At 39.9% G+C, this 1,153,433-nt stretch overlaps 3 protein-coding genes across 19 annotated transcripts; 2 read left to right on the forward strand and 1 right to left on the reverse strand.

Moving 5' to 3' along the window:
* The first annotated feature begins 50,079 nt into the window (after positions 1–50,079).
* Positions 50,080–719,982, forward strand: pde4d (phosphodiesterase 4D, cAMP-specific). 16 transcript variants are annotated; one of them, XM_059989361.1, is made up of 16 exons: positions 372,703–372,740; positions 434,756–434,791; positions 573,991–574,182; positions 592,636–592,672; positions 594,021–594,097; positions 598,553–598,602; positions 670,284–670,396; positions 700,546–700,639; positions 706,774–706,943; positions 707,424–707,522; positions 709,042–709,206; positions 710,299–710,398; positions 714,049–714,203; positions 715,892–716,014; positions 716,210–716,392; positions 717,128–719,981. In XM_059989361.1, exons 3-16 carry the CDS (start codon positions 574,040–574,042, stop codon positions 717,542–717,544), a joined length of 1,926 nt encoding a protein of 641 aa, XP_059845344.1. In that variant the 5' UTR covers positions 372,703–372,740; positions 434,756–434,791; positions 573,991–574,039; the 3' UTR covers positions 717,545–719,981. The 16 variants fall into 16 exon arrangements, 15 of the variants coding, with proteins under 15 accessions (XP_059845348.1, XP_059845350.1, XP_059845351.1 ...); XM_059989354.1 differs by lacking the exon at positions 434,756–434,791 and adding an exon at positions 500,323–500,416 and having other exon boundaries at positions 372,711–372,740; XM_059989353.1 differs by lacking the exons at positions 372,703–372,740; positions 434,756–434,791 and adding an exon at positions 50,511–50,794 and having other exon boundaries at positions 717,128–719,982.
* Positions 719,983–791,919: 71,937 nt separating this feature from the next.
* rab3c (RAB3C, member RAS oncogene family) lies at positions 791,920–965,765 on the reverse strand. 2 transcript variants are annotated; one of them, XM_059989370.1, is made up of 6 exons: positions 965,673–965,765; positions 965,269–965,433; positions 956,360–956,587; positions 826,989–827,107; positions 803,863–803,987; positions 791,920–796,596 (listed from the first exon to the last, which is right to left on the reverse strand). In XM_059989370.1, exons 2-6 carry the CDS (start codon positions 965,284–965,286, stop codon positions 796,409–796,411), a joined length of 678 nt encoding a protein of 225 aa, XP_059845353.1. In that variant the 5' UTR covers positions 965,287–965,433; positions 965,673–965,765; the 3' UTR covers positions 791,920–796,408. The 2 variants fall into 2 exon arrangements, with proteins under 2 accessions (XP_059845353.1, XP_059845352.1); XM_059989369.1 differs by lacking the exons at positions 965,269–965,433; positions 965,673–965,765 and adding an exon at positions 964,625–964,746.
* A 151,548-nt stretch (positions 965,766–1,117,313) lies between these two features.
* On the forward strand, positions 1,117,314–1,122,419 carry plk2b (polo-like kinase 2b (Drosophila)). Its single transcript, XM_059989371.1, has 15 exons — positions 1,117,314–1,117,552; positions 1,117,927–1,118,034; positions 1,118,191–1,118,307; positions 1,118,416–1,118,545; positions 1,118,653–1,118,740; positions 1,118,825–1,118,920; positions 1,119,149–1,119,347; positions 1,119,446–1,119,593; positions 1,120,077–1,120,177; positions 1,120,288–1,120,432; positions 1,120,601–1,120,681; positions 1,120,786–1,120,945; positions 1,121,031–1,121,160; positions 1,121,283–1,121,393; positions 1,121,654–1,122,419. Exons 1-15 carry the CDS (start codon positions 1,117,364–1,117,366, stop codon positions 1,121,843–1,121,845), a joined length of 1,995 nt encoding a protein of 664 aa, XP_059845354.1. The 5' UTR covers positions 1,117,314–1,117,363; the 3' UTR covers positions 1,121,846–1,122,419.
* The last annotated feature ends 31,014 nt before the right edge of the window (positions 1,122,420–1,153,433 follow it).

The following is a 1,153,433-nucleotide window of genomic DNA, read 5'->3' on the forward strand; positions in this document are numbered from 1 at the left end:
GTAATGGTGGAACTTCCTTATTACCCATACTAGACTAAGGGCTTTTGCTCAATCTATGCATAGTTGCGTTCTGCGCTCGTCAGTGATCTTGAGGCAAACACGATTGGACATTCAGATCCGTGTTCATAGTGTGAGACAAAATGGCTCCAATGCCATAAAGGGACACCAGTCTGATGGGCAGAGACAGCTCATAAAAGGTGAGCAATTCATCTGATGTAATTAGTCTCTTTGTTTCCTTAAATACTCTTTCACATCTTTCTGATCACTCCTGCTTTTCTCTTGTCTGCAATCAATGGGTGAAGTACTGTGGCAATATTTGGATAAAACCAGTGGTAGCAGTTTACAGAGCTGAGTTATGATACATTTCTGGTTCGTGTGTCTGTAGCACTGCTTCAATCCTCTCTTGTGACCTACGTAAGCCATGCTTATCAATGACATGTCCACAATATGAGATTTCATTCTTGAAAAACTCACATTTCTCTTTGTTTGCATGCAGACCATATTCACTCAGCCTGATAAGCACGTTACCAATGTTCTGGAGGTGCTCTTCATCATTCTTGTCAGTCACGATGATGTCATCAAGGTAACATAATTTTCTTGGGATATCTTGGATCATTTGGTCCATTGCTCTTTGCCAAATTGCTGGAGCTGATGTGATGCCAAAGATAAGACAATTATAAAGGAACAGTCCCTTGTGAGTTTTGATTTTGAGGAAATTCCTGCTTGGCTCCTTGCTCTCCATTTGCAGATAGGCTTGTGACAAGTCAATCTTTGAAAACCTCTCCCCGCATGACAAAGATGAAAATATGTCTTCTATTCATGGCAGGGGATACTGCATGGTACGCAGCACAGGGTTGACGTTCACTTTGAAGTCCCTGCGTCTACCAACAGCCCAGCCTTCCCTTTCTTGATCTCTTGGACCATGGGTGTGGCCCTATTGCTCCTCTCAACCTTGGAGAGAATTCTGGATGCCTCAAGACCAGGTGAACAGCAAAGGTAGATCAACGAATATACGTGGAGACATATCTTAGATTTTCCCATAAACTAAAGATTAAATACTTGGATGTTACATGAAATACAGTAAATTCAAACCAAAGTGGTGATGTGCTTCAAAATGCTTCAATAAATTTTTGTTTAATCATTGTTACATAATATACTTGCTTTTTCTTGGAAGTCACTACAAAATTTGTTGAATTAACAAGGATGTGCTTTCAAATTCATGACTGCTGTTCAATTTTAGTTATCTAAGTATAGTAACTTGCATTGTTCAAAATAGTCTTTATTTAATTTTGGATGAATCTTAAAAAAATTGAATGTATGTTTATAATGACTGACTGAATACAATGTCCATCGGTTGCTTTCTTACAACGGGTCTTGTAGAGGAGCCAATGCAAGGTGGCATACTATCATCTCTCACTAAATACATTTTTGTCAGTGTCACTCACACTCTGCAGATAAATAACTTTAAATAAATGACTTTAACTTACAATATACCATAGCAGCTGCTAGGTTTCATAATATTTTGCCTTCAGAGCCATTTAATATAAACATTTAAGCAACTATAAAACTTGAATATATTTTATTGTAATTTTATATACTTCGTGATATTACGGTTGTGATGTTGTATTCAGCAGTAGGTTATCTAATTTGCAGCACTATAGTTTTAGATTCATAAAAATGTTGGGACATTTTTTCTCTCTAATGGGGATGAATCCAATGAGAATATATTTGTGATGGTCTTTGATGTTTGTCTGCCTAGCTGTGCATTTGCTAATCTCTCCTTGACACTGACTGCACACACATTTGCAAGTTCACACACATGGTCACAGCTGTCTTGTCATCCTCATCACTCCCACCCATGGTTACAAGGACTAAGCTGTAGAAGGCATGATTAATAATTTGAGTTTGTCAGCAGCATCTCACTTGAAGATGATGCACCACAGGTGATAAAATAGTCTCTGGGTATGCTCTTGCTGAAGCTATCAAAGAATCAAATGGCATTTGCTGCTTAATTATTGATGAGCCATATTTCATGCATTATAAATGTGAAACAAGCTTACTTCACATCCAAATAAAATGGCCAGATTTAGGTATTTTTGATGATAATGATCCTGTCATCTTCAGCTTAACATGCTGAGTGGCAGAAGATGAAAATATGTATGCCTACTGTTTGTGTAACAAGTTACTTTGTTCATTGTCAGAATCACCTACTGTATGAAAATGTAGTTCTTTCTGATGACATACTGCAGCCCCTTTCTGATAGTCTTACCAGGCATCATACCACTTCCCTATTCACCGTTGAATCAAATGTATTCCCAAAGCAACAGAGGTGATTATGCTTTCATGTCACCAAGGATTAAATTTTCCTTTGTCCACTTTAATTATTGCAGAATATAATTATTCAACAATAATTCTTTCTGCTCTCACTGGCAAAACTGGGCATTGGATGAAAAACTTATACTGTGATGAGCATATCAAGTTCAAAGTTTGATAATTAAAATATTTTTTCCTGAACCTTCCCATCATTCCTTGACTTTGGGAGATATCACACAATCTTTAAAATGTAGCAAGCCCACATAGATATTATATTAAAGTCCCTTGTCTGCATGAATATTTTAATTAACTGCAAATGATGTTACACTGTTAAAGACTACTGTAAGAAAGTTTATGAATACACCAGAAAATGAAGCTCTACTCCTATTCATTACTAACACATTCTATTCATTACTTATTAATTCAGTGCTTCCCCATCCATTTCGGCACAACTCTCTAACTTCAACAGTCCCTTCAGTGCTCATCACTTAGATAATTTTGTTTAATTTTGTGCTCATTAAGAATGTGTAGAGAAAATAGATCATGCGAATTATGACAGAAGATATAAACAGGCTGGTGGCATCAGCAAATAGTAAGCAGAGAAATTTGATACTGAAAGGTATGAATTGTAGCATTTTGGTAGGAAAAATAAGTACAGGTAATGCAATTAATGAAACACAGTGGACAGAAATCAATAAAGCAAAAGGTGGTTTCTATGCATAGTCCCTTCAGTGAATGTTATTATTTGGTGTGTCCAGCAGAGATGATAGAGAGTGATTAGGGCATTACTCCTAGGACTTGGGCCTCAGTGGGAATGCTGTCTTTGGCTTACTTACCCTTGAAAGATACTTGAAAATGTGGGAGGAAAAGGGGTGGTGGTTCCTCCTCCAGTGCTCTGAAGGAGGAACTTCGGCTGGAGATAATCTAAGCCTTGCAGAGAGCAGAGATCCTTACTCTCATGATGTTGTATACCTTTGTCAGGTCTGATCTCAGCTCCTCTTGCTCCAAAGAAAGCAAACTCAGCCCATCAAGTCACTCCCCATAACTAAGATAACTAACATCCATGGCACATGCTAGAAATTGCAGAGTCGTGGATTCAGCTCAGCACATCACAGACACCATGCTCCCTTTCTACATCCAGATCAGATGCTTTCTATGGAGCATTGATAAAAATTGGAAAGGGTCAATGAAGACATGCCAAATTTCTTCAGCATCCAGAGGAAATAGAGGTGTATGTGAGCTATATTCACTGTGACATCTACATGGTTGGACCAGGGCAGCCTATTGGTGATGTTCACTGCTGGGAACTTGAAGCTGTGAGCCTCAACACTGTTGATGAATCATCACCCTTCCTGAAGTCAACAATAGCTCTTTTGTTTTGCTGGCGTTGCGGGAAAGGTTGCTGTCATAATACTGTTAGTAAGCTGTCTATCTCCTTCCTGCACTCAAACTCATCATTACTTTAGATATAACACAGTAAGGTGTATCATTTGCAATCTTGTAGATGGATTTAGAACCAGGCTAAGCAGTTATGAGTGTGCCGGAAGTGGAGTTGGTGGCTGATGAAACAATCTTGAGGAGGACCAGTGATTAGAATAATCGTAGCAGAAGTGGTGTTGTTAGCATTATTGATTGCTGTCTGTTGGTCAGGAAGTCAAGGATACAGTTGCATTGGGAAGTGCGGAGTTCTAGGGGCTGGGGTTTACTTGGAATTAAAGTATCGAAAGCCTAGCTGTAGTCACTAAACTATAGTCTACTGTAAATGCCTTTACTGTCCAGATGCTTCAGTGTAGGGCCAGAGAGATGGTATTCACTGTGGACCTGTTTGGATACTAGGTGTATTGCAGTGGGACTAGATTATCTGAAAGGCTTAAGTTAATATGTACAATGGACAGCCTCTCAAAGCAATTCATGACTGTAGTTATCAATCCACTAGGCAGTAGCCTTTTGGCATCATATCTTGTTACTTTTTAGGTACTGGATGATAGTGGTTTTGACTGATCTTATGTCTGCAACAGTGACTGTGGGTTCAGATGGGATGGGTGGTGAAGTACCCATCCCTTTCTATTGAAATTGTGTATAAAATGCGTTAAGCTCATTGGGAAGGGTTGTGCTGTTGTCAGCAATGTTGTTCGACTTTGTTTTGTAGCCTGTTACAGCATGTAAGCTCTGATGATTGGTCTGGGACTCTGCTTTAGACTGGGTGACACAACAGAGGTTGGCCTTATTCAGAATGATGACGAAATGGAGTGTAGGAAGGAAGTGGAGGAGCTAGTGGACTGGCATGAGAACAACTAAAGCCTGAAATTAGAGAAGACAAAGAAAATCATTGTGGACTTCAGGAAAATGGAAAAGAACCATCCCTCTCTGCAAATACATGGCTCCTCCATGTTCCTGGGAATTCACATCACGGATGACCTCAACTGGACCCTTATTATCACCTGCCTGAACAAGAAGGAAGAGCAGTGCCTCCACTTACTAAGAAGACTGAGAGAAGCAACACTCTCACCCCCAATCTTAACTGCATTTTACAGGAGCACCACTGAGAAGTTGCATCTCCATCTGGTTTAGGAACAAACAGGACCAGAAGTCCCTACAAAAGACTATGAGAATGGCTGAGAAGACCATAGGGGCCTGCCTACCATCCATTGAGGACATTTATCAGGAGTGCTACATATGCAGAGCCCTCAGTATTATTAAGGTTCCCACCCATCCATCCAGCATCCTCTTTGATTTTCTACCATCAGGCAAGAGACTATGACGCATAAAAACAAGAACGGTCAGGACGAGAAGCAGTGTCATCCCCCAGTCCATTAGGCTTCTGAACTCCCTGTTGCATCGTATACAAATTGTCATTGTTCTGTACCTTAAAGAATTTAATATTAATACATTTCAGTTTGTTATTTTGTGTGATTCATCTGTAGATTTTATCCTTACCTTCATAAGCTATTGAGGTGTTATGTGTGTTATTTACTTTACATCCTAATTTGGAGAAATGTCTCATTTCAATATAGATTATATGATTATATATGCTATATACATGTATATACAGTAGTTAAATGACAATAAACTTGACTTGGTACTGTCTCTTAGCATCTTTACAGTTGTACTGAGACCTCCCTGCTCTTAGATGCTATGTCCTGTTGAAGCCTCCTTCAGCAAACTGTTTGTCTCGGCAGCCACCTTTTTTCCCCTCAATACTTCCTGTATCCTTGCTGTTCTTGGTGTAGCCCCTGCCATTACCTGACTCCTGAAAATACATCACCTCACACTTACTGGGATTAAATTCTACGTATTTTACCTGCAGTTCAATATCTTTCTGTCACTTAAGGCCCCATCTGCAATCACGAACTCTTACATTCCCATCTCAGTTAATGAATGTAACAAACAGGAAAGTGCCAACATTGATTCCTATGTTACAGTACTCTGCTAGTTACTAGTTTTCAATTACAATAAAACCCTCCACTTTCATCTTCTCTCTCTTCTAACCAGTCCGATTTTGTATTCAGATCCCATGGACACTAACCATTTTTCTTCAAAATTTGATATATTGATTGTCTTTTACAGATAAAAATGAGCATTACAGCTTCTAATATGATGAAATTAAATCATAAAAATCATCACATTTGATAAAAATGAAAGCTAGCATTTACATAACATATTCCACAGCTTTAGAATGTGCCAAAGCCAGTAGTCATTGTTCAAATATAGAAACCGCACAGGAAGGTTCCACAAATGGTAACCTAATAATAATCTAATGATGTTGTTGATTGGGTAAAATCTCATCAGTGTTACCGTAACATAATCAATTAAACATTTCCTCCATATTGCAATGCAGTATATGTAAAAAAAAAACAGGAACAGGAGAAAGTCAGTCACCCCCTTGAGCCAGTTCCTCCTTTTAATAAAATCTTGGCTGATGCAATTTAACCCAACACTACTTTATTCCTTGCTTACCAGATCCCTTGACTTTCATTTGGATCAAATACATTCAATCTTTGCTTTGAAATATTCAACAACTCTGTCTCCACAGCTCACTGGGGTCATAAATTACAAAGATTCATGGCTCTCGAGGATCAGAAATTCTCCCTCGTGTATTAAAACAAACAACTTCTTATTCTGAAATATACCTTTCCATTCTAGATAAGCTCACTAGAGAAAACAACCACTTATTATTTCCAATCCTTTCATTTCCATTAATAATCTATGTTTTAATGAGACCACCTCTTGTTCTACACACCATTGAGTGTAGGACCACACTGTGGAACCTCCCATCATTTGGATCATATGAATCAATCCAGAAAACTATCTCTGTGAAGTAACCAATGCAAGTACATCCACCTACAAACATGGAAACCACAACTGGATGCAGTACCGTAGGTATAGTCCCTCCACAGTCCTGCAAATTTACATTAAACCTTTCCTTTTATACACCATACCCCTTACAGTAAAAATCAACATCCATTTGTGTTTTATTAAAAATTATTGTTATATCTGCATGCCAGCTCTGTGTTCATGCACTAGATCCTTTTGTATGATAGTATTTTGCACTTTCACTCGATTTAAGTAGGAATTTGATTTTTCTTGCTTTCTCCTGGCAGATAACATAGACCAGTAGAGATCCATTAGCCCCTGATGTTGAGCTGACCTTCTAACCTACTCTAAGATTAAAAGGTGAGGCTGGAACTAGGAAGATTATACAGTTTAATATGTGACTAAGGAGTTGGTGTAGGAGGGAGGGCATAAGGTTTTTGGATCATTGGGCTCTCTTCCAGGGAAGGTGGGACCTGTACAGAAAAAAATGGTTTGCACCTGAACTGGAGGGGGAACTAATACTGAGTGGGAAGGTTTGTTAATGCTGTACAGTTAGGTTCAAACTGGAGTTGCAGGGGAATGGGAACCAGAGTGCCAGAATAGCTAGTGGAGAGGTTGTAGTGGCAGATGTTGGTAAGATCTCAGACAAAGTTAGGAATCAAAATGTTGAGCATGGTGTGACAAAATTGAAAAGGGTGAATACAGGACTGAAGGTGTTATATCTGAATGAGTGAAGTATACGGAATAAGATAGGTGAACTTGCAGCACAGTTGCAGGTATGATGTTGTAGGTGTCACTAAATCATGGCTGAAAGATTATAGCTGGGAATTTAATATCCAAGGATACACATTGTATCGAAAGGACAGGCAGGAAGGCAGAGGTGGTGGCATTGTTCTGTAGGTAACAAATGAAATCAAATGCTTAGTAAGAGTTGACATAAAGTTAGAAAGTGTTGAATCATTATGAGCAGAGCTAAGGAACAGCACGGGTAAAAGGATGCTGATAGAAGATTTATACAGACCCCCAAACAGTAGTAAGGATGTGGTCAACAAATTACAATGGGAAATGGAAAATGCATGCCAAAAAGGCAATGTTACAATAGTCATGGCGAATTTCAGCTAGATTGGGAAAAACATGTTGGTGCTGGATTACAGGAGGGGAATTGCTGGAGTGCCTACAAGATGGCTGTTTTGAGCAGCTCGTGCTTGAACCCACTAGAGGATCAGCTGTTCTGGATTGGGTGTTGTGCAATGAACTGGAATTGATTAGAGAGCTTAAGGCAAAAGAACCCTTTGAGGAATATGATCACAATATGATCAAATTCACCCCAAAATCTGAGGAGAAGCGAAGTCAAATGTATCATTATTATAGTAGAGCAGAGCAGATTACAGAGGCATGAGAGAGTAATTAGCCAGAATTGATTGGAAAAGAATATTGGCAGGGATGATAGCAGAGCAGAAATGGTTGGATTTTCTGGAAGCAACTTGGAAGACACAGGATATATACATCCCAAAGAGGAAGAAGTATTCTAAAGGGAAGATAACACAACTGTGGCTAACAAGCCAGCATAAAAGCCAAAAAGATGGCATATAATAGAGCAAAAATTTGTGAGAAGTTAGAGAATTGGGAAGCTCTCAAATACCAACAGAAGGCCACTAAAATAATCATTAAGAAGGTAATGATGAAATATGACAGTAAGCTAGCCAATAATATTAAAGAGACCATAAGACCAAAAGATATAGAAGCAGAAGTGGGCCATTTGGCTCAGTGAGTCTCCACCATTCAATCATGTGTTGATCCAATTCTTCCAGTCATCCCCACTCCCCTGCCTTCTCCCCATACCCTTTGATGCCCTGGCTAATCAAGAACCTATCTATCTCTACCTTAAATCCACCCAATGACTTGACCTCCAGAGCTGCTCGTGGCAACAAATTCCACAGATTTATCACCATCTGACGAAAGTAATTTCTCCACATCTTAGTTCTAATTGGACGTCTTTCAATACTGAAGTCATGCCCTCTTGTCCTAGACTCCCCTACCATGGGAAATAACTTCAGCATATCTAATCTGTTCAGGCCTTTTAATATTTGGAATGTTTCTATGAGATCGCCCCTTATTCTCCTGACCTCCAGGGAATACAGCACAAGCACTGCCAGACGTTCCTCATACGGTAATCCTTTCATTCCTGGAATCATTCTTGTTAATCTTCTCTGAACCCTCTCCAATGTCAGTATATCCTTTCTACAATAAGGAGCCCAAAACTGAACACAATACTCCAAGTGTGGTCTCACAAGTGCCTTATAGAGCCTCAACATCACATCCCTGCTCTTATATTCTATACCTCTAGAAATTTATGCCAACATTGCATTTGCCTTCTTCACAACTGACTCAATCTGGAGGTTTACCTTTGGGATATCTTCCACAAGGACTCCCAAGTCCCTTTGCATCTGTGCATTCTGAATTCTCTCCCAATCTAATTAATAGTCTGCCCGTTTATTTCTTCCACCAAAGTGCATGACCATGCACTTTCCAACATCGTATTTTGTTTGCTACTTCTTTACCCATTCCCTTAAACTATCTAAGTCTCTCTGCAGGCTCTCTGTTTCCTCAACACTACCTGTTCCTCCACCTGTCTTTGTATTATTGGCAAATTTAGCCACAGATCCATTAATCCCATTGTCTAAATCATTGACATACATCATAAAAAGCAGTGGTCCCTACACCGACTCCAATGGAACTCCCCTGGTAACTGGTATCCAGCCAGAATAGGATACCATTATTCCCACTCTCTGTTTTCTGATGACCAGCCAAAGCTCCACCCGTACTAGTAACTTCCCTGTAATTCCATGAGCTCTTATCTTGCTAAGCATCCTCATATGCAGCACCTTGTCAAAAGCCATCTGAAAATCCAAGTACACCACATTTACTGCATCTCCTTTGTCTACCCTGCTTGTAATTTCCTCAAAGAATTGCAGTAGGTTAGTCAGGCAGGGTTTTCCTTTCAGGAAACCATGCTGGCTTTGGCTATCGTGTCATGTGCCTGCAGGTACTCCGTAATCTCATGCCTAACAATCGATTCCAACAACTTCCCAATCACTGATGTCAGACTAACAGGTCTATAGTTTCCTTTCTGGTGCCTCCCACCCTTCTTAGATAGCGGACTATCATTTTAAGTTTTCCAGTCATCCAGTACAATGCAGAATCTATCGATTCTTGAAAGATCATTATTAATGCCTCTGTAATCTTTCCAGCTCTTTCCTTCAGAACCCAAGGGTGTATTCCATCAGATTCAGGAGAATTATCCACCCTCAAACCATTAACCTTCCTGAGCACCTTCTCAGCCATAATTTTCACTGACCATATTTCACTTCCCTGACACTCTTGAATGTCCAGTATACTGCAGATGTCTTCTACTGTGAAGACAGATGCAAAATAGGCATTTAGTTCCTCTGCCATCTCTGCGACTTTCATTACAATATCTCCAGCGACATTTTTTATTGGTCCTATATCTACCCTCAACTCTCTTTTACCCTTTATATACTGAAAAAATGCTTTTAGTATCTTCTTTGATATTAGTCGCCAGCTTCCTTTCACAATTCATCTTTTCCTTCCTAATGACCTTTTAGTTTCCTTCTGCAAGGTTTTAAAAGTCTCCCAATCCTCTATCTTCCCACTAGCTCTAGCTTCCTTGTATGCCCTCTCTTTTGCTTTTACTTTGGCTCTAACTTCACTTGTCAGCTATGGTAGTGTCCTTGCCTTTTAAAAATTTCTTCTTATTTGGAATATACCTGTCTTTTACTTCCCTCATTTTTCGCAGAAACTCCAGCCATTGTTACTCTGCTGTCCTTCCTGCAAATGTCCCTTTCTAGTCAACTTCAGCCACTTCCCCTCTCATGCCATTGTAATTTTCTTTATTCCGCTGAAATACTGACACATTGGATTTTATTTTTTCCTCTCAAATTTCAATGTGAACTTAATCGTATTGTGATCACTGTTCCCTAAGGATTCCTTAACTTTAAGCTCTCTTATCACCTCTGTGCCATTGCACAACACCCAATCCAGCATAGTCGATCCCCTACTGGGCTTAACAACAAGCTGTTCTAAAAATCCATCCCTTAGACGTTCTACAAATTGTCTCCCTTGAGGTCCAGTACTGGCCTGGTTTTCCCAATCCACATTCATGTTGAAATCCCCAAAAGTTATCATGACATTGCCTTTCTGACATACCTTTTCTATCTCCTGTTGTAATTTGTAATCCACATCCCAGCTGCTGTTTGAAGGCCTGTATCCAACTGACATTAGGGTCCTTTTACCCTTGCCATTTCTTAACACAACCCATAGAGACTCTACACCTTCCAATCCTATGTCATCTCTTTCTAATGATTTAATATTATTTCTTATACACAGAGCTACACCACCCCCTCTGCCTACTAACCTATCTTTCCAAAGCACCTTATATCCTTGGACATTCAGCTCCCAATGGCAGCCATTCTTTAGCCAAGTTTCAGAGATGGCCACAACGTCATACTCGCCATTCTGTAGCTGAATTTCAAGATCATCCATTTTATTCCTTATGTTGCATGCATTCAAATATAACACTTTCTGTCCAGTATTTGTAGCTTTCTGTTTTAACTACACCACACCTCTATTGCCCTGTAAATCATCCCACTGGCTATGATTAAGCCTCATCTCCTGCTTGTCCTTTTTATTATCTCTGTTGCACGCTATCTTCGATTTAATTTTGATTTCCCCTTCCTCAACCCTATCATTCTGGTTCCCAACCCCTGCCAAATTAGTTTAAACCCTCCCGAACAGTTCTATTAAGTGTGTAAGCTAGGATATCGGACCCCTTTGGTTTTGGGCGTAACCCATCCTTTTGTACAGGTTGTACCTCCCCAGAAGAGGCCCCAATAATCCAGGAATCTGAAGCCCTGCCTCCTACACAAGTTTCTCAGCCACACATTGATATGCCTGATCATGCAATTCTTGCACTCGATAGCACATGGCACAGCCAGCAATCCTGAGATTCCTACCCTAGAGGCCCTGCCTTTCAGCTTCCTACAGGACCTCCTCCCTTTTTCTACCTATGGCATTGGTACTGTTGTGTACCAAAACTTCTGGCTGTTCACCCTCTCCCTTCAGAATACTCTGCCACTGGTCCGAGACATCCTGTACCCTGGCTCCTGGGAAGCAACCCACCATGTGAATATCTCTATCAGGTTGACAGAATCTCCTATCTGTTCCCTCACTATGAAATCCCCTATGACTACCGCATTCCTCATCTTCCTCTTTCCCTTCTGCTTCACGGAACTAGGCTCAGTGCCAGAGACCCGATTGCTTTGGTCATGCTCTGTCAGGTCATACCCTCCACCCCAACCGCATCCAAAACGAGATAACGATTTCTGAGGGGGATGGCCACAGGGGTGCTCTCCACTATCTGAGCTCTTCCCTTCCCTGACTGTCACCTATTTATCTAACTCCTGCAGCCTTGAGGTGACCAACTCCTTGTAGCTCCTCTCTATCTCCCCCCCAATAAGCTGTAGGTCATCGAGCCGCAGCTCCAGATCCCTAACACGGTCTCTCAGGAGCCGTATCTTGGTGCACCTGGTGCAGATGTGGCCATCTGGAAGGCTGGAAGATTTCCAGGATTCCCAAATCCAACACCCAGAGCAAAATACTAACCCGACCGACATGCTCTATTCCTGAAAAATAATGTTGGAGAGGTAGTAATGGGGGACTACCTAATGACGGACAGACTAAATAAGTAGTTTGCATTACTCTTCACAGAGGAAGGCACTAGCAGTATGGTGGAAGTTCCAGGTGTCAGGGGGCATGAAGTGTGTGAAGTTGCCATAACTAAGGAGAAGGTTCTTGGGAAATGGAAAGGTCTGACAGTAGATAAGTCACCTGAACCAGATGCTGTTCACCCCAGAGTTCTGAAAGCAGTGGCTGAAGAGATCATGGAGGCATTATAAAAGATCTTTCAAGAATCACTAGATTCTGGAATGGTTCTGGAAGACTGGAAAATTGCAAATTTCAAGAAAGGAGAGAGGTGGAAGAAAAGAAACTATAGGCCAGTTAGTCTGACTTCAGTGATTGGGAAAACGTTGGAGTCGATGATTAAGGATGAAGTCTCAGAGTACTTGGAGGCACATGATAAAATAGGCCATAGCATAGTTTCCTCAAAGGAAAATCTTGCCTGACTAATCTGTTGAAATTCTTTGAAGAAATAACAAGCAGGATAGACAAAGGAGAATCGCTTGATGTTGTGTACTTGGATTTTCAGAAGGCCTTTGCCAAGATGCCACACACGAGGCTGCTTAACAAGCTATGAGTCCATGGTATTACAGGAAAGACTCTAGCATGGATAAAGCAGGTAGTAGAGAGTTTCCAGAAGGACTTAGACAAATTAGGAGAATGGGCAAAGAAATGGCAGATGGAATATAGTTTTGGGATGTGTATGGTCATGCATTCAGGTAGAAGAAATAAAAGGGTTGACTATTTTCTACATGGAGAGAAAATACAAAAATATGAGGTGCAAAGGGACTTGGGAGTCCTTGTGCAGCATTCCCTAACGGTTAATTTGCAGGTTGAGTCTGTGGTGAGGAAGGTAAATGCAATGTTGGCATTCATTTCGAGAGGACTAGAAATATAAATGCAAGGATGTAATGTTGAAACTTTATAAAGAACTGGTGAGGCCTCACTTGGAGTATTGTGAGCAGGTTTGGGGCCCCTTGGAAAGGATGTACTGAAACTGGAGAGGGTTCAAAGGAGGTTCAAGGATTGAATAACTTGTTATATGGAGAGTGTTGGGTCTGTATTCACTAGAATTCAAAAGAATGAGGTGTGACCTCATTGAAACCTATCAAATGGAGAAAGGCCTTGATAGAATAGATGTTTTCTTTGGAGAGGATGTTTTCTTTGTTGGGAGAGTCTAAGACCCGAGGACACAGCCTCCAAAAAGAGGGGTGTTGGAGATGAGGTGGAATTTCTTTAGGAAAAGAGTGGTGCGTCTGTGGATTTCTTTGCCACAGGCAGCTGTGGAGGCCAAGTCTTTATGTAAATTTAAGGCAGAGGTTAACAGATATTTGATTAGTCAGAGCATGAAGGGATATGGGGAGAAGGCAGGATATTATGGCTGAGAGGAAATTTGGATCAGCCATGATGAAATGGCAGAGTGAAGATGATAGGCCAAATATCTAATTCTGCTCCTCTATCTTAAGGTCTAAGATTAATCTAACCATTCCAGCCTACATAGGTCGCCAATTTTTCTATCCTGTTTAGAGTTTCTTCAATTATGCCTATTGTATCTGTGTCTACCACCACTCATGGCAGTCTTTTCTACGCACCCACCACTTCTCTATGTAAAGAAAATTACATCTGACATCCCCCCCATACTTTCTGCGAATCACCCTAAAATTATGCCCCCTCATATTTGTCATTTCAGCTCTGGGAAGAAGCCTCTGGCTATCCACTCGATCCATGTCTCTCAGCATTCTGTACTCTTCCATCAATTCACCTGTCACCCTCCTTCACTCCTAAGAGAAAAACCCCTTCCTCACTTTCACCACATATTTTCTCTTTCTACCTCTATCTCTCAACAGTCTTTTAGTTCTCCTTTGCAGGCACTTTGTGTCCTGCTCAAAACTTGCTAACCCACCAGCACTTGGCATCATCAGTAAATTTGGCTATAGTACACTGGATCTCTTCATCCAACTCACTAAAACAGGTAGAGCATAGAACCATACAGTGTAGGATCAGGCCCCTATGGACCATAATGTCTGCATCAATATCATGCCAAATTAAACAAAGTTTCTTCTGCCCCTCCATTTCCTGCACGTTCATGTGTCTATTTAAAACATTCTTAAACACCACAATTGTACCTACGTCTACCGTGATGTCTAGCAACCCGTTCCAGGCAGCCTCACCTCCCAGTGTAAAACAAAAAGTACCCACACATCTCCTTTAAATTTCCTCCTCTCACCTCGGAAAGTAAATAGTTAAAACCTTTGACATCCCACCAATTAGAGATTACCAATCCAATGTTTTCTGTTGCTCATCCTTGCCAAATACTGGCTCTCTTACCTTCTGTAGTAACCTTTTATGTGGCATCCTATGAAATATCTTCAGATTCAGAAACACATTAGCTCCACTTGATTTAATATTTCTTAGAGCAAATTTGTCAAACACACTTTCATGGAACCTCATTGACTCTGCTTGATTGTCTTATAGCTTTCTGAATGTCCAACTATTACTTCCTTAATAGTTATTTCCTAGTGACAGATGTTAGATTAACTGGCTTAGTTTCTTGATTTATGTCAATTTCATGTTCAAGTTTATTGCATTTCAACCACATAAATATATACCACCAAACTAAAACAACATTCCTCCAGACTTAAGATGTACCACACAGCACAGTAATATTCCCATAAATCAATTAGCAAATAATAAAATATATTCCAGAAGATTGATATTTAGTACAAGGTGCATTTATGACACAAGTTAAAAAGTAAACAGTACAGGCACTTCATACATGATGAGACATGGGTAGGGACAAGGAGTTCAGGAATTTTAAGACCTTAGGAAAGAAACTGTTTCCCATCGTGATCGTCCTTATCCTAATGCTACGGTACCTTCTGGCTGATGGTAGGGGTTCAAAGAGATTGAAGGGTGGATGGAAGGGATCTTTGACAATACTTAAGGACCCGTGTACTCCTTATAAAAAATCTCCAGAGACCCCGAAGATGTCAGCAGTTCTCACAATCCTTTTAGTCTTGCAGTTTACCCATGTTTCTGAAGGACAATCATATTAAAAATCTGTCGTCTTTCATAAATGGTGATATTAGATACATGGCTTTCCAATCCATTGGTACTCAACGGAATCTTGGTGGCTACTTCTTTTAAGACCCTAGGATATTACACAGTGCAGATTTGTTAGCCCTACTAATTTTCCAAACACAGTTTTTCAACATATGTAGACTAATTGGTCTCTTGAGCCTTCTTAGCCGATCAATTATGATCATGACTGATAGGATTGTAACCTCAACCTCACATTTGTCCACCCCTGGTCAACTACAATCCAAATGCTTATTGAACATCTATCTACCTTGCCTTGGAAAAAGAATCAGAGATCCCACTTCCACTACCCTTGTGGAAGAATTCCAAAAACTGACAAAGCCCTGAGAGGAAAATTATGCTATTTCTGATTTAAATGTTTCATCCTTTATTTTTCAATAGTTTTGATTGTTCCATAGGAGGAAGCATTATCTTAATGCTTCATTCTTTCTTACTCAATCCACCCATCTGAGAAGTGTCCTATGCACAAATGCAAGTATTTACGTTTGCAGTAGCATCACTGGCATATATCATGATATAGGCAACATTCACAAGAAAAACTAATAATAGCAATTCTGATAAGAAGCGATGCTATTGGAGTAAAAAGATCAAACACCGCACATGCACACAGACACACACGTGCTCCTCACACGCACTCACACATCACACACACCATACACTCAGACACCATGCACCTCACACACACAAACACACACCTCTCACACGCACACAGGCACACCACCCCCCCACTTGCACAGACACAGACAGACAGACACACCACACACACCCCCCACATGCACAGACTCAGACAACACACACCACACACCTCACACACACCACACACACACCACACACACACAACACACACACACTCACCTCACCCCGCCCCCACACAGCTCACACACACCAAACACACACACACACACCACATACTCACATACCTCACACATACACCACATACACGCACACCACATACCAAACACATATACACACACCCACACGCCACACACACACACTCTCACACCATACACCAAACACACATGCATATTCCACACACACCACACAAACACACACACATGCACACACAAAACACACACACATACAGCACACACACAACGCCCACAATCAACTCACATACACACCACACACACACGCACCTCACATGCACACACACCTCACACATACCTCACATGCATACCTCTCCCACACACACGTACACGCACCACACACACGCACCAGACACGGACTGCATGCACACCACATGTACACATACCTTACACTTCACATGCATGACACACACACCACACACTTGCACCACACACACTCGCAATACACACACATGCACACACACCACACACGCACAGCCTTCTCATTCTGCTGTCATTCAATGTCTTCCCCCGGTATATTCTAATAATGGTTCTAAAGGGTTTGGCTTTATGATTCCTTTCCCACTATGTACAATAGAATATTCCATTCCTTCTATAATGTGGAAGTGTAAGTGTGCATATATTGTTTTTATACTGTATCTAGGGTAGATAAGGTAGATACTTCTGTTTATTTTGTAATATGATTGTAACTACATTGTTGGATGCATAGTATTCTGATTCACGTATAATCTTAAGTTAACTTGTGGATAATTAAAGATCAGATGTCTGACTGCCTAAAAAAAATGGCATTTCTCTCCCGGTAAGAGAGAGAGAAATTAAGACTGCCAGGAGTTCACATGAGACATAGTATGTAGTTATAATAGTGCTTTTTGACAGATAGCTTTTTGTAAATATTGGCAATTTTCTTATCAGTATTTTTACTAATTTCTGTAAGTTTGATTTTGACACACTGAATAAACACCCTTGCATGAACGTACTAAGCTACTCCATCCATTTTTTCTTCTGTCAAAACCCACATAATGTAACAATTGCTCTCATATTCCTTACTTTTGCATTACTTCTTTATTTTGTAATTTATAGTAAATTTATGTCTTTGCACTGAGCTGCTGCCTCAAAACAAAAAATTCCACATCATATAAGATGGGGATAATAGATCTGATTCTGAGCTGCTATTCGTTGAACATCAGTAGTACCATTGTCAGATTTGAAGATGGCATTGGAGCAGTGTATAACCACAATGTTACGTGTGTATGAAGAGTCACTTTGAGGTGCACCTGTGCTGATGGTCAGTGCGGAGGAGATGTAGCTACCAACCCTCGCTTATTGAAGTCTGCTGATGAGGAAGTTGAGTAACCACTTGTAGAGATTCAGGTCTTGAAGCTTGATGATGAGTTTGGATGGGATGATTGCTTTGAACTTCAAACTGGAGTCGATGAGTACATGAGTTCCCGTTGTTCAGATGGTCGAGAGCAGAAGGAAGAGCCAGAGGAATCACTTCTGCTGTTGGCTTGTTATGGCAATAGGTAAATTGCGCAGATGATTTGCATCACAAGCAACTTCTCAAAGCACTTCATTATAGTTGACGTAGGTGCTACCAAATGGTAGCCACTGAGGCAGGTTGCCACATTCTTCTTGTTCACCAATATAATAGACGCCTTTTTGAAGCAGGTGTGAAACTCAGAGTGCAGAAGTGAAAGACTGATCATGGGAACTCCAGCCTGTTGGTCCGCACAGACCTTGAATGCTCAGCCAAGTGCCTTTTGTAGGTTCATTCTCTTGAAATGTGCCCAGACATCAGTCTCAGAGACTAAAACTGCAGGGTCATCCGGTGATGTGAGGGCTCTTGTGGGCATGTCATATCAAAGAGCGCATGAAGCTCATTGTGCTCTTTGAGTGTGGGTTGTTGCCATTTATGCTACCTGACCTAGTCTTGTAGGATGTTATATCATGTAAGCTCTACCACAGCTATCGAGTATCTATCTGTTATTCCAATTGCATCAAGAATTGCTTATTTGTGCTCACGCTAACCTCTGGAGATTGTACCTCAGCTTCTTTTCTAACTCTGCACCACCAGTCCTCAATGCCGTAGATCTATCCTCCAGCAGATTACAAACCTCCTGGTTCATTCAGGGCCTCAGGGATTTTGTGGGTATACCCTTGTCAACGTATGTCCTAATGAAGTCAGTGAAGATTATGGCATTTTCATCTAGGTTCATTGACTAATCCTTGAACATGTTGTGGCTTCTTCTCTCTTCCTTTCCATCCTCATGAAGGGTCTCAGTGTGAAATGTTGACTGTTCAGTTCCCTCTGTAGATGCTGCATGACCTGCTGAGTGACCCCAGCATCTTCTGTATGTTACTGAAATAAAACATCATTTTACTTCAGCTTTTGTAATAAGCTCCTAGCATTATATGTGATATTCTGTTAGGTTTTCAATTACTTGCTCCATCCACATACAAGCCTTTCGCAAGTCATGTATTAGGACAGCCGGATCACTCTGTGTTTCAGAGCCCTGCAATCTCTCACTGTTCAGATATTAAGCTTTTTTAAATTTTACTTGCCAAATTATTAATTTCACATTTTCCCCACATTGAATTCCATTCAATGTGTTCAATATATCTCCATCTGAATTGCTTGCAGTCTGCAATTTTCCTGCAAGCTATCATTAGTCTGGAGAGTGTTTTGTGCTGTGTATAATATACTTTTGTTGCATTGAAACATTACTGCTTCTGGATATTGTCTGCACAGTATAATTGACCCACTGATGGACATAGGCAGGAAGTAAGAAATGTAATGATAGCTTTGCCTACACCAAGCTGTTTGAATCAAACAGATTACATCATAAAATTCTCGTTTAATTCATAAAATTTTGAGGATCTTTACTCTTAAAATGAGAGAATTTTGCTTCTCAATGCGTGGATCTTCCAAATATGGACTACAAAATGTAGAATTGCCACAGTTGTAATGGCGCTGTATATAAATGCATTGTCTCCCTCTACTGGACAGATGCTCAGCAAAGGTAATGGTGTACATTAAATTGTGAGGCTAGATACTTCCAGAGTCCAAAGTCAAAACGTCCTTTCAGATTAGCTTTCTTTACATTTGCTTTAAAGTTAATGCACAGAAGTATTACAGAGGGATTATCAACAAGCAACACAATATGTTTAAACAGCAGCGATGCATACATCAGGAAGCTCTTCGTTGGCCACAGTTCAGCATTCAGTGTCGTCATCCCCTCAAAACCAATGAACAAGCTTCAAGATCTTGGTCTCAGTACCTCCTGCGCAACTGGTTCTCCGATCTCCTCACTTGCAGACTCCATTCGGTTCAGATTGGCAACAACATCTTCTCCACAATCCCCATCAGCACAAATGCACCACAAAGCTGTGTGCATAGCCCCCTGCTCTACTTGCTTTATGCTTATGACTGTGAGGCTAAGCATAACTCCAATGCCATATTTAAGTTTGCTGACAACACCATTGTCGTTGGCCGAATCAAAGGTGGTGACGGATCAGCACATAGGAGGGAGATTGAAAATCTGGCTGAGTGGTGCCGCAACGAAAAAAAAACCCTCACAACAAAAAGACCAAGGAGCTGATTACTGACTTCAGGAAGAGGAAACCAGAGTCCATGTGCCAGTCCTCATTTAGGAATCAAAGCTGGAGAAGATCAGCAACTTTACATTCCTGTGTTATTGTTTCAGAAAACCTTTCGTGGGCCCAGCATGTAAGTGCAATTATTTGGAAAGAACGGCAACACCTCTACTTCCTTAGAAGTTTGTGAAGATTTGGCATGACATCTAATGCTTTGACAAACTCCTATTGATGTTTGGTGGAGAGTATATTGACTGGTTGCATCATGGCCTGGTATGGAAACATGAATGTCCTTGAATGGAATATCCTACAAAAAGAAATTGTAATGGCCCAGTCAATCATGGATAAAGCTCTCCCCTCCAATGAGCACATCTACACAGAGCACTGTCACAGGAAACCAGCATTCATCAGCAGGGACCCACACCACCCAGGCCATGCTCTCTTCTAACTGCTGCCATCAGGAAGAAGGCACAGGGGCCTCGGGACTTACACCACCAGGTTCAGGAGCAGTTCTTGCCCCTCAGTCATCAGACTTCTGAACCAAAGGGGATAATGTCATTCAACTTCTCTTTCCCCATCATTGAACTGTTACCATAACCTATACGCTCACTTTCAAGGACTCTTCATCTCATGTTGTTAACATTTTTTGTTTATTTATTTACTGTTATTAGTGATCTTTTATGTGCACAGTTGTCTTTTGCCCATTGCTTGATTGTCCGTCCTGTTGATTGTGGTCTTTCTATCTTTCTATCGTGATTCTTGGATTTATTGAGTATGCCCACAAGAAAACAAATCTCAGGCTTGTAGATGGTGACAATAATAAATTAAATAAATTTACTTTGAACTTTGAAGTTTGTGTTAACTTTTACTCTTGTTAATTGCCTCTTGAATACCAACTTGGATTAAGCATATATTTCCACATCACTTCCTACCAAGAACCACACTCTCACCTGTGGCTGTTTGACATATGCAGTTGCAAGATAAAGCTTGTGAACCCTTTGCAATCACCTGGTTTTCTTCATTAATTACTGATAATTGTGGTCTGACCTTCATGTAAGCCACAGTAATTGACAAACATTATCTGCCTAAACTATTAACACACAAACAATTGTGCTGAATATAACATTTAAACAATCACAGTCTAAGTTCAGAAAAGTATGTGAACCTCTGGGGCAATGCCTTCTACAAAAGCTATTTGGATTCAGGTGTTCTAATCAATGAGTTAACATCAAAGGTGTGGGTTGTAAAAAGAGTCACACAAAATCAGGTTACTAACAGAGCCTGCACTTCTCAAGAAAGATCTTGTTATGTGCGCCATGCCTTAATCGTCCCACAGAAGAAGTTGTTCTCAATTGGTAGATTTAGGCAACCGTGGCTGACAAGGGAAGTTGCATAAAAGCAAAGGGAAGGGCATATAATGTAGCAAAAATGAGTGAGAAGTTTTTAAAATCCAACAAAGACAACTAAAAAAAGCCATTAGAAAGGAAAAGATCAAATATGAGGGCAAATTAGCCAATAATATGAAGCAGCATGACCTGAAGAGGATTGTTCATGCAAAGTATCCCAGAAATATTTATAATGCCCTGGTTCAAATGCTTCATGTTTTTCTGTTCCCTGTGTGAGCTGTTGAAGATAAGGGAGAGATGTGTGCTATCCAATGGGGATGAATGGATTCAGGGGAGGTTTCTCTGGTGAGGGATGCAGGTTGGGCTTGGGGGCTTTTGGGAAGGAGAAGATGGCAGAGAGAAGAGGTCAGAGGGCTTGACCCAGAGTGGGGCCGGGATTCGATGAAGCCCAGGGAGATCAAGGGAGGATCGGCGAAGGGGAAACCATGAGCTCCAACTTGTGAACGTTAGGCTGTTTCATTTAAAATGGGCCCTTTTCTTTTTTTCTTTACTAACCCTTTAGTCAAATTAAGAATTATAAAGCTGAATCTGTTAATTGTATGTGGTGTACTGTCTGATATTTTGTGGTGCTGATTTGCAACAGGGTAATGAATCACGCAGTATCCACACAAACGGGGATTTGGGGGGCTTACACTTCAACCTCACACGTTTGACGGGACCGGAGAGGCTCTTCCCCAGACTTACGCAGCGGAAGGAACCAGAGGGTCACATATTGATGAACTGAAACAGTCTTGTGTGGGTGAATGGTCTAAAATCCCTCCAAGCTGAAGTGCAGGACTGATCAACAGATAACAGAAACGTTTTGTTGACGTCATTGCTGTTTAAGGGGGTCAGATCTGTTACTGAAAGCAAAGGTTCAAATACATGTCATAATGGATCATTATTCTCAATAAATAAATGAACAAGTATAGTGTTTTATGTGTTAATTTGTGTTCTCTTTAGTTTTAAAACTTGCATATTTGAAGTCATATTTATGCAGAAATAGAGAAAATTATAAAGGGTTCACAAACTTTCTAGCATCACTATACTTCCCTACAGAACAATGCCTTCCCATACAATTTGAAAGAGGCTAGATAACATCTGGTATGAGGAGATCAGTGAAAATTATGAACATCAGTAGAAACTTGTGAAGCCAAATAGCTTGTTTTTGGGCAGTAAAACTCTTATATTAAGCAACATTTTAATTTGCTACCGTATGTCTCAGAACTTTATTTAAAATCCAGTTATTAAGGTAGTTTATAGTAAATTATAATCCTATTGTTCAGTATCTGGATTAACTGTTTATATTTCTCCCAATCCCATCAAACTCAATGACACATGTTTTCCCTTTAATCTGATCAGGGGTCTGTTTCCCATGCTGCTTTAAAATTCATCAAGGCCCAATATTCCTACTTTAAATTCAGTGGGGCCTTTCTACCTAATGGTTCACTGGAAAGTTTGTTTTACTGCTCTGAATAAAAAGTGTGCTGATGTATTAATGTCAAATATCTAGGAAATCTCCCTGTGCCATTTCTGCCAGCTCCAGTGTGATCCCACCATGTTAAATATTATCCTCTTCTTTCTTTCCCCTTTTCTTTTTCACACAGCAAATCTTCCTGGTCTGCTCATCCCTCCCCACCAACCACTCTCTACACAAAGGCAGTTACCCCCCCTGCAAGCATAAGTGGTGTAACACCCATCCCTTCATCTTCTCCCTCAGCTGTAAACTAAATTAGCCTCTCTGAGTGAATCTGACATGTAAGTGAACGTCTTGCAACCAGGTCTTACTGCTCTTGGTGAAACTAAGTATAGACGAGGTGATCATTTTGCGAAGCACCCGTGTTCTGTTCAGAGTGGTCATCTTGAGCTTTGAATTGCATGCCATTTTAACTCTCCTTCCCACTCCCCTGTTAAGTAGGCCACACAAGAGACTGCAGATACTAGAATCTGGAGCAATGCACAAGATGCTGGAAGAACCTGGTTTAGGTGACATCTGTGGACTGCAAAGGGCAGTTGATGTTTCAGGTTGAAACCCTTCCCAATCCAAATCAACAGCTCATGTTGCACTTACAGACCAATGGTAAAAACTCTGAACTTTCTAATTTCAGATTGACTTCGTGGCCTCTTTATGAGGTACAGCTGTATACCTGCTTGTTAATGCAAATATCTAATCAGCCATCCGTGCACAAAAGCATGCAGTCGTGGTCAAGAGGTTCAGTTGTTGTTCACAGCAAACATCAGAATGAGGAAGAAATGAAATCTAAGTAGCTTTCACAGTGGAATGATTGTTGGTGCCAGGCACAGTAGTTTGAGTATCTTCAGAAACATGCTGAATTCCTGGAATTTTCACATACAACAGTCTCCAGAATTTACAGAGAATGGTGCAAAAAAAAAACACCACCCAGTAGCAGCTCTTTGGGTGAAAATGCCTTGTTAATGAGAGAAATCAGCGGAGAATAGCCAGACTGGTTTGAATTTACAGGAAGGCAACAGTAACCAGAATAACTGCATGTTGCAACAGTTATATGCAGAAGAGCATCTCTTTAAGTGGATGGCGTAGAGCAACAGAAGACTACGAACGTACACTCAGTGGCTACTTTATTGGGTATAGGACATACCTAATAAAGTAGCCACTCCGTGTATACGTTACCATTTACTAACTTGACACTCATTTCCTTGCAGACATTTATAGGAGAAAAAGAAATAGAGTGCAATTTTACAAAAAATTCCACATAGACAGTCTGACAAGCAACCACTGTGCAAAAGGTAAGCTGCAAATAAAAACAAACTGAGCATAGGTTGTAAAGAGTCTTTGAAAGTGAGTCTGCCGGTCACAGAATCGGTTCAGAGTGATGGTGAGTGAAGTTATACATGCCAGTTGGTTTTAGAGTGGAGCCTGATGCTTTTAGAGTCATAAATGCCCCAGAGACTGATGGTGTAGGATCTGAAGCTCCTGTGCCTTTTGCCTGAATGTGTAGTGAGAAGAAGGCCAGAGACTGAATGGTGGGGATCTTTGACGTTGGACACTGCATTCTTCTGGTAGCACTCCTTGCTGATGTACTCAATGGCCACTTATTCACCCATACTTGAATGTTGTCTTGGCTTTGCTGCATGTGAGTAGTATTTGCTTCATAAATTGCATTATGAACAAAACTAAATATTGTACATCTGTACTTTACACCCATTTGTGGAGAGAAGTTGTGAAGAATAATGACGAAAGTGAATAGAACTGGAAAATGACTTCCCACTTCTTGTACTAAGCACTTGGGTTGCTGAAGGCCATGACATTAATTTGCAAAAGTGTACAGGGTTTGTCACACCAATTCCACCATCCAAATCATTAATATACAATGTAAAAAGAATCACTCCCAACACAGACACCTGTGGAGCAACACTAGTCACCAGCAGCCAATCAGAAAAGGCTCACTTTATTCCCACTCTTTGCCTCCTGCCAGTCAACCACTGCTCTATCCGTGCCACAGTCTTCCCTATTAGACCATTCCCTGTAGCTTGTTAAGCAGTCTCATGTGTGGCACCTTGTCAAAGGCCTTCTAAAAATCCAAATACACAACAGCAACTGATTCTCCTTTGTCTATCCTGCTTGCTCTTTCTTCAAAGAATTCCAATAGAATTGTCAAGCAAGCTTTTCCTTGAGGAAACCATGTTGACTTTGGCCTATGGACTCCAACATCTTCTGAACCACGGAGGTAAGACTAACTGGCCTATAATTTCATTTCTACTGCCTCTCTCCCTTCTTGAAGAGTAGTGACATTTGCAATTTTCCATTTCTCTGGAACCATTCAAGAATCTAGTGATTCTTGAAAGATCATTACTAATGCCTCCACAATCTCTTCAGCCTCCTCTTTCAGAACCCTGGGGTGTACACCATCTGGTCCAGGTGACTTATCTACCTTCAGACCTTTCCATTTCCCAAGAACCTTCTCCCTAGTAATGGTAACTTTACACACTTAATGACCCCTGTCACCTGGAACTTCCACCATACTGCTAGTGTCTTCCACAGTAAAGACTGATGCAAAATACTTATTTAGTTCGCCCACCATTTCCTTGTCCCCCACTATTACCTCTCCAGCATTGTTTTCCCACAGTCCGATATCCATTCTCATCTCTTTTACACTTTATATATCTGAAGAAACTTTTGGTACCCTCTTTAAAGTGATTGGCTAGCTAACTTTTGTATTTCATCTTTACCTTCTTAATAACTTTTTCAGTTGCCTTCTGTTGATAATTGAAAGCTTCCCAATCCTCTAAATTCCCACTAATTTTTGCTCTATTATTTTTGCCCTCCCTTTAGCTTTTATGTTGGCTTTGATTTTATTTTATTTTATTACGATTGTGTCATTTTGTCTCTAGAACAGTTTTTCCTCTTTGGGATATATATGTCCTGTGCCTTCCAAGTTCCTTCCAGAAATTCCAGCCACTGCTGATGTGCTGTCATCCCTGCCAGTGTTCTTTGTCAATCAATTCTGGCCAACTCCTCTCTCATGCCTCTGTAATACCTTTTATTGCACTGCAATACTGATACACCTGACTTTAGCTTCTCTCAAAATTCAGGGTGAGTTTCATCATATTATGATTGTTTTTCCCTAAGGGCTGTTTCATCTTAAGTTCTCTAATCAATTCTGGTTCACTGCACAACACCTAATCTAGAACAGCTGATCCCCTAGTGGGCTTAACTGTGAGCTGCTCTGTAAAGCCATCTTGTAGACATTCTAGAAACTACCCCTCTTGGAATCCAGCACCAAACTAAGTTTCCCAATCTACCTGAATATTGAAATCCCCCATGACTATATTAACATTGCCCTTTTGGCACGCATTTTCTATCTCCCATTGTAATTTGTCGACCATATCCCTACTACTGTTTGGGGGTCTGTATACAACTTCGATCAGGGTCTTTTTACCCTTGTAGTTCCTTAGCTCTATCCACATTAATTCAACACCTTCTGACCCTATGTCACCTCTAATGATTTGATTTCATTTTTTAGCAACAGAACAACACTGCCCCTCTGCCTTCCTGCTTATGTTTTGTACGATGTGTATCCTTGGACATTATGCTTCCAGCTATAATCCTTTAGCCTTGATTCGGTGATGCCTGCAACATCATACATGCCAATCTGTAACTGTGCTACAAGTTCATCTACGTTATTCCGTATACTGCACACATTTAAATATAACACCTTCAGTCCTGTATTCACCCTTTTCAATTTTCTCCACCAATTACGTTGCAACTCATCCCGCAGATTGCAATTTTGCCCTACCATCAGTCTGCTTTTCCACATTGCCTGTGTCTGTAACCCAACTACTCATCTTCAGCCCTGTTACTCCAGCTCCTATGCCCCTGCCAAATTAGTCTAAACCCACCCGAATGCCTCTCGTTAACTTGCCCGCAAAGGTATTGGATCAATAAATCTGAATCCTTGCCACCTGCACCAGTTTTTCAGCCATGCATTCCCCTGCCAAATCATTCTATTCTTACCCTCACTGGCATGTAGCAAGGGTAGCAGTCTAGAGATTTCTACCCTGGAGGTCCTGTTTCTCTGCTTTCTACCTAGCTCCCTAAAATCTCTCATCAGGACCTCCTCACCTCATCTACCTATGTCACTGGTGTGAATATGCACCAAGACTTCTGGCTGTTCACCCTTTGAGAATGCCATGGACCTGATTAGAGATGTCTCTGATTTTGTCACCAGGGAGGCAACACACAATCCAGGTGCCTCTATCGCGCCCACAGAACCTCGTCTCCCTCCCTCTGAATGAGGAATCTCCTCTCAACACTGCAGTCCTCTTCAGCTCTCTGCTCTTCTGAGCCACAGCACCAGAGTCAGTGCCAGAGACCCTGTCACTGTAGCTCCCCCCTCAATAGTATCTAAGGTTGTATAATTATTATTGAAGGGAATGGTCACAGGTGTACTCTGCACTGGCTGTGTATTCCCCCTCCTCTTCCTGACAGACACCCATTTACCTGTCTCCTGCAACCTTAGGGTGACGACTTCCCTGTCTACCACCTTCTTGTTCTATGGTACAAGTTGAAGGTCATTGAGCTGCAGCTCCAGTTCCTTAATAGTACAGATGGAGTATAAATCAAACGTTATATAAGCATAACATACTTCCACCTCCCTGATGTTTTCTTCTTGTAATAAAGGCCAACATTCCATATATAATTCATCTTTCATATCTATATACTAGTCTCTTCATAGTACCTGTTTTCTTGTCATTTGGAACTGAGCCCGACACATTTCTCCTTGGTTTAAAGTGGACGGCTTCGAACATTCCCAAATATAAGGTCTCATGCATGCACCTTTCAGACTCCAGCATGGATGATATATTGTCTGTAGTGCACCAGGTATGTACCAGGAAAGACCAGGGTAAGTGTCTGCACAAGGGTGGCATTTGGAGAGGATGAGGGGCCAGGAGTGTTGAAGGCATTGAGGAAGAAGAGTGATGGCAAGTCATGACTGCACATTATAAGATGGCCTGGATGACTATTTTCATTGTAGTGTTGGGTGCTGCAGCAGATTGCAACTCCTTTGGTCAGGATATGAAGAAATGGGTGTTTTGAGATAATGAAGTACTCCTAGAGTGCCTCTATCTTACCAGATAGCACAATCAACAATAGAATTTGATGCAGCTTTCTTTTTTCTGAACTTCATTAACTGATTCACAGACTACTTTCCAGAAGACAGGTTAAAATTTAATTTCATAAATGAACAAAACCATTTAAAGTTTCGTTCCCAAGTGGACTTCAGATTATCAGCCAGTATAATACACAGACCCATCGATTTCTGGAACTCTGTTTTGAGAGTAAAATCTCGTAAATGAAGGATGTCAATAAAGGGTTTGTGTCTTAAGAAGTTGAGTCTCATGGGCTGAGATCTAAAACCTTTGGATTTGTGTTTCATGATTTCCATGTTTATTGATATTAGACTTACGTATTTAAGTTAGCAGAACCCCTGACAGTAAATCAGTACGATCAAGGGAGATATCTGATCGCATATGAAGGGAGACCAGGATGGGGTGATATCAGACCAGCAGACTATCAGAAAGTAGCTTTAGTGGAGTATGCCCTAGAGTGGCTCTGGAGTGGAGCACGCATCATGTACACTATCCTGTTCCATCCTCAAACAACAGTGGAGTTTTCTAAATATCGTAAGTAGTAAAAATATTTGAATCAACATAGCAGCATGTTTGATTTTTTTTTGTCAAATGGAAACAGCCAAATCAATGACAGAAATGAGAATGGATAGGCAAATGATTATATCACATTGTCAGGGAGCTATTATCCTGTTATTAAATAATATTTGGTCTTACAATACATCTAGTTAGTTTTATTTGATATTTGTAGATAACAATCATAGTATCATTCAACCAAACAGCAAAGAAGGAGATCATTTGGCCCATTGTGCCTGTGCTATCACTTTAGCAGAATTATGTCATTAATCCCAGTAGTTTTTTTCCTGCAATTTTTAATTGCCTCGAGAATTTATTTTTGATTGAATTTACCTTTTTCGGTCTTTCAGATCAATATATACTTTGCTGCGTTTCAGCTTTTTTAATGCCACCTCTTATTCTTTTGCCAATATGTTAAATCCATTTTCTTCATTTATTGATTCTTGTACACTAGAGAGTGTTTTTGTCTTCTGGTGTGTAAACCAGTTATGATTTTGAACTTATCAAATTCCATTAACCTGTTTCTCTAAGGAAATAATCTCCAACTGTTCCAAACTCTCTGTTCAGTAGTCTTTTATTCTTCATTAAAGTCATAGCATTATTTCTTATACGCTGTGCCAAAGTTCAATACAGAACACCCAGCTGAGTTGTGAGTGTTTACTATTAGCAATCATACAGTAATAGTATTACACTGCTGTACTATATAGTCACACTGTTGTCTGTAATTCCTCTGTAAGTAAGGATTCCATATACTTTTCCAGCATCTTATTTCATCCTGCTGGTCTGAGAGGTCTGATCTAACTAATATTTAATTTATTTGAATTTTAAGTGAAACAGATTACTTCAATCCAACATCGTCTGTACTTAAGATCCAGTGCTCACTGGAGGGCAAGCAGGAATGTTTTCTTCCTGGTGGTGACAATAAATCATAAAGTATGATAGCACTGGTTATTTATTGATCTATCTATCTATCTATCTATCTATCTATCTATCTATTGACAAACAACACAAAGTAAGTCCTTCCAGCCCTGGAGTCACACACCCAGCAACCCCAGCCTAATCACTGAACAGTTCGCAATGACCAACTAGCCTACCAACGGGTACATCTTTGGACTGTGGGAGGAAAACAGATAGCTGGAGGAAACCCAGGTGGTCACAGGGAGAACGTACAACCTCCTTACAGACGCTGACGTCATTTGAACCTGGGTTGCTGGTGTGGTGAAGTGTTGTGCTAAACATTACACTACTGTGCCACCCAAAAAACATCCGTGGCAAATGCTTTCGCTACAATCTACATTCTTGCAGCAGCGAAATCCTGAGTCATTTGTTTCCCAGCTCTCCCTCTACACTTGCAAAGTTTACTGGAAATGTTTATTCTACTGTGTGATATCTGAAAGAAAGTCTGCTGGGGCATTAATGGAATAACACCATAAAATCTGCTGGTCTAGCACCATCAAATCCTTGAGCATGCTGGATTATCAGAATTTGCTCCAGATTAAAATAAGTGATAATAAATGGTGAATAGCAAGTATTCAAATAATTAATACATGTTTTACAATGAAGATATACCATTCTAGGCACAAAAAAAACAGAAATCCAACATGGCTATCAAGAGTAGTTGAAGATTGCACAAGAGCTAAGGAAAAAAGCCAAGAATAGAGGTCACCATAGAAAATAATTACTGCTAATCGATAAGAAAGAGGTAAGCAGAAAATGAGAGTAGTCTCGTGAAAAACATAAAAAAGGCTGTAGAAGAATCTGTTGATATATTAAAAAAAAGACTAGTATTAGATGCAAATTGGAAAAAAAGTTGGAGAAAATGGAAAGAAAATTAGAAGATTAGACTCAGAACCTCCTGAAAATTTAGAAGAGCAGGTAATGATAAAAGTTAGCATTAATTCATATTAGCAAGGAAAATTATTAGGGAAATTAAGGAAATTAAAAGAAAGCTGCATAGAAACAGATGACATACTTCCTAGCATTCTGAATTTGTTTATTTATTTAAATCTTACACCCATCCCACAAGGTGAGGGAGTAAAAATCTTTGTGTTACAACTCTGATGCAATGTACAGACATGTGAATTTAAACGTCTAATGGCTTGTAGAGAGAAGCTGTCCCGTAGCCTGTTGGTCCTGGCTTTAATGCTGCAGTACAGTTTGTCAGATAGAAGCAGCTGAAGTAGTTTACAGTTGGGGTGACTGGTGACCCCAATGATCTTCCAGGCCTTCTTTACACACCTGCTGCTGTAAATATCCTCAGTGGAAGGAGGTTCACATCCGCAGATGTGCTGGGCTGGGAGGTAGTTGTAGTAATCGATCAGATTCCGATCAATGTTTATTTTTCACATGTACATTGAAACATAGAGTGAAATGCGTAATCTTAGTCCTCAACTCCAGGACAGGTGGTCTCCAGCCTCCAGCGGACTCGGACTCGCAGACACTGGGCTTCAACTTCCCCACTGGACTCACAGGCTCAAGGCCTTAGCCGTCAGGCCTCAATTTCCTGATTTCTAATTGTCCTTTAGGCTTCGATCTTCAGTATTGACCCCAGGACTAGCCAGTGACAAAGAGTGAGATCCCTGAGTGAGGGCTGTAAACTCCAGACTTTCAACTCTGGACTCGCTGATGATGGGACTTTAAACACTAGGCCTTGAACTCTGGTCACACCAGCCTAGAAAGTCACTGGCCTTTGTACCTTCTCTCTGCATGGGATAGATACACCTCGCAGATCTGTGGGTCACCAGCACTTATCCCCTCTGGTCTGCTGGGCCAACAACAGAATGTCCTTTGTCACATATTCACATCGCTGTTCTTCAAATTCTAATTCCCCCACATCCCTGTCCCTAAACCTAAATCTGACCCCTAATTCCCCCACATCCCTGTCCCTAAACCCAAATCTGAATCCTATCTCTGTGCCTAAAACCATTAGTACAAGCTTAAAAAAAGCTGAATCTGAACTATGACTTTGATGGAGACCGTAACTTGGCGCCAACTTGACCGGAAGTTCAAATGGATGCCCTTTTCCTGAATTTCAAATTTTCTGGAATATTTCCCACATACTGGAAGGTGGGGCATGTCATGCTAATGTTTAAATGTGGAGTGAGTCGTAAAGCAGAGACAACAGTCTGACACCTGTGTAAAACAGAATAACGGGATCTATTATTAAGGAAATGGAATCAAAGTACTTAGAAAATAATAGAACTGAATAGGGTCAACATGTTGTGAAAGGACCAATATCTTTGATAAATCCATTTGAGTTTTTAAAATTATAGTGAGCAGGAATGTATAAGGGCAAAATGGTGGACTTTTGGAGGGCTTTTCAGTAAGGTGCCACTGAAGGGATTATTAAACAAAGTTATTTACCACATGAGATCGGAATGATATACTAGAGTGCATTAAAGATTAGTTAATGGAAAAACATAGAAACATGGAAAAATGGGTCATTTTTAAGTTAGCAGGCCATAACTGGTGATGCTGCAAGATCTGAAAGATGTTCAGAGGGGCTTTGTGCATGAATTAATGAAAGTCAAGTTGCACATACATCTGGTCTTTGAGAACAACAAATGGACTTTATAGCAAGAGGATTATGTGTAAAGGTACCTTACTGCAAATCCCTGTGAGATTGCTGTTGGAATAATGTGCACGTCTGGTTTCCTTGCAGTAGAGGGACTGGATTGATTAATGGAATGGGGGTGGAGGGGAAAGGGAAGGCATTCATTCTCTGAGCAGTGATCAGCAGACTGGGCCTATAATCTCTTGATTTTAAACAAATAATAGGTGATCTCATATGGATTTCTTTGAGGACTTGACAGGAATGGAGGTGACGCCCAGAGCTATGTGTCTCATTATGACTGGATGGTCTGAAAATAAGCGGTCAGCTGCTTGATACTGAGATGAGAAAATCTTTCTTCACCCAGAGAAGAATGGCATTTTTGGAATTTCCTACCTAAGAAGGCCATTTACTGAATTATTTACACGGAGTTTCACTTACTGAGTATATTCAAGACTGAAGCAGATAGATTTTGAATATTGAGAGAATTGGTATAGGAAGTTGGTGCTGAGGTAAAAGAGCCACCATGTTCTTTTTGAATGGTGAAGCATGCAGATGAGGCCAAATGGCCTGCTGTTCTTCTGCTCCTTATTACTAAAGTTGGAGGTGCAAAATACCACTCAAATTCCTGAAATAAAATGATTTTCAAAAAGGAAAATAACTGTGTGAATTGCATGCTCATGAGGATCTCTTTTTGTTGAGGACGGACATCGATGCGCAATCCATAAGTAAACAGGAAAATCAGAATATGTAGTCAGGACGTGATCTTCAGGCTGCAGTGCAGTGGGTGTGAGAGAGAAATAGGTGCAAAATTTCTGAGACTTCAGCTGAACTTTATATCTGATTAAGAGAGATGACAGGTGACAAAACTGGTTCATGATTGCCTTATACCTTTGCGTTGAAAGATGCCAATTGTCTCAGAGAAGATGGAATGGGTTCAGAGTAACAGAATAAACCTGCTTTTCCATCAGGTGAGGTGCTTGACAATGATGGAATTATCTTTAACTTGTTTTTGTTTATGGAGCAGGCTTTTGTGATTTTGTAATGTGAATAAATGCTTTGCTTTATGAAATTAGAAATGGATACAGCAGACGTTTGTGCATATCTTTTGATTTTATACTTATCACAATTATAAAGCCTTAAGGGTTGTAGCACCAATGACTATGGACAGCTTGATGTGTGCTTTTAAAGTGTTAATTTTACACTATATTGTTTGTGCATTAAATATAATCAGAAAGTATTTCCTCTTGGACTGTTGCTATGAAATTGCACAGGATAGTTAGCATTTACACTTTGCTCTCTTCCAAAAGTCATTGGTGATTATTTGCTAGTCAAATTCTCATCAGAATTCTGGTAATTTCCTTCGTGAGCTCTGGCAGAGGTAGGCTTCTGAAATAAGCTCATTGTTATCCTCCTCAGGGTATAGATGTGCAGTTCAGAACCGGGAGTTACAACAGAGAGTTGTGAACTACATATCTAGAGTTATGTTTTATGAGACTGGTAACTCACAAAAGCTGAAAAAGATGTTGTTGTCAAGTTGTGCAGTATGTGCATCAACCTTAATGCTAAGTCCACTAAAATTAATAGATAAAATATTCCAGGCAGTATTCCTGATATTTCTTTCACACTTGCATTCCAGCATGGAAGTAATTTATCTTGGTAATATAGCTGAAGTTTTGTGGTCTTGCATCTTTAGCTCCTTATTATGAACTGCTTAGTTCTACTTTTCAAATGACATAGCACCCCAACGGTCAAGTGATCATAGGAATTCAATGTATTATTGATAACTGTGTACAGAAAGAAAAGATTTTAAGTGCGTCATACTTCATCATTTTGACCTTTCATTGGGGCTTATATTTTTATATTTTTAACCTTGATTCCTTGTAAAAGTTATATTGTCAATTCCCACTAGGTGGCAGTACAACACAGTATGACAAGTTGAACATCTCAGAAAAAGACGAATTTACATTCCTTTTATAATCACGGAGCATTTAAAACAAGACTTTATAATCAATGAAATCTTATCTTTACACTTGAAGTTTCATCCTTTTCAATCAATTTCCAGTCTTTACCAGTGGTAATCAGAATCAGGTTTATTAACACTGACAAATGTTGTGAAATATGCTGTTTTGTGACAGCAATACAAAGCAAGACAGAAGATTACCCAAAGTTATATAAAAAAAATAAATAGGGCAGACGAGGAATTGTAAGATAATTGTCATTAGTTTGTGGGTCTTTCAGAAATCTGATGGTGGAGGGGAAGAAGCTGTTCCTGAACTGTTGAATATCAGTCTTAGGCTCCTGTACCTCCAACCTGATGGCATAAATGAGAAGAGGGAAGCTCCTGGATATCATGGGCCTCTTGAAGCTCTCCACAAAGAGGGCAGGGTTGTGGCCTTGATGGAACTGGCTGAGTCTACAACCCTCTTTCCATTTTGTGCATTGGAGGCCCCATATCAAGTGGTGATGCAGTCAGTCAGAATTGCTCCCCGCTGTATATCTGCAAAAATTTGCTGGAGTGTTTGGTAACATACCCCATCTTCTTAACCTCCTGATGAAGTAGAGCCACTGGCATGACTTCTTCATGATTGTATCAATGTGTTGTGCTTAAATTCTGAGATGCTGACACCCGGGAACTGAAAACAGATCACCTTTTCCACAACTGACCCCCTCAAAGAAGACTGATGTGTCTTCTCCTGGCTTCTCCTTCTTGAAGTCCACAATCCATTCCTTGGACTTGCTAACTTTGAGCATGAGGTTATTGTTGCGATGCCACTCAATCAGCTGATCCATCTTGCTCCTGTACACCTCATTGCCGGCTGAGATTCTGCCAGCAACGGTGTGTCATTGGCAAATTTATCGTGGGCATTTGAGTAGTCATGTAGTCACGTAGTCATGGGTGGAGAGCTTTCACTAGCCCCCATCCAAGTATCTGTGACATACAGAGCAACATACACAAAATGCTGGAGGAATTCATCAGGCCAGGCAGCATCTGTGGAAAATGTTTCGGGATGAAACCCTTCATCGGTTTCCTCAGGTTTACTCTTTTCCACAGATGCTACCTGTCTGCTGAGTTCCTCCAGCATTTTATATTTGTTGCTCTGGATTTCCTCCATCTGCTGGTTTTCTCTTGCTTGTGATCTGTGTCACTGGAAAAAGAATAGAGTATTGTCGGATTTCTCTGCAGGTAACACACATAGGTAAATTCAGCCATGAATGGGACAAAATTGAGGTAGAATCAACTTATAATTGAGCTCCATATCCTACTATTTATCCCTTTCCTCTGAAACGTGCATCTTACTCGGTGACCAGTGGGGTGCCTCAGGGATCTGATCTGGGACTCTTACTCTTCGTGATTTTCATAAATGGCCTGGATGAGGAAGTGGAGGGATGAGTTAGTAAGTTTGCTGATGACACAAAGGTTGGAGGTGTTGTGGACAGTGTGGAGGGCTGTCAGAGGTTACAGAGGGACATTGATAGGATGCGACATTGGGCTGAGAAGTGACAGATGGAGTTCAACCCTGTTAAGTGTGAAGTGCAAACATGAGGAAATCTGCAGATGCTGGAAATTCAAGCAACACACACAAAATGCTGGTGGAACACAGCAAGCCAGGCAGCATCTATAGGGAGAAGCACTGTCGACATTTCGGCCGAGACCCATCGTCAGGACTGTGAAGTGTGAAGTGGTTCAGTTTGGCAGGTCAAATAGGATGGCAGAATATTGTATTGATGGTAAGACTCCTGGCAGTATGGAGGATCAGCGGGATCTTGGGGTCTGAATACATGGGACGCTCAAAGCAGCTGCGGAGATTGACTCTGTGGTTAAGAAGGCATACGGTGTAATTGAACTTAGGATCTGAGAGTCCGGGTGAGTACGTGGTTGAAGAGTGTGGCAAGTCCGGGTGAGTACATGGTCGAAGAGTGTGGCAAGTCCGGGTGAGTACATGGTCGAAGAGTGTGGCAAGTCCGGGTGAGTACATTGTCGAAGAGTGTGGCAGGTCCGGGTGAGTACATGGTCGAAGAGTGTGGCAAGTCCGGGTGAGTACATGGTCGAAGAGTGTGGCAAGTCCGGGTGAGTACATGGTCGAAGAGTGTGGCAAGTCCGAGTGAGTACGTGGTCGAAGAGTGTGGCAGGTCCGGGTGAGTACCTGGTCGAAGAGTGTGGCAAGTCCGGGTGTGTACATGGTCGAAGAGTGTGGCAGGTCCGGGTGTGTACATGGTCGAAGAGTGTGGCAGGTCCGGGTGTGTACATGGTCGAAGAGTGTGGCAGGTCCGGGTGAGTACATGGTCGAAGAGTGTGGCAGGTCCGGGTGAGTACATGGTCGAAGAGTGTGGCAGGTCCGGGTGAGTACATGGTCGAAGAGTGTGGCAGGTCCGGGTGAGTACGTGGTCGAAGAGTGTGGCAGGTCCGTGTGTGTACGTGGTCGAAGAGTGTGGCAGGTCCGGGTGAGTACATGGTCGAAGAGTGTGGCAAGTCCGGGTGTGTACATGGTCGAAGAGTGTGGCAAGTCCGGGTGAGTACGTGGTCGAAGAGTGTGGCAGGTCCGGGTGTGTACGTGGTCAAAGAGTGTGGCAGGTCCGGGTGAGTACGTGGTCGAAGAGTGTGGCAGGTCCGGGTGTGTATGTGGTCGAAGAGTGTGGCAGGTCCGGGTGAGTACGTAGTCGAAGAGTGTGGCAGGTCCGGGTGTGTACATGGTCGAAGAGTGTGGCAGGTCCGGGTGTGTACATGGTCGAAGAGTGTGGCAGGTCCGGGTGAGTACATGGTCGAAGAGTGTGGCAGGTCCGGGTGAGTACATGGTCGAAGAGTGTGGCAGGTCCGGGTGAGTACATGGTCAAAGAGTGTGGCAGGTCCGGGTGAGTACATGGTCGAAGAGTGTGGCAGGTCCGGGTGAGTACATGGTCGAAGAGTGTGGCAGGTCCGGGTGAGTACATGGTCGAAGAGTGTGGCAAGTCCGGGTGAGTACATGGTCGAAGAGTGTGGCAGGTCCGGGTGAGTACATGGTCGAAGAGTGTGGCAGGTCCGGGTGAGTACATGGTCGAAGAGTGTGGCAGGTCCGGGTGAGTACATGGTCGAAGAGTGTGGCAGGTCCGGGTGAGTACATGGTCGAAGAGTGTGGCAGGTCCGGGTGAGTACATGGTCGAAGAGTGTGGCAGGTCCGGGTGAGTACGTGGTTGAAGAGTGTGGCAGGTCCGGGTGAGTACATGGTCGAAGAGTGTGGCAGGTCCGGGTGTGTACATGGTCGAAGAGTGTGGCAGGTCCGGGTGAGTACATGGTCGAAGAGTGTGGCAGGTCCGGGTGAGTACATGGTCGAAGAGTGTGGCAGGTCCGGGTGTGTACATGGTCGAAGAGTGTGGCAGGTCCGGGTGTGTACGTGGTCGAAGAGAGTGGCAGGTCCGGGTGAGTACGTGGTCGAAGAGTGTGGCAAGTCCGGGTGAGTACATGGTCGAAGAGTGTGGCAAGTCCGGGTGAGTACATGGTCGAAGAGTGTGGCAGGTCCGGGTGAGTACATGGTTGAAGAGTGTGGCAAGTCCGGGTGAGTACATGGTTGAAGAGTGTGGCAAGTCCGAGTGAGTACGTGGTTGAAGAGTGTGGCAGGTCCGGGTGAGTACGTGGTCGAAGAGTGTGGCAAGTCCGGGTGAGTACATGGTCGAAGAGTGTGGCAGGTCCGGGTGTGTACATGGTCGAAGAGTGTGGCAGGTCCGGGTGAGTACGTGGTTGAAGAGTGTGGCAAGTCCGGGTGAGTACATGGTCGAAGAGTGTGGCAGGTCCGGGTGTGTACATGGTCGAAGAGTGTGGCAGGTCCGGGTGAGTACATGGTCGAAGAGTGTGGCAAGTCCGGGTGAGTACATGGTCGAAGAGTGTGGCAGGTCCGGGTGAGTACGTGGTTGAAGAGTGTGGCAGGTCCGGGTGAGTACGTGGTCGAAGAGTGTGGCAAGTCCGGGTGAGTACATGGTCGAAGAGTGTGGCAAGTCCGGGTGAGTACATGGTCGAAGAGTGTGGCAGGTCCGGGTGTGTACATGGTCGAAGAGTGTGGCAGGTCCGGGTGTGTACATGGTCGAAGAGTGTGGCAGGTCCGGGTGAGTACATGGTCGAAGAGTGTGGCAGGTCCGGGTGAGTACGTGGTTGAAGAGTGTGGCAAGTCCGGGTGAGTACATGGTCGAAGAGTGTGGCAGGTCCGGGTGTGTACATGGTCGAAGAGTGTGGCAGGTCCGGGTGAGTACGTGGTTGAAGAGTGTGGCAAGTCCGGGTGAGTACGTGGTCGAAGAGTGTGGCAGGTCCGGGTGTGTACATGGTCGAAGAGTGTGGCAGGTCCGGGTGAGTACATGGTCGAAGAGTGTGGCAAGTCCGGGTGAGTACATGGTTGAAGATTGTCGCAAGTCTGGGTGAGTATATGGTTGAATAGTCAGAGCAGCAGAGGGGTATCAGTGAGAGAGGGTCTCACTGAACTCTTGTCAAAATGAATTTTAACATCTTCAGGGTTGGTATACTTCGTATGGAGCAACAAATTATAAACAGAAGCGTAGCAACTGTGTATTCATTTTTATAGACATTGCCTGACCTGCTGAGTTCCTCCAACATTCTGGGAGTATTGCTTTGGATTTCCAGCATCTGTAGAATGTCTTATGTTTATGATTAATCCATTCGCGGTCACACTGCCACCATTACTGATAATAAACCCAAATTTCATTTAATTCCCTGAGGTTATGTTCTCCAGCTGTAATGGCTGCACCTGAACTCACCTAGATTGAAGCCTAGGGCTCTAGATACCCACCTGCTCTTGCTTGACTCTCTCTCTCCCTCCCCCACCCATTTATACTGACCATCGTGCCACTTCCTTTCATATCCTGATCTTAAGTGTCCACTGCCTATTTCCCCACATAGAAACTGTCTGACCTGCTGAGTTCTTTTGACTTATGTGTGATGCTCTCGGCCTCTGGATTCTAGTCAGCTAATTTATGAACAATGCTACTGACTGTACGCATCAAAACACCCTGAAAGGGACTTGAAGTATACTGTATAAATGCAAATGTAAATTGAGTTCTCCTCTTGGAAATGTATATTAGCTATTTATAGGGAAGTCCCACCCTGTACCTTTCCCAGTAGGTGCAGAGAAAATCTTGGCTGTGATAGCCATCCATCTAATTCCCCAAATTGCAATGAACCTTTGACAGGCCATGTGATTCTTGTGAAATAATGGGAAAATGTTCAGTAGAGCCTGCGATGATTGTTTTCAGCCAAGGAGAATTTTTACCTGGATGCACTCAGAATCAAAAGCATGCTTGTTTGTCACTATCTTCTATGATATGAAATTTGTTATTTTGTGGGAGCAGTACAAAAGACAAAATTACTAGAAATTACAATATAAATTAAGAGCGCAAAAAAAAGCAATAACAAGGTAGTGTTCAGGAGTTCAAGGATCATTCAGAAATCAGATGGCAGAGAGTACAGAAGCTATTTCTGAATCATTGAGCCACACACACACATACACACACACAAAATGCTGCAGGAACTCAGCCGGTCAGGCAGCATCTATGGAGTATGAATAAACAGTCGACATTTCGGGTGCAGACCCATCATCAGAGCTGGAAAGATGCTCGAGCAAGAAGGTGGGGACAAGGAGAAGGATGCCAAACTAGAAGGTGATAGGTAAAGTCAGGTGGGTGGGGGAGCTGGGAGGTGATCGGTGGAAAAGACAAAAGGCTGGAGAAGAAGGAATCCGATAGGAGTGGAGGGTGGACTGGAGCTAAAGGGAAGGAAGAGGGGCGCCAGGGGGAGTTGATAGGCAGGTGAGGAGAAGAAGCAAGAGGCCAGAGGGGGGAATCGAAGAAGAGGGATGTCTGAGGAGAGAAATTACCAAAAGTTGGAGAAATCATGCCATCAGGTTGGAGGCTGCCTAGATGGAATATGAGCTGTAGCATCTCCAATCTGAGTGTGGCCTCATTGTGGCAGAAGAGAAGGCCATGAACCAACATGTTGCAATAGGAATGGGCATAGGAATTAAAATGGTTGACTCCCAGGAAATTAATGCCTTTTGCAGATAGACCGGAGGAGCTCGGCAAACTGTTCCCCCAAACTGTACGCAGGATGTCACCAATGTAGAGGGGGCTCCTTCAGGAGTACCAGATACATTAGAGGATCCCTACAGGTTCTCAGGTGAATTATTTCTTCACCTGGAAGGACCATTTGGAGTCTTGAATGGAGGTGACGCAGGAGGTGAATGGGCAGGTGAATCACTTCTGCTGCTTGCAGAGATCAGTGCCAGGAAGGAGGTTAATAGGGTGGGATGAATGGATAAGGAAATTACAGAGGAAGCGATCCTGTGGAAAGCTGGGGGGAGGTAAGGATACATTTGGTGGTAAGGTCCTGTTGAAGATGGCAGAAGTTTTGGAGAATGGTGTTGGATGCTGAGGCTTGTGGGCTGACAGGTGAGGACAAGAGGAATTCTGGTGGTGGGTCAATAGGGTGTGCGCAGATGTCTGGGAAGTGGAAGGATGCAAGTGAGAGCACCATCAATGGTGGAGGAAAGGAACCACCATTCTTTGAAGAGGGAGAAACATCTCTGATATCCTGGAAAGGAAAGCCTTATCCTTGGAAGAGATGTGGCAGAGATGAAGGAACTGAGAAAAGGGAATGACATTTTACAGAAGATCTGGTAAGAAAGCTGTGGGAATCAATGGGCTTATCAAAGATTTTGGTATACAGTTTTCCTCCAGCGATGGAGGCTGAGAAAGGGAAGAGAGTTGTCAGAAATGGACCAAGTGAATTTAAGGGTAGGATGGGAGTTGGAGGCAGAGTTGATGAAATTGAAAAACTCAGCATGGGTGCATGAAGCAACACCAATGCAGTCATCAATGTAGTGCAGAAAGAGTTGGGGAGCATTACCATGGAAGGCTTGGAACATGAACTTTTCCACAACTTTTCGTTGGTGCTTACTGAACAGAACTAAACATCATGACAACAAACTTTTCGGAATGAGGTGAGTGGTAATTTTACAACTGGATTATTAGCTAGATTCTAGATTTTGAGGAATGCAAACTCAGAAATTATTTTACTTTTGAGACATTTTTGGTGAATTTTTGGGTAGAACAAAGTATATATTTTTAACAGTTGTTGCAGAACTAGATATATTGACATAAGGAAGTTGTGGTTCCTCAGTTACTTAGAAAATTCAAGTCTGTGATCAGTAGGTTGAAGGGCACTCTTGGAGGTCATGGAGGTTTTGTTGTAGTGTGGCTGAAGCACATGACAAACCATAATCTTACTGACACTTGGCAGAAGCTCACAAAAACAGCAATACCCAGAGCATTCTAATAATCGTATTGCTTTAACATGCACAATACGTTGTGCTGCTTAACATAATTCAAATACGTTTTGGATAAATAACCTTGGCCCAGGCATGCTTGTTCTTGCAGAGATGTGGCTTCAGGACAACATCCCTTGCATCATCCATCTTTAGGCCATATCACTCAGGAATGTGTGCTAGTATTATTTTCTGACTGTATGTGCTATCATAGCTATATGTACTGTGTGCTGAGTGTGTTTTGCACCTTGGCCCAGAGGAATGCGGTTTGATTTATACGTGTATGGTTAAATGGCAATTGACCATAAACTTGAACGTGAACTTGAAAGAATGTAAACACTATGCTATTGTGCCCTTAAGTAACAGTGGATAGGTGCAAGTTTCTATTTGAGATTTAAAACAGTAGATTGGGAGCTTGTACAAGCAGTCAACAAAAAGAGACATATAAAGCTTTGTAAAGGAGGCATCAGTGTGAGAATGGAGAGGTCTGTCCCATTTAAATGGGATTAAATACCATTCTGCTTTGGGATTTATTACCAGTACCAAAGATTGTGTTGGCTAGTGAAGTAAGTTTCCATTACTTTTTCTTTAGGCTTTCTGGCAAGATATTCGAATATCTCTGCCTATGTCTATATTGCGCTGTGAATTAAGTCCTAGAGTCAAACAGCACAAGAACAGGCCCTTTGGCTCAACTGGTCCATATCAACCAAGATTCTCATCTAAACTAATCCCATTTGCCTGAACTTGGCCCACATCTCTCTAAACCTTTCCTGTTCAAGTACCTGTCTAAGAATCTTTTAGGTTTGTTAATGTACCTGCTTCAACCACTTTTGCCTGCAGCTCATTCCATAGGCTGACCACACTCTGGCTGAAAAAGTTGCCCCTGAAGTTTCTATAAAATCTCTCCTTTCTCACTTTAAACCTATGCCACCTGCTTCCTGAGTGTAGTCATATGTATCGATGGCTATTGGACTAATTAAATATTCAATCACTGTCCTAGCAGACAAATTACACCATTTCAAAATTCAAAGTAAATTTCATATCCAAGTATGTACATACATATGTTATTATATGCAATTCTGAAATTGATTTATTTGCAGGCAATCACAGTAAATACAAGAACCACAATAGAATGAAAGACCTAACCCAACAGGATGGAAAAACAAGCAATATGTAAAAGTCATTGAACTGTGCAAATACAAAAAGAAAAAAAATGAATATATAAGCAATAAGTATCGAGAACATGAAATGAGTTGATAGGTTGTGGGAAAAGTTCAGTGATAGGGTGAGTGAAGTTATCCCCTTTGGTTCAAGAGCCTGGTCCTCAAAAAAGACCAAAAGTGGTATGTTATGACATAGAATACAGAACATAGAAATCTACAGCACATTACAGGCCTGAAATCAGCCTGCCCGAATGGACTTCAAGGGACAAATTGATTATCTCCATAATGTGGTATTTTGACTAAACTGAATTGTACTGAGCCCCCTCCCCTCCACCCCCCACATTGCATTTTGCAAGCATCCCAGTTACAAAATCATCTGTCAACTTTTTATCTCTTGAACCCTGAGATAATTTTGGATCTGACTTGTCAGTTTTTTTGGGTTCCATGAACTTTTATTTTTCTGATGAACCTGGGATCTCGTCAGACAAGTTGAAATCCAGATTAATTGCATTTAAAGCACAAGGCTCATTCCTTTCCTTGTTATTTTGCATAATACCAGGTCAAATAGTGAGCTATGACTTACCTTTCCACAAATTCACCCTGATTAGTTTGTGCCTTCCTAAAGTGCGAATCACACTGCTTATCAGAAATTTTCCCATAGCTCAGATGTTTAGCTAACTGGCCTATAGCTCTTTATTCGATATCCTCTTCTACAATAACAACCTTCCAATCATGTGGTACAGTCCTTGTAATGAGAGACTATTGAAGAATGTTGTTATACAGCTGTATTTAACACTCAGAGCTTTACACCATAAGAGCATAAAGTACAGGAGGTGAAGCAGGTCATTTGGCCCATCGAGTCTGCTCCGCCATTCAATCATGGGCTGATCCAATTCTTCCAGTCATCCCCACTCCCCTGCCTTCCCTCCATATGCTTTGATGCCCTGGGTAATCAAGAACCTATCAACCCCTGCCTTAAATGCACCCAATGACTTGCCCTCCACAGCCGCTCATTGCAAAAACTTCCACAGATTCACCACCCTCTGACTAAAGTAATTTCTCTGCATCTCAGTTCTAGATGGGACGTTCTTCAATCCTGAAGTCATGCCCTCTTGTCCTAGACTCCCCTACCATGGGAGATGACTTTGTCATATCTAATTTGTTCAGGCCTTTTAATATTCAGAATGTTTCCATGAGGTCCCCCCTCGTTCTACTGAACTCCAGGGAATACAGCCCAAGAGCTGCCAGATGTTCCTCATATAGTAACCCTTTCATTCCCAGAATAAAGTTTATTTACAAAGAGGGATTGGCTTGCTTCTTTTAAGGTCGTGAGTAGTTTGGTATTAGATCTAGTGTTAGTTTAGCCTGACTTCTTATATACTACAAAGAAACTGAAGATTTGATTTAGCTCTTCTGTACAGCAGAATGTTACAACTGAAATGGTGGTCTGTATTGGAAATTCACCTCTGAATCAGACCCATAATGGCCATTGCTATTAGTTAACTAACGAGGAAGATTCAAAGTCAATTGGTATTCAAAAGGTTCACTGTTTCACAATGATATCCTTTCTTTCTGGATGTGGAGAAGGTAGACATTTTCACTGTAAGGTGTAACAACAATCAGAACAATGAGATTTACAGGAGAAGTGTTGGGCTTGCTACCTGCCATGCCTCCACAATGACCGTAAGTCAGCTGCTGGATCTTCAGCTGGGGACCACCGCTCATTGATGGTTTTGCTTCCTTAGCCCTGGTCCATCTCCTGGTGGTGGAGCAGTGACAGAGACATCTCCCTGCAGGTTCCAGTGGAGTCGGTCAGTCCCCCAATTTCTGTCCTTCCTCCTCAGCCATAACCACAGCCAAAAGCTGCCCTTTTCTGCCTCTTCAGCCAGGAGGCCCTCCTGAGCCTCATTCCTGTCACTGCCATATCAAAATAGTCTGACACAGTGGAAGAGACCCAAGATGGCATTGGTGAGACATGGAGATGTTTAGTGGGCAGCAAACAAAACTGCTGGCAATTCTATTAAATATCCTATTTCTGGGCCATGGTCACTGCAACGTGTAGCCTGTGATTTCCATTTGAAGGCTGTGCTTTTGATCCGTCTGTACAACCTGGTATTTTTGCAGTATTCTGAAGGTTTTGTTGAACTGGACCCTTCAGAATGTTACTATGGCCACAGCAGCCTTTGCTGTGGTGGACTGGGAGCTGGACTGAAACTTCGGGCTGGATTGAAGTGGTGGGGACCGGGCCTGACAGCAAAAAATGAACTGATATTAGGCTGATTTAGGTGCCGAGCCAGATTTCAAAAGGTGGAGGCTGAGGGTGAAAGACGAGCCGGTGTTCAGCTCACCTTGGTGCCGAACTGATTTTGCTGCAGCAGTGAAGCCCCTGGTCTGGCTGCAGAACTGAGCTCACTCCGTAGCTGTGGACACACCTGCGGCTCACGTTCTGTGTGTCCTTTGCCTGTTTTATTATTTGCACGATTTGTTCTTTTCTCGCACATTAGATGTTTGTCGGTCTTTGTAACGTGGGGTTTTCACAGATTCTATTGTGTTTCTTCATTTTGTTGCTGCCTGTAAAGAGACAAATCTCAAAGTTGTATATGGTATACATACTTTGATAATAAATGTACTTTAAACTTTGAGAAAGTAAAGCACAGAGCTGCCAAATCTCCAGAATGTGAAGAGTGAAATCTGACATGGAGCCACATTGTAGCAACCAGATATAAATGGCTATCTTGGAATAATTCTTTAATTGCTGGAAAATATTTAATCTTGAAAGATCTGTAGTTCAGTGTAAACTGGAGGAATTTCATATGCCTTTTACTTTACTTTTATTATCACCAAACAATTGATACTAGAGCGTACAATCATCATAGCTATATTTGATTCTGCGCTTAGCGCTCCCTGAAGTACAAATCGAAGTAAATATAATAAAAATTTAAATTATAAATCATAATTAGAAAATAGAAAAGGGAAAGTAAGGTAGTAAATACGGAGCCATGAGGGAAGAGCTGGCCAAAGTTAAATGGGCGGATGCCCTGGTAGGAAAGACAGTGGATCAGCAGTGGCAGATATTCTTGGGGGTAATACAAAAGATGCAAAAGCAGTTTATTCCAATGAGAAGGAAGGATTCAAAGAGGGGGAAGGGGCCACAGTGGTTGACAAAGGAAGTCAGAGATTGTATAGCATTAAAGAAAAAAAAGTATGGCAGGGCTAAGATGAGTGGGAATACAGATGATTGGGCAAGTTTTAAGGAACAGTAGATCTTAATTAAAAAAGCAATACGGAGAGAAAAAATCAGGTATGAGCTCAGTCTAGCCAGGAATATAAAAGGGGATAGCAAAAGCTTTTTTAGCTATGTGAAGAGAAAGAAGATAGTTAAGAACAATGTTGGCCCCTTGAAGAATGAATTGGGGGAAATTGTTATGGGAAACAGGGAAATGGCAACAGAATTTAATGCGTACTTTAGATCTGTCTTCACCAGGGAGGACACAAGCAATCTCCCAGATGTATGGATGGGCCAGGGTCATAAGATATCAGAGGAATTGAAACAGATTGACATTAGGAAAGAAACTGTGATGAGTAGACTGATAGGACTGAAGGCTAATAAATCCCCGGGTCCAGATGGTCTGCATCCGAGGGTTCTAAAAGAGGTGGCTCAGGAAATTGCGGATGCATTGGTAATCATTTTCTAATGTTCCTTAGATTCAGGATCAGTTCCTGAAGATTGGAGAGTGGCTAATGTTATCCCACTTTTCAAGAAGGGAGGGAAGGAGAAAACGGAGAACTATCGCCCTTTTAGCCTAACGTCAGTTGTGGGGAAGATGCTTGAGTCCATTATTAAGGACGAAATAGTGGCATATCTTGATGGCAGTAATAGGATTAGGCCGAGCCAGCATGGATTTACCAAGGGCAAATCATGCTTGACTAATCTGTTGGAGTTTTTTGAGGGTGTAACAAGGATGTTAGATGAGGGTAAGCCAGTGGATGTAGTGTACCTAGATTTTCAGAAGGCATTTGATAAGGTGCCACATAGGAGATTGGTGAGTAAAATCAGGGCTCATGGCATTGGGGGCAGGGTTTCAACATGGATAGAAAACTGGTTGGCAGGTAGAAAGCAAAGGGTAGCAGTGAATGGGTGTTTCTTGGACTGGCTGGAGGTGACTAGTGGGGTACCACAGGGCTCTGTATTGGGACCACAGCTCTTTACGATTTATGTCAACAATTTAGATGAGGGCATTGAAAACTATATCAGCAAGTTTGCTGACGATACTAAACTGGGTGGCAGTGTGACATGCGAAGAGGACGTTAGGAGAATACAGGAAGACAGTGGAGGCCAATTCTCTGGATGCTTTCAAGAAGGAGCAAGATAGATATCTGATGGATAGGGGAATCAAGGGATATGGGGACAAGGCAGGGACTGGGTATTGATAGTGAATGATCAGCCATGATCTCAGAATGGCGGTGCAGACTCGAGGGGCCGAATGGTCTACTTCTGCACCTATTGTCTATTGTCTATTCTAGTGCAAGTCAGGTCCGGATATTTGGAAGGTATGGCCCAGGATCCCAGGTATGGGTCAGGATCCGTTCAGAAGTCTTATCACAGTTCGAAAGAAGCTGATCCCAAATCTGGCCGTACGAGTCTTCATGCTCCTGAACCTTCTTCCGGAGGGAAGAGGGACAAAAAGTGTGTTGGCTGGGTGGGTCGTGTCCTTGATTATCCTGGCAGCACTGCTCCGACAGCGTGCAGTGTAAAGTGAGTCCAAGGATGGAAGATTGGTTTGTGTGAAGTGCTGGGCTATGTTCACGATCTTCTGCAGCTTCTTCCAGTCTTGGACAGGACAACTTCCATACCAGGTTGTGATGCACCCTAGAAGAATGCTTTCTACAGTACACCTATAAAATTTAGTGAGGGTTTTAGGGGATAGGCCAAATTTCTTCAGCTTTCTCAGGAAGTAAAGGTGCTGTTGGGCCTTCTTGGCAGTGGACTCTGCTTGGTTAGACCAAGTTAGGTCATTTGTGATATTCACCCCAAGGAACTTAAAGCTTTTGACCTGTTCCACCTGTGCACCACCGATGTAGATGGGGTTGTGCGGTCCACTACTCCTTCTGAAGTCAACAACCAATTCCTTCGTCTTGCTGACGTTGAGGGATAGGTTATTGTCTTCGCACCATGCCACCAGGTTCTTAATTTCCTCTCTGTACTCAGACTCATCATTACCCAAGATATGGCCTACAATTGTGGTGTCATCAGCAAACTTGTATATTGAGTTTGATGGAAACTTGGCTACAGAATCATGGGTGTACAGTGAGTACAGCAGGGGGCTGAGTACACAGCCTTGTGGGGCACCGGTGCTCAGAGTGATTGTAGAGGAGACCTTGTCCCCTATCTTTACAGCCTGGGTCCAGTCTGTGAGGAAGTTGAAGATCCAGCTGCAGATCTGAGTGCTAAGACCCAGGTTCTGGGGGAACAGTAGTAACATTGTGAAGGCACATTTAGCTGATGCACTGTTCAATCAAATACACTGATATTTTACACCATCCTAACATGATTGTGCATAATCCTGCAGGTTGTAGAGTAATGTAACAAGTACTCATAGGAAGGTGGTTGCAGGTGTTACTGTTCCAATCTGTTCAATGAGCTTTACCTTGCAGTTTAATTTGAAAGGTGCAAAGTGGGCATCCAAACTAACCATTCAGTTTATAACCACTAGAAGCAACATAACATATTGTGAAACGTTCTTGGGAGATCTTTTTCCTTACTTAGAGGGATTATTACTAACCACAGAGAGCATTAATTAGATACATTGGCACAAACGTGTTAGAAATGCTGCTAGCCTTTCTTGGAGAATGTAAAAGGTCCTGAAGCATTATAGTTTTATAGTTGTAAGTCCCTCCCACTGTCCTAGTTGGAACCAGACACAAATGGCCATAGCTGGCGTATTCTTGGCAGCACACACACAGTGCTGGAGGAACTCCGCTGGAAGTCTGGGCCCAAAACATCGACTGTACTCTTTTCCATAGATGCTACCTGGCCTGCTGAGTTCCTCCAGCATTTTGTGTGTGTTACTTGGATTTCCAGCATCTGCAGATTTTCTCTTGTTTGTGACCTTGGCAATTTCTTCTTCAGTATACCTGGCAGAATATCTTGATAACATTGATGGATGTTAAATCAGTCGCTATCAGTTTGTGAGATTTTAAAATGTGTGAAATGATGGAATAAACTTCAAAATTATAAGTCTGTTCAAGTTTCATACTCTTGACTTAAAAGGAAATAAAATACTCAATCTATCAATCTTCTAAATTGGTTTGAATATTTCCACATTTGCACTGCTGAACATTGTATGCAAATATGTTTAAATGTTGACATAAGGAAGGTTAGGAATAATAACTTTTCATACCTCATGTAAACATCTGAGGTTATTTAATTTGCAGTCTGAATAGTGACATTTACTGAACACGATCTCCTCCCTGAAGTCTGATTTTTAATTTTTATTGTTTTGTGCAGGTAATTTGTGGCTAGCATCCAGCCACCTGACATTCTTGCAGACGGAGTATGTTAGGACAGGGCTAAGATCCTGTTGCGTTTTGTGTCTAATTGTTTTATTCTGACGTTCTAAATTTAGGAATCGTTGTGCAATATAATTGCATTATATAATTACAAGATGTAATAGAAATATTCCAAAACACAGTGAAACATCAAGAAACAGGTCATCTAAATGTGAAGGTTTATATTTCTTCTAAATTAAATTGTAATGTTTTCATATTTTTAGATATTCAACACTGCATAAATATAGTGAATATTCAATTTAAAGTTATTAATGACATATTTTATACAGAAAATACTTGAAAATATAGTTCCCAATTTCCTAATTTTTATTTGTTTTATGTGCTATTTTTGGTTAATGCTTTTTTGAATTGTTAAATAGACTATATCTTAAGATGGCATCTTGTTTCACTATCATGCGTGATAAGCATTCTTCACAGTATTTGTTCAAGAGCATAAAACAATAATTGTTTAGAAGCTATTTAAAATAGTTTCATATGTTTTATTTCACTGCTGGTTTTATTTAATACAATTTACGACTGCAAACAAAATTTGTCAGGTTTAACCATTAGTAGTAATTGTACGTGAGCGTCTACATTTACTTTGCACATCTTATCTCCTTCTTTATTTTTGCCTACAGTTGAGTACTGTTCTTCATTGAAATAATTGAATGCAGTGTTTAGAAATAAGTAGTCTGGAAAATTCTGTGAAGAGGGAAGTCAAAAATTAATTTGGCATTATCAACAATATTATTGAATAAGGCAAACCAATAATGTAGTTGTATTTCTTCCATAAGTATACAAAGCTTCATCATTTTCACGGGTATGACATTCTGAATAAAAGATGTTAAATAACAGGAGCTTCCCTGGTGCTGCCTGTTGAATCAAGTTCTGTTGGACAAAAGCCCAGTTTTACAGCCACAGGAAAACATTTATTCTGGTTGTCAAGGCACTCACTTCCTGCAAATGTAAATTACAGAGAGAAGGGTCAAGCAACTGAGAAAATCACCCCAAAGGAGTTAAAAATTATATAATGTTGCAGCATTTTAAAATGTATGATGGGTTTCTTGTGCACCCTGCAAATGCAGAACTGTAAGTAAGCCTGGCGTACTTGATTGACTGCTAGATTAGTCTAACAGTGGAAGGGGTGTATTCACCCTTGTGCTTCATTCTTTCTGCTGCTTGTCATCATTATAGGTTCGTGTGGAAGTGATCTGCTTATTCTGTGACAGTTCGCTCGTGCTCCTTTCACTCTATCAGGTTCGCAATTCCTACTGAAGTGAAGACATTTGAGCAGGTTGTTGGAAACGTTTTATGGTGGAAATTTAATGAGCCTTTGCGTTGCTATCAGTGTATTCTGATTAGCACAAGGAATTATTCTCAGTGCATCTTTTGTCATTTGACTTATTGGCTGTTTAGAAAGATCTTTTTATGACATTTTTAGTAAAATAATGGCAGCACAATCAACAAGTCAGGACCCTACAGCCTTGCCTGATCCAAGAAAAGAATTTCGCTCACATCCTTTGTTAAATGATGCTTTTGTAAAGATCATGAGTGGAAACTTGCTGGGGCATGAAAAAGCTAAATCTACACGAAAATCGCCCTCCATATCCCCCAGACTATCTCCCAACATTTCACCCAGAAATTCGCCACGTCTTCTCCGAAGAATGATGCTGAAAAACAATAATCAAAAGCGTCGATTTACAGTGGCTCATACCTGGTAAGAATTCATTGATACCAATTGCAGTAAAGCCTGGTTTTGGGCATTAGGTGTTTGCATTTTACTAAGTAAAGATCTGTAGCACATTTGATTTTTGGCAGCACATTATAAATTAGTGAATGTTTTGATTTTGTGATAAGACTTCCAAACAGCCTGCTGGAAGTATAATACATTTTAAATCTGTAAAAATGATTTAATTGGTATTCCTCTATCGCTCCCACAAAGTTTAAAAACTGCAAAAGCAGTAATGTAAATAATCCACTAACGTTTAATGAGCTCAGTGACCTTGCCAAGGTGTTTTATTCTTGCTTTCTTTAAATAAGGATTTATGTTGACAAAATTGAGAAAAATGTAGGCTATATAAGTCACATTAAATGAGGTCTGTGTTCATAGAAAATTTAACAATATGTTCTATAATGTGACTTATCACCATCAGCAATCTTATATTAGGAAAAATATAAGTTGTATCATTAGCAATTCTATTCACATTATCAAATCTAAAAGCTGGTTGAAATTATTACTATTTCAAACAAAAAGCACTGCTGCCTATATTCTCTGGAGAATTTAAGTTTTGGATCTGTCAATCTCAAATTTAAGAATTTCTTTGCTATCTCAAGTTTCATTAAATCATATTTTGCATTAGAAAGAAGAAATGTTTTTGCCGGCAATCCAGAATCAGAATCAGGTTCATTATCACTGGCATATGTTGTGAAATTTGTTGTTTTGTAGAAGCAGCAGAATTTAAGACAAAGATTACTATGTTACAAAAACTGCAAGTTCAAAATTTGTGTTTTAGTCAACTAATTCCATATGCATCACCTAGGTATATGCATGTATATGCAACATGGATGTGATATACAGATGTGTGAGGATACTGCATCATGAAAACGTAAATTGCCCCTTACCAACATTTCTCACGTACCACAATTTTGATAGTTAAGAATACAGAATACTCAATCGGTTAATCTCTCTTCCTCAGGATGGATTGAAATGACCAAGTATAGGCTGAGAAGGGCCATATGATCCTTAGCCCATGTGCTGCTCCCTACTGTTGTCATCCCACCTAATTACCCAACAACCAAAGCCTTTTTCAGTTGAGCTGCTTGCTTGTTTACTGGCTTGAAGGTGTTTTCCCCTAAGTCGTATTGCTTGTGACCCAGCCTGGTCTGATACCCATATTTTTGTTGCTTTGAATTCACTTGGAGATCCATTATTTAGCCAGCTGGCTGTGCTATGGGATTATTGAAAGGGGGTGAACAGAATAACCAGATATGATCTGCTCGAAGTAGTTCGAGGTAGAGAAAGAAAACACTTGTAGCCTGTCTTTAACATCCTGTGAGTTCCTCAGAATGCAACATCACATACCTTTACCTCAGAGTCAGGAGGTCATGGGATCGCACAAAGTCCAGACTGACTTCCAGTATTGTTTGAAGGGGTGTTGCGTATTGGATATGATAAATTGTTGCTCCATTGGTCCTTTAGCTGGATGGAGTACCACTTAAAGAAGACCAATGTAGTTCTTTCCTGTTACTGCCAAGTGTTAAATCAGCTTTGTCAAGACAGTTTATTTGGCCTTTATTTTCATGCTGTTGGGAATTTCCTATTGATTTGCTGATTACCAGTTTTTCAATAGTGAATTTCTGAAAATTGCTTTTGCTCACTGAACCTAATGTCTCCTGACATGTCAAATTTACTAAAGAGTGAAGTGTCTTAGAAACATCTTTCATTACTAAATAATAAGTCATGCCTAGCAAATCAGTTTCTTGTTCTGAGCATGCTCAAATAGCATCTTGGTTACATCTTGCTCGGTGCAGGGTGCAGGCAGTTGTTAAAAATTAATACAACTTCTTCAGGGAAATGTGAAGATAGGTGACCAAACATTTGATGGCGTGTGATAGGTCTGGTTCACTTTTTGAACCACCAAAATGAATAACTCAGATGGATTTCCGCTGATATGTGTAACAATCGTATGTAACATCAAAAGCAAACTCAGTCTCATGGGGCAATACACAACTTCAATCTTAGCCAAAGTCATCACCACCCTCAACTTTTGTAGCTCTGCCTTTTTCTCTGCTGCCACAGGAATTCTGAATGTAAGCCATTCAGCGGTAAACACTTGCATTAGCATTAAATGAAAGAAATATTTTTGTAGTGGTACGATAAAGAAAAGTTCATTTAGTGGAGAACTTGGTGCTTTAACCAATCAATTGCCCCAGAAATATCTTTCACCAAATCATGTTGCCTGCTCAACTGTTGTGCTCTACTGCTCTTCAGCCGTCAAAAATTTGCTTGCAATTTATCTTTTTGGTGAGGTGGTGTGTATCTGAATCCTGACACAATCTTTTCACATGCAGACTGCTGACTGCACTTCCTTTTGTGACTGCATGATGTTTGAAAAGACTTCTATGTCTAACAATCCCTAATAACCACATGTTCCTTAGACTTGCATAACATCTCTGGAAGTGTCTGATTGCCAGCTTGGCTTCATAGTCTGAATAGCTTACAGGTATTCCAACTGTGCAGTACCTGTGCTGAACTTGGCAAGAAAACATTTGTCAGCTGTGTACCTTTGCACTGCTCAAGGGATGTTATCATCTATATGCAGGACAGAGGCAATAATATCTGTCTGGTGTCTGTCTGTCTGTCTGTTTCTCTCTTTCTCACTCTCTCTCTCCCTCTCTCGCTCACACACACACACACACACACACACACACACACACACACACACACACACACACACACTTCTTACTTCTTCAGTTGTCCATTGAAATCTGATGACAACGTCCATTCCTTTAACGGTGAGATCTTTGGTGACTATACAGTCCTATCCTGGACCCACAAGCTCTATTGCAGGTGGGACATGTATATGTGGTAGTGGTGGTAGTGATGGCAACCCTGGCTGCATTTCTCCTGGCTCTCTTCTGCTGTCATCTGGTTGTTCTTTCCATCTCCAGAATACAAACCCCGTCCCTACACAGCTGTCGCCAAGTGTTACGGTCAGCAGCAACATCCTCCAGGTCCTCAGGACTGATCTTGCACTTCCTTAAAGTATTCTTCATCTGATCTTTATAGCGCTTCTTCAGCCCTCCAGCTGAGCGTCGACCATGATGTAGCTGGCCGTATAACACTCTGTGGGGTAGCCATCCTTATCACGTGCCCCAGCCGCTGCAGCTGAAGCTGGGTGATCATGGCCTCAATACTTCTGCAGTTGGTCTTTATCAGTATTTCAGTGTGAGGCACCCGCTCATGCCGGGTAATTCCCAGGATGCACTGGAGGCAGCTTATGTGGATGCGCTCCAAGGACTTGATGTGACGGCTGTAGGTTACCCAAGCTTCACAGCCATAAAGGAGGGTGGTGACACAGACTGCTTGGTAGACAGCGACCTTTGTGGAGGGTCGAAGGCTCCTGTTCTGAAAGGCTTTATGCCAAAGTCTCCCGAAGGCAGCTGATGCCTGTTTAATGCGGCTCTGGGTGTTGTTGTCAATGCCGCTATCCTCAGAGAGAATGCTCCCCAGATATTTGAAAGATGGCACTACTGACAGCTTTTCATCACCAACAGTGAAGGCAGGTAGAGTAGGTGGGACACTGGTACTCCATTGGCAAACCAATTCTGTCTTAGTGATATTGACAGTCAGCCCCATCCTGCTGTACACACACACACACACACACACACAACACACACACACACACACCCAATACACCCTCTCCAAAATGAGCTTTGTTGATGGAATCAGGTATTAAATCGAACTAACATCTATAGTGCAGTTCAAATCAATGGGAGGGAAACATAATTTAACCATGAAGTCTGGCTTTAGCTAGGATTGTCTTCTTGTTTCTGTCTTATTTGTGTGCAGCATATGATCTGGATGATGGGGTGATAAATTGGATTAGTAAGTATGCAGATGATACTAAGGTAAGTGGCATTGTGGATAATGAAGTAGGTTTTCAAAGCTTGCAGAGAGATTTGGGCCAGTTAGAAGAGTGGGTTGAACGATGGCAGATGGAGTTTAATACTGGTAAGTGTGAGGTGCTACATTTTGGTAGGAATAATCAAAATAGGACATACATGGTAAATGGTAGGGCATTGAAGAATGCAGTAGAACAGAGTGATCTAGAAATAATGGTGCATAATTCCCTGAAGGTGGAATATCATGTGGATAGGGTGGTGAAGAAAGCTTTTGGTATGCTGGCCTTTATAAATCAGAGCATTGAGTGTAGGAGTTGGGATGTAATGTTAAAATTGTACAAGGCATTGGTAAGACTGAATTTGGAGTATTGTGTGCAGTTCTGGTCACCAAATTATAGGAAAGATGTCAACAAAATAGAGAGAGTACAGAGAAGATTTACTAGTATGTTGCCTGGGTTTCAGCACCTAAGTTACAGGGAAAGGTTAAACAAGGTAGGTCTTTATACTTTGGAGCGTAGAAGATTGAGGGGGGACTTGATAGAGGTATTTAAAATTATGAGGGTGATAGATAGAGTTGACGTGGATAAGCTTTTTCCATTGAGAGTAGGGGAGATTCAAACAAGAGGACATGAGTTGAGAGTTAGGGGGCAAAAGTTCAAGGGTAACAAGAGGGGGAATTTCTTTACTCAGAGAGTGGTAGCTGTGTGGAACGAGCTTCCAGTAGAAGTAGTAGAGGCAAGTTCGCTATTGTCATTTAGAGTAAAATTGGATAGGTATATGGACAGGGAAGGAATGGAGGGTTATGGGCTGAGTGCAGGCCAGTGGGTCCAGGTGAGAGTAAGCGTTCGGCACGGACTAGAAGGGCCAAGATGGCCTGTTTCTGTGCTGTAATTGTTATATGGTTATAGAAAATTTTGCTGAATTCATCAGGAACAACGTGAGCATAAGACAGTGATAATAACAGGCAATGGATACACTCAGGTCAAGGCCTACTTATATTTACATTAAGTTACCGTCTTCTGCTCAGGTCCATGGTCTGCAGGTTGATTAACATTTGTGAAAAGTTTGTTTTGGTATCAAGAAATAGTCAGCCAGGGGTTGCAAAGTAAAATCTGGGAGGTATAGACCAGTCAGCCTCACATTTGTGGTAGTTAAGGTATTGGAGCTTTTGCTTACTCTCTAAGAAGGACAACGACATAACAATGAGTTGTCTTGGAATTGGAATTGATTTATTTTTGTCATATACACTCAGTGGGCACTTTGTTTGGTTCACCTGTGCACCATGTTAACACAAATATTTAATCAGCCAATCATGTGGCAACAGCTCAATGCATAAAAAACATTCTGACATGGTCAAAATGATCAGTTCAAGCCAAACATCTGAATGGGGAAGAAATGCAATCTACGTGAGAAAGTAGAGATTTTGGTGTAATACATACACAAAAAGCTGGAGGAAAGCAGCAGATCAGGCAGCATCTATGGTGAGGAATAAAGAGCCGACATTTCAGGTTGCGACTCAACTGGCATCTGCACAATCTCTTGCGTTTACATTGGTGTGCTGTCTCGACCATAGTGTCAGAACAGGCTATTGGTAATGTTCACATCTAGAAAATTAAAGCTCTCAACCTTCTTGACCTTAGCGCCATTAAGCATGTACAACTCCCTCACTTCCTAAAGTCAATGACAAGCGCTTTTGTCTTTGAGGGAAATATTGTTGTTATGAGAACATCTTGCCAAGCTCTCTATTCCTTCTTGCTCTCCAACTGACTCTTATTTGAGGTGCTGTTCCCTACTGTAAACTTGTATCTGACCATGCAGCCATGAATGGAGAGGAGTAGAATACGGTGCTGAGGATGCAGCCTGGTGGGGCACAGGTGTTGTGAATAACCATGGTGAAGGTGTTGCTGCCTTTCCTTCATTTTGCATGGAAGTCGAGAATCCAGTTGCAAAGGAAGGTGCTAGTTGAAGGTTTCAGATTTGGTAATGAGTTTGTTTTTAATTATGGTATTGAACGTAGAGCTGTAGTCAATAAGCACAGGTGTCTTTACTGTCCAGACGTTCCTGTGATGAGTGTAGAGCCACGGAGATGGTGTCCTCCATAGATCTGTTTCAGCAATAGGTGAAATGCACTGGGCTGATGTTATAAGGAAGGCTGAAGGTAATGTGTGTCACGACCAACCTCTTTAAGCACTTCATAATGGTGGTTGTCAGAGCTGCTGGGTGATAGCCATTAAGGCACATCACCTTGTGTTTATTAGGTACCAGGTTGATAACAAGCTTCTTAAAGCACGTGGAAACTTCAGAATGAAGCAGAGCGAGGTTAAAAATTCCTACAAATGCCATCCCTCCCCCTGCCGATCTGCACTGGACCTCAGGACTTGATCTGGGCACTATCCAGCCCATATACTTTCCATGAGTTCACTCTTTAGAAGACTGATCTTACATCTGCAATGGTGCCTGGGTTTCAAGTGTGCTGGAGCCTGAAAAAGTGGGTGATGGCATACCAAACCCCTGCTGTTTAAAGTGTTTGTAAGATATGTTAATTTCATCAGGAAGCAATGCCTTATCTTCAGTGTGGCTCCCACTACGGCATAGAAGTCTTGCCACAACTGACAACATATCTAGAACTCAATTTTGGACACTATATTTGCAGTTATCCAGGTGAGGGTGAAGCTGAAATAATTTACCAACAGGTGAATCTCTGAAATTGGTTCACAAGCAGTAATCAGCTGCTAATCTGCCAGTAATTTTACACTGTAAGTAATTTGTCATCACAGCTATCTCTTTTTTTTATCATAATAAATTTCAGGCTGTACCATCTAATTTTATAGATTGTCATGCCGATGGAGTGGGTAACGTACTGGATATTGCCCATTTTATTATGATGATTTATGCAGTAGCTTTTATTTACATGCATAGTAAATTAGTTATCTTTAGAGAAAAAGTCCTTCTGAAGTCCTGGAGTCTGATGGAATTAGATTGTGGAAATATTCTTTCAGTAATGGCTCATTTTCCTTCTATGAAGTCTAAGTCGAGTTTATTGTCCCATGCTCAAGCACATGTATGCGCAGGTGCAATAAAAAACTTAATTGCAGCAGCATCACAGGCACATTGCATCCTCTCTCTTCCATGTTGAACATCGTTTGGTAGAACCATGGAACAGCAAGGGCAGTGACTTTAACCTTCTTCACTGAAAACATAGTTCTCCAATTTGATCCATGGCAGATAGTGAGGGAGTCAGCCCAGGTTCTGTATTCATTCTTTTACCTACAGATCTACCTGATATAAATGTATCTGGCCATGACAATTTTGATATGTGTCACAACATCATACTCCCTGTGAAGACTAAGTGCCTTCTTCATATGAGAACAGCCTCCATTGTGTTATAGACTACCTGTTATAGATTCAGAATGTCCATGACATCACTGTCATTCCATGGGACCCATGTGCTCTTCCAAGTAGCCTTTAAATGGTGGAAACATTAAATATGCAGATTAGATTCTCATTAACTCTCTAATTAGAGGTTTGTGATTAATAGAATTGAAGAAACCATTTTGGTAACGGTGTGTGAGCAGATGGTATCCATGGTGAAGATCCAAAACTTGACACAATAGTGCTTTATCAGGTAAACAAATTTATGGGTTCATCCTCTACATTTGGGAAGAGGAGGCAAGGCCAGAGAACTACAATATAGTTGTAGTAACCACAGAAGGGTTTTCCATTTGTTTGCCACAGAGAAAGCTATTACAAAGATCGCCTCAAACACATCACTTCATTCACCAAAGAGCTGCTCCTCGAATCTGTCCGTGTTGATGCACAATGGACATGATTGTCACCATGTGATAATGCAAATAGAAGATCATCAAGTAATGTCAGCATGGTCTTTTTCTAATCTCAAAAAGCATCTGTTTCTGTTTAATGATATGGGCAAGGAGTATCTTTTTCAAGCGCAACTGTGCTTAGAAATTCCTCTTCGCTCTACATCTCTGTATGCATGCAGGGCATGATATACATCCAAGGATATCTGGTGTATCAGAAAAATAGGTTAGTAGGCAGAGGGGTGTGGTGTGGCCCTGTGTTTAAGAAATAATATTAAATCATTAGAATGCGATAACATAGGATCGGAAGGTGTAGAGTCTCTATGGTAGTGGTCACCAAGCTTTTTAAGCCCAAGATCCCCTACCTTGGCTGCAGTGAAAAGCAAGATCGACCTACTGAATTGTTTAGAGAAAAAACAGCTCAGATTGTACTAACAACTTGAGGCCTTTTATTTGGGCTAATTTTATTTGAATTACATAAAATGCTTTTGTCAAACTTTCAAATTAATTCAACCAAGAAAACACTGTAACTAGATTATCAAATAGGCCATAGCTGTCTTTCTTTAAGAATATTACAATAATTCATACCTTTAATTCTAAGTTTCATTATTTAATTTTATTTCAACATGAAAAATAATTGACTGTTGCACTCAATGTTCTGGATACTTTCTGCTAGTTAAAGTCTGTCCCGAGTCTTATAGGCTCATCAGGCCTGAGGCCATTTCATGTCATGAAGTGACTGAGAGTATGAGACTCTTCCCCCCCCCCCCCCGCCCGATAGGGTGCCAGTCTAACACAAGGTAACCCCCAGCATTTTGTTAGCACCCAGTTTCAGCTGGGTGGACTGGAGCAATGTGTGGTTAAGTGTCTTGCTCAAGGACACAACCCTGAGGCTTGAACTCATGACCTTCAGATCGCTAGTCCAATGCCTTAACCACTGGGCCATACGCCACACAACACTTTCTGCTAGTTCCCTGAAATTTGGCTCATAACTACAGACAGCCAGTCTGAGACAGTCTATGAGGTGTCTGTCAGTAAGACAGCTCCTGTACTTCGATTTAATAATTTTCAACTGTGAAAATGCAATTTCACACAGATAAGTTGACCTGAAGCAGGCACTGACTTTTAGTGCACATGGGTGAGATGAGGAAACTGCTCCCTGCTGACAAGCCCCCAAAAGTCAACGTCCCTCGATCTTGCTATCAAAGGCAAAAAATTTGAAAGAAAGGAAGAAAGAAAGAGCAGTACAACTGATCAAACTCTTGCATAACTGATGTAATATGAATAGTAGCATAATAGAGTCAAAACCGATTAAAAATGATCAAATTTTAGTTAAGTCATGAATGCATAAGTGAGTTATTTTTATCCACGTGTTGTTTTCTTTTGCTGTCGGACCGTTTGTTCGTTTATGTTTAAGATAAACAAAGCTCTCCCACACTTCATGGAAATTTGCCCAACAGTGACAATAGTCACATGATATCAGCACACATGTGACGCAAGATGCTGGGCAGAGGAAAAAGAGAAACACAATAACCAGGGAAAGCAACTAAGTGGGGGTTATCAATGACCCACATATACACTCTAGGGATAAAATTTGCTTTTGCATCAAAAGGTTTATCAGGCATAATGTATTTGTGTATTTCTTTTTCTTTTTTTTTTGGGATCTACTGGGAAAGTCTCAAAGTCCGACCAGTCGATTGCAATCGACTGGTTGGCAACCATTACTCTGTGGGTTGAGTTAAGAAATGGCAAGGGAAAAGGACCCTAATGTCAGTTGTGTACAGGCCTCCAAACAGCAGCTGGGATGTGGATTACAAATTACAGCAGGAGATAGAAAAGGTATGTCAGAAGGACAATGTCATGATAATCATTGGGGATTTTAACATGAAAGTCAATTGGGAAAACCAGGCCAGTACTGGACCTTAAGAGAGAGAATTTGCAAAATGTCTAAGGGATAGCTTTTTAGAACAGCTTGTTGCTGAGCCCACTAGGGGATCAGCTGTGCTGGATTGGATGTTGTGCAATGATCCAGAGGTGATAAGAGAGCTTAAGGTTAAGGAACCCTTAGGGAACAGTGATCACAATATGATCGAGTTCATTTTGAAATCTCAGAAGGAGAAACTAAATTCCAATGTGTTGATATTTCAGTGGAATAAAGGAAATTATAATGGCATGAGAGGGGAACTGGCCAAAGTTGAATGGAAAGGGACACTAGCAGGAATGACAACAGAGAAGCAATGGCTGGATTTTTGTGACAAAGGAGGGAAGTGGAAGACAGATATATTCCAAATAAGAAGAGATTTTCAAAGGTTAAAAGCAAACTAACATAGCTGACAAATGAAGCCAGAGTCAAAGTAAAAGCAAAAGAGAGGGCATACAAGGAAGCCAAAGCTAGTGGGAAGATAGAGGATTGGGAAGCTTTTAAAAACTTGCAGAAAGAAACTAAGAAGGTCATTAGGAAGGAAAAGATGAATTATGAAAGGAAGCTGGTGACTAATACCAAAGAAGATACTAAAAGCATTTTTAAGTATATAAAGGTTAAAAGAGAGTTGAGGGTAGATATAGGACCAATAGAAAATGTTGCTGAAGATATTGCAATGAGAGTCACAGAGATGACAGAGGAACTGAATGCATATCTTACATCTGTCTTCACAGTAGAAGACATCTGCAGTATACTGGACATTCAAGAGTGTCAGGGAAGTGAAGAATGTGCAGTGAAATTTACGACTGAGAAGGTGCTCAGGATGCTTAATGGTCTGAGTGTGGACAAATCTCCTGGAACTGATGCAATACACCCTTGGGTTCTGAAGGAAGTAGCTGAAGAAATTGCAAAGGCATTAACAATGATCTTTCAAGAATCGATATATTTTGGCATTGTACCGGATGACTGGAAAATTGCAGATGTTATTCCTCTATTTAAGAAGAGTGGGAAGCAGCAGAAAGGAAACTATAGACCGGTTAGCCTGACATCAATGGTTTGGAAGTTGTTGGAATCAATTGTTAGGGATGTGATTATAAAGTATCTGGAGGCACATGACAAGATAGGCCAAAACCAGCATGGTTTCCTGAAAGGAAAATCTTGCCTGACTAACCTACTGCAATTTTTTGAGGAAATTACAAGCAGGGTAGACAAAGGAGATGCAGTAGATGTGGTGTACTTGGTTTTGCAGAAGGCCTTTGACAAGGTGCCGCACATGAGGCTGCTTAGCAAGATAAGAACCCATGGAATTACAGGGAAGTTACTAGCATGGGTGTAGCATTGGTTAGTTGGCAGAAAACAGAGAATGAGAATAAAGAGATCCTATTCTGGCTAGCTGCCGGTTCCCAGTGGAGTTCCTCAGGGGTCGGTGTTGGGACTGCTGCTTTTCACAATGTATGTCAGTGATTTGGACTATGCGATTAATGGTTTTGTGGCTAAATTTGCCAATGATACAAAGGTAGGTGGATGAGTGGATAGTGTTGAAGAAACAGAGAGCCTGCAGAGAGACTTAGATGGTTTAGGGGAATGGCCAAAAAGTGGCAAATGAAATACAATATTGGAAAGTGTATATTCGAGCACTTGGGTGGAAGAAATAAACAGGCAGACTGTTATTTAGATGTGGAGAGAATTCAAAATACAGAGATGCAAAGGGACTTGGGAGTCCTTGTGTAGGATACCCTAAAGGTTAACCTTCAGATTGAGTCGGTGGTGAAGAAGGCAAATGCAATGTTGGCTTTCATTTCTAAAGGTATAGAATATAAGAGCAGGGATATGATGTTGAGGCTCTATAAGGCATTTGAGAGGCCACACAGAGTATTGTGTGCAGTCTTGGGCTCCTTACTTCTGAAAGGATATACTGACATTGGAGAGGGTTCAGAGAAGATTCACAAGAATGATTTCAGGAATGAAAGGGTTGCCGTATGAGGAACGTCTGGCAGCTCTTGGGCTGTATTCCCTGGAGTTCAGGAGAATGAGGGGGGACCTCATAGAAACATTCCGAATGTTAAAATGCTTGAACAGATTAGATATGGCAAAGTTATTTCCCATGGTAGAGGATTCTAGGACAAGTTTGCATGACTTCAGGATTGAAGGTCACCCACTTGGAACAGAGATGTGGAGAAATTACTTTAGTCAGAGGGTGATAAATCTGTTGGAATTTGTTGCCATGAGCAGCTGTGGAGGCCAAGTCATTGGGTGTATTTAAGGCAGAGATAGATGGGTTCTTGATTAGCCAGGGCATCAAAGGGTATGGGGAGAAGGCAGGGGAGTGGGGATGACAGAAAGAATTGGACCAGCCCATGATTAAATGGTGGGGCAGACTCAGTGGGCTGAATGGCTACATCTGCTCCTGTATCTTATGGTCTTATGATCATAACAAGCCAATCCTCAATAGTCCCAATTACATTGCAGGCCAGTTTCAAGCAAACCTGTCTAGAGCAAGGGCCTTGACACAAGATTTTGACTGTACAATACCTTCCATAAATGCTGTCTGGTCTGCTATGCTCCTCTAGTGCTTTTCTATGCTGTTCTAGATTCTAGCATCTGTTCTTTCTTGTGTCTCACAAGGGTGTAGCCGTTTAATTGGAGAAAAAAATGGGAGTTTGCTGAATGGTGTTCTCCACTCCAGAACCATGATCACTGCAACTTCGGTCATCAAATTGCAGGGTATTACTGTCAACTTCCATGAAGCAATAACTTATAGCAACCTAATTGCACTGTATTCTGAAACTGAACGTTTATAGTGAGACCCTGGAAAAATGTAAATCACTTCTCAAGTCAAAGGAGACATAAATGATGACATTTACAATGATTTTAAATGCACCAGCACAGCCTTTATTGGACTGAGGGAAAAGAATGTTTGAAGAGTAAGAGCTCAAACAAGGAACAAAACTTATGGTGCACAAGCACAAGAAACAAACTCAAGATCCATGTGTTTATGAGATATAGATTATCTATAGTGGGTACATTAGAGCGTTAGAGAAATATACCAATGCTAGCTCTGCAAATTTCTCCAATTTCACTAAGAGAAAAAGAGAACCTACTTTGTATATTATGATCTGTTCCCAGTCTAACATCCCACACTAATATCACACACCAGATGCTGGTGGAACGCAGCAGACCAGGCAGCATCTATAGGAAGAAGTACAATCGACATTTCAGGTTCAGACCCTTTTTCAGTACTAATGGAAAAATGAGATGGTAAGAGATTTGAGAGGGGGAGGGGGACCCGAAATGATAGGAGAAGACAGGAGGGGGAGGGGTGAAGCTAAGAGCTGGGAAGTTGATTGGCAAAAGGGACATAAGGCTGAAGAAAGGGGAGTATCCTAGGACGGAAGGCCTTGGAAGAAAGAAAGGGGGAGGGGGGCACCAGAGGAAGATGGAGAACAGGCAAGGAGTTATTGTGAGAGGGAAAGAGAGAAAGAAAAAATATATATAATACAAACAAACAAACAAACAAATAAATAAATAGGGATGGGGTAAGAAGGGGAGGAGGGGCATTAATGGAAGTCAGAGAAATCAATATTCAGAGAAATACGTTCCACCAGCATTTTGTGTGTGTTGCTTGAATTTCCAGCATCTGCAGATTTTCTTGTGTTTGCATCCCACGCTAATGTTTGTTTTGCTGTTGGTTGCTCATCTAATATTTCCAACGTAGTCATTCTTCTCTGAGATCTTTCCACATGGGAGTTTGCTAAGTGAACAAAGTATAGGAGCATTTGTGGTATAGGAAGCATACAGAAGTTCAGCATGAATTGGAATAAGACTGCACCAACTCTGAAACAACCCACTCTCAAATCCCCACCTGTGGCATATTCTGTGGACCCATCGTTGGCCACATGCACTAACACAGCACTCTCATGACTTGAGTGGTAGCAAATCTTTTTGTATGCCAAGGAATGTGCACAAAGCCACATCAAAAGTACCTTAATAGTTCTGAGCTATATTGGGATGTCCTAATGACATTAAAATATTATATAAATCTAAAAAATTGATTCATCTATGATTTTAGTTGTGAGAAACTTTCTGTACACCAGTAATAGAAAAATCCTATCAATTGAAATAAATGCTTCTAATTTTCCTCCTGAATAGTGATGTACTGAAAATCTCCTAAGATACTGAAATGAAAATGTACAGGGTGACAACTCAAGTTCAAACATTTCAAAAGACTAAAGAGAGACGATTATGCCACAACATCATCCAACTGTTTTTTAAGTAATTTCCAAAATTTCATTCCTTCATTTTGCACAGAACATTTCCTTCATGTACTAACCATTCTACGCTAAATGACAAAGTAGTCTCAGTGTGTTTCTTTTTTATCAAAAGAGCACTAATGCATCAACATATGTTGTGTACAGGTAGTCAAAATGTTCTCTGGAGCCACACACTAATGACAGCTGCCTGCACCAGAAAAAGAATCAGGAAGGATGTACTTGAAAAATAAATTAACTCTAATTATATATTGAGGAAAAGAAATGTATAATGAACCATAATGTCTAAGTTTAAAATAGTTTGTCCCCTTCCTGAATTTTACCTTAGTCCCTCACATGTTGAATAATTTGTTCCTCATCTAGAAATCATTGAGGTTACCTTTTAACTGAACATGATTGTTAGATAGAAAACACAGAAAACCTACAGCACAATACAGGCTCTTCGGCCCATAATGCTGTGCCAAACACGTACTTACTTTAGAAATTACCTACGGTTACTCATCATTAAAGTAACAAAATAGTAAAGTCCAATACATCATGGCAAAAGAAATTCTCTGTAGATACTTTTATACAAAGACATTTCATTTAAGATGATTTCCATGTGTAATTACAGTGAAGAATTCCATTATAGATTTTGTTCAAATCATACCAGGAGCACTGGAAAGGTTTTACTGCTTACTGCAGTTGAGATGTGCGCAGTCAAAGACTATAGAAATCAAAAGTTAGTCAGTTTTAACACTGATAGATATTTTAGGATCACCAATGCAGCAGGTTATTTCAATTTTGCTTGTACTTTCAGGATCTGGCATTTTAATTAGCGGGGATACTGACTTTTTCTGGTGAAGCTTGTTTATTAAATTTGTTTTTATGGATACAAATAATGTTGCTTTTCACTAAAGTGGAATAAGCATTAGTTCAATTTGTTGAGACAATGAAGAAAGAATGGATGTCTCAGACTGAGATCCTGCTTCGGGACTTCTGCTCCCAAGATTTTGCTCAAAAAAGAAAATAGTCCAGCTTGATAAGAAAGCTTTACAAGTAAGTTGTACTGCAAACTACTTGTGCTGGTGGTGGCATCCGTCAGTCTCGAGAGACAATGGATCTGCACCTGTAGTTTTCAGGGCGCAGGCCTGGGCAGGGTTGTATGGGAGACCGGCAGTTGCCCAAGCTGAAGGCCTTCCCCTCTCCACGCAACCGAAGTTGTCCAAGGGAAGGGCACAAGGACCCATGCAGCTTGGCACCGGTGACGTCGCAGAGCAATGTGTTGTTAAGTGCCTTTCTCAAGGACACAAACACGCTGCCTCAGCTGAGGCTCGAACCAGTGACCTTCAGGTTACTAGTCTGATGCCTTGCCCACTAGGCCATGCGCCAACACAAACTACTTGTGATATCATACAGGAAATCATTGCACTTATTTCAATTTATAACACAATTTAGTTAGCGGCAGTAAGAATTAAATAACAAATTACACCGAGGCATCAGAAACTACAATAAAGGAACCATCACCTGGATTCTATCAGCAGTATTCAGCTGTAATGTGCAGTCTACACTTACTGGCCACTTTTTTAGGAACAGATGTGGAATCCACTGTGGTCTTCTGCTGCTGTAGCCCATCCACTTCCAGGTTCGATGTGCTGTGCTTACGGAGGTGCTCTTCTGCACGTCATTTTTGTTACACATGGTTATTGGAGTTACTGTCACCTTCCTGTCAGCTTGAAACAGTCTGGCTATTCTCTTCTGAACACTCTCATTAAAAAAGTGCTTTTGTCTACACTGGATTTTACTATTACTTTTTGCACCATTCTCTGAAAACTCTGGAGATCGATGTGCATGAAAATCCCAGGAAATCAGCAGTTAATGAGAAACTCAAACCACCCCGTCTGGCACCAACAATCATTCTACAGTCAACATCACTTTGGTCACTTTTCTTATGATGTTTGGTCTGAACAACAACTGAAACTTTTGATCATGTTTGCGTGCTTTTATGCATTGACTTGCTGCCACATAATTGGCTGATTAGACTTCAGGAAGGGGAGCAGTGCACATGCCAGAGTTTACATAGACTGTGTTGCAGTTGAGAGCTTCAGGCTCGTAGTGGGGAACTTCACATAGCTTGTCCCAGTCCAACCACATAAGCAGCTTGGCTAAGTAAGCCAACCACCAACTCTACTTCTTCAGGAAGATAAAGAACTTTCACATGTACCCTTTGATCCACAACCTTTTTATTGACAGGAAGCATCTTCCCCAGATCCTTCATGGCTTTGGATGGCAATTACTTTGCCTATGAATGCAAGAAACAGCAGAGAGTTGTGGGCACAGCTCAGCATGTCATGGAAACCAACCTCCTCTTCATGGACTCTGTCTACACTTCTGGCTGCCTGGAAAGGCAGCATTCACCTCACACATTCTTCTTTCTATCCCTCTCCTCCATGAAGGAGAAGATACAAAAGCCTGAAAGTATATACCAGCATGTTCAAGGACAGCTTTTAACCCACTGTTAGAAGACTGAAGGATCCCTCAGTATATTATGATGGACTCTTGCCCTCACACATAATATCATCAGAAATTTGCACTTTATTCTCTACCTCCAATGCTAATTCTTTACTGTTTTACCTTGTACTACGTCAATGCACTAGGATAATAAATGAATTTGTATGAATGGTATATAAGACGTTTTTCAAGTTTTACATATGACAATAATAAACATTATAATACATAATATATTTTGTCACATTTAAATAACACGTGAGAAAAATGCTGATTTAAGTCATGATGCTAATATTTGTACAGAACACCAAACAGTATACTATCTTGTGGTTTGTTTGCTTACCTCTTCAATGAGCATGCTTTTGTACCTGTGTGAGTGCAGGTAAGGTAGTTATGGAGTGAATATGGAGCACTTATCTGGGCTTTACCTGTCTGAACAAGCCAGTACAAGCCATACACAGTTAGACAAGGAGCAGGAGTATATTTAGCAGTTATTCATAAAGCATAGTTAGTAAACTCCATGCATTGTTTCTATTGGACATTCTGAATGTTTGATCTTGTGCATGACTGTAAGCTTTCAGTCTTTACAATGTTTGAACTAGTAGTAAGCTGTCGCTCAGCTTCAGTAGCGCCGTCTTAAACCTTTTGCATTAATGAAATGACTGAAAAACAGAGTGATGACCTCAATGAATTGTAGACACATGACAATGGTAGTCTTGATGAAACATCATTAATTAACCTAGTTGGCCCTAGTAATTCCAATCCTATGCCAGATAATTAGAGAGCTAGATCTGGATTGCCACCTATGCCACATGCCAGTGAGGGTAAGAAAAGGATGTTTTTTTGCAGATGAATGTGTGGCTTAGGAACTGGTGCAGGGAGCAGGTCTGCAGATTTCTAGATCATTAGGATCTCTTCTGGGGAAGGTATGACCTATACAAGAGCGACAGGCTACACTTGAATCCGAGGGGGACCAATATCCTTGTGCGCAGGATTGGTAGAACTGTTATTAAATTATTTTATTTTAAAATAATTCGGCAGAACGATGGGAAACAGTGATGGGGCTGAGATTGGGGCTGTTGGTATACAAGCAGGGGCAGTGTGTGATGAGACTATCAAGAAAGACAGGCAAATGGTAGGGCAAAATAACAGTCAGCGGATGAGTGGCAGTGTAACAGGGGGACAATATTGAAAAGGATGATGAGTACAGGGCTGAAGGTGTTATATCTGAATGCACACAGTGTACAGAATAAGCTAGATGATCTTTCAGGGCAGTTAGAAATTGTGGGCATCACTGAGTGCTGAAAGAAGATTGCAGTTGGGAGTTTAACATCTAAGGATACACATTATATCAAAAGTACAGGCAGGTAGGCAGAAAGGATGGTGTGGCTCTGTTGGTAAAAAAATGAAATTAAATCCTTATAAAGAGGTGACATGATTGGAAGGGTTAGGGAAGCTGAAGGTGTGGGTAAATTTAAGGAACTGCAAGGATAGGAAGACCCTGGTGAGAGTTATATACAGGCCTCCAAACAGTAGCCAGGATATGGGCTGCAAATTGCAATGGGGGATAGAATATCCATATCATAAGGGGAATGTTATGATAATGATAGGGGAATTTTAATATGTAGGGAGACTGGGAAAATCAGGTTGGTGCTGATTTTGGAATCTTAGAGTGGGTATTTGTAGAATGACTATGAGATAGCTTCTTAGAGCAATTTGTGGTTGAACCCACAAGGGGATTAGTTATTCTGGATTGGGTGTTGTGTAATGAACTGGATTGGATTAGGGAGTTTAAGGTAAACGAACCCTAAGGAGGCAGTTGTCATAATATTATAGAATTCATCCTGCAATTTGAGAGGGAAAATCTGAAGTCAAATGCATTAGTACTACAATGGAGTAAACAGAATTACAGAGGCATGAGAGAGGAACTGGTCAAAGTTGATCGGAAAGAGACTCTTAACAGGAATGACAGCAGGACAGGACAGCATTGGTTGTAATTTCTGGGAACAATTAGGAAAGCACAGGATAGATACATCCCAAAGAAGAAGCATTCTAAAGGCAGAATGACATAACAGTGGATTGCAAGGGAAGTCAAAGCCAACATAAAAGCAAAAGAGAGGACATTAAATGAAACAAAAATTAGTGTGAAGTTAGAGAATTAGGGGGAAGCAATAAGGAGGGAAATGATGAAATCTGAAGGTAAGCTTGCCAATAATATCAAAGAGGATAGCAAATATTTTTTTAGATATGGAAAGAGTATAGGAGAGGTGTGAGAAGACATCAGACCACTGGACAATGATACTGGAGAGGTAGTAATTGGGAACAAGGAAATAGTGGACGAATTGAATAAGTATTTTTCATCACTCTTCATTGTGGAAGACACTATCAGATTGCCAGAAGTCTGAGAATGTCAGAGGGTGGAACAGAAAGCAACTGGGATTACTAGGGAGAAGGTGCTTGGGAAGCTGAAAGGGGTGATGGTAGAAAAATCACCTGGACCAGATGGGCTACACCCCAGCTTCCTGAAAGAGGTAGCTAAAGAGATTGTGGAGATATTAGTAATGATCTTTCAGGAATCAATAGATTTGGGCATAGAAAATTGCAAATGTCACTCCGCTATTCAAAAAAGTGTGGGGGCAGAAGTAAGGAAATTATAGACCAGTTAGTCTGATCTCAGTGGTTGGGAAGGCATTGGAATCAATAGTTAAATATAAGGTTTGTAGCATTTTGAAGCATATGACAAAATAGGCCAAAGTCAATATGGTTTCCTTCAGGGGAAATCTTGTGTGACAAATCTTTTGTCATTCTTTGAGGAAATAACTGACAGGACAGACAAAGGAGAGACAGTGGCTGTTGTTTATTTAGATTTTCAGAAGGCCTTTGGCAGGGTGTTACACTTGAGGCTGCTTAACAAGATAAGATCCTATGGTATTACAAGAAAGATACCACCATAGATAGAGCATTAGCTTATTGGCAGGAAGCATAGAGTGAGATTAAAGGGAGCCTTTTCTCATTGGCTGCTGGTGACTCATGGTGTTCCACAGGGGTTGGAATAGGGGTCGTTTCTTTTTGCATTGTCAATGATTTGGATGACAGAATTAGTAGGCGGAGAAATGAAGAGAGTTGGAGGGGCATGTAGTGTTGAGGAACCAGGGAGGCTGCAGTAGGACATAGACAGATTAGGAGAATGAGCAAAGAAATGCCAGATTGAATTAAGTGTTGCAATGTGTATGGTCTTGCACTTTGGTAGAAGGAATAAAGGCATAGACTATTTTCTAAACAGGACAAAAATTCAAAAACCCGAGGTACAAAGGGACTTGGGAGCCCTCGTGCAAGATTCCCTAAAGGTCAGTTGCTGGCTGAGTCAGTGCTGAGGAAGAAGTACAATGTTTACCATTCATTTCAATAGGACTAGAATATAAAAGCAAGGATGTAATGCTGATGCCTTATAAGGCACTGGTGATTCCTCACGTGGAATATTGTGAGCAGTTTTGGATCCCTTAGCTAAGAAAGGATATGCTGACTATTAATGAGGTTCAAAAGAGGTTCATGAAAATGATTCTAGGAATGAAAGGTTTATCATATGAAGTATGTTTGAAGGCTCTGGAATTTAGAATTTAAAAGAATGAGAGGGGATCTCAATGAAACGTATGGAATGTTGTAAGGTCTAGAATAGGATGTAGATGGGGGTGATTTCTTTAGCCAGAGGGTGGTGAATCTGTGCAATTCTTTGTTACAGGTGACTGTGCATGCCAGGTCATTGGGTGTATTGAAGGTGGAAATTGATAGATTCTTGATAAGTCAGGACATGAAAAATCTGGTTGCAGGGAGGAAGTAGGAGAATGTGGTTGAGAGGGAAATTGATCAGCCATGATCAAATGGTCACATGGTTTTATAATTTTATTGAATTCAATTCTAGCATGGTGTTACTATGTAACTCAAGCAAGTGAGCACCATTTGAACAATGAAAGCAGATTCAAAATGTTTATTCAATGCCTCCAGTCTTTGTTGGAACCTGAGCAAATCTGGTTATCAGATCTTTGCAATGTACCTTTGAATTCACTTCATGATTCACATAGTATGTTGTAATACTTAGAGTTGAATAAAGAATGTTGACAGTCCCACTGCCCATCATATAAACAATTAAACATATATTATTGAGATATTTTTTAGGAATTCCTTTCAGTTCTGTGATGTTCTATACATCACAAACAGGAGTGGTGAATTTAGAGGCATGTAGTGCTGCCCCTTGATTCTTTAAGCCCCACCCATTGTAAAATAATATATAATGACTATACATACTGCAAAAGAAGTAGCGAATGATTTATTTTACAACCTGAAAGCAATGAGATGTTTTCATGGGAAATGCTGCACACTGGCTTGCTGCTTGTAAGATGGTTGCAAGAACGCAGCACATTGTTTTGAAATCCTCGTGGACCTGGTGTAGAGAACATCAGTATTTCAAAGTTCAAAGAAGATTTATTATCAAACTATTTACAGTTATTTCACCATATACAACCCTGAGATTTGTTTTCTTAACAGTCATATCGGAAAATCCAAGGAAATAATAGAATCGATGAAAGATTGCACCCAACAGGATGGATAATGTGTAAAAAAAAGCAACAAACTGTGTAAATACAAAAGAAAAATAATAATACATAAATAAGCAATAGATGTCAATAATATGACATGAAGAGTCCTTGAAAGTGAGTCTATAAGTTGTATGGAACAGTTCACTGATGGGGCAAGTGATGATATCCCCGCTGGTTCAAGGGGAGCCTGAAGAGGCATTAGCTGTTCTGAACATGGTGGTGTGGGTCTTGAGGCTCCTGTACCGTCCTCCTAATGGCAGCAGTGAGAAGAGAGCAAGGCCAGGGAGGTGGTGTTCCTTGTTGATGGGTGCTGCATTTCTGTGACTGTGCTCCATGTAGATGTGCTTAATAGTGGGATGACATTACCCATGATGGACTGGGCTGTATTCACAACTCTTTATAGGATTTTCCACTCAAAGGCATTGGCGTTTCCATACAGGGCATGATGCAACCAGTCAATATACTCTGCACCACATGTCTATAGGAGGTTCTGAAATTTTCAGATATCATGTCTATTCTTTGCAAACTTCTAAGGTGGTAAAGGTGCTGCCATGCTTTCTTTGTATTTGTCCAGGATAGTAAATAGTTACAATAATGGTGCAATTTAGAAATGCTGTTATTTTTCAGTTGTCTTTTTAAATGATTCATAATTGATCATTTTTGAACAGGTTTTCGAGAATGCTTCATTTATTTCAAACCATCTCAGTTATACTTTTAACAGTAAAACAATGAACACATGTAAATAAGCAACAAGACTGATCCTTTTCCTTAAAAAGGTCTATAATTATTGTTTAATTAATTAGTGGTAATTTCTATTCTAAAGTATCATGGCGTGTGAGATACTTTCTTTTTTTGGAAGATTATTGCCAAATTGACACACACTTTCTCAAAGTTTCTCCACCCCTGTAAAATGTGGAAGAGTTCACCGGGTGCTCGGCTGCAAGGGTGAACCTTTAGTACTCCAAAAAGCCACGATGCTCTTTGGATTGCCGTTGTGCAACCTTTCTGATGGAATTTATCAGTCAATTTGAAATTCATTCAATGTTGACGTAAAACATCATTTGGAAAATGAAGGAAATAATAAGGACTGAAAATTTGAATAATTAGCTCAATATTTTTTATTAGTTTTTTTAATATATTTTCTACATCGCTACAGATAAAAAAAAACCCCAGATCGAAATGAAGAGCATTAATACAGTGCAAAAATAAACATACAATAATAATATAATACAAAAAAGATAATTAAGAAAGCACCCAAATTGAAGACATGTAAAATTAGTATCCTCCCCAAGCCCCACAACAAAAAGAACTCCAGACCAACCACAACACAATATAGAGAATATAAATCAGGACATTCAAACCCCCAAAACTGTAAATAGCAACAGAAGATATTGATGCCGACTACCAAAACAAAAGGAGTTGAAAGTAAGGGACCGAAAAAAAAAACCTTAGTTAAGAAGAAGGTTATGAAAGTACTCAATAAAAGGTCCCCAGACCTTATGGAACTTTGTATTCGAATTAAGAACTGAATAATGAATTTTTTGAAGGTCTAAGCAGGACATAATATCATTAAGCCATTGAGCATGCGTGGGCGGGGCAACATCTCTCCATCTAAGGAGGATTAAATGTCTAGCCAGGAGAGAGGCAAAAGATAATATTTGACACTTGGTCGGACTGAGACGTAAATCTGTCTCACCCAAAAAACCGAACAAAGCAATTAAAGGGTTAGGTTCTAGGTGGTGATTCAGAATATACGATAATGTTGTGAAGACATCTTTCCAAAATTTCTCCAAGCTAGGACAAAACCAGTACATATGAACGAGAGAGGCCTCGCCCTTTTTGCATTTATCACAAAGCGGACTAATGTTAGGGTAAAATCGAGATAGTTTAGATTTAGATATATGGGCTCTATGAACAATCTTAAACTGTAAAAGGCAATGGCGAGCACAAAGAGAGGTTGAATTAACCGATTTGAGAATCGAGTCCCAAGTCTCGTCAGATAGGGAGATATTTAAATCATGCTCCCAAGCCATTCTAATTTTATCCACAGGGGCACGCCGTAAGGATGCTAATTTATCATGAATGAATGATATTAAACCTTTACCTAGTGGATTAATAGAAATAAATAAATCCATAACATTTTTCTCAGACATTTCAGGGAAGTTAGGAATTAAAGGATTAATAAAGTGTCTAATTTGGAGATATCGAAAAGAAAATGAGCATTGGGCAAATTGAACTTAGCAGAGAGCTGTTGAAAAGATGCAAAGCGATTGTCAATAAAAAGATCTTCAAAATGTCTAATGCCCTTCCTATACTAATCATGGAATGCTGAATCATACGTAGTAGGTAAAAAAAAGGTGATTATGTAAGATAGGGCTAGAAAAGGAAAAACCATGGAAACCATAAAATTTCCTAAACTGAGCCCATATATGCAAAGTGTGTCTAACAAGAGGATTACCAATTAATCCGGACAAGCTTCTAGGGAGTACAGAGCCAAGAAGTGCAGAGATAGATAAATCTTTAGTGGAACTCAACTCCATTGCCACCCAATTAGGGCACTCGGGTTAGCCATGGAAAAAAGACCAAAAGGTAGCATAACGTATATTGGCTGCCCAATAATATAAACAAAAGTTAGGTAAAGCCATGCCACCCTCTTTTTTAGATTTTTGGAGATGGATTTTATTAATTCTAGAGCGCTTATTCTTCCACAGATATGACAAAGTAATAGAGTCTAAGGAATCAAAAAAAGATTTAGGAATAAAAATTGGGATTGATTGAAATAAATATAAAAGTTTAGGGAGAACATACACTTTAACAACATTAATACGACCTACCAAAGACATAGAGGTGACCATTGTAACAGACTCTGTTTTATAGTATATGAAAGATTGGCAAAATTTTCATGAAAGAGATCTTTAAACTTCCTTGTGACTGTAATCCCAAGATAAGTAAATTGATTATGAACTACTTTAAAAGGGAGATCACAAAATGTTAATTCTCGTGCTTCTTTATTAATTGGGAAAAGTTCGCTCTTATGTAAATTAAGTTTATAGCCAGAGAACTGGCTAAACTGATCAAGAAGTGAAAACATTGGAGGTAAGGATATAGACGGATTTGAAAGAAAAAATAATAAGTCATCAGCATAAAGAGAAACTTTATGCTCAACACCCCCTCTCCAAATCCCGGTCAATTCAGGACAATTTCAAAATGCTATCGTCAAAGGTTCTATAGCCAAATCAAAAAGAAAGGGAATTAAAGGGCATCCCTGACGGGTGCCACGTTTGAGGTTAAATAACTGGGATTTCTGAAAATTAGTCAAAACAGAGGCAGTAGGACACAAATACAACAATTTGATCCAAGAGATAAAACTTTGACCAAAGTCAAATTTTTCTAAACCTGCAAAAAGGTAGTTCCACTCTATACGATCAAATGCTTTCTCCGCATCGAGGGAAATAACACATTCAGGAATCCCAGTTGGAGGTGAATATAAAATGTTAAATAAACGCCGAATGTTAAAAAAAAAAGGAAGACGGTTTTTAATAAAACCAGTTTGATCCTCAGAAATAATAGAGGGAATAACAGTTTCTAATCTATAAGCCAAAGCTTTGGCCAAGATTTTAACATCAACATTAAGCAAAGAAATTGACCTTTACGAGGAACACTCTGTTGGGTCTTTACCCTTTTTTAGTAAAAGAATAATAGATGCCTCATTAAAAGAGGGTGGCAATTTACCGTAATTAAAGGAGTCAGACAATACTGAGAATAACTGAGGAGAAAGAAGTGAAGAGAATGATTTATAAAATTCTACGGGGAACCCATCAGGTCCAGGAGATTTCCCTGAAGACAATGCAGAAATTGCAAAAGATATTTCTTCTGATGATATAGGCGTGTTAAATTTGGCTTTAAAATCAGATGAAAGTGAAGGAATATTCAGATTATTTAAAAAATGATCAACAGAGATATTGTCATTCAAAGATTCAGAGGAATAAAGTCGGGAATAGAAATTTTTAAATGCTTCATTGATTTCTAAGTGATCCGATGTAAAGCCTCCATTCTCCTTCTGGATCTTTGTAATATGTTGTTTGGCTTTGGAATGCCTCAGCTAATTGGCTAGAAATTTACCAGATTTGTCACCATGAATATAAAAGCGACTCTTACTTTCAAGGTTGGCGTTCGACAGGTTGAGTAGACAGAAGATTAAATTTAGTTTGAAGTTCTACACGCTTCTTGTATAATTCAGGATTCTTAGTTTGAGCATACAGTTGATCCAATTCTTTAATCTGATGAATGAGGTCTAATCGATCTGCACAGGGCTTTCTATTAAGATTTGCTGTATAGGAGATTATTTCACCCCTCAAATATGCTTTCATGGCATCCCAGACAATCTGGGATGACATTTCAGATGATGTATTGGTGTTAAAATAAAAGGTTATCTGATCTTTAATAAATTTTAGAAAATCATCATCCGATAGTAAAGTCGAGTCAAAACGCCAGTGTTTATTCCTCTGAGGGAGACCAGGAAAATTTAAAGACAAATTAATTGCGGCATGGTCAGAAATCAATATACTCTGATAGTCACAAGAATAGACAAATGGAATAAGTTGATTATCGAAAAAAAGTAGTCAATTCTAGTAAAGGTATGGTGAACATGTGAAAAAAAAGAATAGTCTCTCTCAGTAGGATGAAGGAAACACCATATATCAGAGATACCATAATTAGAGAAAAAGAGTGAATAGCTAAGGTAGATTTAGTAGGTAGTCTAGTAACAGAGGACGATTGATCCAAATTAGGATCTAACCAATAATTGAAATCGCCACCCAGTATAAGAGAGTATCAGTTTAAATCTGGTAGTGAGGAGAAAAAACGTTCAAAAAAATTAACATCATCAAAATTGGGAGCATGCAGGTTTGCTAGTACAACTTTAGTATTATATAATTTACCAGAAACAGTAATAAAACGGCCATTTGTATCAGATATCTTATTATGGAGTTCAAAGGGAATATTTAAATTAATAAGGATGGAGACCCCCCCCCCCCCAGCTTTGGCAGCAAAGGATGAATGAAAATGCTGACTCGCCACTTTGACAGAAGCCGAGAATTATCAAAACTACGAGTATGAGTTTCTTGAAGGAAAGCAATGTCAGCTTTAAGTTGTTTAATATGCGAAAAAACCTTCCTTCTTTTAACAGGATGATTCAATCCCTTTACATTCCAGCTCACAGATTTAAGTGGATTAACCATTATCAATTGTTAGTGCATATAAGGTAGCAGGCATATAAAAAATCAAGCAGTACAATGACAGTTTGGGAGCAAAAATGTAAACATAGATCCGTAGAATCAAAACAGAGACATGTCCTGAATAACAAAGGAAAACAAAAGAAACAGTGAGTTGTGTTGGAACTGGAGAATCCACCCCCCCCCCCCCCCGCAACCCAAAATTAGACAGCTACCTAAAAAAGCAGCTAGCTCTACCAAAAAAATTAACCCAAGTATGACTTCCAGTTCTGTGTCGTTAACAAAAGTTCTGTATAAATAATATAGCAAATAATAGCTAATTTATGCACTAGAAAACAGAATTACAAATAGGAACAACTTCAACAGAAGTATCAAACTTAATACAAAGAAAATCAGAAGGAAACTAAAACTAACCTACCCACGAAAAATTATAAAAGATTAAAAGAGGAAAAAAAAGGGAGGGAGAAAAGGGGGAAATTATAAAATTCAAAGAGAGTCCTTATCAACCATTTACAGAAAAAAAAGCAAAACTTAAACTATGAATCAACCAACAGGGAGGCCTTCAATAAAAAACTCCAAACCTCCAAAACAAGTTAAAGACAATTGTAGTTCTCTATAGATAAGATTATACAAAAATAAAATAGATTACACAGGTAAAATCTAAAAGTTCGCAGGGAAACATTAAACTTAAATTATCTATTTAGAAAACACACCAAGTCCAAGAAGAGATTGACTACAGCCCTTAGACTTTCAATAGATAATGACTGAATTATTCAAGTAAAGTCTGAGTTCGGAAAAAATAGTTTTACTCCGGGAAGTACTTAACAACCATTTTAGAAGGTCAGGCCAGTTCCGAAGAAGACAAGGTGGCTGAAAGACTTCCAACAAATGCCTCAGCCTCCTTCACTGATTTAAACCACTTATAATCTCCAGTAGTAAGCGTAATTTGAAGATCGGCTGGATTTCGGAGAGAGGGTCTGAATCCGTGATCAAAAAGCATTTTCATTACACCTTTAAACTCAGCACGCATCTTCAGAACCTGGGGGGCAAAATCCTCCACAAGACAAATGACCGTATTTTGAAAAGCAAAAGTACCTCTGCGGCGTGCCTCCATCATCAAACGGTTTTTCACCTGGTATTGATGAAAACATAAAATAATCGGCCGTGGGTGGGAACCCAGAATTGCCCGAGGAACATAGATCCTGTGTGCCCTTTCAAGCTCAGGTGGAGTCCAAAGGAATTCTTTCCCGAAGATCTCACAGAGAAACTTAGGAAAAAATTCAACGGGAGAGCCCTTTTCGGTGGCCTCTGGCAAACCAAGAATTTGTAGATTGCAACGTCTGCTCCGATTTTCAAGATCCACCATTTTGGAAAAAAATTTACTGTACTTCTCCTCTAGGCTGGAGCAGAGAGTTTCAAGATATTGAACACGGCGTTTTAAATCTTCAGAAGTTAAGTCAATGCAAGATAAGTGTTCAGCATGTTCATCCCCTCTAGCATTAATCTGATCCAATTTGACATTCAGCTGGTTGAAGGAAGTTCTAAAATCTATTAAAGTATCTTGTCAATGTTGTTCCAGAACAGCGAGAATGTCAGCCGGCAAAGCCGTAGAAGTTTCCTTTTTTCCGGTTTTAGTACTTTTGGTAGCCATTATAAGATAGATGTGTTCGCAAGCAGGTAAAAGAGAACTAATAAAATACCTAACAAAGGTTTAAGAAGGGAGACATATAGTGCAAAGGTAAGAAGAATAACGGAGCAAAAGTTCAGAGCAACTAAACAATCGCCATCTTACCGGAAGTCATTAGCTCAATTTTTAAACACCGTGGTACTGATCAATATAAAATGTAAAGAAGAATATGATAAGATAAATTGGAGCACATAAAGATAATGGCAATCATCATGTACTCTAAATTGGCTTTACACCAGTGATTCTCAACCGTTTGTTTTTTGGCCAGGACTCCCTTAGGAGCTCTTCTTAGGTTCCAGTCCCCCTTTCAAACAGAGATACAGCACGATCAGATAGACAGAAGATCATTTATTATTGAACACCAAGAAAACTTGAACATTCTGACATACTGGAAAAAACTTTTAAAAAAAAGTCTATGAAATTAAACATCTATCAGGCCTAATGCGATCCTTGAGCTTGGTGCTGTCTCCCGGAGACAGGGATTTTTTTCCCCTGAATTCTTATGCAGTAATAAACATTTTTCACAACCTACCTTAACATATAATGTATCCAAACACGTATACTTTAAAGTTACTAGGCTAAGAAAGGCCTAGCAAGACACGCTGATTTTTGGAGAATGAAGTATGGTGATAATGAATGCGAGAACCCTTGATTGAATATGTTGACCCAGTGCTGTCTGATTCCCGACTGACTCTGAAGTGTGTGGGGGGAGCTTAAGCAATGAATTTACCAGGTGTGTTGGGAAGATATTATAAATAGGAGGGACACTATTGACTCCAATGAAGGTTGCTGCTTGGGTATTTCATCGGTTCAGTTACCAGCGCCCCCATAAACACCTGGGGCTCCCCTTCTCACAGTTTTCAGTCGGTGGCCCCCTTCAAATGTGCCATGGCCCCCGTTGAGAATGGCTGCTTTAGACTACTGAATTTTGTTGTGCATGATAGCAGTCCTTTTTTAAGCATCTCTTTATTGCTTTTACAGAATGAAAAACATTAGATCATCCATAGGTTTGAAAGTGCAACGAAGTTAAAGAAAAATAAATAGGCATCTGTTAGTCTCGTGAGACCATGGATTTGTGCTTTGGAAAGTTTCCAGGGCACAGGCCTGGGCACAGTTGTATGGGAGACCGGCGGTTGCCCAGCATGCATTTCTCCCCTCTCCATGCCACCGATGTTGTCCAAGGAAAGGGTACTAGGACCCAAGCTGTTTGGCACCTGTATCGTCGCAGAGCAATGTGTTGTTAAGTGCTTTGCTCAAGGACACAACACAGCTGAGGCTTGAACCAGTGACCTTCAGATCACTAGACCAATGCCTTATCCACTAGGCCATGCACCAGCACAAAAATTAAAGGAAAGGGAAAAATAAAATACATAAGAAATCAAAAGAAAAAAAACACACAAAACAAAGCAAACACCCTGCCATTAGTCAAGTCAAGTCAACTTTTATCGTCATTTCGACCATAACAGTGCATAGTAAAAATGAGATAATGTTTTTCAGGACTATGGTGTTACACGACACAGTACAAAAAACTAGACTAAAGTACATAATTAAAAAAAGCACAGAGAAAGCTACACTAGACTACAGACCTACACTGGACTGCATAAAGTGCACAAAAACAGTGCAAACATTACAATAAATAATAAACAGAACAGTAGGCCAAGGTGTCAGTCCAGGCTTCGGGTATTGAGGAGTCTGATAGCTTGGGGGAAGCAACTGTTACATAGTCTGGTTGTGAGAGCCCGAATGCTTCAGAGCCTTTTCCCAGATGGCAGGAGGGAGAAGAGATTGTATGAGGGGTGCATGGGGTCCTTCATAATGCTGTTTCCTTTGCGGATGCAGCGTGTAGTGTAAATGTCCGTGATGGCAGGAAGAGAGACCCCAATGATCTTCTCAACAACTGACTTCACTATCCGCTGCAGGGTCTTGCGATCCGAGATGGTGCAATTTCCGAACCAGGCAGTGATGCAGCTGCTCAGGATGCTCTCAATACAGCCCCTGTAGAATGTGATGAGGATGGGAGGGTGGGAGACTTCGCAAAAAGTAGAGACGTTACTGGGCTTTCTTTGCTACGGAGCTGGTATTGAGGGACCAGGTGAGATTCTCCATCAGGTGAACACCAAGAAATTTGGTGTTCTTTACGATCTCTACCAAGGAGCCATCAATGTTCAGCGGGGAGTGGTCGCTCCGTGCCCTCCTGAAGTCAACAACCATCTCTTTTGTTTTGTTCACATTAGATCTTATCTATCAAATATCAGTAAAAACATTGATGGATGAGCAGTCACACTGTAAGAGCACAGTAATTAACCCTCCTTGGGGGCAATGCATCAATAGTCCTAATAAGCAGATTGAGAGTGTCATGACACTCCAGCAATTTACCCTCCAAGGCATTTTGAAGTGTGATATCCAGGCCCATTATTGCAGCAATACATACTTGCATGCCTGTATAGTTATTTTGTAGTCACTGTTTGAGTTACTGTTTTAGTGATCATGAGTTTATTATCTTTTTCTTGTGTTGCAAGCAAAGCTGAGACATCAGGTCAATAGTTGTAACATGGAGCCAGACATTATTACCAGAGAGCTATGTGTATCGTTCAAGTTGGACTTCCACACATTCTTGGCCTTATCAGCCTAGTTTTCAGGCAGTCGAACGTTCATCCTTAGATATCTCTACTTCCTTGTTCATTAGTGTTAGTCAACTATATCTCAGTTAATTTGAGCAGAATTCCTCACGTGCAGCCTCTCTGTCTAGCAAGTGAGCTGTTGTGCTTTAGGAATTCTTCCCACTTAGTCTGGCAGCAATTCATTTATCCCTCGAGCTTATCATATGCAGAATTTTCCTTTAAACTATTTGCAAATTGCTTTGACCTGAACTGGTGGATGTAAATATAAGATTGGGCAATGCAGAGTTTTTTCCCTTTGCTTTCTAGTGACTTATCAGCCAGGGCTGGTCTAGGTTGTAGTTTGTTGTTCTATGATATTTGAAAAAACCTCACTATTTTTCTCATGGCAAGGCAAGGCATTGATAAACTTAACATACTCCCTATGAGAATACTGTCACCATCAGTGACCTCAGATTTTACGGTCATAATATCTGCAGCAATTGAGTCAGTAATTTTCCTTGATGCAACAGTTGGTTTCCAGGAAAAAGAGTTTATTGGAAAAGTGTAATTCATGAAAGCAGGCTGAAGCGAATCATTTTGAATGTTTTTTTCTATGTACAATATTTCCAGTGATTGAATATTCAGCAATAACCCATCATTTGTGTCTATGCCTTCCATAGCTCACACATTTTCATAAATCTAGCAACCTCTGGCCTCCTTCCCTTCCAATGTCATCAGCTTAACTTGCTCTGTGTAGCTCTACTGCCCTCACAGTGCAAATGCAAAGTTTAAAGTGCATATATGTCACCATTTACAACCTCGAGATTCATTTTCTTGCAGGCATTCTCAATAAATCCATAATAGAATAATAACCATAACAGAATCACTGAAAGACTGCACCATCTCAGGTGTTCAACCAATCTGTAAAAAACAACAAATTGTGCAGATACAAAAAAACCCAACAACAATAAGAAATAAATAAGCAATAAATATCAAGAACATGAGATGAAGAGTCCTTGAAAATGACTCTTCATAGGATGTGGGAACATTTCGATATGGGGCTAGAGAAGTTATCACCTTTGGTTCAAGAGCCTGATGGTTGAGTGCTAATAACTGGGACTCTGGTTCTGATTTTTCCTTGGGTTTACACCTGAAGCCTTCCCCAAGAGTGGGTGTAGCCACAAGGCAGCGGGTGGTTGAGGTCAGGGTTTTCTTTCTCCCAGATGAGCTGCCAACTATGGCTGATGTGCCCCATTTTTCCAAAGCATCTGCTTTTAAGGTACCAGAAACCCTCCTTTGCCCCTTTTCCTGTCAGTAGAAATAATTGCACTGGACTTAGTAGCTAAGCTACATGTGAAGGCCAGGATCTGGACTTGGTTGTCAGAAGCTTTTTGCGTATATTGTTTACACAGATCAAATTATCATGCTGTGCATTGAACTAGAATAAGGCAAGCCAATAATCAAGTGTAAAAGCTACTGAGAAAATGCAGTGCAGATAAATGATAAAGTCTAAGACCATAATGAGTTCAAAAGTCCATCTCATCATACAAGAGGTATGTTCAAGAGTCCAATAGCATGGGATAAAAGCTCTCTGTGAACCTAGTGGTGTCTGCTTTCAGGCTTTTGGATCATTTGCTTGATGGGACAGAGGAGAAGAGGAAATGTCTGGGGTAGGTGGGGTCTTTGATTATGCTGGCTTCTTCACTGAGACAGCAAGATCTATAAACTTCATAAAGGGGAGTCTGGTTTCTTCCGGTCACGTGTAGAGCTGTTGACAAACTGAACTGTTATGCTTTCTATGGTGCTTCAAAAAAAAAAATTGGTAAGAGTTGACAGGGGCATGCCAAATTTCTTTAGTCTCCTGAAGAAGTAGAGGCATTGATGAGCTTTCTTGATTGTGACATCAGTGTGGTTGGACCAGGACAGGCCATTGGTGAAGTTCATATTTAAGAACTTGAAGCTCACCCCTCTCAATCTCAGCACTGCTGATGCAGACAGGTGATGTGTACAGACCCCCTTTCTGATGTCAATGACCAGTTATTTTATTCTGCTGACACTGAGGGAAAGGTTGTTGTCAAGACACCATGTCAGTAAGCTCTCTATTCCCTTCCCGCACTCCGACTCATTGTTATTTGGAATGTGCCCCACTACAGGTAGAGCAGAGTCTGGCCTCACTCTCATGAGTGTACAGGGAGTAGAGTAGAGGGCTGAGGACTCAACCGTGTGGAGCACCAGCATTTAGAATAATCAAGGCAGAATTGTTGTAGTCTAAACTTACTGATTGGAGTCTGTTGGTCTTTCATTGATTCTATTATGTTTCTTGTGTTTACTATGATTGCTCACAAGAAACTGATTCTCAGCATTGTATTTGCTGACATATATGTACTTTGATAATAAATTTACTTATACTTTGAAAGTCCAATGGTAGATGGAGGTATTAACTCCCAGGGTCTGGAGTTTAGTGATGAACTTGTGTAAAGAGGGTTTCTTCTTTTTGTTAACTAGCAGGAATGCTAATTTACAGATAACGAGAATGGTATTCCTTTGTAAACCAAATGGGGATTAATGATCTTTCTTCTGAGTCTGTAAGCTTTTGTTGACGGGCTTTTGGGCAGATCGGCGCGAGGGGGTCGAGAGAGAGGACGCAATGCTCTAAGCTGGGCGAGGATCGGACCCCAAAGGGGGGTCCGAGGCCGGGAGATTCTCCGAGGAGGGGGGGATGAAGCTAGATGTGCTTGGTTGACCACTCGGAGGGTCCTGAGCTGTTTGGAGAGTCGAGGAGTTCGGAGGGTCCTGAGCTGCGAGTCGAGGAGTTCGGAGGTGATCGAATGGTGGCCAGAAGACTTCAGAAATTGAGCTCCAACGGCTGTGCACGAAGTGGTTTGGACTTTGATAAGTTTGGCGCCTTTTCTTTAATTTTCTCTTGATATATACTGTATCGTTATTAATCACTTAGTTATAGTAACCTTTATAAATTGTACTCATTTAATCGCATATGGTGTACTGTCTGTTTTTGGGCGAGGCGGGGACATCACACAGCATCCACACCAGCTGATTACCCAGTTTGGCGGGGCCGAAGGCAGCTCCCCCTAGACGAGAACGAGCTGAGCGAGCCTGAGGCGACCCAGGGAGTTACACTTGCATGAAATAATAATATTAAAGGCAGAACTATAGTCAATAGCCAACAGTTTGAAATGGGTTTCTTTACTGTTCAAATGTTTCAGAGATGGTTGTAGGGCCAGGAAAAAGACACCCACCCTTGACCTGTTTCAGCAGGAGGCGTATCACAGTGGGCTGAGATTGTCTGGAAAGCTGAAGTTAATGTGTGCCAGTGGAAGCACTCCATGGTGGTAGATGTTAGAGATACTGGGCAGTAGTCATTATGGTGCATTATCTTCTTTTTCATGGATACTAGGCTGATAGTGGTCTACTAGGATATTAGGATGATAATGCAGTAGAAACCATAAGCTGAAGCAGGAAAAGGTTGAAAATGTCCACAACCCCCCACCAGCTGATCTGCACGGGATACAGGGGTATGGCTAGGGACTCCATGCAGGCTTGGTGCTTTCTGCAGCTTCACCTTCCAAAGGACTTACCTTATGTGGCAATGTTGACTGTCAATTCAGGTGCACTTGAGACTGCCGGGGTGTGTGGTGACATACACATTCCCTTCTGTTAAACTATACTAATCCCACATTCCGTATCTATTTAGTAACTGAAAAGCAAATAATTAATAGCTTTTTGAAAAAAAAAGTCTATTTGTTTCAGTGGTGTTCAGTGACCTGAAAAGAGGTTCCGTGTCCTCTTTTCCCTGTTGCACCTTTAATCTTCTGCACCTGAGTTATTCCAGTAGCAGAATTTCAGTTAACAAGCCACAGCCAAGTGCACAGTGTTCAGCACATCCCAGATCTACTACTTGAGAATCCCACTGGAAGGATGTTGATGTCTGAATTTTCTCCATGCCAGCCACATCCTTGGGAAAAGAAAACCCTTGCCAACTTCCTCCACTCTCATTTTTGTTAGTAAGATTAAGACAGTAAGATTAACTTATTTATTGGAAAAAACTAAGGCATCCATTAAACTCTTTATTGGATCCCTTCCTTCCACGTGTCCGCTAACCAAAGCAAGTTGTTCTGATCAGAAATGCATTGCCTGAAAGGGTAACAGAAACAGATTAATTATCAACTTCAGAAGACACTGGTGTTAAGAACAAATAAGTTTCTGGAGTGAAAAGCTAATTAAAAATAGTTGCAAAGTGCAAAATAGGTTGTGCCAAATGACTTCCTATCTATGCTATATCATATCATGGTTCTATTTATGGTGGTTGGGTTCCTAAGGTTGACATAGCCAGGAGTGGTAGTGGAGATAAGCTCCCACTATCTATAAAGTGCTACTAATGGCATGCGTCTCTAAAAACTTCTGACAGCCAAGTCCCACTCTTGGCCTTCATGTGTGGCCTAGCTACTAGGCCCGGTGGAATTGTTTCTACTGACAAGAGAAGGGGCAAATGCAGACCACTGATGTCTCAAAACCAGTTGCTTCAGGCAGGTGGGGCTCATCAGCCTCAGATAACAACCCACCTACCAGAAGAAAAACTCTGATTTTAAACCTCCGCTGCCTTGTGGCCATACCCACCAAGGGGAAAGGCTTCAGGAATAAACCCCAAGGAAGAAATCTGGAGCAGGGCTCCCTAAGGCAGTTTGATGTTGTTTACAACTTCACTCTGGTAACCTCTGCAACGATACTGGTGTCAAGCTGTATTGGTGTTTCCCCTTCCCTTGAACTACATCAGTGACATGGAGAGGGGACCCACTGTATGGGCAACAGCCGGTTCTTCAAATCTTCCCACCCTGGCTTGTGCGCTGGAGAGGACGCAGTCCACCAGAGGCACAAACCCGTGATCCCCGGGATTGACAGCTGTCTACTGCTACTATAGTGTTTGACGCAGACATTTTGCAATTATTGAGCATAGTGTGTTAATGTGCAGTAAAATAGAGATGAAATTGAATGCAGGTAAAGGGAAATAGTGCACTTAATTCAAATATAGAATAAAATTTGCAATATTTAATTATTATTTACATAACCAAGGACAAAAATGATTGACTTCTGTAGGTTCAAGGCTGAATATGCTGAACCATTTTGAAAGAACAGTAAAAAAGCTATAATATATTGTTGAATTGCATTGACTAAACAATAGACTACCAGCCAGAGCTGGTAATGAACTGCAGAGCAATTGAAAATGCTCCGAGAATAGAACCAGACATTCAGGTGTAAACAGTAAATAATATTATCAATAGCCAGCCTGGTGAAGGGTCTTGATCCAAAGCATCTTTTCCCTACACATACGCTGGTTGACCTATTGAGTTCTCCAGCTTTTATTATGTTGCTTAATATTAAATATCAGTAAACTCTTCTTCAATGAAGGGATCATTTTAGGAAGTAGGAGCAGGGGACAGGTTTGAAGAAGAAATCAGAGAAGGAGAAGGCCAGGAATTATCTTATTGTATGAAGGGTGGAATACTGGATGTTGCTGCCTATCCTTTCTGATTGTGGTCTGCTGCTCAAGAAGTGAAGAATCCAGTTGCAAAGTGAGATGCTGAGCCTCTGGTCTAGGAGTTTGGAAATGTGTTTGCTTGGAACTACAGCATTGATGGTCAATAACAAGTAGTCTAATGCAGATGTCTTTAATAGCTAGGTATTCCAGTTCTGAGTGTAAGGCACAGCAGATGGTGTCTGCTGTAGACCTGTTTTATAGGTACGTGTTTTGTAAGGGTCAAGGTTGCCTGAGAGAGGTTGGAGTTAATTTGTGTTATGAGCAGCCTCTCAAAGCACTTCATTATGGTGGATGTCAGAAACACCCTTTCTGTGAAGAAGAGTTTACTGATAACATTAAGCAATTCAAAAAGCTGGAGAACTCAGTGGGTTACACAGCATCTATGAGGGGAAATGGTAGTCATTAGTGCATGTTACCTTGTTTTTTTTAGGTATTGAGATGACAGCGGTCTTCTTAAAGCACATAGGGACCTCAGATTGTAGCAGGTTAAAATGTCTGCAAGCACTCTGTCAGCCTGAAATATTATGAATTTTTAAGGATTTTCTATATTATTTGTTATGTGGTTAATGCTAAAACTAATAAGTTAATACTCATCAACATTGAGAAGCTCATCTTATATAATCCACATGGCCTTCAGTTCAACATCAAAACTGGAATTTTCAATGTGCCATGTGTTGTTCAAAAGTATCAAGTCTTTCTTTTCAGCCAGGTATAATCATCAAGCAGCTCAGTTTTGCTGAAATGCGCAAATAAATGTGTTGTCCTAATTGCAGAAACATCAAAGAAATTAATGCCTTTTAAAGCTGTTGCTTGGTAACTGTTTTCTACATGACTGATCTAGGAATCTGACTGATTGATGCAAAACATTTTTCCCCTTGCTAAGTGGTGTGAGTTTGAATCACCTGCAAAATCAAATGCACAGTTTCAACCCAAACCTTTTAAACACAAATACATTAACTCTGCCTTTCTCCTTAAGACTAGAGTGGTTGTGGCAGCAGTTATGGTGTCAGCTGTTTTTGTAATTTATCCAGAACATAATTATGAGACCTTTTAATTTGCTCTTCTGCCTCTGCGTGGGTAGTTCAATGCCATCTCCTAAAACCTCTATCAGTAATCTCTTCAGTTAGTCATATAGAACTCTCCATTTAATTTCTGTGTTGCTGTGAAAATGATGTTCTGTCTAGCTGACCTAAATTGTTTAGATCGCAAACCAAGCAGTATAGTGATTAATCCTATGATTATATCGCTCCATAGAAATATGTGTTGATTTTTAATAGATAAGACCACCCAGTGCTTAAAATTACAAACTAAATTGCATTATGGGTTTGATATCACGTAGAGTGAAAACTTTCTTCTTCTTTCCGATTCCTGTTAGTTTTGTACCACGTTATATCTGCATAGCTTTTCCCAAAGGATATATCCTACGGCATGTGTGGCTATATCATTCTTATTTTAGTAAGGACACTTCTGACCCTCCTGGATTATTTTTCCTTGACTGGCCGATGCAGATGGCCAAAGAATATGTCATAGGTTTTGCATCTGGAATTGCAAAATATTTAATACTGAAGTTAGACAATCTAACTGCTCTTGATTCATGATTCAGGTTTATTTATCATGCGTACATCAAAACATTCAGTGAAATGCATCATTTAAGTTAACAACCAAGACACCTGGCGGTGCATCACCACACATTTTTGGCATCGATGTAGCCATATTTTGCAAATCCAGTTCAATTTTTGGCTAAGTTCATTCTAATTTCTTTGCTTTGCTATTTATCAGAGGCCTAAATGTTTTCTAGCAGCCCAATAAGTGTTGACTCAGCTTCATTTGGAGGTTTTTTTTCTCTGCAATGTGACTGGAGTATCTGAGCAATACCAGAGTACCGTAATTTCAAAGACATATGAGTTAGTAGGTCAGTAAGTGTAATTGGGTGACATAAGTTTGTTGGACCACAAGGGCCTGTGCCTGTGCTGTGTCTCTAAAATTTACAAAAATTAAAAGTAATTGGCATGATTTGCTTAAATAGGACAAAATCAAACCCATAATCAAAATAGGACATACATGGTAAATGGTAGAGCATTGAGGAATGCAGTAGAACAGAGTGATCTAGCAATAATGGTGCATAGTTCCCTGAATGTGGATAGGGTGGTGAAGAAAGCTTTTGGTATGCTGGCCTTTATAAATCAGAGCATTGAGTATAGGAGTTGGGATGTAATGTTAAAATTGTACAAGGCATTGGTGAGGCCAAATTTGGAGTATTGTGTACAGTTTTGGTCACTGAATTATAGGAAAGATGTCAACAAATTAGAGACAGTACAGAGGAGATTTACTAGAATGTTACCTGGGTTTCAGCACCTAAGTTACAGAGAAAGGTTGAACAGGTTAGGTCTTCATTCTTTGGAGTGTAGAAGGTTGAGGGGGGACTTGATAGAGGTATTTAAAATTATGAGGGGGATAGATAGAGTTGACGTGGATAGACTTTTTCCCTTGCGAGTAGGGGAGATTCAAACAAGAGGACATGAGTTGAGAGTTAAGGGGCAAAAGTTTCAGGGTAACACGAGGGCGATCTTCTTTACTCAGAGTGTGGTAGCTGTGTGGAACGAGCTTTCAGTAGAAGTGGTAGAGGCAGGTTCAATATTGTCATTTTTAATAAATGGATAGGTATATGGACAGGAAAGGAATGGAGAGTTATTGGCTGAGTGCAGGTAGGTGGGACAAGGTGAGAGTCAGCGTTCAGCACGGACTTGGAGGGCTAAGATGGCCTTTTTCAGTGCTGTAATTGTTATATGGTTAAACTCAAATGCCCTGCCTAGGGGGAAATCATTTTAAGTGGATTAGAAATCACCTTTACAAACAGTGCATAATGAAAGGGTGTCAGTGGATGGGATGAGGTGTGAAGATCCCAAGACAGAGTACAATATAATTGGTTGCAAAGGAAATCAATTGTGTGGAAGATCCAGCCATGAGATTTATCTGCAACAATGTCACTGGAGTAGCAACCAATGGCACTATACATTAATCCCTATTCGATTTAAAATGTCCTCCTGAAACAGATCATCAGTTTCAAAGTGTTGCAGACATATACAGAGCACTTGAAAGTAGGTTAAAGATGTTCCTGGAAGGTGCTAAATCCAAAGAATAAAAAAACAGTAATGTGGATTTCGTCACTGGAGGTCAGAAAGTTGTCACACCTCTGCTTGGAAAGTAGTACAATCTTGCACTCGATATCAGCAAAACCAAGTGATAATAGACTTTAGGAAAAGGAAGTCAAGTAAACCAGCATCAGTCCTCATGGAAGTGTCTGCACTGGAAAGGGTGAAAAGCAATGAGAATGAAACCCACATCAGACTCATGACAGACGTGGCAGAGAGAGTAGTGCCCTTGTTATATGAGGTCATGACAATTGAGGATGAGCCATGGTGAGCGAACAGATGCTTAATCTGACCTGAAAGGACAATCTTTTGTCCCCACCAATGAGAATTCTACTCGTATACAGGTTATTCATAATTAAAACCTTGTTTATGTCTGTGGTTGTAGTTCTAGTATTGATTAAACCGAATCAGATTAGACATTTCAGTGGAGAATTTTGCTCAAAAATGGGTCACAAATAATATTTTCTGATTTTTGTTCGACTATTTTATTGAAAGGAATAACAAATGTAATATTAGTTGATACCACTTTGAGATTTGTTGTACATGACCAACTGTTTTCAGTGTAGAACTTATTGGGACGATTTGCATGTATGGGAACAGAAAAATACTGAGACCTTGCATTTTGGGGCAATTGGCACAATTCAAACAGTGAGAAAAATGAAGAGAGTAGCAGTAAATTTGTGTTAATTTCCTCAGACATGCAATAGTACAAATACAAGCATTTGTTAATCTGAAAACTGACAGCAGTAATTTGCAGATTATTGAGCTAAATTTCGTATTTTACGAGTGGACTCTGACATCCAGATCGAGAAAAGAAGAAAAATTATAAGGCACTTATGACTCATGATGAGTATCAGTCTCTGGAATTGCCTGAATCATCCAATTTTCTAAACCATCTTCCCTGGTTTCAATAAGTCTTCCAAAACTCTTTCCTTTGAGTCTACTTTTGCTGACCTATTTCTTTCTCCTGTTTTGTTATTTTAAAGTCTTTAGAATCTATGTAAAATGAGCGCTACTAAAATGCAAGTTTTTATAATTACAATCATAATTTGCAATTCTAAATATAACTCTAAATGGAAGTTTTCAGTGGATTTCTACCAATATTTCTGGATCTCTTTTAGAATCTAACCCTGATTAAAAGGACGACCAAAAAGTGGGTGGCACGGTAGTGTAGTAGTTATCTCAACACTTTACAATACAGGTTCAAATCCCGCCTCTGCTTTTAAGGAGTTTGTACGTTCTCCCCGAGACTACATTGGTTTCCTCCGGGTGCTCTGGTTTCATCCCACAGTCCAATGTTGGTAGATTAATTGATCATTGTAAATTGTCCTGAGCTAGGATTAAGTTGAGGAATTGCTGGCCGATGTGGATCAAAGGGTCTGAACAGCCTATTCCATTCTGTATCTCAATAAATAAATAAAGCTTTTGGTGAAGTGAATTTGGAATATTCACGAGGTTGGATTTTAGTGGAGCAGACTTTCATGTTCGAGGCATGAGCAGTACTCAAACAAAGAAGAACGATTTTAGTTGCATGAGCCTCATGGAATTCCTTGCTTGATTGCCATACAAACTAAGGAATTCTCCTGAATTGTTTCAATATTTTGGAAACTTTGGGGTCAATCCCAAATCACTACAGATGAAAAAGCCCCTTAACTAATGTGGAATGCAGAGTTAGTGAGAGTTGGTGGAGACACTCTGGTGTGTTTTCAAAATTAGTACCTTCAGATGGCCTGATGGGGATATCTGCCATGACTGACATGCCAGCTGGATAGATTCTGCCTGGTATGGCAGAATATGGCTGGTTAAGAGCTGCCAGTATCAATGCCACTTGGGTCAGTGTGAGCCCAGACTTGGCATGTTTGTCCTCAGCATGGTGTGGGTGGAGAAACAAGGGAAGCAGGTGTAGCACTGCGCTTTGAGACAACACCTCTTTCTGAGAGACAGGACTGTTAGAAAGTTTGTAATTTGTGACTAAAACAATTTTTGCCGTATTTCTTTTGCAAACCTCAGGAGTGGGGGCAAGTAAGTTATACATGTATAGCAAAACCATTTGATTGTTAAAAAAATACGGCTTTTAAGCAGCAACAAAAAAAATCCCCCATGATCCCAAAATGTTTACCATAGAACCATAGAACACTACAGCACAGTACAGTACAGCACTTCAGCCCTCCATGTTGTGCCGACTCATATAATCCTTAAAAAAAAGTACTAAGCCCACACTAACCCTCCATTTTTCTTTCATCCATGTGCCTGTCCAAGAAGCTCTTAAATACCCTTAATGTTTTAGCCTCCATCACCATCACTGGCAAGTCATTCCAGGCACTCACAACCCTCTGTGTAAAAAACTTACCCCTGATGTCTCCCCTAAACTTCCCTCCCTTAATTTTGTACATTGCCCTCTGGTGTTTGCTATTGGTGCCCTGGGAAACAGGTACTGACTATCCACCCTATCTATGCCTCTCATAATCTTGTAGATCTCTATCAAGTCCCCTCTCATTCTTCTACACTCCAAAGAGAAAAGTCCCAGCTCTGCTAACCTTGCTTCATATGACTTGTTCTCCAAACCAGGCAACATCCTGGTAAATCTCCTCTGCATCCTCTCCTTAGCTTCAACATCCTTCCTATAATGAGGTGACCAGAATTGAACACAGTACACTAAGTGCAGTCTCACCAGAGATTTGTAGAGTCGCAATATGACCTCTCTACTCTTGAATTCAATCCCTCTGTTAATGAAGCCTAGCATCCCATAGGCCTTCTTCACTACCCTATCAACCTGTGCAGTGACCTTGAGGGATGTATGGATTTGAAACCCAAGGTCCCTTTGTTCATCCACACTCTTAAGTAACTGACCATTAATCCTGTACTCAGTCTTCTGGTTTGTCCTTCCAAAATGCATCAGCTCACACTTGTCCGGATTGAACTCCATCTGCCATTTTTCTGCCCAACTCTGCAGTCTGTCTATATCCTCTTGTAACCTTCAACCACCTACAGCTCCATCCACAACTCCTCCAATCTTTGTGTCATCTGCAAACTTACTCTCCCAACCTTCCGCCTCTACATCCAGGTCATTTATAAAAATCACAAATAGCAGGGGTCCAATGACAGATCCCTGCGGCACTCCACTAGTCACTGACCTCCAGGCAGAATACTTTCCTTCCTCAACTACCCTCTGCTTTCTTCCTTTAAGCCAATTTTTTAACCAAGCAGCAAAGGTTCCTCTTATCCCATGCCTCATGACTTTCTAGATGAGTCTCTCATGAGGGACCTTTGCAAATGCTTTGCTAAAGTCCATGTAGACCACATCCACTGCCCTATCCTCATTTGGAATGTTTTTAAAATCAGAATATTGAAACATGCTTCATACACAAATCACGATCTGCACTGTTGAACATGTAATCTGGAGGTAGAGAGTTGTTTGGAACAATTAAACAATTGAAATGATGAGCCACTTGATGTTGTGGTTAAAGTGCATGATTATTTCAGAACCATTGTTTCTAACAATTTGTACAAAGCCTTAAATTACATTATTCAATTCCAACACTGATGCCATCCTTGGAAAAAAAAATGTTTAGTTCTCCAGCACTGACAAATTCATATTTGAAAAGGGCAAATTATCTCAATTGAGTGCATAAAAAGAAAATTTATTCATGTTGCATTCTCTTGCATTGGCTTGTGTGCCTAGGGACTGCAAATCGTGATGAATTTTAAACAAAAATAATTGAAATGCCAGACAGCTGTAAATGATGTTAAATTTAATGTTTGTGAAACATGTTCTCTGTTTTTCAATTATGAACATAGGAAGTCAGTGATGGTTCCCTCTCATGCTTTATAATAGAGTGATTGGTGGGAATTTGTATCAAATTCAGAGATTTTCTTTTCATCAAAATTTTCACCAGGCATCATGAAGGAAAGTTGTGAGTACATATGGATTATATGATGGAAAATTGTGCTTCACCTTTGCCAGTAATATCACACCCTTTAAATGATTTTCTTTCAGAAAGACTGATTTGTTTGGACAAACACTCTTTCTGGTCTTTATAAGTGACTTATGTATGTAGATGAGACAGTGGAATGATGGGTTGGAAAGTTTGCTAGTGACACAAAGGGTGGTGGTGTGGTGGGTAGTGTAGAAGGTTGTCAGATGTTATAGTGGGGTATTGATAGGTTGCGTCGCTGGGCTGAGAATTGCCAGGTGGAGTTCACAGGTCTTCACAGAGAGTGTGAAGTAATACAGTTTGAAAGGATGAGCTGGTTAATTTCAGGAATCTTAGCAGTGTGGAGGAACAAAGGGATCTTGGGGTCCAAGTCCATAGATCCTTCCAAAATTGCTGCATAAATTTATAATTTATAGTGTGCAGAACTTTTTTAGTTGGGAGATTGAGTTCTAGAGTTGCAAGATAATTTTTCAGCTCTACAAAACTTTGGTTAGAAGACACTTGGACTATTGTGTTCAGTTCTGGGAGGAAGATACATCCATCAGGATGCTCTTTGTCAACTGCAACTTAGCATTCATACCATCATCCCTACAGAGCTAATCAATGAGCTCAAGACTATGGCTTCAGTACCTCCTTGTGCAGTTGGATCCTGGATTTCCTCATTTGCAGACCCCAGTCAATACAGATGGGCAATAAAGTCTCCTTCACAATCTCCATCAGCACAGGTGCACCACAAGGCTATGTGCTCAGTCCCCTTCTCTATTCCCTTTACACTTATGACTGTGTTGCTAAGCCCAACTCCAATGCCATATTCAAGTTTGCTGATGACACTATTGTCATAGGCTGAATCAAATGTGGCAATGAATCAGCATATAGGAGGGATATTGAAAGTCTGGATGAGTGGTGTCGTAACAACAACCTCTTAGTCAATGTCAGCAAGACCAAGGAGCTGATTGTAGACTTCAAACCAGAGGTCCATGTGCTAATCCTGATGAGAGGAGCAGAGCTGGAGAAGGTTAGCAACTTTTAATTCTGAGGTGTTATCATTTCAGAGGACCTGTCCTGGGCCCAGCACGTAAGTATAATTATAAAGAAAGCACAGGAGTGACTCTACTTCCTTAGGAGTTTGCAGAGATTCAGCCCACCATCTAAAACTTTGACCATCTTTTATAAATGTGTAGTGGAGAGTATATTGACTGACTGCATCACAGCCTGGTATGGAAACACCAATGCCCTTAAATGGAAAATTCTGCAAAAGTAGTGGATATGGTCCATCATGGGTAAAGCCCTCCGAACCTTTGAGCATATCTACATCAAATGCTGTCGTAGGAAAGCAGCATCCATTATCAGGGATCAGAGACCCCCACCACTCTTCTCACTGCCACCATCAGGTAGAAGATACAAGAGCCTCGGGTTCACACCACCAAGTTCAGGAACGATTATCAACCCTCAACCATCAGGGTCTTGAACCAAAGAGAATAACTCACTCAACTTCACTTGCCCCATCATTGAAATGTTCTCAAATCCAATGGACTCACTTTCAAGGATTTGACATCAAATGTTCTTGATATTTATTGTTTATTTATTTAGTATTTTTATGTTTCCTCATGATTCAGGTTCTCCATACTCAGCAATATCTTTGTAAATTTTTTGTGTACTCTTTGAACCTTGTTTAATTCTTTCTTATAAATAGTGACCAAAACTGTACACAATACTCCAAATTAGGCCTCACCATCATTTTATACAGCTTCAACATAACATCCCATTTCCTCTACTCAATACATTGATTTATGAAGGAGCATGTACCAAAAGCTTTCTTTATGACCTTATCTACCTGTGACACCACTTTCAATGAATTATGTACCTGTATTCCCAGATACCTCTGTTCTAGTACATGTCTCAGTGCCCTCCTGTTCACTCTGTAAGACCTCCCCTTGTTTGTCCTACCAAAGTGCAAAACCTCGCACTTGTCTGCATTAAATTCCGCCTTGTCTGCTGGACCAACTACATGCCTTCTTTTATTTCTATCTTAAGTGTTCTCATGCATTTCTTAAAACCTTCAAGTACCTCATTTATTCCACCTGCCTATACCTGCAACGCACCTCCTTTTTTTTTCTTAACCAGGGCCTGAATGTCTCTTGAAAACCAGGGTCCCCTAAACCTGTAATCTTTATCTTTTATTTTGACAGGCAGATCCAAGCTTTGTACTCTCAAAATTTCACTTTTGAAGGCCTTCCACTTGCCAAGAACACCTTTGCCCCAAAACATCCTGTCACAATCCATTCTGATGCCATCAAAATTGATCTTTCTCCGATTTAGAATCTCAACCAGTGGAGCAGGCCTATCTTTTTCCATTTTCCATAATGACATTATGATCACTAGATGCAAAATGTTCACCTACACAAACTTCTGTCACCTGCCCTGTTTCATTCCCCAATAGGAAATCGAGTATTACACACTTTTTCATTGTGACTTCTATGCACTGATGAAGGAAATTTTCCTGAACACATTTGAAAAACTCTAGCCCATCCAGTCCTTTTACAGTCAATATTTGGAAAGTTAAAATCACCCACTATAACCACCTTACGTTTCTTGCAGAGGTCTGTGATCTCTTTACAAATTTAGATCAGTAAGTCTGTTGGGTGATCTGTAATATAGCACCATTAATGTGGTCATACCTTTCTTTCTTCTCAGTTCCACCCATAACCCCTCACTCGACGAGCTGTCATGCAGGAAGTCCATTTAATAGTCCTATAACAGAAGCTGTCCTTCAGCCTCAGAATCAGAATCAGGTTTATTATCACCAGCACGTGTCGTGAAATTTGCTAACTTAGCAGCAGCAGTTCAATGCAAAATGTGATAATATAGAAAACAATAAGCAACTCAATTTCTGTAAGTATATATATGTATACATTATATAGATTAAAAATAGTGCAAAACGGAAATAATATATAAAAAAGTGAGGTAGTGTTCATGGGTTCAATGTCCATTTATGAATCTTAAGGCAGAGGAGAGAAAGCTGTTCCTGAATCGTTAAGAGTGTGCTTTCAGGCTTCTATACTTCCTTCCTGACAGTAGCAATGAGAAGAGGGCATGTCCTGGGTGATGGGGGTCCTTAGTAAGAGACATCACTTTTCTGATGCACTGCTCCTTGAAGGTGTCTTAGAATCTAAGGAAGCTAGTACTCAAGAATTTTACAGCTTACTGTAGCTTCTTTCCTTCCTGTGCAGTAGTTCCCCCCCCCCCCCACTTCCATAGCAGTCAGTGATGCAGCCTGTCAGAATGCTCTCCATGGTACATCTATAGAAGTTTTTGAGTGTTTTAGGTGACAAACTAAATCTCTTCAAACTCCTAATGAAATATAGCCACTGTTTTCCCTTTTTTGTAGCTGCATCTATATGTTTGGGCCAGGTTAGATACTCAGAGAGAGAACTTGGCACCCAGGAGCTTCAAATTGCTATTGGTATTTGTTTCCAAACTTTTGTATCTGACTTAGAGAAGAGACCGAGGAGATGAGAATGACTGGTGTAGGAGTTATTGATTATGTTGGCTTCTTTCTCAAGGCCCCAGCAAGTGTTGACAGAGTCAATAGAGGGGAGGCTATTTTGGTGATAGGTTGGGCTGCATACATAACTTATCAATTGTTTGCAACCTTGGGCAGAGCAGTTGCCATACCAAGTTTTGATGCATCCAAATCGGACGCTCTCTATGGTGTACCTATAAAAAATAGGAGGCTTGTTAGCAACATGCCAAAGTTTCTTAGCCTTCTAAGGAAGTGAAGGCACTGGAATGCTTCCTTGGCCATAATGTCTGTAAGGTTGGACTAGTGCAAGCTATTGGTGATATTTATGCCTACGTAGCAGCTTGAAACTCTCAATCATCTCCACCTCAGCGTCATTGATACAAACAAGGACATCTACTCTGCACCACCTCTGGAAGACTATGACTTTTATTTTGCTGACATTGATAGATTGTTATCTTATCACCAGGCTCTCCATCTCCTTCCTCTTCTCTGTCTCGTTGCTGTTTGAAATCTAGGCCATGGTGGTGTCATCGGTGAAGCTGTAAACAGAGGAAGAGCAGTCATGTAATCTAGTCTAACTGAGGCTGCGGCAACAAATGGGGATTTCAGTAATAGGTATACTGAGGCTAGGGTGAAATTGGAATAGGGTATCACATTTACAAAAGTTCTGGTCAACTCAAGACTACCACTGAATGAACTTATCACTGAATTCAATACAAAAGAGACAGCAATCCCGAGAGAACTCTTCAACCACGATGAAGCCAAATACATTTCTTTAATCTGATTTATTATGTGCTTCAATCCTAATGTCAAAGTGGGGACTACTTATTTTTTCTTTGATTTAACCACACCATCCATTCTTGTGTAAATTACTCTGGTCTCTGGTACTTTGTGCTGAAAGATGTAAGGCATTTTTGTACTACAGTTTTGTGCGACATGGATTGTACTGAAATTATCGGAACTTATTTCATATGAAGTCCTTCCAACTGGCAGGGAGAAGGAACTTTAAAGCCAGTTGTATTATCTACATCTCAATCTAAATAGTGTTTCGAAAAAGATTTTGTCCTAACCAACTGGACCCTGAATCATTGTACTTTATTAATGACACATCAGTTTTTGTGGCTATTGCCTGTGCAGATCAATTGCTGGGTGTATTTGCAGAGATTTTTAACCTCTCCCTGCCTCAGTCGGAGGTTCCCAGCACAGTTAAGAAGATGATATTATCCTGGTACCTAAAATAAACAAATGACTTAATGACTGCCATCCAGTGGCTCTGATATCCACCCACCATGAAATGTGTTTTCATGGTTACTGCACTCAGTCACCACAGCCTCCCAGCCAACTTTGACCCACTGCAATTAGACTATTTCCAAAACAGGTCTCAGGTTGATGCCACTTTCCTGGCATTTCACTCCTCTCTGAGCGTCTGAACAGTAAAGACACTACTTCACACTATTGCTTACTGACTGCAGCCCTGCATTTAATGCTATCATATTAAGCAAGTTCATCACCAAGTTCCGATACCTGGGACTCAGAACCTCCTTTTCCAACTGGATCCGTGATTTCCTGATAAGCAGCAACATCTATGCCACAATCATTCTCAATACTGGTGTCCCCCGACTCTGCACCTTCTCTACTCCCAGTACACTCATGGTTGTGTGGTCAGATTCTACTCTGAGGCTATGTCCAAACTACGCCGGATAAATCTGTAACCGAAGCTTTTTCTCTTCGTTTTTACCCTCCGTCCACACTAAAATGGCATCTTCATCCCCTGAAACTGGAGCTTTTCAGAAACGCTTTCCAGGGAGATTAATTTTGAAAATGCTGCTTGGGCAGACGGGGTAACTGGAGAAATCTGAAAACACTTATGACAGATGGTGACGGCAGCGCGCGATTTCATTGTTTTCTTGAACGCAACCTTACAATTTCAGAACAGATAACAACGAGACTGAAGCCAGAAGAGTTAGAAATGTACTCCCATATACTTTGACCCATAACTTACTGAATAAAGTATACTCACTTTGCCCTGTTTTCTGTCCTTGCTCATATGAAGGTGGTTTATCTATTTATGCGAGTTCTTCTCTGACAATAGATGTGTAACAGCCTAATGTAACATTGTATGGAAATATAAGATAACACTGATGCAGACGTGTTTTATACATTTAACAAGGGGCTTTATTAATGCAACAGAGTTAGTCAGTTTTTCAATGTTCGTCGTCAGCTGGGTCATACTGTCCGTAAACTCCCTGTCGGTTGTCTCCATGCACTCCAGTATTTGTTTATTTTAGTTTTAAGCCCTCCTGTGTGAGATGCAACAGCTGTCTGTCGTTTAAGTTTTTCTAGTCTGTAACTGAACAAATATGCACCATCTTTCATGGCGAGATTTGACACCAAACTTGTCGCTTGTTTCGGTAGATGTGCCCTGTGCATGCGCAGTAGGAGGAGATTCACCGAAATCACTGTTTCAATGTGGACAGAGATATTTTTTAAAATGCATAGGGTGGACACCTATCATTTTTTCGCAAAACCGGCATTTTCAAAATTTTCTGGTCTAGTGTGGATGTAGCCTAACTCCACCTATACGTTTGTAGGTGACACCTCTGGAGTGGGTCATATTTCAAATAATCATGTGTTGGAGTTCAGGAAGCAGAAAGAGAGCTGAGTGTCATGGCAATGACCTTTCTCTCAATGTCAGCAAAACAAAAGAGCTGATCTTTAATATGAGTGGAGGAAAGGGGCAGTGCACAAGTTCCCATTAACATCACTGGTGCTGTAGTGAAGTGGATCTAGTTTCTAGAACATCACAAATAGCCTGTCCTTATCCAAACATGCTGATGTCACGACCAAGAGCACTCACCAGAGCCTCTACTTGCTCAGTAGGCCAAATACATTTGCGTGTCCCCTCTGACTGTGAACTATTTTTACTGATGCAATATAGAAAGCTTCTTATCCATATTCATCATAGCTTGGTATGGCAAATGCCCTGCCTGTGATTGCAAGAAACTGCAGAGAGTTGAGGGCACATCTCTTTCGCCTCCATTCTATGGATACACCTCAACCGCCTCCTCTCTATGAACGCTGTTTACACTTCTTGCTGACTCCGTAAAGCGAAGCCCACACCCACCCCACATATCCTCTCTTCTCCCCCCTCCCTTCAGGCAGAAGGTGCAAAATCCTGAAAGCACATAGCACCAGGCTCATGCATGGCTTCTGTCCCACCGTTATAAGAGTATTGAACGGTCCCTGAGTATGATAGGGTAAATGGGTGACTTCATAACCTTCTCTGACTGTGTCATAATTCCTGGTGTCACCTGTAAACTTGCTAATCATGCCATCAATGCTCTCGTTCAGATAATTAATATCTATGACAAACAATAGAGGTTTCAGCAAGCAGCATTGATCTCTGTGATACATTGGATCTCCACTTATCAAATAACCCTCCACAACCAATGTCTGCCTTCCCCCACCAAACCAGTTTCTGGACTGGATAAATCATAACTGGGCATCCAATGGAAAGCAGTGGATTTTTGGCAGCAGACGTGTGCACAGCGGATTTTGTAACCTCATGATCTGGCATATTCCTCACTCTACCACTATTATCAAGCATGGGAGTCAATTCTATTCAATGGTGTATGCAGATAGGCTTGCTGTGTGCAGTTCCACACATGCATAAAAGTGAGGTGCCACTTGTAAACTGCAACATCTGACTACAATTGTGTCAAACAATATAAGCAGCAAGCATTTACAGATGCAAACATTCCCCCACCGTCATTCAGATGAAAGCTTTGGAGTTACCTGAATCATTGTAAATGGTGGTGGACAATGAAACAGCTAATGAAAGGAGATGATTCTGTTAACATCCTGTTGCTTAATGGTAGTAAAATCTAACACATGAGTACAATACAAAGAAAAGGTTTAAGCATAAGCAAGAGTAGATGAGAGAAGAGGGCCTGAGCTGGCATAGGGAGCTTACTCACTCACTCCAGGATTCCATGTGTTCTCACCTTCCGGACCACAGCACCTCGCAGGATCTTGCCCATCTAGACAAAGTTTTCTTAGCTTGCCTTCTTTAAAGATCTTCAAATTCATGATTTCCTATGCACAAAGCCATGCTGACCAAATCTAACGAGTCCTTGCCTTTCCAAGTGTAAATAAGTCCTGACTCTCAGAAATGCTTCCACCAACTTTCCCAACTCCATTGTCAGGAAGCCAGTAGTTCCATGGTTTATCTTTATTGCACTTTTCAAATAAAGGAAAAATATTAAATATCTTCTCATCTTCTGTGGTTAATGAAGATGTGATAATCTCTTCCATGGCTCTAGCAATCTCTTCTATGGCTTCCTTAAGCATCTAACGGTATGCTTGATGTGGCTCTGGGAATGTTTCCATCTTTATGTTCCAAGATGTCAAACACCACCTCCTTCATGATGTTGATAGGTTCCAGAATATTACTGTTCCTTGGAAGTTTCTCATTACTGCTGCCGTTCCAAGTTTCACAAAACCCTGTTTGCAGTTTGCTGTTTCCATAGTAATGGAATTGATGAAGTGGTGCAAGCCAATTCACACGGATACAATGAGATAGATTTTTGTCCAGACACAGCAAATAAAGCAGTAAATTATTGCCAGTTTCATCACTCTGCTTGAGCAGTGTCACAACAACAGCCTTCCACTCAGTATCAGCAGAATCAAAGAGCTGCTTATTGTCTACAGGTAGAAGAAGCTGAAGGTTCATGAGCCAATCCTCTTTAGAAGAACAAAGGTAGAGAGGATCAGTAGCTTTAAATTCCTGGCATCAATATATCAGAGGATCGCTCCTGGGACCAGCACTTAAACGTCAACACAACAAAGGCATGGCAGTGCCTCTACTTGCTTAAAATTTTGTGTAGATTTGGCATGTGACCTAGAATTTTGACGAGCTTCTATAGATGCATAGTGGAGAGGATTCCAATTGGTTGCATCACTACCTTGGTATGGAAACACCAATGTTGAGGAATGGAAAAGTCTACAGTAAGTGGTGGATACAGACCAGCTCATCATAGACGAAGTCCTCCTCACCACTGAGCACATTTACATAGAGGGCCAACACAAGAAAGCAGCATCCATCATCAAAGACCTCCGTCATCTAAGCCATGCCCTCTTCTCCCTGCTACCATCAGGAGATAGAGCAGCCTTATGCCCCACACCACCGGGTTCAAGAACAGTTATTATCTGACAACCATCAGGCTCCTAAGCAGGCATAGATAATTTCACTCAACAACACTCTGAACTGATTCTATGACCGACAGACTTAACTTCAAGGACCCTTAACAACCCATGTTTTCATTATTTATTTTATTTACATAGTTTGCATTCTTTTGCACATTAGCTTTTGTCAGAGAGGAGGTGGGAAAGTTCGAGACCTGGTGTCAGGCAAATAACTTCGTCCTCAATGTCAACAAGACAAGGGAGATTTCACACTATTCCCACCCCTCCTTACATCAGCAACACAGCAGTAGAAACGGTGAGCTGTATCAAACACCTGGGAATGCACATCTCACACAACCTGTCAAACTATTCCACACTGTCAGGAAAGCTCACTAATCCCTCTATCTTCTGAGGAGGCCGGAGGACTGGACTATGCACATCTATACTCATGTCCTTCTATAAATGCAGAGCAGAGAGAATCCCAAGATGCTGCGTCACTATGTAGTATGGAAACTGTGCTGCAGTAGACAGGAATGCTCTGCAATGGGTGGTCAAAACTGCACAGTGTATCACTGGCACCATCAAGGGCATATGCAAGGAAAGGTGTCAGAAAAAGGTCCACAACATCATGAAATATCCCATCTACTCTGCTCCTGGACTGCTTGTCCCACTCCCATCAGGGAGGAGGCTATCTTGCATCCATGTCAGGACCACCAGACTCAAAAACAATAGTTTTCTTAAGCAGTAAGGTTGGTCAAAGCCTCTACCTACTAACCCACCTCTTCACAACCTTCCCAGCACTACCTTATCATCTTCTGTTGGAACCATCTTATGTACAGACACTCCTGTACCTAGAAGCATTTTATGCACATTCATTCAATACACGTAAATAAACTATCTTATGTATTTATATTATTTTCTATTTATTGTCATGAGAGGTACTGGAAATCTAGAGCAATCCACACAATGTACTGGAGGAGCTTAGCATATCAGGCAGCATCTATGGATGGGGTTAAGCAGTCAATGTTTCGGGCTAAGGCCCTTCATCAGGACTTTGTGATGCTGGTTGCTTCAATGTCCACTCTCTGCTGCTGGATTTCCTTTGAATCCATTAGAGGCAGACTGTCGGGCAGAAGTGATGATCTTTTCAGCTGGCCCCTCAGTTGAATGTCAGGAAAATGCAATGTATGGACATCAGCCTCTGTCACTTGTATAACATGGCTAAGGTTATCTGTCCTGTGCAAAAGATCAGTTGATGTTCTAACACCTTGATTTAACATTTTATCTGAATCCTTAAATGTCAGCCTATTTATCTTATCCTCTGGAACATTATGATCACATCAAGAAGAAGATCACCTTACCACATAGTACTAGGATCAGTGAGTACCTTCCATTAAATTGCAGTGCATAAAGATGAAAATACACTGAGCTACACTGGGCAATGAAAATTTACTTTGCACAGATGAAAAACAGGCTAATATGCCATTAACTGATTCTCTGCTTTTTTTCTCTCTAAGATATTGTGAGTTGTAAATAAGGATAGAATATTTACCATGAGAAATTTGTGCATTGTATCCTGGAGTTCAGATAAATACCAAATGGTTCTGGGAATTTTTCAAGGACATTGGTCGGAATCCCAATTATAGATGTTGTATCACAAGATAAATAATTCTAGCTGAATACTGAAATTGAGTGTTCAGGCACCCCTTTCGCACACAAGTAGAGTGCAACCACTATTTTCAATAGACTGACTCCAGCTGTGATCAAGCTCAGAATCAAGTTTAATATTACTGGCATATGTTGCAATATAGTTCTTTGTCCATTCAGAAATCTGATGTCTGATAGCCTTTGATGAAGGGTTGCGGCCCGAATCGTGGACAATTCCTTTTCCACAGAAGCTGCATGGCTTGCTGAGCTCCTCCAGCATTTTGTGTGTGTTCCTTAATCCTAGTACTAGTGAGGCAACACAGCCTTGGGAACTCTCTGTCTTTGATGAAGAGAACAATGTCTATTCCTCTAAAAATCCCACTCCTTATGACTGTTACATTTCTCTTTCTTCCCCCACTTGAATGGCTCACTCTGCCATATTGCAGTGGGGAGATTGCACATCTTCCTTGCAGTCCCAGTCCTTATTCAGACAGGGAGCAAGAACTTTGTACCTGTTATGCAAGGGTAAGGGCTGAGATTTCTCCAAAACTATCCTCTAGATCCCTCTAACTGCCTCTACTGCAGTCACATTATCTTGGCTCTGACCAGTCACCAGCTTCGAGTCAGAGAGTCTAAGGGAGGCAAGTGCATCCTGAAGTACAAAATCCAGATAATTTTCCTCCTCCTAATGTGTTACAGTGTTTAGAGTTTGAACTCCAGCTCATTCAACTTGAGCTGAAGTTTCCCGAGCAGCTAACAGTTGCTAACTGTTTACTGCAATGAAGTCTGGTAGTTCCCACATAATCTCCCCAGTCATCTATTCTAATGAACTAGTTGTATTTATTAGTTAAATTATATTAGGAATTATCCTTTTTGGAGTACAGATCTTGCTCATATTAATGTGTTCTGATTTGAAAGAAAGTAAAGGAAAATATTCACAATCGCATATCTTGTTACTTCAATCAATTGACTCACACTGATCAGTTATCTGCCTCTTGTTGCCACACTTCACTTTCTGTGAACTGTGCCAATGATCACTTTGCTCTCATGTGTTCTCTTTCCTTGTCTGTCTTAAGTGCTGAGCGTGGCCTTCCTGGAGCCTCAGGCTGTACTTATGGCTCAATTTCTGCTCCCTGTGCTCCCTTATGCCCTCTTCTCTCATCTACTCTTGTTGGCATATGCTTAAACCTTTTCTTTGTATTGTACTCATATATTAGATTCTACTACCATTAAGCATCAGGATGTTGACAGAATCTTCTCCTTCCATTAGCTGTTTTATTGTCCATTTCATAACCACAGTTTGCAATGATTCAGGGGGTTCCAATGATGGTGTGGGAATGTTTACATCTGTGAACGACATGTTGTTTATGTTATTCGACGCGATTGTAATCCAATGTTGGAGCTTCACAAGTGGCAGCTCATTTTTATGCATGTGTGGAACTGCACACAGCAAGCCTATCTGCATACACCATTGATCAGAATTGATTCCCATGCTTGATAATAGTGGTAGAGTGAGGAACATGTCAGATCATGAGCTTACAAAACCTGGTGGTGCACACTCCAGCTACTAAAGATCCACTGCTTTCCATTGGATGCCCAGTTCAGCATTATGGTGGTCCACACAACACACTGGAGGGTGGCGGACTCATACAGCATTCCCATTGAGACCACACCAAACATCAACCAGCCATTTGCAGGAATCAATCAATCTCATTTTTTTCTTCCCTTATCCCCATAATTCTCTTGGATTCACACCCTCATTACACATTAAACACAAAAGTAGGATAGACAATTGACCTATTAACTGTAGATAGCTGGAATGTGGATGGGAATTAGATCACATGAGGAAAATACATATGGCCACAAGGACAACGGGCAAACTCCACACATGCATCACTGGAAATCAGGATTCAACATGGGTTCCTGGAGCTGTGAGTCAGCAGTTGAACCACTATGAAAGCTAGGACTGTGCAGTGACATCTCCTATACATGGTTAGATGCCTTTGCAAACAAGATTGATGAGGATGGTGTCATGTAGCTTTTAACCTCATGATAGTTCAATCCTTAACCTCTTCCAAATCCAATCTGGCAGTTGCATGCTTCAGGACTGTTTGCTTAGAAGTTTAACTACTCCAACTAAATCATCCAAAAAGAGCTTTTCTGATATCATGAAAGTAATGCAGGAACATTGAGAACTAAAACCATTGTTGATTGCAGAATAATTTAGGTTTCATAATTATAATCAAAAGGAAGGGAAGTCCATTTGGAATCTTAAATTGGGAACTGATGTTTTAAGGGAAAATTACAGAAGAAATGTGGTACATGTTCAGGGGATATTTGTGTGGAGTTCTGCATAGGTACGTTCCAATGAGACAGGGAAGTTATGGAACGGTGGTGTACAAAGGCTGTAATAAATCTAGTCAAGAAGGTGAAAGCTTACAAAAGGTTCAGAGAGCTAGGTAATGTTAGAGATCTAGAAGATTATAAGGCTAACAGGAAGGAGCTTAAGAAGGAAGTTAGGAGAGCCAGAAGGGGCTGTGAGAAGGCCTTGGCGGGCAGGATTAAGGAAAATCCCAAGACATTCTACCAGTATGTCAAGAACAAGCGGATAAGATGTGAAAGAATAGGACCTATCAAGAGTGACAGGAGGAAAGTGTGTATGGAACCGGAGGAAATAGCAGAGGTACTTAATGAATACTTTACTTCAGTATTCACTATGGAAAAGGATCTTGGTTATTGTAGTGATGACTTGCAGCAGACTGAAAAGCTTGAACATGTAGATATTAAGAAAGATGATGTTCTGGAGCTTTTGGAAAGCATCAAGTTGGATAAGTTACCGGGACAGGATGAGATGTACCCCAGGCTACTATGTGAAGAGAGGGAGGAGATTGCTGAGCCTCTGGCAATGATCTTTGCATCATCAATGGGGACTGAGAGGTTCCGGAGGATTAGAGGGTTGCGTATGTTGTTCCTTTATTCAAGAAAGGGGGTAGAGATAGCCCAGGAAAATATAGACCAGTGATTCTTACTTCAGTTGTTGGTAAGTTGATCAAGAAGATCCTGAGAGGCAGTATTTATGAACATTTGGAGAGTTATAATATGATTAGGAACAGTCAGCATGGCTTTGTCAAGGGCAGGTCGTGCCTTACGAGCCTGATTGAATTTTTTGAGGATGTAGCTGAACACATTGATGAAGGAAGAGCAGTAGATGTAGTGTATATGGATTTCAGCAAGGCATTTGATAAGGTACCACATTACAAGGCTTATTAAGAAAGTAAGGAGGCATGGGATCCGAGGGGACCTTGCTTTGTGAATCCAGAACTGGCTTGCCCACAGAAGGCAGAGAGCGGTTATAGACGGGTCATATTCTGCACAGAGGACGGTGACCAGTGGTGTGCCTCAGGGATCTGTTCTGGGATCCTTACTCTTCATGGTTTTTATAAATGACCTGGATGAGGAAGTGGAGGGATGGGTCAGTAAGTTTGCTAATGACACAAAGGTTGGGGGTGTTGTGGATAGTGTGGAAGGCTGTCAGAGGTTACAGCGGGACATTGATAGGATGCAAAACTGGGCTGGGAAATGACAGATGGAGGTCAACCCAGATACGTGTGAAGTGGTTCATTTTGGTAGATCAAATATGATGGCAGAATATAGTATTAATGGTAAGACTCTTGGCAGTGAGGAGGATCAGAGAGATCTTGGGGTCTGATTCCATAGGACACTCAAAGCAGTTGCGCAGGTTGACTCTGTGGTCAAGAAGGCATACGATGCATTGGCCTTCATCGATTGTGGAATTGAGTTTAGGTAATATTGCAGCAATACTGTATAGGACCCTGCTCAGACCCCACTTGGAGTACTGTGCTCAGTTCTGGTCGCCTCACTACAGGAAGAATGTGAAAACCATAGAAAGGGTGCAGAGGAGATTTACAAGGATGTTGCCTAGATTGGGGAGCATGCCTTATGAAAGCAGGTTGAGTGAACTCGGCCTTTTCTCCTTGGAGCGATGAAGGATGAGAGGTGACCTGATAGAGGTGTACAAGGTGATGAGAGGTATTGATCGTGTGGATAGTCAGAGGCTTTTTCCCAGGGCTGAAATGGTTGCCAGAAGAGGACACAGGTTTAAAGTGCTGGGGAGTAGGTACAGAGGAGATGTCAGGAGTAAGTTTTTTATGCAGAGAGTGGTGAGTATGTGGAAAGGGCTGCCAACAATGGTGGTGGAGGCGGATATGATAGGGTCTTTTAAGAGGCTTTTGGATAAGTACATGGAGCTTAGAAAAGTAGAGGGCTATGGGGAAGCCTAGTAATTTCTAAGGTAGGGACATGTTCAGCACAACTTTGTATGTTTCTATGTTTCTATTTCAGTGTACGTGGCCAAACTGAAGAAATGGTCTGAGCATTGACAGTTCAATGATGGACTTAATGATAGATAGATTCTTTATTAGTCCCAAAGGAAATTACGGTGTCACAGTAGTATTACAAGTGCACAGATATACAAATATTAGAGGAGAAGTAAGAAAGAATAATATAAATTACCGCAACAGGGGGTCATCACTTACCTGGCTTATAGGTTGACTCATTATAGAGCCTCATGGCCAAGGGTAAGAAAGCATATTGGACCAAGAAAGGAGTTGCTGCTCAGAGGGAATGTGAAAGTAAGGACAGGAGTGGTTTATCTACAACAGTTTTGTAGGTAACATATATGAGAATGTTTCTGATATGTTAATCGGGCAGTTACTTGTGAAATGTGGGTTGGTTTTAAGCCAGAAGAGTGTTCAAAGAGCTTCAGGAAAGTTATTCAGATATTGTGAGTACGAAGAGCCAGAACCTACTCTGCGTGCATTAAGGTTATTGCATGAACTTCAAGTGAAAGACAAAAAGCTGCTTGAAAAAGTGATGCAAAGACAGATGAATGGAAGGCTGTAAAGGAAAGGAGGTAATGGAAATACAACAGCTGAAGATTTGTCAAATGATGTTGTGGATGAGGAAATGAGGAAAATCAGATCATAAAGGGAGAAATAAGAGAATACTCCAGTGAACTAAATGTACCTTCCCAAAATCAATATGTGTGTTCTAGAAAGAAGAAAAGAGAAAAGAACAAGGAGGATAACGTAAGTGTCATGTAGATGGAAGAAAATGCACAAGACCTACTTTATTGAGAAATCAGCAAATTCAGAGATACTCACAAGAAAATCGAAGTTGAAAAGGACAGAAGAGATAGAGTGAAACAATATGAATGAGAAAGAGTAAGGCTGGAAAGAGAGAAAGAGCACAAGAAAGATGAGTGGGATAAAGGGAGAGAAAGAAACTGGAACTGGAAGAGAAGCAAGGATGAAAGTAGATACCGGAGCTGCCAGATCTACTTCCAGCAATCTCAGAGTCAACTCCAACAGCCAACACTGAGGAGGGCCCAGAATCTGAGATTGTTTCCACAGCCACAAGTCTCACCTGCCAGGCAGAGCAATCAGAAAAGACATTATCCCATGAGTGTAACAAATACTCCACAGTGATTAAATCTTTTGGCCTGAATGGGACAATTTAAGAATTGACTATGCTGTGGGTGTCTATATAGTTGTTATATAGTATATAATGTATATAGTTGTGATGCATTTGATATTGTGTTGGAGTTTATGACTAGGCTGGGAAGGATGTTGTGTATTTAATATTTCTGTAGTATTTGAGTAATATTGTATATATATTGTTTAATTAAGCATTCTTTTTCATTTATATAATTTTTTTTGGGTTATATGTAAAAATAAGTGTATTGCATATGTCATGATGCTACCACATGATATAGCATGCATTGGTTAAAGTAAAGAATAAACTAAGACTCCCATCTCTTGGGCTCCCTTCTTTTTCTCCAAATTAATTTTAGATCTGTGTGTTACAAAACATAGCAGTCAGTTTTGCGAGCTCCGCAATTATTGCTTAATCTTGCCTGCATATAATGGTACCACCAGCTTTGACAGGGAAAGAAGATACCCAGGCATTGTGATGGAGAGATCTGGCACATTGTTTGAAAGACATGATTGCAAGAGCACAACTACGTCAGGTGTTTTTGATCCAAATCCTCAGAGTTCCTGCGAAGCATTTGCAAGGTTGGACCAATTTCTGGTGTCCTGTTGGTGCCTAGCTGATGCCAGGCGGTTCATCTGGTTTTATCATTCTTCTGTTTTAATAAAGCAATTATCACAAACATTGCTTGTTCTTTTCAAGTGCAGTGAAGATTTTATCATATTGGTGTAGGTCTTGAATCACAATATAAGCCAGAGTGGCAGATTTCCTCTCCAAAGGTATTAGTGAACTTGACAGGATTTTTGCAACAAGCTGAGAACTTTTTCTTTTTCCCGGTATTAAAATTTTGAATTCAAATCCCACAGTTCCTAAAGTGGGATCTGAACTCGTATCTATCTATTATCAATCTAGGCCTTTGGGTTACTTTTCTAGTAATCTGCACAATCATGATACTCCAAAATTGCTAAACCAATGGGGAAAAATGATGGAATTCTTTACTTTTAAAACATTTGGTTCAAGGGTATTAAAGATTTAATGTTTGAAAACTCACTTGGAGTTGGGTGTACAATAATGAACTGCGCACTATCAGAAGGATCTTTTGTAGACAGTCGCTACTTGGTTATCTAACTGTGAACATCAGTTGATATTTGAAATGTAGTTAATAACCTTAACAAATTATAAGCCATTAAGACTGCGGAGAGGATGTAATTTGGTAGCATCAGGATATAACTGGGGACCTAGATGAGGAAAAAAGAAACACAATAAATTTCAAAAATTGAGGGCATCTTTTATTTCGATCTTTTTTGTTTATAAGAACAATTTCAATATGTAATGGATAATATGCCATTGGTAGGAAGACTTTTTCCAGTAATTGAGGGTGAAGAATAATGAGATAGTAAAATTAGGTTAAAGATAAGAAATTTAGAACACTGGTCAGGAAAATGGTTGTGCTTAGAATTGTAAGGCTGCTAATTTACTTGTAAGGTTATTAGTTGAGTCAGAAACTAAATAAACATGCAAAATTAAATCTGGTAAGTAGGTGGGAGAAAATCTGATAAAGGGTTATCAGAGCAGGGTAGGTAAATATATTTAAACTATTTGCTCATTTGTAAGGTAAACATCAAAACAGACATGTTGCACCAGGTATATGTATTTGTATTGCAACTTCTGAGGCAGCGCTTGAAACTTAATATGTGGCTATGAAATACTTCTAAGTATGTCTTCTCCAAATGTGATAAAGGTGCTGGAAAAGGCAATTTATTTCACTTTGTTCCACGGTTGCTTGCTATTTGTAGCTGGTCCTTGTTTAAATTCATGACGTGACTCTTCGATGCTGACGTGGAATTTGTGTAATATCTTCCCAAGTGTTGTACTGACAGTGTACTCAGATTGTTACCACAGTGATCACCAGATGGCTAGTTCATGTTGGTCACTGGATACCTATTTAATTTCCTTCCCACCGCTAGGTTAATAAGTATTTCCTCAAGTGCCCAAAATAGTTTTCCTTAGGTGTCCCTGTACTGCTGTACTCTCTTGTATCTCCTGTGATCTCTGAAAGTTCAAGATTTAGGCCCACTCCTTAGTAACTTTAGCAAATTCATAAATCATTTCATACTTTGTGCACTTAAACCTGTTAATGCCTGAAATAAATACACAGTCGTGATGTTGATAAAAAGGAGAAATACTAGGTGGACTCAGTGGTTAATGTAAACATAAAAGACCTAAAAGTAGGGCACAAAATTCTGAGCTGAAAATGGGTTAAAAAACCAGAGCCACTGTGAGACAAATAATCTGAAAATTAGAATAAGTAGGAAATCAACCTTGGCCTGTAGATTTGAGAGTGTAATCAGATTAGTTTATTTATGGAAATGAAGTACTTTGTGGAGACTGGAAACCAGTTTTGAAATTGATTAATTTTACTTGTGTATTAAGGAATTAAGTGACGGTCTGAAATTATTTAATGATGTTCATTTAATTTACCCTTTTGAAAACTACTAACAGTAAATCGTTGTAATAAATTTTTGGTACACTTTTTCAATGAGTTAGAGATTACACTGTTGCTGAATTATAATCCTACACAGTACCATGAAGTGTGACGTATCAGACCACTTCGTTACAGAGATTCAAAATCTTTTCTCAAAGTTCAAAGTAAATTTATTGTCAAAGTGTATATATCTATATATATATCCCATGATTTGCAACCCTGAGATTCATTTTCTTGTGGGCATACTCAATAAATCTATAGAATAATGACCATACCAGAGTCAATGAAAGAACGCACAACTAGGACGTTCAACCAGTGTGCAGAAGACAACAAGCTGTGTGAATACAAAAGAAAATAAAGTAGTATCAAGAACATGAGATGTCAAGTCCTTGAAAGTGGGTCTATTGATTGCAGGAGCAATTCAATGATGGGGCAAGTGAAGTTGAATTTTTGGCTCAAGGGGCTGATGGTTGAGGGATAGTGTTACGAACCCCGTAACTGGGTGTCTTACCAGCAAAGATAGGAGTAGCCGTTGAAGTCTGATTTTTAACAGTATTTATTTTTAACAGTATTTATTAGTAAAAATACACAAAAATAATATAAATGCAAATATACAGATAATATACGTCATCAATACTAAACCTAAAAGTGCGGGTATAATAATAATCAATAAGAAATAAGCTCTATTGTTGTCTAGGGGATAATGAATTGTCCGATGGAAATATAAAGTTCAGTTCATATAGGCTGCAGTCGTTGTTGATCACTGTGTTGCAATTGCTGGAGAGAGAGAAAGAGTGAAAAAGCAGTAACAGCTATTAACTTGCCGACCTTCCTTTTACGATCTGGATCCTTCAATTCTTTGTTGTTGTGGCCATTCACATATGACCCCTCCGCATCCTTTAGCTAGACCGTTCCATGGAGGACTCGTCACCCAGGCAAGGGTGGACACACACACAAGCCCCCACCTGTCTCATAGTATTTCTCCTGGTGCATCTGAGGGGTGTTCCCCAGACCCGACTTTTATCCTCACTCACGGGGTCTCAGATGTCAATCAGGTTGGGATGATGCAATCCCTCAAACAGACCACTCTGGTTGCCCCCTGAGGGGTTTTAATGAATAGTACAGTACTCAATACACCATTCCTCCTTCAAGAGACAATAGCAGTAATCTTTCTCTTTGTCAATAGGAGACATTCCACCTTGTGTATTCTGCGTTGTCTATAACAACTGCCTTTGCTGTTATCCTGTGTCTCTCTCATCTCCCTTGATAACAGCATCAGAATAGTAGCGATTTGCGATTCTCCAAGAGGAGGGGGTGACTTTGCACCCTTCGGCCCATCAGAGTTACTCCACATTTGTAACACCCCCATCCTTCTAAGGATTTTTACCACACGGAAAAATTAACTAATACAGAGTCTTACAGGATTTCAGAATCTAACACAATACAAAAGAGTTTTTTCCACAACAGAGTAATACAGTTATACATTCAATTCAGCATCTAGATAAACAGTCAGCAAGCACATTATCACTTCCTTTAATATCTTAATATCTTGGACCTTAATAAATTCCTGTAGCATCAGACTCCAATTTAATAACCACATTTTTTTTATTCCTTTTCTTCAGCAAAACAAAACTAGAGTTGTGATCTTAGCTTACGTGTATATTACAAAAGTTTATGCAAATACTAATCTTTATTTTACTTTCAAACTTAACAGTCAATCTTCCATGGTGTTGGCTTTATTATTTACATGCTTTGTCGAAATCCCTTAAAACCAGATCCTGTTATTTAAAGTGGCATTTTTCAAACTTCGCCCCTTTTCCAGTTAACTCTCAAGTGGTTAGCTTGCTTACCAGGGTGGAATAGGCTTTTGCATGCTCCTTTCATAGGAGTTATTTTATCAACAATGTTTTCCAAACTTAGCCCATTTTCTGAACCTCCACACAATTCTTTATTTTTAAGCAAGTCGTTAGTTTTATCTTCAGGACCCTTCATTCTATTAGTTTTCAGTTTAACATCTGCTAGCGATCCCTCTTTGTCCAAACAACATTTCAAATTCTGCCTCTTCACAGCACACTCTTGAATAACAATAGCATGTGAGGTACCTTTACATTCCAAATCAAACTGTAATTGATTCACAGGCACCTTGTTAAAAAGCCATTGTCCCTTCAGCCTGGTTACTGCTTCTGACACCAATCCAGACTTTAAATTTTCTTCATTCAACTTAGGAACTACACTTTTCCCTTCTCCTTCAATAATAATATCCACATCACCACCTTTTATCTCCTCACTAACTTTTAACACACCTTCAAACACAAACAACTGGGAATTCTCACTTCCCACTATTACCAAGGTTAACTCTTTCTTCACTGAACCAAATCCATCTGACCCACAAGGACTGCATTCCTTTTCAACTGAATCAGATACCTCAGACCTTTCCTGAGTTTCATTACTAGGTTCAGTACCACGTGCATCCACATCTTGAACACACTCAAATGGGACATCTGCCTCTTCCAGGCTTTCAATACCTGTCCCCTTTTCAAAATTCTAAGTTCACCTGATTCTCCCAGTTACTCTCTGGGCAACTCCCTTCCGGAGTAAACTCAACCCCGCGAGCTGAAACAACCTCATCTGCCAACCCAGCAGACTTCTTCAAGGTAATGGCATCCTTTTAATCTAGGACTGCCCTTATTTCATTATCAGGAATACATTTAAATTCTTCAACGCCTTCAAACAGTTCTGTCAAGCCAGACAGATCATCCATGTCCAACCCTGGACCTTCTAACAGCCTCATCTGTTTCTCATTTTCACTCTGTGCCTCAGTACATTTCCTCCTGGCTAAGGGTAGGTCTACCTCCTCTCCTTTACTCTCTTTCACCTCCCTATTCTCCGTTTTACCACCCTCTAACCCCTCTTGGTACAGGGTCAGTAAAAATGTCTCAGTCAAATCCACACAGGACTCATTTAAACTGTTCTCTTTCTCAGCTGCCTTTCTCAACATGCTGCGAGTGGTCACGCATGCGGGATAGATCTTGGAACCTAGGGGCGGGTCCTCAACACTTACAGGCTGGCTCGTCAGCTTCATTGCTGACCAAACCTCACCACCTGCTAAATCGTTACCAAGAAGGACGTCCACATCAGCTCTCGGAAATTCTGATCGTACCCCTGTTTCAACTGGTCCAGATACCAGCTCACAATTTATAATGATCCCATGCAAAGGCACAGCTTCTGTCCCTTTTCCTATGCCTCTCAAAGCTACCTCTCCAGTCTCAGGACCAAAACCTAGTACCTTACCGAGAATCAATGACTGCTCAGCTCCAGTATCTCTCCAGATCCGCACTGGAACTGGTGTTTCTCCCTCTTTCACAGACACAGTCCCTTCTGAAATAAATTTCTCATGCCCTTCTCGTATTCTATCTACCTGGGGCTTTCTCGTCGATTTGCTGATCGACACAATATATCCTGTAGGGACTGCTGCTTTCCCTTTTCCTGTCTCCTTCCTCGGAGCAAAGCACTTACATGAAATATGACCCACCTTTCCACAATTAAAACAGGTCAAGCCAGGAACCCTCCTGCCATCTTGCCTTTCTTCCTCCTTATTTTTACCACTAGCTTCCAGCTAAATTTCTGCCTCAGCTGGTGGGCTTTCTCTACTTTTCCTACGGTCTTTCTGGTAACTCTTATTTGAGGAAAACTTTGTCTTGTGGGTTAGGGCATATTCATCTGTGAACCTGGCAAATTCGGATATAGACTTATTCAGCTTCTCATTCAAATACATCCGGATATCATCCGAAACACAACCTTTAAATTCCTCAATCAGAATTAACTCCCTGAGACGCCGAAAATCCTCTTCCACCCTTTTCTGCCACACACCAACGATCCAAGAGCACACCCTTCTCATAGGCAAACTCTGCATACATCTGATTCCACACTTTCTTTAAATCTCTGAACTTTTGTCTTTAGGCCTCAGGTACCAATTCGTAGGCCCGAAGAATGGCCTGTTTTACTTCCTTGTAATTCTCATACTCCTCCTCCTCCACAGACAATGCCACATATGCTCGTTGTGCCTTCCCTTTTAACACACTTTGTAACAACACCACACACTGATCTCTGGGCCACTTCTGATTCACTGCCACCTTTTCAAAATGCAAGAAATAACTATCAACATCCATCTCCTCGAATGGAGGTACTAACCTAAACTCCCTACTAACATTAAACCGCTCCTCTCGGTCTGGCCCTTGAGTTCTTCGCTCTTGCCTTAGCTTCTCCATGTCCAGCTCATGCTGCCTCTGTTTCTCCTTCTCCTCATACTCCCTCTGCTTTTCAGCTCTCTCATTCTCCTTTTCAGCTCTTTCCTTCTCCTTTTCAGCTGCTTTCAGCTGTTTTAACTTAATTTCATGTTCCAACCTTAATTTTTCCAACTCTAACTGAGCCGTCCCAATAGCTGGTACCTTTTCAGGGATATTTTTCAATATCTCAACCGAAAACACATTGTTCTCAATATAATACTGAGATTTGGCCCTCCGCATCTCCCACTTTTTCATTGACACCTCACCTCTGCGAGGTTTAGTCCTTTCGCAATATTTACCAAGTCTGACTTTGTGGCTTCCTCTAGCGCCTTCAAAGTCGGGTTTTGTGTAAATTTGTCTACGTCCATCTTTGCTGGTTTCCCGTCTGGTTACCCGCGCAACCAGATCCAAGTCTGGACTTAAAGCCCAATTCACTGGCCCTCCAATTTGGTATCAAATCTTGATACGAGGCCCCAAGTTGTTACGAACACCTTAACTGGGTGTCTTACCAGCAAAGCCATTGAAGTCTGATGATACTAATTTTAACAGTATTTATTAGTAAAAATACACAAAAATAATATCAATGCAAGTATACAGCTAATATATGTCATCAATACCAAACCTAAAAGTGCGGGTATAATAATAATCAATAAGAAATAAGCTCTATCATTGTCTAGGGGATAATAAATTGTCCAATGGGAAATATGAAGTTCAGTTCAGTTCATATAGGCTGCAGTCATTGTTGATCCCTGTGTTGCAATTGCTGGAGAGAGAGAAAGAGTGAAAAAGCAGTAACAGCTATTAACTTGCCAACTTTCCTTTTACGATCTGGATCCTTCGATTCGTTGTTGTTATGGCCATTCATGTATGACCCCTCCGCATCCTTTAACTAGACCGTTCTGTGGTGGACTCATCACCCAGGCAAGGGTGGACACACACACAAGCCCCCACCAGTCTCGTAGTGTTTCTCCTGGTGCGTCTGAGGGGTGTTCCCCAGACCCGACTTTTATCCTCACTCACGGGGTCACAGATGTCAATCATGTTGGGATGATGCAATCCCTCAAACAGACCACTCTGGTTGCCCCCTGAGGGGTTTCAATGAATAGAACAATACACAATTCCTCCTTCAAGAGACAATAGCAGTAATCTCTCTCTTTGTCAATAGGAGACATTCCACCTTGTGTATTCTGCGTTGTCTATAACAACTGCCTTTGCTGTTATCCTGTGTCTCTCTCAGCTCCCTTGATAACAGCATTGGAATAGTAGCGATTTGCGATTCTCCAAAAGGACTTTGCACCTTTCGGCCCATCAGAGTTGCTCCACATTCGTAACAATAGTAACTGTTCCGGAACCTGGTGGTGTGAGTTCAGAGGCTCCTGTACCTTCTACCTGATGGTATTTGCAAGAGTAGAGCATGACCTAGGTTGTGGGGCGGGTGTCCCTGATGATTTTGATACTCCTGGTTTTAGTGCTGCACTGCTCCAGCAATGGACACCGTCAGTAGCATTTTAGTCAATATTTTCCCAGAGGAACTGGTAGAACAGAGACTATTTCTCTTAGTTATAGGTACACAGAAAACTTGTACCGATGTTTTGTTTGACAGTGAAAAACAAATGAACCAGAATAAGTGAAAGAATAATTGAAATAAAAATCATTTAAAATGAGTTTAATGTAATCATCATCTGTTCAAAATCTACCATTTAATTTATCAGCATGTGCTGGTATTTTAAAATAAAATATTTATTATAAAGCCAGAATCAGCTGAGGGACTTTATGGATTCAAAATACACCATAAAGTTCTGTTACAGACACTTCAAAAGCTCTGCATAGATTAGTGTTGATATTCCTCTCTACCGCACCACCTATTGGTCTCAAAGAGAATGACCATGACAGATCATACAAAAATGGACATTTTTAACATAATAATGTTTAGAGGAATTTCTTTTCAAAGGACTTTGCAACCAAAACTAACAGACAGTAATCTCAATATTAAATTTTGACAAAACCTTAAATAAACAATCATTACCTCAGATTTTTCTTTTCCTGATTTATGCATTTATTGATCCTTTATGATTCCATCTGTTGTTTTTTACTCTTGTTCAAGATGGTACCTTAGGAACTTTACCATCTAACTGATAGTCAAGAAGTTACCTTGATTTAATATCTCAGCAGAAAGAATCAGAATCAGGTTTATCATCATTGACATCTGTCATTTAATTTACAGTCACCAGACTTCCTTTCCAGTCCTGGTGAAGGGTCTTGCCCCGAAATATGGACTCTTTATTCCTCTCCCTAGATGCTGACTGACCTGCTGAGTCTCTCCAACACTTTGTGTGCTGCTCTGGATTTCCAGCATCTACATAGAGCGGTACAGTACGATTTTGTGCTGCACCAATTCAATTAGTAATCAAATAGCTTCATAAACTAGCCTCTTCTACATGCACTGTCTATATCCTTCCATTTTCATCACATTCATGTGTCTATCTCAATGTCTTTTAAAAGTGTCTAATATTTCTGCCTCTACTCCCACCCCTTATATCTTCTTTGAAATTACTCCTCTATATATATACTAAAGCTATTATGAACTCCATGGAGCATGTGGGGATCTTCCAATATCCAGGCATTCATTCTTTCTTTCTTTTTTTCTTCTCTTTTTTTTTCTTTCTTTCTGTAGGGATATGTTGGGGGAGGGGTTAAGGGGAGGGGAGAAGGGTTGATAATTTTTTTCTCTCTTTCTGTAATTTGAAAACTCAATAAAAAAAAATAATAATAAAAAAAGAAATTACTCCTCTCACATTAAATGCATGCCTTCTGGTATTGGACATTTCAATTCATGCAAAAAGATACTGTTGTCTGCTCTATCTATGCCTCTCATAATGTTTTCAACCTCTATCAGATCTCCCCTGAACCACCATTGCTTCCGAGAAACCAAACCAAGTTTGACCGACCTCCTGTTATAGCACATGCACTTCAGCAGCCAACATCCTGGTAAACCTCTTCTGCACCCTTTCCAAAACCTCAACATCCTTCTTATAATGAGGCAACCAGAACTGTGTGTAATACTCCAGATGCACCCTCATTAGAGTTTTATAAAGCTGCTGAATCTCTTGGTATGTTTATGTCATGAGATGTGTTTTGTAAAAATCATTTTAAGTTTCAGTACGAAATAGAATAAATAAATGGTGAAGAAGCAGTGAGGTAATGAGTTCATGGACCATTCAGAAATCTGATAAATGAAGGAAGCAGCTGTTCCTAAAATGTTGACTGCATATTCAGGCTCCTGTTTCTCCTCTCTAATGGTAGCAATGAGAAATGGGCATATCCTGGATGGTGAGTGTCCTTAGTGGATTCGTGCAGTGTTCCTGAGGCACTGACTTCTAAAGGAGTCCTCAATGGTGGGGAGGCCAGCGCACATGATAGAGCTGGCTACGTCTGTAAACCCCTGTAGCATTTTTAGATCCTGTGCATTAGAGCCTCCATCCCAGTTAGAACCAGTTCCACCACTAGAAATTTGCTAGAAACTTTGGTGACTTGCCAAATCTACTTATCTTCTCCAATCTTGAATAAATTCTTGTGAATATCAACGCCCAAGTGGTGTTATGATTATAAATATTTTTTGAATTCCTTTCTCCATCTTACTGTAAATAATTATACAGACCTATTGAAATGAAAGAAACATGATATATGTATATCAATTAGTTTTATATTAATTTTGTTCACACTAAGTTCTAGGCTTACATTTTGTAATTTAAGATGTACTTTGTGCATTTACTAGTATAAAATTCAATATACTCTGTAGTTGCTCTCCAGGCTTATAGTTCCACAAAGCATTCTGGGTAGGGAGACATCATTACCAAGCATTGCTCTATGATTTCTTGCTAACAATGCAGAAAATTGCCAGGTCTGTTCTGTTCATAAAGAGCAATACAAATCAAAGCCAGCTAGCCAGCAAGAAACATCAGGATTCTAGGCTATGCAACTGCTTTTCCTGAGAACTGTCCATAAACTTAATTTTCCATAGGTCAGAAGTGAGCAATTTCTTCCAAAAATCATAAAGTGAAAGCTTCAGTCCTGACTATCTTTGGGGACTGAATGAAAAAATATACAGTGGAGAAAGTCAGCCTAGGAGAAAGGAGTTGTTACTGGCATGTGAATTGTGACAACTATTCCTGAACGTAGCCAGGTTAAATCACAGAAGGAACTGATCTTCTCATCAGTGAGAAAACCATTCAATAAAAGAAAGTGTGCTGACAAAAGGTGACCTGAAGTTCATAATGTTTGATCTTACCTGAAAGAGAGTTCGAGGATGACAGTGGGGTTTTCTATAGGTGACATCTTCATTGTTTCCTGGTGAAGAAACTTTGACTATTGTACCTTAGAACAGAGTCTGGGAGAATATGTATAAATCAGGTGTACTTCAACCCAGGTCTCCTGTACTGCCTAATCACACTCAACAAAGTGATAGAAGCTGTCATTGACAGTGCTTTCACGAGGGACTTGCTCAAAGTAGCCTTTGTACTGATGTCTAGTTTGGTTTTCATCAGAACCATTTGATCCCAGACATCATCACAGCCCAGTCTCAATACGTATTAGTGAACTGAAGATGGGTTGAGAATGACTATCCTTGACCTGGTGTGGCATCAAGGAATCCTTGTAAAAGTGAGGTCAGTGGGCAACAAAGGGACATACAATGTGTTGGGATTCATATCTCACATCAGGTTTGCATTGACAGAGGCCAATGCAAGAGTTCATCTGTTCAGCCTCTCAGACTGAAACTACTTTCAGTTGTTTCACCAAAAGTGAGGATGTTCAGTTCAGTCTGCAATTTCTCAGCAAATGGAGCTTGTCCGTATGCTGCAAGACTATGGCATTGTTCAGGCATTGACTGATGTGTTGCAAGCAAAATTCATAGAATTGCTAGGAAGCAGCCATCTCCAACAGGAGGAAGCTAACTACCCACCATTAGGATATTCAAAGTAATTACCATAACTGAGCTCCCTATCATCAACATCCTGCAAGTCATCAAGGTAGAAGGAAAAGAGCAAAATGATGGAAGCTCTTATTTTAACTCTGTTTTCTTTCCATAGATGCTGCTAAATCTGCTTTGATTTTGAATTACCTATAGGAAAGTGGGTTAACAGCTAATGATCAAAGTTTTAAAATTCTCTACAAAATATCTAGGTGTGGATGATTCCTGCCATCTGCTAGATGGGTGGGATGCAGAATCCCCTCCTTGGTTAGAGAGTGACCATAGTGCCCCATTAGCAGCAGTGAATCAAAACCTGGGAAATAATCCCAAGATGGAGAAGTTTGGAGTGACAGCGATCTTCACTTCCACCTGCAGAGTCATCTAGGTGCAGGTGCAAGAATAGAATACTGCCAACAGATCTCTATCATCACACTGAAAAAACAGCTTTCGGGTGTATAGCTCCTTGGCATGCTGCCGTAGGGGAATAGATTCTGGAAATACCTAGAGGGGAACCTTCTCCCTCTCTTATGAGGAGTTCTGACAAGTTTTCTTAGCTCTGTTCCTCACCTCATGTTCTGGTCATGATGGATTCCCACAAAAGGACCCACTTTAGGCATCCAATCAGTATCAGACCATACATACTTTTGTTAACTAATCATCCCTTTAGTGCCTTTGTCTGAAGTATTATTTCCTCACAGTGACAGATAAATTTGTGGTTAAGTATCAGAAAACTAACTTGTTTTCTCTCTTCCCCAGCTTTGAAGAAAGGTCTCTGACCTGAATCATTGATTCTGTTTCTCTCTCCATAGACACTGCCTGACCTGCTGGACATCTGCAGCATTTTATTTATATTACTTATGATTTCATTTCAGATTTCAAACATCTTCAATTCTTTGAATTTTCAATTTCTAATAATCATGAGTGTTCAGAGGAGAGGTAAGCAAGTACAGTTCCTTCATCTGAGTAATACCAACATTGTCACGAGAGAATCTGCAGATGCAGGAAATCCAAATACCAATATTGTGTTCGTTTTAACCAAGTTATGAAAATGGACATTATAAAAGGGTTTTTATAGGTGACTATTCTCATAATTTGGTTAATTTTTGATACTCTGAATTTTAGGTAGTAAAAGCATCTGTATATGGGAGTAATGGAAGCTGTGATTTCAGGTTTTTATGGAGCAAGTCTCTATTCTGTCCCTTGCAATGATTGAGAAATGAGTGTATACAGCATTGCCATTAACTTGTATGTAATTTATAATGCAATCTCTTCGGGGACCATTAGGTAGACATCAGACCTGTCTCCCAACTTTGTCGCCTCCACCAATGGGCTGCCAAGCCTTCCGTGTCAAAGCCTGAAACAATGGAAATCCACCCTTACCCACATGCCTCCCACCCCTTCCAACCCTGAAACCTGGAACATTTGGTCATTGTGTGGGCTGGTGTCACAGTGGAGTAAATTACTGCAACATTATTAGTTTATCGTGCAGAGAAAACTGGAAAATATCATTGTTTTAGTTTAATCTTCTTCGTTTCTCCGAAGTGTAATTTCTGCTTGAGATATTTGGCCAGCAATATCATGAAGAATCGTTCCCACTGTGCTTATTCTTATGAGGAGAAAAAACTATACAGAGTCTGTGCTAAGACCAGTAGACTCAAAAACAGTTACTTCTCCCGAGTTGTCAGGGTGATCAACACTTCTGCCCATTAACACACCGCACCAAACCCTACCACCACTGCATACACATCACCAATCAGCATTTTATTTACATAAAATCAATATATATATATAATAAAGGAGCTAATGGCTAGTGGTGTTCCGCAAAGGTCAGAATTGGAATCACGTTTAATATCACTGGCATATATCATGAAATTTGCCAAAGCTTTATAAGGCATTGGTCAGACCTCACTTGAAGCATCGTGTGGAGTTTTGCGCCTCTTTTCTATGAAAAGATGTGTTGGCATTGAAGAGGGTCCAGAGCAGATTCACAGGAATGATTCCAAATATGAAAGGGTAAAATATAAATAGTGTTTGATGGCTCTGGGTCTGTACTTGCTAGAGTTTAGAAGAAGGAGAGGGGATCTCATTGAAGCCTGTTGAATATTGAAAGGCCTAGATAGAGTGGATGTGGAGAGGATGTTTCCTATAGTGTGGGAGTCTCGGACGAGAGGTCACTGCCTCAGAATAGAGAGATGTCCATTTAGAACAGAGATAAGGATGAATTTCTTTACCAGAGAGTGGTGAACTGGTGGAATTCATTGCCAGATGGCGATGGAAGCTAGGTTATTGGATATATTTAAGCCAGAGATTGATTGGTTCTTGATTAGCTTGGGCATCAAAGGTTACGAGCTGAAGGTAGGAGAATGGGGTTGAGAGGGAAGATAAACCAGGCAAAATGGATGGGCCAGATGACCTAATTTGCTGCTATGTTTTGTGTTCTTATGGTCTTAAGTTACAGTAACTGCATAAACAAGATTAGCAAATTGCACAATAGGTTTAGCCCTTTTGAATGTGTTGAATAAGTAAAGAGATAACTTTGATACAATTTGCAATTGAAGCAATGATCAAAAATGTTATGAATGCAATAAGTTAACTTACTAGATAATTGGTTTATTATTGTCACATGCACAGAGATACAGTGAAAAGTTTGGTTTTGCATGTCAACCAGAAAGATAATTTGAAATATGAGGTACATTGAGGTAGTACAAACAGAATAACGATAACAGAATGCATAATATTGTGATACAGTTACAGAGAAGGTGCAATACATATAGACAAATAAGAAGCACCAGCTACGACAATATAATCAAAAGATCAAGAGTTCATCTTTATCCTACAAGAAGTCTATACAGGAGTCTTACAAGAGCAGGATAGAAGCTGTTCCTCATCCTGTTTCTGTGTGTTTTCAAGCTTGTGTATCTTCCTCCTGATGGAGGGTGGTGGGGTGGGGGGGGAGTAAGAAAGAATACCAGACTGGGTGTCGTAGTTGTTTATTTTGGTGGTATTCTCGAGGTAGTGGGAAATGGAGAGCCTAGTTTCCATGGTAGTCCGGTCTGTGTTCACAATCTTCTCTACAGTTTCTTGTGGTCTTGTGAAGAACTGTTGCTGTAATGCATCTAGATTGGATGCTCTCCATGGTGCATCTACAAACATTGGTGAGGGTCATTGGGGACATATTTTAGAAAGAGTAGAGGTGCTGATCTGCTTTCTTGGCCATAGTGTCCATATAGTTGGACCAGGATAAGCTATTGGTGACATTTTCAGCTAACAACCTGAAACTCTCAAACATCTCCACCATCGATATGAAGAGGGCATGTATTGTCAATGACCAGCTCTTTTGATTCTCTGACCTTGAAAGAAAACTTGTCGTCTTGACACAGGCCACTAGGCTCTCGTCAACTTTTTGTCTTGTCAGTCTGCTACAGCTGTATCTGGGAAAGTGGGGCCTGGCACAGAAGGATTTTGCCTGGCCTGCATGGGGAGCAGTTATCCAAGAGCACCATTTTGTCATATGTTTGCCTGCAGGTTGGGATGGGTACCCCATGAATCGGTCTGCTTTGGGGGGGGGGGATCTGTTATGTGGGATGTAGTGGGGGAACCTCCTACTCAATGCCAGCAAGATTAAGGAGATGATTATTCAGGTGGAAGAAATGGAGATCCAGGAGCCAGTCCCTCAATGGAGGATTAGAGGTGGTGAGGGTCAACAACTTTAAATTCCTTGGTAGTATTATTTCAGAGGAACACTCAATTAAGAAAAAGGTATTGCAATGCCTCTACTTCAAAGTTTGCAAAATTCAGCATGGCATCTAAAACTTGTAGGTAGAGTTAGAACAGAATCCGGCCACACAGTCATGAGTATATAGGGAGTAAAATCAGGGGCTGAGGAAATAGCCTTGAGGGCACCAGTGTTGAGAAAAATCATGGCAGAGGTGCAGTTGCCTGTCCTTACTGATTGTGGTCTGTTGGTCAGGAAGTCAAGGATTCTGTTGCAGAGGTAGGTGCTATGTTCTTGGTCTAAGAAATCTGAGATGAGCTTGTTTGGAATTGTGTTATTGAAGGCAGAGCTATAGTCAATAAATAGGAGTCTGACGTAAGTTGTCCACTTGTTCCAGAGTTGAGTGCAGTGCCTGAGGGATGGCATCTGTCTTGGTGCTAAATGAATGGCGATGGATTGAGGTTGTCTGGCAGGCTGGAGTTGATTTGTATCGTGAGCAACCTCTCAAAGCACTTCGTGTTAATGGATGTCAGAGCTACTCGGTGGTGTTATTATGCAATGTTACCTTTTGCTTTGACATTGTGAAGATCTTGGTCTTCTAAAAGCTGGTGGGAACCTCAGATTGGAGTAGGGAGAGGTTAAAGGTATCTGTGAATACTCTTGCCAGCTGAGTCATGCAAGACATATGAAGACAAAGCTGCAGTCTCCATCTGGGCCAAACCCTTTCTGTAGGTTCACTCTCTGGGTAGAGGTGTGTCAGAAGCTGCCAGGATGGGCAGTGTCACTTCATTTACTGTAAAACAGAACCACAAAATTATCACAGCATCATAAAGGAGCCATTCAACTCATGCATACCTTTATGTGATGGTTGGAATGAGACCAAGTTTTCACATTGTGACCATTTTTTATAAAGATTCTTCATAGCCTCGGTGCTGTTAAACCGGGCTTTCAAGTTGTTGCGATATCTCAAAGTGCTTCTGAACCAATAGAGCACTTTGGACGGGTGCTCGTAATATATGCAAATGTAGCTGGCAGCCTCACACATTGAAATCCCTCAAATGGAAATCAAGCAAATGATTTGCAAATCTCTTTTAGTGATTGAGGAATACGATGAGTTAACTTTTTAAGAGTAACAGAAAAAATCCATAATCTAGCTGGAGGGGCAGGTATGAACTGATTAAGCTTTCGTGTGCAGACTGTTTTTAATGCTATGGTTCTTCCTTAAATCTGCGCGGTCTCAGCTTTGAGTAGGTGTACTCCCTCTAGTGGCATCCTTGTTGTTGAACAATGAAACAGTCACTTGTCACGTTTTGCTGGACCTGTGCATTTAGCAGCACTTGAGACATTTCTCCAGCAGACTTTAATTTCAGTGTTTTATTTGTGATACCTCTACCAGTCATGTACATACACCCTGTTATGAAAGCATTATTGATAATAATTTCACTACTTAAAACAAAAGCGCCAGGACTCAAACCACCAGGTTCAAAAACAATTACTACCCCTCAACCATCAGTCTCTTGAACAGAAAGGGTTAATTGCATTTATTCTACTTCAGGTGTTCCCACAACCGATGGTCCCACTTTAAGGACTCTTTATCTTGTTATTTCATGCTCTTGTTATTTATTGCTGTTTATTTATACTTGCATTTGCACAGTTTGTGGTTTGTTGATCCTATTTACAGTTACTATTCTATAGATTTGCTAATTATGCTCACAGGAAAAAAGCATCTCAGGATTGCATGTGGGGACATGGAAGTACACTGATAATGAATTTTACTTTTAACTTTGAGCTTTGAAGCGGGAGGGAGAAAACGGGGGATTGCTGTCCATAGTCTAATGCCAGTAACAGGGACAATGTTAGAATCTGAAGTGAATGGTGCTATAATAGAACACCTTAAATTTGGCTGAACTGAGGCAGCATAGTGTGGTGAACTATATATACCTGTCTGGACATGCCCCTCTGCTGACTGCTCCTGTGGCTCCTCCCACAGACCCCTGTATAAAGGCGATTGGCATCTCAGTCTCTGAGATTGGCATCTCAGTCTCTGAGATGCCGTGCTCCCTTTTGCTGCTAATAAAAGCCTATCGTTCACCTCCCATCTCTGAGAGTTATTGATGGTGCATCACATAGATTTATGAAATGAAAATCATATTTGACTAATCTAGCATCTCTTTGAGCATGTGACTGTTCTACGTTTGGATTTTCAGGAAATTTTCAGAAAGATACCATGCAGAATTTGGTCAACAAGTTTTGAACATAAATCAGTGAAACTGATATACTGCTTTGAATTGATTATTGACTGTTGGACAGAGAGTGACAAGTAGGAATAAGTAGATATTTCTCTGATGGCAAGCTGTAAATAGTGAGGTGGATCAGAGACTGGTGCTTTCACCAACTATATTAATTTGACTAAGTGACTAAATAACATACTTACAAGTTTGATGACGTACAAAATTGGGTGGGTTTGTGAGTAAATAGGAAGAAGGATTAAAAGATGGTGATATAGACGAGCTGAGCAAATGTAGAACAGCAGAAAAAGTACAATGTGAAAAATGCAAAGTTATCTGCTTTAGTGAGCACAGTAGAAAAAAATGTTAAAAGATGAGAGATTGGGAAATGGTAACATTCCAGTGATTGTACACACTAGTGGAAGTAAATATTAAGGTCTAGAGCATGATTGGGAAGGCAAATTGCTGGTTGTTTTATTATGAGAGGATATAGTACAATAGTAAAGATGTGCTACTGCATTTAAGATCAATAAAGTAGAGCTCTGAGCCAGTTTCTCTGAGTTGGACAATCCACATGTGCGTGAAAATAGCTACTTTTAAATCTGGGTGGCAATCAAGATTTTGAAGGCGGAGTTTCATGGCATTTTTTTCTGATTGGAGGAATGACCAATCAGCAAGTGGAATTCATTGGAACGGGTCAATAGGAATAATTCAAGAGCAAGTGGAGCGGCCATCCTTGTGAGTATGCCAGACTTTAAGGTGGCTTTGGCTCATCAGGCTTAGGCCAGATCTGACTTGGATGAGGTTAAGTATCTTGTAAGTCTCTCTCCCTCTTCTCCCTCCATCCCTCCATCTCCCTCTATCTCTCCCTCCCATGTGTTCATTCCTCATCAGTAAGGGCATAGTAGATGAGTGAGAATGGCTCCAGGGGCAGTGTTTTGTACTCTGTGTGGGAAGTATAGGGTACTTCCACTTCCTCAGATAAACACATTTGCACCAGGTGCATGAATCTGCAGCTCCTGAAAGAATGTATTAAGGAACTGGAGCTGAAACTTGATGATCTTTGACTCATATAGGTGATGGAGGAGGTGATAGACAGGAGCTACAGGGAGGTATTCACCCTTAGGTTGCAAGAGACAGGTAACTGGGTGACTGTCAGGAGAAGGAGGGGAAGTGCAGAGCCAGTGGTCATTCCACTCAATAGTAAGTGTATAACTTTAGATACTCTTGAAGGGGCAGCCTACCATGGGGAATCACAGTGACTGGCTCTCTGACCCTGAATCTGGTGCTATGGCTCAGAAGAGCAGAGAGGTGAAGAGGACTGCAGTGTTGACAGGAGATTCCAGAATCAGAGGAACAAAGATGAGGCTCTGTGGGTGCAATAAAGACATCCAGATAGTATGTTGCCTCCCTGGTGCCAGGATCAGGGGTGTATCAGATCGGTTCCATGGCATTCTCGAGGGCGAGGGTGAGCCACCAGAAGTTTTGGTGCATATTGGCATCAATGACATAGGTAGAGAAGGTGAGGAGGTCCTGAAGAGAGATTTTAGGGAGCTAGGTAGAAAGCTGAAAAACAGGACCTCCAGGGTAGTAATCTCTTGATTGCTGTCTCTGCAATGTGCCAGTGAGAGTAAGAATAGGATGATTTGATAGGTGAGTGTGTGGCTGAGGAACTGATGCAGGGCCAGTGATTTGTGGATCATTGGGACCTCTTCTGAAGAAGGTATGACCTGTACAAAAGGGAGAGATTACACTTGAACCCACGGGGGTCCCTCGCAGGCTGGTTGGCTAGAGTTGTTTGAGTGAGTTTAAGCTAATTTGGCAGGGTGGTAGGAACCAGAGTGATAGGGCTGAAGATGAAGCAGTTGGTTTACAAACAGAGGCAATGTGTAGTGTAGGAGAGGCTAATGATAGTTCAAAATTGCAGTCAACTAGATGAGTTGCAACCTCAAAGGTGGTCAAAACTGAAAACGGTGAATACAGGACTAAAAGTGCTACTGTATACTGTATTTGAATGCATGCAGTATACGAATAAGGTAGATGAACTTGTAGCACAGTTCCAGATTGGCAGGTATGATGTTGTAGGCATCACCGAAACATGGCTGAAAGAAGATTATAGCTGGGAGCTTAATGTCCAAGGATACACATCATGTCGAATGGACAGGCAGGAAGGCAGCAGGGATTGTTTTGCTCTATTGGTAAAAAATGAAATCCAATTATTAGATAGAGGTGACATTGGGTTGGAAGATGTTGAATCATTGTGGATAGAGCAAAGGAACTGCAAGGATAAAATGACCCTGATGGGAGTTTCATACAGACCCCCAAACAGTAATAAGGATGTGGTCTACAAGCTCTACAGGAGATAGAAAATGCATGCCAGAAGTGCAATTGTACAATTGCAATGGATGTTTCAATATACCAGTAGATTAGGAAAATCAGGTTGGTGCAAGATTTCAAGAGGGGGAGTTTCTAGAATGTCTACAAGATGGTATTTTAGAGTAGCTTGTGGTTGAACCCATTAGGGTAAAGGCAATTCTGGACTGGGTGTTGTGCAAAGTCCATCTCCCACCCCCCATCCTCATCACGTTCTACAGGGGTTGTATTGAGAGCAGCCTGAGCAGCTGCATCACTGCCTGGTTTGGGAATTGCACCATCTCGGATTGCAAGACCCTGCAGCGGATAGTGAGGTCAGCTGACAAGATCATCGGGGTCTCTCTTCCTGCTATTATAGACACTTACACCACACGCTGCATCCACAAAGCATTGTGAAGGACCCCACTCACCCCTCACACAAACTCTTCTCCCTCTTGCCATCTGGCAAAAGGTACCGAAGCATTCGAGCTCTCACGACCAGACTGTGCAACAGTTTCTTCCCCCAAGTCATCAGACTCCTCAATAGTCAGAATCTAGACTGACATTGTAATACATCCTCTGCTGTGCCTACTTTCATGTTTATTAATTGTTGTACTGCCCTGCACTGTTTTGTGCACTTTATGTAGCCCTGTGCAGGTCTGTGGTGTAGTGCAATTTTTATGTAGTCTAGTGTAGCCTTGTGCTGTCTCACATAGTCCAGTGTAGTTTTGTGTTGTTTCATGTAGCACCAGGGTCCCGGAGGAACGTTGTTTCATTTTTACTGTGCACTGTACCAGCAGTTTATGGTTGAAATGACAATAAAAGCAACTTGAACTTGAACTTGAGAAGGCACAAGAAATATACATCCCAAAGGGAAAAAAAGGTGTTCTAAAGGCAAGATGACATAATCGTGGCTAACAAGAAAAGTCAAAGCCAACATAAAAGCCAAAGAGAGGGCATATAGTAGACCAAAAATTAGTGGGAATTTAGAGGGTTGGGAAGCTTTTAAATACCAACAAAAGACAACTAAAAAGGTAATTAAGAAGGTAAAGATGGAATACAAAGGTAAGCTAGCCAATAATATTAAAGAGGATCCAAAAAGTTTCTTCAGGTACATGAAGTGTAAAAGAGAGGCAAGAGTGGATATTGGACTGCTGGAGAGGTAGTAATGGGGGACAACAAAATGACAGAAAACTGAAAGACTATTTTGCAAACAAGAGAAAATCTGCAGGTGCTGAAAATCCAAACAACACACACAAAATACTGAAGGAACTCAGCAGGTCAGGCAACATGGAAAAGAGTACGGTCAACTTTTAGGGCCAAGACCCTTCCTCAGGACTAGCGAGAAAAGGCTGAGGAGTCTGGGTTAGAAGGTGGTGGGATGGGAGGAAGGGACACAAGGTGATAGATGAAACCGTGGGGAGGTGAAGGTGAAGTAAAGAGCTGGGAAGTTGATTTGTGAATGAGATACAGGCTGGAGATGGGGGAATCTAATAGGAGAGGACAGAAGGCCATGAAAGAAGATAAAAGGGAAAGGAGCACAAGAGAGTGCAAGCAAGGAGTTAAGGTGAGAGAGGGTAAAAAGGATGGGGAATTGTGAAGGGGTGGGGTGTGGCCTTAACCAGAAGTTCGAGAAATCGATCTTCATGTACCTTGCATCAGTGTTCACTGTGGAAATCATGAGCAATATGATGGAAGTTTCAGGTGTCAGAGGTCATGAAGTTACCATTACTAAAGAGAAGATTCTTGGTTAACTGAAATATGTGAAGGTAGATAACTCACATGGACCAATGGTGTACGCCCCATGGTTCTGAAAGAGGTGGCTGAAGAGACTGTGAAGACATTTATAATGATCTTTCAAGAATCATTTGATTTTGGAATGGTTCTGGAAGACAGAAAAATTGCAAATGTCATTCCACACTTTAAGAAGGGTGACTATAGGACTGAAGGGAAAGAGGCAGAAGAAAAGAAACTATAGGCCAGTTAGGCTGACCTCAGTGGTTGTGAAGATGTTGGAGTCGATTATTAAGGATGAGTTCTCAGGGTATTCGGAGGCACATGATTAAATAGGCTGCAGTCCCCATGGTTACATCAAGGGAAAATCTTGCCTAACTAATCTGTTGGAATTCTTTGAAGAAATAACAAGTAGGATAGACAAAAGAGAATTGCTTGATGTTGTGTACTTGGGTTTTTAGCAGGCCTTTGACAAGGTGGCACACATCTGGCTTCTTAAGAAGCTACAACCCCCTGGTATTACAGGGAAGATCCTAGCATGGATAAACAGCAGCTGACTGGCAGGAGGCAAAACATGTGAATAAAAGGAGCCTTTTCTAGGAGGCTGCCAGTGACTAGTGGTGTTCCACAGGCGTCTGTGTTGGGACCAATTGTTTTTATGTTATATGTTAATGCTTTGGATGATGGAATTGATGGTTTTGTTGCAAAATTTTCAGACAGTACGAAGATGGTGGAGGGGTAGGTAGTTTTGAGAAAGTTGAGAAGCTACAGAAGGACCTAGACAGATTAGGAGTATGGGCAAACAAGTGGCAGATGGAATACAGTGTTGGGAAGAATATGGTTATGCACTTTGGTAGGAGAAATGAAAGCGTAGACTATTTTCTAAATGCAAAGGGACTTGGGGATCCTTATGCAGGATACCCTAAAGGTTAATTTGCAGGTTGAGTCAGGAAGGTGAGGAAAGCAAATGCGATGTTAGCATTCATTTCAAAAGGAGTAGTATATAAAAGCAAGGATGTAATGTTGAGACTTTATAAAGCACTGGTGAAGCCTCACTTGGAGTATTGTGAACAGTTTTGGACCCCTTATCTTCCAAAGGATGTGCTGAAACTGGAGAGGGTTCAAAGGAGGTTTACGAAAATGATTCCAGGATTGACTGGCTTGTCATATGAAGAGTGTTTGGTAGCTCTGTGCCTGTATTCACAGGAATTCAGAAGAATGAGGGGTGACCTCATTGAAATCTATTGACTAGTGAAAGGCCTTGATCGAGTGGGTATGGAGAGGATGTTTCCTATGGTGGGAATGTCTCAGAGCAGAGGGCACAGCCTCGAATAGAGGGGCACCCTTTTAGAATGTGCATGAGCAGGAATTTCTTTAGCCAGAGGGTCATGAATCTGTTGAATTCACAAACAGCTGTGGAGGCCAAGTCTTTATGTATATCTAAGGCAAGCATTGATAGAATCTTGAATGGTTAAGGCATGAAGGGATGTGGGGAGAAGGCAGGAAATTGGAGCTCAGAGAAAAAATTGGATCAGCCGTGATAAAAAAGGCGGACCAGACTTGATGGGCCAAATGGCCTAATTCCAATCTTCTGTCTAATGGTCTTATTTATGTATGGAATGTAGTGAGAATACACTTGAAGTACTTTAAGATGTAAATATTTGCCATTTAGAGAGAGCAGTGTAGATTCACGACAGTGGTACCATGGATAGTGAGTGCTGCTGCAGGCAATGGTCTTCACCAGTGTATCCAAGTCACATCTGACATTTTGGAGGCACTCTCCCATTGCCCATTCCCTCATCATGGTATCTATTCAATCAGTAGCAAAATTTGCCTGTATATGGAAATGACTGTATACGGAAATATATACTATGCTGAGTTAGGAGCAATGTGTGTCCTGTATCTTACAGTGTTAAAAAGCATGAGAGAGAATTTCATGGAAACTTAGAGCATTTTTACAAGGTTTGACAGGTTCCAGGCATGTGAAAGTTTCCCCTGGCCGAGTACAGAATCACAGAGCACAGTCTGGAGTCACGCAATATGCCATTTAGTTCTGCCAAAGGTTTTTGGCTTGAAACGTTGACTGTGCTTTTCTCCATGAATGCTGCCTGGCCTGCTGAGTTCCTCCAGCATTTTGTGTGTGATGCCATTTAGCACTGTGATGAGAAATCTCTTCTTGCAGTATTGTGAATCCTTAGACTTTTCTAACCCAAAGAGTAATGGGGGCTTAGTGAATGAATTCATTTCAGACAGAAATTGTCAAAAATCCATTATCAGTCTATCTTTGGTTCCTGGTTTGTGGGTGTTTTACCAAATACCTATATTACCGATCACTATAGCTTGCCCCTTAATCTGCTCTATCCTACCTCTGCCTGACTTCTTGAATCTTTGCTTATATAGTTGAAAAACTTGTAACTGCCTCTTTTCAAATAATAGCTACCTGACCAATCTCATACATCCTCACCTGATACCCTCTCTTGCTTAACTAACTGAAAAACAATGGTTTTTACTTACTTAAAGAACAATTAGTTTTACTAATCCTGGACACTCTAAGACTGTGTACTTAAAAAAGCCAACAGTAAAACTGTTTCCTTTGATCTTGCTGAGATCTTTGGTCTCTCACAGTGACAATTTCATCCTTGCTCATGTGTCTTGACTGTTTCATCCATTGTGGTCAGGATTGACTTCCATTAAGGCCATTTCAGGCCCCAAGAAATGACTTCTGTCCTATCTCAAAGATGCTAGTCGAAGATGGAAAATGTTATTTACTTTTTCTCCAGTGCTTTGCCAGAGAGAACACTTTTATTTGTATTGCAAGATTCTCAAAATGTAGAGTATTCATGTAACAGCATTCATTCCTTACAGAGAAATGTGACGAATATCTGCCTGAAGCAACCAGCTAAAACTATGGATCTTTTACATAAAGAATGTGCCTAGTGCAGGCAATGGTCTTCACCAGTGTATCCAAGTCACATCTGACATTTTGGAGGCACTCTCCCATTGCTTATTCCATCATCATGGTATCTATTCAATCAGTAGCAAAATTTGCCTGTATATGGAAATGTTTTGCTTGTTTTCTGGCAATCCTTTGAGACCTGGATGCAAAGATTGAGCCAAATGGTCTACATTCCAGTTCATTGTTTGTCATTTGTATAATATACCAAAGCATACAGTGAAACATGTTGTTTTGCATTTACAACCAACACAATCTAAAGATGTACTAAAGATTTGTGGGAGAAGTCCACAAATATCGTCACATATTCCAATGTCAAAATACAAGGTGACCTTATGATACAACAATGTTAATCTCATAAACAAGTTCAATTCTTTTCTCACCTTGACACTATTTTTAAGATGGTATTAGATTGCCGTTAGCCAATTTTAATGACTTTTCTTAAAAAACTTTAATAAAACCTTAAGCTGAGCTTCTGACCCATATATCAGGATATTCTTGTCTTTAGCAACAGTCTTATCTCCCAATGCCACAGGCCATCTTGCACAGAAATCATGATATCTTCGCCACTCTATCTTGCAGTTAGTGCAATTGCTTTGGAATTCTTTTTTCACATGGAAAGCCAAATAAACAGTTTCTCTGAGCTCTGATGCAGGATTTCATCCTAAAACGTCAACAATTTTTTTCCTCCCACGCTGTTGCTCAGCCTCTGCTCCTCCTGCAGATTGTTTGTTGCTTCAGGTTCTAGCATCTGTATTCTCTTGTGTCTCCTCTAAATCATTTCTGTCAGTATAATGACAAAATTACAGAGAAGTAGTGACATGTTGTATATTCCCATTCACTGTAGGTATGCTGTTTATTTTAAATAGCTATTCAATAATATATTTTCAGTAATTTTGACTTGAAATTGTCGTGCAGAGTGAATGAGGTCCCCTCGAAGAAGACAGAAAATAAAAGGAACTGGTCATTTTCTTAGCCTTTTGAGATAGCTTATATGACTAAATGTTCCTTTTTGGAACTGATATTGATGTTGGGCATAGTAGGTATTGGTTAGCAAGGCATTGAAACAACATAGCCACAGAAGACTTCAAAAAAGTGATTTTATCTATAATTGAGTCAGAAAAAAGTAGAGAGATGCTTGCAGTTCCGTCATTTCTTACCAAGTGTACAAGTTGCTTTTTAAGAGGTTAAAGGCTGCTGGACTTAAAGGAATGAAATAAAAAGACAATTTTAAGTCTTCCTCTGATGCAGCAATTCTCAGTCCAAATTCTGGCCTCGTTATTTTTACCACCTCCCCTCCCCCATCCCAATATATATTTGTCCCAGTAATCTGTAATTCAGAGAGAAGTTACTCCAATAACATTTAAAACTTGGAGAAGCTATGTCACATGGAACAGTATCTTACTGAACAAATGCTGGAACACTTAATCAGTTCAATGTAACATGATTGAAGAAGTTCTACTTGATAAATTTCAGGAAAAGTAAATTAAAGTGATTAAGATTCATCAGTTATTTTTGGATTTCATGATGTAATCAAATCTCAGAAATACAGAGGTGGACTGTCGTGACTGCCTTCATTTTGTTTTGGAGGGAGTAATTTGGAGTCAGTTAAAATCTATCGTTTTTAAGGGGAAAAAAACCAAAGTGCTCTTACAAACGGATGGTGACATAAAACATTATATTTGCATAGAAATGTTTTCAGAATTTTGAAAAATAATTCCATTGGTAAAACTGGGGCACTTCACATCTGATCAGCAATATGCATTCATTTATGGTAAATGTACATGTTCTGGGAAAAAAGTGATGTCAATGTTGCCAGGGCAACACAATGTAATATCCCCAACTATTCATGCTGAAAGCTTTCCGATGGTATAAGTTGCCAAGGGTGTTTGGCACAAGTAATTCAGAAAATTCTTTTTTTTAGTTTGTGATGGAAAGCCTTTCTGCGCTATCTTTTTTTCCAGGACTTGATTCAATTAAGCAATTATTGTTGGAATATACATAACTTTGTTACCTATAGATACAAAAGAAAAACTGCTGGAGAACTCAGCAGGTTAAGCAACATCCCTGGAATTGCCAGTGCTTCAGATTGAGAATAGACAGAGAAGATAGCCAGTATAAATAAAGAGACTGAAATGGTGAGATGGGGGAGGGTAGGACATAGAGTAGCAAAGCACCTTGGCCTACACCGCTGTGCTGAACTAATTAAACCAATGACTTCTAATTAATCTATTCCCTCTTCTACACATAAAGACCATATCCCTCCCTTCTCTGCAAAATAGGTGTTTGGTGAACTGAAGAGGGGTGTGTTAACACCAGGATGTTTTGGGTTTTTTGTATTTTCTGAATACTTCAAATTAATACTAAAAGGCAGATCGATCTGAGATTAAGAGAAAGGAATTTCTATCTGTTAACCAACTGCATTTGTAGCTAGATGGAGACACAAGTGAGTGAAGGGATGAGTAAGCCAGGTGGGGGCGGGAGACAGGTGAAGTCCAGAGAAAGAGGCAAGTGGGTAGTAGGTAGAAACAAACAAGACTGAAGAGGAAAAAAAGTGGAAGATGGAGACATGTGAGGAGGCGGGAGATGCAAATAGATGCTTGTGTGTGGAGGGGAGATATGGGAAAGGGAGCAGAATTGAAGGACCAGAGAGGGATCAGAAGGATTGAAAGTGGGCATCCGCAGTTCCTTCTGTCTCTATCCAACTTGAGATGCAGTTGGCTAGCAAGTAGAAAGTTTTTTATATTGATTATCTCAAATTGACCTGCTCCTTCTTTATAAGATAATGTCTGCTATTTATCTCTAGCGATTCATAAATTGTGGAACCTAATATTTTCCTGTGTTAATTTTGATAAGTGCTTAAATGTATTTTCAATGAAACATGTATGAGTATAAACGATAAATTATCGGGGCAATATGAACAGAATAGGGAATAAGTAATTTTACTGAATTCATTGTGCTGTGTTTTAGCTTAGGCACTCTAGTTTATTTTACTTTAATGGAATGGTAAGCATGTTTCAGAGCGATCACAAATTGTCAGTGTAATGAATGCCTTAGCCTGGAAAATGGATGAGAAAAAAAACAACAAATTGTTTCTGCATTTCGTTTAAATCATATGCCTCATGAGAAAAACACTTAGTACACATTTTGAAGTGCTTGTACTCACTGCCAGTGTAAGGGCTATCCGTTTAAAACCTGGCCCATGGACTTTCTGTTGTAATCCACTCTGGCACGGGGGTCATACCCCATTGTACTTTGCGCATAAGATGATATTTTATAAATAATATGATATAAAATTAACGCATGCAGCAGGCAGTTTTGGCTTAACAGTGGAATATAAGTAAATAAGTTGTGACCAATAACTTGTTTTTCACTCCCAGTTAAACAAGGTGCACACATTCCACAAGTCACAAAATATTCTGGAATTAAAGTGTCTTCGCCAGAACATCAATTTTATAAGCATTGAGTCCACTGTGTGGACACAGGCAACAGCCATAAGTATTTCCACACTTGAGCCCTGAATGTTGTGACATGTGGCAACTACCTAATAATATGGAGCCCAATCTAAGTCAGTCTACTCCATTGCACCCCACCGTGCTATTGATTTCTTCTCCCTGTTATCCCAACAGTACTTTTATTTCCTTTTTCCCTTTGCAATTTTTATCCCTCCCTTTCTCAAGGACAAATCATTTTAACAGGAGTGGGCAGGCTGTGTGTATGAGATAGCAGCTGCATGCTCTCTCAGGAATCAAGAGTCATCTGTGATCCATCATGTCAAATTCCACTGCTTCAGAGAGGGAGAAAGCCATGACAGCAATTTCTTAAAGCCAGATTGGCCCACTTCAGTGATTTTCTTTTGGCGATCTCCCATTTGGTGGGGTAAAATGCAGCACAGATTTAGTGCACAATAAAGAGTGAAACCCAGTTCCTTGGCTATTGTTCAGATCAGGTGGGACAAAGAAAAGCCAATTGTAATTGTACATGCAAACTGAAGTATTAACCTATGAACTGAGCACCACTGTCTGCATCCCACTAGGTGTCTTCAGTCTGAGTCTGTGAAATGAATCAGGCGACTATCAGCCAGCATGAAACAGCTACCTGTTTGTAATCAAACCTTTTGGTTAATTTGGTAACTTATACATGAGCATTAACAAGAAAAAAAGGAAGCCCTCAACAAACAACCTGGAGTATTTCTCCGGATGCAACCATGTGCTTATTCACACAGGTACTTATGTAAATAATTGCCTTGGTTAAGGCATTTTGCATGATGTGTGTTGATTTAGTCTAGGGAATAGGAAATCAGAAATGGGGCAATAATTATTTTCAGAAAGGATAAATCACTGTGTGGCAATACAAACTTATTTATTGTGTTAATTCACACTGAACCTTGTAATCTTTTATGGTTAGCTAACAGTATTCATACTGCTATTGCTGGATCTGTGTTGAGTATGGAATGAGCTGCCAGATGAAGTGGTAAATGCGGGCTCACTTTTAACATTTAAGAAAAACTTGGACAGGTACATGGATGAGAGGTGTATGGAGGGATATGGTCCAGGTGCAGGTCAGTGGGACTAGGCAGAAAAATAGTTCGGCACAGCCAAGAAGGGCCAAAAGGCCTGGTTCTATGGTTCTATATCTATATTTTTCTTCTGCAGTTTCTCTCATTTTTATAATCCATGCTATCTTTGGACCCAGACTATAATTTTTTATCCATGGAGACTGCATCATCAAAGAAGTACAAATGAAACAATTATGTATCCTGATAATACAAGCCCTGAAGTCATTACTGTTGAATTTTATCTATAGCTTTTACATTTCGTTCTATTTGAAACTCTGCTTCATTTATTAATCATTCTACTAGTGTTACCCATCCTTTTGTTTTTGTAAGAAATTTGTACATTTGCAACTTTTAGTTGTGAAAGAAACCCAAGCTTAAGGTATTGATTTGTTTGTCTTTATTTCCTTCGGTGCTATCCTGCTGTGTTTTATGGCATTTTCTAATTTGTTTTCAAAATTAGAGCATTTGGTTGATGTTGTAAAGTCAGGTTTGTGCAGGGCCATCATTTGCCTTTCTCCTTTTTCTCTTTAAGTGTGCAAGCAGCAGTGTTGCAGCCCAAAGCAAAGATTTTTAGCATGAGCACACTTAGTTACTGTTCTGAAAATAATTCCCATTTTTTATTCTGCCCTCTCAAGCGTTTGGGTTTTAAAAACAATAGGATTTATTCATGTGGAATGTTCTGGCTTTCATAATGTGAAAACAATCTGTCATAACACCTCTTCGACACTTGCGACTCCAGCCCACATTTTGTGTTCTGCAGACATGAGGCTGCCAAGAAGATAGGTAAAGATTGGAAACTTTATCTGAAGTTCAAATGTTGCTCTGTCTTTACACTTACATTGCAGCTTTAGTCACTCTATGAACTGGTAATAGGATCACATTCTCGAATAACATAGAGCAGGCTACAAAATGATCCTGTAGCTCTGTCAAGTTATGCTTTTCTTTCAATATATTCATTACAATTTAGAAAGGGAGCTGTGACCTATACTTAGCACTTTACATTTCAAACTATAATGTGATCTTGAGTGATAATGTAGAGAGAAAAAAAAGAGACTACGACAACATTTAGAAATCATCCAATCTCCCAGGAAGGTCTGGGGTCCATTGACGCAATTTGAGTAGGGAGCTGACATACACTGGGGAGATTATTCACACACCAAAGCCCTTGTTTCCTGTCTTGTGGTTTAGCATTGTGCAGATGGGTTATGTTTTTAAAGCCTTTAACCAAATCTGTATTTCTTCTTCTCTCAACACTAATTAAAGCTGTGAAATTAAAATGAATTTGTTGTTTTTCTAAGATTTAAAGGTAAGTTGCATGGTTAAACTTTATAACAGATGCCACAACACCAAATTCAGAATGATACTTGTATATTGCACAGATCGATAGTATCCTTAATTCCTGAGTGGAAACAATGCAAGATGATAATGCAGCATGTCCTTGGAAAGTTGATAGAAGTAATGGAGTGCTGCAGAAAATGCTTTCAGTTGTCTAAGGACAAGGGTAAAACAAACGGTGTCCTGAAGCACAGAATGGATCTCTGTCAAAGTTTATGACTAGTTGATAAAGATAAACTGTGCCCAACTCTGAACAGATGTTTTTCAGAACAGATTCATAACTCACATCACTACTGGAAAGAGGTGATTCTTAAAACTGTGTGAACCCAGTGTAGATAGCATATTTGGATTAAATATATCCTGAACTTGAGCATATTTGGATTAAACTTTATGACGCAGCTAATAGCTTGCTTCACCATACCTGTGTTTTAGGAGAAGGCTAATTTATTCATTGCGTGCCATCTGGGCAATCATGGTCCAGACCATGATTGTTCTAGGCAGCTTTTTTTTCTGCAGAAGTGGTTTACCATTTCCCTTCTTCTGAGTGGCATCTTTACAAGAAGGGTAACCTCAGTCATGATCAATACTCGTCAGAGGTTGTCTGCCTGGTGTTAGTGGCTGCATAACCAGAGTGTGTGATATGCACCAGTTTCTCACAAGACCATCCACCACTAGATCTCATGGCTTCTTTTCTAGAAATTCTTCCCTGTTACATTCCAATAATCCCATTCAATCTATATACAATGCAGCATGTTTGATCTTTACTAAGCAATATTTAGAAAATTATTGGCATCCTAAGAATAACACATATCTTTTTTACTATTTTTATTTTTGAGGCATCATTCCAGTACTTTGATTTGAGATGTAAAATTCCATGTCAATATTAGCTGTTATTGAAAATATGTTAAACTTTCTGTTTAACTGTGATCTTGGCATAGTGGTTGTTGCCTGAGTTATTCAATCATGACCACTCTTCTCATCAGGATTGCACTGAAAAGCTTCTGGTGCCAATTGCAACTTTCAGAAATAGCTTTATCACTGCATTTGGGCACTGGAGTGAAATGTTTTTGGATGCAATAGCAGACAGGATCTGAAGTAAATCTTAAATGTTGTGGGGTTCTTATCAACTTTACAGTTCATACATATGCTGCAAGCTTTCTGATGAGATTGTATCTCAGGTGAGCAAAAAGATCCCATCATCATATCTGAAGAAGATCACTCAACATTTATTTATTACAGCAAGGTTGTTCAAATAATCATTTATTTCATTTCTGGGACTTTTCTATATGAAAAGTGTGTGGTATGCCTTTCAACACTGCAACATTAATTGCGAGAAGTGCAAGAAGTCTTACAGTCTTGCATTTTCACACAAATTCTTACTGTTAATTTCCACAATCCTTCAGAAGACATACTTGGAAAAAATTGTTCAGGAGGTTGAAATGTATGGCAGAAATGTGGCAAATGTTCAGGGGATATTTGTGTGGTGTTCAGCATAGATATGTTCCAATGAGACAGGGAAGGGATGGTAAGATACAGGAACTATGGTGTACAAAAGCTGTTGAAAATCTAGTCAAGAAGAAAAGAAAAGCTTACGAAAAAACTAGATAATAATAGAGATTTAGAATATTGTAAGGCTAACAGGAAGGAGCTTAAGTAGGAAATTAGGAGAGCCAGAAGGGGCCATGAGAAAGCGTTGGTGAGCAGGATTAAGGAAAACCCAAGGCGTTCTACAAGTATGGGAAGAGTAAGAGGATAAGACGTGAGAGAATAGGACCAATCAAGTGTGACAGTGGAAAAGTGTGAATGGAACCAGAGGAGGTAGTGGAGGTACTTAGTGAATACTTTGTTTCTGTATTCACTACAGAAAAAGACCTTGGCGATTGTAGGGATGACTTATAGTGGACTGAAAAGCTTGACGTTAAGAAAAAGGATGTGCTGGAGTTTTTGGAAAGCATCAAGTTGGATAAGTCACAAGGACCACACGAAATATTGCTGTGGGAGGCAAGGGAGGAGATTGCTGAGCCTCTGAAAATGACCTTTGCATCATCAATAGGACGGAAAAGTTTCTGGAGGATTGGAGGGTTGCAGATGTTGTTCCCTTATTCAAAGAAGGGAGTAGAGATAGCCTAGGAAATTATAGACCAGTGAGTCTTACTTCAGTGGTTGGTAAGCTGATGGAGAAGATGCTGAGAGGCATGATTTATGAACATATTATGATTAGGAATAGTCAGAATGGCTTTGTCAAAGGCAGGTCATGCATTTTGAGTCTGATTGAATTTTTTGAGGATGTGACTAAACACATTGATGAAGGAAGAGCAGTAAATGTAGTGTATATGGATTTCAGCAAGGCATTTGATAAGATACCTCACGCAAGGCTTATTGAGAAAGTAAGGAGGAATGGGATCCAAGGAGACCTTACTTTGTGGATTCAGAATTGGCTTGCCCACAGAAGGCAAAGAGTGGTTGTAGACGGGTCATATTCTGCATGGAGGTCAGTGACCAGTGTGCGCCTCAGGGATCAGTTCTGGGACCTCTTCTCTTCATGATTTTTATAAATGATCTGGATGAGGAAGTGAAGGAATGGGTTAGGAAATCTGCTGATGACACAAAGGTTGGTGGTGTTGTGGATAGAGTGGAGGGCTGTCAGACCTTACAGCAAGTCATTGATAGGATGCAAAACTGGGCTGAGAAGTGGCAGATGGAGTTCAACTCAGGTAATATGAGGTGGTTCTTTTTGGTAGGTCAAATATGATGGCAGATTTTGAGCAGCTTTTAAAAACCAAAGGAAGGTAGCTAAGAATACCATAAATAAAGAAAAGATAAATATGAATTTAAGCTAGCTAATAAAATGAAAGAAGATACCAAAGGTATTTTCAGATATCTGTAGAGTAAAACAGAGACGAGAGTGGATATCAGACTGCTGCAAAATGGCGCTGGAGAGGGAGTAATAGGGGACAAAGAAATGACGGGTGAATTTAATAAGTATCTTGAGTTAGTCTGCACTGTGAAAGACAACAGTAGAATGGTTCAAATGCGGAAGTGTCGGGGGCAGAATTGAGTGTTATTGCTACTACTAAGGAGAAGGTGCCTGGGAAGTTGAAACATCTGAAGGTAGAAAAGCCCCCTGGACCAGATTGACTACACCACAAGGTTCTGAAAAAGATAGCTGAAGAGATTGTAGAGGCATCAGTAATGATCTTTGAAGAATCACTATATTCTGGAATGGTTCCATGGGACTGCAAAACTGGAAATGTCTCGCCACCCTTTAAGAAGGGAGGGAGGCTGAAGAAAGGAGACTATAGGCCAGTTGGCCTGACTTCAGTGGTTGGGAATATGTTGGAATCTATTTTCTAAACGGGAGGAAATTTCAAAAATCAGAGGTGCAAAGGGACTTGTGAGTCATCATGCAGGATCCCCTGAAGGTGAACTTGCAGGTTGAGTCAAAGGGTAGGGAAGGCAAATGCAATATTAGCATTCATTTTGAGAGTACCAGAATAAAAACAGCAAGGATGTAATGCTGAGGCTTTGTAAGGCATCGGTCTCATTTCACTTGTAGTATTGTGAGCAATGTTGGGCCCCTTATCTAAGGAAAAATGTCTTAGCATTGGTGAGGGTTCAGAGGAGGTTCATGAGATTGATCGCAGAAATGAAGGTGTTAACATATCAGGTGCATTAGACAGTTCTGGGCCTGTACTCACTGGAGTTTAGAAGAATGAGGAGGGGATATCATTGAAACTTATTGAGTATTGAAAGACCTAGATGGAGTGGATACGGAGAGGATGTTCCCTAAAGTGGGAGACTCTAGGACCAGGGGACACAACCTCAGAGTAGAGCAATATCTATTTACAATAGAGATTTCTGTAGCCAAAAATGGTGAATCTGTGAAGCTCATTGCCACAGACAGCTTTTTAGGCCACGTCGTTCGGTATATTTAAGGCGGTGGTTGACAAGTGCTTGATTAGTCAGTGCATCAAAGGTTTACAGGGAGAAGGCAGGAGAACGGGTTTGAGAGGGATAATAAATCAGCCATTATAGTTCTGCTCCCATGTCTTAAGATTTTATTAAGAGCAAAAGGATAGTAAGTGATAATATTGATCCTCTGTAAGATCAAAGTAGTAATCTATGTATGGAGGCAAAAGAGATGAAAGAAATATTAAATTGATTTTTTGCATCTGTATCTACTCGGGAGATGGGCACAGAGTCTATAAAAGTGAGGCAAAACAGCAGCGAGGTTATGGGCCCTGTACAGATTACAGAGGAGAAGGTGTTTTCTGTCTTGAGACAAATTATGATGGCTAAATCTCCAGGGGCTTACCTGTTTTCCCTCAAATTCTGTGGGAAGACAGGGCATAAATTTCGGGGCTCTAGACAGAGATATTTAAAACATCCTTAGCCACTGATGAGATGCCTGAGGACTGGAAGCTAGCTCGTGGTGTTCTGTTGTATTTGAGAGGATCTAAGAATAATCCAGGAGATTATAGGCCAGTGATCCTGACATCAGTAGTGGGAAAGTTATTGGAAAGTTATTTAAATACTGGGATAGACAGCGACTTTTTCGAGATTGTCAGCATATCTTTGTTCACGGTAGGTAGGTCATGTCTAACCAATCTTCTGGAGCTTTTCAAGGAAGTTGCCAGGAAAGTTGATGAAAGTCATGCAGTAGATGCTTTTGCTTTTGATGAGATCCGCATGGGAAGTTGACCAAGAAGGTTCAGTTGCTTAGCAATCACGATGAGGTAGTAAATGGGATTAGACATACATTTCATGGGAGAAGCCAGAGATTGGTAGTAGATGGTTGCCTCTCTGATTGGAGACCTGTGACTAGTAGTGTATTGCAGGGATCGGTGCTGGATCCACTGTTGTTTGTTATCTATATCAATGATCTGGAAGATGATGTTGTAAACTGGATCATCAGATTTGCGGATGACAGCAAGTTTGGGAGTGTAATGGTCAGTAAGGAAGACTATCCAACTTGCAGCGGGATATGGTCAGCAAAATGGCAGATGGAACTTGTTGCAAACAAGGGTCAGATGTTGCACTTTGGGAGGACCAACCAGGGTAGGTCTTACATGGTGAGTGGCAGGGCGCTGAAGTGTGTGGCAAAACAGAAAGATCTGCGAATGCAGGTAGAAGGGCCATAAAGAAAGCTTTTGGCATATTGGCCTTTATAAATCAATGTATTGAGTTGGACCATAAGACCATAAGATGTAGGAGCAAAATTAGGTGATTTGGTCTGTTGCATCTGCTCCACCATTTCAACATGGGGGATCCAATATTCCTCAGCCCCAATCTCCTGTGCCTTCCCCCTATATCCCTTTATTCCTTGATCAACCAAGAATCTATTAACCTCTGCATTAAATATACATAACGACTTGACCTCCACAGCTGCCTGTGGCAAAAAATTTCACAGATTCACCACTCTCTGGCTAAAGAAATTTCTCCTAATCTGCATTCTGAAAGGACGCCCCTCTATTCTGAGGCTTGTGTCTTAGAATCTCCCACATCCACTCTACCAAATCCTTTTGCCATTCGATAGGTTTCAAGGAGGTCACCTCTCATTTTTCTGAATTCTAGTGAATCCAGGCCCAGAGCCATCAACGCTCTTCAAATGACAAGCCATTCAATCCTGGTGTCATTTTCGTGAACCTCCACTGTTTAATTTCAGCTCATCCTTTCTAAGATAAGGAGCTCAAAACTGCTCACAATACTCCAGTGCTTTATAAAGTTTCAACATTACACCCTCGCTTTTATATTCTAGTCCTCTTGAAATGAATGCTAAAATCACATTTGCCTTAGTCACCACAGCTTCAACCTACAAAGTAACCTTTAGGGAATCCTGCACAAGGACTCCCAAGTCCCTTTGCACTACAGTTTTATGTATTTTCTCTCCCTTTAGAAAATAATTAATCTTTTCCTTTGATCTACCAAAGTGCATGACCATACATTTCCCAATGCTGTATTCCATCTGTCAATTCCTTGCCCATTCTCCTAATCAGTCTAAGTCCTTCTGTAGCCTCTCTACTTCTTCAAAACTACCTGCCCCTCCACCAACTTAATATCATTTGCAAATGTTGCAACAAAGCCATCAATTTTGTCATTCAAACCATTGACATGTAATATAAAAAGAATAAGTCTCAACACAGCCCCCTGTGGAATACCACTAGCCACAGGCAGCCAACCAAAAAAGGTTCCCTTTATTCCTACTTTTTGCCTGCTACCAATCAGCCACTGCTTTATCCATGCTGGAATCTTTCTTGTAATGCCATGGTCTCATAGCTTGTTAAGCAGCCTCATATGTGGCACCTTGTCAAAGACCTTCTGAAAATCATCAATATCAATTGATGCTCTGTTTGTTATTTCTTGAAAGAATTCCAACAAATTTGACAGGCAAGATTTTCCCTCGAGGAAACCATGCTGACTATGGCCTATTTTATCATGTGCCTCCAAGAACCCTGAGACCTCATCCTTAATAATCGACTCCAACATCTTCCCAACCACTGAGGTCAGACTAACTGGCCTGTAGTTTCCTTCTGCCTCTATTCTTTCTTGAAGAATTGAGTGATATTTGCAATTTTCCAGTCTTTCATAACTATTCCAGAATCTAGTGATTCTTGAAAGATCATTACTAATGCCTTCCAAATCTCTTTGGCCATCTCTTTCAGAACTCTGGGTGTACACCATCTGGTCCAGGTGACTTATCTATCTTCAGACCTTATAGTTTCCCAACAACCTTCTCTGTAATAATGGTAACTTCATGATCCCTAACACCTGGAACTTCTACCGTACTGCTAGTGTCTTGGATTTGGGGTGTTATGTTGAAATTCTGAGGCCTAATTCAGAATATTCTGTGCAGTTTTGGTCACTTGACTACATGAAAGATACAAATAAGATTGAAAGAGTTCAAAGAAAATTTATAAGAGTATCACCAGGACTTCAGAATCTGAGTTATAGGGTAAAACTGAACAGATTAGGACTTCATTCCATGGAACATAGAGGATTGAGGGGTGATTTGATGGAGGCATACAAAATTATGAGCAGTATAGATAGGGTAAATACAAGAAAGCTTTTTCCACTGAGGTTGGGTGAGAGTACTACTAGAGGTCATGAGTTAAGTGTGAAAGCTGAAAATTTTAAGGGGAACATGAGGGCAACTTCTTCATTCAGAGGGTGGTGGGAGTGTGGAACAATTTGCCAGCACAAGTGATGGGTGCAGGTTCGATTTCAACATTTAAGAGAAATTTGGACAGGTACATGGATGGGGGAGGGGGGCAGTGTTGGGTATTGAGGGCTATAGTGAAGGTGCAGGTCGATGGGACTAAGCAAATTAATCGTTCAGAATGGACTGGAATGACCAATGGAACCGTTGCTGTGCATTCTATAAATGGAGAGTGGTCATATAATTTAGGGCTTATTGAGCGTGTACATTAATAATGGTTATGACATTTTAGAGCAGCAATGCATATTAGTTAGTGTAGCATAAATTAGTAAGTGTGATAGTTAATTAATTGGAAGCTCTGATGAGAGCCAGAAAACAGATATTTAATCAGCTTGTATTTACATGTGAAGTGGATCTGATAGCAATCCAGCTCCATAGAGTTCAATTTGCATTCAGCAATGCCTTTTATCTTACATTTACCATTGTAATATATATGAAAATCATGATGTAAAAGTAAAATATTCCTTTACTTTATTATATGAAACTGTGTGATGTGTAAAGTAAGGGAAGTAAGATAACAGTGAATTGGTGGGCATTTATTCAGTTGAGGAGCTCTAATGACATCATATTTTGTTGGAAAAATATTAAATCCTTATTAATACCGGCAACATCCTGTGCTTTTAATAATGGCTGAAAGCGAAATGAAAGTCTAGGAAATGAGCACCTCTAAGGAGTAGCTTTTTATTGTTGATGCCTTTCATCAGAACAACCGTAAATGATATCTCTACAAAACATAGTTTTTAATAGTGATACAAGGTGTCCATTTAATTTCATGATGACATCTTATCTATGGGAAAGCTATCACAATATTATTTTATTTTACCAAGGATGCTAAAATTATGCATGCAAAATATGGAGTTGAACCTCCATTTTCAATAAAAAGGTGGGAATAACTTCCCCCTTCCCTTAATTGTTAACATTTCTGAAATTCACAGGGAAGCAACTTCTATATTTTTGTTTTGTGAGAATATAATTCCTTTATCAGCTTGAAAGTAACAAATAAAAAGAGCATTTTTTTCATTTTAGACCATGGAATAGATCTATAGTTGTAATAAATTACAACTTAACATTGACAGTGAAAATGTCACAAATATTAATCTATTACATAAGATAGCATTTGTATTAGTAAGGTTGGGGTCACATGATCATAACTATGGTTTTGATACCAAACAGTCTGATTCCCATCACTTTTGCTCAGCCTTTGACTGAATCAAGCACTACTTGAGTAAGAGCTCACTAGATGTTCAGATGCTAAGTGATCAGAGGAAATTACCTCCTTTTGAAATACTTCAGCTGAAGATATGTAAACTTAACAAGTACCCAAGTGATCTGACTAGTTTGCACTCCATGCAAAGACAATTTGAAATGACGCCAGATTTATCCTGTTTAGGTGGTCTCAAATCTTAAAGGCAGAGTCCTCTGGATTTACCCTTCAGGTTCAGTAGTGTTTGTATCAGCAATAAATCTGTGCACAACCACAGATGTAATGATCTAATATGACAATTGCTCTCATCAAAAGTAGTTTACTGGAACTCTTCAAGGTGTTCATACTTCAGGTGAAAATAGCACACACAATTCTGCAATCAAGAAAATGTAGCTCTGTTTTGTTTTTATTTTATGTGGCATCATCCTCTAGAATTCATTGGCAACAAGATTACAGCACAGTCTATTCACTAAATTACTATTAATTACTGTAACTTAGAACTATTCAGAGTGTCAGTGTGAATACACAGCTTCTGACTAAATATACAACTTTGCATTGTTTGAACTTGTTTTTGGCATTGGTGGAAAAACTATATAATCTCAGTCTAGATTAATTTTAAATATGTTAAGTTAATTGAATTATTGTCATAACTCTTGTTAACCATATTAATCAATAGTTTCTATTAATTAAGTATCTCCTAATAATCAATGATTTCTAGAATACAAATGGATCCAGAACTGGAATTTCTGCCAACTGTACTGCTCAGAAAGTCAGACACTTCAAGTATATACTTAGGATTTGTAAATCCATTATTGTGACCTTGCTTGCCAATACTACTCATGTCTACGAGGCTGATGCTTTGCTGATTTTAACAGTTTTGATCATTTTGATTTTCTGATCTTTTTTGAACTTATATTGAATTAATCATTTACTTTTCTTTTTTTTTGTAGGTAAGTAAAACTAAAATGAAGCAAAAAAAGAACCTTGGTAAGATACTTGATCTCTAAGCTAATATAATTTGGATTCTGGTATGTTCAGCTTTGTAATACTCCATATATATTTTGCATATTGTTTGCAAGGAAAGGTCTGAATGCCACTCATGGACCCTCATGTCATGACCCGTAATCATTCAGCAGTGATTTTGCTGCAAAATGAACTGGCTTTAACTTCCTATGAAGTATTTTGGTATTCATTCTACTTTTAATTTAGTATATGTTCCTTTGATTGGTCAGGCATCTAAATTTCAAGCAAGAATTTATTCTCCAGATACCAGTGATGCTAAACTGTTTTAAGTTTTGGTTGTTTTTTTTTCCCCCCAAATCTGGCCTCTAAACATTCCAAAAACAGTAGCTTATGGATTTAGTGGTGATAGCAAGTGACAATTATTGAATTATTATTCTTTCCCAAAATTCAATGTCTTTTGTTCTTAACAGTTCATTAATAAAACTGTATTATCAGATGTCACATATTTCAAAGGAATTTTAATAGTTTCTGATTAATTACAAAGAAAAATATGCCCTTGATTTGCTTTTCAACCCCTCTTGATAATACCTTGATAGTGAAAAGATGCCAAAGGTTGTGAATGATTCATTATCTGAGGTATTCGACTTCTCCTATTCTTATATTTCTCTTATATTCATCCTTCATGGCAGCTCACCTCTGTTTCAGGACTTTCTAAATTGTCTTTAAGATTTCTATCTTAATCATCCTAACATGTCTAAGGAATGTTAAGTTATTTCATAGGCTGATATTATGTGCTTTTATTTTCTATTGCATCACTTATAATTCTGTAACTAGGATCATTGACATCGTGCTCTCAAAAATTAGAGATAGTTTATTAGGACAACATGATTATCCTGGTTTATTCCTATAAAGATTCAATAATGCCATTGGATAATACAGTTTCCTTATGTAACTAGAGCTTATGTTTTGAAAGTTTTAGTTCTAGTTTTAAACATCATTTGGTACTTAATATTCCAATAAAGACAGTTGTTATTGGGAACAAAAAAAGTAAGTCAAGGGTATTTAAATAAGAGTTCTGAAAAATGGAGCATTTCAATATCTCACTCTTGTTAGGTTAATATGACATTGAAAGTGTGGCAAATGTTTTAAAATTAGTATTTCAGAAGGAAGTATTTTAAATACAGATATGATTTTAAGTATTAACAGTTTTATATATTTTATGCTGCTCAACTGGAAATACATGATATTTAAACATGCACACTAAATTAACAGCTGCATTAATTTATTTATGTTATGGTGAAATATGATGAAAGTCTTAATGTTGTTGGATTACAGATTAAGAAAATGTTGCCTTATGAAATCGGTGAGAATTAAATTCCTGAAAAGTTAATAATTGGTCAGGTTTACTTAGAACATTATGACCTGGATAGAATATTGTTTTGGTACTTCAAATAGAATATCAAAACTCATAGGTTTCAGTTTTCTATCTTCTTCTGGAGTTCACAAAAATAATTATTTTAGTAGCGATCTGAAGTTTTCAGATACCAAGAACAAGTAAACAATTTGGATTTATAAAGGAAAACACCAAAGTGGTTTAACTGTAGCAGAACATTGTAAGTTGCCTTGGTTGAGCAACAAAATAATTTATGCTATGCCACTTGAGGTAGTGGAGCAGATGACCAGCATTTGCCAAGAGCTGGGTAATAAAAAATCTTAAAGGTGGAACAATGACAGTGGGCAATTAGTAAAGAAGGATAATATCTTACTGCTATGTTACTAAAATATCCAGAGAATATTATCAATAAAAATTTAACACAAAGCCACATAAAGAAATAATGTAGATCACCAAAAGTTATATCAGAGGTGTTTGCTGCAAGACTGTCTTAAAGGAAGCAACATAAATAATGGGCTGCAGGGGTATAGAAATAAACTCTGGAATTTTGACCTTGGCAGCTAATGACTACTAACCTGACTGGAGCTGGAAGAGCAACTTAAGTCATTTTGAAGTGTAGATATTGAATTATGAAATAGAATTAAAAAGTTGTAGAATTGCAACAGATTGAAAAGAGACTAGTTGAATGTTTGTAATGTTCACAGATTGTTTGAACATCATAAAGTCCCACAGACATGAATGTGATAATGGCCAATTAACCTGAAAGTAGTGTTATTGGAGAGAAGAGTATTGATCACATATCAAGGATAATTTCTCTGTTTATCTTTGAACTAGTGCATGTAATATTTTCTGTCGATCTGGAAGAGCAGAAAGGTTCTTGGTTTAAAGTCTCATCTCAAAGACTATTTCTGTGAAAGCTGCTCTCCATCAAAGCTATATGAGCATTGGCTTTCATTTTAGTGTTCTCTTCATGCTCGGCAACTTGAAAGTTCTGACACAGCGGTGAAGGTGCCCCACACTGAGATAAAGTAGGCATCTACTGTACGTCAGTCAGAAATGCGAACTAATAGAGCATTGGATAAAACTTCACAATTGAGATAATGTTTAACTGGGTCCCATTGTATGGGAACATACATGAGAGTGATGGGTGAAATCAAGAGGCAGTTTTGGATGAGCTGCACTTATGTGAAAGAATAGTGAGGAGTGGGATTAGAATGGTCAGGTCTAAAGATCTAACTGTGACTATGTTAAAGCAGGGGCAGAATTATGCAGCATTATGGAAGTGGAATTAATGGAATAGATATTTGATCTGGAATTCATTATGAGGTCTTAGCCATGATTGCGCTGAGTTTGATTCATCCTCAGAGTGTTCTTAAGAATAGTCTTGGTCCCCCCTGCTGCATTGGAGCCAAAACATAGTTGGGAGCTTAATATCCAAGGACACACATTATACCAAAAGGACAGGCAAGTAGGCAGAAGACATGGGGTGGCTCTGTTGGTAAAAAATGAAATCAAATGCTTATAAAGAAGTGACAAGGGATCAGAAGATGTAGAATCATTATAGTTAGAATTAAGAAAATGCAAGGTAAAAAGACCCTGATGGGAGTTACATAAGGCTGCAAGCAGTAGCCAAGATTGCTATAAATTGCAACAGAAGATAGAAAATATAGTAGAAAAGGATGTGTTATGATTGTTGTGGGGGATTTCAATATGCAGGTGGATTAGGAAAATTAGGTTGGTGCTGGAACCCAAGAGAGAGAATTTGTAGAATGCCTATGAGATGGCTTTTAGAGCATCTTGTGGTTGAGCTCACTAGGAGAAAGGCAATTCTAGATTGGGTGTTGCATAATGAGCTAGATTTGATTAAGGAGCTTAAGGTAAAGAGGTTTAAGAATAAAGGGTAGGCAATTTAGAACGGAGTTCAGGAAAAACCTTTTCACCCAGAGAGTTGTGGATCTATGGAATGCTCTGCCTCAGAAGGCAGTGGAGCCCAATTCTCTGGATGCTTTCAAGAAAGAGTTAGATAGAGCTTTTAAAGATAGTGGAGTCAAGGGATATGGGGAGAAGATAGGTATTGATTGTGGATGATCAGCCATGAGCACATTAAATGGTGGTGCTGGCTCGAAGGGCTGAATGGCCTACTCCTACACCTATTGTCTATTGTAAAGGAACCCTTAGGAGACAGTGATCATAATATGATAGACTTCACCCAGAAATTTGAGAAGCTAAAGTCAGATCTATCTGTACTACATTGAAGTAAAGGCAATTATTGAGGCACGAGAGAGGAGCTGACCAAAGTTGATTGGGGGGAACACGAGCAAAGATGATGGCAGAAGAGCAATAGCTGGAATTTCTGAGAGAAATAGATGCATCCCAAAGATGAGGAAGTATTTTAAAGCCAGGATGATGCAATTATGGCTGACAAGAGGGAATTAGTGGGAAGTCAGAGGAATGGGAAGCTTTTAAAAAATCAACAGAAGACAACTGAAAAAGCCATAGGAAGGGAACAGATGTAACATGAATGTAAGCGAGCCAAATATATCGAAGAGAATACCAAAGGTTCAAATCTATTAAAAGTAAGAGAGTGGCAACAAAAGATATTTGACCATTGAACATTGCTCCTGGAACAATAGTAATGGGGGACAATGAAATGGCAGAGAAGCAAAATAAGTGCTTTGCATCGATCTTCACTGTAGAAGACACTAGATGTATGCCAGAAGTTCAAAAGTGTCAGGCAGCAGAAGTGAGTGCATTTGCTGTTGCTAGGGAGAAGCTGCTTGGGATGCTGAAAGGTCTGTAGGTGCTATGTCACGTGGACCAGTTGAACTGCACCCCAAGGTTCTGAAGGAGGTGGCTGTGGTAATTGTGGAGGACTTGTTAATGATCTTTCAAGAATCACTGGATTCTGGCATGGTTCTGGAGGACTAGAATGTCACTCCACTCCAAAGAAGGGAGGGAGGAAGAAGCAATGAAATTATAGGCCAGTTATCCTGACCTCAGTTGTTGGGCAAATGTTAGAGTTGATTGTGAAGGATAAGGTCACAGGGTACTTGGAGGCATGTGATTAAGTAGGCCAAAGTCAGCATGGTTTCCTTAAGGGAAAATCATGCCTTACAAATCTGTTGAAATTTTTTAAGGAAATAACAATTGGAATGAACAAAGAAGAATTGGTGGATGTTGAGTTCTTGAATTTTCAGAAGGCCATTGACAAGGTGCTGTACATAAGGCTGTTAACAAGATAAGAATCCATGGGATTACAAGAAAGATATCAGCATGGATAGAGGATTGGCAGGAGGAAAGGAATGGGAATAAAGGGAAACATTTCTGGTTGGCTACCAGTGATTTGTGATGTTTGTGGGTGTTGGTGTTGGGACCACTTCTTTTTACGTTATATGTCAATACTTTGGAAGACTGTTTTGGTGGCTCTATAGCCAGTTTTATGGACAATATAAAGATAGGTGGAGGGGCATGCAGAGCAGAGAGGTTGCAGTAGGACCTAGACAGATTAGGAGAATGGGTATAGATAGAGAAGTGATAGATAGAAATCAGTGCCATGCACTTTGGTAGAAGGAATAAAAGTGTAGACTATTTTCAAAATGGACAGAAATTTCAAAAATCTGAGGTGCAAGGAGGCTTCAGAGTCCTCATGCAGTACTCTCTAAAGGTTAACTTGCAAGTTGAGTTTGTTATGAGGAAGACAAATGAAATGTTTGCATTCATTTCAAGAGGATTAGAATATAAATACAAGGATGTAATATTGGGGCTTTATAAGGCACTGCTGGGGACTCTTGGAGTATTGCGAGTGGATTTGGGCCCCTATCTTAGAAAGGATATGCTGACATTGGAGAGGGTTCAGAGTAGGCTCATGAGAGTGATTCCAGGATTGAAAGGGTTATCATATGAGAAGTGTTTGATGGTTCTGAGTCTGCATTCACTGGAGTTTAGAAGAATGAGAAGGAAATCTAATGGTAACCTATTGAATGTTGAAAGGTCTAGGTAGAGTGGATGGGCAAGAATGTTTCCTTTCATGGGAGATTCTAGGACCAGAGGGCACAGCCACGGGATAGAGGGATGTCCATTTAGAATAGAGATGAAAAGCAATTTCTTTAGCCAGAAGGTAATGAATCTGTGGAATTAATTTACACAGGCGACTGTGAAGGCCAGGTCATTAGGTGTATTTAAGACAGAGGTTGATAGGTTCTTGATTAATCAAGGCCTGAAATATTACAGGCAGAAGACAGGAGAAAGGGGCCCTGAGAGAAAATGGATCAGCCATGATGCAGAGTGGCCTCAATAGCCAAGTAGCCAAATATTTGGCTCAATAGCCAAAATTCCAATCCTATCTCTTTTTTTGGTCTTAGAGTCAAACGTTCAAATCCTGGTGATCTTGGCAAAACCATTCTCACTCCACATAACCCACCACAAATTTCTTATTCCATCCAAATCCTGAAGCACCTGTGCCTCAAGTGATAACATCTGCCTTCCTTAGGCTCTTTCAGGCTGCTGACAACCATTCCTCTGTCTCTGATCCCATAGCTCACATCTTCCTTCAATCGCAACCCACATTACCCACCACCACAATCTTATTATTCCATCCAAATGCTGAAACTCCCGTGCCTCTACTGATCTCGTCTACCTTCCTGAGGCCCCATTCACATGATGCATTGAATGTAGCTCTAGCTTCATCTGAAAAAAATACTTGGTTTACCCCATACTGATAGCAGTTGGATCATAAGATTCAGAACCAGCTCTCACAGAATGCCTTGCCACAACAATCGATGGGACAGTTGTTGACCGCAAATTCCTCAGCAGAGGTCAAAGATCTGTGCCAAATTCCTGACAATGAAAGTGGGTGCAGAAGAGGTTTAACAGGCTGTTGCCTGGATTAAAGGGCATGTGCAGAGGTTGGACAAACTTGGGTTGTTTTCTCTGGAGAGGCAGAGACTGTGGAAAGGTCTGATAGTATTATGAGTAGACAGACAGGATCTCTTTCCAAGGGTGGAAATATTTAATACCAAGGGCATGCATTTATGGTGGGAGGAGGTAATTTCAAAGGAAATGTGGGAGACAAGTTTTTTACACAGAATGGTGGATGCCTGGAGTACGCTATCTGGGGTAGTGGTTGAGGTAGCGATATTAGAAACTTTTAAGAGACATTTAGAAAGGGACATGGGTGTGAGGAAAATGAAATGATATGTCATTGTATAGGTAGAAGGGATTACTAATGCCCTTCCCTTGGACAACATTGGTGGCGTGGAGAGGGGAGACTTGCAGCTTGGGCAACTGCCGGTATTCCATAAAAAAACCTTGCCCAGGCTTGTGCCCTGGAAACTTTCCAAGGCGCAAATCCATGGTCTATCGAGACTAGCGGAAGCCTACACTACAGTACAGAAGGGATTAGTTTATTTAGCCATTTGTTTATTAATTTAATTGGTTTGGCACAATGTTGTGAGCCAAAGGGCCTTTCTTTTGTTGTACTTTTCTGTGTTCTATGTTCTATCACAGCAGTGCAGCAATTGGGATCACGTTGGATCAGTGCAGTAACTGGGCACAGTGGTGTGCAGCTCGAGTGAGTGTTTATTTTAAAGTCAAAGTTTTCAGATGAATACCACAGAACTTCATAACAAATCAGCAGGCTGCAGTGTAGAATTACAGGGTATCAGCACACTATATCAGAAGGTTTGGTGGAATAAACATCAACCAAGAGATAATTGGTACTGCTTAAAAAATGCCAGTCAGATATCTATTGACAAATAACATCTGTCTGCAGTAGACATGCATTACTTACTGTGAAGTTACGGACACTTGCAAAGAATTTGAACCTGTTGTAAACCAAGAATATGGTCATTAACTAACAATTTAATGGTAGCAGCATGAATTGATGCAAGAAAAGCATTAGTAGTGGTAAGGAAGAAACGTAAATAAGTAATGTGTTGTGTCCGAACATCAGAGGTCAGGGGTGAATGCAGAGAGAATGAATTCCCCCCCCCCCCCCATTGACCTGCTGTGAGAGCTGGCACCTCTCCTGGCTAGAGTTCTACAAAAAGTTGGAGTAACTGAGCGGATCGTGCAGCATCAATGTTACACGAGATTCCAGCATCTCAATTCCTTGTGACCCCTGAATTCTGCCTGCACTTACCTTGACTTTCCTTTCACATATTCAGTTTTATAAGGATGAATTAATTGAGTTAACTAGTCAGTTACCTTGGACTGTGGCGATTACTTGGGAGCTGATATTCAGGATAAAATGATTGTATTTTTTTAAATCCAAGAACGATGGTGGTCTGGAACTTCCATCTGAAAGGATAGCCACATTTAAAAGTTATCTGAATGATTACTTTAAAAGCTATAATTTACAGCACTGGAGCAAAAAGGGCAGTATCTCTAATAACTCCATATTTGGCCATCATTACTGCAATGAACCAATTCTCTTCTGTTGTGTCATTTTCTATGGTGTTTATTCACACCCAGTCTAATAGACACTGGGATATTAAATTTAAAACAAGCGAGGCAAATTTAATATCAAGCATATTTTAATTGATGCAATTTAAATTCCATTCCTAATTATAAGCGAATGGAAATTTGACAATAATCCTGGATATTCAACAAAATTATGTCCTGTTTGGAAAGGTTTCAGCATTTTGGCTGTGTGGTATCATTTTATCATAAGGAAACAATTTAGAAGAAAAATAAATTTTTTATGAGAATGACTATACAAAATTAATGGCTGCTTTCAAACTGTCAGATTAATTTCTTCATTTGACATTTTCGAAGAAATAACTATGATTTCTTATATTATGATAACATGAAACAGATATATATGCTTCTATTTTGTTGAATACTTTTACTTCAAAGTGCAACACAGAAAAGATATTCAGTGCCTATAAAAAGTATTCACCCCCACTCCCGTTAGAAGATTTAGGTTTCATTTTTTTGCTACATTGAATCACAGTGGATTTAATTTGGCTTCTTTGACGCTGAAAGACTCTTTCATGTCAAAGTGAAAACAGATCCCGACAAAGTGATCTAAATTAATTACAAATATAAAACACAAAATTATTGATTGCACAAGTATTCACCCCCTTCAAGTCAGTATTTAGTAGGTGCAACTTTGGCAGCCATCACAGCCTTGCGTCTCGGTGGACGGGTCTCTATCAGCTTTGCACATCCGGACACTGCAATTTTCCCCCATTCTTCTTTACAAAACTGCTCAAACTCTGTCATATTTCCTGGGGATCGTGAGTGAACAGCCCTTTTCAAGTCCAGCCACAGATTCTCAATTGGATTGGTGTCTGGACTCTACTTGGCCAATCTAGGAATTTGAAACAAGAGAAAATCTGCCGATTTCACACACAAAATGCTGGAGGAACTCAGCAGGCCAGGCAGCATCCATGGAAAAAAGTACAGTCACCATTTCTAGATGGAAGCCTTTGGCAGGACTGGGAAAAAAAAAAGCTGAGGAATAGATTTGAAAGGTGGGGGGGAGAGAAACACCAGGCAATAGCTGAAACTGGGAGGGGGAGCGATGAAGCAGAGCTTGGAAGTTGATTGGTAAAAGAGACAAAAAGCCAAGAAAGAAAAAAGGGTGGGGGGAAGGAGCACCAAGGGGGGGGGGGTGCAATGGGTGGGCAAGGAGATGACATGAGAGAGAGAGAGAAGAGGATAGGAAATGGTGAAGGGTTGGGGTGGGGTGTGTGGCCTTATCCCGACAGTGAAGGAGGTCATGGATGAATATAACAAAATGGGAATGGGAAGTGGAATTAAAATGGGTGGCCACCTGGAGATCCCACTTGTTCTGGAGGACAGATCGTAGATGCTTGGTGAATTGGTCTCCCAATCTATGTCAGGTCTCACTGAAATACAAGAGGCCACATCTCATATTCCATTTGGGTAACCTCCAACCTGATGGCATGAACATCAACTTAACAAATTTCCAGTAATGTCTTATTCCTAGCTCTTTGCTTTATCCCTCCCCCTCGCAGTTTCACCTATCGCCTGGAGTTTCTCTCTCCCCTCCCCCCCCATTTTTAAAATCTACTCCTCAGCTTTTTTTTTCTCCAGTCCTGCCGAAAGGACATTAACTTTGTTGTCTTTAAGCCATTCCTGTGTAGCTTTGGCTTTATGCTTGGGGTCATTGTCTTGCTGGAAAAGAAACCTTCTCCCAAGTCACAGTTCTCTTGCAGACTCATCAGGTTTTCCTCCAGGAGTTCCCTGTATGTTGCTGTATTCATTTAATCCTCTAACTTCACAAGCCTTCCAGGGCCTGCTGCGCTGAAGCATCCCCACAGCCTGATGCAGCCGCCACCATGCTTCACGGTAGGGATGGTGTGTTTTTGGTGATGTGCAGTGTTTGGCTTATGCCAAGCAGAACATTTAGACTGATGGTCAAAAAGCTCAATTTTGTTTTCATTAGACTATAGAACCTTCTAACTGCTGACTTCCACATGCCCTCTGGCAAACTCCAGCCCAGATTTCATGTGAGTTTGTTTTCAGCAATAGCTTTCTCTTTGCCACTCTCCCTTAAAGTTGTGACTGCTGAAGGACCCGGTCAACAGTTGTTGTATGTGCAGTTTTTCCATCTCATCCACTGAAGCTTTTAACTCCTCCTGAGTTGTCAAAGGTCTCTCAGTGGCCTCCCTTACTAGTCCCCTTCTTGCACGGTCACCCAGTTTTTGAGGATGGTCTGCTCTAGGCAGAATTACAGCTGTGCCATATTCTTTTCTATTTCTTGATGATTGACTTAACTGTACTCCGAGGGATATTCAGTGACTTGGAAATTGTCTTATATCCATCTCCTGACTTAAGCTTTTAAATAACCTTTTTGCTGAGTTGTTTGGAGTGTTCTTTTATCTTTATGGTGTACTTTCTCCCAGGATACTGACTCACCAGCAGTTGGACCTTCCAGATAAAGGTGTATTTTTACTACAATCATTTGAAACACCTTGACTGCACACAATCCTCCGAACAGAGAACTCTATTTACCTAATGATTTGACTTCCGAAACCAATTGGCTGCATGAATGATGATTTTGTGTGTCAAATTAAAGGGAGTGAATGCATGAAGTCGATTATTTTCTGTTTTATATTCGTAATTAATTTAGATCACTTCGTAGAGATCTGTTTTCACTTCTTTTGTTGATTAGTGTAAAAAAAAGTCAAATTAAATCTGCTATAATTCAATGTTGTAGAACAATAAAACCTGAAAACTTCCAAGGGTGGGAGGGAGGGAAGAGAATAATTTTTATAGGCACTGTAAATAAGTTAATCCACTGACCAATCTCAAAGTTACTGTAATAACAGCGGATATGCAGTGTTGTTACCTAACATTTTCTTCTGGTTCTGCTTTCACATAAAAACTTCAAATATGGATCTAAATGTCCTGTGTTTGAATCATCATGCTTTATCCAGTGGCTTAAATAAACCCAATGCTTTGTTGAAATACAGATGAGCAAGCAAGTAATATAAAAATAATAATATAACAGGTTACAATTTCAGCCAATGATTACATTATGATGCATCTGCGGTCAGCGGGGTAATAATGATTGCATCTAGCAAATGGCTTCTCTAATAAATGGACAACACTCTCCTCGATATAGCAATCAGGTGATGAAAGTTAAAATTAGCCTCACTCATTTCTTTTCTCTGTCTGGTGTATCTGTATCTTTTGTACACTTGTCATCTATTGCCCAAGTGTTCTAGGTATTTCTCATGAGCAATGCCACAAGACGTGGCCTAATGGGTATTTATCAATATTTGGAGGCCCTCAGTTAAATCATTCAAAAGTTAAAGTACATTCCATTTGAATAGTAATATGAAATTCACATTAAATATACACCACTTTCTACACAAAAGAACTAATCAGCCTCAAGATTTCCAATACAAAAATCAAATGGCTGTTACTAAAGGACACATGTCTTGAAATTAATTTCAAGCATGTGTAATGATTATGCACTCTACTTCATTACAAAAATTCAGTTCTATTGAAATCTGCAAATAGAGAAGAACGCAAAGTTGCTAGGATATAGCTTGTATAATTCTACTAACTGTTGAGTGAACTCGGCCTTTTCTCCATGGAGCGATGGAGGATGAGAGGTGACCTGATAGAGGTGTATGAGATGATGAGAGGTGTTGATCATGTGGATTGTCAGTGGCTTTTTCCCGGGGCTGAAATGGCTAGCACGAGAAGGCACAGTTTTAAGGTGCTTGGAAGTAGGTACAGAGGAGATGTCAGGGGTAAGTTTTTTATGCAGAGAGTGGTAAGTGCATGGAATGGGTAGATATGATAGGGTCTTTTAAGAAACTCCTGGACAGGTACATGGAGCTCAGAAAAATGGAGGGTTATGGGTAACCCTAGGTAATTTCTAAGGTAAGGACATGTTCAGCACAGCTTTGTGGGCTGAAGGGCCTGTATCGTGCTGTAGGTTTTCTATGTTTCTAACTCAGGGTGAGTTTTAAGGTAATAATATGCTAACACTATAGGCTGGAAAGAGTGTTTTCCCTCATATTGATATGGAACATTAAAATTTAATTGGACATATCTCTGTATTACTTTAATTATGTGCACTGTCCTCTAAATGTCTCCATTATTATGTATTTTGAAGTCCCTGAGATAACCATCTGCATCTCAAACAGGTGCCAACTAAAAGAAGCTTCTTTTGCTTGTCAGAATCACTAGGAAGTAAACTGAAAACCTCTAATAGACCAGAAAAGAATGTTGCAAAGTACAGTAGGATATGTAATCACTTCTTTTTCCAGTGTTGCTCCCTTTTAACTTAGGCCATGTGCAGCAGAAGAACATAACTGGAACTTCATAGGAAGCGTCATTAGCTCTCCTCATGAGTCCCATTAATGCAATAAAATAAGAGCAGGAACAGGTCACCTAGCCCTTTGAGCCATTCAGTATATATATGATCTGCCCTGGTCTCTACTCACCTTCAGTTACAGTTCCATATTGCCCTCAATTCTCTAATTGTTTAAAAAAATTACCTATCTCCTTTTTAATTCTTGAGTGTTCTAGCACCTACAGCTTTTCCAGGATTTCTTTTCTGTGAGAAGAATTTTTTATACATTTCATTTAAAAATAACTGACAACACCATACCAAGTTCCTTGTTTGAAACTGTTGCATTGAAGAAAACGCACCAATATCTACATTCTAATACCCTGTTGGAAGAGTTTCAATATATGTGACACTTCAATTTTCTGAACTGCAGAGAGTGCAGTTCTAACTTTTTTTTGCTGATTGTTGCTGGAATATCCTTCCTCAAACTCAAATGGCACCGAAAGAACAGCTAACAGTTGAAGGAATTAAATTCAAGAAATTGATTAGATTGGGTATTTAAAATATATATAACAGTTTGAGGAAAAGTACAGAATGATGGTTTCACCAAATCTTTTGAATTACTGAATATCTTTCAGGGAGGGCATTATGTCCTCCTCCTTTAGTCTGGTGTGTATTAGATTAGATTAGATTCGATTCAACTTTATTGTCATTGTGCCGAGTACAGAAACAAAGCCAAAGAAATGGAGTTAGCATCTAACCAGAAGTGCAAAAGAATAGTGTTATTTACAAAATAACTGCGAGTAAGAAATAAGTGTTACAGCATTCAAATATAACAGTACTGAGACAGTACAATATGGGTGCAAGACCCATCAATATAGGTTACTGCTGAATCAGATCAGGGGCAATTGAGAGACAAGAAATACATGCTCATTTCCTCAGCAACATCTACATCTCTGGCAGGGAGATGTATAGATTTAGATGGAATTCCTGAAGTTAAACATCGGAAAAATAATTAATGATTTTACGCATCTAAATTGAACTGAATTTAATTCTGATAAACCTGTTTTAAAAGAAATCATGATGCATCCATGAATGAAGAGAACTCCTGACATTCAGATCTTCACTGCCTGTTGGAATTGACAGAAGCTACTCTTTCTCTCTTCCATAATGTCCATCATTTCCAGTGTGCGGTGATGGAAGGTTGTCAGATCCCATGTGGCCAGGGTATGGTCCTGCAGCAGCTTATCTAGACCCAGATCTCACACGTAACCTCCCCTCACAGACCCATTGGGTGACTCATTGCTGCAGGACCCCAGTAGTACAACAGTGTTTTCAGTAATGCATTTCTCTGTAGCTATAGTAATGCCTTTGAACACCGATTGCGTTAATACTGTTATTCCTAAAACACTTTCTGCACACCAAATGAGAAGTTCTAAATGATTACCTTTTCAGCCAGCTGTTCTTACAAAAGGAGCACAAGGAATTTGACTTTCGGGAGACAATCTAGCTTAGGGGTTCACAACCTGGGGTCAGTTAATGGTAAGGGTCTATGGCATGAAGTAGTTTGCAAACCCCCTGGTCTAGCTGATCTATTCTTCCTGTTCATTAAGCTAACCAGAACTAATCACATCTAGAGGAAATCTGCAGATCCTGGAAATTCGAGCAACACACAGAGAATGCTGGTGGAACGCAGCAGGCCAGGCAGCAGCTACAGGAAGTACACTCGACGTTTCAGGCCGAAACCCTTTGTCAGGATTAATGGAAAAAATAGATAGTAAGAGATTTTAAAGTAGGAGGGGAAGGTGGGGGGGGGTGACCCAAAATGATAGGAGAAGACAGGAGGGGGAGGGATGAAGCTAAGAGCTGGGAAGTTGATTGGCAAAAGGGATACAAGGCTGGAGAAGTGGGAGTATCACAGGATGGAAGCCCTTGGAGAAAGAAATGGGGAGGGGAGCACCAGAGGAAGATGGAGAACAGGCAAGGAATGATTTGTCTGGGTAGCTTCCAACCTGATGACATGAACTTTGATTGCTCTAACTTCCGTTAATACCCCTCCTCCCCTTCTTACCCCACCCCTATCCATTTATTTATTTATCTATCTACCTACCTATCTATCTATCTATCTATCTATTTATTTATTTAATCTATCTATTTATTTATTTATTTAATTTATTATCTTTTCTTTTTTTTCTCTCTCTCTCTCTTTCCCTCTCACAATAACTCCTTGCCTGTTCTCCATCTTCCTCTGGTGCTCCCCTCCCCATTTCTTTCTTCCAAGGCCTTCCATCCTATGATATTCCCCATTCTCCAGCCTTATGTCCCTTTTGTCAATCAACTTCCCAGCTCTTAGCTTCAGCCCTCCCCCTCCTGTCTTCTCCTATCATTTCGGGTCCCCTCTCCCCCTCCCACTTTCAAATCTCTTACTATCTCTTTTTTCCTATAGTCCTGACGAAGGGTCTCGGCCCAAAACGTCGTCTGTACTTCCTATAGATGCTGCCTGGCCTGCTGCGTTCCATCGGCATTTGGTGTGTGTTGCCGTAATCACATCTAGCTTCATCAGTTGGCATGTGGCTGTTTATTAGAAAAGTTATGTTCTCTCAGTGAGTACCTTTCCATAACATCCAGATGATGCATTCCTGGTGCATCTACCATGTCAAGCATTTGCTTCATCTTTGAATATGTGTACCTTTGGATTCCGCTTATTTTGGTTCATTGGATATGTGCTATGTTTTCCCTTTAACACTGAAAGGTATCACCAATAGCAAAGTTTAAGCTGAAGCATGCTCGCTTTAAGAACTTGTTGATGTGGTTTTCTTCCTTTGCATTCACTGACGGCAGCTGTTGCCGAGGCTTGCAGGTGCTGCTTCACTCTCACAGTGCCCACTGGGAGGTAAGTCAGTGCTGGTACAGTGAGCTCTCCACAGTAACCGCTCTTGGCACAATGGAGACCTCGCCAGCACAATGAATGGGCCGACTGTACCCTGTGCTGCAGGTAGCAAGCATCAGGATCACGGATTGTCCGCAGTATTGCTAACCATGAAGAATTTTAAGTCATCAAGGTGACTGGAGGCAATTTATAAAAAACAAAATATATGAAGCAGAATATTTCAAATCACACATGATTCATTGATTTCAGCACAATATACTCCTTGTTGAGTTATGAGTTAAGTTTTTAAGTTGCAACCAGTTGACCCAGCTTCTTTCAGTAAATAATTAATGGCAGCTGCGCAGTTTGATGATGTTATCTATGCAGGAAATATGACACCTGCGTCAGGGGGTGAATTGTGACAGGAAGTGCCTGATAGATCAAGCTTAACAGGAAAAGGGTGGAAGGTATTTCACTCTCAAAAGATTTTACGTCCTAGCACAGCTAGCTCCACCTTAGGATTCTATAGCCAGTAGATATCTCCAGAAACCTTTTGCTGTATCACCCCAATTCCATAAATCAATAATATAAATCTCACAGTAATCTGATTAGTTTTGAAAGTATGTGTAAATTGTTATTCAAATCTGGCGATAACATATGGATGACTACTGCACTATGTATATATTGCTTATTGGCAGGCTATTCGATAATGTGTGCTGCATTCTGTCCTAACATCCGTGTTATTACTGATCATGAAACTTAGAATTCTTGTCTGTAGATTTAGGCAAATTTTTTGCAGTCTTGTAACTGAATATTATCACTTCATGTTTCCGAAGTGGCTGTCAACACACGTTTCCATTGTATTTCTTTTCATAGACACTATGCAAATTGAAAAGGCCAGGCAATTGTGCTGGAGGACATTGAATATTCTGAGTTAATCCAGATGGGGAAGTGGATACAATTATAGGCATTTAAATATTGCTGGAGATAATGGTTTATGACGAATGTACCAACTTCTCTGACGAAAGTTAATGTTAGTCCAGCCAAATGTTAGAGAATCAAGATAATGGATACTTGTTGTGTTTCCTGGTAGTTCAAGTTCACATGTCCCAGTTTACTTTCAGTTCCTTATATAAATATTGAATATAAGTGAAATTGTTTCATTGATTTTAGGGTAGAATGTTTTGTTTTGGAATAAACTTTTTCCTGGTTCTGCATTTCATCATACGTTAAGTTAGCTTTAATAATGCTGGGTGGAAGGATTATACTTTGCTAGAACACAATGATTATTGTCTTTTACTCCATGTGAAACTTTAGCCAAGAACTTCTTAAAAAAGCCTTTATATTTATGTGACCGTATAAGAATGTAGTCTTAGAAAGAGTGTATTACATAGTTTGGAATTTTGTCGGAAGTAATAGCCCTCCAGATTATTCTTCAGACTAACAGTGAATCTAGAACTAGGAACAATGCTTCCTAGCATTCTATTAGATTGTGGCACCAAGTTTCCTGAACAAAAAAAGACGTAGATGCTACCTGGCCTGCTGAGTTCCTGTAGCTATTTGTGTGTGTTGCACAGCTAAATTAATTCCTTAATTGAAAATTTCAGTATGCTTAATACAATATCCATGATCTTTTGAGGCAATCAAATTGTGGATTTTCACTATTTCTTTTATATTTAAATGTCTCGGAGTTCCTCTCGTGAGTTAAGTTTCGGCTCCATCTACCTCTTTTTTCATACATTTACAATTTACAAAACTTTCAACGAAAATCATCCAACTTTCTGCACCTAGGTTGTAGCATTTGTAAGTGCTACACTACCAACAGAGCGTTTCAGGTTCAAGTTTATTGTCATTTGGCTGTATGTTCAACCAAATGAAACAATGTTCTTCTGGACAACACTGCATCCATAAAACATATATCATGAGCAGCACATAAACTAAATATTACCATAAATAAGTTAATAAAATATAATCCAAAATGCATATAGTGCACAGCACAAGTAAGCAGTAAACAATAAACAATTCACTGTCCTAGTGATGAAACTTCAGAGGTACATGTTACAAAGCAAACACCTACATTAAACTGGCTTTACTAGTTAACAATTCTGTTTTAGCAGCAATTTTCAATCAGGCATTCCTTATTTAATGTTTAAGGTTTAAGGTTTAACTGACAGAGCTTTATTATTTGATCACACAGGTTCAGAACAAAACATTGGTGAGGCTGTTTTTGGAATACCATGTTCAAGTTTGGTCACCTTGCTGTAGAAAAGCTTCAATTAAGCTGGAAGGAGTGCAAAGGGGATTTATGAAAATGTGGCTGAGACTCGAGCGTGGTTGAACAGGTTGGGACTTTTCTCGCTGGCGTGGAGGAGAACAAGGATGATCTTACAGCAATGTATAAAATCATGAGGGCAATTTGCATAGTCTTCTCCCCAAGGTGGGAGATCAAGAACTACAGGGCGTAGGTTTATGGTAGAACAGGAGAGGCTTAACAGGAACTTCTGCACTTAGCATGTGGTCTGTTTCTGGAATAAGATGCCTAAGGAAGTGGTTGAGACAGATATAGTAGCAACCAACTATTGTTGTAATAAACTTAATGTTTCAGGTCAAACCTCATCCTTCAGAACTGGGCAAATGAGAAAACAAGTTAGTTTTAAAGTGCTGAAAGGATGGATATCATTGGACATGGAACAAATGGAATACTTTAGATAAGTCGAAGCTAGGCTTTCTGAGGCGATCCATTGCTAAGGGAACCATCTGTTGCTAGATTAATGAGAGAAGTTAGAAAGAGAGAAAAGAAGCAAGGGAAATTTGAAAACATGAACTGCAGCTCAGAGTTGTTGCTGGGATCTGACCCTGGAATAATATTAACTTATGGGCAATTTTCTTACAAATAAAATTTGGTACTTTGACCTTTTCTTTTGCACAGAAAACAAGCATTACTAGCAGGTCAAAAAGGTTCAACATGGATAAGAGAAGCCACTTTGTTACAAGACAGGTGACAGCTGCAGCTCATAATGTCTCAATGTGAGCAAATATTTCAACCCTTTATATTATCAGTCTATTGGAAAAAATGCTGAATGGAATTCTGAATCAGAATCAGATTTGTTATCACTTAAATATGTCATGAAATTAACACAGCAATCAAGCTCTCAAAGTTAGAAGACTTAACTTTAGTTGGTTTTATTCCTGATCTGAGTAAATTATGTTCAAAACGAACTAAATAAGGCAAATTAAACAAAAACATTGCAATACTGCCCAAATTGAACTAGTCCTATTTAATGCTATAGAGGTCTTTTATTTTTTAATTCAAGTCGTTTCAAGGGCTGAGGGTATTGTTTAAGCTGCTTCTCTATACAATATCCATTATGATGTGAATTATTAGACATTGCAATCGTACTGAAGAATTCAAGCTTTGACTTCTTAAAGGCATTGCAACACTCTTCAAAATAAATTACATAAGTATCTCCACTCATGTAATAAATCAATATGTCAACATTTCTCCCTTGGCCACAGATGTTGAGCTTATGAATTTTATTTGTATTTAAATCATTTTTAGATATTGTTGGTCCAAATGTAGATTAGTGATGCCACAAGTAGCCATTAGAGGGAGCCATATGTATAATATTTCCAGCTTGCCTTGATTCTTTGTGTTTAAAAAAAAAGAAATTAAAAATGATCTTATTTAGTAATGAGCAGGAATTTTAAGACAGTTTGCAGATAAGCAATATTAAATTAATCCAAAATTCAGAACATCAAAGACACAATATCAGTAAGTATTTTCATAATTAATGAAATTAAACATCTTGAGTAAAATTTATATTTTATAAAAACAAGCAATACTATGAAATAGATGGTGAAATATGTGCTCACAGTTGACATAAAGTACTGTGCAAAGGTCTTAGACACATGTATATACATATAGCTAGGGTGCCCAAGACTTTTGTACAGTGCTGTAGAAATTCTTTTCTGCACTCTATGCTGCTGCATTAAAAAAAATGAGTGATGATATACATGATTTGTGGACTGAGAGTGGGAAGGGGGCAGGCTAGGGGAATCATATTTAGGACAAAAGGAAGGGTGGGGAACAGGAAGCACCAGAGAGATATTATGTAATGATCAATAAACTAATTGTTTAGAATCAAATGACCTTGTCAGGTGTCTCAGGGCTGGGCGTGTATGCACTCACGCCATACCCCTTGCTCTGGTACACCTTCTCTGCCACCTGTCCCACACTCCTACCGTAGTGCTCCACCCTTGCTATTCCCAACATCCTTTGCTCCTGCCAGATTTACAAACACGCTCTCCACTCCATGTTGACAAGTCCAGTACTGTACAAAAAGTCTTAGGCACTACATATATATATATATTTTTTTAAACTTTTGCTTAAAACTTTTGCACTGAACTGTTCATAATCAAATCCTCTCAAAGAAATATAATACAAAATATTAAATTATGTATTTAAAATATGACATTTAATATAGCAACCTTCTTTGAAATTGACTTTCATTGGGAATTAAAGACATATTTCAATATGCATATAAATCTGAATAATGAATGAATGGGGCTTTGTATTCTAATTCTCCAGACGTAAAGACCAGTATTCCATTATTTCTTGATTATATTCCTTACCTGGCAATGACATTTTAACAGTCTGTACACTCTACTAAACTCAGGTACCTCAGTGTATTCTCTGGTTTCATAGCTATTTCTTTTGTGACCTTATGTCCTTCGGCAGTGTGAACACTGCCTTGCTGTTGCTGATAGTTTATTTTTAGGTAGCTTTAATAGATTCCTTACTCTATTTTGTTATACTTGGCATACATAGTTGATCTGTTATTACCACTTCCATTCTGTTCTTCAACAGACGAGTCGATTTCATAACTACCCTGCATGTGCTGTGGCTGGTCAGCCATGACCTTTAGGATTTAAGATGACTGAGCCAAATTTCTACCGTATCACTCGTGAAGCCCAAGCTTGTTCATTTACTCAAAAGCACCCTTTTATTTTTATTGACATTTGTAATTTCTTACACACTGAAAACATTGCAATTTCTTTGAATTTTCTATTATACTTGCCTAGTTTATTTATAAAGTTTGCTTAATAATGACATGCCAAAGACTGCATCCAAGTTCTACTTTATCATAGTTCTAGAATCATGGAGAACACAGTAACAGGTCCTTTGTCACACCATATCAATTGCAATCCTTTTCCCATCCATACTATTCCCATTTTCTCACATTGTCCATAAAAATTTCTGTAAAAATGCTTTAAATTCTTTTAATTCTTTTAAACTTACTTCTCTTGTGCAGAGTGTAAGGTATTTTTACTCATTCTTCTCTTTATAATTTAATTTTATAATTTCTTTATAATTTAAATCTCTGTTTAATTACTTTTTTTATAATTCTAAGATGCATCTTCTTATTTGTTTTTATTTATATTGTCACTCAGATTAATATTTGAATTTTGTAAGATGTTTTGGGGCTAAATCTCGCAGATCCAATCCATTCTCAAAGCACACCTCCTCATGCTGCTCTCCTTGGTGCAGCCTGATTGACCCAGTTGCCCTGAAGGACTTTAATCACAACTAATAAATAAAATGAAGTACAAGATCCTACATTTATACTTGTCATCTAGGTAGGCAAATTAGCTCAAATAAATGTGACAATGCTACAAATATCAGCCAGGGCTGATTTAAGGCTGAGAGGCCAGAGATGAAGTGCGTCTGTCCCCTCAGCTCCGAATGGTTGACTTGTGCCGGAGGAGTGAGTGCTGGGTCGACCAGGAATTCTGCACTGAACCATGCTGGCATGACATCACGGAGAAACTGACCTTGTAGCTACATCCTGCCTGCAAAGATCCACTGAGAACAGTAAGTATGATTTCAGCCATTGTGTCTACCTGGAGTTAAAATCACAAAGATTCCCCTTTCATTCAAATATTCCTCCTTTGCATTTCCAGAGTCCGGTAATCTACTTACTAATTTACCATTTTCATTTTAAACTGGGGGCTCTGGCTGAAGGTCAAGGTTAATGATGTATTTCATACATCGCTTCTAAAGTTCACAGTTCACAATAGAATCCATTTTGCACAATTGCACAATGTTATCCACTATGTTTTACCATCATTAAGCACCTCCATCTTTCATAATACATGGGATTACAGATCCCCTTTACCCCCAAGCAACTGTTACTCCCCGTCATAACTTTATGTTTTAACCTGAAATATTAACTTTGTTTCTTGCTCCGTATATGCTAACTAACTAACTGAGTGTTTATGATAATTTTGATCTTTACTCGAATATTCAATGTTGTAGTAATTTGCACTTACTTCCAATTGTTCTGGAATATTGAGGCTTCATTGCTTTAGAATAAAAACAATAGAAACTCATCTGGGTTTTATCACTAAAACATCATGTCTAGAAGAAGCCACATGGTTGTGTGGAATAGTACAGAGCTAAAGACCTCCTTGATACTGACATTTATACACTTTGAATAAAAGCATTAATCTGCATTTTCAGTGTGCACAATTGAATTTCAATGTCAAATAATATTTTTTTCCTACCATGACTTTAAATGTTGTGACTTTAAATCTTAGGAAACATTATCTTTTTTATAACCAGAGTTGTCATTCTGTCATTATCGATAATCTTGAAAAGATAGAAGTCAGAGGTTAAGGTTAAAGATGAAATATTCAAGGAGAATCTTGAAGGAAAATTCTTCACTCAGGGGGTGTGGGTGTGAAGTGAGCTGCCAGTGGAAGCAGTAGATGTGAGTTGAATTGTAAAATTTAAGAGCAGTTTGGATAGTGACATGGCTGAGAAGGGTATAGAGGGCAGTGGACCAGATGCAGGTAGAAGTGACGAGGCAGAAGATTGGGTCAGCATGGACTTGATGTGCTCAAGTACTTTTTGGCTCTGTGAAGACTTGGAATAAAGATGGGTGCACCTCATGGTAATTCAATCTTAGCATAATGACAAAAATCCAGTCAAACCACAAGACAATACATTTAAGAGTTGGTTAAAATCATTGCCCCACCTGCTGTATAATATATCAGTTGTATTTTCCGTGGTTGGAATCAACATCTGTCTGAAATCTCTGTAGGTTTTGGTACAGATGTGAGATGAGTTATTAAATGTTGCACGTATGATACAGGTTTGGGGGAGATGCTCAGTTTGTGGAATTGTAATATGTGTACATGCTCATTGAGGAGTGCACAACTGTTGGCTGCCGAGAATTATTATTTTCCAAAACAGCAGCAGCATCATCATCATCCTGCTAGTTGGGCATATTTGTATGACATCCTCTAAAGCAAGGAATCCCAACCATTTTCATGCCATGGGGCCTTACCATTAATCGTGGGGTCTGCAGACCCCAGGTTGGGAAACCCTGCTCTAAAGCAATGAAGAATCATTTGAAGGGAAGATATTTTAATTGTGCTCAGAAGGATCATATAAGAGCAAACACAAGAAGACTGATTGTTTTAATTGCATTAGTTCTTGCTAACAGGTAGCTTGAAAGCAAACCAAGTAGTGCAAAGTTTATTGGAGGTCTTTCGCAAACTGTATTGAATCTATGAACTGGGTGAACTCAATAAATTACGTGCTTAGAAATTGACACTGATTTCACAATATTGTGACATGTGCAAGTTGTTCCAGTGCACATCAAAGCCTTGCTGCTTTTATAGAGTCTGGAAGTGATTAACATGCACAAGGAAATATGTTCCAAAAAAGTATACGAGGAATAGGATTGATTGCCTTGTACAGAGCAGCAACACAGATTCGATGGGCTGAATGCTTCTTTCTATGTTGTGAGAAAATATGATACTGTGATAAATTGGAGAATCAAGGAAATGTTTGAAGAAGGATCCAGTCATGGTCTACAAATTTCTATCCTGCTGAGGGAATAGCCATATTGAAACAAAGTGTATTGATAGCTACACAAGCTGTTCAATCATATGACCAGGCTGAGGAGGATAAAGAAGCAAAAAGCTATGTTCCAAGAGTTGAATTCATAAGTTCTTGTTCTATGAACTAGCTGATCTGTTACTCTTGAATTGTGAAGACATTAGTCAAGTTTATCTCACTTTGTCAAAAACAGAAATGGGTAGAAGATTTCTATCAAGTTCTCTTTTCAAACCAGTGCAATACTCCCCAGAAGTTGCAAAAAAAACCCTTTTTTTTAAGCTATTAACTACGGAGAGTGGAAGTTCCACTCAGGGCTTACCATTTACAGTGGGCACAAATTTCTGCACATGATTTTTGAGAGACTGTTGATATTTCTGTTAGTCTCAGTTACAGTGCTGGATAGGCCTTAACATTGTCTCGGTACGGCAACATAAGTATATGAATGGACAAGTGATGCACTAGGTCAATTACCAGTTGATATAAACTCCATGTAAGGCAGCTGGATTGTGTTGCTTCTGGAATACGTGCACAGTACTCTAGTCACAACGCAGCAGCTTGCTCTCAGGATGAGACATAATGATCCCTCTCTGAAGTGCACAAATGCATCCAAAATGTGATGACCTATTGTTATCATATTACAGGGAAAAGCATGAGCTAAGCATTCAGAATGTCATTTGTACATCACAATTGATGTTTCATTACAAGGAAAAGTAATTATACTGAGGAATTACTGACCCACACCCAGATATGTGACGCAGCAATCAAACGGGCAGTGTTTTTTCAGTAGCTTGGAATAAACAATTTGAGAGACACCAACCAGGTTAAGAATCCATGAAGAGCTCCTTTCAATTCATGTTCTGGACTAATTAAGTCTTAGTCAATGATACATACGGATTTTACAACTAACTTATAGACAAATTGTCACAATTGTTGCAGCAGATGCACATTCTAAATAGATAAAAGCATTTCCTGGCATTTCATGCAATGATTTCAAAGTTGATACTTACCTTTGCTAAATGTGGTTTTTCAAAATTGCTTGTGCAAACAACTGAAGTAAGTTTGCTGGTACTAAATTCCTCAGAAGGAATGGAGTCAAGCATATACACATGGCTCCATATCACCAAGGTCCAGATAGATTTGTAGAGAGAAAAATTCAGCTGTGAAAGGTTAATTGAAAAAGATGGCAAAAGATGAATGTACCACATATAGCCATAAGGCAAACAGCAGTAGAGTTTCGAACAGCAGATGTGTCAAGTGCATTTGGGCTAAATGAAATTAGAGCTTAATGCTACAGTGGAGTTTAGAATACAGCTAGCAGAAAGTACAGTATGGTGTCAAATAACAAGTGCCATTTCAAAGTAAATGAATATGTACCAGAACTGAAAGTGTTCTCATCTTCTACTGAAACTGAAAGAGTGAAGAAGGATACATCTCAAGGGCAGATGTTACCTTTAATTGATGACATTCCAGTGTAACCTGAACTAAACTGGTTGGGTGAGAAACCTATCAGTTAAATTGAATTTGAAAATTTGGAAATATTAGTTACACAGTTTTGCTGGTAACACTGGAGTGTACTGTATTTTTTCTATTATTGTGTCTTCATCCAGATTGAGGTGGAGAAGTGGATACCAGATCCTGTATATAACATGCTCTCATCCTGTTCTTACTGACACTTTCCTTTGGAAGAGAGAGTGGAAAATAAAGATGGCTGCCGTCATCTTATCAAAATCTACTATCAACATTTCTTTGATAAATATGGCCCACAAACAACAAACTTCTTTTTGCAGTTGTGATTCTGTTAGCAGACAGCAAACAGAATCTGCAATCCACTCAAATTATCAAAATACAGTTCTGAGATCGTTTTTTGAGCTATGAATTTAATCAGCAAGGAATTATTTTTATTTTATTTAACAGCTCTAAATGTTAATTGTGATGTGGTGGAAAATAAATCAATATGTTTACAGGAGTATTCATTTTGATTAAAGCACCTGTTGCTTGTTTAAATATGGGCTGGATTGATTTTCCATCCTAATTGAATGCTCCTATTACCAGTACTGTCATTAGTTGTGCTTCAGTAAACATTTATACTACTTCTGGTCCTCATGCAGTAAAAGAAGATGGATAAAAATTAAAAATGGAAGTAAAATTTTTTACAATGCCCTTGGCTTGGTGTTGCAATGTTATGACACCAGATTGAAATATGACTGTCATCTGAATCAGCCCACTCTTTGCACCTTTACTACACTTTTAAGATTAGTTTTTTTTTGTCACATGTACATTGAACTATACAATGAAATGCATTGTTTGTGCCAGATCAAATTAATGAGGGTTCTGCTGAGTGGCTCACAGGTGTCTCCAGCTTTCTGCCTCCAATATAGCATGCTCACAGATCACTAACCCTAACCATATGTCTTTGGAACATGGGAGGAAACCGCGTGAACAGGAGGAAACCTACATAGTTACGTGGTGAATGCTAAGACTACTTACAGACAGTGGCTGAAGTTAAATCCCGATTTTGCTGCTGACGGTGTAAAGCAATTGAGCCAGCTGCCAGACTACCCTGCCGCCCTGTATATTCATATACAGTAAAATGCTGTGATATTATGTCTAAAAGTATGACAACACTTATCATGATGAAGCTAAAGGCAAATTAGTTTCAATTAATGAAAAAAGTTAAGGTAATGGTTTTACTAAAACTAAATCTAATTTCATGTGCTTTTTGGACAATTGGAAAAAATTTTTGAATTGTCTTTATTTCTTACATCCTTCACATACATGAGGAGTAAGCATCTTTACGTTACATCTCCATCTAAATGTGCAATGTGCAATCATAGTAATTTATAATAAGTAGAACAGTCAATGTAATATAGAAATACGCTCAAATCAGAGTGAGTTAATCAGACTGATGGCCTGGTGAATAAACTGTCCCAGAGCCTGTTGGTCCTGGCTTTTATGCTGTGGTATCACTTCCCAGATGGCAGCAGCTGGAATAGATTGTGGTTGGAGTGTCAGGTCCCCAGTGATCCTTCAGGCCCTTTTTTTCACACCTGTCTTTGTAAATGTCCTGAATCATGGCAAGTTCACAATGACAGATGTGCTGGGCTGTCCACATCACTCTCTGCACAATCCTGTGGTTAAGGGAAGTACAGTTCCCATACCAGGCAGTGATGCAGCCAGTCAGGATGCTCTCAATTGTGCCCCTGTAGGAAGTGCTTAGGATCTGGGGGCCCATACCAAACTTTCTCAACCGTCTGAGATGAAAGAGGCGCTGTTGTGCCTTTTTTACCACACAGCTGGTGTGTACAGACCACGTGAGGTCCTCGGTACAAAAATAAAAAGTTATCTTTGTATCAACGTGATATATAAAAGGTGCCATTTGAGTAATGGATCTGTTACTTTTAATATTTATGAAAATATACCCTAGTGTTATTTCCTGGAAAGGAGAGATCAAACAGAAGGAAAACAAAAGCATATTCTATTAAGAATGTTCCAATGCCACCTCTTCTTCTACCTGCATTGTGCTTTGTTAACTTGGTTGATCATATTTAAGATAAAAGAGTTGCCACTATGAGTGAAGCTTTTATTCTTAAATCTGCAGAGTGTTCACGTTAACCCAAAGATGAAATGACTATGCTTGATACAGAACTGTGTCCTTTTTGTACTTAGAACAAAACAACATGACTGAGTAGTTGTTGTATAGAAGCTGGATTTTCCATTTCCAACTATATTGTTGAAGAATAGACAGAAGTAAGCTACACAAATGAATGTGTAATCAATATTTCAGGAGGAAAGCTTATGAGCATTAGCAGGCATGCAAAATTAATTCACTGTAAAGCATCAATGATTTCATAGCTTTTCCTAGAATTTTGAAGACCATCATTGACTCCTTCAGCAAATACATTTTTTCAGTGGTAGTGCAAGTCTGAATATTACTGGATGCTGCTATGCTTTGAAGTATTTTTCTCAATATAAAATAGATATACGTGACTACAGCTGCTGGAATCTGGAATAACCTGAAACATCAACAGTTCTTTATTCTCTCTGGATTCTGCTCGACCTGCTGAGTTCCTCCAGAAAACTGTTTGTTGTTCTAAGTACAATATCATGCTGTCTTTGTGAGGAAATCTCACTTTTCCTGCTTGGACTATACTACTTTTTTTTTCCATTTTGAAGTATAGGTTTGTTTGTTTGTTTACTATTGTCACATGTACTGATACTGTATATAAAGTGAAAAGCTTGTCTTACATACTCTTACAGATCAAATCATTATAGAGCATTGAGGTAGAATGTCAATGGAGAATAAAGTGTAAGATCTACAGGGAAAATGCAGTGCAGGTAAACTATAAACTGGGAGATTGTAATAAAGTAGATATGAACTCAAGAGTCCATTTTACCATGCTACGGAAACATTAATAGTTTTATTACAACTGGGTAGAAACTGTCCTTGAGCCTGGTGGTACATGCTTTCAGGCTTTGCTACCTTCTGCCTGATTGGAGAGGGGGGAAGAGAGAATGTCCTAGGTGGTGGGAGCCTTGATTATGCTGGCTACTTCACTGAAGCAGCGAGAATATAGACAGAGTCCATAGGGGGAAGGCTGGTTTCTGTGATGTGCTCAGCTGTGTCCACGTCTCTGCACTCCTCATGATCATTTGCAGAACAGTTCCCATACCAAGCTGTAAGGCAACGCAAACAAATGCTGGAGGAACTTAGCAAGCTAGGCAGTATGTATGGAGAAGAATAAATGGTCGACATTTCGGGCCAAGACCCTTCATCAAGACTAGAAACTGTTATGCTTTCTATGGTGCATTGATTAAAAGGTGGTAAGAGTCAACAGGGACATGCCAAATTTCTTCAATCTCCTGAGGAAGCAAGGGCATTGTTGTGCTTTCTTGGCTGTGACATCAATCTGGTTGGATCAAGACAGGCCATTGGTGACTTTCATACCTTGGAAATACCTTTCATACTTTCAACCCTCTCAACCTCATTACCAACCTATCTGAATCACGTGTGCTTACAGCATTTAATTATCTGGCCTTAGGTTATTGTATAATTATCAACACGTCTAGGTAATATGAAGGATCAGAAAAGTAAAGATTGGACAAGAACTTGTTTAACTGGTCACAGCATTCAAATTGCTTCTGCAGGTCAGGATTCCTTACTTTCCTGGTCAGGATACACAAGGACAACCTTAACAGTCCAGATCATCCCAACTCTTGCAATGTTACCCAGGTTGAAGCAGGCCCCAGAAGCACATTGAGAAGATCTGGTCCTCAAAACTATCTTGAAAGCTTCAACAGCTGGAAACAAAGACTCATCCCAATCTTTGATTGCAGTAAACTTTATTAGTGCAAATAAATTGAAGCAATAGAAGTTACCTCAGCTTTGCCTACTAATCCCCATGGAAAATAATACGGTTTCAGATTTTGCCTTAGGACTAGTTTGGATATGTTGTCAGTTCCACAGCATAATGATTACCCAGAATGGATTTTATCAAAGTACTTCCTGGGAATTTATCGGTGGAGAAAACTTACTCACACTCAGAAACTGTCAGTAATTCTGATATGTACCCATTTGACAGAAGTTTCTAAGTTTGCGGCATTGTCGATTAAAGAACTCCAGTTTAGTATACTTGATGATAATGGAATAATTCAAGGAGATTCCCTGTGAATGAAGAGAGGTGTACAGGTGCTGACGAATCCTACAGTAAATTTTATTAAGTTGCCCATAGTGAATTACCAAACCTACGCATAGCGAAAGTGAATCCTGATTAATCTAATGTACGTACATGGAGAAAGTAGAATGCTGTGGTTTATATCTTACTGAATATAACTGAACAACTTATTGTTCTGACTTCTCTTTCATATGTGCTGCCTTCATAGTTGAACCAGTATATATCTACTCTTGTACTTCTTCAGTAAAGACTGTCATGCTGACTGTAGCTGAGTATTGTCTTGCAGTGATTTGTGTAAAAACACCAACACATAGGGTTCTCAACCTTTAAAGAAATAGCAACACATACAAAATGCTGGTGGAATGCAGCAGGTCAGGCGGCATCTATAGGGAGGAGCGCTGTCGACGCTCTGGGCCAAGACCCTTCGTCAGGACTAACTGAAAGGAAAGATAGTAAGAGATTTGAAAGTAGGAGGGGGAGGGGAAAATGTGAAATGATAGGAGAAGACCGGAGGGTGTGGGGTGAAGCTGAGAGCCAGAAAGGTGATTGGCAAAAGGGATACAGAGCTAGAGAAGGGAAAGGATCATGGGATGGGAGGCCTAGGGAGAAAGAAAGCGGGAGGGGAGCACCAGAGGGAGATGGAGAACAGGCAGAGTGATGGGCAGAAAGAGGGAAAAAAAGGAGGGGGGACAAAGCTAAATATATCAGGGATGGGGTAAGAAGGGGAGGAGGGGCATTAACAGAAGTTAGAGAAGTCAATATTCATGCCATCAGGTTGGAGACTACCCAGCCGGTATATAAGGTGTTGTTCCTCCAACCTGAGTGTGGCTTCATCTTGACAGTAGAGGAGGCCATGGATAGACATATCAGAATGGGAATGGGACGTGGAATTAAAATGTGTGGCCACTGGGAGATCCTGCTTTCTCTGGCGGACCGAGCGTAGGTGCTCAAGTGAAACGGTCTCCCAGTCTGCATTCCACCAGCATTTTGTGTGTGTTGCTTGAATTTCCAGCATCTGCAGATTTCCTCGTGTTTGCCATTTAAAGGAATAGTCTGTGTTTACTCCAACCAAGTAGGACGATCTCACATTTTTCCACAATAACTCCCTTATTCACTTACTATATTCCAATGAGGCTCCCCAGGGCCCAGACTGTTTCTATAATACTCCATCTCTAGCCCAAATCATTGATGAAGGTTGGGGCTCTAGCTCTGATCCTCCCTCAAGGTATGCTGTTTGTCACAGCTTTCCAACCCAAAATAGCAACACATTGCGTACATATTCAACTATTGTTGATAATATTTATAAATACTCAAAGCAAGCTTTTCCTATAAACCTACTGCCATCAATCATGCCTAGTTAATGTGGAACAATAAGCATTAAAACTAATGGAATGCTGAATTAAGCTGCCAAGTCATTATAAATTAGAAGTGATCATGCCAAAATGATGGAGTGTTTGCTCAGGTTGCACCTAACTACTGTGATAATTTTTGATAGCAAGTTACAAGAAAGGTATTTAAACCAACCGGCAGTACACAAAGCCTTGAAACAGATCAATATTAATTGATCTGGGTGCATCACCACTTGGTATGACAATGTCTCTGTCCATGATCACAGGAAACTGCAGAGATATAGACACATCACATCACATCATGGAAAACAGCTTTCACTTCACAGACTCTGTCTACACTTTGCTCTGCCTCTGAAACAGGCCCTTCAACCCATCTAGTCTGTTCCGACAGCAGCATCCTCCTGCTAGTCCCACTTCGACTCATAACCCTCAAAGCCCTTCTCCTCCATGTACCTATCCAAATGTCTCTTAAATGTTACGGTTGTGCCAGCTTGGATCATTTCCTCTGGCAGCTCATTACTCTGTGCATTAAGAAGCAATTCTCAGGCCTTCGTTAAATCTCTTCCATCTCATCTTGAAGCTGTGTCGTCTAGTTTTGGATTCCCCAAGCCTAGGGAAAAGTGAATGATTGTCCACCTTAGCCATACCCCTCATGATTCTATAAACCTGTATGACATCACTCCTCATTCTCCTTTGCTCCAGGGAATAAAGATCTAGTGTAGCCTAACTCTCCCTATAACTGACCCTCTAGTACAGGCAGTATCCTTGTAAGTCTCTTCTGCACCCTCTCCAGCTTGACAATGTCTTTATTATAGTAGGTGACCAAAACTATACACAATACTCTGAGTGTGGTCTCACATTGACTTAGGTAATTGCTGTATAATGCCCTACTCCTCAACTCAGTGCTTTAATTGATGGAGGCCAATATGCTAAATGGCTATGTCACCACCCTGTTTGCTTGTGCAACTGCTTTCAGCAAACTGTGAACTTGTACTTCCAGGTCCTTCTGTTTTGTACCAATCATCCAGTGCTCTACCCACCATTCACTGTGCTAGTCCTACACCGATTTGATTGTCCAAAAATGCATAATCTCAGTTGACCCAAGTTGAAATCCATTTGCCATTCCGCAGCCCATTTCCCTAACTGATCAAGATCTCTGCAGTTTACTGTGACCTGCTTCACTATCAACAAAACCCTTAATTTAGTGTCAACAGCAAGCTTGCTATTCATGCCATGTTCAAATTATTTACATAAATAATGAATAACAGGATCTCAGTACTTAGCCCTGGAGCACTCCACTAGTCACTGACCTCCAGTTGGAGAATTGGCTTCCACCATCACACTCTGCTTCCATTCCTCAAGCCAATTCTGAATTTACCTCACTAGCTCCCACTGAATCCCATGCTACCCAACCTTCCAGATCCGCCTGCCATGTGAGACCTCACCAAAGGCCTTACTAAAGTCTGTATAGACACCATCCACTGCCCTACTTTCATCTATCCCCTTAGCTACCTCTTTGAAAAACTCCAAATTACTCATCAGATTTGACCTCATGCACAAAACCATGCTGAGTATTTCTGATCACACTTGTCTATCCAAGTGATAGTAAATCTTGTCCCTCAGAATTCTCTCCAGTGATTTCCATAAGGCTGAGATCAGGCCACTGGCCTGTAGTCCCCTGCCTAGCCTTGCAACCCTTCTTGAGCAATGGAACAATATTAGCCACCCTCCAATCTTCTAGAAATTCGCCAGTGGCTAATGATGAGGAAGTATCTCTACAAGGGCTTCTATGATTTCTTCCCTGGACTCCTACAAGTTCTGGTCCTGGGATTTGCCCATTTTAATATCACCATATTCTTCTCTGGGTTCCATTTTCTTGCAGGCATTCACAATTGAACAAAAAATTACAATAGAATTAATAGATTAGAGTTCTCCTTTGTAAACAGGAAAAATTTCAGCAATCTCCTTCATCCCTACATAGGCATCTTTGGTGGTTTTTAACAGGACCTAGTTTCTCCTTGGTTACCATTTTACAGTGAATACAGTTGAGGAATCTCTTGGGATTATCTTTAAACCTGCCTACAAAATCCCTTTTCTATCCTCTTTCAGCTCTCTTAATTTCCCTCTGTGTCTCGTTTTATATTTGTCCAGGGATTCATTTGTACCCAACTACCTAAACGTGATGTCTGCTTCCTTCATTTCCCTTATCACAGCGTCAATATCTCTAGTCAGCCTAGTTTGGTGTATGTATCCTTTACTCAAACAGGGACATGTAGCCCCTGGACTCTTGATATGATCCTTTTAAAATCCCAACACTTGCAATTCTTCCTTTGTTTTTAAATAGAGTGACCCAGCCGACCCCAACTAGATCAAACCTACTGTCTTCAAAGGATTAACTATCTTATAATTTAGAAAGTTCTAGAGCAGGTGTTCTGAACCTTTTTTATCCCATGGTCCAATGCCATTAAGCCAGGTGTCTGTGGACACCAGGTTGGGAATCCCTGTTGTATAAATTTGTAAATTATTCCTTACCCGGTATTTGAAAGAAAGCTTTCTTTCGGTCTGATTCTACAGCACTGCAGATTCCTGCACTTTTGTTTTTTTATTTTTCTTTCTTAATATAATTTAGAAATAATAAATTTCAGTTCTGCCTTTGTGGTTGATTTGGCATGTGTTAGTATATTTTGCCTTTTAGATTATGTAATTTTATGAATTTCTGTTTTCAATGTGTGTATCTCTGTCCTAGGAAATTGATTTTGTAATTTTATCCATTGTGTGCAGGCACGTTAAACATTTTGTTCATAAATATCTATTAATTTTCTTAGTGGACCATTCATAACAGTAATGTGCTTTGCAATACAATACTTAGCTCAGTTTATTGTAAAATGCTGAGCTATTTGTTTGTTTTTAATCTCTTATAAAGTGCCTCTGAAGTTTGTTTTACATTAAAGAAATTAAAAGGACCATTCAGTATTTTGCTGGGCCATTGGACCTCGTGTGGAGTTTGGCACCATAACCCCAGTTCTGTTGGATTCCTCTGTACTCCATTGGGAAGGTATTCATCACAACTGTCACCAAGTCAGACCCAGCACAAAATACAAATTCCAATAAGTCTTGTGGGGATTGTAAAGCAAAGGGTTGGAAGGTGTGAAACCTTTTTTTTTAACAAAAGCATAATTTACTCCATTTAGATGTTGTTAATTAGCCCTGCATTTTCAGATGTTTCATTTAATTTTTTAAAATACTTTTATTTATGTTTCGGACTAGATGAGCAGGCTCAGTGGTCACCATGGAATGGCTTGTCCCATAGGACCTGTCTACATTGTTTATTGTTCTATGACTCTATGACTCAACCCATTATTAAATGTTTTGTAGTGATGAAAATATCTTAAAACTGTTAAATAGACTTTATTTTTTACAGCTGGAAATTTCCAGTCCACTTTATCTGCTGACAACAGCTATCAGTTGTATTGTTGGTGTGAGGCCTCCTAGTTACATTACAGCAAGCCCTTCCACTGCACAGAATTCACCTCCATTTTACAAGAATGTGGAGGGCAGACTATTGGAAATGAAATACTGCAAGTGGGGATAGGTAAACTTTTGAAAGATCAGGCAATTAAGGCAATTCCCAGGGAATTAAAAATGGGGAACAGGCATAGAAGGGAGATGAGCCCTGTGTCAGCTTAACCTACAGTATATCATTTTAAATGGTCGGACACGTTTGAGGAGACAGGTGACTACTCCTGTCATACTTTCTTGTTTTATGGATCCATTATTGAAATAGAAATCATTGCACGTGATAGTCTCATAGATCTTTATTTTGAATATCAGAAAGTTAAGAAATCTGAATGGTGTTTTTTATGGAAATGGATAAGTTTATAAACATAATATTTTAAGATAATTAATGGTATTTACCAAATTAATCCTATTATCCACAAAGCCTAAGATTTCAGATATTAAGAAGGCTAATTTTCATATGATGAAATCTTAACCATTTCCTCAGTCCATTCCCTCACAGTGGGACATCTGGGTTTTTTCCAGTTTTGCGATATAATTCTTGCAGCTGTGATGAGACCCACCTTTAAAATAGTAAATTTGTCATTGTTTACATTAGGTATCATTGTCCTATCACTCAAGAGACAAAGAGGTGGACACAAGGATAGTGTAGGACCCAACCAATTCCCCAACAAATCAAGAACTTTACACCAAAATGGACGAATCATGGAACACTCCCAAATCATGTGAAAGTATGTGCCCACCTCATTTTCACATTTCCAGCATAAATGATTATCAACAATCCCCTTTTTGTAGAGTCTAGTTGGTGTCCAATACTATCTGTGTGCTATCTTATTCTGAATAAATTTCCCTCTTGCTTCCCTAATATGTCTATCCACATTTGATAAAATATTTGACCACTCATTATCTTCAATATCACTTCCAAGATCCTTCTGCCATTCTGCTTTGAGATTGTTACACTGTTTACCCACAGAGTGCTTGAACATTTTATAAAACACTGGTGCTTTATGAACTTCCTGTGGTAGTGTAAAGTATTCCGTTGGGAAGAATTAACAGTGAGGGAAAAGTGCAAGAGGCGTGGGATCAATTTGCTCTACCAGAACATTCCAGAGTTTTAAGACTGAAGTTAGACCACCCTTCACTTTTATTTTCACCTCTTAGATGAGGGATAATAAAATCAACTGCAAAAAAAAAGCAAAATCAGATACGAATTTGCCCCCAATGCACATTTTTGCTATTGAAGGATGATCAGAATTTTAAAACAGATTATTTAAGAGCAACTCATTCCTAATAAAATTAGATCCCATGCTTCTCATAATTAAAATAATAAACAAGCTAAAATGATATTGAAGATAATCCATTTGAGAGTCACTTTCTCCATCAGCTTGTGCTTTCCTGTTTTTTGATTAAGCTAGTAGGTTCTAATTAAGTAAAGCTTGCAAGCAAGATTAATATTTGTTCTATTGTTCCCCAGCTATTTTTATCCAATAATCAAACAACAATGATTTCAAAATGTATTTAAGGTGTGCACTTAAGGTTGTATTGTTTTTTTACCAACAGTTTTTTTTGTAAATGCTTCATTTCGGAAATAGCCAGGATCAACAATTTTTCTGCACCACAGCCAAAAATATTATACTGTAGCTTGCTGGATGACAGCATTGTGATAGAAAAATAAGAAAGCTTCTCACTCCCCCTCCCCCTCAGGTTACATCTCAAAGTTTGATGTTATTTGAAGAGTAAGTGGCAAATCCTTCGTTCTTCAAAATGCTGTTCAGGGTTATCTGGATGCTATTACTTGAAAGGGCAAATGGATCCTCACTTTGAAATTCCGGTCATCAAGTAGTGCAGTACTCCTTCACTACTTCATGGAAATATCATTTTTACCTCTTGTGCCCAAATTTATGAAGTGGAGTTGTTTTTTGATATATTTGTAGAGAAATCTGTTTGGATTACTATCGAGTTTTGACACCCACTCTTGGAAAGGGTACACAGTATAGATTTACAGGGTGATGTTTGGATAGGAAAACTGCAGTTATGTGGAGGGACTGATATTTTGGAACATTTTTGAATGGAAAGGAAAAAGTTGAGAAATTTTGCAGAGTTTATATAAATTATCAATGTCTTTGAGACTTTGAAGGAAAGAGACTTATTGCACAGGCTTTTTACACAGAGTTGTGAGTGTAATGGTAGAGGCAGATACATTAAGGACATTTAAGAGACTTTATATATACACAAGGTTGGAAGAGAACTGGAGGGCTATCTGGGAGGAAAACGTTAGATTGATCTTTGAATAGGTTAAAAGCTTGACACAATATCATGAGCAAAAGTGCCTGTATTATGCTGTACAGTTCTATGGTCTAAAAGATTGATATTTAAATAGGAGACTGTCCTGCTAATAACATTCTAGACTCCTCCATGATAGAACAGGGAAATTCCTGTGTATTTCCTGACCCATCAGCAGGATAGACCCACCAGAGAGGAGGCAGTGCCACAGTATTTATTCGGCTGAGCGCAGTCCTTAGAGTCGTTAACATTGGCTCCAGGCCCCGTGAATTCATCATACAATTATGTGGGTTTCCTCAAGGTGCTGTGATTACCTGCAACATCCTAAAGATGTGCTGGTTGATTGTTTCAGAGGCTTCTTTAAATGGCCCTTAGTGCAGGGGTGCTGCAGAATAATCAGGAGGAAGTTGATGGGGATGCAAGGGATTAGTTTGCTTCGGTCCATTTTGGCCACCATGGACGCAATGAGCCATAGGACCATATTCCATGATAAATGACTTTATGATTCTATAACAACTATTTGCATGTGTCCTAGTAAGTTATGCACCATCCTGATTTGGAAATAAATTGCTGACTTTTTAATATCATTGGTTCCATATCTTTGAAACTGCAAAGCAACACCAGGGTTAGATTACGTTTTGCTATTGGACTTTAGGGATTTGAGAAGGTGATTTACCACCGCCTTTTCAAGGGCAATTAAGGATATGCAATAAATGCTGGCCTTTCCTGCAATGCCCAGATCTCAGAAAATAAAATAAAAAGCTTCAGAGACTTTATATTGTAATTAAGTGAAACACTTCATGTTGTGTTGTCAGGAACTATCTTGGGAGAAGTTGTTAATGTGAGGCCAAACCAATTTTGGAAAGGAGAAGAATAGAGCTCCCATTGCTTTGAGATATCTTTCAAATAATGTTTATCATACATTATCTGATCAATGAATTTTGAAACTACCTGGTCCTCCACTTTACTTTCATCCTATATAAGAGTCTGTTAAATATCCCTTATTGTATCCTTCTCTACCACTACCCCTGGCAACACAATAAATGCATCTCTGTGCAAAAAAACCCTACCTCTGACATCCCCTCCAATACACTCCTCCAGTTATCTTAAAATTATGCCCTCTTATATTAGCCATTTCCATCCAGGGAAAAAGTTGCCGGCTGTCCGCTCTGTTTATGCTTCTTATCATCTTATACACCTCAAGCCACCTCTCATCCTCCTCCACTTCAAAGGGAGACACCCTAGCTCGCTTATCCCCCCCCCCCTCATAAAACATGCTCTCTAATCCGGATAGCACCCTGGTACATCTCCTCTGCACCATCTCCAAAGCTTCCTCATGTGGAAAGACCACTTGGATAAATTAAAACATTTTAAACGTCTTAATGGGCCAAAGGTTAAGTTGTTGGGTATTTGAGGTGTGTTTACTTTGGGCATTTGTCAAAATTCAGTGTGGGTTCCTGCACTTTTCAATTACCAGTCAAATGTATTGACAGAAAAACAAAGGTTGCAAGTTGAATGATATGTTTCTGTTTTAATTGGATGATTTATTAGGTGTTGACTACCTAACAGTGCATTTTAAACTTCATTTTTGGTATATTTATTTATGATGATAGGACAGATTCTGAGGTGTCACAAAAAAACCCAAATCTTAAAGGTTTCTTTTGAAGATGTAGCATAGTGCTACATTAAAATGCAGGGACATTAAAAAGGTTTATTGATGTTGTCTCTCTGCCATGTATCAATTGGTCTCTGGCTTATGAAGAAATCTATGAATTAGTCATTCCTTTTTAGCCAGGGAATAATGTGTGGAAAAACAGTAATCATATGCCAGTATGTAAATAGAATGATGATATTTGAAGCAATTTGTGGAGTTGGCTTGCTGATTTAATTTCTGAAGTTCATTTCCAAAAAGGGCCAGGTTATTTTTCTTTTCCTCTTTGGTCAGATTTTAAAATTTATGCTTTCGTTTTGCTGTGATAAGAATACATTCAGGAACTACCGTGGACAAGTTTAAAACTTGTATTCATGAATATGTATTATATGGACTGAGTTTTAACCCTTGTAAAATATTGACAGAGAAATCAATTTGAAGTTCTTATATGTTCACTATGGATTGACGTGAGGCTGAAAAGATATGTAAAGAAAAATGTAAATACCCAGATCTAGTGAGAGATTTAGGTTACATACATTGGCAGAATGAACTGTCTCTTATGTTTTTTTCAAACTTCCAAACATTAAACTAATCCAAGGAAGACACAGGATTCTGGGAATGTGAGTCTAACTTCGGGTTTACTTTAAGCAAGGGATACACTTATCACGTGGTAATGTGATGATGTATGCACTTCATATAACCTGTAATGGATTATTTAAATGAACAAACTATGTGTGTGTGTGTGTAAGTATGTATATATATATATATACACACACACACAAGCGCGCGCGCACACACGCACATATACATGTAGGTATATAGAGGATTACTCAAATATTACTGAAAAATTAAATATACAACACTTTACACTTAACTTCTTGTTCCCCCCCCCCAGTTTTCTCTATCAGTGATGCTTTCCAAAAGAGAAAATAGCTTTAGTGAGCAACTGAACTACACAAGTAAACATGGTATTCAATTATATCAATTGTCTCCATATAGCATCAATATGTTCCTCCTCGATACTTGTTCTAAGCAATTCCTTGTGTGACTTCTTACCATGGTTGCCAACAAGGAACTGCTTAGAACAAGTATTGAGCAGCAACGTATGGAGATAATGCTGTGTGGAGAAAATTGGCATGACCATACTTGAGGAGGTTTCTCATGTAAACATTATATTCAAAATAAAAACACAATGCTGAAGACAGTATGCCTTGCAGCATCCTTAAAGATTTAAAGTTAGCATTTCAGGCTGATGATCTTTCTGTGATTGGGACCAGGAAAGACACAGGTGAAAATGGTCTTGGCTAAAAGAGGGAGATGAAGACTTGTTAATTGCAGCTGCTTTATCTGGTGCTGATATAAATGGAGGAACATAAATGATGAAAGGAATTGAAAAAAATTTCCTCTTGTTCTCCCTCTCTTTTGCATCCTATGCCCCTCATTGTTATGCAGGATGAGAAATATAGGAAAAAACATGGATTTACCAATGTGATAGCTTTTAATCAATTGGTTTAATATTTTGAATGATTTAATATTATAAAACAATTATAATGGTAGTCAGTTCATTATGCCTTGTAATCCTTGCTGCCGGCTGGAGCCTTGTTGTTTTTGATCTGAAGCTACTTTTTAGTGAGTTCGCATTATTGGATCTAACTCAGGGTTTAATTCATTATTTTTGCACATGTCTATCATGAGTACAAGTGACAAACCACAACCAGCTGGTCCCAGGCCATTGTCCTCTTGTATATAATTATGCTGCTGTGTATAATATATAATAACAATATAATTATGCACAGTTGGTGAGGATACTTTGAGACTATCTGCGGTGTCCTTATAGGCTTATAAAGAGTACAGTACAGTCTTTCTCAGCTGGCTGAATGCAAAATGGAAGGAAAAAAATGAATTTGGAACTTTTATGTATGTTCCACTTAGTATTATTTAAAGCACATTTGGGTCTTGATCTTCTCAGTGTTTTCCTCCTTTTTTTTAATGGTAAGTGAACAATGAAGTTCAGTTTGGACCATTGGCATCAGCAGGTACACAGTGACCTGCAACCCTCAGTACACCTGTTTTGAGAAGGGTGAAGTTTCAACTGGAAATGGGAAGAAACACCTCAAATCAGGCACAAAATTACTTAATGTGTAATATTCACATGATAACAGTTGAAAAATGTGTTCATTTCTTTTGTGGCTGCCCTACAATTATAAAATGCTTATTAGGTAGGTGACTGCTTAATTTAATCCTTTTAAGTAAAGCAATTTTTAAACTATTTTTCTTTTCCAGATTGGTGAAATTTACATTTTCCAATATATGCATTTAAGCTTTATAAAATCCTCTCTTGGGTCTCTGTATCTTTTTTTTCTTAATATGGCAATTCTTAATTTTCAAGTAATATTCCATCTTTTTAAACCAATGAAGGATCTTCAGGCAATATGTATTGAAAACAGTTTCTCAATTCTACCTCTGCCCTTTCTAACATCTTTTTTTAATGTATTGTGGGAGTTCACCAAGTGCTGCTTATTTGCTTCCAATTCAGAGGCATCTATAAATTTAGAAATCATATTTTCAATTTGTAGCTTAAATAATTGATACCAATTTTGGACAACAGTGTTTCTAATTCTAATCCTTGTGGGAACTCACTTTTAAAATTTGCCCCTATTCTCTACATGAATGAGGGATTAGTGGAAGAAAATAACAATGGTAAGGTGATATGCTCCATGAGTTTAATTATCTTTTATTCCTTCAGTGTTCTTGGACTTACTGTTTTCCAGTACGTCCTTGGATGGGAGTGAAAGGATAAAACTTTAGTTCTGTCCTCCAGACTGTATTTTTACTTTCGCAAACATGAGGAAATCTGCAGATGCTGGAAATTCAAGCAACACACACAAAATGCTGGTGGAACGCAGCAGGCCAGGCAGCATCTATAGGGAGAAGCACTGTCGACGTTTCGGGCCAAGATCCTTCATCAGGACTAACTGAAAGAAAAGATAACAAGAGATTAAAAAGGGGGAGGGGGAAATCTGAAATGATAGGAGAAGACTGGAGGGGGAGGGGTGAAGCTAAGAGCTGGAAAGTTGATTGGCAAAAGGGATACACAGCTGGAGAAGGGGGAAGATCATGGGATGGAGGCCCAGGGAGAAAGAAAAGGGGAGGGGAGCACTGGAGGAAGATGGAGAGCAGGCAAGGAGTGATCGTGAGAGGGGCAGAGAGAGAAAAAGAGGGGGGAATAAATAAATAAATCAGGGATAGGGTAAGAAGGAGAGGAGGGGCATTAACAGAAGTTAGAGAAATCAGTGTTTATGCCATCAGGTTGAAGGCTACCCAGACAGAATATAAGGTGTTGTTCCTCCAACCTGAGTGTGGCTTCATCTTGATAGTAGAGGAGGCCATGGATAGACATATCAAAATGGGAATGGAACATGGAATTAAAATGTGTGGCCACTGGGAGATCCTGCTGTCTCTGGCAGACAGAGCGTAGGCATTCAGCGAAACGGTCTCCTAGTCTGCATTGGGAAATTTCTGTTTTATAGCTGATTTCCCCTTTGTTATATTGCAGATGTGAAGACAGCTGCAAGCCCCCAAAATGCAGTCACCTATTGCTTTTTAGATAACATTCTTCCTTCTAGGTCAGAGGGTTCAAGTCCCATATGGACGACCTCTGCAGGTGCTGCTGTCTGATATTTCACTGTAGTAGAGAGGGAAATGTTGCATTACCAGGGTGCCTGTCCTTTAGAAGATATTTTAAACTGAGGCCCATCTAGTGGTAGGTGAACATTAATGATTCATAGGTTTATTAGAACAAAATCCTACCTAGTGACCTGCTAAAATGTATTCATCAATCAATTTCAAAGAAAATAAATTATATATGTTATCATTTGGCTGCTGGCAAGACCTAACCAGATTTGGCAGAAGCATTTCCTGAGTTTTAATGATGATTACACTTCAAAAGTACTTGGTTAGTTCAAAGTAGAATGAAAGTGACCATCACAGTGAGGGCACAAGGACAGAGAGGAAAACCGTTATGAGGATGTTCGACCCCCCCCCTCCCCCAATTACTTAGCAATTATGTCATGTGCCAAAGACTGCAAGAAATTGCAGAGCATTATGAACACAGCCCAATTCCATCATACAAACCAACCTCCCCTTCTCCACCCTTCCCACTGCCTTGGGAAAGCACATAATATGATCAAGAACCCCTCTCACCTTGATCATTTTCCCTTCTCCCATCTCCTCTTCAGCCAGAAGATACAGAAGTTTGAGAACATATACCTCCAAACCAAAGGACAGCTTCTGTTCTTCTATCCCATTGTTAACTGACCATGAACGGACCTCTTCTTTGCTGAAAGAGGAACTCTTGATCTCCCCTGTCTTCCTCACCGTGGTCTTTGCACTTTATTGGTCTAACTGCACCGCAATTTCTCTGTAACTGCAGAACTATATTTTGCTTTCTGTTTACTTCTTGGTGCCACAGTGTAAGTATGAATGGCAGATCCGTCTGGACAACAGACTAACCAAAAGTTATTCACTGTATCTCAGTCTATGTAACAATCATAATAATTGTTAATTATTGACATATTGCTGTGCACATATCATTAGTTAGAGACCAATGGTGCTCCCCTCCATCGAGCTCTCAAGCGTGCAGCAAAGCATCAATAAAGACACCGACTTGCAGTACCCCAAAGACTACTCGTTTGCCTTGTATTCAACATACCACAGGCTCTCTCTGTTCCTAATAAGGGAGAAAGAAGGTTCCCCGTTTCACAGCGAGGGGACAGACATAAAAAACAGCTCACTGATTTACGATGTTAAAAGTCTATTATGTAGCTTTTTCTGAGCTCTGTGCCCAAAAGGACTCGGTTCTCTGGGCACACCGCCAGCAGCCAACTTGCACCAATGCAACCTGCAGGAAGTCTTCCAACATCATCCATTAATATTGGCCTTTCCACCAATGCCAAATCCTAAAGATGAATTTTCAATCTTTTGAAGCATCTTTCAGACTTAAGTCAAACATTGCTAAGACAATTTTGTAAAACTGTAACCAAAACCACTGTTTTCAAGTTCATAATGGGAAAGCCATTATTTGATAAATACCTTGATTCTGGAAAAGTTTTGAATCAGTTTTATGTGTTGAAATATAAAAAAAATTGAGGCTTTCGTTCTTGTTTCCTTTCTCATTTTAAATGTTTAAACATTTATAGACTCTTATATAATTTAATCTTCAATGCAAGAACTTGTTGTTGTTTTCTTGAGATATTTTAATGTGAAAGGATGTGAGGAAATACTGTGGTTTTCCTTCTGGCATGCTACCGTACAAACCTTGATCAGGTATTACATCAAGACAACCAACTGCCATTCTAGTCACACCACATCTTTGATGAGACACAAGGACTGATTTAGAATAGTCTTTGGGCTTTTTCATTCTGGCGTTGTGCTCTGCCTACTTTATTTTCCCAGTTGAATTAGTGTTACAAATAATATGATTGCTTCAGATATTATAATTATATATTAATATGACTGCTTAAGGTTACTCCTGTAAGTAGATGCTGTGGCACATGTTCAGAAGAGTGCACACTCACTCCATCGCAAAGTCACAACAGGGGTATTTATGATCTGGGTGGAATTTACTGTAAATGCATTTCAGAGATCTGCCACTCATCCAAAACAACTTTGGCATGAGATGTCCAATTAAAGCTATGCAAATACTGAAAGTGCTGGAAGTACTCAGCATGTCAGCAGACATCTGTAGAGAGGGAAACAGAATTAATAATTCATTTGATATCTTTTCTTCATAGTTTGAGAAAGTTTGAAATCAAAGATGTTTACAGTTGCAAAGGGGGAAGGATGGAGAGAATAAGGGAAATATCTGGAGTGGAGACCAAGATAAACTAGATGATGCTGGATTATTTGGTGCTGACTGGAGTGGAGGTGAGGAGTGAAGATTTCGAATTGCTAAACTTTCTGCAGGAGTGCAAGTAGAGGGAATAAAAAAAATCAGAGGAGAGTTATAGAGTTGTTCAGCACAGAAACAGGCCCATCAGACCTCAAGTTCAAGTTGCAGTTCAAGTTATTTTTGTTTACCTGTACACATGCATACAACCAAATGAAACATTCCTGTGAACCAAGGTACACCACACAGTACTTGCAACTCACACACATAGCACATAAAATAACTTAACAATTAATAAGGTGCATATGCAGTATAATACAAGTTGAAATATAAACAGTATAATCTGCAGGCAATTCATATGTGACAAGACTGTATGATGAAATTCATACATGGTAGCAGACAATTCAATAAGCTTACGAATGGGGGTAAAGGTGAATCCCATCCAAATCATTCTTGTCTTAATGCTACGGTACCTCCTGCCTGATGGTAGGGGGCCAAAAAGATTGTTGGACGGTTGGGAGATTTTATTGACAATGCGTATCTGGGATGTGTGTTCAAATGCTTTGCAATTCCCATCCCAGGTGACCAGATTGTCTACCTGAACTAGTCCAATTTACCAGCATTTTGTTCATATTGCTTTAATCCATGAACCTGTCTAAGTGTCTTTTGAACATTCTAAATCTACAACTTCGTCTGACGGTTTATTTCACCGAACCACTGCCCTCTGTGTGAAGAAGTTGCTCTTTAAGTCTTCTTCAAGTCCTCCACCCTCACCTTAAATCTTCGCCCTCTTCTCTTAAATACCTCCAAACTGGAAGAAGGACTGTGACCAGTCACCTTGCCTGTGCCCCAGAGAGAGAAGATAAAAAACTACACTGTTATTGTAAGATGCAGAACTCAGCAGTTGCTAGCAATCTGAGATAGGAGAGGATGTGCTAACTACTCACCTGTTTAGGCTGTGTATATGGAGCTGAAAAGTAGAATTAAAGAACTGGCCAGTTTTGATACAAAATAGGACTAGTTGTCTGAGATAGTTGAATTTCTGGGGGCTTTAATGAACCAAGATGGATATTGTGATGCTCCTCTTTGAGCTTGCATGGGACTTTGCTGGAATAGTGTATGAGCCAAAGGTAGAGTGTTCAGGATATGAGTGGGATGGAATATTTAAGCAATTGGTGACAGAGTTTCAGAATCATCTTTGCAGACTGAATGGAAGTGTTCTGCAAAAGAGACACTCAATTATGCTTGGCTCCTGCACTGTTGAAAAGAGCACATCATAATCACTGAGTCCAGTGCACTAAGCTGGCAGAATGCCAATGTCAAGGAAGGAGAGGTCGGGCAAACTTGAGCTGTTTTCTCTGGAGGTGCGGAGGCTGAGAAGAAACTTGATGGAAGTTTATAAGATTATGAAAGGCATAAATAGAGCAGACAGCTGATTTTGTCCCCCGGGTCAAGAAGTCTCATACAAGCGAGCATGCATTTAAAGAGCATTTTATTTTGGTTTTCAAAATTAGTATTTTGAATTGTAGTAATTAGTATTGATCTTAATACAACTGATATCTTTAAATTTCCTTACTCTTATCCCCAAATATACAGTGCATTTGATACCTGTGTTGCAATGCCCCTGTTGTTATTGAATGCCCAATTAAAATCATGCTTGTGTCACTAAAACAGCAAAAAGTACTGTAGTTCCGTGTTCAAGTTGCATTTCAGCATGAGCCCCTTCATGACATTTAGTAATCAGCTCATTGCTCCTCTGCCATTCAAAAATTCTGATTCTGTAATCATATTATAATAGTTCAGCTTATTAGTTTGTTTGTAGAAACAGCTTTAATTCTCAATAAGGCAGCATTCTCTTGTTAATGAAATCATGAAAAACAGCATAAAACATTTACAGCGTAATTGTTAAAATTAATGAAAATGCCTATTAAGTTCAAATAGCTATTTGTTTTGGACAGTCAAAAATTTGAAATGTTATGTGAGTCATCGGAGACTGGCAATGTACATTAGGAAAGTATTTTCCCCCGCCCTCATCTTTGTTTAAGTGAGTCCACCACAACTGATGCAATTACAACACAGACATTGTTTGAAGTCGGGAATTTAGTTTCATAATCTTTAGGCGACTTTGTTAATTTTTTATAACTCTCAGGGCATCACTTTTTTCAAACATTGAACAGTTTTATTAAATGTGAAGACGGAATGTATTGTAACAAGAGCAGTAAAGTTCCAAGAGAATTCACTACTTTTAGATTTCATTCTTACTTACATAAACCTTGTTTTGGAGAAATGACATTGCAGACGTGTTTCCCTTTCCAGAGTTTACTGCAGTTGAGGATGTCCAACGGACTGGCTAGATCACTGATTAAGTAAGAAAGATGGATGTGACAGTACTCCTGCTATTCAGAAATTACCATCATATATATTTAAATTGGCATAAATTCTGTCTACGTTAGCTTAGTTTTGTCACTACTCCTACTTCATTAACTTTGGGTGTTATTTTCACTCCTTTTTGGTTCATGCTAAGTGCATTTAAGACTCCAGAGCAGTAATGCACTCCAGGTAGAAATGACTATTCAAGACCAATGGTGAATGAAGCTAAGTAAGGACTAAGCAAAGAAACAACCAGTCCATTTGAGCAGCGTAGGAAGACAACCAAAGGGGTAAGATTTTCTCTGCTTGCTAAGTGAATGCAAAATCATCAGGGACGGCTATAAACTTGTTTATAATACACAAAATGCTATTTTGTATTAGGCGCAAAGGAGACTCATAAAAATGTATTGACTTGCTATGTACAAAAGTTTCACACTAAATAGGAGAAGATAGCTGGTTAATTTTTCAATGTTAATTCTGTAATATTTTGAGGTTCTCTTACATTCTTTTTCAGAAGAATGCCTCATTTGCTTTTAAATGGCCCTTGGTAGCTACAGTACATAACTACTCTAGAGTATTTAAATAAACAATAACGGTAGCCAGAAAGAAATGCAAACAATATGCAGTGAATTTAATAGAAAAACCAACAAAACAATTCTGACTGGAATAGAATTTATGCTAATTTAGACAACTGAATCTGATTTCTGAATCACAGGGGTATTTTCAAATTTGTGTTCCTTCCCTAATTGGTAATTCAGTATTTCCAATGGAAGATATTACCTGAAGTGTTTGGCTATCTAAATTATTTAAATCATCAAATGCATTTTTAACTTCAAAGTTCATTTTCAGAGCTGCTTAAAAGTCTGCAGCTTTTCTCCTGGACTGAGTACTAACATTAGTTGTTTGTAAATAATGTATTTTCATAGACAAACCCAGCTTTATGATCTATACAACACACACAAAATGCTGGTGGAACACAGCAGGCCAGGCAACAGTGTTTCTCCCTATAGATGCTGCCTGGCCTGCTGTGTTCCACCAGTATTTTGTGTGTGTTGTTCATATTTCCAGCATCTGCAGATTTTCTCGTGTTTGCTTTTTATCATCTATAGTCTACTACATATTTATGTACAATATCAAATTATTGCCCATAGACAGAGCCTATGTTAGATAAGGTTACCTGCGCTAACTAGCAACAAAATCTCTCAAGGTTACAGTATTAGGCCCCAGCAAAGATGAGCAATGGAGTAACCAGCTAAAAATGTCTTGACATATCTGTCACAATGTAAGAAGTTAACTGCTCAGGGACCATTTCACAGAGCAACCAGGATTAATTTACTTACTTTCTGAGTTTGTTGCACACTTACTCTGAATCAATGACAGCACTCAAATGTCGTACATTCATCTTTAAAGTATAAACTTTACTGTGCAGTGTGAAAGTGATTGTCATAGTGAGTGTGTATTTTTCAGAATTTATTAATAAGCAGTGATTACTGAGTAGACTGCAGCACATAGTTGATTTAGGAAATTACTAGGCTTTTCCAAATACTGTGACTGCTGAACTGAGCTATAACTGAGCTGCAGCTGGAAGATGTTGAAGGACTTTATACAACAATGGCAGATTTTTTGAAAGTTTTGTTTTATAATGTTTTATGCTTTTTAAATACAAAGACAACAATAAATGGTTATAAACAATTTCAGAGGCTGCAATTCCCTTCTTAGCTTAAACATTTTAAGTGTAGATAAGTGACTGCAGAATGTTATATTTACAACAGGAACATACCACAATGAGCAGAACCTCTTTAAATATTGAAATACTGATCTGCGAGCTTCAGGCACAGATCTCAGACACCCAAAATATATCTCCTTTGTTAGGATACTGAGGGATGGCTCCCTGAATGTACAAATAGGCAAAATATTGTGACAAGAAATACAAGTCTTAAGTTCTGCATTAAGTGGCTGGTCTATGATTCCAACAGCACATGAGATGCTGGAGGAACTCAGCAGGTTGGGCTGCAGCTACAGAGGGAAATTAACATGAAACATTTTAGGTTGATATCTTTCATCAGGACTCAAAGACAGAGAGGAGAGAGCCAGTATAAAAAAGGTGGTGGGGAAGTGAGGGAATGTTGATTGGCAGATGAGGGGGGGGGGAGTGGGAATGACAGCAGAAGCTGGGAGGTGAAAGGCAGAAGGGACAATGGGCTGAAGGTAGTGGATTCCAGTTGGAGATTATATGGACCAAAGGGAAGGAGGTGAGGAGGATTGGGGGACAAGGACCAGTGGGAAAGTATGTAAGTGATGGGCAGATTGAGAGGGTGGAGGAAGAGATGGAGACGTGGACCAGGTAGGTCAGAAAGCGAGAGTGTTAATACATGAGAAGACAACTGTATGGGTTCCCTGATCTCATCATGAACATAATCCTTAATGCAAACACTATCTATTGCCTTTTCCTGCATAGTTATAGGGGCACAGAATCAGAATGTTACACACCCAGTGATTGATTTTGATAGCCTTAAAGTATCAGTTGAAGTTGAATTGTCAACAGGGTTTACTTAATGAAGACTAGCTCTTATTTTTAATTAATACCTGACAGCCACCTTTTAATAACTCTAGAATAATCAATACCAGTTAATGTATTGGTTTTGGCTTCATAGGCCTCATGAATTCACTATCGGCCAATCGCCCATAAACCTCTCATGCTCCTAGAAAAAGCGAGGTTGAAAATAATGGAAGGACTTGTCATAAGCTTCCAGTCTTCCCATGACATGGGTCGGTGTCAGAGGATTGAAAAGTGGCAAATATGGCAATCCTGTTTAAGAAAGTATCTCCCAGTGGCCACACATTTTAATTCCACATCCCATTCCCATTCTGATATGTCTATCCATGGCCTCCTCTACTGTCAAGATAAAGCCACACTCAGGTTGGAGGAACAACACCTTATATACCGGCTGGGTAGCCTCCAAACTGATGGCATGAACATTGACTTCTCTAACTTCCGTTAATGCCCCTCCCCTTCTTACCCCATCCCTGATATATTTAGTTTTTTTTCTCTCTGCCTGTTCTCCATCTCCCTCGGGTGCTCCCCTCCCCCTTTCTTTCTCCCTAGGCCTCCCATCCCATGATCCTTTCCCTTCTCCAGCTCTGTATCCCTTTTGCCAATCACCTTTCTGGCTCTCAGCTTCACCCCACACCCTCCGGTCTTCTCCTATCATTTCACATTTTCCCCTCCCTCTTCTACTTTCAAATCTCTTACTATCTTTCCTTTCATTTAGTCCTGACTAAGGGTCTCGGCCTGAAACTTCGACAGTGCTTCTCCCTATAGATGTTGCCTGGCCTGCTGCGTTCCACCAGCATTTTGTGTGTGTTGCTTGAATTTCCAGCATCTGCAGATTTCCTCGTGTTTTCCTAAGAAAGAATTCCATTCTCTTTTTGTCTCTTTTTTTGGTAGTTTAAAAAAAGTCCAGTTTAACATCATTGAAATGTAAAGTTTTGGAAATAAAGATAATAGGTACCTGGAAACATCTGGGTTAATTGAGGAAAGCCAGATTGATTTGTAAAAGAAAATCATTATTGACAAACAAAATCAATTTTTTGATGAAATAACAGAGGTGATTGATGAAGGGAATGAAGTGGCTGTTGTCCATATGCGTTTTAAAAAAGTACTTAACCATATAAAAGGCTGATTAAAAATCTGAACTATTGGAAGAGGAAAGTTAATGACAGCTTGGTTAAAAAGTTACCTTAAAGACAGAAAAAGCAGTGAGATGTGAAAACATTTTTTTCAAACTGGGGTTGGTAGACAGTGTTATTTCACCTCTGGTAAAAAGCATTATTTCCAGTATTTCTCATGAAAAGCTGGTGAAATGCAGAAGGCCAGGCAGCATCTATAGGAAGAAGTATAGTCGACATTTCAGGCCAAGACCCTTCGTCAGGACTAACTGAAAGAATAGATAGTAAGAGATTTGAAAGTAGGAGGGGGATGGGGAAATCCGAAACGATAGGAGAAGACAGGAGAGGGAGGGGTGAAGCTAAGATCTAAGGTGATTGGCAAAAGGGATACACAACTGTAGAAGGGAAAGGATCATGGGATGGGAGGCCTGGGGAGAAAGAAAGGGGGAGGGGAGCACCAGAGGGAGATTGGAGAGGAGGCAAAGAGTGATTATGAAAGGGGCAGAGAGAGAAAAAAAGGGGGAAGGGAAGAGGGGAAATAAATAAATAAGGGATGGGCTAAGAAGGGGAGGAGGGGCATTAACGGAAGTTAGAGAAATCAATGTTCATGCCATCAGGTTGGAGGCTACCCAGCCAATATATAAGGTGCTGTTCCTCCAACCTGAGTGTGGCTTCATCTTGACAGTAGAGGAGGCCCTGGATAGACATATCAGAATGGGAATGGGACGTGGAATTAAAATGTGTGGCCACTGGGAGGTCCTGCTTTCTCTGGTGGTCAGAGTGTAGGTGTTCAGCGAATCGGTCTCCCAGTCTACCTTTCCAGCTCTTAGCTTCACCCCTCCCTCTCCTGTCTTCTCCTATCATTTCAGATTTCCCCCTCCCCCTCCTACTTTCAAATCTCTTACTATCTATTCTTTCAGTTAGTCCTGACAAAGGGTCTCGGCCCAAAACGTCAACTGTACTTCTTCCTATAGATGCTGCCTGGCCTGCTGCATTCCACCAGCATTTTGTGTGTGTTGCTTGAATTTCCAGCATCTGCAGATTTCTTCGCGTTTGCATTTCCAGTATTTCACTGCTGCGGTGAACCACATATACCCGTCTGGACACGCCCCCCCGCTGACTGCTCCTGTGGCCCCTCCCACTGACCATGGCTCCTCCCACAGACCCCGGTATAAAGGCGATTGGAGCCACCGCCTCGGCCTCAGTCTCCAGTATGTAGTGCGGTGGTCAATTGCTGCTTGTTCTTTCTTCCAGCCAATAAAAGCCTATATCTCGTCTCACGTCTCCAAGAGTTATTGATGGTGCATTAACTGCTTTCCTTGATTGTCATTAATTTGCTATGTTGGAATTCAGAGTAAAATGTCAATAATTGCCAATGACATGGTAAACAGTGAAGATGAAATTAATCAATATCCATCATGCATGAAGCTGCAAATAATCTGCTGGAGGAACTCAAGTGTTTCATGCAGCATCTGTGGAAGGAAAGAATTGTTGATGTTTTGAGTCAAAACCTTGTGGGACAAAGTTGTTATGCAGCAACTGATAACGTCCTGCAACACATTGACTATGAAGATGGTGATAGAACAGAGATTATAATGGGAAATTGAAAAACCACTTGAGGGAAATAAACTTGTAAGACTAAGAGGATAGTACAAGAAAATCAACTGTCTGGATTGCTTTGAGAGTGCTGGCATGGACTTGATCAGCCCAGTGGCTTTCCTCAGTACCATTATGAGTATAATGATTCTACAGTACAATGAGACCTGATAATACTTAAAATTTCAGTTAGTCGTGTACAGCAAATGAAATTTTAAAAATATGTTAAAATGCTGGAAATCTGAAATACGAAACACAAAATGCCAAAAACTCTCAGTAAATCAAACTACACTCATGAAAAGAGAAACAGACTTAATGTTTCACATCAATATGCTTTGTAAGAAGGAGCAAAGAGTTTTGGACCTGAAACATCAATTGTCCTAGCTGCACGTAATTCTGATACCACAGAGTATGAATAACTTTTAATTTATTACCATATCAAGGAACAGTCAACTGCTCTCACAAAATATAAAAATGAGAGAAAAGTCAGTTAGGCCCAATGATATGATGGAAGTTTTTTGTAAAATTTATGGATTAGGATCAATGTTGGAAAAGCCATATGTTACCTAAGTCAAGCAGTGGTCCATCATCAACATTTAGGCAGACAACAGTTCATCATATTGGGAAGCTTTGCTATGATATTTAGGATCTTGGGACTATGTACTGCAGGATCATTCTTTCAGTATTTGTAAATGTGAGTAAATGCAAGTATGTTGATATTGGCATTTGTTACTTTGTGTATCAAGGCTGGTGATGAAAATCAGGGTACCATTTCTTGTTAGTCTAGATTTTTAGGCTATTGTTTATGACTGGACTGAACAGGCACATTTGAACATTCAGTTCTGGGAGTTGTTAGCTGTGAGCATATCTTGCTACGCCCTCCCATACCGAACACAAATACAGGTCCATAAACCCTTATCCGAAATCCTTGGAGCCAGTTGCATTTCGGAATTCAGAATTTTTCGGATTTCAAAATCCCTCTTTATTGGTTCTGGAATCCCCTGTGGATACCAAAAAACATGTATGCGCAAGACCCTTATTTAACCTGGCTTAGTGCAGGTGGACTTTAGGACGGAGCTCCAGACCTACGCACATTCTCCCATATACTTTAAACCATCTCTAGATTACTTAAAATACCTAACACAATGTAATTGCTATTGAAATAGTTGTTATGCTGTATTGTTTAGGGAATAATGACAAGAAAACTATTTTATTTCCAACAAAAACTTTCAATAAAACATAAAACTATACAGCTTCAAACGAACCGAATCAAGCACATGGTAAATGACTTATTGGAATAAATGTAGAACGTCACTGTCACTATAAAGCTTCAGTAACCTGTCTTTCTGTTTCTTTAAATCATATAGAGTGGTAGTTCCGACACCATATTCTTCAGTATGATACTGCGCAGACACACCACGATCAAGCTTCTGCAGTGACTCCACTTTCTGCGTTATTGATAATGATAGATGCTTCCTTTTTTTTCTCATTGTTATCCATAGGGGTATCTGCGGCTCTTTTTGACATTTTCACAGTGAAATTAAACACAAAGTCAACAGTGAACACAAAATATCAGCGAACAGCAAATGCACGTGTAACCAGTACGAGCGCTGAGCCACAATTGACATCTGCTAGTGCTGCCACGTCACACCTGAGTAACTTCAGCTGTTGGCGAAAGAAACTTTGGTTTTCATAGCTTTTTGGATTTCAGAATTTTGGATAAGGGATTGTGGACCTGTATAAATACACACAACACACACAAGATTCTGGAGGAACTCAGCAGGCCGGGCAGTATCTATGGAAATGAGTACAGTTGATGTTTCAGGCAGAGACCCTTCAGTGGTGTCCTGCTGAAGGGTCTCTGCCTGAAACGTCAACTGTACTCTTTTCTATAGATGCTGCCTGGCCTGCTGAGTTGCTCAGATTTTCAGTACCTGCAGATTTTCTCTTGTTTGTAACAAATATAAATACTTCTTTAAACAATGGTGATGACTACTTATGATACTTCAGTAAGATGAACTATTGAATTTAATATACTTGATAAGTCGGTTTGGTTTCACTTGCCTAGTATCAAAATGAATAATCAGATGTTCAAGATGACACGTAATAGTTCAAACTTTAAAAGAGTCCAAGTATACAGTTTCCAGAAAGTTTAATATTGATGGAAATTGAAAGAAAGAGCAAATCCCATGTGGCTCCAGGTAGATAGACTAGGATTTAGCCATTAAATGGTAGCAATTTCCAGCATCCGCAGATATTCTCTTGTTTGGAAATTGTAGCAATTCTAAACTGTCATGTAAGGCTCTGTCTTGTTGAGATTCCACAGAATTTACTGAAGGGAAATCTCCTCTTTGTTTTTTTGTTTGCCAGTTTTGGTCAACTTTGGAATTCGAGACCACGCTGAACCAAAGTAGACAACAAAGTGATTTAATTACCTTTTTTATATTTTTAGACTATTTAATTATTTTTCCATTTTTAAAAGTTGTTCATTTCTTGTAGCTGTTAAAATTCTCCTCATGTCAGAAACATGAAATCAAACAACTAAAAATGCTTTCACAACCTGCAAAGCATTCAGGAGCATTTTGGAGGAGGAGTTTCACTACTACCAGAGGCTTTGAGACTATGCCACTAGAATCCTTTCAGAAAGCAGGTTTGGTCTTTCTCTTATCCAATAAAGAGAGGTACAGATGTGGTTGATCATGAGTATTGGTTTCAATTAGAAAAGTTTAGCCCAACGTTAAATTTCTAAAAGTCTAGCAGTTTTAAGATTGAAAAAGCATTGGTTAAGAATGCTTTACTGTTGAAAAACATGTTTTCAAAATATGGAGCATTATCGATAAAGAGAACGTTTAAGATTAAAAAGATTACACAAAATTGATGAAGAATATGGAAATAATATTCTGAAAATTAATCCTGTGCTTTGACAGAACTTCACATCATTAGTAATGGGAGAAATAAAATGAAAATAACAAGATGTCTAGATACCTAACATCTTTTCTCTTTCCACAGTAATAGCCAAGATCTCCAAGCAGCTAGCTATTTTAATTCCACTTTTCAGTTTAACATTGTCATTTTTGAACATGGCCTCCTCTTCTGCCTTGCTGTGGCAAGATGCAAATTAGAGGGACAGTGCCTCATGTTCCACTTTGGAAGTCACCAACCTAACAACATAAACATCATCTTCACTAACTCCGGTAACCATGCCCCTCTGCCCACTTTGATTCTCCTTGTCCAGCCCCATCACCTCTCCTCTCCCCAGCCCTCTCAATCTGCCCACTTCCTGCACAATCTTCTCTCCATTTTCCCTCCTCACCTCCTTTCCTTTATTCCTTGGTCCACTATCCACTCCTATCAGATTCTATCTCTCTATCTTATGCTCTTGATATTTTGCTTATTTATTGATTATTATTGTTGCTTTTTTCTTTTGTATTTGCCCAGTTGGTTGTCTTATGCATATTGGTTGTTTGTGCACCTTGTGTTGGGTGTGTTCTTTCTTTAGTTCTATTACAATGCTTGGATTTGCTGAGTATCTCGGCAAGGAAATGAATCTCAGGATAGTATATGGTGACATATATGTACTTTGATAATACATTTACTTTCAACTTTGAATTTTTGGAACTATCTTCTTCAGTCCTTGTCAATTCCACATATCACCTCCCTGGTTCTTACATCATTCCAACTACCCCCTCCTCCATTTGCCTATCTTCCATTTCTCCCTGTTTTACCCTTTTATACTGGTTTCTTCCATTCCATTTGTCTGTGTGAGGAGTGGCGCGCCACACAGTCTTTCGTTCCGTGCCTTTTAAGGCATGAAAATGGCCGACGCTGACCACGCAGGCCTGAGACAACGTCATCATCATCATCATCGTCTTTCCTGAGGAAGGGTCTCTGCCTGAAGCTTTTGACAGTTTTTTTACCCCCCAAAGCTGCTGCCAGACTTGCTGAGCAGCAATTTGCACCTTGTAAAATCTGCCAGGTTCTATGAAATGTTTTGTTTTCCACTTGCCTAGGCTGGTTTCTCTCTCTGTTGTTTCCATTCCCTTAACGGTGATCAAATTCAAGCTTTCCATTACAGATAAATGGTAAGTGTATACTGTTCAAACATTTTCAGTAATATGATTCAGGGTGCTGTAATTGCTATAAAGGTTAGAATATTAACTTAAGTAGTTATTGCTCTTCCTGTAGCCTGAATATAATCTGAGGGTATTTTGTTTTAGGCTGTATTTTCCTGTGAACTGTGAACATGAGGTGATAATAATGATATGTTGTATCAGTTTACAGCAGCAATGATAAGCATTATCTAACAGCATGATAACCACTGCTGCTAGATAAAGTGGAACACATTGAGGGTAACACAGAACATTGACGCCTTCAAACCATTTTATATATATAACTTTTCTGAATGTTTCAGTAACTTTATGTATTCTTCCTCTATTACCTCCAGGCACATTATCATTTGTAATGCAGTATAGATTTTCCGCAGCCAGTTTCACCCCATCTCACATCTGTAGCTGGCATGAAGCCTATTTCATCTTGTAGAATCATTTCTCATTTCATTTCTCTCCTGACCCAAATCAAGACAGAACCCCATTCCCTGGCCAATTATTTGTTGACATTGGCTATAGTTCCCTTAGCTGAAGCCTGGCCTGAGTTCCTTGAAATCTCCAGTTATTATCCCCCCCGTTCCAAAAGTCTACCCACTTTCTGTCTTTCTGTTCTTACAGGAATCGGTATTATGGTCTTTGAAGTGGCTTTGGTAACCAACTCTGAATATATTTCACACAGGTTCAATGTACTCTTCTAGTTTTGTGCCAGCTTGGTTCTACCCATCTATGTACCAATATAACCAACGTACAGTATTCCCTGTGACTTTGTCTGTCTTTCCACTTGTCTTTTCACTGGCTAGGTGGATAATTCCTTGTCTCAAACCTTCTCTGATACCATTCCCCAACGTTTTCTCTGTCACATTGAAAACATTGGTACTGCGATGATGGAAATCATCTGGTTTTACCGGATCTGCTACCAAATTCCACCCTGCCCTTAAATTTACTTCAATCATTACTGACACTTCTCTCCTTTTCTGGATCTCTCAGTTATCTTCTAAGGTGACAAAATATCTACTGACGTTTACTGTAAAGCCACTGACTCCCATTGCTTCACTGAGTACACCGTTTCCCACTCTATTTCTTGTAAAGATGCCATCACTTTCCCTGTCTCTGTCACATCTGCTCTCAAGTTGAGGTCTTCCATTCCAGTGCATGTGAAGGGTCCTTTTTCAGGAAATGTGGCTTCGCTTCTGCTGTGGTTGATGGAGCTCTCTCTTGCATTTCCTGTTTCCAGGACTTCTGCTCTCACCGCATCTCCCTGCAAACAGTACAGAATTAAGGCAATGATGCCCTCAGTGCTTCCCTTTTGCTCTACTAGGCTCTTTATCCGACAAATCATCGTTCACTATTTTCCCCAGCTGCAGCCGGAAATGCAAATAGCCAGGTCTCCTCCTCCTCATCCCTTTCTTCCTCCTATGTTGACCACTCCACCTTTGACTCCCTGGACTACTCATGCTTCCTTGATGGCTAGTACTTTCTCCCGCAACCAAAGGAGGTGCTGTATGTGTTCTTTCACCTCCCCCCTCGCTGCCCTCCAGAGACCTAAATAGCCCTCTCAGGTGAAGAAAAGATTCACGTGCACCATCTCCAACTTCATCTACTGATTTGGTGCTTCCAAAGGTCTCTGCTTTACATTGGAGGGACCAAGCACAGACTAGGCGACTTACCCCATGGTCATCCCAACCCACCCCTTGAAAACCATTTTAACTCCCCTTCCCATGCCTACACTGACCTACTTGTTTGTGTAGATCACTTAACCCTATGGTCAGTCCAACCTCCCACTGCAAGCCATTTTAACTCTCCTTCCCATTGCTCCAGTGCTAAGTTGAGGTTAAATGAAAACTGGAACCTTGATAGTCTATAACCCAATGATATCAATACTGAACTTTCCAAGTTAAGGTAACCAGTCCTTTCTTCCTACTGACACATCCTTCCATTTTTGTTAACTTTCACGAAAACCTCTGACCTATTTTTCTCACTTCCCTTATTGGTTCCACCTACCTATTACCCAAAGTTGAAGGTTCAAAGTAAATTTATTATCAAAGTACATAGATATCACATTTTCCACATACCTACTGTATGCAGGTAAGAAGATAGATATTTGTTGTTTATTTCACAAAGCCCCTTCACACTATCGCTAAATCAGTTCAAAGTTAATTGATTATCAAAGTACATATATGTCACTATATAGGACCCTGAGATTCATTTTCTTGTAGGCATAATCAACAAATCCATTATAGAATAATAACCATTATAGAATCAATGAAAGACCACACCAACTTGGGCATTTAACCAATGTGCAAAAGTAAATAAACTGTGCATACAAAAAGAAAAAAATAATGATAGATAAATAAAAAAGCAATCATTATTGAGAACACGAGGTGAAGTGTCCTTGAAAGTGAGTCCATACGTTGTGGGAACACTTCAATGATTGGGCAAATGAAGGTGACTAAACTTGTTTCCTTTGATTCAAGAGCCTGATGGTTGAAGAGTCTTAATTGTTTCTGAACCTGGTGGTACGTATCCTGAGGCTCCTGTTACTTTCTGAAAACAGCAGTAATAAAAGAGCATGAGCTGGGTGTTGGGGTCCCTGATGACGGATGCTGCTTTTCTGTGACAATGTTTCATGTACATTTGCTCAATGGTGGGGAGGGCTTTTACTAATGATGGACTGAGCCGTATCCACTACATTTTTCAGGATTTCTGTTCAGGGACATTGGTATTTTTATGCCAGACTGTGATGCAGCCAGTCAGTATACTCCCCACCACACAGTTGGCCAAAGTTTTAGATGTCATGCTGAATCATCACGCACTCTTAAGTGCTTTCTTTTTAATTGCACTTCTGTAATGGGCCCAGAACAGGTCCTCTGAAATGATAACCCTGAGGAATTTAAAGTTGCTGAGCCTCTCCACCTCTGATCCTCCGATGAGGACTGGCTCATGAACCTTAGGTTTCCTCCTCCTGAAGTCTGTAATTAGCTCCTTCATCTTGCAGCCAGACTCTCAGTCTTTCTTCTACATGCTGATCCCTCATCATCTCTGATTTGCCTTATGACCATGGTGTCGTCAGCAATCTGAAATATGACATTGAAGCTGTGCTTAGGCATACAGTCAAGTGGAAAGCAGGGGGCTAAGCATATAGTCTTGTGGTACATTTGTGTTTATGTAAAATCTTGAAGAGATGTTGTTGTCAATCTGAACTGACTGGGGTCATCAAGTGAGGAAATCGAGGATCCAATTGCATAAGGATATCTTGAGGCTTATGTCTTGCAGATTATTGATTAGTTTTGAGGGGATGATGGTATTGAATGCCGAGCTGTGGTCAATAAAGAGCATCCTGATGTATGCCTCTTTGCAGTCCAGATGTTCCAGGGTTGAGTGACGAGCAAATGAGATGGCTTGGGTAGGCAAATTGGAACAGATCCAAGTCACTTCTCAGGCAGAGTTGATGTGCTTCATCATCAACACCTCAAAATACTTCATCATTGTGTATGTAAGTGCTACTGGCTGATAGTCATTGAGACAGGTTACCATGTTCTTAGGCACTGATATAATTGAACTGTGCTTGAAGCAGGTGTTGAAGTGAGAGAGGGGTTAAAGATTTGAGTGAACACTCTAGCCATTGATCAGCACAGGTCTCTAGTACTTTGCCAGGTCTCTGTCTGGGCTGGGTGTTTTCTGTGGTTTCATCCTCTTGAAGGCTGCTTGCACGTTGACCTCAGAGACTGAAATCACAGGATCATCAGGGGCTGTGGGAGATCCTGATGGCTCCTCCATGTTTTGCTGGTCAAAGCGAGCAGAGGAGGAATCAAGTTTTCTGGAAGTGAAGCCCTTTTGTCACCCCCGTCACTTGATTTAACATTGGAAGAGTCATGTCCTTCGCTCACTGTTCCCCCCCCCCCACCACCCCACCTCATCTGGTTCTGGCTGTCCATCACTCTGTCAAAGGGTTCCCATCATAACCTTCCATTCTTAACAGGTTTTAGCCATTAGCTGATCTGACATCCATCTTCCTGTTTATCTCTCTCCAGCCTTTGTCTCCACCTTCCCTCTTCTCCCCCGCCAAATGGCTCCATCTGTCCCCATTTTTAACACCTATCACCCATCTGGCCCTTTCTCCCTACTCCGCCTTCGCCCTATCCATCTCTCCTCCTCTACTTCACCCCCCACCTGTCCATCACTCTTCACCCCTCCATAGTCGACCTATCACCTGCTGGGTTTTGTCTCATACCTCCTTCTTTCTTTGTATCAGCTATCTTCCCTCTCCACTCACAGTCTCAGTTCAGCATCTTGACCCAAAACATCCACAATTCCCTTCCTTCCACAGGTGGTGCTCTGCCCTCCGAGTTCCTCCAGCAGCTTTTTTTCTATATTCTCTGTAGTGAATTTACCATACAAGGTACTTTGTAAGGAATCCTCCTATGCTGACCACCATTTTCTCACCTACGTTCCCCCCCCCCCGCCGTCTCTGTAAGCTGCTTTAAGCATTCTATGAAGTTTCCTATTTTTTTTTTCTCTCTTCTCACTCTATAAGCAACTCATCATCAGCAGAGCCAGTAAACACTTCATATCTAAGCAAGTTGTGGAAGAGCCAGCACTTTATCTAACTTAAAGAAGAAATTTACCTTTCAAAAGTCAATAGAGGATAGGGCAGGTCATTAATACCATTTCAAAATCATTCACCGATGAAAACTGTTACTTCAGTTTTGTTTCTTCAGCTTTATTGGTGAACTATGTATCTCTGTGGTTCTTCCAGCCCATCATACAAACCAAGTGTGTGAGCAGCTGACGTCACTTCACCACAGAGGTGTCTGCATCTCCTACAATGCAAATAGAATTTGCGGTGCTGATCTCTGTTAAACCAAACGAAAAGTAATTTGAGATAATATGCTGTTACTTTTCTGTGAAAATATTGAATACCAAATGTAGATGTTTAAAGTATGGAGTATGGAAAATGGAAGAAATATTCAAAGCTCTTCTGTCATTTTCAGTTAGGATATAAGAGCTGTGGTAGAGATGAAGAAACAGCCTCAGTGACGGATGAAGCTGAGTAACACTGTAGCATTGCACTTATACTGAGGGGTCCCTCAGTTGTTAAGTAGAAAATGCTGAAAGTCTCTGTAAATCAAGGATAATTCAATTACTTAAATTCAATCATTCTGTTGTCATGCAAGTTAAACAGTTGTTCCAGTACTCCTTGAGAGTATATCTGTAATCTGAAAGATGTTGAACTGTTTGCATTTTTAAAGAAATCTGCTGATAAAACAATCCTTAATAGTTCATTATTAGAAGCGGAGAAAATCTCAATGTTAATTGCTTGCCCTGGTGTTTTTCAGTTGTCTTCTGAAGCTTATATCCTATAACTGTTTAGTTCATTGTTTACTACTTCCCACTTGTCCTAAAAAGGCATTGACGATGCTGTCAAGGGGTCTTTTAGGGTATTTTTCACAATCTAATTATAAATAACATTTATGAACAGTAGATGAAAAAGAAGAAACACAGTATTAATCTTCTTATTCCAGTTACAATATTAATATTAATGAATACATTTAGTAAGATAATATCCGAAAACAATATAATAAATACATATGATGAAAATGGAACCTACCTAAAGGGTCCCCTTGACGAAAGCACATCCTCTGTGCAGCAGCATTCTCACAAGATTGAAGCTGGTTCTGCAGCAGAGTAAAGTAACCCAGTCATTGAAAATGTGCTGAAGATTTCTGTGCTGTATGTCAGACACTTCAGAGATGACTGGACCCCTCATCTGTGTGAGAATTAGCAGGGCACTTTGCTTTTGAATGAAAATTCTTTCCTATTGTTGCGCCTCTACAAAAATGCAGAGCTTGAAGAACACAGACTTCAAGCAGATGATCCCATTTACAATGACAGGACAGTGATGACAACTGTTGGTGAACAAGATTCGAAAAAAAGGAACCCGGACGGTAGGGAAGAGGTTCTTAGATGACATTCAGCTCCGGAGCAATCCTCTTCACCTTCTTTTGTGATAGCCTTTTGTTCTTTGTTACCTTCTCGTACACCGAATTTGCACAAGGAGCATGGATTAAGAAGATCGGCAATTTAATTGTTTTCAAGCGTAGAAGCTCACATTGCTTTAATAAAAAATCTTTTGGAAATATCATTAATATAGCTTTAAAAATCCGAATGAAAGAACAATGACATAAACACTTGTGATGGCAGCTAAACATCACCACGGGGCTGGGAGCAGGAAGGACTCGGAACCTTGCAGCAAATGTAAATGACTGAATCTTGACCCTGTCCTTTTAGCTTTATTGAAAAGTTTATATAGTTGCTAAGATTATTACATCAATATCATTATCCTGGGAAGAATAAACTCAATGAAGAGGTCTTTCAAAACTGAAATGAAACCATTGTGTAAGAAAGTTGAACAGTTTGAAGAAAGAATACAAAGAAAAAGAAAGTAAACAATATACGGTTTCCTTTTGTGAGAATCTGGAGTCTGCGACATAGCTGATTTTACACAATGCTGGGAGATGGAACATATACACTGTTGGACCGTTTCTTTCTGCCTTTTTCTTTATACTGGATCCCGAGTGCTATTTTGATTGCCTTCATTCACTAGAAGAAGGAGATTAGATATTTTATTCAATTGCTGAACTTCAAAAATAGTCATACACAGTTACAATAATAACAGCAGTAATGCTGCAAACTGCATTGTGGTTCTAAATTGCAACTCTCTTGATAAACAATCCATTAACAGCAGATTTGCAAAAGAAAAATGATCCTACATATGGTCAAGATTAATAGAGAAGATCTCTTAGACTGAGACCAGAAGTTTTTGTTTTATGCATTAAGGTGTCTGCCCAGTTTCAATTTAAAGGATTGGGAGGAATCCCTGCAAAGGAACATTCATGGAGATGATGCACGTGAATAATTTCCCTTTCAGGAGGCATTCATGGATATGGTAAGTTATTCCTATAAAGTTCAAATCCCAGGAAAGAAAGCTAATCAAATTTTATGAAAGCATGCTCACCTCAATTAATATCCTGAATGTGCTTCCTACTTAGGAGGATTTGTGATATCCTTTCTTAACATTCATTAGTACAGCTAAGAAAGAAACATAATGAAGAAATTCTGTAGTACTCAATAGTTGTGATGTTCTGCACAGTACAGAACACTAGCACATTAGTGCACATATGTCTTCTTTCGGCTTTACCTTCAGTTTTTTTGTATGCAGTTAAATGTAATGCAGGTCTGAGATCAGATACATAATAACTGCGGGACACTACAATATTCCTTAATCCAAAACACTCTAAAAATGTTTGTAATCCTAATTCTTCAATTAAACCACTCATTGATTATGCAGTGTAATAAAAAAGATAAGCTCAACAGAACATAAGTTGTTCTGAAGAGAATGAGTCCTCTGCTTTGCTAGTAAAACTGATGGAAAATTCCTTCAGTGTTAAACAAAGTACATGATTTGCACATTATCTTTAAAAAATACAACTAATATACTTTTCATATTTGCTTTAATATTTACATTTCGTTTGTGTAGTGCACTTTCAGTAAATTCGCTTTCATGTTTTTATGAAATATGGAGAAGTGTAAGATATTTGCTAACAGTGCAGAGGGTGGTTCTGCCTGATGGTATTAAAAAGGAGGAACTAGTCCAATCTGGACTTGTGCACTTTATAAAGCAGTTTGTAACCCAGGCATTACTAATCTACTATAATTGCTCACTGGTTTTCATATGTATCGCAATATAATGAACTACATACTTAGGAAATGAGATTGAGAGAGGACTAACAGTAAAGATATTCATAAAATATTTTTCAAAATAACACTAGTAAACAAGTATAGTCTTGTTTTTAATATTGTCTTTCCAAATCTAGTTTTAAATAATAATTTATATTTCAACAGTTGTTTTTCTTTACAATCCAGTTAGTGCATTGAATTATGTGTCGGCCTTGAGTGTATAGCAGATTGTTGAAGTGAGTTAACATTACTAGCTGATCAGTGAAGTTGATGCTTCAAATCAACTGTAGGTTAACTTGCTTTGCTCATTTGCTGAGATCAGTAAATTATTAAACCTTTACCTTTAATTATTAATTGACCAAAAGTTTTTGAATGAAGTACTGAGTAGTAAGGTTAATTATATTAATTATAACTGATTTTGATGGTATTTCCACAATATGAATTGCAGAAAAGGAATAATATATTTGTATTGAGTTAGCTGAATTTAATTGTTAGTCATCTGAACTGCTGTACTGTAATTTGTGTGTGGCCAGCTGACCAAATAATATTGTCTCTCATCTGTCTTTTCAGTAAGAACTCTTTCTCTTAATATATATTTAATTAACCGGGTTTACAGCCAGGATTGCATATATTATCTGTGCTCCTGCTCAAGTAGCTATTTATAAGCTTTATATTCAGTGTATTTATGGATTATTTGAAAGATTCACAAATATTTGTCTAACTGTTTTCCGTCCTCAGCCTTTGAAAGAATGTTACTGCTACTGTTATTTTTAATCATAGTTAACAATAAAACATCTTCTGTGGATTAAAGAAATACCTAGGTACATTTGAATATTGTGAATCTATATATCTACTAATTGATATTTTTAGTACAGGTACATTCCTAATGAAATACCTCAAGCCGCATTATTTTCCTTAATTAGAGGTGGCGTGAGGAGAGAAGGCTGGGAGGGAGTAAGGAATAGATTGGGTTATAACTTGTCTCTTGTGTGTAAGAAACTAATTGAGAAATATTATTACTGAAAAGGATGTAATTTAAATGTGGTGGTTTTATTGTGCTTATTTCCTTCTCCCCCAGCACAAAATCAGCTCTGAATGTGCACTGCATGTAAAGCAGCACTGTCTGATAAAATCAGCTTGTCACTTCACAAAATAACAAAACTGGACTGTGAAGGGTGGTGAGATACAAGATGGAATTGAATGACTTCTAATGTTGTTCCAATTTTTTTTTTACTTACAAATGTGAATCATTTCTTGCATCACTTATCATCACTGCTGCAGAGAATAAGACAGTCTGGGATGGATTCAGAGCCAGCTGCCAGAGGTGAAAGGGCAATGTGCCAACCCACTGCACCATTCAGTATCCATTAGGATCAGTAGCTTGAATTTGGAAGATGTTCTGAGTTCTCCAATTGGTTTTATTTGTTATGAAATATGAGGCAATTGTTAAAATATCATCTTAACATAAAGGCACCACTATTATCAATGATATATTTTGTTTGTAGCCTTGTATTTCCCTGATATTAGGTTGGAAAATGCCAATATAGTAGTGAAGGAAAATTGCTTTGATTTCTATTAAAGTGCAAAGATTTCATTAGTTATTGGCATTAAAATCATTGAATTACTTTAGAGCTACAATGGAATGTCTGATGTTCTCACTAAAAGTATCCCTAGGAGCTGTTTAAACACTTGAAGCTGTGTCCTGGACTTTGCCAGTGTGTTGGACATTGTTAGGTTGCAGGCAAATACATTTTAATTAAATCACAATAAAAAATTTAGAATAGATTGGCAATTGATAGTTATTAAACATGTGCACAGTGATCAAATATTTTTTAAAAAAAGCTTATCCAGGTAATAAGAAACTGTATACAGGGTAAGTTAAAAATATACATCCCTTATTAGGAGCAACAGTGAATAATTCTTAGTTTAACCTATGGTAAAAAAAAGAACCATAGAAAATAGGTGCAGGAGTAGACCATTCAGCCCTTTGAGCCTGCACCGCCATTCAGTATGATCATGGCTGATCATCCAACTCAAAACCCTGTACCTGCTTTCTCTCCATACCCCCTGATCCCTTTAGCCACAAGGACCATATCTAACTTCCTCTTAAATATAGCTAATGAACTGGCCTCAATTGTTTCCTGAGGCAGAGAATTCCACAGATTCTGATATAAGCAACAATTTCCGTACTTTGCAAAAGAAAGTGTAGATGGGTTTGCCAACAAGGTAAAATGATACTGGTATTTCAAAACTTAAATAATTAAATCTTTGAATTATTTTGTAGCCAACAATAAAAAGTCTGATATCTTACTATAAGATATCCCTGGCAGTTATTAATTATTAAAAGCTTTTAATGACAGGGTCAGGTAATATTAGTTTACAGGCATTGGTGCAATATGTTAGCATGATAAGCCACCAGAAAACTAGAAATTCTTTGAGGCAATCTTTTACTACTAAAATTAAAACTAATTTGAACTTAAACTATCCTTACCAAAAACTATCCTTCAGAGTTGTTTCTACATTTGGGAGCTTTTCTGAACTTTTTTCATTGTAATGCTTTTTTTTAACCATATATCTCAAAGATAATCATTTAGGATATGGTTGCTTAAAGTGACAGTAATTCCATAAAATATATTCACATATTATTTGATGTTTGTTTCTTATGTTTAGTGATTAGGAATACTGTTGTAACTCAAATAACTATTGAGACAACTGAAGATTAAACGTTCAGTCATATGCCACTCAGACACCTACACACTCAAATCCACACTTATAAATGTGATATGCTTAGCATTCAGCATGCATTTTTTTATTTGCCAGATAAATGGATCTGGAAATGCAATAACTTTTGGATCACACAGTTAGTTGCATGTTGTTTTACAAATAATTCAAAGTTATTCTCTGGCTTCTAAGCTTACCAGTAAAATTGGCAACATTGATAGGTGTTTCTCAGTTAGATGGTAAACACAAATATGGCTACCTTCACCCCTGAAGAAAACTCGAAAACCTGCCACACCAGTTCTGATTCCTTCAATGCAACGTTTGTTCTTAGATAATGGCTTTGGGATTCTACTATGTTGCACAGTGCTCTTGCACTATAATTGATACAAGCAATCAAGTTATTGAATGATGGCAAAGTCTATGTATGATATGCAAGTTCAAGGAGATGTTGGAACATGTGCAATGGTGTCTAAATTGTGCAAAATTCATTTGGGCATCGATGAATTGTAGACAGTGTGGAGTGTTTGAGCAGAAGCAACTCTTTACAACTAATGTGAGGCCTCCATCAGCAGGAATTCTGCCAAGTCATGAAGAAGTCTACAGAATCCATTATTTGGGACCAATTTTATAGGCAGGTTATCCAAATTATTCATTTTCATTGTACAGTGTATCTCCTCCAGGCCTTTCACCACTGGATCATGAGCCAAACTCAATCTTAGCAAAGTCGTTCCTCTACACAAGCCCAAGTCTTTTCCCACTCCTAATCAGTTCTCCTTAGTACCCATCTCATCCTATTGCACTGGTATGGCTCTTGAGATTCTGACTGACGTGACTATTTCCCCCACATCACCTTCCTGCCCTTAGCCCTGTGCTTCATTCTGCTTCAACTTCTCCCACGATCTTCAGCCTGGCTGGGTAACTCTGAAGTTGGTAGAATAAAGGCCTGTTCTACTACAAATAACATCTTGCTTTTGTGTAGAATTGATTTTTGTAGTGGGAATAATCTCTAGCCCATCTTTTCATCACAAACCTCCAAAATTTTCATGTTTTAAATAACATCAAAAAGTGCTATTCAAAGCAGTATCGAGAGAGAAATAGTTGGTGTTTTGTGTCAACGGAGCTGGATAATAAAAAATAAACAAGTATTTTTAAGTTACAGAGAAGGGAAGGGTAGACAGAACAGAAAGGAATGTTGCTAACTCTAAAACTTGGGCAAGATGTTGATTGATGAAGTAGAATGTGTGGGGCAAATGTAAGGCTTTCCATTCTGAAGGGAAGAATGAAAAAGCAATCACATACTGTAAATAAAGTGAGATGATTGAAATGATGCAATGGAAAAGGATGTGGAAGTCCAAGAACATGAAATACAATAGTTTGGCATGCACAGAGAAGGGAATTACAAGAACTAATTGGTCTTTATTATGAGGGATATGAAAATAGGAAATTTTTTATACAATGCTACAAGGCATTGTCAGAATTGCATCTGTGATTGAGTATACAATTATGATCTCTGTTTCCAAGAAAAGATGTATTTGCATTGGATACTATGTTGATACCTGAGATGAAAAGTTTGCCTCTGTTGGATTCTATGGAGATTAGAATATGGGGTGATTAGTTTGAAATATATAAGAGGGAAATATGAAGCTATCAGGCAGGAACTTGGAAGTATAAATTGGGAGCAGATGTTCTCAGGGAAATGTACAGAAGAACTGTGGCAAATGTTCAGGGGATCTTTGTGTGGCGTACTGCATAGGTACATTCCAATGAGACAGGGAAAGGATGGTTGGGTACAGGGACCGTGATGTACAAAGGCAGTTGAAAATCTAGTCAAGATGAAAAGAAAAGTTTATGAAAGGTTCAAAAATCTTGGTAACGATAGAGATCTAGAAAATTATAAGGCTAGCAGGAAGGAGTTTAAGAATGAAATAGGAGAGCCAGAAGAGGCCATGAGAAGACCTTGGCAGACAGGATTAAGGAAAACCCCAAGGCTTTCTGCAAGTATGTGAGGATCAAGAGGGTAAGACATGAGAGAATAGGACCAATCAAGTGTGACAGTGGAAAAGCATGTATGGTACCCGGAGAAGGTAGCGGAGGTATTTAATGAATACTTTGCTTCAGTATTCACTACGGAAAAGGACTTTGGCATTTGTCGGGATGACTTACAGCAGATTGAAAAGCTTGAGCATGTAGACATTAAGAGAGAGGATGTGCTGGAGCTTTTGGAAAGCATCAAGTTGGATAAGTCACTGGGACCAGAGGAGATATACCCCAGGCTAGTGTGGGAGGTGAGGGAGGAGATTGCTGAGTCTCTGGCAATGATCTTTGCATCATCAATGGAGGGGGAGGGGGGAGAGGTTCCGGAAGATTGCAGATGTTGTTGCCATATTCAAGAAAAAGAATAGAGATAGCCCAGGAAATTATAGACCAGTGAGTCTTACTTCTGTGGTTGGTAAGTTGATGGAGAAGATCCTGAGAGGCAAGATTTATGAACATTTGGAGGCATAGTATGATTAGGAATATGATTAGGACCTTGCTATGTAGATCCAGAAATGGTTTGCACACAGAAGGGAAAGAGTAGTTGTAGACGGGTCATATTCTGCATGGAGGTTGGTGGCCAGTGGTATGCCTCAGGGATCTGTTCTGGGATCCCTCCTCTTTGTGGATGAGGAAGTGGAGGGATGATTTGCTGAAGACACAAAGGTTGGGGTATTGTGGATAGTATGAAGGGCTGTCAAAGGTTACAGAGGGACATCAATAGGATGCAAAACTGTACTGAGAAGTGGCAGATGGAGCTCAACCCAGATAAGTGTGAAGCGGTTCATTGTGTTAGGTGAAATATGATGGAAGAATATACTATTAATAGTAAGACTCTTGGCAGTGTGGAGGATCAGAGGGATCTTGGGGTCAGAGTCCATAGGACACTCAAATTTGCTGTGCAGGTTGATTGGGTGGTTAAGAAGGCATATGGTATATTGGCCTTCATCAACTGTGAGATTGAGTTTAAGAGCCAAGAGGTAATGTTACAGCTATGTAGGACCCTGGTCAGACTCCGCTTGGAGTACTGTGCTCAGTTCTGGTCACCTCATTACAGGAAGGATGTGGAAACTGTAGAAAGGGTGCAGAGGAGATTTACAAGGATGTTGCCTGGATTGGGGAGCATGCGTTATGAGAATAGGTTGAGTGAACTTAGCCTTTTCTCCTTGGAGCAATGAATGATGTGAGGTGACCTGATAGAGGTGTATAAGATGATGAGAGGCATTGATCCTGTGGATAGTCAGAGACTTTTTACCAGGGCTGAAATGGCTAGCACAAGAGGACAGTTGTAAGGTGCTTGGGAGTAGGTGCAGAGGAGACGTCAGGGATAAGTGCTTTATGCAGAGAGTGGTAAGTGCGTAGCAGTCTCTACCAACCACTTTCAACATAGCAGGAACAATAATGTGAAGCAAAACTTTTTAGAATTTTGCACTTAGAATATACAGTAAACCTAGCTTGCTTTTGTACCAACAAAATGATATTGCCCGGAGCAATTAGTCCAATCTCATTTCACGTTAGACACAAAAGGGCTTGCACCTAGCTAACGATAAGTTATCCAGATATTTCACTGACAAGAATGCGATCCAAGTTCATTAATTGCTTATCCTCAGAGCCCCAACATTCCTGAGAGTGTCAGCAGCACAATCATCAGCTGGAAAGCTCGCTCCCAACTGATCAGCCGGCACAATGGAGTGCATGGCTCTCCACATCAAAACTGATAGTTTTCAGATTTAGCTTTGCTTGAGACCCACTTAAGCCCAGATCCTTCCATAAAGATGTTATCAGAGAGCAAGAGTACTATTAATGATTTCAAAAACAATTAAAAAGATAAACATATTCAAACTCTGAAATGAAACAATTTTACAACTTAAACACATTTAGATTAACTTAATGAAATAACTAAAGAAAGTAAATTATATTATTCATATTTGTTTCTTCCCATTAAAATGAATAAGCCTGTTGAATTTATGTCATTAATTTGTAAGAGTAAAATATTACAGATATTTGCACTCCCCACGGAGCCCAGTGGTTTGATGCATTCATTCCAAGAGCAGCAATCAACAAGATGGAAGTCCAGAAGTCATGGCGTGCCAGCAAAGGTGCAGATCATTGCTCAGCATCAGTGAAAAATACCACAAATAGATGCATGGTTACTTAAAAAATGTATGCATTGAGTTAAATTGGGTCAGCAAAGGAGGGGGACATAAAAATAAGAAACAAAAACATCACTCAAAAAGTCTCAGTAATGCAATCATAGAGAGGTTAAAAGCATACCACAGTAAATAAGTTAATAAAGAACTTTGCATTTTGCTCTTCCTTGAGCTGTTTCAACATACCTAAATTCTTCCAACTTCACCAAAATCAAGACTCAAAGGTTGTAATGTAGATAAATGATGGATTAGTTTCTGCTTCCTTAGTTCACATCAGTTATTATTGAAAAGCAATAATAATAATGGCCTTCCTTGTATGTGTGAGAACTAGACAGTTGTGATGGAAGGTTTTTCCTTCTCTACAGGTACTGACTGGTGTGCTGAGTATTTCCAGCATTTACTTACGTTTCAGATTCCCAGCAACCTACATCTTATAGGAACATAGAAAACCCACAGAACAATACAGGCCCTTTGGCCCACATGTACTTATTTTAAAAAAAACCTCAGGTTAGCCATAGCCCTCTATTTTTCTAAGTTCCATGCACCTATCCAGGAGACTCTTAAAAGCCCCTATCATATCCACCTCCACCAACATCACCAGCAGCCCATTTAATTCCTCAGGGTCCACAGATAGAGAAGTCAGAGTGGGATTGAGAAATTAAAGTTACAGACTACAAGACACTAAAGGTTATCCCTGTAGTTTGAGAACAGATGTCCGCAAAGCCATTCATTGCTTTATCAAACAATCTTTCCAGGTATGGCAATGATTTCTTGCACTTAGTCTAATCTAGTGCACTGCATTTGGTGTGTATAATGTGGCCTCCTCTACATTGGAGAAAGGAAGTGCAGTTTATATGATCACTTTGTTTGAAATTCCCTTTGTTCCACCCAATGCTCTTCCTACCTCCTCCTCTGCCAAAAAGACTAATTTGTTTCTCTCTTTTTCATTTCTAATGTAGAATCTGAAATCTAAAACGGTGTCTCTTTCTACAGATGCTGCCTGACCTGCTGACTTTCTCGAACATTTTCTGTTTCAGATTTCCAGTACATATTTTTTGTTGAAATATCCAACCAAAGTTATTTTGTCTGAATGTTTATGAGTCGTACAATGAGACAGTAATATTTTCATAGTTAACACTAATAATTGAATTTACTTGTTAAAAGTAATGCAATTTCATCGAGTAACACAATTAATGGGCTTTGATAGTAATCAGGAGGACTGCACTAACTGTTTGTTAGACTGCTTTCTGGGGCAAAGACGTTACTGAGGAGACATTGGGTGGACTTTGCTTAAGTCCTGGACTTTACAAGTTTGAGAGTGGATGCCATTGGGGAAGGAAAAAGACATGTGACTCTGTAGATGCTAGAATCAGGATAGTTTAAGATGGAAGCAAAAACGTACTCTTTTCTCTAAAGTTTTTGTTTTTTTTATCCAAGATGATTGTGGATATCAGTCTGCAAATATATTCAAGGAAGGCAGGAAATTGTTTGATACTGAAAGGAATCATGAAATTGGAGATAGTGCTGGAAGTGGATTTGAAGAACAAGCTTAAGGAATCAAATGGCCCAAACTCATTCTGATTTTTAAATATTGCTTGAGTAAAGATCTCCTGAAGACTTTTGTTGCTTGAATTTCAAACAGTCTTGATATCAATGAAATCATATTTCCATTGTGTAGTTTTTCTGTTGCATCTTCCATTACATTAATCTTCATGAGGAAGGTGAGGTTGTTTCTGATTACTGCAGAATGTACTTTCTATGCTCTCATGTTGTGATCTAATGCAATGCATGTGACTGAGTGTACTAATTCTGGAGAGCAAGCAATATGTGGAATGTGTAAATGAAAAAGTAATTTTTTTGTTCTTACCTTCACGTGTATCTTCCACGTGGCAAAGTTTAGCTGAGAGAATACCACTGTCACAGCAAAAAAATGAGTAATGAAAAAACTGATTATTCATACTGCACAGACAGGAAATGCTCTGACTGAGCTGCTGATCTCAGAAATGTATTTCTTTGCATAAAGACAGGTCAGATGATGGTTGTAACAGAAAAAATGTTGGTGACTACATCATCGGATGGACAGCATCTGCAAAGTATAGCTTCCTATTAGTTCAATATACTTTTGAGAACTTGGAAGAAACAAAAATGTTGTGTTGTAAGAACTTGTATGCTATTTGAAATGTTTAATTAGCTCCTCACCATAGGTTAGAAATTCACTTAAAATAGAAATCAAAATTTTAAACAGTACCTAAGTTATGATTGCTGCTGAGTAACCCTCTTGTCCCTGTACAATGTAATTCCTCAAAAATAGCATTTCAAATGTTAGTTTTTCAAATAATGTAACTAATAGAAATTTTGTCTTCTAAATTTTCTTTTACATTTTTCTCTTTTGTATGCTGTAACTTAAATAATTTCTATAAAATGAGTAAAACATGACTTATTATACATACTTTTACACTTCTCTCTGTGAGAATCTTTCCGATTGATTGGCTGGTCAGCTTCCTGTTGCTGAATGAGGCAGATCCCCATGAGTTGTGCCAGATTGAGCGTCATGTTGCAAAAGGGGAACTGGAAGCTCTAACGAACATTTTTTGTGTGTGTGGATAACATTTTTTTAATCATAAATGGCAATGCCTTTTCTTGCTGCTAACCAAAAATCATGACAATTTTTACTTTACCATCCCTATGGATATCATACGAAGTATTTATCATGAATTGGTTATGAAACAAAAATCTTACTTAACTTATCTGTAAAGATGGAATGGATTATGCACAAATAACCACAGATGGGAAAAGAAGGGTGGATACAGCAATAGTGGCTGGGAGGTGGGTGGGCTGCATATAATGTAATCTGATGGGAAAGGTGAACCAAGGGAGACGGTAGCCTTCAGCCCAATGGCATAAACATTGAACTTTCTCTTTCTATGTAAACCACTCCCTCTTTTCCTTTCCTGCTCCCAATAGAGATCTCTCTTTCTCATGTTGTTCATGTTTTGCAGCTCTCCCTCTTGCCCTTATTACCCCACCTCAATTTTCTACTTGCCCATTACCAACATGACTATCTCCCTGGGATTATTCTACCTTGGTTCCCTTTCCTGTCTCCTCCCTCATCATTCCTCCCTTATCCAGCTCTACCCCTCAGCGGCCTGTTTCTGTCTCTCCTTTGCCCTCCCCTCTCCCACCTGCTTCCGTTTGTCCATACAATTTCCTACTTGCCCATCACTTTCTCTGTAGCTGTTGCATCTGGTTCCTCAGTGTGTTATTGTACCACCCCAGTGCCCTGTGTCAAGATTTGATCCGTGTGAGCAATATGCAAGACAAGCTTTCTCTGTACCTCAGTACATGTGATAACAATAAACCAATTCCAATTGTTTTTGTTTTTCCAATCTTTTCATTTATCATTCACCAACCCCTGTCTCAACAACAACCCGTCTCACCTGGCTCTAACTGCCCACAATCCCTCACCTCATCCGGTTTCACCTATCACCTACCAGACTCCTATCTCTCACTCCTCTCTCCTGGCCTCAGTACTGAAGTCAGGTGTTGACCCAAAATGTTGACTATCAATCCATTTTTACAGTCATTGCTTGACCCACTGAGTTCTTCCAGCAGTTTTGTTTTTTGCTCAGGATTCCAACATCTGCAGCCTTGTGCCTCCTATCAAAATAGGAGTTGCGGCTTCAACATACAATATCTAAACTCCGAGTATAACCTTCAATCCTTTCAGTTGTTTCAAAAGTTTTCTTCGTTGATATCTTCTACCAAATGTATTCTTTCCATGCGGTAAAATCAGCAGCAAGATAAATAAATGAAGATTTTTGTTTCTTAACAAATGATTCACATTTTGCAGGAGATTATAACATTTTAGCATAGTGAAGTTCCAGTAAAAGAAGAATTGGGCCAGATTTTAATACGTTACATAGTGAATTCTTTTTAATATATTGAAACATGAACTGTTCAGTGATAATAACTTCAGGAATCCATTTAAAATGATTATTTTTTTGGCAATGCAAACAGTTTTCTTTTTTAGCATGAGATCTTACAAATGATTCTCTGTGTAATGTTAAGCTACTTAAGTATCCCCTACTTAAGTACTCAAGAGCTCCTGCTAATATCCCAGGAGCTGGGATGCATTATGCAGTAAACTGTGGCATCCACAGCAATTCATATAGGATCGGGTAGATTCATTGAAGTACTTTCATGTACAAATTATAACCTGGTGATTAAAGTACCATAACATCATACAGCACAGAAATAGGCAGTCTTGCTCATTAGGAATCAATAATCATTTTGTACTAATCCTGTATTTGTTCCATTTCATTCCCCTTGCATCAATTCCTCCAGATTTTACCACATACCTACATGTGTACAGAGAACAACTAACCCACTAGCTTGCATGTCTTTGGCATGTGAGAGGAAATCACGGCTCCAGGGAGAATTGCCATGCACTGGGGGTCAGAATTGAACCAGTCACTGGGGCTGTGAGCAAGCGGCTCCACCAGCTGTGTTGCCCAATGGAACTAATTTTTACATGGCTGCCAGATGTACAAGCAACCCTCTCCTACTATAAGCAAGCCCTGGGAGGTTGTCACATACTGGCTTTTTGGGAAATAGTGGTTGCAGCTGCTTACATTATTCAACTTATTTTTTTAACCTGCTCTAAAATAATTCTAAGATTTTACTGGTATAGATTAATGGCATGCAGTTCTCTGTCTTGCAAATCATTGTGTCATGCTTCAAATGCTCATGGACAATACAACAGGGTTGAGTTACATAGACTTACTATGTCAATCGCCTTGCAAAATTTCAGAATGCCTACTTTTTCAATTGCAAATAATTCCCTTCCTCACAGAAGGAAAAGAATTCAGAGACAACCTGACACAATTGGTCAGCATGGACATCATAGACCAAAGGGTCTGTTCCTGTACTGTTCTGTGCTCTATGATAAATTGTGGAGTAGGCTCAAAGTACCAATTGGTCACACTTAATCCTTATGTTCACTCCAATGTGTTGTTTCACCTAGAATAAACTTTTATCACTATTTAAGATGATTCAGAGCAGGTGCTTTATAGGTTGTTTTCCCAAGGAATACTTTAGATATAACACTGCATGCCTGCAGTGAACTGAGCTCACAAGATCTAGCAACAGGGTGACAAGATTGAACCTTTTGGCCATTTGTCAATAATATCTATTCTATGTATAGGAAGTGAGATCACTGTTGCTGTAGCCTGAATTTTAGCCTTCCCTTTATAATCTTTTTATAATGTGATTCTGAGCAGAGTGTATGGAATCAAAAACTGCATGTTTTTTAATACTGTGATCAAAAAAGTAAAGATTCTCAACAGCTTGGGAAGTTTCTGTGGAGAGAGAAATCACACCATAGGTTGGATGCATATCTCGCTTTTGTCAGAAAATGTCAGCGAAGGTGACTATCTAGTTTTCTTAGAAAAAGATCATTACAAATTAGTTTCAAGTTACAAGGTTGTTGTTTCTTTACTGATTAACATTACTGATTTAACTAGTTGTGATAATCAACTGGAATTACTAACTGAATGGAATTTTGCTCTGGTTGTCTACAACTTTGATGGAAATATTGATCTTAATAGCAAGGAAGACAATGATTGTGAGATAAAGGCAAATATGTATGAACAGTATGAGTTCATTATTAATCCATAATGATAAAATTATCTTTGTTTCCATGCTTATTTACTACATAGTAATTACATAATCCATGCATTTCAGTATCCATGCGGATCGGATGAAATTACTTTAATAGACATCATGATCATTCGGAATTAAACATTCTATACTTGAGTCTGCCTTGGTGCCAAAAGATGTTGAAACATCTAAAATGCCAATTTAAGTGAAATATAAACATTTTTTTAGTTTGTGGATATTGAGTTATTGAACAAATACAAGCTCCCTTCTTTCTTTTCTCCAACTCCTAGCTCTCCCCTTCCAAGATAACCATCATTTGAATCAAAATTTAGCTATCCGGAATTATTTATGAATGTTGATCCAAATATGGATTTCTTTGCTACAGCACATTGTTGTTGTTTTATTGCTACTTAACTAAGTCAAACAAATTGATTGAAAAGAACTTAATTATCCATTCAGCTGCCACAGAGTAACGGTTCTGTCAAAATCAAGATATTGCATTTATTCTTTTGGTCTTCTTCCATCTATATACATACTGTTTATGAACTTGTATGTTACTGTTATAATCTGTACTTGTCCGTTGAGTGGCATTATTCAAAAACTACGTCAGATTTGGAGAAATGATAAGAAAAAGGAGTAGGACGAGGCCATTTGGCTCCTTAACTCTGTTCCGACATTTAGCAAGATCATGGCTGACCTTACCTTTCAGTGCCTTTGACCTGCTCTGTGCTCAGATCCCATGACTCTTTATGCATCTTACCACAACCCACTAGTGAAGACAATTCAATAATATACTTTACTTACGTGTAGAAATTTCACTTCAATTCAGTCTTCAGTGGCTGACTACGTATTCTAAGCCTGTGGGCCTGAGCTCAGACACCTGATTCAAGAGAAATATCATAACTGCATTTATTCTGTGAAGCCCCATGAGAGTATATCAACATGTTCTGTTACAGGATGATGTCATTTTGAAAAACAGACAGAACAATGGCACACACTAGAGTTGGAGATGTCCGTATTTGAATGTTCCTTCACATTGTTGAGAAAATTACCTTGTTAACAGAACTCTGTTTAATCGTGGTCCAATCTGTGGATGTGTGTGAATGGGCTACCTGCAGTTTCTGAAATGCTAAATCCATGGATATCAGACAAAATAAATACATTTGTAGATAAGTTATGCAATGTTATTTCAAGCTATAAATATCCACCACTATACAGTATATTTTTTTCAAATTTTTTTCCTTCTTAAATTGCTTTCAAAGTATGTACAGTGGAAACTCATTTAATCAAACCTTTAAACTGTAACAGACTAAGTAATCTGATATTCTGCAACCTTGGCAATTCCCTTTGGTTTATTTTTCTTAATTGAAAAGGGCAATCACATTCATATTTTTGTGTAGTGTTGCAAACAGCTTGCTGCAGGGAATTTGTCCCTGTATCTTTTAGTGAAACTGATCTTACTAGAAACACTGAATATGTATTGCCATGAGCAATATGAGTCAGCAAATGTTTTTACTATTTTATAAAAGTGTAATGCACGGAACCTTTGATATTCTGTCAGCCACTATATCATAAATTTTCATTATGTGATAACATCTGAGCTGGCTCCACCAGTTGCTTATTATACAAGTATATATTTATAAATAGTTAACGATATAGACTAAACCCTAAGTGAACTTCAGGCTTATACCTTCTATATTGAAGAAATGGGTGTAAATGCTGTTATCAGTTCTGTTTTACTGCTGTTTGGCTGGTGGAAGTTGTTTATATGCTTATTTTTTCTCAGCCAGCAGCTGGTCCGAGCTCATGTGAAGAAGTAAGTAGGATTGGACCATGCTTTATAACATTTGTTGTGTGTGAATGGCAGGCAATTTGAAGTTTTGCTGTACAGATAAATGATTGTTCCATATATTGAATGAACTACTTAATAGATATATTTTTCTCTCTTTCTTGACCAGTACTGAAGGATGATCTCATGAGGAATAATAATTTGTGAACAAAACACAGCATGTGATTGAATCGGCAGTACAACAAGATGATTTCAGCATATTTTGAACTGTCGTTTCCCTTGCCATGTAAACAAAGTTAATTTCCTTGTGAAGGATTAAAAACATTAATGCCTAAGCATTAGATTTTATCCTTATTTTCTGTAGCAAATATTCTCCATATCGTACTCACACTTAATAGAATCTCCCCACAAGAAAAGAGCGAGGTTGGGCAAACAGTTCACTACAGGAGCTCTTTGAAAAGCTCTCCAGTCAGCAACTTCACTGCACTGCAAAGATCATCAGGCTATAAACAAAGACTCCCCGCGGCAGACATGGAGCTGCTGTGTAAGAGTCTACCATTCTGGTGTGGGAGAGAGGAGGATACACTGACACTGCATTGCCTGCCCACATGTGATCCAGCAGAGTAGAAATGTGCACTGGCATCCAGTGCTTGAGCATTAATGTTTGCAGTCCTTCGCAAGGAAATAATGTTTGTTCACATAAGGGAACTAACTCTATATATGTTACCAAATATCATTTAATCATCTTTTTTTGAGTTGTCTATTCAATCACATCCCAAGTTTTATTAACAGATTATTATCATTGATCAGATGGAATCCCATGCTGCTAATACCCTTTTTCCTCTGTGAGATGCTAGATTCATTAAGGCAATAGTCTCAATATATAGCATTGATGTTGATAGTGTCAATAGCTGGAAACAATAATGAAGCAACCAATCTTGAATTTCAATTATTCTGAGCATTGCAAATGGAGCTGGCAGATGTCAGAATTGAGAATCTTTAATGGAGTCTTAATGACAGCCTCAATTTAGTTGTATATATCTGAGTGAACAACAAAGTTGATAGGCTATAATTTATGCCAATGGGAGAAGAAACATGCAGCATTTGGTTTTTGATGTAATTAGATATGGACAGCAGGCAGGAAGAGATCTGATGCATTTAGACAAATTGCATATGGATTTGGCCAGGCCAATTTTCCATTGGACTCAATTTCACCTGCAAATAATTGCTAATGCAATCTAACCCAGATCAAATAATCTTATGCACTACTTGGATCCAGTTTTTAGGTTTAACAGTTAAATTTGATATGAGGAGCCAAAATGACAAAGAAAATGTATACTGTTTCAGCTTGAATTCCATGATAACTGTTGGCGCCTGAGCAAATATTGTTGATTCCATACCCAAATCTGTGGCAATTTTAATTTCCTGATATCAACTATGCATTGAGCTATCATTCCCACTATGTGCAAGGAGTTTGCCTGTCAAGATGACAATACAATGGGCATGAAGTTTTCCTTTTTCTTTCCCCAATAAAGGACAAGTACTTTTAACATTAGAATCAGGGAGAACTGAGTTAAAAGATATAAATCAAGGTACAAAATGGGATAGGACAGACATTATAATGTGAAGTAAAATCTTTTATTCTGCCACATTAGGTATTTTCTATTAACAGTATAAGCATGTTGCAAACAAAGTGTGCAGTTTGAACAAGTTGTAAAGCTGATCAGCTCTGGGAAATGAATTCACTTTAAATTTGTAGTACAGAGAATGAAATAGGAGTTTATTGACAATAAATTTAATGAATTTACTGAAAATGGGTGATTCAGCAGAAAGCTTGTGCCCAGGTTTAAGCTCGTATATTAATAGATTATACAGTTTATCTTAGTTTGGAGTCATGGAAAAATTCAGTAGCTCAGGAATAAATATCTATGGTTGGGCATTACACTGTTTAAATTTCCCTTTCAAACCATCCTAATAATGTCACTTTTTAAAACAAAAATTATAATTTTAGACTAAATAAAAGATGTCTTGTTTCAATTTTTGGGGATGATTTGAGAGTCAACGACAAGGCAGAATTTATTGCCCATCCCTTATGATCAGAAAGTATCCAAAGTAATGGAATATATAGACTTCTACATTTCTTGCAATGAAGTTGCTTTATTTCTGAAAGCAACAACTTAGCAGAACAATTGTTAAATATCACTCATCAAACTTCATGCAAAATATATTGCCTGGTTTAATTCTATGTGAAATTAGAAAGTTTGGCTGTGTGTGGTTTTCATGAGAAAATAGAATGTTAGTCTCTAGACAATCCTTAAAGGTTGGAAGTGTGGTATCCATTCCACCTAATGAATAGTAAGGAATTTTATGTTACTTATTCCAGGGTTTGGGCTTCAGGAGGAAAGCCAGCCTTTTGACGTTTTGGGATTTTGGCATTATTGAAAAGGCATTTATTGCTGCACTCCAATTGCCCTTGGGTTGTGGTAACAAACCACCTTATCAAATTGTTGAAATCTAATTTAATTGTTGTTAAATGAAATTATTTCCTGAGCCATATGAGGGGACATTTAAGGGCCAATAACATTGCTGCTGTCTGAGCTCTCCAAGCAAAGATAGCAAGATTATTAGTGTTAAACACAAGAAGGTCTGCAGATGCTGGAAATACAAAACAACATACATAAATGCTGGAGGAACTCAGCAGACCAGGCAGCATCTACAGAAATGAATAAGCAGTTGATGTTTTGGGCCAAGGTCCATTAGCGATGCAGAAGAATCTTATGATCATCTAGAAATTTCTTTTTCACCATTACTGATCCCAAGTTTTTATTGTAAGTCTTTTTATCTTGTCACCAATTTAAATGTCTAACAGGACAAAGTTGTACTGGTTTGTCAATTAGTTAGTCATAGTATATTGTTGTGTGATTAGGCTACTGTTAAATAGATTGGTTACTGTACAGTACATCTGGTTCAACTGGAAGGGACTTTTCCTCGCTGTACAAGTTGGAATACTATTACAACTTAGGGTGTTCTGAAATCGGAGTTTATTCTGGCACCATCTGTATGGAGTTGGTAGGTTCTCCCTGTGAACCGTGTGGGTTTCTCCCCATAGTCCAAAGATGTAATGGTTTGTAGGTTAATTGACCATGCAATAAAATAAGTAAAATAAAAATGTTAATCACTCATTCGATAGAATGAGCCAGCCAGAAGTCATGGTCCATGTTGGTACCATTGACATGGGTAGGAGGGGGATGAAGTCCTGTGAAGTGAGTTCAGGGAGATGGGTGCTAAATTAAAAGGCAGGACTTCCAAGGTTGTGATCTCAGGATTGCAACCAGTGCCACATGCGAATGATACCAAAAAACATCGATCACACAGGATAACATGTGGCTAGGAAGATGGTGCAGGGAGGACAGCTTCAAAACTTGGGATGATTGGGCTCTTTTCTGGGGAAGGTGGGACCTGTATAGATGGGATGGTTTGCACCTGAACTGGAGTTCGACTAATATTTGTGCTGGAAGGGTTGCTGGTGATCATGGTAGTGGCAGTTTAAATAAGAGTTGCAGAAGGATGGGAACTAGAGCATTGGAGCAGACAGTGGAGTGGTTGTGCGGAAAGTTGTTGATAAGTCTCTATACAGAGTCAGGATTTGAAATGTTGAACATGATAGGACTAATGTTCTGAAGTGTGTATATTTCAATGCAATGAGTATTGTGGGAAATGTGGGTGAACCTAGGGTATGGATCAACATCTAGAATTATGACATTGTAGCCATGTTAATGGGACTATATTATGGACAGCCCAATAGTCCATGGGATTTGGAGGAGAAAATTTGTAGAGCGACTGCAAACTGTTGTGAGAAACATAAAGTTGTGATAGTATCTGACTTTAACTTACCACATATTGACTCGATTCCCAAACTGTAAAAGGGCTGGATGAGATAGAGTTTGTCAAATATGTTCAGGACAGTTTCCTTAATCATTCATAAAGGTCCCAACTACAGAGAGTGTGATACTAGATCTCCCATGAAGAAATGAGACAGGGCAGGTGACAGAAGTTTGTAAAGGGGTATGTTTTGCATTTAGTGATAAAAATGGCATTAATTTCAAGATAATTATGGGGAAAGGATAGGTCAGGTCCTCAGGTTGAGATTCTAAATTGGAGAAGTGTCTTTTTTGATGATATCGGAAAGAAGCTGGCAAGTGTGGATTGGGACAGGCTGTTTTCTGACAAAGGTGTATTTGGTCAGTAGGAGGCCTTGAAACATTAAATTTTGAGAGTACATAATTACAGAACCTTGGTTTTTAAGAGGTATTGAGGCCCTGATTAAGAAAAGGAAGGAGGTGCATAGCAGGTATAAGCAGGAAGGAGCAAATGAGGTACTTGAGGAATATAAGAAATGCAAGAGAACACTTAAGAAGGGAGTCAGGAGGGCAAAAGAAGACATGAGTTTGCTCGAGCAGACAAGGTGAAGGAGAATCCCAACAGCTTATACAGGTATATTCTTAAAAGGGTAGCAATGGACAAAATTGGTCCTCTGGAAGATCAGATTTCACATCTATGCATCATTTGTACAAGTTTGTACGTCCTCCCTTGAAACGTATAGGTTTCCCCCAGGTTCTCTAGTTTCTTTCCACAGTCCAAAGACATACTGGTTAGTAGGTTAATTAGTCATTGTAAATTGTCCAGTGATTAGGCACATGTTAAATAGTTAGGTTGTTGGATGGGGCAGCTCATTGGCGGAGCTGAGGGAATCTTAAATGAATTATTTTCATCTGTATTTACTCTGGAGAGTCTATAGAAGTCAGGAACAGCAACAGTGAGGTCATGAACCATAAATAGATCACAGAGGAGGAGGTGTTTGCTGTCTTGAGTCAGATTAGGGTGGATACTCCCCTGGGCCTGACAAAGTGTTCCCTCAGATCCTGTGGGAGATAAGAGCTGAAATTGCAGGCACCCAAGCAGAGAGATTTGAAATGTTTTTAGCTACAGGGGAGGTGCCAGATTGGAATATAGCTGATGTTGTTCCATTCTTTAAGAAAGGATCTAAGAATTGGCAGAAAATTATAGGTCAATGAGCCTGACATTAGTAAGTTATTAGAAGGAATTTTAAGGAACCGGATAGATAAATATTTGAATAGAAGGGAAAATTTAGGGATAATCAACATGGTGTAGTAGGCCATGTCTAACCAATCTTATAGTGTTTTTCGAGGAAGTTACTGGGGAAGTTGATGAAGGAAGGTAGTAGATGTAGTCTACATAGACTTTGGAAACGCCTTTGACAAGGTCTGGCATGGGAAGCTGGTAAGTCACTTGGCATTTAAGATGAGGTAGTATATTGGATTAGACTTTGGCTTTGCAGGAAAAGCCTGAGTGTGTTAGTAGATGGTTGCCTCTTTGACTGGAGGCCTATGACTAGTGGAGTGCCTGTTGGGTCTGTTGTTGTGTGGCATCCATATCAACAATCTAGATGATAATGTGGTAAACTGGATCAAAGTGTTGGCGCATGGCCTAGCGGGCAAGGCATCAGACTAGTAACCTGAAGGTCACTGGTTCGAGCCTCAGCTGAAGCAGCGTGTTTGTGTCCTTGAGCAAGGCACTTAACAACACATTGCTCTGCGACATCACCGGTGCCAAGCTGCATGGGTCCTAGTGCCCTTCCCTTGGACAACATCGGTGGCGTGGAGAGGGGAAGGCCTGCAGCTTGGGCAACTGCCAGTCTCCCATACAACCCTGCCCATGCCTGCGCCCTGGAAACTCCAGGCGCAGATCCATGGTCTCTCGAGACTGACGGATGCCACCACCAAACTGGATCAACACATTTACAGATGACATCAAGATTAGGGGTGTAGTGGACATTGAGGACAGCCAACAAAACTTCCCGGGGTATCTGGTCCAACTGGAAAAATAGCAGATGGAATTTAATGCAGACAAGTGTGGGCTGTTGCACTTTGGGAAGTAAAATCAGGGTAGGACTTTTACAGTGAATGATAGGGTGCTGAGGAGTGCAGTAGAACAGAGGGATCTGGGAATACAGATCCATAATTCCTTAAAATTGGCATCACAGACAGATAGGGTTGTAAAGAGAGCTTTTGACGCATTAGCCTTCATAAACCAAAGTATGAAGTTGGAGTTGGTAATTCAGAGAATTGTGTGCGGTTTTGATCACCTGCCTGCAGGAAAGATGTCAATAAGATTGACAGTGTGCAGAGAAAATTCTAAAAGATGTTGCCAGGAATTGAGGACCTGAGTGATAGGGAAAGTTTGAATAGTTTAGGATTTTATTCCCTAGAGCATAGGAGAATGAGGGGAGACTTGATAGAGGTGTATAAAATTACAAGAAGTATAGATAGGGTTAATGCAAACAGGCTCTTTCCACTGAGGTTGAGTGAGACTAGAATTAGAGGATGAAGTGTGATATGTTTAAGGGAAGGTGAGGGAGAAAAACTTCACTCAGAGGATGATGAGAGGGTGGAATGGGGGCTACCAGCAGGAGTGGTGGACGAGGGTTTGATTTCATCGTTTAAGAGAAATTTGAATAGTTATGTAGATGGGAGGGGTATGGTGAGCTATGGTCCAGGTGAAGGTCAATGGGACTAGGCAGATGAATAGTTTGGCAAGGACCAAACAGGATGAAAAGCCTGTTTCTGTGCTGTAGTGTTATATGAATCTATGAATCTAATTAACATTACACCTAGTGCTGGCTACAGACTGAAAATATTGTAATGAACAGGTATCAGAATGGCTGCAACAGGCACGTTAAACATTGTGCTTCATTCCCCGCACTCATTGTTGAGAACTCTTGACTTCAGCCTTCCTTGAATTTTCACAGCCTGCTATCCTTTCCATATCCTTCAACCTTTCCATTTATTTGGAGCTTTATGAAAATTTCATGGTTTGAGCAGTTGAACTTCTCTCTAATATAGAAGAATCAGAATTAAGAAAATATTTAAGAATGTAAACCATATAACCATATATAACCATATAAGAATTACAGCACGGAAACAGGCCATCTCAGCCCTTCTAGTCCGTGCCAAACGCTTACTGTCACCTAGTCCCACCTATCAGCACTTAACCCATAACCCTCCATTTCTTTCCTGTCCATATACCTGTCCAATTTTTTTTTTAATGACAAAATTGAACCTGCCTCTACCACTTCTACTGGAAGCTCGTTCCACATAGCTACCACTCTCTGAGTAAAGAAGTTTCCCCTCGTGTTACCCCTAAACTTTTGCCCCTTAAATCTCAACAAAATTTTTAAACTTTCAATGTGGTTTATGACACGAGAAAATTCCACAGTTTTAAATTGTACCATCAAGTCTTTCCAAGAACAGCAATTATTTAAAGAGCAAATGCTGATAGAATTGAGTAATTCTAACCAAAAACATCCCAGACTTTTTCCCTAATCTTTGATTTTCCAAGCAAATGGTGGAGTTGTTAAGATTGGGTCTTGTATGTGAAATAGTGAAACCATGAAGTTACCACTAGACTTAACCACTAGAACCACTGTTTAATTGTAGCTCCATAATAAAGGAGAGAAGTGAGATAGTATTCTGCATAAATTCCGTACTCCTAAAGTAATCGTTCAAAATGTGGTTTTACCTTATATCATGCATCATCAGTTTTAATTGTGCAAATGTTTAGTTCAATAAAGGGTTTTATTCTGCGTTTCACATTCTGTATTAAAAAAAACTGTTCACAGTGGATTCATTGTTTAAAATAAAATGCATCTTAATGTTTCAAAAATATAATGATAAAACATCTGTTACTTCCTCTGGAGTTAACCCAGATTTCCTACAAGATGCCGGAAATGGTTCATGTCTTGAATGTCTCTTTACAATATCAGGAAATGAAAATGATATTGAAACCAGAGATAATATTACCTGTTAAAAATTTTACTTTGTAAAACAGACAATGTTAAGGCCATTCACGTCAAAATAGAAAGCAAAATAATTAATATATTTTTTCTAGAAGGGGAATACATAATTGAAAATAAAGAACTTGAACATCGACTTGTACTAGTTTTAAATACTGAAACTGAGGAGAAATAAATATCAGGCAAGCAAATTTGAGAATTGTTTGACTGGGGTTTAACACCACCTTGATCAAACGTTCTTGCATGTGCTTGCGTTTTATTTCTTTCTCCTCAGTTTCAGCACTTAAAACTTGTACAAGTCAATATTCTAGCTCTTTATTTTCAGTTGTGGACTTCGTAATTCTAAAACAATAAAGTGTTTGAGCCTTTGAAAAACATCTGAAATTTCTGAGTTTGATTTCAAAATAACTACTGATCACCATTTAAAACAGCATAATATTTTCAATAAAATTATTTCAGAGAAGGTTGAAATGAAAATACTGCACAGAAATTATCTCAATACAGTACCACAGTTTTCCCACAGCAGGCACTTGAAAAAACATTAAATAAGATTTAATTTTAAAAAGTTTAAAAAGTTCCATAAATGAGCTTATTTTCCTAGAGCAGTATCTGGGCTGGTTGTCAAGCTGAGGAGTGGTGGTGGGGACAGGCTCCCACTACCTAAAAGTGCTCCTCACGGCATGTGCCTCAAATAGCCTCTGACAACCAAGTCCAACTCCTGGCCTTCTCGTGTGGCTTAGCCTCTAGGCCCGGCGGAACTGTTTCTATTGACAGGAGAAGGGGCCAAGGCGGGTCCTGGAGCCTTAAAACCAGTGCTTCAGGTAGATGGAGCTCATCAGCCTGGGAAGGCAGTCCGTCTAAGAGAAGAAAACTCTGACTTCAAACCTCCGCTGTCTTGTGGCCATACCCATTCATGGGAAAGGCTTCGTGAATAAACCCTGAGAACAAATCCGGAGCTGGAGTCCCTAAGGCAGTCTGACATTGCCTTCAACCTCGCTCTGGTAACTCCTGTGATGTCACTGATGCCAAGCTGTATTGGCCTTTGCCGTTCCCTTGGACAACATCGGTGTCGTGGAAAGGGGAGACTTGCTGCTTGGGCAACTGCGGTCTTCCATACATCCTTGCCCAGGCCTGCGTCCTGGAGAGGACACTTGCAAGACTTTCCAGGTGCGGATCCGTGGTCTCACGAGACAATGGTTTCCATCCACTTGGGCTGGGGAGAACCGTGCATTTAGACTCAGCCACTCCTATCACGTCCAAGAAGAGGTGATGGGTGACCATAGGATATGAATGTCCCTTAATACTTGGAGTTGGCGTTGCCTGTTGTTAGCATCACTGTGCCAGCTACGCTGCAGCTGTGAGCTCCCACTGGCAGCCTCACTGCCGTAGATTCATTGTGGAACAGTGACTGTGCACAGTTACTGGCACCGCATTAGGCAACCCCAGCAAGTGTCCTATTCAATGTACAGAGCAATGGATGCTTGTGACTGCTCAAACTGGAGCACCACTAACAATCCGGACCTCTGTGTGGGAGTGCTGAGTCTGAAACTAGTCTAGTCCATTCCATATTTCTCTGAAAAGAGTGGCTTGATTAAGAGTTGTCCCCAGTGGATAATAAAAGTGGGAATCAATTAGGTTGAGTCTGCTTCCTTTCACATTTAAGAGACAAGAAAATATATAGATGATATATAAAAATGTTTAATGCAGTGAAAACTTAGCTAGAGTAATGCGCTTATATTTGAGTTCAGATACCAGTAAACAACTAATACTGTTCGTTATGCAAATTCATTGCTAAGTAACCAAACTAGCTTAATACAAAAGCTGAAGGATTGTCGCTGCTGTGGTGCATTCCTGAACAGGTACTTTAGCAGTCCAGGTCTGCTATTATTCAGTTTATTTCAAGATGCTGTCTTTTTTCAGGTCTCCAGACATTTATGCTGGCAATTTCACCAATATTACAATCGCAAATTCTGGACTAATAGTTAAATTGGTAAAGGGCATTCTATTTTGTGAGCAGTGTCTTCCCTACATTTGGGAGAGTGCTTATCTGTAATTGTCAGCCATTTCTCAATCTCATAATTTGCTGGCCTGCACATGCAAAAAAAGATGAGGATGTGGCAATATCATTATGTTACTGGACTGATAATTCAAAGGTCTGATCAGATATGCAAGTTCAAGTGATGACTGATGTGGAATTTATAAAGAGTTAGCTAAATGGACCCATGCTATTTATCTCCATAATTTGTAATGGAGAATTCCACATTCAGGTTAAAGAGATTTTTTATGAAATCCCTGTAGGATTTAAGGATTCATTAATGACCATCTTATACTAACAGCCACTAGTTCTGGTCTCCCCTGCAAATGTAGAACAGAACTCCATCTTATTATCTGCCTTGGTGATGGTCATTAACCTATATCACTGATTTGAGTGTCTTGTCTTTATGGACCCTCTGGTTTCTCTGCTCCTCTGCACCTCTTGCTTACTGAATTTGCAGAGGAAATGACATCTCCATTCTTCTTTTCAAAATCCGTTGTCCCAGCTTAGATCTTGGAATTAAAATGCACTTTTTGCCAGCTGATTCTTTAACGATACTAATGGCCAGATAAGAGACATTAATAAACTGTTAAAAATGAAGCAAATGATTAAAACCTTTTAAAATGTTATACAGGAAGATTGAATCATATTATTGAATTAATGAACAATAAGTAACTTAACCCTCCATATTGAAACCAATATGACTTTTTAAACCCAGCTGAACATGTAGTTTTTGATTGTAGTATTTCTATAATTTTCAGATTGCAAAATTCTGCAATAATGTTTACTTCTTAGATTATCAAATGAAGGATGGTGCTTCTGTGTGGTTAATGTATTGCTTTTCAACCTTTAAAGTTTCTTCAGGAGTTTATTGGTCCAGATATTTCTTGTACCTCCTAATGATGACTCCTGTAGTGGAATAAATAGGCATTAGACGACCCAGCATGGGGCCTCCAGTCAGCTCAGGTCAGTGAGGTAAAGGACATTGATTGGAACTACAGCATCCATCAGGTAAGTTTAGTGTAGGTGGTATAAAGAGCAGTTGGAAAGGAAAATTTTAGGTCTGGCCTTAATCAATTGCAATGTAATGGGACCAGTATAAAGCTCAAAGTAAAATCTAATATCAATGTGTGTACATATTACCACATAATACCTTGAGATTCATTTTCTTGTGGGCATTTGCAGGAAAATGTTAAAAAACACAATAGAATTTACGAAAAGCCATAACTTCTTAGAAGTTTGCGAAGATTTGGCATGTCACCAATAACTTTGGAAACTATAGATGTGCAGTGAGAGTACCATCACAGCCGAAGAGTCGCATCAAAAGTTTCAAGGTACATTTAATGTCAGAGAAATGTATACAATATACACCCTGAAATTCTTTTTCTTCGCAACCATCCACGAAAGCAGAGGAGTGCCCCAAAGAATGAATGTCAGTAAATGTTAGAACCCCAAAGTGTACCCCCCCCCAGCTCCCCCTCCCATATGCATAAACAGCAGCAAAGGAACAATCCCCCCACCCCCACTGAGCACTCAAGCATGCAGCAAAGCAGCAATAACGACACAGACTGGCAGTACCCCAAAGACTACTCGTTCACCCGGTAATTCGACCTACCACAGGCTCACTTGCTCTCCAATAAGGGAAAAAGAGGTGCCCCCGTTTCACAGCAAGGGGGAGACATAACAAACAACTGGCTGATTTACGATGTTAAAAGTCTGTTGCGTCACTTTTCCCAAGCTCTGTGCCCAAAGAAGTCGGGTCTCTGGGCAGCCAGCTTGCTGCTTTCAATCTTCCGTGTACTCCCATGGCACATCAGGCGGCAGCACCGACTTCGAGTCTTCCTGCCTCCAGAGCCACGAAACCCCAGAACCCTGAGCCTTCTAGGCTGCTCCCTTGGTGTATCGAATAGCGGCCAGTTGTGAGGCCCTGAGAGCGGGTCCTATTCCCACAAAGAACCATAGTCAGCGTGTAACTCCAGGTTAGGATCTTCAGAAGGACCCTGAAAGGGAAAAATAGAGATATTAAGGATGGAAATAGAGCTGTTTCTGAAGATGCAGGCAAACGAGTTGCTGTAAGGTGCCATCGCCTCCTAAGCTCCACCCCCGATTCACAGCCTGATATGGAAACCCCAGTGCCCAGGAATGGAAAAGACTACAGGAAATGGTGGATACAGCCCAGTCCATCACTGACAAAGCTGTCCGTACAGCTGAGCACATTTACATGGAGCGCTGCCACATTAAAGCAGCATCCATCGTCAAAGACACACACCATCCAGGCCTTGCCATCAACTCACTGATATCATTAGGCATTAGGTCCCACACCATGAGGTTCAGGAACAGTTGTTACCCTTCAGACATCAGAATCCTGAACCAGCATGGATAACTTCACTCACCCCAACTCTGCTCTGATTCCACAACCTAAGGATTCACTTTCAAGGACTCTACACCATTTTAGCCTATTTAATTGGGACCGATCCAGACCCTAAGCATATATTTTTTAGCGACAATAAGTTGCTGGAGGCCCGTATTCCACAATGGCAAAGTACATTGTGACCACACTGTGCCTTGCAGCTCTCAAATAGACAGTCTTCATTCTGAACTATACTCTCTAGCTGTGGAGATTTGAGTGAAAGAAGTCATACAAGATAAGTTTTTTTTTTCAGTTTAAGGGTACTCAGATGAATATTTTGCTTGGCAGCAGCCATATACTTTGATAACTTTTAAACTTGACATTTTCAATCCTTTAGTAAGAGAGAATTTTTCACTACAGACGCAGGAACTGTAACTATGCGTCAAAATTCAGCAGCAAGTCTGAAATCACTTTGAAAATATAGGGATCAGGTGATGATTTGCGGCTGTTTAATGTAGGAGCTGGTAGACCCCATTGTGGACACAAACAAGAGAAAATCTGCAGATGCTGGAAATCCAAGCAACACACACAAAATGCTGGAGGAACTCAGCAGGCCAGGCAGCAACTATGAAAAAAAAAGAAGAGATGTTTTAGGCCAAGACCCTTCAGCAGGACTGGGTAAAAAAAGAGATGAGGAGTAGATTTAAAAGGTGTGGGGAAGGGGAGAGAGAAACACAAGGTGTAGGTGAAACTGGGAGGGGGAGAGCTGATTGGTGAAAGAGATTGATGTACCATCAATAACTCTCGGAGACAGGAGGCAAACAATAGGCTTTTATTGGCAGCAAAACGGAGCACAGCATCTCAGAGACTGAGGGGGGAGCAGTGTCTCCAATCGCCTTTATACAGGGGTCTGTGGGAGGAGCCACAGGAGCAGTCAGCGGAGGGGCGTGTCCAGACAGGTATATGTAGTTCACCACAGTGATACAGGGCTGGAGAAGGGGGTATCTAATAGAAGACAAAATGCCATGGAAGAAGGAAGATGGGGGAGGAGCACCAGAGGGAGGTGATGGACAAACAAAGAGATAAGGAGAGGGAGGGAAAAAGGGACGGGGAATGGTGAAAGGGAGGGGCGGCATTATCAGAAGTTCAGGAAATCGATGTTCATGCCATCAGGTTGGAGTCTACCCAGATGAAATATAAGGTGTTGTTTCTCCAAACTGAGTGTGGCCTCATCGCGACAGTAGACGGACATACTGGAATGAAAATGGGAAGTGGAATTAAAATGGGTGGCCACTGGGAGATCCCGCTTCTTCTGGCTGACATAGTATAGTTGCTGGGCGAAGCGATCTCCCCATCTACGTTGGGTCTCACCAATACATAGGAGGCCACACCGGGAGCACTGAACACAGTATATGACCCCAACAGACTCACAGGTGAAGTATCACCTCACCTGGAAGGACTGTTTGGGGTCCTGAATGGTAGTGAGAGAGGAGGTGTAGGGGAAGGTGCTGCAATTATTCCGCTTGCAAGGATAAGTGCCAGGAGAGAGATCAGTGGGGAGGGATGAATAATCAAGGGAGTCACATGGGGAGAAGTCCCTGTGGAAAGCAGAAAATGGGGGGCGGGAGGGAAAGATGTGCTTGGTGGTGGAATCCCACTGGAGATGGGGGAAGTTCTGGAAAATTATGTGCTGGACGTGGAGGCTGGTGGGGTGTAGGTGAGGACAAGAGGCAGGAGGATGGGGTCAGACCAGATGTGTGTGAAATGGAAGAGATGTGGTTGAGGGCAGCGTTGATGGTGGAGGAAAGGAACCTCTTTCTTTGAAGGAGGAGGACATCTCCTTTGTTCTGGAATGAAAATCCTCATCCTGAGAGCAGATACGGCAGAGAGGGAGGAATTGAGAGAAGGAGGTGGCATATTTACAAGTAACAGGCTGGGAGGAGGTATAGTTCATGTAGCTGTGAGAGTCCGTGGGTTTGTAATAGACATCAGTAGGTAAGCTGTCTCCAGAGAGAGAGTCAGAGGGATTGAGAAAGAGGAGGGAAGTGTCGGAAATGGACCAGGTAAATTTGAGGACAGGGTGCAAGTTGGAGGCGAAGTTGTTGGTTCCTCATGGGTGCAGGAAACAGCACCAAGGTGGTTCCTGATGACCACATCTGCAGCAAGTGTTGGTTGCTCGAAAGAACTCAGCCTCAAAGCTGATATCCTGGAATTTGAGCTTAAAACACTGTGATGCATCAGGGAGGGTTAGAGTTATCTGGACACTGTTTCAGGAGGCAGTCACACCCATTAGATTAACTGCTTCAACATCAGACTGTGGCCGGGGAAAGAGGGTGAAACTGTGAGTGAGGCACGTAGGGTGATCTAAGAGGTAGTGCTTGAACATGCTCGACATCTTGCCTTTTGTAACATTTTGAAATTGCAGAAATCAAACCATAAAGAAAAGGTTACATCAAGAACATAGGGTTTATTGTCCTTAGAAATTTACAGCTTTATATATATATCTATACACACACACACCCCCCCCCCCACCCCGAGGAAGGAATTCCAACTAACCGTGGCCTGGTCACATATTGCAAGGTTTCTTTGTCTGTGGCGTTGGTGCAACAGGTCTAAGATTGTTGGGCCCTGTGAGTATGACAGTGGGAGCTATAGAAAGGCTGTGTTGTCTGTCTGGTGCCCGGGTTTGGAGCATCTCATCTAACCTGCAAAAGGAGTGGGAGGGAACAGATCCAGTCTGAACAGCTGAGGACTACATTAAAATGCAGAGCCAAGAAAGGTAATAGTTATTTCGGCCACTAGCAAATTAGCACAGAGGTAGTACGATCAGAGAGCTAAATGTATGACTTAAAGAGTGGTGGGTGAGAAGTGGGTTGATTTCATGGGACACTAGCACCAGTATTGAGGAAGGAGAATTCTGTTCATATGGAATGGGCTGCACCTGTACTATGCTGGGAACAGTGACCTAACAAATTGCATAACTGGGGCTGCGGATAGGGACTTAAACTAAATAGTAGGCAAGGGTGGGGCAGGGTGTTCAACAGCTTGGAAAAGCATTATCTATGGGAGTGAGAGTGCTGGAAAGGTTACTGAACTTTCCAGAATTGTTGGGGGCAGTTTCTGGTCTCATATCTAAGAAAGTATGTGCTGTCATTGGCAAGGGTCCAGAGTAAATGTATCCTGGGAATGAAAGATGAAAGGGTTAACATATAAGGAGCAGTTGATGGCTCTGAACCTGTAGTCACTGGAGTTTAGTAGAATGGGGGAGGGGGTTTATTGAAAGTCCTAGACAGTGTCAGCATGGAGAGGATCTAGGACCGGAGGAAACAGCCTCAGAACAGGAGGACTCCCCTTTAGAACAGGGGTAAGCACTGTTCTTCTAAGCTGTGTGGGTGCACAGCCACACAGTAACGGCTCCGTGCACACAGCCTTTGTTACAGCCGAGCTGGAATTTTCATTTATATAATGTTTATTATTAAAGTGCCATGCAGTTTTCCAACCGTGTAAAAATTTCCTGCTCAGCCAATGTTTGGTCTGAAGAGCTATATAAAAAAAAAGTAGAAGGAATACTGGAGATAAGGAGTAATTTCTTTAGCCAGATTAGTGAACCTGTGGAATTCGTTGCTACACATGACTGAGGAGGCCAAGTCATAGGGTATATTTAAAGTGGAGGTTGATGTCATTGATTAGTCGGGGTGTCAAACGAAGGCAGGTGAACGTGGTCGAGAAGGAAAATAAATCAGCCATGGATGACTGGCAGAGCAAACTTGATGGGCTGAATGGCCTAATTTTGCCCCTATATTTTATGGTCCTATAGTCTTATAAGTTGTAAATTTCTAATAACATTTTTGCTTCATAAACTACTGGCGATTTATCACATCACTGATAAATAAACAAAGAATGCTGAGTGTTAGGGATTCGGTCGTTAATGGAATTATATAAATATAGCAGATATTAATTCATAAAAAAGTGCTCAGTTCTTAATTGAATTTGAAAGCAGTAGTCATTTTGAAGAGATATGGTTTGCAGAGTGAAGTGACCATGAAATATTCTCGTATACTGTATATCAGCCATATAGAAACTTAGAAAACCTACAACACAAGACAGGCCCTTCGGCCCACAAGGTTGTGCTGAACATGTCCCTACCCTAGAAATTACTAGGCTTACCCATAGCCCTCTATTTTTCTAAGCTCCATGTACCTATCCAAAAGTGTCTTAGAAGACCCTATTGTATCTGCCTCCACCACATTTGCCGGCAGCCCATTCCATGCACTCACCACTCTCTGAGTAAAAAACATATGTAAAACAATGGGGAACATTAACTGGCCAACAGCAAACAAAGCAACTATGGCTAAGTTGTGTGTGTGTGGCCTCCGTCGGTCGTGGTCGACCATGGATACTGCGCCTCTGGTAGTCACTGGTTTGTTGAGCAGCGTCGACTGTGGCTGTTGAGTCCGATCCTGGAACGGCAGGCGTTGCCACAGTTGCTGCATGTGTAGGGCGTTGTGGAATTGTTGTCTGCTATGCTCTCCGCTCCTCAAACTGACTCAGGATTACTCTTTCGCCTTGCTCTAGGTGTTGCTGAAGAGTACCTCGCCATTTGTTGCCGTCATCTGCTGTATCCTCCCAGCACTCTGTTGATTTTTAAGGCTTTCATGTCATGCTTGCAGAAGTCCTGGAAGCAAAGTTGAGGTCTACCAACGTTCCTCTTGCCTGTTGCTAGTTCTCCGTAGAGGACGTCCTTTGGCAGTCTACCATCCTTCCTATGACAGATGTGGCCCAGCCAGCACAGACTGTGTTGTCTTAAAAGTGTGAATACTGTGGGAAGTCCAGCGCGGAAAGCACCTGAGAGTTTGGGACTTTGACTCTCCAGGTGATACTGGGGATGTGGCGAAGGCTGCGCAGATGAAAACTATTGAGTTTCTTCTCCTGTTTGGAGTAGATGGTCCGAGTCTCACTACCATACAGGAGGGTGCTGATAACGCATGCATTGTACACAGCAGTCTTGGTCTTTGTAGTGAGTTTTAGAGTCTCCCAGACCTGCGAGGAGAATCAAGCAAGGATCAATGCTGCTTTGCCAATACGCCTATTGATTTCAGCATCAAGGAAGAGAGTGCCGCTAATGGTCGACCCCCAGTAGGTGAACTTGTGGACCACTTCTCGATCGTAATTGTTGATGGTAATGACTGGTGTCTCCACTACGTTTTGGGCAAGGACATTTGTTTTCTTTAGGCTGATGGTAAGTCCGAAGTCCTTGCATGCCTTAGAGAAGCGGTTCGTGAGAGTTAGTAGTTGCTGTTTGGTGTGCGAGGTGACAGCAGCATTATCAGCAAACAGCATGTCACGTATTAAGATCTTTCGCACCTTTGTTCTTGCTCTCAGGCGTCCAGAGTTGAACAGCTGCCCATCAAACCTGGTGTGCATATAGATGCCTTCTGTCGACGTCCCAAACGCGTGCTTCAATAGCAGAGAGAAGAAGATGCTGAATAACGTTGGGGCCAGCACACGTCCTTGTTTCACTCCACTAGGAATAGTGAAGGGTTCTGATGAGCTGCCATCATCCTGAACAGTAGCCCTCATGTCGTCATGAAATGATTTGATGATACTTTGGAGTTTCAGGGGTCAGCCAATCTTGAGGAGAATCTGAAAGAGCCCATCCCTGCTGACAAGGTCGAATGCTTTGGTCAAGTCGATGAAAGCAACATAGAGGGGTTTTTGTTGTTTCCTGCATTTCTCCTGGAGTTGAAGGAATGACAAAATCATGTCGACAGTTGGCCTCCTTGCGCGAAAGCCACATTGGGACTCAAGGTAGACCCATTCTGCCAGAGTTTGTAGAGATGCCTCATATATCCTGTGGTACGGCTCCTTCCTTCCAGCACTGATGGAGGACCTCGTGTAAAGGTTGGAGGAGTGTGCTCTTGCAGAGTTTGATCAGGTCTGGAGGAATCCCATCATTGCCAGGAGCTTTCCCTGGGGCCCGACTGTCAGTTGCCTTGCTGAGGTCCTCAATGGTTGGTTTGGAGTCAAGTTCATCCATGACAGGTAGACAATCGATGGCATCAATGGCTGAGCTAACAATGACATATTCCCTCGAGTAGAGCTCAGAATAGTGTTCTATACAGTGCCCCATCTGCTTGCTTTTATAGTTGATTATTTCATCGCTTCAGGGGTGCTGTCTTGCTCTGCAATGGGCCAAGGGCCTTCTTGATACTATCATACATCGAACTGATGTAGCCTGTCACAGCTGCTGTCTGAGTGTCCTCACTGAGCTGAAGCCAGTACTCATTTGCCCACTGCCTTGCAGTCTGTTGCACTTTGCTTCTAGCAACTTGAAGTGCCTGGAGTGTTTGGTCAGATGGTGAGTGCTTGTACTCTGTTTGGCTTTGATGACAGGAGTCATGATGCTGGGCTTTTAAATGTAGTCATAGCTGAAAGGTGGTAGTGGGGACGAGCTCCCACTGCTAAACAAATGCTCTTTATGGCCAAGTTATTCGCACCATTATGACCGAGTTCAAGGAAGCACTCAGACCTGACTGCAAATGAGTGCCTCAAACGTAGTCACAGGCATTATTTGATTTGAATATCTGGAATGTTTGTGTACTCAGAGAAGCTGCTCTGACAACATTAATTTTGAGTATCTGGGATCTCTGTCCTCAGAAGCTTTTAGGCTATCCATGTGAATTTCTTTGTCCCAGTAAAGATGTTTGAACATTCAGCGGTATCTCCTATTGTGGACGTGTATCTCAGTTGAAGCATTGTCAGACTCAAAGTATTGAAATTAATGAGGGCATTGTACCAATTGAAATTGCATTGAATCACCTGTTGTTACTTTTGATCTCTAGGGTCTAAAAATGAAATGTACTTTGAGTTTGGGAGATTGTACCTGGGGAATCTCAAGGAGAATTCATGTTTGTCAGGATGAATAAAGACTTGTATCACCAACTTCTCTATCCCTCCATTGACTAGGATCTCTCTGGCAACGCTGATTACCCAAGGATGATTACAAAAACCAATAGCCTAATTACAGAATTAATCTGGAAGCATGGAAAATTTAAGTGAATCTCAAGTGATTTACAACTCAAATAATCTTTAAATCACAACCCCTCAGATTACGTTAAATGTTGAATACCTCTGGCTAATTATATCCTTTTCTTAACTGACATTTGGATTTTGTGTGAATGCTAGCTTTGTTAAGTGCTTCTTAAGCCTCTCCACCTTCATTTTTCCATTTCCTCTCAGCCTTTTCCATTGGCTACCTGTATCGACTATACTCCAATTAAAACTTAAGTATTGTATAGTTCCAATTAAAAATTGTTAAATTATTTCTTACTCTACAGTTACTCCACGTTCTGCTGAGTTTTTGAAGTTAATGCACATTACACAAGATGTGTTTTTTTAAATAGAAACAAAACAATATTAAAATAACTTCCTTAATAAAGCCAATAGGAGTCAAATGATAAATGGATCTAAGGTATATTACCAGAGTAATTATCCTTCAAGTGTATGTCATTGTTATAAATCCCCACCAAGATTTCTATCCAAGTTAGTGCTACTTACTAGCTACCATCCTGTAAGGGATGTTTAAAGGTTTACAAGAGTGCTAGCAGTTTTTAAATGGTGTCTGAAAAGCAGTCTTTTCCAGTGTGACACACACTCAAAATGTAAGTCAGGCAGCATCTATGAAGATGAATAAACTCTCAACATTTTAGGCTGAGACACTTCATCAGGACTGGAAAGGAGGGGAGCTGTAGCCAGAGGGAGGAGAAGGAGTACAAGCTGGCAGGTGAGTCCAGGTGAAGGGGAAGATGGTTGGGAGAGAAGGCCTGGTGGAAGTAAGAAGCATGGAGGTGATAGGTAGGTGAGGTAAACAGCTGAAGAAGAAGGAATAATAAGAACATTTCAGTGCATTGAAGTTCAAGTTTAATTGACATTCAAGTGTACATGATCACGCATGAATACCCAAACTAAACAGTGATACTCCAGGACCAGGGTGCAAAATACAGTACCATCATCACACACAGCACAAGGCACATATAGCACACGTAAGATAGCAAGCATGTATAAGATATCAGTGAAGTACAGTCACATAAAAAAATATAGTCCAAGACCCTGAGTCCATGAATGTTGCAGCGATCTCTACTCAAACACAACAGAGCTTTTCTTCTGCAGAGCAAGGTCTAGGGGGAAGCCGTCTCCAGCTTGGACATCACACTACACCACCTCTTGTGGAGCACACCGACTCTGACGCCTCTTTCCTGGGCAGCTTTAAGCAGGTGACACCACAGCTTGAGGCCTAGTCCTGAGGCCATACAACCTCCTCACTGTCCGCCAATAAATCAGTGAATCAGATGCTGCATTCCACGTGAACGATGTCCGACAGGGTCGTGCTGTCACAAGAAAAGTGAATAAGATGATCGTTGGCTGTTAGCCTTTGCGTACCAATGCCTCTCTGACACAGGCAACAGCACAATCTGCACCATCCAGCTCCTTCAGTTTCTCCACCAATGAACAACTCATTGGTGGGGTCCTTCTGTAATACTCTTAACTTCTTAATGTCCAGCAATGTCTTATGATTATTAAAAGTTCATTTAAAAAGGACAATAGCACTTTTGGTTGACCCCCATAGGGGCTGCTGCAATTGAATGCGCCACCATCTTACTGCAAGTGTATATGGTTAAGTTTGCTCTTTGAGTAATTTATTTCAAATTTTATGCTCTACTGCACAATACTCTACCATGGGTAGGTCTGATTAACCGAGTTATATTGAAAGCTGTTGGTGACAGTTTAAAAAAAAATTGAACACCTTTGATAAATTATTCAAAACTGCATCGTTAGAATAAACAGACATCTTTTCAATACACCTGCCAAAGCAGTCTACATATAATCCTATTGTTTTGGATCAATACACAATTAGCAATTACCTTTTGCAGCTGGCAGTGATGAAAGTATTGGACATAATGGTCTGGTCATTTGTACAAAGTAGCAGCAGATGTCGTATGTCAGCATTTTGTGTATTAATGACATAGTGTAAGTTATATTGCACAGCCTCTTTCATTTTCATTTGCTCTATTACTTCATTCAATGGAGCAAGCAGATGTTCATTTAAGACATTGCTTGTGAATGAGCAATCCGAAAAACCATTTGGTGCTTTTTAACGTAAACGGCATTGAAAATTTTCACCATACACCCTGTACATAAAATCTGAAATCTGTATGCAAGAAATTTTTAGTTAGTCCACATCTTCAGTCGGTCCACAGCTGCAGTCAGTCTCCTTCAGCCTGGGAAAGGTCCTGAGTAATTGAATCACAGAATCTGAATACCTGTATTCACCATGAGAAAAAGGACATGGAGGGTGGTGAGATGGAGGCAGCAGAGATGAGCCAAGTTGGTATTTTGGCAAAATAGTTGATGTGGACATGGTGAATGATAGGGCCTGTTTCTGTGCCATACAACTCTATGGCTCTAGGACTATAAGATATCAATTAACTAGTTAGTTGAAGATAAAGTGGCAAATGGTATAAATTCCAAGGTATAAAACGTGGCATTTAGAGAGGACAAGCAAGTCACAGGAATATACTTTAATGAACAGAAATGCGGAGGTGTTGAGAAACAGAGGGATCTTGGAGTGGTCATGCATATATCTTTCATTTTCCCTTAAGTCTATATACAGTAATGTTGTCTATCATCTGAGAGATGGAATACAAAGAAGGGAATCCAGCCAAAAACCATTAGATAGACCATAGCTAGAATAAGGTGTACAGATCCAGTTATCATTCTACAGGAATGATAGAGAATCAGTAGAAAGAATGCAGATGAGATTTATAAGGATATAGATAGAGAATTACTGTTACGAGGAGACTAAGCTGAAATTGCTTTCAATGGAACACAGAGGACTGAGTGGAGATATAATTGAAGTGTGTCAAATTAACCAGATTGAACAAGGAGGATCTATTTTTTGGTCGAGAAATCAATAATTAGAGGGAATTTAGGTCAATTAGAAGAAGGTTAATAGGGTGTTTGGAACTGACTGACTGAAAGGACAGAAGGGGAACAAAAACGCCTCATGAATCTTAATGCTATATGCATGAACATTTGAAGAACCATAAACTATAAGGTTATGAATCAAGAACTGGCAGTTGGACATAACCTAGATACCGGTAGTTACAATTTTTGGATAGTGTGAACACAGTGGTCCAATTAGCTCTAATCTCTGCCATATATTTCCATGATTCTATAGTTGTTTGGATTGAACAGATTATAGATTTTTTTTAGAACATTAATAAGGGTGATCCAATAGATGCTCATAAGAAAGTAAACATAGATAACAGTTGATAACATTCGATGTATTACAACTTATCTTCCTATCATCCTAGCTTCAGCTATGCATTTACAATGCTTTTCCCCCCCAAGTACTGACTTAGTTGCATTCCATTTTAGGACTTCCTGAGAACTTGAAAGTCGCTTGATTAATGCAAGTATGATGTATGATACCAAAGTTGTTGTTCTGATAGCACACACAAAATGCTAGGGGAATTCCACAGGTCAGGCAGCATCTATGAAGAGAAACAAAGGGTTGATGTCTCAGGCCTTCAATAGTCCAGTCCATTATTCTGGATTTCCAAATCTGTAGAAATTCTGTGTTAGATTAGTAAGTACATAGTCCTGAATCCATGATGTGTTGTAATAATTTCACATCTCCTCACAATGGAAAACTTTAAACTCTGTTAACAGTGAACTAACCAATTAAATCTGGAATTATAATAATGTTAACTATAATGGTGATTATAAAGCTAATAGATTGTTGTATAAACCCATCTGCTTCAATACTTGTCTTCCGAGAATGAAATCTGCTATCTTTATCCAACCTGACGTATGTATTCCAGATGCTGAGCAATATACTTTCACCTTAACCACCCTTTGAAATACCCTGAGAACAAAAATATTAACCACAACAGTTATACCCACATTGCATGAATTAGTAACAAAGATCTTTTTACTTGAACAACCAAACTCATATAGTATTTTGTCCTGATCTAATGCTATTTTAATTGATTTGATTTTTATATTATTTCAGATACTAACTATCAGGGATATAATATAGAACCTGTGTCACTTCATGAATGCATATTATATATGCCAATCCACAAATGTGCGGTTTGGACCTTCATAATTCAATAATAGCAGATCAGATAGAGTGCACACCAAGGAAAGGGCCAGTGCTGATATAGGCCAATGTGCGTATTAATATTGAGGTAGTTAGCAAAAGGAACGCCTTTCAGCTTTCAAAAGAATGTTATTGCAACAATTGCTGATATCAAACTTGTGCACTGGATGCCACTGTTCTTTGCTCTTAATTGCTACTGCTTCTCATCATTTTGCTGTCTGATAGCCAGACATATCTGCCGACAGGATTTAGTTCGCACGTTACGAACTCATTTCTCAACCACACATCCACCATCCCTAAAATAGCAGATTGCTTGTCCGATACCCATTAGAAGTTGAGCAGTAATTTTCTCCATGTAAATATTGGATAACCCTAGTTACTACCTTTGGTTCCTGTCACGAGCACTATCTCAGAAGAAAGAAGGTTATAACCTATTTATTACATTTGACTTTGAGCTGAGGTTCATGTTGCTGATGTGAAAATTCATTACAACTTCCTATTTCCATTTCTAAGGTACCTCCTGATTATTCCTTGCTTCCTCGAATCTATCAATGTAACCTTTATCTATAGATGCATCACATTTTTAGGTGGCCACCTTCATTCTATTCTGAGGTTATTTGGAACTCTGAGCCTGCATGTACCTCGTCCTAATCACCCTCCTCTCAATCCTTGTTCTCTGCCCTACATTGCCTTTTCATTCTGCGCCAACTCAAAGTTAAAATTCTCATACTTGCTTTTGTGAGAGAGAACAGAGGTGTGGTGGGCGTGCTGGAATCTGTGCTGGGTTGATGGGCTGACCCCTGCAGGCTGGCTCTCCCATTGGTGCTGCTCTCTAGTGTTTGTTTGCTGGAAGGCAAGCTGGATTGTCTTCATCTGCGGCTGGACCCAGCACAAAATCAGCTAATTTGACTTTGCCTGCAGCTGATCCAGCCCGAAATGAGGAACTGCTGCGTACATGTTCTTGCAGAAACGTGGCTCCAGGACAATATCTTGTGCACCATCAATCTTCAGGCCATGCTTCTCAGGGACTTGTGCTGATATTATTTTGCGACTGTATGTGCTATTGTATCTATATAGGATGTGTATGACTCTATGTATTGTGTTTGCACCTTGGCCCTGGAGGAACTTTGTTTCATTTAGTTGTATACATGCATATGGAAGAATGACAAACTTGTACTGGAACTTAAATCCCCTCATTGGCTTTACATAGCATTTCTCTGGTAGTTTCCAGCCCTACAAAAACTTGAGCAATCTGCATATTTCAAGGCTGTATACATAATTTTACTTGCTCCACAACTGGAAAACTATGGCAGCTGAAGTTCATCAATCTGTCTGCAATTCAGCTTTGCTACAGATGAGAAATGGTAGAAAGCTCTGTTGCACAGTTCAAAATACTCCAAATATTTAGCTATTAAATGCTAATATTTAGAATTCCCAATGCTGAACTGTTTGCCTATTTCCTTCATTCTTTAATTCACTCTTTCAATCCTCCTCTTTAACCCAAGATTTGTTCATCTGCCATATCTCTTTCCATGGATGTTGGTACCATAGGTACCTCCTGTGCCTAATAAAGTGGCCATTGGGTGTATGTTTGTGGTCTTCTGCTGCTGTAGTCCATCTGCTTCAAGGTTTGACTTGTTGTGTGGTCAGAGATGCTGTTCTGCACACCACTGTGGTACTGTGTGTTTATTTGAGTTACTGTTACCCGTCTGTCAGATTGAACCTGTCTGGCCATTCTCCTGACAGAATTGCCAATGACTGGATGTTGTCTTTGCTTTTTGCACCATTTTCTGTCAATTCAAGAGATGGTTGTGTGTGAAAAACCCAGGAGTTGAGCAGTTTCTGAGATACTCAAGCCACCCAATCTGGCACCAACAATCATTCCACAGTCAAAGTCACTTAGATCATATTTCTCTCCCATTCTGATGTTTGGTCTGAACAAATGAACCTCTTGACCATATATGCATTCTTTTATATATTGAGTTGCTGCCACATGATTGGCTGATCAGATATTTGCATGGACAAGCAGGTGTACAGGTGTACCTAATAAAGTGGCCTAGTGTATATTCAGTTTACTTCAGAGTATCTTAATAAACTTGTCTCACATTATTTAATCAATCAGTCTAAGTAGGTTATTTTTTGTAATACATTTTTACGTTTACAGATACGGGCCACCTACTGGTAATAATCTTTATTTGAATTTAGAGATTACCTTCACTCATCCAGGTTGCCTACACTGAGGGTGAAGACTTTCTCAGGCATTTTCTCAGGGTCTGTGGTTTCTGATGATGCAGAGGGATCCAATAGGTGACCTCCATTCTCTGCCATAGGTGACAATAGGTAGCTGGCTTAAGAGTGGTGCATTCCTGCACTGGGTTCTTCATGGGGATAAGGTTCACAGGGCCATCCCGAATGCTCCTCGACTATTTTCAGTAACTGTTGATCTGGCATTTCCATGAAATGGCATGTTACACTCTACCAAGTGAGCTTGGAGAACACCCTTGAATCATGTGCTCTGCCTACTCACAAACCTCCTGCTATGATAGAGCTTGGAATAAACTATCTGTGTTGAGTCTTTTATTCGGCATGCAAAGGATCAGACCTACTCATCAGAACTAACTGACGGTAATTATATGCTCAGTGATGAGGCTGCCAACACTGGTTGCTCTTACTGCCAATTCACATAAAGGATTTAGAGGGCTTAGCCTTAACAGTATTTTTCTAGTCTTTTGAGGTGCCTGTTAACTATAGTCCATGGCTCAGAAGCATAATGCAGGTCAGGGATGACTGCTGCTCTGTAGACCTAGAACTTGGTAAACTTGATCTTCAATGCCTTTTCCTCAGACAAAGGTTGTACTGACACATTGAATGTGGTGCTGATGAAATTCATCATTGTACGTCTTCATTGAGAGGTGACAGGGATGTTAAATGATCATTGATATTCTGATTAATTGCATTTGTCAATTGCTTTTTGCCTGCCTTAATCTCTGTCCCTTTGTTCTACTTTCCTTTGTTCTGCCTTTCTTTGATGTTCTTCTGGATGTATCCTGTCAAGTTATACCTTATACACCTTTACATGTCGCCACTTAAATTGTGCTTTTCAATTCTAAATGACAATTCTAAATTAATCCATAATCATTGTTTCTGAGCTCAGCAATCAGACTATAACTCACTGTACCATAATTTCATGGTTCTCTATGTCTTGAAAATAATTTCTTTTTGTTCGTAGAGCCTAACCAGCTAACAGTTCTTACAAAGAAGATTCTGACAAAAATGCAATATATTCCTCAAGGTGTGATGTGCTCAAACTGCTTTGACATAAATAACCTGGTTCAGTGGATTTGGATTTGTGTGTAGATTGTGACACACTACAACAATCATAATGTATGTTGCCATTGCTGTTAGGTCTCTGGGAATCCTAGCTCTTTCTTTGAAGCCAATTAAAGTGGAAGAATTACACTTCTTTGTGAGAACATTTTTGAACTGTAAATATACTTTGAAAAGTAGTAGAGTTAAAGCTTGATATATTACAAACCAGGACTTCAGTCACTGATTGATATCATTGTATCTTTCCATGCCATCTTGAGGTTAATGATGTTGTAAGCTGTGAGTGGTTAATCATGCTCAATTTATGAAATCTCTTAAGTTCTTTTCTAATTGCATAATGTAGAAATGACGTCAGATCAAATAGCATGATTAATAATAAAGATAAAATGTGGCATTAAGCCATGAAGCTGCATTTCATGTCCAATAACTAGTTTCTAAAACTCCATTCATTGTTTTGTTAACTATTTAAGTGCTGGAAAACCTTAAATTTAATTGTAGGAAATTATAATTAAGATTTTAATTTCCTAAATCTAAAATTAAGATTCTGTATCACAGCAACCCCTGTGCAGCATACTAGAAATGCTAGCAACACACACACAAAATGCTGGAGGAACTCAGCAGGCCGGGCAGCATCTATGGAAAAAAAGTACAGTTGACCTTTCAGGACAAAACCCTTTGGCAGGACTGGAGAAAAAAAAGCTGAGGAGTAGATTTGAAAGGTGGGGAGAGGGGAGAGAGAAATGCCAGACGATAGGTGAAACTTAGAGGGGGGAGGAATGAAGCAAGGAGCTTGGAAGTCAATTGGTGAACGAGACAGAAGGCCATGGAAGAAAGAAGGGGGAGGGGGAGGAGGAGCACTAGAGGGAGGCGATTGGTGGGCCAGGAGATAACATGAGAGAGAAACAAGGGGGGTGGAGGCATTACTGGAAGTTTGAGAAATTGATGTTCCTATTCAATTGATTGAATACTCCCTGCTTACAACATGATTTCAAAAGATGTTGATAGCTTTGCTCCAACACTCAGCCAGAGATCATACATATAAAGCACTTCCAATGCTTCTGAATATCCCTGACATTCATGAATCTGGAACAATAATTTATATAAAAAAAAACAATTGAACAAACAGAAAAAAATCAACAACATTTAAATCGTTAAACAATAAATTCAATTAAATGACCATCAGGCATTTTCGAAATATATGATTTTAGATGCACCGCCTTGCCTTGATTCTAATTCATTACGTAAAAACAAATTGTCGTTGAAAGGCAAAATAATTATAATACAACTATTCTGATGAAACACTGCCTTGCCGTGTTATTCAGTCATAGAAATTAAAACACTAGCAATAACATGAATGCAAACTGAATTAAATTAAGGACTGATGAATTATCTTGTCTTTTGGTTCCACATTAGCCAGAGAGTCATACAATATAGAAATAGGCCCTTCAGTCCATCATATCCATGCTGACCCTTTTGCCAAACCACTCCAATCATTTTGCCCACCTTCACTCTGCATCCTTGTACACCTTGCCCATTTCAGTGCCTGTTTGAATGTCTCATAAAAATGCTGATTGCATCTGATTCCACCACCTCCTTCGGCATTGAGTTCCAGATATCAACTGCTGTTAGTGTTAAAAAAAAATCATTCCCCTCAAATCCCCTTCAAAACCCCTTCCTCTCATTTTAAAGCTCTGCCATTGTGCCTTTTATATTCCCACCATACAAAAAGAGATTCTGACTATCTACCCCATCTATGCCATTTATAATGTTATGTGCACTCATTGAGTTATATTTCAACCTCCTTTGCTGCAGGGAACATAACTCCAGTCTGTCCAATCCACATAACTGATGTCCTCCAATCCAGTCAATCTCTGGTGTATATTCAGCTGAACCAACACAACCTCATTGTTCCTGTGCTAAAACTAAACTGCTGGATGAATTCAGCAGGGCAAGCTACATTTGTCAAAGAAAAAAAAATGTGTTCCTATTTCAGGCTGAGACACTGCCTTTAGGGGGAGGGGGTTTGCTGGGGGAGGATGGCCAATAGTGTGTGGAAGTGTGAAGAAGCGGGTGGGACAGGAGTCATTAGATGGTCGGTGCTACCAGGTAAGGAAGTGCGTCCTTCCTCTCATCCTTCCTATAATGTAGTAAACCAGAAGTGAATGCTCTAAGTGTAGTAAAAGCAAGACTTTGTAGTTAACACAAACTGCACTGCAGATGCTGTGGTCAAATCAAGACATACAAAAAAGCTGGATGACCTCATCTTCTCCCTTGAAGCTACTCCTTTATATTCAAATGAATGAACTCAGTATTCTTGAATGAAGCCTCATGTAGATTCACTAAGCTGATCTCCCTGGCCTCACTGCTGCAGAAAGTTCAGGATTGGCATTCACCCGGGAAATTGGGGGCCAAGCTGGCAAAGCCGGCTTTGGACTTCCTAACTAACTACCAGAATTTCCCAACAAGTTCTGGTCCATCATGTGAGAATTATAATTAGTTCTCTCTAACAGAAAGAGAAACACTTAATCCATAGTTAAGTGAATTCCAGCGACAGAGTGTTCTTCAAATTCTCATCAAGTACCATTACTTTCACATCACATTCCCTTCATGGAAACTAGTCCCCCTTCATCGATCCTGTCTATGCCACTTCCTGCTCTGTTATGCAGCTTGTGTAATCAAAGACCCCACCCACTGCAGACAGGCTCTCTTTTGTTCTCTCCCATCCGCAGAAGGTACGAAAGTCTGGAGGTATGTACCAGCAAGGACAATAACAGCTTCTACCTCGCTGCTGCAAGACTATGAAAAGGTCCCCGAGTATGAGATGGACTTTTGAACTCACAATCTACCCCATTATGGTCTTGCACTTTTTGTTTAGCTGCACTACACTTTCTCTGTAGCAGTTACACTATATTTTGCATTGTTATCATTATATCTTGCCCTACCTCAATGCACTGTGTAATGGATTAATCCGTATGAACTGTATGCAAAATAAGCTTTTCTTTACAACTCAGTACACGTGAAAATAATAAACCAATTCCAATTCCACTGAATTTGTCTTTGATCTATTCTGAGATGATGCAAAATTTTATAAATGTATCAGAAAAATATCTATTAACAGCTGGCATTTAGACTTGAGTAGGCAGTATGTGCTTCCATTTTTTATAGTATTGTTTAGGAACTATTTATTAAAGGCAGTTCATTCTATATTTATCGCCAAAGCACTAAGATGGTTGTTTCAAATGCATTGTATTATAAGTTGCGACATAGAATAAAAATCTGAATCGTCTAAGAATTCTTTACCCAAAAGTTATCTGACGGTCTACCATGACCTGAAGCTGCTTTTCCCTGTTAATCAAATCTTAATGCCATGTGAACCCAAGCCACCACACTTCACAGAATACTTATTGGAAAGGTAACTGTGGTTAATTAGGATACTGAGATTTATAAGCTGCATTTCTCTTCAAAACCTCTGGACCATTCAGTGTTCTGTAAACAATGCTGGCCTGAAATCTGGCCAGCACCTGAAAGGGAGAGTTATACAGCTGCTTTTTGGTGTACCAAAGGACATGGGTCTGTAGCAAGGAAATTAAATTGCATGTTCACCTGTGGCCTTGTATCCACAAGGAAACAGATTTCCTTTCCATACTCCTTCAGTGTGGTGCATGAAGGAAATTAAGTAATCCATGACCATGAGGTCAAGGTGGTTCATAAAGCAACCGTCAATTTTTAGAGCAACAATGTCCTTTGCAGCAGACAGAGAGTCACTTGATACACACCCTCAGAATCAGAAATTGACTGGGAGGAGGCTGTCATATTTCATAATGGCCAACGTGCAATTTCAGTTGTATAGCACTGAAATAAGTGGCGCAATGTGATCAAATTTTAGGGTGAAGGAATCAGCTGGGTTTTGCACCCTCCTGTACAATGGACATACAAATAACCCCCCCCCCCCCGGTGGTTGTGATGACAGTTTGGTGTTATCTCTGGGATTCTTGAACAACTGTGAAAGAGGAAATCCTGGCCCACCATTCTTCTGCCAGTGTCAGAGAGGAAAGAGTTGGGAAGTGGACTTTCTTCCCAGACAATTACAATCATTCCGTTACCAGATCAAAGAAGCCCAAGTTTCTACTTTAAAAAAGTCAGCGATTCCAGACCCATGAAAATAAGTTAAGGGGAAAGTTTAATAGATGGTTAAATTTATCATTGGCAACTTGTGTGTACAAAAAAGGTCAATAATTACTTGAATAAGCAGTGGTAAAAGCCTCAGAGAAAAAAAGTGTTCCAATTCCCTTGAATAATAAAGGATTTTGTTACAACCCAGGAGAACTATTTGTGTCACTGACTGTAATCTGAAAGTTAACTGCCTAAATGGGAAAATTGAAGAAAGCTGTGTAACTTTTCATCTCAAATTTACTTTCAATCTCTCCAAATTTATATTGTTAGTAAATTATGTATTTTGTACAGTAATTGTTGTATTTGTTTGGTATTAAATCAAGAAATACCAAATAAAATAACAAGTGCTCACTTCCTTAGCAAGTTTTTCTGATTTGACAGGTCACGCAAATGGTGCAGTTGGTATGAGGCAATAGAAGAGTGCCTGAACAATGGACAGGCTGTAACCAGCCAAATTAAAGCAGACCAGACACTCCTTACACGAGTGCACTGACTCAGAATCTTGGCCAATCACCTCCTCACAATGACAACTGGAGATGGTCGTTATACTGACCTTGTCAGTGCCTCCACAGCCAAATGCAGCAACAACTTGATTTTAAATAGCACCTTCAAATTTGTATGACATCCCATGGTGCTTCAATGCAGCTCAAACAAAATGTGAAACTGAGCCACATAGGCAGTTATTAGGGTAGATGAATAAAAGTCTGATCAAAGAAGTAGGTTTTAAGATGTATCTGGAAGAAGGATGGCAACCTGGGCAGTGAAAGGCATGCTGCCGGTGATGCAGCAGTTTAACTTTAAGGATGATTTGAGAGTTGGTATGTTAATTGGCCATTGTTAATTGCCTTTAGTGTGCATTTGAGTGGTAGAATCTGTGGGGAGTTAATCAGGCGACCAAACTTGGACACGTGCAGATATTTTGGAAAACTGCACAAATGAAGATGTTTGAAAGGTGGGGAAGGGCAAGGCTACAGGAAGATCAGAAAACAACACGAAAATGTTAAAATCAAGCTTTTGCTTTTCACCCAGAGCTAGTGTTGGTCTGCAAGCACAGGAGAAGATAGGTGCTCAAGGCTTGTTATGCGTTGGAGCATGAAGCAGGTTTTTAGATAACAATAGAGAATAGAGGAGGGTAACTGGTCAATTAAAAAATAAACTAACGCAAGAAAATAAACCTGACATCTCTCTCATCTTGTCTCACTTATATACTATGTGTCAATCTCTCTTTCCCTTGCTCATCTCTTTTCTCTTATCTAGTCATTCTCCTACTCCACCTTCTCATTCTGTTATCACTTTCTCTGATTGTGTCATTCATGCTCCTCGTATGAACTGTCCGTATCTCTGTCTGTCTGTCTCTGTCATTTATCTGAATATGTTTTTATATATATATATATATATATATATATATATATATATATATATATATATACACACACATATATGGAACACCAATGGGAAGCTTTGTAAAGCATTTTAAATTTGTAAATACTTTATTGGTCAGAGATACCCTGAAATCTCCAAAGGCAAAGTATAAACGTCAACATTTTTCTTCCAAAGGTATTGTTCATGGACATCTGTTGTAAATACTGGGTTTAATGTCTGCATAATTGATGCTTGTTGAAATGTGATAAGCAATAAAGATCTGTGAGAGCTTTGTACAGGCCTGTTGTAAACGTGGTACAAGCTGACAGCTCACAAGTTGTGCATGCATACTTACGTTACGAGCTGACTGTTTCCTTCATATCTATTCCTGTGTCTTTATGGTATTGTATGCTTGACTACTAGTGCTGTCCACTGGTAATGTCTTATGGAGTCATTGGAAACTACAACACAGGAAAAGACCCTTCAGCCCATCTAGTCTATGCTGAATCATTTAAACTGCCTAGTCCCATCTTCTTGCAACCAGCCCCTCAAACTCCATACCCCTCCCATTCATGTACCTGTCCAAATTTCTCTTAAAAATTGAAATTGAAATGGCATCCACCACTTACGTTCCACACTCGCACAACCCTCTGAGTGAAGAATTTTTCCTTCATGTGCTTCTTAAACATTTCACCTTTCACCCTTAACCCACAGTCTCTAGTTGTAGTCCTCTCCAACCAGTGGAAAAAGCCTGCTTGCATTTACCCTAACTATACCCTCATAAATGTAAATATCTCTATCAAATCTCCCCTCAACCTTCTATGTCAGAGGGCAAAAAGTTAGAAGCTATTCAGTCTTTCCTTCTAACCCAGATCCTCCAGTTACACCAACATCCTTGTAAATTATCAATTTTATTTACAGCTTTACTGTAGGTTGGTGATAAAAACTGCACACAATACTCAAAATTAGGCCTCACCAACATCCTATATGACTTTATCATAGCATCCCAACCCCGACACTCAATACTTTCATCTATGAAGGCCCTTCAGCCCAACTAGTCCATGCCAAATCATTTAAACTGCCTAGTCCCATCAACCTGCGCCCGGTCCATCACCCTTCATGCCCCTCCCATCCATGCAACAATCTTCTGAGTCACTTTCTTTCAGTGAGGATGGTGGAACAGAACATCAATGTGATTGATATTATCATTTCCATTTATATAGCGGAAAAATGAAAATAAATGTTTAATTCAGGTATTTGGGAAAGGGTGATTCAATTCCTGGGAAGTATTTATATTTGTGAAAGTTTTGACAGTTTTTCTCCTTTTACACCATATCATTTTTAGTTAGTCAATTATTGAGTGTTAAGGCTCTCCCTTTAGGACTCTAGCTTTGATGAATAATCTACTAAAACCAGTTCTAGAATATTCTAGAATGTCAGCCTGCCAGACTGGCTGATAACTCACTGATAAATTTGCCTTAAGTTTGTCGCTCCATTTAAGAGCCAGGACTTGAAAGTATACTCTTACAAGCCTTCGTCTGAGACTTTTGATTTCATAATGAGAGCCAACATGTATTGGCATTTCTATTAGTAACAAAAATAAAAATTATCAACAACTTCCTCAAAATCCTGTAACCTTTTCTGTATTCTCCAAATTTAATCATTCTAAGGAATAATTTACCAAATAAAATCTGGGGTGAAATAATAACAACTTGACCTTCTTTTGAATCCTATATGTTACTCCACTCTTTAAGAAAGGAGGAGGGCAACAGAAATGAAATTATCAACCAGTTAGCCTGGCCTCAGTGATTGGGAAGATGTTGGAGTTAATTGTTAAGGATGAGGTGGTGGAATACTTAGTGATACAGGACAAGATAGTACAAAGTCAGCATGGTTTCCTTCAAAGAAAATCTTGCTGATGAGCCATTGGAATTATTTGAGGCGATTACAAGTAGGATAGATAAAAAGGATGCAGTGGATGATGTATATTTGTATTGTTGATCATTTGCCTTGGATGTCTAAGCAAAAGAATGTGACAAATACAAGATTTTGTAAGGAACACTATTGAGATAACCAGTGTAGTATTGAATAATTATGCCTTACTAAATAACTGAGAATTGTTAACCATAGAGTTGTATAGCAGAGAAATGGGCCAATCAGTCCACCATGTTCATGTCACCTATTTTGCCTAACAGTACTAATCCACCTGGCCATTAATTCCATATCAGCCACAGTATACTAATCATACTATACTACTTCATTCATGTTTATGTTATGTATACACCTAATAGCCACTTTATTGGTGCCTCCTGTACCTAATACAGTGCCCACTGAAAATATGTTCATGGTCTTCTGCTGCTGTAGCATGTCCACTTCAAGGTTTGACGTGTTGTGAGTTCAGAGATATTTTTCTGCACACCGTTGTTGCAACACCACGCTGGAGGAACTCATCAGGTCAGGCAGCATCTATGGAAATGAATAAACAGTCGAAGTTTCAGGCCGAGACCTCCAGCATCTGCAGACTTCCTCTCGTTTATCATTGTAACATGCAGATATTTGAATTACTATTGGCTTCCTGGCAGCTTGAACCATTCTGGCCATCCTCCTCTGACCTCTCATTAACAGACCATTTTCACCCACAGAGCTGCCACCCACTGGATGTTTTTTTTTGTTTTTGCACCATTCTCTGTAAACTCTAGTCTGGAGACTGCCGTGCATGAAAATCCCAGGAGATCAGCAGTTTCTGAGATACTCAAATAGATAAGCCTTCGATCAACTATTATGGACCAGTCCAATTAAGCAATCCGACCAACCAACTAAAAGCAGGGCTTTGAGGTCAGTCATAGGAATTTCAGTGATATCATAATTAAAATAATTTAACTAAGTACAGTGAATAAACATGAAACTTCAGATCTGTGGTCCAATTAGGTATATGTTTCTCCACTCAGCCAGTATGTTTCCATAATGGGCTGCTGTGATTTATTATTATAAATGAGCTATCAGGCTAATTAAAGGCCCACAGGAGCAAACTTGATAATATATGCCCAGACTAATAGCCGCATGGAGGGTGGATGATCTATTACACAATAATAACATTCGACAACAATACCACGTAATTTGTAAACATGACAGAAGTCATGGGAAAAAATTATGAGAAATACTATTTTAGTTTTACTCCTATGTTTGTATGAAAGAAAAGTTCTTTCCCGTGCAGGGTGACATTAGAGATACAAAAGTTTCTACTTAGAGGTTTTGAATGTACTGATGTTGTCAAGTGAAGCTCCTTTGTCTGTATTACCAATCTAATTGCAAAAAAAAAACACTTTAAAATTACATGTGGATAGAAGTGACTTTGCCTGGTGTCTCCGTGCTAGGTGTGTCTGCATGCATGTGACAGTACATGTGGTTACATGTGGATATAACCAGTCATATCCATTGCTTGTCCATTTACTAAAATAAATTACCTCTCAAGGAGATATATCAATTTCGCAAAGATAGAAACTCAGTATAAACTCAAAGTTCAAAGTATATTTATTATACAAGTACCTATACGTCATCATATAACACCCTGAGATTCATTTTTTTACCCTCTTTACACTCAGAAACATCACCGTGAATGGCTTTGCTCCGATGAATTCAGAGATGCAGTGTCCTAAATGAGATAACTCAGTTAATTGCTTTATATTACAAGAACAGATATTTGAATTTCATTTGCTTTTTTCCACAGCCCTACTGTGTAGCAAAGCAGAAAGTGCACAAAACTTCCACCTGAAAGGAAGGGTTGATGTACCTTTCAGTACAAATTCTTCATCAAGAATGTTTACAGGAAGTGTGACAACTACTAGCCCTGTTTCTCTGATGCTGATGCATTTCCACAATTTCTTGTTTTCAGAAAGTCAGCATTTAGATTTTGGATATTTTGCAATATGTTGATTTTAAGAGGAGAAAAAAAAGTATTTTGTCTTTTTGAGAACCAACATGCCGAACTGGAGTTCAGGCAATTAAAAAGAACATTTGCTGCTGTCATAGCCCATGGTATCTATATTTCATATCTTTGCAGTGGGAGCACTACTACAAAAATGTGTAAATTGAAGAGCAAATCAATGAAGCCTCCCCATCTTACTCCATTTTTGTTATGCTTGTTTGCTGATTATTACTGAGTCATTACCCTTCAACCATCAGACTCCTGAACCAGCATTGATAACCTCACTCACTCAATACTGATCTGACTCCCCAACCTTTGGACTCATTTTCAAGGACTCCACAGCTCATGTTCTCAGTATTATTTATTTATTTGTTTGTTTGTTTGTTTATTTATTCATTTATTTATTCATTCATTCATTCATTTATTGATTGTCATTTTCTGTATTTGTATAGTTTGCACATTGGTTATTCACCAGTCTTTGTGTGTAGTTTTTTATTGATTCTGTTGTAGTTCTTTGTTCTACTACCTGCAAAAAAATGAATCTCAGGGTAGTATATGATGACGTATAGGTACTTCGATAATAAATATGCTTTAAACTTTGAGTTTATACTGAGCTTCTATCTTTGGGAAATTGATATTTTTCCTTGAGAGGTAATTTATTTCTGTGTACCACTTATTATTATTTTACTTTTTAAGATATGTCCGATAATAATTGCTACCACCTTTATGTGCTGCAAATCACCAAGTGAAGGTATTCCCACAGTGGTGCTAGCTTGGAAATTGCTAAATTTAGATCCAGTAACAATTCAGGATGGGATGCATCCTGGAGGCCAATGTAAACTGTTTGTTTTCTCTTGTGCCTGCTGTCCTTGTCCTTGATAGTAGGGCCTGTGGTTTAGGAGACGCTATGAGATTAACCTAGATGGATAATTGTTGTGCACTTTGTAGATGGTGCGCACTGCAGTCACAGCATACTGGTGCCGAAGGAACTGGATGTTTAGGAGGTGGTTAGGATGTCAATCAAGAATGGTCTCAGCCCAAAAGGTCAACAGTTTATTAATTTCCATAGATCCTCCCTGACCTGCTGAATTCCTCCGGCATTTTGTGTGTGTTGTTTTTCATTTTCTTATTCTCCCACTACCTTGAGCTTCTTATATTGGAACTGCTCTCATTCAGTTAAATAGAGGTTTTCATCATATTCCTAGCTTATACGTTGAAGGCTTCGGGATGTCAGAAGGCAAGTCACTGATACTGAGGATATCCTGATTTTCTCATATCAACATGCTTTATACATTTGAGATTCTGGGCAGTGTGACCCCAAGATTTTGAGAGTGGAGGTCAAGAATAGATGGTTGGACTCATTTTCCTGGTTATGGTAATTTCCTTGTGCTTTGTGGCAGTATGTACCTGTTGACCTAAGCCCGACTGCTATCTAGGTCATCTGTTTCTAGCCATGAACTGAGGAATTGTGAGCAGACTTTTTCCCCCAGAGAGTTGTGCATCTGTGGAATGCTCTGCCTCAGAAGGCAGTGGAGATCAATTCTCTGGATGTTTTCAAGAAAGAGTTAGATAGAACTCTTAGAGATAGTGGAGTCAAGGGATATGGGGAGAAGGCAGGAACGGGGTACTGATTGTGGATGATCAGCCATGATCACATTGAATGGTGGTGCTGGCTTGAAGGGCCAAATGGCCTACTCCTGCACCTATTGTCTATTGTCTATTGACTTGAACATTGTGCAGTCTTCAGTGCACATACCAACTTCTGACTTTATGACAAACAGAAGGTCATTGATGAAGTAATTTAGTTCCAGCAAGAATGGGTGGTTGTTCTTAGAAGAATGCCCTGAGTAACCTTGGACTTGGAATGTAATTTCTGAACATCCATATAAAACCTGTGTCATTGGTGTCATCTGCGTCAGACAAGAAACTCCCATCTGTGGAGAGTAAAAAAGATTAGAAGCCTTTACGGCAGTTTCATTCGCGCTGCGTAAGAGGTGCCTTTAGCCATTTGCAAAAGCTGATAGAGATTACTACAGCTTGCATAAATACCTCAACTGATCAGGGATTGTACTCACATGTACCTAATTATTTTGGATTAGCCTGAAGAAAATAATGGATAGAAAAACAACGTAAACAATCAGATATATGTTGTGTTCCCTTGTGTCAGTTTGGAAAAAAAAAATTGCTTTGTTGCAGAATAAGAGAGGATATAAAATAATGTGGAACATGCTTTAATAGCTCAGTAAATTAGTTTGAGTAGGAGAGGCAGACTTCGTCCTTTGTGGTAATATCACTCTAATGCAGAATGTGCTCCAGTATTTTAATCTCTCTATGATTCTCAGGGACCAGCTTAAATATCCTGCAAAAAAACAGGTGTGGGAATCATGTTAATGGGACTATTTTATTGATGCACCATAGAAGGCATCCTGTTCAGATGCACAATGACTTCACATAACAGCTGCTCTGTCTGTGACCACAAGAAACTGCAAAGAGTTGTGGACGCATCTCGGCACATCACAAAAGCCAGCCTCTCCTGCACAGGCTCTGTCTCTGCTTCCCACTGCCTTAATAAAATAGCCAGCATAATCGAAGACCTCACCCGTCCACTCTCTTCTCGTCGCTCCCAAGATGTCGAAGATACAGAAGCTGAAAGCACATTTGATTAGGCTCAAGGAAAGTTTATATTCAACTGTTAAATGTACCAATAATAAACCTATTTATCAATATCATTTTTTTTTCCATTGTGTGCTGCTTGAGTGGGAAGCAAGCCTTGCTGTGGCTGCTAAATACCATGCTTGTTGGATGCAGCCATTTTAATCACATTGTGAAAAGCTGTGGTGAGGGCATATTCACTGGAGAATCAATATTGTAGGAGATGGTCTCATATAAAATCTGTACATAAATCCCAGCTGCACCTATTAGTTAGAGTAAATAATTATAAAACTTGCAGATGTGACAGTGAGTTCACAGATCATACACCACGGCACTGAGGTTCCTGCTAGGTGAGATAGTAGAAAGGTGTGCTCTCTCCATCGGAACCCGGTAGCTCTCCAGTGGAACTGTGAAGGCAGATGGACCAGATAACTGAGATGGTCAGTATAATAAGTCAAAATACAATGGCCCAATTATAGTACTGCAAGGGTATTCCATGATTTTACATACGTGGTCAACTCTAGTGAGTATATCTTAAAGTGCCATTTCACTCTACTAAGCTCAATACGCATGCATAATCTCTTCCCTGTCAATAAATACTGCCATACAATGTTTATAGCTCACATGACTCTCACTAATAAAATTCCAAGCTTTATGCTACATTTTACAACTTGCATTTGTTGTAAACGATTCAGATCAAAAAGCCAAACAACATCAATATATTGTATCGCAGTCAGTGGTACAGTTCTCTGCCTCAAAGAAGAGTTGTCTCACATTTGAAGCAAAAGAAATTGATAAAAGATTTTTTCTAGCAAGGAATTGTCAATGAACAACAGTTTTCATGGTCCTGACGATGGGTCTCGGCCCGAAACATCGACAGTGCTTCTCCTTATAGATGCTGCCTGGCCTGCTGTGTTCCACCAGCATTTTGTGTGTGTTGTAGTTTTCATGGTTAGGCGTTTTGCAAATCATTAAGGTACTACACAAAAAGAGATACATGGAAATTGGATTAAAAAGTTGCATTCTTAGTTACTGAACTAGATGAATTAATTGAACCCATTGTTCAAGCACAGAATGGGTTGCAGAATTAATAATAAACTTTCACCTGTGTCTTATATCCACTTTTGCCTTGCACATTTGTGAAAAGAAAGTAGAAGTGAATGTACTCTTACAAAGTATAGCTGAATTGCAAGGCTTTTCGGGAGATCATTGAAGAAGACAAGAGGCAAATAAAGGAAGGAAATTAGAACTCAGAACACAGGCAATGCAGTACAGTTAAGAACTCTCAAACATTTACACAAAATCATAATAGTGGAAGAAGGTGGGGGTAGAGAAGTAAAAGTGGCAAATATTATGTTCACAAATTGTTTGCAGGTTCATGGACCATTCAAACATTTGTTTGCAGAGGGGAAGAAGCTAGTCCTGAATCACTGAGTATGGGTTTTCAGGCTCTGAGATCTCATTTTCTGATGGTAGTACCAAGAAGAGGGCATGCCTCGGAACGGCTGAGAGTCTTTAGTGAGAAATTCTGCTGCCTTGAGCCACCCCTCTTGAAGATATCCTCGATGGTGGAGTGGGTTGCATCCATATTGGAGCTGGCTCTCTGCAATCCTGTGCACTGGAGCATCCACACCAGACTGTGATGCAGCATGAGATAAATGGAAGTGGCTAATGTGAGGGATGAGAATTTAGAGAATCAGTAGTGAACAAAATTATATTATTTCTGTAAATATAATAATTCTGATATGAAATGATATAGTATTTTTTCACTTAAGGTGCTGTGCCTTTCTTAAAGCACAAGCAAATATTAAAAATATATCCGGATATAATGATTAAGGAGTAGGTCTGATCATGCTGGACCCAGACTGTTGACCATGGTTCACCTACACTTTTACTCCCCGCAGAGGGCCAGCAAGCGGACACCCTGAGCACACCAGGCATCAGAAAAGGCTCAAGGGTCATAATCAGGAGCTCTATTTACTGCTGTCAGCTGCCAGAGGTCTTATGAATGTTTAAATGTTGTTACTTATCAAAGACATTTAAAACCATTCAGAAGAATGAATAAAACACTTCTTCCATAGAGTTGGTGGCTCAACAAAGTTAATGTGATTCCCAGCTATACACTAGCTCTCAGTGACATAAAGCTGCTAGCTGTAAGGTCTGTGGGCCCTTTAGTTAGTGAGATCTTGCTGTTCAGCTGGATCCAATAGTTCGGCTGAGTGCACATTGAAGTCTTTAGATATCCTGAGGCACAAAAATCTTACACTGATCTTCCATTAAAATCAGTCAGCACAAATCCGCCCATTCACAGTCAATGAGGACGCTAGGTAATGCAATGTAAGTGGAATTAAATCTGTAATGCGGGAGTCATCATGAAACAATAATGGTGCATTTGTTGCAACTCCCTTGTAATATTCTGAGATAATCGTGTTGATGATTATGGTGGTAATGGTTGCACGAGCATTGAGTTAGTGGCTATATTCCTGTACCGTTTACACTGAGAAAAGAGCTGAGATCCCACCATAGTGATTGTGGAACTTAAATTCAATTAAAAAAACCTAAAATGTAAAAAAAATACTCATGATGATAACTGTAAACCCCAGGAATTTCTATTCAAATGGGCAGCCCTACCTAATGTCCTTCAGAGGAAGAGATCTGCTATGGTTACCTTGTGTGGCCTATTTATACCTGCAGATACAGTCGTGTAGTTGATTCTTAACTATTTCTTAACTTAATGACAATTTAGGACTGGAGAATAAACTCCAGCATTTTGAATGATGTCAAAATGGCATAAATGAATAAGTAAAGGCTAGAGGAATTAAAGATGTGTGAAGTGCACAATTATAACTTTTGGTGATTATTGGCATCCTGATGCATTAATATTAAATATTGTCAGTCGTTGACTTAGGAAGCAAACAATCAAGAGAATTATGTAAATAAGCAACAATCAATTGAAGCCCATTTCCTCTACAAACCAGTTTTAATTTGCAGAGAATTAATTCTGCAAAAAGAATTATGTAATATATTAAGAAAATAATTTTAAAGAGAATGTTGTTCATTTGCAGTAAATCCTGTGAGATCAATGAAACTTGGATCATACTAATTGTTAGCTTAGTTAAATGGTGCCTTTAACCAATCAGCACGTGGAGCTACTGAGCCATTTATAACCTAATTTAGAAGAAAAAATGATGTTTATTTTCCATTTGTGTTTATAATTGATGTTTGTTTTTCAATTCAGTTTTCTATCTATTTCCCTTCTGAATAGGAAGATGGTGCCCAAATCTCATTATAAGATCAAAATAATCCCACAAGATAAAAGACCGCTCTGGACTTTTATGGTAGCCTTGTCAAATATTTTCTTTTAGCATAGTAGATAAAACAATTAGCACATATATAATGCCAGAGTAACTCAGTAAGAAGGGCAGCAGCTATGGAGTGGAATAAAGAGTTGATGCTTTGGGCCGAGACCCTGCATCAGGACTGGAAAGGAAGGGGGCATAGGAAGTCAGAGTAAGAGAGGAGAAGGAGCAAGCTGGCAGATAATAGGTGAGACTGGGTGAGGAGGATGAAGTAAGTAGCTGGCAGGTATAAGTCAAAGAAATAAAGGTGTAAAAAAGATAAACTGCTGTTTAACTGAGTAACAAATTATGTATTTAAATGAAATACAAAACAAATTAGAACACAATCAAATCTACTACAGTGCTATAAACTGTGTATTATTTCCTGAAAGTTATTGACAGAGAAATTCATACAGTGTACAATGCTGTGTTCTTTTGATTAACTGTAAATGAACAAAATCAGTGCAGGCACCTAATATAGATAATGGAAAATGTTCATACAAAGCTTTCAACAATTGCATCCTCCAAATCTTCACTTTCATTGTAACTTTCAAGATGATTGTCAATAGCTTCAAGTTCTTCATTGTTTCCTAACTTGTTGAAGTAGTGAAATCATTTCATTTTCACTCACAGCCATGTCTGGCATCACCAAACATGAATGCTTGAAACCGTGGTGAACAAAACTCTTCCAACTGGCCTTACTGCTTATTTCTCACTCTCAGTGACAAAAAAAATCACTGCTTATTAAACACAAACACACAATTGACATAATCTAAAAACTGTTCAATCCAAGGACGATGTAGTGTCCAATGTCACACAAGTGCATGTGAATAATGCTAGTTAGAAACTGTTCGGCAACAGTCTGTTGTCCCAGTTAAGTGGCATGGTGTCCCAAACAGACAAAGGGAATCTCACCTATTTTCTTGATTAGTTTTTTGTTCTTTAAGAGTTGTCCCAAATAAGCGGCTGTCCCAATTAACCAGTAGTCCAATTAACTGGAATCCACTCTATTGCAACAGATCAATAATTGTTATAATTATAAATTAATTCCACTGTCCAAGGATAACATCAGAAGTAATTAGGAGTTAATATATAAGGAGCATATACAATGCTGAATACCTCTGAAATAAGAATTCCGAAAGCTTCTAAATAATTGCTATTATAGTGGATTGGGGATTAAATGGAATGAGTGATGAAATTAGCCTGATGAATGATTGTATGATCTAACATCATTTTGGGGAATAGTTATGTTCTGAATATATGAATGCAAAATAGAGAATGCAAGCAAATGTCCCATCACATAGGAGAATTCAGATTACAAAAAGTAAAAATTGTGCTTTACATGTTAATACTTCCTTCCATTTCATAATGGAAGCCCAACAAAAATTAGATTTTCTTCTCGCAAGGTATTTATTTGGAGTAATTTTATTCACTTTATATGTGAATGTAATATTGCAGAGTCTTGAGGTTAGTCAATCTTGTTGGTGCAATGCTGGGAGTAGCACTCTGTATGTCTGAAACTTTCCTTTCAGGACTGACTTACTCAGCCTCCACTGACCATGATTTGTGCATTATATTTTGTTTCAGACACTTGGTTCCACTGAAACCAATAGCACCAAATTTTGAGAGGATAATGAAATATATGCCTCTACCATTTTTTCAAATTATGCACAAGCAAATACGATTTTTTTATTCTATAATCCAGATTAATAACTTATTGCAGTCTTGAGGAAGTGCTGCACTAATGAAGATGGCCATTTTCAGATGAAATGTTAAAACAATGCCATATATGTTTGTTTTGACAGATGTTGATATCATCACTATTCATGCAGTAAGAGAACTTTTGTGGTGTCCTGGCTAATTGAGCCTTCAGATAATGCTGCCAAATGTAGTTCCTGTGGTGATTTGCTTTTCTGTATTTTTAGTCAAACTGTATGTGTAAACTGTCTATAGTTCAGTATACAAATCAACACTGCAGTGGTAGAAAATAGTCTATGAAGCACCTTGATATGATGTCCTGTCAAGTATTTGCCATTGTGAATTGGTAATAATGGATTCAATCAGTTTAGAACAGAGCTTCCTCCCACATAATGGTAACCTTTTGTGTTCAAGAGTGAAAGAAGCAGTCTTGTTCAATTGATTTTACAGACATTTTTAATGTACTTAAAATAAAATACCTGTAGTTAATCTACATTGCTGATTTGTGCACTTGTATCGTTAACTTTATACAGTCCCATTGTTCTGATACATGGGCGGCAAGATTGTGGCGTTGTTTTGATAACCTTGCAAATGAACATACAATCAGGATTCACATAACATGTATGTGTGTGTTAAACTTTATTATTTGATTAGTTTGCAACCCTTTGCATTGATTTAAGTATTAGTAGACCATTAAGAATCAAAGTTATTCATCAAGTGATTAATATATCCAGCTAAATACTTAAGAATGTTTTTCTTACACAGGGTAAAATACATGAATCTTATGCACTTTAAAATCATAATGCAAGTAGTTCAAATTCAAGTTTAATTGTTATCCAACCCTGCATGAATACCCATCAATACAGTCATACGAAACAGTGTTACTCCAGGGCCAAGGTGCAAAACACAATACCAACTGTCATACATAGGACATGGTACATATAGTACATATAAGTCACACAAAAAAAATAGTCCACATCCCCGAGTCCATTACTGTTGCAGCAGTCTGTAGTGGAACCCAATACATTTTGTCTTCTGCTGAGCGAAAACTAGAGAACAGCACCTGATGCCTTTGTCCTGGGCATTTGCAAATAGGCGACACTGCAGTTTGTGGCCTAATCCTTGCTACGATCAAGGCCATGCAGCTCCCTGGCCAAACACACCTGCCATTCACCAATAAATCATTGAATTGGACTTGTAGCATTCCCTGTTAACAATGTCCAACAGGGTCTGGCAATCACAAGGACAGCGTCTAAGACGATCACTTCCAACAGAACTACATACCGCCTCATGCACCAACACCTCTCTGACTTTGAAATGTATCAAAATGCAGGTGATGGTGCTCAAATGGAAGTTTATTTTTAAATTAGTAGTAGAATTTGAAAGGAATTTTTGAATTCCCGAGAGTTTGTCCAGGAACTAGTGCCAACTCCCCATCTATATGTCACAGCGACAGAAATGATATTGATATTCTTCAGGGTCATTCTTTATTCTGCTGACCATTTTGCTGCAAACAACAGCTACTTTAAAATCCATGTTAAATTTATGGAAGTGCTATGATATTTGGATTCCACTAATGATCACTAGATATTTTATTAATAGTTTAATACTTGGTTAACTTTTCTCATCAGTCATGTTACATTGGCATTAATCTTTGTGAGATACTTAATTTTTTTATGTGAATGAATGTTTCTTAGCTCTAGCAATTACTTTTGAATGACTGATCAAAAACAATAATGTATTTAATATACAGTATGCCTTTAATGTTTCTATATGTAAACTAATTACAAATGCAGGAAACAATTGCTTCAAGCCTACTTTTTCTTATACTGTATGTTGTTTTTAATTGTGCGTAATCAAGTTACAGCAAATTACTATCTTAATGATCAAAACTTTAGTTGGTGCTGTCTAATGCATCTACATTGAATTGAAGTGAGAATAAAACACAGGATAGAAGAACCAAATCATAGAGGTGGAAAGTGGTGGCTTTTATTATGTGGTTTCTGTGAAGTCCCTATTTGAGCTGTAAACAAAGCGATGTGGGAAGATTGTTTGTTACTGGTGATTATTCCATGGCTTCTGAGGGCCCGTGAGTTAAACCTCAGTTGGTTTGTCGCTCTCTTTAATGAGGGATGATGACGCAGTCTGTCAAATTTGAGCAGACGTCACTGAGTGTGCAGCAGCCTTTCTGGATTTCAATAACACCATGTAACTATGGAGAAAATAAACCAGTGTGTGCTTCAGTGAATTGTTGTGCCTGAGAAAACTGGGATCTAACAGACAAGGGAAATGCTTCTGCACAAATTTATGCCAAAACTATCAAAAACTAAGCTGAATTTAATAATGTTACAGTTTAGTGTACTATTTCAAAGACTTACTAAAATTGAATTATTGAGTATATATTAGTTTAAGAAAGATACTAATGTACAAAGTTCTAAGTAAATTTATGATCAAAGTACATATATGTCAGTATATACAACCCTGAGATCCATTTTCTTATAAATTCATAATAGAATAACAACTATAATGGAATCTATGAAAGACCACACTAACTTGGGTGTTTAACCAGTGTGCAAAAGACAACAAACTGTGCAAGAGAATTAAGTAATAGTGATAAGCTGTTAATAATATTATAATAGATATTGAGAATATGAGGTGAAGAGTCCTTGAAAGCGAGTCCGTTGGTTGTGGGAACATTTCAATGATGGGGCAGATGAAGTTGAGTTAAGTTATCCCCTTTGATTCAAGAGCCTAATGGTTGAGGGTAATAACTGCTCCTGAACCTGATGGTGCGAGTCCTGAGGCTCCAGTACTTGCTTCCTGATGGCAGCAGTGAGAAGAGAGCATGTCCTGGGCGGTGACTGCCCCAATGATGGATGCCAATTTCTGCAACAGCATTTCATGTAGATGTGCTCAAAAGTGCACTTGGCCTCATGAATAACTTTTTGTAGGATTTTTCCTTCAAAAATATAGGTGTTTCCATACCAGCCTGTGATGCAGCCAGTCAATATACTCTCCACTGCACACCTATAGGAGTTCGTCAAAGTTTCGATGTCATGCCACATCTTTGCAAACTCAAGGCACTGCACGCTTTCTTCGTAATTGCACTTGCGTGCTGTGCCCAGGACAGGTCTTCTGAAATAATAACACCGAGAAATTTAAAGTTGTTCACCCTCTCCATCTCTGATCCTCTGATTGGGCCTGGCTCAAGGACTCCTGGTTTCCTCTTCCTGAAGTCAATAATCAGCTCCTTGGCCTTGCTTACGTCAAGTAAGTGGCTGTACTTATGCCACCGTTCAGCCAGGTTTTCAATCTCCCTCCTGTATGCTGATTCATTACTACCTTTGATTTGGCCAACAATAGTGGTGTTGGCAAACTTGAATATGCCTTTGGAGCTGTGCTTAGCCTCACAGTCGTAAATGTAAAGCAAGTAGAGCAGGGGCTAAGCACACAGCCTTGTGGCGCACCTGTGCTGATGGAGATCATGGAGAAGATGTTGATGCCAATCTGACCTGACTGGGGTCTGCAAGTGAGGAAATCCAGGATCCAATTGCACAAGGAGGTATTGAGGCCAAGCTCTTGTAGCTTATTGACTAGTTTTGAGGGGATAATGCTATTGAACGCTGAGCTGCAGTACAAACGTTTGTAGATAAAGTGCATGCTGATGTATGCCTCTTTGCTGTCCAGATGTTTCAAGGTTGATTGCAGAGCCAATGAGATGGCATCTGCTGTGGACCTGTTGTTATGATGAGCAAATTGGAGCAGATGCAAGTCACTTCTCAGGCAGGTGTTGATATGTTTCATCATTAACATCTCAAAACATATAATCACAGTGGATGTAAGTGCTACTGGACGATAGTCATTTGAGGCAGGTTGCCACATTCTTCTTAGGCACTAGTATAATTGAAGCCTATTGTACATAGATGTGGAAGTAGATTTCCAGCATTGGTTATAATTTTCAAAACCTTATATTGATTTTGAGTTGCACTGTTGAAACAACAGATATTCTTTTCAATAACTGCTCATATTGAAGTAGAAGTATATATTTTTTAATAATTGTATGTTGCTTCCTCCAAAAAAGCCTCAGGTAATAAAATTCTTTAGAAAAGGACTTGCACCTCCATTATTCATAAGTTTCCATCCCTCGCTGTTGAATACAGTGAACGCTGAAATAAAACCACTTTTTTTTTTGTTTGCATGTATTTTTCACAGGATAACTGGGTACGCCTGTTTGGCCCATCATGCCTGTGGCTTGTCTTTCAAAGGTTTTTCTAAATTAATCTATACTTTGAAATCTCCTCATTGCTTTGCAACTATTAAATGCCCATTTACTTTGAAAATAACTCCGGTTCAATTCTCACCATGATAACAGAAACAGAACAGCACAGAACAGTACAGAACAGCAACTTGCTCTTCAGCCTTCAGTGCTGTGCTGAAATAATTAAGCTTGTAATTAACTAGTCCCTTCTGCCTGCGTAAGTCCATATTGCTGCATTCTTTGCATATTTACATGCCTGTCTTAAGAGCCTCTTAAAACACTTCTATCATATTTCTTCCAGGTAGCGCATTCTAGGCACCCAGAACTCGTGTAAAATTTTTGAAAACCTCTATCTATGTAACTAATCTTGCTCGTCTTTCTGCATAATTATTTTTCTAACTTACAAAATTTATATTTATTAAATATTTTAATATTCTGTTCCAACATGTCTGAAAGTGTTTTAATATGTCATAGTCCATACCCATGTTGTCTGCAAGCAGTAAAAGGTTTTTCTGAAATATAGACGCTGCTGCCCAGAAAAATGACGCCACGTGCAATTTGTGCATAGTAAAGTTTCACAAACTGTACCAGTGACAAACAGGAAGGAGCAAGTGGACATTTGTAGTTTAATAATGGCTTCAAATTACCAAAAAATTGTAGCTCCATGTAGCTTTGCCTCAATAAAGATACTTTATATATCTAAATCAGTGAAAGGAAGTAATTACAGGACATACAAACTGTCAGAATCATGTAATTCCTAACAACAGTTATTCTAATCGCAATCAAACTTTTGAATTAAAATAATTAGTTATTAATACAGTAAATTGTTTATCTGAATCAAAAGCCATGATTTTAACCCTGCATGAGCCAGTATGAACAGAATCACTTCAGTGGATGAAATATTTTGCTAGAATCAAAAGTAGCACATCCATAATAAATGCTCTCGTACCTTTCTGTAAAACCATTAATTTATTTATTGAGAGAGAGTACAGAGCAGGGCCTTCAGGCCCCGCAACCCCGACTTAATGCTAGCCTAATCATGAGACAACTTACAATGACCAATTAACCTGCTAACTGGTACTTCTTTGGACTGTGGGAGGAAACTGGATCACCTGGAGGAAACTCATGTGGACACAAGGAGAATGTACAAGGCTGTGGCAGGAATTGAACCTATGTCACCTGAACTGTAAAAAGTACATTGTTTTGGAAAATACTTTGAATCCCAAAGCCAATTGTTTAATCTCACTATTTTCTATTAAATGCAATGAATAGAAATTGTTATTTGTTCAGTTTTCAAAAACATGCTCTGAAGAGTTTTAATGAGCATGAAGTAGCAGTCGGAGAGAATGATGCTATTCTAGAAAATGGGAAAATTAAGAGAAGAAGCACACTTCTGCAATAGAATTATTTGAAAAGACAGTAGATTTTTGATCAACTGGTAATCACCTGGTTCCAACATATTGATGTAGTCATAAAGAAGGCAAGACAGTGGCTATATTTTATTAGGAGTTTGAAGCGATTTGGCACGTCAACAAATACGCTCAAAAACTTCTACAGTTGTACCGTAGAGAGCATTCTGACAAGCTGAATCACGGTCTGGTATGGAGGGGCTACTGCACAGAACCGAAAGAGGCTGCAGAAGGTTGTAAATCTAGTCAGCTCCATCTTGGGCACTAGCCTACAAAGTATCCAGGACATCTTTAGGGAGCGGTGTCTCAGAAAGGCAGTGTCCATTATTAAAGACCTTCAGCACCCAGGGCATGCCCGTATCTCACTGTTACCATCAGGTAGGAGGTACAGAAGCCTGAAGGCACATACTCAGTGATTCAGGAACAGCTTCTTCCCCTCTGCCATCCAATTCTTAAATGGACATTGAAGCTTTGGACAGTACCTAACTATTTTTAATATACAGTATTTCTGTTTTTGCACATTTTTAATAATCTATTTAATATGTGTAATTGATTTACTTGTTTATTTATTATTATGATTTATTTTATTTATTAATTTTTCTCTCTCTGCTAGATTATGTATTGCATTGAACTGCTGCTGCTAAATTAACAATTTTCATGTCACATGTTGGTGATAATAAACCTGATATCTGATTCTGCTATGAATCGCATAATCAAAGTTTGTTACCACTCCCTTATCCACGGAGATTTTAGACATTGCTGTTCGGCAGTCTCTTCTCTTAATTTCCTCATCAGTAGAACGGGCTTCCTGTCCATTGACTGGATTACTGGTTTACTTTGAATGCTGCTAACCCTCTTGTCTTCATTTAAATCTTATCCAATCACTTGGGTGCCTTTGTTGTGACATCTCTAGTGAACACAGATGCAGTGTATTCGCGTAGCACTTAACCAAGTCCTCTGGCTTCACAGTAAGATCAGTGTTATGTCCTTCAACTGCCTTTGTAGATTTACACTACAGTGGATTCCAGTTCATTGGGACACATCAAGACCAGTACATATTGGCTCAATTAAGCGGCTGTCCAAATTAGTCAAAGTTTCATGGAAATAGTTAAAAAGGTATAAAACAGACAAACTAACTGAGTAACAAATTATGTAGTCAAATGAAAGACAGAACAAATTGGAACATTATCAATACAACATCAGCACTTTATTGCTGTATATTAGTTCCTAGTAGTTATCAATGGAGGAATTCATCTGGTGTACACTAGCACATTCTTTTTATTGATTGTAAATAAACAAACGCTGTGCAGACACCTAGGGCAGATAATGCACTGCCTTCATATAATGCTTCTGATGACTGCATCTTCCAAATCTTCATTTTCATTGTCACAGCAAAGATGATGGTCAGTACCATCAGATTCTCAGTTGTTTCCTAACTTGCTGAAGTAGTGAGATTTTCATTTTCACTCCCGGCCATTCCTGGTACCTCCAAGCCTAAATGCATGAAACCCGTGGTGAGCAAAACAGTTTACAATTGTCTTACTGCTTATTTCTCGCCAACTGTCAGTGACAATAATCACCGCTTTATGAACGCAAGCACTACACAATTGACACTACTTAAAAACTGTTCGCTCTAAACTTGTTTCTAATGGCCATACAAGTATGCACGACTAATGCTGGTTAGAAATTATTTGACAACAGTCTATTGCCCTAATTAAGTGGCATAGTGCCCAAAACAAAGGAAGGGAATCCCAGCTATTTTCTCAATTCATATTTGTTCTTTAAGAGTTGTCCCAAATAAGTGGCCCAATTAAATGGAATCCGCTATGTAATAAATAATAATAATATTAAATTTACATTATGAGCTTTGTTGGGTACTACTCTATCTTCATGCACTCTCTTCCTGTATTCAGTTTGGACTTCAACTAGTATTGATCATATGCCTCCATTTACTATTCCATTTTAATTTCTATATTATTGTCAATCCAAGCAGCATTGCTCCTGTTTAGAAATATTCATGTTTTCTCATTAAAAGTGCCTTATTGCTTCTTTATTAGTTTACCTGCCAATCTTTAGTTTGAATCCACCTCAGTGTGAATGGACATTTTTAATTTGAGGTATTTCTGGACAGTAATGGTGATGAACATGACATCCATCTGTTGCCAGTTGGAATGGACGTAGCGAAGGTCTGAATGAGTACTGTACTTGTTTCAGCTAATGCGAAGGTTCAGCTTGCTCTTGGCAGTGCGGCAGTTTGGTTAATTACACATCCTGTTTTTCTGTGGATCACACTTCCACTCGTGGTGGTAAGAAATCAAATCTTTAGAAATTGCAACAACATCTAAGTTTAGCGGAAACTGTGCCAACTCGTTTATCTGCTCTGCTGTTGAATTTACAATTTGATATAACCCCTACTTTGAAGCGGTAAATAATTTGCATGCCTTTCATTAAATCAAGGACCTCCATTCAAAAAAGCAGATTTGTAAATAAATGTGCTGCCAACTTTACCTCTCTTTTGTTGTACCTATAATTCATGAAGTTGCATGGGGAGGGAGGTAGTTGATGTTTCAAGTCAGTATGTAGAAATTCATCATACACTGGAAATACGGTAAAGTTTTCTTTCTGGCATCAAAGCAGAAAATAAAAAAAAGGTATACAAAGAAACTATCACCATATCTAAGAAAAGCTAAATTAATATTATGGGTACAGACTCATTGTTCTTCTTCTAAAGAGATGCAGTGAATGGTATCAATATTAGAAATCAATGACAAAAAATCAATCCCTTTATAGATTCATATGGAATGCCTGGCAAAATTTGAGAAAAGGCATTGCTGATTGTAGGCTCTTAAATAATAATATGCAAGCATTTTGTTTATTAAAACAACACTCTAAATTTTCTTTTTGCATGTCTTTTATTGTAATATATGAAGACAATATCTTGATAGTGTATTTGTAACTATTACAATTGAAACAGATGTTTTGAGGAAATTTCTACTTCAAGCACAGATTGAAATCCTGATGTATGTAGTTTGTTTGCAAAGTATACTAGTCATCTTAATTCCACTGAATTCCAACCTTTGATAAGAGAACTTTGTAAACATAAGTCATGATATTCATCATCAAAACAAATGCAGACAATTCCTGGTGTGTGCAGCAAAATATAATTTTTTGCAATGTTTCTTATTTGGATACAATTGCTGATATATTCTGAGACATTTTAATTATTTTTGCAAGAAAAATATCAGGGTTTTGAATAAAAGGTGTTCCTATGATATATAATAACTCAAAATTTTGGAAATGTGAAATAAAGGGAGAAAATTTGAAAAAAAATCATAAGATTCTGGGAGTAATTAACTAATCATTTATGAATGGAAAGGAGGTTGCCACAGCACAATTCAGTTCATAGAAAAAATGTAAGGTTTGTTATCTGAAATATTAATCTTTGCAACATATATTATACCTATTGTTTCTGCTTTTATGCCATGAACAAAATATCTTTCTTATTTCCTGGGCAATGAATGCTTTGTTTTAATTGTAGCTAAATATTTCAGTTGCAACTCTTTTATGCATGTGCATTGCTCTATTGCATGATGCTATTGCAGTCAGGTTAAATACTTGTTCTTATACTTTGACCACATTAACATTAATTAGGCAAATTACTAGTGCCTGCCACACTTCCACAGAGAGCACATCACTTGAAAGAAATTAATTTTGGCCCATTAGCCTCAGCAGCAGTAACATTCCAAGAGGATGGAATTCGGGTTTAGGAATAGTATAAATAAAGAAACTAGAAGTACCTAAGCAAGGGTAAAATAAAATTTGCAGGGATTTTAGTCTACATTTAGACTGGACATGTCAAATTGGAAAGAGAAATGTGATGATGAATTCAAGAAGTGTGTATTTGTGTGCAGTCTGTCCAACCCTTTTTACTATTTGGTAGGTTTCAATGAGATTCTCCCATATTCCTCTGAACTCTGTTGAGTACAGGCCCAACGTCATCAAATGCTCCTCATGCATTAAGCATTTCTTATGAACCTCCTCTGGTCCAGCATATCTGAGGGCATTGGCTAAAGGACAAAACAAGATCACAACTGTGGTATTGAAGACCTGTGCTCCAGAACTAGCTGTGCCTCTCCCCAATCTGTTTCCAAGCACTTTCATCGCCAGCACCAACCTGACAATGCCAAAAATGTGGGAAATTGCCAAGGTACATCCTGTTCACACAGAGCAAAACAAATCCAAAATTGGCAAATTACTGCATGATCAGTGAGGGGAACTGTCTTCAACATTGCTGCCAAGTTTGGGCTTCACAGTACCACCTCCTTCTAGATTATATCATAATATCTAACTCCATCTGCCATTTCTTTGCCTAGCCCTGCATCCTCTCTATACCCAGTTGTAACCTGAAACAATCTTTCACACCATCCATAATACCAAGAACCTTCATGTTATCTGCAGACTTACAAAGCCACCCTTCCACTTCTTCACCCAAGAAGATCAGAAGCTGTTCCAAGAACTTGTGTTGGAACAGGTGAAAGAGAATGAAGGAGCAGGCAGGTGACACTGTTTTAAGACCACAAGACCCAGGAGCAGAATTAGGCCAATTACCCATCATGTCACCTTCACTACTCCATCTTGGCTTGATGTATTATCCCTCTCAACTCCTTTCTCCTGCTCTCTCCCCATAACCTTCGACACCCTTACTAACCAACAACCAATCAGCTTCCACTTTAAATACACCCAGTGACTTGGCCTCTACAACCAAGTAGTGATGAATTCACATATTCACCATCCTCTAGCTGAAGAAATTCCTCCACATCTCCATTCTAAAGGGACATCCCTCTATTCTGTGGCTATGCCTTCTTGTCCTAAACTCCCCCACATTAGGAGATATACTTATCACATCCGCTCTATCTAGGCCTTTCAATAATCAATAGGTTTCAATGTGATTCCCCTCCCGCCTTATTCTAAATGCTAGAGAGTGCAGATCCAGAGATATCAAACACTCTCATACATTAATCCTTTCATTCCCAGAATCATTCTTGGGAACATCTACTGGATCCTCTCTAATACTAGCGCCTCCTTTCTTAGATAAGTGGCCTAAAACTTCTCACAATACTCCAAGTGTGGTCTGACCAAGGCCTTATACAGCCTCAGCATTCATCCTTGCTTTTAAATTCTCATCCTCTTGAAATGAATACTAGCATTGCATTTGCCTTCCTCACCACTGACTCAGCTTGCAAGTTAACTTTTTGGGAATCCTGTATGAGAATTCCCAAGTGCCTTTGGACCTTTGATCTCTGAATTTTCTTCCTGTTCAGAAAACAGTCTGTACATTTATTCCTTCTGCCAAAGTGTATGATCATACACTTCCATACACTATATTCCAACCGTCACTCTTTGCCCATTCTCCTAATCTATTCAAGTCCTTCTGCAGACTCCCTGCTTCCTCAACACTACCTGCCCCTCTACCTATCTCTGTATTGTCTACAAACTTGTCCTTGATTTTGATTTTCTTTTTAGATCTGGTCTGCCTTGAGTTAACCCAAAATGTTAACTCTTATTTATCTATTAACTGATGCTGCCTGATCTGCTGAATAGTTCCAGCATATTTTATTTCATATTTCCAGCACCTGCAGCATTTTGCATCTATAGTTTATCTCAATTAGTTTCTTTTACCTCTCTTGCTTCCCTCTGGCTTCTTGTTACATCACTTCCAGATAGATAAAACAAGCGTAACAAAATTTAACGTCTCCCTCAATCAGTATCACAATCTTATGTTTGCTCAAATCTACTGTAAGATCATTTACTGAAAACTTTGTCTCTCTTCCCATGAATGCTGCCTTTGCTACTGAATATTTCCAACGTACTCATCGGGGTTCTAATCCATATACTCCATCCTCATGAACATAACAAACCAGAAAATAGAAGCGGCAATAGGCCACTCAGCCCTTCAATCTTGCCCCGCTATTCAATGTGATCATGGATCATCTTCTTCTGTACCGGTTCCTTATTCCATTGAATTGCCTAATTTTTCAGAAAAATTATTTATATCCTCTTTGATTGCCTTCACTGGTTCAGCCTCTACGATCCTCCAGGGTAGTGAATGTTAAGATAACTACTACAGATAAAGTTGGAATAAGCAAGACTTTTTTTTGATCCCTTTGGCTGTGACTAATTGCATCCATTCAAACCACACCACTGGCTTTCTAATTAAACCCAGGAGGAGATAAGGCACTCAGCTCTAGGTCCTAGCCCATTGTACTTCCAAGACATTCTACCATAATTGCTCCCATTTAAACTGTGAGAGTGTGATTGGCAATAATCATCTCCCTGCCCACCACTTTATTTTTTGACGTTTGCTGAGTAAAGGTAAAAGAAATCATCATTTACTTTTGGAATTGATAGCTATCTTAATGAAATATTGTTTATAAATAAGAATTATTGATGAAAGCAGTAAAATATTCCAAAATCTTGTTAGAATTATGTTAATTTTGTAATATAGCCTTAATATATCAGTGATACTGATTATCACCCTCATGTTGCTTCAATTATTCCTCAAATTAAATTACTTTAACAATAGAACAAATTATGCAAGTTTTATCAAAACGTACTCAAGCTTTTTGATTGCTCATGATTCAGTTCCTGTGTTAAAATAACTTTATTTGATTAAAAAAAATGAAACTGAGCAATGCACAATTTTGTGTTTTAAGTAGAATTCAAATTAAAGAAAAACAGAAATTACTAGAAAGCAGTTAGTCAATGAAATGATTTGCAACATATAAAACAGAAATGGATGTTTGGCTTAACCAGTCTGCTTCTCCCGTATGATCATATAGAATTATCCTGTTGGACAGTCAGCCAGTTTCCAATTCTCCCCTAACTGGTGAGCTGATTGTCAAACCTTTAACCATGTTTGCACTCCATTGCCCTCTGTTCAGATAACTGTGCATATCTCATATTTCTGGCTTCCTGTTTAAAAATGTTCATAATTCATCTAAACACTAAGTCAAGTCATTCTCTGCAGTGGTGTCAACCTCAGTGTCTTCATTTGTCCAGTGCACCCCCCACCTCACCGCAACCCTCTAAAGCATGCACACTTACTGAACACACTTTTAAAATATGTAAGCTTATTGTTGAATTGCAACTTTTAATCTGAATTACTTTATGATGTTGGTTATTGTGGTTCACTAGCAGATCCAGTAGGAATGTTGCCATGTGGTTGTTAATATGAGCAACTCATCCATTTTGGTGCCAAATGCGAATATTTTCTAAAATGGTAATGAAGCACTCTGGTGAAGCAAATGGATTTAATTTTCAATGTTAGACCACGATAATGAATTAAAGATCAGGATTTTGGCACATCAGTCTTTGATCATTTAACTGAAAAGTGAAGGACTGAGTTCTGTTACAGATCTATAAATCCTGTATTTAGAATGCTGCCTTTGGTTCTGTGTTTTAGACTTAGAAAGGGTCTGCTGGTTGCAGAGAAGGTAAACTTACTTAAATGATTTCTGCATAGTAGACTTCATGGAGAATTCAGAAGTGATGTACTTAGGATGATTAAGGAATTTGATAGGAAAGATAAAGGGAAATATTCTCCCTGTTGGTGAACTTTAGAACAAGATGAACCAAGAACAAGATTGTGATATTTCCAAACACAGGTATTTCCAACTATCTGCACGAAGGTTATTGGAGACTTTTTAATTGGCTATTTCAATATTAAAAATAGCTGTGGCTAGTTCAGTCCAAAGCATCAAATCAATTTATTGAGTATTCATGGATACGTGGTTGGAGTTTAGCTGCTTCCTTTGTTTAATTATGGATTAGCAATAAACGCAGTCATCACTGGAAACATCTGTGTCCCCAAATGAATAAATTCTATTTAATTAAGACAGGTAGATGGAGTCAATATAGAGACAAGCATAACTTATTTGAATAGTATGGTCTCAAAGGTCAGGCTTCTTTAAGATGGCACCAGCAAACAACATGACCAGTAGTGATGCCCCGCAGACAGTTCACAAAACTAGTTCTTTTACTTCTTCTGCTTTCAAATATGATTCTACAACTAAGCTTTGACACGAGCTCATGATTGACTCCATTGGTTCCCTTGAGCAAGATTGAAGTCAACGAGAATGAGATTGGAGGACGGGCGAGTGTTCGGCGCCATTTGCCCCTGTATGACTGGTCTTCCTCTCCCTTTTATGAGCTGCTGTAGGAGGAAAATGCAGGAGTCTTGCGATCCATGTTGCAAAGATTGGTTGGCCAGGCTGTGGACTCACTTTGGGGGACTTTGTCATGTTGCACGTGTTCCTGGATTCTTGCTGTTTTTGAGCAGGGCAATGGATGAGGATAGGGGTGCTTCAGGGAAGAGTGGCCCTGCTGCCTGCAGTGGGCTAGCAGCACAGTACTGAACTGAACTGAATTCTACTGGGCTCCTTGTTTGATGTTTGACATTCTATGTGTTGTTCACTCACCTTTTGCTATTTGAGCTATTTCTTTTTTCACATGTTGGGCGTTTAATATTTCTTGAACAAGTTCCTTGGTGTTTCTTTGCTTTGTGACTGCCTGCAGAAGGATGAATCTCAGAGCTGTGTTCCGTATACATACTTTAATTATAAGTGTACTTTGAACTTCAGTAAATTCCCAATATTTTAATGCAATGTTCATAAATAGAACCAAACTCTGTAATGCATTTAATTATTTTTGTAGCTATCAAAATGACAAAACATAAGCGCATACATTTTGCAAACAAATGTTTTCATGGCAGTTTGAAAAGTGAGATGCTAGTTCAGGAGCTGAAAAGCAAGTATTTCTTTCCCATTATTAATTTCTTTAATGAACAACTTTTATTTCAGTTTCCATCAGCCCCCTGTGTAAATTTAATTTACGGTAATCATTGGTGATAAGGATGTTGAGAATTCAACCAAAAGAATCCTGTTTCCTCTGATACATAAGCAAAGTGCAGGTGATTTAATACCTGATCAGACAATGGTGCAAACATTGCCTGTAGTTGAAACAATTTCTGGCAGTGCAGACAGTCAAACCAAACACACCCTGGGAAAACAGATCAGATTTGTTGCAGACACTAAATGAAGAAACAGAATTCAACCAGAGTAAAATTTAAACATATTTTAACCTTACCAATGCTAAAAGGTCATTTTTATTGAAAACCAATTATGTTTGTTTATTTGACTAGCCAACATGACATTTATTCCAGGGCAAATATTAAAGAAAAATATGGAATTCTTGCAGGCACATGAGATTATGCAGTGCTGTCAGTGCAGCTAATCTGAATTGATGAGTATTGACGTCAATGCTCTGTAACTGCCCAAGGCTGTGTTGAAACTGCATGTGCTTTGTATATCTTTTAGGACTAGAAATTGTTTCAATCAGACATTAACAATGGAGGAGTTCATTAGAAAAATGAGAAAAAAAAAACTTTTTCTTCACCTTTCTAACTTGCTTTGTAATTCTGATATTTATTTTGTTGTGATAATCTTATGCTTTTGAACTTGGATGAATTAGAAGGATTTAATTTATATTAGATTCACTTCCATCATATATGGAGACAAATTTACGTCTTAGTAGTGGTGACATATTTGCATTTTACCCGACTTTCCCAGTCTAAGTATATTCATTGAACAGTAATCTCTACTGAGGCTGTATTTAAATTTGTTATCCCAGCAGTGAATGCAAACCATTCTATAATGAGGTTACAGGGTGATACAACATAGAAACAAACTCTTCAGCCCAACTGTTTGATGCCAACCCTAGCATCATCACTGCTCGCCCCAATTGCCCACAGTTAACATACAAACCTCCAAGTCTCTCCCCTCCATGTACCTATTAAAGTGTATCTTAAATATTGCAATTGTACCGGCCTCCATCACTTTCTCTGGTAGCTTATTCCAGGTGCTCATTACCCTGTTAGAACCCTGGGGAAAAGACTGGCCTCATCCATAGACCACTTCTTTGAAGCCACTTTCCATTCTCCTGTGCTTATTTACTACCCGTTACAGTGCTGGCATTTAGGGCAGCAATGAAGGTCCTCGTTCTCCTGTGCTCCAAGGGAAAAAGATCCATTGTAGCCAACCTCTCCCTTTAACTCAGACCTTTTAGCCCGGGCAGCATCCTCATAAATCTCTTCTGTACCCTCTTCTCTTTGACAATGTTTTTCCTATAACATGGTGACCAAAGCAGTGCAGAATACTCCAAGTGCAGCCTCATCAATGATTTATACAACTACAACATAATCTCCCTACGTCTAAACTTAGTGCTCTGACAAACATGTAAATGCCTCCCTTGCCATCTAGTATACCTGCGTTTTCAAGTTTTCAATTCAGCTAACAGTGCACTAGTACTCCTGTATTCCACAGTTCCACAGCACTACCATTCACCGTAGATGTCCTAGCCTGGTTTGTATTCTCAAAATGCATCACCTCACACTTATCCAAGTTGGATTCCATTTGCCATATCTTAGCCTGTTTTCCTAACTAGAAATATAACTATTTATTTGTCATTGTCACCTGCTTCACTCATTTGTTATCATCAGCAAACTTACTAATTGTTCTGTGTACATTCATATCCAAATCATTTAGATACATAATAGATAACAGAGGCCCCAACTCTGCGGCCTCCTACTAACCACAGGCCTCCAGTCAGAAAATCAACCTTCAACTATCATCCTCTTCTTCCTTCCATTCTGAATCTGCCTGGCCAGCTTCCTCTGAATCCCATACATCCCAACCTTCCTGATCAGTTTGGCACGTGGGAGCTTATCAAAGTACATATAGATGACACCTACTTCATCTACACCCTTAATTACCTGTTCAGACATGATCTTCCATGCACAAAACCATGCTGACCAGCCATTGACTATGCAAGCAGTGGTAAACAATTGGTCCAGCTGCACATTTGGTCAGGTCTTGGGAATTTGTCCATCTTAATAAGCTCCAAGGCTGCAGAAATTTTGTTCCTCATAATATGCGTATGATCCAAGAACTCGTTGCTCACTATCTCATTTATTTAGCATCCATGATATCAGTAATCAGTAAATGCTGAGGAGGAATGGACATTAAAAATCTTGGCCACTTCCTGAAGCTTCATGCCTGGGGTGGGGGAACCCTGATGGTCTTTGAGGTCTAGTGTCTCCTTAAGCCTCCTATACCTTGTACTATGAATCTCTGCTACTGTATCATGTGTATGTCAGAAACATGACTCAAGTCATCTGCTGACAATGGTTCAGGAGCTGTGATAATACAACTACAAAGTTTAGTTCTTACAATGTGAATGTCTGTCCCGAGACTTATAGGCTCATCAGGCCGGTGCTTATGCCGGTTTTCGTGGTGTGAAGCGACCACCCCCTCCCCCCTACCCCTGCCCTCAGGTAGGACACAAGTCTGTCGCGAGGTTTAGTTCTTACAGCAGAGTACTTAAGGCCGTCGTGTGTTACTCATCTAGTCCGTGCACTTCATAATTTTATTAAATTAAATTGTTTGCATGCAAGTTCCTCTTAATTTTTTCCTTTCAGCAAGTATTGTTTCAAATTCACATATATTGGATAGAATAAAAACTCTCATTGTGCACTGAGCTATTAGCTGCTGTTACACAGGAAGTGTTTTGTTTGGAATCTGTGCCAGATCAGGGTGGGTTTGACTTTTACAACAAGTGAGGCCTTGATTTCAGGCCAGGAAAGTTATCTTTCCAAGTAACAATGGGCTGAATTTCCCCATTACAAATTAGTTTGTCTCAGGGCAAGATGAAACCCAATACATGTATGCACAATATATGATCCCCTAATTGTTTTTTGCTCAATATTTGCAACTATATAAAACTTACTTAACTGTTGCAAGATTTTGTTAGAAAAAAGGGTTAGATAAGAATTACAATTCTTTGCTCTGTAACTTTAAATTGGAGCCACTGCATTATAACCAACAGTATATACTTAGTACAGAACATCTAGTTAGTTTCTGGACTTTAGCTGTGCCTTTCACTACCTATGCTTTTAATTGTATTTTGTTCCAATTGAAACAGATCTTTGAGGTCCAGCTTGAACATTCATGTATTAAGAGCATTTCAATAATGTTGTCTGCTAGTTTGGTCATTTTTGTTATTTTTAGATGAAAGTTTTGCCATCCCTGACTTAGGAGCTAAATTGTATTCTGGAGTACCTACTCCATGGGTATTTGCTTAACTAATGAACTCTCTAGAACCTAACCTCTTGGAGATAATCTGATTTAACAGCCAACTCTTTCTCTTACATTGAAAATTAACTGTTACAGATGTGGAGATTTATACTTCTTTGGATTTGAATTGCTAAAGCGATTTTGAAAATGTACACCTGAAAATTCAACCTCTTTTGCCATCTTTCTATCCAATCTTTCTTCTTCTAATTCAAATTTAACTTCTCTACTTTTTCTCTTTCACTATATAATGCTAGTTTTGAATTCATTTGTTCAAACCGACTTCTTCCCTTTACGTTCTTGTGCTGCTAATTTCATTCCTATCAATTAAGGAGATAAAGGATTGCTTGTTCTGTTTACTCAAGTCTCAGATGTGATTTCGTTTCTTCTCTGCAATGGACTCTGCTTAGATTATCAGCTGCGCGCGTGTGTGCGCACGCGCGCACACACACACACACACACACACAAAATGTATGCATATAAAGCTGAATCTAACTACTGTAATAGCAAAATCTGCTCCATTGGATATCTGTAAAATTAACTAGCTTCAACACCAATAAGTGAATTCAGCCACTCCCAAATATCAAAACATGATTTTAAATCCATTGTGTGCAGTAAAGAAGCAAGTGCTAAAATTAGAATCAACAAGCAAGTCTGCTTAAAGCTTGCTTGTATGTGCCATCAAAATGTAAGTCTACTTTCCAGAATTAAAGAAAATAAAATGCTAGAAACATCCAGCAACACACAAAATGCTGGAGGAACTCAGCAGATCAGGCAATATCTATGGAGGGAAATAAACAGTCGATGTTTCAGAATGAGGCTATTCATCAGGACTGGAAAGGAAATAAGCAGAAACAAGAATAAAAATATAGCAAGAGGGGGAGGAGCACAAACTGGCAGGTAATAGGTTAGGTGAGGGGGAAAGCCCGGTGGTTGGAGGAGGGAAGGTGAAAGGGAATGATATGAGAAGCTGGGAGGTGATTAGTGGAAAAGGTAAAGGGTTGAAGAAGGTGTAATTTGATAGGAGGGGTCAGTATAACATTGAATAAAAGGAAAGAGGTGGACAACCAGAGGATGCGATGGGAAAATTGTGAGGGTGGGCAAAGAAAGAGAAGGGGGTGAGAGAGCCACCGGACTATCGGATGTTGCTCTCCAATGTACCTCTGGCCTGATAGGGGCAGTAGAAGAAGCTATACATGAGAATGTGGGAATGGGAAGTGGAATTAAAATGGGTAGCCACTGGGAGATCCTGCTGTTGCACCAGACAGAATGAAGGTACTCAATGAGGCAGTGCCCCAGTCTGCATTTGGTTTCACTGATGCATTCGGCAGGCTCATCGACTGGAAAGTTGTGTATTTCAATTTCCACATATGCTGCTTGACCTCCTGACTGTTCCCAGAAATTCTGTTTTTATTTCAGATTTATTTTCAACATCTGCAATTATTTTTCCACTCGCTAGATGTTGGGCCAAATATTTCTTTTGTTTTGTATGCATCACACACAAAATACCTGCTCTGAAGTTTCCTGTTGAAATTTTGGCATCAATAAATTGGATGGAGGTGGGCCATGCAAAAGTACAGATTTCATTTCCTTGCAGTTCATGGTACATTTTACACACTAGATTGACAGTAGCTGAATTGAAAGGCTACAAGCAATGATCTTCAGAAATATATCTTCATAAACGGAGTGCATCATATTAAGTTTTGCAAAATTTCCAAGATTTTTTCAAGGAAGTTTTTTCTTAAAAAGGGCACCATCAATCTTTTGTTTTCTTTTTAAAGAAAGTTTGGGTCCCTGAAGCACAATTGAAGGTCTCAGTCACTAGACTGAGATCTAGTGAGCTCACTAGATGGATCTCTCAGTTCTTGATCTGACGCTGCCACAAATGTTTCAGGCTTTGAGCCATGGGTGGTATTGGAACCACTCAATAGTGGCGGGTCAGGGGAAAGGTAGGTGTGGGTTGCCGTAGAAAGAACTCCTTAAATACTGACCCACTTTCCATAGTTCAGAACTCAATTGACATATCTACCACCCGTTTAAAAAGCTAGTCAGATTTTAATACCCTTTGTATGATTTTAATACCCTTTGTATGTGATTTCCAATTCTGTGCAAAAAATTTCCTAGTCAAAATTCTAGCTTACATTAACTTTTGATCATTATGTCCATTGACTTGTTAATTCCCAATATACCATAACCCAGGAAGTGAAGTACAGTAAAGGGAACTTCAAACCAGAAGTTACAAATAAATAGATCAGCAAAATATTCCTAATCTAGAAACAAAATTTAACAAATGCCAGAAATATATTGAATATATTAAAGATGTTTCAGAAGGTAACAAAATTATGGTAGTAAGTTATTTGACATTTAATGGTAATTCTCTGACACTACCTGGTTCCTGATACAGAAATTACTGAAGATATTTGGGTCAGACAGGATCTACTAACTCTAAAATAGTTAATATTGTAGGTCAATATGCTATTGTTAGAGAATTACTTATTACTTAAATGTAAATTCATTTAATGTTATTGAAGACAATTGCTATCCATGACTGAATAGAAATTGTCATTAGTAACCAAATATTTGCTGGGATTACTTAACTAAGAACATAAAGAAAATTCTTGGAATTTTATGAATGTTTTTCAAGCTGTGATTTGGAACACTTTTGTCATTTTTTAAAATCCGAAATTGATTCCAGAATAAACCATCTGTCTCTTCCTAAGACAGAACTCTTCTTGAAGAGTTTTGGTGAAACTGAGGTTGTTAAAAATTTGCCTGACCTGTACTTCAACTTTTAGGTTTTTTCCATTGAATAAATGTAAGTTGAAGAATGAAGATGTTTGTTTTCTAATTTATTCAGTCTGAAGAGTATTTTAGTTGTATTCTCTTAAAAAACATGTTTCATTCCCAATAACAAATGTTGATCTTGCATCATGCAAATGTGAAATAACAAAGCTGAAGTTCAAGTGATTCTAAAAATAGTTCTGAGAGTTGAACTGATTCCCATTGAAAACCTCTTTCCCCTGCACCCCTAACAATTTCTCAATCTGAGCTTCAGTGTTTGCAATCTTGCCACCACATTTGACCATGACATGAACTTCTGACTGAGTTTGCATTAAAATTTTTTAACGTTGCCAAGCTTGCTGAAATCATTCTCCATGCCTTTACAGATGTGTAATATGGTGTGGATTTCCTTCTTGTCTTTGAACTGTCTTGACCCATTTTATTTATTTAGCTCATAGAGGTTTTCAAGCATTTCTGAGAGATATTCGGCCAACACCAGAAACTCTTAACTTTACTCATTCACTCCATTCTGAATGCAGATAATTCGGCTATATCGCTCCTAATTTTTTTTTTTGTATTTTAGAGTTTTTATATTGCAAGGTTCCCTTCAACTTCCCTTCAACTTCCATGAAGTCAATAACGAGGAGCAAATCTAGTATTCAGATTTTATCAAACCTGTCCTGTGAATTTTATCAAACAAGTTCCTCCAGCATTATAGTCGCTATGAACCTTTGCTCTTCAAATCCTTGTTTGGTTCCTTGTCTACTCTCCCTTTGCAACAACAGATCATGCCGGTAGAACTCACCAACGTCATTGGTGGGAGGAGGAAGTCAATTCACTTCCTGCACCCATCTGGTTAATTTTGATGTGTCTTAAGCAGATAGCTGAATAGTATTTTCATAATAATGAAAAATGAAACGTCGTTGAACACCTTGCACACCATCTCTTGGCATTTTCCTCCTTAGATTCAATTAGTTTCTAAGTATACTTCTGCATCTACCTGCAGAAATTCATAACATTAGAAGTTACTTCCATCCAGGATACACAAATTCCCCACTTTAATAGTTTTTATCATCACCAAATTTACTTACTATGTCAAAGTAAATAAAAGCATTATTTTCCTCATTCTATAATGATTCCAATTCAACCTAATGATATCCTCTAATCCAGCTAGACATAGAAACGCCTTTTACTTCCTTGACACTAGCCTTTATTTAGTGTGATTCTTTCAATCGCAAACCAAGAATGACCAGTCACCTCTGTTATCATTTACAGTATACAGATCAATGGTAAGTTACCGTGACTTAAACAATACATTCCTCTGTCGTATTTCTCTTTGATTTCCAAACAATTATAAACACAAGCATTTTAATGTATTAACCTATTGAATTTTGCCTTTTCAATTAAAAACCATTCTCAGTACAAGAGAAATCCATTGGAAATGGAATTTGTTTTCTGTACCAGGAACCAGGTAGTGTCAGAAAATTACCATTGAATGTCAAATAACTTACTACCATAATTTTGTTACCTTCTGAAACATCTTTAATTTTTTTAATATAATTTTATAAATGTGTGGAGAACTAGTTTAGTATATTTGCAGATGACATAAAATAGGAGGTGTTGTAGATAGTCCATAAGACCATAAGATATAGGAGCAGAATTAGGCCATTTGACCCATTGAGCCTGCTCTGCCATTTCATCATGGATGATTCAATTTTCCTCTCACCCCTTCCTGCCTTCCTCTATATTCCTTCATGCCCTGACCAATCAAGAATCTATCAACCTCTCCCTTAAATATACATAAAGATTGTCTTCCACAGCTGCCTGTGACAAAGAATTCCACAAATTTACCACTCTCTGACTAAAGACATTCTTCCTCATCTCTGTCTAAAAATATGCCCCTCTATTCTGAGGCTGTGTCCTCCGGTCTTAGATTCTCCCATCATAGGGAATGTCCTCTTCACATCCACTCTATCAAGGCCTTTCACCATTCAATAGGTTTCAATGAGGTCACCCCTCATTCTTGTGATTCTAGTGAATACAGGCCCAGAGCCATCAAACGCTCTTCATATGACAATCCATTCAATCCTGGAATCATTTTGTGAACCACCTTTGAACCCTCCCAGTTTCAGCACATCCTTTCTGAGATAAGAAGTCCAAACTTGCTCACAATCCTCCAAGTGCTTTTATGAAGTCTCTTGTCATAGGTTTCTAAGAGATATAACCAGGTTGCAGAACAGGGTGGAGAAATGGCTGATGGAGTTCAGTCCATCAAAGTGTGGAGTTGAAGGGTAATGATAGGATTCTTGGCAGTGTGGAGGAACAGAGGGACCTGGGGTTCCAGATCCGTAGATCCCTCAAAGTTGCTGTGCAAGTTGATAGGGTGTCTAAGAAAGGTGTATGATGTACTGATTTTTATTAGTAGGGGGATTAAGTTCAAGAGCTGTGGGGTAATGTTGCTGCTCTATAAAACTCTAATTAGACCACACATAGAGTATCATGTTTAGTTTCCTTTACTCATTATAGGAAGGATTTCAGAGCCTTGGAAAGTGTGCAGAGGAGATTTACTAGGATATTGCTTGTTAGAAGTGTGTAAGATTAGAAGAGGGATTGATGGTGGACAGCCAGCACCTTTTACCCAGTGTGTCAATGCCAATACCACATGACATCCGTTTAGTGTGAATAGGGGAAAGTTTAATGCAGATGTCAGAGGTTCATTTTTTTCACAGAAGGATGGGTGCCTGGAATGCACTGCTCAGCGGATACAATAGGAACATTAGTTGTCTTTTAGATATGTACGTGAATGTACAGAAAATGGAGGGTTATGTGCCATGTAGGAGGGAAGGGTTAAATTAATTGTGGAGTATGTTTATACACTGTAGGTCTGCACAACATTGTGGGGTGAAAGACCTGTACTGTGCTGTACTTTTCTGCACTTGGTTAACTAAAAATAATATTGATTGCTGTGACATGCTTTTCATCATGTTAACTCAAGGGAATGTTGCAGTGTTATGAAAGGAATCTTGGGATAATTCTAGGGAAATTCAGGGAGAAATCAAATCATATGTGAGGAAAGAAAATATTCAAACATGGATTACTGTGTTCTGTTTTTTTGCTGAGGCTGGCTAAATATTTCACTAGAAAATAAAGATCAGTAATAAAATAGAGACTTAAAGTGAATACTGCAGATGTTGGACGTCGGAAATGAAAGAAGTAGGTGTTGAAAGTACTCAGCCAGTCAGCCAGTGTCAGTGAAATACAACACAGAGGAATATAAATTCCATTTACATGTTGGGCGCTACTGGGCAATCTTAAAACCTAAGACAATGAGACCACAATCAAGTGCTGGCATTTTTACAGAAACGTTTGGGAGAATACAAATGACCTGCTTTTGAATCTGGAGATTTTGCGATCCGTAGGTTCTTCAGAAGTCACGAATGAAGCACAACACATGGTTATTAAATGTAATAGAACAAAGAAAGAAAAGAAGAATGACTAAATTGTGGTCATTTTATTTTAAAAACTAGCGTAAACTGGAAAGATAACACAACATAAAATAGTCATATTCAAGTGGCATTACACTTGTTGCAGAAAAATACTAAAAGCTTCTGAACAAATACAGAATCAGCTGTGCAAAAATCATGAGATGATTGCATAAAAATACAAGCACAGAAAGGGAAGTTAAACTAAACTATGAGGAAAAAAATAACAATTTTGCACCCTAATCCAGGGATTTCCAACCTGTATCTTTTCGGCAGTATATATCAAAAAGGGAATAGTGTGTCTCATGGTTGGCTGCAATTTTCTGTCTTGAGTGAGCTGCCAACATGATAGACCTCATTTATCAGTGAATTTGTTTTTCCTTGTGATAATATCTGGACACGGAAATACGTATGCAACCATACACATTCTGTGTGCTTGGTTCCAGCCTCAGGATGTCACTGGCTTCCATCAATTGAGTTTGAAATCATGAAATACAGTAGTACATGTTATAAACCTTTATGGCTGATCACCAGGTCCTTTTGTCAGCACAACAAGCTCTCAAGTTGGTCCAGTGTAAGTTTTTGTACTTTTTCATGTCCCGCCATTGGAACACCATCCTTCCTATATTCAACTGTATAGAAATATTCAAGGATACGGAAGCCCTTCATCATCCTGTGAGTCACATCTAGCAGAGCCTCATGAAATAAATATTATCGGATTGGCTCCAATATGACAAGGGAAGCAACGGGATTGGAATTCTGTCCTGCTATGATATATGTGGTGTTTTCCAGTTTCTTTCTTAAACTTGCGTAATAGCTTGCTGAAATTTGTATCAATAAGGAAATCAAATATTTGAGATCCGAATAAACCAAGCAAACAGGAGCAACAGTGAGATGCCTGAAATATCAGATCTGGTGTACAAAGAGAGACCATCCAAGAAAGGTTGGATGGAGAGGGGAAAGGGCAGACATTTAAAAACAATAATATTTGTAAAATTCAGAACAAAATCTGAAGCAATACAATTAACAAATATAGTTAATTTTCTGTGCTAAGAATGTTAATTACTTGTAATTAATGCATACTATTAAACTGATGCTTGTAACTGAATTAGCAAGAAGAGTTGGATGTCACTTTCACAATACAAGTGAAAGATTGTTGCAACCTACTAAGTTTTGCAAAGTATTTAACCCTGGCCTAAAATTACTGTAAAATTTTTGAGAAAATTATGCTGAATACCTTTAATCTGTCCATTAAGTGGACCAGGTTCAGATTTATTTATCACATGCACATTGAAACATGCATTGAAATGCATTTATTTGCATTAACAACCAACACAGCTAATGGTGCACTGGGGGCAGCCCACAAGTGTTAGCACACATGCTGGTGCCAGCATAGCTGAACTTATTCTCAAACTATATGGGAGTATTTGAAAGGAGGTATGACAGTTAGGACTTTACTAATTCAGAGAAGAGTCAAAAAATTGTTTGGACTTGGTTCATTATAGTTCTCTGCATGGATAGTACTAATATTATTCCGCAAGGGAGTATGGAAATTACTTTATTTGTTCTGCTTAATGATTAGTTTACTCCACAAGAAACTAGATGTGTAGATGAAGTACCTTTCTGAAAAATGATCTAGTGTTTTCCTGGCGTATATGACAAATAAGCTCTTCTCGGGCTTCCAGCCAGCTAGAGATATTGATTTTGACTGATGTCTCAATGATGAACTCTGCAATCTGATTGGAAGAGGACTAACCACTCAGGAGGGACGGATGACAGGGGTATAAATATTACTGGACTAGACATGCCCAGGCATCGTCCCTGGTGGAGATGGCAGAAATTGTCATCAAAACATCGATTAAAATCGATACCTAAACCCAGCTGGAAGCCTGAGGTTTATTCAAAGTAATTTTTTATTCAATTAAACAGCCATTGACAGCTTTAGTACTTTTCTCTTTAATTAAACTGCATTATCTTGCATTAATTGCAAATAAACTGAATTTACCAATGTATAGAATGAATACCTTACATTTCTTCCTAAAATCTTACAAAAGCATTTCCATGGTTTCTAAAAACTAAAAGCATACCATTTGCCCAGGTTTTGCAGTCATCAGCAAAGATAATTTGTAATGGTTTTGATAGATTGAATAAGAAACCTGATAAATAACCAAGCATTAAAACTCCAGCATGTAAACCTAAAACAATTAACCATTGGGGTGATGTAATGGTAGAAAAGACAGGTCAGCTGTTTCTCAGCTCCTGTGTCCTGAATTTGATTCTGATCCCTGGTGCTGTCCACCTGGAGTTGTTAGATCCTTCCTGTTTTATATTCATTCAAGGGATGTGGGCTTCAGAGGCTGAGCCAGTATTTATTGGCAAGACCTAATGCCATTTAGAAGGTAGCGGTGAGCTGACCTCTTGAACATCTGCAGTCTTTGATGTGCGTACGTACCCACATACACACTGCTGCTGAGGAGAGAGTTTTAGAATGTTAATCCAGTGACAGCAGAAGGACTGCAAAATACTTCCAATCTTGGAAGACCAGGCAGTGAAATTCCTGTACTTTTGCTGCCCTGTCAATCCAGCTGGTAGCTGTTGTCTGAGGAGCTGGAGGGTGCAGTTCAAGGAGTGGCTGCAGTGCATTCTGTAGGTGGTAGAAGTTGTTATCACTGTAAGCCACTGGGGGAATGAATGGTTGTGAATAGAGCTGCTATGGCTGGTGTGGAGTATCTTGAGTGTTGTTGAAGATGTACTCATCGGACAAGAGGAGCATATTCTGTCTCTTCTGACTTGTAAATGGTGAACAAGCTTTAGGGAGTTACACACCACAGGATTCCTACTCTGTGACCTGCTACGGCAGCCCCATTGTGTATATGGTGACTGCAGTTAATTAAAACCTTAAGGATATTGATAGTGAACAGTTCAGAAATGTTAATTAATGCCACTGAATGCCAAAGCTGAACTTTCTCTTGAATTGATATTGTCTGACACTTGAGTGGCATGAATATTATTTAATAGAAATCAACCCAAGCCTGGATATTGAAGAATTTGAATTTATTTAAATCTTACATCCATCCCACAAGGTGAGGGAGTAAAAATCTTTGTGTTATGACTCTGTTGCAATGTACAGACATGTGAATTTAAACGTCTAACGGCTTGTAGAAAGAAGCTGTCCCATGGCCTGTTGGTCCTGGCTTTAATGCTGCAGTACCATTTGCCAGACAGAAGCACCTGAAGTCGTTTATGGTTGGGGTGACTGGTGACCCCGATGATCTTCCAAGCTTACTTTATGCACCTGCTGCTGTAAGTGTCCTCAATGAAGAGAAGACCACATGAACAGATGCAATGGGCTGCCCGTACCTCTCTCTGCAGACCCAGCGATCAAGGTTGGTGCAGTTCCCGTACCAGGCGGTGATACAGCCAGTCAGGATGCTCCCAATGGTGCCACGGTGCATGAGGACTTGGGCTCATGCTGAAGTACTTCAGTCGCCTGAGGTGGAAGAGATGCTGTGGTGCTTTTTTTGTCACATGGCCAGTGTGTACAGTCCAGGTGAGATCTTCAGTGATGTGTATAGCGAGGAACTTGAAGCTATAAGACCATAAGTCATAGGAGCAGAACTAGGCCATTCAGCCCATCGAGTCTGCTCCATCATTCCATTGGATCCCATTCAACCTCAAACACCTGCCTTCTCGCCATATCCTTTGATGCCCTGACTGATCAGGAAACGATCAATTTCTACCTTAAATATATGCGTGGACTTGGCCTCCACCGCAGTCTGTGGCAGAGTATTCCACAGATTTGCTACTCTCTCACTAAATAATATGACTCCTTACCTCTGTTATAAAGGATCGCCCCTCAATTTAGAGGCCGGGCCCTCTAGTTCTGGGTACCCCCACCATGCTCTTCACATATCCACCCTATCCAGGCCTTTCATTTGGTAGGTTTCAGTGAGATCCCCACGCATTCTTCTAAATTCCAGTGAGTGCAGGCCCAAAGCTGCCAAACGCTCCTCATTTGTTAACCCCTTCATTCCCAGAATCATCCTGTAAACCTCCTCTGGACCCTCTCTAATGACAACACATCCTTTCTGAGATATGAGACCCAAAACTGTTGAGTTGACAAGTGGAGCATGACTAGTGTCTTATAAAGGCTCAGCATTGTCTCCTCGTTTTTATATTCTATTCCCCTTGAAAGAAGTGCCAACATTGTATTTGCCTTCTTTACCACAGACTCAGCCTGTAAATTAACCTTCTGGGAGTCTTGCACGAGGACTCCCAAGTCCCTTTGTATCTCTGATGTTTGAATTGTCTCCCCTTTTAGTTAATACTCTGTACTATAGTTCCTTTTATCAAAATGCATTATCATGCATTTACCAACACTTTATTCTATCTGCCACTTTTTTGCCCTTTCTCCAAATTGTCTAGGTCCTGCAGCATTTGCATTGCTTCCTCAGCACTACCTACCCCTCCACCAATCTTCATATTATCTGCAAACTTTGCCACAAAGCCCTCAATTCCGTTATCCAAATCATTGACAAACAATGTGAAAAGCAGCGGTCCCAGTACTGACCCCTGAAGAATACCCCTAGTCACTGGCGGCCAACCAGAAAAGGCCACTTTTATTCCCACTTGCTGCCTCCTGCCTGTCAGCCATTTCTCTATCCATGCCAGTATCTTTCCTGTAATGCCATAGGATTCTATTTTGTTAAGCAGCCTCTTGTGTGACACCTTATCAAATGCCTTCTGAAAATCTAAGTAAATGACATCTGCTGCCTCTCCTCTGTCCATTCTGCTTGTTACTTCCTCGCCCTCTCAACTGCAGTACCATTGATGTTGATTGGCATGAGTCTGACTCCATTCCTCCTGTAATCCACGATCAGCTCTTCTGTTTTTTTGTATATTGAGGGAGAGGGTGTTCTCCTGGCACTACTGTCAGGGTGTTAACCTCTCCTCTTAGGCTGACTCATCACCGCTAGAAAAAAGAACGATCTAATGTTCAGATCTTGCTACCACTCTATCTGGATTACTTCATAATCTGAGGAATTGTGAATGGTGCTGCCCATTGTGCAGTCATAGTCACAGAGCATTAGAGCACCACAGAACAGATACAGGCCCTTTGGCCCATCTAGTCCATGCTAAACTGTTAATCTGCCTAGTCCCATCAATCCACACCTGGGTCATAACCCTTCGTACCCCTCCTGTCCATGTAATCAGTTAACATCTCAGTAACATATTAGTTGGTATTTATCTGAGGGCTCTAAATTACACCTTTATTATGTAGTTGATGGGAGTATCAGAGCATGTGTGAGGGAACAGGTTACAGGTAGATTAGTGGGGAATGGAATGAGAGACAATTGACATCTTTCGGGCTCCATATCTAAGAAAGGATTGGAGATAATCCAGAGGAGGCTCACAAAAATGATCCCCGGAATGAAAGAGTAAGAAGCATTTGATGGCTCTGAGCCTATACTCGCTGGAATTCAGAAGAAACCTATCAAATATTGAAGGGCCTGGATAGAGCAGATATCGAAATGATGTTCAAATAGAGGGAGAGTCTAGGACTAAAGGGTACAGCCTCAGATCAAAAGCACACCTTTTTAGAACAGAGATGAAGAGAAGTTTCTTTAGTCAGAGTGTGGTCAATCTGTGAAATACCTTACCACAGAGAGCTGTGGATGCCAAGTCATTAAGTATCTTTGTCACAGTGGCTGATAGATTCTTGATGAGTAAGTGCTTCAAAGGTTATTGGGAGATGACAGGAGAATGGAGTTGAGAGAGACAATATATCAGCCATGATCAAATGATAGAGCAAACTTGATGGACCAATGATCTAATTCTGCTCGTATGCCTTATAATCTTATGATGTGAGGTACATGACTGGATAAGTGCGAGTCAGACAAAACTCATGAAACTTGACACCAAAAGTAAAATCCCCTCGGTATTCATTCTTTCCATTTTAGCTACTCATTTGCAGTAGTCTGACAACGTCTCATAAATTTGCAACTCCTTTTACAGTGGAACATCGATAATGTGCTGATCTTTTGAAATGATTTGCCAAAGGATATGAATACTTTGCAGAAACTTTGTGATTTAAGAGCATGGAAAACTAAGCTGCAGAAGGAATGTAGTTGATTAGCCACTAAGAAGACAGATTATATTTTGTGAATTTCCTTTAACATTCTGAGATGTTTTTGGTGTTAAGAGTTCTTGTGAAAGGTGACATTTGTTGATTTATTCCCACACAATTACCACAACTTTTGTGCACATGCGTTTCACGTTCATTATGATGTCTTTTTCTCCAAGACTTCTGGGGCTATTCCAAATTCTGGGGTTAATTTCCACAAATAAACCTCAATTTTTGTGCCAATATTGTAGTTACTGAGCTTGTTTAACTGAGACTAGTCTGATTTATCTATTTAGTTAGATCAAAATGTGTAATGCAATTCTTGAATATGTTTATTAGCAGTAACACTGTCAAGATTTAAGTGTGACATTTAACATATAAAGATTACTGAATTATTCATATTTCTAGAATCTCTGGAGTCCACTCTGGATTTGTCCTGTTCTTCCCCTCCCCCCTTTCTTCTCCTCGGAAAAATCATCGGAGTGTTTCCATTACTCTCTTAATTACATTCTCAATTTTCTCTGGCAATCCGTTCTCTCTGCCATAGCTGTAGGTAATGGTTAAATGACCGATCTAAATGTTTTAGCGGCTTGGAGTAGAATGTGAGTTCTTATCCTTCATGCAGTCAGAGGATTTAAATTCAGTTAATCAAATAATTTGGAATTTAAATACAAGCATAAATAATAGAGAGTATTTAGAAATAGAGATCTTTAGAAAATGTATGTGGTTCATTAAAGTTCTTCAATTTAAGAAAGGTGTCTGCTACTACTTTGCCTGTATGTGATATCATGGATGCAGGAAAATAAGAAAGAGAGAATAGGGTTGTTCTGTTGAGAACCAGTATGGATCAGAGAAGCTGAATGGACTTCACTTGGATCATGATTAGTATAAAGCAGCTTTTGTATGGTCTTCTGTGGAGGCATGCAGATTGATTGTTTGATTCCTGATTAAGAGCCCACAGCTGCCGTTGCTCACCCTTTCCTCTACATATGGCTATAAGAATTCTTGAAGTTTCCCGACATATTTCTTGCCAGTTTGCTTTGATATTCATCTTGTCTTTTAAATCGATTTTGTGGTCCTGAATTAAAATGCTATTAGTGGTCAGACCTACTACTGTGTCTGGAAACTTTATAAACCTCTTCCTTGATTGAATACTTGCTTCAATTTATATTATCAGTGCAGATAAATCTCATTTCATGTTGGGTTTTGGGCCATGACACAATTTTTCTGAGCATCTTTCACATTCATTATATATTAACCTTTGTTTGTCTAGTGCAGGGGTCAGCAACCTTTACCACTGAAAGAGCCACTTGGACCCGTTTCCCACAGAAAAGAAAACACTGGGAGCCGCAAAACCCGTTTGACATTTAAAATGAAATAACACTGCATACAACGTTTTTTTTGCCTTTATGCTATGTATAAACAAACTATAATGTGTTGCATTTATGAAATTGATGAACTCCTGCAGAGAAAACGAAATTACATTTCTGCATGCAACAAAAACATTTTGAACTCCGAAAAAAAGACGTTGGGTTGAAAGTTACTTTAAAGTAAAATACTCAATGTCTATTTGAGTCCTTCTTGTATTTATGAAAAACGCCGAACTTAAATTTTCCGCCAGCAGCAAACCAAAAATAACATCAGCCAGCTGTCAGCCTGAAAAATAAAAGGACTATTTCACTGAACAATGAAAAAATATGAATACACATAAAATAATAGGCAATTAAAATATTTATCATACTTGGTTAATGGGATTTCTGCTCCTGGACCTCAGCGCACAGCGTCTGCACATCAGGGCTGTATGACGTCACCTTCATCTTTACACAGGATCGCAAGCTGTCATCTGTGAGGCATGCGCGATGTTTGTTTTTAATAAAGTTCATGTTGGAGAACACCTGCTCACTTACATATGTGGATCCAAAGATCGACAGGACTCAAAGCGCATACTTTTTAATGTTTACATAAATGTTTCGAACACAAGTTTGTCCGGTTTTGGAAGGTTTTCAATATCACTCCATTTGTGTTTCTGAGCAAGAACGGGCAACATCTTCAAGGTCTGCTGTCAAGCGTCTAAACTTGGACACCCATATGTCTTTGTCGGCTATGTCGGCCAGTTCCATCTCAAGATCAGGTTGACTCACACCTGCCAATGCAGTCGTATTCAGTAGGGAAGGATCGATGCTTAAGGGAGTGACCGGGAAGGATAATGTGTTTTTTTCCTCTCTGAACTCAGAGAAGCGTTTCCCAAACGATGTTTGCATTGCGATGATTGCAGAATGTAAATACTCCGAAATTATCATGTCGTGACCTTGTTTGAACTCTCTCAAATTGGGGAAGTGAGACAAAGTGCCTTTCTGTAAATCTCTGGCAAGCACTGTCAACTTGCGCTCGAATGCCAAAACATCCTCCAACATGTGCAGGGCTGTACGTCCTTACCCCTGAAGAGCTGTGTTCAGCGTGTTCAGGTGCGCTGTCATGTCTACCATGAAGTGTAGCTTTTCCAGCCACTCTGGCTGTTCCAGCTCAGGAAAGGTGAGCCCTTTGCTGCCCAGGAAAGTTTTCACTTCTTCCAGACACGCGACAAAGCGTTTCAGCACCTTCCGTCTGGACAGCCAGCGATAAAAACACGTTGTAGCGGTGTCAGTAAACTGCAGTCAAAGATAGCTTTATTCGAACTAAACAGCCTTGCTTTTAAGCCTCTCTCAACCCAGCCCCCATGGACGCAGATGCTGCAAAAGACGCGTACTCACAAACCCCCGTAGGCTATCTCCCTTAGCCGGAATGCTGGCTAATTGTGAGCCGTTTCGGATGTCGCCACACTTAGATTGTACAAGATCACCATAATCTTCAAATTTAGAATTACATTTCAAAAGCTAACAAACTAACATAAAATACATTTTAATTAAATACTGACCAATTATTTCCCAAAGCCACAGGGAGCCGCAGCACAGAGGTGAAAGAGCCACAAATGGCTCGGGAGCCGCAGGTTGCCGACCCCCGGTCTAGTGTTATACCTTACAATATATTTGTCCAAGTTATCTATATGCACAGCCTAAATTTCAGTATTTTCTGCCCTTTATCATTGATTTCATCCCCTTTATTACATATTGCCATCGGTGAATCAGACTATTGAAAATGGCAGCATCTCATTCAACATCAAGATGACTTTATGTCATGGCTGTCCCCTCACAACAACTATTTCTACCACTTCTACAAATTTATATCAGTCCGTCTGCTGCTGACATTCTCAACCACATTTGCCGATTCCTCCATTGATTCTCACCATCAAGTGGAGATTTAAAAATTGCAGTTATAAAGACCCATTTTCAGAACTGGGAAAAAGAACAAAATAAATTTGCATTACAGCGAGAATGGGGTAAAAGATAATATATCTGAGAAGGTGGGGCCATGTTTAATATGATAAACAGGTGTGATTGTCTGGCTGATAAGACAGAAGAATTATAAGCCAGATGTGGCTGCCTGGCTGATAAGTTATTAAGAAGAAATAGAAAGAGAGAACACAAAGGAATGCAGAGTGAAGACCTTTAGAAAATATGCAAAAGGTAACGGAGAGAAGAAAACTTGGGAAAAACTGTAGCAGAACCGGCCATTAATGAATTGGAAAAACGAAAATTTGTACTATTTGATAGATAGATAGACTAGAGTGGGAGTTGAATAGAGAATTCAAATGACAGCAACTGAAAGCTCAAGGTTCCCTGAAAACTGAGTTTTTGCGCTCTGTAATGTGGAGGAGACCATGACTTTAACACTGAATCATACACCAGAGTGTAAGAAGTACAAGACCCCAAACCGAAAACCATGGATAAACCAGGAGGTCCTTCATCTGCTGCTGGTTATATCCGTGGCATTTAAGTCAGGTGAACCAGGTCTGTACACGAAAACCAGGTATGACTTGCAGAAGGCTATTTCAAGAGCAAAGAAACAATTCTGAGTGAGGTTGGAGGCAATATTGGATGCATGTCAACTTTGGCAGGGTTTTCAGGTCATTATTTCCTACAAAGTAAAACCCAGTAGCATGAATCACAGCAATGCTTCACTACCAGATGAGCTCAATGCCTTTTCTGCCCTCTTTGGGAGGGAGACTACAACTAAAGCTGTGAAGATCCTTGCTGCACCCAGTGAAACTGAGCTGTGTCTTGGAGGCCAATGTCAGGCTGTCTGTAAGGAGACTGAAACCTTGCAAGGTGGCAGGTCCCAACAGAGTGCCTACTAAGGCTCTGAAAACTTGTGCCAACCAACTGGAGTATTCAAGGACATTTCCAACCTCTCACTGCTACAAATGGAGGTTCCCACCCGCTTCAGAAGGGCAACAATTATACTAGTGCCTACGAAGAATAGTGTGAGCTACTTTAATGACTATCATGCAGTAATGTTTACATCCATGGTAATGAATGTTTTGAGAGGTTGTTTATGGCTAGAGTGAACTCCTCCCTCAGCAGGACCTAGACATGCTGTGATTTGCCTATCAGCACAATAGGTCTACGGTAGATGCAATCTTAGTGGTTCTTCACACGGCCTTAGCTCACCTGGACAATACAAACATCTATGTCAGGATGCTGTTCGTTGACTATAGCTCAGCATTTAACACCATCGTTCCCAGAGTCCTGATCAGAAAGGAAAGAATCTGGGCCTCTGTACCTCCCTCTGCAACTGGATCCTCAACTTCCTAGTCAGAAGACCATGATCTGAGCAGATTGTTGATGATATCTCATCCTCGCTGACAATCATGACTGATACACCTCAGGGTGTATGCTTAGCCCACTGCTCTACTCTCTATATACCCATGACTGTGCATGGCTCAAATGCAATCTATAAATTTGCTGATGATACAACCATTGTTGGCAGAATCTCAGATGGAGATGAGAGGGCGTAAAGGAACGAGGTATACCAGCTAGTTAAGTGGTGTTGCAGCAAAAACCTTGCATCAACAGCTGTAAGACAAAAGAGCTGATTGTAGATTTCAGGAAGGATGAGACAGCAGAACATGAACCAATCCTCACAGAGGGATCAGAAGTGGAGGGAGTGAGCAATTTCAAGTTGATGTGTGTCAATATCTCTGAGAATCTAGCCTGGTCCCGACATATCAATGCCACTATAAAGAAGGCAAGACAGTGGCTGTATTTCATTAAGAATTTGAAGAGATTTGGTTTGTCACCTGAAATACTCAAAAACTTCTATAGATGTACCATAGAGAGCATTCTGAAAGGCTCTTCTATCACTGTCTGGTATGGCAGGGCTACTGCACAGACTAAAGAAGCTAAAGAAAGTTGTAAAATTACTCAGCTCCGTCTTGGACACTAGGCTCCATAGTATCCAAGACATCTTCAAAGAGCGGAGCCTCAGAAAAGCGGCATCTATTATTAAGGACCCCCGTCACCCAGGACATGCCCTCTTCTCATTGTTACCATCAGGAAGGAGGTGCATAAGCCTGAAGGCACACACTCAGTGATTCAGGAGCAGCTTCTTCCCCTCTGCCATCCGATTCCTAAATGGACATTGAACCCATGATCACGACCTCTTATTAAAAGATATATCATTTCTGTTTTGCGCTATTTTAATCCAACCATTTAAAACTCAAAATTGATTTACTTATTTTTTCTTTCTATATTATTGTATATTGCATTGAACTGCTGCCACTAAGTTAACAAATTTCATAACACACGCTGGTGATTATAAACCTGATTCTGATCCTAAAATCGCTGTTTCATCGCGCGGGATTTCTGGATGGTAACCGATCATGTGTCTAGTGCTGAAAGCTTGTTGAAGATGCAGTTCTCAAGTTTTTCTCAAATAATTTGGTTGGTGTTTTAAGCCTTTGAAATATAATTTTGTCCATCTGGTCATGTTGCTTATGTGACTGATTCTATGCCAAATATTAATGCATTATTTATAGTTTCATTTCTGGATTATTAAAAATTGATACTGCTCAAAAACATCACATTAAAGTAAGCCATTATTGTTGATGTGGAATATCAAGTGAATTACTTGGACACATGAGAAAGTATGATAAACAGTGAGCATAAATGTTTTGCTTTTGGTCTGTTGACCTACAATGTATGATATAGTCAGTATTTTAGTAAATGCAGGCCATATGCCCCAAAATTTTTCAACGGGCACCTCTTAAGTTCCTTTTATTAGTACCAGTAAGTGGGTCATGCCCAAATGAAGTCAAAACTGTTGTTCCAGTGAGAAGGAATACTTTAGTAATACTATTTAATTTCATATACAGATGAGAATATTGCTAGCAAGATTAGCTTTTAAAATCTAATTACTTTGAGCAGTCTGGTGAGCTATCACCTTGAACCAGACTGCTCACTAAAGATACTCATAGCAATGTTACATAGTGATCTGTAAGATTGGTAAATTAAAAAAATGAGGTAGATTGCAAAAATCAAGCAGCAGAGAGCTTTTTTTTTACCAGCAAGTTGTAGGGCTAGAGTCAATTAAATTTATAAGGAAGAATGAGGCCATAGTGAGATTACAAAACAAGGCTGAAGATTTTAAAATACAGGCATTAGCATGCTAAGAGCCAGTGTAGGTTGGCTTGTACAGAAGTAATGAGTGACGCTTGATAAAAGTTGAGATAAAGACAACATAGTTCTAATTGAGTTTGAGTTCATGTTGGAAAAGGCAACTCCAAAAAAGGATTTTGTGCCAGTAAAGCTTTCAGTAGTCAATGAAGTGGGAATGGGCAGTGAAAGTGAGTGTTCAGTTTTTTAAAACATGAAATTATTCCTGATTGTGTCTGTCCTCAGCTAAACCACACATAAGCATTTCCTCTGTTCAGTACACTGTTTCTCGGAAAGGACCTGAAATATTGATCAGAAAATCTGAAACGCCAATTCTGGACCTTCAAAACATCCATATGTGCATAGCCACAGCATAGACTCAATTCTCACTCCTATTGCATACTTTGAAGTATAGTGATTTATTGTGTGGGCCTTCTAAGGTTACAGTATGGAAGGCTTCATTTTCTGGAGAGTTCGCTGGTCAGACATGTGAACATGAGCAGAGTTCCCACACAGCAGAAAATGCATGCAGCCCTCCAGCAGCCAGAAAATATCTCCTGAATGTCTCACAAATGCTTGCTCATATGTACAGGATGTGTCTCTAAGCTGTGGAGAACCTCTACAGTGTATCACATTCATTCAGTAAGCAACTCGAAGGAAGAGTTCATTAAGGTACAGAAAATCAATCATGGATCTCTGCATGTGGAATCCAAAGAAGTTTTAATTAAGATGAGGTTCAGAACGATCTCAAGCTATATTTCTAAGCGGGTTTAATTAAAATAATTAGATTTAATTTGCTGAAGGTAATTTTTATTCTGACCAGTACATGTGAAATGTTCAAAAGTCTTTGCTGTGTATTAACTGTGAGTTGCAAACATACCAGCAAGCTTAAGTAAAACTTCTGCACAGTTGTTCTACCACTATAGAAGGGCTCCTGAGTACAAAAGACCCCTGCCCTCACAATCCTCCTCATTACCATCTTGCACCTTCTTGTCTACCTACACTACACTTACTTAAAGCAATGATACTTCATTCTGCATTTTATTAATTTGCCTTGTACTATCTCAATGCACTTTGTAATGAATTGATCTGTATGAGTAGTATGCAAGATAATTGCTTCACAGTACCAGTTCCAAAACAAAACTGTTTCTTCTCTTCGATAGCAAAACAAAACTGGAGTGGTGTCTGACACTATTGCCATTCATTACTGTTCTTACTGAAATTGGAACTGTAGATCACGCAAATGTTAAGTGGATCTTGTTGGATGGAATATGTTTGCTGGTCTGACTTCCATGTATACACTGCTGAATGACATATCTGTGGGTTACTAAGTACAGATGACATAGACTTGTCTTGATACCCCATTGCTGAACGCAGGACCTAGCATAGAATTGCAGACTGGATTAAAATTTAACAGAATTCTAAGCCCAGCAAGAAAATGACTTTTCTTGAAGTATTTTAATTTGTTTTAATGCATCTTTTTTGGCTTTGTGTGTTTCAAATATTTTATAAATTTGAACTATTTATTTCTTCGTCGTACTTTAAAAAAAAACAAAATCCCTGATGATTTAGGCAATAGCCCAAGTTCCACATCAGCGTTCCTCAGTCAGTGCCCATAAGGGGTGTTTTGGGAGTGGGGCCTTGGTACAAAGGAACTCAGGGCCTTGCTACCTGACTCCAGACTTCACTGCGATTGGCTCTCTGCACTTGGCCCAGTAAATGAGGATCCAAGACAGTAAACAACTCCTAGCAATATTTTCACTGTTTTTGTGTAAGTTTACTTTGCATCAAGTCCACTTTCAGTACATTATCTTGTTTGACAAATGGGGAGATGAGGCAAGATTATCTGCCCTTGAAATTTAAAAAAAAACATGAAGAAGAGTTCAAATTCAAATTCACTGTGAGCTGGAGGAGAAAGCATGTGTTGTGGATGGACAGAAAGGAAGATGATTGTTGGGAGGATCAACCACAGGACTTTACTGTGCGACTTTTATAGGGAAGAGTGTTGTATCCAGTCACCTCCTTCAGTTTCCTCTCTGATCCAGCCATTGTAAAGTTAGAAGTGGTTTTGTTGGTGATTTAGTGAAAAATATTATGAGGTATCTGCTTCATGAATGCATGGATGAGCAAATAAACTTCATGCCATGCAAGTGACTAGCTGCAACGAGAGAGATTCCAACAAATTCTTCTGGTATATAAAATTAATATGATATCATCAGCTTCTTGGTGGTGGCCATAAGCAAACGTATTGTTGATATAGTATTGTAGTTTCAAGACCAGGTGAGAGGAGAGTGAGTCACCCATCACTTGAATCCTAGTCCATCCCATCAAGTCCTGAAATACAAAATGTCATTTGTCTGGAATGTAACTTTTACATCATTGAGGATAAAGTAGCCTAATTGACTGACCATCTCTCTACACATTCCTCTTTCCATGATGTGTACTCCACAGCTGCAAAGTTACAGCAACGTGCCAAGACTTATCAACTGTACCTCCAAAGACAGAGTCTTTTCTAAGTAGAAGGATAATGGCAGCAGCTGCATAGGAGGCCCCTTCAAGTTACAACCATCCAGACATTGAAGTGTATTACTGAACCTTCATGGATGCTTTTTGAATTTGAAATTTGAAATTCTGGAGCTTACTGGCTAATACCCATAATGTCTGGATAATCTTAGAAAAATGTTTTGAGAATTTTGTTGCTGGAGTTCTGACATAAATATGCTCTCTTATTTATCAATTCTGGGAAGTAGCCTTTGCACTTTTATTAAATTATAGCAATAAATTGGGTACTGTCAAACAAGATAAGCATAGTGAATTTCATAAGCACTACCAAAATATACATGCACATTTTATTTGTATTTATAAAATTTAAAGAAAAACTACCAATACAGCAAATTGGTGATCAAGATAAATGTAAAATATGGATTTGCTGGTTCTTTTAAGAAAATTTAAAATTAAGTGAGGACTAAGTGCTTTGCTCTTCTTTCAAATAAGAGCATGTTTAGCTGTGCTCAACTTTACAGAATTATTTTTTTGCTCTCTCCAACAGGTCATAAATATTTTCCCACCTGGCCAATAAAACTATTACCGTATATTAGATTCTATTCAGTGCACTATCAGAATTTACTGCTTCCACTCATTTTGCATTTTAATTTTGGACTTCTTCGAACTTTTTGGGAAAGGTACACAAGTAAGGAAAAGTAGCATTGAGTATTTGAGAAATTAAATATTTTCAACAAGCTGTATTACATTATCCTTCGCAATTTTTTGTTTTTTATTACTGTTATCTCTCATTAGATTTCCACATATCATTAACAACATCTTTACTAAATTGATATAAGTCCTTAGTGACATAATGCCCTTACCTCACTAAGCTGTCACCAGAAGATTTAATATGCAGTACATTGTAATTTACTTACTTTTAATCTCTAAATTCACTATGCAATCACTATATGAAATAAAATTTCAACAGACCCAGCTTGTAATAAATCTCTTCTGATGTTCAATACTTCTGTGACTAGGTTATTTATAATAGTAAATTAATATAGCTTAATTAAATCAAACAAAATTCTGAACTTGAGCACGTTGTCATTTTGAGGTAAATGTTGTTCATCAGTTTTGTGGTTTTATTGTGACGGAAATGCTATGTTTGCACCATGGAAACTACTCTGCAATGTTTTCATTTTACATTATTTCTATAATCCAAATGTTAGTTAGGATATCAAGAAAAGTTATGAGTAATAAAATTAACTTTGTTTCCAATATTTCCTAGACGGGGAATTTCACAGTGACTTCACACAAAATAATTATGAAAAATCTGTGTTTTGTATCAGAAGTTTTTAAGTCCCTGTAGGGGGAAAAAACACCTGAGATGATCACAAACAAGAGAAAATCTGCAGATGCTGGAAATCCAAGCAACACATGCAAAATGCTTCATCAGAGTCTCAGCCTGAAATGTTGACTGTTTATTCTTTTCCATAGTTGCTGCCTGGCCTGCTGAGTTCCTTCAGCATTTTGAGTGTGCGCTTGAGATGATGTTAGGAGGGTATGATTTTGGGAGTCCTCAGTGTTGACTCTCATAGCATGAAATCCAATGTGGATAGCAACCACTTGCTAACAGCCACTAGCTGCTGTTTCAGCTTCTTATCGTGTCTGTCCATCACAGTCATAGTTTTCCCCAAACAGGTTTTGATGGAAAGCTTGGTCCCTGCAAGATCAGAAATTATACACAACCTTATGACCAAAATGCCTGAGTCTTATCAAAATCCCAGGTGGGCATTGTGGCAAGACACTGTTTCATTGCCTAACTGATGGTTGGTTTAGAGCCTTCTGAATTGTTTATTTCTCCTCTGCCTGGCCAGGAAGCTACCCACACTGACTCCACTGCAAACTAGTCAAATTGCCCTGACCATATTTCTGCACCAGGTGAAGCTCCCGATTAACCATGTATAATGTATCTGGTATTATCGTTCTGCAGTTTATTTTCACTTTGTCTAGCCACAGCTTTCCAAATGTCTGGTGGTGCAGTTCTAGCAAAAATATTCAAAATGCCAACTACTTAAGGCAGCCAGAGATGATTCTTCTCCCATCATTTTGCACCATGTCTCTTTTTATATACATGAACATTGCATTACCATATTAGGAAAACATATGTGACACTGGAGCAACACAGGGTTAGATTGAAGTTCTCACCATGATTGCAAATGCCTTTGCTTTAAACTTTAAACATCCATATTTTAAAAGGCTTTCAAATTTTCTCCATATGGCTTTAGTTAGTGTAATGTCTTGGCTTGCCTCTGGGTATATTGAATTTATACATATAGTGAGAGGGACATCATTCTTAGTGGTGTTTAGCTTTTAATTCACACCCTGGAGAAGCTGAAATGACATTTCTTTGGGTTTGGTTTGAGTTGACTAGCATTCCAGTAGTCAAAGAGTCTGGGGAGTATGGTTGTTAGTCTGCTCTGCCTGGCCAACTCCTCTGTTTGTGCTTCTATTATTCTGTTGTGGTTGGATAGGTGTGGAGGTCATATATCAGCACCCCTGCTCTTTATTTTCTGTATTTCCTTAGAGTTTGTACTTGTGTTGGAAACACCTCAATAGACGAATAACACTGGGAGTCCTTCTGACTGCTAAGTTCACTGAATGAACTACACCAAAATGTATTTGATTCTGCTGATGATTTAAAGTTCTTCAGTGTTGAATACCACTTTACAATCCCCTGCCCAGTGTAAGTTAAATACTTTTGTTAACCTCTACATATTCTATATCCTTTATCAAAGTCAATTTACTATCAAAATATGTGTAGGTCCCCATATACAAACTTGAAATTTATAGGAAAATAAAGAAGCACAATAGAATTTATGAAAAAACTATTTTTTCATTATTTTTCTCTCTCTTTCTCTGTGCAGTGGTTCTTGATCTTTTTAAAATTGGGTTATTTGGGTTAGTTGTGTTGTGGAGAGAAATCTCAAGGTGTATGATTTATACATTCTCTGATAATAAGTGTGCTTTGAACCATGAAATCTTTAAACAAAGCAACACCCACAAAATGCTGAAGGAACTCAGCAGGTCAGGCAGCATCCGTGGAAATGCACAAACAGTTGATGTTTCAGGCTGAGAACTTCCTTTGGGATTGTAAAGGAATGGTGAAGGTGCCAGAAAAAACTGTTGGGGGAGATGAAGGAGAAAGGAGAAGCCAGGTGGGCAGGAAAGGTAAAGGGCTGAAAAGGGAGGAATCTGAAAGGAGAGGAGAGGGGACCATAGGAGAATGGGTAGGAGGAAGGGACACAGGGGAAGGTAAAAGACGGGTGAGGAAAAGATAAGGGGCCAGAGTGGTGAATAAAAGATGAGGGGAGTGGGGTGGGAATTTTTGTTAACCAGAGGGAGAAATCAGCATTCTTGCCATCAGGCTGGAGTCTACCTAGACAGGACATAAGGAGTTGCTCCTTCACCCTGTGGGTGGCCTAATCATGGCAAAAGGGGAGGCCATGGACTGACATGTTGGAACAAGAATGGGAATTGGAAGTTCAACTTTCGGCGGATGAAGCAGAGGTGCTTATCGAAGCAGTCCGCCAATTCACGAACGAATACTAACAAACAAGCAATGTGCAAAAGAAGACAAATTGTGCAAATTAATAAATAAATAACATTGACAATATAAGTTGCTGAGCCTCTGAAAGGGTGTCTGTAGATACATCATGATAGGCTGTATGGTTCCTCTATCAACTGCATTGGCCAAGTCCAGAATGACTTAAGAATACCAACTCAATGGCAATCCTCCTTGAAAAGTCCTTACCAATTAGCCTATCATAGCAGAATGAATAGTTCCAAATGAGCTACCCATGGTCATTCATAACAACAGCATTGTGATCCATCATAACTGCAACCTCATAATCTGGCGTAATCCCCATGGAACCATTTGAGCAAAGTACAGAGTGTAGGAGAGCACATTGAGAGTACCCTCAGTTGTGCTTGCATTTTAAGGGTCCAGTTGGTGCATCTATTACACAGAACTGAATGTATGACTATTAGTGGAACCAGCCTGCCAGAACTGGAAACTTCGAGATTGGACCAAGTCACTAGTCCTGCCACATTCACTAACTGATTGCTGGAAGTCAAATACATTATGAATAAAAAGAGAAAACTTAAAGATTACTTCTCTTTCTCAACATTGCTGAGTCCTACACATCCAAATATGATCCTGACAATAATGTTGGTTATTTGTGCTACAGAATTTGCTGCATTTCCAAGCAAGCAGTTCAGGTATGATGACAATGCCAACGGAAAGAGAACATTTTGGAAACTTTCTCAAGGATTTCTTTGTTTTTCGTGAGGTTTACTCATCTCTGCGCTGAACTGAGCTGTGGCCTGCTGAGTCGGCTGCAGTGATGGCTGGCTTCATGGCTGCGGTCTCACTTTTGTGACTTTCAGTTCTGAATGCTATTTGCTTACTTTTATTGTTTGCATGGTTTATTTATCTCTGCACATTGGATGTCTGGTGGTCTTTTTTTAATGGGTTTTATTTGGTTTCCTTGTTTCATAGCGGCCTGTAAGGAGCCAAATTTCAATGTTGTATAATATATACATACTTTGATAATAAATGTACTTTGAACTTTGGACAATTAAAATAGGTTAAATCAAATTTGACTAATCACTGCTCCTCCACCCTATTCTCAATCGCTAACAATGTGACTATAGGAATTGTTAAGAATTCTGCCAAATATTATCTCTTTACCATTGACTTTCTCACTGATGGTGAGCTAATTTCTAGAGAAGATGAAACATCACCAAAGTAACAGCTGTCTGAATGTGGCATCTATGGGTCCGTATTAAATTAAGGTTAATTATAATCAAGGGGAAAACTCTCCATTGGTTGGATTATAACCAAAACAAGGGAAGATGATTATACTTCTTGAAGGCTTAATCATCTTTCTTCGTTCCTACATTGACCTTCCTTCAGTAGGTCAATATTATCTTTTTCAAGAAGATTGTACATGATTGCCTTCCATTTTCCACTATAAAATACAGTAGTGGAAAATTCCATGCCTAATGCAGCTAAACTGGACAACTGTATCTGAAAAGTTGCCCATGTACTGAATGCACTGTTGCAACTCTCCAAAGCTTCTTCAAAGCTATCTCAGAAACCTGTTACAAAGAAAGACATGGGATGGTAGTGCATGTTTTTGTTATTATCTGTAATTTCTCTCCCATCTATGATAACATCCAGATTTGGAAACATTGTTGTTCTTTGCTTCAAAGTCGAAGTCTGGACTAAAGTGATTCCAGAAGACAGCTTACCACCAGTTTCAAATTAAACTGTTCAACAAGATGATAAAAGGCATGAATTGAGTGGATAGCCAGAGATTTTCCCAGGTTGGAAATGACTAATACAAGGGGGAACATAATTTTAAGGTGATTGGTGGAAAATATAGGGGGTGATGTCAAAGTTAAGTTATTTACACAAAGAGTGATGGGTACGTAGAGCACCCTGCCGGGGCAGTGATAGAGACAGATTCATTAGGGACATTTAAGAAACTCTTAGGGTGGCTCATATATAATAGAGAAATGTAGCATTATGTAGGAGAGAAAGATTCAATTAATTTTAAAGTAGGTCAAATGGTCAGCACAGCATTGTAGGCCTGTATTGTGCTCTAATGTTCCATGTTCTATAACAATCACGTCTCTTTGTACAGATTAGAGCAAGTTTGAGAGACTGAGTGTTAAAATACTTATGGCTTTACCTAGCTTCTGGGTGAATATAATATTTTGTTAAGAATTCTTTTTAAAAGTAGATGACGATAAAATCTTTTAAAGTAAAATTAAAAGAGTTTTCTGATTTGGCATCTTAGTCATGTGTTCTAAGATTTCCAACTAATAATTTTAACAACCAAAAGCAAGCATTTGTGTAAGTTTAGTTCCTGCTGTATTTTTCACTGTCTTGAGCAGACCAATCAATGCTAATTTGGTAAAAGTCACAGTCTTTGGTGCAGTGGTTTACAATCAGTCAGACTCCCAACTACAGACGTCTCTATATCAAACTGCACAGTGTACAGTACAATGGGCACAGTTTGCAAAGCAGATTGGCCATGTTATTTTTTTGATAAAACTGCTTTGCAGATGGTGGCTATCTTGAACACTGCTTAAGGGTGTCATCAATCAAAGACTTGACAGGATTAGGAAAGCTGTGCTACATTTACAGCAGAACTTGACAATTTCCTTTTAATGGGTGTTCCTTCTACTGGCTGTCTGACCGCAATTACATGTACAATTAGCAAGCCATAGTTACCTATAACGGAGTTATGTTTTTGCCTTGATTTTTAAGTAAATACTTGACTACAGTTTGCCAGTAACTGCCTATTGTTGACTGTTCCTTAAAAAAAAATTATTTAACTTTTCATTACTGATCGGCAATGCCCAGAAGCAGACTGAAATTTCTGCAGTTTGAATGCATAATTTGGTGGAAATGATTATGGAGGTGATTACAGCTTGCCAAACAGATGTCTTTTAGTGAGTCCTAAAGTTTTGTACCATGGAACAATAATTGGCAAAATTATATCAGGCGTGAGACCTGTAGTATTACTAAGTACATAAGAAGGCAGCAGACAATATGAACGTAGGGAATCTAAGATTTTGGAAGGGAAGTGGTGATATTGGTGCATTGAACAGTGGGATATAGCATTTGATATGACAGTCCTTCACTCACCTGACAATGTGTCATAATCTCTTACAAGTCCTACCAATGGGGCAGGACATATCCTTGGATGATGAGGGGCGTGCCTGTGTGTTATCTGGAAAAAGGTAACATTTTGATCATGGATGCACTAGAGACTGCTGGTACTAGAATTTAGAGCAAAAAGCAAATTTCTGGAGGAACTTATCAGGTCAGACTGCATCTGTGGAAGCAAACAGGTGGTCAAAGTTTTGGGGTTTTGCATTGAGACCGAATGTAGTGGTGAGATAAGTATTACAAAGAGGTGAGCAGGAGGGTGTGGCAAGTGATAGATGAAACCTGCTGAAGAGGGGTATTTTGGGCAGTTGAAGCTAGAGGTGAGGAGGAGGGAGGTCAAAACAAAGGCTGGAAGGTCAAATGTTGAGAAAACGAAGAGTTCATTATTTTTAGAAAGTGATAAGTAGGATTAGATGGTGAGATGGGAGAAGCTGGGTGGATCTGAAGAAGAAACAAAGGAGTATTGGGTGGAGGTGTGCATTAACAAAATCTGGAAAATTCAGTATTCACCCCTCTGTATTGTTGTCTGCTTGGACAGAATATGAGGTATTCCTCATCTTGCTGTGTTCTTCAAGTTTGTTCAGCCTCACCCTAACAGTAGAGAAGACTGATAAAAGGCAGGTCACAGTGAGAATGGGAAGAGAAGTTGGAATGGCATACCTCTGGGATTCTAGGGAGGCAATTGTTGATGGAGTGCAGGAGCTTGTCAATGCATTCGACTGGTTTACACTTGCTCACAATACAAGACCATATCATCATAAGACATCGGAGCAAAATTGTGCTATTTGGCCCACTGAATCTGTTCTGCTATTCCATTATGGCTAATTTATTATCCCTGTCAACCCCAATCTCTTGCCTTATCCCCATAATATTTGATGCCCTGACTAATCAAGAACCTATTAACCTTCACTTTAAATATACTCAATGACTTGGTCGCCATAGCCACTGGTGGCAATGAATTCCATAGGTTCACTACCCGCTGGCTAAAGAAATGCCTCCTCATTTCTTCAATCTGAGGCTGTGCCCTCTGGTTCTAGACACACCCACCATAGAAAATATCATCTCCCCATTCATTCTCTCCAGAACTTTCAATATTCTGCAGGTTTCAATGAGATTTCCCTGTCGTTCTTCTAAACTCCAGTGAATACAGGTCTAGAACCATCGAACTCTCTTCATCTGTTAATTTTTTCATTCCTGGGATCATTCTTATGAACCTCCAATAGACTGCCTCCAGTGCCAGCACATCCTTTCTTAGATAAGGGGCTCGAAGCTGCTCACAGTACTGCAAGTGTGATCTGACCAATGTCTTATAAAGCCTCAGCATTACATCCTTGCTTTTGTATTTTAGTCTTCTCAAAATGAATGCTAATGAACAATGCATTTGCCTTCATTACCACCAACTTACCCTTCAAGTTAACATTTAGGGAATCCTGCACAAGGACTCCCAAGTCCCTTAGTTCCTCCGTTTTTTTTTCTTTTTACAATTTTTTTATTCAGAGTAAAAAAAGATTTACAGAGTGCAACACATAGATACATCTCAACATAACTTGTGTACATTCATATATTGTAATAAAATTGATCAAAATGTTATACATAACACATAAAGGTATACCACTCTGTAATCAAAAATTTAAAGATAGGTCATACATCACAAAAGAATTTTTTTTATATATAAAAAAAGTCAACCCCCTACCAACTACCAAAGAAAAAAGCTGATGGATGACAAAGGATAATTAGAAAAAAAAACATATTCACTTAAGAAGAGAAGATAAAATTATACATAGAAGTCTGTGCGCTGTTAAACTTTATAACTTGGAAAAGTAATTTAGGAAAGGTCCCCAAATATCATAAAAAGATTGTTTCGAATTTAAGACTGAGCAGCAGATCTTTTCTAAATTTAAATACGACATAATATCACATAGCCATTGAAGTTGTATAGGAGGGGTAGACTCCTTCCATTTAAGCAAGATTGCTCTTCTTGCTAAAAGAGAGGTAAAAACTAAAACCTGTAGGTTAGGAGTATTTAAAGTTATATCTTCATTTGCAATAATACCAAACAAGGCAGTAAGGGGATTTGGGTCAAATTGGAACCTAAAAAGTTGACAGAAGGTATGAAATACTTCCTGCCAAAACTTTTCAATTGTAGAGCAAAACCAAAACATATGAATTAAAGAGGTATCAGCAGAGTTGCATTTATTACAAAGTGGAGAAACATTCTCCGTTTTTTAAAATTTTTTCCCTATTTGGAAAATAGTCTGTCTTTAGTCCTTCTACCAAAGGGCAAGACCATACTCTTCCCTACACTATATTCCATCTGCCACATCTTTGCCCATTCTCCCATGCTGTCTGCTTCTTCAACACTACTTGCCCCTCCACTATCTTCATATCATCCAAAAATTTGCCAACAAAGCCATCAATTCCATCATCCAAATCATTCGCATGTAAGGCGAAAAGAAGTGGTCCCAACACTGACCCTGTGAACAACACTATTCACCAGCAGCCAACCAGAAAAAAATCTTTATTCCAACTGTGTGCCTCCTGCCAGTCAGCAAATCTTCGGTTCATGCTCGTATCTTTCCTGTAATACCATAGGCTCATTACTTGTTAAGCAGCCTCATGGGGGGAGTTTGTCAAAGACCTTCTGAAAGTCCAAGTAAGTGCCATCCACTGACTCTCCTTTGTCTATCCTGTCTGTTCATTCCTCAAAGAATTTCAACAGAATTGTAAGGCTAGATTCCCCTTTACACCATGTGGACTTTGGCCTATTTTATCATGTGCTTCCAAGTATCCCGAAACCTCATCCTTAATAATGGACTCCAATACCTTCCCAACCACTGAAGTTAACTGCCTATATTTCCTTTCTTCTGCCTCTCTCCCTTCTTAAAAAGTGGAGTGACATTTATAATTTACCAATCCTCTGAAACCATTCCAGAATCTAGTGATTCTTGAAAGATCATTACTAATGCCTCCACACTCTCTTCAGCTACCTCTTTTAGAGCCCTGGAGTGTTGTCTGTCTGATACAGGTGATTTGCCTAACTTCAGACCTTTCAGTTTCCCTAACACTTTCTCCTTGGTAATAGCAACAACACTTAATTCTGTCCCATGTCACTCTTGAATTTCTAGTGTATTGCCGGTAACTTTCATAGTGTTGTTGTCACTATTATGTTAGTCACCCATTACTAACTGTCCAGCATCATGTTTCAATGGTCCAATACTCACTCTTGCCTCTTACTCTTTATATATCTGAAAAATCAGTTGGTACCCTCTTTAATATTACTGCTAGCTTACTTTCACAATTCATCTTTTCTCACGTTACGGCTTTTTTAGTTGCTTTCTGTTTTTTTTTTAAAAGCTTCCCAATCCTCTAACTTCCTGCTACTTTTTGTAATATTATATGCTCTCTCTTTAGCTTTTATGCTGTATTTGACTTCTCTAGTCAAAAACGGTTATCTCATTCTCCTTTTAGATTTTTTCTTCATCTTTGGGATGTATCTATCCTGCACATTTTGAATTGACCCCAGAAGTTCCTGTCATCCCTGCGAGTGTTCCCTTCCAATCAACTTTAGGCAGCTCCTCTCTCAGGCCTCTATAACTCTCTTTACTCCATGGTAATACTGATATCTGACTTTATATTCTTCCTCTCAAACTGCAAGGTGAATACTATCATATTATGATCACTGTTTCCTAAGTGTTCCTTTACTTTAAGCTCACTAATCAAATTTGGTTCATTACATCCAATCCAGAATTGCCTTTTCCGTAGTGGGCTCAACTGTAAACTACTGTCTAAATCCATATTTTAGGCATTCTACAAATTCCCTGACTTAGGGTCCAGCACCAACGTGATTTTCACAATCTACCTGCATATTGAAATCCCCTATCACTATCATTACATTGACCTTTTTACATGCCTTTTCTATTTCCTCGCTCCTTTTAATTTGTGTCTCACATCCTGGCCAATATTTGGAGGCCTAAATGAAACTCCATTCAGGGTTTTTTTACCCTTGCAATTTCTTAACTCTACCCATAAGGATTCTTCATCTTCTGATCCTATATTACCTCTTTTTAAAGATTTGATTACTTTTTTTTACCAGCAAGGCCACCTCACCCCTCATCATTTTGACAGCTTAACATCCTTAAATGTTAATCTCCCAAATATGATTTTCTTTCAGCCACGACTTAGTGATGCCCACAATGTCGTACCTGGCAATCTCTAATTGTGCTGCAACATCATCTGCCTTCTGTGTACATTTATATGGCTTCCTCTAAATCAGAAAACCCAAATGTAGACCATCTCTGCTCTGTCCATAGGTTTTCTTGAGCTCCCAGTTACCATTTTGGAACCCCTTCTCACTCCCACGTATTCTGCCTGTGCTTGGTCTTCTCTCTTACCAGCCAAGCAAACCGGAAGAAGAGTATCTCATATTCCATTTAGATACTCTACCAACCAATGGTATGAACATCCAATGTTCCAATTTCAGTAACCCTCGCTCCTTTGATCCGTTTGATCCACCATTTTTCTTTTCCTCCTTCTTCCAACCCCCCACCCCCACCGGACTCTATCCACCCGTTGCCCTCCTCCTCACCCGGTTTCACCTATCACCTGCCAGTTCCTCATTCACCCCCGTTCCCTCTTTTCCTTATACAGGCCATTTCCCCTCTGCAGTCTCAGTCCTGATGCAGGGTCTTATGCTCACTGAGTTGCGTCAGTGGTTAGTTTTTGCTCCATAATTCTGAGCATAACTGGCCTTTGAAACACTTCTCCTAATTTTACAATGTTTGCTTACTTAGTGATATTTCGGAAATAATAAAATGAGTTGACTTTTGCTGTAATGCAAGAGGAGCTTACTCTGGCAAGTCATGATTAGTATTAGCAGCTTTTTATTGTACTTCTGTTGGTATAATCAGAAGCAGAGATGAAATCTTAGTACAGAAAACATTTTGGCCTATAGGCATGCTGCAGCTTGTTTTCATCAACTCATTTCTGGCTGTAAACTCCTCTATGGCCTAAGCCTGATCGGCCATGAAATCAAATTCAGCTAGCTGTGCTCATTTGGAAATAAAATGCTTTATTCCAGGATTATAATTTGAAGTTGGAGTTTATTTCTTACTGTAGTGCCACTGATTTTCACATAGAAGCAAAAAAGTTGTTAACCTTTTGATCTGGGTAGCTCCATATTTATTGTACATTTATCACATTGCTCAAATTGACATGCTATTGCAGCAATCAGCTACATGTAGTGGAGCTAATTAAAAACTGTAGGAAGGCAACCTCTGTGGCTATTATCTAATAGGTAAAATACGTTTCCCTGAAGGGACAGTATATTATTAATCTAATGAGGTTTTTGTTTGAGTTATGATTTCATTCAATTGCTTTCACATTTAAATAAAAGTATTCCAGTTCATTTTTCAAATAATTGCAATCCTGATTCCAATATTGGTAATTTTTGTACAATTATCTCACACTCATCAATATTCAATTCTCAGAAGATGGCATATTAATTCTTTGCAACATAGTGTTTCTTATGATAGTTGTACTATTAAACTAGCTGATTTCATTGATCAAACAGCTTTTTAAGTTTTCATAGAATTTGCTTTTGAGCTTGGATACAATTAGAAATGATAAACAAATGGATATAAATGGGGAATTGATTATAATAGCGTACCTTAATGGGTAGCAACATAATAATTGTTATGGGTATTTTCGAGTAATTATCTGAGACTTGATTAGATTACGGGTTTAAGTTACCTTTTTCTTTTATGGATCCTTCTTCTATTTATACTTTACTGGTCATCAAGCAGCTGAGGTTATTGTGAAATTTTCATGTCTACTCAATTGTGAAAGATTCATGACTGAGATATCAGTTTTATTGTGGAGAGAATTTGTTTGCATAGGTTGTTCATTAAAGTCACAGTATAACTCCAAACTGTGTGTTTAGACTTAATTTTCCATTGAATCTCCACTCGAATCTGCATGGATCTGGTGGTCTGGCGGATTGGTCTTAGAGCCATTCCCCCAACTTCTCCTGGGATTTTTCTTCAGTGGAGTCAGCTATTGTTGAAGGTATCTGCTTTGGTATTGAATCTTGTAACTGGAAGTAAATTTCTTAAATGTATCCTTAAATGGAGCTTCCATAGAGCTGCTGGGGTGCCTTCTTCATGATTGCATCGGTGTGTTGGACCCAGGATAGATCCTCTATGATGTTGATGCCCAGGAACCTGAAGCTGCTCACCCTTTCCACCACTGACACCTCAATAAGGACTGGTGTGTGTTCTCCTGACTTTTCTTCTTGAGGTCCACAATCAATTTTTTAGTCTTGCTCATGCTGAATGTGAGATTTTTGTCACAATACCACACAGGCAACCAAACCTCATACACCTTTGTTTTGATTTTGCCCTCCTAAATTTTACCCTCGATAGTGGTGTCACCTGCAAGTTTATAGATAGCATGAGCTATGCTTAGCCGCATAGTCATGAATGTAGAGAGAGAGCATTGGGCTAAAAGCCCACTAAAAGGTGTGCCTGTGTTGATAGTTAGCAATCCTACCTATCTGGAAGTTCATCAAACATGCTGCATGGAGTGTTGGTATACTTCTGTAAATCATTTGAAATAATGATCAATTTCACCAGTCAACCAATTTGAGTATCATTATACTCAAATCATAAGTATCATCAACACTCCATAAATTGTATCCATTTTTCTTAGATTCGAATCTGAAATTCTGGAAAACTGCATGATTCTAGATTTTTATTTACATTTCAGAAATGTATTTTTCTGTGTAACCATATAGCCTGAAGAAAGCTATGATTATTTGTTTAATTTTGTCTGAACGGCACATAACATTGAGTTGCTGGTTTAATAGAAGTTCCAGGGTGGACTTTGTTAGTGTTTGATAGGAAATGCAGTCATTCAAAATACATGATTGTTCTTGCTCACATTGATTATGTGAATTATTTCTTTTCTATGCTATATTTAATCTTATTAGCTGTCTGACAGTGAAAATGTCACAGTAAAAAGATCATCAAAGAATTTAAGGCATATACCTATCAGTTCTCCTTACTTTGCTAAAGCTGTTTGACACCAAATTTTTATACTACCAAATACAATCCTTGTTTTCTCAAACAAGATAAAATTTGCAGGTGCTGGAAATGAAAGCAACACACACAAAATGCTGGAGGACCTCAGCAGACCAGGCGGCATCTATGGAAAAGAGTACGGGCAACATTTTGGGCCGAGACCCTTTATGTGTTTATTGTTCTCTCAAAGTATTTTCTCACATTTTTTTTTTAGATTCACGATTATAAATTGAGGCAACACAATAGATTGGAAAGCCACAAGCAGTAGCAGCAGCAGCAAGAAACTGAACCGTACCAGAAGCCAAAAGCCAAGTTGTAGAACAAGCTGTGACAATCCATTAGCTCAATTATATGGTACTCTGAAGACTCTGTGCATTTATTCAATTTTGACATAGATAGAAGACTCAATCACATTTGGCCTTCATCTGTTGAAGGTTATTTGGAATAATTAAGGCATTGCAATGATCTGTCGTGTTCAAGTAATGTTACATTTTTATAAATCAGTTCCCACGTGGTCACTACCATGTCACCTGAGATGTGACACGAGCTGGAGCTCAGACACATGTTCCTCGCACCTGAACTTTCTTTGTCCTGTTGCTTATCTCTGCTCTCTTCAAATATCAATCATAATCAATTCACCTTTCCTCTTCCTATCCTTTGGGTTTAGTGAGTCGTAATTTACATCTTTTAGGTCATGACATAAGTCTTTACCATCTCATTAACCATTCTTGTAAATACATCAAGTAGAAGAAAAACAATTTTTAGGCCTAGAAATTCAACCATTTATCACATTTTTATTTAATAAAATTTATTTTCAATTCAGTACTGTATTCCAGGCAGGAACAGCAGCCTTATACCAAGAGGCTGCTGGGGCACTCTTTGAGTGATACCAATGGTAGATAACATATAGTGATGCCACTCTCTCAATTTTCTTCGGGCAATACACAACAGATGAAAAATGAGAGCCTCATCTGCTAAAATAGACCTTGGCTGTGGAGAGAGGGCATGTTTATATAGGACACAATTTTGATAAGGATTGCCAATCTGACACATTAACTGTTTTTCGCCTTTCATAAATGGTACTTGACCTGTTGAGTCTTTCTAACACTTTCTGCTTTTACTCTAGATTTCCAACATCCGCAGTTTTTCTTTTTGAATTTTAAGTAGGATGATAGTTTTGTCGTCTTTTTTGGATTCATTAGGTGACCTAATCCCCACCATTTCTGCTGCTGGAACCCACCTCTAAAGGATGGCATAATTTGTAGGAGACAACTAGTCCATGCATCACTTTGGATCAATGGTAATTCAAGCAGTATGTTGGGAATCACCATTTTAAGAGCTCTCCAAAAGTTATTAAGTTGGAGATGCAAAGTCTTGGTTGTTTTTCTCCTCCTACCATGAAGCTCAGATGCACAAAATTAATTTCTTCGGAATCAAAATGGCATAATGCTTTGCACATAATATTTATAACTCTGTTGTTCTCTTGAAACCTTGATAGTCTTTGTAAGCCTCCAGTGCCATCCTATTTCAATGTGTTTCTTCATTTATTTTATTTCAGTCAATCTTCCAATATAAGAAATGAAACAGTTTCCATCCAGCTATGTCCTTTAGGAAGCAGGAAGACCATGATCAGATGATCTGTTTTGTTGATGTTGGTGAAGAGATAAATATTCACCAGCACACCAAGACTATTTCCCTGTTTTTAGTATAATGCTACAGAATCACTTAAATCCACCTGAGAGTCTAGACAAGGGTTTTCTTTAATATTTTGCATGAACAACACATTTTCGACTACTGATAGTGGAATTGTTATTTGGGCTTTTGGTTCAGGCCTTTGTTATCAAGAGTTACTAATCTACTATCTCAAAGATGAGAGTGCTTCTTGAGGTGAGCTAGTGGGACTGCAGAAGGTAAGTGTTGGTCCAATAAGTAAAATAATTCCTTCATCTAAGGCAGCAATCATGTGCCAAAGAGATGAAATGTTCTTTTAATAGCCAGATAGAAACAATTACTATGCTTCCAATTTCTTCATGAATAAGCCAGTGAAATATCTGTACTCTTTTTGCTAAGAGCCATGTTCATAGTTTTAGAAACATAGAAAATCTACAGCACAATACAGGCCCTTTGGCCTACAAAGCTGTGCCAAACATGTGCCTACCTTAGCTCCATGTAGTCATCCAGGAGTCTCTTAAAAGACTCTATTATTTCTGCCTCCATCACCGCCGCCGGCAGCCCATTCCATGCACTGGCCGCTCTCTGTGTAAAAAAAACTTACCCCTGACATCTCCCTGTACCTACTTCCAAGCACCATAAAACTGTGCCCTCTCGTGCTAGCCATTTCAGCCCCGGGGAAAAGCCTCTGACTATCCACATGATCAATGCTTCTCATTATCTTGTACACTTCTATTTTTAAATTCTCCTACTCCATGGAATGCTTTACAACAGATGGCTGTGCATAATTATTTGTTAAATTGTAATATTTTTGGACGTGAAGGTTCAGGTAGATAAGTGAACTGGAAATACAATTGGAACTGCCTCTGACACCTCCTCTGCCACCTTCTTCCATAAATTCAATGTTTCTTGTAGGACATCCGTGAACAGTTAATCTGCTCTCAAGTTAACCTGAATGGTCTTCCTAAACAATCCATTTCAAATTAAAGGATTCACTACTATCCAAATAAAAGCTCCCTCAAGAGGATGAAGAATTAGATTAGAAAAGTGAAGACAGGATGAACAAACTGAGAAAATAAAGCAAATGTCGGAACCCAGAACACCGGAACATAAGAAACGGGAGCAGGAATAGGACAGATCTTCAAATGTTCTCCACCATTTTAGAAGATCATGGTTGATCCAATCTTGGCATCAACCCTAATTTCCTGCCTTTTCCAAAGACTCCTTGGCTTTCAAATTCTGTCAATCTCTGCCTCAAATAGATTTGCCTCCATAGCTCTTTGGAATAGAGAATTCCAAGAGCTCTTGGTCTGATGTCAGAATTAGTTCCTCCTTATTTCTATCTTAAGTAATGAACCTGTTATGCTGAAATAATGCCTCCAGGTCATTACTTCAGAATGACAGGTCAACTATTTAAGAACTTGATATTGAATTCCCTAACTCACTGGCTTACTCTTGCATACTGTGTATCGATGCTCAAAAAAGCAGTCAGCCAATCTACATTTTTTTTTCTCCAATTTAGAGGCAGCCAGATTGTGAAGAAATTCAAGTGAACCACTACTTCACCAGGAAAGACTACTTGTCTCCCTGGATGGTGGGAAGGGAAGAGGTGAAAGAGCAGGTGTTGCACCTCTTGGTACCATGTTCCCTTTGGTCAGGGAAAATGCCAGTGGGGCAGCAAGTGGTGTGAGGGTGAGAGAACATAAAGTGATCCTCTTAAATGCTGAAATGGTGAAGGTGTTTTGTAATGGTGGAATTGCAATGTAGCTTCATGTGCAAGCTCACCAATACCTTGTCAAATTGCATTAAAATTTCCTGACTTTTATCTCCCTGCTCTTTGCCTTAATAGGCAACATTCATTAGCCTTCCTGATACTTTGAGGAACCTGTCTGCCAATCCTTCATGTTTCAGGTACCAGGACCCCCAGATACCTTACCATGGTAACATTTTGAAGTTTCAATCCCTTCCACAACTGCCATTTTTATTCTTTCCTCCAAAGTGGATAACGTCATTTCTACCACTTGAGCACCATGGTAGCATAGCAGTCATCACGACCCTATTACAGCTCTGAGTGTCAGAGTTCAGAGTTCAATTCTGACATCATCTGTAAGCAGTCTGTACGTCCTCCCTGTGGAATGTGTGTGATTTCTCCTGATACTCCGGTTTCCCTGCCCTCCCTCCACAGTCCAAAGATGTACCAGTTAGTAGGAAAATTGTCTCTTGATTAGGCAAGGGTTAAATTGGATGCCGCTGGGCGGCATGGCTCATGGGACCGGAAAGGCCTTTTCCATGCTGTATCTCAATAAATAAATAAAATACCTCCCAGCTTCAATCAGCACTTCCACTCCCCCTTCTCCATTTGCTTATTACTCTTCCTCACATAATTTTTTGCTGGTTCTTGCTCTATCCCTTCCCTTCACCTTTTCATACTGGTTATCTGCCCTGTCTCGACCAAAAATCCCAACTGTCCATTTCCCACCATGAATGCTGCGAGACCTGCTGCGTTCCTCCAGCATCTTGTTTGTTGCTCCAGATTTCCAGTCTCTTGTCCCCACATATTCCCCATCTTATGCGCTCTTACTTCTCGCGCCATCATGTGGAATCATGCACAAAGGCAGCAAAATAAAAACAATATTCCTCCTCAGCTTGAGCATCAATCCATTTTTCCCAATTCTGAATTGCATGCTGCTCCAGCAGTATGTTTCTGAGTGTTTAGTCAAACCACTAGTAATGAAAACTAACACTTATAGCAAAACAAAATGCAGTTACTTATTAAAAACAGTGCTCGACTCTTGCACTTAAACTGCTGGTGACTGATAGTGGGGAGGAAATAGGTTCAGCTGTAGACTTGTTGGTGAAGTTGGTGAGGGAAGTGGACTATCAGGTGGTAGGTCAGTGTCCAGTTCTTTGGTAAAAGCTATATTGCATGGTTTTGGAACCTGCTTGGACCAGGAGTGGCACTTTCAAACATGATCTAAATTCCCAGAAGGTTTGTTGAACATAATTATACATATCCGGCCTTCTCAGTATGCTGTTGTGTCAGACACATTAAAGGCTCTACAAGGAAAATCAAGGATGGAATTGGCAGTGCACAATGGTTTACTCAAATCAAATTCAATGAAAACCCCTAATAATGTGGAACATAATTATTCTCGAAATTTCAGTAACTCTCCAATTAATTCCATCATCATTTATTCAATAAGATGTGCACAAAATTCTTCAATGATGAGGTGTGAAAATGCCCTCACTATTTATATCCAAACCCACAGGGAGGTGGTAAAGGACAAGTTTTTTCCAGCCACTAAACTAACCACACCGTACATTACTTTATGCCTCATTGTTACCTGAGAAATAAATTTTTAAATTTTTAAATATAAATTTAAGGGTGGCACAGTAGCGTAGCAGTTAGGGTAACACTTTACTGGACCAGTGAGATTGGGGTTCAATTCCCACCATTGTCTGGAAAGAGTCTGTGCTTTCTCCCCATGCTTGTGTGGGTTCCCTCAGGGTGGTCCGGATTCCGCCCACATTCCAAAGACAGTTCAGGTTAGTCTGTTGGCAATCGGAAGCATGGCAACACTTGGGAGACGCACCTTGCACACCCTTGGATTGTTTTCTTTGTTGACATAAATGATGCATTTCATTGTTTTTATTTCAATATTTCAATGCACATGTGACAAATAAAGCTTATCTTTAAAGCTAATCTTATTTTTTTAATTACCAAGTGCTTTCTGTAATAATTCTGCATGAATGTAGTCCCACAATTGAAGAATAGTTCTTGTTCTGGAATCAGTTTGACACCAGAAAGAAAGCAGCACTGATTAATAAGAAATGCAGTCATGCAGTCATAACTTTACACTGATATCAAAGTAAACCAGCTGGAGGACATTGTCACAGGTTTTATCCAGATCTTGGCATTGATGTCCAGCCTGAAAATCTGTTAGAAACTCAGGAGCAGCAGACTCCCCAGCCATTTCTGCTATTCTGTTAGGCTGTGAATGATCTCTAGCATGACTCCGTTTTCCTGTCTTTGATCTCGGATGCCATAACCCTGCAAAAATCTATGAACTTCAGTTCTAAAGATTTCAACAGACTGCACACACAGCCTTCAGTGGGTGTAAGCTCCAGATTTTCCATGTCACATTCTACAAAAACTTGCTCATAGGTTTTATTTTTAATTGGGCCAACTACAGTTATGATTATACTCAGTATTATCTGATGAAGAATTTGAGTACTTAGCTTTTATGAACACGCTTTATCACATTACTTTTAAATTCCTCAATTAGCTCATTTCTCAACTGTATAATTTAACTTAACTCTCTAACTCAGGTAGTTTGAATAACAGTTAATCTTCGCTGAAGTTCAGTGATTAACACAGAACACAATATTGCAGAAATACAATATAAAGTAGGAAATGGAAGCATAGGTTATACTGTACATCTCCTCAAGCCGTCCTTATCACTCATTGAGACCGTAAATGATGCGGTGACTCCAGTTCACTTATCACAAACCACCTTGATGATTATGATAGCTCTCATGCACCAGAATCACTCTGCCACTTGATAGAATAAAACAAGCAGTAAGCTCTTTCATATTATAGAATTATCATGTAATGGAACTGTCACACTTACCATCAAAGAACTAGTCATGTACCTGTATCACCCATTGCATGAAATCAAAATAAGATTAAACATTAAGCAAATGGAAATCAGTTATATTAGTGGCTCGGTTGTTAGCATACTTGCTTCTGAGACGGCAGCTTGCATGGGTCCAGAATGGAGACTTGAGCACAATCATTTCTGACAATATTTTAGCTCAGTGAGTCGATGTTGCATTATCAGAGGTCAAAGTCAAAGTACATTTATTATCAAAGTATTTATACTACATACAGCCTTGAGATTTGTCTCCTTACAGGCAGCCACAAAACAATAGAACCCATTTAAAAAAAGACAGTCAAACAGCCAATGTGCCAGAAAAGAAATAATGCAAACAACAAGAGAAAGCCAGCTGCTGTGGTTCACGATAGATACTGGCTTTACAATGAGTCATCAAAGCAAGGCCCTGTTTGCTCGCTTGGGGAAGCATAACTGATCCCAAGGCAATAATTCAAGGAACAGCAACATTTGTACCCTGCATCCTGGTGGAAGTTTATAGAGATTTATCGAAATAAACATTTGCTCTTTCCTGATGAATTCTCCTTCGGTTATACAATCACTTTCTACTTTATTAGGTACACCTGCTTGTTAATGCAAATATCTAATTGGCCAATCATGTGGCAGCAACTCAATGTATAAATGCAAGCAGAAATGGTCAAGAGGTTCTTGTTCAGACCAAACATCAGATAGGGGAGAAATATGATCTAAGTGAGTTTGACTAGAATAATTGTTGGTGTCAGATGGGGTGATTTGAGTATGTCAGAAACTGCTGATCTCCTTAGATTTTCACACATGACAGTCTCTAGAATTTACAGAGAATGGTGAAAAAAACGAAAATAAAATCCTGTGAGTGGCAGTTCTGTGGGGGAAAAAATGGCTTGTAAATGAGAGAGGTCAGAGGGGAATGGCCAGACTGGTTCAAGCTGACAGGAAGATGACAGTAATGCAAGTAACCACGCATAACAACAGTAGTGTGCACAAGGGCATCCCTGAATGCTCAACAAGCTGAACCATGGGCTACAGCAGCAGAAGACCACAAACGTGTACTCAGTGGCCACTTTATTCAGTTCAGGAGGTTCCTAATACTGTAACCACTGAGTATATTTGTGTAACCCATGATATGCTGCCCCTGCAGGGACCTAGTAGCCTGAGTAAATTTCAGCGCCATTTCTTTCTGCTGACTGACCTGAACATTAGGTTTCTGTACAATCACAGATTAATAGATCCATGATGACCAAGATCCTGTCAAAGTTAACCTCCTTTGCCTGCATTTGACCCATGCCCCTCTATCCATGAGTATGTGCACATGTTTGTTTAAACATTGCAATTGTTACCAGCTCTGACAGTTTGTTCCGTGTACCTACCACCCTCTTGGAAAAATTTTGTCCTTTGGATCACTTTCAAATCTTTTCCCTCTCACCTTAAACTCAAGTCCTGTAGTTTTTGTTTCTCTGCAGCTCTGGGGAAAAAAAGATTATGACCATCTATGCCACCAATAATTTAATAAACTTTTTATAATGCTCTGTAATGCTACTGTGACACTGTAATTTCCTTCGGGATCAATAAAGTGTCTATCTATCTATAAGTTCACCCCTGAGCATAGTTCACTACTGCCTATCCAATCACTCCACATAACTCACGCCTTCCAGGTCCAGGCAACATTTCATTGAATCTCTTCTCCATTTTAATCACATTCTTCCTGTACTGTGGTGACTAGAGCTACACGCATAGTATTGCATACGTAGCCCAGGCAACAATTTATACAACTGTAATAAGATATGCTAACTTCCATATTAGTGCCCAGTCCAATGAAGGCAAGCATACCATACATCTTTTTCACCAGCCTGTTTTTCTCTGTTGCCACTTTCAGAGAACAGTATGTGTACCCCTAGGCCTCACTGTTCAGTTATATTCCCCAGGGTTTGCCATTCACTTTCTATGTCCTGGCCTGGTTTAACTTCCTAAAATGCACCTCTTCGCACTTTCTGAGTTAATTCCCATCTGCTGCTCCTTTGCCCATTTTCCCATTAGATTCTTCTGTAACTGTGGACAAATTTGTTCCCTCTCTACTGTAGCACCAGTTTTGGTATCATCTGCAAAGCTAATAACCATGTTAACAGCAGTTATCCAAATCATTAATATATACAATCAACTACGAAGGACTCAATGCTGATCCAAGCAGCACACCACCAGTCGAGAGAAACAGCCCACTACTGCCACCCTCTGCTTCCCATCACCAAACCAATTTGGTACCAGTTTGCTTACTTACTCTGAATGCCATGTATGCCACCTTCAGCCAATCTTGCAGGATCCTGTCGAAGACTTTGCTAAAGCCCATGTAGACAATGTATACCACACTGCCCATGTTAATCATTTTCCTCAACTCCTCAATAACTTCATTCAAACTTATGAGACCTGATTTCTCATAGAATATTTTAAAATTCTCTTGTATCTTATCTACCTGGGATAACTCTCGTCTCATTTTTTGCCCTTCTACTTTCTTCTTTGCAAGTACTGCTATGTCCCTTATACCTGACATATACATCCATTTCAGGAACTTAGCAAGCCAAGCAGCATCTACGGAAAAGAGTACAGTCAATGTTTCGGGCTGAAACTCTTTGGCAGTTTTGTTCTCTTTTCCATAGATGCTGCCTGGCCTGCTGAGTTCCTCCAGTGTTTTGTGTGTGTTTTTTTGGATTTCCAGCCTCTGCAGATTTTCTCTTGTTTGTGATTTGATATACCTCTGTTTTCCTGACCAGAGCTTCAATACCCCTTGTCAATCAATGTTCCTGCCAGCCTTGCCCTTCACTTTAACAGGAACATGTTTGTCCTGAACTCTTCCTGTCTCTCTTTAAAAAAAAAGAAACCTCCCAATCGCCAGACATCTCTTTACCTGTGAATATACTTTCCAAATCAACCTTTGCATATTCTTGTCTGATGCCATCAAAATTAGCCTTGCATCAATTCAGGACTTAAACCTGTGAAAGTCCTATCTTTTACCAAAACTATTTTAAAATCAGTAAAACAACGGTTACTGGTCCCAAAGTGCCCCTTTCTTGTCTCATTTGCTGGTATAGCTTTTACTCTGGTGGGGCCATCTTTATCAGGAAAATTTCCTGGGCACACTTAAATTCTGCCCATCTGATCTGTTATCACTATGGCAGTTCCAGTTAATATTAGGGAAATTAAAATCATCTGCTATTACTAACATGTTATTCATACACCTGCCTGGGATTTCCATTCATTTTTGTTCCCTTAATTCCTGCTGATTATTGCTGAGGCTATATGACATCCTCTGCCAAGCTATCCATTGAGACACCCTTAGGGAACTCCTCTGATTCTGGGAAAGGATCTTCTCTCATCCAGGCGGATAGCACCATACCTGAAGAAACGTGCGGCTTTGGGAATTGATGGCATTCATAAAAGTCTTGACAATAACTGCAGGTTCTAAATACGCAGATGGAAGAATAAGTCCCGCCAGTGTGTGATGATGGTCACCTAGTAGTTACAGAGATAATGCACAGTGAATAGTAAGACTCTTAACACTGTTGATGTCAGAAGGATCTTGGAGTCTACGTTCATTGCTCCCTAAAAATAGCTGCACTGGGTGATTGGGTAGTGGAAAGGCCATCTGGCAAGCTTGCCTTGAACAGTAAAGGAATTAAATTCAAGACTCTGAAGATTATGTTGCAGTTTTATAAAACTTTAGTTGGGCAGCCTCTGAAGTATTGGATTTCGTTCTGGTTGTGTCATTTTAGGATGGATGTCAAGGCTTTCAAGAGGGTGAAGAAGAGATTTACCAGGATGTAGCTTTGGATTACAAGGCATGTGCTATAAGGAGAGGTTGGACAAACCTGGATTGGTTTCTCTGGAGCAGTAGAGGCTGAGGGGAGATCTGATAGAGGTTTATAAGATTGTGAGAGGCATGGATAGGGTCGACAATCAGTATCCTTTCCATACGACCATAAGACATAGGAGTGGAATTAGGCCATTCGGTGCATCGAGTTGCTCCACCATTCTATCATGTCTGATTTATTATCCCTCTCCATTCCATTTGCCTGCCTTCTTTCGATGACCTTTGATACTCTTACTAATCAAGAACCTTCTAACTGCCACTTTCAATATACCTGATTTTGTGGTCTATACCAATAAATTTCACAGATTCATCATCCTCTGGCTAAAGAAATTCCACCATTCTAAAGGGACGTCATCCTATTCTGAGGCTGTGCCCACTGGTCCTAGACTCTCCCCACTATAGGAAACATCCTCTCCATGTCCACTCTATCTAGGCCTTTCAATATTCAGAAGGTTTCAATGAGATTCCCACTCATTCTTCTGAACTCCGGCAAGTACGAGTCCAGAACCAGCCAAAGCTCTTCTGTAATTTATTTTTTTATTGAAGTTCATCATCAAACATTTCCATAAGATGTATTTCAAACATTGTACATATATATAATATAATCATACATATCACAAATCTCCACAAAGTATTTATCTGAGGTATACACTTATAGAAAAGTGTAGAAAGAAAAAACAAGCAAAAGGAAAGAACTATGTACAAGTAGGGAGTGATCTTTTTTACTTTAACCCTTTTCTTCTTGAGATCATTTTCGTGAACCTCTTCTGGACCCTCTCCAATGCCAGCGCATCCTTTCTTAGAAAAGGGGCGCAAAGCTGCTCACAATACTCCAAATTCTGATCTTAAAATCCTTGGTTTTATTTACTAGTCCTTCCGGAATGATTGCTGACATTGCACCTGCCTCCCTTACCACCTTTATCCTAGGGGTTGAAGTGTCTAATACCAGAGGGCATCCATTTAAGATGAAAAGGGGGTAAATTTAAAGGAGATGAGTGGGGCAGGTTTACTTACACAGAGTGGTGGGTACCTGGAATGTGCTGCCAGGGTTGAGAGGAGAGGTAATTACAATAGAGCTGGGGGTCCCAACCTGGGGTCCATGGACCCCTTGGTTAATAGCAATGATCCATGGCATCAAGAAGTTTGGGAACCCCTGTGACAGAGGCATTCAAGAGGCTCCTAGACAGGCACATAAATGATCAGGAAATTAAAGGATTGTATAGGAAGAAGGGATTAGTTTAGTTGGGTGGCCACTTGACCATCTGTGGCCATCTGTGGAATGCTCTGCCTCGGAAGGCAGTGGAGGCCAATTCTCTGGATGCTTTCAAGAAAGAGTTAGATGGAGCTCTTAAAGATAGCGGAGTCAAGGGATATGGGGAGAAGGCAGGAACGGGGTACTAATTGTGGATGATCAGCCATGATCGCAGTAAATGGCGGTGCTGGCTCGAAGGGCCAAATGGCCTACTCCTGCACCTATTGTCTAATGTCTATTGACTACTGATTGAATTAGTCTGGCATAACAATTGTGGGCCAAAGTGCCTGTTCCAGATCTGTGATGCACCATGTTATAGAACAGATTGTAGAGATAAAAAAGCCATGACAATGATTTTATTCCAGTAATCCCCACCTTCACCATTTGAATGTGATACTTAAAACAGTGTTTTACGTCAGTCACGCACAGAATGATGAAGAAGCTTCTATGGGGAAGTTGGTGATGAATGGTGTGTCAGTGATCTATTGGATCAATATGTGTTCAGGAACTGACTAATGTCAAAATAGTGCCTGAAACAAATTTGAATGAATCAGCGATGCATTACCTGTAACTCCATTGTGGGTCCTAACATTAAGCACCAGCTGTCACTGCAGCAAGAGGCATCAATAGGTTATGGTCTGTCTAGATACTCAGCTTCCTTACACACTATTCTTCTGCAAGGTTTGGATGTGATCTGGTTCTGACCGACCACCTACTGTAAATCCTTTCCAACTCTTTCAGTCCATGCGGGGCCTTGCTACATTGCTTGTTGCTGCTGCACTTCCTGATTTGGAAACTTGAGAGTTTAATTCAGAGATAAAAGCACAATTTTAACCTCTGAACTCAGTCTGCGAGTGTTTTTTTAGAGAATCAGTGTCTAGAGCAGCAAAACAAAAACAAATTGCAGCTAAGCAGATGAAAGTTCAAGATTCAGATTTATTTACAACTTGTACATCAAAATATCCAGTGAAATGTGTCATTTGCATTAACAGCCAACTCTCCCGAGGATATGATGTGTGCAGCCCACAAGTGTTCCCACACCATCCAGTGTTAACATAGCCACGTTGCGAGGCAGACCAACACAGAACACAACAAAAACAACAACAAGCAACAAAACAACCACAACAAAGGAAGCCACATTCCTCCCTCCCACCCACTCACCCTCCAACCCCAGCACAGGCTGTCTCCAGCCTCATATGGACCCAGGCTCACAGCGGAATTGGAACCTCTTCTCTTTTTGGTGATTAAGGATTCCTCAGGGTACTTCATAGTGGGAAAGGTGCGTGTGGATTGATTCTGCCGTGCTTTACTGAACTGATCAGAGCCGAATAAACCAGGTGTGCATTGATATCATTTTTATGAGGCCCATGTTGCTGGCAAAGGACCCATCCTTGAAAGCTGTCTACACTTCTTGCAGATAGCAACTCTTGTAAATAAATTGAATCAATGTAACATGGTGATCTCTTCCATTGGGCTTCTAAGGCAGAACTCACTTTGGTATTTGACTTTGTGGGACTCATGTTGGATCCCAAATGTCCACACCACAGAAGGTATCAGATTTAGGTTCTGGTTTTGGGTAATCTTACTATGTTGTCATTTTGTAAGTGGCCTGCAGAGGTCAGTATTGATTCTGGAATAAACATGTGAAAGACAGCAGACGCTGGAAAACCAAGGTTAACAATCACAAAATGCTGGAGGAACTCATCAGGTCAGGCAGCATCTGTGAAAATGAATAAATAGTCTGTGTTTTGGGCTGAGACCCTTCTTCAGAACTGGAAAAGAAAGGGGAAGATGCCAGTAAAATATGTGGGGAGAGAAAAGAGGATGGCTGGAAGGTGATTGGTGATTAGGTGAGGCCAGCTGAGTAGAAAGGTCAAGGGCTGGAGAGGAGGGAATCTGATAAGAGAGGAGCGTGGACCATAGGGGAAATGACAGGAGGAGGGGCACCAGGGGGAGATGATAGGTATGTGAGAAGAGTTAAGGGGACAGAGTGGGGAATAGATTGGGGGGGGGGGGGATTATGTTTTAACCAGAAGTAGAAATCTATATTCATGCCATCAAGTTGGAGGCTACCCAGACGGAATATAAGGTGTTGCTCCTCCACCTCATCTTAGCACAGGAGAAGGACATGGAACAACGTGTCGGAATGAGAATAGGAACCAGAATTAAAATATTCGGCCATTGGGAATTTCTGCTTTTGGCAGATGGAGTGGAGGTGCTTGACGAAGCAGACCCCCAATTTCTGACAGGCCTCACTAGTGTAGAGGAGGATGCATCAGGAGCACCCTGAGACATAAGGAGACATAATAGACGACCCTAGCAGATACACAGATGAATTGTTGCCTCACCTGGAAGGGCTGCCTGGGGCCCCGAATGGAGGTGAGGGAGGAGGTGAAGGGGCAGGTGTTGCACTTGGGCCACTTTCAGGGATAAGTACTGGGAGGGAGATTAGTGGGGAGGGGAGGGAAACACGGAAAGTGGAGGAGCGGGGGAGGTAAAGATAAGCTTAGTGGTCGTATCCCTATGGAGATGGCGGAAGTTGCAAAGGTGGATGTGTTGGATGTGGAGAATCTTGAGTGATAGGTGAGGACAAGAGGAGCTCTATCACAGTGAAGGTGGTGGGAAGACGGCATGTGCACGTTCTTTGAGGATATGGACTTACTTTGGAATGTCACCAATGGCTGGTAAATTTTTAATGGTTCAAAAAAAACTTCAGTCGAACGCCGTGGAAAAGAACACTTTAAATGGGAAATATGTGATGGGCCACATGAAAAATATTATTACATAGGACATGTAAGGTGTTAGTGAGGGATGATGGGTAGAATTGGGGCCTTAAGATTGTTGAAGTTATTTTGAGGCCATGGTGTGCATTAAAATCTGGATGATGGCTGAGGTCGGGTGGGCTGAGGAAAAATTGCAATGGAAACTCACTGTGTGAAGATGACCAACTCAAGAGGATTGAGTCTGGTGCCCTTTCATTTTCACTAAACCATTCCGCTTTCATTGAGGAGGACTGCTTCAGAAAGACTGATTTATGACATCATGGACCAAACAAGCAAAAGAAAATTTCATGGAATTTATGTCCAAATGTACATTGCACAATACTTAACACCTTTTCATTTGTTCAGGTCCTTTCATGACCCAAAAGCTTTACTGTTGCTCAGTAGATGCACAGTAAATATTCACTCATTCTGAGCAATCGATTTTTCCAAATAAAATGTAGTTTATAGCATGTGTAGGTGGTGCTCTGCTGTGCAATGAGATTTCTAGGCCTTTGTTTTAATTTCCCCTCTGATCTGGGCTTTATTTCCAAGACTGAAAACATTTAGGCAGTGCTGTTAATGATGAATCTTTACTTGATGTTGATTTAAAAAAAATAAGGGGGATGGTGAATGGGTACTGCTTAAAGAAACAAATGGTACTTGTTGTTGCTAATTTACAAATCAGTCAACAAATAAGCCAACTTGTAAGGAAGCAAGATCCTATATTGACTAGTCACTATATAATCTGTGTAACTCTGCCCTTAATTTTACAAAAGTAGGGTGGGAACTTTAAATTCCCCATGATATACAGTATATAGATCATGAAACTAGGACTGGAGAGCTTGAGTAACAAGCAGAACATAGAACAGTACAGCATAGTACAAGCCCTTCAGTGCACAATGCTGTACTGACCTTTTCACCTACTTGAAATCAATCTAACCCTTCCTTTCCACGTTGCCTTTCATTTTTCTTTCATCTATACGCCTGTCCAAGAGTCTCTTAAATGTCCCTAATGTATCTGCCCTGCCAGTATCCCTGGCAGCACGCATTAGCCATTTCTGCCCTAGGAGGAAAGTCTCTGAGGGTGGAAAGGCTGAGGGGCGACACTGCAGAGGTATATCAAATCAAGAGGGGTGCAGGTAAGGTGAGTGGTCGGTCCTCTCACTAAGGTAGAGGAGTTTAAAACGAGAACACAGATTTAAGGTGAGAGGGGAAAGATTTATGAGGGAGCATAGGGGCAACTTTCTCACACGGGTTGATCAGTCTGTGGAATTGCCAGATGAAGGTTTAGAGGTGGGTAGAATTACAACATTCTGGCAGGAACATGGATAGAAAAGGTGTTGAGGAATGTGGGCCAAATGTAGGGAAATAGTACTGGTTCAGATAGACTTCTTGGTTGGCTTGGATGGGATGGGACAAAGGGCCTATTTCTTCTTTGTACCACTCTCTGATCACTATAGTCCCAGATGTCAGTTACCACACCTCCAGCAAATTTGTGAGCAAGAATACTTGTACCATGTTTTGGTGCGCTACAGGTACAATTTCAAAAACGTAAAACATTGAGGAGAATCATAGACATACTGCATGGACTGTAATGTTTTTTTAAATTTGTGCTTGGGTGGGAAGAGGGGAAAACATAATCATCAATTTTATGCAATACACAACTGACCCACAAGGGGCCACTCCTGCTAAAGAAGTATTTTGCAGCAACTGTGAAGCCTCCCTCTGTGTGACATGAAATGGCACTCTGTGAGTAGTTCCCATTGGGAATCCTGTGCAGGTAGAAGCCCGTCGGTAATTACATGACCAAATCTCCATGCTCTTCTCACCAGAATTCTTCCCTGATCTGACAAAGCAATTGAACAATGGGTACCACCACCAGCACCGGGCCTACCTTCTCTTGATTCCCCCATTCCTTTCTTCATTGTCTTCACTCCGCAACCATAAACCCTACATATTCAAGAGTACCATCCTCACCTATTCCCTTCCAAACAGCATCCTCAGACTTTCCCAAATATAATTTCTTCCCCCTAAGTTGATGCCAATACTGCTAAAGAGCTGCAGAATCTACCCCACCTCTGGATCAAATACCCAGACAATTTAAGTCCTTCTCCTCCGTCCACCAGCCACTATCAACATTTATTCAACGACCCTGGTTAAAGACTTATTCTCCTCCAATCTGTAACTCTGTTCACTCATAATCTAAATGTCTTGCTTCCTCAATTGTCCACAAGACTGACGCAGATTGATTAATTTTTAGGGTTTTGTTCACAAATTTTTGTGTACTTCTCACACAGCAAATGTTTAATCTGCATATAATCTCTAGGCATTTGATGCTAAATGTGCTTGGTCAGGTCTAACAAGCAGAGCAAGATAAGAATGTTTTAAAAATACTTAAAGGTATGTTTTTTTAATTAAATTCTTGATTATATATTTTATTTTACTTTTTATTTGCAAGTTTTCCAATATGTTGGTTTATAATAGTCTTTGGACAAAATTGTTTTTAGCAACATTTTTAAGAGTTTGAAGCACTTTATTGCTGAATGCTTGAAGTTAGTAAGTGGTAAGAGATTCCTTGGGAAACCTATGAAATGATTAATTATTCTGATCTCAATGTAACGACCTTTAGGCATACCAACCTAGGTGTGGATTAAATTCAGGACTCAGTAGTAGAAGATTTATTCAGAGAATAATACCAGGAATATTTAAACTAAGAACTCGTTTACTTAGGACTTGTGCACACAGAATGGTAGTTCACACAGAACTCGAATCCAGGACTCATCCGTTAGCACTGGTCCAGAATAATTTTATATAGAACATAAAATACAAGGAAACACATGTGTGTTGAAATCAAAAACTAACCTCTTAAGAATGAGAAGCATAAGGGAACTGTGTTTATATAATAAGCGTCACAATAAAATACAGTGACAGCTTAATGATAAAAGTAGTCATTAAACAACTATAATAAACTCAAATAAATGACGTTCAGGTGCATCAAGTCCTGCCACTACAAGGCACCCCTCGATGGTCTGATGGGTCCATATCACATGGTCACTGTATGAAATGGGGTCAGTATAAAATTCCAGATTTGTGGAATGTTTCCTCCTCGAATACATGAACATTATTTTAAGTACATTTTTCAGGAAGCTGATTTAGTAAACAGGGTTTCTTTTATTGTAATGGAAAGTTAATTAAAAAAAAAACAACTTGATAAAAATTCCTCTAAAAGTTAAAGTGCTAATGAAAGATGACCTTATTATGAAAGTTCTGGAAGTACCAGGCACTTCTATTCAGGTTTGAAAACCTCTGCTCATGAGCCAATGCAAACATCTCTTGTGTTTGGATAACTTAAACTTAAATTAGAAAGTCTAAGAGGAAATCAGATTGGGAGTATCTTTCATTTTTGAAACTACATTACAGAAAATAGAAATTGCCTTTTCACCAAACTTCAATCGATTTTAAGAGTTAATGTTGGTGGATTTTATTGCATTTATATCATTTTTTGCATGGTTAGCTATAGGGTGTTCATGAGGGGAAAAATGGAAGACAGCTTAAAAATTCTTTTATACTATTTTATGTCTTGTAGCAATTTCACAAAAGAATTGAAACAGTCATTATGTATTACAAAAATCATTAACACTGATCCATTTATTGGTTGTACTGGTTTGTAATCAGGCTGGGGTGTGGTTGTTTAGTTTTGTAACTGTTACAACCAGTAATAATTTCCAAAAGCAGTGCAAGTTGTGGTTTTGTTTTTATGTCAAAAAGCTAGGTAAGTCCAGCCATATAATTCTGCCTAACAACCTTTGGAAACCATCAGAAGTAGATACCATTCAATCCTTTACTGACTAGAGATAAAGTAGACAAGCTGAAGATGGAGGTGCGTCTGAAATTCAATCTTCAGTACTTGTATTCCATGAGCTTATTGTTCAAGCTGATTTACCATCATTGTGCTAATGTTAAAGTAGTAACTGTAGAATTAGTAGGAACAAACAAATGCCACCCTTTAAACTGCCCTGTCATTGAAATAGCAGCAAGATCTCTTCACATCTGTACCCATTAGGCCCAGCGCACAATATTTTGATAATGAAATGCTTGCAGATCTCGAAGGCTTTGTAGCAGATGTGCTTACATCTCAGTAAAGTCATAAAAATCATATTTAATAATAAGAAGGAGGTCTGCAGTCACTGGGACATCAATATAAAATAGCAGTTGCTCAGAATTCCTGCCCTACCATCATTAATTTTTCAAGTGGAATATTTTCTGTGAGTCCTGCTGAAGGGTCTCGGCCTGAAACGTCAGCTGTTTACTCTTTTCCATAGATGTTGCCTGGCCTAATGAGTTCCTCCAGCAACTGGTATGTGTTGCTTGGATTTCCAGCATCTGCAGATTTTCTCTTGTTTATTTTCTGTGTTTTAGGCCCTTTCACCAAACAAGTCTTCCTGAATAAAGAGTCATAGATTTGTATTGCACTGATGCCGTCAGCCCGGCCTTTTGTCCACTACACAAATCCTATATGCCCAAGTCAGGTCCATATCCTTCTGTATCTTGCCTTTGTAAAGTCTGTCCATAAGTCACTTAAACATCATGATTGTATCTGATTCTATCAGCTCCTATATCAGTGAGTGTCAGATATCAATCAGACTCCATCTCAATCAATCCATCTCCTCCTAATATCAGTCCATCTCCTTTCTCTCACCTTGAACCAATGCCTTCTTGTTTCTGACCTACTAAGGTAGAAAAATTCCATATATTCTGCCTATGCCTCGTACAATTTTATATAGCTCTGGCATCTTACCCCTCAGCCTCCTGTGCTGTAGGGAAAACAAGCCCAATATACCCAATCTCTCCCGATAATTACTGTCCTGTAGTCCAGGAAACATGCTGATGAATCTTCACTGTATTCTTCTCAGCGTATCCATATCCTTCCATTGTGTGCTGAGCAGAACTGCTTACAATGCCCCATCCAAAGAAGCACTTTGTAAACTTGCAACATAATATTGCAACTTCTTTATTCTATGTTTTGACCTATGAAATCAAGGATGCCGTATGCCTTCCTCGGCACCCTGGTCGCCTGCATTGACATTTTTAGGGATCTATGGACTTGACACATAGGATGCTCTGTTTAACGTTCCTGAGCGCTCTACTCTTTACTCTGTGTGTGTACCTACTGTGTTCAAGGAGGGAACAGAGCTACATACTTTACTGTTATATATACTGGTATTGGGTTGGCCAGTGGTGTGGCATCAGACCTGCACTTTGAGGCAGATGGTCCTGAATTCGAATCCAGCCAGGTCCCAACAGCAGTAGCAGTATCTGCATGGAAGAAAAGCCTGGCAATCTAGTTCTGTATCTTGCCACAAAAGCCAAATGGACAACTACACCATCCATAGGGTCGCTATGAGTCGATGTCGACTCGACAGCACTCAACAACAACAGCGTAGTTAATAAAGTGTCTTTTATGATCTCAAGATATTTCCAAGGGCTGAATGAAGTTGAAGGCATTGTAGTAATGTAGAATAATATTCATTCAGCATCCTTGTGCAAGTAGACTACTCAGTGGTCCATTCTGCATCTATATTCAGCCTGCATTTGGAGTTAAAGAACAGTCCATGTTTCCTTGTACAATGGTGAAACATTCTTGAAACACAAAGTGTCAAAGATGCCACTCAGTTCCTTTCCAGTCGCAGGTTTGAAATTACCAGAACCTTGGTGGAGTATATGCGTACTTCTCAAGGAAATGTTCAAACCCAGAGACAAATCTGGAAATATCATCAAATCCAGGTGGCCGATTGTGTGCTGGGATTAATGATGATTTGGACCTTACAATATTTTACCATAACAAGGAGTTAGATTAGACAAAATAACATAAAGATTGAAGTTCTGACTAGGAAAGCCTGATCTAGAAGATGAAGAGATACCTACACAGCTTCCATTCTTAATAAGTTTTAAGGTCAACTTTTATCAATGATATCTTCAGCCAAGCCCACTGGGAAATTGAGAATGTGAAAGTTCTACTTTTTTTTAGTAACCTCAATCAGATAGTCAACTGGTGATCCAGAGAATTCCATTAGTTCTAAGCTGGAAGCCAATACTTGTGATGGAAACCACATCTGATTTCAATGAATGGGAAAGGGTCTGCCTGTTTCTCAGTCAAGTGAATCTGTTGCACTGCACAGATGCTCTACTATGCCCCTGGCCTCTGTGCAGGCTCCTCACATTTGTCTCAAACTGTGTTGCTGAATTACCAAGTATCTTTGTCAAAAAAAAGCCTGCGATGTCAGAGTACTTTGGGCTCAGCAGCCATCTGGTCAATTCTACTTGTACCTGTTTGTTCAATTAATCACCAGGTGCTCCCTTCTGCCATACACTTACTTAATTTTGCCACGATTGATGACGGCAGAATGTATTTCTGTGCTGGAATGAAGACACACATTGGTCTCTTTGTTTATCCATAACACCATAACAAATAAAATGATAATGTAATTTCCAATGAAATACTAAAAGCAAGATGAGTAAATGTTGTTGCAGACCATTATTTGCCTGTATTCCAAAAAACTGGGCGGTGATTGGACAGATGGAAAAATTAAAGGAAAAACATCGGAATGTCCTCAGACATAAAGAATTAATACATCCCTTATTGGGAAGGGGAAGTGTGGATAAAGATTGCTGAGCTGGGACTGTAAAAACATGAAAACAATGATGAGCTTTTTAATACAGAAATATCATTTAACCTGGAGCCAGTGCAAGTTAGCAAGGACAAAATGGGTGACTCAACAGTTAATTTGGAGAGGTGCAGCAGAATGTTTCATGAAATAAAGGAATCCATTCAATCCATTCAATCCATGTGTGAGTTACAGAGGTAAATACACTGTGGTTGTAAAAATTCTGGTTCAGTTCCTGACGAGGGGGATAGAACAAGTTTTCTGGTGGATCTTCCAAATACTTAATTGTAGAACATTTTATACACATTGTGAAAGGTAAACACCCTGATCATTTAGAACAAAGTGGAGTAGTCAAGAGTAATAGTGATTATGTGAAGTAACATGGTAGCTAAAGCTAAAGTTTCAGGTGCCATATGGAATTACAAACGGGTGAGAAAAAGGAAGGGTGGAATAAATCCCTGGAGATCACTGTAAGTACCAGTCTGAGTGTAGAAAGAAGAAACATGCTGTTAACAATCAAATTAATAAGAATGGAACTGGGCAAGTACTGTTCCACCTTGCTAGATGATGATGTAGACGGTAGAGGGAGTAGATGAGAAATCTGTGATCAGTGCTGTCAAAGGCTACAAGGAGGTCGAGGAATAATAGGTTTGCTTTATTACAATGTCATGAATGACTCTAGTAATCACTGTTTTGGTACTGAAGCAGACACTGAAGCATGATTGCAAGAAAGGATTCACGGAGTGTGAAATCATAGCACTTCAAAACGTTTTAGCCAGGAAAATGAAGCTGAAGGTCAGGAGATCAAGATATAAACATGTTACTGAAGCTAAGGAGAGGCCTTCAACCTCTTTTTGCCCATACAACCTTGTCTGAGTCATCAGCTTTGTTCCTCAAGAGGAATAATACTTCTCACACGTATACAAACATATATTGCCCTTTGTGTTTTGTACTGTATATATTGCAATGTGGGACGGGAGATGGGTTTTTATTTCTCAAGTGCCTAGATCAAGAGCTACCTTAAATGGGCACGGCTGTTCATTTGGAATGAACATGAACAGACGCCAAATACTCTGAATTTTTCCCCTCTGATATTTTGCCAAGCTTGTATCCAAGAACTATTACCATTGTAAGATAATCTTGCAAAGTGAAATGAAATATACTGTTTTGCTAAAGACTAGAAAATGTATACTTCACTTATTCCAAGATAAAGCAGAAGTCAGGAAAGTTTTACTGTTCTTGTTGTCTCCATCAAAACAGCTCTTACACTGACCTTCACTGGAAAATATTCAATGGTTCCAAAAAAATTTACTGCTGCAAAGAAGCTGCACAAAAATATTTAATTTGATTTCAACATTTATGTACCTTGTCTAAGGCAGATCAGCTTTAACAGTAGGTAGTTACTAGCAATAGAAAAAGTACCTTCTGTCTTTACTTACTCAATTTTATTGCAGTATGTATGTGCTGGGAGTGATAAAATTCCATTTAAAAAAAGATAAATGTTTTTAAGTACAGTCCTTCTATATACACCAAACATGTAGCAGTGCTGCCTCAACCCATGTACTTCTGAGCTCTTAAAATAGCCTTGTTTAAAATGATAATTCACTTACATTGGTCAAAAAGTGACAACCATTTTCCATGTGTATAGATGCCAATTTTAATATTGCTGATTACACCGTATTATATACACCATTTACATGGGCAGAAGCAGCTTTGTTTCTTGCATGGATATATAGAAAAATGAGAAACTAAGCATTAGTTGATTGATAAGGAGACTCTGTCGATTGTTTGGTGTTCCAATGCTGCATTGTAGGATTCAATCAGCAATTGCAGACAATTAATCTCTGATTTTATAAGAGGAAAATATAACATTTCAAAATACATCCCTGTAAATATGAGAGCGGTTTGTTGAATGCAAATTGCTTCACACAAGCTGTTTTAATACTTCAGGATAAAGCTGGTAATTAACATCTGTCTAAAGATAGCTGGTAAAGGCTCTTTTATTTTCCCCCCAGGAGCCTTTGTCTTAGACGAAGAGATTGTCCTTGGGCTGAAATTCTATGCCAAAAAGCAAATGATTTAAATTTTATTATTAATTCTATTTGGCAGCAATCATTGCTTACAGTAGACAACCCATGTTCATACAAACCTGTCCACTTAAGAGACAAAACAGCTGGGAAACTTATAACAGACTTTCATCTGCTATAATTTCTAATCTCCTACTGCTGCTTCTGTGGTAAATTGACAATGCATATTGCTGATTACCCTGGTTCTCTAGCCTTTCCAATAATCTTCCACAGATAGCAGTAGAACCCCCAAGTTCTTGACTTTTTGATGGACTACAGTACCAACGTAACACTGAAGAACAACTGTGTATAAATTGTCTCCATTTTTTCTTCAGATTAAAAGCATTTCTTTTGTAAAGTAAAACAATTGTTGAACCCTTAAGGCAAATTTTTCATGTGTAATTTTTTTACAGGAAAGGTTGCTTGAAAATACTAAGCATAATTTCAAATTTGCTGATCTTTACCTTGAAAACTGCAGGGGCAGCACAGAAATAATTAATGATTTAAATAAAGGCCACTGTGATATCTCAGTGGACTTGAATATTAAAATGATCATCAAATTAGTGATAAAACCTAATATCCAACAAACTTAATAGCATTTGTGGAAAATTTAAATCCTATTCTCACTGTACTCAATGATTTTTAGAAAAGGTAATAAATGCATTGATGAGGACAGTGTGATTGATGTGGTTCATGTGAACTTCAAAAGCAAGTTTGTCACAACTTGTAATTAAAACAGTCTAAGATGTTCACAAAACATGAAGGGTTCTAGTTACCTCATGCCTTGGTTATTTACATCCTGATTGAAAAATTAGTGACATATACAAGCACCAAATGGAATGAAGAAAATCCTAAGGCTGATCACTGGTATCAGAAGTCTTATTGTAAGAAATGACTGGAGGAATGAGTTTTCAGCTTTGAATGGAGGCTTTCAAGTGGCATTCTAGAGCTGGGTGGGGTAAAAGCTAATCCACAATAACATTTTAAATCAGAAACAGAATTGGACCCAGGTTTAATATCACAGTCATATGCCATGAAATGTGTTGTCTTTTCAGCAGCAGTACAATGCATTCAATAATGATAGAAAAAATGTGAATTACAGTAAATATATATATATATATATATATATATATATACAGTATAAATAAAAATCAAAAAAGGTAGTGAGGTAGTGTTGATGGGTTCAATGTCCATTCAGAAATCTGATGGCAGAGGAGAAGAAGCTGTTTCACCTTCTGTCCATCCTTCTTGATGATAGCATTGAGAACAAGGCATGACCTGAGTGACTGGGGTCCTTAGTGCTAGATGTCACCTTTTTGAGGATGTTCTGGATACTATGAAGGCTAGTGCCCATATTAGAGCTGACTAAATTTACAAGTCTGCCATTTATTTCAATCCTGTACGGTAGACCCCACCTTCCCCCCCCCCCCCCATACCAGACGGTGATGCAACCAGTTAGAATGCTCTCTATCGTACATCTGTAGAAATTTGCGAGTGTCTTCGATGACATACCAATTCTCCTCAAACTCCTAATGAAATGTCACGCCTTCATTGTAGCTGCATTGATGTATTGGGTCCAGGATAGACTGTCAGGCATATTGACATCCAGCAATTTGAAATTGCTCACTCATTCCACTTCTGATCACTCTATGAGGTTTGGATTGTGTTCCCTCATGTTACCCTTTCTGAAGTCCACAATCAGTTCTTTGGTCTTACTAATGTTGAGTGTAATGGTGTTGCTGCCACATCACTCAACTAGCTGCTATATCTCACTCCTGTATGCCCTTTGATAACCATCTGAATTCTGTTCAACAATAGTTGTGTCATCAGGAAATTTACAGATAACAGTTGAGCTGTGCTTCGTCTCACAGTTATGGGTATAGGACGAGTAGAGCAGTGGGCTAAGCACACATCCCTGAGGTGCACCAGTGTTGATTGTCATTGAGGTTGAGATGTTATTTTCGATCCGCACAGATTGTGATCTTCTGGTGAGGAAGTCGAGGATCCAATTACTGAGGAAGGTACAGAGGCCCAGGTTTTGGAGCTTTTCAATCAGAACTGTAGGAATGATGATGTAAAATGCTGAGGTGTAGTTAATAAACACCATCCTGACAAGATATTTGTATTGTTCAGATGATCCAGGGTTGCCAATGAGGTCACATCTGCTGTAGACCTATTGTGGCCATAGGCAAATTGCAGTGGGCCACCAGGCTCTTGCTGAGACAGGAGCTGATTCGAGCAATAACCAACTTCTCAAAGCACTTCTTTGCCATAGATGTGAGTGCTACTGGATGATAGAATTGAAAGAAATAGAGCAAAATATTACAAACATCTACTTTTGTTATTCATTCAGAGGTTTTTGCTTTGGACACCACAGTCTGATGTTCTAGGACTTGTAGCTAGTTCTTAATCAGACCAGGCTATTCCAAAGAAATGTCTCTATTTCTCAATCAGTTGCTCTCAATATCTACATGATTCTTTCAAACACCTGCTGTAACTTTGGTGTGAGATTGTTCGAACCTCCAGAGAATACTTTATTTTTACTGGGTTCCCTGCTAGTTGATTTGCAGCTGCTAATATAGATGAAATAGATGCAGTATTCAGAAATGCCTCCTCTTTGTTATTAAGATGCTGGTTATCATGGCTTTTCTGAGAAGAGAAAGCCCGGGAAGTCCCAGGAAAACAAGTGAAAACCAGGAAATCTGTTTCCACCTGCTTCTTCCTGAACTTTTCCCCTAAAGATAAAAGTCAGATGCAGTGGTATTTCAATGCAATATTTTGGACCATTCTCCACACAGTCAGCCTCAGGCAGGTTCAACATTTTCCTTTGCTTGCTGGTGTCTGAAGTCTGCTGTAGCTTAGTTATAGCATCACTTTAACAGACTATTACTTTAATATTATATCAATCTTGATTATTATATTTTATCTAACCTTCTGAAGTTTTTCTTGCAGCAACATTGACTATTGTATGTATCCATATGCATGCTTTGTATTCCATGCAAAAGCACATATTTGGAGGATTATAAAATGAACATACGGTATTGTATTAAAGCCCAGATAAAAATTTCATAACAAATCTGCAGTCAGATATAACTGCTAACTAGTGCAAATAGTAACAATGAAATGTCCATTGATTATATGTACCTTAACTTTGCGTTTTAAATGCTCAGTTTACTTGAAAGCAAAGGTGAATCAATAAATAATCTGAAATTTAATTAATAAAAATGGCTAGAATCTATGTTGCTATAAAGGAAGAACCGTTGCTTTGAGAAAACCCCGTAAAATTGGCATTAGAATAGAAAGCATTCGAGTATTTAAAATTCTGTTTAAACCATAATCTTTGACTTTTTGAAGAAGTAATTAAACATATTGATAAGGACCCTGCAGTTGATATGGTTCATACGAACTTCCAAGGCAAATTGGTTTGAGTTAGGAGACAGAAGGTGATGATGGACAGAAGCTCTTGTGATTGGAAGAGTGTGACCAGCAGCGTGTCACAGGTTTGGTGTTGGCATCCTTGCTTTTTGTTATTTATGTTAATGAATGTAGAAGATAAAATTAGTAAGCTTGCAGAGAACAAAAAAAAGATTGTGGTGTTGATTGTGTACGACAATAGTGAGTCCTTGGTGTTTTTTTCAAAGATCCCTGAAGGTGACAGCAGCAGTTGAGGAGACATACAGGTTGCCTGCCTCCTTTAAACAGGGCATAGAACGTCCAAGCAGAGAAATGTTAGTACAACTCTTTCCCAGTTCTTACACCTTGGTAATCATACAGGATATCTTCCAGTCCCTCTAGGGTCCAACTTGGATTGAGTCAATAGACAATAGTCAATAGGTGCAGGAGTAGGCTATTCGGCTCTTCGAGCCAGCACCACCATTCAATGTGATCATGGCTGATCATCCACAGTCAGTACCCCGTTCCTGCCTTCTCCCCATATCCTTTGACTCCACTATCTTTAAGAGCTCTATCTAACTCTTTCTTGAAAGCATCCAGAGAACTGGCCTCCACTGCCTTCTGAGGCAGAGCATTCCATTGATCCACAACTCTCTGGGTGAAAAAGTTTTTCCTGAACACTGTTCTAAATGGCCTACCCCTTATTCTTAAACTGTGGCCTTTAGTTCTGGACTCACCCATCAGCAGGAACATGCTTCCTGCCTCTAGCATGTCCAATCCCTTCATAATCTAATATATTTCAATCAGATCCCCTCTCATCCCTCTAAATTCCAGTGTATACAAGCCCAGGCGCTCCAATCTTTCAACATATGACAGTCCCGCCATACTGGGAATTAACCTTGTGAACCTACGCTGCACTCCCTCAATAGCAAGAATGTCTTTCATCAAATTTAGAGTCCAAAACTGAACACAATACTCCAGGTGTGGTCTCACCAGGGCCCTGTACAACTGCAGAAGGACTCTTTGCTCCTATACTCAACTCCCGTTGTTATGAAGGCCAACATGCCATTAGCTTTCTTCACTGCCTGCTGTACCTGCATGCTTACTTTAAGTGACTGATGAACAAGGACACCTAGATGTCATTGTACTTCCCCTTTTCCTAACTTGACACCATTCAGATAGTAATCTGCCCTCCTGTTCTTGCCACCAAGTGGATAACCTCACATTTATCCACATTAAATTGCATCTGCCATGCATCTGTCCACTCACCCAACCTGTCCAAGTCACCCTGCACTCTCTTAACATCCTCCTCATAATTCACACTGCCAACCAGCTTTGTGTCATCTGCAAATTAGCTAATGTTACTCCTTTCATCTAACTCATTAATGTATATTGTAAATAGCTGCAGTCCTGGCACCGAGCCTTGTGGTACCCCACTAGTCACTGCCTACCATTCTGAAAAGGACCTGTTAATCCCTACTCTTTGTTTCCTGTCTGCCAACCAATTTTCTATCCATGTCAGTACCCTACCCCCAATACCTTGTGCTCTAATTTTGCCCACTAATCTCCTATGTGGGACCTTATCAAAGGCTTTCTGAAAGTCCAGATACACTGCATCCACTGGCTCTCCTTTGTCCATTTTCATAGTTACATCCTCAAAAATTTCCAGAAGATTAGTCAGGCATGATTTCCCCTTCATAAATCTATGCTGACTCAGACCAATCCTGTTACTGCTATCCAAATGTTCCGCTATTTCATCTTTTATGATTGACTCCAGCATCTTTTCCACCACTGATGTCAGGCTTACTGGTCTATAATTCCCTGTTTTCTCTGTCCCTCCTTTCTTAAAAATTGGGATAACATTAGCTACCCTCCAATCCTCAGGAACTGATCCTGAATCTATAGAACCTTGGAAAATGATTACCAATGCATCCATGATTTCTAGAGCCACCTCCTTAAGTACCCTAGGATGCAGACCATTAGGACCTGGGGATTTATCAGCCTTCAGTCTACCCAACACCATTTTCTGCCTAAGGTGAATTTCCTTCAGTTCCTCCATTACCCTAGGTCCTCTAGCCACTATTATATCTGGGAGATTGTGGCTTTCCCTAGTGAAATAGTACCTGTTCAACTCGTCTGCCATTTCCTTGTTCCCCATAATAAATTCACCTGTTTCTGCCTTCACGGGCCCAACTTTGGTCTTAACTAACTTCTTCCTCTTCACATACCTAAAGTAGTTTTCACTATCCTCCTTTATACTCTTGGCTAGCTTACCCTAGTGTACTTCATCTTTTCTCCCCGTATTGCCTTCTTAGTTATCTTCTGTTGCTCTTCAAATGTTTCCCAATCCTCTGGCTTCCCGTTCATCTTTGATATGTTATACTTATACTCTTTTATTTTTATACTGTCCTTGCCTTCCCTTGCTAGCCACAGTCACCCCTACTCCCCTTAGAATCTTTCTTCCTCTTTGGAATGAACTGATCCTGCACCTTCTGTATTATTCTCAGAAATACCTGCCATTGTTGTTCCTCTGTCATCCCTGCTAGGGTATCCTTCCAATCAACTTTGGCTAGTTCCTCCCTCATGGCTCCATAGTCCCCTTTGTTCAACTGCAATACTGACACTTCTGATTCTGAGTTTAACAGGTCATGATGCATAAGTCCCCAGGAAATGTGGCCAAGAGTTACCCAATGTTACCCTCAGCTGGTGACCACCTTTGTGTGTGGGTGCATCAGGCTGCACATAGATCCAAGTTATGTGGATACCAAATATCAGCACATAACCTGTCACTGACACTGGTGTGGCAGAGGATAGGTGTGGCCCAGTTGCCATGCAACTTCTTAGTCAGCTTGTGATTGCTGCATCACCTATCCTTTGTGGAAGAGTCTTTCCAAGCAAGCACCTTTGACCACAAGACTGTAGGCAATAGTCAGCAGGACAGGGACTCTATAAAGACATGGGGCTCAATCTTAGTGGAGATGACCAGATCATCTGGCAGGATGCCTCATCACCATAGAAAGCACCAAGACCTCATTTTATTGGCAGAGAGAGAGGTCCTCAGTGAGATTCCTCCCCCCTGTACAAACAACATATTGTTCCAAACACATGCTGTTCTTGAGGTATCTTTGGACGGGAAGAGATTGTTACCCACTTCTTTGCAAACTGAGGATTTGCTAAGAGGCTGTGGAAAAGGCTACAAGTGTCCCTTTCTTTGTTCACCCCCAGTAGCTGCATAGCAGAGAACTCCCCGACCTGGCTGGTCCTGGGGGCACACAACGAAACAGACATCAAGTGCTGCTGGAAGGATGCCTTTTGGTCTGCCTGACATTTGTTGGTTGTTTCTCATTGCGAAGTGCCTGTAAGGGAATGGAATGCTGCCCTCTCACACAGTCCAGGCTGCAGGATTATGTGCTGGGGGATGTACTAAAGCTCTGTGGGGAAGGACCACGGTATGCAGTACAGTGCAAAAGTCTTAGCAAGGTATATATAGCTAGCAAGCCTAAGACTTTTTCACAGTACAGTATTTGTCAACATGGAGCAGAGAGCAAGTTTGTAAATTTGGCGGGAGCAAAGGATGTTGGGAATGGCAAGGGAGGAGCACCGCGGGAGGGGTGTGGAACAGGTGGCAGAGAAGGAGTGCCAGGAGCAGAGAGTAGCATGATGCAGACACACCCAGCCCTAAGAAACCAGACATGGTCACTTAATTCCAAACAATTAATTTATTCATCATTACAATCTTTCTGGTGCTTCCCGCTCCCTCCCCTCTCCCTTCCCTTTTCTCAACCATGATTCCCTTCTCTCTGTCCTCTGTCATTGAAGCTGTCATTAAGGAAGAAATAGCAAAACATTTAGAAAAGAGTGGGTCCATTAGACAGACACAGCATGGATTCAGAAAGGGCAGGTCCTGTTTGACAAACTTACTGCAGTTCTTTGAGGACATAATGAGTGCAGTGGATAGAGGGGAACAGGTGGATGTTGTATACTTGGATTTCCAGAAGGGATTCCATAAGGTGCCACACGAGACTTATAAATAAGATACTGATGCATGGAGTTGTAGGAAGTGTATTGGCATGGATGGTAGATTGGTTAACCAATAGAAGGCAGAGAGTTGGTACAAATGAGTGTTTCTCCAGTTGGCAGTTAGTGGTGAGTGGGGTGCCGCAGGGGTTGGTGCTGGGCCCACAGCTGTTTACCATTTACATTGATCATTTAGAAGAAGGGACTGAGTGTAGCGTAGCAAACTTTGCTGATGACACTAAACTGAGTGGAAAAGGAAATTGTACAGAGGATGTGAAGAGTCTACAGAGGGATATAGATAGGTTAAGTGAGTGGGCCAAGCTCTGGCAGATGGAATACAATGTTGGCAAATGCAAGATCATCCACTTTGGAAGGAATAATGGAAGAGAAGATTATTATCTAAATTGTGAAAGATTGCAGCGTGCAATCTTGGGAGTGCTTGTTCATGAATAGCAAAAAGTTGGCTTGCAGGTACAACAGGTTATTAAGAAGGCAAACGGAATGTTGGCCTTCATTGCTAGAGGGATTGAATTCCAGAGCAGGGAGGTCATACTGCAACTATACAGGGTACTGATGAAGCCGCACCTGGAATACTGTGAGCATGTTCTGGTCTCCATACTTGAGGAAGGATATACTGGCTTTGGAGGTAGTGCAGAGAAGGTTCACCAGATTGATTCCAGGGATGAAGGGGTTAACTTATGAGGAGAAATTGATTCACCTGGGACTATACTCTCTGGAGTTCAGGAGAATGCGAGGGGATCTTATAGAAACATACAACATTTTGAAAAGGATAGATAAGATAGAAGTAAGAAAGTTGCTCCATTGGTAGGTGAGACTAGAACTAGGGGACATTGCCTCAAGATTCAAGGGAGAAGATTTAGGATGGAGATGAGGAGAAACTGTTTTTCCCAGAGAGTGGTGAATTTGTGGAATTCTCTGCCCAGGGAAGCAGTTGAGGCTTCCTCACTAAATATATTTAAAAAACAGTTAGACATGTTTTTATATAGTAGGGGAATTAAGGGTTATGGGGAAAATGCAGATAGATGGAGCTGAGTTTAAGGACAGATCAACCATGATCTTATTGAATGGCAGGGCAGGCTCGATGGGCTGGATGGCCTACTCCTTCTCCTGTTTCTTATGTTCCCATTCTTAGTCCACAAAAGAAACCTATAGCAGAGTCAGGTTTATTATTACTCACATATATCAGGAAATTTGTTAGTTTTTGTGGCAGCAACATTGCATAAAATTACTACAGTTCTGTTCAAAAGTCCTAGGCGCCTTAGCTCTAGGTATGTGCCTATAACTTTTGCACAGTACTGTAGGTTCTATTTGTTACCACATATTAAGGAGCTAAATCTGGCAAGAAAGCCTCTCAAACAATGATTGATAGGGTGTATCTGACCAGTGGGTCACATAAGCGCATTGGGTCCTTTGTTTGACTCCTATAACAGAGCCAGCCTCTGGTCCAATTCTGACACTCCATGTCAATAATATACAGAACAAAGTTTATGGAAATCTATGTTTGAAAATCAATAACACAAAATCCTAACTGAGCCAATGTTGAAGCTTTATTCATGTTGAAAATTTGTACATGCTCTATTTCTGAATGTATAGAAATGTACTTTTCCATAATCTCTAGCTAGACTATACTTATCCAACTAATATTGCGTTCAGTTCTGGTTGCCTCATTATAGGAAGGATCTGGAAGCTTCCATGACAATGCAGGGGAGATTTACCAGGATGCTGCCTGGATGAGAAAGCATCTTCAGAGGAAAGTTTGAGCAAGTTACTTTGGAGCAAAGGAGGATGAGAGACATTCATATAGGTATATAAGATGATAAGGTAGAGTTGATAGCCAACACTTTTTTCCCAGAGTATGAAGGGACATACTTTGAAAGTGATTGGAAGAAAGGAGGATATCAGGGTAGGTTTTCGACACAGAGTGGAAAGTGCATGGAACACACTGTGAGAGCTAGTGGTAGAGGCAGACATGTTAGAGATGTTTAAGAGTCTCTTAGATTGGCACATGGATGAAAGAAAATCAGAGAGCTATGATGGAGAGAAGGAATAGATTGATCTTGGTGTAGGTTGAAAGATCAGCACACATGAGCTGAAGGGCTATATACCGTAATGTACACTTACGTTAGTTGTTTTTTTTGGTAGAGAAGCCACAGCCACTCAAAAATATGCTATGACTGATCAATGAGCTCTGTTCTCCCTTTGTTCCTCTTTTAAGGATGTATATTACTGTGGTTCCTCAAATATTGCTTACCATTATGAATAAAGTTCTTTGAAAGTCATCATCTTTGAAATTGAGACAATCTGTTTTGTTATTCTGAATACATTTCGAAAGGTCAGCATTAACACTAAATTCCTCTAATGCCAACATTTGTAACAAATATGGAGATTTTCCAGTTAGGTAAATAGTCCGAATCCATTATGTGTTTCAAAGCAGTTTAGTTCAGCAACTGAATTCATTTTAGAGGAGATCGCATCAACTATGTTTTTCAGATAAAATATGATAATTGTAAAATGCCCACACCTGAATAACTTGAAGATCTGTAGGATAACAATTGTAGAAGAGGACCGTATTGATTTTCTGGTTTTGTAACAGGAAACTGCTGTTGGATACATTAGTGGGCATTTTCAGAACTGACTGCAGATTGCTCATAGACATTCCCTGTTCCACAGATATAAACCAGCTGAGAGAATGTTTGCTTTGCCCTGCTATTTTCAGACTTGTATTTAATGCATGCCTCACTTAATGCAGTAATGGTAAAACTCCAGGATTAGTGTAGCTGGCTACCTAGGATGGGGACTGGATCGTAGGGGTGGGAGATAAAAACGTGGCTTTGATCATTGATAAGCAACAGTTCCCAGAGGGACTTCAGAGACACCATGTCCTCCTTGGCTTGCTGAATGGGTAATGTATTCTTTGGCTGAGAGTTTCAGTCTGTCATCAGAAAGATGTGAAATTTTGCAGGAAGATCTTCAGCTGCATGCTTGGTGAAAATTACTATATGTTGAAACAGGCATCTGCAGCAGATCTCAGCCATATTTGTCAATTTACTGCAATTCGGAGGCGTCACCCAGTCCCTTCATTAATGTTTATCTACAATGGTTTAACTGAGAAACAGATAGCATCTCAGACACTGGCACTGGAAACTGCTGTCATCATTGGTGCCATTGATTGGACAAAAATTGATTGGACTCAGGGCTTATGCAGGCAACACAGACCTTATCATCAATAGGGAGGGTTTCCTTTTTCTAAATCTACAACTGGTTGTGTATCATGAGAGGAATTTTTGTTTGTGGCAGATCCCAAATTTCCTGACAACTCCTCTCAATCCTTCACCTGAAGTGAGTCTGCAATTCAAGATATTCTACGGTCAATAATTCCCTAAGGGTCCCGGGCTCCACTCTTCTTCTGTGACTGCAGATAGTCATTTGCACTTTGACCTCACCAATTTAGTACAATGATACCAAGATATTTGTGGAACATACTGATGGCCTCTTCAAGATGGTATTGCTGTTCTATTGCGTTCCAGGGCTGTACTGCATGTTGCCCAACTTTGCAAATCCCAGGCAGCAGACGGTGAGGAAACTATGTGTGATGGCAGAGTGCAATGAAGATATTTGGACTCTACAATAGAATATAGATAGGTTGAGTGGGTGGGCAAAAATGTTATGCACTTCAGCAGGACATGCCAGAAGGCAGTTCAATTCTGCTGGGTTTTCGAGACAAAAAAAATTCTATGTAGCAATCAGTATCCATTCTTAACACCTTCCTCTGGTTAAAATTGGCCTCTCCTTTTATAAACAGAATAATAAATGTTATATGCAATAAGTGCAGCTAACCAGCTAGATATCTGGAGATCGCAAAATGAGCAAGAAAATCCTTGAAAAAGCTCCTTTTGTATGGCATTCATCCACCACTCTTCAGGGAATACAAGTCAACAACAGAATAGAAACTGAATACTTCCTTCAAGGTGAACTCACAAAGAACAAACTGTAAAATGCTGTTGAGAATACATAGGACGAATGTTGCTGGCAATACTCAAAAGCTGACTTGGCTAACTGATCCCATTACACATGGAGAAACTTCTCTCAGGGGTTACCAGAAAAGATGAACCTTGCTTAGAGATTATTTATTTTACCTTATTAACTGATATGGTGTGGAATAGTTCTCTCCATTGAGGGCATTTATAGCAGCAGGTGAAGAAGGAAGGCCTGGAAGATCATCGGGGACACCAGTCACCCCAACTGTAAACCGTTTCAGCTACTTCAACCTGACAGCATTAAAGCCAGGACCAACAGGCTACGGGACAGCTTCTTTCTACAAGCCATTAGATGTTTAAATTCACATGTCTGTACATTGCAACAGAGTCATAACAAAAAGATTTTTATTCCCTCAACTTGTGGGACGGATGGAAGATTTAAATAAATTCTATTGACTGGGGTTTTCCAGCCCTTCGAGAGATGCTGCCCCAGCAACTCCTGACAAACTGGATTGACCCTAACCTAATCAAGGGACAGTTTTCAATGACTAATTAACCTATCCAGTATGTCTTTGGACAGTGCGAGAAAACTGGAGCACCCCGGGAAAACCCATGCATTCCACAGGGAGGAGAGACTCCTTACAGATGCCACCGGAATTAAACTCTGAACTCTGGAATTCCTCAGCCTGTAATAGGGTTACACTAACTCTTATACTACTGTCTACTCTATGTTGAGTTGTAGGATTAATATCACCAATTCAGGACTGCATACTTGTTTCTCAGTTTGCAAACCACCTGAGTTAATGGTGTGTACGCGTCTGTATTGTCCTGTTTTTTTGTTTATAATCAGTGCAATAACTTACTTTTATTACAAATAACAGTTGTTCAATTGAAGCAAACTATAAGACTATAAGACCATAAGACATGGGAGCAGAATTTGACCATTGAGTCTGCTCTGCCATTCCATCATGGCTGATTTATTATTCCCATTCTCTTACCTTCTCCCCATAACCTTTGACACCATTACTGATCAAGAACTTGTCAGCCTGTGCTTTAAATGCACCCAATGACTTGCCCTCCACAGCTGCCTGTGGCAGTGAATTCCACAGATTCACCAGTCTCTAGCAAAAGAAATTCCCCCATATTTCTGTTCTTAAGGGGTCATCCCACTGTTCTGAATCTGGGCACTCTGGTCCTAGACTCCCCCATTATACGAAGCATCCTCTCCACATCCACTCTCTCTGGGCCTTTTGATTTTCAATAGGTTTCAGTGAGATCCCCTCTCATTCGAAGTACAGGTCTAGAGCCATCAAATTCTCCTCATTCATTAACTCTGTCATTCCCAGCATCATTCTCATGAATCTCCTGTGGACCCTCTCCAACGCCGGCATATCTTTTCTTAGATAAGGGCCCCAAAGCTGCTCACAATACTCCAAGTGTTGCCTGACAATGCCTTATAAAGCCTCAGCATTAAATCTTTTGCTTCTACACTCTAGTTAATGTGAACATTGCATTTGCCTTCCTTACAAATCATCTCAACCTGCAAATTAACCTTTAGGGAATACTGCATGAGGACTCCCAAGTTCCTTTACACCTCTGATTTTTGAATTTCCCCCAGGTTAGAAAAAAGTCCATGCCTTTATTCCTTCTACCAAAGTGCATGGTATTATTATGGTATTTTTCATGCTTACACAGTGGTTGATGATGAACATCTAGTTGGAATGAGCTGCAATCCATTCTGCAATAAATGGATGTCTATGCTGAATTCTAATAAACCATGAAGAATTTCAGTGTGAATATAACATGACATTAGAATTTGTCAGTATAACGATTGAAAGTTCTGCCTTGGAGACTGCTTTGCTGCAAAGCTGTCTGACATCTAAAGAGTTATTCAGTTAATAAGGCTATGTATTTGACACATCTGCCATTGCTCTTTGATAGCTCAGCTGAGGCAGTGTTTGTTGTTTTCTGTGGTGAAATTCATTGTTTGCAATAGCAATTGAGTATAATTACTGTAAGTTACAGTAAGAAATATATAAGGGCAAATCCTGTATAGTAAGGGTCCTTAATAATGGATGCCACTTTACTGAGACTGTCGTTTGAATATTTCTTTGATGGTGGGGAGGCTTGTACCCTTGATGGAGCTAGCTGAGTCTTCAGCTTTTTTCAATCCTGTGCATTGGAGCCTCCTCCGTACCAAGTGACGATGCAACCAGTCAGAATGCTCCGCGAGATACTTCTGCAGAAATCTGTTAGAGTATCTGGTGAATTACCACATCTTCTCAAATTCCGAGTATCGCCTGTGCTCTGCCTTTCTCATGATTGCATCAATAAGTTAGGCCCAGGATGGATGCTCGGAGATGCTGACATTCAGGAACTTGATGACCCCCTCAGTGAAGACTGATGTGTGTTTGCCTGTCTTCCCCTTCCTGAAGACCACTATCAATTCCTTGGACTTGCTGACATTGAGTGCAATATTGTTGTTTTGACACCACTCAACTAGCCAATCTATCTCATCTTGCTGGAGGGAGGGGTTTGTACACATTGACTGCTGCAGCTGACTGGTAGAGAGATCTCCCACCATATTTATTTAAAGAAGGTGCTATTAACATTCTGCCACCACTTTTATTCCGATATAGCCCTTGCTGTGGCCCATGAACCAAATAGCTCGCACCCCTGATGCTCTGGATGTGATGGTGCAACTTGAAGGGACAGAACTCTTCAATGTTCACTTTTACAACCATCTGCTACCTGCACCACTGCTTGTGTAGATAAAGTGGGTTAGCCACACCAATATGATAAGCAGGTACCTCGGTAATATCGACAGATGACTGGCCAACAACTTTATGTCTTATTTCTTGGGTCTATAAAACTGTTTGATAGGTTGATATTTTTGCGTGTGTTCATGATTTGTACTGAATTAAGTAAGAACAAAGGGAAATGGGTCACCTTGGACTTTGTGGTTTTTATCTATTCATGATCATCTGTGAGATGCAGATGGCACAAGGAAGCCAGCCCTTGATGATCATCACCAATTCTCACTGAGGATGCTGGGAAAGCATCTTCCTGGCCTACTTGTCTGCTTGTGGAGTAAGAACTATGACAAAATGTTATTTGACAACTTTATTATTGCAAATCTTCTCCGAGGATCATCACCATGTCTTTGTGGGGAAGGTTTCAGCTAAAGAGTGATCCAACCAAGATATCAACAGTGGAGCTGGTGGAAGATGATGACATACCACAATGGCAGTGAAGACGAAGGAAAGCTGCAGCAGGAAAGGGTCCTCAATCGTCTTGCATTCCATGCCATTGAACCCTGACCCCAATCTGTCAAGGACCATGTGGTGGCAGTTCATACATCAACCTCCCCACTCTAAACAAAGTCACACACAAGCATTCTCCTTTAGGGGATAATCATACACATCTTGTACTGATATTATGAATCAAGTTCTCCTCCAACTCAATTCCCAGTAAATCTGCAGGTTGTTAAGATATCTTTAGCCATGTAAGTCTTTCTCTGTTTTTCAGAATGGTTAGCTTGTGCAGTGTTCACATTATATATTCTGGTGCATACAAACATCCGAATATGACAGTAAACATGTGAATTGAACCTTGCACAACCATTGAGCTCATTATTGTGTATCTGAATCTGTGCACAGAGCGACACTCTTGAATGTTACAGGTAATGCAAAACTTGTTATAATTTGATTATTTTGTGATTAAAATTTCCCATAGCGCATTCTAAAAATCTTGTATTGCATGGCCATGAGATTTATAGGGGTTTTTTAGGATTCTGGTGTTGTGAATGATATTTACTGACTGGTTAACTAGTTTTGACAGCTTTATTCCAATTGCTTTATTGGAGCATAAAATGTTGAACTTCAAATACAAGTGTTCTAAATCCTTATCACTATAAAACATTTATAGTTAAACATTCATGTCTATTGACGTCTTTGTGAGTAACGTTGTTAAATCAACTGAATGCCGTTGAATTTCTGTGTCAAAGCCAATTGTTGGATGAAATTTACATTTCCTGCACTGTTTATTCTGATTAATAGTTTGTACAAGTATGTATTACACTCCTTCATTCAACATGTGTTTAAATATCAAAATTAATTGTTACTTATAGAATGAAGCAACTAAGTTTACTTCTCTGCCCACTTATTTAACTTAAATCTTTTCATTGCAAAATAGAGAATACGCAGAAATGATTTGACAAGTCCATTAAGGATGATAGACAGGATCAACTATGAATAAAACTAATAAAGCAAGAGGAATTATATCAAAGAAACTTGATGTTAATCGCTAATCGATGCCTTGAAATGGACTCTGAAGTAATTATGTTTAAAGAGGAGTAAAGTCCAGGAAGGGGTGATTTTTCTTTACACCTGTCCAAAGGACTTGACATTGGTCTGTTATTTTTGTTAAATGTCAGAATCTGAACAGTGTAGAGACCCATCGGATCCGATCTCATTTGAACATTGGCTTTTATATAAGCTAAATAATGAGAAAATTCCTCGAAATGCATGCATTGTCTGAACTATTGGGTACCTGAGAGCCATTCACGAGTTCGATTCTTGGAAAACCAATCTGTGATCATATGTTATTTTCCATATTGATGCCCAGGCTGTACAGGAGCTCCAACTGAAATTAGAGATGTTAGTGCAAACAGTATGGAATGGTCCCTTCTCAGAAAACATAAAGAACAAACTGATGTTCTTAGTTTGTTTGTAATATCTTCCAATATTTTGTCCATATTTTATTTTCATATATAAAATTATTAGAATAAAAAGCTGATACATTTATATTGTGAGAATGGCCTTTAGTTTATTTTGACTTCTGCTTCTGTTCTCACAACAGGGAGTTGTCTTGAAATTTAAAAAATAGGATTCTCCAAAAAAGATGTTTATGCATTCATCTGAAATGTGTCACTCTCTACTTAAATGGAAATTGTTCTGCTGAAATGGCAAAGATTTGTTACAATACTAGCCTTGAATCCTTTCAGAAAATTTATCCATTGAATATTGTATTTTGGAATTTGTACCAACTTATCTGTGTTGTTATGTAACTTAGCTTATTTGATTTTTTAAAAATATTTAGTACTCTTTTATTCATGTACGCTTACCTTGGGTTCATTGAATGGGAACAGTTCCAGCTAAAATAGTGCAATGTTTACTCACTTTTACTATTATAAAAACATTGGATAATGTGGTCTACCAAAATACCCTTTGGAGTTTGAACAGGACTTTATTCACTTTCTAATGATGTGAGGGATAAGATGGCCCATTAAAAATCATAATTATAGCAAGGCACATTTTTAAAAAAAAATTAAATAGAAGATAATATGAATGACCCAAGAAAAATCATAAATTGTAAGAAGACACAGGTTCAAAAAGCATCCCGAGTAGAACATGATGATTGGAAAACAACATCAATTCTGACATTTTTCAAATAGTAAAAATAATAGAGATAATATTTTAATTATTCTTGAAATTATTTCTTTCCTCTGATGCTGCCTGACCTGTTGAGTGATTGCAACATTTTCTGTTTCTATTTTAGTTGCAATTCTTTTGATTTTCATTTAATTTCTAATCCAGTTTTACGTCTTCTCCATCTGTCTGTCGGCTGGATATTGAAGCAGAGAAAATTAATTACCTATGTGTAGATGATAGAAGGCTGAAATAAAAATGGAAAATTCTGAAAACTCAAACATCTTTCCAGACATATTTTCCCATCTATCAATTATTGGTTCTGTTCCTGTCCCAACTTGATCTGATTATTTATTTTGCTCCGGTTTTGTTTCTTGTTGATTTATTTCACATTTCTTCTTTGTGTTTTTAACTCTTTCTAGTTATGCTTTCACTTACTGCTCATGTAATTAGTGTGCATACTATGTCAGGATTGAACCCAATTCTCAGGAGTTTTCAAAGTTGATTATAAAAGTATATATATGTCACCATATACTACCCTGAGGTTTACTGTCTTATTTTCCTTTACCCCAGACTGCTGAGCTCTCACACTGATGTTCAAATACTTGGGACAACTTTTCAGTGCTCTATGCTTGTGGTAAACTATGTATACCTGTCTGAACACGCCCCTCTGCTGACTGTTCCTGTGGCTCCTCCCACAGACCCCTGTATAAAGGCGAATGGAGGCTCTGCTCCTCCCTCAGTCACCAGGATGTCGTGGTCCCTTTTGCTGCTAATAAAAGCCTATCATTCACCTCCCATCTCCGAGAGTTATTGATGGTGCATCAATGCTGAATCAAACTGTGATACTGAGATGCTGAACTATAAACCTTTAACAAAGTCAATCATTCACCGACTTACTTGCTGTGTGGCAGCAGCTTCACTTGTGACTTCTTTCTCAGTGTCCTGCATTTAAGGTGATTATGACTCTGATACCTTCCCTCTTATTGGTCTTCTGTTTTTATCATTTGTTCTCTCAAATGTTTCCACTGTCAGTGAACTACAAAAGTTTCCACACAGTGGGATAGATTTTCTAATCAGCCGTAACTCATTGCTTTCAACAGTAGATTAGATTGAAACAATCTGAACTCCAGTGTCCTGGAAGCATGTCCAAGAGTACGCAAACTGTTAAGTCAACATTATAGGTAGCAAATGCAAAGAGGGAGAGAGTGTAAATATTTCACATTAACTCAAACTGAAATGTTTGCCCTAACTTCCATATCTCCACAGTGGACTTCCTACTATGTATTTTCACCATTTTCAACTTTTATTTGCATCATCTGCACTGCTTTGCTTGCTCTCCAAATAAGTCTGATTTTTTTATACTTTAATAAAAACAATTCTTGTTAATATTTTGAAAAGCACAGTTTATTTGTGCTGGCAGGTGACTAATTTACAACTGGGATCTGTAAAAGATCATGAAATGCTGTTTTGATTATTTATAATTAAAATGTATTAAGCTTTTAAAACTGTGTTGATTTTTAAACTAGTTTTAAACGAGCTAAAATATGTTGGAATGCCAAGATCAATATGTTAATAACAGTACTTTGCTGAATTAGCACATAGATTTTAACCCCTTCATCTTAACCTCATCAAGAGAGCATTTTGATTTATCTGCTAATGAGTTAATTGTGCTTAAATCTGCCAACTGAACTCATACATTGACTCTCTAAATTGATTTTACTTGCATTTACAGCAGCAGCTTCAAGATTTACATGAAAATTTGAGGGCATAAACTTCTTTAGTTATCAAAGCCTGTTTGCATGGTCATGAATTAATAATATTAACCTTGGGTTCATAGTTATACTCAAACTTAGATATTAAGAATGCAGATGATTAGTACAAGTAATTGATAAAAAGAGTAGAAACAAGGAAGCTTATGAGGAAAAATACACCAATGAGTGTTGGGTGGCCAAGTAAAATAAACAATGCAAATAATATTTCAGAGAATGGTTACTTCATCTAGCAAGGGTGGAATGTAAATGGTATAAATTCTGTAGCAGAGCTCAGGACAAGGATTTTCAATCTATTCAACAGAATGGCTAATGCTGTTAACATCAGCTATCTACGTTATGCAATTACTGTGGTTTTTCCTTTGTCTGCCCATTATTGCACAAACATGGCTTTTGTGCGTGATGGCGCCATATTGATGAGGGTGTTGGCACGTGCAGGTGAAAGCCTGCAGGAATGACGTAGAGTGGTCAGATTATAAAGGAAATTAGCGTACAACACGAAAAACATCCGCCATGATTCCAATGTCATCAGTTGTCATGCACATAAGATCAACAACAGTCAGTGTCAGTGCCTAAACTAACATCTGGCATAACTTTGTCCACTGAATGTTCACAGGAGGAATCCCTTTCCAGTGCCAGTAAAAGGCTTATAATTCCTCCAGTGTAAATTCTTGTTTTTACTCTGAAACATTCAGTGTTTGGTACCTGCTGAGCCTGATTCAAGTTGCAGAACCTGCAAAGGACCACAAATTAGTGACAGAACATTTTGGAGTGTTAACGCTGCAAAATTCAGTTACAGTCATAAATTTCAGAACCTTTGAATACATTTGAAGTGTATTTAACATGTCAGTAATCTTAGAGTAATATTGTAAATATTTTATTTGATTAAGCATTCTTTGTTTGTTTACATAGTTCATTATGGTTATGTGTATGAAGTACATGAATGACACTCATCATTACACCACCACGTCATATGTGAGCGCGTGAGGAACTAAGTAGACACAATATTTTGGGCTCCCATGATTTTCATTCGATTACTTTTGTTTTGGAATTTACAAGGAATAACAATGGTGACAAGGAAGCTTTAAAACAAACCTGAGATGACTACCTACCTGCTGAAGTACAGCACATATTTCCTTCTGATGGGGAGAGAGACATTGATGCGCCATCAATAACTCACTCGGAGACGTAAAGGCGAACTATCGGCTTTTATTGACTGGAAGAAGGAACAAGCAGTGGTTGACCACCATACTACATCCTGGAGACTGAGAGGCCGGGCTCAGGCCTCAATTGCCTTTATACAGGGGTCTGTGGGAGGAGCCACAGGAGCAGTCAGCAGGGGGCGTGTCCAGACAGGTATATGTAGTTCACCACATTCACCCCCCCCCCTTTGTTTTAAAAAGAGTCCCCATGTGGCGAACTTTCTTACAGGTTAAGTCTATTAGGTGGTTGAATCTGACGCTGCGATCTACGTAGCACTGGCTGTGATTGCACAGATACTGGTGGTAGTGATTGCACCGGAGACGGAGGTTGTGCTGGTTCCAGCCTAACTGGAGGTGTCAGCCCACTAGGCGTCAATGATCCCTCACGCATGTGCGAGGCGCCTGGTATATACATGTACGAAACGCCCGGTATATGAGTGTCGTGAGGAGTCTGTGTAGGGCTCGGTGTGCATGGTGTCACCTCGGGTACAGGGTTCATAGCTACCAGGGAGTGTTCGGGGTAGTGGTCTGCTGTTCCTGCGGGCGCCAAATCGCGGACAACAAAGTGGGGGTGAATGTGGTGAACTACATATACCTGTCTGGACACGCCCCCTGCTGACTGCTCCTGTGGCTCCTCCCACAGACCCCAGTATAAAGGCGGTTGAGGCCTGAGCCCGGCCTCTCAGTCTCCAGGATGTAGTATGGTGGTCAACCACTGCTTGTTCCTTCTTCCAGTCAATAAAATTGATGCACCATCAATAACTCACTCTGAGGCGTAAAGGCGAGATATTGGCTTTTATTGACTGGAAGAAGGAACAAGCAGTCTAGTTGCTCTGGCTGGTGGCATAGTGGCATCAGTGAAGGACTTTGGAGTGAAGGCACATGAGTTCGAATCCAGCCAACTTCCTTGCACACTTTCCATCTGTGCTGGGTTGAGTGCTGAGCTAGCAACTCGGCCTCATAAAAATAAGAAAGCCTGCTAAAAAAAAACACCGTCATGACGATGTCCCGATGACTCCATTCAGAGTTAAGGGCTTTCTTCTTCTTCTTGAGTCTAGTTAGGGTGCAAAACATTTCAGCCAGTAATGAGAGAGAGTTTATCCTCATTCCTGATCATATATTTTCAATCCACAGAAGGGTGTTCCACTAACAGTAGCAGCACAAAGCCAGAGATGGTTTCTGTCTGCAGATGGTTTTTCCCATTTACTCTTAAAAAATATGTGAAGAATTTACAAAAGGGGATCTTGTACTTGACGTATTCTCCTTAATGCAAATTGAAAGGCTCTCTGTTATGGCAGAGATGATCCAAAGGGAAACCAGAAGTGACCCCACGCCGTCTCAGGTCTGCAAAACAGCACAAAATGACTGGAATGTGTAGCAGAAATTGCAGATTTCCCCCATTTTTACCAGTGCTGAGGTGAACTTGCTCTTTATAGAAGTTGCCTTATGTGGGGATTGAGAGTTGTTGTACCATCCAAAATGAGAGCAGAAGAGTTGGAGAAGCTACATGCCAGTCACCTTGGTGTGGTTAAAATGAAGGCATTGGGTCTGAGCTTTATATAGTGGCCTGGATAGATCAGCAGATCGAGCAGCTTGTCATCACATCCTGAAGAAATGTGTCTGAGCTGTCAGAGCCACTTCCTGCAGTGCCCGAGTCAGCTTCTATAACCACCATGGAGTAGGCCCCAGAAACTGAGATTGTTTCACAGCCACAAGTCTCACCTGCCACGGCAGAGTGAAGCCCCCTTGTCAGGAAATACGTTATCCCACAAGAGGGAAAATAAGCCAGTTTAAAATTTACTACGCTGTGTTACGTATTCAGGCAACAATAAATATATGAGTTAGGCAAGGGTTTCTATAACAAATAACACGTTTATTAAACACTGAAAACAAACCCACCAAAAGTAAACAAACACTAAGGTAACCGGAAATCAGCTGCTGTGCGGCAGCTTGAACAGTTCTTAAAGCGATGTTGCAAAAACAGTTCTTTAAAGTAGTATTGCCAAAAGTTCGAAATGCTCACAGTCCATTTAAGGGAGAGACTTTTTAAGACGATTTAAATTCTCTTTCATGTTGCTTTGCTTCAGTCCCCGAAGTCGAACTTTATCCCACAAAGAATTTACGAAACGAACCGAAACGAAACGGCTTAAAGGCACTGACCTTTCCTTTATCACACTGTCCTCAATCTATTCTGCTATCCCGCAGAGATTAACGTGACAACAGTCAACGAATTCCTTCCGAATAAGGGTTAAACAAGGTCAAACCTGTTTCACCGTTGAAAATCGATTCTCCTCGATCTTTAACTCCCGAACACCGATCTTCACTCTCCACTGATTCTCAACTAGCAGTATTGTAAAGAAACTGCTGGCAATGACCTTTTAAACTTTAGGCATTAGATAAAAACTTCATCTTTCAACTAAACTGTGTCATCACATTAAATCACGCAGTGGCATGAAGTCAACATGGCAAATCCAGCCATGAACTGACCCCCCTCACAGGGTGGGGTCTTCCTTTTATAACCTGTAAAAAAAACTGTCACATGATCTCTACTGGCGGGAAAATGACATCACTCCACCATCACAAGACCATTACCTCAAGTCCAGTATAGCTTCAACCCCAGTCACGTGACAAGGGTACCACTGTCATGTGTCACGGGTACGTAACAGCTGTCTATTTTGTAGTTGTATTATATAGTATATTATGTACAGTAAGATGAGGTGAGGGCCTATGTTAGTCAGGGTTGACCATGGATATTGTGGCATAGCTGTCTAGATAGGCAAGTCTGAGCAGTACAGTACGAAGAGCAAGCTGTTGTCCATGTAGCGAGCTCCCTCTCTCCATGCAGCTGATGAATCCAAAGGAGCAGCACAGATCAATATAGTTTGATACCAGCGGCATCGCAGGAGTTGCCAGTCAGCATTAAACTCAATGTAGGATTGCCTTAGGGACTCCAGCTCTGTACTTTTCCTTGGGGTTTACTCCCAAAGTGTTCCCCACAAGTGGGTACAGCCGCAAGGCAGCAGAGATTTGAGATCAGAGTTTTCCGTCTCTTAGTTGAGCTGCCAGCCACAGCTGGAGAGCCCCATCTCCCTGAAGCAACTGGGTTTAAGGTGCCAGTAACCACCTTTATGTACAAACCCCATTTCCAGAAACGTTGGGATATTTTCCAAAATGCAATACAAACAAAAATCTGTAAAATGTTAATTCACGTGAACCTTTATTTAACTGACAAAAGTACAAAGAAAAGATTTTCAATAGTTTTACTGACCAGCTTAATCGTTTTTTCTAAATATACACAAATTTAGAATTTGATGGCTGTAACACACTCAACAAAAGTTGGGACAGAGGCATGTTTACCATTGTGTTACATCACCTTTCCTTTTAATAACATTTTTTAATCGTTTTGGAACTGAGGAAACTTAATTGTAGTAGATTTGCAATTGGAAATTTTGTCCATTCTTGCTTGATATAAGACTTCAGCTGCTCAACAGTCCGTGGTCTCCTTTGTCTGATTCCCCTCTTCATGATGCGCCATACATTTTCAATAGGAGATAGATCTTGACTGGCAGCAGGCCAGTCAAGCACACGCACTCTGTGCCTACAAAGCCACACTGTTGTAGCCCATGCAGAATGTGGTCTGGCATTGTCCTGCTGAAATAAACATGAACGTCCCGGGAAGAGACGTCACCTTGATGGCAACATATGTCTCTCTAAAATCCTAATATATATGCCCCGGAGTCAATGGTTCCTTCACATACATGCAACTCACCCATACCGTGGGCACTGATGCACCCCCATACCATCACAGATGCTGGCTTTTGTACCTTTTGCTGATAACAATCAGGATGGTCGTTTTCATCTTTGGCACGGAGAACTCGACGCCTGTTTTTTCCAAAAACTAGCTGTAATATGGACTCATCTGACCACAGCACACAGTTCCACAGTCTTTCGGTCCATCTGAGATGAGCTCGGGGCCCAGAGAACTCACCGGCGTTTCTGCATAGAGTTGATGTATGGCCTCCTCCTTGTGTAATACAGTTTCAAGTTGCATTTCTGGATGCAGCGACGGACTGTGTTAAGTGACAATGGTTTTCCGAAGTACTCCCAAGCCCAGGTGGCTATAATTGTCACAGTAGCGTGACGGTTTCTTAGGCAGTGCCGCCTGAGGGCTCGAAGATCATGTGCATTCAACAGTGGTTTCTAACCTTACCCTTTATGCACTGAGATGTCTCTGAATTCTCTGAATCTTTGCACAATATTATGTGCTGTAGATGTTGAAAGACCTAAATTCTCTGCAATCTTGCATTGGGAAATGTTCCTTTTGAACTGACTAACAATTCTCGTGAATTTTGGCACAAAGGGGTGAGCCACGACCCATTCTTGCTTGCAAAGACAGAGCCTTTGATGGACTCTACTTTTATACCCAGTCATGATACCTCACCTGCTACCAATTAGCCTGCTTAATGTGGAGTCTTCCAAATCGGTGTTACTTGATTATTCTGTGCACTTTTCAATCTTATTTTAACTCTGTCCTAACTTTTGTTGAGTGTGTTGCAGCCATCAAAATTCTAAATTTGTGTATATTTACAAAATACAATTAAGTTAGTCAGTAAAACTATTGAAAATCTTTTCTTTGTACTTTAGTCAGTTAAGTAAGGTTTCACGTGAATTAACATATCACAGATTTTTGTTTTTATTGCATTTTGGAAAATATCCCAACTTTTCTGGAAATGGGGTTTGTACATAAACCACACATAGATAGATATATTTTATAGCAAAACAGTCAGGAGCGTAGTGTACTTAACATTTCAGTAATATTTGAGTAATATTGTAAATATATTGTTTGATTCTGCATTCTTAGTTTACAAGATTCATTATGCCATACTTCATTATGCCACCCAGTCATTTATGAGCATCTCGCTAAAGAAAATAAACTAAGTAGATATGTTATTCTGGGTTCCCATGTTTTTCTTTTGATTAGTTTTTTTGGAGTTACAAGACATAACAATGTAGTTCAACATAAAATTTCAGACAGAATGTGGTACAAATAAGCTCTGTGATGAAGAACAGGCAATTGCTTTCTGCCCTGAACTTCCTGGCCCTTCGAGGCCAGTCATTACCACTACATTACTTGCAGTTACAGGGTTGCTGCAGCTTTGTAACCACCAAGGTACAATGGAGTGGTTATATCTGCAAATACCTGGAGGGATTGAATTATCAGAGGTTCATCAAGGTACATTTGATAAGGAAGGAGGTAAAAACAAAGATCAGTATTGCATTTATCTGTAGGTCCACTGATATGTAAGTGTAAAGACTAGTTGTCATTTGAGTGCCCAAAGACATATCCCTGGAAATCTCCAGGGAACATTGCATTGGAATGATTTTATCCCATCTTATCCTATTGGGAAATTCATTGTTCAATCCCATGGGTGACTGATGAATGAACTGGCCCAGTTAAGTTTTCTGAATGACACTAGATGATCTTGAATTGACTACAGTCCTGCTTTAAACATAGGTAAACATAGAAAGATAGATTTTCAATTGTTTAACTCTAGAAAAAAAAAGAAATGTTAGTTAATTGACCTTATGGCACTGCTATTTTTAAAATTTGGTAGTTTCTGTGCAGAATTAGCTGGTAATAGTTGCATTTTGGATCGACATTTGTGGTCATTTGATAATCACTGACTTGATTCAGGAAGCCTGAAACCCAGCCTGTTCTGTCAGTGAGCTATCAGTGCATTTCCTGAAGGAAAGCAGACAGCAAATCCAAACAGTGACACAGTATAGCACATGCACACTGACTCAATTCGAACTGCCAGAAATTGTGAAACGCCCTCTCTTGAATAACTAATAGCTTAGTAATTAAAGAAAATGGAGCAATGAACAAGCGTTAAAAGGTTAGCTTCCTAGTCAAGGGAAATGAAACTAATGGTTATGTAGTTGAGCTATTAGAATGAAAAATGAGTCTGCCAACAAGCTGTGAATACTTAACATCTCCGCAGAAAGTGACTAGGTATAGGAGCTCTTACCTTCAGGGGTCACCATATGCCATCAATAAGCCTATTGACATCAAACATCAACAATGGTAATGCTTCATTTTTTATATGCCGTGGTTCTGATTTAATTTAATATATGTCTGTTAGGTTTGCATGAGGTTTGAGCTGCTGCAGGCTTCCATTTCTTTCAGTGCAACAGCTGTGTTCTTTTTTATGTAATAAGTAACTTCTTATACGTCACACTTTACATAACGGAGATTCTGCCTGTTTTAACTTTAGCTTGCGTTTATATATTTAAAGCATTATCAGTCCAGTTATTAGTGAATGATTGCTGATTAACCTGCATCCAAGTATGTGGTTACTCTTTTACGGCAAAGTAGCATTTTCTGAATAATAGTTAATACAATGAATTTGTCATGCAGATCTGATTGAAATAGTAAAGATATGTTTGATTAGATGCATAGAGATGGGATTTTATTTACAAAAAAAATTACAAAAATATAGATGATTTAGTCAACTATTAACCCAGGCTGGAGTGTATGCTTTTAAAACTGTTGAATATTCCTCATTTTGACAATGGCTCTGTCATAGGGCTGTATGCAAGAAGAAGTAACACATGGTCAAAGTGCACTTTGTCAGCAGAAAACTGCATAGCTGCATAACTTTTACTTAATAAACAGCACGTATATTATTAATCAGAATCAGAATCTGACAGAATCAGGTCTACTATTATTGATCTGTCATTAAATTTGTTGTTTAATGCAATACATAAAATACTATAAACTACAATCAGAAATATATATATATTTCTCTCTCATGGTTGTAATAAGAAGAGAGCATGCCCTGGGTGATGGGGGTTCTTAATAACGGTTTGAATTATTTAGTTGGTTTCATAATCTTCATAATTATTTAGAGCAACTGAATTCCTGTCTCAGCTAATATTTAAAAGTGCTCAGCTTTAATTTGATGGGTTATAGGTCTGTCATTTGGCAACACTATGGCAACAAAACGCCTTGCTTTGGGTTGGAAGTAAGCACAATGGCAGGTAAAGTTTCATCCAGTGAAAAAAAGTCATTGGTACTCAGTAATATAACCAACATTGTCAGCAGTGATGGAAAAGTCAATAGTCCAGATTGGTAGTGTGTTTTCACTTTTTGGCACTCAAGACTAAAACTGCAAGAAAACAAACAAAAGTAAAACAATATTTTATGCTGTTACTGAAGTTACTGTCAAAAACTGGAACTAACTAAAAGTTTACCACCTAGTGTGGAACTGAATTAAGTGAAAATAGAAGTTCAGAGAGCCTATGCTGATCCTTATATTGTCAACTAATATGGCATAGGAATGCTATTATTAGTCTCAGTACTAAAGCTTTGGGATGGAGAAAACAAATTTATCACTTTTCTCATTGTTCGTATGGAGTGAATGCTGGCCTGGGCTGTTATTTCTCCATAGCCTTCATCAGCCAGGGCACTGTGTATAGGAATCAGGACATGTTGTAGTTATACAAGACGTTGGTGACACTGCTCTTGGAGTAGTTAATACAGTTTGAGTTGCCCTGATACAGGAAAGACATCATTAAACTGGAAAGAGTGCAGAGAGGATGTATAATGAGGATGTGAGAGGTTGGATGTAGATTGGGTTATAGATAGGATGAATGCAGGTGGTCTTTTTTTCCCAGTGGAAGGGAACTAAAAATTGGAAAGCACTGGTTTATGGTGAGAGGTGAAAGATCTAAAAAGGACCTGCAGGAATTATTTTCATGCAAAAATGGGTGCATATATGGAAAGAGCTTTAAGAGGAAAAGGTTAAGGAAAATATAATAACAGCATTTAAAAAACATTTGGGTAAGAGCATGGATAGGAGGGGTTTAAAGGGAAATGTCCAAACACAGGCAAATTGGACCAAATTGGTGTACATCATCATCAGCATGGGCAGGTTTGTACTCCTCTGTGCTGTACTATTCCACAGCCCATATCAAGCTATCTTCCTACACTCTAGGCTAACATAAAACATGACTGTGCAATTGAAATATAAGGGAGATATTTGTGATCATCATACTCAGTACAAATACCTTCAAAAATTGAATGGAGTTGCAGAAAGGCAATGGAGGTGAATGTAGTGAATAAATGTAGAACTGAAATTCTGTTTTTCTATGTTTTATTTAATAATTCTTGCTAATCAATGTTAATGCATCAACTGTATTCATTTGGAGTAATTCTTGAGAATTCATCAGAAGCATGGAAAAGTACCTTTCTAATTTAGTTCATGGCTAATGATTAATTGGTAACCAGTTGCTTTTTCTCTATTTGTTGAATCATTGAGGGTCTAGTAGTATTGTGGTTTTATTACTGGACAAGTAATGCAGATGGAAATTATCTGGAAATATGCTCATGGCAGTTTGAGGACAATTTCTAATTTTTTATTTAATCTGATTTTTTAAAAACTATCAGTGAAATAGTTCTTGACTCAAAATGCCAACTGTTTATACAATTCCATAGATACTGCCTAACCTGCTGAGTACCTCCAACATTTTTTTGTGTGTTCCTCTGGATTTCCAGCATCTGCAGAATCTTCTGTGTTCATCAGTAAAACAAGAAGCTACTAGGCTAATTGAAAACCAACCAAGCTGGTGTCACTCATTTTTTTTTAAACAAGTGCACTTACCAGTCATATTAGGGTAAATATCCTCAGTATAAGAAGGACATGGTTATACTGGAGATGGCACACCAGGATGTTGCCTGGAATGGAGAACTTCATTTCGGAGCAGAAGCTGGATAGATTAGTTTTGTTTTCCTTGGAAGGGAGAAGCCTGAGTTTGAAGAAGACAGAGGAATATAAAACTAGGAGAGTTATTGATAGTAGAAATAGGAGGAAACTTTTCCCTCTAGCAGTGATATAAGTATATTTTTGCTAGTCCTTGTGCAAGATTCTCTAAAAGTTAACTTGCAGGTTGAGTTCGTGGTAAGGAAGCCAAATGTAATATTAGCATTCATTTTGGGAGGACTAATATATAAGAGCATGAGTGTAAGTTTGAGGCTTTATAAGGCTTTGGTCAAACTGCACTTTACATACTATGAGCAGTTTTGGGCCCCTTACCGACAAAAAGATATGCTGGTATTGGAGAGGGTCAAGAGGAGGTTCATGAGAATTATTCTGGGGATGAAAAGGTAAATGCCAGAGGAGCGTTTGAAGGCTCCATGCCTGCAGTCGCTGGAGGTTAGAAGAATGAGGGGGAATTTCAATGAAACTTATTGAATATTGAAAGGCAAATGGCCAAATTCTGCTCCTATGATCTGTCTAAAGGGCATAGATTTAGGGAGATCTGAAGAAGAACTTATTCACTATGAGAGAGGTTGGAATTTGGAAGTGATGGAGACAGGTACTTTCGCAACACTTATTTAACTCGACAAACACTTGAGCTTGCACAGTCTGAAGGCTATGGTCCAAATACTGGTAAGGGGCTTTATTATGTATGTACTTGATGGTCGGCATTGATGTGATGGGTCAAAGGGCCTATTTCTATGCCTGTGTGAGTCTATAACAAAAAGAGAAATCTTCAGCCTCTTCTGAGGCACTTTAACCTTTAACTGCTTGTATAACTCAGGCAGTAGTATAACCTTTGCTTATTAAATTGGAACAATAGACACTTTATCTTGACATCTCAATAAATGTTGTCTGGTCCTGATATATATAACACCTTTATCATTTTTACATGTGACTTGTGATTTTATGAAGTACTTTGAGCTCTTTCCACACGTTGAAAGAGAATGAGATTTTGAAAACCCTTCATGGTATTATTAAATCATTTGCATGACCATTTTCTCAAGTCTCCCTTGATTTTTGCAACTAATTTGAATGTATTTTGAAATGCTGTGATTTTCTTGTCAGGGATATGGCCTTCAATGAAATGAACACATACAGTAAGTCTTGGAATACTGGCCCGATATTGTGCAGTGACCTGTGCTCACTGCAGATCACCAAAAAATTTCTTTCTTGGCTTGTGCAGTTCTGACAAACAGCTCTGGCAGGTGAGAACCAGTTTGATCCCTTTATGGTAACACAGCCTTCTGTAACAAGATCTAAACAACTAAGTGGCCAGAGCATGTCCTAACCAACAAAAGTAAACTGAAAAATGTCTTTGAGCGTTGTTAAACTAGCTTAGCCAGAGCAGTGACATCTGTTCATTTTCATGTCAACTTTTTGACATGAAAAAAATTGTCAAGTGGAAAATGTCAACTAGACCACGGCGTTAATCAAATCAAAGATTAAACAAAAACTGAATTGTGGGGGCAATATAGTATAGGACTGCAATCTAAAGGATGCTGTGCTTTACACTAGACACTGCTCTGATTATGCCATGGCCTGTTCTGCTTACTGAAACACCAACAAATGTGACGACCTAGGAGGAAGGGCACCAAAGCCAATTGGATCCAAAGTTGGCTTAGTGAAAGGAGACAAAAGGTGGTGACAGTGTTCCAATTATGCTTATAATGACCACATAAGAAAAACCTGGTTTAAGTCTCTAAACAGACTTTGTTAAATGTAAACAGCATTCATAAACTATTCAGCCTTAGCGACCTTCCTTTTGTGTGCATCTGGGTTTCCCGTGGCATAACAAAAATGCTAGAAGTGTTTGCAGTTCACATTCAATCGCTGCTTAGATTGAATCTGTTTAACTTCTTCACACCTACTGCAGTCAGTTGTTTGTGAAGAAAACTGTTGTGGAAAATATCATTCTCTGAATGTATCAGTTAAAATTGGTGTTTGACGCTAGATGTGAATTTGTTTATGGGGCCTGTTTCTGTGCGAGATTCAAGATTCAAGGTTGAAGATTGTTTATTCTTCGCTCCATGAGTGTAAAGGAGAACGGAATGATTGTTAATCCAGATTGTGCATAGAAAAATGCAATTATCATAAAGAACACAATAAAAAGCAAAAGGAAAATGCACAATGTTTAAATATAAATGCAGTCCTATAAATCACAATATACAAGTAACAGTTTTATGTGCAGGCAGTCCCTGGGTTACGAATGAGATTCGTTCCTAAGCCTGTCTTTAAGTCAAATTTGTAGGTAAGTCAGAACAGGTACATATGATTCTTATTTAGCATCAGTTAGTCAAATGTTTGTCTTAGTATATAGTATATATATTTACCTTTCTATGCAGAGCTTTTCTTTTTCTCATCATGAATAGCCTTGTAGCAGCTGAGGCCCTCGGTAAATGCACGCTAAACTTTGGTGAACTTCTCTGCATTAGGATCTTGTTCCTCTAACTTTGTCATCTTTACTTCAATGAAACGAAAGGCTTCAGCTAACTCTTTCGTCAAAAACTTTTTTGGTTCTAGAGTTTTTAGGTCCCAGTCTTCTTCCTCAAATGCTATCACTTTATCCTTTAAAATTGTTCCGATCGTTGATCGACTGTAGCCTAACGCTTTTCCAATAACCGATGGCATTTCACCTCTTTCTGATCGCTTTATTACTTCCACTTTATTTTCAATTGTGATCGTTTTCTTTGATGCATCACCAGAACTTGCATCGGATTTATGCTTGGTTACAAGGGTAAATAAGAGAAAAATTTAAGCCAAATACAAAGTTAAACACTCAACACAGTGTTAATGGCAACGTGATCTGAATTAAAATGGTGGATGGCGTTATCCTTCCTCTAGCTGACGAACCGCTGAAGTCGTGCAATGTTTTCATGAATGTCACAACATATTGCGTGCATTCTTTATTATGAACAATAACTCGAATTTTCAGTATAATAGGCTTTATGGCAGTCTGTTCATAAGTAAGAGTTGTCTGTAAGTCGGACGTTCGTAACCCGGGGGACTGCCTGTATATAGACTGATGCTATGTAGATGAAGTAAAGCTAAGTGATGTCTATGCAGTGGTGGAGTGGGAATCTCTGTATGATTTGATATCTCTAAAATAACAAATTAAGTTTAGAGGAATGTTTTTAAGTACTCTGATTATGCTCAAAATACTGGAGGAACTCAGCAGGCCAGGCAGCATTATGGAAAACAGCACAGTTGACGTCTTGGGCCAAAACCTTTCGGGTCTCTTTTCCACAGATGCTGCCTGGCCTGCTGAGTTCCTCCAGCATTTTGTGTGTGTTGCTTGGATTTCCAACATCAGCAGATTTTCAATTGTTTGTGACTCTGACTATACTCATGTGTTTCCCTTTTTATGGATTTCTAGTTTCAGTATTGTTGAGAATACCTGGATTAAAGGTGCTTAATGATATTCAGAAACTCAGTGGGCTGAAGGCCCTTTGTCTCTATGACTCTATGACATGAAGAGTTAAATATATTGCTATGGATAAAGAGACACATATAGACCCTTCCCAGTTGCTAGGACTAGCTATTCTTATCTTGAAATTCCAGATTCTGAATTGAATTTAAATTTCACTGCTACCACAGTGGGATTTGAACTCTGGCCTTATATTGATTGCCCAAACCTCTGGATTGCTAATTCTGTAATTTCACTTAATGCACAGTCATCATGTGCCACCACCAAATAATAACTTTTTATAATTTACCAGGATGCAGATTTTTATATCAGATTTCTGTGATCATTCTTTAGTTATTTGTCTCATTAGTTACTTGGCCTTCCCATTTTCGGAGATGAGCAGATACTCCAGGTCTGTGGCTGTGCAATAGCCAGTGTTCACACAGTTTCTGAGAAATATGTGATTGTGTTGAGAAGCAATTCCTCTGCTGAGATCGTAAAATCAGGCCTTTATATTTTGTTATTTATTGTAGGAGTATGTTTGAGGATTGTAATCAGATATGTGAAAAATTGAGGCTAAAGCTCTATTTCCTGCTTCTCCCTGGCCTTGGAAAGCTATATAAGGCTTCAATGATACATTATTATATTTAGACTTTCAGAATCATGAATATTTACAGCACAGGAGGAGAGCTTTAAGTCAGTCGTGATTATCTGAAATAAAATGAGCTGCTATCTTTTCATTTCCCATCTCTTGGTCCATGATCTTGTGAATCAAGTGATCATCCAGATGCTTTTAAAAAGCAGTAAGAGCTTTTGTTTAAACTAGCCACTTTAAATATTTCGCCAATTAATGTAATCCAGTAATCTCAATTTCTCTGTTAAGGGTAATTGATCATTCATTGTTACCCTTTGTAGGCAATGCATAATTCTATACACTTCAGTTAAATCTCTCTCAATATCCTTTGTTCCAAAGAAAACAAATCCATTCTCCTGAGTCTCTTATCAATGCCTGAAGTTTGCATTCGAGGCTGCATCCTCAGAAATCTCTGCCATGTCATTTCTGATGCTGTCACGTCCTTTCTGTGGAGTGGCGATAGCAAATGCACACAGTATCTGAGGTGTGGCATAACTTGTGTTTTGTATGGTTTGTGTACAATCTTCCAGCTCTGGTATTCTGTTCTTGGTCCAACAAAGGCAAATATCCGGTACTGAGCTTTAACAACCTTGCTTCTCTATCTGTCTTCAAGGATTTGTGGACACCCATCACAAAAATTCCTCTGTGAGGACAAGGGGAACCCTATCCCGAGTGGGGTGGCGGGCAAATGGGGTGAGGGCAGATGTGCAGGAAATGGGAGAGATGTGTTTGAGAGCAGAGTTGATGGTGGAAGAAGGGAAGCCCCTTTGTTTAAAAAAAGGAATTTGAGAGCAAAGTTGATGGGATCCCCTTGTCCTCACCTACCACCCCACCAGCCTCCAGGTCCAATGTATAATTCTCTGTAACTTCCGCCACCTCCAATGGGATCCCACTACCAAGCACATCTTTCCCTCCCCCCTTCTTTCTGCTTTCCACAGGGATCGCTGCCTATGCGACTCCCTTGTCCACTCGTTCCCCGCATCCCTTCCCACCGATCTCCCTCCTGGCACTTATCCTTGTAAACAGAACAAGTGCTACACCTGCCCTTACACTTCCTCCCTCACCACCATTCAGGGCCCCAGACAGTCCTTCCAGGTGAGGTGACACTTCATCTGTGAGTCGGCTGGTGTGGTATACTGCGTCCGGTGCTCCCGGTGTGGCCTTTTATATATTGGTGAGACCTGACGCAGACTGGGAAACCGTTTCGCTGAACACCTACACTTGGTCCGCCAGAGAAAGCAGGATCTCCCAGGGGCCACACATTTTAATTCCACGTCCCATTCCCATTCTGATATGTCTATCCATGGCCTCCTCTACTGTCAAGATGAAGCCACACTCAGGTTGGAAGAACAACACCTTATATACTGGCTGGGTAGCCTTCAACCTGATGGCATGAACATTGACTTCTCTAACTTCTGTTAATGCCCCTCTTCCCCTTCTTACCCCATCCCTGATATATTTAACGTTTCTCCCCCCCTCCTTTTTTTTCTCTCTCTCTGCCCATCAGTCTGCCTGTTCTCCCTCTCCCTCTGGTGCTCCCCTCTCCCTTTCTTTCTCCCTAGGCCTCCCGTCCCATGATCCGTTCCCTTCTCCAGCTCTCTATCCCTTTCGCCAATCACCTTTCCAGCTCTTAGCTTCATCCCACCCCCTCCGGTCTTCTCCTATCATTTCACATTTTCCCCTCCCCCTCCTACTTTCAAATCTCTTAGTATCTTTCCTTTCAGTTAGTCCTGACGAAGGATCCTGGCCCGAAATGTCGATAGCGCTTCTTCCTATAGATGCTGCCTGGCCTGCTGTGTTGCACCAGCATTTTGTGTGTGTTGTTTGAATTTCCAGCATCTGCAGATTTCCTAGTGTTTGCTCTTTATTTCACTCTTCCCTGGATTATTTTCCATTTCTCAATTGTTTCCAGCTAACCAGTACATCAATACCTCTTGAAGACTGGAACTTTCGTTTTCCTCTTGCTGCCTACCACACTACCAGTTTTATTATCAATGGTAAACTTTATGTATCCGAACTATGAAGAAATTCAAATGATCCTGTATTAAGCCTATGGAATGCCACTGTATGTAACCCTTCTGTTTCCTCAACTTTGGACCACCTTTGCCGTTAGTTTTCTCATGTTAAGTTTATTTTTGTTTACAATGGCCATCTTGAGCTTCTGTTTGCATGTAATTTCAAACTCCCTTCTCATTCCCACAATGACCTGTCTATCCTCGATCTTCTCCACTGCCACAGCTGGAAGAACAGTGCTTCATATTCCTACAACCCAATGGTACAAACAATGAGCTTTCTAATTTCAGGTAAGCCACATTCCTGTCTTCCTTTCCCTCTCCTGCCTGTCCACCTAAATTCTCTTTCCCTGTGTTCACCTTTTATATGCTCGCACCCTCTTACCAAGTTTATTTCTGTTCTCCCACCTGGTTCCATCTACCCATCACCTACAATTCTCTCCATCTGGTTTCTTCCCTCCTAACCTACTGCTCTTTTCCTATCCCCTCCTTCACTTGGCTTCACCAGTCAATCTTTTCTATTCCTTACCTATTTCCCCCTACCACCCACCAGACAGTTTTCAAATCCTTCCTATCTCCTCCTCCGCCTGGCTTCATTTGTCCATTATCTCCCGCCTCACTGGTCCCACCTATCACCAACCAACCCCTGCATTCCTCATCCACTATCTTCTCAGTCCAGATGCAGTGCTTCAGTTTGAAATGTTGGCTATTCCTTTGCCTCCACTGTTGCTGACTGATTTCACCCCAGACCATACCAGATATGTGGTCTCATTAACACTCTTTGTCAATAATGCAAACCATTATCTTTGTCTTGATTATCCTTGATTAACCTAACTCCTTCTGAACAACTTATATCATCCCTCAATTTTATTTCCAACATACTGAAAATTTTTCTGATGTCAGACTGACAGACTTGTGTGTGTCAGACTGTTAAGTGTGTTATACTTGTGTGTGTAGTGTGTACCTTCCGTTCTAAACAGCAGGACTGCATTAGCAACTTTTCAAGACTTTGCTCCGTCCCCATAACTGCAAATCCAGTCTCGTAAGAAAGTCCCGTCAATTTTCCCAAAATTTCCACACCCTGCCTGATCCATAATGGATGTAACGTAATAGTTGGGATGAAATCTTCTAAATGAATATGGAAGCACTGTAACTCAGCTGACTGACAACCAGAAACCTAGGAAAACAAGTTCAAACCCCTGCAAAGCAAATGGGAAACTTAAATCAAATTTACTTTAATCAGGAGAATTAAAAGATTGTATCAATAACTGTAAACAAGTTTTATGAAGATCCTCCAGAATAAATCATCTTGTATGACGTTGCAACATGGCCCAGTTACCATAGTATAAACCCAGAGGTCTAGATGAACAATTCAGAGATCTGAATTCAAATCCTGTCATGGACACTGAGGAATTTAAATTCATTTTTTAATAATAGTCAGTAGTAAAAATCTCAGCTATCAGATTGGCATGTCTCCAGTTTATTCTAATTCTAGTAGTTCTATTGTCCTTCAATTCAGAAAACCTGCCAACCATAGCTAAACTGGTCAATATGCAACTGCAAATCCCCCAATATGATTCTCCTTCAACTGCATTTTGGGATACTCAATGGAAGTCCATTTCTAACTATGTCAACATCCTTTAAGTGAATTAAAAATAGTATCATAACTCCCTGGCTTATATGCCCTTATTCATAATGTGCAGGATGTAAATTGCTATTTTGTATCAGTTGGCATAATCAACGTTTTGGGCCAAGACCCTTTGTCATCTGTCCTGATGATGGGTCTCGGCCTGAAGTGTCAACTGTTTACTGTTTTCCATAGATGCTGGCCAGCCTGCTGAGTTCCTCCAGCAATTTATGTGTGTTGCTTGGATTTCAAGTATCTGCAGATTTTCTTGTGATTGGGATAAGTAATCTGACACCTGTATCTCCTCCACGGACCCTGTTGATCTGTTCTGTGGGTAGGCCACCTTGCTCACCTGCCCTTCACCACACTCTTCAAACACACTTTATGCTGACCTTCAATGTAGCAAATGGATGCGGACAGCAGAAAGGGCTAAAGGCTGTTCTCTAATTTTTATTGCCTAAGAAAATATAAGATTACTCAATGACTTTGTGTGAATCTCTGGCTCCTGACCACTTAAAATGAAGACTGGGTTGATATTGAGAATGTTGTGGTCATGAATTGGGAACACATGTTAACTCAGTATAAACGGCAGAGAAAGTCAACACATTTCAAACTACTCACTGCCCCACACACACAAACACCTCCTAACCCACTGAGGCAGAGTCTGTAGGTTCCACATTGGCCTCATTATCCACCTCAGAACCACAGAACTGTTCCGAGACAAGTAATTGTTAATCCTGTGGGACTGCCTAAGAAGAAAAAAGAGCAAGATCATGGAATTAGTTTTGATTCCAGTAAAATGTTAGCACTGATACAATGAATCTAATGACCTTCTTTGTAACATTTATTTGTTTAGTTTTGGGGTTAAATTAAAATAGCAGGCACTTATATTGCATTTCCTAATTGATAAGTATTAGAGAAGCAGTCAAATTGTGTAAATTGTTATGTTTCTTGTGCAGTCCTTTCTTGATTGCTCAATATAAAATCCCAGCTCGAGGTAAAGAACCTATTTTGAGCTGGTTAGAAAACTGAGTCGCAGACATGTAACAAAAGGTGGAGAATGGCTTATTCGTGGATGCTATGATGTGCGTATTGATTTAACGAGTCACTGGCCATTGGAGATAAGTACAGTACACAGCAACAGTTGTAGCTTTAATATGAAGAGCAACTGCTATGCAACACATTGGAGTGTGGGATGAATAGCTGTGATACTTGTTACACTTACTAATGAATATCTAAGGAAAGGTTTTAGAATCTATGTTGTTTTTATTAATGATAAGCTTCAGTACCCAAAGACCTACAAAAGGGGAGCGTGGGTTGTAGTCAAATGTATTAATTGTACACATTGACTAAGAGAGTGCCAGTTTACAAATTTTCAACATCCAATATTCAATTCAAGAATTGGTTTTTGAGATCAATTGACTCTTTTGTGTAATCTATCTATTTAGATTTCTAATATAAGCGTGTTCATATTTTTTGTCACACACACATGAAGACTTCAACAATAGTTTGGATTTTCTGATATCTTGCCCAGAGATTATGGCTGCAAACTGAGAACCAGATGATATGGTTTGTCAATGTGCTAAAAAGAAGTTTGAGTGGAGTCCAATTCAGGATGGCGGGAAAGTATTATAGATGGTGGGAGCAGACAATTTACAGGCTTTCTTCAGAATGTTGCAAGGAATAGAAAGACAAGGAATGTGCTGCTAGTAGCTCTATTTTATTCTGCCAACAGCTCAAAAAAATCATTAAGCATATAATTGAGTGAATTTGAAAATGATAGTTTAGGTAAAATTTCAATTGGCAAAAGAGTCAGAGTTAAATATGTATGATACGTTATACCAAGTAATGTTATGTTAATACATAAACACAAGAGATTCTGGAAATCTTGAGCAACATGCACAAAATGCTGGAGGAACTCTGCAAGTTTGGCAGCATCAGTGGAGGGGAACAAACAGTCATTTCAAGCTAAGACCCTCATACAATTAATTTCTTGAGCGCTGGGCTACATGTGCCTCCTAAATATTTGTTAATAGGAGACTGTGATCCCCGACGCTAGCCCCCCAGGCCTGAGTTGACATAGTAGTAGTAGTAGATGCACATTAAATAGTAATTTATTGCAGTAGCTTACATCACACAAAGTGTAGAGTTGTTTGGATACAAATGTAAAAATATTGTATGTAAGTTGGTAAATTTAGACAAAAGTTGCCCTGATTCTCAATACAGGTATTAATCAAATCTTGTGAATCTCAATTATCCTCAACACCAGAGCATTCTGGGATTACCAGTTAAGTAGTTGCTGTCTAATGTTTTCTTTTATTAGTTTTTTTATACATTTTACAAATTAAAAAACCCAAATCAAAATGAGGAACATTAATACAGTGCAAAATTAAGCATACAATGACAATATGATACAAAGAAAGAGAATTTTTTAAAAAAGCACCTAAATTGAAGACAAGTAAACTTAGTATCCTCCCCCAGCCCCACAACACAAAAAAAACTCCAGACCAACCACAACACAATATAGAGAATATAAATCAGGACAATCAAACTCCCAGACTGTGAATACACTTAGCAACAGAAGATAATAATGCCTACTACCAGAAAAAAAAGGAAGCTGAAAGCAAGGGACTGAAAGGAAAAAAACCCTAGTCAAGAGGAAGGTTATGAAAGTACTCGATAAAAGGTCCCCAGACCTTATGGAACTTTAGATCCAAATTAAGAACTGAATAATGAATTTTTTCGAGGTCCAAGCAGGCCATAATGTCGTTAAGTTGCTGTCTAATGTTTAAAGTTAAAATATGGTGGGTGTCTCTCAGATCACAGATGAGGCTGCATATTCCACCAGATTCACTCTAAAATGTTGTAGAAATATTCAAATCTTAATAATTAAAGGAACCTGGAAGTTGGCCCACCAGATTCACTATAAAATGTCGTAGAAATATTCAAATCTTAATAATTAAAGGAACCTGGAAGTTGGCCCACTTCCTTCTCCTTGGTGCATTAGAAGTAACACTTTTTTATTTTGAATTTATTTTAGCTTGCTATTGTGTCCATTTAAACACAGCAACACAAGCTGTAGGGATGCTGTGGAATAGTTTGTTACCCAGACTATATTTGACTGGGCATTTCATGACAATCAACCCAGAAATAGACATTCTATGAATGTAGTATCTGCAATGATCATGAATGCTTGAAAAATATAATAATGCCATAAGCAGGGGTGATGAAATTTTTGACTGAATGTGCCCAAATCATAAAATTTCTCTCACATGCCATTGTAATTTATTAATGAATTAATTACAATAATTATGGATATTTTTAAGGAAAATGAGTCCTGATGTTTTCTTATTTATGTCTCCACTGCCATCAACATGGGTTCCAATGACCTCAGACACCTTCATAGTGCAGATTGCACAACCTCCAGTTCCAACTCTAGCCTGGACCTTGACCTTAAGCACCTGCAGCCTGGGTCTTCACCTGCTGCCACTGGAACCCCAGTACCCCCTACCCCCACTCTGCAATCCCATGTCTCTCAGGTCCCACCATGAATTCTTGGGTCCTCGGAGATGTCATCTTCCACTCACCCTACCTTCCCTGAACACCCCAACCCTCTCCTCTCCTCAGACACTACCGACCCCCTTTCCCGCTCCGATCCCAGCTCTCATCTGTGCCAGATCTTCACCACCCCCTCTGACCTGCCCCTCTCTGAAGCAGAACGTTCTGTCACCTTTGTTCCCCTGAGCCCGCACCTCAATGAGTTCCGCTCCCACCACGATGCTGACCATTTCTTCCACCACCTCTGGCTCTGCGCCTACTTCTTTGGCAAGATCTCTCCAGCCCACACCAATGACCCCTTCTCCCTTCTTTAACCCTCCTCTTCTTCCTGGATCTTTGCATTGCTAACTGCCAAAGAGACAACAGCTGACTCAACTTCTCCACTCTTTTCTACAATTCCAACCTCACTCCTTCGAATGCACTGCTCGTCACTTCCCTCCACACCAACCCTAACTTCACCATCAAACCTGCAGGTAAGGGGATACTGTAGCTGTCTGGCGCACTGACTTCTACCTTACTGAGGCTCAGCTAACAACTGTCAGACACCTCCTCTTACTCACCCCTCCAACAGGGCCCCACTAAGGAACACCTAGCCATTGTCTCTCACAGCATCACCAACCTTAGTAACTCTGGGGATCTCCCATCCACTACCACCAACTTCATAGTTCCCTCAACCCACACCTCCCATTTCTACCTCCTACCCAAGATCCACAAACTTGCCTGTCCAGTTAAACCCATTATTTCTGCTTGTTCTTAACCCAGCGAACATATACTTGCATAGTTTTATCCCCCCTGGTTCAGTCGCTTCCTACCTACATCTAAGACACTTCACATGCTCCTGATCTTTTCAATGATTTCAAGCTTCCTGGTGCCAATGATCTTATTCTCACTATGGATGTCCAGTCCCTGCACACCTTCATTCCCCATCAGGAGGTCCTCAATGCTTTCTGTTTCTTTCTGGACACCAGACCCAATCAGTTCCTCTCCACCACCTCTCTCCTCCATCTGGTGGAACTGGTCCTCACTCTAAATAATTTCTCCTTCGGTTACTCCCACTTCCTTCAAACAAAAGATGTAGCCAGGGGCACTCAGATGGGTCCCCGCTATACCTGCCTTTTTGTCAGCTACATGGAACAGTCCAGGTTCCAAGCCTACACTGGTATCACTTGCCAATTTTTCCTACGTTACATGGACAACTGCATTGGTGCTGCTTCCTGCACCTATGCAGAGCTCATCGACTTCGTCCACCCCACTCTCAAATTTACCTGATCCATTTACAACACCTCCCTCCCCTTTCTTCCTTGGCCTTCTGTCCTCTCCTATCAGATTCCCCTTTCTCCAGTCCCGTATCTCTTTCACCAATCGACTTCCCACATCTTTACTTCACTCCTCCCTCTCTTCTGGTTTCAACTATCATCTACTGCCTTGTATTTCTTCCTCCCCACCTCCTACCTTCTTACCCTGATTACTCATATTTTTTTCCAGTCCTGATGAAGGGTCTCCGCCTGAAATGTCGACTGTTTACTCTTTTCCATAGTCGCTGCCTTGCCTGCTGAGTTCTTCCAGCACTTTTTGTGTTCTCCTTGGATTTCCAGCATCTTTTTTATTTATGTACGTTCATTATTTTACTATTAATAAAGATTTCTTAGTGAGATTGAAATACTTGAAGCATTTTGCTTGGTGGAGGTATGGGGATGTCAGAGGTAAGTTCACACAGAGTGATGGGTACTAGTGGTGGTGGTAGAGGCAGTTTCATTAGGGGCATTTAAGAAACTTTTAGACACGTGGCTGGTAGAAAAATGAAAGGCTACGTAAGAGGGAAGGGTTGGATCTGAAAGTACTTTGAAAGGTTGACACAATATCATGGAAGGAAGGGCCTATCGTGTGCTGGAATATACCATGTTCTATGATCTATTTTAGAAAACCTGTTCTAAAATTGAGTATTAATATTTTAAAAAGACAATTGAAAAATAAAATAATTCCAGAATAGTATTGTTATTGTAATAATTTACAATCCAAGTACTGATGTGTACACCAGGCCTGCAAGGATTTCAAAATGTATCATCCAATATCACTTGTTCTCACAACTATGTTGACGTTGGAACGTGTGGCAACACTTGCACACCTCAGGTGTGTTGGTTGTTAACGCAAATGCCACATTTTACTGTATGTTTCAATATACACGTGATAGAAAATCTAAATCAATGAACAAACGCACCTTGAGTGGGTTGGAAAGGCTGGATTCGGGTCCTGCTGACATCCTCAACCAATGAAACACTGGCCATTTTTTTCCTGTTAATGAAAATAAGCAGAAGTTTGAAGCAAAATACAGTGACTTGGGGGATACATAGGAATCTCATGCATAAGATCATGAGATCCCACAAGATGATGCCGAGCTGCGAAGTTTGTCGAGGTTGTGCCTCGGACAGTTGTTTTTGAAGTTTGTAGGGATGGCTTTGGGGACAGTTTGGGGAGTTAAGAGTCAAGTTAGGATTTAATGACAGGAGTGAGGGAGAGTTAGAGAATGGTGCAGTCTTTATTTTGTATTCATTAATTAGTAAGGCAACTGTTACTGTAGTGTGATTCTGTAGGAGCCGATGTTCAGAGCATTCTGAGGTCAAAACTCAGTGACCCTGAAGTTCTGGTCAGCAGGTACTGAGGAGATGAGCTAGCAATCCCCAGGTCAGCGAGCCCTGGATCAGGTCTCCATATGGGCTTGAGCCACGAGTGTTGGTGACTCCCTAGCTCTGTGGGTTTGCAGGTCTGTGCAAGTCCAGAGTTGAAGCCCGAAGGTAAAACCCCTGAGTTCAGAAGTTGAGGTCCAAAGGTCAAACCCGTGATCAGCGAGTCCTGGGGTTGCAATCCAAAGGTCAATAGCGAGTCCTGGGGCCAATACCCAGAAAGGCCAGCTAGGTTTGGAAGGCAAAGCTGAAGCACAACGTCCAGAGGTCAGAGAGTCCAGAGACAGAGGCATGGAGATTGAAACCTCTGGGTTAGACACCTGATGTCTGTGAATCCAAGCCAAGGACTAGGTTTTGTAGGTGCAGTATCTGTGTGTGTGAGAGCCTGTACTGAGGCTGGAGGCCTGTCTGTTTGAGTGGGTGGGAGACTGTGAAAGGGGCTTGTCTTGTTTTGTTCAGTAGTTGTTGATGATGCTTGTGCTGTTCTGCTGAACACTGTGGGCATGGTATGTTGCCGGCAGAAAGTGTGGTGACATCCTTAGGTGTGGCAGCTGTTAATGAAAATGACACGTTTGATCATGTGTTTCCATGTACATATGATAAATAAATCTGAATTTAAATATTTCATTGTCTCCTTAGAGCAAAAATTCCTTAAAATCACAAATTCTCTTTCAACATCAACATTTTTTAAAGGTCTGCAATTTTTTTTGATGGAGCCACAATATCATATATTTGACTTTACCCAATATTTTGTATCAAATAAACTCCCACTGAAGTTTTGTGTCATGCAGCTAAGTATTTCTGAATGGTTAGTACTGACATAAGTACTTTTGTGGTAGGTGTATGACAGTATTTGCCTTTTGAACAGGTCCAAACATTTTAATGGTGAGATTTTAAAAGTATAATAATTAAAGTATAATTCCAGTAAGCAATATCATAAAATATATGCTTTTAAAACTTTTTTTTAAGATTTAGGTATATGATACATTTTCAGAAATTGATTCAATATCCAATGACAAAAATATCTATAATAATGATTTCTTTTTTCTTTTAGGTAAGTACAGCAAGCTCTTATCTTTTTGGGATGAACTCCATGGACATGGATTATACCAAGGTACAATTGTAGTATTTGTATTAGTATTGGCCTTGTTCTTATCTTTAGTTAATAAAGGACTTTCTGATTAGGTCATCTTTTGTAACTTTATTTAGTTAGTATTAAATAGAGTCAAGCTTGCAGCTGGAGCAGTGAAAAGGACACAGTTGAGAAACCCACCCATGATCTTTCGCATGAAGCACTACTATAAATTCCAGGTGTACTTTCTGCATATTCCTGAAGGCTCAGTTCTGTTGACTTCAAGTTCAGGACTGGGTAGAATATGCACTCACTAATATATACTATGTTTTACAGTATCGACTGTGGATGGATTTCTAGGCCCTCAAATACTTTATTATTTAATTATCTAAATTCTGATTGGTTGTCCGTGGTATCCAATGATGACAGGTTTGTGCACCTCTCTGAATAGCAAGAAGTAATTGGTGTGGCAGAGTTTTTAAAATGGAAAAGCCATTGCACTGGGGCATTTCCACTCTCTCGACCTCAGAACTCCAGGATTGCAATGGAAGACCATAACTTCTTTTGCACCTTGTGGCCATTGAATGTATTGATCAAATTTTGGAGATCACCCTTTAAAGAAGTAATGGAATTGTGTACATCAGGATGGTTAATCAACAATTATCAAGGCAGAATCAGCTTTGCCATATGGAATAGCGTTCCAAGGTACAAGCAGGCCCACACTCAATTAGGTCAGAAGGAGAGAGTTGATTTATCTGGGTCTCTGCATCTTTGGTTTGTGAGCAAGGTCCAGACAAAGATTAGTTCAGGGTGACATATTTCAGGGGTCCTACCCAGAAAATGTCCCACAAAGTAGGCCCAACGTCATGAATTACAGTTTTTTAAATGTCTCTAGCATTTAAATAAATTATAAATTAAACATTTAAAAGATAAGGAAAGGTTATGTAGAAATTCTAAAAATCATTAAAAAAAAATTAAAATTATTACAAGAAAATTTGACTTTGAAAATAAATTACTTGTCTTTATCTTTGCTTCTTTATCTGTAAGTCCAGAGTCTTCATTGAAATTATTAGAGTCTCAGGTCCTAGGCCGGATCAAATCTGGTGTATGATTCGAGGGTCAATTTCCTAATGTAGCGTGTGAGAGACAAGCATTAGATTCTATTAGGCTCTAAATGGAGTCGTCTATGGGGTGTACCAACTGACAAGGCACAAACTACAGTCAGCAGCTCACTGGCTTTTACATTCAACAACAACATTTGTATGGGAGTTCAAGTTCAAGTGAAGATTCAGTAACTGAAAACTTTGTTTAGGCAAAGCAGACGGAGCGCCAGCATTCGGCGAAACGGTCTCCCAGTCTGCAGCGGGTCTCCCCAATCTCCACCACCATCCCAGGCCCCAGGCAGTCCTTTCAGGTGAGGCACCACTTCACCTGTGAGTCAACTGGGGTGATATACTGTATCCGGTGTTCCCGATGTGGCCATTTATACATTGGGGAGACCTGCCGCAGACTGGGAAACCGTTTTGCTGAACACCGGCGCTCGGTCCTCCAGCAGTGGCGGGATCTCCCTGTGGCCACACACTTCAATTCCACAGACCACTCCCCCTCTGACATGTCTGTCTATGGCCTCCTCTACCGTCAAGATGAGGCCACACGCAGGTCGATGGAGCAAAACCTTATCTCCCACCTAGGTAGCCTCCTAGGTGAACATCCAACTCACTGACCTCCATTGATACCCCTGCCCCCCACCCTTACCCCCATCCCTATCTATTATTTTAGTCTGGTTCTCTTTCTCTCTCTTTTTCCTCCTTCACTATAATCTCTCCCCCCAGCCCTACCTTTCTTTCTCTTTTATTTCCCATAATTCTCTACCTTCCCCCTAGCCCATTTCCCTCCAGCCTATCACTTCCCAGCTCTCTACTTCACTCCTGATGAAGGGTTTCAGCCTGAAATGTCGTTATTACCTCCTCCCATAGATGCTGTCTGGCCTGCTGAGTTCTGACAGCATTTTGTGTTTTTTTTAGAGGAATTACAAAATAGGCTGAAGGAACTAGAGAAAAACACAAATTGAATTTGGCATAGGATACATTAGGGGAAATTAAAAGAATCAGAAATGAAATAAATAATTTGGCTATGCAAGAAATCAAGAAAAACTTAATGTTTCTGAAACAGAGACATTATGAAAGTGGATTGAAATCTATGAAAATACTGGCGTGGAAACTGAAAGAAAAAGATAGCAGAAAATATAATTCATAGAATTAGGGACCCAAGAACGAAAATGATAAATAAATAAGCTAAGTGAAATTCAAGAAGCTTTTGAAGTGTTTTACAAAACTCTATATTCCAAGGTTCCAGGGGGAAGCATAACCCAAATTGACACCTTCTTGAATTCTCTAGAGTTACCCACTTTAAGCAAAGAACAAAATAGAAGGATGACTGCTGACATAACTGAAGTTGAATTAAAAGCTGCAATTAGTAGGCTTAAATTAAGCAAGTCACCAGGATCAGATGGGTAAACAGCAGAGTGGTACAAAGAATTTAAAAATGAGTTAATTCCTGTTTTACTCCCCACACTGAACTGTGCTCTAAAAAAGGCACAAATGCCACCCAGTTGGAAGGAAATGATAATCTCAGCTATACCGAGAGAAGGCAAGGATAAAATGGAAAGCGGGTCATTTAGACCAATATCCGTTCTTAATGTGGATTATAGATTATTTACCTCCATCATGGCCAAATGATTAGAGGAGTTTCTACCCATACTGATAACGTAATGATCAGACAGGTTTTATACGACAATGCCAGACTCAAGACAATATATGAAGGACACTTCACATTATGGATCATAAACAAAAAAATAAAATTGAAGCAATAGTGATAAGCGTGGACGCTGAAAAAGCATTTGATTTGGTTAATTGGAATTTTCTATACAGAGTTTTACATAGATTTGGTTTCCAAGACACAATTATTAAAACTATACAGACACTATATGACAATCCTACTGCTAGGATTAAAATCAATGGATATTTATCAAATAGTCTTACCCTAGAAAGGGGCACGAGACAGGGTCGTGCATGGTCACCACTACTCTTCGCACTATATCTGGAACCAGTAGCTCAATACATCAGACAAAATGAAGATATCAAGGGAATTACTATTAAAGGGACAGAGCATAAATTGGCTTGTTATGCAGATGACATTTTGATCTATCTAGGGCAACCAACATACTCTTTACTTAATTGGATGCAATCCTTTGAACAATATGGCCAATTATCAGGATACAAGATCAACATAGATAAAACCCAATTACTTTCATATTACTATAGCCCACCAAGAGAAATTGAAAGTCAATACCCCTGGGCATGGCACACAGAGTCTTTCAAATATTTGGGCATCATTATGCCAAAAGATTTGGCAAAATTACCAGAATGTAATTATCAGCCTCTGTATAAAAAAAATTAAGGAAGATGTGGCAAGGTGGAGCCTGATTCCTTTTTTCAGTCTCAGATCAAGGATTGAGTCTATTAAAATGAATATACTGCCCAGACTGTTATATCTCTTTCAGACCCTACCAATAGAGATTGATCAAAATCAATTCAATGAATGGAACAAGATGCTATCAAGGTATATTTGGCAAGGTAAAAGGCCTAGAGTTCGTCTCAAAACTTTGCAATTAGCAAAGGAAAAGGGGGGATGGGGCTTGCCTTCTCTTAGAGATTATTATTTTGTAGCACAGTTGAGAGCTGTGATCTGTTGGTGCAACCCATCATATGACGCTCAATGGAAAAAACATTGAGGAGTGGGTACTTCCCATCCCCATACAAGCAATTTTGGCTGATAACAACCTGCAAAGGTACATAAATACTATTGATAACCCATGGGTGAAATTGACTCTTAAAATATGGAAAACCACAATAAAAGAATATAATCTAGAGGGAGATAATTGCAATTCTTAAATGGTGTGCATATGACTCTGATTTTACACCAAATAAATTGGATGCTAGATTTAAGGACTGGACAGCTAAAGGAATAACAGTTCTTTGCAACATAATGAAAGAAGGAACGCTGTTCAGTTTTGAAATGCTTAAAGAGAAACATTTATTAGAAAAACAAGATTTTTATCGGTATTTACAGATGTGACAATATGTTAATAAGATGCTTAAAAATGTAACCAAGGCAAATACATGCTTGATAGAGCTCTTTAGGAAAGCATATAATTCAGATAATGGTAGTGGAATCATTTCAAGCATGTATAAGAGGTTGTCAAATCTTAAAACACATTCAACTTCATACATTAAAACAAAATGGGAGAAGGAAGGAGGGATAATTATATCTGAGGAAGAATGGACAACAATATGGAGATATCAATGGAAGTGTACCAGTTCACAGAAATGGAGGGAGTTTAGATGGAAAAACTGGATAAGATATTTTATTACACCCTCTCAGGAATTCCATTATGATGGTAACCTCCCTGTTTGCTGGAGAAATTGTAGAAATGAAAATGCAAATCATTATCATATTTTTTGGGACTGCCCTGTTATCAAAAATTATTGGAGGGGGATACACAATGCCCTACAAGACATCTTTAAATGTGAAATACCCTTGGAGAGTAAGACCATATATTTTGGATATATACCTCAAGAATGGTTGAAAAGAGATAAATATTTAATGAATATACTGTTGATGGCTGGTAAAAAGACTCTTACTAGGAAATGGTTATCACAGGAGAGTCCAACTTTAAATACATAGATGGAAATTACAATGGACATTTACAAAATGGAGAAGATAACAGCATCTGTTAGTCATAAGCTGGAACAATTTGATTCATACTGGAAAAAAATGGTTTAACTACATAATGCCTCATAGGCCTGATTTTATTCTCACAAATCAATGAATCTGTTGTAAAAAAAAGATCATTCCCTACTTGTACATAGTTCTTTCCTTTTGCTTGTTTTTTCTTTCCACTCTTTTCTATAAGTGTATACCCCAGATGAATACTTCGTGGAGATTTGTGATATATATGATTATATGATATATATGTACAATGTCTGAAATACATCTTATGGACATCTTTGTTTGATGAGCTTCAATAAAAAATAAATTACGGAAAAATAAATAAGTAAATAAATAAATAATAGATAATCCATTTTGGAAAGAGATGTGCACTAAAGAATCAGGTTGATTCTTTCCTCCAACAGATTCTACCGACAGTCAGCAGGTTTAAATTGAGGTGTATCCATATACGTTTGTATATGATATTTTTAAATTTCAAAAATAAACTTTAGTCATAATAAAAAGTACGCAAAGAATAAACACAGTGCAAAGCTCTTTGCATTCTTAGTTGGCTTTTACTTAGTGTTATTTGGTCAGCACAGCCAGTATTATTAGCACAGTTTTTATACTTAGCACCACAATAATTTAATTATGGTATCTGTAACTACTTTTATTTAGTCATGTTAAGGGAAACATTCAGAAAGTGAAATGAATGTGCACTTGGGTTAAAAACCTCTTTTTATTTGCCATGACTTCTAACGAATATTCATAGGTGGTCTCAGATCTGAAGATGTGACTAAGGCCTTGACGCCACCTGTTGGAGATACTATACACAAAGACTATACTTGCTGCAGGAATGGGAGGATTAGATTGTTGCAGAACATCAGTGAGAAGCCAGGAGCATTACCACTCCCATGCTGGCTGTCTCTCTGTATTGTCCGGCAGTACCCTGTTTGAGTTTACATGTAACAATGACAGCCTGAGGTTATAAATGGCAGATCAAATTCAAAGTATATAAGTGTGGTAAACTAAGTATACCTGTCTGGACATGCTCCTCTGCTAACTGCTCCTGTGGCTCCTTCCACAGACCCCTGTCTAAAGGCGATTGGAGGCACTGCTCCCCTCTCAGTCTCCGAGATGCCGTGCTCCATTTTGCTGCTAATAAAAGCCTATCGTTCACTTCCAGTCTCCAAGAGTTATTGATGGTGCATCAATAAGCAGAAAAATGGGAAGGGAAAACATCCTTGAGAATTCTATGACAAAACGTAGCAGAGCCTGGTAGTACATTTTTACTTTCCTTGTCAGTTTTCTCTCTGTGTTTGTGTTCAGACTTTGTTTCTTTTTGCCCGTGGTGTTGGAGATAACCTGTTGGCATGGATAGGGGATTAGCTAACAGGTAGGAAGCTGCATGTATAGAGATATTTGACTTTCTTTACTGGATTCTCAATTTATTGCAGCCTTCAAACTTTTATCCTCTCTGTATACTTCTGTATACTTACTTTTTCAACCCAAAGCTCTCCTTAACTTCCTTGGTGAGCCTAGGTTTGGTACAGCTGTCCCACAAAACCTTTCCTCTTTATTGCAATATACTTATGTTGAAGGGAGACAACTACCTCTTGAAATGTGCATCATCTCTTGCCTTCTATCTTTCTTGTTTATTGATGTGCTGTACCCACCTTATCCTCATTCCATTTTAGCTTTTTTTACTTAAGTTAAACAGTAGTTTCAGGGTGAATATTTTTGCTCTCAATTGCAAAACAATAGTCTACCAGACTATGATCATTACTTACTAGAGATTTGTTTTTTCTGAGGTCACTTATTAAACCTGCCTGATAACCCTTCACTAGATCCAATAGCTTCATGAATCTTTGCTGTAGAAAACCATCCCAAACATAATCCATGAATTTGTTCTGATTGTTGCTCTTTACAATGAGATGAATTCAATCCCCCAAAAGGTTAGAATCACCTATAATTATTGCACCAATCCTTTTTAGAAAATTCCATTGCACAGCACCTTTTTGGGGTTTCCAAAACCTAATTAATTTTGTACTAACTGGCTAGCATTCTGCATAATCACCCATTGGTTTAGCTGCCCAGCTACTCAGTTGCTTAGTCAATATATTTTTGGTTGCAGCCTTGATAATGCTAAAAGTCCTTTCCACTTAGGGCTTACAAACCTTCTGTGAATGAACCTGAACTCGCAGTTAACAGAGGTATCTAGAGAAAGGAAAATTTTGTTTTTACTTGCTTATGTAAAACGGGTGCAGAAGTACATTTAGTGCCCACTTTAGAGACTTATCTGAACTAACAATCATTTCACATTTAAACTCACTTATGTCATATTTCTTCCTCAATCTGATGTTTTGTCTGAACAACTGAACCTCTAGACTATATCTGTATGCCTTTATGTACTGAGTTGCTGCTGCATGATTGGCTGATTAGATATTTACCTTAACGACAGGTGTACCTAATAAAGTGGCCACTGAGTGGTCACATATATTTTTCTTTCAAAATGTCCTCTTTCATACCTTATCTTAGAGCTACCTCTTGCTGCCTGTTAGAAATTAGTGTTGTGGCTGCAGATGAATCTAGTTGAGAATACGTCTATAAGACACCTAAAGCATTATCAACTGTTTTATGCAGTGTTATATTGATGATAATGTAGTTATTTGCTTCTATAATCTCATTTCAATACACATCATTACCATAAGATTCAGAGAGGATCATTTGATCCTTCATGTAAGTTCTGCCATTCAGTGAGGTCACGGTTGATCTTATTTTACTTCCATGCCACTTTTCTGTACTAACACTAAAAGGAATATCTCTGATAGAGTGAAGCCAGGGCTGCCACAACGATAAGCTGATGATGAAGTTACTTGGTTGACAGGTTAATGAGAGTAGTTAGGAAAGGCAAAGATAACATTTGTGAAATAAGGTTAATTAGAGAGAGAAAAAAAGCACGAAGAAACAGAAAAGCTGTCAGATGCAGAACTATAACCGTTTCTAAACTAGTCAGGTTATATGAATGGAGAAAAAGAATCTGAGCCAAAATTCTAGATAGGTGTTAGGTATCGAAGAATTGGCCAATTCTGCTACTAACAGAGGCACAGGGATTGGTAGAGCTAGGTCTCTGTCTAGGCCTGCATCTTTACCTAGACCTGGATCTAGATACAAATTAAATGTATCCTCTGCTTTGCCCTGATAATGACTTGGGTTCACCAACTGACCCTTGGTCATCAACACTAAACTGCAAATTGTACAGAGGATGTGGAAAGTCTGCAGAGAGATATTGCTGTTAAGTGAGTGGGTAAGGGTCCGGCAGTTTGAATACAATTAGTTATGGAGTTATAGAACACCACAACACTGAAACAGTTCCTCGGGCCATCGTGTGCATGCCAGACTATTAATCTGTGTAGTCATATTGACCTGTACCTGGATGGTAGCCCTCAATACTCCTCCCATCCAGGTACCTATCTAAATTTCTCTTAAATATTGAAATCAGACTCACATTCACCACTTGCACAAGCATCTAGTTCCACACTCTCACCACCATCTGAGTGAAGAAGTCCTCTCTCATGTTCCCCTTAAACATTTCACCTTTCATCCTTAACCCGGGATCAACATGTTATCAGAACATGTTATCATGTAACAGAGAGGGTGGAAAAAGTCTGCTTGCATCTACTCTATCCATACCCTCAAAATTTTGTATAACTCTATCAAATCTCTGTTCATTCTCCTACACTCTAGGGAGTAAAATCCTAACCTACTCAACCTTTCCCATAACACAGCTCCTCAAGCCCTGGCAAGATTGTGGTAATTTTTTTATGCATTCTTTCAATCTTATTGACATCTTTGCTGTAGGTAGGTGACCAAAACTGCACACAATGCTCCAAATCAGGCCTCATCAATGTCTCATACAATTTCAACACTAACATCCTATCTCCTGTATTCAATACTTTTATTTATGAAGGCCAATGTGCCAAAAGCTTCCTTTATGATCCTGTGTTGATAATTTCAATGCATTATCTACCTGTATTCCTAGATTCCTCTGTTCTAAAGCACTCCTCAGTGCCCTGCTGCTCACCATTTAAGTCCTATCCTGGTTTGACCTCCCAAAGTGCAACACCTCACACTTGTCTGCATTAAATTCCATCTGCCATCTTCAACACATTTTTTTAGCTGGTCTAGATCCTGCTGCAAGCTCTGATAGTCTTCCTCAACACCTCCAATCTTGTTGATCAAATTTGCTGATCCAGTTGACCATATTATCATCCAGATCATTGACATAGATGACAAGTAACAGTAGACGCAGCACTGATCCCAGTGGCACACCATTGAACATAGGCCTCCACTCAGAGAAGCAATTATATTCTATTACTGTCTGGCTTCTCCCACAAAGCCAATGCCTAATCCAGTTTACTACCTTATCCTGAATGCCAAACACAAACTTCTGTCACCTGTTCTGTCTCATTCACCAAAAGGAGATCTAGTATCACACTCTCTCTTGTTGGGAAACTTAACTGAACAGATTTGACAGACAACGTACACAAAATGCTGGTAGAATGCAGCAGGCCAGGCAGCACCTATAGGAAGAAATACAGTCAACGTTTCAGGCCGAGAGCCTTCGTCAGGACCGGATCTCGACCCGAAATGTCGACTGTACCTCTCCCTATAGATGCTGCCTGGCCTGCTGCGTTCCACCAGCATTTTGTGTGTGTTGTTTGAATTTCCAGCATCTATGGATTTCCTCGTGTTTGAGATTTGACAGACTCTATCCAAGCCCCATCCGATCCAGCCCTTGAGCAGTGTGAGAGTCTCAGTCAATATGTGGAAAGTTAAAATGGCCTATCATCATAACCTTATTTTTCTTGCAACAGTATACAATTTTTCTACAAATTTGCTCATCTAAATCCTGCAGATTGTTGGATGGTCCATAATATAATCCCATTAACATGGTGTTCCCTTTCATATTCGTCAGTTCCACTCATATAGCCTCAGTAGACGAGCTCTCTACTCTGTGCTTTCTGAACACTGCCATGACATTTTCCCAGACTATTAATGGCACCCCTTTAATCCCTCCCCCTCTCGCACTTCTAAAACATTGGAACCCTGGAACATTGAGTTGCCAGTTCTGCCCCTCCTGCAGCTATGTCTCACTAATGGCTACAATGGCTACAGCACGCTGATCCATGCCCTGAACTCTTACACCTTTCCTACAATACTCCTTGCATTGAAACATACTAAGCTCAGAACATTATTCCCACCTTACTCAAACTTTTGATTCCTGACTTTGTATACAAGCTTAACAACATCTTTCCCCACAGCCACTCCATTACTTCATTATCTGCTCTGGCACTCTGGTTCGCATCCCCTTGCAACTTTAGTTGAATTCTGCACCCCCCCCCCCAACCAACGCGAACAAAACTTCCCTCTAGGATATCGGTCCCCTTCCGGTTCAGGTGCAAACCATTCCTTCTGTGCAGGTCCCACCTTCCCTGGAAGAGAGACCAATGATCCTAAAGTCTGAAGCCCTCCCTCCTGAACCATCTCCTTAGCCACATGTTAAGCTGAACAATCTTCCTATTTCTGGCCTCATTAGCATGTGGCACAGGTAACAATCGTGAGATCATAACCCTCGATGTCCTGTTCTTCAACTTAGCACCTAACTTTCTGAACTCACTCTGCAAGAGCTCACCCCTTTCCTACCCATGTCTTGTTACCAACGTGCTTATCACCTCCCACTTACGAATGCTGTGGGCTCAATATGAGATGTCCCTGACTCTGGCGTATCCAGGAATCCTGTTCTCATCAGCAGAACCTCCTTTCCGTTCCCCTAACCAATGAATCCCCTGTCACTACAGCTCACCTCTTCTTTCCCTTTTCCTTCTGAGCCACAGAGTGTTGTTATATCTGGTGAATGGCCACAGGGGTACCCTGAAATGACAGCCCATCCCCTTTCTGCCTCCTGACGGTCACCCAGTTACCTGTGTCCTGTACTTTGGGTATAACTACTGCCCTGTACGTCCTGTTGACCAACCTCTCAGCCTCCTGAATGATCCGGAGTTCATCCAGTTCCAGCTCAATTTCCTTAACATGGTCTGAAATAAGCTGCATTTGGATGGACTTATTGCAGGTGTAGCTATCGGGGACTCTGGAGGTTGCTCCACCTTCCCACATCCTGCAAGAGGAGTCTCCCGCTATTCTGCCTGGCATCCCCAAAGCTCTGACTGTGAGATAAGATAGAAAAATTAAATGAAAAAAATCAACCTACAACCTCCATCCCTCCTCACTGAAGCCTCCTGATTGCCCCAGCTCACTTCTTTCAAATTCTCTCTTCCACTAAGCAATCCAGTATCCGCTCAGGAAATGTGGCAATGGTGACCATCCTCTTTGGAAGAAAAGAGTAGAAGATCAGGTCATTATTTAAACGGTGAAAGCTATTGTAAATTTTGAGCAACACAGACAAAATCCTCTCCATTGATGCTGCCTGACTTGCTGAATTCCTGCAGAATTTTGTGCATTTTGATCAAGATTTCCAGCATCTGCTGAACCTCTTGTGTTTCTGTAGAGATGGAGGGAAACTGTTCTTCCCAGAGAATAGTGAATCTATAGAAATTCTATGACCAGAGAAGCAGCAGGGGCTACTTCATTAAATATATTTGAGACACAATTGGATTAATTCTTGTATAGCAGAAGAATTAAAGGCTTTTAAAAAAATTTGTGAAGCTGAGCCCACAGCCAGATCACCACGATATTATTGCATATTGGAGCAGAGTTGATGGACCGGGTGGCCTACTCTTGCTCCTATTCTCTTAGGATCTTATATTTTAACATCCATTTCAGTGGAGAGTTAGATGCAATAAAATCAAGACTGTGCCCAGATCACTCTCCCCTTGCCGCATCTCCACTCAAAGTTGCTATGTCTGGTGTGTGAGCTTGATGTTATGTGTTACCTTGCTATTTGATGATAAGCTAGCTGGCAAAGTGAAAAAAATCAGGATATGCTGTAGTCCAGAATTGTAAGGATGCCAGAGGACAATGAGAATTTTATATCCCATAAATGTTATAAGGACAACACTAATACTTATGGTCTTGAATTCGTAGATTGGACTGCATTACTTATACTCACCAGTAGAGGGCAATACTAGCTTTATAAAATTATAGGCTTGCTTAAAATTGGCAGTGACTTGCTGGAAGCAGTTAACAAATCACATTGGCTGTACATGTGAACCATATGATTTTCTAAATTAATTCAAATATTATTTTCAATATTTTATAGCTTTTTGAATTGTAAAATCCCTTAAAGTATTTATTTTGCACATCGTCACTGTGCCTTCAAAAAACCATAGAGATTAACAGCTGTTCAAATTATCATGTCTGTTATGTGTTATGCTTCAAAAGAATAATCCAGTTTGTCACACTTGACAGCTCTCAAATCATCTGGTTTCTTTTAGGGAGTTATTATTGAATCTGCTTCTGCAACCCTTCAAAGCAGTCATGTCATTGGAATAAACTGTATTTTAAAGAAATGTTTTCTCATTCGTTGCTTCATTTGTCAAATAGTTTAAACCAAAATTGTTTGGGTTACTAGCCATTCTGCTGTTATACAATATTTTAAAACACAAAAGCTTTCTCTGTTACTGTATCCAATGAAATATATATGGCCAAACACTATTTGTCTTAGAGTCATAGAGAATACAGCACAGAAACAGTCCATGCGAAGCCATTTAAACTGCCTACACCCATCGACCTTGATGTATCGTATCCCATATATTTACAAATATCAATTATCTTTGCCCAAATTAACATATCAAAGTTTGGCCACTCATGCTAATTGACCTGTTCTTGACAGAAGTGCCTCCTCTCCTTTTTAGAACAAGTTTTCAACATTTTCAGTTTTCCAGTCCTCTGGCATTGCTCCTGTGTTTAATCAAGATTGTACCCAGAACTAGATCATTTTCCGCATTTATTCACATCAACATAACATGTTTTCTGTCCAGATTAGAGACCTAACCTATTCTGCGCTGCAAATTTTTCTCTATTTTTATCTGATTCAGTTTCGCTACTACTTTCTATTTTACTGAAAACTTTCCCAAAAATGAGCCTTTATTTAAAAGTCAGCTGATAATTATTTCTTGTTGTTTGTACATAGCCCATGATTTAGTACAGCACTTTTGAACTCCATCTTTTTGTCTCACTGTTCGACTGTCTTTCAACAGATGTCAGCTTCCAAGCAATCATTTTCCTTCGTGGTTTTCCTGGATTTTGTCCTTCCCTTTTTCAGTGGGCTAGTTGTTCCATGATTAACATTATACACAATTCCTCTGTATTCCTCTGTCCTATTTGAGTTACATTTACTGATTTAATCGTTCCTTAATAATTTTGTTTGTATTTGAGGTCATCCATTTGGTTCACAAAGAAACTTATTATTGAAACTACTAAACTTCTTAATTTTAAGCATTGTTAAGTTTCAGGTCATATGGGAATATGGGTCTGCTGAGGAGACACTTTGTTACAGAACTTGTAAACTCAAATTATTGAAAATGTCACAACACCCTTTCTCAAAAAACACACTGTACTAATATTGCACTTTGTCCAGTGGTCCTCCATTCTGAGCAGTCAACTTTAATTTTTAATATTTGCAGTGGAGAGAGAGCGAGAGAGAACTTGTATTTATAGGATGCTTTTCATGTCTTCTGGGTTGTTCAAAAGTATTTCAGAGACATTGAGATATTTTTGAAGTGCCTTAAAGAAAGCTGGACTTTGAGTTCAATCTTCCCAGTCCTTAACTGGAGGAAATTACAGCTCATGTTGACAAAGTAGACCATTGGCTCAGAGATGATGGAAAGATTGAAAAACAATGAATTTCTAGATATCGGAATGTCATTTATATGCATTAGAAAATGTACTGAATTAAAAGTATGTTAGCAGCAGCACAGTCAAAATGATGCGTCAGAAAGATTTTTAGAGTATATTCAAAGTGGTTCTCAGTGCACTAATTAGCACTGTACCTACTGCACTCACAGAACTTAATATATTTTTTAAATTGTACAATGATGCATTTTAATTACTTGGTTTTATCAAATATTTACAGTAGCACATTTTAAAGTAAAAAGCAATCAACTTGTATCTGCAGAGGCTAGGAATGCTGGAGCTAACATATTAGCTGCTATTTAATCATAAAAGAAAATAGTATCCAGATTTCTAGTTAAGTGTAATTATGTTATTTTTAGATAAAACATTGATGTTTGGACTCTGGTGGTTTTGTATCAGAAAGATAAAAGCACTGAGTCTCAGAAAAGAATTTAAGAGCTCTTGTTGACTCATATTCTGTATTATTTTTATCGAATTATACTTCCCGTTTAGATGTAGTGGGGGGTCTTTGTTTATGTCAGAAGACGCATCCTTGATAAATGACCTTATATGGACTAATAAAATCTGGCCAATTACTGCCTTATCAGTCTTTTCTTAATCATCAGCAACATGATGAGATATGATGCACTGGAGTATTGAATGCATTTACTTATGCATGATATGCTGACCAATGTCTAGTTTTAAATTTGCCAGAACCACTTGGTGCACATCCCAGACTAAACATTGTAGGCGCATTATTGGTCCAATCATGTTGAAAATAGTTGAATTCCTCAGATGAATTGAGGGAGACGATGTTTGATGACAGAATTTGACCAAATGAACAAAGAAGGAAACCTAGCAAGATCCCTAGAAGGAATCTGAGGAAAATCTCATCAAAATCATGCCTAGATCAAGGAAAATGGTTGTACTTGTTAGAGGCCATTTCTCCTGGCCCATTGGATTCTTCAGGTCAAAGTCCTGAGGCTATTTGTCCTTAGCTGCTTCACCAATGATGTACCTTAACAACAATTTTCATTTCAATAGCGGCTTTTATATACCAAAATATTATAAAGAACCATGTATATGAACATAGCTTGACCAAAGAGATTAACTCCAATTTCTGACATTGCACTTAAAAAAGTCCAGTCCGTGAACTTCCTAAAGAGGTGCAGAAAGGAGTTGTTAAAATGATTCCCATGATAGATTTCCTAAGTCGAGATGGCTGAGGAGGACTTGAAAGATGTGGTGTAATGGCCGAGGAAGACATTAGAAGATCCTTCCTGAGGATAAATCCAAGGAAGGTGACGGGCCCAGATGGTGTCCCGGGACAGGTTCTCCGGGCCTGTGCAAGTGAGCTAGCTGGAGTATTTGCTGACATCTTCAACTGCTCCCTGCTTCAATCTAAGATCCCCTCATGTTTTAAGAAGGCAACGATAATCCCGGTGCCGAAGAAAAGCAAGGTGACATGCCTGAATGACCACCGACCTGCAGCTCTCACATCAATTGCTATGAAGTGCTTCGAGCAACTGGTTATGGCACACATCAACAGCCTACCAATCAACCTCAACACTTTGCAATTCGCCTACCGGAGCAACAGGTCAACGGCAGATGCCATCTCTCTGGCACTACATTCCTCCTTAGAACACCTGGAGAATAAAGATGCGTATGTAAGGCTCCTTTTCATTGACTACAGCTCTGCCTTTAATACCATCATTCCAAATAAACTGATTCCTAAGCTCTGGAACCTGGGTCTTAGCACTCAGATCTGCAGCTGGATCTTCAACTTCCTCACAGACAGGACCCAGGCTGTAAAAATAGGGGACAAGCTCTCCTCTACAATCACTCTGAGCACCGGTGCCCCACAAGGCTGTGTACTCAGCCCCCTGCTGTACTCACTGTACACCCATGATTGTGTAACCAAGTTTCCATCGAACTCGATATATAAGTTTGCTGATGACACCACAATTGTAGGCCGTATCTTGGGTAATGATGAGTCTGAGTACAGAGAGGAAATTAAGAACCTGGTGGTATAGTGTGAAGACAATAACCTATCCCTCAACGTCAGCACGACAAAGGAATTGGTTGTTGACTTCGGAAGGAGTATCGGACCGCACAACCCCATCTACATCGGTGGTGCGCAGGTAGAACAGGTCAAAAGCTTTAAGTTCCTCGGGGTGAATATCACAAATGACCTGACTTGGTCTAACCAAGTGGAGTCCACTGCTAAGAAGGCCCACCAGCGCCTTTACTTCCTGAGAAAGCTGAAGAAATTTGGCCTGTTTCCTAAAACCCTCACTAATTTTTATAGGTGCACTGTAGAAAGCATTCTTCTAGGGTGCATCACAACCTGGTATGGAAGTTGTCCTGTCCAAGGCCGGAAGAATCTGCAGAAGATCATGAACATAGCCCAGCATATCACACAAACCAATTTTCCATCCTTGGACTCACTTTACACCACACGCTGTCGGAGCAGTGCTGCCAGGATAATCAAGGACACGACCCACTCAGCCAATACACTTTTTGTCCCTCTTCCCTCCGGGAGAAGGTTCAGGAGCTTGAAGATTCATTCAGCCAGATTTGGTAACAACTTCTTTCCAACTGTGATAAGACTGCTGAACGGATCCTGACCCGGATCTGGGCCGTACCTTCCAAATATCTGGACCTGACTTGCAGTACCGTACTTTCCCTTTTCTATTTTCTAATTATGATTTATAATTTAATTTTTTATTATATTTACTTAGATTTGTACTCCAGGGAGTGCGAAGCGCAGAATCAAATATCGCTGTACTGATTGTACGCTCTAGTATCAATTGTTTGGTGACAATAAAGTAAAGTACTAGCTTGACTGGTAAATATACTCACAGTAAAAGAGGTCTTGTCCCACATACAAAATAAAGGTAAAAAAAAATTGTTTCTACAGATTGTAGTTATAATCTGGAAAGCACAAACTGGAGGTGTGACGGGAGTTAAAAACCATCTGCAAAGTAATAGGGAAAGTACAAAAACAGGAGTGATTTGATTGTTCTACAGGTGAATGGAGACAAGTAGGTCAAGGGGCTTCATTCTGTATGGTGACAAATCTTTGATGTACATAAGTTTTAAGGATTACCAAAAAAAGATAAAAGAAAGTTAATAAGGCAGAGAACTAGCAAGGAACTTCTGAAGTTAAGATCTTGGCAATTGAAGACATGACCAATGAGAGAAGCAATTAAGTTCGGAGCTGTTCAAGAAAGCAAAATTTGATTAGCACAAGTACAATAGAAAGAGATTACAGAGCACGTTGTTCAATTCATTTCTAATTCTTCAGTCCATGCTTGCAGAAGGCAAGAGACTTGGACTGAAGTTTAGGTTTGAGCTGAAATATAACATGCATACAGTATAACTCTCCAGCAAAAGAATTTTGCTTCCTCCTTTGACATTTCTTTTTTTGAGATACAGCACAGTAACAGGTCCTTGCGGCCCAACACGCCTGCACTGCCCAATTACACCCATGTGACCAATTAACCCACTAATCCATACGTCTTTGGGATGTGGGAGGAAAGTGGGGCACCCGAAGGAAACCCATTGTCATGGGGAGGACATAGAAACTCCTTACAGACAGCAGAGTTATCCTCATCAAATCCTTCGCCATTAACTAACTGCCAAATGATCACAGGCATCTTGGCTCAACTAGCCACATTAATATTGTGGCTACCAAAGTAGATAGGAGTCTGAGTATTATGTGGAAAATAAATACTTCGTAAGTCATAGAAACACAGAAAACCTACAGCACAATACACCCTTCGGCCCACAATGCTGTGCTGAACAGATACTTATTTTTGAAATTACCTCAGGTTACCCATAACCCTCTATTTTTCTAAGCATCATGTTGACATCCAGGAGTCTCTTAAAAGACCCTATCATATCCGCCTCCACCACCACCACCGGCAGCACATTCCACGCACTCATCACACTCTGTGTAAAAAAACTTACCCCTGACATCTCCTCTGTACCTACTTCCAAGCACCCTAAAACTGTGCCCTCTCGTGTTAGTCATTCCAGCCCTGGGAAAAAGCCTCTGACTATCCACACGATCAATGCCTCTCATCATCTGAGGTTCCTACATATTAGAAAGATGATCACCAGGTTTAGCTTTTGTCTCCAGTGAAAGACAAATGCTGAATCTGTCACATACAGAAATGCAGGTGACTGTGATGCCAATAGCAATCTCAGATAAACAGTCATATCGCTTTATTTGAGGGCTAAGAATAATTTCAAAACTCAGGAGAGCAGATGAGAAAAAACTTCTTTGGATTTTCAGAAATTGCCATGAGAAAAATTAATTCAGGTAGTTTATTTGAGTATTTTATAACCAGATTTTATAAGACAATGTGCATGGCAGCCAAGCAATCATTCAGCTATTTGATACATGCACATGCATGTTCCTGTTGAGGCACAACAGTGTTGCTAGCACAGACAAAAAGACGCTATTTTGCACATATATCTTGCAAGCTAAAAGAAAAGATCACACATGCTACAAATAGAAGTTACCTACCAGTTTTAAAATCTATTATGGATGGCAAATTTAGTGGACGTTTTGGCTATTTCTGATCTTTCCAATTCCAGAGTATGCACATTGTGTATTTACCCAATAAATGCCAAACAGAAGATGGACAAGTAAGAGAGTAAGAAACACACGTCCACCCAAACTGTTGAGCTACAATACAAATATAGATCATAATACCAGTAACACTATTTATTTTGCTTTGCCTTTCTCCACCACTCATGAAAAATCATGCATCAGGCAAATTTTTTAAAAAGTATGTACTGATGTCTGATGTCAGATTGATGGGAAGCCTCTTAGTTATTTATTTTAAAAATAGACCGCAAGACATTCCTAGGATTTCAATACAGTTTTGTGGAGAATGAGGAGGAGGATCAGATGAACCAACAATACTTGCCAGCTACTGTGAACTACAGCAGAAAACCTTTGTTCCTCCTGCTTTTATGTAGAACTCCATACCGCCAGGGGTGGCAAACCTGTAGCACGCGTGCCCGATATTGGACACAAAAATTCTGTTGTCATGCAACATGCAGTGCTGTCCCTCAATTCTTTAAACCTCAACATAATAAAAAGAAACATATTCATTGTCTTTATTGCCAAATGAAGCAGTGATTTTTTTTAACAACCTGAGAACAGTGAGATAGTTTCACAGGAAACGTCCCACACTGGATGAATGTGAGAACACCTGATGATGGATGATACATTTAGAAATCGTTACAGTCTAGTATACTGTACATATCAGTATCTGGATAGTGAACAGTTGCAATAACAATACTATTTGGAAATGATATTTTTTTCATAAAGGGTTATTAATAATGTTTGAAAGATTTTCCAAAAATCATTTATTTCAATCTGTCTTTGGTATACTTTTATTAATAGAAAACAATGATTACATGCAAATAAGCAACAGGACTCATCCGTTTTCCTTATTAAAAAGGGCCATAATTGTTCTTACTAATTTATTAACCAATGATAATCTCTGCTCAAAATTACTGTGGCATTTGAGAGAATGTTTTTCTTAAAAAGATTATTGCCAATTTGGGCACACACTCTCAAAAAGGTTCACCGCCTTCACGTTAGCTATAGAGAGTGCCCAAAATTGCTCATCTTCCCTTAATTCCCAAGCTCAGATCTACATAACATCTGCTAGGTCACAGAAATGTCGAAGGTCTGCTGTTGGAAATACTTGCTGTTGCTTGAAAGGACCCACTGTTTTAAAAAGCAGAAACTCTCATTGATTACTAACATGCTTCAAAGTTATAACTAAAATGATGTCACAATTGACTGCATCGATGAATGGTAAAGGTAAGTAATAAGAAAACATTAATCTGTATGCAGAGAATTTGAGTAAAGGGCCAGGCATGTCCACCTCAGGAATTGATCTCTCATCTTATTTTAATTCACATCCCACTTTGAATAAATAAATTGGTTTTTTTTCAAAATGATTCCCATTCTGTATTAATGGCTAAAACAATATATCACATATTCGATGATAATTCAAGTGAATTAGCAAGATCATCCAAAATTGATGGCTTTGTCATATCTCGCATCAAATCTCATGTTTGCTGGTTTGTATTGAGATTTGAATATTGTTGAGGAAGAGAAAAAAAAGGATCAGCCATGATTGATTGGCGGAGCAGACTCAATGGGCCAGATGGCCTAATTCTGCTCCTATGTCTTATGGTCTTACAATGAAAAGAAAAACCCTTGCCAATAACAATGGGGGAGGGGTGGAGGGTAGAGCTGAGGAGGAGAAAAACAGAAAGCAGTAGGAGTGAAGTTAACCTGTGCAACTAGGTTGCACAAAGAACCACACAATCTTAGACATTAATTTAAAAAGGTAACATTTACACTCATTTGCCAAAGCAACTGTCCTTGCTAGTCCCCTTCATGCACTCAGACGAGAAATGTTACAGCATTTGCTCCAACACATTCCAGAAGAAAAGGGTGTCAATTCCAAACATTAGATTCAAAACAGACCTAAAGCATATCTGAAGTAATTACAGTTGTTTAATTTGCACTGCTAACACTCAATTGAAAATCTCTTCTACAAATTTACCAGATCGTGATCAAACAGAATAGGTTCTGCAGAATGATCAAAGCAAGAAGAAGACCATTTGGCCTGCTGAGTTGTATTGGCTCTATACAAGAACGTTAGTTATTTGCACTCCTCTGCCTTCTACCCATTGCCCTACACCTACCCTTTCAGGTATTTATTCAGTTACTCTTTGAACAGTACAAATTATTTTTCCCACTGCCACCTCTGGCAGTGAATCAAGTTTATAACCACTCTGGAACGATCTTCCTCCTTAGCTTTAGAACTTATGTCTTCATTTTATAACCACTGGTTTTTGGCCTTAGCCACCACCAATGGAATTTTTTCCTCTTTCTACTTTGTCAGTACACTTACTAAATTTGATTGGATTATATTAAATACCTCTAGCAGATACCCTTACAACCTCTTCTATTCTCAAGAACAAACCCAGCTTCTTTAGTTTTTTCTTATAATTCAAGTACCTCAGCCCAGAATCATTTTAGTAAACATGCTATAAAGCTTTGACTAAGTGATGTCCAGAAAAGGACACAATAAGTCTGTGGCTGCCAAATTAGTGTTTTGATAAACAATTAAATTGTGTATGTTATGTATAAATTAAGTTTATGTTAGCCTGTCAATGAGCTTGAACCGCACTCTGTGAGAGGTACACAGATTCATACTAGCTGCTGGATTGGGGTTAGCCTTTGCAGCACCATTGTAGAAAAAGGTGGAATGGTGACTAAGAATTAAATTGTCCACAAGATATTTATTCCATCTTGCAGCACTCTCCATGGACCCACATTAAAGTTAACACCTGAAAGTAATACTGAAACTTCAAGAAGCCCTTGACCTATCTGCTATTTGTTACAGACACATTATTTACTTATCAAAACTTAAGCTAGCTTTATCTCTGTCATTTTTTAACTGAAATTGATATGTCATACTTGCCTCTGATAATATTATTTCAGCTCTTGGGAGATAACTGCTGTTAACCAGTAGCGGTGAAAATCTCCTGAAATTTGTTTATTCTCGAATTTGCTATTGTCCTTGAGGAAGCATTACGTAAAGTCAAACATCACAATGGCTTAGGCTGTTTAAAGTAGTGTGCAATATCTCTTTTAGAAGCAATTAATATCATAGATTCACTAATACACTAACTGGATAATGGTCTTGAAATAATTGGTTTGTTACTGAATCAGAAATTTGGCAAAACTATGGTAGAATGCAATGGGGAGAGGAGCTCAATTATCCGAAAATGTACAAATGCATAAGAAATGATCCATATTAAAGTATTAATAGAGTAGACGCCATATATAATTTAAATTTAATGAACTGTTTCAGTAATTGAAAAGTTGGAACATTTTTCTTAAAGCCTTAAGTTTAAGAAGAATGTGTGTAAATTTATTTTTCTGCACAATGTAATCTCTTGAGTGACAGAAGGTTTAGACTGAGTGTGTTAGAGAAAATTTTTGTGGCAATTTATAAGTTAAAAGCTTACATTCTCAGTACTTGCCAGTACACAAGTCACATGGAGATATGGAGAGCAAGTTGTTGCCCATGTAGCAGGCTCCCCCTCTCCCTGCAAAGGAATGGCAAAGACTGATGCGGTTTGGCAGCAGCAGCATCGCATGAGATGAACTCAGCGTAAAACTGCCTTAGGGACTCCCGATTTTTCATTGGGGTTTACTCCTGATTCCATGAGTAGATATAGCCACAAGGCAGCAGAGGTTTGAGATCAGAGTCTTTCTCTCCTAGCTGAGCTGCCAATCACTGCTTCCAAGCCCCATTTGCCCAAAGCGATTGCTTTTAAGGTGCCAGTAACCTACCTTTGTTCCTGGAACTCCCCAATTGTGGTCTATATCTATAAGTGATTTAGACAAAATGTTCATAGACTGATTAGTAAGTTTGCACATGACGCTACAGTGGGCTAAGTAGTGGAAGATTGAGAGAGGTTCAGCAGGATATTGAAAATGCAAATGTGGGAACCTGGAACAACACACTAAAACCCTGGGAAACTCCATGGATCAGGAGGCAGCAATGAAGAGAACCGGTCATTTCAGGTCATGACCCTTCATCTGAAAGATAGGGGGAAGTAACCAGCATAATAACATTGAGGGAAGGGGCAGAGCAAAAGGTGGCAGGTGATAGATGGACTGGATTCAGGCCAGGGAGGGTAATATAAGACCATAAGGTATAGGAGCAGAATTGAGCCATTTGGTCCTTCATGCCTGTCCTGCCATTTAGTCATGGCTGCTCTATTTTTCCTCTCAACCCCAGTCTCCTGCCTTTCCCCTAACATCCCCCATCCTTTCATACTCAGACCAATCAAGAATCTATCAACTCCTGCCTTAAATATACATAAAGATGGCCTCCACAGCTGCCTGTAGCACTGAATTCCACTGATGCACCACTCCCTAGCTAAAGAAATTCCTCTTCATCTCCATCCTAAAGAATGCCCCTGTATTCTAAGGCTGTGTCCTCTGGTCTTAGACTCTCCTACCATAGGTGGCATCCTCTCCACATCTGCCCTATCAAGGGCTTTCATTATATGATAGTTTTCAATGATGTCAAATCTCATTCTTTAGAATTCTAGTGAATTCAGCCCCAGAGCCTTCAAATGCTCTTCATATGACAAGCCGTTTCATCCTGAGTCATTTTCATGAACTTCCTTTGAATCCTCTACAGTTTCAGCACATCTTTTCTGAGGTAAGAAGCCCAAAATTGTTCACAATGCTCCAAGTGAGGCCTCACCAGTGCTCTTAGAATTTCAACATCATATCCTTGCTTTTATATTCTAGTCCTCTTGAAATGAGTGCTAATATCCTATTTGTGTTCTTCATCATAGATTCAACATGCAAATTAACCTTTAGGGAATTCTGCACAAAGACTCCCAAGACCCTTTGCAAATCAGATTTTTATATTTTCTCTCCTTAAAAAATAATCAACCCTTTCATTTGTTCTACCAAAGTACCTAACCACACACTTCCCAAAACTGTATTCCATCTGCCATTGCTTTGCCCTTTCTCCTAGTCTGTCTAAGTCCTTCTGTAGCCTCTCTGCTTCCTCAAAACTACCTGCCCCTCCACTAATCTTTGTATTGTCTGCAATCTTTGCAACAAAGCCATCAACTTCATCATCCAAATCATTGACATTTACCATAAAAAGAATCTGTCCCAACACAGGCCCCTGTGGAAAACCCCTAGTCACTGGCAGCCACTCAGAATAGGCTCCCTTTATCCCCACTCTTTGCCTCCTGCCAGTCAGCTACTGCTTTATCTTTGCTAGAATCCTTCCTGGAATACTACAGGCTCACAGCTTGTTAAGCAGCCTCACGTGTGGTACCTTATCAAAGACCTTCTGGAAATCAAAGTACACAACATCAACCAATGCTGATTTGTGTATCCTGCTTGTTATTTCTTCAAAGAATTCTAACAGATTTGTCAGGCAAGATTTTCCCTTGAGGAAACTATACTGACTCTGGCCTGTTTTATCATGTGCCTCCAAGTACCCCAAAACCACATCCTTCACAATCAGCTCCAACATCTTCCCAACCAGTGAGTTCTGACTGTAGTTTATTTTCTTCTGCAGCTCTCACTTGAAGAGTAAAGTGACATTTGTAATTCTCCACTCTTCAGGACCATTCCAGAATCCAATGATTCGCGAAAGATTATTCCTAATGCCTCCGCAATCTCTTCGGTCACCTCTTCCAGAACCTTGGGGTGTACACCATCTGGTCCTGGTGGCCCATCTACCTTCGGACCTTTCAGATTCCCCAGGATCCTTCTCCCTAGTAATGTTATCTTCACACACTTCTTGACCCCTGACACATGAAACTTCCACCATACACAGTGAAGACTGATGCAAAATACATATTCAGTTTGTCTGCCGTTTCCTTGTCCCCTGTTATTACCTCTCCAGTATCATTTTCCAATGATCCGATATCCACTCTTGCCTCTCTTTTACACTTTATGCATCTGAAGAGTCTTTTGGTATCCACTTTAATATTATTGCCTAGCTTACTTTTGTATTCCATCTTTACATTCTTAATGACTATTTAGTTGCCTTCTGTTGGTATTTGAAAGTTTCCCAATCCTCTAACTTCCTGCTAATTTTTGCCTTATTGTATATATGCCCTCTCTTTAGCTTTTATGTTGTTAGCTAACTTCCCTTGTTAGCTACAGTTGTGTCACCTTGCCTTTGGAATACTTTCTCCTCTTTGGAATGTATATATTCTGTACCTTCCAAATTGCTTCCAGGAATTCATCCTTTCCAATCAATGCCGTGTTTTATTCCAATCAATTCTGGCCAACTCCTCTCTCATGCCTCTGTAATTTGCTTTACTCCATCTGACTGTAATTTCTTTTTCTTGAATTTCAGGGTGAATTCAATCATATTATCATCACTTTCACCTAAAGGTTCTTTTAAGCTGTCTAATTAATTCTAGATATGCAGATGAGACAGAACAGAGAGTGGGAATGGCCAGTGGGAAGAAGATCAAATAATTTGTTTCAGTGTTGTTGATTGAGAAGGGGACCTTCCCAAAAAAAATCAAGTGACATTCCCATTTTTTGAACATGGGGTTTAGTAAGTGACCAGCAGAGCTTGGATTAAGGTGATGTCTAAAAGAGAGGAACTCTAACATGCAGAACTTACATATTCCATGTTGAACTATCAGGAAAGGTTGAACAAACTGGGGTGGTTCTCCCTGGAGTGTCAGAGACCGAGGGGAGATCTGAGAGATGTTTTAATAATTATAATAGGCATGAATAGGATAGACAGAGTCTTTTCCCTAAGGTAGAAATGTCAAACACCAGAGGGCATGCTTTTAAGATTAAATAAGGGAAGTTTAAAGGTGATACAAAGGGAACGTTTTTATACAGAGTAGTAGGTTCCTGAAATAGGTTACCGGGGTAGTTGTGGAAACAGGCAGTTTAGTGGAGTTTAAAAGGCCTTTAGATAGGCACATGGATATGAAGAGATTGAAGAGATACGGTTGATGCACAGGAGGAGGACATTTTGTTTAAATTGGCATCAAGATTGGTACAAAAGTGTGGCACCTTACAATGCTCTGCGAACATTGCCCCTCACCTGTGCACTGGAATGAACCTGAAGACTTAGAGGTGAGGCCGATGGTCAAGATTGATGCGGATTATATTCAGGGTTGTACATTTTCTAAATGCAGATCTCTGCCAAGCACTGGGTTGGCAAGCTTGATAACTGAATTGGAAGCTGCAAATTAGATGCCAGAAATCATCAACTTCAAGTTTTTCTTCTCCGTGGTGTAGAACCAGTATTTCTGTGTGGTATTGAAAACTGACAAATGATTCAGCAGTGTGGCAGCTATGGGAGACAGTGATAATAATTTGTGATGATTTGATAGCAAGTTAGGAAATGAAATTAATTAGATCAGTTAATAGCCTGGCATAAGGAAAAAGATATAGCCATAAAAGTGGCTCTATTGCTGCATATACTCAACGAGCTTGCTATTGTCCTGTAGGGAAAGAAATCTAGCTATTACATGAGATTGATTTCCCTGTCCTTTTAAGTGCTCTGGCAAACCACTCTGTTGTGAATACAGTTACTGGCAATGTGGTCAACCACATTCTGTGGTAGACAGTAAGTGCAACTCCTGCTGTTCACCAAGAGATAATAAACATTAATACCAAAACAATATGATTAATTGTCCTTTTAGCCTTTAGTTTGGAGGGTGGCAATGGAATTTCTGTTGCAGAGCTGATATGATTGTCATGGTAAGATTCTCCAATCATCTGTGATTACCGGGGATTGAATATCATCTTTTCACATATTTGCAACAAGTCCATGAAGGCATCAGGCATTGATACACCATGGCAGTTCTAGAATGTTCAAACTTGTTTGATCCGGGAATGGTTGTTCATATCTCATTAGCATTATATAGAAAAGATGAGAATACTGAAAAGGGAAAAGAGACACCATTTTAAACCGAGTCTTTCCATCATTTTCTATTTATATTTCAGGTTACTAGCATCTGCATTGATTTGATTTTGGAAGACTATTTCTGCTATTGCTGAATAGACCTTACTGAGTAAAATACAGGGCAAAGAAGTTCCGTAATAAATTAGTCTCCTAACCGAGGCCTGTAACTCAGTGAAACTGTCTACTGAAAACTGAATGAGATCATTCATATGGATAAAGGTCCCTATATTCATGCCCTGAGATGTTCCCTAATCTTTGATGCTCAATTGAGGTCCTTCAAAGCACTGGCCATTCTATACTTGCTTCAAACAAGGCGCCTGCATCTCGGGTTGTGACTACACCTATGAGTGCAACGGCTGTGCTCACTCAAAATGAGAATGTGGAATAAACCATCCCAATCCATGCAGGGATTGTTTTCTTCTACTAGCAAGTTGTTCATTCACATGTACCATCAAGTAGATTTAAAAAGAATGACAAAGTCTGCCATGTAATAATGTCATCTACTGGGTTCTGTTAGCATACACCTTTGCTTGCTAATTGGAATGCCTCTCTGAAGCATTGATTTATTTATATTACAGTAAATAGTCATTAATTATATATTATATTTTAGCAACATAATTTGTCATCGTAATGCCTTGCTAGTATTTCACTAAATAATTCTCTATAAGATAAATGCATTGAGAAATTAAACAGTTCCTTCAGGCCATTACAATTGTGCCATCAAGCACCCATTCCATACTCACAGTGCTATCAACTTCCAAAACTCATTCCCCTTTTACTGTCATCTGCCTTCAATAAGGGCAAAGTACAAGGGCAATTTCACCTACCAGGCAGCATGTCTTTGTTATGGGGAATAAACTGGAAAACTTGAGCGAAAACCACGTGGTGACAAGGAGAATGTGTAAACGCACACAGACAGCCCTCAAAGCCAAGGTCAAACCTGGCTCTTTTGAGCTAAGGAGAAATTGCATTAACCACTTTAAATTGGTTTGATTTCAAATGTACTCGCTCTGTATATCAAGATTTCTCTCTCTCTCTGTCCCTTTCTTTTCTCTTTTTCTTCTCTCTCTTTCTCTGTCTCTTCTTTTTCTCTCTCTTTCTTTCTCATCTTCACCCCCACCAGCACGTGTGCACACACACACTGGAATTTTCTATTTCTGTTATTAACAGTGAAGGACCACTAGGCAGAAATCATCCCTTTCAACACATTGAAACTCATGGGCCTCATGCCTGCATGGTTTCTTTCATGACAATAAATAATAGACAACAGGTGCAGAAGTAGACCATTCGGCCCTTTGAGCCTGCACTGCCATTCTGAGATCATGGCTGATCATCTACTATCAATACCCGGTTCCTGCCTTGTCCCTATATCCCTTGATTCCCCTATCCATAAGATACCTATCTAGCTCCTTCTTGAAAGCATCCAGAGAATTGGCCTCCACTGCCTTCCGAGGCAGTGTATTCCACACCCCCAACAATTCTCTGGGAGAAGAAGTTTTTCCTTAACTCTGTCCTAAATGACCTACCCCTTATTCTCAAACCATGCCCTCTGGGACTGGGCTCTCCCAGCATCTGGAACATATTTCCTGCCTCTATCTTGTCCAATCCCTTAATAATCTTATATGTTGCAATCAGATCCCCTCTCAATCTCCTTAGTTCCAGCGTGTACAAGCCCAGTCTCTCTAACCTCTCTGCGTAAGACAGTCTGGACATCCCAGGAATTAACCTCATGAATCTAAGCTGCACTTCCTCTACAGCCAGGATATCCTTCCTTAACCCTGGAGACCAAAACTGTATACAATACTCCAGGTGTCGTCTCAACAGAGCCCTGTACAAATGTAAAAGGATTTCCTTGCTCTTGTACTCAATTCCCTTTGTAATAAAGGTCAATATTCCATCAGCCTTCTTCACTGCCTGCTGCACTTGCTCATTCACCTTCAGTGACTGATGAACAAGGACTCCTAGATCTCATTGTATTACTCCCTTACCTAACTCTACACCATTTAGATAATAATCTGCCTTCCTGTTCTTACTCCCAAAGTGGATAACCTCACACTTATTCACATTAAACATCATCTGCCAAGTATCTGCCCACTTACCCAGCCTGTCCAGATCATCCTGAATTCTCCTAACATCCTCATGACATGTCACACTGCCACCCAGCTTAGTATCATCAGCAAACTTGCTGATGTTATTCTCAATGCCTTCATCTAAATCGTTGATGTAAATGGTAAACAGCTGTGGTCCCAATACCGAGCCCTGTGGCACCCCACGAGTCACCACCTGCCATTCCGAGAAACACCCATTCACTACTACCCTTTGCTTTCTATCTGCCAACCAGTTTTCTATCCATGTCAATATCTTCCCCCCCCCCCCCAATGCCATGAGCTCTGATTTTACCCACCAATCTCCTATGTGGGACCTTATCAAATGCCTTCTGAAAATCAAGGTACACTACATCCACTGGATCTCCCTTGTCTAACTTCATGGTTACATCCCCGAAAAACTCCAATAGATTAGTCAAGCATGATTTGCCCTTGGTAAATCCATGACGGCTCGGCCTAATCCTATCACTGCTATCCAGATGTGCCACTATTTCATCTTTAATAATGGACTCTAGCATCTTCCCCACTGCTGATGTTAGGCTGACTGGACAATAGTTCTCTGTTTTCTCCCTCCTTCCTTTCTTAAAAAGTGGGATAACATTAGCTATTCTCCAATCCTCAGGAACTGATCCTGAATCTAAGGAACATTGGAAAATAATTACCAATGCATCCGCAATTTCCAGAGCCACCTCCTTTAGTACCCTAGGATGCAGACCATCTGGACCTGGGGATTTGTCAGCCTTCAGTCCCATCAGTCTACTCATCACCGTTTCCTTCCTAATGTCAATCATGACAATTTAATTTGCCACAAAGAAACTGTGCCAGAGGTAATTCTGTTAACATTCCTTGTTTTATTTAATACATCACACATCCACATTTTAATTCAAGATGATTGTTCTGGAACTCTTCCAATCTTCACACTGAAACATTTCAAAACTATCAGTTATTTAGCCAAAGATTAGATTTTATGATTGCTTTCAACAAGTTCAACAAATTTGGTCACTGACACCCAAATTGCAGTGCAGAATTTCAATGCATGTTTGTTGAGCATTCTTTTCTGAAATTCCTTTACAATGTACTGTATATGTTGATGTTTTAACCTATTTATGTTAAAGGGGAAAATGGAGTAAATTCAGTAATTCCATCATAATTCGTATTTTGCGATGGCTAAGTTACAAATATGTTTCCCCTCTGTAGCGCATACATTTTTTCTGTTTTTAACTGCACTGTTTCGTGTTGAGACACAGTTTTCCAGCATTTGGCAAGCTCCTTTGTCTCATACACTTGGATATGTCTGAGATTCCAGAAGCTTGAAAGGGCTATCCCATACAAGGACATAAAGAACAAATCCCTATTCTGTTGCCCTTTATAATATAAAGGCACACTTTACTGTAAACATTGTTGAAAATTGATTTTGAAACACAAGGTATGCGCGAGCACATGAAATCTGTCCTGATTTGGTTCCTACGACAATCAGTTGATTGCAACAAATTCTTTCAACTGAATCCATGATCTTTGTTTTGTTATAAATGCTGAAATATTACTCACTAAGTTAAAGTCTAGACCTCATAGTTCCCGTCAAGACAAATGATTTGGGGATTCTCTCAGGCCAACAGGAGTTAGCGGTTAAGAAAAAGACATATTCAATGTGAGGTTTATTTCAAATACTGGCACTATTTACAGATTTGCCAAGCTGTGATCCATCTTCTGAGCTTTTCCACAAGCTTTCTGAAATCCAAGTTGATTGACAGATCTGTCCTAGAAGAAATATTTCAATGTGGATTTGCTTTGATTTACCATGAAGCTATTTTTTTGATCAACTTGATATTTAAAGAAGATTCTAATCAGATGTGATTCTGTGCGCTTTAATCCTCACTGTCAGTTCAAAGCTGAGTTAGAGAGAAAAGGATCTGCTATACTTTTCAATGTAAAAATCTGTTTTTTTCAAGAAGTGTATTTCCAGGTTGTGAGAATTAATTTAGACAATAGACAATAGACAGGAGTAGGCCATTTGGCCCTTCTAGCCAGCACCACCATTCACTGTGATCATGGCTGATCATACACAATCAGTACCCCATTCCTGCCCTCTCCCCATATCCCTTGACCACGCTATCTATAAGAGCTCAATCTAACTCTCTCTTGAATGCATCCAGAGACTTGGCCTCCACTGCCTTCTGGGGCAGAGCATTCCACATATCCACCACTCTCTGGGTGAAAAAGTTTTTCCGCATCTCTGTTCTAAATGGCCTACCCCTTATTCTTAAACTGTGGCCTCTAGTTCTGGACTCACCCATCAGCGGGAACATGCTTCCTGCCTCCAGTGTGTCCAATCCCTTAATAATCTTATATGTTTCAATCAGATCCCCTCTCATCCTTCTAAATTCCAGTCGCTTCTAAATACAAGCCCAGTCGCTCCAATCTTTCAACATATGACAGTCCCGCCATTCCGGGAATTAACCTTGTGAATCTACACTGCACTCCCTCAATAGCAAGAATGTCCTTCCTCAAATTTGGAGACCAAAACTGCACACAATACTCCAGGTGGGGTCTCACCAGGGCCCGGTACAGCTGCAGAAGGACCTCTTTACTCCTATACTCAATTCCTCTTGTTATAAAAGCCAGCATGCCATTAGCTTTCTTCACTGCCTGCTGTACCTGCATGCTTGCTTTCATTGACTGATGTACAAGAACACCTCGATCTTGTTGTACTTCCCCTTTTCCTAACTTGACTCCATTTAGATAGTAATCTGCCTTCCTGTTATTGCCACCAAAGTGGATAACCTCACATTTATCCACATTAAACTGCACCTGCCATACATTTGCCCACTCGCCCAACCTGTCCAAGTCACCCTGCATTCTCATAACATCCTCCTGACATTTCACACTGCCACCCAGCATTGTGTCATCAGCAAATTTGCTAATGTTACTTTTAATCCCTTCATCTAAATCATTAATGTATATTGTAAACAGCTGCGGTCCCAGCACCGAACCTTGCGGTACCCCACTGGTCACAGCCTGCCATTCCGAAAGGGACCCGTTAATCACTACTCTTTGTTTCCTGTCAGCCAACCAATTTTCAATCCATGTCGGTACTCTGCCCCCAATACCATGTGCCCTAATTTTGCCCACTAATCTCCTATGTGGGACTTTATCAAAAGCTTTCTGGAAATCCAGGTACACTACATCCACTGGCTTTCCCTTGTCCATTTTCATAGTTACATCCTCAAAAAACTCCAGAAGATTAGTCAAGCATGATTTTCCCTTCATAAATCCAAGCTGACTCGGACTGATCCTTCTACTGCTATCCAAATGTGTCATAATTTCCTCTTTTATAATTGACTCCAGCATCTTTCCCACCACTGACGTCAGGCTAACCGGTCTATAATTCCCTATTTTCTCTCTCCCTCCTTTCTTGAAAAGTGGGACAATATTAGGCACCCTCCAATCAGCAGGAGCTGTTCCTGAATCTATAGAACATTGGAAAATGATTACCAATGCGTCCATGATTTCTAGAGCCATCTCTTTAAGTACCCTGGGATGCAGATCATCAGGTCCTGGGGACTTATCTGCCTTCAGACTCAACAGTCTTTCCAACACTGTTTCTTGCCTAATATAAGTTTCCTTCAGTTTATCCTTTACCCTAGTTCCTTTGGCCACTATTACATCTGGGAGATTGGATCTGTCTTCACTAGGGAAGACAGATCCAAAGCACCCATTCAACTCATCTGCCATTTCCTTGTTCCCCATAATAAATTCACCCATTTCTGTCTTCAATGGCCCAATTTTGGTCTCAACTATTTTTTTGCTATTCACATACTTAAAGAAGCTTTTACTATCCTCCTTTATATTCTTGGTTCGTTTACCTTTGTACCTCATTTTTTCTTGGCGTATTGCCTTTTTTGTTATCTTCTGTTGCTCTTTAAAAGCTTCCCAGTCCTCCAGTTTCCCGCTCATCTTTGCTATCTTATACTTCTTCTCTTTCATTTTTATACTACCCTTTACTTCCCTCGTCAGCCACGGCCACCCCTTACTCCCCTTAGGATCTTTCTTCCTCTTTGGAATGAACCGATCCTGCACCTTCTGCATTATTCCCAGAAGTACCTGCCATTTTTGTTCCACTGTCTTCCCTGCTAGGGTATTTTGGCCAGCTCCTCCCTCATAGCTCCATAGTTCCCTTTGTTCAACTGTAATACTGACACATCCAATTTTCCCTTCTCCTTCTCAAATTGTAGGTTAAAACATATCATATTATGGTCACTACCTCCTAATGGTTCCTTTACCTCGAGGTCCCTGATCAAATCCAGCTCATTGCACAACACTAAATCTGGAATTGCCTTCTCCCTGGTAGGCTCCAGTACAAGCTGTTCTAAGAATCCATCTTGGGGTCCAGGACCATTCTGATTCTCCCAGTCTACCTGCATGTTGAAATCCCCCATGACAATTGTATCATTACCTTTGCCACATGCCAATGTTAACTCTTCATTCAATTTACACCCTACATCCAGACTGCTGTTTGGGGCCTGTAGATAACTCCCATTAGGGTCTTTCTACCCCTAGAATTTCTCAGTTCTATCCATACTGACTCTACATCCCCAGATTCTATGTCCCCCCTCGCAAGGGACTGAATATCATTCCTCACCAACAGAGCCACCCCACCCCCTCTGCCAGTCAGTCTGTCCTTTTGATAAGATGTATATCCTTGAATATTCATTTCCCAGGCCCTGTCTCAGTTATTCCCACAACATCGTACCTGCCAATTTCCAACTGAGCCTCAAGCTCATCTACTTTATTCCTTATACTTAGTGCATTCATATATACTACCTTTAATTCATTACTCCCCTCTCCTTTCATATCAATTCCTATTTCACTTGGCCATACTGTTTGATCTCTTCTTGAGCTTTCTACTCCATTGATTCTGTTGTCCTTTTTAACTTTTCTTATTTTCACTTACCCTTTAACTCCATCCTTATATTTCCAGTTCATCCCCTCCCCCCTACTACTTAGTTTAAACACATCCGTGTTGCAATGGCAAACCTGTCTGCCAGAATGCTGGTCCCCTGCCTATTAAGGTGCAACCTGTCCCTTTTGTACAATTCATCCCTACCCTAAAACAGATCGCAGTGGTCCAAGAATGTAAATCCTTGCTTCCTGCACCAGCTCCTCAGCCACACATTCAGATCCATTATCTCCCTGTTCCTGCCCTCTCCCGCACGAGGAACTGGAAGCAAACCAGAGATAACCACCCTGGAAGTCCTGCTTTTCAGACTTCTTCCAAGTTCTCTGAAGTCCCGCTGCAGAATGTCCTTCCTCTTCTTCCCGATGTCATTTGTGCTGACATGCACTACCACTTCCAGCTGTTCACCTTCACCCTTGAGGATTCCCTGCAATCAGCCTGTGATGTCCTGGATCCTAGCACCAGAGAGGCAACACACCATCCTTAAATCTCGCCTGTTGCTGCAGAAACCCCTTTCCTACCTCTTACTATGGAGTCCCCTGCTACCACAGCTCTTCCTGATGTCTGACTCCTCAGCTCTGCTCCTGCACCAATTTTCGGCTCACAGACCTGTCCGCCTCTCAGGCTGGCAGTATCTTCTGTCTTGACAGGTTCCAAGAGGGTGAACCTGTTTACCAGAGGTACATCCCCTGGGGTCTCCTGTACTTCAAGCATCCTTTCCTTCCTCATTGTCGCCCCCTTTCTCTCTTCCAGTATCCTCGGTGTAACGACCTCACTGTAGATCCTGTCCAGAAAACCCTCGTTTTCACCAATAAACCTGAGATCATCCAGTTCTTTCTTCAGTGCTCCTTCAGAAGCTGAATCTGGACACACTTTCCACAGCTGTTGCAGCTGGGGGCACCATCAGTGTCCCTGACCTCCCACATCATGCACGTAGTACACTGATTCAGCTTAGTGGTCATGTCTTCACCCTCTGCAATTGTGCCTGGCGTAGTCTCCTCGCCGAAGACTCTCGAGCCAAAGACTAGCACTTTTCACACCAGGCACTTCCCTCGACCAGGCCACTTCCCTGGTAGCTTTGATACTTATTGAAATCAACTTCAAAGTATAAAAAATACTGTAATCTGACCAACTCTACAATTTAATGCTACTCACAAATATATTTTGTTTTTAATTTTAGCTTCAGAATGAAATAAGCTATATATTTTATTCTGATGAAGATTTGAGAGTCTTTGTATTTTGTATTTATTTATATATTTAGAGATACAGCAGAGTAGGCCCTTCCTGCCCTTTGAGTTATGCTATCCCATCATTCCCCAGCAACCCTGATTAACCCTAACCTAATCACAGGACAATTTACAATGACCAATTAACTCACCCGGTCAGTCTTTGGACTTGGGCAGGAAACTGGACCACCTGGGTTAAACCAACACATTCCACGGGGAGAGCTCCTTACAGTCAGTGCCAGAATTGAGCTCTGAACTCCAATGCCCCGAGCTGTAATAGTGTCATGCTAACCGCTATCCGATTGTGCCCATGTGACCTGAGCTTCCATTCCAATATTGAGATCTGGAGTATGTTAAGGGTCCATTGAGTTTGTCACAGGAAAGCAGCTTCCATCATCAGGAACCCTCAACTCAGTTCATGCTCTCTTCTCACTACTGCCATCAAGATGCAGGTACAGGAGCCTCAAAACTCACACCACCAGGTTAAGGAACAGTTATTACCCCTCAACTGTCAGGCTCTTGAACGAAAGAGAATAACTTCACTTGCCCCATCACTGAAATGTTCCCACCAATCTATAGATTCATTTTTATGGACTCTTCATCTCAAGTTCTCAACATTTATTGCTTATTTATTATTCCTTATTTTTTTTCTCAGCTCAAGCAGGTAAACCCTGAGGTACAAGTGTAGCCAAACATATTCATTTCTCAATTGTGAGGAACTTTTAGACTATTCTAGTTGTACTTAGTATTGTGACTTTCTGGAGGTTTACATATTGCTGCATAGACCTAATTGTTTAATGCTGTTGTGTAGTGACTGGGATGATAGCAGTTGTCGATATTACTATTGGGACAATGAATGCCCTATTCATGTCCCAAAGTCTTTCAATTTCTTCTTTTAATTCAGCATATTTCTGATATTTTTCACTTATTGATTTCTGTATGTTATGGCTGTCTATGATGGCTATATCTATTAAGTATGTTGTTGTTGCTTGTTTATCCTGTATTATTGTGTCCAGATGGTTGTTATAGATTGTCGTCTCTGTAATAATTGATCAATCGTAATATAATTTGTGGTATTCTGACTCTAAAATTATTTGATCAGGCTCGTATTTATCGTAAGGTATGATTTCTTTTATGAGTTTGTATTTTAAAGCAAGATTTTAATGAATATTTTTACTATTTTGATTGTGTCTGTGTAAGTAATCCGATTGAGTTAAACTGCTACAGGGTCTTGTAATGTATTCGATTTTTTGTGGTTTTTCGTGGTATTTTCTACATTTATCATCCTGAATATGTTGGTCTTTTATTATGTATTATTGGATTGTGCTCACCACCTGATCCTGTATTGCCTCAAAGAACCCCTCGGTTTCTGGGACGAGATCTCCAGCTCTGAGCCAGGTGCTCACTTCTTTGTCAACACCTGGAGTGCTCAGATCATGGGGCTGCCTTCCATGGAGGGTCGTGCTCTTCCTTTGCTTAACTTTTTTTGTAGTGGTAATATCTTCATTTTTCTAGGTTGTGCTTTCATTTAAGTTTAGTGGTGTATTCTTTTTAATCAGAATTGCATATGGAGTGCTGACTACTGTTTTTGTTGAGAAAAACAAGTCCTTAGCAGCTTTCTCTGACTGTTGTGTATATTTTTTATGTCTATTATTCCTCTTCCCCCTTCTGTCCTAGGTGTGTTAATCTAAGCACGTTCGTGTATGCATAGTGCTTTCTAAAATTTGTCATTTCAGTTCTTATTTTTCTTTGTAAGTTTTCCAGAATGATTTCAGACCAAGATATTATGCCAAAAGAATATGTTAATATTTTAATATTATATAATTATTAATTTGTATTTATTTCTCAGCTCAAGCTGGTAAAGCAGGCATAGCCAAGCATGCTCATTTGTCAATTGCTAGGAACTTTCAGACCATTCTAGTGGTGTATAGTATTGTGGCTCTCTGAAAATTTACATAGATATGACTGCGTAGCCCTAATTGTTTAATGCCATTGTGTAGTGCCTTTGGGGTGACACCAGTTATATATGTTACTACTGGGGCAATGTGTACCCTATTCATGTTCCAACGTTTTTCAATTTCCTCTTTTAATTCACCATATTTCTGGTGTTTTCCACTTAATGATTTTTTATAAGTTATGTGTGTTTGAAATGGCTGTATCTATTCAGTAAGTTGTTCTTGCTTATTTATTATATATTACTATATCCAAATGCTTATTATGGATTGTCCATTACTGATCAGTCATAATATAATTTGTGGTATTTTGACTCTTAAACTGGATCCGGCTTGTATTTATACTAAAGTGTGATTTCATTCATGAATTTGTATTTTAAAGCAAGATTTTGAAAGATGCCTGCCACTTGATTGTTCCTGTAATCAGATTGAGTTAAACTGCTACAGGATCCATTGTTATTTCTTTCTTTTCATACTTGTACAGCCTGCTGTCCTTTTGCACATAGGTTCACAAGCTGTATGCCCAGTTGGTGCGGTCTTTTCTTGATTCTGTTATGATTATTGGATTTATTGAGTATGCCCACAAGAAAATTGGATCTCAGTGTTGTATATGGTGACATATATGTATTTTTAAAATCCTCTCCACATCCACTGTGTCTAGGCCTTTCAGTATTTGATAGAGTTCAATGTGATACCCTTTCCCCTCTTCCATTCTTCTAAACACCTGTGAGGTGAATACAAGCCCAGCGCTATCAAAAGTTCCTTATACATTAACCTTTTCATTTTCAGAATCATTCTTGTGAACTTCCTCTGGACCTTTTCCAATGCCAGCACACCTTTTCATTGATAAGTGACCTAAAACTGCCTAAAGTACTCCCGTGTGATCTAATCGATGCCTCAAAAAGCCTCATCATTACATCGTTGCTTTTATATTCTTGTCTTCTTGTCTTCCTTACCACTGACTCAACCTGTAAGTTAATCTTTAGGAAATCCTGTACGAACACTCTCAAATACCGTTGCACCTCTGATTTATGAATTTTCTCTTCATTTATAAAATAGTCTAAATCTTTTTTCCTTCTACTTCTTTGCCCATTCTACTAATATATCTAAGTCCTTCTGCAAGCTTCCTGCTTCCTCAACAATGTCTGCCACTCTACTTGTCAACAAAGTCATCAATTCCATCATCCAAGAATCATTGACATATAACTTGAAAAGAAGTGGTCCCAACAACAACCCTTGTGGAATACCACCAGTCACCTGCAGCAAAAAGCCCTGTTTATTCTGCTAGTCAGGCAATCTTCTGTCCATGCTAGTATCTGTCTTGTAATACCATGGGCTCTTATCTTATTCAGCAGTCTCATGTGCAGCAACTTGTCAAGGACCTTCTGAAAACACAAGACAAGTAACCAACATCCACTGACCATCCTTTGTCTATCCTGCATATCCTGCATCCTTAAAGAATTCCAACAGATTTGTCAGGCAACATTTCCCTTTAGGAAATGTTGCTGGCTTTGGCCTATTTTATCATGTACTTCCAAATACCATGAAAACTATCTCTAGATGACTCAACCTCTCCTCATAAGGCATGCTCTCCAATCCAGGCAACATCCTGGTAAATCTCTTCTGCACCCTCTCTAAGGCTTCCACTAACTTCCTTTCATGAAGTGACTGGAACTGAACACTTTACTACAATTGTGGACTAACCAGGCTTTTATAGAGCTGCAAGATTACTTTGTAGCTTTGTCAATCATGTACTTATGATTGTGTGGCTAAGTACATCTCTAAGGTTGTTTCCAAGTTTGCTGCAAGCACCATTACTGTAGGCTGAATCAAAGGGGGTGATGAGTCAGCATGTGAAAATCTGTTTGAGTGGTGTCACTCAATACGTGCACAACTAAAGAGCTGATTATTGACTACAAGAGGAAGAAGCCTCAGTTCCTTGAGTCATTCCTCATTAGGGGAATTGAGGTGGAGAGGGTCAGTAGCTTTAAATTCCTTGGCATCAGTTATCAGATTCTGTGCTGGAACAGGCACATAAGTGCCAATACAAAGAAGGCACAACAGTGCCTCTACTTTCTTAGCAGTTTGTGTAGATTTGGCATGTCACCAAAAACTTTTTTAGATGCACAGTGGAATCTTAACTGGTTGCACGATGGCATTGTTTGGAAATGCCAAAGCCCAGGAATGGAAAAGGTTACAAACAGTAATGGATGCAACACAGTACATCACTAGTGAAACTCTCCGCACCACTGAGTACACTTACACAGGACGCTATTATCAAAAACCCCTACCATACAGGCCACATCCTCTTCTTACTACAACCAGCAGGCAGGAGTCCTTAGGTTCTACGTCACCATCTTCTGGATCAGTTAGTATCCTACAACCAGATTACCCTACACTCGTGAACTGGTGCAGAGAACTTCATTCACCACTGCTCTGAACTGATTTTATGACCTACAAACTCACTTTCAAGGACTCTCTACAAATTATGTTCTCAGAATTATTTTTATTTGCACAGTTTGTCTTCTTACTTAGATTGATTTTCTGTTTTTCTGTAAATGTCTGCAACAAAATAAGTCTCAAGGTAGTACATGGTAACATATATGTACTTTGATAATAAATTTACTTGAATGTTGACCTTTGAACTTGTAGCTCTCAACTCTTTCAAACCTCAACACCGTCAATGCAGATGTGAGCATGTGTACTACTCCCCCTTCTGACGTCAAAGTCTAACTATTTTGTTTGGTTCAGATTGAGGGAATTTTTTTTGTCATGATTCATTGATCGTGTGGATAGTCAGAGGCTTTTTCCCAGGGCTGAAATGGTTGCCACAAGTTTAAGGTGCTGGGGAGTAGGTACAGAGGAGATGTCAGGGGTAAGTTTTTTATTCAGAGAGTGGTGAGTGCGTGGAATGGATCGCTGGCCACGGTGGTGGAGGCAGATATGATAGGGTCTTTTAAGAGACTTTTAGATAGGTGCATGGGGCTAAAAAAAGTAGAGGGCTATGGATAAGCCTAGTAATTTCTAAGGTAGGAACATGTTTGGCACAACTTTCTGGGCCGAAAGGCCTGTATTATGCTGTAGGTTTTCTATGTTCTCTCTCTCTTTCTGTATTCATGATTATTTGAGATACAGCCCACTACAATGATATCATCTGTGTACTTGTGGATGGAGATAGAGCAGAACTAGGCTAGACAGTCATGAGTATACAGGAAGTCGACTAGGAGGCTGAGGATGGAACTTCATGGAGCACCAGAGTTTTGAATAATTGCATATATTTTATTTCATAATCAGTATATTTTATTTTAGATCCTAAAAATTGTGATCCTAAATACTTAGGTTATGAATATTCTTCTAATGAGGTACAGTATTTGAGTACTGCACATATGCAGTGGATTCCCACTGGAGTACGTCGGAATGAGTACATTTGGTCCAATTAAGCAGCTGTCCCAATTAGCCAAAGTTTCATGGAAATAGTTAAATTAATATGAAAAGGACAAACTACCATTTAACTGAGTAACAAATTATGTATTTAAAATGAAACACAGAACAAATTATGGCACTAGCAATACTATTACATTACCGTGTATTAGTTCTTAGTAGTCAGAGGAATTAATCCAGTGTATGCTGATATGTTCTTTTGATTGTCTGTAATATCAGTGCAGACACCTAGTGCAAGTAATAGACTGTCTTCATACAATGCTTTTGATTTTTCCTCTAAGTCTTCATTTTAAATATGATTGTTGATACCTTCAAATTTTTCCTATTTCCTAACGACTTCACTGCTTTCACTTCCACTGCCAGTCATTCCTAACATCAACAGACCTGAATGCTTGAAACCGCAGAGCAAAACAGTTCTGAATTGTCTTTCTGCTTATTTCTCGCCAACTATCAATGACTAAAATCACTGCTTTTTGAGCATGACACCATTAATGCTGTCTTAAAAACTGTTTTTTTAAGCACAGTGTAGTGTCAAACAGACACACAAGTGCACGCAACTGACGCTAATTAGAAACTGTTTGGCAACAGTCTCCTGCCTCAATTAAGCGGCATAATGTCCGAAATAAAAAAAGGGAACCCTGGCCATTTTCTCAATTAGTTTTTGTACTTCAAGAGTTGTCCCTAATATGTGACTGCCCCAATTAACTGGAATCCACTGTATTTCAAGTAAGGTGTGTGGAGCTGCTGTGCAAGACTGATCATATCCTACCCCATGTTTACCACCTAAAGCTATCAAATTTAGCAACAGATCCTTGCAGGAGAAACAAGCAAACATGCATTTTCAAACTGCTTTCTTTCTGGCTTGTTCTGGGTACTTTCTTTTCAAGAATCATGGATGCTAAATGTACAAAAGTAATACGTTTTATCATAACCATCAGAAGCAGTGGTTTGAAAGAAACAGTAACTACGCCTCAAGCATTGGTTACAATACAGCTCAGCAGCTTGCTTGTGCCCATTTGTCTTACTGGTTTCTGATGTGCTGGTGATATCAATGACAAATTTGCAGTGTGTCTGCCATGAGGAAAAAATAGCAACCATTCATGATTTATACACGGTCTTCACCAGCCTCCCTGTGATGTACAGTTCAGTGAACAGATGCCGTACCAAACTACAAAGTGTAACTTCATTGTCACACAACTCACCACATGAAAGGATTCTTCCTCCACAGCAGGCCTGCTCTATTAAAGTTGAAGTTTAGCAAATTTTTTTTTTGTTTAGCATCTCAGTTGTCCGTTGGAGGGATTATGAGTTAAGTAACATATAGTTAAGTGTGAAGTAACATATTGTGTCAGTGTGCATCCATGGAGCAGATTATTACTTAATGCTTATAATTCAATTATTCATTAATCTTTTGTAACACCTGCATCCTCTTATGGAAGACTTCAAATAAATTTATGTGCCTTTTACCATTTCATACAAACAGGTGCAGCAATGTTATGTTGGCATTGTCTTGATTCTGTCATGATAAAAGCTGGGAAATGCACTGAGCTCTTTGAAAATTTTTACATGTTCCTATTTTGTTTTCTCATATTTCTTTCTTATGTTTCCAAGCAACATATCTTTAGAGAAGAAATGCCTTTAACCTTCAATAGTAACTGCAGAAAGAAATGTCTCAAGATATACCCAATAATTTTAGCTACAAAAGAGGGTACTTTTCTCACTTTGTCCTGATTCTCTAACTAGGTCTCCTAGTTTTTGGAAGCCTTGGATGTTTAAACAATACGTTCCACAAATTTAAATAGAGGTTTGGAACTAGATTTTTGCTGCATTATTAGGTAAAAATCCCATTAGAAGTATAGTCAGAAATTAACTTTTGAAATTTAACAAATAACTTTTCTCCCTAATTAATATGCTTTATTCAAAAAATGTGCTAATATATAGTACAGTGTATTCATTTGCCACCAGTCACAATAAAAGATATGCTACTTCATTTGGTTATAAGTTTTATATTGATCAGCAAGACAGATTTTTCTTTCACGTATATTCCGTGAATGGTAAGTCCAAGATGCTTTTACACCTTTTCAGTATACAGATGAATAAGCTTTTCCCATAACCAGATTGCATTCTGGGCCTTGAAATATACTGATTTATTTCAGTTGTGGACAGCCTCTTTCAGATGGAGTTGATACATGACATACATCTACTGATGCCCTTGAACACATCTTCAGTGATGTTCCCAGAACTATCAGGTGTTTTGGGTCTTTCAACGTCATACACCTTCCTCCAGGTGACCCAGCCGACTTGTGTCCAGATGACTAGCTACGTATGACTCCATGGCTCCCCTCTTTTGAGCCACAGCCATCTTGAGGCCCTCTCTGCCGCATCGGTGGTAAATTGCATCTTGCCAGGTTGATAATCTTTCAGTAATCGTGATAGTTGCCTCCCTGAAGTTTTTAGGTTTTTTTTTTGTAACATTGAATCATAACACTGAGCTCAACAAAGAACACAGCATATGTCTCCAGGCTTTTGTGGTGAAAACAGAGTCCAGAAGATTCATGATTGCCTTATCATTATTCAAACAGGAGTTTCTTTTCCTGTAAGGAAGTGTCTGTTGATATTTCTCATAACCATTGTGTTTGAAATTTGTGGTTAGCCATTTGGTTGTGATGCAATTCAACATTCATGTGCTGAAGGTTGCAGTGTAAGATCAGTCTTCATGAATTTGCACAGACCAGAATCTTATTTTGTCAAAATTTAAATATTGTCTGCAAGAGATATCTGGCATGGTTTTCCCACCTAACTTTGCAGACAAGTCAGTTCTGTTCTGTGGGACTGAAAAAGTCAGCATTCTCTCTCCTATCTTAGTGACAAGCCAGTCATTCCTACCCAAGGAGATTTGTTACTTCTTTCTTGCAACTTAATTGCTTCTAGATAGGTACACCAATATCTTAAATTACACCATTAGTAATTGCTTTGGATAGGTAACAGCCTCCCCTCCACACCTTGCCAAGCAAAGTGCATTTTAGCAAGGAATTTGACTTTAGGGGAGATTCTTTAAAGCAAAGCTTGATTTTACTCTTACCACAGATAGAGATAGAGTTTTCAGCAAAGGTAAATCCTCTGGAATCCTCAACAACATGATCCAAACTGTTTGACAAATATTGACTAGTTTGAACATGGTACTCCCATGGATTTACACTGAAGATCATTTATGTGTAAATCCTCCACCATCCAGGGCATTTTCTCATTAATACCATCAGGAAAAAGATACACGAGCCTGAAGATGCACACTCAACATTTTAGGAACAGCTTCGTCCCCTCTGCCATTAGATTTCTGAATGGTCCATGAATCCATGAACACAGGCACTATGCTGCTCTCTTTTTACACTATTTATTTACTTTTTTTATATGTTCTTATTATGACTTATGGTAATTTTAATGTATTGCACTGCACTGCTACCTCAAAACATCAAATTTCTGAGCATATATCAGTGATCATAAACCTGATTCTGATTCTGCTGTGAGCTGCCCCATCACCCTTTGAATGAACACACGAGCCTATTTTTTTTTCTCAGAATCCATGCAAACATGTCTAAATCTGTATCTTTTATTTAAAATGCTTCCAAAGTATTGATGATTCTGTCTGCTAGCATTTCTAGTCAATGGGTGTACTTGAGATTGCAGACCCAGTAAGTTTGAAAATCACTTGTCCAACCTGTTCCTTTAAATTTCAGAAAGCCCAACTTAGCTTTGTTATGATGCAGTACTGCTTAATACTACAGAAGGAAAATGAGTCCTAAACAGCTTAAGGATCAGAAGTAACTGAGTTGATCAACTAATGAACATAATATATTATACAGATTGTAAAATGGGGAAAAATACAAGTGAAGCTTTATGAATGTTGTGTAATCTGAGTAAGTGAACTGACAGATGATTAACTCCTTTCAGACAAGCTGTTGGTCATGGTAGCTGACGTCAATCAGCAGTTGAGATACAACTGGAAATTGTACTTGGATAGTATTTCCCTCTCAGCTTTCCATATCTCATGAGGTAGTTAATTTATAAAAGAAAGTTCTGGGTCACATTTCCTGATATATCATTTTGTATCTAAAGCAATGCTGTATTGCTGGAATTTCATAATTGTGTGTAGATTATGAAAAGGAACCGGCTTTCCTGCGGTAATAAGATAACCGACTAAGAGTATTTAACCCAGATCTCGTGTAGTGCGAGAGTTGGCGGAAACAAAATCTATTTGTATTCTGCTTCTAACTGCTGAAAATCGTGCCCTATTGCAGAAAGTAGCAGTCAGTTGTTTTGCATGAGTACGGCATAGTATTTACCGTGTCATCATCCCGCTTTAGCTTTTATCAAACCTTATTGCTAGGTTTAACTTCGCAGCAGCTTATGGCCTATTACAGTGATTCTTCTGCAGTCTTAGGCTCTTATTTCTCTCCAAGGGGCAAGAAGCGAGTGCGTCTTCTGAAGTCCTACAGGTAGCTTTTCATCTCATTATGTTAGAGTTGTTAAGATAGTTATCACAATTCAGGATTTTAGAAATGGGGAAAAATGCATATTTCAATTATATTACTAAATTTATTCTGATAATTATCATACAAATGGGGAAATTCACCCAATGCATGTTATATTTTCTAAGATTTTGTTTGTGAAACCTTGCAGAAACAAATGTAATTACGCACAACATAAAATGCATATATTTTTCTGTGTATGTATTGTGGCAATGCCTTTTTGAGTAATTCATAGCCAGTAATTACATGTGAGTGATAAAATCCACTATTGTGCCTTAGACTTCTTCAGCTACTCGAACGGTGTAGCTTGTGAGGCTGCTGCAGTGAACGAGTTCAGTCCTGATCTGTGTGGGAGTTTGTATGTTCCCCACGTGGGTTTTCTCTAGGTGCTCCCGTCTCTCTCGTCCTCCCCCCATATCTCACTGATGTGCAGGTTGGTGAGTTAATTGACCACTGTAAGATGCCTCTGTTGTGCAGGGATGAATGGTAGGGTCTGGGAGAAGATGATGGGAATGTATGGAGAATAAATTGGCGTGGACTTGGTGGGCTAAAGGACTTGTTTCTGTGCCACGTGACTCTTTAACTTTGTGCATATGCTGCTAAGTGCATTAAGTACACGTTCTTGTCTATTTTTTAAAAATTTACATACTGTACTGAGAAGACCTTTCTGGCCCTTCGAGCCTCCCAGCAATCCCTCAATTTAATCCTAGGACAATTTACAATGACCAGTTAACTTACAAACCAGTACATCTTTGGGATGTGGGAGGAAACCAGAGCTCCCAGAGGCAACCCATGTGGTCACAGGAGGAACATGCAAACTCCTTACAGGCAGCAGTGGGAATTGAACCCTGGTCACTGGTACTGTAAAGCGTTGTTCTCACCATTACATTAAAGTACATCTGCATCTAATTTTAACTAACTTTTATCCATTTAGTTAAAAGTTAGTTTTTATCTTTATTTATGAAAGAAGCTGGTTTAATTCATGACCTGCTATCGATGGAAGTTGCATGGTTATATCTGGTAGTGTACTTCCTGATCCCCTGCTCACAGGTTGGAGCTAATTCAAAGAGGAGAAGATGGATCTCTTGCTTCATGCATTGTTTGTATATGGTTCCAAATTGAACTAAAAACCTGATTGTTAAATGGCTGTATGTACATCTGGGTATTCAACCCAAGTTGTCTATATATCTGAAGTGAACATGCATGGTAACGTCATAGCATATACGGGCTTCAGCCAATCCCTCAGAACAAATGCAACCAATCCAGCTCCCTGTATTCTTAAATGCTAGTGAGTCAGATTTTGGAATGATGCACACCACTACCATTAAGGCAGGTTATTTGTTGTTATTTATTCAAGGGATCCGAGCTGTGCAGGCTGAGCCAGCATTTAATTGTCCATTAGTCATTGACCTTAAGGGCATTGTGGTAAGCTGTCTTCTTGAGTCACTACAGTCCTTGTGCACTCATTGTGCTTTTAGAAGATAGTTCCAGGAGTTTGATGGTGATTATTTCCAGGTCAGGATAGTGTATGACTTGAAAGCAATTTCTAGGTGATGGTGTTTCCATACTCTTTCTGCCTTTGGCCTTTTAGCTGATAGATGTTGGGTTGGAAGGTGTTGTATAAAGAGCCATGGTGAGTCAATGCAGTGCATCTTGTACAAACCCCATTTCCAGAAAAGTTGGGATATTTTCCAAAATGCAATAAAAACAAAAATCTGTGATATGTTAATTCACGTGAACCTTTATTTAACTGACAGAAGTACAAAGAAAAGATTTTCAATCGTCTTACTGACCAACTTAATTGTATTTTGTAAATATACACAAATTTAGAATTTAATGGCTGCAACACACTCAACAAAAGTTGGGACAGAGTTAAAATAAGATTGAAAAGTGCACAGAATATTCAAGTAACACCGATTTGGAAGACTCCACATTAAGCAGGCTAATTGGTAGCAGGTGAGGTATCATGACTGGGTATAAAAGTAGTGTTGATCAAAGGCTCAGTCTTTGCAAGCAAGGATGGGTTGTGGCTCACCCCTTTGTGCCAAAATGCATGAGAGAATTGTTGGTCAGTTCAAAAGGAACATTTCCCAATGCAAAATTGCAGAGAATTTAGGTCTTTCAACATCTACAATACATAATATTGTGAAAAGATTCAGAGAATTCAGAGACATCTCAGTGCGTAAAGGGCAAGGTCGGAAACCACTGTTGAATGCGCGTGATCTTCGAGCCCTCAGGCGGCACTGCCTAAGAAACCGTCATGTTGCTGTGACAATTATAGCCACCTGGGCTTGGGAGTACTTCGGAAAACCATTGTCACTTAACACAGTCCGTCGCTGCATCCAGAAATGCAACTTGAAACTGTATTACACAAGGAGGAAGCCATTCATCAACTCTATGCAGAAACGCCGGTGAGTTCTCTGGGCCCGAGCTCATCTCAGATGGACCGAAAGACTGTGGAACCGTGTGCTGTGGTCACGAGTCCACATTTCAGCTAGTTTTCGGAAAAAAACGGGCATCGAGTTCTCCGTGCCAAAGATGAAAATGACATCCTGATTGTTATCAGCGAAAAATGCAAAAGCCAGCATCTGTGATGGTATGGGGGTGCATCAGTGCCCACAGCATGGGTGAGTTGCATGTATGTGAAGGTAACATTGACTCTGAGGCGTATATTAGGACTTTAGAGAGACATATGTTGCCATCAAGGCGACGTCTTTTCCCGGGACATCCATGTTTATTTCAGCAGGACAATGCTAGACCACATTCTGCACGGGCTACAACAGTGTGGCTTTGTACACACAGAGTGCATGTGCTTGACTGGCCTGCTGCCAGTCCAGATCTATCTCCTATTGAAAATGTATGGCACATCATGAAGAGGAAATCAGACAACGGAGACCACGGACTGTTGAGCAGCTGGAAGTCTTATATCAAGCAAGAATGGACAAAATTTCCAATTGCAAATCTACTACAATTAGTATCCTCAGTTCCAAAACGATTAAAAGGTGTTATTGAAAGGAAAGGTGATGTAACACAATGGTAAACATGCCTCTGTCCCAACCTAAACAAAATCTACCTTGATGTCAAGGGTGGATCATCTCACTTCATCTCTAGAGTTCAGCTCATGTCAATGTTTGGGCCAAGGATGTATTGAAGTCAGGAGCTGTCTTTGGCAGAATCCAAAATGAGTTTCTAAGCTAGCTGTTGCTAAGATAGTGCTGCTTGGTAACACCATTAATTGTTCCTTTCATCACATTGCTGATGATCAAAGGAATCTAATGGGCTGGTAACTGGCTGAGATAGTTTCATTCTGCTTTTAATGGACATGACATACCTGGCTAATTTTCCACCTTGGCAGGTAATGCCAGTATTTTAACTGTACTGGAGCAGTAAGTTGTGGAGCATGAGTCCACTGTAGTATTGTTGGAATAGTATTTGTCAGGACCCATAGCCGATTGATGATTTGACACGGGGTGAACCAAATTAGCTGAATATTTTCATCTGCCATACTGGGAACTACTGAAAGAGGTCAAGGTGGATCAAACACTTGGCACTTTAGGCTAAAGATTCCTGCAGATGCTGCAGTTTTGACTTTTGCACTGGTGTGCTTCACTCCACTATCATTGAGAATGAGGATGCTTGTGGTGCCTGCTCCTCCAGTGAGTTTATTACCCCCACCGCCATTCATGAATGGGTGGGGTAAAACTCCAGGGTCGATCTGATCAGGTTGTGGACTAACTCCTTCTATTGCTACTGTGTGGGTCACTTGTCATTCAAGTAGTTAAGTTGATTCCTCACTCTTAAGGTATGCTTGATGCTGCTCCTGGCATGATCTCATGCACTCTTCATTGAGCCTTGCTTTGATTGTGATGATAGAGTGGGGGATATGCCAGGCCATAAGGTTCCAGATTGTGGTTGAGCATAATACTGCTGCTGGCATCCCACAAGGCCTCATGGCTGCCCAGTTCTAAGTTGTAAGATCAGTTTGCCATCCATCCGGTTAACACAGTGATGGTGCCACATGATACCATGATGTGTGCTTTCACTGTGAAGACAAGATCTCCTATCTAGAAAATCTGTACATTATGTAGTCATTATGGACAGATACCACTGTGACAGGTAGATTGGTGAGGTTGAGATTGTAGGTTTCTCATTCTTGTTGGTACCGTCACAAGGTTACGAAGATCCAATGTCGCTATAATACCTTCTAACAATTGGCCAGCTCAATAAGTAGTGTGTTAAAGAGTTGAAGACCCAGCCAGTATACACTTTGCTCCTTTGCCACATTCAGTGCTCAGACTAAGGAAATTTGGCATCTCCCCTTTGACCCTCGCCAGTTTTTATCAATGCATCATACTGTGTTATTGTTTTCACTTTCACTGTTGCAATGATATGAGCTGTACAGATGGCATGCAAAATAGGGCACCACAGTGGCACAGCGGTCACCACACTATTACGTCAGAGTTTGGGGCTCAATCCCGGTGTCCTCTGGAAGGAGTTTATGTGTCCTTCTCTAGGTTCCTCCCACAGTCCAAAGACAAACCAGGTAGGTTAACTGGCCATTGTAAATTGTCCCATGCTTGGGTTAGGTCTAAACTGGGGTTGTCAGGGGTTGCTGGGCAGCATGGCTCGAAAGGCTGGAGGGCCTGTTCGGTGCTGTATCTCTAAATAAATTAAAATTAAAATAAGATAAAGTTTTTCACTGTATCATAGCATAAGTGACAGCAGTAAACCAATTTACCAGTTTACAAATTTTCTCCAGGAGCAGTTCGACATGGAGTACTACTGACTTATCAGCCGAGGGAGGATAGAAAGTGTTGAGCAGTAGAAGGTTTCCTTGCCAAAGTTTATCAGGATGCTATGAGATTTCATGAGATCCAGAACCAACGTTCAGAATTCCCAGGACTTTCCTCTCATGGCTGTGTTGCCATCTCTGCTGGGTGTCACAGGAAATACCCAGGGATAGAGATGATGATGTCTAATATGTTAACTGTAAGAAATGATTCAGTAAATATGAACATCATGATTCAAGGATTTTGCTTGACTGGTCTATATGATAGCTCTTGAAGTCTGGCACAAGTTCCTAAATATTGGTAAGGAAGCCTTTATAGTGTCAACAGGGCATTTTTGCCGTCGTTATTTCTGGTGCCTAGGCCCACTCCCGTTTAGTTCTTGTGGTTTTCTAGCTGCTTAATACAACTGAATGGATCACTCGGCAGTTTCAAAGGGCAAATTCATGTGGGCCTGGAGTCATGTATAGGCCAGACCTAATTTGCACCCCAACAGGAAATCAGCTGATCAGGGTTTTCTTTGCAACAATCAACAATGATTTTCCTGGTCATCATTCGGCTTTGTAATTCCAGAATTCAAATTCAAATTTATCACCATTTGCAGTGGTTGGACTCAAACCCAAGTCTTCAGGACTTTGTTCTTGATATCCAGATTATTGATCTAATAATAATACAATTGTGTCCTGGCTCCACATCATTTTATAAGGCAGTGCTTTTCTTCCCTTGCTTATGTAGGGCTGCTTATGTGTATTTGCTATGAATAGCCTTGAAGTAATTAATACTATTCTCTCTCTCTCTCTCTCTCTCTCTCTCTCTCTCTCTCTCCCTCTCGCTCTCTCTCCCTCTCCCTCTCGCTCTCTCTCCCTGTCCCTCTCCCCTCTCCGCTCTTTCCATGCTTATGTGACTCTCTAATTCCCGTGTCTACTACTCAAAGTAGAGAATGAGCATTCAGAGTGATACTGAGAATCTAAAGTGTCATGCATTATTACCACATAGAATCGCTGTAGAAACTGCAGAATTGCATTACCAGAAAGTACGCACCCCCAGTCCAGTCAGGCAGCTCTTTCTGCAAACGTTGGTCTCGTCAATCACTTCAGAACCCCAAAAATCCAGAAGTGAATCAAATCACCTTCAATCTTGAGGAGAACCTTAGAAGAAAGAGAGATAGGTGAACCAAAGAGAGTTATCCATGTGAGATTTTATTTTATTTTTTACCTAATTTTTTTAGAATTATATTTTTATTTATTTAGTTAGACATGTTGCTGTTTAGATAATTGGGTTAACTGGATGTTTAAATATTTAGATTTAAATACAGTAACCTTCAAAGAGAGCTTTGATTTTCATATACTGTGTATGATAGTTTTATGCTTATTTGTTTCTTTGAGTTATTTAAACAAGAGCAAAATTATTCATCCTAGGCCTTGGGAATTTGTCCAAGTTCAACTTCGCTGATACTCCAATTTCTCATGATGTTTCATTGGTTTGCTTTACTTCAAGTTTCTCCTTTGGTATGTTTTTGTTCCCTTTCTATGACGTGCTAGCTTGTTTTGCAAGAAGCATGGTTCTGATTTGTTCTCTTTAAGGAACAGACTAAGTGCCAATCTTCCTGTTTGTCAGTAACTGAGTCTTACACCGTTCAGCTGGTTGGGAAGGATTTCCTGTGTGAAGTTCCTTTAACATTACATTATGCACTTTCCAACTTAGACTTGGAGAGTCATAGAAAGATGGAACATGTACACAAGTCCTTCAACCCACTATGTCTGCTCCCCATGCATTAAGCACCTATTCATTCTAATCCTATAATAAATAAATTGTCAAGGGTGAAAAAGAGCCTGCAGCTGGAGTGTGGAATGTACTGGAGCTGTACTGGAGCAGACTCCATTCTGGCCGTCAAAGTGGTATTGGCTAATTCCCATGTTGAAGACTAATTTACTCACACGCAGACTGCAGTCAGTTTGGATTGGCAACGAAATCTTCTGCACAATGACCATCAGCACAGGTGCACCACGAGGCATTGTGCATCGCCCTCTACTCTGCTTGTTTCACCCTTACGACTGTGAGGCTAAATACAGCTCCAATGCCATATTGAAATTTATGACAACACCAATGTTGCAGCCCAAATAAAAGGTGGTGACAAGTCAGCTTATAGGAGAGAGATTGAAAATCTGGCTGAGAGATGCCACAGCCTCTCACAGCCTGTTAGCAGAACCAAAGAGCTGATTATTTACTGCAGGAGGAAGAAACCAGCAGTCCATGAGCCAGTCCTCATCAGGGCATAAGAGGTGGAGAGAGTTTGCAACTTTAAATTCCTTTGCCATATCATTTCAGAGGGTCTACCCTGGGCCTATCACGTAACTGCCATTATGAAGAGGCACAACAGCACCTCTACTTTCTCAGAAGTTTGTGCAGATTCAGCATGTCATCTGAAACTCTGGAAAACTTCTATAAATGCAGGGTGGAGAGTATACTGTCTGGTTACATCAAGGCTTGGTATGGGAACACTAATGCCCTTGAATTGAAAACCCCTCCAAGGGTAGTGGATACAGCCTAGACCATCACAGGGAAAGCCCCTCCCACCATTGAGCACATACACAAGGAGCAGTGCCACAAGAAACCAGCTCCCATCATCACGGATCCCACCATCCAAGCCGTGCTCTCTTCCCACTGCTGCCATCGGGAAGGAGGTACAAGAGCCTCAGGACCCACACCACCAGGTTCAGGAATAGATATTACCCCTCAACCAATGGGATCTTGAACCAGAGGGGTAACTTCACTCACCCACAATTGATTCCACAAAATATGGACTCACTCTTAAGGATTCTACAACTAGTGTTCTCAATATTTATTGTTTTTTTTTCTTTTTTTTGTAATTTCAGAGTTTGTCATCTTTTGCACTATGGTTGTTTGTCACTATTGTATATGATTTTCATTGATTATATTGTCTTTCTTTGTATTCACTGTGAATGCTCACAAGAAAATTAATCTCAGGGTAGTATATGGTGACATGTATGTACTTTGATAATAAATTCACTTTGAAATTGAAATATAACAAAAAAGGATGGGGGTTGTAACTGGTGAGTTAGTCTAGTAGGCGGTCGGAGTGGAGTGAATGACCAGGTAATGACCTCCAATATCGTATTATACAAGAATCGATGGCTCTATTCTTGACACAAAGTTTTACTTTACCCTTTGTGAAGTCAACAATATTAGTGGATTACTTTATAGCTCGCTGTGGTATAATGATAAGTGTATGATTAATTTGCCAAGTATAACTTCTGATTCACAAAAATGCCCAGCTGAATACTGTAAAATGGTCAAACTACCAATCTTTTGTGCAATGTTTAATCCTGAACCAGTAATTACACTTGAAGTAATGCTCTATAGAGAGGTAGACTCTTCTAAACTGCACTGTTGTTTGTATATGAAATTTGGCAGTGGATTTACAAAGTGAAATAAATGTTCTAAGCATGAGCAGTTGTTTAGATAATATACTCTGTCCAAATTTTAATTTAGGGAAACTTCATTCAGGAACTGTAAATGATAGATGGTTTGGTGCATTGGACTGCTGTAACTACATCAGATGTTACTGGGGTAAACTAATGTAATTATCGGTCACTGCATCTGAAAATGATCTTTACACACTCTTCAGAATGTATCAAAAGCCACATTTTTGTATTAAGTGTTCTTACCATAACTTGCAGAATCTTTATAAATATTGAAAGCTCATTGTTTACTCAATGGAGAGATGACTCCTATACTAACACTGAAAATAGCATGACTCCTAACTTCAGTTTATTTCTGAACCATTTTCTTCAGTGACAACATATACTTTCTTAAGTGGACGAATGTTCATGTTCTGAGATATAGCTTTTCCTGCTTTATTATGTGACAAGCAATAACGCAAACTGAATGTTTTAACAGGAGCATCGTGCCCAGTCATTGTAAGTAAAACAGAATCGATTTTTTAATTAATTGATTGTTAGGAAACGTTGCAGGGAAGGCCGCATCCCTGATAGTTCTAGGAAATATGGTGATTAGCAGCTTTCTCAGGCTGCCTCAGTTTTCTTTTGTAAAGGTGCCATTTGGTATGAAAAACGATATTTAGGCCCTGCAAAGATGAAGCAATGTATTTCCAGTTCACAATGGTGTGGCACTTGGAAGAGAACTTCCATGCCATAGTATACTTTGGTGCCTTCTTGGTTTGGAAGAGGTTTGGAAGATACTGTCACAGTGCCCTGGGTGAGTAACTGCAGTACACATTGCAGTTGGCATATGACATCGTTACTGTGTTCTATTGGTGGATGGCGCACAAATCAACTTTTATTCCAGACGCTGTTGACTGTTGTTGAGCTTATCCAAGCAAGTTAAGTATAGTCCATTACATTCCTGCAGACCACTCTCTGCAGGATACTCAGTCTCTGAATTGAGGTATTTACTTAATTATTCCAAATAATTTTATGGTCAATACTAACTCTGAGAATGTTAATGATGGAACCACTGCTGATGGTAATGACATTGAATAGGAAGGATGAATGGTAATACTGTTTCTTGGTGAAGATAATTATCCCCAGATGCTTCCAGGGCAGAAATGTGATGAAACATATACAAATACTCCATGTGAGGTCTCATGAAGGCTTCATAACTTTACAGCAAAACACCTTTGCTGGTTTCCTCAAATCCTCCTGTAATAGAAGCCAATATTCCATTCACCTTTCTAATGCTATTCCTGAAGCTGAGGAGAAGTAACATGCTGCTCTTGCTCAATTACAAATAAATATGAAACCATCATACATAGCATATGAGAAAGCAAAGTCTCTTTGAACTTTACTATTGAATAAGCATTCTAAAATCGAGAATGTCTATTGGTATATTTTCAATGGCCACGTACAAGGAGGTTCAGGTACTTTTGAATAGGACCCAATTTTCTTCCTGCCAAATATATACTTTTCTTTTTCTCATTTTTATGTGTCAATATATTTCTACATGAAGCTGCATCTGTATGCTCTTGCTCATTCAGATCTATATCCCTTTGAAGTCTGTTTATGGGCAGCTATGCTTACAGAATGGCCTTGACAGCCGGTAAACTCACCCCAGGATTACCAGTTATCAAAGGTGTTCCAGAAGCTAAAAGTTTGTGGATAATTTTCTCATTCAAAAACAAGGAATTATTAAAAAAGTATATTTTAAAATGTAAGGCTACTGAATTTAGAACTACGGTCGCAAACACTCAAATTTATTATTTACTCTAAAGTAATACAGCACAGGCATGGCCCATGATTCCCATCTAAGCTAACCCTTATTTTCCTGTGTTTGGCCTATATCCCCTTGCAACTTTCCGATCCATGTGAGGCCCTTCATTGGTCAAGGTCGACCATGGATGTTGTGCCCCAGCTTTCTACATGATATGTAAGCCCATGCAGTTTGACATGGACACCAAGCCATTGCCCATGTAGCAGGCTCCCCCTCTCCACGCAGCTAATGAATCCAAAGGAACGGTAGGCGCTGATGCCATTTGGCACCAGCGGTGTCGCAGGAGTTGCCAGTCAGTGTTGAACTCATCGTAGGATTGCCTAATGGACTCCTGCTCCAGATTTTTCCTCGGGGTTTACTCCTGAATCTGTGAGTGGATATATCCAGAAGGCAGTGGAGGTTTGAGATCACAGCTTTCCTTCTTCTCGATGAGTTGCCAACCAGGGCTGATGAGCTCCACCGCCTGAAGTGACTGGCTTTAAAGCACCAGTAACCTGCCTTTGCCCTTTCCCCTATCAGTTGAAATGGTTCTGCCAGGCTGAGTAGCTAAACCACACGAGAAGGCCAGAAGCTGGAGTGGGTTGTCAGAGGCAACCATTGGGAGTATTTAATAGGTAATGGGAGCTTGCCCTTACCACCAAGACCCCTCCCCCAGCTATAACAACCTTAAGGAGCCCCTATCCATGTATACTTATCCAAGTATATTTTAAATGGAGCTAATGTATTTGCCTCAAACACTTCCTCTTGCAGCTCATTTGATATACTGACCACTTGGGGTGAAAATGTTGCCACTCAATTTCTATTAAATCTCTTCTGTCTCACCTTAAATCTGTGCCCACTTATTCATGATTCATCAGCTCCTGGGAAAAAGACTGTGCACACTGACCCTATCTGTGTCCCTCATCATTTTAACAACCTCTGTAAGATCACTCTCATTCTCGTACACTCTATCGTAAAGTGATCCAACCAGATCTCCTCTCTCCATAATTTAGTCCCTTGAATCTTGGCAACCTCCACAAAAAACTCCTTTGCACTCTTTCCAGCTTGATAAATAATAGTATGTTACCAAACACTTTCTGTCCCACCTATTTTATCAGCAGTCTCAGTTTGCCTCACTTCTTCCATAATGGAAGAACCAGATGAGAAAAACGATCTTCACACAATGTCTAAAGTCTGTTCTTTTACATGGAGTGCTTGGGTGTTTCCCACAGAACAGGCGCTCAATGCATTTTTACAGGTAATGTAAATTGCCAGTCAAATGGCTTCTGAAGATTTAACCATGTTTAAGAGTTTAGCACCTTCAGTTCCATGTGGTGGATATACTTTTCAGTGATTACTTTTATTTGACATCTCTGTCTTTTACTGTATTGCACTGTGCACCAATAACTATTTTACGTTGACATCCTTATCCAAGGTGCCAATATTAAACACTGTTTCGGCAGAGGGGAGGAGTCATCTATTGTTGATAGGCAAAATAAAAGATTGCCACTAATATTCACAGAAAACTAAATAATATTTTAATTAAGATTTCTAGTTAATAAGTTAACTAAATCCCAATAATTTAAAAAAAAACACATATAAACTCAAGAAAGTCATCTGAGAAAATACAGTGGATTCCGGTTAATTGGGCCATCAGTTAATCGGGGCAGCTACTTATTTGGGACAACACTTAAAGAACAGAAACAAATTAAGGAAATAGTTGGGATTCCTTTTGTTTATTTGGGACACTATGCTGCTTAATTGGGGAAGGGAAAGGTGAATCAGGCGCACTTAAGTGGCCATGAGACACTATACTGGGCTTAGAGCAAACATTCTTCAGTTGCATGTACTATGTGATCGATTTGGGCTGACGGATGCTGGTTCTTGATAATTTAGTTTTTTTTTATTTTGACTTAAAAATCTTTTTGAGACCCTTGCCATAGAAAGATCCGACACTAATTAAAAAAATACTCTAATACAGCAAAGTAAAAGCCATCAACCTAACACCACACATTGTCGGCTGACAGAGATAACTTGATAACACGCTTGATACATCAGCACATTAAACTGCGAGAAGAATGGGCAAGACTGGAGGGACAATAGGGAACATCCCAAAATTGAAAGAATGAAGGTAAGCATCCAGATGTCGAAGGGGGCCCTCTGTCAGTGGTTTTCCATTGTAACTGGATGAGGTGTGCACGTCAGTGGATCAATGTAAAAAAAAACAAGTCGGAAGAACAAGCTAAGAAGCTGAGTCATGAGAGTTCATAAAGTCTTCACGAGACTTTAAAGCAACAGATTGATGGTTGTCTCAAAGAAAGTGTAGGCACCACATTAACTTCAAGAAAGCACAAGGCGAGAAAGGTAGTGTTAATGCTGTAAGTGCAGAAACATGGAAATCTCCCCAACTTGCTTCAAAAATTTTGAACAGATGATATCTGCAATGCTGATTAAACAGACCTTTTTCATCCTGGCATGCCAGACAGATCCCTTTGCTATAAACATATATCACTATCAGGTTCAAAGTAAGCAGTGGATTGTATAACCCTGTCGTGTTGTTCAAATATGTCAGGAGCTGATCAAAAGAATTGGTTCGTTTTGGATTCTTGGGAAAAGTGTTAAACCTCAATGCTCTAGGGAGCTAAGGATGGATAGCTCCAGTCAAGCACTATGTCAGTATACACACCTCCTTCAATAACCGTTATGAATTAATACACAGTTTAATAGAACTGTAATAATATTGGTAGTGTTCTGATTTGTTCTGTGTTTCATTTAAATACTTAATTTTTACTCTTTTAAATGCTAGTTTGTTTTTATAGCTTTTAAACTATTTCCATGATACTTTGAATAATTGGGGTAGCTGCTTAATTTGACAAAGCATTCTCGTCCCAATGTACCCAATTAACTGGAATTCACCATGTCCCTTTTCATTTCCCAGCCACTCTGTTGCATAACAATTTTAACATACATCTGAAGAAACCATCTTTTCAGTCAACAGCAAAAATATTATGAAACAGGAAATATGTACATGGTGTAATGTTACAAACTGATTTTATTGCTGGAGAGAAATTATAAATTGTGGTGATAATCTGGAAATTTACATTCAGAGGTCACTATATTAGGTACTGGAGTGGAACTCCGTGTGGTTTTCTGTGGCTGTGCCCCATCCACAAAGGTTGACGTGTTGTGCATTCAGAAGTATTCTTCTGCACACCACTGTTGTAACATGTTGATGTTTGGTCTAAATAGCAACTGAACCTCTTGACAATGTCTGCATGCTTTTAGGCATTGAGTTTCTGCCATATAATAGGCTGATTAGCTATTTGCATTAATGGGCAGACTTACAGGTATACCTAATAAAGTGGCCACTGAGTGTATCCCAAAATGACTCAACAGGATACTTCAGAGAGAGAATGAGTTATTTAGATTAAGGTATCCTGGATTCAATCTTTTGTCAGTTGATCATAACCAGACTTTAGTTTTAGTCCCTTAGAAATGCTCTTCATTATTATCATGTGAAACTGCTTGTCTCTGCCTACAATGGCTGGATGATTTTGCAGCCCCTACTGTCGAATTGCAAATATGAGTACTGAGTTTTGGTGGTAAGTTGGTAAGTGTGGAGGTGATTAAGAAAGCAGGTAGAGTACTTTCCTTTATTGGCTGGGGCATAAAAGACAGATGGAGAACTGGTTAATAGATTGGAAACCAAACTACTGGAAGGTTATAGTGATTTGTGAAGATGACACCAGGAAATCCTTCATTTAGAGGGTAGTGAGAGTGTGGAATGGGTTCCCAGTGGAAGAAATGAATGCAGGTTCAATTTAAACACTTACAAGAAATTTGGATTTATAATACGGATGGGAGAGGTATGGAGGGCTATGGTCTGCATACAATTCAATGGAACTGGGCAGATTAATAGTTTGGCATGGACTAGATGGGACAAAGGGCCTGGTTCTGTTCTTTAATGCTCTCGGACTCTATGAGCTTGGATATTCACCTGGGTGTCTGGGTATTCCTCACTAATTGCATATGGAAGAAATACAACTCCTTTTAGTTTATGACAAAACATTTTGCTTTGGCATTGTCTGTCTTTCAAATTAACAGTTATAGAGATATTATATATACAGTTTGATTTTAACATATTGTGCAGAATATATTATAATTCACAGTTAAGGACTTTACCTGACCTTTTTCAATTGCTAGTGTATAGGGATGGCCTTCTGTGAGTTCTCTGCTTCACAGGCAAAACTATATTTACTTACACTGGTCTTAATGCCATGAAATGTGTTTCATTTATCTTCCAAAATCCCTCAGTTCCACATTACAAATCCTTCAAATCCTGAAAACCTTCTTCAGGGGCACCATTGAGAGCATTCTGACTGGCTGTATCTCTGACTGGTATGGAAACTGCAATTTTGATTGCTGGGCATTGCAGAGAGTACAGATAGCCTCGTGCATCTGTGGATGTGAACTTATCTCTGTTGAAAACATTTAAAGCAACAGGTGTGTAAGGAAGGCCTGGAAAATCATCAAGGACACCAGTCACCCTAACCATAAACTGTTTCAGCTGCTTTTGTCTGGCAAATTGTACTGCAGCATAAAAGCCAGGACCAACAGGCTACGGGACAGCTGCTCTCTACAAGCCGTTAGACGTTTAAATTCACATGTCTGTACATTGTGGCGGAGTCATAATGCAAAGATATTTACTCCCTCACGTTGTGGGACGGATGTGAAATTTAAATAAATTCAAAACTATTTTATCAGCTTACCTTTTTGTTTAATCTTAATACTTCTTCCACCAGGCCATCGGACTGATTAACTTATGCTGACTTGAGTGTATTTCTATGTTACATTGACTGTTCTTTTTATTATAAATTACTATGATTGCACGTGGCACATTTAGACGGAGATGTAATGTAAAGATTTACTCCTCATGTATGTAAGAAATATAGTCAGTTTAATTCAATTCAATTCAATAATCCTAACTGAACAACCAAAATGTTTTAAACTGGACTCTCTCATGCTTTTACTTGGTGCCTCCAGTCACACTCGCTATATATTCCTTTACTTGCTCCTTCAGTTGTTCCAGCTCCACTTGATCCTAACTCACTTTAACCCTGCTCTTTGGATGAATTTAGTCACCTTGAGGTCACTTTAAAATTGCATATCTGGTTTCCCTCATCTATCAGACTTTTAATTATAAATTGAATGAGTAAGAGCTTTGCTGGCAAGCTAGTGCTCTTCACAAGGGAATTGAAAGCAGAAGTATCTATTTCTTATAAAGTGCTAACCATGAGAAAGAAAGTTTCTTACCCTCTTTCTTTTACCACTTTCCTTATGCAATAATCCACTGCTACTTTTCTGGATGAGATAATAGAGGTCACATTTCTAATTTCTATTTTCCCAACATATCTCTTGGGAAAATAAAACACTGTTCTGTCATTTCTTTTCCAGTCTGGGAATAATTCACAGCAATATTATTGGAATTGTTATTTGCCAACCACTTAGGCACTTTTTCTCCTGGGGTTTACCAAAGTTTTAGAAGGAAGTTGTGATGCATTTTGTGGCCATTATGAGCCAATGTGTAATAATAGAAAAGCTCTGTAGACAGAGGGAAGGGTGACAAGTAGACAATCTTCTGCATAGATTCAGCTATGAAGATTTTCTAGCATATTTCCCAAGTCCTAATTTCTTTTCAGTGCATTATATGAATGTGTTTTTCAACACAGGATGGGACATTGAACAGTATAGTACAGGATAGGCCCTCTGGCCTACCATGCCTGCAATGACCATGATTCCAATGTAACTGTTCTTATCTGCCTGCACATACTGTACCTGCAGCTGTCTATTCCCCTCCCTGCCTATTCTTGTGCCTCTGAAATATTGCCAGATGCTTTTACCAGCTCCCCTGGCAGCAGGTTACAGACACCTGCTAATCTGTGTTTAAAAAAAGCCCGCCTCGCACATCTTTAACATTGTTTACTCACTTTAAAGTTATGCCCTCAAGTATTTGACATTTCTACCTTGGGAAAAAAACAGTGACTACCAACCTTACCTCTACCTGAGAATTTTATATACTGCTATCATGGAGCCCCTGAGCCTCTGATGCTCAAGAGAAGCCAACCCAAGTTTGTCCATTCTCTCCTCATGACTAATACACTCCAATCCATGGTGAACACCTTCTGCACCTTCTCCGAAGGTTCTTCATCCTTCATTTGGCGTGGACACAATATTTCAAATATGGCCAAACCGAAGTTTTATATAGTTGCAATATGATTTCTTTACTTTTAGGCTTGGTGCCCTGACAACGAAGGCAAGCACACCGTATGCATTCCTTATCTTCTTACCTGCTTGAGTTGCCACATTCAGGGAATTGCTGACTTACTCACCAAGAATCCCTCTCTACATTAGTATTCCTGAAGGTCCTACCATTCTGAGGATCTAACCTGGTCCCAACATATCAATGCAGTTATAAAGAAGGCAAGACAGCGGCTATGCTTTATTAGGAGTTTGAAGAGATTTGGTACATCAACAAATACACTCGAAAACTTCTATAGATCTGCCGTGGAGAGCATTCTGACAGGCTGCATCACTCTGTGGTATGGGGGGGGGGGGGGGGCGGTGTTCTGCACAGGACTGAAAGAAGCTGCTGAGGATTGTAAATTTAGTTGGCTCCATCTTGAGTATTAGCCTACTAAGTACCGTGGACATCTTCAGGGAGTGGTGTCTCAGAAAGGCAGCGCCCATTATTAAGAACCTCTAGCACCCAGGGCATTTTATTTGCTCACTGTTACCAACAGGTAGGAGGTACAGAAGCCTGGGGGCACACACTCAGAAATTGAGGAACAGCTTCTTCCCCTCTGCCATCTGATTCCTAAACGGACATTGAAACCTTGGACACTACCTCACTTTTATAATATATAGTATTTCTATTTTTTGCACAATTTTAATCTATTCTATATATATACTGTGATTGTTTTACTTATTTATTATTATTTTTCTGTTTTTCTTCTATATTATGTATTTCATTGTACTGCTGCTGCTAATTTAACAAATATCACATCACATATTTTTGATTCTGATTCTGATTTACAGTATTCTTTTCTTTTTCATTTGACCTCCCAAAAGGCATTGCCTTGCACTTGTCTGGATTAAACTCCAAATGCCATGTTTCTGCGATATTTCCAACTGATCTATATAATTACCGCATCTTTTGACCAGCTTGCTCACCATCTACAACTTCATCAATTTTCAGGTCATCTGTAAACATGCACACTAATTTGATCACACCGATTTTCATTCAAATCATTTATATTATTTTACAAACAGCAGCAAACCCAGTTCTGATCCTTGCAGGTCAAAAATTAGATGCTTCCAAACATATCAAAGGGAAGAGCAAGTTAATCTTGTATGCCAGAAGCTTCACTAATGATGCACGTTCCAGTAATAGGAATATTGAACATTCAAGTCATTATGGAGCTTGCTGCAGGCACTTAAAACTGCCTTTATGTTCCCTCATGCTAATAATACCAAATGTTTGTTACTTGCCAGTGCTGGTACCATCCAGAGTTAGAAAAGAGCTAATGACTGAAAAATAACAAGCCTTATTACTCTATAGTTATCATCTCATCTTGACACCCATTTGATCAAGCTCTGTTAATATGTGATGTAAGTGACCCAGAAAATAGGCAGGAATCTGATATAAGACAATGAGATATGAATGGCTTTTTTCATAGCCACCAGCTATTGTCCTTGTCTAACTGGACCTCACCTGAATAAAGGCAGTTAAAATCAACCACATTGTGTCCAATGGCATTATTTGGGAATGGAAAGGCAGACAGTAATCCTACCAAAAGTGCCAAATCCACCTCTTTATTTCTAATTTCTGCATAATTTGGTTTTGAATTTTATGTAATTTACAGTGTTTGGCAATCATTTAACCAAATTAATGGATCACAACTCCATGCAGACTATATTTGAAATCCCAAGCACATTTCAGATCATTAAAGGGCCATTCATTGGTATTCAGACTAACCATTCATTAACAACATGCAGTGTATTAAGATCCTGGTCTAATAATTCTACTTTTAAAATTATGCCTTTAAAGATATTTGCTTCATATATTTTCTGAAAACCAGTTAATAGCTGCCAATTCTTAACTATAATGAGCTCAAGTTCAATCACTTATCTTTTGGAATTCACTTTTAAAATCAAGGAATCAGGATGTAGAGCCAAATCCCAAATGCGTAATAAGATCATGAATGATAAGGAACAGAGCGTTGATGAAATAAATCAGAATATACCAACTACATCTTGGCTTTAGTTTTGCTTGAATTTCAATTGGAATTTCCAATTGACTTCCTATTACTCAGGCTGCCATTGAGGTCAATTACTGTATCTGTTTCAATGATTTTTCTATTCTTTTCCTCCAAAGGAAAATTTAATGTTTTATAACTAATGTGTCTTCCCAAGATTAGATTGAACACTGCCTCCAAAAATGAAAGGCGTGCCCTACCCTACCGCTTTGTTCTTTTATCTCCATTTGCACTCTACAAATTGCCAAAATCAGAAACATCAGCCTCCTCCACCTTCCTGCCTTTTTTTCTCTAGGATAAGTCACCTCTTCTTTCGGAGGTGTGTGCTAACCAAACACATCTCAGCCAGAAGGTTGATAGTTCCGTGCACTGTTTGATATGGCTTACATTTCCATTAAAAATACTGAAGCATGGCAGTGCTTCCCAATTTCAATGCAATAATGCATGTTTCCTTATGGTGGACACATGGCCAACAAATTCCTATGCTGTCTTTGTGACTCTAATCTGTAACATGATAACCTTCAAATTTACTGATTAATCCCTCAGGATAAAACAAAGGTACCAAAGGTTAAGGGCCTCGCTTGATTAACTTTCTTCTTGGACACTTATAGTCCCGACAAACTGTTGTCTTAAACAAAATGACTGATACTACAATGTTCTGTGCAAGGGATGATTTTGAGACAGTTTATCCTAAAACATTCATATTGTATGTTGGCATGTATGAAGTGGACAAAACATAGAAGGGAAATGGTACCAGCCCTGAGACATTTGCTGCAGATTTGCAAATAGGATTGAATTCTGCACAGTGATCTGTGAATGTGGAGAGGATGATTCCTCTCGTGGCTGAGTCGAGAACCAGATGGCACAGCATCAGAGTAGAAGGATGTCCCTTTACAACAGAGATAAGGAGGGATTTCTTTAGCCAGGGGGTGGTGAATTTTTGGAATTCATTGTTATGGACAGCTATGGAGGCCAAGTTATTGAATATATTTGAACAGGGTTTGATAGGTTCTTGAATAGTCAGTGTGTCAAAAAGGCGAAAAGGCAGGAGAATGAACACTCAGTACTTTTTTTAAATTCCTGTTTTTACACTACTTATTTTGACTTAACTGTTTAATAAACATATATGCAATTACTGTAATTCAGGATTTTCCCTATATTTATGATGTATTATATTGTACTGCAAAGTTGATAAATTTCACAACATGTGGTGATGATATTAAACGCAATTCAAACTATGATTCTGAATGGGATTCAGAGTACAATAAATCAGCCATTATGGAATTGCGAAGGAGGTTTGATAGACCGAATGGCCTAATTCTACACCGATGTCTTATGATCTTATATTCTCACTTCTGATTTGCTGTTGGAAAGAAGATCTTCTTTAAAAAATACTTAAGATTTATATTTAACCAAGGAGAGATTACTGTGTAAAATTCGCAGGATGTTACCTGGACTCAGGTATTAAATTATAAAGGGAGTGTACAAAATTAGTGCTGTATTTCTGAAAATTTTGAAAACAAAGTAATGAATTGAAGTTTATGCAAGCTGATGAGAAAATGCTGAGAAGTTAATTTTGATAATTGAAGCATTTAATCACAGAGACATGGCTCCTGGGTGACCAAGGATGGGAGCTCAACATCCAGGGATATTCAATATTCAGGAGGGATAGATAGGAAAGAAAAGGAGGTGGGGTAGTATTGCTGGTTAGAGAGGAGATGAACGCAACAGAAAGGAAGGACATCAGCGTGGAGGATATGGAATCGATATGGGTAGAGCTGCATAACACTATGGGGCAGAAAACGCTGGTGGGAGTTGTGTACAAGCTAACAGTAGTAGTGAGGTTGGGGATGGCATTAAACAGGAAATTAGAAATGCGTGCAATAAAGGAATAGTACATAATGGGTGACTTCAATCTACATATAGATTGGGTGAACCAAAATGGTAAGGGTGCTGAGGAAGAGGATTTCTTGGAATGTATGCGGGATAGGTTTTCTGAACCAACATGTCAAGGAACCAACTAGAGAGCAGGCCATTCTAGATTGGGTATTGAGCAATGAGGAAGGGCTAGTTAGCAATCTTGTCGTGCGAGGCCCCTTGGGTATGAGTGACCATAATATGGTGGAATTCTTCATTAAGATGGAGAGTGACATAGTTAATTCAGAAACAAAGGTTCTGAACTTAAAGAAGGGTAACTTTGAAGGTATGAGATGTGAATTAGCTAAGATAGACTAGCAAATGATACTTAAAGGGTTGACGGTGGATATGCAATGGCAAGCATTTAAAAATTGCATGGATGAACTACAACAATTGTTCATCTCAGTTTGGCAAATGAATAAACCAGGGAAGGTAGTGCACCCGTGGCTGACAAGGGAAATTAGGGATAGTATCAAGTCCAAAGAAGAAACATATAAATTAGCAAAAAAAAAGCAGCACACCTGAGGACTGGGAGAAATTCAGAGACCAGCAGAGGAGGACAAAGGGCTTAATTAGGAAAGGGAAAAAAGATTATGAGAGAAAGCTGGCAGGAACATAAAAACTGATTGTAAAAGCTTTTACAGATACATGAAAAGAAAAAGATTGGTCAAGACAAATGTAGGTCCTTTACAGTCAGAAACAGGTGAATTGATCATAGAGAACAAAGACATGGCAGTCCAATTGAATAACTACTTTGGTTCTGTCTTCACTAAGGAGGACAAAAATAATCTTCAGGAAATAGTAAGGGACAGAGGGTCTAGTGAGATGCAGGAACTGAGGGAAATACATGTTAGTAGGGAAGTGGTGTTGGGTAAATTGAAGGGATTAAAGGCAGATAAATCCCCAGGGCCAGATGGTCTGCATCCCAGAGTGCTTAAGGAAGTAGCCCAAGAAATAGTGGATGCATTAGTGATAATTTTTCAAAACTCCTTAGATTCTGGATTAGTTCTTGAGGATTGGAGGGTGGCAAATGTAACCCCACTTTTTAAAAAAGGAGGAATAGAGAAACCAGGGAATTATAGACCGGTTAGTCTGACATCAGTGGTGGGGAAAATAATAGAGTCGGTTATCAAAGATGTGATAACAGTACATTTGGAAAGAGGTGAAATCATCGGACAAAGTCAGCATGGATTTGTGAAAGGAAAATCATGTCTGACGAATCTTATAGAATTTTTTGAAGATGTAATTAGTAGAGTGGATAGGGGAGAGCCAGTGGATGGGCTATTGACAAGGTCCCACACAGGAGATTAGTGTGCAAACTTAAAGCACACGGTATTGGAGATATGGTATTGATGTGGATAGAGAATTGGTTGGCAGACAGGAAGCAAAGAGTGGGAGTAAATGGGACCTTTTCAGAATGGCAGGCAGTAACTAGTGGGGTACCGCAAGGCTCAGTGCTGGGACCCCAGTTGTTTACAATATACATTGATGATTTAGATGAGGGAATTAAATGCAGCTTCTCCAAGTTTGCGGATGACACGAAGCTGGGTGGCAGTGTTAGCTGTGAGGTGGATGCTAAGAGGATGCAGGGTGACTTGGATAGGTTAGGTGAGTGGGCAAATTCATGGCAGATGCAATTTAATGTGGAGAAATGTGAGGTTATCCACTTTGGTTGCAAGAACAGGAAAACAGATTATTATCTGAATGGTGGCCGATTAGGAAAAGGGGAGATGCAACGAGACCTGGGTGTCATTGTGCTCCAGTCATTGAAGGTGGGCATGCAGGTACAGCAGGCGGTGAAAAAGGCAAATGGTATGTTGGCATTCATAGCAAAAGGATTTGAGTACAGGAGCAGGGAGGTTCTACTGCAGTTGTACAAGGCCTTGGTGAGACCGTACCTAGAGTATTGTGTGCAGTTTTGGTCCCCTAATCTGAGGAAAGACATTCTTGCCATAGAGGGAGTACAAAGAAGGTTCACCAGATTGATTCCTGGGATGGCAGAACTTTCATATGAAGAAAGACTGGATCAACTAGGCTTATACTAACTGGAATTTAGAAGATTGAGGAGGGATCTTATTGAAACATATAAAATTCTAAAGGGATTGGACAGGCTAGATGCAGGAAGATTGTTTCCGATGTTGGGGAAGTCCAGAATGAGGGGTCACAGTTTAATGATAAAGGGGAAGCCTTTTAGGACCGAGATCTCTTCATACAGAGAGTGTTGAATCTGTGGAATTCTCTGTCACAGGAAACAGTTGAGGCCTGTTCATTAGCTGTATTTAAGAGGAAGTTAGATATGGCCCTTGTGGCTAAAGGGATCAGGGGGTATGGAGAGAAAGCAGGTACAGGGTTTTGAGTTGAATGATCAGCCATGATCATACTGAATGACAGTGCAGGCTCAAAGGGCCAAATGGCCTACTTCTGCACCTATTTTCTATGCTTCTATGTTTCTATTTTGGTAAATTGTTTTGGGGAACAATACCTAAAAAAAAATTAAAGCCAGAGATTTCAAAAGTGAAGTTGGGAAACACATTAATAAACCAAAAATGCTGGAAATTCTGTTGCTTCTGCAAAGAGCAGTTGATGTCTAGTGAAATGTAAAATTTAGATCTGCATCAATTTTATACTAATAAACAATAAGTAGAGATATGGGTTAAGAAATGGGTAAAATGAAATTAGCTTGGTGGTCCACCTCTTATCATATTGAATGAAGTAGATGAATTAAATGGAAAAATGATCTACATTCATTTGTTCAATGTCCTTTATTTAAAGTTAGAGCTTTTAAAGTCAAATCAGCTGTTTGCCTTGATGATATTCACCTATGAGAAATGGGGCCTGTGTTATGTATCACAGATCATATAATTATTACATTCTGGACTCCTGGAAATGCATGATTATCATGCTGATTAGAACCTACAGCACAATCCCTGGAAGGCATAATCCCAGCTAATCAGTTTGTGAAAGGGTCATAAAATCATGTAGGTTTGGTAGCTCTAGATATCTGTAGATGTGGATTTATTTAAACACACTTGGATAAGTTAAGTAAGTAATCCCGTATCCTGAGATATTGGTGGACAAATTTTGGAAACATCAAGCTTACATTCAAGCTGCCAGGTGTTTATTCACCTGCATGCAAACAAGTCACTTGAGGATTCCCTTGGGAATTTATGTGAGGGTATTGCCTGTCACTGTCATTATTAATGGCCCTTATTGTGCCTCACGGGTCCATCACATACACCTGCAGCTGAACTACCCATACCTTGTCCAGATCTGGAATGGTAATGTTGCCAGCAGAGTCCATCCTGGAGCTAAGTGATGAGACTTTGCAATGGTGCCAGAACAACGCCAGTGCCCGATGTGAATATAAATAAGGAATAATTAGAAATAGGGGGTGGAATGGCAGCGTCACAGTTAGCATAACACTTTAAATCATCAGCATGACCACATGGGTTTCCTCTGGGTGCTCCAGTTTCTACTCACGTTTCAAAGATGTACAGATTAGGGCTATCAAACTGTGGCCATGCCACTTTGGCACCAGATATATGGTGACAGCTCTGGGCTGCCCCCAGTACATCCTCGGGATGTGTCGGTCATTGATGCAAGTGATGCATTTCCTGTATTTTTCAATATTCCAATATGCAGGTGACAAACAAAGATAATCTAATCTAAATGAAACAGCAGAGATATTTTCATTCAAGGTGCGATGTGTTTATAGAAGCTCTGCCTTGCACAGCTCTTGAAGTTTAGTCATTGAGTTTGTTAAAAATTGCAATCAGATTTCTGATTATTGGAGGGATCATAGGATATGAGGATTGGCAAGCAAAATGATGTTCGGATGGAACATTCAGTCATAATCTAATTGAATGACAGTGAAGATTCAAGGGGCTAAATCACTAACACATTCTCCTGTTTCTTATGTAACTAGGGTATAGATAAGCCAAAATATGCCTCACCAACAAAACTGAAAAACTTTGACCAATAGCAAAGCAATGGTTCAATTTCAATGCCTTTTTAAAGGTCTTCAATGTTTTTAGCTATTCGGAATGTCCCCATTCTTCAGAAATGTTTGTAAAGTCATTAAAAATATGAAGTGACCAAAAAAGGTATTAAGGATTTCCCAGAGAGAGTAGATAGCTAAAAAATTATTGTTATTCCTCTCCTCGCCTCGTGGCACATTGGGCAGCAATCTTACTGCTCCTTCATTGTTCTTGTCTGCTTTTTATGAGTCTGAGCTGCAAACTCAAAGCTCAACCTAGCACAGACGCACAGATGAAAAGTGTGCAAGGAGCCAACTGGATTCCAACCCAGGACCACTCGCCTCAATATCACCACACCACCGGCCAGCAAAATATCTAAAAACATATTAATAATTAAAGACTCAACTGCAGAGATGAATAATTTTAAAGAACATTAATCTTATTTTGTTAGCCTTCACTCCTCAAAATTGTAAAAACATTATGTCTGCAGATCCTGTGCTAGGTTAAATCTGGTACTGAATCCAAGAACAGTTCCTCGGGGGGCAAATACTGGGGAATTCCAGCCAATTAGATTCCATGTGGAGACCTGTTGTGAAGCACAGCCATTAAATTCAGGAATTCACACAGGTGTCTGATCTTGGTAAATGCTAGTAATTCTGTGCTGAACTGCCAAAGAAAACAATCAAAATCTGGACCAATGATTTGAATGAAGAAATATGGGCAAATGTGCTGACGTGAGATGGACATAAGCTATTAGATATAAAAGTAATTATTTTCAAGTTTACTTTCACCGTAGGTATGCATAAAAATAATCTTTTTGTAGCAGCTCTTTTAGTATTGCATATTACAAGACAAGGACAAACATAATATGGCTTAAATTAATGTATATTATACACAACATACACACATTCTACATGAATCTCACAACCTATATAGCAGTGAAATATGTACTTGTTTATTGCAATTGAATTTCTACTTCCATATGTAGGAGGAGTTTGGTTTGTATCCAATTTGTCAGTTCAACCCTGCTATGTCAACAGTAAATATTTCATATTCCTCATCATTAGTGCAAATAATAATTATTAAGTATGGAGTGGGGTCAAAAACGAAGAAAAATACAACTATTATGCCCATTTAAAAATTGAAATGGATTCTGTTAGGAAACTTCAAAGAAATATTGGTTCTTTAAAGGAAGTTGTATTAATTTGTTATATGTTTAGATTATGCTAAGATATTTTTTATCAGGATTGTGTCATAACCTCATTAGCAAACAGACATAACACCTGTTACATAGCAAATTGCCTGACATATATCCTTCTGCTTTGACATCATCAGACCATTTATGGTGTAGTAAGATTTCAGATTAAGGTGTCCTCCTACGTAAGCCACTATGCATCAGGGAATTTCCTTTGCAGATTAGTGTCAGCAAAGAGTGAAGTAACAATACCTAGGATTTAGATTACAGTAAGGAATTTACAACTACTATACTGATTCATCAAATTAAATTATAAAGCAACTGAAACCAGCAAGAACGATCCTGTATGACAGGAGTTCCCAACTTGGTGTCCACAGACACAAGTGTCCATGGCATAAAAGAAGATCGGGAACCGCTGCTGTATGGCATTAAGATGTGGAAGTGGTCTCCATTTTGGAGAGTCCTGATGTGGAGTTTCACTATTGCCTGGCAATGATGTACAGCTGTGACAGACTGGTAGAGGATTTTTGTTAATTAGATGTTCAGGTCCATCCTCTTATAAACCTTCAATGGACAAGTTGAAAATGTTCAAAACTTGAAAAAGTCAGTCACTTGATGTGGAAAGTGAAACAGTTAATATCTCGAACCCAAGACACTTTGTCAGAATGAGAAACATTAACTATTTCTCTTTCCACAGATGCTGCCTGACCTGCTGAGTTTTTGAGTATTTTCTACTTTTATTACAGATTTCTAGCATCTGTAATGGTAATGTAGGTTAGAAAGTGGCCCTTCAGCTACTGGAAGAAGGTGGTTAAGAAGAACCCTGGTGAAGATTTTCCTGAAGGCAGGCAGAAAGGAGAATATAACATTCACAATTTTTGTGCTTCTTTTTTTGACAATGTCATGATATGGGGGTCTTTGAGGTTTCCTGACTTGTGTTTCTCTTCCCAAACATAGGACATTGTGAATTAGTGATTGAAGTTTGTCTCCAATATGATATTGAACTTTGGAAAGGGTCCAGTATGATCCTCAGCCTTGTTTGTTAATGATCTGTTTGATTCTTGTCATTTAGGGGCAGTATCAGTACACAATATAGATTCCTGTGTTATGAATCAAGGGTAGTGTCACAGTCCCGACCGTTAATTCCCCATATTCTCCTAATTCCCTTTGATTGTGGCACATCTGATTCTCATCTAAACCTGCAGCATAAATAGCCCAGTCTTGCATCCACTCATCGCCAGATTGTTGTTTTAGCCAGTGTGGTAATTCACATTCCCGGCCGCTTAGGATTGTGTATTTTAAGTTTTACTTCAGCACTGAGGTTCACATATGTAACTCTGTCTCTCCGTGTCAAGATGAGTATTGTCGGCCGTTCACCTTTCCATGTGCTGGTTAGCTCCAGCAATGCCCTGTTTCAGGTTAAGTTTTGCCTGCCTCCTGCTTTTCCGTTCACCTCCTGTTTACTGTTTGGCTCCAGCCATGCTCATGCCCTCGTCTGCATCCTCACTCTATCTCTGTGCCAGTGTCCTGCGTTTGGGTTTGCCTGTTCCGTGCAACAGGTAGTCATGTGCTAAAGAGAACTTCATGCCCTTCCTTGCAGAGAGCATGCATTCTCTCTAGACTTGATATGGTCATGTCCATTCTTGATTCTAAATGGAGTACTCCTTTGGAATTTTAGACCATAGATAGCCTTTACATCACTGAAGCCTCCAAATGCAAGTAACTGGTTTTCTATTATTTATCTTTATGAATGTACTGTACTGCATCTGCCATGTACTTGCCCACACTTAATTTTTCTAAACTGGTGTGAAAAATGTGTGTGTCCTATTCATAATTCACAATCCCCTCCATATTTTCTTGAAAGGGCAAAATTGAAAAGGATGATAAATATAGGACTGAAGGTGTTATATTTCAATGCATGCAGTACATGGAATAAGATAGATGATCTTGTAGTGCAGTTTGATTTTGGCATGTATGACATTATGGGCATCACTGAGTCATGGCAGAAAAAAGATCGTAGTTGAGAGCTTAGTATCATCATATTGAAAGGACAGGCAAGTTTGGCAGACGGGTGGGATGGCTTTGTTGGTAAAAGATGAAATTAAATCTTTAGAAAGATGTAACCTACTGTAGAATCGGAAGGTGTAGAATCCTTGTGGGTAGAGTTGAGAAGCTGCAAGGGTAAAAAGATCCTGATAGGAGTTGTATACAAGCCTTTGAACCATAGCCAGGGCTACAAATTATAACAGGAGATGAAAAAGGCATGTGAAAGGGGCAATGTTACAATAGACATGGGGGAATTTCAATATGCAGGTAAATTGGGAAAATCTGGTTGGTGCTGGATCCCAAGAGAGGGTATTTGTAGAATGCCTACAAGATGGCTTTTTAGAGCAGCTTGTGGTTGAGTCCACTAGAGGAAAGGCAATTCTGGATTGGGTGTTGTGAGATGAACCAGATTTGATTATGGAGCTTAAGGTACAGGAAACCTAAGGAGTCAATGATCATAATATTACAGAATTCACCTTGTCGTTTGAGAAGCTAAAATCAGACGTATCAGTATTATGATGGAGTAAAGGGAATTCCAAAGGCAGGAGAGGGGAACTGGCCAAAGTTGATTGGAAAAGGACTCCAGAAGAGATGACAGCAGAACAGGAATGGTTGGAGTTTATGGGAGCAATTTGGAAGGCATGGGATAGATATGTTCCAAAGATGCTGACAAGGGAAGTCAAAGACAGCATAAGAGCTAAAGAGAGAGCAAAAAATATAGCAAAAATTAATGGAAAGTTAGAGGACTGGGAAGCTTTAAAAACCAACAGAAGGCAACTAAAATAGCAATAAAGAGAGAATAGATGAAATATGGTAAGCTAGCCAATAATATAAAATAGGTTACAAAAGCTTTTTAAGACATATATAAAGAGTAAAAGAGAGGTGAGAGTGGATATCACACTGCTCAAAAATGACACTGGAGAGGTAGTAATAGGAGATAAAGAAATAGCAGACAAATTTAACAATCATTTTGTGTCTGACTTCACTGTGGTATCACTAGAGGTATGCTAGAAATTCAAGAGTATCGGGGCAGAAGTGAGTGTAGTTGCTAAGTTGCTATTACTAAGGAGGAGTGACTTGGGAAGCTGAAAGGTTTGCAGGTAGATAAGTCACTTCAACCAGATGGACTACATCCCAGAGTTCTGAAAGAGGTAGCATTCAAGATTATGGAGGCATTTGTAGTGATCTTTCAAGAATCAATAGATCCTCGAATGGTTCCAGAGGACATGAAATTCACAAATATCACTCCACTCTTTAAGGGGGGGGGAGGCAGAAGAAAGGAATTGTAGAGTGATTAGCATGACTTCAATGGTTGGGAAAACATTGGAGTGCATTATTAAGGATGAGGTTTCGAGGTACTTGGAGGGACATGACAAAATTGGCCAAAGTCAGCATGGTGTGCTTGAAGGGAAATCTTTCCCTTCAGATTTGTTGGAATTCTTTGAGGAAGTAAGAAACAGGACAGACAAAGAACAGTCAGTGGATGTTGTATACTTGGATTTTCAGAAGGCACATGAAGCTGCATGACTGAACAAGAGCACATGGTATTACAGGAAAGATACTAGCGTAGATGGGAGATTGGGTGATTGGCAGGAGGCCAAGAGTAGGAGTAAAGGGAGCCTTTTCTGGTTGGATGCCAGTGACTGGTGTCTCGCAGGGGTTGGTGTTAGGGCCACTTCTTTTCACGTTATATGTCCATGATTTGAATGACAGAATCAATGGCTTTGTGGCTAAGTTTGTGGATGGTACAAAGACAGGTTGGGGAAGCAGGGAGTCTGCTGAAGGACTCCGACGGAATGGGAGAATGGGCAAATAAGTGACAGATGGAATATAATGTAGATGAGTGTATGGTCATCACATTGGTGCAAGGAATAAAGGCATAGGTAATTCTCTAAGTGGGGAGAAAATTCAAAAATCAAAGGTGTGGAAGTGGTATAGAAGGCAAATAAAATGTTTACACACGTTTTGAGAGGACTAGAGTATAAAAGCAAGGATGCAATGCTGAGGTTTTATAAGGCATTGGTCAAACTACACTTGGCACATTGTGAACAGTATTGAGGCCTTTATCTCAGAAAGAATGTTTTGACATTGGAGATGGTGCAGAGGTGGTACATGAGAATTATTCCAGGAATGAAAGGGTTAACATATGAAAAGCATTTGATGACTCTGGGCCTGTACTTGTTGGAGTTTAGAAAGGTGTGTCATTGAAACGTTTTGAATATTGCAGAGGATGTTTCCTATAGTAGTGGAGTCTAGGACCTGAGAGCACAGCATCAGAATAGGATATCCATTCAGACAGAGCGTAGTGAAACTATGGAATTTGTTGTCATGAATGCCAAGTCATTAGGTATATTTAAAACAGAGGTCGATAGATTCTTGATTAGTCAGGTCATCTAAGATTTAAGGGAGAAAGCAGGAGGAAAAAGGTTGAGAGGGAGAATAAATCAGCCATGAATGAACAGCAGGCAGACTCAGTGGGCCAAATGGCCGAAATATGCTCCAATGTCTTAACGTCTTGGAAAGCGTATTTAGAAATATTACATCTATTTCCTTCATCCAAGCCATTGGGATAAATTCTGAAAAGCTAGGACCCAAGCACTGATTAAGCCGTTGCTGCAACCCTGAGAAACTCCCTTTTATTCCTACTCTTTGTGTCCTGTCTGTTGATCAATGAATGTCAGTGTATTTTCCCAGTCTCGGGAGCCATAATTTTGCACACTAACTTTTTATGTTTTGTATGTATATGAGTTACTTTTGAAATAAGCAACATGTGTTAACCCTTATGTTTCCGATTGTTGTATTGCTGTTGGTAGATAATGAACTTTTGGAACAAAATGAAAATTTGTAGTTCAGATCTCAGATATCATATTTTGTTCACATTGTATGAACACCTTTGCTTCAAATGCATCTGTAAAGTACTGTAGCCAAAATCGAATTGCAGCAAACTTATTTATATTCCTGCTACTTTTGAGAAATCATAAAACATTACAGCATATGAGGATCTAATAGTGCTCATTATGTTCAATATGTATCAATAGTGTTCTGTCCATACTGTTCATACTGCTGTAAAATGCATTTACTCTATTTGTACTTCTCAGCTTGATGCACCATCAATAACTCACACTGAGACGTAAGGCGAGATATCGGCTTTTATTGACTGGAAGAAGGAACCAGGAGTGAGTGTCTATCATACAATGTCCTGGAGACTGAGGCCGAGCGTCAGGCCTCTGATCTCCTTTATACAGGGGCCTGTGGGAGGAGCCACAGGAGCAGTCAGCAGGGGGCGTGTCCCGACAGGCACATAGTTCACCACACAGCTCTTAGGACTTTTAGTCAACTGGAAAGATTATTAAACAAGGTGTAGTCTTCCAGTTTATTTGTTTGCATTATAACCCAAGACTAACCTTACTCCCATGACAAACCCTTCACAAACTCCAACAAAGGAAGTAGTAAAGGACTCATCTACTTGTATCAATAAACACATTTCTTATTATAATTGAGCTTTGATCTTCGTGTTGTTATTCCCAAGAAGAACACTATTTGGCTTTCATGACCAGCTGAAAAGTAATGTTGAATAACGGCACTAACTGTTTGCCAGAAAACATACTCTTAAGGTATAGCTGTGAAAAGCTGGCAAATATTTGTGCTGTAATTCATTTGCTTACTTTAAAAAGAACCACAATATAATGCAATATTCAGTACCATTAATATTTTTATTTGTATTATAAAAAAGAGAGCTAAGGAGAAATAATCATTTCATATTTCAAACTACATTCAGGTCAGAGATATTTTAACTATCTAAATATTCAAGAATGTTTGCATATGCTAAAATATCTGTGACTTGAATGTAGCTTGTGTCGTTTGATTTTTGAACTGTGTTACAATTTGTTGGCAGTTAATTATTTGAGCTTGTGCGTTTTAGAGCAACTTCTAAGGCAACATAATATGAACTGTTTAGCTTCAAAGTTCCAGAAATTATGACTGTTATGTTTCAGAGCTTCTTGTCATGTCCTGGTTCATGTCTTAGCACTTTACCATGTCTTCTTTGTATATATATATATATATATATATATATATATATATATACACATCTTTGGGGGAAAAATCACAGAACATTTAAAAGAACTTGTTTTGGTGCAACCTCAAGAAAATTTTCAGCCATTAATATATCTCTCTTTTTAGAGATAAAAGATATCTAAGTAAAAGACCCTGGAAAAGTTTGCAGACCATGCTTAAGAGAAACATAACTGCACACAATTTCTAAATCTATTACCAAGCTGAAAAAAAATGCTTTGTATATAAGTGCTTTTCAGTAATTTTAATGTTTGTTAAATTAAAACATGGGGTTGATAAACAATCTCCATACCACATTCTGTTCTCTCTTCATACTCTTAAGTGCTTTTTTATATCTATAAATGAATAAACCTCCTTCTTTCATGTACACATTGATTTTATTTATCCAACTCTCTAGGATAGCAAATTCTGGAGCCTCTGCACCATTGGTTGAAGAGATTTCTAAATCTTTTGCCCTGTAACCTGTGATTGTGACTCCTCATTGTCAACACCTAGTCAGAGCAATCATTCTCCCCACATCCAGTCAGTCCAGCCCTGTCAGAATTTTGTTAATTTCAGTTATTTCCCACCATTCCTGCTTTTATGCTTAAGTGAATACAAAAGGTAGTTGACTTGTTTACTGCACCATTTACTTCAGCACCTGAACTTGTCATCAGCTGGTAACTGGGGCATGAACCCAACCTCTTTTGCATTATTTATTTTTTATTGTAAATTATAACAATTGTTTTATTCTTGCTCTGTACTACTTCCTCACAACAACAAACTTCATGATGTATGTCAATGATAATAAAAAAAGAAAGTCTGTTGCTGTAAGTTCAAGCTTGCTGGGAACAGTGGAGGAAGTGGCTCATGCTCAATTTGTATTAGACAACAGAAGCCTACGAATCTGTCAGATGTTGAATTTCCACTGAGATCTTCATTTTGTTTACAGACTTTCTTTCACAGATCTTGCATTAGAGGAGTCCTACAGAAAAAAAAACACTCGCTTTCTGCAGCCAAATATGCAATTGACATCCCGAGCAGCAGAGAAGAGAGTGAGTAGGAGCTGTGGTGTAGCTCAAATAGCACTAGCCATCAGCTTTGAAAGAGAAGAAGAAAATGAGCAAACTTAGGCAATTTACTTGACAGAAATTTGGAAGGGCCAGAGATTAGGTGCTGTCCTCTTTTGCTTCTGATTTTGTCCAGCTATCCAAAGCTAAGTGTTACCAAGCACAGCAGGGCAGCATGTAGCAGAGTAGTTAGCATAACACTATTACACTGCCAGCGAGCCATGTCCAATTCTGCCCCTGTCTGTAAGGAGTCTGTATGTAACCACATGGATTTCCTCTGGGTGTTCTGATATCCTCCCACATACCATAGACGTACAAGTTAATCCATCACATAAGTATCAATGGGTGTTGTAGGCTCATTGGACTGGAAAAGCATTTACCATTTCAAAGTTCAAAGTGAAGTAAATGTACTATCAAAGTACATAGATGTTACCCTATACAATGCTGAGGTTCATTTTCTTGAGGCATTCACAATAAATACAAAGAACACAATGGAATCAATGAAAACCCACAACAAATACAGACAAACAACCATTGTGCAAAAGACAACAATCTGTGCAAGTACAAAATAAGAGAAAAAAGTAATAATAATAAATTAATCAGCAATAAATATTGAAAACATGATTTGTAGAGTCCCTCAAAGTGAGTTTAAAGGATGTCCATACTGAAGTTATCCCCTCTGGTTCAAGGGTTGGATAGTGGAGGTGTAATAATTGTTCTGGAACCTGCTGGTGTGGGACTTAAAGCTCCTGTACCTCCTTCCTGATGACAGCAGTGAGAAGAGAGCAGAGCCTGGGTGGTGGGGGTCCTTGATGATGGATGCTGCTTTCCTGCGACAGCACTCCTTGTAAGTGTGCTGGATGGTAGGGAGGGCTTCACCTGTGATGGACTGGGCTCCACTTCTTCTTGTAGGTTTTTCCAATCAAGGGTATGATGCAACCAGTCAGTATACCCCCTGTCACAAGACAATAGAAGTTTAAAGTTTTAGATGACTTGCAGAATCTTCGCAAACTTCTAAGAAATTAGAGGCATTGCTGTGCCTTCTTTGTAATGGCACTTATGAGCTGGACCCAGGACAGGTTCTCTGAAATGATAATGCCAAGGAATTTAAAGTTACTGACACTAAGTGGCATAGCGACCCAAATAAGCAAGGAGAATCCCAGCAATCTTCCCGATAATTCTTTGTTCTTTCAAAGTTGTCCCAAGTAAGTGGCTGTCCTGATAAACCAATGGACGAATTAACCAGAATCCACTGTATGTACTGTAAGATTATGAAAGGCATAGATACCATGGAACGTATCAAAAACAAAGGGGCGTAGGAATAAGGAGAGAGGTATGAGCTTCAAGTGGAAACCTAAGGGGTAAGTTTTTTTTTGTGCAGCAAGGAGTTGACATCTGGACTGTGCAGCCAATGGAGGTAGTAGAATCAAGTCCAATTATTGTGTTTAAGGTGCATTTAGACACACAGTTATGAAGGCAGGACATAGAAGGATACAAGCAAATGGGATTATTGTTGGTGTGTAAAAAGGTAGGCATGAACCTGATTGGACTCAGGACTCGTTTCTGTGATATATCTTTCAAGATTGTTTAATGGCAGGAACACAATAATAAAAAAAAACACAATAAATAAAAATAAATAAGATAACTTACATATATTGATTGAAAATCCGTAAAGTGAGGTGACTGACAGGAAATATTAAAGTCATGGTGTCTGGGGGTGTGGAGCAGTGGCTTAGTGGCTGGAGATGTTGATCAGCTTTTAATACCTGAGGAAAGTAACTGTTTTTGAGTGGTCCTGGTATGGATGCTATGTCACCTCCTCCCTGATGGGAATGGGACGAACAGTCCATGATCAGGGTGGGTGGGATCCTTCTTGATGTTACTAGCCCTTTGGGCATATATGTCTTTGAGTGCGGGTAGGCTGGTGCTAGTGATGCATTGGACAGTTTTAACTACCCGTTGTGCAGTTTCCTACCATGGGTGATGCAACTTGTTAGGACGCTCTCTACTGTGCCTCTCTAGACTGACGTGAGCATAGCTGTGCATAGTCCAGCTCTGTTCAGCCTCCTCAGAAATTAGAGGCGTTGTTGAGTTTTCCTGATTATATATAATGTGTTCAGGACCGTGAGAGTTTCTGCTAGATCTGCACTCCCAGAGTTTGAACCTGCTTGCAGTTTCCATTGCGGTGCTGCCAATGTAAAGAGGAGTGTGAGTGGTGCAAGTTCTCTTCAAGTCGACAGCCATCTCCTTTGTCTTGTTGACATTGAAGAAGAGATTATTTGCTTGGCAACAGGCCTTCAACTCTTCCACCTCCTCTCTTTATGCTATCTCATCTTGTTGGTAATAAGCCCACCACTGTTGTGTCATCACCTCCATGAATCCATCTTTCCTATCTTTCCTCATACATCCTGTACTGAATTTTCAAGAATCAATCTGATGGGCCTTAGCTACACACTTATAACTGCAAGTATATATTTTTTTGTAAAGAGACCAAAGTCATGAACAGTGCTCCAAATGTAGTCTCTCTAGTGTTCTACACAATTAGAATAAAATATCATTGCTTTTATATTCAAGTCTTCTTACCATAGAGGCCATTACCTGCATGCAACACAGGCAAACTGAAGAAGTCCTGGTGAAGGGTCTTAGCCCAAAATATGGACTCTTCATTTCCCTCCATATGTGCTACCTGAGTTCCTGCAGCATTTTGTGTTTGTGTGTTAGTTCACATTTTCAGCATCTGCCTTCTGTCTTGTGTCACTGTTCTTTACTTGCATATTTTTTTCAATGATGCATGTTCAGAAACATTGTTCTCTTTATCTATGATCAGTTCCCAATTTAATAACAATTAAATGGTCTACTGTCTTATTGTTTTCCCTACCAAAGTGGATATCTTTACTTTTGTCCACAGTGTCTCACATTAGCCTTGTATTTTTCTCATGCGCTCAGTGTTAAAGGCCTAGAAGCCTCCTTGCATCCTCCCCACGTTTCACAATCATATATAGTTTAGTACTGTTGGCAAACTTGAAACTATTATGCTTAATTTTGTTACGTATCCTGTAACTGGATAACTTACCAGCAAAGATAGAGAGGTCCATTGAAGTCTGATGTCACTATTTTCAAACGTTTTTATTTATAAAGGGGCACAAAAGTAAGGTTAATACAAACATTCAGATAATGCATGTCGTCAATACTCAATCTAAAGCGTGGGTATAGTAATAATCATCATTAAGAAATGAGCTCTACTGTTGTCTAGGGGATAATATATTGTCCGTTGGAAATATAAAAGTCACTCAGAAGTCTGCAGGCTTCAGTCTTTTGAGAATCGCTGGGTTTCACGTGGTGCGACAGAGAGAGAGAGATTGGTGAGAAAAAGGAAAGACTTGCCGGGTCCTTATGAAGCATCCATTGAATCAGGGGGCGGGCTCCCCCTCCCCGATGTTAGTTAAAAGCGGTTTTCCATGATTCCAGCCACAAATTCCAATCCCGGAATCTAACGCACATGGCTTCCTTCAAAATGGCTTCCCGCTACGGCGGGATCACTCTCGTGTCTTCTTGGTGCGTCTGAAGGGGCTGTCCCCCTGAGACTCTCCTTTATACTTTCTCACGGGGTCGCAGGTGTCAATCAGGTTGGGATGATGCAATCTCTCTCTCAACCAGCCCACTTTGCCCGAGGGCTTTTCACGTGGTCTCCATGAGACAATAGTCACTGTCGCCTTATTTTGCATCCCGGTGGAACGTGCTATTCAGCACGTCTCTCTCTCTCTCCCACTTCCTGTGTCTATTCAGCACGTCTCTCTCTCTCCCACTTCCTGGATCTACTGACCCCCCCCCCCCTCGACGGGTGCTCTTGCGATTCTCACAAAGAAGGGGGCTGGGATCATAACAATTTATTCATCCAAATTACAGGAGTACAGAACAAATCATTTCAGCACTGGACAGGCCATTTGGCTCATGATGTTATGCAAATTTTGATGCCAATTTATATTAAATGCCCTCTTTGTGTGTATCATGCTTATTCCTCCAATCCCTTCATATTCATGTGTCTATCTAAAACCTTCATAAAGTCCACCAATCTGTCTGTTTCCAATATTAATGCTGGTAAGCTATTCCAGGCACCCACTACTCTATATAATAAAAAAATTTCACACAAAATGCTGGTGGAATGCAGCAGGCCAAGCAGTATCTATAGGAAGAAGCACTGTTGAAGTTTCAGGCCGAGACCCTTCGTCAGTCCTGGCCTGAAATGTCGACAGTGCTTCTTCCTATAGATGCTGCCTGGCCTGCTGCGTTCCACCAGAATTTTGTGTGTGGTGCTTGAATTTCCAGCATCTGCAGATTTCCTTGTGTTTGCTAACAAAAAAACTTGCCCCTTTTGTCATCTTTAAATTTACACCCCACCTAACTAAACTTAAAAGCATGTACTTAGTATTTGACATGTCTAAGCTGGACTAAAGATTCTGATTCTCTACCCCATCTAAACCTGTCATAATACCTCTATCAGACATGCCGTCAGCTTCCAATGCCTAGATAAAACAACTAAAGTTTGTCTAATCTTTTCTTGTAGCTCATATCCTAGAATTCAGGCAATTTTCTGGTAAAATCTCTTCCACAACTTCTCTGCAGTCTCCATATCCTTCCTACAATTAAATTACCAGATATACCCACAGCAAGTACAGTGGGACTCGTATATTTTGGCCCAAGTAGGTGGCTGCCCCAATTAGCCAAAATTTCATGGAAATAGTTTAAAAGGAATAAAACACAACCTACTGTTTAACTAAGTCACAAATTATGTATTTAAATGAAATACAGAACAAATTTGAACACTACCAGTACTACTACAGTTATATAAATCTATGTATTAGTTCCTAATAGTTATCAATGGAGAAATTCATCCATTATAAGCGTTCTTTTAATTGATTTTAAATAAACAAAATCAGTGCGGACACCTAGTGTAGATAGTTGACTGCCTTCATACAATGCTATTGATGATTGCATTTTCCAATTTTTCATTTTCATTGTAACCATATAACCGTATAACAATCACAGCACGGAAACAGGCCATCTCGGCCCTCCTAGTCCGTGCCGAACTCTTAATCTCACCTAGTCCCACCTACCCGCACTCAGCCCATAACCCTCCACTCCTTTCCTGTCCATATACCTATCCAATTTTACCTTAAATGACACAACTGAACTGGCCTCTTCTACTTCTACAGGAAGCTCATTCCACACAGCTATCACTCTCTGAGTAAAGAAATACCCCCTCGTGTTTCCCTTAAACTTCTGCCCCCTAACTCTCGAATCTTGTCCTCTCGTTTGAATCTCCCCTACTCTCAATGGAAACAGCCTATTCACGTCAACTCTATCTATCCCTCTCAAAATTTTAAATACTTCGATCAAATCCCTCCTCAACCTTCTACGCTCCAATGAATAGAGACCTAACTTGTTCAACCTTTCTCTGTAACTTAAGTGCTGAAACCCAGGTAACATCCTAGTAAATCGTCTCTGCACTCTCTCTAATTTATTGATATCTTTCCTATAATTCGGTGACCAGAACTGTACACAACATTCCAAATTTGGCTTTACCAATGCCTTGTACAATTTTAACATTACATCCCAACTTCTGTACTCAATGCTCTGATTTATAAAGGCCAGCGTTCCAAAAGCCTTCTTCACCACCCTATCTACATGAGACTCCACCTTCAGGGAACTATGCACTGTTATTCCTAGATCTCTCTGTTCCACTGCATTCCTCAATGCCCTACCATTTACCCTGTATGTTCTATTTGGATTATTCCTGCCAAAATGTAGAACCTCACATTTCTCAGCATTAAACTCCATCTGCCAACATTCAGCCCATTCTTCTAACCGGCATAAATCTCCCTGCAAGCTTTGAAAATGCACCTCATTATCCACAACACCTCCTACCTTAGTATCATCGGCATACTTACTAATCCAATTTACCACCCCATCATCCAGATCATTTATGTATATTACAAACAACATTGGGCCCAAAACAGATCCCTGAGGCACCCCGCTAGTCACTGGCCTCCATCCCGATAAACAATTATCCACCACTACTCTCTGGCATCTCCCATCTAGCCACTGTTGAATCCATTTTATTACTCCAGCATTAATACCTAACGACTGAACCTTCTTAACTAACCTTCCATGTGGAACTTAGTCAAAGGCCTTGCTGAAGTCCATACAGACTACATCCACTGCCTTACCCTCGTCAACATTCCTTGTAACTTCTTCAAAAAATTCAATAAGTTTTGTCAAACATGACCTTCCACGCATAAATCCATGCTGGCTACTCCTAATCAGATCCTTTCTATCCAGATAATTACAAATACTATCTCTAAGAATACTTTCCATTAATTTACCCACCACTGATGTCAAACTGACAGGTCTATAATTGCTAGGCTTACTTCTAGAACCCTTTTTAAACAATGGAACCACAGGAGCAATACGCCAATCCTCCGGCACAATCCCCATTTCTAATGACATCTGAAAGATCTCCGTCAGAGCTCCTGCTATCTCTACACAAACTTCCCTCACGGTCCTGTAATATTCAAGATGATTGTCAATACCTTCAGATTTGTTTCATTTACACTCCCAGCCATTTCTGGCATCTCTAGGCCTCAGTACTTGAAACCGCAGTGAGGAACATAGTTCTGAATTGTTTTATTGTTTATTTCCTTCCAACTATCCATGCCAAAAATCACTGCTTTTTGAACTCAAGCAGAATCAATTGATGCTATTTAAAATATTTTTGCTCTAAGTATGGTATAGTGTCTAATGGCCATACAAGTGTATGCATCTGACTCTAATTCATAACTGTTTAACAAAAGTCTCATGCCCCAATTAAGTGGCATAGTGTCCCATATAAACAAAGGGAATTCTGGCTATTTTCTCGATCACATGCACATGTACTGTCAAGAAAGTCTGATATGAAGAAAGGAATAGTGGGATCATGGTGCAATCAGAGTCAGTGCGCAAGATGGCTTGGGGCATTTAACAGGAAAATGGGATTACTTATGTTAAACTGAACATGGCAGTCAGAATTACGATCCTAACAACCACTTGGTGACCTTGGTATTTTTATCCTGGATGATAATACCACTTTAAAGTAATAGGATGCTGTTGACAAATGCTGCCATTCTGGGCCATACCCATTGTACAATAGAATATTCATTAACAATGGATGTGAAAACTGACTGATGAAATTCTCAATAATTTCACATCTTCATTTTTGGTGTCCGAAAGAATGAATGTGATAAATTTGTTAGAGGTAATTTCTATCATCTCGCTCATTTAGCTGAAAACTACCATACTGCACGTGATCTATCTCCTGCTGTAAAGCACCAATAAAATTAAAGTTGAATTATGCAGATTAAACAGATATAAAAGAAATCAAAATTTTTCATAGTCCATCATCTAGTTGTGCGATATAGGTGATTGATTGTCCCCAACATCAGGATATTTATTGAAGTTATTCTGTTCCTCAATCATGAAGAACTCTTTTCTTGCTTTGTTTTCAAAGACAAGGGTTGTTTCAGGTATTTTTTTCCCATTTGTTTGAAGATAGGATTTTGAGCAGAGAATACAGTGAGTGACAAGATTTTTTTTTGAAACTTTGGTTTCCTTAAACTTTGCTTAAGTCAAGAACATGAAATAAAATCATGTTTGTTGCTGATTTCAAATATCCTGGCACATTATAAACTAAAATACCAGAATGCGATTGATTCTCAATTGTAGTTTTTTATTTTTGTTTTCCCATGAAAGATCTTGAACTTAATTTTGATGAACTCATTATTGTTGGTATCCAGCTAAGTCATTTGAATTTAGTTTTTCCTGAACTTATAGTAATGTTTAACCTATCATTATCCTGTGTGACAAAGGTATAATTTCCAATTTGAACAAGTGAAAGCAGAAATTCCATGTGATTTTATTGCCAAGGCATGCCTATGAACAATTTACTTTTGCGATACAAATTGTTGAGGTGCTAATTCAACCAACGGTTGTACTACAGGTCGATAATGACCATTTTTATACAAGTTGTTTTTCAAATTGGAGCCTTTCTTTGGTTAATAATTTCAAAACTTATTTTTGGACATCAAATTGTGCTTTTGATGGCAAATAGAGTAACATTTTCAATGTTCCATAACTTGTGGCAACTGTTATACTCAGTCATGGTAAACACAAACATTCTTAGCTGATGAAAACCAAAAAAAAAACAAAAAATCAAAAAAAACAAAAAAAACAAAAACCAATGGCAAAATTATACCTTTTCAGTTATTTAACATGGGAAATGTTTTGACTACTGAAAACCATTTTATTATTGATACTATTTATTCTAATGATGCAATTAATAAAAAGTAAAGACTGCAAATCTAAAGCAATTCTGAATTTTAAATAGTAAAATACGGGGAATGAAAATAGCATTTTCTGTGGTTGGGCTTTGAAAAATCAGGAGAAAAGATGGAAAAATCACACTTTCTTTGCATCACTGAACAGAATTCTAAAGGCTGTATTGTTTGTCCTGTGTCAATGCGAAGGACAGTTCTATGATGCTGTAGCAGAATTTTTAAAAAATGGATTGGTATCCAGTTTCCATGAGAAGATCTATGTAGAGGTGACTGCCATAGTCAGAATTAGTAATGAAGTTCTGCCAAAAGAGTCAAACTACAATGTAGAAGTCACAGGTTTCATTTATTTGTTTGGAGGTGTGGCATGGTAACAGCCCTTTTTGGCTCAGTGAAACTGCGCTGCCCAATTACACAAATGACCAATTAACTTACTAACTTGTACATCTTTGAAATATGGGGGGGAACTGAACCACCTATAGGAAACTCACAAAATCATGGGGAAATACCGGCGGAATTAAGTCCTGACCACTGGCACTGTAATAGCATTACCTTAACAGCTAGGTTACCCCGCCACAGACTTTTAACCTCTGAATATATATCTGAGCCATGTGCAAATTGGAGTGAGCCAAGTAGAATAGTAATTTATCAGTGTGCTGATGAATGGTCTCGGCTTGATTTGTTGACTGTTCATTTCCATTGATGTTGTCTGACCTGCTGGCTTCCTCTAATATTCTGTGTGTTTTGCACTGAATTTCCAGCATCTGCAGAATCTCTTGTGTTTATAGTGATTTAGATGTTTGACTGGTGGAACAGTGTGCAAAGCACATTCTTGAATCAAAACAAACTACATTTTGTACAGGCACGAGTGGGAGCTGATCCCTTAAACCAGTGTGGTATCAGTGCATAGTAAATTCTGTAACAGGATTAGGGAATGCTTTAGAATAAATAGGCATTGAACAGTATGGTGATTTAGTAATGAAGTACAGTCTGAAGGGAAGGTGAAATTAATGATCAGTGAATTAGGTTAAATCAGAGAAAATGTTTCAATTTAAGACATTTTATCGGTTTATTGGAAATGATTGTGACAAGGTAGACAAGTTACTGCAGACAACTAGACGAGATAATTAAGCTAGTATTGCTGTTATTTACCATAGACCATAAGATATAGGAGCAGAAGTGGGCCATTCGGCCCATCGAGTCTGCTCCACCATTCTATCATGGGCTGATCCAATTCTTCCAGTCATCCCCACTTCCCTGCCTTTTCCTCATACCCTTTGATACCCTGGCTAATCAAGAACCTGTCTATCTCTGCCTTAAATACACCCAATGACTTGGCCTCCACAGCCACTCGTGGCAACAAATTCCACAGATTTACCACCCTCTGACTAAAGTAATTTCTCCACATCTCTGTTCTAAATGAACCTCCTTCAATTCTGAAGTTGTGCCCTCTTATCCTAGACTCTCCTGCCATGGGAAATAAATTTGCCATATCTAATCTGTTCAGGCTTTTTAACATTCGGAATGTTTCCATGAGATCCTCCCTCAGTCATTTACAAATAATTGCTTAGCTATTAAGGCTGTCGACTACATATAAGATGCCTGAAGATTCAAAACATCATACATCCTGGGAAAATCTGGACGTAATATGGAGCTGACAATAAAGGAAGATGAGGTAATCAGGAAAGGCTGAGTGAAATGGAATGTAGAATCAGTATAGATGAAAATAATGCGTAATGAAGTAAAACAACATCACAACAGGTTTTATAAGAGTCCTAAAAGTTTTAACTTAAAGGTCCTTTGTGTTGTTAGGCAACGTATAAATTAAGAACTAAGAAAAGACTATAACAAAAATAGCCGAGTAATCCTGGGTGTCTCTAATCTTTTGTGTAGACTAAACAAGTTAAGTTGATGGAATTAATTTGCTGTACAAGTCCATAGAATGCCTTCAGTTTCTTTTACCTCATTATAGAACTGTTCAGCACAAAGAATGTTACATTTTGATATTATATGTGAGTGTAAAACTAGCATTAAACTAAAGCTAGTTCCATAAGATTGAAGGGCAATTTGGCTAAGACAGGTTAGAAATAAGCTTAAGTATTGCAATAATGAATCAACAATTTCAACAACTTAATGAACTACTTGATAATTCCCAATGAATAGTAACTTGATTGAGATGTAAAAACTTAATAGAAAAGGATACTTTTAGATTCAGTGGTTCTAGTAATATTACTAAGAGAAGTAATAACTCTGAGGTTTGAGATGTATAGAAGCCAATTAGGAAAGACCATAAGAATATAATCTGAATGTAAAGCAAGAAATACTTTTTTTAAATGCACGTAAGACCATAAGACATAGGAGCAGAATTAGGCCATTCAGCCTATCGAGTCATCTCCGCCATTCCATCTTGGTTGATCCCGGATCCCACTCAACCCAATACACCTGCCTTCTCACCATTTCCTTTGATGCCCTGACCCATCAGGAAACTATCAACTTCTGCCTTAAATTTATGCATGGACTTGGCTTCCACCGCAGTCTGTGGTAGAGAATTCCACAGATTTACTACTCTCTGGCTAAAAAAATTCCCGCTTACCTCTGTTCTAAAGGGTCGCCCCTCAATTTTGAGACTATGCCCTCTTGTTCTCAATACCTCCACCATAGGAAAAATCCTTTCCACATCCAGCCTATCCAGGCCTTTTAACATTTGGTAGATTTCAAGGAAAACCCCAAGCGTTCTTCTAAATTCCAGTGAGTACAGGCCCAAAGCTGCCAAATGCTTCACGAATGTTAACCCCTTCATTCCTGGAAGCATCTTCGTGAAGCTCCTCTGGACTATCTCCAATAACAACACATCTTTTCCAAGATATGGGGCCCAAAACTGTTGACAGTACTCTGAGTTTGGCCTGACTAGTGTCTTATAAAGCCTCCACATTATCTCCTTGCTTTTATATTCTATTTCCCTTGAAATAAATGCCAACATTGTATTTGCCTTCTTTACCAGAGACTCAACCTGTAAGTGGACCTTCTGGGAGACTTGCAAGAGGACTCCTAAGTCCCCCTGCACCTCTGATATTAAAACCTTCTCCTCATTTAGATAATAGTCCACACTATTGTTCCTTTTTGAAAATACATTATCGTACATGGTGCAACACTGTATTCCATCTGCCATCTTTTTGCCCATTCTTCCAATTTGTCCAACTGCTGCTGCAATCACATTGCTTCCTCAGCACTACCTACCCCTCCACCCATCTTCGTGTCATCTGCAAACTTTGCCACAAAGCCATTAATTCCATTACCTAAGTCACTAACAAATAATGTGTAAAACAGCAGTCCCAATACTGACCCCCGAGGAACACCAGTATTTACTGACAGCCAAACAGAAAAGGCCCCTTTCATTCCCACTCACTGCCTCCTGCCTGTCAGACATTCCTCTGTCCATGCCAGTATCTTTCCTGTAATGCCATAAGATTTTATCTTGTTAAGCAGCCTCATGTGTGGCACCTTGTTAAATGCCTTCTGAAAATCCAAGTAAATGACATCTGCTGCCTAGCCTTTGTCCAAGCTGCTTGTTATTTGCTCAAAAAACTGAAACAAATTTTTCAGGCAAGATTTCCCTCTAGAGAAAATATGCCGACTTTGACTTATTTTATCATTAGTCTTCACATTCCTTGAAACCTCATCCTTAATAATAGACTCCAACACTTTGCTAACCACTGAGGTCAGGCTAACTGGTCTATAATTTCCTTTCTTTTGCCTTCCTCCCTTCTTAAAGAGTGGAGTGACATTTTGAATTTTCCCATCCTCCAGGACCATGCCAGAATCAAGTGATTCTTGAAACATCATGACCGATGCATCTGTTATCTCTTCAGCTACCTCTCTCATGACTCCAGGATGTAGTCCACCTGGTCCAAGTGACTTATCCACCTTAAGACCTTTGAGTTTGCCAAGCACTTTTTCCTTTGTAATGGCACTCGCTCCTGCTCCCTGACACTCACAGACCTCTGGCTCACTGCTTGTGTCTTCCACAGTGAAGAATGATGCAAAGTAGCCATTAAGTTCATTTGCCATTTCTCTGTCCCCCATTACTAACTCAGCAGCATCATTTTCCAGTGGTCCAATATCAGCTCTCACCTCCCTTTTAACTCTTTATATAACTGAAAAATCTTTTGGTATCCTGCTTTATATTATTTACTAGTTTGCTCTCTTATTTCATCTTTTCCCTTCTTACAGCTTTTTAGTTGCCTTTTGTTGGATTTCAAAGCTTCCCAATCATCCAACATCCCACTCACTTTTGCTAGCTTATATGCCCTTACCTTAGCTTTTATACGGTCCTTAACTTTGGTTAAGGACTACCCCTGCCATTTGAGAACTTCTTCCTCTGTGAGGCATATCTATCTGCACCTTGTGAACTATTCCCAGAAACTTCAGCCATCTCTGCTCTGCCGTCCAGTATCCTCCTCCAATCCACCAGGGCAAGCTCCTCTCTCGTGCCTCTGTACTTCTCTTTGTGATACTGATACATGTGAGTTACGCTTCTCCCTCTCAAATTACAGTATGAATTCAATCATATAATGATCAATGGCTCCAAAGGATTCCTTTACATTAAGCATCTAATAAGATCTGGATTATTACACAACACCCAATCTTTCCCCAGGTAGGCTCAAGCAGAAGCTGGTCAAAAAATCTGTCTCATAGGCATTCAACAAATTCCCTCTCTTGCGATCTGACACTGAACTGATTTTTCCAATATCCCCCCCCCCCCACATATTGAAGTTCCCCATTACAATTGTGTCATTACCCTTATTACATGCCTTTTCCAGCTCCCTAAGCAATCACACCACCACATCTTTGTTGCTATTTGGAGGCCTATATATGATCCCATAATGGTTTTTTTTTACCCTTGCAATTTCTTAACTCCACCCACAAAAATTCAATTTTCTCTGACTCTGTGTCACCTCTTTCTAAAGATGTAATTCCATTTCTTACGAACAGAGCCAGACCACCACCTATGCCTTCCTGCCTGTCCTTTCGATACAAAGTATATTCTTTGATGTTCAGCTCCCAACTATGGCCCTCTTTCAGCCATGACTCAGTGATGCCCTCAATGTCATAGCGACCAATCTCTAATTGCACCACGAGTTCTCAATGCTACGTGCATTTAAATACAGCACCTTCACATGTACAAGAGGGGAGGAGATTAGTGAAGGTAAAGTGAATATCTTGGAAGCAATTAGATTAATTTTAATGTGGAATTAAGGATATTGCTGTTCTGTTAAAAAATATAGTACATAGAAAAATGTAAAAATTATATAATAAAAAGGGAACCAGTGATCTAAGAAGAGTGATACACTTATGGAACAAAAGTTGCTGAAGAAGTTATTTTGGACTAAAAAATCCCTTCGAGTTCTTGTCTTACACTTTTGACAATGGCCTTTCAAAGTTGTTTATATGCTGAATTAAATCATGAATAGAAAAAAGGCTAATATAACTCCATTATTTTAGGAGAGAGAGAAATTGCACTGAATGCTGTAGAACCCTGAGCCTGACATCAGTTGCCAGGAAAATCCTAGAATCCATTAATAAGGAAATGACAACAGATAATTTAAAATAGCATTTGGTAAATCTACTTGAGTTTTTCTAGAAATATAAGCAGCAAATTTGGAAATTAGCACATTAGTAGTCGAGTATCCTTGATAATTCCTACATATACAAATGCACATTAATTGTGTCTTTCAAAAATGTTTGCAATGATTTCCACTGGTGTGATAATTACTGGTTTATTCTAAATATCTCAACTCTGCTGCCCTTCTTGAATAGGAGCTAGATTCACCGTATTCCATCATCAAGCGCCTTCTCTGTAGTGGTCAGAGAAGATTTGAAAGTTTCTGTCAAGTCTCTTGTCTTCTTCATTTCATCAAACTCTGGGAATCTATCCACCTTTAAGCCCATAAAGAAATCTACTGCTTTCTCCTTTTTGATGACAATTTACTCTAAAATTCTAATGTTCTCCTCCCTGAATTATTCAACTACAATATTCTTTCTCCATCATGAGTACATATGAGAAGTATACATTTAAGATTTCAACTAGGTCACCTGGCATCAAGTACATATCTAAATGTTAAAAATCCATTAAATAAGCTGCCACGTGAGGATTGATGGAGATATAATGGATCCAGGATAAAGATGCACTGCTTTTTTTTTAACTAGAACACTTACATTATTTGTCCAGTTAAGCTACTCACCAAAGACATCCTCCAGGATATTGACAGTGAAGGTTTAGTGATAATAATGCCATTGAATGTCAATAACAGGTACTTTGACTTTCTCTTTCTGGAAGATGGTCTTGCCTGTATTACGTACCCTGTAACTGGGTCACTTACCAGCAAAGATAGAGAGGTCCGTTGTAGTCTGATGGTACTATTTTTAACAGTATTAATTGATAAAAATACACAAAAATAATATCAATGCAAACATACAGATATATACGTCATCAATACTAAATCTAAAAGCGCGGGTATAATAATAATCAATAAGAAATAGCTCTATCGCTGTCTAGGGGATAATGTATTGTTCGATGGAAATATAAAAGTCACTCAAGTTCATTCAAGCTGCAGCTTTCGGTTGGAGAGAGAGACGGAGGTTTAGAACTTGCCCGGTTTCCATTTTATGATGTCGATCCTTCGAAATGGCGTCGGTGGTGATCTCTTCCTTAGCTAAGCTGCCTTCCGTAGTAGGGCCTCAATCCCGGGGCAACGGGAAAGGACACATGTGGCCCCTCCACCAGCTGTCGCTATTAAACGCTGTCACGGGACTTCTAGCGTTTGTCTTGGTGCGTGTCAAAGGGGTTGTTCCCCAGACCCTCTTTTATCCTGACTCACAGGGCCTCAGATGTCAATCAGGTTGGGGAGGATGCCATCCCCCCAACCAGCCCACATTGCTCATTCCTTGAGGACGTTGATGAATAGCGCAGTGCTCAATACACAATTCCGTCTCCAAGAGACAATGGCCGTTTCCCGTAGCTTTGTATCGTTGAGGGGCCCGGACATTCCAAACGTCTCTCTCTCATTTCCTGGGTCTCCTGACCTGAATTAATAGCGATCTTGCGATTCTCAAAAAGGAGGGGGCCACGGACGTAACACCTGCAACGTGTGTGATATAAGTATTGCTTACCATTTGTCAGTCCAAATGTTGTTTGTATCTTGTTGATTGCAAAGTCTTACAAAGGGAGATTGATATTTTGCAATCATCGGTTAACGTTTGACATCATGAAGAATGGAATGTTGTGGTTCAAACTTTGAAGCTGGTTGAGCCTACAACCTTGCCCTGCAATTGTCCGCAGTGATACCATGGGAATAATTTTTGACATCCAACAGCCAAAACCATTTAACATTCTTAAAATTATGACAACAAGTTAAGTATTTTCCATTTGAATCCAATTAGTATTAGTTTTTCCATGGGCGTTTCATGCCTTGTTGCATAAACGTCACACTCAACTTACTTCTGGAATTCATGTGTTTTATTTGGACAAAGTCAGTGGTACTATTTGGATCCAACTGGTTCATACTGGTTCATATTGAAATCTAAACTGAACATTGTGAGTATTATTGAATAAGTTCTAAGTGATACCTCCGTCTAAGACACTTCTTACTTTCCTGGTGACTGACATTAAATTGAATGGTCAGTAATTGTCTTTATTGGATTTGTCTTGATTTCAATATAAGCACATATAAAAGTGGGAAATTCCTGCTTTTTCAGACAGGTGCTGGCATTGTCACTTTACTGGAAGAGCTTGGTTAGAATCATGGATAATTCTGGAGTGCAAGTCTGCAGCATTTCAGTTGGGAAGTAACCCAACTACAATTATGTACTGTAACTGGTTTGATGGGTCACATGCACAGTCTGTGGTCTGCAGGTTTTACCATTTAGCTCATGAACATCTGTACCAAGTTAGTCCATCATTTATGGATATAGAAAACACAATAAGGTAGGAGTAGCTATAGGTAACCAGGCCCTGTAAGCCTGATCCATGTTTACTCATGCTGATCCATGATGGCTTCAACTCTTTTAAGACTTTAAGGCCATCAGAAATAGCAGCAGAGTTAGGCCAATTGGATCTGCTCTGCAATTCTATCATGGCTTATTTGTTTTCCTTCTCGATCCCATTTACCAGCCTTCTCCCTTAACCTTTTGCGCATGCTCATTCCTTTACGCTTGCGCAGTTCTCGTTGATCTTTTCCTTTAGAAATAGCCGATGCTGCCGCAGTTTCCTGTTCTGTTTCACTGGTGATGTATTGTACCTGAGTCCGCGGTTCTTCGGTAGAAGTAGGCCTTGATTCTGTTCCAACTTGAGCTGTCGTCGCGGTAGTAGTTTTCTTCGTCCTCTGTTTATGAGACATAGCTTAAAACAATCCGGAGTAGTTTATAAGTAACCTTAAGAAAGTATTGACTAACTTTTCTTCACTTAAACATTAATTTATTGACTTTTTTACGGGAGGGCTGGGTTCCAGCGTCTCGATCCTATGTCATCACGTGACGTCCCCCTCCCTTAACCTTTGACACAATTTCTAATCAAGACCCTATTAACCTCTGCTTTAAATATACCCAATTACTTGGCCCCCACAACATCTGTGGCAATGAATTACAGAGATTCACCACACACTGGCTAAAGAAATTCCTCCTCATCTCTGATCTAAAGGGACATCCTTGTATTCTGAGTCTTAGATTCATTCACCATAGGGAATACCTTCCTCATGTCCACTCTATCAAATCCATTCAATATTTGATAGGTTTTAAAGCAATTCCTCACCCCCCCACCCAGTCTTCTAAGCTCCAACGAGTACAGACCCAGAGCAACCAAATGCTCCTCATACATTAACCCTTTCAATGTTGGGATTATTCTCGTGAACAACCTCTGGGCCTTCAGCAATGCTAGCAAATTCTTAATTTGATAAGAGGCTCAAAACTGCTCACTTTCTATGTTATCTCTCCATATCATTGATGTTTCTGCTGTCATACCCTCCCTCAGTGAACCACGGTTGGCCCAAGGCTTGATGGTACTGGTAAAATTATATTTATGCCCAGTTATGAGGTTATATATTGTCCTGGAATACTCTTCTGCTAATGTGTCTAGTCATAGATGCCCAATTTTGCAAAGCCAAGCTTGTTCTGGGTCTAGTCTATTAGCACAGTGGCATTGTCACACAATATAATGGAGAGTATCTCTACTTGAGGACAAGACATTATTTCTTCAATAATTGTCTAGTAGCCACTCCATAGGACAGATGTATCTTCAATCTGTGATTGATGTATATGTGGTCAGTAGATTTGTCTCTATTCTTGCTTCACACATACCTCACTTATCCCAGCACCATCTCTGCTTGAGCTACTGCAATGCCCTGAAAAAATAATCAGCCCACAACCCTTTGTTCACATAAATGAGTATTACAACGAGGGATTTTTATCAATTTACCTGAATTTTTATTTGTGAACCACATGCTCCTTTTTTCACAGTAGAGCCCCAAAATAGGGAAAATTATAAAGCATGAAAACTAAAAATTCAAAAATAGAAATGTCAGCAATTCAAAAGTATTCATCCCCGTTTGATAAGTATTAGTTGAATGACCTCTCACAGCTGTTGACAATTACCCACTTCATCAGTTTCATCAATGTCATGCCATTGGGTCCAACTTCTAAAGATCACACTTTGGTCACTCATTTTTCTTCTCTCTCCCCCTCTAACTTCACATTAACCATGAAAAAGACCTCCTGCTGTCTTAGCTGTTTGCATTGCACTTATTAAATTCCCATTCTGATTCAAACCCATCCCCACACAAACAATCATAGTAATATTTTAGAATATCTTTTCCCTCTTTTTTCTGTGCTCCACTTTTCAAATCTGCTATTTTAACTTCTCTAATATCAGTTTTTGTTCACTATCTTTGCATATTATTGCTGTATCTCTGTTATTCCTCTCCTCTCAATAACTTGTTGATGCTTAATCTTTCAAACTTTGACAATCTTTGCTTTATATTTAAAGATCGATTATTTCTAATTCATGGTTGATCATTCTCTCGTGTTGTACCCTTCTTGGAACTCGTGTTATAACTCAAATCAACAGATGAGGTTTAGAGTAGATATCACAAGTAGCAAGTCCTTGTCCAACCACATAGACACCATGGCAAAGAAAGTACATTGGTGCTTCTACTTTCTCAAGAGGCACAAGAAATTTGACGTATCCCTTTTGGCCCTCACCAATGTTTTTTCTGTGCCTTATAGAAAGTACCCTATCTGTATACGTCATGGCTTGGTATGACCTCAAGGAACAGTGGAGTGTTGTGGACACTGCCCAACACATCAAGGAAACAAATCTCCCCTCCATGGGCTCTGACCGTACTTCTGCTACCTCAATAAAGCAACCAGCATAATCAAAATCCCCACCTACCCCTGACATTCTCTCTTCTTCCCCCTTCCAGTTAGGCAGAAGGCTCAAGAGCCTGAAAGCACGTCTGACCAGGCTCAAGGAAGTTGCAAGACTAATGAATGGTCCCCTAGTATGATAAGATTAATTCAAATCTTTTCACAATACCTCAGTACGTGTGACGATAATAAACTAATTTACCAATTTCTGTGCATTGATAGAATGGAAATATCAGCTTTATTTTAAATTTCTTATCCCTTCCTTACCTTCCCCTGCAACCCTCGCCCCCCCCCCCCTTTCTTGTGTCCCTATATCTCCTGAGTCCTCCAACAGCCTTATACATCGGAGCAATCTATATACCTTCAGTTATGGTCACCAGACCATTGCTGGGACAAGTTAGCCCAGCACCAGTGACATGGGTTCTATTGGGAGAATCCTGTCCCAAATCCAATGGCCTTTCTTTTTTCCTTTCTATTTTCAGACATAAAAGCTCAGATTTTTCTTTTTTTTATACCAGTAAAGGTCTTGTAAGGATTGGTGTCATGTTTTGCATGATAATGCTCCTATGAAATACCTTGAGAAGACCTCACTACATTAACGTTGTTGTATGTTGGTATTGACTGAACAATTGCTCAACACACCTGAGGAGATACCCACCCAGAGTCTATTCTTCTTAGCCAACAAATTTTACAATCTTGAATGATGAAGACCACAGCAAAGACTTCATATAGTTCTTTGCATGACCTTTGAAACACTCAAAGCACAGTGCAGCCAAATACATTCAAAAATATGAATTATGGCAAATATTACATACAACTTGGACTCCGCAAAGTCACATGAACTGCAATGAAATTATAATTAGATAATTACCAAACATCTTTCTCTGCAATTCCAGTCATGCTGGGGATAGCAAATTGAAACATTCTTCCTTGAGTTTTGGATCCATGTAAATTCCCTTCCTGAATGAGACACATTAAAAACAAACTAATTTCAATGAAAACCAACTTTGAACTGTATATGGGCTGCACAGATGTGCATGGGAACAGCATGTTATCTTGTTCCCATATAGTTTAGTTGTATTTTATAAGTAAATCAGATGTTTTCCCATCATTGAGACTAGTTTCAGAACCAAAGTATTCAGAATAACATTTTAATACATTATCCTTGAAGTTTTATTTAAAGCTACTGGAAAAGCAGAACAGCTGACTTTAGATTACAGTAATATTATTTTCCACATTAATTTATTGTTAAAGTGCCAGTATACTTTAGCTTTGACTTTACTCTTAATCTCTGGGTGAACTGGACAACTCATTTAAAATTCCAGAAAATATTTTTTTTTCCTCTCACAATCCTTCCTTATATGGGGCACAATAAGAAAGATGGACAATGACTTTCATCCAGCGCCCAATCTTGACCCTAGTTTTAGGCCCCACCGTTGTGGTTTAGACGATGGCAAGACCTCTTGCAATGCAGTAAAGAGACCTTACCCTTGAAAATCCATGAAAACTTGGACAATTGGCAAAGACCTTCACCCAATGTTGTCAATTGTAAAAGCATTGAGTATGATTTGTACGATCACAAACGAGAAAGTCTGCAGGTGCTGGAAATTCAAGCAACACACACAAAATGCTGGAGGAACTCAGCAGGCCAGGTAGCATCTATGGAAAAGAGTACCTTCGGCATTTCAGTCTGAAATATCGCCTGTACCCTTTTCCATAGATTCTGCCTGGCCTGCTGAGTTCCTCCAGCATTTTGAGTATGATTTGTAGATTTTCAGAGTCTGAGAATTAGACACATTCCTTTAGTTCAAAATATCAAACTAAACAAACTAATTTTTAAACAGCAAATTTGCTTCCCCCTCCCCTCCCTGAATAATTCCTTTTGAAATCATTGAAGTCCCAGGATTTCTGTAAGTCAGAGATCCAGAACAGAGTTTGGAATTCATAATGGATCTGATAATCCAAGCTATTTGAAGATAGTCCATTCATATTTGTTCACTTCAAAGTTACTATTTGGAAACAAAACTTTCTTCTGTACTTGTTCTTTCCCCCTTTGAAAAGCAGTTTTCATTAACCAACATTTTCATAACAGTCAATAAATTGTATACTCAAGTCACAAGTGTTCGTGTAACATATATGTATTAGGTGTATTCTTTTCATATCACTTCAGTAACCCTATTTATGTTGAAAGAGACCATTATTTCCATGAATAAAAGTTCAACCATTTATCCTTTGATTTTCCATGATGTAGAATTTGTGGGAAGTTTGTGCATATGATTTATTTCAAATCCTTAATCTTCAAAGAAGCATTAAACAAGCTTTATTCAATCACATTTGACATTAAAGCACAGGGGAAGTATTAGGGCATATTTAAGCGATGCCTTGAAGGCAGAAAGATAAAGTCAGTTTTGGGAAAAAGATTCCAAAGCTCAACAGCTTTACAGCTGAATGCCTTATTATTGAGGATGAAGGCCAGAGGTTCTGGAAAGCATGTAGAAGTGGCAAAATAATTAAAAATGTGCTGTGCCTAAGCACATTTATGTTCAAGGCACAGCTCTGACAATTACTGATATATTTAAATGTATTCAAACGCTTATTTGCAAAGGCAAATTACATGCACTTGTAACACTTACCCATCAGGCTGGTATATGTCTAGGGGAAAGGGAGATCCAGCCATTCACCAACCCCACCTCCCGTACACGCAGGTGCTGTGAGAATCAAGTTTATGCCGTGCGTACACACACCATATCAAATTCACACTAGATACTGTTATGGAATACACTTTAAAGATTTTACTAAAACTAGAAGAGTACTATGCAATGCAGTATATATGAAGGAAAAGAAAATAAAGTAAAAGGCGCCAACTTATCAAAGTACAGTCAGTTTAGTGCACATCATTGGGGCTCAACCATCGAACCATTTGACCCCTCGTCACTTTCCTCCGACCTCCACGTCCTCGCACCTGGGACCACCCTGGTGGTCTACTGAGCAGTGCAGCGCAAGTCCACCTTCCTCGGCGTCTCCTTCCCACCTCCCCTGAAAAGACCGCGAAACCCCCAAGCTCCCAGCCTCAAGACAAAATAACATTCCCCATTGGTTAACAAATGAATACAATCCCCATATCAGCAAGTCCAAAGCTAAACAACTGCGAGAGAAAACACTTATTAGACATAAAAGCGTTCCTACTCTAGCATACCAAAGAAGCCATTTTGTTTACGTACACACTGATAATGTGCACAGTATACTATCGATCAAGATGCTTCATGATTAGTCTTGCACTTGTGGTTTGTCTTTGTTCTGAGTCACATACTTATGGTTCCTTCTGGCTGAATTTTATTTATTTTGGCCCTGAGTTCTCATTCTGTTCCAAGTTTTAGAATCCAAGACCCATCTCCCTCCTCTTCCTTCTGTTGTCTTCCAATGGCATTGTATCACATCAATAGTCTTGTCACACTTTGTCAACCTTTGTCCCTTTGCCATTGGATTATATGTCCACCTCCTTTTTAAACTGGGATGCTTACTGTGTTTGCATCCCAGTTACTGGTACTGAGCCAATCAAATACACAGAAGTGTAAAGCTGACAGCTGCTGACAATTCTGACAAATACCTCACGTGTGTTTGATGATCAGGTAAGTTGATAATTTGATTGATTAATGTCACATGTACCGAGGTACAGTGAAAAACGTTATTTTATCTGCCATCCATACAGATTATTTCATTACAACAATACATTGATGTAGTATAAGGGAAAACAATAGCAGAATGGAGAATAAGTTGTTATACTTATTTTGTAAAAAATGTACTGTGGGTAGACAATAAAGTGCAGAGCTTTGCAAGGTACATTTGAGATCCGAAGTCCATCTTGTCGTACTTGGGAAGCACTCAGTTGTCTTATAAGAGCAGAGTAGAAGCTGTTCTTGAGTATTGTGGTACGTGACTTCAGACTTCTGTATCTTCTTCTTGATGCGGGTGGTGAGGAGAGAATATACAGGAGGGGTCTTTGATTACATTGGCTGCTCTACCAGGGCAGTGAAAACTGTAGACAGTGTCTATGGATGGGATACTGGTTTCTGTGATGCATTGAACTGTGTCCACAACTAGATGCAGTTTCCTACGGTCACATGCCAAGTAGTTGACATACCTGGCTGTGATACACCCATTCGGGATGCTTTCTACAGTACATTAATAAAAATTGGTGAGGGTCAAAGGGGACTTGCTAAATTTCTTCAGCCTCCTCAGGAGATTAAGGGACTGGTGAGCTTTCTTAGTCTTGTTGTCTACATCATTGGACCAGGATTGGATATTGATGATATTCACTCCTAGGAATTTGATGTTTTCAACCCTCTTGACCTGAACACCGTTGATGTAAACAGGAATGCATGTATTGCATCCTTCCTGAAATCAATGACCAACTCTTTTGTTCTCCTGATATTGAAGAAAAGATTGCTGTCATGGCAATGTGTCACTAGATCATGATCACGTATCACTATATAGGTACTTCTTTGTCTTAAACTAGGCCTGTACGTATCTCTTATTACCATGATTACAGCTAGTTTAGTCTGCTGCTAGGGTTTCAGCCCAAAACATTGACTTACACCTCTTGCCTCCACAGATGTTGTTTTCACCCTCTGAATTTTCCTAATGTTTCGTTTCATATAAATGCTAGTTCAGCCACCTGAGCCCTTGGGTGCCATTCAGAGTAGTCTTAGACTGGACCCATTGTCCCTTGTCTCACTACAGCCAGGCATGCAATGCTTTTAATATCCTTTAACACGTGCCAGACAAATGAATTTTGTAACAGCGCAGAAAATTAAGATGCTGGAGGAATTCAGCGAGTCAAGCAGCATCTGTGAAGGGGGAAACAGCCAACGTTTTGGACCAAAACCCCTCAATGGGATTTGAAAAGAAAAGGGAATCAGCCAGAAACTGAAGGTGGGGGGAGGGGAAGGAATACAACCTGGCAGGTGACGGGTGAGACCAGATGAGGGGGAAGGAGGATGGGCGGGGGAGAGGGAAGGGAAGTAAGAGGCTGTGAGAGAATAGGTGGAAGAGGTAAATGGCTAAAGAAGAAGGAATCTGACAGGTGATAACACAAACATCAATTTCTCCTCCTTCCCTCTTTATCTCTTTCTCCATTTTCCATTCTGGTTAACCTCTCACTCTTTCTGTTCTTCTGTCTTGCCCATCACCTTCCTCCGGTTCCCCTCCTCCTTTCCTCCATGCCCTCTACTTAGAGGGATGTGGGCCAAAAGCAGGAAATTTGGACTAGCTGGGTGGGCACCATAGTCAGTATGGATTCAGCCTGTATTGTGATATGACTCTATGAAAACAGAACAGCTGAGCGTTAGACTACAGTAATTTTTCCCCACTTTATTTCACTGTGTCAACACACTACAGCTTTAGCTTTCTTCTGGCATGGTGTAAGTGGGCCAAATGTCACTTTTCTGTGTTGTCATAATTATGCTTGGTGTGTATTGAGTAATGTAGGTATTTTGGTGAGTTATTGGGCTGAAGGAGATTATTAGGTTACGCAGGCATTTGAAAAATAGACCATAGACAGGAGTAGGCCATTTGGCCCTTCTAGCAGCACTGCCATTCACTGTGATCATGGCTGATCATACACAATCAGTACCCCGTTCCTGCCCTCTCCCCATATCCCTTAACCCTGCTATCTATAAGAGCTCTATCTAACTCTCTCTTGATGCATCCAGAGACTTGGCCTCCACTGCCTTCTGGGGCAGAGCATTCCATAGATCCACAACTCTCTGGATGAAAAAGTTTTTCCACATCTCTGTTCTAAATGGCCTACCCCTTATTCTTAAACTGTGGCCTGTGGTTCTGGACTCCCCCAACATCTGGAACATGTTTCCTGCCTCTAGCGTGTCCAATCCCTTAATAATCTTATATGTTTCAATCAGATTCCCTCTTATCCTTCTAAATTCCAGTGTATACAAGCCCAGTCGCTCCAATCTTTCAACATATGAAAGGGATTTCCAATCCCTTAATAATCTTATATGTTTATAAAAGGAGGAAGAATATTGAAACAATGTGAAGCATAGCCAGAAACAACAAAGAGCAGCAAAAACTGGGGTGATTGATAAATTGGACTTGCTCCTGTGAAAAATGTGATTGCCTGCTTTTAATGGAATTTGAATTCCATTTGCCTGGATGGATCAGCTATCACAGCAACAAAGCCTTTTTCTCTCTCCCCCCTCTTTCCGCTTTCCACAGGGATCACTCCCTGCATGATTCCCTTGTAATTTCAGCCCTCTCCACCTCCTCCCTCACTACCATTCAGGGCCCCCAAACAGTCTTAACAGGTGAGGCGACACCTCACACATGAGTCATTTAGAACCATCTACTGTATCCAGTGCTCCCAGTGTGGCCTCCTGTGCATCAGTGAGAACCAACCTTGAGTGGGAGACTGCTTCGCTGAGGACTTACACTCCGTCCACCAGAAAAATTGGGATTTCCCGGTGGCCACCTATTTCAATTCTACTTCCCATTCTCATTCCAACATGTCATTCCATGGCCTCCTCTACTGCCATGATGAGGCCATACTCAGGTTGGAGGAGCAACACCTTATATTCCGTCCAGGTAGCCTCCAGATTGATGGTATGAATATCGATTTCTCAAACTTCCAGTAATTGCCGCCACCCCTTTCACCATTTCCCCTATTTCTCTTTCCCTCTCTCATCTTATCTCCTTACCTGCCCATCACCTGCTCCTCCCCCTTTCCTTGCTTCCATGTTCTTTGGTCCTCTCCTATCAGATTCCCCCCTTCTCTAGCCCTTTATCTTTTCCACCGATCAATTTCCCAACTCTTTATTTCACCCCTCCCCTTCTCCCAGTATCACCTATCCCCTATCACCTTGTAGTTCTTCCTCCCCTTGTCTCACCTTCTTGCTGTGACTTCTCATCTTTTTTTCTAGTCCTGATGAAGGGTCTCGGTCTGAAACATTGACCGTTTACTCTTTTCCATAGATGCTGCCTGTCCTGCTGAGTTCCTCTAGCATTTCATGTGTGTTGCTTTGATTTCCAGCATCTGCAGAGTTTCTTCTGTTTGTAAAAATCCAATGTTTTAACTATTCCAATGAAAGGTTATCCACATGAAAAATTTGACCAAATCCCAGTAGGGTTTAGCTTTCAAATTGAAGCAAGTCCTGGACTTGTGTGGATGCATCAAGATTTCTGAATTTAGAGGTGAATATATTGATGGTGGTGGGCAAGGGGATTCATAATTGTGTGTAATATGGGGAAGATGTTAGGAGAATGCAGGGTGACTTGGACAGGTTGGGTGAGTGGACAGATGCATGGCAAATACAGTTTAATGTGGATAAATGTGAGGTTATCCACTTTGGTGGCAAGAACAGGAAGGCAGATTACTATCTGAATGGTGTCAAGTTAGGAAAAGGGGGAGTACAACAACATCTAGGTGTTCTTGTACATCAATCGTTGAAAGTAAGCATGCAGGTACAGCAGGCAGTAAAAAAAAGCTAATGGCATGTTGGCCTTCATAACAAGGGGAGTTGAGTATAGGAGTAAAGAGGTCCTTCTGAAGTTGTACAGGGCCCTGGTGAGACCACACCTGGAGTATTGTGTTCAGTTTTGGTCTCCAAATTTGAGGAAGGACATTCTTGCTATTAAGGGACTGCAGCATAAGTTCATGAGGTTGATTCCCAGGATGGCGGGACTGTCATATGTGGAAAGATTGGAGCGACTGGGCTTGTATACAATAGAATTTAGAAGGATTAGAGGGGATCTGATTGAAACATATAAGATTATGAAGGGATTGGACATGCTAGAGGCAGGAAACATGTTCCAGATGTTGGGGGAGTCCAGAACCTGAGGCCAGAGTTTAAGAATAAGGGGTAGGCCATTTAGAATGGCATTCAGGAAAAACTTTTTCACCCAGAGAGTTGTGGATCTATGGAATGCTCTGCCTCAGAAGGCAGTGGAGTCCAATTCTCTGGATGCTTTCAAGAGTTAGATAGAGCTCTTAAAGATAGCGGAGTCAAGGAATATGGGGAGAAGGCAGGAACGGGATACTGATTGTGGATGATCAGCCGTGATCACATTGAATGGCAGTGCTGGCTCGAAGGACCTAATGGCCTACTCCTGCACCTATTGTCTATTGTCTATGGTCTATTGTCTATAATTGGAGACACATAAGACTGCAAGTTATTGCGTCTCAAGCTAGAAGCTGTTTCCTGGAGCCTTCAAGCAGGTTTCGATCCTTTTCTCCCACAGACACAGCTCAACCCGCTGAGTTCCTCTGGCAGATTATTTGATGAAGAATTCTTGACTGAAAATGTTAGATATTTCTCTTTCTGCCAATATGGTCTGCCCTGCGGAGTTTTTCCAACTTCTGTTTTCAGTCATATCTGTCACAATGCTCAGTCTTCAGAATCTCCAGAGAGTACATCTGCAGTGCCAAGTCTTGCTGAGTTTCTTGCCATTACAGTGGGAATTGCCACCTGAATCATATGCCAGGTCAGAAGTGGCAAACTGTTTGAATCAATTGATATTTTGGGCCTGCAGACAGACGGGAAATTACATCTTTTAAAACATAATTTTCCTTTAGCTTAATGCATTTTAATTATTTTAATGCCTTTCATATTTTTAAAATTAACTTTCATTATTTTTAATTTTTTTATTTTCTCTCCTTCAGTTCCAATCATTTTTAGAATTCAGAGATGCTTAAAGTACCTTGAACTAAACGATACTCAGCAGAAGGCAAAGCAATGTTCTTAGCTTTGAGTTGTGTTAACTCGTAGCAAGATATTTCAGAAGTTTAATCTCTGCACTGAACAGGCTGTATCTCAGTCACCATTCAGACCATGCAGCTGGATCTGTCAACAATCAACAATTCTAAATGGCCCAGTGCAATCCATACATTAGCTTTACTTCCTTCTCCAGAGACGCTGTATATTTCCAGTGTTCTCTGCTTCTTTATTTAAACTTCTGGCATCTACAATACTTGCTATCATTTATAAGCATTTTATTGTAAAATACTTACTATTTCACTGACAATAATCTAGCGTGAGCAAGTACTTCCCTCCTTGAGACCTGCATAGTTACCTTGTGTCAGTATCTTCCCCCGTTCCTCCAAATTTGGTCGGGATGGAATACCTGGGCATGTGCTCAGAGTCTGTGCAGGGCAGTTGGCCGGGGTCTTCACGGACATTTTCAATCCGTCCCTGGCCCAGGCAGTTGTCCCCACAAGCTTCAAGATCGCCACCATCGTGCCAGTGCCTTAAGCATTCCACTGCCATGGGCCTGAATGACTTCCGCCCAGTTGCACTCACCCCCATCATTGCAAAGTGCTTTGAGAGACTGGTTCCATCACTTCTGAAATCCTGTCTGCCCACTACCCTGGACCCCCATCAATTTGCCTATCGCACCAACAGGTCAACAGAGGACGCCATCTCCACGGTACTTCGCTCTGCCCTGACCCACCTGGACAGCCCCAACTCTTACGTCAGAATGCTGTTCACTGATTTTAGTTCAGCATTCAATACTGTGATCCACTTCAAGCTGATCACCAAACTTCACCAGCTTGGTATCAGCACATCCCTCTGCAATTGGACCTTGGACTTTTTGACTAACAGACCCCAGTCTGTTAAGTTAGACAACCTCTCCTCCTCCACTCTCTCCCTGAACAAGATGTGTGCTGAGTCCTCTTCTGTACTCCCTTTTCACCTATGACTGCATTCCTGTACACTTTACAAGTGTAGTTACTGCTGTACAACATGCACATCTCAGGACTTACACGCCATAATGGAGCAAACAGACTGAGATGAATGTCTGTTGACGGCTGAATTTGAGAAGCAGGTATCACTGTTTCTTCAGATTGGTGACCATTACATACAGGCTTTACAATCTAACAAAAGCCTTTCAGCGATGCATAAGAATACTATTAAACACATTCTGTGAATCTACTTGGTGATTCTTCACATTGAAAGTATAGCCAACTACTCTGGTATGTTTTCTGTGCTGATACTTTCTGTTTCTGATGCCTCCATTCATTGTGATACTCGTGTTCTTCAAATGCCTCTTAAGATTATTAAATGAGGCTGTTGAGGTGCTAGATGCTTCCTGCATTGTGAACAAGACATTGCGGACAAGTGGCCTGCTTGTTTGAAACTCTTTAGAACAGCTTAATGTATTTCAAAGACTATTCAAATATCACTACAGCATTCTAAAGCATCTAAACACTCCTGCAAGTTTCTGTTCAATGTGCACTTTTTGAAAGTAAACTCTGAACCCCAAAATGTGACACAATGCAATGAATCATTTTGAATAAAATGACTTGAAATGAGTTTATTATTGTCACATGTATCAAGATACGGTTTATGATCTCATGAATACTATTTTGCTATTCATTTTTTGCACTATTTATTTACTTTAATTGTAACTTGTAGTAATGTCTTATGTCTTGCACTGTATTGCGGCAACAAAAGAACAAATTTCACAAGATACAATCAGTGGCTACTTACAAGGTACATCTGTTTGTTAATGCAAATATCCAATCAGCCAATCATGTGGCAGCAACTCAATGCATAAAATCATACAGACATGGTCAAGAGTTTCAATTTTTGTTCAGACCAAACATCAGAATGGGGAAGAAATGAGATCTAAGTGTCTTTGACTGTGGAATAATTATTGGTGCCAGATGGGTGGTTTCAGTATCTCAGAAACTGCTGATCTGGAATTTTCACATACACAGTCACTAGAGTTTCCAGACAATGGTGCAATAAACTAAAACATCCAGTAAGTGTGAGTTCTGTGGGCAAAAACAGTTTGTTAATAAAAGAGATCAGAGACGAAAGGCTATACTGGTTCAAGCTGACCAAAAAGGCAGCAGTGACTCAACTAACCGCACGTTACAACAGTGGTGCGCAGAAGAGCATCTGAACACGCAACACATCAAATATTGAAGTAGATGGGTGACAGCAACAGAAAGCCACACTGGGTTTCACGCCTGTACCTAATGAACTGGCCAGTGTCAGTCAGTGGCAATAAATCTGATCCTGAAATAAATACACTGCAGAAGTAGTACAAAGGGAAACGCAATGACATAATGTAGACTATGATGTTACACGTACACAGGAAAATGCACTGCAGGTAGACAAAGAGTCTTCTAACAGTGGGCTAGAATCCATTCCTGAGCATGGTGCTGCTTGCTTTCAATTTTTTGTTTCTTTTGCTAATACATGGGGAAGAAGAGAAAATAACTAGGATTGGAGGAGTCTTTGATTATGCTGGCTGCTTTCCCAAGGCAATGCAGAGTGTAGACAGAGTTGTGGAAGGGAGGCTGATTTCTGTGATGGACTGGGCTGTGTTCACAACTTTCCATAACCTTTTTCAGACCTGGGCAGAGCACTTGTCTTACCAAGTTGTAATATATCTGGATAGTATGTGGTCTATGATGCATCTATAAAAATCAATGAGGGCCATACCGATTTTTTTTGCCTCCAGTGCTCCATTGTTGCTTAGTTCTTTCATTCTTTGAATTTCAATTACTTCTAGGATTTTCTCAATTGTGCCTCTTATTTTGATTTTCATGAATATCTGAATTTGTGACAGAATCACCAAGGCAGGGTGGTCTTCCCGATATATATGGCTTGTTTTATTGTCCTTTCCATATCCTATGATTAATTTTGTGCACACCATTTCATTGACCTCATCTTTGAACACCCTCAGTGACGGAGCCTTAGGAATTACAATGCACTCTGAGAAGGAATGATTGACCCCACACTTTGAGACAATGCTCTTTCCTTTCTAACCTCCAGTTAGAGGGAAGAGCTGCTACCAATTCAACCCTCTTAAAACAAATAAACACAATGCTGTAAGGAACTCAGAAACACAAGAGTCTGCAGACGCTGGAAATCTTGAGCAACACACAGAAAAGGCTGGAGGAACTCAGCAAGTCAGGCAACATCTGTGGACGGGAATAAACAGTCAATGCAGTCAATGCTTCAGCTGAAACCCTTTATTAGGACTATCTCAGCTGTAAGAACTCAGCAGGGTAAGTAATAAATGCCTCCACAGATGCTGCTTGACCTCTCAGACCCTCCAATATTCTGTTTTTGTTCCAGATTCCAGCAGGTCTTTTGTCCTCATGCTCCACTCTACTGAGAATTCCCTACAAGATATACCCACTTTGAATTCTTCTTTGACTATTTACCACAGGACTTCTGTGAGTCTGTCTGCCTATCTGTTCTCTCTCTCCTCTCCCCTCTCCCCTCTCCTCTCTCCTCTCTCCTTTCTCCTCTGTAATCTGTAGTTTCCACTCCAGCCTACATCTTTAGCATTCACAGACCCACTCAGGTCTTCCAGCATTCTGTTTTTGTTCTGGTCTCCAACATCTGCAGTTTCCTTTGCCTTCAACCTTTTAAAACTTTGCTTGCCTTGATGTTACCTCAGCTGATGTGTTTAATCTCCAGTGAGTGCAGACCAAATTCACTTGATTGGTCCTCCAGTGGGACAAATGTTTTGATCCAGACAATTCACACTGCTCAGACTCCAGGACAAGTATAACATTTAGGTACAGAGTACTCCATTACGCCTGACCAAAGTTCTCCATGTCCATGGTAGCAGCACTTCTTTACTTTTGTGTTCCAGTCCATTAATGGTAAAGGGCAGCATGTCACATGCTTTCACAAATGCCTGGTGTAGCTGCATGATTACTCTCTTTGTCATGTGAACCAGCCATCAAATTCCCTTTATATCCCAATGCTGATGAGTTTCACCCTATTTAAAAAGAATTCTGTTTTTCTGTTATTACTACCAATGTGAAAATTTCACATTTTCTTACAATTCAATCCACCTGTCATCTGCTTGTTACTCACTGATCCATTTACAGTGTCTCTTTCAAGAGTTTGTGTCCTCTTTACAGCTCATTTTCCCACAAACTAGTGAACTCCCCATTCTATTTTGAGAGCTGTTATTCATTCATAAACACTGACCTCTGCTGTTGGTGTTGAGTCACTCTGTTGTATATTGTGGTCATTATTTAAAGTAAGTAAAACAACAGAAAAAGAACATCAATCATGTGTTGCCTTATCATGTCAGCAACAGACCGTCACTGAAATTACTTTAAAATGCTGTGATTGTTATGAGAGAAAAACTTTGTTTCACATTAAATCAGTTCAAGATTATTGCATTTGCAGAGTTATGATGCCATTGGGCTGACAGTTGAGTTAGGAAACATGAAATAAATTTTCAGTAGAAGCAGAGAAATTGTTCTCCACTTCTGCGAAATCAGAATGGGAAATCAAGCACAGCTGATTAAGAACTTTTGTGTATGTAACAAAATGGGAGGAATTTTTTATTGCAAGTGGTTTGATCCTCTTGAGAAAAAGAAAATCAGAACCAAGAGATTAATTTGCTACTTTCCTTTGGAGGAAATAGTAATCATCAATTATTGTGGAATTTAAAGTGAAGCTGGTGTTGATGGGCATCTAACTCATGAAATAGTTTGCACAACTGTGTCAGAGAGACATTGTTAAATTTCATAACTTGCTAGTTCACCGCTGTTCTGGAGGGTCAAAATACTTCTGTTTCATTTAGAAATGAATCCTATGTATTTGTAAAACCTATCAGATGGAAATGTATCTTGCTTAATTATTGCCGATAACCAGTCTGGTCACCAATTATGCACCTCAGCCAGTTGCCAGTTTTCAGTTTTGTTGACTTCAGCAGAGATGTATATCTGATCGAGTCCAAAACAGACAGACGAAGCAAAAGCTAACCAGTTTGCAGTACTGTTCTGGGCAAATTTCTACAAATTTGTCCTTTCTCTCTTTGAAAATTTTGGAATTGCAAGTGAGTTTGCTTCCTCTGAAAGCAACAAAAAATGATTAACTAACAAACTAATGTTATTTGAAGGAAAAGAACACCACCTTTTCCGTCTAGGCATGTCTGTATAGACTGGCTGGGAATGTCCCACACCAGTACCACTGACAACACATTCCAAAGTTGAAGAAGCTTTACTGGATCATAACTGTCACATTAGGTCATCTGGGCTCACACCACTGAAGATGTGTTGTCTTGTAGTACACATTCCTAACTGTTCCTTCTCTACTACCTCACCTAACTTGTTTTTACGTTTGCCTTTTACAGTGAGGTTTCCCAGACTTGAAATGTTAAATGCTTCTGACTCCACAGATGCTCCGCGACCTGTGGAACGTTTCCACATTTTCCGCTTTTATTTCAGGTATCCAGACCTGTAGTTTTTTTTAAATTTTAATTTTATGCCATGTTCGAATCAGCTTCCCAAGCATAGTCTGCAAAACACATGTAGTAGATGTCAAGTTGAGCATAGTTTCAATCTGAAAGCAGGAAAAAATAGAAATAACTTTTACGTTTAATTTTTCTTATGAATGCTGTGTATCTGATGATATGTACCTGTGATACCACTTCATGTAAGTTTTTCCTTGCACTTGTACATACCTGTAGTTGTGCATGTGACAATAAGCTTGACTTTGAAGTTTTTCTAGGACTGATTGATACATCTACAGTATATGCAGCTTCCTTTTGTATAGTACTATTAATTTAGCAAAAAAAAGCATATTACAGAAGTGCTAAATTTGAAAAATCTGTATTTGACCAACAGAAGATTGATTTGAAAGTTGCATTAAAAAAAAAATTGAACTGCACCTTTAAAGGGTATTTTAGCTGTTTATTTATGGATGCACGCAATGGTGCAAGTGAGTAACAATGAAATAGACCTGATGAGGCAATGGAGTATTTCTTCTCACTTCAGTTTTTAAAAAAATATAGTAAAAGTATTTCTACTTTATATCAGTGATTGAATCACTGTGGGGTGAAATGCAATTTTTAATATGTGTAGATCAGAGGCACAACCTTGTAATTTCAACCTTGTGGAGAGAAGACCAGTATTTATTGCCCATCGCAAATTTGCCTTGAGAAAGTGGTGGTGAGGTAGCACTTTGAATAGCTGCATTCTCCCGGTGTTGTACTTACATTGTGCTATTGGGAAGGGACTTCATTGATCTGGAGCCTTTGACAATGAAGTAATGTTAATAAATTTCTGTCAAACTGGTCTATGGTTTGAAAATAAGTTTTCAGGTGTTCATATGCAGATGCTGTCTTTGTATTTGTGAAGAAATTGTTGATTTGTGATGTGTTGATGTGTTGTTGTGATGTGATGTGTTCTGTTGCGTGAGTAGGTTTACTTTGCAGCTCGCTTTGTAAAAAAATCGCAACAAGTGTGTGCTGATGGTGGAGGAAATGTTTGTGTCCCCAATCAAACAGATTGGCGTAGCACATAGTATGTTGTTCTTTGTAGTAACAGTTCATATTACAATTAACTTACAATGCAACAAAGTATAATAGCTTAACAAAATTTTCCATTAAAATCTGTCAGCTAGATCAGCATCTCATCACTGATTTCGTACATTTACTTGAAGATTAGGATCCTGAAAATTGGATCAATTACTGTCTGTTTCTAATAAGCAATTTTATTACGATTACTATCATTTCTGGGTGAGGTCACACTAAGGAAGTATTGGCCAGAATACTTAGACACGCGATGCACATTACATTTGCTGCTTTCCAGACATCAGTTATGCAGCTAGTGACATCATAAACAGTGTGCTGCTCATTTCCTTCCTTTGGGTTAGAACCAATAACTTTCATTAAGTTTCAAAAAGTCATTCTGCTGCAATGTCCAATGTGACACTGGTGTTTGTCATACAGCACTGAAAACGGTTAGTACTCAGGGTGTCTAATGCCTCGTGACGGGTTGCTCCATTACTGGAAACAGCCATTTTATACAATTTGTATTGGAGCGATATGTTCCTCCAGCATTTTGTGTGTGTTGCTTGAATTCCCAGGATCTGCATATTTTTTCTTGTTTGTGTTGTAGCCTCTGCCTCATCGGTCACCCCACATCTTGTAGTCCCTTCAAGCCATTTGTGGTATAGGACTGAATCATTGTGTGATTCATTGAATCAAAACATCCAGAAGATCACCAAACCCTCCCTCCAGCATTCTTAATGTACATCATTATGCATTTCCATGACTATCATGGAATAGCACACATAGAAGATGAAGAAAAGCACGTAGAGCACAGAAACAGGCCCTTCAGCCCACAAAATTTGTGCCAAACTCAATGACAACTCAAACCAAATCTCTTTTGTCAGTGCATGACCCGTATCCCACCAGTCCTTGCATAGTCATGTGCCTATCAGATGCCACAATCTGCTTCCACTAATATCCATGTTAGCCCATTCACTTTACTCTATGTGAAAGAATAACTTGCCCAGCTCCTTCAAATTTACACCCTCACACCAATGTATACCCTTAAGTATTTGACATTTCTGCCCTTGGAAAAAGATTCAGTCTACCATTTGTATGCTTCTCATAATTTTATAAATGTCTACAAGATATCCCTTTAAACTCCAATACTCCAAAAAAAAAGTTTGCTCAGCCTCTCTTTAAAACTCATTCTCTAATCCAGACAACTTCTGGGTAAATTTCTTCTGTGCCGCTTCTAAAGCCTCTTTCCTGTAATCGGGCAGCCAAACTGCACATAATACTCCAAGAGTTGTGCAGCTCAATATGATGTTGGATCTGGAGGTGATAATTTGAAGTCAAAAATGAGATGTGACTCTTGTGGTTAGAGCTGTTTTATTAAATGTTCATAACAAAGAATTAACAGTAACCAAGCCATTCTGTTGTAAGTAAGAATGTATGAAGAAAGACAGCAAAGAACAAAGAACTTGCTCCCTCTCTCTGCTATCCCGAATGCTCCTTCTCCATTTTGAGCTGACAAGAATCATAATTAACCTGAATTGTTTTTCTTAACAACCTGGTAGTTCCTTCCATGACAGAGATCTGAGAGGAGTGCTCCCACTTATTAAAAGAGCACTCCTCAAATGTAATATTGATTCTATTCATCTGGAGGAACGATTGAACATTAGCACATAATCGATAACAGCAAGAGTTAGTCATTCAACCCCTGTTGCACCAATTCAACAAAACAATGGTTGTTCTTGTATGTTAGCCATTGTTTAATGATAGAATGCAAGCTGCAATCTTAACCAGTGGGTCCATAATAGATTCAGTCTTGGTGTAAACCAATGTCACACAGTTCATTCATTTTCTTTCTGTCGTCAATAATGCAACTGTTCCCCAAGAAATTTTTTATGTGTGGAGCTGATTTAGAGGATAAGTGGCAAATTGTTCAACTTAAGTTGTAATTCAACATCAGTTTAAGTCACCCACTACAACTTATATATTGTAGCCGGTGACTTCAACTTCCCTAATATAGACTGGGACCTCTGCAGTGCAAGAGGTTCAGACAGGGCAAGATTTATTCTGTGCATCCAAAAGGGTTTCTTCAAACAATATGTACAGTCCTAGAGGAGTGGCCATACTGGACCTGGTTTTCAGTAACAAGTCTAGCCAGATAAGTTTAAGTGTGAACCTTATAGGAAAGTATTAACAGGGGAAATTATGAGAAAATAGTACAGGAACAATTGTGACTTCATGGAGAACAGCTGTACAGCCAATTGCACAGATTACAGGGCAGGTAAGAAGGAAGGAAAAGATCCAGGGTAAAAGAACCTTGAAGGTCAAGAGAGGTGGCGAATTTAGTCAGGAAGGAGGATGAGGCTTTTCATTCCAGGACGAAGGAGATGTCTTCCCTTTTTAAACAAAGGGGCTTCCCATCTTCCACCATCAACTCTGCTCTCAAACGCATCTCTCCCATTTCCTGCACATCTGCCCTCACCCCATCCACCCACCACCCCACTCGGGATAGGGTTCCCCTTGTCCTCACCTACCACCCCACCAGCCTCTAGGTCCAACGTATAATTCTCTGTAACTTCCGCCACCTCCAATGAGATCCCACTACCAAGCACATCTTTCCCTCCCCCCATTTCTGCATTCCGCAGGGATCACTCCCTACAAGAATCCCTTGTCCACTCGTCCCCCCATCCCTTCCCATCGATCTCCCTCCTGGCACTTATCCTTGTAAGTGGAACAAATGCTACATCTGCCCTTACACTTCCTCCCTCACCACCCTCACCCTCAGGGCCCCAGACAGTCCTTCCAAGTGAGGCGACACTTCATCTGTGAGTCGGCTGGTGTGGTATACTGCATCCAGTGCTCCTGTTGTGGCCTTTTATATTTTGGTGAGACCCGACGCAGGCTGGGAGACCATTTCGCTGATCACCTATGCTCAGTCCGCCAGAGAAAGCAGGATCTCCCAGCGGCCACACATTTTAATTCCACGTCCCATTCCCATTTTGATATGTCTATTCATGGCCTCCTATACTGTCAAGATGAAGCCATACTCAGGTTGGAGGAACAACACCTTATATACCGGGTGGATAGCCTCCAACCTGATGGCATGAACATTGACTTCTCTAACTTCCGTTAATGCCCCTCCTTCCCTTCTTACCTCATCCCTGACATATTTAGTTGTTTTTTCTCTCTCCCTCTGCCCATCACTCTCCCTGTTCTCCATCTCCCTCTGGAGCTCCCCTCCCCCTTTCTTTCTCTGGAGGCCTCCCATCCCATGATCCTTTCCCTTCTCCAGCTCTGTATCACTTTCGCCAATCACCTTTCCAGCTCTTAGCTTCATCCCACCACATCCGGTCTTCTTCTAACATTTCGCATTCCCACCTCCCCCCACTACTTTCAAATCTCTTAGTATCTTTCCTTTCAGTTAGTCCTGATGAAGGGTCTGGGCCGAAATGTCGACAGTGCTTCTCCTTATAGATGCTGCCTGGCCTGCTGTGTTCCACCAGCATTTTGTGTGTGTTAAATGAAATATATGTAAGGTTTAGGAACTAAAATAAAGCAGATCCTTTAAATATGTCAGAAAAGACCTTGAGGGAAGTTTGTGTAGAGATACCAGGAGCTCTGACGGAGATCTTTCAGATATCATTAGAAACGGGGATTGTGCCGGAGGATTGGCATATTGCTCATGTGGTTCCATTGTTTAAAAAGGGTTCTAGAAGTAAGCCTAGCAATTATAGACCTGTCAGTTTGACATCAGTGGTGGGTAAATTAATAGAAAGTATTCTTAAAGATAGTATTTATAATTATCTGGATAGACAGGATCTGATTAGGAGTAGCCAGCATGGATTTATGCGTGGAAGGTCATGTTTGACAAACCTTATTGAATTTTTTGAAGAAGTTACAAGGAATGTTGACGAGGGTAAGGCAGTGGATGTAGTCTATATGGACTTCAGCAAGGCCTTTGACAAAGTTCCACATGGAAGGTTAGTTAAGAAGGTTCAGTCGTTAGGTATTAATGCTGGAGTAATAAAATGGATTCAACAGTGGCTAGATGGGAGATGCCAGAGAGTAGTGGTGGATAATTGTTTATCGGGATGGAGGCCAGTGACTAGCGGGGTGCCTCAGGGATCTGTTTTGGGCCCAATGTTGTTTGTAATATACATAAATGATCTGGATGATGGGGTGGTAAATTGAATTAGTAAGTATGCCGATGATACTAAGGTAGGAGGTGTTGTGGATAATGAGGTGCGTTTTCAAAGCTTGCAGGAAGATTTATGCCGATTAGAAGAATGGGCTGAATGTTGGCAGATGGAGTTTAATGCTGAGAAGTGTGAGGTTCTACACTTTGGCAGGAATAATCCAAATAAAACATACAGGGTAAATGGTAGGGCATTGAGGAATGCAGTGGAACAGAGAGATCTAGGAATAACAGTGCTTAGTTCCCTGAAGGTGGAGTCTCATGTAGATAGGGTGGTGAAGAAGGCTTTTGGAACGCTGGCCTTTATAAATCAAAGCATTGAGTACAGAAGTTGGGATGTAATGTTAAAATTGTACAAGGCATTGTAAGGCCAAATTTGGAATATTGTGTACAGTTCTGGTCACTGAATTATAGGAAAGATATCAATAAATTAGAGAGAGTGCAGAGACAATTTACTGGGATGTTACCTGGGTTTCTGCACTTAAGTTACAGAGAAAGGTTGAACAAGTTAGGTCTCTATTCATTGGAGCGTAGAAGGTTGAGGGGGGATTTGATCGAGGTATTTAAAATTTTGAGAGGGATAGATAGAGTTGACATGAATAGGCTGTTTCCATTGAGAGTAGGGGACATTCAAATGAGAGGACATGATTTGAGAGTTAGGGGGCAGAAGTTTAAGGGAAATACAGGGGGTATTTCTTTACTCAGAGAGTGATAGCTGTGTGGAATGAGCTTCCTGTAGAAGTAGTAGAGGCCAGTTCAGTTGTGTCATTTAAGGTAAAATTGGATAGGTATATGGACAGGAAAGAAGTGGAGGGTTATGGGCTGAGTGCGGGTAGGTGGGACTAGGTGAGATTAAGAGTTCGGCACGGACTAGGAGGGCCGAGATGGCCTGTTTCCGTGCTGTGATTGTTATATGATTATATGGTTAAGAACTCAAGAAAGCCTGTATGGGCCATGAAAAATAATTAATAAGTAGGATTAAAGAAAATCCAAAGTCATTCTATACATACATCAAGAGGAAGAGGATAACTAAGAAGGAGGTAGGATCTCCAAGGATAAAGGAGGGAGCAAGTGCTTGGTGGCAGAAGATGTGGATGAGGTCCTAAATGAGTACTTGGTGTATGTATTCCCCAAGGAGAAGAACGTGAGAATAAAGAGATCACTGTCGAGGATGCTAATTTGCTGAGGCATTTGAAGATGAAGAAGAAAGTAGTGTTGGGTCTGTTAAAGAACATTAAGATGGATAACTCACCAAATCCTGATGGGATATAGCTCTATATATTGAAAGAGTTAAGAGATGACATTAATAGAATGAAAGGATAATTCATCTTCAAAGACTTTGCCTGCAGATAGGAGACGTGTTTGAATGCTGCTGATGACAATGTTAGCATTTGTCCAGAGCAATATCAATCACCAACACCTGGAAACTAGGTCAGAATGTGGCTCAGCGTCGATACCTTTGCAATGATTGAACAAAGCTACAACTAGCATAGCTGCATCACAACGCCGTCACCAGAACTGAAGCGATAAGAATGAGAACGGCTTATGCTAAGTGTGAAGTTGTGATACAAATGGAGAAAGCATGTGTGGATATGGAGAGAGCACGTGTACAGTCTAAATTAAGTGTGCTCAAGGAAAAGTGTTAAGCTGAGGCTGCCTCAGCATAGGCAGAGGTGTATGAAGCAGCATCTGACTTAGACATCTGTGAGTCTATAAACAGAATCAGTCATGCCTTGCTGTCACAACAACCAATGCATCTTACTGAAGGATAAGTCCAAACACATTCTGGCTATAAAACAAACAGTGTTCCAGCTCTTCACAGAGATGCCCACACTACTCAGCCAGCATGTCACTCACATAGCACAGGTATTGACAGTCAAGGTCCGCAGCAGCAGAGACCCACAACACCCCATTCTGCCACAGAAAAGACCTTTGTCAAATTATGCTGTTGATGATAATCCCGTCTGCAGAGACATGGACAGAATGAACTTCCATCCATCCCAGGACACACATTTGGCAAACCAGTCTCTACAGTGTTCTAATTCAGAAGCTGCAGGTGCATTAGATTTGGGTTGGAATCTGGCTCATCAACACCTAGGAACAACAGGAACTAAAGCTTTTGTAATGCCATGGAAAGACTATGTCTCAAACCCTGTGAAAGCTAGACCTTCTCTGTGAGTCACTTGATGGGGAGTCACTGCAACACGTTAGAAGGTTTAGAGCAGTTCACATTAATAATCCAGCTATGGATTTGCAAGTGCTGTGACAGAGGTTCGACAGATGCTGTGACAGAGGTTCGACAGATGTCGTGACAGAGGTTCGACAGATGTCGTGACAGAGGTTCGACAGATGCCGTGACAGAGGTTCGACAGATGTTGTGACAGAGGTTCGACAGATGCCGTGACAGAGGTTCGACAGATGCCGTGACAGAGGTTCGACAGAGGTTTGACAGATGCCGTGACAGAGGTTCGACAGATGCCGTGACAGAGGTTCGACAGATGCCGTGACAGAGGTTCGACAGATGCCGTGACAGAGGTTCGACAGATGCCGTGACAGAGGTTCGACAGATGTTGTGACAGAGGTTCGACAGATGCCGTGACAGAGGTTCAACAGATGCCATGACAGAGGTTCGACAGATGCCGTGACAGAGGTTCGACAGATGCCGTGACAGAGGATCGACAGATGTTGTGACAGAGGTTCGGCAGATGCTGTGTCAGAGTTTCGACAGATGCTGTGACAGAGGTTTGGCAGATGCTGTGACAGAGGTTCGACAGATGCCGTGACAGAGGTTTGGCAGATGCCGTGACAGAGGTTCGACAGATGTTGTGACAGAGGTTTGACAGATGCCGTGACAGAGGTTCGACAGATGCCGTGACAGAGGTTTGACAGATGCCGTGACAGAGGTTCGACAGATGTTGTGACAGAGGTTCGACAGATGCCGTGACAGTTCGACAGATGTTGTGACAGAGGTTCGACAGATGCTGTGACAGAGGTTCGACAGATGTTGTGACAGAGGATCGACAGATGCCGTGACAGAGGTTTGACAGATGTTGTGACAGAGGTTCGACAGATGCCGTGACAGGGGTTCGACAGATGTTGTGACAGAGGTTCGACAGATGTTGTGACAGAGGATCGACAGATGCCGTGACAGAGGTTTGACAGATGTTGTGACAGAGGTTCGACAGATGCCGTGACAGAGGTTCGACAGATGTTGTGACAGAGGTTTGACAGATGCCGTGACAGAGGTTCGACAGATGCTGTGACAGAAGTTAAGCAAATGCTATGGCTCTCCAGAGGCAATTGAAGAATCTCTCTTCAGTAGATTTGTAATTTGCTAAAGTTCTCACACAAAGAACTGTAGAAGTTACAGGAGCTTGCAGATCTGATGTCGGAACTGCAAGCCACAAAAAGCAAGGGTTACCTACTAGGACAGCTTCTCACATACAGTAAGAGGAATAGAGAACAACTACAGAACAACATGCAAGAACAGTGGTAATTGAAGGGTTCAAATATAAAACAAAGCATCATACCCTCCATCCGCTATTTTCATTCTTTGTGGAATCATATGCCCTCACACAGAAATGTGAAATGATCCTAGTTATATCCTCTCAACTTTCAATAATACCTCACTCAGAAAGAGGTTTCCAGCAACCAAAACCCTATCACGGTCAGCAAAGCGGAAGTAGAAAATTCTATCATGAACCATAATACATGCCCTGTCCATAAGAAACCTCACCCGTTAAGGAAATGCAAAGGATTCAGAGAAAAAATGTGTGCATACTGGAGTTGCTTTGTAAAGGAACACTCAATATGTTGTGCTTCCACAGCACACCAAGCCAAAGACTGTAAACTTATCATACACTGTACTGAGCACAGCAGTGAACAGGACATACTGTATCAGCACTTGGCCAAGTGGTTAAGGCTTTGGGCTGGCGATCTGAAGGTTGTTAGTTCGAGCCTCAGCCGAAGCAGCATGTGTGGACTTGAGCAAGGTACTTAACCATACACTGCTCCTGCACGTTTATAGCCCAGTGGCAGCAGTTGGTGCAGTACGGACAAGACAAAACAAGACAAGCACTTATTCAGAACAGCACCTTAGGCTACTACCAGTTCCAGCACATCTGCAGAAGTGAGCATCCATCAGATAGAGCCACTTCCTCATGCACCAAGGAACGCGGGAAAGGCTTCCTGCTCTAAAATATGTACAGTCAATATCTACCTGAAAGGACATGCTGAGCAAAAACTAAAGGCCTATGTGATATTAGATGATCAGGACAATGTACCTTTGGCAAAATCAACAATCAGTATTCAAAGTTCTGTTTTCCCATATACTCTAAAGGCATGTTCAGGGTCATCAGAAGTTGCTGGAAAAACAGTCAGTGGATTTGTGAAGGCAACAGGAGTGGAGGTCTCTTTACCCTTGCCAATCCTCATTGAGTGCTAACATATTCCAAACAATGGGGATGGAGTCCTAACTCCTGAGGCGGCACGCAATCATTCATATCTTAAGTCCAACGGTGACAAGATTCCCCCCCACTTGACCCTTCTGATCAGATTCTCTTCTTGCTTGGAAGAGACACCATTCATGTACATTGACATGATGCCCCTTCTGCCCAATGACTGGACCTGGCTTGGATCAAAGTCTGCCTCGATCAGCCCACTGTCACACATTTAAGATTAATAACCTGGAGAATGGGCACCTCAGTCATTTCATCTGAGAGGTGAACCTATATGAAAGAAGACTGTAGCCAGCAAATCAAGTGCCCTGACATGCTTAACACTGCTCAAGCAGATTCAGGCAAGCTGGTCTGCTGTCACTCAGAAGATGATTATAAGCTGGCAGCAGCCATCAAAGATGAGGTCTTCCTTTGAGTCATGAGCAACAAGCTTAGCAAAGATGAATCAAACAGTTGGGTAGCCCCTCTTCCTTTTTGTTATCCACAACAACTCCTACCAAGCAACAGTGGGCAGGCCCTTAGCTGGCTTATGTCCCTCAGTCGCACATTGGGAAGGAAACCAGAAATGAAAGCTCATTACACGGAGTTCATGGAGAGACTCTTCAGGAACAATCATGCTGAGTTAATGCCTCCACCAGATCCCGTAAAGAAAGCTGGTATCTGCCCAACTTTGGTGTTTAGCATCCCCAGAAACCTGCATAAACACAAATTGTCTTTGATTCAAGTTCAAAGGCCTATCACTGCAGAATGTGCTCTTGGGGGAGTCCAGCCCTCAATAACAGTGTGCTTAGGTTCCTCATGTGCTTCAGAATTGAATCCATCGCAGCAATGGCTGACATCAAACAAATGTTTCACAGCTTCCTAGTGAGAGAAGTTCATTGAGACTACCTCAGATTCTTGTGGTTTTGCGACCACTAACTATACAATGAAATTCTGGAGTTCTCCATGATAGTTGGTAACTGCTCTTCGTCATCTGTGGAAACCTATGGCCATAAGAGGACAGCTAATGAGGGAGAGAAAGAATCTGGGACTGAAGCACGGAGGTACATAGAAAGGCATTTTATGTTGTTAATGGCCTTAAATCATTTTCTACTGCAGAAGAAGCTGTCATCTTGCTCAATGCAGTGCAAGACATCTTGGCACAGTCTAATCTCAGACTGCGTAGGATTGCACCCGCCAGTGCTGAGGTCTTGCAATATTTCCCATCTGAAGATCTGCCAAAAGGCCTACAGAATCTTAATCTTGGACAGGACCTCCCGCCTAGGCAGTGTAGTCTGGGCCTTGGATGGAACCTCATCACAGACATCCTTACTTTCCAGGTGGCTGATACTGAAAGACCCATCATGTGTTGGGGCTCAGAATTGGCTATCAGTATTCTATTTGACCCTCCTGGATTTGCTGCTCCAGTTAGTATCCAGGAATGCTTCATGTTAAGAGAATTGACCTAGGACACTTGGGGTTAGGATGCCTGACTTCCTAAAGAGAAATTTGAGCAGTAGCGGCAGTGGAGCCTTTCCCTTCAGGATCCCATAGGTTTGAAAATTCCAGGAATCAACACAACAATTCCACTACCTTCAGCCCAAAGGAAAGAGGTGCATATCTTCAATGAAGTTAACTGAAGCTATTATCGGTGTTGTATACTTGAAGGTCACAGGCGCTGCTAAGTACAGTGAAGTTGGAAAAGCAAAGCTTGCTCCCAAACCAGTTCTCACCATACCAAGGCTTGGACTTAGTGCTGCTGTTCTAGCAAGTGAGGTGGCTGAGATGATGAGCTGGACACAGAACTAGATGTTATCAAATTCTTTACAAACAGCAAGATTCTCAAGAGATATATTTAATGAAAAAAGGAGATTCTGTGTTTATGTTCATAATAGGATCCAGTAATTAAGGTGATCAACTCAGAAGAGCCAATTGAACTGTTATCCTTCTGATCTCAACATGGCTGATCGTGCCACAAGAGGGCTCCAATCTAATCAGCTCTTGCTGACTCCCACCCAAAACATCATCAGGGCCATATTTCCACGTAAAAATGAGTAAAGACCATGTGGTAAGGTTGATTTCAAGACCAATCTCTGAGACTATCCTGCTTTTGCCAAAGACGTAATGAAGTGATCACATGACCTTTAGTTTCAGTTAAGTTTGACATCCTATGAATGTCAGGCAAGGAGTTTTTCAGCCTCTAAAGCCACACTTCATTTTGTGTAAACACCACTTCCTATATAGAAGCAAATTTTTATATCATTTTCTTTGCTGGTTAGCTTTGATTCGATTTGAAGCACACAGTGGAAAATCATTCATCTCCATCCATTCTTTATTTGCTCTATATTTACTCTATAGACTTTATTTCCTCTATATTCATGATCTCATTAAAACTCTAAGCACCATTTATATATATATATATGATGGTGATGTGGATAGCATAAATGACAGGCAAAGGAATCAACAGGATATACACAGTATATTAGATGCTATATTAGGTTCACCTGTACACCTGCTCATTAATGTAGATATCTAATCAACTAAAGAAGTAGCAGCAGCACAATACATGAAAGCATGCAGACATGGTCAGGAAGTTCAGTTTTTCTTCAGGCCAGACTGAGGAAGAAATGTGATCTAAGTGCCTTTGACTGTGGAATGAGTGTTGCTGCCAGACAGGGTGGTTTGAGTATCTCAGGAACTGCTGATCTCTTGAGATTCTCAAGCACAATAATCTTTTTTATGCACATTAAAGAGAATGTGTGAAAAACCATCCAGCAAGTGGCAGTTCTGTGGGCATAAATGCCTTGTTAATGAGAGATATGAAAAGAAAATTGTCACACTGATTCAAGCAGGCAGGAAGATGATGGTGACTCAAACAATAACTCGTTACAACAGTGGTACGCAGAAGAACAGCTCTTAATGCACAACACGTCAAACTTTCAAGTGCATGGGCTACAGAGGACTATGAACATATAACGAGTGGCCACTTTATGAGGTGGGGGGGGGTGCCTCATAAAGGTTTCAAAGGTACATTTAATGTCAGAGAAACGTATACAATGTACAGCCTGAAATGCTTTTTCTTCGCAACCATCCACAAAAATAAAGTGATCCTAACGAATGAATGTTAGAACCCCAAAGTACCTCCCAGCTCCCCCTCCCACGCATAAGCAACAGCAAGAAACGATCCCCCTCTCCCCCCACGGGCAGAGGCGTTGTGCGGGCAGAAGTGGTTAGTTTAGTTGGGCACTTGATTAATTTAATTAGCGCAGGACCATTTTGTGGGTCAAAGGGGCTGGACTGTTTGATGTTCTATGTTGTGTTGCCTCCTTCTCGGTCACTCCAACCTCGGAGTGACAGTTCACACACAGTGCATATGCATCTATGTGTTAAGAGGCTGAGTTCCAAGCTCTACCTAGTGATCGGCATGGCCAAGGCAGCAGTTGGGAGCTTTTTGTTACCTCCTGTCAAGAGTAGAGGTAATACGAGGAAATCTGCAGATGTGGAAATTCAAACAACACACGCAAAATGCTGGTGGAACACAGCAGGCCAGGCAGCATCTATAAGGAGAAGCACTGTCGATGTTTCAGGCCGAGACCCTTCGTCAGGACTAACTGAAAGAAAAGATACTAAGAGATTTGAAAGTAGTTGGGGGGAGGGAGAAATGCGGAATGATAGGAGAAGACCGGAGGGGGTGGGATGAAGCTAAGAGCTGGAAAGGTGATTGGCGAAAGTGATACAGAACTGGAGAAGGGAAAGGATCATGGGACGGGAGGCCTCAGGAGAAAGAAAGAGGGAGGGAAGCACCAGAAAGAGATGGAGAACAGGTAGAGTGATGGGCAGAGAGAGAAAAAAACAAACAACTAAATATGTCAGGGATGGGGTAAGAAGGGGAGGAGGGGCATTAACAGAAGTTAGAGAAGTCAATGTTCATGCCATCAGGTTGGAGGCTACCCAGCCAGTATATAAGGTGTTGTTCCTCCAACCTGAGTTTGGATTCATTTTGACAGTAGAGGAGGCCATGGATAGAAATATCAGAATGGGAATGGGACGTGGAATTAAAATGTGTGGCCACTGGGAGATCCTGCTTTCTCTGGCGGACTGAGCGTAGGTGTTCAGCGAAACGGTCTCCCAGTCTGCGTCGGGTCTCACCAATATATAAAAGGCCACACCGGGAGCACCGGACACAGTATACCACACCAGCCGACTCACAGGTGAAGTGTCACCTCACCTGGATGGACTGTCTGGGGCCCTGAATGGTGGTGAGGGAGGGAGTGTAAGGGCAGGTGTAGCACTTGTTCCGCTTGCAAGGATACGTGCCAGGAGGGAGATCGGTGGGAAGGGATTGAGGGGGGTGGGGGAGAGTGGACAAGGGAGTTGCGTAGGGAGCGATCCCTGCAGAAAGCGAGGGGGGGGGGAGGGAAAGATGTGCTTGGTAGTGGGATCCCGTTGAAGGTGGCGGAAGTTACGGAGAATCATACGTTGGACCTGGAGGCTGCTGGGGTGGTAGGTGAGTACAAGGGGAACCCTATCCAGAGTGGGGTGGCGGGTGGATGGGGTGAGGGCAGATGTGCGGGAAAGAGTAGAGGTCCCGTTTTAGTATGTGATTCCACCTGCGACATGCCATTGCAGTATGTTGCTTTAGATCTATTTTAAGCAAATTTTCAGATTTCTTTTGGCATATCTGATTGGGCATCTGTGCAATAGACTGTACACATTTAGTGTACCAAAAAAGGACAAACTACAATTTCTGGTCAATTGATAGCGTATTCTGGACTTTCATCTTTAACTGTGTGTGTGCATAAAATGAAAGCTATTTTCCTGACAAGATGTTTTACTGCCATTTTCACTGCAAAATATTTGTAACGTTGGTACAGTTTGTAAATTCCTTTCAATGGATTATACAAAGTTTCCATATTTCACCGGATAGATGCAAAGAGATTGTAACAAAACACTCACCAGGCCTGGGGTATGAGGTGACATTACGAGACTGAGCAACATCACTTTTTAGTAGCTTTCTGACTCCACCTCCACTCCAGATATCCTGAAAGGCCTTTTTTCTTGCTGTTGTATGTTCACATAGGAGATACAGAAATCAAAGTGATTTGAGGCAGAATCTTGGGCCCCCGGTGTGGGGAGACACACAGAACTCTGCATATTACAGCTCAAACTAAGTTAATGTTAAATTTCCTAGAAACATTTGGGTTGGGTGCCCTGTAACTATGTCTGGTGAATGTAATTGAAAGCTTATTCATTGCCGGCAGAATATTATATTGACACCTGTGAGGTCTGAATAATAATAATGCAGAGCAAAGCATTGTAAAGAAATCACTGATAGTAAGATTCAGATTCCGATTAGTTTATTGTCATATACAGCCAATGAAATGCCTTGCTGGTGTGAGGTTCGCAGAGTAAAGATTACACATGGTGGTAGTAATAAATACAGCAGTAAGTACAATATGCAAGAGTGAAGTTATTCACTTCAGTAACCTTGGTGCTGACCGCTGACCTGAAAACCCTAATTCTATCTCCAGACTATATTTCTCTCAATTTGCACACTAATGTTAAATTTATTTTTGTTTTATGTCATGTTATGAAAAACTAATATTAAGTTAATGTAATTTATGTTTGCCATGTTAGTAATATACTGTGCTGTTGCTGCAGAGAGCTAGTTTTCATGACATTTGTACGTTGGGTATGAGTATCCACAATGAGCTTGAACATTCCAGCAACGAAAACTTTGCCCCACATCCACAGCCCCGATATCTCAATTGGAAGTAAATGAAACTCCAGAACTGCCCTTGGGAGAAGCAAAAATCACCTCCTGGATGTGCAACAATGTCTGTCCCCGCACTGAGCAGCCGAAACCTCAGCGAGGCTTCCCGACGAAAAACTTTTACAATGTGGAGGGGGGAAATCCAGAGGCGCAGAGAATGACAGAGTGTTGGGGTCCGGGGTCTTTGGTGCTCCCAAGGTATCAAGTGGGAAGGTGAGAACAAGGCAGCGAGAGAGTGGCGGCAGGTGGCGGGGAGCCCGGGACACACTACATCTGCTCGCCGACAATAAAAAGGATGTGATCGCCGGCAGCGTGCCCACACAGAGGCGGAGGGAGGGGGTCGCTGGACATGTGCGCTTCTCTGCTCGTCTGGGAGAGGCGAGAAGCTGCCCGCCCTCGGAGAGTGCAGCCGGTCCCCAATGCTGAGCCAGAACAGACAGACGCCAGCAGAGCGGGGAGGGAGGGAGGGCGCGCTGTCACTTCCGAACAGTTGAAGCTTGAGTAACTCGGGCTCGTGTGAGGAAACAAGCTATCGAAAGGGGTGAGCCGGCCACAGCCATCTTCCAGACGAGGTGCTCTGACAAGGAAATAAGATGTGAAGGAAAAGGGAGGCGAGCCGGCGCCAGAGTCCTGGCGGGTTCTGTACACTTCAGCATGAGCCACATTGTGTTGAAACCGCGGTCGCGATCTACCAGCTCCCTGAGGACCTCCGACTACCCCGGGTAACGTCTCTTTTACACGCTGCTCTTTGCCTCGACGTTCTTGCCGCCTTGTTTCCTGGGTGAACACGGGAAGCCGGTGCGTCATCCCGGCTTTCCACCCCCGCTCGAGTGCAGAGCACTCGCTGTTACCCCAGTCCGCCCTTAGTTCATGTTTTGACCCTCCGGTATGCTGCTGGAAAAGTTCGTGAAGCCTCTAGCTGCAAAACTCATCCTCACCGCCCCTGTAGATTGTTTCCTTTCACGTATAGGAACTCCACATTCCTCAGGAGGAGAAAAAATAAGAATCATTTGAGAATTCGTTGCGCTTTTCACGTCACCCCACTTGCCCAAAACCCGCTGGAAGGAATACGTCAAATTCCTTTGCTTCGGTGCGTACTTTTGCTGGTGCTTTCTATACCAACATTACTGCGTTCTCCCATGTATTAAAGAAATAACTTGGGCATAAGAGAGTGCAAGTTGCATATTTCAGAAACGTGTTGGTGTGTTTACCTAATGATATCTTTAGTATGTAGCCAAATATGAGAACTATTTCGTCCCAAATGATTTGGCACAAATAGTATTGAGATGCATGATCGAATGTTAATAGTAGACTGAAGGAAAATTGATAGTAGAGAGCTGTGGTCAATTCCTGCTCTCCATTGTGCTATGACATCCTTAACACTACTGAATAGGTAGGCAGAGCATTGGTTTAATTTGCATTTTGTAGGTAAATTGGAAATGTGTAGTGTATGCAATTCAATTTTTAAAAATGAATAATTATTTTTTATTTTCTCTGTAAGTTTCTAGATGACTTCACAAATTAAATGTGCCCTTAACAACATATATGGGTGCTATATTCTTGTCCTGCAGGATTGAACTAATTCCCCAAGAGCACTGTTTCAATGTTACAGTGAGAATCTTATTATCCAGTGCATAATAAATTAGGTCTACTTGGATTATTATTTTAAAAATCATTAGAAATGGAATCTTAAGTGTTCAGTAATCCTACAATTTAACTTTGCACTTATTTCAGATCACTAGCACTGGCACCCACCTGCTTATATAACAATAAAGGATGAAGGGGAAAAAAGAGGCTGCTTATTAGTTTTTATAGTTACAAGAACGAGAAGGGAAAAAATCAAACTTCAAAGTAAATTTATTATCAAAGTACATATATATCACCACATCCAACCCCGAGATTCATTTTCTTGTGAGCATACTAGAATTGATAATGACCACACCCAACAGGACGGACCCAATAAACAATGAGCTAAAGACAGCAAACTACAAATACAAAATTTAAAATAAATAAATAAGCAAGCAAGCATTAAATATCCAGAATATGAGATGAAAGTATTTGGAAGTGAGTTCATAGGTTATGGGAATAGTTCAGTGATGAGATAAGAGAAGTTATCCCTTCTAATTTAAGAGCCTGATGTTTGAGGGGTAATAACTGTTCCTAAACCTGGTGCTGTGAGTCCTGAGGTTCCTGTACCTTCTTCCTGATGGCAGCAGCAAGAAGAGAGCATGGCCTGGGAGCCTGATAATGGATGCTGTTTCCTGTGACAGCACTCTGTGTAGATGTGCTCAAAGGAAGTGAAGGCTTTATCGTGACGACCTGGGCTGTGTCCACGAATTTTTAAGGGATTTCCCATTCAAGAGCATTGGTGTTTCCAGACCAGGGTGTGATGCGGCCAGGCAATGTACTTTCCGCCACACATCTATAGAAGTTTGTCAAAGTTTTAGATGTCATGCCGAATCATTAGCAAACTCCTAAGGAGTCAGGGGCGCTGGTGTATGCCACTTACATACTGGGTTCAGGACAGACGTCTCAATTGATAACACTGAGGAATTTAAAGCTGCTGACCCATTCCACCTTGATGAGTACTGGCTCATGGAGTTTCCTCCTCCTGAAGACAATAATCAGCTCCTTGATCTTGCTGACACTCAGTAAGAGGTTATTGTGGCATGACTCTGTGAGTTTTTACATCTCTCTCCGACATGTTGATTCATCACCACATTTGATTAAGCCTTCAACAGTGGTGCTGTCAACGTTCTTAAATATGGCAATGGAGCTGTGCTTAGCCACACAGTCATAAATGTAAAGTGAGTAGAGCAGGAGACGAAGCACACACCCTTGTGGTTAGTAAATTTCCCTCCCTCTAATTTAACCCCATTGTGCTTAATGTTACTCAAGATGAACACATTTGCCAAGGTATCTTGTTTACTGATATTTCTGAAAAAAATGGAATGTGGGCTTTGTTGATAGGGCTATTATTGAACTCTATTCTAGATTGCCTTTGAAGATGATTGCAGGCCATGGCTGTGAGGTTACTATATTTTTCTTAACTTCTTGATGGGTGATAGATGATATTCCATGGCATCAATATGTACACAAATGCTATTTTATTAGGTGCCTCCTCTACCTAATAAACTGGCCACTGTGTATACATTTGTGGTCTTCTACTGCCTCTCCACTTCTAGGTTTGATATGATATGCTTCTTCTGCACACTACTGTTGTAACGCCTGGCTATTTGAGTTACTGTGACCTTCCTGTCAGCTTGAACCAGCCTGGACATTCTCCTCTGACCTTGCTCATTAACAAGGTGTTTTTGCCCACTGAACTGCTGCTCAGTGGATGTGGGTTTTCTTTTGTTTTTCACACCACTCTCTGTAAATTCCAGATACTGTTGTGCATGAAAATCACCAGATCAGCAGTTTCTGAGATACCCAAACCATCCTGTTTAGTACCTACAATCATTCCACAGTCAAAATCACTTAGATTACATTTCTTCCCCATTCTGATGTTTGGTCTGAACAACAACTCAACCTCTTGACCACGCCTGTCTGCTTCTGTGCATTGAGTTGCTTCCACATGATTGGATGATTAGATATTTGCTTTTCCAAGGTGTGCAGATGTGCCTGATAAAGTAGCCACTGACTGTATATCTTTTAAACCTCTTTATGAAGTTAATAACAAATGTTAAAGGTACATGAAAACAAAGGTAAATAGCAAAGACAGCTGTTAAGGGTTAAACCACAAAGAATTTGGAATATGAGTATATAAGTATAGAAGTGTTTTAAAGTCTGTTGCCTAATAATCAAAGGCTTTCAAAATGATATTTCAAAGTAAGTATCATGGTGATTTTCCCCTTCCCACAAAGTCCACCGTTACTGTCGGCAGAGTCAGTGATCTGAGAGAATGGCTATCGATCTGCATAATGATAATCTCTGTTTCCTGATATATCTTGCATTGGAGAAAGTTAATTAAACCAAAAAAAAATCTTTGCATAAACTATTTCTGAGAAAAAGCTCAGTTCTTTCTAATAAAGTAATATTTTTAACCTGCCAGTTGTTTGAAAAAGCACCTGGTCAACTCGGGGGGAGAAACTATTCCGAATATGTGTCTGGCAAGATGCATGTTACTGGTTATAGCAGTAGACTACATTTCCCTTCACAGTGATAGGTATGTATGTATTAACTGTTTTTAAAAAAACTGGTAACATTCAGACCAGCTTCACTTGATCAGGTTTTGTTTATAGGCAGTTTGGATTTGTTTGCCAACACGTTTTTTCTGTTCATCAGTCAAAATTTCTAAAGGAGCTTTAACTGTTCAAGATACAGCATTAGATTCAGATTTAGGTCCAAATCGGATTCATATGAAAATTTAAATGATACAATATTTTTATATTTTATAATGAGAAAATTTTTTATGTTATAAGTATGTCAAAAGCCAAAAATGGTTTAACCCTTTCAGTTTAAAGTCATTCAGAATTTCTACCGTATCATTATGTAAGCGAAGCACTGAAGTAAGATATAATATTAATTGAAATTAAAAATATTGGATATAACATTTCTAGTTGTTAAAGAATTAATTATTCTATATCCTCCTTATACATATTTTATGTTGTTTGTTAGGAGTTTTTTTTTGTTTCGGCAACCCATTGTGCAGGACCTTGAGAGCACTGCTGTTGTATAATTGAAAGCAACTTAAATATTAATGATTACATAACTCCTGGTCAAGATGTGAGTTATGAATGTTGATACTCCCTCTGCTCAAATTATAATCTCAATCAATAGCACACTCCATCACAAATGCAGCTAAAAATATCATATCTAATGTTACAAACAGATATTGATGAGTATATCAATTTCATTCATATCTTTCATTTAATGTTTAGGCTGCAGTTTCTTGTTATAGCCCTATTGTAGTTGACTGACCAGAATGGTGCATTAAAAGCTGAATTGGTGCAGATGTGGTGCAAGTCATTGAAGTTTCAAACAGCTGGAATGAACCTAATGGAGTTTCAAATTGTTATGTCTGTTCCAATTAGGATTTTGAAATCTACAGTTTTTTTAACAGTATAAATTTTAGCTTTTATGCAATTATATAAATGTTGTCAGAGAAGACACACAGAAGATAAAAATGTTTGATTCATTGCATAAATAGAAATATATGTACCTCTTTTACACTAAAGTACAGAATGCACACTTCTTCTGTTTCAAAGTGGCTACGAGATGCCTCCATATATTGCTGCCCACAAATCTTTGTAGGGCAACAGTTTTGAAAAGGAGCAAAGCACTTTTCTGCTTGGATAAGGGACTGGCCATTCAGATTATTCACTTTTACCTTTCAATACCTGGCTGTAAGATTATCTTAGTGGAGGTTTGTGGCGGAAGTTTTAATTCCTCCAGCTATGCAGGGTGAATAGGATTAGCAGAAAGGATGGATTTGGGTATAACTTGTGGAAGAAGGGAGATATCAGCATAAATAAGGTGGGGGAGGGCTAGGAGTTAACAAGTGATAGTTGTTACCAGGTGAGGGGGAAAGTGGGGGAAGGGTTGATGTGAGAAGCTGGGAGATGATAGGTGGAAGAAGTATAGAACTGAAGAAGATGAAATCTGATAGGAGGGACAGTGGACCATGGAAGAAAGGGAAACAGGTGGGAAATGTCAACTGTTTATTTCACTCTGCATATGCTGCCTGACCTTTTGAGTTACTCCAGTGTTTTGTTTGTGTTGGGAGAGATATATATTATTCAAGTACTAGATTTAATATAAAGAACCATTCCACTTTCTGTGGAACAACAAAATGAATGATGGTCTGCACGCAAGGTGTGTAGATTTCAACTTCACTATGGTAACCTTCAGCCTAATTTTAATCAAGTTTCTGTTTCTGACAGAGATAATGAGTCACCCAAACCAGTGCTACACTCATCTGGCATTTTGAATAGAACACCTACCACAGCAAAGTGATATCTAGGAAAAACCAGCAGACAGCTGATTCCTGGGGTGGGGGGGTGAACAAGGCCAAGAAGTCAGTTTAAAATTAAGTGTTTGAGTTCCCTTGAGTGTCAGATTTGCTACTCCTAGGCACTTAAGGAAAGTTTGCAGCTTGTGTAAGTCATATTTTAGGCAGAATCCCATCGTTCTCTTACTCCTAACTTAATTCTGCCAACTGCTTAGTAGAAGTCCCTGATCAGGACTGGAAAGGAAAGAGGAAGAAGCCAGGATAAGAAGATGGGGGTGGGGGAGGGATGGAAGGAGTACAAACTCGAAGTTGATAGTTCAAACCTGGTAGGTGGGGGAGGGGGAGAGAGTTGGAAGCAGGGAGGCGATAGGTAGGAAAGGTAAAGGGCTGGAGAAGAAGGAACCTGATAGAGGACAGTGGGCCATAGGAGAAAAGGAAGGAGGAAGGGCATCAAATGGGTGGTGATAGGAGGTGAGGGAAGAGAGGAGGTAAGAGTGGGTAGTGAAAGAAGAGGGAATGGTGAGCAGCAAAAATTACTTGAAATTAGGGAAATTGATGTTCATCTCATCAGGTTGGAGACTACCCAGATGGAATATGAGGTGTTGCACCTCAAATCTGAGAGTGGCCTCATCGAGGCAGTAGAGGAATTAAAATAGTTGGCTACTGGGAAATCCTGCTATTTACAGATGGAGTGAAGGTGCTCGACAAAGCAGTCTACGCTGGGTATTACCAAATTAGAGGTGGCCACATCAAGAGCACCAAGTACACTAGACAACTCCAACAGATTCACAGCTTAAGTGTTGCCTCCCCTGGAAGGAGGGTTTGGCATCCTAAATGGAGGTGGTGGAGGAGGTGAATAGGCAGGTGTACACTTCTCCTTGCAGGGATAAGTCCCAGGAGACAGATTAGTGGGGAGGGATGAATGGACTAGGGAATCATGGAAGGAGCAATCCCTGACAAAAGTGGAGAGTGGAGGGAGGTGAAGTTGTGTTTGGTAGTAGGGTCCCGTAGAAGATGGCGGAAGTTGCATAAAATAATGTACTGGCTGCAGAGGCTTGTGGATGGTAGGTGAAGACAAGGGTAACATCTCTGTTAAGGTGGCGGGGAGATAGTCTGAGGATGAATATCTGGGAATAGAGGAGATGCAGATGAGGGCTGCATTAATGATGGAAGAGAAGAAGGAGGATGTTGTGCCTGTGCACAATAAAAGCATGCACGAGGGAGATGGCTTTAGCTGGTGTATACACATTGCAGTGAGAGAGAGAGAGAGAACAATGTGCATGCGTAGACAATAGATCAATACATTGTGCTTGGGGCATGGGGGCTGGGGATCATTGTTCCAAAAGAAATAGATCCATACATTTCTCTTCCTCCCCCTTTAGATTAATGCAGCATAAAACTGTATGTGTACAAAACATCTATTTCCCTTTCATAAACTTGTATTCCAAATAAACATGTTTTTACAATAACAGTACATAACTAACTTCACAGTTGTAAAGGTTCAATCTTCTGGGTGGTGCTCTTTTCCTTTCAGGATAGCATCTCCAGACCTGTGGAGTGGCATCAAGTTTGGCAGGTGTCTTGTCAATAATAATATTCTCATCACACCTCTGGACCTATGGAATGGCATCAGGTTTGGTAGGGTCTTGTCTAAGATAACATCCTCGGTTTTCTGTGTCACATTGCTTTCAATGACGTGATCATCACTGGGAGATAAATGAGGTGACTTTAATGTGTCCGTATTGTTGGATATAATCAATTCAGGAGTGTTCTTTGGTTGTGCATCCAGAACCTGGTCCAAGTGACATCTCCATATCTGACCTCCAACATCCACAGCATACAATCAGTGACCCAGTTCTTGTAGCTATCCTTCCAGGTGTCCACTTGTCTTCTTGGTAATCACACGCTTGTCCAATCTCGAAGTCCCTTGCTGCTTCGCTTGGCAACTGGCTGAACTGTTTATTCTGCACTTCCCTCCAGAGGTCTGTTTTCAGGAGGTCTATGCAAGATCTCAGATTCCTGCTCATGAACAGAATTGCAGGTGTTCAATTTGTTGTCACATGAACAGAGTTCTGATACACAAAAAGCAAGTTGTCCACCTTGTGAGGTAGAGAAACGTCCTCCTTGTCCGTTACTTTAATGGACTTCTGGATAAACCTTTCAGCTAACCCATTCATTGCCTGATGGTGAAGAGCTGACTTGAACTGTATGAATGATTTTCCGTCATGAACAGTCAGGATTCATTGTGGTCCGTTATCACTCACAATTTGTTCTGGTAAGCAGTTTCTGGTGAGGATGGTCGTCAGAGTAGAGATAGTCTTTGCTGAGGTGATTGGCTTCATTGCTATTACCTTAGGCCACATTGAATGACTAACCACAGCAATCAGAAAACGGAGTCAATGAGTGGCCCAGCAAAGTCAATATAAACTCTGCTATGGTAAAGACAGCTAGTTCCACAGGTGTAACGGTGGCCGTGGGGATGAATTTTGAACTGTTTGGCATCCCAAATGGTCTTTGGCCAAGTTTTCCATCTGCTTATCTATTCTGGCCATTACATGTAGCTCCAGACAAGGATCTTCATCTTGACTGTACCCAGGTGTCTTTCATGCAGATTTTCTAACACTCTGGTGTGCAGTTTAGAGGGAACCACAACACAAGATCCACACATCAGTGTTCTTTGACGTACTGACAGTTGGTCTCATCTCGGTGAGAACTCTGGAGACAAAGCATTACCCTGATCTCGCCGTGGTGATTTCATAGACTTTTGACAATGGGTCATTCCTCATTTCCCTTTGTATTTTGGAATTGATTACCAATGGTCCACCAATGCACTGTGAACACTTCTGCTAGGTCACAGTATGAAGACTTTTCTTCTTCAGTTCCCAATACTGGAAGATGTGACAAGCCATCAATGTTGCTGTGTTGTTTGGCACCCTTGAACTCTATGTCATAAGTGTGGGCTCCTAGGAACAGTGCCCAATGCTGTAACTGAGTAGCAGTCATCACTGGAATTCCCTTCCTGGAATATAGACACAAGAGGCTGGAGGTCTGTCACTAGAGTAAACTTTTATCCATAGGGGTAGTAGTGGAACTCCTTTATTCCCCATACTAGACTAAGGGCCTCTTGGTTCTGCACTCGTCAGTGATCTTGAAGCAAATGCAACTGGGTGTTCAGATCCATCTTTCATAATGAGTGACAAAATGGCTCCAATTCCATAAAGGAACATATTGCACACCAGTCTGATGGACAGGGATGGGTCATAATGGGTGAGAAGTTCATCTGATGTTATTAGTCTCTTTGTTTCCCTGAATGCTCTTTCACATCTTTCCGACCATTCCCACTTCACTCCCGTCTGTGACAGTGCATTCAATGGATGCAACACTGTAGCAATGTTTGGGAAAAACCAGTGGTAGAAGGTAGCACATTTCTCTCTGCGCATGGACCATACTCACTCAGCCTGGTAAGCACTTTTCCAAGGCTCTGGAGGTGCACTTCATCATATTTGTCAGTCACGATGATGTCATCAAGGTAACATTGTGTTCTTGGGATATCTTGGATCATTTGGTCCATTGCTCTTTACCAAATTGCTGGAGCTGGTGTGATGCCAAAGATGAGAAAATTATACTGGAGCAGTCTCTTGTGAATGTTGATTGTGAGGGACTTCCTGCTTAACTCCTCAATCTCTATTTGCAGATAGGCTTGTGACAAGTCAACCGTTCAAAACTTCTCCCTGCCTTCCGAAGATACAAACATGTCTTCTATTCATAGCAGAGGATACTGGACAGTACGCAGCACCGGGTTGTTGGCCACCTTGAAATCCCCTCGTGTGTGAACAGCTCTAGCCTTCCCTTTCTTGATCTTTGGGACAATGGGTGTGGCCCAATCATTCCACTCAACCTTGGACAGAATTCCAGATACCTTTAAGCTCTGCAGTTCAGCATCCACTATAGTGCCTAAAGCATTGGATGCGCTTTATGGAATCAGGGTGTTGCTGTTTCATACAGTTCATTTCTGGCTTTCATGCCTTTGAGTTTAGTAATATCCTTCTCAAACACCTTTTCATTAGCATTAAACAGCTATGCCAGCCTCAGGTTAGTGCTTCCATTGAGCTGCTGTTGCCTGTTGAAGATACACTGAGAGCTTTGATTCAGTGCCAGTCTGGTTGGATTTTTCTCAACCATTCACGTCTGCAAAGTGCTGACCCTCCACTTTTAAATACATAAAGTTCTAACTTTTGTGTTTGGCCTCCAAATGTCACATTTCCTTTCAGTTTGCCTTTGGGGGACACTTTTTCACCTGCGTAAGCCTTCAGCATCACTGAAGTCTTCTCAAATGGTATCCTAGAAAACAGATTGGTTTAGTCAGCCTCTGAAATTATGGACAGTGCTGGGAATAGCTTGTCCCCAGAAATGTAGACAGAGATCAAGAAAGGGGAGTGAGGTAAAAGCTAAGGTAGATTTTTTAAATTATTTTTGTTTTGTTTGGTGCTTTTAATAACTTAAACATTTTAGTTGATTGTTAATTTTTAAATGTCACTAATTCTTAGAGACATTTAATTCTTTCATTTTTTTATAGTTTTATATATTGCAATTTGAAAGACATTCAGAGCATTGATAAAACTTTGATAGTGTTGCCATCCAGGAGTTTCACTAGAGGGGATTATTATGGCCCACCCTTGGTTCACAATTACATTGTTCAAGGCTTTTTTTTATATGCTCAGAATGTTGACTCTCAGGGTTGGAATCAACTGAGATAATGAGATTGACATTGTTGAAGCAAATAAAATACATTGGTGTGTGCGTACGTGTAGGTACTGGTTTGCACTCAGAAATCTGTTCTTGTGTTTCAATAGTTTCTTGTTCTACCTACAAATAAATCTGCAGGTAGCTTCTTTGATTCAACATCTCATTAAAAACAATATGAGGTACTAGAAAATCAGAGGAGTAGACAGAAAATTCCGTGTACATTGAGGAGATATGTTGCCTCCCAGATGCCAGTGTCAGGTGGGCCTCAGATTGGGTCCACAGCATTCTAAAGGGAGAAAGTGAACAGCTGGAAGTCAAACTACATATTCATACCAACAGCATATATAGGAATGGAAGGAGTCTTGAGGAGAGAAAGTAGGGAGTTCAGTAGAAAGCTGAAAAGCAGGACATCCTAGGTAGTAGTCTCTGGATTGCTTCCTGTGCCACATCAGTGAGAGTAAGAATAGGATGATTTGGCAGATGAATGGGTGGTTGAAGATTTTGTGCAGGGGGCAGGGTTTCAGATATTTGGATCTTTGGGATCTCTTCTGAGAAAGGTCAGGCCTGTACGAAAAGCAGGGGTTACATCTGAACCCAAGGGGGAGCAATATCCTTTTGGGCAACTTCACTATAGCTGTTGGGGAGGGTTTAAACTAATTAGGCAAGGGGGTGGGAACCATAGTGATAGGGCTGAGGGTGGGGCAGTGCGCACTGTATACAACAGAGTATAGTGAGACTGTGAGGAAGGACAGGCAGATGAAAGGGCAAAGTTGCAGTCAGTGGGATAAGTTGAAGTGCAATATGTGGAAAATCAAAAAGGGTGATGAATACAGGACTGAAGATGTTATATTTAATTGCATGCAGTTTACAGAATAAGATAGATGATCTATCTTATGGCGCAGTTAGAGATCAACAAAACATGTTATGGGCATCTCTGAATCAAGACTGAAAGAAGATCATAGTTGGAAGCTTAACGTCCAAGGATACACATTATATCGAAAGGGAGACAGAGAGGATGGGTTGGCTTTGTTGGTAAAAAATAAAATAAAATCCTTAGAAAGAGGTGACATAGGATCAGAAGATGTAGAATCCTTGTGGGTAGAGTTAAAAAACTGTAAGGGTAAAAAGGTCCTGATAGGAATTATATACTAGTCTCCGAACAATAGCCAACATGTTGGCCACTAATCGTAATGGGAGATAGAAAAGACATGTAAGAAGGACAATGGTGCGATAATCACGGGGGATTTCAGTATGCAGGTAGATAGGGAAAGTTGCGTTGGTGCAAGAGAGGGAATTTGTAGAATTTCTAAGAGATGGCTTTTAGAGCAGCACGTGCTTGAGTCCATTAAGAGGAATTGCAATTCTGGATTGGGTGTTATATAATGACCCAGATTTGATTAGTAAACTTAAGGTAAAGGAATCCTTAGGAAGCAGTGATCATAATATGATAGAATTTCCAGCTGCAGTTTGAGAAGAAGATAAAGTTGGATGTATCTGTATTGCAATAGTGTAAAGAGATATACAGAGGTGTAAGAATGGAACTGGCCAAAGTTGATTGGAAGGAGACACTAGCAGGGATGACAGCAGAACAGGAAAGGCTAGAATTTCTGGGAACAATTCAGAAAGATACATCCTAAAGGTGAAGAAGTATTCTGAAGATAGGATGAGGCAACAGTGGCTGACAAGGAAAGTCAAAGACAGCATAAAAGCAAAAGTAAGGGCAGATAATATAGCAAAAATTACGAGGAAGTTAGATGATTGGGAAGCTTTTAAAAACCAATAGAGGGCAGCTAAAAAAATCCATTAAGAGAGAAATGATGACATATGAAGGTAAGCTAGCCAATAATATAAAAAAGGATGCAGAAAGATTTTTCAGGTAAAGAGTAAAAGAAAATTGAGAGTGGGTATCGGACTGCTGAAAAATGTCTGAAAAGGTAGCAATGGGAGACAAGGAAACGGCGGATGAACATAATAAATATTTTGGGTCAGTCTCCTCCATGGAAGACACTAGCAGAACACCAGAAAAGTGAGAGTGTGTCAGGGGGCAGAAATTAGTGCTTGGGATGCTGAATATTCTGAAGGTAGGTAGGACTGGACCAGATGGACTGCATCCCAGGGTTCTGCAGGAGCTATCTGAAAAGATTGTGGAGGTATTAGAGATAATCTTTCAAGAATCACTGGATACTAGAGTGCTTCCAGAGGAGTGGGGAATTGCAAATATCATTCCACTCTTTAAGAAGACAGGGAGGCAGAAGAAAGGAAATCATTGACCAGTTAGCCTGGCTTCAATGGTTGGAAAGTTGTTGGATTCTTATTAAAGATGAGTTTTCAGGGTACTTGGAGGCACATGACAATATAGGCCAAAGTCAGCATGATTTCCTAGAGGGAACAACTTGCTTGAGAAACCTGGTGGTGGAATTCTTTGAAGAAATAACAGGCAGGATAGAGAGAGGAGAGTCAGTGTTTGCAGTGTATTTGGATCGTCAGGACGTCTTTGACAAAGTGCAGCACAGGAGGTTGTTTAACAAGATAAGAGATAAGATAACAGGAATGATACTAGTATGAATAGAAAATTGGCTGACTAGTGGGAAGCATTGAGGGGCTCTTTTTTGGCTGGCTGCCAGTGACAGGTGCTGTTTCACATTGGTCGGTGCTAGGACTACTTCTTTTAATGTTGTATGTCAATGATTTAGACAAAGAAATTGATGGTTTTATGGCCAAGTGTGTGAGCGATATGAAGATAGGTGGAGGGTAGTGTTAAGGAAGCAGGGTGGAAGGACTTAGACAAAGAAGTGGAAGAGGAATACAGTGTTGGGAAGTGCATGGTCATGCACTTTGGTAGAAGAAATAAAGGCATGGACCATTTTGTAAATGGGGAGAAAATTCAAAAATCAGAGGTGGGATGGGACATAGCAGTCCCTGTGCAGAATTCCCTAAAAGTTAACTTGCAGGCAGAGTTGGCAGTAAGGAAGGCAAATCCAATGTTAGCTTTCATTTCAAGAGTACTAGAATATAAAATCAATGCTGTAATGCCGAGGCATTATAAGGCATTGGTCAGACCACAATTAGAGTATCATGAGCAGTTTTGGGCTCCTTATCTCAGAAAAAATGTGCAGGTCCAGAGCAGGTTCTCAAAATGATCCCTGAAAGTAATGGGTTAGCATATGTGGAGCATTTGATGGCTTTGGGCCTGTATTCATTGGAGTTTAGAAGAATGAGGGGAGATTTCACTGAAATCTATCAAATATTGAAAGGCCTAGATAGTGTGGATGTGGAGAGGAAGTATCCTGTAGTGGGGGAGTCTAGAACCAGAGGGCACGGCCTCAGAATAGAGGGACCTCCATTTAGAGCAGAGATGAGGAAAAATTTCTTCAGGCAGAGGCTAATGAGTCTGTGGAATTAATTGCCACAGATGGTTGTGCAGACAAAGTCATTGGGTGTATTTAAGGTGGAGGTTGATAGTTTCCTGATTAATTAGAGCATCATATGTTACAGGGGGAAGATCGAAGAATGAGTTTGAGAGGGTTAATAAATCAGCCATATTTGCATGGCAGAGCAGAATCAATGGGCCAAATGCCATAATTCTGCAGCTATGTCTTATGAAACAAACATAATTATACTAATTTGATTTTGAAGATGAAGTTTTACAAGAGTTTTTGTCATTGTAAATACCACAACACCTGCTTAGAATTGTCTGATTATTCATATTGTAAAACTCCATTAATTGGAACCTTTAGGACGTTGCTGTGGTGCTCGTGCATATTTTCCGACTATTGACCGAGCTTTCTATTAATAGCCAAGCATACTGGTAGTAACTTTTATTCTGATGTTAAATTACAGTGTAGTGACATTTCAAGTGGATGGGTAATTTTAAAGGGAGTGTGTAAGCCAGTACCCCGATGAGTTGAAATGAAGCAGAGGAACTGGGGTCTTGTTGAAGTTAATGGAGCAGGGGAACAGGGGGCCCTGGTGAGTAGCTAGGGAGACAGCAGATGTTAGCCTGATTTCAGAACGATTGGATAGCAGATAATCTGAGTTCTGCTGTACTAACAACATCAATATCATCTTGTACCCATTTCTTGTTTTGTTATTCAATGGATTTTTTTATTTTCAGTGAATGTAAATTATGGAATAATACTTTAGTGGAACAATAAAATCAACAAAAAGTTATAATTGAGCACTGCTATATATATATGAATATGCTGTTACTCACAATCAAGATGACAACTGTACTGATAGAACATGGGAATCTAGGAAATACTAGATATTATGCCTATAAGGTTTTTAGAAATACCAAAGAATTTAGAAAAGATGCTTTAATACAAGTAGATTGTAGGTTAGAGTCAAAAAATTATTCCTATTTAAGGATCATTGAAAAATACTGTAAGTTATGTGACCATAGGCAAAACTTGAATGAATTAGCTGGATCAGCAGATCCTATCAGAATCATGTTTACTATCACTGACATATGTCAATGAAGTCCGTTGTTTTATGGCCGCGGTACAGTGCAAGACATAACTGACTATAAATTATAATTTTAAAATTGCACAAAGGAGGAATAGTGAAGTAATGTTCATGGTCTATTCAGAAAGCTGATGGTAGAGGGGAAGAAGCTGCTCCTAAAATGTTGAGTGTGGATCTCCTGTGCCTCCTCTCTGATGGTAGTAATGAGAAGAGGGCATGTCCCAGATGGTGAGGGTCCTTAATGACAGATGCCACCTTTGGAAGATATCATTGTTAAATATATCTTGAGTACAGTTGTCCCTAGACTCATAACAAGTCAAGTCAAGTCACTTTTATTGCCACTTCGACCATAGCCGCTGGTAGATTGCATAGTAAAAATAAGACAATGTTTTTCAGGACCGTGGTGTTACATGACACAGTACAAAAAAACTAGACTGAACTACGTAAAAAAAACAACACAGAGAAAGCTACACTAGACTACAGATCTACACAGGACTGCATAAAGTGCACAAAAAAGTGCAGACATTTACAATAAATAATAAACAGTCCAGGATACGGAAATTCACAAATCACAAGCCAAAATTCAAGATAAGAATTAAAATTCATTCCTGCAGAGTTTAGGTAAGGAGGAAAAAAGTAAATCAATTGACTGAGGGCAAATCAACGCAAGTTTTTTTTCAAGTTAATTTTCTTGACATATGCGGAACATGAAGTTTCACATTATGGAAGATTGTGATACAGCCCATGTTCAAGAAATGTAATCATGCAAAACTCCACCCCCCCACCCCGCCACACACACTTAATGCAAGAGTTGGCTGTATTTTTATTAATGCTATCACATTTCAATGCTGTTCAGTCTGACGCAGTCCTGTACTAATACTGATCTCTGAGCATGCAATTAGCCGTGCTTCTCGTCTGAGTCAGCATGATGTTTTTATCTCTTTCTGACACTCTGATGGCTCAAAGTATGTCAGAGTGTCAGGTGGTGGGAAAAACAAACCACTGAACTTTACTAAGCAACCTTTTAAAAAAGGGAGGAGAGCCGGCATCCTGCCTTGCATTTCTCCCATCAGATAAGGTTAATTGCATTACTGAAGACAATATACTGGCCCAGAATGGACTCAGGCTGATCTGATGCTGCTTCATGAAGTCACCCTCTCAATTCTATCCTCTGCAGCCAACTCTTAAAGGGACATAACACAATACAAACACACTTCTCCAGCACAAACAGAAGTGTTGCAACCAAATAGTGAATGCTGGACGGGGGGGGGGGGGGGGGTCCATTGATGGCAGAGTTTGCACAGCCAGTCAGAGGGTCCTGGACAATCTGGTGAAGACCAGTGCATGTAGAAGGTACTTCATTTGTACAAACCGAGCACAGAGACCAGGGACAGCCAGGCATTCTGGCAGTGGTTGCCTGAAATGTGTCTCTAAGGGCAGTCTTTCATACTTGCACTTTGGGAAAGCCTGCAAATCTCTATGCTTGTTCTCTCTGCTTCTGCAGGCTGAAGTAAAACTAGATGTTGTCAGCCTAAGGGAGAACAACTTCAGCATTCTCCCCAATGCAATGCAGCAGCAAATTGTAAAATGTACCAGAGGTCAGTAGCAGCAGGGCGGATGGTCCCAGCAACACGCACAACACGCTGGAGGAACTCAGCAGGTTGGGCAGCATCTGTGGAAATGAACAGTCAACATTTCGGGCCAAGACCCTTCATCAGGACTGAAGAGGGAGCGAGTAGGGGCCCTATAAAGAAGGTGGGGAGAGGGTGGGTGAAAAACCAGTAAGGGGAAAATCAAGGGGTGAGGGAGGGGATAGGCAGGAAAGGTGAAGAAGGAATGTAAGGGGAAAGCACTATGGGTAGTAGAAGGAGGCGGAACCATGAAGGAGGTGTTAAGCAGCTGGAGGAGGAGGAAGATTGAAACTGGGATGGGGGAAGGGAGGGGGAGGGAATTACCGGAAGTTGGCGAATTCAATGTTCATGCCAAGGGGCTGGAGACTACCCAAACGGTATATGAGGAGTTGCTCCTCCAACCTGAGTTTGGCCGCCTGGTCCGAATGGGAATTTGAGGCAGAGTTGAAGTGGGTGGTAACCGGGAGATCCTGTCTGTTGTGGCGAATGGAGCGGAGGTGCTCGACAAAGCGGTCCCCCCAATCTGCGTCGGGTCTCACAGATGTAGAAGAGGCTGCACCGGGAGTACTGGATGCAGTAGATGACCCCAACAGACTCACAAGTGGAGTGTTGCCTCACCTGAAAAGACTGTTTGGGGCCCTGAATGGTGGTAAGAGAGGTGGTGTAGGGACAGGGATAAGTGCCAGGTGGGAGATCCGTGGGGAGGGAATATGTGAACCAGGGAGTCGTGGAGGGAACGATCCCTGTGGAAAGTGGAGAGGGGCAGAGAGGGAAAGGTGGTCCCAAGAAGCTGAGAGTGACTCTGATCTCTACCTCCATGAACAAAGCAGTCAAGCCACATATGAAGCATTCATTGAGATTACAGAAGGTCATGGATGGTGATGACAGGGGTCATGCCCAACATTGTAAAATGCTGCAGGAAGCTGCACACTCCGCCACCTCCATCATGCTGGTTTTTGCTTTAAATGTCAATGGCTAGATGACAGAATTGCTGGCTTTGTAGCCGAGTTTGCAAATGCTGCAAAGATAGGTGGAGGAGCAGGTAGTTTTGAGGACGCAGAGAGGATACAGAAGGACTTTGACAGATCAGCAAAATGAGCATGAAAGCAGCAGATGGAGTGCAGTGTCATTGGAAGAAATAAAAGGGTCAAATATTTTCTAAATGGAGAGAAAATTCGGAAATCTGAGGTGCAAAGGGATTTGGGAGACCTCATGCAGATTTCCCTAAAGGTTACCTTGCAGGTTGAGTTGGTGGTGAGGAAGGCAACTGTGATGTTAGTATTCAACTAAAATATAAAAGCAATGATGTAATGTTGAGGTCTTATAAACCACTAGGGAGGCCTCATTTGGAGTATTGTGAGCAGTTCTGGCCCCCTTGTCAAAGAAAGGATGTGCTGAAACTGGAGAGGGTTCAAAGGAGGTTCACGGGAGTGATTCTGGGATTGAAAGGCTTGTCATATAAGGATGGTGTGATGCCTCTAGGCCTCTACTCACTGGAATTGAGAAGAATGAGGAGGTGACCTCATTGAAACCTGAGTTTTTGATAGTTTGATAGAGTTTAGGCTTTGATTGAGTTTATGTGGAGAGGATGTTTCCTATGGTGGGGGAGTCTAAAACCAGAGGACACAGCATTAGAATAGAAGGTCGTCCTTTTAGAACAGAGATGAGGAGTAATTTCTTTAACCAGAGTGTGGTGAATCTGTGAAATTTGTGACATAGACAGCTGTGGAGGCCAAATCATTGGGTATATTTAAGGCAGGGGTTAATAGATGGTGGAGCAGATTCGATGGGCCAAGTGGCCTAATTCTGCTCTTATATCTCATGGCACTAGCCTCCCCAGCATCAAAAAACATCTTCAGAAGGCGATGCCTCAAAAAGGTGACATCGTCATTAAAGACCCACATAACCCAGGATACGTCCACTTTTCGTTGCTACCATACAAGAGCCTGAAGACACATTCAGTGTTTTAGGAACAGCTTCTTCCCCTGCACCTTCAGATTTCTGAATAGCCAATGAGCCCACGTACACTGCCTCACTTTTTTTTCTCTTTTTTTCTCTCTTAATGCACTATTTAATTGATTATATTTATTATTGTAATTTATAACTTTTTAATTACATATTACAATGTACTGTTGCCGCAAAACGACAAATTTCACAACATATGCCAGTAATAATAAACTAGATCTGACTGACAGAAAATTTTGGAGCAATTTCAGGAGTGCTGATATTAGTAAAACCAGATTGTTCCGTGGATTATCAGGCTAGTAACTTTAAAAATTACATTGGAGATGACCTCTGCATGTTGCATTACAGTTGACATCACTAGAAAAGAGATGCTAAGACAAATGCAAATTTTGCTTAAAAAGTGAATGGGTGCAGTATTGATCTACTCTGTGTTAAGTCAATTCTTCAACTGAATGCCACATTAGTTGGAAATTTTGAAAGGAATTTCTAAACCAGTAACTTATTTCAGAGCATGCAAATGGTCTAAATTTCCTTTGATACGTAAATCTTTGGGACGCAATCTCTTTGCTTGGTGTAAAAATATGAGAGCTCTTTGTAGAATTAGTTCCCTTATAGATGACATGTCTTGCATGCTGAAACACTACTGTTTAAATGAGTCCAGGTCCCAGATGTATTCTTTTTATGTCCGGATCTTGTAATAAACAATTATATGCAATGTCTGCGTATGTAGCCCAAGGGAGCAACCAAAAAACGTTGGAATTTTAAAGCATGCTTGTTGTAAGGATGTAAAAATTTCCATTCAAGATGAAACAAAAGGAAGAAAATGTATTATTTTTGGTACCTTTCATGGACCCTGGCTGTCAGAAATTTAAGACAAAGTTCAAAGTCAAATTATTATCAAAGTGCATATATGTCACCATATACAACCCTGAGATTAATTTTCTTTCAGGCATTCACAATAGAATAAAGAAATACAACTGAATCAATGAAAATCTACACACAAAGACTGACAAGCACTCAGTGTGCAACATAAGACACTCATATATATTATTGTAACTAAAAAAATGTGATCTGTGCTTTCTGCACAGGGAGGTCCACAAACAAATGTTCCTCAGTGTTTGAGATGAATATTGACTGAAGTACACTGCTGCTCTTCCACTACTAGTAGAGAATTTTGCTTCCACCTAACCAGGCCCTTGCAATCTCATTTTATTAACTTAGCCAAAAAACAGCACTCCCAATATGGCAGCTTTTCTTCAATCTGGCCCTGATGGATTATAAACAATTGTGTTGATGATGTTTGAGGTCAGGGTGAGATTGCCCTCGCTGATTAAAGATGTCATCTTGAAGCATGGTTAGGTTGTTGCAAGCGTGCAGATGCTGATAGCTGACTATGAACTAGCAGCATTCAGATATTTGAATCTTAGTATGTTTCATATTTCTGTTTGTGTGCAGCCATGTGGCCAAATGCAAAACTCTGAGTTACCAATTACTAGTGTTTTTACATCTGAAGCAACGCTGTGTCACTGGACTCCACATGGGTGATCTCCACATGGAGCCCAGTGGCAGTGCTTCGCACTGCAGGCATTCTCCAGCACCATGCTGAACATTCCCTTTCCCTGGCTCAATATTGTTTAAACCTGGACTAAGACTCATTTGTCTGAATGTAGCTAATGGGTCTGTCAATTAGGAGAAAAAAATTAATTTCTTTTACACAATTATTTCATAATGTTTTAAAAATAAGATATCTTTATTTTAGTCCTTTAATGGACCTCAATTAATTTCTTAAATCATTCAATCAATGATATTTAAAGATTGGAATCTCCAATTTGATAACTTGCAATGAACCTGGTTAACCATTCCTGTATCTCTTGTTTTTACATTTTTCTAACTTTTCTGTTGGGATGTTCCTGTTTCACACTCAAAACCACGCTTTTCCTTAAATCTGCTCAATTTAATGGTATTTGAATGCAGGAACAATGATGAAGCTTGTGAAAAGGAGATCAGCCTTTCTCAAAAAGAGTAAAGTTGTCAACTGAGAGAGTTTTAAACTGAGGGTGCATTTTAAAAAAAAAAGATTTTTGAGTTCCAATACCAACTATCTCACTGGCAAACATGCAGTCGCTGGTAAATAAAATTGACAATCTCAGAGCTAGGGTGCTGTATCAGAGGGACATTAGGACAACATGTGTCCTCTGGTTTACCCCTTCTGTACTGGGCTCAGCAATTCAGATTGATGGGTTTACTTTTCAATGTTGAGATAGGACTGTTGTGTCTCTCAAAAGCAGAGATGAAGAGATGATCAACTCCTCGTGGTGTACTAATGTGTCAGTCATGTCCCGATTTTGCTCACCAGACCTGGGCAATCTCTTAATTGTGCTGTCCATTTTACCTGACACAGGAGATTTCAGCAATCTTTCTGGTACGTTCTACCTCAGACCAATATCAAGCAGACTCTAGATGATATGAGTGATGTGATCAACAGGCACCAAACAGCACACCCTGACACCTTCCCTATCATTTTGGGGATTTTAATGAGGCCATCTTAAAAAAGTCACAAATCAATCATCATCAACAAATCACCTGTAATACCAGAGGAAACAACACTCTGGACCATTGCTGCACCACCATCTAGAATGCCTACTGTGCTATTTCATGGCCACATTTCAGGAAGTCTGATCTCCTGGCTGTACTTCTATTCCCTGAGTATAAGCAGAGACTGAAGACTGCAGCACCAGTGGTGAGGACCAAGAATTTATGGACAAGGGAGGTGCAGGAGCGCCTACAGGACTGCTTTAAGTCAGTGGATGGGACTGTAATCAGGAATTCCTCTTCAAATTTGGATGAGTATGTCACAGTTGTTATTGACTTCATTAAAACCTGTGTGGATGAGTGTGTGCCTACAAATACTTGTACGTTCCCAAACCAAAAGCCATGGATGAACCAGGAGGTATGATATCTGCTGAGGGCTAGATCTGTGGCATTTAAGTCCAGTGACACAAGTCTGTACAAGACACCCAGGCATGATTTGCGAAGGGCTATGTCAAAAGCGAAGAAACATTTCTGAGCAAGGTTGGAGGCGACATTGGATGCATGTCAACTCTGGCAGAGTTTGCAGGACATTACTTCCTACAAAGCAAAACCCAATGGCATGAATGGCAGCTATACCAAACATGCTCAACACCACCAATGCCCGCTTGAAAGGGAGAATATAACTAGAGCAGTGACGATCCCAGCCGCATCGAGTGACCCTGTGTCATCTCTGTCCTGGAGGCCAATGTCAGGCTGTCTTTCAGGAGGGTGAACTCTTGCAAGGCAGCAGGCCCCGAGGGAATACCTGGTAGTGCTCTGAAAACTTGTACTCGAAGGATATTTTCAACCTCTCATTGCTACAGTCATGAGTTCCCACCTGCTTCAAAATGGCAACCAGTGTCCAAGAAGAAAAGTGTGAAAAGCCTTAATGAATATCGTCCAGTAGCACGCACATCTAAGGTGATGAAATGCTTTAGAGGATGATCATGGCAGGAATCAACTCCAACTTAACCAATGACGGGAACCTACTGCAACTTGCCTATCACCACAATAGGTCAACGGCAAATGCAATCTTAATGGCTCTTCGCTTGGCCTTAGCTCACCTGGACAATACAAACTCCTATGTCAGGACGCTGTTCATTGACTATAGCTCAGCATTTAACACCAACATTCCTGCAGACCTGATCAATAAGCACCAGAACCTGAGTCTCTGTACCTCCCTCTGCAGTTGGATCCTCGCCTTCCTAACTGGAAGACCACAACCTTGCACTCAACATCAGTAAAACCAAAATGCTGATTGTGGTCTTCAGAAAGGATAGGAGAGGGAACACAAACCAGTCCTCATAGAGGGATCAGAAGTGGAGAGGGTGAGCAATTTTAGGTTCTGTGGTGACAAGATCTCTGAGGTACCTGGTCCCAACATATTGATGGAATTATAAAGATGGCAAGACAAAGGCTATACACACAAAATGCTGGAAGAACTCAGCAGGCCAGGCAGCATCAATGGAAAAGAGTACAGTCGATGTTTTAGGCCAAGACCCTTCAGCAAGTCTAGAGAAAAAAGGATGAGGAGTCAGAGATAGAAGGTGGGGCCAGTGCAGGAAGAAACACAAGGTGATAGGTGAAACTGGGAAGGGGATGGGTGAAGTAAAGAGCTGGGGAGTTGATTGGTAAAAGAGATAAAAGGCTGGAGAAGGGGGAATCTGTTAAGAGAGAACAGAAAGCTATGAAAGGAAGAAAAAGGGGGATGAGCACCAGAGGGAGGCAAAGGACAGGCAAGGAGGTAAGGTGAGAGAGGGAAAAGAGGATGGGGAATAGAAGTGAGGGAGGCATTACTGGAAGTTAGAGAAATCAATGTTCATGCTATCAGGTGGGAGGCTACCCAGACAGAACATAAGATTGCCCCTCCAACCTGAGTGGGGTCTCATCATGACAGGAGAGGAGGCCATGGATTGACATATCGGAATGGAAATGGGAAGTGGAATTAAAATGGGAAGCCACTGGGAGGTCGCGCTTTTTCTGGTGGATAGAGTGTAGGTGCTCGGGTTTCATCAATCTACATCGGGTCTCACTGATAAACAGGAGGCCACACCAGGAACATCGGATACAGTCGATGACCCCAACAGACTCACAGGTGAAGTATCACCTCACCTGGAAGGATTGTCTGGGGCCCTGAATGGTAGTGAAGGAGGAGGTGTAGGGGCAGTTGTAGCATTTGTTCCAGTTGCAAGGATAAGTGCCAGGAGGAAGATCAGTGGGGAGGGACGAATGGACAAGGCAGTCACATAGGGAGCGATCCCTGCAGAAAGCAGAAAGTGGGGGGAGGGAAAGATGTGCTTGGTGGTGGGATCCCTTTGGAGGTGGTGGAAGTTATGGAGAATTATGTGCCGGACACAGAGGCTGATGGGATGGGAGATGAGGACAAGAGGAAACCCTATCCCTGGTGGGGTGATGGCAGACATGCACAAAATGGAAGAGATGTGGTTGAGGGCAGCATTGATGGTGGAGGAAGGGAAGCCCCTCTCTTTGAAAAAGGAGGACATCTTCGTCCTGGGATGAAGAGTCTGAGAGCAGATGAGGCGGACACAGAAATGAGGGGGGATGACATTTTTCAGCACAATATTCTTTGTAACTTCCGTTATCTCCTTTACTTCCAGTAATGCCACCCCCCCCCCCCCCCCCGTCCCCCACTTGTCTCTTTTCCCTCTCTCACTTTATCGCCTTCCACTGGTGCTCCTCCCCCTTTTTTTATCTTCCATGGCTTTCTGCCCTCCCATTAGATTTCCCCCCTCTCCAGCCCTGTATCTCTTTTACCAATCAACTTCCTACATCTTTACTTCACTCCTCACCTTCCAGCTCTGACTCTACGTCTTTTTTTCTCCAGCCTTGCTGAAGGGTCTCGACACGAAACTTTGACTGTACTCTTTTCCGTAGATGCTGCCAGACCTGCTGCATTCCAGCATTTTGTGTGTGTTGCTTGGATTTCCAGTATCTGCAGATTTTTTGTTGTTTGTGATAAGACAGTGGCCATATTTCATTAGGAGTTTAAGGAGATTTGGGTTGTCACCTAAAATATTCAAAAACTTCTACAGATGTACAGTGGAAAGCATTCTGGTCGGCTGCATCGCTGTCTGGTATGGGGGTGGGGAGGGTGCGGGATCTATTGCACAGGATCGAAGGAAGTTACAGAAAGTTGTAAAATTAGTCAGCTCCATTTTGGGTTTTTGCCTCTGTAGTATCTAAGACATCTTGAAGGAGTGGTAACTCAAAAAGGCAGTGTCCATTATTAAGGAGCACCATTACCCAGGGCATGCCTTCTTCATGTTATTACTATCAGGAAGGAGGTACAGAAGCCTAAAGGCACACACTTAGCAATTCAAGAACAGTTTCTTCCCCTCTCCCATCCGATTCCTAAATGGACATTGAACCCTTGAATACTACCTCACTTGTATTATTTCTGTTTTGGCACTATTTTTAATTTGACTATTTATTTAAAAAAAATATATATATATATATATATATATATTTACTGTGTGATTTAATTATAATTTCATATATTATCATAGATTGTAATGTACTGCTGCCATTAAGTTAATCAAATTTCACAGCATCTCCCGGTGATATTAAACCTGATTCTGATTCTGAGTTCTAGAACCAATTGATAAAAAATGAGTGAATCAGATGTTCATTTGTTGAAAACTAATAACTGGGATCAATTATCTGCTTACAAATTTATCAGTGTTTTGTCCTTTGTCAACTCTGATGCCTACGTGTACAAATCTCATTTACCCACATTAGGCCCATCCCCCTTAACACTTTTCCTGTTCAACTACCTATCCAATTATTGCCTCAGATAACCCACAAATAATGAAACATTTGGCACAAGTACTTGATGACACAGAAAATATTTACTTGGGTAAAGGTTAATAAATGTTAAGTAATCTTGTAGATGAGATACTTATAAATAAACCAACATTTATCAGCAGGTGAAAATAAGTAAAATTGATTTAGTTACGATCAATGAACAATCTGCTGAAGGAATTCAGCAGATCCATCAGCATCTACTTGGGGAGTGGTGTGGATGCAGAGGGTGGGGGCAAGCAATTGTTGATGCTTTGGGGTGGAAACCCTGCATCAGGCTGCCACATTGTGTGCCTGTTGGGATTCTTATGACAATGGACAAGCAATATACAAACTTGGAGAAGATGGTAAATCAGGTTAGGAATAAAAAGAGGCTGATGAATTCTGCTTGAAATCCTTTTTCTTTTTAAATCTTTTTATTAATTTTTAAACAATCATAAATGAAACATGAATATAAAGTGTTTGAGAATACATTATTGATAGTTTAAGTAGATATTCAAATATATAATAGTCAATATATACGGCCTCCCAAATTCATAGTATTTATGAACAAAAGAAACAAAAAGAAAAAAAAACCCAAAAAAAAGAAGGAAAAAAAAACACTAACCAACATGGGCTATTGCATAATGTTAAATACATACAGTAGTGCCAATAACTCCGAACCTCCATCCAAATAATTAATGATAATAAGAGTCAGGTTTAGGAAAAGACAATTTAACTCATATGAAAATGTTGAATAAATGGTCTCCAAGTTTCTTCAAATTTAACTGAAGGATCAAAAACAACACTTCTAATTTTTTCTAAGCTCAAACAAAAGATAGTTTGAGAAAGCACTGAAATATAGTTGGAGGATTAATTTCTTTCCAATTCAATAAAATAGATCTTCTAGCCATTAATGTAACAAATGCAATCATTCGTCGAGATGAAGTGGATAAACGACTATTATCCACCATTGGTAAACCAAAAATTGCAGTAAAAGGATGCGGTTGGAAATTAATATTCAGAACTCTTGAAATAGTACTGAAAATATCCTTCCAGTAATTTTGTAAACAAGGACAAGACCAAAACATATGGGTCAATGAAGCGACATCAGAATGACATCTGTCACAGGTTGGATTAACATGAGAATAAAATCGAGCCAGTTTATCCTTAGACATATGAGCTCTATGTACAACCTTAAATTGTATTAGGGCATGTTTAGCACAAATAGAGGACGAATTGACTAATAGTAAAATTTTCTCCCACTGCTCAGTGGATATAAGACAATGAAGTTCTTCTTCCCATTCCTCCTTAATTTTTTCTGATACATCTGTCTGTATTTTCATGATCATATTATAAATGACAGCTACTAAACCCTTTTGACAAGGATTCAGAGCTAAAATTCTTTCCGCAATGTCCAATGGACATAGTTTCGGAAAAGACTGTAACTCATTATACAAAAAATTCCTAACTTGCAAATATCTAAAAAAATGGGTTTTAGGTAAATTATATTTATTAGATAGCTGTTCAAGGGACATAACGCTATCATCCAAAAACAAATCATGAAAACATGTTATACCTTTTGTTTTCCATAAAAGAAAAGCTTGATCCATAAAAGAGGGCCGAAAGAAATAGTTAGATATTATAGGGCATGATAAAATAAACTTATTCAAACCAAAAAATTTACGGAATTGAAACCAAATTCGCAATGTGTATTTAACTATAGGATTAGTTATTTGTTTATTCAATTTAGATAAAGAAAAAGGAAAGGAAAATCCTAAGATTGAGAACAGTGAAAAGTCTTGTACAGATTTACATTCCAAATTTACCCACTGTGGGCAGGCAACTGTAGTCAATTCTTGTGTCCAAAATATTAAATATCATATATTAACTGCCCAATAGTAAAATCTCAAGTTTGGCAAAGCCAAACCGCCCTCCTTCTTAGGCTTCTGTAAATATGTTTTGCCTAGTCTAGGATTTTTATTTTGCCATAGATAGGAAGATAGTTTGGAGTCAATAATATCAAAAAAAGATTTAGGAGTAAAAATTAGTAATGCTTGAAATAAATATAAGAATTTAGGTAATACCATCATCTTAATAGCATTAACTCTACCAACCAATGACAAAGATAGTGGAGACCACCTAATAGCAAGTTGCTTAATTTGGTCAATTAAGGGTAAAAAGTTAGCTTAAAATAAATCTTTATGTTTTTAGTAATTTTAATACCTAAATACATAAAATAATCTGTAACAACTTTAAATGGTAAATGTTTATAAATTGGAACTTGCATATTTAATGGAAATAATTCGCTCTTATTAAAATTCAATTTATAACCAAAAAAGTTACTAAACTGAGCAAGCAAGGACAAAATAGCAGGAATAGATCTTTCAGGGTCAGATATGTATAATAACAAATCATCAGCATATAATGATAATTTATATGTCCCCTCCCCACGAGTAATACCCAAAATATTAGGTGATTCACGACTGGCTATAGCCAAAGGTTCTAAAGCGATGTCAAATAGTAAAGGACTTAAAGGACAACCTTGCCTTGTACCACGGAATAACTGAAAAAAAAGGAGATCTTTGATTATTGGTAAAAACCAAAGCTAAAGGTTTATGGTATATTAATTTAATCCATGATATAAATTTTGAACTAAAATTAAAATGCTGCATCATATTAAATATGACCATTCAACTCTATCAAATGCTTTTGCAGCATCTAAAGAAATAACACATTCTGGCATTTTGGGTGAAGGAGTATAAATAATATTAATTAATGTTCTAATGTTAAAAGATGAATAGCAATTTTTAATAAATCCAGTCTGATCTTCAAAAATAATTCGAGGTAATATATTTTCTAATCCAGTAGCCAAAATTTTACTAAAAATCTTAAAATCTGTATTCAGTAAGGATATAGGCCAATAGGATGCACATTCAGTAGGGTCTTTATCTTTATTAAGAATTAAAGAAATAGAGGCTTCATAAAAAGATTGTGGCAATTTGCCTATAATTAACGCATCTTTAAAAATTTTACAAAGCCAAGGAGAAAGTATAGAGGAAAAAGATTTAAAAAATTCTGCAGAATAACCATCTGGACCAGAAGCTTTACCAGAATTCATTGAAAGAATAGCCTTTTTTATTACAGTTTCTGTGATAGGTGTATCTAAAAATACACTATCCTCTACTGTTAATTTTGGAATATTCAATTTCCTTAAAAATTCATTTATTATAGAAGAATCCTCAGTAAATTCTGATTGGTATAAGGAATTATAAAAATCTTGAAAGGCTTTATTTATCTCTTTATGGTCGATCGTCAGAGTGCCATCTTGTTTACGAATCCTAGTAATCTGTCGTTTAGCCGAAGCAGTTTTCAATTGATTAGTCAATAATTTACCAGACTTATCTCCATATACATAGAACTGAGTTCTAGATTTAATTAACTGATTTTCAATCGAAGAGGATAATAACAAACTAAGCTCTATTTGAAGTTCCACTCTTTCTTTATAAAGTTCTTTGCTGGGGGGTGCTTGAATTCCAGCTGCAGATGCTCAGCCAGTGCATACCATGCATATTATGGGCTACGCCTATTTGTATCTGGCACTTTACAATCCAAACAGTGAGCACAGAGACTGCTTCAAGACCGGCTTGAGAAATTTAGATGAATATTTTCATCCAGCAGCTGCATTAAACAATCAGTCAGTTTCTTTGAGGCTTTCTTCCCTATCCTGCACCTTTATTTGTTGTTCTATATAGCACCGATCCCTGCATTGGCCAGATAATAGGATTCAAATTTAGTCCAGAAAGTCGACTTAATTGGCTGTCTTTGAAGAGGAGATGCTGTTCACATCTTATCAGAAAAATTATGTATAAAGTTGTTAAGTGAAAAAAGTGCAGAAACAATAAAAGTGAGGTGGTATACATAGGTTCAATGTCTATTTAGGAATCAGATTACAGAAGGGAAGAAGCTGTTCCTGAATTGCCCTTTCTATTTCTGATCCCTTTATGATTTTTGGTTTGTGTTCCCTCATCCTACCCTTTCTGAAGTCCACAATAAATTCTTTGGTCTTACTGACATTGAGTGCAAGGTTGTTGCTGCGACACCACTCAACTAGCTGGTATATCTCGCTCCTGTACGCCCTCTCTTCTCCATCTGAGATTCTACCAAGAATGGTTGTATCATCAGCAAATTTATAGATGGCATTTGAGCTATGCCCAGCCACACAGTCATAGGTATAGAGAGAGTAGAGCAGTGAGCTAAGCACACATCGCTGTTGTGTGCCAACGAGGAGGAGATATTATCACCAATCTGCACAGATTCTGATCTTCTGGTTAGGAAGACAAGGATCCAATTGCAGAGGGAGGTACAGCGGCCCAGGTTCTGTAGCTTATTGATCAGGACTGTAGGAATGATGGTGTCAGTAATTCTTCTTTTTAATTTGTTTCTGCATTCTACTCGTTCACTTGACTACAATCAGTTATAGTTTTTCAATTTAACCAACACACACAAAATGCTGGAGGAACTCAGCAGGCCAGGCAGCATCTATAGAAAAGAGTAACATAGAAACATAGAAAATAGGTGCAGGAGTAGGCCATTCAGCCCTTCAAGCCTGCACTGCCATTCAGTATGATCATGGCTGATCATCCAACTCAGAACCCTGTGCCTGCTTTCTCTCCATACCCCCTGATCCCTTTAGCCACTAGGGCCATATCTAACTTCCTCTTAAATATAGCCAGTGAACCGGCCTCAACTGTTTCCTGTGGCAGAGAATTCCACAGATTCACCACTCTCTGTGTGAAGACGTTTTTCCTCATCTCAGTCCTAAAAGGCTTTCCCTTTATCCTTAAACTGTGACCCTTCGTTCTGGACTTCCCCAGCATTGGAAACAATCTTCCTGCATCTAGCCTGTCCAATCCCTTTAGAATTTTATACGTTTCAATAAGATCCTCCCTCAATCTTCTAAATTCCAGCGAGTAAAATGATGATGATTATCTCGAGATGATGATCTTATCATCTATCGATAAGATGATGAGAGGCATTGATCGTGTGGATAGTCAGAGGCTTTTTCCCAGGGCTGAAATGGTTGCCTCAAGAGGACACAGGTTTAAGGTGCTGCGGAGTAGGTACAGAGGAGATGTAAGGGGTAAGTTTTTTACGCAGAGAGTGGTGAGTGCGTGGAATGGGCTGCCAGCAACGGTGGGGAGATGGATATGATAGGGTCTTTTAAGAGACTTTTCGATAGGTACATGGAGTTTCGAAAAATAGACGGCTCTGAGTAAGCCTAGTAACTTCTAAGGTTCAGCACAACTTTGTTGGCCAAAGGGCCTGTATTGTACTGTAGGTTTTCTGTGTTTCTATGTGAATGGTCAACGTTTCAGGCTGAGACCCTACATCCAGTATTTTGTGTGTGTTGCTTGAATTTCCAGAACAGATTTTCTCATGTTTGTTTTATTTGTTCGTCTTCTAAGTGATGCATGTAGAGTGATTGGCATTTTCAGTTGACAGAGTATCCACAAGTCAACATTAATATTTTCCCTCAGAATGTTGTGTTTAGAACTCCTAAAGTTATACACCTTAAGTTGTTCTCATTTGCAAATCACTTTATAATTTTATTGTTGCTCTAAATCATTCCTATATCTCAATTCTGCAAATTATTTGGATTTAATTAGCAAACACCAAGATTTTTATATTTTTCATTTCAAAATAGTCATTTAATTCTGATAGTGAAACACTAATTAGATTTAGCTGATTGGACCGTTCCATCACAATAGCCATCCAGTGAACTTATTATAATTTTTAAATCATTATGCTAGGATTCCCTCAAAGTCATGAGGGATCTTTGCATTGTACTTTGTTAGTAATTGAATCTCTTGACCTGATGCTTATTAAAAGCAAGCTGAGAAGATAAATGTTCAAAAAAGCATGCATGGGTATAGAAGGAAAGGGCTGGTTACGTGTTTCTGGTTTCTGGTGCCATTTCAGAGTCGCCATGTTCGACAAGTTTCTGATAATATAAAAGAATTCATTTCATAAATTTTTCACTTGCGGCAAACATTTTGCTTACATTACAGAGAGACATAGTGTATATGCCTAGAATATGTGACAGTAAGAATTATGACTGGATTGCTGTCACCTTGAGGCTCATCTCACTAAGTCAAAAGAAACATTTTTATGCCATGCACCGAGCCTCAATTGAAGATCAGTTTCCAAAATTGAATTTGAAAATAAATGATTACATTTATTAGATCAGCACATGCAAAATGCTGGAAGATTTCAGCAGATCAGGCAGCATCTGTGGAGGGAAATGAACAGTTGATGCTTCAGGTTGAGATCTTTCATCAGGACTGGGAAGGAAGAGGGCAGAGGCTAGAATATAGGGGTGATGGGAAGCAAAAGAGCACAAGCTTGGCAGGTGGTAGGGGAATCCAGGTGAGAAGGTGAAGATGTGGGAAGGAGAAAAAAGAGAATGATGTGAGAAGCTGGGAGGTGATAGGTGGAAGACACAAGGGAATGAAGTGGGACAAATCTGGTAGGAGAGAACAATAGACCTTGGAATAAAGAGAAGGAATTGAGTATACAGAGGGAGTGAAGTCATAAGGATGGGGAGGAGAGAGAGAAGGTATAGGAGAGGGATAAGAGCAGACAAAGAGTAGGGAGAGAGGAAGGAAACAGAGGGATGTCATGACCAAAAATTATAAAGTTCAATGTTGATGCTGTCAGCTTGGAGTCTACCTAAACAAAATATGAGGGGTTGCACCTTTTGTCTGTGTCTGGACTCGATGTGGCAGTAGAGGATGCTGTGGACAGATGTCTATGTAGGAATGGGAAGTGGAATTAAAATGGCTGTCCACTAGCATATAAAGGTAAGTAATCAATGATATAAAAATGGTAACTAAAGGGTTTTTTTTTTCCAGATATATAAAGAGTAAAAGATGAGAGAGTGGATATTGGACTGCTAGAAAATAACACGGGAGAGAGGTAGTAAAGAGGAGCAAACAAATGACGGACAAACTTAATAAGTACTTTGCTTCCTGGTGGATGACACCAGTAGTGTGCCAGAAACTCGAGTATCAGGTTGCAGATGTTGCAATTACTGAGGAAAAGATGCTTGGGAAGCTGAAAGGTCTGAAGGTAGAGGAGTCACCTGGATCAGATGGACTACACCCCAGGGTCCTGAAGGAAGTGGCTGAAGAGATTGTGAAGGCATTAGTAATGATCTTCCAGGAATCATCAGATTCTGAAATGGTTCTGGAAAACTAGAAAAGTACAAATGTCACTCAACTCTTTAAGAAGGGAGGAAGACAGAAGAAAGGAAATTATAGTCCAGTTTGCCAGATTTCAGTGTTTGGGAAGATGCTGGATTCCACTATTAAGAATGAGGTTTCAGGGGACTTGGAGGCACATGATAAAATAAGTCAAAGTCAGCATTGTTTCCTTGAGGGGAAATTTTGCCTGACAGTCCTGTTGGAATTCTTTGAGGAAGTAAGGCAGGATAGACAAGGTAGAGTCAGTAGATGTTGTTTACTTGGTTTTTCAGAAGGCCTTTGACAAGGTGCCACACATGAGTGCTTAACAAGATAAGAGCCCATGGTATTGCAGTAAAGGTGCTAGCAGGGATAGAAGATTGGCTGACTGTCAAAGAGTGGGTTGGCTGCTGGTGACTAGTGATGTTCCGCAGGGAGCCCAGTATTGAGGGACAAGCCATTAAGGCCCAACTCAGTGACATGGAAGTCCTTATATTTCAGAGCTACCAAGAACTGCAATATCTGCCATGCTACTATGGGATGTGAAGGATTTCAGTCAGTTTATGGTGCAAAGGTGAATTTGTAGGGGAAAAGAGCATGGAAACAAATGTCAAGCTTATGAGGAAAGTCCCTTTAGAACTGTCAGTCTTCTGGGAGATTTTGTGTGAGATATTAGAATGGTACTTCTCAGAAAGGTACTGTTGGGATGAAGGTAGCAATCTACGTGAGTTGCTGCTTTAGTCATGCAGGGTGAATTGTATCTGAGGTCTGGTAGCCATATGAAAAGTAGAAATCATAGCAAAGAATCATGCGCAAAGTGAAGGAAGACCACAGATAGAATCAAAGAACCTTCGTAAGGTATTTGTCTTCAAGTATGTGCAATCACCATCAAAATGTTGTCTTCAAATTCTCAATTACAAATTCCATGTGGTGACTGACTGGTTGCAGTTGATGCTGGACAGATTGAAAGTATGCTCGACAATGTCACACCATCGTCAAGAGAGAAGACAAATAGTACATCACTTCCCATTCATGTTTATTGGTCCACACTCCATAAACAGTGTATCAATGCCATCAACAGTAGCTTTTTGCCACAGTATAAAAGTACATTACAATCATGATGAACATACATTAAAATAATTATCATAACTTGTATATAACTTGAGCAAAAATAACAAAATAAACATCACAGCAAGTTGAGAGAGAGAAAAAGCAGTGTAGAGCGCGATAGTGTTAGGGCTTTTTGGGTCAGTTCAAGAAACTGATGGCAGTGGGGAAGAAGCTGTTGTTGAACCCTGAGGGTCCTGTACCTCTTGCCTAATGGCAGAATTTAAAGGAAGACATGGCACGGACGATGGTGAATGTCACTTTCCTCTGCTATCGTTTCTTGTAGATGTCCTTGAAGCTGCATACTTGATGGAACTGGCTGCATCCACTACTCTGTATAATCTCTTGTGTTCTTATGCGTTGAACTTTCCATATGTGGGCATGATAAAACCCGTCAAACTGCTTTCCGCTGTACACCTGTAGAAGTTAGAAAGAGTCTTCAATGAACTGCTGAATCTCCTTAAACTCTGAAGAAAGTAGAGATGTTGGAGGACCTTCTTTGTGGTTGCATGATGTTGACAGCCAAGAAGCTCATTCTTTTCACCAAGACTCGTCAGTGATGAGTACTGCATGTTCACCTCACTTCCCCTTCCTCGAGTCCACAATTAGCTTTTTGGTTTTGCTGACGTTGAGAGCAAGGTTGTTGTTGCGACACCACTCAAACAGCTGACCTATCTTACTCAAGTATACTCACTTCGCTCGTGTAGAGGGTAACTTAGCTGATTCCAGCTGATTCAGTGTAACCAAGCGTGTCAGGATTGACTCTGTGGTGTTTTGACAAAGGTGGGAGCCAAGAGGAAGATCTCCAGAAAGGAATTACACCTGAGGATTGAAGGTGAAAACTCTAAAGGTGAGTCAGTGAAGAGAGGCAATGTAAAAATAGGAGAGTCTGAACATACGGTCTGTACACAAAATAGTGAGAATCCTATGAATGCCCAAGTTGTGGAGAAGTGGCCTGAGGGATCAAATTGTCTGCAAGAATATGAGTCAGTATATAAATGTTATGAATCAAAGACAGATCTTGAGCAAGCTGAAGTTACAAGATAAAGAAATATACCACAGAAGTCTCTGGAGAATGTGAATGCTGCATGGATTCTAAAGTTTTCTTCATATATAACTGGATTTACCAGTTTATATTCTTGTATGTAACCAAGCATATAAGATTACAGATGACCTTTCAAACTGACAATGAAGGTAAATGTGAGGTTACACGTTGATAAGATCACCAAGGGAGGTACCTACACAGTAAGTGGCAGAGCCTTGTGGAGTATTATAGAACAGAGAGACCCAGAGAAACAGGTACATACTGCAGCTCCTCGAAAGCGGAGACACAGATAGACAGGGTGATGACGAAGGTGTTGGCATGCCTGCTCTAGGAAGGGATGGTACTGGAGCATAGCACAAAGTGCAGTCTGTTTACAGTTCATCAGTCAGGGTTTGATTCTCACCACTGTCTGTAAGGAGTTTGTACATTCTCCCCATGACCGGTGCGTCTGTAGTTGTGAACTTCCCATGATTCAGGTGATTTACAAAGACAGGTTTGTAAAAAGGGCCTGAAGGATCATTGGGGACCTGTCACCCCAACCACAATCTGTTCCAGCTGCTACCATCTGGGAAACAGAACAGCATAAAAGCCAGGACCAACAGAATCCGGGACAGCTTCTTCCACCAGGCTGTCAGACTGATGAACTCACGCTGATTTGAGTGTATTTCTATGATACATTGAATGTTCTATTTATTATATATTACAATGATTACACATTGCACATTTAGGTGGAGACATAATGTAAAGATTTTTACTCCTCATGTGTGTGAAGAATGTAAGAAATAAAGACAATCCAATTCAATTCAATTTTCCTGTGGGTGCTCTTGTTTCCTCCCACGTTCCAAAGGGTTAGTCATTTTAGCCCATGCTATGTTGGTGCTGGTAGCATGGCAAAACTTGGGGGCTGGTTTGCATAATCCTCATTGATTTGATTTGATACTAAATGATGATTTTACTATGTGTTTCAGTGTACAAGTCAAGTCAAGTCACTTTTATTGTCATTTCGCCCATAACTGCTATGTATAGAACATAGTAAAAATGAAACAACATTTTTCAGGACCATGGTGTTACATGACACAGTACAAAAACTAGACTGAACTACGTAAAAAACAACACAGAAAAAAACTACACTAGACTACAGACCTACCCAGGACTGCATAAAGGGTACAAAACAGTGCAGGCATTACAATAAATAATAAACAGGACAATAGGGCAGTAAGGTGACTGTCCAGGCTTTGAGTATTGAGGAGTCTGATAGCTTGATACATAGTCTGGTCATGAGAGCTCAAATGCTTCGGAGCCTTTTCCCAGACGACAGGAGGGAGAAGAGTTTGTGTGAAGGGTGCATGGGGTCCTTCATAATGCTGTTTGCTTTGCGGATGCAGCGTGTAGTGTAAATGTCCGTGATGGCGGGAAGAGAGACCCCGATGATCTTCTCAGCTGACCTCACTATCCGTTGCAGGGTCTTGCGATCCGAGATGGTGCAATTTCCGAACCAGGCAGAGATGCAGCTGCTCAGGATGCTCTCAATACAACCCCTGTAGAATGTGATGAGGATGGGGGGTGGGGGGTGGACTTTCCACAGCCTTCGCAGAAAGTAGAGACATTGCTGGGCTTTCTTAGCTGTGGAGCTGGTTGAGGGACCAGGTGAGATTCTCCGCCCAGGTGAACACCAAGAAATTTGCTGCTCTTTGGTACATGCGACAAACGAAGCCGATACAACTGGTGGGTAAACTCTCCTCATTGGCTCTCTCCGTAACTGGGTCTAGGATTCTTGACAGAAAGACAACGGTCAGGGAATATTGCTGGCAATGCCTCTGGCCTCATCACTGACACCCTTGGTGTGGCAGCTTACTCAGCCCGCTGCTGTTCACACTGCTGATGCAGGACTGCAATGCTAGATCCAGATCAAAACGAACCATCAAGTTTGCTGATGACACAGCAGTCAACACTGACAATGGCGATGAGACAGCATACAGAGAGGAGGTAGAGCGGTGCCAGCACAACAACTTGAGCGTCAGTGTTGACAAGACCAAAGAGAAGATCACTCCTCACTGCACGTAACCAGCTTCTCCACGGAGAGGGTTAGCAGCATCAAGTTTCTTGGAGTGCACATAACGGACAATCTCACCCACCCATCTGAGGTATTTATCAGGAGCACTGCATACACATGGCCCTTAGTATTGTCAGTGACCCCTCCCATCCATCCAACCGACTTTCTGGCCATCAGGCAGGAGGTAGGATGGAAACATTTCCTTCCCCCAGGCTGTGAGACTACTGAACTCCCTGCCACCACCATGTATCAAACATTATACTGTTTACCTTTTAACTTGTGTCATAAACACACATTATTATTTGTTAATTTATTATATTGTTGTTGTTGTTGTTGTATGTCAGTAATATGTATTGTGTTGTGCACCTTGATCTGGAGGAGCATTGTTATGTCTGCCCGTATACATGTACACGGTCAAATGACAATAAATTTGAACTTGACTTGACTTGACTTGAACTAATCTTTTTAAACTGGAAAGGATATGGGAAAAACTTACAAGGATGTTCAAGCAACACACACACAAAATGCTGGTGGAATGCAGTAGGGCAGGCAGCATCTATAGGAAGAAGCAGTCGACATTTCGGGCCGAGACCCTTCATCAGGACTAACTGAAAGAAGAGATAGTAAGAGATTTGAAAGTGGGAGAGGGAGGGGGAGATCCAAAATGGGATCTCCAAAATGGAGGGGGTAGGATGAAGCTAAGAGCTGGGAAGTTGATTGGCGAAAGGGATACAGAGCTGGAGAAGGGAGAGGATCATGGGACGGGAGGCCTAGGGAGAAAGAAAGGGGGAGGGGAGCACCAGAGGCAGATGGAGAGCAGGCAAGGAGTGAGAGGGACAGAGAGAGAAAAAAGAGAGAAAATAAAGGAGGAAATAATAAAGAAAGAAAGAAAAGAAGGAATGAAGAATGGGAGGAGAGGCATTTACGGAAGTTAGAGAAGTCAATGTTCATGCCATTAGGTTGGAGGCTACCCAGACAGAATATAAGATGTTGTTCCTCCAACCTGAGTGTGGCTTCATCTTGACAATAGAGGAGGGCATGTCCCTCTCACAATCACTCCTTGCCTACTCTCCATCTCCCTCTGGTGCTCCCCTCCCCCTTTCTTTCTCTCTCGGCCTCCTGTCCCACGATCCTATCCCTTCTCCAGCTGTGTATCCCTTTCGTCAATCAACTTCCCAGCTCTTAGCTTCACCCCTCCCCCTCCTGTCTTCTCCTATCATTTCAGGTCTCCCCACTCCCCCTCTCAAATCTCTTACTATCTTTTCTTTCAGTTAGTCCTGATGAAGGGTCTTGGCCTGAAATGTCGACTGTACTTCTTCCTATAGATGCTGCCTGGCCTGCTGCATTCCACCAGCATTTTGTATGTGCTGCTTGAATTTCCAGCATCTGCAGATTTCCTCATGTTTGCATTTTTAAATTTACAAGGATGTTACCAGGACTGGAGGGATGTATTATAAGGAGAGTTTGGATAACCTAGGGCTTTGTTCCCTGGACTGTAGGAGGCTGAGTAGTGACCTTGTAGAAGTTTATAAAATTATGAGGGCCATGGACATGGTGAATAGCCGTAGTCTTTTCCTCAAGGTAGGGATGTCCGAAGCTAGAATGTGTAGGTTTAAAGAGAGGATGAAGAGCTTCCTGTGTGTATGGAAGAAGCTGCCAGAGCAAATGGTAAACGTGGATACAATTACAGCATTTGAAAGACGTTGGGACAGGTACATGTACAGTGTAGGATAGGTTGAAAGGGCTAGGAGCCAAATGGGACAAGATCAGTTAGGCAGATCGGTGTGGATATATTAATTCTTATTCTGCTTTCTAAAGAGATTATTTATTGTATTTTAAACTCTACAATTTGTTTCATGTCATAGTTTGATTTTTACTCTGTACTCATTAACATATTGGGAAAGTCAATTAAACATTAGCGCTCTTATATATACTGGCTAGCAGCTAGTTAGAAATCTTCAATGCAATTGACTGCTCAGTGTGCTTGATATCAAAATGCTGAAGGACTGCACGAGTTGATGCTTGACAGCAACATATTGGAAAAGAGAGAGTTCTTCCACAGTGGTAGCTAGGCCATTAGTAAGCATTGTCACTTCATATTGCAAAATCCTAGCCTTTATCCCAATTAACTGTGTATACCTGAATTTGAGAATTTATGGCTCCAATTACACTCAGCCTCAGAAGCTCACAATCCCAGCAGCACTGTGTAGCAACAACTATTTACAGCAACAACCCAGCCACTTAAATTGGGTTGAGAGTTATAGACTTGGCAGTTGGACTAATATTTTGGTAAGAGTTATGCGTGCTCAGTCACTTTGTTGCTTGTTATCAGTGGAAACGATTTTTACAATTATGTTTGGTTCTTTACGTGATGATTATCTTTACTGTTTTTTTTCCAGAATGTTTGTAATCAACTGGTATTATTTTAATAACATGGTAGCATAGCAGTTAGTGCAATGCTATTACAGCTCGAGGCATCCCAGAGTTTGGAGTTCAATTCTAGTGCTGTTCTGTAAGGATTTTCTGTACGTCCTGTCTGTGGAATGCATGGAGTTTCCCCAGGTCCTCCCGTTTTCTCACACAGACCAAAGACATACTATATAGGTTAATTAGTCATTGTAAGTTGTCATGTGATTAGTTTAGGGCAGGGGTTTCCAAACTTTTTTATGCTAAGGAGCCTTACCATTAAGCGTGGACCCAAGTTGGGAAGCCCAAGGTTGGGTTTAATCAGGTTTGTCGCATATACTGGGGTGGCATAGCTTGAAGGGCCGAAAGGACCAACTCTGCACGGTATCACTAAATAGATAAATAAATTGGTCTTAAATTAATCCCGGCTTTATAACGTGTCTTGGAACAGCAGATTGATGCAGCTGGGATATCAGACTGTTTAAGTGCACTTTATATACTATGCAAGCACACAAAGGAAATTGGGTCAAAGCGATAAGAGAAATCCATAGTGGTTACAACGCTTTGCAACACCAAGGATCCGGGTTCAATTCCCGCCCTGTCTGACTGCAAGGAGTTTGTACATTCTCCCCATATCTCTGGGTGCTCCAGTTTCCTCCCACAGTCCAAAGATGTACCAGTTCGTAGGTTAATTAGTTTTTGCAAATTGTTCTGTGATCAGGGCAGGATTAAATCGGGGGGGGGGGGGGGGGTTGCTGAGAGGCACGGATTGAAGGTCTGGAAAGATCTATTCCTCGCTCTATATCTATCAACCAATCAAATAAAATTATCCCTGATCAGTTCTGAGTATCTGAATGATTGTATCATTGGGACAAAATTATGAAGTTATCAGTTTTGGGGAGATTAGCTTTCCAATATCTTTTGTACTTTGGTCACAGTCCACACAAGCTACCACCTCAACTGGAAGGAGAAAGAAAAATGAAAATAAACTCGTATGAGTCTGCTTGAAAACATGGCTGACTTGCTGAGTGGGGCAAAGGTGTAAGAATGGATCTGGGCAGCAGGTGGCAGCACAGAGCTGCAGCCTCAACCCCAGTCATCAAGGCTGAGGCCTGACTTCAGTGCAGCCTGTGTGGAGTTCACACAATCTGCCTGTGACTATATGGTTTTCCTTTACATTCTCTAGTATCCTCCAATGTTCCAAAGTTGTGGGGTCGATGTATTAATTGGTTACTATAAATTGTCTACAGTGTGTAGGCAAATGGAAGAATCTGGAAGGAGTTCATGGGGATATGATAGGAATAAAGTGGGATTAGTGTAGAGTTAATATCGATGTGTGCATTATGGTCACCATGGGCTTCGTGGCAGTAAGGCCTGTCTCCTCAGTGAGTGACACTTTGGCTGTTTCATACACGTTCCTATCTCCCAAGAACAAGGCAATCAGCAAAAAGGCTAAGTGCTGAATCCATAGACCTTGGAAGTGCAGGGCAGGACTGTTACCATATGAGTACAATTCAGCACAAGTCATGCATGCAGCCAACCAAATCAACATGTTCACTGTGAGAAATACTCAGTGCTTCAGTCCACACCTGTGGAAAATGGAACAGAGTGAGTGTTATGGGTCAAGGACACTTGACAGAACTAGCAAGGAGAGGGAGAGAAAGCTTGTTCAGCTGCAGGGTGCGGTGGGGGATGTCTCTGATAAGGTAAAATGGGGGTGGTCATGGGGAATAAATGTAAACAAAGCTATCTTGTCAATGAGTGAATGCAAGCAGTTAGAACATAAACAAAATTTACATAGATAATAGAATGTAAGAGTTGCAAATCACAAAACAGACATGAAGCGTTTAATTTGTTTCTCTTCTCCAGATGCAACTTGACATGCTGAGTAGTTCCAGCATTTTCTGTTTTTATTTTAGATTGCACGAGACCATGATAGACCTTAAGCGACAGGGCATATATTGTAAAAATCTCTCTGACATTAAATGTATCTATTGAAAGCAGAATTAGCTTATTCAGCCCATTGACTCTGCTCCGCCATTTCTCATAGCTGATCCATTTTCCCTCTTGAATAAGGCCAGAAGAAATAGAGATAGGGGTAGAGATTTTTGAGATAGATTGCCAGCATCTGCAGTTTTTTTTTCAGTTTTCAATTTAATTTGGCTTTGGAAACTTAATGAATAACAAGATAAAATTGTTATTAACTAATTATTGATGGACCCTGCCTTAAACAGGACTCCTAAAATTATTTGGAATTACAAGAGATGTCAGTAAGACAAAAGAACTGATTGTGGACTTCAGTAAGGGTAGGGCGAGGAAACACAAACCAATCCTCATAGAGGGATCAAAACTGGAGAGAGTGAGCAATTTCAAGTTCCTGGCTGTCAGTATCTCTGAGGATCTAATTTGGTCCCAACAGTTCAATGTGGCTGTGAAGAAGGCAAGACAACAGCAATATTCCATTAAGAATTTGAAGAGATTTGATTTGTCACTTAAAACACTCTGAAACTTCCACAGATGTACTGTGGAGAGCATTCTGACAGGCTGCATCACTGCCAGGTCTTGGGGGCGGGAGTGGTGGTTCTACTGCATAGGAGAAAAGATAGTCCAGAAATTTGTAAAATTAGTCAGCTTCATCATTAGTCTCTGTAGTATCCAAGACATCTGCAAGGAGCCTTGCCTCAGAAAAGCAGCATCCATTATTAAGGACCTCTTCACCTCTTCTCATTGTTACTGTCAAGAAGGAAGTACAGAAGCCTGAAGACACACACTCAGTGATTCAGAAACAGCTACTTCCCCTCTGCAGTCTGATTCCTAAATGAACATTGAACCCATGAACTCTACCTCACTTTTATTATATTATTTCTGCACTATTTTTAATCTAAGTTTAATATGCATAAATATACTTTCTGGAATTGAATTATTTTTTATTCTTTCTATATTATTATGCATTGCATTGAAGTGCTGCAGCTGTAAACAACTTTCACAACACATGCTGGTGTTAGCAAACCTGATTCTGATACTGAGATGCTGGAATCTAGAGGAATAAACAATCTGCTGGAAGAACTCAGCAGGTCAAGTAGCATCTGCAATAGGAAAGAAATGATCACCTTAGAATCCTTCATCACTCCCCTTCTCCACTTTTTATTGGACATCCCATCTCCCCACTCAGGGTTTTGATCCAAACCGTGGACAATTCTTTTCCTCCTGCAGATTGCAATATTGAAACCAGTGCAGTTTGGAGTAGTTTAAAAGCTCAAGGTGAATGCACAGATTTCAGGTGTGTTCAACTTCGGGACAGCCTGAGAGGGTCAGATGCATTACAATTTTAATGCATCTGTTCTGGCATGGTCAGATTTCCAGACTAGTATGTATGTTGAGGTTTAAATTTTACCTTGCACTTATTGCAACTTGTATTACATCTGTTAATTTTGAGCTGTAGGAAAAGAAATCCTGGTGTTAATGTCAGGAATTGAAGTTGATTTCCTGCAAACACCTGACAGATCTAACACCATACCAGGAAACTGCTATTTTCAACATTGCATTGAATGTTGTGAGCCTGAGGTCTGTGTTCATCATGCATTCATAGTACAGGTAGAGTACCACATATGAAATTATAAAATACATAAACTTCTGAAATCTGATTTTGTTTTGAGCACTGACGTGATGTCGCAATTGGAAAATTCCACAAGACATTGTTGGGTAGGTTACCAGGCGATGCAGAGGTCTCTGTACAACAAACTGTTGTGAGATGAGATCTCACATTTGTAATGAGCAGAAGGTAATGAAAAATAGTACAGCACTGCATAACGTGAGAAATGAAGATCTCAATCATGTATTCTCAACATCAGAGTGAAATATTCGTTTAACGTTATACTGATCGTGAAACAAACTGAATCAAATTGGACAAACAAACTTTGTCCAATCTATTAGGACAAACTGAAAATTGAAAGTAATTATGAATATTCAACAGGCAGTTTCTGGAAAGTTAAGAAAAGCCATGGTATTAAGTTTTTAGTGTCTGCTGATAGGAAAATCTGCAAAGCTGATTGTTTTTGTACCTTCCATAAACCTGAAAAAGGTTAAGTACAAATACTGTAACATTTGTAGGTGGAGGCTGAAAGCTTGCTGTTGTTTCCTCTTGTTCAACAGCTGATTCAAGTATTCTGCTGTTGCTGCTGTGCTGTCTTTGTTACCCTGCACCTATTATCTCATTATGTTAATAGTATGTAGTGATTTTTACTGTTTAGTACATATCTGTGATGAACAAGTGTAAGACAAAGACTGCTGACTGGCAGCACATCAATTCAGAGTCGGAATGACGTCAATCTCAAGCTTTCTGATTATATATTCCAAAATTTGAAAAAATCCAAAACTCTTCTGGCCCAAGCATTTTGGATAAGAGGTACTCAACCTGTAAGTGAAAATTATAACATATGTTTGTAGAGCAAATTTAAAAAAAAGCTTATTACTGAAATGATGCATCAGCCTACAAAGACTCTCATTCTAACATGCAGTATTAAGTTAATAAATAAGGAATATGCAAAACTGGCATCCAGAGTTAGAATACGGGGTTATCAATGAATGCCAAACCACTAAGATTTTCAAATGGTCAGAAAGCAAATTATTGGAATTTTGCAGGGGAGGGGTAGAAAGTGGATAGCTTTAATCTCCAGCCCATTTTCTTGTCTCTAATCCAATCTGTCCTCTCTGCATCTTAGAAAACGTTTGTTTTCTCATTTTTCCAGTTCTGAAGATAGGCGATTGAAACCTTTCCCCTTTCCACAAAATGCTGAATCTTTCCAGCACTTTTCATGCGTTTCAGAGGAGCCTGAGATGGAGATTGCATGCTTCATCAAGATAAATAGGTGTCTTCAATCAAATGCTGTTGTCCAACAGCACCAAGTACTTGCAGAGTAATTTGCCAATGGCAAGCAATTGAAGATTTTCAGTAGTTTACTCTTTGCTTGCCAGAAATTTTTATATGACTTAAGTCGTTGCTAGAATTTGCCGCTAATTACAAATTAGAGCCTCATTATCAAAGAAAACAAAGGAAACAAAATAAAGTGGGTTCAGGTTAATTGAAATATTGGTTAATCAGAGCAGCTGCTTATGAGGGATAACCATTAAAGAACAAAAACTAAATTCAGAAAATAACTGATTATTTGAGACTCTGCTACTTGAATAGGACAGAAGACTGTTGCAGAACAATTTCTAACTAGTGTCAGTTACATGCACTTGCTTGACCATTTGACACCACACCATGTTAAGAGCAAATAGTCTTTAAATAGTGTCAATTGCTTGTGTTTGTATTCAAAAGGCAGTGATTTTTGTCACTGATAGTTGGCGAGAAATAAGCAGTAAGGCAATTTGGAGCCATTTTGCTCACCATGGTTTCAAGCTTGGAGATGCCGGAAACGGCGAGGAGTGAAAATTAAACAATTTCAATACTTCAATGCAGTATAAGCAATCATCTTGAATGTTATAATGAACATGAAGATTCGGTGGATGCGGTTGTCTATAGTATTGTATAAAGGGAATCCATTATCTGCACTAGGGGTGTGTGCTGATTTTGTTAATTTACAGTTAATCAAAAGAACACAGCAGATGAATTCCTCCATTGATAACTTTTAGGAACTAATACACAGTTTGAGAGTACTGTAGAGGTAGTGGCAGCATTCTGCAATTTATCTAAATGTATAAATTGTTAGTTAAATGACAGTTTGTCTTTTTTATACCTTTCAAATATTTGCAAGGAACTTTAGCTAATTGGGGCAGTCACTTAATTGGGCCAAAATGTACTGATCCTGATGGGTCCCAATTAACCAGAATCCACTGTACTTTTCGTTCATTGGTAATGACTTTTCAACAAAGGATTTAGTTACACAGTGTGACTGATTAGAGTGTCATTAACTGAAGATTCCATTGTAGAAAGTTCACATTCGCCCTTGGCTGCTAGTGGAACTTCCTTTTTAGTCTTCCTTCGTTTGCAATGTTTCCAAATTTGAGAAGATCTCAGTAGTCTTAAAGCTGAAAAATGCATTTTCTTTGGAAGGATAACAAACAAAGGTTTAATCAAAAACAGATGGCTTGTTAGTACAGACAGCAAAAAATAATTCATCAGTACTGACACAGACTCTGACTTAGATAGATTGACTTTAATTCCATGATAAAATGTTGAATACTTAACTTATTTCTTCGAGTCTATTTGTTCATTTAATTAATAGAATGGAAATATATTTATGGGACTAATTATAACTAGATTAACAATCAATAGATCTGATTTAAAATAGCTGTCCAAGAAACAGTAAATAATGCTTATGCATATGTAGATATTTTTTCTCATTATTACTGTTACATTTCTCTCTGCTATTTGCATTCAGTTGTATTCAGAATCTTGGTCATCAGTTTATTTTGTTTAATTTGGGTTTAATGCCACAATGGGAGGTTTTGGTATTTTCAGTCCCTCTCCGCTCTAGATTTCTATTCACTGGATCTCTTCAGTTCATCAAATCTTTTCTATCCAATCTCACACGAATTTAAGATTCTGAAGATATAGTATATGGTTAATTGTTCAATAAACTTATAAATAAATTCAGTAATTTTAAATCATTTGATGGTTACGTTTATTTTGAAAGTTCCAGAAAGATTAAGGTAACAGATTAGGAATTATGTCAAACATGAGAACCTACAGAATAGACTATCTCCTACCATCACTACCTCCTCCCATAGATGCTGTCAGGCCTGCTGAGTTCTGCCAGCATTTTGTGTTTTTAGAATAGACTACCTGTTAATTTGATTCAAAATCAGAAAATTCTGGAAATTCTTGATTCTCAGGCAGTATCTGTGGAAGGAGAAACAGAGCTAATATTTCAGGTCAAAGCTTGCTCAGAAGTGGGAAAGAAAGAAACAAAAAGTTTTAAGTTGAAAGAAGACAAGCCTGGGAAGAGGTGGTTGGGCCAGAAGAAGTATATGTGACAGGTTTACAGCAGCAAATCATAAGCACAAAGTCTGCAGATGCTAAAAATCCAGAGTGAAACACACAAAGTGATGGAGGAACTCAATAGGTCAGGCAGCATGTATGGAAATGAATCAAGACCCTTCTTCAGGAAGTTTTCTTTCAAAATTAGATGTCCGTGGACCACCTAGAGAGTGACAGAATGTAATGTGTTGCAAATAGTAGATCAGTTTGTGCTCTTGGAGAGGAGAAAAATCTGAGCACATTTCACAAATTGATGACTTAAAGCAGAAATGGCCAGTTTTCTAATATAGGCAGAGTACATCAAGATTCAAGATTGTTTAATATCATTTCCTGTACACAAGTGGAAGGAAATCAGAACATGGTATTGATTGTGGAAAAGTGTGGTGTGCTCTGATGAAGATGAGAAACTTTTGGCAAACTTTCTTGGGGATGCATTAGCACAGTGCAGGGAGGACAAGAAGCTCTGATTGCTCCCGTGGACAGAACATGGATACTGCACAAAGTGGTGACTCAATCTGCCTTTGGTGACAAAAATACCAAATGAAGTACCCCGTGTTGACCAAAGTGCAAATGAATTGCTGCTTCACTCTGAAGGACTGTCTGAATCCCTGACGGAGTGGTAAAAGGACAGGTGTTGCATCAGCTGTCATTGAGTGACGAGCTACCATGACGTGGAATCGTTAGTGTGGATGGAAGAGCAGACCAGGCATTTGAAGAAAGCACAACACACACAAGATGTTGGAGGAATTCAGTAGGTCAGGCAGCATTTATGGCAATAAATAAACTGTCAACATTTCAGGCTGAGGCCCTTCCTCAGGGCAGGAAAGGATAAGGGGAAGACAACAGAATAAAAAGGTGGGGAGAGAGGGAGGAGGATAGATAGAATGTGATATGTGAAGCCAGGTGGGTAGGAAAGGTAAAGGGCTGGAGAGGAAGGAATCTGATAGGAGAGGTGGGGGAAGCACAGGAGAAAGAGAAGAAAGATGGGATCCAGGAGGAAGTGAAAGCCAGAAGAAAAGAGGTAAGGGTTAGAGTGGGGAATAGAAGAGGGGAGGGGGAGGGAAAAGTTGAAATCGATATACATGCCATCAGGTTGGAGGTTACCCAAATGGATTACAAGGTGTTGCGCCTCCACCGTGAGGGTGACCTCATCTTGGCACAGAGGACACCATGGTCTGGCATGTTGAAATGGGAGTGGGAATTAAAATGTTTCACCACTGGGAAGTTCTGTTTTGGTGGATGGAGCAGAGGTGCTTGACAAAGCAGTCCCCAAATTTACAATGGGTCTCACCAATGTAGAGGATGTAATAGATGACCCTAGCAGATTCACAGGTGAAGTATTGCCTCACCTGGAAGGACTGTTCCGGGCCCTGAATGGAGGTGAGGGAGGAAGGTAATGTGTTGGTGTAGCACTTTGGCCACTTTAAGGGTTAAGTGCCGGAAGTGATTCCTGCAGAAAGTGAGAAATGGGCGGCGGGAGGGAGGTAGAATCCCTTTGGAGATGGCTGAAGTAGTGGAGAATGAGCTGTTGTATGTGGAGGCTCATGGAGTGGAAGGTAAGGACAAGAGGAATTTTATCACTGTTAAGGTGGTGTGAGCATGGACATTCAGGAATTGGAGGAGAGCAGCATCAATGGTGAAGGAGGATGTTACTGAAGGAAATTGTGAAGGATATTCTGTTGAATCTGAAGAATTGTGGGGAGGAAGATGAGGACCAGTAGAAATCTACCCATCTTCTGAGAAGTTTCTGATGATATTCACATCGTATTTATTGTTGACACCACTGAAATATACGCACTGGTATGATGCTTGAAGTGGATTTGCAGTTCCTATTTAGTGTAAAAAGTTATGTGGTTTCCAGAAAACTGAGCTTGGAGAGCAAATAAAAACTTACCTAAAGTGCAGTTTGTCACAATGAGTACAGTTTAAGATGCTCTGACATTAAAAATGGTCAGTTTATTATCTTCAAAGGCTCTGCCGTTCCACTGGTATGAAAGCAGACCACCAATTAAATAGTAATTTGTCGGGTGCTTTTTCTGAAAAATGCTTTACAGCACCGAGTTCTATCAAAAAGATGTTAATTTGCTGGATCAACTGTTCTTAGTAATATCAACTGCTGGGCAATATTGAGAACAGAGAGTGCTAAGTAAGTAAATCAATACAGGCTTTGCCAGGCAGTACATTAAGATCATGTAATCTTGCTGTGCAATTTTCATTTTTTATCATTTGAACCGATGTTCTACAATAGAGATAGTAAAGATGGAAATAGAGGTGTTCCAAAGATGCAAGCGAAGGAATTGCCATTAGGCACCATTAATTCTAAATGCAACAAGAACATGAGATAAAGAAACCTTTAAAGTGAGATCATTGGTTTTAGGAACATTTCAATGATGGTACAAGTGAGGTTGAGTGTAGTTATCCCCTTTCCAAGAGCCTGATGGTTGAGGGGTAGTAATGGTTCTTGAACCTGGTGGTGCGAGTTCTGAGGCTCTTGGCTTGATGGCAGCTGTGAGAAGAGAGCATGACCTGGGTGTTGGGGATCCCTGATGATGGATGCTGCTTTCCTACGACAGCGCTTTATTTATTTATCTATCTATCTATCTATCTATCTATTTATCTATTTATTTATTGAGATTCAGCGCAAATGGCCCTTTCGGCCCTTTGAGCCTTGTCGCCCAGTAACCCCCTGATTTAATCTGAGCCTAATCATGGAACAATTTACAATAGCTAGTTGACCTACCTTTGGACTGTGGGAAGAAACCAGAGCACCCAGAAAATACCCTCATGGTCACGGGGTGAACGGACAAGCAGCGGTGGGAATTGAACCTGGGCTGCCTGCATTCTAAAGCATTGTGCTAACCTTTACGCTCATGTGCCACCACAGTGTAAATTTGCTCCATGGTTGGGCAGGCTTTAGCCGTGATGTACCGTGCCGAATCCACTACTGTTTGTAGGATTTTCGGTTGAAAGGCATTGGTGTTTCCATACCAGGCTGTGATGCACCCAGTCAATATACTCTCCACCACACATCGGTAGAAGTTTGTCAAAGTTTTAGATGTCGAGCCAAATCTCTGCAAACTCCAAAGGAAGTAGAGGCACTGCCATGCTTTCTTCATAATTGTACCTACGTGCTGGGCCCAGGACAGCTCCTCTGAAATAGTAACAGTGAGGAATTTCTACCACTGATACTCCAATGAGGACTGGCTCATAGACCTCTGGTTTCCCTCTCCTGACGTCTATAATCAGTTCCTTGGCCTTGCTAATGTTGAGGGAGAGGTTGTTGTTATGACACGACTCAGCCAGAATTTCAATCCCCGTCCTACGTGCTGATTCATCACCACCTTTGGTAGAGGTATACAGATTTACAAGGGGTATTGACAGGGTAAATGCAAACAGGTTTTTTCAACTGAGGCTGAGAGAGACTAGAACTAGAGGCTGTAGGTATAAGAGTGAAAGGTGAAATGTTTGAGGGGAATCTGGTGTGAACGTGGAAAGAGCTGCCAGCAGATGCAGGTTCCATTGTAACATTTGAGTGAAGCGTGGTTGGGTACATGCATGAGAAGGGTATGGAGGTCGACAGTCCAGGTGCAGGTAGATGAGACTGGAGAGAAGAGCAGGTCATTACAGATTAAATAGGCTGAAGGGTTTATTTCTGTGCCATAGAGTTCTATGACTTCAGTACTCTTTGAAGTTTTGTATTTATCTGTAAGATATCTGATCACTATCATGCATTACTTTGTGGGAGTTTGTGTGTATAATTGATTGTCATTTTTTCTACATGACAGCAATGGTTTCAGATTGCATTGTGGGGGTCATAGACAGAGACCATTTGCTGTGGGTGAGACCCATCCTCTCGTACCTTTCATTGACCATGCACAATTCCAGCCGTTTGACTGCTGAGTGAATTTGGTTGTTGAGTGGAAAGGGTTCTAAGTTGAACAGCTTCCAATCTATTCTGTAGATTAATTCTAATTCATTTGGAAGCTTTTTGCAGCTGAGCTGCAGTTTGGCAAGAGAAAGGTTAGAAGAAGATTAAAAGCAAAAGGATTCCCAGTGATGGAGTCCACCCGTATCAGGGTGCAAAGGGCCGTCTGCGCTTGGAGTCAGAGTTTGTAGATGAGGTCTTAAATGAACACTTCTGAACTGTATTCACTCTGCCAAGGATATTGTATTCAGATAATTTGGGGAGGGAAACCGTGGCTATTAGAAAGGAGGATATAGAGGACATCTTAATAGGCTTAATCAGAATCAGGTTTATTGTCACTGACTTGCATAAAGCATAAAACATTGTAGCAGAATTGGGCCATTCAGCCCATTGAGCCTTCGCCGTCATTCAACCATGGCTTACTTATTGTCCTCCTCAACCCCATTCTCCTACTTTCTCCCTGTAACCTTTGACTGTAAATTGACTCTGAAACTGTCAAAACAGTAAGTTTTACAGTGGAAAACGACAGCATCGTGCCCAAGTTCAGAGTTAGAGGGTCACAGTCCAGACTTGTACTGCTAATGGACATCGGATTTCCAAGAGCACAGACTGAGAACGTTCAACTGACAGGATTTATCCAATTTAACCATTCCATACTTAGTCTTCCAGTTACTTGCCCACCCACCCTGTAATTCGAGATTTTCGGCATTCAAGATATTTTCTTTTTATTAACTCTCTGGTTTTGGTTAGCATTTGCTTATGTACCCCTGGGTCGCCTCAGGCTCGCTCAGCTCATTCTCATCTAGGGGAAGCAGCCTTCGGCCCTGCCAAACTGGGTAATCAGCTGGTGTGGATGCTGTGTGATGTCCCCGCCTCGCCCAAAAACAGACAGTACACCATAAGCGATTAAATGAGTACAATTTATAAAGGTTACTATAACTAAGTGATTAATAATGATACAGTATATATGAAGAAAAAAAGAAAGAAAAGGCGCCAAACTTATCAAAGTCCAAACCACTTCGTGCACAACCGTTGGAGCTCAATTACTGAAGTCTTCTAGCCACCATTCGATCCCCTCTGAACTCCTCGACTCGCAGCTCAGGACCCTCCGAAGTGGTCAACCAAGCACATCTAGCTTCATCCCCCCTCCTCGGAGTACCTCCTGGCCTCGGAACCCTGCTTGGGGTCCGTTCCTCACCCAGCTTACAGCATTGCGTCCTCTCTCTCAACCCCCTTGCGCCGATCTGCCCAAAAGCCCGTCAACAATCGCTTACAGACTCAGTAGAAAGAACAACATTAATCCCCATTTGATCTACAAAGGAATACAATTCTCGTTATCAGTAAATTTTAACCCAAACAAGCTTCCAGCACTCTCTCACAACAAAGAAGCATTCCTACTTTTAACAAAACAAAGAAGCCCTTTCCCAACAAGCTTCCAGCACTCTCTCGCAACAAAGAAGCATTCCTGCTAGTTAACAAAACAAAGAAGCCCTTTTGATTACATACACAGTAACAAAGAAAAAAGAAGAAACCCCCTTTACACTCTTCCCCCATCAAATAAAAGTCATGTCCTCATGACTATTAAATAACTCGCTACCTTTCCTGCCAACACACCGTAACCCAAGCACAAACAGTGACATCTCCTCCCCACACAGTAACCCTCACGCCCTGTTCCTCAGGCACTACTTAGGCCAACTATCTGGGAGTTCCCTAACCCTTCTGAGACCTCCGTACCCCCTCACCTAAACCCTTCAGGCTCGGACACAACTGGGGATACCTTGGGCCCACTACCAACTCCTCTCTCAACCTCTCACTCATGCCCCACACCGCACACAGCTAACCCTCCCCGCTACACCTGACTCAATGGGAGAAGGGCCAAAGGTCTCTTCCTCAATCGAGGGAAAGACAGCAAATGGCAGCATGTACCACACATCCAGCACATCATCCATCGAATCTGTATTCTTCCTCACTTCTGCGATCGGTACTGCTGTTTGATCTTCTCCAAACGGAAACACGTGGCCTGCACTGCTCCTGCAGTCTCTTCAGCCTCCTGTTCAGTATTCACTGCACTTCTCTCCAGCTTTTTCTTCCTCATGACTTCTTCCAGATCAATTTTCAGGTTTTGCACTTCATTTGAACTGTCGATGGTCATCTTCAGGTTCCCTTCAAGCCTCCGCTTCTCTCTTCTGAGATTTGTCTGTAATTTCTTCACCTACGCAAACTCCCCTCTCCTGGTTCTCAGTTTGCTATTGCCCTCAGTCAGACAACTTTCTTCATTCTGTCCAACTTGTAAGTCTTCCGAATGGTTCCAGATCACTTTTTCCAGTCTCTCCGTCTCCATTTCAAACTTGATTCTGTAGAGACAGTCACTCACGAGCTGCGACCTTCGCCAGCCCTGGCACGTGTCCAGAAAACACTTTAACTCTGTAATTCTCAGCCGCTCCTGCAACGACCTCACTTCATATTCTCCTGAGGCAAATCCAAATACCAAGAGATCATCCACATACACCAAAACTCCAAACGTCTCCACATCCCCTATGGTCTTCCACCTGCCCCGCAGGAAGGTTGCAAGGGATCCAGATATGCCCTGTGGCATCTTTTCAGACCGGAAGGCTCCTAGGGAATTTATAACAGCCGTCTTCTCCTTGTCGGCCTCACTCATCGGGATCTGGTAACATCCACTCCTCAGATCCAGCACCTTAAACCACATCGCACCACTCAGACAGGCCATCGCCTCTTCGGCCCTCAGGGCCATATTCTGGTCACTGACAGTGCGCCTCTTCAACGCAATACAATCCACACACACGCTGCCTACGTCTTCCACGGCTTCAGGTGCCAGTCGCCGCAACCTCTCTCTCTCTGAGGTGTCTTCATCAGTCAACTCCCCTCCCTCGTGGTATTTTGCAGTGTCCACTAAGAGGGTCTCACCCTCAGATACTTCCCCAAGGCCGTACCACCACCGGCTCTTGTTTGAATTCGGTATCGGCCCAATGCTGCTACACACATCTGCACAAGCAGCTCGAAACTCTAGGTGCATCGACAATGCCTCCAAACAGCGCTCACCCGCCTCCTCCGGGCAGGCCCCCAAGCACACCAGCAGGATATTGGTTCTCTCTAGAACAGAAACGCTGCCCGTCTCAACAGTGTCTGGACACATCAGCATTAACGATTCCTGAACCTCAGTCACCTCCACTTTTGCCTCCAAGAACTCCATTTTCACTGACCAACAACCATCGTCTGGATATTCAACGGTACTGGTACCCCAAATCTCCAGTGCCCTCAATGTCGTCAAGGGTAAATGCTTCCAATAACGGTTGTAAAACAAACTGTACAGCAACTTAACTGACACCCCGGTGCCGAGGATGGCTTTAACTTGACTTCCATCCATCCGTAACAACACCTGTGTGCATGGCCCCTCTAAGCCTTCAGGAATAGGGTCTGTTCCTTTCGGGAGTTCCTTGGTACATTGCTGGGAACATGCTCCCCCAGAGACCCCAAGCCATTCCCCCACTGGGCCTCCTCTGAGTTTCCCGACACCTCTCGAATCAACGGAACAACTGATCCCTTTGACAGATCCCCTTGGCACCACAAGCAATTTATCTGCCCCCCTAGGCAAAAGGGATACCCTAAAAACTTTCCACCAATCTCCTGCCACGGATATGATAAGCCCCCCAGCTGCGGCATTTGACTTCCAGTCGAACCACACGCATTTTCCCACACTTTCCCAGAACTGACAGCTGTCACTTCGAGGTAATTGCGCCCGACAGTTCTAATAAAGTCACCAACCCGCCTACTCAAACTTCCAACCCGTCCCTGTCACTTTTCCTCAGCCAAGCACTGCCACTCACCCAACAACTGAGGGTCCGCTCGGCCCACACCTCCACCCCTTTAGGGCTGGACATTATTCCAACAACCGGGCGGAGCTCACCACTGCTGAAACATCCCAACCTGTCACTCCTCACTCTCCAAACAGTACGGACAACCCATGGTCCCACCACCATTTCGTCAGCACTAGTTGGAACTCGAGCAACGACCTCCAGGCTAGCAACAGCAGCCACCCCACCCAACACACACATAGCGATAACCAAAAATCACACACCCACAAAGGCACACCAGCTCTTCGCCGCAGACACAATTTAAAGAGAGTGATCACACAGCTTCCACAGAAATCAATCCCGGACGAGTCCCCACAATGTAACCCCCTGAGTCGCCTCAGGCTCGCTCAGCTCATTCTCGTCTAGGGGAAGCAGCCTTCGACCCCGCCAAACTGGGTAATCAGCTGGTGTGGATGCTGTGTGATGTCCCCGCCTCGCCCAAAAACAGACAGTACACCATATGTGATTAAATGAGTACAGTTTATAAAGGTTACTATAACTAAGTGATTAATAACGATACAGTATATATGAAGAAAAAAATAAAGAAAAGGCGCCAAACTTATCAAAGTCCAAACCACTTCATGCACAACCGTTGGAGCTCAATTACTGAAGTCTTCTGGCCACCATTCGATCCCCTCCGAACTCCTCGACTCGCAGCTCAGGACCCTCCGAAGTGGTCAACCAAGCACATCTAGCTTCATCCCCCCTCCTCGGAGTACCTTCTGGCCTCGGAACCCCGCTTGGGGTCCGTTCCTCGCCCAGCTTACAGCATTGCGTCCTCTCTCTCAACCCCCTCGCGCCGATCTGCCCAAAAGCCCGTCAACAATCGCTTACAGATTCAGAAGAAAGAACAACATTAATCCCCATTTGGTTTACAAAGGAATACAATTCTCGTTATCAGTAAATTTTAACCCAAACAAGCTTCCAGCACTCTCTCACAACAAAGAAGCATTCCTGCTAGTTAACAAAACAAAGAAGCCCTTTTAATTACATACACAGTAACAAAGAAAAAAGAAGAAACCCCTTTACACTTAACAAGCAACTGAGAGAAGGCTCCACAACTACATGGCAAATGCTTGGTGAAAGGTGTTGCTTTGCTCAGCAGTGCATTGCAATGACATAAAATTGCTATAAATTACAAAATAAATAACTTGTGCAAAGAGGAATAAGAGGGTAATGTCCATGGACTGTTCAGATATCTCGTGGCAGAGGGGTAGAAGCTATTGCTAAAATACTGAATGTAGGCCATCAGGCCTCCTGTACTTCCAACCGAGGAGAGGGCATATCCCAGACGGTCCTGAGTGATGGATACCTCCTCCTTGTGACACTGCCTCCTGAAGATGTCCTGAATGGTGGGCATGATGGAGCTGACTGAGTTTACAATCTTCTCCAGCCTCTTTCAGTCCTGTGCATTGGAGCCTCCACGCCATGCTGTGATGCAATGAGTCAGAATACCCTCCACCGTACATCTATAGGAATTTGCAAGAGTCTTTGGTGACATAACTATTCTCCTCAAAACTCCTAACAAAGCAGAGCAGCTGGTGTGTCTTCATCATGATTGCATCAATGTGTTGGGCATAGGATACATCCCTGGAGATGCTGGTGCCTGGAAACTTGTAACTGCTCACTGTTTCCACTGCTGTGCCCTTGAGGAGGACTGGTACCTCAACTGGAGGACTCAGCCTCCCCTCCCTGAAATCCAGATCTGTTTCCTTGGTCTCCTTGACACTGAGTGCAGGTTGTTGTTGCAACTCCACTCAACCAGCCAAATGATTTCACTCCTGTACAGCTCCTTATTACCATCTTAGATTCCGCCATCCACAGTGGCGATACCAGGGAAATACGGACACCTGTAAATCCACGGATCCTGATGAGATCTGTCCCAGTCTGCTATGGGGAGATTACCGGGGCTTTGGCAGAATCTTAAAATCTTCTCTGACCAGAGAATATGAGGCAGATGATGAGAATACAACAAACGTGACACCTATATTCAAAAAGAGCAGCACAGATAACCAGAGATTTGAACACAAGTGTGAGAGAAGTTAATAGAAAAAAATTCTGAATGTCAGGATTAACCTGCACTTGAAAGGCTAAGATTAATCAATGATAGTTGGTACAGCTTTGTTATGGCAAAATTATGCCTGACTAATTTGACAGGTTTTTTAAAGAAGGGAAATACTGTTGATGTAGTTCACATGAACTTCAATAAGGTCCTTCATTGAACACTGGTTGCAAAAGCCCAAAGCCCATGGCAATGAGGTCAAATTGACAAATTGTATTCAAAATTGAATAGTGATAGGTCGCAGGGAGTGATGATTGGTGCTTGGCTTGGCTTTGTGATTAGAAACCTGTCACCTGAAGTGTATCGTAGAGGTCTGCACTGGTGTGCTGACTGTCATATACATTAATAATTTATTGCTAACATAGGAGATAAGATTAGTAAGTTTGCACATGATATGAAAATTGAATGTGATGTTAATGTTAAAAAAAAGGTGGAGTTAGACTACAAATGGATGAATTGGCAAGATGGAATTTTATACATCTGAGATATTTTGGAAGGGCTAACAAAGCTGGGACATACACGGTGTATTGAACAAGAAGAGGGTAGGTAGCCAGAGCAGCTTCACGTAGTGAGGGTGTCTAAAACAAGGGGCATCGTTTTCTGGAGAGGGAAGAAATCTGAAAGGGAATTAAGAAGTAATTTTTTTTACACAATGAGTAATTGGTGTCTGGAATGAGCTCGTCGTAGAGGCAGGAACAGTAACAATATTTAAAAGGCATCTTGACATGTACTTGAATTAACAAGGCAGAGCAGTATATGGAATTAAAGCAGACAGGTCAGATTAGTACAGTTAGGAATGATGGTTAGCATAGATGTGAAGGGCTGAAGGGCCTATTTCTATTGAACAGCTCAATGATTTTAAATATCTAAATGAGTACATCAGTTTTCAAGGCATAAAGGCTATGGATCTAATAGAGATGGTTAGCATGGGCATAGTGGTCTAAGGTGCCTTTTTGCTCTCCATGAAGTGTCAGAGCCATGACCCAGTCTTCAGCACCCAGTTTAGCTCTGTTGCAGAACCATGAATGTTTAACATAGTGAGGTGTTAATTAGTGCAAGCACAATGCTTGGCATTGAAATTTAACACTTACAAAGGTGGAACATCATTCTTCAAAGGTATAATAGGAATTTTAGAAAAAGTGTCTTTTCTCTTTCTCTCTTTATTCTTTGTCAATGCAAGTTTTTTCTCTTTCTGATTCTCTTTTGACATTGAATTCAACCTATTTAATTTGCCTTACTGCAGTTCATAGAACAAGTTTTCAATCTGGTTTATCAATTAAGTCCCTTTCACTCACAGTTAAGATACTTGATTAACTTTACTGAGGAATTATCAGCTCAGATGCTCAGCAGGTTGTGGAGAGTTACTTTCATCCAGAAAGTTAAGTTTTAGTGACTTTGATTCTGTTTACAGTCTGAAGATCTTGAATTTACCAGCTAACTTCCACTAGCACTAACTATTGTGTTCTTCCATTGGATACTGCATAGAATCCAGTGCTAGAGCAGAATTTAGTGATTTCTAAATTTCATGAATTTTAATCCAAATCTCTGTATATCTAAAACAGGATCTGTGAGCACATTTACAGATATTTTAAAGCAATCTAGTGGCTTCAGGCAATAAATGCTGTGAGGTGATTTTTTTTTCCCCCTGATGTATGTTTGCTTTAATGTTTTCAGGGGCTACTTTAAAATGTTCAATGGTGCTTACTTTTTATTTCTTTATTTCATTCTTAATAGCTTTTAAAGTGCTTTAGTATATCCAGTGCATTCAGATGTCTTTAGAAACTGTGCAAAGTCAAATCGACAGCAAAGATGGAGATACGGCATTATTATCTCTCAACGGCTGAAATAGTAAATCTGGAAAGATCCAGATATGGATCCCGTAAATGAATCTTACTGTCCTCTGTGAAGTACACTAAAGGGTCCCACTCAGCAAAACTACATGATTGTTTTCCCTGGATTACTATTTCAGTGGCCTTAACATTTCAGTGGCTATCAGATTTCATTAAGCTTTGATGGACACGTAGTTTCATCTTTGTTACCTTTGGTTCCAATCCTGGTAAGTTTATTTATGAAATATTAATTAGCTCTCACGACATGTTTGCTATTCCAAGAAAGCAAAACATGATGTTGCCTTTTTGTTACTGTATCTGAGGTGCATTTCCATTTATACCCACTACAGATCACAGTGGTTTGAATCAGCAAGTACAATTTGTTTAGGATTTACTAAGTTATCTGTACAGCAATAATTATATTCCTTGTTCATCATTCTTTTCTCTCAGCTTTGATGTGGATAATGGCACAACATCAGGTCGGAGTCCCTTAGATCCAATGACGAGTCCTGGCTCAGGGCTGGTTCTACAGGCCAACTTCGTACATAGTCAACGACGGGAGTCCTTCCTGTACCGGTCTGATAGCGACTATGACCTCTCTCCAAAGTCTATGTCAAGGAACTCCTCCATTGCGAGCGACATGTAAGTAAAACAAGCTTCTTTTGTTAACGGTTGTGCAGTGACGTGATTAAATTTTTCCATGTTGCAGAAGAATCAAAATAGATATACATTTTATTCTTATTATTTCAAACCAGTAACTAAAACCACTGAAAACATGGGCCAATGGGCAAAGAGAACTTTTTTACAAATGCAGTCTTCCCCAGGAGCACTTTTTTTTAGGCTGCATTCTGTCTGCTTCAACAGGAGAATAAATGTGCAAACTGATGACTGATTGCCGTCACATGGTTCCTCCCAGCAGATCAGATGTCAAAATGATTTCAAACATATGTTAAAATATGAGTAGCAGAGTAATCTGCAGTGGCCAAATTCACTTTCCTTTTTACCACACATGCAACAATACAGATAGCAGTGGTTAATTTTCAGCTCTAAATCTACAGCATAGATGCCAGGGAAAAGCTTATACCCTGCAGCTGGAGTACACATTCAAAATATTTTTAAAAAGCTGGAATTAAAGAGCAAATATTGAAACCACAAAGATATGGTATTGGAAATTCCCCACCCTATTGATTTATGCATTTAATTAAATGAAATCTACAGTCCTGAACAAGTTTGGTGCAGATGTAACTCCTGACTCACTCATTTGATAAATTCTTACCTCAGGCCAATAGGAATGGGCAATTAAATGCCTGCCCTTACCAGCAATGTCCATTAACACCTGAGGAAGTGCATTCTACTCATGAAAAGCATGAAAGATCACGTGCTTAACTAAATGTGTGTGGCAGTTGACCATTGACTGAACAATAGGCACTTTGTATCTTCTAAATGATGCATGTTTAGTTTACAAATTAGAAAGAAACAGTGGTTGTTGGAATAGTAAACAGGTCTTTTGGCAGTGCAGTGCAAAGTTCTTTAGAGTCTGATATTTAATACTGATCTTTGAAACAAAAACACACACTCTTAAACAAATTATCCCTTTTTCAGTGGTGGCAAACCCTTTGTATTTACTTTATATTTTGTTGATTGAAAATATTCCAAAAGCAAAGGTATCACAATCCCTAATATGTACTGTACTTATAATATTCTATTTCGTGTCTCGGGCCTAGTGTGAATACCTCTGTTAAGTCACTGAGTTTACAGATGTTTTTATGAAGGAAATAGTAGCAATCATCGGTTGATATCAATTTTCAGCCAACTTAAAATTGAGATTTACAGTCTTAATTGAATTTAAACAGCATTATATTCTAAAATTAAGAAACTAGTCACCATTAGGTTTTTGAGGGAAACAAAGCTACACATCTTGCCATGTGCAGAATTTGCAGCCTTCTGTTAATCCTTCGTGACGTCAGTCCAGAGTATGCTCACAACTGTGATCGGTATAATCATGGTACTTAACACTTGAAGCACAACATTTATTTTCAAACCTCTGGCTAGTGCAACTGCTTGAGTTTTTATATTGAATAGATAGTTGTAGAGTTGTACAGTGCAGAAAAGGCCCTTTGGGTCAACTGCTCCATGCTGATGAAGGGTCCTGACAAAGGGTCTTGGCCCAAAACATCGACAGCACTTCTCCCTATAGATGCTGCCTGGCCTGCTGTGTTCCACCAGCATTTTGAGTGTGTTCTATGCTGATCAAGATGTCTTTCTGAGCTAGTCCCAGTTGCCTTCAACAGACCATATCCCTCTAAACTCTTCCTATCCATAAACCAGTACAAAATGTCTTTGAAACATTGCATTTGTCACTGTCTCTAACACCTCCTTTGGAAGCTTGTTCCATGTAACCACTACCCTCTGTGCACAAAACCAATCTCTCAGATCTCCCTTAAATCTGTCTTGTCTCACCATAAATCTGTCTAGTTTTAGCCCTACCATAGAAGACCTTCCACCTTGTGATCATATAGACCACTATAAAGTCACCCGTCTCTTCATTTACTTCAGGGAAACAGTTTCAGCCTATCCACACACACAATGCTTTGAGTCTGCAGATTTTCTCGCCTGTCCACCTATCCCCTCCCTTTGAACCCAACCTCGCCAGTACCCCAGTAACATCCTTGTGAGTCTTTTCTGTGCCCACTTCGCTTAATCACATAGCAACCGAAAATGCACACAATATTCCAATTGCAACATGTTATGTAGCTGTAACATGATGTTGCAAATCTTGTAGTCAATGCCCATACGGTGAAGGCAGGTATGCTGTCAACATAGCTCAAGACTGTAACGCTCTACTTTGCTCTAATAATGCTCTATTTTAACTTCCTTATGATATTTTGAATTAATTGGAGCTCATGATAAAATTGCATTCTTATTACAAATAGTCTCTGCAATACTTATTCCTCTATTAGTGTACTTCATATAATCACGTAAAAGGGGATCAACATTTTTATTGTTGTACTGCTTATACTTTTTAAAAATAAGTTTCTTTTCTTGAATATGCCATTGGAATCTCCCACACACACAAAAAATATTTTATTAAAAGTTCAGAAGTTTATTGAAATTTGGTTAAATTTCTTTGTCTCTAACATCTGTTCCATTCTAAAATGGTTGTGTGGACATAGAATAGATTATTTTAAAAATTTATACATAAGTAGTTTTCCATAATGCTGGTTTTGTGTTCTAAATAATAACACATGTTATAGCATATGAATATTTTGCATTATATGTTTTCTGTTGTTTATAAAAACATGTGAAATTGAATATCTCATTGTGAAGGAATATTGAGTTCATAACAAATGAGCACCTTGTACAAGTATACCTTTCGAGCAAATGTAATTATCTTCTATTTGCTTGTATACAATCTGGTAATGCCTCAGGGGGTCCCAGCGTCCTCCAACAGAAAGTCCACGATGCTGGCCTGTGGGTTTGACACCGTTGTAAGTGACCGATGAATGGAACTCTGCCTGGTTTTAGCCTCTCTGGTCTGTTCATGTGTGCTTGCGAGATATATTGCCTCTTGTGACAAAACCTGGCCTTCTGCACGTGACATAGCTATTTCCAATTAGACCCTTTGTCCCCGTTGTTAAAGCTGCAAAATGTTGAAAGCTGTCAGCTGGAAAGATTTTTTTTTAAGAATCTATTCAGAATCAAATATGGTACCTTCAAATTTATCTGACTGATCATAATTCTAGTCTTCAGATAATAAATGATTATTATCCAGATAATACAAGATTTAAAAAAAAAGCTTCTGTTACATTTGCAGCTTTAAGTGAATACAACCATTTCTTTTGATCAATATAGGTATTAATCATAAAATCTTTAAAAGTAACTGTGTCCATATGTCACTTGTATTACAACAATTCAAATGGGTTTGAAACAGTAATTTTTGATCAACAAAATGCAAGCATATCTTTGAAAAGGTTCTGTTTAAAAAATTTTTTTTCTGTTTTCAGCCAAAAGAACAACAAAATTAATTTTTGACTATTGATTTAGTAACTGGATATTTATCTTAATATCGCAATATGCTTTCTATTGGCATACTCCTTAATTCTACCCTTTTCCCCTAAAACATTGAAGGTTATTAATTTAATATTATGGTGGAATTTTGGGCTCTGCTTATAGAATGGATATTTATTCAGTAGCCACATATCAGACCTAAAAATCTAACAACTTGGGAATAGTAGCATGTTTAATCTGTTAACTTTTGGTTAGTAGTCTGAATTTCCAGAGGCTTTACTCTGCTGCTGTGCTACCAGTCATTTCCAGTAAAGGAATTGGAACTCTCCCTATATCCTATTTCCACAGGACATTTAATGAGACAAAGTAAACAATTCACACTTGTATGCATGTAGTGGAGGTGTTGAATGCCAGCAGAAACTTCAAAGCCATGCCACACTGCCTCAATAAAGCCAAAGACTTAATGACACTTTAAAAATTCTTGGGCATGAAAGGTCACCCTGCCTGTCTTCTAAAAGTAGTTGACCTTCCCAGAGATTGATTACATTTCCTGGAAAGCATGTTGAAACATTTCTTAGGCACATAACAAAAGCCTGCTAGCTCTCTATTTGCCCTGTGGAGAGCCTAATGAACAAAAGTATACCCCCAGAGAGTGATTTCCCCCAGAATTTTCAGCCCCAGCTGTGGATGTCAAAGTAGAAGTGGCTTCATGCCATGAAATAACACTCAGCAGATGTTAAGCTGCCAGTAGATGAACATTTTATAGCAACAGCCTAGTCTACAGTGTATCATTTACACGTTATTTGAAATGGCATAGTGACCTAGAATACAAAATGACAGTACGAAAATACATTTAATTTCAAGATCTTTTTATATATCAAGTCATTTTTTGACTTATCCTAGTTATGGATGTCAGTAATAGAATATTCCCAAGACAGGTTAAATATAGATGGGTGCAAAGTAATGTTTCTTTTATTCTTTTCCCGAAATCATTGCCTCAAAATTGGACAATACACCTGTATATATGAAGCATTTTTTTTCTGCAGATTTAACAATGTTATTAAATTGCTTAAGGTAAATAAACATGTCTGGCAAGATGTCATGTGATTTTAACTCATTATCTCACTAGAGCATTTATTGTTAAGCTAATCAATATGTTTATAATCAACGACCTTTGTGATCTCACTGATTGAGATTGTCAATCATTTTCCTTTCATTTTCACTTTGCCTCTTTTACCCTGGGTCTTAGTTGTGTCAACAAGCAACCGCCATTAAACAGAATGGAGTGCACACAAAGGGAAACGACAGGTGGACTGAAGTGCTAATGCTATTGGAACAATTAGAATATAAGTAGGTTATTCAGTTCCAGAGCCCAATCTGTTGCTCAGTTAAATTATTATCAATCTCCATTTCAACTCTGTCTCTTGCTTCTGCAACTGCTGACACTTAACAATTTCAGGTTGAACGTTTTCAATTGACCACATCTTAACTTTCTGATATCTATTTCCAGATTTTTGTGTGGATGAGGGGGGACAAAAGTACTTTCTGAAGACACTCCTTATTTTAGATTCTCCCAACAGACTATTTTACCCCACTCTTTAAAGCTATTTGTTCATTGTTTAATTTTGTATACTCAAAGAAATAACCTGCATGTTTTATGAAATCCTTGATATAATTCAGGGGACTCAAGACTGCACACTCCACTCCACCAATTCCACCTCACTGCTCAAGACCAACAAGTACTTCCAAAGATAAATTACCCAGAAATGAATTCCAGTATTCCAGATGCTTTTGGTTATCCCTCCAAAATTAAACTAAACATATGGACAAGTACTGTTATTGGTAATGGGAACTTGCCATTTTATTTTCTCTATTTGTGTTGTGCACATTTTAGAATATAACACAATTAACTATATAGATTGCTTAAGCATTGTTAATAAATTTCATAGGCTGAAAATTCCTCAAAATAGTTTAAATACGATTTTGGACTTCGAAGCCCATTTGACGATTAATCAAAAAGAAGGTACTGGAAATAAAAAAGCAATGTTGCTGGTCAGGCAGCATCTGAGGAAAGGGAAGCAGAGTTCACATTTCAGATAGAGGAACTGAATGCAAGTTCTGATGAAATCTCTTTGTCCTGAAATGGGAAACTGCGTTTCTTTCCACAGATATTACCTTACCTGCTGAGTGTTTCCATTATTTTTTTTAAATTTTTATTCTACCTTAAAGCTTGATGATTGTTTTATCTCTTATTTCAATTCATACCTATATTGATCACCAGAAAGTGACAATGTGAAGTATTTTTAACTTGTACAATAACATCCAGCTCTCATTGACTTTTCAATCTCTGTCCAGAAATTTTCAATTAGTAACATACCATTCCTTCTATATCTTGTGCTAGTGTACGCAGTGCTTTCAAATTAAATGCCTACTGGAATAAAGAAGGGATTGTATGGATTTATGTGTAACTAAACAAGGATTTATCTGAATGTGTATGTTCTTGTGATATATAGATTATTCTTGTGAACGTTTAATGTCTATTATGGTGGAAATCAGTTTATCTTGCTGGTAGTCACTCTAAAATGCAGATAAACAAAAAAGTACAAATAAAAATAGAAAACACAGCACAATACAAGCCCTTTGGTCCCCAAAGCTGTGCCGAACATGTGCTTACTTTATAAATTACCTAGGGTTACCCATAGCCCTCTATTTTTCTAAGCTCCATGTACCTATCCGGGAGTCTCTTAAAAGACCCTATCGTATCCTCCTCCACCACCGTCGCTGGCAGCCGGTTCCACGCACTCACCACTCTCTGCGTAAAAAACTTACCCCTGACATTTCCTCTGTACCTACTCCCCAGCACCTTAAACCTGTGTCCTTTTGTGTCAATCATTTGAGCTCTGGGAAAAAGCCTCTGACTATCCACACGATCAATGCCTCTCATCATCTTATACACCTCAATCGGGTCACCTCTTATCTTACATCGCTCGAAGGAGAAAAGGACAAGTTCCCTCAACCTATTCTCATAACACATGCTCCCCAATCTAGGCAACATCCTTGTAGATTTCCTCTGCACCCTTTCTATGGTTTCCACATCCTTCCTGTAGTGAGGTGACCAGAACTGAGCACAATACTCCATGTGGGGCCTGACCAGGGTCCTATATAGCTGTAATATTACCCCTCAGCTCTTAAATTCGATCCCATGCTCAATGAAGGCCAATGCACCATATGCCTTCTTGACCACAGAGTCAGCCTACGCAGCAGCTTTGAGTGTCCTATGGACTCGAGCTCCAAGATCCCTCTGATTCTCCACACTGCCAAGTGTCTTACCATTAATACTATATTCTGCCATCATAGTTGACCTACCAAAATGAACCACCTCACACTTATCTGGATTGAACTCTATCTGCCACCTCTCAGCCCAGTTTTGCATCCTATCGATGTCCCACGGTAACCTTTGACAGCCCTCCACACTATCCACAACACCCCCAACCTTTGTGTCATCAGTAAATTTACTAACCCATCCTTCCACTTCCTCATCCAGGTCATTTATAAAAATCACAAAGAGAAGGAGTCCCAGGACAGATCCCCAAGGCACACCACTGGTCACCAACCTCCATGCAGAATATGACCCGTCTACAACCACTCTTTGCTTTCTGTGAGCAAACCAATTCTGGATCCACAAAGCAAGGCCCCCTTGGATCCCATGCCTCCTTACTTTCTCAATAAGCCTCGCATGGGGTACCTTATCAAATGCCTCGCTGAAATCTATATACACTACATCTACTACTCTCCCTTCATCAATGTGTTTAGTCACAACCTCAAAAAATTCAATCAGGCTTGCAAGGAGTGAAATAGAATGCATTTCTTATTTTTGCACAGAACTATTGTGAGTAATGGCACCTGGACAACAAAAACACCAAGAACTACTTAACCCCCAAGGAACTTTAATGTAAATTCATAGATTAGGGATGTACCCTTTCCTGCTTGTGGACCAAATAATGGGTTGCCCTCTCATTGCTTTCATTGAATTTCATTTAGAGGTTTTAATGGTGGGACTTTTGTCAGCCAGATTTCTGCTATAATGTATTGAAGCCCAGGCTATAATGTGCATGACTTAACTTCTAATCTGAGTACTGGGGATATAATGAATTACTGCACGTGCCAGTGAAAGCCCAGAGTGAGCAGATATCATTTATTCCTCTAGCTTCTGGCACAATATTGCAATGGACAAGAAATCTTGCTGAGCTCAGTACTCAGAGTGCAAAGAGAAATTCCCTGCTGATTTCCTTTAAACTCTTTAATTATTGATACAAGCCAGCAGCATATGCATGGGAAGATGGTGGCTTGACAGGTTAATGCTGCTATCATGCCTCAAATAAATCCGTTTTAATGCACTGTTTTGCAGCAATTTTGCAGTGTTGCCTTGCATTACTTGTAAGATTATCCCAACATTCTTGAAGTTGGTTTGAGGATCAAATTGTCTATGTATTTCTACAGAAATATCTGGCAAAAAAATGCCAAACATTAGTTTATTTCTTGTGATTGTTCAGGAATTGAAGTTGTGAAAGTAATGATTTTGTCCATTGTGCAGTTGTACTGAAGTGTTTAGTCCCAGTAATGAGAAGGAGCTAATGAACAAACTATAGAAACTCATAATCTCTGTTACCCCATGGCCTAGACCTTGAAGTTCAAGTGAGGGCATTAAATCAGCTTTAGAAATTCTCAAATCCATTTGCATTCAATTTCATTAAAGATACTCAATCAGAAAAGCAACATGATAATATCCAACATTGAGAGATTGCAGATTACTCTAGGATCTTGTTGATATCTGTTCTATACCTGAAGTAATTCACATTTAGTTCCTCTAAGCAGTATACGGAGGAGTGTCATTCAAACACACTAAATGCCTATTTAATAATTTTTCCTTTTCTGACAATTATGTCTTTTTAGAAAGAATAAATGTGGTGTCCAGAATTGTGAAAATACGTTAAAAATCACGCCTATTATCCAATGTAGCACAATGCAAAATATACCATTCAGAGCCATAATTTGCATGAAACAACTCAGTGAAGAAAGAAAGGCAAAGTAAATGCTTAACTTAAGGTAAATGGCTATAAAACAAACTTCATGCACTATGCAGAAAAGTAATAGTTATTGTAATTAATTCGTGGAATTTTTAATCTGGAATGTGACATCATGTCTTAGGTAATACTAAAATGTTAAGAGGTGCCCCATTATACTAAGAGAACCGTTCATTAATTTTTTTACCCTTGAGATCCAGTGAGATGAGCATAATCTTGATATGCTTGGGATTTATTTTTGATGACTTTGTCCTGTTGATAGGATTAATCGCCGTCAGAGGCCCTGTTTGGTTTCACGGAGATCAGAACCAGTGCTTTCACTGATGATAGGAAAGTAAGTGAATGCAGTAGTTGCTCCTTAGCATCAATACTAATGACTAAAACCTAAACAACTCCTTTGAAACCAGTGGCCTGCTGTGTTTTACCTAACTCATTCATTCAAGGGTTCTCATTGAACTGAGGGGATTTTCACCCAGTCCTTCCCCTCACTGTATGCCAGATTATCTCCATTCTCCATAATACATCAACACTGAATATTGAACTGAAAATACTGGATCATATAGTTTATGATTATCTAACCAAAATTCATTCCAAGAAATAGATACTAAAAGGGCACTGTATACCCTGCTAACTGCTGCAATTAATTACAAAGCTATAATCAGTAACTTGCAATCACTTGCAATCAGGGATTGAAGAAGAGATGTTCAATTCATTATCAAATCTTCATCTGCTGCTACCTGTTACATAATTGTCTTATTCCATATAAAATTAATTTGAAATGAAATGTTTGACTTATGAGGTCAAAGTCAGTGGCCATTTACAGCACGTCTTATTTAACATAGTAATATACTTTGACAATTCATGTTACAATGCAGAGAATGTCAAATACATAATAGATCTTTGTTACACATTCCATTTTGTAGCTTAAAGCAACATAGTCAAATAAATCCTGATTATTATAATCAGCTTGGTAGAAAATATGTATTGAATTTCTAATTGCAAGTGTGAACTACAAATGTGGCAGTTGTTAATCTATACATGAGTATAAAATTCAACAATTGTAGTGTAGTGTGGGCCTCCGTTAGTCTCAATAGACCATGGATTTGCGCCTTTCAACACTTGTATTCAACAATTACTAATTACAATGAAACAGTTTTTCTTTTGAATTGCAAACACCTAGTGACTAACTCTAAAATGCAATTTTCTGAAGTGTTTAATCTGCGTAATCACTTCAGTATCTATCGAAACATTTTTTTCATACTGTTGGCTAAACAAGAATGACTATTTAAAAAAAAGTCCTACTGAGAATTTCAAAAAATTTTAACATCATAGCTAGAGTGATCTCTTGTCATCTAAACTACTAACAAATGATATTCGTAATATTTACACTAATCCATTTCCTGTACAGTACATAAAATGCGGTACTTTGGTGTGTTGTGCAATTTAATTACTTAGATGGTGGTATATTTTAAAACAGCAGACTGTTTCACAGGTGTGGCAATCATCTCGTGTGATTTTTTGTTGAAATATTCAAACAGCTGATGAAGTGGCTGCCGCGTTGCAGGAACATGTAATATGATATTGAGACATAAGACTGTTCAATCCATTGTACATTTATTAACTTTCTGCCAACGATTAAGTGATGTCTTGTTTTTCAAGGGAAAATAAATACAAGCCTGAGGATAATTGCTTGGAGAGAAGAATTTTAATATTGTTTGAATGACCATTAGTTATGAATATTGTTTGCATCATTTCTGAACAGAATTTTTAAAAAATGCTTTAGCATTGCTTTAATAAATGTGGAAATCATATTATATATTGTACATAGTATTATTTTGTAATTAAAAATATAAGTGGAGCCAAGATTCCCAGATGAGTGGATTTAACTTGAAATAAAAGGGATAGTTTGTGCAATTTTGTTTTATAAACTTTATTACTCACACCTTTTCCAATTTGGTTAAAGCAAGTAATGTTGACTATAAATCCTTGAACATTGATGGTATTGCTGTATGAAATACTTCCTGTGTTTATACAATCTTTTCTTTAACAATTAATTTGAAGACACTTGTTACAAACTACTTAAGTGCTGTATAAATTCATGAAGAAATTGTAACTTCTGACCTCTAACATGGAAAGATGGAAGGAAGGTAATAAAACGAAAGGTGAGTATTAAGGCTGTAGATATTAAAGACAATTTTGGCTACAGATGATTGTCTCTAAAAGTGGTTTCTGGATGATTAATACTATATATTATTGTGTGTGTATGTGTGTATATATGTGTATAAGGATTTTCTGGAAGTATTGGCTAATAATCAGTGTGTTACTTCAAAATATATACTAAACTGTTTTCAAAGAACTGTTCCATTAACTTGATGGCAAATAGATTTCATTAATGACATTGTTTTTAGATGAAATCTGAGAATTTCAATTTAAAGTTCAAAGAACTAGATGATAAAAATCAAGTAAATAAAGTTACATGCACAAGAATTATTGTACCTGGTAGCATTTAATGGCCATTGGTTAGTCTGGTGCAACTTATGCTTTAAGTATAACACACTGCCTAAGGTTTTTGCATAGTATTTTAGTAACTATATATCACACTCTACTGCTGCAAATACAGTAAAAACAAATTTCATGACATATATGAGTGATGAATTACCTAATTCTGATATGGGTCTCCATTGTGGATTGAGAATGGGAAGGGGACAGGGAGAGAGGAATCATGGTTGGGAAAAGGGAGAGGGGAGGGAGCAGGAAACACCGGAGAGGCATTCTGTAATGATCAATAAACCAAATGTTTAAATGACCTTGCTTGGTGTCTCAGGGCTGGGCATGTCTACATCTGTGCTCCGCCCATACCCCTGGCACTCCATCTCTGCCACCTGTCCCACAACCCACAACCCACCCGCAGCACTTCACTCTCGGCATTCCCAACATCCTTTGCTCCGATCAGATTTACAAACTCTCTCGCCGCTTTAGTTAACAAATACAGAACTGTGCAAAATTCTTAGGCACCTTAGTTATTTATATGTGCCTAAGACGCTTGTATAGTACTTTAAAAAAGAAACTGTTTTTAGGATGTGAGTGCCAATGGTGAATGTTGATTGCCCATTCCAACTTACACTATGACATGATAAAGTTCAAGTCTTAACACTTGTAAGCCACTGCTTTTTAAATTAAAAAATCTGACCAAAAAGGCACCATAATTGGCTATGTATTTTTTCTAGATGGTTACTAATTCACACTTGTGGGAATTTTTTTCTCTTCTACCAATATTAGATAAGTAAGTCTATTTCTTTTTCAAAATTAAGAAATAGGAGCAGGAAAAAGACTGCCTTCCAAGTCTGCTTTGCATAATATCTTGGCAGATCTTCTATACAATTATACCTCACCTACCTTTCTCTATATTCCTTGCTTTCCCCCAACAAGATGCAGATGAACTATTTTCCTTTCTCCTGGAGCAAATTATAAGTTAAAGGAAAAAAAGCACCTGCATTGTCAATCATTTTTGTAATTTTTTTTTTGCTGCAACTCTGGCTCAGATAAGCCAATTTTCCCTGAAGTGAAGAGATAATTAAGGCAGTTATAAAATATTAGGAGGTGAAAATGGATAAATATGGATGATGGGGTCTGTGGTATAGAAAAGGGGGTAAAATGGGAAGATCACTGGTGGATCAGAAGGAGGAGTGGTGGAAGACGAGGTAAGGATTCCCTGATTGAAAAATTCAATAGCATTGGGTTAACTATTGAGGCACTTGAATGGTTCTGGATTCACAAGGGCTAGGCTGACAGATTTAATCCCTGAAGAACTTCAGTGACCTGGATGTCCTTCACCATTCCTCCTTCATTACCACTTACCAACCCTATTTTCCCTACTTCAATGTCTTTACATGCCCAAGAATTTATGGGCCATTTTTGCACAACACACAAATTGTCCTTAGAAACAGTCCATAATCTTTTTGTGTTTTGTAATTAATATAAACTATTTTAATATTTATGCAGTTACTATAGTACTTGTGAGAAAATCTCCAGAAATAGCAGCCTTCCCTTTTTAGGGAGTTTTTAGGAGAGCTCCACTTATACGTTGGTACCCCTCACAACTCTAGCTTGGCTGACTATATTTTCTGCTAGAATTGTTTGACATGCGGCATACATTATATGGACTGGAACATGAATTTCAAGAATAGTTTTTTGCAGGGTTGTGCTTTTATTCAAGGTACACCTTAGATGCTAATCTTAATGTCATATTACAGTACAAATATTTTCACAATTTATATTTTAAATAATAACAATTGTCTCTGATTAAGAAATGATCTTGAATTTTAATACTTTTTGGAAAAAATGCTTTGATAACTAATAATTAATTAGTTTGCATTTTAAAGGGTAGAATACCAGCAATATTTATGAATATGGGGTTTCTCTGAATTCTGACTCTTAAAGTGAGCTTAAGGTAAAGGAACCCATAAGAGACAGTGATGATAATATGATGAATTCACCGTGCCACTTGAGACTGAGAAGCTAAAGTCAGATGTATCAATTTTATAGTGGACTAAAGGACATTACAAAGATATGAGAGCGGAGCTGGCCAAAGTTGACTGGAAGGGCACACTAGCAGGGATGACGTCAGTACAGCAATGGCTGGAGTTTTTTGGGAGCAATTCAGAAGGCACAGGATAGATTTATCACAAAGAAGGAGTATACTAAATGTAGGATGGGGCAACTGTGGCTGATAAGGGAAGTCAAAGCCAACATAAAAGCAGAAGAAAGGACATAAATGGAGCAAAAATTAAAGGGAAGTTAGAGGATTGGGTAACTTTTCTAAGCCAACAGAAGGCAAAAAAAAACCCCATGGGAGGGGGGGGGCAAGATGAAATATGAAGGTAAGCTACCCAACAATGCTAAAGAGAATACCAATAGTTTTTTTTCTCAGATATATAAAGGGTAAAAGAGAGGCGAGAGGACCTGTGGAAAATGACACTGGAGAGGAAGTAACGTAGGAGAAGGAAATGATGGATGAACTGTTTAAGTATTTTGCATCAGTCTTCTCTGTGGAAGACACTAGCAGTATGCCAGATGTTCTAGAGTGTCGGGAGAAAAGTGAGTGTAGTTGCTATTACTAGGGAGAAGGTGCTTGGGAAGCTGAAAGGTCCGAAGGTCGATAAGTTACCTGGACCAGATGGACTACACTCCAGGGTTCTGAAAAAGGTTGCAGAAGAGATTGTGGAGCAATTAGTAATGAACTTTCAAGAATCAATTGATTCTGGAATGGTTCTGGAGGACAGGAAAATTGCAAATCTCACTCCACCTTTCAAGAAGGGAGGAAAGCAGAAGAAAGGAAATTATAGGCCAGTTAGCCTGACCTCAGCGGTTCGGAAGATGTTGGAGTCGATTATTATGGATGTGGTTTCAGGGTACTTGAAGGTGCATGGTAAAATAGGCCAAAGTCAGTATGGTTTTCTCAAGGGAAAGTCTCGTTTGATGAATCTGTTAGAATAAAAGTTCTTCTCGGGCTTCCAGTCAGGTACAGATAACAATCTTAACTGATGTTTCGATGACAAACTCTGCTAGCTTCATCCGGAATGATGTCTAGTCCAATGGTATATATACTCCCGTTGTCCATCCATGGAGAAATAAGATAATTATGCACAACATTCCTCCTGAATGGCTACTCGAGCCCTTAAAAGGGCTGATGGATAAAACAGGAAACAGAACATCAAGGAGGAACCTGTTGTTACTGCCTGCCTTCCCAATATTTCCACAATTTCTGGAAGGATCACCAGGATCCTGAAGAAATACCTAATAAGTACCATCCAGAAACCTGTAAAGAAGCTCAAATCACAGTTTATGCGGGTCAAAGATGATTCGGGACTCAGGACGGCTGGCATTTACAGGATTCCCTGTGAAAGCGGAGCAGCGTATATCAGCAAGGCGGGATGCATGGTGGAAACCCGCATCAAGGAGCGCAGGATGTGTATCGGTTTGGCTTACCCGGAGAAATCGGCGGTAGCAGAACATTGCATTTGCAATGGCCATAAGATTTACTTTGTCAGCACAAAACTACTGACTGCTGATGGCTTTTGGGACCACCTGGTGAAGGAAGCCATTGAAATAAAACTAAAGAAAAATAATTTTAACAAAGACAAAGGTTTAGTTCTAAGTAAGAACTGGAATTTGCTTGTAAACAAGGTGTGACAGCAGAACCCTGATTGGATGAGCACTAACCAATCAAGAGGGACAGACGGCAGAGGTATATATACCGCCGGACTTGATGTGCCTAGGCATCCTCCCTGGTGAAGATGGCAGAATTTGTCATTGAAACATTGGTTAAAATTGATACCTGTACCCATCTGGAAGCCCGAGATAATTTTGTTCATCATTTACGCTGGGAAAGCACTAATCAGATTTGAAAAAGGATGGAATTCTTTGAAGAAATAACAAGCAAAATGGACAAAGAATAATTGGTGGATGTTCTGAATCTGGATTTTCAGAGGGCCTTGCCAAAGTGCAGCTGACGAGGTTGCTGGGCAAAATAAAATGGTATTACAGGAAAGATACTAGCATGTATAGAGTATTGGCTGATTGGCAGGAGGCAAAGAGTGGGCATAAAGGGAGCCTTTTTTGATTGGCTGCCTGTGTCTATTTGTGTTCTGCAGAGGTTGGTCTTGGGACTGCTTCTTTTTAGGTTATATGTCAATGATTTGGATGATGGAATTGATGGCTCTGTGGCCAAGTTTGCAGACAATACGAAGATAGGTGGAGGGTCAGATAGTGTTGAGGAAGCAGGGAGACAGATTAGCAGAATGGGAAAGAAGTGGCAAATGGAATACAGTGTTGGGAAGTGTATGGCTATGCACTTTGCTAGAAGGAATAAAAGCATAGGTTATTTTTAAATGGAGTGTAGAGGTTCTTGATTAGACGGAGCATGAAAGGTTATGTGGAGAAGGCAGGAGAATGGAGTTGAGAGGGAAATGAATTAACCACGATGAAATAACAGTAGAACTGATGGGCTGAATGGTCTAATTCTGTTCCTACATCTTATGGGCTCAAAGTGACTGGGTAGAAGACCATAAGTTATTGGGTTTCCAGCCATGAACTTATTAAAACCATAATAACCATTACTCAAAAGTCACAGTACCTCTTCTGGCCCCAGCTATGTTTAGAATAATTTTTTTGGGATCACATTCTTTTTCATTGGAGTCATCCCATATACTCATAGTGCTGCTGATTATCAGTGTCCACAGTGAGACACAAAGATGCCTCAATAGTATCTATAACAAGGCAAAGATACAACATGTTATGTATCAGTTAGAGAATTGTTGTCCTAGAACTTTAAGATAATGTAGTTCCAACTTTCAACTTCTTACCTATTCTGGGCAAGTCTAAAATTATCTGGCTGAGTGGATAGCTTTTTTTGGCAAGCCTTTTGAAGATAATGAAGGTGTTAAACACAAAGTGCAGTAATTCATTTGGGATTTGCTGTTAATGACGCAAGCATTTCTGTTGTGGAAAGCTGATATCTACACACACAAATGACAAATGCAGTTAATTGTAATAAAGGGTATTTTGAAGCAGAGTTTTTATTCTGCACAGAAGGCGACTGCCACACACTGTTAGGAGAATAACAAAATGAAGTGCTCCCAACTTGAGGCATGCATTTTTTGAGAGTATGTGAGTCTTTGTGGTATTATGCCAAAAATCAAAAATCGTGATGTGAAACTGAAGACACAATCAGAAGGAAAACATTTTTAAAAGAACATCTGTACTGCACATAACTTACACAGGGCTTTAGTAGGGTAGTCTATATTCATTTATATACTACTGAGAAGCATTGTTCCACCCTTTTTCATTAAAGCCTATCAATGTTAATATAAGCACAAGCAATTCTGCAGATGCTGAAAATCCATAGAAACAAACACAAAATGTTGGAGGAACTCAGCAGGCCAGGTAGTATTCAGGCCAAGACCATTTATCAGCACTTGGTGTTATTACAAAGCTTATCCAGAAAATTGAAGTAAATGTTTTTAATCAGTTTACTTATACAACTGAAACCCTATTGCTCTACTATTGAATGCAAAATAAAGATCTATAGCTCCCAAAAGTTCCATCATAATTTATGCCATCATCTTGTTTATGCTGCATCATTCACCTCTCCAAAACAAGAATTTGAATGCTTTATTTAAATAAAAGCAGCAACAGTTATTTATCATTACCAGATGACTTGAAGATTCTTCAATCTTTATTTTGCATATTTTGGGTGAGAACTTTACTTTTTAAAGGAAAATAAAGTTGAAACCCAGGAGATTATGTGCCATTTGTGGGTATATGATACTAAAGAAAAAGAGAAATCCATTGGCATAACAGCCATAACTATAACAAAAATATTCAATGAATTATTACAAAGCTCAAGCTTAGTTATATTTTTAGTGGTTCTGTAGTTCTAACGGTGTGGTTTTAAGCATATCATTGAGGTTAATATCTCTGTTATTGTTTGTAACAATAAATTAATTTCACTGAATACGTACACAACGCTGGAAGAACTCAGCAGGCCAGGCAGCATCCGTGAGAAAAGACTAGCCACCGTTTCGTGCCGAGACCCTTCATCAGGAATGGGGGGGAAGAGAGGGCCACAGCCCAGTAATGGAGATGGGGGGGGGGGGGGTAGGGTCTAGAGGCGCCAGGTGGAAAACCAATCAGAGGAAAGATAAAGGGGGGAGGGGGAGGGGATAAGCTCGAAAGAACTGTAGAGATAAAGAAGCAGAAAGTTGAAAGGGGAGAGAGGCAGAGAATGACCTGGGATAAGGGAAGGGGGAGGGGGAGGGAATTACCGGAAATTGGAGAATTCAATGTTCATACCACCAGGCTGGAGGTTACCCAGATGGTAGATGAGGTGTTGCTCCTCCATCCTGAGTTTGGCCTCATCATGGCAGTAGAGGAGGCCATGTATGGACATATCTAGATGGGAACGAGAGGCAGAATTGAAGTGGGTGGCAACCGGGAGGTCCTGTCTATTGTGACGGATGAAGCGGAGGTGCTCGACGAAGCAGTCCCCCAATCTGCATCGGGTCTCGCCGATGTAGAGGAGGCCGCACCGGGAGCACCGGATGCAATAGACGACTCCAGCAGACTCGCAGGTGAAGTGTTGCCTCACCTGGAAGGACTGTCTGGGACCCAGAATGGTGGTAAGGGGGGAGGTGTGGGGACAAGTGTAGCATTTGCGCTTGCAGGGATAATTAATTAATTTCACTGTCTGGCTTATTAAAAATACCCAAAGAGAAATGTGTGTTATGTTGTGATTTCCTCAATGTAACATTAAAACTCCAATAACCTGTCATAGATTGGATTTAGGCAGTACTGGACTGGAATATTTCGCTGTCCATTGAATGTTATTCCTTATTAATACCCCAACAAATGTTTAATTAAGTTCAAGAAATGAGTAAGAGCAGGCAGTACTTCATATGAGAGATACCGAACCACTAGGATCTCCGAATTGTCAAATAATATACTATTGGAGTTTTATTGTACTGTTCTGATCGGGTTTTTGAAAGTTGTTAATTCTTAGAAAAGCATCGCGTGAGTGAAAACATGAAGTACTGAGAAAAGTTCAAGGTTATTCATTTTTAATGGCAAGTGTTTTTAATGCCTTTTTAATTTCAGTGGTTGAACATCTATTCAAGCTTTCAGAGTAGCTATATTAAAGGTGCTAGGTATAGTGGTGACTTTACAATTCCAGAAATTTGTGTATCTACAAATTTTCTCCTGTTAAAATCCAATATGAAAACTTGTCTGTCACTCTGGCAAGTCCACAGAATCCCTCAGACGGGCTCATTTGAAGGTGCCAAGTGACTGTATATATTTACAACTTGCCTAACATTGTTTCATGAAGAAATGAAAATGTTTAAAATTAATCATTGTTCTGTGATAATATCCTTACTCACTTCCACTTTATTTAATAGATAAAATATTTTTGACAACATATAACTAATAATTTATTCATATTTTGCAGTCATGGAGATGACCTAATAGTGACTCCCTTTGCACAGGTAAGTTAATTCATCATTCACATACCATAGTTTCAAGTTATTGAGCTGATTCACTTTACAAGACTGAATTGTGCAATGAAAGAGGATTAGTGCATGTGGTCCATTTTCCACATTCATTTCATGTTAAAGGACAAGATATATCATTTAGGGCTTCAATTTATTATGCAAATGTTTACTCCATGACAGGTAATTATTTGTGGGGTTACAGAATCAAATCTTTATGATTTTGTCAGCTTTTGCAAGTTACATTTTATAGTTATTATTCCATTTGTGTTAGTGTTGATTGCATGCACCTAAGTAGACAAGAATAACTGAAGCAACACACGGAGCACTGGAGGAGCTCAGCAGGTCAGGCTGCGTCCACGAAGGAGAATGGGCAGTCGGAATATTGGGCCGATACCCTTCACCTCAACTGAAAGCTGGAGGAGGAGAGGCAGTATAAAAAGGTGGAGTGAAAGGATGAAGATTGCAGGTGGATCGAGGTGGAGGGGGCATATCAGTGGATGAGGGAAGGGCAGAGAGTGAGAACAGTGTCAAAAGTTGGGAAGTGAGAAAGGGTTGAAGTTGATGGAATCTGATTGCATAGGATAAAGGGAGGGAGATGGTGAGGGAACTGGTGAGAGAAACATGAGGGTGATGAGCAGTGTGGGGGTGAAAAAAGAGATGGGGTTGGTGGGGGGGGGGGAGAGATGATTTTAATTAAGTTGAAAACAATTTAATTTTAAAATATTCTTGTATCTCCAAAAATGACTGAAGAACTGAATACGTTTAGATGGGGAGTACAGTGTTACAGATGTATTATGGTGAAGGAATTGTAAAAGAACATGAGATTAGATGCATAACAATTTGTTTGAATGAACTCCAAGGTGACAGAAATCAGAAAGATTCATTTCTATTCACTTTCTGGAAGCCACTAGATGGCACTGTGCTGCCCGACTTGAACATGAAGTGTAAAAGAAAGGCAAATAAATTGCAATGATATAATAGGATAAAGATTTTCTTTTGACTAATGAAGATCAAGTTAATATTGATTATCTTAGCTAATTAATTTAGCATCCATCTGTAGTCAAATAAATGCTTTAAGTGAAATTAGATGAATCATTGGATATAAGGTTTAAAGGGGAACATTATTGCATGTTTTTGCATATCATGCTTTTGCAAGTGCACTTCGTATTCTCATTGTCTAGTTCTGTGTAAATGTCGATACTGATTAATAGAACAGAACCATGTCCATTACTTCAATGTCTGAGGTCATCAGCAGATTCCAAAATGTAGTGATATGTGTATATCTGAAGATTCCCAAATGTTGGTTTCCATTATACATACATTCATATTTTTATTTCATTAGGTGCTGGCAAGTCTGCGCACTGTAAGGAACAACTTCGCCACACTAACCAACTTGCAAGATCGAGCATCCAGCAGCAAGTAAGAGCTCATTGTTTCACTAGGTGGCAGTGATGTAGCATAAATCAATGTCAATTTTGAGTCCTCATACCCTGGAGTTTTACAGTGTAGAAGAATGTTATTTAATCTATCAGCTCTCTGTTTTTCTCTCCATATTATGTGACTTTTACTTGTCAGGGAGTATATTGTTAAGTTACTGGATTATTAACCAGAGTCTTGGGTGATTGTTTCCGAGACTTCACTACAAATCCAAACACAGCAGCTGAGAAGTTTAATTAAAGTAATGTAATTAAATCTGGATTTAATGTATAATACCATTTCTGATTATAATAAGATCACTAGATTATTGTGTAAACCAACATGGTTCATTAAAGCCCTTTAGGAAAGGATATCTGCTATCCTTACCTCCAGTACATGTGACCCCCGGCCACTGATGTCTTTGACCTGCTGTATGAAATGATCAACAAAACAGTCTGTCCAGTGGCAGCTTGGGATGGGCAGCAAGAGTATCAGGAGGTTCTACATCTGCAAAGGGCTTCAGAAAGCAAGGCAGGGTCAGAGAGAACTGTGTAACCTCCAGGCAACCTCGCCTTCTGCAGTCAAAGCAGGTGGATCTGAGGGAGGAGTTAGGGAGGTGAAAGGCCAGCAAGCCCAGCACTTCGCCATCGCATCCTCCAAGATCATCTTCCAAACCAGGGTCCACACTGTGGAACAGGTATCCCTCTGTGCCTTTCCTATCTATGTACCTGTCAAAATGCCTTTTAAACTCTATCTGCCTTCATTTCCTTCTCTGGCACCTTGTTCCAGATCTTCACCACGTTCAGCTGTCCTTCAAATTTTTTCCTTCTCACCTTAAACTTCTACCCTCTAACTAGAATTTACCTTGTTCTTTTTTATGAACTTTGAGAAGGTGAACCCCACTCAGTTTCCTACATTCCAGTAAAAGTAAACCCAGCCTATCCAGTCTCTCTGTATAATGACAGCCCTCTATTCCAAGCATCATCCCAGTGAATTTAAGAAGTGGATGAAGACTTGGCAAATGGAGTTTGATGTGGGATAATGTGAGGTTATAAACCTCAGTAGAAGCAACCCTAACACATCCATCCATTCAAATCCCATGCAGCACAAATAATCCTTGATGAGTCAAGGGACATCTTTTCAACGGTGTGAGAATATCTGACTCCGACATCCTTTTGGGCATTCCAACCACCCTCTGGCTGAAGTAAAATATTTCCTCAGAACCCATCTAAACTTTCAGCTCCATATCCAAAATGCATGGCCACTGCTTTCAGATAGCCCTGCGGTGAGAAGGTGTTTACTGTTAATCAGCCTTTCTATAACTTGCATCATTTTATAAATCCCAAACAGGTTCTCTCTTCAGCCTCCTCTAATCTCGGAAAATCAAACCAGATCAATCCAATCTCTGCTTATAGCTCACTGGCACCACCACAGACAACACCCTGGTGTATCCCTTCCACTAGAATACTGATTGAATGATCCAAAAAGCTGAAGCCCTGCCTGTCTGACAAATCTCTAGCTATACACTCACTTGCCATATCTTCCTAAGTTTATTTTTTATTGATAGATGCTAACAGAAGAGACTTAGATATTGCAACCTCTATGACCTACTTATTAAACATCTTTCCTCTTCCTTATACTACAGCTGCAAGGCTTCAAATCTCTTTGTCTCAGTGCTCTTATTACTGACATAAAGCACGAGTTCCAAAGCTTCCCTCTATCTCTGCACTTGACGTTCTTGTTCCCATTAATCTCCCTTGCCTGTCACCAGCAAGGCAAAATAAGATAGTAACTTATCTGTCTTGCTGATCCATTGCACCCCTGGCTGTCATATATCTAGCAACTTCTATGTCTCTGCTATCGTTGCACTCTTTCAACCAGCTTGTCCCTTTGAAATCCAGCACTTGACTCCAAAGTCACATCATCTTACCCCATATCCGATGTTCAATACTGGTATTTTTTTGGGCTACGCATCTGGACCGAACCTCCACTGGTTTCTTTTCCAGCTATTCGAGATTGCCACTCGCTTGCTTCTCTGAACTCTTGACAGTCAATGTGACCATCACTCGCTGACCTGTGATTCAGGAAGCACAGCTACCCACATGCTGTGCGATGGGCTCAGCTGCTCCCTGGGCTGAGAAACCACCAGTATTAATCAGTGCAGCTGCAGAGATATCCTGTGACGTCAGAGAGCATGGTCACTCAGAGTTCCAGACACTATTTTCCATGACTATTCTCTGCAGCGCTACAGTTTCTAGGAAATTATTGGACTTGTTGATTGTGAACTGCATGGCCTGCCTGATGCCTGCTTCCAACACGTTGTCCTGTATGTTAGAATCTAATAGTTATGTAGCAGCTAAAGTAAACCCATTTTTCCTGATTTATCCTCCTTTCAACTAATAATAGTTGCCGCATCACGGTCTCTGTTATTATCTTACTTTTCTTAGAATTTCAGAAATCATTTGGAGTCTATGCATTTTCATCCTCAGATATTAATCATCAGGCTCCTCTTGAGTTGCTTGTATTCAGTTTGAGCATTTTTTTCAAGAGTCATCTGCATCTGAATAAGCTCTTCGCTGTCAGCACCCACTCTTGATGGTTTCTGACCTTTGTTCTTGCCTCCTCTGAAGTATCGTAAATATTTCTGTAATGACTTGCACTCCAGAGTAAATCTGCCCACTTTTCCTTCAATATGGCCATCCTTTTCTTTGTATGGCACTGTGCTGATAGAAGGTTTGCTTTCTCTTTTGTTGATAATGTACACTTGTATCTTCTTGGCTCTTTCAAGCTCCTATTTCATAACTTTATAGAATTAATAAAACATCACTTTTCTACTCATCATGCCTATTAATTAAAAATGAGTCATTTTAATTTCCAAACTAAATTTAATTTTATTGGTCCTATTATCCTCTTAAGCAGAAGTCTCATTCAATAGTTCAATTTTCAAAGTGTTAATCTGTGTGATACAAGTGAGGCAACTCTTTCATTTTTGTTTTCTGTTGGATAACCTTTTCTTTTCCTATTTTATTCTATTCTAAACTTAAATTTTACCACAGTGACTGGGTTGGGGGGGGTTGGACAGTGAATAACATAGAACAGGTGAAAGTTCATTAATAATCTAAGAAAGCAATAAGATTGTGATTTTCATTGCTGTCTGCTTTGAATAGAATTAGAAATGGTACATGTACTGAGGTACAATGAAAATGCAGTGAAAAGCTTGTCTTGCATATTATTAGCATATATCAAATTAGAAACTGAAAGCTTAGAAAGGTGTACAGTAGACCATCGATGCATTACCAATCATCAACAAAGTCAATTTGCCCCTATTTTTCCCAAATGTTGCCCTAACTTTCACTCATCCTCTACCATAACACCCAGGAGCAGGTTGTGCGACTTTTTGGTTCCTTTTAAGATTAACGTCATAAATTGACAAGTTTAGGCTACATCACTACATAAAGCTTTCTAACTTTGAATTACTGTATAGTATTCATATCTAAATATATTTAAAGTGGAAATCTAAATGTAGAAAGTGTTCTTCATAACATTTCTCAATATCCTGCATCATTTCTCAGATATCACATGCATAGCAATTAATGCACTCTGGAGCCCCCTGCTGCTGCTGATTTAAAACTGCAATAGCAACCTCAGTGAATAGTTGTATAACAATTAACAAATGCTTTATTCCAATGCGTAAATCTGTGTTGTCTACTTATTGAAACTGTTATCTCTCTTATTTAATGTGCATCGTAAAAAAGACTAAAGTAGATATATTAAGTCATTTTGAGGAAGGAATTGTGGGTCAATGGGAACAAAATAACAAGGCCAATATATTCTATGAAAATAATTCTGATAAGAATAACAATTCAAATAAAAACATTGTTAAAAATAGAAAGTTTTCAAAAAGCAGTTCAATTAAAATCTTACACTTGGGGAAATATGTTTGTGGTGCTGTGTAGTAAATATTTTTCATGTGATTATTGTTTCTTCACAAGTTTATGGTTTATTGTTTAAAAACAAAGTACTACAAACATTTGTAGAAGTACTTAGTTGGTCAGGTAGCATCTGTGAGGAGAAGAGCATGGTTAATCTTTCAGTTTGATACTGAGCTCTGAAGGATCTCTGACCTGAAATATTAACTGTTTCTCTCTGAACATTTTCTGGCTAAACTACTGCATGTTCCTAGCATTTCTTGTTTTTATACAAGCATATTAACTGATTATTGTATAAAAAAATGTAAAGTACTGTATTTTTGAATTAAGATATATTTTAACAGAAAGTTAGAACTGTTAGCATGTTTGACCATGTTTAGATCTATCAATTGGGAATACCTGTTAATGGGATAATTCTTCAAAAGAACGATGAAAAGCAAGATTTACCAGTTGATTGTCAGAATTCCCTGAACTTTGAAATGAAGGATACTATTTAAATTCTCTAACTTTCTGTTTTATTCTAATTCAGGCGCTCACCAATATGTAACCAACCACCCATGAATAAGCCAAGTTTCACAGGTAAATTTATTTGAACTGCTTGCTTCTTTCTCCATTGTAAATGATAGCAAGTTGCGTATTCAGTCCATCCTGCTTAGGAGGAGAGTACCTGTGCTGCTTGGCAGAATGTAGTTCACACCTGAAAGTTTTCTTCTGCTTCCTACCATAATTAAGTAAGCAATTTATGACTTCCTCGGCCGCAGTAACTTAAATGTCCCGTGGTTTTAACTTAAAGCAGCATTGCTAAACATCATACAATATAATCCAAACGTTGCCATACCTTGCATGTTGAAGAAGGAAAAACAAAAATGACGTGTAGTCCTGGTGGGGAAGGGTTTGTGGCGTCTCGATGATGGCAGTTTGGTAACTAGGTGACTGCTAGAGAAGGTGGAGTCAGCAGTAATTTTTTCAGCTCTTTTCTTCGCTTTGGCGATGAACTGGTCTTTCAATGTCAGTAGCCGATACCAGTGATCTTCTCTGCTTACTGGACCACTTGCTGCAACCTGGGCTCGAAGAGGGAGGAGGTGGCGGGAAACCAAATGGTGACAGAGGAATGGTACAGGTTCTTCCAATCTCTTACTGTAATCAGCGGACATACCCAATAGTCTTGAAGACACATTATAAAAGTGAATTCAATTAGCTTTAAGTTGGAGAATTCCTGTGGAAGTGGGGCATGTTAGAGTGATCACTACATTGGTCCTGGAAAGGGGATAGGAGCATGAAGTACATAGAATGTTGGAGGAGAATGGGAAAGACGAACAGAGGCAGGCAGGTGAACAAAAAGGTAGGAAGATTGGGGAGAGGGGGGAAACTAAGAAAGAGAAAGGAAACATAGAAAAGATAGTCAGGCTAGTTGGAAGAATTCTCTGCCTACCACCTGTCAATGTATAACCTGCAATACCAGAGGACTCCAGAGACTGGTATACCACCATCATAAATGCCCACAGCTCACTCCCTCACTCGCCTGCTTCTGCCTGTGTGCAGACTGAAGAAGATGGCGCCTGTGAAGAGGACTGCAAATAGCTGGGCAGCAGAAGTAAGTGGAGTTGTGAACTTGCATTTGCTTCGGGTTGGTGGTTTGGAACGCATTCAAGAATTCTTCAGCAAACCTAAATAAAAATGCCATAGTTGTCATGGACTTCAAAAGGATATGTGTGTGTATCCACAGAAACACTTTTAGTCTTGCCCAACCAGAAACAGGAGATTGGCCATCTGCCGATGGTCAGATCTGTGGCATTTTGGACTGGCAATCTGGAGTCAGATCAGGAGTTTAGCTACAACCTCTGAAAGACTATAATGATTGCAAAGAGGTCATTTCAGACAAATCGAGAATCACAGATGGATATGTGACAGCTATGGCAGGACTTGCACAGTATGTCCTTCTACAAGGCAACATCAGGTAGTGTAAGTGAAAGCAACCCGTCATTCTCAGATGAGCGCAATGACTTTTACACAGGCTTTGGTAGGAGGAGCCATGTGACACCAAAATGAGCCCCCATTCTCTAGAGGAACCTGTAACTTCTGTGTCTGATACAGGCTTCCGGGCATCATTCATGAGAAAAATTAATTTTATTTACTATTGTCAGCTGAACAGAGATACAGTGATAAACTTGACCTGCATATTGCTGATACAGATCAATTGTGTATTAATGTAGTACAAGGTAAAACAATGAAAGTGGAGAATGAAGTGTTACAGTTGCAGAGAAAGTGGAGTGCAGGTAGACAGTAAGTCAGAACAAGATATATTGTGAAGTAAAGAGTCCATTGTACTGTACAATAGTCTTACAAGAGCAGATAGAAGCTGTCTTTTGTCTGGTTATACTTTCTTTCAGTCTGTCAATGGGAGAAAATGTCTGGGGTGGGTGGGCCTCTGATATGTGTGTGTATCTTTTGTATCTTGCTACTTTTTCCGAGGCAGTAAGAAATGAGGCTGGTTTCAATGAGGTGCCGAGCTGTGCCACAACTATCTGCAGTTTCTTGTGGATGAGAGCTGAGCAGTTGCCATGCCAAGCTGTGATGCATCTGATGAGCTGAACGACCATCCGGAGGCACTTAAATTGATTGGTTATGTACAAATCATCTCCTGACTCAGGTAACTTGAATCTGCTCCAGTTTGCAATCACGACAACAGGTCAACAGCAGATGTGACTTCTCTGTCTCCTCGCTCTGTTCTATACCATCTGGACAAAAGCAAAAAATTACTGCTGACTCCACCCACTCTAGCAGTCACCTATTTACCAAACTGCCATTATGGAGATGCTACAAACCCATCCCCACCAGGACTACATGTCACCTCCAAAGATTCCTTCCCGTTGCTATTCAGGTTCTGAACAAAACTCACTCAGGTGTAATACCTGCACAACTTCCATGAAATTGTCTTTCCCGTTCTCCTTGTTCTGTTGATCACATGCTCATACTTATTTAGGTTGAATATTGAAGTTTGCACATGTGACCATTCTGCTAATTGTTGATTGCTCTTGATTGATCACATTATCACATTGTATGATCAATCAAGTGCAATACATAATTGTTGGCTACTATTGTGTTCACTGCCATGGTATTGCCCTGTGCTTTATGCTTGGTACCTAATCACAATCAACTCTGGTATATTTCACATACTGCTGATAAAGTGATTCTGATTCCTATTCTGAAATTCCACCCCTCTTTAGTCGTTGCGACTATTTGGAGTGCAACACATTTCATTCTCACACACAACAAATAGAAAATGCATGAAGTGGTAGACCCAAGACCTCATTCTACAGATGTTTAATACTTTACTGCAGGAATGTGGAGAGGAAACCCATTCTGTACTCTTCTGTAGTCACTGAACACTCTTTTTTACAGCCTGAGGCTAGCAAGCAAGTACTACCCTCGGGGTCTGCAAAGCAGACAGCTTTGATCAGACTCAGGAGAAGAATAGAGGCAAAGGACCACTTCCTTAAAGCAAAGATAAGAATAAGAAAAGATCATTGTTTTCTATACTACTCAGTTATTAATACAAACAGATAATCCTTGTGCTCTGGAAAGTATTCAGGTCCAAAGACACTGTTAAATACAAGCAGAAAGAGCTATTGTTAACACTGAAAAATCACCTCAGATCAGCCAAGTGAGCTTTGATGTACATAAAAACTTCTCCCATTTGCTTTTGCCTCAGTGCCATTGCAGACAGCAAGTTGAAACATGAATTTCACAATTTTAAGCAGTAAGCAGACTTTCATATTGCCTTTAAAGGAAACATTGGGGAAAAATCTGTAATTTTATTTATAAATTATGTAAAATGCACCAAATTAGCACTAAGATCTAGAATTGCCTTCCTAAATCTCATCACAATTTCTCCTCATGCGGCTAACTTTTACATGATAGTGATCCCATGAAGCATTGGACACTTTGCTGAGGTAAATGTAAGGTGCTGCCATTACAAACACGAACACTACAATTTGAATTTGCAAATAGTACAAGATATATTTAGTTTTAAGAATAATCAAATGCACATTGGTTCCAGGCATGGCTGGTTGAACAGTTTTAATTGTTCTTAAACACGTCCATGTTGGAGGAGCAGTGACACAATCGCCTTTATCCAGGGGTCTGTGGGAGGAGCCACAGGAGCAGTCGGCAGAGGGACATGTCCAGACAGGGATGCATTGTTTACCACAGACTCTGACTGGGCCACTCAAGGACATCAATTTTTTTCGTTTGAAGGTTTCCTGGGAGTGTGCTTTGGCTTATTGTCCTACTGAAAGATACGCTTCCTCCCCAGTAGTCGTATCACTGTATCCTCCCAGCCGTGTCCCATTACCCTCCCAACTGATTGTGTCCCAATGCCCCCTCCCAGCTGTATTCCACTGCTGCTGCCTGGCTGTATCCAACTGCCCCAGCTCATCATGTCCATCTGCCCTGACTATACTGTATCTCTCTGGTACTGTCACACCGTAAAACTCTATCTCACATGACAGCTTTCCTTTATCTCTGCCTGTCTGTCATTCCACCACATATTCATTAATCACCCTCTTCCTTGTCTCAATTGTACCCTTCTGCAACTCTTCCTCTCCCCAGACATCATCAAAACCAGTGAGAAGGCCATTACTGACCGTGAAAAAGGTTTCTATTTGACTGAATCTAAGCATTAGTTCCATACCAGCTGCTCTTTTCATCCTGTTCAATGAAGATTCCCAGTGTTATCACCCAAAAACTTCAATTATATTAACACCCAACCATGCATGTTTTGCAGTCTGCTCCTTGGCCTGCCCACTGTCCTGACTCCTCTCTCCTCGTGACACCCCTCAAAACCCCAACTCTCGGCAACATCCCTGGCTACCATACTGCCGGTGATGCTGCTAGGCTCTACTCTGTCAGCAGTACTCGTAGTTGCATCCTCTTGTGACAATACCACGTCCACTGTCCCAGCAGTACCACTGACACCCTCGTCCAGCTCTCAGCTGGTTCAGCATCAGCTCCCTATTCCCACAGCCTTCAATGTTCCCAGCAACAGCCTCCAGTGTCTAGTTGACAGAGGACCCCCACTGTCCCAGTGACACACTGCCCTTCACTCTCTTAATGAATATTGTTAGCCTCTCAACCCTCCAATTCTCCCAGTACCACCCTATTCCCTAAACAAGCCCACCTGGGCTTGTTTCCTGGGCTCTCCAGTACTCTCCCTTCCAGTGATAGTTGCACCCCCATTCTACCAGTATAACTTGCCTATCTCCATTCTACCAGTGATTCCCACTTTCACAGTGACAACTCAGCTTTCTATGAATACACTCAGAAGTAACAAATAAGTACTCGGCTATATGAGTTATTCTTCTCCTTGATTCCCAGACCTTTGTCTCAACGTTTCTTTCCTTGTTAAGGTGATCAGCCTCAAAAAGGGGAATTGATTCAAAGACGTGTTCAAGCATTCTTGATAAATCATAACACCCCAACTGATTCATGGGAGTCCCTTGCTCACAATTACTCAAAATGAAAGTAACCTCAGGTAGAGCATTACAGCCTTCAATCTCTTTGATGAGAGCTCAAGCAAGCTCAGAAAATGGAAAAGGATGGCAGCTTTGCCCCTTTTACCCACCAGCCAACACTGTCAAAAGTCTCTAGCCCCACCTATAGCACCGTATGTGAACCCTCATTAGTCACCTCAGAGCCCACAGCATTAGAGTGGAAGTGTGCCATTCCTAACCCCAAGGGATTGCTGAACCGGCATAGATTGATCAGCTAATCCTCTAAGCCTTGCAAGCCTTTTCTGTTTTAATTCATTCTCAATCTCCCAGACTTTTTGTGTATTAGTTTATCTTTCCTATGATTTCACTGATTTTTCTGGGTTGTGGGTGTCACCAGGAAGTGCAGTAGGACACTCTCCTTCTCGGTTTACAGATTACTTTATAAATTAACTATGATAGACATGCCTATTTTCCGTATTATTTCCTCTTTATGTAGCTTGCTGAGGTAAATGTGTATTTTTAATCAGTTTGATGATAAGTTTTAACTAGAAACATTAGGACTTGTTTTTTCTTTTTTTTTGGGCGTTGTCAGATCTGTTTTGGATTTCCAGCACTTGTTTGTCCAGCAATGTGTGATGGAGCAATTGACGCAAGCATGGCTAGTTGCAGTAACATAGAAATACATTAGGTGGCAGTAAAGAAGAAACATTTTGCTCTTCAAACATTGCCTTGCAAATACTTAACATAGATAGCAGCAACTTTCAGTTCTGCTTTCAACAGCGCAAAACATCACAAGGTGTTGATTCAGATACATATCAGGCATTGGGATAAAGCCAAAGCAATGCTTGAACGCTTAAGAAAGAAATTAGGAAAGTATGCTTTATTTAGGAAGAGTCCATGCCTCAGGAATCAGAATTGGTCAAAAAGGGCATTGAAGCACTCGACTCGGGAATCAGGTGTAATGATGTGAAAGTCGAACAACAAAGAAATTAGCAGAAAGAGGTTAAAAAGGTGCGTGGGGATCTGATGCCCTTGGTCTTTGCCTTAAATTTCCTGGTATATTTGAAAAAAGAAGGAAAATATTGAAAGTATGTGTGGAGTTAATTGGTTAGCTTTGAAAGATAAACACTTTATTCATGATGGGCATCGTTCTCTGATAAACTTTTTTCCAAACATCTAACAATATTTAGTTATGTTCACACTATATTAAAAGCATAGAAGGTGTTTAATGCTTTAACAAAGGATCTTCAAGCTGAAACATTGACTCTGTTTCTCTCAGTGTGATAGTCAAGTAAGCTTCAGAACTAACAGTCACAGTTGAGCCAGTATTCAGTCCATGGTAACTTAATTAATTAATCAACATTGTGATAGTGAAAATGATGAACTAGTGTTGTTTCATTGTTTAAAAGAAGTCCTTTGCACCTCATAAGCACAAGAGATTCAGCAGATGCTAGAAATCCAGGGTAACTCATACAAAATGCTGGAGGAACTCAGCAGGTCAGGCAGCATTTATGGAGAGGAATAAAGAGTTGATGTTTCAGGCCAAAGCCCTTCATCAAGACTGGAAAGGAAGGGGGAAGAAGCCTGATTAAGAAGGTGGGGGAAGGGAAAGGAGTACAAATTAGAAAATGCCAAGTGAAGCCGGGTGGTTGGGGGAAGAAAGATGAAGTGAGAAGCATGGAGGTGGTAGGTAGAAAATGTAAAGGGTTTAAGACAAAGGAAAGGAAAGTCTACCATGGGAGAAAAGGGACGAGGAGGGGCACCAGGGAGGTGAGGAGAGAGATGGGTAAGAGGAAGCCAGAATGGGAAATGCAAAAGGAGAGAAGGGGAGGGAGGAGAATTTACCAGCAGCTGGAAAAAAACAATATTTATGCTGTCAGATTGGAGGTTACTCACGCAATGCTACCTGCTGGACTAAGTTTCTTGAGCATTATCTGTGTGTTACTCCTTCACACTTCTCTTTAAAGCATCCAGCTGCAGCTAGTGATTGTTGTCAGTAACGCAAGAAGGAAGAAGGCTTTGATACAATTACTGAAGTTAACTAGATAGGATTATTGAGCAGTTTTGTATTTTCATTGACATAATTGTGCCATTTTTATAATACAGTCCCTCCTCAGCAGAATCAAGACAAGGGAAATATTAACTTGCACAATTCTGGTGGTGATCATCCTTTGACAAAGTATTTGAGTATAATTGGGAGCTTAGCACAATCAAACTGATTCTCAAGGATAAACTTTGCAGGTTATAAATCAAGGATAGAATATAAAATAACTTTCCAAAATGTTTCATAGACATGCTTCAACAAACAGAGTTAAAGAATATATAGGCAGATGTGACTAGAATTTGATAAATATTCTTTAGGGAAAGTCTCGGAGAGGGGAGCAGATAGATGTTTAGGAAAAGGGTTACACTGCTTGTGGAAGAATGCACATCAGCAAGTTGTGTGGCTAAGGATGAATAAGGCCAGTGTTGGAGAAATGCTGAGTTCCTTGAGCCATGTAGAGATGGAAATTATTGCAGAGATAAGGAAATGGGTGATTGGAAAAGGAGAGAACTGAGGTGTGAGCTGCTGAAGTAATTAGAGCATACACATTTTAATGAAAAATAAACTGAGATATCTTTCTCTTGTGTACATTAATAAACACAAGTATAATTAAATAAAGCCCCTATAGCTGTTTCATGGGTAATTACTGAAATACTAATCCATACTTCTGAATAGAATATTCTATACCTGCAAAACAACTTAGTTGTTTTGAAGTTATTTTTCCTGATTTCTAACACTTTAGTGTTGTTCTCTATAATTTTACATTTTCAGAGCAGCTGCTTCACCCTTTCAGTATAGCTGATCTTTCTGGTTGTGCAGAGGATTTCAGTTTTGTTCTTTTGGTTTTAAAAAAAGTCAGTGTCCATCGACAGACAGCTGAATTAGTATTGTTTTTAACTGGTTTAAGGAATCTGCATGGTTGATGGCTAACTGTTCCTGAAATTAAATCACAGTCAGTGAGTTTTTTCTTAATTAGCCTATTTTTTCTGCTATTTTCTATTTTATCTTAAATGCCATTTCTGCAAAAGGAGGGTATGAATTTTCAAGGACTAATATATAAAATAACTCCAATAAAATGTCATTTCTCATCCTTCCAAATTTTAAATGCTTAGTTTAAAATGAGTGGCACACTCACTTAATTGGCTCATTTACCCCCAAGCAGGCATGTCCCACCATGGCACATTTTTATCCTTGACAATTTGCACAAGAAAGCAACTGCTGCCTGAGGTTGGCAGAAGTTTGAGTTATGTTCATGAGTTGACATTTTTTAAGATAGCCTTTCCAAAAGTACCTCCATACCTGTGTGTTTCTTTCAGCTTAAATGGGAGAAATAAAATTGTGGCCCAAAATTGGTACTGCAACGGTAGCTAACACTGACATGAATAGCACATTTAGCATTGAAGTGTTTGCCCCAGGAAACTGAGCAATGTTAAAAATGCACAGCAGTTACTTAGCCTAGCTTCTTAGCAAGCCTCTGCCAAACTTACCACTCCACCCACCAAGAAGGACAAGGGCAGCATGTCCAGGTTCCTCTTGTTTGTGGCTGATGCATTTTATTCTGCATTCCATTATTGTTTAACTTTGCACTACCTTAATTCACAGTTGTGAAGAATTGATCTGTATGAACAGTATGGAAGACAAGATTTTCACTGTGTCTTAGCACATGACAATAATCAACCCATCCAATTCAAACCTTACACTATGCAAACTCAGAATTATGTCTCTGTTCTATCTTTGTCACTGGGTTTTAATCTTGCAACTCCCTCCGCAAGTGCCCGTGGGGTACCTTTTACCAGAGCTGCTAATTACCCTTGAGAACTGTTAGCAATATACAATAAATACTCACCTACTCATGATATTCAGATATCATAAATCAGTGTCTCACAACCTTTTATAGCTCAACCCCCCCCCCCCAACCCACAAAAGCACTTTCACGTTTGCCAACACCTCCCTTAGGCACAATATCCTTTCTGATAAAAACATGTCTACCATATGCTAAAATGAGAAAAATGATTCTGCTTTAAATTTTTATTTTTCTTTAAACCTAGCTGACACAGTACCTGTGCACGGTACAGCAGCTTCAATATCAACGTGATCCTTGAGCTTGAAGGTTTTTAACAAGAGTTGAAATATCAGATTCAAGTTGTGACAGCAAAAGCCTTAATTCCCAGACATATAACAATATCCAAGCAGTTCCTGCTTTTTGTGAGTATGTGGTTCACTGCATTGAAGACTCTTTCAACAAGCTAGGAGGATGGAAATGCAATGAAGAGCAGTTTGCCTCTTCTTCAAAGACCAGGAAGCTTTGTATGACAGTGTAGCCACATACCACAAAAACTGACATTTTGGAAAACATTTTAGCTTCAGCATTCTGAATTTTGGTAATTTCTTCTTGGAAGCTCTCTTCTTGTCCTTCCACCTTGCAAAGAAGTGGGTTAAATACCCAGTCTGGAATTTGCAGGTCATTCAAATCCTTGAATTGATTCAGAAAATCCTTCTTCAGTGACTGCAAGTATAATCAACACTCTTGGAAATCACTGTCTGTGAAAAAGAGTGCCCTACTTTCCAGGCAGGGGAACTGTGAGAACATTCTTCTCCCAAAGTTTAGCTTATATGTTTCCAATTTTTTGATAAAAGTGGACACTGCAGTTTTGGCCTGGATTAAATTGAAATTCTCACCCTGCAGTTTAAAATTTAGAATGCTCACTTCGTCATACAGATCATCAAGGGTATATCACGTCTCCATGTAGAAGTTCAATCTTGTTTCCCAAGCTCGTCAACTCTGAGCAAAAATTCAACCACAGTGTCAAAAAGATCAAAGAAACATTTTAAGCAGCAGTCTTTTGACAGTCAAAGCACTTCAGTGTGAAGAAGCAGGCATTCAAACTCTCCATTGTTATCTTGACATAACTGGTGAAATCTTATGCTATTTAATGGATGAATTTTAATTTTGTTAATATCACATATTGCAAGAGTCATACTTGAAAAGAGTTGTTGGCTGAGGTTTTTGGCTGTGAGATGTTGACGGTGAATTACAGAATAGATTGCAAACAGACTTGGAATTTCTTTTCCCATAAATGCCACTAAACCAGCATGGCGACCTGTAAGTATGTGGTGTTCCATCCATTGCACAAGCAATCATGTTCCTAATCGGAATATTTTTGTCCTCAATATACATTTTGAGCTCATTGGTGATTGATTTTCCATTGATACTTGTTTTTAACTTTTTACAAAAGAGAATCTCGTAATAAACTTTTCCATTTTTGATAAACCGTACATTGCTTTGTGCATACTTGATACTCAATACCTTCACTCATTTCATCAATACGATAAGCCACAGAGTTGTTACTCAGAGGAATTCATTTTAAAACACTGGTCTTCATTTTGAGAACAGTGGTGAGCACTTCTGATACAGCAGGCATGATTAATCTTTCACCAATTGTATGAGATTTTCCACACTTTGCTATCATTTTTGAAATGTTGTAAGAGGCAATGAGACCATTATCAAGGTCGTTTTAGCACTCTTGGCAAATGACTCGAGTGTGCAATGCTATTCAAGTGTTTCGTTCATAAGTAACCTTTTCAGGGTGTCTTTTACAGAAGTGTTCCTGCAATCTTGATGGTTTCCTGGTTTCATTAGACATTACAGTATTACAAATAAGACACATGGGGTGTCGCTGATCTATCAGGAATAAAATAAAACCATACTATGTAACATTATGTTGACGCACTTTCTGTAGTTTCTGTTTCTTAACAGCATTAGAATTCAAGGCTTCACTGCCTTCAGGTGCACAGAGATCACTCTGTATGTATTTATCGATCATGAACGGGGCTAAATTAAAATCTAAAAATTACACAAACTGGGCATGCCCATCAGATGTTGATGACGGCAGCGAGTTGAAACAGATGGAACAACGGTAGTGATACACAAAAGAACGGCGAGGCGAAGAGGAAGATGATCACAACAGCCAAAATTATGTTGACAAGGATTCAGAATGGAATTTGAATGTTAGTCAGGATACAGCTAGTGCTCAGCGAGCTACCTTTATGCTATTCCAGTTAGTGCGATTGGCCAATCACGTGAGGTCTCATAATCCCCAAAGATGATTCTTGACCGCATACATGAAGCCGAGGTCACTTTGAACACCTCAAGAGGAATCCTCAGGTTCACTAATTGGTTCTATTTTACCGTTTGGATCCAACCAGCGCTCTATTGTTGTGCAACCTGTTTTCTGTAGATCTGTAGAAAAGTTGAGAGGGTGTACTTAACTCACCAACTGTTAAATTGCATGAACCTGTTCTGTGCCACAAGTGCAGGGGAGCTGTTGGGCACCCTGGTTGCTAATTTACGCACCCAATAGTGTCTGTTTGACTGGTAAGGTCAGCTGAGGTTGCTGAGTTTCGGATGTGTTGTGATGGTGAATGCTCACTGCCTGCAATGCCGTGGGTCTTCCTGCGTTCCAGTGCCTCATTCTTTGCTTTTTGGAAGTGCCTGGTCTACTGACAATCGGTCAGGTCTTTTGCCTCAAGTTAGGATGCTGCTTACAGTCCCCCCCAAGAACACCCCCCAATGACTTCTATTTCCCCTTATGCACCCTTGGGACACGTACCACCCCTGTTCTGAATTACTACCATTAATGAATTTATAAAACCCCAAATTTGACACCCAACAGCTATGTAAAGTGATGTTCAAAGGTTCAATTTAATGTCAGAGAAATGTATACAATATACATCCTGAAATGCTTTTTCTTCACAAAACATCCACGAAAACCGAGAAGTGCCCCAAAGAATGAACGACAGTTAAACGTGAGAACCCCAAAGTACCTCTCCCATGTGCAAACGGTGGTGAGAAACAATCCCCCTCTTCCCCCACCAGCAAAACAAAATGTGCACCCGCTACCGAGCACAAGCATGATCTAAGCGATAGCAAAGACACAGACCTTGCAGTTACCCCAAAGACTATCACAGTTCCTCCAGCATTTGGCAACCCAAATGTTCTCTCTCTCCCTAACAAGGGAGAGGGAGGTGTCCCCCGTTTTCACAGCGAGCGGGAGACACAACAACGACCCGTTGGTTTACGATGTGTTTGCAAAAGATCAAACAGTTGATCCTACAGCCACCTAGAGAAGGGAAGAAGTTGAGGACGGATTCCCAGAGATACAGCGCAGAATCGTCCCTACCGGACCTTCAAATCACACTGCCCAGCGATCACCTGAGTTAATCGAGGCCTAATCACGGGACAATTTACTATCACCGATTAACCTCTCAACTGGTGTGTCTTTGGAATGTGGGGGGAACAGGAGCACCTGGAGGGAATCCACACGGTCACGGGGAGAACGTACAAACTCCTCACAGGCAGTGAACCCGGGTCGCTGGCACTGTAAAGCGTTGTGCTGTCCGGCTGGACTTGGCAGCAGAATTTTGGTATCTCTGATGAAGTGATTATATTGGGGATGAAATGGAGAAAGGATGCAGGGAACTACACAGTGGCAGAAAGGTGAGGAGGCAGTGGAGGTGCTTGAAATCACAGGTGGCAGTTTTAAAAGTAAGGTAATTAGTTAATTGGGAGCCAAAGTGATAAAGAATGACAGGTGGTGTGAATTGGGCGATGGAGCCTAGATTTTAATGACCTTCATGTTACAGTGGGTAGAATGGAAAAGGCCATTGATCTTAATGTTGCTAATTCTTGTTCTGAAGGTCTTTGAGGAAGGTAAAAATAAGATCCATTGTGTGCCATGTACACCACTTGTTCTCTCAGTAATGAGATTTTCTTTAAAAAAAAGCTTTCTCACCATGACCATCTTCTGAGGGGTGAGGTGTCACACAGAATACCACCTATAAGTCTCAAACTTGGTCTGTCCAACACAGGGGGAATTGTTGCTAGACTGTAAAATTGTATCTGTTCCTTCAGTGATATGGGATCAAAACATTGGCAATTCCTCTCTACCACAACCATGCAAGTGCATTCATTATACAAACTACAGAGATTTGAGAAGAACATTCACCAGCCGCTTTTCAAGAGCTATGAGGCTGAACAATAGTCTTTGGGCTTTGAGTGACATGCATATCCAGAGAACTGAAATTAAGGCTGTGTCATTGGATCCATTAGTGCACTGTGCTGGAGCTGTAAATCAGACAAACAAAAAGTCAGATGAAAGGCAGCAGTTTGCATTTGGTTTCTACAGAACATTAGCCTACTCCTCCTGAGATCCTGTGCATCATATTGGTTGCTATACAGCAGACGAGACCTTGTGCCTTTGGATGGGATGCAGCATAAGGTATCTAATTGGATAGCTGGAATTCGTTATGAGGTTATACAAATGGTAAATATTTAAACATGAGATTAATGTACCCATATTGTATTAAAACAATAAATTGTCTTACCATCTGAAATATTGCATCTGTGGATAACTCATTGGATTACATAGAAACAAAACTTGAAAAGTGAAGTTCATGCAATTTGCTGAAATTCTAAGTAAGCAATAAAATGAATAGGGTTAATTTGGTTGACCTTTATTTCCCATTGCTTTGATTATCTCCTACCATTTAATCAATTTGCCTTGTTTAAACTAAAAGCAGAAAATGCTGGGAACTCTCAGTAGGTCAGGCTCATCTGTGGAAAGAAAGGTAGTTAACATTTCAGATCCGAAAGCTTCATCAGAACTCAGTTTTCAGTCCTGAAGCATTCACAGACGATTCAGGACTGAAAATCTCTTTCTGCAAATGCTGCCTGATCTGCTGAGACTTCTCAGCACTTGCTGTTTTTATTTCACGATTCCAGTCTCTGCAGTTCTTAATCGATTTTCATTAGTCTTCACTGATTATTTTATAATAACTAATATAATTGTCTTCACTAGTGATCTTCCGTGTCAAATATATTAATCAGTATTTATTTAGAAGAAAATATGTACAAAGCCAAGGAGAAGGAATGATTAATGAACAGTGGAATAGAAGATGCATTTTTGTGGAGTAGTTTACCTGGTTGTGCAGTTGCTAAGCATCGTTGGAGCAATGCAAAGTATATTTTAGGTATGAGATGAAATATAGATATTTGTCACATTTCATGATAAATATTTATTTAAGTCACATTTACCATAATTAGTATCGTTTTGGCCGTAATTTTATCTGAATGGAATTGTACATTGTTTGTACTTTGAAAAGAAATACTTCATGCACTGGGTAAGGTGACATTTTCACCCCTGGCAGAAGACCTCTGGGTACATCATCAAGCTGTTATGCAGCATAGCTGATGCCCACTCCATTAATTGGAATGAAACTAAATTGAAAAGATTTAATACTAGTAGCTGAGGTGTGTTTCCAGATTATTTCCTGAATAGTGAATGATATAACATTCATATCCTTTTATTAACATTGTACTAAAACCATTCAGATCATTTCCCCGGTCACATTATTGTAGCACAGTGTAAATACCAGCAAGTTTTAGAACACTTTGTGAGGGATGTTTAACTGGTTCTGTGGCAAACAGTTGTTACTCCTTCACAGGATACAGAAAGCTGCCTACAGTACAATCATTACACTGTGGCCTTTAATGATCACTTGTTAAAAGTGAATACATTGAGGGTGTCCTGAGTACCGAACATAGTGGAAAAAGATTTATAGAGGAAGAAGAGTAAGAAATACAGAATGTAGTCAGTCTGAAAGCAGACTAATTGCTCACATAGACCTCAGGAGAAATGAATGTACTCCCAGAACTGACTGACTCACTCTGCTTCATCATTCACCATCAGAAGTTCGATTGCACCATAGGTCTGCCAAAAATTCTTCCTGAAATATTATTGGCTACGGTAAAAACAAGATGTATTTTTTCTTGCTTTCATTTCCCCAGTACTAATTAATCTTTCTCATGAGAAAGATGTCATCATGATTTTGCTTGAGGTAGCCTCTGCTAATCCTTCCCAATTTGTGGGAAATCAGCCATCTTCCTTTCAAAACATCCTCACGAAGTTATTGAGACCAGGCATTTGACTAGGAATTTTGAAAGCAAGATGCTACGACTCCCTCAGTGCCAGTCCCTAAAGGGACAGGCAGATAGTTCCACCTTACTGGAGAGTGGTAATTACATTCAAGTTGCTGCGTCTGGAATTCCCGTTAGTAGGGAGCAATCTTCGAGGTTTAATGACAACTATCCAGGAAGACTGCTGGATGATAGCTTTAGTGGGAGATGCATGCTCTTTGCAAGGGGGACATGAAAACATTTCATGGCTTCCTGCATGTGAAATTGGCAGAGGCTGTCCAGGGAGCAGAATTTGCTGAAGTACAGTACTGACCAATGTTGACAGAAAGTCAAAATGTTGCAAAAAATTAATACGACGAGTCTTCAGAACATAAGTCCTCTTCATTGAATCTACAGCCCTTTCTTTCTTCCTGTTCAGACTCTGTCAATATCTGTCCTTACTGCATATTCATTCACTCCTATTTGCTCCCACCATCTTTGTGCACTGCCTCTCCCTATCTATCTTGTCCCATTCCCTATCTTGAATGCTGTCTCTATTTGTCTGCCAGCCAACCTCTGTTTCTTTGTGTGAATCTTTTTTTCATTCATTGCCCGTTACTTTGGCTGTCTCTCTCTTTCTACCTCTGAGGCTGCAGTTCCACGTTTCTCTCTCTCCCTCTCCTGTGCTCGCTGTCCTGCATATATCTGTATTCTAGCACACTTGTCTCCCTGTTCTTGTTGCACACGGTCCTCTCCCTTGTTCTTCCTCCCTTCCTCTCTCTTAATGTGGCGAAGGAAGCTGCTCAATCTGATTGCTTCATCATCTTTCTGAGAGGATTGATGATCCTTTTTGTTTAGACAGTGTGAGGTTGCAGGAGGATCCTCACTGGATCTTGCACCCACACTCAACAGAAATCAGTTTCTTTTGTTCTATCTGGAAATGGGGAATTTCGATGAGAAACCCAAATATTTCCTAAGATGTCCCATCTCTCCTTATTCTCCCCAGACATCCAGTACACAAGCTCAGAATCCTGACCACATATTTCAAGGACAAGTTGTAGATTGGAACCACTGTCTTTCAATGCATAGTGACGACCCCCTCCCCTCACTAACCTCGCTCTAGCTAAACCCTTGAGACTTTTGCCAGAGGTGAGTCAAGGACAGGATAGATAAATAGATACCCTGACTGGGCACATAGTATTCTGCAGCCAACGTTGCAGAACCAAATGCTGTGCGTGTCTGAGAGCAAATCTGGACAATTTAAGCACAGGGCTGGATTGAAAAGGAGAGGGTGTCGGGGCCGGAGGCGAGGCATGGGCCAGTTAAAATCGCTGCTCTGTGAGCTTAACTTGTCTCTGCGCTCTATGTCAACTCATTCCTCCGCGAGGTTTACTCATCTCTGCACCAGGCTGCAACTATCACAGTGTGAACTCACTTTTGTAAACTTCAGTTCTGAATGCTTTTATTGTTTGCACATGCTTTTCTTTCCTTTTTTTCTCTGAACGTTGGAAATTTGACGGTCGTCTTCTGTTTTAATGGGTTCTATTGGGTTTCTTTGTTTTGTAGCTGCCTGTAAGGAGACAATATCAAGGTTTTATAAAGTATACATACTTTGATAATAAATGTACTTTGACTTAAATTTCAGGTTACTTGCAATGTAGCATTTTATAGTGAATAACAGGAAATATATAACTGCATCTGTTGAGGCCTATTAATTCATATTTTTTCAACTTTGATATTAAGTTTAACAGCACTTAGTATAATTAAAATGCTAAGCTTGAAATCAAACCTAAATGCTTAAAATCAGCCTTTTCATTCAGAGACTAATCACAAACTCAAATAATATTTACTGTATCTCTTTTTCAGAGCTTTCTACTGTATGAAAATGACTGACTTTGTTTTTGAGTAGCCAGTGCCAACGAAAGAACTTAAGCTGCAATAATTATTAGAATTCATTACTGTACATCATTAAATATCATCTCTGACTTTCCATTTCTCAGCCTTCTCTCTGTCTGGCACTCAACTGGAGTTTCATGCGACCATTTTGGAATATGTATTCACCCAGTCTGTTCATGAAGCTGCTTCAGAAGCTGTTGAGGGCGGACAGAGCAGCCATTTCTTAACAGAAATTCGGTTTGTAAGTGGTACGCCCTGCAGCACTGTGCAATAATGTTGGAAGGTGTGAGTGCTCCACTCAAGAATGTCACTTTGTCCTGAAGGATGCTTAGCTATAGCAGGTGAAGAGTTTTCCAATACAACCACTGGCTCTCTGCAGCAAGAACTTACTAGCTGTTTTAGCCTGTTTTTATTGTTATTTAAAAGGACTATCTGTTACCTTATTATTTGGTCATATGGAACTGTCAAATTATAACCTTTACAAATTACCTCTATAAATTATTTCTGTAATGATACTTCGTTCCCTTGCTTTGCAGTAAGTGTTTTCCTTAAGTGAGTTGTCGGTTCAAGATAACAAATTCATCCTCATGCCTCTGCAAGGATGGCCTCCTTCTATGTACTGTATGCATTTGGTTTGAGATTGCCTGCTGGCCCAAGCAAATTCTGCTGAGGGTTTGGAAACAAGCTGCACTATCAGCAGTGCTTTAAGAAAGAAAGAAATTTCCCACAATACTGAATCTGAAATGGCTGGTTGTATAATCTACACAACAACTTACACAAAATGTTGGATGTACTCAGCGGGTCAGGTAGAATCTATGGAGAGGAATAAACAATTGTTATTTTGGGCCGAAACCCTTGGTTTCTAAATTGCAATAATAGCAATCAGGGAACTTTTGTTTCAGAGAGCCATTTAGTGAGAACACTACCACAGTATGGTCCTATCCAAGTCAGACACCATTCTAATGAAAAGATATATTGCTGTTTCCTCTTGGAACAAAATCTTGTCACTAGCTGCTCACTACCTTTATGGGAGTATTTTCACCAGAAGGACTGTGATAAATGCCCATGCTTTAAGATGTCTTGCAGCTGATCTTTAAATAATAGTGATCATAAAAAATAGGCCTTGATATCATTTAAGAAAATATTTAAAACAGCAGCTTGTGAAATGTACGGCTTATGGGATTCTTGATATTTGAGTATTTCCAATCCCAGTAGTCATTGTAAATCTCTGAGCCTGAATTGCGGTTTGGTTGCTTATTGCCCGTTGCAGAAATGTAGCAGGTGCCAAAGTCAATAGGAAACCTTAGTTGCTGAACTCTGGAATGGGAAATAGCTGCTTCCTGTTTCACTCCTTGGAAACTTTACTGTAGTTTTGCTTTGCTTTCTTCTTTTTCTGCTTCCTGACGAAGGGTCTCGGCCCGAAACGTCGACAGTGCTTCTCCTATAGATGCTGCCTGGCCTGCTGTGTTCCACCAGCATTTTGTGTGTGTTGTTGCTTTCTTTTTCTTATTTTTAAGAAGGCAAAAATCAAACGGAAAACTCCAAACCCAGCCATGCTGTTGTGAGCATCCATCTGTTTACTTCACTCACCACACTCAGGAGCAGAACTTACTTTCTTATTCAGCATCTGAACAGTATGGTTGCATATCAAATCTGAATTAGGTTAAAGACAGTTAAATACTAAATCCTAGAAAGAAAGCTGACATTACATATCAAATTGTTTGTTTAACAGGAAATTATTTCATTCAGTATTGCTGTTGGCTTGAAAAGGCTTTAATAAAATGTGGAGCATTTTTTTGATCTTTAATTATAATTCCAAAGCAAGACTTTCAGTAAATTCTGTTGGGAGATTAGTATTTTGCATACTTATGGAGACCAATATTTTAAGAAAATGTCCAATTAGGTCACTTGATTTTAGGGTTCACGATTTGGTTGAATTTGTATGATGTGCATTGCCTGTCTGAGGAATAAATTATCAGACCTTGATATACCTACCAGGGCTTCAGGAAGCATGGCAAAAACTTCCAGTTAAATACAACGTGAAGTACTTAAATTTGGGAATGGTAAATCTATATATATCATCATGAATTTATACAGGATACAGGTAACTAGGAGAAGGAGGATAAGTGCACAGCCAGTGCAGGGCACACCTGTGGCTGTTCCCCTCAATAATAAGATTAAAATTTTAGATACTATTGAGGAGGACAACCTACCATGGGGGAGCTACAGTGACTGGATCTCTGGCAACAAGTTTGGTGCTGTGGCTCAGAAGAGCAGAGAGATGGAAGACTTAAGAGGAGATTCCTTAGTCAGAGGAACAGAAACGAGGTTATGTGGGTGTAATAAAGACATCCAGATAGTATGTTGCCTCCCTGGTGCCAAGATCAGGGATGTATCAGATTGGGTCCATGGCATTCTCAAGTGCGAGGGTGAGCAGAAATACCCTAGGTGGACAAGGTGAGGAAGTCCTGAAGAGAGATTTTAGGAAGCTAGGTAGACAGCTGAGGAACAGGGTTTTCAGGGTAGTAATCTCTGGGTGGCCTGTGCCACGTGCCAGTGAGAGTAAGAATAGGATGATTTTGGCAGATGAATGCAGGGCTGAAGAACTGGTTCAGGGGGCAGGGGTTTGAATTTATGGACCATTGGGATCTCTTCTGGGGAAGGTATGACTTGTACAAAAGGATGGGTCACATCAGAACCCAAGGGGGTCCAAAATCCTTGTGGGCAGGTTGGCTCGAGATGAAGTAACTTGGCAGGGGGATGGGAACCAGAGTGATATTGCTGAAGATAAGGTAGTTAGTTTATTAATAGAGGCAATATGTAGCGAGACTCCTAGCAAGTGCAGTCAACAGAATGTGTGCAATGAAAAGGGTGAATACAGGACTGAAGGTGTTGTAGCTGAATGCCCTCAGTATACAGAGCAAGGTAAATGAACTTGTAGCTCAATTACAGATTGTCAGGTATGATATTGTAGGTATCAATGAATCATGGCTGAGAGAAGATAATAGCTAGGAGCTTAATGTCCAAGGATTCACATTGTATCAAAAGAATAGGTGGGAAGGCAGAGGGGGTGGTGTTGCTATGTTGATAAAAATAAAATCAATGCATTACAAAGAGGTGCCATAGGGTCAGAAGGTGTTGAATCATTGTGGAACTGCAAGGGTAAAAAGCCCCTTATGGGAGTTGTACACAGACCCCCAAACAGTAGTAAGGTGTGGTCTACAAATTACAATGGGAGAGAAAAAATGCATACCTAAAGGGCAATGGTACAATATTCATGGGAGTTTTCAAAATGCAGGTAAATTGGGAAAGTCAGGTTGGTGCTAGATTCCAGGAGGGAGAATTTCTATAACACCTACAAGATGGCTTTTTAGAGCAGCTTGTGGTTGAGTCCACGAGGGGATCAGCTGTTCTGGATTGGGTGTTGTGCAATGATCCAGAATTAATTAGAGAGCTTAATGTAAAATAATCCTTAGGTAGAAGCGATCATAATATGATCGAATTCACTGTGAATTTTGAGAGGGAGATGCTTAAGTAAGATGTATCAGTATTACAGGGGATTAAAGGTGGTGTAATGGCATCAGCCCTGGACTTCGTGGTGAATAGTCCTGAGTTTGAATCCGGCCGGGTCGCAACCTGGGCCGCAGCAGTATCTGCGCAGAAGAAACCTTGCTGTATCTTGCCACAAAAACCCTATGGACAACTACACTATCCACAGGGCCGCCATAAGTCAATGACAACTTGACGGCACTTACCAACAACAGTGAAGGGAACTACAGAAGTATGAGAGAGGGGATGGCCAGAGTTGACTGGAAAAGAACACTGGCAGAGATGATGGCAAAGCAGCAATGGCTGGAATTTCTGGAAGGAATTCCGAAGGCACAGGATATGTACATCCCAGAGAGGAATAAGTATGCAAAAGGCAAGATAACACACGGCTAACAAGAGAAGTCAAAGCCAACATTAAAGAGAGGACATATAACAGAGCAAAAACTGGTGGGAAGTTAGAGGATTGGGAGGCTTTCAAATACCAACAGAAGGCAACTCAAAAGGAAGGTAAAGATGGAATTCAAAAGTATGTGAGCCAATAATATTAAAGAGGATACCAAAAGTTTCTTCAGTTACATTAAGTGTAAAAGGGAGGTGAGAGTGGATTTTGAAAAATGATGCTGGAGAGGTAGTAATAGGGAACAACAAAACAGTGGATGAACTGAATAAGTATTTTGCATCAGTCTTCACTGGGGAAGACACTAGCAGTGTGGTGGAAGTTCCAGGTGTCAGAGGTCATGAAAGTGTGAAGTTACCATTACTAGGGAGAAGGTTCTAGGGAAACTGAAAGGTCTGAAGGTAGATAAGTCACCTGGACCAGATAGTGTACACTCCAGGGAAAGTGGTGGCAGAAGAGTTTCTGGAGGCATTAGTAATGATCTTTCAAGAATCACTAGATTCTGGAATTGTTCTGGAGGACAAGAAAATTGCAAATGTCATTCTACTCTTCAGGAAGGGAGAGAGCCAGAAGGAAGGAAATGATAGCCAGTTAGTCTGGCCTCAGTGGTTGGGAAGATGTTGGAGTTGATTGTTTAGAATGTGGTTTCAGGGTACTTGGAGGCTCATGATAAAATAGACCATAGTCAGCATGGTTTCCTCAAGGGAAAATCTTGCCTGACAAATCTGTTGGAAATCTTTGAAGAAATTACAAGTAGGATAGACAAAGGAGAATGGGTTGCTTTTGTGTACTTGAATTTTCCGAAGCTATTTGACAAGGTTTCACATGAGGCTGCTTAAAGAGCTCATGGTATTACAGGAAAGATTCTAGCATGGATAAAGCAGTGGCTGACTAGCAGGAGACAAAGAGTGGGAATAAAGGGAGCCTTTTCTGGTTTGGTGCTGGTGACTAGTGATGTTCCACAAGGGTGTGTGTTGGGACCAATTCTTTTTACATTATATTGATGACTTTGTTGTAAAGTTTGCAGACGATACAAAGATAGGTGGAGTGGCAGTTAGTTTTGAGGAAGTACAGACACTACAGAAGGACTTAGACCGATTAGGAGAATGTGCAAAGTGGCAGATGGAATACAGTGTCAGGAAGTGTGTGGTCATGCACTTGGGTAGAGAAACGAAAGTGCTGACTATTTTCTAAATGGAGAGAAAATACAAAAAAAACCTGAGACACAAAGGGACATGGGAGTGCTTGTGCAGGATTCCCTAAAGGTTAATTTGCAGGTTGAGTCTGTGGTGAGGAAGGCAAATGTAACGTTAGCATTCATTTCAAGAAGACTAGAATACAAAAGCAAGGATGCAATGTTGCTTTATAAGGCACTGGTGAGGCCTCACTTGGTGTATTGTGAGCAGTTTTAAGCTTAGAAAGGACATGCTGAAATGTAAGAGGGTTCAAAGGAGGTTCACGAAACTGATTCCAGGTTAGATTGGCTCATCGTATGATGAGCGTTTGATGGCTCTGGGCCTGTAATCACTGGAATTCAGAAGAATGAGGGGTGACCTCATTGAAACCTATTGAACAGTGAAAGGCCTTGACAGCGTAGATGCGGAGAGGCTGTTTCCTGTGGTGGGAGAGTTGAAAACCAAAGTACACAGCCTCAGAATAGAGGGGCATCCTTTTAGAATGGCGATGAGGAGGAATTTTTTTTAGCCAGAGAGTGTGAATCTGTGGAGTTCTTTGCCACAGGTAGCTGTGGAGGCCAGAGCTTGCATATATTTTAAGGCAGAGATTGATAGATTCTGGATTGGTCAGTGCATGAAAGGATACAGAGGGAAGCCAGGAGACTGGGGCTGAGAGGAATAACGGTTCAGTCATGATAAAATGGCCTAATTCTGCTCCCATGTCTTATGGTCTATATCAGAGACAGGGTTATCATCACTCACGTGTGTCTGCATTCTTAATATACAGCACATATTAAGAATGCAGATACATCTTTAGCGTTTACTGCAAGGGGAATAAAGTACAAGAGTATGCAAATGTTATTACTACACTACAAGAGTAAGTGAGGCCATGGAGATAAGGTTTCCTTATTTGAAGAAGGATTTTACTTAGCTTGGTGATATTGATGCAGCAAAGATTCACTGGAGGTGGAGTTGTTATCTTATGAGTAACAATAAATGAGCACAGGCCTGTTCTTGGAGTTTGGAAACATGGGATAATCTCATTAAAACATGCAGGGTTTTGAAAGCTCCTGAGCAGAACTGCTAAGAGCCATTTTGCCCCTGGTGAAATCATCAAGAAGTACATAGAATGAGTTCAGAAGGAATTACTTCTTTCAAAGTTTCTGGAATTTTCTGTCCCACACTTTCTCAGAACAGAGTCTACTGAGTCATTAGGTTAGGTCTCCACAGACTGCATTTCACCTGGATCACTATCAACGCTGCCCTCAACCACATCTCTTCCATTTCCCACACGTCTGCTCTCACCCCATCCTACCAGGGATAGGGTTCCTCTTGTCCTCACTTACCACCCCACCAGCCTCCGCACACGGCACATAATTGTCCAATGGCATTCCACCACCAAGCACATCTTTCCCTTCGCCCCATTTGCTGCTTTTTGCAGGGATTGCTCCCTACGTGACTCCCTTTTCCATTCGTCCCTCCCCACTGATTTCCCTCCCGACACTTATCCTTGCAAGTGGAACAAGTGCTACATCTGTCCCTACACCTCCTCCCTCACTGTCATTCAGGGCCCCAAACACTCCTTCCAGATGAGGTGACACTTCACCTGTGAGTCTGTTGGGGTCACATACTGTGTCCGGGGCTTGGAAGACCACTTCGCCAAGCACCTACATTCCATCTGCCAGAAAAAGCGGGATCTCCCAGTGGCCACCCAATTTAATTCCACTTCTCATCCCCATTCCGATATGTCCATCCATGGCCTCGTCCCCTATTGTGATGGGACCACATTCCAGTTGAAGGAACAATGCTTTATATTCCATCTGGGTAACCTCCAACCTAATGGCATGAACATCGATTTCTCGAAATTATGATAATGTCACCCCCCTTTGCCATTCCCCATCCCCTTTTCTGTCTCTTACCTTAATCCCTTGCCTACCCATCTACCCATTGCCTCCCTCCGGTCTCCTCCCCCCTTTTCTTTCTTCCATAGCCTCTGTCCTCTTATATCAGACTTCCCCTTATCTATCTGTGTATCTCCTTCACCAATCAACTTCCCAGCTCTTTACTCATCCCCCCTTCAAGTTTCACCTATCACCTCGTGTTTCTCTCTCTTCTCCCCCCACCTTTTAAATCTTCTGCTTGGCTTTTTTTCTCCAGTCCTGCTGAAGGGTCTCAGCTCAAAACATCAACTGTACTTTTTTTCATGGCCTGCTGAGTTCCTTCAGCATTTTGGGTGTGTGCTCAGATTTCCAGCGTCTGCAGAATTTCTCTTGTTTGTGATCTGACCTGGAGATTGATCAGGCCATAAAATCTGTGTATACAAGTAGACAGAAATGTGGGCAGAGGGGGTGGGGTGGCCCTGTGGGTGAGGAATGAGATTCAGTCCTTTGCAAGGGGGGACGTAGGATCAGGAGAAGTAGAGTCTGTGTGGATAGAACTGAGGAACGGTAAGGGCAAAAAGACCCAAATGGGTATTGTCTACAGGCCCCCAAACAGTAGCATGGATATTGGGTGCAAGTTGAATAGGGAGTTAACATTGGCATGTGGCAAAGGTAATGTCGCAGTAGTTATGGGGGATTTCAACATGCAGGTGAACTGGGAGAATCAGGTTGGTGCTGGACCCCAGGATAGGGAGTTTGTAGAGTGCCTACGGGATGCATTCTTGGAACAGCTTGTACGAGAGCCGACCAGGGACAAGACTATTCTGGATTTAGTGTTGTGTAATGAACAGGATTTGATAAGCGATCTTGAAGTAAAGGAGCCATTAGGAGGTAGTGATCATAATATGTTAAGTCTTTATCTGCAATTTGAGAAGGATAAGGGCAGATCAGAGGTGTCAGTGTTGCAGTTGAACAAAGGAGACTATGGAGCCATGAGGGAGGAGCTGGCCAAAGTTAACTGGACGGATATCCTAGCAGAAAAGACAGTGGAACAGCAATGGCAGGTATTCTTGGGAATAATGCACAAGGTGCAAAATCAGTTCATCCCCCGGGGAAGGAAGGATTCAAAGGGGGGAAGGGGCCACAGTGGTTGACAAAGGAAGTCAGAGATTGCATAACATTAAAAAAAAAGGAAGTATGACAGAGCTAAGGTGAGTGGGAGGACATGATAGGGAAATTTTTAAGGAACAACAGAACTTAACTATAAAGGCAATACGGGGAGAAAAAATGAGGTACAAATGCAAGCTAGCCAGGAATATAAAGGAGGATAGCAAAAGCTTTTTTAGGTATGTGAAGAGAAAGAAGATAGTTACGAACAATGTTGGACCCTTGAAGAATGAATTGGGAGAAATTGTTATGGGAAACAGAGAAATGGCAGAAGAATTTAATAAGTACTTTAGATCTGTCTTCACTAAGGAAGATACAAGCAACCTCCCAGATGTATGGATGGGCCAAGGACATAGGGTAACAGAGGAAATGAAACTGATTGACATTAGAAAGGAAACGGTGATGAGTACACTGATGGGACTGAAGGCTGACAAATCCCCAGGTCCAGATGGTCTGCATCCTAGAGTACTAAAGGAGGTGGCCCTGGAAATTGCGGATGCATTGGTAATCATTTTCCAATGTTCCTTAGATTCAGGATCAGTTCCTGAGGATTAGAGAATGGCTAATGTTATCTCACTTTTTAAGAAAGGAGGGAGGGAGAAAACAGAGAACTATTGACCTGTCAGCCTGACATCAGTAGTGAGGAAGATGCTAGAGTCCATTATTAAGGATGAAATAGTGGCATTTCTAGATAGCATTGATAGGATTGGGCCGAGCCAGCATGGATTTACCAAAGGTAAATCATGCTTGACTAATCAATTGGAGTTTTTCGAGGATGTAACCAGGAAGTTAGACAAGGGAGATCCAGTGGATGTAGTGTACCTCGATTTTCAGAAGGTCCCTTATTTTGATAAGGTCCTACATAGGAGATTGGTGGGTAAAATCAAAGCTCATGGCATTGGGGGGAAGACATTGACATGGATAGAAAACTGGTTGGCAGATAGAAAGCAAAGGGTAGCGGTGAATGGGTGTTTCTCGGAATGGCAGGTGGTGACTAGTGGGGTGCCACAGGGCTCGGTATTGGGACCACAGCTGCTTATGATTTACGTCAACAATTTAAATGAAGGCATTGAGTATAACATCAGCAAGTTTGCTGATGATACTAAGCTGGGTGGCAGTGTGACATGTGATGAGGATGTTAGGATAATTCAGGATGATCTGGATAGGCTGGGTGAGTGGGCAGATGCTTGGCAGATGACATTTAACGTGAATAAGTATGAGGTTATCCACTTTGGGAGTAAGAACAGGAAGGCAGATTATTATCTGAATGGTGTAAAGTTAGGTAAGGGAGAAATACAAAGAGATCTAGGAGTCCTTGTTCATCAGTCACTGAAGGTGAATGAGCAAGTGCAGCAGGCAGTGAAGAAGACTAATGGAATGTTGGCCTTTATTACAAAGGGAATTGAGTACAAGAGCAAGGAAATCCTCTTGCATTTGTACAGGGCACTGGTGAGACCACACCTGGAGTATTGTGTACAGTTTTGGTCTCCAGGGTTAAGGAAGAACATCCTGGCTGTAGAGGAAGTGCAGCATAGATTCACAAGGTTAATTCCTGGGATGTCAGGACTGTCTTACGCAGAGAGGTTAGAGAAACTGGGCTTGTACACGCTGGAATTAAGGAGATTGAGAGGGGATCTGATTGCAGTATATAAGATTATTAAGGGTTTGGACAAGATAGAGGCAGGAAATCTGTTCCAGATGCTAGGAGAGTCCAGTACTAGAGGGCATGGTTTGAGAATAAGGGGTAGGTCATTTAGGACAGAGTTAAGGAAAAACTTCTTCTCCCAGAGAGTTGTGGAGGTCTGGAATGCACTGCCTCGGAAGGCAGTGGAGACCAATTCTCTGGATGTTTTCAAGAAGGAGCTAGATAGGTATCTTATGGATAGGGGAATCAAGGGATAGGGGGCCAAGGCAGGAACCGGGTATTGATAGTAGATGATCAGCCATGATCTCAAAATGGCTGTGCAGGCTCGAAGGGCTGAATGATCTACTTCTGCACCTATTGTTTATTGTCTATTGGCCCCTGTTGATCTACCAGAAGGAAACTTATACCTTCTCTCTTTGTTTTTTAGTTAGGCTAGGAATCTTCTCCATGTTCAGCAGCATCTGTAGAGAGAAACAGATTTAATAATTCATGTCTCCACAGATACAGCTTGATCTGCTGTGGAATTCCAGCCTTCTCTGTTTTTTTAAATTTCAGATTTGCAGTAAACATAGTATTTGTTTTTTACAAACTTGCCTAGAAACTGAGAAGCCCAATGTATGTGAGGGGCTTATAGATAGAACATATCACATAGATGAATTCTGCAAAGTTATTTCATTATTTTGATATGGAACTCTAAAGTATAAAAACATAAGAAATAGAAGCAGGAACTTGAAGATGCTGGTGTTTTCTTTGTGGTCAGTTGACTAGCCAAAAGAAACCAAAGTAAAACCGATGAACGTCAAGTACTGAATGTGGGAGAGGTTGGGAGTTAAAGCCCTGTTTTGTTCAAAACCATTACACACATACATCTTTGATAATACTAGTTACCTCACCATCTGAAATGCAATTTATATTAATTTACAAACCTTTTTCTGTTTCATAAAAAAAGACTCTACATATAAATGAAATCTACTACAAACTATATACAGGTTCAAAAAGTAGGATATAAAAATGTATTTTTCAATGCAAGTTTTATAGTTATGGAGGAACTGAGCCATATGGTTCTTTGGAATTTCAGAACTGAGTGCAGGAGGTTGGAAGCTTGCTGGTGAGGCTACTTTTTAAAAGTACTGCATCATCTGCATTTCGTCTTTTTCTCTCTGTTGGCAACTTCCTGACTGAACTTTGGAATCTTACCAAATGTTTCATTATTAATTTATTGCTGGTCCCAGAAATCTCACTGGGTTCAGCTCCGCTGCAGTTGAACAGACGTGAGTGTACGGATTATGAGTAATATTGGCCACTTGGCTTGTTGAACATGCTCTACTACTAAATAAGATCATGCTTGGCCTGATTGTAATCTCGTCTTTGCTCTCGATGTAACAGTGTGAGTGGCAATATAGTAATCTCTTGATTGAGAAGTTTGAAATGACAGTCTAGATCATGCTTCTTATCAGCCCATGGTTGAGTTGAAAACCACTAACTATTTGCAGTGTATCCAATGCAATAATTCTTTACCGTGCTGCACACTGCAATGTGAAAGTAAAAAAAGAGCTGCAAGTCAGATGTCCTAGACACCTGCAATGAGCCTGGACTCAATTCTGAGACATTTAAAAGAATTTCAAAGGTCTTTGATGACAACAGGCCATTAGAGAAGTCTGCAGTGGGGTCCTAGGATCTATCATTTCAGATCTGTCCTCTGCTCATGGCCTGCTCTGTGTAACAGCTGCAGCTGTGCAGCAAGGGCTTCAGTGCAATTGGACCTGCAAGGCTGCAAAGCCTATATGTGTAGCAGCAGAAATGTGTGGGCCGCGAATGCAGGCATTGAGTAGGATCAGGTGGGTATGAACCACCTTATAGTCCAAGAAGGTGTGACAATGACAAAAATTTAGATGAATGCCATTTATATGATTCATTTATTTCTTTTACTTTTTGCTTGTTCCTGTAACAGATGCACCTTTTATTCCCCCCTTTTTGTCTCCTATCCCTATTTTGGTTCTTCAAGCTGTTTCTTGATTTCTGAAGTTCTCAAATTCAGCATAAGTCATGAATTATAAGGAGTTTGAGATGCAAGTAAGACAAAGAGAATTTTGGCTTTGAATTGGACAAGCTTAATATTCCAGTTTTTAATGTATTCCAGTTTTTAATGTTTTCCACAGAAATAAAGCAATATGTGAATTAATAAAGTGTATTTTCCAGCTAGGGAATAAGGATATTACTATGACTGTGGTACAAATAGCGCAAGAGAAGAGGAACACCCAGAAGTGCTTGTTAGCAAATTGTGGCCTGTTTATAATAAAATACAAGGAGGTAGGTTGGAATAGAATCAGTTGGCAAGAGACGGTCTCTGTCACTAGTTAAGAGCCTGTGTAGCTTGCTTGAAACACATCGCTAACCTGGCCATGTCAAGATTGAACTTGGAAGAACCAAACATGAAAACAAAACTGGAATCTAATCATGTTTTGGGAAGGTAAACAGGACAAGCAGGATTGGAACAATGCAGATGAACTGTAGAGAAGAAAGATGCAAAAGATGAAGTCCTGGGTGTCTCTAGTTCTTTTCCTTAAATAGGGAAGACATTAAGAAGCCAAGATAGAGGAACCACTTGAATGAAAAATAAAGGCAGGTAATCAACTAAAATAGGAACTCAAGAAGCTTATATTATTCTTCTACAGAGCTCAGCCATTTGTTATGGGAGTGGATTGAGCAGAGCAAAGGAATGAAGAGGGGAGCATAAGAATCCTAGGGATGCCAGTAGAATATTTGGGATCCAGTAGTCTTGTTGGCCCACCCCTGAGGGAGAAGAGAGATAGCTAGATGGCAAGTAAATGTATCCACCAAGTGGAAGAGGAAGGGGAACTTAATTGAGCCAAGGCAGTGACACTGCATGAGTAAGTGAGTAAATGAAGGAATTGTTTTGTGTGGTCAAAGTCTGGGTTGGGAGGAAGTTTGAATTCTTTCTGTAATCTCTGTAGGCTGATTTCTCAGCTTCTCATAGCTCTTTGGATGTAGATGCAATGTATTATTAATTTCTCTTTCAAAAATAATTTCTTACGCAAGTACTACTTTGCCCTGTCTTCTGCTTTCCCACTGTCAGTGGCTCAATCTGGGTGCCATTTAAGTCTGTAAATGGGTGAAGCTTCATCTCTCTGCTGACACTATAATTTGTTCATTTGACTTGAACTTCTCCAGGTGGAGTAACTGACCAAGGTTCACAGACAGAACAACAGAATATTCCTGAGGGGGTTTAACCACTTGTGCACCATCTAGTTGCTAAGGCTTGTCACTCTGCAAATAAAACACCTTTCTTATGCACAAAAATATGTGTGACTTTTGTTTGAGATAATATGTCCTCATTGTTAATCTTAATAAATTGATAAGAGCTTTCTCAGTACCTAACCCTTCAAGTGGTCAAAGTGCTACACCTCCTCCCTCACCTCCATTCAGGGTCCCAAACAGTCCTTTAGTTGAGGTGACACTTCACCTGCGAATCTGCTGGAGTCATCTGTTGTATTCGTTGCACTCGATGCAGCTGTCTGGAAAGACTCATCGTAATTTGACGACCACTTCATAGAGCACCTCCACTCCATCCACCAAAACTGGAACTTCCCAGTGGCTAAACATTTTAATTCTAATTCCCATTTCTGTTCTGACATGTCGATTCAAGGCTTACTATTGTGCCACAATGAGGCCATCCTCAGGGTCAAGGAGCAATATCTTATCTTCTGTCTGGGTACCCTCCAAAATGATAGCATGAATATAAATTTCTCCTTCCGGTAAAAAAATTAATTTCCTCCATCTCCCCTCTTCTCTTTTCCCCCACTCTTCTCACCTGCCTATCACCTCCCCCTGCTTTCCGTCCTCCTTCCCCTTCTTCTATGGTCCACTCTCCTCTCCTGTCAGATTCCTTCCTTTCCAAACTTTCCTAGCAACTGCGCTTCACCTCTCACCTTCTTGCTATTGTTCCATCCCCCACCTTTTTATTCTGGCATCTTTCCCCATTCTTGGAGAATTGAAGAAGGTTCTAGGCCTTAAACATTGACTGTTTATTTCCATATATGCTGCCTCCAGCATTTTGCTGTAAATCCAAAAATGGGTTGATTTAGTGAATTAATTGATATTGTCTCACAAAGGTAATGCTGTTTGGTGATTTGCCATTATCATGAAAGAGTATAAAAATGTTTTGATGGGAAAGAGTTCTGAGTTTATAAGCAAGTTGAAAGGTTGATAGATGGTGTCTTAAGTAACAGCTCGAATGTCAACTCATCAAAGTCCTTGGGGGACAGACTTAGGTGAGTTAAAACCTTGTTGTTACTGTGAAGTTGATCTTGTTAAATACCTGATTGCAGGAGTTAAATGGGCAGGACAGTTGGGTTTGAACAAATTTGGACTCATGTGTGGCTAATTAATTAAAGCACTTCCTTGGTGAACATACTCATAACATGGACTAATTATATCAATCATAATTCTGTAAGAACATACCATCCTGCAATTTTTTCATCTCAAAGCTTATTAAAAGTAATATGATGTTATGGAACATGATGTTTGTTCCATTGGATTTGTTGAGGGCTGCTTTATTGTGAGGGCAGGAAGGATTCATCTTGCAGTGTTTCAACATCGGCAAAGTTGGCTTTTCCATTGCTAAGTTCAAAAACGTTCCATAGTTTTTGATCTCTTTCCTGTTTATGCCAGCAAATCCTTCATTTATCAAATCATCGATTCTCATCATTACCATTTTAAATTCCTCAATCTTCAGCTTTTCAACCATCTAAGGCTTAATTTGGCATCCTGTTCCCATCAAGCCTTTATTTTTCAATACTTCATTGCCTTCCCAACATTATCTTTCAGTATAAATCTTATTCCTTTTACACCCCACAAACTGCACCAGTCAATTATTTAGCTGATGGTGGCAGTCAAAGTTTATGCATGTGGCTCCTCACAGGCTGCAACATAAAATAATTTCATCATCTTGGAGTTTGCTCGTCTCTATTGCACAAGGGTGAGCACTGAATCTTTCTGCTTAAGGGGCAGATGCGGTAAATGGCCACTGAAACTTAATGTAGAAAATGCAGTGTTATATATTTTTGTAGGCAAGCAGGAACTGTGAGAATTTATATATATTTACATAAATCCTTTCCTTACTCCACCTCTTTCTTCCTTTTAACTATTTCTGTTTACCGTTACCTCCCACTTCTTTCTTATTCCTACATGGTCTCTCCTCTCTATCCCTCCTTTATTTCTCATGTTCTTCCATTCTTTTATTTTTTGAAGCCAGTTTTACATAAATTTCCTGCAATTTGAAGTGATTCTCAGTCAAAATGACCTCGGTGCTTTTGTAAAAAAAAATCTGCCTAGAAAATGGAGCTGCAGTGACAGCCCATGGATACAAAAAACTGCAGTTTCCCATTTGATTAGAATTCTTCTTAAATGTATACATCCCATTAACAGTTACATAGAGCATTTGGATACCTGCACTAGGCAAATCTTAATCAAAGTCTTTATTGCATTGTATTTTAAATTCACAATCTGAACTCAAATTTTTAAGTAGTAAAATAATAAGCTTAAAGTAGGAACTTCTTTTGTGCTTTTAAAGTGCTGTTTTAGTTTGCCTGTGATGCATTCCAGTCATTATTATAGTCTGCTCCAGTATTTACCGAGAACCAGCAAGGGTGGCCTCTGTGGACTGGTTTCTGATGTCGCACTAAGCATGATAAGAATGCCATTGACGTCAGTAGAGTCATCATTAGTGAGAATGGCAACCAAGCTCCTGAAACCACACCATGCAATTGCAGTTCTGTGTGCAATGCAAAGCTCTGGGTGGGGTGGTGGGGGGGTAGGGGAAGCTGGAAGAGGCTCCAGCTGAATTCTGATTTCTCTGTGTGTATCCTGTTAAGTCTACCACAAGATTTTCGTAGAGGAACTGAAACATGGTTCGTTGAAGTACAAAGGCTTTCAACGGAAACACATTTAATTCACCAGTGTGCTAGCTCTGGGCATGAAGCCAATTGTGATTGCTAAATTGAAAAAGATAAACCCTGAACAAGGGAGAACTGTGAATGACCTATCTATGACTGTGACCACAGTGGAGTAAAAGCAGGGATGGTTTGCTTTGACTCGCTGTCTACAGTACAGAATATAATTCACTGTAAAGACATAACAATGAACGAAAAGATTAACTAGAAATGTCTAAGCCTGGCCATAATGATAGCAAATATTTTAAAGTCAAAAATATAATTTTATTATACAGCTTTTTCAAACTCAGATTTTAATGGGTTCAAATTTATATCTTCAGTAAACAAATGAACTGTATAAACAAAAGACCATGGTTTCAGTGTCTTCAGCATTTTAAATAATACATTTAAAATGTTGTTGCTGAACTTCACGCTAATACCTCAGGGAACTGCACGTGCCTAAGCAAGTACAGACCAGGACGGCTAAATTATAGGCTAATCGGCCGTAGCGCTCAGAGTTTTATTAAAAACAAAATGTGTATGTAGAATTATTTAATGTAATATAATTATCTGAGATCATCTAACTGTATCAAAAATGTTTTCTTAAAACTGAAAATAATTTAATGCTATATCAAATATTTGTAAAAAGAGTAATTTGCAAGGGATCATTATATACAAGTTTTTTTTGTCAATGTTAAAATCAGCCTGTGAGCAAATGTCTCATTTACCTCTTGTAGTAACTTGTTAACTTAAAAAATTGGAATTTCCCTTCTAGTTTGTCATAGTCATGAAATGAGAATGAAGTTTCAACGACGTCCACGTTGGAATGTGAGAAAAGACCGCTGCAAAGTAGAAATGTAAATTGGGTGCTTCAATAATAATTTGCCAACTATTGTGTTTGCTTTATGAAACAGATTTATCCTTTATTATAGCCAATAAAGGATAAATATAACATCAAAGGCAGAAAGTGCTGGAAACAGTCAGGCAGAAGATGTAGAAAAAGAAACAGATGATAATGAATCAAACTCTGAGAACCTTGCACAATGTTTTCATCAAAGTCCAATCATTCAGTTGTAGGTCAAGATTTCACAGCAATCCCATTCAGTTTAAAATGGAAAGGAAAATAAATTGAATTTCTCTTTGGGTTCAAATAGTAGATGCAGCTTGCTGATGGTCCTACACTTTCAAATAAATGCAATTAAAATTTTAATGGAAGTTTGCCATAAATTAATGAGCAAGTAGGAATCAAAAAATTCCTACATTGATGTTCAATTCCATTATCAGAGAAAATGTCATTGTAAACTGACAGTTAAGTACTTCAGAGGCAAACTATCCCGTAAATGTGCAATATTTGACATTGTTACTGAAAAGCAGCCATAAGTGTCACAGAGCGTTCGGTGGTTATCTATGATATATAGTGTAAAAGCATTGTGGGTTGATGTAAAATAAATCCAACAAACTATTACAGGTAGTGGCTTTGGATTTGAATTACTTTGTGCATTATTTACTTTTGGCCTCAACATTGTTTTACTCTCTGATGCGAGCTGAAGATGAGCATTGAAATATTTTCTTTGATTATTAAGCCATCTGTTTAGTTTGTTACATTGATGGTATTAGGATCCTTTCCCCTTTCATGTGTTTCCTTTGTGGTTGTGATGTACAATCCTTACACTCTACTGATAATACTGCACCCGCTTATGAAGGTTTCAGCTACCACTTACTTATCTGTGCAGTGTCTGTATACAAGGAAAAATAACATTAGAACAATTATTTTTAAACTATTTTGGTCTTTATGAAATCTCTCTCCTGCTCATTACATGCTGTCCTCGTGCCCAGATTACAAACTGGACAAGATGTCAGATGTTGCATCCTTGTACGTTAGTCTTCTCACCTTCTAGTGTGTATTGTGTATAATTTCCCACATTGCAGTTAGGAAAGATTTTACATTTGTGGAAACAACTTATCAGATCCTCAGGATACCACTTAATATACTGAGAAGTGCAGCTACTGTTGTTGTTTAACTAAAAACTGCAGCCTCTCCTCACATAATGGTCAGGTGACAGTGGTGGTTATCAAGATAATTTGTGAAACAAAGAGCAAAACTGAGGTTGCAGCGTCCTGTTGTAGTTTAACATCTTATCACTCGGACATGCCCCTGTCTCTTAAGTGTCAACCCCAGATTACGTGGTCAACTGCTGAAGAGGAGCTTGAGTCTGAAGTATTCTGGCTCTCAGGGAAAGTGTAACAACTTGAAGATAGGTTAATGTATTAGAGGAGAAAAAAAAAGTCATCAGTTATAACCTGCAGAAGAACACAAAAATGTGGGGGCAGGAGCAGGGCACTTGGCCCATCAAGCCTGTCCCATGAGACCCCTCCCATTTCATGGCTGATCTGCCACAGGCTTCATTACCAGTTCCACACAGCTCTGAATTCCCCGTTGTTTCTCAAATACATCTACTTCCTCCTCAATACTTCCTCTCCAGAGTTTAACAAGACCCTCTAGAATATAATGCTGAGCTGTAGTCAAAGGTGTTAAACTTTACTGAGTCCTAATCCCAGAGAGCAGAGAGCGGTATGTAACAGTGGTGTGGATCAGGTTACAGGCTAGCTTTGTTTGCATATACTTTTCTATGCCAGAAATGTTGCTTCAAACCCAAATTATCCAAATGCTTCTCTGATTATGGTAAAGATCTCTGAAATAAAGCACCCAATTCTATATGATCTGATCTGTGAGACTGGAAAGTTGAGTAACTGAATTGTATTACTTGACTAACTGGGCATCATATTTCAGCTGTACTTAAAAGTTTAAAGTAACTTTATTATCAAACTACTTATATGTCACCATTAACTACCCTAAATACATTTTCATGCTGGCATTCACAGTAGAACCAAAAATACACTAGAATCAATGAGAAAACGACACATAAAGACAGACACATAACCAATGTGCAAAAGACGACACAGTGTGCAAATACAAACACAAACAAATAAATAATACTGAGAACATGAGTTGAAGAGTCCTTGAAAGTTAGTCCTTTGGTTGTGGAATCAGTTTCGTGTTGAGGTGAGTGAAGTTATCCATGGTGGCTCACAAGCCCATTGACTGAAGGGTCGTAACCATTTCTGAACCTGATGGAGAGTGAGCTAATGCTCCTGTACCCCCTACTCAATGGCAGCAGTAAGAAGAGTGAATGGCCTGGATGGTGGGGAGGGGTCCGTGCTGATCAATGCCACTTTCTTGTGGCAGTGCTCCTTGTGAGTGTGCTCAGTGGTGGGGAGCGTTTTTCCTGTGGTGGGCTGAGCTGAATCCTCTACTTTTTGAGGGCTCTTCCATTGCTGGGCATTAGCATTTCCATACAGATGTCTGGCAGAGTACTAGATGTCATGCCAAATCTGAGCAGACTCCTAATGAAGTAGAGGTGCTGCTGTGCCTTCTTTGAAATGGCACTCACATGCAGGTCCCAGAACAGATGCTCTGAAATGATAACAGCAAGAAATTCAAAGTTACTGACCCTCTCCATCTCCATTCAGATAATGAGGACTGGTTCATGGACCTCCAAGCTTCTTCCCTCTGTAGTCAATAATTAACTCCTTTGTTTTGCTGGTGTTGAGTGAGAGGTTCAAATCACAAACAAGAGAAAATCTGCAAATGCTGTAAATCCGAGCACCGCACACAAAGCTCCTGCTGAGTTCCTTCTGCATTCTGTGTGTGTTGAGTGAGAGGTGGTTGTTGTGTCACCCTTCAACCAAATGTTCATTCTCTCTCTTCTATTCTGATTCAATACCATTTTGATTCAGCTAACAATAGTGGTGTGATCCGCAAATTTAAATATGGCATTGGAGTTGTACTTAGACTTACATTCATATGTATAAAATAAGTAGCCAGGGTGCTAAGCACATAGCCCTGTGGTGTACCTGTGCTGTTGGTGATTGTGGAGGAGATGTTGTTGCCAATCCAAACTGACTGGGGTCTGCTAATGAGAAAATCAAGGATCCAGTTGTACAAGGAGGCATTGAGGCATAGGTCAAGGAGCTTATTCATTAATTTCAAGGAGATGATAGTGTTGAATACTAGACTGTAGACAATGAAGAGCATAATGTTTCAGGGCACAGTGGAGACCCAATGAAATGACAGCTGCTGGTGACCTGTTGTGACAGTAGACAAATCATTGGGCAAATGTTGATATGTGTCATGATCAAACTTTTAAAGCACTTCATCACACTGGATGTAACAGTTACTGGATGAGAGCCTTTGAGGCAGGTTACCACGTTTTGCTGGAAGTAGGTGGGTACATCATAATTCTGAAGCACAAGGTTAAAGATCTGGGAGTGAAACTTTTGGACGTGATTGCAAGATACTGGGTACAAATCATGCAATTCTATAATCAAGAAATATCGTTCTTGACAACAGTGGTCATAAATTCTAGCACACTCAAATGGGCATAGTGATTGAGTGGTTAGTTCAATTTTTGCATGTTGGGGGCAGGTGGGATGAAGGTTATTAAGGAACAATTTCCACTAACCGGCGAACAACAATTAAAAAAAATACTCTGGTGCAGTAAAGTGGAGTGAATAGCCATTTCGTGTCAGCCTCCCTCAAGACCCAGCACAAATGTACATACATATTTCAGTTCCATTTGAGGCTCTAAGACTTCAAGGCAAGGGTGACTGGACAGATCATCATTGGGAATAAGGCTACAATCCATAAGTATAGAGATCTGTGAGAGGATTGCTGGTGAAGGTGGGTGCAGGAGAGTCTGAAAAAATCAGACTGTGTAAGCAGCAACAAATTAGGAAGTGGCAGGTTTTGGTTGGGACTTTTAGTAGTGTGAGTGGAGATTTTTTGAAGTTCCCAAGGGGCTTTCGGAGGATCAGAAGGATCAGAGAGGCTGTAAATGTCTGGAGGAAAAAATGGGTCTTTTGGTGATCTGGAGAATCAGATGGACATTGCAATTAGGGAGAATAGAAATGATCTGAAGAGGCTGCAAAAATCAGAAGTCAAGAGAATCAGAACAACCTTGAGGGAGTCAAGATGGCTGGAGTGATTTTAGTATGCCAAGAGAATCAGGAGCAGTTGAGGATCATAGGAAATCAGAAAGATTGAAGAGGCTTTGCGGAGGAGGGAAGGAACATAACATTAGGAGGTTTAAAATGACCTTGGGATTTTAGTTATACACAACAATAGGTTAGCAGTGACAAAAATTTGTGAGAGGTTAGGGTAATGTTGGGGATGTTGTACATAGAAATAACTGTCTCAAGTGGGTCATCGTCTAGAGTATTACTAACATATAGTTTACTGGGTGTGGTGAACAATAGTTGCAGCTCAGACATTTTACCTCATTTTACTATTGCACCAAATGGAGTGCCAGTGCTCCTCAGAGAATGGTGTCATGTCAGACTGATACAGATATCACAAAGGTAATTCAAGTTAAGAAGTGCATGGTCTTAATTTCCAGAGCAATGCAAAAATATAGAGAATTTTGTTATGGGGAAATTTGATCTTGAATTGCGTGATGTGTTTGAATTTCTGGACATACCCAGTATGTTCTTTTGCATTTCAGATGGAAATCTATTAATATTTAGTTCATAAAATTTTTTATGGGTTTTCAGATTCATAATGTTTCCAAAGGTATTACTGTTGTGTGTATTCTCCTTACAATTCAACATTTAAAAGATTAGACAAAGAATTTCTTGCTTGAGATGGCTATTCATTTATTCTATAAGCAACAAGAACTCGAATGGAAAACATTTAGATACATGATGATGAGGCTTGAATTTCACATCTGTTTCAGCAAAGAAGTTTGTTATCTGATTAATCATTTGCAGGAAATTAGTAAGTCCTAGTCTTATTTTCATTCGTCGGGAGCTGGAATGTATAGGGCTCAGCTTCAGTGCTGAAGTGGAAACCCATTTTCAACAGGAAGATTTCAGACTGATCAGCGATATATCCCCAGGATTCAGTAATTAGACAAGTTGGAATCATGTATCAGATTGCCTGCATCTACATCAAGTAACGTAGAGCCACAAACCTCATGGTCTTCATGTTTAATCTAAAAAATATCTGAAGCAAGAACATTTTTAATGTTAAGGTTGGATCTTAATACTGATAAATATTGTTCAATGGTTCCTAAAAATGTAACAATTGAACAGTCAATTGCTGTTTGATTTACTTCCGTTGCTTGTAAGCCTACAATACAGTAATGTAAATAAAGATGATGAGATTTGCATTTGATATTATGTACTCTCAGGTTTCACTTCCATTCATAATATTCTTATCAATAAATTGATTTATACAAAAATGGAGCTAAATGAAGCCATTCTCTAGCAAATTCTCTCTTGAATGTAATGCTTTTGTACACAAACCATTTGATGTTGCAGCTGGTTTAGCATTAGTGCAAAATATTCTTTTGCTGATTTTCAAGTGTACTTTAGGAATTGTCAGTCAACATTACTCTAGAGTTAGACGGTATAACAATCCCTGGAGGTGCCAGCCTTAGAATGCTTTTGTCTTATTGAAGGTATAAAGTTAAATACTTTGACCTCAGTTCATAAGTTTGTGAGTACACAAGCAGCTCTTCAATTGTATATTAATTGTATGCAGAACACTCTTCATAAACAAGAAAACGGAAGTTCCGTCACGCAATATAAATCTCTCCAGCTCCTCTTTGTAAATGGATAGCTACACTTTAAGTGAAGCAGTATTTCCTTAAGTGAATCAGTATCTTTTTGCTTTGACCGCCCCCCCCCAAGTATGAAGCATTTCACACTCTGAGCTTTAAAATAATTGCCAAAAGTTTATACATTGGAAACAGCAAATAGTGCAAGTACTAAGTAGAGTTAATGCTTCAAGTTAATGACCTTTCATTTGAGCTAGGAAAGATTATAAATCATGAATTGTGATATCTCATGTTTTAAGTTGTAGAGAAAGGAAGATGGTGCAGTGGGCAAAGATAATGTCTGTAATATAATGGAGACCAAGAGTCACTGAATAATATAAATTGCAGACATGGCTGTTGAGTGTGGTGATGGATTATTTGTCATCACTGAATCGCTCTGCCATGTAGTTTTCAAATCTGTCCTTGGTTTTTACAATATAAAAAAGTCTACGTCGTGAACACCAAAAGAATACATGAGATTGGAAAGATTACTAATGCTGCTTCACGTGGAAGTAAACTTTAGTTTACAAGATGTTGTGAAGGAGAAGGGTAGAACCACTGATGTTACATCTCCTGTGGGGACATAGAAGGGCCATTAGAAGTGGAGTGGTTATTAGTAGAATGTTTAACTATTTAATCTATGCTCATAATGCCACCCTTTTGAACTAGATTTTCTTAAATAAGTTTTCATTCTTCTTACCTGGTATTATAGATATTAAGGTTTTTGACTAGCATTGTCAGAGATCCAGTTATTTTTATTTTTAAATTCACTACAAGTACTTGCCAAGATAAACAAGCTACTTTTAAATGAAACAAGATTTAATTATCCAATTTTCCTCTCCCGCTGATTGATGTCTGACTGAAGGAATTTATGAATATTCTTAATCAAAATGATATTTTTGAATGACTGTGCACCAGGAATAGTGAAATTTTTGGCGGGATATGTCAATAGTGAGAGGTCCTAGGACAGTTAGCATGATGCATGTGAGATGCAAAATACCATTTGATTCTACTAATAGGTGTACCTTAATTCTAACTCTAACTTAGAAGGCATCCTGCAGAACCGCAATGTTATATTTTTAAGTCTGTTATTTTTACAGCTCCTCTTAGTCAGGTTACCAACTCAATGCTGGCAAATGTTAAATTGTGAGATCTTAGTGCAGTTCACCCACCACCAGTGGTAAACCTAAAATCTGTTCAGCTAAATTTCAATGATGATTTTGTGCCATGTTAGGACAAGAACTTCAGTATCAAGAGTTCAAGCTTGTGTCAGCAAGACAAAGATTGTTGAAATACCTCTGCCTTTATGATTGAAATGTTTTTGAAGGCATTGACGCAAATCTTTAAATATCAAAGTTGTACTACCAGAATAATAGGGCAGAATTGGGAAATTGAAGGGTGTGGTGGTACATAGAATGACGTATCATCTTTTGTTTTGTCTTGTGTAAAGCTCAGTGGAAAAGATTCAAAAACAAAATAATTTATCCTGAACAGACTCCTATCAAGGTATTATCAGGTATTATCCATGGGAATCCCGAGGCACTTAATAATTCTGCTGCAATAAATTCTAGCAATTTCATAATCTATTAAGGGTTAGGATAATAATTCCATAATTCAGTTCCAATATTCAGGTCAGAGATATTGAACATATGGGTTGTAAGGGAATTCGGTGGTTTTGTGGTTGATAGAATGCTTCACTGCTGCTTTCTTACTAGTTTTGAAAAATTGATAAAGAATAGAACACAGCAACTTCTGCTTGTGCTTGTTCTTCTATTGCTTGTTCTGTTTCATAAACTAGAATCAGGTAATGCACCTGATTAAAGAATATGGTGCTATTAATATATCTAGCCTGGGCAAGACAATTTGCATTTTCAAGAGGTATGTTTTCCTTTTGTTGCTGTGCAAGTGTTACATGGTCATCAAGGATAAATATTGAAAGAAAGAAAAAAGCAAGCTGAAACTTGTAACAATACAAAATCTCGGGGATACTGTTCTTTTGAGATATTTTATTAATGTTAAGTTTAATTCGTTGCACCCAACTCTGAAACCAGCTGTATATTTAGCTGGGTAATTAGCAGGCAGACAGGAAAAGATTCAAGGATGTGCTAGAAACTGCCTTGAAGAAATGCAACAACTTCACTGTCTCCTGGATATATCTGGCCCGTGATCTAAAAGCCATGCATCAGGGTCTTTTACCTGGTTACAGATGTGCTTAAGCACTGCAAAGAACAACCACCTCACAAAGTCAGCTTCCTACTCACCAGGTCTGCCCTACCCGACTGGGAGAGTCTACAAAGTGGAAAGTAACTGTATTATCAAAGTGCATATATGTCACCCTATACAACTCTGAGATTCATTTTCTTCTTGTGGACATTCTCAACAAATCTATAGATTAATAACTACAACAAATTCAATGAACGACTGCCCATCTAGGACGTTCAGTCAAAGTGCAGAAGACAATAAACTGTGCAAATACAAAAAGAATAAATAATAATAATAAATAATAAGCAATAAATATTGAGAATCTGAGATGAAGAGTCCTTGAAAATCAGTTCATTGGTTGTAGATACTTTTCAATGATGAGGTGAGTGAAGTTATCCCCCTTGATTCAAGAACCTGATAGTTGAGGGGTAATAAGTGTTACTGAATCTGATAGTGCGAGTGCTGAGGCTCCTGTACCACCTTCCTGATGGCAGCAGTGAGAAGAGAGCATGGTCTGGTTAGTGGGGGACCCTTGATAATGGATGCTGCTTCCCTGTGACAGTGTTTCATGTACAGTAGATGTGGTCAGTGGTTGAGAGCTTTACCTGGGATGGACTGGGTCATATTGACTACTTTTTGGAGGATTTTGTGTTTGAGGGCATTCATGGTTCCATATTGGGCTGTGATGCAGCTAGTCATTGCATTCTCTACTCCACGTCTATAGAAGGTTGTCAGAGTTTTAGATGTCATGCCAAGTCTCCACATACTCCTAAGGAAGTAGAGGAACTGCCATGCTTTCTTCCTAATTGTGCCATGTCAAGGACAGGTCCTCCGAAATAATAAAACCAAGGAATTTAAAGTTGCTAACACTCTCCATCTCTGATGAGGGCTGGCTCAGGGACCTCTAGTTTCCTTCTCCTGAAGTCTCTAATCAGTTCATTGGTCTTGCAAACATTGAGTGAGATATCAGGTATGTTACGTAGGACTAGATGCTAATATCCCTTATTGCACTTCTGCTGCTTAGACCCTGCGGGGTGGCCAAGTGAGTGGTGGCATCGACTGGGTTTTCAAGTGGGCGCCCTCTTTCCTCAGTGTTTCGCTGATAGGCCCACGACACCTCCGGAGGGTTCAGAAGTGAATCCCGGCGTCCTGGGTTCACCCCCAAGATGCCATTCACTCACTTGGGGGCCCAGATGGAATCGTGTCTCTTCATCCAGAGCCACTGACTACCCTTTTCAGCAGCTCTGGAGAGGTCTTTGCTTGTAGGTGCGTCTTCCTTCACACTCCCAACTCCCGGAGTAGCCTTGATGTTGATGTGGCTACAAATCCTCTGCAGCCTACGTCGACCGGTCGCACCCTTGCTTTCCAGCCACGTTGCTGCACCTCGGCTGCAAGCTCAGTGTACCTCGGCTTCTTGCACTCATAGGCCTCCTCCACTGCATCCTCCCAGGGCATCATATTATTGTTATGACACCACTCTGCCAGATTTTCCATTTCCCTCCTATCTGTTGATTCATCACCACCTTTGATTTGGCCTACGACAGTGGTGTCATCAGCAAACTTGAAAATGGCATTGGAGCTGTGCTTAGCCACACAGTTGTAAGTGTAAAGTCAGTAGAGAAGGGGACTAAGCACACAGCCTTACGGTGCACTTGTGCTGATGGAGATCATTGAGGAGATGTAGCCAGTTCCCACACTATCCTCATCACCCACCATAGGACTCACAAAACCTGAATGGAAGAAAGTCATTTTGATTCTCAGTGACTGCCTTCAATGAAAGAGAAGTTGGTATTATTTTCTCGGAAATTGTACAGAAAAATGGCACGTTATTGATACTGTAGTGAGATAGCTTAATTTATTTGCTTCCGAAGTAGGCATTTTTCAGCTGTGGTAGTTTTAATCTATTATTTATTTTCCAGTAAATAAAAAGGAAATAACAGAATGACCCAGTGGCCAAAATTGTGAATCAATGTCCCAAAAAAAAATCATGATTAAGCTCATAGAAAGTTGCATGTGATTGTGGAGTTGAAAGAGGGAGGTATATACAAAGATTTATAAATCCACAAGACATAGGAGCAGAATTAGGCCATCATCACGTCTGCTCCAACAAGACTGATTTTTTTTGCCTATATTCCTCTCTGAGTTTTTTGTTGGATTATTTTCAGACAGATTTTCAAAATATTTTGTTAATGGTAGCATTTGCCTTATTGTGCAGTAGCAAAAGTTTAGGGATTTTGCGGTAATGGGATTATGCACGTGGCAAAGAGAACAAACAGTGTACATGAAAAATTGAAATAACCTTTGAAAATACAGGAACCAAAGTGAATTCACTTTGATGTTTACTAAATGTTGAGAAAACTCTAATGATTGTTTTGCTATGTTGCTGTTTGAACACCTTGGTTCTATACTGTTCCTTGGGATCATGTCAGCAAGAATCCTTCACATTCATTGAGGAACTTACATTCAATGAGGCAACTACTATGTATTCTTGGCACTTAACACTAGTGCAGATGACTGTCTTTGTACAAGGTTTTTGGGGAGAGAAACGCGGTGCTCTTATATTTTTAGGTGTTATAACAAAATAATGTATTATATTGTGGTTGGGCAGTGATAATCTAAAAAGTTATGTGATATAACTTCTGTCATAAGTCATCAGCTGCAAAATGCTTTGCTATTTTACACTTGTAATTATCTTTTGGTACATAAGACTTTAAGTTACAGATGATAATTTTTGGTTCAAAATGTTAACAACTGATCTTATTCATTTATAAGTTGATGATTTCAAAACAAATTGGTCTTCACTTAAAAATCCAATTCATTGTTCTGAGAAACTGACACACTTTCAAAGTTAGTGCCAAATGCAATCTTCTATGTCTATAATGCCATACAATTGGTCTATCATGAATAAACATCTTTCTAAATCTAAATGGTGAATGCTGAGATGCAGACAATTGAAACGTCTTAGTGCATAATTTGTAAAATGCTAACATTTGGAATCTCCCAATTATGAGGGATGTTATTAATTTTTGCTAGGGGGTTCAAAACAAAGTAAGAAAGTTATGCAACAATTATTTACGGGTTTGACCACATCTCTGGATGCTTTGGATGGTATTTTTTTTTAATGTAAAGGTGGATGTTAATGCAATTAGATACAGTTCAGAGAACATCAAACGACCAAAACCTGAAATGTTGGTGAATCTAGAATTAAGAGTCACTGTTTTAAAATCTAAATAAATCAAATTAAGGTTAATTATCATTCAAACCATACATAGATACAGCTGAACAAGGCAGCATTTTGATGGGGCCATGGTGCAAAACATTCAAAATAGCAAGCAAACATTCAAAAATAACAAGTAATGTAATTCAAAACACTGAACAAAGAAGCATCATCTTCTTCTTCATGTGCCTTGCACGTTACACGCTTGAGCGATCATGGCTCTCCACATCGAACGATTCCTCACAGCGTCAATGATATCTCGCACACTTAGATCTGTTAGTTCTTTCACAGTGTCCATATATTTTCTTCTTTGTCTTCCTCTTTCGCGTTTCCCAAGCATACGGCCTTGTAATGAAAGGCATTCTGTTTCTCCCTTTCTGATGACATGGCCCAGGAATTTAAGTTTCCTCTCATTTAATGTTCTCATTAGATTTTTTTTGTATGGGCACTTTGGAGTACTGTCTCATTAGTTACTCTAAGAAGCAAAGAAGCATATTCAGTCAAAAAAAAATGTAGTCCAAGACCCAGAGTGACGATATCCAGCAATCGATGGTACAGTCTCCCAGCAGTGTACAGACACACACAATCCGGCTGTCTTTCCACCGCTCAAACAGGGGAAGGCAACACTGATGGTTGAGGCCAGACCCCAGCTGAGCTCAACTACGCCATGGTGGTTCCACGTAACTCACTTGGTCTGCAGCAAGCCTGAAGAATGGTAACGAGAACTGTATAGTAGTGTATAAGATTTGAAAGACTTCTTGAAACTTATTTCACATGAAATTACTTTTATGTTTTTTACCTGATCTTCAAACCCTATAGGCGCTTCAAAAACCTGAATATTCTCAAATTATTATTGACTTATTTCTGTGCAATCATCATTTCACTTCAAGGTACACCGGCATGCCTGTTCGTTAATACACATACCTAATCAGCCAATCATGTGGCAACAACTCTATGCATGCAGATATGGACAAGAGGTTCAGCTATTTTTTCAGACCACACATCAGAATGGGGAAGAAATTAGATCTAAATGACTTTGATTGTGAAATGATTGGTGGTGCCCTAAGAGTCTCAGAAATTGCTGATCTCCTGGGCCTTTCATGCAGAACAATCTCTAGAGTTTATAGCGAGTGGTGCGACAAGCAAAACATTCAGTGAGCGCAGTTCTGTGGACAAGAACACCTTGTTAATGAGACAGATGAGACAAGAATGACCAGGCTGGTTTAAGCTGACGGGAAGGAGACCGTAGCTCAGATAACCATGTGTTACAACAGTGTGGTGCAGAAGAGCATCTGAATGCACAACCATCGAACCTTGAAGTGGATGGGCTACAGTAGCAGAAGACCATACTAGGCACAGGAAGTACCTAATAAAGTGGCCACTGCATGTTCAATGACTTTTGTACTCTGCAATCAGATTAGCATAGAACGTACAGGAGATCACTTTTTCCCTATGTGTTACTTTCATCTAAGGTTTAGCGACCGGACATATTTTGACTGTAATTTTTCTCATCATTATATCTCTGTTCAAATAATGAATAAAGGAATAGTTCAATGAAAGTGATAAATATTTACCACAAAGTTTGTCAAAATAAACTTTTGCCTTCCATCATTTAAAAATTCAGGTGATAAATTAGTTCTTTGTGGCTGCAGTCCATAGAGCTATGTGCATAAAGTGATCATTTTTACAATAGATTCTTTTTAGCACTGTGATTCTACAAAAACTACACCATGTAATGACTGATGGGATAAGAGTGACCATATTTTCTGCAGCAGCAACCAACATGGAGGGTGGTGAACAATTACTAATGAAGAATAGGAGTTCATGAAAAAATGACATAAAACACACAACCCTTGCCACAACCAAGTCCAAAGTCTCCAACAATTTATCTAGTTGCTGTCCACAAGCGTCAGTGAAGCCCTGTCTACTTCCTCCAATGTCAACAAAAACAGAAACAGTTCCATCAACTCCTTTAGATTCGACCGTAGAGGAAACACAGCCAATAAATCTACCAACTTGGGTGACTTACGATTTCTCAGAGCATCTATGCAGGAAAATGTGGAAACTACATATGCAGCACCTGAGGTTAGGATTGAAACTAGGTCACTGGAGTTGTGCAAACTCTACCCTGAGAGCTTCAAAGGTCAGTATTAACCCCAAGAAGCTGGAACTATGTCATTTGTCGACCTATCATTAAATATTATTCATTTTAATGTTTGATTACAAAGTCATTTTCTTATAGAGGCTATGTATGTTTTCAGATTGTAATTTAAAATTAAATAATAAAGTTGCTTCTCTCATTTGGGAAGAAAGGGTGATGATAAACAATGACATCATGCAGTATTTGGCTTGTTTAAGTTACTGTTTTAATACCTTGGGGTATTTGGAATATTTGTATTCAATAGATAATAACCAACATGAATATTTTCTCTTTTCATAATTATAATAAAAGTGTTGAAAATACGTCACATTAATAAACTACCATTGATTCAGCTTCCTGGCCTTGTTTCCTTTTCCTGTATCAACAACATTACTTAAACAATTGTATTCCAAAACCCATAGCCAGCAGACTTGTGTATGTATAGAAGTGATTGTTACAACTTCTTATAAAAATGAAAACAAACATTAAAACTGTCTTCAAAAGAATCCATTGCCAACAAGGATTTAAAAAAAAACAAAATCTAAACTGAATCAGGAGCAAAATGTCCTTTCACCTCATGAACTGATTGGCATTAAATTTATCTAGCAAAGGGGGAAAATTGTGAAAATTTCTTGAAAAACACTCCTTCCTGAGAAACCAATAATCAGTTGCCTAATTGGCTCAAGCATATCTTTTTCCTTACTTTTAATCTAACTGTGATGGTAAGATGGCGCTTTAAGTGACAACTCTTTGCATACAGCTACGATAGGAATCATCAAATATTCCCATTTAGGACTACTACAGCTGAAATCCATGGTCACAGCCATGGGTATTTCGGTAGGCAGTATTCTTTTGAAACGTTAAAAAATTCTATCGAAACTCAATATTGACAAACCACAGATGGCGAGTGCAGTTCCCCTTTAAGAAAACAGAAGCGGGGATGCCGCCCCAGTCTACAGGTATAATTGCAATCCAAGAGGCCTTAGACTTCTTCTCCCGACTATCCTACTGGTGAATGTGCAGTCTCTGGAAAATAAAATTGAAGACCACAGAGCAAGATTGCTGTACCAGAGGGACATCAGCAACTGCTGTGTACTCTGATTATGGAAACATGGTCAACACCACCAATTTCAGATGCATTGCTGCAGCCCAATGGTTTCACCATTCTCTGCAGAGGTAGGGCAGCTCCGTCTTTGAAAGCCACAGGAAGTAGAGTTTGCTTTATGATTAACCCACTATAGAACACAAACCTGGTGGTTCTGCCTCAGTCCTGCCCACCCGGCCTGCAAAATCTAGTGGCCAAATATTATCCATTTTATCTGCCAAGGGAGTTTTCCACTATCATCCTTGTAGCGATGTATATTCCACCTCAGGCCGTTATAAGGTAGGCATTGGAGGAGCATATAGGCAGAGACTGAAGACCTCAACATCAATGTTGCGAGAACCTAAAAGGTACAGTCCAGAGTGGCAGAGGGACGTTTACGTGACTGCTTTGAGTTGGTGTACTGGACAATATTCAGAGATCTGTCTTCGAGTGAGAATGAATACGCCACAGTTGTTACTGGCTTCACTGAGATCAGTGTGATGAGTGTGTGCCTTCAAGAACATACTGGATAGGCAAAAACCAAAAGCTGTGTATGGACCAGGAGATTCATAGTCCACTGATGGCTAGATCTGTGGCTTCTCTTAACTGGTGGTTCAGAGCTACAGTATTCAAAAAGTCCAGATATAACCTAGGGAACAATATCTTAACAATTCCAGTTCAGGTTAGAGAAGGAATTGGATGCATGTTAGCTCTGGGAGGGTTTGCAGGCTGTTACTTTCTACAAAGCAGCCACATGAGTGGCTGTGATACTTCACTCCCAGATGATCTCAATGCCTTTTATGCCTGCTTTGAATGGGAGAATAAAACTACTCCTGTGCAGATCCCTGCAGCATCTGGTGATCTCTGTCTCAGAGGCCATAATCAGAATATCTTTCAAGAGGGTGCACCCTCGCAAGGCATCGGGCCCTGATGGAGCACCTGTGCCAACCAAGTGGCAGGGGTGTTCAAGGCTTCTTCAATCACTCACTGCTGCAGTTGGAATTTCCCACAAGCTTCAAAAGGGCAGCGATCATGCCAGTGCCCAAGAAAAGCAGGGTGAGCTACCTCAATGACTATTGCTCAGTTGCGATGAAGTGCTATGAGAGGTTGGCCATGGCCAGAATCAACTCCGACCTAAACAAGGACCCGGACCTGCTGCAATTTGCCTATCACACAAAAGGTCATCAGTGGATGCAATCTCATTGGCTCTCCACTCAGCCTTGGATCATCTGGATAAGAGAAATAACTGGATCAGGCTATCCTTTATTGATTACAACTCAGTGTTCAATACAATTGTACCCTCCATTCCAATCAACAAGCTCCAAAACCTGGGTCTCTGTACCTCCGTCTACAACTAGATCCTGACTTCCTCACTGGGAGGTCACAGTCTCTGCAAATCAGAAGTACCATCTCCTCCTTGCTGACAATCAACACTGGCAACTCAAGGGTGCATGTTTAGCCCACTGCTCTACTCTCTCTACACCCACGATTATGTGGCTCGGCTCAGCTCATGCACCATTGTAAATTTTCTGAGGACACAACTATTGGCAGAATTTCACACGGTGACAAGGAGGCATACAGGATCGGCTGATTGAGTGGTGTCACAGCAACGATCTTGCACTAAATGTCAATAAGACCAAGGAATTGATTGTGGACATCAGGAAGGGGAAATTAAGGGAACACACACCAGTTCTCATGGATGGATCAGGAAAAGCTGCAGGAAGTTGTAAACTCAGCCAGTTTCATCATGGGCACTCGCCTCCTCAGCATCAAGGACCCCTTCAAAAGGTAATTCCTCAGAAAGGGTGCATCTGTCATCACCCAGGACATGCCAACTTTCTCATTGCTACTATCAAGAAGGAGGTACAGGAGCCTGAAGACACACACACAACAAATTCAGGAATAAATTCTACCCCTCCACCATCAGATTTCTGAATGGACAGTGCACCCATAAACATTACCTCTGTATTTTTCCTCTCTTTCTGCACTAGTTATTTAATTTTAATATATGTTATCTAATATCTAATAATCTTATTGTAATTTACAGTTTTCACTATTATGTATTGCAATGTACTGCAGCTGGCAAAAATAAATTTCACAACATTAAGTATGCCAGAGATATTAAATCTGACTCTGATTCCAGTTGTTCAAAAGTTTTCGTTATACATTCAATGGCCACATTAGGTACAGAAGTGGAACCCAGTGTGGTATTCTGCTGCTGTAGCCCATCCACTTCAAGTTTGGCATGTTGTGCATTCAGAGATGTTCTTCTGCACACCACTGTTGTATCGTGGTTATTTGAGTTTGTGTTCCTGTGTCCTGGTGCCAGGATCTCAACCTGAAAAGTCAACTATCCATCTGCCTCCTCAGAGGCATGTTGAGTTCTTCCATCAGTTTGTATTTTACTCTAGATCTCATTCTTGGAAGTGTTTAACAATTACCTTATAAAATTCGATAATTTTACAAGAGCAGAGAACGTTATCTGCATGTGCGTCCAAATTGTCTAATTCTTTATTGTGAGGCATTACTGTCTAATTCTTCATATTCCAGTCCAGGACTCCATCATAACATTGACCATGTTGACCTCCTTCAGGGTTTTAAGTGTTCGGCTGAGAGGCTTCTTTTTCCTCCTTCTATAATAAATATAGTTCAGTGCTACTCATCATAACATTGACCATGTTGACCTCCTTCAGGGTTTTAAGTGTTCGGCTGAGAGGCTTCTTTTTCCTCCTTCTATAATAAATATAGTTCAGTGCTACTCAATTTCTCCTCATAGATTAACCACTTCATACTCAGGAATCATTCCATTGACAAAGATGTCTTTAGTTCAGTATGAAGACCAAATTTGTTCAGGGGTATCGTCTCAATAAGTTGCAGCAAACTTTCCTTAATTTTCCACTCTAACTCCTGCTGGTTTCTGTACTACGCTACCCAACACAATGTGAGGCATTGATTCATTAAAATAATCTTCGTCTTTCAATTTAAATATTCATGACCTTAATCCCTACCCTCTGCTGGATTTCTCAAAACAATGAATTGCACTGGCTCAGTTTGGAGAGGCTGCTTCTCAGGCCTAGAGTTGGAGAGGCTTGGATGCATAAGAGCTGAGATATGGGCTCGACTAAATTCGAGTTGGCACATTGAGTGAGTATGGGTCATTGCTGTGGAATGGATGTGATGGATGCTGCTGTATCTCTCTTTCTTTCTTGGCTGCACAACTCTTTCTGTCCCAGAGATGGTAAAAAGCTTATTACTGGTTTGATCACTTTCCTCTGTCCATTCAGCGTCAGCTGTCAGCACCAAGCCACGAGTGATTCCAAGCTCCCCTGCTCAAGGTAACAAGGAGAGAGTATTTCACCAGGTTTCCAGTACAGCTGTAGAGAGGTCAGTTATGGTTAAGAAACAATCATCACCTTCTTTCAGCAGCACCTAGACATGCTTGGTACGCATCCTAATCACAGACATTCCCTTTCTTCTCTCTATGCATCTTAATTTTTGCTACTACCAAAGCTATTGCATTATAATTCCAGCCATCAAGCTTCACCCCTGATCACAGAGCTATCTGTCATCATCATCATTGTGTGCCAAGTGGTATAATGTAGGTGATTGTGGCCTATAGCCATGATTACACTTGGGAATTTTTCTTTTACAGAAGTAGCTTACAATTACCTTCTTCTGGGCAGTGCCTTTACAAGTTGGGTGATCCCAGCCATTATCAATACTCTTCAGAGATTGCCTGTGGTCGCATAGCCAGGATTTGTGATGTGCACCAGCTGTTCATACAACCATCACCATCTGCTCCCAAGGCTTCATGTAACCCTGATTTGGTGGGGGCAGGAGTGGGGGGAGCTAAACAGGTACTACAGCCCTACATCTTGCTCAAGCGTGACCTGAATGCTAGCAGAGGGAAGGAGTGCCTTAAACCTCTTTTTGTAGAAATGTATCTCCATCCGCCACCTAGCTCTCTGTGTGGAATTTCCAAGTTCTCCCTCTGACTGTGTGGGTTTTCTCCAAGCACTACAGTTTCTTCCCACATCCCAAAAGGCATGTGACTGAAGTAAATTTATCATTGTAAGTCTCCCCAATTTATCATTATCATGGTAGTTTCTGGAGGGGTAGCTGATGGGAGTGTGGAGGAAAAACAATTGTATTTATACAGGATGACTATAAATGGTGTTTGATGACATTAGATTGTCTGAAGAGCCTGATTCTCTGTTGAACACTCTTATCTGTCAATGTCATGTACATATATCTGAGGAGTATGAAAGATTGTTTCCAGAAACTTATCATGGTTTAGCTAACTATTACAAACGTTTTAACCCATTATCCCAATCTACCAAAGCCAGTTTGTCTGTCCTTCATGTTTATATAATTGCCATTATTTGCATTAAAATCTTCACTTTTGAATTGTATTGTCTCCATCTCAAATAGAATATGAAATTCCATCACATTTCCCTGCAGAATTGCTTGCTGAGAAATTACAAATTAACCCTGTTAATTAAATAAGACAACTTCTAAATGAGGCTATTCCTTAGGTATTTCCATGCTGTATTGCTCCAGGAAACATGTATTCCCATGTGTATTCTACAAACATATTCATTAGTCTGCTTTTACCAATGTGATTCCACTAGTCCTTGTGAAGATTAAAATCTTGCATGATTGTTACCCTATTGTTCTAATCTCTCCAGCACTTTTGCTGCTATTAGGGGGCCTATAAATTACCCCCCATCAGTTCTTTATTTGGTTATCCCTCATTACTTTTCATTCGTACTGTTTACATTTGCCATTCATTTTGACAATATGCTGCCTCACTTACGCCCTTCCATCATTCCATATATGAAAGTATTTTCGTAGGACAATTGTAAACTTATAACATGCAAGAGGATATTCAACACTTTCTATCTATGCTGGTCAAAAAAGAGCTGCTCAGCTCAATCCCACAGTTTTAGCACTGAGGCCATTGCCTTCCTGGACACAGCCCTTTCAAGTCCATATCCCAGAACATTTGGATGTGATAAGGCTTATTGTTCCTATCCCCTTCCAACTAGCGTGTCCCAGAGCAGTGGGTGAAAATGTTTGTCATCCGCTCTTTAATCCTTCTACTAATTGCTGTAACTCTAATTTTTGACCCCTCTGCTAGGGGAAATAAGTCTTTCCTATTGACTTTGTTCCCCTCATTTTATGTACCTTAAGTAAGTCATTCAAGTCTTTTCTATTTCAAATTGAACATTGCCAGCTAAAGATTTTCACTCTTGACAACAACCCCATAAATGAAAAGACAAAGTACTGGAAATAATAGCATCATTGCCGTAGAGTTTTCACCTGAAATGTTAATCAGTCCAGTAATATGGAGACTGGAGCTGGACATTATATGAAGCTGTGGCCTAACTTATGCTGATTATAGGTTATAATATAACCTCCCTACCGTTGTATTACAATTGTCACCAAGTGTAGAGGAGCAGGACACAATTTACCGGTTAACAATAACTAATAATAAACTGCAAAATAACAAGCCATGAAGGGTCACAGAACAAGAGGGAACTGATACTAAACATAACAAGGTAACAGAGGGCTAGGAGTCATTGGCCAAGAATAACTAGATCATATGCGTGAGCAAGGATTGTGGATGAGAGCTGAATTTAAGTAGATTATGGGTGATGAATTAGAAATGAGCAGCCGGTGATGCCTGTTAGCTGGGTGGAAACTGAGAGGTGCTTGCCTGCACAGGCCTGACAAGCCCCTCCCCCCAACCAAGGTCAGCACCCAATGGCCCAGGGTGACCCGTTGAAACTCCTCGATGAGCGATGGACTCTTTCCAGTCAACCATACCCCATCCATGACAATGTGAATCCATCAATCAGTGAACCATGTACACTGGAACTCCTTCCACCATCCTAGGTTCTGGAGGTGCAGGCTCAAGTGGGTTGGCTTGTCCATAGACAGCAGGCTTGAGGGAGGACATGTGGAGGGTAGATACCATCCTGAAGGACGGTAGCAGCTGGAGGTGGCAAGTGACTGGGGCGAGAACTTGTGTGAGTTGGTGCACAGGAGTAGATCTGGGGTGGACAGCCAAACACAGTCCACAGGGTAGAATCGTCCAGCTGGGTGCCACCGGTGGTTGGTCTGGCAGCTGTACTCACAGTTTGCAGCTGGGATGACCCTTCCAAGCACTCTGGCATCAGCAAACCAGAGCCCTGGTGGACAGGACCTCTACAGTTGGCTCATCCATCGGGAATAATGGGAGTTGGTAGTTGTGGCATAGGAGGTATAGATTGTGGGACAGCTCAGCACAGAATAGATATTTCTTCCTAACTGCGAGGGCTCTGCAGGTGTTGATGAGGATCCTGCAGCCTGAAATAGTTCTGGGAATGGAACTAAGGTTCTGGCTGATGGTCAGGAGTGGAACTGAATTGACATTATTACTTACATCCTTCAGATACATGAGCAAAAATCTTTACATTATTTCTCCTAAATGTGCAATCTGCAATTATAGTAATCTATAATAAATATTACTTACAATGGGATAGTCAATATAACATAGAAACACAGTTGTGTCAGCATGAATTAATCAGTCTGATGGCCTGGTGGAAGAAGCTGTCCCGGAGCCTGTTGGTCCTGGCTTTTATGCTGCAGTAATGTTTCCAGGATGGTAGCAGCTGGAACAGTTTGTGGTTGGGGTGACTCAGGTTCCCAGTGATCCTTGGGCCCTTTTTACACCCCTGTCTTTGTAAATGTCCTGAAACATGAGAAGTTCACATCTACAGATGCACTGGGCTGTCTGCACCACTCTCTGCAGGGTCCTGCGATTGAGGGAAGTACAGTTCCCTCACCAGGCAGTGATGCAGCCAGTCAGGATGCTCCCAATTGTGCCCCTATAGAAAGTTCTGGGGATTTGGGGGTCCATACCAAACTTCTTCAACTGTCTGAGGTGAAAGAGGCACTGTTGTGCCTTTTTCATCACACAACCAGTACATACAGACCATGTGAGATCCTTGGTGATGATTATGCCGAGGAACTTAAAGCTGTTCACCCTCTCAACCCAGATCCATTGATGTCAATAGGGTCCAGGCTGTCTCCATTCCTCCTGTAGTCCAGAAGACTGAAGTGATGGTGCTTTTGAGGTTGGTGGTACTCTCCCAGGTAATACTAAACACAAGTCCAGCTGCACTCTGCTGTGAGGGTCCTGAATCCCATGGAGTAATCCAGCACAGAGTGTGAGCCTTGACGCAGGCAGAGTATCCAGTCACTTCCTGGAGAGTCAAAAACCCACATCTCAGCAGTGAATTCCTCATATTTACTGTCCCAGTGAGTAGCAGCCAAAGTCAGAGCTCGCCCAGTCAAGAGAGATGATGAGGAATCTGAGAGATTCTTGGCTCGGTGCGTAGAATACAGAGATGGCTGGATCTCTGAGTGTAAGATATATTGGGACAGGAAGTTTTGCTGCTTCAGGTTGGGGATCCATTGAAGCACTCGGGCACTGTAATCAAGGAAGGAAGTTGACTGGTGTGGGGTTACTGTAATGAGTCGGAGAGTTGGTTGAGAGTGATGAGCAGATGGTAGATGGTTTCCACCTGCTTCTGGCTTGTGTAATCGTGTTGGCAGATGACTTTCAGGTGCACATACACTTCTGCGTCAATCAATGTTTCACTCATCCTGTCAGGAAATATAGAGGAGGCTTGACCCAAACACAGAGCAGCGGACACGATTTAATATTGAGCGATAACTTTAATAATAAATTGCATAATAACAAGCCATGGGGGCCACAACATAAGAGAGAACTGATTCTAAACATAAGATAATGAGGTAGCAAAAGTCCAGCTAGTTCATCTGAGTGAACAAGGACTGTGGAAGGAGAGCTAGGTTTAAGAAGGCTGCAGGTGATGAGTTGGAAATGAGTGGTAGGTGACTCCTGTTACCTACCACTGGGTGGAGAGTGGGACATGTCTGCTTGTGCAAGCTTGACATCGAAGAATAGAGGATAACATTCTGTATGCCACTTCGATCTCTTCTGCTGCCTTTAAGGATCTGTGGATACACATACCGAAGTCCTCTTTGTATCCCGTAATCTCCTATTCTCCTTGTTGCAGATCTTCAGAACTGTCACCTCACACTTATGTAGATTGAATTTTATTTCCAAGTTTTTTGTCCAATTGACTTGATCATTTAGTATTTTCCTGCAGGGTAATTCCCTTTCTTTCTTTGTCAACTACATGGCCAATTGTATCATCTACAAACGTTACTACAATGCCCCCTGCGTTTAAACCTAAATCCTAAGATGTACTGAATTAAGAGCTGAATACTGAGCTCTGTGAAGCTCTATTAGAATTAGCCTTCCAGTTACTAAAATATCCATCAACAATACTCTTTGTTTCTGCCACGAGCTTTGCAGTTTGTCCCACTCTTGATTCCATGAGCTCTTGTTCTTTTGACCAGCCTGTCATAACCCTCCTAGATGAAACTGCTTCAGTATTTTGTCTGTCTGGAGTCTTAAAGGAAGTACAGTCAAGTTCATGTAGCGTTGATTGCAATGCACCAAAATTCCCTGGATTTTATCCCAGAATATCATACACATATCTATCCACTATTCAAGAATGGCTTCATAATAGGGTATTATAGGCTAGTTATATTGACTTCTGTCATAGTGAAAATGTAGGAATCTATTATCAATGGGAAGTAAACAAGACATTTGGAAAGTCATATGATGAATAATCATAGCATGAATTTATCAATTGAAAAGTGTACTGGAATCCATTAAAGAACAGGCTGGAAATAGTAGAACATTAGATGTAGTGTATTTGCATTGCCAGGAGTGATTTGATACATTACCGTATTCCACTGGGTAAGAGCAAGTGGGGTTGGTGATTGGGGGCAATGTATTGGAATGAACAGGAGAGAGGTGAACTAACCAAACACAGTGAGATTATTTTCACATTGACAATCTGTAACTGGTGGACTGTCTGAGCGATTGGTGCTGGGTCCTACATTATGCTTAATTTATAGAATGACTTGGATGAAGGCACCATGTGTTCTGTAGCCAGGTTTGCTGGTGATAAACGAAAAGGGAGGACTAGTGAGTTTAGAAAAGGATAAGTGAGCTTTTTAAGGAATATATGAGTAAATGGGAACGGAGTTAAAACATGGAATATAATTTGAAAAAAATGTTTTCCACTTTTGAAGGAGGAATGACAAAGGAAATTATTATTTAAATGAAGTGAAGCTCCAGAACACAAAGCTCAAAATGTTAGCAACAATTAGGAAACCTAATGGATTGCTGTTCATTTTGCGAAAGCCATGGACTATCAAAGTAGGGAAACTTTGATGCAGCTTTACAGGGCTCAGAAAAGACTATATCTGGAGTATAGTTTACAGTTTTGCTTTCTATACTGCTTGGAGGATGTGCTGACGTTGGAGGCAGTGCTGAGATAGCTCACAGGATTGACTCCTGGGATGAAGTGGTTGACTTATGAATAAAGGTCGAGTCATTGCTCGTTGGAGTTTGGGAGAAGTGATCCGATTAAACCTTCATGACTCTGCAGGGCATTGGCAGGGCATTGCTGTGAAGATAATTTTCCTTCGTGGGATATGCAAAAACTATGAGGCATTGATTCAGAATGAGAGGTTGGCTATTTCAAACAGAAGTAAAGAGAAATTTCTCAGAAGGTTGTGAAAGTTTGAAATTCTCTACCCAGAGAGCTGTGAAGTCAGCCTTTGAGTATGTTGAAGGATGAGATTCGTGGAAATTAAGGTGCAGGAAGAGAACAGAAACTGGTGATGGGGCCAAATTTGGAACAATCATCATCTTACTGCATGACGGAGCTGACTCAAGGGGCCAACTGCTCTGCTCCATATGTTCTTAATGAAATTGTTCCCAAGTTAACCTTACTAAGAAGAAAGGAGGAGAAAACAAACTTTTGCCCACATGCAACCACAACTTCATTATGTGGTTTTATTTTAGATCTTTCCAGGAATATAGTCAGAGTTAAATGATTCGATATGAGGGTAGTATTAGAGCAAGAAGTATAAAATTGTTATATTTTTATAACAAAATGTAATCTTCCTAAAAGCCTGATTTTGTTTTTGCTGCAACATTTAAAATCCAGCCTTTCTTCCCAGCACTACCCTGGCCAAATTTAAGCATTAGAAAGGTCAGTGAAAATGCGGTCAGTCATGTTCTGTACACCATCACATTAAGTACTTTAGAACCCTTTATAATTAGCAGTCATGGGGAAAATTGTAAAGCAATAAAATTGTTTGGTGAACTATAATGTACAATAAACAGTACAGTGAAGGACATATTGTGCTTTATTCCTCAGATTAATAGCTCTGAATGGGATTAATGGACATCTTACCATTCCCCAACAGGGTACAATATAAGGCTTTTATGAGGAAATGTAGTTTTATGAGGATGATTTCATTAGCTAATCCAGACATTCAAATCTGCCATCTATGTGAGTCGTTTATCTAATCACTTCTTCCTCAGTAGTGACAAAATGAAAATAAACACTGGCTAATCAGGAATGTGAAGAGGTTGTTGCAGAGGAAAGATCATGCTCTCAAACTTAATATTTTACCAGACAATAAACAATGTTTATCTTCATGTTATAGTTCAAATTGTCCATGTGAATAAAGAAATGTTTAGGACCAGTCTGTGTTCTATCAAACTGCATTATCAGGTACATACAAACCGACGCAGAATCGACTTCTTAAAAACCATCAGTAGATGTGTTTAATGAGCCTCTTTCTCTGGCAGCGCATTCACAGAAGATGCAGTGTAAACTGTATATGTTTCTTACTCTAAGCAACATGGACAAAAAACTGGAGGAACTCAGCAAACCAGGCATCGTCTATGGAAAAGAGTAAACAGTCGTGTTTCTTAGATTTCCAGCATTTGCACATTTTCACATCTCTGTTTCTTACTCTTGTGGTTTTTGTATTTTTAATCCTTTCCTTTATAAGGCAATAAGTATCTTGTCCTATGAATGTAGATTTTATTGGAAGGCTGTAAAACTGCAGATTTATAGAACTTAATTTTCAATCAATAACATTGACAAATTGTAATCAATAAACATAAGCACTTATCAAAGAATTTTCCTGCATATATTCCATGCAGTTGAGAAGTGTTCCTTGCTTTTTTGCCGAGGAAGCATTCATCATTAACAGAAGCAGGACATAAATACATTATGATGAATTTTAGCAAACTCAAATTTAGTTTTCCATTTTGTTTCATGATTTGTCTACATAGAACTGCACCCAGAAAGCCTCTCAAACCTTTACTGTTCCTTCAAATGTACTTGCATCATTGCTGCAAATTTCCTTTATAATTTGTTTAACAGTTATTAACCTTCAAAAGTTCCACTTCCCTTTTGCTGATAACTTCTTGTTTTTAACATTTGTCCCCTGGAATTTCTCCGTTTGCCCAGGGCAAATTATTTGCCTAAGTTAACAAATCCCCTTCCCTCTTTCCCAGTTGGAAAGTAAAAAGCGAAGTGCCACTAATCAGAACAGGTTTATTATCACTGGTGTATGCCATGAGCTTTGTTGTTTTGCAACCACATTATAGTACAAGGTCGTTATTTAAATAAAAATAATTATGCATAAATATGCAGCTTATCATCCACATGGTGCCACAATGCCAAGCGAGGCCCAGTATTTTAAACATTGTCTAATGGGCAAAAGTTCTTCTTGTTCAGAATTGGTCCTGGGTCATTGTCTTCATTGTCATAAATATAAAATGTGTACCCTATATACGGGATGATGATAATTGCCCTGTTGTTGCTTCATCAAGATTCCATTAGCTTAGTTCCAGTGGCAGCAAGATCTCAGGAAGCTGAGTAAGGAGAAAATGTTATGGAAGCTTTGACCACTGTCAGAGCAGGGAGAGCTGGGGTCAACTCTAAAAATCATGAGGCTTTTAACAGTTTTCATCTGCTGCTTCCGGTCACCCTGTGATCTCTGTCTCGGAGTCCGATGTCAGGCTGGCTTTCAGGAGGGTGACCCCTCGTACGGTGGCAGGCCCTGATCAAGTACCCGGTAAACCTCTCACAACTTAGAGCAACCAACTGGTGGGTATATTCAAGGACATTTTCAACCTCTCATTGCTACTGTCAGAAGTTACCACCTACTTCAAAAGGGAAATAATTACACCAGGAAAAGTAGTGTGAGCTGCCTTGATGACTGGCGTCCAGTAGCGCTCATATCTGCAGTGATGAAAAGCTTTGAGAGGTTGGTTATGGTCAGAATCAACTTCTGCTTCAGCAAGGACCTGAACCCCCAGCAATTTACCTATTGCCACAATAGGTCTAAATTAGATGCAATCCCAATGGCTCTTCACACCGCCTAAGATCGGGACAGTACAAGCACCTATGACAGTATGCTATTTGTTGACCATAACTCAGCGTTTAACACCAGCAATCCTACAGTCCTGATCAATAAGCTATAGAACCTGGATCTCTGAAACTCCCTCGACAACTGGATCCTCGACTTCCTAACCAGAAGATCACAATCTGTGCAGACTGGTAATAATATCTCCTCCTTACTGGCGATCAACACTGTTGCACTTTGGGGGTGTGTGCTTAACCCACTGTTCTACTCTGTATATACTGTGTGGCTAGGCATAGCTCAAATACCATCTATAAATTTGCTGATGATACAGCCATTGTTGGCAGAGAGGGCATACAAGATGAGATATACCAGCTAGTTAAGTGGTGTCTCAGCAAAAACTTTGCACTCAATGTCTGTAAGGCGAAAAAGCTGATTGTACTCTTCAAGAAGGGTAAGACAAGGAAGCATGAACCCATCCTCCTAGAGGGATCAGAAGTGGAGAGAGTAAGCAATTTCAAGTTTCTGAGTGTCAAGATCTCTGAGGATCTAACCTGGTCCCAACATATTGATGCAATTATAAAGAAGGCAATACAGCGGTTTTATTTTATTCGGAGTTTGAAGAGAATTGGTTTGTCATCTAAGACGCTTGAAACTTCTACAGATGTACCGTGAAAAGCATTCTGACAGGATGCATCACTGTCTTGTACTGGGGGGGGGGGGGGGGGTGGCTACTGCTCAGGACTGAAAGAAGCTACAGAAAGTTGTAAAATTAATCAGCTCTGTCTTGGGTACTAGCCTCTGTAGTATCCAAGACAACTTCAAGAGGTGGAGTCTCAGAAAGGTGCCATCCATTATTAAGGACCTCCTTCACACAGCATATGCCCTTTTCTCACTGTTACCATCAGGGAGGAGGTACAGAAGGCTGAAGGCACACACTCAGTGATTCAGGAACAGCTTCTTCCCCTCTGCCATCTGATTCCTAAATGGACATTGAACCCTTGGACACTACCTCACTTTTATTATTTTGTTTTTTTCTCTATTTTTATTTTAACTATTTAATACACATATACATACTTAGTGTAATTTATTTACTTATTTATTTTTATTTCCTATATTATTATATATTGCATTGTACTACTGCTGCTAAGTTAACCAATTTCACGACATACGACAGATAATAAACCTGATTATGATTCTGATTCCGATTCTTTTGATGAAATCAATTAAAAGTTGTTAATGCTCAACTAATTCCTTAATGTCAAAATAAAAGCATTTATTAAAACAATTTAAAACATTAAACTTTTGAAAAAAGTCTGTTTAAAGTAGTTTGCCTTTTCCTGTCCTTAATTTGTAGGACTCCTGAAATCAATGGGGTTTTAGGTGGAGAGGTATTTCCAAATTGAAGGCTGGATTCTGCACTTCTTGTGGCAGACTTCCAGGATTCATGTATTTGACAACACATGCTTTGAAGTCCTGGAATTACTGTTGTTTAAATGGCTGAGTACCAGAAACTTCATTCAAGACTGCTGATGTTAGGTGGCAAGTATTATCCCATTATAGCTTAAATTCCACTCTGTATGTTTTTTTTTGTGTGGAAGGCGTATTTTAATGACAGGCTTTCTTTGAGTCATCAAGACATTTGAATCTTTCATCTATATGAACCATTTATCATTCCTTCTTTCCAATAGTTCTTTAATCACCGATGAATAAACACTACTACAATCTAGCATATTAAGAATATGTGGAAGCGGGTCAATTTTTAGACATAGAATTGTGGTGCAATATAGACTTTACTTTTGGCTCTCCTGAAACAATATATCAATGCAGGGGGGAGAAGAAAACTCTTGTAAAAGACAACAAACTGAAGAAGATCTAGATACATGCTCATGAAGAGAAAATTATTGAGGGAAGTTTTGAGAAGAAAAGCAAATTTAATTTGATCTGGTGTCCATCACTCAGTTAAGATATCCTGAAGTATTTTCTGTTTTGTGTACTTATTATGCAGGCAAAGATGACACCTTATTCAAGGAAGCTTTTTTTTTAATCTGCTGGGCTTCACTTCAGAGCAATATCCCATTTTGGATTTTTTAAATTCAGTAAAAATTCTTCTTTCCTAAAAGGGTACTGCATCTCTGTTTCCCGTACTGAAGAATATGGTTCATACAGATAAGTGGGAATCAGTAGAAATGATGTATAGAGATTTTCAGAGGGCTGCAAAGGAGGTTCATCGCCAAGAAATTGTGGGTAATGTACTTGCATGGATTAAGGATTGGTTAGTGGACAAAAGGCCAAAAGTGGCAATGAACAGGTCTTTCTCGGGGTTTCTCAGGCTATGATTAGTGGGATACTGCCAGGGATTGGTACTTAGGTCCCAGTTATTCATGATCTATTTCAATAATACCAGTTTTAATTGTTATTCTTGCACCACACACTTCCCACATCTCCTGAACTCCTCTTCAATTAAAACCAAATTTGAAAACACATAGTAACACACACACACAAAATGCTGGAGGAACTCTGCAGGTCAGGCAGCACCTATGGGAATGAATAAATAGTCAACATTTTGGGCCAAGACCCTTCTTCAGAACTGGCATGGAAACACATGCCTTAGAGCAATTTCAATGATCAGGTCTGGTATCCCAATGAAATCAGTTTTTCAGTCAGTATCACTAAAATGTTTTCAATTTGCACAACATCACTAATGTCTGTGCAAGCACAATAGTTGCCATGACATCAACTAATGTTTACCTAGCCAAAGTAGGTTCAGGGAGTCCACAAATAGTGGAAGGCAAATGGAAATGCTAGTAATTTATTTGTTAGACTCCTTACTCCAGGGCAAGATATCATCATTAGTTCCAGGCAAGAGCTCAATACCAAAGAAACAAGATGAAAATAAAGAATGGGCTAGGAAACTATACTGAGAAATAAATGGTGGAAAAATATAGAGGAACAACAAAGGGGAAGAGAGAAGTGAAAAATAGGAGAGCCTTATTTTCCTATCAGTTTAGCAGCACCAAATTTAGTGCAATGAAAAGAAGTGGTTATGAGACTGCTTCCAGTGCTTTAGTGCTGACTATAGTTGTATAGTGGGGATCCAGCCTGAAAACTGGGGATGTAATCTGCAACCCTCCAAAATACAGAGAGGTACAAGAAAAGGGCCAGTAACATCATGAAGGATCCCACCCATCCAGCTCATGGTCTGTTTGTCCCACCTCCATCAGAGAGGAGGCTATGTAGCATCCCCTCCAGGAGCACAGACTCAAAAACAGTTACTTTCCCCCCCAACCACTGCTACTTTATCATTTACTCCACCCACTAACCCTAGCCTTCACACCCCCCAATCTCTACTACTTCATCATTTACTCTCAGGCACCTTATGTACAGGCATTCCTGTGCCTAGCATCACTTTATGGATATAAAATCCATGTATATAAGCTATATTATGTATTTATATTTATTGTTTTATTTATTATTATTTATTGTGTTGTTTCTGTGATCATTTTTTATGTGCTGCATCAGATCTGGAATAACAATTATTCTCCTTTACACTTATGTACTGGAAATGACATTAAACAATCTTGAATAATGCATGATGTCTTCCTCCCATATGTTAGATGTTGGCTTTTTTATTTCAGCAGTCTTAACATTTGGAATTAGAGAGATGAAAAAGGAAACACAACTGAAGATACTGGCTATCTGTGTTCATGGGGCTATATTTCAGACCTATTAACTTAGCAGCATTGAACTGCTGCTGCTATGTTAACAAATTTCACAACGCATGCTGGTGGTAATAAACCTGATTCTGATAGGGATTTAGGGGAACAAATTGGTAAGAAGATTGCAGACTGTTTCAAGAAACATAAGGTTGTTACAGTTGGTGATTTTAACTTTCCACATACTGACTGGGAATCCCTTACTGTAAAAGGATCAGATGGATAGAGTTTGGCAAATGTATTCAAAAAAGTTTCCTTCATCAGTATGTAGTTTTGGTCACCTACCTACAGGAAAGATGTACTCAAGGTTGAAAGAGTGCAGAGAAAATGACAAGGATGTTGCCAGGTCTGGATGACTTGAGTTATAAGGAAAGATTGAATAGATTCAGGCTGTATTAAGTTAGAAGATTGAGGGGAAATTTGATAGAAGTATACAAAATTTTGAGGGGTATAGATAGGGTAAATGCAAGCAGGCTTTTTGCACTGAGGCTGGGTGAGACTAGAACTATAGGTCATGGCATAAGATGGTTTGTGGTAGGCAGAGAGTTAAAGAAGAGAATTTGTTTTGGGTTCAGGTGTTGGGGCCTGGTGCTGTGGTGGCCTAAATAAAGTTTTTAAAGCTCATCATGAAGAGAAAATGGATAGACAAACTGCAGGAGCAACTCAATGGGTTAAGCAGCATTTGTGAAGGCAAAGGAATGGTTGATATTTAGAGTTGAGACCCTGCATCAGGACTGAGAGTGTAGCGGAAAGATAGCCAGAAGAAAGAAGTAAGAAGGAGAGGTGGTGAATGTAAGTCAGTGAGATGAGTGGGTGGCAGGCAAATGGAGCCAGGTGGAGGAAGACACTGTTTAGAAATGGAGGCTGGTGGGTAATAGATAAGGAATAAAAGGCGGAGTTAATGGAAAAAGCGAATAAAGGCAGAAGGAGCCTAAGTAGAACAATAGGACTGGAAAAGGAACACAGGGTGGGGGTTAAGTTAGAAAATTCAGTGTTCACACCATTGACTTGTAAGTTACCCAAGAGGAATACATGTTGTTCTTCCAGTTTGCATTTGGTCTCTTTGTGGCAGTGGAGAAGGCCGAGGACGGAGAGGTCAGTGGGGGACTGTCAAACTGATTGCTTGTGATTTTAACTCCTCTTCCATTCCTACATGGCTTGTCTGTCCTTGGCCTTCTCCTTTGCTGTACTGAAGCAAAGCACAAACTAGAACAATGCCTTATATTCAGCTTGGGTAGCTAATAGCCATAGGCACATACATTGACATTCCCATTGTCAGTTAAAATGTACCTCCATTGTTCCACTCTCACTCCTGCTCATCCACCTAGGGTTTTACTTCCTGGTTCCTACTTATCACCCATTGACTTCCACGTCTGAACTACCCTCTCCCCAAGAGGCTCTATTCCCCACTCCCCTAGACTGTCTCTACCTTCTTCTGTTTTCTATCTATTCTCAGCTGGCTCTATTGGCATAATTAGTTTCCTTATCTTTTTCCATTTATCGACCACCAGCCACCATCACTAAACTCCCACTCCCCCATCTGCCCATCATCCCTCTCCTCAGCCGGCTCCACCTATTGCCTCATCTCTCCTCTTACCTCTATACACATCTTCTCTCGACTCTTTCAGTCCTGGCTCGTGGTGCAGGGTTGTGACACTGAGCAACTCTTTGCCTCCACAGATGCTGCTAAGTTCCTGCACTAGTTTGTTTTCTGTCCCTAGAGAATATTTTTTTTTCTTACAGAGATATGGAATGTAAAATATCAGGGCGAGGGGAGGGAGAAAGTGGTGTAAATAGTGCAGAGAGAAACAGAGCCTTCAAGTGTTGGTGGGGGAAGAACCTGGCGAACGTGGACAGACAGATGACATTTTGAATAGGTGGGCGTGACAGGGGCGTTGATGCGATGAGGATTCATCAGAGCTGTTCTGTTGATTGCAGGCGTAGTTCTCATTTTGTCCTTCCTTATATCGTGCTATCAACAAAAGCATGAACACACCAGCCCATCAGGAAACGAATCGAAGGATTAGCTAGTAAATATTTTTGCAAGAGTTACCGTTTAATTTAAACACACCATGAATCCAGAATCCTCATGAAATCATTTGCAAATGCTTATAAAGTTTCATCTCTTTAGTTCTTCAGGATTATTTGACACTGTGGAAATAATATTACGTCCTTCGCCGTGATGGATGCTGTTCCTTCAGCTTTACAAGTGTAAATTACCTACTGTTACTGAAGCTGGAAAGTAGGCGTTTGTTTTTACTGTACCGTGGTTTCTACATTTCATACGGCGTGAAGCCACGTCACTCATTAGCAGAGCTCCTTGGAGGTGGATAAACAGACCCATGAATTTAATTTCATCTCTTTCAAACTCAGCGTGTAGAAAAGTTGACTGCCAGCACTTCAGACAAAAAAAAGAGATGTTTGTAATAGCAGAATCAAACTGTGTATTTGTTAAACTTGAATTCAAATGCGACAGAGCAAAGTCATTTTTATACACGTTTGCAAAAGAAGCTGAGGTGTGTATAATTTGCCAGACAGTGGACTGAAGGCCAGATTACTTCTAGTTTTATTGCAATTTATTTTAATTAATTTATGACGCATTTAAAAGATACCTGCTACTCAAATAAACTCCCACATCAAGCCACTGTTATGCAGAAAAGAGCACCAAGTGGTAACAGGAATTTAGTGGTGAACCAGCAATAAGATAATGGCACTCCAGAAAGATGTTATTCCTTTTCATAATGATAACATTTAATGATGGTTAACTTCTCTCCAGACTACCATCCCTTCACCAGTTAATTTTGTATTGGATGTTTATTTTACTGATTGGCACCTTAAAACACATTACAGAATACTTATCTACCCCTTTGAGCCTTTGGGGGTTCTCTGAAAACATTCAGCAGTATCCCTTGGTATCTTATTAGACTCACTTAATACTTGATAGAGTCCACGAGGCACCTGACCAAATTCAAGTTCTTATTTCCGCAAATCCAGCAAGTTGGTGGAAGGTTGGTCACATGGATACTGTATATGCATGATTTGCAAGTTCACATGATATCATTGGATACCAGCTTTTAACTGTTCAAAGCTCCACATGCCTGATGCATGTGTTCCTGACGTTGCTGGAAACCCTATCATTAAAATGACAGTTGATATGAATTCTTAAGTGTTCAATGCACAGTGCCTTTCCAGCACTTTAACCAGTTGCCTGCCCTATTTCTGTTGAGATAGCAGAATTAAAATTAAGCAGAGTATATTGAGTGTGATATCACAGGTTTGCATTGAAAGTGGAATGGGAGCTAAATTGGCATTGAGTATCAAAACCAGTTGCTTTATCACTGAAAGTTAACTTTGCTCTCTCTGCCACACATTGTTATCTATACGGAGCCAGGATGGCAAGTGTGGAGGGCAGCTACAGAATTTCAGAGCTCCAGTAGCGCTTCATGGGGTCTCCAGAGATGACCCTGACCATTTGTTGGGTCGGCAAAAGGCAAAGGGAATAAAAGATGTCTGTGCTGTTGATAATGTAACTGCAGTTTGGGCCCAAAGATGGTTAGCTGTGGTACCTGGCTGATTCATTCAGGCTCCTATGCTCCCATGAGAAAGGTTCTTGAATAGTTTTCATTAAGTTGTCAGTGTTTGTGGCAGTAATCCCACGCTGGTCCTGTTCATGAACTATATTGCATGCTTTGATATCAATAGGCTCTTGGCTCTTGCTAAGGCTGCTCTGGGGTCAGGATTCCAGAAAAACTTCACATACAGAATCCCTGTATTTTTCTCTAGTATCCTTACTTAGAGCATGCAAGAAATTTTTCCCCAACATGCCATCCTGAAATGATGAATTTTAGGCACTGTTCATTGTTTCCAATACCTTGATCTCATCATTGCCCTTTAAGGCACACTCCTGGCAAAGTACAGCAGGAAATTTGTAGGCAGCAAAACATGCCCTTTGTGTGCAGTTGATCATGTGCCAATACAATTTTACTTAAATTTCAGCATAATTATAAGTTTGAAAAAAAAAATCCAGCAGTGCTTTGCCCTACCATTATGAAACCAGGCAGTTATTACAGTTATTAGGTGTTTTTTGCACCACCAAGATAGCCCAAGGTGTAAGGAAATATTGTTTTGAACTCGTCATTACAGTATCAAAAGAAAACCGGTTAGATTTATGCAGGAGCTTTCAACATTTCCTAAAGTTCTTTAAAGCTCAAATATTTTTGATGGGAAAAGTAGCAGTGAGTTTGCCGTCAGCAAGTTCTCAACAAGCAGGCATGTGAAAATGACTAGGTAATCTGCTTTTAGTGGTTGATTATTGGCTTGAGCACCTGGCTGCTTTGCTCTTCATCGAAGTAGTGGCATGGGGCCTTTTACATGTACATCAGACATCACACCGTGTACATGGCTGCTCCAACAGTGTAACATTCCTTAAGTGAAGCACTCCTTTGTGCTCAAACCTCTGAAGTGGAACTTGAACCTTGCATCTCTAAAGTAAGAGTGATTATTATTTATAAAATAATTTTTATTGACCTGAGTTACTTTCAGATTTTACTAAAATGTCTGGTAGAATTATTGATTCTCAGATTATTTTTCTACTTAACATCTTTGATACGTTAACATAATCATTATTAAACCACACCTAGAGTATTGTGTTCTGTTCTGGTCGCCTCATTATAGAACCAGAAGGATCTGGAAGCTTTAGAGAGCATGCAGAGGAGACTTGCTAGGATGCTGCCTGGATTACAGAACATGATCTATGAGGAAAGATTGAGCAGGCAAAGTAGGGTGAGAGACAACTCGATCGTGGTGTATAAGATTATGAGTAGACTTTTTTAGCCCGGGGCAGGAATGGTCAATACCAGAGGATGTCCATTTAAGGTGAGTGGAGGAAAGTTTAGGGAGATGTCAGAGGTAGATTTTTAATACATAGAGTGCCAGGCGCCTGGTAAAGATTGTAGAGGTTGATAGAACAGTGACGTCAGATCAGCACATTGGATGTAAGAAAAATGGAGGATTATGGAAGGGCTGGATTGATTGTGGAGAAGGTTTATATGGATCCACACAACATCATGAGGAAAAGAACACACACTGTGCTGTACTAGTCAATATCCTGTTTCTTTCTTGGTGACTTCAAATTTAATACAGTGCCCTGAAAAAGTATTCAGCTCCCATAAATATTTTAATAGTTTACTGTCTTATTTTCTAAAATTAAAATATATTGAAGCAGGATTTTTGAGCTAATCTACAAAGCATTGTGCATCATGTCTGTCAATAATTTACTAGAGATTAAAAACCAAAATTGTGAGGCAAAGAAAGTATTCATCCACTTTGCAATTAATAGGCTAGCTTTTTTCAGGTGCAATACTGTAGATTACTTTATCCACCCACCCAATTTGTTGATGTAGACAATTGGAGAATCACCTGTTTTCAATGAATTTACAAGAATAAATACCCCCTCTCTCTGTAAAGTCCAACAGTATGGAAATCTTTCATCAGATCAAACCAAAATGAAGACCAGTACTTGCGACAAGTCAGGGAAATGGTAATAGAGAAGCACAAGTCTGTGGAAGGGTTCAAGATCACCTCAAAGGCACAGAACATACCTCAGAATTCAGTGCAGTGCATCATGGGAAATGGAGAAAATATAAAACTGCAGCCACAGGTCGCCCCTCCAAACTTGGTCTCTGCAGAAAAATGGCACTTGTAAGAGAGGCTACTGTGACACCAACAGTCACACTGAGTGAGCTGCAGAGGTCAGTGGCTACAAATGGAGATGAAGTTCTTTTCTCCACAATCTCTAAGGCCTTGCACAAAAAGGATATTTTTGGAAGAGTGGTAAGGAAGGAACCCTGACTTTAAAAAAGCATACTCTTGTCCATAAAGACGTTGTAAAACCTCACTTAGAAAATACTGTAAAGAGGTGGAAGTAAATGTTGTGGTTGGATGAGACTAAATTGGAACATCTTAGCCTCAACACTAAGCTGTACATGTAGCACTAATCATATACTGCACGTCAGTCAGGTACACCATCTCTACTGTAAAGTGTGGTGCAGATGGCATCATGCTTTGTGGATGCTTTTCAACAGCAGGGACTGGAAATCTGGTCAGGAATGATTGGTGCTGCTAAATACTCTGGGTAAAAACCTGCTAGCCTTTGCCAGAAAGCTTAAACTGGGAAGGAAGTTTACGTTTCAGTAGGACAATGACCCAAAGCACACTGCCAGAGCAACCAATGAGAGGCTTCAAATGAAGAAAATTGATGGCTTTGGGTGGCCCACTCAGAGTCCTGAGCTCAACCCGAATGAATATCTCTGGCAAGACCTCAAGATTGCTGTCCAGCACCATTCCCAAGTAACCCAGCACAGCTTGAGCAACTTTGCTTGGAGGAAAAGGCAAATCTCACTCCATCACATTATACAAAGCTGATCGAGAGTTATCCAAAATAAAAACTTCCAGTAAGATGGTGTGCTCGCAAACACAGCACTATTTTTTAATGTTAGCTTGCTATTTTGAATATTTTTATCTTGGCCCCAGAGGAATATTGTCTCATTCAGCTGTATCTACGGTTTGAATGATAAGTAAACTTGATTTGATTGGCTGTAATGTGTGCGAGAGATGGTCCAACTAAGCACTGAGCAAAGAGGGATGAATACTTTTGAGAAGCTGCCATTTCAGTTTTTGAACTTTTAGTTTTTCTTTTTTGACAATTTTTCCTGTTTTTTTTTTGGGCTCTGCTGTGGGGGGAAAAGGAGCATGTGATTCACAACTAAATGTTCTTAGTTAAATTGATTAAAATCTCTGGTTGTAATACTCTTGTACAAGAACAAAAGGTTTGGGGTCTGAATACTTTTTCAAGGCATTTTATATTCTTAAAATATAATGAAAAATAGAAAAATGTGTATCAGTTCAATACATTTTATTGTGATGGAACCTGGAGATATTTTGGCAGCCAACTCTCAAAAACTGCTTTGTATGCTTCTCACTGAAGGCGTGCCAGATCCGGATCCTCCCTAAAGATCTATGCCGGGATTTCTAATCAGCCTGGCCCTTTGCTTTTTCAGAGCACTACTGCTTCTGGTTCAAAGAAAAGAGGCAGACTTTCTGAGTTATGTGATGCCACAGAGTCCTCTAACTGATTCTAGTATTACGAAGATAAAACTAGTCATATTTTCTTGAAGTGATGCGAATGGTTTAATGTCACAGTTGAAACAGGAAAAAAAGCAGGAAACTAACCTAATTGGAAGTGGAATGTGTGAGAGGATGTACTGGCTTGTTCAAATGGTTTTATACATTCAACTGAGCAGCTGTGGAGCAGTTTAAAAAATTCATTCGGAATCATCATGAAGAAAATTTCATGGGCAATGTGAAGCTGTCTCAAGTACCTGGCTCAGGATAAAAGCGTCTATTTATTTTATGGAAAATATTCTGCAGACTAAATAAGTGTGTTCACTTTGGCTTTAATAATACCAGTACATCAAAGGATGGACAAAGAGAAAATTCTTCATTCATTGTATAACGTTTATGACTGACGGACCTGCTACTGTGTTTTGCTTTCCCACAGAAAAAGAACTCAACGCTAACGTGGCCGCTCTGGTTTGAAACAGAGAAAAGAATATATTCCTGTTGTTATTTTATTGAGAAAACATTATGAAGGACAACTCATGTGTGAGCTCTGGTCACCCGAACATGGCTTTGTGTGGCATGGTGGACCCTTACACTGTCAAAGCTAATCCTGTAAAAAGTTCAAAAGCTGAACTTCCATTCATCTGTTTGCTCGCAGAGGAGGCCTACCAAAAGCTCGCAACAGAGACCCTGGAGGAGCTTGACTGGTGCCTGGACCAGCTGGAGACCCTGCAGACCAGGAATTCTGTCAGTGAAATGGCCTCCAATAAGGTACGACTTTGATGCTGAGGACTATTGGTTCAGTATTGCTATTTGAATAACCTTTGAGGCAGAGAAATATAATACTGAACCTCATGAATAAAGTTTTATGCAGGCACATTATAAAAAGTTTGAATGATTGGATTTTAACTGATCCAGGGAAGGAAGATGTTTCCATGGAAAGTATCTTGCAGAAAATCACACAATCGTATTAGAAAGAAACAGCCTTGTTAAGAATCAATACACACTAAGTTCAGACTCAAATAGGTGATCCACTCCCCACACCAAATCTCTGAGATCAAATGTTTTTCTCTTCCATTCCATTGGAATTAATTTCAATCATACTGACATTTCTGCAGCAAAATTTTATATTTCCAAGTAAGAATGTAGGCAAAGAAAATTTTCATTTAAAAAATGTTACTCAGATAGAAAGAATATATTTTCATGTAATGATTGCAAAAATGATATTCCCAGATTAAGTATTTAAATGGTTTCTGCTTTTTTTTTGTTTGTTTTCCTGAGACAAGTTTACAGTTGCAATAAGCTAGTCTCATAATTGAATCCTAAATGGAAGATGTTTTGTGAAAACCAAACATGAATACAAATATTGTTGATCTGTCAGACACCATGCATTCTGAATTACAGTGCAAGCTTTCCTCAGTAAGTATGATGAATTAAACTCATTGCAATTCCAGTCTGATGTTTTGATGATCACTTTCCATTGGAAGGCTTGAAGGTGATAATTTAAGATGACCAGATTTTGTTGCAAATAGATGGAAAGACTACAATTATTGAGGCAGATATTTGGTCACTTCAGCCACTACTGTGAAATAGGGAACGTGTTTATAATTTTTATCAACACAATACATGGACATTACATGTTACTGTCTTAAACGAAACAGAAAAATGACATTTGTGCACAATGTACATTTTCTTGTGTTTTTGCATGCAATGTTTAGTGAAATTAAATATATATTTACAGTTGTAATTATCACTTGAACCTTGTTGTAAAACAATCATAAGTGTAAGCTTGAGTATTAGTTTCCATGGCATGCATTGGACAATGTGTAGCATCAGGATTAGCAAATTATGTGTGGATATGCACAATTAGTTTACACTATAAAGGCATTTGTAGATGCTATACGCATTTAATGTAAGTGACACATGGTACTTCTATCTGGTATAATATGTAGTAGTGTTTGTCACTTCAAATTGTAACTTAGCTGGTAACAAAAATAATTTCTCACACACACACACACACACACACACACACACACACACACACACACACACACACACACACACACACACACACACACACACACACACACCCCCCCCCCCCCCCCCCCAATTCAAGAGCAGCTTCTTCCCCTTTGCCATCTGATTTCTAAATGGACATTGAACCCATGAACACTACCTCACTTTTTAATTTCTGTCTTTTTGCATGACATATCTTAATTTAACTATTTTATATATATTTACTGTAATTCAGGTTTTTTTAAAAATCATATATAGCATTATATTGCTGCCAAAAAGTTAACAAATTTCACTGCATATGCCAGTAATATTAAGCCTGATTCTAATTCTGATTGTGTAGGGGAATTTGTATAAAAATGTACTAATGTGTTGAAGTATGAATGACCCTTTTTCCCCATAGACATGAAACAGGTTTTAAAGGATGTGATGCTGTGACTTTATCAGGCATTGTTAAGAAAATATTTGGAGTATTGTTTGCAGTCTAAGGAAGGATGTGCTGGCATTGCAGAAGTTCCAGAGCAGGTTCATGAGAATGAACAGGTTAATGCAGGAGGAGTGTTTAATGGCTCTGAACCTGTACTCGTTGGATTGTAAAAGAATGGGGGGGGGGGGGGTCTCATTGAAACATACCAAATATTGAAAGTCCTAAGTAGAGTGTATGAGGAGAGAATGTTTCCATTAATGGGAGAGTCTAGGACAAGAGGATCCAACCTCAGAATTGTAGGAGATCCCTTTAGAACAGAGATGAGGAGGAATTTCTTTAGTCAAAGAGTGGTGAATCTGTGGAATTCAATGCCACAGAAGGTTGTGGAAGCCAAATCATTGGGTATATTTAAAACAGAGGTTGGTAAGTTCGTGATTAGTATGAGTAGTAAAAGTATATGAAGAAGGCAGGAGATTAGTATAGAAAGGGGAAATAAGTTGGTCATGATTGAATAGCCTAATTCTACTCCAATACCTCATGGTCAGATTGTCTAGGTTTTCTTTATGGTGTCATGGATAATTCCTTAGATCAATTGTCGTTATGATTCCGCAGATGTTTCCAGAAATGACAAATAAGGCCAGGATTGAAACGTTAAACATAAGGTTGAGGTAAACATAGAAACAAGACCATTGAAAAGGTCATTTTCTAGTAAATGAAAAATCTTCTGTACTGGTACTTATTACAATATCAGACATTTACCCTTTTCATTACTTGCTGCATCTCCACACTAACTGCATGCTTCCTCTATAACAAAAACAAGGATCTTTCTCACTGTTAACTTCCAACAGTCTCATATTAACTAATATTCTGCTTTTCTGTTCATCTTACCAAAATGATTATCACCTGTTTCCCCATACAATACTCAATCTGCATATTTATCCCTTTTCATACTCACTACTTCCTCAACCAATTCACCTCAACGAAGTCATTAATATGAACTGTAAACATCTGAACTCCAGTATTTTTGCCAGAAGAACCCCATCAATCACAATTTACCAACCTGTAAAATAGCCTGTTTTCTTTCTCTTGCTACAAGTGTACCATCTTGCTCTCCTTATTTAAGGGGAGATATACTTACTCGGAGATACAGTGAAATCTTATTAGGTCCGTCTCTGGATGCAGAGGCCACCCTTTGAGGAAAGAATGAGCATGTATTCTGTGGAGCTTAAAAATATGAGAGGTAATCACTTACAATAAAGAATGTTCAAAAAAGGCTTGGTAGAGGTGGTGAAGCCCAGGGGTTTAGAATTAGGAGGATAGTCTCAGGAGAAACCACTGTATAGTGAGGTGAATTTCTTTTCTCTTCAAAGGTTGTTATCTTCCTAATTTTCTACCACAGAGAGCTATTTATGAATCATTAAATAAACTAAAGAAGAGCTGAGTGGTTTTTGGACCATGGGAGTTTCAAGAATTCTGGTGATTGAGCGGAAAAGTAGGCTGAAACAAATTGTTAAATCGGTCATGAATGGTAGAATCTGCTCGGTGGGGTGTGCGGCCTTTCCTTGCTGGTACTTTTTTATATGTTGTGCTGTGACACATTCCTGTCTGTGCAACTTTATTCACATTTTAGGACATTGCTCACCAGATTTCATTTTGAAGGAAAGCAAAACATGATAATGCAAGGACAATTTTTGTTTAAACGTGATCAATGAGAACTGGATGTAGATAAAGTTTGCTCTTGCTGTAGCATAACATGGCAGAGTGCCCAACCATATATCAGAGTTTAATTCTGCTCCTGTGCTATTAAGGAACAAACAATAAAGCATAAAAGTTATTTTGTACTAAAGTTCCTTTACAAAATATCCTTTTGACTTTTTCTGGTTACCTGTCCTGATAATCACCTTTGTTCAAGGTATTACGTAATTTGATAATGCTTGTTTGGAATATTTTACTACCTAAATGTTGCCGGTGTTATTTGTTTCCATAAAGAATTAATGTTCATACAATACAAAGATTGCTTTCTGCTGATCAGTTTACTGCATGTTTGCACAATCTGGCCAGTAGAAAGGAAAAAAATGTTTTGCATTTTGAAAGTGTTGGTCTTTTCATTTGTATGAAAATCCTACTGTGGCCTTTTAAACTAGAAAAAAAAGTGTCATGTTTCTTTAATTTCAAAATGAAAATCTTTGATTGTTCATCCAGTGAAAAAAGCAGGCAAGATTTTCATGTCCAAAAAATAAGGGGTTAAATTTCTAGAAGATATCTTCGGAAATGGATTAGCAATAATCTATCAGCACCTATTTTTTTATGCAAGTAACATATAAGCTACAGTTTTGAGCACATATTGTAGAGTTAGCGTGCATTTCCTGTTCGTGCATTGTCCAATGGAGAGTCACCTCATTGTGTCATAGAATGATACAGGATGGAACAGTAATGCAGTTAGTCCCTTTGACCAACTGGTCCATGCCAACCACAGCATCCTCCCTGCTGCCCACATTCCCAGTTTCAGCCCCTAACCCTACAAGCCCTTCTCCTCCATGTACCCATCTCAGCATCTCTTAAATGCTGCAATTGCACCTGCCTTAACCATTTCCTCTGACAGGTCACTCCAGGGGCTCTGTGTAAAGGAGTTACCTCTCAGATCTCTTTTAAATCTTGCCCGTCTTATCTTGTACTTGTGTCCTCTAGTTTTGGACTCCCTGAAACTGGGGTAAAGACTATGAACATCTACTTTATGCATACCTTTCATGATTTTATAAATTATGTAGTCACCTCTCCTTCAGTGAATAAAATTCTAGCATGGACAATTAGGTATAACTCAAGCCCTCTAGTCCAGTTAGCATGTTCATAAATCTCTTCTGTACCCTCACCAGTTTTTAATGGTTTTCCTGTAAGAGAGTGACCAATACGGTACACAATCCTCCAAATGCCATCACAATTGTGCACTGAAAGTGGGAAAGGGGCAGGGAGAGGGGAATCATGATTGTGAAAAGGGGAAGGGAGAGAGGAGAGAGCAGGAAGCACCAGAGAGACATTCTGTAATGATCAACAAACCAATTTTTTGGAATCAAATGACTTTGTCTGGTGTCTCTTGCACCCGCGCCACCTCCTGCCCCGGTACTCTTTCTCTGCCACCTGTCCCATACCCCTCCCACGGTGCTGCACCCTCGCTATTCCCAACATCCTTTGCTCCCACCTGATTTACAGAATTACTCTCTGCTCCACGTTAACAAATACAGTACTGTGCAGAAGTCTTAGGCACTCTAGCTATACGTATGTGCCTATTTGCACAATGCTGTAAACGTAGTGACACCATCCATATTAATTAATTAACAGCAGAAATAAAATTATAGGATTGCAGTTTATGGATTGTGCAATTGGCAGATGGCTCAACAAGAATACCATCATGTGGAAAGTACTGAAACGTTCACCATCCTGTCCTCTTTTGGGCAACCATGTTCTTGTACTCCTCGATACCTCTCTTCAACAACAGTCCCCAGGGCCCTACAATTCACTGTGAGAGTCCTGCTCTCATTCGTCTTCCCAAAATGCAACACCTCACACTTATCAGAATTAAACTCCATTTCCATCCCTCTGCACAGTTAGTCAGCTGATCGAGATCTCTCTGTGAATCCTGATAACCACATTCACTGTCAATGGCAATGCCTACTTTAGTGTCATCTGCAATCTTGCTAACCTTCTACATTCTCATCCAAATCATTCATGTACATGACAAATAGAAATGGGAACCCTGGGGAACACTACTAATTACATGCTTCCAGTCTGAGAAGCAACCTTCTACAATTGTCCTCTGCTTCGTACCATCAATGAATTAATTCTGCATCCATTTAGCTAGCTCTTCATTGATCCCATGTCATGCATCTCTCTGCAGCAAGCCACCTTGTGGAACCTTACCAAAGGCCTAATTGAAGTCAACATATACCACATCTACCACACTGCCCTCATCAACATTCTTGATTATTTCTTCAGAAACCTCAATTAACTTCACGAGACACGCTTTCCCGTGCACAAAGCTGTGATTACTATCCCTAATCAGCCTGCCTTTGTTTATGTCTTCCTTCGAAATCCTCTGTAGTAATTTGCCTACCAAACAGATGTTAGGCCTATTGGTGTATAGCGTCCAGAACTTTCTTTGCAGCCCTTCTTAAATAAAAGGCATAGGTAGTGTGTTGGTTAGGAATAAGTATGTTAAATGTGCTGGGGACACTCGGCAGGGCAGGTAGCATCAATGGAGAGAGAAACAGAATTAAAGTTATAGTTAAAAATTCCAACACCTGCAGCTTTTTTGTTCTTGATTGTTGGCTAGATCTTTGGAGAATTTCCTACTAATGCGAACACTACTTCTTAGACTGGTATTAAATAGCAGATGCTTCTTGCTTCAGCATTCCCTCCATATAAAAGATGTGATTTAAATTAGTGCAACACCATGTCATCCTGTGTTATGTGCCAAAACTTGGAGAAAAGCTTAAACCTATGATCACATGACCAGGTAACAAGGCTCCCACTTCTGATTGCAGTTAACTCAGAAGTAAATAAAAGCGTGCTATGTGCCTCATTAATTTGATGGAAGAATACTGAGAGCATGCATCATCAACTTTTGTCTTTTGGGCGAGGTTGTCTTAGACTGTCATTCAAATCTTAATCACTGGGAAAAATTGGGTGGATTGCTAAATAAAAGATCGACAATGAGGACATTAAGGCATTATGAGTAAGAAAGTGATTATGGGAACTGCAAGCTTTAATCGACAATTTCAGTTGATATTCCACATCTTTGTGGTAACTTCTGCATTTTGGAATGCTGATCATGGGGATTTAGATGAAGAAGAAACGAGAAATGCCGCTTTGGTGAAAAGTGCCAGTAAACGTACTAAGATTGAAATCCAGAACTTTGTTTGCTGTCGTGTAAACATTAAATTAATTGTTTACTATATAAATTTTGGGTAACTTATAGACTTGACTGAAAGTGAAATATCTACACATTAGCATAGATTTTATCTTCTCACCTTTTGAGAAAAATATGAGAAGATTAAAAAATTCTCAAGTGAGTCTTTCAACAGCACTTTAGTTCCACCAACCTGAGGAGATAATATGGGACCTGCTGAGTATTTGTTTTATTTACTTCTGATATGGTAGTGAGTTTTTTTTCTCCTCGATATATTGAAATGAAATCTCTGAAAGATAACTAGACCCCAGAACATTACAGCACAGTACAGTCCCTTCAGCCTACAACGTTGTGCCGACCTACATAAACCTACTCCACAATTGATCTAACCCTTCCCTCCTACACAGCACTTCGTGCTTCATTTTTCTTACATCTGTGAGTCTGAGTCTCTTAAATATCTTAAGATGTTGTGCAGTTTTTTTCAAAGCAATGTTAAAGTTCTAGCAAGTAATGCCCATTGTATGCAGCAAATATCAACATTTTAGGAGTTTTTTTCTGAAAACTGCTTCAGGAACTGCTTCAATTCCTTTATGGCATATTCTCAAAAAATTCTCATCATATTGAATAAAATTACCTCAAAACATACATAAATGTTCATTACAAATGGCTTTATTTCAAGATGTTAGATGCTGTTTGTATAACCTGGTGCATGGTCGGACAACTTTATTTGAGAAGTAAAAATGACTGAAAGAATAATGTAGCATCCTGGAGCATGCAAAGCAAAGAATGATTCAGAAGATAATGTGCGTTATCTGTGAGTTTTTAGCAGTTAGTCATTCCTCACCCCTTTTGGGATTTTATTTTGCATCATATATAATCAAAGCACAATTCATGAATTCTGCTGGTTCAAAGTTAGAATACTGGCCACCACTGGATATTTAGTGGATACAATCTTCCATCCATGAAGACATGAAAAACATTTACAAATTTAATTCAGCTAACTATATGGAGGGATATATTTCCCTGAAGCTGATGAATATTCCAATTTAATAGAGAAACAGTGCAGTTCTGAGCATTCTCAAATTGTAAATAATCTGTTTGAATGTTTTGGTGCAATTTCAACATGGCCTTTCTAAAACATTGCTGGAGAAGTAATCAAAACTAAACTGTGCTGCATTCTTAGTAGAGAATTATTATCTGAGCTCACTTGAAAAAAAACACATTTAAAAATGCTTTGGATTCTCATTAAGAACTGTCTTCTTTTCATTTCCTCTCCTTAATCCCAATTAAAAGATTTCCAAAGCAGAATAAACAGAAGTCAAACAGATTGCCTTGATCTGAGATTGCAAATGATTACTGTAATTTGACATATTGAAGTGCAGTGTATTCACTGTATCGGATCAGATATATCTTCATTCTAAATTTCATCGGTTAATATCAAAGCAGGCCGATATTATATCTTTTTTTTAATTCACTGTTGGGGAAAAATATAATTAATATAAGACAGCAACAAAGCACCATAAGTATTTTGAAACTTTGCAAATCAGAACATCTTCAGCCTTTTTGTGTTTCAAGCTTATTGACCTAATAGATACAACCATTATGTGGAGCTCACGAACCAGCTGAAATGCATACAAGTTTCAGCCTCCACCTATTATTCTGTAATGCTGTGACTGGTCAGTCAGCTTTCACTGCTGTAGCAACTGTGTGAGAATCTGCAGTATATGGTTTAATTAAGCTCCTGGTCCTGGGTGCATCAGTTGCACCAGTATAAATTAAATAGACTAGAAAGCAAGCACCTCTGACATTAGCTGGAGATTGAACGTGTGGGGTCTTTGGCAGCAGACTGTAAATCAATCTATAAGTCAAATAAGTAGTCAGGATATTTTATTTAAATAAGTACAAATTTTAGCAAATAACTATGCTCCACTATGCACTATGCTCCAGGACACTAGGTTATCCTTCCTGTCATTTTTACCTCTCAAATACAGTTTCCTACCATGCACCAGGTTATACAAACAGAATCAAATATCTTGAAACAAACCCATTTGTAATGAAAGTTTTCCTCCAGGTGCGAGGGTAAAGTACACGATTAATTAAAAGACATTAACAGCATTCAGTAAAAGCTTCAAAAATAAATTTATTATCAAAAAATATACATGTCACCATATACAGCCCTGAGATTCTTTTTCTTGTGGGCAGACGCAATAAATCCATAGAATAAAAATCATAACAAAATTAATGAAAAACCACACCAACTTGGGCATTCAGCCAGTGTGCAAAAGACAACAAACTTGCAAATACAAAAGAGAAGGATAATAATAATGAATAAATATCAGGATCATGAGATAAAGAGCCCTTGAAAATTTGTGGGGACATTTCAGTGATGGGGTATGTGAAGTTTGGTGAAGTTAACCCCTTTGGTTCAAGAGCCTGATGGCTGAGGGGTAACAATTGTTCCTGAACCTGGTGGTGTGAATCCTGAAGCTACTGTACCACCTTCCTGACGGAGACAGCAAGAAGAGAGCATGGTCTGGGTGGTGGAGGTCCCTGCTGATGGATGCTGCTTTCCTGCAGCAGCATTTCATGTAGATGTGCTCAATGATTGGGAGGGCTTTATCCATATCCACTACTTTATGTAGGGTTTTCCATTCAAGGGCTGTGATGCAACCAGTCAATATACTGTCTACTACACATCTATACAAATTAGTCAAAGTTTCAGATACCATGCTGAATCTTTACAAACTCCTAAGGAAGTAGAGGCACTGCCATGCTTTCATCACAATTGCACCTACGCGTTGAGCTTAAGACAGGACAGGACTTCTGAAATAATAACACCGAGGCTGACCCTCTCCACCTCTGATCCTCCAATGAGGACTGGCTCATGGACCTCTGGTTTCCTTCTCCTGAAGTCAATAAACAGTTCCTTTGTCTTGCTGACACTGAGTAAGAGGTTATTGTTATGTCACCACTCAGCCAGATTTTCAATCTCCCTCCTATATGCTAATATACAGAGGGATCTTGGGGTCAAATCCATATCTCCTTGAAAGTGACAATTCAGTAGATGGGGGTAAAGGCATATGCCATGTTTACCTTCATCAACAGGAGCACAGAATGTGAGAGTCAGGATGCAGTGGTATATAACTTTGTTAAAACCACACTTGGAAGTATTACATGCAACTCCAGTTGTCTCATTGCTGAAGGAGGCGGATGATTCGGAGAGGGTGCAGAACAGGTTTACCAGCATGCAGGAGATAAGAACACTGTATATAAAAGATTTTAGATAAGCACATGAATGTGCAGATAATGGGCAGTTATGGATCGTGTGCAGGCAAAAGAAATTAGTTTAACTTAACATCATGTTCATCACAGACATCATGGGCTGAAGGGCCTGTTCGTGTGCAGTACTGTACTCTTTTATGTTCTCATTAGGCTCGTAAAAAGATCCCAGTGCACAAATTCCAGAATATTAAATGAGTGGAAGTTATTTCACGAATACTGATTCCCAGATTTTGGCCAGAATGATATTACAGACAGTAAGTGATTCAGTCAGCATGTCTAAATGTGAAATTTGACTTAGAAGAGAGGATGAGAGTGGGTGAATCTGAGGATGTCTTGCAGAAGTGTATCTGTCATGGATTAAGTAAAAGAAAGCATTTGAATTGTGCATTATGAACTGCCTGCCTGTGTTACCCTGTCATTCCATGAGTCATCAGATATCATGCTCATCCTCCACACCAGCTGCTGTGCAGGCGGCTTTCCCGGTTCCTTCAGAATGATCTGACTCACCAGGCATGGGAGTGTCAGATTGATATCAATCCAGGATCCAGTACTTCACTGTGCGCAGACTTTTAATTACTTCTGCTACTGTGTTTCTAGCAGAGTCCTGAGATCTCCTTTCTTATTTATCTTATTTTCACACCAAATAGATTTGTTTTTTGGTATTTCTGAGGCAGAAGAGGTTATCCTTTGGGAGGGAAGTTATTGGAGAAGTATCTTGCATAAGCACAGGATATGTCAAGAAGTATAATATTTTACTCACTAAACATATTCCTGGTTGAGCTGAACTTTTAGTGGGCCAACAGTCTGCATTTAGAGTCTCTCATGTTAACACAATTTCATTTCTAGAAAAAAGTACTGCTAGAAACCAGTAATGATTGTTTACAGAACTCAAAGTCTTCTATGAATGTTAATTTCCATGGTGGCAGGACTATATGATAACTTAAACCTCATTACTTTTGTACACATAAAATATACTGGGATGTACACATACATATCCTTAATGTGCCTAGTGATTGCTGGAAGTATGACATCCCTGCCTCCCGCCACCTGCAACATGCAAACCCAATTGACAGGAAAATGATAGCATTGATGGAGAAAAGCCACACGAAAGCCAGGTATTTCTTCGATATAGAAGAGGAAATAGTTAAAGGCACTTCAGACTACTCTGGGATGCCTCCATAAATCCAGTGACTGATCTCGTGGGCTAAGAAATGAGGGTCAGGGGGCAGGTTGCTGTTAGTTTGGGTGGTGCAACTACCTTAACATTTTTCCCTTCTATGTTGGCACAATATGTATCTAAAATGATCAGCAGGTTAACCCAATCTCCTTGGGAGGTTGTATATGTTGATGTGTCTCCCAGATTAATGGGTTCTCCCTTCCTGTAAAATTGCAATGAATGATAAGTCATTTTAAAAGATAAATAAAATGTAGTATCATTGCCATATCAGAGGGGATTTCCTCCTGAAACCATTGTTTGAACCATTACTTTTGTATTGAATATATAGACAATAGTGCTATAAGATCAGACTGCTAAACTCTTACCTAATGGTTCTAATGGTTTTGTAAATCAAATATAATGTTACGTAGCCCAAGAGATCATTAGATTCCTATCTGAAGTTTCCAATTCTCAATTTATTGTAAGTCATTGCAAGATGGGATAGTTTTGTTAAATAGTGGTTAATAGAAAGAAAGTTGTGTACTGTTCTGTTGAAAATTATAAACTCAGTGACTGAAGCTCAGAAATTTAATTACTTAATTTCTTTCTGGGGAGAAAAGATGATTCCGCAATTTTGTTTAACTTCATTCATCGTGCAAACAGTGGTAATCTGTAAAATATGGGTAACTGCAGAAAGGTTTGGTTTTATAATTCGGTCCATAAAACTATAATAATCGTATGATTTGTCAACAATTACCTTGAAGTAAAAATCCTTTGTACCTTAGTTGAGATTATTCCTGGGAGCTCTTTTCAGCTCCAGAGGGCAGTAAATGCTCTGGGTGTCATGGATTGTGCCCACAGAAGAAAGTGCAATTGTGCTCTTGCTTACTTACATTTTACAGAAGGTGTTGATTTTTATTTTCTCAGTGCATATCATTTGTAGTTGAATTTCAGAGTATTGTTCATACTTCACAAAGGAAGGTATTGACTGTATAACACAGTTATGATTACATCATGCACACTAATCCTTAAAGTAATGTATGATTTGCTAAATGGATAACATGTCTGGAAACTTGTCCTTGACTCTAAACACAACAAATGCTTGGGCAATGTGACCACCCTTACCCCCACCCCCCCAAAACACTATTTGTTATTTGTGCAAGAATTAATCTGAGAGTTTTGTAATGCTGCCATTAATATTATTCTGAGTTTATAAGACCTGAATGTATAGGAGCAGAATTAGGCTATTCGGCCCATTAAGTCTACTCTGCTATTCCATTATGGCTGATTTATTATCCCCCTCAACCCCATTCTCCTACCTTCCCCCCATAACCTTTGATGTTCTTACTGATCACAAACCTATCAACCTTTGCTTTAAATATACCCATTAACTTGGCCTCCGCAAGTATAACTTATTATAATTTTCCCCACTGCTAATAGTCCTCAGTGGAAGTGCATTATTGTTATCTAACTTCCAGTGGACGTGAGTTTTTAATCTGTTCAAATCTGTAATTGCACAGATTTCCCAGTGTCTCTAAAGATCGTACATGATTTCATTCAGTTTTAATGGGGCAATGTCAGTGGCCTGTATTTCAGAATGAGAGACAGCCACACTCTACACAGAGAAACATCTCACCACTTTACATACAATGTACATGATCCATTCTGTCCTGTTGATAGTTATCATATGCAAAATAGAGCAGATGCCTATTGGTATTCCCATTGAACAAAACAATGTATTCTGTCCAGACCAAGGATTCAATGAAACCAGTAATGACATTGCACAATTTTGTGGAAATATCGAGAGCACACCTTCATCTCTGTCCATCTCATTATCTCTTGCTGTGACAGAGCACAGAATAGCGACCGTTTCAGGAATGTGGGTATGCAAAAGCGGTGGACTGCCCAATGTAGCTGAAGATTATAATCAGAGCCTTGATGCTTGGGATGGTAGCTTGATAATGGATGCTGATGTTGATTCACTTATTCCTGCAAAATGCTTCACTTATCCTTCACTCATGAGTTTAGTGCTGGGATTAAGGTCTAGATCTTCAGGATTTTCCACTGGTAGTCAAAGACTCTACCAGCACTTTGAAATACACTGCTATTGAATCAGTTGTGACCTGTCAGATAGGATTGAGGCTCTCATGCTATCATGAAACAAGCATAAAATGGAGACTAATTTCTGATGGGAGCCAAATTTCAACCAGGTGTTCTGTGATCCTTGAGAATTGACAGATCGAAAGCTTTTGCTATGGTACTGTACATGCATAGGGTTTCATGTTTTAAATGAAGTGTGAGGTCAGATTCAAGTCAAGTCAAGTCACTTTTATTGTCATTTTGACCATAACTGCTGGTAGTAAACATAGTAACATAGTAAAAGTGAGACAATGTTTTTCAGGACCATGGTGTTACATGACACATGACAAAAACTAGATTGAACTACGTAAAAAAACAACACAGAGAAAACGGCACTAAACTACAGACCTACACAGGACTGCGTAAGTGCACAAAAGCTGCGCAGGCATTACAATAAATAATAAACAGGACAATAGGGCAAGGTGTCAGTCCAGGCTCTGGGTATTGAGGAGTCTGATAGCCTGAGGGAAGAAACTGTTACATAGTCTGGTTGTGAGAGCCCGAATGCTTCGGTGCCTTTTCCCAGACGGCAGGAGGAAGAAGAGTTTGTATGAGGGGTGCATGGGGTCCTTCATAATGCTGTTTCCTTTGCGGATGCAGCGTGTAGTGTAAATGTCCGTAATGGCGGGAAGAGAGGCCCCGATGATCTTCTCAGATGACCTCACTATCCGCTGCAGGGTCTTGCAATCCGAGATGGTGCAATTTCCGAACCAGGCAGTGATGCAGCTGCTCAAGATGCTCTCAATACAACCCCTGTAGAATGTGATGAGGATGGGGGGTGGGAGATGGACTTTCCTCAGCCTTTGCAGAAAGTAGAGATGCTGCTGGGCTTTCTTTGCCAAACCAGTACTAATTAACACACTATTAACTTACACTTCCAAAGCTTCATTAGTGACTCCTTGTGGAAAGCATAAGCTTGGCATTTCTATTCCCAACTTCTTGAATTCAGTATTGATTTGACCTTGGAAATGGCTAGTACCATAAGCCATCTCTTTTCACCCTGGTGTCTCAATCAAAATAAATAAATTGACTGTGTAAATCCTGACTTATTTTCAATGCTGTCAGAAATAATTGTTAGTTATATTAATGTTTCTTTTTCTGAGCCGTACAATTAAGCCAGTTACACAAGTTATTTCATATTTATTCTGTAGAATTTCTGGAATTCACATCATTGCAATGCACTCAGTGGCCACATAATTATGTGTCTTCTATACCTAATAAAGAGATCACTGAGTGTATATCTGTTTATTCATGATCTTCTGCTGCTGTAACCCATCCACTTTAAGGTGTGACATGTTGTATGTTCAGAGATGTTCTTCTGCACACCACTGTTGTACCGTGTGGTTATTTGAGTTACTCTCACCTTCCTGTCAGCCAGTGACCTTCCTTCACCCACAGAACTGCCACTCACTAGTTTTTTTTTTGTTCTTGCACCATTTTCTGTAACCTGTTGTATGTGAAAAGCCCAGGAGATCAGCAGTTTCTGAGATACTCAAACCACCCCATCTGGCACCAACAATTATTCCACAAAGTCACTTATATCACAATTCTTCCTCATTCTGATGTTTGTTTTGAACTGCCTTTGAACCTCTTGACCATGTCTGCATGCCTTTATGCACTGAGTTGCCACATGATTGGTTAATTAGATGCTTGCATTGACGAGTAGGTATATCTAATAAAGTGACCACTGAGTGGATGTACTTACATAACAAATTTATAATATCTCAGCAGATTATATTTCAAACTAAAATGAAAATTCATTGTAATTTTTATTAAAAATTACCTGTATTTCTAATTTCCCTTAGTATATTTGCTTTTGAGGGCCTTGCATATTACCAAAATGATATTCAAGTGCTGGAAATCTGAAATGAAAGTTGTTTTTGATGGAAGCAAACAGCTAGTCCATCAGCACCTATAAAGTAAAAGCACAGGTTCATCCGATTTCTAACAGCTGCAGTTTACAGATGCTATTGAACATGCTGCTTGCCTCTGTTGGTGAAAACCCTCTTTGCTATTTATTTACTGAAGCATCCATTGGTATTTTTGCAATGTCTTTGCTGAGGGTGACTGGTGACAGGAGTTGAGTAGGACTTCTACCAACTTCTGCCAATGCTCATACATCATTAGTACCTTAAGGGATCATAGTTCCAAAGTTGGGCAAATCTTCCAGTAACGCTTAACTTTTTAAAACATTTATACTGATTGTAAGTGTTAAGGGTTTAATTTGTATCGATCAACTGCTGTTCTGATGCTGTGTAAAATCGTACTGACGAGTTTATAAAATCTTATGTCATTCTGACAATTTCAGCTCAGCCTTTTACCTGGATTGGATAACATCCAGTGATGGTCATTTGGCAGATACTGATACTCCCGAGCAGTCACGCAGTGGACATTCTAAACATGATTTTAAAATGTCATGTCATTCCAGGCCAATCAGGAATGCCAACTACAAAGTGTTTGCATGTTTTCAGTAACTGGAGAGTTGCCTACTACATTACAGTGCCACACAAAACATACTCTGTTGCTAGGCAACCCCAGTTCATATGTTCAACCCATTCAGGAAATTCCATTTTTAACCTTTTAGATCCTTGTCATTAGAATTTTAGAAGTTTCTGGAATTTTCACTGCACCATATTTCACTATCCCATATTTGGCTGAGTTTCAAGAATTAATTATGTATTGCGATTTCTTGTATTAATTCCTGTATAGATTAAGAATTTAGTATCAAACAATTTGTTTTAAATATCGTGGATGTAGCTTTAACAAGATAAGCTGTACAAAATGGATGTCTGATGGTAATTCCAAAATAGAATATTCATCAAAAGGTGAAGATGGCTTTCTAATTTGAATTCATTACCACAGAGAATGCTTTATAGTATTTTTTTTACATTTTCCAGAATATTTCTTAAAGCTGCTGTGTTTTTTTTATATAGAAACTGGTATCAAAGTCATGACATCTTTAATATAAAAGGCTGAATGGTAATTGTCATAAAATTAGACAACATTAGCCGGGGTGGATGTAATTTTACTTGTATAGTTGTATCACCACCATGGCCAACTTAAGCCAGTTATATTGATTGCATCAGTCACTTTCTTACAGTACTTTTACATTTACCTCTGGATGTCCGAAAAGCACAGCAGATAAATTTTTACAGAATATTTGCTTTGGTTATGCTAACCTTCGTTGCTATTATTATAGGAAAGAAATTATGCTAAAGGAAAGAAATGTAGCTAAAATATCAAATCAAAGAAGAGCTACAGCATGGAGCCATTTTCCCCATCTTCCATACTGTGTAAGATCAATCAGCTTAACTCTGTTCCCCTAATCTGTCAGTGTAGCCCCTATGCAACTCCTCCTTAATGTTCCAGAACAACACTGTAGGAGTTCCTCAGGGTAGTATCCTTGCCCCAGCTAGCTTCAACAACTTCACTTGTGAGCTTACTTCCTTGTAAGGTCAGAAGGCAAACATCCCTCCTTCAGACCTATTTCTTCTATTTCGCAATATGCCAAACATAGGGCAGAGATTTCCTCAGCAGGGTTGTTTAAGAAGCACTTATACTGGGAGGATACCATGAGAGGCTTCATTTCACGAAAGAGGTATTCGTCAAGATCTTCACCTGCTGCAAATTGCCCTTGCTACTACACTTACTTCCATAGAATAGCACTTCGGTAGGCCCTAACCAGAGCCATAATGACAGCAGAGTGAACAGGCACAATAATGCTGTGTCTTACTCTTGAAATTGTGTGTCAGCTACTTCAGATTCCACTCCAGCAGTCAATTACTGGGTGGTGCCTCCTTGTGCTGCAGTGCTTCATAAACCACGTGATTATGGTTGAATTACTTTCCCTCTCAACTCCATTCTCCTGCCTTTTCCCCATAACCTTTGACACCCTTACTAATCAAGAATCTATTAACGCACAAAATGCCAGAAGAACTCAGCAGGCCAGGCAGCATCTATGGAAAAGAGTAAACAGTTCTGTGAAGGGTCACAGGAGGGAACGGTGAAGGTGGAGCCCTGTGGGAGGGGTGGAGGACAGGTGCCAGAGAAGAAGTGCTGGAGCAGAGGGTAGTGGGAAGTGCGAACAAGGTCACTTGATTCCTTACCACCTCCCGCAGTACTGTTACGGCCTGCTGGATGCCTTCTCCAGTGCACTGCGTCAGCTCAGAGCCAGTGGCCGGCAGTTTGATGATACGCCTACTTTGGTCACTTGCTCCTGAGTCTAGTTTGCATCACTTGGCTATCTGACTGCAGAAAGGTGAGGGTGGGAGAGTGGGAGTGCACCATCCAGACGTTGGAATCAGAAGTGTCTGGGGGTTGAGAAGGGTCCGGGATATTAGAATTGAGCCTATTATCATCTTCAATCATCTCAACCTACAACTGAACAGTGCCTGCTCCACTTAAATAATCTCCGCTAGAGTGTGTGATGGGGCTGAATGTAACAGCCTGATTTTACTTTCCACTAACTTGGTGCTGTGAGCAAGTTTGTCTCACAAGATAGTGTCTTAGTTTCTCATATTTATACCAGGTGCAAATAGCTGTTACCATGTGCACATTATGAAATGTGGCTGCAAGGCTTGGATTAAGAGTAAATGTTGGTGAAGGAAGTGATTATTAGATTGAACCCCTGGTTGATAAGATGCAGTGTACTGAGCGGTGTGCGAGGTTGATCAGGCAACTGAAGTGGGATCAGATGTGAAGTTCTATCTACTGAGCTTGTCCACGTGTGAAGATGACTGATAGCAATCAGGCATTTCATCCATGTCCTTGATGTTCCAGGTATTGACCTTGAGATCCATCCTTTCCCTCGTTCCTTGTCTTCATTCCCAGGGCTTAGAGCTTCATAGATCCTAAAAGCCTTTATTTCCCTCTCCACATTGCCCATGAAGGGCTCCCGTGCTTTGTCTGAAAAGCTAGTGGCGGGTTTCTTTTAATCAGCTTTAGCTAACTTGAATGTACGTGAAATGTTGCTTCACACACTTGCCATCTGCGTTGCCTTATTTTTCTTCATAGCCTCTGGGATAGAGAGATCTTGAGTTCAGCTAAAGAATTTATCACAGGTTTTCTGGATCAGTGTAGGCTTGGGCGGAACTGCCAACCTGCTGATCTTTATGGTCCCCGCGTTGCACTAGCAATTTACCCACGGAATCACTGCTGGAGCCTATTATCTCACCTTTAATTGGTTATTTGGAAAGGAGCAGGAAATGTTATATTCTAAAAATAAATGAATCAGTTGAAGAACAGCAACAAATGCTGGAAATAGTAGATTGGGAAACATTCACAAAGAAACCTTTTCATCCCCAAGACATTTCACAAGGTGAAGATTGCTTTGCGTAAAAAAAAACAAGGCTACCTTGAAAGATTTTTCCTTCAACCAGCTGTTAAAGGGAAAAGTGTGCTTGAGAATGAAGCTAGTTTTTGAATTGTCTTGTTTCGATGGGGATGTCTGCTAGAAATGATGGTGGTTCTATTCGGCTTCAAAGGTCATGATGTCTGTTGGAGACTAACAATAAACATTGTACAGATATGTGATTGCTGATGTGGAGAGCAAATACTCCATAAGATATAAAAACCAAATAGATCAAAAACTTGCATTGATATACCATCCTTAGTATTTCAGAGAATTATCAAACCAACAAAGGCATTGAACCACAAGGGGTGTTGTCACACCCAGCTGAAAGCTTAGTGCAATATTAAATTTCAAGGTTAGTCATTAAGGAGTAAAGGAAGGGAGTGAATCATGGCAGAGCTTGAGGTTTGGTGTGTTGAAGGGATGTCTGAAAGAATGTGCAAGAACTCAAATTCTGAAGTCTGTAAAATTGTAAAAGAATTTGAGGTGCAACTAAATTCCTTTTGCACACTTTGCTCAATACATTGCAGATTTCCTTAGATGCATACATATGCTGAATCTGTGACACAGCCCATAGAGGTTGTTGGTAGTCAGGGAGTACGAAAAATGAGTTGACTGTAGATTAGAAGTGTGGAAACTGAAACTGGGGCTTGGGTGGTTGTGATTTGGGAAGACCCACGGCATTAGGCAATTAATTAAACATTTTATCTTTGAGCAGATTTTATTTATTTATAAACACTTTGGAGCTGGGATGAAATGCTATAAAGCATTGCCATTGTAACAGGGGTGGCTACTCTGTGTTGGGAAACCTAGTCAGGGCAGCAGACCCTGATTCACCCATAACAAACACCCAACAACTTAAATCTACCACGTACAGACTGAATTGGTGGGGGGGGGGGGGTGGGGGGAAGCGAGAGTCTCAGCTGGTATCAATACTCAGCTGCTCTTATAACACTGATTGAATGACACTGCAGCCATTTGCAGTCTCTTTGTATTTCTTTCCACAGTGAATTTCAGAGAATCTCTCCAGCTTGGTATTGTCTTTAATATTTGCCAGTTCTACTTGTTGGTATTTGTGTTTTATATTTTATTATCAATCCATTATATATTTGTGCCTTTCAGTAATGCTTTAAAGTTTAAAATAAAGTCAATATCCTGTCTGTTTTCACTGATGCGTTTATACCCCACCCAATTTTGCACTTAACTGATCATAACAGTTGTACCTAAAAGCTGATCACAATAATTGTGTTCAGGTAGGCCACGCACCTGATCCAAACTCAATCCTGCCAGATTATGGTAAATTCCAAAGGCATTTCCCATCATTAAGGTATGTTGTTTCCTTTATAAACTCCAATGCTCAAATTTATTACAGGAAATGCCCCTGTAAGTGATTATTGTACACCTGGATTCACACTGCTGAAGCTGCTTACAGTTCAGATTCAATCATTTAATAAAATCCACTGGAAGTTAAGTCTATCATTAAATTATCAAGGTTTTAACTTGTTTCTTATAATCTTTTAAGGTATGATTTTAACAGCCTAATTTGTTTAAATATGTATTAGGCAATAAAAATTGTATTGCTCAAAACATACATCCTAGCCAGTCAAGACAATACCACCAGTTCCATCCATTGTTGAAACTTCCCCAGTTGACTTCATTCCAGCATTTAGACTGCGTAGATTTTAACACAGTCTGAAGCTGAGCAGCTTTTCTGACATAATGGTTCAGGCAGGTTCTCCTGGCCCATCATCCTTTATGTGTTCTATTGGGAATCTATTTCAAAATTTTGGAGTAATCTACATTTGACTAGGAATTATTTAAATTCATAACACAGATGTCATGCAAATTTGAGAGAAGTCCATTAAAAGTTGTAAATGTAAGCTGAAGTTGAAGTGGTGTGCCCTTACCTCACTACCTTTGCTCCCATTACATCCTCTCACGCTCCTCACCTGTTTCCAGTCTTCCATTCCTGTTTTATCTTTGAGCAGATTTTATTTATTTATAAATCCCCTTTCCAACCTTACCTCTTTTCATTCTCCAATTAACATGCAATCCTGTTTCATATCAACACGTTTGACTCATCTTTTGTGAGCCATTATTAATTAGTTATAAATAAAATGTTCCTACTGCTCCAGACAATGACAGTATCTTCATTTATTTCTGGCAGCATTCATTAAGATTTTCCTTTGTAGAGCCTCGTACTTAAGCACTTCTTTGATGCTTAATAGATTTGCTGCAGAAATATTTTCTACATTCTTTATATTTCAATTTAACAGATACAATATCCTTAGCATGAGAACAGTTTGTTGTCTGTTTAGCATTTAGTTCTTGAGATACTAACAAAAGCTGGCTGGAATAAATTATATGTTGCCATGGTTATTGAGTCAGCTGATATGATTGTTGAACTCAAATTCTGCAAAAAAAGAGTACACTTGAACTGATCTCTTTTTCTATCAAATCCACTGAATGGTAATAATGAAACATGATTATTCTGGCATGCTTGAGGAATTTACTAAGAGGGATTTACATTTCAATAATGCCATCAATCTGTGAGGTATTATGCAACCTGCTAAATTTGCATGCTGATTTTAAATGACTGAAGTTTCAGCACTGACTCCTCGCTCTCAGTTCAACCGCCTACTGTCACGACGTAGTTTTTAAGAAGAGTTGGTGAAGCAGAATATAATGTGTATTTATATGTATAATCACTTGAGCAGGTATCTGAATTTAACTTTTAAACAAAGCAATATGCACAGTATTCTTCTGTGGAGCTTTGTCCTAATGGCCAGCCCAAAGAACAAAAGAGTATTGTTTATTAATGAGAAGATAATTTGGCTACTCATTTGAAATGAATTTAAATGCATTGAGAATTGTGAATGGGCTAAACGATACAATTTGTTGTTTACTGCTGGGAATTGTTCTCCAGTATAAACCATAATAATTGCCGAATAAATACCAGGGCAAGTCTTGAAAGAGTACTTCCCTATACTGCTCAGCCTCATTTAAGTGACAGGTTTTGGTGGGTGATTTATTGATCCCTAATTTCTAATGGTAAATTCAGCGCTCTAACTTCAGCAGGAAAGGACAGAGGATTATTCAGTGATTGTATTTAAAGTTTGCTGGATAGGAATTTAGAAAGACCAAGCTCCATCTAGTGTGCCTTCTCATATCCCGCAGTTGCCAGAACTCCAGTGAAAATGGAGTTGCTCAATAATCATAGTCATTTCATAGTCTTTACCAGTTAGATTGCAACAGACCTAATGTGCAGAAAGTTGTCAATTCAGGGAGCACTTTGGAAACCATCGAGAAATGCAAGTGTGTGAAGGAGAATGTGGTGAATAATGTTGCATGCATGTGACCTTTGCCCTCAGCAGGGAAAACTTGTGCTTAAATTGTATCCTAACTGAGTTTATGCTTTATTAAAAAATTAGGAGCTCCACAATTTGAATATTTAGCCCTCCTAATATGCATCTGTTGACTTGAGCCACATAATAGATTTCCATGAAATGGAACCTTTTTTATTAATTATAACCAGAGGCTATTGTAGCACATTGCTTCTGCTATCGAGTCATTGCTTCAATCCTGTGTTGTTGAAGAAATTTAAATGAAAGATTAAAATGTACTTCCTAAACCAAAATAGTTAAAGCACATATTTAACAATAGAGACATTTTTGAAGTGCAAATAATTCCTATACTCTATGCTCCTAGCAATCGCCAAAATTGTGAGATTTCTGGTTTATTGAAACAATTTTTTTTTGGTACTACCTGGAATTTCTTTACAAAACATTTGATTAGTGTTCTTTTCAGATTATTTTTGTTGAATACACATTTCACAAATGAATATCATTTCAGGAAGAATTTCATGTTTTTGTTAATTGAAGTATTGTTATAAATGCCAAGCCCAAATGCCAAGCCCAAATCTGGCATTTCAAATGCCAGTTTGTTGAATTTTGAAAAAGAGTTTAGTAAAAGAAATAGAAGTGAACATCAAGGTAGGATTCAAAAATTCTGTTTCTGCCTTTGTGTAGTCATTCAAATTTTCTCCCTTTCACTCTCACTGAATATAAGCAGCCTGCAGGAGTCTCTGCTGATGTAGTCCGTGGAGCTCCTTTGTCAATTCATTAAAGAACACTTGAACAATGCAGGAAAAATTGAACTGCATACATGATACCTTATGATTTAAGAAGAAAAGCTATTAGGCAGATGAGCTTGTTATCATATGTCAGTGAACTTTGAAGGTTGGCATAGCATTTCTACAGAGCAGGAACTGAAAGGACATTATTAAATGGCATTTAATGAGGTAATGAAGAAAACCCCTTACCCCTGAGGATATGGTCTTCATTTGACCAATCAGTAAGCGGTACCTAGCTTTGCTAAAAACGTACTCTTGTCTCTGTTCCTTGGAGTAAGAATTCATTGGTTGTTGTGTCTGGGAAGTAGGTGGGTTCACCGAATAGTGTGCATAGCAGCTATGTGCTCAGATCCTTATTTGGCATCCGTTAGCAGAAACAGACCTTCTGGCAGTGAAGCATCCTCACATACATTATTTATAAACTTATATTCCAAGGAGATGCTTGTCCATTAAAAACACTCCCAAGCATTCCTTTTGGCCCAGATTTTCCATTTGCTTTTGTGAATTTTGAACCTTCCATACCATAGTGGATTTCTACAAATGGCCAATTTTTGCCAAATAGGTGACAAAGCACTGGAATTTAAAAACACAATTTCCAGATGTACCTGCTGTGTGAATAATCTGGTGTGCTGATCTTTGAAACCGCTTCCACCAAGGCTTTTGGGAACTTCAGATTTCAATATATTTCTTAGTGGGGTTTTTGTGAGAACATTTGCAAGATGCCTGAAGCTAATTATTTGCTTTCTGTTTCTTGGGGCTACATAAAGGTAAGTACACTAAATGACCTTTTATTCTGATATAGAATTCATAATTAAATTAGTTCTGTTAAAAACTGTTAGTTTTGTAAGTATTTAATGTTACTGCTGTGTATCTGAATATACGTTGCTTGTGAATATAACTGGAGCAATCATCCTGCACTAACCCTGATACTATTAGCTCTGGTTTTGGAATTGCTATAGACTCTGTTTCGAGGAACATGTTGATAATTGCAAAATGAAAATACCTTTTTGTCACACATAGGTAGATACAATGGATCTGTTTCTTTTTCTAAATTAGTTACATGAATTAAAACATTTTATATCTGTCTTTATCATGAGGTCCTTTAAATAAAATAATACTCTAAATGAACTGTGATTTGTTCAGCACTAGATAGCTTAATTGGAACGTTAATTTATGGGAACCTCTGAACATCTGTATTGCTAATAATAATGTAATCATCCAATACTTAGAAATTTACTGATTCTCACTCTTCCATTTACCTGTGATAGGTTTGACTTGTAAAATCTCCTCCTAACAATGCATGCAAGGACTCTGTTGGTATCCTAGCCTGAAATTTTGATGATTTAACCAAATGAACTGAATGTGATCATATTAAAACCTTGTGATTAACAGAATAACTTGTTCAACTATATGATCAAGACCGTATAATATTATTAGCACTAATATTTATAAGAAGGAAAGAAAAATCTGTTCAGCTGGGGGAATTGATAACCAGTGTTAATGGTTCATCCTCATAATCAATATCTAACTCTTTGTCTTTTTATATAGTAAAACATTTTCTAGAAATTCTGGTCTAGTGACCTTTCCTTTATAATATAATTATTTTTGATGGCCATGACTTGGATCTATTTAAACTAGCTTTTGATCTTCAGCTTCTTTCACCATTGTTAGGCATTTTGTAAAATAATGTCTTGCAGGAAAAATGATGAGAGAAATGTGATTTTCCATATTAAGATGGATCTAAGTTAGATAATGTAATTTTTCCAAGTTCCTTCCCCCCCCACACTACCACCATTTTGACATTGAAGTTTGCTTGTTCTTATCTTGTCATGTGATGGTAATGTGCTCATACGTGTTATCTTGCCTCATCTGACAAGTATTGAACAGCTGCTTCTATTTTGTCGGAATGCAATCCCATTTGAATTTGAGGACACTAAAGCAGCAGATGTGTTGATTTGTCCAGTTTGGCCCACTTTCTGAGTATCAATTAATAGCTTAGTAATAAAACCAAAGAATTTTGTCATTATTTATGTTAATTCATTGATAGCATCTAATTCTTTTGCGGTTTATTAAATAAATTGAAGAACCAGATCTTTTCCGAACAAAAAAATCATTTAATATGACTGCTATTTCCTTGAAATTCCTTTCCCCTTTTTCACAAAACAGTTTAAAAGGTTATTAATGGTAAATCTATACTGTGAAAAGATGGGAATAGTTCCATCCTGCTCTCTGATTGTTTTCTTCCTATTTTAGTTCCCACTTTAAGCTTCTCAAGTAAAGATCCTGGTTTCCACCCGACATGATGGAGATCGGGCCACCAACAATGAGATGAAATGAAAAATATGGCAACTCTTCCATGAATTTTGTTCACTTTTTCCAGCTTGGTGCCTTGTGTCCATGTAATTAATTCCTTTTAGAACAATGCCTGAATGTGCTGGTGTGCTGATAAACGTTTTGAATCCTGAGTCAGATTTGACCCCTTGTCTGTACTGAACTACCGGAGTAGGAGACATTACTGTTACAATGAACATCAGTTATTGAGGACAGGGAAGAATGAACTTGGTTATGCTTTTGTTCACTATTTTCCAGTCCTTCTGGGCATGCAGCTTCCTTTCCTGAGTTCTCTGCATTTCATCTGTTCTTTCCTACCCATGGCTTGTCTTCCCATAGTTTTACTCAGTGAAATATGGTTCTGAATTGTTTTCTGATTCCCTTTCCCTTGCACCTCATGGGAATTTCTGTCCTTTTGTTGATGTTCTGACCAACAATAAGGAGTCAGCTTGTAGAGAATCTTGGATATCACTGCTATGCCCACCCCACATAACAGGATACATTTTGGCTATACTGTCATTTCCCCCCCATATTTTGATTTTATAAGTGAAACAATTAACTCACCAATGATCTACAAATGCTCCACAGAAATAACTAAAGGGATTTCTGAACGTTAGATTTTTCTTTACATGATCACCGGACAGCTAATGATGAAAATGTAAATTAAGTGCAGCCTTGGTAGAATTGTACTGACTTGACTCACAAATTAGCTTTAGGTCACATTGGGCATTCCACTTAAAACCTTACAGAAGCCAAATTTGTTAATCAAATACTTTTTCTTATTAATAATCACAAAACTTAAAAGTCTAATATTGATTGAAGTACACATTTTCCACAAGTGAGAAAGTACTAATGCACTATACTGATAAGCATTTAAACGAATAGATTTAAATTGAATAACAAGTTTAAAAAGAGATGAAAAAGTTACTGCCAAAACAGAACATAACATGTAAAACTTTTTGATTTATTTGCTTAAATGGTACTCATTTAAAGCTGTGGTAAGATGAATTAGAGAACTGTAAACTCTGCTCTTTAGATAACTTGATATTTGCCATTTCCATACTGATCTTTTGGGGTAACACAGTGGTGCAGACAGTAGAGCAGCCATCTTGCAGCTCAAGCAGTCCTGACCTCTGATGCTGGCTGGACAGTCTCCCTCTGACTGTGTGGGTCACAACAGGTTCCTCCAGTTCCCCTGCACAACACCAAAACATGTAGGTTGGTAGGTTGATTTGTCATGGTAAATTGCTCCAGGAGTGTAGGTGAGCAGGAGAATGCGAGGCAAATTGATGGGAAAGTGAGAACTGCAATAATGCAATAGTATTAGCATAGAATTACTGTAAATGGGTACTCAACAGTGTTTATTCTTGCTGTGTGACTCTATGATATATGATTGGATTATTATCATCTACTTTTTTAGAATGGCATGCAGGGTACACATGAGTAACTCTCCAATTAAGGAGCAACATGCAAACATTGACACTAGTCATAACTACTATATTCTCTCAAAGAAGGGAAAGGACCACATTGTAATGGCTATTGTAAATATGATGATGAATTTTAAGTGTCCAAGCTGTTGCCTGTTATTTTCATCACTTTTTGGCATCCCTTTTCCATAACATAGGTCACAGTCTCCCTATTTAATGAGAACTACCTATGTTTTTTTTATCCCAGAGATTATCATCAAGGGCATATTCCTTTCACTAGAATTGCAGGCTTCCCTTGAAACAAGATGCCCCGGGGTGACATGCAAATCACTTGTTACCTGTCTTTATGAATTCTTTCCAGCAGTGGTAGGATAAGTTATTCACATGCCTCAATATTCAACTTATGAATGACTGCACTGGGTAAATTGTGCACATTAAAGCCTGACATTTTAGCACCACCATGTTGCCCTTTATTCATGTCAGTACACTCTGCCAGTTGCACCTGATCTATAGTGGTTACTGAATGAAGAATAGAATGTATTAGCGGCTCCGCACAAGGTGTGGTAGAGCAGAGCATAGTTACTCGTAGTTACACTTTAGATGGCTCTGGAAGAACACTGAAGAATGCAGCAGAGCTCAAATGTCATAGTGGTCTGCAATCCTACACTGCTTCCACACTGAAAGGACCGGGTCTCAAGCTCCACCACACAAAAAAAAACTTTTTCCAAATGAAATCTGAATCATTTTCTTTATATTCTTACCAAGATGCTCACCTGAATCCAACCCTCTACAGAAGGAACAGTTTAGTCAGTGGGCTGGGACATGCCTTATCCTGATTAGCAGTCTCGGAGTTGGTGACTATATGTGAAATCGAGTGACGCCATCTATTTGTCATCACTGCCTTTTTGCCACCACCTGGCCAGGCTGCTTTTCTGGGATATCGAACAGAAGCCAGCCACAAGTGTATTGTTCTAGTGTGAGAAAGGAAAGAAAGTAAGGAAAGCATGGTTACACCATCTGCCACATCTAAATTGGAACATAGTGTTGATTGTTGCGGAAGTGGGAAGTGAAATAGAGGACCGGCTGTGAGGAAATCACCAATTTCAGTGGTTTCAGCCCTTCTGCAATACATGGCAGCAACAGGTGTCCCACCAATGGACAACACAGTCTCCTCTGTGAGAACTAGGGTACAGAGGTTTATCTGGGGCCCATCCTGTTGCCTCTGACCCTTCCCCATCGAGTTGCATAAGAGAGTTAACGCACGTCAATGATCTCTGTGAAATCTGCTTGGATGATGTAGTTGTCATGGATGAATAACCGGCAGTGTGTGCAAGATGTGATATAGGTGTGACAATAACAGTTGTACTTATTTTGTGAGGTTGCAGTGTGACTATGCGTCCTAATTAATTAAGATTTTGATGAGTCATGAGGTCATGGAAGATTGAGAAATGCCTGATGCCGCTGATGCTTCAGTAAGAAGGATGTGGTATTTAATGACATGTGAGTTCTTAAGACCCACTGGGAAGACTTACTTCTACTCCAGTTCTTGAGTTCTATGAGGCCAATGTAGTTCTTGCAGACTCTACCACAGGTGGGGCTGATGGTTCTTGGAGCTAATGGATGGGTAAGTTTCAGAGGTGGTGTGCATTCCTTACTATTATCTGCATTATTGTGCACCACTGCCTCAAAGTCACCAATGCTCCTGCTCTACTTTGTGTAGTGGGTTTCCAGGATTCATTTTTCTCAAGCTTTGATAACAAGTTTAAATTGATACCGCTGTCTGCCGAGTAAATTTTGCCATGGCAGAGCTTAAAGTGTAGATTTCAGGAATCTGAGGTCAGGTACATGAAGCACACGGCTTGAACATTGAGGCAACTGGGTACGATTAATGCATTCTTGCTGGGGTTTTTAGGCTGGGAGAAGCCACAGATATTAGTGCATTTTTCTTACCGGGGAATTTGACGGATTTTGGACAGACAAAATGGTTGGTAACACTGCATTGTTTTGAGGTGCCTATCTTAGATGGTCTTCATCTCCGAAACCATGAGCATTTCGTGGGTTGGAGATGTAATCTTCAAACACCTTTTTCCTGAGATGATCAGTTGTGCTGAAGATACAGAATTTCATCTTTTACGTCTACCTGTATTAAAAGGCAGTACTTGAGATATGGAAAGTTACCCCTGCTTTCCATGGTCTCACATGGACTTAATCTGTGAGAGAATGATGTTTGCAACAGGTCATGTTAGTAGAAGACCTCCATTTTGCATCCTCATGAAGGTGATTTAGTGAATCAACACATACAAACAAGCTGGATGAACTCAGCAGGTCAGGCAGCATCTGTTGACTGCTCATTTCAATGGATGCTGCCTGACCTGCTGAGTTCATCCAGCTTGTTTGTACATGTTGATTTGACCACAGCATCTGCAGTGTACTTTGTGGTTAGGTGATTTAGTGAACTAGTTGACAGTGATAATGGAGTTCAGTCACTGAATGGACATGTGTAAAATCACCATCTGTGAAGTGTGGCTCAAAGGTTGAGATCTGAGTGATGTTGGTTCTGTTACGGAGGAGACATAGCTGAACATTTTCCCATTTGATGTGTGGATTCACTTTATTCCAGCAGGAAGCTTGGCGGAATTGCAGTGCAGGACTGCCAAACAGAAGATTCTGGAAAGTAATGGCACAGCCTTGCTTTCAGCATTCTGCCCTGTTGTAAACTTGTTGACAAAGTTCACTGCTTGCACTGTATCAGCTAGCAGATGTAAGATGGGGTATTATTTTGTGAGTAATCAAATTTAAGAAAGAACTGTTCTGTCAAAATGCAATATACTATGAGAGGTACTGCTCCAGGATTTCTCTGATGTCATATGGTGCCTTTATAACTCCACATTTTAATTTGTGTGCAATTTTTTGAAAACTGGTCTATGATTTTCTCTTCAGTACAGTACTCTCTAATTACTGCAGTCACTTTTGTATACTTTCTTGAAGACAATCATGACTACAACTTCTCTGAGGTTTCCATCATGTCCCCCTCCAGAAGTGGGTGATAAATTTGTGGATTTGAAGTAACTCTGCCAGACTTTCAAAACTTCTGCATGGACGTCACGTCAAGGCATTATTGCTTAACAGTTGGAATTTGGCCTTTTTGACTCACTATTGACTCCCCATGCCTTCCATTATTAACTACTTCTCACAGCATTTCCAACAGTGGTGCATTGACAGTAAATTCTGCTCCAGTGTTATTCAATGAATGTTACTGCAACAAAAAGGAGAGGGTGGGATTGTGGCCGATTCCAAGCTCATAACTCAGTGAAATAATAGGCCACAGAAACCAAAAGCCAGGAAATGAACAAAGGTTCTTGACCCTACAAATATTATCTACTCACATGAATGGCTAGCTATCACAGAAAACCAACAATGTATAAATGAACACACTTGAGAATATTGCAAAGGAACGACTTAAATCATAGGAAGGATTTCAGAGACTCGTGCCATTGGCAGACCATCGATTATACAAATGCCTCTGAAATGTGACCATTAGAACAATTAGCTAGAATTACCATACACAAAGAATGTAGATAACGTGGATTATAGGAAACACTTGTTGATGAGCATCTCCACTTTGACAAAGGGTGCATCCACATGGAATGTGCAGAATTGCTGGCAGCCACCACAGTGAAAATAATTTAGTTTAAAAGTTATCATCAAAACATCACTGAAAATTGAGATTTATTAATATTTCTTGTGTTTGTTCTTGCAGTTCAAGAGGATGCTCAATCGAGAGCTCACTCACCTCTCTGAGATGAGTCGCTCAGGCAATCAGGTCTCTGAGTTCATATCCAGTATATTTTTAGGTAAGTAACAGGCAAGACATTATTTTGATATACATTTATTCTGAAATACTAAGAGGTTGAATCTGGTGTTCTACAATTAAAGGATTTATTCGGACTTCATGACTTAAGATTCAAGCATAGTCTTGTCGAATGTCTTTAGTCAGAGAATAGTAAATCTGTGTAATTCTTTGCCACGGGCAGTTGTGGAGGCCAAGCCTTTATGTATATTTTAGGCAGAGGTTGTTAGATTCTTGATTAGTCAGGGCATGAAGTAATAACAGGCAAAAGCAAGCTGAGAGGAAAAATGGATCAGCCATGATGAAATGGCGGAGCAGACTCGATGGGCCAAATGATCTGATTCTGCTCCTATATGAGATTTTATGGTCTTACAGTCTTAAATTAATTGAGCATGTGTTACTTGAAGAGCAATAATTATTTTTTGCATCTTTGCTCTTGATTCTGATTGTAAATAATTGATTTTCTGCCTTTAGATGTGGCATTAAAAAGTTGGTCACTCAAGAGTGACCAACTTCTGTGGGAACATAATTTCATTAATGAATTCTAATTTGTCCAGTTCCAATACCTGGTTTTTCAAAATATGGCATGTTCTGTAAGATCCAAGTAGAATACAGATTATTAGAGGCAATAATGGATCCTTTTCAGCATGGCCTATAAAACCAAAAGATTTGTATAGTCTTTTTATTATCCAATAAGTTTAATTCAAATGTCCTGTGTTACCTTGAGAGCCCCAAGCAGTGATCCTCAGCGGATTTTCAGTCATATACTACACTCCCACAGGTATTATTTCAGTCTGGCATTGGACTCTCCCATTGTATTCAGAATAAACAGTTTATTGTCTTTCAGAATTGTTTTTAATTTCTCAACGTAGTGAGAATTTTGAGTATAAAGAAGTAATATATAAAATTATTCATACAAAAGCTGTAAATAATATCAAAACATGATTTTCTTCCATTACTTGATAAGATTAACTTTATTTATATGCATAGAATATAGACAGTAGATCGTAATACAGACCCTTTTGCCCATGATATTGTGCCGGACTTTTAACCTACCCCAAATTCAATCTAACCCTTCCCTCCTACATAGCCCTCCATTTCTCTTTCATTCATGTGCCTGTCTAAGAGTCTCTTAAATGCCCCCAATGTATCTTTCTCTACCACTGCCCCCAGCAGTGTGTTAGTCAATCACTCTCTACTTCCTATGTAAAAAAAAACCTTACCCTTGACATTTCCCCCCCCCCATTCTTCCCTCCAATCATCTTAAAATTATGCCTTCTTATATTGGCCATTGCTGACCTGAGGAAAAGGCACTGGCTATTCACTCCATCTGTATTACTTATCATTCTACACATCTTTGTCAAATCACCTCTGATCTTCCATCACCCCAAAGAGAAAAGGCCAAGATCACTAAAACTTTTTTCATAAATCAATCTCTCTAATCCAGGCAGCATCCTGGTAAATCTCCTTTGCATGCTCTCTAAAGCTTCCAAATTCTTCTTATTTTGAGGTAACCATTACTTGAAATTCTCAAGAAACCCTTCCATTATCAAGAACAATTAATCCTTTCTATTTGTCGATTCAATTAATTAGTTTCAATGAACAGTAAGTCTGGTGCAGCAACAATATACTTGTGTTAATCAGATCTTGGTTACAGGCTAGTGTACGATAAATGGATGACATTTTGATATGCTGGAGGATAATTGAATGTGAATTAGCTATGTTTAAGTTGAAGTGCTCCATTCTGCAAAAATGACTAGGCAGCAGAAAAACTTCTCAGCTTTCAACAAAATGTCAACTTTCAATTGCATCAGAATACTCCATAGAAATCTATGCTTCCAACTAGCCCTGTTGTCTTTATTTATCTTCAGAAAGCTGATCTATGTGTAAGAGAAGAGCAAGGCACTTGAGGCATTGAGTATGATGATTGGTGAAGGATAAAAATGTTTGGATGTCAGATTAATGAATTAAGTTGATTGATGAAAAGTTTATTGATCTACAGAGTAGAGACTATGTCCAGGAGCTACGTTATGTCTTTGCACTTTAACAATTTTTGTCATATCTCATCAATATAATAAAGACCTGCAGAAACTTCTCATAAATAGAGAGTGGATTTTATTTGATAAAAAATGAAATACTGCATTCTATGTAATAATTTTTGCAAAACCATCTTTTAAAAATAATTGTTCAATTATGTACAATAGAACAATGCATAACTAATACACCCTTAAAGTTGAAGTCCGTTTTTGAATATTTTTTAGAGCGTCAGAAAACCAACGTTGAACAAGATATCAAGTTAGAGTTTTAATCAGTTTTCTGTGCATATAATGGCAACATGTTGGCATTTGCTTGTTATACAATGAGGGATTGAAAAATGTGAAATATAATGCATGGCCATTAACCTGAACTGCTGTGTGATACACCACTGCTTACTGATTGGCACATAATGATCTAAACCTGCATCATCACACTTTACCAGCCCATTATCTCTGCAAGAATTTCAGTGTTTCTGAGCAGAGAAGATTTATATTTTAAATAGTTTTTTATATATGAATTCCTTTTTTTAGTACAGTATCCTTTCACTTGAAATGGCACACAGTGCTGTTATTTTAAATGCCCTTATTTTAGTTAATAGTCTAATGCCTGGGATATTTTTAGTTATTTCTAATAAAGCTCAGAGTACTGATTGGAAGAAATAATTTCTTTGCGACTGCTGATATGAAGACTCAGATTATTACCACGCTCTTCTGACAGATTCCAGGATCAGACATTATGATGTACAGCAGCTCCCCACAATTATCTGCAGAGAAACTGTTCCAAGTCTCTTGATAAATGCAGCAGTGGTTCAATCATATTTGTCCCCTTCCTATTGCTGACCAAAAAAATCTTTTGCATTGCTGTTAATAGTGACCAATTAATTGACAGAGAAATCATGGTCCAAAGAACAGAAATTGGGTACAGAATTTTACCTCACCGTTCAGCAGACAAGACACTTTGTCTCATGTTGGCACTGGGGCCAGGAAAGGTTGATACCACTGGGGTACTAAGTAGTGTGAGGGTCCTGCTGGATTACCATAAGGGCAATTGGAAGATGGTCAAATGGAGATTTAACTTGGCTGCCATTGGGCAATCCAATCCCACACTAGGATTGGTTGCATAGTTATTGGAAGAGAGCTGAAAGTGAGATGATGCCCTTTTAGTTCCTTTGAGCTATGAATTATCTGTGCAGAATGATTAGAATTATATGACAATGATGATGGACTAGCTGCAGTTTGTGGAAAAGTCCCCTCATTTTGTTCCCTGATTATGAAACCAGCCAGCAATGAAAGCTGGGAACTTTACTTGATGTACAGTGAAAAGCAACAAAGTCATAACAGACAGATTTTTAGGGTAAGCAGTAGAGACTTCCATGTCAGAAAATATGGTCTTTGTTATTAATGATAATTATAATGTACTGTTAATAGCCACACCAGGCAGTTTGGATAGCTAGTGTGCAACAGAGATAAGATGCAAATGTTAATATCAGAAGCAGATATTTTTTCTATCCCCATCTTACCAGCATGATTTCCAGCTGTGAGGCCACATGGGAAATTCTTCTCCAAATGGTCCGCAGATCCTCAGAGACCTCCCAGTCAGCTGAGTACAGTAACTGTGTGAAGTCAGCATGTAGCAATTTATTTTCTTCACAACAGTGGAGATTGCTTATGTGAGCTAAACTTGCCCATTCAATAACCCAGATTTTAGTAGGAGCTCACTATGAATGTTAAGAACCTGCAGCTACAATTCAGTACACAACGCACCTGAAATCAGAAGCACTTTTAATTTCAACAAAGGTAAAATTAAAAGTTATGCTCAGCTAGTATTATTGCATTTTTCATTAGTATTTTAGGTTACAGAAGCTGCATATACAGATACATAAATGTGGCTGATTGAACTATTGGATTCAAGCCTAAGTGTGGCCACTTATTCATTGTGTTCAACAAATTCAAAAGGGATTTCTTCATTTTGAAGACCCATGTCCCAATTAATCTTGGCAACTGCATTTAAAATAAAAGAACTGACAGTTCTCCAAAGGATTCTGAAGGAATTTTTGTTTTAAATTTAAATAAACAATTTTAAATAATACTAAAGGTTATATTTTATTAAAATATATATTAAATTAAGACGCTCATATGATTCTAAAGCTACAATATATTACAGGCCAATTTTATAAGGGAATTTGTCAGTTTTGTATTTTATCAGAAAATTGCAGAGAAGTGCATTCCTGCTTGAGTGTTAAGCACAATATATGTTTGCATCACTGCATTGCTTTTGGCCCCCAGAATCCATTACATTCACTTAAGTAGAATATATTTCAGAGCAGACTAAATCCATTGCTCCTACTCCAAGACATTCTTAGTGCTATGACTAGGGATGCATTAATAAGCAAAACTCCCCTGTGGTTATCTTGAAACCTAGAAAGGGTTAATAAAACAATTCTGTTCATACAGTCTGCAGGAATTTCCATGAAATTCCAGGTTAGCTTAAGAAAACACAAACAGACATTCTCTTCTACTTCAGATCACCTGACAACAGGACTTAGGTTTCGTCCTTTTGATGGGATTAGACTCAAAACATATGACAAATGCAATAAGCATCAACCTTGTTGAACACAAGTCAGCGCTTCAGCTGTTATTAGATCGCTACAATGACAAGTCCACTTCAGATATTTCTGGACCATTGCCAGACACTATATGGCATTTTCAAATATGTTCTACATGGTTCCCTGGTTTGCATTTTCTTCGCATTCGATTAAGCTTTGCTACATCCAAAGATGAATTATTGACTGAAGGAATAATTTATTCTCAGTACAAATAATTGAAATCATTTGTTAAGTAGCTATAGTACTCTGAACATGTTATTAAAATTATATATTTTTGAAATGGCTTGAAATTATGTTTCTAGAATTGAAGTAATGGAACACATATAAAATTCTCATATTTATGGATTATACTCAATTGTGTGTAAATTGTTTTGAGATCTTTTACTTGCAAGGAACTAGAAAGAATGTGGGTAACTCTTTTATTTGTCTGTAAACCCAACAAGAGTTCTTGCAGCAGTAGAAATGCTTTTAGATTAACTGAAGAAAGTAGATGGCTCAGTGGCTAGGAATGAGATTACAGAAGGTGGTAGGACAATTGTATAGAAATTGTGGGCCAAACTGGGATCCTTGGGTATACAAAAGAAAGCATTGAATAAAGGCTCAATATCAAGTAGGGAATATTAGAATTCCTCTCAAAATGGTCGAGGATAGCAGATGCAGGGTTTACAATGTTGAATGAATGACAGTTCTCCCAATAATAGGCACAAGGTCAGTTTTATGGAAGTCCTTTGCCTTACCAGAGAAACCACAGAATAATAGAATTTACAGGTAAAACACTAAAAATTGTCTTGGCCAGAAAGCAGCAAGTACTTAACATATTGAATAATAAGGCACTGCTTGTTATTTTCATGTTAATGCTAAACCATTTGTCTTACCCAGACAAGTGCATCCATCAAGCTATCATTGAAAGCAATGTTACAAAAATGCATGATTATTTCCAGAATAATTGCAAATATTAAAACTCGAGAAACAGAAATGGCTGAGCATACATATGCTTGCAAATTCATTCCCAGTTTGTAGTGCGAAATGCACCAGCTATTAGAGACAGCATATTGAAGCCAATGGGATAGAATTTTGGTGAAGTAGTACTTTTTATCTGATACTGCTACCAGCCAATGATGATGTTCTCTTTTCTCCTGGAAAGAGAAAAGATTTATTAAAGTTATAGATGGTACTTCATCATTTAAAATTAATTGATTGTTTCAAGAGTAAAGGTTATTAGTTAATTTCAAGTTAAGTCTTACATGCTTGATAGGGTTAATCGAGTTTTGCTTGTCGGCTATCTTCATGTGTTAATTGCTGGGGATTTCTAGGGCTATGTAGCAGTTTAGTGCAAGCTCAAAAGTTCCCAGACTTTTGACTCAGTGTTTCTGTTCATCCTCCACTGAAGTTATTGGGAAATAATGCACCAACATTCTGAAAAGCTGTTTTCTTGATGTGGCCATTGAAGGTAAAAAAAGAGTTTTTATATATATGCTATGAATTATTCTCCTTAGATAAACAACATGAAGTTGAAATTCCATCACAAGCACAGAAAGAAGAGAAGAAAAAGAGACCAATGTCACAGATCAGTGGGGTGAAGAAACTCATGCACAGCTCAAGCTTAACAAATTCTAGCATTACTAGGTTTGGAGTCAAAACTGACCAGGAAGATCTTTTGGCAAAGGTATGTTTACTTCAGGCTCTGGGCTTCATGCTTAGTTCCAGTGATACATTCCTCTCTTTTTCTAATGATCTGTTAATTTGGGTTAGTTATTTGTGTTGGAGGACAAATTTTTAATAGGAAGTTTAAGTAGTTTGCAATACTTTTTTTTAGTCCATTGGACCAATTGAATGTGTTGCTAAATGATAAAAATATCTTTTCACTGGTTGAGCAGTCAAAATGATTAAAGTTGATCCCAAAGTATATTGCAGATGCTGGAAATCTGAAATAAAAAGTAAGAAAAATGCTGACGATATTCAGGCAAGATCTGTAGAAGGAAAACAGAAGTTAACATTTCAAGTCGATGACTTTTCAACAGATCGAAAAGGTTAACTCTGTGTTCCTTTATCTGCAGATACTTCCTGATCTGTTAGGACTTTGGACATTTTCTGTTGTGTTTCAATGAATATAATTGTTCATTTGTAATCTTTGCTCAATTTGCAGGAATTGGAAGAAATTAACAAATGGGACTTCAACGTCTTTAAGGTGGCAGAATATTCCGGAAACAGACCTTTAACAGTTGTCATGTACACAATTTTTCAGGTGGGTTTGGAATGCGTTGATAATTAACCATATGTAGAAGTTTCATTTGGTGATGGCATCCTAATGAATACCCTCCAGCAGCGTTGTATGTTGTAAACGACAGATTGTCCATTGATTACCTATTGCACATTGGTTGTTATTCCGTCTTTGCAGTATGTGGTTTTTCATGGGTTATATCATGTTTCGTTGCACTTTCTGTGAATGTCCACAAGAAAATGAATCTTCAGATAGTAGGTATATGGTGACATGGATGTACCTTGATAATAAATTTACTTTGAACTTTGAGCCATTTGACGCTTTCTTTCTAAAGATTGAAAGCAGTTGTTAGAATGGAGTACAAATCATAGAACAGTACAGCACAGAAACAAGGCCAATTAAACTGCTTTGTTTCAAAATAAAGTTTAAATTCCAATAAGAAATATGACACCAAATCAGGGATTGTAGCATACGATGCTCACAAAATGCTGGAGGAACTCAGCAGGCCAGGCAGCATCTGCAGATTTTCTTGGGTTTGCAGAATGCAATAAAGGCTGGCTATTCAACTATTCATCATACTACCACCTCGGAAAAACCTGCAGCTCGTTAGTCATTCCTTAAAAGGTAAAAATGAAGGTAGAAGTCTTGCTTCAATACAGCTCATGGAAAAGCACAGTCTGTATTCCATCAGGGAACTGAGAATGACCTGACTTAAAGAATCAGCTTACTAGTTTGTCCTTCAGCTTGACTTATTTATTTCCAGTTTCCCTGTACAATATGGATTGTAAACAAGAAAATGAAAGCAATGGATACCATTGAAGAGTGTGGTACAAATGTCAAGTTATATTTACTTAGTGTACCGGGTTTTAAAACCAAGAGTATTCTTGTCTTTATCTTTGTGAAACAGAGTAATGAACACCAACGATCTTAGGCAGGCATGAAAGAATTCATAATTCATGACAATGTTTACCAAGTTTACACAAGAATTAGGACAAGCCCATGAAGAGAATGTGACAGTTGCTTCTTTTGTTATAGTTTGTTGTCATGAAAGAATTGAAAGATTTCTTTGCAATTGGTCTCACGTAGCAACCTTTCTTGATCCTTTTTTTTTGGCGATACATTTTTTGTGGACTTTCATTTTTTTAATGAACCTGTGACATTTTCTTTGCACATATTGTATTTGAGTAGCTAACAAAAGCATCTTAAAAATCAGTCAAATTTGGGTACTTTGGAAAAATCCATGTCAGAATTTAATTTTGGCGGCTTAGTGGTTTAATGTATTGTTACTGTAAGTGGCTTTATTCAAGAAGCATTGAGCAGAGGCGAAGAAGCTGGCATTTGTGCAGAGACTCGGGGAGCTGATATTCATTGCACCTTTGATCAACTGGCTGTGGAGATACTTTGGCAGAAGCTTGCTATTGTAGAAAATGACAAATAACACTGGAGCATAGAGAGGCAGCAGAAGAGAAATAGTACACAAGCAAAGTGATCAGACATTGTATATTTTATTGGTCTAATGTGAGCCCATTTTCTTTACTCTTAGGAGCGGGAGTTGTTAAAAACATTCAAAATTCCACCAGACACTTTAATCACCTACTTGATGACCCTGGAAGATCATTACCATGCAGATGTAGCTTTTCACAATAACATTCATGCAGCAGACGTTGCTCAGTCCACTCATGTTTTGCTATCTACACCTGCATTGGAGGTAAGCAGTACACTATTAAATTTTCTTAAGTTACCCAGATCAATTGAGGTCCGCATGTGGAGGAATTTGAGAAGAAATTTTGGTCTAAAGCATAATGTCATAGTGTCAGTGCCTGCTGATAAAATAGCAACACGTGGATAAAGCATAACTGAAAAATGAGCGAAAATCAAAAATATATACAGTATATACAATATATACAATATATACTGTGAAGAGGTTTTCTGTAAAATCAACTAGAGTGTCATTATTGCATAGTTGATTTCCTATACATCATTAGTTGAACTGCACATGGAAGATTATGCACAGGTTTCATAAACTGCAGGGTGTAATCAGAAATACTGCTTTAACTAATTGGCCTGCTAAACTCCCTTAGATGTCACACATCCCCAGCTGCCTGCCACCAGTAAACAGGATGCACTATCAAAAGTGCACCTCTAAGCAAAGACAAACAGTGTTTGAAACATGTCCTCTAGTTCCTTGGGTATCCTAGCATTTTATAGTAATGATCACATTGTTATACTTAACTTGCCTTAGTTATTATGTTGTTTAATAGCCCCTTTAGTTGTTTGCTGGAATTATATGAAGATCTAAGAATTAAAATTTGATCACATTGTAAATTAGATTTGAACACCAGCTTTATGTGATATGATATTCTTTAAATCTTAGAAATGATTTAGGAAAACATCCATGATTGTTTTATACACACACCAACACACACGCCACACACCAACACACACACACATCTCACACACACACGCCACACACCAACACACACGCACATCTCACACACACACATACACACACACACACACACGCACATCTCACACACATGCACACCACACACACACATACATGCACATCTCACACACACACTCACACACACACACGCACATCTCACACATGCTTATCACACATCATCTCTGTAAACTGAAACTAATGAAACCAAAAGATTTTAGATATCGAGAGATTTCTAAAGCCTTCATGCACTGTAGGTGACAGAAATACCTAAAATACCAGAAGAAATTGCTTGAAGCATTATGACTGATTTGCAGTATTCCTAATGGACCTACTTGCACATTTTATTACCCACAGGCTGTCTTTACTGATCTGGAGATCCTTACTGCAATATTTGCAAGCGCTATTCATGATGTGGATCACCCAGGGGTTTCAAATCAGTTCCTTATCAATACAAGTGAGTGTACTACTATTATTATTATCCTTCCTGAGCATTCGGTGTGCAAAGTACTGATACGGCCTGTCCTTGACTGGAAAAGTTCAACTGTTTAGTTAGCACTACTTCTTTACTACAGTCAAAATTATTTCTTAATAGGGGTTTGATAATAGCACATCTGGATTTCCAGTCTCTACAATGTGATCTTTAATAGCATTGGATAACAGGATTTTCCCTACTGGTAGAATTTGGGGGGGTGGTTAAAGTAGGAATCATTAAAGTGGATTATCTTACAGTGTATGTATCAGGAGGTGAGAACACATTCTCTCACATAGAAACCATGAGCAGGGCAGACACTTGGATGAAGTAGGTTGGTTTGGATTGGATCTCTGGAAGCATCCACCCAAACGAATTGTAAAGCCAATCCTCTCCTTTCCGGCGTTCAGTGAGTGAGGGTGAGCCACAGCAGCAAACTTCCTTAGAAGCAGCACTCATTGATAGCGGGCTTCTTATGCAAGTTCCTAAGTGGAAATGGTGTGTGAGAGCAAAAGGAGAAGGAACAAAAAGAAACAAATATTTGTCTTAAACAAAATAATGCACTTTAGTTATGGGAGAGATTGGATATAGGGTGGGCTTGTTTTCGCTGGACAGAAGGAAGCTGAGGGTTGAACCCGACAGAGGCGTATCTAAGAGATGTGAATGAGGTTGGTTTTCCCATGGGAGTGGAGGAGGATTAAAGTGAGGGAGAGTTTCAAGGAAAAGTTTTTTTTGAGTGGGATGATATCTGTAACTCGCTACCAAAGGAGGTGGCAGAGTAAGATGCATTCACGATATTTAAAAGACATTTAGAGGTTCACCTAATTAGGAAAGGCATAAGAAGGCACAGACCAATTGCAGGCAAATAGGATACCATAAGCAAAATTGTCAGCGTGGATGTGATAGTTCAAGGGATCAGTATCTGTTCTGAATCATCCTGTGGTTTTGTTGTTCTATGAATTGCACTGTTGTTGCGATGTGAGGTTATCCCTGCACTGTATTAGTTAGACCACTGCTTAATTTCTACGTATCATTCTGGCCACCGCATTGCAGGAATTTCTTTTTATGTGAGATGTGGGGAGATGCAGGCAGGGATGAAAAGCTTTAGTTAAGAGGAGAAGTTTGCTCTAGGAACCTAATAGGAGATGTATTTGAGAAAGGTACAATTAATTACAGAAACGTCGAGTGATGGGAAAATCCCACTTTCTTTATCAGAGGTCAGTAACTGGAGTGCATGGATTTAAAGTATTTTTGGAAGGAGTAGAGGAAGATGAAACTCAACAGAACTCACAGCTTGATTCAAATCCAAGAGCTATGACTTATAAAACTTTGACCCAAGTTTTGAAAAGTGGGATTATCATGGACAGTAAAAAAAAAGGAACAGACGGCTTAATTCTGTGATAAAAAAATTCTATGCTTCTAACAAGTACTGTCATCATATTTAACACATCCGTTTGAAACCTGCTGCCCCTAGGAATGCTTCATACTACTCTGAGACACCACGCACATCTCAGGACAACTACATTGACAGTTAATAGAGTGACAAACAATTCAGCTGAGATGAAAGATAAAAATTCTCCCGATTTGAAGAGTGCTGCTGAGCTACCTACCACTCAGGCTTTACAACCATTGATTCTCTGCTGGTTATCTACAAACCACTTCAGGACTTTAATTTTCCTTTTAAGTGGAAAAATAATGACACATTTCAGACAGTAACAATTCCAAGCTTAAGATACTGTTAGTAGCTACTGTCATGTTGACACATTACAGAAATAAAATTGTTAAGTTTTAGGGAATTCTGTAAACTTGTAATCATGTTATATTTTGTGAGGATCCTGTCTCCTTAGTATTGTTTAATCCTAAGTGTTTATTCATTGTATGCCTGAGGTTTAGGAGAAGATTTTACTGGGAGTCAGGTGTGTACTAATATTAAAAATGAATATATTAGCATACTCAGAACATTGAAGGAATCACAAGGTAACAAGTACACTTGAATGCCAGGGTGTGAAGTAGGTAATCAACACAGAAATTTATTTGTGTTCACAAAATCCGGATCAGCCAGTATAATTTGTCTGTAATTAAAAATTGTAATTTAATTACTGAGATATCCAAAATTACATGAAATTATATGTCCAAAAGCTACGAAAGAGTGGGTGTAGAAGGTACAACATCTAGTTAGCAATCAGAGGGCAAGAGAGCAGTTAACAAGGCTGTCAAGGAAAACTTCGCATCACTTGGTCAGTTTCTTGCTGAAGTGCCAGATAACTCCACGCCTTGCCACTGCTTGCGGAACTCTCGACAGGGAGAAAATTTAGAATAGTGTTGATCCATGGGTTGGTGATATTAAAAATGGCATTATGTCACTAATCAAGAAACTTAAAATTTCAAGCTAGTTCTTGTTATTAACCAACCTACCAAATGAAACTCTCAAATGTTGAAATTAGAAACCATAGTGAAGATGCATGGCTGAAACTGTTGGTTAAAACTGGTGTTCCAATGGATCAGCTGATCCGTGTTAGAGATGAGCTGGGTGTGGATGGTGAAGCACGGGATCATGATTGAACTGGATCTAGTGCAGACATCCGGAAGTGAAGGATAAGATCCAAGCAAATCCAGCAGGGAAACAGAACCTCGTTTGAGTTCAAATCCAAAACAATCCATCTGATTCAACACCAGAACATAGACAGATTAGGAAGATTTGAAAGACTGATGTTTTTTTAATTAGAAAACTAGTTATAATCATGTGAAATGCAATATTGGTAAATTACTTTTTCTTTATTGTTGAAAGTATATAAACAAAGGCACTTTCTAATTGGAGGGGAGAAGTACAGTGTGCCTACTCTAGTGTTCCGTGTGTGTGGACGGGAGAGCCACGTGCTGTGTCTGCTTTAAAATAATGTATTACTGACTGGAAAACTCAGTCTGCAGCAAAAGCTTGAACACTCAGCATTAATTTACCATATGTTAATATCTTTGTGAAGACTTTCCAAATGTGCTACAAAGGCTTCATAAGGATCATAGCAGTGAGGGGAATGATATCATCCCTTGTTAGACTGTTGTGGAAATCTTGAAGGACGCTCAAGGGTGAATTGCACCTAGAAGTGCTGGGTTATATATCCGGAATGATGCAATTCAGCCTGAAAATGGACGCAATCACGTTCTGATCCAGAGAAAAAACTATTTTCTCATGGGGAGCACTGATGTAAGCAGCGCAATGTATTTGAATACCAAGGCCAGGATCTGATAAATTGAAATCAATATGAAATTATTTAGTTGCAACAATCTGTTACTGTTCATACATTTTTACATCTGCTTACAACAATCTAATAACTTCACATCCCACATTAAAATGTAAATGAAATTTATAGATCTGTGATACTGTTTTTTTGGAGCACTGTCATCTGCTGCTATATTTGTACATCTGCTGATCTTTTATCAAGTCAAGCTATTCAGTCGCAATTGCCAAGAAAATTTATTTTAAGCATGTGGCGGATTATTTGAACAGATAACATGTAAAATTATCAGCTTGCCAGAGGTGAATGTGAATAGAATTCAGATTCTCAATGGCATTAACATTCAATACTTCTGTCTCTTTGTCTGTCTGACCCAATGCTGTTAATTCACCTGTTCCACAGATTCAGAACTCGCCTTGATGTATAATGATTCGTCAGTGCTGGAGAACCATCACTTGGCCGTTGGCTTTAAGCTTCTGCAAGAAGAGAACTGTGATATTTTCCAGAACTTGACGAAGAAACAAAGACTGTCACTGAGGAAGATGGTCATAGACATTGTAAGATGAAGCTTCAAAACTTAAAATTCAATGTGTTTTCCCTTTGTGGTCTTTTGAATAGATTACCTGTCTAAAATTTAATGTACAGTATATATAATATATATGAAGGGAACATTATTTTCTTTGTACATTAAATACTATACTTTTTTAAAAAATCAAGTTCGAACCCCAAAGCAATTAACTTAATTAGCAACAAAACTCCCTTTTTCTCTCTTCCTTACTTCTTCAAGCACTCTAGGAATGTAGTTCTGAATTGTGCAGCTGCCAATGATTACTGACAAAATAAACTCAAGCAGTTTCCCCTTCAGCAATGCTATTATGAAGTAACCTCATTTCTGATTAAATAGTGACGCAAAGAGGGATGTGTATTTGATGGAAGTCTGTGACCGGTGGTACAGAGCAGAGATCTTAGATGTTTGTGATATGTATTAATGTCCTGAATGTGAATGTAAGATGGATGGTTGGTAATTTTGCATAATGAGAGGAAAATTGGTGGTATTGAGGATAGTGAGCAAGGCTACAGAAGGATGGAAAGTCAGGCAGGGTATTGACTGGTGGAATTTTTTTCCAGTAAGCTTGAGGTGATGCATTTTGGGTCATCAGATAGGGTAGGACATATACAGTAAATGGCAGGGTGCTAAGCAATGTTGATGAACAGAAATACTTAGGAGGTTATATCAGTATTTCCCTAAAGGCTGCTAGGTTGGCAAAGAAGCAATAAAGGTATACCTTCCTTTGTAGGTTGGGGCATGCATTTTAAAAGATGAGGCACTATGTTGCATTTTTACAAGACATTGCTTGCTGCACTATAGAAGGGATATGATCGTGATGGAAAGGTTGCGGAGGAGACTCATCAAGATATTGCTTGGATTGGAAGACTTTACACAGACTGACTGATACCTAAAACCTTCTGCTTAAGGCAGTGGTGAAAGCAGATGCAGTTCCTATGTTTAAGAGGCACATAGGGAGGCACTTAACATAGGCAAGGCAACAAAGGATTTGAGCAGATGGGATTAATGTAGATGGGCAAAAAGGTCGGCATGGATCAAAGTTTTCTCTTCTGTGCTGTACAAGTCGTTGACCGTAATTGTACCTGCCTGTTCCGCTCAGCACATGTGTGCTCCTCCCAGGTTTCAGAGTTAAGTTCTGGAGGTCAGATGTCCTGCTGCAGAAGTAAGAAACATCTGACCTGCAAAGAGCATCTTACCAATGCATTATCTACCAAGCCGCTGACAAAAAGTTTGTTCAAGTGCATAGTTATTGCTCGCTTGTTCTTTTGAATAGATAAATAGATTAATTGATTGATTACAAGGTGTTTTCTGATAAGTTTTTTGAAAATGGGCACATTCTGTAGCCAATCCAAATTTGACTTAGCAAAGGTTGGAACGATCTCTTACAAACAAAAATTTGCAATTGTTCTATATTGCGTTTGTCTAACTTGCAATCTCTACTAGGAAGCCTAGGTTTTTCTAGAATTATTTTCTTTCTGTTTTCAAACTCCTATCTCTAATGTCATTATATGGACATACAATCAATCTATGTAAATATGCTAACTTAAGTATTTATATTAATTGTGAATGTTTTATTATTGTGTTCTTTATCTCTGTATTGAATCCAGAGTAACAATTATTTTGTTCTCCTTTACACTTTTTACTGGAAATAACGTGAAACAATTTTGAACATTTCAGGTTCTTGCCACAGACATGTCCAAGCACATGAACTTACTAGCTGATTTGAAAACAATGGTAGAAACGAAAAAGGTGACGAGTTCTGGAGTACTCCTTCTAGACAACTATTCAGATAGAATACAGGTACAAAACTGTTCATTCAATTTCAAAATTAAGTATTTCAATAGATGAGAGGCTGTGTACTGCAGAAACATTTTAATTATTAAAACTAGTGAACATGAATTAATATCTGTGTATGTTTTACTGACTAATATCAATCAATTAGGTTTATGTGCAATTCTTTTTTTTAAATGAACCATGTTTTGCTTAATAAACTAGGTTCTGCAAAATATGGTGCACTGTGCGGATATAAGCAACCCCACCAAACCTCTTCAGCTGTACCGCCAGTGGACAGATCGAATAATGGAAGAGTTCTTTCGCCAGGGAGACCGAGAAAGGGAAAGGGGAATGGAAATAAGTCCCATGTGTGACGAGCACAACGCCTCCATTGAAAAAACACAAGTGAGTAAACTTAACAGCCAGCAAACTAATCTCATGTTTTGAACTGTGAAGCTATCTGAGGTACGGGCCTTCTAAAACAGTACTGTATGTGGCACCTTGTTGCAGTACTGCCACAATTAACTACTGGCAACATTTCCAAAAGACATACGAGCAGAATTAGGCTATTTGGCCCATTGAGACTGCTCCGCCATTCCATCATGGATGATTTATTATCCCTCTCAACTCCTTTGTCCTGCTTTCACCCCGTTACCTTTGACACCCTGACTAATCAAGAACCTATCAGCCTCTGCTTTAAATATACCCAATAACAGCCTCCAAAGCCCAACATGGGAATGAATTCCACAGATTCACCAAACTCTGGCTAAAGAAATTCCTCCTCATCTCAGTTCTGAAGAGGCATTCTATTCTGAGGCTGTGCCTTCTGGTCCTAGAGAACTGACACGGAGGATGAGTTCTGAATACACTACCATACACAGTCGGAACATCACATATAAAGCAAATGATTTAGCAATTATCTCAGATCTTAAAGGGAGATTAAAGTGAACTGAAATGGGTAAAGTAAGAAAATGCTCTCACTTTTCTGACTCAATTTTAGATCTTGAGGCAGAATCATTCCCATTTAGAATATTCTGTTAAAAAAAACTGAAAGATGTTAAAGCAGAGGAATAAATATTATGTGGTGAAAAGCATTCACAGTGGTAACTGAAAATATAATCGTCACTTTCCTTCCAACAGGTGGGTTTCATCGACTACATTGTCCATCCTCTATGGGAGACGTGGGCTGACTTAGTCCATCCTGATGCACAAGACATTTTAGATACACTGGAAGATAACAGAGAATGGTATCAGAGCACAATTCCACAGAGTCCTTCACCTGCCCCTGATGATGGCAGTGAAGGGCGACCAGGCCAAGTGGACAAGTTCCAATTTGAGTTAACACTAGAAGAAGATGGTGAATCAGAAACTGAAAAAGACAGTGGTGGTAGCCAGGGTGAAGATGACAACAGCTGTAGTGACTCCAAGACTCTTTGCACTCAAGACTCCGAATCCACAGAAATTCCATTGGATGAGCAAGTGGATGAAGAAGAGGGACCAACAGATGCCTCCGGGGAACAGGAGGCAGAAGGAGAAGAGAAAGCTGTAGATACATAATAAAGCTGATGGAGAAGGTATCTTGGAAAGCTCTTCCAAGCACATGTGTAGCTACAGCTAATGCAAATTCCTCATCCTCATTGACAGTACTTTGTATATCGCAAAGCCAGGAATCATCTAGATGACTCTGTACTCAGGAATAACATGTCAGAATTTCAGCTCGACGTCATCATTACAGCATGGGAAATCTAGTAAAAAACTGATCATTACTACTATCAGATTTATGAATCCGAAATAGCAATGGATTGCTTCCGGTGGGAAAAAAATGTTAAACCAAACGTGGGGTTTTTTTTCACAAAGCTGTAGCAGTTTGAGCGTTATTTCCATAAACAGATGACAAAAGTATGGAAATCCATTCATGAGATAATGCTGCAGACACTGGTTTCTTCAAATGCTTCAGCAATGAAGATTGAAATTCACAGTATTGTATGAGGCTGCGGTAAGAGGAGATTTGTCACCAATGGGAAGTTTGATCATTTATGAAATCACAAGACGTTTTATAATTTCGAGTCTTCCTTGAAGCCTGACTGTAAAAATTGTACTGCTACAAGCTGTACTGACCTCTTTTTGTATCATATGTAATACAGAGAACTTTTTTAGATTTTACTTTTGTTAATACAGATTTATGGAAGTATTATATTTAAAAATACTTTGAATTTTCATCTGTTATTGGTAGATATACTAGTAACTTGCAAGTTCTCTGTACAATTCTGTATGCTGAGTGCAAGTATTTCTTTATCATCATACATATTATGATTTTATGAATTTAATACCATTTAAAGCAATTATTCTCTGGGAATAAAAATGCCACAAGTCCCCAGATGCTGCATTTTTCTTTGTTAATGATTGCATTGAAAGGCATTGGATCTGAATGAAACCCTTGATTTATAATGTTGCCCCAGCAGCTTGTGGAAACTCGTAGATAGCAGACAATCAACCTTGATAGGCTGTCGCCAGAATTGGGCATAAAATGCGCAGAATTTCACAACACTCAAATTTTCTTGCCAAAATGTGGTCAAGCTGCAGACAGCTTGTGAGAGTAATGCAAGCAAAGTTATGTTGCATTATTGTGAAGATTCAGATGAAGAACTTCCATATTGTGTAAAGCCATGTAGACTACAGGTGCCACGGTAATGTAGCGGTTGGCGCAATGCTCTGGGTGTTGTGGAGTTCAAGTTCAGTTGTGGTGCCGTTCAGTGGAGTCGGGATGTGCCACGGTAATGTAGCGGTTGGCGCAATGCTCTGGGTGTTGTGGAGTTCGAGTTCAGTTGTGGCGCCGTTCAGTGGAGTCGGGATGCGTGGCGTTTTGCCCGAGAGCTCGTTCCAAACATGAACCGTGTCGGTTAATTGGAAATTGTAAACTGCCCCATGATTGGGTTAGGGTTAATCAGATTTGCCGGGGCAGCGTGACAGTCAGAAGGGCCTACTCCGCACTGTATCGCTAAACAATATAAATACAAATAAATACTGTATGGCAGCATGTAGCTCCAAATTAGTACACCTAGGCTTGCAAGTTACTGTACCAATGCAAAACTTTTACTTCCCCACCAACATGCCCACACCTCCCCCTCCCCACCCATCCTCATCAGGATGTTTCGGGGAGAATTTATAGATAGAACAAACTGTTAAACTTGAATAGGTCTGGCTGTTAAGGAGCACCTACTGAATGAGCTTATTTTCCTCCATTATTTAATTTTGTTGCCATACCTTTTTCCTCACCAAATGACCTTACTTGTAATCCAGTCTTGTTTGTCTCTGTTTACAACCATGTATTTATTGAATTGTACATACTGTAATGTTCATTGTAAATTATTGATTCTTATTATAACACAATTCCTAATGGACTGGTGTTACTACAATGGAATCTCCTTGTGAAAAAATGAATATACTTATATCTGTAAATTTTCTTCTATAATATTATGCCATCTGTAGCTTGACTAAGGAGAACTTGAGGAAATCAACACTTGATGTAAACGGTTGCAGGCCTTTGGCCCCAGGGTTGTGCCTTAACTTTCTCCAATATATTGTTACTGTCTGCTGCATTTCAAAGCTTACTAGTCAAGTGACAGTTCGATGAAAGGGGAGATTCTTTCCTATTAAAAGCAGAGCCTCCTTTGACACGTAAACTGTAGATTTCAGCAGCCCTGGCCCAAAGGGATTGGACTTTTTTTTCTTTTTGAATTAAACCATAATAAAAGGGATTACAGACAATTGTTATCTACAGAGACTTCTGAACAATTTATTTTGTTTTGAATATGTCTTTAGAGCAGCAACTTGTCTGGCGGTTGCAAAAGAAGAATCTTTCAATGGTTTTCCTAATCTCTTACAGTCTATGGTATAGCACTGTATGTATATCATGCTGAGAAACCTTCATAAAATGTTTTTATATGCAATGATAAAAATAAAAGCATGAGTTGATTCTACTTAATTTAATACTGGTTTACTTACTAAAATAAAAATATTATAGATGTAAAGTTACTCTTGTTGGGTTAAGAGAGACGGTAGCATATCTTATGCCGAAGATAACACAAACAACCAAAGGGCATGTTATGAAAAGAATATTACGATTTTGCAATGAGATAGGCAGATGCATTGAGTGATTGAACAAAACTGGCAAATGGAGTTCAATGTGGGGAAGCATTGGTATAGGGAATCAAAGGCTGGTTTATTGTCTAAACGGAGAGGCTGCAAGTGAATGAAGGGTAGAGGGACCCTGATACTCTGCATGAATCTCAAAAAGTTTGCAGGCAGCTCCAACAAGTAGTTATAAGGCGAGTGCATTTTGGCCTAAATCACAAGGTTTTCAAGGTTAAAAAAGCTAAAATGTCACAGAGATTGCAGAGACTTGAAATACTGTGGACAATTTTGTTCTCACTACCTAAAATTATATATACTGACGTGGACTTTGTGGATTACAGAGGAGGAGGTGTTTGCTGTATTGAGGCAAGTTATGGTGGATAAAATCCTAAAATAAAGTTCCCTTGAGCTCTGCAGAAGGCAAGTGCAGAAATTGCAGGGCTTTAGCAGAGATAGTTAACAACAGGTGAGGTACCGTAGGACTGGAGGATAGCTAATGTTGTTCCATCGTTTAAGAAAGGCACTAAAAATAAACCAAGAAATTTTAGGCCTGTGATCCTGACACTAGCAGTGGGAAAGGGGCCGGATATACAAGTATTTGAATAGACATGGACTGACTACAGATAGTCAGTATGGCTTTGTGCATGGTAGTTCATGTTTAACCAATCCTGTAGAGTTTTTTGAGGAAGTTACCAAGAAAGTTGATGAAGGGAAGGCAGTGGATGTTGCCTACGTGGACTTTAGCAAGGCCTTTAACAAGTCCCCATGTGGGAAGCTAGTCAAGAAGGTCCTGTCGCTCAGCATTCAAGATGAGGTAGTAAATTGGATTAGACATTGGCTCTGTGGGAGAAGCCAGAGGGTGGTGGTAGAGGGTTGTCTCTCTGACTGGAGGCCTGTGACTAGTGGAGTGTCACAGAGAACGGTGCTGGGTCCATTGTTGTTTGTCATCTGTATCATCAATCTGCATGATAATGTAGTTAACTGGATCAGCAAGTTTGGAGATGACATCAAGATTGGGGGTGTAGCGGACAGTGAGAAAGAGTGTCAGTGCTTCCAGTGGGATCTGAACCAGCTGGAAAAATGGGCTGCAAAAATTCCAGATGGAATTTAATGCAGACAATTGTGAGGTGTGGCATTTCAGTAGGACCAACCAGGGTAGGCCTTACACAGTGAGCAATAGGGCACTGAGGGTGCTGTAAAATGAAAAGATCTGGGAATACAGGTCCAAAATTCTTTGAAAGTGGCATCAAGTGGCAGATAGGGTCAGAAAGAAAGCCTTTGGCACTTTGGCCTTCATTAATCAAAGTACTGAGTACAGGAGATGGGATGGTATGTTGAAGTTGCCTAATTTGGAGGATTGTGTGCAGTTTTGGTCAGCTATCTACAGGAAAGATGTAAACAAGGCTGAAAGAGTACAGAAAAAGTTTACAGGGATGTTGCCGGGACTGGAGGACCTGAGTTATCAGGGAACATTGAATAGGTTAGGACTATTCCTTGGAATGTCGTAATTTGAAGGGAGATTTGATTGAGGTATATGAAATTATGAGGGGTATGGGTCAGGTAAATGCAAGCAAACTTTTTCCACTGAGGATAGGTGGGAGTACAACTAAAGGTCATGGCTTAAGGGTAAAAGGTGAAAAGTTTAAGTGGAACATGAGGGGAAACTTCTTCACTCAGAAGGTCATAAGAGTGTGAAATGGGCTGCTAGCGCAAGTGGTGCATGCAATCTCGATTTCAAAGTTTTACAGAAGTTTGACTAGGTACATGGATGGCAGGGGTATGGAGGGCTCTGATCCCAGTGCAGGTCAATGGTAGTAGGCTGCTTAACTGGTTTGGTATGGACTAGACGGGTTAACGGGCCTGTTTCTGTGCTGTACTTTTCTATGAATCTATGACTCTATGGCATTGTAATAGATATAGTAGATACAGACATTTCAAAGGAGATTAGTCTAGCTAATTCCTGGGATGAGAGGGTCTGCCTGTAACGAGAGATTAAAATAGTTTGGACATATATTCCTCATAGTTTTGGAAAATGAGGGGTGATCAATTTGAACATAAAGGATACAAAAGGGGGTTTGACATGGTGGATGTTAGAAAGTTGTTACTGGTGGGACAGTGTCAAACAAGAAATAAAGTTAATTATAAAAGAACATTCTTATTTTGATGTTAACCATGCATTAAACAGTAGTACATTCCTTTTCTGTAAATTCTCTCTGCTACCTGCACCATGTTATTTTCAACAAATAGCAGATTGAATTTAGGATGCAAAGTCATCTCCCAAGCCACCTCTTCTGATGTGCACAAGTTCTTGACTATAAGCCTGTTGCAAATACTACACTAACCAGTAAATGAAGACACGAATAGTTTGGTGCTTACAGTAATATTATGAATGTTACGTATATTTGAAATTATTAAATATTTCACAAAAACGATACACACAGTTGATGTGCTGAATTTTGTTAAAGGCCATTGCTTCAATATAACTAACAAATTCACTTTGAGGGTAGAAGTTGTCATTAGTCTGTCAATCCAGAAGTCTGAACTAGTTATCCTGGGAATGAGGGTTCAAAGCCCATGGTAACAAACCTGCCTGTCCAGGTAGACCCATTGTTTCTGCTTGTTCCTGCCCCACTGAATTTGTATCTGCATATTTCAACTCGGTTTTATCAACCGTTCAGTCCATTCCTACTTACATCCATGACACTTCCCACGCTCTTGATCTTTTCAATGACTTCAAGCTCCTGGTCTCGATCATCTTATTTTCACTGTGGATGTTCAGTCCCTATACACCTCCATCTCGCTCCAGAAAGGCCTCTAAGTTCTCCATTTCTTTCTGGACATCAGACCCAACCAGTTCCCCTCCACCACCACTCTCCTCCACCTGGCAAAACTTGTCCTTACTCTTAATAATTTCTCCTTCGGCTCCTCCTACTTACTTCAAACAAGAAGCGTAGCCATGGGCACTTGCATAGATCTCAGCTATGCCTGCCTGTTTGTTGGCTCCTTGGAACAGTCCATGTTCCAAGCCTACACTGGTATCACTCGCCAACTATTCCTATGCTACATCGACGATTGCATTGGTACTGCTTCCTGCACCCATGTGGAGCTCATTGACTTCATCAGCTTTGCCTCCGACTTCCACTCTGTCCTCAAATTTACCAAGCCCATTTCCAACACCTCCCTCCCCTTTCCTGATCTCACGGTCTCTATCTCTGGAGGCAGCTTTTCTACTGATGTCTGTTATAAAAACACTGACTCTCACAGCTACCTAGACTATACCTCTTCCCAGCCTGTTACTTGTAAAAACACCACCCCCTTCTCTCAATTCCTCCGTCTCCACCACATCTGCTCTCAGGATGAGGCTTTAGATTCCAGAACTAAGGAGATGTCCACCTTCTTCAAAGAAAGGGGCTTTCCTTCCTCCATCATCAACGCTGCCCTCAACTGCACCTCTTCCATTTCGTGCACGTCTGCCCTCACCCCATCCTCTCACCACCCCACCACCAGGGATAGGGTTTCCTCTTGTCCTCACCTACCATCCCACCAGCCTCCATCTCCAGCACATAATTCTCCATAACTTCCACCACCTCCAACGGGATCCCAACACCCACGCACATCTTTCCCTCCCCCCACCTTTCTGCTTTCCACAGGGATCGCTCCCTATGCAACTCCTTTGTCCATTTCTCCCTCTCCACTGATCTCCCTCCTGGCTCTACCCTTGCAAGTGCAACAAGTGCTACACTTGCCCCTACACCTCCTCCCTCACTACCATTCAGGGCCTTCCAGATGAGGTGACACTTCACCTGTGAATTTATTGGTTTCATCTACTGAGGGAAAAATACAGAAGTAAAGTTTTATGTCAAAGACCCTTCATCAGAACCCCATTTCCAGTTCTCAATTCTCCAGTTCTGTAGAAAGATCATGATATGAAATATTTGTTCCAGTTCTCTTTCCATAGGTGCTGGCTGTTCTGCTGAGTGTTTCAACCTTATTTATAGCTTATGTTTCACTCACCTGTAAGCACGGCTTCAAATCAGAACACAGCAAAGGTATATTCCATGAGCTAGACTTCACTTACACTAAAAGAACTGTGTCATAGCTGGGAGAACTGTCCCAAAGGCTTGTCAGCCAACAACCTCACACTCTGTACTCACGGTCATATACAGTACAGTGGCCAGCCTCCAAGTTTCTCTCATCACCACCTCCTCATTCTGTCCTAATGTCAGAAGTCCTCAGGATGTTGGTGCCACATTTTGATAAAACTCAGGAAAGGTAAATTGAATGGACTGTCTCCATACTGATGACCCCCTATCTCCATATTGATGTAGCTTTTAATTTCAGCTTATGGGAAATAGTGGATGGCCATTTCTGCCTAGTGCCTGTGAAATGCTCTTGAAGATTTGCAATACTGTCACTATAGAAACTGTCCGTAGTTTCTACATTCACTACAGTTGAACTCCAATGAAAAGATTTGAATTAACTGTTTTCCAGCAAAGTTGTGTATAAATCTCCCTGCAGTATATATAACTGTACAGCATAAAAACAGCACATGGCAACTATTGCTTATCCTGCAGAAATTCAGCATCAAAAGTTACAGGAAATGTAATGATTTTGTACTCAGGAATTCAGCATTTTGGGCATTGTGTGCGTGTGCTGTCTGATACAGAAATGCTACACTGTGATGTAGCCATGTGACTTTTATTGACGTCAGTACAGAGACTGGCTGGCTGGTGCACACAAAAGCTGAAAGGGATGAATAGAAATCATGCACCTTCATCTATTCCAGCTGGTTTTCACTGGAGCAGAAAAGCATTGTGTCTCTAGTGTGATTTCTGAAGCGATTAATAAAGCTCTGAGATGCGTTGAAGTGACATTACAATACTAGAGAGAGCCACACGGCCATCAAAAAGTACAAATAATGCAAGATCTGCAGTACAGTGTTAACCAGCATTAACCAGAGTGTACATTTTGTTTACAACTATGAAAATAATATAGAGATAAAGATTAGCGTTTATTTATCACACATACATTGAAGCATACAGTGAAATGCATCATTAGCATCAAATCAAGTCAGCGAGAATGTGCTGGGGAAACCTGCAAATGGTGTCACACTTCTGGCACCAGCATAGCATGCCCACAACCTACTGACCCTCACCTTCATTCCATTTCATTCATTAATTATCAAAGCCTGTATCCGTATACAGCTCTGTAATCTGTATTTCTCAAGATAGCCGAGAACCAAAGAAAGAAGGTAAAAGTCATTCAGACAGAAATATCAAACCCACTCCCCCTTCCAAAAAAGAACAGCATCCCGATCATAAACCCCCTACACACACACAAAATGGGGCAGGAACATTGACCCCCTCCCTCCAAAAAACACCCCCCACACAAAAACTAACAGAACACCCTCCCCTCACACAATAAAACGGAAAAGGAGCGGGTAATAAAGCAACACTGAATATAAAACCATGAGAAGGTAACCTGTATGTATTTTGAATGTGGGAGGATATCCGATTGGGAATTCACGCGATCACAGAAAGAACAGTTAAAGTCCTTAGAGATAGTGGTGGGAATCGAAACCCATTCAGTGATAGTGGGAGAGAAGCTTCACTCCATGTATCTACTGGTGAAGCAAAAGTTAAAATCCAATTCAACTTGATACCTTCTAATGGTTCTCTCTTCATGGATAACTTCGCAACTGACTAAGATATGAACTTTTGGGATCCAAAAAATATCTGCTAAAGCCATTGTTTTGGTTTATCAATTACAGCATCCACTCCAAGCAATCCTCTGCCAATTAAGACAAACAGTCAAGAAGACATTTATATATAGATATCTGTAATACCTATTCTTGGGCAGCCAAGAAGAGTAGGAATGTCATATTGGGACTCACAAATAAAACTTGACACCCACTAGCTTTTGAACATCCAATGAATCTCCCAAATCTCCAACATTCCAGATGACAATGGTGTCACTATTCTTTTTGCATGGTGTCTATCCACTTGGCTGTCAATCATAAACTCTGTCAACCAATGAGAGCATTACATTTTCCTAGATTGACTTGGCAATCAAGGTCAGCTGATCTTTTTAAAAAATGAATGCTTCACTTTCACATTAAAATGTACATCAAAATTGAATGGAAACATTCAATCATGGCCTAAGGTACTTTTTAATGATTATGCCAAATATGCTAAATGGAGCTCTCAGATTATTAATTTGCTTTAATGTAAAATTTTGCAAGCAATTTTTCTACAGCTATTTGAAAAAAATGGCAAATAGTACTTTAATATGTAGATTCAAATAATTCAAAAATTGAAGCTAAAAATTCAACATTAAAACTTGGCATGTATATTATTAGTTTTTTAGGTCTAGTAACTTACCTTTTGCAATGCGAAAAAAGCATAATCTTTCTCTTTGTGGCTTTTTGAAATTCATGTTGGGACTTGCACACCATCCACCAGGTATTCTGAATAGTGGACACTAAGATTACATTTCTTGTGAATAACTAAGATTTCTGAAGTCATTTAAAATGAAAAGTGGCCTAGGTGTTTCATCAGATATTTCTCATTGTGTGCCACCTACAGACAATTGGAGAGCTAAGTGTTTTGTTTCTCTCTGAGGAACTCCTGCAATTATCTAAAGCAAGTAATGATTGTTGTGGTTCTCAGAAGCTACCTCATTTGTGCTAGGTATGTTAACCACTGCCAGGGTGTTTCCTTCAGACTGAGTATGGGATCTTTCAATGCATCTTTTCTCACCTGCTGTTGTTACATAGCTCATTTGCTGTTGGAGAAATACTATGGTATTCATAGGTGCCCTGTAGTGAACTTCTTTTAATATATTTTCCATCAATACTGCCTGCAACAAATTTCTTTAAAATCTAGCATTACGGTTTTCTTAATGATGTGAAACCAAGTACGAAACAGAAGGCCTACAATGCTTCGTGTGTGAACTTGAAACTCTTCTGGTCTTTGCCATTCAGGGCACAAAGAGTATCACAAAAACCAAAACAAGTGCAAATGCTAGAAATCTGAAATAAAGACAAAAACAATATCAGAAATATTCAGCAGATAATGCTGCCTCTGTAGAAAGTGATACAGAGTTAACTTTTCAAACTGAACACCCTTGATGATCCTGTTAGACAGCCATTCACAAAGGTTATAACGTTCTGATTGCTACAAAGAATTCATTCGAGGATTTTAAAATAATAGCAAGCAGGAATCCCTATTCTATCACAAATAATAACCTTTGAGCCTTCTATTAGACAACTGAATTAAGTCATATGCAAGAGGAGAGATCTGAGCCCACAGGTACAGAATCACCAAGGAATATAGCAGAGAAAAAGACTATCCTGCCTATTACATTTAAACTGGCTTTACTCAAACACAATCCAGCCAGTTCTAGTCCCACAGCTCCTTCCCATGGCCCGGCATACTCCTTCCTTTCAGACAGTTATCCAGCTTCTCTTAGAACATAATTGAATCTGCTTGGACTACCACTGCCACATGTATTTCTGATTTTTACCACATACTACATAAAAATAGCTTTTCCTCATGTCACTTTTGGTTCTTTAGACAGTCACTGTCACTCCTTGTTTCCTGGTTCTTGGCTGTAACTGGAATTGTATCAAAAATATCTTCCAGTCATGATCTTCTTCACTTTTGCTTAATGCCATTCATTTAGGAACAGTTTTTCCAGATGTGGTCTAAGAAAAATTCCTCAAATATCATATGCCTTCTCTTATTATAGCTTTGAGTGTTCCAAGGCACTACATCAAGACACTACTGCATTCTGCTGCACTTGGTATTGACCTGATGTTGGATTCATTCTCACTACGTCTCCATTCTATCTTGGCTTTATCCATTTATCCTCCCACCCCTCTTGTTCCCTGATTCTACAAACATCATCTCCACATGTATCTGTGGATTGTGCAACTGAAGTGATGCTTGCAGTGAAGCATTTTGTATCATCTACTGGAATCAGACCTATATGAGGTAGTGTATGCCAATTATGCATATGGAATCTTCTCTATCAACTATGATATGACTATTGTCATGGTTCATTTTAAGAGGTCTAGTATGCAAGAGCAAGGATGTGATGTTGGGACTTTATAAGGCACTGGTGTGGCCTCGCCTTGAGTATTGTGAACAGTTTTGGGCTCCCCACCTGGAGAGAATTCAGAGGATGATTCCAGGAAAGAAAGGGTGATCATACGAAGAATGTTTGATAGCTCTGGGTCTGTACTTGCTAGAATTTAGAAGGATGAGAGGGGATCTCATTGAAAACTTTTGAACGTTGAAGGCCTGCACAAAGTAGATGTGGAAAGGATATTTCCCATAGTTGGGGAGTTTAGGACAAAAGAGCACTGCCTCAGGATAGAGGAGTGTCCATTTAAAATAGAGATGCAAAGAAATTTCTTAAGCCAGTGGGTGGTGAATTTGTGGCAGCTGTGGAGGCCAGGTTGTTGGGTGTATTTGAGGGAGAGCTTGATAGGTTGGATTGGACATGGCATCAAAGGTTATGAGCACAACCTTCATTGGCAGATGGAGTAAGCATGCTTGACCAAGTGCTCTCCCATTCCAGTGGGGCTGAGGAGGAGAAAAAGGATCAGCCATGATCAAATGGCAGAGCATACTCGATTGGCCAAATGGCCTATTTCTATTCAAATGTCTCATGGTCTTATGGACTTACGATTTTTTTAATGTTCACTACCTTTAGAGAGCTTTAGGGATGAAGTGAGAAGCTGGGTGCTGATAGGTGGAAGAGATAAAAGGCTGAAGAAAAAGGAATCTGATAGGAGAGGAGAATCAACCATGGAAGAAGGGGAAGGAGGAGAGCAACAGAGAGAGGAGATGGGAAGGTGAGGAGAAGAGAAAGGGTAAAGCGGAGATCCAAAAGTGGGGAATGGAAAAAGACTGGGCATGGGCCACAATTGCCAGGTTAGAGAAATCAATGTTCATACTGTCAGATTGTAGGCTGCCTAGATGGAATATGAAGTGTTGCTTTCTCAGCCTAAGTGTAAGCTCATTGCGGAAGTAGTGGAGCTCATGGAACAACATTTTGGAATGGGAAGTGGAATTAAAAGAGGTGGCCACTGCGAAAGACCACCTTTTGTGGCAGATGGAGCAAGCTTGCTTGACCAAGTGGTCTCCCATTCCATGTCAGGTCTTGCCTACGTGCACGAGTCTGCTCCAGAAATATCGGATGCAGGGCCCCTCGAGACTCGGAAGTGAAGTGTCGCTTCACTTGGTGTGGTTATATGGAGCACAGAATGATGATGAGGGAGGAGGTTAAGGGTCAGGTGTAGCACCTGTCATATTTACAGGTGTGAAAACCAGTTCTGAGGGACGGTGGACAAAGGAGAGTGAAAGCGGAGAGTTGGGGAGGGGATGTGGAGGGAAAGACATGGATCCCATTGAAAATGGCAGGTTATAGATCATGGAGTGCTGGATACAGAGGATCGTAGGATGGTAGGTAAGGACAAGGGGAACTCTATTCCTGTAATGATGGCAGGGAGATGGATTGAGGGTGGGTATCTGGGAAGTGGAGGAGATACAGGTGAAGGCCACATCAACAGTGGAGGAAGAAGTTTGAAAATCTTTCTCAAGTACCCCCGAGAATGTTCAAAGTTTAATATGCACCCATTCCTGGTTCTCAGATCCTGCAGCCCATTTAAAATTAGACTCTGCATTCCCATTTCCCCTCTCCTTCCTTCTTATCAATTCAAAGCCATAAACTTCCTGGGGTTGGAGGTAGCAAATGTCACTTCAGGGACAGGGATATTCAATTTAAATGCTGTGTTTGTTTTTTTTCTTGAATTCATTCATAGGTTATGGGCATTTCTGGCAGCATTTACTGGCCAACCCAAGTATGGGAAAAATGTTCCAGTCTGTGGTAAGAGCAGGCATTCCAGCCATTTAGAAGAGTGAATTCCTAGAAATTTCGAGGCCACTATTTCAGACAGTGTGGCTTCTGGACTTGGTGCTGTGTGCAGAAATAAAGAATGATGTATTGGAATAAGACCCGTTATTGAATTCCAGGCAAGTAAGCAAAATACATTCTTAGTTTAGGCACTGAAAGGAAGTTCTGTCTCAAGCTCAAGTGACGATAAAATAACCTGGACAGAACAGAAACAAAAAAATCAAGATAATATGGCATTTCATTTTTCATTGGAATTTGAATTGTTTTAACTTGGTTCATTTGAAATGCCTCTGTTATTGTTGATAGACTATTTGAAACAAGCATTACTCATCATACAGCCAGTTTAAGGATAAAAGATTCTGAAAAATAATTGTTTTAGTTTTCTTCTTTCTCTGAATTGTCCATCTCTAAAGATAGCAAGTGATAATGGGGAATATTTTCCAACTGCTTTCTGTTGCCTTCAGAGTATAATTATTCACACACAAACATAGTCAAGGACCATAAGACGATAAAACCATGAGGCATAAGAGAAGAATTAGACCATTCAGCCCATTGAGTTTGTTCCTCCATTCCATCATGGCTGATTGATTATCCCTCTCAACCCCATTCTCCTGCCCTTTCTGGAGCGTCGGAGGCTGAGGGCAGATCTGATAGAAGTTTACAAGATTGTGAGAGGCATAGACAGAGCAGGCAGGGAGTATCTATATTCCCAGAGTTGAAATATCAAACAAAGAGGGCTTGCATTGAAGGTAGGAGGGGGGGGGGTAGGTTCAAAGTGGATGTGAGGGTTAAGTTCCTGTGCTGTTCTGTTTTATGACATATGTTCTAATTCTGTTATCCAAATTATTGATACATAATTTCAAAGGAAGTGATTCCAACACTGACCTCTGCAAAACACCTCTCCTCACTGGCAGCCAACCAGAAAAGGCCCTCTTTATTCCCAATCTTTGTTCCTCCCTATCAGTCAGTCTTATATCCATGCTAGCATCTTTACTGTAATACCATGGGCTCTTATCTTCTCAAGCAGACTCATGTGTGGCACCTTGTCAAAGGCCTTCTGAAAATTATACACATCCACTGACTTTCCTTTTTCTATTCTGCTTGCTATTTTCTCAAAGAATTTCAACAAATTTATCTGGCAATATTTCAATATTTCCCTCTAAGGCGGGGGTCGGCAACCCGCGGCTCCCGAGCCATTTGTGGCTCTTTCACCTCTGTGCTGCGGCTCCCTGTGGCTTTGGGAAATAATTGGTCAGTATTTAATTAAAATGTATTTTATGTTAGTTTGTTAGCTTTTGAAATGTAATTCTAAATTTGAAGATTATGGTGATCTTGTACAATCTAAGTGTGGCGACACATTTCCTGGCACATCCGAAACGGCTCACAATTAGCCAACATTACGGCTAAGGGAGATAGCCTACGGGGGTTTGTGAGTACGCGTCTTTTGCAGCATCTGCGTCCATGGGGGCTGGGTTGAGGGAGGCTTAAAAGCAAGGCTGTTTAGTTCGAATAAAGTTATTCGACTGCAGTTTACTGACTCCGTGAGCACACCGCTACAACGTGTTTTTATCGCTGGCTGTCCAGAGGGGAGGTGCTGAAACGCTTTGTCGCGTGTCTGGAAGAAGTGAAAACTTTCCTGGGCAGCAAAGGGCTCACCTTTCCTGAGCTGGAACAGCCAGAGTGGCTGGAAAAGCTACACTTCATGGTAGACATGACAGCGCACCTGAACACACTGAAAACAGCTCTTCAGGTGTAAGGACTTACAGCCCTACACATGTTGGAGGATGTTTTGGCATTCGAGCGCAAGTTGACAGTGCTTGCCAGAGATTTACAGAAAGGCACATTGTCTCACTTCCCCAATTTGAGAGAGTTCAAACAAGGTCACGACATGATAAATTCGGAGTATTTACATTCTGCAATCATCGCAATGCAAACATCGTTTGGGAAATGCTTCTGTGAGTTCAGAGAGGAAAAAAACACATTATCCTTCCCGGTCACTCCCCTAAGCATCGATCCATCCCTACCGAATACGACTGCATTGTCAGGTGTGAGTCAACCTGACCAAGTATGATAAATATTTTAATTGCCTATTATTTTACGTATATTCATATGTTTTCATTGTTCAGTGAAATAGTCCTTTTATTTTTCAGGTTGACAGCTGGCTGACGTTATTTTTGGTTTGCTGCTGGCGGCAAATTTAAGTTTAGCGTTTTTCATAAACACAAGAAGGACTCAAATAGACGTTGAGTATTTTACTTAAAAGTAACCTTCAACCCAACATCTTATTTTCGGAGTTCAAAATGTTTTTGTTGCATGCAGAAATGTAATTTCGTTTTCTCTGCAGGAGCTCATCAATTTCATAAATGCAACACATTATAGTTTGTTTATACATAGCATAAAGGCAAAACAAAACGTTGTATGCAGTGTTATTTCATTTTAAATGTCAAACGGGTTTTGCGGCTCCCAGTGTTTTCTTTTCTGTGGGAAACGGGTCCAAGTGGCTCTTTCAGTGGTAAAGGTTGCTGACCCCTGCTCTAAGGAAACCATGCTGACTTTGGCCCATTCTATGGTCTGATCAGGGACAGTCAGCATGGCTTTGTGAAGGGCAGATCATGCCTAACAAGCCTAATAGAGTTCTTTAAGGAGGTGACCAGGCATATAGATGAGGGTAGTGCAGTGGATGTGATCTACATGGATTTTAGTAAGGCATTTGACAAGGTTCCACACGGTAGGCTTATTCAGAAAGTCAGAAGGCATGGGATCTAGGGAAGTTTGACAAGGTGGATTCAGAATTGGCTTGCCTGCAGAAGGCAGAGAGTTGTGGTGGAGGGAGTACATTCAGATTGGAGGGTTGTGACTAGTGGTGTCCCACAAGGATCTGTTCTGGGACCTCTACTTATTGTGATTTTTATTAACGACCTGGATGAGGGGGTAGAAGGGTGGGTTAGCAAGTTTTCAGATGACACAAAGGTTGGTGGTGTTGTAGATAGTGTAGAGGATGGTCGAAGATTATAGAGAGACATTGATAGGATGCAGAAGTGGGCTGAGAAGTGGCAGATAGAGTTCAACCCGGAGAAGTGTGAAGTGGTACACTTTGGAAGGACAAACTCCAAGGCAGAGTACAAAGTAAATGGCAGGATACTTGGTAGTGTGGAGGAGCAAAGGGATCTGGGGGTACATGTCCACAGATCCCTGAAAGTTGCCTCACAGGTAGATAGGGTAGTTAAGAAAGCTTATGGGGTATTAGCTTTCATAAATCGAGGAATAGAGTTTAAGAGACGCGATGTAATGATGCAGCTCTATAAAACTCTAGTTAGGCCACACTTGGAGTACTGTGTCCAGTTCTGGTCACCTCTCTATAGGAAGGATGTGGAAGCATTGGAAAGGGTACAGAGGAGATTTACCAGGATGCTGCCTGGTTTAGAGAGTATGGATTATGATCAGAGATTAAGGGAGCTAGGACTTTACTCTTGGAGAGAAGGAGGATGAGAGGAGACATGATAGAGGTGTACAAGATATTAAGAGGAATAGATAGAGTGGATAGCCAGCACCTCTTCCCAAGGGCACCACTGCTCAGTGCAAGAGGACATGGTTTTAAGGTAAGGGGTGGAAAGTTCAAGAGGGATATTAGAGTAGAGGAAGGTTTTTCACTCAGAGAGTGGTTGGTGCGTGGAATGCACTGCCTGAGTCAGTGGTGGAGGCAGATACACTAGTGAAGTTTAAGAGACTACTAGACAGGTATATGGAGGAATTTAAGTTGGGGGGTTATATGTGAGGCAGGGATTAAGGGTCGGCACAACATTGTGGGCTGAAGGGCCTGTAATGTGCTGTATTGTTCTATGTTCTATCATGTGATTTGAAGTACACTGTGTATCCGACATCTTCCCTGTCACTGAAGTCAGGCTAACTGGCCTCCTTTTACCTCCCACCATTTTTAACAGTGGAGTGACATTTGCAGTTTTCCAGCCCTCTGTACCCATTCCAGAATCAAGTGATTCTTGAAAGATCATTACTAATGCCTCCACAACCTATTCAGCTACGTCTTTCAGAACCCTGAGGTATAGTCCATCTGGTCCAGGTGATCAGCCTACCTTCAAACCATTCAGTGTCCCAAACACTTTCTCCTTTGTAAGTGCAAGTATACTTATTTCTGGCCCCGACAGTCTCAAATTTTGAGCATATTGTTAGTGTCCTCCATCATGAAGTCTGACGCAAAATACTTATTAAGTTTATCTGCTATGTCTTTGTTCCCCATTACAAGCTCTCCAGCATTATTTTCCAGCAGTCTGATATCCACTCTCACCTCCCTTTTACTTTTTATGTGGCTGAAAAAAAATTAGTATCCTTTTTGATATTGGCTAGATTTCCCTTCATATTTCATCTTTTCTCTCCTTAATGCCTTTTTAGTTGCCTTTTATTGGATTCACTGGACTATAAAGATTTTTCTTCCTGAATAGTTTTAGGTGTGTCTTTGGGCTGCTGATCATGAAAATCACCATGAAATTTTCCTCTCACCCACCATCTTTAAAAAAATTGCCTATATTTGCTCTTTAAATACATAATTCAAGTCAATTAAAATGTTGCTTACAATATAAGCTGAAAAGCTTTCCATTTTGTCCAGGCATGCCTGGACATGCTTAGTCAGGGCAGGTGCGGCATGACAGGACAAGTTTTAGAAAAACAGGACATGGAGTCTACAGGAGGCAGACAAGGATCACATGATGCATGAGCCAGGAATGGAAAACAATACTGATACCAATGCAGATATTGAACCCTTTACGTCAAATAAACCTCATCTGATAACTCAGTCTGAGAGATGTGTTTGTCAAAGGCAAAAGCTGAAGACTGCAAGGTTGGAATTTGCTGTCACTGGGCACAAAAATTTACATGAAGGATTTTGATACTTGAGACAGATGTTTCCCAGAATAACTGTTGTCAAGATTAAGGAAGTAATTTTTATTGTTCCACAAATCAAACAGGTCACCAATGACAGGCAATTCGAGAAACTTCTGGTGGACCAGAGAAAGTTGCACCAAAGGAAGTCAAGGATGTTGTTGAAAACTTTCTTGGCAACTGTGGAGCACCAATCTATGTTCAGCTTATTGACAACATGCTTCAAGCATACAAAACCATTAAGTACAACATGTCACTAAAGATTCATCTTCTCCATTCTCATTTCTTCCTTCCAAAGCTTGGCGCTGTCAGTGACGAGTATGGTGAAAGGTTTCACCAGGACATTGCATTTATGGAGAAATGGTATCAGGGCAACTGGAATCCATTGATGCTGGATGATTATTGTTGGACTCTTTAGCAAGAAGCCTCAGATACTAAGTACAAATGAAAATCATCGATAAAATGTTTCTAGTTTAGTTGAATTATATCAGCAATTAAATGCATTATATTAAATAAAAGTTAATTTCTTGTTTCTCCAAATTCCTACATGATACACATAGTCTGTGCTGAGCCTTAAGCAGTCTATGAAAAACAAAAATAAAATCTGAGGAAGATTTTAACTTCCTAACTTTCCATAACTTTCAAAAAATGTTGTGGTCCAGTGGTTTTTCTCAGTCCTCTCAGTTCACAACAACTGTTGCAATATTATACGTGCGTTCTTGTTTCTATGCTGTTCTTTATTTCCCTTGTCAGCCATGGTTGCATCATCCTCCCTTTAGAACACTTCTTCATCTTTGGGATGTATCTATCCTGCACCTTTTGAATTGCTCCCAGAAACTCCAGCCAATGTTGTTCACTGTTAGTGTCCCCTTCCAATCAACTTTGGCCAGCTCCACTTTCATGCCTCTGTAATTCCCTTTACTTCACTGTAATACTAATACATCTGACCTTACCTTCTCTGTCTCTCTCAAACTGCAGGGTAAATTCTATCATCTTGTCATGGCCTTCTAAGTGTCCCTTTACCTTTAGCTTCCTAATCATATCAGGTTCATTACACAACAGAAATCCAGGCCTGTATAACTCCCATAAAGGTCTCTTCAGCATTGCAGTTTCTTAACTCTAGCCACAAGGATTCTACATTTTCTGATCCTCTTATAAAGATTTAATTTCATTTTTTACCAACAGAGCCATCCCATCCCCTCTGCCTACCTGCATGTTCTTTCAATATTTTGCATATCCTTAGATGTTAATCTCCCATCTATGATCATCTTTCAGTCACGACTCAGTGACATAGAACATAAAATATATTATTTTGAGCAATAACACGTCTGTGACGCCCTTAGGTCGGTGTCCAACTTCTTAGAGGGACAAGTGGCGTACAGCGACACGAGATTGAGATTGACTCAGTGACGCCCGCAACATCGTACCTGCTAATCTCTAACAGCGCTACAAGATCATCGACCTTATTCCGTACACTTGCCAAGTGCTTAAGTATACACAATCCAATGTCACCTCAGGAAGTGTGGCACACAGAAAGACCTGACTGCCCCTGCTCACTTCTTTTGAACTCCCTCTCCTGCTGCACAATCCAACATCTATCTCCTCAGGGAGTGTGGCATTCAGTATTCAGCGTTGGACCCCATTCTCAAAATTGCCTTGAACTTACAGTGGTGACATTAAGGAGGAACATGCTGATTTTCCTCTTCCCTCCCAGTACACTGTGTAAATTGTGGCTCCGCTGCTGACGTCCCTGCTGAGATCACACTCCTACATAGACTGGGAATGAAAGCCACAACCTACCGCCTAGTTACACATTGCCTTTAGCATCAGAAACGCACAGTACAGGGAAAGCATCAGCTGCTATGTATTAATAAGATCTGTCTCTACTACTTGTGAATTAATTCCTACCGCAGATGATTATAAAGTTCAGTGTTGGAGGGGGATGATGAACAGTTCTGTCAGAAGCGGGTAACCTCATCTGAAGTAATTCCTTTTCAGTAACATTGCTGATGTTTCAAACCTAACATAATTACTTCTGTGTGCCCACTGAATGAAATCATAATGTCATTTAGTTTCAGAGACAACATGATTAAGATCTATTAATATTCAAAAAAGTGAAAAGATGAATTAGACCCATTCATCTCTCCCGAAGTGTTGAATGGTGCAATCCCATACATCCTTCTTAATCACTAGTGACATTATTTCCTTAGGGAGGCTAAATTTGAGAAGCTAGCAGACCGTACAGAATTTGTAGTTTGTAAAGGGCATTTGTAAATGTTAGTTTTCCATGAGGTGTGTTTTATGATCACAATCTCCCAGTACCCATTTTCAATTATGTACTTCTGACATCAAGGCTTTTCCATCATCAAGTCAGAAGTTAATTGTTTCATGGAATATTCTCCACTCACCTAGATAGTGTAGCTCCAATGCTTCAAGAACTCGACACCCCCCCCCCCCACCAAGACATACCAGATGGGCACTCTACTCTCTATCATAAAGGCTTGTTCCCTTTACCACTGGCATACAGACACAGTTGTTGCAATGTGTGCGTGTGTGCCATCTGCAAACTGCACTGCAGTTAATCTACCCTAACCGTACCTTCCCAACAAGGTCAAGGATAGCACAGAAAGACCATCACAGCAAGTTGCCCTCCGATGTGTATACCATCCAGGTTTGCAAGTACAGTGCCTATAAAAAGTATTCAACCCCCTTGGAAGTTTTCATGTTTTATTGTTATACAACACTGAAACACAATGGATTTAATTTGACTTTTTGACTGACCAACAGAAAAAGACCCTTTTTTCTCAAAGTGAAAACAGATCTCTACAAGGTGCTCTAAATTAATTACAAATATAAAACACAAAATAATTAATTGCATAAGTATTCACCCCCTTTAATATGACAAACCAAATCATCACTTGTGCAGCAAATTGGTTTTAGAAGTCACATAATTAGTTTAACGGAGATCACCTGTGTGCAGTCAAGGTGTTTCAATTGATTGTGGTAAAAATACACCCTGCAGCTAGAAGATCCAACTGTTGGTGAGTCAGTTTCCTGGCAAAAACTACACCATGAAGACAAAAGTGCATTCTGAGTAATTCTGTGAAAAGGTAATTGAACAGCACAAGTCACTGAATATCCTTTGGAGTACAGTTAAACAAGTCATCAAGAAATGGAAAGAAAATGGCACCATTGTAAATGTGTCTCGAACAGGCCATCCTCAAAAACTGAGTGACCATGCAATAAGGGGACTAGTGAGGGAGGCCACCAAGAGGCCTATGACAACTCTGGAGGGTTTACAAGCTTCTATGGCTGAAATGGGAAAGACTGTGCATACAACAACTGTTGCCCGGGTGCTTCAGCAGTTGCAGCTTTATGAGAGAGTGGCAAAGAGAAAGCCACTGTTGGGGGGGGAAACACACATGAAATCTTGACTAGAGTTTGCCGGAAGGTGTGTGGGAGACTCTGAAGTCAGCTGGAAGAAGGTTTTATGGTCTGATGAACCCAAAATTGAGCCTTTTGGCCATCAGACATAATGCTACGTTTGGTGTAAGCCCAACACTGCACATCATCAAAAACACACATCCCTACTGTGAAGCGTGGTGGTGGCTACATCATACTGTGGGGAAGCTTCACTACAGCAGGCCCTGGAAGGCTTGTGAAGGTAGATGGTAAAATGAATGCAGCAAAATATAGGGAATCCTGGAGGAAAACCTGATGCAGTCTGCAAGAGAACTGAGACTTGGGAGAAGATTGGTTTTTCAGCAAGGTAATGACCCCAAGCATAAAGCCAAAGCTGCAGAGGACTGGCTTAAAAACAACCAAGTTAATGTCCTGGAGTAGCCAAATCAGAGTCCAGATCTTAATCCAATTGAAAATTTGTGGCTGGACTTAAAAAGGGCTGTTCGCTCATGATCTCCACGCAATCTGACAGAGCTTGAGCAGTTTTGTGAAAAAGGAGAAAATTGTAGTGTCTAGATGTGCAAAGCTGATCGAGACCTATCCACACAGATGCAAGGCTGTAATTGCTGCCAAGGCGCATCTACTAAATACTGACTTGAAGGAGGTGAGTAGTTATGCAATCAATTGTACTGTTTAATAATTGTGATAAATTTAGACCATTTTGTAGAAATTTGTTTTCACTTTGACATGAAAGAGTCTTTTCTGTTGATCAGTGTCAAAAAGCCAAATTACATCCACCGATTCAATGTTGTACAACAATAAAACATGAAAACTTCCAAGAGGATGAATTCATTTTGTAGGTACTGAATATCGCCAGTCCTTCATTGTTACTGGGACTAAACCTTGGAACTCCCTGCCCAACAGCATCAAGGGAGCATTTTCACCAGGACCACTTTCAATGGTCTAAAAAGAAGTTGAACAGCAAGAGCGATTTATGGATGGAAAGTAAATGCTGGCTTTGTAGGCAATGCACAGATCAAGAAATTAAAATTAATAAGAAAGCTGGAGTCATTACCTAGTACGCTGTAATGTTTTGAGGATTGTTGAGTTTTTGAAGGATGTCAGAGCTACACTCCTTTAGGTAGGTGGACAATATTCCAATAGTCTTTTTTGTCTTGTTGGTAATTGAAAGGCCTTGATGTCAGGGAGTGACTCAAAAGCTGCTCTCATCCCCATTACAACAGTGTAAGTGCTCAAAGTACGTCATTGAGAATGGATGTTGGGAAATTGTTGGGAAATGGATGTTGGATCATTTTGCTCAATGACTTGAATTAAGATTCATGGTGAAATGACCACAACTTTGTTCTTGGGCTTTCTTTGTTCTTTGTTCTTTGTTCTTGTAACACTTAATAACAGAGCTGTAACTGTCAGGTTTTGTCCCTCATTGTTGACCTTTGGAAAAACCTCTGGATCAAAATCACTACATCCAACATGACCATTTTCAGTACTGCTGTGTTCTTGCACCCAGAAGGTGTCCAGGGTTCTCTCCGAAGTGGTAGTGCAATATGAGGAATTTCATAGACCGAGGGAGAGAAAGACAGCGGCATGCCCTACATTAAGAATTGACAACACTGACTGTCACTGTTACCAGGGTCTGATGGACATTCTGGTTGTTCAAAGGTAAGCCCAGGAAAAGATTAAGGTGACAGAAATTTCAATTCCTATTAAAACCTGGGGAATGAGTGAGAAGGAGTGGGCAGATTGGGAGACAACTTGCTAGAGTTGAGATGAATGAAAGGTGATCTTAATGAACTATGCAGGGTTCAGTTGGTAGGGTAGATGCTGTTTCATCTATTTGAAAATTCCAGAATTATGGAACATCACAAGAAGTGAAGACGAGAGGGTGGAGTGTGATATCATCCCTGAGGTTAAAGTGGCCTTAGGATTAGGCATGATCTTTTCAAAGAACAGAGCCGCTTTAGTGGCCTTGTAGGTTTCCCTTGCTTTATATTTTCATGTATTGCTGTTCCTCAAGATTTTAAGGTTTGTAAATGCTTTCATTTTTCATATGTTCTACATCTCAAAACAGAAATAGCATAATGTATTAAGCGTTCTTTCCCATACTTAATGTTCCACAAACTAATGTTTTCCAATCTCACTCTTCCTCAGAATGAACAGACTTCCATTTAATCCATCATGCCTGCTGTTACTTTTTTTTAGCTAAATGTGACACCTTGTACTTGCTGACACCAAATTCCATCTGCCAATTCACAGCTCACTTGCCTCATTATTAGTGTTTATAAATAGCTTGTATTGATCTTCTGTTGATCTAAAAATAACTCCAATTTTGACATTACCTGCAAATTCAAATGTCGCTCTATGATTAGAGTACTGTTTGACCATCTGTAGCCTGAGTAAGCTCTCCATGCCAGATAATGCAAGGCATTTCTTTGCAGAACTAAACCATGATAGAAGCCTCGGAGTCAGCTCACTAAATCACTAATCACACAGAGATGCGGAGAATACTCAGCAGATCATTCAGGATCCTTAGAGCTGACAATTGGCTTAATTGCCCGTCATTAGAACTGGAACAATGGGTGTGGGGAAATAAATTTTGAGGACTGAAACTGTTATATTGTTCTTGAATGCACATAGTATACTGAATAAGATAAATGATCTTACACCACAATGCCATAAGACATGAGGGTTGAATTAAGCCATTCTGAATTTGAGTCTGTCCCACCACTTCATTGTGACTGACCCATTTCTTTCTCATCCCCAACCCCATTCTCCTGAGTTTTCCCCATAACCTTTCATGCCCTAACTAATCAAGAACCTATCAGCCACCGCCTTGAATACACCCAATGACCTAGCCTCCACAGTCACCTGTGACAATGAATTCTACAGATTCTGCACCCACTGGCTAAAGAAATTCCTCATTTCTGCTCTAAATAAACATCCCTCTATTATGAGGCTGTGCCCTCTGGTACTGCATGTGGACTCCCGTCCCTTTGCAACTTGGATTTTTGAATTTTCTTTCTGTTTAGATTTCTTCTATTCCTTCTCCCAAAGCACATGAGTTTACACTTCCCAACATTGTATTCCATTTGCCACTCTTGCCCATTTTCATAATCTGTCAAAGTCCTTCTGTAACCTTCCTTTTTCCTCAACACTTCCTGCCCTTCCATCTACCTTCACATCACTCTCAAACGTGGCCACAAAGAGCCATCAATTCCATCATCCAAATCATTGACATGCAATGTAAAGAGAAGCAGTCCCAACACCGAACCCTGTGGAACACAACTATCACTGCAGCCAATCAGCCAGTGCTCTACCCATGCTAGCATCTTTCCTGTAATTCCATGGACCCTTATCTTGTGCGGCGCTTTGTCAGAGGCATTCTGAAAATCCATATAACAATTACAGCACGGAAAGAGGCGATCTCGGCCCTTCTGGTCCATGCTGAACGCTTACTCTCACCTAGTCCCACCTACCTGCACTCAGCCCATAACCCTCCATTCCTTTCCTGTCTATATACCTATCCAATTTTTTTTTAATGACAATACCAAACCTGCCTCTATCACTTCTACTGGAAGCTCGTTCCACACAGCTACCACTCTCTTGAGTAAAGAAGTTCCCTGTCATGTTACCCCTAAACTTCTGCCCCCTAACTCTCAACTCATGTCCTCTTGTTTGAATCTCCCCTACTCTTGATGGAAAAAGCCTATCCACGTCAACTCTATCTATCCTCATAATTTTTAATACCTCTATCAAGTCCGCCCTCAACCTTCTACGCTCCAAAGAATAAAGACCTAACTTGTTCAATCTTTCCCTATAACTTGGGTGCTGAAACCCAGGTAACATTTTAGTAAATCTTCTCTGTACTCTATTTTGTTGACATCTTTCCTATAATTCGGTGATCAGAACTGTACACAATAAAGGTGCACAACATCCACCAATGTTCCTCTGTCTATCCTGCTGGTTATTTCTTTAAAGAATTCCAACAGATGCATCAGGCAAGATTTTCCCTTAAGTAAACCATATTGACTTTGGACTATTTTATCATGAGGCTCCAAGTACCTCAAAACCAGATCCTTAACTATCAATTCCAACATCTTCACAATACTGATGTCCTTTCTTCTACCTCCCTCCCTTCTGGAAGAATGAAGTGACATTTGAAAATTTCAAGTGTTTGTAAATGCATCTTGTAGTGCAATTAGAAATTGACTAGTATGAAGTTGTGGGCATCACTGAGCTGATGGCTGAAAGAAAATCATAGTTAGGAACTTAACATCCAAGCATACACTTTGTATTGAAAGGACAGGTAGGTAGGCAAAGGTGATCGGGTGGCTCTGTTGATTAAAAAATGAAATTAAATCCATGGAAAGGGGTGACACAGGATCAGAAGATGTAGAATCCTTGTGGGTAGAGTTTTTAAAAAAATACAAGTGAAGGAAGACCCTGATCAAGGTTGTACAGGCTCCCAAGTAGTAGCCAGGAATTGGGAAATAAATTTCAGTTTGTGGAAAATATAAAAGGCATGTAATCAGGGCAATGTTATGACAATCATGGGGGATTTGAATATGTAGCTATATTGGGGAAAATCAGGTTGATGCTGGAACCCAAGAGAAGGAATTTATAGAATGCCAATGAGATGCCTGTTTGGAGGAGTTTGTGGTTCAACCCATTAAGGGAAAGGCGATTCTGGATTGGGTGTTGTGTAATGACCTATATTTGATTAGGGAAAGTTAATGTAAAGGGGTCCTTGGGAGACTGATCATAAAATGATAGAATTCACCCTGCAGTTTGAGAAGGATAAAATGAAGCCAACCCCACCCAGCCCCGGTTGGTCACAGTCAATCATGGATTTTGGGTACCAGCTGTCTGTGATGTGCAAGGCAGCACAGTACGATATGGAGAGCAAGCAGGCTCCCCTTCTCCATGTGGCTGATGAATCCAAAAGAATGGCAGAGATTAATACACTTTGGAATCAGTAGTGTCGCAGGAGTTGCCAATGAACATCGAACTCAACGAAGCACCATCTTGGGGACTCTGGCTCTAGATTTTTCCTCAGTTTACACTGAAAGCCTTCACCAAGAGTGGATATAACCACAAGGCAGCAGAGGTTTGATCAGAGGTTTCCTTCTCTTAGATGAGCTGGCAACCGCAGCTGTTGAGCCCCATCTGCCTGAATTGACTGGTTTTAAGGCACTAGTAACATGCCTTTGCCCCCTCTCCTTTCAATAGAAACCATTCCACCAGGCTTGGAACAGCCAGATGTGAAGGTCAGGAGCTGGACTTGGTTGTCAGAGGCTATTTGAAATGCAAGCTTAACCCCGCTACCTCCCCAACTGACAACCTTGAGGAAAAGGAGAAGATAAAGTCAGATATATCAGTATGACAATATAATAAAGGAAATTATAGGTGTAATAAATATTGTTTACAAATTTAATTCTGTGATCAGGGCAGAGAAATTCAGAAGGAGAAAGAGAGCCAGCTATAAACTATGTAAAGGCAAGTGCAAGGCAGGAATTTTCAGAAAGCCACACCAATATAGACTTCAATAATTGAGGAAATAATATTGAGGAAAGGAGACTGGCTAGGATTGGAAAGAGTTATGTTCAATATATCCCAGAAAGTGGTACACATGGGTTGGGTTCATGCAAGGTCACGATGGTGAATCTATGGAATTCATTGCCACAGGTGCTGTGGGAGAAGTTGACAGGTATTTGTTTAGTAAGGGATCAAAGGTTACAGGGAGAAGGAAGAGAATGGGGTTGAGAGGGATAATAAGTCAGTCATGATAGAATGGTGGAGCAGACTCGATAGGACAAATGGCTGAATTCTGCTCCTACATCCACTGGTGGTAGAAAGGTACAGATACGTATCATCAAATTAAGATAAGATTTGCTTTTTTTCCTCTGATATACATTTAAACATTGAAATATATAGTGAAATGTGTCATTTGCATCAACGACCAACAGGGAATGCGCTGGAGCAATCCACGAGTATTGCCACGCTACCTGCATGACAATAGCATGCCTGCATGTGTATATTCACTAAAGATTCCAGAAGTGATGTCATGGCAACAAGAGCATCGTCCATTGCTTGAGCTCTTCTGTTTATAATGGAATAAGGAAGAGTGGCACCATATAAAGGGTAATCATTGAAAACAACGATAGTGACATCTTCAAGAAAGGTAACATGCTTGGAAGGGTCTCGGCATGAAATGTCAACAGCGCTTCTCCCTGTAGATGTTGCCTGGCCTGCTGTGTTCCACCAGCATTTTCTGTGTGTTGCTAACATGTTTGGCTGTGAATGAATCAAAATCAGATTTATTGTCACTGCCTGTAACACGAAATTTGTTGTGTTGTGGCAGCAATACAGAGCAAGACATAAAACAATTACTACAAGTTACAATAAAAATAGTGATAGATAAATAAACAAAAAAGAGGAATAGTTAGGAAGCGTCCATGGGCCATTCAGAAATCTGATGGCAGAGGAGAAAAAGCTGTTCCTAAAACATTGAGAGTGGATCTTCACGCTTCTGCAGGAAGTTTGGGAGGGAACGCACAAAGACAAAATTCACAAAGGATATAGGATATGGCATTGGATAAGAGTACACTGTTACAGTATGATAAACTTGATTTGGATAGATTGGAACAAGGAATTGTAAGGTGAATGGAATTGGTGTGGTCAATAACAACATTTTCAAGAAAATGATGGAGTGATCATTTTTGTTGGAATGGTAATTTGTAAGAAATGAGAAACAAAAGATGTGATTTTTTTTGGAAGTATAGTAGGTGGAGCTGGGGTAAAAGAGTCTTTTGACACCCTCAGAAAGAGAACTGCAATCGTTATTTTCATCACGAGTACAGTACATCATAATTGTTCAATAGCTGAACATTCTGGGAGCAATTAAAAAGCAAAGCAAGGAGACAAACATGTAAGACAGTTAGAAATTTTCAATAATGGCCTAGAACCATGTCAGCTGAACTATTCCAGATGTATCATGGCTGTCCATAGTAGGTGCTAAAACTTAACGATAGGGATATTCACAAGTGCAGTCCAATGATCAACTCAGTCATACACACAAATAGTAAGTGTTAGCATGTTTGAAAGCAAGGGAGCTAATATCAGAGGAAACAGCTATTTTCAATGTCTGATGGCAATGATTAAAAAAGGTTGGGAAGTTTGGTATGTAGTGGGTGACAAGAAAATGGTTAAAATTGGTGTCAGGGCTGATGGAGCAGTGTTGGCTTTGCAGACAAGGAGGTTGGATGAACATTTGAAAACATGGTCTGGGTCTAAGTTGTAAAGTCTGCAACTTTAAATCTTGCCTCTCCCACTCTAACCTCTGTCTTTTGACTTCCAACACCGTTCCGAGAAAGCCCAATATAAACCTAATGAAAGCACCTTGCCTTTCCTATAGGCCAGCTTCAGCTTTTAGTTATCACTATTAAATTCAACAATTTCTTATAACCAGATCTTTCTATTTGCTCAATCTCACCCATTCTAATGTAGTCATTACGTGGATGTAACATTATCTTTAGTTGCAGTTTTCCTGTGGCTGCTGTGTTCTTCCTCTCAGTCCTCCAGCACTTTTTTCTTGCTGCCCATATTCATCACATTTTATTCCAGCAAGTGTTCTTTGCAAATTGCGGATTGCTATGGATTGCATCCCTGTTCTCTCCATCACTCTATCTTTTTATAAGACATAGGAGCAGAATTAGGCCCTTTGGCTCATTGAGTCTGCTTCACCATTCTGCCATGGCTGATTTATTGTCCCTCTCAACCCCATTCTCCTGCCTTTTCCCTGTAACCGTTGACACCCAAAGTAACCCAGAACCTATCATCCTCCGTTTTAAATATATTCAGTGGCTTGGCCTCCACAGCCATTGTGGCAATAAATTCCACAGATTTGCCACTGTCTAACGAATTTCCTTCTCATCTCTGTTCTTAATGGATGTTACTCTATTCTGAGGCTATGCCATCTGGTCCTTGGCTCACCCACTATCGGAAGCATTCTCTCCACAACCCACTCTATCTAAGCCTTTCAATATTCAAAAGGTTTCAGTGAGATCCCCTTTCACTCGTGTGAGGCCCAGGACTGCCATTAAGCAGTCCTCAGATGTTAACCCTTTTATTCCTGGAATCATTCTTGTGAACATCCTCTTGCCCTTCTCCAATGCCAGCACATTTTTTTAAGATAAGGGCCCAAAAGTGCTCACAATTCTTCAAGTATTAGTCTGATCAATATCTTATAAAGCTTCACCATTGCATTGTTGCTCTTGAATTCTAGTTCTCTTAAAATTAATGTTAATATTTCAATTCTCTTCCTTGCCACCAGAACTACCTGCAAGTTACCCTTCGAGGAATCCTGTATGAGGATTCCCAAGTCCCTTTGCACCTCAGATTTTTTCCCCGTTTTCTCCCCATTTAGAAAATAGTTCATGCCTTTATTTCTTCTACCAAAGTACATAACCATAGACTTCCCTATATTACTATTCCATCTGCCACTTACCTGCCCATGCTCCCAATCTGTCTAAGTCCTTCTGCAGACTACCCGTTTCCTTAACACTGCCCCTGCCCCTTCACCTACCTTAGTATCATCCATAGGACTGGTCACACAGCCATCAATTCTGTCATCCAAATTATTGACATATAATGTGAAAAGAAGAGTTCCCATCACCATTGCCTGTGGAACACGCTCATCACAGGCTGCCAACTGGAATAGACAATGACATTTGCACTGCTTCAGGCACCAGTGCTGTGCCCCCACCCCATCACTCTCCAGGATGCAGCTTTCTGTTCCAGGACATTGGTGATGTTCTCCTCCTTTAAAGATCAGGGTTCCCTCCTTCGAAAATTGATGCTGCCCTCTCCCAAATTTCCTCCATTTCCCATGCATATGCGCACGCCCCATTTTCCCACTGCCATAATAGTGACAGAGTTCTTCATGTCCTTTTCTACCAGCCCATCAGCCTCTGTATCCAGTACATTATCCTGCACAACTTGGCCAGCTTCAAAGGAATGCTGCCACTAAACACATCTTTACCTACTTTGCCTCTCAGCTTTCTTCAGGGATCATTCCCTCTGATTCCCCTGTCTATTCATCCCTCCCCTCCAATCTCCCTCCAAGCACTTATCACCACAAGCAGCCAAAGTGCTAAACCTGCCATTCACCTCCATTCAAGACCCCAAACAGTCCTTCCAGCTGAGGTGACACTTCACCTGCGAATCTGCTGGGGTCATGTATTGTGTCAAGCGCTCCTGGTGTTGGCCTCCTCTACATTGGTGAGACCTGTCATAACTTGGGGGTTCACTTCGTCGAGCCCTTGCACACCATCAAACACAAGCAGAACTTCCTGGTGGCCAAACATACTAATTCCCATAATTGTGCCAAGATGAGGTAACCATCAGGATAGAAGAGCAACACTTTATATTCCTTCTGGGTAGCCTCAACATGATGCCATTACCCCAGCACACCAACAGGATGGCATGAATATTGATTTCTCGTTCTGGCCCTATCCCTTTTTCTATTTCCAACTCTCACCTTTCACTTCTCACCTGCCTACTACTTCCCCCTGGGTCTCCTCCTCCCCCCTTCTATTGTCCTCTCTCCTTTCCTATCTGATTCTTTCTTCTCCATCCCGTAACCTTTCTCACCCACCTGGCTTCACCTATCACCTTCCTGCTATCTTCTTTCCCCCTCCCCCAACATTTTATTCTGGCATCTTCCCCCTTCTTTTCAGTCCTGAAGAAGGGCCTCTGCCCGAGATGTTAACTATTTACTCTTTTTCCATAGATGCTACCTGACCTGTTGAGTTCCTCCAACATTTTATGTGTTGCTCTAGACCCCTTTGCTCTGACTGCCTCCTGCCAGCCAGTCAATTTTCTATCCATGCTAGTATCGTTCCTGTAATGCATGGGCTCTCGTCATGTTCAGTACCCTCATGTGCAATACCTTGTCAAAGGCCTTCTGAAATTCCAAGCAAACAACATCCTGTGGTTCTCCTTTGTCTATTCTGCCCATTATTTCCTCAATGAATTCCAACGGATTTGTCAGGCAAGATTTCCACTTAAGGAAACCATGTTGACTTTGGCCTACTTTATTATGCACCTCCAAGTACCCTGAAACCTCAGCCTTGATAATGGACTGCAACATCTTCCTGACCTCATTGAAGACAAGCTAACTGGCTTCTTTATAATTTCCTATCTTCTGCCTGCTTCCCTTCTTAAAGAGTGGAGTGACATTTTCAATTTTCCAGTGCTTCAGAACCATGCCAGAATCTAGTGATGCTTGAAAGATCATTATTAATGCCTCCACAATGTCTTCAGCAACCTCCTTCAGAACTCTGGGTTGTAGCCTATCTGCTCCAGGTGACTTTTTCCTTCAGATCTTTCAGCTACCCAAGCACCTTGCCCTTACTAATTTCAGCTTCACTCATTTCTGCCCCCTGACACTCGAATTTCTAGCATACTGCTAATGTCTTCCACAGTGAAGACTGATGCAAAATATGAGGTCATTCTTACCCTTGGCCATTAGGCTCTATAATGAGACAACCTATACCTGGGGAGGTGATGACCTCATACTGATTATGTTAACTTACTTTTTATTCTTTCTACGTCTCCTGATATTTGTATTTGTGCACTTGCGATGCTACTGTGGCACTGTAATTTCCTTTGGAATCGATAATGTACCTATTTTGTGTTCATCTATTTTTTTAATGATGCGATAGTTCTTCATTAAAATTGTAAGACAAGTGCAAGTTAGTTTGACATGGGAGTGGCTAACAAAAATCTTCAAGCCTGCTGAAGCTTTCATTTAGATTATTGTTCATACTGTGCCTTAAGATTACTCTCCATACTCAGACTGTCTTAGAGTCCAAAAAGACTAAGGTTTAGTTCTGAAACAATGGAGTCCTAATGTATAGTCTCTGCCCAAAACATTGACTGTTCTTTCATGTCCATAAATGCTACTTGCCTTCTTAGTTTCTCCAACATTCTGTGCATGTTCCTCAAGATTTCCAGCATCTGCAAACTCTTTTGTGTCTAATAATGTTTATATTTCTAGAGGGATAGAATTAAAATAAAAAATAGACTGAAACAATCCAAAATCCTTGTTTGACCATACTTAAAAGATTCCATAGTATTCTGCTCACTGAGAGAGCAAAGCATATGTACAAGATTGGTACCAGGTGGTAAGCACACAGGTATTTCTTAATTTATGAAAGCAATTTGTTTCAAATCGCCTCTCTCGTCTGCCTAGCACTCCCTCTCCTATCAACTGCTAAATCTTCATCCACATCTTCCCTCTACACCACTGTCCTAGCTGTCTTCACTCTTATTTAGGTATTTATTTAGTAATACCATGTGCAGTAGGCGCTTTGAGCCACACCACCTTGCAATCCCACAATCCCTATTAAACCTAACTTAATCACGGAACAACTTAGTGTCCAGTTAACCCACCCAGTATGCCTTTAGACCGTGGGAAGGAACTGGCGCACCCGGGGGAAAACCTACAGGTTCCACAGGGAGGACGTACAAAGTCTCCTCACAGAACTTCACCAGGAGTGAACTCCAAATTCCAGAACACTCTGAGTTGTAGCAGCTGTGCTATCATGGTGCCAATCTCTCTGGATGAAGAGTCTCAATCTGATATGTCAGCTTCTTGGATGCTGCCTGACTCAGTGAGTTCCTCCAGCACTCTGTTTCTGAAAAACGCTTTGTGAAGCAAAATGTCATGAATCATAAAGCTGGGTGAAATACATTAATACAATGTGCAGAGAGTGACTTGCTATCAGGGGTTTGAATTAAATAGTCAATGGCATTACGGTAAAATAAATTATAAAGAATTTTCATTACTCATGGAATACCTGTATATATTGGGAAAGGTTGGTCTCTTTAGAGAAAGATAAGTTTATGCAGTGAGTGACCCAAAGATTACGAAGGAGGGATGGAGGGAGCCTGTTTTCACTTGTGAGCAAGATTGCGACTGGAAGCAATTATGATAAGGTGGTCACAATTAATTCCAGATGGAATTCAAAAGGAACTTGAGGAGTGATGAAAATGTGTAACTTGCTCCTATAGGAAGGATTTTAAGTGATTTATACACTTAAGAAGAGACTTTGGAAGCAGAAGGGGGCAGAGGGAGTAAAGGGTTACATGAACAGATCTGGAGGAAGGAAAATGCAAGGATATCACAGTGATGAGATAATCTGCAGATGCTGGAAATCTGAGGAATCTCTAACAAAATGCTGGAGGAACTCGGCAAGCAGAACAAGTACCAAATCAGCCCCTACACCACCTCCCTCTCTCCTAATCAGGGCCTGAAAAGGTTCATCCAACCACTTCATCTGAGAGTCTGTTGGGATCATTAACTGGATCCCGTACTCCCAGCGAACTCTTGGTGAGACCACTTCCAGCACCTCTGCTCCATCTGCCAGGAAAAGCAGGATCTCCCAGTTGCCGTCCATTACATTTCTACTTCCCATTCCTATACCAACATGACAGTCCATGGGCTCCTCTACTGCCATGATGAGGCCACATTCAGGTTTGAGGAACAGCACCTTATATTCTGTCTGGGTGGCCTCAAACCTGATGGCATGAACATCAATTTATTAAACTTCTGGTAAATTCCACACCCCGACCTTCATCATTCTCATTCCCAATTCCCTTTTACCTATCTCCTTACCTGCCCATCACCTCCCTCTGGTGTTCCTCCCTTTCCCTTCCTTCCATGGTTTTCTGTCCTCTCCTATCAGTTTCCCCCTTCTCCAGCCCTTTATCACTTTCACCAATCAACTTCCCAGCTCTTTACTTCACCCCCCCCACTCCCAGTTTCACCTATCACCTACCACCTTGTACTTCTTCCTTTTCTCCCCCTCCCCCCACCTTCTTGCTCTAACTTCTCATCTCTTTTAGCAGTCCTGGTGAAGGGTCTCGACCTGAAATTTTGACTGTTTACTCTTTTCCACAGATGCTGTCTGGCCTGATGAGTTACCCCAGCATTTTGTGAAGGATATCACAGTCAATGGCAACAAGTGTTTGGCTGAATGAGCTTTCTCTGCACCTTGCATCCAAAAAATCCTATATTTTGTGTTCTACTAAAACTGTGATAGTTCTTTTGCAACATTCCTCCTTTTGCTGCTCTGTTTTTTTGCGGTTTTATCTTCCCTTAAAGAGTTTATTTCTTTTCAAATTGACTTAATCCTCTTGCTCTTTTATGAAATCCCAGTCCTTGATGTATCCCATTCCATCATACCCTTTCCATTGCCTATTTCAATATTTTCCATTGCTCATTTACCACTGTCTTATAGAGGTTTTGTTCCATTTAACCTTTTCAGCACTTTGAACACAACGTAATTATCGAATTATAAATTTCAAGGGCAGTGATGGAGGATAAGACACTGGAACCTTTTAGAAATAATTGAATGCTAAAATGAGGAACTGTCAGCTCATTTGCAATGGATAAACTGAAGTAGATAGAATGACTTTTCTTGTCCAGATCTATCTGATGACTTAATTGTAGCTGAGGACCAGTAATTCTCTCTTCTATGTATCAGAACTGTTATGTATCTGATCTGTTACTTTGCCCTCCAGGAAATATATTTCTGTTCCTAGAATGATTGCAATCTTCTCATGTGGGTTTGTACAGAGGGAACCAATTAAAGAACAGAGAGGCTCCTTATCATACCGACAGGCAACAGCTTTCATGTATTAGGTAATCCTTGCACTCTAGAGCTAATGATTTGGGGCAGGCCTACACAAGGTAGAGATTAATCCACTAGAATTCCTCATTTAAACCATTCCCATGTGTATTTTCAGATAAGAGTATGGCCGAAAACTAGTTTATGGTTTAATAAATATAAGTGACTAGAGAATATTGGATTTTTTTCATGTAGGAACTGTAATAATTGCAAACAAGTTTGAGTTTTCAGATCAATGTATGAACTTAATATTTTTACAAGCAATATGATGCTCTAATATTAGTATTCCAGTTGTTACTAATGCTATTTTAACTCTTTAAAAAAAAAAGGGATATCTTTGTCTGAATCCTGGTATGGGAGGTGCATAGTGCCAGATATCAGTCGGGGTGGGGGGGGGGGGGGTTCAGTTCCAGCCACTATCCAGTAATGAGCTTGTAAGTTTTACCACGACTGACTAGGTCGCTTCATGGTGCTCTGGATTCCTCCCACATTCCAAAGACGTTGGGGTTAGTGAGTTGTGGGCATGCCACATTAGTGCTGTAAGCACATTGACACTTACAGGCTGCCTCACACAATCCTCGGACTGTTTTAGTCATTGGCACATAAAACATATTTCACTGCATGCTTTGATGCTTCTAAGTACATATGAAAAATAAAGCTAGTCTTAAAACCTTCAGCCTAGGGGTCATTAAATATCCACAGCACATACTGATTAGAGGGTGAAGACATAGATTAGAGCAAAGCACTCCTGTGGGAGTCATTAATTGTACAATCCTTCTGGCACATTGGCTGTCATAACTCTAAGTATTGAGTACAGGAGGTGGAACGTTATGTTGAAGTTTGGTGAGGGCTAGTTTGGAGTATTGTGTGCAGTTTTCATCACCTACCTACAGGAAAGAAGTCAATAAGGTTAAAAGAATACAGAAAGAACTTGCAAGGATTTCACCAGGTCTGAAGGAAAAATTCAATAGATCTGGACTTTATTCCTTAGAATGAAGAAGATTGAGGGAAGATTTGATAGAGGTAAACAAAATTATGAGGGATATAGATAGGGTAACTGCAAGCAGGCTTTTTCCACTGAGGTTTGGTGGGACTACAACCAGAGGTTATGGGTTAAGGGTGAAAGGTGAAAAGTTTAAGGGGAACCAGAAGGGAAACTTCTTCACTCAGAGGGGCATTGGAGTGTGGAATGAGCTACCATCACAACTGGTGTGTGCAAGCTGGATTTCAACATGTAAGCGATTGTTTGGATAAGTACCTGGAGTGCTATGGTTCCAGTGAAAGGCGATGGAAGTAGGCAGTTTAAATATTTCAGCGTGGACTAGATGGGCTGAAGGGCCTGTTTCTGTTCTGTACTTGAAATGAGTGAAATGACTTGAAATTACTCTATGACTGTCCTTGGAATAAGTGGCTGCTTAGTCAATCATATTGTTTTGGATCTAATGTAACAGAGACCAGAGCCAGGTGGGGGGAGCAAATGTAGGCTAGTAGCATAGGACGTTCTACTATCAACTGTATGTAAAAAGACAGGTGAATGTCACAGGCTACTAAGGTCAAAGGAGAAACTTGAAGATTGGGTGAATATTGGATCTCTTTGATATTTTGTAGTAGTAAAGCTCTAAGACCCCAGTGGGGCATGTTGGTGCACAGACTAACAATTATTTGGCTCATATTTGATTATTCATTCAAGAGCAATTCATTCAAACAGGCTGAACCGATCTTTCTCTTGTGAGATGCTTGAATTTCCAACATCTACAGATTGTCTTATGATTGTCCTTGTGAAGGTGGTGGTGAGTTGCCTTCTTGAACTGTTGCAATATTTGATGTGTACATACAATGCCATCAGAAGGAATGCCCTCTCTAGCCAGAAGTAAGGTCACAGAGCACTGCTGAGTCGCTAATGTTGTTCCACTATTCAAGAAAGGAAATGGAGATAATTGTGGAAACTATAGACTGGTGAGTCTTGTATCAGTGGTAGGGAAGATACTGGGAAAGATTCTTAGGGATAGGATTTATGAACATTTGGAAAAAATTGGGCTAATTAGAGAGAGCTTGCATGGCTTTGTGTTGGGCAAGTCTCGTCTTACTAACTTGACTGAGTTTTCCAAGGAAGAGACAAAGGTAGTGCAGAGGATGTTGTCTACATGGATCTTAGTAAGGCATTTGAAAAGGTCTGTCATGTCTCATCCAGAAAATTAAGATGTATGCGATTCATGGTGAATTGATGACTAGGGAAGACGGTGGGTAGTGGTCAATGGGAGTCATCCTGGCTGGAAGCTTGTGACCGTTTGAGTTCTGCAGGGAGCCATACTGGCACATCTGCTGTTTGTGATATGCATAAATGAACTGGTTGAAAATATAGATGTGTGGGTTAGTAAGTTTGCAGACAACATGAAGTATGGTGGCATTGTGGATGGTGTAGAAGATTGCGAAGGATACAGTGGGATATAGATGAGTTACAGATATGGGTGGAGAAATGGCAGATAGTTTTACCCAGCCAAATGTGAAGTGTGTACAGAATGATCTTGGGGTCCAAGTCCATTTATCCCTGAAAGTGGTTTCAGTAGATTCCTTGTCCCTGATGGATCGCATCAGGCAGAAAGCTGGAAAGCATGTACCACCAAGGACAGCTTCTAACCCATTGTTGTAGGTCTATTAAATGCTTCCCTAGTGCAATAAGAATGTTTAAATCCATTATTTACCTCATTGACCTCACACCTTATTGTCTATCTGCACTGCAATTTTCCTGTAACTGTAACAATTTATTCTGCACCCTGTTATTTTTTCCTTGTGCTACTTCAATGCACTGTTGCAATGAATTGATTTGTATGGATGGTATGCAAGACAAGTTTTTCACTGTACGTGTGACAATAATTTACCTTTTTAGAAGGGTAAGAAAGCATTCCAAATTTGATTACTTTAGGTGGAGGGTGTTGAGGCAATAAAATGGATTGCTAAGGCAAATCTCAGGAGGTGAATGCATCAGCAAATAGATTAAGTACCTGGAGAAAATTGTGATAGCTTCATGTTGGAAAGAAGATGAAAGGCAAAATTTGGAACTTTACTGGAAGTGTAAAAGGTGGATGGTAGGTAGCTGCTTGGTCAGAGGGAACACAACAAGTTACTCAAACTGGAACTTTTCAGTGCATTTTCTCAAAGACAATGGTTCTTTGGTTCAACGATGCAATGGTTCTCAGCAGTCTCAAATTGTGCAATCAAGAAAAGCAGTAATCCAACCAAGTAAACCCTCAATAACTATTGACGTATTTAGAAAGCGCAACTCAAGGAATTGGAGTAAATCACAGGCAATCTATCTGCAGTTTTCCAAAAATGCTTCTCATGATCACCAGAATGAAGTAATTATGCTGGGGAGGGGGAGCTTAATTGAACATCTGATAAAACTTTCGCAGCAATGAAATAATGATCAATTTCAGTAATAAAACTTTTTTTTTGATGCCTGTTGTCTACGTGAAAGATGATTGCAGATTTTGCCCATTACATTTTGGATACAAGTTCTCAAAATTACCAAACAGAGAAATGAAGCAATTAAGGGTTCTACAAACTTTATTGACGTAATGAGGATGTTATCTCTTGGAGGTATTTTGACACTATATACTGGGTCTGTTAGAAATAAACAAGTAACGTCACTGAGGTTTTCCTGTGTCATTTGAGATAAATGGTGTAAGACGTTTAGAACAAGAGTAATGTTAAAAGATCAGTATGTAGATTCAGCTTGGCATTTTATCCACAGATTACTCAATCAAACTGAATGCAAAATGCTCTCAAAGTGACAATTACGCAGGAGACACTCACAAAGGTGAGATGGACTGGAAAACTGATAGATCAGGAACTTTAATGTCAGTTGCACTGAATTGTGAGGGGTACTCTCGTAGTCAGTCCCATAATGAATTTTTGTGAGGTTTCCACTCAGCACTTAATTTGTAAAATCTGTCTTGGTCCACTGAATTTGGAAAGTGGGAAAAAACATGAATAAAGTCCATTTTAATTTCAGTGCCTTTTCATACCACAAAAAAGGAAATTTGATCATTGTGGGTCAACAGTAAATGTACAATCTTATTCCTGCTCATTCATCCGGTTTTCAGAGAAGATGAGAAATGTTTCAAAGATCTTCATTCCCATTCCACGTCCCATTCCCATTCTGATATGTCTATCCATGGCCTCCTCTACTGTCAAGATAAAGCCACACTCAGGTTGGAGGAACAACACCTTGTATACCGGTTGGGTAGCCTCCAACCTGATGGCATGAACATTGCCTTCTCTAACTTCTGTTAATGCACCTCCTCTCCTTCTTACCCCATCCCTGAATTAGTTTTTTCCCTCTCTTCCTGCCCATCACTCTGCCTGTTCTCTATCTCCCTCTGGTGCTCCCCTCCCCCTTTCTTTCTCCTGAGGCCTCCCGTCCCATGATCCTTTCCCTTCTCTAGCTCTGTATCCCTTTCACCAATCACCTTTCCGGCTCTCAACTTCACCCCACCCCCTCCGGTCTTCTCCTATCATTTCACATTTTCCCCTCCCCCTCCTACTTTCAAATCTCTTACTAACTTTCCTTTCAGTTAGTCCCGACAAAGGTTTTTGGCCCAAAATGTCGACAGTGCTCCTCCTTGTAGATGCTGCCTGGCCTGCTGTGTTCCACCAGCATTTTGTGTGTGTTGCTTGAATTTCCAGCATCTGCAGATTTTCTCGTGTTTGGTAAAGATCTTCATTTTTTTTCAGGAAATTGGAAATTTAAATAAAGAAAGAAATAAAGCATTCTTATAGTTAATTAATTTCTAATTATTTTTGATGTTTTTTCCTCTGCCTATATGGATATTGCTGCCAGAGATTTTGTTTTATCAGCCATCATCTGGTCTCCCTTCAAAGTAAATTTATTATCAAAGTGAGTATACAGAATATCACCACTTATTACCCTGAGATTCATTTTCTTGTAGGTATTCACAGTAGAACAATAAAATTAATGAAAAACTACACACAAGGACTGATGAGCAATGTGCAAAAGAATACAAACTGTGCAAATACAAAAAATTGAAACTAATAACATATTATAAAAGATCAACAAATTCAAGGTGATAAATGCAATAAATGCTAAGAGAAACTAGGATCAATCGAACACATGCCAGGATCCTGCAACAGTTTAACTCAATCCGATTACTTACACAGGCACAATCAAGTGACAAGCATCATTCACCAAAATCTTGCTTTAAAATACAAACTTATAAAAACTTATATGAGACCCATCCAGTTTTAGAGTCGGAGTCCTTCAAATTATATTACAGCCAAACTATCATTACATACAGTACAATCCAAAATAACTGTCCAGATATGATATTACACAATAAACCAGTATGAGCAACTTACTTAGTAGTTATAGCCATTCCAAACCCACATAACTGACAGAAATAATTAAGTGAAAAACACCAGAAATATCCAGAATTAAAAGGGGAAATTGAAAGACTATGGAACATGAACAGGGTACATATTGTCCCAATAGTAATATCTACAAAAATGGTGTCATCTCTAAACACCATGGGAATTTCAGATGTTGTTGCCAGCATAGACAGACCTTCACTCATTGGGAATGAAGATCAAGAATTTGTGTGCACAGCATGTCTTACAGCAGTGAAAATTACCAGGTGGGAATATTAATAATGGTATTTGGGAGCATGACTAAATTCCAAGTACATTTTTGTCTTAATGTACAATTGCTCCCTCTTGTGTTGGGACAATAGAAGTTTAAAGTCGCATTTCTTAAACTTGCTTTTCATTTTAAATATAGTGGCAATGTAAAAAGGTCCATAGTCTATTAAATAAAACATGCTAAAGATCAGGAATTAACAAAACGGAATCCAATCAAATAGAGCATTAAAATATAGCTAGGAACTGCCAACAGGGACATTCAACCTTCAGTTAATGGTAGAGCACAAGTGGCTCAGCCAAAGCAAGGCAGGAGCAATAAAATCTGAATGATAAAAACAGCTGTATGTTCATCCCATTAGAGGGCAACGTGCAACCATAATCATCAGTGTATGCTGACTGCAAGGTGACCTACAGCATGTCAGAGACAAGTAACTGTTCGATACACAGTTCGGCCTTATGTCAAACATAAAATTAATTATCCGTTACTGGTGAAAGCAATTTATTTTTACAACTCTATATATACTTAAATCAGTGGCTGTGCTTTATGTAACTACATATCAAAGTCAGCAGTTCTTTCACTGAACCATGACTTAAATTTGCTAAAGTGATTATAGATCATAATTCTTAACATTATTCAGAAGATGTTTAAGCCCTTCTGCTTTCAAACGTGTTTGTTAAAAATAATGCATCACAGAATATTTGTCTTCTTTCTCTACCAGTTCTACTAGAGAAATACAACAATTTCTACCAGCTCAAATAGAGAAATTCAACTGCTTCCATTACACTGTCATGTTCTGCAGGCAATATTCCTTTTGAAAAGGATCTAGTGCATTTTAGTGATGAATAAGCTCTTCTCTCCTCATCCAATCAGTTTACCCTTGTCGTTTCCATTTGAATTCCAGTTCCTACAGTAGCTTGTGCTGTGAAGTCAATTTTATGGCTACAGCGAATGCAAATGTACTGCTACTAGCTTTTGGGATGGCTGATGAAGGTGTGGTGAACTACATATACCTGTCCGGACACGCTCCCCCCCCCCCCCCGCTGACTGCTCCAGTGGCCCCTCCCACTGACCGTGGCTCCTCCCACAGACTCCGGTATAAAGGCAATTGAGGCCTGAGCCCTGCCTCTTAGTCTCCAGGATGTAGCATGGTGGTCAATTGCTGCTTGTTCTTTCTTCCAGTCAATAAAAGCCTATATCTCGCCTCACGTCTTGGAGTGTTATTGATGGTGCACCAGAAGGAAGCCATTGAAATAAAACCAGAGAAAAATAATTTTAACAAAGATGAAAATCTTGTTCTAAGTAAGAACTGGCATTCAATTGTAAACAAGGTGGGACAGGGAAAACCTGATTGGATGAGGACTAACCAGTCAGGAGGGCCAGGCAACTGGGTATAAATATCACTGCTCTCGATATGTCCAGGCATCATCCTTGATGAAAATGACAGAGTTTGTCATCGAAATGTCAGTTAGAATTGATACCTCTACTGGCTGGAAGTAATATTACTTTTATATATAGAAATCCTGCACACTTTTGAATTCTCAGCTGAATCCTCCACTTATTCCCCTAATAGAGCATTCTAGAACTTGACCATTTACTGCATTTAAAAATGTTTTCATGTCTCGATTATTGTCTGCCAAAATACCTATCAAATTTTAATATTCCTACAAGAAAACTTGGCCTGCTCTGCTCTACCTACTGCAAGTTCAAATGCCACCCAGAACAATATCATTCACAACAAAATAGCTCATTTGATGGGCGTTTGCCTCCAGCATAACACTGTTGTTGTGTCTGCCATCAGAAGACACATTAGTTCACCAGGAAGACTTATAAATGTCTCTCAAATCTTTCTTCCACCTAAAACATGGGTAGAGGGTGAATGGGAACTAATTGACACAATTCACACATAATCCTGACTTGGAGGTTGTACTTCATCGACTTCATTGACACCAAGATTACAATGGTGCAAACTTGTTCAAGTACCTTTACCAACAAGCTGGTGATTACCGTCACCTTCTCTGTTGTGTTAATCACCAGCTTGTTGGTAAATTGATGGAAGAAAATGGTTTGCCTGTAAATTAATAATATAAAAAATCAACAAGAGCGGGCTGGTGTAACTGAGGACACTTTTGGAAAGTTTCTTGTCCTAGGACATTTTTCTTAATTTATTTTTCCTTGCCTTCTGATTGGTCCAAGTGCAACCATTTAAAAAAACACCTGAAAATGTTGAAAACTTGCTGAGAACTTGTTCAAAACACACAGAAACTGAACAAGAAGGTCTTGGCCCCAGAAGTTAACTGCTTATTCCCCTACATAGATGCTGCCTGGCTTGCTGAGTTTCTCCAGCATTGTGTGTGTGCATTTCTCAGCATTTCCAGCACCTGCAGAACCTCTTGTGTTTATGAAGATTTGTTCTCCTGCTGTGATCGACCACAAGATAGCAACTAACTCTTAAGTGCCTCTAGGTGAATTGTATAGATTATTTGCCCATAGGATGTTGATATTGTAGGCAAGCCAGCAACAATTGATGAATATCTGGGACACTATTGAGTCAGATACAATTATAATGTTTAAAGGCATTTGGACAGGATCTTGGATAGGAGAAGCACAAAAGGATATGGATCTAATGTAATAAACAGGATTAGCATAAATGGGCATTACATAGCCATGAAAGGGCTGTTCTCCATGCCATATAATTTGAAGATGATATGGTTTTATGAAATGTATGATTCTGTGGACTATGTCAAAGGTTTTGAGAGGTGGTGACTTCAATCAGGTACAAAAGGCAGCAGTGGGTCACTACAATGAAAAAGAGTTTTAACCAGTGACCAATCTGGGTATCAGAAGTTTTAAGAAGAGGGATTTTCAATTGGGTACATAAAATGTAAAAGCGGGTCAAGAGTGGATATTAGACCATTAGAAATCGATGCTGGAGAGATAGTAATGGCGGACAAAGAAATAGCAGTCAAACTGAATAAGTATCTTGCATTAGTCTTCACTGTGGAGGACAGTAGCAGTGTGGTGGAAATTCCATCTGTCAGGGGTTATGTGTGTCTGAAGTTACCATTACTATGGAGATGGGAAACTGAAAGGTCTAATGGTAGATAAGTCACATGGTGTATACCTCTGGGTTCTGAAAAAGGGGCTGAAGAGATTGTGGAGGCATTAGTAATGATTTTCAAGAATCATTTGGTTCTGGAAGTCTTGAAACTTGCAAATATCTCTCTACTCTTCAAGAAGGGAGAGTGGCAGAAGAAAGGAAATTATAGGCCAGTTGGTCTGACCTCAGTTGGGAAGATGCTGGAATCAATGATTAAGAATGAGGTTTGGGTACTTGGAGGCACATAATAAAATATACCATAGTCGGCATGATTTCCTCAAGGGAAAAGCTTGCCTGACACATCTGCTGGAATTCTTTGATGAAATAACAAGCAGGATAGACAAAAGAGAATTGTTTGATGTTGTTTCAACACACACAAAATGCTGGTGGAATACAACAGGCCAGGCAGCATCTATAGGGAGAAGCACTGTCGACGTTTTGGGCCGAGATCCTTCATCAGGATTATCTGAAAAGAAAGATAGTAAGAGATTTGAAAGTAGTGGGAGGAGGGGGAATTGCGAAATGATAGGAGAAGACGGGAGGGGGTGGGATGAAGCTAAGAGCTGGAAAGGTGATTGGCGAAAGTGATACAGAGCTGGAGAAGGGAAAGGATCATGGGACGGGAGGCCTAGGGAGAAAGAAGGGGGGGGGGGAGCACCAGAGGGAGATGGAGAACAGGCAAACAACTAAATATGTCAGGGATGGGGTAAGAAGGGAAGGAGGGGCATTAACAGAAGTTAGAGAAGTCAATGTTCATGCCATCAGGTTGGAGGCTACCCAGCTGGTATATAAGGTGTTGTTCCTCCAACCTGAGATTGGATTCATTTTGACAGTAGAGGAGGCCATGAATAGACATATCAGAATGGGAATGGGACGTGGAATTAAAATGTGTGGCCATTAGGAGATCCTACTTTCTCTGGCAGACCGAGAATAAGTGTTCAGCGAAGGTCTCCCAGTCTGCGTCAGGTCTCACCAATATATAAAAGGCCACACCAGGAGCACCGGACACAGTATACCACACCAGCCGACTCACAGATGAAGTGTCACCTCACCTGGAAGGACTGTCTGGGGCACTGAATGGTGGTGAGGGAGGAAGTGTAAGGGTAGGTGTAGCACTTGTTCCGCTTACAAGGATAAGTGCCAGGAGGGAGATCAGTGGGAAGGGATGGGGGGGGGGGACGAGTGGATTAGGGAGTCGCGTAGGGAGCGATCCCTGTGAAAAGCAGAAAGTTGGGGGGAGGGAAAGATGTGCTTGGTAGTGGGATCCCGTTGGAGGTGGTGAAAGTTATGGAGAATTATATGTTGGACCTGGATGCTGTTGGGGTGGTAGGTGAGGACAAGGGGAACCCTATCCCGAGTGGGATGGTGGGCAGATGGGGTGAGGGCAGATGTGTGGGAAATGGGAGAGATGCGTTTGAGAGCAGAGTTGATGGTGGAAGAAGGGAAGCCCATTTGTTTAAAAAAGGAAGACATCTCCTTCGTCCTGGAATGAAAAGCCTCATCCTGAGAGCAGATGTGGCAGAGACGGAGGAATTGTGAGAAGGGGATAGCATTTTTGCAAGAGAGAGGGTGGGAGGAGGAATAGTCCAGGTAGCTGTGAGAGTCTGTAGGCTTATAGTAGATATCAGTAGATAAGCCATCTCCAGAGATGGAGACAGAATGATCAAGAAAGGGGAGGGAGGTGTCGGAAATGGACCAGGTAAATTTGAGGGCAGAGTGAAAGTTGGAGGCAAAGTTAATGAAGTCAATGAGCTCAGCATGCGTGCAGGAGGCAGCGCCAATGCTGTCGTCGATGTAGCGAAGGAAAAGAGGGGGACGGATACCTGTATAGACTTGGAACATGGACTGTTCCACAAAACCAACAAAAAGGCAGGCATAATTGGGACCCATACGGGTGCCCATGGCTACACCCTTGGTTTGGAGGAAGTGGGAGGAGCCAAAGGAGAAATTATTGAGAGTAAGAACTAATTCCACTAGACGGAGGAGAGTGGTGGCAGAGGGGAATTGGTTAGGTCTGGAATTCAAAACGAAGTGAAGAGCTTCAAGACTGTCCAGGTGGGGGATGGAGGTATATAGGGACTGGACGTCCATGGTGAAAATAAGACGGTGGGGGCCAGCGAACTTAAAATCATTGAAAAAATTCAAAGCATGAGAAGTTTCATGAACATAGGTGGGAAGAGATTGAACAAGGGGTGATAAGACGGTGTCAAGGTATGCAGAAATGAGTTCAGTGGGGGCGGGAGCAAGCTGAGACAATAGGTCTACCTGGACAGGCAGGTTTGTGGATCTTGGTGATGCATCACACTTGGGTAGGAGGTAGAAACGGGAAGTGCGGGGTGTGGGAACTATGAGGTTGGTGGCAGTGGATGGGAAATCCCCAGAGCTGATAAGGTTGGTGATGTTGTGTACTTGGATTTGCAGAAGGCCACACATGAGGCTGCTTAACAAGCTCCAAGCCCATGATATTACAAGAAAGATTCTAACATGGATAAAGCAATGGGTGATTGGCATGCGGCAAAGAGTGGGAATAAAGGGAGCCTTTTCTGGTTGGCTGCCGGTAACTAGTGGTAACAGGTGTCTGTATTCAGACCGATTCTTTTTACATTATATGTCAATGATTTGTATGATGGAAGTGATGGTTTTGTTGCAAAGTTTGCAGATGATATGAAGATTAGTGGAGAGGCAGGTAATTTTGAGGAAGTTGAGATGCTACAGAAGGACATAGCAGATTAGGAGAACTGGCACAGAAATATCAGATGGAATACAGTATTTGGAAGTGTATTGACATGCACTTTAGTAGAAGAAATGAAAGGGTTGACTATATTCTAAATAGAGAGAAAATGCAAAGGAACTTGGGAGTCCTTGTGCAGGATTCCTTAGAGATTAATTTGTAGCTTGAGTCTGTGGTGAAGAAGGCAAATACAATGTTAGCCTTTGTTCAAGAGGGTGAGAATATAACAGCAAGGATGTAATGTTAAGACTTTATAAAACACTGGTGAGGCCTCACTTGGAGTATTGTGAGCAGTTTTGGGGCCTTTATCTTGGAAAGGGTGTGCTGAAAGTGAGGAGGGTTCAAAGGAGGTTAATGAAAATGATTCCAGGATTGAATGGCTTGTCATATGTAGAGTGTTTGATGGCTCTGGGCCTGCATTCACTAGAGTTCAGAAGCATGAAGGGTGATCTCCTTGAAACCTATAGAATGGTGAAAGGGCTTGATAGAGTGGATGTGGAGAGTATGTTTCCTATTGTGGTAGAGTCTAAGACCAGAGAACAAAGCCTCAGAATAGAGAGGCATCTTCTTAGAACATAGATGAAGAGGTATTTCTGTAGTCAGAGAGTGGTGAAACTGTAGAAGTCTTTGCCAGAGGTAGTTGTGGATGTGAAGCCTTTCTGTATATTTAATGCAGAGTTTGATAGTTTCTTGACTGGTCAGGGCATGAAAGGATACAGGGAGAAGGCAGGAGATTGGGGCTGAGAGGAAAATTGGATCAGCCATGATGAAATTGCAAATGGTCTAGTTCTGCTCCTATATTTTATGGTTTTATTTCAGAGGGCAGCTAGAACACAACTCCCTTGCTGTGTTCAGACTAGATAAGAAAGATATGCATTGTCCAGAAAGAACTGCAATCTACAGTTCTATCGGATGAAATCAACCAATTGTCTTTGTTCTTGTCATGTACTTGAAGTCGATGGAGATGAGCATTTTGTGAGACTGTCCTTGCAATTTAGTGAACCAGGTGGATCTGATTAACACCCCAGAAGTTTTATGGCCATCATTTCTGACAAACGTTTTCTTTTAAATTCCAGATTTATTTAATTCCTTTTACTCTAGCAGCTAAATATAAATAGTTCAAATCTCTGGATACTTTTCAAATGCTCTGTGTTACCCTTCTCTGATAAGGTTCCCTCTGTTTTTTTTCCTGTATGGTCAACCTATTTGCCAACCAAGAACTTGAGTTTCCTTACATTCCATCTATCAACTCTAACCTTTATCTGTACTCTGACGTCATTGGCATTAAACCTATTTTCTAATTTCCTTCTCTAAACTTCTCCCCTTAAGTTAACTTCTGTCTCAACATTCACACTATTTCCTTCAACCCAAAGTTTGTACCATTGCTCTCACATCACTCACTGCTGGTTTTCCCTGATGCTTAACACAAACAACTCCATTTCTTTATATTGAGCACATATTTTGAACGATTTATATGTGTAGAATTCTCAAACCTCCTCCATGAAGTTGATTACTTTTCAAAGTAAAACATGCTTATGTCCCAAGAGGTGTGGCAAAATGCAGAGTGGAAAATGAAGCCTGATAATTTCAACTTGAAAGGTGTAACTTGAGATGCTTTGTGGCAAATCAGTGAACATATGGTTGATCAGAAGAAAACACTATTCCAAGAATCAATAAGAAGAGCCAAGGACTGTATTCTTTGTCATTCTTTCTGAGACATTCCCAGTTTTCTTATAAAAGTTTTGTGCTGTCCAAAAACTTACCCAAGTTTTGGCTTATTCAGGTTATTTGTCCAATACTTCAGAGAATACAATAACCTAATATTTACAGCCAGATGGCTCAGGAAACAGAGATAAGAAAGAGAAAGCGGATGGGCCAAGAGACAATGTGGCTGACAGGTTCTATGGCAAACCCACTCGGTTTTCTCAACACCAGCTGTGTGGCTGATTCAAACTAACTCCTAATGGAAGCCAATACACAGTAAAGACCTGTCCCTGTTTTCACTAATTGACATTTAGCTGGCAACTTTGAGCTGAAAAGGAAGTGTATTTGGGCATGATGCTAGTGAAGGAGTGAGATTGTGATAATGGCATGCCTTTAGTAGAAAGAGTCCATGTCCTGACACAAGTGATGATTTTTTAAAAAAATCTGCTTGGATCATAATGTTGGAAGTAAGTTTTGCACTAGAACAGATGAACAAGAAATCTAAAAGATAAAAATTAAAAACAACAACTAGGCTCATTGCTCTGTTTTCTTCTCAAATATCCTATATTTTCCTTTTTTAAAAATCTTTATCCACTGATGTAATTTCTGTAATTTCTTTGAAACCATCTTCCAATGACAGTTGAAACAAATTCTGGGAGCAGAGTACAAGACATCAGAAGGAACAAAGATCTGAGGGCTATGTAGCTCCTATGAAATAGTAAACTGAAGCCCTGTGTTTTCAGTCAGATGGACAAAAATGATACTGTGGTGCTACTCTGAAGAACAGCGTGGGTTTAGTACCTCACTACACCTAATTTAAATATATGGTCTGGCCTTTGGGTCAGATCATTCAACCAAACATCTGCTTACCACTTTCTGACAAGTTGCTGCTACTGCATGTAGCCTCTGGTGTGCAGCAACACGCCTGCCAAATCCAGTCAGGCATGTTGGATTCTTGCATTTTAATCCACTGTTCTTTCAGAGGTCAGTAAAGTGGCACAAAACATGTATGCTTTGTTAAGAGTTAATAGAACAAAAGAGAAATTGAAACAGAGATAGGGGGGGTCTACCAGTAGAAAGAGACAAAGAACAAAGGTGGCACCTGGCATGGAATAGCTACTTTTTTTTACTACGATAAAAAAAATCTCATTCAAATCTATACATAAGAACTAATCAATTAAAAATCACTTATTCCATACTGCAGTAACCACTGAGAAAGCACTTATTCACTTAATGCAGAACAAAGAAGCTTCCTAAGCTCTCCAGAATTATACTTTGTGTAGCCACTAGAGTCTTATTAAACGTATAATATGCAATCAAATAATTAATTATTAAACTACAAAAATAACAATAACACACTCTAAGAATTAAATGGTTGGATCCAACAAGCCCCCTTTGATTCTAAACCACATGTTTAAAATCATTACATCTGAAAGTTTAGTCGCAGAAAAACTTGTATCTATGTTACTTATACAATAATTTAAAAACCTACTTAAGTTATTAAATACCAAAGGATATATATTCTTCATAGTATTCATAGGACTATGTCAGGTCAATAAGCACACTCATGAGAGTTGGAACAATTCCACTAATGATCATCTTTAAACACGTAAAAATGATGTAAATTATGTTAAGGCATATCAGTATGAATAATATGACTCAATACTGAGTAACTTCAGCTCATGAAACTTGAATGAATACAGTCAAACAAATCCCATCCTTCAGATTGACGTATTTTGGCTGCTTCTTTGCATATGTGATCAGCCAAATTAGTTGTATCTTTAGATTCGTCAGATTTATTAGCATAAAACTCGTTGCCTATAACTGCACCTGTACCTCTCTTAACTCCTAAAAGATCTAATACTGAAGGTCCATCTTACGCGTGGTGACCATTCCTGTTGTTACTTTTCCCAAGGCTTCAGCAGTATCATTGCTTACTCTTTCTAAGGCTGCAGCAACATTTTTAATGTATCCTATGCTCCTTGCAACACCACAAAATGGGAATAAAATTGAAAAACTATCTCTTTCAGAAATGTCACATTTACTTCTAGACTTAGGAGGTAAAGATAATGTGTGTATATGTCTCATGGCAGGAAAAACATACCCTAAATAACAAGATCCTAACCAATTAAATGGAAGAGAGGTGTAGGCTCCAATTCAGTATATAAAATACTTAGACTATTTCTGATGACTTGACAGAAGCGTTGAATTGTAACATTTCTGATCATCAATAATACAAGTACACATCTCAAGTGGCTCATTATGAGTAGTTAAAATTGGCAAAAAATATAACAACTAATAGTAGAATAAACTTCATAATGTCCAGTAGTTGTCAACTTGCTTGAAGTCCTCTGGTTGGTTAATGATTTACTCACTGTAACCTAGCGGTATGGCCAGGAGGATATGAGCACATTAACCACAGCACCTGCTGTCCTCACTGGGTACCACTTTAGCTCGCTTATGGAGGTTGGCACGTATCCTCTTACTTTTACCTTCTACTTTCACTGTTGAGCTGGTAATTGACAGTACTTGATAAGGACCTTCTGATCGAGCTCCCAGTGGATCCTTCTGCAGTTTCATAATAAGGACCCATTCACCAGGTATCATGATGTGTCCTCCTTCTGTTGGGTCTTTCCAAGTGGCAGAAACCTGTTGAGAAGCTGACTGTATAGCTTGAGCTAATTTCACACAATAGTTAACAAAACTATCTGCCATAATGTGTATACCAGGCTACATCCACACTGAGCCGGTGAATTTTGAAAACGCCGGTGTCACGAAAAAACGATAGGCATCCAAACCAGGTGTTTCTGAACCGTCCACATTAAAACAGGTATTTAGGCGAATCTCCTCCTTGGCACGCGTGCAGGACACAGCTACAGAAAACAAGCGAAGAAGAAATGTTATACTATTTCTGTTTCCTCCTCTTAGTTCAAGAAAACAATGAAATGCTGCACTGCCACCACCGTCTGTTCCAGTACGTCATGACTGCGTTTTTCAAAGGCTCCAGTTACCCTGTCCACACTACACTGTCCAGCCGGCATTTTCAGATTTACACATTTTCCTCTTTCTCCCGACTCCTCCTGAGCTAGAAAGAACTCATAGAATTTATGTCCCTCGAGCTGCTTTGGGTTCTAGAGCACGACCAGTTATCCCGTGTTTCCATTGTTATCAGGTGAAAAACCGTTTGATTATGGAGGCACGCTGACTTTCCAAAATAATACCATTTGTATCGTGGAAGACTATGTTCCCCAGGTTCTGAAGATGCGTGCCAAGTTCAAAGGCGTTATGAAAGAGCTCTTTAATTGTGGATTCAAACCTTCCCATCGCAATCCTGCCGATCTTCGAATTACGCTTACTACTGGAGAATATAAGTGCTTTAAGTTAGTTAGAGAAGCTGAGATGTTTGTTGGAAATGTTCCAGCCATTTTGACTTCTTTGGACCCAGTTTGACTTTCTAAAATGGCTGATGAGTATTTCTTGATTTAAAGTCTTTTTTGTGAACTCAGACTCTATTTGAATAATTTAGTCCTTAACTACTGAGAACCTAAGAGTTTTAGTTGGTCTCTCCTTGGAGTTGGTGTGATTTTCTTAAATAGATGATTTAATTTAATGTTTTCCTGTGGACTTAGATTTAATTTGTGTAATTTAGTTTACTTTTGAATAACTTTAACTATAGAGAACTACAACTGGTCTTAAGTTATTTGGGAAGCTTAGAGATTTTATTGAAGGTCTCCCTGTCAATTTGCTGTATAAGACCTGCCTTTTTTTTAAAAAGGCTGATATGTACTCTCTTTAAATATAGAATTTCCCCCTTTCTTCCCCCCTTTTACCCTTTTTTTCCAATTTTTCATAGTTTCTCATGGGTAGATTAGTTCTTGATTATTATTTTGTATTAAGCTTTATATTCTTTCTGATGAAGTTGTTCCTATTTGTAATTTTGATTTGTAGTGCATAAATTAATTAGTATCTTCTATATTATTTACATGGAGCTTCTGTTAATGTTACGGAACTGGAAGTTGGTTTTTGGGGTGTCCTATTTTCTGTAGAGCTCGCTGCTTTTTTGGGTAGCCATCTAGTTTTGGGTTGTGAGGGTGAGGTGGATTCTCCAGTTCCAACACTATTTATTGTTTTTTTTTGTTTTTCCTTGTTATCCAGGACATGTCTATGTCCTGATTTTATTGATTTATGTTTCTATTTTTGCTTCCAAACTGTTATTGCAATGTTTGATCTTGTATATGCCTATTGCCTTTTACGTCTTAACAATTGATAATAGTTAGCCCATTGAAATTTGTGAGCTGGAATGTAAAGGGATTGAATTATCCTGTTAAAAGTGTTACGTACCCCGTAACTGGGTCACTTACCAGCAAAGATAGAGAGGTCCGTTGGAGTCTGATGGTACTATTTTTAACAGTATTTATTGATAAAAATACACAAAAATAATATCAATGCAAACATACATATAATATACGTTGTCAATACTAAATCTAAAAGCGCGGGTGTAATAATAATCAATAAGAAATAGCTCTATCGTTGTCTAGGGGATAATGTATTGTCTGATGGAAATATAAAAGTCACTCAAGTTCATTCAAGCTGCAGCTTTTGGTTGGAGAGAGAGACGGATTAAAACTTGCCCATTCCTTTTATGATGTCGATCCTTCGAGAGTCGTTGGGGCTGATTTATCCTTTGTTGTTAGCTAAAGCCGTTCTTCCATGGCAAGACCCACCAATTCCAAGGCAAATGGAAAAGGACACACATGGGCTTTTCCACCAGCTTTCGCTATTACGCTGTTACAGGAGTTCTAGCATTTCTTCTGCTGCGTCTGAAGGGCTGTTCCCCAGACCCTCTTTTATCCTGATTCACAGGGTCTCAGATGTCGATCAGGGTGGAATGATGCCATCCCCCAACCAGCCCACATTGCCTGAGGGCTTCCATGAAGTACAGTATTCAATCCACAATTCCATCTCCAAGAGACAATGACGTGTTCCGTGGCTTGTATCGCTGGGGATAAGACATTCCAAACATCTCTCTCTCATTTCCTGAGTCTCCTGACCTGACTTAATAGCGATCTTGCGATTCTCAAAAAGGAGGGAGGGGCACAGGTGTAACAAAAGAAGAAAGATCTTCTCCCATATTAAGCAACTTGAAGTTGACATTGCTTTCCTCCAAGAGACTCATATTCGTAGTTTCGACAATTCTCAGCATATGTCAAAGTGGGTGGGTCAGCATTTTCATTCATCCTTCCCGGCCAAAGCTAGGGGGGTTTCCATTCTTATCAACTCAAATGTTCCTTTTGAACTCCATAGTAAGATATCTGACACAAATGACCGTTTTATTATTGTTTCTGGCAAATTATGTAATACCAAGGTAGTACTAGCTAACCTGTATGCTCCCAATTCTGACGATGTTAATTTTTTTGAATGCTTTTTTTCCTCATTACCAGATCTGAACCTATACTCTCTTATATTGGGTGGCGACTTTAACTGCTGGTTAGACCCAACTTTGGATCGATCGTCCCCTGTTACTCGATTACCTACTAAATCTGCTTTAGCTATTCTCTCTTTTCTTTCTAACTATGGTATCTCTGATATATGGAGTTTCCTTCATCTTACTGAGAGAGATTATTCCTTTTTTTCACATGTTCATCATACCTTTACTAGAATTGACTATTTCTTAATTGATAATCAACTTATTTCATTTGTTCATTCTTGTAACTATCAGAGTATACTGATCTCTGATCATGCCCCAGTCACTTTGTCTCTAAATTTTCCTGGTCTCCCTCAAAGGAATAAACACTGGCGCTTTAACCCGACTTTATTATCGGATGATGATTTTGTAAAATTTATTAAGGACCAGGTAACTTTTTTCCTAAACACTAATACGTCATCTGAAATTTCATCCCAGATTGTCTGGGATGCTATGAAAGCATATTTGAGGGGTCAAATAATTTCATATATAGCGAATCTTAATAGAAAGTCCCATTCAGAGTGATTAGACCTGATTAATCAGATTAAAGAATTAGATCAATTATATGCTCAGACTAAAAAACCCCAAATTATATAAGAAGTGTGTAGAACTCCAAACTAAATTTGACCTTCTCTCTACTCAACCAGTTGAACATCAACTTCTTGAAAGTAAGAGTCGCTTTATATTCATGGTGACAAATCTGGCAAATTTCTAGTTAATCAGTTGAGACATTCTAAAGCTAAACAACATATTACAAAGATCCAGAAGGAGTACGGGGATATTACATCAAATCACTCAGAAATTAATGACTTATTTAAGAATTTTTATTCTCGACTTTATTCCTCCAAGTCCCTGAATGAGAATATTTCTGTTGACCTTTTTTTAAATAGCTTGAATATCCCTTCGCTTTCATCTGATTCTAAAGCAAAACTTAATGAGCCTATATCATTAGAAGAAACATCTTTTGCAATCTCTGCACTGTCGTCAGGCAAATCTCCTGGTCCTGATGGGTTCCCCATAGAATTTTATAAATCATTCTCTTCACTTCTTTCACCTCAGTTACTCTCAGTACTATCTGATTCATTTAATTATGGTAAATTGCCATCCTCATTTAATGAGGCATGTATTATTCTTTTATTTAAAAAGGGCAAAGATCCAACAGAGTGCTCTTCTTACAGGCCGATTTCTTTGCTTAATGTTGATGTTAAAATTTTGGCCAAAGTTTTGGCTCCTAGATTAGCTATTATACCTTCTATTATGTCTGACAATCAAACTGGTTTTATTAAAAATCGTCTTCCCTTTTTTAACATATAGCACTTATTTAATATTTTATACTCACCTTCAACTGGGACTCCTGAATGTGTTATCTTGCTCGATGCGGAGAAAGCGTTTGATCATTTAGAGTGGAACTACCTCTTTGTGGTTTTAGAAAAATTTGACCTCAGTCAAAGTTTTATCTCTTGGATCAAATTACTATATCTAAGTCCTACCACCTCTGTTTTGACTAATTCTCAGCAATCCCAGTTTTTTAACCTTAAATGTGGTACCCGTCAAGGATGCCCCTTAATTCTGTTTCTTTTTGATTTGGCTGTAGAGCCTCTGGCAATTGCATTTTGAAGTTGTCCTGAATTGATGGCAATCTAGTGGGGGGGAATATTGAGCATAAAGTTTCTCTTTATGCTGATGATCTGTTACTTTTTCTTTCAAATCCGTCCACATCCTTACCTCCAATGTTTTCACTTCTTGATCAATTTAGCAAGTTCGCTGGCTATAAACTTAATTTACATAAGAATGAACATTTTCCAATTAATAAAGAAACACAAGTATTAGTATTTCGCGACCTTCCCTTTAAAGTAATTGACAATCAATTTACCTATCTTGGTATTACAGTTACAAGGAATTTTAAGGATCTTTTTTGTGAAAATTTTGCCAATCTTTTGTACTCTACAAAACAGAGTTTGTCACAATGGTCACCTTTATCTATGTCCTTGGTAGGTCGTGTTAATATTATTAAAATTTATGTTCTCCCTAAATTTTTATACTTATTTCAATCTATTCCAATTTTTATTTCTAAAACCTTTTTTGATACCTTAGACTCTATTACTTTGTCCTATCTGTGGAAGGGTAAGCGTTCCAGAATTAACAAAACTTACCTTCAAAAATCTAAAAAAGAGGGCGGCATGGCCTTACCTAATTTTCATCTATACTACTGGGCAGCTAACATTCGTTGTCTTATCTTCTGGTCTTTTTTCCATAGCCAGTCTGACTGCCCTAAATGGGTAGCAATGGAGCTGAATTCCACTAAGGATCTATCTATCTCTGCGCTTCTCAGATCTGCACTTCCTAATAGTTTGCCTAGATTAATTGTTAATCCTCTTGTTAGACATACTCTGCGAACATGGGCCTATGGTTTCTATGGCTTTTCCCTTTCTAATCCTATTTTACATAATCATATTTTTCTACCTTCTATGCATGATTCAACATTTTATGATTGGTATAGAAAGGGCATTAAGTATTTTGAAAATCTTTTCATTGATAATCGCTTCACATCTTTTCAACAGTTTTCTGCTAAGTTTAATCTACCTAATGCCCATTTCTTTAGATATCTCCAAATTAGACACTTCATTAATCCTTTATTACTCAACTTCCCTGAGATGCCTGAAAAAATGCTATGGACTTGTTTCTTTCTATTAATCCATTGTGTAAAGGTTTAATATCTTTTATTCATGATAAATTAGTATCCTTATGGTGAGCCCCTTTGGATAAAATTAGAATGGCTTGGGAGCATGACTTAAGTATCCCTTTATCTGATGAGGTTTGGGACTCGACTCTCAAGTCGGTTAACTCAACTTCTCTTTGTGCTCGCCACTGTCTTTTACAGTTTAAGATTGTTCATAGGGCTCATATGTCCAAATCTAAATTATCTCGATTTTATCCTAATATTAGTCCTCTTTGTGATAAATGCAAAAGTGGCGAGGCTTCTCTCATTCATATGTACTGGACCTGTCCTAGTCTAGAGAAATTTTGGAGGGATGATTTCTTAACCTTACCCTGTATTCTGAATCGCCACTTAGAACCTAACCCTTTAATTGCTCTGTTTGGTTTCTTGGCTGAGACAGATATATGTTTGAGTTTGACTAAATGTCGAACATTATCTTTTGCTTCTCTCCTGGCTAGACGTCTAATTCTTCTTAGATGGAGAGATGTTGCCCCACCCATGCACACTCAATAGCTTAACGATATTATGTCCTGTTTAGATCTTGAAAAAATTCATTACTCAATTCTTAATTCAGACATAAAGTTTCATAAGGTTTGGGGACCTTTTATTGAGTATTTTCATAACTTTCCTTTTGACTAAGTTTCTTTTTCAGTCCCTTGCTTTCAGCTCTTTTTTTTGGTAGTAGGCATTATTATCTTCTGTTTTTAGTTGTATTTACAGTTTTGGGGGTTTGAATGTTCTGATTTATATTTCCTACATTTTGCTCTGGTTGGTCTGGAGTTTTTTTTTCTTGTGGGGGTAGGGTTGGATACTAACTTTACATGACTTCAATTTGCATGCTTTTTCAATTATTATATTCTGTATTATATTACCATTGTATGTTTATCTTGCACTGTATTAATTTCCTATTTTGTTCTTGGGGTTTTTTTTTGTAGTATAGTAGAAAATGCATCAAAAAAAAACCAATAAAAAAATAGAAAAGCTCCATTTTCGGGGGAGGAAAATGCCGTTTCAGTGTGAATGGAGGGTCAAAACAATGTGAAAAAGTTGTGGTTACAGATTTGTCTGGTCTAGTGTGTATGAGGCCTCAGTCTCTCTGAGACCAAGAGTTCCTAGCAGTGATATAGGTTGTCTTGTTACTACCTTGACTAGGTTTACTCTAGTGTGAGGTTGCACTGATGCTACACACGTCCATAGGAAGAGTCTTAAGCCATGATGTGCCTTCCTCATGATACTCAGTCAGTCATTGTTTGATTGTTTGTCATTTGTTCGACTTATCCTGATGACTCTGAGTGATGTGGACAACGGAAAGACCATTCAATGTACATCAATGGACATAATTCCTGATGCGCTCCCAGTGAAATGTGTTCTTTGGTCAGAGTTGCTCTGATCTGTCAATCCTCATTTAGGAATATGGCCTTGATCAGAGTTTTTGCTGTGTCTATGGCAGAGGCTTTCCTCGCTGGAATAGATCCACCCATCCTGAAAACTTGTTCACTGCGACTAGTAATCCTTGACACTTTTCTAAAGAAATGTAGTCCAGGGTAAGTGAAAAAAAATGGATCAGGTGGTGCAGGAGAATTGATTGTGATAGCTTTTCCACTGCACCAGGATTTGTTTTCTGGCATGTCATGCGTCTTTCAAATATTTATTGAGCTTGCTCCATGAACTTTGGATTCCACCACTATTGGGAGAATTTATCAATCAAATTTTGTAATCTGTGTCCTGAGAGTGTTTTTGTTTTGCCAGGTAAGGAAGTACATAGTTGGGGCTATAGTCTATGCACTGTCTATGACTATTGACGTATCTCCAACATTGTCTAACTTCCCACCATTCTGCTAAAAGGCAGCAAGTGCTCGGGTGACTCTGTGATTCCTGATGAAGTACAACTGGAAACTTTTCAAACTTTAAAGGTGGCATTGCATACTTCTCCTGCATTATGAATCCCCAGTACAGGTAGACCATTTACCCTTTATGTCGATGAGAAACATGGCTACATGATGAACGTGAGAAGTTCTGCAGATGCTGGGAATCCAAAGCCACACATGCAAAAGTGCTGGAGGAACTCAGCAGGTCTATGGAAATGAATAACCAGTCGACAATTCAGTCTGAGATCCTTCTTCAGGACTGGAAAGGAAGAAGGAACTGGAGCAACTATGTGCTGGTCAATCTATATCCAACAAGTGGGAGACATTCAGTAGTCAAAGGAGATGTGAGGGTTGTGGGTGCCTGGATTGTGGTAGAGGCAGGTACGTTTGGGTAATTTAAGAGATATTTTGGTAGGCATATGAATGAGGAGAATGTAAGGATATGGACATTATGTGGGCATAAGGGATTAATTTAGTTGGCCATTTGATTATTAATTTATTTGATTTGGCAAGGCACTGTGCATTGAAAGGTCTGGCCCTGCCCTGTATTGTTCTAAGTTCTATGTAAAAGCTGGGCAGAATCTGTCCTTGAACCTGGTAGTATGTTCTTTCAGGCTTTTGCGTCTTCAATGAGAGGAGTGAGAAGAAAGAATTTGCCCAAAGTAGTTTTGTATCTTGGCTGGTGTTTAAGTCGAATATTATGTGGCCGATATACCATCAATTCACGTCCCCACACACATTACAGAATCACAAACATAGCTGGAGACCGTAGGAAGAGTCAGGGCCTCTTTCACCTACAGGGCACACAGCTTTCAGCTTAGAAATGTTGGTGGAGCTGGATCAGTGAATGGTAGGGGCTACCCACTGATCTCAAAGACAGAACGCTCCTTGTCAGCAGTGCAGTGGAAGTCTGGCTTCTTCTACAGGCTTTCAGAAGATGACTGGCTTGGAAAAACTCAAGTGTTGGAAATTATTCCATTGCTTTCAGCCTGAGGGTTAGGTAATCCATTTTATTATCACATTGATATCTGTGGTAACTTGCTACACACAACTTGGAAGCTGCAGTTCCTATATTTTATTGGTGACTACAATGCAAAAATGATGCAGTCTATAAAAGGCTCACAAATATCTGCAAGGTACTATATCAATGATAGAACATTATTGGCTTTACAACATCATATAACATAGAAATTTACAGCATGTTACAGGCCCTTCGGCCCACCTACTTTAGAGACTGTCTAGAATTTCCCTATCTCATAGCTCCCTATTTTTCTAAGCTCCATGTACCTATCTAAGGGTCTCTTAAAAGACCCTATAGTATCCTCCTCTACCACCTTCACTGGCAGTGCATTCCACATACCCCCCACTCTGTAAAAAATTTACCTCTGACATCCCCCTTGTACCTACTTCCAACGATGCCCCCTCATGTTAGCCATTTCCGCACTGGGAGATAATCCTCTGTCTATCCACACATAATCTCTAACATGTCACCTCCCATCCTCTGTTGTTCCACGGAGAAAATGCCAAGTTCAGTCAACCTATTCTCATAAGGCACGCTGTTCAATGCAGGCAAAATCCCCGTAAATCTCCTCTGCACTCTCTCTATAGTATCCATATCTTTCCTGTAGTGAGTGACCAGGACTGAACACAGTATTCCAAGTGGGGTCTGACCAAGGTCTTATATAGCTGTAACATTACCTCACCGCTCTTGAGCTCAATCCCATGGTTGATAAAGGCAACACATCATATGCCTTCTTAACAATACTGTCAACCTGCGCAGCAGCTTTGAGTCTCTTATGGATGCAGACCCCAAGATCTTGCTGATCCTCAACACTACTGAGAGTCTTACCATTAATATTATATTTTATCTTCAAATTTGACCTACTGAAATGAACCACTTCATACTTATCTGGGTTGAATCACATCTGCCACTTCTCAGCCCAGTTCTGCATCCTATTGATGTCCTGCTATAACATCTGACAGCCCTCCAACTTTTGTGTCATCAGCAAACTTCCTCACCCACCCTTCTACTTCCTCATCCAGGTCATTTATAAAAATGATAAAGAGGAGGGGGCCCAGACCAGATTCCTGCAGAATACCACTGGTCACTGAATACAAACCATCTACAGCCACTCTTTGCCTTCTGTGGGCAAGCCAATTCTGGATCCACAAAGCAATGTCCCTTTGGATCCCAAGATGCCTTACTTTCTGAATGAGCCTTGCATAGGGAACTTCACCAAATGCCTTACTGAAATCCATATACACTACATCCACTGCTCTACCTTCATTAATGTGTTTTTTACATCCTCAAAGAATTCAATCAGGCTTATAAGGCATGACCCCTTGACAAAGTTACGCTGACTACCCCGAATCCGATTACGTCTCTCCAAATGCTCATAAATCCTGCCGCTCAGAATCTTCTCCAACAAGTTGTCCACAGGTATAAGAAATTTCATGCTGGCAGCTGGTTTTTAATTTCAGCGAAAGCTACCGATCATCACCCAAAGTCGTAGCCCAACATATGAACAGACACACAAATATGTGAGTAAGAAGCAGGAGTAGGCCACTTAGCTCTTCAGTCATAGCACAGGAACAGACCCTTTGGCCCACAATGTTGTACCAAACCAATTAAATTAGTAATCAAATGGCCAACTAAACAAATCTCCTCTGCATATCCTTCCATTTTCCTCACATCCAAATCCAAATATACTCCACTACTTAATAAGATTTGATTACAATCAAATTCACTTCATAAGAGTTTTGAAATATTTTGCCTCATTCTCTTTAATGATAGCAGGTAATTTACAGGTAACCGAGGAATTAATTGATTGTCTATGCAGAACAATAACCCAGTCTGTCCCTACATAATAAACAGATTCCATTTTTGCAAAATCCTTAAGTTGAATTGGTCTCTAAGTCAGAAAATCTACAGAAATCTCTCGTTATGGTAACCATACCTCCACTGTATTATGAGGAATGGCATAAAAGACACAGAAGGCTCATACAAAAAATACTAAAAATGGAGAGAGTGGGAACTATTTCTGCCACTTGTAGGAGACACTGTATGTACACACATTGGACTTAACGATGCTGGACTCCAAGAACTTCAGGTCCTGCAGGTCTACCCCAGCTGCTCATTGGCGGAGGTGTTGGACTGGCTGCAGACTGTTGCTACCTGCCTTAGGAAGGCATTGTAGGCATTGGAGTTGATGTGTGAATGCAGTGTGTGGTGTATCCATGGGTGTTGTTTCTCTTGTGATGGCAAGACCCTGTTGGAAATTGATAATGTAAGATGCCGCAGGCCTGTTTCCCTTGTTAGTGGGAGCTGCATGGCCTCATTGTAGTGAGAACGAAGCCTCAAGCTGCAAGCTTGCCCTCTGCTGTTTGGTCTTGCTCTGGACTTGGGCTGTGTGTATGCTTTTTGTGTGACAATGTTTTCTTTGTCACTGTTTTGAATATGCTGTTGGTTTTGCACCTTGGCCCCTCAGCAGCACTGTTTCATTCGGCTGTATTCCTGTACGACTGAATGATAATTGAACGTGAATTTGATTTGATTATGAGAGCATGTCTGTATGTAGGGGTGCCATATATAACCTGTGGTGGACTGTACAGGAAATACAAAATTAAGGCATGGCACAAGTATTTTGTTTTGGAATTTGTCCCATGAAATCTGAATTTGGTGGTTCTGATTGTTTCTCTCTATAAAGCAATCTGTTACGTATTACTCACCCCAGTCCTCATTGAGGGATCAGCAGTGGAAAGGGTGAGCAGTTTCAAGCTCCTGGGCAGCAACATCTCTGATAATCTATCCTGTGCCCATCAAACTGATGCAGTTACAAAGAAGGCACATCAGCAACCATATTTTATTAGGAGTTTGAGGAGATTTGGTTTAATACTAAAGACGAAAAGATTTATACAGATATACTATGGAGAGCAGTTTAACTGGTTGCATCACTGTCTGGTATGGAGTGCCCACAGCACAGTGTTGGAGAAAGCTTCAAATAGTTGCAAAATGGGCCAGCTCCATCGTAGGCATTAACATTCCCACCACTGAGGACATCTTCAAAAGGTGATGCCTCAAAATGGCAGCACCCATCATTAAAGACTCCCATCACCCAGGATGTGTCCTCTTCTTATCACTGCCATCAGAAAGGAGGTTTAGGAACTGAAGATACAACATTTAACATTTTAGAAGCAGCTCCTTCCCCTTCGTTCAGAATGGACAATGAACCAACTGATGAACAATACCTCACTATACTTGCTCTCTTATTACACTAAATTTTAAGTTAATTTTTTATAAACAGCATATAGCTCTTTTTGTAATTTATTATGCATTTTTCATTTTGCCCTGTACTGCTGCTGCAAAACAAGAGCTCTCATGATATATGCTGGTGATATTAGGCCCAATTCTGACAAGACAGGTTAATCCAATTTGCTTGGAGCAATCAATACTCCCAAAATTGTGGTAAGAAATCTCTGCTCAAACCCAGAGCCAGTCAGGATCAGAGGCCAAGCAATAAATGTTCAAACTCAGTGACAGGGTTTGTATTTTTTTTTGTTCAGAGAGGGAGAGTTCTGTGATTTGTTCATTTAAGCTGAGGCGAAGGGTTTCGGCCTGAAACATTGACTGTACTCTTTTCCTAGATGCTGCCTGACCTGCTGAGCTCCCCCAGCATTTTGTGTGTGTTTGGATTTCCAGCATCTGCAGATTTTCTCTTATTTGTGACTGAATGGGGAACAGTCTTTCAGTATTTACCTTCCCTATATATATATATTTTTTAATAATATTGCCTCTACCACATTTAATGTGTTCAGTATTTCCTCCGTACCAAGATCAATTTATGAAACTTTCTCTGAACTGTCAATATTAATAATAATACTCTTCCATAATAAGAGAACCAAAGGTGCACATGGTACTCTAGAAATGGTCTCACATGTATCTTTTAAAGTTAGCATTAGCTTTCACTAGATTTATTTGCCAATATTAAGATTTAAAAAAAAAGTATTCAGTCAGTCTTCCAGATTGCCAGCTCTATCTGATTCCTAGCCTTCTGAGTTTCATTTATAAGTACTGTAGCTGGAGACAAGATGTCACGTATTCTGATTGACTCTGTGCTAGCTAGGGAGAGAGAGAGAGAGATCATCATCACATGAATAGAGTTAATTTAAGCCTTGATTGCACCAGTTGATGCTTTCCCCTGAAAAACTGAAGCCTCCTGCAGCACCACACACAATGAGTCAAATGATGCCATCTCTGGCGTGGTATTTCTGGTGAATATTTAAAGCTGCAGCAATAGCTATGAGAGCATAGATGAAAAATAGTGCTGGCTTACTATTTCCACTACAGGTACTTCGTCAGCAATAGCCATTGCGAACTTTGTGGAAAGGTCAACTAGTGCAGTGGATCCAAATGAACTTTAAATGAGCCTCTGGGGGAATTCTTATTGTAGAATGATGTTGGGTAACATTGACTTGCTTCCAGCCCTTCAGTGCTTCTCCTTACTCACTGCATACCAATCTGATGAACATGTTGTGTGTCACTCCCAACTGCTGACCAGGTACCAGCAGTGTTTAGCAATGGTCCAAGAGTTTCAAGGTCTCAACCAATGTTTGGAGCAGATCTGAGTGGGTATCTGATTCCGTTAAGCTTTGCTGAAACTTTTCAGAAGATAAGTGAATTTTAATATAACATTATTATCAGGTAGCGAATCATTCATTGAACCCCTGTATTCAATGCAGCTGAAAGAGAAGGCTGGAAATGAAGAACACCATTTGGGCTTTCTGACTTTGTGTTATGATTAGAGTTTGGACAGGATCACTTATCCTGCATTGGTTCAATTTTTAACAGGCTCTTTATGAAACATTTCTCCGTGACAGTCTGTGCACTGTGCAGATTAAGATACACGGGAACCGTGAAATGGCTGTTTGAAAGTAGAATTGGCTTGCCCATAGAATTCAGATAGTGGTCAATTGATCTAAGTCTAACTGGAGGTCTGTGACCAGTGGAGTTCCGCAGCAATCCACACTGGGACCTCTGCTGTTTGTGGTGCATATAGGTGATCTGGATTTGATGGGTGGGCCAGTTAGTTTGCAAATGATAGGAAGATGACTAATGTTGTGGACAGTGTAGAATACTGCCAAAGGAAACGGCAGAATATACGAAGGGTGATTGATAAGTTCATGGCCTAAGGTAGAAGGAGTCAATTTTAGAAAACCTAGCACATTTATTTTTCAACATAGTCCCCTCCTACATTCACACACTTAGTCCAGCTGTCGTGAAGCATATGGATCTTGGAACTCCAGAAAGTGTCCACAGCCAAGGGTGATTGATAAGTTCGTGGCCTAAAGTAGAAGGAGATGAGTTATGCAGCTGTCATTACATGCACATGCAGTTCAACTCTTTGAGTGATTATGCAGAAAATTTGAAGTTAATAACTCATCTCCTACCTTAGGCCACAAACTTATCAATCACCCCTTATAGATCAGATGCAAATATAGAGGGAGAGATGGCAGATGGCATTTAACCTGCCTAGGTGTGAAATATTGCACTTTGGGAACTCAAAGGTAAAGGCAAGACCCAAAATAGTGTGGATGCACAGAGGATTTGGAGGTGAAGACCATAGCTTTCTGAAAATGGCTGTGCAGGTTGATAGGGTAGTATAAAATGCATATGAAATGTCTTTATTCGTCAATGAATTGAGTTCAAGAGTCAGGAAGTGATGATACAGAAGAGGTTTACCACAATATTGCCTGAGGCAAGTGCTATAAGGAGGAGTTGGACAAACTTGGGTATGTTTCTCTGGAGTAGTAGAGGCTCAGGGGAAATCTGACATAAATTTATATGATTATAAGAGGCATAGATAGAAGAGATGGCCAGTATCTTTATTCTAGAGTTTAGGTATGCCTTTAAGGTGAGGGGATCATTTCAAAAGGGGTGAAAAAGGATCTATGACCTTGTTCTCACTCTAGAATTTAATTGTAAAAAAGATGGGACAGCGGAAACTTAATCAGGAGGGATGGACGGCGGGGGTATAAATACGTCTGGATTAGACACGCTCAGGCATCATCCCTGATGAAGGTGGCAGAGTGTGTCATTGAAACGTCGGTTGAAATCGATCCCTGTGCCTGGCTGGAAGCCCAATAAGAGTTTATTTGTTCAAAGGGGGTGTTCAGGGCAAATATTTTACACAGACAGTGGCATGTGCTGAGAATGCTCCTCCAGGAGTGATGGTGGAATCAGATACAGAGGGGGTATTCAGGAGACTCCTAGACCAGCACATGAATGTGCAGGGAATGGAAGAATATGGACATGGCGATGGCACAAGGGATCAGTTCAGTTAATTGCCAATTTAATTAGCCCAGCACAACATTGTGGCCTGAAGGGCCTTCTCCACTCCTGTACTGTCCTGTGCAAGACAACGTTTCTAAGCGAGTACACGTGCTTTCCTGCTGATTGCATCTGTATGAGTACGTTGGAGCTATGGATGCCTGTGAACGTGAAGCTGTCAACCTCTCCCACAGCTGCTCCATTGAGGAGGACAGGATTGTGTTCACTACCCTGCTCCCTGAGGCCAACACACAGACTCGCCAACAGCTACTTCCCTGCTGCTAGCTGCTATCAGACTTCTGAACCAATCGCCCCTTTGACATTCCCTTCCCAGTAATGCAGCCACGTTCTCAACCCTGTAGTTCCAGCTCTTCCATTGACACATTTTGCATTTTTTTTGCACTGCTTTAGTTTGCATCACTACACTTTGCATTATTATTTTCTGCTCCACTGTATTTATTGTATTATTCCCATGTATGATATTTATTCTGTAGCTTTACACAAGTGAGAATCTGGGGGAGTTGGTAGGATTGTCCGGCGAATGAAATGAGGTCACAACAGGATTATTGTGAATGGTGGTTGATGATTGCATGGGATGGAAGTCCTGTAACTGTGGTTGGTTGGTGGTCTGTCTGTCTCAAAGGACAATGGGTGATGATGATCATTATCATAAGCCCGGGCGGAAGGTATGGTGATGTCCAGTTGTCAAGTTCCTCTTTCAGCCTCACTGGTGTAGTCTAAAGGAAAGCTTGTGAAGCAATATGTTTGGCTGCAGGAGCTGCCAAAAAGATGTTCAAGGACGTCTTCGGGGCTCCACTCCAGATTTGCTGTCTGGAATTACTCCCATAGCCTTTGTCTCACCCGAGGCTGCCCACGAGGCAGTGGGGCTATTTACCCATAGCTGGGGATCTGGTTCAGGAGCACCAGGGTGTGTCCACACACTGATGGGCTTGCATGCTACGTGTGCAGGGGCCAGACCTCCTCCCTGTCCTCTTTGTATGACTATCAGAAAACCAGATGTAGGGCACAAAGAAGAACACACAAGCCGTCAACAGTGTTCACATTTTTATCACTTCTGCGTCATAAGCTCATGTGACTAGATAATAGGTTAGTGGGGAGAAGAGCAGGGAATCAATGATGCAGAACCAAATCGGATGCATAAGCAGGTCCAAACATTATGTCATTAATTCACTTTTTATCTTGATGAACATATTACATATTAATCATGTCAAAGCTGTGACTCTGTTTGATTTCCCGGTTTTTGACATATCACAAATCCATCCTGGGGAAAACTGGTGTTTCTGTGGAGCCGACCTGCTACTAACATTTTAACTGTTCTGTGGCATCTCTGGGATTTTACGTGGACTTCTGCAGTTTGCAGGTTCATTGCGCCCTCTAGTGTTCGGACTGCCAAACAAACCAATTACCATGTGTTGATTTAAACAAACAGGTATCGACCATTGTTTCTCAAATTTAGGTTAATTTACTGTTTTACACAACAGAGTGCAATGGAATTCCTTGCTTGCTTGAAGCTCAGAGAGTGAGCAGTATAAATATAACAAGAAATACAAAAATGAGCATAAAACAGCAGAATGGTGCAAAGATTATAGTGAAGTCAATAGACAATAGACAGTAGGTGCAGGAGTAGGCTATTCGGCCCTTCTAGCCAGCACCACCATTCACTGTGATCATGGCTGATCATACACAATCAGTACCCCATTCCTGCCCTCTCCCCATATCCCTTGACCCCACTATCTATAAGAGCTCTATCTAACTCTCTCTTGAATGCATCCAGAGACTTGACCTCCACTGCCTTCTGGGGCAGAGCATTCCACATATCCACCACTCTCTGGGTGAAAGAGTTTTTCCGCATCTCTGTTCTAAATGGCCTACCCCTTATTCTTAAACTGTGGCCTCTAGTTCTGGACTCACCCATCAGCGGGAACATGCTTCCTGCCTCCAGTGTGTCCAATCCCTTAATAATCTTATATGTTTCAATCAGATCCCCTCTCATTCTTCTAAATTCCAGTGTATACAAGCCCAGTCACTCCAATCTTTCAACATATGACAGTCCCGCCATTCCGGGAATTAACCTCGTGAATCTACGCTGCACTCCCTCAATAGCAAGTATGTCCTTCCTCAAATTTGGAGACCAAAACTGCACACAATACTCCAGGTGGGGTCTCACCAGGGCCCTGTACAGCTGCAGAAGGACCTCTTTACTCCTATATTCAATTCCTCTTGTTATAAAAGCCAGCATGCCATTAGCTTTCTTCACTGCCTGCTGTACCTGCATGCTTGCTTTCATTGACTGATGTACAAGAACACCTAGATCTCGTTGTACTTCCCCTTTTCCTAACTTGACTCCATTTAGATAGTAATCTGCCTTCCTGTTCTTGCCACCAAAGTGGATAACCTCACATTTAGCCACATTGAACTGCATCTGCCATACATTTGCCCACTCACCCAACCTGACCAAGTCACCCTGCATTCTCATAACATCCTCCTGACATTTCACACTGCCACCCAGCTTTGTGTCATCAGCAAATTTGCTAATGTTACTTTTAATCCCTTCATCGAAATCATTAATGTATATTGTAAACAGCTGCGGTCCCAGCACCGAACCTTGCGGTACCCCACTGGTCACAGCCTGCCATTCCGAAAGGGACCTGTTAATCACTACTCTTTGTTTCCTGTCAGCCAGCCAATTTTCAATCCATGTCAGTACTCTGCCCCCAATACCATGTGCCCTAATTTTGCCCACTAATCTCTTATGTGGGACTTTATCAAAAGCTTTCTGTAAGTCCAGGTACACTATAGCCACTGGCTCTCCCTTGTCCATTTTCATAGTTACAGTCATCCCAGTGTACAGTGTGTCTGTTTGTACTAAATCTGGTAAGAACCTGTCCTTGCGTATAGAATGTTGAACTATTTAACCAATTTAGTGAATTGGAATTTCTGAGACCACACCGCTTCCTCATTTTGGTCACACTCTACATTGAGCACTGGGCCATGAATTGGTCACCAAGGCAACAAGGGTGATTTTTATTAACAGGGTGCACCACAGCAGCCTCATCGCTGAAGGCAAAGTGTTGGATAATGAGTGAACAACATAGAAACGTATGGTTCCTGCAAGGAAGTCAGAGTGTTAGAAATAAGAGCTGGATTAGGTTATAGCCCCTTGAAATTGCTCTACTATTCAATAAGTTTATAGCTGTTCTCGTACATCATGTTCATTCTCATACCTGATGCCCAAATCCTTTTATTCTCCTAATGTCCAAAAATCAGTTCATCTCAGTTTTGAAAGTGCTCAATGCTGATCACCCATGTCCCTTTAGGGTAGAAATTTCAGAATATTTATATATCACTGAAGTGAAGAAACTGATCATCATCTTGATGAATATGTCCTTACCCTAAGATAATGTCTTTGTTTCTAAACTTTTCAACCTGAGGGAACAATTTTCCAGCAGCTAGTCTATCAATCTCTCCCGTCAGTTCCAAGTTGTGGCAAGTGAAGTTATCCACGGCGATTCAGGAACCAGATGGTTGAAGGGTGATAACTATCCTCAAATTGGTGGTGTTGACCTAAGGCTTCTGTATCTCTAGCCAATGGTGGTAGTGAGAAGAGAGCAAGACTTGGATGGTGGGAATCTTCCAGGGATCCTTAATAGATCTCCCACCTGACACTTAACCCTGTAAGTGGCCCAAGTGCTACACCTGCCCACTTACTTCCTCTCTCACCTCCATTCATCACCCAGGCAGTCCTTCCAGGTGTGAATCTGCTGGGGCCATCTACTGTGTCTGGTGCTCCCCATGCAGCCTCCTCTACACTGGTGAGACCTGACATAAATTGGGAGACCACTTTGTTGAGTGCCTCCACTCCATCCTCCATAAACAGGACCTCCTGAGTGCCAAGCATTTTAATTCTGATCCCCATTCCCATTCCAGTGTGTTGATCCATGGCCTCTTCTTGTGCCAAGATGGAGGAGCAACACCTTATATTCCGTTTGTGTAGCCTTGAACCTGACAGCATGAATATCGATTTCTCCTTTGGGTAAACAAATCCTCTATTCCCCACTCTGACTTTTACCACTTCTCACTTGCCTATTACTTCCCCCGGGTACCCTCCTCCTTCTCTTTCTCCTACGGTCCACTCTCTGCTCCTAACAGGTTCCTTCTTCTCCAGCCCTTGAGCTTTCCTGCCCACCTGGCTCCACCTATCACTCTTCCCTCCCGTCACCTTTTTATTCCGGCATTTTCCTCCTTCCTTCTCAGTCCTGATAAGGGGTCTCGGCCTAAAGTGTTGGCTGTTTACTTTTTTCTATAGATGCTGCCTGAGCTTTTGAGTTCCTCCAGCACTTTGTGTGTGTTTCTTTGATGATGGCTGTTGCTCTGTTGTAGCAGTGCTCCAAGCAAATGTATTCAAGGGCGCAGATGGCTGTAGCTGTGATGGACTGGGTGGTATCCATCACTTTCTGCGGTATTTTTCCATTCCTGGGCATTGCTGTTTCCATACCAAGCCATGGTACAACCAATGCCTTCTAGTGCAGCTGTACTGAAGGTGGTTATACGAGAAGATGTTGTTGTCAATCCAAACTGACTGGGGTCTGCAGGTGAGGAAATCAAGGATCCATTTGCGCTGGAAGGTAGTGAGGCCCAGGTGCTTGAGTTCAGTGATGAGTTTCGAGGGTAGGATAGTGTTGAATGTTGAGCTGTAGTCAATGAGGAGTATCCACTCATATGCATCTTTATTGTCCAGCTGTTACAGAGCAGAGTGTGAACAGCCAATGAAATGACACCTGCTGTTGTTCTATTGTGACAATAGGCAAATTAGAGTGGATCCAGATCACTTGTCAGGCAGGAGCTGATAAGCTTCATGACCAGCCTCTTGAAGCACTTCATCACAGTGGATGTAAATGCCTCTGGATGATACTCATTGAAGCAGGTTACCACGTTCTTCTTAGGCATCGGTATAGTTGAAGCCTGCTTGAAGCAGGTGGGTACCTCAAACTGCCAAAGCAAGAGTTTGACGGTATCTGCAAACACTCTAGGTTGATTAGCAGAGGTCTGCAGTACTCGGCCAAGTACTCCGTCCGGGCCAGGTGCTTTCCATGGATTCATCCTCCTGAAGGTTGCTCTCACATCAGCCTCAGAGACTGAGATCACAGGGTCGTCGGGGTCTGTGGGTATTCGTGAAAGTTCCTCCATGTTCAGTCAAAGTGAGTGTAATAGGTATTGAGCCTATCTGGGAAAGAAACCTTTTTGTCATCTTTGTTACTTGGTCTTCCTTTGTAGGAGCTGACCACAGTTGTTAAACGTCCCTCTGTGATTGCAGTTTAGTCCAGAATTGCCACTGAGCATGTGAAATGGCCTCATACCTGGAGCTCTTGTGCTTCCTGGGTTGTCACTCCTGAGCACCACTGATTTAAACTTCGAATTTCTTGGATTATCTAGGGCCTCAGGTTGGGGAAGACTTGATGAAGCTGATGAAGTCTTGATAGATGCTGCCTGGCCTGCTGAGCTCCGCCAGCATTTTGTGCATGTTGTTTGGACTTCCTGCATTTGCAGATTTTCTCGCGTTTGTGACAACTATGGTGTATTCATTCAGGTCCTCTAATGAGTGCTTGAACATGACCCTGTCCATCCTGCAGCCACTGCCTGTGCCTCTTGTGAACACCTCTTTGTCGTCCTTCCCTCTGGTGCCTCTGTCTATATGCTGGTAGGTGGAGGATGGCCAGATGCTGTGAGCAATGTGCGCAGAGAACTCTTCAAGCTAGCCTGATTGAAAGGCATCAGGGTAGGCCATTGCTTGCTTGTTAATCACGGCATTCAATACATCAAGTACTAGTTTGATATTTGCGTTTGGCAGAATGTAAACTGCAGTCAGGATCATGGCAGAGAACTTTCTTGTTAAGTAGAGCAGTTGGCACTTTAACGTTACTTGTTCCAGGTCAGGAGAACCTCTTGGCATTTACCTTTTGCTAACCCGCCAGATCCATCTCATACCCTTTTTACCCCTCTGAATTTCCTCTTTAGAATATTCTTTTTATCAAGTTATCAAGTGATTTGCCTGATCCTGACCATCTGAAACCAATGTATGCTTTCTTCCTTTCCTTGACCAGAGCCTCAATATCTCACATCAGCCAAGTTTCCCTAAAGTTACCAGATTTACCCCTCATCCCAAATGTAAGCTGCTCCTGTACACTCCTAAAAGCACCCACTTTTCATTTCTTCCAGTCCTTTCTAACAGCCTCACCTAACTGACCTCTGCTACTTCCTGTCTAATTACTCCAAAAAGATATATAGATAGACTGGGGAAACTTTCCAGGACACTGTGACAGAAAACACTTGGTAAACACATCCGTGTTGATGCCTCAGGAACAGGCACTGGAGTAGTGCTGGCCCAGGAAGAACCTGGAGGACAGTGACCCGCCCTTTACCTGAGCTGAAGACTCCTCCTGAGGGTAACCAGGTGTTCCACCTTTGAAAAGGAGTGTCTGGTCACTAAGTGGACCCTTGACAGCCTCTGGTGTTACCTCCCTGGCAGGGAATTTGACCTTCACACAGACCACAGAGCATTGGCATGGATTCAATGCCAGAGGGACCTGTCAAATTCTGGGCACAGCATAACGCAGGGAAGGGAAATGTTACTGCAGGCCCCTGTCTCACCTATTGAGCATCAACGGCAGAGGAGAGGAGGTGGTAGTGTGATGGAGAGTACTCAGTAAACACACAGCTTACACACGCGCAAATGTTGCCTTGTCATTCCGCTGAGTGTGTGTATTTCATTTCTTCCCCAGTATATTCTCATAATGGGTCCTAAACCGATCTGATTCACTTCCATTGGTTTTATGGTGCCTTTCTTGCCAAAACGTAGAATATTCAATTTCTTTAGTAACAGCTGTGTGTAAAAGTGTATATGTTGTTTGTATGCTGTATTGAAGGTAGATACAACTGATTATTTTGTAATATGATTGTAACTATCATATTCTAATTCATGTGTAGTCTTAAGTTAATTTAGTTGGTAATTGAAGATGGTATGGCCTGGTGTCTGATAAATGGGCCTCTTAGCAGGAGGAGCAGGGGTGGGGAAGGGGGAGGGGGCCAACGAGAGAAGGGACAGTGTTGGATCTCCTGTTAGAGAATGAAATAGGTCAGGTGACGGGAGTATTTGTTGGGGAGCACTTCAGGTCCAGTGATCACAATGCCATTAGTTTCAATATAATTATGGAGAAGGATAGGACTGGACCCAGAGTTGAGATTTTTGATTGGAGAAAGGCTAACTTTGAGAAGATGCGAAAGGATTTAGAAGGCGTGGATTGGGACAATTTGTTTTATGGGAAGGATGTAATAGAAAAATTGAGGTTATTTAAAGGTGAAATTTTGAGAGTACAGAATCTTTATGTTCCTGTTTGGTTGAAAGGAAAGGTTAAAAATTTGAGAGAGCCATGGTTTTCAAGGGATATTAGAAACTTGGTTCAGAAAAAGAGGGATATCTACAATGAACATAGGCAGCATGGAGTAAATGAGGTGCTCAAGGAATATAAAGAATGTAAAAAGAATCTTAAGAAAGAAATTAGAAAAGCTAAGATATGAAGTTGCTTTGGCAAGTAAGGTGAAAATAAATCCAAAGGGTTTCTACAGTTATATTAATAGCAAAAGGATAGTGAGGGATAAAATTGGTCTCTTAGAGAATCAGAGTGGACAGCTATGTGCAGAGCCAAAAGAGATGGGGGAGATTTTGAACTATTTCTTTTCTTTGGTATTCACTAAGGAGAAGGATATTGAATTGTGTAAGTGAAGGGACACAAGTAGGGTAGTTATGGAAACTATGATGATTAAAGTAGAGGAAGTACTGGCACTTTTAAAGAATATAAAAGTGGATAAATCTCTGTGTTCTGACAGGATATTCCCTAGGACCTTGAAGGAAGCTAGTGTACAAAAAAGCAGGGGCTCTGACAGAATTATTTCAAATGTCATTAGAAACGGGGATTGGTGGATTGCTTATGTGGTTCCATTGTTTAAAAAGGGTTCTAAGAGTAAACCTAACAATTATCAGCCTGTAAATTTGATGTCAGTAGTAGGTAAATTAATGGGAAGTATTCTTAGAGATGGTATATATAATTATCTGGTTAGACAGGGTCTGATTAGGAACAGTCAACATGGATTTGTGTGTGGAAGGTCATGTTTGAGAAATCAATGAATTTTTTGAAGAGGTTACTAGGAAAATTGATGAGGGTGAAGCAGTGGATGTTGTCTATTTGGACTTCAGTAAGGCCTTTGATGGGGAGGGGAGGGGATGAGATCCTGTAGCTAAAGAAAATCAAGCCTTTTCAATTGTGGCACCACATGGAAGCCATGTCGGCAAAATTCCTAGGATGCACAAAATAAATGTGGAAATGTGATTTGATTTGCAGCCCAGAACCCTGACAGTCTCTGGTGCCTTTCCAAGATATTCATACACGTGCAGGGGATCTCATAACATGCCCTTAAAACCTGCCTTCTGAAAGCATTGGGACTTACGTTTGTCATTTAGGGGTCTTTTGAACTTTTATTGCTCTTTGTTCACTTGTTTGTATGCCCTGTGGACACAACCAAACTCACACTTTTTCACTGGCACTGGTAGTCTCATCAATAGCTTGCCATGTATTTCTGATGAGGCCAAACTCTAGGAAGAGGTTTGAGATTGAGTTGGGTGAGGAAATTACAGGTGGAAGGAAATCTCACTCAATGGACCAGCTTCGTTACTTGCATAGCACAATGGGTGATTTATGCAAGTAAATTCTATACTTGTTTTCCAGAAATTAAATATCCACATTTTGGCATTGAAATATCAAGGGTTATTGTAGGAATGTGTAATAATTGTTACCGAACCTTCATATGAGTGAAATTGCTCAGCTGTGTTAAATGATGGGGATATTAAAGGAAAATAACTTGTGTCCATCTCTGGCTACCAGCTGTTAGAAAGTCACATAAATTATGCAGCGAATGAAGGGATATATATCATGCACAGGCAGAAGCGATTGAATGTAATTTAGCATCACGTTTGGCACAGACATCATGGGCCAAAAGGCCTGTTCCAGTTCTGTGGGTAAGCACAAGCAGTAGCTTATCTAAGTGTGATAAATGTCAAAAGCTGATATCATCAAAGGTAACATCTCCAGGCACATAGCTGGCATCACATAACCACTACAAGTGCCATAACTAGGCTTTAAGATCCGGGCTAAATATGTACATTGGTAGTTTAACCGCAGTACGTAAATTATAAATGCATCTAGAAAAGAACCAGGGAGCAACATTAGAATATCAATGCGACTGATATAGTCTCTGCAAGTTTATTTTCCTTTCACACACGCACATTAATTTACATATTTCACAGACAACACAAAATAGCTGGTCTACTGTACAGTTTAAATTCCAACGAGAGAGGTAAAATATATTGTGCACATACATAACTTAGAGATTTAGGTAACAAGGTAATTTTATTGTTTATGTTTATATAAAGGAATACAACATTGACCAAATAGCTGTTTTCAGTAGGTCTATATGGCACCATCTCACTAAGCTTCCACAGGCAGTATTATTCTGGTCAAACAGGTGTTGCAGGGGTAAGAGAGTCAGTTTTATTTAATGGCAATCATGGTAACTACATTTCTAATAACAACTGCAAGCTTAAAACAAAATTTTGAAGAAAGGCAGAAGTAGATTTTGTCAAATATACAGAAATAAGTCCGTTGTATTTCATTTCAAGTTTATCTATCAGAAAGGCCTCAGTAAATAGTAGCCTGTTTATCTTCAGTCTGCACAATATCTCTTAACCTTTGATGGAGACACAAAAGACTGCAAATTCTCGAACCTGGAGCAAAAAACAAACTGCTGGAAGAACTCGAGGTTCTGCAGATGCTGGAAAACTTGAGCAACAACAACGGTGGGTAACAAACAGTCGACGTTTCAGGTCAGGCCCAATTCATTGACTGTTTCTTCCCCTTCATATTGATGCCTGATTGGCTGAGCTCCTCCAATGTTTTGTGTGCATTGGTGGAAGAACTCAGCAGGTTAAGCAGCATCTGTTGAGACAACGGCATGGTCTATATTTCAGGATGTAGTGTCATGGACCAGCATTTTGCCTCTGTGGATGCTACTCGAACCAACGAGTTCCTCAACCGTTTGTTTTTTCCATCTGTGAACCTTTATTTTGTAAACTACATTCAAGTGGACAATTCCCATTACATTTCCTGATCATTACCTGCACCATATTTCAACTGCAGAATCAGTTCATACATAAGGTGCAGACTTCTTATTTAACAGTCCAAATAAGCATAAACAATTTTATGTAAAACAAGGTGAACTGTTTGCATAAATGAAGATTTTTCTTTTATATTGGGTACACAATGTATAGTGTCAGCATTATTGCGTGTCAGATAGTAATGTGGCTGAATTTCATCCTCAGAAAATTCACCACATTTTTTTGATTGTATTTGTTGACCTTTCAATTTGAGGTTGCCAATTAGTGTCAGAATTAAACTGTCCACTCATTAGAAACTAGGTTAATATGGCCTGAACTTATGGATGCTTAAAGTCAGGAAGTAAGAATATCATTACTAACTCATTAATATTGGCTAGATTTCATCTCAGGTCCCAGCAATGAATTCCATTATTTACCTAGTCCTGGAAAATAAAAAAAAGTGAATTACTACTGTACAACATACTCATTCCTTATTGTTAGTCAAGAACATAATTAAGAAACAATGCATAAAAATTTTATCAATGAGACCATTCTCACACAATCAAACATACATGCAATAGTCAAGTGAAGAGTTTTACATTTATACACAGATAAAATTTCCCAGTCATTCCAGCAAAAAGTGGTTTCTGAGAGTGTCACAGAAATTCAGTAACTTCAGTACAAATACCATTTTAAAAACTGATTTACATTATGCCCACGTACAATTACATAAGACCCACAAATGTCTCTGAGAATTCGCAAATCACACACCATGCTAGCAGATATTGGCTCTAATGTATTATTACCAGGGCTTGAACTGGCATCAATTTTAAGCAAAATACTCAATTTCTGGACGTACTGAACAGTTATGAAACAAAATCTCAGTGTTGTGACTGTTATGAAGAAAAACACTTCAATCGTGAAAGAAAGTGCATGAACAGAATCTTGTACAAGCTTCAAAGAGAATATAAAATACTCAAAGCACTACTTCAAGGCTGTATGATGTCTGAATGCAGGTTCTAACTGTTTGAAAATATTCAATGTATGAGGTACGTAGTGGAGGTAAATCTAGAGTTATTTGAGAGGCATTCACGCATAACAATAGGTGAGACTAAGCATTTCTCTGGGTTAATTCTCTAAGGTTCGTTGAACAGATTTAATTACATACAGTATGTGGAAAGTATTACTACTAACTAAATATTTAGGTAAACTATTCAATTTGAAGCAAGTTCATTGTAACCTGCCACTGTAGACATCAAGAGAGAATATTGCAAGATTTTCGAGTTCTTCAGTTCTTATTTACCAGAACTGTAGAACCAGCCTAAATTCACCTTACAGTCTGCAGAGGGGAAAAAATTAGAACAATTAGAAAAGTAGGCAAAAATTTATGCCCAGTGTTTCCCGACCAACAATAGTTTGCTAATAGCTAGAAAAATGGCTGGGCAAGTAAAAAACAAAAGTTGTTCCTAACATGTGTTTACTTCAAGCCCTGTTGCATACAATCTTGCACAGTTATCTGCATTGAATTAGAAATGCACTATATATTCTGAAATATTGCACTTAGTGGCCTATTGTCCCTCAATACAGAGGCTACACAAAAGTATAAAACGCAGATTACTTCAGCACCGATGCATCATTTTACATTTGCTCCATTCAGGTAAAAAATTCAGACATCAGAAAGGTAACTCTAACTACATTTAATATTACACATTCACAATACTTTATTTATTTGCACAAAATATTTACCATTTTGATTTGCTTTACTTACGTAGATTAAAATCTGGCAAAACACTCCTCTGAGTTTCTGAGTGAAATTGGCAGACGAGCATCCAAACTTCGTGAAGGACTATGCAAGTTCTCAGTGGAAATAATTTTTAGAATTGTGAAGGACTTGAAATTTTATGGTGCTTTACATTCAATCTTCTCTCAATGCCAATGTGCCACAATTATAACTGAGGGTTCAACAGATTGCCCTAGATTAGAAAATACGACCAGAAATGCTAAGATTACAATGCAGCCTCCAGGTGCAGAATTAGTAAGTAAAAAAAAAAGGGCAGGAGTGCCAGTGGGTCTGTAGAGAGCCAGTGATGAGTTTTTATTAATGCAATGGTACATTCTGGACAGGTATACCTGCATGGCTGTTGGGAATGCACTGGGGCACAGATACATGAGCATATGACTGACATATTCAGTTTTGTTTTCTACAATGCCCTGTAAGTTGTTGAACAGGGGTATTTGATACACTGTCTAGCCAGTCCCTCAGCTTCATGCCAGCCACAGTTGGTACAGTTTGCATTTCCACAGTCATTCCAATGGGGTTGTTGGTCTTTAATTAAGAAGTAGGTTTAGGTCTTTTCTCTCTGTTATTTACTTCAACTAGCATTCATAGTTTTAATTAATAAGAAGTAATTTCATGAGTTTCAAATTAATTTAACATTATACAGTTTTTACTAGATTTCCTAACATTTCTGATGTTGACGCATGCTCTAGGGTCAATCTGCCCTCCTGTACCAACGATGGCTGATAGATAGCCTTGTTCATAATTAGCATGAGTGGCCATTGAAGAATTATTTCCACTACCTTTTCCAAGGGCAATAAATGACACACACAAAGATTAAATAAAAACTGCTGACAATTTTCACTGTACCTCACAGGACAGGGTAATTGGAGACACTCTATGATAGGTAACATTTAATGACAGAGGGCTAGGCTCTGCTCTCCAGTAATTTATGAAGAAATCAATTTCAATATCCAAGTTGTCCTGGTAACTTAACAGTTAGCCTGAACAAGTGGAATTGTGGTTCCACCTTCCTGAAAGTCAAGTGATGAGAAGTGGATTGTTTTCTTGAGTATCAGAGCAGGGCATCGCTCTACAATTGAAGTGGCATTTACTTTTGTTGGCACGCGTCAACTGATTATTCACACCACCATTGACATACAATATGTCAAGTGATGTGGGATCTGAGACTGCTGACTTGTATGCTGAAAACATATTTACAAATACACATTACTCATCACAGAACTCTTGTTAATTGGAATTGCTGCCTTAAATGGCACATGAATACTTAACGACTAGACAAGGCATACATATTCAAGCCATCCAACTGTTAACTCAGTAATTTAAATGCATTCATTTCCATTGCTGAATTTAATTTTGTGCAGACTGAGGATAGGCATTTAATCTTCAACTTATCATCCAGAGAATACTTGAAAGGCCACATAAATCTAGTAAACAGGGAGCTCCTTTTTTATGGATGTAGTATACTAAGCCTAGGAACCTTTTGTTCCTAGAAACCCACTGTTCCTGTTAACAGTCACACAAATCTTGATTCTACAGTAAAATGCAGAAACAATACCAATATAATTAAAGGTTTACTAAGTGTCAGTATTAATGCAAGAGATCTTGGGAAACAGTACTGAGCACAGACTAGCAAAAAATAAATATAGATTGGTTTGTTTAATATTATATAGAGGCCAACAGTTACATTTTCATGTACTAATAACTAAGGACTATTTTTTTGCAATATAGACACAATTTGATTGCCTCCACATATCTACGGACAAGTCACTAACAACCGCAGTTCTGTTGCTGTGGGGGAGGGTTCTCTGTGAGTTTTGTGTTTTGTTTTCCTGCAGTAACAGTAGGATCTGTCTCCAAACTCTCCAGCATCTTCTCACAGATGATGTCAACAAGACGCTCAAATGTCTGCTTGACGTTGATGTTATCCTTGGCACTGGTTTCAAAAAATTCAAAGCCTTACAGAAAGAAGAAGAAAATTAGTTTCTTGAAAAGAAGTTAAGCACAAACCAGAAATGACAGGCTATACTCAATATCTCCTGCTTTTTTTTTGTCTGTTATTGTAGACTCTATGCTGAACAATACCAGGAAGCAAAGAAGTGTCATCCAGAATAAATGGATTTTTACATTTTGGAATATGACTGATCTTGGCTTAAAAATTCTCAGAGGGGCCTTTTTTGAGAAATATTTCTCACTGTATTGGAACTAATTCTTTTTTCTTTTCAAATCTTTTTATTATTATCATCCAAAATACAAGAGTACATCAAAATAAGTAACACTTACAATGTCTCAAAAAAGAAAAAAAAAACAAAATTAAGGATTGAAAAACATGGTGACACAAAAAAAGAGAAAAGAAAAAAAACCCTACTAAAGCAAGAAAAAAGTGAGGAAAGAAAGAACTCGTTAGGTGCTCAACCCCGGAGCCGTGCGTCACGCAAAAAGCTTCTAAAGATAAACATCAAACCGCCAGCAAAAAAAATTATACCAAAATATACAATTAGATCCAATTCTCCAATAGTGGAGAAAATCTGTCAATTAACTCAAATGGTAATAACGAGCAAATGAACCCCATCTTTTCTCAAAATCAAACATAGGTTTGAAGGTTCAACTTCTAATTTTCTCCAAACTAAGACATAACATCACTTGAGAGAATCATTGTGACAGGGTGGGAGCCGACGTATCCTTCCACTTCAACAGAATGGCACTCCTAGCTATCAATGTAACAAACGCAATAACATGTTGGTCAGACAAAGAAATACCACCAGTATTTTGAGGTATTATTCTAAAGAGCACAGTAAATTTGTTAGGTTGTGAATTAATTTTAAGTGCTTTAGAAATTGTAGAAAAAACTGAGTTCCAAAACTGTTCCAGTATAGAACAAGACCGAAACATATGTGTCAGTGTAGCCATCTCAGTTTTACATCTATCACAATAACTATCAACATTAGGAAAGATTTTAGACAATCTCTCCTTCGTCAAATAATAACGATGTACAATTTTAAATAGAATCAATGAATGGCTAGCACAAATCGAGGAAGAGTTAACCAACTTCAAGATCTGCATCCAGTCCTCAGTTATAAATGCAAGCAGACTTTATCCACTGAGGTTCAATTGGGACTACAAGTAGAGATCATGGGCTAAGGGTGAAAGGTGACCTGTTCGTTGTTCTTGGGAAGGACTATTTTCTACTTCCTCAACCTAGTCGTGCTCCTGACCATAACAGGGACTCTTGCAGTACATGGGAACTGAACTGGGGAAAGTACATTACACTGCAGACCTAGCACACGCTGGAGTAATCGTAAGGATTAAACAGTGTTCAACATGATCCAGTCTAGTATATCTCACTCTCTGCTTGTGATGAATACAATCTATTGTTGCTGTTGTTATTGCTCCAAAGCTTTTTTTTAAGCTAGTGTCAGCAAACAACTTTCTTAGAGTCATACAGTCATAGTGTTGGCTCATGGCCAAGTGGTGGTTAAGGCATTCGTCTAGTGATCGGAAGGTCGTTAGTTCGAGCCTTGGCTGAAGCTGTGTGTGTGTGTGTCCTTGAGCGAGGCACTTAACCACACATTACTCTGCGACAACACCGGTGTTAAGCTGTGTCCCCAGCTGGTTCTAATGCCCTTCCCTTGGACAACATTGGTGGCGTGGAGAGGGGAGACTTGCAGCTTGGGCAACTGCCGGTCTTCCATTAAAAAAAACCTTGCCCAGGCTTGCGCCCTGGAAACTTTCCAAGGCACAAATCCGTGGTCAATTGAGACTAATATTGGCCTACACACAGTCATAGAAAAGAACAGCACAGAAACAGGCTCTTTGGCCCATCTAGTCTGTGTCAAAACATTTAAACTGCATACTCCTATTGACCTGCACTGGGATCAGAGCCCTCCATACCCCTGCCATCCACGTACCGACCCAAACTTCTCTTAAATGTTGAAATCGAGTTTGCATGTACCACTTGCATTGGCAACTTTCCACATTCTCAACAGCCTCTGAAGTTTCTTCTCATGGTCCCCTTAAACTTTTCACCTTTCACTCTTAACCCATGATCTCTAGTTGTAGTCCCAACTCAACCTCAGTGGATAAAGTCTGCTTGCATTTACCCTATTTATACCACTCATAATATTGTATACCTCTATCAAATCTCCCCTCAATCTTCTACATTCTAAGGAATAAAGTTCTAACCTATTCAATCTTTCCTAAGAGCTCAGGTTCCCCAGTCCCGGCAACATCATTGTAAATTTTCTCTGTACTCCTTCAACCTTATTTACATCTTTCCTGTAGGTAGGTGACCAAAACTGCACACAATACTCCAAATTAGTCCTCACCAATGTCTTATACAACTTCAATACAACATCCCATCTCCTGTACTCAATACTTTGAGTTCTGAAGGCTAATATGCCAAAAGCTTTCTTTACTACCCTATCTACCTGTGACGTCACTTTCAATGAATTATGGACCTGTATTCCCAGATCCCTCTGTTCTACCACACTCTTCAGTACCCTACCATTCACTGCGCAAGACCAACCCTGATTGGTCCTACCAAAATGCAACACCTCACACTTGTCAGCATTGAATTCCACCTGCCATTTATCCAGCTGATCCAAATCCCACTGCAGGCTCTGATTGTCTTCCTTGCTGTTCACTATACCCCCAGTCTTGGTGTCACCTTCAAATTTGCTGATCTTGAACACTGCTCCTTCAGTTTGAGTAAGCATCACTGGTAAAGATCACAGCCCAAGAAACAGGATTAAGGTTAAGTATGATGGAGTGTGGTAACTAGGAAGTGCACCGAAGTGCTTACCTTAACTGCCTTCCTGAAGAATTCCAGATACCAAGGAGGCAGTGCACATTACTCAATGCCACTTCTCACCAAAAAGTGTGCAGCACAGGTTATAGGAGTTTCCTAGGAGACTTCAGAGAGAATGCCCACTCGCTCTGTATTTTAGTTAGCAGACCATCCAGGTTCAGTTCAGAAACGTTTATTTTCCTCGCAGTTCTGACCCCTGCCTTTGTGCTACATTGTCCCTCAAAGCAGTAGGAGTCTTGGTAACCCACCGTCCCAAGTCTCTCCATAGGACCTTTCCATATAGTTCCCGAGTTGTCCTCTTTCTTGTATTCCATCCTCTGGCATAACTGTGCCCCTGAGTAAGTAGTTTGCATTGTCTACCTGCTTTAAGTAATCTGAGGCCTGTTATTTGTATGGTCTTTACAATGACTGAAATTCCTCAAATGATTGTTAAAGTTGCACATTTAATTTTACTCCAGAATTTTTTAGACCTGCTTAGTGTTGATTTAATAAGAGAATGGATGTATAAATGAGTAATTGGGTGGCATAGTAACTTAGTGGTTTGCGTAATGCTTTAGAGTGCCAGCTATAAGATTGGGGTTCAATTCCTGCCACAGTCTGAAACAAGTTTGTATGTTCTCCCCGTGACTGCGTAGGTTTCCACTGGGTGCTCCAGTTTCCTCCCATGTTCCAAAGACATAAGGATTAGAATTAATAAGTTGTGGGCATATGATTTTGGCGCTAGAAATATCACAACACTTGACTGCTCCAAGTGCACAAACAATTCCAAATTGACTGACATTTTGAAAGAAATGAGGATCACATTTTTGGTGGATCTATGCTCATGATGGTCAGTATTCAGTCCCCAGCATGGCTCCATACCTAACTGAAGGAGACAGGTGCAATGCAGTGGGAGTATTGTGCTCAGTATTGGTCATCTGGCTAAAGGCAAGAAGCCATAAGGCTGGGAAACACACAGTGAAGACTTATGAGGAAGTTGCCACTGAGTTATGAAGAGTGGTTGAGTAGGCTGAGACTTCAGAATTAGGGGCCATCTTATAGAAATCTATATAAACTCATGAGGGGCAAGGGTAGGATGAATGCACACAGTCGTTCTCCCATGATTAGTCAATCAAGAAACTTGAGGACATTGGTTTTGGGTGAGAGGGGAAAGATTTAATAGGAACTTTAAGAACAACCTTTTCTACCACAGGATGTCCAGTATATGGAATGAGATATCAGAGAAGCGGTTGAGGCAGGGTACATTAAAAACATTTAAAAGGCACTTGGACAGGTACGTGGATAGGAAAAGTTTAAAAGGACATGGGTCAAAAGGACTGGCTTAGATGGGAATGTTGGTTGGCATGGACCAAAGGTCCTGTTTCCATGCTGTATGACTTCATCAATCAGAAAAGTGAAAAAGAAGTGATGTTGGAAAGTTGAAATAGAAACAGAAAATAACAGAAAATCTCAATGGGCCAGCCAGTGTCTTTGAAATGAGCAGCAGAGTTAAAATTTCAGATGGATGTCTATTAATTAGAAAAGTTCTGATAAAAGATCACTGTTTGATGTTAACTGTTAGTGGTTCCAACATTTGCTTTTAATTTTATTGCAGTAATTAGGTGTCACACAACAGTACACTGTGGGCCTACTTGAAATGGGAATCACAGGATGCCAGGAGGCTTTCTGTCACTGAGACAGGTTCAAAATAAAACAACACCAAATTTCTCTTGAAGGTGGACCTCTTCTTTGGAAGGCATTTCTAGCTGTATGGATCAAGTAAGTGCAGAGTTGTGTCAGATATGGCAAAATGGATAAACGCCCAAAGTAACATAAGCACTCTTTCACTAACAGAACCAGCTTTAGTGCTTAGGCATTTTTGCTGGTCTTGAAATGGTCAGATCCATTAAAGAACAGGAAGCATTATCCAGCTAACAGAAGTGATAGCGCAGAGCCAGACAATGTCAGACCTGAAGGTTAAAAGTTCATTTCCTGTGCTTTACTAATTGATCATCTAATGCACGGTACATTAGATTGTCAAAATTTGGGTGTTTCGAGGGAGCATTATTTTTTCCATTTTACAGAAGAATTTCGAGTTCAGTTTATTGTCATTCAGCTGTACACATGTAAACTACCAAATGAAACAACATTCCACCGGACCAAGGTGAACAACACAGTACAGAAAACTCACACACATAACACGTTAAGTAATATTACCACCAGCAGATCAACAGATAATGTGTAACTACAACACAAGTTAAAAAGTAAACTGTGTAACACAACTGGCGCTTTATGCATGATGAGACCTGCATGGTGGCAGGGAGTTCAGTAGTCTTTGCTTTGCTGGGGTTATAAGCTGCTTCCTATCCTAACAATTCCTGCCTTAATGTTACGGTGCCTCTTGCCTGAAGATGAGATTGTTGGACGGATGGAAGGGATCATTGACAATGCAAAGGGCCCTGCATATGCAGAGCTCCTGATAAATATCTCCTACAGATGACAGCGAGAGACCCTGATGATTTTCTCAGCAGTCCTCCCAATCCTTTGTAGGGATCTACGTTCAGATGCCTTGCAATTCCCACACCAGGGGGTGTTTCAGCTGCTCAAGACACTCACAACGGTGCTCCCGCAAAAGCAGGTTAGGATGTGGAATGGGGACCTCACTTGCATCAATCTCCTTAGGAGGTGGAGACACTGCTATGTTTTCTTGACCAAAGAGGTAGGGTTGAAGGACCCAAGTGAGATTGTTCCAAAAACTTGGTGCTCTTAACTCACTCCATGGAGGACCTGTGCATGTTCAGTGAGGAGTGGTCTGTATTCACCTTCCTGAAATCCACAATCTCCTCTTCATTTTTTTCCACATCAAGACTCAAGTTGTTGTGCTCACACCATTCTACCAGTCACTCTAGCCCTGGGGAGGGCTGGTGCTCAGCGTGTTGGAGTTCAAGATGCTTCTGCCACCAGGGAATACCTGTGGTGTGGCCTTTCTGTTAAGAAGTCCAGGATCCAATTACAGAGAGAGGAGTTGAAACCCAACAAGGAAAATTTACCCACCAGCTTCTGAGTGATGATCATATTAAAATTTAAAAGAAAAGCTATGTTAGATAGTTCCCTGAGCACAGCTTTCTCTGAAACTGTCATAGAAACATAGAAAATAGGTGCAGGAGTAGGCCATTCGGCCCTTCGAGCCTGCACGGCCATTCAGTATGATCATAGCTGATCATCCAACTCAGAACCCTGTACCTGCTTTCTCTCCATACCCCCAGATCCCTTTAGCCACAAGGGCCATATCTAACTTACAAAATGGTGTTCAGCATTAAGAAGTCCAGGATCCAATTATCTAACATACTAAATGCAAAACAACTTCCACCAATGACTCAACAATAAATGTTTGTGAGGTCAGCACAGAAAAGGGCATTTTGGCTGAATGAATCTGCACCAACCACCCATTTACACTGATCCTACATTAATCCCATTTAATATTCTCCCTACATTCTCTTCACCTTTCCAAGATTCTACCACTCGCCCTCACACTTTTGAGCAGGTTATGGCGGCCAATTAATCTTCCAACTTGCATATTTTTGGAATGTTGAAAAGAAACCGGAGTATTCAGAGAAAACTCATGTAGTCACAGAGAAAGCACTAAAGGTCAGGATTGAACCCAGCCTCTGGTGCAGTGGCCAGCAGCTCTACTATCTGCACCACAGTGCTGCCCTAATACAATCTGGCAGAAGAATATTTAATATTTGTAACACAGAGAAAACTACTGATTCCTGTCTGCCCATGAGCACAGTTCACTTGTTTCTCCAATCTATCTTGACGCATTTGATTAATTTCTAGGAGTTTCTGGTGTATTTTATAATACATCGCTTTTAAAAATAACATCTGAGACTGTAATAGTCTGAGAGTCTGTGGAATATTTATGAGTGAAAGACAAACTGAGAAATTATTCTGAGGGGAGAAAAAGGGTCAGCAGTGTTCAGGAGAATTTAAAAATTAACTATTTTATCCCAATGCTACCATTTCTTATGTTAAAAGCATTGAAGTGTATCAATCAAATTACACTTTAATATAACGGACTTGCATATATTAAGGCACAATGCAATAGCTATCCTCTACAGTCCCCTTATCATAAGACATTTTTACAATTCATATCACCTCATTACACCAAGTGTTTGTTCAGTCTGTCTTAAACAGGAGTAATGTCATATAAATGCAAAAGGCATGAAAATCCAGTTCAAATGACCAGATGGTTCAATGGTATACAAATGGGTAGAGAGCACTGGAAATCAGCTTTGCTCAGAACACTTACAGGGATGACCGTACTTAGAGGGTATCTGAAGAGGTGCTGAATATATAATTATATTTATGATCAAAACGTGTCAAGGATCAGCCAAAGTTAGAAGTACACAAAACAATTCATTGTGCTCAACCATACCAAGTTGGTCTGCCAGCTGCTTTCCTCGCTCCATTGATACTATTCTTTCATCTTCCATGTCACACTTATTGCCAACCAGTACAACCTGTGCATTGTCCCAGGAATATGTCTTGATTTGGGTTGACCTAAAAGAAAAATGAGAAATATTACCATCTCCCACAATGGTTACATATACTGCTATAGAAATAAAATTATAAATATTATATAAACTACAGTTACTCTCAGTCACAAACATGTTTAGAAAGATGCTCCTGGAAAGTAACTCATATAACTCGATTGATTTAATAACTCCATTGATTGTAAAACATGGCGAGCAAAATGTGGTGACCTTTTATAGATTGCTTCATGTCACGCTGGAAACTTGACCATTTACTTCAAGGTGAATTGATTTTGCATGATTTCCACACCAGAGTGCACAGGAAGACATCACTGACAGGGCAATGTTCCTTTGGACCATACTGTCCCTGGAGATCTGGACTAAATCCACCTTATCAAGTAATTCTCCTATTTACTCTTCATCCATTAGAACCACTGCCCACCACCACCCAACCAAAGCCAATTTCCCCTCTGGGCATAACTGAGGCCCTTGATGGATGACCATCATACCCACTCTTCACATTTCCCATCCTCATCCTAAGACTTGCTGCAATCTTAGTCCCTTCTGACTTAATCCAATGTCTTCACCTACCCAACTCCCAGGTGCTGACACATCTGACTTTCAGTTCCAGCACTCAGTTTAGCTCTAAGCAAAAGGCAAGGGCGCAGCTAAACAGTTCACCTGTTTACCTTAACTTTATAAGTTTAATGAATCTCTTGGAGTTTAAGATCTTGCTTTGATAAGAAGTTTTTTAAGGGTGTTAAGAGCAGCAAGCTATCTGGTAGTCAGCATGACAAGATTACCCAATGGCAGATCCTGAGGAGCCGCTGCCCAAGGCCTGGTTACTGGCTGGGGATTTGTGACACTTCATCAAAAGCCACACTAGTACATAGTACTCTTCAGTATTTCCATTGTGTTAATCGGGTGGGCAGCCATCACAGATGAGAGATCATGCCGGGGTCTAGATCCACTATCACACCCCGCGATAATGTTTGCACAAATGGTGTAATAAGAGTTTGCTCATCAGACCTGGGAGTGAGTAGGAAGAAGTGGAATCCATGAAAAATGTATGCAGCCTCTCTGTTATGGGTGCATGGCAGGAAGCTGTATCATTTGTGCATGCATGAGGAAATGTAAATTCTGGAAATTAAACTCTGTAATTTTCCATCAGAGAGGACTATGGGATATAGTTGCTAGGTGACTGCATGGAAAGTTTCCCTTAATAAAATATTGAGCACAAACTACTGATGTGCTTACTATGCAATTCCTGCAAATAACTTCAAATGCAGATTAGTAAAGCTGAATGTGACCTTGAAAGATCAAATAATTTTAAAGTGTTCTGTAAGAGAAGACAACTTGAATGGACAAATATCTGTTGATTTACCTTTTCAGGTAACTTTGGTCATTTTGTCAGAAAGAATCATTTTGAGAACATTTTATTTCATACCATCACAATTTGGTCTAGGTGACTTTGACTGTGGAATGATTGTTGGTGCCAGACGGGGTGGTTTGAGTATCTCAGAAACTGCTGAACCCCTGGGACTTTCAAACACAATAGTCTCTAGAGTATACTGAGAATGGTTGGAAAAAACATCCAAGGAGCAGCAGGTCTGTGGGTGAAAACGTCTTGTTAATGCGAGGTCAGAGGAGAATGGCCAGTCTGGTCCAAGCTGACAGGAAGACGACAATAAATCAAATAATCACAGGTTACAACAGTGATATGCGGAAGAGCAGTTCTGAAGGCACATCATACTGAACCTTGAAGTGGATGGGCTACACCAGCAGAAGACCACAAACATACAGAAATACACTCATTGGCCACATTATTAGTAATATTTGCGGTCAATGCGCTGTGTTGATATTTTAACAAATGACAATTTTAATAAAAAATTTGGTACAAACATATGACAGACTGGTCATCTAAAACTGCATCACTGAAATTCCTCGTAAGGTAGTGCATCTCTGGAGGCCACATCTGTGGTGAACTACATATACCTGTCTGGACACCCCCCCCCCCCCCCCCCCCCCCGCTGACTGCTCCTGTGGCTCCTCCCACAGACCCCGGTATAAAGGCAATTGGAGCCTGGGCTCTGCCCTCAGTCTCCAGGATGTAGTATGGTGGTCAATTGCTGCTTGTTCTTTCTTCCAGCCAATAAAAGCCTATATCTCGCCTCACGTCTCGGAGAGTTATTGATGGTGCATCAGCATCATTAGATATAATGTTGTCTTTATGTTCAGACAGGCTTGCGAATCATGGTAGCCCACTCCTCTTCCTGCTTTCTTATATGACATTCTGATGAGATCAACACACACACAAGACTGTTTGGCATTCAGATAAAATATTAATTTGGCTAATGATCAAAATAATAGGTTAGCCACTCTCAAATAAAGTCCCTGCAGCAGGTGTGGCTATGAAGAGTCAATGTTTCCTTGCAGTTCAATGAGTTGGTTTCACAGATGATTTCTCACAGCAGCTTTTTTCTGGAACCAAGTCTGCCTGAAAATTAAAGTGAAGGAGGCTGAGCTAGAAATGCAGGGTTTATGGTTTTAAGATTATGGAAAGGGAAGTTATAAAGATACAGCAATGCAGAAAATTATTTAAAACTAAAATGGCTAAGTAAAAATAATATGCTGCTTATCCATTTAAAATATAATAAATTCCTTAAACCTGTATAGTCATAAATATAGCAATGCACACAAAAAGTCATCCAGATCAGTATTAAGAGAAATGGAAAGTTAAAATGCCTTTAGACAAAAGTAGTCAAAGATGTTTAAATCTCCAAATATTTATTGCTGAAGTGGTGGAGATAACGTGTAGCTTGGTGTTGAGGGGACACTGAGAATTTTCATCTGAATATAACCCCATTTCTATTGAGGAACAATTTATAATATGGAGGGAAATGATTTACAATTCATTATTTCCTATGTGAAGCAGTCTAATTTTATTTCTAAGTGAATCTTGAGTAAAGTAGGCAAAAATCTTCAGGCAATTTTTGCCAAATGATACCAGATATAATTAATTAATTGCATCAATGCCACTCATTAATAAGTGACAAGAAACACATAAATCTTTTGTCCAATCTAAAGCAAATCTTCCTATCCACTACTTGTTGCTAAGGAGCCCAGCATCTTTGGGAGGTGTCACTGGATTCGCCATCATGCCTTTCGTAAGAAGTGTGGTAAGTGTATGCAGCTCTCCAAAAAGAGTTTACTAAAGGTAGAAAACTGTTCTGGTTCCAGCTGGCAGGTCATATGATTGTTCCATTGACAGCTCATCTCAGTATATCAGCTCCTCCGAGGCAGTTCCAGACTAAAACCTTCCATTTTAAAGCAGCTCCAGATGCAGCCATCTGAAGTGTCTATTCACTGAAGAAAGCCATTAACATTCTGTGTCTGATGATATTACAGAGTATGAATTCCCTTCCATTAAGTGCAATTAAAAGCAGATGGAGGAATGGCTTTGGAGAGTCAGGTGGCATGGAAACAATCCTGTCTGCTTGGACCATCAAGCACTCACTCACATTTTATTTTCCCTATATTCCCATCACAATCCCCAGGTTCCATCATTCCTTACTGGCAATGCCCATGCATCGATTAACCTATCCACCAAACCTCTGAGGTGTGGGGGGAAGCCTAAGCAGCAAAGGAGAAAGTGGTTGTGCATTAAGGTTGTGATATTCTGCTGTTCAGCTCTATTTATTTTAAACCCAGAATAGATTAATTGATGGAATTATTATTTAGCAATGCTCTTTGCAGTTTTCATTATCTTCTTAACCCTTGTCCTTTTAAAAGGTTTCACATCCGTACTGAATTTTATTAAATTGCAAATCAGTTCCTGCTGAATTTTCAAATCTGGGAAGTCAAGATTATGATGGCTTTTTAAAAAATCTACTGGTGATTTGTTAGCAGCCGACAAACATACAAGTATTTGTCAAACTTGTCATGTGTATCTGACTGATAAGAGTACTGGTAAGGACAGTGATTGAAGTAACACAGTGAAACATGCAAACTAAACTGACAGCACTGACGTGGGAACAGCAAAAACCTGAATCTTGCTTGCTCGAGAAGAGGGTTTGCAAGAGGCTGAACAACCAAAAGTGTTGTTTGATCAGGTTTTTAAATCATTGAAGTGCAGAAGAAATGGAGACTGGTTTAGTGAGGCATGCCTCCCATAGTTCCTGCTAATCTACATCATGTGCATTTAACTCAGCACACACAAAACGCTGGAGAAACTCAGCAGGCCAGGTAGCATTGATGGGAAAAAGTACAGTCGACGTTTTGGGCTGAAACCCTTCAACCAGACTGGAGAAATAAAACTGGGTAGTAGATTTAAACGATGGGGGGAGGGGAGAGAGAACCACAAGGTGATAGGTGAAATCTGGAGAGGGAGGGCGATGAAGTAAAGGGCTGGGAAGTTCATTGGTGAGATGAAGTTAGGGAGGAAAAGGGGGATGGGAAATGGAGAAGGGGAGGGGTGGGGTGTGTCCATTACATAATTCTCCAAAAACTCCCACCACCTCCAACGGCATCCCACCACAAAGCACATCTTTCCCTCCCCCCACTTTCTGCTTTCCGCAGAGATCGATCCCTATGCGACTCCTTCATTCATTCATCCCTCCCCACTGATCTCCTTTCTGGTTCTACCCTTGCAAGCGGAACAAATGCTACACCTACCCCTACACCTCCTCCCTCACTACCATTCAGGGTGCTAAACAGTCCTTCTACGTGAGGCAATACTTCACCAGTGAGTCTGTTGGGGTCATCTCCTGTGTTCAGTGCTCCTGGTGTGGCCTCCTGTATATCGGTAAGACCCGATGTAGCTAGGGAGACAGCTTCACAGAGCATCTACACGCCGTCTGCCAGAACAAGTATGATCTCTCATTGGCCACCCATTTTAATTCCACTTCCCATTCCTATTCCAATATGTCCATCCATGGCCTCCTCCACTGTCAGGATCAGGCCATATTTAGGTTGGAGGAACAACACCTTATATTCCGTTTGTGCAGACTCTAACCTGATGGCATGAACATCCATTTCTCAGACTTCCAGTAATGCCCCCCAACAACCCCACTCCTTTTCCCTCTCTCTCCTCATCTCACTGAACAACTTCCCAGCTCTTTACTTCATCTCTCCCCATCCAGGCTTCACCAATCGCCTGGTCTTTCTCTCTCCCCTCCCGCACCTTTTAAATCTACTCCTCAGCATTTTTTTTTCTCCAGTCCTGCTGAAGTCTGGCCCAAAACATCTACTATACTTTTTTCCATAGATGCCCCCTGGTCTGCTGAGTTCCTCCAGCATTTTGTGTGTGTTGCTTGGATTTCTCTTGTGTGTGCATTTAACTTTTGGGATTGTTCAGATAACCTGGCTGGCAAAACCATCCTGAATCAATTGAGGAAGCTCTGATCAGTGGCAGTGTCATGCATGACATAACCAGAACGTGTTTACTGGCCAGGACATGAACTGCTCACAAACTTCCTCTGAAAAACTTTGACAGATTGCTTACTCCAGGCCCAGCAATGTTGTCTGTTAAACTGTCAAGGTTTTCCCATGTTCCTGAACATACCTGATACGAAGGAGTTTTTAAACAACTTTTTATAAATGAAGTTCCTGTTCCTCTGGGAGTTCTCACCGAACACTTCAGCTGGTGAGAATGGTAAAAATAACTGGTTCTGCTGGAAAGTGAGCCAGTAAATTGGGGTATAAATTAAGGATACTGCCAAAAGGACAAATGGGGTGATTAAGACAAAAATTAATAGGCAAATGGTTGTTCAGGCTTTACAACAAAATTAGAAAGGAAGAAATTAAAATGATTCTTTCAATCTTTTTCAGAAAGCAGGCTCAGGTTTCATTAAATCATCAATAATCTTCATTAAGGATTTATAAAATTAAGTTTCCTGAGGGAGAATGGATGGTTGTAAACAAAATACTTCTGAATGAATTATTCACTTTAGACATGTTGACATAGACCTTGCTTTATATTAAAGGAAGACATAATTAAGAACATATACTTGAATTCAGTTGTTTCCTTGTTCAGTGTTATTTTTAAATGAATCGACTAAATGTTCAATAGGCTCTTCACAGATTTATCCAATTTGGTATTATTGTCCTTTATTGGTTAGAAGTGAATCCTTTGGTGCAGTCTTCTTAAAATATGAAATCATGGAAGTTGTATTTATTCTAAGGAACCTTAATCATAATTTTTATTCACTTTTTTTCTTTCTGTGGGAAATAAAATGAATGTCATGACTCTAAGTTTATCTAAAGACAAATACAGTTTTGGAAGTCTCATATACTGGGAGATCTGAAGCCTTTAGTGTACATTGCTTCTGGATAAAAACTGTAATGGGATTAACAGCAACACACATAAAATGCTGCAGGAACTCAGCAGGCTAGGCGGTATCTAAGGAAAAGAGTAAACAGTCAGCACTTCGGGCCAAGACCCTTCATCAGGACTGGAAAAAAAACATTCTTTCCTGACCTGCTGAGTTCCTCCAGCATTTTGTGTATGTTGCTTGGATTTCCAACCTCTGCACATTTTCTTCTCTATGGAACTAACAACTTTTGTTTTACTAGGGTGTTTTGCACTGGTGAGAGATCAGGTTATTGTGTATGCAATAATGTTATTTTGCTTTAGCTTTGATCATTCAGGCTGAAGCTAATAATTACACGGAATTTAAAAGCATAAAAGAAAAATAATTTCAATAATATTTACCACAGTAATTAAGTTTGAATGTTACAGAATTAATCTGAACTTAAGTTCGGTTGATTTATTCACAAATGTAGAAAAGATAATCTACCAAATTCTTTATGCCTCTTTTACTTGGGTTCTTGAAGGTGATAAAATGAGTCCTTTCTTTCTAATAAATCCTGTATAGCCAAGGGTTAATTTACAGAAATATACGAGTGATGCCCAGATTAGAGGTAGGCATGTTGTTAAACATCTTAACCACTTACTTTGAAAAGCACAAGGGGCAGACTTCAAGCAATTCTGCTCGACTTTGATACTTTTTGTATAGCATATCAATCTGCCTCATATCATTTAGAGAGTGCAAGGTCAAATTGTTTCCTGAGCACATACTGTGTTGACATAATTGTGGATGCAATTAACTTTGGTAGACCAGAGCACTGAATGTAACAGCTCACAACCTCCTATATAAAGTAATTACTCTCTCCACTTAGAATTATGTTTGACCCCTCACTCCTCACACATTAATAAAATGAACTAACAGAAAACTGAAGTTTAAAAAATATTGTGCTGTAATGCATTGAGATTATTTGTTATCAATTTTAAAACTGATAGTTTTCACACAAGTGCACTTTGGTAGGTTTAAATGGCCTTCTCTGTGATGCTCCATTTTCTTCCCACATTCCAAAGACCGATGGGTTAGTAAGTAGTGGGCATGCTATGTTACACTGGAGGCATTGTGACACTAATGGGCTACCCCCAGCACATCCTCGAACTGTGTCGGTCTTTGACACAAACTATGCACTTCACTGTATGTTTCAATGCACATGCGACAAACAAAATGTATCTTCAAAAAGATCTGTAAATCTTTGATGAAATGGTGTGAGCCAAAGCAAGAGAGAGCAGGCCTTCATTGGGCCTTGCGTAGCCAAACTAAAGCAGTCACTGGAATTGCTACAGATAATTCTGATCCTTTGGTTGACAGCTAGGTCCTTCCTTTCATTATGAGGAATGGATATTTGGCCTGGATTCAATAATCACTGCCAAAAGAGTCCATTGCCGAGGGCACAGTGCCCAGTCTGCAATCAAAAATGCATGGAGCCTGATCCTATCATCCATTTTACCATCGCGTGAGGACAATTAAAGTGGCCTCACTGCTTAAATTGGAACTATAACAGCTGTAAAGTTCGTGTTACCTGTGCAACTTACAGCTAATGTAATAATTATGTAGAAAGCCAGTTTTGCATACCCAGGAATATCACTACTTTATCATGCCACACAAAACTGACTTGGATCCCCCACAAATTTTCAGTCAGGCGTCATTAAATATGAAATTATAATTAATTAACTAGGGTTCTATAATTTTCCAATTAATCAAAATATGTAACTGCAGGCCTTTAGGATAACTGCTCTTGCTGCTTTGAAGCTTGTTGACAATTTTCTGAGCTAATAATTGTAAAAAGCAAAGCTTTACAGGTCAATAGCTTCAGGAGATATTATATTGAACAGCAGAGATTCTGCAGGTGCTGAAAATCTAAAGCAACACACACAAATTGCTGGAAGAAGGGTCTCAATCCAAAACGTGGTTTGTTTTACAAGTGAATTAATATAGCTTTAGTTTACACTAGCTTTACACATTTCCACCCCATACAAAAGTTATTTACCATATTAAAAAAAATGAAGTGAATATTGCTTATATGTGAACAGGGAAAATCTGTTGTTGCTGCTTCCGAATTACTGGCAAATTGTCTGATATAGACCATTATTAAATTGTCAGGGAATTATTCAACCAAATGTCAGCGAACTGAAAGAGTTATCATTACCAAGCCTTCAGAATTAGAAACCACACTTTATGAACTATTGACAGAAATTATTTTCTCTTTTGCCTTATTAAACAAATTTAAGAAAGCTGGAAATGTCATTGATATTCAGTAAGATTATGTCTCATTCTTCTAAACCCCAATAACTGTGCAACTAATCCATTAAATCATTTCTATTAAAACAAACCTTCCATAACTAGGATTATTTTACTGAATTTTCTCTGAACCATCTTCATTGATAATATATTGTACTTAAGCACTGATACCCGCATTGTGTGCTGTACTCTGGCATAAAAGGAAATCTTAATTACTTTTTATAGCTAGTGGGAACAAGAATTTTAGCAACCCTTTAATTATCCATGCTGACCACCCTGATATTAAACCGGCTTGGAATTGATGAGCATATGCTGCATTGTCCCCAGTTTATTCCCTGAAGTCAAGGAACCATATGGTTACTGGTCCTGTGATCTTGGCCCTGAGGCTTTGTAAGAATTGCAAGAGGGTGCAGAAAGATGTAGACTGAACCAGCTCTGCCGTGGGCAATGACATCTTCAAATGGCAGTGCCTCAAAAAGGTGGCATCCATCATTAAGGATACTTACTGACCTTAACACTGTATCTCAGTACATGATATAATAAACCAATTGCAAATCCCATCTGAGACAGGCCCTCTTCATGTAACTACCATTGGTGGAGCCTGTATGTGTGAGAGTATACTTAAAGGTTGCCTTCCTCCTCCTTGATGATGATTTGCTTCCACTCCAATTCAGGGAGACCTGAGGGGGCTGGAGAGTCTGGTGCCAGAAGGTGGAGGTGATATTTGACTGGACAGGTGGGTAGGCAATTTCAGATTCTGTGTAGTCCTTTCTTTGTTTGTTGTGGCCCTCCGCAGGCCTCTATCGTAGATTCTTGAGGTGGTCAATCTGTTCCGTTTTTCCTTTGAGTGGAAACAAATCAGAGATTCTGCTGTGTTGCACAGGATCTTAGATTTTTTTAAAGTCCTCATGGATATCTCTGACCATGATGGAGGTCAGAGTCAAGGTTTCTTTTCAGGAGTCCACTCATATGGACAACGCAACCTGCCTTTCAGAGTTGGTGAAGAGCTACTGGAGATATCCTGTATAAGCTACCAATCAATTTAGAGAGCTTTGCATGGGAAGTGCTGGTAGAATCACTGCAATGTTTCAGTGCCTCTCTCTCTTCTTTCAGCTGATGGTGAATGGGAATCAGCCCTGAAGGTTTCGTTCTATTAGACATTTGTCAATTTGACAAATGCCAATTTCACCGCTAGTTTACAGTGTTTTGATCATCCTATCTTTACTTCATTTCTGTTTCAGGCCTATTTAAACAAGGATTTTATTCTATATTAGATTTGCCAAAAGCTTTTTTTCCCATCCCTGTACTTACAAATCCATAAATCTTACTACTAATAAACCAATAGTGAAGTTGCTGTTAAAAAAGCTACAACAGGTATTTGTGAAAAACAACAATTTGACAAATAACTGGAATATATGTGAATTAATTTCTGTTAAGTGTATTCATGGTGAGCGATTTCCCCAGCCCTCTGTATGCTCCGATCACTTCCTACATATTGATTGCACAAGGAAGCCAAATGTCATCCAGCCCTTTAAACATGCTGCACCATTCACCAAGCAACACACACAAAATGAACTCAGCAGGCCAGGCAGCATCTACAGAAAAAAGTAAATAGTTGACATTTTGGGCTGAGACCCTTCATCAGGACTGAAAACAAAGAGGTTAGATCAAGAAGGTGGGGAGGGGTGGAAGAAGTAGAAGTTGGTAGGTGATAGGTGCAACTGGGATAGGTGGGAGGGGTGAAGCAAAGAGCTGGAAAGTTGATAGGTGAGATTGATATAGGGCTGGGGAAAGGGGAATTTGATAGGCTAGAAGACCATGGAAGAAAGGGAAGGGAGAGGAGCACCAGAGGGAGGTGATGGGCAGGTAAGGAGATAAGATGAGAGGGAGAAAAGGGAATGGGGGAACGGTGAAGGGGAGAGAAATTACCGGAAGTTTGAGAAATCAATGTACATGCCATCAGATTGAAGGCTACCCAGACGGAATATAAGATGTTGCTCTGCCAACCTGAGTGTGGCCTCATCGTGGCAGTAGAGGACACCGTGATTGACATGTTGGAACGGGAATGGGAAGTTGAATTGAAATGGGTGGCCACCGGGAGATCCTGCTTTTTCTGGCAGATAGAGTGTAGGTGCTCAACAAAGCAGTCTTCCAATCTACGTTGGATCTCACCGATATACAAGAGGCCACACCGGGAGCACCGGATACCACTCTCTACCAAGATCATAGTTGATTTACCTCCACACCATTTTGCAAATCTATCCCTACATACTCAAGTTCCAGAAATCTGTCTATCTCTGTACTGAATAAACTAAACTTAAATATCCACAGCTCAAATATTCACCATCTACACAGTGAAGATATTGTTCCTCATCTCCGTCCTAAACAGTCTAATGCTTATTCTAAAACTGGGAATGCTGGATCTAGACTCCTCTGTCACAGGAATCATTCTCTTGACATCTATCCTGTCAAGTTCTATAAAGATTTTAGAAATACACCGGAAACTACAGGTGTTGGAATCTGGAGTAACAAAGAAAAGGTTGGAGGAATTCAGTAGTTCAGGTGCCACAATGGAGGGAAATAGATGTTTCAGTTTGAGATACTTCATTAGCACTGGTAAAGTTTCTCCACTCAAAACAACACCTGTCCCTTTCCCTCCATAGATGCTGTCTGACTCGCTGAGTTCTTTCAGTACTTTGTGTGTTGCTCCTGTAAAGCTTTTGTATGTTTCAATGAGATTGTCTCTTTCTTCTAAATTCTAGAGAACACAGATCTAGTCCACTCAATCTCTGCTTAAACGACAAACCCACCATCCTGGAAGCAGCCTAGTAAATTTTTGCTCTAAATAGGGAGACCAAACTACACAAAGCTCCAGGCATCTTCTTACCAAGGCATGGAACTATTATAGTATTTCTTATTCCTGTAGACAAATCCTTTCATCGTAAAGGCTAACATAGAACTTGCTCTCTCGACTGCTTGTTCACCTGCATTTTGGCCTTTAGTGACTTATATATAAGCACCCGAGGCTATTGGAGCATTAACATTGCTGAATCTCTCATTTATGAAAAGACTTCCATCTATTTTGGCACATTCTAAATAGAGGCTACATTATTTATTTCCAAACATACTTACTGACATCAATGAAATTAGCTGGAGCTTTTGCTATTTTGCTATTTAAATGGTGATCATTACACAATTGTAAGTTTCAGATTTCTGATTACAACATCTAGCAAAGATATGAAACGTCCAACTTAAAATTTAGACATATGAACTAGTAAACAAGCTCAGTACCCTGCAGAAGGTATTCCCACATGCCTATTGGACAGTGAAATATTTTTATTTTTATTTACAGATACAAGGTAACAGAATCCTTTGGCCCAACGAGCCCACACTGTCCAATTACAGACACAGCAAGTAACAGGCCTCTCCCCTCCAATGAGCCCACATTGTCAAATTACAGACACAGCAAGTAACAGGCCTCTCTCTGCCCCAATGAGCCCACACTGTCGAATTACAGATACAACAAGTAACAGCCCTCTCCCCTCCAATGAGCCCACATTGTCGAATTACAGACACAGCAAGTAACAGCCCTCTCCCCTCCAATGAGCCCACATTGTCGAATTACAGACACAGCAAGTAACAGGCCTCTCCCCTCCAATGAGCCCACATTGTCGAATTACAGACACAGCAAGTAACAGGCCTCTCTCTGCCCCAATGAGCCCACACTGTTGAATTACAGACACAGCAAGTAACAGCCCTCTCCCCTCCAATGAGCCCACACCGTTGAATTACAGACACAGCAAGTAACAGCCCTCTCCCCTCCAATGAGCCCACACCGTTGAATTACAGACACAGCAAGTAACAGCCCTCTCCCCTCCAATGAGCCCACACCGTTGAATTACAGACACAGCAAGTAACAGCCCTCTCCCCTCCAATGAGCCCACACTGTCGAATTATAGACACAACAAGTAACAGGCCTCTCTCTGCCCCAATGAGCCCACACTGTCCAATTACAGATACATGGTAACAGCCCTCTCCCCTCCAATGAGCCCACACTGTCCAATTACAGATACAACAAGTAACAGGTCTCTCTCCCCCAACAAACTCACACCATACTATTACACCCATCAGACCAATTAATCAACTAACCCGTACAGCTTTAGAATATGGGAGGAAACTAGAGCACCTCAACGAACCCGATGTGGTCATGGAGAGACGCACAATTGCCTTGCAGACAGCAGCCGGAAATTCTTCAGAACCAGGATATTGGCTGACTTGTAAGAGAACTTGCACGTGGCAGCAATCTTAACCCATGTTCTCTTTCCCCCTCTAATGGACAATGCAATCCTGTCAAAGCTGAAGTTGGAGAGTTTTCTTTCACCACCCTCTACCTCAACCTCTGCATTTATTTTTCTCCCCAACTAGATATATCCTCCCAAAGATTTTGTTCTAGCCTGGACTACAAGTGGGTTGGTCATTGATGCTGGAGTCTGCCTGGTTATTGAATAAATAATCAAGTATATGTTACAGTCATCCACTGCTACGCTTGACACTGAGCAACTGATATGTCCACTTTAGGCTCTCTACATGTAGAAATACAGGCTTGCCTTCAAAGTTGCCTTCAATGTACATATACAGTACATCACTTATGAATGCAACATTAGGCTGTAGCCACCCTTCAGCAAGTTGTGCCATCAAAGCTGTAAATGTTCCTAAATCAAATCTGGATGACTGTGCTTTGCTCTCCTCACAAGAAAGGGTGGTAATGTGTTGGAAGCGTTACAGAGAACGTTAATCTAGAACCTGGAGGAACCCAACGTTGTCACGGAGAGACGCACAGTTACCTTGCAGACGGCAGCGGGAAATTCTTCAAGCACCAGGATATTGGCTGACTTGTAAGAGAACTTGCATGTGGCAGCAATCTTAACGCTTGTTTAGCCCTAATTAGCAGATATCACTTGTTAAAAGGTTGGACAAATACAAATTTAATCCACTGGAATTTCAGTGAATGAGAAGGGACTTGATTAAAGATCTTGATGGGTCTTGACAGCGTGGAGAATTTGAGGGTGAATGTAGAAGCAGGAATCACTGTTTAAAAGGTTGCTTATTTAAAACAGACGAGGCAATACTTTCCCTCTCAATGGATTGTGAGTTTTGGAAACTTTCTCAACAAACAGTGGAAGCAAAGATTCTACCTCTCTGCTGACTTTTTTAAGACTTGGATAGAGACATTTTAAGCATGAGAGTGAAAGGTTACCTTGAGTAAATGAGAATGTGTTGAGTTTACAGTCAGATTAGCCTGAGTCTTATTAAATGGTAGGACAGGCTTGAGGGAAATTGGTTACTTATGCTCCTATGTCATCAAGTCATTGCTTACCAGGCTGCTAGTAGCCCTCAAGCAACACCGTGCTACTTTACCCATTGCTGCATTCTGGTAAGGGAAAGATTTTGCATTTATGCAGCATTTCTCTCTCGTTCTTTTTTGAATAGTCCAATTAGATTGCTACATCTTTAAACAGCTGATGTTCATTTGGAGACTTTAAAAGCTCTGATGTCTGTCTGGAGACCATGGTCAATCTGCATCGTCCGATAAAACTGAAAACAACATTTATTAGTCATCCTCATTATGAGACCCAGTCACAGTAACATTGAGAAATAGATCATTTTTGGAATGCTTGAGGATTAGGTTTGAACCTTCCTGTCTCCGAGATGCTGAGGTATTTGTGGGTGAAGATAGTACACTCCAGAGGAGAAGCTGATGAAAGAAGCTATCAATGAATTAATTTCAAACATTTGGATAAATCTTGGTGAATAAACGTCATAAGCAAACCTAAAGTGTTACCTTAGAGACAATACCATCATTAAGCCATTTGAATGACAATTTAAATTAGATCGTAACAAATACATTGCATCTTTGAAGGGAACATATTTTACATGGGAGTTTTTTAGATTTGAAATGCATTAGCTTCCAAGTGTCATTGAAACATTCAGTAGTAATTTCATAATGGGAATTAAACATATATTTGCAAAGAGAAAGCAGATTATGATGAAGGGGTAATGGGAATGAAGAGAGGACGGCACTTTTAATGAGCAGCATAAGATGTTGGTCTCAAAGGCATCATTCTGTGCTATACAATTGAATTTTCTCATGCAAAACTGGCATAATGTTGGATCGTGCAAGAGATGCACTAAGTATTCCATAAGACACAGGAGCAGAATTAACCCCATAAACTCAACCCCATAAACCTTATCTTTCGATGCCCTGACTGATCAGGAAACTATCAACTTCTGCCTAAAATATACCCACAGATCTGGCCTCCACCACAGTCTATGGCAGAGCATTCCACAGATTCACCACTCTCTGGGTAAAAAAATTGCCTCTATTCTAAAAGGTCACCCCTTAATTTAGAGGCTGTGCCCTCTACTTCTGGATACCCCCACCACAGGAAACATCCTCTTCACATCCACCCTATCTAGTCCTTTCAACACTTGGTAGGTTTCAATGAGATCCATGCCCCCCCCCCCCACCACATTCTTCTAAATTCCAGTCAGTACAGGCCCAAAGCTGACAAATGCTCCTCATATGTTAACCCCTCCATTCCTGGAATTATTCTCGTGAACCTCCTCTGGACTCTCTCCAATGATAACACATCCTTTCTGAGATATGGGGCCCTAAACTGTTGACAATACTCCAACTGTGGCCTGACTAGTGTCTTATAAAAGGTCAAAATGATCTCCTTGCTTCTATATTCTATTGCCCTTGAAATAATAGACAATAGGTGCAGGAGTAGGCCGTCTGGATCTTCGAGCCAGCACCACCATTCAATGTGATCATAGCTGACCACCCACAATCAGTACCCCATTCCTGACTTCTCCCCATATCTCTTAACTCCACTATCTTTAAGAGCTCTATCTAACTCTTTCTTGAAAGCATCCAGAGAATTGGCCTCCACTGCCTTCTGAGGCAGAGCATTCCATAGGTAAATAAGTGCCAACATTGCATTTGCCTTCTTTACCATGGACTCAACTTTTAAACTAACCTTCTGGGAGACTTGTACAAGGACTCCTAAGTCCCTCTGCACCCCTGATGTTTGAATCCCATTTAGATAATAGTCCACAATATTGTTCCTTTTACCAAAATGCATTATCATCCATGTCCCAACACTGTATTCCATCCGCCATCTTTTTGCCCACTCTTCCAATTTGTCTAAGTCCTGCTGCAATCGCATTGCTTCCTCAGCACTACCTACCCCTCCACCTTTCTCTGTATCATCCGCAAACTTTGCCACAAAGCCATCAATTCCATTAACCAAATCACTGACAATGTGTAAAGTAGCAGTCCCAATACTGACCCCTATGGAACACCAGTATTCACTGGCAGCCAACCAGAAAAGGCCCCCTTTATTTCAACACACTGCCTCCTGCCTGTCAGCCATTCTGCTATCCACGCCAGTATCTTTCCTGTAATGCCATAGGATTTTATCTTGTTAAACAGCCTCGTATGTCAAGCAATATCTCCCTTTACAGAAACCATGATAACTTTAACTTATTTTATCATTAGTTTCCAAGTACTCCGAAACCTCATCCTTAATAATAGACTCCAACACTTTCCCAATCACTGAGGTTAGGCTAACTGGCCTATAATTCCCTTTCTTTGCCTTCATCCCTTCTTATGCAACAATGGACACAAAAAAGTCTGTCTTTACAATGAAAGCTACTTATCAGTGGGTTTTACATGGACTGGTGTTTCAAGTTGTCCTATTCCATTGTGCCTAGTCTGTGACAAAAAAACTTACAAATAAAGCAGTGGCTCCAGCAAAATTGAAAAGACACAACAACAAATCACAACCATATGACACGTAAAGGTGCTGATTATTTTACATCACTATTGGGACCTCAAAATAAACAGATTAAAGCCTTTGTTAATAAAGTCACACTCAGTAAAAAGATTCAGGAAGCAAGTTATTTAGTAGCAGAACTTATTACCCAGAAAAGGAAAAGTCACACAACTGGTGAGAACCAAATAATGCCAGTGTCTAAAATAATAGTGGATAAAATGCTAGGACAAGATGCAGTACGAAAATATTAAAAGGTTTCACCCTCAAACAGTGTGGCAAGTTGATGTATTGATGACATGTCACATGATGCTGAAGAGATTTTGTGTAATAAACTGAAAAAAACAGCTTCTCTATCCAAGTTGATGAGTCAACAGATTTCATCAATAAATTACATGTTGTAGCATTTGTAAGATTTGTAAATGATAGTGAAATTCAAGAAAACTTTTTCTGCTGCAAAGAGCAGCCCAAAATGAGCAAAGGCCAAGATTTATGTAATAGTTTGTCTTAATATCTGGAAACAAAAGGTTGGTCTTGGAGGAACTGTATTGGTATCTGTACTAGTGGTGTCACATCAGTGGTTGGCTCCATGAGAGGTTTTGTTTCTCCTGTAAATAAAGAAAATTCTGATGTCACAACACACTGTTTTCTTCACAAAACAGAGTGTTTGAGCTGAAAGGTGAATTGCAGGAGTATTTTCACAAAGATAGTAGGAGCGTTTTGAAGATGAAGAATAGCTGCCAAAACTAGCCTACTTAGCAGTCATTTTTCATCATATAAACCAGCTGAACAAATCTCTGCAAGGCCCTGGAGAAAATGTTTTGACCGCAACTGACAAGATTCTTGGAGTTAAAAGGAAATGGAATCTTTGGAAAAATCATGTTGCAAAAGAAAATCTTGAAATGTTTCCACTGCTGCTTGGGCTTGAAAGTGAGTAAAGATATCAGAAGCTCTCGAGTCTTATTGAAAACAAGCATCAGGAACAAGGATAAAATTGTCTCATTTCAGTTGAAGGTGAAATCCATGTGTCTATATCTCAAGTTCGACCTAAAATTGAGTATTTGTGCAGCAAAAAACAAGCACAGGTTTGACATGCTAGGTCTACTTTTGAGCCTGATCATGTCACTTAGTAAAAAAATGTTTTTTCAAGGTCTTGTATAAAATTGTGTCTTAGGCTATATTTTTATTTATATTGCTTTGGCTTATAGTTTTTAGTAATTTTATTATTCAACATTGTCAATAAATTTTCATGTTTTAAATAGCATTAAGTGAAATCAATTTACAACCTTTATTTAAATTAAATCTGCCAAGCCTACCTTTAGAAAAATTAAATCCCATTTTGTCTGAAGTCAGTTATTTAACAGAAATTTATTATGTTTGCCTTTTTGAACTTTTAAAATTTATGGAAGGGAAAGAAAGAGATTAATTTCAAGAAAGGTAAGCTAAACTACCTGTTTTTTTCCAAAGGTTGACTAAAACTTCATTCTCAACTCAAAAGATCATTGACAATTACTTTTGGATTATTTTATCTACAACTTACTGATCACGCTAATGTACCGTGAGCTGTAGAAATAATAATTTTTACACAGGGGTTCCCTGAGACCTGAAAATTATTTCAAGGGTTCCTTAAGGGCAAAAAGATTAAGGAAGGCTGCTTTAAAATCTAGCCATCTGACCCTGGTCAACTCAGGAGCAGATTGGGTCAGGTATCATAAAGCTCAGTGTCTTCAGGATTTGGTCAGCAGCAGTCAGATTGCCTTTCAATTTCCTACACTGTATCCGTGGTGTGTTGTCTTGTACAGATTAACATAATGACTTGTGGAAGTGGTTTTAATCAATTTGTTTAGTCCTCTGAATATCCAGTCTTTGACCTGCTCATGAGTACTTACACAATTGGTCTAAAGTTACTTCTGGTCAATGCAGTAGACAAAATGTTCGTGATGAAAAAAATCAAATAAAGTAACAACATTGAATGTCTTGGGAAAGAGATCAGGTTCTCCCTGGTTGGAGACTGTCTTTGCCTGGCTGAATCAGAGAATTTTCTTCAAAAATAGTATATTTAATACTTTAATACTGTAAAAAAATGAGAGCTACTTTCACTAACATTTTTATATTCTTCTCTCCATCTTCTTTCAAACAGCATTGCTCTTTTTTCTGGGAGGTATCTGAAATTATTCTTGGGACATTCTTGCTCAATACCTGGTGTTTCTTAACAATTCATTTCTCATTCCCCTTAGAAATCATTTAAGCTAGGGAATAGTTTAGCTATTTTCTAAACTTTTTCAACAAAAAACTCACAGATTACTCTAGTGCGAATACAAAGTAGTGAGGATGGAATAGGAATGAGGGTGAGGAAGACTTTCTCATGCCTTTCGAAATCTCTTTTTCCTCAGAAGGTTAGAAGCAGAGTCTTAATATCATGAGGGTTAAGTAGAAGCCCGAAAAGGAAAAGAGTGGAAGGTTACCAAAGGTAGATGGTAATGAAGAGCTGTGGTTCAAAGATTCAAAAGGTTTCAAAGGTGCATTTAGTGTCAGAGAAATCTATACAACATACAGTGGTGTGCAAAAGTTTGGGCAACCCTAGTTAAAATCTCTGTTACTGTGAATAGCTAATCAAGTAAAAGATGACCTGATTTCCAAAGGGCATAAAGATGACATATTTCTTTAATATTTTAAGCAAGATTACTTTTTTTATTTCCATCTTTTACAGTTTCAAAATAACAAAAAAAAGGAAAAGGGCCTGAAGCAAAAGTTTGGGCACCCTGCATGGTCAGTACTTAGTAACACCCACTTTGGCAAGTATCACAGCTTGTAAATGCTTTTTGTAGCCAGCTAAGAGTCTTTCAATTCTTGTTTGGGGGATTTTCACCCATTCTTTCTTGCAAAAGCCTTCTATTTCTGTGAGATTCTTGGGACGTCTTGCATGCACTGCTCTTTTGAGGTCTATCCACAGATTTTCAATGATGATTAGTTCAGGGGACTCTGAGGGCCATGGCAAGACCTTCAGCTTATGCCTCTTGAGGTAGGCCATTGTGAATTTTGAGGTGCATTTAGGATCATTATCCTGACTTTTCATTTTCAGCTTTTTTACAGATGGTGTGATGTTTGCTTCCAGAATTTGCTGGTATTTAATTGAATTCATTCTTCCCTCTACCAGTGAAATGTTCCCTGTGCCACTGGCTGCAACACAAGTCCAAAGCATAATCGATCCACCCCCGTGCTTAACAGTTGGAAAGGTGTTCTTTTCATGAAATTCTGCACCCTTTTTTCTCCAAACATATCTTTGCTCATTGTGGCTAAAAACTTCTATTTTAAAAACTTCATTCCCAGGACTTGTTTCCAAAATGCATCAGGCTTGTTTAGATGTTCCTTTGCAAACTTCTGATGCTGAATTTTGTGGTGAAGACGCAGGGAAGATTTTCTTCTGATGACTCTTCCATGAAGGTCAAATTTGTGCAGGTGTCACTGCACAGTAGAACAGTGCACCACCACTCCAGAGTCTGCTACATCTTCCAGAAGGTCTTTTGCAGTCAAACGGGGGTCTTGATTTGCCTTTCTAGCAGTCCTATGAGCAGTTCTCTCAGAAAGTTTTCTTGGTCTTCCAGATCTCAACTTGCACTCCACCATTCCTGTTAACTGCCATTTCTTAATTACATTGCAAACTGAGGAAATGGCTACATGAAAATGCTTTGCTATCTTCTTATGGCCTTCTCCTGCTTTGTGGGCATCATTTATTTTAATTTTCAGAGTGCTAGGCAGCTGCTTAGAGGAGCCCATGGCTGCTGAATGTTGGGATGAGGTTTGAGGAACCAGGGTATTTATAAAGCTTTGAAGTTTGCATGACCTGGCCTTTCCCAACGATGACTGTGAACAAGCCATAGCCCTAACAAGCTAATTAAGGTCTGAGTAAAAGTTATCTGAAAGCTCAAATCTCTTGGGGTGCCCAAACTTTTGCATGGTGCTCCTTTTTTTTTCACTCTAAAATTGTACAGAATAAAAATATATACTAATATTGCTTACAATTTTGGAAAGAATGTTTCATTTTTAACTTTATGACTTTTGGAGATCAGTTCATCTTCTACTCACTTAACTATTCACAGTAATGGAAATTTTGACCAGGAGTGCCCAAACTTTTGCATGCCACTGTACATCCTGAAAAGCGTTTTCTTCGCAGAACATCCACAGAAACAGAGAAGTGCCCCAAAGAATGAACAACATTTAAACATGAGAACCTCAAAGCCTCCCCACCCAGCTTCCCCCCACCGCGTGTAAGCGGCGACGGGCAACAAACCCCCCCTCCCCCCACCGGCAAAACAAAAAGCGCACATTAATATCATGAGGGTAAGTAGAAACCCAAAAAGGATTGGTGCAGAAGGTTACCAAAGGTAGATTGTAATGAAGAGCTGAGGGTGCAATTAGATCAGTCATGACCTTACTGAATAGGAGCCAAGTAAGTGGTCTATGCTGCTCCTAACTCTTTGCACAAAGCATCTTAATAACATGCAGTAGCTTTACTTACTTCATTTCCCAATCATTTGACGGCACTTAGCAGCAGGGTAAGTAGGTATTTACAAGGTACAGGAAAGGTAGCTATATGAAGACAACCAAGAAAGAAGGGAACTAAAAGCATTTAGGACGATTAAATCTATTTGCAGAGTTGTTAGGATTAGAATTGCCATTTGGCCTAACCTATTTCTGAAGTCCAGAAATATCCTTGTCCACTAATTTCAATATCCAGTTGCTTTATAAATGATTTGAGGTTTCAGCTCTGCCAACATGATTGATGTTGCTTTCTATCCCCAGAGCATTCTCCAATAATTATCCAGAAATATGTCATTGAAATTACTACATAGAAACATCAAAATTTTTTGAACAGGGACTAAAGTAGATTCCAAATTTGAACATATTTGAATATTTGCATTAAACCTAGAAATTCAACTTAACAGACATGGTTTCCACATTCGATAAAACAGACTTGAAGCAGAAAGACAATGGTGAAAAGCAGTCTGTGATGAAAAGGTTCTTGCAGTCCTGTATTTGGGACTGACTGTAGTGATATTGATCACCATACAATTCGTATTGACAATGCTGCCTCGGCATTGAAGTTCTGTGCATGCTAAACCAAAAGGCCAGGTTTAACTTAGGTTGCTGTTAGGCTCTGCCAATGAGAACCTCCGCAGAATCTTCTCTACTGATGAACTGTCTTTCTTTTGCAGGGAAGTGCCCAGAAGGTTCAATTGCTTTTTGTGGACATACACCTCCGATGCCATAGCACCCAATCATCCATGACAGGTGTGTAGTAACCACTACACACCACTGCTCCTTGCATATGTCCATTTCACTTAAGAGCCACAACCTGAAGTGCTGCTGGATGCTTACGATTTACCACAGTAACAACAATGACCTGAATTAGCAGTACACAAGAGCATTGCTTCCTTATGGGCCTGCAATAAACTGGTGCTGTCTTCTACACCTCAACTAACGTTTATTTACGCATTTGGATTTCTAACTAGTAGAATTTTTCCAGATTGTCTTAATAAACAGATCTCCTGCAATCAAACACAACGTCGGAAACATGACCTAGTTTAATATTTGCAGAGAGAATAGTCCATGCCTACATTTATGATTAAATTGCCCCCCCCACTCCCACAACCCCAATCTCCCAGCACATTATAAGCAGCTGCAATGTCAGAATATTTAGCCTCATTTTCTCATAGATTCTGTTCTATTGCATTTCATAATTGTTAAAAGAATTGTTATAGGACAAATAATTGACTTTGCTGAATATACTATAACTGCTTAAGAGCGAATCCTGAGGTAAATAAATGTAGAATAAAGAGGATGGTGAAGGAGAAATTGAGCATATAGTTTAGAAGGCAGAGCAGAGGCAATAATTCTTATTACAATGATTGCAACAGAGATTAACAGGAAGTATAGCAAGAAATAGGTGGTCATAAAGATAGGGAGAAATGAAGCAAAAGAAAAATGTGGGTTGAAAGGGATAAGAAGATAGTCACTTCAGGCTTCAGTCAAACTTAAATCTCCACCTATACTCCTCAATCTCACAATAGAAGTTGCAATTGTAACATAATCAAAGCCATTTATATTTGTCTTTTAGCATCTTTTCAACAAACTTGAAAGGCAACTTAACAGAAACTGTTGGAAAATGAAGTTAAAAATTCCAGTAGAGCAGCTGCTTAAAACGTGCAGCGAGATGAGGGCCAATTCATTCCTTTCACTACGAACTGTATTAGACAGAATTAGCCTGCAATCATAGTGGTTACTTTCCTTATCACAATATGCCATCTCCCATGCCTCAGAAAAGGAGGAAAGGACAGGAGAAGCAGACAAGAGTTAAAGAAACAGAACAAAACCCATCAAGGCTCAGAACTGAGAAAGGGGGAAAATATTATTTCAAAGACAATGGAACTGAGAGCAAGAAACCAAGAGGTCACATATGCACAGTGCTACAACGATTTGTTAGTATTTATTAAATGGAGAAAACTGACATCAACAATTATTTGATCAAGCTAAAATGCCATTCCTGATAAGTAGCTGTTAAAATATTGCATCATGAAAATTTTCTTAACTCACCAGTCCTGTACGGCATTGAAAGACTCTTCATTTGTGATGTCGTACATTAGGATAAAGCCCATCGCACCACGATAGTAGGCTGTGGTGATGGTCCTGTAGCGTTCCTGTCCTGCTGTGTCCTACAAAACAAAAACAAAATTTAATCAACATGGATGCTTTAATGCTTACTTGAAATCATTGTTTGTTGCTGTAATTCCAACATAACCACAATGTGCAGAAGCACAGGAATCTTTTTGTTAGATGTATTCAGGATAGATTGAAATATATTGTTATACCGGCACAGCATGTGAAGTGGATAGTTTTCTTCATAAAAACTCAGTAACAGGTATTGGAGCTAAGCCAAATCTAGTTACACATGGGCATTGCAGTTCTTTATGGAAAAGATTGTAACTTTCTAGTAAGAAAAGGTAAATGTTGCTCCAGTGAATCTGTGTTATCATTGCTTTTGAATGTAATGTGGTAGCCTAGTTACAACAACCAGATATGTGTACAGGAATCCCCAAACCGCAGGCCACCTGTACTGGAATACAGCCCAGACTGGCAGCCACTATCATTCATGCTGCTACAGGAAATGTACCTGACTGTTTTGAACAAGTTCATGCTGAATGTCAGCCAAAACAAAAATGCTTCTTTTAGCTTCACAATCTTGAAAGCAGATTACAAGGATATCAGGTGCAGGAAATGTAAATGTCTCAGTTTGACCTGAGAATACCAGTTGCAGATTCTAGGTACCCGAAAGGATAAAAGATGAAAAATTTACATTTTCAGTCCTTAAGTCCAGTTACTCCCTATAAAAACTGATCCCTTCTTCCTAGAAGAAAGTTAACCTATACGCAAAATGTGTTGACGACATACCCAAGTTAAGCTAATATGCTTTATGAATGATAATTTCTTTTAAGATTAAAAATTAATATTCACAGTGTCTATAGTATTTTCTTATTTTCACATGGAAATTGCTATTATATATTTGATACTAATCTTATATAGGAAAATATCTATAATAATTCATTGCTTTTATTCCACAATCTTTGGAATATCCAATTTTTTTTCCAGCTGCCTTAAGTTTCTATTTTTCTTCTGCAACAGTTTCTCTTCCATAACTTTTACTTCAAACTGTTGAAAAGGTAGAACATTGGTATGAGTTTTCCATCTTGATCTTCCAGTGAAATTTTCCCACGCATATTGTAGAAATGAATAATAATCCATTTAAGCCGTGGTCACCTGACAGCCAGGGCTAGGGCCATTCACAAGGCAGCATTTGGCATTAGAGGGTGTAGACAACATGGAGGCGATGACATCTTGAAGGACTACACTCCCAAACTTGGCAGTGTGAGACAAGAAACAGAAAAGGAGGCAACAGCGAAGTGTGAAAAATGTAGTTGTCATATTTGTGGTAAGGGAGGTAGGATTGAATGGCAGAGCACACCCAATGGGCCGAACAGCCTAATTCTGCTGCTGTTTCATATAGTCTGATGGAGAGTCCTAATTATCAACTTGCATTCCAGAAACGGTGCCTACAAAAAGTACTCACCTCCCTTGTAAGTTTTTATGTTTTATTGTTTTACAACATTGAATCACAGTGGATTAATTTGGCTTTTTTGACACTGATCAACAGAGAAAGACTTTTGTGTCAAAGTGAAAACATCCCTAGAAAATGATCTAAATTAATTACAAATACCGAATACAAAATAATTGATTGCTCAAGTATTCACCCCCCCCCTTTGATATGATACACTAAATCACCACTGATGCAGCCAATTGATTTTTAAAAAGTCACATAATTAGTTAAATGGAGATCTGTTTTTGGAGACCTGTGTGCAGTCAAGGTGTTTCAATTGATTGTAGTAAAAAAAACTCAGCTGCCTGGAAGGTCCGACTGCTGGTGAGTCAGTATCCTGGCAAAGACTACAGCATGGAGACAAAAGAACAACTCCACAAAAAGATTATTGAAAAGCAAAAGTCAGGAGATAGATACAAGAAAATTTCCAAGTCACTGAATATTCCTTGGAGTACAGTTGTTAATAGTCAAGAAATGGAAAGATAAAGGCTCTGCTGTAAATCTGCCCTGAGCCAGCAGTCCTCAAAATTGAGTGACCATGCAAGAAGGGGACTAGTGAGGGAGGCCACCAAGAGACCTATGACAAAGCTGGAGGAGTTATAAGCTTCAGTGACTGTGATAGGAGAGACTGTGCATATAACAACTGTTGCCCGGGTGCTTCACCAGTTGCAGCTTTATGGGAAAATGGCAAAGGGAAAGCCACTGTTGAAAAAAACTCATATGAAATCTTGGCTACAGTTCTCCAGAAAGCATGTGGGAGACTCTAACGTTAGCTGCAAGGAAGTTCTATGGTCTGACATATCCAAAATTGAGCTTTTTGGCTACCAACACTAAATTTATGTTTAACATAGCACTTCATCAAAAACACACGATCCCTACTGTGAGTCATGGTAGTGGCTGCATCATGCTGTGGAGATGCTTCACTGCGGTAGGCCCTGGAAGGCTTGTGAAGATAGAGGGTAAAATGAAGGCAGCAAAATATAGGGATATCCTGGAGGAAAACCTGATGCAGTCTGCAGGAGAACCACGACTTGGGAGAAGATTTGTTTTCCAGCAAGGCAATGATCCCAAGCATTAAGCCAAAGTTACACAGGAATGGCTTAAAAACAACAAAGTTAATGTCCTGGAGTGGCCAATTCAGAGTCCAGCCCTCAATTCAATTGAGAGTTTGTGACTGGACTTGAAAAAGGCTGTTCACTCACAATCCCCATGCAATCTGACAGAGCTTGAGCAGTTTTGTAAAGAAGAAAGGGAAAAAAATTGCAGTGTCCAGATGTGTAAAGCTGATAGACATATCCACATGGACTCAAGGCTGTAATTGCTGCCAAAAGTGTTTCTACTAAACAATGACTTGAAGGGAGTGAGTAATTAAGTAAACAATTATTTTGTATTTTATATTTGTAATTCATCTAGATCACTTTGTAGAGATCTGTTTTCACTTTGACATGAAAGTCTTTCTCTGTTGATCAGTGTCAAAGAGCCTAATTAAATCCCCTGTGCTTCAATGCTGTAAAACAATAAAACATGAAAAAACTTCCAAACGGGTGAATACTTTTAGTGGGCACTATACTGCAGTTGCCCTCCTGCTGCAAGAGTAAAGGACATCACAGTAAGCGTGCAGAGTAGTCTCGGGTGTGTGACGGGGTGAGGCAAGGATACACATTGATACTATCAGAAGGGGATTATGTAGATACTGAGTTCCTACAGACAGACACTCAACAGTTAAGGATGAAGTTAAAAAGTAGATGCTACTCTCTGAATTGTCTCCTGCACCAAGGAACAGCAAGAATATATCCAGATCATTGCATAGCTGTGGCGTGTTAAAGGAAGGATTCTTGGGACAAGGGGATTACTTTAGAGACACAACACATCTGTTGTACATGTACAGGACTGAGCACTAAATCTTCACAGGACTTTAATGGTTTAGGGCTAAGGACAGAATCCATGGGTATATAATAATAGTAGTAGTAATAATAATAATAATAATAATCACTTTGTTGATCCCCAGTGGACAATTATTTCATTACAGTTGCAACATTTAAAAACACCCTTAGCAATAATATAATAATATTAACTAGTAGTGAAGTACAGAATAATAATATACACAATAATAATTTACCAATGTGCAGTAATAATGTACAAAATAATAAAGCTGAGATTATTGTATTATGATGTGTGTTTTCCTGTAGCACAGAGATGAACTGTTGTATATGCTTATTGCATTTGGTAGGAAAGATTTTCTGTAACGATCCTTGTGACAGAGGAGCTGAATGACTCTGAAAGGGGTGAGGGGGGTGCCCAGCTGCTTATTCAGTGGGTCATGGAGAGGAAGTACCAGATTGTCCATAATGGATAACTGTTTGTTTAGTGATCTCCTCTCTACCACTAACTCAAGAGAATCTGGGTTGTAACCAAGGATGGATCAAGCCTTTTTGATGAGTTAATTTAGTCTTTTTGCATCACCAGCACCGATGCTGCTCCCCCAACATAAAGCCACAAAGAAGACTGCACTCTCTGCAACAAACTGGTAAAAGATCTCCAGCATCCTGCTTCACACATTGAAGGATTTCAGCTCCCTTTGAAAATAGAGTCAGCTCATCCCCTGCTTGTAGGTAGCCTTGATGTTGATTTCCAGTCAAGTCTGTTGTCGAGGTGTACACCCGAGTATTTACCTCTGCAACTTCTCTCAGAATGTATACAGGGCTCGTCACAGACCTCTTTCTCCTAAAATCAATCACCATCTCCCTGGTTTTGGCCACATTCACAAGCTGGTGATTCCTCCCGCACCACTCCACAAACTTGTCCACCAGTCCTCTGTACTCCGACCCCTGTCCATCTCTGATACATCCAATCATCGCAGATTATCAGGAGACTTCTGCAAGTGACAAGGCTCAGATTTGTACTGAAGGTCTGAGGCGTACAGCGTGAGTGAACAGAAATGGAGACAGGAGTATAAACACAACAGTATAAAAGGATCAGTGACAGCATAGATGAGAGATTTGCTTCAGGAAGTTAATGTAATCATTGTGTTAAACGGTTGTGTTCTATACTGCAGATTAGTAGGCAGACTTTACAGCTACAAGTTTTATGATACATATTAATGACTTGAATGCAGGTGAGCAGGACAAAGTTTCAAAGCTTTCAGATGATAAAAATTATAGCTATGATAAACAATGAGGTAATCTGTAACGGATTGTCAGGAAGCAGATAGGCTGGCAGAATACCTAACCAAGAGAGAAATTACACTGACACTATCAAGTGTGAAGTTATAATTCTGGCAGAAGGAACAAGGATTGACAACACAGACTAAATGTTACACTGTAAAAAGTGTATTTATAGTTAAAAGGGTGTACATAGGATTAGAGGGACCTGGCGTATTTGCACATAAATCTTTAAAAGTGGCAGGATGTCTTTAGCGAATGTGGGGGTCTTGAGCTCCATAAATAGGTGAAGACGACCAAAAGCAGAGAGGCTGTGTTGAACTTGAGTGTTAGCTCACAGTGAAATTCCTACTCAATTGTGGATTCTGATAACGTGTGAAAATCCTAGAGAGGATGTCAGGTAGACATGCACATTACAGAACTGTGTTGTCTCCATTACAAGGTTATTTGAGGATCTGGTTAAGAGTGAAGGGAAAAAAAGATATCGGGGGAATGTGAGGAGAAATTTTCTTCTGCAGAGAGTGATTTAGAAAGGAATTTAAGACCTGCATGAGTAATGGAAAGGGAGCCAATAATGGTTTTTGAAAGGGAATTAGAAATGCTGTTGATAGCAAATCATTTGGAAAGTTTTGGTGAAAGAGTTCAGCACGGAGAAGCATTCCAGTATTGGTATTTCTTTATTATTGTACCAGTAGAACTTGAACAGCAAGAGGAATCTAATTTTATCATCAATCCAAAATGATTAATTGATTCGAATCAGTTATTTCCTAGTTTTATGATTTTCTATACAGAGTTGTTAAAAGTTCTGCTGTATTTCTGATATGTTATTGCAAAAGAAGTTATATTTTCCAAAATGAGCTTGGAGAATGAGATCAGTCTCCACAGTTCAAATGTGCAGTGCCTCCTAATCAGAAAAAATGACCTAATTCAGTTGCATATGTAGTGTAATCCTTGGTGATTGGGATTCCAGTTCAGTAAACTAGGGATTTTCTCTTAGGATTGAAGGAGGATGAGAGGTGACTTGATAAAGGTGTATAAGATGATAAGAAGCCAGAGGCTAGTTCAAAGGGATAAAATTTTAAGGTAACTGGAAGTACATGTGGGATGTCAGATGTAAGATTAGTGGGTGCATGGAACGCGAGGGATAGTGGCAGAGGTAGATGGATTACGGGGATATGGATAGAGGGCAATGGAGGAAGAAAGGGTTAGTTTGATGTTAGAGTAGGTTAAAAGGTCAACACAACATAGTGCGCCAAAGGGCCTATGTTGTAATGTTCTATGTTCTAATCTAAAACTGGTCTCATTCAAACATACTGATTTGATTAAAATGCATGGCATCTTTCAATTGCACTCTGTAAGATAGCAGAAACAATGGCTCCATGTCAAATAAAGGAAAATGGCTATGATCACTTACTTGAAAGAAACAAATGACTCTTTGTATTTTCCGTGCATTCACCATGCTCACCACTCTCAATTTTCCAAAAAGAAAGATTTACCACTATAATCATTGCTGCACCCTGCGGCTTGGCTGACCTATAAGTTGCTCATTGCAAAACTGAAAAGCCAGCCAAAAAGATATTGTTGAGATTATAAAGCTACAATTTTCTTCACTGATAGCATAAGAAAGCATGTAATGATAACGGGCTAACCAACCTCTTTACATGAATCATGTACAGTTCACTCTACTCCATTTGCAGAAAATCTCTGCAATTTCTCACTGATCTGATCCCTGTGGAATCCTCAAAATTTTAAACTTTAGTTGTCATTAATCCTTGCCATGTTACCTACTTACAAATCCAGTCAATTGATGAATTGAAATGTTTCACAAAGTACTTAATATCTATCTGCACTTACTCACATAGCCCTAAATTAAGCTCCCAAATGGATATTTATTAATAGTAAGCTGCAGAAGAATCGAACGGAGAGAAGTGATAACCTGGTGCAGGAATCCTTCACATCTGATTCTATAACAAATCAATATCACTATGAATTTAAATATGGTGAAGCTGATGGTGTTTGGGGTTAATGAAGCACTTCTGCAACATATAATAAAACATAACTGAAGTATAACAAACAGAAAATTAGATTTTGTTCTCACACATAATTATTCAGCAAAAATAGTATTAGCATGCCGTGTAATAAAATCTCCGAGAATTTAATCACCCAAACATCACCCCAACAGAAACAAACTTTTACTTCTGTAATATCTTTCGTTTACCAGGCACCTTGCAAAATGTGGTACAATTAATAAAATATTACTGCAAGGTTAAGGATTGAGCCAGAGGAATGACATTATTTGACATTCCAATGACAATGACCTATGAAGTTTTAGTAACAATAACTGTCATTAATTATCTAAATCTGTCTGTGGGAGCCAAGTATCTATTTATTGTCTGCATTGTAATTGAGTTGTGCATCCTCACTCTGGGTTAAGATAAATTGTCATGTGGGTTTATGCAGCACTTAGCAGGCGGTGTGCAGCGCTGGATGTTGTTTAAAATAAAACAAATATAGGCATCTGTTCACCTTTTTGGCAGCACAGAGAGGGGATGAGTAGAGATCACATATTTTTCATTGACTGCTCATCTTTGAATTTGATCCAATTACTTTTATGTGCATTTGAGAAGAGTCGAATGATTTTATTGTTGGTTTGAAATAAAGGATTAAAAGCTGGTTTACCAATTTGGAATTGAGTTAGTTAGAAGTGCACCAAACTCCCTCACTTAGCCTCTCACTGACTTTTAGTTTGTTTACAAGTAGTCGCTACACTGCTCAATGAACATAGGCTTTCTGGAGAACTATCAGAACAGCCCACACTGCTCCACAATGTACTGCTCTTTCAAAGAGGCATGCATCATCCTCCTTTAATGTTCTAAGTTCTGAAGATCAGAAGGAAGAACCTGCCTAGTATAAATCAGATTGATGTACTCACTTCCAACACATTTACAGAAAGGGATTTAAATTCAAAGTTCAAAGCAAATTTATTATCAAAGTACTTATATATCACCATAAGCAACCCTAAGATTTATTTTGTTGTGGACGTACTCAATAAATCCCTGACAGAATAATAGCCATATGAAAGGCAGGCATTCAACCTATTTGCAAAAGACAACAAACTGTGCAAGTACAAAAAGCAAAATAATAATTATTGTAACGTTCTCCTTCGGGTGTAACGAACGCCGAATTTAACGTCCGGATAAACCACAGCCAATGAAAACCAGATCGCAGTAAGATTAACCATTTACTGTTCACTCTTCACATTAACATATGGTGAAAACTGTTGATAAAACAATACAAGATTGATACAGTATTTGTACCTTCCTTAATATCACATTTCAAGTGTAAATACTTGCAAAGGTGACTATAACTACATTACACTAAGGTGCAGTTTACAGGGAGAGTTTACCTGCTCCATTGACTACTTTAAATACACTTCCATGCAAACTATCCGCGACTCTTTAACTAACGAAAGCATAAACATTATCTACCGTCGTTACTTCTAACAGGATCGGCATTAACATCTTAGTTCAATATATCGATTATCTATTAACTTACAGCGTTGCTCTCACTGTGATTTCTCATGCCTGCAAACAACTTCTGCTCAGGTGTGCCTCGTGGTGAGCCCCCACCCTCGCGCTAATTTCAAACCGGTGTTTTCCCACAAGACGCGGCGAAACCGGATGTGACGTCAGCGCATGCCGATATATTTTACATGCAATGAATATACTTTAAACACTTCTAATTCTAACTAGAAAATACTATTGAATGAATTACTAAGCGAAAATATTATAAACTAAATAACTGTCGTAAAGACAGCACAATTATAATAAATAAATAAGCAATAAATATCGAGAACATGAGATGATGAGGGTGGTGGTAATGGTGTCATCTGTTGAGCAGTTGGGATGGTACGCAAACTGGAGGGGGTCCAGTGAGGGGGGCAGCAGGGTCTTGATGTGCCTCATGACAAACCTCTCGAAACACTTCATGATGATGGATGTGAGTGCAACGGGATGGTAGTCATTTAGACAGGACACTGAAGACGTCTTCGGCACGGGGACAATAGTAGCAGCCTTGAAGCACGTTGGAATGGTGGCGCTGCTCAGGGAGATATTGAAGATGTCAGTGAGAACATCTGCTAGCTGGTCTGCACATCCTCTGAGCACTCTACCAGGAATGTTGTCTGGTCCAGCAGCCCTCCGTGGGTTGACCCTGCACAGGGTTCTCCTCACATCGGCCACGGAGAGACACAGCACCTGGTCATTCGCAGGAGGGGTGGACTTCCTGGCCGCCATGTCATTTTCTGCCTCAAACCGGGCATAGAAGTTATTCAGCGCATCTGGGAGGGAGGCATCACCTCCACAGTCAGGTGATGTTGTCCTGTAATTGGTGATGTCCTGGATGCCCTTCCACATGCGCCACGTGTCGTCATTGTCCTGGAAGTAACTGTAGATTAGCTGGGCGTGTGCACGCTTTGCCCCTCTGATAGCTCGGGACAGTTTGGCCCTTGCTGTTGTTAGAGCTGCCTTGTCGCCTGCTCTGAAGGCGGAGTCGCGGGACCTCAGCAGCGCACGCACCTCTGCGGTCATCCAAGGCTTCTGGTTGGCATATATTGTGATGGTCTTGGACAGAGTAACATCATCAATGCACTTGCTGATGCACTTTGTAATATAGTGGTGAAAGATTTTGTCTAACTGATAACACCACCTTTAGAATACTTTTTTTTATTCATTCAGAGAATAGTTATTACTGCAAGGCTGGTATTGACTACCCTATTCACTGCTATTAAGAAGGTGGAGGCAAGCTGTTTTCTACAGCTTCTGTGCTTCCTATGATATTGGTACTCCCACCGTGCTGTTGGAGAGATGTCATCAAAAGCCCTGGCAAACTTCTATAGGTGTGTGGTGGAAAGTGTGCTGACTGGCTGCATTACGACCTGGTAATGGAACACCAATGCCTTTGAATAGAAAACCTTATAAAAGGTCGTGGATTCGGTTTGGTACATCATAGGTAAAACCCTCCCAACCATTGAGCACATCTACATGAACCATTGCCGTATGAAAGCAGCATCCATCATCAAGATCCTCAGCACCCAGGCCATGCTCTCTTCCTACTGCTGCCATCAGGTAGAAGGTACAAGAGCCCGAGGACTCGCAGCACCAGCTTCATGAAGAGTTACTACCCTTCAACCATCAGGCTGTTGAACAAAAGTGGATAACTACACTCATTTAAGGACTCTTCTACCTTGTTATTTCATGCTCATTATTTATATCTGCATTTGCACAGTTTGTTGTCTATTGGTCCTGTTTACAGTTACCGTTCTATACATTTGCTAAGTATGCCAGCAGAAAAAGAATCTCAGGGTCGTATGTGGTGACATGTATGTACTCTGATAATATATTTTACTTTCATTTTGACTTTGATGTTCAAAAGGATTTGACCCAGGTACAATGCTTCGACTTTTGCCACTCACATGTTGGCTTTGCCAATGCTAAGAAAGAGGAGGTTCTTGAATCTGCCCACCACCATTCAAGCCTGATTATAACAGGACTGTAAAGGAAGTGTTGGTGCGTGGCCTAGTGGGCAAGGCATCAGATTAGTAACCTGAAGGTCACTGGTTCGAGCCTCAGCTGAGGCAGCATGTTTGTGTCCTTGAGCAAGGCACTTAACAACACATTGCTCTGCGACGTCACCAGTGCCAAGCTGCTTGGGTCCTAGTGCCCTTCCCTTGGACAACATCGGTGGCGTGGAGAGGGGAAGGCCTGCAGCTTGGGCAACTGCCGGTCTCCCATACAACCCTGCCCAGGCCTGCGCCCTGGAAACTCCAGACACAGATCCATGGTCTCTCGAGACCGACGGATGCCACCAGAGGTGTGATCCTTTCCACTGGGTTAAACTTAGCTTTGTATACTCAATGTTGCTTTTACTATTCAACATGCACACAATCCTGAGATTCCCATTCACCAGTTTGGCTGTGCAGTTTTAGAGGAGCTTAATGCTGCTGCACAAGTACTTTGAGGGTTTCTTATAATAATAATAACACAGCTCCATTAACCAAAAGGGCATCATAGCATAGACAGCAAAGGTTTTTGCAAAAATAGCTGATTGGTTCACTTTAAAAATCTAATGTGCAGGCTGGTTATGTTACGAAACAGAAGAGAGAGAAATGGAATAATGGATAATGTCTGGTCCTGAACCAGGAAACAGAAGACTTGTTAACTTGTAAGAAATCAGGAGAGTTGCTCTAAGTGCTATTACACTTAAACAGATAGAGTGCAAATATCATGTACGCACACCAATCTCATTGACAAATAAAGTAGGAGCTTCATTGATCCACTAATACAAGAAAAATTGATTAATTATGTGAAGTTTTTATCACAATTGTTTCTTTTCTTGCTTGTCTAATTTATACTCTGTTTCAATTAAAGGTCGCTTGTGTAATAGGACTATTTCTCATGGAAGTTTATTTACTGACTCTTTTGATGATATTTTCAATTGAAAACCTTTTGAAAATATCCAGCTCATGAAAAGGAATGGCCTTATCTTGTATCTGATTTGTATGATCTCTTGATTTATTTCCTTCCATGTTTCAGAATGCATGACGAAGAAGAACCCTATGTTGCTAGTGCATAATTTCCAGCGGGCCCAATTCCCATTTAAGTGAGTTGACCACGCTTTATTTGCCCCTCTTTATGAGACATCATACAGCCAAGTTGCAAGGCTGGCATTAAACAGTGCAGCACCTGGCCATAGTACAAGGTTTCTCTCCATGGGACAAAGTCACAATGATATGGCAATAAACTTTAGCTCAAGCTTCAACATTCACCTTTGAGCAATGCACAAGGATCCAGATTCTGAGTCAGCATTTACACTGAGAGATAACAAAAGAAAACCTTTGTGATTACTTGACATATATCACAGAGCTGTATGCACAGTTGAAAAACATAGTAGAAGAGGTTCACTTTTGCAAAATACAACAAAAACCTTAGCTGCAAGTTTAACTCATCGCTACAGATTTGGTCCCACTGTCTTAAGTGGAACTGATCATGTGCGATGTGAGCACAAATGGAAGTCAACACTGCCATGTGTATTCCAGCACATCAGACAAAACTAATATCCTCACTTGTATCTCTCTGTCTTACAATGAAACTACACGCTTGATTTTTCAGTTATGTATATCTAATGCAAAGTTTGGAATCCAAGAATGTAGATATACTGCATAAGTGAACTGAAAATCACAACAGTGGTCACCTCCAGTTTTCAGAACTGCGCTCATGGCAAACAATGGCCACACTAAAATGTATCCTCCCACCCCCCCAGTCAATGCGCAGATTATCTGATCAGTAATAGTCTGCTGTTCATGGGAACTTGATTAATCAGTCTCTGTCTTTTCCACATTACAACATTTCAGAAATTACTGTATCGGTTGTAAAGCAAATCGAGATGTCCTGCAGTTGTACAAGTGCTATAAAATTTTTAATTTACTTAGCTTGTAAAATGTTATTACCAGTAACTGCAGTACCTCATGAAAAATTTAATCAAATGTGCTGTGACTTTGAGATTCAAAATTGTGCTACAATATTATCAGTTCAGCAGAAATCTATCAGAGGACAGCTACAATTCTTTGATTAACTGCCTTAGAATGCAACCTCAGGAAATAATCAACACAAGATCCATTTACTGCTGAGTTGATTTATAGAGTTATTTTACATAAAGCAACATTGGCCCAATTTGTACTACACAGTTCTCTCAGGTGAATTGTAGCATTCTCTTTAGATGCAGTAAATAGATTGTCCACAAACAGTACACCACTGTAGACCATTCATGACAAAACATTATTAATGTGAATCACATTTATTGCATCCTGAATTAATAAATCCTCTACTTTTATTCCTTGTATAGACCAGCAAAGTCAAGTGGTATTCAAAATCATGTCAGTACAATGGCTGTGCAATTCACCATTTTGGGGTCCGAAGCATTAAAGGAGTTATATTCTTATCTAAACACCATCAAAAACCATCCCTCACAGATCAACCCGGTGAAAGGATTTCAAATTTTAAGACCACCAAAACTTGATGCAATAATTTACTTATTTTTTTCTGAATGGTTCTTTGCAGAACTGCTTAACCAAATTGTAAGAATGTGTTTTATTCACCTGTACAAGATAATTTCTATCAGATTTCTACTACCAGGCGAGAACTGCAATTTGCATTTCTAAGCAATCTTCTACTACAGCACTTGGGCTTGATCACAGACCCACTGAAAACTGCATTTAGTGGGTTATGGATAGAAATGAAATAGCTCAATTATTACTCTGCTCTTTGCCCATATATTCAGTTCCTTTCATAAAGAAGCTGGTGGCAGCTGGAAACAAATCTATAGTAAAGTCACATAACGTTCCAAATATTATGATGAAAAGAAAAACTTGAATGTAATAGACCAATTTATTTTTCTATATTCTTAAGTTATGCATCATTGCACTATTTGAAAATAGTTTTCTATTTAATTCTCAGAATCTTGTGAAGTTCACCAAATCTGTAAAAAAGGCAAAATAATTTGGATGTAATTTAATTTTATATCCTCAGAAGATAATGACTTGCAAATACCTTCAAAAGTAACGCTGTTCTTGCCTCGAGAACAGAAGATTAGCAAATAATTTAACAGAAAAAGGATATGAAACAATCTAATTTGACAGGTAAGTCAAGTGTTGCACCTTTCACTTGAAACGAAATATCTATTTCCTGTAAAACAGTACTTGCAAATTATGACATTTATCAATTTAGTATTATAAGCTGCTGTTAGCCTACATTGGAATGAGCGAACTGGCAGTAAATACATCAAACCTTCAAATTAACAAAGCATTGTCAAAAACGTTTGTGATTCTGACAGTCCTATTTCGAAATCATGTAAACAATGGAAACTGATGTTGCCGATAAGGTGGCTGATTATTCCTCTGGTAATATACGTATGTGTTCCTCCACAGTTGACTGTACACCATAAAATGAATTCAACTCGTTTGTTTTAATGTGTGGCTCTCAGCACACTGAACTATCTGCACAAGAACATCTATCTTGCCACTGTTGTGAGGTTGGGTGCATGCATATTTCATAGCTGAAGCTCCTCGTTGTAAGTATCATACTCTGATATAAAACAGGAAATATTGTTACATGGGTAGACTTCATTGTTTTCTCATACATGTTATATTTATGGGAATGTTCTCTATTACAAACAATATATCAATGCATTTGGGGTTCAGCTATTTATGGGAACTTAGGGGAGCAGCAGAGAAGCATGTGTTAGGGAAGGGAAAATCAAATGCAGAAGCTTCCATGCTCCAAGACAAGTGGAAGTAGGATTTGAGGAGGACAGAAGTGTTTGAATATTCTGTTGACCAGCATGTCTCCCGAGTTTGCCAGCAGCTTCTTGTTTCTTCAGCCTTGGGATTAAGGACATGCCTCCTCTCAGAGTGCAAGTAGCCAGCTGCTCTTACATAAAGGCTTTGATGCCTGGTGAGGCCCATCTGTTAGCTCTGCCATCAAGGCTGGCTTTGACATTCTCAAACATTCAAAAACAACTGTGAAGCACTACTAAAATGTTGTAAAATATTAAACTACTAAAAGCACATACTTTAAAACAATTAAATATATTTAAATTGTTGAAATTGTAGCAAGTAAAAACATCTACTTTCTCCCCCAACCCCCATTAATTGGGAGCAAATGGGACTTCAGTTATGAAACTAGAAGATTGTACTGTACAGTTAGACTCCATGTCCTCATGGAGTTCACCACAACAATGATGATACTCCATAAATGGAATGGAAGCCTGCATTTCAGCCAGTAGTCAGGCTCCTTCTGAAGTCCCAGTAAATTTGATGCTTTTATGCCAAAGATTGTCCAAAATAGTCTATAATGGGTTAAAAAAGGTTGTTGTGGAGTAAGCACGCAGATAGGAAATAAAGCAAAATTATGAGATTATTTGCAACAGTGGAACAAATAGAAAAATGGAATACTTTATTAAAATGGTAAATGTTCTTGAGACACAAAAAAATAAGCATTAAACTCAGTGACAATTATAAAGGCAAAATTCAAGGTGAGACTCCAGTTAATGTGGTTGGTGTACAACAGGAAGACAGTTCTGCTGAGATTGAATGGAAGTATTGTGAGTACCACATATAATGTTGACCTCTACACATCAAGAAGAATATACTTGAATGTACTCAGTGCATCACAGACTCACTTGATCATTTTTGGTCTGAGAGTTGTCCTATGAAGAAAGATTTCCTTTAATTGCTGGATCTTAGAAGAATGACAACTAGTCTCAATGACACGTATTCCCGATTTAAAAAATTATACTTAGATTAAATTCCACGCTGCTGTCAAGGTGGATTCAAACTCATGTCTACGGATCAATGGTCCACATATTGGGGTCTTGTTTTGGCAATTTAATCACTGTTAGTAAATTTCTAACATAGAGGCTGTTCTGGTTGGCTAGGGTTTATAGTTATGTGAAAAGGAGCTATCTATTTAGGACTGAATGAGGCTGAAAAATATTTCTTGATGTAAAGATTTTAAATGTTTAGAAATATTTACCTCAGATCACTATGTTGTGTTGACTCAGGTGGCAAGTGCCTTCAGTACTGAGATTAACAGACCAAAGATTTGTTGGATCAGGAGGAGACTGCACGAGACAGGACCAGCCAAGCTTGTATTAGGTGCAGAACTGACTCAAGGGCCTGGTCAGCCAAGTTCTGTTTCTGATTAAATAGCCAGACCTCACTTCGCCTTGGACAAGATGACTGGCTCCATGCAGATAAATTAACAATAGAAAGCCACAACTGGGAACAATTAGGGTTTATCGGACTCTGAGAATAGTAACTGGTGCAGAGAAGAGAAGCGAAGATTGCAATACAGTGAGATTGAGGCAGATGGAGGGGCTTGATGGATATTGGTATCAGTCATTTAGGGTAAGAAGGAGAGTGAAATTGACAGGTTTGCTTCTGAGGCAGCAGTCCAGACCCTCCTAATTAACCTGCGTAATCCAGATCTAACTGCCTTCATGTGGCTTTCAGGCTTTCCAAGCCTTTCACTTGGGCTTTAACCTTCACTGCTGGAAGTTAATTTAAATATTATAATGAAATATCTGGCTTCTGTAAACTGTTGCAGTTACCCATGCAAATAACGTGTGCTAACAGCAGTGGTTGCATAACTGGTTTATTTTAGATAATTTAAGTTTTTAAAAACAAACCATTTAATATTCTATTCCACCTGTTAGTTTTTATGAATAACAACCCCTGTAAATTAGCTTCACTTATTCAGTGTTTTGGGAAAGAAAATGAAACTTCATCTATTGAGCCTACATGATTCTCTTGCACAATTGGGGATTTTAGATGTTACTGTCCTTAAAACAGATCGAAAATAAAATCTAAGAGTGCCACGAATATGATGTTAAAATGCTCAGTTGAGCACAAACTGAGCCCAGTTTATTCATTCAATCACAGTTGTAGCTGATTGCAAGTGTCTATATAGGGAAAAACTATATATAAGAGAATAAGAGATAAAATTACCTTTGCACCCAATTTATACTTTCACACAATTTTGGCACTTGTTCACTTGGAAGTGAAGGAAACTCAATGAATCTGGTTTGACACCTGGTGAAGTCTACTGTACTCATCATTAATTGTGAGAACTTTACAAGCAAAACCAAAAATTCTAGCTGCAATGATATGAGTATTGTAATTTGGAGTGATTATATTGAATTAAATTCATATCTCTTTCTAAACCTTTTATCTTATTCTTTATTATGGAGACTTCAGTAACCTCTCCTTTCCTTTTACTATATTACAATGAGATGAGATAAAATGCGAAGTCAGAATATGGTGACTCTGAGCTTATGCTTTACAAGGTATGATTTTTTTTTTCAAATTCAATTTTGAGAAAAGGTGGGGTACATTTACCCGCTACTATCATCTGATTTGAGTTAATTAATATGGTTTCCTTCTGATTTTTCCTTGTGGATTTGAGTTGGCGGATTGACGGTTTTTTTATGGAAGCTTGTATGATGTATAGCTCCGGGGCTGTGCTCCCGATGGTTTTTTTTTTAATGTTTTTGTCTTTTTTTTCAGTTAGTAGAGGTTTTTTTTAGTTCTCAAAAAAATATTCTCAACACTTTATTTTTTCTTCTTATTATTGATATATTGCTTAGATTTGTTAATCAGTTATTTGCTAATTTAATTCTATATTGTTCATAATGACATATTGACTTAATGTATCATTTTTGTTAATCTTCAATAATAATTAATAAAAAAGATTTAAAATGAAATGAAATGAAAAAATGACTTTTAAAGAGGAAGGTAAAAGGAAACTGGAATCATTTTAAAATTATTTATAAAGATATTTTTGGAACTCTATCTTTGCAAGCATAGAAGATCATATCCATTTTGTGTAAGCACAGAACATTAAACTCACTTCTCCTACACCATTCAAAGATTGGCATGGGAGAAGTGAGTTTGAACTTGTGGTTCATTGGCACCAATATTGAAGAAAGAGGAAGCTGTTTGAATGAAATGAACTTTGCTTGAACCATGTCAGGCCCAGGGTCCTGGCAAATTGCACAACTTGAGCTGTAGATAGGGTTTTAGGACCAGATTTAAACTAAATAGTAGGGGGATAGGTTCAACAGCTTGAAAAAGAATGGATAAAGTAAAAGGAAAGGAGAGGTTACTGAAATCTACAGAATAAAGAATAAGACAAAAGTTTCAAAAGAGATATGAATTTAACTACGGGCAACACGGAGACAAACTTGAAAGAAAGGGTGGTGAATGATATTAAAATGCATACAGCGTATGAAATAAGGTAGATGACTTTGTAGTGTAGTTAGAAATTGGCAGATACGATGTGTGGGCATTATAGCAATGTAGTTGAAAGATTACAGCTGGGATCTTAACATTCAAGGATATGCATCGTATCACAGGACAGGCAGGTAGACAGAGGGGTGGAGTTGCGTAATTGGCAAAGAATGAAATCAAATCGTTAGAAAGAAGTGACATAGGATCGGAAGGTGTAGATTACTCATGGTAGAGTTTTTTAAAAGCTGTAAGTGTAAAAAGGACCCCAATGGGAGTTATATACAGACCTCCAAGCAGTAGCTAGAATCTGGGGTACAAATTACAACAGGAGATAGAAAAAGAATATAAAAAGGGCAATGTTATGTTGGTCTTATCCACCGTGTGACTGTTTATTGGTCTGTCAAATTATATCACGTGATTAGTCTATTTTGCAGGCTTGTCCATCTATCAATTAGCATTTGACCAACGAACATGTTCTTTGTTTCCAGGTGACAACGAGTCAAGTAAACCTATTCGGTGGCACTGTACATGATAAACGTTCTGTTCCAACCTCTGTGTTTTCCCTTAATTATAACAATGGGGATTTCAATATGCATGTAGACTGGGGAAAAAATCAGGTTGGTGCTGGATCCTAAGAGAAAGAATTTGTAGAATATCTCAGAACAGGTCATTCCTTCAGAACAGAAATGAGGAGGGATCTATTTTTATCAGAGGGTGGTGAAACTGTAGAATTCATTGCCACAGATGGCTGTGGAGGCCAAGCCACTGGGTATAATTTAAATGTTGATGAATGGGTACTTAATTGGTAAGGGAGTCAAAGGTTTGGGGAGAAAGCAGGTAAATGGGGTTGCAAGGGAAAATAAGTCAGCCGCGATGGAATAGTGAAGCAGATTCAATGGTCGTACGAGGGGTGATTGATAAGTTCGTGGCCTAAGGTAGAAGGAGTCTATTTTAGAAAACTTAGCACATTTATTTTTCAACATAGTCCCCTCCTACATTTACACACTTAGACCAGTGGTCGTGGAGCATACGATCCCTTCTTTGTAGAAGTTGGTGTCATGGATCTCCAGAAATGGTCCACAGCAGGGGTGATTGATAAGTTTGTGGCCTAGGGTAGAAGGAGATGAGTTATACAGCTCTCGTTACATACACATGCAGTTCAACTCTCTGAGTGATTATGCAGAAAGCTTGAAGTTAGTAACATCTCTTTTTAATCATAGGCCACAAACTTATCAATCACCCCCCCCCCGTGGACCAGGGTTACTGAGGTAAAGGAGGATAAATAATGCACTGCTGTCTGGCTGAGTGTAGACAGTCAGCCATTTTAGCATGCTCCCTATAGTCCATTATGGGTGCATTAGTGAGGGCAGTGCAAACTGAATCAAGCACTTGCTGTATCCCTTAGTAATTTCTAAGGTAAGGACATGTTCAGCATAGATTTGTGGGCCAAAGGGCCTGAATTCTGCTGTAGGTTTTCTATGTTCTATGTTTCAAGTCAAGTTTATAGTCATTTAACTTAATACATGTATATAATGTATATAACCATATGTATATAGAAGAGACAATGTTTCTCTGAACCTGACTATAAAGCACAGTATCGAATTGAATTGATTTTCTTACATCCTTCACATACATGAGTAAAAGTCTTTACGTTACGTCTCTGTCTAAATGTGCAATGTGCAATCAAAGTAGTTTATAATAAGTAGAACAGTCAATGAAACATAGAAATACACTCTATCAGCATGAGTTAATCAGTCCGATGGCCTGGTGGAAGAAGCTGTCCCAGAGCTGTCCTGACGAAGGGTTTCGGCCCAAAATGTTGACTGCTCCTTTCAAAAGATGCTGCCCAACCTGCTGAGTTCATCCAGCTTGTTTGTATGTGTTTATTTGACCACAGCATCTGCAGAGTACTTTGTGTTTGTGTCCCAGAGCCTGTTGGTCCTGGCTTTTATGCTGCAGTACTGTTTCCCAGATGGTAGCAGCTGGAATAGATTGTGGCTGGGGTGACTCAGGTCCCCAATGATCCTCTTTGTATATCTGTCTTTGTAAATGTCCTGAATCATGGGAAGTTCACAACTACAGATGCACTGGGCTGTCTGCACCACTCTCTGCAGAATCCTGTGATTAAGGGAGGTACAGTTCTCATACCAGGCACTGATGCAGCCAGTCTGGATGATCTCAGTTGTGCTCCTGTAGCAAGTTCTTAGGATTTGGAAGCCCATACCGAACCCGTGTATCACTTAACAAGTAAAACTTGTGTTACACAAAACGCACGATAACTTATGAAGGTAAGGATAAAATCTACAGATGGATCACACATAAATAATGAACTAAAGTGTATTAATATTAAATACTTTAAGGTACAGAACAATGACACTTTGAATACGATGCACAGGGAGTTCAGAAGCCTAATGGCCTGGGGGAAGAAACTCTTTCTCATCCTCAACATTCTTGCTTTTATGCTTCATAGTCTCCTGCCTGATGGTAGAAAGACAAGGAGGATGCTGGATGGATGAGTGGGATCCTTAATAATACTAAGAGCCCTGTGAATGCAGCGCTCCTGATAAATGGCCCTGATGGATGGTAGGGAGACCCCTGCGATCCTCTCAGCTGTTTTCACAGTCCTTTAAAGGGGCTTCTGGTCTGATGCTCAACTGCTCCCATACTAGATGGAGATGCAACTGGTCAGGACGCTCTCAATGGTGCTCCTGTAAAACGCAGTAAAGATAGGGGATGGGAGCCTTGCTTAGAGGTGCAGGTGCTGCTGGGCCTTCTTGTTCAGAGAGGTGATATTAAGGTACCAGGTGAGGTCTTCCATAATGTGCACTCGCAGGAACTTGGTCCACTTAACTCTCTCTACGGAGGAACCATGTATTTGCAGGCGGGGGGGGGGTGTTTCTGCACTTTTCTGAAGCCAACAATGATCTCTTTTCTCTTCACTTAGGTTGTTCTCACACCAATCCACCAGCCACCCCACTTCCTCTCTATACTCCGACTCGTCATCATTCTTGATAAGGTCAAACACCGTTGTGTCATCCGCAAACTTGATGATACGGTTTGAATTGGATCAGGCACTTGTTGCGTGAAGGGTCCTTTAAAAATAAACATAGATGGTAATTTCCCAGGAGAGACAGCATGTGGTCCATTGGGTCTGAAGGCTTACCGTCGCTGAGAGTGGGTAAGGAGAGCAACTCAGACTCCAATAGTCCAAAATTCAGTAAAAGGTGAATTTTCAGTGATTGGAATTTATCGTGTCCAGGCGGGTGTTTTAGCAGAATCACCACTCTTGAAGTCGTGGAGTTGCTGAGTGACGCAACCACATAGAAATATCTGTACGAACCAAGTGATGGCATTTTGCTCCCAAAACTCTGGCAGTTTCAAAGCAAAAGCATTGGCCGACATGTTCACTAACTCTGGAAACATCCTAGAGTATCGGGGTCACCAATGTAGAATTCCGCAAATTTTATGTTTAATGAATCCCATAACACGTTTTACTAAATTCCAAAACCTACACAACAAAAGCACACTTAAAATCTTTTATGTAATAACATCATCACGCCAGTCCTGCCTCTTAAAGCGAAACCCCAACTCAATGTCGGTGGATGTGAGTTATGCATATTTCTCCCAATTACATTACCCTACAGTCTTTTCTCTTTGATAGAGCAGCAGAAATTACTGTCGTTAAAAAAAAAGACCAATGCATGGATGTTTCTGAAAGCAATCTATTGCTCCTCAATGCAATGAAAATAACATTAATCTCGAAATCAAGGCTAGCACCTGAAAACTTGCTGTTACAAAATATATTGCGAATTCAGAGAATTCTGGAGTGATATTAAATGGAAAATGCTGAAAATGGTCATTAATCTAAACTGTTGACACTGTTACTCTCATACAGTCTAAAAACTGCCAGACCTTCTCAGTATTGCCGGAGCTTTCAGATCTTACTTAGATTTCCAGTAATTGTGGCGTCTTGGCACTTAAAAAGAAAATAACCATTAAGTTCCCAGATGCTAACATGATATTATGATATTAACCAATCATCCATTGAAGAAAACTCGTGATTCTAAGTAAAAGGAAAGAAATTTTAATGTAGAAAGTGGGAAAGCTATAAATACATCATGGATAAATAGGATCAAGATAAGGCTTCAAAGATGCTAAGTATTTTTGTTAAAGGGGAAAAAAGTAATTAGTAAACTAAAAATATCTCACAAGATTTCAATGCTTGTTGGTATCACAGTCCTTGAGATTTGATGCTTAGCCTATCATGACTAAGAAAAATACAAGCGTAATCTGCCCACGGACTGCTGCATCATAGCAAGCAAACAAATTATAACTAATCTTCAACTTGAAGTGAAGTACAGGAGGGTTCGTGGCTGATAAACAAGATATATAAAGCAATTGTAATCCCAATAACAAACACAAGAAGACAGGTAAACAGGCAAGACCCAATTAAAACAGAAAATCTCATTGTTACTTATTTCCTTACACCAGCAAGAATACAGATAAGATCACATTCTGTACAGCTGGATATGAATATTGTCTGTGAAAAATTGTGACATGCCATGCTGTTTTGAATTGATGTTATAAGTAGCATTGAAGTACTTTAAAATTTTACAATCACAGTCATTTATAACTGATCAGAAGTAAGTTTACCTGGAGTGAAACTATTTTTGGGAGGTATTGCAAAATGTGTGATAGTGAACGAGGAGTCGGATAAAATCAGATAAAGTACAAAATACATGTCAACATTCAATACTTTAAGCACTTATAGACATAATGATGCAGAATAGAAAATTGATTGAATTAAGCCACTCTTTTTGTAAAGCATTTGCAATATGCTGCACTGTAAAATGTATCAAGCTGCCAATGCATACCATATTTCCTTTCCAAACCAGTTGGGCTCATCTTCAAAGCATTCAGGAGTAAAATTTATATATTCAACAATGCCCATTTAATTTCAGTCAAATATTCTAGAGTGCATTAAACACAATTTTCAAAGGAGTATGCTGTAATCTAATTTTGAGTTGCATACTCATATTTACTTACATAAGGAGGTTCATTCTTTTCTGCACAGCAACATTGAAAGGTACACCCTTGCTTGCTTATTTTATACAGTATCATCTCAGTTATTTGTAATTTGAAAATGAAGGGTAGCATCTTTTCAGAATAAGATCTTCTCACTTGGCCTGACATGACATAATTAGTTGGCCCAGGAAAAGGCTTTGGAGCAGCTCTGACTTAACCACATAATAAATTGAAAGGCTACCCTGTGAATGAGCAGAATGAACATCAAGGAGTTAAGGGAATAAATTCTAATCTCAAAGTGCACAAGCCTTCTAAACATGTCCCTCATCACTGGATAACCAAGATGGTGGAAGGTGATTTACAAGAGGGCTCACCAGCCATTCACGTCCTGCACCAGAACCTGAGACCCCACTGATTCAATGGGAATTATAAGACAAAGATTTAGAAGATAAGGTTGTTGGTAGAATCTTAGATGGCAATGTGGAAGCGTACAGGAATGAGACAGATCAACTGGTTGAGTGGTGTCATAACAAGTCCCTCACACTCAACATCAGCAAGACCAGGATACTGACAGTGAACCACACCGATCTTCACTGAGAATCTTTTCTGGGTCCAACACAGTGTTGCAATCATGAAGGAGGCTCTACTTCATGAGGAGTTTTAGGAGATTTGGTTTGTATTTTAAGACAAATTTCTTTAGATGTATAGTGGAGAACATTCTGACTGATTGCATTACAGTCTAGTATGGAGAGTTTCATGTACAGAATCACAAGGGATTTCAGTGGGTTATTAACTCAGCCAACTCCATCATGGACACAACCCTCCCCACCCCTGAGGACATCATCAAGCATAGGGCCTCAAGAAGGCGATATCCATCATTAAGGATCTTCACCATCTGGGACATGCCTTCTCACTATTCATTACTAATTCAGGGAGGAGGTACAGGAGCTTGAAAACTCATACTCAACGATTCAGGAACAGCTTCTTCACCTTTGGATTTCTGAATGGTCCATGAAAACAAACATGCACATGCTTAAATCTGCACTACTGCTTTTTTTGTAACTTATAGTCAGCTTGTGTCTAGATTATACATCATACAAGTGTAAAACTTGTATGCCGCAAAACAAATTCCACATCAGTGAGAATAAAACCAATTCTAATTCTAAATCTGATTCTGATTCTAATTCTAACGTTATTAAAATAACTTGACCCTAATATATAAGATTTTAATTAACTTTATTCTTTTCTTTTAAGATTTCTTATTTTTTAAATATAATTTACCCCAGTTTTAATAGTGTTTAAATGTTTAAGAATGTCAGAGGCATTCAAACATTTTCAAGCTTGCACAATGGCAAAGTTGCACCCTTAAATGTGTGAGGTTTCCATCTTGCAAGGGTGTTTCCAGGGCAGACCTTGGCATTTAACATACAAGGCACACTATCATCCAGATACTGTTGCTGACTACATGGAATGGATCACAGTCCTTATCTGGACTGAGTCTAGGTGTGGGTAGACAGGGATGTAGCGACCCAGCCCAATAAATTTCATGAGTAACCAGAAAAGTAGTGTCAGTCGAAACCCGAATTGTAAATCTTACATTAGTCATATTCATTATGTAACGCAGTTACCTTTATAGAACTTGTGGAACCTCTCTAAACATATATTGACTAATCACAACCATAATAGGTATTGTTTCCTTTGTTAAGCGCGTGGTGTTCACATAACTTTGAATTACAGTCTATACCATTGCACATTCATTGCAATTTTTATGTTGGCTGCTTATTTACTCAGAGTAGGATTTCAGAATGAGAGAGAGTATTCTAAAGAATATTACTGGAGTCATTCCAAAACATGAGTAGGTAATGTCTTAGCTCATGCAATACTGAGATTTGCAACCAGCAAGGGTGCAAATGTGATCTTCGTGCCTCTGGTGGCAGGAACATTGCAGATGTATAATGAACCCACCCCCCCCCCCCCCCCACCGCCCCGCACATAAAGCTTCAAACTGAAATGTTTGTACTGGTTAGAAAGAGATTTCACGTTTGCAATAGTCTGGGGTTGAAATGATGGACTTGCCTTTGCTTAAAAATGCAGCAAAAATACAGTTTGCTATGCAGTGTTTGCCTGTTGGTGGAAGAAAGTTTATTATAACACTAATTCACACTAGTAATTGCTGTCAGGGAAAAAAAAATTACAATCCAGAGGTTGATGTGCTCAATCATACAGGTGCCCAAGAAGAACAAGATAACTTGCCTCAATGACTATTGTCTAGTTGTGCTTACATCAACAGTGATGAAGTTCTTTGAGAAGTTTGAAAGAATGAACCTCTTACTCAGTTCTTCAACCCTGCAAAAACCCAGCAGCAATAGGACCGGAGATTTGGTTGTGGTCTTTAGGATATGGGCATCGGGGAAGCATGCACCAGTCCTCATAAGGAATCAGCAGTGGAAAGCGTAAGCAGTTTCAGGCCCCTGGGTGTAAACATCTCTGAAGATCTATCCTGGACTCAACACTGATGCAATTACAAAGAAGGTATGACAGAGGATAAGATTCAATATAAGTTTGAGGACACTTGTTTGTCACTAATGACCCTTGCAAATTTCTATAGATGTACCAAGGAGAGCCTTCTAACTAGTTGCATCACTATCTGTAACGGTGAGGCCACTGAACAGGATTGAAAAAAGCGGCAGAAAATTGTAAACTTAGCCAACTCCATCATGGGCACTAGCCTCCCCAGCACTGAGAACCCCTTCAAAAGGTAATGCCTCAAAAAGGCGGCATCCATCATTAAGGACCCCCGTCATGAAGGACATGCCTTTTCTCATTGCTACTATCAAGGAGGAGGTGCAGGATCCTAAAGACTACATTTTCAAGAACAGCTGGGTGGAAAGATTTGAAGAACTGGCTGTTGCCCACTGATGTAGACCAAAGGATGGGCAAATGCCGATACAGCTTGGCACCCATGTCGTTGCCCATGGGTGGGTATGGCCACAAGGCAGCGGAGGTTTAAAATCTCAATTTTCTTTCATTGGCTTTTCATAGTCCCTAATGTATCTGCCTCTACCACCACCCCTGGTGGTACATTCAAGGCAGCCATCACTCTCTATGTAAAATATTTGCCCTTCACATCTTTAAAATTACTGTATACCATCTCACTTTAGATGCATGTCCTCTGGTATTAGACATTTCAACCCTGGGAAAAATATACTGTCTGTCTGCTCTATCTATGCCTCTCATAGTCTTATGAACTTCTATCTGATCTCCTCTCAGCCTCTAACATTCCAGAGAACACTACCGAAGTTTCTCCACCAATCTCATTACAGCACACACATTCATTTACCAGGCAACATCCTGATAAACATCTTCTGCACCCTTTCCAAAGCCTCAACATCCTTCCTATAATGGGGTGACCACAACTGTATCCAATACTCTATATGCAGTCTACCTCGAGTTTTATAAAGCTGCAACATAACCTCCTGACTCTTGAACTCAATACCTCAACAAATAAAGGCAAGCTTGACACATGCCTTCTTAACCACCCTGTCGACTTGCGTAGCCACTTTCAGGGAGCTATGAGCTTGGACCCCAAGATCACTCTGCTCATCAACACTGTTAAGGGTCTTGCCTTTAACAGTGTACATTCTCATTACATTTGGTCAGGTTAAACTCTATCTGCCATTTCTCCACCTATATCTGCAAATGATCTATATCCCACTTTGCCAGTCATCTACTCTGTCCACAACACAACAACCCCTTTGTAGGCCCAGTACAGATCCCCATGGAAGACCACTAATCACAGATCACCAGCTAGAATAAGTCCCTTTGATCACCACCCTCTCTCTTCTATTGGCAAGCAAGTTCTGAATCCAAGCAGGCCAAGTACTGAATACCTGTGCTAATCAACTGGCTGGAGTGTTTACTGATATCTTTAAGCTCTTGCTTCAGCAGTCTAAGGTACTTACCTTGGATACTCAGACCATGTCTCTGTTTTGCTAATCCCAGCATACAAACTGCTCGCCAGGCGCTCCAGACCTGTTCAGAAGCAGGTGAAAACCTGGCCAGCAGGAGCCATCTCTGCTCTTCAAGACTACTTTGAGAACACTGACTGGCACATGTTCAGGGAGGCTGCAACCGATGGCGACTCTACCAACGTAGAGGAGTACACAGCATCAGTGACCAGCTACATCAGCAAGTGCACTGATGATGTTACTCTGTCCAAGACCATCACTATACGCGCTAACCAGAAGCCATGGATGACCGCAGAGGTGCGTGCGCTGCTGAGGTCCTGCGACTCCGCCTTCAGAGCAGGCAACAAGGCAGCTCTAACAACAGCAAGGGCCAAACTGTCCTGAGCCATCAGAGGGGAAAAGCGTGCACATGCCCAGCTAATCCATAGTCACTTCCAGGACAGTTGAAACGTTGTCTCAGTTTTACTATGCACTGTACCAGCAGTTATGGTCAAAATGATAATAAAAGTTGACTTGACTTGACCTACCTGCTTCAATCATACGGGTGCCCAAGAAGAAGATAACTTGCCTCAATGACTTACATCAACCGTGATGAAGTTCTTTAAGAGGTTTGGCATGAAGCATATTAACTACTACCATAGGAGTGACTTGGATCTGTATCAATTTGTCTACCATCACAACAGGTCAACAGTAGATGCCATTTCACTGGCTCTTCACTCAGCTGTGGAACACCCAGACAATGAACGTACATATATCAGGATGCTCTTCATTGATTATAGTTCTGCATTCAAAACTATAATCCACTTGAAACTAATCACTAAGCTCCACGACCTAGGCCTTGATACCTCCGTGTGCAACTGGATCCTCAATTTTCTTGCTTGCAGATCCTAGTCAGTACAGATTGACAACAACATTTCCTCCACAATCAGCATAGGAGCACCACAAGGCCTGTGTGCTTAGTCCCCAGTTCCACTTGCTTCATACTTAGAACATAGCACAGGAACAGGCCAATGTGGCTGAGTAAATAAATTAGTAAACTGGTCAACTAAAATAATCTGTTATCCCTCCATTTCCCTCATATTCATGTACCTATCTCTTAAAAGGCCCTAACAGATCTGCCTCTTCCACCACCCAAGGCAGTTCATTCCAGGCACTCACCACTCCATGTAAAAAACTTGCCTCTCACATTTCTTTTAAAATGAATCCCTCCCACCTTAAGTGCTTGCTCTCTGCTATTAGACATGTCAACCCTGATGAAAAGATACTGTCTACTCTATTTATGTCTTTGGAACAACAAACAGCAGACAATGAGTATAATCAAGACAAGTGTGAGGTGTTGTACCTTGGGAGATCAAACGTAAAGTGGAAGGGCACAGTCCATAGCTCCCTGAAAGTGGCCACACAAGTTGATAAGCTGTTAAAGAAGGGGTATGGCATGCTTGCCTTAATTGAGACATCGAGTTCAAGAGTCAGGAAATTACACTGCAGTTTTGTAAGAATTTCATTAAACTGTAGATTGAGTACTGCATCCAGTCCTGGTCACACCAATATAAAGAGGGTTATGGATCTTTTACAAGGAGTGCATAAGAGATTTAACAGGGTGCTGCCTGGATTAGAGACAAACGTGTTGCTTTCTCTTGAGTGGCAGAACATGATTGAAGTTTATAAAATTTCAAGAGGTACAGACATAAAAGACAGTTGGTATTCCCCCCCTCCTTGTTTAAAATGTAATTAAAGTGAGAGGGGCTAAGTTCGTGGGGCAAGTCTTTTTACACATTGAGTGGGGGAATGCTCTGCTAGGAGTGGTAGTGGACACAGATATGACAAAGGTGCTTAAGAGGATTGCAGATAGCTACATGAATATACAGGCATAGTTGAGATAAGGGTTCTGTGCAGAGCAAATGGATCATTTTAATTAGATAGATAGATACTTTATTGATCCTAAAGGAAATTACAGTGTCACGGAGGCAGTACAAGTGCACAGATATACAAATATTAGAAGAGAAAAAAGAATAAAAAATGAGTTACATCAAACAGTCGAACAGGAGGGAGTCATCACTTCCCCGGCTGTAGGTTGTCTCATTATAGAGCCTAATGGCCGAGGATAAGAATGATCTCATATAGTGCTCTTTGGAGCAGCACAGTTGTCTTAGTCTATTACTGTTAACTGCTCCTCTGTTCAGCCAAGGTGGCATGCAAAGGGCTTAGGCACTATTAGCTTAATTTGTTCAGCACAACAATGGGCTGAAGAGCCTCTTCCTGTGTTGTACTTTCCTGAGTTTTATGTCAGAATGCAAAGTGCCAACATAATACATAGTCCTCAAATCAAAAAGTAAAAATCTTGTTTTTCTCCAGCAGCTAGGTTCATACACGGAAGAGGATCTTGCCCTTATGTGTGACTCAAATCCCAAGACATGACTTCATGTTTAAAGTATCAAGAAGAGGCCTCAATTTATCCAAATTGTATTGCAAGGTAATTCCCTTCATGCAGAATATCTCTCTTTTACAACCATAAAGCGTACTCAATGATAAAATACTCATTAATTCAATCATTTCAGTATGTTTATCATTAACTTTATCTAAGTCAATTAAATTATTTATTACAGAATTATACTCACTTATAACATTATGTTTGTGTACGCACAATGTGCACTATCTGGATTTTGACAAAAATAATTTCACTGGAGCTTTTCAATACTTTTGGAACTTCCTTGACTCAGCACAGGAGCAAAACCAAAGCTTCTATTTTCACATAAAACAGATGCTGTTAAATTTTCTACATATCTAATTTTCATCTCCTGTTACTAAGTCGCCTCTAGTTCCTTTTGCTTAGCACCATCAATACTTTTTACCTTTTAAAGGAAATTTTCAATGAGAGGATACTGACAACAAGGGCTTTATCGTTGCTAAGTTCGCTACTGTTAACCTCTTGGAGGTCCATTTACCAGAAACTCAACTAGACAAATTTCAAAGTATCAAAGTTACCAATTACTACCTTGAGATTCATTTTCTTGCAAGCATTTCACCATAAATACTATTGCTACAAAAGCAATTCAGAAGCTATGTCTACTGTGGCAAGTCATTAGGGTGCCAAAGTACCAGAGATTGGTGTGACACTATGACAGCTTGGGACATCAGAGTTTAAATCTGGGGGGGGGGGGGGCGGGGGGATGTGTGTGTGTGTCTCTCTCTCTCTCTCGCAATTAAGGAAAAATTTACTGTAGACAATTAACTTACATTTTTGAGACGTGGAAAGAACCCAAAAGAAACTCACATCATCATGGGAAACTCAACACAGCTTCTGAAGTCAAGCCTGTACTTGCCTCTGTGGAGTTATGAGGCAGCATGATGCCTTCAACACCAACTACAAATGGTCATAAATTCTGGCTATACTACTGATATCAAGATCTGAAAAATCAATATAGTATCATCTGCCTATTTTCTAACCGTGCCTTGTACATTTATCCAAATGTACACTTGTACACTTACCCAAATGACGAATAATGTACACGTTTATAAACAGTTAAATCTCTTAAGTTATTGCAGTTTTGATGAAAATATTTGAAACTTTTACATCTTTTTCACTCGCTTTTGATTTGCTTGAGATGTGGAATATTCCTTTTTTTGTTTATTTTACTTAATATTTGTTTTTCGAGCTATTTTGAAGCTTTCTACTTTTGCTCTTTCGCAGATTTCAAGAACTCCAAGAACTAGATGCTGTGATTTTTATCTTCAGGACAGTTAAAAATGAGAATTAGTGAGTATGTTATTGCAAAAAAAAACTTAGTAAAACAGATACAGTTGGCCCTTCTTATCCACGGGTTCCGCATGCGTGGATTCAACCTATCACGGATCGGGGAAACCCAGAATTTCTCTCTCCAGCACTTGTTATTTGAGCATGTACAGACTATTTTTTCTTGTCATTATTCCCTAAACAATACAGTATAACAACTATTTACATATATCTACATTGTATTAGGTACTATAAGTAATCTAGAGATGATTTAAGAGTACAGGCTGACCCCGGGTTATGAATATGTTCCGTTCCTGAGACTGCCTTTAAATCGGATTTGAAGTCGGAACAGATACATCCAGTATTACTTTGCATCAGTTAGTCAAACATTTTTCTTAGTATATAGTACATATTTTACATTTCTATGCATATAAAACATTTAAGAAACGTATGTATTTCAATAATTAAACCACTGCGTAGCTTAGTAATAATTGTAGCTTTCATCGGGGCTGGGCCTTTCACATGCTCCATTAAAATTGTTCCGATCATTGACCGACTGTAGCTTAAAGCTTTTTCAATGACTGATGGCGTTTCAACTCTTTCCAATCGCTTTATTACTTACACTTTATTTTCAATTGTGATCGTGATTATTTTCGTGAACAGAAACACTGCGGATTCAGAGCTGCGCCACCAGGTCCTAAAGTTCACCACACTGAGACAGGTTAAATAAGGTCTGGGTGTTCCACTGGGTCCTAAAGACCACCGCACTGGTCAGGCTAAATAAGGGACTTGAGCATCCGCGTTTTTTTGGTATCTGCGGGGGGTCCTGGAACCAATCCTCCGTGGATAAGGAGGGCCGACTGTATACATTTTTAACAAAAAAGTAAGTTTGCTTTCTACTACCTTCACACACCCAAGGCAAATTCCAAAGTTGGCAGAGTATAAAGTGACATAGAAGGACAGGCTTGCAAGTTTTTACACAGAATATTTCAAAAGGCTTTTAGAACCTGCAGATTAATGTGACCTTCTCACTTCACATGGATGTTGAGATATCTATGCAGTTTGGTGGTGAAATCCATTTTGATGTAAATCTCTTCTTCTTCTCGCGCCCTTAACTTCTGGTGGAGTCGTCGGGGCTTTGCACCAGTCTGTTCCATCTGTCATGGTTGTGTGCCAGGGCCTGGGTCACCACAAATGTTTTCCCTGTCCATTCTTTAATGTTGTCCATCCATCTTTTCCTCTGTCTGCCTCTGCTTTTCCCCTCCACAGTTCCTTGTAGAATGATCTTTGCAAGACCACTGGATCTTGTTACGTGGCCATACCATCTCAGTTTTCTTTTCTTCGCCATTGTGAGAAGGTCTTCATGGGGGCCAATGTGATGCTGGATGGTCTTGCAGGAGCTGATTCATAAAATCCATCAGCCTTACGCCAAGGCAACCAGTGCAGTATTCACTCAAGGCACCATCGGGGAGTGATTCCACACCCCTGTAGCAGTCCATCAGAGCTGCCTCCTCTCCCCCACTCTCTTCAACGTTTTCCTGGAACGGATTATGAGTCTTGCCCTTGAAGATCATGTGGGCACAGTCAGCATCGGAGTGAGGAACGTCGCAAATCTAAGATCTGCTGACAACATTGATGGACTTGCAGGAAAAGAGGACGAATTGGCCAACCTGGTCAGCCATCTTGACAGAGCCTCCACAAAGTTTGGAATGGAAATAAGTGCTGAGAAAAACAAGCTCATGGCAAATGCCAATGGTGCCATCAGAACAGATATCTCAGTCCATAGTCAGAAACTTGAGACAATGCAGCAGTTGAAATACCCGGGGGCAATCATCAGTGATGAAGGATCAAGACCCGAAGTCCTGGCAAGAACTGCACAATGACTGCACTATCCAAACTCAAAAGAACATGGAGGGACAGCAACATCAACATGAATTACAAGACCAGACTCCTGCATGCATTGGTATTCTCCATCTTCCTGTCACACGTGTACAAACAGAAGTGAAGGCCAAATCCCCGTGTTATGGACTAAGTGCCACACTCTTTATTAGACAAGTAACAATTTATGCTCTATTCCATTAAGGCAAGTAACAGCTGTCTCCTCTTGTTTCATACATGTTCATGAGATTTGCTGTGTATGTGGCCTGGTTACACAACAATGCTATTAATTAAAACGCTGGAGATGAGAGCTAAGTTTCATGGTTCTTTACTGGCATAATCCAAACTCCGCACACGTACAGATCAATACGCACCTAATAACACATGCTCAATATGTGCCTAATAATGCATTCAATGATGTGTTACTAAAACATAAAGTAGTCCCTTATTATACTGTAGACTATATGGTACATTCCTCCCCGTTTATTTTAATAGTGTATCAACTGTTTTTTTTCTGGGGCACAATGCTAAACAAATTTGTTTACTCTTAACATACAAAAGCCTTCCATTTGTTTATTTAATAATTTAATAATATCAAATTATAACAAGCCTTTTTTTTACTTTTGATTTAAGACCTATTTATAACTCAAGTCACTAGGGGGTCTTCTCTGCCTCTCTAGGTAACATCTGTCAATAAAATTGCTTGTTTTAATACAGATTTCCATATAAAAGTCATGAAAAGTTTACCTCTGAGCATAGGGAGTAAGAAGATGTGCACCTCCAACTTGCTAAGAGATCTAGGCAGCATATCGTCTCCATATAATGAAGACTCTGTGTAGCTGTCCTAGATGTATACACATCTTTGTGCTATCACTTGTCTTCTTTAACCATATTTCATTTGTTCCAACTGAGCTAATTACATAGCCAATCTTTGTATTCTCCTTAGATTCCAAATAGATAGCCTAACCTTTATGATAGAATCTCTATCATAATATAACTTTCCATCTTCCATTTGTGCTTCATATCTTTGTGCTGGTGATTCAGCAGGAATGCTGGGAAGATGCTCAGGAGAAGACAGAGATGCTGGTCTTTTCGGAGATTTAAGCTTATTGAGAGTGCGCAGATCTTACATTATCTGTTCATCTGTTAACAAGTAATTAACTGCAGGTGCTGGTTTTTGTCTTTTGTCTGTAACAGGGTCACTAGGTCTCCTTAGTTTCCTAGTCATTATTGGCTTTACCTCCATAGAAACTCCTGTGAGTTCCATTGTTAGCCTCTCATTCTTAATCATCTTTTTCTTTTCTTCCTACTCAATCTTTTTATCTTCAAATTCCTTCACTGCTGCTTTCATCTCTTTAATATAATTCTTTTCCACTTGTTCTGTCTCCAGTTGCAGAAAAAGCTCTGTATTATGCATTCTTTCCTTATATTGTTGCTCTAGTTTCTTCATCCTTTTCTGATACTCCTGCAAAGTGCCTTCCTGTAACTGCTGTAGCTGTCTTTTGAGAGATGTTGATTTCTCCTGGTACATATGCTCTTTTACTACCAGGAAGTCTTCACCATTCTGCTTAATGGTAATATCTGTCTCCCTTGCAACCTCTGTATCTTCATCCGAGTTGCAGCCATGGATACTGCAATTGTTCTCATCGTCAACACAGTCTAGCTCCTCCTCGTTGTTGTAATAGTCGACAATGGGTGAGAGGAGAGCTGCGGACATCTTCCCCGCTGAGCTGCCTTCCTTTATTGACACAACTAGTGCCTTGATGGTGTGCCAATCCAACTGGATTTTCCTGAGCAATTCACATCCCAGTAACGGTGCTCCTCCATTTTTCAGTACATAGAGGTTCAGCTGCTGTATTTTGTCTCCGTACATTACTGTCACTTTAATTTTGCCTTCGAGACGCACATTCTGTCCTGTGTAAGTCTTCAGCAGTAGTTTTGTTCGTTTCAGAGGTACGTGAGAAAACAGTCATTTGTAGTCGTGTACAGAGATCACTGTTAAAGCTGAGCCTGTGTCCAACTCCATTTTCAATCTCATGCCTGCCACTTGTGGAGTGATCCTTATTACTCTTCGATCACCTGTCTCTTTCACGCTGTGAAGTTGCAGGCAAGACAATTCACTTTTGTCTGAATTGTTTTCATCAGAACTGCCTTCTTTCATTTTGTGTACATTGTTGTATTTTCCTTTCTGGGGTTTCTTGTTTCTCTGTATTTTGTCCTTTTTCTGCTGTTTACTAGCTTTGCATACTCTGCCAGTGTGGCCCTGTTTGCCCCAGTTTCTGCATTCTTTGTCTTTAAACCAACAGTCATCAGGGTCATGTGACATGTTCCCACAACAGTAACATTTATTTCCTTCATTTCTGTTCAGTGACATTTTATTTGTGGCTTATTCCAGAGATTGTTGTTGTATCTCAGAAGTACCTTGTTCTGCTGTTTCTGCTAACATTGCAATGTTTAGCGCTTTCTTGAATGTAAGGTCTCTTTCACACAGAATCTTCTTCTGTGTGGTTTCACAGTGCATGCCACACACTAACCTGTCCCTCAATGCGTCCGATAGACTAGCTCCACATTGACAACGTTCTGATAATTTGCACAATTCAGTACAATATTCAGAAATGCTTTCATTTTTGCTCTGATTCTGATTGTGAAATTTAAATCTTTCAGTAATGATCAGTGGTTTGGGTTTAAATGCTGTGGAGAGTATCTACTATCTGCTTCAATGTTTTGTCAGCTGGCTTTTCAGGGGTTAACAAGCTTCGTAGCAGTCTGTATGTTTTTGTTCCCATAATACTGAGTAATACGCTATCTTTCTTTTCAACCCTAACACCTTTAGCCTCACAATATAACTCCACTCTCTCAATGTAAGTTGCCCAGTCTTCAGTGCCACTATCAAATGTTATAATAGTTCCAATCATCACCATCTTTGCAATGTTAATTAAGCCCCGCTTTCCCCTTGTTTTCCTTTTTGACTCATGTGTCCTTTTTGCTAGCGCCACGAGCGCACTCTGTCTAGCTGTGTATGTCACTCCTTTTTATCTCCCTTCTGGGGCAGGCAGACCCTCAGCCCCCGGGGATCAGCACCGGCTGTGGTCTCGTCTGGACGTGCTGCGGCTCCGACTGCGTCTCTTGGTCTCCTGATGTTCCTGACCCCAGCTGTGCTCGCGCTTCTTTCAGCCTCGTGGCCTCACTCTGCCTCCTTCTCCCACTCCTTGGCTCATACCTTGCGCTCTTCCTCTGAGTATCGTTATCAATTAAAGCACAGGGTTCCGTTATGATGCAGATTCATTAGTCTTGTAGCCAATTTGTTGTGTATGTGGCCTGGCTACATAACAATGCTATTAATAAAAATGCTGGAGACGGGAGCTAAGGTTCATGGTTCTTTACTGGCAGAATCTGAACTCGGCACACGTACAGATCGATACGCGCCTAATAGCGCATTCAACGACGTGTTACTAAAACATAAAGTAGTCCCTTATTATGCTATAGGCTATATGGTACAAGATTGTAAAAGTGAAGCTCAGTTGGCTTATTTGAACAGATTGGGTAGGAGGAATCTCCAACAAAGAATCATCCAACTGACCTCAAAATGAAAATCTATTTCAAATATAATTTGCTTTTTGTAGGAACTAATTCGAGTTGATATGAAAATTTGCTTTTAGTAAGTATGATTTACCTTTAAAACATTTTATATTTAATTCATCTTTTTATTTGTTTAACTTTTATTTAGGGATACAGGAGGGAATAGGCCCAACCAGCCTTTTAAGCCATGCCGCCCAGCAGCCCCCGACTGCCTCCGAAATAACCCTAACCTAATCACAGGACAATTTACAATGGCCAATTAACCTACTGACTGGCATATCTTTGAACTGTGGGAGCACCAGGAGAAAATGCATGCATTCCATGGGGAGGACATACAAAACTCCTCACAGAGGACGGCAGGATTGAACTCTGAACTCTGACGTACTGAACTGTAACATCATCGCACTAACCACTATGCTAGTTTAATATATTTTTGCCTTTTAAAGGATTTATTCATTCAGTTTATTTCAAAGTCCAGCATTCCTGCTCATCACTGAGGTAACCAACCGGTCTTGTGCCTCTCACTTGCACTATACTTACAGGACAAGAATATTTTGTATGAAAAAATTGGGTATAGTAGTCTGGTTATGGCTTGGATCGAAGAACATTAGCATGATACCCTCCGAGATGAACATATGTTACTTGACAACATAGTTCACGTTCTTTTCAACTTAATGCAACACCAGATTACCTTGCATGAAAGGTTAAATCAATTTAGGAAATTCGGTTAGTGCATTCTGGAAAAGTCTTGAATAAACCATACTAAGCATTGTATCCAAGACTTCAGACCATATAAAGATGCATTCCTTTTAACTGAAATAGTGATGGAAAGAGACCTCCAAAATTTACGACCAATTCATTGGATTTTTTTTGAACCAAGGGCTAGCTGGTGCACAATCAAGCCTATTTCTTAGTCAGTATCCTAATCTAGTTTTTGTATGAGCTTTTATAATTATTTGAATTTTTTTTATCCTTTCCTTTTTATAGGTCTTTGATTTCTTCAATATTATTTTATTTGCTGAAAATTGGAAGCTGTGTGACCTTGACTAAATATTTTTAGTTTCTAAATGCAACTCACAGACATAAATTCAAAGTAGCATGAATCACTAAGATACTTCTGTCGGCAGTTGTGCTCACTTAATATCACCACTGCTTCATTTCTTTAAGACAATTGAAAGATAATCATTTTACTTCCTTATGGAACCATCTCAAGTCTGCAACCTATTGACCTGTGGGGCTATTTGAAAACCTTGTTATTTGGATTATTATTTGCTCATGTGTCATTGGAAAATAGAGCTACCTTGTAAAATTACAGTCACTTGTTATCTGAGATAAAATGGTTACATTAGCAGAATCTGTCCATCTCCTATTTCTGTGGATTGTGGCTTTAATGGAGGGGTCAGGTTTTATCAGTTACTGATGGGATTCCTTTATAAAGGACAGCCCCAGAACCACTTCCTATGGTATCTGGCTGGAAGAATATTCTGGAATGATTATATAGACAAATTTCTGCATGCCTATGACCAATCAGTCTTCAAAGTAGCATGACCTCAGTAGCATTATCTTTCCCAAAAGACAAAGATACAGGAGAAATTCCAATTGGATAAAGTAATCAAATCATAGAAACAAAGCCTTTCAGCCTTTCTCATCCATGTCAACTGTGAGACCTATCTACACTTATCCCATTTATCTGAATTAGGTCCCTATCCCTCCATGCCTTTCCTATCTAATGTACTCCTCCAAATGCCTTTTAAATATTGTAACTATATCTGCTTCCATCACCTCCTCGGGCATCTCATTTCAGATAGCTACCACCCTCTGTATGAAAAGCTTATATCTCAGATCTCCTTTAAAATTTCTCTCTTCTCCCTTTACACCTGGGCCCTCCAGTACTAGGCTCTTTCCACTGCAGTGAAGACTGCCTTTTCTATCTATGCCTCTCATAATTTAAAAAAAATCTCCATAATGCTACTCATCAGTCTCGTGCATTCAATGAGAATAAACCCAGTCCACACAATCTTTCTTATAGCTACAGCCTTCCATTTAATGAAATGTCCTGGTGTATCTCTTCTGTACTCTTTCATGTACTACCAGATCCTTTCTGCAGTGTGGTGACAGAGGTGATATCATGTGTCAGAATGTGATTGGACAGAGTTCTGAGCATGCTCAGAAAGGAAAGAAACATCGAGAAGCTTGTATGTTAAAACATGTTTGTTGTTTGCTGTTAAATAAAAGTTCTAGTTATGTTCTTCCAGAATATGTTTCTTTATCAGTAACCCATGGTAAATATATAAAGAACACAACATGGTGTCAGAAGTCAGTATGGAAGAATAATACGTTTGCTAAACATGGGAGAAGCTAAGGTAATCAAAAACAAAGTGCAAACTTTTTTAGTGTTTGCTAACAGCTTTACAAATGGAAGGGTTGCAACCTCCGAAAACACTTCAGCTGACTAGGAATGTAGTAGAGAACTGGAGAAGATTCAAAAAGCATTTTGAAGTTTATTTATCGGCAATTGGAGCAGATAAAAAAAATCGAATATAACGAAAGCAGCAATCCTACTCCACTTAATAGTGGAGGACGCAATTGAAGTACGTAACCATTTTACTTTTGAAGATGGAGATAATTTGAATCTAAAAGTGATAATCAACAAGTTTGAAGCATTTTGTATACCAAAGCGCATTGTGATGTATGCAAGGTACAAATTCTTTACATATCGGCAGAGAGCTGGTGAAATGATTGATCAATTTGTTACCGAGTTGAGAAACTGCAATAAAACATGCGAGTTTGCAGAGCTGACAGACTCTCTCATTAAAGACAGAATTGTTTGCGGTATTCTGGATAATGCTCTTAAGAGAACCAGACATAGACTTGGAAAAAGCTTTGATTCTCTGCAAAGCCTTGGAAAACTATAACGCATAAAACTAAAACACATAAATGCAGTGCTTGAAAATTAACGTGAGAAGTTTTGTATAGATGTGCTTTGTGAAAGCAAACAAAGTAAGAATGACTGGACTATGCAATTGCAAGTGAACCAAAACAATATTCTGTTTAAACTTGATACTGGAGCATAAGTAAATGTTCTTGCAGAATCTGAGTTTAATGCATTAAAGCCAAGAACAAAGTTACATAAGACAAATATAAAGTGACTGGGTATTCAGGTGCAGACATTCCAGTTAAAGAACATGTGTGGCAAAAGTATCACACAAAAATATTGAGCACTCGCTTTCATTTGTGGTCGTGCCAAAAAATGTAGAGTCAATTCTGGGTCTATCTGCCTGTGAGAGACTGAATTTGGTGAAAAGAGTCTTAGTCCTGGACAGTGACGCAGATGAAACAGCAAGAGAGAACAGAATTTGATTCTAACGTGGCAAAAGTAAAAGAAGTCGTAAATAAAAATCCCAGACCCATCCCTTTGTTACCAGCATCTGACAAAGCATTGCCACCAAAACCAAACTTGCCGGTACAGTACAATACTGATCTGAAGCCAAAGAGCGACAAGAATCAGGACCCAATTGAAGAAGTGAAAGCACAAGTGAAGGATTTGGGAAGTTTCATTGAAATGATGACGTCTCAGCATAAAAATGAGATTACACAGTCAATGAATGAATTAGATGAGGAAAAGAAGATTCCTATTTCATTACAAATGGAAGTGGAAGGAATTAAGAAAGCTACAGTACTTGAAGAAGTATAAACCAGATCATACATGGTCCAAACAAAAGAAGGAGCAATGTTAAGAAGAAATCACAAAGACCTGAAGAAACCATTTAACATTTCAGAGTTTAACATTTAACATTTCAGAGTTTCAATTAACTGATGCAGACCAGACAACGCATGGAAATAACAATGAAACACAAGAACTGTGTGAACCACTTAGAAGGTCGACTTGTGTTTGTAAACCCCCAGAGAGACTGATGGAGACATGTTAAATTATGTATTTGTTCTGCTTAATGTTGTTAATTGTCTTTCTTTTTAAGGAAAGTAAGATGTGGTGATATCATGCGTCAGAAAGTGATTGGACACAGTTCTGAGCATGCTCAGAAAGGAAAGAAACATCGAGAAGCTTGTATGTTAAAAAGTGTTTGCTGTTAAATAAAAGTTCTAGTTATGTTCTTCCAGAATATGTTTCTTTATGAGTAACCCACAGTACGTATAAAGAACACAACAGTGACCAGACCTGCTAAAAGGAAAAGCCTCTGCATAAGTAACATAAGTAATTAGATAAAGCTCTACAGAAACAGACAAAGCTTCACTAAATCAAATGTTTTGCACATGTCCGAGTCTTGAAAAGTACTAGAAGGAAGTATTTCAAACTTTCTCTGTAATCTTCAAAGTAAGTTTTAAGCCTAACCCTTTGTCTGCCTTATTCGGTATTGTTGGAGAAAAAGATATTATTTTGGAGAAATCTGATTTGCACATTTTGGCTTTTATTTCTCTTATAGCGAGGAGGGTGCTCTTGCTTAAATGGAAGGATGTTGTTCCACCTACTCACACTCAGTGGTTACGTGATGTTATGTCATGCTTAAATTTAGATAAGATCCTTTGTTCAATTTCTGAATCTAGTCAAGACTTTCAACCATTGTGAAGCATTTTTGAACTATTTTCAAAACCTTTGATTTGCTGTTAAAGTACTGATGTTGGCTAGTAACATATTTCACTATATGATAAGGATTTTTTTCCTTTTTTTCTTTCTTTACCAAACAGCTTCAATCTTGGTAGTGGGCTTAGATTTTTTTTTGTATAATAAAATTATCACATTTCAATATTACAATTTAATTTAATTTACATGAATATAGGGTAATGAGATTGCAAATGAGATTGCAAGTGAGATTCAAATATAATGTATTTGGTATTATTTTATCTTTCTTTTGACTTATAATATTTATCTTGTACTCTGTATTCTTCTATGTAGAAATTAATAAAAATATTGAAAGAGAAACAGACAAACTAAATGAATTAATATTAAGTGTTTCTATGAATGTTTTTTTTTAATTGCTAGATCTTTAAAGTTTACTTCCATCTTTCCTATGCCAGCTTCTCATTTGACCGATAGGCAATACACTATATATAGTATATGCAATGTACAATATGCTATATACTTGTTATATCTTGTCAATGAATAGAAAAACAGATACACTCAAACCAGGAATCATAATACACTGCTGCCTAATATATGCATAATCCAAGTTCAGTTTAGTGTTTCCAGAATTATATGGACACTCCAAGGATGTAGAGTCTTTTCCTGATCATACAAAATAAATCCAACTTAGCATTTTGCAAATTAAGGAGTAAGTCGGATCTATATTATTTCCTATTAAGTATAGGGAAGTACCTCCAGGGGGCTCCAAATTTCAGCGGAACTAAAAAGCTTAACAGAAATCTAAACCAAGAAGTCAAAAATAGTTGCCTCCTATAATTGGAAGTTAGGGCAAATCCAAGAAGGAGATTTGGGAGTGACCTCACATTCCTGTTCTTCAAATAGAAGATCAGCACTTGCTGCAACTTCACTTAGAAAATGAAACCTTGCCAATTTGTTCATCTGTCAATGGAAGGAAATCACGTGGTTTGTGCCTGCAGTTTCAATAGTGTTTTTTCTCTGCTTCTACCCCAACCATCTTCGATGTGTTCATTTGTGCAATCTATTCATCTTTTTAATCTAGACTGAGAATAAATTCCAGAAGAAATATATATTTTTTCTTAATCTAGATGGACTGGATACAGAATGAGGATAAAAGGGTAGCTTCTAGTATGTTTCACTGTCGAGGCATTTGGCATCACATATGGAAACTTCCCTTATTCACTAAAGTATGGTTTGAAGCACTGTGCTTTAAAATCTTTTACACCTTGAAACTTTATCTACATTTACAGTGTACCAGAAGTTCTAGGAATAAGAAGTTACTGTTGATTATATTCTCCGGTGTCCAATAATTATGTAACTACAACTCTGTTGTACTTCTTAAGTCTTATTATTCTTGTTAACTAAACCTATCGATCATAGAATCAGCAAATTCAATTGACTATCAAAAAGTCTTCCTGGAAAAGAAAGTTAAAAAACTCCTTTCCTCTTTCTGAAATGTGTTTTCTGACATCACTCTTGACCAACCTAGCTTTTATTTTAAGGTCAGAGCTTCTTACATTTTCTCCAATATTGAGAACAGATTCTTTCTATACAATTTTTAACAAACATAATTACACAAGTTAGAAAATACCTTAGTCTTCTCACTTCAAGAGAATATAAAATTAAAATAAAAGCAAAATCCTGTAGATACTGAAAACAGTGATAAAAGTTAGACTGGTCATTGCAAACCTAGATCACATGATTTCATCCTTTTATCACTGGTACCATTCTTGTGAATCTGCAAATCTATTTACTCTAGGACTAAACAACTTTGTTTCTAAAACACAGTGGCAAGAAGTGAACCTAATATTCTAACTTCTCCTTAGCCAATGCTTTACCTCCTATTAGGGTTATGAATAAACTGCAGTTAATTCATGTAATTAACAGGAAGGCAAATGAATATGTTTATTTTATAATGTGCAAATCTAGCATTTCAAGAAAAGAATTTTAAAAATATCTGCCTTTTTGGCTCAGTGGTAAGCCATCTTAAAATGCTGCTGTCTGTAGATGTTTGGTTTCCTCAATGGAGAACCAATGCATCATGGTGCAAGTGAAGACTAGAGTGTGGAGGAGATTAGAAGGCAGAACAAGCCTTGTATGTAAAGCAACTGATGTTTATAATAATTGCACAGGGAGTCCGCTGTAAGGTTGCCAGATGGAAGCCACTGGAAAGGAAGGAGGGAGGGAGCGAGGGAGGGAGGGAGGGAGGAAGGAAGGGAGGGAGGGAGGGAGGAAGGAAGGAAGGAAGGAAGGAAGAAAGGAAGAAAGGAAGAAAGGAAGAAAGAAAGACAGACTGTAAGTCAAACTACAGTGCTTTCTATAGTCCTTTGCAAGGCACAGAACAGTAGAGGCTGGAGATCTGAAATTAAAAAAGCAACAAAGCAGGCAGTATCTGTGGAGAAAAAAACAGAGTTTCTTAAATATTTTCATACATAACAGGATACGTGAACACTGCTTTATGAATGTTTGCTTTACGCCACTTCGCTTTTACAAAAGACCTACATTAGTAACCTGTTTTCGCATTACAAAGAGGATTTTCACTTTTATGAAAATTTTTCCCATATTAAATTAATGGTTCTTCGCTTAATGCCATTTTGGCTTAAGAAAAGGTTTCATAGGAACACTTGACCTTTGTAAAGGGGGGAAATGACAGGCTCCCTGCAAATTGGGTTAAATGCAATACCTTTTGAGTTTGTTCTGCTCAGCTGCTTGCTACCTTAACTACAGAAGGATTATTTTAAATATGTTTTAAAAGGCCGAGTGGTACAATGAATTGAGAAAGCAAACTTCTATTTGATTGATTGTATGCTAAAACTGAATTTGTTTCTCCAATTAACTAAATTAAGAAGAATCTGCTGATGCACTACGTTCCAAGTATAGACAAGTCAGCACCACTCAACTTGAACAGAAATTACTCTGCAGATTACATTTGATTTCCTGTCATTTTGGGCTAGGGTGCTCATCTGCTTTAGCTTCCAGTGTATTAGTTTCAGGTTGCTTCCATTAAAGATTAAGTGGATAAATGGCTCATGCTTCTCTTCCCCAAAAGAAAATGATGGAAAATGAAAATTTTTATTGTTATTTTTGCTGTTCTACCCGATCTCAGTATATTTCATCATGTTTTTGGTAGCCATTTGGGAGATTGGGAACGTACAGTATCTTAACATTCTGAAGGGCAAAGTAAGAAAACGAAAATATTCTGTGTACAAGTTAGCTTTGTACAATGTCCTTAAAAGAAAATACTTACAGGTTAGTGTTTTGAATTTTATAAAATGAAATACTATTTATATTTTATAGAATTAATAAAATAATTTAATTTGCTTCTCAAAACAAAAATGCAAAAGCATTTTCTTAAATATTCTGACAACTGCTATCAAAAGACAGGCAAAGATGTTTCCTTTACACAGATTAATTCCCTTAAGTTTGCTAGTAATTTTGGTCTACTCTGACTTCCAGGAATGCTAAGATGAATCGTTTGGAAAAGAAATGGAAGACATCATCTACACACCCGACACATTTTTCTGTCTCTCTTGAATTAAAGACATGCAATAGCATCACGCTCATCTCAGTGGCTTAGTTCAAAGCAATGTAGGGTGTTAAATAGGTTATTCATTTAAAAATATTTTCCACATTAAGCGGTCTCTTATTTAAAAGGAGCATCACTGACGAAACCAGAATGTATTACCTCACCCCATCTCTAACTCTTGGGAACAAGCTGTATACAAGAATTTCTGCAGTTCCTCCAGAGAAGCTGTTCCCAGTACTGGTTGACCTTTGTAAAGGGGGGAAATGACAGGCTCCCTGCAAATTGGGTTAACTATAGGATGTTCCAGGAATTAAATCCAACAACAATGAGAGAATAATGAGAAGTTTCCAAGTCAGGATGGTGCAACTTTAAGACGAACTTTTAGGTGATGTTTCTTCCAACAGTTTGCTGTTTTCGTCCTTTATTGGGAGTATCTTAGACGGATTTTTCTCTGAGTTACTGAAGAGTACTTGGTAAATGGAGCACACAACAGCAATGGAGTACCAGTGGCAGGTGATGTAAATGTTTAGGGTTGTGAACGGGATACTAAACCATAGAACATTACAGCACAGATTACAGGCCAGATTCTTGGCTGTGCCAAACAATTTTTCTGCATAGTCCCACTAACCTGCACCTGGACTATATCCCTCCATACACCTCTCATCCATGTACCTGTCCAAGTTTTTCTTAAATGTTAAAAGTGAGCCCGCATTTACCACTTCATCTGGTAGCTCATTCCACATTCCCACCACTCTCTGTGTGAAGAAGCCCCCCAATGATCCCTTTAAACTTTTCCCCCTTCACCCTTAACCCATGTCCTCTGGTTTTTTTTCTCCCCTAGCCTCAGTGGAAAAAGCCTGCTTGCATTCACTCTATCTATACCCATCATAATTTTATATACCTCTAACAAATCACCCCTTGTTCTTCTACACTCCAGGGGATAAAGTCCTAACCTATTCAACTTTTCTCTGTAACTCAGCTTCTCAAGTCCCGGCAACATCCTTGTAAAACTTCTCTGCACTCTTTCAACCTTATTAATATCCTTCCTGTAATTTGGTGACCAAAACAGCACACAATTCTTCCTAAAGAAGAATATTTTGCCCTGAATGATGAAGAGTTGTTTGAGTATTGCTGGAGTTGCACTCATTCGAACAAGTGAAACATACCTGAATTGACCTTTATAGCTGCAATTATGGTTAGCCCAGCTAAGCTTTTGGTCTTCAGTGACCCCTAGGATTTTCATGGTGGAAAGCTTGGCAAAGTAAATGCTAAAGAATGTCAGGGATTGTGATTAGACTCTTGTTTGTTGGCGGTCCTCATTTCCTAGCACCTAGAAAGCATGATTGCTACAACTGATTATCAGCCCATGCCTGAATGTTAAATGCATGCAGGTATGGGCTACTTCACTTAATTTATGTTTGTAATGTACTAAGCAGATGCTGCAAAAAAACAACGTCCTGAGTAAGCGTACTTGAGGCAAAAACTGGAACTTCAACTCATTTGAGTTGTTTCAAATGAAAGTTTATGTTGTATAATTATCAAAATAAAACATTCTCATGTCTGACCTTATGGCAGAAGGAAGATTATTGTTGAAGCAATTGAAGATGGATGGACTCAGGACACTGCCTTAAGGATTTTCTCCTGGGGCTTGGATGATTAACCTCTAACAATTACAATTAACTTCCTTCGTATGAGGCCTAACTCCAATAAATGGTTTCTTTTCTCTTGGAGTCCCATTAACTTCTGTTTTAATTAAGAGCCTTCTCAGGGACAGGAATGCTGAGATAGTGGATAGTATATAGTGGATCCAGAAAGAATGTTTCCACTTGTAGAGTGTTACTAGTTACTAGCGTTATTACAAGACAGCCACAAAGAAATCCAATAGGGAATTCAAATCTAACTTCTTTACCAAAAGAGTAATATGAATATGAAATTGAAAGATAGAAATTAGCTTGAGAAAGCATGAAGACAATTTTGGATGGTTGGGATAAATGGTCTGTTTCTGTCCCCTATATTCTACATAATCTTTCATGCCACATTGGTCTAAGTTTGTATTTATGTTAAAAACAATCCAGATACTCTCATGCTCACCACCTTAATAAGCATACACACAAAATCTATCAGAAATAAGACTCTTTCTCAAGGGAACTATAGTTCCAGATAATGATTTTTTTCCTCTCTTTGGAAGGTTATATAAATTTACACTTCAATATTGTGGCTGTATTTTTCTCTCCAATTTATCAAACCACATAAGGAAACAGCAAATTATTCTTCCATCTTGTGGTGTTTTATTCTTTCCAATCAATCTACATTCCTTTCCCTTTGTCTCCTCTACGTTTTATTTTGAAAGATAATTATGTGATGATTGCCCACCATTTATTTTTCTTATTGCGCTGCCCTGCTTGTTCATTATTGAGAAGCACACACAGTATAGAGCTCATTACATACTAATTCAGAAAACTGGTTTAACTGTATTCTATGAATCCCTGCTCATTAAAGTACTCCATTTTCAGATAGGCTCTCCCAACATGTCCAAACTTAAATAGCACCTATTTAATGTGCTTTTGTGAAATGGCATTATCTAAATTAAATTGAAGAATTTGTTAATTGATAACATTCAAGAGTTTGACAAGAACCTCTCAATTTAAGAAGGGGGCAAGGAAGCAAAAAGGAAATTATAGACCTGTTAGCTTGACATCGATGGTCAGGAAGTTGTTGGAGTCAATTGTCGAGGACATGGTTACAGAGTACAGTCAACCCTCCTTATCCACGGTTCTGGGACCCCCCGCGGATACCAAAAAACGCAGATGCTCAAATCCCTTATTTAACCTGTCTCAGTGTGGTGGTCTTTAGGACCCAGAGGAGCCCTGAACCTTATTAAACTTATCTCAGTGCGGTGGACATTAGGACTTGGCATCGTAGCTCTGAAACTGCAGTGTTTATGTTCATGAGAATAATGACGATCACAATCGAAAATAAAGTGGAAGTAATAAAGCAATCAGAAAGAGGTGAAACGCCATCGGTCATTGGAAAAGCGTTAGGCTGCAGTCAGTCAATGATCTGAAAAAATTTTAATGGAGCATGTGAAAGGTCCTGCCCTGATGAAAGCTGCAATTATTACTGAGCAACGCAGTGGTTTAATTATTGAAATACATACGTTTTAAGTGTTTTATATGCATAGAAAGGTAAAATATATACTATATACTAAGACAAACGTTTGACTAACTGACGCTAAATAATATCAGATGTACCTGTTCCGACTTCAAATCTGACTTAAGACGGACTCAGGAACTCGTTCATAACCTGGGGACTGCTTGTACTTTAAAATCATCTCTAGATTACTTATAATACCCAATACAATGTAAATGCTATGTAAATAATTGTTATACTGAATTGTTTAGGGAATAATGACATGAAAAAATAATCTGTACATACTCAAACAATGAGTGCTGGAGAGAGAACTTCCGGGTTTTCCCGATCCGCGGTTGGTTGAATCCACACACGCGGAATCTGCAGATAAGGAGGGCCAACTGTACCTGGAGGCATTTGACAAGATAGGCAGAACTCAGCATGGTTACTGTAAAGGAAAATCCTGCCTGACAAACCTATTGCAATTTTTTGAGGAAATTACAAGTAGGCTAGACAAGGGAGATGAAGGGGATGTTGTGTATTTGGATTTTCAGAAGGCCTTTGACAAGGTGCCGCACATGAGGCTGCTAAACAAGATAAGAGCCCATGGGATTACGAGAAATTTACATACGTGGATAGAGCATTGGCTGGTTGGCAGGAAACAGAGAGTGGGAATAAAGGGTTCCCATTCTGGTTGGCTGCCGGTTACCAGTGGTGTTCCACAGGGGTCCGTGTTGGGGCCTCTTTTTTTTATGTTGTATATCAACGATTTGGTTTATGCAATAGATGGCTTTATGGCTAAGTTTGCTGATGATACAAAGATAGGTGGAGGGGCTGGTAGTGCTGAGGAAACGGAGGGTCTGCAGAGAGACTTGGATAGATTGGGAGAATGGGCAAAGAAGTGACAAATGAAATACAATGTTGGGAAGTGTATGATCATGCACTTTGGTAGAAGAAATAAATGGGCAGACTATTATTTAAATGGGGAGAGAATTCAGTTCTGAGATGCAATGGGACTTGGGAATCCTTGTGCAGGATACCCTTAAGGTTAACTTCCAGGTTGAGTCAGTGGTGAAGAAGGCGAATGCAATGTTGGCATTCATTTCTAGAGGAAGAGAGTATAGGAGCAGGGATGTGATGTTGAGGCTCTATAAGGCACTGGTAAGACCTCACTTGAAGAGTATTGTGTGCAGTTTTGGGCTCCTTATTTAAAAAAGGATGTGCTGACATTGGAGAGGGTTCAGAGAAGATTCACTAGAATGATTCTGGGAATGAGAGGGTTAACATATGAGGAACGTTTGACTGCTCTTGGACTGTACTCCTTGGAGTTTAGAAGAATGAGGGGGGGGACCTCAGAAACATTTCGAATGTTGAAAGGCATGGACAGAGTGGATGTGGCAAAGTTGTTTCCCATGGTGGGGGAGTCTAGTATGAGAGGACATGACTTGAGGATTGCAGGGCGCCCATTCAGAACAGAGATGCAAAGAAATTCTTTTAACCAGAGGATGGTGATTCTGTGGAATTTGTTGCCATGGGCAGCAGTGGAGGCCAAGTCATTGGGTGTATTTAAGGCAGAGATTGATAGGTATCTGAGTAGCCAGGGCATCAAAGGTTATGGTAAGAAGGCAGGGGAGTGGGACTAAGTGAGAGAATGGATCAGCTCATGATAAAATGGTGCAGCAGACTCGATGGGCCAAATGGCCGACTTCTGCTCCTTTGTCTTATGGTCTAATTTTCAGTGCAAGCCAGAGAAGCTCAGTTCTAGATACTTAGTGCATCCTATTTGAGTTATTCTGAGGTAAGACCATAAGATATAGGAGCAGAATTAGGCCTCCTGGCCCATCGAGTCTGCTCCATCATTCAGTCATGGCTGATCCTTTTTTTAAATCTCCTCCTCAATCCCAGTTCCTCGTCTTCTCCCTGTAACCTTTGATGCCTTGTCCAATCAAGAACCTATCAATCTCTGCCAGAGGTAACGTCACTCTGTGACAATCAATGTTAGGTCCTATCACTGCAATCAGTGGAGAGCAAGGTCTATACAAAAGGGAGCAGGGGGCACATGTTTTTGGGAATGAAAGAGTGCCACAGTGAACACGGACCAGCTCAGGCATTGGTGAGCCGGGGATCAGAGGTTTAGGGCCAATCAAAGCCTGAGGAAGCGCCTGGGATAGAGCTGGTGATAAGAGACATGCCAAGAGTAGCTGGGTAAGGGATAATGGTGTAAGACTTGAGTAAAGAAAGCATTACTCTGGGTTGAAATCAGTAGGTATAGGATTTTGAGGGAACATTCTAGGTCAGTAGGATAGAGTTTGGAGGATTGGGGATCAAGATCAGAAGTTTGAATGGGAGTATGTGAGGGTAGAGAGGGCTTCAAAGAGAAATTAATAAGATTCTCCTCAGAAACCTCCCAGCCTTGCTCTGTGCTATTAAAACACAGTGGTCCTGTAAGTGGCTGATGGTTGTCCCCAGTACAACATCTAATGGTTTCCAAAAGGAACAAAAAAAAGAATGTAATTTGATGTGTTTGTTACTTGAATCATATGACATATATTACATATGATAAACATTGAAATGAGTCCAGACATTTTCCAAAGCAATATGAACCTTTCTGGACATAGTAATTATCCCTTTCCACTCCTGGCAAGTACATTTTCAATCATGTACTCCTGATACTAAAGATGCTATAGAATTGAATCTCTAAGTAACTTTCTATGAATTACTACCTGCAAAGTTAGACTTGCCAATGTGAAAAGACATGACAGCAGCATGATGCAATATTCTCCATCTGCCTGGATGCACACAGCTCCAACAGCCCTCAAGAAGTTCAACACCATTCTGGACAATGAATGACATCAATCTAATTTATTCTCTCCATAAATTCCTTGGTTCAGACGCCGGGGCCAGAAGACACAGAGGGAATTAGGTCATGCGTGATATGTTCTGATTTTTATCAGAGACCAGAGAGAAGATATTGGTGAAGTCAAAGCCCAAGATCCAACATTGTGATAAAGGAGTTAGCTACGAGCACTGGTAAGACATTAAAACAGGCTCAGCAAATTCAGGATCTGTTCAACGAGTAGAATATTTAAATATCTTTGGCCCTGCTAATTTTGGTCTTTAAGTATATAATGCAGCTATAGAAAAAGAATTTCACGGTCGTATGTGGTGACATGTTTGTACTCTAATAACAAATGTTTACTTTGACTTTTGATGTCGACAAAGAGAGAACAGTAAGCACCACAGGTGACTTATAGAACACAGTTAACAAGAAGTCCATGTACCATGTAACTTCTGATAAAGTGCTGCAATCATGGGAAAGGGAGAAACTCAAAAAAAGTAAAATGATAATTACAGAAGCTAAAAAAAGGAACTATAAATAAAATGACAACACACACAAAATGCTGGTGGAACACAGCAGGCCAGGCAGCATCTATAGGGAGAAGTGCTGTCGACGTTTCAGGCCGAAACCCTTTGTCAGGACTAACCGAAAGGAGAGATAGTAAGAGATTTGAAAGTAGTGGGGGGATGGGGAAATGTGAAATGATAGGAGAAGTGATAAATAAATGATAGGAATTGATAAATAAAATGAGAATGCTTTATTTGCAATACCAAGATTGTGCATTAACTAGATGATTAACTGCTTAACATTACTTACAGCTGGTTAAGGATTTTGAAACTAAAATAATGCAATGACAACAGCAATGTGACCCATTTCTACATAAAGGATAAAACGGGAAAGAAAACAATAAAACATTGCATTTTGGAGAGTAACTGCATAAATCATCATAGGCCTGGGAGATTTCCAACAGAGCAACACAAGCCTGAACCTCTGTAACAGTCCGTTTTAAGCAACATTTTCACAACATGGAACACAGTGTATGCATCATTTGGCACAGTTGGAAGTAGAATTACTAATTTGATGATACCACTATGAACACTGCCAATTAAAACCACAGAACTTCCATTTAAAAAATATACATATGCAATTAATGTCAAGCAGAGCAGTACGTCAGCTTTCCTGCTAACATTGCAATCTGACTGGGCAATCAGGATGCAGCTGTAATTCTTCATCCACCTACAGCCTAAACTGCACTTCCAAGGCATAACTGAAGAAATAGCAACCTGTTATTCCTGTCTTACAAACTTATTCACACTCATCACTGCTGGAAGATGCAACACATTAGGTACATCACACAGCTAGAAATCGGTGAGTTACTGGGATTAGTGCACACAAAAAAAAGGGATAGACATAGTACGAAGGGATATAGTAAGAGTTACTTCATTCTGAATATTGTGAGTCTTTGAAATCTCTTCTTTAAAAGGTGATGGAAGTTGGGTATTTGAATATTTTTAAGTCAGAGGTACATGGATGCCTAATCAGCTGGGGCTGAAATGGTAGATAGGAACACAGAGTTTAGGTTACAGTCAGATAACTATGATCTGACTAAAAGTAGACTTGAGTAGCCTAATCCCACTCCTAAATGATAGCTGTGTGTCCTGATCTACACAATCTACATCAAGAATTTACCCGAGGGAACTAAATGTCATTTTTGTATGTTTACTCATCTCCAAACCTCAGGACCTGGGACTCAGGACATTTTACATCTGAATCCTTGAGTTCCTGACCAACTGACAACATCTAGTAAGGACAGGTAGCCACACCTCTACCACAATTATTCTCAACCAACAATAGCTCCCCACAAGGTTCCATCCATAGCTCCCTACTCCACCACTACACACTCACAGCTACACAGCCATATTCGGCTTGAACTCTAGTTACAGCTTTGCAGATGATACTGCCATAGTGGGCCATATCTGAAATAACAATGAGTCAGAGTACAGGAAGGGATAGAGAGTCCAGTGACATGGTGCAGTGAGAACAACTTTTCCCTCAACTAAAGTGCTGGGCAATAACTTCAGAAAGGGGAGCAGTGCACTTGTCACCAGTTACGTCAATGGTGCTGAGGTCAAGAGAGTTGAGAGCTTCAGGTTTCTATGAGTGAACATCATTAATAGTCCAACCATGTAGATGCTATGGCTGAGAAAGCACCTCTTCTTCCTTGGGAGGCTAAAGAAATTGGGTATGTCCCCTCTGCTCCTCACCAATTTTATCAATCTTTCATAGAAAGTATCCTATCCAGATTCATCACAGCTTACTCTGCCCATGACCCTGTCTATACTTCTCGCTGCCTCAGTAAAAAGGCCAACATGATCAGACTCCACCCATCCAGCAGGCAGTAGATACGAAAGCCTGAAAGCAAGTACCGCCAGAGTCAAGGACCGATTTTATCCTGTCCGTATGAGATGATTAAACGGTCCTCTAGTAAGATAAGATGGATTCTCAACATCACAATCTACCTTGTTATGACCTTGCACCTTATTGTCTACCTGCACTGCACTTTCTCTGTAATTGTAACATGTTACTCTGCATTCTGCTATTTCTCCTCTTGCACTGTTATAATGAATTGTCCTGTATGGAAGATATACAAAACAAGGTTTTCACTGTACTTCAGTGCATGTAACAATAACAAATCAACTTACTGATGGTACAAAACTAGGCATGACTTCAAGGCCATACAGACAAGCCAACTGAGCGGGTGAAGACAGGTAGATTAAATACAGTATTGAAAAGTGTGAAGTCATTCATTTTGGGACACAAAACAGAAAGGCTGAGTAATTTTTTTTAAAAAAAGTTGTGTTAGATTGAGAAACCTTGCAATTCATAGAGCTCTTTGTATCTTTATATAGAAGTGATTATAATGCCAAATGGATATTGGCCTTTATTTCAGCTGGATTTGAGTGTAAAGATCTATATAGTTAATTAGTGAGACAACATTTGAGGTAGTGTGCAATTTTGTCTCTATATCTAGAAAAAAAGATGTACAAGTGACCCCTGCATTATGATGGGGGCCAGGCTGTTTTCCTGGAAAACAGTCTGTATTGAGACTTTCCATAATACAAAATGGTGTCATCTGCATTTTTTCACCACATAAATTTGTGAGAGTGAATTTTATTGCTCAAACTTCTCAGTACTGAATCGTGAAACCTGTAAGGGTGAATTCCCAGTTCCCATAATCCAAATGGCTGCATCGCAAAACTTGACTGTACAAAGATTCTCTGGATTGTTTCTTGGAATAGCAGATTTTGTCACGAGTGGAGAGATTAAATAGACAAGATCTGTATTATCTAAAGTTTAATAGAATTAGAGGAGATCTCAATAAAGCTCAAAAAATTCTTGCGGTAGATGCAGGAGGATGTTCCCATGGATGAATTGCCAGGGTGAAATCTGCTTGGTTAGCCATTTATGACTGTTGCAGTAAACGCCCAACTTACTTGGTCATCAAAAGCTGCTCTCCCAGATAACCAGGGATTGGCCCATTTATGGAGTATTGCAGCCCTTCCACTTAGCTGATGACATCACATTACAGTTAGGGTTTATATCTAGCTCTCAAAAACCACGAGCTGACTTTTCCATACTCTCCGGGTCTAAGCATTACCTCATGGCTCTTGAACTCAATCCACCAACTGATGAGGCCAACACATATTATGCACCATCTTAACAACCCTATCAACTTGCATCAATGGACCTGGATCTCAAGATCCCTGTTCCTCCACACTGCTAAGAACAGTACTACTAATTTGTCATTTTTCTGGTAATTGCCTCTGTGCAATTAATGCAGCTTTGTCTGTTCATATTCCTTCTGCTTGGTCTGTGTTCATAGTTGATTTTTTTCCATTACACAGGGAACACTTAAAATTGGATTCCCTTGCCCTCACGGTTCTGGAAGGATTTTTCAAACACTACCCTAAGTGGTTATGGTGCATTCTGCGTAAAGTTTCTCTTGTGATAAAATACAGGCCACTTCAATTGTAACCAAAAAATTATAATTTACAGTATGGTTTTAGAGATGAAATATTCTGTAATAAAATGAATCTGCCTGTATACACACAGTGGCCACTTTATTAGGTACAGGAGTGGAACCCAGTGTGGTGTTGGGCTGCGTAGACCGTCCACTTCAAGGTTCGAGGAGCTGTGCATTCAGAGATGCTTTTCTGCATACCACTCTTGTAACACATGGTTATTTGAGTTACTGCTGACCTCCTGTCATCTTGAACCAGATTGGTTAGCTTTCTTTGACCTTCCTCATTAACAAAACATCTTTGCCCACAGAACTGCCACTCACTGGATTTTTTTTTTGCTTTTCTGCTCCGTTTTCTGTAAATTCTAATATTGTTATACACAAAGCCAGCAGTTTCTGAGATACCCAAACCACCCTATCTGGTACCAACAATCATTCCATGGCTAAGGTCAGTTAGATCACATATCTTCCCCATAATGTTGTTTGGTCTGAACAACAACTGAACCTCTTGACCAAGTCTTTATGCTTTTATGCATTGAGTTGCTGCCACGTGATTGACTGATTAGACATCTGCATTAACGAGGTGTACAGGTATACCTAATAAAGTGGCCATTGAGGTGGGTTCACTGCATCTGCAAGGTTCTATTAAGTTAAGTGCTAATCATGCAACAACCACAATGCAAATTGGTGCGAGCAGCTTATAAGAACACAGATTCTTCTTGAATTTTAAATGCTCCAATCAAAAATATTACATCAGTGATTCTAGGAAAGTAATGCAATTTGGCAAATCCTTGAGTCATAAGTCAAGAAAACCTTTAGAATCTATCTAAAATCACATAACTTATCCCAATGTATATATTCATTACAAAATTGTAGCTGATTAAAAGAGCTCATTTCTACCCTCATTTTCCACTTGAAAATTAATCCATTTATTGTGTCACTAAAGTGGTATCTCTACCACACTAGGCGCAACAACCATTTTGACACCCAAATGAGAGTTTGTCGCTCTCACTTTCACCTTACACCACTTGCTAGCAGTTTTGCGAAAAGGACAGCTGAATGTGTTAAGTCTCTCCCTGCCAATACACAGCCTCTCCAACTGAAGCCTCATGTAGTGCCTCCTCGCTGATGACACACAAAATCAGAATGACTTTCAGACTCAGGCTGAACTACAGAGGACAGGGAGGAGGTCTGGCCCCTACACATGTAGCACACAGGCCCACCGCCGTGTGGACACATCCTGGTGCTCATGAACCAGATCTTCAGCTATGGGTAAATATCCCCACTGTCCTGTAGGCAACCTCAGGAGAGATGAAGACTACAGGAGTAAACCCAGACAGTAAATCTGGAGTGGAGCCCCTAAGGCAGAGGGACATCATTGAACACCCTTCTGACAGCTCCTGGAGCCAATCTAGTGCCAAATGTATTGCTTCATAAGCTTTCCTTTAGACTACACTGGTGAGGTTGAGAGGGGGATCTTGATGACTGGGCATCTCAGGATCTCTATACCTTCCACCCAGGCTTGTGATGATGATCAACATTACCCATTGTCCTTCATGACAGAAGGATGACAACCAAAAAAGTGATAACTCTATCAAGATAAAAGTTATGTAACAGATAACATGTGAGTTGGATAAACCAATTCAATCTATAGTTTTGCTAACTCTACAAAGAAATGTAGTATTTTTACATGCAGAAACAAAAGGTTTGTGGTGATATTTATACTCCATATACCTTTCTCTAGATGAACTTCATTAACACTACTCTTTTGTTCCTTTTTCTCTCAAGTGTTCACCCAATTTTCTCTTAACTGCATCCTTTATGTTGATCACATTTACTTTTTCAGCAGAACTGGAATAGTGATTCACATAATAGCACAACTTTAAAAAAGAGCAAATCATAGTGAGAGCATTTATTCAAGAAAATCTACGATATTTAATGCTTTTTCACATTAATTTTATTTGGAAAATTTCAAACACTGCCATCATTTGAAGGTTGATAGGAGCTTGCTATTCAAGAGTAATGTGAAACTTATACTTTAGATTGCTGGGCTACATTCTGCCACCAATTTGCAACAGTAGGCAGGCAGAAAGTCTTGTGACTACTGTTGCCAAGCCTTCTGCTTAAATACCAATTGTCATGCTAGCCTGAACAGTAAAGCATTTATTAAATGGATAGTACAAGAAGATTGCTGATATCTCCTCTTTGTATCATCCAGTGCCTGGACTATCCACCCCTCCTAAACTCTGCTTTAGATCATCCCACTCACTATGATATTTATCACATCCACCCCACTGGTAGATTGTCAGGAGCAATGCTCTGGCCTCCAGCTAAGCATCCACTGTAATTGCTACTTTGCATCCACTGGCCCTCTAATTAATCTGGCCATCTACTGGGTGGGAATCAGTAGAAAATTAAATAAATTAGGCCCAGTGATTAATTTGGCATTAGGATCAGAAAATCAGAACAATTAAACAGTCATTTGAAGTTTTAAATGCGTTAGCTTTTAATATAGATATTGTAACAATTGCTTGCATGGTGAACATTCCAAACCCATCTCTAAGTGCGCTTAAGAAAGTGGCAGTTGCTGTGGTTCATGTGCTCTCACAATACATGAGAGTCAAACTCCTAGGCACCACAAAAAAATTACCAAGAATTTCCAAGGCAGTACCATGAAAACTTGCATGTTCATCTTTTTCAGTGGCGCTGGCCCTGCATTTGTCAAGGAAACGACATTAAGTGGCTAGTCTGCACATTCTAAATTGTACACATGCAGTCCTGGTGTATTGATATTCTGGGTGGAAGGCTGCACAAGTCTCTCTGTCAACACTTGCATTGTAACTATTGATGCATTCATCCACAAAGTTGAGGAGGATTTCATCATATTCCTGACTTGGTTCTTGTAGAAAGGTAATGTGCTTGAGAGGGCTGCTTGCGGTGGTGAATATTTCTGCTGTTGCTAATAGTCCACCGGCGTTATAAATAACCAGTGTCAGTTCCAGGATCTGTTCTGGTCTACCACATTGAGATTGATTAGAGTGCCACATGATAAAATGTCCCTCATTGTGAAGACAGAACTTTATCTCCATAAAAAACAGCTGGTGATCACTTCTACCTCTGCTATCATGGACACAGGCAGCTTCCACAAATTAATGAGTTTGAGGTGAAGGAAATTTTTTCCTTGTATTGGTTCCTTCACTATCTGCTGCAGGCCCATTATGTCAGCCATGTCATTCAGGGCTCAGCCAGTTTTTCTGGTGATTATACAAAGCTACTTAGTGATGGATGGTGAAGACCCCCAACCCAGCGTACATCTGTTTCCTTGTTTCTTTCAGGAGTTGGAGAATTACTTCATCAGATGAGGGAGAACAGCAATTGGTAACCAGGAGGAGGTTTCTTTGTCATTTTTGATCTGGTGCCATGGAACTTCACAGGATCTGGAATCAGAGTTGAATACTTTGTAGACTTTTCTTTCCCACCCGTACTTCATCATGCCACACCCTAGCTCATAGGTCTGTCCTATCAGTGGGATAGGATATACAAAGGGATTGCATTGATTATTGTTGGTAGAATCTCAGATGGCGATGACAGGTGATTTTGATTTGGATTCTGATTCGTTGCCTCCAAGTTAAGATTCTGTGAATGTGACTTTGTCAGGCAGTGCCTAATTTGTGGCACTATTCTCCTAATTCAAGTATTTGTCTCCAGATGAAGCCAACCTCAGGGTGAAGGATTAACACCATGTATTCCATCTGTATAGCCCCCATTCTTATGGCATGAATATTGATTTCTACTTCTAGTTAAAACAACCCCCACCCCTCCCCTCTTCTTCTAATACCCTCTCTGTCCTCTTACCTTTTCTCACCTATCTATCCCCTGGGTCCCCTCCTCCTTTCCTTTCTCCCTATTTCCACTTTCCTCTCCTATCAGATTCCATTTTTCCAACCCACCTGGCTTCACTCATCACCTTCAGGGTAGCCTCCTTCCACTCTCCCACCTTTTAATTCCTGCATCTTCCTCCTTCTTTTTCAGTCTGGAAGAAAGATCTTGGCCCGAAACTTCGACAGTTTATTCATTTCCATAGATGCTGCTTGACCTGCTGATCTCCTACAGCATGTTGTGTGTGTTGCTTTTGTCTCTGGATATCTGTGGTGAAGAATCTGCAAGACTAAGTGGACTGGGGGCAACTCTGCCATGCCCCAACTGGATGCCTAGGTCAATGCCAGCTGATTAGTCCAATTTTATCCAGCTAATGACAATTCTGCGGAGCATGAGATTGTGGACTGAGTTGCAGACAGTTCCTTGTGGACTTTACATGCCAATTTTAAAAAATAAGCAGGGCTTGTCGGAACTTGTCTACGGAGTAGGAGATTGCCTGGATTAATAGTAAATAGGGTATTAGCAAGGACCAATAAAATGAATTGGGGTATGAGCAGAGTGGCCATTGGTGGAGTGGTCAGGCTTTGGCTCAATAGGCTTTTAGTGAGAACAGCTACAAGCTACTAAAGATTGAGAAGTTACAGGCATAACAAGTGTAGGCAAGTGGAATTCTCTTCCTGGGAGATGTGGTCTCCCTGATGACTACATCTGCAGGAAGTGCACCCAACTTCAACTCCTGACTGACAAGGAAAAGGAACTGATGCTGGATCCAGATCCACTTAGGACCATCCAGGAAGCTGAAAACTTCATAGATGAGTCTTTCACTGAGCTAGTCACACCTAGAACAGTACAGGCTTCAGACTGTAGACAGGTGACCACCAGGAGAAGAAAGAGGAGTAAACAGGACTTCCCTGTGGAAATTTGCAATTTGCAAGTAGATTGGGAAAATCAGGTTGGTGCTGGATCCCAAGAGAGTGAATCTTGAGAATGCCTATGAGATTACTTTTTTTTTAGAAGAGTACCTTGTGGTTGAGCCCACTAGGGAAAAGGCAATTCTACGAGGGGTGATTGATAAGTTCATGGCCTAAGGTAGAAGGAGATGAGTTATTAACTTCAAACTTTCTGCATTATCACTCAGAGTTGAACTGCACATGCATGTAACGAGAGTGTCTTGGACCTCCAGCTGATCCACAGCAGGGGTGATTGATAAGTTTGTGGCCTAAGGTAGAAGGAAATGAGTTATACAGTTCTTGTTACATGCACGTGCAGTTCAACTCTGAGTGAAATGCAGAAAGTTGGAAGTTAATAACTCATCTCCTTCTACCTGTTGTGGACCACTTCTGAAGGTCCAAGACGTCGATTTCTACAAAGAAGGGATCTGTATGCTCCATAACCACTGGACCAAGTGTGTAAATGCAAGAAAAATGAATGTGCTAGGTTTTCTAAAATTGACTCCTTCTACCTTAGGCCACAAACTTATCAATCACCCCTCGTAGATTGGGTGTTGTGTAATGAACCAGATTTGATGAGGGAGATTAAAGGCACCTTAAGGAGGTAGTGATCATAAAATGATAGAATTCTCCTCACAATTTGAAAGGGAGAAGATAAAGCCAGATGTATCAGTATTACAATAGAGTAAAGGGAATTACACAGGCACGAAAGAGGAGCTGATTAAGGTTGACTGGAAGAGGACACAAGCAGGGATGATGGCAGAACAGCAATGGCTAGAGTTTCAAAGACGAAAAAGTATTCTAAAGGGAGGATGAAGCAAATGTTGTTGATAAGTTAAGTCAAAGACAGCAGAAAAGCAAAAAGGAGGACAAAAATTAGAGCAAATTAGAGCACTGGGAAGCTATTAAGAACCAACAGAAGGCAACTAAAAAAAGTCATAAAGAGAGAAAAGATTAAATCTGAAGGTAAGCTCGACAATAGTATCAAAGAGGATACCAAGAGTGTTTGAATTGAATTGAATTTCGATCTATTGTCATTTACACTGTATAAACCACAACTGCAATGCAGTTAAAAAACGAAACAACATTCCTCCAGAATGATATCACAAAAGCTCACGACAAAACAGACTACACCAGAAAATCCACATAACATTTGGCAATCCCTAAATCCAGAGTTCGGAGAGGCTGCTGTGTATTAATACCACACTACCATCTTAGCGTGTTCCCCGGAAAGGAGCTCCAAATCCACCAGACAAAACAAGACTACCCAGACACACCAAGTCAGGAGACCAACTCTATCACCCAACACACCAAAAAACTAAAGCTACAAGACCTACGCAAAACCACATAGTTACATATAATTATAGTTAACATATAGTTACAACAGTGCAAACAATACCATAATTGATAAAAAAAACAGACTATGGGCACAGTAAAAATAATCCAAAGTTGTTAAAAGACTGTAAGTTCAAAAGAAACCACCACACAGTTTCCACAAGTCCCTAGGGTCCCGACAGACTCGTCATCTCACGCAGGCGGCAAAAGGGAACTCCCCCGCTATGGACTTCCACAGCGCCGCCGAACTCAGCCTCACAGACGCAGCACACAATAAAAGCACTGCTGGACCCAGCCTCACAGATGAAAAGCAGCACACAGTGAAAGCGCCCTAACCGCAGCGGACTCCGAGTCTGTTGAACCTCCGAGCCTCAGACCATCCCTTCTGGCACAGCCTCTCTGAACACCATCCTCTGCCGAGCACACTAGGACACCCCCGTCACCGGCCACACGACCCCGAGGACTGGGGCCCTGTTCTTCTCAGCAGAGACCCAGACCTCACAACAGCAGCAGCAACGAAGAAAGCCTTTCTGGAGATTTCCAGATGTTCCTCCATGCTCCCACAAACGTTTTTCATCAGATTAGGATTGTGCACAGCACCCCACTTAACAAGTAACAAATATCAACTCCGGAGAGGCAGCTGCAAACTGCATTGCGCCGCCATCTTGAAGCATACTTGGGTTATATACTTGGGTTTTTCAAATATATAAAGGATAAAAGAAAAGCAAGAGGGGATATCAGACCACTGGAAAATAATGTTGGAGAGATAGTATTAGGGGCGGTCAAAGAAATAGCTGGTGAACTTAGTAATTATTTTGTGCCAGTCTTCACTGAAGAAGACACTAGCAGTATGCCAGAAATTCGAGAGTCACAAGGAGCAGAAGAGTGTGTAGTTGCTGTTATTAAGGAGAAGGTGCACAGTAAGCTGAAAGGTCTGAAGGTAGATAAATCACCTGGACCAGATGGGCTACACCTCAGGGATTTGAAAAAGATAACTGAAGAAATTGTGGAGGCATTAGTAATGATCCTTCAAGAGTCACTAAATTATGGAATGATTCTGGAAGACTTGGAAATTACACGTCACTCCACTCTAAGAAGGGAGAAAGGCAAAAGAAATGAAATTATAGGCCAGTTAGCCTGACTTCAGGTGGTTGGGAAGATGTTAGAGTCCATTATTAAGGATGATGTTTCAGGGTATTTGTAGGTACCTGATAAAGTAGGCCGAAGTCAGCATCCTTGTGGCCAATTTCCTCAAGGGGAAATCTTACCTGACAAATCTGTTGGAATTCCTTGAGGAACCAACAGGCAGGTTGGACAAAGGAGAGTCTGTGGAGGTTGCTTACTTGGATTTTCAGAAGGCCATAAAATGATGAAATATAAGAGCAGAATTAGACCATTTGGCCCATTGAGTCCACTCCGCCATTTCATCATGGCTGATCCAAATTTCCTCTCAGCCTCGATCTCCTGCCTGCTCGCCATATCCCTTCATGCCTTGAACAATCAGGAAACTATCAACCTCTGCCCTAAGTATACATAGGGCAGCCTGTAGTAAATAATTCCACAGATTCACCACTCCCTGGCTAAAGAAATTCCTTCTCATCTCCATTCTAAAAGAACACCCCTCTATTCTGAGGATATGCCCTCTGGTCTTAGATTCTCCCACCATAGGAAACCACCTCTCCATATCCACTTTATCAAGGCCTTTCACTGTTCAATATGAGGTCACCCCTCATTCTTCTCAATACTAGTGAGTACAGGCCTGGAACCATCAAATGCTCTTTATATGAGTAGCCATTCAATCCTGGAATCAGTTGGGCTATGAATCTCCTGTGAACGCTCTCCAGTTGCAGCACATCCTTTCTAAGATAAGGGCCCAAAGCTGCTCCCAATATTCCAAGTGAGGCCTCATCAGTGCTTTATAGTGTCAACATCACATCCTTGCTTTTATATTCCAATCCTTTTAAATAGGAGCCACACAATGCCTTCACAAGGCATTAGTCAGATCAGATTTGGAGTACTGTGAGCTGTTTTGGACCACTTATCCAAGAAAAGATGTAATGGCATTGGAGAGAATCCAGGAGGTGGTTCACGAGAATGATTCTGGGAATGAAAGGGTTAATGTAAGAGGGGCATATGATGGCTCTGGGCCTGTATTCAGTGGAGTTTTTAAGAATGAGGGGGGAATCTTGTTGATATCTATCAAATATTGAAACACTGGGCAAGGTGGATGTGGGGTGGATATTTTCTATAGTTGGTGAGTCCAGGACCAGAGGGCACAGTCTCAGAATAGAGGGACATCCACTTAGAACAGAAATGAGAAGAAATTTATTTTGCCAGAGTGTGGAGAATCTGTGGAATTCATTGCCACAGACAGCTATGGAGGCAGTATTGAGTATAGTTAAAGCAGAGATTGATAAGTTCTTGGTTAGTCAGGTTACTGGGGGGGGGGGGGAGGCAGGAGAATGGGATTTAGAAGGATAATCAGTCAGTCATGATGGAATGGTAGAGCATTCTCGATGGGCCGAGTGGCCTAATTCTGCTCCTGTGTCTTATGATGTTAAATCCCTTTCAGGACTCAGCCACCTGTGCTAGCATTGATGCCATCAAGCTGCTTTAGGTGGTGGATATTGAAATCTCCCATTGGAATACATTCTGTCCTTGCTGTGCATGCTTCTACCAAGTCAAGTTCAAGCTGGAGCAACACTAATGCATCAGATGTGACACAGGACCACAGAGAAGTAATTGGTGGGTTTGACCCAAGGACATGAAAATCTACATTAATCAATTCAATGTTCAGGATTCCCTAAAAACTATATAAAACCTTGTCATCATCACTGATGTGAGTATTCTCCAAGTCAGATGGAACAACCAATTCTGTGTGACTGTCAGTGATAATAAATTATTCTGAAGCAACATTATGCCAGGTGTTTATCTAATCTGGGAGACAGCTCTCCTACTCTAAACTGACGATCTTAGAAATTGGGACACTTGGACATCTAACTTTTGAGTTAGATTGATAAGATCATCTGGGTTAGCTGTGCCTTTAACTAGAAATTTGGAACTTGGATCATGCAGGTGATATCTGCAATCATTTATATTCAGGACGCATAACCCAAATGGCAAAAATATGCTAGATGCACTTTTATGACAATCCAGTAGTTTTGGCGTGATTGCTTTATTTTTTAATAAATTTAATTTAACTAATTGACTTTAAGTTAGCCAGTTTCATTTATGGGATTTCAGCTTGTATACCTGGATACCTTGATTTGGATTCTGGATTACTTGTCCAATATCATAACCATTTTGCCACCAGTTTGTCATATTTATATGATAAATTTATATTTTGAAACAGAAATCCTGAGACACTGAAGGACTTATCATAGTCAATAAAAGTCAATAAAATTATTTCTAGTTAATACCATCTTATTTTAATTTTACCCCTCAACTATTTTAAGTCCTATATTCTATTGAAACCAAATGACATTGGACAAGAGTGATTTATTGTTAATATTATGAAAGTGTTCCAAGATAGTTTGTCCCTACAGACTGACAACTATTTATAGTGATTATACAGTGAAGAAACAGCTCAAGTTGACTCTGAGGTCCAAGAGAGTTCCCTAGAGATCTGTTTGTCATCATAACCACAAAATGGCCATTAACTCAAAGCTTTTACAGTGTCTTTCATGAAACTAATTAATATTTTTATTGTTTCTGATTAATTAAGTGATATAATACTTTTGACCTATGTGGGGGAAAAATGCAGTTTAACAGCGAAACCAAATGTAACCTTTCACCCAAACACAATGAAGTATCCATTAACTCTACTCAGTAAAATAATAATTAAGAGCAAAACCAATATCACTCAAGTTATTATTTATAAGCATTAAGTGTTTTTTAATATGATTAGCAGAGATATCAATTTTGACCTCACCATTGCTTATCAAGTTGCATCATGCCCTGGTAATAGTCATGACTGCAAGTAACTGCAGTCGTAAAAACAACTCCTCACATCACAAAAATCGGCTTCCCTTTCATGGACTCTGTCTAAACTTCTCACTGCCTCCGTAAAGCTTAAGACCCCATCTGTTGTGGCTGCCAAAGAAGGAGATGCTGAAATTGGCTGTATGCTGCCGGATTCCATGCTGGGTTGGAGGCTGCCCCTCCTGTCAGGGCTGCCCTCCAGTGTTTGTGTGGTGGCAGACAAGCTGGACAGTGCTCAGCTGTGGCTGCACTGTGTGGCCTGAGGCACTTCTTGCAGAAATGCGGCTCTAGGTTATCATCCATGCACCATCAAGCTAGAGGTCATGACAATTTAGGGACTTGGGCTTTATTATTATTTTGTTAACTGTATGCTTTTCTGCTTTCATAATTATATGTGCTATACATATTGTGTGCTGTGTGACTGTGGTTCTGTGCTTTGCATTTTGGCCCCAGAGGAATGCTGTTTTATTTGACTTATTCATGTGTCACCGAAAAGATCGGTGCAAAAAGCTTATCATGACAGCGCCCTGACGACTCCACCAGGAATTAAGGGTGCACAAGCATACAAACACACACACACACACTTTCATGTATATGGGTGAATGTCAATTAAACTTGATGTTGAATTTGAACAAATTCTTGCCCATTTATTGGTTAATTATTGTCACATGTGCATTGAAGACTTTGTTTCCATGCCATCCACACAGAAAACAAAAACAGGATGCAGAATAAAGCGCGCCAGTTACAGTGAAGACGCAGAGTAAGCAAGCTATAAGGTACAAGGTCAAAATGAGGCAAGATGCGAGGTCAACTATAATATTAGAGGACAATTCAATCATTTTCAAGGGTAGGTCAAAAAAAGCAGCGCATTTCAGAGTTGGTCCGAGAGCATTAGTCTATGTTTCTCATTGCTGTTGGAATCACACAATTGCACTTACATCAGATGCACCCAATACCTTCATTAGCAGATATAGTTAACAGATTGATAGAATGTGATTCATGTTGGTTGTCACAACAGCATTTGACAGCAATTCACTGCTTGTTAAGGCAGCGGGTGGTACTTAAACCTTAAATTAAATAGGGCTTTGATGTTTTAGAAAAGATAAAAGGGGTGGTAGAAGAAGTGGGGGAGTTACATTACTAATCAAGAACAACATCACAGATGCATTCAGAGGGGACATAATGGAGGGCTCACCTACTGAGTCTATATGGGTAGAACACAAAAATAGGGAGGGTGCAGACACCCAATAGCCACCAGGACACTGAGGAACAGACACGAATGCAGATTATTGAGGTGTATAAAAGCAATATGATTGTTGTCATGGGGACTTCAACTTCCCTTATATAAACTGGGACCTTCTTAGTGCAAGTGGTTTAGATGGGACAGATTTTGGTAGGTACATCCAGGAGGTGTTCTTGTATTAATATGTAAATCATCCAATAAGAGGAGAAGCTGTACTGCACCTGGTGTTGGTAATGAGCCTAGCCAGGTGACTGATGTGATAAGTTAGGGAACAGTGGCCACAACCCCTTAAGTTTTCAGACAGCTATAGATAAGAATAAGCTATAGATATAGATATGCAAGAGCATATCAAGTTGGAGTAGGGCAAATTTTGAGCGTCTCAGGCAGCAACTGGGAAGAGTTAATTGGGAACAGCTGTTTTTGGGCAAGTCCACATCTGACATGTGGAGGGTGTTTAAAGACCAAATGCACAGATTTCAGGACAGGAATGGCAAAGTAAGAGAATCTTGGATGTTAAGAAAGGTGATTAACTTAGTCAAGAAGAAAAAGGAAAAGTATGTAAAGCTTAGGAAGCTAGAATCAAACAGAATCTATGAAAAAGAAGCCAGAAAAGAACTCAAGAAGGGAATTAGGAAAGCCAGGAGAGATCATGAAAAGCATTTGTCAAGAACTGTTAAAGAGAATTCCAAGGCATTCTATATGTACATCAAGAGCAAGAGAATTACTAGGGAGTGGGTAAGACTACTCAAGGATAAAAGGAGGGGGAAACATTTGCTTGGAAGTGAAGGATGTGGGTGAGTCCTTAATGGGTACATAAGACCATAAGACATAGTAGCAAAATTTAGGCTATTTAGCCCGTAGAGTCTGCTCCACCATTTCATCATGGCTGATCCTGGATCCCACTCCTTTGATGCCCTGACCAATCATGAAACTATCAAACACGAGGAAATCTGCAGATGCTAGAAATTCAAACAACACACACAAAAATGCTGGTGGAACACAGCAGGCCAGGCAGCATCTATAAGGAGAAGCACTGACGACGTTTCAGGCTGAGACAAAGGGTCCTGACGAAGGGTCTCGGCCCGAAATGTCAACAGTGCTTCTCCTTATAGATGCTGCCTGGTCTGCTGTGTTCCATGAAACTATCAACTTCCTTAAATATACCCACGAACTTGGCCTCCACTGCAGCCTGTGTCAGAGCATTCCACAGATTTAGCACTCTCTGACTAAAAGATTCCTTCTTACTTCTGTTCTAAAGGGTCACTACTCAGTTTTGAGGCTGTGCCCTCTGGTTCTAGATACAACCCCCCCCCACCCCCATCATAGGAAATATCCTCTCAACATCCACCCGACCTAGTCCTTTCAACAATTGGTAGGTTTCAATGAGATCCCCATGTATTCTCCTAAATTCCAGTAAGTACAGGCCCAAAGTTGCCAAATGCTCCTCATGTGTTAACCCCTTCATTCCCAGAAAATAATCCTTGTGAACCTGCTCTGGACCCTCTACAATGACAACACATCCTTTCTGAAACAAGGGGCCCAAAACTGTTGACAATACTCTGAATGCAGCCTGATGAGTGTGTTGTAAAGCCTCAGATTATCACCTTGTTTTTATATTCTATTCCCCTGGAAATTAATGTCAACATTGCATTTTCCTTCTTTACCACAGACTCACCCTGTAAATTAACCAAACGGGAGTCTTGCATGAGGACTCCCAAGTCCCTCTGTATCTCTGATGTTTGAATCTTCTACGCATTTAGATAATAGTCCGTACTTTTGTTCCTTTTACTAAAGTGCATTATCATACATTTCCCAACACTGTTTCCATCTGCCACTTTCTTTGCCTATTCTTCCAATTTGTCGGAGTCTTGCTGCAATCACATTGCTTCCTCAGCACCACCTACCCCTCCACCTATCTTCATATCATCTGCAAACTTTGTCACAAAGCCATCAATTCCATTATCTAAATCAATGTGAAAAGTAGCCACTGAGGTTAGGCTAACTGTCCTATAATTACTTTTCTTCTGCTTCTCTCCCTTAAAGAGTGGAGTGACATTTGCAATCTTCCAGAACCATACAAGAATCAACTGATTGTTGAAAGATCATGATAATGCAGCTGTTATCTCTTCAGCAACCTCTCCCAGGACTCTGGGATATAGTCCATCTAGCCAGGTGACTTATCCACCTAAAGACCTTTGAGTTTGCCTAGCACTTTTTCCTTTCTAATAGCAATCACACTCACTCCTGCTTCCTGATACTCTCGGACCTCTGGCACACTGCTAGCGTCTTCCACAGTGAAGACAGGAGCAAAGTACCCATTAAGTTCATCTGCTATTTCTTTGTCCCCCATTACTACCTCACCAGCATCATTTTCCAGTGGTCTAATATCAATTCTTACCTCCCTTTTACTTTTTATATAACTGAAAAAGCTTTTGGTATCCTGCTTTATATTATTGGCTAGTCTGCCTTCATATTTCACCTTTTCTTTTCTTACAGCTTTTTTAGTTGCTTTTTGTTGGATTTTAAAAGCTTCCCAATCATCCAGCTTCCCACTCACTTTTGCTACCTTATATGCCGTTTCCTTGGTTTTTATGCAGTCCTTAACTTCCTCCGTCAGCCACCGTTGCCAATGCCTGCCAGTTGAGAACTTTTTCCTCTGTGAGGTGTATCTATCCTACCCCTTGTGACCTATTCCCATAAACTTCATCCACCTCTGCTCTGCTGTCATCCCCACCAATATCCTCCTCCAATCCACCTGGACAAACTCCTTTCTTATGCCTCTGTAATACCCTTTTTTCCTTTGTGATACTGATACATGTGAGTTATGCTTCTCCCTTTCAAATTGCAATATGAATTCAATCATATTACGATCACTGCCTCCTAAGGGTTCCTTCATATTAGGGTCCCTGATAAGATCTGGCTTATTACACAAAAGCCAATCTAAGATAGCCTTTCACTCAGTAGGCTCAAGCACAAGCTGCTCTAAAAAGCCAGCTTGTAGGCATTCAAAAAATTCCCTCTCTTGCAATCCGACTCCAACCTGATTTTCCGAATCCCCTTGTACAAACGTATATCGAAGTCCACAATTACAATTGTGTTATTACCCTTATTACACACTTTCTCCACCTCCCTTTACAATCTCAACCCCATATATTGGCTACTCTTTGGAGGCCAGTATACAATTCCCAAAATGTTTTTTTCACCCTTGCAATTTCTTAACTTCACTGACAAAGACCCTATGTCATCTCTTTCTAAAGATGTAATTCCACCTTTTACCAACAGAGCCACACCACTGCCTATGCCTTCCTGCCTGTCCTTTCAATACAAAGTATATCCTTTGATATTAAGCTCCAACTATCACCATGACTCAGTGATGCCCACAATGTCACACCGACCAATCTGTAACTGCACCACGAGTTTGTCCACCTTATTCCAAATGCTACGTGCACTTAAATAAAGCACCCTCAGTCTTGCATTCTATGCCCTTTTGAGTTTTGCCTCTGTGGTACAATTTAACACTTTGCTTTCTATATTTGTACCCAATCATTGGCTTGTCCTTCCTTAAATTCATGTTCCACCCATCATCTACTTGTAAACACACTGGCTCATCCTCAGTTCTAACATCTTGGTTCTCATCCCCTTGCCATCTTAGTTTAAACCACTCCGAACAGATCTAGTAAATCTGCCCCCCCACCCCGCTTTAGATTCAAGTGTAACCTGTCCCTTTTGTACAGGTCCTACCAGCCCCAGCAGAAGAGGTCCCAACTATCCTGAAATCTGAATCCCTGCCTCCTGCTCACACATTTATCTGCCACCTTATTCTATTCCCATCCTCACTGTTGGGGGCACAGGCAGCAATCCTGAGATTACTACTTTTGAGGTCCTGCTTCTCACCTTCCTTCCCAACTCCTTGTATTCCTTTTTTAGGACTAACTCCCTCCCTTGTTCTTCCAATGTCATTGGTACGACTTCTGGCTGCTCACCCTCACTTTTCAGAATAATGTGGGCACGTCAAGAAACATCGCTGACCCTGGCAGCTGGGAGGCAAACTACCATCTGTGTTTCCTTTTCGCGTCCACAGAATCACCTGTCTCGCCGACTGTAGAGTCCCCTATAACCACTCCGTAAAGGGCATTTTAAGGTACAGGAGGAGGTAGTTAGGTCACTTAAAGAGCATTGAGGTGGATAAGTCCTCAGGCCCTGAATGGACATACCCCAGGTTATTGAGAGAGGCAAGGGAAGAGACTGCTGGAGATTTGACCAATATCTTTCTGCCCTCTCCAGCTACAGGGGAAGTCCCAGAGGACATGCGAGTCGTTAATGTTGTTCCACTATTCATGAAGGGAACAAAGGATCATCTCAGGAACTATAGACTAGTGAGGCAACATCCACACTAGACCAGATAATTTTGAAAACGCTGGCTTCGCGCAAAAATAATAGGCGTCCACACTATACATTTTTTAAAATACCTCTGTCCACACTGAAACGGAGATTTCAGCAATCTCCTCCTACAGCGCATGTGCAGGACACATCTACTGTAAACACAAGCAACATGTTTGTTGTTGAATCTCGCTACGAAAGATAGAGTGTGTTTGTTCAGTTACAGACTAGAAAAACTTAAACAAAGAGCAGCTGTTGGCTTTTGCACAGGAGGACTTAAGAATAAAAAAAAAACAAATACTGGAGCATACGGAGGGAACCGACAGGGAGTTTACGGACAGTATGACCCGGCTGACAACGAACATTGAAAAACTGATTAACTCTGTTGCATTAATAAAGCACCTTGTTAAATGTATTAAAACATGTCTGCATCAGTATTATCTTGTATTTCCATACAATGTTACATTAGGCTGTTACACATCTATTGTCAGAGAAGAACTTGCATAAATAGGTAAACCACCTTCATACGAGGACAGATAACAGGGCAAAGTGAGTATACTTATTTATTCAGTAAGTTATGGGTCAAAGTATTTGGTGAGTACATTTCTAACTCTTCTGGCTTCAGTCTCGTTGCCATGTGTTAGATTGTGTGGGGGGTTGCGTTCAGGAAAACAATGAAATGGCACGTTGCCATCTGACAGTGTTTTCAGATTTCTCCAATTACCCCGTCCACACTGATCTGCCCAAGTGGTGTTTTCAAAATTACACATCCTGGACAGCGCTTCTGAAAAGCTCCAGTTTCGGGGGACGAAAACGCCGTTTTAATGTGGACGGAGGGTAAAAACGAAGAGAAAAAGCTTCGGTTACAGATTTATCCAGTGTAGTGTGGACATAGCCTGAGACTCACATTAGTGGTAGGGAAGTTACCGGAGAAAGTTCTGAGTGATAGGATTTATGAGCATTTGGAAAACCGTGGCCCAATGAGGGAGAGCTAGAATAGCTTTGTGCTGGGCAAGTCGTATCTTACTAACTTGATTGAGATATTTGATGAAGTGACAAGGGCAATTGATGAAGGTAGATCTATGGATGTCTAAATGAATTTTAATACGGCCTTTGACAAGGCCACCCATGGGAGGCTCATCCAGAAGATTAAGATCGTGGTTAATTGGCCACTTCAGAACATGCTTGTTCATAGAAGACAGAGGCTAGTGGTTGAAAGGATTTACTCTAGCTGGAGGTCTGTCATTAGTGATGTTCTGCAGGGATCTGAACTGGGAACTCTGCTGTTTCTCATGAATATAAATGACCAAGACAAAAATGTACATGGGTGGGTTAGTTTTGCAGATGATTCAAAGATTGATGGTGTGGATAGCATAGAAAACTGACAAAGAATGCAACGGGATGTAGATTATTTGCAGATATGGGCAGAGAAATGACAGATAAATGTGAAGTGCTGCTTCCCGATGGGTCAAATACAAGGAGACAATACACTGTTAATGGCAAGATCTTTAACAGTGTTGATGAGCAGAGTGCAAGTTCATAGCTCCCTGAAGGTGCCTATGCAGCTCGATAGGGTTGTTATGAAGGAATATGGCAAGCTTGCCTTTATTAGTTGAGGCACTGAGTTCAACCGTCAGGAAGTTATGTCACAGTTTTATAAAACTCTTGTTAGGCTGCTTCTGGAGTACTGCAACACAGTTCAGGTTACCCAATTCTGGGAAGGAAACAGGCTTTAGAGAGGGTGAAGAAGCGGTTTCCCAGGATGTTGCCTGGATTAATGAGAGGTTGGACAGATGGGGTGTTTTCTCTGGAGCAGTGGAGGCTGAGGGAAGATTTCAGATTGGTTTGTAAGATTATGGGAGGCATATATGGAGTAGGCAGACAGCATCTTTCTCCAAGGGTCAAAATGTCCAATACCAGAGGGCATTCACTTCAGATGAGAGGTGGTAATTTCAAAGATGTATTGGGCAGGTTGTTTTTGAGAAAAGAATGATGGATGCCTGGAGTGCACTGTCTGGATGGTGGTAAAGGAAGACACGTTAGGGACCTTTAAAGAGATGTTCAGATAGGCACATGAATGTGAGGAAAATTGGTGGATATAGGCATTGTGTAGGCAGAAAAAATTATTTTGGTCAGCCATTTGATTACTAATTTAATTGGTTCAGCATAACACTGTGGGCCAAAGGGCCTGTCCTGTGCTGTACTGTTCTATGTTTTATAAATGACCCACTCATGAATATAATCAGTCTTGAGATGACCAACGTATACATTACCTCACACCAGATATTATCACTAACTGTCTGAGTGCCAATATCACTTTTAATCTGCCATGGACACCATACGCTGTTAGTGGAAATAATGTTCCAGCCCCAATCTCATCACACCATGCCATCCTGATCTTCTCTCATGCTTAAATAAGCTTCAATTTTCTGGGCCAGCGAGAATGCATGCTGGTCACAATTCCAATCTTGCAAACTGATACCTGCATGGTTATTTGTGTTATTGGGGAACAGGAGTGGATTGATTAAGAATAAATAAGTGCTTGAAGGCGTTGGTCGGTGTAGTCATATTATCAGCTCTCTGTGGAGAATATATATTTGCTGAAATAATGACAGATTACCCATTTTCAATGAGCATCAAAGCAGCTGGAGTTCATCACCGGTCATTAAGACTAAATTCTAATTTAGTAAATTCTCTTTTACAATTAGTCAAATTGACTCGATGGCTTTTGTGGCTTGACGTACAAGTCACCTGCTACCTTTTACTTAATTATGGCATATTAGTAAAATAGCTGCAAATCATATCCCTTCAGTGAGTCAGGGAGGACAAAGATAACATTCAACATATTAGGCAGCACCCACTGAAAGGAAAACAGAGATAATGTCTGAGGTCAAGTGCCATTGAAAGAGAGAGCAGCACTTCATCATATAATATTTAGGTTCAATACTTGCTGTGAATATAGACACCCCCACAGGTCAATTTGGATAGTTTCTGTGCTAACAACTTTAAAGGAATCAAAGTTCCTACCTGCTTAGCCTGTATATGCACTTAGAGTCGCATTCACTTGCGCTGATAATCTTTTCTAACTATTTCATGGTTATAACAAAGATTTTCAAAATGCTTTTGCATTATGTATTTTATCTGAGGAAATTTATTAAAAAGCTGATCTCCAAAATGTAATTGAGTACTTGAAAGATTTTAAATTGGTTCCTAGTCCTTAATGTTTTTGATGGGCTTCCAGAGGCACTCAAACGGGATCAAAGGCATCTGACTCAGTTAACACAAATTGCCATATTTAAATATATTTATCATGTGTGTTTATATTTATTGCGTTTTTATTATTGTTTTCTTTATCTTTTTTATTTTTTGTGCTGCATCAGATCTGGAGTAACAATTATTTTGTTCTCCTTTACACTTGTGTACCTTGAATCTTATTTTGCACACATGTCACTTGTGACTGGAACATTACACACCACTCATGCAGAGATTGGTTTGTACACGTTGTGAGGCTTGCTTCTTCACATTTTAAAGAATAACTCAAATGGAGTTCGACAATTGGACACTCTTGCACATTATTATAGAGCAAAAGTACAGATGCTGGATATATGAAATAAATGCAGAAAATTGAAATATTCAGCAAGTCAGGCAGCATCTGAGAAGAGAGAAGTATTGATGGTATTTCAGGTCAATATAGGGGAGTCCATTTTAAGATTTTAATTTACTCCTTGTAATTAGGCCCACTCCCCACATTACTCATATCAGATTTCCACTGAGCCTCTCACTACTACAGCCCGCATGATCCGATCTCAAACCCACTGCCATCAAAACCTCTGCTTTCAGCCAATTGTAACTACTTTATTAACATCCAGATACACAGCCAACATCCAATGCAACCTGCTGTTCAAATCTTCTTCCACCTGCAAATTAAGCTCTGATATTCTCTCCCCAATAACCATGAATCCCTATCACCACAATCTGTAGCATTATGAAGGAAAGTGTGCTCAGCCCAGTCTATTGGGCACATCTCCTTGAGCCTTGGGAGAAATAGAATATTAGTGCAGACAGACACAATGAAGCCTATTAGCCACTCTCCAGTTATTCCCCTTCAATATCAGAATAGAATAGTGTATATAGTGACAATATTTACCAGGAATGATTTGTTCTGTACTTCCTAATAGACTTTAAGGAGGTGTGGGGAGTGGGATCAAGATTTTAAATTATTTAATGTCATTTCCTGTACATGGGTGTAAAGGAGAATTAAATAATTGTTACTGTAGATCCGAATGAAATTGATGAACCGTTTTTAAAAAATTATTCTTAAGGAATTATTCTGTTTGAGTTTTTAAGCATGACTGGAAAATTAAGAATTCCAGTTTAACAAACTTCCAAACAGAGCAGATCATGTCCATTTTAAATGTTATAGTCTTTGTAAATGTATGAGGAAAACAATTGACTCAACATACTGGTACTTTTTGCTGTTACTAAATTTTGTGATAAAATTATGACCGTATCCCACTCCCATCCATCGGCATGGTTAAGGACTGGAAATCTTCCTGAGAAATTACTGGACGTGATACTAAACCTGTTTAAATCTTTAATCAGAATTATTTTCTGCATTTCTGTTTATTATACAGCAGAAAAGAAGGAAATTATATAGCACTGAATTAAATTCAGAAATGTCTTACTATTTGAAACACATCAATAGGTAGCTATAGACTAAATCAATAATAATATTTTTAACACTAGAGATAACTGAGAAATCCAAACAAAAATAAGGTTCTTAAGGCCACTGAGTCACTGAACTCCAAAAATCCATTTTGAACACCTGGATGATGTTCAGAAGAAACAATGCACTGATCTGTTGTATTTGTTTGTCTAGGGTTTCAACCAAGGTTTATAATATTAGAAACTTTATGACAGAGTTGCAGAAGTGGGTGTGATATCAGAGTGATTACATTAAAGGATAAGTATCCAGAGGCTGCACTATTGATCCAAGGCATAAATGTGAATCTTACCACAGCAGCTGGGGAACTGAAATTTATGTAATTTAATAAATCTGGAATAAAATGTTAGCATTAGTGACGGTGACCATCAATCTACTATTTAATTAGTGTTCTTCAAGGAGAGAAATCTGTTCATCAAATATGTGACTTGAGACCTCCAAATAAGGTTTACCTTGAAATGGAATGGAGTAATTAGCTCTAGGGAATAAGTGCAGATCTTAACAAAGACTTCAACATCCCATAAAGGAATTAAAGGAAAATTTAGTGAATTTAATACAGGATTCAAATTGCATTTTGAGGCCAGACCAACTCTGGCAGACTGTAATGAACATTGTGCTCCTATATATGTCATCATTCCCAAGTAGATTAACATCAAAGATTGATAATAAAGCTAACCTAATGAGAAAGAAAACTAGCAAAGAAAGAGAGTAAAATTATTCAGAGGAAGTCCAAAACTTGGGCTTTATATGAATACAGGAAGATAACAGATCTAAGGAAATAGTGTTTTATAAAAAAGTAAGAAATGGATTCGAAATGAACATAAACATAAGATACAGAGCAGGAGTAGACACTCAGCCAATTGTGCTTAGTCCATTATTCATTTACATCACATTAGTTCTTTTATCTCAATGCCATTCTCCTACACATACCCACTGACTCCTTTAATATCTAACAATCCTTTAATCCAGGTTTTGAATTAATTCAGCAAATGAGCCTTCTCAACCTCCAGGATGCAAAAGGTACAAAGATTCACCATCCTCATCCTTCCCAGTGTTGTCCTGAATGAAAACAACCTTCATTTTGGGACTCCAGACACCAGAACAAAGAAAATATTATCTCCACATCTGCCCTTAAGAATTCTGCATGCTTCATTCCTCTAAATTCATGAGAACATAGGCTCATTCTGTTTAATCGCTTGCAAAAACCCACCATCATTACAATCTCTGCTTTCCTCTATTTTTTTTTTACACATACATCTTTCCTTGGGTTATGAGGTCAAATCTGTGCACAATATTCCTACTGTGGTTTCAGTAAGTCTCTGTATAATTGAAGCAAGACATTCCCACATAGATCATCTCACAATGATGGGAAGTATAGCATTTGCCTTTCTAGTTGCTTTCTGTACATATACCCCAACACTCAGTGTTTCATGTACAAGATTACACAGGTCCCTCTGAACAGACTTTTCAATCACTATTTGGAGAAGTAGTGGATGACATAATATTTTTCCACATACAGTACTGTGCCAAAGTCTTAGGCATCCTAGATTTGTAATATAGTTTCAGATGAGATCAGGCCTCCACAGAGCACAGATCTCAACATTGTTAGGGCTGTCTGTGATTACCTGGAAGAGAAAGAAGCAAGCGAGACAGGCAAAGTCAGCAAAAGAACTGAGGCTACTCCAATCATTTTGGAAAATTTGCCAACCAGCCAATTTTCTTATAAAACTGCAGCTTTAAAGGCAAGGGGTGGTCACACCAAATATTGATTTGATTTAAGTTTTGTACTATTTACTGCTTTTATAGTAATTTTTTGATATTTAGAAACTTTAATTCAATACTTTTGACAACATCTTTGCTTAACAGAACTTTTTTTTTACATGCCCAAGACTTTTGCATCGTACTATATATTCCATCTTTCATGTTCTGCTTTGCTCTGTCTATACTCTGCTGAAATCCCTCTACACACAGACCACACTGCCCTCTACTTTTATATCATCAATAGATTTGGATATACACTATTATATTTGATCTCTTCATCCAAATCATTGACAGAGATTGCTATTTGGATCCCATATGCGCATAATCTCTTCAGCACCTCACTAAACTCAGCCTGTCAGCCTGAAGATTCCTACGTTATGCTATCTGCCTGTTCTCCTTCTGAGATAGTTCCTTGGGATCAAGGATGCCTGACTTCTGTGTACATTTTGTTGATTCTGAGGTGACTGTTAAGACCAATGAGAGAACTGCAGGCTCTTCCACAGAGGAAGCAGGGGTTGCTCGAGGAACTGGATGGGTGGGTAGTTCATGAGGTGCCATGTTCCTTCACCATTTATGTCAAGTTTTTTGTGTTCTCAATATATAGACTGGGATTGGCAGGTTTCAAAATACCATTCCAAATCCTTGTTCTCCACTTTGCATATTTATTCATGGAACAAGGGCTAAAGGAGATGATAGGGATGTTGCATATTCTCAAAGAGTCTTTGAAAACATCTTTGAACTTGTGCATCTTTTCTTCTTTTGATCTCTTCCCTTGACAATAATTGCAACTGAGTATCTGTTTTGGGTTTCCAATTTAAGGCATAAAAATGATGTGCTTGTCCAAACGATCTAATTGTAATTGGTGTCTCAATATCTGAATAATGACCGAAAAAAATAGTGCGCGTTCACTTATCCAGTGAACTTGGAGGATTTTGCAGAGTTGGTGTTGGTAGTGCCTTGAGATGGCTGCTGTAGGTAAACTAAGTGTCAGAAACATGTAGGAGGGCAGGGATCACAAATATTTTGTGCAAGACCTGAGGTCTTAATCTTCAAATCTCATTTTCCTAAACTGATAAAAAGCTGTGCTGGTGTATTGAAAGCAGTGATGAATTCCACCATTCGATATCTGCCTTCAGTAGGAAGTAGATCCCAAGATATGAGAAGAAATGCACATTTTTCAGGATCTCACAATTGTAGAACATAGAGCACAGCGCAGGAATAGACCCATTGTGTTCAGCATAGTCATTGCGAACCAATGCCAAATTAAACTAAATCACTTCAGCCTGTACATGATCCATAACTATATATTCCTCACACCTTCATGCATCTATCTAAAAGTTTATTCAACATTTCTTTGATCCCTCATGTTGTGAATATTGGGATAAAAGGCCCATCCCCTTCAATGCCTCAATGAAAAGGTTAACCATAACATGGAGCAGAAACTACAAATGACAAACATCTACAACATGGAATTAATCTTAATATTAATACAATTGAGAAGGCAGAATGGTTGTGAATTTTCTGAGTATCTGGAACTTTGCATAAGCAAGATTTAAAAAAAAGTCATCTTTAGTGGCCTTAATAGACAAGAGAAAATAACAGACAGGAAACATAGTAGTTTGTAATCACACACAGACTCCCAGCCAGGAAGGAAGATGGTCTCATTTTGACTGCACCAGGCCTGTGGATAAACAATGCATTTAATCTCTCTGTTTAGGGTTCTTTAAATGGGTTTCTTTTCAATTACTGGTCAATTTTACACTGGAAAATTAACAGTTAGTTATGCCTAGATTTAAGAGTGTTTTGTTTACAAATTCTCACTATACAGACTGAATGCCTGACTCATAGACAGTCACAGATTAACCAAGCCCCCATATTAATAAATTCACAAGTCTGATGTATGTTTGTCTGTTCATTTTTATGAACAGAGAATCACTTGTTAGATTTTGTAATTTGAAAACAAAACTAATTTGAAAGAAAACAAGTGAGCATGTGAACTTCATTTTAACTTATGACATGGTGACATGATGATGTATACCATTCACGTACTTTTACATGTAATCTGCAATGCATTATGTAAATGAAGAATGTTCAATCAAACAACATATTTGCAATATTATTAAAATATTACTGAAATGTTAAATACACAACACTAGTTTTCTTGCTTCTGCCACAAGAATTTAATCTTTCTTATTGATCTTATATGATTTTGATGTTATTTTACTGTGGTGGTTACCATATCAATTTGTAGATAAAACTGACATAAGGAAATCATTAAATATGTAACCCATTTGTTAGATGAGATCAAACTATGGCAATATCTCTTTAAAATACAAATCTATTTTTAAAAATAAATTATAATTTAGTAATAACAAAAATCTTCCACACATAGGGATACACTATTTTCACCAAACCTTTTCAATTTACAAAATTTCATTAATAAAAAGATCTTTCCAAGAAAGTAATCTTTGTGGTGGATTTCTGTGCATGGAATTATTTTTAATTCACTAAATTCACTCTTTCTAGATATATTGTTACTACAGCAAAAACAGAAAAATTACTTTGTTAGTTCTAGAAAATCAAGAGAGACAAATAACTGAAGTAAGGCCAGGAGAGTAACTGGGAAATGATAAGATTAATATCTGAATAAAAATGAATAGTGAGGATAATGATCCTCTACTAGGAAAATGAAAATATCAGTGAAGGCAAAACAGATTTCATCCAAATTAAGTAATGCCTTTTGGTAAATTCTGAAAGAATTCTTGTCAAGTCTCAAAAGTAATCAAATGCATTTCTGGTAAGCTACCAGTTCCTAAATCTTTAATATTCATCTCTGATTGATTGTTTTTCATGGATGACATTTCCATGACTACAGCAGGACAGAATCTATTATGCTCTATGCCATATTTGATTATCTCGAACCATACTTATACCTGCGACCTTTAATTGGATTTGTAATTCAAAATGTATTCAGTTGTCTTTTTTTTTAAATCAACAATGCATTTACTGCCTTCTGCTGCGGTACTGTTTCATATTTTATTTCCACAGCTTTTTTTTAAAAGAGTGCAGAGGTGGGGGATGGGAAGAGGGAGTGGTGCAGAGAGAATGAGGCATGGAATTATTCTACCTCTTAACTTTGCTCAGGGCTAGTTAATTTTTAGTGACTGGATTTGATCATTTGCCAGACGATGTACATTGTTTACATTTAACTTTCCTACTGAACTGTTAAGACATGGACAACATGTAGAGCATTTTCTGAAAAAATCTGCCCCAAGTAAATATATATGAGAAAATATACGTGCCAAGATCTATCACACCTGCTGAGATGGAACAACTTTTCTAACAGCAAAATTCTTGTCTATTGAATGCACATTTTTTGGCATGCTGCTCATTAGAATACCACAGCCTTGTGCAGATTAGATGGGTAAAGTCCCTGTTCATCAGCTACCCACTTTCAAGAAACTCTTCACCTGGAAATTCCTTCCTCCAAATCTAAAACACAGGATACAAACACGTCACTTCAGTAACTGATAAGGAGATCAGATCGGAGGTTTTACCTGGTCCACTTCTGACATCTACCTCCCCTGTCTCAGTCTCTCCCTGTCTCTGGAGATAGCTTACCTATTGATTCCACCAACTCTCACAGGTGGGATTCTCCATTTTGTAGCATATGGAGTAAGTCACATTCCTAGCGGCTCTCTCTTTTAATATATTTTATATTCCACTGACAGATCCCTTTTAGCTTTGATGATTTATTACTTCTACTGAAGGATTTCTTATTTCTACTGAAGGATTTATGACTTAATTACAATGGCCAAAAAAAGTCGTTCTGGTATTGAACTGAGAAGCGGCAAGACTTTTCCTGAAACAGAGCAAACAGAACAAACCAAGAAAACAGAGGACTCTGTTACATTAGCAGGAATATTTTCTTCAATAGAAGACATGAAGTCGGAATTCGGATCGCTTAATATTAAAATTGATAAGCTGGCCGGTTCAAATGGGAAGCTTGAAAAAGCTATTTCTACGATTCAAGACTTTTTGAAAAACTTGGACTCTCAACTTCAAACACTTCAGCAGACTACAACCCGAATTGAGAATGAGCATGATCTATTCAAGCAAACTATTAAAGGTCAAGGAATGAAGATATCTTCGATGGAAAAGAAAATCAATGAAATTACCACAAAACTATTTAAAACGAAGAAAAGAATGGTTGATTTAGGTTGGAGGAATCTGCGTTTTCTGGGACTGCCTGAAAATACCAAAGCTGGCGATCTGTTAAAATTCTTCTCAGATATGTTGTACTCACTTTTCAATGAGACCCTCGAAACTAGCCCCTTAATTGACACAGCCCGTAGAATTCCATTTTCTCGGCGTTCATCCGAATTACATCCTCGACCAGTTGTACTTTCTTTGCATTATTATATGACTAAAGAAGCTATTCTTCGAGAAGCCAGAAGTGGAATTTAATCTTTAATTCAACACAGATTCATATAGTCGAAGACTATCCTCCTGATATCTTTGCCGAAAGAAAGAAATATCGAGAAGTTATGAGTGAAATGTATCAATTAGATTTAAACCCCTCCCTTCACTTTCCAGCAAAGCTGATAAGTTTTCCTGAAAAATCTCAGTCACTGAGAATCCACTCTCCTCAGGAGGGATGGGAGTATATTAAAAACCTTAAAGTTAAACGTTCTGAATAAAATATTAAAGTTATTCCGATTACTCAATAGGCAATTTTGAAGTATCTGCTGTATGAGTTGTTGATTGATCTTCTGAGTTAAGTACATTCTATACCTTTTCATTCTTTGGTATGGGATGTAGCTGATTTAATTTTTTTTACCTTATTAATAATTAGTACATATATAACTGTTTTGTAGGGAACCTTTATAGTATTGTACTTTAATGGTCCGTGTAGGACCTGTTGTGTATTAATTTTTTTATTTTTTTTATTTGTTTCAATACATAGTTTTAGATCTGTTTTATATATATATACTCATTTACTTTTCTTTTTCGAGAAAAAGAATATTGTTTGTAATATTATTTGCTCGGATTTATTCTCTTTTTTTGAATATGTGTTTAAGCTACTTTAGCTGATTCTAAGATGGCCGTTGTTGATTATGTTTTTATTAATGTTAGACATAAAATTATAATAGTTGAATTCTGCTTGTGTCTTTTATTATGGCTGTTTTCCATGGGATCTTTGTTTTATTTTAATATACGGAGCTGCAAGATGGAGAAAAGGGTTAAGGGTTATTAGCATGGGACCAGCCTATCAGTTCCTTAATTCTTATCTTTTGGGAGGCGGGAGGGGTCTATTAGAGTAGGTTTTTTTCTTGATTGGGCAGTTCTTTTGATGGATTTCTCTTTCGTAAATGCGTCACTCCTTCTGGTTGTACCCGCGCCTTTAGGTTTAACCTGTACTTGCGTAACATTTCTTTTATATAATATTAAATTCAATTTTAAACATGAATGGTTAATAAAATCAATATGATATCTTGGAATTGGAACGGTGTCAATCAGCCCATTAAGTGTAAAAAGATTTTTAAGAAATTAAAAACACAATGCAGATATTATTTTTGCGTAAGAAAATCATATACAAAAACAGGATGAGGACAGGTTTTTCCATTTCTGGAAAGGACCTCTGTTCCACTCGCTGCCCGATAGTAAAATAAGAGGTGTTTCTATATTTCTTAGCCTCAAAATCCCTTTTGTACACTTTAATACTACTACTGATTCGATTGGAAGGTATTTAATTGTTACTGGTTTATTATGTGAGCAAAAGGTAGCACTGTATACTCACCTAATGTAGATAATTCTGAATTTTTTCAGAAACTTTTTTCTGAGTTACCAAATGTCAATGAATATAAGCTGATCATGGGTGGTGACTTTAATTATTGTTTAAATCTGGCGACTGACAGGTCATCAACCAATCCATCGCTTCCAAATAAAGTGGCAGCTTGTATTAGCACTTTTTTATTTGAATATGGCCTCGTCGATATTTGGAGATATAAACACCCCAATGATAAAGGTTCCTCCTTTTTTTCACACGTCCATCACAAATATACTTGAATTGATTACTTCTTTTTAGATACACATCTGTTAAACTCCGTTGTTGAATGTGCGTATGACATCACAGCACTCTCAGATCACGTGCCTTTAAAGTTAACCCTTAAGTTTTCTGATAGATTTTTGAAAATGTCACAGTGGAGACTGAATCCCGTACTCTTATAGGATCCAACTTTTGTTAGTTTTATTAAGGAGCAAATTTCTATATTTTTTGAATTTAACACAACTGAAGGAATGTCAAATCTGGTTATATGGGACACGTTGAAATCTTTTCTTGGGGGACAGATAATCTCATATTCAGCAGCCTTGAGAAAGAAAACTAAAGCAGAATTGTCAGTGCTTATTAATAAAAGTAAACAGATAGGTAAAGTGTGTTCAGTTAAACCTACTGAGGACCTATATAAAGAAAGGGTCGAACTTCAATCACAGTATGATTTGCTTCTGACCTTTCCCAGTGAACAGCAAATTTTTTAATCTAAAAGTTTATTTTATATACATGGGGAAAAATCTGCTAAGCTTTTAGGGGGTCAGTTAAAGGCTGTGATGGTCTGAAGATAGATTTTAAAAATTCGTCGACCAGATAGAACAGAAACTTTAGATCTTTATGAAATTAATAAGATATTTATGGACTTCTATTCTAACCTTTATAAATCTGAATTCTCTGATAGCACTAATAGTATGAATAGATTTTTGCAAAGGTTAAACAGACCTCAAATTTCGATTCAAGATGTTGATATGTTAGATGCACCTATTAAACAAGAGGAGATAGCCAAGGCTATATCCTCTATGCAATTAGGTAAAGCTCCGGGACCTGATGGTTATACGGTAGAATTTTACAAGACTTCTCATGAAATGCTTATACCACATCTTCATCAAATGTTTATCGATTCTACATCCTCTGGGAACCTTCCTAAAACTTTTTATGAGGCACTAATTTCATTGATTCCAAAAAAAGGAAAAGACCCACTGGAATGTGTATCCTATAGACCTATTTCTTTATTGAATGTAGATTTTAAAATCCTCTCTAAGATTCTAGCAAATAGGCTTGAGAATATCTTGCCTAATGTTATCTCAAATGATCAAACAGAAATTATAAAAAATAGGTACTCACATTTTAATATTTGAAGATTGTTAAATATCATTTATTCCCCCTCAGCCAAAGAATCTGAATGTATTGTATCTCTGGATGCAGAGAAAGCCTTTGATAGGGTGGAGTGGCCTTATCTATTTCAGGTTTTGAAGAGATTTAATTTTGGTCCAGGATTTATTTCCTGGATTAAATTGATTTATCATGCCCTGGTAGCTGCGGTTATAACTAATAATCAAAAGTCTCCTTATTTTAGATTATATAGAGGTACCCATCAGGGTTGTCCCCTTAGTCCTTTATTATTTAATTTGGCTTTAGAGCCACTTGCTATCGCTCTTAGGGATTCTAATTCTATGCAGGGTATTAAGAGAGGGGATAAATTACATAAGGTTTCATTATGCACAGATGATTTATTAGTTTACATTTCAAATCCTAGGAAATCTATTCCTTTTATGTTATCTATATTTATGGAATTTGGTATTTTTTCTGGATATAAACTTAATTTACATAAAAGTGAATTATTTCCTATTAATAATTATTCTGATTATTATAATCAAATACCTTTTAATATTGCCAAAAACCATTTCACTTACCTTGGTATCAAAATTACTAAAAAATTTTAAGACCTATATAGGTATAATTTCTCCCCTTTAGTTGAATATACTCAACAGGCGCTTTCTAAATGGTCACCTATGTCGATGTCATTGATAGGTCGAATAAATGCTATAAAAATGGTTATTCTACCGAAATTTTTATATATATTTCAAGCAGTTCCCTCCTTTGTTCCAAAAAATTTTTTTGATAAAATAATTCTCTGATTTTGTCTTATGTTTGGAATAATAAAAGATCTAGTGTGAATAAACTTTTATTGCAAAAACCAAAAAAAGATGGACTGGCCTTACCAAACTTTAGATTTTATTATTGGGCAATTAATATTCATTATATTACTTTATGGATTTATGATATAGATGACCAAGATTGCCCTTCAAGGTTACAGCTGGAGGAAAATTCAGTAATGGGGTTTTTGTTAGCTTCTTTATTAGGAGCTTCCCTTCCATTTTCACTCTTCAGAACAGGTGGAAAAGCTCTTAAACCTATTGTTATACTTTAAAAATCTGGTTTCAGTTTCGTAAATTTTTTGAATTAAATGATTTTCTACTTTCTTGTAATATTTATTCTAATTTCTTTTTTAAACCAACTTTGGATAAGGCTTTTTTTAACATGGAAAATTAAAGGAATAAAAACTTTTTTAGATTTGTTTTTACAGGACTGTTTAATGTCCTTTTCACAGTTAATGGATAAATATGATATCTCTAATACACAATTTTTCAGATATTTACAGGTTAGGAATTTTTTTACGTGATTTTTTTTATCGAATTACCCCTTGGCCTGCTCTTTAAATTTGGCTTATGCTATTTTTCAGCTTAAACCTTTTCAAAAATGATTAATAGCTATCATTTATAAACAGTTAATGAATGCTCGCATGTCGCCTAATGATAGGGTTCAACGCACCTGGGAAGTAGAACTTCAACATTCACTTTCAGATAATCAATGGAGTAAAATTTATTATCTAGTCAATAATTCATCTATCTGCACATGCCATATCTTAGTTCAGTTTAAGATAGTACACAGGGCCTATATGTCCAAAGATAAATTGGCACATATTTTTCTAATATAAGCCCTATTTGTGACAGATGGAACACAGAAGTGTCTACTCTAACTCATGTGTTTTGGTCATGTGTAAGCTTAAACAATTTTGGGAGGGATGTGTTTGGAATATTATCTAAAGTTATAGATGTGGATGTTCAACCTAATTCACTTACAGTAATTTTTGGGATTATTCCAGAGGAAGCAAGCAAAGTGTCTGCTTCCGCTCAACATATGATAGTCTTTTCAACTTTACTGGTTAGGAGAGCTATTTTGCTGCACTGGGAAGAATCTAATCCACCTACTGTTTTCTATTGGCTCTCCTCCATTATGTCATGTCTAAGCTTGGAGAAAATTAGAAGCTGGACATTTGATACATCCTTTAATTTTGAACAAGTCTGGTGAACCTTTATTCAATATTTTCACATGACTTAATTTATTTTTATTTATTTATTTTTCTTTATTCTCTTTGGGGAAAATCCTTATCCGTGAAGGTTCAGAGATGACTGGAAGGATGTTTTTTTTCTCTCTCTCTTTTTAAATTTTATCCTCAATTGGACTGCCCAATCTTTGTTTTTCTTTCTCTTTTTCTTTGTTTTAGTTAGTTAGTGGGTTTTTTTTCTTTTATCAAATAAAATTTCCAATCATTTTTTTTATGATTGCTACGAGGAGTTGTAGTTTTTTTTTACCATTGTATATATAACAGCATAACATTTTACCTATCTGATTTTGACATTATATGTTTTGGTTTTTTTTATTGCTGTTTATATGTCTTTTATATTATCTGTTTGCTAAACTCCTCCTTTGATTTGTATATTCATTTGAAAATCAATAAAAAGATTGAAAAATGAAATGAACTCTCACAGGTACCGGAACTTTACCTCTTACCACCCCGTTACTTGTAAAAACAATATCCCCTTCTCTCAATTCCTTCATCTGCGTGCATCTGCTCTTAGGATGAGCCTTTTCATTCCAGAACCAAGGAGATGTCCTCCTGCTCCAAATAAAGAGACTTCCCTTCCTCCGCCACCAACACTGTCCTCAACAGCACCTCTTTCATTTCGTGCACATCTATCCTCACCCCATCCTCCCACCACCCTACCAGGGATAGGGTGCCTCTTGTCCTCACCTATCACTGCACCAGCCTCCGGGTCAAGCGCCTAATTCTCCATAACTTCTGCCATCTCCAATGGGATCCTACCACCAAGTACATTTTTTCCTCCCCATCTCACTTTCTGCTTTCCGTAGGGATCACTCCCTATCTGACTCCCTTGTCCCTTCATCCCTCCAACTGATCTCCCTCCTGGCACTTATCCTTGCAAGCAAAACAAGTGCCACACCTGCCCCTACACCTCTTCCTTCACTACCATTCAGAGCCCCAAACAGTCATTCCAGGAGAAGTAACACTTCACTGTGTCCGGTTCTCCCAGTGTGGCCTCCTGTATATCAGGGAGACAACTTCGCCGAGCTGCCAGAAGAAGCAGGATCTCCCAGTGGCCACCCATTTTAATTCCACTTTCCATTCCAATATGTCAGTCCATGGCCTCCACTACTGTTGCAATGAGTCCACACTCAGGTTGGAGGAGCAACACCTTGTATTCCATCTGGGTAGCCTCCAACCTGATGGCATGAACATTGATTTCTCAATTTTCTGGTAAAGTCTATCTCTTTACATGCCCATCACCTCCCTCTGGTGCTCCTCCCCTTATCTTTCTTCCATGGCTATCTGTCCTCTCCCATCAGATATCCCCTTCTTCAGCCCTGTATCTCTTTCACCAATCAAGTTCCCAGCTCTGTACCTCACCCCTCCCAGTTTCACCTACCACCTTGTGTCTCTTCTTCCCCCCCCCCTTTAACTCTTACTCCGTTTTTTCCCCCTCCGGTCCTGAAGGAGGAGCTCAGCCCAAAACATCAATTGTGCTCTTTTCTATAGATGCTGCCTGGTCTGCTGAGTTCATCCTGCATTTTGTGTGTGTTTCTTGGATTTCCAGCATCTGCAGATTTTTCTCTTGTTTGTGATTGGACATTTTCCAGCCATTTTTAGTTCTAAAAATTATCTTTCATTAACTGTCAAGATGAGTGCTGTTAAAATTGTACAAAAGATGCAGAAACAAATCTGGGTTTAGAAATCACAATGTGCTCAACACCCCGACCAGTGGAAAGACTTGATATGTAGGTCATGTTTGTTACAGCTGCCTGACCACATAAAATCAAGCAACCTTGAGCTGAGCCTTAGAAACCTAAATTTATATTCAGTTCATAAGATTCTGCTTTGATGTCAGCAGCAAGGTAAATATTTTATTAGTTTTGCTTACTTACAAAACATTAGGATTTTAAATGATTTGGTCATTTGGTTTCTAAATGAAAAAAAAAATCACGTGTCCCAACAAAAGATATGCAAATTTATTTTGTAGCCTGGGGAAAAAATACATGCTGAACAACAAATAATTTTTTGGGCCCTAAATTTCTTTATCTGTTTTAGATGTTTTATTGCAGAAAGAGGGTATCAAAATAAAAACGACAAAATAAATTTTATAAAACAGCTCCCACTATTACAAGCTCAGTTTAACTTCAGACCACACCCTTGTTACACATTCAGTATGAAAATAACTAAAAAATATACAAAACCAATATGGTAGTGGTAATTATTTGGCACACCTGTGCTTAACTTCCAGACATATATAGGCTAGACCTTGAAATGAGTTCTCCTTGTTCATGCTAGTAGGCCGATTAAGGAACTTCGCAATCAGACCATCCAGTGCTGATCCATTTATTCGTGAAAATCTTTCCTCACCAAACCTGGGAAAAGCATTCGAACATCGTCCTTACTAGAACATGGCAACTCGTCGTTCTACTCCACCCATGCAAAATGACACTGTTTTCTCTTAAAGGCACAGGCAGCTATTTTAGCATTACCAAGGTAAATACACAGTGCACTTTGTTGAATATCATTTTCTTATTGTTAAAGTCACCTGATTACATTTAATTATTTCCAATTTGATACCTACAGTATGGCACACAATGATCTCTACACTCTTATTACTACTACTAGGAATCTTCCTCAGTGCTGGGCAATTCAAAATATCTTCAGAGGCAATCAAGATTAGAATTAATGGGCAAGATCATGCTTCATGGGAAGATGTCATTCCTTGGGGATTGACAGTGATCTGCCCTCTGCTGTCACCGATTGTCATAGCAGTACTGGGGAATGGGGTCTTTGGGTCTTCCACTTGAGGAGGCCTGGTTGGTGATCACAGTTGGCACTGCTTTGAGGAAGAGCACACATAGGTGGTTTCTCAAATTCAGATAATGCATCCGTCTTCCTTTTACCTGCAAATCTATCTCAAATGATGCATTTCCTTTTAAGAGGCAGTGAGGTCATACACATTGTCTTAAAAACAAGCTACTATTGCTTAATGTTGGATGTGTCATTTTTATCGCTACCAATCAGTCTAGGTAATAGTAATTGGCTTGCTACTTCAGACGACATCATGTTCTGCTTAACTGAAAAAATGTTAGCTCAAAGAAAGTTAAGAGAAAATGTAAAAAAAAATCAACTTCACAGATGTAGCACAGATTTCCAACTGACAATATTAATCTGATCTACACTGCTAACCTTCATGAGACAGCTAACACATTGAGGAAAATGTGAAACAGCAAACATTAAACAAAATGAAAGCCCAGATGCCCATGAATGGGATCAGCCGCCTACTTGCATCACTCATCGGGCTGAGCTACTAACTTTGAGCCATTTCCCTCTCCACGTTATTCAATTTCCATATTCAGGAATATAGCATTTGTATACATAGAATGAGTGAGCCTCCACAGCTGCCCAAGGTGGAGAGGTTCACACCCAATGAGTATAGTAATGTCTCTCCATTTCAGTTCTAAACAGCATTTGTAATTCTTGGTCCTCGACTCCTCAGACAGGAGAAACATCCTTCCTGCAATCATCCTGGTGAGTCCTACAACAATTTTAAAGATTTAGTCACATTCTTCTGCACACTAGAGAATACAAGACTCACCTATTCAAGCTCTGCTTGTATAGGAACAAGTTCAGTGAATGTAGTCAATGACAAGAACATTCTTTTTATTAAGAGAGCAGAACTGTACACAATAAACACTAAATATTTACAGTAAATAGGGACTACATAAAAAGTCGTCTCCTCACTAAAATGTGCTTGGATAGTATCATCCAGTTTTCTGTTAGACATTCCAATAACTGTTCTAATTGCTTTATCCTGTTAAATATCCCTCTTTCATTTAGAGTTGTTAAGGCAGCATATGGATTAGTCGGGGCGGTGGGGGGAGGGAAATAGTGTTTCTAAGCTGCTCAGAGGGTATTAACTTGACGATAAAAGCAACCTTCTGCAGATCTATGTGAGGAAACCGATGTTGAGAATTCAGTAATAACAACCAGAACATCGATAGAGGGAATCACCAGGGTCACTGACTAATACTTTAACTTGAGTTGTTCTAAGACGTTCAGAAGTACAGCTGGAAGCCTCCCCCATGAGTGGATATGGGCCTAGGGCAGTAGAGGTTTGAGATCAGAATTCTCCTTCTCCTAGACGAGCTGCCAACCATGGCTGATGAGCCCCTCTTCCTGAAGCGACTGGTTTTAAGGTGACAGTAACCTGCCTTTGTCCCTCCTCTAGAAAGTAGAAATGGTTCTGCTGGGCTTAATAGCTAAACAACACATGAAGGCCAGGAGCTGTACTTGGTTGTCAGAAGTTATCTGAGACGCATGGCATTGGGAGCTTAGCTCCACTACCACCCCTGACTATAACATCTTGGAGTCTCACAGAAAACAGACTCTGGCTATCTATCCTCCCTGTGCCCCTCGTCATTTTACAAACGTTATCTGTCTCATCTCAGCTTTGTTCACTCCAGGAAAAACAGTCCAAGCCTCTCTTATCTCCGATGATAACTCAAGCCCACTAATCCAGGCAACAACCTTATGAATCTTTTCTACATCCTCTCTATCTTAATCATGTCCTTCCTATGCTGAGGTGACTGGAAACAGAAGTGGTGACCTTTGGCTAATTTCCACTTCATATTCCCTTTCCCCCTACTTGTTTTTCCTAATTTTTAATTTGCACAGTTATTGTCACCAACTCTAAAATTTGTCAACTTTACTTCATTTTTAACTGATTTATTTATAATGAATCTTATTTTCCTTATGAGAAGTTAAGAAAAGTGTGGTACAGAGTGACAGTCTCATTTGTTATGCCTTATAGATGATCTGTTGTCCTGTGTATTAAACATTATTTATCTGCCATTCAAGTAGCTGGACCATGTAATATAGGCAACTTGATAAAATGTGACCAATTAGTTAATGCACTTTTCTCAGCTCATCACGCCCCAGACCTGAGAGTGTCTCTCTCAATATTAATTCCACATTTACCTACTTTCAGGACACTAATGAGCCAAGCCTTGTTCTTAAATGTCAACTTCTCCAGAGCGAACTGCCAGGATTTGACTCCATAAAAATTGGCAAGTTCAGGATAGGTGGATCCACGTTCAAATGCAGAAGTGACAAAATTGCAACAGATTGCAGCCAGCAAATCAATCATTATTCTTCACTGATGAATTCTGTGTGCACCCTAAATAGGAACATGTACTTGAAGTGTGTCAGAACTTACTCTCGGGAATCTATTACCATTAAAAAGGGGGTAGATGTGTTATCATTAAAACTGAGGTATTTAGATGTCTTAACACAATTAAAGTTGAAAAAATACTGTATACATCAAACTACTGTGGGGGACAAGGATGAAGATTGTAGAGCCTTGACAGATTTTTAAAAAAATTTCTTTGCTGGCCACAGGTAGGGAGTCAGATGAATTGAGGACTGCAAATGTGATAAAGAATGCGATTCTGGAGGGCACCAAGGATAAGTCAGATAATTACAGGCTTGAAAATCCAACATCACTGATACAGGAGTTATTAGGAAAAAATTCCTAAGGGACAGAATTAACTGCATTTGGAAAGGCAGGGATTAATCAAAATTGGCATAGTTCTGTGAAGTGAGATCCTGTCCTACCAATTTGACTGCATTGTTTGAAGAGGTAACAAACCATACTGAATGGAATTAACGTAATCTACAGATATATCTGCAAGGTCTGTGACCTAGTGCTACATGGAAAACTGGGCCAGAGGCGTAGAGCCCATGGGATCTAGGGCTGATTGGCAAATTCATTTGTGATAGGAGGCCAAGGATGATGGTGGAGGATTATTTTGTGACTGGAAGCCTGTGACCAGTCGTGTGCCACAGATATTGATTAGTGCTTCAACCTATTCTCTGTTACCTACTCTAACAATTTGTCGTCGTCTGCAGAAGGCTGATTAGCAAGTATGCAAATAAGTGAAAATAAGTGGTGTAGTTGATGGTGAGAAGGTTAGTCCAAGGCTACAGGAATGAGACTGAATTTGGTAAGATGGTGGAGCAAAAGCAAATAGAACTAAAACCTGATTACTAAAGGGTGATGCACTTTAAGATGACCAACAGGGGCAGGACCTACATAAAGAATAGCCTAGCCTGAGGGAGCATGCAAGAATAAAGAGATCTTGGTGCACAAGTCCACAGATCCCTGAAGGATGAACACAGATCGAAGGGATATATAGATATTCCCCTCATTAACAGGGGAATAGAAGACAAAAGCATGGAGTTCAAAGGTTTATTTTGTTGTCAAATATCCATGTACAATACAACTGATATTTGTCTTCTCCAGATAGCCTTGAAAAACAGAAAGACCATGGGGGCTGATGAAAGAAAAGTGCTAGTGAAAGAAAAAGTTACGCTACAACTTTAGAAAACTTCAGTTGGAGCACAGCTGGAGTATTCTGTGCTGTTCTGGTTGTCACACCATAGGAATGACATGATTGCACTGAAGAAGTTGCAAGAGATTCACCAGGATGTGTTTTCCAGTTATGAGGAGACTGGGTAGGCAAGCTCATCCTTTCTTGGACTGAGTCAGCAGAGGAGAACCCGAGAAGTGTTAAAATTATGAAAGGCTAGATAATAGGAAATGTCACCCCATTGTTGAGGTATCTAAAACTAGAGAGCTTATGTTTAGGATAAAGGGTAAGAGGTTTTAAGAGGATCTAAGCTGGGGATTGGAGTCTGGAATGCATTGCCTGAGTGGTTGGTCAAGGCAGGTACTCTCCCATTTAGAAACTAACCAAGTGAACATTTGACACACTAAGGCAAAGGTGGCTACAGTTCAAGGGCTGGTAAATGGAAGCAGTACAGATAAACATTTGAAGATCTGTACAAAGAGACTGAAGAGCAGATTTCTCTGCTGTACGACTCTAAAACTCTAACTCTGTTGCTCCAGTAAAACAAAGCCCTGGCACCCTAAAATTGACCTGATAACTCAGATCCTCAAGGCTACATATCCTTCTGTTAGCTGCCTCTGGAACTTCTGCAATTCCACAATATCTCGCAGAATATGAGCAAGGAAAAGCAGGTAGCATATTCTAAACATGCAATTCCAGGACAGAAAAAATGTGCATATTTTTTCATGATTTTAAGGGTGGAAAGGCATCTCTGAATGCTTATGACAATATTCACTAGCAGACAAAGAACAATTCCTCATTTGATTGTTCTGGCTCTAAATTTCATCAGCAGATTCCCTTATTTGCCAGCTCTGTGCTTCATAAGCCATTATCTTCCTTCTACCACTAGTCCTTGCAGTGAGCAGATAATTTTATATACATTTACCCAGAATTATTTCAAGTTTTGCATAAAGAAATAGTCTATTATCCCAAAACACTTTGTAATGATTTGAATGAATTTAAATAAATTGAGAAGTGTCTTTGGTTTAAAAAATACTCAATCAAAGGATTAATTCCTCACTCCATGTTAAATTTTAGAACCATTTTATTGGAAGAGGAGGAGGGAAAAACAGAACTGTGATTACTATTCATGGTGTCTTGGTCTCATTTGGTGACTGCTCCTGGACCCAGCTGTGATATTCCCAATGCCTCATGGTTGGATGCCTTCTGATGACTGATGAACTTGTGAAACTATACTCCAGCATGAGTAACGGCCCTCAGGAGAGACCAAACGAATGTTTAAATCTCTCATTTACTAGATTTGCAGGACAGATGCATCGTGATCTCTTGTACAATTCCACTGATCTTCAGTAATACAGTTCATTCTCTTAAATGGCAGTGCCAAATGTTGCTCAAAGAGCTAAGTTTTTAAGGCTTTCTAAGGGAAAGGAATAGAGAGGAGAGGTTTAAGGAAAGGACAAATAAATCAGTGAAGCATCACTACATGATACACGTGATCACGTGGGTAATATCAAGTGCACATCTTCAGTCTCAGGTAAATTCAGAATAAACCAGGCAACCTACCGCTTTTTTTTCCACGTGTAACTCTGCATGTGTTCTCATATTTAATAGATTACCCCGACAATCAAGGTGGATGGCTTCAAAAAGCACTGAAGAATTTTGAACAGTGCACAGCAGCAGCCTTAATACAAATTGCATTAGCAAAGATAGGAAATCTAAGTCTAAGCCAGAGCCACATCATTGAGTCTGGCACAATAGGGAATATGGGTGGGATGTAATAGAAATGACATATCAGAACAATGGAGTTCCCAGCAGTAAAATCCCACAACCACAAAATAAACAGGCAACAAGCCTTACTTCCAATAATTACAGAACAGCTATTGTAATAGAAACCATGAAAGAGATGCTGGTATGGTATTGAAACTGATGATCACTGAGGCTTAAACAGCTTAGCAATAATAGATAATGTGGGGATTTTTAAAAAGTTAAAATTAATGATCAGTGTATTGATATACACATTAGTACAACTACTAAGTGCTTTATTATGGATGCAGACTTGTATCACAACATTCTGCAAAGTGTCATAAATAAAAAGCTTGATGAATGTAAAGATATATTCTAATGAGATACTGAGAACTTTAGGCCAAATACGATCAAAATGCTGATGGAACACAGCAGACCAGGCAGCATCTATGGAGAAGCACTGTCAACATTTCGGGCCGAGATCCTTCGTCAGGACTAACTGAAAGGAAAGATACTAGGAGCCTACTTTCATATCTCTTAGTATCTTTCCTTCAGTTAGTCCTGACGAAGGGTCTCGGCCTGAAATGTTGACAGTGCTTCTCCCTATAGATGCTGCCTGGCCTGCTGTGTTCCACCAGCATTTTGTGTGTATTGTTCGAATTTCCAGCATCTGCAGATTTCTTCGTGTTTGCTGGTCAAATACAATATTTAGTTTCCCATGATGTTATCAATCATCTATCTACATAAATAAATTAATTAATTTTATTCAGAATATAGAACTCCAAGCATTTAAAATGGATTTGAAGAACACATTTAGTGTGTGCACTTGCCAACATGTCTAGATCACCTGCTAGAGCAATATGGAGATATTTTTAAGGAGCCACAAACTCTACCTAGAGCAAAACTTCAATGGCTAGTCAATTTGCTGGAAGCCAGGGCTGATGCCAAATGCACTGAAGGCTCAAACAGCACGGAACAAAATCAAATGATATGAGACTACAGGCTACTGTGCAATGATTGCTTAATATCCCATTATGGTGCCAAAAGCAAAAACTGGTTTTGTGGGCACAATAAAATAACTCTAAAAATGAACTGGATGGTTTTCAAAATAGCACAGAATCACTAAACAGAAGTAGCAGAAACAAAGGACTTTTATCATGTTGGACCTAACACAATTGAAGATGGACAATCCACCACCAGGTTCAGGAAAGGTTATTTCAGACTCTTGAGGAGAGAGGAGATAACTCCACTTGTCCAATCACTGAACTATTCCCACAACCTATGCACTCACTTTCAAAGACTCATTTCATGTTCTTGATATTTGCTGATTATTTATTATTATTATGTTTTTTTCTATCTTATTGTATTTGCACAGTTTGTTTCTTTTACACACCAGTTGTCCACCCTGTTGGTGTGATCCTTCAGTGATTCTAGTATGGTTATTAGATTTATTGAGTATGCCCACAAGAAAGTGAATCTCAGGGTTGTATTTGGTGACATATGTATACTTTTGATAGTAGATATATTTAGAACTTTGAAATTTGAAAGTCAATGTTATAAATCAACCGGCATCCATAAACTTGATATTTATCTATCAAGTTGCTTTACAAGGTGTAGTCATCACCCAAATATTTCTGGTCACCCATGGATAAGGTGCCCAAGAAAATCCAATACCATTTGTACAACTAAATGATGTTTTTTTTTCCCTCAACCATACATAGAGAACAATCTCTATTACTTCTAGTATTAACAAGGCTTCATGAGCTAATCATTAAGTTTCACAATAATTAATGTATGCAAGATGGTTTATTTGGGCTTGAGGATAGGTGCAAATCATCTGCAACTAGTTGGGAAGCTAGGGGTCATTGTCAAAGCTAGAAATATCCAATGAAGTCATTCTGGCAAGAACAGGCTTGGGCAAGCACAGGAAGAGGTTCCAAGCTTCTAGATTACTTTTTCTCTTTCATTGTCTATTAGTACAGGGCTAGTGAGCTGACAATGGGTCCACAGTTCATGTTATGTTCTTTGTCAGAGATATAGGAACACGGGGACACCTCGAGTCTCTCTGATAACTACATCTACGCAAAGTGCATTGAGCTACACCTCCTGAGAGAATGCATTAAGGAAGTGGAGCTGCAACTCAATGCCCTTCAGCTCAGATGGGAGAACGAGGTGGTGACAGAAGCTATAGAGAGATGGTTGCCCCTAGGTTGCAGGGGACAGGTACCTGGGTGACTATCCAGAGGAAAACAGAATAGGCAGCCAGTTGCCTCAGTAATAAGTATACCGCTTTGCACACTGTTGTCTGGGTGAGGGAGAACCAACCAGGGGAAGTTGCAGCAGCCAGGTCTCTGGCACCGAGTCTGGTTCTGTGCCTCAGAAGAGTGCAGTGGTGATAGAGGATTCCACAGTTAGAGGAACAGACAGGAGATTCCGTGGATTTGAAAAAGACATTTTTGAGAAGACAAAAAGACAATTTGAGAAGGATAAGGGCAGATCGGAGGTGTCAGTGTTGCAGTTGAACAGGGGAGACTATGGAGCCACGAGGGAGGAGCTGGCCAAAGTTAACTGGATGGATATCCTAGCAGAAAAGACAGTGGAACAGCAAAGGCAGGTATTCTTGGGAATAATGCACAAGGTGCAAAATCAGTTCATCCCCCGGAGAAGGAAGGATTCAAAGGGGGGAAAGGGGCCACAGTGGTTAACAAAGGAAGTCAGAGATTGCATAGCATTAAAAAAAAGGAAGTATGACAGAGCTAAGGTGAGTGGGAGGACAGAAGATTGGGAAATTTTTAAGGAACAACAGAACTTAACTAAAAAGGCAATACGGAGAGAAAAAATGAGGTACGAACATAAGCTAGCCAGGAATATAAAGGAGGATAGCAAAAGCTTTTTTAGGTATGTGAAGAGAAAGAAGATAGTTAAGAACAATGTTGGGCCCTTGACGAATGAATTAGGTGAAATTGTTATGGGAAACAGAGGAATGGCAGAAGAATTTAATAAGTACTTTAGATCTGTCTTCACTAGGGAAGACACAAGCAATCTCCCAGATGTATGGATGAGCCAAGGACATAGGGTAACAGAAGAAATGAAACAGATTGACATTAGGAAGGAAACGGTGATGAGTAGACTGATGGGACTGAAGGCTGACAAATCGCCAGGTCCAGATGGTCTGTATCCTAGGGTACTAAAGGAGGTGGCCCTGGAAATTGCGGATGCATTGGTAATCATTTTCCAATTTTCCTTAGATTCAGGATCAGTTCCTGAGGATTGGAGAATGGCTAATGTTATCGCACTTTTTAAGAAAGGAGGGAGGGAGAAAACAGAGAACTATTGACCTGTCAGCCTAACATCAGTAGTGGGGAAGATGCTAGAGTCCATTATTAAAGATGAAATAGTGGCATATCTAGATAGCACTGATAGGATTGGGCCAAGCTAGCATGGATTTACCAAGGGCAAATCATGCTTGACTAATCTATTGGTGTTTTTCGAGGATGTAACCAGGAAGTTAGACAAGGAAGATCCAGTGGATGTAGTGTACCTCGATTTTCAGAAGGCATTTGATAAGGTCCCACACAGGAGATTGGTGGGTAAAATCAGAGCTCATGGCATTGGGGGGGGGGGGAAGATATTGACATGGATAGAAAACTGGTTGGCAGATAGAAAGCAAAGGGTAACGGTGAATGGGTGTTTCTCGGAATGGCAGGTGGTGACTAGTGGGGTGCCACAGGGCTCGGTATTGGGACCACAGCTGTTTACAATTTACATCAATGATTTAGATGAAGGCATTGAGTATAACATCAGCAAGTTTGCTGATGATACTAAGCTGGGTGGCAGTGTGACATGTGATGAGGATGTTAGGAGAATTCAGGGTGACTTGGATAGGCTGAGTGAGTGGGCAGATACTTGGCAGATGACGTTTAATGTGAATGTGTGAGGTTATCCACTTTGGGAGTAAGAACAGGAAGGCAGATTATTATCTTTATGGTGTAGAGTTAGGTAAGGGAGAAATACAAAGAGATCTAGGAGTCCTTGTTCATCAGTCACTGAAGGTGAATGAGCAAGTGCAGCAGGCAGTGAAGAAGGCTAATGGAATGTTGGCCTTTATTACAAAAGGAATTGAGTACAAGAGCAAGTAAATCCTTTTGCATTTGTACAGGACCCTGGTGAGACCACACCTGGAGTATTGTGTACAGTTTTGGTCTCCAGGGTTAAGGAAGGACATCCTCGCTACAGAGGAAGTGCAGCGTACATTCACGAGGTTAATTCCTGGGATGTCTGGACTGTCTTATGCAGAGAGGTTAGAGAGACTGGGCTTGTACATGCTGGAATTAAGGAGATTGAGAGGGGATCTGATTGCAACATATAAGATTATTAAGGGATTGGACAAGATAGAGGCAGGAAATCTGTTCCAGATGCTGGGAGAGTCCAGTACCAGAGGGCATGATTTGAGAATACGGGGTAGGTCATTTAGGACAGAGTTAAGGAAAAACATCTTTTCCCAGAGAGTTGTGGGGGTCTGGAATGCACTGCCTCGGAAGGCAGTGGAGGCCAATTCTCTGGATGCTTTCAAGAAGGAGCTAGATAGGTATCTTATGGATAGGGGAATCAAGAGATATGGGGACAAGGCAGGAACCAGGTATTGATAGTAGATTATCAGCCATGATCTCAGAATGGCAGTGCAGGTTTGAAGGGCCAAATGGTCTACTTCTGCACCTATTGTCTATTGACACCTGGATGGTAGTTTGCCTCCCAGGTGCCAGAGTCAGGGATGTCTTGGATAGAGTCCATAGCATTCTAAAGTGGGAAGGTGCTGCCCAGGCATATTGATACCAATGATATAGTTAGGAAAAGGAAGAAGATCCTGAGACCTTCTTAATATATAGAGTTAGGTAGATAGCTGCAAAACAGGACCTCCAGGGTAATAGACTCTGGATTGCTGCCTGTGCCACACGCCAGTGAATGTAAGAATAGGATGATTTGACAGATAAATGCGTGGTTGATAAATTGGTGCAGGGGGCAGGGTTTCAGATTTCTGGATCATTGGGAACTCTTCTGGGGAAGGGATGATCTGTAAAACAAAAGAAAGGTTACAAGTGAAACATTGGGGCAAAATTATCCTTATGGACAGGTTCACCAGAGCTGTTGGGGGGAGTTTAAACTAACTTAGCCATGGGGGCCAGAGTGATAGGGCTGAGGATGGGGCTGTTTGTATCCAGGAAGATGCAGTGTGTAGTGAAACTGTGAAGGACAGGGAAACACTGCAGTCAGTGGGGTCAGTTGAAATGTAACAGGGGGGCAAAAATTGAAAGGAGTGATGAATACAAGACTGAAGGTGTTATATTTGAATGCACACAGTGTATGGAAGAAGGTAGATGATCTTTTAGTGCAGTTAAAGATTGCAGGTAAGATGTTGTGGGCATCACTGAGACATGGCTGAAATAAGATCTTAGTTGGGAGTTTAACATCCAAGGATACACATTGTATCAGAAGGACAGACAGGTAAGTAGAGGGAGGCAGAATGGCTCTGTTGGTAAAAAATTTAAATCAAATTCTTAGAAAGAGGTGACATGGAATTAAAAGATGTAGGACCTTAATGAAAAGATGTAGGACCTTAATGAGTAGAATTAAGAAACTATAAACTTAAAAAAGACCCTGATGGAAGTTATATGTTGGCCTCTGAATAGTAGTAGGATATGGGATACAAAATACAACAGGAGATAGAAAAGGCATGTAAAAAGGGCAATGCTATGACAGTAATAGGGAATTTCAGTATGCAGGCAGATTGGGGAAATCAGTTTGGAGCTGAATCTCAAGAGAGGGAATTTTTGGAATGCCGATGAGATGGCTTTTTAGAGCAGCTTGTGGTTGAGTCCACTAGAGGAAAGGCAATCCTGGATTGGGTGTTGTGCAATGAACCAGATTCGATTAGGGAGCTTAAGGTAAAGGAACCCTTAAGAGGCAGTAATCATATGCTAGAATTCACTCTGCAGTTTGAGAGGGAGAAGATATATCAGTCTTCCAGTGGAGTAAAAGAAATTACAGAGGCATGAGAGAGGAAATGGCCAAAGTTGGTTGGAAGGAATGACAGCAATGGCACAAGTTTCTTGGGAGTAATTCAGAAGATGCAGCATAGACATATCCCAAAAATGAAGAAGTATTTTAAAAGGAGGAAGAGGTAATTATGGCTGACAAGGGAAATAAAGCCAGCATAAAATGAAAAGAGACGGTATACGTATAATTTAACAAAAATGAGGGGTTTTGGAAGCTTTTAAAAACCAACAGAATGTAACTAAAATAGCCATGAGTAAAGATGAAATATGAAGGCAAGCTAGCAAATAATATAAAAGAATATCAAACAAAATACACAAAATGCTGGTGGAACACAGCAGGCCAGGCAACATCTATAGGGAGAAGCACTGTCGACGTTTCGGACCGAGACCCTTCGTCAGGACTAACTGAAAGGAAAACTAGTTAAGAGATTTGAAAGTAGGAGGGGGAGGGGAAAATGCACAATGATAGGAGAAGACAGGAGAGGGTGGGATGAAGCTGAGAGCCAGAAAGGTGATTGGCGAAAGGGATACAGAGCTGGAGAAGGGAAAGGGACGGGAGGCCTAGGGAGAAAGAAAGAGGAAGGGGAGCACCAGAGGGAGATGGAGAACAGGCAGAGAGAGAAAAAAAAAACTAAATATGTCAGGGATGGGGTAAGAAAGGGAGGGGGGCATTAATGGAAGTTAGAATACCAAATGCTTTTGCAGATATATAAAGTGTAAAAAAGTGTATAAAGCGAGAGTAGATATTGGACTGCTGGGAAATGATGCTGGAGAGATAGTAATAGGGGATTAAGAAATTGCAGATGAAATTAATAAGTATTTTGTGTCAGTGTCTTCACTGTGGGAGACACTAGAAGTACGCCAGAAATTTGAGAGTGTCAGGAAGCAAAAGCAAATGTGGTTGCCAATTCAAAAGAGAAGGTGCTTGGGAAACTGAAAGGTCTGAAGGTAGGTAACTTACCTGGAGCAGATGAACTACAACCCATGTTTGTGAAAAGAGATATCTGAAGAGATTGTGGAGGCATTATTAATGATCTTCGAAGAATTACTAGATTCTGGAATGGTTCTGGAGGACTAGAAAATTACACATCACTCCACTCTAAGAAAGGAGGGAGACAGAAGGAGGGAAATTTAAGGCCAGCTCCTTGGGCTCTAGGTCCTCATTTCTTTTCTGGAACTTTACAACATCATGACTTATCTGTTTATTGATAATCTCAAGCAAATTGAACATAAATTTGCAACATGATATTCCAAGACATTTCTCCAGTGCTGAGTGAAACTCCTGTATCAGCTCATGAAGTAGATAATGTACATAAACGATATCTTACCATTGAAGCAGAGCAGTAACAGCAATTACTTGCAAATCTCATGACATACTTTCGCCTGGTACGCGAGATGCTAACACTCCATTCTGCGTCCCCAAAGAAAAAGGTGAAGTTGGCCAGAAGGACGTCAGGATGGCTCACCCCCACATTCTACTCAGGCGGAAACACTTTGCTACACTGCAGTGGCAGAAAAGCATCAGATTTTACTAGTCAACTAGCAGTAACACACAAAGGACAGAGAGGCTGCAGGGGACAGAATGAGGGACAGTGCATTGAGTCAAAGAGTGAAAGGAGATGTGGGCTCGGTGGGATGGTTTACGTACTGAGAGGGTACAGCCAGAAGACTCTTCAGGGTGACAAATAGGACCGAGAAGGAGGTAGGTGGAAAAACAAGCAGTCGTAAGACACTCTAAACAATGGCACAAGAAATTTCACACAGTGTCAAAGTAAACTAAATCAAAAGATATACTGCACTTTCGTATTCATAGACAGACACAAAAACACAGACAGCCTCCTTTCACAAACACCACAACCACATTTTAAAGTCACTCATTCTCTCTCATTCATGCCGTCATTTTGGAGGCGACCTTACCTTATATTCTGTTTGGGTAGCCTCCAGCCTGATGGCATGAACATAGATTTCTCAAACTTCCAGTAATGCCTAACACCACCCCACCTCCATTTCCCATCCCCCTTTCCCACTCTCACTTCATCCCCTTACCCATCCATCACCTCCTCTGGTGCTCCTTCGCCCTTAGTTAAATTCCCAGTTCTTTACTTCATCCCCTCCCCCTTCAGCTTTCACCTGTCACCTAGTGTTTCTCTCTCTCCTCCCCTCACCTTTTAAATCTATTCTTCAGCTTCTTTCCCCCTCCAGACCTGCAGAAGGGTTTAGGCTCAAAATGTCGATGGTACTTTTTCCCCATAGATGCTGCCTGGACTGCTGAGCTCCTCCAGCATTTTGTGTATGTTGCTCAGTTTGCATTTCACTATTGTAGGCCTGGAAGAAGGACAGATTTTTTTTTAAATTTTGAGATGTTGTAGATCTTTAGAATTTTCTACTCGAGTCAGCAAGGTTGTTCAAGGCTAAGATCAATAGTTGTTTGGACATTTGGCAAATCTAGACCTGGTGTTAAAGAAAATTGGATAAATGAAGCTGTCCTATTGAAAAGTGATGAAGACGTGACGTCTTTCCTGAATGAGAGAGTGGACAACCTTGCTTGGCACCAGACTTCATGGCAAGCTACCTGTCTCCCACCCATTAATTTGGACTGGACTAAATGTAAAGCAGATGGATCCAATTTATAATTCCCTCCCCAAAATAGATTTGGGAGAGCATGTCCAACATATACATGTGTGATATCCTGTGATCAGTTTAAGTTCAAGTGCAAGTAGGTATGTAATCAAACTATATATGTCACAATATACTACCCTGAGATTCATATTCTTGCAGGCATTCGCAGTTGAACAAAAAAAACAATAGAATCAATGAAAAATACTACACATAAAGACTTAACACAAGAGATTCTACAGATGCTGGAACTCCAGAGCAACACACATAAAATGCTGGAGGAAATAAAGACTGACGGTGAGCCAATGCGCAAAAGATGAATGTGCAAATACAAAACAAACACAAATAATAATTAAAATACTCAAAACACGAGTTGTAGAGTCCTTAAAAGCAAGTCCATAGATTGTGGTCGGTGATCTAATCAGTGATGAAGTGAATGAAGTTATCTATGCTGGTTCAGGAGTCTGATAGTTGAAGAATAATAACTGTTCCTGAACCTGGGTGATGCGGGGCCAAAGGCTCCTGTACGTGCTTCCCAATGGCAGTAGTGAGAAGACAGCATGGCCTGGATGGTGAGGTTCTCGATGATGGATGCTGAACTCTTGTGGCAGTGCTCAGTGTCGATGTGCTCAATGTCAGGGAGGGATTTTCCAATGATGGAGAAGTTTAAGTTCCATTTCTGCATGATAAAAGTGGCCCTGATTTGCTTTAACTGCTTTATTATTCTATACCCCTTAGTCCTTTGTTCCTCTACCATATGATTGTGTTCAATATTATCAAAGAAGTTGGTGACTCTCTGTGTCTCTCTGTTTCTATTTCCCTTTAACTCAGAGGGCTCAGTAATCTACTATGTAAAACCTTGTAAAAAATAAATTAAAAGATTGTTGGGTAGTGGTAGAATAATATCCACTACTCTGAAAATCTGTCAATCCAGCACCACTGATGTCCCAAGTTTGCCTGATTAAAGGATTGTTAATAGTGTTACTAGTGTTTCTATGACAAGAGGGCACGACTTCAGGATTGAAGGACGTCCATTTAGAACAGATGCAGAGAAATTACTTTAGTTAGTGGGTGCTAGATCTGTGGAATTTGTTGCCATGAGCAGTTGTGGGGTACATTTAAGGCAGAGATAGATAGGTTCTTGATTAGCCAGGGCATCAAAGGGTATAGGGAAAAGGCAGGGGAGTGGGGATGACTGGAAGAATTGGATCAGCCCATGATTGAATGGTGGAGAAGATGACAGGTTGAATGACCTACTTCTGCTCCTATATCTTATGGTCTTTTTTTTTCTTCAAAAGGTTGGGGGGGGGGGTGCGTGCGTGCGTGCGTGTGTGTGTGTGCGTGTGCGTGTGCGTGCGCGCGCTTCCTCAGCTTTGCATGGTAGCTTTCAGTAATTCTTGTACAAGGGCAATCATTTCTCTGAACACTATCTTTCAATTTCTCACCATTTTGAAAAACTACCGCCTCCTTTTTTCCTGTCAAAGTCAATTCTCTCACATTTTCCACAATGCCTTTCATCATACACGTCCTTGCCAATTCACTTAACTTGTGCTTCCCTCTCAAGTCTATCTGCATCTTCCTCATTGCCCACAATATCCAAACAGAATGGTAAAATAAAGAGAAAGCAATTGATAAACTAATTAAACTGAAAAATATAAAGATGAATTTTATCTATGTAAATTAAATTACAGAACTTGTTATCAAATTTCATTTTAAAACAGATTGGTGACATTTGTATGAGCAATACCTCCTCATGCAATTGGAACCTCAATTTCCTCACTTGCAGACCCTAGTCAGTTCGGATTAGCAACAACATCTCCTCCATGATATCCATCCGCATAGATGTGCCACAAAGCTGTGTGTTTAGCTCCCTGCTCTACTTGCTTTATACTTCTGACTGTGAGGCTAAGCACAGTTCCAAAGCCACATTTAAGTTTGCTGACAACACCACTGTTGTTGGCTGAATCAAAAGTAGAGAGAGAATGAAAATCTGGCTGGACAACAAGCTCTCACTCAATGTCAACAAGACCAAGGAGACGATTATTGACTTCAGGAGGAGGAAACCAGAAGTCCATAAGCCAGTCCGCATCAGGGGATCACAGATGGAAATGGTCAGCAACTTTAAATTCCTCAGTGTTATCATTTCAGAGGATCTGTGCTGGGCCCAGCACATTAGTGCAATTACAAAGAAAGAATGGCATCACTCCTCCCTCCTTATAAGTTTCTGAAGATTTGGCATGATATCTAAAACTTTCACAAACTTCTATAGATGTATGGCTGAGAGTATTTTGACTGGCTGCATCACAATCTGGTATGGAAATACTAATGCTCCTGGAGAGAAAATTCTACAAAAAGTGGTGGATACAGCCTAGTACACCACGGGTAAAGCCCTCCCCACCACTGGGCATATGTGCACGGAGTGTTGTCACATGAGAGTGGCATCCATTATCACGGACCCCCACCACCCAGATCACGCTCTCTTCCATCAGGAAGGTGGTACAGCAGAACCAGGACACTCAGCACCACGTTCAGCCATCAGGCTCTTGAACCAGAAAGGATAACTTCTCTCATCCCATCATCGAACTGTTTCCACAACCTTCACTTCACTTTCAAGGACTCCTCATATCATGTTCTCCATATTCATTGCTTATTGATATATTTTTCTTGTTTGCTTCGCACAGTTTGTTGTTTATTGAACATTGGCTGTTTGTCCATCCTCTTGGGTGTGGTCTTTCTTTGATTCTATTATGTTTCTTGGATTTACTGAGTATGCCCACAAGAAAACAAATCTCAAGGTTGTATATGGTGACATATGTATTCTGATAAAACATTTACTTTGAATATACAGCCAATAATGCTATTCCAATAGTTAGTAAGGAAGTGAAGAGATCCAGGGAACAATTCATTCATTAGCCTAACATTAGCAATGATCTTTGCATCATCAATGGGGATGAGAGACATTCCAGAGAAGAGATAGTCCAAGGAATTATAGACCAGTGAGTCTTACTTCAGTGGTTGGTAAGTTGATGGAGAAGATCCTGAGAGGCAGGATTTATGAACATTTGGAGAGGCATAATATAATCAGGAATAGTCAGCATGGCTTTGTCAAAGGCAAGTGATGCCTTACAAGCCTGACTGAATTTTCTGAGGATGTGATTAACACATTGATGAAGGAAGAGCAGTAGATGTAGTGTATATGGATTTCAGCAAGGCATTTGATAAGGTACCCCATGCAAGGCTTATTGAGAAAGTAAGGAGGCATGGGATCCAAGTGGACCTTGCTTTGTGGATCCAAAATTGGCTTGCCCACAGAAGGCAAAGGGTGGTTGTAGATGGGTCATATTTTGCATGGAGGCCGGTGACCAGGGGTGTGTCTCAGGGATCTGTTCTGGGACCCCCTACTTTTGGTGATTTTTATAAATGACCTGGATGAGGAAGTGGATGAATAGGTTAGTAAATTTGCTGATGTTACAAAGGTCGGGGGTGTTGTGGATAGTATGGAGGGCTGTCAGAGGTTACAACAGGACATTGATAGTATGCAAAACTGGGCTGAGAAGTGGCAGATCGAGTTCAACCCAGATAAGTGTGAAGTGGTTCATTTTGGTAGGTCAAATATGATGGCAGAATATAGTATTAATGGTAAGACTCTTGGCAGTGTGGAGGATCAGAGGGATCTTGGGGTCCAAGTCCATAGGACACTCAAAGCTTCTGCACAGATTGACTCTGTGGTTAAGAAGGCAGAAGGCGCACTAGCCTTCATCAACCGTGGCATTTAAGAGCCGAGAGGCAGCTATATAGGACCCTGGTCAGACCCCACTTGGAGTACCATGCTCAGTTCTGGTCACCTCATTACACAAAGGATGTGGAAACTATAGAAAGGGTGCAGGGAAGATTTACAAGGCTGTTGCCTGGATTGGAGAGCATGCCTTAGTAGAATAGGTTGAGTGAATTTGGCCTTTTCTCCTTGGAGCAATGAAGGATGAGAGATGACCTGACAGAAGTGTATAAGATGATGAGAAACATTGATCGTGTGGAAAGTCAGAGGCTTTTCCCCAGAGGGCTGGAATGGCTAACACGACAGAAGGCAGAGTTTTAAGGTGCTTGGCAGTAGGTACAGAGGAGATGTCAGGGGTATTTTTTTTTAAAATACGCAGAGAATGGTGAGTGCGTGGAATGGGCTGCCGGCAGTGGATACAATAGGGTCTTTTAAGAGACTCCTGGATAGGGACATGGACCATAGAAAAATAGAGGGCTATGGGTAAGCCTAGGTAATTTCTAAAGAAAGAGTATTTTCAGCTCAGCTTTGTGGACCGAAGGGCTTGTATTGTGCTGTAAGCTTTCTATGTTTCTATTAGTGATATAGAAATTAAGAGTTCAGTGCAAAAGTCTTAGGCACATTATATATATAGCGCAGGGGTGCCTAAGACATTTGCACAGTTCTGTAGCAATTTTATGTACTGCTCTGTAATGCTACCACAATAAAAAAAAACAACTTTCATGATGTGTGAGTAATGATAAACCCGATTCTGCTATGGATCTCTTTTGTGGACTGAGAGTGGGTTGGAAGCAGGGAGAGAAGAATCATGGTTGACAAAAGGGGAAGGGAGAGGGGAGGGAGCAGGAAGCACCAGAGAGCACTGTGTTGTGATCAATAAATAAATTGTTAGGAATCAAAGGACCTTACCTGGTGTCTTAGGGCTGGATATGTCTGCAGCTGCGCCAACCCACAGTCACTGGAGCTCCATCTCTGCCACCTGTCCCACACCCTTCACCATCCCCAACATCCTTTGCTCCTGCCAGAATTACAAACTTGCTCCCTGCTGTATTGACAAATACAGTACTGTGCAAAAGTCTTAGGTACCCTAGCTATACACGTGCCTAAAACTTCTGCACAGTACTGTAGTATCTTTAAGAACATCCAGAAACCAGAAAATTCATACAGCTAGCCTGAATTGAGCAGTAACTTAGAAGCTAGCCAAGTTTTAAATGGTAGATTTAGTATTTACTTTGCCACTATATATTGTCCCAGTGTGCAGTTAAGTGATAAGATTGGTGAGGAGTTGGTGGGAAATAGATTTTGTTATATACAGTACTGTAGACCCATGACTAGTCAAGAACCAGCAGCAAAATGCACAGCACTGTAACTTCGAAACAGAAAACCATAAAGAGTTTCTGACTTAAAACTGTGATAGCTTGTTTCCCCACAGATGCAACCTGACATACTATCTCCAACATTTTCTGTTTTTGCTTTAGATTTCCAGTGTCTGCAGTTTTTGTTTAATTTTCACAAGACAACTGGGATTTGAAATAATATTCCGAATGGGAAAAGATAGAACGGCATTTCATGAGGATCAACAGTAGGGGAATTTACATAATACGCAGAACTGAACTGAATGTGGGTGTAGAAATCAGAGGTACAATTTTAATACTTGCATACATCAAATTGTAAGGAACAGTAAAAACTGAAGACAGTGAGACAATACATTATAAACCAGCCAAGTAATTGATAAGCTGATTTGGAAGTAGATAAGCATTCATTTGGTAGGAAAAATAAACACAAATTGCTTAGGTACAATTTAAATGTGATAGCAAAGGATACATGTGTACAAATGTACAGAGCATTGAAAGTGGCAGAACAACAGCTATTGAAGGAAACAAAATATTCTCTTTTTCTAAAGAGATAAAATACAAATCTTTCCTGAGCCTGATTCACCCTTCAACAAGAACATGGTTCACTTTACCACCTGATCAACATTTGTCTTGATTTCCCTTGAATGTACTCATTGACTGGATAGCCGCAATCCTCTGGAGTAGAGAATTCTGAAGATTTACAACCCACTAGGTAATTTTTTTTTAAAAATTGTGTTCCCTCAATTCTGGAATCTCCAGCCTGAAGAAACAGGCTGTAACACTACAAGATCACCAAGCGTTCCTCTAAAACTAGTAAATACAAGACAATCTTTTGTCCCTGGAATTAATTTTGTGAATTCATTCTGCACCCATTAAGGAAAGTTTATTGGTCTTTGGATGTGAATATAGTGCTCCTGGAGGATCTTTCACCCTTATCCAAAATAGGCAGCATGGTACAGTAGCAGTTAGCACAACGCTTTAAAGTGCCAGTGACCCAGGTTCAATTCCCACCAATGCCTGCAAGGAATTTGTATATTTTCCCTGTGACCGTGTGGATTTTCTCCAGGTTTCCAGTTTCCTAAGTCAGCTGGTGGTGCAGTGATATCAGCGCCGGACTCCAGAACAGAGGTTTCCGGGTTCAAATCCAGTAAGGCCATTCCCGAGTACGCTTTCCATCCGTGCCAGGTTGATTGTTGAGCTCGCAACTCGACCTCATAAAATCAAGAGAAATGCTGGGAAATGTCTGTGAGGGGAGTGGCACGCCATACAGTCTTTCGTTCCTTGTCTTGTAAGGCATGAAAATGGCCTGAGTCAACATCATCATCATCATCATCCCACATTCCAAAGAAATATGGGTTAGTGGGTAAATTGGTCATATGGCTGTAAATGGATGGTACAGGCTCGTTGGGCCAGAAGGGCCTATTACTGTGCTGTATCTCTAAATAAAAATAAAATACTCTTAGCTTCTCCTTTTAAAGTTGTCTTCTTATCTGCAAACATATGTTCCTAGGCTACTTTTGCCAAAATCTCTTACTGCTATTGAAATCAGTCTTCCCCCCTTAACTTGATCCCTTTCCATAGCTAAGTAGAAATTTATAGATTTACGTTCGCTGTTCCCAAGGTACTCTCCACCAACACTTCCACTGTCTTCCCACCTCTAAGGTAAGATTGAGTGTGATCCAATCTCTAGCAGGGACAACTGCAAGTGGAGTCTTTGGTGGTCTTGTAGGCTCCGCACCGCAAATGTCAAGGAGTAGGGATGTGAGCATCCTGCCTTTTCTTACTGGAGGCACAGTGATTATGGAACGTAGAGCGAACAGAAAATGGAAAGGAAGCACTTTATTGGCTGGAAGGTGTTATTTATACAATTTCTGACTACAATTTCTGTTACATTGAGTATACATTCACTAAAAGTAAACAGATTATAGATTATCCCCTAGGAGCTGCAATCACCTGATATTCTGCACGTTATCCTTGTGAGTTTCCCCTCTCCTAGAACCTCTGATTTCTTCCCACTTCACAGTGATGTGCAGTTAAAATTGCCATTGTATATTGCCCTTGAGTGGTAGAATTGGTGAGGAGTGAATGGGAATGTATGAAAAATAAAATGGTGCTTGATAGTCAGCACAGATTTTTGGGTTTTAGGGCTGATTCTACACTTCCATTCAATGTTTGTCTTTAACACATGGGAGACATTCAGATCCACTGCCTCCAAGTGCTGCACCCCGAGTAGCAACTCCTGTCAGATGCACTTCTCAATGCTGATATTCCCCATTATTTGTAGTGATGCGTCTGTGAACAGCACGCACAGTGACTGATTATCTTAATCCCTAGATGAAGTTTAGTCTAAGGAACCATAACCAGTAACCAGCTTATGTCAGAACAAACCTCCAAAAGTGGGGGGGGGGGGAAGAAAACAAGCCTTAAATTATATAAAGTAAGCTCATAGCAAAAACACTGCAGTCTTTCCTTTCAAAATAGCAGCAAGTCTTAACTATTCATGAGCAAGAACAATTCATTATTTTATTACCCTTAAGAGATTCACTAATAACATTAAGAAATCGAGCACATTTTTTCTGTTAAAATTCAAGAGGCAAATGCAAATTTCTAAGCCTTGCTTCCAAAATTCAAAGCAGCAAATGATTGTTCAAGCATTGCAATATACATCAGGTAGAATAGTTAGTACATCTTGTTTAAACTTGGTATAAATCCATCGAACAGATATAAAACATAAGAAATATGATTGGGGTCAGAAAAGGTGTTCTAGTTAACATTCAATAAGATCACGGCTGAACTGCTATTTCAACTCCACTTTCCTACTTAAACTCCTTACCCTAAATACAAAAGAAACCTCTAAAAATTAACACTATTGCATGTACTTTTACCGTGCCAAAACTGAAAAGTGAATATTTCCGAAACATTACTAAATTAAACCAAATATGCAAATGATTCATAAAATCGTAATTTTTTTCCATAATGGCAGTTCATTGAAAAGTTAATTGAAATTCAAAGTAAATGCAAAAAACCTTTGGCTGCAATAATTATTTCACTTACTTAGATGGGATCAAAGCTTGACGACAAAACTGTAATTGAACAAAGTGAAGATGTTTCAGCTACAGTCTAGATACATTCCCAATGGAGTGGAGGATAAGGCAATTAAAACCAAAACTCCCTAAGCAACCGCAAAGACAAAGTTAAAGGGAGCAGAAAAAGAAAGTATATTAAAGATCCCAAACAGTTAATAAGAGGGAGAACAAGACCAAAGAAAGTTCAGAAAGTATAAAAAAGGAATGAAAGGGGCAAAAAGAAAGCATGAGATATATCTGGTAGAAAACGTAACAGGAAATCAGAAAATCCCGAAAAGCCTAGAGACAATTAGAGATGCCAGAGGATAGAGTAATCTTACAGTCACAGGGCATGCAATGGTGCCAAACAACTCCTTACAGTCATATTCACCAAAGATGCTGCTGCTAGAATCTCAACAAAGGACAGCGAGGTTGGTAAAACAGAGGCAGCAGGAAAGCTAACTGCACTTCATGTGTGTAAATCATCTAGTTCAGATGGGATGTACCCTAGCTTGCTAATGGAAGGGCCAAGGTTGCTGAGGCCCTGGCTATGACAGATATATTTGGAAGGTCAAAGATTCAAGGGTGGTACTTAATGGTAGGTGGATTGAAAATGTTACTTCTTCATTCAGAGAAGGCTGAGCAGCATCTTCCTTGGTGAAGATTACTGAAAGGAGTTGTTTGTTACCTTGATGGCCAGAGGAGTCCAGAAACAGTAATCATAAACAGAAAATAAGTCACATGGATATGTGTGTGTTGATTGGAGAAAGACAACATGGATTGTCAAAGGAGAATTGATAGAAATTTGGTTAAATAACAGAGTCATTGAGGAAGTACAGCTGATGAGATACTTAAGAGCATTCAATAAAGTCAAAGATCATGCACTTAAATTGATAGAAAAACACCTAATAAAGAAGAAATGGTGAAAGACTTTATCAGGCTGGTGTTAACATACAGTGGAGCTCTTAGCATCTAGTGGAGACTCAATGCTTCTTCTTCTATCTATTAATGATTTAGGCTTCATAAGAAAATAACAACATTGGGAGGAAGGTGAAGAATTTTGAGCAAATTATCACATGTTGGCACAATGGATACATTAGCATTGTTACTTTTTAGAAGGGGAAGACGTATTATAAATTAAGGTGCAATTCTAAAAGTGGTGCCAGGACAGTGACATCTTAGATAATATCAGCATGTTTTATTGAAAGTGTAAATTGCTTAAACATTAAAGAAAGCTTCTTCCCTTGGGCTGTGAGACTAATGAATACCCTTCCACCACCGAGGTCTCATCACCAGGACAGCGAGCCGTTTATCTGTGCTGCGCTTTACTACATGCGTTTTGAATTATATTTTATTAACTTATTTGTAGTGTAACATTTTGGTTTATTTGCTGTGTGTGATACATGTGTGGATGCACCGTGGTCTGGAGGAACGTTACAATAAACTGCAACTTGGGATGATGACTTTATACACAAAGACACAAACTATAAAGGGAAAGGAAATCCATCCACCCGTCACTAAACACACAGAATTGTTGTATGCTATTCTGGACACCACACTGGGACAGGGAGCATAAACAATTTACTAAAATGATCCCAGGGTTAGGGACTTTTGTTAAGTGAATAGATAGGCTGGAGAAGCTATGGAGGTTGCCAATGGATTTGAAAGGGTATGGGCAAAGTAAATAGGGGGAAAATATTCCCCTTGACAGAAGAGTCTTTTGCTATTTCCTTGTAATTATTTGAAATTAAGATGGTTGACAAAACAACCAAAAGTGATACAAGGATTTTTTAAATGCAGAATGGTTAGCATTTATAATACAATGTTAGGAATAACAGTGAAGACTGATTCAATTGTATCATGGGGAAAAAAAGTGGATAAATATCTAAAAAATATCTAAAAAAGTCTTCAGGAGAGGAACTGCCTGGACTGTTGATAAGTATATTGTTCATTGTTGAGCCAAATGGCATCCTCCTGTGCATCCCCATTCTGTGATTCTATGATTCATATATGGCAAAGAAATCCACATAACCCAGAGATGCATGTACCATTGCTGTAGATTATAATGATTTGCTTTTAAAATATGGTGCATCAGTGCCTACGCTGGGAATGAAAGGGTATGAGTAGCATTTGATAGCTCTGGACTTGAACATGCTGGAGTTTAGAAGAATTGCGAGGGAGGGCTGGGAAGGATCTCATTTAAATTTAAATTGCCTATTTAGAGTGGGCATGTTTGTAAATGTGGAAGAGTATTAGAACCAGAGGGCACAGTATCAGAATAGGATGTCCCTTTAGAACAGAGATGAGGACGAGTTTCTATAGCCAGAGAATGGTGAATCTGCAGCGCTATAGTCATTTGGAATATTTTAAGCAGAGGTCAAAGGTTCTTGATTGGCAAGGGCATCAAAGGTGAGGAGGAGCAGGCAAGAGAATGAGGTTGAGAGGGAAAATAAATCATCCATAATCAAACAGCGGAGCAGACTCAGTGGGCCAAATGGCTCTATGTCTTATAGGTGATCCAAATGGAAATGTCTAAATTAGTTGAAATCACAAGATTGTCAATGTATCACACCTCACTGAAAAAAGTAATTATGCAGCAAGTGAATGAGAACAAGTGTGGTCAGTTTGCCAACATTTCAAGTGATAGTGCTCACAGGAAGCAATGTGTAAAATACGTAACTTCATCGACACCCAGCACTTGAATCATTCATTCACAATCCAAGAATGATACACTTGCAGTAGGCTGGCAACAAAAGCAAAATTTAGTACATGTATAAATACCACATATAGATTACAATACATTTTGACATCGCACCGCTCCCTAATGTTGGAACATTATAGTAAAGATTGAAAATATCCATAACCACCTGTAGAAGGTACATCAATGTCAGATAAATGACCTTTTTCATTCAGTTACTCAGACATTCTGTGGAGTTCTCTACCCATAATCTTAAAAACTGCATCTAATTCATCGCCCCAAATGGACTGAATATTAATTACTTGTTCTAAGTGACTGATTGTTTAAGCTAAACGAGATGAATAATCTATCAAGGCCAACAGCTTGTTAACTACATTGAAAGATGGCATTTTCACTTGCATCATCATATTTATTTAGTACAGTTCAATTGTACTGTTGTAACTTCTCCTCAGTGCTGGTTTAGTTGATCTTTGCCAGAGCAGCTTTCGTAACCTTATAACTATCTGCATGCATGTATTAACTAATGCAAAAATCTGCCACAATTCATATCTAGATTCTATCCAGTGAAACGTATTGATAAGTGTGATTCTCATCTAATATCCAAATGTGTGTACAGAAAATGCTGAAATGCTCAAGCGGACTGCCTATGAATCGATGCAGTTCATATTAAAACAATCATAGGCAAGACTGGACAGCCAGTCTTCTTCCCAGGGCAGCAATGGCTAATACAAGACAGCATAATTTTAAGGTGACTGAAGAAAAGTACATAGGAAATGTTGGAGGTAGATTTTTTCAACAGAGAATGCATGGAAATGACCAGGCCTGTACCACAAGGAGTTGGTGGGAAAGGCAGATACATTAGGGACATTTAAGAGCGCCTTAAGAGGAAAGAAAAATGGAGGGCTATGTGGGAGGGAAGGGTTAGATTGATCTTGGAGAGGGATAAAAGTTCAACAGGCCTTTAGGCCTGCTCTATGTTCCATGATCACTTGGATAAGGCATTAGAGGGTCACAGCATCAGGAGAGAGTGGGGCTAAATTAATGGAGAAAACTGCTAATAAAATTCAGATAGCAATAAACTGCACACATTTACTTTTCATTTTACTCAAATTTATTTATTGAGATACAGCGTGGAATAGGCCGTTTTGGCCTTTCAAGCCTCACCACCCAGCAATACCCCAATTTAATTGCTGAACAATTTACAATGACCAACTAACCCACCAACCGGTAGGTCTTTGGACTGCGGGAAGAAACTTGAACACCTGGAAGAAACCTACACGGTTACAGGGAGAACATACGAACTCCTCAGAAGGTAGCAGGGGGAATTGAACCCAGATTGGCTGGACTGTAAAGCACTGTGTTGATCACTATGCTAGCATGCCACCCAGTCCATCTTAATCCTTTTGCAATGCATACTAGACCAAAAGGATCATCCTTTATGTTTCAGCTGTTTTGCCTTGTGTGCATTGTATCTGTCACTTGCTAGCAAAACTGTCCATGTGCTATTCATACATAACAGCGTCCCTTCGGACTTATTCAGAGCTCCTCTGCACGTAGCGTTTTTAGATATACTCACTGCAGATGCAACTGAAATTTGTCCCAGTTTTCACGGAAGAAGCTTCCAGAATAGCTTTCAGAAAATAGTCAAATTCTATTAAATTTACTGAACAGACGCAATCGTTGGCCCACTTGATCTATAGTAATGTTTATGCTGCAAATAAACTTTTTGCCATCTTACTTCCTTTACCTTACCAACATAAACCACAATTTATTTTTCCATCATACACTTAACATGTTTCCCGTTAAATGCATTTTTATGTTACTCATTCCAGTTATTCCACTGACTCATTCCATTACAATGCAAATTCAAACCACTCCCTGGATGAGCCTGCTTGGTTTGAATGTTTTATTAAATACACTACAGCTTCTTATATTCACGGCTAATGGCTGAGAGTCCTGGTATTGTGAAATACAATGGAAAATGGGGAAGCTATTCTGCAGGCCAATTCGGATCTGCCTCCACAGATACCATTATACTTGTAGGATATTTTCAGTATACATTTTATATTTATTGTGCTAATATGTGTAGCCTCCTGAACAGTGGAAACTTCTATCACATTAAAGCCTTTCACGATGCCCAAATCCTGTGATAGATCACTGCTCGGACTTCTTTCTGAAGTACAATGGAAAAAGAATTTCAAGCAGAATTGAGGCAATATAACTATTAATGAAATATTAAACAGGCCAGGAGTTCTCTTTCAGCTGGAAAGCGAACATTGAAGTAGCTGATTGATGCAGGTATTTAAAATTATAGTAGAGTTTTTTTTGGGCGAAAGGCCCTAATGGGAATGATATAGACCCCCAACGCAGTAGTAACAATGTAGTCTACAAGTTACACTAGAAGATAGAAAATGCATGGCAAAAGGGCAATGTTACAATAGTCATGAAGGATTTCAATACGCAGGCACGTTGGGAAAATCAGGTTGGTGCTGGATTCCAAGACAGGAATTTCTAGAGTGCCCACCAGATGGATTTTTAGAGCAGCTCATGGTTGAACCCACAAGGGGATCAGCTATTCTGAATTTGGTGTAGTGCAATGAACCAGAATTGATTAGAGAGTTTAAGCTAGAAGAACCCTCAGGGGAAAGTGATCACTCTTGAGAAGGATAAGCTAATGTCAGATTATCAGTATTACTATCGAGAAAAGAGAGTTACAAGAGGCATGAGAGAGGAGTCAGCCAGAATTGATTGGAAAAGAACACTGGCAGGGATGACGGCAGAGCAGCAATGGCTGGAATTTCTGGAAGCAACTCGCAAGGCACAAGATATGTATACATCTCAAAGAGAAAGTAGTATTCTAAAGCTAAACACGAGGAAATCTGCAGATGCTAGAAATTCAAACAACACACAAAAAATGCTGGTTAAACACAGCAGGCCAGGCAGAATCTATAAGGAGAAGCACTGTCGACGTTTCAGGCTGAGACCCTTCATTAGGACTAACTCAAAGGAAAGATACTAAGAGATTTGAAAGTAGTTGGGGGGGGGGGAGAGAGGGAAATGTGAAATGATAGGAGAAGACCGGAGGGGGTGGGATAAAGCTAAGAGCTGGAAAGGTGATTGGTGAACGTGATACAGAGCTGGAGAAGGTAAAGGATCATGGGACGGGAGGCCTCAGGAGAAGGAAGGGGGGGGAAGCACCAGAGGGAGATGGAGAACAGGCAGAGTGATGGGCAGAGAGAGAGAGAAAAAAAACAACTACTACATATGTCAGGGATGGGGTAAGAAGAGGAGGTGGGGCATTAATGGAAATTAGAGAAGTCAATGTTCATGCCATCAGGTTGGAGGCGACCCAGCCGATATCTCAGGTGTTGTTCCTCCAACCTGAGTTTGGATTCATTTTGACAGTAGAGGAGGCCATGGATAGACATATCAGAATGGGAATGGGATGTGGAATTAAAAATGTGTGGCTACTGGGAGATCCTGCTTTCTCAGGCAGATTGAGTGTAGATGTTCAGCGAAACGGTCTCCCAGTCTGCATCGGGTCTCACCAATATATAAAAGGCCACACTGGAAGCACCGGACACTGTATACCACACCAGCCGACTCACAGATGAAGTGTCACCTCACCTGGAAGGACTGGCTGGGGCCCTGAATGGTGGTGAGGGAGGAAGTGTAAGGGCAGGTGTAGCACTTATTCCGCTTACAAGGATAAGTGCCAGGAGGGAGATCGGTGGGAAGGGATTGGGGGGGGGGGAGAGTGGACAAGGGAGTCGCGTAGGGAGCGATTCTTGCGGAAATTAGAAAGGGGGGGGAGGGAAAGGTGCTGGGTAGTGGGATCCCGTTGGAGGTGGCGGAAGTTACGAAGAATTATATGTTGGACCTGGAGGCTGGTGGGGTGTTAGGTGAGGACAAGGGGAACCCTATCCCGAGTGGGGTGGCGGGCGGATGGGGTGAGGGCAGATGTGCGGGAAATGGGAGAGATGCGTTTCAGAGCAGAGTTGATGGTGGAAGAAGGGAAGGCCTTTTGTTTAAAAAAGGAAGACATCTCCTTCGTCCTGGAATGAAAAGCCTCATCCTGAGAGCAGATGCGGCGGAGATGGAGGAATTGTGAGAAGGGGATAGCATTTTTGCAAGAGACCGGTTGGGAAGAGGAATAGTCCAGGTAGCTGTGAGAATCTGTAGGCTTATAGTAGATATCAGTAGATAAGTCGTCTCCAGAGATGGAGACGGAAAGATCAAGAAAGGGGAGGGAGGTGTCAGAAATGGACCAGGTAAATTTGAGGGCAGGGTGAAAGTTCGAGGCAAAGTTAATGAAGTCAACGAGCTCAGCATGTATGCAGGAGGCAGCGCCAATGCAGTCGTCGATGTAGCGAAGGAAAATAGGGGGACGGATACCCGTAAAGACTTGGAACATGGACTGTTCCAGAAAGCCAACAAAAAGGCAGGCATAACTGGGACCCATACGGGTGCCTATGGCTACACTCTTTGTTTGGAGGAAGTGGGAGGAGCCAAAGGAGAAATTATTGAGAGTAAGAACTAATTCCGCTAGACGGAGGAGTGGTGGTAGAGGGGAATTGGTTAGGTCTGGAATCCAAAAAGAAGCGAACAACTTTGAGACCATCTCGGTGGGGGATGGAGGTATATAGGGACTGGACGTCCATGGTGAAAATAAGACAGTGGGAGCCAGGGAACTTAAAATCATTGAAAAAATTCAAAGCGTGAGAAATGCCACAAACATAGGTGGGAAGAGATTGAACAAAGGGGGATAAGTCTGAGTCAAGGTATGCAGAAATGAGTTCAGTGGGGCAGGAGCAAGCTGAGACAATAGGTCTACCTGGACAGGCAGGTTTGTGGATCTTGGGTAGGAGGTAGAAACGGGAAGTGCGGGGTGTGGGAACTATGAGGTTGGTGGCAGTGGATGGGAGATCCACAGAGCTGATAAGTTTGGCGATGGTATAGGAGACAATGGCCTGGTGCTCCTTAATGGGATCATGATCAAGGGGTAAATAAGAGGAGGTATCAGAGAGTTGTCGCTGTGCCTCGGCCAGGTAGAGGTCAGTACGCCAGACAACAGCCCCCCCCCCCCCCCCATCAGTGGGTTTTATAGTGAGGTTGGAATTGGAACAGAGTGTAGTGAAGTCCAGACGGTTGATGTCCCATCGGCAATTAGCAATAAAGAGATCCAGAGCAGGCAGAAGACCAGAGTGGGGTCTTCTCCTCCTCCTCTTCATGGCCACCCCACTCTGGTCTTCTGCCTGCTCTGGATCTCTTTATTGCTAATTGCCGACAGGACATCACCATGGATGTCCAGTCCCTATACACCTCTATCCCCCACCGGGATGGTCTCAAAGCTCTTCACTTCTTTTTGGATTCCAGACCTAACCAATTCCCCTCTACCACCATTCTCCTCTGTCTAGCGGAATTAGTTGTTATTCTCAATAATTTCTCCTTTGGCTCCTCCCACTTCCTCCAAACCAAGGGTGTAGCCATGGGCACCCGTATGGGTCCCAGTCATGCCTGCCTTTTTGTTGGCTTCATGTTCCAAGTCTTTACGGGTATCCGCCCCCCTTTTTTCCTTCACTACATCGATGACTGCATTGGCGCTGCCTCCTGCACGCATGCTGAGCTCGTTGACTTCATTAACTTTGCCTCCAACTTTCACCCTGCCCTCAAATTTACCTGGTCCATTTCCGACACCTCCCTCCCCTTTCTTGATCTTTCTGTCTCCATCTCTGGAGATGGCCTATCTACTGATATCTACTATAAGCCTACAGATTCTCACAGCTACTTGGACTATTCCTCTTCCCACCCTGTCTATGCTATCCCCTTCTCACAATTCTTCCGTCTCCGCCTCATCTGCTCTCAAGATGAGGCCTTTCATTCCAGGACGAAGGAGATGTCTTCCTTTTTTAAACAAAAGGCCTTCCCTTCTTCTAACATCAACTCTGCTCTCAAACGCATCTCTCCCATTTCCCGCACATCTGCCCTCACCCCATCCGCCCGCCACCCCACACGGGATAGGGTTCCCCTTGTCTTCACCTACCACCCCACCAGCCTCCAGGTCCAACGTATAATACTCTGTAAATTCCGCCACCTCCAACGGGATCCCACTACCAAGAACATCTTTCCCTCCACCCCTCCCCTTTTTGCAGGGATCGCTCCCTACGCAACTCCCTTGTCCACTCGTCCCCCTCATCCCATCCCACCGATCTCCCTCCTGGCACTTTTCCTTGTAAACGGAACAAGTGCTACACCTGCCCTTACACTTCCTCCCTCACCACCATTCAGGGCCCCAGACAGTCCTTCCAGGTGAGGCGACACTTCACCTGTGAGTCGGCTGGTGTGGTATTCTGCATCCGGTGCTCCCGGTGTGGCCTTTTATATATTGGTGAGACCCGATGCAGACTGGGAGACCGTTTCGCTGAACACCTACACTCAGTCTGCCTGAGAAAGCAGGATCTCCCAGTGGCCACACATTTTTAATTCCACGTCCCATTCTCATTCTGATATGTCTATCCATGGCCTCCTCTAATGTCAAAATGAATCCAAACTCAGGTTGGAGGAACAACACCTTATATACCGGCTGGGTAGCCTCCAACCTGATGGCATGAACATTGACTTCTCTAACTTCCATTAATGCCCCTCCTCCCCTTCTTACCCCATCCCTGACATATGTAGTATTTGTTTTTTTTCTCTCTCTCTCTCTCTGCCCATCACTCTGCCTGTTCTCCATCTCCCTCTGGTGCTTCCCCCCTCCCCCTTTCTTTCTCCCAAGGCCTCCCGTCCCATGATCCTTTCCCTTCTCCAGCTCTGTATCACTTTCGCCAATCACCTTTCCAGCTCTCAGCTTCATCCCATCCCTTCCAGTCTTCTCCTATCATTTTGCATTTCCCCCTCCCCCCACTACTTTCAAATCTCTTAGTATCTCTCCTTTCAGTTAGTCCTGACGAAGGGTCTCGGCCCGAAACATCGACTGTGCTTCTCCTTATAGATGCTGCCTGGCCTGCTGTGTTCCACCAGCATTTTGTGTGTATTGTTCTAAAGGTAAGATGACAACAATGGCTAACAAGGGAAGTCAAAGCCAACATAAAAGCCAAAGAGAGAGCGTATGTTAGATCAAAGATTAGTGGGAAATTAGAGGATTAAAATACCATTAGAAGATAACTAAAATGTCATTAAGGTAAAGATGGAATACACAAGTAAGCTAGCCCATAATATTAAAAGGATACCAATATATAAAGTGTAAAAGAGAAGAGAGAGTGGATAATGAAATGCTGGAAAACAATGCTGGAGAGGTAGTAATGGAAGACAATGAAATTGCAGACGAACTGAATAAGTATTTTGCACCAGTCTTCGCTGAGGGAGACTTTAGCATTATGGTGGAGATTCCAGGTGTCAGCGGTCACAAGTGTGTGAAGTTACCATTACTAGGGATAAGTTTGTTGGGAAACCGAAAGATCTGGACCAGATGGTGTACACCCCAGATTTATGAAAGAGGTCGCTGAAGAGATGGTGGAGACATTATTTAATTGCATTAATTGAGCATAGATTTTTTTCCATTCTTCGGTAATGCCCCAACCGCCTCTACTTCAACAGTCCCCATCCCCTTTTCCCTCTCTCACCTTATCTCCTTGCCCGCCCATCACCTCCCTCTGGTGCTCCTCCCCCCCCACTTTCTTTCTTCCATGGATTTCTGTCCTTTCCAATCAGACTCTCCCTTCTCCAGCCTGTATATCTTTCACTAGTCAATGTTCCAGCTGTTGACTTCATCCCTTCCTCCCGGTTTCACCTATCATGTTGTGTTTCTCTTTACCTTCCCCCCACCCAGTCCTGCCAAAGGGTTTCATCCTGAAACATCGACTAGGTGCTGCCTGGCCTGCTGCGTTCCTCGAGCATTTGTTGTTCCTCCAGTGTGCATTGCTTGGATTTCCAGCATCTGCAGATTGCCTCTTGTTTGTGGAGCATTAGTGATTCTTTCAAGAACCACTAGATTCTGGAATGGTTCCAGAAGACTGGAAAATTACAGACGTCTCTCTACTCTTCAAGAGGGGAGAGAGTCAGAAGAAAGGAAATTAAAGACCAGTTAATCTGATCTCAGTGGTTAGGAAAATGTTAAAGTCGACTGTTAAGGATGTGGTTTTGGGCTACTTGGAGGCACATGATAAAATCGGCTACAGTTTCCTCGAGGGAAAATCTTGCCTGACAAATCTGTTGGAATTCTTTGAAGAAATAACAAGCAGGTTAGACAAAGGAGAATTGGTTGATGTATACTTGGATTTTCAGGAAGCCTGTTGACAAGGTGCCACACAAGACTGCTTAAAAGCTATGAGCCCATGGTATTACAGGAAAGATTCTAGCATGGATAAAATAGTGGCTGATTGGCATGCGGCAAAGAGTGGGAATAAAAGGAGCCTTTTCTGGTTGGGTGCAGGTGACTAGTGGTGTTCCACAGGGGTCTGTGTTGGGATTGATTCTTTTTATGTTACTTGTCAATGCTTTGAATGATGGCATTGATGGCTTTGTTGCAAAGGTTGCAGATGACATGAATCTAGGTGGAGGAGCAGGTAGTTTTGAGGAAGTAGAGTGGCTACAGAAGGACTTAAGACAGATTAGGAGAATGGGCAAAGAATTGGCAGATGGAATACAGTGTTGAGAAGTGTATGATCATGCACTCAGGTAGAAGAATTGAGAGGGTTTACCATTTTCTAAATGGAGAGAACATACAAAAAACTGAGGTGCAAAGGCACTTGGGAGTCCTTGTGCAGGATTTCCTAAAGCTTCATTTGCAGGTTGAGCCTGTGGTGAGGAAGACAAATGCGATATTATCATTCATTTCAAGAGGTCTAGAATACAAAATTGAAGATGTAATATTGAGACGTTATAAAACACTGGTGAGGCTTCACTTGGAGTAGTGTGAGCAGTTTTGGGCCCCTTGTCTAAGAAAGGACTTGCTGAAACTGGCAAGGAGGTTCATGAAAGTGATTACCAAAAGTCTTGGTAAACCTCATGTCAAAAACCTTGGTGTGATATTTGATTCCGCCTTTAAGTTTGACAAGCAAGTAAATGCAGTAGCGAAAGCCAGTTTTTTTCCAGCTTTGTACTATTGCCAAAATCAAGCCATTTCTCTCCTTCAAAGATCCTGAGAAAGTCATCCACGCCTTTATATCCTCCCACTTGGACTATTTCAACTCCATATATACTGGGACTAGTCTGTCATCCCTGTCCTGTCTGCAACTGGTCCGTGAACGCCACAGCCAGGCTCCTGACAGGTGCCCGGAAGAGGGACCATATTACTTCTATCCTTGCCTCTCTCCACTAGCTCCCAGTATGGTTTAGAGTCGATTTTAAGGTTCTCCTGTTTGTTTATAAAGCCCTGAATGGGCTGGCCCCCTCCTACATCGCAGACCTTCTAACCCCTTATTTTACTTCCGGGTCCCTCAGGTCAGTTGACTTGGGGCTCCTGGCTTTCCCGCGATCTAAATTTAAGCTCAGGGGTGACCGCACCTTTGCTACTGCAGCCCCTAGACTGTGGAACAGCATTCCCCTCCCTGTCAGATCAGTCCCCTCCATCAACTCTTTTAAGTCCAGGCTCAAAACTTACCTTTATTCACTAGCGTTTGAATCTTCCTGACGTGGCTGATTTTTGGCTTGTGCCTAGGCTCATGTGTTGTTTATTTTGTGCCTATAAGCTGAGTGCCTTGTTGTTTATATCTGTGTTTCTTGTATTTGTGATTTTAGCTACCTGATATGGTTTATACAGCATTTTGGTCAACATGGGTTGTTTTTAAATGTGCTTTATAAATAAACTTGACTTGACTTGACATGAAAATGATTTGGGGTGAATCATTGAAACCTATCGAATGGTGACATGCCTTAATAGAGTGGATATGGAAAGGATGTTTCCTTTGGTGGGAGTATCCAAGACCAGAGGACACAGCCTCAGAATAGAGGGCGTCCTTTTAGAACAGAGATAAGGAGGAATTTCTTTAGCCAGAGAGTGGCGAAGCTGTGGAGTATATTGCCACAGGCAACCGTGGAGGCCAAGTCTTTATGAATATTTAAGGCAGAAGCTGATAAATTCTTGATTGGTCAGGGCATGAAGGGATATGGGGGAGAAGGCAGGATTTGGGGCTAAGGGGAAAAATGTATCAGCTATGATTAAATGGTGGAGCAGACTCAATGGGTCAAATGGTCTACTTCTGCTCCTATATCTCATGGTAATGAAAATATTTCCATTTATGGCAGAGTTTATAGTTTTTGTCTAACAGCTTTTGTCCTAAGGTAGCTCTCCAGCAAATTACATAGAGAACTGAAGAAAAACTACTTTAAACAATAATGAAAACAAAGAGTGAAATACAACTTTAAAATGACTGAAGTAGGTATTAACAATGAATTTGTGATGACATTTAGTGAGAGAAAAGGAAAGAATAATCTAGCCTCAGAGGAGGAGATGAAGTCAGACTGGGGGTGTATTAGTTAAACTAAATGATTAGCTTATGTACTTTTAAGATTTATCATTAATTCAAACTTAAATGTAAAAGAAAAAAAAGCACAATACTCCCCTCCTCCAACACTGAATTAATTGTGTGGAGAACAAAATTATTCCTTCACAATGAATCAGAATCAATATTACTTTTAAGGCAGTAACTATGATTAATTGGATTACATTTTAAACAGAGTTCACTAAAAGCATTGCAGAAAATTTGCAATTTGCTTTCCATTTTAATTAAACATTGCCCAGTCATGCTGGGCATTGTAAAACTAAAGGGCTGTGTCCATTATTGTCTTTACATGCCATGTGCCAATAGATATTACGCCAAGGTTATAATATTTTGTTCTCACTAATATCTACCTTTTTTTTAAAAAAAAACAGCAAGCTTATGCAGTTTCACATACACAATGGATGTTTAAAACTCAATGAAATGCTAGGCATGAGGGAATAATCGTTACATAAAAATGTTAACAATTTGAACCACTATCACTGAATGTTTATAAACAAATCCTTTTTAAATTTAACCTATAGAACTAACAACAGAATAAGTACCTGCAGAAAATGTATTGCTTTGTAACGTACCTCTTCCCAGCAATTCACTCATATGACATGAAGATGTACAGCGCACTTAAGCAATGAAATCTCATAGCATCAAATTAGGCAGTCACATCACCAATTTAATGATATCCAATTTAACCATTGCAGGAGACGGTTTGGATTACTCGCTTATCAATACTCTGGTATTAATTAAATCAATTTGACCTGATGAAAGCAGAATAAAAATATTGACTAGGAAACATGATCACATCAATCACAATATGTTTTAACTGATTATCACTCAAATAAATTATAGCCTGCTAATTATGAATAGATACTATAGTTCAGAATGTTTTCTATTTATATTTAACTATATATGTACTCTCACCTCAGTGTAGCAGTTAAAATTAAATTAACCATAAATGTAGAACTGGAGCCTGATCTGATAGGTTCATCGGGAGCAGTTTCAAGGGAATAAATGGCTTGCTCAAGCCTGAATTCAAGCGTTCGTAATTTCATAAGTTCTCCTCAGTTGATCACATTTAAATCATTTCAGTCCTTGGTACCCATTTATATTCCATGTCTAGCACCTGGAAAAGCTTCGCTTAAATGTTCAAAGTAGCAGATTATGAACACGTCTTGAAGTGCACCATAAGACCACAGGATATAGGAGCAGAATTAGGCCACTTGGCCCATCGAGTCTGCTCCACCATTCAATCATGGCTGATCCAACTTTCCTCTCAGCCCCAATCTCCTACCTTCTCCCCATATCCATACATTCATTGACCAATCGAGAATCTAACAATCTCTGCCTTAAATAAACATAAAGACCTGTCTTCCACAGCTACCTAGGGCAAAGAATTCCACAGCTACCTGTGGCAAAGAATTCCACAGAGTTACTATTCTCTGGCTAAAAAAATTTGTCAAGACTATGCTTGAATCTTAAGTCATGAAATCTGAATGAATCCTTTAATTGCAGAGCACCAGATTCCTCATCTCTGTTCTTAAAGGATGCCCCTCTATTTTGAGGGTGTGTCCTCTGGTCTTCGACCCCCACCATAGGAAACATCCTCTCCATATCCACTCTATCAAGGCCTTTCACCATTCAATTAGGTCACCCCTCATTCTTTTGAATTCCAGTGAGTTCAGGCCCAGAGCCATCAAATGCTCTCCATATGACGAGCCATTCAATCCTGGAATTATTTTCATGAACCTCCTTTGAACTCGCTCCAATTTCAGTGCATCCTTTTTAAGACAAGGGTCCCAAACCTGCTCACAATATACCAAGTGAGGCTTTACCAGCACTTAATAAAGTTTCAACATAATATTCTTGCTTTTATATTCTAGTCCTCTTAAAATGAATGCTAACACCACCCTCACCAGAGTCAAGAAGCAAATTAACCTTTAGGGAATCCTGCACAAGGACTCCCAAGTGCCTTTGCACCTCAGTTTTTTGTATTTTCCTCTCCATTTAGAAAATAGTCAATGCTTTCATTTCTTCTACCACAGTGCATGACCATACATTTCCCAAAACTATACTCAATCTGCCATTTCTTTGCTCATCCTCCCAATCAGTCCAAGTCCTTCTGTAGCCTCTCAACTTCCTTAAAGCTAATTGCCCCTCCACCCATCTTCAGATAGTCTACAAACACTGCAACAAAGCCATCAATTCCATCATCCAAATCACTGACATATAACATAAAAAGAATCGATTCCATCAGAGTCGTGCAGAACACCCTTAATCACCGACAGTTTTTAAGCAGTGTCATGTGTGACACCTTATCAAAGACTTTCTGAAAATCCAACTATATAACGTCAACCAATTCTCTTTTGTCTATTCAGCTTGTTACTTCTTCAAAGAATTCCAACACATTTTTCAGGCAAGATTTTCCCTTGAGGAAACCATGCTGACTACAGACTATTTTATCCAAGTACCCTGGGACCTCTCCTTTAATAATTGACCCCAACAATTACACTACACATTGCATCTGCAAAGGAAACAGCATTTTGAAGGACCCCATGCACCCCTAATACAATCTCTTCTCCTTCCTGCCGTCTGGGAAAAGGCTCCGAAGCATTCGGACTCTCACGACCAGACTATGTAACAGTTTCTTTCCCCAAGCTATCAGACTCCTCAATACTCGAAGCCTGGACTGACACCTTGCCCTACTGTCCTGTTCATCATTTATTGTAATGCCAGTACGGTTTTTGTGCACTTTATGCAGTCCCGTGTAGGTCTGTAATCTAGTATAGCTTTCTCTGTTTTTTTTATTGAGTTCAGTCTAGTTTTTGTACTGTGTCATGTAACACCATGGCCCTGAAAAACATTGTCTCATTTTTACTATGCACTGTACCAGCAGTTATGGTCGAAATGACAATAAAAGTTGACTTGACTTGAATATCTTCCCAACCCCTGAGGTCAGATTAACTGGCCTATAATTTCCTTTCTTCTGCCTCTCTCCCTTCTTGAGGAGTGGAGTGACGTTTGCAATTTTCCAGCTTTCTGAACCCATTGCAGAATCTAGTGATTCTTGAAAGATCATTATTAATGCCTCCACAATCTCTTCAGCTACCTCTTTCAGAACTCTGGTGTGTATACCACCTGGTCCAGGTGACCAATCTACCTTCAGACCTTTCAGGTTTCCCAGGATCCTTCTCTCTAGTTGTGGTAACTTGACACATTCCATGACCTCCAACACCTGGAACTTCCACCATACTGCTAGTGTCTTCCACAGTGAAGACTGATACAAAATACTTGTTCAGTTTGTCCATTATTTCATTGTCCCACATTACTACAACTCCAGCATAGTTTTCCAGCAGTCTAAAATTCGCTCTCACTTCCCTTTTACACTGTCTTGGATGAAACTTTAGGTATCCTTTTTAATATTATTGGCTAGCTTACATTTGTACTCCATCTTTACTTTCTTAATGACTTTCTAGTTGCCTTCTGCTGGTTTTTAAAGCTTCCTGATTCTCTAACTTCCCATTAATCTTTGATCTAATATATGCCCTCTCTTTGTTTTTTTATGTTGGCTTTGACTTCTCATTAGCCATAGTTGTGTTATCTTTCCTTTAGAATACTTCTCCCTCTTTGGGATGTATATATCCTGTGCCTTCCAAGTTGCTTCCAGAAATTCCAGCCATTACTGCCCTGCCATCATCCCTGCCAGTGTTCTTTTCCAATCAATTCTGGTCAACCCATCTCTCATGCCTCTGGAATTCCCTTTACTCCACTGTAACACCATCACCCCTTCAGCCTCCCATGACATGATTTTCCAGACACCAAAGATCAATATTTATTTTATGAATGTTGTTCCAATAATAAAAAAAGACAGAGCTAGTTTTGAATCCATCAGCTCATTGCCTTCCCCAAAAGTAAACTTCATGTCATTTCTTGTATTCCCTTCCCTAAATACTGGATAAATGAGATTACAGAATGAATTGGTAACATGGTAAATTCAGCATATCTGCTTAAATTTACTATTGTTCATTTCTAATAATTAACATATTTATTTCATTGGAAAACCAATTCAATGAGGGGAAGAAATTGAAGTGAATATGGGACAACATTTCATCCCTAAGTACTGCACAACTAACACAATAACTACACTTGTGAACAAAATTTTACATTGACAAGTATTTACAGAATATTTCTTTTAATGTACACTCAAATTACACGAGATTAAATTAGTCTCAGCATTGTTTAGCAAATATGTATATAAGCCTCTTCTCCATGCAGTTTTAATACATACACAAACCATCTACTCTACAGACACGAAATCAAGCGAGAAGGTTCTCATGCAAACAGTTCATTGTCAACTTCTAGATATCATGTTACTGGATGTTTATTATTGCAACAAAAGTCAAAAGGGTATCAGTGTAAAACATACAATTAAAGGGAGGTAAAATGTTACTGAGATTCTGACAACCCATTATTATATGACTGAATAGACTTGTAACTAAATTGGCTATGAAATCAAAGTGTATAAATGTATAAAATCTGTTAGTCAATGGTTTTATTTCAAATGCCATACAATTTTCAATATAATGTTGTATTTGCAGTTATAGTATTAAGGAAAAATTCTGGGCTGCTTCTTAAAGTAACAGGTATCTAGTAACTAGCACTGGGACCTGATAAAACAGACATTGTAATAATCTGATTTTGCACAAAAACCAGACAGTATATGTAATCAAAACTCTGAACTAAAGTGAAGGGAAACAATTGCCTATTAAGGAAGATTATCTTATCTATTGGTCTTTGCACTTTTATAATAAAATTATCCACTGGCGTCATCAGAACATTGATGCTGAGCAGAAACAGACAGTGAGCAGATATTTCTATCATGTTATGGAAAATATTGTATACGTTTCTTTTTGTTTCAATAAAAATGCTGCTCTTGTATATTCCTTCACAATACATTTTTTTAAAAAACAGCATCAAACATCCTATCAATAAAGTCACACACACACTCTAATAAGTATTATACATTGTTATCATTTTTCAAAATAAAAGATATTTCTTCATGACAGAATGCATCGCTTAACTTCCTATTCTGTTAAGAACAAGTCATTTATTTCAGTGTACAGAAAAGACCCGTTTGGTTGCTTTTCCAGTGCTAACAATGGTCAAAGCAGAGGTGGGGTGGGGGAAGCAACATCTAAAATGAACTCCTGGAATCTCTGAAATGCATATTTCAATCACTTCATTTGTATACCACTCTCTAAGGTGTTTCACAGAATACAGTTTTTAAAAAAGGGGAAGCTGTAACATAAACAAGGATAGATTATTTTGATTTCTGGGATATCTGGAGAAAAAAGGTTGCTTGTGGAAAACTATAATTTCAGGGGAAAAAAACCTTTGGATTCCTGTTCCGATTTCAGATGTGCTCCATGTCAGACTTTCTACATGATTTCTTCAAACCGGTTTTAGTTAATGCCATTCAGCACAGGATCATCATTTAGCATTTGTAATGCTAAATCATACAGCGTTAAGTTACAAACATGTCCTAGCTGATTAGTGAAGTAGAACCAGCTGAGATTTTATTCATTCGTTCAATGCAGAGAAAGAGAGCGAAGGTAACAAACACTAGACATCTCTCCTTTCAGCAACTAAATAATTTTACCCAATTGATTTGTACATGACAAAAAACAGCACAACATTTACAACCACTTAAAGGATCTATTCTACTTAAAATGAAAGCATATCAAAATACATAACTCAGAACAAACATAACTATTTATGCTTCTTATTCAGTTGGTAGATACTTTGACAACTAAAGAAGCCTAAAAATCATATGCATAAACTTACCCAAATTTGCAACTTAATCCTTTTTTCATTCCTGAAGACTGTCTTTACCTTGAAGTCAATACCTACAGTGCTTACAAATGCAGACGTAAAAGAATCATCAGCATAGCGAAAGAGAAATGAAGTTTTCCCAACACTGCTGTTGCCAATGATCAGTAGTTTGAACATGTAGTCAAAGTTCTGGTCAGCTGTGTCTTTTTGAACATATCGGGAATCCTGTGTAGACGCCATCTGAAACACAGATTACAGAGCACCCTCAAATTATTAATGCACTTCAAATCATGCACATCAAATAAATATCCTGATCAATATCTACCTCAAAGATTCATCAATAATAAAACCAAGACGTAACTAAATCCTAAAAATACAAATGATACACAAAGATAGCATAACCATCAGTGAGAAGCCTAGATTACAATTGTGGAATTTATACCAAAACACTGTTTGAAGGTTCAGTTGTGCTCTGAGCAATTCAACAAAATGGTGACTAACTTTATTCCTGCATCTTCTGTATTAAACCATCTGCTGTGAAATGGTACATCATTCCAGATTAAACTTCTCAGTGGCATTATCAACTGTACACTGTCAAAATTAAAATATGGTGTTATACTATAGAACCATATTAAATCAAAATCTAAACCACATTAAATATTTTGTACTATTAAATGCAAACTTTGTCTATCCAATTAATATTAAATAGCATTCAAATTAAATGGGATTTTTTCCCTTAAAATGGAGGTAAAGCACATTGCAATCAAGATGTCAGCTGAACAAGTAGCTTGTTGCCTGAATCAGAAGGTTCTCCACTAGAAATCAGATTTCCCCGTTTAAAGGAAACAGCGTTATGAAGGACCCCATGCACCCCTCATACAATCTCTTCTCCCTCCTGCCGTCTGGGAAAAGGCTCCGAAGCATTCGGACTCTCACGACCAGACTATGTAACAGTTTCTTTCCCCAAGCTATCAGACTCCTCAATACTCGAAGCCTGGACTGACACCTTGCCCTACTGTCCTGTTTATTATTTATTGTAATGCCTGCACTGTTTTTCTGCACTTTATGCAGTCCCGTGTAGGTCTGTGGTCTAGTGTAGCTTGCTCTGTGTTTTTCTTTTTTTTTTAAAAAACACATAGTTCAGTCTAGTTTTTTGTACTGTGTCATGTAACACCATGGTCCTGAAAAACGCTGTCTCATTTTTACTATGTACTGTACCAGCAGTTATGGTCGAAATGACAATAAAAGTTGACTTGACTACTACACTAAAGCATCCTTGCAAAATCAGTAAAGGGAGTTGTACAAGTATTAGGACAACTATAATATGGAATAATTGAACAGCCCCTGCATATTTTCTGACTTAGTTGAAGGTGGATGCAATGACAGTAGATGTGCTAAGGCCATGGTAGACAGAACCAGGCAGGAGATCGCTGGAGTTGCTTCCTCCAAGGCCCCGCACCAGGAAGCAGTGCCAAAATTCACAATCTCACAAGGTATTTTGAGCTAAGCTGCATATCAGTAAAATGTTGTTTCCTTATTCAGACACTCACAAAACTCATACACTATTGCTGATAATCACCCAAACTATAAAAACAAGAGATTCTGCAGGTGACAGAAATCTTGAGCAACACACACGTACAAGGTGAGGAATAAATAGTCGACGTTGTAAGCTAAGACCCTTCATCAGAACTGGAAAGGAAGGGAAGAAAGCCAGAATAAGGTGGTGGGGAAGAAGAGGATGGAGTCAAATCTGGGTGAGCACATGGTCAATAAGTTGGAAAAAGCAGAGATCACAGAGCAGGAACAGTGAAAGAGGGTCTCATTGAACTCCCATTGAAGAGTTAAACTTCTTCATGGCAGGCATATCTCAAAACTGTTACATCATGGACACATCCTTCCTCCACCTCTCTGATCCCCAGTACATGTAGGCCACATGGATGCAAAGATCACCAAAGGTAGGAAAATTAAAAGTTCCACTCAATATCCTGCATTATTTTCATTAAAACTAAGAGAATAAAGGATAGGAATACAGGCTCTGGGCCTGTACTCACTGGAATTTAGAAGAATGAAGGGAATCTCATTTAAACCTGTAAAGCCCAGACAGAGTGAGCGCGGAGAGGATGTTTCCAATAGTGGAAGAGTCTAGGGAAGATGGCCAAGCCAGAGAATAGATGGACATCCCCTTAGAACAGAGATGAGGAGGATCTTCTTTAGCCAAAGGATGGTGTATCTGTGTAATTCATTGCCACAGGTGGCTATGAAGGCCACTTCACTGGGTATATTTAAAGGGGAGGTTGACAGGTTCCTGCTTAGTAAGGATGTCCAAGGCTACAGGGAAAAGCCGGGAGAACAGGTTTGAAAGGAATAATAAATCAGCCGTGATCAAATGGCAGAGCAAACTTGATGGGTCAGTTGTCCTAATTCTGCTCCTATACCTTATAGTACAAATATATTACACACACACACAGACTAAGGTAGAAGGAGATGAGTTATACAGCTCTTGTTACATGCACGTGCAGTTCAACTCTGAATGACTATGCAGAAAATTTGAAACTTTTGTGGTATTTCTGTTTCAGATAATTGAAAATTGCAAGTAAGCACTGTCTGAGAAAATGGACAATTGTAAGAATTTGTAAGTGGGAAGAAGCAGAGTGATGTTTGGAAAATTGACTTTTTAAAACTGTCACTTAGCAAGCAAATTGCAGAAGGATAGTGTGCAAAAGCTCTGGTGAGAAGATCCTCCAATACAGGCCTGCTACATGGTTTGAGAGAGTGCAGATGAAAAAAAGCTCAAGGAAATTTGAGAAATATGATTTCTCACACACAAGGCTATACTGAATCAAATCCTGACATTCCAAATAAAAACAAATCCTGTCTCTCTGGTTCACTTCCTGATGCAAGGTCCGTTGGTCCATTGTCTTGGTTTGGCCTTATAATAAAAGCACAACATTAGCCAAAGCAGTACACACAAAATGCTGGAGGAACTCAGCAGTTCAGGCAGCATCTGTGGAAAAGAGTACAGTCGACATTTCAGGCAGACACCCTTCATCTTTGTGATTTACAACATTAGCCATCCTCCATTCTTCTGGTTCCTCACCCATGACTATCACTCATTAACAATAGTTTAATTTTCTTTAGCAACAAATCATAACGTTCTGTTACTTTTCTGATTCACTCTTGTTCTGTCTGGCCTTTAATGAGTCACATTCTAGAACAAGCAGCTCCCTTTGCATTTCAATCTGCAGTTGCTCTACACTCTCAGAATTTAGATAATAAAATCTTTTAATTTTCTTGCTAAATGGAAAACTTCAGATATTTGCACATATTATATTTCCCAGATCTTTGCTGTCAGATTTAAGATAATTGACAGGAGAACCAGTAGATGAAGACTTTTTTAAAAAAAAAGCACCGAGTTGGCAAGATCTAGAAACACTTCTGAACGGATAGGGTATGTACATTTAATATGAAAAGAAAACTTGCAAAATTCATTACTGGAAAAGTAAAATGTATGGAATTATGGGAAATAACCAGATGATGGAGTGATTTGAATAGCTCTTTCAAAGACAGCAAAAGTATGAGATAAAGTCTTCCATATGTACTGTTTGATTGAAGAAGAAATATATTTATGTGCTAAGATTAACAATTTTTCTTTCTACATGGGGGTTCTTCCAGCAACATTATTCTTTTTAAGTTGCCTTCACTATTTCCATTGTGGATGCAGTAGGCATCATCCACTACATGAAAGCAACCTGTATCACAACAAAGAGCAAATGAACTTCAGTCTTCACTCCATGTCACATACCACCTTAATTAAGAGATGTTCATTACTGCTGGAACTGAATCCTGGAGCCTCTAACCCAGCAACGTAGTAGAGGAATGGTGACTGGATAACTGCCCTGCAGTCCATCAGCATCTTCTAAAGGGCAATTACAGATGGTTAATAAATGCTGGCCTAACCAGTTTGCTTACTGTATCCCATAAATAGCAATTTCTGAGTATTCTGATGCAGTAGAGTCACAGCTTCTGTTAAGTCTATGCAGTTTGGAGGTAAAAAAATATACACTTAACATAGCACTTGGGTTTTAAACCATCATATGCAAAGTGCTGCTTCACTAATCTTCATATCCTGATTCATGCCAGTGACCCACTTTACAGCATTTTAAGTTTTCTGGACAACATCTACTCCTCAAAATGTTCATAGCGATAGTGACTGAGGAATAGGAATACAGATGAACGTGATAACAGTTTGAGGAGTGGGTAAAAAGATGAGTGTGAAGAGCAAGGAATGGTTAAGAAGAAAGAGCACAAAGTGACAAGAGACTACTTTGCTGAAACATATGTACACAGCAGTGAACAGAAAACTGACACATGGGCTTCTCATTATGTATGTGCCAACTACAGTCAGCAAATCCAACCAATGCACAAAGAGCACATTGAAAATTAAAGTTTCCGAGTTTATTGCTATGAAAACAATTAGGCAGTAGGTTCAGTAGAAAACCCACAGGGGGAAAGACACAGTACATTCAGCCTCGTGAGCCTGTTGCTCCACATGTTTAGAATGTGGTTGATGTGCACCATATCTCCCTTGACCTGCCATTTCCTCACTTACCTTGTTACAATATTCTGATACTCTTTGAAAATTTAGTCAGTCTAAAGTCTGTGGACTACTAGGGACAGCTCCAAATTCCACCATGTTTTATGTAAAAATGAGCATTCCAGTCTCCATAAAAATGACTAAACTCCAAATGTAATAACTTTCTTGATCTGGATTCACCTCAGAGCAAGCAATTTCTCCATACCCAATCCTCTCAAATCCCTTCATTTTGAAAAGAGGAATTCATTGGCCATCAAAACTCAAGGCAATATAAAGTTAAATCAACATGTCCTTATTACTTAACCTGTCAAAATACAACGCCATTCGGATTTTTGTTTTTATTTCATTCCTTCTAACACTCTTCTGATTTGATGTCGCAGATGAGGTTTGACCAAGGCTCAAGATAATAATGCATTATTTTCTTAGTAAAATCCAAGTAGAATGTGCTGTAAATACTCAACAGGGCAGGCAGCAGTTGTGAGTAATGGTCAATATTTCATTTAATCTGTTTTTCCCCATCATATGCTCCACTTGACCTCCCTAGTATTTCCAGTACTTTTCCTTTTTCTTCCTGAAGTAACTTTCCAATTTCTTTAGCCCACTGTTCTATTCGGCATAAAAAGCTTGTGAATATACAGAGAAGAGGGCAGAGCTAGGAATTTCAGAGGAATCATGCAAAACTGTAAAAAGAGAAAGCAGAGACAGGAAATGGGAAGGATAGGGATGGCAAATGGGAGAGAGGGATGAGAGGAAATGGAGGAAAGAGTAAATGGAATAGTGCAACACAGTTCTTCCCTGTAGTACGTTCTCCAACATATAGACCATCAGCACCTTCATAGAAATATAACAGTAAGAAATACATAGTGGCACATGCAAACTCCAACTATTCCTATTATATTTGGGTATTTTTCTCAATGTTTTTCATCATATGGCCCTACTATTTACAGTGGAAGGCAGTAAAGAAAAAAAACAGCTATGGTTATACAAAAAAAATGCAACAGTGGCTCTAACATTTTATTCTGCAGTAGAAGCAATTACTGTTTTTTTTCAATCTTTGAAATAGGCACTGAGGTTTTCCAGCAATAATTCATTAAGTATAATCTCAAATACCCTGCCCTAGTATTCATTATTGCCATCAACCCAGAACTGCTTTTCAACAAAGATTTAACGTACTTGTACCAGACATCCATAGTATCACATTCTATGAAGGGGCACTGCAGAGCAATAAGAAAGGGAACCTTGAAAATATTAAGGGACATGCTACTAAGGTGGTAAAACGGAATTCATTTTGGTAAATTATTGAAGGACTTGGCTGGATTTCTCTTATTTTTATATCCGAATCAGAATCCAGTTTAATATCACTGGCGTATCTCAAGAAATTTGTTGTTTTGTCACATTATTTTGCAAAATAAAAACTATAAATGACAATTTAAAAATGTATACATAGATTAAATAAGTAGTGTAATATAAAAGAACAAAATAAAAGAAATAATGTGAGGTAGTGTACAGGGGTTCATTGGCCATTCAGAAACCTAATGGTGGAGGAAAAGCTGTTCCTGAAACATCGGATATGTGTCTTTGGGGATCCTGTACCTCCTCCTTGATGGTAGCAATTTGAAATGGGCACGTCCTGGGTGGTGGAGGTCCTTAATAATGGATGCTGCCTTTTTGAGGCTTTGCCTTTTGAAGCTATCCCCAATGCTGGGGAGGCTGATGCCCACGATGGGGCATTACAACTGTTACAAAGTGTTTACAACTTTCTGTTGTTTCTTCTGATTCTGTGCAGTGGTCCCTCCATACCAGGCAGTGATGCAACCAGTTAGAATGCTTTCTACGTACATCTGTAGAAACTTATGAGATCTTTGGTAACATACCAAGTTTCCTCAAAAACCGAATAGCCGTTGTCATACTTTCCTTGTAGTCGCATCAATAAATTGGATTCAGGGTAGATCTTCAGAGATGTTGACTCCCAGGATCTTGAAACTACTCACCCCATCTACTGCTGTTCCCTTAGCTTCCCCTTCCTGGTCTACAATCAATTCTTTGATCTTAGTGACATAGAGTGCAAGGTTGTTGTTATGACACCACTCAACCAGATGACCTATCTCACTCTGTATGCCACCTCATCACCATCTGAAATTCTGCCAACAAAAGTTATTTCCCCTTTAACTTATATTAATTACCCATCTCCAGCCCAGGGTCAATTAGGCAAAACATAATACCAAATCTCACCTAGCTAAAATAAACTAATTAAGCATGAACCAAATTCAAAGTGGCGCCATCTGGAATGCAGTGTCAAATTCGATAATGGATGGAGCACTCATCAATCCAGCCATCCTGAGACACAACAGGCCCCTTTCTGGTCTTTCCTTTTTGGCTTTGACTTTTATCATTTGCTTAAAGCTCACATGCAATACTATCTTGATATATCCTAGAAAAGCTTAAACTATTAGAGAGAAATTGGTTTCAGTCAGACGCTTAGCTGGAAGATAGTATTCTCTCCGTGTACAGAAATGCCTTTTGTTTAGTATTGAGATGAATATTATTCCTTTCAGTCGAATTATTATCTAAACTGCTTATAAGACAATTAGAAAAATCCTGCAACTTATAAAATGGATGGTATCATTTACAGTTCCATACCTCTATTCAATTAGTCCTGGCAATGAGACCACACATAAAATATATATACACTGTTTAACTATTTAATGTTTAGAAGCACCTGAGTAAATTCCATCAGCAACAGAAATTTCCAAACTATACCATGAATACAAGTCAACACGTCAATTATTTAATCAACAGCACATTTAAAAATTGGGAATAATCTGCAGATTAGTTTTCTAACATCAGAGCAATTTTGCTTTGAAATTAGATTGCAGTATAAAGTAAATACGCTACAGTTTGGCAACTTTATTTATATGACAATGGTTTGTGAATTGCCAGTAAACAACAATATATTATTCTATGTTATAATGGCCAACTCAGAATGCATCTTGGAAAGCATTTTAAATTCTATTTTATAATAAGTCCACTGTATTCAAAACATGCAGATTTTAATTGGAATGGTTGCAGCATCTCGTAGAAAAGTCAGTACGTTTAAGTCAAATGGATATGTTCTCTACACTGCAGCTTACCCATCTTGGTAACTGACTAAATTAATTAATTGCAAGAAAAATGCATACGGTTATTACGGGAGACATAGATCAAATAGTAACGAAACAGTACGAGTTAATTATGCAACCTTGGTGCAGGAATATATCTGTCATCACAATTTCATCCACCTTCAGGTCATTTTCCTTCTATCTGAAGAGACTTTAAATGAAGTAAGATATTTAACACCCAAAAACGGAGGACCATAAACTGTAATAAATATATTGATCTCGGAAAACAAAATGGTTAAACAACATTCGTTTTGCAAAATTAACGTCTCTTTCATTGAACACATATATATGTAAAATCCAGGCAAATGAATAAATCCAATTGACAAGAACAACAACTATGAAATTAACCGGTTTAATATTTTTAAATTTCAATTGTGCAAATTGCATTGATAGAAGTTACTGCAATTGTGCGTAAAATGCTACATTTATGACCAGGATCAATGTAAGTGAGCTCTTATGAAAAAGACTTGTTTAGACGTCGTTTGCATTTGCCATCTGGTGTGGGGTATTGAGGGTTGTACAGACCTGCACTGGAGCTTCGTGCCTCATGCTGCCCAAACGCCCGCGATCCGCCGAAGCCTGAGCAGAAACCCGAGCAGAACAAGCCGCGTCCCCCCGCCTGTCATCCACTTTTGTATCGGCACGGGCACCCGGGCTGCGCGTGCGCGGCTGCCACTGGGCCCTCTGGAACCTGTAGTTTCCGCCTCAGGACTGCTCCGGGACAATGAGAGAGGAGGACTTGGCACTGGATGACTACAACTCCCAGCACATCTGGCTCCAGGCTCAGTGACAGGGCTCGGCGGCGGCATTAACCACTGTTGCAACCCCTTGCAATCGTGTGGGATGGAAATTTGGAACTAATCAGTAGAAAATTGAACATTACCTAGAAACTATAACTTGCTATATATAATGTAAACGATGATGGATTAAAAAAAAATGTCTGTACCCTTTAGGAAATACTGCACTGAAATAAACTACGTGGAAATATTAACTAGTGCATAAATATAATTTATTTTCTCCCCATTTAAGCACAATGTAATTAGAAAAGATACGAGTGAGTGTTTATTGCGAAAATCCCAAGGATCGAAAAGACCACAGCCTATTCTGAAACGACGGAAACTGCCTTTAAAGAGGAAATTGTAAATAGTATAGTTTAAAAAACACCTTACCTTCCCATACAGTTCCATGTAATCTAGTAAACTAATAAAAACGGAAGTATGTAGATCAGGAAAAGTAATTCGCCGATGTTTTAATTGTCAATTGGCGGAAAGGCTTATCCATAGATTTTCAATTTAGCCTCGATGTGTAAAACCCCGGTGTGCTGGCACTGGAAGCTGAAAGTACGAGAGAAAGCGAACGGAAAATCAGGACCCGTTTGCTTCCGACTGCGACAGGCGACACAAGCTTGTCGACTATTTTCCGCCGCGCAAATTGTTCTTTGAACGTACGGAGGAACTGATTATTGTAATAGATTAACGGATATAATGGAAGGGTAATTTACTGGGTGTAGTCAACGCTTAATGGGAATGAACTATTGTTAAAATAAACTTGGTTTCTATTTCTCCAGTTTTACCTTATCTCTCTTCGTGTATTAGTGGCTACCGCTGCTTTTGAGAAAGAGCCGGTTGTATCTATCAGTGGAGCTGATGCTGCTTAGTCTGCTTCGGGTGGGACTACCACCGGTCGCCAATCGGTCAAGGCAATGAAATTCCAAGCTAATTAATGGATGGGAAAATTAGCAATAGCCCCGCCATTCTATTTGATTCATTGAGCTTACTGAATGTACAAAACTACTCGTATATAATAGCCTTGCAGCTTATTTGTTAAAGGATTTAGCTATTTCCGAGAAGCATTATTAAAGTATTTATAAATTTTATACTATATATTTTGGACAATCTTTCTTTACAGGACATGAATATTGAATTAATGTGATTTTGTGATTAGGTTTATTGTTGGCTTGTTGCCATGTTATAAATTATCATTGAGTAAATTTCAAAATAGTCAAGAGACGGCGGTGAGTGCAAGGTTTCTTCAAGAGAGAATGGTCTCGGGATCAGGTCTGGGCCTCGCAGGTTCAGAGCAGCGAGAAACCGTGCAGCAGCAATTAAAACCGCAAGCAGCGATTTGATGTCAAACGTTGTCAAAGGATTAAATGCAATAAACTTCGATTACAAAAGTAATGGTTGTTAATTCGACAAAACGACAAGTTAACCCTTTCCAATCGAGCAGCTAGCCATATATCGGGAAAAATGAACAGTCCATTGATTGTAAATGAAATTAGTATTAAGCTCGCCAAGAGTAAATTCAAATAAAGGCTATCTAAATGAAAACAAATAAAGTTGTTTACATTTCAAAATCGTGAGGAAAAGATTGCTTTGCTATGGTAACTAAATGCAAATATGCAAGCTGTACAAACAGCCACAGCGTTCGTGTGCTTATCATGTTTCGTCCGTATTCCCGCATTAAATAAAACGGTAGCGACCAGTATCTCTATACGAAAGGCAAAAAAAAACACCACGTTTTTAACGTAAATCATCCTGATTTTTGATATTGGGCTCAGTGAATATCGATGCGTCCATGACAAAATGAAAATGTTCTAAATGTCCAGTGAATTACCACAGTTACTGTTGCGGGACGAGTAATCCTGGGTCAAATACAAGAAAACCAGTTAAGCATTCGCATTTAGTTCAGAATCGCTGGACTGGGGTGTTGTAATATCCAACAGCTATACTAATATACCATTAGGTACTAAAGGAATACCGATTTTCGGGGTTGCGCTGGCCCACAGATAGAAGTCACAGAGTCATGGAACAGCACAGCACAGAAACAGGCCCTTTGGTCCGTCTAGTCCGTACCGAAGTATCGATCTGCCTGGTCCCATCGACCTGCGTCCGGACCATTGCCCTTCATATCCCTCCCACCCATGAACCTATCCAAAATCCTTAAAAATCAAACCGGCATCCACCACTTCTGCTCGCAGCTTGTTCGCACTCCGCAATCATCTGAGTGAAGAAGTTCCACATCACGTTCCTCTTAAATCATAAGACATAGGAGCTGAATTGGGCCATTTGGCCCATCGAGTCTGCTCCACTATTCAATCACAGCTGATCCTTTTCTCCCCATCCTCAGCCCCACACGCTGGCCTTTTAACCATAACCATAATGTCACGTCCGATTAAGAACCTATCAAGCTCTGCCTTAAATATACCCTAGGACTTGGCCTTCACAGCTGCCCATGGTAATAAATTCCACAAATTCCTCACCCCCTGGCTAAAGAACGATTCCTGCATGCCTGTTTTACAGGATGCCCTTCTATCATGAGGCTGTGCTCTCTTGTCTGGACTCCTCTACCATACTTTCCACATCTACTTTGTCTAAGCCTTTCAACATCCAAAAGGTTTCAATGAGATCACCCCTCATTCTACTAAATTTCAGCAAGTACAGACCCAGAGCCATCAAATGTTCCTCAAATGATAACCCTTTCATTCCTGGAATTATCTTTAAGAACCTCCTCTGAAATCTCTCCAATGCCAGCACATGCTTTTCCTAAATGAGGAACCCAAAACTGTTCACAATACTCAAGGTGAGGCTTCATCAGTGCCTTATAACGCCTTGGCATCACATCCCTGCTCTTGTATCCTAGACCTCTTGAAATGAATGCTAACATTGCATTTGCCTTCCTCACCACTGACTGTACCTGCAAATTAACCTTTAAGGTGTTCTGCACAAGGGCTCTCAAATCCCTTTGCATCTCAGATCTTTGGATTTTCTCTCCATTTGGAAATTAGTCCACACATTTATTTCTAATACCAAAGTGAGTGACCATACATTTCCCAACTTGTATTTCATTTGCACTCTCTTGCCCATTCTCCTAATCTGTCTAAGTCCTTCTGCAGCCTTCCTATTTCATTAACACTACCTGCCCCTCCACCAATCTTCATATCATCGGCAAACTTGGCAACAAATCCATCTATTCCATCATCTAAATCATTGATATACAATATAAAAGGAAACAGTCCTAATACCAAACCCTTTGGAAAATCACTGGTCACTGGCAGCTAATCAGAAAAGGATCCTTTTATTCTCACTCATTGTCTCCTACCAATCAGCCAATGCTTGATCCATGCTGATATCTTTCCTGTAATACTGTGGGCTTTTAACTTGGTAAGCAGCTTCATGTGTGGTACCTTGTCAAAGGAATTCTTAAATTTCAAATATACAACATCCTCTGCATCCCCTTTATTTATCCTACATGTAATCTCCTCAAATAATTCCAACAGGTTTATCAGGCAAGATTTTCCCTGAAGGAAACCATGCTGACTTTGTCCTATCTTGTCCTGTGTCACCAAGTACTCCATCACCTCATCCTTAACAATTGATTCCAACATCTTCACAGCCACTGAGGTCAGGCTAATTTGTCTATAATCTCCTTTTTGCTGCCTTTTCACCTTTCACCCTTAATCCATGACCTCTAGTTCTAGTCAGTTGTCATGAACTAGACTCAAATGAAAAACCTCGTGCATACACCTCATAATTTTGTATAGTTCTATCAAATATCCCATCATTCTTCTGTTCTCTAGGGAATAAAGTCCTAGCCTATTCGACCTTTCCCAAAAATTCAAGTCCACAACCTCTGCCAGAAAGCCATCAATCGCATTACCTAAATCACTGACAAACAATGAGAATAGTAGCAGTCCCAATACTGACCCCTGAGGAGCACTAGTAACCTGCAGCCAACCAGAAAAGGCCTCCTTTATTCCTACTCACTGCCTCTTGCCTGTCAGCTATACTTCTATCCACGCCAGTATCTTTCCTGTAACGCCATGGGATTTTATCATGTTAAGTAGCCTCATGTGGGGCATCTTATCAAATATCTATTGAAAATCCTAGTAAATGACATCCACTGCCTTTCCTTTCTCCACTCTGATGTTTACTTCCTCAAAAAACTCTACTTGTCAGGCAAGATTTCCCTTTACAGAAACTATGCTGACTTTGACTTTTTTTTATCATTAGTCTCGAGATGCCCCGAAACCTCGTCCTGAATAATAGACTCCAACTCTTTCCCAACCACTGCTGGTCCACAGTTTTTTTTTGCCTTTCTCCCTTCTTACAGAGTGGAGTGACATTTGCAATCTTCCAGTCCTCCAAGATCATGTCAGAATCAAGTGATTCTTGAAAGATCATGACAAATGCATCCATTATCTCTTCAGCAAATTTCTTTCAGGATTCTGGGATGTAGCCCACCGGGTCCAGATGACTTATTCACCTCAAGACCTTTCAGTTTGCCTAGCACTTTTCGTTTGTAATAGCAATGGCCCTCATTCCTACTCCCTGACACTCACAGACCTCTGGCACACTGCTAGTGTCTTCCACAGTAAAAACTGATGCAAAGTGCTCACTAATTTCATCTATTATTTCTTTTGTCTCCCATCACTACCTCACCAGCGTCATTTTCCAGTGGTCCAATATCAACGCTCATCTCCCTTTCACTCTATATAACTGAAAAAACTTTTAGTATCCTGCTTTATACTATTGGCTAGTTTGCCCTCATATTTGACCTTTTCCCTTCTTATAGCTTTTTAGTTGCCTTTTGTTGGATTTTAAAAGCTTCCTAATCGTCCAACTTCCCAATCCCTTTTGCTACATTATATGCCTTTTCCTTGGCTTTTATGCAGTCCTTAACTTCTCTTGTCAGCCACATTTGCCTAGCCCTGCCATCTTAGAACTACTTCTTCTGTGCCACATATCTATCCTTCACCTTATTCCCAGGAACTTCAGCCATCTCTGCTCTGTCATCATCCCTGCTAGTATCCTCTTCAAATCAACCTGCTCTCATGCTCATGCCTCTCTCATGCCTCTCTGTTCCCCTTTACTCCATTGTGATACTGATATATGTGACTTATGCTTCTCCCTCTCAAATTTCATTATGAATTCAATCATATTATGATCACTGCCTCTTAAGGATTCCTTTACGTTAAACTCCCTGATACAGTCTGGTTTATTATACAACAGCCAATCTAAGACAACCTTTCCTTTGTAGGTTCAAGTACGCACTGCTCTAAAAAGCCATCTTGTAGGCATTCAACAAATTCTCTCTTGCAATCTGACACCAAACTACTTTTCTCAATCCCTTTGCATATTGAAGTCTCCCATTGCAATTGTATCATTACCATTATTACATGCCTTTTCCAGCTCCCTTTGCAATCTCAACCCCACATCTTGGCTACAATTTGGAGGCCTATATATGATTCCCATAATGTTTTTTTTTACCCTTGCAATTTCTTAATTCCACCCACAAAGATTCAACATTCTCTAACCCTATGTCACCTCTTTCCAAAGATGAAATTCCATCCCTTACCAACAGGGCCACACCACTGCCAATGCCTTCTTGCCTGTCCTTTTGACACAAAGTACATCCTTTGATGCTAAGTTCCCAACTATGGCCCTCTTTCAGTCACGACTCAGTGATGCCCACAATGTCATACCGACCAGTTTCTAACTGAGTCACAAGTTCGTCCACCTTATTCCGAATGCTAAGCGCATAATATTTACAGCATGTTCAGTCCAGCATCCATCATCCTTTGGAATTTTGCCTCTGTGGTACAATTTAACTCTTTGTTCTCTCTGCATTTGTCCCATATCATTCGCCTGTCCTTCTTCACATTCATTTTACACACATTATCTACTTGTAAACATGTTGGCTGATCCTCAGCTCTATCATACTGTTTCCCATCTCCCTGCCATATTAGTTTAAAGCACTCCCAACAGCTCTAGTAAACCTTCCCGCAAGATATTTTTCCTCCTCGGATTCAAGTGCAACTTGTCCCCTTTGTACAGGTCCCACCTACCCCAGAAGAGGTTCCCAATTATCCAGAAATCTGAATCTGCTCCAATTCTTCAGCTACACATTTATCAGCCACCTCATTCTATTCCTATCCTTGCTGTTGCGCGGCACAGACAGCAATCTCAAGATTACTACCCTTGAAGTAGTAATCTTGGCTTCCTTCCTAACACCCTGTATTTTTTTTTCAGGGCCTCCTCCCTTTTTCTACATATGTTGTTGGTACCATTATGTCAATATGTACTATGACTTCTGGTTGCTCACCCTCCCTTTTCAGGATATTGTGGATGTGCTGAGAAATATTGCGGCCCCTGGCACCGGGGAGGTAAACTACCATCTGTGCTTCTTTCTCACATCCACTGAATCACTTATCTGTTCCCCTAACTAAAGAGCCCCAAGTTAAACAAGAGAAAAAAAGAAATAAGGAATGAACTTATCAACTTACTTTGTCACGGCCTGTTCTTGGTGTAGCCCTGTTGAGCCAAAGCCTTACCACTCAGACTCAGACCACTCTGATGATGACCGCTCCGTTAGATGGTACCCTTCTTTTATGGAGGCTGGGTTTTTAAAGCTCTTTGCTGGACTAGAGTGGGAATACTTCTACTGCATCTCTCTCTTGACTGGGCATGCTCTGACCCGGACCACTGCCAACTGGGACAACTAAACCACCATTTACAATAAATATGCAAAATTCACTGTTGCAATGTACTGGGTTTTTGGCACTCCAGAAAGTAGATGAGAGGTAGCAGATCGGATTCTTCACCTGCATCATGGCAGATTACGCTGTGGAATTTAGGACCCTCACAGTGGAGTGTGGCTTGAGTGCAGAAGTGCTGTCAATCTCCGAAAAAGAGGGTACCATCTAGCATATAATGGGGTGCCCCATAAATCCATGGACACTGTGAGGGGCCCAGATCTTCACCAAACTTGACTGACAGAGTGCGTACAACCTGATCCGCAACCGTCAGGGTGGATGAGTGGAAGACGGTATTTATAACACCCACTGGCTACTGTGAATACTTGATAATACCTTCTGGACTTTCCAATAGTCCAGCCATCTACCAGCATTAATGAGATCCTCCAAGATATGCTCCACAGGTACAGTATGCTTTCATCATCCTTGATGGCATCCTTATCTTCTGCAAGGACCCCCAAGACCATATCTGTCATGTCCATTCAGTCCTTCAGTGTCTCTTCAAAAACTAACTGCACTGCACATTAGAGAAATGTCAGTTCCACATTACAGTCAGTTCCTTCCTGGGTTATGTCCTTTCACCCCAAGGCATTACCATGGACCAAGAGAAAGTATGCACCATTGTTGAATTGGCCCTACCATGCTCCCCCAAACTGTTACTGCACTTCTTGGGCTTCTCCTACTTCTAGTGCTGTTTCATCAGAAGCTATAATCAAATCATCACTTCTCTCACCCACCTCATGGATAACTTTGTGTGCTGCCGCAGACCATGCTTTCAAGGAGCTCAAGAGATTCTTCATTACTGCTCCCATTCTTCACCATCACAGTAACATTGTCATCCCATAATTATTCCTCATTTCCTCCCATATAGTCTCAGTAGACAAGTTCTCCAGTCTGTCCAGTCCAAGTAAAACTGTGACATTTTCCCTCTATGGTAATACTACACCTCCACTTTTAATCCCTCCCACTCTATGACATCTAAAATGACGGTACCCTGAAATACTGCCCTGCCCCTCCCCTCTGCAAACAAGTTTCACCAATGGCTACAATGTCATAATTCCACACGTTGATCCATGCCTTAAGCTCATTTACCTTTCCTGCTACACTCCTTGCATTGAAACATATACAACCCAGAACATTAGTTTCATCTTGCTCAAGCTTTCAATTCCTGACTTTGTATGTAGCCTTAACAACATCTTTCACCAGAATGATTCCACTATCTGCTCTGGCACTCTGGTTCCCATCCACCTGCAACTCTAGTTTAAACCTCGCCCCCCCCCCCAATGCAATACTAGTAAAAGTTCCTGCAAAATATTAGTCCCCCTCCAATCCAGGTACAAACCTGAACTCCTTGTGTACAGAAAATTATTCCAATTTAGTCCCAATGACAAACATTCAGAAGTAGGCAGTTTGGTTCATCACACTGGAAAAGAGATAAACATTTAAATCCCATTTCCTAGCACTAGGTCCTGAGCCAATCAGGTTGTGGATCCTCAAGTATAAAAAAAACTCTTTACCTCTACCGCTTCCAACAGGTTAACACAAGAGATTCTGCAGATGCTGGAAATCTTCAGCAACACGCACAAAATGCTGGTGGAACTCAAGTTGGGCAGCATCTATGGAGGGGAATAAGCAGTCAACATTTCCTTCCAAGAACCTTTATCAGGACTGCAAAGAAAAGGGGAAAAGACTGAATAAGATGGTGCAGTGTTTGACACATCTGGGTGAAAAAATATGAAGTTCTTCATCTTCCCTCTAATCCTTCCATTAATTAATTTAAATCAATGTCTCCTGTTTTCTTGTTTAGCCACTGATGCACCATCAATAACTCTCGGAGACTGGAAGTGAACGATAGGCTTTTATTAACAGCGAAAAGGGAGCACGACATGTCGAAGGCTAAGGGAGGAGCAGTGCCCCAATCGCCATTATACAGGGGTCTGTGGGAAGAGCCACAGGAGCAGTCAGCAGAGGGGTGTGTCCAGACAGGTACATGTAGTTCACCACGGCCACTCTGCTACAGGAAATTGCTTCTTATTATTTACCTTGCTTTGCACCCCCCTCAATGATTTTATTAGCCTCTGATAGAAAGGGCTCTAGCCCATTCAGCAAACCAGCAACCCTTTTCAGAGTTGTAACAGCTGCTCTTTTACTTCCTCCCACCATTCAGTGACCCAAACACCCCAACTAGCAATTCAACTGCAAGGTTATTTTTATTTTATTTTGTTGAAGCACAGAACATAGAACAAAGGAAGCTGAAATTAAATTCAAGATATTTGAAAATAAGTTAACAAGTATTATGCGATCTAGTAAAAGGAGTTATTATAGTAAATTATTGGAGAATAATAGAAATAATATTAAAATACTTGGAGAGTTTTAAATGAAATTATTAAAAAGGATAAAAGAAAATCAATTTACTCATATTACTTTAATTCAAACAATGATATGGTAATAAAGGATACTAATTTGGTTGCAGATACGTTTAGCAATTTCTTTATTAATGTGGGAACTAAATTGGCTAAATCAATTACTGAACCTAGCAATAAAGTAATATTATCAATATAAGCACTTACACTATGTTTATTAGAGCAAGTGAGGAAAAAGAAATAATTGATATAGTATATAAATCAAAGGGCAAGAAATCAACAAATTGGAAAGGATATGATATGTATTTAATTAAAAACATCATTGACTGTGTTGTGAAACCTCTGATTCATATTTGTAATCAGTCTTTGATTGCTGGAAATTTCCCAATAAAATGAAAATAACCAAGGTCATTCCAATATACAAAGCTGGAGATAAACATGTATTTTCAAATTATAGACCAGTTTCTTTGCTCTCCTAGTTTTCCAAAATATTGGAAAAATATTTGTAAGAAGGTGAAATGATTTTATAACAAAACATAACATACTCTGTGAACAGCAATATTGTTTCAGAAAAAAACAGAACCACTACAATGGGATTTTGTAGAAGAAATATCAAACACTATAGTAAGAAATGACTACACAGTGGGAATATTCCTTGATCTAAAAAAAGCATTTGACACCATTGACCATAAATTATTATTAACAAAATTAGAAAGATGTGGTATTAGAGGAGTGGCATATGACTGGCTAAGTAGTTATTTGGAAGACAGGTATCAGTATGTACATATAAACAACTCAAATTCAAAACTTTTGAGGGTAACTTGTGGGGTTCCACAAGGTTCAGTGCTTGGTCCATTGCTGTTCATTTTGTATATAAACGATATATGTATGGTCTCTCAGTCATTAAAATGTATATAATGTAAATACATGATAATTGGAATTGGATTTTGTGTTAAAAGATGAGGAATTTTTTTGTTTTTGATGTGATGATTGACGCCAAATAAGTTGTTGTATAAGTAAGAGGGATAGGTGTAATAAGCTGTTGCTTCAGCCTACACCCTTTCGGTCTGTTTTAAAGAATATCTATGTTTTTTGTTGTAATTTTGTCCTATGAAATCATCATTGTAAATGATGCTTTTTGTTATGTTTGTACAGACGGAAATGAATTAATTTCACTATCCACAACACCCCCAACCTTTGTGTCATCAGCAAATTTACAAACCCATCCCTCCACTTCCTCATCCAGGTCATTTATAAAAATCATAACAAGTAGGGGTCCCGGAACAGATCCCTGAGGCACACCACTGGTGACTGACCTCCGTACAGAATATCACCTGCCTATATCCACTCTTTGCCTTCTGTGGGCAAGCCAGTTCTGGATCCATGACCCAGCTTGGAGACATTCCTTCAAACTGAGTATTGAAGATTGGAATCCAATTCTAGAAAAAAATAGGTCTAGTTTCACATTAGATGTAGCCATAGTGCCAAAGTAAATAGGTTACATCAGACATCAGCAATGATAAATTAAACTTCACATTATCAACCTCTGATGTCCAACTGCTAAAGCATGCAGTAATTTGTTTAGTTTAATACAGAAAAAAAGAAAGGATCAGCCATGGTTGAACAGCAGAACAGACTCGATGGGCCAAATGGCTTAATTTCTGCTCCTATGTCTTATGGTCTAATATTCCAGTTAACTAGCATCAGGAGTTGAAAGAATTCCCTTATTTGGTAAAGCATTACAAGCAAATGAAGTTCAGCTTGATGTGCTGAAAAATGAGGGATCAACGTTAATGAGAATGAATTGAAATAACGTTGAGGTATTTGTGAATCTTAAATGTAGGGAGTACCTGTGTGTGTGAGTGTGTGTGTGTGTGTGTGTGTGTGTGTGTGTGTGTGTGTGTGTGTGTGTGTGTGTGTCTGTGTGTGTGTGTGTGTGTGTGTGTGTGTGTGTGTGTGTGTGTGTGTGTGTATGTGTATATACACTCGCGCGCACATGTGTACAGACAGGAGGTACCAATTAATTTGAATGGAATAATGCTAAAATTTTCCATTTACCATTAACTTCTTCTCAGGTAGCACTTGTTTCAACTAGCTCGGGGGTCGGCAACCTGCGGCTCCCGAGCCATTTGTGGCTCTTTCACCTCTGTGCTGCGGCTCCCTGTGGCTTTGGGAAATAATTGGTCAGTATTTAATTAAAATGTATTTTATGTTAGTTTGTTAGCTTTTGAAATGTAATTCTAAATTTGAAGATTATGGTGATCTTGTACAATCTAAGTGTGGCTGGCACATCCGAAACGGCTCACAATTAGCCAGCATTCCGGCTAAGGGAGATAGCCTACGGGGGTTTGTGAGTACGCGTCTTTTGCAGCATCTGCGTCCATGGGGGCTGGGTTGAGGGAGGCTTAAAAGCAAGGCTGTTTAGTTCGAATAAAGCTATCTTTGACTGCAGTTTACTGACACCGCTACAACGTGTTTTTATCGCTGGCTGTCCAGACGAAAGGTGCTGAAACGCTTTGTCGCGTGTCTGGAAGAAGTGAAAACTTTCCTGGGCAGCAAAGGGCTCACCTTTCCTGAGCTGGAACAGCCAGAGTGGCTGGAAAAGCTACACTTCATGGTAGACATGACAGCGCACCTGAACACGCTGAACACAGCTCTTCAGGGGAAAGGACGCACAGCCCTGCACATGTTGGAGGATGTTTTGGCATTCGAGCGCAAGTTGACGTTGCTTGCCAGAGATTTACAGAAAGGCACATTGTCTCACTTCCCCAATTTGAGAGAGTTCAAACAAGGTCACGACATGATAATTTCGGAGTATTTACATTCTGCAATCATCGCAATGCAAACATCGTTTGGGAAACGCTTCTGTGAGTTCAGAGAGGAAAAAAACACATTATCCTTCCCGGTCACTCCCTTAAGCATCGATCCTTCCCTACTGAATACGACTGCATTGGCAGGTGTGAGTCAACCTGATCTTGAGATGGAACTGGCCGACATAGCCGACAAAGACATATGGGTGTCCAAGTTTAGACGCTTGACAGCAGACCTTGAAGATGTTGCCCGTCAGAAGGCCGTTCTTGCTCAGAAACACAAATGGAGTGATATTGAAAACCTTCCAAAACCGGACAAACTTGTGTTCGAAACATGGAATGCTATGCCCGACATTTATGTAAACATTAAAAAGTATGCGCTTTGAGTCCTGTCGATCTTTGGATCCACATATGTAAGTGAGCAGCTGTTCTCCAACATGAACTTTATTAAAAACAAACATCGCGCACGCCTCACAGATGACAGCTTGCGATCCTGTGTAAAGATGAAGGTGACGTCATACAGCCCTGATGTGCAGACGCTGTGCGCTGAGGTCCAGGAGCAGAAATCCCATTAACCAAGTATGATAAATATTTTAATTGCCTATTATTTTATGTATATTCATATTTTTTCATTGTTCAGTGAAATAGTCCTTTTATTTTTCAGGCTGACAGCTGGCTGACGTTATTTTTGGTTTGCTGCTGGCGTAAAATTTAAGTTCGGCGTTTTTCATAAATACAAGAAGGACTCAAATAGACATTGAGTATTTTACTTAAAAGTAACTTTCAACCCAACGTCTTTTTTTCGGAGTTCAAAATGTTTTTGTTGCATGCAGAAATGTAATTTCGTTTTCTCTGCAGGAGTTCATCAATTTCATAAATGCAACACATTATAGTTTGTTTATACATAGCATAAAGGCAAAAAAAAACGTTGTATGCAGTGTTATTTCATTTTAAATGTCAAACGGGTTTTGCGGCTCCCAGTGTTTTCTTTTCTGTGGGAAACGGGTCCAAGTGGCTCTTTCAGTGGTAAAGGTTGCTGACCCCTGAACTAGCTTATAATTAGGTATTTTGTTATAGTGTATGCCAGTGATCGAGAGTAATCTACTCTGATCCAATTTCAGCAACAAGATCTGCTTTAGACTATTCAGTATTTAGTCCGATGCTCTGAGACAGGAAATCTGCATACTGAAATTTAAATAAACGCTGTATGCTTCCTGCTGTTTTCAAGAGGAGATTGTTTGTGTGTGTGTGTGTGTGTAACAGTTAATGGTGCTTACTGTTTGAACAGACTCACGTCAGCCCTGAGCATTAACTTTCAGAAATCTATTTAGTTTTGTCAATGTGACTTAAACTACTTCGATGAGACTCTTTTTATGAGAACATAAGCAGGATTTAATCCAATTGCTGAACCTTCAGGTAAGTCATCTAACTGCTATTTTTAAGTTCCTATCAAACTGTCTATCCCTAATTTGTTACTAAAATTTCCAGGGCAATGATTTAAACATAGTTCAACACATCAATCTGTTAAAGAAGTACAAAAACAACTGGATTTATACATCAGCAAGCCCTTTAACAGGATGATGCTGAGGTGTTGAACTTTGCGGGAGAAGCTAGGGGTTGGTAGTAGACGGTTGCCTCTCGAGCTGGAGGCCTATGACTAGTGCTGTGCCAACAAGGGATTGGTAAAAACAAGAGAAAATCTGAAGATGCTGGAAATCCAAGTAACACACACAAAACTCTGGAGGAACTCAGCAGGCCAGGCGGCATCTATGGAATAGAGTAAACAGTCGATGATATGGGCTGAGACCCTTCATCAGGGCCTGATGAATGGTCTTGGCCTGAAACATGGACTGTACTCTTTTCCATAGATGCTGCCTGGCCTGCTGAGTTCCTCCAGAGTTTTGTGTGTGTCAACAGAGACTGGTGCTAGGTCTTACGTTGTTTATTATCTATATTAATGACTTGGATGATAATGCGGCAAACTAGAGAATCAAATTTGCAGATGGCACCTAGTTTATGGATGTAGTGAGCAAAACAATCAAAGCATGTAGTGTGATCTCGACCAGCTGGAAAATTGGGCTGAAATGTGGCAGATGAAATTTAATGCAAAAGACTGTGAGATGTTGCACCTTGGGAGGACAAACCAGGGTAGAACTTACGCAGTGAGCAGTCGGAAACTGACAACAGAGGAACCTGGGAGTACTGATCATTAATACTTTGAAAGTGGTGTCGCAGGTAGACCATAAAGAGAGCTTTTGGCACATTGGCCTTCATAAATCAGGGCTCTGTGTACAGGAGTTGGGATGTATGTTGTAGTAGTGTTATCTGTTGGGGAGGCCAAATTTGGAGTGTTGTATGCAATTCTGGTCACCTAGCTGCAGGAGAGATATCAATAAGCTTGAAGGAGTGCAGAGAAAATTTATCAAGATGCTACCAGAAATTGAGGACTGGAGGACTGGAAAGGCTGAATAGGTTATTACTTTATTCCCTGGAGCGCAGGAGAATAAGGGGTATACAAAATTATAGGGGGTATAGATAGGGTTAATACAACAAGGCCTTTTCCCTTCAAGTTTGGTGAGATTATATCTAGAGGCCTTATGCTTAGTGTGAATAGTGAAATACTTCAGAGAATCTGAGGGGGATCTTTTTCACTTAGAGTGTGGTGTGGGTGTGGAATGAGCTGCCAATGGAAGTGGTCGATGTGGACTCAATTATAATATTTAGGAGAAGCTTGCATAGGTACATTAATGGGAAAGGTTTGGAAGGCTATGGCCCAGGGGAAGGTAGATGGGCTTAGGCAGAAAACCACGTCAGCAAGACCTAGATGGGCCAAAGGGCCTGCTTCTGCACGGTAGTGCTCTATGACACTATGATTCTATATCCATGGGAGGTTAAAATATCTTTTGAGATGTATTTACTTTAATTGAAGGATGTATGGAGTGGGCAGTTAAGGAAGGCAATAAAGATTAACTGTATCAGAAAATTTATCAAAAGGTCAGATAAATATGCAATAAGATATAAGACAGCATGGGTGAGAGACCACAGGTCAGGGTACTTTTAGCTTTCTTAAGGGATACAGGTTTTTTTTTAATAGGATTTGATGGATAAACATGAATAGGGTACTAGGATGGCCAAAGAAGGAAGGATGAAGTGTAGATTGGGGGGGGGGGGGAGGTGTGTGTGTGTGTGTGTGTGTGAATGGGTGAAGGGATTTAGAATGTAAGTTTATCGTCTGATCCACACTCCAGAGCAGAAGGTGGCGGTAATGCACCATTAAGCTGAGTGCCAACTGCCATAAAACAAGAGGAAGATGATGATGAAGAAGAAGATATAAAAAGTGTCATGCCAGATCCATCCAGATGAACTTAATGATTCTTTCCAATCGTGTTGTCTTTTGCCATTGGCAGCAACCTGTGGCAGTGATAAAGGAGTCTATTGATGACAAAAATGATTAAAAAATGACAACATTACAGTTCCCCAAAGCTTCAAATGGAAATGAGTTTCCATTGTTTTGTTCAATGAATATCCTCCCTCATTCAAAACGTCCTAAGAATAGCAGTCACAGGAAAGATAATCCGAACTATAACATAAGTTGCTGTCTTGAGGACAACAACTATAGGTTGCTAAATAAATCATGTAATTTAATGCTTTGAGATATGTAAAATTCTGCTGGACCTTACCAAACTCTACCAAACTCTACCAAACTCTTCCAAAGTTAGTAAAGAAATGCAATGGCTAGGTGAAGTTTTCTAACTTGGGTGCTAAATCTTTTGAAAGTAAGAAATGCTTTCAGCAGGTGGGTAACATGTATTTTTACTTTCTCATGGTTGTTGTATGTGACTTCAGCAAGAGGTGTATCTTTTTACCCCGGTAAGGTTCAAAGAGTTTTTTAATATATATCTTAACTGTGAATTGCACTGGTAATTAGTTATTCAACTGTATAATTCCACATTTGCCTTTGTTTTTATTAACAAAGGAGAAAAGTAGTTGTACTAAGAACATGCATTCCCTTCTATGAGGTCTACTTTTTAATACCCACATCTGATTTTCTGGAACACTAATTGGCTGCTAAGCAGTTTCTCTCAGGGTGTGTTTTAGTGAGAGTGCCTGTGTACTCGTAGCAATGATTCCGACAGTCATTGGGGACATGTCCAGATGATAAATGATGATATAAAAATAAGTTATTTTTTCTGCATGAATCGGGTGCCTGCAGAACTTTCTTTCTAATCAGGTTTTGTCTACTTGCTTTTCTTCTTTTAATAAGATCATAAGACATAGGAGCAGAATTAGGTAATTCAACCCATCAATTCTGCTCCGCCATTCAATTATGGCTAACTTATGATTCCTTTCAACGTCATTCTTCTGCCTTCTCCCCATGCCCTTTGGTGCCCTTACTAATGAAGAACCTATCAACCTTTGCTTTAAATATAACCAAAGACTTGACCTCCACAGTCTCTACTGCCCTTCATTCCACTTTCTGTACCCCCCAACAAGTCACTAACTTGTTTAACTTGTTCATTGAAGTGTGCTGTTATAATGTAGACCTTTTCTCAGAAATGGTTGGAGCATAGAAAATAGTTGCAAAGAGCATACTTATATTCAACAAAAATAGATTTGGGGTTTAGAGTACTTTCAGGTAATGTCATTTTTGTATGGTTATTAATTTTGCAGGATTTGAGCATAGCATCTATTATCCCTCCCTATTTGCCCAAATTACAGATACGTGCTGATATTTATATGTATGCACATTTAATTCCATGTCTGTACTTTAACCCCTAACTTTATATAATTCTTTATTTGTTATAATTGTTGAATATTGTTTTGATTGCATGTCATACCTTGACTAACACACCACAGTAAATTCCTAATATAAGTAAATGTACATGGTGAATAAAGTTGATCTTTACTCCTTGATTCTTCTGTCCTTCTGGTTAAGATCCAGGAGTCCAAACTAAGTTTGGTGCAGGAACGGCAATACGTTTCCGAGTCAGAATGATGTGCCACTTAGAGATAAATGCAGCTAGTGGTGTTCTCCTATGCTTGAATCCTTTTTCTTTTTTAAGAGTAGAGGTCATGGCGTTGGGAACTAATATTGGAATAGCCAGAGTGAGAAACTGGGGTAAATTTCTTGGATGGTCTGCACAACTGCCACTCTATGCCAGTGGTGGAGAGATTGCATCTATGTGTGCTTAAAGATCATGTAGGCTACTTTGGGTCAGATGGTATCAAGTTCCTATTCTCTTGTTTCATGAGATATGCAAAAGAATCATGTCCTTTAAATATTTAACACTATCCATACAGTCATTGAATAAACGTCATAAAAGATTAAAAATTAAAAATAAGCTTTATTTGTTGCATGTGCAACAAATCATTACACGGTACATTGTCGCCATGTTTCCAGTGCCAACATAACAGGCCCTACAACTCACTAACCCCGGTCCATAAGTTTTTGGAATGCGGAACAAAGCCAGACCACCCAGAGGAACCTACGTGGTAAAGCGGAGATCTTTTGACATGGAAAAGCAAAATGTGAGAGGTGAAATAATACTGGAAGTGCTGAGCAAATACGTGGGAGTTTTACAATCACAGTGTATGATTTTTGTTTTCCTGTCGAAGGTAAGGGCTGGAGCAGATAGAAAGACTTCACCAGTCTCCAATCCGATCACCATCCTCTGCACAATGGCAAGATTGTTCTAAGTATTTAAACAAGTGGAGGTAAATAACGTTTTGGAAGTTTGAGAAAATTGGGGCCATGGGGAGCTAGCTGGGAGGAGGAGTTGAGGCCTGAGGTAGACCAGCTAGAATCATTTTGAATGACTGAGCAGGTCAGGCAGCATCAGCAGAGAGACAAAGCGGAGTTAATGTTTGAAGTTAATGGTCAATGATGTTACAAGCACACTAGGAATAGAAGCAGGAGTAAGCCACCGGGGCTCTGGTACATGCCCTACTGTTCTTTATGATCATGGCTGTTCCACCTCAGGCCTCGGCTAGCCCTCAATTCCCCAAGCTTCCCAAAATTTCACTGATTCTGCTACAGGTAATATTCTAGAGATTGCACAGAGAAAGGTCATTGGAATGGGATTAGTGCCTTTCTTTCTGGTCTATCCCATGCTTTCTACAATAAAGCAGAAGTTACTACAGTTGGAAAACTCCTATTTATTTACTAATCAAGATACAGTATGAGCAGTTTTAGAAATTTGTTTTTTCAATGGAAACCTCCCTAGTGTCCTTAGAAAATACAATACAGAATCAGACCCTTTGGCCCACACTGTCAATGTCAATCTAAACTAATTCCATCTGCCTGTTCCTCCTTCTCCTGCCTGTTCATGTGCCTGTCAGGATTCCTCTGAAACATTGCTATTATATTGTGCAGTGGATAGGAAGATAATATGTTATGCATTATTTTCCACCTATTTTTATCATCAAAATAAATAGAGAAATTTTCAACTTTTTTGTACTGGCTGGCAAAACTACCTACCTGTTAGAAAATGTCCTTTGATAGCTTCAACTATGCAAGAAATAGTAGATTCCAGAGGTGAACCAATGTGAAGTATAAATTTTCAGCCTTAATGGAAGTTATCAAGTTTAATTTTAGTATATTTGTTGTTCTAACAATCATAATAATGGTACAAGATTTTTATACCTAGCAGTGGAAAATGTAACTGCTGAAATAATATTTCAATGAAGGCAAAATAAAGAGCAGAAGGTTTTTTTCCATCCTATTCATCTCCATTCAGACCTTGATTCTGATTCAATTGCAGGTCTGGTCATGCCATGATAAAAATAAAATTGTATTGAAAAATATAATGTGTTGCAATAGTTTGAACAGAAGGGTGCAGCAGCAGTCATTCTTCTCACCTTTACACATTTGCTGGTTGAGCTTCAATGCAAGTCCTGTCTGTTCTGTTGTTTTCAAATATTTATAATCAGAAAAGAAGTAACTGCAGTTAATTTTCCTTTTTATGTATATTCCTTTTCCTTCAGCTCATATATTCTCCTAGGACACTAGATATCACAAGGAAGAGAATGATATGAATATACACAGGAACATATGAATTTGTAGTGGAAGTGGGTCCCTCCACTCCTTGAGCCTGCTCTGGAATTTAATAAGAGCAAAATTATAATCTCAACTCCATATTCTAGTCTACACACAGTAATCTTTCACCCCTTTGCTCTTCCAAATTCATTAAAATATCCAAAGTCTCTGTTTCATCACACTTTGAGGAGGACAGCTCCACCTTAAATGAATAATCACATTTTTAAACAATGATTCCTAATTCCAGATTCTCCCACAAGAGGAATCAATCTGTCAAGATCCATCAGCATCTTACATGTTTCAATGAGTTCTCCTCTGATTCTTCCAAACTCCAGAAGATTCAAGCATAGCCTATCCAGCTCTCCCTCATAACACAACCCATTCAATAATGGTATCAGTCCAACAAACCTTCTTTGAACTGGTTCCAGCATGTTAATAGCCTTCCTTAAGAGGGATAATATTGTCCATTGTACTCCAGGTGTGCCCTCATCAAAGTCTGATATAAAGGGGAAATAATATCCCAACCTTTGTATTCAGTTCCCCTAATAAAAAATTATAAATGCTACTTGTTGTACTTGCACCCTAGCCTTATGCACTCCAGGGCTCTGAAATCTGTCACAATTTAAATGATGCACTTTAAAAAAAAATTCCTGACAAAATGGATTTTCCATCATTTTAATCCATCTGCCAGAGCTTTTCCCATTCACTTAATCTACTTATGTAACTTTGTGGTTTCCTTATATCTTCTTCTCAATGTGCTTTCTCTCTTGGCTTATGTCATCAGATATTTGCAACCTTACCTTCAGTTCATCCCTTTGGTAATTCCCCAGATCAGAGCCCAAGATTGGATGAGTCCTGGGATCAGAGGTCCTTGCGATTCAGCCCGTAGTTCACAAACCAAAGTCAATAAGCATGGAAGTGGGACCCAATGATTGAAGCCCCTGGGTCAGCATATCTGTAAGTCAGAGGCCTGAAGTATGCGAGTCTGCGAAACCGCACAGGGGACAATTCCCTGGGCGGGTGAATGCCGGGATTGGAGGCCTGCTCAAGTCTGGAGTTCAAGGCCCGGAGTTCCAGTGATCAGCGAGTCCTGGGGCTGATGCCAAAGACCCAAGCCCGAAGGTCTAAGATCGAATTTGGCAAGTCCAGATGTCGAGGCCCAGTGGTTGAGACATCTGGCTGGAGTATCCACAAATTGTAAGTCTGTAAATCTGTGAGTCTGGGTCAGGAACTTGAAGTTAGAGGCTCAGAGGCAGACTGCCCTGGGTCTGGAGGCCTATATGTACAGGAGAGTGGATTGTGGATGTGAGGAAGAAAAAGAGCTTGTTTCACTATTATTTTGTTTTGTTGCTGTTGCTCTACTGAACATTGTGGGCATGCGGGCATGCATGAATGTGTGGCCACATTTGCCTGCTTCCCGTCGTGCCTCCTTGGGCTAGGCCAATAAGACTGTAAGACATAGGAGCAGAATTGGGCCATTCATCCCATCAAGTCCACTCTGCCATTTTATCATGGCTGATCCTGGATCTCATTCAACCCCATACACCGGCCCTCTCACCATATCCCTTGATGCCTATCTATCAACTTCTGCTTTGAATATGCTGATGGACTTGGCTTCCACTCTTCAGCTAAAAAATTCCTCCTTACTTCTGTTTTAAAAGGTTGCCCCTCAGTTTTGAGGCTGTGCCCTCTAGTTCTAGATACCCCCACCAGAGAGTTGTCCTCTCCACAACAACCTTATCCAGTCCCCATGCATTCTTCTAAATTCCACTGAGTACAGGCCCAAGCTGCCAAACGTTCCTCATATGTTAACCCCTCATTCCTGGAATCATCCTCATGAACCTCCTTTGGACTGTCTCCAATGACAATACATTCTTTCTGACATATGGAGCCCAAAACTGTTGACAATACGCCAAGTGTGGCCTGACTAGCATCTTATAAAGCTTCAGCATTATCTCCTTGTTTTTATATTCTATTCCCCTTGAAATAAATGCCAACATTGCATTTGCCTTCTTTACCACAGACTCAACCTGTGAATTAACCTTTTGGGAGTCCTGTACAAGGACTGCTAAGTCTCTTTGCACCTCTGATGTTTGAATTTTCTCCCCATTTAGGTAACAGTCTCCACTATTGTCCCTTTTACCAAAATGCATTATCATACATTTCCCAAGACTGTATTCCATCTGGCACTTTTTAAACCATTATTCCAAATTGTCCAAGTCCTGCTGGAATTGCAATGCTTCCTCAACTCTGTCTACCCCTCCACCTATCTTCATCTGCCTGTCGGCCATTCCTCTATCCATGCCAGTATATTTCCTGTAACACCATAGGAATATATCTTGTTAAGCAGCCTCATGTGAGGTGCCTTATCAAATGCCTTCTGAGAATTTAAGTAAATAACTTTCACTGCCTCACTTTTGTCCAACCCGTTTGTTACTTCCTCGAAGGATTCTAACAAGATTTCCCTTTACAGAAACCATGTTGACTTATTTAATCATTAGTTTCCAAGTACCCTGAGATATCGACCTTAATAATGGACTCCAACACTTCCCAGCCACTGACCTTAAGCTAATTGGCCTATAATTTCCTCACTTTTAACCTCCTCTCTTCTTAAGGAGTGGAGTGACATTTACAATTTTCCATTCCTCCGGGACCATGCCAGAATCAAGAGATTCTTGGAAGGTCATGACCGGTGTATCTGTTATCACTTCAGCAACCTCTCTCAGGACTCTGGGTTGTGGTCCATCTGGTCCAGGTGACTTAAGACCTTTCAGATTGCTTAGGCTTTTTCCTTTGTAATAGTGATGGCACTCACCCCTGCTCCCTGACAGCCACAGGCCTCTGACATATAGCTGGTGTCTTCCACAGTGAAGACTGAAGCAAAGTACTTATTAAATTCATTTGCCATTTCTTTGTTCCCCATTACTACCTCACTGGCATCATTTTCCAGTGGTCCAATAGCAACACACTTCCTTTTACTCTTTATATAACTGAAAACGCTTTTAGTATCCGTCTTTACATTATCAGCTGGTTTGCCCTCATTTTTCATCTTTTCCCTTCTTGTAGTTTTTTAGTTGCCTTTTGTTGGATTTTAAAGTTTCCCAATCATCCAACTTTCCACTTACTTTTGTTACCTTATATGCTCTTTCCTTGGGTTTTATGCATGGTTGCCTAGCCCTGCCATTTGAAAACAACTTCTTCTGTGAGACATATCTATCCTGTGCCTTGTGAACTATTCCCAAAAACTTCAGCTACCTCTGCTCTGTCTTCATCCCTGCCAGCATCCCCCTCCTATCTACCTGGGTAAACTCCTCTCTCATGCCTCTGTAATTCGGCTTATTCCATTTCAATGTGATTTATACTTCTCCCTCTCAAATTGCAATATGAATTCCAACATATTATGATCACTGCCTCCTAAGTGTTCCTTTATGTTAAGCTGACTAATAATATCTGGGCTGTTACAACACCGAATCTAAGATAGATTGTGTTGGTTGCTAATGCAAACGGCACATTTCATTGTCAGCTTCAATGTACATGTGATAAGTGAATGCATCTGAATCTACTTTCAAGCAAATCAGTTGTATAAATTGTAAAAAGTTGAAGCAACAACATCAAACTGTGCAGCACCCCATATTGTTACATCTTAACAACTGAAATAAAACAAAGTTCAAATTCAAAGTAGATTTTATTATCGAAGTAGATATATGTCACCATATTGCACCCTGAAATTCATTTTCTTGTGAGCATACTCAATAGATTTATAGAATAGTTACTACAGCAGGATCAATGAAAGACCACCCAACTAGAGCACTTAAACAGAGTGTAGAAGACAACAAGCTATGGAAATGGAAATATAAATAAACAGCAATAAATAACGAAAACATCAGATGAAGAGTCCTTGAAAGTGATTCTGTTGGTTATAGAAACATAGAAAACCTACAGCACAATACAGGCCCTTCGGCCCACAAAGCTGTGCCAAGCTCGTCCTTACCTTAGAAATTACCTAGGGTTACCCACAGCCCTCTATTTTTCTGCAGTTCATGTACTTGTCCAGGAGTCTCTTAAAAGACCCTATCGTATCCACCTCCACCACCGTCACCAGCAGCCCATTCCATGCACTCACCACTCTCTGCATAAAAAACTTCACCCTGATATCTCCTCTGTACCTACTTCCAAGCACCTTAAAAATGTGCCCTCTCCTGCTAGCCATTTCAGCCCTGGGTAAAACCGTCTGACTATCCACATGATCAATGCCTCTTATCATCTTATACACCTCTGTTAGGTCATGTCTCATCCTTCGTCGCTCCAAGGAGAAAAGGCCGAGTTCACTCAACTTAATCTCATAAGGCATGCTCCCCAATCCAGGCAACATCCTTGTAAATCTCCTCTGCATCCTTTCTATGGCTTCCACATCCTTCCTGTAGTGAGGCGAGCAGAACTGAGCATAATACTCGAAGTGGGGTCTGACCAGGGTCCTATATAGCTGCACCATTACCTCTCAGCTCCTAAATTCAATCCCATGAATGATGAAGGATAATGCACTGTATGCCTTCTTAACCACAGAGTCAACCTGCGCAGCTGCTTTTAGTGTCCTATAAACTCAGATCCCAAGATCCCTCTGATCCTCCACACTGCCAAGAGTCTTATCATTAATACCATATTCTGCCAACATGTTTGACATACCAAAACAAATGACCTCACGCTTATCTGGTTTGAACTCAGCAGGTCAGGCAGCATCTGTAGAAAAAAGTAAACAGTCGACGTTTCAGGTTGACCCTTGATTTCCTTCAGCATCTTGTGCATGTTGCTTTGGATTTCTAACATCTTCAGGTTTTCTCATGTTTCCATTGGTTATGGGAACTTTTCAATGATGGGGCAAGCGAAACTGAGTAAAGTTATCTCCTTTTATTCAAGAGCCCGATGGTTGAGGGGTAATAACTCTTCTTGAACCTGGTGGTGCACGTCCTGAAGCGCTTGTACCTTCTATCTGATGGCAGCAGTGAAAAGAGAGCATGACCAAGGTGGCGGGAATCCTTGATGACCGACTCTGCTGTCCTACGACAATGCTTCATGTAGATGTGCTCAATGGTCCGGACAGCTTTATTCATGATGTACTGGGTCAAATCCAGTACATTTTGTAGGATTTTCCATTCAACACTTATACCTAATCTGTTTCCTTTTGGTCAGCCAATCTTTTATCCATGTCAAAAGGTTGCCTCCTATGCTGAGAATTTTCTTTATTTTCAACCATAACCTTTGATATGTCACATTATCAATTGCATTCTAGAGATCTACGTCCATCTGCTGGATCCCCTTTATTCGCATCATACGTTATTTACTTACTGACCGTTATGCTGTCTGGTGTTTAGTGCAGTAATAAAGATCCACCATCTTTATCTGTCCTTGGCCACTTTTTCTATTATGCCCCAGGTGTGGTTTAGGGTCCTCATTTCTGCCTCTATAGTGCAGCACTAAGTTGCCTTTGGTCCCATGTTTCCTCCGCCTTTCAGGGGTGCAATGAAGTGCTGCCTTGATGATGGAGTTGGCCTCTCTTCTCATCACGTGCCCAATCCATCTCCAACATTTCCTCATGATGATTGTAGCCATGTCCTCTTGATGACACTGAATAAGTAGGGCGTAGTTGAAGATCTTTCTTGGCCAGAATATTTGGAAGATCTTCCGGATGCTTGTGCTGTGGAATGAAGACAGCTTGGCAAGGTCACTCTCTGTCATGTGCCAGGATTCTGACCCATTCAAGAGTGTGTGCAGAACACCTTCACCTTGGTGCAGATGCTGTACTTGGCTGATTTCCCGTATGTTGTTCCCTGATCTGAAGACTTCGCTAGCTTTGCTGAGTCTGCACTAGATATTGTTCTTGGTCCCACATTCCTGCTGAATGGTACTGCCCAGGAAGATGAATCTGCCAGCGCTGGGTAAGTCGACTCCATATTCCTTGATGGGAGAAGGGGACTCTACATTGAGGGTCATGGTCTCAATCTCTCTCTGGCTGACTGAGTCCACCCTGTCCACCAAAGGTACACAGATACTGAGCTTTCCCCTGCATGTGCTGGTGTGTATGTGATGGTAATGTGGTTATCCATAAAGCTAATGTCTTCTAAGGTAGGGATTAGAGTCCGTGTGATGCCTCTCTGCTTATCTTTTGTTGTTCACCTCATAACCCAGTCAATTGCCAGGTTAAGTAATATCACCAACATCACATAGCCTTGTCTGACTCCTAACTTGATCTCAAAGCTGGACAGTTTTGGAAGGGATCCCGCGTGATCTGAGAATCCATCAGAGGCTCTCCCTGTGGATGCTATCGAAAGCCTTTTCAAAATTCACACACAGTTGTCTCTGCCATCTGTGCACTGCTGTATGACATTATGCAGCGTGAAGATCTGGTCAACACAGCCTCTGTTTGTCCTGAAGCCAGCTCTCTCTTTACTCAAGCACACATTGATGGCATCTGCAATCCATTGGACGATGACTTTGGTGAGAATCGTGCTGGGCACTGACAGAAGTGTGATGCCACGCCAATTGTTGCACTGCTTTCTTTGGGGATCCAACAATAACTCCCTCTGTCCAGTCCAAGGTAATTGTCCCTGTTCCCAGGTTACAGTAGACACTAGATGCAGGGTGGCTACTGCAACTTTTGGTTCAGCTTTGAACAGTTTGGCATTCTAATTGTCATGACCTGGACCTTTGCTGTTCTTCAATCACAGCAACAATCTCTTCTTTCTTGGGTGGATCTGTTTTAATGTTGAGGTTCTCTGCTGCCTCTTGTACATCAGGTTCTTCATTTGCTGCTGGTCTATTCCATTTTTCTCTGTCCATCATGTTCCTTTCCCTTTCTCAGGTGCCAAAAGCAGACCATTCTTATTGCTCAAAGGACCACTGGATCTGGCCTGGAACTTTCTGAATACCATTTGTGAACTCTGTATTTATTTCTCGGATCACCTTGATTGGCTGTTGTTTTGGCCTCCTCTGCAAGGCCTTCCATATAGATTCTCTTATCCTTCTTACAAATCTCTTTGTTTTCTTGTTAGCTACAGTGTAGGCTTGTTGAAGGTTCAACTTAGTTCATGTTCAGTTTGCATCTAACAATTTCTTCTTAATATTCATTCTTTCTTCTAAAGCTATCCATGTTTCCTGCTGTATTGATTCTTTTGTCTTATTTCCAGATTTCCAAACTCACATTATACTTCAGTTCCACGAAATTATCCAGTAAATGGGTCAAACTGGACTTTCCTTTCAAATAACCATATTGACTTCATTTGATTGACTTAAAAATTTCTAAGTGCCCTGCTATAACTTTTTGAATTATAACTTGTAACTTATTATTCATAATAGTTGTTAAGCCTTCTGGCTAGTACATTTCCTGCTACTTAACTCTCTTTTTTGACTAAATGAGTTATTTTTCCTGTTTCCAATCTAAAGGAATCTTTCCAGAATCTATTGATTTTTGGAAAATATAAACTAAACCATCAACTGTTTCATGAGACACTTCTTTTATGACAATAAGATGACATCCATCAGGACCCACGGAGTTCTCTGTCCATAGTTACAATAATTTGCTCAGCACCACTTCCCTGGTGTTATAATATATTCAACCCTCCTATCAATCCAGTCCAATTTTCCACTTTAAATCAGTTTTGCATCTCATTAGTGAAAGTAAATGTAAAATATTTATTTAATTCATCTGCCACTTTCTTGTTTTCCCATTATTACTTCCCTAGGTTTTTATAGGACCAATGTTAATTTGCTTAGCTCTTCTAAAGATCCACAGAAAGTCTTTGATGAGTTTTTATATTTCTGGCAAGTTTCATTATCATCACTCCAGCTTCTCCTTCCATTTTATCCATTACTTGCTTCTTTTGAAAAATTTAACAATAGGTGATGGGCTCTTGGAATTTTTTTTTCTTTCTAGAATGCAACTATCCTGTGTATTCTGAAAAATCCCCTAAAATATCTACCACTCCACGTTGACTGACTGATCTGTTAATCTAATTTGACAGTTCACTTTACCCAGCTTGTCAAGTGATTTTAGGTTTGGACTTATTTCCTCTCATTCATATTACATCATGTGATATTCACTGTTTCCTAGTGCTGTCTTCACTATTAAGTCATTCATTAATTCTAGCATTGCATAATGCTTTTCCTAGTATCATCTGCTCTCTGATTGGAAACTATGCCAAAGGCACTCTATGAACTTTTTATCAAGACCCATTTGATTTTCTTGGTCTATACGGACTACCTTGCACAATTCCCCCATTAATTTTCTGACAATATCCCATTAGTTTTACATTTATACTTTTTCCTACCTTGTTGCTACTGTTATACTATTGCTGCAGGAAAGGCAAATGACTTCTTGTATTCCTTATTTCTTATTGCCACCACAGCAATTTTGATTTACTGGTTTCCTGAACTTACAATTGTTCATTCTTTTCTATTGCACTAAGGCAATCATTTCTTAACATAACTGGTACCTCACCTTTTCCTAGATTCCTGTCCTTTCTAAATGCCATAAACTCTACAATATTAAGGGCCCATTGTCATCAGGCTGACATTATGACATTATGTTCCTGTAATAGCTGTAATGCTTGCTTTCTTACTTCACCTCCTGTGTTTCAAAGACTATGTGCAGTCAGATACAGACTTTAATATTGTCTTTTTTTGATGATTTTTGTACATTCCTTTGAATTGAATCTAAATGACGATTTTGCATGTCCCTCTGCAACCAGTCCATCCTGACTTCTTCTAGGCCAGGACTCACTATCAAAGCCTGTCCTTGGGAGAGCCTCCAACGCTGAGAGTAGATGCAGAGGGCAAGGCATTTGGACAGGAAAGAAGTCTCCCAAAGATCTGAAGTACAACATCAGGAGACTATCTCAGCCGTTTGATCTGATGCTGAACTGAACATTGCAAAGAACTCTTCACTGAGGAAAATGTTGAGTCCGCCGTTGCTTCTTGGGGCTAACTATTAGTCCCTTAAGGCACTTGCAGCTAGCTGGAGAAAAGGGGAACCAACTATTCCCTCCAACAACATACCTCAAACTCTCACTGACAGATAAACTCTTCTTGGGCTACGAACCCAGTACATGTATTGATTTTTTGGTTAAAATCAATACCTGTACCCGTCTGGGAGCCAGAGAAGAGCTGATTCGTCATATACACCAGAAAAGCACTAGATCCTTGTTCTCTCGAAAAGAACATTTGCTTCAGGAAGTGAGGAAGAAGAAAATAAAGGAGAAGACCAGAGGTGGAATATTCCTGAAGAAGTGGTACAATGAAAATAAGACAGATTGATTGAATTTTCCAATGTTTTCTGTTGCAGCTCCACAATATTTTATTGGGGATCTTGGGGCTAACTCCCCTCCACCCTTCAAGTGGTTCAGTTATGACATGGATTTGCTGTAAGCTGTTTCCAACAGGCTGAGCCTAATGCATTGTCTTGCTTAGAGTACTGCAGCATGTTTTGCTCTGACTACGAGGTGCCTCGATGAAGTTCAGCTAAGGTGTGAAGGCGGTATGCAGTCTAACAGTGAGTGATCTTCTTAGTCACTTTTCTTGTGATCGCAAGACCCTGTTGGAAATTGTTAATATGGAATGATGCAAGTCTAATTCATTGATTTATTGGCTGACGGGAGGGGAGCTGCATAGCCTTGGTTGTATGGATATCAGGGCCTCAAGCTGTGGTGTTTCCTGTTTACAGCCACCCAGGAGAGAGGTGTTGGAGTTGGTGCACTCCACTGGAGTATTGGGGGCAGTATAGTGCGGAGTTGATGCTCCATCAATAACTCACTCTGAGACATAAGGCGAGATATCGGCTTTTATTGACTGGAAGAAGGAACAAACAGTGAGTGACCACCATACTACATCCTGGAGACTGAGAGGCCGGGCTCAGGCCTTGATCGCCTTTATACCGGGGTCTGTGGGAGGAGCCACAGGAGCAGTCATCAGGGGGCATGTCCAGACAAGTATATGTAGTTCACCACAGGAGTCCAGGCTGTAGTCAGTGTTGCCTGACGGTGTTCACTCGGCAGAGGACAAACCATATTGTGTCTGACTGTAGACTGCAGCAACGCTCATGGACTCAGGATCTTGGACTATATATTTTTTGCATGACTGTATTTTACTGATACTTTATATGTGCTTGTGATCTTATATATGCTATATGTGCCATGCTGTATATGAGTGTTGGTGCTGTGTTTTGCACATTGACCCTGGAGTAACACTGCTTTGTTTGGCTGTATTCATGGGGATTCATGTATGGTTCAATGTCAATTAAACTTGAACTAGATCTATGTGGTAGTGGCCCGGTTTAATAACTTTGGTAAATGTCTTTGTACTAGACTCCTGGCTATTAGCTATTCTCAGGAAATGAGGTTTTAATTCTTCTGGCTATAAACTTGGAACACAGAACATTGTAGGGGACAGAAATGGCTCCTTCAGCTCATGGTAACTATGGCAACTATGATGCCAGAATGAAATGTTCCCACCTATCTGCAAGTGGCACTACTTTTTCATGTGCCTAACTGAATGCCTTTTAAGCATTACTATGTGTCTTCTATTATGGCATCCCCTAGCAGCTTATTCCAAATACCTACCACCCTGTGTATATAAAAAAAACACAAGCCTCATCAATCTCCTCAGACTTTCCTCTTCTCATCTTAAAGCTGTGCCCTCTGGTATCTGGCATCTTCACTCTGGGAAAAGTCTTTGACTCTGTGGTCCTATTTATCCCTTGCATAATTTTATTTACATCTGTCAGGTTCCGTCTCAGTCTCTGACATTCTTGACAGAATAATTCAAGTTTGTCTAGCTTCTCTTTGTAGTCAATACTCTCTAATTCAGGCAATGTCCTGTGAACCCCTACTCCAAAGCTTCTACATCATTCCTTAATGCAGAACCAGAACCGCACACAATGCTCCCAAGGTGAGAGTAATGAGTGTGCTGACCACAGGGCAAAGATAGCAACAGAAAAACATGAGACGACAGAAACTGAAAAGAATGTAGCTACTGGAGCCAATTCAGGAAGTCTATATAAGAATGTGAAGGTGCATTGTAACTGATTAACACTTTGAGGGATCAAACAAAAAAGCAGCAACGTATTGCTGATCAGAGAAAGCCAGAGGGAGAGAAGATAGTTCTCCCAGAGCTGGGTGACCAAGTCAAGGTAAGGGAGCTGCCTGAAAAGGCAGGGTTTGTTCCCAGATAGATAGGAATACAGGGGGTGCTCCTGACAACTGACAGCTGTGTTTGTGTGCAGACCTGGTGAGGCAATCAATACAAACACCGGACTTTGTAGATGATGGAACAGATGGGTTTGTTGCCAAATTTGCAGATGATACGAAGGTTGGTGGTGGGGCAGGTAGTAAACAACTTGGATGCATTAGGAGAATGTGCAAAAAAGTGGAAAATGAACGGTCATACACTTTGGTAGTAGAAATAAATGTGCTGACTATTTTCTTAACAGGGAGAAAATCCAAAAATCTGAGATACAACAGAACTTGGGAGTCTTTGTGCAGAACACCCTAAAGGTTAACGTGCAGGTAGAGTCAGTGGCGAGGAAGGCAAATGCAATTTTAGCATTCATTTCAAGAAGTTGAGAATACAGGAACTGGGAAGTGATGCTGAGGCTTTATAAGATACTGGTGAAACTTTACCTTGAGTATTGCAAACAGTTTTGGGCTCCTCATCCGAGAAAAAATGTGTTGGCATTGGAGAGGGTTCAGAGGAAGTTCACAAGGATGATTCTGGGAATGAAAGGATTATCATACAAGGAATGTTTGATAGCTCTGGGTCTGTACTGGCTGGAATTTAGAAGGATCTCATTGAAACCTCTCGAATGTTGAAAGCCCTAGACAGTGTAGATGTGGAAGGCATGTTTCCCATGGTGGGAAAGAGGGCACAGACTCAGGATAGAAGGACATCCATTTAAAACAGAGATGCAGAGAAATTTCTCTAGACAGAGGGTGCTGAATTGGTGGAATTTATTACCACAGGTAGCTGTGGAGGCCGGGTCATTGGGTATATTTAAGTCAGAGCTTGATAGGTTCTTGATTGGACATGGCATCAAAGGTTACGGGGAGAAGGCTGGGGGATGGGGCTCAGGAGGCTATAAAAGGATCAGCCATGATTGAATGGTGGAGCAGACTTGATGGGCCAAATAGTCTAATTCTGGTCTTTTGGTAATGAAGACTGGTTCTTGAAGGTAGATGATTAGTTATACAGATCAGAATAGAAAAATTTTGGGAAAATAGATGGGAGGGATCAGAGTAATGGCAAAGACCTCAGGTCCCATTCCTCGTTGGATCCACAACCTCAAATGCAGGCGGACTGAGCAAAAAGAAGAAATTGCATACAGCCTCTGAAGCAGCTGCTGCATCCTGAACGGAGAGTGAACACAACTGAGCAGAGCCCTTTCAGTGGCTGGACCAGTGATCGAAAGGACGGTCTGTAAGGGGTTGCCATGGAGACAAAGTCCTTTGCAGCTTTTTGAATAAAGACCATGCCAAACCCTCCTGTAGATCAATCAAAAAGACTGGTTTCCAAAACCATTCTGATAGTCTCTGTCATGGCATGGAATATCAAGTGTTGCTTGTGAACCTAAACCTCACTGTGATCCTGCCCAATTTTTATACCTTTAAGACTAATGGTAGCTGTAGGTGATTCAATACAGTTTCAACTGTTAGAATTACATAGTTTACTTCAATTCTTTGTGTTGACAATGCTTCTTTTGAATTACATCTGTACAGTAGGAGGCATACCCTGAAATACCCTGGTTTATTGCAAGCTTCCCTGGATTTATTTACAATACAGTACAAATATCAGTTCCCTAGATTGTGCAGGGCAATTAACACCACCCCATTGTCTGATGCATATGCAGACATCTCACGGTCATTATATTGCAAACCATATCTCTTAGTCTGTTTTTTGTAACGAATAAAGACTTCTATATCTCCAGTTTCAGAGTCTCTCTGGTGACATTGTTCACAGTCACAACAGAAGGCATACATGCCATCTGCCTTCCATACCACCCATTCCACTTAAGTTCCCAGTTTCTATATACCTACATCACAATATCCCTTTGTAGAAATTTACTGTAGAGATCCCTGTTGCCTTTGACCTCCAAATGTACCTCATACTTGTCTGGATTGAACTTCAACAGCCACTGCTCAGCTCATATTTCCAACTGTTCTACTGTATATCCTGCTTTGTCCTTTGACAATCTTCCTTTTAATCTGCAGTTCCACCAGTTTTCTGCCATCTGCAAATTTACTAATCAGCTCATCTACATTTTCATCCAGGTCATTTATAGTGTATGATATAACAAACAACAGAATTCCTGTCAAGCACCACTGTTCAGACCTCTGGTCAGAATAACTCCTCTACACCACTTCCCCCTATGTACAAGCCAGTTTTGAATCAGGACTGACAATGGGGTCTTTTAAGAGACTCCTGGATAGGTACGTGGAGCTTAGGAAAATAGAGGGCTATGGGTAACCCTAGGTAATTTCTAAGGTAAGGACATGTTCAGCACAGTATTGTGGGTGGAAGAGCCTGTATTGTGCTGTAGGTTCTCTATGTTTCTATGAAAGGTCTCAGCCCAAAACATTGACTGTTTATTTATTTCCCTAGATGCTGCCTGACCGACTGAGTTCCTTCACCATATTGGAGCTATTTAGTATTTTCACAACACCACCTTTGGTATTTGAAGGGCTAAAAATCAAATTACTTTTCGTTGGAGTGTGATACAGTGACTGATCTTTCTAGTTTTCCTTTCTGAGCAGTATCCATTCCAAAACATAAAACCCTTTTCTGATTTTTTTAAAGAAAGAAAATGGAAAGACTTATTCTTTTGAGAGAAATCATATCCTCTGATTGGCATTTGAGCAATATTTCATATCCCAAAGTGCATTTGGATGTAGTATGGTGTACAACCTATCTCTCTTTCTCCTAAATCCTGTCATAACCTCATGCTCACTGCTAAACTATTTGGACCACTATCCTGGTGCCGTCATATCTCACTCTTGAGTGACTATTCTAGAACACTATCTCCACTTGCCCAGTACCTAAGTAACTGAATTAAACCTAGAGGTCAGACAAAAATCCTGTCACTGTGATTGGGTTTACTGGTTATTCAAGTACTTACATAATTTTATTAATGTGAATGAAGTATTACCAGGTCCCAGTTTTGTCTTTAAAGCTGAACATAGAATCAGGTAAGAAAGTTACAGAGGATACCAGAATTATACATAGGGCTCTATCCCCTTCAGGATGGAGAAATACGCTACATCTCTAGTAACACACACAAGATGTTGGTGGAACACAGCAGGCCAGGCAGCATCTATAAGGAGAATCTCTGTTGATGTTTCAGGCCGAGACCCTTCGTCAGGACTAACTGAAAGAGATTTGAAAGTAGTGGGGGGGAGGGGAAAATGCAAAATGATAGGAGAAGACCAGAGGGGGTGGGATGAAGCTAAGAGCAAGAAAGGTGATTGGTGAAAGTGATACCGAGCTGGAGAAGGGAAAGGATCATGGGACGGGAGGCCTAGGGAGAAAGAAAGGGGGAGGGGAGCACCAGAGGGAGATGGAGAATAGGCAGAGTGATGGGCAGAGAGAGAAAAAAAAGAGGGGGAAAAAAAACTAAATATATCAGGGATGGGGTAAGAAGGGGAGGAGGGGCATTAATGGAAGTTCATGCCAACAGGTTGGAGGCTACCCGGACAGAATATAAGATGTTGTTCCTCCAACCTGAGTGTGGCTTCATCTTGACAGTAGATCCATGGCCTCCTCTACTGTCAAGATGAAGTGTGTGTTGCTTGAATTTCCAGCATCTGCAGATTTCCTCATGTTTACATCTCTAGTAATGTAGTTTCAAACGACTACTGTGTTCACAAAAGCCTGAAATAAAATAGTAGGATTTTTTGTGTAGTGTTCAGAGTGTGGTGAAGGTTTTCAAACTTCATTTGATGTGAAGAGAGATTTACCTTGGAGCTGCATCTGTTCCATCTTTCTTTCTGCACCAGAATTTCAGCAAAATTCCCATTGGACATAAGGTTACAGTGTAGAAATCAGAGCAAATCAAAATGAACTTCTTGCCAGATTTACATCCCACATAATAATTTCCAGCCAAATTGTGGCCAACAGCATTGTAATGTTTGTCTGGATATGTCTAAGATTCAGGACAAAAGGCAGTGAAAATACTTAAAGTACTTGTGATGAACATGTTTTGGTAGAATGTCCGTGATGTTGGAATTGGGACATAGAACAGCAGTGTCCATGTGGAATTAGCTGCAAACATACTAGCAGACATTTGGTGACACATCTGAAAATTGCTCCAGCTAGACTTGACCGACGAAATCGAAAGGGTTATTATCCTCATTTGAATGCTAGGTTTTTTTAAGAAAGGAAAAGACAGAAAGCATTTGAAAATCCTGATTTCCCTATAATGTTTCAGAAATATTACTTCGGTCACTGATGTTCCATATGTGGACGTCCAGGATCCACGAGAGAAAAAACTCTATTGTCAGAGTTGTCAACTTTCATCTTCTGGAGCCATGAATGCATTTTGTCCCTTACATATAGCACTGGAAGTACCTGTCATGCACCCATCAAAAGCATGTTCCTTTGCAAGGCATTATTGTAGCTGTAGCCCTTGTCAGTAGAAATCAATGTGACTGCGGCAAACATCTTTATTATGATTGTATTGCTCTCACATCATTTTATTCTATAAAGCTGCCAATATTGTTCACTTGCATTAAAGACAAGATGTACGCATACTTTTAATAAGAATAAAGATATATTTTTATTAAAACTGCAGCAAATTGTAAGACAATGTTAATAAAATTGCAGAGTACACATACAACTGTCAGTTTAATTCTACAGACAGATGTTCAGACAAGAAAAAAAGAAAGTGACATATTAATTTAAAAATCATATTTGGAGTGAAAACTGCAAATGATCCATCAGTCCAATTGGATCAAGGGCACTTAGGATGGGGCTGTAATTGTTGGGCTTTCCAAGGATAGCCATATATTCATAAAAAGGCAGTATTTTTTTCTTGTAGAGAGAGAGAGGGAGAATGGAACGTAGCTCAACTTGTATTTTACCATGATTATATTACTCTTTAATGATACTAGTCGCTAAGGACTCCAGCCTTCCACCCCCATCTCCTCTGCCCACTTTCAGATACATGCAGGTGATGATCAGATTTTTAATGCTTTTTATGTGTAGAAATTATGACTAATAGTAGGTGATGTGAAGTTAACGTCTAATTATTTCATGTGTTAAATTGTAATCGTCACTCAATTTTCTGGAGTCATTCACGCTGATCTATAATACCTTCAGGTAAGGAAATGGCGATGCTACTGGTTGAAACCTGCATCAGAATCCAAGGTGTTCTGAAGAAATGATCTCAGAAAATCCAACACCAAGTCGTCGGGAAAGGTGACTGAAAGCTTGGTTGGAAAGGAAGGTTTCAAGAAGTGTTTTGAAAGGGGGATTGTTTTTTAGGAGAGATCTTCAGAGAAAGGACGAAAAGCTATACATAAACATAACTATACATAAATGACTGGCAAACAACCAATGTGTGAAAAAACAAATTTGTGCAAATAAAAAATAGTTAATACTGAGAACATGAGTTGCAGAGTTCTTGGAAATGAATCTATAGATTGTGGAATCAGTTCAGTATAGAAGTGAGTGAAGTTATCCCCACTGGTTCCAAATAATAATAATAATAATAATATCCAGTGACATGTGACACACATGTAAGCACCATTTCAGAATTTTCACCCACATTATTTTCCACAGTCCTCTTCTGCAGAAGTAGGATTTCACAGCACATGTGAGTCGTGATGTGTGGGGAGACCTTCCTGAAAGACCAGCCCAGCAATGGAAACACAACTCAGGCAGCATCCCATTAAATGCTTTGCTTTCTCTCTTCTATGGCACACCTCCACCTTAAGTGTACAATCATTACACAGACCTCCCCACTTATTAATCAGTTGACCCCTTTCCAATCTACAAATCATAAAACCATTCCCAGCCACTTGATTTCATCCCTACTAACACAAGGATTGTAGATTCCTCCTCCCTATCAGTGAGACCAACATTATTTCCAACATATGAAGGTTAAGAAAGTGTATGGTGTATTGGTTTTCATCAATCATGGAAATAAATTTAGGAGCTGAGAGGTAATGTTGCAGGTATATAGGACCCTGGTCAGACCCTACTTGGAGTACTGTGCTCAATTCTGGTCACCTCACTACAGGAAGGATGTGGAAACCATAGAAAGGGTGCAGAGGAGATTTACAAGGATGTTGCCTGGATTGGGGAGCATGTGTTATGATTTGAGTGAACTTGTCCTTTTTTCCTTCGAGCGATGTAAGATAAGAGGTGACTCGATTGAGGGGTATAAGATGATGAGAGGCATTGATCGTGTGGATAGTCAGAGGCTTTTTCCCAGGGATCAAATGATTGACACAAAAGGACACAGGTTTAAGGTGCTGGGGAGTAGGTACAGAGGAGATGTCAGGGGTAAGTTTTTTACGTAGAGAGTGGTGAGTGCGTGGAATGGGCTGCCGGCGACGGTGGTGGAGGTGGATACGATAGGGTCTTTTAAGGGACTTTTGGATAGGTACATGGAGCTTAGAAAAATAGAGGGCTATGGGTGAATGTAGTAATTTCTAAGGTAGGGACATATTCAGCATAACTTTGTGGGCTGAAGGGCCTGTATTGTGCTGTAGGTTTTCAATGTTTCTATGCCATTCCTCAAATTGCCAAGCCTCCCTCTTAATGACTTTCTACTTGACCTGCTTTCCTTTCTAGATTTCCTTGAGCAGCTTAGGAAAGTAAGGCCTTTGGCTGTCACATTGCGTTATCCATGACCAAAATAGTTGTTTCCACACAGTACAGTGACTATTAAACATGACACTGCAGTCTGGAGACACAAGAGTTTGCAGATATTGGAATTAGAAAAAAAATCTGCTGGCACAATTCAGCAGGCCAGGCAGCATCCGTGGAGGGAAGTGGACAATGTTTCAGGTTGCATCCTCATCTGGACTTTGCAGATGCAATATATGTAAACTAGGTAGGCACCCAATGGCGCCCCCAGCTGGCCAGATTTTACATTCATTAATCTGGAAAACTGCCATTGCTTAATGTGTACAGGCTGTTCCCAGTGGGAAGAAAAGAGTACAAAATTCAACAGCTTTTTATAGATTTTATTTCTGAAATGTTATTTTCTCTGATAACCATCACAATAGAGAGTTAGCCAGATAGGATCTTTTAAAAAGTTGGGAATAAAATCACTTTCTACTGTGGGAGCAATTCATTTTAAGTTTTGAGAATCGATCTTGAGATAAATATTGTATTAATTACAAAGGCAACCTCTTTAATTATGTTTTAACTATAGTAAATTATCTAGTTGTGGTATTCCAATATGTGTTGGAAAAGATAATAACTTCCTGATTGAAATGCCTGCTAATGGGTTTTGTAAATCTGTACATTTTATTGAGTTTTTTTTTACTGAAATATCAATTATACAGACTTTAATTTAATTTCCTGATCAATTACTTCACAGAGTATACTATCATGTGATGTTTTTCAGATCCCCACACTGAATAACATGCAAATCAATACCTTAAGTGATACTTTATGTCATTGCCATGCTGAATTTATGCAAACATCGAGAATCGAATGCCTTACATGGTCAAACCAGTATTGAGGGTGCTGAAAGAGCCAGCTCACAACAGGCATCAAGGAGGTGCTGCTCATTCTGATCTGCCTTCCACTAACGATGTTGCTTGTCAGGTTGACTAATGATTATTAGATCATCTCGTTCAACAGCAAGTTTGGGGGCTGGGAGAAACCACTTCTCATCCAGTGAGAGCATGACACATAACTGGATATTGAAATTCCTTGAACTAGCATGTGTATCATAGAGCCAGTGGTTACTGTTCCCCCCACAACCCACTTTCACTGTATAATCTGCCTAGTGTTAACTAGATAGAAACTTAAAATCTGTACTTCTATCTTTGGTAGGGAGGCTTGAAAATTAGTTTGGAAACGAGTTTGGATAAAGTTAAAGTTGAAAAGCAGTAGAATGTGGTGCTTCCAATGTGAGTCTCTGGACCTCATTCATAAGGGAGATAAAATTAAGAAGCTACCTGGAATATGTCACCCTGGAATTCTACAATACTTTTCCTGTTTGTTTTTTCTTGTTTCAGAGACTGCTGAAAGCCCTGGAATATTGTGGTAAGAAGCATCTGCTTCCTGGGATTTGTGGTGGTGCACTGGAATTTATGTCTGATTGCATTTGGTGGGATATCTTTAAGCAAATGTTGTTCACATAAATGTGCGTGAGTGTGTATACTTACTGTGTATATACACGTCCTTATCAGTAGTACCATGCCGAGAGCTCCAGCAAATTCTTTGGCTTTTCCTGTTTTGAAACAAATTATACAAGATTTCTAACTTTCACTTTTATGATGCCAGCAACAAAATTCTGATGTGCTTCAACAGCAGGCGTGACTTGCGTATACTGAGAATGAAGATGTTGTGCTCGCACCACTTTACCAGCGAGCTCTACCTAAACTCTGCACGGCATCTTGTTGTTGTTGCTGATGAGGCCAACTACTGTTGTGTCATCAGCGAACTTGATTTGATTTGAGCTGGATCTTGCATTACAGTCATGTGTCAGCGGCAGGCTGAGTATGCACCCCCAGGGGGCGCCGGTGCTCAGCGTGATGGAGCCAGAGATGTTGCTACTAGCACCGAATAACTGGTTTTTGTGTCAAAAAGTCCAAGATCTAGTTACAAAAAGAGGTGTTGAGACCCAACGAGGACAGTTTACCCACCAGCTTCCGAGGGATTACCGTAGGAAACGTTGAGCTGAAGTTGATAACCAGCACCCTGGCATATGAGGCACCATTTCCAGGCAGGGCAGGACAGAGTGGAGGGTAGAGACTATGGCATTGTGAGTGGACCAATCTGAGTGATCACTGAACTTGAAGTAGTCTAGTGTAGCAGAACAATGGGATTTAATGAGATCCATAACCAGCTATACAGAGCAGCTGATTATGGCTGAGGTCAGTGCCACTGGACAGTCGTCATTACAGCAAGTTACCATGGAGATGATAGTGGCTGCCTTGTTGCCTGTAGGGATGGTAGACGGTTTGTGCAAGATGTTGAAGATTCTGTTAGAACCTGTGTTAAGTAGCCTGGAATGCCTCTCAGGATCTGACCAGGTATGTTATCGGGCTCTGCAGAAGTGACATGGTTTGACCCCGGCAAAGTCTTCCTCACATCAGCTGTGGCCACTCCTCGGGTGGGGCTGGGTCGCCTTCTCTCTAGCACATATCAGGGGATTGAACCATGTGTAAGTGACATGAAGCCTATCAGGAAGAGGGGAGTCACTTGTTGATGCGCAGGGTGAACTTGTAGACAATTATGACCTGAACGCACTGGCACATGGGCCTTGCATTTCTAGTGTCACGAGAATGGCTGTAAATTCTCTGTGAGTAATCCCATTTTTGTCTTCCTGATGGCATGGAACCACTGCTGAGAGCCACGGCTTCTGACTTACCCTCACGTAGATGCTGTTAATAATGATGGTGTCACTAATGCACTTCTCTACATAGCCAGTCACAGACCCTGCATATTCATCGATGTTAATGTGATGGTCATAAGCATTTGTCTCCCTGAACGTGCTCCAGTCTGTGTTTTCAAAACAGTTCTGCAATACTGAGGTTGCTCTTTCTGGCCAGGTCTTCATTTCTCTTTGACATAGTTTAATCTGTAGCCTGTATAGAGGAAATAGCGTAATAGATAAGTGGTAAGAGTGTCCAAGGTGGGGGCAGGAATCAGCCTTGCAAACGCCACTGATGTAGGTATCAACCATGTCTAATGTGTTTTCAGCTCTGGTCATAAAGCCAACATGCTGACAGAATGTAGGCAGGACTTTGCTTAAGATAGCACGGTTAAAGTAATCAGCAACGATAAAGAAACTGTCAGGGTGTGTGGCTTGGAGTTCATTGATGGTGCCGTTGAAGACACACAACATTTCCCCACAGGGTGGGGGAGGGAAGGTGGGTGGATGTATACAGGCACATCACAATGGCACTGAACACCCTCAGTAAATAGAAGGCAAACTTACTAACCATGTCTTGTATTGTACACTTATCCAAATCATTGTTTTAGGTGACAAAAAACAATGGGCCCAACACCGACCCCTGAGGCACAGCACTAGTCATGGGCCTCCAGTACAAGAAACAACATTCCACCATTGTACCCCACTGTCTGTCATCACACCAATTGTGTATCCAATCAGCCAGGTCTTCCTGGGTTAAACACCATCTAACCTTCCAGAACAGCCTCACATGTAGAACGTTATCAGATGTCTTGCTGCAGTACATATCAACTACCTCCACTACATGTCCACTTTCTTAGTCACATCTTCACAACAGCTCAGTCAAATTCACCAGACATGATCTCTAAACATAAATCCATGTTATTTATCCCTAAGACCCTGTCTTTCCAGACACAAGTATATCTTGTCCCTCAACATTCTCTCCAGTAACTTACCTGCCAATGATGTTAGACTGAATGGTGTATAAGTCCCAGATCTTTCTTGGCTACTCTCCTTAAATAAAGCCACAATATTCATCTCCCACCAGGCTTTTCGCACTCTACCTGTGGCAAATGGTGACATAAATATCTCAGCCAGAGCTTCCATAATTCCTTCTCTAGCCTCCCACAAGGTTTTTGGAATTGTGCTGCAATTGCCACAATAGTCAAGCATCTGCAAACAACAAACAATTGTGTTGGAAGGAAAACCATTCACTACCATTCACTAGGAATGTCATCTGGACCAAAAGTACCTTGTCACTGAATTTCATTAAATTTACATATGAGCAAACTTTACAGAATAAACGATTACATAGGTATCGATTCTACTGATACTGTGTTAAAGGGTCACAAAGCATTTTTCACCATTGTTTATCTCAAAATTTGTTGTTCTTATGAATGCAAGAATGACAGACATTGGCCATTAACAACATCACACAAATTGTGACAAAGTAACTAGTTAATTTATTTTTGTATGTGTTAATTGAGAGGAGAACATTATTTATAGCTTTGCGTGCCTCCTTGCAATTTGTCTTGTGACGTGTGATGCAAGATTTCCTAAGAACCTAACAGGTGAAGCACAGCAGTTTTGAAAAAGGCTGTGACCAGGTGACAAAGGGCCTCTGCCTGAAGAGGAGGCCGTAAGAATTTCTTCCAGGGTAAGGCTGGCGAGTATCATTAATCCTGTTTCTCTTTCCATTGATGTGTTTTCTGCTGAGTATCTTCAACGATTCCTGGTTTTAATATAGAAACTCAGTATTGACATATAGTTATTTTTCCATAATTTCATCGGTGATCATCTAGGCAAATAAGAAAGCAAGTTATTCACACAAATTTCAACTCATCTTTCCCAAACAAGCTGGAAGCTAATAAATATAGAGGAACAGAGTTGTACAAGAAGGGCCTCTAGATTCCAGGCTCACGGCCTTGTATACAACATTTAAAAGACATTTAAATGCACTATGTGTCTTATTATTAAGATTGTGGCTGCCATCTCTAACATTTAAATCCTTCTTCATTCAGTATCAAAATTCTCCACCATAGTTACCAATTAATAACATTCTCCGACTATCCGTTCAATGCCTGCGGTCACCATCAACCAATGGTTGCTTCTTTCTTTTCAGGCAAGAAGGTGCAGAAGACCAGAGAATGGTGGAATGCTGGAGATAGCCCTGCAGCCATTTTACAACGGAGATTTGTAGAGGGATTTCATCAACACGAGAGCATCCATTGCCATCCGGCTCAGGGCGAAGGTGCACATAGCTACGTAGTTGGTTAGAGGATTTTATCAGATTTAGACACGTTGATCACATATGAGGACGTGAAATCAAAAGCAAGGGAAATAAGAAGCTGAGGGCTTGATATGATGAGGAATCAGTATAAATACAGCTCAATAACCTGACTAAACACTACTGAGGCCCCTTTTCAGCAAGGAACAGAATATAAGTTAGTGAATTAAATGAGGACATGGCAAAGGCAATGTAATAATCGTGGGAATCTTCAAACCGGTTTAATTGAGTGGCAAAGATAGGTTAAAGGACTGCATTGAAGTACACAAACTCTGTCAGGTTAGGCACAGGGGTGATACTGCCCCTGCTTCCCGTGAGTCCTGAAGAAGGGTCTCGGCCTGAAATGTTGACTGTTTATTCATTTCCATGGACACTGATTTCCTCCACCATTCTGTGTGTGTTGCTTTGGATTTCCAGCACCTGCAGACTTTCTCAAGTTTGTGATATTTCTCCTGTTTGGGGATTGTAGAACCAGAGTTCAGTGCATCAAAATAAGAAATTGTCTATTCAGAACAGGGAGAAAAGAAAGTTTATTTTTGCTGAATCTGTGGACTTCTCCATCCAAGCAGAGTAGGGAGACTTGTGTTACCAGAGAACCCTTTTACTAGATTCCTGTGATGTGTGTATCTGAGTTGGTGCAGGTAGCATGAGCTGGTGTTGTTGTAACTTCAGCACGAGTCACCTCTTTTGAGAAGACATGTCTGCAGAAGGATGAAGGCCCTGTGGGATATCAAAGACTTGAATCGGAACTATTATTCTTCTTACTGACATTTGATATGTCATACAAAATGGATCAGTATAAAACAGTTTAAACAGTGTACGACAGTTGATTGTTCATGCAACCCAACAGCCGGTCCTTTATACAACAAAGCAGCCATGGCTGGGAGTAACTGCGTGTGTATTCCTTGATTCCCTTAACATCCAAACATCTTCAAAATTTTTCTGTAACATAATCAGCAATCAAACATCAACATGACACACACAAAATGCTGGAGGAACTCAGCAGGCCAGGCAGCATCTATGGAAGTAAGTACAGTCAACGTTTCAGGCTGAGACTGGAAAAAAAAGATGAGGAGTAGATATAAAAGGTGGGGAGGGGAGAGAGAAACAGAGAAACACAAGGTGATAGGTGGAACTGGGAGGGGGAGGGATGAAGTAAAGAGCTAGGAAGTTGATTGGTGAAAGGGATAGAGAGCTGGAGAAGGGGAAGGCCAATAGGAGAGGACAGAAGGCCATGGGAGAAAGAAAAGAGGGGAGGAGCACCAGAGGGAGGCAAGGAGATAAGGTGAGAGAGGGGAAAGGGGATGGGGAATGGTGAAGTGGGGGGGCACTACCAGAAGTTTGAGAAATCAATGTTTATGCCATCAGGTTGGAGGCTACCCAGAGGGTGTAGCTCAGGTTGGTGAGCTCCCAGTGAGATCTGATGTAGATTGGGACACCACTTCGCCGAGCACCTACGCTCCATCTGCCAGAAGAAGTGGGATCCACCAGTGGCCACCCACTTTCCATTCCGATATGTCAATCCACGACCTCCTCTACTGTCACGATGAAGCCACACTCAAGTTGGAGGAACAACAGCTTGTATTCCATCTGGGTAGCCTCCAACCTGATCTCCTTGCCCACCCATCACCTCCCACTGATACTTTCCCTTTTCTTTCTCCCTTGGCCTTCTGCCCTCTACTATCAGATTCCCCCTTCTCCAGCCCTGTATCTCTTGCACCAATCAGCTTCCCAGCTCTTTACTTCATCCCTCCCCCTTCAGGTTTCACCTATTGCCTTATATATCTCTCTCTCCCCTCCCTCACCTTTTAAGTCTACTCCTCAACACTTTTTCCTCCAGTCCTGCCGAAGAGTTTCGGCCTAGTAAGTTGACTATACTTTATTCCATAGATGCTACCTGGCCTGCTGAGATCCTCTGGCATCTTGTATGTGTTGGTTGGATTTCCAGCATCTGCAGATTATTTCTTGTTTGTGATCAAACCTCGATGTCATGCTTGGATGTCTTTAAGCTGATAAGTGAGACTGAAATTTCACAAAATCTCAGATGTGTAGACCAGAGCTGTAGTTTTAGTGAAATTAGGCAGATAGTGTCAGAAAATATCAAAGGTGAACAATGGTACTCAGAGATGTCAGAAGAAATTCAGATAAAATTGAGAAGTGTTACAATTTATAATGAAACATATAAATGTAAACAGTTCCATAACTAGATAGGTAAACTATTGTCATAAATCGTAATTAATATACATTGTGTGGTGCTCTATATGTTGAAATACTAAGGCTTGTCACTCAAACACATACTGTGCTGCAGTAACTGATTTTGTCCAGCAGAGACCATCAGGAATTTCTGTAAGTGTTGATCCTCGAGTGGGAATTATAAGAGTTAAGATTATTCTTGTAGTCAACAGTTTAATCATATTAGGCTTAACTTTCGGAGACACAAGAGAGTTGCTGATGCTGGAGTGTGGAGTAAAATGTGAACTGTTAGAGAAACAGTTTCCACCATAGGTTACCATGGTAGCGTAGAGGTCAGATTGACACTGTTACAACTCAGTTGAGAGTTCAATTCCGATGTAGGAAGTTTGTGCGTTCTTCCTGCAAGCATGAAGGTTTCCTCTGGATGTTGCCAGTTCCCTCCCACATTTCAAAGCTGTAGGCTAATTGGTCATTGTAAGTTATCCTGTGATTAGGCTAGGGTTAAGTAGGTGGGGTGCTGGGAGGTGCAGCTCGTTGGATCAGAAGGACTTATTCCCCACACTGTGTCTCTAAAGAAAAATAAAAAGAACTCAGGAGGGTTAAACAGCATCTGCAGAGGTAAAGGGATGTTAATTTTTCAGGTCATGACCCTACGTTAGGACTTTCCTTGTACTCCCTGGGTCCTGTGCACTCCCGATCTTTCAGACTTGCCCACTGAGGTAAACATATGATGATACAAATTAAAAATGTGCTGTGGGATCTATGGGAAATAATAACCAATTGCCCAGAATGTCTACCAGTCCAGAGTATGTGAATTATCTTAGTTTTATGTTTCCAGTTTTGGCCCTTCCATTTTGTTCTTGTGGTGAACTACATATACCTGTCTGGACACGCCCCCTGCTGACTGCTCCTGTGGCTCCTCCCACAGACCCCTGTAGAAAGGTGATTGAGGTCTGAGCCCGGCCTCTCAGTCTCCAGGATGTAGTATGGTGGTCAACCACTGCTTGTTCCTTCTTCCAGTCAATAAAAGCTGATATCACGCCTTTACATCTCAGAAAGAGTTATTGATGGTGCATCAATTCTTCAAAATTAAAAGCCTTTTTATATTTTTATTGAAGGCTGACCACTGTGAGATAAAGCTCAGGGAATGCATTGTGACTTTTTATTAATTTAAAGCAATGTCAATGAAAATTGTGAACCTTCTGGTGCAACACTGCTGAACTTATAGTATGAGTTCCATCAGTGTGCTCCCTACTGCCGCACTGTCTCAGCTTGTGGCTCAGCAGGTTCAACCTTTTCAGACTGTTCTTAAAGGGGCAGGGCACAATGTAACCAATACTCCTGCTTCTCTTACCGGAAGAATGGGTGCTGAATTGATCAGAGGTGGGTGAAGAAACAGTCTCAGGTCAGAAGAATATGAATAGATGGTGAAAAACTGAGCACCCAGAGGCATGTTCTTTATGTGCAACACCCTGCAGAGCCATAACTTGGTGACCCTGGTACCAGGCCTCATTATGGACTTAAGTACAGTCCATGAATGTCTGCATGATAAGTGTCTAGAAAGCAGGCAGCTGCCTGCAGCAACTCCACTGCTTCTAAGGGCCAAAGAGAAAATAAATGAAGTCTCAATTCTGAGGAAAACAAAGAGAATGGATGACATCCCTAAGGCGGCAGAGCATTGCATACTGAGGCATGGAGCAGCCTGGAATGATTCTGAAAGTGACTAGGGCCTGGCCCTCCATGATCTTCTTCTTAGGGTGTCCCTTGTGAATGAGGATGACTTACTTCCTGTTGAAGGGTCATGGCCTGAAGAGTCAACTGTTTATTCCCCTCCATAAAGTCTACCTGACTTGCTGAGTTCTTCCAGCATTTTACATGCTGTTGCTCAAGATCTCCAGCATCTGCAGAAGCTTGGGCGTTTATTACTTCTGCTCCCCTTTTTATATTGCTGAATTAGTGAATGAGGCTAAAATAATAATGCAAACAGTTTCATGGACGGGGCAGGTAGTTGATGATAGGGTAAGCAGGTGTGCATTGTTGAAGATTAGCTATACCTTCAACAAAAATTCCGTTGGAAATAAGTTGCAACATTGCAGCAAGAAAAGTTATGGAAAGCATTGAAGCAATGATGCAGCCTTGTTTGAAAGTGTTCCTCACTGAGCAATTTTGCTCCAGGCCTTTAGCTAATAAAATAGCTTGTATGTTATGTGCAAATATAAGCTGGAGATTTTTTTTTGGACAGGCAGTATGGCGATCCACAGACCCTGCCAGCTGATGTTGTAGTAGCGGGTGCTGGTATTTTTCTCAGAGTTGTTGTGCAGTGAGGGTCAAGTCAAGTAGAGTTTACAGTCATTTAACTATATATATGTATATAACATAAATCACCATATAATGTATATAGAAAAGAGACAACATCTCTTTAAACCAGGGTGTAAAGCACAGTAGTACACATAACACATGATAGCTTATGAAGGTAAAAATAAAATATTCAGATAAATCACATATAAAAACAAACTAAAGTGCATTAATATTATATATTGTAAGGTATGGAACAGATTAACCAGTGACACTTCGAATACGATGTGGCAGGGAGTTCAGAAGCTGAATGGCCTAATGGTTTCTCATCCTGTCTTTTCTTTATTTTATACATCGTAGTCTCCTACCTGGTGGCAGAAAGTCAAAGACGATACTGGATGGACGGGTGGGATCTTTAATAATACAAGGGCCCTGTGTATGCAACGCTCTTGATAAATGTCCCCGATGGATGGTAGGGAGACCCCTATGACCCTCTCAGCTGTTTTCATTGACATTTAAAGGGGCTTCTGGTCTGATGCTCGACTGCTCCCATACCAGATGGAGATGCAACTGGTCAGGATGCTCCTTTAAAACGCAGTAAAGATAGGGGGTGGAAGCCTTGCTTGTCTCAATCTTCTTAGAAAGTGGAGACGCTGCTGTGCCTTCACGTTCAAGGAGGTGACGCTAGGGGACCAGGGGAGGTCACCAGTGATGTGAACGTCCCAGGAACTCCCTCTGCGGAGGAGCATTATATTTGCAGAGGGGGATGGTTTGTCTGCACCTTCCCGAAGTCCAAAATGATTTCCCTTGTCGTTGTCATAGTTCAGGCTGTGGTTGTTCTCCTCACACCACCCCACCAGCCACTCTGCTTCCTCTCTATACTCCGTCTCATCATCATTCTTGGTAAGGCCAACCACTGTTGTGGCATCTGCAAACTTGATGACACGGTTTGAGCTGTATCCTCTGACACAGTCACCTATTAGCGATGTGAACAGCAGCGGGCTGAGCATACAGACTTGTTGGGGTGGGGGGGGGGGGGCGCCAGTGCACAGTGTAATGGGACGAGAGGCGATACTGCCCACAAGGACTTACTGCAGCTTTATTGTTAAGAAGTACAGTACCTAATTGCAGAGGGAGGTGTTGAGACCCAGTGGGGACAGTTTCCCCACCAGTTTCTGGGATATGATGGTGTTGAATGTCAGACTGAGTCTATAAACAGCAGTCTGGCAAATGAGATCCCATTTTCCAGGTGAGACAGGACAGGGTGGAGGGCAATCGATGCTCACTGGAAAGACCATGGCTGCAATTCTGTCATTGAGGTGGCCAACTTTGACTCTGTGTATTAGCAATTCATTCAGGCCCGCCTTCCTGCCATTCTGGACCAACAAGGAATTATTGATTGGAATTATTAACATCTCAACTATAGCAAAGTCCAGGATGTGGGTGATATCCTTTCTGAAATCCTAAATCTGGATGTTGAAGAGTTTCAGTATTAAGTCATTATTCTCACTGAGAGCATCTAAGAAAATTCTTGAAATGCAATAGTAGTGAGCAAATTTAAGAAGGATGGCAGTGATAGCAAAGAGGTTTCCCTGTTGTACACTAGAGAGAAAGTCATTGCCATAATGGGTAAAGCAGTTAGGGTACACACATAAATCTATATTTGTGATCATAAAAAGTCAATGAGGACAAAAGGACAAAGAATGCAATTTTAATACAGATGGCTTAATTAGAGCTGTTTCAGGACACATATTGTAGGCAAAATCTGTGAATAAATGGGAACTAGTATTTCTAAAATTTACACTGTAGATGAATTTTGTTGTGCTGCATGAGATTATTTTGGAAAGTTTAATTGCAAAGTAACGTAAAGGACGATAGAGCAACAGACACAAAATGCTGGAGGAACTCAGCAGGCCAGGCGGCATCTATGGAAAAGAATACAGTTAATGTTTTGGGCCAAGAGCCGTCCTGGTGAAGGGTCTCAGCCCAAAACATTGACTGTAGTCCTGATGAAGGTTCTCAGCCCAAAACATCGACTGTACTCTTTTCCATAGATTCAGCCTGGCCTGCTGAGTGCCTCCAGCATTTTGTGTGTGTTGCTTCGATTTCCAGCATCTGCAGATCTTCTCTTGTTTAAGAAACATAAAAATCTTTCTGAGAAACAGGAAGATATATTTTCCTAGATGACACTAAGAGACACAAAAATCTGCTCAAATTTTTTCTGTTCTGGATAAACTCAATTTTCAACAACAGAATGCATTATATTTTTGAGATCAAATTTATTGCCCCAAATCTCCAAATCAAATTAAAGCAAAGTGCAGCTACAATAAAATTCAAGGAAGACTATTGAATATAACTGGACCTTTATATGATTGCTCAGGGGAATACATTAAAAACATAGCAAGAATTAACATTTTTCTCTGCATTTTGCACCATTGTGCTCAACAACTAAGCGCCCAAGAAATGCAATCGAATGCAGCATCTATTGTGTATTGGAGGCTGCATAGTGTCAGACAACTACCTAGCAAAGTGCAGAGCTCAACAGATACTATATTAGCAATGTGAATACAGCTTGCTAAATATGGCCCTACTGAGGCTTACATTGTAATGCTATACATGCAATTGCAGGCTTATCAGACAAATGCTCATCAAATTAAAATTTAAAAAGTGGATATCTGAAACAAATGCAGAGGTACCAGAAACATTCAACAGATGAGGCAGAATCTTTGCAGAAAGAAATACTGCCTGATGAAAGATCTTTGACCTGGGACATTAAGACTATTTCTCTTTCTGATGCTACCTAAATTTACTGAGTGTTTTATGCATTTTCTGCTTTTATTTCAAATGTTGATCAAGGACGATACAAGCATTCTTTTATTTCTTTGGCAATCCCTTAGGATGGAGGATGATGTTTTAAGGTAACTGAAGAAGAGAATTTGGAAACTGCAGACTCCGCGTGATACAGGAAGCATCTGATGGGACGAGCGGCTGAGTAGTTAGTGAGCTGTTGGCTTTTTCTGTTATTTAGTTGCAACTTTCATGTCCTCCTGACTCAGGACTGAGGCTCTCTGAGCCGTTCACAGTGAGCTGTTATGGGGCAGAGATTCCCAAGAGTTGCTGGGGTTGTTGTATTGAATCAAACAGCATGAAACAGGCTCTTCTGCCCATCAAATCCATTCTGTCAGTCACTAATTTACATAAAGCAGCACTAATCCCATTTCACTCTTCTCTCATTTCCTTTACCTTCTCCCAAATTCTACTGCTTGACTACATAGAGGGGCAATTTACAACAGCAAATTAATCTGGTAACAAGTATATATCTGTTTCTAGGAGGCAGATGAAGTCAACAGGATCATAAGGAGAATATTCAAACTCCATACAGCACCAGAGATGAGGATTGTCCAATATCAGTGGAGTTTAATTTTTATCATTATTATTATTGAAATACAACACGGAGTAGACTCTCCTGGCTCTTCGAGCTGTGCCACCCAGCAATCCCCCGATTTAATCCTGATCTAATCACGGGACAATTTACAGTGACTAATTAGCCCACTGACTGGCTTGTCTTTGGACTGTGAGAGGAAACCGGAGCAGCTGAAGAAAGCCCACACGGTCACGTGGAAAATGTACAAACTCCTTTCAGCAGCAGTGGGAAATGAACCTGGGTCATCTGTACTGTAAAGCATCGTGCTAACCTCTACACTACCGTGCTGCCCCAGCTGCAAGGAAGCTTTGGGAACATTCTTGTATCTTTATCTCTAGCTTTCTAAAAATCTCCTCCTGTGAATGCATTGAGACTTGACTGTCTGTCTGTATATCACTGTCATATGAAATAAATTGTTATGCAGTACAGTGCTGAGAATAAAAATATATAGAGCCATAGAACACTACAGCCCAGAAACAGATCCTTTGACCCATCTGGTCTGTGCCGAACCATTAATCTGCCTGGTCCCATGACCTCGAGTTATGGTCACACCCAACCTCTGTGGAACCACCCTGCTTGCATTTACCCTAAATAAACCCCTCATAGTTTTGTATGCCTCTATCAAATCTCCCCTCAATATTCTATGCTCTAGGGTATACACTCCTAAACTATACAACCTTTTCTTATAGCTCTGGTCCTTCAGACCCAGCAACATCCTTGTAAATCATCTCTGTACTCTTTCAACCTTATTTAAATCTTTCCCGTGGGTAGGTGACCAAAACTGCCCACAATACTCCATATCAGGCCTCACTACTGTCTTACGCAACTTCAGGATAGCATGCCATGTCCTGTACCCAATACATTGATTTACGAAGGCCAATGTGCCAAAAGCTTTCTCTATGACCTTATCTACTTGTGACACCACTCTCAAGGAAGTATGGATCTGCATTCCCCGATCATTTTGTGCTACCGCACTCCTTGGTGTCCTACTCTGGTTGGTCCTCTCAAAGTGCAACACTTCAAAACAGTCTGCATTAAATTAAATTTCATCTGTCGTTTTTCAGCACATTTTTTCCCAGCAGGTCCAGATCCCACTGCAAGCTTTGATAGTCTTCCTCGTTGTCCACTACACCCCCAATCTTGGTGTCATTTGCAAATATGCTGATCCAGTTTGCCACATTATCATCCAGACCATTGATATTGATGGCAAACAACAACGTCCATGTCGACAAAACCTACCGTCTTGCCTTAATCAACTTTCTTGGTAACATACTTGAAAAACCATATAAGATTGAGTAGACACAACCTACCATGCCCAAAGCCATGCTGAGTATCCCTAATCAGTCCCTTTCTATCCAAATAATTATATATCCAGTCCCTTAGAACACCTTCCAGAAATGTTCCCATTATCAATGTCAGGCTCACCAGCTTATCACTTCCTGGCTTATTCTTAGTGTCTTTCTTAAGCAACAGAACGTTAGCTATCCTCAAATCCGCTGGCACTTCACCCGTGGCTAACGATGTTTTAAATATCACTGCTAGACCCCCTGTAGATTCTGCACTTGCCTCCCACAAGGTCTGAGGGAACACCTTATCAGGCCTTGAGGTTTATCCATCCTAATTTGCCTCAGCAAACACCTCCTCCTCTATAAACTGTATAGGGTCCATGACCTTTGCTGCACTTGTCCATCTCCCAGGTAAATACAGACGCAAAAATAATTTAAAATCCCCCCAATCTCCTTTGGCTCTATGCATTGATTACTACTCTGATCATCCAGAGAACACATTCTAACTCTTGCTATCCTTTTGCTCTTAATGTGTCTGTAGAAACCCTTAGAATTCTCCTTCACTCTGTCTGCTAGGACAACCTCATACCTTTTTCTGGTTCTCCTGATTTCCTTCTTAATTGTCCTCTTGCATTTCATATACTCCTCAAGTACCTCAATTGTTCATACCTGACTATACCCTGCTGTGTACTGTACCTCCTTTTTCTTAACCTCAATAGCTCTCAAAAACCAAGGTTTGCTAAGCCTGTTATCCATGTCTTTTAATCTTACAGGAACATATAAACTCTGTCCTCTCAAAATTTCACTTCTGCAGGGCAAGTACACCTTTGCCAGAAAACAACCTGTCTCAAACCACACTTGCCAGATCCTTTCTGATACCATCGAAACTGGCCTTTCTCCAGTTTAGAATCTCAACCCAAGGGCTTACTCTTTTCCTTAATAACCTTGAAACTAATGGCATTACAATTACTAGATGCAAAGTGTTCCACTATACACACATCTGTCACCTGCCTGTCTCATTTCTTAATAGGAGACTTAGTATCACACTCTCTCTAGTTGGAACTTTTGAATTGAATTGACTTTATTTCTTACATCCGTCACATACATGAGGAGTAAAAATCTTTACACTACGTCTCCATCTAAATGTGCAATGTACAAATTATAGTAATTTGTAATAAATAATATGTACAGCAGGACAGTTAAAATAGCATAGAAATACAGTTGTGTCAGCATGAATTCATCAGTCTGATGGCCTGGTGGAAGAAGCTGTCCCGGAGCCTGTTGTTCCTGGCTTTTATGCTGCGGTACCGTTTCCCAGATGATGGCAGCTGGAACAGTTCATAGTTGAGGTGACTCGGGTCTACAATGATCCTTTGGGCGGCTTAAAGCTGTTCACCCTCTCAACCCCAGATCTATTGATGTCAATATGTGTTTGCCTGACTCCACTCCTCCCGTAGTCCACAACCAGCTCCTTTGTTTCTGCAACATTCAGACTGAGTAAGGAAACCTTCCTAAACACATTTTTCCCATCCAGCCCTTTTACAGTAAGGGAGTCCCAGTTAATATGTGGAAAGTTAAAATCACCTACTATCACAAGCTTATGTTTCTGTGATCGCTCTACAAATTTACTCCTCTAAATACCACGGACTGTTAGGTGGTCTATAATAAAATCCGATTAATGTGATCATACTTTTCCTATTATTCAGGTCTACCCATAAAACCTCACTAAATGAGCTGTCCTGACTGAGCACCTGATTAGTAATGCCACTCCACCCCCTTTAATCCCTCCCGCTCTATCACATCTGAAACAACAGAACCCCGAAGCATTGAGCATCCACTCCTACCCCTCCTGGAACCGTCTTACTAATGGCTTCAATATCATAATTCCATATTCTGATCCATGCCTTAAGCTCATCCGCCTTTCCTACAATATTCCTTGCGTTAGAATATTAGTCCTTCCATACTCAATCTTCATATAGCATAGATTACAAAAATCAATAATTAGTGCAAAAAAAGGAATAACTATATGGTATTCAAGTGTTCACAGACTGTTCAGAAATTTAATACTCTGTTTAGAAATAAACTGTTTCTAAATTATCCGTGAAAGCTTTCAGGCTCCTGTACCTCCTTCCCTGATGTAATAATATGATGACTGCATGAATTGGCTGGTGTGGGTTCTTAATGATAGAAGCTATCTTCTTAATGCACTGGCTCCTGAAGTTGTCTTCAGTGATGGGGAGGGGTGTGCGATTGATGGAGCTGGATGAGTCTATAAACCTCTGCAGCGTCTTATGATCCTGAGCATCGGAGGCTAGTGTGCTTTCTTCGTGGTTGGCTCAATATGTTGCGCCCAGGATAGATCTTCTGAGATCTTGAAGATCGGAAGCTTACAGTTGTTCTCTCTTTCCACTGCTGAAGTAGGTGTGAGTTTTTCCCAACTTACCATTCCTGAAGTCCACAGTCAGTTCCTCAGTCGCTCTGGTGTTAAGTGAGAGGTTGTTGTTGCAATAACATTCAACCAGTCAGAGTATCTCACTCCTGTACGCCCCCTCATGGCCATGTGAGATTCTACCAGTTATGTCATCAGTGGCGTTAAGTCATCGATGGCGTTTGATCTGCACATAGCCACACAGTATCGAGAGAGTTGAACCGCGAGCTATCCTTGAGTTGTGTCACTGTTGATAGTCAGGGAGGAGGAGATGATATTGATGATCTGCACTGACAGAGGTCTCCCATGAGGAAGTGACGGATCCATTTGCAGAAAGAGGTATAGAGGCCCAAGTCTTGAAGCTTAGTGTTAAGTGAACAATGGTGTGGTACGCCAAGCAGGAATCCATAGGAAGTGGCTAAATGATGACCCTAATGATGTTCCCGTTGTTCTACTTTGACAATCTCTTCCATTAGCTCTTCAGCTGTGAATATACATACTTTGAATTGTATTTCACAGGCAAGAAACATCCTCAGATATAGTTCTAATCAACTCTTCAGGTCCAATAGGTTTAATAGGTACATTTAATACAGAAAAATGTTTATATAATGCACTCTGAAATTCTTTTTCTTCGCTGACATCCACAAAACCAGAGGAGTGCCCCAAAGTTGAACACCAGTTAGTTTTAGCTGGTAAATATCACTTTTCAGCAGATCCACTTACAGCTAGGTGTGCTGTTACACAAATTAACTATTTGATTAACTATGTGGACATTTACAGTTTTGAGAAACTGCCCAGTTACAGAGGAGCTGGGTTGGGATTATGCTGCCAGCACAGTTGTTCAGAGAAATTTGGTGGCCAGCCTTTGTTGTGGAAGTTTTAACTCTTTTGAACAGAGTTGTTTGGAGGAACGCACACAAATTGCTGGAGGAATTCAGCAGGGCAGGCAGCATCTATGGAGAGGAACCTGGAGGAAGCTGAAGGAATTAAAGGCAAGCACTGTGTCAGAAACCCAGAACAAACCAGACAACTTCTAGATTTAACCCATGCAATCAAATGCCCTACTTATGTGGAGTGGGTTATTGATGGTCAGTCACTCATAAAGAGCAGGCGTAACAGTTTAAAATTTAACCCAGGCAAACTGAGTACATTTGCTTTTAGGGTCTCACTATGAAACTAGTCTATGCTCACAGTGAATTTTGCTGTTCAATTTTGGCACTGCAGACCTACTCATGTCGGCCATTGCATACGAAAGCCAAAGGAGAACCACAACAGGGAACCACAAGAACCTCATTAGCAATAGTATTTAATTCATCACCCACTTCCAGCTGTCCGCGGCAGAGAGAGGAGGGAGAACAGAATCGAATTAAGCCCTGAAGGGTGAAAGATGAAAGGAAATGTAGCCTGTATTTGGACTTGACAAACTGAGGTTGTGTTTCCTGAATGTGTCTGACTAATGATATCCAAAAGGGCTCAGAGTATCAGCCAAGTACTGATATATCTTTGCAGCAGTTTGAGCAAAGCCCATTTCCTGTTGGACACAACTATGATAAATATCTTGCACTTCTGCATTTCAAGATCTTCCCAGGGCAATGCAGTAAAATCTCTATTATCTGGCATGCTCTGGAATTTGCTGTGCTAATCTGGCAAATTGTCCAGACCATTGGAACTTACTCTGCCTCAGCCACTTTTAATTCACTAATATATATTACACAGTTTATCAGTGATGCAGGTGAGTTAAAAACATCACGGGAGTAGGACTCTGAAGAAAATATGGGAAACCAGATCCAAATTCTGTTTAAAGTGATCATGGGATGAGGGTCTTTGAGAGTTTAAAAGATGAGTAGGAAAAGGAACTTACATTTATAAGAAGTGCAGGAGACAGGACATCAAAACGTTTATAAACAGCACAGGATCAGGTCCCATAGTGCTTAAAGGGAGCATGAGACGAAGGTGAGAATAAAAGGTAACTGGGAATAGGGTGCTAGTGAGATTAGAAGGTGTGCTGGTATCAGGATCCTAGGAGTTTTATAAAGATTGTGGGTTCAGGGCTCTAATGAGCTTAAGAGAACACACGATGCACCGCCCAGAGGTTGATAAGATTGAGGGGGATCTTATTGAAACGTATAAAATACTAAAGGGATTGGACAGGCTAGATGCAGGAAGATTGTTTCCAATGTTGGGGAAGTCCAGAACGAGGGGTCACAGTTTAAGGATAAAGGGGAAGCCTTTTAGGACTGAGATGAGGAAAAACTTCTTCACACAGAGAGTGGTGAATCTGTGGAATTCTCTGCCACAGGAAACAGTTGAGGCCAGTTCATTGGCTATATTTCAGAGGAAGTTAGATATGGCCCTTGTGGCTAAAGGGATCAGGGGGTATGGAGAGAAAACAGGTACAGGGTTCTGAGTTGGATGATCAGCCATGATCATACTGAATGGCAGTGCAGGCTCAAAGGGCCGAATGGCCTACTCCTGCGCCTATTTTCTATGTTTCTATGTTTCTATCCAGATGTCAAAACATTGGGATTTGTGAATTGGGAATATTGAGAATATGAGAATAATTGAGAATATAAACCATTGGGAATATGTGACCGTGTATTATTGGAGTTTTACTGCAGTTGGGAAGAGGGTACACTTTGATCAGAGTCCCTAATGCATGTCATCTGTTTCCATCATCCGTCTCTTGTTCCTCTCATGCTTTCATGCTAATAGTGAGCTACGGAGCACCGTGAGTGGGTGTACTGGCCAGGACAGATGCCTCTGTAATCCTACTGACAGACCTCAGTGAGCAGGTTACACCAATGTTTGATACCCCATGCAGGTTTGGCAACATTGCTGCTAACATCTCTTACAGCACGCCGTTCATGCTGAAGATGGACTTCTCCGACTGACACTTGTTAGAGCTTTAAGTATTCCTGATTGCTCCAAAGTGATTCTGCTGGGCAGCAGTCAACAATACACAATACCTGGGTCTAAGTAAGCAGAGCTTTAACAATCTGCCACTTCTGGTACAGACTTTGCACCATCACTGTTCCATCTATATCATTGCCCCTTTTATTTTTTGTTGCAAATTTTCTGTTATTGCTTCTTCTTATTCCTTCTTGCATTTCTTTGTTATAAATGGCCTAAACCCAAGCACCTCACTTACAACTTGTCAATCAGAAAAGTGTCTGTAATTCCCCCCCCTTCCCATGATCCCTCTCCCCACCATAACCCACTAACCCTGTCTTTATCTCACCCAATTAACCACTTTCTTCACCCAAATTAGTATCTGGCCTTATCAGTTCTAAAGCATGATTCACCGACTGACAAGCCGGATCTGGAGCCCCTGAAGTGTTGAGCATCTGAGTTGGTGCACAGTTAACACGAGTCTGTGATGGTGCTCCCTTAGAAAGAGTGAACTTCTTTGAGATGAGTCATTGCTTATTTCCTATTGACCTTATAAATCCCATCTGGAGCTCTAACAGTAAATATTGAGGCAGATATCATTAGTCTGCAGGCTGTTTTTTTTAAATGTTAGTTTAGCCATGTAAGCAATACCCGAGGCCCACAAATGTCAAACCCAAAATGCACTCTTAAATACAGGAGGTGAAATTGCCTCGTGCATGAGAGTATCTAATTGTTCAGCCTGGAAGTAAAACATTAATGTGATGATTATCTTTGAAAAGCTTTGAGGTAAAAAAAACTACCAAGAGCTCAGGATCTGGTGTCCTCTCCCTAACCTCACCATTAAAGCTGGTCAGGAAGTTAAAATCCAGTACAGGCTCTAAAGCACAAGCTCTCTCCATTCAAAGTTCATCACTGGCCATGCTAATTCACAACATTTCTCCACTGGTGCTTCACTGTTAACTGAACTGAGTTTTGAAGCAGGGATAGGAACAGAAAACAGAAGCCCTTCACAAGCAAGGCAATATCAGTGTGAGTAAACCAGTGTCTATATTTTAGATCCAGGACTCTACATTAGGAAAAAAATTAGAAACCAATGGTATTTTAAAGTACAGAAAAGATGAGAAGTGGTGAATACTGAGAGAATGTCTGTGATAGAGTGGAGATGAAAGTTGTTAAGATAAAGACTGATCAGAGAAGAAACCAATGAAAAAACTAGAACTCAAATGTCCAGCAAAAGAGAGGCTGGCTACCTGAAAGTTATCAAACTCTGAGTTGAATTTTGAGGGCTACAATATGTCCAGACATGAGATGAGCTGCTGTCCTTAAGCTTATATTTACCTACTATAAGTACAATGAAGGAGGCCAAAGGCGCAGAGGTTAAAGAGTGTGATTGGCAGGTGACCATCACACTTGCAAACTGAATAGCAATGTCTGTAAAATAGTCTTTTAATTTACAATCAGAAACCAAACAGGAATTGGTTTATTATTGTCACATGTGCCAGGGTACAGTGAAAAACTTGTCTTGCATACTGTTTGTGCAGATCAATTTAATACACGGTGCATTGAGGTAGTACAAGGTAAAATAGTAATGGAATGCATAATAATGTATAATAGCTATCTGGTTTCCTCGGAGTGGAGGACACCAGAAAATGAACATCCAATGCAGTACTGTTGATCAAATAAATTGCAAGTGAGTGTCTGTTTCTCCTAAAGTAACTGAGTTTTTGGGTATACTTAAAGTAGAGGTTGATAAGTTCTTGATTAGTAAAAGTGTCAAAGGTTATGGGGAGAAAGCAGGAGAATGGGTTGAGGGGGATAATAAATCAGCCATGATGGAATGGCGGAGCACACGCAGTGGGCTGAATGGCGTAATTCTGTTCCTATGTCTAATGATCTTATAGTCTTGAGTCCCAAATGGTGGGAGGGAGAAAAGCTCCCTTTCAATTAATTTACAGTTGCAAGGAAAAGTATTGTGACAGAGGACTGATTGAAGAGATGAAAGAACGGACAAGGAAGTCAAAAAGGCCTTTTTCAAATGCTGAATAGAAAGGAAAGAGGCAAATGTATCTGGTGCTGGAATCATATTGAATGTGGTAGGAACTCTGCAGGATGGTCCATTTTAAAAGCTGGTGGGCTGGAAGGTGAAGAAATGAAGAACCCTATCCTCCTCCTGAGAGGAGGAGAGGGTGTGAGAACAGCAAACTCAGGAAATGTCAAAGGTTGTGAGCCTTGTGAACTAAGTGGATGGGAAAACATTGTTAAGAAAAATAGTAGACCTCTCAAAAGTCCAGTTATAGGAAGTCTCATAGTCAGTACAGATACAATAAGCAAAAGAAAATGGTCGAAGGAAATAAAATTCTTTCAGGAAACAGAGTGGAAGGAAGTGTATTCAAGATAGCTATAGGAATCTGTGGGTTTATAAATAATATTGATCATATAGATACCCCCTGAGGCAGAGGTAAAATTGTCAAGGAAGGACAAACATAACAGTTATGGACCATGTGAAGTTGAGAGCAGAGTGGAAGTTGGTAGCAAAGTTGAGGGAAGAGGTTAGAAGAAGGGGACAAGTAGACTGGGGATTCTGAAGACACGTAATGGGTTATTTTGTGATTGTGAACTGATACCTGGGGGGCATTAAAGTTGGTGACATAAAAGTCCTTTCATCATGACAAGCAGGCATTCTTCTGGAGGATCTTATTAGAGTGTCCCAAACTCATTTTTGTATACTTTAAAGATCAAAGTTAACACTAGGTGATTCAATGCAATGTAAATGACTACAGTGACATTGTTAACTTCAATACGTTGAGTCTGACAAAGCTTCCACTGAGTTGCATATCTACTACAATGGGAGACGCCTCTGAATGTTCAACCATCTTTTCTGGGATAAAGTAATTCGCATGGATGGTCTGAAAAAAAAACCTTTAAGGACAGAAATCCCGAACATCAAAAATGAATGTTGTGAGGTCTGACTCTCTGAGTATACAAATATCCCAGACAGAGTAAATATGCCTGAGACCATGTTTGGTATGATAAGTGACAATATCAATCTGGTCTGCAAGATTCTCTGAACTCGGTCACTATGGTGCTAAATAACTTAGTCAGTGTTGCCTGGTTTGATGTAGACCTGGTTAATATACTCTTATTGTCTTATGCTTGGTTGATGTTTACAAGAACTATCATGGCTGTAACACTTTGAAAATAGGGATTTATAAGATTAAGAGCGGCAAAGATGGAGTAGGCAGACAGTATGTTTTAACCCATGGTCGCAATGTCTAATACCAGATGGCATGCATTAAAGGTGAGAGGAGGTAATTTCAAAGGAGATGTGTGGGGCAATTTTTTTTACACGGAAAATGGTGGGTGCCTGGAATGTTAGTAGAGGTAGATACACTAGCAACTTCTAAGTGTCATTTAGATAGACACATGAAAGTGAGAAAAATAGAAGTATATGGACATTGTGTAGGCAGAGGGGATTAGTTAGGTCAGCTGTTTGAAGGACCAGAGTGGGAATCCTTGCTAAAATCAAAGACTAAGGTAGCACCTCCAAACTCTTCCTCGGAATCAACTCAGATTGACGAGTTAATGGTTCTAAGCAAGCTAACTTTTGTTCTGTTCTGCTGATGTATGAGCTTAAAGCACAAAATTAAATTTTTTGTCCAACAGTGATGCGATATTGATTCAGCAATCTCTCAGAATGATAGGCTGTGAGAATTGGAAAACTCAGGTGTGTGCAATATGAAAAGAGCTGCTTATTGTTGGAGCAGGAAGAAGGAGACTTGGCACTGAGGCTACCTATGCTGCCAGCCTCCCAGTCACGGACTCTGTCTGCACTGCTTGCTGCCATGGTAACGCAGCCAACATAATCAATGATACCTCCCATGCTGGACATTCTCTCTTCTCCCCCTTCTCATCGGGCAGAAGATACAAAGCACTGAGAGTGCCTACTGCCAGGCTCAAAGGCAGCTTCTAATAGTCATAAGACTATTGAACAGTCATCATGAGTGCTAAAATAAACCTTGACCTCATAACTTACCTCATCATGGCCTTGCAGCTTATAGTGTGCTTGCACTACACTTGCTCCGCAACTGTAATTTACATTCTCCTATTGCTTTCACTTTGTATTACCTCAGTGTACTGATGTGATGAAATGATCTTCGTGGATGGCATGCAAAGAGAGCATCCCTTGCCACAATTCCACCCAACATTAAAAATGGAGTTTGGAAGATTGTGTTTTTGTAAGCATTGGATGGTGTTACTTTCTGGTTGACTTCAGCGGGTCATGTATAAGGAAAACATTTATTAATTAAGTGTTTAGTATAGATATATAAATGTATGAAGTAGTGAAAATTAATTTCTTATCTAGATCTTCATTTTTAAACCACTTTGTTGTAATCTTTCACAATAACAAATTGTAGGATGTATGCACAAGAGAGATAATATTGTGATCACTTGCATCATTTGAGTGTCCTTCAAAGCAACAGCTGACTTTATTTCAATTTTCCTCATCCCTGCCCCTTTCTCAGTAACATGTCTATGAACTCTTAGTTTTATTATTCAATTTAAGCATTTCTTCCTCCTATATACCCCACCAAGAGAATACAGTATTTCATAAGCCTTTAATCATCTATAATTATTTGTTAGACGAGATGATGACCTGCACAATTCAGTCTTGGATTTCCCTAAGCTCCAGGAAAGGCTGTTACTTTGGAAATACCCTTTAGGATTTTGTGTATGAATTCCATGATTTTATTTTTCCTCATGACATATTCTTTTTCCATCTCAAACATCTTTCAGGAGCTTTTTCCAGCCTCGCTCTGCTCCTTTGTAGTCACACTTCCACATGATGTCACAAGGAGGATTCAGAGACTTTGACCTGGTTATGAAAGAATTGGCCACATGTTTCCAATTACCTATCCTAAATGGAGGGCAGAGAATTTTGAAAAGGTGACATAGCTTTAAGTATTTTGCTGTTCTTGTCCTCCTTGGTGGTTAAGTTCACAGGGTTGGTTGGCAGCCCTGTGGCTGGGGAGGAGGAGCAGAGTTGATATTGGAAGCTGCTGGTGAAAGGCTAGTGAGTTTCTATAAAAATGTGAACTGCAGTTACAGAGAAGTTGGGACAACACACACCAGTCCTCAATGAGTGGGATCAGTAGCTTGAAGTTCCCAGTCATCAGCACCTAGAAAGATCTGTCCCGGGCCAGGCACATTGATGAAATCGGAAAGAAAGAATGCCTGCAGCTCGACTTCATTAGGAGCTTGAGGAGATTGGAAATGTCACCAAAGCTCTCGCAAACTTCTACTGATGTTCGGTGGAAATCATTCTGATTGGTCTCCCCACCCCCTGGTAAGGAGGCTCCAATGCGTAAGGTGGAAAGAGGCTGCAAAGGCTTGTAGTTTGCCAGCTCCATCATTGACATAGTCTTCAACACCACTGAGGACATCTTCAAAAGCTGGCATCTATCATTAAGGACCCTCACCATCCAGGACAAGCTCCCTTCTCATTAATTCCATTGGGGAGGAATTTCAGGAGCCTGAACACCCACAGATAATGCTGTCGGAACAGCTTCTTCCAATCTGCCATCAGATTTAAGAATAATCCATGAACCCATGAACACTGGCTCACTAAACCTCTTTGGTTAATCTATTTATTTGAAACTTTTAGTAAGTTTTATGTCTTGCACTGTACTGCTGCAACAAAAATACAAATTTCACATACATCAAAAAACATGTCAGTAACAATAAATCTGATTCTGATTTTTGGGCTCTGAGAAATGGCTACCAAATCCAGAGGCTTGAGTTCTTTTCAATTTACTGTTTCATCTTGTTATTGAACTCTGTGCATTGCAGCTGCAGCTATTCAGGACAATGAAGACCCTTTCTTGCTCCTCACAAGCACTGCAAATAGAGAAAGCATTACAGGAAGTGAGTTAATCATTTCCTCTTTTCTAATATTATAGCTTTACACTGATGCAATAGATGGTGACTCACAAACAAAAAAAGAGAGCAGAAGTAGGCTACAGCATGCAATGCTACCTTATCCTTCTTTTTAGGAAAGTGGACCAAAACTGCACAAAGTATTCTGAGTGTGGCCTTATCAACACCCTGTCAACTGTAGCAAAGCCTTCCTATTTTAATTTTCAACCCCTTCATAATAAAGGCCAACATGCCACTTGCCTTCTTAACTATTGCTAACATTTTGAATTTGTGCACACCCAGATCATTCTGAATTTTGTTAACCTGCAGTCTCCCTCCATTTAGATACTAAATCACAGTTTGAGTCTTCTAACCAAAGTGCATGAACTCACACCTTCCCACATTATGCTCTATTTCAGTAATTTGCCCAGTCACTCAATCCTTCTATATCCTATTGCCGAATCGTAATGTCTTCATCGAATCATGGCTTTCCACCTATTTTCATATGGCTAGCAAATTTGGAACCCATACATTTTGTTCCTTTCACCACGTCATCTATGTAAAAAGTCAAAAATGGAGGGCCAAGAAACAATGCCAAGGGTTCTTTGTTAGTCACATGCCCTTCAATCTCAAAATTGCCTATTTATTCCCCTTCAGTCTCTTTATGTGACAGCCAGCTTTCAATCAATACTACCACACTTCTTCCAACATCCAAGGCCTTTTACTTAATGTACCAGTTTCTTACATGTCAGTTCATTAAATGCCTTTTGGAAAACTAAATACACCACAGTACTTCCACAGGTTCCCCTCTGTCAACTCTCCTTGTCACATCCTTGAAAAATTTGAACAAATTTGTCTTATATGATTTACCTTTCCAAAAACCATGTTAACTAGGTTTAATTATATTCAGTGTCCACACAGGCTATTTGTTTCTTGAACAATGGAGTTACATTGGCTATTTGCCAGTCTTTGAGTACCTTCTCAGAGTTGAGTGAGAATTAAAAAAATTCAGCCAATGAGTGCATCGCCTCTAGGACTTTTGTGTGAAGACTATTGGATCCTAGAAATTTGTCAACTTACGGCCTCCTGAGTTTCTCTAATATTTTATCCCTGGTGACTTTTATCCCTTTTACTCCTTGTTCTTCCATGTTACTTGAAATTTACCTCTCAGGTATCTTTTGTTTTATTTGCTGCATACTCCAGTTGGAAGACTGATGCAAAAGATTGATTCTGCATATTTGCCTTTTCTTTATTTCCTGTTATTAATTCATCAGCTTTGTTTTCTAGAAGATCTGCACTCTTTTATCCACATTTTTCTTATTTATATCTCAATCAAAATTTCTCTGCTTATTTTGATTTTTCATGTCACACTTCTCTTAAAATTAATAAAAGCTATCTGTATTTTCTGCCATTTTCAATTTAAGATTATATTTTATTAACCACAGATTGAGGCTTTCTCTTTGAATCCCTCTTTCTAATTAGGATAAAATCCTGTTAAGTATTATAGACTCACTTTTTGACTATCTCTCAGCTTATTTCCCCAGTCTATTTTTGACAACCTTATCTTCATGTCATTATGATTATCATTTAATTTGAAAGCAGTGGTTTTGGTCCTGGGGTGTTCACCTTCAAACAGCACCATTTTGTGGCCATTTCCTCTTAAATGAGGGATCTTTAACTGCAAGATCTCTTCTTTTATCCATCATCATTATCCATGCCCAAAGCGAAAATGTCCTATTCCCAGTTGGGTTCCTCGACATTCTGTTCTAAAAAAACAACCCCAGATACACTGCACAAGTTCTTCCTCCATGACACCCTCGTCACTTTGATTTGTCCTATCAATATGTAGATGATATGTCTCAAGACAATTGTAGTTCCCTTCAAATATGCTCTACTTATTTTCAAATTTACACTCTGCCCTATCAAGAGGTCACATGTTGGGGGTCTCTTTCCACTGCCATTTATACTTTCAACTAAACTGTGCTTTAATATCCATCAGCTCCATTTCACGACTCAACACACCTCTTCTGCACTGTGAGACTGTTTCATGACTGACAGCTGAGTCGTTGCAGGAGGTGACAGAGTAAACCCAAGTGTAGCAGACATCCTCTGATCTGTGAAGCCATGGTTACTGCTTTTACTTATCAGTGTCTCAGTGCTGTATGAAAAATAAGAAAATCAAGAAGCAAGTGGTGTTGTAAAATGTGCATTAATATTAAGCTACATCATGGAAGACCAAATAACAAACAGTATTTTAAAGAAAATGTAGAGCAATTTTGTGAATAGTTTCAAACATACTATTTTTAAAAAGTGGTTACAAATTGTCTATATTAGTTTACTTGAGTGAACAGCCTGTGTTGGAAGTGAATATGTTGTTTAAACAAAAATGTGAAGTAACTAAATGTTGTCAAGACTATAGTTTGTGGTTTTCTGTGCTTGCTGAAATTAAATTCAAAGCTGACCAACTGGAGATACTGAGAATTGATAAAGATATGCGAAGCTGCAAAATTCACAAACATTGAGAGGGCCTTCGGCTGTCAGAGTTGACCATGGATATTGTGTGCCAGCTGTCTAGATACGCAAGCCTGGGCAGTACGAAATGGAGAGCAAGCTGTTGCCCATGTAGCAAGCTTCCTCTCCATGCATTTGATGAACCCGAAGGAATTGCAGAGCCAGATACAGTTTGGTACCGGCAGCGTCACAGGAGTAGCCAGTCAGCATTGAACTCAATGTAAGACTGCCTTAGGGTTTCCAACTCCGGTTTATGCCCAAAGCCTTCCCCATGAGTGGGTATAGCCACAAGGCAGCGGAGATTTGAGATCAGAGTTTTCCTTCTCTGCAAGCACTGAAAATAAAGTAATAAATGTAATCTTATAGGAATAAAGACAAGCAGGAAGTCAATAATTAAATACAGTTACTAAATTGCCATAACTAATACTTATTAACTTTCTCTTCTTTAGAGTATACAAATAAAAGCATAAATTAATTTATTAATGGCAGGAGCAGTAGCATAAATGTATGTGTAAACCTTAGCAAATTGTAATTTTAGTTACCTGGCAGGACATAGCTATCCAACAGTTAATCTACAGTGGAACTCTCTTGTAGTTTTCTCACCTGATGTGTGATTACTGAGGACACCCTGTTGAAGAATTTATCCTGTTTTACCACATTTTACTGTAAGAGAATTTACTCTATTATCAAAAAGAAATAAGGACGCAGGTTATAAGGCTAACTCTTTAATATGTGATTACGGGAGTTGTTGCCCTATGACTGCACCAATATTAGGTTACATCTTAAATTTATATGGTCAACAGCCAAACATATTTAGTGATTTCAAGAAACACTTGTTAGGTATTTACCAGTTTACAATGTCCCCGTACGATACACAAAATCAGAAATGCAGGTCTACAGTCAGTTCCTCTTTCAGAGAGACAGTCTTAGACAAAGATTAACAATACCTCATTACTGGAATGATCTACGTCTAGCTATTGTTAGCTAGCACAAGCAAGGTAGTGTCCATGTTTTATCCGGTCATACTCATGACCCAAATCTTGAGCAAATACTTAGCTGGTCAATCTTGATAAGAAGTTTAATTCAAAATTTAATTTTCCTCTTAATTTTTCTTCCACACACCCCCAATTCTTAAACAAATATATTATGATGCTGTAGCCTTCACTCCAAAGAACAACATTGCTTATGTATCAAATGATCTTTTGTTTGTATGGAATGGCATGCAAACAAAAAAAATTTCACTTTATCTTGGTGCATATAAATCATGGAACAATACAACACAGAAAAAAGACCTTTTGCTATAATGTTGTCCCAAATTAATTAAGCCAGTGATGTCTAATTATACTAATCCTTGTTTGCACACAGTCTGTATCCCCCACCCTTATTCTTTGATAAAGAACCTCTTAAATGCCTCAATAATCCCTGCCTCCACCACATCCCTGGCAATGTCTTTCAAGCATTCACCACAACTCTAAAAATTTGCCCCACACACTTCCTTTGAATTTCCCCCCTCTCACCTTAAATACATGCCCTCTTGTATCTAACATTTTGATCCTACATGTGACAATAGTAAACCAATACTATTTACTACCAATGCCAGTAGTCAGAAATGACAACTGAAGATTCAAGGACTGTCATTTGAGAGGTGTTGTGTTCTGCATTATTCTGAAACAACTCATGATACCTTTCTGAGTGATGAGGATACTTCTCCACAGCCTTACTGATCAAAAATGGCATCCGGAAGAGGAGCAAGTAAACTTGGAGCCTGTGGGCATTGAGAAGGCAAAGGCAATTGAAAAATACAAGGCATATTTCCTTGTGCTAAAGGAACTCAGTGTGTCAAGCAGCATCTATGAGAGGAAAGAAGTTGGTTTGGTTTTGGTTTGAAATCCTGCATCGGGACTGAGGATAGAATAGCTAGTATAGAGAGGGGAAGGGGAATGACAAGGAAAGATCATTGGTGCACCGAAGAAGGGTGTAAGTTGACAGGCATGTAGTGTCAAGTTGGGGAAGTGAGTGGGAGTGGACCTGGAAGTCTGTGGCAGGTGTTTCTAATGTTCTGCATGTCGTGTTCACAATGTCGTCACCTCAGCATTAGAAAATCCAAACACAGATATAGCACTTCATTGCTGAGAACCTGTGTGTAGTCTGCAGAGTGACTGCGAGTACTTGGTTGCTTGCCACTTCAATTCCCAATCTCTAGTGATCTTTTATGCACATGGCCTCCTGCTGTGTTACAACAAAGCCTACTGTAATGAAAGATTGGGGAGCATGCTCCAGCTCCCGTGAGGGCAGTTTGTAGTCTTCCGCAATTCATCTCAAATTCTCCAAACTTACAGTATGTCACTCTGTCTGCAACGGAATTGGCTCTCTCTGCTTGTCATCATGTTGGCTCAGTTAGTCTTATTTCAGCTTGCATAGTCTGGCATGCTGGGCACATCCATAGCCTCATCATTAACAACATAATTAGCCAATCTGTATTGGTAATTGCCCCATTAACTCACCATTTTAGAAATATTATTTCTCTTCTATCATTCCATCACCACCCTCCTCCCATTCTGTCTGCACAAAAAGCTAACTTGTTTTCCTATTTTATCAGTTCTGAGGGTGCAAAATCTGAAAAGCCAGCAGTTTTTCTTTCCACACGTGCTGTTTGACTTGGTATGTTTTTTCCAAACACCTAATGTTTTAGTTTTGATTAATTAAAAAAAAACTATTTGGAAGAGAGATAAGTTTCTTAAGTGTGCTGCAAAGAATTTCTCAAGGCAAACCTAGAAGCCCTTTCCAAACTTGTAAGCAACAGAGCACCAATAATCAGCTGCGAGAGCCTAAATTATGCATTAAAAGGTTCATCTGAACCATGTATATCACTTTAATGAATGATTTTCAGGCCTGATACATAAATGGCTTGATAACAAATCCACCAAACTACCTGACAAATGAACCCTTGTTAAACATTATGACCACAAATGACCTTTCTCCAGAGTGGTTCCATTCTGCATATTCTAGCTTTGTTCAAAATCTTACCCCTTTTAGACTGCAGCAGAACATTAATGGAGTTCAGGCAGCTTTGTAGCCCTTCCAGGAATGGATCTAGGGAATCTATATTGGGCTGATTCCAAGTACATCATTATTTAGATATGGAGACCAAAACTGCACATGGCCAACTGAATGAACTCTCAACACAGCACCTTCTACAAACTTGGCAAGACTTACTTAATTTTGATGCCAACCCCACTGCAATGACGTGAACCAGCAAAGCAATATTCTTCTATAGAACAATATTTGCGGAGTCTTACACTTTTTAACAGTTATTTTGTCTTTCTGTTCTTTCTACACAATTGAATAGTGTTTTTTTGTGGGGGGGCTATAATGGGTAAAATAGTGCCATGATCAATGGAAAAGTTGGAGGAGGGAAAAATCTGTTTTATTAGGACTAATCATGTGACTCTCCAAATTTCTCCTTCAGTTATGCATTTACCATCACAACCATTCAATATCCTCTTCTTTCTCTTGATTGTCCTTTTGTCTGCAAGCAAACCTTGCTATTTTATTTTAAGGCTCTAGATCTTGGCTGGCACTTGCAGTTCTCTTCTGAGCGTAAATCAGTCTGCTGGAGGAACTCAACGGGTTGAGCATCATCTGTGGGAGGTGGTGGGGGGAAATTGTTAATGGTTCAGATTGAGACCCTGCATCAGGATTGAGAGTGGAAGGGGAAGGTAACCAATATAAAGAGGCATGGGTTGGTAGGTGATAGGACTGAGTGAATAGCCTGTAGAGCATGTTTAATTGCACATAACCCATCTGAAAAGACTTAGATTTTCCTAAAAATCAGCAATATGTTTCTCTTTTTCTTTCAAGTATAGCAGGACCTGACAATGGATTACAAAAACTCCCTTTGCCACAATTCTGTGATATCAACACAGCAACAATTTGATAGATTACAGATGATTGTACATTCCGGCAAGAAACAACACACACACACAATGCTGGAGGAACTCAGCATGTCAGGCAGCATCTATGGAGGGGATAAACAGTCAACATTTCTGGCTGAGACCCTTCATCAGGACTGGAAAGGAAAGGGGCTAAAGCATGTATAAGAAGATGGGGGAGGGGAAGGAATACAAACTGACAGGTGACAAGTGAACCCAGGTGAAGAGGAAGGTCACTAGGTGAGGGAGAGGGGTTTAAATAAGAAGCTGGGAGGAGACAGGTGAAAGGTGGAAGATGTAAAGGGTTGAAGAAGAAGGAATCAAATAGGAGAGGACCGGACACCATGGAAAAAAGGGAAGGAGGAGTAGAACCAGGGGGAAGTAATGAGTGGGTGACCAGAAGAGATGAGATGGTAACCAGAATGGGGAAAAAGAAAGGGGGCTGAGAAATTAACAGAAGTTGGAGAGATCCATGATTATGCATCAGGTTGGAAGCTACCCAGATGGAATATGAGGTGTTTCTCCTCCAACCTGAGTTGGCCTCATCATGGTAGTAGAGGACAGACATGGAGCTGCCAACAAAACTGGCAGGGGTTGAACACTTCCTATAATTCTCATAATTTTAAAGATATTTCCATAACCTGACTGATTTTCAAAATATGTTAATAAGGAGTATTTTGAGGTGTAAAATGAGGTGGTTTTATTGTTACTTAGAGATTAGTCCATCAGGTTTAACTTAACACATGCTTTCTTGCTGAAAACTGAGGTGTACTGTTCGTGGTCAGCTTCAGTGTGATTGTTAAATGCCCACTCAATTTGCCCAGAGGTCTCAACAGGTTGTCGGGGAAGTCCATTTGCTATTATTCTATTTCTTACTGTGTTCTTTAAATGGTCTCTTGTTTTAAAAGAAGTTCATGCAAACCCATTAGTTTAAGGATAATCAAACAGATTGTTTCCACATCAGCAGCATTTATTCAAAAAGCAGGAAAAAATATTTTGAGAATGTCCCCTTTTGCTTTTTATGGTTCGCATTGTTTATTTCCATTTGCCATAGAATGTTGTTCTTCTCCGTAGCTACCAATATTTCACATATTAACCACTTAAGTTTGCCATTCAAGTTCACAACAGAACAGTATTCTCTTTCCCACACTTTCTTTTACTGGATGAAGATATAACAACAGCTTCTGAAGAAGGAAGTTAAAATACATAAATGCTGTGAGATGCAGAAGAAAAATATACATTAATATCAATATGGATATACTCCTATGATGCTTAGCAAGTACAAAAGCAGTTTATGTATTAATTATTAATAATATTAAATTATGCAATGTTTGTTTTTACAGTGGTAAGTCAGATTTGAGACTGAGTTATGTCACAACAACAATCAATGTCAGGAAGACTAAGGAATTGATTATGGACTTCAGGAAGAGGAAGTTGAGGGAACACATACCTTCCTTGGTGATGGGGATCAAGGAGGTGGTACAGGAGCCTGAAGACACACACTCAATGTTTCAGGAACAGCTTCTTCTCCTCTGCCATCAGATTTTTGAATGGACACTGAGCTCATGTACACTACCACTCTATTTTCCTTGTTCTCTTTTTGCCCTACTTGTTTAATATATATATACATGTTGTTATTGTGATTTCAATGTACTGTTGCCACAAAAAGATAAATTTCATGACTTATGCCAGTGATACTAAGACCATGACCATAAGACATAGGAGCAGAATTAGATCTTTCGGCCTATTGAGACTGCTCCACCATCTCTTGCAACCCCATTCTCCTGCCTTCTTCTCATAATATTTGACACCTTATCAACCTCTGTTTTAAATATACTAGTGACTTTGCCTCCACTGCCATCTGTGGCAATGAATTCCACAGATTAACCACCCTCTGACTAAAATTCCTCTTCATCTCTGTTCTAAATGGACATCCCTCTATTCCAGAGGTTCCCAACCTTTTTAATGTCATGGACTAATGCCATCAAACAAGGAATATCTACTCTGGAACCCCTGCTTGATTCTGAGGCTGTGCCCTCTGGTCCTAGACTATCTGAAATATCCTCTTCAGATCCACTCTATCAAGGCTTTACAATAAATACTAGGTTTCAAACCCTCCTCATTCTTCTAAACTCCAGTGAGTACAGGCACAGAGCCATCAGCTGTTCCCCATACATTAATCCTTTCATTTGCAAAATCATCCATGTGAGCGTCCTCCGGACCGACTCCAATGCCAGCATATCTTTTCTTAGATAAGCAGCCCAGAATGGTCTGCAGTAATCCAAGTGTAGCCGTATAAATCCTCTGCATTACATCCTTGCTTTCATATTCTAGCCCTCTTGAAATGACTGCTCACCTTGCATTTGCCTTCCTTACCACCGACTCAACCTGCAAGTTAACCTTTAGCAAATCCTGCTTGAGGACTCGCAAGTCCCTTTGGGAGTCCCTCTGATTTCTGAATTTTCCACCTGTTTAGAAAATAGTCAAAGATCAAAGTAAATTTATTATTAAAAGTCACATATGTCATCATATGGAACATTGAGATTTGTTTTCTTGCAGGCATACACAGTAAATTCAAGAAACATAATGTAAGACCGCACCTAACAGGAGTGTGCAAAAGATAACAAACTGTGAAATGCAAAAATAATAATAGTAAGCAATAACTATTAAGAACAGAAGATCTAGTGTCCTTGAATGTAAGTCCAGCTCATTGGGAACAGATCAATGTTGGGGCAAGTTAAATTGAATGGAACTATGCACTCTTGTTCAAGAGCCTAATGTTTGAGGGGTATTGACTGTTCCTCAACCTGGTCCTGAGGCTCCTGTACCTTCTTTCTCATGACAACAGCAACAAAAGAGCATGGCCTGGGTGGTGGGGATCCTTGATGGATGCTGCTTTCCTGCAACAGGTCTCCATGTAGATGTGTTCAAAGGTGGGGAGGGATTTACTCATAATGGACTCAGCCATATCCACTAATTTTTGAAGGATTTTCCTTTCAAGGGCATTATTTCCATACCAGGCCATGATGCAACCAGTCAATATATTCCCCTTAACAAAACCATTCTGCCTTTGGCCTATCTTATCATGTGCTTTCAAGTATTCCAAAACCTCATCCTTAATAATGGACACCAACATCTTCTCAACCACTAAAATCAAGCTAACTGGTCTATATTTTCCTTCCTTCCTTCTGCCTTCCTCCCTTCATAAAGAGTGGAGTGACATTTGCAATATTCTAGTCCTCTGCAACCATTACGGAATCTAATGATTCTTGAAAGATCATTACTAATGCCTCCATAATCACTTCGGCTATCTCTTTCATAACCCTGGAGTGTAGTCCATCTGGTCCAGGTGACTTATCTACCTTCAGCCTTATAAGCTTCCCAATCACTTTCTTAATATTCGCAACTACTCTCACTTCTGCATCTGACACTCTGGAATTTCTGGCATACTCCTAGTATCTTCCCCGGTGAAGACTGACAGAAAATACTTATTAAGACAGAAAATAATAAATGGAAGGCCAACAGTGCTGCAAACAAAAACTCTTAAATTAACTGAAAACTAGCACTGTCACAGTGGCTCTAAAGCAGGCACCTAGAACTCAATTAATATTAATATTGTTCCTTTAACAGTGCCTATCAAAATCACTAAGCTTCTTTCCTGGAACATGGATTAAGGAAAACAGGGAGTGTTGTTGTTACTGTGCTTCAATCAAGACTTGTCAACACTGAACCCAAAGGGATAGAATTCAATACGATTACAAAGAAATATTACTGTGCGTTCTTGCAGCTGCCTGCCTGCAAAAGGTTGTAACATGGACTCCCTCCCTGGGTGCATCTCCTAAGAAACTAGAGGCCTGTGCCTGCTGGAAATCTTGGATGAGAGGCTTGTTCAGGATGCATCAATCCGGAACCCAAGAAAGTTTCTCTAGGCCATACCCCTCCAATCAATGAGGTTCTGGACACGGTCCTGCAGCTAGCAAGATGCTACGAAGCACCGCACAGAATAGACTAGGGACCTATCCACCAAGCAGGAAGTCATAGGTTGAGCTAGGAAACATGGAACACTGGATGAACCTTTATGGACGATGAAAGATGCAGAGTATAGAAAGCTAGCCTTCTCCACTGGAATAGTCCCACGTAGCATGGGGGCCAAACTGAGGATCTCTACTCTCAATAGAAGATATCTAAATTCCAGCCAGACTTTCTCCCCTGACTGGTGTGACCTCGCCCATCAGCAGCACCGATTGCCCTGCTGGGCATATTGTTTCTGGGTGCACAGTGGAGAAGTTCTGGCTCATCTCCAAGTGCACTTGTAGCTGGGATTCCCTCATCAATCTCTTGGTCAGGGAAGAATGGTGGCTGGAATTCTTTTTTCAAAGGGCGACATGCCAGTGGAGATTACTATGGGCAATCTCTGCCCAAACTAGATGGGAGCTCCAGGTTGTGGGGGTTGGAAGAGATGAGGCAGTGTAGGAAAAGCTCCTGATTCACTCTCCCAGAACGGCCATTAGCTTGGAGGTGGAAACCTGATGAGAGGCTGTCTGTGGCTCCGAAAAGAGAAGAGAAAGCCTTCCAAAAAATGGGACGTAGCTGTGGTCTTTGACCGGGCACTGTGTCCTGAGGAAAGCAGTACAAGCTGAAAACGTGCTGAACCATGAGAGTGGTGGTCTCAGGATGCTGACATCAGATGCATCAACCTTGACCAAGAATGGATGGGACGGGTCTGGATGTTGCAGCACTGGGACAGCGGAGAAGCGTCACTTAAGAAAGCTTGTTCTGCTCTGCTTGGCCAATGGAATCCTTTAGAGGTCTTCTTGGTAAGTATGTACTTGGAAGCCACGATGGGACTGAAGTTTTTGATGAACCGGTGATAAAAGTTTGCAAACCCTATGAAGCACCATACCTATGGTTTGGGCCACTCTATGACTGCCACAACTTTATATGAATCAATTGAACACTGGGAAGGGTGAAGAGGTAGCCCAGGAGTGACACCTGCTCTTTGTGGGACTCACACTTCTTTGGTTTGATATAAAGAATATTCTTGAGGAGTGTCTGAGAACCTTCCAGACATGCTGGACGTGTTCTGGAGAGAGCGGAAATAGATCAGAATGTTGTCCAAGTACACACACAAACAAACTGATTCAACGTGTCCTGGACCACTTCATTGATCAGGGCCCAAAAAAAAAACAGGGAAGGTGTGGCCAGACCAAACGGCATCACAAAGTATTCATGGTTGCCAGTGGGGGTGTTGAATGCTGTCTTCCACTTGTCTCCTTCTCGGATGCAAATTGGGTTGTAAACATTACACAGCTCTATCTTGGAGAATGTGGTTGCTCTCTAGAGATGTTTGAATGCAGAGGCAAGCAGGGGAAGAGGTAACAGTTTTTCACAGTGATGTTGATGAGGAGCCAATAATCAATGCAAGAATGGAGTGTTCCATCCTTCTTGTTCACAAAATCCCGTCCCTGCTGGTGAGGTACGTAATGCCCTGGTCAACATTTCTACTGCTATGCTGCGAGATATTTTGTTTTAGCAGTTTTCTGTAAAAGCAGTATATCTTGCTGATAGGAGTCTTTTGGCTTTGGTTAATGATAAAGAGCCATGTTGTCCAACATAGGAATGTTGTGTCAGCCAATCAGGAGTGGGACAACACGGAACATTCTTGGGAGCTGGACAGGAAGAGTTTTCTAAAGGACGGTAGTCTGTTTTGGGGTCTTTAGGTGGCAGGTGTGGAGAGAAGAGCACCAGGGAACACAGGCAGGTTGTGGGATCCAAGGGACAGTGCTGGAGAAGCCTCAGCCTTTGAGCTTGTCCAACAGGTCTGAGATTCTTGCTCCCTGTGTGGATGAGAGTGGGGGCTGTAGGAAGGATGAGCAACCTAACTGTGGCACTGTAGTTCAGGGAGCCATTCAAAAGGGGAAGAGAAGAGAAATGTAGTGGAATTGAGGATAGTATAGTCAGGGGGATAGACAGAGTTCTCTGTAGCAAGGATAGAGCAAAGGCTGTGTTGCCTGCCTGCTGCCCAGGTTCAGGACATCTTATCTGACCCGCAGAGGAATTTGCAGTGGGAGGGGAAAGATCCAGTTGTTGTAGTCCATGGGTGTACCAATGACATAGGTAGAATGAGGAAAGAGCTTCTGCTGAAGGAATTTGAGCAGCTAGGGACTAACAAACAGCAGAACCAAAAAGGTTGTAATCTCTGGTTTACAACTTGAGCCATGTGCAGATTGGCATAGGGTCAAGAAGATTAAAGAGTTAAATGCGCGGTTCAAGGATTGGTATGTGAGAAGAGGGTTTGAATTCATGGGAAATTGGCACCAGTATTGGGGAAGGAGGGACTGTACCAATGGGACAGGCTCCACCTGAACCGTAATCAGACCTGTATCCTAGTGAATTGCATAACTAGGGCTGTGGATAGGGCTTTAAACTAAATAGTAGGGGGTGGGTTCAACAGATTGGAGAAGTAAGGGTAAAGTAAAAGAGAAAAGTGTAGATAAAAGCAAAAGATAAAATATAGAAACGTAAGAGTGGAGTGAAGAAAAATCAAATGCAAAACAGAAAAGGATTACAAAATTTTAAAAGCACAATGAGTGTAAGGACATTTTATGTGAATGTTCATAGTATTCAAAACAAGTCCGTGAAATTGTGGCACAAATCAGTACAAAGGGGTATGATTTAGTGGCCATTACAGGAATGTGGTTGCAGGGTGGAGAGGATTGGGAATTAAATATCCAAGGATATCAGGTAATACAGAAGGATAGGCAGGAGGGTAAGGGAGGTTGGGTAGCACATTTAATTAAAGATGAGATCGGGGCAATAGTGAGAGATGATATAAGATTTAAGGAGCAGAATATTGAATCCATCTGGGTAGAGATTAGGAATAGTAAAGGGAAAAAAATCACTGGTGGGAGTTGTCTATCAGCCACCGAATAATAACATTACAGTGGTACAGACAATAAACAGAAATATCTGAGGCATGTAAGAATGGAACAGCAGTTACCGTGGGGGAATTTAACTTGACCATAGATTGGGTGAATCAAGTTGGTCGAGGCAGTCTTGAGGAGGACTTCATAGAATGCATATGTGTTGGCTTTCTTGAACAGCATGTTACTGAACCTACAAGGGAACGTGTTATCTTAGATCTGGTCCTGTGGAATGAGACAGATAAAGTTAGTGATCTTGCAGGTAGGGATCCTCTTGGAAAGAGTGATCACAGTATGACTGAGTTTCTCATACAAATTGAGGTTCAATAGTTTGATTGAAAACCAGTGTATTATGCCTAAGCAATGGAGACTACAATGAGATGAGGGAGGATTTGGCTAGTGAACATGGGCTATATGGTGGGATGGTTGAGGAACAGTGGAAGACTTTCATAGAGATTTTTCATGGTGCTCAACTAAAGTATATTCCAGATAAAAGAAAGGACTGTAAGGGAGGGGAGAGCCAGCCTTGGATAACTACGGAAATAAAAGAAGGCATCAAACTGAAAGCTCGTGTGTACAAAGCTGCCAAGAGTAGTGGGAAACTGGAAGATTGGGGAAATAGTAAAAAGCAACAAAGAACCACCTAGTGAGCAATAAAGGAAGGAAAGCCAGATTATGAAAATAAACTAGCCAAAAATATAAAAATGGATAGTAGAAGTTTTTATAATCATGAAAAACAGAAAAGGTTGGCCAAAGGTCCCTTGGATCCATGCTGCATCTGCCTGTTGGATTTATTTCTTTCCAGACACCTCACTATTTTTTTCTTTAATGATAGCTTCAAGCATTTTCCCAACTACAGATGTTAAACTAACTGGCCTATAGTTACCTGCCTTTTTGCCTGCATGGATTCAGCAAAGGTGGGTCCTGTTTGACAAACTTACTAGAGTTCTTTGTGGATATAACAAGTGCAATGGATAGAGGGGAACAGATGGGTGTTTTTTATTTGGATTTCCAGAAGGTGTTCGATAAAGTGCCCATAGATGAGGATGCATAGAGTTGGGGTGATGTATTAACATGGATAGAGGATTGATTAACTAATAGAAAGTATAGAGATGATTACCTGGGTGTTACTCTGGTTGAGAATCAGTGGTGAGTGGTGTTCCACAGGGGTCGGTGCTGGGGCCTCAACTGTTACCAATACACATTAATGATCAGGAAGAGGGAGCCGAGTGTAGTGTATCTAAGTTTGCTGATGAAGCAAACTGTACAGAAGATATGGAGGGTCTGCAGAGAGATATAGATAGGTTAAGTGAGTGGGCCAGGGTCTGGTAGATGGAGTACTATGTTGGTAAATGTGAGGTTATCCAGTTTGGAAGAAAAAAAAATAGATTAGATTATTACTTAAATGGTAAAAAAATTGCAGCATGCTGCTGTGCAGAGGGACTTGGGAGTGCTTGTGTATGAGTCACAAAAGGTTGGTTTGCAGGTGCAGCAGGCTATCAAGAAGGCATGTGGAATGTTGGCCTTCATTGCTAGAGAGGTTGAATGTAAAAGTAGGGAGCTTAATCTGCAGCTGTACAGGATGCATGCAGTTATGGTCTCCTTACTTGAAGGAGGATATACTGGCTTTGGAGGCAGTGCAACAGTGGGTCAGTAGGTTGATTCCAGAGATGAGGGGAGATTGAGTTGTCTGGGACTGTACTCACTGGAATTCAGAAGAATGAGAGCAGATCTTACAGAAACATATGAAATTATGAAAGGGATAGATACGATAGAGGCAGAAAAGTTGTTTCCACTGGTAGGTGAGACTAGAACTAGGGGACATAGTATCAAGATTCGTGGGAGTAAATTTAGGGCAGAAGAACTGCTTTTCCCATGGAGTGGTGAATCTGTGGAATGCTCTGCTCAATGCAGCAGTGGAGGTTGCCTCAGTAAATATACTTAAGACAAAGTTGGATAGATTTTTGCACAGTCAGGGAATTAAGAGTTATGAGGAAAGGGTGGGTAGGTGGAGATGAGTCTGTGGCCAGATCAACCATGATCTTGTTGAATGGCAGAGATGGCCTACTCCTGCTCCTATTTCTTATGTTCTCGTGTTTTTTGATGGTTCACCTAGCTCTGTAAAGGATAGCCATACCTACTGCTGACATATGCTCTTTAATTCTACTTGTGAAAATAACATCAAGGAGCCATTGCTAACAGATTTGTAAGAGTGCAGAATAAGAGAAACATTTTCACATAGAGGATTAAAAGACTGTTGAGTTCACTTCAAGAGTGAAGTAAAAGCTTTTTGCAACAGGTGGTAAGTGACACAGCAGGTAGAAATGCTGCTTTTTAGCTGCAGGGACCAGGATTTGATTCTGCCCTCTGATGCTGGCTGGTTAGAGTTTGAACCTTCTTCCTGTGACAGAATGGATTTTGCATGGGTGTTCCAGTTTCCTCTCACATCCTGCAGACTTTCTGTCGATAGGTTAATTGACCCCAGTGTAGATGGCCATTAGGAGATTCCGTGTAATGGGAGGGTAAATGGGATTGCTCTGAGAACCAGCTTACAGTTGATGGGCCAGATGGCCTCCTTTTATGTTGAGTAAAAATATGAGATAAAAGAGAATAGCTGAGGTAGAAACCAATCAGCATTGAATCTGCATGAATTGAAAAGAGAAGAAAGAATTTGAAAATAAGGTAAGTAAATGTGATTTGTAATATTTGTTTGGGTTGATAGGCCTGCTTCTTTCTCGTACTATTTATGTTTTTCTGTGTAAAGTTGAACTGTTATGTGAGGTGCTCTGTGAATGTCAGAAGATACAAACCCCCACTGTACTGGAGAACAGCAGTTTAACCCAGTCCTGCTGAAGGGACTGGGTGTGAAATGTCGACTATACTTTTTTCCATAGGTGCTGCCTGGCCTGCTGAGTTCCTCTAAGTGTGTGTGTGTGTGTGTGTGTGTGTGTGTTGCTTGGATTTCCAGCATCTGCAGATTCTCTCTTGTTTATGATTTGATTAACCCATAAACTGTAGTCTTTGACGGGAACTGATAATGCCATCTGTGTCAAACTGACAGCTGTTCTATAAATGTGGCTTAACATTTACCTAGCTCAATTAAACCGAGTCAGTCCAGATAAGTTAACAACTCTTGCACTGTTGCTGTTTGGATGGGTTTAGCTGATATCACAGAAGTTCATATCTAAATAGCCACCGAGGTTTGGTGAATTGTCTCCTTTACCATATATTTCTCATCTACAGCTCTTGCTATTCTGCAATGAAATGCTGTAACTACTCACTTGAGAGAGCGATTCAGTGCTGATCGGCCTTCTGTCTGTTTTTATCACATTTATGCAGTGGAGCTTTTCACACAATTAGCAACCCTCCCATAAATGTTGGCTTCTTTTTCATGAATCTGCCTAATCGTAACCAAAATACCTTTTTTAAGTGGTTTCCGAGCCTGAGATTATCACTACAGGGATGAGTTCAGAACGCTGCACTGACTGTACAATTCCTATCTGGTTAGTCTATTATTAGTGAATCTGCATTGTCTCACCCAGTAGCTTTATGCCTTTGTCTAGTGAATAGCCACACCATTACATCAGATCCCACTACAGCAGCTGGGGAGTTTAGGCAAATCTGCAATAAATCTGTAGGTATCAGTGATGCTCATCAGGAAGCTACCCAAATGTCAGGAAAGGCCATCTGGTTCACTTCAGGAGAGTAAATCTGCCATCCTTTTCTTCTCTACTATCTGCGTTAAATTAGTTCATGGTCATTTAAGGATGTATGATCAATAGTGGCTTGGCCACCAGTCTCCACATCCAGGCAATAAATAAATAACAAATATGAATATTTTGGGATTAAAACTAGTTAAAATAATTGAGGTCCCCTATCAAAAATAGTGGAATCAAATGTCAGTAGGCATGACTGTTTAACCTGTTGTGGCCAAAATGTCCTTCTAATCCTGCTGTGATCTCTGTGTGTGAGCTGTCGGTAGGTGTATATGAGACCATATGTCAATAATGAATTAGTCCCTTTAGGTTGACACAGAATAAAAATTAGAAAAAGAAATCATAGAATAAATTATTTTATGTGATTTGCAGCTCTTTAAAAATGTATCTGTGTGAAGTTGCAACTTGAGATTTAAATTGTAATTCATCTCTGCATTTCCTCTGGGGAAGATCATTTGATTCCCAAGGAATGAAAATGATTGGATTCCATAAAAGTCTGCCATCCATTGCAGTGAAAGCATAACCCCCTCCAGAGCAGAAGGCCTCTAGGAATATGCTGGATATCAAAAGAGAATGAATCCTTCTTTCTTTGCTCGTAGTTATGCAATTAAGGATAGTGTTTCATTAGTATTCCCTGTAATTATCTTTCCAATATATCATCAAGCAGTTCATGTGAACTTACTCAGTATGATGCAGAAAGAAGCCATTCATCCCATCAGATCCCCTTCAGTTCCTAACAAAGCAATCCCCACAATTCCAGTCTCCTCTTACTTCGATCATTTTAGTTTAATGCAGTGTGTTCAACACCCAGACCACAATATTTCAAAACATTTTTTTATGGAAGAAATTGTTATCCAGGGAAGAAAACTTGGCAAGAGAGTGGATTGATACAACAAGTATATGTTTAAAGTTTGTGTCACCAATATAAAACTGCAACATTTCCTCTAGCTTCATGAAAACATAATTTTGATGTATGCATTTTAACAGATGTTTGGATTCAGCATGAGTGTTTCACACATGATGTTGTTTGCTATACTGATTGTGCGCTAACCATCTCTCCAGAAGGGTGGGAGTGAGGAATACGAGGGTGAGATGATGCTGCATCGATTTTGTAGAACTCCAAGGATGGAGGGGACAATTCAAGCCTGAAGTTCTGACAATCAGCAGCAGTGCCACAGCACAGAGAGGAGATCTATGAAATGTAGTTTTCAGTTTATAGAAGACCTAAACAACTTCTGGAAACAAGTTTTACAGAAAGAAAAATTACTACTGATGATTTTCAATGCATGGATGTAATACCCCAGGAAGAAACTATGCTGTTGTTTATCAAAGGCAATTGTTTAATATCAGCTTGTAGCCAAGTATCATATTTTGGTAAGAGGATCCTCCTCTTGTGCCATGATGAGGCCATACTCAAGGTGGAGGAGCAACAGCTTATATTCTATCTGGGTAGCCATCAAACTGACAGCATGAATATTGATTACTTCCGGTACAAAAAAGTTTACCTCCCCTTCCCCTCTTCTATTCCCCAATCTAGCCTCCTACTTCTTTTCACCTGCCTATCACATCCTCCCAGGTTTCCTCCTCCTTCCCTTTCTCCCCTGGTGCACTATTTTCTCCTGTCAGATTCCTTCCTCTCCAGCCCTTTACCATTCCTACCCACCTGGCTTCATCTATCACCTTCTAGTTATCCTCCTTCCCCTCTACCACCTTTTTATTCTGGCATCTTCTCCCTTCCTTCTCAGACCTGATCAAGGGTCTTGGCCCGAAACATTGACTGCTTATCTCTTTCCATAGATGCTGCCTGACCTGCTGACTTCTCCAGCATTTTGCATATGTTGCTTTGGACTTCCAGCATCTGCAGAGTTTCTCATGTTTAGGTAAGTGGTTGTTGGGCTGTGTTGTTCTTTGTCAATGCAAAAGTTAAGATTAGGATGAACACGTGTTTAGTACTTGTTGAAGTGAAGCCCTGAGGTAGGACTTGGCTACCTCCTTTGCAGACTCCATTTACAGAAATATTTTGCTATTGTTGACATCAATGTGCCTTCTATCTCTTTCAAAGTTTTTGTCTGTATAGCTTTGAAGGGTCCAGAAAGATTTTTCATATTGTCTGATGTGCCACAACCATTTTATACCCAGATAATAATGCAAGCTTCTTAGGTTTGGAATAGACACAGAATTCTTGCCCCTGTTGAAACACCCTAGCTCAAGAACATGGAGCTGCAGGATTCAGGAAACAAACAATTGAAAAAGACTTTCCAGCCAACACAAGCAGTTCTGCCGGAGCACCAGAAGACCTGCTGTATAGATTTAGGTTATGATTGTAAGTGTGGAGGAGTTTGCAATGCTAGCATGCTAATAATTTTCTATTCGAATATTTCAGCTGGACCCTTTACAGGGACTCAGTCTTGCATGAATCTATAGCTTTGATGTAGGCCTAGATTAGCTGTTATCTATATCCTGGACTGAAGCTTGAGCTCTGTTTTGACAGGCACATGTTCCCCATGTAGAATGTGACATTGAGCTTGGTGCTACAAGTGAATGGGGTTTTTCCAGGTAACACTCAGTTTCGAGACGAGGTAGAAACCCAACCCAAACTGACAGTATTGGAAGCTATATAACATGTGTAACACTGCCAGGACGTGCTGTTTGTTCCCCTGAACTGATGCCATCATTCCTGCCAAACTTCCCTTCAGCAGCCAAAATGCTTCAGTCTGTAACCAGGTCCTTGAAGTTTCAAATACCCAGGAGTTGCATGTCAAAAAGAAGTTCAAGACTCTAAACAGCAGACAACACAGATAAACGATAGATGATCCAACAAATATCGGGCTCTCCAAATCGTTCCTCAGACTTTCTCCAAGTTCTCTTATTCTGATGCATCTTACAGAGAACAACTTGCGTACAAAATGTGATAAAAAGAAGTCTATTCAATGATGAACTGAGTGGTACGCTAATATACAAAGAGCAATGCAGCCTCAACTTCTAGGAATATAGCAGTTAAAGTAAAAAGGAGCTCATATGCTTCACTGTCAAACACCAAGTGCGGGCCTGAGAAAAAGTAGCAGGGAGAGAATATCAAATGTTCATGCCATGTTGTGATCTGTGGGAAGGTCTTCTAAGTGGAGAAGGCAGAAGAAAATATAATTTAAGGAAAGGAGTCAAGTGTAAATAACCGGCTGGTGGTGCAGTGGCATCAGTACTGAACTTCAAGGCAAGTGGTCCCGGGTTCCAATCTGGCCAGCTCCTTGCACACTTTCCATCTGTGCTAGGTTGAGCATTGAACCAGCTCCTCAGTTTCATAAAAAAACAGACAAAATGCTAAGAGAAACAGCAAAGTTGCTGCTCATTGTGCCACAAGGCGCAGAGAGGAGACTGAAGCTTGAATCCGTCTACTTTTGTTCTTACCGACCACTTATACCATTTTAGTTGTAACACAGCTTAGTTGACTGAATCTTATTATTTCAAAGTACAGATATTACAAGTATAAGAGCTGAACTATAACTAACATGAATTTTCCATTGTGGAACAAGTGATGCTTCTCTGAAAAATGGAGATATATCGAGTCAGAATATACAAGTTCTTAGGAAGTCAACATAGAACACATACGTTGAAATAATATGCTGCAATATCCAGGATATCTTATTTTAGATATCAGTGGTAGATATTTATAAATGCTTACTTTCTTTTCACTCTGCACAAATCATCATCTGACGTTAACTTATTCTTATTTCTGGATATGCATAACTCTACCTTTGCTTTCTATTGGAGTTCCCGATATTGCACATGATACGAACAGCTGATGGGGATTAAAGATCCTGAAGGAAGTCATAATAAGTTCACTGCAGCTCTCCAATCACAGAATGACCATCTTTCTGTTACATTTCTCCTTTCCTTTAGATTGCATTTGCTTAAATAGCTTTTGCTCTGACAGCTTTAAACTCTAGCTAATGTTCTCAAACGTAAGCAAATGAAAAATATTATCTCCCCATGTACTGATTGAATTGGTCCAACAGCTTCTGATTGATTTCAAACACTAATTGTTGACATTTGTCATGGTATAAGATGTGATTATCACAAACATGGATACTACTTGTTTCTCATCCTCATTCAGAGTGGGAACTTGGAAGAATACACACCAGTGGGAACACACACCAGTCCTCATTGGGTGGTCAGCACTGGAAACGGTGAGCAGTTTCAAGTTACTGAGCGCCAACATCGCAGGGGGTCAGGATCTATCCTGGGCGCTCCAGTGCCTATATTTCTTCAAGGATTTGAGGAGATTTGATATAAGACCATAAAGCACAGCATTTGGCTGCACCGTCATTCCATCATGGTTAATTATATTATCCCTCTCAACTACATTCTCCTCCCTGTAATCTTTGATTATCTCAGCAAAAACTCTTGCAAATTTCTACAGATGTATGGTGGAGATCATTTTGACTGGTTGCATTACCACCTGGTAAAAAGGCAACAATGTACAGGATTGAAAATTTATTTGTAACTTATAGTTTATTACGTTTTTGCACTATGCTGCAGCCACAAAACAACTTCCATGATGTATGTCAGTGATAATAAATTTGACTCTGGTTCTGATTCTGTGTGTGCTGATCAATTGAATTATAAAAGTCCCTCTCACTAATGTTAGATAGATTTTTCCAGGATCTTAGCTCAGAACCGATAGTGATTTCCATATTGGAAAGCTATATGACTTGGGCAGAAGCTTATGCCCAGCTGGTGGATTGCCATCTGCCCTCTGCCATTAATTTTCGAGGTACTAAAGAGATTTCAGTTGGATCGACCTGAGCATGGAAGAAAACGATACTTGGGCTTGGGTCAGACTTGACTTGGCAGCAGTAGCATTGTGTTTTAATTTGCGTCCAATTGTAATGAAAATGTTTCATTATTTACATCACTGATTTGACATGAATGCATAAGGCTTGACTGCTAAGTTTGCTGATGGCATAAAATTACAAGGTGCTCTTGATTGTGAGGAATGTTATCGCAGAATACAGGCAGATCTTGATTATTCAAAGGAAGTGGGCAGAGGAGTGGCAAATGGATTTTAATACAGATAAGTGTGATGCATTTTGGAAAGTCAAAACAATGTAGGACTACTACTATGAGTGATAGGGCACGAGGCAAGTGCATGTTTCACAGAAAGAACCATCACAGGTAGACAAGGTGGTTGAAAAGGCATTTAGCATGCTGGCCTCGTCAGCCATGGCATTGAGTTTAAGGGTTGGGACTTTATGTTACAATTGTATAAGCTGTTGGCGAGACAGTCTTTGGAGTACTGTGTACACTTTTGATCAATTTGTCATAGGAAAGATGGATTACATTGGGAGGAGTGCAGAAAGAATTTAGGAGGAATTTGCCAGGACTAGAAGGCTTGAGTTTTAGGGAAAGGCTGGTTAGGTTAGATCTTTATTCCTCAGAATTTAGGAGAATGAGGGGTGACTTATGGATGTTTAAAATTATGAAAGGCATTGAAAGTGTCTATGCTTTTTTCAGGCATAGAGTACTCAAGCATAGAGCAGTCTTTTTCTCAGACAGTAATGCCTCTCTTCCTGATGGGCCGAATGTCTTTTATGCACTGTTTGATGAATGGAACAATGTGCCAGTAAGGAAGGCCTCACTCCCCCTGAGGAGCAGGCACTCTGCCTGGCTGCAGCTAATGTGAGGAAGATCCTAGCCAGGGTCAACCCAAATAAAGCTCTGGGGCTTGATAGCATACCTGTTATGGTGCTGAGGAACTGCGTAGCCCAGACTGTGCATTTCTCTGAAACTGCCCACTGTTCCAGCAGGCTTCAAGGCAGTCACCATCATCCTGGTGACCAGGAGGGTGACAGTAACTTTTCTTAATGACGGCCACCCAGTGGCACTGACCTCAACAATAATAAATTTTTTGAGTAGCTGGTTATGGATCCTGATACATATAACCATATAACAATAACAGCATGGAAACAGGCCATCTCGGCCCTTCTAGTCCGTGCCGAATGCTTACTCTCACCTAGTCCCACTGGCCCGCACTCAGCCCATAACCCTCCATTCCTTTCCTGTCCATATACCTATCCAATTTTACTTTAAATGACAATACCGAACCTGCCTCTACCACTTCTACTGGAAGCTCATTCCACACAGCTACCACTCTCTGAGTAAAGAAATTCCCCCTTGAGTTACCCTTAAACTTTTGCCCCCTAACTCTCAAATCATGTCCTCTTGTTTGAATCTCCCCTACTCTCAATGGAAAAAGCCTATCCATGTCAACTTGATCTACCCCGTCATTATTTTAAATACCTCTATCAAGCACCCCCTCAACCTTCTACGCTCCAAAGAATAAAAACCTAACTTGTTCAGCCTTTCCCCGTAACTTAGGTGCTGAAACACAGGTAACATTCTAGTAAATCTTCTCTGTACTCTCTCTATTTTGTTGATATCTTTCCTATAATTCCGTGACCAGAATGGTGACCACATGGACCCTTTCCAGTTCACTTTTTGCGCAAATCGATCTGCTCATGATGCCAGGGCCTCTCCACTCCATTTTGTCCCACCTGGAAAATGGTGCCTCATATTTCAGGATGATGTTTATTGACTAGTTTGGTGTTTAACATGATCATCCCTCAGAAGCTGGTGGGTAAACTGTCCTCGTTGGGTCACAATACCTCTCCCTACAGTAAGACCACAGCCAGCCGTGTTGGCAGCAACATCTTCAGCTCCATCTGACTGAGCACCTGCATCCCCAGAGACATCTGCAACCACCCAGTTCTCATCAAGCATGAAGCACCAGTACTGTCACACTGCTTACTTTTTAAGTTAAATGCACCTTATCATTGGTTAATTTATTTGTGGTAATATTACTTTATGAGTTGTGTGTGTAATATATGTACTGTACTGTGCACCTTAGTTTGGGGGAATGTTGTTTCATTTGGTGGTAAACATATATATGATTGAATGATAATAAATCTGAGTAAGGGAGGAGGAAGAGATTTAGGTCATATGACCATTAGACATAGGAGCATAACTAGGACCTTCAGTCCATTGAGACTTACCTGCCATTCTATCCTGGCCGATTAATTATCCCTCTCCTCCCTTCTCCCCGTAACCTTTGATGCTCTGCCTAATCAAGAACCTGTCAACCTCCACTTTAAATATACCCAAAGTCTTAACTTTCAGACCCTTTGGCTGAAGAAATTCCTCCTTATCTTTGTTCCTAATGGGTGTCCCTCTTTTCTGAGACAGTACCCTATGATCCTAGACTCCCCCACTTTAAGAAACATCCTCTCTATATCCACTCTATCTAGACCTTTCAATATTCAATAGGTCTCAATGAGATCCTGCCTCATTCTTTGAAACTCCAGCAAATACCAGCCCTGAGCCATCCAACACTCTTTACACTTACCCTGCTTATTTCCAGAATAATTCTCGTGAAATTCCTCTGGACACTCTCCAAATCCAAGACATCATTTTTTTTTAAAAAGTTGCTCTAAATTGTTCATAATAATCAAAATATAATCTGACCAATGCCTTATAAAGCCTCAGCATTACATCCTTGCATTTATATCCTAGTCCTCTTGAAAAGAATGCAAACTTTGAGTTGCCTTCCTCACCACAGACTCAACCTGCAAGTTAACCTTTTGGGAATCCTGCACAAGGACTCCTAACTCCCTTTGCACCTTTGACTTTTGTATTTTCTCCACATTTAGAAAGTACCCTATACTTTTATTTCATCTACCAAACTGTATGACCATACACTTCTCTACATTCTATTCCACCTGCCACTTCTTTGCCCATTCTCCCAATCTGATTAAGTTCCTCTGCAGACTCCTTGCTTCCTCAATACTACCTGTCCAATACTACTCTGACATCTTCCGAACCACTGAAGTCAGACTAACTGGCCTGTAATTTCCTTTCTTCTGCCTCCCTCCCTTCCTAACAAGTGGAGTGATATTTGCAACATTCCAGTCCTGCAGAAGCACTACAGAATTGTGTAATTCTAGAAAGTTCAGTACTAATGCCTCCACAATCTCTTGGGCTACCACTTTCCGAACCCTGGGGTGTAGAACATTTGATCCAGGGGACTGACCTACCTTCATCTTCTCATCTTGCCAAGCACCTTCTCTGTAGTAATGGCAACTACACTTACTGCGGCCCCTTGGCATTCTCAAATTTCTGGTATACCGCCTGTGTCTTCCACAGTGATGACTAACACAAAATGCCTACTAATTTCTTCTACCAATGCTCTGTCCCTGATTACTACCTCTCCAGCATCATTTTCCAGTGGCAAGATATCCACTCTTGCCCCTCATTTACTCTTAATGCGGTATACCTGAAAAGAACTTTGATACTTGACATAACCCACACTCTAGCTTTCCCATCAAGTCAGAAGAGCAACTCTGGCTCAGTCAGGGGTGTGTGTGTGTGTGTGTGTGTGTGTGTGTGTGTGTGTGTGTGTGTGTGTTTGTTCCTGCCCCTGTCCCTGTGGAGGCATGACTTATTCTGATTATCAAAAGTTGCTTCTGTTGTGATTGGTTAGTTTAGAAACCGTGGCTGCTTTTCCCATTGGAAAGCTGCCTAGTTTCCAGTTTCAAACATCCCGAGTATGTAAAATAGCATGTGGAAGGGGCTTCCTGTCTTCTTCCTTTCTTTTAGGCAATAATGCACACAATGATCGGGAAGGCATGTTCTATGTGCACTTTTAAATAAGTATGTTTGTTGAATAGTCAGCTTTGTATTGTCTGTAACTTGGGAACAGGAATGTTTCTTCAATTTTTTACTACCTGTAAATAAATGATTAATATACCCATTCAAAGTCACTGTGTTTCCTGTCTCACTTGCCAGACCCGCGAACCATTAAATGTGTGTACATGTTAGAAACCACACCAGACTAGAAATGAGGAACTAACTTGATAACAACTAACACATGATAACATGCAAGCTAACCAGCAGGAACAGAGGGCTCTAGACTGGACTAATTGATCCCATAACTGATGGGTTTACTCTCAAGCACCATTTACCAACAAGAGCAATTTTGTATTTTATTCCAATAATTTTTCACTCATGTTGGCATTGGCAAGATCTAGTTGATCTCAATTTTTTTTATGAGGTGGGAACCAAAGTAGTTTTAAAGTAAGGACCAGTGTTGATCTAGTGACAGAATAGCTAGCTTTAGCCTCAGATGTATTTAGCTTTAGTCAATAATTGCAGCAGTAACCACTAGTAAGGTGCTTCTCTGAAGTTAATCTCCATGCCTGTGCATTGTAATTCAGATGGCAACACAACTCCTCTCAAGTTCAACTGCTAAATCCAGCCCCAGATCCAGTAGCAATCTAGAAAGATCTCAAGCTTGAGGGGCGAGGGAAGTTCATATCTGCCTTCTCATCTAAGTAGAGCTTTGCCTGTACAGCCCCATTCACTTGACAAGGATCATGGGCTATGCTTTAAAAGACAAATGTGTTTAAATTTTTGTGTTTTTTAAATTTTAAGCAATCTTAATATTTTAAGGTTATTTATATCACTTAACTGTGTTTGAAGTATTTTTACATTGGGTTAGAAAAGTGACACCAAGCAGTAAGCAGGGAGCAAAACCAAAACAATAAGCTGCATTTTGTTGATAAGATGTGCACAACTAGCTGAATAAAGATAACATATCACATACTTATTTTCCATAAATTCCTCTTTCATACTTTTAAAAATGCTTTGGCAACACAGTACTGTGTCCATATTGTATTTCCCCAACAGAGAAAACACGGACTGTGTCTCTTCTACAGATGCTGCCTGACTTGCTGAGTATTTTTTAGTATTACCTGTTTCTAATTGCTTATAGTGTTTTCTCGTTCACACCAGAAAATAAAAAGATAATTAAGTTACTGATCTAAAAATTTAACATTATGTACTTTTTTCACAGATGCTACCTGATCTGTTGAGAATTTCAACTTTTTCTGTTCCTATGAAGAAAAAAAGATTGCCTTTATTTTGCAAGTGATGTCAACTGGAAGTGAACATCATAATTGCAGTAAAATGCATCATATGAATTTTTAATAATAACAATGTACTTCCACATTAGCTGAAGCACGAAGATTTAAGATGACTGGCAAATGAACCATTGGGGAAATGAACAAGGTTTCTTCTAAGTATTTGAAAATGTGGTGGAGAAATTCCAACAGAGTTGATTAGCCAATGGAATAGAGAAGTTCATGAGGCAAATGGAAAAAGCCAGGGGAGTATAAATACTTGGGGGTCTCTCTCAAGGAAGCAGAACAAGTATGATAGAAGAAAAGGCCTTCCTATGTAATTGAAAAGGAACTTAAAGCTGTTGATGCTGTGAATCTGAAATAAAAACAGAAAGTGTTGGAAAGAGTCATAAGATTGGGCAGGATAAGATTGGGTAGAGAAAGAAAGGGAATCAACATTTCTGATTGACAATCTCTCAGTGGAACTTGGAAGATTTACCAAATCTGAGAGGCTGGAGACCAAAAGAAAATGGGAAAAGATGGTCGGTGTTAACTGAGGGGGACTGGTGAAAGCTTGTTAAAAGAAACTGACCTGCATTTAGAATGTGATAATAGAATGAAATGACTGAGAACAGTACTAAGAAAAAGAATTTTTAAAAAACACTGGAGCTGTGAGATACATGGTAGAGTCCAAACTAAAAGAAAATGTTGGAAAAGTCATTAGGCCAAATCTGTGGGGAGAAAACAAGCTATGTTAATACTATGGGTTTTGATTACCTTTCTTTAGAATTGTCCAGTCTTGACACAGACACTGCTAAGTATTATCAGAATTTGCATTTTTTTGTTGTTTTGGTTTTGATTACTGTTCACTATCACTTTCCATCCAGGAATTAAAGCTTACATTAAATCTCAGAAACCACAATTAGAATTTTACGTCCCACACTGTTCTCAATATATTAAAGTCATTAGCATCAGAATTCTCATTGTAAAGGTACAGTTTAATATTTTAAAATGCCACATGAACAATTAAAAAAGAATGACAATCCAATAATATCATACCATGGTATCCTGTAGTTTGTTGCCAGTTCAGTAAAACTGCATCCACCCATCACAACAGTGGACAATTCACTGGCATATTTTTCCATAGAGGAACGGCTTTGCAAATGGTTGCATCATTGTTTGAAAAAGTCACAACTGGAACACATTTCTGACCAGCAGAACTTTTACAATGACTAGTAGCTGTAAAGAAACGACTGGAAAAGCTATTCCTTAGATCGGTTCTCTGTTCCTTTGAGAGTCTGGAGTGCTGTACCATAAGGAGATAGAGCTGTTGTTGATCAGTCAATCTCAAGATACTATTGGACAAAACTCACATCAGTTTGGTGTAATTTGGTAAATCAAAATGTTGATGTTACATTGAATGCAATTTATCTTTTATAGATGTAGATGCTAACAAAAAAGGGAATTATTAGATGAACTGTTATCTAATGCCCACAGCATTCCTGGTTGACTTTCTTCTCGATTGAAAAATGAAGAAGCGTATATGAAGAAGGTCTACAACTTGCTCTGTGCTCCCAAATTGGACCAAGATTTGTCCATTATGCCAAATCTTTGAAGAGGAACCAGCTAATTTGGTTGAATCTCTGGCTGGTAAGATGACTTTGAAAGACAATAAGCAAGAATCAGCACAATGTTTCTTCACAGTTATCCATTTGATCTCACAATAGGATATTGTCCTTGGTATGTCACTGCATTATTTTTTTCTTTGAAGCCATAAGCAGGTATTTCATGATCTTGTGCAATTATGTTGGGCAATGCATGGAGAGTGGATTTTGCTCAGGTTGTACTTGAATTACATATTCATTATTCACAAATATTCAAGTATTTATATTTCTGATTCAGAATTCTATAAGATTATAACAAAAAGTAAATTGCCTCGAACCTGTCCTTACCATACTTTTTAAGGACACTTTTAATAGTGTTTTCAATTCTGTTAAGAAAATTATTATCAGATCCCTTGAAACTGGAGTTATTCCAGATGCCTTCAAAACTGTGGCTGTCAAACCCCTACTTAAAAAGCCAAACCTTGATAGTGAGATGCTAGCTAACTAGAGGTCTATATCACGTCTTCCCTTCCTGGACAACATTCTTGAGAAAGTAATTTTCAACCAACTCTAGAAAAGTTTGTGTCGGGTTTTGGAGCAAACCACAACATGGAAAGAGCCCATACCAAAATTCAGTGACTCTAGGCTCGGCTCTGATGCCGACAGTCTCAATTCCATTTCTTCCAGACTAAATGCTGCTTTTGACATAATTGACCACAATATTCTTCTAGATCGCCTTGAGAACTGGGTTGGCCTCTCTGGCAGTGCCCTTAATTTGTTTCATTTATATATCTTAGGGAGAAATGTTTTTGTCTGTCCTAGAGACCAATTTTCTAAGAAATACAATGTACCTTTGGGTGTTGTTTAGGAAGCTGTCTCAATCTCCTACTCTTCACTTTATACATGCTCCCCCTTAGGAGACATCATTAGAGAGCGTAAACTTCATATCCACAGTTATTCAATTGATACATAATTGTATGTCTTTCTTGAACCTAATGATGATAACACCCCATCTTCTCTGACTTCTGGTATGGATGCAATAAACAAATGGATGAGCAATAATTTTCTAAAATTAAATGGAGACAAAACTGAAATAATTTTGGTTGGTGCCAAAGCCTAAAGACATAACCATCTTGATAAACTGGGAACTTGGTTCCCTTTGTAAAATCAAAAGTAACTAGCCTGGGTGGTGTTCTTTTTACAATTCAGAATTTTAAATCCTATGAAAAGAAAGTGAACAGAGCAGCATTTCTACAGTTAAGGAATATTGCAAAGGTACAGTAATTTCTTTCTGTCACATAATGCTGAAAAGCAAATTCACACCTTTATATCAAATGGACTAGATTACAGCAACGTATGTTTTGCTGGCCTTCCAAAGCAATCTATTGATAAATATCAACTCATTCAGAATGCCACTGATGGACTTTTAACCAAAACCAGGATGACAGAATATATTACTCCCATACTATGCAGGTATTCTGCATTGACTTCCTGTATCTTTTAGAATTGATTTCAAAGTTCTCTTACTTGTTTTTAAAGCTTTCAATGGTCTGGGTCAGAGTACATCACAGAATTGCTTTCTTTCGATAACTCTGCTCGAGCTCTCAGGTCTTCTTCCACCAATCTCTTAAATTTAAACAATCTTCATCAAAAAGTGATTGAGAGGCAACTTTTTTGAACTACACTCCCAACTGTGAATTCAATGCCTAAGATTGCAGACTCAGTTGATACTTTCAAACGACAGCTCAAAACCTATTTATTTAACTTCGGTTTTAACATTTTTTGTCTTTTATAATAAGTGCTCTATAATAAAGTTTTATTATTGTATTATTAAATATAACTTCACAATTGCTCAATATCTAAAAGAAGTTAAGATCTTTATCTTCCATTAAAACTCTGAAACTTCAGACTTTCAACTGACTATTCACTTGGTATAATGTAAGTATCATCTTCTTCAAAATTGGCCAGGCCTCTATAATTACAGTACAGAGAGGAGTCACGAGATAATGGATTATTTTCATATATGGGATCATTAAAATCCATTGGCACAATCTTCGGGAAGGCTGTTTCTGGTACACAATCTGATGTTGCACATTCACCTGCTTGGCTGATGGGCTCTATCATCACATTTTCATAATTTTGTTCGGTATATAGAGTATTATTGTCTTGAAAGGTTGGCAAGGCTTCTGAACTAGAAAACTGCTCAACAGCATAGTTCACACGAGCACAATACGTGTTTTGAGTATCTGGCAGTGTTGCATTCATCCTTCTGGTACTCGCTCTGGAGAAGTTAACTTTTCTTGACTGATTACATATATAAATCCAGATCAGTATTCCAGATATACCAATCACCACCAACACTGGAATGACAGTTGATAAAACGATTATTTCTGTCGTTTTGTTCATGATTTGCGTAACTGGTTCAGAAGGAGTTTGGCACTTGTATTTTCTGTGAAGTAAATAAAGAACACAACCTCTTGAGATAGATACCTGAAACACAAGAAGAAAAATGTTTTAATAATGTAAATGTTATTTGCATATTTTACAAAGATTGAAATACTGTGATGCTGGAAATCAGAAAAGAAAACACTGGAAACACTCAGCAAACAGTATTGGTGGAGAGAGACACAGAGTTAATGTTTCAGCTGACATACCCACAATTACTCTTACTGACATGCCCTCAGTTACTCTTCCCACAAACTCTGCCTCTGACTTGCAAGGTATTTTCACCATTTTCAGTTTTTGCCTACTACATGCAAGAAACTTTAATGGGAATGCAATTTCCCTCAGATCTCCAGGTCTAAGACTACATTTAGCCATTCAGCAGTTTTTGGTGACATACCAAATCTCCTGAAACTCCCAATGAAATAGAGCCACATTCTTCGCAATTGCATCAATATGTTGGACCAAGGATATATCCAGAGGTCAATGCCCAGATACTGACTCTAACCACTGCTGATCCCCTACATAAAGGTTGGTGTGTGCTCTACTAACTTCTCCTTCATGAAGTCCACAATCAATTCCTTAGTCTTGCTGATGTTGGGCTCAAGGTTGTTACTGTGACACCACTCAACCAGTCAATTTACTATTTGTCTATACATCACCTTGCCATCTGAGAATTTGCCAATAACAGTAGTGTTATCAGTGACTTTTATGCTGACTGAGATAGATATTGTCTTTGAATCATTCTGTGAATCTGTACTCACATATATATATACAAATAGAGATCATATCTCATAACTTTTGGCCGTGTAGTTAGAGAGGTTTTATCCAGAATCATTAGGCTGCATAGAATAGGGTTGCATCTCCTGCAACCCTTGCTTGAAATTTGCAGGATTTTGAACTGCTTTGGAGTGAGAGACAAACCCTTTGCAGCTTCATGCACAGGTTTTGTTATGATGCTGCAGCTGCAGATATTAAGTACCTGTTTTTGGAAATTTTTTGATTCCTGGTAATTCCCCAAATATCTTGGTAGCTGATGGATAATGACTATTGAAAGGGAAGTTTAAGACTTCCATTGCCATCCACTAATACAGAACAAAGATATCTGCTCCTTAATATTCAGAGTCAATTATTTGCAAGGTTTTGCATCCCCTTTAGCACAACTGGTCCATACTGATCAAACTGACAAACTAAGCTAGTCCCATGTGGCCCATATCCCTCTAAGTATACAGCATCAGATTGACACCAGAAAACAAAGAAGAATAGTAAACTTTCACCACTACCTTCAATAGTTCAAAAGCTAAGAAGTCTGGGATAAGAATGATTGTCACCTCCGAAGGCAGGTTACATGAGACGTGAGACGTGTGCAAATATGGATTCACACAAGAGCCCTTTGCCAACCTCTGTTTAGAAAGTCTTAGTCTCTAGGTTAATTACTTATCAGACCGCTAAGGCTAGCAACATGGCTCTTGGCTACCTTATGGGAGATACAGTATGTCCTCTAAACCAGACACTTCGATCATCTACCTTCTTGGGCAACCTGGTCTTGCATATAGCCAGTCTCTTTGAAATGTTGATACTAGAGCTTCCAATTTCAGACTTCAGCACAGCTGAATGCAACAAACCCTTCAAGACAATCCCTTACAACCATACTCTACACATCTGCTGTCTTGTCTGTGACACACACTTGAAATGTTAAATGCACAAGGGAGGTGCTAATTTTGTGTTATATCTCTGCATTGTACATGCTTGTCAATAGGTGCATCATACACAAAGAAATGCCCAGTTATAAGTTTTATTATATACTCTTGTAATTTTACAATAGAAAGCAATTTGTCTTCAAAGATATTTACCACTTCTAGGCTCAAGTCTATGGAAGATGAATTATATTGATCATATCACTGCCACAGATTGAGAAGTTAATTGCATTTTATATTTTTAAAAATACTGAACACAAACCAATACTTGTTCATATTTTGCAGCTCACCTATTAAGCTCTTTCGGGTTCCTATCTCCAAATGCCTTTATTTCAAAGACAATCATACTTACGAGTCATTTTACTCTATTTTGCATCTACATCTTTTAGAGTACTAAGTTCGTACTTAATACAGTTCTGACCATCTGTCCATTGACCTCCACAGGCTCCACAATTGTTTACAAAGTTTGGTTATCTCAGCTTTGAACTCTAAAATTGTCTTCCTGAAAATCATGCCTTGTTAATTTTCTAAGAAAGCTCTTTGAAAGAGAGGTATGAAAATGAAGAATACTTATGTGAGAATGCTGATCTTGGATTACAGTTCAATATTCAACATCATAATTCCCTCCAAGCTTGACAAGAAGCTCAGAGACCTCGGCCTTCATCCTTCCTTGTGCAGCAGGATCACCGACAGATGGTAAGAGTGGGCTCCCTCACCTCTTACCCTCAACACAGGGGCCCCTCAGGGCTGTGTCCTAAGCCCCCCTGCTTTACTCTCTGTATAACCATAACTGTGTCACCATCCAGAGCTCCAATCTGCTAATTAAATGTGCTGACGATTCTACATTTATTGGCCTTACCTCAAATAATAACAAGGCAGCCTACAGAGAAGAAGTCATCACCCTGCTACAGTGGAGTCAAGAGAACAACCTCTCTCTCAATGTCGCAAAAACATTGTGGACTACAAGAGGAATGGAGACTGGCTAGCTCCTATTGACATCAATAGATCCGGGGCTGAAAGGGTGAACAGCTTTAAGTTTCTCAGCATACACATCACCAAGGATCTCACGTAATCTGTACATACCGGCTGTGTGGTGAAAAAAGCATAACAGTGCCTCTTACACCTCAGATGGTTGAAGAAGTTTGGCATGAGTTCCCAGATCCTAAGGACTTTCTACAGGTACACAATTGAGAGCATCCTGATTGGCTGCATCACTGCCTGGTATGGGAAATGAAATTCCCATACTCTGTAGAGAGTGGTGGACAGCCCAGTGCATCTGTAGTTGTGAATTTCCCACTGTTCAGGACCTTTTGCAGAGACAGGTGAGTAAAAAGGGGCCTGAGGTTCATTGAGGACCTGAGTCACCGCAACCATAAACTGTTCCAGTGGGTACCACCCAGGAAATGGTACCACAGCATTACAGTCATTGTCTTAAATCTGTGGCCTCAGGCTACAAATTTCCCTGCCTTTAATAGCCATCTGTGTGAAGCAGCATCATGTCTGGCAGAGGGAAAGGAGGCAAAGGACTGGGCAAAGGCGGAGCCAAGCGGCACCGTAAAGTGCTCCTTGATAACATCCAGGGCATCACTAAACCAGCCATCTGCTGTCTGGCTCACTGTGGCGTCGTCAAGCGGATCTCCGGTCTGATCTATGAGGAGACCCACAGGGTGCTGAAGGTTTTCCTGAAGAATGTGATCTGGATTGCGGTCACTACACTGAACACGCCAAGTGCAAGATGGTCACTGCCATGGATGTGGTGTATCCTCTGAAACGCCAGGGCCGCACTCTCTATAGCTTCGGCGGCTGAAAAGCTCCCTGCCTTTAATAACAGCTTCTTCTCTTCTACCCCCTCTCAACCCTCCTAAAAAATGCAAGAAACTTTTTTCTTAACCTCCTTTGAGCAAAATAATCCCAGCTTTTCCTTTTTCTGCATATAACTGAAGTCCCTTGCCCTTGGTAGCATCTTAACGTCATTTCCTCAAAATGAACAAATTTCAATGTCATCTTTAATGTCTTGATGTGAAGTGTTGAGAATTAAACATAATACTCTACCTAAGGTAAATACTACCAAAGAGTTTACCATTACATCCTCATTTCAACATGTCTAAGCAAGGGACCTGCAAATATAATTAACTAGTCTAGAACACATTGTTTACACAATTTGAACTTTTTTCCTTTCTCTTCTACATCAGGTGTTGGTCTTTTTTTCTCTAAAATTGGGTTCTTTCAAGTTTCTTGCTTTATGGCTACCTGTGAGCAAACATATCTCAAGGCTGTATAATTCATACATTCTTTGATAATAAATGTACTTTGAATATTTGAATTTAAGGTGTTTGTACAAGAGCCACATGAGCTATTTGTTCCCAGTCATGCTTTAAGATCAAGGATGCACAAGCAGCTTGAGGTGGAGAAGCTCAAAGAACTTGAAGGTTTGTAGACCTGGAGATGGTTACAAATGTGAGGAGGACAAAACAATGGCAGGAATTTAAGAGGAATGACATTATCAGCAGGTGATGTGGGTGAACATATGCAGGAATGATAAATGAATTCTGAAGTAGTCGGCATTGGTTTAGTGGTATGAGGTAAACGACTCTTGGAAAATGCAGTCTTGAGGAAACAAGTGCATGGTTGAGAATTTCAGCACTAGGTGAACGAAGAAGGGGGAAAGGCACACGAGTATTCAGAAGTAGGTGGATATTGTCCTGGTCTGATAACATGGGGAAGATATAGGTTTAGAAGCCTGAATCATATTTTAAAAAACCATAAGATTATAAGATATAAGACCATAAAATATTGGAGTGGAATCAGGCCATTTGGCCTATCTTGTCTGCTTTGCAATTATGAAAAATGTGTTACTTTTGAGTCCAATTGCGAGAATTATTTTTTCACATCAACATTTTTGGTCTATAAGAATTGCAGAAACAATGGGTACTTAAAAATTAAAAAAAAAGATATTTTTAGCACTTCAAATTAATGCAGGAGATAAAATGGTGCTTGACATGATTAAAGCCATATTAAGTATATTTAAGATATATTTAAATTCTGATTGTGCCTATAGAAGAAACTCATACATTGGGGAAGTTCTATCTAGACTTCTGTTTCCATTGCTCAATTCTGAGTTGGTAATCTTAACATGTTGTGAATTAGGAATAAGTAGTTGCTGAATGTTGGGCAAATCCTACATGCTGCTTGATAAATCTCAACAAATCTACTGTGGATTCTTCCCAATCCTCCTTTCTCCGAGGGAAAATATTGATGATTTTCTTGACCATATCAACCATATTGTTCAATGAAATTTTATATAATAAGGTAGGATTAAGATCAATGAATTGTACCACAGTTACAGATTGGCATGCACTGTAGGCGTCACTGAATCATAGGTGAAGGAAGATGATAGCTGGGAGCTTAATGCTCAAGGATACACATTGTATTGAAAGGACAGGCAGGAAGGCAGAGGGGGTGGTGTTGCTCTGTTGGGAAAAAATGAAATCAAATCATTAGGGAGAGGTGACATAGGATCAGAAGGTGTAGAATTATTGTGGAAAGAGCTAAGCAACTGCAAGGGTAAAAAGACTCTGATGGGAGTTGTTTACAAACCCTGAAACAGTAGTAAGGATGTGGTCTACAAGTTCCAATTGGAGATAGAAAATGCATGCTAAAAGGGCAATGCTACAATAGTCATGAGGGATTTCAATATGCAGACTGACTGGGAAAATCAGGTAGGAGCTAAATTCCAAGAGGAGGAATTTCTAGAATGCCTATGAGCTGGCTTTTTCGTAGTTGAGCCCACTAGGGGATCAGCTTCTGGACTGGGTGTTATGCAAAGAACCTGAATTGATTAGAGAAAACTTCAAGGGGAAAGTGATTATAATATGATTGAATTCACCCTGAAATTTGAGATGGAGAAGCTGAAGTCCATGGATTAAAAGGAATTCCAGAGGCATGAGAGAGGAGTTGGCCAGAATTGATTGCAAAAGAACACTGGCAGGGATGACAGCAGAGAAGCAATGGCTGGAATTTCTGAAAGCAATTCAGAAGGTACAGAGTATCTTCATCCCAAAGAGGAAAAGTGTTCTAATGGAAAGATGACATAACCGTAGCTATCAAGAGAAGTCAAAGCCAACATAAAGGCCAAAGACAGGGCACATAATAGAGCAAAATTTAGTGGGAAGTTAAAGGATTGGGAAGCTTCTAAAAACCAACAAAAGGTAACAAAAAAGTCATCAAGGTAAAGATGAAACACAAAAGTAAGCTAGCCAATAATATTAAAGAGGATACCAGAAGTTTCTTCAGATACATAAAGTGTAAAAGAGAGGTGAGAGTGGATATCGGATTGTGGGAAAACAATGCTGGAGAGGAAGTAATGGGCGACAAGGAAATGGTGAATGAACTGAATAGGTATTTTGCATCAGTCTTCCCTGTGGACAGTAGCAGTATGATAGAAGTTCCAGTGTCAGGGATCATGAAATGTGTGAAGCTACCATTACTAGGCAGAAGGTTCTTGGAAAACTGAAAGGTCTGGAGGTAGAAAAGTCATCTAGACCGGATGGTGTACACCCCAAGATTTTGAGAAAAAGTGGCAGAAGAGATCGTGGAGGCATTAGATCTTTCAAGAATTACAAGATTCTGGAATGGTTCCAGAAGACTGGAAAATTGGAAAAGTCACTCCACTCCTCAAGAAGGGAAAGGCAGAAGAAAGAAAACTATAGGCCAATCAGCCTGACCTCAGTGATTGAGAAGATGTTGAATATTGAATATTGAGAAGATGATTATTAAGGATGAAGTCTCAGGGTACTTGGGGACACATGATAAAATAGTCTGTAGTCAGCATGGGTTCCTCAAGGGAAAATCTTGTCTGACAAATCTGTTGGAATTCTTTAAAGAAATAACAAGCAGGATAGACAAAGATGATGTGTACTTGGAATTTTAGAAGGCCTTTTACAAGGAGCCGCTCATGAAGCTTCTTAGCAAGCTATAAGACAATAGACAATAGCCCATGGTATTACAGGAAAGATTTTAGTATGGATAAAGCAGTGACTGATTTGCAGGAGGCAAAGAATGGGAATAAAGGGAGCCTTTTCTGGTTGACTGCTGGTGATTATAGGTGTCCCACAGAAGTCTGTGTTGGGACCAATTCCTTGATGCTATATGTCAATGATTTGGATGATGGAATTGATGACTTTGTTGCAAGCAGTAGATATGAAGAGCAGTGGAGGGGAAGGTAGTTTTGAAGAAGCAGAGAGGCTACAGAAGGACTTAGATAAATTAGGAGAATGGCCAAAGTAGTGGCAGATGAGATTCAGTGTTGGGAAGTGTATGGTCATGCACTTTGGTACAAGAAATGAAAGGGTTGACTGTTTTCTAAATGGAGAGAAAATACAAAAATCTGAGGCATTTAGGGGCTTGGGAGTCCTTGTGCAGGAGTCCCTACAGGTTAATTTCTAAGTTGAATCTGCGGTAAGGACTAGAATATAAATGCAAGGATGTAATGTTGAGGCTTTATAAGGTACCTGGTGAGCCTCACTTAGAGTATTGTGAGCAGTTTTGGGCCCCTTGTGTTTGAAAGGATGTGTTGAAACTGGAGAGGGTTCAAAGGAGATTAATGAAGAGTGTTTGATGGCTCTGGGCCTGTATTCACTAGAATTGAATGAGGGTTGACCTGATTGAAACCTATCAAACAGTGAAAGACCTTGATAGAGTGGATGTGGAGAGGATGTCTCCTCTGGTGGGAGAGTCTAAGACAGAGGACACGGCCTCAGAATAGAGGGGTGTCCTTTTAGAATGGAGATGAGGATGGATCTCAGAGAGTGGTGAACTTGTTGCCACAGGAAGCTGTGAAGGCCAAATCTTTAGATATATTTAAGGCAGATGCTGATAGATTCTATGACTTGTCCGGGCATGAAGAGATACGTGGAGAAGGCAGGAGACTGGGGTTGACAGGGAACATGGATCAGCCAAGATAAAATGCAGACTCGATGGTCCAAATGGCCTAATTCTGCTTCTATATCTTATGGTCTTATGGTCTAATGGTTTTATAATTTCACCAGCTCAATATTATTAATTTTGTTAGAGGGAAAAACTCGATTTTTTCCTTTTCAGGAAAAATAACTTTGTTTTTGGTCCAGTAGTTGGATTCTTCACCCGTCTTGATTAAAGTTTGCTCATTCTGAGGAAACTGCCTTTATCCAGATCATTATGGGCAAAAGAATCAAGAGTCAGACCAACTGGATCATCAATTGAAAAAGATAGCACAGACTCAATTGATTATATTTTCTCCCTCAATACCAATATGATTCTATGAAACGATGTTTTGAGCAACAACAACAAAATGATATTTAGTACCATTAATATACTAAAACATCTCATGTTGCTTCAAACAAATGCCATCAAATGATACTTGGCACTAAGTCACATAGGATGTTATTAAGTATCACAACCAAAAGTTGAAGTTGAAGAGTGAGGATTTAAGAAGCCGAGAGAGGTAAAGGCAGCTAAATACGTGGCCACCCAATACCAATATGACTAACATATAAGATAGTCACAAAGCTAAGTTTGTAAGCTGAAGGATATTGTAGAGACAGGGAAAAGTGAGGCAACAGAGGGATTTGGAAACAAGGATAAGAATTTTAGAATAGTGATGTAGTTTGACCAGAAATGTACGTAGGATGGGCAACGCAGAGAAGGATGTGAACTAGACACTAAGATAGGACACAGGGCACACCATTTTTACCTCAGATTTAAGAAGGATAGGATGAGGCTGATGAGTCAATAAGAATTGAATTAGCCAAGTTATGAGGCAGCAAAGGTGTGAATGAAGATGCCAGCAGCTGATGACTGTGGCCAGGCAAAATTACTAATATTTTGGCATTTGAAGTAGGTGCTCCATGAAGGTGACGACAATTATAAAACCAGGGTGTGAATGCTTTAGTTCAATTTCAAAGGGAAAGCTTGGAGCTGCTGGCTTGAAAATTGAGTTTCTGGTAAAGATCCAAGACAATTGCTTTGTACTTCCCTTTATTTAGTTGGAGGTAATTTCTGCTCATCCAGAATTGAAGTTGAGGCAAGCATTCTGCCAATTTAGTGGCAATGGAGGCATCAATATTGAGGGGGAGATAAGAGGGAGCTGAATGTTGTCTGCACACTTCTGGAAACTTGAAGTTGTTTCCTTTGATGATATCGTTGAGGGGTAAAGTATAGCTGAGAGGGAACCAAGAGTGGATCCCATTGGACCAAGTGTGGGCACCAGTGGGAGTGGGAAGAAAAGCCACTGCAGACGATTCTCTGAAAGTGACTGGACAAAGGAGGATTAAGCCAGGCAAGTACTCTTTCAGTCACCATACAACTGTAGAGAGACAATGAAGGAGGGAATTGTGTAATATTGTATGTTTCAGGCAGGTCAAATTGCATGTGGATAGATAAATTACCTACAAAGAGAAGCTGTCATGACAGTGATTTTGGTACAAAGACAGAAACAGAAGTTTGATCAAAAGGATTCAGATATGAAAAGTTGGGAAAAAATTTACTACTTCAGGACTTTGTAAATGAGACAGTATGTTGCAAGGATCAGATACTTCAATGAAATAGCTGATAAAGGCAGGTGTTCATGAAAGATAAGGGGACTGGATTTGAGGAGAAATAACAATTCACAATAACTGACAACACTGGGGTTAGGAAGCGAAGTTAGTTGGTTAGGGGTTCAAAAATAGGATAGAGTAAATGTGGAGCAAATGTACAGGGAGATCAGAGAGAAACTAGAAAAAATGTGAGTTTATGGAGAAGGCTGCAGAAACTTTAAAGTTCGGCCTGATGTGTTGGGGAAGAAAGGGAAGTGGGCAGCATGGTAGCAAAATAGCTAGCGCAATCACTTTACAGCAGCAACAGGAAAATCAGGGTTCGATTCTCACCACTGTCTGTAAGGAGTTTGTTCTTCTCTCTGTGACTGTGTAGGCTTTCTCTGGGTTCTTTGGTTTCCTCCCACATTCCAAAGACATATGGGTTAGGGTTAGTGACTTCTGTGCATGCTATGTTAGTGCCAGAAGCAAAGCAATACTTGTGAGCTGCAAAATCTTCACTGATTTGATTTAAAGTACATATGACAAATAAAGCTAATCAATCTAATCTTTGTCAGAGGCATATGAATAGAAGCTTTTGATGTTAGTGATAAAGAAGCTATAAGCTTCTTATGAACAGGTGAGGGCATAATAGATAGGGAAGAGAAAGTTAAGAAGATGACTTAAGGCAGTGAAAGAAATTTGAGAGTTATTGTTACAGTCCAATATGACCTTAGATAATAATGTGGACAAGAATAGAGCTTGGTACTGTTCTCCGTGATCCAGCTACATCTGAAAATGAATGGCTAATATTCTGTTATTTTCTTTTAAGTCTGTATCCTTGAGTAAAGCGAAGGTAGATCAAGGAAGTATCGGGAGAGTGGCAAAACTGAGAGTGAATGAAGTCTTTAAAGAAAGTGGGAAATGGGAAGATTCTCAATTATATCTGGTGACTGGCAAGATGACCATCTCTCTGTAATATTTGTGTATAGGTTTGTTCCTTTTGTCAAATCCATCATAAGAGACCATGGGGTCAAGAAGGGTGACAATCTAAGGGAGAGGACATATTCTAGTTAAAGCCTCCATGTGCATGGATTACATCGCAGTATTCTGCTCAGACCCACAGCATCTGTAACCTATTTAAGTTTGTCTTGGGAGTTGAAGTTCTTGATTAGCCAGGGCACCAAAGGGTATGGGCTGAAAACAGGGGAGTGGGGATGACTGGAAGAATTGGACCAGCCCATGATTGAATGGTGGAGCAGACTTGATGGGCTGAATGGCCTACTTCTGCTCCTATATCTTAGGCGGTATGGTCAATCAGAGTAAAAGTAAAGTCATACTTCATTGGCTGGTGTTCTAACTGATCATGTTGTTCCCTTTGTTGTCAGGTCCAATTAGACAAAGACACTAGGAATGTAGCTCAAGGGAACCACGTCACTGGGCATGAACTGGGGTCAAGGTGAAACAGAAACTGGGATATAACAAAAAGAATCTGGTCATCAGATACTGTATGAGGTGCCCTTTGTGTTGTTATTTGTGGTACTGATATGATGCATACCCAACTGGTGTATAGTAGCACTCAGCTGAACCATCTGTCATTTAAACTCAATAGATTGTATCCACGGTGATACTATGTCCAAATCCCCGGAGAAAATGGGATGAAAGTGCACACAATGTGGTTGTCATTTGAGTAAATATCACAATGTGCCAAAGACCCCCTTCTCCCTGGTATGACAAAGAATGGCTCTGGTCCTGTCGCTGTGGAATGGTGCTTGTACAGAAAAACACCTTTGTTCACAAGCCAGCCAGCCTGTGTTCGGCATGACCTATCCTGGAGGCTCTGTTCGAGAGGGTGCCCATGAATCCTGCTTGCCAAGCAGAGGGTCATTTGGCAGACAGCCTCATCTCCAGCACTCTCAAACAAAGCACCAAGTCTCTACTTGGCTTGTAATTAGAAGAGGTCTTACAATCTGATCCTTAATGCACACCCAATTTCCAGTCCCCCTACTTGCTACCCTTGGGGTGCCTGTGGTGCAACTGAGAAACCTCAATAAATTCCTGGAAGGTACGCGGTTTGCAAAACAGAAAATATGACACCCTTGTTCAAGAAAGGAGTAAGGCAAAATGCAAGAATCTAGAGAACAGTTAGTTTAACATTAATTGTCAGCATGATTAGGGGAGAGAAAAACAGAGGAAATGGGTTAAGATTGAAGGGGGAAAAGTTTAAAGGGAACTTTTGGGGGGGCTTCTTCACACAGAGAGTGGTGGGAGTGTGGAATGAGCTGCCAGATGAAGTGGTAAATGTGGGCTCACTTTTAACATTTAAGTAAAACTTGGACAGGTACATGGATGAGAGGTGTATGGAGGGATATGGTCCAGGTGCAGGTCAGTGGCACTATGCAGAAAAATGGTTCAGCACAGCCAAGAAGGGCCAAAAGGCCTGTTTCTGTGCTGTAATGTTCTATGGTTCTATGATGCAAGAGTTAATAGTCAAAGAAAAACATTTTGGACAACTTAATCTACTCAGAACAATCAACATGATTTCATGAAATGCAATTCGTGTTTGGCAAATTTGCTTGAGTTGTTTCCGGATGTAACAAGCAGATTAGATAGTGGGGAACCTATGGTGAATTTTTTTTTTAAATTGCAAATGCTGGAAATTTAAGATAAAAACAGAGAATGCTGGAGATACTTAGGAGGTCAAGTTGCATCCGTGGAATGAAAGGTCTTTGCTCTGTTTCTCTTCCCACAGATATGGCTGGACCCATCAGCATGTTTGCTAGAGCTGTTGAAGGAGGTCTAAACTAAGTTAAGAGCAGGATGGGAACCACAGAGATAGGGCTGAGAATGGGGCAGTTTGTATGTAGTGAGACTGTGAGGGAGGAGAGGCAAATGATAGTACAACACTACAAACAATGGGATGAGTTGAAGAAGAACGTGGAGCCAAAATTGAAAAGGGTGATGAATACATGGCTAAAGATGTTATACAGTATTTGGTTGTACACAGTATACGAATAAGTTGGATGATCTCGTAGTGCAGTTTGGCTTGGCAGGTGTGATGTTGGGGAATCAATGAGACGTGGCTGAAAGAAGATAATAGTTGGGAGCTTAACATCCAAGGATACAACTTGTATTGAAAGGAGAGGCAGGTAGGCAGATGGGGTGGGGAGGCTGTATTGGTAAAAACTGAGATCAGATCCTTAGAAAGACGTGATATAGGATTGAAAGATGTAGAATACTTGTGGGTAGAGTTAAGAAACTGCAAGGACAAATAAAAAATGATGGGAGTTACATATATACAGGACCCTGAACAGTAGCCGGGATGTGGTACATCAATTGCAATGGGAAACAGAAAAGGTATGTAAAAAGGGTAATGTTATGATAGCCATAGAGGATTTCAATATGAAAGTTGATTAGGAAAATTAGGTTGGTGCTAAATCCCCAGGGAAGGAATCTGTAGAATGTCTATAGGATTAGGTTGAGCCCAGTGGGGGAGATGCAGTTCTGGACTGAGTGTTGCGTAGAGAGCCAGGTTTCATTAGGGAGCTTAAGGTAAAGGAACCCCTGGGAAGCAGTAATCATAATATGATAGAATTCACCCAGCAGGTTGAGAGGAGAAGAGAAAATCAGATGTTTCGGTAAAAGGAATTACAAAGGCATGAGAGAATTACAAAGTTGATTGGAAGGGGACACTAGCAGAGATGATGGCAGAACAGCAACGATTGGAATTTCTGGGAGCAATTCAGGATGCGCAGGATAGAACCATCCCAATGGTGAAGTATTCTAAATAGAGGATGAGGAAACTGCTGTTCACAAGGGAAATCAAATACAACTTAAAAGAAAAAGGGAAGACATAAAATATAACAAAAATAGTGGGAAATAGAGTACAGGGAAACATTTAAAAACCAACAGAAGGAAACAAAGAAACCAGAAGAACAGAAAAGATGAAATATGAAGGTAAACTAGCCAAAAATATCAAAGAGGATACCAAAAGCTTTTTCAGATATATAAAGAATGAAAGAGAGGCAAGAATGGATATTGGACCGCTGGAGAATTATGGTGGAAAGATAGTAATGGGGGACAAAGAAATGGCAGATGTACTTAGTATGTATTTTGTGCCCATCTTCACTGAGGAAGACATTAGCAGTATACCAGAAATTCAAGTGTGTCAGGGGGCAGAGGTGAGTGTCGTTGCTGTTTTAAGGAGAAGGTGCTGGGGAAGCTGAAAGGTCTGAAGGTAGATCAGCCACCTGGACCAGATGGACTACATCCCAGGGTTCTGAATCATTTGATTCTGGAATGGTTCCAGAGGACTGGAAAATTGCAAATGTCACTTCATTCTTTGGGAAGGGAGGCAGGCAGAGGAAAGGAAATAATAGACCAGTTAGCCTAACTTCAGTGTTTGGGAAGATGCTGGATTCCACTTTCAAAGATGAGGTTTCAGTGTACTTCGAGGCACATGAAATCTTGCATGACAAATCTGCTGGAATTCTTTGAGGGACTAACAGGCAGGATAGGTAAAGAAGGGTCAGTGGATGTCATTTACTTGGATTTTCCGAAGGCCTTTGACATCGTGCCACACATGTGGCCACTGAACAAAATCAGAGCCCAGGGTATTACAGGAAAGATGTTAGCACGGATAGAAGATTGGCTGTCTAACAGGAGGCAATAAGAAGGAATACAGGGAGCTGATTCTGTTTGGCTGCTGGTGACAATTGGTGTTCCACAGGAGTCTGTATTGCGACTGTCTTCTTTTCACGTTATATGTCATCAACTTAGGCGACTGAATTGATGGCATTGTGACCAAGTTTGCAGGCAATATAAAGGTAAGTAGAGGGACAGGTTGTGTTGAAGAAGCAGGGAATCTGCAGAAGAACATGGACAGATTGGGAGAATGGGCAAAGAAGCGGCAGATGGAATACAGTTTAGTGAAGTGTGTGGTTATTCACTTTAGCTGAAGAAGTAAAGACATAGACTATTTTCTAAACAGGGAGAAAATTCAAAAATCTGAGATGCAAAGGGAATTGGGATTCCTTGAGCAGGCTTCCCTTAAGGTTAACTTGCAGGTTGGTTCAGTGGTAAGGAAGGCAAATTCAATGTTAGCATTCGTATCCAGAGGACTACATTTGATTAGCAAGGGTATGATGCTGAGGCTTTATAAGGCATTGGTCAGACTGCACTTGGAGTATTCTGAGCAGTTTTGGTCCCCTTATCTTAGAAAGGATGTGGTGGCATTGGAGAAGGTCCAGAGGAGGGTCACAAGAATGATCCTGGGATTGAAGGGGTTAACATATGAGGAGCATTTGTTTGCTCTGAGCCTGTACTTGATGGAGTTTAGAAGAATGAGGGAGGATCTCATTGAAACCTATTGAATGATGAAAGGTGTAGATGAGTGGATGTGGAGAGGATGTTTCCTGTGACCAGTGGGCAGTCTAAAAATAGAGAGGCATCCATTCAGAACCGAAATGAGACAGAATTTCTTTACCCAAAGGGTGGTGAATGTGTGGAATTCATTGCCATGGATGGCTATGGAGGCCAAATTATTGAGTATATTTAACGTAGAGGTTGCTGGGTTCTTGATTAGTCAGGGCATCAAATGTTACACAAGTAGGTTGGAGAATGGGATAACAAACAGCCATGATGGAGTGGCAGGGTAGGCTCGATAGGCCGCGTAGCCTAATTCTGCTCCTATGTCTTATGATCTTATGGTTGTATATTACCAGCACTTCCTGTTTTTTTTTACAGTAGATGTGGTGTACTTGGATTTCCAAGAGATATTCAACAAGTGCCGTGTAAAAGGTTGGTATATAGTGTTGATTGAAATCTGGGCATCACATAAAAAGAGGGTTGTAGTAAACGATTTTTTAACAGGACAGAAGGATGAAACTGGTCATGCTCTTATTCCTCAGTCATTCACTGTTCATATTAATAACTAAGAGGAGGAGCCTGGATGTAAAGAATCCAAATTTTCCTATGACTTTAAATTAGGTGGAAGAGTATGTTATGATGAAGAATTTGTGAGTCTGAGCAGGCCATGGATAGATTGAGGGAGTGGGCAAAAATGGAATTTCCTGTGTGAAAGTGTGAGCTTGTGCATCCTGGTTAGAGGAATCAAAAGGTAGATTCATATTTAAATAGAAAAATACAAATAAATGAAGAGCAGAGACATCTAATTGATTTAGTGCATAAGTCACAGAAGTAAGCAGGCAGCTGTGTCTAATAGTTCAGGGACAAACTGCGTATTTGTCTTTATTGTGAAGGGTTGGTTTAGAAATGAAGAAGCTCTGTAACAGTTACACAGAGGGTTGGTGAAAGCACTCGGAGTATGGCACACAGCTTTGCTCCCTTTACGTTAAAAAGGATGGATCATTGCAGACAGTCGAAATGTACATTATAAGCTAATTCCTGTGATGAGAGAATTGTCCTATCAAGAGAGGTCAATCAGAATCAGGTTTAATATCACTGGTATTGAGGGCCTCTGTTGGTCCGAATTGACCTTGGATATTACATCCTAGCTGTCCAGATAGGCAAGCCTGGGCAGTACAATATGGAGAGCAAGCTGTTGCTCATGTAGCAACTCCCCCTCCATGCAAAGAACAAGCCCAAAGGAACTACAGAGGCCAATACAGTTTGGTACCCACAGCGTCACAGGATTGAACTCATTATAAGACCACCTTATGAGCTCCAGCTCTGGACTTCTCCCTTGGAGTTTCCTCCCGAAGACTTCCCCATGAGTGGGTATAGCTGTAAGGCAGCGGAGATTTGAGATCAGCTTTTCTTCTCCTAGATGAGCTGTCAACCATGGCTGATGAGCCCCATCTGCCTGAAGTGACTTGTTTTAAGAAAACCGCCTTTGCCCCTTCACCTGTCTGTAGAAACGGTTTCACTAGCTAAGCCACATGTGAAGGCCAGGAGCTGGACTTGGTTGTCTGAGGCTATTTGAGGTGCACGCCATTGGAAACATTTAATAGGTAGAAGGAGCTTGTCCCCATTTCCAGCCCTGACTATAACAACCACTGGTATAAGTCGTGAAATTTGTTGGTAAACAAATTATGTCAAACTGTAAACAGATTGCGTCAATATTCCTTGGAGTACAGAAGACTAAGGGGTGATTTTATTGAGATTTGTAAGTCCAAAGGTGGCATAACAGGTTTGCTGTTGACATGTTGTCACTAGAGAATCTCAAATGACAGAATAGAGCTTGAAGAGAAGAGGCTGGATGTTTACAACAGAGATACAAAGAAATGTCTTCTCACTGAGAGCAATGAATGTCTAGAACTCTAAGCCCTAAGGGGTGATGGACATTAAAAAGAATTAGTGTGGAGTTAGGTAAGTATTTGGAAGATTGAAGTTTGAAGGCCATCGGCAGCTAGCACAGAGGAGGAGTAGGAACTTGGGGGGAGTCAGCCATGAACATTTTGAATGATGAAACAGCTTGAGAGTCCACTCCTGCTTCTTTTTTGTGTGGTTTTGAGACCATCATCCATCTCCTTCCCGAGTGCTTGTATGTGGAGAAAGTCTGGAAAGGAATGTAGTATATCTTGTCAAGATTCACCCAAGTGACAGTCTTACATGGGCCTCTGCTCTGAGAGGTGTTCCCAGGCAGGCTTTCTCTGACAAGCATCGACTGCTGTTGGAAGATCATTGACTGGCTAGAAAATGCACTTTGAAGAAGAACACAGGAAATCGAACATGGAACATAGAACACTAAGCACAGGAACAGGACCCTCATCCCACCATGTTCTGCCAAACTAATTAACGAATGACGCCTAATTAAACTGATTAATCCCATCTGTCTGGTCTGACCCTCTATGTGTCCAATACCTACTGGCCTTGCAAGTTGGCTGGAAATAAATGTATGGTGCACAGTGGGGATGGGCTTATGTCATAACTTAGTAGATGCTTTGCTGTCAGAAAGCTTGAGAATGAAAACATGGAGACCTGTTGGCACAATTTATTTTTGTAAGTACAATTTGTGGAAATGAAGATATAGCTGAAGAGATTCTGTGGAAAATAGGGGGTCATTGGCTTAGCAGCTAAAGTTCTGATCAGATTAAATGCCTTTAACTTTGCACATTATGGCATAGATTCACAACGAACATCAACTCAATTGTATGACATACCAACTATGAGGAAAATGCCAAGACAACTTACAAGGAAGGTTGGAGTATCAAGCAAATTCCAGGAGGCTATTTTAGATGGAAAAGAGAGACAGAAATGTTGAAAAGAAAGGTTTCTGGGGCTTCAGCAAAGTGTGGAGCAATGGGGTAAATTTTTAGGAAGCATGCTCAAAGGATTTAATGGTGGAAAGATCTGTAAATCCAACGGAGGAGGAAGGATTAACGAAAGACCAGAATCAGGAACACAAAGGACTGAAAGCAGAATGCCTGCCTGAAAGAGGATTTCAGCAGATCTGGGAAATCAGGCACATGGAAATGCTGGCTAAAAAGCTAAAAGGCTGCAAGTGTTGGAAATCTGAAATTCTCATGCAAATTCATCAACTTGAAACATTAATTCACGATCACAGTTCCAACACTTGCTGTTTAAAATACAACCCAAATTCAAGGAGCTCTTAAGTAAACAATTCAGCAGAAAATCGAGCAGGACTTCAAGCCTGTCTGATCTATTCATCTTCAAATATATGTGTCCGCATCTATATATAAATCTATGTAAAACGCCATTAGTCATTAACAGTAAAGAAAATACAACCATCTTGCATTCCACTATTATTGAACAGTGCTGTTAAGAGCACTTTATACTTACCCAAGTTTAAGCTGTTGTTTATCTGCCTGAGAATGCATTATTTCCTTGACTATTAAGTTTCTCCACTAATTTAGTAATAGATTTGTATTCAAGATGACTATAATAAAAATGTCATTCTGGTTAAATCTACCTATACTCAACAATATTTTCAAGACTGCTTCTTAAATTCTGAAGATTGACGTGATACAACTATTCTTCAATATTATCATAAGATGGAAAGCTTTAAGTATATTTTCTGACTGTTTTTCATTCCGTTGAAAGCAAAGCCCGTGAATGGAAAGACATAAATAAATAAATATACAAAATCACTTACCTTTAGGTGAAGAGAAGGGATTAGATGCTCTCCTAAATTTGCGTGCGTTGAATCTATCAGCCTGACAGTGTTCACTTGTGAGCATATTCTAAATGGGGGAACTGTTGGCTGCCGTAGATGACTAAACAGACTCTTCGACCACAAAGGAATTCAATTTTTTTTCTCAGTGACCAGAGGTCGTAATCTACATTTCCTTGTTTGCCATATTTGAAAACATTCAAATATTCAACTTCTTTTACTCCAACTATTTCAAAAATATTAACCAAAACTAGTTTCTTGAACAAATATAAATATATAAGAGCATAAAGATAAAATTCAAGATCCAATCTTCTAAGATGCATTGATCAGTAATCACCCTTCTTCAAAGCACTTCCAGTGGTTAACTTTATAGAGAGTTCTTCGTGAGCTTTATGCTTTTAATGTAAGGTAAGCATATTCCTTGAAAACTTCAAGGATTCTGATCAATGAATTTCAGGTTAAACTATTTGTTGGCCTTAGTGCAGACTGACTAGTAAGGACAGATTCTTTGTTTTAGACTTTTTCTTAAGTCCCAAATCCATTGAATATTTGCAAATGAATGCTTGGAAACTGGATTTCACTTTCTTTTGATGCACAAATTATTTCCTGCCTAAAGCACCAATGTTTTTTTTTGGATCTCCTGAAAGTAGCAGCAATATTGGACCTAGAAAATGAATAAAAGCTGTGTACTTGCTCTTTCAAAAAGCATTTTACATGGCACCATTTTAAAGGCAAATGCAAGAGTTAAAAGCTCATGGTATTAGAAGAGGAGGAGAAAGACGAATTGTCTCTGGCAAGACTGCAGAGGCATAGCAGAAACCATTTTGGAGCTCAGTGTGAGTGGTCAAGGGTCAAGAGCCTGGATGAAGTGCTTTAAGATGTATAGAGACCTCAAATGTGGCCAAAATCAGTCTCTACATCTTCAAATGTCATTTCCTACCACACATACCAGCAGGCTTATAGATTGTTCAGTATATTACACCCTCAACATACAGCCAATGGCAAGCTCTCCAGATTAGATTTTCTTCCTGTGCATGGTCACACATTTGGCATTGCTGCAAGTTCACACCCACCTCTCAATGCTTGCACAAATTTATATTGTTGAGGAGTGTATGGTCATGCACTTTGGTAGCAGAAGTGAAAGGGTTGACTATTTTCAAAATAGAGAGAAAATACAATAATCCGAAGTGCAAAGGGATTTGGGAGTCCTTGTACAGGATTCCCTTAAGCTTGATTTACAGGTTGATTCTGTGGTGAGGAAGGCAAAGGCAATGTTGACATTCATTTCAAGAGGACTGGAATATAAAAGCATCAATGTGATGTTGAGACTTTATAAAACACTGGTGAGGCCTCACTTGGAGTATTGTGAGCAGTTTGGGGGCCCTTAACTAAGAAAGGATGTGCTGAAACTGCAGAGGATTCAAAGGACATTCACAAAAATTATTCCAGGATTGATCAGCTTGTCATATGAAGAGCGCTTGATGGCTCTGGGCCTGAATTCCCCGGAATTCAGAAGAATGAGGGGTGACCTAATTGAAACATATCGAATGGTGAAAGGCCTTGATAGAGTGGATGCAGACAGGATGTTTCCTATGGTGTCTAAGACCAGAGGACACAACCTCAGAACAGAGAGGTGTCCTTTTAGAATGGAGATGAGGAGGAATTTCTTTAGCCAGTGAGTGTGAATCTGTGGAATTCTTTGACACAGGCAGCTGTGGAGGCCTAGTCTTTACATATATTTAAGGTAGAAGTTGATAGATTCTAGATTGGTCAGGGCATGAAAGGATATGGGTAGAAGGAAGAAGATTGGGGCTGAGAGGAAAAATGATGAAAAGGCAGAGCAGACGCGATGGGCCAAATGTCCTAATTCTGCTCTTGTTTCTTATGGTCATACGGTCTTATATCTATTCCACTCAAAAAGGCACATCACCCAAACTCATTAGGTTGAAGGTCTGATCTGCTTACCACTAGTTATTTGTCTTGGTTGGCAGATTGGCAAAGTGGATCATTCTTTGCTAAACTGGCCATTTTTGATGATTACTCTTCGGTGAGGCCAATCCTTTGCCATGCCAGTGAAGCCAGAAGTTCCTAAACTTTTTATCTGTTGGCAGACTTTATCATTCAGTGATCGAGCGCTACCAAGATTATTTTGGCTCTACTGAACTGCATAATGGCAAACAAACATCTTATCTGTTGAAAACACTGGCCTTTTTTTTAAATTTCTGACCAGCATGGGACCAGCATGGGTATGGGACTTGGAAAGTGCATTTTATACATGTTAAGAGCATGTTAAGAGAATGTTAGAGGAACTCACCAGTCAGGCAGCATCTTTGGAAATGTATAAATTGTTGAAGTTTTGGGCTAAGACACTTCATCAGGCCTGGAAAGGAACGGGGAAGATGTCAGAATAATGTGGGGGAAAGGGAAGGAGGACAAGCTAGAAGGAAGTAGGTGGTCAAATGGGTGGGGGAAGGGTGATGACATAAGAAGCTGGGAGGTGAGAAGCGGAAAAGGCAAAGGGCTAGAGAAGTAGGAATCTGACTGGAGAAGAGAGAGGATAATGCGAGAAAGGGAAGGTGAAGGGGCACCAGGTGAAGGTGACAGCTGTTCCCCCAATCTACATCCAGTATAAAAGAAGGCTACATCTTGGGCATCAGATGTGGCAACCTCAAGGAAATCTGCAGACGCTGGAAATTCAAACAACACACACAAAATGCTGGTGGAACACAGCAGGCCAGGCAGCAGCTATAAGGAGAAGCACTGTCAACGTTTTGGGCCGAAACCCTTCATCAGGACTAACTGAAAGGAAAGATAGTAACAGATTTGAAAGTAGTGGGGGGAGGGGGAACTGCAAAATGATAGAAGACCGGAGGGGGTGGGATGAAGCTAAGAGCTGGAAAGGTGATTGGCGAAAGTGATACAGAGCTGGAAAAGGGAAAGGATCATGGGACGGTAGGCCTTGGGAGAAAGAAAGAGGGAAGGGGGAGCACCAGAGGGAGATGGAGAACAGGCAGAGTGATGGGCAGAGAGAGAGAAAAAAAACAAACAACTAAATATGGGTAAGAAGGGGAGGAGGGGCATTAACGGAAGTTAGAGAAGTCAATGTTCATGCCATCAGGTTGGAGGCTACCCAGCCAGTATATAAGGTGTTGTTCCTCCAACCTGAGTGTGGCTTCATCTTGACAGTAGAGGAGGCCATGGATTGACATATCAGAATGGGAATGGGATGTGGAATTAAAATGTGTGGCCACTGGGAGATCCTGCTTTCTCTGGCGGACCGAGCATAGGCGTTCAGTGAAATGGTCTCCCAGTCTGCGTTGGGTCGCAGCAATATATAAAAGGCCACACTGGGAGCACAGGATGCAGTATACTACACCAGCAGACTCACAGGTGAAGTGTTGCCTCACCTGGAAGGACTGTCTGGGGCCCTGAATGGTGGTGAGGGAGGAAGTGTAAGGGCAGGTGTAGCACTTGTTCCGTATACAAGGATAAGTGTCAGGAGGGAGATTGGTGGGAAGGGATGGGGGGGGGAACGAGTGGACAAGGGAGTCGTGTAGGGAGTAATCCCTGTGGAAAGCAGAAAGGGGGGGGAGGGAAAGATGTGCTTGGGGTGAGGGCAGCTGTGCAGGAAACTTTTGAGACGCATCTCTCCCATTTCTCGCACATCTGCCCTCACCCCATCCACCCACCACCCCAATCGGGATAGGGTTCCCCTTGTCCTCACCTACCACCCCACTAGCCTTCAGGTCCAACATATAATTCTCCGTAACTTCCGCCACCTCCGACGGGATCCCACTACCCAGCACATCTTTCCCTCCCCCCCACCCCATACAAACATTACATAGGGATCTATTGCTCCCTTGTGGATTTCTTCCTTCTGTGGACAATCAACAACAATCTCCTGTTCCTGTTTGCAAGTGCACAACTCGCAGTACTAAGAATGAACAGTCAGTTGAAGAGTAAGAAAATTCAATTGACTCTAAAAAGGACGAGGTTGAGGTTTATTACCTCAAACCAAGACTTGGCATTGTAGATTAACCTTCTAAGAGTCGAGAAATCTGTGAACAGTTACACAGAAGAACTGTGAGCTCCAACCCAAACACAAACCACCCATTTACAGCCACTCTGCTGGCAGACCCAGTGCTGGAATCCCAAAGAAATGCAAGTTACTTATCTGATGTAGAGGAATCCACTGTGGAAAGTAACTTAGTCCTGAAGAAAACCCTGTGGAAGAAACAACAAATCAGGAAATGCATTATCAATGTATCCCGCCTGATGGCAGAAGACTGGATATTTGTCAATCCCAAATGAGTCTGAGATTCAACAAGAAAAAGGCATGTGATGAAGTGTTGACTAGAAAAGACACGGCAAATGAAAATTCTCACAAAGAACATGAACTCTGAAAGTCTTCTAGACACAGAGAAAAGCCGAGAACACTAACATATCCTGATCAAGGAAATACTTTGGTGACAATAATTCAGTCCCTTTTCCAAGCTCTGAGTTCAGCTATTGCAGAGTCTCTTCTAGATTTCACATATGAAGAACACTCCAAACCCACTACAGTGCAACCTGTAGCCGGATGCAAAGGGACTTGCATAAATTCAAAGGCAGAGGATGTAACCCGGGTCAATTAAATGCAAAGATGTAATGTTAGAAAGTTCCACCTACAGGGGATGAAAAGGAGGTTTACTAATTTAAAAAGAAGAATTTGAGAAAACGGCACTCTGTGAGAGGAGGCGTAGCTGATGCAGGGCGGACAAGGAGGGAAATGCAGCAACAATTAGAAACTGAAGACATGAACTGTTAAGAGTGGAAATCTGGAAGAGAGACAATAGCGATAAAAGATCTATTGAAGCTATGGCTATAACATGCAGCAGCTTTAACGAGACAATATCGGCACAGACAAGTGTCCAAAATCCCTACCGTGTAATTGGGAATCAGCTCTGTAAAATCATACCAAGACACTTGGTCGAGTTTTGGTACAAGTTTGTGAATTGACTTTCGTGGATGATCAACTATTTCATCCAACGAACCAAGAAACAAGATGACAAGCAGACAAAGATGACAAACCAGCATGGGAACAAAACATGTAATGACACAGAAGATTCACTACTGTTGGATGCATCAGTTTATTTTCATTCAAATTTGATTTTCTGCAAGAACTAATTATTTTTGCAAAGACTTTGATAAGTTACTGAATGAGATTTACTTTGTTTAGAAGTTGTGATGTTGGAGAATTGTCGTGAAAGGAGTTAATTTGTGTATGCATATAATTTTTGAATTTGAATTTAAACTTGTAGATATACTGCCTGGAACTGAAACTGAAGTTAACTATCACATTTAAGAATCTTAATTATATTTGGTCTCCTAACTAACTAGGGTTAAGCAGAAAGGGAAGTTTAGTCTGTAAAATCTTCAATAGAGAATAACACTAGATCTAATTAGTTATAGAGATTAATCTCACTGATTCTAATTAAAAATGAATTTGTTCTGCTTTGGTATCTAAGATTTGGAACCTGAACAGAATGTTGGAATTTTAAATTGTTCTTGCTCATGTAAATGTTTTGTACATATTGTTCTGTTCTTATAAACAAACCTTATTTCCAGAAATCTGTGGTTTCTATTCACTGTCTCTTTCTGATACCTAGAACTTTCTGATGACGTATTAGCACCTAGTGTAATCTGATTTTCTCAAAGAGTGTGCAGCAACTAGTCAAGCACGATAAGATTAGTGCTACACAGGTGTTACATTGACATCACTGTCTACGTGATAATGTACAATGCATCTTTGTCTACCTCTACAGTTACAGTTACAATTAAACACTATATTCTCTATTGTTTTAGTGCCTTTCCTTTGTACTATCTAAGGTACACATGCTTTAAAACAGTCTATGTGGATGGCTTCCAAACGTGTTTCTTTTCTGTATCTTATTATCTGTGACAATAATGAACTAATTCCAATCAGCCCATTGGAAATCACATCTCTCCCTCCCTCACCAAGAATCATAAGCAGCTGCAATTTTTTCTGTATAGGCGTGGTCCAGCAATATTTCCATACCCCCAATTTGCCATATTTGGAGCAGTCATCACTCCAGTTGTGTTGAATGGAGTGAGCTGGGATATTGGAAGATAATAGCACAAAAATTCTCAATTATCTGCTCTTTTATCGCATGTTTATGTGATGCAGTGGAATGAATGTGGGATTCAATCACAGTGTGGGAAATATAGGTATGGGATTTATACAAGGATATTCTTAATGCTCTCGGTTCCAAATAGCTTTAGTCCTTTGTGAAAATGTTATTAATTGGTAGTAATAATGTTAGTAGAGGTAACTCATTCAACTAGAACTCCAAGTTGCTGTTCAAGGAAGGTTTCCACAAAGGGAGCTCAAGTAACTTAGGCCACAATACCTGAGCCTAACTCAATGCTGAAATAAACAAAACTTCATCTGCCTGTACATTATAGATTTCCCATCATTCCCTGCATATCCACGTCTGTCTAAAAGCCTCTTAAACACCATTATCCTGTCTGCTTCCACGAACAGCATTCAGCATTATGAAGGACCCTACGCACCCTTCATACAAACTCTTCTCCCTCCTGCCATCTGGGAAATGGCACCAAAGCATTCAGGGTCTCACGACCAGACTGTGTAACAGTTTCTTCCCCCAAGCTCTCAGACTCCTCAATACCCAGAGCCTGGAATGACACCTTACTGCCCTATTGTCCTGTTTGTTATTTATTATAATGCCTGCACTGTTTTGTGCACTTTATGCTGTCCTGGGTAGGTCTATAGTCTAGTGTAGTAGTTGTTTTTTTTCTCTGTGTTGATTTTTACGAAGTTCAGTCTAGTTTTTGTACTGTGTCATGTAACACCATGGTCCTGAAAAACGTTGTCTCATTTTTACTATGTACTGTACATAGCAGTTATGGTCGAAATGACAATAAAGGTGATTTGACTTGACCACAGCCTTGGCAGTATGTTCCAGGAACTATCACTGTCTTTGTGAAGGATTTGTCTGGAACTTCTCCTTTGAACTTTCTCTCCTCATCTTATTGTCAAACACTAAATCACTAATAATGAATGAGGAAAATGATTATAAGAGCAAACTGGCAAATTACATCAAATTACATGTTTATTAAGAGGAAGAGGTTAGCTTGGATAAGTTTGGGAACCTTTGTGGGAATTATGGCAGATAAAACTTACTTCACAGTAAAGAACCATACAAATACAATGGAGGAGAACCTACAGTATAGATGTGGTGTACCTGCAGTTTCGGAAGGAGATGAGGAGGAATTTCTTTAGACAGAAGGTGATGAATCTGTGGAATTCATTGCCATAGATGGCTGTTAAGGACAAGTCATTGGGTATATTTAATGGGAAGTTGATAGGTATTTAATTAATAAGGGTGTCAAAGATTACAGGGTGAATAGGGTTGAGAGGATAATAAATCAGCCATGATGGAATAGCAGAGCAGAATCGATGGGCCAAATGGCCTAATTCTGCTCCTACAAGGCTGTGCAAAAGTCTTAGCTATTTAACTATTGCTAGGGGGCCTAAGGCTTTTGCACAGTACCTTCCTGCACCCTTCCCCTTTTCCCAACCTTGATTCCTCTCTCCCTGCTCCCTTCCCACTCTCAGTCCGCAATAGGGATCCATACCTGAATCAGGTTTATCATCACTCACATACATCATGACTTTTTCTCTCAGCAGCAGTTTCAGTGCCATACGTGTAATTACAACTGTTCTGTGCAAAAGACTTCAGTGCTTAAATATTGCTAGGGGGCCTAAAACATTTGCACAGCACCTTATGTCTTATGGTCTTAAGGCATCTGAAAAGGCTGGTACATAAAGTAAGAGCTTATGGAAGTGTGCCAGCATGGTTAGAAGACTGCTTATCACTTAATAGGCAGAGTGCTGGAATAAGTGAGTGTTTTTCAGTCTTTCAGGCTGGAAAGATGGAACAAATGGAGTGTCCAAGCATCAGTTCTTAGCCCTCAATTATTTAATATCTATATTAATGACTCTGAGGGTGGATTGGAAGTTTACAAATTTGCTGTTGATACAAAAAATAACTAGGAAGGCATGCTGCATGGTAATGCCCAAACAAATGAGACAAGATTTTCTTTGGTTTGAACAACTTTACTTTCTCCGTTCATATTTAGTACATAAAGACTGTCATCTTCTTACCCACAATTCCTTTTCACCCCTTATGCACATGCCCATAACGGGGAAAGTGCACACCCCAACTAAGTGCTTACATGGCACAAATGAACAGAACTCAATAGCAAATGGAATATTGGATTCTGCCATAGGATATCAATAGGTTTACTCAGCGGGTGAAAATTGGCAAATGGAGGCAAATGTGAGCAAGTGTGAGATCAGTCACATTGGCAGAAGGGATTAAAAGAGATATTTTATCTAACTGAAGAGAGATTGCAAATTAGCTCAGTACAGAGGCACACCATGTGACTGCGGATGCTAGAATCTGGAGCAACAAACAATCTTCTAGTAGAACTCAGTGGGTCAATCAGCATCTACACAAAGAAAGGAAGTCAAATCTTTCTTGATACAGGGTTTCAACACAAGGCATCAACAATTCCTTTCCTCACATAAATGCTGCTTGATCCATATGATTTCAGCAGATTGTCTGACACTGCAGAGATACACCAGCCTCTGTCCTTGTCTGTAAATCACAATAAATAATCAAGGCAAGTACAGAGAGTAATAACGAAAGCAATTGGAATTTTGGCCTTTATTGACAGGAGGGGTTAGAGATTAGAAATTTAAAAAAGCTTTTTTTTTAACTGTCCGGGATATTGGTGAGGGTAGATAGTGCTCTGGTCCCCTTAGCTGGGCAAAAATATACTAGCAATGGAGGCAAACCAGAAGAGATATTACATATCTAATGCCTGTGATGAGAGGGATATCGTGTCACAATGATCTGAAGGGGTTAGATCCCTCTGCTTTGGAATTTAGAAAGATGATGGTGATCTTGCTGAAATAAATACAATGCATAGTGGTGTGAAAAGTTAAATGTTGAGATGTTGACAAACTCCAGCAAGGGGACATAGTTACAAGATAAGGGGCAGTCAGTTATAACTGAGGTATGTGGGAATTTCTTCTCACAGCGGATGGTGAATCTCTGGATTTTTTTTATCCTAAAGGATTGTAGTGGCTGCATCATCAGTGGTATTTAAAGAGGACGTAGATAATTTTTTCTATGGTCAGGAAATAGAAAGCTGTAGAAAAATAACTAGGCAGAGGAGTTGAGGTCTGGGTTAGGTAGATCTTTCCGGCTGTCGCAGGAAAGTCATATCCGTTTTCAAGGGCCCCCACCATTCAGGCAATACTCTCTTCTTGGAGCTGCCATCAGGAAGAAGGTGCAACAGCCTCAGGACCCACACCTTTTTTCTTTCTTTTACTTTGTTTCTTTTTGTATTGCACAGTTTTGGTTTTGCCCATTTTTGATTTATTTTTAACATTGGATGTTGTCTGCCCTGTTGGGTGTGATCTTTCATTGATTCTATTGTGTTCCTTGTATTTACTGAGATTTCCCGCAAGGAAAGGAACCTCAGCATTCCATATGAAGACATTCTGATAATAAATTCACTTTAAACTTTGATCAAATTGAACGGACAAGGCAGGTTTGAGGGGGGAAACGACCTACTCCTGCTCTTATTTCCTGTGTTCTTGTACTCCCTGACATACTGTCACATGCGATGATGATATCGCTAAGCCAAAATGGTGAGGCCAGGAAAAAAACATGTTAAATTGCAATTTAACACTGCCTCAACCATCAAAACCACAGATAATCAAGGATATGAATATGCAATTCACTGGCCTGATGCTTTGTGACTAATGGTCAATGAATTGAGACTATCAAGTGAGAACAGGCAGCATTTATGGACAGAAAAGAACAAACAACATCTTATGCCAAGGTGCTTCATCAGAACCCTACATAGAAAGTTGCTTTACACATACAGGGCATGAATCTATTATCAAAGTATGCACTGTATATGTCTTCATACACTACCGAGAGATTCATTTTCTTGCCGACATTATTTAATACATACAATAGAATCAATGAAAAACGAGACACAATGACTGATAAACAATGTGGAAGAGAAGATAAATTGTTCAATAAACAAATAAACAAAATAAAGGAACAAACTAACACCGAGATGATAAGTAGTAGAGTCCTTGAAACTGAGTCATTTAGAACTGACTTGAGGACAAATTTAGGCACACGAAGTGAACTTCTGGAGTTCTCTACATCATATGGCTCCTCAAGGCCAGTCATTAATGGCTTTCAAAACTGAGATTGTAGTTTTTCGTCAATAAAACAAAGTGAGGTGTTTTATGTTTAATGAAATCTGTAACGCATTTTATTGAACTCCAGAACCCAAGCACAAGAATGCGTTTAAAAATCTTTACGTAATGATGTCATCATGTCAGACCAGCCTCTTAAAGTGAAACCCCAGCTTCATGTTGCTGACTGTGAATTATGTACGTTTCTCCTATTACCCTAAACAGCACCTTCTCCCCAGAATTCACTAAAACCAGTATTGTGATCCTGTCTGGAGCTCAAACGATTTGCCCAGCTCAGGTCCTGTGTTCCATGGGTGGAGGAACCACAGATTCACCCAGAGGAGTGTCGACACACTCATGTTCATGTTGCTTCACCAGGGGCATGGCCGTGGAATACTCCAGATCTTGGTGTGTTTGTTTAGGGTGATCGATTGAAATACAGTCAGGTTTATCCTTCTTATCTACGATAAAAGTCTTTTCTCACTATTCCAAAACGTGGAGCGGACCACGGTAAGGGGGCTTAAGGGGATGTGTGTGCGCATCATGGCAAACAGATGAGCTGGAATGTATGTCAGTCAGAACCCAGAAGCGCTGTCCGCCAAGATGGGAGGTAGGAATAGGTGCAAAGGATTTGAGTTTACTGAGGAGGGTAGAATGCTGTTGAGAGGCCAACCAGGCAGTCATGGCGTCAGGAATGAAATCACCTAGCACTCTAACGACTGCCTTTTACCAAGTCTGTCATAGATGACTGCAGGTCCTCTGAGCTGTTGGAGCTGCTCCTAGGCCCAACAGAACCATGGGAGATGATCATGCCAACACTCATTGGTCAGGGAAGCCCTCAGCCTTTAAGGAGTGGTGAATTTGCTCACATGGGGCAATACACTGTGGTGTGATGTACCCTAACACCAAGGTTCTGGGCCATCACAGCCCAGAGGTCTGATATGAATTGAGGATTAAAGATTAATATCTCAACAGGAGATTTCTCAGGAGAGACAGCATGTGGTCCATTAGTTCCAAGGGCCCAGCATCACCAATACTGGGAGGAAGAGCAACCGTTTGGTGCCCTCAGCCTCTGATAGTCTGTCAAAGGTGAGTTTTCAGTGAACAATATTTATCACGGTTAGCCACTTCACTCTCGCTCTCCTTCTACGGTTACGTAACCACTGACTGTGAAAAAAACAACTCCGCAACAAATTATTTTCTCCCTTTTATACCAGCCGGAACATGCCATCACGTGACATTACATGACCCCACTATCATGAGACAATTACATCACCCCATCAAGCAGACTCACCACTCTCACAGCCGTGGAATTGCTAAGTGGTGCTGCCATATAATAGAATTTGGTGATTTCTCACAGAGTGAATTGGGTCTCAGCTTGTACAAACCAAGCGATTGCATTTTGCTCCCAAAATTCCAGCAGTTTCAAAGCCACTGCATTGGCTGACATGTTCAATAACTTGGGAATCCTCCTAGAGCATCGGGGTCACCAATGTAGGTTTTCACAAATAAAATGAAGTGAGGTTTTTTATGTTTAATGAAACCCGTGATACATTTTATTGAACTCCATAACCTAAAGACAAAAAGGCACTAAAAATCTTTAGTAATAATGCCATCATGCCAGACCAACCTCTTAAAGTGAAACCACAACTCAATGTCAGTGGTTGTGAATTATAAACTTTTCCCTCTGTTATGTTACCCTACAAGATCAGTAGATTTTTGGATACTTGGGGAAATCAAGAGATTTGGGGATAAGACAGGAAAATAGTGTTTGAGGTAGATGAATAGTCAAGATGGAACATGATCGAACGGCAGAATAGCTAACTCTAGCTCATATTTCTTATGTTCTTATAACTCCTGCATTATTTGTGTTTCAAAAGAATCACTCATACATGTTCTTGGGTCAGGCAGAAGAGTCTATATTCAAACGATCCCTCTTCTGTGGGAGGGAGAGGGTCTACTCACTTTATAAGTTGCCCAATTTTTATACACAATTAATTGTTTCTAAGATGTTGCATGAACAGCTTCCCTGACGTCACTTGCCATCTTTACACCTTGAGACCCGTGCCTCTGCTCAATGTCCAATTCATTCCTTTGACTCAGTCACACAGTACTTGATTATTCATCACATCTCTCCAAAGGTCATTTACATTGAATAAATCTGATATTCATACTACATTCCATTTCTGGCAGATGTGCCACCTATTCCTACATCTCAGTGGAGACTAATTCCCTAGGGAACAAGCTCACACATACTAATTATCTCAGCAAAGACCATTTCTTATCCCCGCCTCGACCATCCCATGTTACTTCACTCCTGATGAAGGGTTTCAGCCCAAAATGTCCTCACTACCTCCTCCCATAGATTCTGTCTGGCCTGCTGAGTTCTGCCGGCATTTTGTGTTTTTATCACTTTCCCATATTATTTTTTATTTTCCTTCTATTTTAAGAAAATGTCTTACTCCCAAATCCTAAGAATTCTGAGGAATCATGGCCTATGCAATGAACTTAAGCATGTCAATCAATCTTTATCTATGGTACTCCATGTGCCCTTGTGCAGACCTAGGCCTTGAGATGTCATAGATTTGCAACTGTGACATTTAGTGAAGTTATGTTTAAGAGAAAATTTCAGTGAACTCTTTATTCCTTTTTTGTACATGTGAGCCTTCTGTACTTCTAAACTAAGCAAATCTAACTTCTGCGTGGAGGATATATGCTTATGAGCTTTATTTATGCTTTCTCGTCATGATCTGCAAGTTAAACCAAAATGCTAAAGCCACTTGCCAGCTATCCCACCACAGTATTCTGTCCACATCTACTCCTTTTGGCCCATCTAAACTGCCTTGAAGTACCTGGCTCGATCCGTGGCCACTCTATGGGTTGGCATGATTCAGTTTATAGATTATACACCACCTTCTTTTTATATTACATAAATATTATCATTTATTTAATTTTAATATGTAACATTACCCTGTCACAGTGCACACACATCTGCAAAGCGAACAGCCAGTGATTCCCAAACACAGGACCAGTACAACCCATACTGTGACAAGAACATGAGAAACAATTCTGATCCAAAAATGAAAATTGACTTTTATATCCCAATTCTATGCTTGGAACCATGGTTCTATCCCGAAAAGCAGAGCCTTTCACTGTTCTGTCGTTGGGTCAATTTAAACGCTGGGCCAGATAGACTGAAAAGACAGGGTGTCGGTCAGAACGAGGGCCGATTTTGCTTGTTTTCTGCAAAGTTCATCTCCACGGTGCTGAGGCTATGAAGACTGCCCCGGCTGCTGTGCTCCCTGACCACTAACATAATGAACTGATAAGCAAGGCTTTGGGCCTACTCTGGGCTGCTCCGGGGTTCAGATCTGAGGACTCCTTTTTGGTTCAGAATGCTGTTGTTCGCTTCAATTGTTTGCAAGACTTTTTTTGCTTATTTTCTCTTGTACATTGAGTGTAGGTCTTTTATTTCTATTTTTATTCTTTTTTAAAAATTGTGTTCTTTTAGTCTTCTTGCTTTGTGGCTACTTGTGAGCAAGCGAATTTCAAGGTTGTATAATTTATACTTTTGTTGATAATGAATGTACATGAATCTTGAACCTTGAGTTTTGAACCCCTTTTGTGTCCTAACCTGCTCCTTAACCAGCCCAAGTATCTGTTGACAGAGCAGTTCTGTATATTCTGGGAAATTAGTTCCCAGGTCCCTATTGTATTTATTCATGTTATCTAGCAGTTTACCATTCACATCACATGTCCTTTCCAGCCTAGTCTGAATATATCCATATATTTCCTAATCAATTTTCCCTCTAAATTGTGGTGACCAGTCTGTGCAAAAATCTTGTGCTGTGAAATTTTTTGCCCAGTGACAACATGTGCGCATTGAATAATTCCTTCAATAAAAACAGTATAAATAAGCTGGTTCTAAAATCTGCAGACAAATTATCACAAACCACGTTGTCAACACCGTCCGCATCAGAATCCGGGAAAAGAAATGTGATTGTGTACGATTGTGAAATATAGTTTAACATGCCACTGAGGTAAGTGGTGACAACCTTTTGTGGGTAGTTTAAATTCTTTTGTGCACTAGTAGCAAAAGATGTGTGCATGCACACACGCAACCTCAGAGGGAACATTGTTTCCAATTGTAATGGACTAATATGGTGTGGAACAGAAATTGGGAGGAGGAAGCTATCATTTCTTTGTATAAAAGAAATTGAGTTCCTCCAGTGGTAAGACAGTATTCTTCAAGTACTCTACACAATATATGGGTCACCTCCAAATCAGATGGACTGACCTTAAACACACACACAGGAGGCATGGGCCAAATTCAAATTAGATGGTCTGATGTTCACCACACACACAGGAAGTGTGGGTCAGCTCCAAATCAGTCAGGCTGATCTCCACCACACACCAAGTTTGACTGAACGCATTCAAAGCAACTTTACCATCAGTCCTGATGAAAGGTCCTGAAACGTCGACTGTTTATGCTCATCCATAGACACTGCCTGACTTGCTGAGCTCCTCCAGCACATTGTGTGTATTGCTCTAGGGTTTCCAGCACCTCTTGTGTCTTTTCACCTTCTACTGGGGGAAATTGTCTTATCCCATTCCACCAGGTAAACGCCCTTTATATTGTGCACCTTCCAATCATGTTGACACTCTTTAGCAATTACCAGGATTCACTCTATGTATTCACTATGGCATTGTGAGGTCTTCCCAATTACTAGAATCAATAAAATTATCCATATATTCTGGAAGATGTGAATCACACAACCATGGATTGAATCCTGGTTAAAGCTTTCTAATAGATGAACACTTCGTTTTCTGCAACTGTCTACTGCAGCATACAATTGGGTACAGTTAACAGCCAAGACTTTGCCTCTAGATCTGGTGCATCCCGTGTCTCACACAGTCAGTCATACACTCCCATAACCAAGCTGCTGGCTCAGGTTACTCTGCTGTTCCTGCACTTTCCAGATTGATTTAGTAATTAATGATGCTGGTGCCCCTCAACCATTTCAATCAACTGGTGGATTGCATGAATTTTCATTTCACGAAGTATTAGTTTTTTTGTGTTAAATCTGACCCTCATTTCATTCATCATTTTAAGTTCTGTTTCAAGGAAACCCTCATTCATGTGATGATTATAGAAAGTACCTGGAATTCTCTCAAAATATCTGGTATTTTCTCCAGACATCAAATCATTTATTACACTGTCTTTATAACAGAGGTGGCATTGGTAACTACGCGCTGCCATATCAATTGCTGCCCCCTGGAGGTATATAATGGTAATCTTTAATCCATTGCAACTTCTTATTAACATCACATGGGCAGCCCCAAGAAGATTAGCTTGAGAATTACCGGTACATGTATATGTCTTTCTTTGCTTTTTACAATATTTTTATTCAGAAAAAAAAACAAGATTTACAGAGTGCAACACATAGATACATCTCAACATAACTTGTGACATTCATATATTGTAATAAAATTGATCAAAATGTTATAGGATAACACATAAAGGTATACCACTCTGTAATCAAAAATTTAAAGATAAGTCAAACATCATAAAAGAATTTTTTTTTATATAAAAAAAGTAAACCCCCTACCAACTACCAAAGAAAAAAGCTGATGGATGACAATGGATAATTAGAAAAAAAAACATATTCACTTAAGAAGAGAAGATAAAAATATACATAAAAGTCTGTGCACTGTTAAACTTTATAAATTGGAAAAGTAATTTAGGAAAGGTCCCCAAGTATCATAAAAAGATTGTTTCGAATTTAAGACTGAGCAGCGGATCTTTTCTAAATTTAAATACGACATAATATCACGTAGCCTTTGAAGGCGTGTAGGAGGGGTAGACTCCTTCCATTTAAGCAAGATTGCTCTTCTTGCTAAAAGAGAGGTAAAAACTAAAACCTGTAGGTTAGGAGTATTTAAAGTTATATCTTCACTTGCAATAATACCAAACAAGGCAGTAAGGGGATTTGGGTCAAATTGGACCCTAAAAAGTTGAGAGAAGGTATGAAATACTTCCTGCCAAAACTTTTCAATTGTAGGGCAAAACCAAAACATATGAATTAAAGAAGCATCAGCAGAGTTGCATTTATTACAAAGTGGAGAAACATTCGGGTAAAAACTGGAGAGCTTCTGTTTAGAAATGTAAGCTCTATGAACCACGTTAAATTGTAGAAGAGAATGACGAGCATAGAAAGATGATTTATTGACCCGTTTAAGAATTTTATTCCATCTATCATCAGAAATGTGACAATTTAGGTCATCCTCCCAAGCTTTTTTTATTTTATGTAAAAAGTCTTGTCTAGAATCAGTCAACAAGTTATAGATACTGGTAATAGAATGATTAACAAAGGTTTTAAATTTAAAAGATCGTCCAGTAAATTTTTATCAGGACCTATAGGAAAAGTAGCTAATTGGAAATGTAGAAAATCTCTAATTTGAAGGTATCTGTAAAAATGTGTTTTTGCGATGTATATGTCTAATACTCTCAAATACTTGTACTGGTCTTCACCTAACACTACCCTGCCTTCAAGCTCATTTCATACTGGCGGAGGGATCTCCTCCGATATAATTGGGGTGCTCATTGGTAAATTTAAATCCAGTAATATTCAAATAAATCCTGATATAATGTGATTTTACTCTTTTTTTTCACAATTCTAAACTAGAGACAATGCCTATTTGTAGGCACAGATTTCGTCAAAGTTCATCATGTTGCTAAGAAATGAAATCAAATCCTTAGAAAGAAGTTTCATCAGATCATAAGATTTAGAGTTGTTATGGATTGAGTTAAAAAATTGCTAAGTTAAAAAGATCTTGATGTGAGTTATATTTAGGCTTCAAACAGTAGCTAGGATGTGGGATAAAAAATATAATGGGAGATAAAAAGGATTGAATAAAAAGATAATGTTATTATGGCTATGGAGATTTCAATATACAGGAAGTTTGGGAAAATCAGGTGTGATGGATATTTACTGTCCAGGGGGCATTTTGTCAAGCTCAGCTTTCTAAGATAGCAACTGAGACTACTAGAGATCAAAGAGTTTTTTAGTAAGTAAAAATTCCAACCAATACCTTTTGTTCAGCTTCTTGTCGTAAATGGGATTCAGTCTTTAGTTCTTAATGTAAATTTCAAGCAATAATCAGTCTGAAGTTAAAATGTCAACTTTTTATACAAACAGAGCACAGACTGCTGGCCCACAGCATGGGGCTGACTACTCGGGAGGTTCAGAGTAACACAATGGGGTTTTGTTTAATTGGCCTAAATCAAACCACATAATACTGGCTACATTATTTAGTTAAGAAAACATGCATACCAGATTAAAACCATCACCTAGCACTCTATTACTTAGTTTATCCCATCATTAGTAGGGAGGGGGCGGACACACCAGTGATCTGTCAATAATCGGAAGATCAGCACTCACTGCATTAATTTTGGGTATCTGGGATATCTGTCCCAGAAGCTTTTAGACCATTTGTGTGAAAAGGGGATCTGAAAAGACATCACATACTGTATGTGCGAAGTCACCCAAGTGACAAAAAAACAGTATAAATGTAAGCGAGCAGTGTGGCTTGTTAGGAATGGTCAATGAGTGGCAAGAAGAATAACAAGAAGATGGGGTGGGCTAAAATCCACTCCTCTGCCTTCAATTTCAGTGACTGAAGACTCCATCTGCAACTCATTGGTATTTTTTAGCTTATAGGAATTGTACCTGTGCTTTGGAAATCATTTGTGTTTTAGAAATGGTTTGTAATTCAGATATATTTTATAAGTAGAAATCCTCTGTGAATTTTAAATTTGTTTTAAGAATTTTATGTAAATTTAAATGTGTATCACTAAAGCTAAGTGAACTGTGTCTGAACTACTTTGTTAGCTGGAAGCATCTCCTACTTGATGGTAGGGGTGGGAGATCCACTGCTCTAATGGTGGGTATTGGCTGCAGAGAATAAACAGGAAAGTGAACTAGTCTTTGAAGAGTAGGTGTCTGCAGTATAATCTTAGGGCAGTGAGGGTACCTGTAGCTATCTATATTGGATAGGGCATAAGATTTTCAGCTGAGTTTAGAACTTTACAGTCAGCAAACCCAATACCGTCACAAAGGTTGGTGCTAGAACCCGAGGGGGAATTTCTAGAATGTGGACGAGATAGCTTTCTAGAGCAGCATTTGTTTAAGCCCACTAGGAAAAGGATTCTGGATTTAGTGTTTGTAATGAAACGGATTTGAATAGGCAGCTTAAGATAATAGATTCCTCAGGGGGCAGAAGTGAGTGTAATCGCTATTACAAAGGAGAAGGTGTTTGGCTAGCTGAAGGGTAGATAAGTCACCTGGACCAGGTAGATTACCACCCAAAGTTGTATAAGAGGTAGCTGAAGAGAATCTGGAGGTATTAACAATGATCTTTCAAGAATTAACCGACTCTGAAATGGTTCTCAAGGACTGGAAAATTGAAAATGTCACTCCACTCTATAAAAAGGGAGGGAGGTGAGAAGACAGGAATTTATAGGATAGTTACCCTGAATTCAATGGTTGACAAAATGCTGGAGTCCATTATTAAAGATAAGGTTTTGAGGGCTTGGTAACAGAAGTCAGGATAGTTTCTTTAAGGGGTAATCTTGCGTGACAAATCACTAGGAATTCTTTGAAGAAATAACAGGCAGGATAGACATTTGAATGTAATTTACCTGGATTTCAGAGGCCTTTGACAAGCTGCTAAACCAGATAAGAACCCATGGTATTGGAGGAAAGATGCCAGCATGGATAGAAGATTGGCTCTTGAATTCTTATCATCAGTCTTGCAACTTATACTGAAGATCAAAGCCCTACTGGATTGGGTCTGTTAGTCGAGGCCTAATTACCAAACCCTGGATCTGTGAGTCTACTGGAGGATGGAGGGCTGAGGATGGCCTTTTGTTGGAGGATTATCTGTATGTGTGAGTGGATGTGAGAATGCTTGTTTTGTTGCTGTTGTTCTGCTGAATGTTGAGGACATGCTATGTTGCTGCCAGTAAGTGTGACGATACTTGAAAGCTTCCAAGCACATCCTTACGTTGTTTGATTGCTAATGCAAATGGAACATTTACCTGCATGTTTCAATGTACATGTGATAAATAAATTAACCTAATCTGATCTGACTGGCAATAGACCAAAAATGCAAATAAAGGGGGGCCTTTTTTTAGCTGATTTCGAGTGACTGGTGGTGTTATGCAGGGGCCGGTGTTGGGTCTGCAACTTTTCACGTTATAAGGGATTGATCTAATGTTGCTTTGTGACTATGTTAGAGGACAATACCAGGACAGGTGCTGGGGCAGGTCGTATTGAGAAAGCATGGAGTCTGCAGAAGGACTTGGACAAATTAGGAGAAGGGATAAAGAAGTAGCAGATGGAATACACTGTAGGGAAATGCATGGTTACGCACTTTGGCCGAAGGAATAAAGGTGGAGATTATTTTCTAAGTGGAAGAGAATTTGAGGTGCAAAGGGACTTGGAACCTTAGGTTTCTCTAAAAATTAAACTGCAGGGTAGTAAGGAAGTCAAATGCAATGTTAGCATTCATTTCTACAGAACTAAAATATAAAAGCAAGGGTGTAGTGCTGAGACTTGCTAAGGCATTGATCAAACTGCATTTGGAGTATTGTTAACAGATTTGGGCCCTGTATCTAAAAATTTTGTTCCAACATAGGTCTAGAGCTTTACAGGAATGAACCTGGAACACAAGGGATGATGTAAGAGGAGACAGTTTATAAGAATAAGGACGGAATCCTGTTGAAACCCACTAAACACTGTGGTTGTGGAGAGGATGTTTCCAATAGTGAAGGAGTCTAGGACCAGAGGGATCAGCCCCAGAATAGAAGAATATCCCTTTAGAACAGATATGAGGAAGAATTTCTTATTCCAGATAGTGGTGAATCTGTGGAGTTAATTGCACAGATGGATGTGGAGGCCAAGTCATTGAGTATATTTAAAGCAGAGCTTGACAGGTTTCTGATTAGTAGGGGAGTCAAAGGCTATAAAGAGAAGGTGGGAGAATTGAGAGGGGAAATAAATCAGCTGTGGTTGAATGGCAGAGCAGACTGGATGGACTGTATGGTCTAAACCTGTCTTACAGTTTTCTGGTTTCCCTAGCTGAAAATCCATCCTCTGCTAAGCAGAATGAAGGTAGCATATTGTTAACTCCCCTGCAATCAACAATAACAGAGTTTCAAGTCAGAGTCTGATTCTATAAAAAAAATATTTGACACTGACAGATTTTATAAACTTATATAAAATCTATCTTGATCATCCCTAAACAAACAGAACACTTAAAATTACAATTAACATCTTTGATCTATCAAGTCTTTTGTTTTCCTAACCTAGAAAAACCAAACTAAGAAAAACTTAAGTCTTATTAACAGCTATGTTAGTGTATGTTCGAACTAAATCCAAACTATATCACACATTTCAATGCAAACTGGTTGTAACAAAGACTATTTCTTACTGTGACTGTGACATTTCTTCAGATAACATAACTGAATTTTGATTTAATCATCACAGTTTATCTCTAATTTCCTCTAACAGTTAAAACTCTGCTAATTTGAGAAACAATTAAAATCTTAACCTCCAGTTTTTAATGTGGAATTTCTAATAAGACTGGGTTTACAAACAGTTGATCAATCAACCAATAAAAACATCAATTAATAAAAAGATGCATCTCTTCTAATAATGCAGAGACAATGATCCATGTAATACGTTAGGAATCCAAAGGTTTGTCAACTTTGAGGAACATCTGGGGAGGAATGCTTAGAAAACATTCTTACCACTTAAATTAATTCAAAACATGGAACATAGATCTCCAGAGACTAAATACCCATGTACAGAAATTAAATAAAAACAGAAAGTGCTGGAACTAGTTCTGACAGTGTAGTTGCAAAACCACAATGTCAACTGGCTCTCTTTCCACAGATGCAGCTTGACCTGCTGAGCTTTTCCAGCATTTTTCTTTTTGTTTCCGACTTCCAGCATCAGCATTTATGTTGATTTTCATGTATAGAAATGAATTCTCACAACAACAGACAAGTATAAAGGATTACCATCTACCAGCTTTCAGTTTATTAGCAACTAACAATGAATACAAACTGCAGGCATTTTGACATTTTGCTCTCATACAAAGAATTAATCTGGCAAATATTCAAATGTACCTTGCATAAACTTTCTATTCATCCTGCAAATAAATTCTTCAATCACTGTTTCCCTCTTTTCTTTCTCTTATACAGTCACACACATGTTAACATCCAGTCATCCCAATAGTGAAATCTAGTGACAGTTTTCCCACTTTGTTTCCTGTCAACAAATTCTCAGTCTGTGCCAGCATATAATCTCGAAAGTCTTTCTCTTTATTTCCGCACACCAACGCCTTACTGAATATGGGACATTATCAAGATCAAATATCCACTGGTTGTTCCTGATCTATTCTAGCAGCAACTCCACAAGGTTTGTTAAACATAATTAGTCTTTTATAAACTCATGCTGACTTTATTCTCTCCATTCATACTTTCCAACAGTCTCTTATTGCAACTTTTATAACAGATTCTAGTTAACTGGTCTATAATTCCCCTTTTAATAAAGTTCCACAATTTATCCAGGCCAATTCATGCCTTTCTTGGCCAATAAGCTCGGTTTCAAGACTCTAGTTTCTGATTCTATGACTTCGCTCTCCAGCTTCATGAAGAATTCTATTACTTTTCCATAAAAGACCATGCACAAGATTATAATTGTTTTGTTTCTCATTGCACGGTACCAAGTCTAGGATGTCTTGCTTTTTGGTCAGCCCCTCAATGTGTTGGTGTAAAAAAGTTGTATCCATGCTCCAGGTGTTGTGCAGAACTCATCCGAATATTCATTTCTGGTGGATGCTCTAAAGACTTCTAGGCTCAGTCTCTTTTGTTACAGTGTTGAGCAATAGCTCCCTGAATATACAGCAACACAGAATATTAAATGACAAAACAGACCTATGCTAAAATATACATCACGTGGAGGATGCATTAATAGAGAAGATGGCCATTTAGTATGTCCCTCACCTCCATTTAGGGCCCCAAGCAATCCTTCCAGGTGAGGCAACACTTTACTTGTGAACCTGCTGAGGTCGTCTATTGTGTCTAGTACTCCCATTGTGGCCTCCTCTATATTAACAAGACCCATCTTAAATTGGAGGCATTGCTTCGTCGAGCACCTCCACTTCATCCGACACAAGAGGCACTTCCCAAGGGCTAAACACTTTAATTCCCATTTTGACATGTTGGTCTGTGGCCTCCTCTTGTGGCAAGATGAGGCCACCCTCAGGGTAGAGGAGCAACACCTTATATTCTGTTGGAGTTGCCTCCAGCCTGATGGCATGAATATCGATTTCTCCTACCAGTAAAAAATATATTTCTCCCCCCCCCCCATTCCCCATCCAGCAGTTTACCTCTTCACACCTGCTTACCACTTCTCCCTGGGTCTCCTCCTCCTCCCCTTCCTCCTGTGGTCTACTCTCCTCTCTTTCTTTCTCACCAACCCGGCTTTACCTGTCACCTTACAACTAGCTTCCTCCCCTCCTGCCACCTTTTTATTCTGGGCTGCTGAAGAAGGACCTCGGCCCAAACCGTTGACTGTTTATCCATCTCCATAGGTGCTACCTGAACTCCTGAATTCCTCCAGCATTTTGTGTGTGTTGCTTTTAATACCTTCCCTGATCTCGTCCCAAAGCTTTCAATGTGCACCAATTAACATGAACAATCATCTATTGTCCATAAAGCCATGAGACACAGGATCAGAATTAGGCAATTCAGCACATAAATTCTGCTCATATTTCATTCATGGCTAATTTATTATTTCCTCTTAACCCCATTCTCCTGCCTTCTCCCTGTAACCTTTGTCACCTTTACTAATTAAGAACCTATCAAACTCTGCTTTAAATATACCCAATTACCTAACCTCTACAGCAAAGAATTCTACAGATTCTTCTCTGGCTCCAAGTAACTGCATGTGACAGTGGCCACACCCCAGTATACCACTTCAACAGGCGGACTAAACCAGGTGAGGGTAGCTGGCAGCATCATACCCCAGTGAGGTAGGGACAATGCTGTCCTTATATGCAAAGTCAGCTCCGGCGGACTGGGTGGATGGGATCTACAGTGAGATCCATGGGCTAGGAAGGCAGAGAGCAAAGCGCATGACAAGGCTCAGGAGAAGACACGGACATCCACTGCAACCAAGGAAGACCCCAGTCTGTGAGGCTTGTTCGTACCACTGGACCCAAACTTCTGAGGTCAAGAGGGTGTAACTGCCCCAGTGCAACAACCTTTCCACTTTAAAAACTCCCGCACAGATCTCCTGTCATCGTCAGACATGATGGACAACCATCCCATGGATTTAGCAGTGTGCTGATTTACACATTATCTCTGAGTTTTTGTTTGGTTTTTGCTACTTGCATCACCCCAACTATCTGAAGGTCATTAGATGCCACCCACCAATGTTTATTGAGCCTTTGAGTTTCTTTGCTCCATCCACACAGATGCCACATTATGATTTTCCAAGCAGATGTCTATCCTCAAGGCCCCAAGAATGAGGGCTGGTGATCTCTTAGGAGGAAAAGTCCTGGGGTCAGAGGTCCATGGTTAGTGAGACCTGGGATTGGAGGCCCGAAGTCGGTTGGAAGGTCCTGAGGAGAGGAGGCCCATGATCAACAAGTCCTGGAGTTAAAGCCCAAAAGTCAGTGAGTCCAGAGGTCAAAGCTCTGGGTCTGCGATTCCAGAGATTGAAGCCCAGCCTCTGCAAATGTGGGGACATGGTCTGGAAGTTGGAGGCCTAGAATTGGAGGCCTCAATGTGTGTGTGGATGAGAGGAGGTGAAAAAGGGGCGTGTTTTGCTGTTGCTTGTTGTATGTTAGCTGCACCTAATTCTGTTGAACATTGTGGACGCCAGAATTTGTGGTGATGCTTGTGGACTGCCCCAGCACATCCTTCAATTATGTTGGTTACATAAGAACATAATAGAAACATAGAAGATAGGTGCAGGAGTAGGCCATTTGGCCCATTGAGCCTGCACCACCATTCAGTATGATCATGGCTGATCATCCAACTTAGAACCCTATACCTGCTTTCTCTCCATACCCCCCAATCCCTTTAGCCACAAGGGCTATATCTAACTTCCTCTTAAATATAGCCAATGAACCAGCCTCAATTGTTTCCTGTGGCACAGAATTCCACAGATTCACCACTCTCAGTGTGAAGAAGTTTTTCCTCATCTCGGTCCTAAAAGGCTTCCCCTTTATCATTAAACTGTGACCCCTTGTTCTGGACTTCCCCACCATCGGAAACAATCTTCCTGCATCTAGCCTGTCCAATCCCTTTAGAATTTTATACATTTCAATAAGATCCCCCCCTCAATCTTCTAAATTCCAGTGAGTATAAGCCTAGTCGATCCAATCTTTCTTCATATGAAAGTCCTGCCATCCCAGGAATCAATCTGGTGAACCTTCTCTGTACTCTTCTCTATGGCAAGAATGTCTTTCCTCAGATTAGGGGACCAAAACTGCACACAATACTCTAGGTGCGGTCTCACCAAGGCCTTGTACAATTGCAGTAGAATCTCCCTGCTCCTGTACTCAAATCATTTTGCTATGAAATAAGGAATAGGGGCAGGAGTAGGCCATCCGGCCCATCGAGCCTGCCATGCCATTCAATAAGATCATGGCTGATCTGTCTGTAAACTCAGCTCCATCTACCTGCCTTTTCCCCATAACCCTTAATTCCCCTACTATGTAAAACCTATCTAACTGTTTCTTAAATATAGTTAGTGAAGAAGCCTCAACTGCTTACCTGGGCAGAGAATTCCACAATTACACCACTCTCTGAGAAAAACAGTCTCTCCTCATCTCCATACTAAATCTTCTCCCTTGAATCTCGAGGCAATGTCCCCTAGTTCTATTCTCACCTACCAATGGAAACAATTTTTCTACTTCTATCTTATTTATCCCTTTCAATGTTTTGTATGTTATAGATGATCCCCTCTCATTCTTCTGAACTCCAGAGAGCGCAGTATAGCTCCAGGCAACTCAATCTCTCCTCATAGATTAACCCCTTCATCCCTGGAATTAATCTCTGCACTTCCTCCAAAGCCAGTATGTGCTTCCTCAAGTATGGAGACCAGAAATGCACACAGTACTTCAGATGCTTCACTGTATCATCTCTGGAAGGCTTGTAATGATACAGGATAAAATGAATGCAGCAAAATACAGGGAAATCCTGGAGGAAAACCTGTTGCAGTCTACAAGAGAGCTGCGGCTTTGGAGAAGATTTGTAATCCAGCAAGACAATTGTCCCAACCAAGCATAAAGCCAAAGTTACACAAGAATGGTTTAAAAACAGCAAAGTTAATGTCCTGGAGTAGCCAAGTCAGAGTTCAGACCTCAATCCAATTGAAAATCTGTGACTGGACTTTAAAAGGGCTGTTCACTCACGATCCCCATGCATTCTGACAGAGCTTGAGCAGTTTTGTAACGAAGAATAGGGAAAAATTATAGTGTCCAGATGTGCAAAGCTGATAGAGACCTATCCAAACAGACTCAAAGCTGTAATTACTGCCAAAAGTGCATCTACTAAATGCTGACTTGAAGGGGGTGAATACTAGTGCAATCATGTTTTATATTTGTAATTAATTTAGATCACTTTGTAGAGATCTGCTCTCAGTTTGACATGAAAGAATCTTTTTCTATAGATCAGTGTCAAAAAAAAGCCAAATTAAATTCTCTGTGATTCAATACGTAAAACAATAAAACATGAAACTTCCAAGGGGAGAGGGTGAATACTTTTGATAGACACTGTATCTACTTGCATTGTAAATTCATCTACCTTTTGTGAATGTTCTGCACAATATTGCATAATTAATAATTAATGCATAAAGCCCCTAGGCTTCAATCTTTAACACTGTTAGCATTTTCCTACACTAATGTCCTGAATGACTTCTATCCTTGTTTTCTTTGCCCTTCACTTTTACTTCTCTCCCTGCATACCTTTCATGTACAGATCTCTGATGCTTTGGGTCCACCAATTGACCACTCAATGGGAAGACTCTGTGATCAAGCCGAAATGTTCATTCAGTGAAGGAGCAAATGAATCCTTCATACATTTCCATTCTTGGGCCCAGTAGAGGCATTTATATTTAATTGATCTCTCTTCTGTGCAAGAGGGCCCGATCATCTTGTAGGTGCAGTTCGCACTGCACAAAGAATGGTGCTTTTGTAAACATTTTGAAGATGAAGTACAATAATTCCTCCAATGTACAGTGGTGCCCTTATTGGTTTTACTCAAAATATCATAAATCAAAAATGCTCTTTTGCCATTAGTTGATTTCAAAATTTTATGGTGTGTGTAATTTTGTGTTCCAGAGTTCAAAAGTTGGGTTGTAAAACCTAAAAAAAAAGCAACATACATGTCTAAAATAATAAAACATTTTATTTATGATTAATTCTGAAATTAAGATAATATCATATATATTGTACACATTCGCAAAAAGCGCTAAGTGAAGCCTACAAGACCTGGGGGTTCTTAACACAATGTGGAAATTTTCCCACTTGTGTAAGAATCTAGAACCATAGGTTTCAAAATAAGGGATGTTCTACTTAAAACAGAAAAAGGTAAAATTTCTTCCCTTAAATGGTCCTGAGTCTTTGGAACACTTCTTGAAAAGGCAGGTGGAACCAGAGGCTTGGAGCAGGGGTATACAGGCAACCAGTGGATGTATGATTATTGCAGGAAGTGGGAACACAGTGGTGAGGTCGCAGTAGACCAACCAGGATCTTATTGAAATGTAGGGCAGGCTCAAGAAGCGAAAGAGCCTCCTGCTCCTAATTTGTGCCTTTCTACACTTGTATGCAAGTGGCAGTGGTGACTTTGTATGTCAGAAAGTGAGTGGTGGAGCTGACAGGCAGAGTTCTCCCTGGTGCTGGGGCTGATTCTAAGCTCAGTGTAGATCATTGCTGGAAGGCTAATTAATGAAGCTTAGAAAAGGAACCAATATCTATGTAAAGCTTCTTATAACAAAGTACCATGTTTTTGATCATGTGACCACATGAGTATAAGACATAGGAGCAGAATTAGGCTGTTTAGCTCATTGGACCTTCGTTGCTGTTCCATCATGGTGGTTTTATTAACCTTCTCAATCCCATTTGCCTGCCTTCTCCTTTGATTCCCTTACTAATCAAGAACCTATCAACCTCCCCTTTAGATATACCCAGTGGCAAGGAGGTTACTGGTGCGCACACTGCTATTTACATCCATCTGAGCACAAATGTCCAGAACGTACTTGGCGAGATTCATAGTATCATCAGGTCTCTGTAGAACAAACACCCGGATGCTCTCTACATAATTACAGGAGACGTCAATCAAGTTAACCTGCAGGACATTTTATCCAAATTCCACTAAAACATCACCGTGGCAACATGGGGAACAAACAGACTGGACCATGTTTATACAAGCAGGCGCGATACTTAAAAAGCCACCCCACGTCCTCATCTCTGCCTCTCTGACCATATTTCTATAATGTTAATCCCAGCATACTGGCCACTGCTGAAAACAGACGAACCAGTCAAGAGGACCATCACTCTGTGTCCTGATGAGGCAATCTCAATTCGTCAACACTGTTTTGAAGGGACTAATTGGCAGACGTTCAAGAAGGCCGCCACAAATGTAGAAGACACAGACCGCGCCTGTCACCAGCTACATCTGTAAGAACGTAGATGACGTCCATACCTCAAGAGGGGTCTTCTCACTGTCAGGGCCTGGCTGAAGGCAGAGGGGCACTCCCTACTAAAAGCACAGGATGCAGGAGACTGATCAGCCCCACAGCAGCCAGGAGAAACTTCATAGTAGGCATCAAGAGGGCAAAGACCATCTAAGCACAAAAAATTCTGGACACCTATCCAATAGCAATCCCAGCTGAGCATCAAGAGCAGTACTGACTATACAAAGAAAAACATTATCAACTCTTAGTACAAAAAATTCTGCAGATGCTGGAAGTTCAAAGTAAAATGCTAGAGGAACTCAGCAGGTCAGGAAGCATCCATAAAAATGAACAAACAGTTAACATTCCAGGCTGAGACCCTTCTTCAGCTCAAGTGGACCAGTGACACCTCCCTCCCTGGCACTCTAAACAACATTTATACATGCATCAAGGCAACCGTGGGAAGTACCTCCCTTCCAGGTGAGCAGCCACTGTTTTGTAACAGCAGCAGGCATGAGAAGCAGTCTGCAGAAAGCCAACCCTCATAAGGCTGCCAGGCCAGACAATGTCCAGGCTGAGTGCTTAGGGACTGTGCACACCAGCTCACTGACATAATCACAGACACCCTCAACACTCCGCTCATCCAGGCTGCTGTCACCACATGCTTCAAATCAGCCTCAATCGTCCCTGAATCAAAGAACACTATGCCTTCAGAAATAAATGACTACTACCCGGTGGCACTGATGCCAATCAACATGAAGTGCTTTTGATGGCTGGTAACGGCCCCATTCCTGCCGCATCGGACACACCAATATGCTTACTTCCGGCTAAGATGGCGCTATCGAACGAGTGTGACAACTCAATCGTAGTTAAAAAGACAGGGAATTCGACTGAGAACATCACCTTTTCTAAGGGAAATTATGTTAAATCATCACCGCAAACAGTGAGGGGGCTTGTGATGGCGAGGCGAGTTCAGGGGATGAGCCGAGACGATGTGTTACAGGATTGATACAGGTGGAGTGAGCCATTCAGAGAGGAGAAGTCGAGGCTGAGGAGATTTAATGTCCATACAACTGGCCAGGGTGTGAGGATGGATCGCTCTGGCTCCTGAGCTGATTTGAAGAGCTTGAGAACAGCTTAGGGCTGAGCGGCAAAATCAGAACCCACAGCAAGTCGCTGGGCAGCATGGTCTAGGCCCCGAGCCTCTTCACAGTAGCCTGGTCCAAGTGCGAGATACAATCTACTGCTTAGAAATCTGAAGCAGTGACCCACATTGGAGGCAAGAGCCGATTGCGCTTGCTGTCCACAATGTTCACTCCTCTCTCCAGGGCGCCTGAGGCTTTCGCTATTCCGTTGGTTGGTCAGTTTCAATGCCGGCCCAGACAGATTGATGAGTCAGGGTGTCAGGATCCAAGGCAAGAGCTGTTTTCACTCAGGGTCTTGGTACCATCCATCAGGGACATTTATCAGGAGCACTGCATACCCAGGGCCCTTGTATTATTAAGGACTCCACCCATCCATCCAGCATCCTCTTTGACTTTCTACCATCAGGCAGGAGATACCGATGCAAAAAAACCCAAAAATGTTGAGGATGAGAAACAATTTCTTCCCCCAGGCTATTAGGCTTCTGAACTCCCTGTCAGATTCAGATTCAGTTTATTGTCATTTAGAAACCACAAATGCAATGCAGTTAAAAAATGAGGCAACGCTCCCCCAGAATGATATCACAAAAGCATATGACAAAACAGACTACACTAGAAAATCCACATAACGTTTGGCAATCCCCAATCCAGAGTCCAGAGAGGCTGCTGCGAATTAATATCGCGCTACCGTCTTAACGCATTCCCTGGAAAGGAGCTCCAAATCCACCAGACAAAACAAGACCAAAATCTAAAGCTACAAGACCTGCACAAAACCACATAATTACAACATATAGCATAATTGATTAAAAAACAGACTATGGGCACAATAAAAATAGTCCAAAGATGTTAAAGGACTATAAGTTCAAAAGAAATCACCACACAGTTTCCATAAGTCCCCAGGGTCCCGACAGACTCGCCATCCTACGCCAGCAGCAGAAGGGAATATCCCCGCTATGGACTTCCACGGCACCGCCCGACTCAGCCTCACAGACGCAGCAGACAACGAAAGCTCCGTCGAACCCAGCCTCGCAGACGCAGCACACACTGAAAGCAACCTGACCACAGCGGACTCCGAGTTCATCGAACCTCCAAGCTGACGACCATCCCCTCCGGCACAGCTTCTCCGAGCACCATCCTCTGCCGAGCGTATTAAGATGGCCCTGCCAATGGCCATCAGCAACACGACCCCAAGGACTAGGGGCCTGTTCTTCCCAGCGGAGTCCCGGACCTCACAGCAGCAGCAGCAACGAAGAAGGTCTTCCTGGAGATTTCCCGATGTTGCTCCGTGCTCCCATGTCTGTTTTCAATCGATTATGATTTTGCACGGCACCCCACTTTACAAGTAACAGAAAATCAGCTCCGGAGTGGCTGCTGCAAACTGCGTCGCGCCACCACCTTGGAAAATCTTGTGGTTAAATGACAATAAACTTCACTTGACTTGACTCCTCTGTCCATGACGCTCAGGCTATGAAGATTGCTCCGGCTGTTGTGTTCCGTGCCCGCTAACATGATGAACTGATAAGCCAGGCTTTGGGCCTGCTCTGGGCTGCTCTGGGGTTCAGATCTGAGAAGTCAATTTGGTCCGGAATATTGTTTTGCACTTCAATTGGTTGCATGCTTTGTGTTTTTTCCCCTTTCTCCTGTGCATTGGGTTTTGGTCTTTTAATTTTTTAAAAAATTAGGTTCTTTCAGGTTTCCTGCTTTGTGGTTACCAGTAAACAAACAAATCTCATTGTTTATACATTGTTTGATAATAAATGTATTTTGAGCTTGACAAAACCGCTCTATGACAGATGCCTTAGCAAACAGACATGATACTTGCAAAGCCACCTCACGCCCCCACGCCATAGCATCTGTCATGCACCTGGCCCTAATACTCCGAGAAAACAAGGACACGTTGTCAGAGTGCTATTTCCGGATGTCATTTCAGTGTTCAACACTGTTGTCCCACAGATCTCGGTGAACAAACTCCTGCTCCTCGGTCTAAATACACCACTGTGCAACTTCCTAACCAACAGACTTCAAATGGTCTGAATGCACGATCGCTCCTCCTGCTCAGCCCCCCAGGGCCGTGTGTGAGCCCACTGCCATGCACTCTGCTCACACACGACCTCTCGACCACACACCTGAGTAATCACATTGTCAAGTTCACTGATGACACAACAGTGATGGACGGGGCTCATCACCAGCAGCGACGAGACAGACTACAGAGAGGAGGTGGAACAGCCTGAGTCCTATGCCAGCCAAATAACCTCTTCCTCAATGTCAGCAAGACAAAGGAGATGGTTATTGACTCCAGGAGAACTCGACCCACTCACAACCATCTTTACATCAGTGGCACAGCAGTGGAAACTGAGAGCAGTTTCAAACTCTTGTGAGTGCACATCCCACACAACCTCTCATTGTGCAGAGCACATCCGACACAATAAGGAAAGCTCACCAACGCTCTGAGAAGGTGGAAGAGAGCTGGACTATGTGCATCTATGCTCATAACCTTCTACCGGTGAATGTAGAGAGCACCCTAACATGCTGCACCACAGCAGAGTATGGAAACAACACTGCAACAGACTGGAAAGTTCTAAAAGAAGTAGTCAAAACTGCCAAATGCGTCGCTGGCACCAGCCTACCCACCATCAAAGACATATATAAAGAAAGGTGCTGGAAAAAGGCCTGCCATGTCAAGAAGGACCCCTCCTACCCTGTTCATGGACTCATTGTCCCCCTCCCATCAGGGAAGGGGCTATTTAGAATCCACCTCAGGATACCAGACTCAAGAACAGTTACCCAAGCAGTAAGGCTGACCAACACCTCCATCCACTAACCCACTCCTCTACACCCCTCCCCAATTCTACTTCATCATTTCCTGCCACCTTATGTACAGACACTCCTGTACATGACGTCACTTTATGTATGTATCATCGATCGATGTATATAAGTCATGTTTTATATATATATATATGTCTATTTTTATATATATATGTCTATCGTGCTTTTTATTACTGTGTTCTTCAACTTATTGTGTTTTTTTTGTCCTGCAATGGATCTGGAGTAACAATTATTTTGTTCTCCTTCACAGCTGGGTATTGGAAATGATATTAAACAATCTTTAATCTTGACTTGGCCTGCATAGCCATCTGTGGCAATGAATTCTGCAGATTCACCACTCTCTGGCTTGGCAAAATAAATTCATCCTCATCTCTTTACTAAACGGACCTCTTTGTATTCTGAAGCAGTGACCTCTGGTCTTAAACTCCCCAGCTATAGGAAACCCCTCTCCATGTCCACCATTCCTCCAATATCCTCCAATATGCCTTTCAATATCCTGTAGGTTTCAATGAGATTCTCTCCCCACCCCCCCCCCCCCATTCCTTCTACACTGCAGCGAGTACAGGCCCACAAGTATCAAATGCTTCTCATATGTTAACCTTTTCTGAGGTCCTACTTAGTACTATAAATACCCAGAATAATTGCCCTTGAAAATGGCGGCATTGCTTGGCAGTGATGACATGTTGATGGCTTCTTGCTTCTCTTGTGGCCTCTGTGCTCAGATGTCACGGTGTGCACTCACAGGATGTGGAGGAATGGCAGAGTCTGTCTGTTGCGATGGTCGCTGGTATCAGCTTAACCCAGGACTGACAGATGGCAGGCTCACCACTCGACCCGGAAGCAGAGGAACAGTAGAATTCCCATGAAGAGATGGAAACAAGAGTTTAGGCATTTGAACACAAAAACAGCCTGAGCGACACCACAAGACAAATTATTCTCTGTGCGACAGTAATGCTGCTATGGCATGAAATGAGAATACTCTTTAAATAACCATAGCATGCGGGAAAAGCTGTGCCAGTCACAATTATCCTGACAAGATTAAACTGGAAGCAGAAAGGGATAGTTAAGATACTGATTAGTAAATTCCAAATGCTCGAGCAACTCTGAAGCTCAACACTCTATGGCAAGCTGCAGAGACCCACAGGGCTCAGGACATCGAGCTCTAACAGATCCTCATCCAGAAGATGCTTCATATCTCCAAAAACTTTGTTGCCTTTATCCTAGATTACTTCATTGATCCCATCCCCATTGGCCTATTTGAAACTGACTTCTCTTTTTTTTGTAATTTTTTTTATTGAAGTTCATCATCAAACAAACATTTCCATAAGATGTGTTTCAGACATTGTACCTATATATCATATAATCATATATATCACAAATCTCCACAAAGTATTTATCTGAGATACACACTTATAGAAAAGATTGGAGAGAAAAAACAAGCAAAAGGGAAGAACTACGTACAAGTAGGGAGTGATCTTTTGTTTTTACAACAGGTTCATTGATCTGTGAGAATGAAGTCAGGCCTATGAGGCATTATTTAGTTAAACCATTTTTCCCAGTATGAATCAAATTGGTCCAAATTTGATAAAATTCTCTTACGTTTGATTGGATTTAATAGCCAATTGACATTAAAAGAAATGAATTTTACCTTGTCCTTAGCCATCTGTATTTATCTGTCAACGTATCATTGAAATTAGCAGAATAAAACTTAATACTCCCTGAACAAATACGAACCAAGAAATGCAGATAATAACAAAAATGGCAACGAACTGTGAGTTCAGAAGATGAAGAATAATCTAATTTCTCAAGATGGACTTCATAGAGCATCCTTCACATCGAGAGTCCTGTTTCATCTCCATTCAATACCTACATAGGAGAGTAGTCACTTTCTTCGGTGATTTGTTTCAGCTCCTTGGCCAAATCATCAGTTTCACAGGAACCTGCAGTTATTTCCGATCTTCTAATTACAGGCTTAACTCTTTTTAAGTTCTTTTCCTTATAACATCTCTATCCTTTATAACATTCAAAAGCATTTCTAGACATAATGTTTAGGCTCTTATTTTGCCCATATCATAAAGGACTGATTGTTCCGCTGATGCTGCAACTTGTAACCACTGATGTCCATTAAATTCCCATCTTTCTCACTGCTATTCATTACATCCTACTTAATTGCCATAATTTCTTAGAGAGGTTCCAACCTTCAGAACTGCCTGGGCAGGTTAAAAGTATAAATTGTGCTGAATCCAGCCAACATGAAGACCTCTGTGACGTCAGTGTTTTTGATGAAGAAAAAAATAGCTTGAATTGGCTTGAGGCTGACTCAGTCTCTCGCTGGGGCTGGGAATGAGGCTGTTGCCAAGACTGTAGTGGAAACTGTGCTGCAGGATGGAGACAAGGGCAAAATCAGAGGATACGTTGATATCTTTCAAATGCATACACCTGTGGGAGCTGACTGCTTTTCACATCTATGCTGACTTCATCTCTGTTAGCTCTCGGGTGCTCGGATCCTAGAGCCAGCACTGATCCTGACAGTGCTAAAGAAACCACTCCAATCTTTGCTATCACCAAAATGCTGGATTTCCTTCCACCCAACATATGCTCTTTAGGTCATGAGCACTTTTATATCTTGGCCTTCATGTACCTATACGGATGTTCTTTTACCCCTTGAAATATGAAATTATTTCCAGCTCAAGATCAGTTTGCATTTGCCACTGGTTAGTACCTAGATCTGCTGCCTCATCCCACTCTTTCCTTACTGGCAGCTATACCAGCCTCTCCAGGTTTGACCTGGAGCATCTGATAACATTTGAACTTGGGTACTCAATAGTGAACCTTGGGTCATTCAAACGTGGCCTGTGTGTGCAGCCTCTTGGCTCTAGAGATCTAATTCGTTTAAGTGCATCTGACTTAGTTCCATGTTTCTTTGTGTCACAGAAGTTTAAAGTTGAAAACAAATTTATTATTAAAGTACATATATAAACCATCGGCCAGTTAATCTGGCCTCAGTGGTTGAAGTCAATTGTAATGGATGTGGTTTTTGAGTACTTGGAGGCACGTGATAAAATAGGCGGAAGTCAGCAAGGATTCCATAAGGAAAATCTTGCCCAACGAACCTGTTGGAACTCATCAAAAAAATAACAAGCAGGATAGACAAAGGAGAATCAGTAGATGTTAAGTACTTGGATTTTCAGGCCTTTGACACATGGATGTAACCAGGAAGTTAGACAGGGGAGATCCAGTGGATGTAGTGTACCTCGATTTTCAGAAAGCATTTGATAAGGTCCCACATAGGAGATTGGTGGGTAAAATCAGAACTCATGGCATCGGGGGGAAGATATTGACATGGATAGAAAGCTGGTTGGCAGATAGAAAGCAAAGGGTAGCGGTGAATGGGTGTTTCTCGGAATGGCAGGTGGTGACTAGTGGGGTGCCACAGGGCTCAGTATTGGGACAACAGCTGTTTACAATTTATGTCAACGATTTAGATGAAGGCATTGAGAATAACACCAGCCAGTTTGCTTATGAGACTAAGCTGGGTGGCAGTGTGACATGTCATGAGGATGTTAGGAGAATTCAGGGTGACTTGGATAGGCTGGGTGAGTGGACAGATACTTGGCAGATGACGTTTAATGTGAATAAGTGTGAGGTTATCCACTTTGGGAGTAAGAACAGGAAGGCAGATTATTATCTGAATGGTGTGGAGTTAGGTAAGGGAGAAATACAAAGAGATCCAGGAGTCCTTGTTCATCAGTCACTGAAGGTGAACGAGCAAGTGCAGCAGGCAGTGAAGAAGGCTAATGGAATGTTGGCCTTCATTACAAAGGGAATTGAGTACAAGAGCAAGGAAATCCTCTTGCATTTGTACAGAGCCCTGGTGAGACCACACCTGGAGTATTGTGTACAGTTTTGGTCTCCAGGGTTAAGGAAGGACATCCTGGCTGTAGTGGAAGTGCAGCGTAGATTCACGAGGTTAATTCCTGGGATGTCTGGACTGCCTTACGCAGAGAGGTTAGAGAGACTGGGCTTGTACACGCTGGAATTAAGGAGATTGAGAGGGGATCGGATTGAATCATATAAGATTACTAAGGGATTGGACAAGATAGAGGCAGGAACTATGTTCCAGATGCTGGGAGAGTCCAGTACCAGAGGGCATGGTTTGAGAATAAGGGATAGGTTATTTAGGACAGAGTTAAGGAAAAACTTCTGCTCCCAGAGAGTTGTGGGGGTCTGGAATGCACTGTCTCAGAAGGCAGTGGAGGCCAATTCTCTGGATGCTTTCAAGAAGGAGCTAGATAGGTATCTTATGGATAGGGGAATCAAGGGATATGGGGACAAGGCAGGAACCAGGTATTGATAGTAGATGATCAGCCATGGTTTCAGTATGGCGGTGCAGGCTCGAAGGGCTGAATGGTCTACTTCAGCACCTATTGTCTATTGATACTGGCATGGATAGCACATTGGCTGGTTCGCAGGAGGCAAAGAGTTGGAATAAAGGGAGCCTTCTCTGGTTGGCAGTTGGTGACTAACGGTGTTCCTCAGGGGTCTGTTTTGCGACCGCTTCTTTTTATGTTATATGTTAATGATTTTTCACATGGAATTGGTGGCTTTGTGGCCAAGTCTGTAGATGATGCAAAGATAGGTGGAGGGACAGGTAGTGCTGAGGAAGCAGGGAGGCTACAGAAGGGCTTAAGCAGGTTAGGAGAATGGGTAAAGAGGTGTCGGATAGAATACAGTGTCAAGAACTGTATGATCATGCACTTGGGTAGAAGAAATAAAAGTATCAAATATTTTCTATAACGAGAGAAAGTTCAAAAATCTGAGGTACAAAGAGACCTGGGAGTTCTTGTGCAGGGTTCGCTAAAGGTTCACTTACAGCATTAGTCAGTGGTGAGGAAGACAAATGCAATGCCAGCTTTCATCTAAGAGGACTAGAACATAAAAACAAGTATGTAATGTTAAAGCTTTGTAAGACACTGATGAGGCCTCATTTAGCTTGAGGTATTGTGAGCAGTTTTGGGCCCCCTTTCTAAGAAAGAATGTGCTGACAATCGAGAGGGTTTTAAGGAGCTTCACGGAAATGATTCTGGGATTGAAATACTCACCACATGAGGAGGGTTTGATGGCTCTGGGTCTCTTGGAATTCAGACAAATGATGGGGATCTCATTGAAATCTATTGAATCTTGGAAGGCCTAATAGATGTAGAGAGGATGTTTGGTTTGGTGGGTGAGTCTAGGACCAAAGGGAGCAGCCTTAGAACAGAGGGACATCCATTTAGAATGGAAATGAGGAGGAAGTTCTTTAGCCGGAGAGTGGTGAATCTGTGAAGTTTGTTGCCACAGTTTGCCGTGGAACCCAAGTCACTGGGTTTATTTAAGGCTGAGATTGATAGATCCCTCATTAGTAGGGCATGAAGGGTAACAGGGAGAAGGCAGGATACTGGGTCTGAGAGGGAAATGGATCAGCCACGATCCATTTGTGGAATCTATCAATCGCTGCCTTAAACCAAATTGCCTAATTCTGTTTCTATATCTGATGGTCTTCTGATCTTATATAGTAGTAGGCAGCCATCAATCCCGGGGATCAGGGGTCTGTGCCTGTGGTGGACTGTGTCCTCTCCAGGGCACAAGCCTGGGTGGGAAGGTTTGAAGATTAGGGCAAACATCGATACAGCTTGACACCAGTGTCATCGCACAGAGTGTCAGAGTGAAGTTGTAAACAACATCAAACTGCCTTAGGGACCCCGGCTCTGGATTTCTTCCTCGGGGTTTACTCCAGAAGCCTTTCCCGTGGGCGGGTGTGGCCGCAAGGCAGCGGAGGTTTAAAATCAAAGTTTTCCTTCTCCTAGGCGGCTGCCGTCCAAGGCTGATGAGCCCCACCTGCCCGAAGGAACTGGTTTTGAGACGCCAGTGGTCCGCCTTTGCCCCTTCACTCGTCAGTAGAAGCAGTTCTGCTGGGTCTAGTAGCGAAGCCACACGTGAAGGCCAAGAGTAGAATTTGGTTGTCGGAGGCTGTTAGAGTTGCATGTCTTTTGGAGCACTTTATAGGTAGTGGAAGCTTATCCCACTCAACAGGACAAACAACCAATGAGCAAAAGACAACAAACTGTGCAAATACAAAAGGAAAATAATAATAATAAATAAATAAGCCATAAATATTGAGAACATGAGTTGTAGAAGGAGGCTATTCAGCCCACAGAATCTATAGCAGCTCTTGGATTAATCTGATTCCCCACCTACTGTCTATTGTCTATAATTTGTTCTAACCTACTTTCTCTCAGATGCCCATTAACTCCTCTCTGACTCTTCCTCTGCTGGCCTACGCCGAGAGTAACTTCAATGTATAATCCCAGAGGGCATGTGTTGAAGGTGACAGGGGGATAGGTTCAAAGGGGGTGTGAAGGGTAAGTTTTTTACTCAGAGTGGTGGATGCCAGGAATGTGCTGCCTAGTATGGGAAAATAAATTCAAGGCTTTAAAAGATGTTCAGATAGGCCTATGAATATGAGGATGATTGAAAGTTATGGCCATTATGTAGGTAAGAGGAATTCGGGGGTTTTTTTTGTAAACCGATTTGGCACAACATTGTGGGTCGAAGGCCTGTTCCTGTGCTTTACTGTTCTATGTACAATCGATAATTAACCTGGAAAACGGGCGGTAACTAGGGAAACTCGCAGGTCACAGGGATTAAATACAACCCCATGCATACAGAATTGAAGAGCAAAATCAACTCAAGTCACTGGGGCCGAGGTGCGTTAGTTCTTAATATTCTCACTAGATGGAGCTCTTCCACTGAGCTAGGAGCCTGTTTAAATTTAACAAATACACTGCCGGGGTTTCATCTGCTTTGTTGATTCCTAGCAAATTATTCCCAATCCCTCCGTTGTCTTATTCCCTTTAAGGTCATTCTCTATCACATTCCCCTCATCATCCCCTCTTTGATTCTTCTACCAATTATCTACAATTTACATTAGCTCGTTCAATGGGGTGGGGGGGGGGGGGGAACGTGATAATGCACGGCGAACATGCAAACCCCACACAGACCACCTTTCGGTCCGGGTCTTGCAGATGTGAGGCGGCCACGTTACCCTGTCCAATCTCCGGTGTTGCACATCTGTGCTGTTGGAGCCTAGGACCTTGCAGGAGGATCCGTGTTTGGGGTCTGCAATTTGTTCTTTCTCGGTTCGTCCCAAACCGCTGTAGGAAATCTAAATCTGCCTTAAAACAGACACTAGTTCAGAGACTATTCGGGGGTCGAGAGTTTTATGCAACACGCCCTGCCGCTTTCCACGTTTATGATGGTGACTGCATTACATGGTTCAGTTTGTCATTTACTCTTGGGGTTGACCTGACGAAATGCAGCCAGCAGCTGTGTTTCTGGGACGGGTCAACGGGTGTCGCTCTCCACAATAGCTTCGATTAGCAGGGCCGGGCAGTGTTTTCCTCCACCTGCCGTTAGTTGTCTGGTGACACTCAGTTAACCACGCTGTTTCTGTGCAATGTGCAGCAGACGCAATTCCGCTGCTACGCTGGTGAAAAAATTATAACTGCAGTACTGCCACAAAGTGTGAAACTGATATTCACAAACCTTATCATTTCTAATTTTAAAATGTATACCTTATACAAAACTCAACAAAACATTGTTGTACATATTTAGTCCAACATTGAACATTCTAAATGAACTTCAACAGTGATTGTAATTACCTCTGCTGGATTTTGCTCTCTCCCTTTATAGAGGTTTTACCAAAGGCTAATGTAATAATTGGACAACACGAAGACACGGAAAGTCAGCATAACCTGCAAAAGCGCAATGCATCGATCTAGTTGGTAATGAATGGATTCATAGGAAAACCAATAAATTATTTAGGCTCCAATTGTTTTTATTTTATAAAACCGCAGTCTATTTGGCATCCGTTTTTAAACATGCGCACAATATTTCGCTACAAAATAAGCGGTTATGGAAACATGCGTGGTTTGTACTCGACACTCACTTGTTTTCAAACGTGCCCACGTTGCAAATTCAGTTACTCTGGAGATGCTTTGTATCTCAAACTGCATTGTTTTAAAGCGTGATCGCAATTTATTGTCTAATAAACGACCACGGAAAAATATACCGCCCCCAAAGAACAAATTTAACAGATGGATTTATGGAATGGAAGATTATCAGAAGATAAAATAACTGATATTTTATATGAATCTTTGATTAACAATGCATAAAATATACGCCAAAATACTGGAAAATAGCTCAAGCAAAAGATAAATAAAGAGAAACGTTAACTGCCTAAGATGATATATGAATATATATGCAATGAGTTTTTATTCACTACAGACATTTTTCGTGGAAAATGCAACAGCTCCACGTTTTTAATTACAAATGTATGACATATTTGCATAGCAGTATCACTATAAAAACGGTTATCAGCAAATTCATCGGCTATAGATGCGTTTAATATGCAGTGATCTAAAGTGTTCGCGTTTGTAAAACTTATCTTTAAAGTAATTGTTTGCTATGAATGTTAATTATTTCCCTCATTTGATCCATTCACGTTTCGGAGTAACCCGCAGCTTGGGCGCCGTGAAATGATTGACGTTTTCGTCTACCAATCGACAGGACAGCTCGGCGAAGCCTCGTGACGTCGCGGAAGGATGAAGGTATAAAAGCCAGTGTGGCAGTGCGTTTGAGTTCAGTCTGAGTCGAGCAGAGGGGTTGTTTGTGAATTGGAGCAATGGACTTACTGAGGACTATCACTTACCAGCAAAACACAAAGATGTGCGACCAGCCACTCGGCAGATCCACAGATCACTGCTTCAACAAAAGGCAGGAAGATTTGACATGCACCAGTACGGAGTTGTCCCGGATTATAACTGATCCTGCTACTGGCAGATGTTACTGTAGAGGCAAAGTGCTGGGAAAGGTAAATACAAATCTGCATTTGGAGCGAATGAAAGAGAGCGGCGGCAGACGCGCGGGCTGTGCACCTGTGTTACAACATCTAGTTCCGACGGCGAATGCATCCTTACAAAGTTTGAAACGTGTAAAAGCAGTTGAATCTGGATCACGTCGTCTCTGTAGAATAAAGCTGTAACAAAATCTCAGCAGGTGTAGATCTATTCCTTTTCGTAGAATTGTTGACTTTAATTACCTGCATAATTTCCAATGTTGTAAATGAGCCCGTAGTCATTAATTTCGAATAGCCCAGCCTGTTTTTTTTTAAATTAAAAGACAATACTGTACTTGAATGTTACGATTTTCTAGCTTGAACATAATGTAAATTGTTTTCTTGTTCAGGGAGGTTTTGCCAAGTGCTACGAGATGACAGACCTGACCACGAACATCGTCTATGCTGCAAAAATCATCCCACACACGAGAGTAGCCAAACCCCATCAGAGAGAAAAGGTGGGTGGCTTTGTGCATAAGTCAAAATGAGCGCTTCAGCCGCTTTATTCCGTTGTAGATCCTTGCATGCTGAAGGCACAGGCTTCTTCAGTTGCACAGATCGTATTTTTTTTAGCAAATGCCCGTTTCTGATTTTCATTCTTTTTCAAAACTCAGATTGATCGAGAAATTGAGCTGCACCGAACGCTTCACCACAAGCATATCGTTCACTTTTACCATCACTTTGAAGATAAAGAAAACATTTACATCCTATTGGAACACTGCAGCCGAAGAGTAAGCATTTGCTCATTTTCTCTCTCCCCCAAAAAACTTGAACAATTTCTACGTGTTTTGTTTAAAGAAAGCGGATAATTAATTTTACCTTTTTTTAAAAACGTCTAGTCGATGGCTCACGTGCTAAAAGCTCGGAAAGTGCTGACAGAGCCAGAAGTACGGTACTACCTCCGACAGATAGTCTCAGGGCTGAAGTGTCTACATGAACAAGGAATTCTACATAGAGACCTCAAGCTAGGTATGTTTTTTATTCAGCATGTTTCTTACAACTAAATGGGTGGAGATAAATTGTAGAGGAAGAATTAATTATTAATTGGAAAAACTAATTAATGTTTTTAATTGCAGGTAACTTTTTCATTAATGAGTCCATGGAACTGAAAATAGGAGATTTTGGGTTAGCAGCAAAGCTGGAACCTGTGGAGCAGAGAAGCAGGTAAAAGATTAGGCTGCAGCTTACATTTTAATGGCTACATTGTGGCAAAACACCAGTAATAACCTCCAGCTTTTTATTCTGTAGAACCATCTGTGGCACACCGAATTACTTGTCTCCTGAAGTTCTCAACAAACAAGGACATGGCTGTGAATCTGATATTTGGGCATTGGGCTGTGTGATGTAAGTATCCCACGGGAATGTCTTGCATTTGAAATTATTTTTTTTGTATTAAATGAGTTGCCTGCCTCACGCAAGTCAGCTTTGTATGCTCAGTCACATGTGCTACTTAAATGACTTTCTGCTGCAGAAAGTTTGAAGATGCATTGTGAAAGTTTTTATTTGTATAATGTCAGGGTTTTTTTGCCATTCCCAAGAAAGGCACTGATGGTTGAATTGTGTTCTTTGCAGGTATACAATGCTGTTGGGGCGACCCCCATTTGAAACAACCAACCTAAAAGAAACTTACAGGTGTATTAAGGAAGCTAGATACACAATGCCGTCATCATTGTCGATATCTGCGAGACAGTTGATAGCCAGTATGCTAGCAAAAAATCCAGAAGATCGACCCAGTCTTGATGACATATTGCATTATGATTTCCTTACTCAGGTTGGTGAAGCACAGATTCTTGATTTAAATCATATTTTCACTTTTCTGTAACCCAATGAAAAACAACCGCAAATCTAAACTTTGACCTTGTACTGCAGGGGTTTACACCTGAGAGACTGTCAGAATCCTGCTGTCATTATGCGCCAGACTTTCACCTGTCCAGTCCTGCCAAGAACTTTTTCAAGAAGGCAGCTGCAGCCCTGTTTGGTGGGAAGAAGGATAAAGCCAAGTTCTTGGATAATCACAGTAAGTACATAGTGACTAAATATTACTAATTAGTTGTAAATTGGCTAAAATGTTATAGGGATGACTATTTTTCTGTTAATCTCCACCTGTGTTGGCGCATGGCCAAGTGGTTAAGGTGTTGGTCTAGTGATCTGAAGGTCACTAGCTCAAGCTCAGCTAAGGCAGCGTGTTGTGTCCTTGAGCAAGGTACTTAACCACACATTGCTCTGTGATGATACCAGTGCCAAGCTGTATCAGCCCTTGCCCCTCCCTTGGACATGGAGAGGGGAGAAATGCATGCTGGGCAACTGCTGGTCTTCCATACAACCTTGCCCAGGCCTGCGCCCTAGAAACTTTCCAAAGCACAAATCCATGGTCTCTCGAGACTAACGGATGCCTGTGTATAATCTTCACCCAAAGTTGGGAAGTATTTGAGTAATTAGGAAGAAATTAAATTTTAACCTGGCTCAATAAATGCTTTCTCTTTTTTTAAAAAAAAAATAGACAAACTGGGAAAAGATGACGTGGATGATATTTACAAGCTGAAGAATGACTTAAAGAAGATGTCCTTAAGCAAGCAACTGAACAGAAGTCGGTCAGATGAGGTAGGTTTATTTATAAATTTTTAAACAATGCTGTGTAAACTTTACATTGAACTTTGCCAAGTATCCCTGAGATCTAGGACTCTACTGAAATATGCTTTTTTTCCCGTCAGGAGTCAAAACTGACTGGAAAACCGCCAGTTATCCACATTAAACCTGAGAGCCCCATGCCAGTGAAGGATAGTGAGCAGCAAGTCAGTGATTCGATAAGGATGATAGTAAGAGGAACATTGGGAAGCTGCAGCAGCAGCAGTGAATGTAAGTACAAGATGGGAATGAACGAAAGTCTTAATGAAACCCTCTTTTAAATATAAATCTGAACAATTCAATACGATAATTCATCAGTTCTATGAATATGCTAACCTATCAACTAATTTTACTTGTATCTTTTCTGCAAATTGCTATAATATCTTGTTTATATTTCAGCACTCGAAGACAGTACTATGGGGAGTGTGGCTGACACAGTTGCAAGAGTATTAAAGGGCTGCTTGGAAAATATGCCAGAAGGTGAGCCCTACTGCAATCTGTTAACCCCATTGTGGTGTTGAAAGTTTGAGCATTCACATTTTGCTGGCCTTAACACTTTACTAAGCATCTGATTTATTTCTCAGGAGACAACTTTCCAAAAGAGCAGTTGAGCTTCTCCTTCCAATGGGTCACCAAATGGGTGGATTATTCTAATAAGTACGGCTTTGGGTATCAGTTGTCTGATCGCACAGTTGGGGTCCTCTTCAATAATGGAACCCACATGAGCTTGTTGGCAGATAAAAAGTAAGTTGTCTAATGATTTGATTATGTTTGGTATGCAACTGGTTTGGAAAACTGAGTTATTAACCTATAACATGTCTTCCCACAGAACAATCCATTACTACGCAGAGCTGGGCCAATGTTCTGTCTTCTCAACAGTTGATATCCCTGAGAAGTTTGTTAGTCAGATGACTATTCTGAAATATTTTGCACACTACATGGAGGAAAATCTAATGGAGGTAAGAATCTTAACAGATTCATTTTGTGCTTCGAAAGCTGCAAATACCATTTTGCTTGCTGTCTCATACTCTTATTTTGGCAGTGACCCTTTAAACAAATAACCTCTGATTTTTCTACTTAGGGTGGTGATCTGCCGAGTTCTGTGGATGCCCAGAAATCTAGATTGTGTCTCCTTCAGTGGCTAAAGTCAGACCGTGCACTAATGATGCTCTTTAGTGATGGCACATTCCAGGTAAGAACCAGATATTTTATTCTCTTTAGCTAAATGTAGAATGCCCTGTGCAGGTGAATTTCCCAAACTATAAAGAAATTGGAGGCAAATGTGTTTGTCAACCAAAGGCTCATTGGCTAATATTGCAATTTGTAGAAAAATCTCCAAAATTTATAGACTAAACTTGGAAAGGCACAATGATTCTGATCATTTGTATTGCTGTTATGAATTAAAGATGGTTATGAAAAATTACCATGAGTGACAGTTGTATTTTATTGCAGGTGAATTTTTATCACGATCATACAAAAATTATTATCTGCAATCACAATGAGGAATACCTACTTACTTACATCAATGAAGATAGAGTTTCTGCTACATTCAAGCTATCAACACTGCTATTGTCTGGATGTTCACAAGAACTTCGTACCAGAATGGAATATGCATTGAATATGGTGCAACAAAGATTTAATTGAGCTTGAACTGGGCAACCTGGCGATGCCTTCCTTCAGTCTGGAAGAGCCTCATGCTGACCGCCTGCCGGATGGTACGAGGGACCTGAATTTTGGCGTACTGGGCTGGTACCAGACAGGAGCATCTTGCAATCCTGCTTCATTAGACTGACATTTTAATGGATGTCTACATGAAAGGTGGCAGCGGCCCGAGGAACTTCAGTATTTTTGCATTGAGCACAATGCAGTGCAGCAGTGTTGCAGCAGAGCAAGGTCATGAGTTGAGACTTGGAGCAAGAGGAAAGTGTGGCAAGTGAGGCTGAGAAAGTATTAAAGTAATTGGGATTTGCAAGTTGTAAAGAGACCTTTTTTAACCACAGCTTGTGCTGTTGAGTAAAGACTTGAGTGCTTGGAAGAGAACTGAAAATCCAAACACTTGTACCACATCTTGTGGCTGGACAATTCATTCCATAATTTATTCTGCACTGAATATTTATTATTTATTGAAGTATCACTCATTCACACTTCTGAAATGTTGACATGCTGAGCAAGATATGATAACTATGAATAAAGGTTCTTAAATTCATTGTGAATGAAATTGTTTTTGAACTCTTATTTTTGCACTTAAGATTATTTATAAGTAGCTTGCATTGCTTTACATGTGCCTTGAACTGACTATGGGATTATGAAAAGGGAATTTTACTAGGTAACTCGTTGAATGAACTCCTATTCTAAAACTTTCAGTGAACAATGGGCAATGTTTTAACTTGTGTAAAAATGCAGTGAGCAATGATCAAACTTCCAAGACAGTTGCTGCACAGTGCTTTCAGTTATCTTTATCTCCATTTGCTCATCACTTGATTAATCTTGAATAATCAATACTGTTGGCAATATAATCCTGTTGCATGGCAAAGTAGAATTTCCCAGATGAACAAAACTAATCATCTTCGTAATCAATCAATTCCTGACATGGGGATTGTTGGTTTGTTAGCACAATATTAGTTTTATTTTGAAAATTGAATCGGTATCTTTTTGTGCCCACCTGCAAAAAAAGCACTTTGCTAGGTTTTTCAGATACTGTATGCAAGATTTCCTGCATAGAAACATGGTGTCCTAAATGCTCAATTGCAATTAGCTGAACTAATCCTCAAGTGTAATATTCCCCTCTAGTTTTCTGTGCTATTCGCTTTCTGCTTGTGTGCTGTGGTCATTAGGAACATCAGACTGAGCTGAGAATGTACAATAATTTATCCTGGAGCCTAAGACTAAAGTTCTCATAACTGTTAAGCAGCTGCCCCCCTAGTGGAGCTTGCCATTTCTGATAAAGGAAACCAACGTGAGGGCGCCCATTGTAATTTTAATTAGGGAGCCTGTTGCTAATGGAATTTTTTCCATTAACTTTGGTTAAAGTCAGCTGCATGGTTAGTGTAGTTTTGACTTTTTAAAAATGTGAGGCTGTGAAACATGTGTTTGCAGCAGGCTTCTGAGAGTGGGGTTTGGCAAGTTAAGTGAGTAAACATATTTGGAGGATTTCCATTACCTAAGCTTGAATGGCATTGCAAATAGCTGCACTTGCATCAGCAATATAGAAGGAAAGTGATAAATGATGCATGTGAAAGATTTGCCACCAGAATGGGTCTTAAGGTACTTTAACAAAATAAGCACCCTTTTTCACCAATTCCTCAAAGGCTTTTACTGCAAGAAAGCATAAGGTAAAGTCTCTGAGATGGAAGAAAATCATACGCTTTAATGGAGTGGATTAAACAGACTTGATCGGTGGCCAGCAAGTTTCATAGATGAACTTGTTGTCATGTGCACAAGTCCAATGGAAAAACTTGTGGCTGCATCAGAGGCACGTGAAATCGTATAAGCAGCATTCACAAGAAACACAATTATGCAGAATGTTTACAAGAAATCAAAGAACAAAGTCCATTCCAGTTCAGTGCAGTGGACAATTTGTGTAAGGTTTGAGGGTAAGAAAGGATATAGAGTGCAGATTAAAGTAATATCAGGCAAAAGACTTTAGACATAGATCTGATTGAAATGGACTGAGATAGCATCTTAGTACAAGAGAAATTTTCTTAACTAATGACTTGGCCTGTTACAATTAAAGTTAGTCATGGAACTGGTTTTGAGGGCAGTATAAAGCTGATATGCAGAATCTTTTTCCATGTGGTAGTATCAGGGAAAGCTGAGTGTTTGATTATCTGTAATTTGCTGCTGGAGAAGGGTGTGGTGTCAGATACAAGATTTAGACAGGTGTATGTGTAGGCCTCTGTTGTCCAAGGGAAGGGCATTAGGACCCATACAGCTTGTCACCAGTGTCATCGCAGAGCAATGTGTGGTTAAGTGCCTTGCTCAAGGACGCACAAGCAAGCCTCAGCCAAGGCTCGAACTAGCGACCTTCAGATAACCAGACGAATGCCTTAACCACACACCAACACAGGTACACAAATAGTCAAAGTATAGAAGGATGGACTTAATGTGAGGAAGTGATATTAATGTAGATGGACAAAAAAGTTGGCAGGGACTTGTGCTCTTCAGATTCAGAATCACAACTAGGTATATTAACACTGACATAAGATATAGGAGCAGAAGTAGGATATTAGGCCCATTGAGTCTGCTCTGCCATTCAATTATTTGTTGAGAAATTTGTTGCTTTGCAGCAGAAGTACAGTACATGAATTAAGAATTATAAGTTGGCCACATTATTAAAAGTGGCCACTAAGTGTCTGTCTATATATAAACAATCAAAAGATTGTATTACAGACATTGAGAGCAGAAGTTATGTGCCAAAGGAGAACTGGTAATATATCAACAAATTGGTTGGTGTAATTGGCTTTTCTATGTTCTTTCTGTAGTGATTTCTGTCAGCAGTTACATTATCTGCTCCCATATTACTTTGTGCTTCGGTTCCATCATCAAACCTGATCATTACTGAAGCCAGTTAGCTTTGCATTGCCTGTGTACTTAAATTCTGTATGGAACACAACAGAAAATGTTTATAATTCAAAATTGATGCAAAAGGTCCCCACAATATTCCCTGGTCACTTTGATTGTATTTGTCCTATATCTTTCCATTATTCCCAGTGCTTTAAGCACGTAGAAAATCTTTTAATGCAGTGTTTTGCCCAGGGATTTCCAAAGGTCTCTGTGCATAAGTCATAAGGTTTACCCACTTACTCTACCTGTAATACTTTTCAGAAAAGTTAAGTAGATTAGACACATAAGATCTCATTTGAAGCACGTTGGCAGCTATTCTCAAGGCTTTTGTAGTGCAGGGGACTTTTAGGTTTATGCCTGATCAACTTAATGTCAGTTCATTGGCAGGTGGCAAGAGTGGGCTCCCTCACTTCCACTCCTCTGATTCTCAACACAGGGATCTCTAATCTTCTAATTAAATTTGCTGATAACACTACATTAATTTGCCTAATCTCAAACAATAACAAGGTAGCTTACAGGGAAGAAGTCACCTCTCTGACACAGTGGTGTCAAGAAAACAACCTCTCCCTCAATGTCGCAAAAACAAAACAGCTGGTTGTGGATTACAAGAGGAATGGAGACAGGTTAAGCCCTATTGTCATCAATGGATCTGGTGTTGAGAGGGTAAATAGTTTTAAGTTCCTCGACATCCACATCAGCGAGGACCACATGGTCTGAACACACCAGCTGTATGGTGAAAAAAGCTCAACAACACCTCTTTCACCTCAGACGGTTGAGGAAGTTTGGTATGGGCTCCCACATCCTAAGAATTTTCTACAGGGCACAATTGAGAACATCCTGACTGTTTGCATCATTGCCTGGTATGGGAACTGTACCTCCCTTAATCACAGGATTCTGCAGACAGTGGTGCGGACAGCCCAGTGCATCTGTAGTTGTGATTCAGGACATTTACAAAGACGGGTGTGTAAAAAGGGCCCATGGGATCACTGGGACCCGAGTCACCCCAACCACAATCTATTCCAGCTGCTACTATCCAGGAAATGTTACTGCAACATAAAAGCCAGGACCAACAGGCTCCGGGACAGGTTCTTCCACCAGACCATCAGGTTGATTAACTCACAGTGATTTGAGTATAGTTCCTTGTTACATTGGCTGTTCTATTTATTATAAATCACTGGTTGCACATTGCACATTTAGATGGAGATGTAACATAAAGACTTTTACTCGAGTGTGAAGGATGTAGGAAATAAAGTCAATTCAGTTAACCTGTCTGTTATGGATGTAAGTGAAGAACCTCTGTTCTGTGTTGTTTCAGAATAGAAGATCAACGTTAGTTTGATATTGAGAGCAGTTAACCGATGATTTTTCTTGTAGAGTTAATTAACGTAAAATATGGTTTCTTTAGTCAATGTTGAAAGTTCCTGAAAGAGATCATCAAATGAATAGGAAACTTTAAGAAGTCTAGGCTAATTACTTGTGTGGGTCTAGAAGGTGACCATAAGTCTGCACTATTCTATCCATTTGGAAAAGGATAACTCATTAATGGTTATCCAGCTGGTCATACTTCCAAAACATGAGTTTGCCAGGAACAGGATCCCATAGGTCAGAGCGTTTCTGGCATGAACTTCTCTTACACTTAGCTCTTTAGTTAAACACAACGCTCCACTGGAATGCTGGGGACGGTATGGCGAGTTGTCCACACTGGGATTGCGGCTGCCCCTTCAGTGTTCATTTGGTAGAAGACAAGGCATATTGTGTTTGACAGCAGCTGCTGCAGCCTCAGTGGCTCAGGGTTTTTGATCTATATTTTGTGTGACTGTATTTTACTGAAATCTTATATGTGCTTGCTTTCTTCTATGTTCTACATGTGCCTTTGGCTGTGTATGATTGCTGGCCCTAGCTGTTTCATTTGGCCGTACTCATGTATGGTCAAATGACGATTAAAATTGAAACTTGAAGTATACTGACCACACTGCTGACCTTATTCCATAGCAAGTATTACTTACCACAATGTTAAGTCTACTAAACTGTAATAGTAGAAACAGTAGATACACCCACCTGATTTTAGATACTAATCACTAAGCAACAAATGAGTCTGTGATGTTTATAATTCTACAGGTCTCTGGTTATAGTGGTGTGCTTGACCTATTAGTATTAAAGGACTCACCACCCACTGATCTGACAGGGAAATTATTGCATTGAATCAGAAACTGGAGTTGAATTACGCAGACACCTTCAGGTTCTAATACCACTGAAACCCACTAACTCACCAAAGCCTACTCTCTGAAGGCCACTGACTTCAAAGAATTATGTTTTTTCTCCCTCCTCCCCGCCTTTGTAAGAAGTTACACAACACTAGTCCAGGCAGCTGATTTCAACTGAAGTCATCTCAAAGGACTCCCTTACTAACAGGCTCCTTAATTAAAATTACAAGGGGTACCCCTCTCAGATTGGTTTACTTCCTCATTAGGGATGGAAAACTCCAGCTAAAAGCTCCAAATTTACAAGTGATATTTTTGTTAAGGTCACTAGCCTTGACTATTAAACTTAGGACAAACATAAAAAAATACATAGACTTACACCACCTCCCAAAAGCTTTCCTCTGAAGACTATTGCCTTCTGAGGGTGTCTGTGTATAAGGGATGGTGTTTGGAGCCTCCACAGGATGGACAGCCAAAGGCAATGCATGGTCCACATGACAGAATGCAGGAGGGAAACCACAACTGGAGCAAAAGACAATCTAAGTTCACATAGTTGAAGACTATACTCAGAGTTATAGTCATATAGTCAATGAATTATAGTCATTTGGCATGGAAGCAGGCCTTTTGGCCCAGCTGGTCCATGCCAGCCATTATGCCCCACCCAATCGTCCCATTTGTCAGCATTTGGCCCATAGCATTCTAAATCTTTTCAGTCCATGTATCTGCCCAATTTTATCTTTAAAGTTATTTTATACCAGCCCATCTGATAGAATGACTGAACCACTGGTTCAGAAACAGTCATATCATTATAGGTGCAAGGTATTTCATTACAAGAAGAGGCTGGACCATCTGACACTCTGTGTAGATACTGCACATTCTCCCTCTGACCCTATGTGTTTCCTCCAGATGATTTGGTTTCCTCCCAGATCTCAAACTCATGTTGGTAGACTAACCAGACACTATGAATTACCCTTCAAATGTAAGTAAGTTGTCGGATCAGGGGGAGTTCTTGGGAATGAGGGATAAACTGAGATTAGAGGAGGAATGGAGTAGTTGGGTGCTGAATGATTTTTAGTGGGCTTAGAGGGATGGAGAGCCAATTCCTGGACTGTATCATTCTTTGAGTCCATGACTTTCACATTCTCTTAGAAAGCTAGCCAAAAGAAAAGAAAAGGTAAGTAGGGAGACTTTCCCCTTACGCTCAAAGGCTTGGACCATTCCAACACAGAAAGATGGTGATGTTAATCAGATAGTTAACCAATGCTACATCAAAACCCCACAGCCCTGTGGGAATATTACCACTTTGTGGATCTCAGCATTTCACATTCACGCTCCCAAAAGAGGCTAGAGATGGGGAACAAATACTGGCATTGTTCTCTAAACCTATGAGTGCCTTATTCAGAAAACTTCCAAAGAAACCACAGCAAACATTATTTAATTATTGCACAATTTTACATATAAACTGAATGTTTGTTCTGAATTTGGTTGCCTAATATATACTGGAAGTGTACGAAACAAACAGCCCTCAGTGAAAGTATGAATGGAGCAAAGAAGGTGAAATATTTATAAGCTCTTCATAATGATGGTTTTCATGACTGTGACAATATTGCATAAGAGAAAAACTCTCACAATTTATTAATGCAGGTGAGGAGGAAATGCCTTTTTAATGCTTACTGCTAACTGCAAAATTACATCAATGATTACCTGTGTTTTGGGCTATTTTCTCTCCGAAGTGTATTCATCAATCTGGGAGACAATCATTGCATTTATTAGATCTCCACTTCATCTTTTGTTTGGAAACATCATTAGCACAAATCATACACTGAATAACAACTTGCTCATGCAAACCATTTAATAGGAAACTGCAAACACTCAACTTGTGATGTTTCGAACTGTGCTCACCTCCAGTGTATTGAATCTAAGTGTTGCATTATTATATAACATTGTTATGACGTTATATTACTCGTTAGTGATTTATCTGTGACTAACGCTTAGCTAGGTTTATTCATTGCTTTTTTTTAATGAAGTTCCCTTCATGAAACTTTTCTTGACAGCTTAGGGTTTTTGGACATTACAGATGAGTTGGATACCGAGATGTACCGTTTACGCTCCACAGCCATTTCCTTGTGCCTCCAGGGCCCTCCCTCACCCTAACCTCTGCTTTGATTGAACTGTATTTCTAGAAGAAAGCTAGAAAATCTTGAGTTGTAGCCTATTCTCTCAAGTTTATCTCAATTTTTCCAGCCTCTACTGGCAGCTTCCCAGAATTAAAAAGAAACCTTCAAGTAACAGAAATTCCACAGATTGTGTTGGCTCAACACAGATCAGGGATGAAATTTGATTTGATTTAGTCAGTTTCGTGCCAGATATTGGCTCACAAAGTTATCAGGACAGCTGGAATCCTTCAAATGTCGTAATTTACTGGTGTCACTGAATTGGCTGTAATGTGTGTCAGTTATAAATTATTGTGATTAAAAGCTTCAAATAAATTAATTTCTGATCCTTAAAATGATTCGTGGTTAGAAAATTAACATATTACCATTGTAGCTTGCTAATAACAATATATACTGCATAGAGTGACTATTTTTCTATTGTCTTAAACATGGGACACCAAATGTTGAAATTTGGGAGTGCTCAGGCTGCGTACTCAATCCCAGCTCTCCCCCAGCCTTGTCTCAGTAGAAAAGCACATTGATGAACACATAGACTCCATCCACATGTATTTGTGCATATGACAATAAACTGGATTGACTTTTACTTTGAATAATCACTTTTATTGCCAAATCAATTGCAATACAATAGCAGCATTGTCAAAGTAGTTATTTAGTTGACACTGGTGCTAATGTATTCTAGGTGATTGCCTTAGAATGAGTCTGTATGGATGAAAATTTCAGTTGTTAAAGATTTTTAATAATTAACTGATGTACAATTACTAGAGCCGAAGCCAATTACAGTGTACAGAATTGTAAGCCGACAGCCCCTTCCTCACATGAACTTGATTATCTTCTGAATTTTGTTTTATGATTAAAAAAATGAAACAGCTGAATTTGTACACTTCTTAAATTGACATCGTGGTATTTGTTTTAAGATGTTGAGCAATGTTACTTCAGCTGTCACAGGGGGTTTTAAAATGTCTTCCAAACATCTGATAAATTGGATTGTACTTGTCAGAAATTGACAGGCACGGTAGTGCAGCGGTTAGCACAATGCTTTACAGTACAGGAGATCTGGGTTCAATTCCCGGTGCTGCTTGTAAGTTCTGGTCGCATGGGTTTCCTCTGGGTGCTCCAGTTTCCTCCCACAATGCAAAGATCTACTGCTTGGCAGGTTAATTGGTCATTGTAAATTGTCCTGTGATTAGGCTAGAAGCAAATTGGGGGATCGCTGGGCTCGAAGGGCCAGAAGGGCCTACTCCGCACTGCATCTCAATAAACAAGTACATAAATAACTACTTCCAGCAAAAAGAATAAACTTCCAATTGTGATGAGACTGCATTATTTAGGTTTGCAGTAACCTGTGATTAGCCATGCACCTAGACTGTGGCTTGTTGTAAAGTGAACAGCTGTATTTAGGGAAGCGGTGAAGTAATGAGCTGGGCAGTCGATTGGTGGAAGAGATACAGGCCTGGAGAAGGGGGAATCTGAAGGACAGGTCAGAAGGCCATGGAAGAAAGAGAAGTGGGGGGGGAAGCACCAGAGGGAGGTGATGGGCAGGTAAGGAGATAAGGTGAGAGAGGGAAAAGGGAATGGGGAATGGTGAAGGGGAGCATTACTGGAAGTTTGAGAAACTGATGTTCATGCCATCAGGTTGGAGGCTATCCAGACGGAATATAAGGTGTTGCTCCTTCAAACTGAATGTAACCTCATCACAATAGTAGAGGATGCTGTGGACTGACATGTCGGAAATGGAATTAAAGTGGGTAGGTGCCGGGCGATCCCGCTTTTTTTGACGGATGGATTGTAAGTGCTCAGTGAAGACGTCTCACCGATGTACGGGAGGCCACACAGATACACATTGCACCAGATACAGTAGATGACCCTAATAGACTCACAGGTGAAGTGTCACCTCGCATGGAAGGACTGTTTGGGGCCCTGAATGGTGGTGAGCCATTCTAACCACGCTTACAGAGTTCCTCTTCACCAATTTTTAAACTGAATGTTAGAATTTCAAGAAACTCTGCCACAGCCTTGCAAAACTATCATCATGTTGATTGTATGTAATAACTTTAAATTAGAAATTATATGGAAACTTAACATTTTACAACCTAGAAATAGTTATTCAATCAACCTCATCTGTATTAGTCTACTAGTCCTAGTCAGGATGAGAAGGCCCATGCAATATCCAGCATTCTCTCTCTAATTGAATTCCTTGGAAAAAGTATTTAAGTACTGCGCTTCATCCATAGTTTCTTGCTGAGTATTCCACACCTGACCTAGTCACTGGGTAAAGATTAGAGATTCTTTACTTTATTTGGCTTCTTAACCATCAGTGGAAGCAATGCATGCCTTTGTACTTTTCTATTAGGGCATCACTTCTCAGCTTCAACTGAGAAAATAAATATTGGCCTAACAATGCCTTTATGTAGCACTGTGCCATACTCATATTTTTTGTGAAAAAATACATCGTCAGATAAAATTGGAGACTTTGTATATCATGAGCTTCACATTTTTTCTTTCAAATTCTCTGTGAAATCCACACTGTGGGTGTCACTTCGTGATTTTCATTCACCCGTACGTGTTAACATCTACACATGCAGAACCATATCTTTGTAATAGCTGAATCTTGATTCAACCTGGCTGCATATTTCAATTTAAGAACTTAATCTCTTGCCTCTCTCAGATCCCAAATACTTCCTCAAACCAGAGCCAAATTGGACTTCAAATCCACGCCCACTGGGGCTTAACTCAGCCCTGACAACCTGATCCACACATTCAACTCCTGAATTCCCCTGTTCATTCCCCTGTTACCATGAACCATGAACTAGATCCAAGACCAACTAATTTTCTCATGTGTGTTTCACAGTGTGGTGTTGTGACTCATTTTTTAAGAATGCAAGATCATAATAACAGAGCCAAGACTGGGCTATTTGGTCACCTGTGCTGCCCATGACATTCAAGAAGACCTTGAGTAACCTATTTTCTATTTGCCACTTTCCTGAACTAACCACATAACCCTAATTTATCTTAGTATCTAAAAATCGATTGATTACTGTTTTGAATATGCTCAATGATGGAGCCTCCATACTTCTTTTGAGAGGGAATTAGAAACTCTCTGCGGGAAGAAATTTATTCTCATCTATGTTTTGAATGACCCAACCTTTATTTTGAGTCCCTGGTTTTGGACACCCCAGGCAGGGAAACGTCATCCTTGAGCCTGCCCTGTCACTGCGGTACAAGGATTTTATACCTTTTAACAAGATCAGCTCTTATTCTAAATTCAATAGAGAATATACCCATTCTACTTAATCTCCCTTTTTCCTCTCTGTACCTCTCTACACATTTAAATCTCTCACTATATAAAAATAAAAATTTACAAAATAATTTCCAAATCATTAACTTTTGACATCTTGTGAAATGTTGTCACAGTAATGGTAATATCTTGGTGAACAGGTGTTCTATCACGATCAGTGTTTTGTATCCTTCCTATTACACGAAGCAAAGGTGTACATTATATGCTAATTATGGCCTTACTAGTGTGCATTATTAATAAATGCTGACAGGCAATTTGAAAGCTTATGCAAATATTTTTGATTGTCTTCAATAACTTTAAACATATTTGTTTAACGTACTGAAGTATCTATTCCTGAGACAGCAGGATTAATATGTCATTGGTATGCCTTGTATGCAATTTCAACAGGATGTTTCTCTAAAGAGAAGTGCATAAATGCAACATCAAGTATCACTATCTTTTGAAAATTGCAAGACAATCACAGACCTCAGGGAGCCAGTGCTACCCAAAAGAAATCTGCTGATAATTGATGTTAATACAGTATGTGGCAATGTAAGTGCTTCAGCAGCTCAAATGGATAATAACTTCCCAAAATTACTGCTCCACCCATCATCCCCTTCCCATTCCATGGCACAACAACGCTTATCATCAAGCATCTGATTTCTTGTTTTCTTTGTGATAAACAACATTACACAACATAAATAGACAAATAGGGAATGTAGCCATTTGTATTCCAATTGGAACTAGAATCAGTAATTTTAGAAAGTTAATATTTCTATATCAGTTCTAATAATGATAACCTATTTGTTTGGCTGGTTATTTTAGATATAAACAAATTGTATTGCTATCGTAAAGTGAACCAGTTTATTCTTCTCCATAAAAGAGCTGTTGTACATTTCATGTTGGTAGCACATTGAATTTCATTACAAGCTCTTCAAATATCTTTGCAATCAAGCAGGTTCTCTGTGAGAGACAAAATGATACTGGAGTATAAACACTGACTGTGCTGCAACTAATGATTGCTTAAGGCACCTTAAACTTTTTAATCTTGCAGATGACTTGAGATATTAGTTGTACAGTTATTCCTTGAGGATCCTAACACTCTCGGCTTGGTAGAGGTGCGGGTGCTCTGTAAATGACTTGTTTTCTTTTAACTTTATGGTATGAGAAGGAGCTGCCAGTAAAAATTGTGCTTCCCATTGCCAATATGTTGTCAACAAGTCTCAGATATTTAAGATGTTGCAGATGCTGAAATAAAACTGGGAAGTCATCAATGTGGAGCATGGCAGTCGATGGCGATGCCAAGATCAGACTACCCTCAGGGTGAAGGAGCAACGCCCTGTATTCAAACCTGATGTTATGAATATCAATTTCTCCTTCCAGTATTCTCTCTCTCTCTCTCTCCTTCTCTCTCTTCCTTCATAGGGAGGAAGGAGGACATAAATAATCTTCCGGAAGTAGTAGAGGACCGAGGGTCTAGTGAGATGGAGGAACTGAGGGAAATACATGTTAGTAGGGAAGTAGTGTTAGGTAAATTGAAGGGATTAAAAGCAGATAAATCCCCAGGGCCAGATGGTCTGCATCCCAGAGTGCTTAAGGAAGTAGCCCAAAAAATAGTGGAAGCATTAGTGATAATTTTTCAAAACTCTTTAGATTCTGGATTAGTTCCTGAGGATTGGAAGGTGGCTAATGTAACCCCACTTTATAAAAAAGGAGGGAGAGAGAAACCGGGGGATTATAGACTGGTTAGGCTGACATCGGTGGTGGGGAAAATGCTAGAGTCTGTTATCAAAGATGTGATAGCAGCCCATTTGGAAAGCGGTGAAATCATTGGACAAAGTCAGCATGGATTTGTGAAAGGAAAATCATGTCTGACGAATATTATAGAATTTTTTGAGGATATAACTAGTAGAGTGGATAGGGGAGAACCAGTGGATGTGGTACATTTGGATTTTCAAAAGGCTTTTGACAAGGTCCCACACAGGAGATTAGTGTGCATACTTAAAGCACACGGTATTGGGGGTATGGTATTGATGTGGATAGAGAATTGGGTAGCAGACAGGAAGCAAAGAGTGGGAGTAAACGGGACCTTTTCAGAATGCCAGGCAGTGACTAGTGGGGTACCGTAAGGCTCAGTGCTGTGACCCCAGTTGTTTACAATATATATTAATGATTTAGACGAGGGAATTAAATGCAGCATCTCCAAGTTTGCGGATGACACGAAGCTGGGCGGCGGTGTTAGCTGTGAGGAGGATGCTAAGAGTATGCAGGGTGACTTTGATAGGTTAGGTGAGTGGGCAAATTCATAGCAGATGCAATTTAATGTGGGTAAATGTGAGGTTATCCACATTGGTGGCAAGAACAGGAAAATAGGTTATTATCTGAATGGTGGCCAATTAGGAAAAGGGACCTGTGTGTCATTGTACACCAGTCATTGAAAGTGGGCATGCAGGTACAGCAGGCGGTGAAAAAGGCGAATGGTATGTTGGCATTCATAGCAAGAGGATTCGAGTACAGGAGCAGGGAGGTTCTACTGCAGTTGTACAAGGCCTTGGTGAGACGGCACCTGGAGTATTGTGTGCAGTTTTGGTCCCCTAATCTGAGGAAAGACATTCTTGCCATAGAGGGAGTACAGAGAAGGTTCACCAGATTGATTCCTGGGATGGCAGGACTTTCATATGAAGAAAGACTGGATCGACTAGGCTTATACTCGCTGGAATTTAGAAGATTGAGGCGGGATCTTATTGAAACTTATAAAATACTAAAGGGATTGGACAGGCTAGATGCAGGAAGATTGTTCCCAATGTTGGGGAAGTCCAGAACAAGGGGTCACAGTTTAAGGATAAAGGGGAAGCCTTTTAGTACCGAGATGAGGAAAAACTTCTTCACACAGAGAGTGGTGAATCTGTGGAATTCTCTGCCACAGGAAACAGTTGAGGCCGGTTCATTGGCTATATTTAAGAGGAAGTTAGATATGGCCCTTGTGGCTAAAGGGATCAGGGGGTATGGAGAGAAAACAGGTACAGGGTTCTGAGTTGGATGATCAGCCATGATCATACTGAATGGCGGTGCAGGCTTGAAGGGCCAAATGGCCTACTCCTGCGCCTATTTTCTGTGTTTCTATGTTTCTATAGCACAGATATTGAAGTTGATGGGAGGGGCATTCCAGAAGTTTGGAACAAGGCACAGATAACAGAAGAAATGTGTCATCACTTTGCACCTCACTAATGGAAATGCGCCAACAATTGATGCAATACTAGAAAGGAATCATTATCAAAATTAATGATTTTATCATCCCTCTGATACTGCGAGATATCTGAAACATCCCACTTTCTCTATTGAAATTTATTGCGGAGATATTTTGTTTACATTGCATTATCCTATCAGTATCTATCTTTGGATTTCTTCAGCCACTCCCTAACCCAATCCAACATTTTCCTTCTGTCAGCTATGCTGCAGTGAAACTAGATTATTAAATAGGAAAAAAATAAAAGTATATATATAATCTTTTAATATAAAAGATAAACACCAGAAAACAACACCCAAAAAATCACCAATGATGGGAATTAGTAGGTGTGAAGGAGGTGACTTAGAGCTGAAACTTCCTGTTTCTGTTCCCACAGAGAGTACAACCTGACCTAGTTGGTATTTCCAGTACTTTTCAGAACATTACTTTCCACTTGTGTCTTTATGGTGTTTCTTCCTTTATAATTCTGCTCATGGTATCTTTACAGATGTGAAGTTGTCCTGAAGTGCAGGATTCTTTAACAGGTAAATCTACAGCTGCTGTATCGCACCAGAATGGATTTCTAGGCAAAAGATATTCACTTTCTTTGTTAGATCATGGATATCTCAGGCTGTAAATTACTTCAAACTAATTTTCACTGCATTAAATTTCACTCGCTCCTGTTTTAGAGGTGGCAGTAAAATGTTGGGAAGGAAAAGGGTAAGAGTTCTACTTAGTGGCCACTTTATTAGGTACCCCTGTACACCTAGTCTTTAATGCAAATATCTATTCAAACAACCATGTGGCAACAACTCGATGAATAAAAGATTTCAGACATGGTCACAGTAACTCAAATAACCTTGCGTTGCAGTAGTGGTGAGCAGATCATCTCTGAACACATGACATTTCAAAGAATGTACTGGATGAGCTACAGCAGCAGAAGACCATGAACTTACAAACTTATTAGGTATAGAAGGTATCTAATAAAGTGGTCACTGAGTGCACATTTGTATAGAGCCTTTCACACCCTCATCTGCTGTTTTAAAATGTAGTCGCTTCTACAATGTAGAGCATGTAGCTGCTACCTTGTGCACAGCTAACTTCCAGAAAAGCAATGTTGCAGTCACAAGCTGGTCTGTTGAGTTGGTATGAATTGGTCAAGACACAAAAGAGTGCGTTGGACTTCCTTATATTTAGTTCAGAGGGAAGACATAGGGATAAATTTAGTATGAATGCATTAAGTACTGCCAGAAATGAAATTGGGGAATGGCAGCTAATGCCTTTACTTTAATTATTGGTAATATTCCATAACTTCTCTAAACCAGGCTGTTGGCACTATTTAGTGGTCTGCAAAGGGAAACGTTCTGATAATTGTAAATGACAAGAAAACAAACAAAAACAAACTTCCAAGCAGGTCCCAGAGGATTGTTAAACAGACCACTGAGCAATTAAGGACAGATGCTGTGAGACCAGGGATTTCCTAGCGAGAACACATGATGGATTAGGAAATCAGAGGAGGAGACAAGCTATTGTGATAAGGGACTGTGGTGCTGACGGTAGCTTACTGTGAAAACAGAATATTATATGGAGAGAAACAAATGGAATATTGTCAACATACCGTTCAAAAAATGCTTTAAGCCACACCTAAGTCAGAATTTAATCAAGGTGGAGTTTAGTTAAGTGGAGTTTGGAAACGGAAGCAATGCTTTGTGGTTACTGTGCACAATTTTATTCTATTTATTAAAGTGAATCATTTCCTCAATTTGCTCCCATTGATAGGATAGTGATACATGGATCAATAATGTTGTAATGCAGACAGGGACAGTGTGGTGAACTACATGTACCTGTCTGGATTTGCCCCCCCCCCCTCCCTTCTGACTGCTCCTGTGGCTCCTCCCACTGATCATGGCTCCTCCCACAGACCCCGGTATAAAGGCGATTGGGGCCTGAGCCCTGCCCTCAGTCTCCAGGATGTAGCATGGTGGTCAATTGCTGGTTCTTTCTTCCTGTCAATAAAAGCCGATATCTTGCCTCACATCTCAGAGAGTTATTGATGGTGCATCAGACAGTCAGCTACAGTGTCTATAAAAAGTACTCACCCCTCTTGGAAGTATTCATGTTTTATTCTTTTACAACATTGAATCACAATGGATTTATTTTAGCACTTTTGACATTGATCAAAAGGACTCTTTCATGTCAAAGTGAAAACGAATCTTGACAAAATGAATTGCAAATATAAAACACAAAACAATTGATTGCTTAAGTATTTACTTCCTTCAAGTTGATATTTTTTGGTAGATGCACCTTTGGCAGCAACTACAGCCTTGAGTCTGTGTGGAGGTCTCTATCAGCTATGCACATCTGGACACTGTAATTTTTCCCCTTTTCAAGCCCAGCTACAAATTCTCAATTGGATTGAGGTCTGGACTGTGACTTGGCCACTCCAGGACATTAACTTTGTTGTCTTTAAGCCATTCCTGTGTAGCTTTGGCTTTATGCTTGGGGTCATTGTCTTGCTGGAAAAGAAACCTTCTCCCAAGTCGCAGTTCTCTTGCAGACTGCATCAGGTTTTCCTCCAGGATTCCCCTGTATTTCACTGCATTCATTTTACCCCCTATCTTCACAAGCCTTTCAGGGCCTGCCGCAGTGAAGCATCCCTCACAGCATGATGTAGCCACCACCATGCTTTGCAGTAGTGATTATGTGTTTTTGATTAAGTGCAGTATTTGACTTATGCCAAACATAATGTTTAGTTTGATGTCCAAAAGCTCAATTTTGGTTTAATCAGACCATAGAACTTTCTTCCAGTTGACTTCAGAGTCTCTCACGTGCCTTCTGAAAAAATCTAGTTGCCAAGTTCGCTTATTGTGACCTTTCATATGATAAATAATAGGATATCGACATCCACAAGAACAGGTATTTTCAAAAAGATTGCCATTTAAATTGCAATTATTTGAGTTGATATTGATTAATTCGGATTTTAGGAGAAGCAATGCTGTATTACATTTTTTCTTTGAGCTTCTTGCTGTAATCTTTTAGTCAGAATTAATGATTGTTAAAGATTGTCAGAGACGAAATCCTCAAGTCATGCACATATGTTGGCAGATCTGAGGTTTTATGAAGTACCTTTTAGAAGACTGGCCTTACATGATATCTTATACACACATGGACAATGAGGGAGGCCACTCAGCCCATCGGGTTCACAAAGGCTCATTGAGTAATAATTCCCCTAGACCTGTGCCCGACTTCCTATTTTTCTGTTCTCCCTAGAACGTATTCTCTCTAACATTTGTCAATAAACTCTCCTACCAATTCTATTGTCATTAACCTGCACCAAGGGTAATTAACAGTTGCCAATTATTCTGCTAGTACTTGGATTATAGGTGGAAATGGGAACAGCTGGAGAAAACCACCAAGGACACAGATGAAATGTGCAAATTCTGCAAAGATGTCAGAAGGTGTCAGGATCAAACCATTGAACTCTAAAATGTGAGATGTGGGAAATCTGGGAGACATCCAGTCTTTCTGATAATTACATTTACATGAGGTGCATCGAGCTTCAGCTCTTTACAAACTGTGCTCGGGGAATGGAGTTGCAGCTGGATGCCCTTTGTCTTAGATAAGAGAGTAAGGAGGTTACAGATAGGAGATCCAGGGAGGTGCTCACACCTAAGCTGCAGGAAACAGGTAGCTGGGTGGCTGTCAGGAGAGAGAAAGGGGATATGCAGTCATTGCAGAATACTCCTCAATTATAAGTGTGCTGCTTTGGATACTGTTTGGAGTGAGGGGGGGTTGAAGCACAGGGGAAGCCACAATGACCGCATCTCTGGCACTGAGTTTAGCCCTGTGGCTCTGAAGGGAAGGGGGAGAAGAGAACGGCAGTAGTGGTAAGGGATTCCATAATCAGAAAGGAGATTCTGTGGATGTGGAAGAGATACCGGGATGGTGCAGCATGCTCCCTCCCAGGTGCCAGATTCAGGCATGCCTTGGATTGGGTCCACACCATCCTAAAGGGAAAGGGTGAACAGCCGGCAGTCGTGGTATATATTGGTACCAATGACACAGGTAGGAAAAGGGATTAGGTCCTTTTTAGTAACTCCAAGTCTAATTTAAAGAAAAACACGGGTGAACTGAGGATAAACATGTGTAATCTCATTTTGTTTTCACTTTTTAGTGAGGCATGCACATATTACATGGTGGCATGATCACATATGCCATTCAAGCACTTTTAAATATAACCCCTAATGAATTATGTAAACAAACAAAGAATGCTTAATCAAACAACATATTTACAATATTACTGAAATATTAAGTACACAACACTCCTCCCTGCTTAGGGCTAAACTTTAATTCAATATAGAATGCATCTCAACTTATATATATATAAATTTATATAATACAACTACTATACAGACATCCACAACATGGTAAATTTTAAATTGTGCCATTCAGGACTGAAGGTTTAATTGCTGTAAAGGATTTCTTACTCTTGTGGGATAATGTCTCTTCTGACAAGGGGTGGCTGGTGGGACTTGTGACTGTGAAGCATTCTCAGGTTCTGGGGTTTCCTCCGTGGAGGTTGTAGGAGTTGACTCTGGGACTGCCGGACCCAGAGCCGGACAGCTGTGGACACCTTTCTTCTCTAACAATTGACTCTGCTCTCCTCAACTGATCGATGCTCTATCGTCAGATGTCATCAGACACAATCACTGTTGTGTAGGCGAGTGGTCCAGGTCTGTCCTTTATCTTTCTAAGTACCCACTTCTGTAGCTCCTCATACTACTTATCCAGGAGTGAAACATCAAACCTCCTTTTTGGAGGAGATCCAAGCATGAGTGCAAGTGGCAAGTGCTGCCCCGGAACAGTATAGTTGGTTGTGGAGTGTGCTGCATTGTAGTATGCAAGGAGGAAATAGGTAAGCTTTCGATTCGGTGTCAGTGTAACATGTTCTGCTGGCATTGATTCCAGTGTGTTCTTTAGGCCATGGACAAATCATTCCACCAAGCCATTTGTATGTGGATGGTACAGTACAGACGTAATCTGCCTCATTCCAATCATTTTCAAGAATAACTGAAACTGTTTTGCAACAAATTGTGGTCCACTATCAGTGACTAAATGTTCTGGAGCACCAGTCCTTGAGAAGAGGCTTCTCAACACATCAGCAGTGTGGGAGGCTGCAGTGGAGGCTATTGGCAACACTTCTGGCCACTTTGCTAAGTGATGCTTAGTTTAAAGTATTCATACCTGTTGCATTGTGCTATCAGCCCTTAATCTTCCAATCTTTTTAAACTGTCCTGAGAATTTGGAGATGTTCTTTGCCATCCTTTCCAGTAGCAATGATGTCATCCAGGTAATGCTACGTGCCTGCTCAGCTTTGTAGCACCTGGTCTGTAACTTTCTGCCAGTGGGCAGATACAGATACTATTACAAAAATAAACTTGTTATGGCAAGAAAACCCTTTGTGAATGTCTATTGTAGGAGACACTTTGGACTCTTCTTCCACCTCCATCTGTAGGTAGGCCCAAGCAGAATCCACTTTGCTGAAGTGTTCTTCTTCAGAAAAGATTGCAAAGATATCCTCTATCTTGGCCAAAAAGTATTTATTTACTTTTAGTACTGGGTTAATGGTGACCTTAAAATCACCACAGATCCTAACAGACCCATCCTTCTTGGCCACTGGGAACACTGGCTCCAATCAAACTTGGAAAGAGTTCCTTCAGCCTCTGTGCAATCTAGCTCACTGGCCACTTTATCACAGATGGTATAAGGAATTGGACAGGCTTTGTAAGACTCAAGGGTGGTGTTCTCATTTAATACCATTTTACCCTCAATATATTTGAGTTTTCCAATACCATCCTTGAACACTGCTTTCTTGTAAGATTCCACAAACTAAACGATCTCTCAATGCATCACTGAGCCCATCACTGAACTGACAATGTTCAATCAACTTCTTTACTCTGCCATGTACGCTGAAATGGACACCCCTTCCTTTTGATTCTGCTTATGAAACCTGAAGTATTCTGCAATCAGCAATGATTACAGTTCTAAATGCTCCTGCATTTCTTTCATGATATCAGCAAAGCTCATTTCAGCTGTTTGGTTGGAGCAGTTAAACTTCTAAGCAAACTGTATGCATTTCTATCCAATTCACTCAGAAAACTGGTACTCACTTTTCATCAGCTTCCAAATACTGTTCAATTTTCTCAATGTACAATGTCCTGGGTATGTTACTCAAAATGGCCTCGTTGGTTTGTTACAAGTAGGAATGTTTCTTTGTCGGATAAGTGTTTCTCTCGCCGTTGTTTCACTTTAGAATGGCTGATATGGTAATTGTCTTCATTTGTTAATCAATGGGGAATGTCATTGTGTCTTGTGATGCTGGGAACTTGGGGGAGGGGTTTTCGCGGGTTTTTTTGGGGAGGCCGAGGAAGACGCTGAGGAAGGTGGACGTGTGCTGGACTGCTCGTAAGACCACCGGGGTGGTCCCAGGTGCGACGGCCGGATGGGTCGATTGGTTCGTTGATTGAGCTCCAACGAGTGCACTAAACAGACTGAACTTTGATAAGTTGGTGCCTTTTGTTTTTTCCTTGTATATATATATATATAAATATTGTATTGCCTACTATTTTTTTAATTTTAGTAAACTCTTTAAAGTGTATTTCATAACGGTATTTGTTGTGGGTTTGATACTGTTGGTGGGCGCGAGGCATTAACTCGATTCTCACAGCACCTGCGTGTACGGGAGGTGGGTTGGAGAGTGGCTGGATCTCCTTTTTCCCCTAGACATATACCAGCCTGTTGGGTAAGGGTTACATGTACAATATTCAGTTATCCTTTGTGCAATCAAATGCAAATATCTTTCCGATGTAGCCAGCCATTTCCCTCTTACTTTTTAAATTTATGATGATTATCACCCAGTACTCATTGTTTATACACATGTGAATTTGTCCATTTTCTGCCTTTTTTTAATGACCATCTTTCTCTTCTTGCACAGAAACAAATGTGTTGAACTTTTTAAAAAATTTGCTGCACTTTTTTTGAAACTCAAACGTCTTGCAGCACTTCACCAGGTAGGTAGTCATCTTGGGTTTGTTTTAAATCTTATTCTTTGCCACTGTTATATTTGTAACTCTAAAAGTAATCAAAAGAAAAACATGGAAGAACCAGGATAAACATATGTATTCGGGTTTTGTTTTCACTTTTTAGCGAGACACACACATATGATAAAGTGTTGTGATGGTGTATGCCATTCACATACTTATACACATAACCGGCATTGAATTAGAAACACAGAAACAAATTAGAAACAAACACAGAATGCTTAATCAAACAACATATTTACAATATTACTTAAGTATTATTAAAATTTTAAATATGCAATAGTTCTGAAGAGAGATAACTGAGATGAGTATAAAGCTGAAAGGTTAGTAATCTCCAGTTTTGCCTATGCCATGCCCAACTGAAGGTATGATTTAACAGATGAATGTATGGCTGAGGAATGAGCAGGGTTTCAGATCTTCCAGTCTCTGGGGTCTCTCCTGGGCAAGATACAACTGGTACAAAAAGGACGAGTTACTCCTGAACTCAAGGGGGCCAATATCCTTGCAATAAGTATGCTAGAGAGTTGGGGGTGGTGGTTAAATTAACTTGGCAGGGGGCTGGGAACTGGTGTAATAGGGCTGAGGATGGGGTAGTTCCTACACAAGTACATGCAGTATGTAGTAGTATGTGTGAAAAGAGCTAGTCTTTGGCTCAAGAGAATCTGGCAGTTTTGGCAGTTGGATAGTGCAATCCAGAATTGATTAGCAGTTGATTGGCAATCAAGACTTGAATAGCTCGGACTCAGCAGAAAACAGCTGATTGGGCAATCGAGGTCAGGTGACCTTGCTGCTTGCAAAGCTCAAGCAAATAAAAAGAGGGAGAGCTCTGGTGGAGTGGCCTGGTTGAGGGAAGTACCTGGTGTGAAAAGTGCTAGTCTTTGGCAAGGAGGCTGAGGGAGGAGACTACGCCAGGCACAATTGGAGAGGGTGAAGACATGACCGCTAAGCTGATTCAGTGTGCTACGTGCATGATGTGGGAGGTCAGGGACACTGATGGTGCCCCCGGCTGCTACAGCTGTGGAAAGTGTGTCCAGATTCAGCTTCTGAAGGAGCATGTTGCAGCACTGAAGAAAGAACTGGATGACCTCAGGTTTATCTGTGAAAATGAGAGTTTTCTGGACAGGACCTACAGTGAGGTTGTTACACTGAGGATACTGGAAGAGAGAAAGGGGGTGATGATGAGGAAGGAAAGGATACTTGAAGTACAGGAGACCCCAGGGGATGTACCTCTTGTAAACAGGTTCACCCTCTTGGAAGCTGTCAGGACAGAAGATACTGCCAGTCTGAGAGGTGGACAGGTCTGTGGGCTGAAAATTGGTGCAGAAGCAGAGCCAAGGAGTTAGACATCAGGAAGAGCTGTGGTAGCAGGGGACTCCATAGTAAGAGGTAGGAAAGGGGTTTCTGCAGCAGCAGGTGAGATTTAAGGATGGTGTGTTGCCTCCCTGGTGCTAGGATCCAGGACATCACGGACCGATTGCAGGGAATCCTCAAGGGTGAAGGTGAACAGCCGGAAGTGGTAGTGCATATTGACACAAATGACATTGGGAAGAAGAGGAAGGACATTCTGCAGCGGGACTTCAGAGAACTTGGAAGAAGGCTGAAAAGCATGACTTCCAGGGTGGTTATCTCTGGTTTGCTTCCAGTTCCTTGTGCTGGAGATGGCAGGAACAGGGAGATAATGGATCTGAATGTATGGCTGAGGAACTGGTGCAGGAAGCAAGGATTTACATTCTTGGACCAATGGGATCTGTTTTAGGGTAGGGATGAATTGTACAAAAGGGACGGGTTGCACCTTAATAGGCAGGGGACCAGCATTCTGGCAGACAGGTTTGCCACTGCAACACGGATGTGTTTAAACTAAGTAGTGGGGGGGAGGGGATGAACTGGAAATATAAGGATGGAGTTAAAGGGAAAGTGAACATAAGAAAAGTTAAAAAGGACAACAGAATCAATGGAGTAGAAAGCTCAAGAAGAGATCATACAGTATGGCCAAGTGAAATAGGAAATGATATGAAAGGAGAGGGGAGTAATGAATTAAAAGTATTATATATGAATGCATGAAATATAAGGAATAAAGTAGATGAGCTTGAGGCTCAGTTGGAAATTGGCAAGTACGATGTTGTGGGAATAACAGAGACATGGCTTCAAGTGAGACAGGGCCTGGGAAATGAATATTCAAGGATATACATCTTATTGAAAGGACAGACTCTCTGACAGAGGGGGTGGGGTGGCTCTGTTGGTGAGGAATGATATTCAGTCCCTTGCGAAGGGGGACATAGAATCTGGGGATGTAGAGTCAGTATGGACAGAACTAAGAAATTCTAAGGGTAGAAACTCCCTAATGGGAGTTATCTACAGGCCCCACACAGCAGTCTGGATGTAGGGTGTAAATTGAATGAAGAGTTAACATTGGCACGTGGCAAAGGTAATGATACAATTGTCATGGGGGGATTTCAACATGCAGGTAGACTGGGAGAATCAGAATGGTACTGGACCCCAAGAAAGGGAGTTTGTGGAGTGCCTCCGAGATGGATTCTTAGAACAGCTTGTACTGGAGCCTACCACGGAGAAGGCAATTCTCGATTTAGTGTTGTGCAATGAACCGGATTTGATCAGGGACCTCGAGGTAAAGGAACCATTAGGAGGTAGTGACCATAATATGATATGTTTTAACCTACACTTTGTGAAGAAGGGAAAATCGGATGTGTCAGTATTACAGTTGAACAAAGGGAACTGTGGAGCTATGAGGGAGGAGCTGGTCAAAGTTCAATGGAACAATACCCTAGCAAGGAAGACAGTGGAACAACAATGGCAGGTATTTCTGGGAATAATGCAGAAGGTGCAGGATCAGTTCATTCCAAAGAGGAAGAAAGATCCTAAGGGGAGTAAGGGGCAGCCGTGGCTGACAAGGGAAGTAAAGGGCCGTATAAAAATAAAAGAGAAGTACAACATGGCAAAGATGAGTGGGAAACTGGAGGACTGGGAATCTTTTAAAGAGCAACAGAAGATAACAAAAAAGGCAATACACCAAGAAAAAATGAGGTACAAAGGTAAACTAGCCAAGAATATAAAGAAGGTTGGTAAAAGCTTCTTTTGCTATGTAAATAGCAAAAAAATGGTTAAGACCAAAATTGGACCATTGAAGACAGAAACGGGTGAATTTATTATGGGGAACAAGGAAATGGCAGATGAGTTGAACAGGTATTTTGGATCTGTCTTCACTAGGGAAGACACAAACTATCTCCCAGATGTAATAGCAGCCAAAGGAACTAGGGTAAAGGATGAACTGAAGGAAATTTATATTAGGCAAGAAACGGTGTTGGATAGACTTGAGTCTGAAGGCTGATAAGTCCCTGGGACCTGATGGTCTGCATCCCAGGGTACTTAAAGAGGTGGCTCTAGAAATTGTGGATGCATTGGTAATCATTTTCCAATGTTCTATAGATACAGGAACAGTTCCTGCTGATTGGAGGGTGGCTAATGTTGTCCCACTTTTCAAGAAAGGAGGGAGAGAGAAAACAGGGAATTATAGACCGGTTAGCTTGATGTCAGTGGTGGGAAAGATGCTGGAGTCAATTAAACAGGAAATTACAACACATTTGGATAGCAGTAGAAGGATCAATCCAAGTCAGCATGGATTTATGAAGGGAAAATCATGCTTGACTAATCTTCTGGAGTTTTTTGAGGATGTAACTATGAAAATGGACAAGGGAGAGCCAGTGGATGTAGTGTACCTGGACTTCCAGAAAGCTTTTGATAAAGTCCTGCATAGGAGATTAGTGAGCAAAATTAGGGCACATGGTATTGGGAGCAGAGTACTGACATGGATTGAAAATTGGCTGGCTGACAGGAAACAGAGTAGCAATTAACAGGTCCCTTTCAGAATGGCAGGCTGTGACCAGTGGGGTACAGCAAGGTTTGGTGCTGGGATCGTAGCTGTTTACAATATATATTAATGATTTCAATGAAGAGATTAAAAGTAACATTAGCAAATTTGCTGGGTGGCAGTGTGAAATGTCAGGAGGATTTTATGAGAATGCAGGGTGACTTGGACAGGTTGGGTGAGTGGGTAAATGTATGGCAGATGCAGTTTAATGTGGATAAATGTGATGTTATCCACTTTGGTGGCAAGAACAGGAAGGCAGATTACTATCTAAATGGAGTCAAGTTAGGAAAAGGGGAAGTACAACAAGATCTAGGTGTTCTTGTACATCAGTCAATGAAAGCAAGCATGCAGGTACAGCAGGCAGTGAAGAAAGCCAATGGCATGCTGGCCTTTATAACAAGAGAAATTGAGTATAGGAGTAAAGAAGTCCTTCTGCAGATTTACAGGGTTGTGGTGAGACCCCCCTGGAGTATTGTATGTAGTTTTTGTCTCCAAATTTGAGGAAGGACATTCTTGCTATTGAGAAAGTGCAGCGTAGGTTCACAAGGTTAATTCCCGGAATGGCGGGACTGTCATATGTTGAAAGATTGGAGCGACTGGGCTTGTATACACTGGAATTTAGAAGGATGAGAGGGGATCTGATTGAAACATAAGATTATTATGGGATTTGACATGCTGGAGGCAGGAAGCATGTTCCTGCTGATGGGTGAGTCCAGAACTAGAGGCCACAGTTTAAGAATAAGGGGTAGGCCATTTAGAACAGAGATGCGGAAAAACTTTTTCACCCAGAGAGTGGTGGATATGTGGAATGCTCTGCCCCAGAAGGCAGTGGAGGCCAAGTCTCTGGATGCATTCAAGAGAGAGTTAGATAGAGCTCTTATAGATAGCAGGGTCAAGGGATATGGGGAGAGGGCAGGAACGGGGTACTGATTGTGTATGATCAGCCATGATCATAGTGAATGGCAGTGCTGGCTAGAAGGGCTGAATGGCCTGCTCCTGCACCTACTGTCTATTGACTGAGGCAGACAATAGCGCAAAATTGCAATTTGGGATGACTTGAAGTGTAACACAGCACCAAAATTGAAAGAGGTAATGAATATAGGACTGGAGGTGTTATATTTGCAGTGTAAAGAATAAGGTAGATGATCATTTAACACAGTTAAAGATTGGCAGGTTGATGTTGTGCACATCACTTCATCACTAAGTTGTGGCTGGAAGAAGATTATAGTTGGGAGCTTAACATCCAAAGATATACAACATTGAAAGCATAGTCAGGTAGACAGAGGAGCTAGTGTGGCTCTGTTAGAAAGAGGTGACATATGATCAGAAGATGTAGAATCCTTGATAGTAGAGTTAGGAAACTGTAAGAATAATAACTCTGACTGGAGCTATAAATTGGACAGCAAACAGCAAAGAAGATGTGGTGTACCAATTACAACCGAAGATAAAAAAGACAAGAAAAATAGGCAATATTACAATAGTCCAGGAGGATTTCAATATGTAGGTAGATTTGGACAATCACGTTAGTTCTGGATCACAAGAGAGGGAATTTGTAAAAATGTATAGGAGAAGGTTTTTAGAGCAGCTTGTGGTTGAGCCCACAGGGGGAAAGGCCATTCTGAATGTGTGTTGTGTAATGAAACTGATTTGATTAGGGAGCTTAAGGTAAAAGAACCCTCAGGAGACAATTATTGTAATATGACAGAATTCACCCTGCATTCTGAGAGGAAGGAACAATAATCAGTTGTATTATAATGGAGTAAAGGGGCAGCTGGCCAAAGTTGATTGCAGAGGGACACTAGCACGGATGACGGCAGAATAGCAATGCCTGGAGTTTCCAGGCGCAATTCAGAAGGCAGAGGGTCAATATATTGCAGAGAAGATGATTTTTAGTGGGAGAATGAGGTAATTGTGGCTGACAAGGGAAGTCTAACACAGCATTAAACAAAAAAGGGCATGTAATATAGCAAAACATAGTGGAGAGGAAAGAGATTGGGAAGCTTTTAAAAACTAACATAAGGAAATAAAAAAGCAAAAAGGAAAGAAATGGTGAAATATGAAGGTAAGCTAGCCAATAAGGTAGAAGGAGGTACGAAATATTTTGCAGATGAATTGTAAAAAAAAGAAAATGAGAAGCAAGAGTCAATATCAGATGGCTGGAAAATAACACTGGAAGGGTAATAATGGGTGTCAAAGAAATGGGGACAAATTTAATAATTATATTGCATTAGTTTCACTGTGGAATGCACCAGCAGTATGCTAGAAATTCAATGTCAAGGGGCAGAAAAGAGTGGATTACTATCACTAAGGAGAAGCTGCCTAAGAAATTGAAAGATGTTAAGGTAGAAAAATCATCTGGGCCAGATGGACTACACCCTAGTGTTCTGACAGAGATTGTGGAGGCATTAGAAATGATCTTTCAAGAGTCACTAATATCTGGAATGGTTCCAGAAGGCTGTAAAATTACAAATGTCACCCCACTTTTTAAGAAGGGAGGTCAACAGAAGAAAGGAAGTTGTAGGCCAGTTATCCTGACTTCAGTGGTGATGAAAATGTTGTAGTCAATATCAAGGATGAGGTTTTGGGGTACTCGGTATATGATTTTAAAAAGAGGCCCTTGAGCATGGTTTCTTTAAAGGGAAATTTTGCCTGACAAATCTTTTGGAATTAATTGATGAAACAGGCCAGATAGACAAAGAAGGGTCAGTGGATGTTGTTTACTTGGGGTTTCAGAAGGCATTGGACAAGGTGCCACACATGACACTGCTAAGAGCCTTTATTATTAAAGAAAATATACTAGTGTGGATAGAAGAATGGCTGTCTGGCAAGAGGCTAGGTGTGGCAATAAATAGGGACTTTTCTGATTGGCTGCCAATGTCTAGTGGTCGACAGGGTTTTGTGTTGGGGCTGCTTTGTTTTACATTATATAATCAATGATCTGGATGACAGAATTGACAGCTTTGTAGCCAATTTGGCAGACAATCCGAAATTAGATGGAGGGTCAGGTAGTGCTGAGGATGCAGGGAGTCCCATAAAACTATAAGATACAGGAGCAGAATCAGACCATTCGGCCCATCGTGTCCACTCTGCCATTTCAGTGTGGCTGATCCACTTTCTCTCTCAACCCCATTTTCCTGCATTCTCCCCATAACGTTTCATGTACCAACTAATCAAGAACCTATCAACATTTGCAAATTTGCAGTCTTCTGGAACCATACCAAAATGTAGTGACTCTTGAAAGATCATTACTAAAGCCTCCACAATCTCTTCAGCCAGTTCTTTCAGAACCCTGTGGTGTAGTCCATCTGGCCCAGGTGATTTATTGACCTTCAGAACTTTCAGCTTCCCAAGCACCTTCTCCCTAGTGTTAGCAATTATGCTCACTTCTGCCTCCTGACGCTCTTGAAGTTTGCTGAAGGACTTGGACAGATTGGAAGAATGGGAGATGGAATATAGTGTAGAAGGAATAAAGCGTAGACTATTTTCTAAGCAGTGAGAAAATTCAAAAATAAGAGGTTCAAAGGGACTTGCAAGCAGGATTCCCTCAAGGTGAACTTGCAGGTTGAGTCAATAGTAAGGATGGCAGATGCAATGTTAGCATTCATTTCAAGAGGCCTAGAATTTTAAAGCAAGTGTGTAATACCGAAGCTTTATAGGGTATTGGTCTTCTCCTGTGTCTTATGGTCTTATGGTGTTAGAACTGAAAGGAAGTAGCATTAACACCTTTGGCCCACTGGCACATTAATACCAATTTCTGCTGTCTTTTTATATTAATGGGAAGTGCCTTGCAATGGTTATTTCTCAAAGTATAACCTGCTTCTGTTATTCAATATAATGATTCGAGCACTGCTACTCTCTCTCTACAATAATATTTGCCAGAAAGCTAGAGGAGCAGCACCTCATTGCCTGTCTGGGCACGTTGTAGCCTTCTGAACATAATATTGAAGTCTACAACTTCAAGTAAATTGATTTCTGTCTGCATTTGTTGTCCATTTGTGATATTGGCTTAGCTTGTTTGCTTTTATTTTCTTCTTCATTCATTGATCAGATAATATTGTTTATATCTTATCTCAATGGTCACCCTAATTTTACTCCATCAGAGGCAACCTCTTCCCCCAACCTTTCCAGCAAATGAGCAAATCTCTTCTGTTTCCTTCTCAGTCTTCAACCTGAAAGTATTTTGCTTCCCACAGTTACCTGACCTGCTGTGTGGATCCAACAATTTCTGTTTCTAATTTGCATTTTTCACATCTGCAGTTATGTATTTTATTACTTCCATTTTGCCAATGTACCTTGTACATGGTGGAAAGGCTTTGAGATGCAAGGGCTCGATTCTGACCTGGACCCACATACGCAAACACGCAGCCGAGCTCATTGATTTTCTTCCACATAAAAGACATATTTTGTCCATTGTTGCATCTCCCCACTGACATTCCTGCTGAGATGTTTTCAGCCTGCCGGGATCTGTTGTATACACTTTTACAAAGCAGCTCAATGCATTTTCTCACTGTATGCAGCCCTGCACAAGAAATATGCATTTCTTCTTTCTGCAGACATCCTTGCTCTCACCTCTCATCATTCCCATTTCTGACCCTGAATGTTTGTGCTAATAGCTTAAGGTAATATGATAGCATAAAATGCTTTGACTAAATGTTGGGAGTAAACATTCTGAACAAATATGCAATGTATTAGCTTTTACTGCAACCCTTATTGTGTATTGTTCTGTTTCTGAATGTGATATGTCCATTGTAATAAAATCTTAGTCCCATCTGTTATGCAGTTAGAACACAAGCTTATCCAGGCTGGAATTCAGTATATTTAAAAGACTGATGAGGAGTATTATTATTCATAAGACTACTATCATCAAAGGGCTGCAAAATAAATACAAATATGCTACCAAATATGGAATCTAGAAAATGATTCAAGGTAACAGTCTTTTAAAAGTAGTGTCTTTGTATACCTTACCTTGTTAAAATCCATTTAATTACTACTGTCACGCACAGAAACCAGATAATAAAATGAGACCATTCATGTGGTAAGTGTAATCATCAGCAAAATGTTTGAAGTGGTATCTATTTACTTTTCAATAGCTAAAATGTGCTTCTTACATTTCACTGAACAAAGAAATGGAAGTGCTGGAAATTTTCGGGTTCCTATGATACTCTGTTGGTTTCAATCTGTTACTGCCAGTGGTGTCAAAGTATTTGTGGTATGGTGGGTTGATAATGCTGGTTGGATCTATTTCAGGAAGTTTCATCACATGATGTAACAGTTTCCGGGCTTGTTCTTTGAAACCCAAAATGGAAGCACATGGATTAGATGTGAAAGAGAAATCATGTGCCACAACTTTATTTGTAAGGATTAATCAAATCACTATTTGCTTTCTGTTGATCTACAGTCACTTTATGCTGCTCAGGGCATTTATGATTGCTTCAGAGATGTAAATATAGAAAAACACTGGGGGCTTTCAATGTGTCAATGCAGTGATGGTGATTTTCAACAGAAAAGCAATTGCATCTGGGATCAAAGTTCAGAAGGCAATGACAAATTGAAACATATAGAAAAACTGGTCATAGAACTGCTCTTTGAAATTTCAATGAGGTACATAATTTCAGTGTGGAAGAATAAATTAAGTACTTATGAGAATTATCATTAGGCACAAATTTGATTTGGCTGCTGACCAACTCCGAGCTTGGATCACCTGTTTTTGAGCAAGCAACCACTGATGTTGTAACTCCTTTTCTTAATTATACCCGTGTACAGTTACCTTTTAATATGCCTCTTAACTTTAAATTGCTGAATTAGTATTATCCATTCATTTGACAATTTTAAACCACAAATATTTTTTTGTTCTCTTGATTGGGAATCATTCTGTTGCCTTACAGCATGCGAAGAGACAACTGGATAATTACAAAGCTTCCAGCAAATTGAATTTCTTTGACATTTTTTTGTGATTCTAAATAGAGTGTCAGGGTAAGATAAGTAGAGGGCAGGAAAAAAAAAATCAGTGTGGTGGGTATGATAAATACACCACAAGTCACTCAAGAAGTGTTTGTCTACTGACCATGCCTCAGTTATTCTATCATGGCCTACCTCCAGAAGGCCTTAGAAACACACTGCTCGTGTTCCACCAGTAATTAAAATCATAGATCTTAACCCTCACCCTCACTAGAAAAAGCTGTGTATGTTTCAATGAGGTCACTCATCCTTTTCTAAACTTCTTTGATTGGGGGCCCTGCCTCATTCTCCTCAAGAAACTAAACTGTCATCTCAGCAATTAATGTGGTGAGCCTTCACAGCATCCGTCTATTATACAAGTTGATAACTTTTGAGAAAGGGAGATCAGGCCTGCATTCCATATTTCAGATGTAGTCTCATTATTGCTTTTACAAAGTCATCCCTATTCCTGTATTCAAATACTCTTTTGAATAAAGATCAACACAAAATCTTTATGTTGCATTTACGTCACAATGTACAAGCAATAAAGGGAGGATATTGCCCAATCACTAAGATTGTATACATAATTGTTTGGTATACATGCATGTACAGTCAGATGTACAATCAGATCAATGTATATCAATCAATCTGATGGCCTGGTGAAAGTAGCTGTCCCGGAGCCCATTGGTCCTGGCCTTCATGTAGCTGAAACAGTTTCAGATTGGTGTGGCTGGAGTCCCTAATATCCTCTGGTCCCTTTTTACACACCTGCTGTTGTAAATGTCTTAAATAGAGGGCAGTTCACATCTACAGATGCACTGGGCTGTCCACACCACTCTGCGATTGAGGGTAGTAGAGTTCTCATACCAAA

The sequence above is a fragment of the Hypanus sabinus genome, chromosome 14 (assembly GCF_030144855.1).
Source record: "Hypanus sabinus isolate sHypSab1 chromosome 14, sHypSab1.hap1, whole genome shotgun sequence".
Lineage (NCBI taxonomy): Eukaryota > Metazoa > Chordata > Chondrichthyes > Myliobatiformes > Dasyatidae > Hypanus > Hypanus sabinus.

Bases quoted from the DNA above. Each gene is read 5' to 3' on its own strand.
- plk2b (XM_059989371.1), top strand. From the start codon at position 1,117,364: ATGGACTTACTGAGGACTATCACTTACCAGCAAAACACAAAGATGTGC. The intron at 1,120,433-1,120,600 runs GTAAGTACAAGA...TTTATATTTCAG, and splicing joins CTGCAGCAGCAGCAGTGAAT to CACTCGAAGACAGTACTATG. The intron at 1,121,161-1,121,282 runs GTAAGAATCTTA...TTTTCTACTTAG, and splicing joins TGGAGGAAAATCTAATGGAG to GGTGGTGATCTGCCGAGTTC.
- pde4d (XM_059989353.1), top strand. From the start codon at position 50,526: ATGGCAGCACAATCAACAAGTCAGGACCCTACAGCCTTGCCTGATCCA. The intron at 709,207-710,298 runs GTAAGCAGTACA...TATTACCCACAG, and splicing joins TATCTACACCTGCATTGGAG to GCTGTCTTTACTGATCTGGA. The intron at 714,204-715,891 runs GTAAGATGAAGC...TGAACATTTCAG, and splicing joins GGAAGATGGTCATAGACATT to GTTCTTGCCACAGACATGTC.
- rab3c (XM_059989369.1), bottom strand. From the start codon at position 964,648: ATGAGGCACGAAGCTCCAGTGCAG. The intron at 803,988-826,988 runs GTGAGTTAAGAA...TTTTTCTTTTAG, and splicing joins TTCAATGCCGTACAGGACTG to GTCAACCCAAATCAAGACAT. The intron at 796,597-803,862 runs GTATGGTTGAGC...TCTTTCTGTAAG, and splicing joins GCAGCTGGCAGACCAACTTG to GCTTTGAATTTTTTGAAACC.